The sequence below is a fragment of the Erithacus rubecula genome, assembly GCF_903797595.1.
Source record: "Erithacus rubecula genome assembly, chromosome: 8".
Lineage (NCBI taxonomy): Eukaryota > Metazoa > Chordata > Aves > Passeriformes > Muscicapidae > Erithacus > Erithacus rubecula.
This window is the reverse complement of record NC_136659.1, coordinates 11,401,036-12,388,523: the sequence shown is the minus strand read 5'-3', so window position 1 is coordinate 12,388,523 and position 987,488 is coordinate 11,401,036. Positions and strand designations below refer to the sequence as shown.

Sequence of the window (987,488 nt, the reverse complement as noted above, 5' to 3'; positions counted from 1 at the left end):
TGTAAAGATCAACTCTCTGGAAAAAAAAATTAAAGGAGGTACGGTAAAAATATATTTTTAATAACTTCGTTGTTCTTAAAATAATGTAATTTTTTTCTGTATTTATAAAGTTGATAACTTTTTGTCATTGAGTGATGGTTCTAAAAATTAGTGTGTAATTGTGAAAGTTCGTGTAACTTTTTTTTTGGTACTCATAGTCTTAGCAAACGGCCGAGATTAATGTTGGATATTTTGGTGTAATTGTATCATAACATCTGTCTCTCTCTCAAGGTATTGTAAATAAAATTGGATATACAGGTAGGAAAAAATGAATTTTATTTTAATTTTTACTTTTTTTATTTATTTCTGGAGAAAGCTATGTAGAAAAACAATGGGGGATTTAATATGAGTGAAAGGAACCTATGATAGTTATCTGAGAAATTGTGTTGTGATGAATTTAGCATTGTCTGCTCTTCAGGATGGGATGTGAAAAAACAGAACTCATAGCAAGAAATTTGGGGTCAACAGTTGAGTTTTGTTTTTAATGTTTTCAAAGCACTTTGCAGCCTTCTAAAAATCTGTTTTGGTTCTTTTTAAGTTACTGTTTTGATTTGGGGACTTTGTTCTTGGTATTTATGAATATTATTCCTAACTTATGGAGTTGAGAAATGCTATAAATTTATACCACAGTGCCTCGTAATATAAATTAATAGTATTTTTCTTGCTGGAAATTCTTTTATTAGATTGCAAAAAGTACATTAAATGCTATCAAAACAACATCAGATGCTGTGGTGTTTCTATAGGTGAAGACACTGATCACTGTATTCAGCAGATCTGTGATCATGTTTCTTGAAGTAGTATTATGCACAGCCCTAGTCAGAGATGAACTGCAAAGATGCCTTTTTATTTGTCCCAAAGGAAGAGGAAATAATTAGGAAACTAATGAGCTATACATTATGTTTTTTCCATTGTAAAAATTATTCAGGTGGTATAGACTAATTGAACTGCAGTCAGACTAAGGTCATATGGATGAAGGTACTGAATTACTTATCAACCTCTTCCTCTCCCCTGCCAAATCTGAAATATATTGGTTTAGTTCAGTTTTTGTAGACTTAAAACCAAAAAAACTTATTTTAGGTACGTCCGCATTTCAAAACATGGTTTGAGTTTGCCCAGTCTGCATGGTGAGCGTAGTTTGTGTGTTCATAGTGGGTTTTTCATTTAGATAAATAGGTTTCAATTAAAGTATAATTAAAAGTCAGCTGGTCTTTGTGTCAAACCGTTTTTGTTTAGCAGCAGGTTTTTTTAGATTATGGTGAGTCTACCTAGCTCATTGTAATGATCCAGAGTGTTGCGTTCAATGGTATTATTACATGGGAGGTGTTTTCCCATTATTTGAATTTTTTTCTTTTTTTCAGTTATGAATCTGTTAAATGCATAGTTCTGCTGATGCTAGAAAACAAGAAAAAAAAAAACCCAAATGTGTTGCTCCTATATTATATTTCAAAAGAGTTTGGATTTTGTATAGAAGTAATGCAATAATTAGGGTCCTTCGTAATTTTACCAGTCATTATTGCTTCATATGGTTCAGATGCTTCATATGCTTCAGAGCATGAAAGATTATTATTCTTTTTGTAAGCTGTTTCAGCAAAAATTACTTTTATGTCCTATACCAAAAATTCATTACAGGAATGACAGGGATTACAAATGTTCGTCAGGTAAACTGCAAACCCTTTGAAATATTGCAAATAAATTATCTCGATTTAGGAATTGAACAAATGCAGCATAAACTAGTATTTCCTTTTCTTTTACTCTAAATAGATAGATAAAGGACCAAATTCTCAGACAAAGACCCCATTTTGCAAATGCTTGCAGGCCTTACTAACACTTACTAATTCAGGAGTGCTTGAAGGATCACTCTGTAATTCCTTGCATAAAACTCTTACCAAGTCAGTAGGATTTTACTAGAGTACCAAATTCAAATTTCAGTACAAGGCGATTTCGTGTATCAACCATTGTGTTAAATACGAGAATTGCTACTTTCAACTTAATTCAGTACTCCAGTATCATTCAACTAGAATTGAAGTTCTCTTCATTGGGCTGTTAAGATGTTTTTTGTGTTTTAGGAAGAGAGGCACACCATGAACAACTAATCTGTGCTGTGGTACTCCGAGAATATCTGTACAGCACACTTAGTATCTTGGAAAAATTGTGTTTTTTAAATGGGATGCAAAGGATTCAACATTTTAGAGAAATGGCTATGAATGCACTTGAGAAGCTGAGCACAGAAACAACATTAAACCTTTTCTTTAGCTTATGTGTTTGACTTTCCAGATACTGGCTTTAATCGGATTACTTGCCTGCCTAAATTTAAACATGCATCATAGTAGCATTACACATTTTGGTGAGATCCTGAGATCTATTTGATGTGTTTTAATTGTGAAGCCAGAAGTTTAATGCCAAGCAAAAGCAGAAACATTTTGAATCTGGAAGTTCAGAATAGGAAAACTTGAAATGGGGTACTTCAAGTATCTTGCACAAAAAAAGAATTCAATCTTTTTAAGGAGGAGAAAGTAAAGAGGAAAAATTCGCCAGATCTTGGTTGTGTGGACTATTGTGTAATGATTCAACAGAGAAATTAAAATTTGTACTTCATAGATAGATAAATTTATTTAACGAAATTTTATTTACCTGAGAATACTTTGCTTTTCACTAACTTAGTAAGAGATGCAAATATTATTTTAACTGTTTTGTTGAAAATAAAATGTTACACAGTAACAACCTAAAGAAGCAGTCTGCTGCTTAATAATGTAGAATTGAATTATTTTTTTAAAAAAATATCTGCTTATCTTTATGTACAAGACTCTTAAGTTGGGACATAGATTATTTTGATGGGTAGAGCAGTGCTCTGAAACTACAGTGGGAGAGCAAATTGGATCCTGAAACTTCTTTACAAGGACAATGTGTAAACCCAAAGCACAAAAGGTCCCCTGTACAACATTCAGAATTGTGTTCTGGAACTTCCATTTCTTCAGAATGGGCCTGTCTGCCTTGATTTAAATCAGCCTCATCCCTGGGCCAACTGTTCCATCCAGTAAACTTATTGTACACTTGAGCACAGAGTGGTCAGAGAACATGAATGTTCTGTAAATCACAGGTTCTGGCTAATGAGGCATTCTGTGCTGATGTGTCTCACTTGTGTTCGTAGTGAGCAGAGGCAGTGACACAGTGAATAAGCTTTGTGGGTCTAATAAAGCCGTGAAATAGGTGCTTTAGCTTGTACACCGGTTACTGCAGGAGGCTGCATCAAGAAATGAGCCGTGACTCTCTCCCAAGGTCGTACGCACCCTGAGTACAGACCTCAAGAATTCCTTGAGCGTGACTTAGACTCTGTGTGTGTCATGAAGACTCTTGGGTTCTCCACAATAGTGTTAGAATGTCAGCATCTTGGTATTATTTCTTGAAAGACACAGACTGAGGAAACAGTTCCAATGTCTTCAAATGCTTGCAAAAGGGATTAGCAATTTATTTAATTATAAATAGCAATTTATGAAATGCAGGTGAATGTTATAAAGGGGAAAAACAACTCTAAGTGTATAGATGTTCATTCAAGATTTTCACATCTGAAGAACCACATTTGTATAGAAGATCCTGTCTTTAGGCATTTAAAGATTTAAAAGGGTGAGAAATTAAATAAAACCCAAAGTTATGATACATTCTTCTAAGCAATGTCTCAAGCAGTTGTGATGCATTACTAGTTTGTGTAATAGTGGCAAGTTCTGGGATAAAGCTAACCATTAAATCCCAGCATATTAGTATTATGAAAAAATGCTTATTCTTATTTTTCAATAGTTCTTTAACATGGAAATTTGATAGCAATGGTTGTCTTTTGTGTATCTGGGTTTCAGTTACTCTGCTGCAGCTGTATGTATTTGATAACCAGCTTTTTTTTTGGCCACTTTTCCAAATGAGAAAGTCCTTATATTAAAAACACTGTCTACAATCTAAAGGTTTTTCGCAAGGAAGAAGTTATGGCATGAATTGAGCTTCTTAATTCAGCTGCTAAACTCCTTCAAACCTGTGCTTTAGTGCACTCCTGTGTGGCAGATAGCACAGATGAAACTATAAGACAAGACAACAGAGTAACTTTGACTTTAAAACTCCAAATGCTAGCAAAGCTACACAGAGGACATGAATAGTCTCGTTTTCCTGAGTCTTAGGGGCTTCATTAATGCTTTTTTCAGCAATGGGAATTTTGCTGTGGGTTTCAGTAGGAGTATAGCTGCAGAAGTATTTAACCAATTGGGAGCAGATGTATGCTAGCTATTACATGATAATATAATTAATTGATAGTGAACTGTACTGAAAATAGTAATTAACTAAGACTTCACTAATCTGTTCTTCATTATCAATGTGTATTTTAATCTGCATTAAATAAATGGTATTGTCTTCCTAAAGCTCAGCAAAGACAAAACTGTAAGACTCTTAATTGTAGGAAGGTTGTCCAGAGTACGTTGAGCATCTGTGGAGACCTCTTTAAATAGAGGACAAATGAATGGAATAAGCTGTCCCAGCAGAATGCTCTAATACCATCCCATTTTACTGGGAAGCCCTCTGTTAATTCAAAGTATACTATTGTATTTTTACTATCTGCTTCTGTCTATTGATATTTCATTAGCTGTTAATTGTAGTGGTTAAGATGTTCCACATTTTATCACCAGTCCTCTCTGCTATTAGTCCAGTTATTAATTTACGTTTGGGTTGCAGAGGGTCTTGGTCACCACTGCAAGTTAGAAAGATGAATTCCCACTCTGGACCAAATCAACAGTCTCTTAAGTCTTCTGAGAGGAGGTTCCAACAAAGGTGTGGAATATCCTGTGGTGGATAATTGAGAAATAAAGAGCATGCAGGACAGGATTTTTCTAAATAGTTGGAGCTGAGCTAACATCAAAGCATAAGGCTTAATTAGTGTCTAGGGTCATGGGATTCCAGTGGATTTTGGAAGTTTTGTTACACATTAAGTTTTTTGCTCTTAGTATGTTTCTTTTTGACACATGGTTCTCATCTCTGATCTGTTTCAAAATAAACACAGATGTACAGACGATGACAAGAAGAAATAAAACTATTTCTTTCAAATATTAGTTAATTATATTCAAAATTCAGCATTGGCTGAGTAAGATGTCTCTGCTACTTCTTATGCCTCTAAATCTCAGTAGGCCTCTCAGGCACTGTGAATAGATATGTATATGTAGCTGGAGGAAAGCATAATTATTAACAGTGTTTAATATAGCAGGCTTTGCTGATTATGGAATCACTCATTTTGTTTGAATTACAAGTCTGAATATATGTTATTTATGTCTCTCTGTGGTATTTCTCTGTGGTGCTGAGCTATGGAGAGCTGGAGTAACCTGGGTACTTTCAGACACTTTGCTGACATCATTACATCAACTAATTTGTATTATGTAGTGTCTTTTGGATAAAACCTTACACAACAGAAAGGACCATGACTTGTATAAGCCCACACACACAGTGAAGGGTTTGGTGTTCATTTCTGAACTAAGTTTTCCTTGTGAGTCTTTGTGAACTTCAGTGTTTTGTTCGCAAAGATATTTGTGCCATTTGGCATTTCATGAATTAAAATCCATTAACATCTATTAATAAATTGAAACTTGTATGTTGTGTTTGGCGTTTTATGTTTCTGTTGTTTTTAAATAGAAATTTTAAAACTTCTCAGGTAATTCTGGGAGAATTTATGCATTTTGACATTTTGTGGGATTCTTGCACTCCTAAAAAACTTACTGCAGTTGTCAGGGAAGTCCTTAGCTTTTAGCCACTCCGATGAACTCAGCATTTACTTATTACTTTTTTTCCATGTTGGTAGTCACCATGAAGTCCTCTTCTATCCATTTGCTTCTCAGCACTTTCTCTGTTTGTCCTGTCAGTGCCTTGAAAGCGTCATCTTCCAACCCCAGCACTAAAGGTGATTTCATCTTACTGCATATTAGAAGGACAACACAACAAATTATTAGGAGACTGTCTTATTTTGGGAGAGGATGTTTTGACTTAGCCATTGTTTGGAGTATTTTATAAGAAGCAGGGTTGTAAGGACAGAGATGAAGTTATATTACCTCTCCCCTTTGGATTAAGGCTGATGCCACCCTGCTTTTCCTTCAGAGCTATGACCCTGAGATATTTTTCTGCTGGTTTCAACATTAAAATACAGCATATCAGCCAATCAAGCATGTAGCAGATTGTCTTGCAAGAATCTTAATCAGCCTCAGAAGAGACACTGATCCAAAATCTTGTACTTCTTGGGGAAATGCTGCAGACATCTTCTTTTCTGCCTTGAGCTATGCTTCAAAATGCATTAAAAAATAATTCAGTTTCAACTATTTTTATGACTAGTCTAATTTTGCTGGACATTTCAGTCTTGCTGAGGATATACCTGTTTGACTTGAATTCTGTTGGGTTTCTTTTTAGTGAAGCAGTTCACTACACTGTCCAGGGTTTTTAAGCACTCTCCCTTTGAAACTACAGGGATGCAGCCATGGGATGCTGGTGCTTTCAGTAAGGTAGCTGTTGAATAGGGTTTGGATTCTGTTTTGGGGTTTTTTTGGTTGGTTTTTGTTTAGTTTGAAATCACAGCTTTAGACTTAGATGCTTAAATCTGCATGCAGTTATATTTGTCTTTAATGTGAATGCACCTGGCCTAAACTTGCTGGAAAGTGTGACTGCATAGAATGGTTTTACCTTGAATTAACACACCCATTGCCTTCTCTATTTCCCACGAGCACCTGCTGAATACAAGACTACAGAAAGGCAAGGCTTAATCTAAGTCATGGTTGGGATTAATAGTTTGCACACAAGAGCCGTGTTTATCCAGGGCTGTGCTCAGAGAGGAGGATACCTAATGGCCAACCCCGTGCATCTCTCCCCAGACACATTCCCGTCCCTTGGCAGGCTGTACAGCCAGGAGGGCACAGGAGCAGGCCAGATGAAAGTTACTGCACCTGTGGGTAACTGGCGATGCACACACTGTAAGTTCTGCCAGTTGGCCACCAGGTGGAACCAGGGCTGCACTCGGGGAATTGAGGGAATCGCATCTCCTCCGGGGCTGCGCTCAGCTCCAAAGCAAAGCCTGACAAAGCCCCTGCCCAGCCCAGCAGAGTCGGCATAAAGGCACCACCAGCCTTGCATGTGAGTGAGCAGCATCAGCACACTGACGGCTCAGGCAGTGTTATCGCCTGGCTGCTCAGCCCTTACCATAACCACCAGGAGCAATACCCAGAGCATGTTTATCTCCCACCATCCCAGCCCTTCATCACCACTTTCATAATTCTCTAACCTTGAGGTTGCAGCTTCAGGACCAGCACGTAGTAGCACTAACTGTAAACTTTTTCTCTTAAATAAACAGAGGTAAGTTGTGGGAATAGCCCTGTTTCTGTAATTTTTGTTTCAATATTTTGCCCAGCCTATGTCACTTCCCTGCTTTTGCAGACCCCTATTATCCTTTTATCACTAGTTGGGTAAAAGTCCTCATGTGCACCAATTGTCCAGTCACCAGAGCAGACAGAAAAGATAAAGGATGGGCTGTGCTCTAAACTCAGTGGATAAGAATGCTGATTTAGATTTCTTTTTCCTATCTAGTTTCCAACAGTCAAATTTATAGAGTCTCCTTGCTATTACCAAGTTTGGCTGAAAAATTCTGTGCTTGACTAGTTAGTGGGAAAGAGAGTAGAAACAGGACAGAGAGCACCACATGTACTTCTTCCCCTCTTTGCCTCTTGATAAAGGCTGGACAGTTTCTGAACAGACAAGAATCTACTATACATCCTAATTGAAGGACATAGAGCTGTCAAAAAACCAAAAAGCATGCCAGAGCTCCCAAAGTAATGCTACAACATTTAAGGAGAAAAAAAAAATCTAAAGCTTTTAAACCTTTATAAATTCTGAAGTGATAACTGACTTGTTGCACAGCTGAAGTTACTCCTTGTGTTTGTACAACATGGGAGCAGGGGTGGGGAGGTAAAAAAAAAGGTTTTCATGAGAACCAAATGTTTTCCTGAATACAGGATTCAGCTACACTCTTTCTTCTTAAACATTTTGCAATATATCATACACATTTTTCTTTTGCTATGTGCCAATAAACTCCTGTTCCTCCTAAAGAAGTAACATTCCACAAGGACAGCAGGAAGGTTTCATACTGTACTTGGTCCTGTGAACTGCCACATTAAAAAAGGACTGCAATTTCCCTGGCTGCCCCACCAACATGCACAGCAGTGTCTGAATAAAATGAACAATTATCCTTTTCTGTACCACCATGAGAACTGACTCTGTCCCTGTTGGTAACTGCAGATGGCAGGCTGAGTAAAACCATGTCCAACATTTAAGACTTAGCTCATGTGAGGACACTGTGATATACCAGGATAACCAGGAAGAGTCTTCTTCCTGGGTGAAAGGAAAACATTTTTTCAAAAAGTTACGTGTTTGTTACTGAAAAATTTTAAGCATGGAAGAAAAAAGGAATTTTATAATACTAAGATTTCTACAGCAGCATCCTCATGCACTCAGCATTATTCCACACTTAAAAGTGTCGCTTCTCCTCATGCAAAATTAACACTTTGTTTAAAAAAATAACACATTTGGAAATGATGTCTTTATGATGTTGTTCCTATTTTCACAATTCCTGGAAGAATTACACTGAACTTTAGTAGCCAGTTGAAAAGGAAGTTACCCTTCTTCCAAATTTACACTAACCGGCATAATACAGAGGAGAGAGTCACTGTTCTGAAGTTATTCTAAAGTATAAAAAAACCCCTAACCACCCAACCAAAAAATACCACACACAACCTCTTCCCCCACTTTGCTATATAAAGATCAATGCACAGAGAAACTATTCTGAGAATTTTTTTCTGTATTTGAACTGGTATAAAGGCCTTCAGTCTTTCTACTAGTTTTTAAAGCAGTTCAGTATGAGAAAGCTGTGAAAAGCTTGCTTTTTTTCCCCCACAACATCAAAATTATTTGTATTTCCTCCAAGAGTAGTCTCAACTGAAACTACATGAAGAAACATACAAGTATCCCAAGCAGAGATAGATCTGAACACTGGCATAAACCAGGTATGAGGGACAACTTGCTTTAAAAGTACATTACAGAAATAGCATGTTCACATTCTGACTGGGGTTTAATATTAACATACCTAGACACTCTGGAATGAAATTACAATCTAGTATTTTTGCCATATAAACCTGTTCCTAGAAAATCAGGATTTACGGAGTCTGAGTTGCTTACTGAATTCTTTTTGTGGAAGAAGCATGAGCTACATTAATTACACAAGTAATGGGTGGCTTGGTATTTATAATTTATTTGTATATAATCATGATGTACCCTGACTCTGGATACAGTAAGTTGAGTGCTGCATGTTCCCTCAGGCACAACAGTCCTATAGTATGATGGGCTACTTAAAGCGACGAAAATGTGAATGAAGGAACAAAAAAAATACAAAGGCCTGTCAAAGAGATTTTGGAAAAAATGTATCAGTCACAGCAGTTAACTGCAACAAAAACCTAGAAGAAGGTGGTGGCAGTCTGATTAGTCTCTAGCAGATGGATGGCTCTTCTACTGCATGGGCACCTTCAACAACAGCTTTCACACATTTGGCCATTGTCTGGGATGCTCTACTGATGGAATCTGTAAAAAAAAAAACCCAAAAAACAAAAAACAAACATGTCAGTGCACAGACACAATACAAAATAAATTTAGTATGAGACATGATACAAAGAAGTTAAATAAAATCACTTAGTTGAAAATACAGTCTGTGTAAATTCCATGTAATTTTACTGAAAAAATTTGTTTCTTCAAAAGACTCATCCTATGTATCTTAGCAGAAAGCTTTAAATGAATTGTAAGAACCTTACTGTAAAGCTAAGTAAAATGTTCTGAACTCAGAATGGAAATAACACGCTATACATACCTGTCATATAAAAGTCTTTTATTGTAAGCTGAGGTGGAACAAGAGGATCAGCAAGAAGCTGTTGCTTCACTAACTGTGGTAAGAAAGGAAAAGAAAGTCACCTATATGATAGGAGCTTGTTACCAAAACACTGGTTTTGTAAATTCTACATTCAGCGCAGGTCAAAAAATGCTTCTTGTAAATATGGAGGTTTTTCAAAAAAACATTATGCTATATAACAGCACAAAATCATGCCAAGATGCTTCAGTTTTGCTTACCTTTGCCAATTCATTTGCCTGGGTGAAATAGTTTGCTTCTTCCACATCATCATATCGAACCAGATTGGGGGATACCTCTTCTAAACGCTTCCGTATTTGATCAAGGTTCTCGTAAGGCAAGGTCAAGCCAGCCAACTAAGAGATTCACAAAAAGAAATGCCATCAAGTCTAGGGATTTAACTCATAGTGCCTTAGATTACCAGTCCATTAACACCCCTAAAGTAAAATCAGGAAAAGTCTACACTCCTGAAAATATTGGCAGAATGCATAAACTGAAGCAAAGGACCTCTGATACCTACAAGGCCAACATTTCCCCATGTTAAAAACCAGGCTGTCCTGTTTGCTATAAAAAGGATAAAAAGAAAGGAAGTACTTTTCTCCTTCCATACTTGAATTTTCCTTGCTTACCACCAAATGAGATAAAAGTTGATGGAATTACCAATGCATCCTGTTCCCCCTGAGTAGTGGCATATATTTGACCTCATCTAATGATACCAGATTCTGGCCTCAGTGTCTATGCTATTTTCTTTCTAAAAGGTAAGAAACTGCATGCTCCCACCAGCTTCCTCTAAAGCACTTCACAAAGACCTGCAAAATTTGCAAAGCTTCACCCATTATGCATTTCTACAGCATACAGCAGCTACAATATTAGAGCTATCCTCAAAAGGGAAACAATATAATTTAACTCTCAGAATTAACATAGGTTTCAATACAGAACATTACTTCTTAAAACTATGTGTTTCCCTGAAAATCTGATTTTTTTTTTTTACATAGGAAAATATTTACAAAAAGGAACTTAGCCTCTCAGTATACTTTTATTAGAAGCAACTTATAACAACAACAGTACCTCAGAGACAGCTCTAATAATTTTCCAGTCTTCTCTTGCCATCCCAGGAGGTGTTACTGCTACTCTTGTCTGCTGGGCCCGACCTTCAGTATTCACATATGTGGCTGCCTTCTCTGTATACGCTGCTCCTGGGAGAATAATATCAGCCATGGGAGCTCCCACATCCCCATGATGCCCTAAAGACATGGGAAGAGGAAACAGTACACAACCATATGAGACAGAACTAAGTCAAAATAAAAAGAAATGCTTTACTAAGATAGAATTTCTGTGTTCCCAGAAAAAAAGGATTTTTAAAGTTTTGCTTAGCTAATAATCTGAAGCCCATGAGGCTGGCTGGTCTGAGGTCTTACTTGGCTAATGCTCTGAGGAAAATGAATGGAATGCAAGCAGGAGTAAATGGTACTTCAGTCTCTATAGTCACTTAGATTTGGGAAGTTCTTGAAACAAGGATTCTTAGATTAAGATAAGATCATGTTTTGGTATGCCAAAACAGCTGGAAACTAATGCTGTTTTGTCTGCCAGGTCTGAAGCTATGTTTCAGGAGCCCTGTACTGGTTTATATTCTCTTATTACTCATCAACAGGTTCTAATCTTTACCTAAGAAATAGTTAACCAGTATCTCAGTTGTGTGTTAGAAGTTTCCATTCCTGGCAAAAAACAAAGGCTAAAATTTCTCAAAGGGTTTTATGCCACTTTCTATGCTTTTTCTCCAACTATTAAAATAGCAAGATTAGATTAAGATTAGATTAAGATTTCTTAATTTCTATCTACTAATTACCTTGATAGATGACAAAACAGTCCTTTGCCAAGTCTTTACGTGTTATACAGCCCGAATCTGCTCCCAAGAGATACAATACTTTGGGAGGATTTTTCCTAATTGCCTCCACTCCTGGTTTGAAACCCAGGTCCAAAGCAGCAACTTGGCTTGCAACCCTGTAGGAACAAACACATCATGACTTTAAGGAATTTCAGAATTCTGCCTCTCCCATCAGAACAGACCTAACTCCTGTCTCTGACTAAATATTTTGAAGGGATGTAAAAGATTCCTAATAGTAACAAGACAAACATGAAGCTCAAAGGCAGCTGAAATTTTTGACACAGTATCAAGTTAGTTTTGCATTTTGACAACCTGACACCATTTAAAGTTTTCACAGGGAATCTCACCTATTTAAGATGGGATAGCAAAAATAAAGGCACTGAAAGTCAGGACCTAGTGGCAGGCAGCTCACTGGTGAAGCTTGATGCTCCAGATGACATTTCAGCTATGAATGAACTCATCAGGCCTTTAATTTAGGGCACTCACGTGGAAGATGAAAGACCAACTCTGGGGCCCTCAGCTACTCGAAATCATCAAAGACTTCAGATCACTATTTCATCACAATTAATTTATTCACACATAAAATTACTTTTAAAAAATGAAACTATAATTCTTATTTTCTGGCAGTCTTCCTTTTCCAAAGCAACAGTTTTGCATAATCCTCCATAATCAGGTGCCAGTCTTATTTAAAAGAAAAAAAGATTCTCTCTACACAGATCTTCCAGTGCAATTCATTTTGTTTGACACAGTCAGACATAGAGGTTTCAGTAAGTTGCTTTTTACACTTAAGGTAGAACGGATGGTGCACCATAAGTATGGAAGTCAATATGAAAGGCTGCCAAACCACACTTGTGTCATGAGTGTTCTTTAACTCATTGGTATTTTGGTACTAAATATTTCAGTTTCAGCAGCAGAATGTTATATTCAAGTTTCCTTCAGAGGACCAAGCCCTCCTCTAACTGTTTTTACACCAATTAAGCTGCTTTTGGCAGAAGAAATCTGTTGAGTCTCCAGAATTGAGAGCCATTACATTTGGTGAAATAATTTTTCCTTTACAGATATGTTCAATTTGACAGTCAGAATTTTAGAAAGGGAGTGGTGAAGGACTGTCCAAAGAGAAGCTCATCTATTAAAAGGAGTAATATCCTGACAAACTGAATAGCTAAGATCAAAAGCTCTCAAATGAAAATCTCTGAAGCCTTTCTATTGAGTTGAGATGCTGCACAGTACAAGAAATATTAAAAAAATCCAAATGAAGAAACAGTATTATTTCAACTCTTTTTTGTTTTTCTTCCTCTAGATAAAATGCAGTCATTTAACAAGTGACACTGGTCTGCTGTGCATCCTACTGAGCACTGTGGTAGATATTATTAAGCTCTCTTGTATTCTGTGTCTAAATCAAAACCTTAAATTCTATATTTGAATATCACAAATTAATAAAAACTCATGGAGAGCCAGGTCAAGGAACCCATTTTTATTAAGAAGTTTTTGCTAGCCTATATTTCTGGTTTTTATATCCCTACAGGTTTTAACCCAATAAGCTGCCTGTGTGTATGCAAAGCAATGTGTACACTGTGGTAACCTGTGTAGCCCAACGTGCAAGCTGCTCCCGAAAAGGTTTTAAAGCAAACCTGTGCAAGATGTTCATGACTTTCCAATCAGCATCAGGACCGCTCCTGGCCCTGGCGTTCTGTGCAATGGTGGAAACTGCAGCGTGGATGGCAGCTCCGTCCCCGCGCTGCAGGGCTGCGCTGCCCACCACCACCATGGGCTTTTTGGCCTGGTCGAGGACCTGTGCAAGCCAACGATCAGAAATTCACTCCACAGCTACCAAGACAATTCTCGGTACAGAAAATGTCATAAATCCCCTAATTTCTCAGTAAGTCTTCCATGCAAACTTAAATGGTCATTGTTTCATTTAGAGATAAAGAGAAACTGCTGTAAGCCTTGTCAGTACAGAACTGTACACTTGATAACCACACATTTAAGTGGAAACAGCAGTGCCTGAAACTGCCTGTTTTATGTTGAGAAATATCCCAGGAGTTTCCTGCACTGCAAAGTTTTACACACCTGAATATATTATACAGTTTATACATGCCATGTGAACATTAATTGTTACCTCATCTCTGCATTTGATTAAAAGCAAATAATCCCATCTACAACATGGACTTTTCTTCAAATCTGTCTCTGGGGAATTCAGATTATTACTCAATACCTGTGGAATTTAATAGTCACACTCTTAAGTTCTGTGTACCTTGGAGAAGGGATGTTTGCCAGAAGCAATGTCCTGCAGTATCTGTGGGGACTGTCCTAGATGTTCATATGTGTAGGTCAAATTCACAGGAGAGCCAACAAGGGCCACTTGCAAGTCATTGTGAAGCCAGCTGAAAATATAATAAACATTTTATAAACACTAAAGAAATAAAGAGTTTTATCCAACCAAAACCATTAATTATAACTTCAGCAGTAGCTTAAAATAGGATTGCAAAGGAATTTAAATGGCATTCATTGCTTTGGTAAGATGCAGTTTAGCTTTATTCTGTTAAGCAAGCCTCTAGTTTTTTAAGAAGGATTCTTTCTCTAGATATATTCCAAAAACAGTACAGCAACACACCTTACAAGTTCGTCACTCAATTCTCTCCTCCCCTCAAGCTTCTGCCAATTCAGTTTTAGATATCCACTTATTTCTTAGATAAACAGAAAAATTTAGCTGGTTAGAAATTTTTTCTTTTTTTGCAGTTTCTCATGGCACAGACTTATAAAAATTAATGAAAATATATATTCAAAAGTCTCACTGAATTTTCCTTTCAAAATTTCAATGCCATTACTTTTTAAAATTACGTATTTTCAAAAATTAAGGACAGGGCTTTTACAGATCTCGTTTGCCTCATATTGATATATCTTATTAAAATTGGATTGGCTACATTCAGAAGTTTGGGAAAGCCACATTGCTTGGCAAAGAAAATGTTAAACTGGAATGACTTCTTCTGAACTCAGCACATCTGATTTGTTACAATATAAAAAGCTGATGCTGAAAATAAATCTTTAAGGAATATGCTTTAACAGACTTCTATAAAACAGAAAATCTGAGGTGGCTGTGTAATGTAACAAAGGAATAAATGTCTGAGTAGATGAACTTAATGTAAAATGTCAAAGTGAGAATGAACTAGCTCTGCACTACAGGGTACTACCCTTTTTCCACACATAAATCACCATTCCCTTCCCTAAAAGGAGAACTAAATCCAATGATCCCATCTGAATGAATGCTCTCAAGTTACTGCCTGCAGCTCCAACCGAGCACATTATCAAATCCAGATGGATTCACATGCTCATTCACCACCAAGGAATACGAACCTCTTTCGAATTCTAGCATTAAAAAGCGGTGCCTCAAAGCGTGGATTGGTGCCAACCAGGAGGAGGACATCTGCCTCCTCCACCCCAGCAATCTTGGTATTCAGCAGGTAGTTAGAACGTAAATCTGTGCTACAACAAAAAGATGTAACAAAGAGGATGAGAACTCAGTAGAGGGAAGGAATGAAGCTATGGTAAAGATTGTAGATGCTCAAAATGCTTTTTAGTCTCAGGAAAAAGAAGAGAAAGAAGAGACTTCTCAATCCAAATTACTAATCATAACTGTACTGAAGTTTTCACACCACAAATGGAAATAGACTAACTTATCCAGCTCACAACAGAGTGCAACTGGCTTTCTATGACTGACTGTTAAACTGCAGCAGCTGTACATTCAGTACAACATGGGGTAAGTGTGCAAACCTTGCTGGAATAGAGACTACGAATCAACTCGCAGTCCATAAATACTATCTATATGTGAGTATTGTAAATTCAAATAAATCCTGCTGATACATCAGCAATTGTTATCTCTGCTATTTCACAATATTGCTATGAGATGACCTGCAGACTGGAAAGCTTATTAACATTATTACAGACAGACAGTGCCTGTCCTCTTACCCAGCTCCAGCAGTAGGAAAGATCTCTTCAGTGCAGAGCGTATCACAATTCACTCTATTCAGTAGGTCTTTCAGAGCTATTAGTGCTTCTGCATCCACCAGCCCTCCTACAATTGCTGCTATTTCCTTACCTTCCACTGCCTGGAGCTGGAGAGAAAGGAAGTATAAATATAAATAAAAGAAACCACTGAAATAAATTCTCATTTAGCCCAGGAAAGTATTTGTTATATTAGAGTGTGCCAAAGCCAGCAGTGCAACCACTGGCCTGGACCAGCATAAACAGATCAGTGGTGTCTGATTTGCCAGGCAGCAACTCCAACTTCTTCAGAACTCATGATAAGCAAAGAAGAGCTCTCTGTATTCTATTCAAGTCTCTCCCACTTGAGTTATCACTCAGATGTAGCTAATTCTCATTTGGTGTGGTGAGAGAGGAAGGCTGATGAATTCTTTTATTTTAATGAAGCCACAGTGCAGACAGAATACAAACTCCCGTAACACAAGCTCTGGTAGTAAACTTAACTCAAAGGTATTATCTGAGAAGCAATAGCTTTTGTAACAAACCCTGCCACTGTACCATGAGCAAAAACATCCTTGAGGAAAGTTCAATTACAGTTATTCAATTCTACTTCACCCACATAAAATTTTTAATCAAAATCCAGAGCAGTCATGCAGCACTTCATTTGAGCTGCAGAATCAATCACCACACAGAGAAAGCACTGAGGAAAGCACAATTCAGATATAAGTAATACAGACTTAATGTCTTTGATAGCAAAAGTGGTGATAGCAGAGTTTAAATAAATTTAAAGATGTCTTTAGATAGGTCAGAGTATTCAGGAAAACTGCTTCTGCCTAAAATTCAGAAGAAGCAGTTTACTTTCCTATTTAAATAAAAGCAACTTCTCTCACAAAGCTCCAAATGAAATCTTGGTAAGAAAAAGTTCTTTCAAAGGTGCAATCAATGAAATATTAGTCAAAATAAGGAATTTAAGCGGAAATACAATGGATTAGAAGTCAAATGTTCCCCCCTAACCTTAAAGAAAAAAGCCTTTTTAATATAATTAATTTGATATTAGTATTAGTAATACATCCAGCTTGGGAAATTAATTTTAGACTACTTAAATTGAAAATTGTTCTTACCACACCAGCAACACGAGCTAATACATCCTCCCATGAGGCATAAACAAATACTCCTTTCTCATTTTTGATCATTGGCTGAGTAAGTCTCTGACGCTTCAGACCATCATAAGCAAACCTGAGTGAGCAAGAATATCATAAATAAGCAAAGACAAAGATAACTGTGTATAATTCTGTGAGTGAGTTTTCTAATTGCAGGCTTTTAGAAAAAAACAAGAAATGTTGCCCCTGAAAGTTTAGTGTTTCCCTCTCAAAAACTCACAAAACAATCAGTGATAGAAATAAAAGTTACTGTGAAAAAAATGTTCCAAAAATCAGAACATTAGAAAACTCAGCAGCTTCAACTATATGTTAAAATATGTTAAAAAAACATATTTTACAAATATTCTAGCTAAATACCAAAGTCAGTGCTACTGTGCACATTTCTGGTTCTGCAAAGTGTGCCTTTAATTCATGCATAAACACATGTGGGTACAAGGACATCCACACACCTGGTTTTGTCAGATATCCATTCCTCATTGATATCTTCATGCAGCCTTGGCAAAATTCTCATCACTTCCCCAGTTCTTGTGCTCACTACGATGTTGCTTCCAACTGCATCAAGAACATCAATTGACTCTACCTTCCTGTTTAGAAGAACAAATAAACCACTTGCAGTCTTTCATATATAAGTAGTGTCTTATTTTTGGCCTGAATAAAGACAATTTTCTTCCTAGTAACTAGTATAGAGATGTATATTTGGATTTAGGGTGAGAATAGTGTGGTTAACACAGGGATGTTCTAGTTGTTGCTAAGCAACATTTACACCACATCAAGGACTTTCCAGCTTCTCGCCCAGTCCCACCAGCCAGGAGGCTGGGGACACAGGCAGGACAGCTGACCTCAAAGGGATGTTCTGCACCACACAGCAGCAAGCTCAGCATGTGAAGGAGAGGGAAAGCTGCCTGAGGGCTGCTGCTCAGGGAATGGCTGGGCAATTGCAGCATCCATCACTTGCTCTAAACATTCTAATTCTTTTGTTCTTATTGTAATTTTCTTCTTCTGTCCTATTAAAGTGTCTTTATTTCAGCCCACAGATCTTATCTTTTCCCCCCCCAACTTCCTCTTCTTTTCCCCACGGAGGGCTGAAATGAGCAACTGGCTATGTGGTATTTAGCTGCCTGCTGAGTTAAATCACAAAAGTCTTTTAAAGCATCCAGCATGGAGCTGAACAGTTGAGGTAACAACAGATCTGACCAGAGCATGTGGAAACAAGCTTTTTTATAAGCACTCATTGTATTAGTTTAACAGCTGCTGGACTTGGAGCTGTTGCACATAGTCTCAGAGCTGTGTTATGTAACACCTCGCTGCCTGGATGTGCTCCTTGTTTGCTGTTTATCACCTCTTGAAGGTGGGCTAAGGATGTCATTCTGCCACAGTGTGCCACTGGTTTATGACAGGACAAAATTGCTGGTGGACAGACGGATGCAGTGCTCGCACTCAGCACCGCTGCCGGCTCCGTGCTTCGGGAGCCTTCCAGCGGACACGGCTGGTAATTGCAGCCTCCACCTTCCCGGAGAGCCCATTTGCGGGGAGGCACCTCCTCTGCCTGCTCTGCTCCTCCAGAATAATTACAGCAGCTCCTGGGGATTTTGAATATCCTCGCGATGATCCAATCGGCATATTCCTATGTCCGAGGCCAGGTTGGACAAAGTCTTGAACAACCTGATGTAGTGAGAGGTGTCCCTGTCCATGGCAGGGGTCGTTGTGACTCAATCATCTTCAAGGTCCACTCCAACCCTTATTGTTCTGTGATTCTGTCTCCTGAATGTGTTTCAGGTCTTGTTTAAACAACTACTTAAGAAAATCACACAGAGATCTGCTCTGAGGCTGAACAGCTTAGTTTCACAAGATAATTTAAATAATATCCTCAACAATTAGTGAGTTAATGAATTTGTATTCTCCTTTATACACATCTTTTACTAAACAATCAGCATAACCTACGAGTCCAAAACATTTTAGGGTAAAAATAAGAGCAGAACAGTCCACAAACTATAACATTCTTCCTTTTCTTAAATAAGGTCTAAGTAACAAATTTGTGTTAGATTCAGTCTATGGAAAAGTCTACAACAAAAATGCAGAAAACAAAAATCTGAGAAAACCCTTAGTATCATAGATGGACATATTCTAAGATAAAGTGTAGGACAAACAGAGAAAGCTGTGTCTTCAGTATGAGTTAAGACACTTACCTTGTCTCCCATGGGCGTGCAGTAAAGGCATATGGCTTGGAGGTAAGAGCACCAACTGGGCAGATGTCAATAATATTTCCTGATAACTCAGACATAAACATTTTCTCAACATAAGTACCAACTTGCATATCATTTCCTCTTCCGGTTGTTCCCAAGTCATCTACCCCTGCAATCTCACTAGCAAACCTGGTAGGTGCACAAAGGAGAAACACATCTGGCATGTACAACTGCTAGACAGCATTTTTCAGCCCTCATCTCATTTTCTTAAGATAGAACATTAGTACATACACCTGAAAGAAGAGAACAATTGTTTGGATGCATTAGCCAGCACCATCACATGCAGGACCATCTGCAGAATCATTCAGAAAGGGTTACAAAAACTAGAGGGGAACTTATATCAAAAAAGAAAGCAGCTCAGTACTCACTGTATTACACAAACTGAGTCCAAGATTAGTCCTAACTAACAAGTTCTTTGTAGAACTAGTTGGGTACATTGTATTCTTTTCCATCTGGCTCAACTTGGCCAGTACAGCATCTCAGGGCTACAGAACAGCATAAATATAGCTACCAGAGGCTATAAAAAATAAACAAATCTTACAACTGTGGCTGAGGAAGTCACATATCCATTCTGGCACCAACACCATGGGACCAGTTCTGCCCTACAGAACTCTGATTTCACTTTCATGCATTGTCCATCTTTCTCTATTTCCCATCTGGTAGTTCCAGGAAATCAGCTATCAGTCACTAACAGAAATAAAATTTTTAAGAACAATGAGAAAATAATTTTTTTAAAAACTGACTACCCCTCATGGGGCTTCCTTCACTAGTAACAAACTGACACAAATATGCCTGCTGAGTACTCTCCTCAGTGAAAGTAAAGGACTTTACCTGATGCATCGAGTGCACTGTATACACCGAGTCATGATGGTTTTGACTAATGGGCCAATGTTCTTGTCCTCCACAGCACGTTTGCTCTCTCTAAATCTGCTCCTATCACTGCCAAACATCATTGACTGGTCCTACAAAAGACAACAGAACACACATATATCCAGGCTGCTGGAAAGCACAATTTCACCTAAGACGAGAGCATTAAACATAATTCTACATAATTTAATTGGATGTTGTACCTGTAGATCACATTCTCCACCCTGATCACAGATAGGGCAGTCCAATGGGTGATTTGCCAGCAGAAACTCCATTACACCCTCTCTGTTAGGTTCAGAGAATGAAGTTAATGTCAACTAAACATCATTTAGCAGACAGTACAACTGATCAGCCAAAAGAGGCTAAAAGAAAGGTACCTTGCTTTCCTGGACTTCTCAGAGTTTGTCAGTATATTCCAGCCCTTCATAACTGGCATGGCACAAGCAGCAACGGGCTGTAATCACCACAAAAAGCATGCATGAACACAATATATTTCTTCTCAGCATGGGCTGAGAACACAACCCCCACCTCCCCCCTCAATTCTAGCACAAGTTTCTGTTACAAATAAACAGAAATAAAGAGGTCTGCAAGGAAAAAAATAAGCTAACTGATAAAGTCACTAGAAGCCACATTTATTAATAATCTGCTATATAAAAAGGTTAAACTAGTTATGATTTATTTAAAGTTGAAAATTCTACAATTCCCAGTTCCCATTTAAGCAGTTACAGCATTAAGAATGCCAGGTATAATCAAAGTCAAATAAAAGAACTTAAGCAGACATCCAGAAAACCTCTAGAAATAAAATTCAGAGTATTAATCGCTTACAAGACATTTATTTGACACAGCCCGTAAAAAGTCTTGGAAAAAAATTCTTCTCAAGATTACTGCAAGATTAACAAAAACTCCTCCTCCACAAACAAATCACTCTTACTTTTTAATCATATCATTACTTCCACCTTTAGTGATAATCCAACATATCCAGAGACACAAAGTTTAAACTACGGAATTGAAGTTGGGGTGAGGTAAAAAATTTTATGTGCGAGTACAAATGTGTAATCAAAGACTGAACTCCTAAAGAATGTGCAGATTTCTTAGTACTGCTGAAGAGTGTTCACTCCTGAAATCAACTATTTCACAACAGATACCAATGCATTAAAATAAAAATTACTAGCTAACTACAGTCTTTACTTAAAATAAACCTGCAGGTACTAATCCTACAGCTAAATTCATACAGTATTTGAAGTTTATTATTTATGTAGTATCAGCTTGAAAATGTGTGGCTGAAGCTTGAACTACAAAGCATAAAATGCATCTAACAGCAAGCACACAGCTGTCAAATGCTCATGTCCAAGAGCAAGATAGTCCATAATAACCTAAGAACTGACTGAGAACTGACTCTGACTCACAGGCAATCACTGCAGTCCAGTGGGGAGATGAGAAAAAACTGCTTTGAGCAGCTGAATGACAACAATTATTTATGAGATTTAAACTAGGTCCAAGCACAGCAAAAAAATCCTATTTAATTCCATACTGCATATTCCACATTGCAATTCCTATGGAACACAAACTATACCTTTGGAGCTTTCTCTATTTCCACAAGACACATCCTACAGTTGCCAGCAACAGAGAGACGATCATGGTAACAAAAACGAGGTATCTGTACTCCAGCCTTTTCACAGGCCTATTAAAAAATAAGAAATGAAGAAAATTAAATCTTAGATTTTTCAGTTCCACCTCAGAAAACACTATGCAGCTTTTCAAAGAGTAACACTGTCAGTGTTCAAGAACAGAGTGCACTTGACCTTTCATCTTAAGAAGTGACCATAAATAAAAACTGTTATGAAGCAAAAAACAAGTCAGGATATCAATTACAAATATAGATTTTCTAATCTTTGTAAGTGATTAAGGAAATGAGAACTGACCACTCTTTCATTCTTTCTTCCAATAATAGAGAGAATTCTCTGCAACAGGGCACTAGCAATACAAATAACTTTTTTAAGAACATATGCACTCTTTATAGAAAAGTGCATCAAAATAAACATTGAAAAACATAAAAAGAGCATCACGAGCAACATGATTTCTGAAAATCCAACAACACAGATACTCTGTATAAAGGTACTCCAGCACAGCCAATCTTGAACTTCAGCAGATCCCAAGTTCAAAGACAACATGACAGAAGGAGAGACAGGAGGACAGAGCCAACAGATTCCCAGAGAACAGATAAGACAGCCTTTCCTGCATAAAACCTCCACAGCTAATGGGATCTATGTTACAGCACTATAGCTATGCCTGCCACAAGGAATGCCACTGAATTTAATGAAAAAAACTTCAACAAGATCTAGTTTTTCTGATAATTTCTATCAAAAAGAACCACGTTAGCTAAACTGAAAAGTTAATTTTTAAAAAGAGCATTTAAGAAAATTTACACTAGGTTCCTGCTGGGGACATTCTAATGCCTAAATAAAGCAGGAACTTGTATCCAAAGAACAAGGGCTATATCTTGAAATAAATTGTGCATTTTAATGTTCTAACTCATTATACCACATCTTCATTTAATGACTTCTTTAAAAAATGTTTCACGTGAAATTTTAGCCTGAAAAGTAACAATGTTCAGTACAGGCTGGGAGATCCAGGTTCCCCTTCTTCCCACACCAAGGATAATAAAAGCAGCTAAGGATGAGCACTCTGAATCCTAATAAGTAATAAATAAAAGGAGACAATCGCTCATGTACCCAAGACACACTGTAATCAGATACAAAATGTACAGCTTTGGAGAGACTACAAGGTCACTTAGTGTTAAGAGACAGAAGTTCAACCAGAATTTATCAACATCTGCTATTGCATTGCATAAAGTTGGGATTGATGCTGCATGCATCTTCTTTCAGGCATCTATGGCATGTTTTTCTTTTTCAAACACTGAATTCCTCCAAGGATTTCTGTCACATTCAATTGCATCACAGTCAGTTAAAGCACCCCTAAAGAATTGCAAGAAACAACAGAAATGCAAGTGGCTTTTTGCTGTATAAAACAGAACATGCTGCCAAGAAGTGAGATGGGAAGTCCCAGAAAACTGAGGTCATTCCTCACACCTGCAGTACTGTGGTTCCGGGGTTCACCAATACAGGATGGCCATCCACAAACACCTCTATTTGGGTGCTGGCTGCTGTTGCAGTTGTACGCCCTGAAGGACATGGAAAAAGAAAACAAAAACAACTTTCACTTACTGCTAGATGGAAACCATCAGACCTCCCACTCCTGATTTTAGTTAGAGAGTGCTGATACAGTCTTATGAACAGTGCAACACAAAATCTCTGTGCCTGCAAACCGAGTCTGTGTATGCGCCCTTTGATAAATGAACTGCACATATATTTATCATCAAAGACCAGACACAAACTACAGACACTTACCACATACTCTGGAGGATTGGGTGACCCCAGCCAAGGTCCTGGGGACAGCAAGCAGTCGAAGCATGGTGCTTTGGTAAGACAGAAAACAGCATTGTTGTTATCAGTTCAAATGTCTGCTGTCAAGTCTTAAACGGCCAGACTAAAAACTTCTACATCAGTTACAAAGGAGCACGTATGCACACCTATATGTACAATTATGGGAGCGCGAGTTACCTCCTTCAAAGGCAAGACGCGATTCTCTAACAATCTACACATCACACACAAGAATGTCACCGAGCGGCCTGTCGGCCTGCAGCGGAGCGCCGGCCCGGCCCCGCTCCCCCGCGGACCGCACATCGCACGGCGCAGCTCGGCACCGCGCCGCCCTCCCCGGGGCCGAGGGCACGGCCGCGACAGCGCTACCGGCGCGGGGGTCACCTTGGAGGCGCCGCCGCCCGCCGGGCAGCCCCCGGCCCGCCAAGGGCACCGGAGCGGCGGCGGCGCCCGGAGCAGCGGCACCCGCGCCCACCGAGCCCGCCCGCAGCGGCACCGCCGTTACCTGGCGCGGGACGGGCGGCGGCGCCGCGGGACGGCTGCGCTCCGCCTCGGCCTCTATGGCGGCGGCCTCGGGCCTTTCCGCCGCTGCCCTCAGCCTCCTTCGGCTATCTCCGGAGCCGTCCTCGGCAATCTCCGGAGAGGGCAGTCCGCGCTCGGCAATCTCCGGAGCGAACCGCTTCGGGTATTTCCGGCAAGCTATCGGAGAACGATGACACTGTCAATTTCCGCAATTTCCGCCGCTAGCCCCCAGCCTTTTCGGCCACCGTCATACGCACTGCCCTTCCCTCGGCAATTTCCGTCCGTTTCCGTCTCTTTCTTCGCTCGACTGCGGCTACTTCCGCTGTGCCAGAGGGGCGGGGTGTGGCGGCAGTACAATGTTACAAAATCCCTGTAGCGCCGCAAATCTTCTTAGGGTTTATAGTCACCCTTATTTTTATTACTTCGACGCTTTTCCACACCTCTGGTGTTCTGTCTGCTGCACGCCCTGCGCTGCAGCCGCAGACCCGTGAGGAGCTACCTCACGGCTCGCTCTGGCGGAGGAATACACTGGCGTGCAGTACGCGGAGGGATACCGGCACTATATAAGGCCGGCGCAGGCGCGCCGAGACCCTTTCCCGCGGCGGTGGCGGTCGGGGCGGGCGCAGCCGCCATGGGCTTCGGGGACCTGAAGTCCGCCGCGGGCCTCCGCGTCCTCAATGACTTCCTGGCCGACAAGAGCTACATCGAGGGGTGAGAGGCGGCGGGGGGGTGCGGGGGAGGTGAGTCGAGCCCGGCGGAGACGAGCGGTGGGGGCGCGGGAGGCCCTGAGTCACCGCGGCAGCTGCACGGGCGGCGCTGCTCCACGTGTTCCGCGCGGCCCCAGCAAGGGAGTTGATGTGCCTTGTTCTCCGCAGGTACGTCCCTTCGCAGGCTGACATAGCGGTCTTCGAAGCGATCGCTGGCCCGCCGCCTGCAGACTTGTTCCATGCTCTCCGGTGGTACAATCATATTAAGTCGTATGAAAAGCAAAAGGCAAGGTATGGTTGAACTCCGAAGGAAGCTGCAGTATTTTCCCCGAACTAGCCTACAAATTTTTGCGTGCGTTCGAGTTTGAACAAAACTGATTTCTAGTGGCACCACGTGGCATTTTGTGTTGTTGGAACACAGAACAGCTCCAGAAAGAGGGTAGATGTCTTCAGTCAGTACACAGGACAAAATTAATGATTTGCAATACTAAGGGGCATGGAAAAAAATGAGATATGAAAGGAAGTAGAATGTCTTTTTCTGTTTCCTGGTTTTCAGTGTTCATGAAAGGTGCTGTATTGTCATCCCTGGAGACTGCAGGCCTCTCTGAAAAGGTACAGTGTGGGTAGGGTCAGTATTGCCACACTGCTTTCTCTGAGCCCCAGTCCTCTTTGGGGGAAACTCTTCCAAAGATTAGGTGGCTCAGTCTCCTGTCCATTTCTGAAGATTTTGTGATGCTAAAGGGGACTGAGATTCTGAAGTGATTTCACAAAGTACCTGGAAATTGCATACGATTCCTGTAATCAAAAGCCAGTTTTATGGCTCCAGTAACAGCTGTTGACATCAGCAATACAGCTATGAGCTTATTCTAAGATAACAAGAGTATATGAGTTGCAAGAGAAGATAAGTTCAGGGAGTTCTGATCCTTTGTCCTGTTGAGAGCAAGGGTTTAGGGTGGTGTTCACTAAAATGTAGGAAGGTAGCAGTTATCTTGCAGTTACATGTTTTCAGTAACTTACTAGTTTTTAAACAAATTAAAGTACTTCTAGGGTAGCATGAACAAGAAACTGGTAATTTTTCCTAGGCAGAAGTGCAGATAGAATATTCTAATAATAAAGCTTTTCCCATCCATGTACTTAGTTGGGGAGGATCATACCAGCTTTGATGAGCTACAGCAAATGGCATATTCAGAAATTACTCAGCTGGCATGTCAGGAACATTGAGGGCTGTCTTACACAATGTTCTGATTTCAAGCAGCAGAATTGGACTTTGACTCTTTTTAGCACAAGTTTTTCATTTTAAGTGCATTTGTGGGTACATTGATAAACTGGCAGTGGTTGTATTGGCATTTTGACTAGGTTCCTAATATCTGCGTTTTTCTTTCAGCTTGCCAGGAGTAAAGAAGGCCTTGGGAAAATACGGTCCTGCTGATGTTGAGGACACAACAGGTGCGGCCGCAGATAGCAAAGATGATGATGACATTGACCTTTTTGGATCTGATGATGAGGAGGTACTTGTTACCTTTTTATTGTTTTTATTGCTTTTTAGGAATTAACACAACTTTGCAGATTTTTACCTTGAGGTAGTTGAAGTTACTTACATTTCTGACCTTGATAACAGGTCTACTTAAAATTCTCAAGTGTAGCTCTCTTTGTAGAGTAGGAAAGCTTGGAAGGTAAAAACCTAAAAGTTAGGAAATAATGTATTGGAATGGGTTGAACCATCCAACTTTGACTGGTTTACATGATGAGTAAAACAAAAAATCACCATCTTTCGGCTGACAGCTGTGATGATTTGTTTTTATCTGAGTAGATACCAGTCAGTTTGGTAGTGCTTTGGAGATGCTGAGGTTTGGAGCTTTTCTATAACTGCATATTTCTCTTTCAGGAAAGTGAAGAAGCAAAGAAACTGAGGGAAGAACGTCTGGCCCAGTATGAATCAAAGAAGTCCAAAAGTATGTGTACTGAGAACTTCCTGATCTTTTACACTTGAGTTAATTTTCATGCATTTGAACAGGATGGTTAGAAACACTAACTGTAATAATAGATCAGCTTGACTGGAATAAGGCAGGAGTAATTAGTTTCACTTTAATTGGCAGTGAGCTCAGCCTTCCCATAGCAAATAGGAATGTTTTTGTTCTGGTTCATACGCTCCTGCTTGTTCTTTCCAGAAACTGAGCTTTCTACATAAATGGAGATAACGTGAAGATTTTCTTTAACAGTTTAGAGAAACTGCTGCTGTACACAAGTTACTCCACAGCTACTGGTCTGGAACTGTTCAGAACTGTAACAGTTGCAGTATTCCATCTGTGGAAAATAAACTGTTACACAGCGTTAGGTTCCTTCTCAGATGATCTGAAAAGGACTTCCTATGTAACAAACATTGTCAGCTACTTAAATTTGTGTCTGCATGTTGAGTGTTGGGATGTACACAGCTGCTGTACTTCAGAAATGTACATTGAGCCCTGTCACAGCAATGTGAGCTGGTTCTTGTTCATGAAAATGGATAAGTTGCTCTTGTAAAATCAGTTTGCAAGTATATTCATGAGTTTTTAAAGAATTCCTATTTTTTCATGGTGATTTTCTTCCCCCAGAACCAGCTGTTGTTGCCAAGTCATCAATCTTGCTTGATGTGAAGCCTTGGGATGATGAGACAGACATGGCCAAACTAGAGGAGTGTGTTCGAAGCATTCAAGCAGATGGCTTGGTCTGGGGATCTTGTAAGTATGAGGAACTTGCAGAGCAGGGAGAGATGAGTGCAGGCTCTTGGGATTGTATGTGAGTAGTTGGACTTGTGGTCACTGTTTGCTGATCTCTGAAATGTAGAAATGCAGGTAGAGTGACCTGCTGGTTAAATTCAGATACAGATTTTAAAATCCATCAGACTTTTAAGCTTTGCTATCCTGCATCTCCCTGTACAATTCCTGATGCAACAAGCACCTTTACCCACCTGCATCACTGGTTTGGGAAATTTATTCAGTCAGTTCTAATGGATGCTGGGTTGTTAAATAGATGGTCCATAAGGTGGTCCAAAGACTGTTTTTATATATTCCTGCAAATTGCTTTGGTCAGTTTGTTCTTAGATCTGTGTTTTAAAAGATTTCACCAATAAAAAATTACTAAATGCTTTTTTTTATTTGCAGCCAAGCTAGTACCTGTTGGCTATGGTATTAAAAAGCTTCAGATCCAGTGTGTTGTTGAAGATGATAAAGTTGGAACAGATATGCTGGAAGAGAGAATAACAGCTTTTGAAGATTATGTACAATCAATGGATGTAGCTGCTTTCAATAAGATTTAAGTCTTGATATATCTAGAATAAATGTTGTTGCAAAAAATTGCAGTGTCTGTGTTTGTTTCAGAATATTTGAGTAATCAAGCTCACAAATGGAAACTTTTCTTAATGGGTAAAGTAAAAGTTGAAACTGAATTTCAAGGTTGCCCTGACACTTCACTGTAGTACTCAGGAGCTTGAGCAGAGTATCACTTCAGAGTTAACATTACCATGGCTTTTAGACACTGAAATGCTTTCCTCCATCTGCAGAGGAAATTGCTTCTTCGGAAATGTCTGGAATTCCTCTGGGAGAGAGAATGGTTTTAAGGGAAAGTAGCAGGGCTCAGTCAAAATGCAAGTAATGTTTTAGTGAGTAAACAGTGGTGTAAATTCCTTTTGTTTAGTAAGGGTGGTGACTAACCAAATACACCATGGCCTTTGTTGGCAGCTAAAACTCCAGTGAGGGAAAAGTTGAAAGACCTGCACCGTTCTAGAGATAAAGCCTGAGACTACCCTGAAACAACGTGGGGTTTTGTGCCTTAAAGAGCAAATGCTTGAAGCTGGGGCGCTGCTTCCCTGCGGGGCGCGGGCAGTGCCTCTGGGGGGCGCTGCGAGCCCAGCGGTGCCCAGGGCAGGAATCGGGAATTACCCACCGGAAGGAATCCCAAAACCCCATGGGAATGATACGAGTGTAGAAGCTGTCAGAGTTGTGAAGCTCCTAAAGAAAGCCATAATCCTAGGCCTTGCGTTGGGCTGGCAGGATTTGTTGTGACCATGAAGTGGAATCCTTTTATGTGCTGCACTGGTCACTCAGATGCAGATGCTCAGTGTCAAAGTCTGACAGCAGCAGCTTAAGTAACACTTGGATGGTTTTTTTCACAGAGCATCTGTGTGGTTACCTGGCACGGCAGCTCCTCTTTTTCCTTGTTTAAAGGTCTGCCAACTTCAGATTATGTAAGAGCTTTGTTTATAATTTGTCTTTTAAAAAAATCTGCCTGCTAGAGGCTTAAAGCACAGCTAAAAGTCTGAAAGTGAGTCTTGTTACAGGCTCACCACCTTCCATAAACCTAACTCCTGAACTCCCTTTCTGTGGCAATTCTCTAGCTGTTTCTGCTAAAATCTTATAGCTTTGTTTTATCAATTCTGTCATGGTACTGTTAAAAGCAATAAATAGGCAAATACTATATCAGAAAAACAAATTATTAAAAATTTTGTCTCAAAAATGCAGATTTTATTATCTTGGCCATCACTGTTTCTGACCTCCCATTCAATGTGCTGCTTACCTTGATACGCTTTTCTTGGCTTTCAAATTAAAGCCCTGAGTGGATAAAAGGGTTTGATTTATAGATGGTAACTTTGTTAAAATACAGCACTGAGTCATTCAAGTGACTTGCCAGACTGGATTTGTGTGTGTTAACGTTTATGCCAGGCATGCACTTACTAGCTCTTTGATTTGTGAGATTTCTTGTTTGTGTTGGATTTTGGCAGGGCTTTTTTTTTTCTGGTATCAAAAAGAAAGTTGCACAGAAACAAAAAAAAACCTAGAGAGCACAGTGTTCCCAGGAGAAAAATAGGTAGGTATGTGGGCAAGGGTATTCTACTCAATGCACATATATTTGTGCTAGGTGTTTTTGGGTAGTGTTTGGGTATGTTACTGTGTCATTGTGCTCGAAAAATCTGCACCCTGGAATAAATGAGGAAGGTATCCCAAGTGCACCCCATAACAAAGATCAGTAGAAAATTCCATAACTTCAATTTGTTCTATGCAGGAATACTGGGAAAACAGTTTTAAGCAAAACTAACCTACATAAAAACCTTCAGAAACACAAACTGTCCAGGAAGAAGATAAAAGTAACTAGAACCTGTCCATTATGAAATGTGTCAATAGCTATTTCTGTAGTATCTCTTTGCATGATGACACAGATTCCTTTCCTTTTCCTGGCCCCTTTATTCCATTGTGGTGAGTTGAAAGAGTGTTCCTCAGTCCAAGCAGCACAGAATTGTTGGTATTGTTTTGAAGACTCTTTGGACACTTAGAGCATTATCTGTTTTGTTAAGATATCTTGCATTACTCTTGAAGAAATTCTTTAGATAATTGTGTAACTGATCTCGGTGTGAACGGTAGCATTTACATAGCTATTGTTAATCTGCTTAATGCCATAGATCAAGGCTGATTTTGGCTTCATTCAATTCTATCCTCTCTTTCTCCTGGCTGCTTCAGGCCACACTTTCTGATCCTTTATGCAAGATATATGCTCCCCCATTTGAAAATCAGCCTGTGCTGCACATAGGAATGTGTGTGTACACAGCTGAAGAAAGCTGACATGAATCTTGAATCCCATAGTCGAAAGGGCCAAGGTTTGATTTCATCTTCCAAAATCTTTGGGAAGGAGCTGTTATAAGAAATGCCACACATTGCTGCTAAGAAAAGCAAATGAACATGCTCTACGGAAACAACAAAATTTTATTACCTCACTTGGACTACAGCCAGGAGAGTACATCATTCTTAGAAAGATGTCAGGGAACATTTGAAGAAAAACTGCAAAATATTTGATTTAGGCACATACAGCAGCACGGTGCCAAAATATTATGATGAGCAACTATGTACCAGGCAGCAAATGACTCAAAGGAAGAATGCTGCTTACCAGCCTCCCAGCCCAAAGGGAAATACACTGAAATTCCACTGATCCTGCCTGACTCTCTCAGACTCTGAAACCAGAGCCCAAAGAAATAGTTACAGACCACAGTCAGGTATCTATTTGTGCAGCTACCAGTATTGGGTGTGCTCATGCATACATATGTATTTTATACAAAAGCAAATCTATTTACATATAAGTCCTCAATTACAGCATAAATGCCACTAATGTGTTGGCAGGTCATATAAACTAGGTAAATTATCTGAAAGGCAGTTTTATTCTATATGCCTAGGCCAGTAGCTAGGAAAAGCCCGTTCAAATTTACCCAAAGCTCTATGCTTTCACTTGAGTTTTGTCCCACATTCAACTTTTTATTTAAGTGGTATTGAATCAGAAATTGGTTCACTCCACATAGCATGTATATATATTTGCATTGGTGCATGTGTGATTCTGCAGTAAGCAACAAGTTGGAACAAAATACAGCATAATTGGAACTACTTCATCTTTCTTATGGGAGTGGACTCCATTTCCTGGATGAACTGTCTTGCCTCGTATTTGGAAAAGAAGTCCAAATTTGGCTACAGACTTGTAACAGAATACTGGTGAATGCACTCCACCCACTTTTTTAAACTTGACAATAAGGCAAACAAAATGTTATATTATTTTTTTACCTTTGTTTGAAAGAGTAATAAAGAGCAATCAATAGTTGTAAACCTCTGTAGGACTAAAATTTTAAAGATAGAAAAAGAAGTATGGCACAGAAGCTGAAAGTAATATTTTTCATTAATTCTTTGTGCAATTTAAATTTGCCTAATATCTATATGAAACATCTGCTCAATGTTTTGCAGCCAGTTGGTGTTGAAAATACAGTAAGTGACCAGAAAACACAGGGTCTCATGCCTTAGTTTTGGGTATAAGATAAGGAGCACTGTGAGAAGACAGGTTTTATTTCCATATTTTTCTTTTTTGACAATAGACAGCAGCAATTCAGTGTTGTCCATCTTGGGATTCTTCTCCAGCTGCAGAGTGGAGCCACTGATGGCTTCATTTAGATGGGATGGAGCCAGAGGTTTCCTCCTTAGGGCAGTAGCAGGCAATCAGGAGACTCATGACCCTGTGATGTACAGCCACAGTCTCTTGGATGAGAATGCCTCAAATAAGAGTGGTATCAGCAATGGCAAGGAGGAATATTTTTATTGTGTGTTCTTTTGATATCAATGAGGTATGGAACCACAGCAAACCAACAGGATTACAACAATGTCCCTCATCAAAATCCCAGCTGGAGTGATCCCACCTATGCTGATAACTTTCAGTTCAGGCTGTATGTGCATTGCAAGGGCATCCAAATCACGTGTCCCTTACAAACCTTTCAATTAAAGCAGCAAGTGCAATTAAGCCATCCGTTTACAGAAATGTTGCATGCAAAGATGCACACGTGGGTGTCAGGTGTGAGCCCAGAGCAGCTGTGCCCTGCTGTGGGCTCCTGTGCAGAGCAGGTGGCAGGAGGTCGCTGTCACTGGGCAGTTTCGCAGTGGCGCGCGGGCGCGCTGTCTGAGCTCCAGAGCTGCTCGCTGACCGTGCCCGAGCGGCTCACCTCCCACAGCGCCAGCTTCAGCACCTCAGACACCGTGCTCTTCACCTGGGCCTGGAACTTCTTGCTGATCAGGACGTAGAGGATGGGGTTGAGGCAGCTGTTGATGAAACCGAGCCCAGTGGAGAGGGGAATGCCATCCTGTAGTAAGTCGTGCAAGTTTTCATCATGGTGAGCAGACAGCTCCACTACGCTGAATATATGGTAAGGTGTCCAGCAGACAAAAAAAGCTACAACTACAGCAGTGATGGTCCAGAAAAGCCTGCTAGAAGTCAACACAGTTCTCCTCTTCACCTTGATGATCAGCAGCGAGTAGCAAATAACCATGGTCACTAAAGGAAAGAGGTAACCAAACGCAAGCCTCACCCAAATGAGGATGTGATGTGTCAGCAAAACAAGTTCTCTGTCATGCACGTGGAAGTTGTTGTAGCAAATGGTGACATTGTTGAGAACAGTAGCTGTGTCTCTAAAGTACAAGGCAGGGCCAGCAATAATTGCAGCTGACATCCAAATGACCCCACTGAGAACGAGGGTGTTCTTCACAGTCCTGTATTTGTAGGAAAAGACTGGGTGGACGAGGCGGATGTAGCGGTCAAGGCTGATGAATGTCAGGAAGAAAACACTGGCAAACATATTAAGTAATGCAATGAATGAGTTCATTTTGCAGAGCCATTTCCCAAAAGGCCAGTGGAAGCCCAATGCCACATATGTAATATAGAGGGGCAGGAAGAGAACAAAAATAAAATCCGCAATGGCCAGATTCAGGAACCAGAGTGTGGAAACAGACTTATCCCACTTAAAGCCCATAAACCAGATGACAATGGCATTACCTGGCACTCCCAGCAGAAATGCCACGCTGTAAAAGAAAAGGGAAATAATATGGGCAATGCTGAGGGAAGACTGGGGTGACTCATCTTCCTCAGACAGATCGTAGAAATAAGAGTAGTTCTCAAAATCTTCAAATGTCATGTTGCAGAGTGGTTTTCTGGGGAAGAAAGAAAATGAAATGGTCAAAGGAGAAATATTTTACTGCACTATATATATAGTAAACTGAATTCTTTCAAGTTCTCAGTGATAAACCAAAAACATTGCCTTAATTTGGCATATCTGTCACCTTCTATGTGTCAGTTGCTAGCGCAAAACTCGTGAAGAAATTTGGTCACAGGATTTCAAGAAATGTTTAAATCAAACCAGAACTTGTAATCTTCAAGAACTGTTTTCCTTACATTAATTTCTTAACAGACAGCACTGAGCACAGTATCACTGATAAATTTCTAGGAGACCAGATGCAAAGTTTTACTGAAGTATGAGTGTGCTATTCTTTTCTGGTCAGGTTTCATACTTTCCTGCTCTGTTCCTACATGAAGCAACTTTTATGGATTACATCTGTCTAAAATCAGAGGAGTGTTAGACATATATGTAAGAAGAAAAATCACATAAAATACCAGGAAACCATCTTTTATAAAATTTCACCCACCACCCCTGCCTCAAATTATAGTTAAGAAAATGACAAACAATTTCTTCAGCAACTAAAAGTTCATGGGTTTATGAATCTCTTTCATGTGTCTTTGTACCAATAAATGATGATTTTCAGGCCCATTTAACATATTGGATTTCCTTAACATAGAAAAGAATGTAGAGAAGGAAATATATAGAACATATTACAGAGATAATACACACTGTGGTGTCCTTCCACTAGTGAGCTGTGAAACAGGAACAGATGAAAGAAAATAAAGCTTCCCATGAACAAAAGACACTCTGTAAGAGCTACAAATGAAAATATTTGTGTGTCTTTTTTTAAAAGACAGAATTACAGAACTTTCTCAGTTTTCTTCTCCTACAAAAGCTTCTGGAACTTGCAAGTTCAACATGATTTTTCACATAGAAATTCTTTCTGTGGGTGGGAAGGAAGGTGGGGGGAGGGAAAAGTGGAATATAAACCAAAACTGAGGGGGAAGAAAGAAATTAATGGGAAAACAGGCAGGAAACAGAGTTTGAACAACAGAAAGAAAAGAAGTCAGAAGTTATTTCACGGTATTATTTCGCAGTGTTTAGTTTGCAGTATAGACAAAGCTTTAGTATATTACAGGTGACCACAGTCAGACAAAAGTTCTCTGCAGTGATCAAAACAATTATTCTGCAGAACTCTGTCATCATTTAAAGCTGAATTGTTTGGCTGGACTCAGCTGCACTGATGACCTGTGCCTGAGAGCAGTCAATTAGCTGTCCTATGATTTACCTTACCTCTAAATTCCTGAGTGCTATCTCCATTCCGAACCCAAAATTCAGCCTGCGCTTTTGGAACTCAGCCCTGCATTCCTGCAATTCCATTAATTATAGCAGGATAAGGACAACAGGAGAGGGGTCTGCAGAGCACACTGCCTGCAGAACCACATCTGCAAACTCGTATTCATGGACTCACCTTTCCTCCAAAAGCAGTGCAGACAGTTTGGGATTACTCACGGCAGTGAGGCTACGCATGTGCACACGCATTAGCAGGATTAGACTTCTCATTTGTAGATGGATAGACAGGGAAGGAAAAAAAAGGTTGTGTAATTTTATATCTCTTGATTAAAAAAATATGTAGTAAGAGTCAGCACAGCCTGTTCTGTCAAGAGGCTGTGATAGCATTTGTGATTTACATCAGGCTGAAAGAATGTTATTTGGTTTGCTGTCCTGATAAATGATACTTATTGGGCTGCATTTATGTAATTACATGCCCCTTGGGGGTGGATTCTGCATCAAATACCACTACCACCCATCTGAGTAATTTTTTCAAACAGCTTAACAGCTGCTGAGAGAAAAGTATAAACATGGAGCAGTACCACTAACATCTGGAACATTATATTTGGACAGTTCTAGAGGACAGTCAGGTTAATAACTAGATTTTTAAGTGGGTTTGCCTTTACAAAAAACTTTACCTTCAAATCAAATTTAACTATGCAACTAAACAAAAAAAAATTCCATGACAATGATAAATATTTGCCTACTGCCCAACAACATTAATTTTATATTTCGCATTTTAAAAATGCAGGAGAAAAAACACATACCCAAATACATGCCAAATATTTCCCGAGCCTCCTGTAGTTTAAAAATCCAATGAAAGAGAACAACCTTAGAATGCAATTATTTTTCCAGGCTTATATTTTTCCTCATCTCTATCTCTAGTCTTCAGTGTAGGGACTCTTTAGCAGTAGGAGTGAAAAAGCAGAAGGAACATTGTTTACCGCTGCTCCCAGTGCACAAGGCTGAAATTAGACACTATGGCTAGGGCTCAGCAAAGACTGCCAATTACATTTGCAAAATCCAGAAACTTTTACTTCTGACATTAACATATATGAATCACTTCTACAGCAGGACTCGTGGTGTTATGCCCTGTCTGAAAAGGATAAGCAGTAGGTGATTGTCAGTGGAGTTATACTGCTTTCCATCAAGGAGGACACAGATTTTTTCCATTAACCATAATTCAGCAGGGATGTTTCTCTGTGGTCCTGAAAAATATTCTCTCTAAATACATAACCCTGAAATTAATAAATTTCCAGAGTCATAACTATCTTGCAGTTCGGGTCTAGGTCTTGTGAAGAAATCTAATTGCATTCCTTATTCTGTCACTAATTTCCTGTATGATCTTTGACAAATGGCTGGAAAAATTCTCATGAATGTGTTTGCAAACTGAGGCTCAGTAGAAAACAATACTTTCAGATAGCAGTTTCTGCTTGGCTTTGAGGCAGCTGCTAGAAAGAGTAAGGGAGGTTTGGTGCAGTTCACTGGCTCGGTGTCTGCCGGTCTGGGGAGCCAGTGCATGGAAAACATTTCTAAATAAACAGGAAAGTGTGGTTAAAGGCCTGCCAATAAGCCCTGGGAGCAGCCACAGGTTACAGAACAGTGTTCTATTGCATATGGATTAATATAACCAAGTTTAGATTTCACCCTGTCCTTTTTATAAAATTTTATGTTAAATAGTAAACACCCTGAGCAAAGTGTACTCTCAGCAGTTGTTTGACGAGTCCATTCCTGTTTGCTGAGCCACAAGCAGCTCTGAAAACTGAGCCTCCTTGATTCAGCTGCTTAATTATGAAAATAGTTGACCAGGAGGTTTCATTTCCTCTCTGTAAAACAAAAGTTAATTACATTTCTAAATTACTTTATAGGAATATAACAGAATGGCTCTCAGCACTTCTCAATCTTGGGACAGGAAGCAGAATTACCAAGAAATACGGATCATCAGGAAATATTTCTAAAATACAAAGACACAGAACTGCTGGGAAGAGACTTCACCACATGTTGCATGAACAGCCTTTCTCTGAATTTCAGCAGGGAATTACAGACTTGGATCTCAGTTGACACATTCACAGCTTTCTACTAAAAGTACCTAGAGTTCATGTCCTCTACCACAATTATGGCTAAGCCATAATGATAACTTGGACAAAAGATTTGATGTGCCTAAAATAGAACAGCTCTTGTTACACTAAGAATGGCCTTACAGTTATGACATGGGACCAGTACTTTGGAATCTATTCCTGGCTATGCCACATGTATCCTGTTTGACCAGGGGAAGTCGATTGACCTCTCCATACCTCAGCCCATAGGTCAGCAAAATGCCTTTGGAATTAAATTACATTGAGCTTTTAGTCAAAAATAGAAGAAAACAAACAAAAAATTGTAATTTCCGTCCACTCCACTTGAAGCAAAGCCCTCCTGGGGGTTCAAAGTTCCCTGGGCATCACACAAGTTAGGACCTAACTGAATTACACTGGCAGTCTTCACCACTCAGGCTCAGCCCACACAACTCCTCTCTCTCACATTTGGTCCTCATTACTTTTGAATTATACAGAAAGGTCAAAGGGAAGACTTTATTCATTGTCTATGTTAGTTTAAAGTTAACACAAATATTTGGGTGGTAGTCCCCAAATATATTTTTTCAGTGTGACAAACAGTGCTAGAGTCTCTGGGCAGCTAAATTGGTTTCAAAGGTCACAGTAATGGCTCCTGACTTACTAGGCAAATTATGGTTTGGAGGATTGGCTGTCTCAACAGTTCAGTTCATAGAGGGAAGATATTACTCAAACCCTCCTATCAATGTCTTTTTGAACAACTGTGAGTACATCACATTCCATGTGTATTATCTGTGGCTAAAGGAAAGCTTATTTGATTGCATCACTTGAATTTCTGTCATTTGCCAGAGCCAAAAGTTGGAGAACAACTAGTTTCACAAAAGCTCACCTAAAGCCTGCTTGTAATACTGTGTGTCAGCAAGTTTAACCAGATATTGAAGTCAGTTGAAAGCCCTCATAATTTTTTCTCGGAACTTTTGAGTTTATCTAGCTTCAAAAACATAAACATGAAATTCACCTGGCAGTTTATCTGTGAAGTTCAAAACTCAGAAGGCTGAGCAAATTCATTAGGAAGTACACATGTATTTCTGGCAAGCATTTTACAAAGACAGGATAGGTTCAAAAACATGCAAGGAATACTGATGAAATTGCAGACTGCCATAGACTTGTATTTCTCTCTCAAAAGGACAAAGTCAAGATAACCCTTGCCTCTATGCAGAAACATTCCTATAGCAGGAGGTGTCTGATACACTCATACTACAAAATTAAATCATAGTACAAAATTGAATCATACAGATTTAGCCTAAAGTTGGCCCTGCAGACAAAGCTGCTAGGTAAGGAGCATTTTAAGATGGTATACACAAAAGCAGAACCAAGACTTGTGTCTGTGTTATCTCTTTCACAAACCTGTACACAAATAATTGTCTTTTGGCTATCCTTTTAATGGTGATTAGATATATGGTACCCTAATTATTTCAAATGTCATCTTGAATTCAGTAACTAGAACAGGTCACAACAGATACAACATGTGACTGGAAATGTTTTTGAGCCACAGTATAGATGTATTTGCTCTAGCAGACAAGAAAGGAATGCAAATAACAGCCATTCTCCATTATGTCTTTCAGTGAAGCACTGTTAGAAATGCATTTGCAATGTCCTAGCTAGACATGTCCTAGAACTTAGGCCAAAACTAACTTTCTTCAAGCAAGGCCAAACATGACCCTGTTAGTCATAACACACCACCTCATCTGTGGTATTGAAATCCTTTGACCAGACAATAGCCTGACAGCATTTCACACAAAGTGAGTGTTACAGGATCAACAAATTCGTATAGCACAGTTAATATGGTAAATCTACAATTTCAGACCAGCAGTTTTGCTGACACAGAAATGCTAAACAAAAAATGGAATATCCAACTTTATATCTTAATAAGGCTGCTGTAGTAGGAAAAGTATCACAGTAGTTCTAGCCTGAATAGAAAATATGTTCCAGACAAGGGCTGCAATTGAGCAGTGTACCATTTCCACAATCAGGGACCTGATACAAGTCTGCAACCAGCAGCTGTGTATCACTGAAATGGATTTATTTTCATGCTGATCCCAAGTCTTCCATTCCCAAAGATGACAAAGAAACCCAAACATCCCCAGGACATGCACTGGCAAAGGGGAGGGCCCTTGATAACTCCATAGCTAACTCTTGTTTTTCCTCTTATTCCCTTCCCCTAATACAGCTAAAAGTAAGAATATAATTTTTAGTATTTCTTTGGAATGTAAGGAGTTGCTGTAGCCAATCACTGCTGCAAATCACGTAACCACAAAAATCATACATCAGAGTCAGGAAAATGACTGGTTATATCTGTGAAACACTTAAAAGTAGCACCATTTTAGAGAAAAGATTTCTGATATTCTTACCAAAATATACAGACATTTAGCTAAACAGTGACACTTGAGATTTAAAAATTGCATAATGTATTGTATGTGTCAGCACTGCCAAAGTATTTACATAACCAGTAATAATGCTTCAGTATTCATAACCTTTACTGAAATGAGGTTTAAGTGAGAAGTATCATCACTCTGGTCTACTGGAGAATGCTGAAAATGAGCTACAGGAAGTCTCTGATTGAACCAAGTGCTAAATCTGGAGTCCCTGCCTAGAGGTTCAACCACAGCTCTATCCTCCTTTCTTAAACTTAGCACTGTCCCTTCTCTCATGGTGAAGAAACCACAGCTTCACCTCTGGGAAACCTTTCCCTTCCTGAAGGGAGGCTCCCTTCTGTGCCATCCTGCTCATTGTGGTGGAGGCAGACAGCACTCACCTGGGCAGCCCTTGCTGCTCCTGGTCTGTTTTCTCTGCACAGAGGAGAAAGGGAACCTGGATTTCCACTATCTGCTTGCATCCCCACTGGTCTGTCCCAGCAGTCCCAGGACATCCCTCAGAGCCATCAGGCACAGCTCATAGATGACAGAGCCCATCAGCTACACCATGTATCCCACTGACTGTGAGCTAACACCCCAATCAAGTATTGTCCCATGGAGGCTCCACATTTTTCTATTCCTCCTCAAACACCAGCAGCATTTCCTCTGGCTATGAGCCACCATAATAACTACATACCTAGAGCAACAGAGATATCTGATATAAAACATTTAAGTGCCTCAGCTTCACAGCGACTGGACTGATGGGATAATGAATGCTTGTGTTTCAAATTAATTATGGCTTTTTAAGATTTTAGTGCAAAAATTACTCTGAATTTTTACTTTGCAACTGTATCACATATTTGTGATGAAAGAATATTTTGACTAGCATGATCATTACATGATCATGCAGCTCTGAGCATGTTTTTTAAATGCTGGTACTGTTTCAACAAATGCATGCTTTAACCACGACTCCCTCCTGACAAAAAATAGTAAAGTGAGAGTAGAGGATACAGAGTAAATGCAGAGATATTTTCCTGCAGTTGACTCGGCAGACTAATTTAATTAGGCCAATTAAACACATTAGACAACAGCTATTTGACAAGTATTGCAGGGTAACAGCAGGTCATTACAGAAAATATCCAAAGTAACACTCTCTCTAGCAAGATACAAAATATCTATTGAATAACAGATTAAAAAATAGGTTACAATCTGCTATATTTACAGTCCCTTTAACATTTAGTGCTAAGAAACAACCTCAGAGAAAACTAGCACCACAACTGATTCCTCTAATATGCTTATTTTACCCTAATCTGTTTCACAGATTAATTTCCTAGTCACTTATTACAGCATGCTTGGTTGTGTACTGCCCTCTAAATTGATCTCTATATTCCTAGGTCTAATCTACCCCACATTTATATAACTCAGCAGTTTCTTTTAGCATAAATGTAATATTATTATGCTTAATTACATACTCTGCATGGGTATATCAGAACATCCAATTCCAACACACTGCTGGCACATATCAGCTGGAATGTTTTGGATAACATACTTTATCATGTCCTCACAGTTAATATACTAGAATCACTGTGTACAGTAGATTATGTGCGTCTACTCCTGTATCAGTGTTATTCTAATTTTCCTACTCATACAAAGCCAACTATTTTTTTCACCTTATGACCACATCTTTAATAAGTACTGGCTTTATTCCTGCAAAATTGAAAAATTCATATTGTTAAAAACAGATTCAGGACTGGATGTTTATCTATTTCCTTAACATGGTGTTGGGAACACTCCTCAGCACTGATAGGAAGAGATGGCACCTATGATTAGGGTGTTAAACAGCAGCTTGGAAATACTGGTTTTACAGGCTTCCCACATTACCTTTACAAATCACTTCTCACTTGACTCTGCCAGATATGGTACAACACCCTCAGTTAACATTACTCAGGTTTCTTAAATGGGCAATGGTCCTTAACATTACCACAATATCTCAGTAAAATGAAGCTCATTAAAAGGGCATCACTAGTAAGAAGAGATGGGAGTATAGAAAGTGGAATTACATAGACTGTACAGGACTTACTACACATCACTTTCTCTGTCTCCTCTAGAAGGTCTCAGAAGAGAATAAAATTTGTGTGTCAGGCTCACACTTGCTGAAAGAAGCGAGTATTTTATGTTGGGAAAGTACCCAAAGGCCCTAGTCCTTGAGATCAAAGCCTAACTGCATCTAGGCATTATAAGCACATAATGAAAGACAATTCCTGCTTTGTTCATAATTAAACAGAATAAACACCTCCAAGAAGAGTAGGGAAACGAAGAGACATATCTTGCCCAAAGCCAAACAGTAAATTTGAAGGTAAAGCTGGAAGGAGAATAACTTGCCAAAAGAATAAAGAATCTTCAGTGGATAGAGGGAAAAGGTGCTGGTTCTTCGTACTTGTGCCCTTTGAGTCTTGAAATACATCCTGCAAGAAGTATCAAAAAGGGACAAGAGAGTCTTGCAAGGAGAAGAGAAGTAGGGGAATATTACAAAGTTTTTACTAGCTAAACTCCCTGGAAAGAACTGGAGACTTCTGCAGTGCTGGTCTTCACACGTAATCCTTGCAAGCAAACCTAACTTGCAGCAATGGGTTTTGTTAGCTTCCCTCTGAGCTCAGTAGTGAAAAATTATTCTATCTGCAGTAGGTCTGTTCAGCTCATCTGAATAATTGCAGCAACATGGTGGGCCAGGTATAACAGAGTTGCAACAAGCCAGCAGAAATTCCTTTTGCAAAAAAGCAACCATGGGCTAATACACAGATTTTTGTTCTTGCTTTAAGGTCCTCAGTCTCTGGAACACACTGAAGACACAAAGAGTACAGAAATAGCTGAGCTCCCCTGGATAATCCATGCTACCTTTGAGGACATATAACTTTTTCTTTTTGTCTCAGGAGCCTCAAGAAAAGATAAAAGCACTTGTGAGGGAGCTCATTTCCACATTATGGCATCTCCCCTTCTAGAAGCAATGTCTCTTGGACACTGCCTACCCCAGTCACAACAATCCCTTTCTTCATCTAACAGCCATGAGAAATTGCTCCTCACAGCCTGCTCTCATGTGCACAGCCAGCCACAACAGAGCCCAGCACTGTTGTGAAACTGCTAGCTTCAGACTGAATGAACACAAATTAAACCATTATCAGAAATAATGAGTGCAAATTAGCCAGCCAGCCAGCCACCACAGTAAGAGAGACAGCTGAACTGCTGGCACATTCCATAAGACAAAATAAATAAATAAGAAAATAACAAGATCATTCAATAGATTATAATCCCCTAGCTGCTGCTTAGTGCTTGGAATAGCAGAATTATTGATACTAAATTCATATAGAATAACAGATCACAAACTTCAAGTGTCTGTTTAAAAACACAATCAAAGATATTTTCAATCCAACAGAAGTGGACTCTAGTGTCACTTGTGGCACATAAAAAAATCCCTAGGATTGAAGTAAAGTTGATAAAACCTCTATCCTGTCTGCCTGGCATAAATTGCTGATAACACTTTAAATTTGGCCAGAAGTTGCAGTGACATTAAACAAAAGTAAATTGGGTTATCAAAATATTTGTATTTCCCAGTTCTGAGGCAGAACAATAACATCATGATAGTGAAAGTAAGCTGTCCTATCACAAGTAAATTATAAACTATATACTATGTTTTCTAAGTCCACAAAAACAGGTCTGGGATATTGTTTGAATTGCAAGATCAGATCTAGAAAGGCAACAGATGACAATGACACTATTATCACCAAGTGTGAATAGGAGGTGGAATCTACTCCTGTCTCATTGTGGGGCAGCATACAAGGCTTCAAATCTTATTGTCACTTCCAATGCACTTAATGAAAGCTAGATCCATAACCTACCTTATTCCACAGTGGTTAAGGAGAACACACACACTTTCCAGCTGAGACCACGGAAGATTTATTTAATTCTGCAGAATTGTAATTCTTCAGAAGTATTTTGTTAATCTGCTATTTAAATTGAAATTATTTCCAGTTTCTGTTTTAGAATCTGTTCAGATCAGAACGGATGTATTTTTATACTGATTATACTGGAAATTGCTATAGCTATAGAAAACAGACAATAAAAAAATTAACACACTAGGGGACACAGAGGGGAGAGAGAGATTTAAGTTCAGGTCACTTACCATTCGCAGACAGGATAAAACTCCTTGAAGTGTGTACTAACATACTCAAAAGTAATTAAAAATTATATTCTCACACATTTTCATACCTTTTCCTGGTGCTGGGGTGGTTCAAAGTAATCTTTGAAGTAAATGAGCATCACATTCTTTCTTCCAAGAAGCTCTTTTAGCCAGTATGTGCCTAGACCACCTTACAGCTTTTGCCTGCAAGTGTTGTTGCAGCTGTAGAGACTCACTGTTTAGATGGGAAGGGAGAGAAAGATCTTATATTTAAGAGTTTGACCTACCTTGCTCAGCTGTTTGAAACAAAAGGCACTGTAAATCAGGGATGTGAGCTCTGTAGCAGAAGGAAGAATGAAATGATCTGCAGAGCTCAGTCACTTCAGTGTGATTCCAGCTGCTTCACTTGGCTACTGCCTTCCTTCTAATAAAGCTGCAGAATGATATAACGCCGTGTTTGTTTTCAGCTGAGGAAGTTGTTTCCAACTTCCCTTGGTTTTCTAGACCCATTTTTGAAATATTGCCACGCTGTATAATCCCAGTATTTCACCAAAAATAAATGTTAGACATTTGAATGAATCATTTTGGTCAGTGTCCAAGCAAGCAACAGATGTGGTGGCTGATGAATGGAAAGAGACCTTACAGTTGTGGGCTGCTTTTTGTTCTGCAGAGAGGAGGGTGAACAGTATTTCTTTGTAAGCACTCTGGTTTATAGAAAATAATGTTGAATGAGCTGAAAGATGTTTAAAAAGTCGCACTGAAAGCATCATTTTTAACTGTACAGTGTGATACATTCATTTGGTATTTTGGATTAATAGATTAATCTCCTTTTGTGTGTAAGGGAGAAGTAAGCTCCTCAAAACACTAATTAGTGACTCTCTCTGTCACATAGTGTAACACTGGTCAGGAATTTGAACTGGATTTTAGGTGACTGGGCCTGACTCCCAGTCCTGTAAAGAGCCTGATGAGGTTTTGTGACCAGGCCTCATGATCTCCATGTCACTCAATTTCTCAGCCAGTTAAATGGAAATATTATTTCACTACCATGTGGTATTCCTACCATAGCTTACCTGACTCTGATGGCACCACACTAATCTTACCATTTTAAATCAGCTAAGCATCTGTCAGTCTACCCTGCCAGTGGAAACAATAATTTAACAGTGGTACTCTGTTGTCACTAATGCAAAACATGTAACATGTTCAACACCTATTGAATCTAGTAAAAGCCAAATTTTCCATTACAAATCTATTGATTCCAGTGAAAAATTAGAAAGAAAGGTCTCCAACAAACCAACCAAGTGTAAAAAAATGAACAAACAAACAAACAAACAACAACAAAAGAAAGAACCACAGAAGGGTGAAGTGCTTAGTGAGATCAGCTGAACTGGGATTTCAGCATCTGAAATTTTAACAAGGCTATCAGTTCTCAAACCACTCTCTTTAGGTTCACAGACCACAGATTGTCTTAACAAGAACCAAAATCTTTTTCCAGCAAAACTAGTCTTCCTTGTCTTCCCTCCTTGACAGTTCTTTTTGTTCTGCCAATATAACCTTAAACACCGAAAGTTATACATGTACACCAAAGTTTTATATGTACATTGTACATGAGTGGGAAAACCTCTAATACCATGAAAGGAGGATGGAGATTATGCACAGAGCCCCTGGACCATAAGGGAAGGACAGGTGTGATGTTCTCTGACCCCCAGTGCTCTATGGGCACCAAATCCAGATCTCTTAGTCTCCTACTCTAAGCTCTTGGCTCCTACTTTGTTGGGTTATCTTAAATAAGGAATGCAGCTAATAGTTTAAAAGGTTATTTATTACAGAGAACATCTTATTACAAAGCACATCAGTCTCAAAAGGCAATAGCAAAAAGCAATGGCAAAGTAGCTAGCAAAGCAATAAGTGAAAGGCTGGAAGCCCTGGCAAAAGAAAATGGCTAAAAGCAAGTGCCTAAAAGCCAGAATGGCTAAAAGCACCAACTCTCCCCAATACATACTCTTATATAGGATTTTTCCAGCAAGCTAAGATGCAAACTTGGACCACCACTCCTCAACCTATTAGAATTGTAGTTTCTTAGCACACCAGGTTACTTGTAGAACTACACATATAATCTATCTTGTTTTATGTGAAAAATGTAAGCAATATTCTTACTATAGCTCTATTATGTCTAAGTCCTGTCCACAGCTGTGGGCCTGGAGCCTCTTGCTGAAGATATCAGTATGTTTCAACCTTCACTGGATCTCATTCTGCTACTGTGGCATTTGAAACCTTTCACTTACTAAAAACAATAGAACATACCCTAAAACTTACTAACTTACTAAATTAAATGTCTGCTTTATGTGTGAATGCTTAATATACTTCAATCAATCCAAAGGCTTTAATTCAATCCCTGCACTGTGATTTCTCTCTGAAGAATTCAGAGATACCCCTGACTCACTGACTCCAACAGACAGGGAGCAGGATTTCTGTGAATATATGGGGACAAACAGAGAGGATTGCCTGAGGAAAGCATCTCACTTGTTTATTTCTTGTATTTTAAAGATTTCCTGTTTTCTCTAGGTATCTGATTGGTGAATCTTCACTAATAAAAGTTCTTTTAACAGTAGTTATCTTTTTTGTAAATACTGGGATAGGTAAATATAGGCACTGTTTAACAGCAGATCTGCTGAGGGTTTTTACTCCTGTCATGGCACCCGAGTCTGGGTCTGTCTAGGTATTTTGCCAAATCTAGTTATTGTAAGGCAGTTAATTCAAAGGTTTGCTCGGTATTATTTCAGCAGGACAAAAGAGGAAACAAAGAGGTAGATAACCACCAGACATGATCTACAAAAAAGATAAAACCCCCAGCATACAGTCACAATTTGTCAAATACTTGTCTCCTTCTTGGTGCAGGGCGCATTCTGGAGAGTGCAAAAGATTCTTGCAGTTTGGGTTGGTGAGAAATTGTCCTTAAGGGGCTGTTCCCTCCACCATAAATTAGAACAGGTTTGTGACTACTCTAACATATATTGGTGTTGATACCTCAGCTCTTCCATTCTTCAGAACCAAGGGAGGATTAAACCCCACGTAGCAATTTTCCTCATCCTTCCTTACCACTGCACTAAATATGAAACATCAAATGCTAAGGACCCAGAAGAAATTTTGCAGAGGAAATTTTACATAGGAAATGTGATTGTTTTTTGCAAGAATAGCAGATTACAGCATTTAAAATCTTTACCTCTATGCCCTACCTACATTTGCTCCTTTTCCATTGAAAAGGACTTTTGCTTTGATGAGCAATTACCCAACTTGCACCGTATAATCAGAATAGTAACATATCTGGGAGAAAAAGAAAAAAAAGGAAACAGTTTTTTACAGACAAAATTGCATTCAAGATGAAAGGGTTTAGTTCTGCTTGTTTTCTGTTTAGATCTAAATACAGCATTTTAGTCATATATAGTTTTGATTAACCACAGTGGAAATCTTAAATCCCTGAAGAATGTAAGCTTAGGCTCTAAATCTTTCATTGTTTTAGTTCTTCCTTTGCTGAGACACAATAAAACTGGAATGGTGAGTCACATATTACATAGCTTTTTAATATACACATTTGTGCAACCTGTTTACTATTGATATCATTTGAGTGTGATCTTTTCAGATAATTTTGTGGAAGTTGTATGCTTGGTAGAAAATTATTAAATAAAAAAGAAACCCTTGTTTACTTTCATGTCTTCTCCTTTCCCTGTCTGGAAGTTATATTGTATTTTGCCGTGTTATTTGTGCATTTTAACTGAATAAGTTTTCAAAGCCCTGGAATTTTTACTCTACATGAAGTGTGGCAATATGCCAGAGAGCTCAGAAGAGGGACAGGTATTCATGAGCCTACAGTGCACGTGGAGCTTGCAAAGCAGAGAAACACCACCTTATACCTGATGAGAAAAGAACAAAGGAGAGGATTTACATGCAGAAAATAGACATTGGATCGTCCATCAGTGAATAAACTGAGTCTATTGAAAATCAAGTTAATTTTAAAAACACTTCTTATTCTTTGGAGGCTTTTTAACCCTATAAAACAAAACAAAAGCACGGGATGTATGGAAAACACCATACAGGGGAAAGCTCTCAGAAGGGCTTTACTGATATTAACCAAAGCACAAATTACAAGGTAATTTAAAAAAAAAAAACCCAAAAGTAACTTTTGGTTTGTCTGGATTGCCAACAATTGCCTGATAGTTCTGACAATTATACCGGCTTTGAGGACCACTGGATCTTATCAAGCAGCCTATTAGTATGTGCAGATAACCTCAGCACTAATCAACACCCCATCAATGTTCCTTAATTCAGTTAAATTGCACAAAGCACGAATTTGCAAGTTAGATCAAACAAAAGATATTTAGTTTTTCTCACGGTTAATTTAAGCTGAACAACACAAGAAAGCAACTACTTACTGTTGTTTACAGTTCGGTCTTTTTTTTTAGAATAGTTATTCTTCACTACTCCTTTGTCCTCACTGTTTGAATACCTCATCGACTAAAATCCACTCTGGAAAGACCACATTTAAATACCTGACAATCAGGAAAAGGGTAATTTCCTCCCTTCCTGTGAAACTAATGGCTATTCATGCCTATCCTTTAGGTAAAGCTGTAATGTTTGCTTGTGGCTGAACTACCCACTACATACCAGAGTCAGCAACTATGACAAAATTCCCCAGCGACACATTTGAATAAACCACCCGATGAAGGAAGGTTTGGCTCATTTAGGCAGGTCCACACCTCTTTCTAGGCTGATATTAACGATCTGAAAGATTTTCACATATAACACGTTGAAGAAATTCAATAATTCTGCAGAAGGCAAGATTCTTTCTCATTACTTTAGTCAAGTCAGAACACATAAGCATATATTTCTATACATGTATATATGAATGTATGTACATACCAGTTCAAGCTGCAGCACTTCATATAACTCCTGCAAACACAGTCAGCAGGGTGTTACATTCTATGTAATAATGAATATTAGAGAATATTTTATTATAGTATATATTTATGTGATGTATCTCTTATATGTTAGTATATAATGTATGTAAAGTGTTGTTATATAATATATTTGACACCTGGGAAAAAATACCATTAGAAATAGCCTTTTTCCTCCATAGATTTTGCTTTTATATGTGCATTTTTTTCTCATTTTCCAGAAGTAAGTAGGAATTATTTTCTACATAACTTTCAGACCACAGGTATTAATTCTATATTCATATGACAATAATATTAGAGATTATGCCTGCCACTCAAATAACACTTGAAATCCATAGAGTTTTTAGAGCATGTCTTGACAACCAAACTTCTGATATATATCATTGAGTGACAAAAATTATATTGAATTGAATAGCTAGCCAGCCAACTCAACAACAATATTTTTCCATTTTAACCAAAGTGCTGTCTCCTCCCATAGAAAGGAATGTCAGTGTTTGGAAAAATGATTTCAGAGAGATCTACAGAGATTAGAGACAGCAAAATAAGGCTATGCAAACTACAGTTGTTTCACTACGTATTTCACAAAATATTTTCATATCTTCAGTACTGATTGCTCTTTTTCACCTCTCAGAATTTACCTGGAACTACAGAGTTACTCTGTAGACAGGTCTAAGGACTGAAGCCAGAATTTACTGCACCTTGGATAGAGGCAGATGTCTCAAAATCTGTCCAAAGCCTACCCAGTCTAGGTTCAAAGAAACCCAAAGCACAGGGATGAACTTTAACCACACCTCTTCAGGATTTAGGTTGCCTCCACCCACTCGGGATTCAAGTCACAGCATAATTGCTTACATTTATGCTTACAACAGAGATCTTATTTTCCATTTAAAGGGCAAAGACTCAGTTTCCACCTTTTATATCGTGTCTGCATTAAACCCTCAAGTGCACAGTTCAAATAGGGTCATGCTATGATGCTGCAACAGGCAAAAATCTTGGCTACTGTGATCACTGACACACAACTGGTCTTAAACACAAGCAAAATGGAGACAGGGAAACTGAAAAGGATTCACTTTCCCTGCAAAAGACACAGAACAAAACTGAGTGTTGATACAAAATTTGGGCAGTTCCCCAAAAATATATGCTAATAGTCAGGGTGACTATACAGGACTCACATGTGGTCAAGCAAGGTTGCTGCTTTGCATCATTAATGCACAGAACCTTAACTAAGAGAAACACCTGTGCACATGTGGAATTACAAAGCCTGCTGGTTACTTTTTACAGTACTTGATCAGCCACTTATGAATTATGAACATGTAAGGTTTTAAATTGGACAGTAGTTCCTTGCTCCTGAACACCAAGTGCAAAGCTGATACAAAGCAAATCTAAATCAAACTCAATCACCTAGAGATCTTCTGAGCATGTTCTAAGATGCTCCTGGTTTGGTGGTTTCAATACATATTCATTTGTATTTTTAAAGTTGTTCTTTGTAGTGAGATACATCTGTCAGACTATTTTTCTGTTTAGTGGATGCAAACATGTTTTGAGAAACACAAGACCTTGACTCCAGAAGTATTTATCTATCCATAGAAATGAATGTGAGACAGGGAGAATAAATGCAAGTTTCTGTCTACTGCTCTGCATTTGTCCTCTCTGATAATGGTTTTGCTTCTAAATCCTACCCAGCTCTCAGCCTCTAATGAGTTGGGAGTTGATAAATCCTTACAAACCTGCTACTTGTGATAGAGGCAAAGCAAATTATTAGATACCCTTAAAAATGCTTTGCTACTTACGGCTAAGTGTATAAGTCAACCTTAGATCTTTCATTCCCTTCAATAAAAGGAAAACCATCACCTCAGGGGATGAGGCATAGGACATCAGTCTAAGCAAAGAGACAACTAAACACCCCCCAATATTTATTTGTTCATTCATTTGTTCTGATTCTTAAGCTCTATCATGACATATAAGGGTTAATTTAAAATCCTCCCTACTTTGCAATCTACTTTTTAAGAAGACTATATTGCCCAAATTCAGCCTTTAGCACAAACTACAATACGGAATTCACAGGAATAGAGAGATTGGACTTTGCATGTTGTTTAAGGGATATTTAAATTTCTACTTGCCTTTTCAAAACTAAAAGGCTCCCTTCTTTTAAGAGAAGAGAAGCTTATGGAGAAGGGAACAGCCACTTCTCCATTTCAGGCTGAGAGACTAGGCAAAGGGAAATTACATTACTTGTATGTACCTTGGGTGCAAACCAGAAATTGAACTCCAATTACGTCAGTATTAGAAACATAGACAATCTAACAACATAGAATAGATCAGAAAAAGAGAGGCTAAATGATGGTCCAAAGTAATAGTATGTGAAATGCTGAAGAAACACAAATCAAATGAAGGGCTTTTTGTTTAAAAGTTCTTTTTTTCTCCCTTTAAAATTTTTTCTATGGAAACCTCTGTGTTTTCAAACTATAAGAGAAAGAGACTTTTTTCAAAGGCTAATGTTTTTGCTTACCAGCATTCCTAGCCTAAAATTAAGTTTTGTCCATGGGAAAAAAACCTCCAGAACTTCCCTTGTTTAACTTTCTGCTTGCTTCCTTCATAGGATAAAGAAATCTTTCTTTAAATTATCCCCATGGTAACACCAACTAGAGAGTCCACTTTTTCACAGATGTAAGAAAATATCTTATGTGGTTTATTGCGGAAATATTTAAAAAAAATTTACATGATTTAGAACAGCCAGAGCAGAGAAAAATAACACTTACTTAATTACCTTGGGAATACATTTTGACCCCACCTTAAACTGACTGCAGAACATCCAGTGACCCAACATAATAATATATATATTTGGAACTCCTCAGCTCATATAAATGACACTACAGACAAGGAAACTGCAGAAGCATTTTATCCAGATTATCTTAAATTAATATCCATCTATTTGAAATCAGTAAAGTTCCAGTTTTGAGAAAGTTTTGAGGAAATTATTTCTTTGTACCAGAAAGACATTATTGCCTGCTGCAGTAATGGGAATTAATAGTTACTTATTAAAAATACCTTGAGTTCCTACTATGACAAAATGTGAAGAAGGCTTTAAGAGAATATTAGTCATCTCTTATACTTATTTTAAAAAATTCATGACACTCACACTGGCATCTGAATAAAAAGTCATGTTCATTTGTTACCTTATCTGTTAATAAAAAGGATGGTTTAAAACAGGTTAAAGAAAATATCATGCTATGCAGAGAAGGTTAATTCAGTTCTGCATATAAGTGTATTTCAGTCATGTTATCTGACTGTGGTAACCTACTGGTGTTTCTGTTCTCTTAATAGCTGAAGACTCTCAGGCTGAAGAGCCCCCTTCAGCATGGAGAAAATGGAGTTATTTTATGACTTTCCATTGCATCTTCCTGTACATGCATGTCCGAAATGATCATATATTTACAAGTAATTTGGTAATCAACAATTACACTTGAAAATCTTGCAATTCTTAATATCACTATATCAATCACACAATTTTAAAACTGGCATTATATTTGAAAGCAAATATGAAACAATGGAAAAACAGAATAGAGAAATTCTAAGGAACTTCTATTTTTGAAGCTATAAAAAACTCCATGTACAACATGAAGGTCAAAGAATATCCTGTAATTCATGAGCAGTCTCCTACAGACAACCTCAATTCTAAATACTGACCTAATCCCTTCCTTTATGTCACTACCCTAAAAAAACAGGCAGAGTTATTTTGGAGAGATTAACTGACTAAACAATCATTAACTCAAAACAGAAATTACTGTAACAGTAAACTATCCAGCATTTTATGATGAAAACGTGTTTTCTGAAAGCAGATTGCTCTTTAGCATACCAGCTTCTCAACTGCTGATTTATATTCTTTGCATTTTCTTTTAGAACAAAACACCCTAAAAACAAGTCAATTTAAGCTAATGGAGAGATTCAAAACAATTGCAGCAAAGCTAGGGCATGGATTTGAAATCTAATGTAAGATGATTAGAAGCCCACCACACAGAAACTTTCTAAAAACACTAGATTTGGATACATTTTGTAGTCATACTGTTTAAAGTGATCCATTCAGAGTTGTCTCCTCAGCTGCTACCTCTGGACCAGCTGCCAGCAAATAAACAGCAACAGCAGTCCCAACTGCAGTAATAAAATCCCCTGGGATCAGTGCATCCCAGAACTTTTCTCAGCACTATTATAATAAAAATCTCTATATTCTTGACATGCATACAGAAATAAAATACAGAGAGCAATTTTAGTGGGAAAAAACACATAGGACCCATAAACTGACAATGTAAGCCTGAGAAAGCAGCAGCATGGCCTCCAAATAACAATAAAAAATAGATTAGGAGAGGATTTTCTTCTAATAAGATATTGGGAGAAGAGTCATACTGTGTACTATTTCAAGTCGTCTTATAAAAATTTAAGATCTTATTACAAGAAAGTAAAATAATATTTTTAGGAGACAATGCCCAGCCATACATACTAAGGTGGAAAATTGGAATGCCATAGAGGATCAGATAATTATTCTACAAGACTCATACCTGATATTGGCCAGTGGCCAACATCAGATTTTTCAGAGAAATACAACAATTACTTCTTAGGAATTAAAGGTTTAAATACAGTGCCAGGCACTGTGGGACAGCCACTCAACTGTAAATTTGGAAAGATACTTCGTCCCCAAGGTTACTAAGAATGTGAAGTTCTCTAAAATCTAAACTTGTAGTCACATTACCTCACTATAATTCAAGCTAAAATCAGCAACCCATCTTTGGGAACATTTGGCAAAAGTAATCTCTGCATGGCTCAAGCCCCAGACCTTCAACTGCTGTCAGTCAGTCAACACTTAGCTCAGATCCTTTGAAGAACTCCACCAAAACAATGATTTAAGGATAAATTAGGCTTATAACATCAGAATGTATAAAGTACATATGCAACAAACTAAAAATCTAGCCAAGAGTTCCCTGACAGCTAGTTTTACCAACCTTGATTTTCTTTCATCACATTCTCTCTTTTCCAAACTGAACACAGCTGTTGGAAGAAATCTGACACTCTTTAGGAAAGAGTCAGTCTTTGTTAATTCATCTTAATGATTTCATAGGTATAACTTTTGACTTACATTTGGAAAACAGAAGTGAATACCACAACAAATCAAAGTAAAAGTAGAAAGCAAAGCAGTGAAAGGTAAGGGGCAATTTTTAAAATCTGGATACATGAGGAAAGATATCAGCAAAGAGAAAAAAAGTTTGATGCTAAGATCTGAAGAGATCACAATTTTTAAGGGGAAGTCTGTCAGCTTACTTAATGTTCATGCACATATGTGAGGAGTAGTTTCCTAGAGGGGAAGAGGAGACTGAAGGAAAGTAATCTCTCACAATAGCTCACCTGAATTTGAATCAAGGTGAAACCTCAAGCTTATAAATACAGAAAGAGTTGAAAGCTAAGAAATACTTGGCAACACAAGTCTAAGCTCTGCTACCTTTGACTGACAGTCCAAGAGATAGAATACTACACTCTATCTTGCAAAAATATTCAGGAATATTCTGAGGACAAGTTGTATGGCATTATAAAACAGATTGCATAGATTTCTCATGGCTAAAAAGGGCTTCTGTTTCACATGAGCCATACTGGAAAAAAACCTTCAGTGCCTCAGCTATGTAACCAAATTTCCTTTGTTTCAACAAGCTGTGGAATTAGCTGAGCCACAGTAACTCGCTAATCCTGCCATAAACCATCAGGAAAGTAAACTATTTTAGCCTAAGATAAGATGTCTATGTATGTGTTCACCACATGTTTAAACAATGAAGCTCTGCTGACACGCAATAATTTGGGCACGTGCCTGAGCCTTCCATGCGTGCAAATGCTCCCAGCTGCAAGTTCCAGGTTCCCCAAGTTGTGTATTGTAATAGGCAACAAAATATCATCAGGCAACTTTTGTTTTGTAGTAAGTATTTATTTTTCAGCAAGAAAGATATATTCATAAGTATGCATGTATCTAAAAGAATCTAACAGCAACTAAACTCAGCCCTTCTAAAGAGAGGCATTCTCCTACTCTTCTGTCATTAGAAATTTGTATTGAATTACTTGATCAGCGTGGGTGGACATTTCTAAGCTATGGTTTCATAATCACATAGCCACACAGCAGTGCCTTTTTACAGCAGCCTCTTTAAATTCTCCGTATTACAGCACATTCAAGATTGTTTCCCCTCGGTTGCACAATCCAAGTCTGTATCTGCACCTGTCTTCACACATAAGGGTGTTGTGTTGACTTTGTGTCTGCATGGATTGCTTGAAACACCCTGCTGCTTCAGCATAATGAGAGAAATATGCGATGGCTGGGTTCCCACAGCAGACGAGATAAACGTTCAGAACCCTGTAACTCAAAAGAGAATGCAAGGTAAGGTCACATTCTTAAGACCACTCGTAAGAGAAGCAGCTCTAGCATTAACTCTGATAAAGCCAGACTTTAACATTCTGATAAAACGTGCTTCAACAAGCCACATCACATAAAGCAAAACACTTTTAACGGCCGAGAATTAAAAAAAGGTAAACCTTTAACCTGCTCTCAAGCACATGAAATGTATTTTGAATGAGAAAATGACTAGCAGGGTTGCTGAAATGAAGCTTAGCTAAGAGGTTACTTTTCCGCAAGCAAAAGCACCCGGCCAGGGCTGACAGAGAGACGCCACCCCGAGGTGTTGTGGAGCAGTTTTCGGGCGCCCGCAGCCCGGCCCTATAGGGACTGAGGGACGGGATCCCGAGCCTCTGGGGCTCCGGGGAGCAGCGCCGGGCCAGCTGCCGGCAGCCCGGCCCTATAGGGACTGAGGGACGGGATCCCGTCGGGCGGAGCGCAGCGCTGACGGAAGGACGAGCCCGGAGCGGCGGCCCTCAACCGCAGCTCCCGCCATTCCCTTCGCGGGGCGCGGCCCGCCGACCCGGAGCAGGAAGCAGAGGATGGCGTCCCTTGACCCCAGCGCGGCACTGAAGAGCGAGCGGGGAGTGATGGAGGTGAGACGGCGCCGGGAGCGGGGAATGGGGAGCGGGCGGGCGAGCGCGCGGCCGCCTCAGCGTCCCCTCCTTGGTGGGCGGCGGTGCCGGCTCCCGGCGGGGCGGGCGGAGCTCCCGGGGCACGGCCGGCCCGGGTCCCGCGGCTGCCGGCCGGCCCTGCGGCTCCTGCGGCTCCGCCCCGGGCGGCGGGGCCCGGCGGGAGACGGGGCGAGGCGGGCACGGCGGGCACGGTGCAGCGGGACGGGATTCGCGCCTGACGGGGAGGCCGCGGGCAGAGGCCGCTCCTGAGAGGAGCCGCCGCCTCCGCGCTTGCGGCAGCGCTGTGGGACGGCAGGTCCCTCTGTTGGGGCTGAGTTCCCCCTCGTGTTCTCCCTCTGCCTGCCCAGCACAGTTGCTCTCAGGTGAAGGGGTAGCAGAGTTGCTTGAGGTGTATTTCGTGGAGTAGTTTTTATTGCCTTCTCACCCTTTTTTGTTTTGAGTGTTGCGGTGCAAGAATGACACTTTCTGGGGAGTTTATCTGATGCCTTTGGCACCCAGATACTATCAGAATGCACCACTGATTTTTAAAAAAAATTATTTAATTTTTTAAAATGTGTACGTTTCATACCTTTTGGTTGCGTTATTAAATATGATTGAAGTTTTTAATTCTCCACCCGCTGTACACAGAGTAATTCAATGAAGCCGAAACGAAGCATTGGTTTTAGAGACAGCTGCTAAAATAGCTTGGTTAAAATTTTACAAAAATAAAGAAAATAGGTTTTCCTCTAAGAAATTCCCCTAAGACAATAGGTCTTCATCCTCTGACATACTGCAGTTACCACTGCAGGTGCTTTAATCTCCTTTTGGGGATGGGGATGAATGGCTGTGGTGTCCCCTGCTGGCTGTGGAACCGCTGTCTGACTGCCTCCCCTGTGGTTGCTGCACTCCTGCCACACTTCGAGCCTTATCATAAGGTTGTATGTGTACAGTAAGACTTAAGATAGCAGGAAGTTGACTTCAAGCAGGTAGAAAAAGTTCTTTTACATAAAGCATCACTCATGAGGGGTAGTTTTCTGTGTTTTTCCTTCACTTTCTTTCAGGTCCTGGCAGTGTATAGGAAATAGAACAGGATGACTGAGATCAGTTGATCTATCAAAAAAGCTTTTCTCAGCTGCCAGATGAAAAGGTTTATAGGAACAGCTGTGTTTTTTTATTTTGGTTTTTAATGTTGTTACATAAATTGCAACACTGTGGGAAGTAGGAGGAGTTTGGTGTTTTGGTGGATTGTTTTGTTTTGTTTTGGGGGTGGGGGTGGAGTGTTTAAAGTTGAGCTGTTTTAAGATATGTCTTCTCACCATACCTGCTATAACAGCCCAGGTATTTTATCATTAGCAGAGTATAGTCTGGGAAATGACAACAATGTTTAGTACACAGGGCCCATGAGGAAGAAAGAAGAGAAAAAGTTATTCCAAAAGGAATGATTAACATTTATATAGAAAAGACTATCAAAATTACTTTCATATTAAAAAAGATGTGCCACGTCAAAAAGATTTATGCATTTGTTCAACTGTTTGCAAAATGGTACAGAAAAAATTTACTTGCCTTAGGGCATGGAAAACATGCATTATTAATGCTATTTTAAAAGGCTCTTTAACTTCCGTGTTGCCAGATGGGATGAGAGAAGTGTCCTGCACTGCAAATGGCCTCCTGTTCAACATTTATTGCTTGCTAGTCTGGAGTCAGCTCTGGTGGATGAGGAAGGTTGGTGACTCTAAGGTAGGTACTAGAAAGCTGATTTAATGCTTGTGTTCCATAGCAAAAGGCCTGTGTGACACCTGGAAGTCCTTTGTGTTTAGACACCCTAAGGCACATAACTGCTTGTTGCTGCAGTCATATTTTTATTAAAAATTGTGAGATTCAAAACTGATTTGCAGATCTTTTGAGTAATAGGGATTACTTTTCCAGCCTAGATAATTACTTTGTGTCATGTAGGTCTCATATGAGTTTTCTTACATATATCTTGTCTTAATTGTTAAGGCAATTTAGGAAATTAATTAAATTGATTTGACAAGATTATTGCTTAGTAACCTAACAGGGTGTGGGCTGTGCTCTTAAGTATAGTATCTGATTTCATTAATTAAAAGTTAGCCCCTTCTATGAGAGTTAAAACGTATTGTATCATGTAGTGTTAGGGTAACTTAGTAAAGCAGCAGTTTCTTTTTAGAATACAGCTTCATTTAAATCAAGTATTGGTCTAAGCTGAAACAGTTCAGAGCTTTTAAAGAGCTTGTAGCTTGGACTGAAGGAGGAGCTTCAGGATACAGTGAGTATGAAGATGGACTGACCTTAAAAATTTTTTACTTGCAGATGTTTGAAAGAATCAAACGATCTGATGAAGCTTCTGCTTCTTCAGCACAAGGTAAGAAGTTGAAAAAGTTCAAAGTAGTTTTTGTTGCAGTTACATTTAAAAATGTAATAATTATCAATAGAAGCATTAGTTCACTTACATACTTGGTTTTCTTGAATTTCATTATGGAACTTAGATGGAAGGAGTGACTTCTAAATCATCCACAAAGTTTCCATATAGGTGTTAATTTCTTATCTGGTTGTAAGCTGTTTGAGACACTTTACATTTTATCTCAGTGGTCATGGATGTTGCAGTACCAATGTAGATTGCCTATTCTTGCACCCCAACAAATCAGTTGAATAACCCACTCACCTCAGCTATGAAAGAGTAAAGCTGATTTCATGATGTTGTTGGATGAACTTTACAGACAAAAGGATCTCTTCATGCAACTTACTAAACCTTTTATCTTCCTTTAAAATGGTAGTTTTGACAAATGCAATATAAGAGAAGTAGCTAACTGCAGGTAAAACTCTCCATCTCCTTGATACTGTGTTGGTTTTTGTGTTTTGTACATGTATGTTTGGTTGGTTCATTTCTGGTTTTTGTTTTTCTGTAGGAATCCAAAGACATGGTGTTGAGGGCTCTCCACGTCAGGACAGCAGTAGCAGGTAAGTTAGGTGATGATCTGACTGACATCCAACTTATTGCTTACAAAAGTAAAATGGGAAGAATCTGCTTTTCAACCTTGTCTGTTACCTTGTGTAATGGTATTTTTGTGATACAAAATGGATTAAGTGTATTATTGGAGGTCCTTTGTATCTTACACCCACGTACCGTTAAAAACTGGGGAAGGCACTTTGTAGTGCCCCAAACTACTGTGTGGTTTTGGTTTGTTTTTTTCTTTTATTTCAAAATACTAACAAACAGACAAATGAAAAGATGCCTCTGCCTTTCTCTTTAGAGGCAATTATTTTCAGATTTCAGCTAGCTGTGCCTTCAAGCTTTTATCCTTTGTTCTGCATTTAAGGAAGAAGTTTTTTAGTGAAATTTGTTTGAGAATACTTTAAAATGCATAGTCCCACTTACCATTACAAATTCAAAATAGAAACGTTTATCTTGCAAGTTTTTCTCATCTCTGTAGTAAGATAGATACTTAGAATTCCATGCTAAGGACATGGATTAATCAACTGAACATGTCATGATAATATTACCTGCTTCTTCCAGTTTACAGAGAAGAGGACAGGAACATGCTCAGCCTGGAGAATCCACTGTGCAAAATAGACAAGGATACTGCAACTGTTGCCACGTACACTACAGTAATCTGGAACAGGTGAGACAGCTTCTGCATAATTTGGCATCAGATAGCAAGGAGTACCTAAAGGCTTTATCAGCTTATAAGTGTCAGTTTCTACACTGAGCAGCCAATACTGAGTGGAAAATAAACCGTTTGTGAATTGCACAGTAGTGCCCTGAGGAAGATGCCTTGCTTATTTGTTACCTGTTGTAAAAGGTGCCACTGGAGTGGAACAGCTGCTTCTGCAGTCTGCTTTTTCCGAAGTGCCACACGCTCTGCGTTGCATCCATTATGTTTTTTTCCTGTGTCTTTAATCTTAAGTTCTCTATATATTTTAAAGTATTAGAATTATAGTAATATGTAAGATTTCAAGGCTGGAGACGTTTGAACAACCATTTTCAGTTCTTTTGTCAATCTCCTGTCTTTCAGACTTTTTTAATTAGAGTGAATTATAGGATGTTTGCTCATATGAAGTTCAAGAATATTATAAGTAATTTATACATTTAGAGTACATTTAGAGTATTTGTTCTGGTTAAGAGACAGATGTGAGATTTGTGAGAGTATTTGTACTAGTTAGAAGAGATTTGTCAGCAGCTACCAGAACCACTAATTTAAGTTCTGACTCATAAAGATATTTCAATACATTTTAGTATTATTTGAGACTGCCTAAACATACTTAAAAATCTCAATTAAGATTTTAAAATAGTAAAAGAAGATTTTTCTTTTTCTTTTAAGATTTTCATAGCAATGATGTAATGTTTAACCTGGGAAGGAATTTTTAGCAATAGGCCTGTGTGTTAGCAGTAGTATTAGACTAATCATCTGCTGTATCTTTCACCAGCATATTTTCAGCTCCCAGCACAGACATTTTACAACATACTGTAGGAATCGTATGGGTACCAGTAGCTTGATGGAACGTTTCCTGCAAGATGTTTTACAGCATCATCCCCACAGATACCATGACAGCAGGTATAATACAGAAGGCTTTTTTTTTTGTATGTGTTAGTGGAATGCATGTGTTATGAAGTTTTGGTTTTGTTCTACTGCTGAGCAGTAAATTTGGCTCAATTGAGGTGAAACTTGCTCAATGAAGACAAATAAACTTTGCTACTTATGGATTTGAAACTGATAGCATTTAAATATGAAGATCTGAAAAGAGACGGAATATATAGGTCAGCACTTACAGTGGCAGACTGTACAATCCCACGTGTATTTACAAATTCTTAAAATTTGAGCTTTATATATTTAATTCTAAACATTATAATTCTGGGCTTTATATATATTTTTATCAGTATATTTTATGGTATGCAATAAAAGAGTTTGTAATTTTGGTTTGTTGTTTGTTATTATGTCAGGGAGGTATTTACATGTTTAGTTTTTCATTATCCTTGCAGTTCACATGTTCAATTAATATTTGAATTACATTAATTGGCTAATTTATTAATGCTCAGATTTTGAAAAGTGTTCTCTTTATTTATCATATGCATGTTTCAAGAGTGATAATCGGATTGGTGTGTAAAATTTTTCTCTATAGACAAAGGAAAATCAGTTAAACCTTATTTGTTATGTTTTGAAAGGCAGACAAAAATCCCAGTTTGATCTCAGTATAGTACAGTGTTTCTCAATATACAGCTGCTATATGTCTGACAACCAAACAGAAGGATATTTTGTCTGAAAGCACTCATTGATAGTGTCAGGGATGTGCTGGAATTAACTATTATGCTCATCTATGCCAAACTAGCCCAGGACATGATGTACACATCACTACAAGTAAATAAATTGTCCTCCTGTCTTAGCACAATTAAATCTAATTATTTATCTGGAGAACATCCACCGTTTTTTGCCATGGGAAATACAGGATTCACTTTAAGAAAGCCTTCTCTTGAGGTGTCACAAATGCCAAGTTGTTCCTTTGGTGAATGAAATCTATTAACAAGGAAAAACAAATCTACTCATATTTCTCTAAGTTGTTTGAAGAGGGAATAGAATGAGAAAAATAATGCACAAAATCTAGATTAAAGTTGGAGAAAGAAGGGGGAAGAGTAACCCCAAACCCAGTGTTTGGCGGTAAAAAAGCAAAGATGGAAAAAAAGCTTAAATAGGTTTGTGTTGTGGTCCTGCTCTGAAGAGAAAGTTGTGGTCTTAGCTGACACCTGAGGTAAGATTTTTATTCTCTTCCTTCTCATGTTAAAACACTTGGATTTATATGCTGTTTCACTCGGTACGTTAAATACCTGGTTTTAGTATTTAGCTGGATTCAAACAAGAGATTTTCATGTGTCATTTTAAAAGATTATGGAAATATTTGTAAGACTCGATTTGTTTTACAGAACCAGTATATCTAGTAGTAATGTGGAAAAAGGAAAAAATCAGAGCTTTGCCTTATACTGAATTTCAAAGGATATTGTTGTTCTCCCCCAGTAAAAAACCAAAACAAAACCAGACACCCACAAACCACCAAATCATTCCTTCCTCCGAACTCTTGGTATGCAAGTTTTTTTACCTAAAGAAATAGTATTGAGCATTTTAGAAAGTAAATCTTCATTTTCCTTAAGGGGGTAATTTGTAGCAAAACGGTCAGAAGTCCCTAACTATATAAAACTGTAGTTCTGTTCTCTGCCACCCAAGGAGATTTGCTTAATAGTAATTTTTGAGAAGTGCTTGCAGGCTGTTAACTGGGATAGAAACCTAGGAGTTTCTATAGTTTCTCCATATGAAAATCTATTTAGTTTTTTATTCAGTCTTTCAGCAATGTCCAGATGCCAGGATGCAAAATTGTTTCACACGAAGATGGAAGAACTCTGAAGTTAGGAAGTTAAAAGATTATTTCTGTTGTATCTGACATTCCCTCATTCCCTTTAGGTTCTATTTCAGGGCTTAGGTGACCAAGAATTCATGCAAGGGCAAAGCTGCAGTTCAGCTGACCGGCTTTGTTTGATCATCTGATGTATTTGATTACTTTGCATTCGTACAGTAATATAAATAATCCTGTTTTTTTAAAATACTTCATTGTATGAGGTTTCTCTTTCTTAATGAGTCCTATATCCCTTAGCTGGATATATGTATCTTAGTTATATAACCAAGTATATACTTGTATATATACAAGTATGTACTCTTAGGTATATAACCAAGGAAAGTACTGTACTGTAAATTTTTTTCACAGTACTTCTGTCGGCTGATGTCTGCCATGTATTAAAGTAAGCATCCATTTGGGTCTCACAAGGTCTGGTTATAATTTTTGAGTGAAACACGGTATTCTCCAGTTATATTTCCATATTTTAAAAGAAGTTTTTGTTGGATTTGCCTTGCTGCTACACATGGAAGCCTTTTCGGTTCCTGAGTTGCGTAGGAAACATAGTCCATATATGTCAGCTGTGTTAATTCTGCAAGGCACAAACCCTTGTGTTTGAGATAGTCCTAAAGACGGAACTGCCAGTTACAGAATATATAAAATCTGTTGTCACAGCAAGGCTGAACAATCCTAACTTGGCTTCTTACAGGAGTGAGTCAGAAGTTGTGCTATGTCTGTGAGAAACAGTAAACATGGAATTCCTTGGCCACATGTGAGAGTTCCTATGAGGCAACCATGTTTAGTAGGGAAAAGGGCATTTGTACTCAACAGTGGTTTTTTTATACTGTCTCGTATTATAATGTTCCATTTCTCTACAAAAGCTTGATTTTAAGTAATGATAGTATGACTAAAAGGTTTACCATTTCAAATAAAGGAAGTGTCTTTACTTTTCCTGCTTTGCTGTATTTATAAAATTATTGTAATCTGTGTTTGGCTGTTCTTAATTGTTCTTGATTGCATGGAGAGGATGATAGACAAATGTCCAAATTGTTATCTTTAGCTTTGCGGAGCTTTTCCCCCTCCATAATTATAGGAAATTGAATATTGCTAGAGTAGTAGAAACAGTAATTTCAGTTTGTTCATTAGAAGAGATGCAGTCTAGGTAATGATGCTTTAAAAAACCCCACAGTGCTGTCATTTGAAAAATGTTAAGTGTATTTACAGTATTTATATAAGCTGTTTTTTCTCCCCTCCCGTTTAGACCAACCTATGATGACATGCCACTCCCTGTCACTATGGAGGCTCCTAGGATTTCTTGCCTGTCCTCAGAAGAGATGCAGAAAAAGAGGAATAGTGAGAAACAGGAGTTTTCCAGAGAAGATCAGGAGTCCATTCGTGAAATAGGCTCTTCTGTTCCATGCCTGCCTCATGAGGGCACAAAGAAAACTTCTGTTACACAAGAAGGTTTTCAAAAACTTCAAAGAGGCCAGGAACGTGTTCCAGGAATATCCCAGCCGTCTATTGGCATTTGTAGTGATAAGAGACGGGTAACTCTGAAAAATGCTCGAATTGCAAATCATAGCCATGAAGGTCAGTTTACAGCTTTGAGCCCTGTACCTCAGCAGTTTTCTCTCAGTCCTACAAGCCACGGTTCCTCTGTTAATCCTAAAACAGGAAAAAGTGTTAGGGATTTGGCAGCATCAAATCTTCTGCATAGCAGATGTGATGAAAGAGCAATGGAGGTGTGCAATAGTGATGTGTTACTGAATCCACGGCTGAATCCTGCTCCAGCACTGGTTCACCCAAAACGCCCTTCAGTTCCTCATCAGAATCCTGCTCCAGCACCAAAACGCCCTTCAGTTCCTCCTCAGAATCCTGCTCCAGCACCTGTTCACCCAAAACGCCCTTCAGTTCCTCATCAGAATCCTACATGCAGCCACAGCAATTCTTCCTATATTACCTCAGGTCAATCTCTCTCAAAGCGAGATAGTTTACGAACTCAGGATGAAACTTTGGTGTCTGATCTCCATCTCAGGGATACTGTGGGTATCAGCAGCTCCCTAGATCTTGGGATATCCCCACAGCTAGCAAGATGCAAAAACATAAAGACAAACAGAGGTGATGAAAGTTCAGTGGATGAAACTATTGAAGATGTAATTTTGAAATACTGCCACAAAACTACACCTGAAGAAATTTGTTTTAAAGAAGAGAATAATCCCAGTGTACCTTTCTCATCACTTCTCGACCCTACTAATTTAGAGGGCTCTGAAATGAGTTTTGACTGTGATGCACCAATACAGGTAGGAACAGATTTACCTAAGGCAGCTATAAAAGATATAGAATTCCTGAAAGAAGTCCAAGTATGTTTGCAAGATAAAAACTATGGAACACAGCTCTCTTCTGTTTTAAAAACTGAATCATTAGAGAAAATAGAAGCAGTGAAAAAAGATGCCGTAGTTCATACCGAAGAACCAGTTCTTCCAGCCCTGCCTCATGTGCCTCCTTCTTTTGTGGGAAAAACTTGGTCTCAAATAATGTATGAAGATGATATAAAAATTGAGGAACTTGTGCGTGATTTCAGGGAAGGTCGTTTTCGCTGCTACTTTAACAGTGAATCCTCAGCCAACTGTACAGGGAAGAGAATGAAGAAAAAAAAGAAGGATGAAAAAAGGATCAATATTATTGAGGGTAATAGAACGGAAAGTGCACCAGTTAAAGCATTGCCAGAATGTAACGATGCTTTAAGTGGTGGTTCTGATTTTGATAACCCATCTTTAGCCTCAGATACACTATGCAAGCCACAAATTGTAAAAATGCCTAGGAAAAGGACATGGCGCCTGGCTTCAAGGTGTCAGGTGGTTAAAGTCAGCCATGGCACCCAAACAAGTCTGCTGAACTACCCTGTAGCAAAAAGGAGAATGTCTAGAAGAGAGTCTGATCCAGCTGATCAGAAGGCAAGCATTGCGTGGCTGGAAAATGAAAAAACTCCAAACATGAAAACTAGGCTATGTGCTGTTAAGCTTCCAGAGTCCTACAGCAAGATCATGAGTCCTGTACAGCCCAAGACAGTGGTGTATGTACTCTCATGCCCAGAGGTAAAACAGTGCAAAGGTAAACCTGTAGATACTCCCAAAATGAGGAAAAATCATCACTCCCCAGGTAGCAAGGACTCTGTAAGGTATAAATACAAACAGTGTTCTCTCAAATATTATGACCCACTGACAAATCGAATTCTGAAAACTCCTCCCAAGAGTACAGTTGGAGAAAAGGCCAAAAAGCCCGCTCATGTTCGACAGCTTTTCAGAAGTCTGAACTTTGATGCAAACATGAAGAAACTAGCTGATACACAGAGAGAAAGCATGCCATCTAAGTCACTCAATTGGTCAGACTTCTGTAGTTCTTCTCCAACATCTTTCCTTCCAGATCGAGATAAAGGGAGTGATGCAGCTTCAAATCAAAAGACAGACGGAGCTTCTGTTTCCACAGAAAGAACAGATTGTCCTGTATCTGAGAACTCCTTTAAACACCTAATCATTTCACCTTTGAACTCTGTGATAGAAGGAGACTATAGATTAATTCCATTTAATAGAATTACCAAAACTCCCCTGACCTCCATCAGGAGTGAGTGGTTAGAGAGGGAGACTCCAAAAGCAATATGGACAAGAAAAGAAGGCACTAATAAAGAACCAGTTTTTTCCAGAAAGGCTGCAGGATCTAAGTCGGTCAGATGCACTATTGGGAGGAGAGAAAACAGAGTAACCACAGGCAAACAAACATCCAGAACTAAAAAACAGCAGAAAGAGGGGATGAGAAGACAACTTCAGCCTTGTGCCCAGAAATCTGATTTCTCCATCCATAGGTACCAGACAAGGAAAACTACAGTGGGAAAGCACCCTAAGAAAGAAAAGCCTGATGCTAAAAAATTAAAGGTGAGGAGGAAACCAAAAAGGGCCTTTCTTAACTCAACAGTTGTAACAGGGATTCCTGAAAAAAGACAGAAAGTCACATCAGAATCTTTTCCCAAGAAACTGGAGCAAGTTTCCTCCAAAGTCAAGAACTGGGAAGTAAGTGGAGATCGGGGTCATCCTGGCACCACGAGCCGGCCCTCTAGAACTTCTGCTGTACCAGTGCTTCGAAACTGTCTTGTTCTACCAGGTGAGAGCTAGCTACCAAAAGAACATTTTTTTTTCCTTTTTTTTTTTCATAGCCAACACCTGGAAGGAGGAAGAGGAAAAAAAGGAGGTCATAGACAACTCAGCTGAAGTGCTAGAGCTCCAGAAAGTGCAAAGCCAGTCTCATGTGAAACACATACAACTGTAAACTCAGCTCTTGTTCCTGGAGTATGGGGACACAATATGTTGCACTGTTCAACTGTGTAAAGCTGCAGAAGTTGTGAATTTTATTTAAAAGCACTTAGAATCATATTTTCTAGTCTTCACCTGTTCATCAGCAAAATGACCTTGAATGGTATCATATTGTTATTATGGTATTATCAGTGCGTAACAGTGCACTATAATAAGGTAATTTAGAAGCTGTGTTAATTGTGCCTATTTTAATTTTTTCACACAATTCTGAAGTGCAGAAGATGACTCAGTTGCTATGCTAGAAATTTAACAAAGATACATCAATTGGGGCTGAACTCTGTGTATATATTTTGTGTTTGTGTGTATGTGCACCTTCTTCAACACATAATATATACTTGCCTGTGGAATGGCATTAAAATTAATACAGTATGATACAATTCAGATCAATTCAGCGCTTTCTTGAAATGAAATACAATTTTACACATTTTGTATTGACTTCTTTGCTCCTGAAACCATGTCTAAAGCATTTTTGTTTTTACTAAAAGTCACTGTGGGCTCTCATCAAGCAATAACGGACCTTGTTGGTAAGGAAATATGTCTCCTTAGGGAACTATTCAAATGGTGGTGGCTGAAGTGAAATCTTGAATTCTAGAAGAAATAAACAATTAGGTTTGGGGTTTTTTTATTTGTTTTCAATAGCTTATTGATTAAGCTTATAGGGGAGTCTCACATTCCTTAGTGATGGGGATGGAAAAATTATAATACGAACAAGTAGCAGAAAATTGTTTTAGAATGTCAGCCTTGAGTTTGGGGTTCTGTGCTTTTCTGGCTTTATTTAGTGTAGTGTACATTAAATTTTTATGGAATAGAGTTCAGACTTTCTTTCTAAACTTTCAGTAAAATATCTAAATAAACCTAACAGCAGCCATCTAAATGTATTAGAGTTTAAATATGTGGTTAGAAAACCTGGTTGAATTAAAATTATACTCCATAGAGATTCATGTTTGGCCACTGATGTTCCATCTACTATGGTTTTATGGCAAAAAAAACCCAAACCCATGAGGTTTTTAGCTTGGCTTTCTTTTTTCTTTTTAATAGTTGTTATGATGACAGTTTATTTAATGTGGTTAGGAGACATAAAGCCAGTCTTACAGATGTTTCTGTGCTTTAAAACCCAAGATTAGTGGTTCATTTACAGTAAATTAGGCACATAGTTACACATCATCATAATCCAGCCTTTGGTTTTCAAATCTTCAATTTGATCTACATTAGAATCTGTTTTACCTTGAAAGTCTTCATAAATTTTCTAGTGCAGTATGTTTTTCAGAAAACACAAGAAAATCATGGAAAAGACCAGACCCTATTGTCTCTGGTATTTAATATATCTGTGCATTTTCCCCTCGAGAAACAAAAGCATTCTTGATTCTTCATTCACTTCTTTCTGAAGTGTCAAGGGTCACAGATTTGGACTGAGAAAAAGTTCGACATGGAAATGTTTTATTTTAATATACAGTATCTGAAGGAAATATAAAAGGTGTCATCATAAACTACATGTTCAGAGAATATTTTGGGAATCTTTTTTATGTATATGCATATTTCCCAAGATAAATACAAGATATTAATATGTCAGCTGCAGAGTTCCTTTACAAGTCAAATATGGTCTGACAGATTTTTATTTGTTTTGTTTTAATTTATTTTATTTTTTTATATAAAAGTTTATTTCTTATTTTCTTCTGGTTGTCAGTAGACACAGAATCTTATGACTGTATTGCAAGTCACTGGAAAATGAAGGGCTATAATATAAATTCTTACAGCCCTCAACTAATTGTGCCTGTATAATTTAATATTTTGTCTAATATAAAACTGATGTTTTTAAAGCAAAGTTTTAAAGGAATGGTTTTTATAGAAAGGCTAATTTTTAGATAAAGCAAAAGAAGATTTTTAAATAAAATTTGTTTTAAAGCAAAGCTTTAACTATAGATAAGTCCCATTCTAACATATTTTTATGGTACAGGAATGTTTTCCTATCTAACTTCATCCATCTTATTTTTCACAGTATTTCACATGTGAAGAGCATGAATTATTTTGTGTGTAAGTTTTAGTGCACATTGTACTTTAAGAACACTAGTGTGTATTTTTTTATAGTCAGAATACTGTTCTCCATATTCTCTCATTGTACATTTGTCTTATTCCAGTGCACAACTTTTCATTGAAACCATGAGTAATAAAAATGTGTTGAGGACTATAAAATGACTAATATTTGTAGACTTTAATGTGGGTTTTTTTTGTTTTGTTTTGATAATAGATTCTCTTATCAGGGTGGATTTTTAGAAGGAAAATGTTATATTTAAATAAAAGTGTAAATAGCTATATATTTTCCTTTAAAAAAAAGAAAAAGAAAAAAGTATTAAATGTAAGAATTTATTAGAGGAATATGACTTGAGGTACAAGTCTGGAAACATTTCTGTGGTTGACATTGTCAAAGTGAATATTTCTGTAGGCTTGGATGTTAATCTGTGCCTCGCTTCTGTGTGTTCAGAAACCTCTTCTGTGCATGCTCAAAGACCACTAGGAAAAAGAGGAAAGACTGTGATGTGAGAAGTAAATGCAGGAAGTGCTTTGGAAGGAGAATTATGCAAAACAAAATACTGCAAAGATATTGAATATCATGTAAAAGAAGAAGAAAATTCTTGAGAAATAGGCAAGCACATTCTTCTTAGATAAGTAATACAGTTTCTGCCCTTTGTTTCATTAGCAGCGTGGCCGATACTTCAAAACATGATTGAGAAGTCTGCACAAATGGCAAACTTGAGAGCTGAAATACTTTCTCTCCGAAATTGGTGGGTTGGTTGTTTTTGGGTGATACTACTTGTTTTTATTTTTGTTTGTGTTTCTTTTTTCCTTCTGTGTTTTTTTGTGGGAGAGGACTGGTTCTTTTAATGATAGTGGACAAAGATGTTTTCTCAGTATGTTTGCATAATATAGAGAGGCAAGAAAAGAGCTAGAGTAGGGAGGAATAAAGTCATGCTTTCTGAATTCAATTGGCAGCAGTTAGAACCAGTGCCTCCTTAAATAGTTGAGAAAAATGTTACCATGTCTTCTTCAATACATATGCAATTTTGATCTGTAAGTTCGCCATTTTTATTATACATTTCATAATTTTTAAGTCTCACCACATAAAGTACTCATTCAACCTTTCAAAACAATCTTATTCTAAGCAGATAGCTTTTTATTATTCAGTAGCATTGTGAACTATGAGTGTGACCCAGTCATACTGTGCCAGGAGTTAACCAAACATAAAATAGCATTCCCCCAAAACTTTAGATATCTGACACTTGCACCTTGCAGCTCTTCAGTTAATTTTCTGGTGGGATTTTTTGCTCTCTTGCACTTTCTGACAGGGTTGTATCCAGTGTTTTTGTAATTGTTTAATGGAAATGTCCCTCTCTGGGGCTCAGATAAATGAGGTATTTCTGTTCATAATGAGCCTACGGCTTCATCTGAAGTTGTATTTAAGTTTCATGCTAAATTTGTTCCCAAATGAGAATGTGTTTTATGATTTTTGTGTTCTCATTATTGATAACATATTTTGCAATAATTTTGCTTGATGTTGTAAGTTTATCTACTTCTCTCTCTTGTCTGTCTGTGGTCATTTGACACAATGTGGTTTTGTAAGGATACAGCAATATTACAGACTCATCCAGTGCTGTTGCTGGATGTTCTTCCTCTGTACCTTCTGCTCATTTTATTTCAGATTTATTGTTTCTATTATTTTTCTCAGTCATGTATTTGGATTTCTTTTTTTATGTTGTAAAGAGCTAAATTTCAGGGCAGTATGTTCTGTTTGGAAGTAAATGAGTGATGGGTGACAGAGGATGCTGTCCCAGTCTGAAGTGCAGAGGGCAGGCTGGCACAGGTGCTCCTCTTCTTGGGTGTCTGCTTTACTTCACAGAATAGTGTGAAACAGGAGTGGGATGATGATTCTTGATTCCTTTGCTGGTCTTCCTTTTTCTTTTCTTTCCCTTAGGGTCACTCTGCCTGAGAACAAAGTAATCTGAACTCATACTGGAAATAAAGATTTTTCAGCTTTTGGTGTTTTGGGGACAGATAGGAAAAATAAAATGTATCTTTGTCACTAATGTAACTAATCACTGAATTTTTTGCCTTTGATGTTTTATCTGCTGCTACAGCATTCCTGATAATATGTTTCAGAAAAAAATTTGTAATAGCATAGTTCTGAGCATGCCCAGAAGCAAAGGTTTTGTTCCTTGTTTGTTTTGCAGTTATAAATTCATTCATTCCTTCAGCAGAACAAATCTTGTTTTAATAAAATAAAGACTGAATATGTACTTTTGGAGTTCCTTTATTCTTGAAGTGGAATTTACCTTGAAGCTATTTACAATAATTTGTTATGGAAAGAACATCACAGAATGCTACGGAATAAGCTGCTGCTATGAAGGCAGACAGTCGTAATTTAAACAACTGTTCACAATGGTGTGATATCTTGACTCAGGGAAGCCAAGATTCATCCTATTCTGTGCCAGCTGAATGAAAAGATGACAGATACATTTAAAATGTCTAACTTCATTTTGGCAGCAAGAAACCAAGAAGCCCCAACCACATGGCAATCCCTGTAGGTCTTACTCATTAAGAGGTTTTTGAAAATGTGCACTTACTTTATGAGGGCAGGGGCTGGAAGTATTATAGTCTTAAGCAGCTTTCTACTTTATGCAAAACAGTTTGGCATGTGTAATCATAGACCAAATTAATGCAGGCAGAACTCTCTTCAAAACTTGTGTGCAACAATACTTCTAAGAGTGTGGTAAGCAGATTACTGTAATGCCTTGAACAATATAATACCTTGTTCTATAAATCTGGTAGTCATTAGCTGTTTGTAGCAGTGCCTGTTTAAACCAGTGTGATCTTTTGCAGGAGCCACACACATGGACGTGTTAGATCAGTAAATGGCTGAGAGGGCCAAGAATGTGGTTTCTAGAGGCTTTAGTAAGTCATTAAATTTTAGGACATGCTTTGCATTTTTCAATCCATACTTGAAAATAGCCATTATTATGTAGTTGGCTGAATGAAGTTAATACTGTGCTATCAAATAACGATTAATGAAAAAAATAATTATTCAACCATCTAAACTTGGAGTTACAAACATGATACTATTACCGAAGTTTGAGTCAGGTGATTGCTCTTTAGGGAAATAAAGAATTAACAATATGCTTACAGAGTGTATAAGGGAGATCCAGTCCAAATTGGTGCGTTTGAGAGTTATGATGGAATTAATAGCATAGTTTTAGTTGGCTTGGGATTCACTGGAGTAATTAGTGTTATAATTATTGTGTTTTGATGGTTCTGGAAGTCATAATTATTTTCTTGGAGAGCAGAAGCATTTCTTATGAAACATAGAACACATCATCATTGCAGTTTGTGATTTAACGGTTTTAGCATTTCTAAACTTAGGTTCTCTTTTGTCAGTGTTCTACCCTTAAGAAAAACTGAAAAGCAGCTTTTTCTAAATACGGGGATTCATAAGCAGGTTTTTCAGTATCACACGCCCTCAAAAATAATTGTACTTTAATATTTTAAAGCTGGTCAGCTTCTCATATTTGCTGTATCATGCTGCATTAATGTTGGCACTGGTACATCTGACAATGTCGGTTATAGCTTACTAAGTTATGATTAATATTATGCAAAAAAGTTGCAGAATCAAAATACACCCTTGCTAGCTCATGCAGAGCACTTAAATACTGTGTTGGCCTGGAGATTGTGCTGTAAGAGTGAACAGAGAAGCTGGAACTGGATGCAAGGCATGTGTATTACTTGGTTTTTATTACAGTGGAATTTTAAGAGGGAGGTAGAAGTGATGCATAAGACTTAAATATGTATTTTAGACTGGAACTAGGTCAATGAATATTCTGCTTTGGGGGGTTTGGGGTATTTTTAGTGTTTATCTGAACCTTGGCAAATAGTTATCAAAATCCATCTACTCTTGTAGTGGTGCTGCTCAGAGTGTATCACTCACTCTTCTGCTGTGTTACTTTATTTACTTAATGTAGGGATAGTGCTTCTCTTTACTGCTGCTTGTATCATACTTTCAGCTACTGGTAAGAGGGGAGAAAAGTTTATAAAAAAGATAGTGCATGTGCATCCTTTTCAAGGCTAAAGAGAAAAGTTGTAAGGCAGTACATGGCTACCAGCAGATTTCTCCACATACCAAAAGAAGCTCTGTTAAAATTCGGGTGTAATGCTGAGCAATAAATTAGTTGCCCAAATGATGATAGAATACTTTTCATTTTATTAGCATTATATGCAATCTGCATATAGTTAAAAATAAACATACTGACTTTTTGGTGACAGTTATTTTATGAATTTCTAAATGTGTCTAGTGCTTTAATTTTTCTGTCTGTTCTAGCAAATTGTCATTTCCTGAGTTATTGCCAGCACACTCTAGTTCTGGTTGACTCTGGAGTCAGGGTAATAATGGAGTCAAAGTCAGCATATTTTTACCTACCACAATTAGTTACTGTTCATACAGCACTTTCTGTGGATGTAAAGAACTCTTAAGTGTTTAATAATATCAAAAATTATCTTTTGTATTATTTTTTAAACATTAATGTTAAATGTATTTTTAAATATGCCTGGATGCATTTATATTTTTATGAATATAAATGTGTGTTTATCATTCATAAGCACAATATTTTTTATTTTTAGAGCTCAAAGGAGAGCACTAAAGAAATAGTATTTTACATATTTTTACTTCCAGTTATACAGAGACTATTCACTTTTTCTGTGCTTAGCAAATTTCTATTTTTCCTTCCTCACTCTTCACCCTTTAAAAATAAGAATTAATCTGCAATGCAGAGTTCTCCATCTTTATTTTCTCAGAGTAGGGTGTGATGAGTGTCATTCACCTGTATCACGAAGATGGTTTTATGTAATTATGTAGTTATTGCATTTGCCTTCAAAACTACCTCTGCCTTTTCATGGAAGCTGTAAGGAGAAGCCAAGCATCTCTGTCTGGCCCTGGTCCTTTTGTCTTGTTTTATTGCCCACCCCATCTTTTTCAAACTGCCTATGCAGCCAGTGGGTCAGCTCTCCTCTTTTCCTTTATTTCATTGAGCTCTACAGTATGTAGTATGAATTTTCAATTCATACTAAAAAATTATTTGAAATAATTTTCAACCAGTTTTTTTCCTGTAAGAGACTCTTGTTCTAGTGCATGTGTGGGGAAACAACAAAAACCTGACTTACATTTTTGCAAGCCTTGTGTTCCCACCATGTCCCCTAAACTCAGAGAAGTGCAGTAAGGGCTGAGGTTGGCAGGCACCTCTGGTGTCCATCTGCTCCAATTCCCTGCTCACAACAGGCTCAGCTGGAGCAGGCTGCTCAGGGCCAGCCACATCCTGTGGATTCTGAGCAGCTCCAAGCAGGAATATTCCACATCCCATTGCCTTTCTGGGCAAAGAAAGTTGGATGTGAATCTTATTTTGCAGTTTGAATATATGAATTTAATAAATACAAAAGCAACTTTAGTGTTGCTGTATCTGTTCCAGTTGAGGGAGGGCAATAGGTCATCAACCAGTAAGTTACAGCCCAGATCATCTAAGAGCTAACTTCTGTTATCAGCAAGCTTCTGTCAATTCAAGGGGACCTACTTCTGAGCTGTATCTGAAATCTGTAACATTTTGTGTTGATTCAGAGCAGGTATTGCAGAATATTCATCTGTATGGTTGGGCTGAAACCACCTGGTGTCAACACAAAGACCTTCAGTGCCAGGGAGGAGTCTGGGTCAGGTCCCAAGCATTCCCTGAGGTATGCAGTCCACTAATTCTACTCCAAGATATTTGTTCATTTTACTTAAATATAGGAATTATTTTGGAACACAGTTATCAGTAGAGGAAAAGCTTTAGAACTATAGCACACAGTAATTTTGCCATGAGTCTACTTGCCTAACCCAAGAAGTTGAGCTGCCTTACAGTTTCTTACCTGCTGCTTCTAGTTGGAGATCTATTTGGCTTGCTTTTCTTCAGAGGCTTACGTGTTGGATGCTGTAGATTCAAAGAGCACTTCCTATCTCTCTGCCTGGAGCCAAAATGCTAATTCTTCCTGTGTTCTTAACTGGTGCTTTGATAGTGTGTATCACAACACAGGCGACTGCACAGCCGGGCTGCCAGCCTATGTTCTCCTCCCAGCTGTGCAGCTGCTCCAGGCAAGCTAACTTTAGCTTTGTTTTTGTGAGTGGCATGTCAAAGCCATCTATTTATAAACCAAATTAGAAGATGCCTTGGAACTGTAATTTTTCCTTCAGGGTTCGTTTCCAGCTATCCAGAAGCTCAGTATTCCATATACATAGATATGGCTGTAAAATTTGAACTTTTATGAAAAATAAAAGATAATATATTTTAAAAGGCAAAGCAGAAAAAAACCCAACCTGTTAAATTTGTAAAATTTTGGAAAATAAATAGTCAAAAAACATTAAAAGGTGTTTTTATACTTTACCTGTAAGATGAATCATGAAGGATGTGCAGAGGTACTAATAAAATTATTCATATTTGTTTTTTCAATTTTCCATTATTTCCAATTAGTTGTTTATCTTGATAGTATTTCTTAGTAAGAAACTGGTATTATGCTTGTTTTAAAGGCTAGAAAAATTAGGTAAGGTAAAATGCTTAAGAGAAGCATGTTAAATGTTCTCACAAGTTATGACCTCCTACAGTTTCAAATCAAAATGCATGCTGACTAATGCTAGAAGTTTGTAATGGTCTGGATGCTGGTCCAAGTGTTTGCTTGTTTTTTATGAGGATCAGGCCCTAGGTAACCTGAAATGAATATCAATAAAAATGGCATTCAACATAAATGGAGATCCTTGATCATGTGGGGTTAAGCAACCTTCCCAAATCCACAAAAGAAACATAAACCTTCCAATTATTTCTGATTTGTAGATCAGTGTATCAGTATTGGAAGGACTCAACTTTTCTTACTGCTTTGTAGGGGCCTGGGTAAAGCTGTGGAATTTAGATCTGGATTACACAACGGATTGTTCTGGAGCTGAACTGCAGTAAAGCCTGTGGATAATATTTTAGTCTGTAAGCAGCCAGCCTTTTTCTCTGCAGAGCCATTCTCTGAATGTGATAGTAGGACAGCATGAGGAGGCAGCAGACTGTACTTACCCATAGGTGTACATTAGGAGTCCATGGAAATGGTTCTGGGGGGTCTTATGCATTTAATAATAGACTTCTCTCACAGATTAATCTCCTATAACTAAGCATTTTCTTTTAAATATAAACAGCTCTGTGCCACTTTTAGAACACTTGGATTACTTTGTTAAATTATTAACCAGTTTTTATCATCGGTAGGGGAGTTTTTGTAGAAATTAGAGCAAGATCTTACTCACTGGTTATTTTTAAAATGTGCCAGTGTGAAGGCTTGTACTTGTGACAAGGCTCATGAAGCCTAACAGATCTGTTGTACAGATTTTAAAGGAATTACAAAAATTAGAGATATAAAACATTCTTTTTAGTCATAAAACTCCATCCAGGTTTGGTGCTTGCAGTGTATTTGATCTTCTGCTTCTGAAACCAGTGGATATTGAGGTTGTTTAGCAGCTTTTGGTAAGTTTTTTATTATATTTCAGGATACAGGTAGTAGGCTGTGAATATTGAAGCAAGGGCAAAACTGGTATTTAAATCTTAATTTACTGGTAAGTATTTTCTGCCTTGACACAGACATGGGTTGACAGTAGGGTTGTATGTCACCTTCTTTCTCTTCTGATTTTTCTATCACTTGCAATAGGGACTGCAGGTAGAGAAGCACTGAGATCTTGTTTGCTTGAAGGCCTGACAGGAGAAAACTCCAGCTGTAGGGACATAGCTAAGTGGATTACTGTCAACGAAATATTTGGAAATCCTTACTCCCAAGTTCTCCATTATTTATCTGGAGGATATGTTATCCATAAATTCCAAATCCTGAGCTAGTGGAGTGTGGTCAGGCATGAAGAAGTCTCTGTCATGAAGTCTGACAGATCCTGAGCAGCTCAGCTTCCAGACAGAAAAGACAAAGGCTCTTCCAGAGCTGTAGCTCCATCCTCTTTGGTAGGAAACTGAAAACAAAACAAGTCTGTTCTGGTCCAAGCTGTAATGAAACATAATGCAAAAATACATCCAAACCCACCAGAAAAATGGAATTACTTTACTGCAGAGTGCAACTTGTCTGTTGTAACTGAAAATATTTTGGTGAAGGATGGTGTAACAATTTAGAGTTGAGAGAACGTGGGTGTCTCTTCCTCCAAGGCCCTACAGCATTAGTTTTTCCAAATAAATTTAGAAGTCTCTGTTTTACATTTTACATGCCTGTTCCAATTTTACTTTTTAGCAGGTTAATCATGAAATATGCTGAACAAATATGGATGTCATGAAGGTGGTTCAAGAAATCTCTGAGAACTTGCATTACATGGCCATTTTTGACTAGTGTCAAATTTAATTTTAAGATGCAATAACATCACTTTCAGTGTTTTATTGTATTTCCTGTGATGTATTTCCACTTTTCCTCTTTGCAGTGTGCAAAGCCAGATTTTATTTTCAATGGAAAATTACTAAATTTCAGAACTGGATATGGATATATGCTTTGTGCTGTTTATATAGCAAAATGCTCTTCTGACATTGGCAAGGCATATTCAGCAGATGGCTGGGGAGAGTCTAATCCTCTCCCTCCTGGCATAAGGAATGCTAATTACTGTGTGCCTTGAGCAAAGAGCCTTCTAGATATTCAGCTGCCTTTCCTATTGGAGCAGAAATGTCTCCTGGAGAACGTAATGGAAAGATCTCCATGTAAATTCCTTGAGGACATCTTTACTGTAAAAATTAAAAAAAAAAAAAAAAAAAAAGTAAGAAGTCTACTATCTCCAAATGTCAGATGGAAAAGTAGCAGGCCTTGCTGGCATCCTAATGCAGATCATACCAAGGATTCATGCTGGGTGGAGCTTGGGCTTGGCAGGATAAGAGGGAAGAGGTTACAACAGCTTTCATCAAAGCAGAATGAGTTTTCAGGAGTGGCAGCAAAGGATATCTCTGTCTCCTCCTGACATATCCATCTGAAACCTGTGAAAGATGTGGTAGGAGGGTTACCAGATGAGTATTTGGCACTTCTTGTCTCATTATTTGCAGTTTCATTGGATTGACGGTGAAGCATTGCAGCCAGAAAGAGATCAGAAAAAACTGCTTGTTGGACAGGGGAAAATCATTCAGTGAAACCTGAGACATTCCACCATGAAGGTAACCCAGAGAGCTCAGGTCTTTCCAAAGCTGTACAAACAGGGAAGGCACCTCTAGTGCTGATCCAAGGTCCTTGTTTGCAGCTGCCTCATTTCCAACAGCAGCATGACAGGAAGCTAAGGGAGGAGAAAGACAAAAGGAGACAGTGCTTGCCCTGGCACCTGCTGAGACCTGGCTGTCCTTGCCCAGCTCCTGCTTTACTGAGCCCTTGCCTGCCCCTGCCCCACCACTCAGCATGGCAGTGAGTGTGAAAGGTGACCTGGCTGTAGCAGTGATTCTGCTATGATCCAGCCAGGAGCAGGGAAATTCAGAGAGGTGCTGACTGGCATCTTCACTGGAGGTGAGAACTCCTCCAAAGAAGAGCCTGAAGGTGGCCATGGGCCAGAGAGGCAGCCCAGTGCCTGACCCATGTACCTACCTGTGAATGTGTGATGGGGAGCATTCCAGGCTGGTGGTCCAGTGCCAGAACTGCACTGGGAGCAGCTGAGAGGCAAATGGGGCAGTCCAGGCTGTGGTAACAAGCTGGCAAATATGCTATCTGCACACCCCTGCTATGTGAGCACGTCATTTCCTCACTGACCTAGTTTTATGAATAAAAGTCTTCCTTCTTCATAACTACTGTAACAGAGAGTTTTATTAATGTTTGCCACTATAAAAGAAAGGTTACTGTGTTTTAATTTTACTAGGTTGCTTTAAAACTGATAAGATTTTATGGAAGTTGGGAGATGGCTTGTGATCAGCTGTCAGTTCTATGTGCACGCTTCTTCAAGCAATGAGTCTGTAGGGATGACTCAGGCTTGGCAACAAAAGATGTTCCCTCTGTAAAACAGTTACCTCTGAAAATGTAAAGCTGTTTCTTCATTGCTCTCTTGGAGAAGGGAGGGGATGATAAGATTGCTAGGATGATGATGAATATTTTAAATTTGAGCTCTCAGTTCAGCTGCATGACAGCTCATATCAGCCAAATAACATTTTCTGCCCTGACTGGATAAGCATATTAGTGCTTCCAGTACAGATTCTAGTTTTGGCTCTACAACTGGTTGCCTTAACACATTTGTCTGTGACCAAAAGGGCTCCAGAAACCTGCATTTAAATGTCTCTGGAAGACTATTTGTATCTTATCTAAGCCCAGACTGAGGGCTGTTACCATATGCCCATATCTGTAAGGGCTGTTCTCAAAATAGAAATAACTAAATTCACTTGAAAACTATAGAGAGGGAGGTTTCAAGTGTGGTATCTCCTAGGAGGTAAGCAGTGCTCTTTTACATTGGTCTGGGTGCTGGGCTGCAGCAGATTGGAAAAGTCAGGTTTAAAACAATTAGGCTCGAGAAAATAAGGTCATTCATTAGCTAGCATAAAACAGGCTGACATTTTGAATTGAACTATGGAGAGACCAGACTTCCTGAAGCAGAAATAGAATTGCATAGGTTTCTTGTGATTGTCACTTAGCAAAATAATGCAAAAAAATACTATAATTCTGATCACATTGATTTTATTACAGTGATGCTCCTTGTCCACATCCATTCAGCTACTGTTATTTCCCTCCTAGAGTTTGTAGGTGGTATAATGTTGTGATAAACTGTTGTATTATTTAAACAGAGCCTGAATCAATGGATAGTATAGGCTGTTTAAAAGCAGTTTTCTCTTCTACAAGAAAAGTCAATTTATCTGTAAGCAGAATGAGCAAAAAGAGATATTTTGTGCTCAGCAGGATCTCTTTGGTAAATTGAGGTTTCATGGATTATGCAACTATGTTGGAGAGCACCAATTGGGATGGGGCTAAAATAATGTTTTTTAAAAAAAACCCCAAAAACAGTCAGGAAAACACTGTCCAGTGAGAAGGGCCTTGAAATGCCTTTGGCCAGCAGAGGTCAGACCGTCCTTTAGACTGTCTAGTTAATCTGCTTTGTACCTTTGGGCATGTTCCCCTGCTGTTTAATGCTCCAATCCACCAAACTCTGCCAGCTGAAGCATATTTGTTTATTTATTTAAGAAATTCTTTTGCAATCCAAGTTCCACATGCAGTATCAGCACGTGACAACTGTAATAAAAATTCAGGATATTTCAAATTTCTCTGAGTAAATACTTTATTTTGCAGCCCTATGATCCAAGCTTTGTGTACATATGTGATATGGGAATATTATTTGGTCCGAAATCCATTTTTGTTAGCAGTGAGATTCTTTTAAAATTCTGGTTCTTGTTTAGGTACTTGATGCTTACAATGCTTTGATTATCAGCAAACTGGTGCTTTTCAGCTACAAGTAGGAACAGCTAATTCTCTGGAGTTGCTTAAAGTAAGCAAACATTTTCTGCTACTAGTTAATGTATTCCTATGATTTTCTTAATATTTATTGGAAATTCTTTAACTGTGATACTGTAAAGGGTGAATCCAAACCTGAATTATAGGTATGGACTGTTTGTGGTGATGTCTGTCTTTAAGCAGTAGGCACCTGTGTGCAGAGACAATTGTGCCATGACCCTTGTGCTCATCTGCACCAAGAAATTGTTCTGACATCATTAAAGCCTTTAGTTTCTCAAGGCAACAACCTTGAGAAAAGAAGCAACCTTCTTCTTTATTTATGGGGCTTCTGGTGTCCACATGTAAAAAGTGGGATGAAGAGATGAGAAACTGAAAGATGGTTAATGTTAGAGCATTTCTTAGTCATAAGATATGGAAGGAATTTAAGAGATAAAAGCAAATTAATTAATTCCTCATAATAAGCAGTTTTATAAGTAATAAAAGAAAAAGTTATTTTTGAACTATGGATTTTGAATAAAAAACCTGTATTGGTAGTGGGGGGGGGGGGGTATAGGAAAAGTAGCACTTTCTCAATCATGCCTGCTACAAAGATACTACATGCAGGAAAAAATAATTTATCTTACTGCTTTAATTTCCAAGGATGTCTTTAAAAACATGCTACATTTCCATAGTAACAACAAATAATAATGTGTGTTTAAACTTGTGGTTAACTAGTGGGACAAGCAATTCCAGAAAACCATGGGGAACATATGCTTATAAAGAAATAATAAGATCTTTGAAGGGTGACTAAGTGTGAGTTCATGTGGGTGAAAGGAAAAATGAAAGGAGCGGGGTAAAGGACATAATTTCACATCCCCCAGGTGTGGGTTCTTGACATGACAATCCACATGGGAGGGCTGTGTGTGGCTCCTGTGGGAGTGAGAGAGGAGTACCCTCTTTCATGGTTGTGAGGGCTTCAGGGTTTTTTTTGTGCTCTAAAGATGTGTGGCTGAGATTTTTGTCTAGAAAATTAACATGAAGCCTGAGGGGTGTGCACTGCATTTGGGAAAGACTTTTTGGATTTTATTTGCATTTGTATAAAGATGACAAAGCAGAAGTAAACCCCTGAATTATGTGCTGCATTATGGCACTGCCAGCTCAAGTCTGGGAAAGCAGTAAAATACTGTTGGGTCATAATCCTTTCTGTGCTTTGGAAGATTGCAAATTTACATGAGCTTCCTTGGGAAGCAAGACATTAATAGCAGAAATTATGCAAAACATTCCCTGGGATCTGTACATAATTTGATGCAATGCTGCAAAACAACTATGTGGATGCTCTCTTTGACAGATGGGTTATAAGAATGACCAAATCTGTGACTAACTTCTAAGATTTGGGAATCTATAGGTCCAGAATGACAGGCAGGGAGAAGCTGAAAGAGGCCTTTCTTTGGTTGTATATAAAACTTATAAGGAAATTAGTTAAGAAGATCTTGGGTGTGGGAATCATAGCACACCAATCTGTGATCCATGTCGAATATTGCAAGTTATTTCTGTGATTTAAAAATAAGTTTTGGTAACTCATATATGTTGGGGACACCCTAGGGCTTTAGGGCAACAATTTGATAATACTTTGCACTGGTTTTTCTTAAAAATTCAGACAATCTCTCTAGAGAAATAATGGTTAAATGTTTTAGTCTCTTTAGGGGAATCAGTGCCAAAGCCTAGATACAGCATCAAATAGGAATCTTTTAGGGTAGTGTGTTTCATGTCTGATTCATCTCTATGCCTAATTAGGGAAAGAGCAGGGAAACTGGTCCAAATTTGTCAATGATGAAAAGGCATGATGCCTAATTGGATATAACAGTTTCTGGGGGTTTTTCCGCCTGTTTCGTAGAGCTGCATTTTTTGGAAACACCAGGATTTTCCTCATGCAATGAACATTGCTACTTCTCAGCATTTTTACCTACCTTTTATAGCATAGTGTGACAGCAGTGATGACAGCAGCAGCAGCAGCAGCAGCACAAGTGTCTCTTGAATGCAAGACTGTACCTGAGCAGCACCTCAGCATCTGCCAATTATTGAAGGAAGAATATTTCTGTTTTGGGGTGAACATTAGAAAAGCAACTGTAACACCTCTAAATTCTCTGTGTCCACACCCAGTGAGCCATCTTCCAAGCAGTTGCAGCTATAGATAGCAAGTTCCTTTTCCCAGTGAGGTTTAGTAGCTCAAGCATGTATTGTACTGACATGGCCATATCCCTTCTGCTTCTCAGGCTAATGCAGCCTTTACTCTTTGGGGCCTCTCTCTGCTAAAAGATATTTTCATCTTCAGTCTCATGAAATTTTCACCTATCACTTGGGCTTAGATGCTGTAAGCTTTGAGAGCCTGGTCCTTTCTGCCAGTAGAGGGAATGAGCTATTAGTGCTAGTGTTGCCTCAGGAACAAAAGGGGGGCACAAGAACAAATGGGTTTCTCTTGGGCATGAATAAATTGAGTCTAGGAAGGAGGAGGATTGCTTAGTGATTCTAACCATGAGTTTCTGGAACAGCCTCACAGTGGTAGTGGTAGACAAACTCCCCAGTTACTCTTGAAGGCAATGTATGGAATGAACTGTGCAGTGGAATAGCCTGGGGCTGGACATGATGATTCCAGAAATCCCTTGCTGTCCCCTTCTCCCCTGTGCCAGTGTGTAAGGGAATGAGTGATGACATCATCCCTCCCCTTTCCAAAGCTGCACTGGAATAGCTGCAATCTAGCTTTTTTAGAACCTACCACTTGGGAGTGTTTGATCAACTCTGGCAAGTGCTCAGGATGTAAACTCCATGTATTTATTTTGAAGGATATATAAATCAAAGTACATATCTAAGTAAGATTTCCCCTGCCACCCCATCTTACTTTTTTGACACTATTTTTACATTTTACCTCACAAGAGTGAAACAAGCTAGCATGAAGCAGGCTGCTGACACAGCCAGAGTTAGAAGTGCTTGCTTATTGGAAGGGAAGCCTTTTTTTTTCCCTGCTGGTGGCATATGTTTTACTTGCTAAGTATATCTGTATCAGAACAGTTGACAAATATGTTCTAGGTAGCCTCATTGACCAGCATGTTTCTGCTGCTGCTCTCTCTCTCATTAAAAATTTGGACAATATGGTAAATAATTAGAGTTTTTAGTACGAGAATATTTCCATTGATGGCATAAACTCTCACTGTGGTGTCTTGTGTACAATTTCTTACATGCTGTTGCTTAAATGCTGTTGAGGAATCCTACTAAATAGCTTGTAAAATCCTTTGGCTATAAAACTGTAGTTAATTATACAGGAGGACACGGTGTTAATTCTGAAATTAGCCTGGCACATTTATTCAAAATAATTTTTTCTGCATCCAGAATTAAATGATTGATTTTTAAATTTCACCTGGATGTAATTTGAACTGCAGTTAATAAACCCTCTGACCCATTTGCTACTAGCAGCATATCTATGTTCCCTTTCCTTTTCTGCTGAACACTGTTAAGATATATTCTTTTATCATTTTACTTTGTTCACTTGACCTTATCATTAACGTTTCACAGTGTTAAGGGGAGAGGGCTGGCAAGTATATCCTAATTACTGTGTATATTCTCTCCTGGAGTGCTGGAACATACAGTACTGCAAAAGAGTTCATTTGCCCAGTACCACTGGTGAGTAGAGTTATTAATGAAGATGTGCACACAGATCTCAGTAAATGAGTGACAGTTCTGAGGGAAAAGGGACATTTTTTACTATATCTTGTTCTATAGTATTACTGTGTTTAAAATAGTATTATTGTATTTTTGTATTATTGTACATTGTTTTACTATTGTACATAGATGGGAAAACTGTTTTTAGGACTCTGTTGAACTGTGAAGTAGCAGGAGAAAGCTCTTCCTCTAAAGTGTATGAGGTTGAAATAAACATGGAAAAGTGAAGGGTAATGGAAACCCAGTTCTGTTAGATCTACAGTTTGGAAATTGATCTGCTTCTGAACAATCTAGAGTCAGTGCTCTGTTTCCTGAATCTGTCCTATGTGTTTCTCACATTACTGTATCACTTAATGCTTTCCTGCCCCTTCAGTTACTGAAAAGTATTTCAAGAGGCTAAAATAAACAGTATAAATGAAAAGTACTGATTTTTCTGACTAAATGCTGTGTTGCTGCTGCATTGTTAGGTGGTGGGAGGTGTAGCAAGAGATGTAGCAATACAAAAATTTCTAACAGCAATATTCTCTTTCACTCTTACTGAGGACGTCTTTAAGAATAGCTGAACATGGAGAATTGGTGAGTATTCAAACAGGAATGATTAAAACCAGTTATGCTAATGCAATGCGTTGTTCATTGCAATTACCAGCTTTCTTCTCAGTATAAATTATCCGTACTTACACTGCATATGATACAAAGTAAGGAAATATGGGTGGCATGAAGTTTCAGTATAGTTTTGTCTTCACTGTTAACCCCCTGTTGAGAAATAGAGAATGGCTACCACCCTCTTTTGCATGTAGATTATAGGTTGTGTGCATTAGTTAGTGCCAGCTAATGAGGTTCTATTGTTAAAAGTCCCCTGGGTAATTACCACTTTTTAGACTTGCTTGGTGCCTGTCCTAGAGGTGTTAGATTTCTTTTGTTATTTACAGCATTGGCTGGGCTATTTGCTATTGCAAATAAAAAGTAACTTTCTCTTAAGAGGGGTGTATCATTTTGTCCTGTGCATACAGCACAGAGCACAGCAGGACCCTTGCTGAGCCTGCTGGTGCTGCAGTAATGTGAGTAAATCAGAATCAGGCTTGACTGCTGCCCTTCTCTGGGAGCAGAGTTCATCAACAGCTCCTTCTGCCGTGCTGTTTGTGCTGCCTGCACCCCGTGGTGTTTGTACCTTCCATTGCCCAGGGTCAGTCTGGAGCTGCCCAGCTGGGATCACCTGTTACTACCGAAGTATCAAACTATGCTAATGCTTTGCTTCTCTGTAATAATCATAATGCTGTAAATTTGAGTTGTTCTTATGGCATCCTTGCAAAGACTGTGTGATAAATCAGTCATTGATGTTTGCATCTCCTGAACTTGTCTCCTCCATATTCCATCTGCAACAAAAATACTCCTCTTTCTGTTAAAATGAAAACCAGATTTTCTCTGTGGGGAACATCCAGGAATATCCCACTTGCTTATTTGTTACTTGGATTTGTTACATGGACTTGTTACGCAGATTCTTGAAATAAATATGAGATAAGAGACTACTAGAAATTATTTTCTAGTAAGATATTGTCTTATTGTTCTCACTCAGAAAGAAACATATTATTTCTATTTTGTAAGGAAAAAGTTCTTTAAACCTATATTTTACATAGAGATTTTCCAGGACAAGTGATATGATTTTTTTCAAGTAACATCAGAAAAGGCATTTGTCTGTGCTGGAAATTTGTTGGAAATCTTTATGGCTGAGATAACAGTCTGGACCATCCACCTGAGTATCAATATGAACAGCCAAGATTATAATCAGCAGTTTTGCATCTGAAGCCTTTTTAATTTGAATTGTGACACTACGACATTTCATCCCATGTGCTCACTGCCCCACTGATAAAGGAGGAAGGAATTGGAAAGTTCTGGGCAATTATCTGAAGTTGTGATGTAAAGTCTATTTAACACCCTGATCAAAAGTATGTGTATACCTTGCATGGTACACATTTGCTCCCCAGCCAGTCTTGAAGCTCCAGCTGTCAGCTGTTTCCTGTGTGCTTCTGACTTAGACATTTCCATTTCTTTCACTGGATACAGATGCTACCATAACCCATCCTTGTGGTATTTTTGTTTTCAGACATCTGCAGTGCAATCTATTTGGGAATATTTCACAATGTCTTTCAAAGTTGAAAGAAAGTTCAGAAAAAGAAAAAGCAGCTGTCATTTGTAATAGGACACAGGCTTGTGAGACAGTTTGAGCTGGGGGTTTGGAGACTAAGCATGTCTGCTTTAGATAGATCTTCAGGTGATTATTTCTGCTGGAGGCTTGTACATGAGTTAAAAGAACTTCAGAAAATCTCTGCCCTAAACCACCTTTGTACAAAAAGGCAATCATTATTTTTTACCCTCAAAATCTGGCCGGCAAATTCAGGACTTAATAGTTTCAGACAGCAAGTGTTTCCAGGATTCATTGTTACTAGACTTGTTTGTGTGGTGAAAGTTTATGGATTTTTTTTTTTAATTGCATGGTCATTCTACTCTTTTTCTCTTTGCTTGTGAAATATTTTGTAAAAGTTGTATTTATTTTAGATCTGAACGCACTAACATAGCTGATCCTTTGTTCTGTTTATATGTTGATGGGAAGAAACATGAAGCTGCTGTTTAAAATATTCTAGTGATATCAGTGATGAGGAGCAGCTGGGCTGGGTGCGCTGCATGGAAAATGCCTGGACATTTGAGATTTAAGGAAAATCATTTTATGTAGAAAACTGGTATAGCTTTCCCAATAAACATAGACAACATTGAAATCCTAGGATACATAGTATATATTTTTTTTACCCTCGGCAATACCATGGACCTGTCTTTTCAAAGTGTTTGTCTGCTGCTACACACCAAGATTTTGAGTTTCCACGAGCAGCATCTCCAGCATGAGAATTCAGATTTAATTTTTTAAAAAACTAATGACACTACTGTTATAAAGTAGTCTGCATGGTGATCTGTAAAACTGCTTATACTTTCTAAATTGCAATGATAATGAAGTCAGGCTGGAATGTAGAGAAAATTATGTGAAACAGAACACTACCTATCTTTCTGGAAATCCATGCGGTATTCAGACTCAGACTAGAAGGAGTAAACAGACAAATAAAAAGCAATATCCAATTAAAAAAAAAAAAAAAAAAAAAAGAGAGAGAGAGAGAAAACATCTTTATTTTCTCAGCAGCAAGACTTACACCAAAATAAAGCATATCTGTTCTTGGGTATTATAAGTCTGCTGGGCAAAGTGTTTGCTAAGAACTCCATATCTCAACTTGTCTCTTCACTCAGGTTTTCTGACTCCTGAAGTCACGGAATGAATACAAAGCAGCAGATTCTTCTTCTCTTATCTCTTTGAAGTTATTTTTATCTTCGCAACTATTCCCCGTGTTGGTGGTTCACCCCAGGCGTGCTGGACTGGAAGTATGAGAGATACTATTCACTGCACAGAAATGCACCAGCCCTTGTGTCTGCTGCGGGTCACGGCGCAGCAGAGTGAATTTACACAGGTCAATCTGACCACGCACCTCCCTGCGGTCCTCCTCTTGGTTTATTGTACACACATTCATTTTCTTTGTAATATATGTACACTTTTTTTTTTTGTTACCGTTTGGTTCCCACCTCCACCCCCCTCCATTGCAGGGCGTAGCTGCAGTCAGCAAGGATGAGCGGGTCCCAGGGACCAAAGAGAACGCCGGGGGATGCAAGGAAGAGATCTGTCGGGGGAGGGAGGAGAGGAGGAAGCCTGAAATTCCGCACAACGCTTGGAGCAGGGGCTGCCCATGCCTCCCTCTGCAGTAGCTGGGGAATGCCAGCTCTGGAACGCTCAGCTGCAGAGCTGACCTGCGCTCAGGAGAGCGGGCTGCTCCCGCTGCTGTTCCGTGTCTCCGGAGACTCCCGAACTTTGCTCAGGGCTGACGGATTTCAAACTAATTTCACTCTGCGTGAAAGTTCTTTACAATAATTTCTAACCCCAGCTGTTTGCGGCTGTGCCCCGTCACGGGAGAGGTCTGCGCGCTACGCCGCGGGCAGCCGCGCACCGGCTCCCGGCCGCCGCGTCAGCCCGTTCGGCCGCGCCCCGCCGCACCGCGGGACCCCGGCGGTCACCCCGCGGCCGGAGCACCTCTCCCGGTTGTGCGGCGGGCAGGGGGTGCCGGGGGAGCCGCGTCCCGCCGGTGCCGCGGGCAGCACGTCGGACAGCGGCCGCTGCCCCGCCCGGCCCGGCCCGAGCGCGCGTGCGCGGGGCGCGCGGCCGGGGGCGGGCGCGGAAGGTGCGCGCGCGCCGCCGCCCGCCCCCGCGCTGAGGTGTCGAGGCGGTGCCGGTGTGTCCCTCACGGCGGCGGCGGCGGTGGCAGCGGCAGGAGCCGCACGGGCGGTGCCGCTGCGGGGACCTGCCCGCCCCCGCGCTGAGGTGCCGCTGTGTCCCTCACGGCGGCGGCGGCGGCAGGAGCCGCACGGGCGGTGCCGCTGCCGGGAGCCGCCCGCGCCGCTCCGCCCGCGCCCCCCGGGCACAGCCCGCCGGCCGTGAGGGCTGTGCCGCGCTGCCCCCCCCGCCCCGGGGCGCTATGAGCCATGAAGCCGCCCGGCAGCAGCTCCCTGCGGCAGCCTGGCTGCGGCGGCCGCCGCCGCCCCGCACTCCTGCCGCTCCTCGGCCGCCTCGTCTCGCTGCTCCTGCTCCTCCATGGCTCCTCCTGCCCCCGGGCCCGCGCGGGCGCAGCGGCCGCCGGTGGGTATGGGGGGTGCGGGTGCCTGACCATTTCCCCTCGACCATTCCTTCCTCCCTTCCCGCTCCCAGCTTTGTGTACGTGTCTGTGTCGGCGTGTCTAAACCCGGGGCTCAGTTAGCATTTCCTTGCCTTGCTTGCTTGCACAAAAGCGAGGTACGTGCGGTGCCGGTGCTGCAGTGTGCTGGGTAGGGATGCTGTGCGCCGAGAGACGCCGGTGAGGGATGCGACACGAAAAGCTTCGGTGGGCTTTGTGTGTGTCTCGGTGCAGGTGGACGCCGGTCCGCTGATTTGTCTGCTTGGTGTCGGATTTTCGTGTATGCTTTGTTGTTTATTTGCTCTTGGTTGCATATAGGTGACATGTGGAATGCTGTGATTGCAGCCTGTCTGTGCATCTTGTTATTATTGTTGGTACATTGCCGTTACATTGTAGTATTGTTATGTTGCTACATGGCGTTGATTGACTGGCTTGAAATTTTAATGAGGAAAGAGAGAGGATTTCATTTCAAAAGCTGTTACTGAAGAAAAGGGCTCTCGTCAAAGTTAAAAGAAGTAGAAATTAATTCCCTTATATAATAGGAAGTTTTGCATTCAGTGCACATGGGCTCAACGCAGGGAGTATTCTTAGCTTTTTGCAGATTTCGTGGTTTTTTTGTGAAAGAATTTAGCTATCCGAGAGGGGGTGGGGGGAAACTAAACATCCATTAAGTTGGGGGTTTTTTTCTTCCTGAAGGTTGAGAGGTATTAAAATATTTATAATCTATGACTGCATATGAAAATGTATATGCAATTAAATAAATAATCATCTTTCTGAAATCATTTTATGTGTGAAAAATGAATCAAATCTAGCTCAGTGAGTAAGCTATCTTTTTTGTTTGCTTGAGTGATTAGTAAAATGTTAGAAAACTGCAAGCAAATATGTAGCTTTTTCATGGAAATAAACACATTCTGCCATGGAATTTATGGCTGGCATATCTTTCTTCCCCAGGCCTGCACTGGAATGAAACAGCAAGCGGTATAGAGGAAGTACTGGCAGATGAAGAGAATACATTTCAACAGAGTAACAGCAGTAACAGTAAAAATAACAGCTACAGCAATGCAATCCAGAAAGAAATCACACTGCCTTCAAGACTAATCTATTACATCAACAGAGACTCTGAGACTCCTTACCATATCCTGGATACCAGGGCAAGGCACCAGCAGAAACATGACAAGGTAGGGTAACAAGAGGCTCATCTGCAGAATTTTCAAAACACTGGTATGTGATGTGAAGCTGTGTTGGTTTTGATCTGTAGATATTCAAGACTTAATGGTGGTCCCTACCACAATTTTTAGGAATTAAGGGATTACATGTAATTAAACAAGAATGTGATTTCCCTTGTGTTAACTTAAAAATATTTATTTTGAATATCAGAATGATTCAGAAACTGAACTGTAGATAAAACAAATGAGAATTAGGTGAAGTTGACTTGACTAATCAGCACAGACCCTGATGTCTTCTCTTTTGGTACACCACCATCAACAAAATGTTCTGAAATAGCTCTAGACTGCAGAAGTACCTGCATAGGGAGCTTCTTTGGAATCCTAAACTTACAGCATGAGTTACTTGCCTAGTAAATGCAGCATTCATTTCCTGCCACTGTATGGCCAGTGAAGACCACTGTAAAGTGTTATCATTTTTTGTCAAACAGTACCTGCATTCCTCATTTTTAATGGCAAGATCTAATATTCTGTATTGTATGGATGTCGCTAATAAGTTGATTGTTTTGGTTTTGTTTTGTTTTTTCCTGAAATTGTATGGAACTGAACAAACTTTGGTTTTGTGGAATAACTTTGTAAAGAAATAAACCTGTCTTAACTATATCAATTTAAATTTATTTCATCCTCTTTTTATAAGTCTTTATTTAAAAAATTAATTTTTTCCTTCAGGATGAAAGGTAAAGTGAAGATAAAGATGTTTAACTATAAAGAGATTGCCATGGTAGGGAAGAGGCAACAAAGCAAATAATTGTGTATGATATTACTGAAGGACTTAGCTATAATGGAGTTCCTACCTATTGAATGGCATTTCTCTTGAAATTTTAGACAGTGAATTTAATACATGTTAATGTGTTTATGTTGATATTGATTATGTGCCATTTCAGATGTGGAATTAATAAAAAGGCACTGAATAATCTTTGAAAAAAAAGAAGGTGAGATAGCTGTACAGTTTTTATGTTTTAATAGGAAGAAAGGTTGCTTCCTAGTTTATTGAACATGGATACTAGTGTGTGCCTTTGGATGCATCTCAATACACCCATATGTTATGGTTGGCACAGAAAAGGTTTTTGTTTGTTGGAAACTGGAGCTGCTTCAGAGAACACTTGAACTAATAGTCTTTCAAGTGAGACAATTCTTTTAAATACACTTAAAACACTAAGGTGTTGCTGTTTCTCTCTTGGGAAGAAAGGGATTTACAAATGCTTGCAGGCTTGCCTTTGGGAATATTGCTTCTTCCATGTTGGTGTATGTGGGTTTTTTTGAAATCCACAGGGGACAATGTTCACCAGTCTTTACACTTACTCAGCACTGCCCATGAGAATGTTCTCATTCTTTCCTATGCCCTACCTTGTATCCACATGTTGGAGTAAAGCTCTGCAGAAATCGGTGCTGACAGAATTGGTATTGATTTCCTTGGGAATGCTTGCTGCTGACTATAAAGTGGATATTCTTTCTACTCACTATGTCCCTTTTAAGCACAGGGAATGCTAATGTAGCAGTTTTTCCTACAGAAGGCTTCCTTAATCCTGGACCTTCATGGAGAGTGGCATTATGTTGACTTCATTCTTCTGGCATGAAATTTCTATGATTTTATATTTATTGTTTATATTTAATTGAAGGAAAAGGTTGATTTTGTTCTTTGTCTGGATGGATTTTTGTATCTTTCTTCCAGATCATTGTACCTGACGTCTTTTCCCCAACTTGCGCCTTTCCTTGCAGGAAGTAATTTCTTTGCCCTTTCATCTACTTTACAACAACTAAAATACTGGTTATTGTATTATTCTTTTCTGTCTAACATTTGCTATAATCTTCTCTGTAGAGCAATAACTGGGGCCTAAAGGAAATCTGGGAGGTGTAAAAGGGAAACAACCCAAACAAACCCATAAACAAAACAATGCAATTGATTGTGAAAGATACCCAGGGGTTGATTTTGATTTAGGGAGAGAATTCTTTTCAATACTGGTTTTTATCATTCCCCAGAATTAAAATAAATGCTATATTGTAATAAATTCTGCTTGTGAGATTTTGATGACTCTTACAATGGTAATAAAGAGAAGTAGCCAAAATACCTTCATAGTTAGGTAGAGAAAGACATCTGTATTAAGGGGTTTTTTTTTTAATACCATGTGAAAAAAGTTAAGACAGCCTTACATATGTATACGTGGAAGATGGTTAGGAAAAAATGTGGAAAATATAGAGGAAAATTGTTTTTGTTGCTCTTTTGCTATTCTTGGGACTATACATTTTAACCTGTATTTTCTTATCAACCTTAATATGCCATTTATAGGCATATGATGTGGAAACAGTCCTTAACTATTGATAATATTCAGTGGACTCCTTTCTGTGGAACTTTCTTTGTAGTCAGAATAATGTAATATGGCCTGTTTGTGGGATTAGATCTGAATGCCTCAGAAATGCTGAGTCACTATAAGGAGAGGGTGATACTAGAGGAATGGTGTGCATGTGGGAAGAAAGAGGTAAAATTGGAGAAATATGATTGTGTAAAATGGTTTAAAATATTTTATAAAAGTCATGTCCCAAAAGTAAGGGTCTGCAACTTTCTTCATGAAATGTTGGTAGAAATTAAACACTGGAGAGAAAACAGTGTATCATAGAATAAAAGAACCATGAATAATAAGTTACTTTCTTAACACTGGTTCTCTCTTTCCCCTTTTGGTGAAACATCATCGTGTTGAGAAGGTGCTTGTGATCAAGACCCTCTCTCATTCCTTCTTCTTGAAAAAAGCTTTTTATCACTGTTAAAAAAAAAGAAATGTTCACCATAGTTTTACTAAGTGATCGATCTCCAAGAGGGACAGAGTTCTAGTATATACTTTATTTTAGTTTTGTGCACTTAAAAAGCAGATTTTAAATATTTGATGCTTGAAAACTCTAAATTCTGTGTACCTGTTTCCTCATAGTTGAATTAAGGCTAGCTGGTTTTGAGTTCTTCTGAAGTTATTTTTAGTACAAAATGCTCAAAAATGAGCATCTATTTATAAAAATACTGAAGAAGCTCGCAGAAATCCTTAAACTTGATGAAGAGGTCTGAGTCACTTGTGTTCTGTCTTTTTAAACTTTTGCAGGTGGAGGTGGTGTTTTGAAGGAACTGATAATCTCTTTATTGAACCAGATGATTGCTTTGGTTCATTTTTGCAGGCTACATACACAAGATTTTTAGGAGCTAGCAGGACAACTGCGTGGGGCACAACTTGTCACAAAAGGCTAGGAGCACGTCTTTACAGCGGCCAGCAGAAGGAAAAATCCTACCATGCAAGGTGTTTGAACAGTTTGAACATAATGGGATTACTGGAGAAACACAGCCCAGGGCTACCTTAGCAAATTTTGTGTGGAAAATAGCTTGAACTGGATGTGTATGAAGGCAGACTGTATCTGCTGGACAGTTTCTGCATCATAAGTTTTCAGGAGCTCTAAAGAAGCCATCTCTTCATGCATAATTATAAGTTGTTAATGTAATTTTGGGGAGGAGAGAGGTGTTAGAAAACTGTTTTGCAGATCCTAAAGAGGCAGAAATAAGAAAGAGTACTTTTGACTGTGAAGATGTTTCACCTTCGCCCAAAAAGTTTTATATATTTTGAACTTCTTTTTATGTATTTTGAACTATTTGATGGGGTGGAACTCCAGGTGTTTCTGATTAGCTGTTTGTCATTTACATGAAGAAAGTACTCCTGCCAGGTGAATGCAATAATTTTTGCTATGTTGCCTTACTTTAAAGGTTGAGATGCAGTGCTGTCTTAGTCCTCTGTGTAGTTTTAGTATATGACACGTGAAAGTTGAGCAGGAAAGATAGTTAAGATGAAGGAAAACAATTCTTTTCCATTTAAAAGGAAGCAGTATTGAAGAAAAAGCAGGTATTTTTTTGCAGAAGACTAAAGGTCACAATTGGTAAACTCTTAAAAGGTGAATTCTTACTAAAATCCAGATAAAAATTCTATGCACTAGTTTGTTTTCCCTTTACTTGCCTATTTTAGGCTGTGTTTTTGCTTTTAATCCCCATGTGATGGAAACTGGTCAAATTAATGAATGAAGTCATTAATACTTATATGTATTAGATTGTTGAAGAATCTTTGTAGTATTTCAGCTGGCTTTGCCTTTTTTTCTTTTTTCCCGATCTTTCTGTTCTGCAGCTTCAGTTTGCACTATTCGAAAATGGAAGGTTGTGTGTACTTTCTTGTTGTGTGGTTGATTTTTTTTTTTTCTTCTATTGAATTTGTATTAATGCAAAAGTCTTATCTTGACACTGTGCCTTCTGTAGTTACTAACAGGAGGATTGAAATTGGTCTTCCTGTCTTTGGTTTCTGGGAGTAGGAGATTTTCCTTATGCCAACTTCAACTAGATCTAGATCTTTGTTTCTTAGCTGAAATGTGGGTCATGTTATTTCTACAACTTTTAAATTTTTTTAAAATGTATTTCTGGGTCCTCTCATGATCTTCACACAATAAACTATAAAAGGTTTCATTTCTCAAGTGTTAGGTAGCACAGTGCTTGTACTTGTTATGCCTTGTTCCAGAATAGAAATAAATTAAGTTTATAGGTTTTCTAGCATTTGTGGGAAGCTGGGTGCTGCAGGAAAGTGGCCCAAGACAGGGCTGTGCTACTTTGTAGAATCTTACAAAAAAATTTTCAGGAGGGCTATGGCTTTGGAGGCCAGTGTTACTATAGAAGGGGTATCTAAGTATTTCCATGCTGGGAGAGAATGGTGAGTTCTGACCCCTGGGGTTTAGGTGCACAACAGTAGGATTGCTTCCAGAGGCAGACCTGGGTCTTTTTCACATGCCCATAATCTTTCCTCCAAAGAACAGTCTTCAAGGCTTGTGGTTCAAGTGCATCAAAGTGACTCCTCTGTTGTTGAAGTCCAGAGAGAAATAATTAATAGGAGGTTTTCTGAAGAGCTGTATGTTTTAAACATCAGTTTTCACATGCTGCTGGGACATTTATGTGTTTTGTTTCAATATGCTTTATTCCCAGGGAGTAGTGGAAGGTTGTTTTGTTGGATGTGCCACGCAGTAGAACATAACCAAATGCTGGAAGAGGGAATAGTTTCTGTATGGGGTCTGAGGATAGGCAACAAGCTAAAAGCAGGATCATGAACTAATATGTAGTAAGTCATATTGACTTGTGACAAAACTTAGACTATTATTAGAATGAAGGTCTAGAGCAAAAAACTGTTTTGATGTTGTACAATCCATCTAAATCTGACTAAACATTTCTATTTCCATAAGAGTGATGAAACCCCTTGCTCAGCTTCTAAACTGAGAGAGGTAGCTTTTGGCCATTTTTTTTTTAGTCAGCAGAACTGTATGCAGAAATAGATTTCTAAAAGCAATGAGCTTGTCCTTTGGAGATTGTATCTGTATGAATATAGCAAAATACTCATGGCTACCATCACTCAGTTAAGTAATGCTATTACTTTTCTTTAAAGACTTGTGACAGAACTTGGTATTTTTGAAGGGATAACACGTTATTACATTGGGCATAATTTTACTGTGAAGAAAGTGAAATGTAGTAGTTTATTTTTGGTGATGATATTTGTAAATCTCCTGAAAGTCTGAGAAAAGTGGATTATTGACAAATGATGCCCAAATGTGATAATGAAAACAATGAAAGGATTCAAGTTGTGACATAGATCAGTAGAACTGAGATTCCTGTTACAGTCAATTTTTATATTGAAACATACTGTAACCTAATGATTGATTTGAAAGAAACCTGAATTCATTATGTGTATGGGTTTTTAGCTTGGAAAAAAACCTGAGAGCTACTACTTTGCATAAGCAGCTACAGCACTCTTAGAATGTCCCTAGCATGAAGAATCTCTGATTACAAAGACTACACCAGTAATCTGAGCTTCCAGAACAGGGGAAAAAAAGTTTTTGGCTTTTTTCCCTAAAATTTGGGTATGAGGATAGGAAGAATTGGAATGACTCAGACTTTCTTCAACCCAGGTCTCTATACATCATCAATAAGTCTTTGCTGAAGAAAAACTTTATAAAAAAAACTTTATAAAAAAACTTGGAGCTTTGCCATTGGATTAGGCTATAGCTGTCAAAGCAGAAACTTCTACAGAGGTTTCTAGATGATAAGCAAACACAAACAAAGGAACTTGGTCTCCTCTTTATGTAAATAAAGAATACTTATGCAGGTGTGAGCATTTGCATGTGTAAAAGCTGTACAAGATGTTTAATATTTTTCCTACAAAAATATATATATATTCTTCAAAATGCATGTTTATCTACATTATATTCTTATTTGAATTTATGAGAATGAGAAGAACACTGTATTTCAGATTATGCTTCATGCATTTGTATTACACAGTAGCTGATGAGAGAATACAGTGAAATTATAAGGTGGATAACAGAATTGCAGATACTTTTCTGAAATATTTTCTCCCATCTTTGTGGTACATGATGGTTGGTAATGCTTTAAACACCTGGTGGTATTTCACTGGTAGCTTTCTATGCTAACTTACTGCAGGAAAAGAATCAGTTTCAGCTTTAGATATTTAGCCTCGTTACCTTCAGCTGGTTTCTGGTTTACTGCTTTTGGGGGTGGTTGTTTATTGTTAAACTGGCTTAAGAGAATCTGTGTTTGGTGTAGCAGCAGTGTATTGCATTCACCTGAATTCAAGACAGTGCTTTTGCTAAACTGCAGGGATTTAAAATCTTTTTGTAGCCAATGGTTTCAGCTGAGTTTGGTAGAGATCATGCCCTGCTGCAGGTCATCAAATTTGGTGTCAGCTGCTTTGCAGCAATTGCTTTGTGTACAGGGTGCATCTGTTAGTGAGTCACCCTAATAGACAGCAAGTAGTGTTTTTGTAAACAGAAGTGGTTGTTTTCAGAAATAGCAAGGTTGCTGTATGTAATTCTACAAAAGGAAGGGGTTTTATGATATTGCAGACCAAGAATACAAATTATTTTTATTAATTTGAAACTGCAGAAGGATAAAGAATGCATAGTTCATGGCTTAGAAACTTGAAGGATGATACATGGGTATCACTGAATGGGCTTGATTGGACAAGAGAAGCTATAGCAGATCAGACTAGTCATCCATCTAGCTGTCACTAAAATCAGTAGCTGATGCCTAGGGAGAGATTTTTTGTATTTCAGAATGATCTTAATGGAATAGTTCATACTTTTGTGAATATTACAGACAGTTAACCCTTAAATCTTGTTTGCAGCATATATATGAAGACACATCCTTTTAGGTAAATGTTAGACATGGAACAGTTTCAAAGCATTAGCTTGTGTAACTCTTAAGGCAAATCTTTATGGTATAAAACTAATTGCAGCCCTTTTCCTCTAATAAATTTTTATGCTTTTAAAAAATTGAATTAATACATATGTGTTTTGAAAACATAAGGTTTTTGTCATGAACAGAGGCTTGGAAAGCTCCTTGTGATGCTTGTTCCTTGATTCCACTTTCAAAAAAAAAATGGATTTGGGGCTGAAAAGCCTCTCCTACTAGGCATGCATTTAACCTGACATTCCTCCTTTTTTAATTTTTTTTTAAATTTTTTTAATGTATATGCTAGCAGAGTCTCTCTGAAAATGCCACCTGGTTGTTTATACTTAAACTGTTTTGCTCTGCTGATTCACAGCACAGTAAACTCAGTTCTGCTGAGTCAGTGTTAGCAAATTGGTGTACTGGTGAGACAACAATATGCATTTACTGAAAAATAGAACAGAGAGAAAGCTTAGTACTGGCTTGATTCTATATTATTGTGGATAATAGCTAGGAATATTATTTTTTAAATTCTCATTTAGAGTCATTGTATTTTTTTAATGAACAAAACCAGGCTTTAGCTAAGATTGTTTAATGGCATTAAAGCATATAAAATATTTTATAAGTACATGACTTTTATTTTTAAAAAAAGAAGCTTGACAACAAAGCTCTGTGACCCTGTTGAAAGTGAAATGATAATTCTGGCAGCAAAGACTGATAAAGCAATGTCACAGCTGATTTTAGTTACAATAGCAACTTAAAAAAAATATATTGAAGAATTTTCTGAAAGATGATGATTAACTTTGCTGAGAAAGAAGATGGAAATCAGTATGGCTTTGTGTAGTGCAAGAATGGAAGAGACATAAAGAGCTTATCCTTTGTGGAGAAATTTCCAAAGGAGAACAGAACTGTGAGCCATAAAAGATAACCTTTATACTATTTAAGTTATACTGTAAACTAGTTAGAACTTGATATGTTTTCTGTGGCATACCTGAAGATTAGTTGTGCTGTTTAATTAAAAAAAATGGGTTTTTTTGTCTTTTGACTAATGGGCCTAATCATAATATTCCAACTTTGTGTAATTATTAATACTGTATCAAATTAGTGTATAAGTAAGCATGATTTGATTAAAGCATTATCAGGAAAGATACTATGAAATTCAGATCTAATCTCTTCAACCCTGTTGGAACAGCGTCTTCACAAAAATAAATTCTTGGATCATCTCTTATCTCCCCATTTTTCTAGAAAACAGACAAGCATGCTTTAAATGTCTTTGGCTACAGTTATTACAGTATAGATAAAAATAAAGAGTATAATTAGATAAAAATAAAAAATATAATTTATCTGACAAGAACTAAATATCCTGAAGTTAAACTTAACTCCCTATGCAAGACAAGCTATTGTTGATTTGTTGTATGTTCACCAGCATCAATATTCTTTATACTGGTTCAGCTAAAATGCCAAGTACAAAGCCATTAATTGTGAAGGGATTACTTTGAAGGAGTTCTTCATAATGTGTAATATGAGCCTTGCCATGATTTTCATATTTGAAAGTGTGTATTACCAATGCTTTAATGATTTCAGCCTTTTAAAGGGAACGATTGCAGAAATTTAATCAAAATAACAGTATACTACATTACTTATGCTTTTGTTACATAGCCATCTGGCTATGGCAAAATACAGACATTTGTATGAAACTTTTTTCTGTTGTTTTTTTTTTTTTTTTTTTTTTTTTTTTTTTTTGTGAGGGATGAGTGTGTATTTGAGAGCATGTTTTCAGTACCATGTGCTTCCTTTTAAAAAGGAAAATCCTTTTGAATCAGGGTTTGGTACAAGGGCAGAAGTTTTCATATGACCATGGGACTGATGAAAATAAGCATGTTTTCCATAAATTCGTTTTTCACAGTCACATTTGTTGTATATAAAACTTAGTGAATATTTTGACAACTGTGTATTTCTGTTTACAGGCTGTACATCTGGCCCAGGCAAGTTTCCAGATTGAGGCCTTTGGTTCTAAATTCATCCTTGACCTCACACTGAATAAGTAAGTGCATGATTAGAGGTTTCTTTTGCTCCTGCTCTTATAAACTTACAGTACAAGGTCAGGGCATATAATATTTCAAGATGTATTAAAAAAAGATGCTGTTATCCGAGTTTATTAATACAAAACAACACTTTACATGTTTTATGTAAGGTACCAGTAACTGTTGCTGACACCCATAAAGTAGATATCCTTAAAATTTAATTGTTCATGGTAAAATAAATTGTGATTGATGGGGAAATCCCAGTACTCGTAGTGTTTGCAACTGTGGATTTTCTTGTGCTTTTTTTTTTTTTTTAGCTAATTGATGAATTATCATGAGATGTTTTAGTTGCTCAAGTCAATGTGTAAGAATACTGTAAATACTTGTATGAATGGCTCATCTTTAATGATCTGGAAATCATGCTATTGCCACTACAGTCATGAAGTTCCTAATGAGATGGGAATCCTAATGGCATGACTGTCCTGAGAGGTGCAGCTAGAATCTTTTTATCTGTAAGACACACAGTTATATAAAATTGTTTGGTCTAGAAGAACTGACTTGTAATACAGGGCAGTGGTGGTTTAGTTGTTTATATCCCACATGCTTTTATATTACTTCTGAAGGTATGGAACTATGATTTCTCTAAGAATTGTTATGACCTTTTTTTTTTTTTTTGCCACTGAAAGTTTAAGAATAAGGTAGAAGTATAAAATTCTTACTAAATACTGGACAGTAAAATGCAGTGCTCAAAAGCACATTTTCCCCTTCTATGGCCCTTGAGACTGAGCATGCTTAAAAAAGTAGAAACAAATTTACAGAAACAATTGCATACTGATTTTAAAAAGCATTTCTGTGGTCTTGAGGTTCATATGAGGTCTTTATTTGATCTTAAACATATAAGGGAAATTTTCTTGGGGATAAATATGAAAATTTATTAAATCTAATGGCTTTTGAAAGCAGCAAGTTATGGCTTTATAAAATCTGCAAAATTTGTATTTGCTTTTTTTGCTTCTTGGCTGCTAATTATCAGGTATTTTGCTGTAAAGGTGATCTGGAAACATTTTTCTTCATCCATGCATAATTTTGAATTTAGGTTACTCTTGCATTTTCATCTTTCAAAATGTTATGTGAAGTCTCAAGTGTCTGGTAAATGATGAATTAGTGCAAGGGCTGGGAATGTTGCACAGAATTAATGGACAAAGAGAGCTTGAAGATAACTGGGTGTTCTCTAGGCTCTGGAAAAATTATAGTGTAGTGCAAGACTGTGTTGTTTTATGAGGGTTGGATCTGTGCATAGTAATTCCAGTGGAAGGTCATGACATATTTGTGAAGGGAACTGATATTTAGTGCCCTCTAAGCTGCAGGGAATTCCTCCTCTTGGTCTGCTTTCCACTGCTCCTGTCTGCATATCCAGTGAGTAGTGGGATGGAGCATACAATCCCAAGATGGCACTGTATGTAGGGTATGGCTGGTCACACAGACACTGACAAAGAAAAAGCATTGCCTTTACTGGCACCATGTAAACATGCAGACAGCATTTAGGGGAATAAGAAGAAAACAGGCTCATAAAATTCTTCCACAGCCGATAAGAATTTGAAGTTTGCTGGTGAAAGGTACACCAGCCCTTTCCTGATTCATGGGCAGGCCAGCATTCACTGACACAAATGTTAACATAGGCTTTAAGTTCTTTCAGTATTGATGTCTAGTCTTGAAGTCTCCTATGTGGTTAGTCTTTTAGGCCTGAGTCTTTCCAGATACAGGTCTCCCTATAGTTGTTGATTGACTCTCAGGTTTCCTTACAGATCTCACCCATGCAGAATAGAGAGCAAGGTCATAAAGGGAGTATTACAAATAGGATTTAACGCAAGACAGACAGCAGTGATCAAGTGCAGAGCTGTGCCAAGCAAGTCAACTATTTTGCAGCTTACACTAGTGACTCCTTTTTAGGCCACTTTGTCTCCATTTTTCGACACGCTGTGTCCTGATTCACCTTCTCTACCCTTGGCACGCTCCCTGAATGTTCCATAAAAATGATTGCACATATCCACAAGTCTGAGCAGACATCCTGAGATAAGTTTGTTCCTTCCCAGGAGACAAATTATGTTGTTTACCACTTCTTATCTGTTCTAAAGTTCTGGCTGAACCTCTTCAAGACCATGCCTGAGTGGCTCCTTCCATGGCCCGTCGGTCAGTGGCCTAACAGAGATAATAATGAAGACCAGAACTCTTATCTCCTGTTCATTAGGATTTGGGTTTTGTTGCATTTCCTGTTCAAGTCTCATGCTGAATGGCTATTATCCAAGTAAAATCACAAACCCATTGACATTCCCCATATCCTGGCAATATTACCCATTGTCCAGTTCTGCTGTTTGTCCTTGCTTATTTTTAACAACAAACAGTTCATAAGTAAATGTACAGATTTTTTCGAATTGTGGCTGTTTTCTCAGCAATCAAGAAATGCAGTGCCTATTACTCAAAAAAGAGAGAAGGAGCTTACTTGTTGTGCACCTTAGTTGAAGTTCTGCTCTTGTGATATCAGGAGTGTTCTTACTGCCTGTGTATAAGGTACAGTGTGTTCAGATGCCTTACTGGTATCCCTGTTGCTTGCCTCTTTATACATTAGGTTTTCTCCTAGCTTCTTTAGTGGTTGTTAAGTCATAAATGTTTGACTCTTTATCTAGTTCTGCTCCAGAAAATGAACATCAAAAATCTGTCCTAGTTTTTGACTGGACATAATACTCTAAAACTGTAAGTCATAAAACTTGTAACATAAATTATAAATACCTGTAGACAATGATTTGAAAAATACCCATTTGTGTGTTTCAGTTATTTTTATGTGTTCTGCAAAAAGCAGCATTTTGCTACTATGCTGGATTTTAGTTGGTATACTGGAACTGCTAATGTCTAGTCAGAAGCAAAGGCAGAACAGTTGGTAATACCCTTGTATATGATACATACATTTTTGTATCAGTTGTTCTAAGGTGAGTTAATGCCACTGGCACTGTATAAGTGGATGCAGAATATTCTATGCATTTTTGTTTTGTTCCTATGTTGTTTTTGAATGGTCTACAAGTAATTAAAGCTGAGGATGGTTGTTACATAGAAACAGATTCTGGGTTCTAGTTTTCTTTACTTCTGCCAGAAACTGTGTGATTGCCTACCTTCTATGTTGCAGATGCTCTTTTTTCACACCTGACAATTAAATGAAGAAAATTGGATATTCAATTTCATTAATAACTGTTGAGAGTTTGTAAGAAGAGGTGGCAGTCTGAAATTTTATGGAGCATTTAACTAGAACATTTTACTTTGTTTTTCCATCTTGCCATGATGCAATGGCACAAACATCTTGAAAGGAATGTAAGCCTCAAGCCCTTGAATCCAGCGTGCAGAGACTATTGATATGTAAGATTTGTCTGGAGCTTGAATGTGTAACAACTGTGCAGTTGCACACAGTCTAAACCAGGTGAAATATAATTTGTTATCCTAAGGTGATTTTTGGTAGCTTTTTCTGATAAGTAGACTTGGGTAAAAAGAACACAGTTTTGAACTCCTTAGCAAGGTGGGTTACTCTGAAGATTTAGACATCTTGCCCCTTGCTACACTCAACTGTTTGACTAGCTGCAGGCTCTGAGTGTGGTACCAGTTATGATGATGTATAATAATTGTAGGTATGTTGATTGTGGAAATAACTTGATGTAAAAAGTAATAACTTTTATAATCTGTAGTGGATTAAATAGTGTTTCTGGTTAATATCCCTAGTACATAAATGGAAGATTGTAGTGCAGTACATACAGTTCAGCTGTGATTGTCTGCCCAAACTCAATAAATTTCCTATGCAATGAGTAACACGTAGCATTGTCATAAAACACAATTTATATAAAAAGCCTTTTAAAGTTTCACGTATTTCAGTAAGTTCACTTTTGTTCTCAAATGTTGTAACATTGTATTTGAGTAATCAGTGATGCTAGTATATCTGACCAGTTTCTTATTTTATATTGATGCATTATTTACACAAACATATGTTTGCAAGGTGCTAGCAAATTAGTTTTTAATGATCTAATTTCCAGCAACATGTAAAAGCTTTTTAACTTGCTCCTCTTCTACTGAAAGAGAAGAGTTTTTGCAGGTTACTCTTAATGTCCTATTTAATGGTAGCAGGCTTTATCTTCTGGTGTACTAAAACACCTTAAAGAGCAGAACTACCAAAAGCATTTAATTAAAAATGTCTACTTGCAGCTTTTTTAGCAAGGAGGGAAGTTGGCTGTATTTTCTGGCTGTTGGCTGTAGTTTGCAGCTATGGTCTAGTACCAGCCTCTAAATAAAGAGGTCTCCACCAGCACAGGGGGCTGAGGCTATACTGGAACCTTCACCCACTGGGACTGTGGTGACTGAGACACATCCAAGAATAGGGAGCTAGTTAACTAATATGGACAGAAACAGAAGATATAACCCAAAGACAAAAATTTCTCTCCCTTCCTACTGATAATTTGCCTCAAAATTTATGATTCTTGGGGTAGGAGAGGAAAAAAAATCACCAAAATAAGCCTGTATTTTTTTGGTTGTTCTTTCCTCTGTAGAAGTCCATCTTTCCAGGAAACTCTGTTTCCAGGAAAATTGACTTCTTTTCAATGAAGATATCATAGAAAAAATATTTGCCATCTTTGACATGAGTTGAAAAAACCCAACCCAACTTCATTTAACCATAACGTGACTTAACAATCTAAGACATTAAAATATGATGGCTGTGGTGGAAAGTCAGTTTCTTTTGAGAAGTGCAGCCAACATAACAGCAGATTTTATCTAATAGTTTAAACCTTATAATTGGTGTTTATTCTTTGTGGTGTATGTTTCTGTAGGACTGAATTAACTTGAGAATGGTCCCAGAGGAGGTTACAATGTTAGCCTAATTTAACAAACAGTAGGATAGTAACTGAATTATTTGAGAAACTACTTACTTCCTGGGGTTTTTTCATATTTCTTTTTTAATGAAAATGGGAAAGCTATTCACAGTTTTTCAGAAAGAAACTTTAAGTATTTATGGCATTTTCTTAAATAAACACACATTTAGAATATTAAATGGTTCGTATAAGATACATAAACTAAATTAAATCTGCTAATAATACTCTGAGAAGTTAAACTCTAGTTGACTTTAAAAAACTTGTTGGAGATGAAGTGCAGGGAACTCAGTGTAAGGATTTTACAGCAATGTGTAAGTGGCAGTCTTTAATTTCTCTGCTGTAAAAAACAGGGCTTTACTCCCAGAGCTGGAGACAACATATTAAAAATTATCATTTGTCTCAGTGGGCACTTCATGTGCCAAGTCTTAGAGGCAGATGTGAAAATCTCTCACCACCCTCACAGTGAAGAGGTTCTTCCTTATATCTAAATCTGTACTTTTTCAGTTTGAAGTAATTCCTCTTTGTCCTATCACCACATGTCCTTGTACAAAGTACCACTTGTCAAAACGCTTGGGGAGTGAAAGCTTCATTCTGTGCACTGCTGATCCCAGATTTAATTAAGTGTGGATGTCTCATCCAGCTGAAGAGTTTTTGAATATCTGTCAGCTGAGATGCATCCACATCCATTAGTTTGGTGGATTGTTAGGGTCAACAAGGGGAAACAAATACACATCTGTAGCAATATGACAACACTGTAAAATTCCATGTGGCAGAATGAGGATGTTGCCTTCTCCCTCCCATATAACAATTTCTGGTGTCAAATGCACGAGGAAGTTTGAAAGAAGTCGCTTCTCACAAAAATAATTAAAAAGTAAATTTTGTTACAGGATGCAGTACATATTAAACTGTTTACAGGAACTAAATAATTGGAAGATCTTACAGAAAAGAAATCTACTGGGAGCCATTGTAAACAATTATACTAGCAGTGATTTATGGCATCCTGGTGTCAACAGATTACTGGGTGCTGAGAAACTTCCTAAAGATTGCTGCATGGGTAGCATGTTTGCTGTCAGACAACATACTTACCAGCTGTCTGCCTTGATGTATCCTATTTCTTATTCCCACATGTAACCCTGTACCATGGTAATGGTGAAGAATGTTGTCTTTCCACTTCAGTAGGTGTTTCAGTTGTTTTCTGTTATGGTCCAGGTTTGCCAATAGTGAGATCTTTATGTTGAAGTGAATTCCTAGCATCTCAGATTGTTTTGTTGGCAGGCTGAGATCTTTGCATTTGGAGCTAATATAAAGCCTGTGTATGCATGGTGTATGATTGAGTTCATCAAACAAGCCCCAAGGAGCCTCTGTAACTGAATTTACCTTGATTCAATGACAGAGCTAAGGTTGCACAGTATGGTTCAACATGGAAGCATGGATTAAGGGAACCAAAATAAACTTTAAGTTTGCTGGAATGTACCTCTCATTTTGCTATAGTTGTTAACCTGATTTGGAGGTGCTCCAGTCAGCTCTCTGTAAGTATAACTAAGTTTATTCTACTCTCTTTTGGTATTAGAAATAAAATAATAATGGAAAAAAACCCACGTCTGGCTGGATTTTTTCTTCATGGGAAGAGTTGTTTTGAACATGAGTGTTACCATAAAGAATCAGAATATCTGTGACATTCAGTGAAGTGCTTAAGAGCAGAAGAAAGAAGTTTCTCTTGTATCTAAAAACCTTCCTTTAAATGAAAGAAGCTTTAGAAAATATGGTTATCATCCGATGAGACCATTCTGGCAAAGATGGGTGGCAGCCCTCAATCTTACACTACAGGTTAATAAAGTTCTTAATGATAGGTTCTCCAAGCTGATGAAGAAAGAAAATGGATCAATTGAAAAGCAATATTGAGTAAATTTGAACAGTTGTTTAAATGAAATTTTTGTTTTGTCAATTGTTCTTCTAGGAAACTTCTGACATAACAATTTGCACTGAAGTGTTTTCCATGGCATAGAACTCATGTTCTGTAATATTGTCTAGCTGTTTGTGTCTTCATATCCTTGTGCACAGCACTTTTAAAAGTGTGTAATCTTCAGCATGATGATAAACAAAAATATGGTGGAAACTGACCAACATACTGTTAATATTCTGAAGAACTCTTCAAACTGCTGCCTTCAAAATACAGCATATTCCATTCTCAGAGGGAGGGCTTCAGGACACAGCTAGAGAAAAGATCATTAATTTGTTTCCTCAGCTCCCTTGAACTGACTCAGGGTTTCTTGCACTGAGAGGGACAGACTGATCCAGAAAATAAATATGCAGCATTTTCTGCACCATTCTAAATCATTCTATTACATGCTTTCCCTGTCAGTCTTTTTGAAGACCTATTCCCCATTTGAGGATCACCTAGGTAATTTCAGTTTGTAAATTTGTGGTTAGATCATCCTTTTTTTCTACCTCAAAGACTAATGAAGGAAAACAAAGTGACAATAACAAGACCATGCAAGGAGTGATTTTTTTTTAGATGAGTGTGCTGTTTGCTGTTACAGAATCAATTATGCCATTAATAGCAGGAGAGAGGACTTCCTTTGATTCCATAGTTATGAAAAAGTTAACCTGTACATTTGCATCATCAGTTGTTTCTGCAAATTACTTGTAAACAAAATTGCTTGATCCACAGTATCATGTTCTGATTAAGCTCTTTCAAGATGATATAAATTAGTAAAGCCTTGCTCTGTTCTAAAAAAATAATGAATATTGGCCGTATATTTATTCCTTGGAGACACTCCCATCAGAGCAGCTTCAAAGACAACAACCAAGTAAAGACTAATGTAAATGCATGCTAGAAATTTAATAAATTCCCATAAGAACTGTGAGTTCAACAAAACTTGTGAATATAATTGAAACTGTTAATATAAACAAGGCTCTAGATGGGCATTGCATTAGATGACAAAGCTTTGATTGTCTTTAAAAAATACTGCAGGAAGGTCTCTTTGTTTTCCCCATCTTTATGTGCTACTAAACTATATCTGTCAAATGGACAAAAACATCTGATGGGTGTTCTGTCAAATAATTCAACTAAACTAGATTGCTCAGACACTGGTACTGAGCTTGAAACAGTTCAGAATAGTTAATAAATGATTGCCTGGTAATAGGTTAGTATAATTTAAGAAGTATGCAAGAAAGGCAGTGCTTGCTGAACTGTGATTTTCTGCAAGCTCTCTACTAGGTTGCTGGAAGCTAATTTGCTTACTTGTATATGAGATATTTTTTTAGTCATTTCATAGCCTTTTCCTACCCAAATCAATTCTCTTCATCAGGATAGTTAGATGCCAGCTGAGGTAAGCCACTTTTTACCCTGCAGCTCTTGTGCTAATAAAAACATCAGCAATGAAGTATGTGCCAGGGAAGTGGATGTGAGTTCTTCAGAAAGCATCTGCTGCTCGCTTTAACAGCTGGCCTATGCCTTCAAAAGTAGGAGCTACAGGGAATGGCATATCTCTTTGCTGCTTATTTTAGATTTTCAATGTAACACAGAAGAGCCAGGGAGCAAGACAGCTTAATAAGAACAACTATCAAAGATAAACAAGGCAGGGAGGAAGGAACTGTAGAAAAGGACAGCAGACAAATTATTTTGTCATTCAACATGTTGCAACTTGATGTGTTCATTGTAAACGATCACGCTAATGTGTCACAACCTAAATAGACTTTTGTCTGGTGTGATCATGACTGACAATTACTTCAGTTAAAGCTTGTGCTGTTTCTGGTGCTCACCGTATTGAAAAACAAATTTGCTGCACTGGATGCATTTCTGCTCTAAGCAAAATGCGAATGGCTCAAAATGGATCAAGGTGTCAAAACACAGTCCAGTGTAGATGAGATGCAAATGTATTTCATGACACTTTGCCTTTCAGAGGTAAATTTAGGCGTTTTGTAGATGTTTATGAAGGAAGAAGAGTTATTTTGTGCTGTGGAGACTCCTACTTTATGCATGAGTTCTGTGCCTCACTCCTCAGGCAATTGCACTTCTACATGAGCTCTTAATCAGTGTATTCTAGGACTTTCTTTTTGATGCCACTTACATAAAGAAGCCCATCACACCTCCTGGTGAAGTTGCAGTGCTTGTCTGTGTGTGTCTTTTGTGTAGGAAAAAACGTTTGAAAGTTATTTTGGTTAAGCTTTTTTTTTTTCTTTTCCCTTTAATACTTTCTTATGTCTTTTGTCAGATTTGTCAGCATTAATAACATGAAAAGTTTTGCAGGGGAAATTTGCAGTAGCAGTTTTCTGTATATTTTTACATCTGTTGTTATTCCTGGAGTTTTAGCAAAATGTAGACCAAACTTCCTTACCTTTCCTGTCTTTCTCAATGATTGCAAGCAAGGTGTTCTTTTGAATGTTTTGCTAGTGTAGGTGGATACTTGAAATAAGAAAAAGTGATACAAGGTACCTGAAAAAAATCAGGTGCTTGTCAAAATAGAAGCATACAGTTCAAGGAACAGCTGACTGGGTTTTTTTTTCAATGGAATGTTCAAAATGCTTGCTGTCTTGAGGGAAATACTAAGAGAAAAATGCCTTTGCATGACCTTGGTGATTATATGTGGCAAACTTAAAAACATAATAATGACCAGATACTAGTGATAAACACTCTGGTCCAGCCTTGCATGAGAAACAATTTTGTGAAATCCAAAAGTCTTTTAAAAGATTTTTCTACTCCACCTTCTAGTTGGTGGATACTGTGTTACATTTGCTAAAAGGGTGCTTCACAAATTAAAGTTGCATTTTGGTTATAGTATGGTGTTTGGGAAGGATATCACAAACAGCAGGCCTTAATTTTCTTTGGAGGAAATTCGTTCAGCATGGATAATTTCATTGATGTGCCTTGTGTCCTGCAGATCCCAAAGGTCCATCTTGGAGCTGGCTGGCACCAACTCTGTTGGACATGAGGGAAGCTCCAAGCAGCTTCTCAGAGAGCCACTCCTATAGCCCACCCAGTACCAAAACTGTGCCACACAGACCCAACACTTGTTGAAAAATCAGCAATAAGAAAAGTGTAGAGGCTACTGGAAAACTCTGTCTGCATACTTGTAATATCTCTGTATATACATATAGGTGTTTTCCATCATAAGTATTCTATGTTAGATATACTAACATGTGTGATACTGTATTTGGACACTACCCAACTGGGAATTCCTTGGCAGATTGGAAGTAATGAGAAGCTAAAGAATACTAAACTCTGGCAAGATTCTGCAAAGGGCAGACTAATGAAATTTTGGGCAGCTCTTATGTCACGCAAAATAGGATAAATTGGAGAGAAATGTTGTAATTAAACTATAGTTAGTTGTGAGTCAGTACACACAGTGATAAATCACTTACTGCAAGTCTTATGAGATGCAAAAAGCACTAGATAGTATAGAAAGACGTTCTGAGATCAGTTATGTAAGACTAGAAGAGGGCAAAAAAAAAGGTATGAAAGTGTGAGCTTAATTTGGCAACAGGTAAATAAGTGCCAATCCAGGAATTCGGAGGAAATTTGAGGCAACCAAATGGTCTTTGTGAATTGGAGCAGAAGTGTCTGTAAAAGTTGGAATCTGGTCAGGGCCCTATCATTTGAGCACAGTTCCTGTGTTTAATCATCCTGAGTAATTTTTTTAATACTTGTAATTACAGTTTTCAGTTTTCTTACTTATGTCAGTTACTGTAGCCTTGTCTGTAACATCCCCTGCTGAGAACAGTAGTTTTTATGCTTCATAAAAAGTGTGAAAAATGCAAAGAATAAAAGGATGTTATCAACACTAAACTTTATTTTGTGTATGTATGCCTTATTAGAATCTTCAGTCTTGCCACACTGAAGAAATGAATATTTGTACTGTAGTCAAGCACTATTTATACAGCATTTTTATTTTCTTCAGAAAGTTTATAGCTTACTATGACACAAATAGGGAAAGTTAAAATGATTTCATGCAACTGAGTTTTTAAAATCTGCACTTTAAAAAAAAAAAATAATAATGCCTTCAACAATGATGTTTAATGCAAATGATTAAACTTCAGTAATTCTTCAGGGCTAGTAGCATTGGTTTTGCAGGCCCAGAGTGACCAGTGTGCTGTGTGTTTCATGAGAAAGGACTTCCAAGAGAACCTAGCTGACTTCTGCAGGATTCTCTGTAACAAGTGCAGTGCCTGATAAATATGGCATGAAGAACTGATTTGATGGGCCAGGAGTCCCAGAGTTAAAATGTAATCAGGATTGCTAATAGCCTAATCTGAGATACCCATTATCATAGCTTGGTTTTAGTCAGGAATTCCCACCAGAGCTATTTTGCCACAACAGACTTGTATAATCCATAATGATGTTTATTTATTTGTGGTAATTATACTTTTGTTTTGGTATATGTACCAGTATCAGACCCTTTAATGATTTTAATTTTTTATTTTTGGTTGTAAGTGTACATTAGAGGCTTCAAAAATGCAAAAAATTCTGGATCACATTAAGTAAAATGCTTATCTTGCATATTTAGTGGGGCCAGTTAACATCTTTAATTGCTTTGCTCTTCCTGGGCATTATGCTGCAACCCTGATTGTGACAGGGTAAAATGTTAATGGGGCACTGAGGTTGTTGCAGGATGTGTACAGACTGGCTAAGGTTAGTTGAGGGAAAAAAAAAAAAGACAAAAAACCTAACCTGTAAATTGCACATTTTTATGCTTCAGAAATTTTTCTTGACAGAATTAGGAAGAAAATAAGAGTGAGAAAAGTATCTGAAAATAAAAAGTGAAAATAAGAAAAAGGGTAATATTGGAGTGTGTTTTGAGTTCTATATTGTGTGTTTTCTTTTGAGGCACATTAATGCTTTTGGAAAAAAAAACCGGAGTATTTGCAGTTTGTGAAAGTGATTATACACTCTTGTCTTCCTAACAATGGTGTATTTCTTTTTTTCAGTCTTACATACTCTATTTACACTTTTAGGCAAAATGTAAAACCTATTTGAAAATGGTGATGAATGATGAATTAAAATATATTCGCTGTCAGCAAGGAAGGTTCTAAAGGCAAGGGATTTTTTTTTTTTTTTTTTTTTTTTTGCATATTTAGAAGTCTGGTAATCTAATTGTAAAGCTAAAATACAAGGAATTAGATTGCAGAATGAAATTCCCCTTTCTGTACTGCACTCTCACTTCCAGTGTACCATCAAACCATCTACTGAACACAAGTTGCTTGATTTTTTTAAAACTAATGTACAAGGAAAATAAAAATACTTTGAAAAAATGCTAACGAAAATCCCCATACCTACCCCTAGCAATAGAAGGAGTATTCAGATTTTTCTCATCTTTATCCTTTTTTTGACAGTGACTTACTATCTTCCAATTATGTGGAGATTCACTATGAAGATGGAAAACCAAAATTTTCTAAGGTATTGTATTCTTAAATTGTCTTTCTGAGGGAACAATGCCAATAAAATGTTTTTTAAAAAAGAGAAAAAATGTTTTGCAAGACTTGAAAACTTCAGAAGTGTTTTTCCACAGATAGAAGGTAACTGTGATCTCATCGTTTATGGATATCTCAGTAATACAAGAGGAATGTACAAAAAAGAAATGCTGTGTTTTGGGGTAGGGAGTAGGTATTTGCAGGTGGCAGTAGTGAAGATGATCCATTACTGCCAGGACAATTACATCATGTAAAATATTGGAGGTGGAGGGGTTGAAGTCACCATCAGATTACTCTTCATTAATTATTTATGTGTCCTTAGCACAAAGTGCAAGGAGAAAGAATAATGATAATGTAAGACATTTAAACAAACCCAAAAGTCTTGCAGTGATTTTTGTTTGTAAGAATTATACAGTCATGAAACAGAAAATGAAAGAGAATGGAAACCTTAACCTCTGGAGTTATTACAAAATCAGCATATTGCTAGACATTCAATTAATTTTGTTTGACTAGCTCCCAAATTGAATTCAGTGCCATAGGCTATTGATCCAAAGCCAGATTAAAGTTCTGCAAGGTAGTTCAGCCCTAAGGGAACCAGATCAGTCTTTTTGTTTGTTTGTAGCAAGAAGATGAGGACTGGAAGATTCCTAGGAAAGTTATAATCTACATTTGCAGGAAATTACTTTTTTGTATTTGGTAGAAATGCCAAAATATTTCTTGCAAACTTATTATGTGTGAATTATATCTGTATTTAGAGTGGAGTGAAGCAAGCATTCTGGTTGTACTCATGTCTTGAGAAAGTCCAGACTGTTGTTTGTGCAAGTATTAGATGTCTGGTTTATTATTTTGCCCTTGCTGTAGAGAATCTCAAATAAAACAATGCATAGCAGATTAGGGCAGAATTAAACAATTCCATTGCAACATAATTCCCGAAATATGTGTTTTGTTTTCTTCCACTGAAGAAGAAAAATAGTTTTATGTTACATACAAAGGAAGTTGTTCCATTAAGACTCAGTATTCTGCAGAATAGACAAAAATGCTAAATGATGCAAGAAAACAATTCCCTTTGGTATTTAGACAAGCTCATGCAATTGTCAGCTGCAGCACTAGCATTGAGCACTGCGGTTGCTGAATCATGAGTGTGACTGGAAAATTATATTGGAACTTCAGACTCAGCAAATGGGCTACCTTTGCATGCTGCAGTAACTTGATCCAAACTTCCTAGGGGATGTTTTCTGAATTGCTTTATTAGAAGCAATAATAGAGCTCCTGAGGTCATGTTAATTGTGAAAGGCTTCATTATAGATAGTAAAAAGACACCAAAACCCCACACAATTTGTGTACAAGGTCAAATAAGGACTGTATCCTGGTCTTTTGCAATGTCTTGTAATACTTTTTATACCTAAGTAAAAGGTTGTTTTGTTTCCTGATGTGGATCTGAAGAAGTGAGATCTCAATGAAAAGTACTGTATTTTCTAGAAAGAGATAGTTAATTACAAAAATGACTGAAGAACAAACAGCAATTTCTTTACTCAGATGATCATCTTTAAAGAAAAAAAAAACTTGAAATGCTTTCTGTGAGAAACATAATCAAATTTAGCTGTTAAAAAGCATGTTTTATGCATTCTCACTGATGGAAGGATAAACACAGAATGATTACTTTCTGTGAAGTACTTTGATTTAATTATACACAGTAGTCTGTAAGGAATTTAAATCAGAATCTGAGTAACTCATTAAATAAGGGGCAAAATGGAAATACTGCTGTCATAGACAAAGCATTTACATTTTTGGTACCTTCTCGAGTTTATAGTAATTGCACAAAGAAGGGTTTAATATGCATATTGGAGTTCAGATGACATGACACAAGAATTAAAAATATTTTTATGATAAATAGTAGGTTTTCAAACAACGGCTCAGAGACAATCACACTTCAGGGTTTTTAATAAATTTTTTTGAGAATAGTTTTTATTTTTATTTTAATTGAGCTTATTGCAGATAGACAGTAAAGACAAGTGCATAAATGAGGTAAACGTGTGTTGTTACTCTTAGGTGGTTTTGGGCATTAATTTTAAGCAACAGTCAATAAATCAGGATAATTTTGTGTGTGTGATTGTTTGTTTTTAAAAATTATTAGGGGGGAGAGCATTGTTACTACCATGGAAATATCAGAGGTGTGAAGGACTCCAAAGTTGCTCTTTCAACTTGTAATGGACTTCAGTAAGTGCATGTTCTCATTTTTTAAATAAGGCTGTAACTAATAATTATTCTTGAATATCATCTCTTAATATGGGAGGAACTGAAACACTACTGAACTGAATCACAGACTTGAACATTTTTTGATGTTTCGAAATTTTTCTTAATATCATTGGAATTAGTGTTTTGATGCTGTCTCATGAAACATTTGAATACAGTAAGTGCAGGTAAATATTTCCCCAGATGACTTAGTATGGTAAAGGATAAACAAGAATTATATTTCAGCAGTTTGCATGCTCAGTATTCATGTATGATTCTGTCATAGGAAAATGGATCTTTTTGTTAGATTATATAAGGAAAAAATGCAAGAAACCAGCATTAGTTACTGCTAAGTGCAACTCAGCTTTTGATTGTATTTTGCATGCTCAGGGTGTGTCATAGGACTTCCTTTTTCCAAGGTCAAATCTTTACTCCTTTTGATATTTTATCATTGCATTGTCATTACATTTAGTGCTAGTACATTCAAATGTGCCAGATATCTTAAAAATTCCCTAATCTTAGCTTTAGCTACATGTGGTAGTAATGAATATATATTTAATATTGGTCAGTTTTTCAACCCTAAGTTTGGTTTTGTCTTATCAAAATTCATATCCTGGAGTCAAACCTATTGCCTTGTAATCCTAAATATCACTTCTTTTTCTCCATGTTCTAGTGGCATGTTTGAAGATAGTACTTACTTGTACTTGATAGAACCAATGGATCTGACCCACACTGCAGTAAGTTTATTTTTATCTAATTTATTTGGTTTGGGAGAGTGCTCAAGGAATAGCAAATAAAGGTATTAGAATAATTTGTTAAGTGTTATGTCTCATGCATTCCTATGAAAATGAATAGTATTTTAAAACAGTTGATTTGAATTTGTTTAAGGTGGCAAATGCATAATTATGATTTACTTACAATTTTTCTCTGCTTTTCTTTAATCTTTCATTTGCTATTTGCTATTCATTGTTTCAACACTGGGAACAGACAAATAAAACTGTTTTCCATAGCACATGGTTATAGACTGTCAAAAAGTGTTTATCAATTTGCTCTAGCACTTGAAACTTTGCAGGGATGCTGAGGCTTCTTGCTGGCCCCAGACTAGGTCAGTTTCTAAGAAGCAGCCAGGCCCCTGCAAGGACAGAGTAAAAGATTAAAAAGAGGCTCTTTGCCCCTCCTGGGGATTCGAGGTTTATTTCATGATGGCGTACAGGAGCGAAAGAGAGTGAGGTTAGGGAATACTGATCTTTTTCTAGGGTCAGGGAAGGGGGCAGGGGGAGAATTGGCATCCTGTCAATAGGGTAATAGCAAAGCAGAAGGGTCAGACCATGGGACATTTACAGGGATGTTGGGATAAACCATTTCCCATACATCTAGGATAGTGGATTACAACAGAAAGTGTTTATAAATTTATTGCAAGAATCTCTAGAAGTAATTTATACATTCCTCTCTAAATAGTTGCATCAGATTGCTCTTAGCCATGATGCCACAAAAAGTATAATTAAGTAGATAATTACATCTGGGTATCTTAAACTTTGTATGTCTTAAGTTAGTGATCATTGTATAGCTTAAATGATTGTGATCCAGCATATTCAAGTACAAGATTATGCTGGATCAGCATATAGGACTGCACTTGTGCAAGTGTTTTGATATTATTTTTGTATTGCATGTGTCTAACAATTCCTAAAACTTTAGTTGTTAACACAGCTGACAATTTCACACACAGTAGTAAAACTAGGTATATTTCTAACTTCTGAGTGATTAAAAAATTTGAATGATTTTCAGTGAAATGATTTTGCAACATTAAGACAGAGAATTTTTAAAGTTTGTGTCCTGCTTGGTCTGTAGGATATATTGCAGATGCTGTGCCACAGTTCTCAAGTTTGTCTTGCTCTAATATATATATGACAGGATATATATAGTATGTGACGAATAACTAATGCTGGAGACCCAACAAACAAAGCTGAAATTAATCTGAATTAAAATCTCTAAAATCATTGGCTGATACTGTCAAAGAAACTGGATCAGCATTCAGAGGACTCGGTATCATTTGGACAGTCAATTATTGAGCTACAAATGAAACTTCAGAGACATGGGGAAATATTACATCTAACAGTCAATCTTCCCAAAACAACAATGCATGCTGTGTGTCTGTGATGTAGCACGTTCATAGAGGTTGCAGTTCTAAAATATGACAACACAGGCACTGTAAATTCATGGAGATTATGTTTATACACAGAAAAAGAAAATTTGGCTAAACTGTTTTTTTGCTTGGGTGAACAAAGGAAACCAGGATATCTCTCTGAGTGATATTTCAGTAAAAATTGTAAGTAGAGCAAAAGTGCTGGTTATAGAAGTCAGATACTATTTGCCAATTCAAGGTTTCAAGTTGAACTCTAAATAAGAAAACAGATGAGATGCATACTTTTCTCAGAACTACTGGAAGTAATAGAGCTACAGAGAGCTTTCAGAGGCTCATTTTTTAATTGCAGTACACAAATAAATATCTTGAACACAGCCTTCAGCATGTCCTTTATTCAGCTTGATTAATCTTAACTATAGCAGATACTATATAAAACCCCCTCTCCTTCCACCCCAAAGTCTAGCAAATAAATTCAGTATTGTCCTTCAGTGTGCTGTGTATTTCATATGGAAGTTACAGAACAGTAACAACCTACCCTTTGAAAAAAATTGCTTGTTTTGACAGGTTCTGCAGAGGAGGTGTTACGAAAGAAAGTTGTTTTCCAGAGTAGAGACTCAAATGTGATAATTTGGGGTATGTCAGACTTCTAAAGAAAATAGGCATTAAAAATCTTGTCCTTTTTAAGTGTGGAATACACCAATAAAAGAGGATGAAAGGATCCTCTTAAGGGTAGTATATTGATTGGTTTCTTGCAATTTGCTGCAATTAGATACAATTAGATAGGATGTTTTCATAAATAGTAGTAGTCGCTTTTCATCTGTGGAAGGAAGATTTCAACCAGATGCAGACATTCAAGTTTGATTTATTGGAATAAGGGATCTGTGTTCTTTAATATTAAGGCTTTTAAAGAATTTTTTAAAGGTAATCTGAGAGACATCTGTGATACTTATTTTGTAGACTAGTCAATTTGCTGAAGCAGAGAGGCTCTATGGTTGCTCAGGATTGAAAATAGATTGCTTCAAATTAGTACTATCCCAAAATGGTACTATAGTTGCTTGCATTTTATAGAAAAAATAATAAAAATTATAAATACTGGGAAAAATGCCAGATTTTTCACTTGATGTTATTAATTAGAAGAAAATTTCACAATTTCACAATTTTTCTATTTAGGAAAGTAAAAGTAGGCCACACATCATCCAAAGAACTTATGGAACACAAGCCTCCAAGCAGTCGCAGGACTTTGGTATGTTTTTGCTTATGAGTTTTTAAATATTGGCAATAATCATATTATTGGAAAACTTGGAAAATTTGAATATTAGGCTAGCAGCATTTATAAAATTGCCAATTATTTAGAAGATATTGTGTTTACTTGTTTAGCTGCCTTTTTTTACAATCATTGCAATGGAATATAGGCTTTTCAGAAGGCAGCTGTAAGATTTTCATCCACAGAATGTATTTAGCTTTCCTCTGAAAATCATTGAATTTAATCAGTGGTGTTAATGTTACTGAGGCAATGAGATGGAAGAAAGTGTATATTCTAAGTCCAGGTTATAATTTCTTCACCTCTCCTTGCATGCTTTAATATTTCTGAATTACATGAGTTTTGAGACACCTTATGTATTTTTAAAAATGAACTTTTGATTAGCAAGGGTGATTATAATTTTGGTGATCTTAATCTACTTTTGGTTTGGACAGTGTACATAAGCAGTTTAAAATAATGCCATGAGATTCTTAAATTGTAATTTTTGCAGAGACTGACTCTAGTTCTGAATGGCCCTTTCTGTCTGAACTGCAGTGGCTGAGGAGAAGGAGAAGAAAGAGAGCAGTAAGTAGAATGTGACTCTGAGTTAAGACCATTTATAAACCCAAACTCACTCCTTTCTGTTTTCTTTAAGGTCAAGAGAACATAGGCTTCAGGAAACAAGCATTTTTAGAAGCTTAATATTGTAACATGATACAATTATCAATTGAGAAAATAAGACTTTTCTTCAAAATTTAGTAGTGGAAATTACTTAAATTTTTTTTATTTTTTTTGTCCACTTGAGAATGAAGAATAATTTTGAGTGAACTCTTGCTACTTTGTAGATATCTGACTTTTTGTCACTCGGCTCATTAAGTTGTGTGATTAAATCAAAAATTCAAATGAGGACACCCAGAACTGGGTTACTGGGAGAACATAAGTGGGCAGTCCTCATGATTTTCTCATGCATATGTATCAGGGGAATAACTGAGTTAAAGGGGATTATTCTGTATTTCTTCACTGAATTGCACAATCCACACCATATTTTTAAGGGTGCTTATGTTTCTAGTCACTTCCTTCCTCATTAAATCTGTGGTGAGTAGTACATAATGAAAGGAGGAGGGAAGCAGTGGTGGTGTCTGCACTGAAGCAAAAAGAGTAGACCCTGAACTTTCTTAGTGATGTGTCTGAGATTCTCAGCCAGTGTCTGTTACTTGAGTCTTTACCCTACTTGCATTTCTCACCCAGTTGTGTGCTGGTTTACATATCCTAAACAATACATATTTAATATGTATGTATAATAAAAATCAGCTGCAGTTATTTTTGAAAATCACTAGATCTTTGTGATTTCTCAAAGAATTTCTTTAATTCATCAGTTATCTCGTGGTGTCTTTGAAGAAATGAAATATCTGGAGCTCATGATAGTAAATGACCATAAAATGGTAAGTATATCAATTCAGTGGTAACCTTCCTTTTGGTTATTGACATACCTTTCATTTGTAGGCTAATGTACAGCACTATTCTGCATCAGCTACTTTTGAGTCCAGAATTTTATTTATTGGCAGCTATTAACATTTGTACACACTGTAGGCCATAATACCTAATGAAGCTTAATGTTACCTAAGATTTTCTGAGGCAGTATTTAAAATTAATCTGGAACACTTTGGTATCATATGGATAAATTAATATGCCAATAACCAGCAAAGTAAAGGAGCAAAACATTTCTGTTCAGTACAAACACATTACATCCCATCTTTGAAGTTATATAGAAAGAGGTCAGAATTTGTTACTTTGAGTTTAGTTTTACTAATTTAAATTTTAATGCAGCAAAACCTGTAGACAAAATTCTAATTGTTCTTCATGGCTATTTCATACTTATAAATAGGAGTGATAATGGAGTGCAAGGTAAGTTGTTTGTTTGATTCAGAAAGTGTTTGTCGTTAAAAAAGCCCAAAATGCATGAGGGAAGCAAGTCCAATTTTTCCCCTTTTTGTCTTGAGGGATGACTGGAAAAAATCAGACTAAGTGACATTTGTTGTAAGCAAGACTCTCTTTTTTAAAATCAAATTCTGCTGATACAATAGTTTTCACTGATTTTATTTGCAAGTAAAGAGCTTTTTATGTCTCTTACCCTGCTGCAAGTTTCCCAGTGCTTTATGGAGTTGTGGGCTCTGTTATCAACACTGAAGGATGATATTTAGGAGCAAGAAATAGAAGATATCAGAACAGGATGCAGTAATTCATATCTGTTCCAGTGCTGAATAGACAGATAATGTACCCTCCCCTGTCTAATAAATCATAGAAGTAGTCTGGGCAAACATAACCTGTATTTTATATGTCTTAATTTAGCACTATGGAGGGAATTTGAATGGATGGAAAAAGTAGGACAGGAATTTCTTGAGCTGTTTCCATTTGTAAAGCCACCTGGTAGGAAGTTACTCTAAGAGTGTTCAGGTGTTGGTTGCTTAGCAGTGGGGCACAGTAACTGAAGTTATGGGCATTTTGTTGCCTTGTCTGATGTCTATGCTTGGTGTTCCTTGTGCAGAGAAAATATTCCTGTGTCTATTGCTTTCCCCTGGCCTCTTGTATTGTAGACCATCTTGAAGGTGCTCACTACACTTATTACAGACTCTGTTGTCTCTTATCATGCTTGATTTGTTAGAACTTTAGAGCACAAGGTTTTTTGCTTCATAGTTTTCAGTGACTAAGAAGCAGATAATAATTATTTTCAAAGAATGAAATGGATAACCTTAGGGAAGTGTTCACAGTTAGGAGTCACAGCCTGCCAGTCTGGGAGCTCACTACATGTGCTTTCAAGGTTTTCTGCTTACCAGGAGAGGGCAGGTTTCCCCTGCAGCAAAGGTCTTAGTTGGAACAGTATCTTAAACCTCCTTGATCATTGTGTTAACTGGTTATTACTGTGTATTTTCACAACATTTCCTTTCCTCTAGCAATAAAAAGATCTCAACACATTTAATTAGGTTGCTGCATTTTTTTACTGGTTTAGGTTGATTTATTTTAGGATCTGTGTTTAACCACATTATGTGGTATATTGCTATTGATATTGCATTTTAATTCTTTCATGAAAACCAAGAATATTTTCCAAAGCATATTATTTTACCTTTCCACTTCTGAAAAGGTTTGGGATTGGCTCAAAACAAAAAGCCAGAGCCACCCTTTCCCTCTTCCCCATTGTCTTTGTGCTCTGGGGAGCAGTCGATGGTATAAAGCTCCTCCCAGTGTACATCCTAGGCACCTACTACACCATACCTAATAGCAGCTACTCCACTGCTCAGAGAAGAGTCCCTTCTTCCAAGGCCTCTCTGTAAATACTGTGTTTCATAGAGAGAATAACTGGCACTTTCATGGGACACTGTGAGGCAATGACACTTGATGCTTTTAACCAGTAGTTGAAATCAGTAAGTTTTTTATAAAGGCTTTTTTTCTCCTGTTCAAAGTAATTTCATGCTCATTTTCTGTGAAATTTTGAAGACCTATTTTTCCTATCTGCAAATCATACTGTGTAACGTAATCTTGGTTTATAATTTTACAGTTTCTTGAAAGTAATATGGGTTCATGTTCAGATACCATAGCTGCATCTTTAAAAAATTTGACTTGGAACAGAAGGGACTTGTGAGACAGGATGCAGAAAGACATTGAATCATTGTAATAACATGCACAGATAATATGAATCAGAACTTGTAATACAGTTCCTCTAGGTCTAAAAAAAAAAAAATTGAACTTAGAATTCAAGATACTCAGCTGACTTTTTTCATGTTCAAACACATATTTAAAACATATTTACTTTTTGTTTACATAAACATATTTACTTTTACCATGCACTCCCTCTTTCATTTTGTCTTTTCCTATACTGCTACATGTCACAAAAGTATTGTGCTATTGTAGAAAAGGAGGCCTTTGCAAAGAGCTGTGCATAGAATAAGTGGTAAATGCTTCATCTCCATGTCTTATAATTAAAGTGATGGAATGTGGCTACTACAGTCTGATATGTAACTCATCAGGTTAAGCAGTTCTAGTGGGTAAAGCATCCTCTCAATTTTGAGCTCATGTTTACCTGTAATTTTGTCTGAAACATTTGAACTCTGATTATAAGTACAGTATTTCTTGTGGTTAAATGCTCCTTTTACAGTTGGGAAAAGCTGCACAACATACACAGCTTCCTTTTTTTTCAGGAATTCTTGAATATGAGATATAGGCTGTGATTTGAAATGCTTTTTGAGTTTTCCCCTTACTCTTTCTTAAAATAACACTGTAAACTAAAGAATTAGTAATAAATATTTAGGTTCTCATTGTGTTCTACTTTTTCTTCTTTTAGTTCAAAAGGCACCGTTCTTCAACTGCATACACAAACAATTTTGCAAAGTCTGTGGTAAACCTTGTAGATGCTGTAAGTATCAATGTTTCTTCTGAAAACTGATTCACTGACTTCTACTTTAGCACCAAATCTGTTACACTTTAAAGTGCACTTGTAGTTCCTCTGCAGAAGAATAGCCTGGGGTGAACGTTTAAGAAAGTACTAGATTATCTGTGGCATTTTTCTTAAAGCTTGCAGCGTCAGGGTTTGCCCTTGGCAGGGATGATTTCAGGACCTATAACCAATTAAGAATGAGCTTTAATTTGATTGAAACTGCAAGTGTGGCTCACAAGCTATACATATATCTATTGGGAGAAAAGGTGATTGTGAGTAAAAAAAATCTGCTTTATAAATCTCTATTTATAGCTTAAAAAAAAATAAAATGCCACTATAGTACACTATAAATGGATGGAACTGACACAGATACCATACTAGTATCTGTGCTAAATTTAAAACAATTTTGCATACAGTATATAAACTAAAAGCAGTATTTGTGGTAAAATTAATTTGGGGTTTCCCCCCCCCCTCTTTTTGATATACATGTAATGATCACACGTTTCAGAGCTCTGTCTGCAGTGAAAACAGATTTTCTAGCAGGGATGAACAAAGGCTACCAAATGCTGATTCTGAGTTCCTTTTCCATTTGACCTTATTGATACCAGTGGAACTGTGTCATATGATTCAGTGCAAAACATTGCCAACAGATTGTTTGGCTCAGAGAAAATAATGCAATATTTGTTCTTATATAAAAAGTGTACTGGATGTATATTGAAAATGCAGGTGAATGTATTTCTAACACATTAAATACCCGGAGTGTTTTGGAATATTTTTCTGTAATGACCTGAAAATGCCAGTAGCCAAAAGAAAAGTTATTACAGCAGATAAAAATGTAAATAATTGTAATATTTCTGCAACTTATATTGGACGTACCCAAAGAAAAGGTGGCATCTTTATTTTTTCTTCATCTGATAATTATTCCTTTCTCTTTCTTCTGCATTTTAACAGAAGTTATTTCATCTATCTTTTCTTTCTCTATTATGTCTGGTTTTTTTCCATTTTTATCTGTGTGTATGCAGAAGCTTCATTCTAGAATTCAGTCCCTTCATAGACATCCTACAAAATGTCATTTTAATGGCTCTTTCTTTAAATAAAGCATGAAAACCAACAGGATTTTCTGCCTTGTTATTCCCTTGTGTCCATAGGATGTGGGCTATATTTCTTACTGATTTATTGGGAAAAGGATATTGGCTTTCAGAGGCCTTCAGGTTCTCTGCCCCCTCTTCCATTCTTTTGTTGCTGTTTGCTTCAGGAAATACAGTTTTCCTCTCAGTAAACAGAAGTAAAGTCTTTATTGATCCACCTCTATGTCATTTCAGGCAGTTTAATTTCAGTGGGTTTTTTTACGTTGTAAACCATTTTCTATGTATATTCTCAGCCTGTCTCCCTGAGATTGAAGCATGCTAATACTCTTTTTCTTCAAAGGTCTTGGACAAAACTGAGCTTAGCTGGTTCCTGTCTCTTGTCTTTAAGCTTTTTGGTTGCATTTTTTTTTCCCCTAAGCCAAATATTATACATTGACTTTTTAATAAAGATGATGCTGCCCTGATACAAAACTGGGTTTCTGGTCAGGGTGAATAAGGAATGAATCTTTTGTAGATCTGTGAATTCTGCATAACCTTAGTTAATAAAATTTGACATTTTCTGAACTGAACCTAAAGACAGCAGCAGTTTAATGTCAGAATAAAGTATCGTGCACAATGTTAAAATACATATTTTAAAACTGTTTTGTTATTAATGCCTGATTATTGTTTCCATGTCTATTGCTACAGTAACAATAAAATTTATAGCAAAATCAGTATTTTTCCTTAATTCTACTCAAGCAACATGAGAATTAAGTGATTATAATATATAAATGTAAATCAAGCATTAACTAAAATTTGGATTTAATAGAAAACAGAGAAATTATTTAATCTCAACTTTAAAATTGTCTTTGGCTGCTCTTTGAAATCATTATTTTCTTTTTGAGATCACCCTATGTACCTTTACATATCTTCTTCTTTGCTGATTTTTGCACAGATTTTCTGCAAAACTCACTGGCAAAGTTATTTGCCATGAGATTTTGAAGAAAATGGAGTGTTTAAAAAAAAAGAACAACAAGGGTTGCTTTTTTTTTTTCCTTCTAAATTAAAATTTAATAAAATTTAAAAATTTAATTTGATCAGAATATCAGCTTTTAGGAAATTCAAGGCATTGCCAGCTAATTGTTTGCCCATGTTTTCCTCCTGCTTTATCCCTCTTGTCCTTCCGCTTTACTCTTACTGGCTAACTGTGCATGTTTGACCCAGTGTTCTACTCCTGTGCCTGTCCTGTCTCTGCCCTCAGATATACAAGGAGCAGCTGAACACCAGGGTGGTGCTGGTTGCTGTGGAGACTTGGACAGACAGAGACCGCATTAATATTCACCCTGACCCTCTGCAGATGCTCCACGACTTCTCCAAGTACCGGCAGCACTACATCAAGCAGCACGCTGATGCTGTGCACCTGCTCTCGTATGTACCCTTGGCAATGGCTTGGAGTTTATCTCCTGTCTGCTGCTTTTCTCTCCTTGGCTCTTCTTTCTTACTTTTTTTGCTTGGTATTCTCTGCATCAATCAACATCTGCCTTCCTTAGGAAGCTTAATCAATATTTAACCTGTTTTTAGTAGGTGTAGTATATACCATGGTCATGTTGATACATATCCATAATGATATTTGAATGTCTTTGTGACCTGGAGACAGTGTCACATGTGAAGTGTCTTTTGAGGAGCCTTTAAGGACACTTAGCTTTGTTAATCAGGTGTGTAATATGTTGCTTTTCCAGTTATGATCAGGAGAGGGCAGAGCTGACAGGATTATGTGTTGCGAGGAGAGTGTTCCAGTTAGTTAATTTATTCACACATGTAGCTGCACTGATGATTTGTTAATGGAAGGTCTTTTCCTTTAGAGCTGGAGTGAATTGTTCTGAGGCATAATGCACTTTGAGGGGAAATCCCACTTGCATCACTAGGCATGATTTCAGCCTTGAGCAAGGATTATTTTACTTCATGGCATTGTAAGCAAAGAGGAGGAAATGTGTTCCCCTGTGCAGCATAAAGATCTTAAGCTGTCTCCCAGCAGCATGACATACTTTGAGGGTGGAGTAGCTAATGTGTTCCATCGGATTCTCCTGTGGTTCATCTTCTGCAGTAAAAGATAAAAATAGGGGATGAAGAATCTCCTCCAGATTTCCTTAATTCAGGACAATGCTGATTTTTTTCTTCATAATACAGGCATAGTGGTGCTGACATGCACTCTTAATGACTTCTGTGCATGTTTTGTGTCATCTGCTGAAGAGTTAGCCAGCAACAGACTCTCCTCATGGTGAAAGGTACCAGATCCAATTTAAACATAGGGCAAAAAACCCCTTTCACTGTGAAGGTGGTCAGATGCTGGAACAGGCTGCACAGAGAGACTGGAGTGCCCATGCCTGAAGATTTTCCAAACATAGCATGCTTCAGCTGAGCCTCCTTGGGGGGAGATAAACTAGAACATTTCCAGAAGTACCTGTCAGGCTCAACCCTTACTACAGTCCTGTCTGTTGTAAAGCCCCTGGCTGTAAGTATTTGGGTAAGCTGCAGTCTGAAAGTTCTGATGGCTGTTAGAATGTTCTGAAAAATAGATATATATCTGTATGGGATAACCTGTCATTAAAAAAAACCCACAAAAACCAAACATTAATTATCAAACATTAGATCATTTGTACATCATGCAGGGTCACTGTAGGTTTTTTGTAGGCTGTGTAGATTTATTATTATGACTATGAAGTTAAAATAGGTGTAATTAATAGTGATTTAGAGGCATTTTATTGAATAATTTAGATCTTCCAGATTACATTACTTAATTAAATTATTTGAGGCTTAACAATAAATAAAAGGAGGCAAGGTTAAAGAGCAGTATTTAATTATTTTCCCTTTAGGTATACTTCTCAGTCTTTTCATTTGGATTTGAAACTGAAACTTAAATTGGTTTGGGTTAAGAAAATAATTTAAAAAGTTCTCAATATTGGTACATTCCAGAACAGAATTCCTTCCTAACAGATCATAAATTGAAACATATTGTTAACTTTTTAAAGAAATGTTATCACTTTATTGTCTTTGGAGTCTGGCACTCAAGCTTTCTGTTCTTGGTTTGTTTGTGAATTAAGACTGATTCTGACTCTACACGAGAAAAATAGTATTTTTGTCAAAGCTTATATAAAATCACCTCTTTCAGTGTTGGTGTTCTGTTTGTAAGCTTGCAATTGCTTTTTATGCTAGAAATAGATGAATATACATGCAATCTATCACAGTGTGTGTGAGAGTATGGTCTTTCAGTAAGCTCTTGATGCCCAATGTCAATGTGTTATAGTTTCTTCATTTTTATTTGTTTGTAAGGAATGTGACATTTCATTACAAAAGGAGCAGCTTAAGTTACTTTGGAGGTGTTTGCTCTGTGGCCAGAGGAGTAGGAGTGAATGAGGTAATTTTTTTGTTTTATCATGGTTAAAGCAAAATAAAGTCGAATCTCTACATTATAATCTCAAGAGTTTATATGTTTCAGTTATTCAGGGCTTTAAACATAATCTACATATTAAAAAGTTAGGATTCTCACAGCCAGCCTGTTGATAATCATCAAACTATTGTTCAGAGCACTTTTATTTTTAGAAAGTATTTCTCCTGTCTGCATTATTCTCTTAAAAAGAACTTAAATTGGATTTCATTATATTTGACAGAAATTTAGACCCAAAAATCTCAGACAGGAGTATTTGAAACACAGCAGTGAATGTCTTTGTCTTACCAGTGTAAGACACTTGATCTTTTGAGGTATCAATGGCATGTACTTCTTCCTTAATTTTTTAACATTGAAATTAGAAAACAAAATGTCCCTGCGTATTGAATTTTTACTATCGTTATTTTTTTTCCTCAGTGCAGTATTAAATTATTAATGAAATTATTCTATTTTTACATGAGTTAAATTCTACTATTACAGACCTGTATTGCATATATATCAAATAGACTTGGTTTTTTAGATTAAGCAATGGAGAGAGATTGCCTAAGAGTAGGAGAGGAATATTTTATCTATAATGTACTTTATTGAGTTTATTTTCCTTATATGCACACAAAATTGTGATTGACTGCACTGTATTATTGAAGTAGTAGGTATGTGGTTAGCCTTAATGAGCCAGTGTAGTGTTATTGCAATAACTAATGGGTTTTTGGTTTTTTGTAATTGTGCTCCTCTTGGAATGCAGTATGGCCTCCCTTTGCCCATGGCACAGGAACTAGCACAGAGTCTTGCTCAGAATCTTGGAATACAATGGGAGCCAGCTGCCCGGAAACCGAGTATGTACATGGAGTCTTTTGTCTTCCTTAGCTAAATAAATGAAAACTTCCTTTATTGTGTTTGAAAGAAATGCCAAAAATGCTGTGACTGTAGAACAAGAATTGAGGCTTTTGGAAATATATGTAGTGAAATTTCAACTTAACCAAAATAAGAGCTGCCAGTTTAGTAATGTTTTACATGACCTCAGTGATGTCCTGTGTCAAGAGGTTTGATTCATAACCAAAATTTAAGGGTATATTGATAAAAACACCATTAATTTAATTAAGAACTTCTTTTCTATCATAATGAAACCTGTAAATCCAATAGTACAATTGCTGACTTCCTAAAATTCAAAAAATACCTGATTTACAATTGAAGAAGTGGTAAGGAGTTGTAACCTAGTCCAGTGTGGCATTTGCTCAACTTTTTACCTTACTGCTTCACAGCCAGCCCAGATTTGTGTGGCCTTAACACATGTAGAGTGTTGGTACAAAAACTGCTGCAAAGCCCTTTCAAGGGCTAAAGAAAATAGTTTGGTTTTTTCACTTGCTTTTTGTAAGCAGTTTGGCTACTTTTTCTCTTTGTTTCCTCTTTAAAAATGTGAATGATAATGTTGACTTTATTGTGGAATCACTTCAGAAATCTGTGAATTAGGAGATCATGCTTAGGAATATTGTTTTGTAAAGCATTGCTTTTGAATTGTGTAAACTAGCAAATTGCTAAAATATTTTCTATATTGTTTTTTGTTTACAAGTAAAACAGAATTCATACAATTTGGAAATCAGAGTATTTTTTTAACTGAAAGATAGAAGTTTTTGATATGATAGCTTAGTGTCCTTATTTGGATGCCCTTTATAGAGAAAGATTATTGAAAGACCTGGGGAGAGTAGAAATAATCATATAAATAATCTCTGAATGTTTTCCATGAATAAACTTTGGATTTCCAGTGGTAACTGCAATACATCTATCTTTGGTAGATCATTTTTATGGGTAGTTTGCAGCTTCTGTTTTATCAACCATAAGGTGCTGATATTTGTTTTTATGTTGTGAATTTGGTCACTGTTGACTTACATGCTGTAGCTGTAAGTAAACTGTAAATCCATTTTCATTCAACTGCTTTTTTGAATGAATGTCTGATTGGCTGATTCACATATTACTGTTAATAATTTTATGCCAAAGGGAAAAATCCTGGCCTGTCCAGTAACAAGCCTCTTTTGGGGTATTCTGCATTTTTAGGGAGGATAAAAAATGAACATTTAAATTCATCAATATTATGTGTACTGCACACAAGCTTGTGCTGCCTGTTTTGAGAGCATGTAGGGAAGAACCTTGCCAACTATTTTTAGCTTTGTGTACTGCCTGAAATTTTGTGTTGAGTCTTAAGAACCTGCAGACATGGTAATTTGAAAGTACCATATTTATTTAATGTATTAGAATGTCTTCAAGAGGGCTGGTTTCCTTTTTGGGGCTAGAGTTTGTACAGCCAAGCAACCATCAAATCTTTGTATGATTAGTTAAGCTCCATTTTTATAGTGAGTACTTTATACTTATTGTAAGCAAATTTGTAACTTGTCTCCCTTTCTGTTGTATTTTGGTCTTGTCTGAGAAGAGTGTGACTGCACTGAATCCTGGGGTGGTTGCATCATGGAGGAAACAGGGTATGTCATAAATATCAGTAATTGAGGGCTCTGGAATGAGTCCATAGTTTACATTATGACAGAAATATTTACACATTGTTTTATCCATGTGTTTTAGTGCTAATAAACACAAAACTAGAAACATTTGGAACTCAATCCTTAGATAAACAAATGGTCAGTGAAGTTTGAAGGGGAAGCAGATGGGAGGAATTTCATTGCCCTCCACCCTCACACACTGCCAAAGGTTTTCTCTGTACTTGTAAGCAAATTATTAGAAAAGGATAACTTCTGAAATATAGGGGTTTGAATCTTGTAAGTCACTTCCTGTTAGTATCTTGCTCACTGTGGAAGCTTAATTGCAAAAATAATGGAAAAAAATAGTTATAAATAAGAGAGAAGGAGCTTAGTTTGTTCATATGGTATTTGGAAATAGATTCTTCAGTAGAGTTACTTTGTGGCTTCCCTGTAGACTTGTAATTGTCAGCCACTCTATGAATGCAGCAGAAAATCATTCATAAATTTGCTTCTGGAATCTGAGGTAAGGCATTGATCAGATAGATACTGGCTTCCTTCATATGATGAACTCATCTAAATATTGGTCTGTGATGGAAGTATCAGAAGAAGAGGCTGTGGGAAAAGCCTCTTCTGTAGGAAAGGTTAACAGCAAACAAAAGCCAGGAGCAGAGAATGGTCATGTAGAAGCTGAAAAAGGACTGACTAATGGAATGAGTGAATAACTAGCTGCACTTTAAAGCCTTTTCACTTAACTCCATCAGTCTCAGTAGACTTCTCTTTCTATATGGAGTAATTCAGTGGGGAAATAGCTCAGTAACAGTGAACTGTTAGGAAAGGAATGGAGAACCTCCTTATTGCATGGTTACCCAAATCTTTGACACTGTGAATAGATCTCATTCCCAGATTTCAAAACACGACTAATAAACATATCAGACAATTTCTGAGTGAGAAACTACTAATAAAGTACATTTTCAGTAGTCTGGGAAAAGATTGAGTTGAGGAAACATGAGAGAAGTCTGTAACATCATGAACAAATGATTACTCTTTCTTCCAGTATAAGAACTAGGGAGACATGAAATGAGATTAGCAAATGTGACAGAAGAAAATGGGATGAAATTGTTTTTCTACCAGTCTGTATTAAGCTGTGAAACTTCTTGCTGTAGCTTCTTGCAGCTGCTAAAAACAAACCTGAGAGGATACTGGATTATGCATGCAATAGAAAGGTGAATAGCAGCTACTGTGGTAATGTGGGTTTACCTTATTAATAAGTTTAAAAGCTACAGTTTTATATACATTCATAAAGTAGAAATACAAAAAAAGAAAAATGTTTTAAACTTTTCTTTTGTTCTTATTGTTTGAGAATAAGACTGAGTTGTCATGTTGTTGCACACAGTGGTTGTAAGAAACTGGGATTTACAGTATTTAAATAATGTTGTGACCCCTTTGCTCCTTTCCAGTAGCTGGTGGTGTTTCAAGGCATTTACTCAACTAATTCTTTGCCATTTTAGGGTATACCATTCCAGGAAATTCTCCAAATGCAGCATTGCAGAATACAAAGAATTTTTACTTCGTGGGGGAGGTGCCTGTCTTTTTAACAGGCCAACAAAGGTAATAAATAAATTGGTAGTCAGGATACCTGCTACACATTGTAATGAAAATGTAATAATTTCACTGGCATCATCTGTTCTCAAATGTTTTCAGATATCTGTGTGCGTATTTTCTTGAGGTTGTAATTAGCTATTTCAGCCCCATAGCATTTAAAAATAATTTTGAGAGGAATGCAACTTGTTTTCCATAATTCTTCATACTCAGATAATGGTAAATATCACATTCAGCATAAATGCAGTACTTACTAAGCTGGAAGTGCAAAATAAATTCAGAAGTGGGGTCACAGTGAATGCTCCACCTACACTCAATTCTTGGACTTTGTGTCTCAGGTTGTTGAAAATAATGCCAGTTACCACATTAGGAAATGGAAATCCATAGCTCATTTCATATAGACAGTAGTAACTTTTGGTTGTTCTCTACATTAGCTTCATTTAATTTTAAATATATATCTAGCAAACTATCATTCATAGCTGTTTCCTTTTACCATTGCTTTTTTTGCCTAAAAACTTGCCAAGGTCATAATTTTTTCTAAGACAATGTTACCCTGACATCCCTCTAAAGCTGAGCAGTATAAAAATATTCCATGTGGCTGTTTTTGCCAAGTAAGAGCAATCCAAAGCATTAATATTCTATTTAATCATAGTGTCAAACTGCTGTCCTTGTAGAATTTAATACCACATGAGGCTATTAGGCTGTTCTGTTTACTGTGCTATACCCTTTGGTGGACCATCACCTTGCACAATTAATTAAAAAAAATTTGCTTGTTCGAGTGGTTTTGAAGTCTTTTCCCAGGGTAGCAATCTTTGCTTATAGAATAAGAATGCAAGAATTCTTACACAAAGGAATAAGTAGGTAAATAGAAAAACACAGCTTCAGTTTTTAGTGATAGTTGTAGGCTATATGATAGGCTAAGTAATGTGAAGAATTTGTCAATTTGACTCAATTTGACATAATAAAAATCTGATTTATTTGGGAGAAAAGGCTCCTGGGGAAATGGTTGAATTACCTTTATATATTATCTGTGCCAGTGCTTCACAGCTTTAAAGTACTTTGTGGGGGAAAATAATTATACAATGTTTAGAATGCTGTTATTTGGAGGTCAGGAGGTAAGGTAGAAAATCGTGTGTTTCATCCTTAGGTAAGTAAAACAGAGTTGCTAAGCAGTCACCATGATGCCATTTTTAAAAATAAATCCCAAGTTATGCTCTGACATGTATAATTAAATGGTTCCTGATTGCCATAGGAAATTTGTGTTTGCCTGCTTGCGTTCTGTAATTTTCTTGTTTGATAGAGAAATTAATTTCAGTTTCAGAGTAAGAGATCTTGCTGTTTGCACCAAAGTGTAGTAGAAACAGGAGCTTACATGGGGTGGGAGGAGAAAAATTAAGTGGTTTTTTTAATCCTGTCAACATTACGGGTGAAGAAGAACACATGGATATTTCTTATTTTGCTTCTGGCACCCAAAATTGTAGGTGCTATTGATTACCCATGTGGTTTATATAACAAAAGTGAAATGTTGTATTTCTTTCTTATTAGGTATTATGATTACCCCTGCCTGAACCAAAACTATCAAAGAGTTCCATACAACTTTATATAAAATTTGTATTGTATTAGATGTTGTATTTCATATCTTGATGATTCTCCACAGCTTTATTTCCACTAGGCCCATGCAGAAGGGTTTACTCACATCTTTCACTCTTAGATTTACGTGTTCACATTTTAACTTATTAACTTCTAACTCCTCATTTCAACTGTGTTCTAGTGAATATTCTGCTGCTAATATTCCAGTTAAATTGGAGATTCTTGATACTCTTATATGATTTTAAAGCAGAATTATATTGAAAACAGAGAAGCTTCTTGCATAATCAATATTATTGTATGTGAAACCGCTATAGAATCTGGATTATCCTGAACTGCAGAATTTATCTGCATTGTATGTATCTGGTCCTAGGATTAGCTGTTTAGTACTATCTGTATGTGGTTGTGTATAACTTACTAATAAGGCACACAGCACTTCTTTTTGGCAGCATTTCTATTTATTTTTTTCATGCGCAAATGTTGCACAGGAACAGCCAGTAGCTCATTGCATAAGCAAGTGTGGGTACTTGAGCAAATCCCAAGAATTATATTGTGGAGCAGTATCCACATATATTCATTGAAGGAATTAAGTTCAAATGTCATCTCTTAAATATTATTGTAGTGTCCCTCTATTTGTAATGGTTTTATGAGATCAGTATCCTCCTAAAGAGGACCATCATTCCTGTGATTTAGCTGTATGCCTTTCACATCTGAAAAATTCTGATGAGCTGCTCTTGAAAACCCCACTGCCTTTCCATCGCCGAGTCATGGCACCTGCAGTGTCTGGGACAGCACATTTGTGTAGCATTATAGAAATGGGCTGTGTGACACACAAGGCACTTGACACTGGTTTTATTCTTACTTTGGGGTGGGGGCTTTTTTCTTTCAGCTCTTTGAAGCCACCGAGTGTGGAAATGGATATGTAGAAGCAGGAGAAGAATGTGATTGCGGTTTCCGAATGGTAAGTAGTTATATATTATTCCACAAGTTTTTCTTACAAAATTTATTAAGACAAATTAAGTGATTGGTAAGAGAAGGAGGAAAGGTTATGGAAATGAATTTGTTTTGCCTGTTGTTTGGGAACAATTTTGTTAAAGGGCTGTATTAAAATATTTTTTCAAATGACAATGAATGCAAAAGACAGTGTCCTCTGAACAGTTCCTGTTGCACCAGTGACAAGATACAGTTGTTTCCCAGCAGTTTTTGAGCTGCACTGGAGAAGTACTTACCCTTTTGCTTTTCCTGGATAGTATATCTGGGGTGGGAGACGCCTTACTGATACTTGGGAGACTGGTGCCTGTGTTCAGACAGAACACATGAACTGCTGTTTTCTTCTCTTGCAGAAATACTCTAATAATGTTTTTGGAAAAATTCTGCCCTCTATATTTGAGTCCTTGTTCTAGTATTTAAATATAATTGCACCTGAAGTTAGGTTGGGTTTTTTTTCTGCATTGAATAATACTAAACTAAGCAGCATAAATTTGGCACAAGCTAAAGAAGATGTGAATCCCTGTGTTGCCCTAGCATTGAATGTCACTGTTTTCCCTTTAGTATTTGAGTATTGCAAAGGCATCTTCCAGCTGATAATTTCAAATCATCAGTGCTAAACTGAGCCTTTTGTCTGCTGGTATGTAATAGTTGGTTGTTGGAAAGATTGTGAAGGAAAAAAAACTTGTTTAAAATGGAAAACTAAATTTTTTGCTTGACTTTTTCTTCAGGAATGCTATGCAGATTGTTGTAAGAAGTGCTCTCTTTCTAATGGAGCTCATTGCAGTGATGGACCCTGCTGTAATACATCGTGTCTTGTGAGTGTTGCTGCCATATATCAATTGTTTTTTTCAGTTGTCCATGGTAATCATGTGCAGCCTATTAAAGTTCAAAGTGTGTTTTAGGTAGAAGGAAAAGGAACAGTTTATGTAGATGTGTTCTTAGTGCTGAACTATGTTTTTCATTTTCTAGTTTTTCCCACGAGGTTATGACTGTCGATATGCAGTGAATGAGTGTGACATTGCAGAGTTCTGCACTGGGGATTCTGGACAGGTATGTGTGCAGAAATGTTCTCTGCTTGCACTGCTGACATTTGTTTGCACTCTTTTGTTTTGTATTCATTTAACAGGAAAATTGTATTAACAACTTCACAGTCATATGCCCAAAATGATGATGTAATAATGAAGTATACACTATTGTAAAACTCATAGAAACAATAATTTAAGTGGACTCAAAAGATTAATTCTCTAGGTGTATTTGGTTTTTATAACTCTTGTAGTATTAGCTAACACAGTCCAGTGCAGCAGACTCTTTCCAGCTTTTCACAAGTCCCTTTTAGATGAGGAATCACCTTAAGAATGGTTTAAGGGAAGTCCTTTACTGGACCTAGTGCCTTGTTTGTACCAAAGAATTTCCAGAGCCAAGGGAACATTACAATTAACATCATTAAACCCCTTGAAGCTCTGTAAGCTGTAGACTGGTGAGCTGTGACCAGGTGTTCCCTTACTGTTGTAGTGGAACTGAAATGCATCTGGTGGCAGTGTTGCAAACATGGCCCCACTATTAGCTACCAAATATCACCTTGCTGAACACATTGGCTTTCATTTTGCCTCACCTCCTTAATTTCTTCTTGGAATATGCAGGAAGTTAGACTTGAACATTATATTTCATGGATCCAGACATTAATTTTTATAATTTCTATTTGTAGCTATAAATATTTTAGCTATAAAAATTTTATTTTCAACCCTCTTTATATGTTGTGTAATTTTCTTAAAAGCAGAAAAATTCTATGTGCGATCCTCTGATGCATTATTACAGTACACGTGACAAAAAATACTCTTAATTTTTTCCAGTGTCCACCAAATCTTCATAAACAAGATGGGTATGCCTGTGATTCTAATCAGGTATGCAATGTTTTAAAATCCCTGCACATCAGCAAATAGAAATCAACCAAATATACATTCTTGTTTTGTTTTGGCATTGTTTTTTAAAAATCCTGTATTCCATATTTCTTCATAAATTTTATCCTTTAAACATTAATGTTGCTTGTGCTTTATGCACTTTATGAATAGTAATAATTTCTACTTTGAGTGAAATCCCCTTGGGAGTTCTACATTTTATACGTAGACATTTTATTACACTCCATGTTAATAAGTTCTTTACAACTGGGTAAGGGTATAAAGTAACTGTTAAATGTCAGTGTGTATTGGACACAAACTGGCTTTGGGTATCTGGGCCAAAATAGGTACTTCATCCACCAAAACTCATGGTATCTACATGCATGTGAAGAATGAAAATGAGAAATTTGTTGTGGAAGGGGAAGGAGATGAAGTTGGTTTTGGTTCTAATTCCTAACATGTTGTGCTTTGTTTAGGGTCGTTGCTATAATGGTGAATGCAAGACAAGAGATAATCAGTGCAAATATATCTGGGGATCTAGTAGGTTGACTTTAACTACCTTAAATGTATTTTATTTCTAGTTCATTCCTGCCTTTGCTTTGGTTTTTTTGTATTTTTGTTTTTTGTTCTTGTCACTCCAAGTTAAAGTTTTCTGATCAGTAGAGTTAGTAGACTGCAGTGGGAGAATGGCTTAACTGCCAAGTGGAATTCTGCATCTGGGAGTGGTGTCAGGGAGAGAGCTCTGGCATGATGTGGCTGCAGATCTGGGTCAGGCAGCAAATGCTACAGGGGGGAAGGGATTGAGAATCTTTTGGGTATAGCTCAAAAACAGATGTTTTGGGGTTTTTTTAATGACAGTCACCAGTTCCTTTATCCCATCAGGGTTCATGCCAAAGCTGCTCCACCTTGCCTCTCCTTCCTATACTATCCTCCAAGTCAGGAAAATAAGTACATTGGTGTGAATTTAAATATGCATGGTATGGATTTATGTCCAGAGGTGTTGAGTTAAATAGAATTGCAATTGCAATGGGCTTTGCTTGCATCAGAGAGAGGCTGAATGTTCTTTGTAATGTTTCTGAGATAATTCAGCAGGGTAGAATTACCAGGATGTCCTGTGCTCCAGCATTTAGTGTGTTCTTGTGCATTTTGTGTAATTCATAACTGCCACTGAGGCTACTCTGTCTTATTATTTTATCTTTCTCTATATAATTGTTGTGCTTTTTATTTTCTTTTTTTTTAGATTCATTTTTAGAAAAAAACAAATGAGCTCTTAGCAAATAATTATGGGTTTAAAACCTATTAGTTCAGAATTTTACTCCTAAAAATAAGTAAAAATTACACTTTGTTCAGGTTTGGTTTCCTGTGAACATCTAAAAATAGAATAAAATCAACACTGAGTTGATGTCACAACACATGCTTATCATAAATGTCCTATATAAAACCTTCTGAAATGCAGATCAGAAAAACTGCAGTGAAAAACAACTATGTGCAACTGTTATGAAGTGAACAAAATTTGACCACAGATAAATTTCATATGCAGAATACAATACAGACAGTGTGGAGGCTACTTGTAAAAGTTCAGAGCAAATTTTGAACTTATCAGTAGTTATTTCAGTTTCACCTGTTCTGCCTTTTAGTCACTGGGAAATACCGTCTCTGCACATACACATATTTAAACGGATGTTTTGTATTAAAAAAATTGCAGAGAACAGCTGCAATAAATGCTGGTTTCAAAGCTGTCATGTTGCTAGTGGAAAGCATGATTTCTATTTCTTCATCAACAGAGTCTTCAGGATCTGACAAATTTTGTTATGAAAAGCTTAATACAGAAGGCACAACAAAAGGAAACTGTGGAAAGGATGGAGACCGATGGATTCAGTGCAGCAAACAGTAAGTTCAATTTGGCAGAGATTATTTGTAATTCAAATAGATTGGTAATGGTTTAATATTGTCTACTTTTTCTACTTTTTCATGCATGTTTCAGCAGTTTGTTTTTCATTATTTTGAATCTTCTTTCCCTCGTGAGGTTTGCATCTTGAAAAAGCACTCTGATAAATCTATGAGTGACTCAGCAATACACTTGTAAAGAATTCTAGACTTTCAGAAGAATATACTGTGACTTCAGTTATTTCAGAGGAGCTCAGAGACAAGACAACAAAAAGTCACAAACTTCATAACATAAAAACACCACAGCCTTGACAGAGTACACACTCTGTTCACTTGCTCTGGGACTAATACCAGATTATGATGTTTCAAGTTTGTTCTAACCTTTATTTCAACCAGAGAAGACCATTATACATTTGAATGCTATAGAGAAAAAGCCTGATTCATTTTCATGTGATCATTGCTAGATGAATATTTGATTAAATTTACTTTTCAAGTTAATGATTATTAGTAGATAGATTTAAATTTCTCCTGATTTACTTCTGTTTTGTAATTTTTAATTATTTTAATTTACATACAAATTTCAGTTTGGGAATAGCGTTTTTCTTTTTTGAGTATTTGATGCTTATATAGTGGCTTTTAAAATTATTAGTTCTCTGATAGGATCATAAGGAAAGGAATTTATTTAATGGATTTTTTTAATATTTAGATGAGGATAGGGTGTTCTAATGTGTATGTTAAATCCCTCATTTCTGTAAAAGCTTTTCTTTGTTGGTAGAGAGATGCATGATCTGGCCAAAGGGCTATTTACGGTTTTTTCAGTTTTAACAAGGTCAATTTCCAGCATTTATCCAGCTTCTGTGACTTAGGACAATCAGTATAAGCTGATATCCTTCCATTGAAGATATAAAATATATGTTGCATATATTATATAATATATATTTAAATATATGCAGATATCAAACAACATTTGAAAAAGCTGATTCTATACCAAAACTTGGGCACACTCAACTGCACACTGAAAATTATTGTTATGGTTCTTTTGTTCTGCAAGGGAAATAACATGCAATGAAAATGTCAAACTTGATGTGCATGTATGGTGTGTAAGCTGCCAGAGAGAGGGAAAAGCAATTTAGGCTAACATGACAAAACTTTGTACAGTTTGTCTCCTCTTAGTTGTTCTGGATTGTTCTTAGAGCACAGACACATTCTGTGGCCATGTGAGCATTGGAATGAACGATGACTTGTTTCTGCCTCTTGTCATTGAAATAAAATAGTATTTTATTTCCACACTTGCACTGTGAAAGTCTATCCTGTGGCTTATGGTAATATATTTCTGTGATCAGCAGCACCATTGCCTTTCTTTTTTGTAAGTTTACCTCATATTATTCCAGTAATATTTTGATTTATGTTTTCATTTTCTAGTGATGTTTTTTGTGGCTTTTTGCTCTGCACTAATCTTACTAGAGTTCCACGAGTTGGTCAAGTTCAAGGAGAAATTATCCCAAATTCTTTTTATCATCAAGGACGCATAGTGGACTGCAGGTAAAAGATAATGCAATATTCTAACATGATTTATCTCTGTCAAACCAAATTGAACTAAGATAGACATAAATGTGAGATTCTGTGAATTTTAGGTAATTGCAGCAAAATCCTTAATATGAGTGTATTTATTTTGATTTAAAAAAAAAATCCCAAAGCCATAAAAAGCCTAATATTCCACATTTAAAGAGGGTAAAATGTAGATTATACTTCTGAATCTTCTGCTTGATCCCTCCAACAGCAGAACTTCACAGTCAGAGCCTAATGCTCAGCATTGTTTTTCTGGGGGTGGAGAAAGTCTGTGACTGACAAAGACAGTGTTTTGAATATAATGGTTTTGAGTATTAAATACTCAAGGAGACAGCTGTAGTGAAGTGAAGGCTGAGAGGGAGGAACCTGCAGAGTTGTGGCAGGTTAAGATATTCAGCTACTGTTCAATTAAAGAACAGGTAGATGAGTTTGCTACAATACTGGGTTTGTATTTTGAAGATGTTGGCAACATTGCTGTCACCCTAGGGAACCCTGTCTTACATAGCTGGGTCCTGAGTGAACAGTGATTCTTAATTCTTCCATTATTACACTAGTGTTTTTATTTAAATCACATGGGAAGTTAGTTTTTTAGTATTTTTTTCTAGCAATAGTATTTCACATCATTTGGGGGAAAAGGAAAAAAATAAAAAAGCATGGTCTGTCTTAAAAAGAGACTTAAAAACCCCAAAAACTAAGGCAACCTTCTTGAGTATTTAAGTCCTAATCTAGACTTATTTTTATTTTGACAACTGGAACACATTGTCATTGCTGTGGATGGACAGAAGAGCTCTACAGTTTTGTTCAGTCTGTCTGAAAGCTTAAATGAAAGAAGGGTGTGGGGCTTTGAGTGTCTACACCCACATGCTTTTAATATTTTCAAAAGATTCCAGTCATAATACTAATGTTATCTTAAAACTTATTTCTCCTAGTGGTGCTCACGTTCTTTTAGATGATGATACAGATTTAGGTTATGTAGAGGATGGAGCTCCATGTGGACCTCAGATGATGTGTCTGGACAAAAAGTGCCTGCCCATTCAGTCCTTGAACATAAGCAGCTGTCCCATTGGTTCCAATGGAAAAGTCTGTTCTGGTCATGGGGTGAGTCTGTACTGGGAGTGAGCAGCTCAGCTTCCCCAGCTCTCTCTGCTCTGCCTGATCCTAACTCCTGAAAGTCTTACTAAGGCCTTTTCATCTGAATCCACAAATGCTGGATTCAGGGAAAGACTGCCGTTTTGTGATGCATAAAAAATTTTTAGAAAGGAAAGGTCTCAAATTGGTTCTGCAATTATATCCAAAGAGTTGGGTTTCTTAGTAGCAAGAAAGACCTTTGATATTAGTTATTGTAAGGACTTCTGTAATGTACTATCCATATTTCAAGCCACTTGCATCTTCAATTAAATGTTTTCCTGCATGCTAACAGCTTTATAAAGTTGATCTTGTGTTCATAGATTTATAGCCCATGGCTCAAATAATTGAAGTTCCAAACTGTGGGTCCTCAGCAGAGAGGGAGTTCTTGGATAGTTCCAAACCGTCCTTGAACAGATCTAAAGTGTATCATTTTACATTCAGGCACATTATGTTCTGTTATTCTATCCATAAGTTCATTTGTCTAAGATATTTTGATGAACAGATCACTGTTTTAAATACCAATAAAACCTTTCCACTGTGGGATTCAGTGAGACAAATACTTGCCTGAAGGGCTAGACTTTGTACTAGAAGAGGCTTATTTCTTCTTCTGTCAATACCTGAATATGAAATTGAGTGTTTCAAAGTGGAGGGTTAGGTTCAAAATCAAAAAGAAAACTTTTGAAATTGTAAAGTATCTAGGAGATTAGATATCATCTTGGTACTTTTTATCTTACGAGTGACATGAAGGGTGAGTGAACTATTTTACCTATTCTGTTTTGGATTATCACAATTCCCAATTTTAAAAGGGTATTTCATTTGATCAAACCTGCCATAAAATGTGTTTATCTTCAGCTTCTTTGGTTATATTCTTCAGTGAGTGCTTCTTAAAAGCAGAGCATAATAACAGTTGAATTTAAAAAATCACATGTGCTACTTAGAATGATTTGTGGGTAGGTTGTTTTCTGGGGTTTTTTTTCACATTATATTCCAGTGTCCAAAAGACATAATTACCTGTTTGTCTAATGATTGACTTAATTTCTAGTTCTATAATCAAAGCTTCATTCTTTGTCTGTTTCTTGTGTCATGCTTTTTTTCCACAGTAACCTCTTCTAGCAACACCATTCCATGTTCTTTTTCATATGTAAAGTTTGTAGCTATTAGCTCTTGCTATTGATTTGATGGTTTACGTTTTGTCCACTGGATAGGTTTTTCTGTATCTAATACAAACACTGCCAATTTTAGAGTGCTGAGTCCTTTTTTAGAGGTCATTCAGGTAAATGTAAACTTAGGAAGAACTGTTCCCTCTCTTCTAGAAGCTAGACAAGCATTCCTCATTGCTGCTTAGGAAAAATGCTGACAAACCAATGCAAATGTATCGACTTTGTTCCACATGGGAGCAAGCTGTAAATGAGAGGGTGGAAAGTGTAACCATGCCTTGAACCTTTTCAAAGGCAAATGTTTGTATCCCTTCTGGGCATCCAGGCTCAAAATCCAGATAGTTGACTAGTGAAGATCAAACTAGTCTAGCTAAATTGCTGTTATTTTTCACAGCCTGTGCAGGTGTGTAGTGCCAGTGATGATAGAACCACTTCTGCTTCTCCTAGCATGTGAGAATATTAGGAGGGTTAAGGCAAACTTCCAGGTGTGTGATGTCATTCCAAACACTCAGTGCTATTGTTGTAATATATAAATAGGTAAGTTTTATGCAATGAATTAAATGTCTAATTACATGTTAATAAAATGCAGTTAAAAACTAACTGCTGTCACTTATTTTTTTTTCCAGGTTTGTAGTAATGAAGCCACTTGCATTTGTAATTTCTCCTGGGCTGGGACAGACTGCAGCATTGATGATCCTGTTAGGGATACTGGTGGCAAAAAGGATGAAGGACCCAAGGGTTTGTGTTTTGTTTCAGTCTTTATGTTCTTTTAAGTATTTATGATGGTTTTTTTGTTGATACATGGTAGCAGAATTAGCATATAAAAGCAAATACTTTTGTACAGTTGAGTTTAGACCCAGACAGTAAAATTCTGCTTCATGTAGAGGAAGTAGCTTTTTCTACTTCGAGAATTGATAAAAATTTTACTTTTCTAACCTAAATTTGATGAAGATTTTGACAGGTTTTTTTTTTCTTTTGTCCCTTATTCTCTATTTTTAATGATAGTTTTTGTTGTGATTGGAATCTGACTTAGTGTCGCTCTTATTTTTTATATGATAATTGAATATTTATATTTTACTAGAGATTTTCAGTTTTTCTTAGTCAATTAATTCAGAGAGATGTGGCATAAAAAAGGGAAAAGTGGAATGTCCCTGGTAAAATCAGATTCCTTGAAATCATATTGCAATGAAAAAAAATTAAGATTTTTGAGAACTTAAATTATTCTTACAGTCATTGTTGCTTGTTCTTATGTACTTGGTACGTGTTTAAACTACATATGAAGTACAGATATAAAGAGGAGGTGCTGAGGAAATAATCCAAAAGTTTTTTAAAAGAGGAAGGAAAGTATTTGAGTTTATCTCTGACTCCTCTGCCAAAGAATATCTTTGGACTTATGCTGTCCAGTTTTTTTCTGTCTTTCCTGTCATCAGGGCACTGTTCAACATCAGACTATGTTTATCCAGTCTTACCCATTTACAGATCTAGTTCCCAATTCCAGGTTCTTCTGCTCCATTTGCAAGGCAGATGGAGAAAAGAGAAGAGTTGTTCAAAAATGTAGTCCTGAGGATTTAGACTCTAATTGATTAGTCTAAAAGTACCAAGGTTTCAAGGAAGGACAGGATTTTGGTATGTCCCTCTGGAATGGTTCTACATCTGTCTAGTGTGCCTTTTTCTGTTACCCCTTAGCAGAATGGTTTCAGTAGATCTTTGTCAAGAACTGTTTGAAGAGATCATGACTAACTTGAAACAAGTTAGTGTTGTGAAGGAGTCTCTCTAGACCAGTCCATATTTGTATAGGGAATCTGCACAGGTGCCTCCTGGGCTCCCAATCCCAGCACTGTTCAGTGTAGAGCTGCCTGGTTTGTGCTCTGCCTTTCAAGCCACTTATCATTCCATTTCCTCTAAAAACCTTCCTGACAGTGGAATGCTGCTTAGGGAGTCCTAAAAAAACCCCAGAAATTATGGAGACCAACACTAGAGAGCTGTTCAATTCTTTGTGTGGATGAGGAAAACAGGATTTACAGCTGTGACACTGAGAGCACATGAATTTTACTTTGTTCATTTCCAAATCTGGAAGATAAGAAATGATTCCCTCCTCTGTGAAAGGATCTATAGGAAGAGTAACACAAAAGGTACATTTATCTTTGATAAATTACTGTTAAACAGATTAACTCATCTAGTTCACAATGGAAATACCTTTGTGAAAATTAATATATCAACGTTGAAATATTCTGGGAAAAAGACTTAAATGAACAGTATGGATTTCTGCTAGCAGGTAATGGCAAAATTTAGACTGCATTTTTCAGTGGAGTCCTTTGCAAAATGGCAGACTGTGCTTTTGTTTGAGGTGGCTCAATGATCTCAAAAGATGAATTATTTTTCTTATGGTGTTACAGTAATTTACTGATGTTGAATCACCTAGAGATGAATTTAGGAGACTGAACACTGAAGTCTTGCTGTGTACTTATAGAGAAATTCCTTTGTGAGAAGATTTCAGAAAAGTACAGTAGTTTTCTTTGTTGTAACAACCCAACATACTCAAGAGTAGCTTCCATTAAGTTTTTATCTCTTATTGCTCCCTGTGTCATATGCCAGTTTACAAGTCTAAGACAGAAACCAAAATACTTGTTTTTCCTTAGCCATAAGGTTAAATGAAGTGAAACAACTCATGATGTGAAAACTCATCTAATGGGTTTAAGATTTTTTTTTGCACCAAAACTCCAAGCATTTTTCTTCTTACAATTAGAATATGTATACTTAGGGAGTGTTGCTATTTATATCTGTATTGTTGTGATAATTGACTATTGACTGCTATTCTGCTGCACTTTTCAGACTTTTCCATCATCCATCAACTGCTTTTTGGCTCCATTATCTATTTCAGGATAAAAAAAAATTGTGGTCCTTAATATGTTGCTATTAATACATGACTCTTGAATTACTTAAACTCAGCAACCTACTGTATCCTGTGCTAGCAGATGTACACAACATTTAGCAGTTTGGGAAGACAAAGAGTTCTTGCTGTTAGTTTTTGGTTACTGCAGAAACTTTGAATTACTTTAGAGTGTGGGTTAGAAGTTTTGAAATCAGTGGGACTCCATATGCACATGTGATTCTTCTTTGCAATTTAATTTGCAGAATTAGGCCTTTATTTGACTAGTGGAGTGGTGTTTGTTTATTTTAATATAGAACTTATGTCTCAAGTGTGTGTGTGTTTGTGTGTGTGTGTATATTTATGAAACAGGAAAAAAATTCCCAAAATATTTTAAAACATGATTCACTCAGCATGGAGTCTATAAAAATCTTTGTCCCTAAATTCCCATTTGACAGGGAATTCAGCTGCTTGCTTGTGGTCTATTGTGACTCAATGAATCTATCAAACTTTTAATCTCTAACATAGGAGATGTACAGAATTTTTTTCCTCAAAGGAGTTCCCTTAAGGAATAAAAATAAGGCCTAGATGTCTTGAGAAACTATCTGAACATATCAAAATTCCTAGGGTGTTACCTGAAGCATGTTTCTAGGGTAGGTTTTGCTTTTAAAAGGGTTTACCTGTTTTTAGGTTGTATAGATAAGCAGAGAATCCTATTGATAAATGCAGTAACAAAGAGAAATATTACTAATTAGTATAGGAATTAATTTAAAAGTTGGGGTTTTTTTTGTTTTTTCCTGAGGTGGAATTGTTTTCAAACAGTTTTCATTTTCTTAATTATACTATGGATACAGTAAGTTTCTGGTGATCAAAAATAAAGTTTTCTTATTGGCAATTTATTAACATTTTGGCTGTTTTAAATAAACAGTAGGTTGAGGATGTTCCCTTTTAGAGTAAATAATAAAATCACAAGCGAAAGAAATTTACACTTCTCATTGAAATATCTGCAAGCATTCAAATAAAACCAAATAGGGCATATTTCAGAATTTTTAAAGCTGTTATCTGGTAAACAAAGATTTGTGAGGAGATTTGAATTGTTTAACCAACAGTAGATTATATCATAAAGTATTCCTTTGAGGAATTATTTCATGTTTTCATTTCAGACATATATGTGATGATTTCCTGAAAAATTCTTCCCTTTTCCCTCCACACAGTGAGCATGGCCGCTAACAGGCTAATAGGTGCAGTGGCAGGGACCATTCTGGCCTTGGGGGTGATTTTTGGAGGCACAGGGTGGGGAATAGAGTAAGCACTTTTCTTAGTTTGAGTTCTCTGTCTGGTGCCTTAGTGTGTGAGGTAACTGTATGCACCTGAGCCCTCTGTGTTGCCCCTTAGCTTTGTCCTGTGGTGACTGTATTTGTCTGTGATTTGACTGTGTCTGTGTCATGTGGTTTGCTCATGCAGTGTTGAACCTTCTCCTGTCTGGGATAATGTGGGGCATAAAACAATAAGTTTGTGAACTTTTACGTTGTCACCATAAAATTAAATGTCTAAGTGTTTCCATTACACCAAATTACCAAAACAAAAAAATCTTGATCATTTTGCAAAATAGACTGAGTAATGTGAACTGTTTCATTACTTGCAGGGCTTTCAGTCTAAGAATCATGCTAGGCAGATGAAAGCTGGTGATAGTCATACAGACAGGTAGTTTTCCTGTAAAACTTCTGAAGGTTCTGTTGCTAGGATCTTGTTACCTCAAGAGAGCACAGTGCTGGAGTGTAGTATTCATGTATAAAGAATATGTATAAGCAATTTTCATTGTCTTTTCATAGTTCTAGGAAACAGTAATTCTCAGTGTTATCCCAGTACCCCAATTTTAACAATGGCTATGATTTATATAAATGTGTTCCTGTATATATACACACACAAAAAGGCCCACATAAGAGCTGTCTTCATTCTGCATTCACTGTGCAAACCAGAGAGGATATGACTGCTATTTTGCTGGTCTCAGATTTCCAACTTCTCTGTGTTTCTAGTGCTATGTATGACATTGGGCACATGACAGTGGCCCCTCTCTGCTCGTTAGCAGGACAGTCTGTGGTTTCCAATCAGGCTGAGTGCAAAGGCTTTCTCACACAGTTCTAGGCCAGTGAGGCAGCACTTCATGTGTCTGATCTGCAGCCCTAGGAACTTGTCCATATGTGGAACTGATCCAAGACTCTCAGAAGAGTAGAGACCTTTGTGTTCACAGGGGACAATTAGAAAAAAAATAGAAGGAAGAAGGTCATAGGTCATTTCCTTGAGAAAGATCAGATCTGTGTTTTTACAACTGTTTGTTATAAACTGGAGACTGTGAAAGTTGTAGAAGTTTGGGGGACAGACTATGGCGCAGAAAACCTACAAGTTACAACAACCTACAAGTTTATCTACAATTTGAGGATCACTTGCCTTGTTCCCTCTGTTTCTCTTCCCTCACCACTGTCTCAAGCCACTCAGCTCTGACCAGTGTCCCTGACCATTTGTTCTTGCTCCTGTATCCTTCTATACCAATGCCAACTTTTCTTCATCTCTCCTCTGCTTTTATCGCTTGCGACAGCTCATTCTTTTTGTTTCTATTCATCCCATTTTTTCCTGCATCTTGTCAATATTCCTCTGTTCTCTGGTTTCTTCAGATATAAATGTGCATTCAAGGCAAGCCACTGCTACTTTTTGTTGGTTTATAGAAAGCACGCAGGGAATGCAAATTCCCTCTCTGTTCCTTCAGGCCCTACTGGCCGGTGGCTGCAGGGGACAGTGTGATCATCACAACCTGACACCAGGACCTGCCCTTCTTTCTCCTCCTTTGCCACTTCACTTGCAAATTGTAAATGCTTGTTCAAAGTGCTGAAATAACTTTAATTACTTAATGCTTTATGAACTTACTTCAGGAATTGTGGGGGACAAAATGGTGCAGTAGTTTTTTTTTCCCAGATTTCATACAAAAATGGATATTTTGCTTTGATAACTTAAACCAGAGGATTTGGCTGGCAAAGAAACAGGCAAGAAAAGACCACCAGAGTTGTTACTTGCAGGATAGTGTGCAGTAAAATTTGCCTTTTCTGATTCTAGCAGAGTTTCAAATGTGTCTGTTAGTTCTTGTAAAATCTGATGATGATGAAGATTTAGGTGTTCTGCTTTAACACCTTCAGTAAGATTTGTATCTGGTCCTAAAAGATGGCCAGGGATGGTATGATAGCCATGCCAGAGCAGTGCCCTTGCAGGAAAAGGAGGTGTGCCAGGCAGTTATCTGCAGGAGTTTCCTCCTGATAAATCTGGGTGCAGGTTATAGCAGGAGTGTGGTGGAAAGAATAAATGTACCAAAGTGTTGCCTCTTGTGGTAGTCTGGATGGAAAATGATCCCAAAGTATGGTGGTTTTTAAAACCTTCCTCTTACTTCTGGTTTGTCAAGCATCTGAGTTCAGTGACTAGAGAGGTTTATTGAGCTGAAAATACGGATTTTGTATTTTTCTTCATAAATGTCCCTTTACTGGTAGCAAAATTCTGGCTTATTAATAATACAATTTATTTGGTAATGCTTAATAAGACATAAGGCATAGATCCTTAGTGTAAGGTTTAGCACATAAAATTAATTAATTTAAGTTCTTTTATGTGCACAGACTGTCTTAAAATGACTTATCAGTGATCCTCTTAGATCTCTGTATTTTGAAACTGGGATTCAACAGTTGGAGTACTCCAGTTTCATTAATAAGTGGTTGCTGTTTAGTCATAGTACCTATTCTACAAGCTTGATTTTTTTTTTTATATTTATACTTTTCTATTACTTGGACCTAATTGTTTTGTGTGTTACCTTATTCTGTTTAAATTTATTGAATTATTTAATATTTACAGTAAATAAAACCAGTACTGATTTTCTTAATTGAAAGAATAAACTGCTGTTTGGTGATTAGATGTGCACTGTGAAATGGACACACATCCCTGGGCATTTAACAACCAGGGAACATAGTGAGAAGAGGGATGTAAAAAGTGGTGATTTGGCACATTTTTATCTAATTTATTACTTTGTTACTACCAATCAATTAATCATTGTACGTCTTTTGTGAGAAGATGCTGCATTTTATGGCTAGAAAGAAATTGCCTTTAGAATTTTTCAAGGCTTATGTAATTTATTACAGATAAATCACTTGCTGTGTTTTCAGCCTTTTGTTCTGTGAGGTCATTTGATGAAATCCAGAGTAAACCATAGATCTCAGATATGGTAGCTCATTAGGCTGCTGTTGCAAGCAAGCCTTAATTGGAACCACGATGCCTGGAGGATGGCATTTACCTCCACCATGCTCAAGCCTGTTAATTTGAGCCAGGTGTGACTTAGTCACAAATAAGATACATTCTTCCAAATTGTTCAAATTTACCTTTTGATTTTTGTTGTCAAATTTGTGCACTGTTCATCTGTAAAGCTCACTATATTTTTCTTCAGTCCAAGTATTTTATTCATATTCCTGAATATTTTCTGTGTAGGTACTGCAGGAAGCAATTTTTAAAACTTGGTTTTCTTTTAGCTAATGAGAATCTCCAGAAGCACTGATGTGAGAAACATGCAGTGGAGGCAATAAAGTTAGGTGGATGCAGTAAATTTTAAAACTTAGGGCAAGGGCTCATTGCAGTGTGTGGGGCTGGGCAGGAAGTTTTGTGGTACTGTCCTAACAGCTTAAAACTTTCAGTTGTTGCAGCTGCCCTTGCTCTTTCTTTGCTGCTCTCTGGCTGCTCCTCTCTCTTCTTTATGTTAGCTGTGTGACAGTTTTCCAAACTCAGTTTCAGTATAATTAATTAGGAAATTGCATTTGCTGTATAGAAGTGTTGGTTTGGAGATAGTGGGATAGGAGGTAAGAACCGTTTTGAAGGCTATTTCTGAATATGTAAATGGTTAAACAAAAAGTGTGTGATAGGCTGCAGAACAACAGTTGAGTTGCTTTCATTTTGCCTTGAGTTCAGATGCAATGTTTTACATCAAAGACTGTAATAGGAAGTTTTTGTACAGAGCAAATGTTACTCAAGCCTATTGTCAGTTTTCCTCTGTCCTGTGTAAACAGAGCACTTAAGATTCAATTATTAATATCTTATTTAAGTGTTCTCTTGCCCTCTTCAGAAAATTGCACGAACATACTCTGGGCTGCTTCTTTCCATTGCTTTTTTTCTGCTCTACCCTTCCCCACTTTGTTGTTCAGTAGCTTCTTGAGGATGATTTGATGCTTTGATGTTTGGAAAGCTTAGTGGAAATAAACTTTTATTTCAACTTTTGTTCCCTATTATATAATCCTTTGCTTTTGTCAAACAATAGTAAATTTAGCATTGATGTCATTGTAGGGAGGCTGGACGCTGATGAGTAAGTGGTGCTAGATGCTGTCAGTTTAAATTAAAATATCTACATCTTTAGGAGCTCCATGAAGAGAGGACTTCTTGTTTGGTTTTTTTTTTTTTTTTAAATTTCTTTCTCATTTTCTGTGGTCTTAAAACATATAACATTCATAATTTTCCTTCTAAGTTAAGGACTTATTCACAACTTTCTTAGTGTCCTCAGTTGACTGTTCATGCAGCAGATAATGGAGTAAGTTACAATTGAATTCACTGTCTAATACTAGGTTTTTATGTATGGTAGAAGTTAGCACAATGCAGAGACCAACAGCTTTGTTTTTTTTTTCTATTGTTAAAGAAAAGTAAGTTAAGTTGAGCTTGTTGAGACTGTCTAGAGGCATCACCTTGTGTGTTGTCTCTATTCCCAGAATTGCTTGACTACCCTTCAGATGCTTCACAAAATGTGAATGAAGTCATTGGTTCTTATGTCTGTCTTACCCTAATCCTTTATCACAGGTCCTAGTGCCACCAATCTTATAATAGGCTCCATCGCTGGTGCCATCCTGGTAGCAGCTATTGTCCTTGGGGGGACAGGATGGGGCTTTAAGTAAGCAATGCCGCATGTCTTCTCTTCGGTGGCTCTGGCATTTCTATTTCTTGCTTACATCACTAAATTTTGAGCTCCTGCTACTAGAGTTCCAAGTTAACCCCCTAAACACTAACAAATTGCTTTAAACAAGAAAAGAAATTGCATATGCAGTAACAAGTGGAGGAAATGGATTTGAAAAGAGCAAATGTTATCAGGGTGCAAAGTTGAACAACAATAAAAGAATTAAGTGAATTAATGAAAATTAAATTAACACTTAAGGAACAGGGTCTTTTTTAGCCCAGTCAGTAGCATCGTTCTCAGAAGCTGATCACTTTGATTAAAAAGCCCCCAAAGGATACATCTTATTTTGAATGGACTACTGCTTTCAAACTGTTTAACTTTTTGACAAGGAGAGATGTTGTGTAAATGGTCAGTGGTGGAAGGAAGGAGCAGAGTAGTCTGCTGGAACAACTGTGTTAACATAGTTGACTCAGGAATAGCAGACCTAACTTGTTTGTGGTTACTGTATTTTTTTTCTTTAATTATTATTGATACACAATTTAAAAAACCAACAATTCTAGTTTGATGTGTTCTGTAACTCTGAGATCTAACAGTTCAGTCATTCCACTTGGGAATGTTACAGCAAACAGTCTTTTACAAAGCTACTTAATTCCTACCCTTTTTATAGTGTCCATTCTGCCATGCACGGTCTGTATTAGGTAAAACAGATCTCCCTTTAGAATCAGTTTATAACCTAACAGATCATGGAAGTAATTAAATACAAGTGATTTCTCAGGGCATTTCTTTTCAATGACCTGAATCAAGGTAAAGCCATGATACAACAATAAGCCATAATTCTTCAAGGAGAATAAGTAGTAGTAAGTATGATAATAATTAAAAGAAAATTTTCTATGGCCTCTATTCATATTTCATGTCAGAGTTGAGAAGAAAAAAAATTTTTCCCTAATTGATTAAGGGAGTTATCAAAGTAAAATCTAGTGATAAGGTCATATTTATCTTGAAATTCACTTTTAAAGGGCACGAGAAAATGTTTTACTTCTGGTTTTTACTCTTATATTTTTGAAGTTTCAGCTGGCCTTAATTAAATATGCATGTGGAAGCAAAATATTTCAAAATCTCTTTCAGGCCTGCTGAAAGCAGCAAATCAGACTTTGCCCTTTCTCCTGGACAAGGCAGTTATTCCCTATTGCACTGCCTGTCACTGTTGGTGTTCTCAGAAAGATTCAGTAGCTGCCATATTAATTTTTATCTCGGTGCTTGTTCAGAGGGTACCCATGGGAATTAACCAAGCTAGATTCTGTTGAGAAAAAAAAAAGTCAGCTTATCCTTTTGGATTCATTTTCTACCATAAGACACATTTGTCCATTACTTAGACTTAGCAGAAACAGGGTGTGCATGCCTAGATGATAGGTTTGTGTTGTACAAGGTAGTTTGCTGAAAACAAAATACAAGTAATGAAAATATAAAATAATTAGTCAGTTCTTCATCTTGAGTCTTTTCAAGCTGTCTTGAAACAGGTGCCCTGGCCACCTTTGCCATCGGCACTGCAGCCCCTGACTCCAACAGACAGAGAGTTTGAGAATTTGCATGAAAGAGAGGAGTAGGGCAATCCCTACCTGTCTGAAACAATACAGGATGTAATTGATTATTTCTTCTTTGTGTTTGACACCTCTCAAACTGCTCTCACAAGTGGTCAGCTTTGCACCCTGGTGTCATTTGTTTGCCCAAAGCGAGATGCTCGTTATCCCTATAGAATAATGGAAATGCCTCCTGAAGCTCTTACTCTCATACAACAGTTTATTCTGTAGCAGAACCTCAAATACACTGGCCTGGCCTAGCTCACAGCTTGAAGTGCATGTTTCTTCTGGGGGCCAGGGGGGAACAGAAGAGGCTTTTCGGCTTGTACACCAAGAGGGTGAGCAGTTGTAAACCCCCAATACTTGGCTTCAGATAGATCTGGAGGGACAGATGAGGATAATAAAGGGATTTTAACTTTTCCTTTTTTTAAGCAAGTGATATATTTAGTCTCTGCAACTATGAGAGAAGGTAGCTAATGCTTTACAAACTGGGAGATGTGATTTCTGTTTCACAGGTTATCAGATGTTCATATGAACATACGGTACTGTGGTGTCAAGTCCATATCAAACGTAAGCTGCAACTAAGCAAACTTTGTTCATGAACTGAGGTGTGGGGGGTGGGGGTTGGAGGGGAAGTGTAAAAGAAGGCTTGGTGCAAGTTCAGAGAAACAAAGTAAAAACAGCTCAACTACCAACTTCCCATTTCAAAAATTAATCCAAGGTTAATGTTCAATCAAGTTAATGTGTGGACAGAATAGGAAAGAAAATGTTAACTGACAATTTTACAGAATATAGAATCTCATTAGCCATTTCAGGTGGCTTAAAGGCTGTGGGTAGGAACCTTGCCACAAAGCAGATTTTACTCAGTTGAGTCTTGCATAGTACTTTTAAATCTGTTGGTGTTTAGACATCAGTAAAAACTTGATTTTGGTGCAGTAAGTCTTTGCAAGGTTTCAGAATACAGTGGTTAAATACAGGAAGGACATTTTTACCATTAGAGAAGTTTAGAGGTCTACACTTTTTTTCTATCATATATTCACTCACTTCTGCTAAACTACTGCAATAATAGAAGTTAATTAATGCTTTTGTTACTGACTTTAACAGAAATTTTGGTAATAAAACACTGCAAAGAGGTAATACTAGTAAGAGTGATGTGAAAATGCACATGAGAAGCTGCTGCTTGTTATATCAGAATACAAAAGTGGCACATAGAGAATTGATTGTAGGAACAATTCTATTTCTAGCAATTGTTCTTAGCGAAGAGCTGCAACGTTTTCTGTTTTGTTAATAGAAGATTAATGGAGGAACCGAAGACATACCCAGCTCTAAAAGATGCTGAGGTTGAACTGGTTTGTGTGGTTGCATTTAGACCCTAAAGGTTTCCACAAGTTAAAACAGTGGAATGATGGTGGCAGTTTCATGAGGAAGGAGGTTTTGGTCCCTTACCAGCATTTCCATCAAGCATGAATTGTAGACCAAAATCCAGTCATCACTGCACAAACAGCAGCTAGAATCAAACATGAGGTATTTTCTCTTTTTTCTACCCAAACTACTGGAATAAATGGGAGGACAGTGTCTTATTTTAAGTTGCTTTTTTTAGTCCCTCATTTTGTTAATTTTAATCAGTTTTGTAGCAAAAGTTAATTAAAGCTCTTCTTCAGCATTTGAACCATGCTTTAGGAATGCCTATGAAAACATTAGCTAGTTGAGTGGTCAAAATACTGGGTTTGCATAAAATCTGTAAATTCTTCAATAAAGCTCTTTGTACTTACATGATCACACACAGGGGCACACATTTGCAGGTAATATACTCCATAACCACATTCCTAATTAGTTGCACAAAAGAATGCAGCAGATTGCAGAAAAGCATTTCTTGAATACATCCAGCCCTTTTTGAAGTCAGTTTTTCTTTTCTGAATTTTTTTTTTTTTTTTTTTGTAAACATGACCATGTTAGCCAGTGATGTGCTGTACCATGGAGTGCTTTTTTGATTAAAAATAGCCAATGCTTTTCCTTTTGTTAGAGACCCTTTTTCTGGTTAGATTACAGACAGAAAGGCTGACCCTCATTATTTAAAGAGGCATTTAGTAACTTTAAATACAAAGAAGAAGTTGATGTTCCAAGTTCCTCCACATAAACCAACAAAGGACTAGGAAGCAGCATTATTCTCCTGTGTGTCCTTCCATAGAGGACACTTCTGCCCCTTTGCCATTTAACTGATGCATAACAGAAGGAACTTTGTACTGCTATAAGTGGTGGAAATATCCAGAACCTGCTACTCACCTACTCTCCTTTATTTTAATTTTCTTGGGGAAGAGGAAGACTTGTTCTATTTGCCAATTTAAGTTAGACTACTAATTGTCTTCATTTTAGTATTATAATGATTAGCAATTCAGGATGAAGGTAATCAGAATAGAATTTCTATTCCTGCAGGGTAACACCTCCCTGCCCACCTCTGAAGTGCTACAATGGCAGCTCTTGTTAAAGCTTTGCATGTGTGTACTGTTTCCTTTTTGACACTGTACCTCATGTTCTGTATTTCAGGCTCTTATTTTAGTTCTTCACATGTTTTTTTTTCTCTCATACAACATTGTTAGCAGAATATCCTAAATGAAGAAAGGCAGTGATTTGGTCACTATCTTGTTCCTCAAAGGCTGTATTTCTGCTGAATAAAACTAGGAAATAAATATATGGTTTGGATAGAATGCATGATGAGGTTTGTACTGGAACACTACACCAGTAAAAATCAGGTTAGAAAACAGCAGATAAGATAAAAGTCAAAAGAGTTTTGCTAGATTGTACTGTGAAGCTAGCATAGCATCTGTCTTCTGTACCATGTTCTAAGACTTTATAAAGTCCATTTCTTTAATTAAAGTAAGCTCAGATAACACTGTAATTCCCTAAGGACTTGTCCTCTTCAAGCAAACAGGAATATGGTACTTCCCATATAGTAGAAAGACAAGTTATGTCACCTAGATTTTTTCATCTGCATTGTTGATTTAAAAGGACTGATTAGTTGTTTATCAGTAGTACTTGAATTCAAGGATGCTCAACAGTATTTAAAAGAAGGTGGGGGGCAAGAGAAACGGACATGTCCTTTTCCCATTGAAACTGGCAGGACAATCAGATGCACAGCAGCCTTTAACTCACATTTAACCAAGTTTTGTAATATTCACAATTCCTATCTGGCAGTTTTGCAAGTTAGCCTGAAACTTAATTTCCTCATCTCAAATTTACCTCTCATTTAGAGGACTAGGAATTGAAATAGTGAGGTAATGTCAGCCTCATTCCAAAGGAGCATTAGTACAGTAATGCTAGAGGGGAAAAGACTGAAAGATGAATATAGTAATCTTCTTTAAGAAACTAGCAATTCTTAAGCATTCATCTTGCACAAATCCAATCACAGGCATCCATGGGAAAAAAAACAAAATCAAGGATGCCCAAGAATTACCAGCCTCTGGAAGTTCTCTGACAAAGAAGTAGCCTTTGCATTAGACTCAAACCATCAGTTAAACCTTATGTACAGAATAAATATTGTAGCAGTGGTAGTGGTTAGCAGGGCTGCAGAAGATTGAAAATCCAGGGGTCGATCTGTAGCTTTAGGGAATATATTAATTCCTATTCTGTATTTTTTGCATGTTGGTTTGGTGGTGGTAGTGGTGTGTATGCCCAATGGTAAAACTAAATGCATGAGCCCCTTGCTTGATGCCCCACATAAAGCCAGATACTGGGGAGGTTGCACCCAACTTTTGTTGTTGCTTCCTAATGTCTTGCTGTGTGACATAGGACATCAACATCGCAGGAGATTGGATGTCACCAGCTTGCTGCCCACTGTTAACATTCAGTTCTAATCACACAACTGACAAAGCTGTCCAGTCTCCTTCGAATGCAGTGTCTCAGCTGTCTTTTGTACCTTAACCAAGATTCACAACACTTTGGTCAATAGTGTGGTAAGAGCTCACAAAGGCACACACACTTCTGTCACACTGAATTACATAAACTAAATCCTGGTGTAGCCAGAGCTAGGCACTTGCTCTGAGAACTCAAGGCTCTGGGGGCTGAAGTGTTGCCATTCCTGGCATTTGTGACTCATTCTCTTTAGGTAAACATGTGCATTCCTGGCCTAGTGCACACATGTGGTACTGGGAGTTGAAAAGTTCTATAAATTTAGAGTACCACTTGAAGTACTACAGAAATAATTGATTTCTCTATGCCAGCATGATCTTTAAACTGCATAAGGAAAACCAGTACTTGATATCATGCTATAGAAAGCATGCAACCAAATTCCTTAAATAGTTACCCCTTGAAAAAGTTACTGGTTAAACTGTGTGTCAGTGTGAGCCTTTTACTTTACTATGACCTTAGCCATGGCTTTGTTCCTGTTATATCTAAGTAATGTCTTGCATTTTTCTTTTTCCATCTCCTTTTGATGCAACCTGGAAGAAATGTCAAAAAACGAAGGTTCGATCCAACTCAACAAGGCCCTATCTGAAGAAATGCCATTCAAAAAGCTGCATCTTGCACTACTGGATTTTGGGTATGATGTCTTTGCTGTAGCTACACAGGAACTAAATCAGTACAGAAGAACATGGGAACAGAAACTATAAACACAATGTTGGGATTTGAGTTGGTAGAACACCGTCCTTTTTGGAGATAAGTTGGAAATACTTCCTCTGTTCACCTTCCTATTGTTAACATTAACTGACAAGTGGTACAAGCAAACTGCTTCAAAAATCAGGTGTTTTTTTCCCCTTTCTCAAATTAAGAAGGACACACACAGACCAAGTGCAATAAGAGAACTGTTCCAAAATAATGGAATTGCAAAAGATTCTTTCCCAGCCTGCTGGCACTCTAACTTCACTTGAGTTCGCATGACTTCTTTTTTCTTATCAAACTCCAGTGGCATGAGGAGCTAATTTTGAAAGGGTAACCTGCATGGCTCACATACAAACAACCAAGTTAGCAAGCTGACCCCAAGCAGAATCTGCAGCCCAATAAATACAAACCACTGGGAAGCCAGTGCCAGGCATCAATAGCTTTTCCAGCCACGCAGTGCATTCTGCTGCTGGACTTGAGGGTTCCCTGCTCCATGAGCTCCCTTGTCCACCTTGGACAGGAGCCTCTTGGGTATGGAAGGATGGATGGAATTCTTCCAAGGAGGAAAAAGTGTAAATATGGAAATAAGATTTTGATGTATCATTTTCACAGATTATATATAAATATATATATGAGAGAAAGAATTTCCATATGAAAAGGTTCTATTCTTTATGTAAATCTATTTTTGATGTTGGGTTTGGTTTTGGGTTTTTTGCCTCCCCTTTTTTTTTTCTGTAGCATGTTGTATAGCAGATGTTCTGGGCTTGCTCAAAAAAGGGCAGATAACAGCATGCAGATGCAGGGAGTTCTGACACCAAACAGATGTGATCTAAAGTTTGTATGCTTGAAACCAAAAACAATTAAAATGTATAAATGCATATCTATGTACTGACTATAAGTCTGAATTAATTTTTTTTGGCTGTTATACAGACTTTTCCATTATATAAGTAACACACTCTCAAACTAATCACAGAAGTGCCAAGCTCTTTTTTTTTTTTTTTTTTTAATTTTTAAGAAAAACTACTTTTGTTCCCTGCCTAGATCCTGTAAAATAAACACTTAAATGAGCCTTAAAATACTCAAAAGATGTTAATTCTTGGAATGAGTTATTCTTGTCTTGCCTTCTGCCCATCCACTTGAAACAACTTGCAAAGGTGACTGACCTTTTTAACTCACTCCCTGTATCTCTTGGATGCATGTCACTTTTCAAAGTTTAATGCAAGATTAGTACTTTGACCCATGGCTACTGATAGCCAGTTACCACCATCACAATATGTGCAAAATCCCAGGCAATTTCACATGTGTTGTCATTACTTTTAGAGACACTTTCTGTACAAACACATATTTTGACAGGGTAGTCCTGGCCAGCAGTCCTGTGTCCCTAGGAACCAGGCTCACCTGGCTACAGCTGCCTTGAGAAGGGTTTGTGAAGAGGTCTAGTTCAGAGCTCCCTTAAAGTACAGAGCTGGACAGTCTGGCTCATCCTTTTAATCTTGATTTACATAATTTGGTAGGTGAAGTAATTGAAAGTTTAAATTGCTGTGTCTGATAATCAGAATTAAAAGACTTTCGTAACTTTGGATCTAATTTAAAAGTTGGTAGTTTAGTAACAAGAGAAGCCCAGTTACTACTACTTCCTGCATCTTTGTTCAGAGGAAATACATTTCTCAAGTTAGCTTTAAGAGCCAAAACATATTAAAAAAATGCTGCAGACATTTTCCTGTGAGTTAGAAAAATCTCATTTCAGTTATTTTTCTTATTGTGATAATGTTCAATTCAATAGTCTCAAACTATTGGTTTTGATTCACAGTTGTTATTAAATATTTTCAATCAGCTTTAACAATCACATTTACACTTACTACATTATAAGTTAAAGGTGCTGCACACAGGTAGTTGACATTAATAGAAATTATAAACCTTATTCTGAAAAAATTCTGCTTGGCTTTAAGCAGAATTAAATTAGTGGCATTTCTCTGATGACAAACCAAAAATACTTGCAACTATATTATGGTTCTCTAAAAATGCTTTGATTGGGAACACAATGTCTAGCCTTTTTCAGGTTTTGCTTCCAAAGCAAGCATAACCCACAACAGAAACACCAGTGGTATCAAAAATTACAATAAGTACAGTCAACTGGATACACATAAACTACCTGTGTAATAAACCTTGGAGAAGCATTTCACAAACAACATTGTTAGTGTGTGATGTGATGTTTTAAATCAGACCACAGTGGTCCCCAACTATTATGTATATATGTTCAGTGCTGGAGTAATTTTTTATTTACACCAGCAGTTTCATAGCAATTAGGATTTCTTGACTGAATTTATGCTCCAGTCCTCAGCCATTGTGTGTATAGGAAGAACACACTTTGCCCTGTGTGTACACAAGTGAGAACACAGCTCAGAGTAGGTACAGGCTGAAGTGCTTCCTGTGCTGGTAGACAGCTAAAAAACTGGATTTGATAGTGTTGATTCTGTACAATCCCCTCGCTGTGCTTTGGGAAGTGCATCTCCATTTAGCAGTAACTTGTTCATCGCAAAGCCTCACCAAAAGAAGACCAGGTTGACTCTGCCTCCATTTCATCCACTCTGCATTTGCTCCATTATTTACCTATTCAGCTGGACAAGAAGCTGTGATGACTGTATAGCTCATTTCAGTCTGCTACATGTTCTCACTGATTTGATCTGATACTTCTGAAAGAGAAATCTGCCAGGCAAATTAACAGCTGTATAGGTGCATGTTCAAGAAACAGATTACTTAAGGCTGGAGTCTAACCAATTTTTCTTTACTATGCAAAGATGGGTATTGCACAAACAGATGAGACAAATGCCATAGAATACTTGAAGTTATGTTTTAAGCCTGATCAGTCATGTTTTATATTCATTACTGCTTTCACTGTTACTCTTCCTTTTAAAAATTATTTGTAATTTTTTTTAAGTGCACAACTTGATGTTGTTATAAATCAAGTTTTTGTTTGAAGTTAATACTCATTCATATCCTGTTGGCTGCTAATGAATGGAAATTCAATAGTCCTTGTTCTGCATCTTAGCAAGATGAGTATTAAAAATGTCATGAACATGGAATGGAGTAGTTTTTAATTTTCAACCTTTTTTTCCTTATTATTTATTCTCTCAGTTTAATTTAATTTCTGTGTTCAAGGAATCATCACCTTTGTAGTGGTGGAAATTGAACAGAGTTTTCTTTTATGAAGGATCTCAAACTGTGTCAAATCTGTCAGTGAGGCTCTGTGCGTGGGAGGACGTTGCACGCAGCCGTTCCGCCGTGCATGGAGCCAGCGCCTCGGCACCCGGGATGGGCCCAGCCTGCTTCAGTCCCAGCTGCTGGCTACACTGAGTTCACTGAGACCTGGAGGCTTTCCTTATAGTTGAAAGAAGCCTCTTCCAGCTTAACAATCTGAATTATATAATTACAAGAAGTCCAAAATAAGGCCCTTGAAGTATTCTTTAAATAATTACATCATAACAACCAGATACTCTGGCCATCATTTTAACAGAATACTGAATAAAATTCCATTTCCCTTTCTTTTTTTTGCCAGATTAACTCTAGTGAAGCCATCCTGGGAAAATTAAATGGATGCATGTCCCAGTTACCAGATAACTACTGATACTGTTTTGCTTTCTCCAGCTCCAGACAGGAAAACAAAATACACTTTAGTGTTAGTATCTCCTAAGGTTCTTTATAAAAGCATGTTTCTCATTTAAAACAATAGAGTGAGGGAACACTCTCATCAATGGATCCATTATTATCCACTTCTATTTCCTGTAATTTGAATATAGGATTTATCTATAAACTCAATATAAGAATGCAACACTTTGGCTAAAATAAGAATAGACAGTCATTCCTTAAAACAAGTGTTATCTTACACAGCATATGAATAAAAAAGAGACAGGTGCACACTTGCTTTTGATTTTACAAGAAAAAATTCTTAGAATTCTTTTTCAAAACTTAATTCCAGCACAAAACACTGAAGAGTGATCTTGCTGGGGCACTTACTGTAGTGAATAAAACCAACACAAAACCAAGCCACTTTGTACAAACCCAAAACCACTTCTTTTGTTCTAAATGCACTTCCTATAGATTCCTACCTACAAGAGCAGAAAAGTTAATTTAACAAGAATCATCCATCAGTCATATCACAGAGACTGATAAAGTGCCCACCAAAAGCTTAAATTAGAAAAAGTAACTAATAATTTTAGTTGAAGAGATGCTCAAACCAGTATGATTGAAATCAAAAGTTCACAAAAAGATCATCTTAAAGCTACACATACTGTACTTCAGTTCAGTGATTTATTGTTCACAACTCAGCAATGACATTGTTGTAGGTTTGTGGAATAAGTTATTTAGTGGGAACAGGTAACCCATGAGGGAACACAACCCCTACCTAAGTACAAGGACTCCACATCAGACCAGCATCACCAGCCACAATGTGTTATTTCTGAAGAACCACAAACTGCTGTGGCAGTGTAATTCTGAATGCTCTAATTTGTAGAAAACCCATAATCAAGTGTCAGTTGGTTTTTTCCTAATTAAAATTTTCCTCTAAAAAATATTGGTTTTGTAATAAGTCATAGGATAGCCCTCATCTTTATCACTAACACTGTAACAGGCCATGCTTTAGTGTGGCACTTTCTGAACCAGTATGAGAATTTCCCCCTTCAAAGCTGGTAACTCAAAGCATGAAGGAACTTCAATGCATTTTGCACGGTCCAAGGCCAGCTGTCAGACTTCATAAGCACAACACTCTGCTACTGTATATCATACATTCACAGATTTCCTCAGCCATCAGCCCAGCTACTGAAGGCTTTGAATTTGTATTGGAGACTGAAGCAATGTTTGCATCTGCACTACACAGAGAAGTTGAGAGAAAGGCTGGTTATTGCAGCTGTATTTTAACTGGTGACAAAGGCACGAGCATGACACACTCCTTACATGACACACTGGTAACATGCTCTGGGTTGTAACATCAGTTTTGCCTCTTGTGTAGAAGCAAAATGTCGCCACACATGACATCTGCTGCTTCACTGCAGCCTAACCTGGATACTGTCCAGCCAAAAACAAGCACAGGCAAACTACTTTTGACTGGTTTCCTATCTCCAGCTGAGACGATGATGATCAGTTTATTCCCATGAATGAAAAATGTCTAAATATCTCAAACCTAATGCTATTTGCATAAACCTTATGAGAAATTTTTAAATGGTAGCTTCATGACAGCTGTACTAAACTTATTTCCATAAAAATTGCAGGAAACACAGGCTAACAACTCCTCCCAGTTTCCCCACTTGACTGCTTTGAAAGTGTTTTATGCATAATGGAAACAAGAATCAATATCCTTATCCATGTTGCCCTCACACTTTACATCCAAGATAAAAATATATTGCCTTGAAATAGAAAAATCTTATTATGACCTTATTATTTCACTGGAGTTTTTGATAGACTGGATCTTTGGACTATTGAGGTTTTAATTATTTACTATCTACCCACTCTTTAGAGGGGATCCCTCAACATACATGTCACTCAGCATGATGTGGATTCACAGCACAGTACATAAAAGCTTTATTGTTCCAAGAAAGGAGTTTTTAGTATTGCAGAAAATGGAACAGATCTGTCCCTAATGTCTAATCCAGGTAATGGGGCACCTGGGTGCCTTTAGGAACTTCAGCACAACCAAACAATTGACAGTACTTGTAAGAGCAGAGTTACTTGCTTAGAGAAACAATCCCTCCTTCCCCTCCCAGCTGGTTACTGCCCTGCAGGCCAGTGGAGATGGAAGTTTCTGTACCTGAGGATTACTGAAGAAAATGGCAGCAGCAGCACCAACTGATGCTCCTTGTGAACCTGCAGCTTTGACAGTGTCCTAAGGACCCTTGGTGGGAGTTGTGCTGACAGGCAGCTTGTGCTGTCAAGCTGAAGGAAGTGCCCAGACCCTACCAGCACAACACACCCCTCTTTTCCCGTGGTCAGTGGTCTGAGCTGTGTGACAGCAGCACTGGGGATACCTAGAGCTCCACCTATCTATAGCAAAGCCTGACTTTCAGCTTTAATGCAGTCACACAAAGATGCTTCCACTCATCTCTTCAGCTTATGTAAACAGTGATGTTTATCTCCCTAACAAGGGCCTTTTGCCAAAACATTTATAGCATCTATAACATTTATCGTCTGGTTTGTTCCAAAACACACCAATACCTGTATAATAAGAGAACAAATGTATAGAACTTGCAGTAACAGTGTTCATGGTTTTATTAAGCAATCTCAATCTGTTCTTTCAAAGAGAAGGCTCAAGTTACTTTTGAATGTAAGTACAAGAACAATTGCCTATACCTCCATACTCCATTCATGTATTTACATTGGGATTTGACATATTCTGACCATCCATTTCCTCCCCAGACTTTTTGCCTTGTCAACACACCCCACTCTGGGGGTGGCACAACAATCAGCTCAGATGGAGGCAAAGTGCACAAGCAAGCCTTCTTCCTTTGGAGTCAGTCACTTCTCCTCTGTTTCCTTTCAGGCACTGAACTCTATATTGCTATTTCAAGATATGCTCCATTATGAAGTTACTCTTACAGATAATGTTAACAGTAACAGTTTACAGGCAATGAATGCTTGACCAGGATTTCTGTGCAATGAGAAAGCAGTTCCAATAAACTGAACTATTTTAGTGCCCTCCAGCTTTCACTGAAAAGCTTTAGAAAATTAAAGATTTTTGTTTCTACTTTTGTAATGAGGAGGTCCTGAACACAAGACTGAAAATTGCCTCATTTGCAGAAAGAGAGAAACAATTCCCTTACATTACAAAATCTTGTCTATGTGCTGTTGGATCAGAGGGCTGGGCAGGTAGGTAAAAAAATCAGGTCCCATTACATCTTTGCTTCAGTTTTCCTTTCTCTGATTTGGTTGGGCATTTTTCACTTCAAACACAAGATCTCTAGGACAGGAACTATTGTACTTAAAGGTGACCTTTGGCACTTAGGCCAGGGAGCACTAGATTTAGGTAGACCTGGTTTGCTGATAAGTTTGAGACAACCCCCTCTCCCCAGGTATTAAAAAAACCCCATAATCTTCATGAAATATGCAGCTTTTTAGCTGTGCCTAATCAGTAATGGGATAGAAAAGAAAAGACATTGTTAAATCAAACTACAGTAATTTCAGAAATTCAAAATTAAATTCACTACATAGAAACCCACTTTGTATCACCTTTGTAGCCTTTGAGAATAGGTTTCAAAGGGTGCATTTGTGAAATAAAAATGGGAGTTTCAAAGGCTGAGTGGCCAGACCTATTAAAAATAAGTAAAATATATACTCAATATACAGTATTTTTTAAAGAACAAAAAACCTTCAATGGCTTATTTGCCTCTATCACATGGTTCCTTACTGATAATGTACAGGTTTTGCTCATCTAAATATTCTAAATGACAGAGATTGTACTATTTCATTCAGGAAAATCATTCAAGAAGGCAGATTTCTTTGTCAATAAATCATTTATGACAGATCTTGCACATTAAAAAAACCCCAACTTTCTCCTCTGACAACAACAGTAGTGTACGTACAAGGCTTCACATCTGTGGTTTGAAGAGTTGCAAGTACTTCATAAGTGCCAAAGCCCCCCAGCAGGAACTAGTAGCAGAACACAGAGCAAAGCAGATAGTCCAGCAAACAGTCTGAGAATGAGCAGGCAACCAAGGAGAGACAAGGATCCCAAAATTCCCTTTCACACAAAGCAGAATATCCATCCATCTCATTACAGAATCTCCTGTGACCTATTTCTTGGCCCTAAATAGTTTGCTTCCCCCACCCCTCCAATTTCTTCTGGAGGACTATTTTCCCCCAAACAGCTTTGAGTGGGAATGTGCAGGCTCCTGGCACGGGGTCGTGGCTGCCAGGGGAGTGTCTGTGCTGGGGGATGATGTGACAGTGGCAGGGCTGGCACCCTTCCTTGCTGGCCTACTGGCATGACCCAGGAGCTGCCCTGAGGCAAGCATGCTCAAACATCCTTTTCTGCCAAGAGCTGTGAGAAAGAAACACCCTCAGAAAAAAAAAAAAAAAAAGGTAGGAGACTCCACCCTGCAGTCCTGCTCAGCTTCAGGAAAGAGCACACTGTGAAAGTGCTTGTCTTTCCCAGAAAATCTGGCTGTAACTCCCTGGGAGAAACTGATCCCATAACAGCCTTGCTTTTTTACATGTTAGTGGCAGTTTTATGAAAACATGTTTCACTGAACTGCTCTTCTGTGACATACCCAGGGTGACTCTCCTGTCTGCCTGGAGTGCTGAAGGTGAGAAGGGTTTCTCCACTGTCTGTGGGAACAGGAGGAAACAGGAGAGCTGAGTCAGGAAGAACCAGTGACGATTCTGGAACATGTTGGAATCAGTCCAGCACTCAAATGGCAATGAATCCCTTAATTAAGAAGCTAATAGTTGTCTGAATATAAATATCCAGAACGCATTAAAATGAATCAAAAGCTCTCTAACTGAATGGTTAATGTGAGACAACTTGCCCAAAAGACATGAACAGTTAACTTTTAATGAACTATACTATCAGCATAAACCCAAAAAAGAACAAACAAAACAAACAAAAAAAATCCCAACAAAACAACACAAAAACACAACTTGACATCAAAAGCTTCAAAAGTTTAAAAAAACAGGTTTAGACACTCAAAGCTTTCTCCATATCATTTTGAGAATTAATAAAATATAGCTGCAGACTTTAAATCAAGTCTTTAATTTCATTCCCAGGAAGCTCTTAGGTATGTTTGTCAGGGAGCCAATTTTAAGGACAGCATTCTTCTGCTCAAAAGAGAATTGGAAAAGCTAAAAATGGTAATAAGATTGCACACTCTGCCTTTATGGAATTTGAGGAAAAATCAAGCTTCTTCCAGGTATTTAAAGCTAACAGACCTTTGGGTTTCCCCCACTCACCAGTTTTGCTTTTGATTTCACTTAGCCAAGTTTGACACAAGGCTGGGATAATTTGGTACCCAATTCCACAAAATGCAAACTTTCAGCTAAGAATATGTCTGTAAATATTTTTTTTTTTTTATAGTAAGCCTAAAACATGTGTCTTTCATTGTGAGGGACATTTTTAAAAGCTTAATACTGCATTCAGATGTTGCTGCTTATGGAAGTAACAGCAAGCTGTGCATCCCCATCACACACTGCTGTCTCTCAGTCTCAGTGCTGAAACTCTTCTAATGTGTAAATGCTTACTTAGCCCAAGCAACCATAAGCCACTGCCTATTAACTTAAATGTTAACTTTAAACCACATCAAAAGGTTTGCTGAAAGCAAATGCAGGAAGGAAGCAACTCTGTATATAATTATTTACACCTTTGCTCTATTCAAAATGCAAATACCAGTGATCTGGCCTCCTGCTTTTCTTACTTATCTCTTATTCCTTTATCCTGATCGTTTAACCTTTTGCTTTATTTTTATATTTTTCTGGTAGAAATCGCAACCTCTATCTCATGTATGAGCAAATAATCAACTTTTCCTGATAAAAATATCCTTCTGCAAATGACTCTGGATATGACCTACAGCTCATGTGAATTAAATTCATAAGATATGGAGACCCATAAAAGACATGAAGACATGAGCACTGGCTGCCAGGGGAATATATTATGTGCTGCAAGGAAAGAAAGATTATTGATAGCTTAAGAAGGGCACAGAAAGCTTTACTGAGTGTGTGTGTGAAACAGAATGAGATGGCCAATCCTGCTCTGTTTCTTCTCCACTAGGAGGCTGAGGTGATCAATCTTATTATCAAAAACCTCTTTCCCAGAAAGAAACATAAGTGCTCAGGTTCAGAGTGAGCAGAATGTAGTAGGCTCAGGAAGTGTTTGTGAAGCCAATATTTTATCAGTAGCAGTATTTCCCTTGAGCAGCAACTCTCATTTCTGTGAGAGCCCCTGGTTCAATTCCCTGGGGTATGTCAGGATTCTGAGTGCAATGAAACCAATGTTGTTCTCGATCCAAAGCCAGATAAAGTGCACCCCAGAAGAGGACTCAAACTCTCTTTTTAACAACGAATCCACAAAGGTTTCAGGTTGACAGAAATTTATCAAGTCACAAGAAACATTTTATCATTTCCTTTCCATTTCACTCTGCCCTTCACAACATGGGGCACAATCCTTAGAGCAACACCCCACAGATACAAAAACAGCAGCAAAACCCACTTCTGTGGTGGTTTGGTCTTGTCCTGCACTGGCCCCTGCAGCCAGGCCAGCCATGAACAAAAGCAGCCCCAGAGCCTTCATTCAGGAACTGCCTTCAGGTTCCATCACAGCACTCTGGTCTTACCTGAACACTTTCCTTCTCTCCTTTGCGTGGTTCAGCCCCCAAATACAGAGGCAAAGAGAAGCACACTGGCTACTCACTTGCCATATTGCACATGGGTCCAGAATCAGGTACAGAGCAGACTTTAAAAATGAATAAATAAAACCCAAAGCTGATTCTTAAGGATCATTTCAGCCCTAGAACCCCAGAGAAGGAAGTTTACTGGAATAGCCTGTATTCAATAGCACAGAGAAGAAATATGTCAGGTCCTGCATATGAGGGGTTTCTCCCATCACATCACAAGGGCCCCTTGCAAGGTATTACACACCAGGTCATCCCGAAGTCTGTTTCAGCTGCTGGTGATCACTGGAACATCTGCAAGCTGGCCCAAGTCCTACAGTATAGCTATTTATAAGGGTTCTAGCCAGTATCCTCTCATCCCCTATAAGTTTCTTGCAGTTTTATTAAACAGTAGCATTCCCTACAGAAGATACACTTTCACAGGGATTGCCTATTGAAGAGATAAAGCATCAGAAGAAAAACAGTATTTATTTCATAGGCATGTCACAAGATCAAGGGTTTGGAAAGGAAGTAGCTTCTCCATTTACATGGACTGGATGCAAGGAAAGAATGCAAACTATAAAGGTATTGATGAACATCAGAGGAACCTGTCTCAAGCCAACTCTCCAGCTGATGTGAACCAGGGTGGCCCCATTGACTTCAGCTAAGATAAGCCTTATGCTACTGAAGCACAGTTGCTTTCTGGAGAAGGGAGTGATTCCATGTGCAGGGATAAAAGGGAGGTGCCAGCAAAAGCCTTGGAAAAACAAATAGTTTGCTGCCCAGCTGGAATGGACTGGTGCAGCCACACTGGCTTTGGCAAGGTGCTACATGATTTGGCCTATAAACTACAGAGTGAGGAAAAAAGAATGGTCTCACCTGCCTATTGCTTCAAATAGCCAGTGTTAAGCAGGTTGTGCCCAACAGTGGTTATCAGCATGGTCACAGAGCCCCAGCTCTTTGGGCAGTATGTTTTCTGTGCACAAGGGGATCACAGCAGGCACAGTGCAGAGTTGTGCTCAGGCTTTTCTCCCCATGCTGCAGCTAACAGGAGACAGCCTTTTCATCAATGCTTTCCTTTCACTTCCCTACTAGCTTAACTCATTTCTCCAATACATAGAGGTTTTTCAGCTGTTACAGAGAATCACAATCCAGCTGAGAACCTCACAGAGAGAAAATGCAACTATAGTAGATCACATTACTGTTCTTGGGAGGGAAAATGTAACCAGACTACCACCCTCCTCTGGAGAATGTACAACCCTCCAAGTTAGCTCTTCTTTAGGTGAACTTCTTTAAATTGAGCTGCACTGAGCAGCTTAGCCTAGCTACTTCAACTAATGCCTTTGAGTGGAGCCCTTCTGTGGCTCTTCTCTGGGTCTCTGCTTCAACTTCCAGGAGAGCTGGACCGGCAGCATGTGGGCTGAGTGCTAGCCAGCAAACAGCTCTAGTCGAGCCACACAGACTCCTGCTTTGGGGTGGGGGGATCTGCAAACAGCCAAGCACAAAGCAAGATGCCTGAGCTCTGAGCCAGCACCGGTCATGAGCTCCAAGGCTGGACTTGCTTTCTACTCTTCCGCTTCTGCCCCCCAGGTGCAGCGCTGGTGAGAGGGGGCAAGCGGAGCTTCCAGGTCTGCTCCACTTCTACCCCGCTGCGCACCCCTGCGCCTCGGCCAGAGGCTGCCCCGGGAGGGCTGGGGTCCGCAAGCAGAGGAGGACAGGCGGGACACAGAAGCGGAGCAAGGACAGCTCCACACAGAGAAAGAGGGAGCTCCGGGTGCCCGGGGGCAGCAGCCGGACCCAGGGGGTGGGGGCTGCTCCCGAGCCCTGACGTAAAAACTAAGCGGGGCTGCCCGCTCCGGCTTCTTAAGGAGCGCGGCGGCGGCAGCGGCTCGGAGAGTCGTGCCCTGGCCGGAGGGAGAGGTAAGCGCTGAGAGCTGCGGGCGGCGCCGGGGCGGAGCGGGCGGGAGCGGAGCGGGACCGGCCGGGACCGGGAGCGGCGGCGGAGCCGGGCGGGACACCCCGGGAATGCTGTACTCGGCAGCCGCACGGCCGAGGGACTATCCCTAAGCGAGAGCTCCAAGTTAAGTGATAACAGCAAATTAACTCATTAACTTATCAATTATTATTGCAAGGCATTATCCATGACGGGAGTGGAGCACGACATTAAACTGCAAGGAGAAGCAGGGGTAGGGGGAGGGTGGGAAAAGTCACAACCATGAAGTGTAAATAGCACACACACACAAACTTTAATGTATGCACAGAAAGAGCTAAAGATTGGATGATATAGGGGAGGAATTGTATGGATGCATTCACCACATGCACAAGTAAGAGATTAATGAAATCTGGCTTTTCCTGGGCATACACTCCAGCTCTCAGCTGTCTAAAAAAATACAATCTTGAACCTTGTGCAAGGCTAACAGCACAATGCTGCCAGAGTTTGACCAGACCATAAGGACTACTGTCCTTAGTTACTGGCCCTTACTAATGCCATGTACATCATACTTTCAGGGGCACCGATTCTCATATTAATGCCCTACTGACTCCCTGCCCAGGGCTGTTCCTTCGTTGTGACAAATCCAGAACACTTGTCTTAGTCTGTTTTGTAATTTATAAAGTTTAGAATTAGTGCTGGGAAGTAGAAAATGCAAAGCAATCAGTTCCGTTTTTAATCCGTACAAATGAAATGGGCTCTGCCAAAGTCACAGAACCATCGTTTAAAAGATTTTAGTATTATTATTAGCCTCTTTTAGTAGTATTTCTTTGTTTGAACAATCTGTTGTTGTTGGGGCTCCCTGCCCACTGTCCCATGTCTGTCTACTCACCCTCATGGTCACATCTGAGACTGCTAAATTGCTTTGAAAAACAGAAACTTGATAAAATTAACTATGTCACTTGAAAAAGTCTCAGTAAACAGACATATGTGCACACTGCATGATATGTGTACATAGGTGTCTGTGCCCAGTGGAAGGGCTCTGATGCACAGACAAGAATGAAGTAGTGACTCACAGGATGTTTTTGGCTTGCTTCTGAGAAAGCAATCAAAGCCTGCCTCATGGAGTAGGGTACAGAAGAATGATGTTTCTTGGGCATCTTGGGAGCAGCAGGACAGCCCTATTACTACCACCATTGTAAGTGACGTCCACGAGGCAGAGCAGTGTGGGAAGAGCAAGATGTCCCTCTTTTGTTCCCTAAATGCAGTGTTCAGGTCCAGGGCTGCCAAGGCAGCTCTTCTCACAACACCTGAACTTGGATTAAAAAGTGACTGTAAGCAGCTGGGGAGTAAGTCTGAATACCTCAAAAATGTTCCCAGAACATGGTCAGATAGCCAGACAGGGGGCTAGGGAAGAATACCATTGCTAGGACTGAAATCTCTGAAGAGTCCTTTAGCTCTAAAATGAATACATTCCATAAAGCAGACTACTCCTCCCTGGCTTCGCACACAGGCTGTGGCTTGGCTTCTTCTCACATACAATCCCTCTGCACATCAATATCCCACCTTTGACATTTTTCTTCATATAGGAAAAGAACACTTCTTCAGGATCACCCATGGAAGAGACTTTCTACACGAAAAGCCAGTTGCTTATCTAGCTCATTAAGAGAAGCAGCTTCCCACCCACAACAACCAAACTGAAAAAGTACAAGCACGAATACTCAGCAGATTTGCACATATTAAATTGAATTTGTCCTAAATGCTGATCTCAGATGTAGCTGATTTCCACAAAAATGAAGTTCCCCATATGCCATCAGCTACACTAAAAACCACCCTGAATGCTGATATTGAACAATTTGTTCAATATCAGAAATGCTAGAAGCATGTTAGAAAATACAACAGAGAAGTATGTACTAGAAATGAAATCTGATGGAGACAACTGGGCTTTTCTATCCACAAAAGGTTATCATTCTCAGAATTTCTACCCATGCATCATAGATACTACTTAGCAAATGTCACAGTTTTGCTAGTCAATTGTTAGTGATCTGCTAAGTACATGTCTGTACTTTTTTATACACATAAATACATCTCGGCATAAGAAAGACATGGACCTGTTAGAGCAAGTCCAGAGAAGGGCCATGAAAATGATGAGGAGGTGAAGCAGGTCTCCTGAAAACACAGGCTGAGAAAGTTGGGGCATTCCAGTACTAGTTCTGGAGTAGAGCAGGCTCCAGGGTGACCTTGTTGGAGCCTTCCAGTACTTAAAGAGGGTTTATAAGAAAGATGGGGACAAGCATTTTTAGGCCTGTTGCAAGAGGACAAAGGGTGATGGCTTCAAACTGAAGGAGGATCAATTTAGATTAGGTATAAAGAAAAAAGTTTTTACAATGAGGGTGGTGAGACAGTGGAACAGGCTGTTCAAAGAGGTGGAAGATGCCCTATCCCTGAAAACAGCTAAGGTCATGTTGGACAGGACTATGAGCAATCTATGTGGTTGAAGATGTTCCTGCCAATGGCAGAAGGGTTGGACTGAAGACCTTTAAAGGTCCCTTGCAATTTGAACTGTTCCATGATTCTATATGCATGGGTACATGTTGTACAATACAGCTATGTGATGGCTTTGCTATATCCTCTTTTCAGAGCTGTTCTGTCTTTTAGCACATAAACCACTCCTGGTCAATGGATGAATCTGAAACCTGCAGTAATTAGAACTATTAAAACACATTCTCAATAAGATTTTTTTACCTGCTGTCCACTGATCCTTGTGATTCTGAAGACTATTTTAAAGGACTCATAAATTTTTGAGAAAAGCAGGACTGCCTAAAAGCTTAAATTATGTGAAAAGGAATGGATTTTTACTGAAAAATATTAGGGGTCTGTAAATCAAAAAATGCCAAAACTTTCAATATTAAGAACTTCCAGATAAGACACTTCATCATTCAGATCTGAGGATGATTAAAAAATTTTACACATGCTTCTGCTGCACTGAGCATTACAGCTCCTCTAGTATTTATATACATGCAAAAAGCATAAACAAATCTTTAAGGATCAGAGAAATAATATCTGAGTACCTTGTATATCATGTAAAGTAACAGGACTTTATTCCTGCCTCTAGGAGTGAGACTTTTTCAGCTTCTCTTGGTTTTCTTGTATTTCAGTGACACAACTAGATCTTGGAAGCAGAGGAAGAATCCACCACACCATGAGACTCACCTGCTGTCTCTTACTCGTGGCAGTGCTCTGTGTGACACCTTTCCTCTGCCATAGTCAGATTGATCCACTGGCTCTTGGGCGGGCAGACCCCCAGTGCTGGGAATCCTCCTCAGCTGTTTTACTGGAGATGAGGAAGCCTCGCATTTCTGACTCTGTCAGTGGCTTTTGGGACTTCATGATCTTTCTGAAATCCTCAGAGAACTTGAAACACGGGGCTTTGTTCTGGGACCTGGCTCAGCTCTTCTGGGATATCTATGTGGACTGTGTGCTCTCCAGAACCCATGGCCTGGGGAGAAGGCAGCTGGCAGAAGCTCAGCAGTTCACAGGGAGAAACCAAGGTCACTACTCCTTTAACATGCAGCTAATGGGCAATAACTAGAGTCCAGTGGGAAATAAAAGATATCAAGGCCTATTATGCTATGTGGCAATAATACAGAAACAGAGGGCAGTGCTGTGCTCATCCCAGTGAAGTGTAGAGCTCTATTTATGTTCAGTGTGATCTCAGTAAAAATTTGACCTCCAAACAATCTGAATTCTAACAACAGCTTTTAAGTTTCAGTTTGATAGGGCGGAAAAAACAGTAGAAAGTGTAATACAGAAGGATTCAAACAAAGACGGCAGCTCAGCAACTGGATATAGTAATATATTTTTCCACACCAGCATTTTTACCACAGCTGTGCTATGAACAGGCTAGTTCTGAACCCCCCATTCTGAGAGGAATGCATTGCACTGTGCTGTTGGGGAGAGTGGCAGCCTTTTGGCAGAAGGGTGGGGATATGTCTATTTGCCATCTAGCAGTCAGCCACTAGCTATTTTCCATTTCTACATGGATAACTTTACCTGACACACAATGGAAACATAGCTAGAACTTAGATGCATACTTTCAGACACAACTACAGCTCCAGGAAGAACACCACTACCTGTGACACTAAATGCTGCAGTTCCTGGTTTCCAAGTTCCCAGCCCCTTTTCCATATGCATATCAATTGCCATCCTCATTCCCAAAAGGGAGATACAGTATAGCTTTTCCAAAATCTCAGTCCTTTCCAAGGCTTCAGTTCTGATCCTGCTACCACCATGTATATCCTTGCCTGGAGAATATCCACTTTAACACAGAGGTAGGTGCTATAATTTGATGGAGAGGTTGAAGTGCTGTTGCCATCACCCACAGTGTAGTTCGTGGGTCCACAGTGAGAAGGTAGAAGTGCCTTTACACTTCAATGGATTGAGATCCTTATCTCAACTTCCTAGAGCAGTGTCTTTGCTATTGAGAAGTTTGGGGGAAATGTTCACAGAATAACAAAGAGCATCTCTGAGCAAGTACCCATTAGAGTGTCTCTAAAAAATGGACTGAACTCAGGGTTCTCTCACCCCAGGGACAACATACCACTGGACTGCCCCACTCTTGCCATAAACCTAAAACACTTTTGAGTATTGAAAGCTAGAACCTGAGACAGTAAAGACTGAGAGGTCCTTACCCTCTTACCCACAGGCAGGATCCTGAATTTTGGTATAGGAGTTGAGTCTGAATCTATCCCCACAGACTGAAAAAAACTCACACACACAGAGTCAATTTCTAAATTATGAGTCAATCAACCACTAACTGCATTTTAAAAGCAAGGACTGGATCCTATCCTGCTCTGCAAAGAATCTGAGCTCTGACTGGATCTTTACTGTGCTGGCATGCAGCACAGAACCCACTTCTGGTTTCCAAGTGGTCATAGACATCACACAGACAACAAGTTGCTCAATCCTTACCAGATTGACACATTTTTGAGTGCAAACAATGTAGCTTTAGACATATGAAACAGTAGTATTGCCAAAAAGGAAGATAACCTACCATGTTAAAGCACCAGATTAATTTTTGTTTGGGATTGCAGCTTTGAATATCACTGTCTAAACTCCCACTTAGCCTTTTGTTTACATCTGGCTCTACATATCTATATCACACTGTGATTATCCTAAACAAAGAGCTTTTGTTCCAGTCAAGATTACAGAGTAACAGTCTGATGTATTCTAAAGAATCAAATTAAAGGTTTTATAATAAATTCTGACTACTCTTTGATACAAAGAGATTTTAAGTACCAAGTATTCACACCATCTTTGTTTTGTGAACTGTAATCAGTTAATCTGGTTTCTTGGTACAACTGATTAACATCAGTCTGTAGCAGGCAGTTTATAGCAGTGACAGCCTAATTTTTTTTTTTTTTTTAGAGGAGCTATCTAACTTCTCATCCAAGTCTCATAGTTTCTTAACAAAGCCAGCTGTTTTAATCTTTGTAAGCTATGATCCTACTGCTTATTTCACCAGTGAAAGTAGAACTCAATTAGTAATAATTGCAGATAGAAATTGCATAGTAGGTGATGAGGAATAGAATTTCCACTTCTTATGCATAGAGGTACAAGCCTGTTTTCTCAGCCCCATGAGCAGCACTAACAGCACTTAAACTACCTTATGTACTTCACATCTGCATGGGTGGGTATAAATAGCTTTCAGTAGGCTTGTTCCAGAAATCAAAAAATAAAGGTAACTTTTTGGTTTATGCTGTTACTTTTGCAACAGTTGATAACTTTATTGCTTCATACCCAAGTTTTTACTCTTATTCCTCCTAAATAGAGTTTCAATTTCTTTTTAGTTTGGGGTTTGTTCTGGATTTTTTTTTAATTGTAAACTGGATCATAAATCAGGAATGAAGAGCAATCTGTAATCTGCCTTCACTGTAGTTCCTTAAACACATTGGTGAATTGGAAAAAGCAAGACAGAAATCTGAACTTAGCACAAAAATACTGATGTTAAGGTGGTAATACCAGCATTATATTTCAGAACGAATGGATAAATCCTACTTCTGAAGATTGGGAACCAGGAACTTTTCTAAGGAGAAAAAAAAGCCCTCCAAGCAAAAAAAAAAAACCAACAAACCAAAAACCAGAAACAAAACTACTTTGTCTCATCTTAGAGGCACTTCCACAGTTACCCACACTTGGTGATGCTTGGAAACAATTCTCTTGAAGTGTGCAGCAAGAAGGAGGAGAAGTATGCCAGTTCCAGACTTACAGATTCAAATACTGTTTTCTGAACCAGTCTAGTCTCTCTAGGCTTGTGACTCTATTCACAGTCTGAAATACTCTTAAACTTTACACAATCCATGAAAAAGACTACAAAATTAGAACAATTAAACATGAGTAATCTGATAAACTGTGTCAATCCACCTAAAATCATGCTTAATCCAGCAGCATTTCAACTTCTCTAGATATTCTGCAGAAAAGTGTTAGTTAGCTTTAGACAGAGACAAGCAGGGAAAGTTTTTCAGTTACATGACAAAGCTACCTTTAGTAGCTCATCCCTTTCCCCTAACAAAATCCAAACACTATGAAAAAGCCAGTTTTATAAATACATTTCCAATCTATTATAACACTGGAACTACATTACAGTTATAACAACTCTTAACCAAAATAAGACTTTAGAACCACAAGGAAAACATAGCTTTTGTACTCACAGCAATCTTCCTGAAGAGCAGCTGAGTATGAAGATCCTCCTCAAGAAGCCACATAGCACACCCTCCCTAGAAACATCTGAAGACTACAGATACAAACCCTCTGCCTCTTTTCTCCTTGCCCAGCAGTCCTCTTACCACTCAGTGGCCTCAGCTGTGCACACCTCCCTCTCAGGCACAGGTGTTTAGGCTCAGACCAGCCCTTACACCTGGCCCAAGACAGACATAATTTGCTGTCCCAACTCTGCAGGGTGCCAAGGGAGGTAGCAGGGCAAAGGTTATTGTACAACTGAGAGCTGATAAATAAGCAGGTATTGTGTTAATTACAGTTACTTTTTCAGAAGACAGATATGTCTGAAAGGAAGAAAACCAACCTGATGCCTTTTAGAGATCATTGCAAAGAAAAGCCCCCATAGTTCCTCAAGGAAATAGCAAATGTGCTACTGGACAGCATGAGACATCTCACCCACTGTGCAGAGAGGTTGATAACAGGTCGGTGAGTTAGGAGGATTCTGAGCAGACTTAAGCACTTTGATTCTGCTCATTTTATAGGAAGACTAAAGGAAAAGGTCCATACTGGGAAAAGATCAAAGTGACTTGACACTGAAAGGCAACATGCAAATGGAGGGATATGGCTATTACCAGAGCAAGAGGCTTGGGGGCAGTACTGGTAAAATGAGGACTAGCACCAGCTAAAGGCAGAGGAAACATGAATGTGGGAAACTAGAGTATTCAGCTGCTCTTTGCTGTTTGGAAATAATTTACTTATATGCATTTTTATGTCACTTTTCAGGGGCATTTTCTCATATTCAGAGGTCACCAGTTCTGAAGAAGGACTCATTTGAAGATGTAATAAGCATCCATATAGATAAGAGTAGATCTATATTACTTGGAAGAATCATTGGAGATCTAGGAAAAAAGAGGAAATTACACATTTAGTCTAAGATTCTGATTTGTAGATAATTTTAAACATTTTTTAATTTTTAAAAATATTTTTATTTCTTTTAATCCCCATTGATGTCAATTTATATGGTGGAAGAAGGCATGTAACCTTGAGCACTACATCCCTGATTAACTTGGACTCATAAGTTTTCTTAATTACTTATGAATTTCATCTCCTTACTAAACTGCATGATTTATAAGCAAATGCCTACTTTAAACTCTGTGTATATCAGGCTTTTTGTAATACATGTGGTCTGTTTAAACTATTGTCTTTTGGGTGCCAAAACAGGAAATAACTGATCCTTCAATAAAAAATAGACAAGCAGAGAAGGAAGTTGTCAAAAAACCTCCATTGGCTCCAAGACAGGATTAGAGAAGAGATGGTGATGTTAGTTTGTATGTAGAGCTGTACATTTGTACAGAGCAACCCCTGCTCAGACATGATCCTGCTAAAGAGAAACAGTGCAAATTTCTACACGAAAAATACCTTCCAAGAATGTTTTCAGTTTTCCAGTAAAAGGGTTAACAGATTTTACCAGCTCCTCTGCTTTCACACTTAAATTGTCTAATGACAAAAATTCTCATACATAACTAGCAATTGCTTCTTTTTTAGTTTACAAGCTCTTTGTTGAAAAATCAATTTCCTCTGATTCTTTCTGGTAACCTTAATAGGCAATTTGACATTAAACTAATGCAAAACAACCTCTGGCAGGTAACATTTGATTGCTTTTATGATATAAATTATTTCCATTGCCAGACTGGCTGGAAGAAATCATCAATTTCATCTTTCCAGGGCTCTTACATTTAGTTGTTCACTGAAAGTTTCTTTCCTTGAGCCTGTAGCAATATTTGGTGGGGCTTTTTTTCTTTTTCCCAAATGCCCACAGAAAAAGGGGCTTCCTGTTTGTTCATCAACTTGCAGAAATAGGTTTAATTAACAAAATCTGTAAAGAAATCTTGAAATGGTTACTGGCCTGAACAAAATAAGGCTTAATCACAGGCCCATTGAGGGAAATCCTGACTTAAGGGAGTAAACAAAAAACTGTAAGAGAGCTATAGCAGCTTCAATGGCACTGAATTTGTGCTTAAAGTTAAGCATGCAGCAAACCATTTAAATATTCAAGAGAGGAGAGAACACTAAAGCAGGATAAACACAGGAACACACTGTTTATTGCACTCAGCAATAGACCCCAAGTTGCAGCCACAGTATGAGAGTGCTTTGCTACCATGTGGGAGGGCAGCAAGAGATCTGCTCTCTTCTCTACATATTCTGTTAACTAATTACATTACTGTAAAATATTTAAAAGCCTCATTGTTGCATCTTTGTATCAATATAAGAGTCTTCACTCACAGTCCCCACAGCTACCAAGAGCAGCACCTGGCAGAGTGTTAAGGGCTGGAAGCCTCAGCCCAGGAGGATTGGTATTGCAGTAGAGCAGATGTTACCTGTTCCATGTGCTCCCAAGCTCTAGCAAATGTGAAATCAGATTATCTGTTTAACTGAGATGCTTTTCCACAGGGCCTTTTGGGCAGATGTCAGTGCTTCCACTTTGATAGGTCCCACCTGCAACAACGGGATCCCTTAAGAAATGGCTCATGGCAGCTCTCCCTTCAGACAGAAATTCCACTACTATGGGCCAAGATGATATTTAGCTTAAATGAATTTACTTCTCTGCTTCAGTAAGCTTCTTAATTAATAGACTGTAGCAAGATTCAGCCTTTGAGGCAATGGACAGGAAAGGATGTGGAGGTAAGACTGAAAAAACAGATTAATTTCTAGTATAGATCACACTTTTGGAAGAACATTTTGGAAATTGTTGATGCAAAGAGACAATCTGTGTTATTAATTGTGCTGAAATAAAAAAGGAGGTGCAACTAACTACATGTAAAACTGCAAGTGATAGAGTGCAAGTACAAAATAAAAGATAAAAAGAATGTAATAAAAAACAAAACAAGGGCTCTCTGTATGAGATGAAAGCAGATCTGCTATACAGGAACATTTTAAAATGTCACTGTGTTTAAAGACTGGATATTGCCTCTTACCACTTTCCCTTATAAACTTCATGGCAGATTGAGTGAGTGAAGATTGTTTTTGCAGATGATGTCCCTAGCTTACTGTTTCTCAGTCAAAGCATGTCAAAAAAGATGGGATGAATATGTCTGACTGAAATTCCTTCGCTGTCAGCTGAACTGAATAACAAAAAAATTAAGACCTTGTGATTTTGTCCCTTTCATCTTACAGGGGTCTGTGAGCTAAACAACTGCTTCTTAGTATGGAAAACAATTAAGTCTTTACATATTGACATGAAAGAATTATTCATGGTAGTTCAGGAATATCTATTTGTAAGAATTTGTGCTCCAAATCTGTTCAGTGCTGCTTCAGACCAAACCAACATTTGCCAGCTGCTACTGTTTTCAACCAAGTTCAATTCAGATGTATGCACTAGAAGGAGATTTAAAGCCTCATCAGATGCTGATGGGTATCTTCCCATAATCAACAACTAGGTTCCTTGGACTGTATGTGTCTCTTGCCACTGGCATATTGCAAAAGCTACTAAAATTCTATCTCACAGTATATTTATTTATGTTATGATATGAGTATGTCCATTTTCCAATTACTTCATCACTATTTGTTCTCTGGGGTCCTCCCTCCTCCCTCAGTAAGTTTCTTTTCTTTAATTTTAACACTCTTTAAACTTCCTTTGCTGGAGACAAATCACTTGTTAGCTTCCAATAGCATGCCATTATTTCTTGCTGTAAATTCTCGAGTGTTTGCAGTACATGTAATTCAGGCCTCCTTTGACCAAAACTAGCAGAAAGAATATAGAATTTTCATTAATCTCATTATCACAATGTAAGCTTTTTTAAGAAGATGGCTGAGGTGCTACCAACAGAAAATAAGATTTCTAGCCTTTTAATTAGTCAGGCAGACCCTTTATCTTGACAATTATAACTCATTCTGAAAAATACAATATGAGAAAAATCTATGTGGAAAATCTTTGTGGAGTTCTGCTAAGCAGCTTTTCTTAAGCCCTATGCTTTCCATTAGCCTTTTCAATCACATCATCCTAAACACTGTTTGATTATATATGAAAAGAAGCTTCGGAATATAAAATTTACCTAACTTTTCTCTCTGAGCTTCCAAAAATATTTTGTTTTCACCTGAGTGAAATTTATTTTTTTTGCAATCACAGAAAAAATCCTGTGCAAACTAGGACTATTTTTTTTCTTGAAAAGCTGGTATCATTTCAGTGACATAACTAAAATCCTTACAAGTATGCAGATTTTCTTGAACCATAACTAGTTTTGAGCATATACAAACATACTTATTTACTATACTTATTTACTTTTTTTTTGCACCTCCTGCCAAAGAGTTATGGCAAATAACTGGTAGTATATTTTTTTTCTCTCTGAAGCAGTAGTGAATAATTTCCATTTTCCAGGTCTTTAAAATCCTTCTGTACATTACAGGAAAAAAAAAGTTTTCCATGTTGCTGGCATCAACAAGAAATACAGCACTATTCCAAGGAAGTAACTCTACCATGGGATATCAACAGCTAAAGAGAGAAATGGGAAATCATTTGCACTGCTGAAGAAGTCACGGCATGGGAGCTGGAAACCACCAACAGAAAAGGAACATAGCTCTCCAAAATGCTCCTGGTGAAGTCAGTGAATGTAGAAATCTGTCATGTGTTATTATAGGCAACATCTGAGACACTTTAAATAATCTCTTATAAGAGGCATGGCATCAATTACCTTAAGTAGTTTAACAAAGTAAGGTGAATGGTAGTTTCCATCATTTGCAAGCTGGTGAAATTATTTGGTTGATGAGGTCAGAAAAGGACCTGCAAACCTGCTCAGCTGTAGAGAAGAACTCCTGGTGCAATGCAGTTTGTTGGGCTGAAAAATAGAACAGATTTTAAGTCCTTTCAAGATTTTGGATGCTGCCAGAGCACTAGAAGACTCTTTACAAATCTCTAAGATGACTTTGTAGAAACACCAGCTTTTTCCGTCATATTCCTTATTACATCCTCATTATCAAAAGTGAGGCATCCTGAGTGTTGAACAAAGCTCTGCTATGTAACACCATTGATTACAGAGGGATTTTGTCCTGCTGGAAGTCTCCTTAGACTAGAGTTATAGTTACAGTGTCACAGAAGTGGCAAACACAAAAACCTCCTGTGCCCTCACCAGTTTGTTTGCTCCTTAATTGGCTGCCAAGACTGATTATATCTTAAAAGATTTGACTCATCCAGTTTCAAATAAGTTCAACATTAGGGTCTATATTTGGAATATGCTTTACCTTACAATAATAGAGTAATATTGCAAAGGCTATAGAAAGATTCTGTTTCCTCTGAGAGTTACATGATTATGAACAATATTATGGAGTAAAGGGGATGAAGGTAAGAAGACAGTGCCAAGATAACTGGAGAATATATACCTGGTTGGGTTTGGAGAGATAGTGTATCCTTCAGTTTCATCATGAGCAGTTCCAATTCCTCTCTGACTTCCTTCTCATCAGGCGGTATCTGCATTGCAATGGGAATAAGAACTGTATTCCCCATTCCACTGAGATAGTTTTCTGTCAGTTTAGGTGGACATGTTTCTTTCTCTTTTGCTTTTTTATGCTGTCCCAAAAAGTGTTTGTCACTCTGCAGAGACCTTGACTCCAGTGGGTTATCTAAGTACATAAAGTCCGCCTTAGTGGAAGCCTCAGTTGTCTGTAAAAGCTGCTTTCCATTTACAGAGCTTGGGGGATTCAAAGGTTTCCATTCTGCACATGTTCTGGAAGTAGGCCTTATTTGGGCAGGATTTAATTCATTCTGCATTCTCCTTTCCATCAGAACATGTGGATTTCTTGGCATTGTATTATGATACTGTGCAAAAGGATGCTCTGATGACTGCAACATGGTCTACAAAACACAGAAAATACATTGTAAAAGAATTGATATTTAAGTTCGCCAGTAGTACTAAAATAGCATTGCAGAAAATGCTACAAAAATGGTGTAGGGAGAAAATATGTAAGCATTTCCTGTGAAATAAGGGCCTTTTAAGAATCTCAGAAATAACTGCAATGATAAGAAACACTACAACTGAAAACAAAATATTTTCTATAAGATGTCTGTATTACATCCCTGTAAAAGACAGCAGTTAGGAATTACATTTCATTTATTCAATGCCAGGACTTTGACTCTTCTCTAAAGAATCTATTGCAATGAAGTATCTAACACTTCTGTTGGAAACTCTTACTGGAATATTCATTATTTTCATTGCAGTACTATTTATTGTGCTAACATAGATATCTGTGCTAGATGCACAGAATGACAAAAAACTCCCTACTGTGAAGACCTTATCTGCTTTCTTTGAAGAGAAGAACTGAAGATGACTGAAAATACAAGTGGAAGGTGCATGAAATGGTATTAAGAGTTCTGGTCTACAGGAAAAGCAGTTGTTAGTGTTCAATAATGGCACATAGCAGTGACAATTCTTGATCTATATATCACTATACCTTGACTTCTTCCTTCATGTGCTGCAGCGTCATTTGCAGGTTTTCATGGCTGACTCTCAATCTTTGGAGTTTTGCCTCTATTTTGCAGCTTTTTTCTTCCTGGCAGTTATAAAGAAATCGCATTTTGTCTCTCAGTTTGTTGAACTGTTTCTTCAAGTACCTACCAGAGATACAGGAGAGTGGGATTTTTGCTAGACCAGACATACACAAATACATGCGGTCGTGGAAACAAGCAAACACTGTAGCACAAACTTTATCCTCTTTATTAGTTCAGGAAATTTTTGTCAGCTTTGGGATTAGAGGCCAATAATTCAGGGGCTGGATTGTATCCATGGAATTAGCATGAACATGAGTATTCCAGATGAGGAAATATGAGAGCTGAGTAGGACTGTGGCCAGGACTGAATCTTGTGGTTTTACCTTTCCCACAAAGGTGGCTGCAACAGGAGAACAGTAGCAATCATTCTGTATAGAAGCAAACTACTTATAGCAACTCCCTGACCTGCAAAAGATTCCCATTACTTGCCTGGGCAACAATGAAGTAAAAGCAGCTTCTACCCCTTTGATAGAGTTTCTTCTTGCTGATAGTATTCTCTGCAGTTTCTTTAATGATAGCTTCTGCACAGGCTTATTCAATAGCTTCTTCACTTGGCCTTAAAAAGACACTCTGATTTTGGCAATCAGAAGTGCCACCCTCCCATGCACATCAGAGATTTAGAAATTACCTACTCAGAGCACAGTATGACAGAAATACTACCTATAATTCTGTTCTAGTTGTGATTTCTCTAAGAAGTCAGGGTAGAAATTGTTATGCTTTCTTCATAGCTGAGGTGCAGACAGTAAAGTTTGTTAACAATACAGTAATAAACTGCTTCATATCATATCTGAAATAGTTTTCTGCCTTGCTTTGTTACATGCAGAATTTCACCTGATTCACTTTCTTTTGGTTATGCTTTGGCCTAGAGACAACAGCCCCATCAGTTTCACTTGAATTATGCAAGATTTGTCTGAATGGGACAGCAAGTCCAAGTCAGACCATTTAAAATTACAATTAATACAACAGTGATCCCTTATAACAATATTTGAGGGCTCTTCACTGTAAAATGCTGTCCTCCCTCAACTAACTCAGAGCCCAGTTCTGTGAACAGACAGGTGAATGCTGGAAGTTGGTTCCACAAACAAGAATAAAGAGCTTCCCATGAGTAATGTGATTAATTCACCCAGTTCTGTGATAAGCTCTGGGTCAGAGCAGCATTACAGGAACAGGCATCCCAAATATCCTCTCAACGATTGCTAATCTAAAAGAAAGCTGAAGATCTTTGCCATATCTCTTTACTTTCCCAAGTGAGAACAGACTTAAAATGAAACTGCAATTGTTTAGCTCTAATCTTGGAGTGCCCTTGTGTGAACTTGGAGCAGCAATTGTACTTGGAATGAAACAGAACATGAACAGAGGGAACTGAACACACTGAAGGAAATGAAGAGGGTAGATTCAGGATTGAATTATACACCTTGCTGTAATTCCATCACTTTCAGTGGTCATAGGCATGGTTATAGAGACAGCACATTTATACACAACTACAAAAATGAAGGAGGGGAAGGCAAAATGCAAGTAAAAGGTCAGCATCGTTTCTCACACACCAACTTCCCCCCTGCCATGTCACCCAAACAAACAAGCCTCCCAAGAGATTTTTAATTTAGAAACTAATATTTTACAGTGTTGAAGGTTTGACTGTCAGAAGGAACTTATGTGATAAACTGTAATACCAATAGTTATTGTATTCAGCCTATTAACCTCTATTTATTGTTCAGCATATTTTTTAGAAAGAAATTCTGCTTTGATTTAAAAGCTTCATGCAAAGCATGAAATATGTTTTGATTAAGCCCTATTCAGAGAAAAATTTGAAAAAGTGTACTATTCTGACATTTAATATGGATGAACATCTTTTTGCCTAAAAATTACTTTTAGAAATATTAACAAGCAATTGCAGAAATGCTGATGAAAGCAAACCAAAATGTTTTGCTTTGCCATTGTTTTTCCAGTGATCTTCATCTAAAATTTTTGTTGCTGAGTTTTCATAACTCATCCTCATTTGATAGGATTTTTCTAAATCTCAAAATCTCCAGTGTATGGAAAAATCATGTCTTCTAGCCCTCCAGCTGGAGCAGCACTGCCCACCAGTCTTCAGCCAGCGTACTCCTGCATTTACCTACCTGCTGTCACTGTGAATGCTTTCAATGGATTCGTGCATTTTTAACACATCTGCTTCAAAAGAGACTATTGCCTAAAACAAAAAGGAGTATCTGTTCATAACCTTATCAGCAATAGCATTTCATTTTTATGTGCAAGTTTTATTATAGGAGGGCACGGCAAATTTTGGATTTGGTTTGTTTTAACAGATTTACTAGTTAACATTTTATTTTTAATGTATTACAATCAACTGATGCATTAAAGCATTTCTAATTGCTGGGAAATTTTTTCTATAGAAAGAATACTTTTTTCTGTAACAAATTTAAGTGTATGAGAATTTGTTTGAAATTAGAACAAGATCGATATTCTCAAGAATTTCTGCAAAATGAAATATTCTGATTTGGGAACAATCTTTCTGAAGTCTTACAACTGTTTTGAGATAAGGAGATGGAGACAGAGGCTGTATGCAGAAGAGAGAAGAGAAACTCCTGGTCTTTAGATGGAAGTAGCATGTTCTGGATTATGCCCAGAAGTCAGGGAGACAAACACTTTCCAGCTAAGATATTTTGAGGCATGATATAAGTTGGGCAGGAATCAGAGCTGCCAGGAAATTGAGACTAAGAATCCTGGGCAAATCCTGGATCGCCCTGAATTTTCATATTCAGGGATTCTATTGAAAGCAATCATTGGACTCAGCATCCACATCTTTTCTATCAAAGTGGAAATAATCTGCACTATAAAGTCTTAGAAATCAGTATAAAACTGCTCAAAATGAATTCTCAGCCCAGAGAGAAAATAAACAAGAGAGCAATGCACCTGACAGAATCCCAGCACAGGGATGCAAGTTCCACCCTGCTGGTGTCTAAAAGACAAATGCCAACCATCAAAATTCTGTTTAAGCAATGTCTGCCCACAACTCCTGCAGATATCTGCTGGCTGACACTATACCCTCAGCTGGGCAGCAGAGTTCTAAAAGACAGGTCGTCCAAAGGGCAGCACAGGAGTAGCAGCCAAAGGAGTGACCTGACACACAGAGGCTAGTTCTGTGTTACTGCACCCCCTTGGCTCCTGGGAAGAAAACATGAGTGGATGACACAAACTGGTTTGAACACAACCCAGTACTCCCTGTATTCTAAGTAAGTGCAGAGCTACCAGCCTCTCAAAAAATATAGAAACAAAAAACTGCCATGTCCTTATTTTTAGCTACGCTGTCCTTCCCACTCTTCTAGCATTGTTTCTTTGGAGGGAAGCTGGGAATGGATTAATGGAGACCTTTTGTGCATTAGCTATTTTAGTTGGAGTGGACACTGCTCTGAGTTTATCCTAAGAGGGCCCATTCTGTCCTTTTGCTATTTCCATGGGAACAAAAATGGCCTGAGTCTAATAAGAATTCAGGCATTCTTCTTTGACATTTGCTTGCAGTAGGAAGACATGATGGCCTTTTTTACTGTCAGAATTGCGAGAGGACTCCAGACTCATCTAGACTTTAGCGTGCTACTCTATGACAACTCAAAAAACCCCAAAGCAAATATTCTTACAGGTGCTTCTGAAGGTCATGGAAGTCGAGGAGCTAGTCACTAATTTTGGGAAGATAGCAAAATCAAACCTCACTAAGTTTTCAGATTCCACATTTTTCACCATAGGTCAGGAATTAATAGAAAGGTGAAACTGCCCATTACATTTTCATTGGAATTAGAAGGCAATTAGATAATTAACTTGCTAGCTTACCACACAACTTTATTACTATTAGTGTTTCATGCTTTGCTCACCTGAGCTATTGTCTTGCCTTGCTCTGGTGTCTTCTTATTATTCTCACTCTTCTCCGTTACAGTCCTGTTTTCAGGTATGAACCTGGGTGACTCTGGGACACAATTGTCCACTGGGAAATACATATTTTCAGGACCAGGTAGTGATGAAGCACTTAATTCCACAGGAGGACTGCATACCAATAGTGAAGCAAAGAGTAGGGAAAGGATCAGGACTCACATGGTTCTGCTACCCAGGAAGATCCAAATGCAGAAAACTAGTGCAGTGTAAATACACAGACAGATGAGCTATTGACTAAGCAAGAAATAAAGTCTAGCTATACCTGCTGGCATATTATGGTTGAAAGAATGAAATTCCTGAGAACAAATTTCACTCTCCCAACAGAATCTCAGCAACAAGTTCTTCGTTCCACTCATTTATTTTCAGTGCAATTTGCAGCTTCTCTATTTTGCTTCCCTCAGCCAAGAGTTAAATATACTAGGAAATTCAACTACAAAAAATAGTAAAGTATCCTGCTGTTCAGCCCATCATATGTTAGGAAAAGCCTAGATATTTATCAGCCTCACAGTGGCACCTGTAATAGCAACCCCAAATGCTTCTTTGTCTCATTGCTACCCAAGCAGTAGTTAAGCAAATCCCCACCGAATTAAAGAGAAACCTCAATTGCTTCCAGAAATATTAAATTACATTCAAAATTATTAAATATTGTTTGGTTGCCAAATACAAGGGAGGAAATATTAGCAACAAAAGACGTTTTGCATTTCACCACATTCTAAAACAAACACTGAAATAATATTCTCCATGGGGATCACTGTAACTATCATCAATTGGTCTTATAGTACATAAAAAATTCTTTTCTAATGGAAAATCTACCAGAGTAGCACAATCCAATTTTATAAATAGATTTTTGTCCTCCTTCACATAAAGATGAAATTAATTCTTTCAGAGAGGATTGACCATTTTTCCCCTATTTCAGCCTCACTGAAGCCTCATCTGGAGAACATGTGTGAGATGCAAGACAGTTGCTAGACCTTTATACAAGTAGGAAAGAATCTCACCCTTTGTATGTTTCTTGTGCTTATCTCCTATAATCATTCCCTTCTACACCTAAGTATCAACCAAAATCTCAGAGTAAGGAAGGAGAAACTATTGGGAAAAATCTCTACATAACTTCCAATGCTCATCATTAACCACTATGATCAGTGAAAATACAGTAATGACTTTAAATATTAACCAAAGCACATGAAACATCTGGTCTGAAAGAAGAGGAATGGTGAGATCATCTACTTGCTATTGTGAGTAATTCCACAGGCCTGCAATTTAGTGGGACTTGAGTAGAATACCAGTGAATGCACTGGGGGTCACATGTGGGAAGTATTCACAGCTGATTTCCAATGGATTTGTCATAGAGAAGGTGCTTGAAAACCCATGCAGTTGTAAAGGTAGTAAATATTTGCAATGCTTGACCCTAGACTAAGTAAAAGAAATGGAACGAGTGAAAGAGACAACATAAGGAAGGGGGGAAGCAAGACGCAAGCCAGTTATATTTTATTAGGCAACTGATCATTAGGCTGTCAGCATGGTAACCACAGTTAAGCTAAGAACAATGTGCAGCAACTTCTCAGTTATTCTTTCCCTTTTTAATAGAAAAATCATGACATGTATCTGTCATAACAAAATCCCTTACTCAAAGGACATAATCAAGCAATATTCCACAGCCTGGCATTCAGAGATTATAAATTCATGTGAAACTGAAACTCACAAAGTCTTTTTGTGACCAAGGAAGTGCCTCTCCTCCACTGACTCCAGAGCTGTCCTTCTCTGAGCCTCTTTTCTTCTGCAGCGCTCCTGAAACAGGTTGTTCCTGAAGGTGCGGAGAAAGTGCATTGCATTCGCCTTTGCTGACATCTATTGGAATGAGGAATAATAAAGAAGAAAGTGACTTTTCAAACAGGTACTGCCCAGAAACACATATTCCAAAGCAAAGGTCCACCTGTTCACCATCTGACGAGGCTCATGGCTGCTATGTGAGTCCTAGAAGGGGAGAAGAGGTAGGTAATGCTGCAGGACCACAGGCAAAAGCAGCTCCAATACTTTTAGACAAAATACTGCCTGGATCAAAGTCAGCCAGCCTGGAAATGCCTAACACAGGATTTTGGTAGTTACAATGATTAAGCTCACAGTCACAACAATAATTCTGCTGACCAATATCTGAGGCAAAAATACTTTTATACTTGTATAAATCATTTATAGATACAGTATTCCACAGCTCACATCCTCCTCTCCCAGAATACAGTAAAATACACATCCATTTATCACAGGAGTGCCAGGCTCATGTACAACAACTAAGCTCAGTAGCTGTATTATTGGAGGACACAAACCATTTCCACCCCAGGTGAGTGCTGCAGAATGTGGGGTGAGCCCTGACAGACAGAACAGAAAAACAAAGAAAACACACCACATGCCTCCTCGTGCTTCACAACGTGGTAGTAACATTACCACAAGGTGTCAGCATGGTAAGGAAAAACACTGCTGATATTTCAGATCCTACTCAGCAGCTCAACCCCTGATAAAGACAGTGTGAAAACTTACCCAGGCAAGGACAGCATCTGCTAAGAGTGGAAGGTGTGGGGATAGCAACTTACTGCTGATTATTTTATGTCCCACATATCAGCTAAAAAAAGGTATCTGTCATAGTGAGCAGCTTACCTTCTAAATTTTGGTAGAGATTTTGGCCTATATTGTAATATCTGCCCCATAAAGTAATATTTACAGGGTTTGTATTAGAGTAGGGCTTCATAAAGGAAACCTAAGTTCAGTGATTCAATTGCAATTCTACAGCAACAGTGCTACTGCAATCCAGGCTGCAACACCTCCTGCCTTTCTTTATCTTTCTTGCACTTCCTTCTGGTGTGTTTCCACAACACACATTCCCATTCACTCTCCATTCACACTAATTTTAATGTCTCTCCTTAGAAATATCTTCATGAGAAGATCAGTCAACACTTGATTTTCCTACTTTCTCACAGCTGGAGTATGAGCAAGAATATTTGGGGGACTGAACTGTTATTTTTAATGCAGATATTGAGCATCAGATGTAATTTCTCACAATGTTAGCTACAGGGTTTTGTTTTCAGGAAGAGAGCAGTGAAGTGGCAGGAGTTTAATGCTACCCCAGTCAAAGAGTACAAGAGCAGTCTAACAGTCTTTAGTTCTAGTGCAGAAACTGGCTGCCCAGGTATCTTTCACATTAACTGCAGAGGATCAGGAAGGAGACAAGGAAGTACAGCTTTCTAGAGAAGCCTTCTTAAGTGCTTCTCAGCTCATTTACTGGAACAGATTGATACTGTTATACAGATCCACAAAAAACCCATCTGCTGCTGTGTGCAAGATCTGGAATCTCCTGCTCAAAGGAGAAGCTTGTCTTCCAAACACAAATTCCCGGTGTTATACTTTGCCACTACTGATGATAGCACAAGTCACTCCAGTAACAAAGTGCAGCTATGTGATCTTACTTGGGCACTTGCTGCCTCTTTGTGCTGTACCCCTAACTGACTGTGACAAATGAGTCAGAAAGGTTTACAATAAAGTGGATAAACTGAAGACATTCAGAAAAGAGACAAAAAGAAAGACATTTCACACAGGAGTTTGTATGGCCTCAGAATTAATTAATTTCTGGATGAGTCTGCATTGGGATTGGGATGAAGGAACATTGGGACACTGAGGGGACTTTTCATAGGTTTGAGGATTATCTGCTAACAGGAAACTTGCCATAAAACTCCTTAGGAAAAATTGCACTGGGATATTTCATAACTGTATTCAGTTACTTCAGAACAAAACTCTCCTTCTAAAGTCATAAGCCTGCTTTTGTCCTTTTCCTGTCTCCCTGTTCCCAGACTAATAATGCTAATATGTCATGGCTGTTATAGCTAATACAGACATAACTTTATCATGTGTGTAGTTGAAGAATCTACTGCCTACTTGCCTACATGAAGAACCTCAACAGGGAAATGAATCAGTACAATAGGACTCTACCTGCACACAGTGCTCCACAACAGGATGTGATTTCTTATGTGGTTTGCAGAGACGGCCAGTGAAAAAGCAGGTTTGGCAAAGGTCAAAATTGAGGCACTTTAAACAGCGATACCTGTGAGGGAAAACAAAAGGGTTTATTTACCTCCCCACAAGTAAAAATTTGGTGTAAGTAGGCTTGATTACTGGAAACCCAGATTGCTGGGCTCTGAAATGCAAAGAAAATCCTTTTTCAAAATAATGACTTTCCTCAGCATTTTCTGAATTCAAATTATTTTGTCCAAATGATTGTGGACTTCTCTCCAAACCCACCAGTGATTTTGGTCTTATTTACTTGCTGCACTGAAATGCAGTCCATGGAAGAAACCATTGTTCTAGCACCATTTCCCATTTCTCAGAATGCAGCTACAACTCCATATGCTTCTTATGCACCAGCTTACCTCTATTTGCTGCTCCCATGGAACTGTAATACTGACATAGGATTTGTAAACAAAAAACTAAAAATGCGAGAAACTAAACCTGCAAGCTTACAGTTAGAGAGAATAGAGTAACAGTAAAATTATTTTCTGAGCATTCTGGTCAGAAGGTAATGGATAGTGTTCTTTTTTATACCCCTATGCCATTTTATACCATTACTTAGATGACCAAGATGCTAAGAGGATAATTTAATGAGCCAGTTGATAAAATTGGTTACAGGAAAATTAACTAAGAAATGAGATACACAGGTGTTATTTGCTTTGCCTTTGTACTGCCAGTTTACCTTGGGCAAGTTTTCATAGTCATGTCTGTGCTAGTGAACTAAAAAGAAATAGGATGAAGGCTTGAGCATTAGACTGCAGCTGTTCTCTCTATCCTTCTGTTTTCCTGGTTAAATTAGATGACGTCCAAAGTTTGTTACTTAGTACATCAGTTACAGCCTGCTATGCAAAGGTGTGCAAACAATGGTAAGAGCTAATTATGTGTATGTTAAAGACCAGTGACATACCTGATGCCTGTAATGGGGAAAACTTTGCAGACTCTGCATCTAGCTTGGTGAGAAACCATTTCTGTGGCTGATAATCTGTAACATGTAGGGAGCCACAGGAGAACAGCAGGCTCTGATCTCAGCCAAGATAGGAATTTTTCTTCAACAATAGCTGCATTCAGAACCTAGAAAAAACATGTCTCAAGTTCATAAATTCAATTGAAAAAAACTCGTGGTTCATTTACAACCTCAAATAAAAGCTCTGATACTGGATTTTGCTAGCATAAAATTTCCATTCATGTAAAATGTTACTGGATTCCAAAGGTCTTCGGATAAAGGCAGGAGTCCTCAATAGTATCTTATTGAGCATCTTTTCTTTAGATACAAATCCTCCTATACTGTGACACTGATGATCAGCCCTGCTTCTTAAAAGTATATACTTGGGGATGTTATGTGGTGATACATTTGAAGTTTTAATCAATCAGCAACATTCAGAATAATTTCCCAGGACATCAGAATTTCACTCACCCCATGGAAACAGTCATGAATTGCAATTTCCACACAAGACAGAGTGCAGCCTTCTCCCACAATGGCTGGGATCTACATCAAGAAGAAAGGCTCAGAAACACCTCAATAAAAAACAGATGTTCCCATCATGCTCTGCTGTGATGGTGACAGCACACAGATGGTGAAGTATCTATGGCAATGCCATTTTACACACTGTTCTGAAGAAAACCCTTTCATATTCATACCATCAGTATGCAGTTTCACAGTTTAGGGCGTGTCAGAATGATTTGTTTCCAAGTCACTTACTGTAATTGATCGACATACTATATTTCCACACTATAGTACTGAAGGGCACTGAGTTTAAATCTCAGAGGTCATTTTCAGATCCCATTTTCAGCACCAGTTCAGCTGGAAATACCTGCATGCTAAGGCAACTTGCAGCAGCTGCAAGCTATTCTAGCAAGTACTGAAGTTTGTAGTTGTTTTAGCAATAGTTATATCCAATTGTTTCCAGGACCTGTAAGCTCAGACAACATGAATGCACAAAGGCATTCACTAATACAAGTGGCTAATTTGAGAAAAGGGTCAGAATTTGATTCTTTTACCTACTTTGCATGATAGCTCCCTATGTCCACAGTGTCCTATTAACTCCAGTTCATTAAGGTAATCAAACATAACAGGTATCAATCATGAGGAAAAAACCTCCAAGGTTAGTACACTCCTACAAAATCTCTTGTGTAACAGCACTGCAGTGACATTACCTGATTTAAGTCTGTTAGCAGGCTTCTTAGGGCACTACGGGTAATCAAGGTCTCCTTCCCATCAGGGACAGCATAAAACTTGAAGAAAGCTGAAAACGAGGAAAAAAACCTGAAATCCTGGCAGAGCCTGATCTGTCTTCAAGCTATCTTCAAACTGCTATGGTAATTGCAGTCTAACAAATAAACCCTCAAGAAAGTTTCATTCTATTATGTACCTAACAGGCTCTCAGTAACTGCTGTGACCATACTTCCCCCTACAGTGAGGGAAAGAGAAGGAAACAAGGAAGAAAGCAATTAACTCATAACATTAGGAAAACTATTTAAATATGTTTATACAAGAAGTTCTCTATTTAAATTGTGAATTACTAATTTAAAACCATGGGGTTTCTGTTCTTTTCTGTTAGACCAACAGAAGCTCATCTTAAACTTTACTATGACTTCTTCTGAGATTTTTTTATTGCAAAGATGGCTACAGATGTTGACTGAAAAGCATTATACTGCATTAGCCTTTATCTACAATAAGCAGTCAACATAATTTACTTTTTTCATGGCAGAGCTGAATTTTCTTTGAAATTAAAAAAGGTACAATGGAAAAATTCCTCAACGTTCAGTATTTCAGGCAGTGTATAAAATCATACATTTCCCACCTCTGTATTTAGCCAGCAGAGTGTCTCCTGAAAGGGAAATTAAGGCAGCTGCAGCAGATCTAGTTTTGACATACCCTGTTCCAGATCTAGGAAAATGAAATAAGTTACACTACATTCACAAAGAATATAAAGACAAATTTCTAAAAAATAGAATACCACTACGTAGGAAGAAAACTTCAAAACAAATATCCTTTTATAGGTATAAATGTGACTCTATGGTACTTCACAATGGATCTTCATTTCCTCTTCTTCTCACCTGTCATACATGGCAACCAGCAGGCTCAATGTGAATTCAGCAGCTCTTGGATCTACCTGGCCTGGTTTTTCTAATCTTGCCCTTTGGAACAGTTTCATCAGCATTCTAAAGATTTGCTGTATGTTCAGAGAAATTTGCTCCTCCCTCTGGCTTTGTTCACTTGATAGGATGTGCTGAATCAGAGAAACATCAAGCAAATCCACTGTGGGAAAATTAAGGAAGAAATTAATGAGGATCCTTGCCTTTTCATGAATGGAAGTATGACTTTTTTTTTTTTTTTTAATCAGAAATTCCTAGCTAAGACAAATCTGTAAAATGAAGCCTAAAACAGTACACCACATAAAAAGAAAAACAGCACCTGTGTGAATTGGTACTCCACATTGACACAGATCATGAGGCAAATAAACCATATCAGAGCATATATCATATATCATGTATGATATAGCATATATTATAGAAGTGCATCCCCAAATGAAAGAAATATGTCCAAGGCCAACAAACTAGTCAGCTTCTCTGTGCTACCCTGAAGACCTCACTCACAATACTGTGCATTTTCAGCAACAGTTTCAAATGGAAAATTCAAGATTTCCATGAAATTTAGCTCAATATGGAATTTGCATCCAGTAATTTCAAAGTGAGCTAGGTGACCACGACTTTGCACAATTCTCTGCTTGCATTAATTTCTCCCTCACTTCAAAGACAGGGAGAATGAATACTAACCAGGAGTTTTCTGGTCTATCATATTTAATTTTGCTCTCATTAATTCTTATAGTCCAGTCAATGCATTTCCAATAAGCCATGATTATTTCCAATAAATCAGCTCCTAAGAAACATATTAGAATTTGACTTTTCATGAGCACAATAATAAAGACTAATAATTGTCAGTGATGTCTACATAGCAGTGCTGCAGATTGTAAAAATAATTTGATTCTCTCATAATTTTAGAAATTCACTAATGTGTTTATATTGATATTCAAAAGAAACAAAATCAATTAGTATATGAAGCACTACCTAGATTTTAAGTGTTCATAATCCATTCTGAAACTCTAAGGTGGAAAATGAGGGAGCAAAGTAGCACATTAACTCATGGAGACAGGAATACAAATTTTATACAGATTCTCCTCCCTGTAAAAGCACAGGAGTCTCTTTAGATACTAACACTGGCACAGACTTTGTACTGAGCGTAGTTTTAGGGCTGTTCTGTATACGGAGCTCTGAACATCATTGAAAGCCTCTGTGAAAGAAAACAAACATATATTACAATAGAGTGGTTCAATCAAAACTAACTAAAAATCAAACCAGCCAAATTTGGAGTTTCAAGTTAAATGACACTCTGAAGGAAAATTTGGGGGCGAAAAAACAAAAACAAAAAGAAAACATTTTCTTTTTATTCAAATAACTTTTTGGGGTGAACAGTCTTCTTGAAAACAGTGACACGATCTCTTTAGCATAGAAAGCACATCTGCTTCTTTGGGAATCAAGTTTGTTCATAGCCCAGAACAAGAGCTATGAAGGTTATGCACTGTACATACCTTTAGCAAGATCATAATGAAATAATATTTCTTCAGGCAAATAGGTTTTTTGATCAGAGATGCTCTTCTACAAGGAACAGTTTGTCAGTTTGCACAGCAAACTGTTTTGGATGCATATTGTTTCAAGCACTAAACAAATCTTCTGTCAAGATCAACATGTGGGACTCTTGCAGAAGAAGACAAGCCATTTACCACAGCAAATTACTTTTGACATCCCTGCTTAGCAAACCCACTCAATCTGCTTGACTAAATCCCATACAATAAATCACATCACTAAAGGATGATTTTCTGAGTGGAAAGTAAGAGATGCTGACCATGACCTATACTTGATACTTTACACACATACCTAGGACTTCAAGACCAAAACACAAGGCAGAAACTAGAAAGAGATTTATCAGTTCTTCTTCTGTCCTCAGAGACTCTTTTCTCCCTGTACTTCATGGAGGAAGAGTTACACAAAGTGATAAAGGTTAAATATAAGCAATAAATATGTATAAATGAATAGAAATACTTCACACAATATACTTCACCTGTTCAGTCTGGAAAGGAGCCAATCTGTGTGCAATGATTTCCAAGAAGTACACAAGATTAATATTAATAGTCAGCAAATTATGGGCTCTGCTGGTTCCCAGATGCTGTCTAAGCTATAGAAATATGCCAATAACTGCTTTACCATCTGTTTAGTCCTGCTCTTGTCATACTATATTTTGTGATATTATTTGGAGATGTAGTGTAGCATGTCATACAACGTGAAAAATGAATTTTGACTTCCACGCATCACCAGTTCTCTTTCCTCAATAAACTGATCCAAAGCCCTTTTGAAAGCAACAGAACAACTCCCACAGTTTTTCAGTAGGCTATGGATTAAGTTCCAAATGCTTATTTTCAAATACAAATGCTAGAAATATACACACGATTCAACTCAAACACCTTCCATGAACAAGATGATTTTCAAAGTGTGTTTTAGTAGCCATCTGCTACTTAATTCAAGTCCACCCTTACAGACAAAATGTGGCCTCAAAGTAGGGCATTCTGTGCCTGTCAAGCACAGTTCCAGAATTAACTTGTGATGATACATATGAAAAATAGCAAAGCATTTTAGAATTATTGATGAGAAGCTATTTAGCTATTAAAATCTTTCATTTCTCATAGGAAGAGAACTTCCCCTCTGGACAGAAAACCAGCATGTAATCATTCTGTTGTGAGTCAAATTTCACCTCACTTTGTTGAGAAGCTGATGAAGGAGCTCCTACACACATAGAAGTGTGCTGATTCCTGACATCTTCAGTTGGTTACCTGCTATTCTGCATTTTGAGGTATTTGCTCTGTGGGAGACGAGGGGCCCGCTGAGATTTTGAACTCAAAAAGGGAGCATATGGCCATCCTTCCTGTCTATTCCAAAGTATGGAAAAAAACTTAGCATTTATTATAAAGTAGGGAGCATGGTCCTGTGTGTCTGACCACTCCATAAGACCATGTGATAATGGAAGGAAAGTGCCAGGACAGATCTAAAAATAAAGGCAGGACATCACAGCTGTGTAATTTGTCATTTACGTGCTACAACACAGAGATTCTCAAGGTGACATGGTTTCATTAAAATTCAGTAGTTTCTGTTCAAAAAGACATAGAAATGCCTTTTGAGAAAAGTTGGGAAAAAATCAGAAAAAATCCCTACCGTGCAAGTCTGGATCCATTTGAAATTTAGCAGATGGCATTAGGCATTCTATAACAAAACAAACCAAAGTGTAAAACCACATATTCTAGACAGAGACATATCGAACCATTCAAATTAAGCCTTTTAATCTGAACAATTCACTGAATGCATTTCAGGAATTAAATTAAACAGAATTACATTAAACAAAATAGTTTTGGTGCCACGTGCAGAGAAATGCCAACAAATCACAAGTTCTCTGCTCAGCATAAAATAGAAGTAATTACAGTAACTGCAAAATTGTAGCAGGGCAAAACCAGTCCTTAGAACAGTTTTAAGTACAGGAAATGAGCCCAGTGTTTACATGCAGAAATATTACACAGTCCATAGTATACAATTTCAGGCCACAGAGGGCACATCTACACCAGATTCTTCCCAAGATTCATTGATTGCAATTACTCAAAATAATTTTCTAAAACTGTCAAGCAGTACTAAAGTTTTAGGCTGAAGTGACATTATTTCTTACTGAGCTGATATGGAAGGGTAAAAGGAAGCTTAACTATGAATCTACTTTTTTAAACAACAGTGAAAACAAAAATAGTTATGTCCCTGTAATAATGGAAGCCAAATATCTCCCCTCAAGATTTATTTCACTAATGCTCTAAACTATATTATATTTTCAATCACAGAAATATAAATCTGAATTAACTGTAGTAACTATCTTTCAGCTAACATTGCAGTGGCAAAACACTAGGTAATAATGGACCTAAATCACACAAGATTCCAAAGACCATCTATATGGCTTATTGTGCAGAACAAAGGGAAACTTTGCTAAAATAAATAAAAATTAGATAGTTGGAAGTTATCTAAAACTTAATAAATTTGGTGTTAAATCAGAACTTAATCAAATGTTCTTACATCTTTTTCAGTGAGAATCATTGATCATTTGTCATAAACATGATAGAATACTGTCCAGTTACAAACCATAAATATTAAATAATTGAAAATTATTGAGCCTTAATATGATTGAGTATTAATATCCTTCTCACCATTTTAATTGGTGAGAGCTGCAACTTGGTGTTTCAGTCCCTAAATTTCAGCCATAACCTAAATTTAAATACTTTAAAAAGTGAGATACAGATTTGCTTTAATAGTCTTTTTCATTCAAGACTATAATGCCAGTTTTTACTGTAGTCTTTATTTGAAGGAAATACTACTATGTTTCTTTTCCACTATTCTATTTTCTTTCTTATTTAGGGTTCTACAAAACTACATCTCTGCCCAGCATTTACACAGGCTCATAGATATATATTCATATGCAATATAAATGTAAATATGATACAACTACTCCTAAAATAGCTGTAGTAGCAGGAGCCTCTGCATAGCTTGACAAAAAAGTTCATGTATGGAAATCAAGGAAATCAGAAAACACAGAGCAACGAATTAAACATAAATGTTTGATGAAAGCTACATGCAGCAATCTAGTAGGTAGGCTTACAAACACACAGTTTGCCTCTTTTATTTTCTCATACCAGAGGTACATAAAACAAAGTGAATGGGATGAATAAAAAAATATCCAGGTTAAACTCACTTAAATTAGAACTCATTAGAATCTGCACACTCAAGTAAGAACAGATCCACTGACTTACTGAGTTATACAGCATGCATAATCTATGAGTGCTTGATACTTACTGTAAGATGACCAGATCTCTATCCAGTATAGCACAATGTCTAACATTTAAATTACCCATATGGAAAAACACTCTACAGTCTTGTACTAGGGTATTCATGGTCTCAAAGTTAACCATGTATTTACGTGTTTTACCAAATTGACCATCACTGTACAGCATTATATCTATGAACCCTCCTTCCAAAAAATTACAAAAAACATTATTAATGTATGTACAATCCACATTTTCATATACAAAACTCTGTGCAGTCTAGATCTTGACTGCAGTAGGAGTGCCTGGGTGAAATGAAGAGAATCTGCTTTAATTTTAGCAAATGAACACAGTGTGAAAGCAGAAGCAGTATCGGCTGCCCATGAAACCTGAAGTAACTTTGCCCATTGATACACTGTATCACCCCATGTGTTATATTTCAGTCACTTGTGTGCTTTAATAGTGAAAAACACTTAAGAAAACAACAAAAAAAAATTATGTACAAATATTCAGGAAATAAATTGCTATAGTCAACAATCCTGGTCCCATTAACATGAATACTCTTACATGCAGAACAAGGATAACCTTTTTCTTGACTCTTAGTGAAATGTGAAATACTGTAATACTGGATTACTTATATGTACTTTGCTTTACAGGTTCTCAGAACATGCACTTTAGAAAATAAAATGCATTTTGAAGCAGGCTACATAATTAAAGCACAGAGAAAGACAAGCCACACGAAGTAAGAGAGAAACCTCCCAGTAGATCAATTGACTTGATCACAGACACTTTTCTTCTTTTGAAATCAGACAACATATGATCAACATCTTAAATATGCATAAAATAACCTACAATTACTTTTGTTTCCTGTGAAGGGTGAAAACATTTCTATGTTTTGCTCAAAGGCCAAAATAATTGCCTCCTCTTAAATACAGTAGCTGTGCTTACCTTCCTCTCATTACTTACTAAAGGTCCAGAAGTCAGGTGCCAGAGAAGTCCAGTAGTTTTACAGCACTTAAAAGTTGACTTCAAGACACAGCTCTAAAGGTTTTGCTTTTAAGTTAAAGCTGCTCACAACAAATGCCTAGCAAAGGCCCAGATCAAAGTATCAGGTAATTGTCTAAGCAGTCAAAACAGAGAACACTAATTAATTAGTAATAAATATCCTGAATTATTAAAGATAAAACTTCTTTGATCTTTTTTTCAAAGCTTCTTCTTTATTTTTTTTTTTTTTAATGGTTGGAGTGCAATATTTCTAAATTGAGAGGCCTTTACTAGGCATCTCCCAGCTGCTGAGAAACTGTTGCTATAGAGACTGAAAATGAGGTAGAAGCTGGCACAGTAATGCAGAAAGCACAGTGTGCTGTAACAAAGAGTTGGGGCAGCTATACAAAGAAGAAAAATAGTAAGCCCTAGTGGTAATGTCCTAGAACAAGAATTGTTCAGACCAACCACAAAGCTCTTCAGTACACCCAAATGCTAGGGTTTATGAGGAATCTATACATTTTTAAGACACATACAATTTAAAGCCCTTTTCCATTAATTTTTCAACAGTTACCATAACATCCAGGCAGTAGGAATCATCAATACTGTGAATATATTGTATACATAACATGACTTAGAGACTCGTGAAAAAATGTGTCCCAGAAATTGCTTATTACTAAAAAACCCAAACTCACTGATGACTAAGTCAATTGCTGTTTTACAGCTGTAACCAACTTTGAATATGTTACCATATTTTAGCTTTCCTATTATTTTTTCCTTTCTTTTTCTCCTAAACAAAAACTAGGAAAAAAAGCTTTTCCATTCACTTATGCTTCCATGAGGAAAGACCTGAATTTTCCTGCAGACCACTAGATGAATCAAGTTAGGATAACTGAGGATACATGAGGCATCCCAAACAGCTTTTTCTTTCTGCTCCCAGCCTCTGAGGTTTTCAGAAGTCAGATATTAACAGCTGTGTCGTGCTGGTGCTTGAACTGCAGTTTGTTTGAACTATCTCCACAGGCAGAATAAAATAATTCAAAGAGTAAGATTGCTAAAGCCTATTCATATAGTAAAAGCCTAAATGTAAATACACATTAGAGAAGCTAACTTTTCTATCTTGAAGAAGGAATCACAGAAAAAACAGGTAGTTTGTAGAGACTACTAGTAGCATCCCCCCCTGCTATTTTCTCCTGAGACCTCTGTCTCCAGATGCCCCTCAAAAACTCAGCCAATCTTGTGTACATACACTATTGGAAACTGATTTCCTGGAGATCACTTCCTCATGAAATGAATGGTTCCTAATCCCTCTCTCCAAGACTTTTTACACTTATCTCTACAATTTCCATGTGAACCCTTTCATGAAGATACTTAACATAACATCCCAGTTCCTCCAAATGCTGCTTCTCCCCTATACACTTTACATAGAACCCCACATTCTTCCAGACTCCTTGAGATTTCTGAGCTCCTCTTTCTAAGACGACATCCCTCCTAGTCCTGTCCTAATCAGCCAGTAACTTCTCTTGGTTTCCTCATATAAGAAGTCAACTGCTATTCAGAGCTTGAACTTCCATTTGAACAGAAATAATGAATTTATTGCAACTATATGTAACTGATTCAAAGAACAGGAAGCTTTCTATTTTGTTTTAAACATATCTAAGAGTTAGCAAGTACCGTAACTTTCCATTAACACAATCTCCATCATTTGAGACACCAAAGATGCAAGTAAAATTAGTTCCTCAACAATTCTGTTTAAACAAGAAATTAATTATTTTTGACTTACATGAGTATTCACTTGCAACTCTTGAAATAAGTAAGAAAAACATGGAAACAAAGATGAACTTATCACTAAGGAGATGTAGGAGATGTTGTGTTAAAAATCAATTTTGCCTAAGAAGATATTTTATTAGAAAAGTACTGTGTTTCAGTACCCCTGAAAAAAAAAAAAATTGGAATTATAAAACTTCTACTCTGTATGTGACAGTCCTGCTCCAAATTTTCATATTAACATTATAGGCATTAAACCATGTTTTTGCAACAGTTTGTTGGTCTGAAGAAATAAGTGGATGGATGCAAATGAAATCCTTGTCTCATTAAAATCAGTAGGAATTTTACTTTGGTCTAGAGGTCAAAAATGTTACATTTACACTGATTTTGAATTATTTTTCCACCTAGAGATTTCCCAGAGTTTTTTTAACGAGGAAAATACTGAAAAAGTTACAGCAATGCTTAGATTTTCTTTCTAGTTTGCTCTTTTGAGCAATGGAAACCTTATTTTAACATGGGAATTTCCAGCATTTTTTCTTCCAGACAACTCTGGCTAAAGTGACTGAGCAGGCAAGGTTTCCATTTCTGAAAAAAAAAAGCATAAACACGAGATATTTTTATTAACCTCCTAAAATACTCCCACATGCAAGGAGATGAAGCAGGGCATTTTGGGAAGAGTTGAACACCTGGTACTGATGTCACAAGAGAAGGCCACAACTAAGCACATCACTGCTAGCAGTGGGAAGGCCTCTGCTTAGCATTTAATGCTGACACAAGAGGAACAGGACAGCTCTATAGAACAGCAGTGCTGTACAAGTAGAGAGTAGACAGGGAAGGACACTCTTACCTAACTGGGAATTCCCTCTCTGGGTTAAACAAGGTCATGATGAGACAAGTAATTAAATTCTGCATTCATCAAGAATATCTTATTGCGTCTGTAGTCTTTTCCCAAAAAACAGGCATGGAAAACCAAAAGGCTTTGTGCTCAGTAGAGGCTCTGGACATCTAACCCCAAATAGTTTCCCCATTCTCCAGCCTATCCCTAATGCAGAAGAACAGCTTATGGTAGATAAAGGGTTGATATTAAAGTACTGGGAAGAATCTGAAGGAAGGGAGAAAGAAAAACTAGAGAAAAGGTCTGTAGGAATGAAAATTTGAAAGAGATGGTGAGAACATTAGAAAAGTGCAGGAATTTCACAACCTGAGAATAGAGAAAAAATGAAAAAAACAAAACTAAAATATGCTTTAGTATTCATCTGTTCTTATTTTGACAAATGAGGACAGACAACTTGAAAAGCAAATTCAATAGAAAAGGCAGCAGAGAAACACTTGGGAGAAGATGTGGAGTTTTATTCCGCTTCATATGGATGCATTTCATTTATTTCCTTTAGTCCAACAAGCTTCTCCTAAATGGAAGAAAAAGCACTTTTAATACCACTCATTCTTTTAATCTGCTTTAATATCTAGCACAAACTCAAAATATGTTAAAACAGAGTAATTCTTACACATTACTAGTATGACTGAAGATCACAAAATCTGATCAAAACTGGAATGTAGAGTTTGGGACCTGTCTTTTTAAATATTTCAATAGTACAAATAAACTATTTTTGTCTCACTAAGTGACAAGTTCATGATGAAAATAGTGCCCAGTGATTTAGTATTTTCTGAAAAATCCCTAATTCTAGTAAGGTCTGGTCCTCATTCATGCAGGTTCACAGACATAAAAATGCCAAAAGATATGTCTTCTAACATAGAAATACTCTGAATACCACACAAGCAAAATCAACATAGAATATAGAAACATTAAATGAAAGGCAATATTTCTGTTTTGCAAAAACCCTGCAGGACTTTGGAATGCAAATTCTACATGTGACCTTATTTTATCATCTCCTTTTTGGGCAGAAGAACAGTTGTCTGCTCATTTCAATACACAAATACTACCTTACACTTATAAATACCTAGTCTTTACCATTCCTAGGTGCACGTGTGTACATCTAACACTTACAGGTCTCAGTTTCCAAAGCTGTATCGCAATGTGCCCATAGGTGGCAGAATGGGCATACACGAGACTCAAGAAACCCTCACCTGAACCAGCTCGTGCGACAACCGTTCCAGAACTTTTTCAGTCGTTTCACTAATTTCTAATTCTGTCACGACTTCCCAGTTACCATTCTGAAACCTCACTGGCATAGAGCAGATAATTCCTTCAGGAATGCAAAACTGACCTGAAGAAGAGGGGAAAAAAATGAAAAAACTTTATTTCTCACCAGTATCAACATTAAGTCCTATAGATGTGCAAAAGTCTCCAACTGTAAGATCTCATTATAAATGGAGACTGCCTTTTTCAATCTACAGTTCAAAAAAGAATGTCCCTTTAACTTCATACTTCAGTGAGATGTGCATGAATCATAGCATCAGATGGGTTTGGGCTGCAAGGGACCCTTAAAGGTCTCTAGTTCAAGCCTCCTGGCATGGGCAGGGACATCTTCAAATGTGACTGAATGTACCTTGAATGTTTCCAGGGTAGAGGCATCTCCCACCTCTCTGAGCAGCCTGTTACAGTGTCTTACCACATTTACTGTAAAAAAGCTTAATTATATCTAATCTACATTGACCCTCCTTCACTTTAAATCCATTACCCCTTGTCCTCTTGCAACAGGTCCTGCTAAAACATTTGTCCTCATCTTTCTTATAAGACCTTTCAAGCACTAGAAGGAGCTATAAGTTCTCTCCAGAGCCTCTTCTTCCCCAGGTTAAACAACCTCAGCTCTTTCCATTGAGGTTTCATTACTCCATAACATATTCATATTCATATTTCATAACATATGTTTTCATAAGAGAGGCATTCATCCCTGTGATCATTTTGTGTGGCCCTCCTCTGGACCATCTCCAACAGGTTTCTTTCCTGTGCTGTAATAACACAATTGCTGTATCAGTTGTACATCTTAAACGGGGAAAATAATTTATTTCATAAGGGTTAAATGGCTGCTGTGAAACATTTTGTTTATTATTACATAACTACACAAGAGGAATACACTTTCATAGCCCAGGCTCTAAGAATTATAAAGAGTTCTTGCACACAACACATACATCAGAAAAGCATTTAAACTAAAAAAATAAGAGATCATCTGCAAAAAAAACCATTATTAACCTAAGAGATGCCTGTAAAAAGCGAGCATTATCACAAGCTCTGTTAGATTTGGAAGTTCTTATGATGAAACAAACTCTTAGCCCCACATGATTTGTTTTACAAGCTTTTATTCAATGAAAAAGCTATTATATGCAGGGCAAAGCTACAAGAGAACATGTGAAACAAAACTAGCTTTACCTTCACTAAGTATTCCCAGAGAAATGATCTCCTCAGGAGAGCCATGGTACCAGTACCGCAGTACCGTGGCTACCGCATGAGCCGGTAACATTGCTGCACAACGCGACACCCGGGAACTCAGGGTACTCTGTGCAGACAGGAGTTCTGAATGGATCCACTCACTAACAACAAAAATAGGGACAAAAAAGGAATGCAAAACTAAGATGACTGCAGGAAGAGTAGTTTCCTAGAGAAAAAAAATAACTAAGCCTGAGAAAGGAAATAGTCAAAACTTACTCAAACTTCACTGCTGAAAGCAAGACATTTTTACAGACATAAAAAAAAAGGTCTAACAAAATGTAGCTTAGAAAGTAACAAGTCCTACTTGGCTATGGAAGTTAGGTAATTTCCTCAAGTCATAACCTATATTGTTTTTGTAATTTATATTTGATACGCAATTTATATATTACTGTCTTACGTAAGAACCCAGCCATAAACCAATTGGCCTGTGTGAGGCTGAGTACAAGTCTAGAACACAGAAATGTCTGCTCTCAGTAAATGCTAACTCTAGACCAGAGTGGGAGCTCCAGAAACCCAGGCCTGGGTGTAGTCACATCTGCTGCCCTCTCATTGCACTCACTCTTTCTCTGCTACTGTTCTTTCCACAGGAAGCTATCTAGCTGCCAGGTATCCTTTTCACATATATTAACAAATCATCTGTTTTGGGAAACTGACATTAGTGTGCTCAGGGCTATTCCATGTAATTCAGGTACCGATATCTATTTAATACTAATTCAAAGTTCCTTCATGCAAACTAGGCATCTAAGTCACCATCTTGAATCCCACACTTCTTATAAACTGCTCATGATATAAGAGAAACCCACTCAAAATGTAGGAAAGATACAGTCTTAAAAAGAGTTGGCAGGAGAGTCAGAACTATTCACAGCACTAGGAACTACCCAACTTCTTTTGCAGATGGAATATCTCAACTTGTGTTTTCCTTTATGTACAGTGCCAATTAGTAAAGACAAATCTTGAAAACAAAAACCTTTCTTGATGTTTTATTACATGACTCAGATAAACATGGATTAAAAGCAGTTGTTTAATTTTACTTGAAAGAAATAAATCTGTACTGTACCTATCATAAATCATATTCAACAAAGGACGTTGAAAATTAGGAGGGCCCCGAATAGCACAGTCATATCCATAAAGTTTTGCATGTGACAAATCGATGTAGTTAGACCCAGTAATATTGCCCCAAACAATCACATCCTTTACTCCTGTAAAAAAGGAGAGACAAATAATTTCAGAAAAATGGGCTTCAGAAATCCTTTCCAAAATGAATTATTCAAATCTGTGCCTTGTCTTGCTAGCAGAAATTTTTGATCTGAAAAATGCAACCAAATTATCCGTAACATACAAAACCTAATCACAAGCTGAAAAAGGAGCTATAATTTATATCATGTCATTGTAAACAATAGACAAAATCTAGTAAATATGTAACTCTTAAAACAGTAACAAATAATATTGCAAACATAAATCCTGTAAAAACATATATATAAACAATAAAAAAAATCATTAAAATAATAAAAACTACCTGCTTTGGTGCAAAAGGATTTTCTCAAATAACCTGCTGATAGGCTATTCAGCCTATTAACTTGCTTATTTCTATTTTTTTAGGCTCCAAAATATCTAGAGCTGTCATCAATGACCAATTCTATCCAGGAAACACAGAATCCTGATGCCAAGCAGCATGTCAGAACACACCTTAGCTATGTAGTGCAGAAATGTGCAAATATAACGAAGCTATAACAATTGACCTGAAAACGAAAGTTAATTAACCTCAAAATAATACTACAACACAGTTCTAGTTTACTCTCATTATCTGCACAGCAGTATGTTGTCATGTTTATTCACAGCTCCAAAGTAACAATGCACTACATAGTGCAAATGCAGTCTTGAAGTCCTAGTTCCCAATCTCCAAAACAAGTGCCTTCCTTAGCATATTTCCAGCATGAAATACACATCAGAGTGGTAGGGCTGCATCTCAGAGCAAGCAAAAGACACTCTGGCATTCTGAACAGCCAAGAAATCCAGTGGGCGCACCGCTGTGCATTTCTGCATGCACATCACTGTGTTCTGGAATGTAATATGTACTCCTAAAGGTGAGCTGAATTCGCCAAATGCTACACAAACATTCACCTGCTGTATTTGTATTCAGCTTCCTGGCCAGCATGGCTTTAGCTGCACTTTCCCAGGATGTGGCAACGGCAATGATATTTTCAGGCCTAATGGATGGGCCATATGTCCTTAACATCGTTGCCTTAAGGTTTGCAAAGGTTTTTCCCGATGAAACAACTTTGACCTCACTCTTGGCATTCCTCTCAATCAAGGGAGCATACACTTGGCAGATCTCACTCACTTCTCTGATGTAGTTCTCAAGGGATTGGACTTCAAGGTTTAAGAGGACATCATCAAGAACAATGATAACATCAGCATCAATAAAAGCCTGATCTAATTCAGTGTGCTCTGAAATGCTGCGGAGAAGAGGGAACGCCATGTCTTCAGCTTCCATTACAACACCGCAAAGAATTTCCTTAAACTGGTCAGTGTCAAGCAAATGGATACTGATTTCTGTGGTCATCCCAAACACTTCTCCATTTGCCAACAGAGGGATCAGATGATAACAGATTGGAACTGATGCACTGGCAAGAGAGGATGCAGAAAAGTTACAGTTAACAATGAACTACTGTTTGTTTGGAAATATTACATAAATACAAAGGTGTTTATTTAGTACTTGATTACATTTAAAGGTACCATTAGCTTGGATCCTTTACTGCTCTTTTTGTCATTTTAACAAGTTAAGAATTAAAACAGTTGGGTCATCCTCTCATTTGAACGCTTCTCCATCCTGTGCATTTCAGTCATTATCATCACTCAAAAATTTATGTCTTCATAGAACCACAGTTTTTCAGGGTGCTCTCTTAGGACAACTAGAAATACAGGGATTTCTAAAAGCAATGCTGCCAGAGACTTTATGTACTCTATTATTTCCAACAACATTTAATGCAAGATAATTGCGCTATAAAATTTCTAGCTTATTTTGTAAATATTTGCTTTTCCCAAAACTGGTCTGAGGTCTAAATTATGCCTGTTCATACCCCTCATTTGAACTGGTGCAAAACATAACAAAACCACAAATTATTTCTAAGTTATATACTAATTGCTCATAGTGAGTGGTGCAGAATACAAGGCAAATCATCAAATTACAGGGATTTGTGCTTAACTTCAAATGGTTACACCTGTTATATGTGATAGGAAACAGTGCATTCTTCTGAACAGAGTAAAAGTTCACAGACACTCTTCACACTCACCCAGTGATCCAGATCTGCATAGGCTTGATAAGACTTTTAATCTCTTCATCCTCTTTTACAATTTCAAGATGTGCCTGCAGGTTCTCCTCAGCAATGTTTAACATTTCCTCACTCAGCATCATTGAAGTGATGCCGTAATATTGCTAAGAACAAAAAGGATGATCTCTAATCAAATGGTAGTCCAAACCCACCAAGTTAACATTAACAGTAGTTTTATTTTACATTTTAAGGAGGAAAAAGTAACAACAATGTTGCAAAACATGGGCTTACAGTATTAAAGGCAGCTTATTACCTGAGCATATTCCAGAAAATCATTAAGTCCTCCCAGAAGCTGACCCTTCCCTCCACGATCCAACAGTTCTCTCCAGATGATAGGACTGTGTCTGTGCTCCCATCCATTTTTTTCACAAATGTCATGGAGCCACTGCTGATGTAAACATCCCCACCAGATGTTTTAATAAGTCACATTTGATAACATTTAAATATTACAGCTACATGGATTCTTACTATTTCATCTCAAGATATAATAAAAAGGTGCTTCAGAATTTGTGTACCAGTAAGTACAACATGAGGGAATAACACAAAGCAAGATATGGTGATACAGTGGCATAGCTCAGCTCAAGGTCCTGATTTCACTTAGTTGTCTCAGTGGTACAGAAAACAGCAATGTTGTGAAGCAGCGAGTAATTTCAGGATTCTTACTCAGCCACAGAAGGCAAGTAAGGTTAATTGCTTTTCACCTAACTGTTCAAGTTATTTGGTGGAGGTGTCAAGCAAAATATACAAGAGAATGAATACCACAGTACTGCCTACCTCGTGGAGTAAGATTGCATTTTTTTTTTCAGAGCTTTATAGGCAGCATGTCTACAGCATAAGTACTCAGATAGGCGCATCCACACACTAAACAAATATGTGATATTTAACTTCATACTTCTGCTATAATTCAAAGCCCTTGAATGCCACAAAGGCTCTTGACAAGTAACAGCTCTGAAGGTATATGTAATCACAGTGAGCAAAAGATTTATAGGCTGAGCAGCCATTTATACTTAAAAAAAGAAAAACAAACAAAAACAAACAAAAAAAAAACCAAACCAGAAAATAAAGCAAGCAAAACCACCTTGAACTTTCTCTTGACATAGTACAGCTTTAGGCTGGTCCACACTTTGTGTCCATCTTCTGTGGTATAACTCAGATGTCAGTTGCTCAAAACATAGTAACATTTCCTCTGACTGGCTCTCATAGCCAAAGCTGCTTCTGCAGCACCTCTATCCATATAGCAAACCATTAATAGAAGACACGAAGAGCCGTACTACAGGTTAGCACATTTATTGGTTTGTAGAGCACTGGGGCACCTACCAGCGACTTAAGTCCCTTACCTCCCACTTGTCAGGGTGCTGAGTAATCTTGTGAACCCTGAAGTCGGGTAAGTTGGTTTGGAGATAGTCAGCCAGGAGTTCAGCCTTGGCATAGTAAGGGCAGTTTGCCTTACCTGTGAACATAACAACAGCAGCACAATAATGATTTTTTCATTCACTGATAAGGGTTTAAAGGACCAAATGCTGTTAACGTGAGCCGGCTAAGGAAGCCGGCAGCTGAACCAGACTCCATAGCCAGCGTCCAAGGGGACGAGGAGGCCTCTCCTGGGGGGACAGCAGCAGAGAGGCTGACGCCTCCCCCCGGGATGAGGGGGAACGCTGACCCGGGACCGGCCGGGCTGCGCGCCGTGCAGAGAGGGGCGACTGCTGCCAAGCTCGGCTCCCGGTACAAAGTGCCAGCGCCGGGGCTGCCCGCCCTGGTCCCGGTACAAGGTGCCGGCGCTGAGGCTGTCCCTGCCGGGTCCCGGTACAAGGTGCCGCTGCCGCCGGCGCTGCCCCGCCCGGTCCCGGGTCCCCCCTCACCCGCCACCACGAACTTGGCCATGCGCGCGCCGCCCTCCAACGGCCGCTTTGGCGTTGCTCAGCAACGCGCCGCGCGCCGGGGTGGTTTGTCCCTCGGCAGGCGCCGTCCTTGTCGCGCGGGCCGCCGGGAACTCGCGGCGCTGCGGGCCCGGTGTGGCTGCGGCTCCGCGTGCGAGGTAACAGCGGCCGCCGGGACCCCCGGCCCGGCCCTGCCCTGCCCGGCTCTGACCGGCCGGCGCCATCCCCGCCATCCCCTCCGTTCCTCCCGCGTGCTCCGAGCCGCTGCGGAGCCGCCGAAAGACCTCTGTCCCCGTGTACTGTCCCGCCCTGCTGGGCAGCGCTCCCAGGGCCACCGGGAAGTGATCCCGGAACCCAGCGGCTTCTCCCCGGGAGAGCGAGCCCCCGCGGGTGTGCTGTGAAGGCGCTTTCCCTGGGATGGCGGGCAGGCTGGGACAGGCTGGCGGGCGGGATCCCGTTACCCGCTGCTGAAGGTCTGCGGGGACTCTCCAGAGCCTTGTCGGGAGACGCGTGTGCCTGGGGAAACGTCCTTTAGGAAACGACTCTGCTTCCTGGCAGAGCTCTCAGAGCAGCGAGGAGCAAGCAAGCGTTGATGTCCGGGCTGTCCTTCTACTGAGATACTTGACTGAAATATAGGAGACCAAATAAGAGTCTCTCTGCAAATAATATTCCCGGGATTTTTTACCAAATACTCTCCCTTCCTGTAAAACTGCGCAGATTTGACAGTTGAAACTGGGGGAATTTAAAGTCTGGTAACTAATCCATAATTTTCAATTGTTTTTACAGATGAGTGATCTTGTGCAATTTTCCAGAACTGTTTCCACTGAATGTAGGATGTCATCGGATCCCTTACTTTGAGTTGGCGTTTCAAATCTATTCATGAGATATTAGCAGAAATGAATAATAAAATAACTTACTTGTTAAATACTGTTAGATGCATACATAGGTACAGTTCTGTGCTCACTCCTAAATCTTCAGCCACAACAAGAAAACACATTTTATGGACTGGCAGATACAGGGATCCCTTAGCAAATGTGAACTTCGGGAAATTACTTTTAAATATTTTGCCTTCTCTGCATGGATCATCTCTTCGATCTCTATCTCAAAAGACAGGTGTTTATAGCACAGGTGCAGAGGCTTTGCTGAGCGAGAAGGCTTCCCAGAGCTCCTTGGAAGTTGAAAAGTTGGATGATGCGGGGAGCTTTGAGCAGAAGCTGGAAGGGGATCATAGTGACCCGTTCTTCACCAGTCTGCGGAAGTGCACCTGTCCTTGTGATGCGCTGGACTTGGCTTCGGAGGCGGCCGTTTCCATTAAGCACTACACAAACTCTTTAACCATGGCCTGGAGGCTCTTTAAAAACCTGTCGGAAGAGCAGCAGCGCTACGAGAAGCAGCTGATCTTCGATCACCCGGTGTTTGTGAGGCTGTGCCAGCAGCTGCTGCGCGACGCGCGCAGGATGACGCGCGGGGACCTGGTGTTCAGCCTGCACGCCCTGGTCAACCTCGGCGTGCCGCAGAACACGCTGCTCGTCCAGACCTTGGTGAGAGTGTGCCAGGTAAGTATGAAAATCCTTCTCAGTTTGGGCTGAATTACCGGTGGGTGATGCTGGGGAGCTGTGCAGCATCAGGGAGAGTTGGATTACATCCCTGGTTTGGTCTGGTCATGGAGACAGTTCCCATAGTTCATCTGTGTGTGAGAATTTCCCTAACTTTTGAAACCACTGCCTGATTCAGATTCAACAGAGAGGATGAGTCTCAAATATCATTACCCCTTTCAAATCAACTAAGTTTAACTGGTGTGAGACCTTGTTAGCTCTGCAGAATTAAAGCTTGTAAATTGACTTTTGATGGGCAAAAGAAAATGGCAGGTGAAGATTAAGAGTGGTCAGTTTTTCTTTTCTGAAACTTTTACTGGTTTGAAGTAATCTGACATTGTCAAAACTTTTAACAGGAGAAGCTCAATCACCTTGATAACCGATGTATCTCGGTTTTGGCAACTACTTTAGCAGGGATGGAAAAAGACAAGAATGTGAGCGCTCTTCAAGCTGGATTACAGTGAGAAAAATATATCTTTCGTGTGCTTTTCATATTTGAATGTTGTTTGAATTCATGTCTGTTAGAAATCATCAAGGTTATGTCTGCACATAAAATGCATTCTTTGGTTTTAGGATTCAAATGATCACATGAGATAAGAGCTGTGTTAGTAAATTTTGGCACTGTCTTTGCAGTTTCAAGAAGGAGGGCTTCCAGTGGTAAAGGGTGCTAGACTGGTCTGCAGGAGACAGTGCTCTGACTGCAGCTCCACCAGTGTTGCTTTTTATGATATTGATCAAGTCCCTTCACATATCTATCCCTTTTTCTTCTGTATGCAGACAGGAGGTAATGAGACTAAATTACTTAGGGACTTGTCTGATTTTTCATGAGGAAAAACATTGATTAACAGCCTGGAAATATTTTCTTAAAGTTCAGTAAGTGGAAATTCAGATGAAGACTAGTTGTGTCCAGCAAATCCCTGTGTAGTGATTTATCAGAATAACTTATTTGGCTTTTTTTCTGGGCCCATGTGATTTATGTGTGTAAGCAATCTCTCACTCCCACAAGATTGATTTTACTGAAGCTGTCACAGAACTTGCCATGGATTAGTACTTTTGACCCTGTACCACATTTTGCTTTGAGAAAGTGGATGTGATACCCAAAAAGCAGGTTCTCCTGGAAGCACACGTACACAGTTCTTGAAAGTTGATGGAAAGCAGGAGTCCTGTATACAGTTTTCTGTCCTGGTGTCAGGAGCTCTGGCCCGTTTGTAGGGATGAATTTCAGACCAGTGCACTGCCTTAGAAAGTGACACTTAATATTTTTGTAGGTATGTTTACCTATTTAAGGGTGGTTCAGACATAACAATTACAATGCCACCCACTGAGTCAGAAAAGGATGTGCTAGGAGTGCACCTGCATCTTGTGCGCATGATCTCTGTGTTATCTCCTTCTGTTCAGCCCACAGCACTCTTTGTTTGCTTTTATTCCTCACTCACATCCAGTTGTTGTCTGTGTCTGTTCATGAGTTTCCTGTCTGTTTCAGAACTTGTCTGCACATCAGTGATTTAAAGATAGAAATGAACAATTTTCTTTTTCTGCTGAAGGATGTTAATTCCTTGAGGCTTAAGAGCATTCATATTTGCACTGTCACATGTGCAGTCTGGTCAGGTGCCCCTGCTATTAAGTACCAGTATCAGTGACAACATTCATCTATCAGGATTAAGGAAGCATTTATATTTGTTTCCATGTGTAAAATATGGGTGTTGCAGCTATGTAATGCAGAGTTATATCAGCATTTCAAAAAAGGAAGATGGGAGAGGAGCAGGGAATTACAGCTTTAAGTTGGGAGGTACATCAGTGAAGAAGAATGAGGGTACTTACCCATTTCTGCTGAAATGAAGAGAGCTCTTGTGTGTGTTTCTCCATCAGGTTACTAGTGGAGCAGCGCATTTCAAGTATCAGAGACATCTTTATTCTGCAAAACCTGATGAGATGCCTGGGAAAAGATGCACCAGTTTTTCTGAAAAAGAAATTAGAGGTAAAGTTAGCTGAAAGCTCTCATTTTTACTCCCACAAAGCCTGTCCTCTTGCATAATTTATAAATTGTGTATGGTTCTTTGCAGACACTGAAAGAGAAAATGTAATAAAAAAGAACTGTATTTGCTATATGCATCATAGTCCTGCTATATCTGTAGGAAGAACTTATGTTTAGAGGCTGGTAACAAAAGGAATTGAGGCAGTAAAACAGCAATACCTCACCTCTTTGGGTCGGCCACATGGTGTTTCAAAGAAGTGCTTGCAGGCTGTTTCCTGATTCCCTTGCCCAGCCTGTGCCTGAAGATGAGGTGACAGAAAACTGTGGTGGGGCTGTGTCCAGTAATTGTACAGGGCAGGAGGACTGGTGGGAGTGAGAGCCAGAGCTCCCCAAGCTCATGGTCTTGTTTTCCTGTGTATGTGATAGGTCCCCTGGCAAGTACAATGGCTGGGAGCAGGCTGCAGGTTTTATGGCAGGGTGTTCTGGGTTTTGTCCCCTGATTTAAAAACCCTTTTGGAAAACTTCTTTCAAACAGGACCTGCTAGTGTTTTCATCACATAACTGAAGGGCTCTGATGTTAGAGGTTTTAATAGCATTTGTGAAACATCATAAAACTGAGAGGAAAATAACATTTGCACTTGTTAACTAAAGGGAGCACTTAATTTTCTGAGCCCACAGGCTGCTATTTTTTTCCAGGGCAATTTCTGATCATAGATGCATTTTGTATTTAACCTCTTATATGTATACTGTATTTTAACAGCCAGTATAGTTTGTAGTTTCATTTTTTCTGTCATTTATATCAGTCTAATGATGACTTTGATAAATGAAATCTCCTTTCTGGCTTCAGAGCTGATCTTCTCTGCCTCAGTCCACGTTTGTAGCTGGGTGTTTGTATAAAATATAGGTCACTCACATACTGTTGAATCAATTTGGAGGCTTACAGCTTTCATGCATGTCAAAACCATAATTGGACTACTATGAACATTTAAGTTAACTATATTTCATTTCTGCTACTTTCTTAAGAGTTGGTAGAAGATGTGTATTCATAGTATTTGGAAGTGACCTTTACTGAGACTTTTTTCTTTTAAAATAACCATATAAAGGCAAATTGCTGGAATCTTGTATAGTGACACTTTTCTGGAGCACTTGACCTGCTATAACTGTGTATTAAGAAATTGACAGTAGTTATTATATGCTTTTACTGTTTTTTGCTTTTTCTTTCATATAAATCTGAACTAAGGACTTTGGGAAAGTTTTGGTGATAATGTCTTCACCAGAAAGCAATGATAATGTACCTGAAGAATGAAGGATTTAATAAACTCTGGTTCACTTTAGATGGCAGTTGTGAGAGAAATAGATGGTTTGACTTTTCCGAACGCTCTGCGTATGTTTTTGGCTCTTGCTGCAATGAATTATTGTTCCCTTCCAATCCTGAATCCCTGCAGTAAAAAGATCCAGGGTAAGAAAAAAATATGTTAATTAAATTTCCCTTCCTTATACCAAATTCTTCCTAATTATTGTCTCATCTCCCTTTTCTGACTTCCTTTAAAATTCAGGAAACATCTTTGTTTTATAGGATATTATAGTTATGTGGAGCCATTTGACAAGAAGCAGGACAGAAAATTACTGATCAATAATAAAAGCAAATAGCTCTTGTCATCTCTGCCCTTCTTAACTTTTATCTGAATTACATATTTTTCTTTACATTTTTCTGTACACAGGATTTAAGAAAAATAATTTAATTTTAGCAAGGAAAAGAGATTTCAAATAAAATTTTATAACAAATCTGAATTGGAAATTGACAACTTACAGGATGGATTGGTGACTTAGTGTGATTAGTTGGTAAACTAAAGGGAAAATCGCATTTCCCTGATTACTGGATTTAATTATGGAGTACTGCTTAATAAATAATTAACCTCATGCTGTAGCCCATAAAAATATTAAATGGAAGCTAAACTTTCACCTCTCTCTATACCTTTCCAATACATTGCTTAAGTCTGTGTTGTCAGTATGTGTTGATTCATGCTTAAAATACATAAGAATTTGTGTCTCAAAAAGCATTAAGGTAGCAAAATAGCATTCTTGATAGAAATGACCCAGAAGCATTAAGGCTGCTTGTACAGTCTCTATTTGTCCTGTTTGTTCAGTTATATTAGGACACAATGTCTAATTGCACATCCTGGCTTCTCCTATAGGACTTTCACCACACCCACCACACACGCCTGGTGCCATATCCAGAGGGAGCAGTGACTTTCTTCAGCATTTCTTTAGTGTATGCTGAAAATCAAAAATCCCGGAACAGAAGATATCCTGGGAACACAATCTGCTTACTTATTTTGTTAATTTGTTCCCTTTTGCTGATTATTGTAGCTTGATTCTGGCTCAGTTTGGTTTCTTCTAGTTTCTTAATGTGTTTCAGCTCAGTTGAGCTTTGCCTAGCTAGTCACAGTCTTCCACAGTTTCTTACCATATTTTTCCCTCCTCCATCCCTTACCCAAACTGTTACTACAATGTCTAACAGCTCCCATTGCTTTTTATCATTTTCCCCTCTATGATCTTTTGTTACAGAGAATGTCCATGATGTTCCATTTCGGCAGTTAATTCATATTCTGGAAGCTTGTCACACTCTCCAGTACCGTAATGTAAAACTGTTCTCAGCATTAGCAGACTATGTTAATTCTACTGCCTACCTTTGGGACAAAAGACAGGTACATTTTTGAGGCCAAATAATTTATAGTGGTATTAAGAGAGTATTTGATGCTTTCATATTACCTTTCTTCATGTCTGTGCTTGATCTTTAGTGAACAAATGTTTATGAATACCAGTCTGGTGAAACAGATAGTTACATTTTTAAAATGCTGTTCTATTTATTGATAAGTAAAGAAAAAAAAGTTTTGAAAAAATTTGCTTTCATTAAAATGCATTCTATGAAATCAACAGGTAGGATCAACTTCACCGGTTTTCTTGACTTATAAAACTATCTTTTCTTCTAGATTGCCCTTTTTCTGTCTGCCTGTGAGGTACTTGCTTTTCAGCCTACTGAGTTGCTGGATATTTTTGCTGAGAAGGTGATAGAAGACCCTGATTTCCTTACCTTGAAAAACCTTTTGATTGTTCTTCGAGTGTATTCACGACTCAACCATGTTCCTCGAGTCCAAAAGCATCTGTAGGTTTTCATTTTGAGTGCCTGATAATGTTACATAGTCATTACAGAGTAATGTATGGCAATAGTATTTAATTTTATTTGTGAAAGAGCTCATAATCCTATTTCATTCATGTCTAAGGTAAATTGCTGTGTCTTTTCATATTTTTTTTCTAAATACAATTTTTTTTCTCTAACTGAAAGACTTACTAGGTTCTAGACTGACTAAGCTACTACTGTTGATAGGTAGCTGTATCCTCAATGTAAGAATCAAACACTAATGTTAGATAACACAAAATACAATTATACAAGATAATAAAGATTCTGAGTTATATTTTTGTTTGAAATATTTATTTTATATAGTGTACTTATTTGTGTACTTGGATACTTTTCTTCTCTTTTTGGAAAAGGTTTTTTGAGACTCTTCATAGCTGCTTGAATAAGTGCCTACCTCAGATTTCCAGCATAGAACTGCTGAAGGCAGTGTATTCACTTGGCATCTTAGGATATCTTCCCCACCATGCACTTGATGAGCTGCTGCAAAAGGACAGCAAGGATGAACTTATACTGTCAGGTCAGACCTTACTTTGTCATGTACTTGTTTTAAACAGGATGTCTGCCTGTGTATGTAATTTGTTGTAATTATGTTAAAAGAACACAAGCATGATTAATATTAAATTTGAAGTCCTCAGGACAAAGCTAATATAGTGATAGTGATCTGAATGATCTGGGTCTGCACTAGAGAATCAGTCTTATTGTCTTGGACCCCATGGTAGCAACAGTTTAACAATAGGTGTGCACTTAAATATAGGAAGTCTTAACCTTTGCAAACTAACTTTAGTACCTGGAGTCATGAGTAAAAGTGTGATTTGGAATGTTCTGAGTTAAAATGGACTGGTTTGTAGAAGAATGTGGTTCCCATGGTACCATTTTGTACAGCTAGTAGAGTAGTCAAGTGGAATTTGCTATGCTAGAACAGACTATAACAATAAAATGAAAAATTCTGTGGGATAATATATTGTATGTAATACTTTTTGTATCCTTTTTCAGATGATCTTAAAGAACAAAACACAGCGATGCTTCACTCTGTGAAAACATGTATGGAACTTGACAGCCCTTCTTTCACAAAGCCTGCATTTGTGCTCACTGAGAATTTGTCCTCATTAGTACCTCTTAATCTCAGAAAGGCTCAGAAGGCACTGATAGAACTTCTGGGAGATGAGAACATGTTTCGGCAAAATGTTCGGCTGCCCTACAGATACCACATTGGTATGAAGCACTATTGCTGTCATAGTATTTTAGTATGCATTTATAATCCCCAAAATAATAAGATGGTAATACATTTGCATAGGGTGCAAGTGATTAAAAGTTTAACACGTTGAAGATACAGTCTTTTAACAAATTATGTCATTGATTGGTGAATCTGCTTTTAATGATGCTTCTGTTAAAGTTTTTAAGTCCATTTATAAAAACTTTTATGATTTCTCTTGTTTACAAAACTGCTTTGGACTTTTTTTCAGGTATCAGCAAGGAGATGTTAATTGTACATAAATCCTATGTGGCCACCTTTGAGAGAGTTGACATATTAGTACCAAATCATGTTAAAAACAAAGCCAAACAGCAGCTGCCTTTTTTTTCTCTTTCCTTCTCTTTTGTTCTCTTGTTTCTTCCCTGAAGTTCTGGCTAAGATTTAGGCTCTACTTTCCTTTATGAAATGGGATATTATTTCTTTTGGCTTCTCTTACATTTTGATATTGCCTTTTTTTTTTTTTTTTTTTGCCAGCCATCCAGCTTACCAGTTTTTCAGTAGTAGTAGTAATTTTATTGCTAAATATTTTAATATTTTTATATTTCTAATGAGGAATTGGATTGTGGGAAAATCTGAGTAGGCATGACAGAAGTAGTTTCTTTAAATGATGATTTCACTCCATAAATTTAAATCTGCAGTTTTCAGAAACAAATTTATTTTTTTCTTGAGATGGGCAAGCTATAACTTTATATTCATTGAAGGGAGGGAAAAGCTATCAGTAATAATTCAATTATTAGAGAACAGCAATTAGAAACAGACCAGTGAAGGTGTCATTTAACTTTGGAACAATTAATGGGTTCAAGTGACAATATTAATTTTAACCTCTTTTGTTTTGTTGTTTTGTTTTCAGATTTTGAAATCAGAATGGATTCAGACAAGAAGAAAGTGCTCCCCATAGCTGCAACAGATGATCATCCTGATTCACATGTTCAGAGGTGTCTTTTTTTGACTGTTTATTTTTTCTAGCATGCAAGTTTTTATTTGTATTTATGTAGTATTTATTATGTATCCCATTCAGTTACTTCTTTGATTCACTGATTTGAAAAAGCAAAGTAGATAACTCAGTTGTTATTTGTGCTCACTGGAATATCCAAAAGTTGCCATGACAGTGCAAAGCAACAATTCATCCAGCTTGATACCTTTTTCTAACAAACGCTAACACTTAACATTCCAGAGAAGAAGGCAGCAAACATCACAGTGATCTGATACTCTTGTAATGAAGGCAGATAGCAATTTTTATAAAAGTATTTGTCCAATTAAACATTCAGTTATTCTTTCAAGTCTCAGAAATTTGCATCTCAGTGATATGTTATGGCAGTTAATTCTGCTACTGAAATATAATGTGAATGAAAAGGATCATCATACCCATATTTTAGGTGATTAATCTTGTGTAGAAGACTGACCTCTCAGTTACTGAAGCAGGACATATATCATTTAAGTAATGCTTAAGCAGAATTGGGTAATACTTAACATTGATGTGCTGGATCACTGCACAGCAATGTATTTTGTACAGTTTGCGTTTTGATAAAAGGAGAGCTAGTGAATTGTGTAACAGAAATCAGTGTTCCAAGACATTCAGCTTTCCTCACCCTTCCAAATAGGTTATTATGGGAGGAAGTGACTGATGCTGAATATCATTAGCAAAGGATCAAAGTAAGTGCAGAATCTGTCAAATTAATGGAGAACGTTGAATGATCTATTTCCTTGTCATTGTGGGAAGAGTGGAGATCTAAGTACCTAATTCTGCTGTAGGTATTTGGGTAGATGCTGGTACTTGTGTGAGGCTCATGGAAGAAAAGAGTTGAAATTACTTAAACCTGAAGAAGGAAGAATGACATGTATATTCTGCAGTACTAAAGAACATAATCAAATCATTGTTTTATAGATTATTATTCTGCATTTTTACAGTGAAGTCTTCCCTACTTTCCTTGGTTGCAGGTTGGCTTTTCTGTTTGCTCCTGTGTCTGCCTTCTGTCTGGGTACCACACACCCCCAGGGGAAGCTGGCAATGAAGAAGCGGCATCTGAATAAACTGGGCTATCATGTGATTCTGGTGAGAAGAGCCCTGTTGCTGTCTGCTTCAGTCCTGTTAGCAGCACTGTGATGAGTGTGTTTGGTAGATCAGGCCTTGTTTTACAAAGCATGAAGGTTTACCAGGAATGGTGGGCTTTGTCCAAAGTAATTGTGTTAAGTAGTTGTCCAAGGTAATTGTGTATCATTTCTAGTTAGAGGGTAGTGGTGCTGTCACTAGGGAGAAAAGAGAGAGGAACTCTAAAAGACAATCTACTACTTACCGTTATTGGTAAATAAATTGTTGAGGGATAAAAAATCAAATCACAAATTGCTTTGTACCTGAGAAACCTATGTGTCTTTGGCTTATTTCCTTGGTTTTTATAGACTTAGTGATTCAAGTGAACTTGTTTTCAGTGGCCTTCTCATTGCTGAGTGCTTGGTTTGTAGGACAAGGTAGTTTGGACAATAGAAATAATGTACCCTGTCCTTTTACTTTCTTGCAGATCCAGAACAAGAAGTTTCAGGAAATGAAAAATGAAGATGCAGTTGAGTTTTTGAAAAGAAAAATTTATTCAGAAGATGTTTTCTCTTTTCCTGAAACAACTGTGTAGGATAATAATTAAAATAAACTAAGAGTTTTGCGTCTCCTGGTTTCTCTTTTTCTTGTGTAATTACTGTAAGGATTTTAACAGAAGAGATAAATAGTTTTATATACAACTGCCTGCTCCACCATATTACTGAGTAAGAAAAGTTTGAGAAATGAACACTGTCTGCTGATAGTGGGGCATTTCTTTTGTGAAGTGGGAGCAGATTTTCTTTAGTGGAAGGAAATAATTGATCCAAAAAGCACTGGGACATCTATTGCTGTTACAATGTCTTAATTTAATCTGTACTTTGCTTCCCCTCCTTCATGCCCTTAGTCAAATTTCTCTCTTCTCTTGAGCTGAGCCAGGGAAAAAGATGTAACTGTTTCAAGTGCTGTTGGAACCTGGCCTACAACTAGGCACTAGAAGGATTTCCTCTCAACTATAGTTCTTTATGCAGAACTATATATGGTAAATCAGTAAATAACTAAGTCTAAGTGGTATATTAAAAGATCCAGCCATGTGGAAACTTCCTAAAAAAATCAATCTCACTCAGTTTTCAGAAGTTTAGGCCAGTAATGGTTCTGTTTGCTGTGTGCTTTTTCTTTTGAACCCTTTGCTTCACTGCTACTCTAATAGATTTTGATGCTTCTCACTGCAAGAACACATAGCTGCTGTGTCTGTATAGCTCCATAGCTTATAAAAACTATTAGTAGCTCCAAAGCTATTCAAAGAGGTGTTGCAATACTCAGATTTGTTCATTGCATCCTGTGATGCATCTCCACTGACCTGTTAGGAGTGGTGCAATTGATTATGTTGGCAGAGCTCTAGAACTGCAAAGTAGCTTTGGACCTTTGATAGGAAGAAGCAGAGAGAACTGATATGTTTTTTCTGGTTTTGATAATATGTAACTGACCAAACACATTTTGTTGTTCTGGAGTTGCTGAGGTTGCTAACAGCTTCTTGTTTCTGAGGTGTAATCAGATCTTCACTCATAATTTTGCTATAGCCCAGTCACAGGCCCATGGGCATGAGGGGAAGCAGGGAAACAGCAATACTTTCTACAGTGACTGTGTGCTACCTAACCGTGGTGCCCTTGCTTCACTTGCTAAGCTACAGGCACTCTGTTCTTTGTCTTTCTGAAGTAGCATGGACACATGGTTAAGGTACTACATTGATGATATAAAAAAGGTATTGCAGTAATGAGACAATGTGGAAAGAAACAATATGCTTAGGAAAATTCACTGCCCAAATTTTTGTGGAACATGTAAATAGAATATAGTGCATATTTATGAAGGAACAGTGCAACCAAAGCACTGTGATCACCTCTGGCATAAAAAGCAGAAAGCTATTCAGCATTTCAGTTTCTGAAGTGCAGCACATGCAGAAAAACAGATTTGAGGCAATTGCAAACCTTAACAGCCAGTTAATGCTTTCTTATGCTCTCTGTTTGGATCTTATACTTGAAGGAGGCACTGTTTGTGAGGCAGGCTGGCCACTGCTATTCTGCTGTTCTGGGCTGGACTCATGGTCCCAGCCTGTGCTGGAGGATATCTGAAATATCCTGTGCTGGAGGGCCAGATAGCACACAAAGCTGTGTTTGAGAAAGTACTTGGTGCTGTTCAAGCTGGAAACCTGCAAACCAGCACTGCCCTGCCAGCTGTGGCTCTTGCTTGGGCTGGGGAGCTCCTTCCTCCAGCTGCTCTGAGCTCTTCAGTCAGGTCCTCAGTTGCAGGTATGGAAATTCAGGGATAACACAGGCAGGGGTGCCAGCAGCCTGGATAGAACTAACCACCAGTGGGCACAAAATGGCACAGCATTTAAATTAGCTTATCATTATGTATTCCTTCTTAAACACCCTGTCAGTAGGTAGAAACTTATACAAGCAGTGTGGAAGTGTAGTAGTCTACCATAAGGATCACCTTGATTACTAAAGTTTCTTGCTCTATACTCTCTCAATAATTAAGGTCATCTACAGTGATTCAGAGTTTCAAGCAGTATGTAGCTGCTGCCAGAAACTTCAGAGCTGTGGACTTTTTGGATCTTTACATATGCTCAAAAACTAGTCTGCTGAAAATAAATCCAGATTTTTCAGGTGTCCAATTAATGTAGTAAGGAAGATCTACTCCCCTGTCCTGTGCATTACAATCTATATTTAGAATACCATTCTCCTTTCCTGAATCAGTATTAACATTAGTGGGAGACTCACAATGAAGATCAACAATAATTATTTTGTGTCTGTAATTATGGGGTTTGTCACTGCATGGAATGCTTGGTGTGAAAGGTGCAAAAGCCAAATAGGTACAAAATGGATGATTTTAACTGACCTGTCAGTGAGGCTAACTGGAAATGTGAGCTGTATCTTTTCCTATCATTTTCACAGTCTTCCTGCAGATTCAGGAACATATGTTTCTAACCTTTATTCACACTTGAACACATTGTAAATGCAGTGGATGGAAATTGTATCTCAATGAGGAATGTGAAACAAGAAAGCTGTATATGACTTTATTTCATACAGCCCATGGATACATTCATGGATGTATCTTATGATTGGATGGAACCCAAACATTTGCTGTGATGTTTGTCTGACTGAAGGTATTTCAAGGGTGTATTGAATATGTAGCAAGCCAAGGTTCTCAACTCCATGGGAAATGAAAATAGGTAATTCATTAAGTAAGCTAAATTGCTGAAACAGGGAGGATTTTTAATGAACTGAAGGCTTATTAAAGAAAGTATAGGGCTTAGAGTAATTATATATCTATGACTTAAAGACAGGGGACTCAGCTGCACTAAGCAACCATCATAGAAAGGCACCATATATTATTCCTGGGCCACAAAGAAGTCAGAAAAGCAGAAGCATATCTTCCTTTCATTCTAAGCTATGAAATACTGGACTTCAGTATTTGTCCAGCCAATCTCAAAGAAACAGGTACTGCCTTTTATGATTCCTGGTTTTTACATGCTGCTTGCTGTTAGTCATTAATTCATTCATAAATCTTATCACAAAACAGTAAAATGCCATGGTAAAGCTGCATTATCTCATTATTTTTTCCTTGAGAAAAAAGCAAATACTGTTCATCCTGAGCAATCTCCACATCATCAGAAAGCTATACATACAAAAGGGTGTCAAGGTTAGATCATTATTATATATCACACAATCAAAAAGAAAACATTGAGGGAAGCATTTACAAATATAAGTTATATAGCAAATTTCATAGGCCTGAGGAACCATGTTAAGCATTGCAGGATGTGTGAACAGATCTAAAATGAAAGCAAGAAACAGTCAGAAGATGTGGGCTGCAAAGGTCAGGAAGGTTCTTGCATCAACAAACAATAAACTGAGTGAAATGAAACAAATTTTGTAAAGTAATGCAAAATGAGAACAGTGAGTATTTGGATAAACAAATTTTCCCTATAAACAGCTGGATTTGAAGATGCTGATGATCTGTTCTCTCCAGTTTGTATTTCTTCATGTTTAAAACCACTTTTAAGCCCTAACTCCAGCCTTCTCAGGCTATGAAATATTCTGGCCAATTAGTTCACAATAAATATCAGGAACTTTCTTTAAAAGTTCCACTTTGGTTTCAGTATGATAAAGATATTCATAAGTGACTGGGAAAGAGGGTCTAAAAGCTCATTGCAAGAGTGTAATTTTTGTTAGGAAATCATAATGTAAATAAACTGGATCTTAATTTAAAGACTATTTCTCAGGTATTGAAATAGCTTCTGCATGGACAAGAGGTTGAGTAATGCTTTGTATGCAGTGACCTAGATATGTGGTTCTGGTTAATGGGTAAAGTGAAGAAAATACTAAGACTTCCCTCTAACTGGCTTCCTCGCCCCGCCCCTCTGGTCATTGCAGTAGTTATTGTTGTATATTGCCATTTGTTATTATTGAGCTATTCTCTTTCCACACAAATATCAGTGTACGTAAACTTGCATGAACAAGGTTCCAGTTTCAGTATCTCTTTGCTGACACTAGAATACAGGAATTAAAATAGAACTGCAGGTGTTTTGCAGAGCTCAAAAGAGGTGAAACATTGACTCCCAGGTAATGTGCTGAAATTAGTTATTTCAGAACAAAATCAGGCAGAGTTTTCTGATGGTTTTGACATGCATAATTTTAAAGGGACTATGGTACTTAAGCATAGATTTTACTAAACATCTTACTGAACTGTAAATATTGTGATATTGGGGTTTTTTGCTATAGTAACACAGTGGTTTATGTAGTTCTTCACCTCTTTTAACTGATGCAAATACAATGGAATTCTGAACTACGTTTAAAATCAGTCCTTCTAGTTGTAGCAGGTTTTCCCCTTTTTCCAGTATTTCTGGGCAACAACAGTATAAAGTGAAAATATATGAATGTGGTGGCAATTGTAAATAGCCACCCAGAAATAACAAGGAGAATTGGTATTTGTATGCAGCAAAAGTCCTTGTGTCCACAGATAACCAGTGAGCTTTTGGTTTCATCCTGTTTCCTCTCTCCAAAATGCTCCTATGAGAACTCCAGTAATATCGTTGCCATGGCACCTATTAAAACCTGGGTAAACTCTTGCTTTATGAAGCAAGATGAAGTTTCTTTTATAAACAGGAGAATTTATTTTCACTTTTCACTGCTATAGGCAAGAGACTCTATTCATGCCTACACACAGGGGCATTTTTTACTGAACATTCTTGTTTCTTGAGTAGGTGCCATAGTTTATTTAGATGAGTTCAATCCACAAAGGGCACTTCTGAAATCTTCTGTACTTCCCCATTTGACTTTCATGGTACAGATTCTGCTGCACATAAGATGTCATTTGTACTCAATCACTGTTTAGAAAAGTGGGGAAGTATTTGGGAACTGTGGGGAAAGGGGGATTAAAGTCAGGGCACTGCAGCAAATATACACCAGCTGAAGTTTTATAAACTTCAAAGCAAAAAACTTCAAGTGTTAAGTGAGCACAGTTTTCTCATTCCTCAGTAGGGAGCAGCTGGTGAATTGGCCTCTGACTGCACAGAGGCTGGTGGAAACAGCAACAATTATCACTGAAATCTTGATTTGTGCTGACACAAATGAGATATGATTCAGGAAATATACAATGACCAGTTGTGGAGGAGCCTACGTTTGAAATGTCATTCACATAATAAAAGAATATTTAATCTTTAAAAATATATATATTGAAGACCAATACTGGGTAACATTTACCCTTCGTGATTGCTCAGCAGTTAGATACCAGCTTTATCAGAACAGCAGTTCCTTGACACACAGAACTCTCCAGAAAAGACAAAAGAAACCTACACACTGCATTGCATGGGGCAGAAAGAGGGCAAATATGATGCATTTGCATTTCTTGGTTTAGAATATTCTTAATTTTTCCAATTAATGATTTGTCCCAGGGACATGCTAACTTCTAAATGCATCTTTAGTCTGGGTCACTTCTGTATAAGTGTAAGGAACATGATAGAGATCTGAAAAGTAAAGCAGACAAAAAAAAAGAAAAAAGTGTATTTGGAGATCTGCTGTATTTCACTCTGTGCTCAAGGAGCAGTACAAAATGGTGAATGTCTCACTGATGACAGCAAGAAGATTTTCTTCTCCAAAGGCAGTAAGACCCCCAAAATGTAGTATTGAGGAGGATGAAGCTGAGTTTGATTTCTGCTGACACAGAATAAAAAAAGAACTTTCCAAAATTTCTGCTGTAGATTTGATATTCATTTGCTGAACCTAATAACTCAGTATTTGAAGAGGGGGAAAGAGAACAATGAAGGTATCAAAGCCACTCTTTCTGAAAAGAGATAAAATGATCTGGCACTAAGGTGGTAGTCAGAGACAAGGGGAATCTGACTTCAGTTCCCTGCTTGCCGCTGCTGATCTGCCTTCACACAGGAAAGGCACTGAGAAGGTCCTTGGGGCACACCCAGATAGATTGCTGCTGTTCTGCACCTATCTCGTTACTGCATGACTCCAAGGAATGTCTTGTTTGGCAGCAGAGGCACAGTTCCAGCCCAGCCAATGGCTGCATTGCATATTCTGTATATTGCTTCTGTATACTGGGGATGCCCCTACGTTGAGTTGCTCTCCCAGGCAGAGTGGGCTGATGTTTCAGATCCACTCCTTTTACAAAGAGTAGGAGTAGTTCAGACATGAGAGTGGAGAAAGCCTTGGCTGCCTTTGCTGAAGAACCCCAAAGCTTGTGAGCAGTGCAAACCATGTCAACAGCCCTATTGCAAACCTGCCCAGCCATGTCACACAACAAGCACTGCAAATCTACACTACCCAGTCCCTTAGATACTATTATCAGCAATTATTTTTAACAAAATCACACACAAAAATACAAGCTGTTTCTACTGAATGTCACACCCATACATACACACACACTTCAAACCTGGCTTACAAATTCTTTAAGGCTCATTTGCAAAAATACACTGAAATTCTACTGATTTTAAGTTATGCAGAATGGACTTGCTTGCCTCAGGCAAGATACACTTTGAGATCTTCTGTCAGGTACTATCCACCTCATTAATGATCTCTGAGATTCTTCAAGGACATCATGAGCATTTTTACAGTTCCTCATGGTGGTTGAGGGGACTGGAGCATTACTTCTTTGCATGACCACACATACATAACTGCATGCACACAAACAATACATTTACACTCAGTGATGCTGTCATTGTACAGAAAGCTGTGTGTCTGTCATTGTTGATAGAATGAAGGACAAAGGTTAATATGAACATGTTTTATAGCTGCAAAAGCTAATTACTTACTATACAGTGTGTATTGTTTGTGTTTAAGAAATCATATGCAAGCATATTCACATCTAATCATAAAGTATTATAATGCTTGTAAGAGAACTCATTAAAAATAATCTTGGCTATTCTAGGATACAGTGCAGTAAGCTTGTTTTTTAACCATTAAGCAATAATGGAGACTTATGTGCTGTCCTTTACAGTTCTGCTAGTAGGAATAATATAATACAAATTTATTTAGCTACAAAAGTAATTGTTTTATTTAAAAATACAACCCAGATTTTTAATGTTAGATGACATCTTCTGTAAAAACACCTAATTAAAACAAACAGTGCATTTCTTTGACAGCTAAAGCTTTACAAGAAGTTTTGTTTCTTCATGAAATTGAGAATTTTTGCCTAACTCTTGCCCAGTCAGAACAACAACACAGGATCAAACACTTCTGCAAATTCTTTCCACCTAGAGCAATACCTTTGAAATCATGAGTCCTAATCAAGTAATCAGAAGGTATTGTTGTAAAGGAAAGGTTTTAGGACTTGAGAAGGTGAGTTAAAAAAAAAACAACAAACTTCTTTTCCTCACAGTTGATTCAGGTGCATTAAAATCTTTGAGCAGATTGAATCTTTGATCAAACTAGAAGAATAGTATTCTGCAGCCAGCCTTGTATATGTAGACTTGGGGTTCAGCAATTTACCATTTCACCTGAAAAACACTACTGATACTTTTAAAAGTTTAATTGCACAATCCTTATGCAGAATAATTTTCCATAGGACTTGTGTTTACATAAGGATTGAAGGATTTTGTGCACAACTTCTTGTAAACATGATCACCCTTAACCCCTAGAACAGAACCAAAGGAGTTTGTTACCTTTGAGTAACACGTGGTAAATATCATATTGAATTCAGCCTGTACTTTAAAGCCCAATATCCTTAAGCAGTGATATTTTGCTGTCTAAAGGATGAAGTAAAAATAACCATTCAGGCCACCTGTTGTTAAGGAAGGACAATTCAGTACTAACATTTTCCTATCTTGGTTAAAAAAATGGTGTCTGGAGAAGATGGTCTGCCAGGCTAATTAGGCCAATACAGGTTTTGTCAGCTTGGTTTCATCCACTTCCATAAGGAGCTGCTTGCTGAATGGGTACTTGAAACTCCTCTGATAGGAAAGCTGCATCATAGGATTTGTGGAGAAAAAGCAGGTGTTAATTCCCACACTGACACAACACACTGATTTTTACAGTTGTGCTCAAATATGTGAGTATGCATATAAATGCTGTAAAATCTATTGAGACATCCTTGAAAGTGTCTGTAAATGTGTATTTCTTGAAATTGTTAGATCATGTGCCAGTAGTCAAATTAGTTCCACTAAGATAAAGCTTATGTATCCTGCGTCACTTGATGATCTGCAGGACGTTTAAGGTTGGCTTAATGGAACTAATTTTAAGGTTTACTAGTAATGTCATTCTAATCTAGTGTACATTGGCTGGAATTCTTCCTGGTTTGTGATTGTTTTAAAGCCCCAAATGTAAGGTTAATGGGGTGTTTTCTCTGTAATATCAGAGACAGAGGGAGAACAAGGAAACATCAGCAAGATGATTCTAGAACAAAATTGTTGTCACTCAGCGTAGTTTCCAGTATATTCCCATTTATCCTAAGATTGTTGATGGAACTAATGAGGTTTGAGAACACTTAGCACTGTCAAATCTCAATGGAGTCCAGAGATTTTCAGTAAAACCTTTCTGTAACAGAGTTGTGGAAGCTGAAGGCTTGGAATACTGAGGGGAACAACGATTCACCCTGCAGACCATACAACATATTGCTGAATACACAAATGCTACAGAATTATGGAGATATATATATATATTTATATTTAATCTTGTATAATGAATTGGAATGTTTTGAACATTGTTCACATAAAAACAGAAATCTTTTGGCACTCATAGAAAAAGACAATACCTATAGAACATTCTATCTCCTCTGATAAGACAATGGGAAACAGAACTGTCAATTCATTGTGTGCTTCTCCCAAGTAAAATTACAGTGATAACCAGAGCATATTTTAGTAAAATAGCTGAATTATCTAACCCCCTCTTCAGTGGAGCACAAGCCTAGGATTTAAGACACATTAGTCTGCTACAGTTTTGACCCCACTGAGTGATGATTCTATTTCAGACACATTCAGTGAGTTTTCTGCAGTAATGAGAGAGAGAAGAAAATGTAATGGAGGATGATTTTTTTTCTGAATCCAAATAATGATTTCAAAAATGTTGATTGTGTTGAATTCCATCTAGTTTAGTCAGGTTTTTAATTTCAGTGTGGGATTTAGCTGTGAAGTGGGAAACCTTAACGTGATGAACTGATGTTTGTGGAGACACATTAGTGTGTACATTTTGTTGCCATTTTACAAGCTCTTTGTCCTTGAAAGTAAGATGCAGCTCAGAAGGGAATCTGGGTGCAGGCAGCTACCAGGATCAACCTCACTGCTATATGATAGTTGTTTAAAACATGTGGTATGCTTCAGTATGCAATCTTTAAACAAAACACTTCTAGCTTGTGGCTGTTGCTACACAGACTGTATGCAGATAAGTCACAAATAGCTGAGCATATGTGTGGTGCAAGGTTAAAACAATAACAAGCAGGTTGAATCATTCAAACACTGGAAATCACTTTGACTCCAGGCCAAAAGCTTAGCTGGAGATGATATCAGTATGGGATAAAAAGAGGATAAACTAACAGGCTTAGCAGCCAGCTTGTTGGAGTCAGCATATAGTATCTATACTTCCAGCAGTAGAGCAGATGGTCATATATTTAAGGAAGCATCAGACAGGGAGTCAGGAGATCTGAATTCTATTCCTGGCTCTGCAGCAATGTTCCTATTTCACCTTGGGGAGTCACTTTTTTCCCCTTTTTTTCTTAATCTCTTAAGTAGAGGAAATAATATTTGCTTGTCTAACAGGGCAGTTGAGAGGCTAAACTGATGCTGAAAAAAAATGCTCCAAAGCTCTGAGAAGAATGCATGGAAGATGTGCAAAGTAAACTTGTTTGGAAAAAAGGATACCACATAGTTTCATGTGGCATGTTTGTGTCACATATTTACAACCTTTCCTCTCCCTAGGAAGTCCCATGCCTTTCTGCCCACTGTTTTCAAGGAGGGAATAAATGGATTAAGCAGCCCTCCACATTTGCTAGAAAGATAAGCAGCTGTCAGTAAGAACCTGACCAAAGAACAGACTTTATTACTGAGAGACACATTATTTATGCCCAAGAGGGCAATAGGCTTGTTGAAGTTAACTGCTCATCCCAAGATATTTTTTTGCATTGATGGCAGAATACTGTCTCTAACCGATTTTATTCTGAATTCAGAAGTCCATCTTGCAAGTTGAACACAAATAGAAAATGAAGTATTATCTTCCATGAACAAATTTTCTGATGAAATCCAAAATAAGTCCTTCTTAAGATGGATAAATGTCCATAATTATTTGCACAGGACTTTTATCTAAAGCCCATTAAAATCAACTAGACTTGAAAAGAATTGGAATCAAAGACCCAGCGAGCAGCTGTCATTACTTCTGAATTCTATACTCATTAAGCAAAATTATCTACCTATCTATCTATTTTCATAACTATTTGGCATCATAGGAATGATGCTTTCACCACAGAATAAACAGCTTCTGCTTTCAACATGAAGGTGGAAGCTTTGGGCTGGAGTTGAATTTTAGCACTTATAATCTGCTATATTTATCCTTATTCCTCCTTTTTTTTTCTTTTTTTTCTTTTTTTTTTTGTTTTGTTTGTTTGTTTGTTTTTGCTTTTGGTTTTTTTGTTTGTTTGGTTTTTTGTGGGTTTTTTGTTTGTTTGTTTGTTTGTTTTGTTTTTTGTTTTGGGTTTTTTTTTTTTGTTCTGAGTCCCTGTCAAGGGTCTGAACCCCAGTTCAAAGTCAGGTCTGTTAAAAGGGCATAGACAACATTGCAGAAGTCTTAAAAACATTAATCTGCCTCATAGCAGTGGTGGAGACCAAGGAAACAAAAGCAAAGGTTATCTGAGCAGATGTCCTAAGTGTCAATATGAACTTCCAAAATGAATTTCTTTTGCTTATTCCTCACAAATGAGCCTGCATCTAATCCTATAAACTTGACTTCTTTCAGCTCTTCTGGAAGCCATTATGTGTTGGATATCTACATGGAGAGAAATATTCAGCATTTTCAGGCCAAGGCTGTTGAGAAGGTTGCAGTAAAACAGAAAGGGTCTGGTGTGATTTATGGAGAAGAACTTCTTCTCTTGCCTGCAGTCTGATTTTGCAAGAGCACATTTTTGAGCTAAGCTGTTCCACTTTTATTCTGGGACAGTTATGCTGCCTGTTTCCCTGATAACAGCCTTTGTAAAAATGTAAAAGGACTTCATACTTTGATGAGAAGAATCTATAAATACCTCACAGCTACAGCATGGTATCATGTCCATTACATATGTACACAAACTGGAGTCTCTGCATCCCAAATCCATGCAGTTTTCTTCTTCAAAGCACCACAAGATAGCTCTAATCCAAGAGAGAGGATGAGGGAAACAATTCCTTTCTGAAGAACTGTGTCTAGCTGCAGTCTGCAAATGTTTACTCTTGCTATATAAACTAAACAAGAAAATAAATATTTCAGATAGTAACCAGCCCACTTTTTTAATATATAACAAAAACACTCTTTATGATAGTGTAGAGTTGTAAGTCTGTGGCCAAGGACTGATTTGGGCCGACAGAGTGGTTTAGATGAGACAGAGATGTCCCAATATTTCCCTTTTACAGGAGCATTGGTTGTTCTTTCATGCCCTTTTTTACCTTAGGTAAGAGATAGAACTGCACTTAAGAGATCACAGAAAAGTTCCATAAAGGCACAAAAACAAAAAGAAAGATAGTAAGGATGGAGCTTGTTTTACTACAGTTTTTTTTCTCTATGATTTTTATAAGATAACCATCATGATTTGCCATAAATCTTGCAAGTAACATTTTCTCTAAATACTATCAATTTTGTCACAAAATATTTTTAAAGATAGAAAGGTGACATGACGAAAAATATTCTTAGTTCTTAGAAAAAAGTGTTTCAGTAAGAATGTTGCTAATTGTGTTTGTGTTTTGGGGTGTGGAAGAGACCCTTAAGAATTAAGAAAAAAGAACTATTTACAAATGAAGTTAATGATTCATCTAAAACTATGTTTTACAAGTGAAGTTAATGATTTGTTAAGGGCAGGTTGCCTTCCAGGATAAGTTGTATATCATAATTGTATAAATCATGCATTCAGTCCAGATCTATCATCCTCCTCTTTAGTTCTGCACTGTCAGTGCTGGGTTCTGTGCACAAAGATGTGGCTTTCTCTTGGGATCATCTTTTCTCTGGGAATACTAATTCCTGGAAAATTGAGCTTCAAAGTGCGATATGACAGGTGAGTGTGAACAGGATTTCATGAAGAATTGTGCATGCAGTGAAAGCCCCAGAAACTCTGTAAGAATAATAATAACAATTACGAGCTGAAAAACTGGACACGGGGTTACTAAGCTGAAAGCTTTGTAAGATTGGGAAAAAAAGCATGAAATGCAGAATGAGAGAATCAAGTCCAAGCCAAAATAGACATTGCTACAGCTGTAGGAGCCACAGAATGGCCCTCAAATGCATCTCAGGATACTCTGTTTCCATTAGCTGAAATTCATTTGGCTTAGCCTCTTTCATAATGAACTTTGAAACCAGATGCTGCAAGACTAAAATGCCTTTTCTGAGTATAAAGCAAGGGGTATGACTGAGCAAAATTGTATCTATTAATAAAAGACAGATTAGGTTACGTGAAAATATATTGAAGACCTGTTGGAACATTGTAAGAATTACAAAAAAATAACAAAACTAAAGTAATTATTCCAGAAAATCTTCACTCCAAGGTATTCAGAGAATGAGATTATCACATTTTTTTATTACTGATTAATGTTTTGAAAAGTATGAAGTCTCTAGTTATGCTTTATTTTCCATTCTCAGTTCCATTTCAGAAAATGAGCGATGTGAAATTATTCTCTTTGCCTATCTAAACTATTTTTGTTTCATTCATCCTCAACTTTCAAGGAATGATAGGCAACTGCTACTGTGGCAGGTGGGATTTGCAGGGTGGGAATGAGCATAGTGTAGAGGCCACCTTTCCACATATAAGTTTATGCATGGAATTTTCTAAAGTGAGCGGAGAAAGTAGTCTGGTGCTGAATGACTCTAGACTAATTATATCCCTAGAATATAGTCATGGAAAGGACAGAAAACCAAGCAGTACCTACAGCAAGCTCCCTCATAGTGTCTCCATTCAGCAGCTCTCCTGGAAAATCTCCCAGCAGAGCATACAGTCATTATTTCAAATGTGTTATTTCTTGGAAAATAATTAGTCCTTAGATTTGTATCAGAGATGCAGTTAGAGCCTAATTTCAGTGAACAGAATTCAGCAGATCCTTGCTAATGTTTTTTTAATTTTTGTTTATAATTACTGTTTGGAATTGAACCTGTTGAGTTGCATGGAATTCAAAAACAGGTATTGAATGTTCAGTGTGACTTTGGGTGGGCAGCACCTGCACAAAGACCAAATTATTAGTAAAGCTAATCGTCATTGTCCTCTGCTCTGTTTAACAATGAAATGAAATATCCAATCTATGAGCATCCAAGGACACACAGCTTGTGCTGATAGCAGTCCTTTAATTTGTTAAGAGAGCTTAACTGTAGAATTGGAAAAACTGTAGTTCTCATGGGGTCACATGGGCTGACTTTGCACTTCTCCACTGAGAAACTTAGTCCGTAAACAAATGTATGCTTTCTAATCTTAGTTTACTATTAAAAATGGTTTGTCTCCACCCTGGCTATTGTGAAAGGTTTATCAGTAAAGAAGAGCTGGCCATCTGGCAGCAATCTGACTGTCTGGAATTTCTCTGATTTGGTGTAATTAAGACATAATGTCAATGAGGATAGAAAGATATTACAGGATATTGTTTCCCTTCCTGATAGACAAAGAACAAAGCAAGCCTAGGCATTTAGAGAGAATAAACTCTGAACTGCAGCTGAGATGTTTACTCTGCCAGCAAAGATGTTTATCCTGCATCTACAAGGTTTATTACAAAGACATCATGACTGTTGTACCAATCTGTACAACATGACTGTTGTACCATTGCTGTGAGCAATACAAATGTAGTCATTTTGCCCCACAGATATGGGGCTATCAGCATCTCATAAACCAGTAGTAAACTGTCTGTTTCAACTATCAAGTTCTCACTCAAGCAAAGGTGATATTTTCAAGAGAGATGTGAAAAACCTCCAAATTCCCCAATTTCTCTGGGGATAAAGTGAATGAATAGTGAATTCTATTTGTATGTATATTAAGCTGATAATTGTACATTCCTGCATGGAAGCACAAAGGATGGCAGTTGCAGTTCAGATGATGAGAGCATATTATGTCAATGACATAATGACCATGGCTAGCTTTTGCAACAAGAATTTCTGTTGCAAAAGCTTTAAAATGTAAAATGTTCTTTTTTTAACTTGTCTGGTAAAGAGTCCATTGAAGGCACTAAGAGGGACTGTAAAGCAGTTTTTGGTTGCTAGCAAATGGAAAAGTTTCTAGCATTCCCATTGTATTCTGTTCTCATCAGCAGTGGATAACTGGTCTCCCATCTTCGAGTAATGCAATGTAGTCATTAGCATCCACTACTCATCCACTCCTCACTCTGAAACCCTTTCACTAGAAACATTACACTTGTTGCCAGTCCTGGAAAGCTGATCTGAATGAACCTGAAAAAAATACAGAAGAAACTGACAAGGACCTTTTAAACAAAGCATACTGTTTTGCTTTTTCTGCATTTCAATCCATTTTAATTTATTCTTTGCAAACTTTAAATATTTTCATCAGATTAAGTAGTAGATGAAAGTTTCATGGGATCTCATGAAAACATACTAAGACACTAGTGTGAGTCTTTTCTAGAAATATATAATGGTAGATTCTGTACTCTAAATTTTTGCTTCCTGAGAATTGAGTAAGAATAAGTAAGCAGTTCTGGAGACCATAATATTCACTATTTTGGAATAAATTGGCTTTTCTCATGGCAAGCACTTTGTGGATATCTCAAATTCTTAGCAATGTTCATTTATCATGGTAATCAAAAGTTTCTGCATGATGAAATAGACCAGCTAAGCACAAAGCTAATCTGGAATAATTGAATAAATCTCAAATGTGAGGGGCGAAAAAGTGACATCTTATCAAATAAACAGTTTATCATATATTCCCAATGCCCTCATTTTGGTTCTGCTCCTGTAAAGGCAGAAACACACATCAGGGCACACGGAAGCAGTGGCTTCTGTGAAGCTGGTATGGTGAATAAAGCACTGCCACTGGCAAGGAAGCAGAGTGGCTAATGCTCTAGCAACAGAAAATCACATCATTTAGTCCTAATTGCAGCCAAAACATTCCACAAATTCATAATTCTGAGGTGTTTTTGTTGGAACAGCACCACTACATGCTCTGTCTTCCTTCTACATAACAAAATACGTCCTTTTGAATTATGAAATCATGGATACTTCAATAGATGTTAAAACTGATCTTGCTTCTCTACTGAATTTCCAGGGATCAGGTTTTGCATATTGTGCCAGAAACACTTCCGCAAGTCCAGCATCTTCAGCTTCTTTACAGTACTTTAAAGGTAAGTAAAAATAACCACATGTGCCCAAAGAGCATGGTGGGGTCTTGGGCTGTAAAACAGATATGCATGTAGCTTATGATAGGACTGAAGGATGTAAACTAGAAAGAGTTTTGTTTAACTTTTTTTTTTTTTTTTAGTGTAGTGTGGAATTGCTCTTCTACTACCTGAAGGAATTTATATGACTGTGTTAGTTTCTTTGCATGGCTCTGTGAAAGTACTGTTCTTTATCAGTGGTGCCTGAGTCAATAAAAGCACTAAGCCTGTGCTTATTTGAAGGCAAACTTCTTTCATTTTTTTATATGCAACTACTATATCTTTAATATACTTCTCTTTCTGAAAACAGAGATTCATTTGGGCATTTTTTTATTCTCTGAACAGCTGGACTTGTGGAAGCCCCTGCTGCCTGAAGACATCAGGGCTGGGAAAGACTTGCACATAAGGGTCCCAGCCCCTGTGGTGCAGGACGTGAAAGACAGCTTAGATCAGCATATGATCTCTTACAGGTACAATCTCTAATACCTTCATGGGGAAATCTGGCTCTAATAACCTTCCTTGCTATCAGAAAAGCACCAAGCCCTATCTGATAAACAGTCAATTAGTACTGGCAATAGGACTCAACCTTTGTTCTAAGTGTCTCCAACTTACCTTGGCCAGCCAAACCCAGAGATGCTGTATGAACCTTTAAAAGCCCATTCCCCTGTGCCCTATATATTTACGTTCCACATATCCTGGACCTGTGATTTTGGTGATAGAACCTGAATCAGCCCAATCTGTCTTGTTTTCTGCTGTGGCCTTCTCAGTGGTCACTGGGAGGATGGCACTTGGATATAGGACTCAGTTTTTTTAGTCTAAACTCAAGAGGATGAACTTGGTGTAACCACTACTTACAGGAGCATGCTTTGCTCCTGTAAAGCATGGATATCTGAATGGAGGATCCTTCCACTTCTGGAGAACCCAAAGATTTAACTGGTGTCACTGCAAAGAAGCAGTCTCTAGCTCCCCTTTTTCCTTCCCCATCTCTTGTTATTCCTCTGGTTTGGAGAAGAGATCTTTCAAAGTGAATATTCAGTCACTGTCTTCAAAAGCTTCATTTTTCTATCCCTATCCCCTTCACCCGGCTGGCAAAAATATCCTGGCACCATCCAGCCAAAGAGAGACATCCCAGCTTGGGACAAAGATCCCAGTGGCAGGTGGGCACTGTGCACACAACTGGAGCCACAACCTGCAAATGTCCCACAATTTTTTATCACACCTATGAGGCCACATCTTCCCTAATTTACAACCAGAAGATCTAATCCAGTTACAAAGACAGTTTATAAAGGCAAGTGGGATTAAATAAGATCTATTCCTCACACAGTCCTGCTCCCATTTGGAATTGACTTTTTCAGGTAACCAGTAGCTCATTTAGTTAAGTTGTATTTAATATAAATAACCCTGTAGTCATTCAGGGCTGATGACAAATGGCCTGTGGACATACTCTGACATTTACCAATGAGAAGTTTAAGGAGGATTGGTGTCACTTCAAAGCTGTTTTGAGTTAAAACTGATCTTGACACCTTGCATCTTGCCTGACAAGTTCCTTTAGTAAGTGTGATGCCCTGACAACCAGAGATGAAGGATATGAGGTTGGAACCAGTACAAATTATCTAGCATGAGGTTAAGATATTCAGAACTTGGACAACATTCCACCTCCTTTTTATGACAAGATTCTTCATTTTCTAATAGTTTCAACTGATTCTAGTGAAAATTTAAATACAAAACTGAAATTAACGGCTCAACTTTGTTTTCCCTTGGCCAGAACTGTATCTACCTAATATAGGGCTCTAAAGAAAGAGAGGAATAATTATTAGTCAGAATGAAAATCTGGGGTTTGTAATGCAAAGAGGCTGAGATGAGTACAGCAATAATAGAGTCAAACTTCCTATAACAGATTCAAAGCAGGAGCCACCAGTTAGAAGGCAGTTGACATGCAGGGAAGGTAACATAACAGTTAGGTATAAAATGACAGAGACATAAATGACAAATTTTAATAAGGACATCAATATTCCAACTGTGTCAGACTCTGTGGTTTCAATTCTCCAGAGTGTTGATAAGGTATTTTGTGTGTGTGGTTACATTTCATGGGAATTTTCACTGCCTGAATCTTAGTTTGAAGTTTAGATGTGAATAAACATCAAAGCTCAGAGTGAAAGTCAGCTGTAACTACTGTTAAAAGTTTCTTATGTGCATTCCAGAAATGCTGATAAGTGCCATGTCAGCAGAAAAGCCTGTTAGCACTTCCAGCACTTGAGATCAACAGCGCTGGAGCTACCTTTGCAATTGTCTTATCACATAAGTTTGCAATGAGCAAAGATTTACAGTAGTTACAAGGGGCTGACTGCATAGAAAGAACAGCCTCTAATCCAAAGTCCACTGAAGCCAAAGAAAAGTCCCTGGATCATGGAATCATGCCTATGTTACACAAAATTTATAGTAGGAATTTTGAGCTATTTTTGTAGCTAAAAAACAAAAAGAGCTATTTAAAGGAAATAAGGAGTTTTTCTGACTTTTGTACATTGCAATGAACATTTCTGTGAAATTTGAAAATTGAAAATGTCTCAATAAAATGCAATGAAACCCTAATATTAAATGTTTCTCTTTTGCTTCCTTTTCCCAAAGTTAGTATTTTTAGAGTTTTGCTCAAAAATAGAAGTGGTGAAGAAAAGAAAAGAAAATCTTGAACTTTTTTTCTAGGTAAAAAATTAACAACTTAAAAAATCTGGTAAAAATTATTATTGTTAAAACCCTGTGAAAATCTCAATACATTGAACTTTGTTTTACATAGAAGTAACCATAATACTGATGGTGATGATTTTGTCAGGCAAATCACAACAGAAAAGGTTAAATCCTTTTATTTGCTGGTGTAAGCAGTGTACCCACCATGGCAGTTCTGCAGTGACTGTTTGGGATTGTTTTCTCTTTTATCTTCCCTTTCCCCATCCTTCAGAGTCCTAATACCTGATGTGCAGAAACTTGTGGATCAGAGCATGCCAAGGGAGAGGAGCAGCCATAGACAGGTCTCAGGAGGTTATGACTACACTGAATACCATCCAATGGAAGAGGTAAAGAGGAATATAAGTCTGCTTGTCTACTTCGTTGTTTCCAGATCTGTAAATGCCACAGCAGGCAACTCTGTTTGCAGAAGGCTCAGCTGAAGTCAGTGGACCTCTTTCTGACTTTCCTCTTTAAAGAATCAGTCCTTACTCTTTGACTAGAATCCTAGCCTGACTGAATTGAATATAGATTTGCCATTGATTTTGATCAAATTCTCAGTTCTTCGCTGAACAAAATATAAATGCTCTGTGCAAAGCAGCTGCACTGTTTTGCAGATTATATTCTCTGTTTCATTTGGTTGGTTTGCTACCTTCCTATTCTGTCATTCTTTATCTCGGGTATTTATTAATTTAAGTCTCAGCTTGTTTGGTGCTGAGCCAAATGTGAAGTGCAATGCCTGTTGTGATGTTTGGAATCCCAGTGGGGAAGAAGAGGTGAATAGTGGGAGATCTGTAGAAACCTTGCTTTCATTTAAGGGCAAGGTTTTGGCACTTTAGGAGAAAACACTGTCATAGGGGTGGGCAGTGAAGGCCTCTTGGTGCCATGTTTCATGCACCAGTTGGCAAATCTGGACAAATGCAGTGTATGGTGGTAATTTTTTCTCCTAGCTGCATAATAAAAATGAGAGAACAAAGTTAACTCTCACATAGGTTTTGCTTTAGCTACCCATTGAGGATGACTGCTGCTGACACGGATGTGGAAAATCAGTGCTATAGGGAAGAGACTGTAATACTGTTTTGAAGAGTTGATGGTGTGGCTTCGTGTCTGGTGAACACAACAGGAAGATGCCAAATAGGATGGGCATGTTGAATGAGATCCAGAATGGAGCACCTGTGTTGCATTGCAGAGATGTTCTCTTTTCACACCCAGTGAGATATGACCATGCCTCTGTCCAGAGGCATGTGAAACACCTTCTATGTCTGTGCCATCGCAGACTGAAATAAACTCTGAGGAAAATGTTGCTTGTCTAAACAAAAGAAAATGCTTTAATCTGGAAATGGAAGTGGGAAAGAGAAGGAAATTCCCACTTTTGGACCAAGAATTCTTTGCAACTATTTCAGATTTATCAATGGATGACTCAGATCCAGGAGAACAACAGTGAGCTGGTGACTCAGCACATCCTGGGGAAGACATTTGAGAATAGACCAATGTATTACTTACAGGTAAGGGAGGAAATTTCCCTTAATAACAAAATATATCTTAACAAAAAAAAAGTACTTAGGAGAAGACAGGATTCAGATGTTTCCTAAGATAGCATTCATCCCAATTCACTGAAATAACAGGAGATGGTTTTACTCCTCTACATTATAGTAAGATTTGCCAACTTCCACAGACACTATTATTATGAGCTTGCTATTGCTATTATGTACTGAAAACAACAAATTTAACTGAAGCCTTGTTTAGAAATACAAATCAAGCTGAAACTAGCTTGGCAACAGCTGTGTGTGAGGATAAAGACTTTTGGTTTGTCATTTTTATTACTTTTTACAGCAGATAGCCTTTCTGCTAGCACTATCCCATGACTTTTTAATTTGGACACTCTAGCAAAGACCATAGTCTTAATATTTGGGTTAGTTATTGCCTAATCTGTTCCTGTCACTGAGTAGTATTAGATACCCTGCCTTTTTGTTACTCCCCTTATTAAAAAAAAAAAAAATTAAATATCTTCAACTGAGAACAGCCACTCCTGTGAATGATGAATACAAACTGAAATGGAAAAAAAACCCTGTTCTATTGACACTTCTGCTCAACAGACACTTAAAAACTCATTCTTTGGAATACTATAATGATGGGGTTATTAGGAAAAAGAGCTTGTCATAAAGACATCTGTAATAATAATAACAATAATAATAATAATAATAATAATAATAATCTCAGATGGCTCAACAGCATATCAAGGTACATCTTTTGCTTTCTTATATTACATTAAGCTATTTTATTGTATTGTAACAGTTGTTAAATTATCACATTTACATTCTCTCAGATTAGCCAGCCATCAAATAAAACAAAAAAGATCATTTGGATGGACTGTGGGATTCATGCCAGAGAATGGATCTCTCCAGCCTTCTGTCAGTGGTTTGTGAAAGAAGTGAGTCCTTACTCTTCCATTTAGATAATAAGCAAACCATATCACTTTGGACACTTCAGTTACCTTTTCTATTGTGGTACCAAATATTGTGCTTTTCTGTTAAAATATGATTTGCAAAATTAGTGTATAGTACAGATATCTGTGGATATCTGTATTTGGACCACAAAGTCCAAATTGTGGTCTGAGATACGGGACAATATTCATTAGTGTGCCAATTCCTACATCTGAATGTTTCCAGAGCCTTCCAAAAAGTGGTATCAACCTCTCCTTTTCTCACAGTGGCTGTTGGATCAAGCCTCTCTGTATCAAAAAGTCGCAGTCCTCCTGAAATAAAGAAACCCTAATCTATGATATAACACTTGTATATCACTTGTATAGAAAAAGTATCTGACACACAGGGGATCAAGTAGATATTGGATACCATGGTGATATCCAGGAGTGAGTGATCCCCTGATGATAGTTCTAAACACACTCTTTGCAGTGATTACCACCAAATTCTCTGCTCAGTGCTCTGTAATTTTTATTTTCAGATTCTTCAAAATTTCAAAACTGACTCAAAGATAAGCAGATTTCTGCAGAACTTGGACCTCTATGTCTTGCCAGTCCTCAATATTGATGGCTACATCTATTCCTGGGAAAAAGTAAGTAGTGAAAATCCAGGAACTAGACTGAAAGTTAGGTGTGCCCAGTATGTTTTGTTACTTTTAGATAGGGTCACAGCAATTATAATTAAACAGAAAACAGTGATACTCACATAAATCTTCCCATGGCAGAGGGATTTTGTTTCTTCTGGCAGTATCAGTGATCAATTGAGATTGCAGAGCTAAATATTCCTAGCAAATGTCATGAGACTTGGGAAGACAAAACCACAAGATCAATTGGTTCGGGGTTTTTGAGGATGGGCTTATTTCTTTGATAACAGCTCATGGCCTGGTTGATGGACTTCAGTATGTCTGGAAGAGTCATTCATTCTTCACAAAAGATGTCAAGTAACAGATGAGTCCTAGCACCTTTGCACAGGACAGGAGGAGAATTGATCAAATATCAGGATATTTGGTTATGAAATAGGTGTGCCTTCCAAATAATCTTCCTTTTCTGATATAGAGAATAATGTAAATTTTGATCTTCAGCCACTCTCACCATGCTTCCAGGCCCCTGTGCCCAGCTGAAACATCATTTAATGCAGGACCTTTGGATGGTCCATGACTACCACCATGTGGATCAAGCTGTCTCCCAGCTTGCTCCCTGGCAGGTGTGAGGGATACCAAACACTGCACTTGGATGCACAGGTAATTCAGTTGGGAAGCTCATACAGGCAGTGCAGTGAAGTCTGCACAGAACCAAGTGTAGCCGTGAGTATAGCAGGGAACCAAGGAGCAGTAGCAAGATTAGCTGACAAAAAAAGAATTACACTTCCTGAATCTGAAACATACTATCATCTCTCATCCCTCACAATATGAAGTCTTGCTTAGGAGTCCCACACTGTACAGAAGCAGTTGAGTACCACAGAAAAACCATACTTAAAAAAAAATATATAAAAAAAAAGGAGGCTTATGCAGGTTTGTGGCAGATGACAACCTGGCTGTGGTAGATGAATTGCTCTGTCACTGAGCTTTATCACCCTTGCATGCAGAGTTGTACTCTTACAATACCAGGGTTAGTTAGAATGCAGAGGTCAAAAATAAAGCAGTATTTACACCATATGATCACTGGGCCATATGGATCATTGAATTTTTATTATGTAACAGAAGTTATTTTTCTTCAGGATCGTTTGTGGAGGAAAAACCGTTCTCCGTATGAGAATGGCACCTGCTATGGCACAGATCTGAATCGAAACTTCAATTCATCCTGGGGCAGTAAGTCTGACGTACTTCAGATTATGAACGCAAATGTAAAGCAAGAGTAATTAGTTTCTGAAACAAAATGTAGTCCTATAAGAAAGGAATACTCATCTTGTTGTCATCAAGGCATATATAAAAGTAAAATCTTGGTTTATCAAAATATTAACTCATTGACTTTCAACCAGCATTTATTTCTGTAAGCAGAAAATTGTTCTTATGTCACCATACCTCTACCTCACTGCAGGAGCAAGCATCATCTCTAGGCAGGAATGTTAGGAGTTAGTCACTTAACAGCCAGTATTTACATTTGCCGTGAATTTCAAGGAGCCTCCGAAGCTTCCCTGGCGTGTGGTTCACTGTGGTGGTGTCAGAGTGTTTTTGTTGCAGCCATCCTGTAAATGTGCAATAAATATTTCAGTCTTGTAGCAAATTTCAGTTGCTATCTACTGAGTGTAATGCTAAAGTCCCACTGAGCTGTCTAGCCCCTACCCACGTAAGCACATGCCTTAACACTCCAAGGTAAATTTCCCGGTTCCCTTGGAACTGTTGTTCTGTATTTCTCCATTGATTCAGTGTTTGTATTCCTCCCCAGGTGTTGGTGTATCTTTTGACTGCAGCAGTGATGTCTACTGTGGACCTGCACCAGAATCAGAGCCTGAGACAAAAGCTGTGGCTGAGTTCATTAAAAGCAAGAAGAGTGACATTTTGTGCTATTTAACAATCCACTCCTATGGACAGCTCATCCTCACCCCATATGGTTCCACCACTAAACCTCCAAGTAACAATGAAGAACTGGTATGGCAAAACTTTCATCTTCTACCTTTGTAGAGACTGAGTACAGGCAGTAGCATGTGGTGCAACTTTAGTTGCACTCTTGCCTTTTCTTCAGAGGAGCTGGGCTTGTTCAGAGATATGGCTCCCAGAGTTACTGCTTCTCTGTTCAGCATCAGTAAGGTTTATTTGCCTCAGAAATTCCTAATTCTTTATCTTAAATCAGGAAAACTACTACTACAGATAGGGTTAATGCAAAGCAAGGTAAGTGGAGAAGAGCACCAACCTTTGCTGCATACAAGAATGAATTTGCACTTTGGATGCCAGCACATTATACACATATGGCTGTCATGATTATGTCCAGAAAGAGTATTCCAAACATGCCCTCAGAAAAATGGGAGTGAAGTAAGTACCTATCTCTTGGTTACTTCTTCCCTCAGTTTCTACATGTTCTGATTTAAGTTCAGCTATTTGTGTATTTATGACGATTTCAGTAGTTGAAGCACTGGTCAAGAGCATGAGGGATTTAGGTTTGGACTTCACATGAGTCATTTGAGACATCATTTATTTTGTCTATGGATCAGTTTCTAAGTACGGTGGGATACAGTGTATATGGCAATAAAATGAGTAAGAGGTCAATCACTGCTGTAGTCAGTACCAGCGTGTTATACAGCATAGACTCTTAAATTTTCCAAAATTTAAGGCTCTAGCTTTACAGTAAAGAAAATAGCATCTCTACCTAGTAGCAGAGTAATCTTTAAAATTTAAACACAATTTGCATTACAAAGAATCAAGAACAATTTGTCCAAATGTTTCTAATGGGTTCCTCTAGAAACTTGAAGTAATATAAAAAATTGAAGCTGATCATATGTCACATAAAGCTGAAAGAGACATAAATTTTGGTCCAGTCAAAATTATTGCCAAAGGTACATACTGCTACTGATGCCAGTGCTGTTCCTATTTTGAATTTCCAGATGCAAGTTGCAAAAGAAGCAGCTGCTGCATTGACAGGAAAGTATGGGACCAGCTACAGAGTAGGATCAACTGCTACAATTTTATGTGAGTTTTTTTATGTTTCCCTTTGATTGCTCTGTGTTTCAAAGAATTGCTGTGTCACATGCATCAGCAAGTACTGTTTTGCTGAGTTTCTACTTTGAATAATATTTAAAGGGCTGGTTTGGTGCAACACGTAAGCAGGAGTCATTTGAACACATTATAACTCTGTAAGTTATAAAGCTGACCACAGGAATGAATGAAGCATTGATCAGAAGCTAGTTCCTACATGGATTCCTCACAGATCCATCACAGGGGTCAGAAGGAGATTGGTGATAGATCATCCTGACCCTGCTGAAGTCAGCAGCAAAATTCCAATTTGTCTTCACTGGAATCAAGCAAAAATTACAATCCCAATCAGGTCTACAGTTAGTCCATCAGACATTATCACATGGCAGCTGCTTGCAATTCTGTGAAATATATCAGTTTCAGCCCTGTTCCTAACAGACTGGATAGCCACATCACGAACACATCACAGCTAATTTGAGTTGACAGCCTTTACAAAGAGGATTGAGGGCCCTAGAGACTGCCTAGTAAACCCAATATTTTCCCAGTAAGCAATAAGTCACGCTAGACAGTGAGAACAGTAAGTAGCTGGCTCCAGAACCCATGTGGTTTGCATATTCCAGTGGCTGTCTCTGCCAGTCCCTGAGTCCCAGTCCCTGAGACACAGACTGCTTGAGCAGTGTAAGTGTAATGCAACTTGCTTGCTTCTAGGGCTTGTACTTATATTGAATAGGTAAGTAAAACAATCCACAAGGAAGATGAACAGAGATACAGGGAGAAGCCAGAAGTTTTTTAGATTTGACCAAAACTATGCTTTGAAAAGGAAAAAAAAAAAAAAATCTAGCCAGTATCCATGTAGGAAATTAAGCATAAGAACAGATAAATGTCCAATCCATCTTGTACCACACACTAGTCACAATAAAATGGTAAAACCGCAGAATCCCGGAAACTCATCTCCTGTTATTGTACAATACAATGTTATGAAGAACTGCCACTTAGAAAACCCCAGGAAGACTTTTAGTATAGCTAAGAATTATAGCACCTAGGAACTGCTCTCTGTCTCAGTGATACATGATTACTGCTTAGTTCAGGGATTCTGGTATAAACTTGTGTTAACTATAACAAGAAGCACTTTCAAAGAACCATGCTTAATACAAATATCTGCTCTCTATTTTTAAATTCACAGACAGTAACTCAGGCTCCTCACGGGACTGGGCTCACACGATTGGCATTCCACTCACCTACACATTTGAACTGCGAGACACGGGTACTCACGGATTTGAACTCCCTCCTAACCAAATCCAGCCTACGTGTGAGGAGACTATGTTGGCTGTGACAACTATCATAGACTATGTTGATAAGAAGTATTTCCCAAATGGAGCTGTGCTGCTGACCTCCAGCAGCTTGGGCCTGAGCCTTTGCATGAGTATTGTGCTTATATGGACTGTTTCTTAAAAACTGCTTAGAGAACCCAGCAAGCGACCCACATGTCAAATATAATGTCCTCTCAAAAATAAAAAGTTATATCAGCAAATGAACTTAAAGTCAAGTATTTCAATAAAGGCTCATCCCGTAAAATAAAAGGACTTGTGGCTTGATAGCTATTATTTTTGGGAAGAAGGAAAAGATAAAGAGCTGTAGCCATTTCCCAAGCTTCACTTGCTGGCTCTGCTTATTTTTTAAGTGACCTTAAAACATTAATTCATGACAAGTACCCATGGGGACAGAGCACTATTACTCCCTGGTTCTTTGGAGCATGTTTCCAGGGGCTCACCTGGGTCTGTGGAGCCCTTCTGTCAGCCACAGTTCTGATCTGTCACAATCCTTCTTACTGCCTGAACACGCTGACTTCTTTGTGTTTCTGGCCTTAGCAGGATGACTGTGAGACTTAAAAGTCCTCAAATCCCACTACAGAAAATTGGATGTTTTCCTTGTCCTCCACTTTCCTTCCCTAAACTGCCACATTGGGATCTGCTAGAAAATGCAGGGCCCTCAAAGGCTGATGAAGGGTCATGATCAGGAAACCATCTACAGCAGCCTACAACAAGCTGAAGAGTTCAATTGGTGCAAGCATGTAGGGACAGAGAAAAGGTGTGGCCCTGTCACTTAGATGCAGTCAGATTACTGAAGATATAAGGTGCCCAAATCTTCCAAAAATTTGAAAGGGAAAGGGAAAAGAAAGAGAAGGATGGGACGTTATTCTCACAGAGAATTATTGTTTTGCATTTTCCACTTCCAAAATTGACTGGTAGTGACAATTATCCTCCTTAATTTAAACTCCTAAGGGATTTCATTAAAGATTGTGCCTAAAGAAAGTCTATTTACAAAGAGGTTTCTTTCTTACCAACCACTTTAATCTTTTGGGGCTGACTGTGCAGAAGGGAGTCCTGTTGTCTGCTCTCCATCATTTGGGAGAGCTTTCAACCTTCAGGGATTTTCCTGGGATCCTCATGCAAAACTGGCAGTTCAGTGGAAAGAAAATATTTCAGCCTATTGAGCAGGGATTCTCCAATTGAGCCACTCAAATAGGAATGCCAAGATAAGAGCTTCTGTGTTGTTACAGCCAACACCAGAGGGTGCAGGGCATTCAGCGAAATAGGGAAGGCCTATTTTAACCTGTATTCTGCTTTTGAATCCAGGAGTCCAACATCCCAGAAATTTGTCCACCAGGCTTGGCTACTACAGATAACAGATGGGGGGTTTTTTTGTGAGAGAAAATGAAGAATTCAGGGAATAGGAAAAATGAATGAAATGTCTGATTTTCTTAGGAAATATCAAGATTGTGCTTGGAAATTGAAAGTGTGCTAACCAGAGATTTTTCAACAAAATATTTCCAGCTTTGGGGAAGAGAATGCTGTCCAATTCTCCTCCAATGTTTCCAAGAGAAGGATGTGTACCACTTCACCAAGGTACCATTACAAAAAAAAAAAAAAGATACAATCTTGCAGTCATTTTTCCAAAGCACATACCATTGTTATTTTGTCTGTATTTAGTTGATCTTAGCTCTTGTGTTCATTGTCCACAGATTATTACCAATTGGTGTAACTAAATCTGCCTAACTCCTGCAGGTTCCCCAGAGCATTGTCTTTCCAGACCAACCACTCATTTTCAGTAAGACCCGTCTGTTGCGGGGCACTGGAGCAGGTGTCACTAATTAGCACCTCTCCCCACAGAAGCTGCATTCCCTAAAGTTCTGTTTAGTTTAGGATGTGACTTGTGAGTGTTTATGTTTGTAGTTGTAGATTCTGTCGCTGGAGCTGTAAGAAAGCAGACAATCCATCTGGCCCATGACTGTGAGCTTTAAGCAAGTGAGGTTTGACCACAAGTGTTCTGTAGCCATGTGCTGGCGAGCTGCAGTGAAGCTGCCCGGTGCCACCAGCAGCAGATGGCAGTGTCCTCTGGGAAACGATGCCCAAATGCTGACCTTGCCAAAGACAACCCAAGCCTGGGTTGCCACCAAACACTTTCCAAGCATAACCCATGACTACACTGGCAGAAGAGTTCTGCCAGTCAGGGCTTCTTTTCTGGATTCAGAGACAATGCACAGCTTCTATGCCTAGAGCCAGAGAGGAAATGAGCTGCTGTTGCTGATTGCAGGTATCTTTTGATAGAAATGTTTATCACTAAAAGATACAAGTAGGTGTGTCCTAAAGGTAATTAGCAGGCTTCTATGGAATGGCTCAGTCCCTCACTAGCTCTTCCTGTTGTAGTAACATCCATCAGGCATGGGAAGATACCCCTGAACATGGCACTGAGGCAAGAGGATCTGGGGGGATTTTACCTCCAGCATTGCCAGCATTGAAGAATCATAGAAGTGGAGAGTAAACCTTAGCCAGAATAAAATGAAAAAAAAAAAAAAAAAGGCAATAATCACTACCTAAAAGAATGTCTGCTGATTATGCCTGGGTGTACATCTCCTTGGATCTGTTAGCAATGGCTCACCCTCTTTGCACAAATAAGAGTAGCATGGAAGCAGCACCATGCCCCCATTGCCACTGCAGAACAGATGTCCCACAAGGAGTGCTTCCAGCCCCTTTTAGGAACAATCATTGTACAAGCAAGGCACAATCAATAAAAGACCAGGGTTGCAGCAAATTAATGTTTAAAATTCTATATGAGCTCTATATTTCACAAACCTCCCAGTTTGCTGCTTCTCTGTGAATCTGTTGAGCTTGTACAAAAGTGACGTATGGCTGACAAAAATAACTGCAAGGATGGTGCATTTTACCAACTGTGTTTTTGCAAAGGAAAAATTTTAAATAAAAATGTGGTGTGGACGCCTCTGCTGAAACTCCCCTTACTTCATGAATCCTGGCTTTCTCTTTCCCGCATTCTTTTGTTGCCTTTTCTGGCCCTTGACAGCTTTGCTTTATGATGAAGTATGGTAAAAGATGCATTCTGGTCTCTTGTATATTAGCAGAAGCACTATTAGCATTACCCTACTGAGACTATAGTGGAACTTTATATTCACTTATGTAAACACATGCAAAGCAAAAAGTTGTCATGAGAAATTAGAAAATTTGTCTATTCATTGTCATTTCTCCCCAGTGATTTTACCAAGATCCATGTTCCTTTCCTTTCTTTCTCAGTTAAACACCTGTATTGTGCCTGCTTTATTATAGAATCAGTACTGTGAAAGTTTAATTACTTTTGGTCATCCAGGTTACTGAAAAAAACAAGGCATCCCAGTTATGTTATAGTTATCCCAGTGTTCTATATTATTCTTGTTAACATTTTGTCTGTAGTACAAAAATAAAGATTGACAAAAGGACCATCAGTGATCTCATTCCATTTCACATAAGGAGCTCCTCTGCTAATTTTTCCTCCATGCTATGTTAATTTGATACTGTCCTCAGGCTCTAACAAGTTAGCAACACTGCCCTCATTAAGGAAAGTGAACATATCACAAGGGAACTATATTATTAAATGAATGTGTGTAGCCTCATTTCTTAGAGCATCACATGATTGAAGAGCAAAAACCTACAGTTTTGAGAGGATGGTAGAAAGCACCTCTGGCAGACCACCTTCTGGGGAAGCCTTAGCAATTGAAGTTGTTACTTCCTGATAAGCTGTTTATGTTCCAAATATCATTATTTCATGCAGATTCTATTCCAAGTGATAAACTCTCAGACTTAAATACCTTACACTGCGTATGAAAATTGGGAGGAGTCTTAACCAGAACAAACCTGCTCAGAAACACAGAATGCTCTCAGTGTGTTCCAGGCAATTCCAAACATAGTCTGAGGCCCTGCTTCAGACAGAAAGGTCAGGCTCTGATTGAAAATCAAAGTATCTGGAGCTGGTTTTGGGCTCCATTTAGCCAACAAGCTGTAGGTACACATGGTCTGATAAAATTAATCTCATTTCCTATGTCTTCTTTTGGCTCCATCTAGAGCTGGGTTTCCTTGACTGGGAATGTCTGAGATGTCCAGTTGTATCATACACAAAAATAACAGCAGAACCCATTGCTTTATTGAGACATTCTGTTCTAACAATTTCCTTCCTCGTAAATAGCTGGCCAAGACTGTTTTGTTTTCATTACTACTAAGTTGAGAGGGGACAATTAATAAGACAAAATTATCAGGGGTTATGATTTGGCATAAGGATTAGTAAACTTGGGTGATCTTAATGAAGATCTTGTCTAGAATGCATTTTATACTCCTTGTATCTGTCTTCCAACAAATCTGTATGATCCTTGTTGGTATAAAATATAAAGGAATAATTTGATAACAACCTGTCATCACTTGCTCCTGCCTGCCAAATCAAACGGGGTCTGTTCATGTGCATGGTAGGCATTCATAAAACCCATTTCTTTACTGCAAGCTGGAAAACAACATGAATGCACTATTCAGAAGTGGCAAGTGGAAAGAGTAAGTGCAATGTCATCATCACACCTTTACATTCACCTCAGTACTCTGACCTAAGGCATATTCTGTCACAGCTGAACTCTGTTGTGTGGGAATACCTCAAATGAAGGCAATGTAATTTAGGGAGAGGTGGTTAAGATTGCATAGTATCAACTGAAATGGAAAATCCCTAGAGGAGGGATAGCATTTGTGAAAATGTTGGATATTTATTGTGCTGACAAAGATGTAAGTACCCTGTATTTAGTAGTGGGAACGAGGAAATGGATAGGTCACATATGGACTAACCTTGCCATTTTCCTAGCTTTAGCTTCATCTGCATGAGTATCTAGAAAAGACAGCCCTTATTTTTAAAATGCAAACTCCTTCTGTTCTCAAACACCCATACAGCTTTACCTGGGAGAGTTCTGGGGAGGAAAAGGATTACTGGCGAATCTTACTTATCTCTGATTAGTGAGGCACAGGGCGGAAGAAGGATAAAATTAATGAGGGAGATAGTGAGCATAAGTAATAACCAAACAGCAAGGAACACACATGTAGGCAACACACTCTGTGATAATTAGGTGTAAAAGTCTATTTGCCAGAGACACATAACAGAAGTTCCCATCCCGAGACTGCAGTGCAGGCCTTTATGTCATTTACTGCCTGTGCCAGAGCAGGTCATTCAACTGACTGCTGCAAGTATTCCCCATCCACTGCCATCGCCTCACACACAAAAAATGCACATTTGTGTTTTATGTCTGTGTTCTTAGTTTCTAAACACGAAAGAGAAATGCATGGATCTATGAAAAGTCCACTTTACTCCAAGTTTTGTCTTCTGACTTCAATCACTCTTTCTGCAAAGTCTTTAGATTTGCCTCTTGGGACTTTTTTTTTTTCCCAGACCATCCTGTTAAAAGCAAATTAAAGCTTTTTTTTACTCAAGTTTTGTGGGGGCTTATGCTTTAGCATCCACTTAAAAAATGAGACTTCACTTGGATTGATAATGCCCCTTGTGGTTGGCCACTTGTGATACTCAAATTACTTCTGTTTGGGACACGATTGCACAAGTCTGCACAGCAAAATGCATTACTTGGCATTGCTCTCATCTCAGACAGGTATTAAGCTACTTGTGGATGGACCAATCTATCCTGATGTATTTAGCCTGCTATCCAGAAAATCCTACTCATTTCAGAAACTTGCTAGTGTCTTAAATTCCCAAAATATTATCCAAGGATATTCTTATCATCCAGGCAACTGGGAATTAATACCAGTCTTGAAGAACAAAATGAAGAATAAAGTTTAATAGCAGTTATTCATTGAAAGCAATCTAAACCATTTTTTCATCTAATTTGGAGTGACAAACTCAAAGGATTCTTGAACACTAAGGCCATCTGCATCATGATGATCCTGTGTCTGATTAAGTAGTACCAGAGTATTACTCACTTTTTGTGACCCTGAGTTTTCAAGGACATGCTGAGCAAACAGCCAAGGTAATATAAGCTCCATAACAATAATCCATACTTAAAGTTAACATGATGGCTAGTGCAGGATGTCTATGTCAGTTGAAGGAAGGCTAGACCTTCCAGCTCTGGTAACTGCTTGACTTAGTATTTTTTTTTTAGTACATAAGAAATGTTATAAAGTAAAGCATATATCTTGCAAGTGGGAAAGAAGTCATGCAAGGTAATCAGCAAAGAAATTGGAAGAAATAACAGAATGATGAGGTGGAGAGGCGGTGAATCCAAAAGCAGTTTGGACACATTTTTTAGGGAAAAAAGTCAGTAAAATCTTTATGGCTTCATCTGCACATAGGACTGTTATTATGTGTGCCAGCAGAACAGATCAAGAGATTGATAGGAGTCCTGTTCTATTTAATGGACATGGAAATGTGTGGAATCAAAGAAGTTAGAAATGAAAAATGGACGGCTACATATCTCCTAGGACTGCTCTCCAGGGTGCATTCCTGAGCCTGGTTTTCTACTTGAGTCAATAAAGTCTCAAGCTTTCTTCTTCTGTGCTCTCCTTCCAAGTGTGGAGTTGTACATTTGCCCTTCAGTTTTCAATGTGATTGATTCCATTCAGCCGAAACAGCTTTCATATATATACTTGTTTCATTCAGCAAGGCTTACATGTCTTAGCTACTTCTGTGGATCTCATGGACTTCCAAAGATCCAGTACAGCCACTGGCTTCACCTATTGATTATCTTGTCCCATGGATTAAAAAAGTGAGTTCCAGAAACTGTCACTTCAATTAGACTGTAAGGATAAGATGGATCATTAAGGTTTTTTCCAGTATTAATATATAGGTTTTGTCCCAGCTACTAGAAATCTGATATTCATCTACTGTATGCTTTCTATATAATATCAGCAGAATATCTTCAACTTCCTGTCAAGGAAAATCAGGAACTCCACCTGAGTCCTCTAACTAAGCTAGCTGTTGTTCTAACCCCACTACTGGTGCAGGATCACTCAGTTTGGGCAGTTTAGTCAGTTCCACTGATGTTACTCTTCAGTTCAGGTGAAGGTCTTCTTAGAGGATCTATGTTGATGCAAAAAATGACCAGAAAAGAACAAGTTATTTATTTTCTTGATCAGCTAACACTTTCCCATGCTGTAAACTTTCAGGGATAGACACCATTTATTTTAATTCCCTGTAGGTCAAATACAATAACACCTACTGCAGAACTATTTTTGGGTTCTATTTGAACAACAAAAATATTTTTATGGGACTTCAGTACCATAGTTCAGTAAGGCCAACACACAGTGAAGCCCACATGGCTCCTGAAAGTGTTAGTAGAGAGTGAGACTACTCCACACAGCATGTGTGAAATGAAAGGAAAGAGATCCCACTTACACAAGGTATCAGGCAAGATGGACCACAGAGCACAGAACAGGCCCTACTCACAGTTTGTATTCAAACTAAGACACAGAGCTTTAAAATGAAAAAGGGTTTCAAAGGAAAAGAAATTGTTTCCAGGCTCAGGTCTACTCTGAAAACACATAGCATCCTAGAGATAATCAATATTTTCTGCCCACCACTTTTCTTCCATGAAGTGCAAATATCTCATTCTGCTTTTCTAAAGAAAAAACATTAAAAGCAATTGATAGAATAGTATTCCAGTGAAATACACCCTACTCAAAGGGTCAGTTTTTTTTGAGAGAGACCTCAGATTTCTACATGCAGTTCAGCATGTTGACATAGTTCCATAGTATTCTTTGAAATTACTGACTCCACCACTTTCTCAGCTTAAAACATAAAAATACTTGAGAGAAGCCCACCAGGAGAGTTACTATGAAGCTGTGACAGGAGAAGACTGCAGTGAGCTGGTGAGCTCTGACCCCACAGAAAACTGGAGTATCTCAGAGGACTCTTCACTAAAGAACAACAGCATTTTCTATCCCAAGAGTGGAAACAGAAGCTGTTTAAGGAGAAATCATCCTCTTTGTTGAGTAGTCATTTTTTCTAGATCAAAAGGAAGAGAATTTGTAAAACCACAATGTATCTCCAAGATGTAAATATTGTAAATAAGTATTGTTTAATATGTTCAAGAAGATGGCTGACCATAATTTAAAAGGCAATGTTAAACTTGCTGTACCAACTATTCCAAATTTAAGCTTGAAATTAGTCCAGCACACCAACAGTGTCTAAGAAATTTCTAAGGTTTCTGTCACCATGGTAGCCAAGTGGCAATGGGCTTAATCCTGAACTCATTGAGTCCATAGTCAGACTTCTCCTGGCCTTAGCAATGCTGGATCTGGCCCTGTAAATCCTAACATACTTGAGTCCACAGCTTGATTTCTAAAACCCTTTTTACCCACTTTCCCACGGCAAATTGGGTAGGGAATTCTGTGAAAACCATTCACTTGAAAGATGTCTGGGGGAAATTTCTTTCATTCAGCAACAAATCCCTGACTGATTAAAAGAACTATGTTGACAGCCCTACAGGAAGCCATGCCATCCACTCCTTGGGCAGCAGGCACTTTTGGCAACATGTGCCAATTTAGAGGACAGAAAACAGTAAGGGAGGGGAATCACGAGTCAGACAAGGTCCCTGGAAACTTCCTAGCTGTTTTAAAATGAAGGGAATTATTTCCTTGGTTAATGCAATTCCCAGTCTCTTACAGCCAGCTAGACAAATCAACCATTATACTAAAACATTTAGATTGTCCTTAGTAGCTGATGATAAAATGTAATGATTAGATAATATGCAGGAGAACACATAATAACTCTTCAACAAAATCACCAGGTCTAAAAGCCCAAGGCCATAGACATAAACACTTAGGCTCTAATCACCTTCTGTTTTTATCCTCTTTTCCTCAAGAAATAAGGCCTGAGAGATCATACTGTCTATCTCAGCCTCTCCTTAATAACTTGTGAACCAGCTGGCTGCCTTCATCCAAACTGGCAATGTGAAAGAGGTCACAAAAGCAAGTTCTTGCAAGCTCCATAAGAAAAGGTGGCTGCATAGAACGCAAACCCCATGTTTGTCCTTTTAAGAGGTAAAGGGGTGCATGTTGAGGTCAGTAATTAGAACTTGTTTGAAAAGAGCTGGTGGGGGGCTCTTGATGAAAAGAGCAGAGGAAATTGCGAGTGCCTTTTGGCACACTTATGATGGAAATTGAAGAGAAGTGGGTTACAGACTGTGTGTGGGCAGGGACACAATTTCTGAGAAAACTAGACTTCATTAATTCTGCTGCTTGGTTGTATTATTGTTTTCTGTAAAAATGATGAGGATTATTAGACATAGCTGGTAATTGCATTACCGACATGAAAAGGCCTTAACAAAACCACAAGGGGATGATGAGAAAAGAAGCTCCAAGACTGAGAAACTGTGCAAAATGTCACACAGGAGAAGAGCCAAGATCAACATATAACTTATGCTGCATGTTGACTAAAGTAATGTATATGCTGAAAGCCCTCAAAAATAGGAAAGACTCTGCAGGGCATTTAGAGTAGGGGTGGCACCTTCATAAATTGGTGTAGGTTTTTGGACATACCTGAATTCAGCCAAAGGTTGTCCTGAGAGTTCTTTGATCCCTTGAGAAGTTGGACAAACTAAAAAGACCTTATGCATTGCACTGTGGCTTCCTGTGGAAGTGTTAACTCAGAGCTGACCATTGCATGCTCTAGAAACACACTTTTAACAAGTTTCAGTTTTGTAGGATATGCTCAGAGCATCAGGATAGACGCTTAGAGACAAAGCAAGCATCAGCCCTAAGAAACCACATCCTTCACGGATCTGAGATGAGGCCTGTGAGAAATGAGGAAGCTAAAGCTGTGCAGGAGCTGCCCTTATGGAAGTGACTGAAGAGTCAGATTCTGCTCCCATTTGTGGCTTGAAAACAAAGAGCAAGACTGTAGAAATGATGGGCTTCTTTTCCAATTTCAAGGCAATCTGGGTTTTAAATTTGGTTTCTCCAAATTATGCTCCTACTGAAGAGACTGTCTCACTCTTCAACTGTTAAACTACTGCTTTTTAAAAAGCAAACAGAAGGCAAGGCAAGGAGGGAGTTTTGCTCTATAAAAAGGAAGATCTCTTAAACATATACCCCATATATTCATCAGAGGACAGGATGATAATTTGAACAACTTTTTCTGTTGTATAAGTGTCACAAGGCTCAAGGGGACTACTAATTCCCTTTCCTACAATGACTCAAGCAGGGATTTCCCTTAGTTTTATTATTAGTCTAGTTGCTATTTTTCCTCCTATCCATTTTGTTGCTTAGGATACTGCTAGTCATGAAAAAACTCCACAAAGAAAACAAAATTAAAAAACAAAACAAAACACCAACCAAACAAAAAACTCCAAAAGAACCAACAAAACCACAAAACAGCAGACCCAGTCCTGCCACTGCTATCCCAAATTATAGAATGCTGAATGCTCTTGACTCCTGGGATCTGCTTGCCCAGAAAGAACATGCTGTATTAGTATAAATAGTTGCCAAGGAAGTAATTTTTCAGGCACAGAAACAGTTTGCTCTCTAGGTAGTATAGATTTATTTTTTGTGTCTTTGGAGAAGTAACAGAAATTTCTTCAGCTGAATCATGCAACTAGGCAATGACTTCTGTGGCAGAGGGTTGGTTGGAAGACAGAGTCGTAAAACAGATCAGCAATTTCCTTGTCAATGCATTAGGACTATGCAGTTCTATAATAATTACACTCACCTCCCTATGTAAATATAAGAAGAAATTCTTTTCCTGGGGAGGTTGTTAGTACACATTCTAATTCAGTAGCCCCACAATAACTTTTCTGCCATGTTTTCATGAGGAGAACTCAACCTGCTTTTTAAGATTGGTCCTCATAATTTCCTCCCTTCCCACCTCTCACTTTATAGAAGATGAAACTGCAGTCAAGAGCTCTGGTCAACAACAAGAGATGCTGAAAATTCCTGGATTCTGGTTCAGTCTTCTAATGACTAGAGTAATGACTGTCACTCTAAAGAGAAACCAGTGTAAAATGCTGTACAACACTTCAGGCAGGGTAGAAAATGAATCCTGCTTTACAAGCCCTGTCTTTTGTTATTTTCTCATTTTTTAAAAGGACCACATACGTAATATCTTGATAATGGGTTGCAGCTCTTTAGATTTCAAATCTCTTGAAAATTTCAGTTCTAATTTTAGGTTCAAGAAATTATCATCAGGCTCCTGTTCATGAAATGCTGGAAGTGTAGGTTTCTGGCACATGCATTTTAAAAAGGATGTGTTATAAATTGGCTTACTAGGGCCTGAGGACTTTGGGAAAAGACTTATTAAAAGTTATGCAGCATTAAGAAGCAGAACACGTTGAAAAACTTCTGCTGTACAAGATGACTCATAAGGTTATACCACTGATTTTGCTAGTAACACCAGAGAAAAATTATGTCCTAGATCAAAAACACTCAGATGTTGTGAACTTGTTCCTGGGGAAGGCATATGACACATTTTACCATGATTATTTCCTCAGCTGAATGAAGTGACTGAGAAAGCAGATAGTATCAGCATATCCAATGCAAGCAGCAGGCAATGAGGGGATGAGTTCTTATGTCTTGATCTCACTCTTACTTGTAGATGCTGACACATCTCCCTTGGACTTCAGGAAAGTAGGACTGACACCAATATAGCTGCTCTTAATTTCCTTCTTTCTTTTCCAATGCATTGTTCCTATCTGTAGCTCCCTGTGACTAGTCTTTTCAGATTCCCTCTCCAGGAAGCTTGTTCATGTCTTCCTATCCATTTGCCTAAGCCAGCTATTATCCTTTATATAACATTTGCATAGGATCCAGTGGTATCTTTGGAAGAGCTGGCACTTTCAATGATCAATATGAAGCATGGACAAAATTATAAGACTGTAAACACCCTTTCAAAATTATTGTCCTCCCATTGGCAAGGGCAAGGACATAGATGAGTTGTATGTGAACCAAAATATATGATCAAGAAAGAACAAAAAGACAAAAACACTTTCTCAAAAGAAGAAAGCAGATTAAATTACATTCAAAATATGTGTTCCATCGTGGAGTGATAATCTCCAGTGGAAGACACAAGGTCATGACCAGCCCACCCTCCCTTTATTGTTAAGTTGGGAGAATTTATGTATTGATTTCTATTTCTGTAGCTCTTAAGACCAATACCAAGAGGTCAGGGCCATGCTATAAAAGGCATAGTGGCATTTAAAACTAAGGCAGTTCCTCTTACCCATGGATAGCACACACCTTGCAACCTAGACCATATGCAGGACAATGAGAGTGACACATTGCAAACAGGAGACATACAGGGGGCAAAGCAAGAGCCAAGCCAGGGACACTAGAGCAGGCTTGTTGCTCAGCCACAGGCAGAGGCAAACATCCTGATTGATGTCTGCTGCAAGCTAACTGGGTCATGCTGGCTGAGGGTGTGAAGCAGATTTCATTTTCATTGCCATCCTGCTTTGCTACAGGCAGTGAGAATAGCACAATGTGACTTCAGGAACCCACAGACACCCGCCTGGAACTGACAGTACAATTCCCTTGTCCCCATCACAAGGAGAAAATTTTCCCCAAGTATGGTTGCTTTAATTCCCCCTTATTTTAATGTAAGCAAGAACAGCTGAGTCTGATTTGAAAGTCAGGTCTTCTGGCTCCAGCTCCTGGACTGTGAGCTCTCATCTGTCTGTTATCTCCCTCAGCTGGGAACTGCTCAGCTCAGCTGGGAACACTTCACATCCATTTTCTTTGCTGATTTCTTCTGTAAACCTGTTGTGCCTCACTTCTTTAGATAATAAGTTCTTCAGTATCCTCATTGTAGTCTGTAGGTACAGTGCCAAGCATAACATGGACCAGATCCCTTCTTGGACTGTCCATAATTTACTGAAATCCAAACACAGCTATAGGAAGGGCAGAGGAGAGAAAAACAACTCCAAGAGGTTATGGGGAGCATAAAAAGGGAAAAAAAATTATCAGTGTTCCATTACTTTCTGCCATGAGGAAAGAGGCAACAGCTGTGGCAGCAGCTACCAGGAATGTCCTTACTGAGGGTGGAGGAGATGGTAGTTGTGGTTGGTGGTAAACAACAGACACCTGTGTATCTCACAACACCATTCCTTTCTAAATTCATTTCAACATATCTTTTGATAGCTTCTACCTTTTCCCCTCTTATTTTAATCAAATAGAAGCAGTTGGAAGTGGGGCAACTTTTGAGTGCCCAATGCTTTGTTTTGGGAAGCTGGGGGAAATACAGTGTCAATTCTACCTTGTCTGAAAGGAATAAAAACCACCTCAGACCTCACACAGTCCACTGCTTCCTTGTGGGTTGTTATTGTAGGGTTAAGCCCTATTTTAAAAATGGCAGAAAACCTGTATGAAAAGTGTCTGGAGGCTTTTGAACTGTTTTATAAAAATAGCAGCCTGAAGAAAAAAAAAAAAAAAAGAAAAAGAGAAAAAGAAACGTGAAAAACAAACTCAACACCAAATATTTTCTAGTATCCAGCTATTGCAACCAGTGTGATATTAATAGAACACACACCAGCAGGGAGTGGGAAAATAAACATATTTTCACTCACATAAAGGGACTGCCTAAATGACTCACATATGCAAAAATAAATAAATGGCTCCCCATGATAATCTGAAACTATATTTTATCCACATAAACAACTCAGCTTCTTAACTGTAACCTAACATGTTAAATTCACTTGGGTTTTTTTGAGAGCATGAACAGATTGAGTGATCAATCTCTATTACACTGAGCTTCTTTTTTTTTTTTTATCCCTTCCTTACAGTACCATTTTTCTTCCCACTAGACATTTTAGTTCATTTCCCTGAGCCTTCTTCAGCCTAATAGCTGCATTTCAGACAGACAGGAAAAAAAGGTTACCAAACTTCCAGAGGGGAATGAGTGTAAGCGAATGTTGTGCACAAGAGGGTGAAATACAGCAAATTAAAAAAGGAGTAAAAGGGCAATTGTTAGCATTGCATGTGCTGCTACAACAAAGGATAACAGTTATATATTCCAGTTTCATAATGGAGATTTTCAGGGTCAACCAGGTGCTGGCTTCAAATGCTGTAAACTCAAGAAGCCGAGGGGTTTTTGTCTGGTAGAACTGGCAAATAGGTATTCCCTCGAGAAATGGAATGAGGACACAGCAATTAACTCTCCCGTTCCTGCAATCGGAGTGCTAATCACATCCTTAGCAACTGCATGGTCACTATGGTACCGCCAACATCTTTTGCTCAAATCCTCTCTGACTCATTCTCCCGGTAACTCTGGCGATGGTCAGAGCAGAGGTGACGTGAACTTGCTGACACTGTGCTGAATGGTTCCATCAATCTCCATTCTGCAATACTGGATGCTATTGCCAATGAGGATGAGCTCCAAGGATAGAAAGAAAGCCAGTCAGTGTCCGGAGAATCTGTGCTGTTTGCTTTTCAGAAACATTGTGCAAATGACAAACAATGCTTCACTACAGCCCCTCTCTGCTCTATTAGTCTTAAATGTGAGGCTAATGAACTTTAGCTTTCAACACCATTGAACCTCATTATACTGTAAATACCCTTTGTGTAGCATCTTTTTGTGACTCAGATACCAAAAACAATAATGAAGCTATCAGAAAAGAAGGAAAGGAAAAGGCAACAATCTTAAAAAAAGAAAAGCCAGTCAGATTCATCTTTCCACAGCAAGTATCTGTCCTGGGAGAAGCAGTGAAAAATTATAAAGGTTGTAATGGAAAAATGCTGCACGTTGAGACATACATGGATGCTAACAGAATCAGAAAACAGCATATGGGAAATAGACTAACAATCTGTCCTTGATGGAGTTGCTTAGAGTGGTTACTGAATCTCTCCTGCAAGAGGTTCTAAACGCCATGTACTGCAGACACAAAGAACTGGAACCAGCTTTCATTCACTGAACAGGAGGGATTCATAGCCCTAATCTATAACTGCTTTGACTGCTCCAGTGACACAAAAGAACTGGAAGCCCAGCTCTCACTGTCTGAAGGGTACTGCTGTTGCCTCCCTAGTAGTATAAAGTTGTGAAGGAGAATTTACTCAGAACTCCAGCCTTTTTATTTTTGACTCTCAACATTTTGGTACACAGGAAGACAAATCTTATTATCAGTCAAGCAGAGAGAAGGAAGCAAGTGTTCTCAGGAAGAAGATGGATGTGATGCAATCAAAGTATACAAAGTCTGTATCAGGACACCGTGCAATTAAAAGGAATAGGAGGAAACATTCCATGGCATAATATTTTCAATATGTCCCCAGATGCAGGACTGTGTCCTGTGATAAAGCTGTTACTGATCATTTTTGGAGGCAGAATCAGCAGATGTTTTGTGGACCTAAGGTGACAAATGTGGGAGATAACATTAAAATGGAAGGTATGGATACTAGGAGGTAGTTAACTGGACTAGGAGTAGAGCTGACTGAGAATAAGATGAATGCATAACTTAAGAATGATCCACAGATTGGGCATCTTTTATGCCAGCATTTATTATATTCCTAATTGGAGGACTTCAGTTCTCCTTTTTCCTAATAGATACCTGCAAAAAACAGATGTCCTGGATGATGTATATACCACTCACTGATTGCTGGGCAAACATTACTGGAGAGTCAATATTTGCTTTTTTTCCTAGAGCTATTGTATAAGAGGGTACAAGTAATTTTGGATAATGCTCTACTAGAGATGTGTTAACTAACTCACAGATAAAAAGCATCTTGAGCTATTTTCTTTGAGCTATATACTCTGAGCTATTTTCTTTGCATTTTACTTAGCAGTGAAAACATCTGCTAGTCATGTGATAAATCCAGAAACTGAGCAATAATTAGTGATAGTGGAGCTGGAGATAAGCCTATAATTGCAAGTTTGGTCAGCTTACCCAAAGCCTTCACCACAAACTTTTTGAAAAACACTGCTCGCTATTTGCATGAAGTTGCAATACCCAGAGTATGGTAATTTGACAGGGTGACCAAGCTGTAGAGCTGTGCAATAATACTTCAGTTCATCCCACTGGTCCTTCATTAGACAGATAACTGTATTTCATATAACAGTCCCCCAAGGTAGATGGAAATTCACTATGATTTTTGGTAATAAAATGTCTGGGGAGTCTCCTGCTGTGCTTGGAAAGAAGACAGAAGAAAAGTGGATTACAAAATCAAAATAGTATGATCTTGGCTCCCTGACATGGGTAAGGATATGTTGTTTGGAAGTTGAACACATATCTCAGATCTAGAAATTCACGGCACAGCACCAGAAGTTTTGAAAGGACACCTTTGTTACCCATGGTTGTTTTGCTCACTTCAATATTCTTCCCCTATCCTGCTCTATAATCAGGATAGTTTGACCTGATATACAAAAAAATATGTGTCTTTCAGTAGAAATTTAAATTAATGATTATTCTTATGAAAGTCAGTTGGGAAGGTGTTTAAACCCACAATATGTCTTTTTACACATGAGGAATTTGTTTTCATGAATTGAAACTTCAAGTACCTGAAGCAGACAAAATTCTGTGGTAAAGAACTGACAAGAAACTTTTGTGTGTTCTGTGTTGGAGCTTACGTTTGTATGAAACATTACCAAGATCCTGCTAAACAGGAATTTGTCATTAAACTGTTTGGTAACTGCTGTCACTGTAAGTCATGTTTTTCTCTGTGCACAGTCTGAAGAAAGCAAGAGCCTCTCACAGCTCCAGTTACACAGGATAGTTCAAATATTAAAGCCTGTGTGTTCAGCTCTCTGTACATTCTTGGGACATTTCCCAAAGGATCAGATATTTCAGTAACACCACAGAGTTCCTTGCTTCCTCGTTTTTCACTTTAGATGAAACTTCCTCTATCAAGGACCAGAGCTAATGATCCAGATTTAATCAACAAAAGTATTTACATTTCAAAACAATGAGACCCACTCAGCTGGTAACTTGTTAATTAGTTCCCAAGCATTCTCCTTTTATCCTCTTGTGCTGCAGCTGACAATCTTTCCAATATTAAGGGAAGTTATTTGAGAAGTGTTATCTCAGAGTCCTATCTTGCTCCAGGGTCAATTTACACCAATGTGTTGATTACAGGAGAACTACTGATTTACCTAGAGGTAAATGTCTTTGTGTATCAGACTGTCTTACCATCTGTCCATAAATATTTTTTCTAGCACCCTGACATTTGCAAGTGTGCATAGACATAAAGAACAAGGATCTGCTCCAAATTTCTGTCCCAATACTAGTATAGTCTGAAACACAAATGCTGGGTTTCAGTCTTCTCCAGGAGCAATCTTAGCAACTGGAAAACTCCAGCAATTAGTCCTCTGTGCAGGATATGCTTCAGCTGACCTGCTGGTAGTCAGTTGTTCCAGAGCCTAGATCACTTTTGCTCTGTGATTATCAGTTCTCTCATCAGATAGAACAGAGGATCTCAAAAACAAGAAGACATTTCAAGAAATAAGATCAGGATGTTTTGCCACTATAAGTTACTTAGAAAAAACTTCCTTGCTCAGCCTAAGGCTCCAAATATCTTTATTTGCAGTTCTATAGCCTGTTTACTACCTTTTCCATTTGATTTCGTACTTTTTGCTAGAAGATTCTTCCTTAATGAATTTGAATATTTGCAAGCTACTCTTTGGCATTCTGCTTACACAGAGGAAGTTGCTCAGTAATGCTGTGGTCCCTTTAATTTACTCCTAACGTCAGTTGTTTCTTGTCAGCCATTAATAGATAAATATTTTACTATGTGGTTTTCTTCATCTACTAAAATCTTACCTACATAGAAGGGTCTGGCAGCTGCAGACTCCTCTTCCTACCCTTCATTCCACGACCTAAGGTATCCTTACTCCAGAGATTATAGCAAGCGTTACAACATTGCCTTGTATTTTAACACTCCCTCATTCTTCAGAAACTCCTATTACATGAAGTTCACCTTCCATGGTCATACACTCTGCCTTCACCTGTTATTTTTAAGCTTGTGGTATGCAGATATTGATATTACTTATTTTTGGCGATCTGCCTATTTTTAAACAACTCCTCTGCTTAGCTCCCTGCTTCAGAATATACCACAGTAATTTCAGTTTAGTTATTCTCAATGTTATCCATCATCCCTATTCCCACCTTTTAGAACTGGATACAGAGTTCAGATGATAATGGGGGGAAGATACGTGGAAATGGAGGCACTCTTTTACCCAAAGACAAGGCTACCCACAGTGCAGACAATTCACTGCCTGATCCTGCATGCTGCAGTGAGATCAGAGTTGTGTGGTCACAAACCTCTTTCCATAATTTGATAGGGGCTGCATTTTCCCTTGGAAATGTCCCTCTTTATCATCAAGATATTTCAAAGCTCAAAAGCTCACCTTTTCTTTTTTTCTTTTTTTTTTTTTTTTTAACAATGCAACAGCTGATTTTTCCTAGCAATTTTTTCCCTGTCAGGAAAATTATAATGAAAAACAATTTCTACTTTGAATTTTTTTCAGCTATTCCATTACTGAACCTTGCATTGGCTCACTGGAAATTGTGAGAGAAGGTTTGATTCTTGTCTGTGGAAAGAACATGGAAAAAACCTTACAAGGCTTTTTGTAGCAAAAGAACAATTTTTCTCTTATCCACGATTTTACTTCAATTTTGTCTAACATTTCTTTGAAAATACATGTCCCAGTTTCCTTTTAAACTTCTTTATTCTGTTCTGCTACTGAACAGGCTGCAGACGGAAGGAGAGAACCTGGAACTCCCCATGTCAATCAGTTCTATTCATTCAACGGTTGTATTTATTAGTTTCATTAAAAACATATTGAGCAGGCCTGGCTCCTCAGTTCTGCATGCCTACACAATCCTGACTGCCTTGCCATTCCCCTGTCAGTAAGGGCTCCATCCTGAGGCCTCTCAGCTTGAGATTCCACATGAAACATGAATCCAAGAGGATATCACATGCTTTTAGGTCTTATTGGAAAGACTTCACACAGCTTAAGAGGTGTGGAGGGGGCCGGGGGCAGTTAGATGAGGAAAAAATAAGTACTCGAGATGAACTGATAATTATTATTTTTTTTTTTAATAAATGGAAAGAAAAAGTTTGTTTAAAGTTTGAAAAATGTCTCCATTGCTACTGGCATCCCTGAAGTGAATGTACATGTAACATCTCACCAGCACATTGCTCATAAACTATGGTTTTGTAGGAAATAAAACACTTTGGGCTGCTATCAGACAAGGGAGCAGTTCTTGGAGAAGGCTGTTAATTTGCTACATTTGTAATGCTGAGGCATGGACTTGTCTCCTTCAGAAAATGTTATGTTCTCTATATATCTCCTCCTGTTATTAAAATCAAAACCATGTGGAAGAGCAGAACCACAGCAGGAACCTGCTACTTATAGGGTAAAAAGAATGGCTGCCAACAGAAGTATTAAAACTATATTGGCTGTCTTTTAGCACTTTTGTTGGTGTCTTTTTTTAAAAAAAAAAATTTTTTTTTTTTTTTTTTTATGGCAAAATACAAAAAGCTTTGTATTAATCAAAAGATATCCATACTCAGGACTGAGAACTAAGGTTGCAGTTTAAGTGCTACTTAAGTTGAAAACCTTCCTAGTAGCTTTAGTGGTCTTTAGCTCAGATACCAGGCCAAAGATGACTTTTCAGAAAAAGAAATTTCTTTCTGTATTCAGCCCCGAGGAGTGATTTATAAAAATCTATTTGCTCAGCTACACTGGAACTTAACATCTTCCTCTCTTTGGAAATGATCCCTCTTTCCATAAACATCAGATTGGATAACTGCTACCTAAATACCCTAATGTAATTTTCCTTACATACATATGGACCGCAAACTTTAACACCTGCACATTTGAAATTATTCAACGAGGGAAGAGGCTGGAGTTTGCACTGATGCCCTGAAGCACTTCCAAAGATATATCACATAAAAACTCCTCCATACATGCCTTTTTTTTTTTTTTTTTCCTTAAGTGGATCATAGTGTATTAACCCACAGTGTGTTACATAAACATGGTACTTTTTTGTCTTTTATGGCAATAGAAATTCAAGGATACAGCAAAAAGATCAGCTTTCTACCAAACAAAACGATTATTAGTATTACTTGCCCTGTCCTCAAAATATTTGATCTGCACAGCCACCTTTGACAGAGAATTCTCAGCACTGCTTCCTTTCCAGATGATTGAGCAGAGGTGCACCAGCATCACAAAATATGTGTAACTATCACACCAGCATGGCCTCAGCCAAGACTGAATACACATGCACCCTGATATTTATGTGTCTTTGTGTGACAAGAAGTAAGCCCTACTGAGGCACAGAGCTCATCCAGTTCACAAGCACACGCTCAGTCCTTTCCAGATTACACACAGCCCCTGAGTGATGCATCACACAATTCCAACAAAGAACACAGCAGTGAGGATAAGGCAGGGAGGGGGAAGAACCATGGCAAGCCATGCTTTCATCTACAGTATCGATAGTTCACCTACCTGGTGCTGCCACTGAAGCCATCACTTCTGCACTTCGGCAGCCAGCTAAGGAGAAGTTAGTGTTTAATAGGATGTAACTTGATTGAAGGCAATACAAACAAGGAATGACATGGTGTTGTAAACAGATTAGCAGACAAGTGAGACCAGGGAAATCAGTCTGTAGTCTCTGTGTCTTTGGAATCTGATAATTTCTTTAATGCAGGTACCCTTGTCTGGTAGAAGAATGCTATCATCCCTGGTTTAGGAAGTTAATGGGGGGCTAAAGACTCCAAATACCAATAAAGGTATTTAGGTATTCAATTCTACAGTGAATTTGGACCAAAGTGACAGGTTTACAGAGGCACAGGAGTATCTGGCTTGACACACAAGGTGTTTTAACACCACACTTGTATTACAATCAGAAGAGCTTTGTTCCTCTCCTCTCTTACACTGCTTAGCTATAGGAGTGTGGTAGGAGAATGCTCTTAAGGATTGTAGTACAGCCAGAAAGGTAAGTAGGGAACATGAAAACTTCCATATTCCTAAGTACCTATGTGTATACACACATATAAATACATATGCACGTATGTGGGCTCATACAGAAAGCAGTGATGGTGCTGATGGGGACTAGCTGTTCTCTCTGACAGGTGCCAGCACACAAAACACAGGTCAGTCTGGTTCCTAATTAGGTGTGTATCTCCTAGCATAGCTGGAGATGTTTGGCACAGCTAAGAGCGGCTACAATCAATAAGCCTTAAATTTAAGAGGTGCAGAAAGTGTTTAGTCCTCCACTTCAAATAGTTCTTCTGGGTCAGCTGTGAGGCATAAGGCATGTGAAGGAAGAATTATAAACATCCTTGACCTATCAAGTGTTTTCACCAGCCATAATTTTTCACCTAACAATGCAAAACAAAAAACTTCATAAGTATAAAATTATTTTGGCATCACACTCTCCTTCTCTTTGTTTTCAGTCCCAGCACACTGTAAGACAATTGGCACCATAATCAGAATAATACAAATTATGGCGCAGTCTTAGGGTCACATCCTTTTACTGGAACCATAGATTCTTCTGAAATTATTTACAAATTCTTTTCAGAAAAATCAATACAAGGAAAAAATAATTATTCTGTGTTTTACTGCAGAATTGCTGTACTTATAACAAAGGGTATCGTACCAATGGCTAGAGATATATGGAATTGGTTTTGGTCAAGGAGAGATGCTGTTCCCAAATTGGTGTCCAAGTTAACTCAAGACTTCTTTAGACTACGCTGTAAATTCCTAGAAAATGGGTTTTAGTATAGAATTCAGCAATAAAAAAGTGTCAATTTAAACCATCCTCTGAGCTTGGGTACTGTCGGTAGAAACCCTTTCCCTACTGCTTATTGTTAATGTTTGAACTTCTGTTAAGTGTACCATCTCTATTCTCCCATGGAAAGAGGAAACCAGCATTTGGCTTTCACAGCAGAATCACCCAGGCAAAATGTCAACACAGATATCAACACCTTTTTGTGTGTCTGGTAGAGCTCTGGAGCAAGTGAATTCCATGGGCATTCTGTACTTATACTATTTATATTTACCTAAAATGTCTAGATCCTCGTACAGTTCCCGAACATACAGCTCCTTGTAACATCTTGCTCTACCCAAAATCAAATTTGAGTTGAGGCTGAATGTTTTATCTTCATTGTCCTCTTCCTCCCTTGCTCTTCTGAAAAAAACCCAAAACCAAAAAGAATAAGGCATTTAAATCTGAGTGTACATTTCTCTGTTAAATTGACACAAACATGCAAGCAACTTTCTCAGAGTTGTTGACTACTTTTCATCTGCTTAAGCAGCTTCCAAGCAAGTCTTTCCCTATGTGGAAATAGGGCACTTCTGAAAAGTGAAGGATAATTGGCCAAAACCCTCTTGACACAGTAACTCACTGACAGTGATTTCTGATTAATTAGGAGCACATTCTCCTCTTGATCTGTAAACTCCACTAATGTCAAAGAGAAAGCTGCCCTCCTTAAGACCTACCCAGGGGCTGGTCTTTAGCTCAGGGGATGAACAGAATTGCTCATCCCCTGGAGGTTTTATTCACCTGCTCACTGCTGTGGGTCAGCCTCCTTCTGGAGCTTGTGCCTGGCTCTTGCTGCCAGTAAAACCCAGTGTGGGCGGGAAGGGGAAGGGGAAGGGGAAGGGGAAGGGGAAGGGGAAGGGGAAGGGGAAAGGGGAAGGGGAAGGGGAAGGGGAAGGGGAAGGGGAAAGGGGAAGGGGAAGGGGAAGGGGAAGGGGAAGGGGAAGGGGAAGGGGAAGGGGAAGGGGAAAGGGGAAGGGGAAGGGGAAGGGGAAGGGGAAGGGGAAGGGGAAAGGGAAGGGGAAGGGGAAAGGGGAGGTCTGCCCAGCCTGGCAGTCATCCCGGATGCTGCTGGCACAGCTGACATCTGGGAGCACCACACTGGACATCTGAGGCGCCAAGCTGAGGGGACCCAGCTGTCAGGGGATGCAGTCAGAAAGCAGGGCAGCTCCTTCTCACACTGCAGATCAGTTAATTATGGTCAATACCTGGTCAAAGTGGTGCAGATCCTGTGATCTCCTGGCGCTCCCCTCACAGACAGCTCTGGTCATCAGGAGAGCCCGAGAGCAGCTGCTGGAGGGAAGGCGCCCTGTGGCAGAGCTGGCAGTGCTCATGAGGACATGGAAATGCACCTGGAGCCTCCTGCTCAGCACAGCTCACACCTCACACACTGAAATCTCTTATCTTTCCCCACACAATCTCCCAAACCAGTGCCCATATCTCTGCCTTTGAGCACCCACTGGCCCTAGATGCCACCCAGGCAAGGATGGGGGGGGGGTGTCTGACAGGGCCATACCAACAGTTTAACAGTAGGGACAACCAGACTATGGCTCTGTGTTGAGTTTACTAATGAAAACATGACTTGTGGATGTCTAGGTGGCTGGGTTCAATCCATACCATGGCTCAGCAGAGCAGAGACCCAGAATCTAGAATGCTGATAGAAAAGCAGGCAAGGAGGTAATAGCGATGCCCACCACTAACAATGTGTCAGTGTTTTATAATTGTTCGGTTACTTTTCATAGTTCTTTGGTGAAAATAAACCCCCTTCTGGCTCTACAGAAAGCCTGGATGGCTTTGCAATGGGGAGCCCCAAAAGAGTGAGGTAGAGGGTAGCAGAAGGGGGATGGCAGAAGAGGGGTGAAGGAATCACTGCACAGGGAGAGGGCGGCATGGCTTCCATGCGCCGGGAAAGGACCCACCTGACGGGAGGACATGGCATCCTGGGCTCCACTTCAACCTCAGTGCTCCTGCTGCTGATGGCACTGCTTCACTTGCTGAGGCCCTGAGCAGGGCTGACTCCCCAGTTGATGCCAAAAGGCGCCTGAGGGACAGGGCGGCTGTGCCCGGGCACCTGAGGGGAGACAGGCGCCATTGTGAGGGCCCTGGGCTCCCTCAGGGCCTCGGCCGCGACCCGCTGTGGGCCCTGCTCACAGAAACTCTATCTGCCAGCATAAAAATAAGGAAAAGGAGAGAAATGAGGAGTGGGCTGAGATGATTTGGGGAAATGCTTGCAAGATAAGCATCAGAAAATAAAAGCAGAATGGAAACAGTGAATTACCCAAATAATTTCCATTTCTTGGGATCACAGGGTGTTTGAGGTGATGCCTTGCTGCTCCTTCTGTGACTTTACACGGAGACAAAGATCTGCAGATGAGTCCTTCCGTTCTGTGCCACAGCTCATGAGCTGTATTTAGGTTACACACTGGCAGCTCTCACTGCTTCCCAGAGCATCATGAGGGCTGTGCCCTCCTTCCTATTCCAAATCATCTTCTTCATAGCAGCTCCTTCTACACCATAAGCCAGCCACACTATTTCAGGGTTACAGGAAAGAGGTGGAAAGTAGCATTTATTTTTGGGATCAAAATATTCACCTGAGAAGGCCAAGGTTCTCATAGCTGAATTTTAGGTATCTGTTTTGCAAGCGTAAGAAGCTTTTGTTGAAGGGCAGAAAAGTTCCCATTTCTCAAAGATCCTTCCTGAAGATTCCAAAATGCTTTAAAAGTTGTACCATCACTCAACTACGCTTCTCTTTACTTGTGGGTTTAGTACCAATCCTAGGTTTCATGACAGCAGCTAGACTGAATCCTGAGAGGACAAGGGTCTTCCGATTAGCTCAGTAAATTAGAAATACTAGGTAAAATCTTCACACCAGGAGGAAACTTCTTCTTGGAGTGGGACCCTGCTTTTCAGATCCCACACTCTATGTTACTTGGGGATCTCAAGTTGAATTCATGTTCTACCTGTTTGAGTTACTTTTGTTTAGTCTGCACTTCCAAAAAATCCCAGCAGAAATTCAGCAGATAAAGGTAAATTTGACTGTATTTGGAAGTCTATTCAAAGCCCTGAAGAATCTTAACTTCAAGACTAATTAGCTGCACCATCTTTGTCTTGTTCAGTTTTATTGCCTTTTGTCAGTGAACATTGAACTGATAGAACAGAAGCAGACAGTGAATCTGAAACCATGCACAGGGGTACATGAGGAAGGCTCTGTGACAATAGGATGTGGCTGCTATGATTTCAGACAAGAGAAACTATTAACCAAAAACTGTTTATTTCATAGCAAAATAGACATCTTAATAAAACAATTAAACCCAGAAGTATTCCAAATATTTGTAAAAATCAGTAAAATAACATGATTCTGGTGGCAAATCTTTGCTTTCATTCACATTTAATGTTGCTTTCCTTGTTTACTCTCATTAAAAGAAAGTGAGCAAAGCAAAAAATAAAAATCATAATTTAAAATTATTTTTAAGAAGTGGGGGAGAAAAAAACCTGAGAGAGCTAGGGTTGTTCAGCATGCAAAAGAGAAGGTTTTGGGGGACACCTCACTGCAGCCTTTTAATACCTTAACAGGTGTCATAAAAAGCATGGTGGGACTTTTCATACAGGCAGATAGTGACAGGACTATAAGCGGTAATGGCTTTAAACTAAGATTGGGCAGGCTTAGATTAGGTATTAAGGAGAAATTCTTTACTCAGAGGGTGGTAAAGCACTGGGACAGGTTGCCTTGGGAGGTCTGGATGCCCCATCCCTGGCAGTGTTCAAGACCAGTCTGGATGGGGCTCTGAGTAACCTGACCCAGTGGGTGACATGCCCTCCCATGGCAGGGGGATTGCAACCAGATGATCTTTAAGGTCCCCTTCAACCCAACCTATTCTATGACTCTGTGTCTGAAAAGTTGTGCTAAGCTTGCACATGGTGAGTTTGCATCAGATGAGCTCAACAGAAGGCTCATATACAATTTAACCCTAGAAGTAAATGAATACAGAAAACTCTGTACACAAGAGCAGGAGTTGCCCAAGGTCTGTGACTGTGTGTTACTGAAAAAAATTCTAAGTGGAGGAGTTCATTCACTTTATGTCCTTTCCCTGGCCTCCAGCCTAGGGAAGAGGCTGACAGCTATTTCTGCAGACTAACAACCTACTTGCTTCTAAGTATTTGATAGCAAAGCATTGTATTTTCTGAACTTTCTGGAAAACAACCAGGTTATATGCTTACCTGTAATTGATAATCATCCCTCCAGCTGGGTTTCAGGCTGTGCTGCCCTTCAAAAAGTTCTTCCATAAGTCCCTCTCACAGGTGGAGATTGAAGGACTAAATTACACCAGAAGTATCTTTGTCTAGATGCAGACATATAGTATGCAATTGTCAGATAGACCAAGGTAGGTGAGATGCTAAAAGCTTCCTTTCCAAGGAAGAGAGAAAGTAAAGGAACCTAGACCTTGTCTTTACAAGGAAAAAAGCTATAATGTGAAAATTCTATTTCCAGAAATAATTCTGTTGAACATAATTCCATTCATACTTAGATCATACAAATCCACAACAAAGAGACCATTTTTTTCAGCTATGACAATTATCTCAATCACTCAAATTCTGTGACACTGTTACATTGAAGCAGACAGAACATAATCCAGTTTTGACCATTTGGAACACAAGCCCAAAATTTGGACCTGTGCTGAGCCCTTTTTCAGTGCTTAAGAGCTGTTTGTTAACATACACCCAAACACCACAAATTATGCTTATCATTAAATACTGATACAACCTGAGTGACCAAAGCAGCCATGGGCATCACTTTCTCATTGTCTTCCAAACTGACCATATGGTTTTTCAGAAATGCTTAACAACACTCCAGTTCCTTTTGTCTTCAGCTCATCCCCTGGAGTGAGTTACCTCTGGCTATGTCTATCTTCATTAGCTACAAAGAGAGTATAAATGGGCAGGCTAGAGTGATCATCTGACTTCTAGATGCAGATGTCAGGAGGGGACTCCTACCCTCTGTCTGTCCAACATAAACAATCCTAGCAGGTTCCCCAACAGGGCAAGTGAGGCATGTTGTCCCAGAAATGAAATGCAGCCAGCTGGCATCAGATGGGCCCTAGAGAAATGCTGCTGTGCAACGCCCGCTGAGGTTGCTGCAGCGTGTGAGAGCACAAGGCAGCAAAAACCTAAAGGGATATTGGCCTGTCTTGAAAAAGTAATTTCATTTTATGTCATGACACTGCAAAGCAATTGTGCTCAAAATAACTGTTTTTACTGCCTGAAAATGTTTTTAGTACTTGAGCATCCAGGTGGATTCAATTGTGCTTGCAATTTAGCAGACATTAACGAGGGAGACTAAATGACTGAGGCGGGGAACGAGCACAGCGCTGCCCTCCTGTGAGACAGCCTGACACACGGGCTAGAGCACAGCACAAGCTCTAAGGAGCCTCAAAGTCTAGTCCTGTTGTGACCACTGACTGACAAATGTTGTAAAGCTAAGCATGGAAAATGAAACACAACTGTTCTCTGTGTCTTTTACAAAAATAATACTGGCTGAAATCTTCAACAAGTGTAAACTATCAAATAACAGAAATCGCTGACTCCAAAAGAAGCAGGATTACAAGCCAAATTCAGTCAGCTTTTAAGAATAAGAACTTCCTTCCTGAGTATCTTTTCCAAAAACAACATGTGACACAGTATGAAATAAGCAACATATATTGAAGTTGTTACAAAATACATTAAAAACAAATTACTTAAATCCAGAAATATGATTCTGATGGGCTAAAGCACACTTAGAAGTTGCATTTTTATGTCAGTAACTGCTTACAGAACCATAGCCTTAACTGATACTCCAAAAGCCATTTTCACTCTTCACTGAAGTTTTCATGAAGAAATAATGCACAAGGCACACTAAACACTGTCGGGCCAAACACATTCTACTGTTTATTACACATATTACATTCTTAAATAAAAATGCGTCACATAACATTTTTGCATAGATATCTTACAATATACCAATTTAAAAAAGAATTATGAAACAGACCAGTAACAAAAATAAATTTTTTCTTCATTAATAATTTTGTAACATTAACATACCACCATCATATAATACAAATAATATTTTTAAATCTTAAGACTTTTTGTACAGCAAAAAAACTGACAAAGTAATATATTTATATATATATATATATATAAAAAGCTTAAAAAAAATAAAATGTCAAAAAAAGGCAGAACTGAGGGCTACAAGATTGGGTACTTCTGTGATATATTAGAAATACCAGAGTAGGCCTGAGAGAACGTGACCGAGGGCATCTCCGAAATGCACTTGTCAGACACATCTGGTAAAAGAAAAATTATAGTGCAAAATGAAAGTCCTTCAAGCAATGTTGTTTGTTTGTTTTTGTTTTTTGTTGGTTTTTTTTGTTTTGTTTTTTTGTTGTTTTGTTTTTTAATAGGGAGCATTCATACATTTTGTTGTTGTTAAGAAAAATTCCCCCCCCAAAAAAAATCTAATGTGCGGTAGAGAGCAAGAAAAGTTAAAAAAAAAAAAAAGAAAAGAGGGAACGCAGGCCACTTTGAAAGAAAAAAAAATAAATCTCAATCTGCATTATTATTTTTTCAATTACATGAGCAGACATGCCAAAATAAGGCCTTGTTTCTAAGAGAAAAGCTGTTATAGTTTATATGCAGTGATTTCAAAACCAGGTACTTAAATTGGTGCAAAAACCTTCCTGTAGAGGTATCTTAATTAGTTTAAGCATTTCTTATACTTCAGCTTAACTGCATAGGATGCCAATGCAAACTTGATCCAGGCAATCACATAACAGGTGCAGCTGCAAAGTGATTTAACTAGACTGATTTTAATGTAGGGCAGCTTCCCTGGTAGAGACATGGCCTTGATAACAAAGTAGTGTTTAAACCAGTGTTTTGATCTACTTCCAGAATCTGACAGGTCTGGGGATTTAAATACAGAGTGATGGGTAAAACATACGTTGCAAAACATAAAGATCAGCCCTTCAGCCATCAGGCCTTCCAGGGACTGCATGTTAACTTTTCATTTCCCCGAGAGCCCAACAATAAAGGCTAAAATTGCCATGTTTCTGTCCATTCTAGTTCCCCTTAGTGTGTACATGCGAAGCCCTCATCCCCCTCCCTTCCCACCTCCCCTCCCAATCCCCAAAATTTGCATCCTACTCATTCACAGTACACAGCAACATGTATTTCTCAGCACTGTTGAAAACTTTCCTACAGAAGCTGACATGATTCCTAAAACGCAGTGGCAACAGCAAGTGCCCTCCCTAAATGAAAGCAATAGGCACGGTTGGCTACTACAAACTGTAAGTCAGTAGCTCAGTTTGCTCTTCTGTGTAGGTATATACAGTATACTGTTGTACATCCACACCCACACAGAGACAGGGTGGAGAACCTGTTTTCTGGCAGTATATAGAAGTTAGGACCAAAGCACTTTACAAAAAAAAAAATCATCAAAGCTTTCATTTTGAAAATCGTAGAGTTCCAACTTCAATTATTACACCAAAAATGCCATTAACAAGCATTAAGGAAAACTATAAAACCCTGTTTCTAAAATGATGCCTGCATTTGAAAGTTTTCAGGTAGGGAAATTCATTCTTGAGGTGATAAAGGCAGTCTACTCCCCATCTCAACATTTTTATGTATATAATTTATATATACAACTATATCATTATATATATAACTTATATAGCACAAGTATTCTCAAGAATTCTTCCTCTAAGAGAGGAAGAAATTCTCAGCTTTACAACACAGGTCTTAGTACCTGGTAGGCCAGATCCTGCAATGGCCAGATCTAGTCCTTACAATCCTAAATCCTGCCACGGAAGCCTGTGCAGTGCTGTGGAGGAGAAAAACTGCAGTAGTCATTTCTAAACTATTAATAAAAAGAGACACAAGTGTGACAAAAGGAAGAAAAACATACAAGTTCGATCTGGAAAAGACAACTCATGAAAGTGTAGTTTAAATGCTAATGAAAGACAGGCAAGACTTCTCAACGAGTAGTTGTAATATCTTGGGAGAAAAATATTTCCATATTTTCAAGAAAGAGTTAGTTATTGTCAAGCATTGTTTGTGTTGCTTTTTTTTTTTTTTTTTCTTGGTATGTAGATATCTTTACAAGTGCAATTCTATCTGAAATCAGCAAAAAGTACTTTAGAAGTTCTGCATTAGAGCATCCCCCAGGATATGAAAGCTCAAAAACAGTCTTACTGGATGGAATGACAGAATGTGCCAAGTCCTGAATGAAATCAAGAGTAAAAGCCCTTGATCCACTGAGTGCTGGCCTTGTAACATTAAATTATTTACAAACTTTTCCTCTTTTTAATTGTTTTAAATTTAAAGATTTTGACATACATTAAGAGAAGAGGAAGGGAAACACTTAAGGAAGTTGGACTTCATCAGCTTTGTCAAAAGTACCAATTATCACCTCTTTTGTATACAGACAAATAAAGTGTGTTAAATAGGAGGAGCAACCTTTATATTAGATCCAAACACCAAATTGTCGAGGGTCAGATAAAAATGAGGGAGAAAACCTGATTCTTAAGATATCAGAAAGGTCACAGCTAAGATATACTCAATCACTGCAACAACCATATTGATCAACTCCATTTTACCTATACACCCTAGTGATTAGTTAATTTTTTTATGCCTGAATTTAAAACAATTCCAAAAGCAAGGATTGAGGGATCCTCTTGCATTCACATTCTTATTCCTCATCTGTGTTTGGACAGTGCTTCCCATGCATTAAGTGAAAATGTGCTACCCCAAGAAAAATAGCAATTCCAAAAAGTCTGAGGGAAATAAGAATTAATTTTAAAAAGGTTCACCTTTGTAGAAATATGTTGGCTTAGATTTCAGGTCCTGGAAACCACTTATGAGACATCACATGGGTCTTCCAGGCTAGCAAACTTGTTTCCATAATATCTGGCTGGTCCCTACAGGTGTGACACATATCAAGGTATGATATTGCTTCATACTGGTATGCTAAGGGTTTGGGTTTTTTAAAGATTTATTCCTCTCTAGGCCTCCCTCATGAAGAAAAACTTATTAAGTTTAACAAAGATGAAACTCTCAGAATTTGAGAAAAACCTACAGATCTGCCCTACAGTCTGTTTCACCAGCACAAGACTATGAAGAAATAGAACCAGTACACATTTCATCAGTGAGAGCTGTGAAATGAATCACAGAAAATTTATATTGGAAGGTACTTCTGGAGGTCACCAAATTCAACATTCAACCCTTTGTTTAAAGAAAGATTAGTGAGATCAGACTGCTCAGGGCCTTGTCCAAGACATTGAAAGAATCCAGAATTTCACTTCAGTTGCCAGTTTAGCCAGGTAATGCAGCTGTCTAGACTGAGTACCAGCTACTGAAAAAGAAAACTCAGAGATGATGAATAATACTCTAGATTCTGCCATCCACTTTTAGACCAATCTCTATAAAATATATCTTATATTTTACACTGTTCTTTATCTCCTAAGGGGAAAACCAAACAGAACAAAGATGCACTCAAGTGTTGTTTTAGTATAAGAAGTGACTAAAATGCAGCATCATGTGTCTTTATATCTGATACAGTACAAATGAAACAATAAATTTTTTAGTTCAAAGTGAACCTCAACAATCATGTTGAGAAAAACAGAATTTTGCTAGCCAGTCCTCAAGTTGGTGGTAGAGAAGTATATTTCTATAAGTATAATTTTATGCACAGACTCAGAAAATTTGATTAGAAAACTATTTATAACAGAGCTTCCTAAATTATTTTTATTAGTCAGTTTTCAAAATAGAATCTTAACTGCCTTATCTGTCTCAGATAATGGAAAAATCCAGAATAAATAAATTTTATCAACACTGTCATATACGAAGCACATCTTTACCTGGAATATTCTGTCTTGGTCTCCCCATTACAAGAAAATCATTGACATATGGGATAAAGTCTAGCAGAGAGTCACCACAAAAGTAGTGGAACACATGATGGATGAAGAGAGGCTGAGAGACAAGATTCAGCCTTAGGAAGAGAAGGGTAAGTGTAGATTTTATTGCTATCTCCAAATACCTAACCAAGACTGTAGAGAAGAAGCCAGACTCTTCTTGGAGGTGCACAGTGGAAGAGGAACTGAAAACAGGTTTGAACATGGAAAATTTCTACTTGACACACAGATTTTTGATTTTTTTTTTTTTAACCATGAAAGTGGTTAAATATTGGAACAGCTTGCACAGAGAGGTTGCAGAATTTCCATTCTCGAGGATATTTAAAACCCAGCTGGATATGGCCATGAGCAACCAGCTCTAGTTGGAGGTTGGCTAAGATGGCCTGGAGGATCCTTTCCACATACATGATTCTATGATTGACAGCTCTGATCCCTAATATTATTTAGCTAATCACAAAAACTCACATTTCTTTTAGTTGCTTCCTTGGTCTACACTATTTTGTGAGACTTCTAGTTCAATTTGTTTTCATTCTGTACTTCCATGGCCTTGGAAACCAAGATCTGACTCTTATAATGGCTTCTCTTTTACAAACAGACATAAATCTTGCATTGAAGGAAACAAGGTAAAGCTTCTCCTTTCTATAGCTGGTTAACTCAGTCCTCAACTGTCACCAAATTTACGGGTTTGCTTTCAAGAAGTCTTACACAGAGCCTTTTCTCTTTAGCCTGATTCTACTCACAATTTACAGAGAGAGGACAACTGTACAACTTTAGCAAGGAGACACAGGCCCAAAAATGAATTAATTTTAACTGACTACACAAGTTAGAAGAGTACAGTTTAAAATATCATCAAAGAAACAAAACTTGTCATTGTAAAAAAACCAATCCTGGCATGTGTCACTAATTATGCCTTTCAAAGTGGGGACTCCTTCTATAAAATATCAAAGTTATGATTCAAAATTTTAGTAATGACTAAGACACTTGTATATGAGTACCCAAAAACTGAAATCAAGAGATTGACTGGGTACACCATATATACAGCTGAAAAATACCTCCCTTTTCGAACACAAGAAGTGGTTCCAAAGCTCAAATTTTGGCTTCAGAGTTCAAGAACTGCGACAAAGCCTGAGAAACTTGAAATCTACCTTTTACCCCCCTTTTTTCTATGTTTTTTTAGACTATTTGGATCCAGGATTTAGATGTAAGCCTGCGTTTTGAACAAAGTAAAAAGATATTTCAGCTTTTTTTTCCCCTGGGGCCCTTGTTCTGGCATATTTAAATAAGATGCCAACAAGACCATAAATGACAATTGGAATTAAAAAAACAGTCTTGCATGACTTTTTCCAATTTAAATAGAGACTGGTGTTTAAACCATCACTTAATAATTAAGGTTTGTATACTACTGATAACATGTCTAAAGGCAAGTGTGTTCAGATAGCAAAGGAGGATATTTATGCAGCCAATGAATATCGTAGTGGAGAATTTGAAAGCATAAATTTTAGGACACTACAGTAAGGAAATTCTAGGATTCTCTTAAACTTTTTTTAATCTAATCCACTCACTGGATGCTCTACAGTTTCACACAGCTGAGGTTTCAGTTCCCATTAGACATCTTCCTGAGGGGCAGCACCAATCTTTGTTCTCTGTTGACCAGTGACAGGATCTAAGGGAATGGGATGGAGCTGTGTCAGGGGAGGTTCAAGCTGGACATTGGGAAGAAGTTCTTCACCCAGAAGGTGGTTGGGCACTGGAAAAGCCTCCCCAATGAAGTGGTCACAGCCCCAAGCCTGCCAGAGCTCAAGGAGCATTTAGACAACACTCTCAGGCACATGGTGGGATTCTTGGGCTGGCCTGCACAGGGCCAGAAGTTGGACTTGTGGGTCCCTTACGACTCAGGATACTCTGTGATTCTGTGATCTGGCAGGATGCTCTATATATTCCAACACAAATTGGATTCTAGGGCCCTCAGTCCCAGTGAAACAGCTGGGTGGAATGGCCATAAAAAGTATGCAAATACAGAAGTAGAGAAATACGAGATTGTCAGCAAGCAGTGCTCTGCAATTTTTAAATGTATACATATATATATATAAGCATATATATATACACATATAGAGTATAGTTAGTTTTAAATCTTTGGAATAAATTCAATTTTTCTTCTCTCTCTCTTTCTTTCTGACTTTCTTTCACTCTTTCTCATGCTCTTATCACGAGTATTACATCATTGCCCTAAAAGATGGTTAGATTTTGGTCCATATTTCATGCCATATGGGCCAGACATCGTATTTCCCCCCTGTCCCCAAAGTGTTCAGTTGACAGTCACAGTGTTTTGTGAAAACTGTGAGGAAAACCAGCATCTTTTGAATAAATTCAATCTCTCACTGGAACCAAAGGTTGCAAAATGCTGAGAATTCAAGTGCCAAGGATCCCGGTGACAGCTCTTAAAAACATCTATTGAGTTTCTTGTTTGCTCTTTTTTCCCCCTTAGAGTACAATTTTACCTCCCAAAACATAAATTAAGGGAAATATTTAACAGTCAATGAGTCAAAACAGTCAAAGAAGGGCAATTGGCTAATACATTATAAAAGAGCAGCAACCATTTGTGGACCACACGCTATTTTGTTTCATTTCTAGACACATCTTGTAGGGATGGTCCGCAATATACAAAATGTACAATCTAATGACCACCTGCCTGCTTGCACAGGCCATTTTTATGGTCCTAAATGCAGTCTTTGGAGTCAGGGCCAGTGCCAAATAGGTTCAAATACAAGTTATGGCAATATATTATTTAGTTGGTTTTTTTTTCCTTTTGTAATGAAGACTTTAATCCACTTTGAGCCAAAGAAATCAAATTATCAATATGACGGAAGGGTGAGCATGAGACCTCCACTTCTCCTTGATGATTCACACCATAGGCCAAAATGGACCACTAGGTTAGTAATACTTTACAGCAATCATTTGGAAATGCCTCACTGCTGCATGTAAAATCCCTTCCTTCACGACTCACATGGTTACATTTTTTCATATAGGAGTGGGCTACAGCATCAACTTGATGAACAGAAAAGCAGGACTTTGATAATTTCTTTAACAGGCTAATGCTGAATGAAGCCATTGTACTTGGAAGAGGTTCTTGATTTCCTACTCAGAGACTGGAGTAGGATTTTTGGCTTGGGGGGGTTTTGTGTGTAAGATGCTCAATAAACAGGTTTAAATTAAAACGTCTGCAGGTGCTCTTTACAGAAACAAAAGGGTAATGTTTTAAATTGGTTAATAGAAGAACTGCAAGAAAAAGCAACATAATTCACCACTAAATCACCGTGGGTTGTGGCTAATATGCTCACATGATGTGGAAGGAATCCTGTAGTCATGCCTGTGTGGCCAATCCCAGACTGATATCCAGGTGAAGACAAGGAGTTCTGAAGATCACTTGTTTGTGGAGAAAAGAGAAAAAAGGTTTAAGCTTCCAAACAAGCTTTGAAAGTTTTTTGTTCAAAAAATAAAGAAGTAGTCCTAGTATGGCAATAAGGTGAGGCTTACAGAGATATTAGGTGCTGTAACTCAGGGGTTTATCCCTTGGCTACTTAGCCAGCGTGGCAGCAGCTTCCAGAGTCCCTAGTGCATATGTTGTGCAATAGCCAAAAAAAAGAAAAAAAAAAAAAGTTAAAATAAAAACAACCAACAAAAATATAATCCTTCATGAAGTCTACATAAACTCAGGCCAAAAAGAGGATGTTTGTGTCACAAGTGTCACTCCACAGTCTACTGCCATTAAGGCCACTGGTATTGACTTAAAAGGATCTCAATAGCTCAGTTCTAGGAAGAAGAACCAAAACCAAGACAGGTCAAAGTGTCTGTGAGAAGTCTGATGCACTGAACATTAGGAATTCTCAGAGAAAGAACAAAAAAACCAAGAGGTTAATTTTGGCTACCAAACTGGGATTTGGTTTTCTAGGTCATTGTTTTTCCCCCGTCTATTTAAAAAGAAAGTTAGTGCTACAAATATGCAACTTCAAGACCACATATTGTTCTACTGAGTTGCACTGAGAAGCAAGTTAGATAAGCCCCTCCTACTGCCGTCCACTGCAGGGAAGCCTTCTCTGTTTTCTTTGATTTCCATTGGCAAAAACAAATCCAAGAGGGATGAAGTGCTGCAAGTAATTGTTCTTTTTCACTGACTTCACCTCTGTAGCATCTCCTCGCCTGCATCTTCTCCCATCCAGCTGGGGCAAGGCATAAAAGAACTGATGTAGGTATTGAAGTGTGGCTGGGTGCATGACACTGTGAGCATGTGGTCCCTGTACAGAGGATTATATGGGATCAAGTTCTCTTCTCCTGTAAGGTAGCACGTTGTAACTTGAGTTCCACTTTCATCTCACAACACTTAGCCCAGATGACATCCATGCCAAGCTGACCGATACTTAGATGTGTCTCTTCATGTGGAGGGCGAGGTGATCCGACCTGGAAAAACACCTGCAATACAAAGCAAGCAAGAAATGAACTAAGTATAGGATTTTGGAAAACAGGGTTTCTGCTCCTTCCTTGTTATGTACAGGAGAAAATACATATCCCAGTTTAGAGACATTCCTTGGATTGCCACTGAAGCCTGTGTGATTGATCTCTCTGATCACAGATAGACAACTATCCTTGCTCTTCAGCAGCTAAAGAGACAATTTTTATCCTTTCCCTGTTCCTCTCCTTCTCGCTTCTTTCACTGAGTCAGACATCAGGGAAGAGTGTTCATTTATGCATCTGTACTATAAAACCAAATATTTAGTAATCGTGTGTTTGCATATTAAAAAAATAAAGAAATAAGTTTTATTCAAGTACTCAGCAAAAACATTTTTTTAAAATACCAGCCTTCTCAAGTGCCCACTCCTTGCAAAAGAATGATGTTAGTTTTGAAAGCTGAATTCTCATTTTCAAACTCCAAACTGGAAGGAAAACTGGTTCAGAGTTTGGAGGCTGACAATCCATCAGGCTTCATATTTCTCCCCCCCTCTCAGCTGGGAATCTGGGTGGTAGGTAATATATGGATTCTGATGAATATTATCTCCCTGAAGGATGTTGACAGAAGATATTATGCCTATTTTGTAAGACTGAGAATTGAAAGACAGAGAAGGAAAGGAAGTTGTAAATCACACAGGTGTGGTAAAACCAGAAGGAAAAAAGAAAGCCAGGACTTGAGCTTTCAACTTCTGTTCTTTATCCACAAAGACTCCTCGGTCCCATAAGAAAACATAACATTTTGCCATTCTGAACATGCAGCTGGATCCTGATAAAATAGACTCCATATCCATTAGCTATGGGATTCAAAGTACTAATCCATAACACCCACCATCACAGTGTCCTTTAAGATATGTATGGCACCAGAAAGCAAACCACAGGAGAAGCAGGCAGTGGTTCTGGCTGCCTACCCCACAGCCCTAAGATGCAGCTTGTCACAGTGGCAGGACTCAGACACACTCAGAAATTAAACTTCTACCAGAAACTTCAGTTGAGCATCTAAAAACAGGAGGTTTTCAAGTTCTCTGTAAATTCTGGCTTACCTTCTTTCCACCTTAAGCCACAAGATACTGGCTAATTTATTTTAAAAACATTTACTACAATTATCACACCAACCCCCAGATACCTGTGGCTTTTGAGTAAACTGGGTCTGTAGGCTCCAAGAACACCAGGAAAAGCTACTTACAGAACTGATTTGCCTGGCATGTCTTTTCAGTGCTCTACAGAACTAGAGTATAAAGCAGCCACCAATAATGGTCTGAAGAATATTCAAATGGCTTATTGTGAGAACCAAGATAGCTCATATATGTGCATCAAGTGAATTTAAAAAAAAACAGTAGTTGAGTATTTTGTAGTTTTCAGAAAGAAGAAGAAGAACAAACTGAACAACCCCCCAAGAAAGCCAATACTGATAGATAAAAAAAGAACAGTCAATCTAAATACCCAAAGGATAAACACCCTAAGCAGAGAAATGCTGATAAAGAGAAGAACTATAAAAATGAAGTTATTTTAAATAGTTAGGGGACCTTTTCTATCTTGTCTGCTGCAGTATTCCACTGCACATGTAACTGATCTGCATCTACACACAAGGATGAGTGATCAAGAGGTATATTTTTAAGACAAAGAAACCTTGAAACAAGACAACTTCCACAAGAAAAGTAATTTATTCATCTTCTGTGAATGAACAAGGAGCATAACTCTGCTCAAGTTATCTCCCCTCTACTGGCAGGGCTTTACAGGGGAGTTAATACTTTCAGAATGGCAAAAACTGAAGACTTCAAAGTAGGATGGAAAAGGCATTCCTCCAAGGTGCTACATGAGGCACAGCAAGACACACACGAATCTGACAATGGACACTGGACCTTCAACACAGCAGTCTCTGCACAGCTAGAATTTTCTAGCCCTAGAGTGACAAAATACACCCTTGGACCATCATCTCTCTCATCAATCTTAAACTGAGAAAGCAGCATGCTCTGGCTACAAGGGCTGCCAAAACAAAACAACAGCTTGAGTGGCTGCCAAAAAGACAAGCACCAGCTGGCACTTCAGTCTAGGACAAGTCATAAGACCCCCACCCAAGCACAGCTTTTTCACTCCAATTGTCTCCTATAGATGTAACCCAGGAAAGTGTGTGCTGAGTCACACCATAGCCAGATCTATTAAAATTATAGATTCAGTACATTGTTTCACATCAATAACTACCATATTAGCATCTGTAATATTTTTATAGGTTATAAAATGGTGCCATATTTACTGGTTTATAGCTAATAAAATGATACAATACTAATTCTTCACATTCTCCTGCTGACTAATTCAGTCAGTATCTCTTGGTAAGGCTGGTGGATGTGGCTATCTATTTTCAACTGTAAAACAGTCCATACAAAATTTTTGCAGCTAAATCACATTGTCAATATTGATTACTACACACGCTTTTTTTTTTTTCCCTGGGACTAGAGGCAGCAGTGGAAGAGGCTCCACAGGATAAGCTGTCAAAGGAAACTACTCTTTTTAAAAATCAAGGAACAAGAGCTTGCTAGTCTCTAGTCCTGCCCATGACATGAGACTTGGCTCTGCACCTCTGGCTCTATACCTCTTTCAGTTCCAGACCAGCTCTGTACATCACCCATGGGCCCATCACAGCCTTCTCCATCATCCCTCCCCCAGTCTAGCTCTTCCTAGAAAGAACAGTTTATGCTAGAATAAGCCACTCTAATTATAAGTCATACAGGGATGTGTGATACAAGAATTCCCTGCTCTTAAACATGATTCCTTCCTTTCTCTTTTTGATGTATCTCCTTAGCAACACAATACTGCTTGGCCCTGAAGCCACTGAAGGAGAAAAAGGGAAGGTAAGTACAATGGGAGAATATATTGCTCAGCCATCTTTCCTACTAGCTGTGTATTTTGCACTGTGGGATGTGTTCATTCGAGCTAAGTGCTCTCTCAGTTTGGTATCAACAAGGAAACCATGTGCACATGTGCACATACTCAGAGTGGAATATGCATCCCAACAGTCTGGCACTAAGCTGCTGTCTCCTAAACACCTATTTATGTAGAATCAGCAAGTGTCACTACCTTGTCAAACTCTTCCCCCTGAAGTGCTGAGGGCTTGCACTGTGTGAGGAACAACCCCAGTCCGTGTTTCTGAAGAGCAAAATTCCTGGGGAATGCCATTAACTATCATAACCCTGGCATCTGGAAGGCAATAAGGACTTTCCTGGGGTGCCTTCCACACCACTTTAGCCGATTCTCCTTTCTCTCCTGCTGCCACAAAGCCACACACCATTTGCAGTACATATGATGTTACTCAAAGCACTGGTAGTTTGCCAGATATGACTGACAATGTGATCTGTGGGCTGCGTGGTTTTGGTACAGGGCTGGGACAGCAGGAGAAGAGAATTTCATCTTCTTATCTCTTTTGTTATAAAATTGACTTATACACAGAGGACATGAACACTCCTTTGACATTGGTCGGAAGGTGAGAGACACAAGCACATCTCAAAAGAGTCTTGGAAGGGAACTGCAGCCAGACTGTGTGAACCACATTCCCCTCTGCTATCTGAATCAACTCTTCCATGCTCTGTTTGCAAAGATACAGCCTTCAGCTCTGAACAACAGGCATAGGATTTGTGCTACATTAGCGTTGTTAAAACAGTTCCAATCAGCTCCTTAAAACTGAACAAGCCAGCATGTCTGAGAGAGTGGTCACAGCTTCTGTCAATAATGGAGAGTGCAATAAAGGGTAGCAGTTCAAATACAGAGAAACTGTTCTCCAGCTGGAACCCTGGCTCAGGAAGGCACATCTTTAAAAGTCTGCCTAAATGGCTAAAAGGCAGTTTCAGGCTCATGTTTCAGTGCTTGCTTGAGGTGACCTCTGCAATAGGTGGTAGCAAAGAGCAAACAAAAGAATGAAAACAGTAGTATAGCAGAGTGGGGCAAAAGAACAGGCACTGTCACTCTAAAAGCTTGCAACACTTTAACTGGGGAAATAAGGACAAATCTGCCTCCTATCACCACACACAAATAGCATGGGCATAGAATTTAACAGTGCACAATCCTCAGCACTCTGAATTTTATTAATAATGTTTTTCCTTCATCTACAGATTCAGCAGAAGAGCAGAAAATGCATTAGATGATTACAGGGATATATGTCTTGACTGCAGTGACTGAGGTTGCTGCCAAAGAGAAAAGCTAGGTTGAAAGGGATAATATGGAGAGGGAGAATAACGATCACCTAACAAAGGGCCTAACAAGAAGTTGAAAATACTAGCAGTATTTCTTTAGATCTCTGCTAAAAATACTGTTTGTCCTGACACAGAAACCCTGGGGCTGTGTGTATATGTGTGTATGTGTGTGTGTCTTTGTGGGGCCACTCAGAGGAAAGAAAAGAAAAATGCAATGCCTTATATTTAAAACAGAGAACATAATTGTTCTCATTCACAGAAGTGCTTAAACAAAAGCAGAACTGCAGAGGTCCCTACTTGGCTTATCCTGTCCCTCATTCTGAGCAAACAAAAGATGATCCAGGGATAAAACAAAAGATAATCCAAGAGGAAGCCCTCCGTGGGGGAAGGGGGACGGGAAGAGGGGAGACAAGGGCAGAAGAGCACTTAAGGAGATGAAGCTCTTGGAAAAGCAGGATGTGAAAATGATCAAATTTCCTTCCCATAAAAGGATGGGGTCCCTTGTTTATATCCCACACATCCTCTCTCCACTCATATTCTCTGTTGGTCTGGTGTACCCAGAGGCTTCCTAGAGGCTTTATTGTATTACAAAATGTTTCCTTATCACAGTCGAGAACCTTAGTGCTGCATTAAAAAGATGGGTAATTTTCTTAAGCCTCTTTTAAAAATATATATAAATAGGATTAGCTGGATAACATGTTCAGATGCAAGCACATTATTTGATTACTCAATAGTGGATCCAGGTTTCACCCAGGGCACTGCCAATCTTCAGCTGGGGGGGTGAGTGGGGGAGAAGTGCTCATTGTTCGATCCTGTCAGTGCTGTCAAGAGTCATTACAGGGGTAATTGCTTTTGCTCCACCCTGATTTCTTATCAATTGGGATTGGGGATGTGCAGAAGGGTGTTCCTTTGGTTTTGTTTGTAAATGGAAAGAGCCTAGCACCAAGGTGGATCAAAACCACTCAGCACCAATGAAGAACGACCAGATTTTTCATAGAAGGTCAGTATTGATTGAAGCAGGTAAAGGATCGAGGTAAGGGCGGCTCTCCGGGGAGCTGCTCAGCTCACACCCCATTTCTGAGTGCCCAGAGCCCTGCAGTGGGACAGGCTCCTCAGGAACCTCGGCCCTGAGTAGCTGTCAGGCTTTCAAATCTGGGCCCTCACGGACTGAAGGTGCAGAGTATGTCCCACTTCAAACAGAGGTCAAGAGTGAGATTTCAAACTGTAGGAAAAGATTCACTAATTAGCAGGAATGTGCAGAGATCACTGATCTTACATAAAACAACCCCATGAACTTGAATGGTAAAATGTGTCTAAATGTGTCTAAATCACTCTCGGGCTTTTGAAAATGTTGCACTTTGTTGTCTTTTCTTTATGAGCCCTGGACTCAGGTAAGAGAAAACAATGATCATACAGAAATTAAATGCTTTTTCGTTAGAGGTTTCCTATAGATTTGGGCCCCCTGTGGCACAACACCCACACACTCCCCATTTCTCCTGCCATACACCAATATTTTTGTGATGCCCATCCTGCCAAAATGCAGGCAGGCATCAGTGGTGCGTGGGATAGTCCATGAAGCAGAGCAAATAGAGGGAGCTCTGTCTTTGTGAGTACAGCAGGCTTACAGGATAAGAGACAGAAAGATGGGGAGATGCTTTGTGGAAAGGTCCATCACTGAAACGGTCTAAGGCCCTCTGGATGCCTTCTCTGCTGTAAGAGTATTAACAAGAGCTGCCCTATGAACTGAATCCTGTGCCCACAACAGACAGCAGCAGGGTTCAGTCAGACCTACACCTGGTCCCACATTTTGTTCCATGCCATGGGATGGAAACAGCTTAGACTGCTTAGGAATAACTTCCTATCTGCCAGCTTGCCTGGCCACTAAGGCAGAGAGGAGGGGGCCAAACAGAGGGTCCCTGCATGGTACAGAGATCAGGCAGTGGGACAGAAAGGGACTCTCTGCTGGGAACCAAGTCTCTTGCCTCTGTGACTGGTCACACCAGTCACAAAAGTCCACAGGTTTCTTGAACACCACGTCAGGAGCTGCATTACCTGTCACAATGGTTGCATTTAAAGGGCTTTGCACCCGTGTGCTTTCTGTAATGCCTCGTGAGCTCGTCGCTCCGTGCAAAACGCCACTCGCACCCTTCCCACGAGCACTTGTAAGGCTTCTCACCTGCAGAGGGGAGGAGAGAACAGTCAGCGTGGCAGCAGCAGTACTGAGCACTCAGCTTGAAAGCCCCGTGTCCTCCCACCCTGCCTCTAACCCATTCGAGTAGGTTAGCCCATCACACAATTTGTGGTCAGCCTGGGATGTAAATAACTTGTACTGAGGACAGTTCCAGTCCAGATTTTACCACAGCTAAAAATCTTGCACAACCTTATATCTTGTTTCTAACAAAACCAGCCAACTGGCCTTTGAAGAAGCCCTAAGACTATCTTCAAACACCTAAGCAGCTGTGTGGCTAAAGCTTGATTTTCAAACAGCTCTTCAGCTCACTCTAAGCTTGTCAGATATATTACTGTGGTACCTGGGTGATTGTACAGGTCACACCTAAACACTGTACAGGTGTGCACCACTCCTGAGTGACCACCACTACTGCATCATACACTTTTCCTCAAATCTGTTTACCCTTTGCATGGCCAGCCTCACATACCCCTCAAGCATTCATGCCTGCTGCCTCCAAGGACTGCACCTTTTTTACCTGCTTCTGACAAGAAATCTACCCCTAGAACCAAGAAATTATGTGTCAGGTCGTGGAGTGTGAGAGGATACATTTTTACTTCTTTGAACCAGCTGGTCCTTCAGACTTCTCGCACTACACCTTCATCAGCTATTATTCTGCCCCAAAATATTAACAGTACCACTGAAGGTAGTGAAATGGTGTAGCAGTAAGACAGGAGAGATTCTAGTCTGCTGGTAGCAGCTGGATTCAATGATTCTTGTGGGTCACTTCCAAATCAGGATATTCTACAATTCTGTGTTTATATCTAACTATTTTCTAATGCACATCAGTCTCTGCAGATCAAAGTCTGCCATGGTGTAACATCTATGGAGTCATTAACACCTTCTGATGAAGAATCCCAAGTCATGACTCCCTTTTTCTTATTCAGTGCACATGCACCAGTGTGCATTCAAATACAGCATATGCCCTCACAATAAATGCTCCAGTGCATCTCCTACATAAACTCCATGTCACTCTTCCCCATGCAGTCAGGTGAGATAAAATTCAGACAAGAAATCACTATCACTACCAAGCTTCTAAGTGGATTATTACTTATTTGTTCTTAAAATTGCTAAGAAGGTAATCTTAAAAAAACCCACCATGGGCTACACTGAGGCTGCAATCTGTAAAACCCCTCTAGGCCAGTCACACAAAACAATCACTTGACCACAGCAGACAATGCACAGACATGGGCTGCTATATTTGTTGTGTCTATTCAGCAAGTAGAAGAGTGAGATCTGGTTATGGGAGACCTAAGGATATCATGATGATGAACTGGAGAGGCAAAAATAGCAAGAAAAGTGAAAACAGAAAGAAAACTGCAGTAAAATACTTGAAATAAAAGCTGCTCTCTGTTCTGTGAGTTTCTGCAGACTTCTTGTTGCACAGGCAGCTCTGCTGCACAGTGGTCATCTGCCCCAGACAGAACAGCAGAATGGGCTGAGACCTTAACTGAAGCTGAGCCATTTTACTGGCCTCTGAGAAGTTTCTTCATCTCAGTAGTCAAATTAAAGGATTTCTTGGGATGAAGTTGTGAAAAGGAGACAGCAGCTGGCAAACCTACACCAAAATATCCATTTATCCCACAGTCCCTGAAAGGCCAGCCTGGATGTTCATGTTGTGAGTCACAGTCCCCCATGGGAAAATGCCCAACAGGACAATGGACTGAGCCAACAATAACACCACTCCACTTAGAATGTGCCTGCTTGGTCACCTCTGCAGACTCACCTCCCGTTCCTTTATTGTGTGAACAGGATTTCTTCAGGAAAATAAGAAGTTAGAATCATCTTCTTAGCGAGCAAGGTGCTGGTGTCTTGTTCCTGGGCTGGTTACTCAATTGTATCTCAAATACTGTCACCAGTGCTGGCCCCACTGGAGACTGCAATGGAGCTGCAGCTGCAGCAGTCTCCCCCAGCCCTTTGCACCCCACCTGGCAAACAGCATCTGCTCTCCTCAGAAAAAAGGGATGTCCTAGGCCTGGTCCTGTGCCTGTGATGGAGCACCAGTTTTGTCTGAACAGTTCATGCAGTATTTTAAAAAGTTATCAGTAAACAAGCCTCAGTGATAATGCAGTTCCTTGGTTCTCTGACGCTCTCTAGTGCCTACCTTAGAGTGGAGACAGCCAGGCAGAGGAACTGCCTTGCAGCACATTTGCCACACATGCTGCAAAGCAAATGCAGAAGACGACTGCTCAGCCAAATGTGACAGGTACAGCCAGCCTGAAGGATACAGTCATCTACAGAGCAAAAGGGTGAAGGAAAAGCATCCTGGGCTTTCTGTGAAATTATATAGGCTACTAGGACTGAAGGGGAGTTTGGCTTGTTAAAATTTGTCAAGAGCTTTGAAAATATACAGTGCTATATATAGGTTACAAGAGACAGAAAAGCCAAGTACGATTACTGGTAAACCCACAGAATGACACATATCTCTGTTACTTGCTGCAGGGGCTCCTCTCCCAAGTGTTCCAGCTCTGGCCTTGCACAGCCCTGAGCTGAGTCTTGTTTTTCCTTTGTAACCCAAGCCCTGTTCAGCAAAATGTCAGACAGTACCTCTCAGTGCTCCAGACTGCATGCTGCCATACCGTGCTCCCAGTGCACAAGGTAAATGCAAAGGAGCACAGTGACCTTTAAAACCATGTCAGATGGCTCTTTGACCCAGAGACCTCAGAGGTTCGATTTCCTGCCCTCCTGCAGCTGCTCAAGAACACAGGAGGGAAGGAGGAGAGAGACCTGCCTGTCTCTGCATGTGAAGACTAAGAACAAACTGCTCCTTTAATGGCTGCTTTCACCTTACACGGAGATGAAATGGAAGTGTATCTTGCCAAGGTGCACATATGTAGAAAGCATGGGAATGAAAAGGGGGAGAGGGTTCTCCTACCTCACTACTGGCAATAGCAGGGAGAAAAAATGGAAAGGATCCCTTCCATGTGTTAGGCTCTCTTGTTCAGAGGATTACTGAGACTAAAAAGATAGATCATGAAATCTTCCTCTGCTGAAGGCAACGGCAAAACTCCTACTCACTTCTACAGGGCCAGGATCTCCCTCTTTTTAAGAAATTAATTATGAGCTGCAAAATCTAATTAAAAATAGGAACATCACGGAGTTGTGCCACACTGACTTTTTTCTACTTTCTCAAACTAAAAACTACATTTAAAACTTGTGCCTGAAAGCCACCCCCAGGAAGGATGCTCTATGCCTTAAGTCACCTTTACTCAACACAAGGATCTCTGCCGTCCTTAAACAAATCCGTAAACCCACATTTATACAAATGCACTCAATGCAGGGGCCAGTCCTCATGCAAAAAGAAGACAATACCTAGAAACATGTTAAATACTCAGTTCTTTCAGTTCAGACTTACTCCACACCATGGGGCTGGTTCAGATTCCACACATCCATAAATGCACCTGGAAAGCAGTGCAGATATATTCAAGCAGTGAATTATGCAATTTTCCTAGATGAGCACTTGTGTTTAAAAAAATGAATCATTTGCTTATGGAAAATCTGTAAGCAACATAGAATACTGGCTTTCAGCTGTTTCTACTTTTTCTCCTGGGAGTCAGAGATACTACCTAGTTACTGATTTGTAGTTTCTGTGGGCAGCACATGCATCAGAGAGCAGTGCAGCATAGTGAAGGAGTGCTGCAGTGAGACAGTGGGTGCACAGGACCCAACATCCACACTGTGTGCACTGGAAGGGTGTTATTTATTTCTGCCTGGCCACAGCCTTGTCCTGTGGCCTGAGCCTGGGCTGTAGGTGAAGTGTGCCAACTGTGCACTCACACAGCAGCTCCTGCAACAGGGAAAAAGCCACATCTACACTCTGGCCAGGCTGAACCAAAGCACATGAAGGGGGACAACCAAAGCCTCATCTCAAAAGAGGTCACTTGATCACCAGGAAACACTAGGGTCAGACACATCCTGAGCTGCCTGGTGAGGATCCTGGAAAAGCAGCTTGCACATGCCTGCTTGTGCACAGAACTGTGTGCCAAAACCTACTGCTCTGGAATGACTGCATCACCAAAATAGTCCTACAGAAATGCTATTAGCCCTTCAGATATACTTTAGGGTTTCAGTCCATCATGACTGCACACTTCTGTGAAGCAGTCTCTCTTCCCTGTGGCTGTGTCCATACCTCATTTTAACCTTTTCATGTTCCTGGAGCATATTTTATACCTTTGAGACTGGGATGCTTGGGGAGTAGGTTCCCTGTTTCACTTCTGTTTATGGCACCTCACTCAATTGAGCTCTTCTTCTAAAGAAGAAGGACCCACAAAGCACATTTCAGCCCTCTGTCCTCTATTTAATCCAGCCTGGTGCAATCTGTTAACTGGAGGACAAAGACCTTTGAAAATTTATGGGAAACATGCAATAGTGAAACTAAAATTGCAAGTGACAACAAAAAATCCATCAGACTTTAGCAGTCCTGAAAACTATTCCTTTTGTGACTAAGAAGAATGCAAGACTAAATATAAGGCATCTAGTTACAAAAATGAACAAATGATTGGTACAGCTTTCTCTTGAAAGCAAAAAACTTATTATTTGAAAGTATGAAAAAGCCAAGCACACAATCCCATTTACACTGTGGCAAGCACACACTAGGCTTCCAGCAAAACATGATGGATAGAGTTGGGCTGGTTCTGTAATGACCACCACACTGGTGTTTGGAACTCCTCCCTCCATTTTCCAGCCTCAGGCATTCTTGGTGAGTTTTGTCTCATACAGCTTTAGATAATGAAAGCCATCATCTGACACTGCCACCTATGGCATTATTTTTCAAGCAATGGGGAGGCAAAGGCATGGGTGGATCATCATACCCAGGCAGACTGGAATTTGAGGTGAATTTCTCTACTTTGATTGGGCAGGGGCCCAGTCAAGCAGCTCAGCTGCATGCACCTGTATCTTTTCTCTCCAGGCACAACAAACCACAGAACATTAGGCTTTCACTCCAACATATATTTAAATTGTAAACCCTATACAAACCTTCATAACAAGTATTTCCTCACAAAACACAGCAATGGAGATGTTGTCTCTTCTCAAGATCCAGAGACCCCCTGTCCTTGCCAGCTATATACCACAGGCACCCTCTAGGTTCCAGATATATTTCTCTTATCCAAGAAGTAAGGCAGAATTTGCTAAGACATCTCAGAGAGGCAGTTTCAGCAGAGTGATTAGAAACATAAGGTTACAGGACACAGAGCTACCTACTCAAGATCAACTGAGGACAAGATCACAAAATTACAGCACATAATGGGTACATTATACTTCCTATACCTGCATTGTTTACTGCCAATCTCAAGGGTTAAAAAGTTGAGATGCAGTCTTCTACAGAAATAATGAGATTTTAAAGAAGAAAACAATAATATTCAAACATCATTTGCCTTCTACTTTGTAGATAACCTAGGGCCATGGTTTTAAACCTCTCTTTGCAGCCCTGTAGGCTAAGAACATTTATCTTGAAATACAGAGGAAGAAATTTGCTCTCTATTCCCTGAATTTCAACAGCAGGAACTTTAAGAAGAAAACCCTCCGGATTTTGAGGTGTGCACAATAAGATCACAGAGTTCCAGGGTGATGGGGTGAAATATTGGAAAAATGTTCATAAGGCTCAAGTTTCACCCTGTATCTTTATGGAATTGAAAGCAAAGGTATTATGATCATCCATCCATCCATCCATCCATCCATCCATCCATCCATCCATCCATCCATCCATCCATCCATCCATCCATATCTAGTTCCTTACCCCTCCCCAGCACTCTCCTGCAGGGCACTTATAAAACAATCAAGTAGTTCAAGCTCCCAGTCCTGCAGTGAGCTTCAGAGGAGAATAACAGTGAAAATCCTTGCTGATACTTCTCTGTGCTAAAATGTGGTAGTGTGACAGGAGTCCTTTAGTCCCTTGACACTCTTTTTTGATTTAGCCAAAAATGTTTGAAGAAACTAAGGGGAAACTCACAGTTTCTGCCTATATGCATATTTGGAAGGCCATTCAAAACAGACATTTGTTGCACTATGTTTGAAGAGCTCCTTAATATTACACAGCTACACAAAACTAGCATGTGAAAGTGTGTTTAAGAAAAAAACCAGCATGTATTCTAATCCACTGAAAATTTTTTATATATAGTTTCAAACTCCAAGAAAGTTGTCTGAAAGAAACACGAATATTTCCTTCCTTTTTATAATCTGTAATTTAAAAACCATATAAAATTAAACTAGTTCTAAAGTCTTAAGGTCTAAAAATATGTATTGAAAGACAGTTTCAGCTACACTTGTTCCAAAACTGATGTTTCCAGAGAACTAGACAAACTGTAAAATTACAACTGAAAAAAGGAATTAAATGCAAGATTTCTTGCTTGTATTTTTCCTATAAGGAAGCTCTGGGGGTCTGAGCTGTGTGAAGAAATATGTGAAGAATCAAGTAGTGCTTTTTAAGTGTTTTAATAATTTTTCTTGCTACCCTTCCTGAGAAATCCTTTTGGGACCTACTTCCTGGGCTGTGAGTGGGACTATGCCTTTGCAGGAGCAGGATGAACCCAAGCATCCTTCAGAGGCCAGTGCCTGTGGGGATGCTGCTGCTGCAGACAGGAGCCACTCAGAAGTGCCAGAAGCTGCTGTGGTTTTGGGGCACAAGCAGCCCCCCAGAGCACCTTGCAGAGAAATGCCAGGCAGGCATTCCCAGCTGCTCTGCAGTTTATGATGAAAGTCTGCCTCAGCACAATGAGACGCCTAATGTGGAACTTCACATTACCAATATTTTATATTTATGTAGCACTCTTCATCTCCAAGGGTCCCTGAGAGCTTTACAAGCTACATACATGGAATACCAATGAAGCCAAGCCATAATTCTTTTAATTAGCTGAACATCAGCACACAGCACATGGCACAACAGAAAATATAACTGGTCATTCCTCTCTTCCTATGTAAACTGCTACATGAGATTTAATGGAAACATGTCTCAGAAGGACATTTGGGTTTAAGGACCTCTGAAAAATGAAATCTTACCACTCCTTAACACCAGTGCTTGTCTTCCCTCATTACATATACAGACTTTGCCAAATATGAGACACAGCAGAGGAGCTGCCCCAGATCCACTCCCCACTTTCACACCAGATTCAGCGTGTTACCATCACATGGCTCAGGCAGCTGCTCTGCTGGTGAGGTTACAAAAAGATGGTGAGCAGCTGCAGTCCAGAGCACAACAACATCAGCCTCTTCTTAAGATTAATAAGTTCATTTCTTAAGCAAAAAGGAAGAGCAGGCTGTTTAATACACATGTCCTCTGGAGATCAATGCTAATATCTAAGTGTATGTGCAACCCATCAACCAGTAAAACTAATTACAAAAATCAATTTCAGATACTTTTCTGAGCCTTTCATTCCTCAATAAACTCCTAATTGATTTTTGTTGGAGACTAGAAAGCCTAATTAATATTTTTATTATTTAAAAGAAATGCAAAGGAGGGTGCAATGGTAAGTGCTTAACTGGCCCACCAATGTTTTCTACACACAAAAAAAAAAAGAGAGAGAGAAAAAAATTAAATTGGCATTTTATTCAGTTTTGCCACCTGCTGGAAAAAATGGAAAAGCCTTTGAAAGGGTGACAAAGCACAAGAGAAAAGCTGGCAGAAGACAGTAAGGGGCAGAAGAGGAATGTGACAGGATTGTGAAATACACAATGTGAGAAGGTTGTACCTATTTTTAGAAGGGCAGGGATGATCAAGTGTAAAAGCAGTACATTTCCATGAATGATGTACAGCTCCTTTCATCCAAAAAGGTCAGCAGTGCCCTTACAGAGAGGTGACACTGATCATATCTATATTAGAGATAGGGGAAAAGAGGTTAAGAAGCAGACCCAATGTCCAATCAGTCTTTCTACAAAACTTCAAAGCTCAGGATTAGCTCCTAAGGGCCTTGCCAAGGCTTGTCTACCAAGCCAGCAGCAGTCTTCAGCATGTAGCCATTCAGGACACAAAAAGAAACCAATTTTTGCAGCATTATGTCTTACACACACACAAGCACCTAACACACATCCACAAAGCCCACTTGCCTAGCTGAAAAGCAGAGAAAAGCAAAGCATGTAGGAACATTCAAAGAAATGGAAATGTTCCATTTTCTGCTCAAGAGGCTGCATTTAACAAGCGCACATTGCCCGGGTCTGTGCAAGATTCCCATTGAGAGTGATAAAGCCTTTGCAATGTGCTCCTGTTCAAACCCCTCTCCCAGCTCCTCTTGGAAGGAAGCTCCTGGATGGTGGGGGGGAGCAGGGCTGGGGGACAGATGCTGGTGCCAGCCTGAGCACACAAGCCCAGCTTCTGCCCCGCTAATTGTCAGCACATCCTCCCCTGGGCCGGGCCCTGGGGACAGCAGCAGAGCAGTGGGGACAGGCGAGAACCTGGCAGCAACACCGGCAGCAAATCTACCCAATTAAACCTCCAGAATAAGGGAGTGGAGGGGGAGGGAAGTGAAAAAAAAAGGAGGAGAGGAGAGAGAGGAGAGGAGAGGAGAGGAGAGGAGAGGAGAGGAGAGGAGAGGAGAGGAGAGGAGAGGAAGAGGAGAGGAGAGGAGAGGGAGGATAGAGAGGAGAGGAAGAGAGGGAGGAGAGGAGAGGAGAGGAGAGGAGAGGAGATGAGAGGAGAGGAGAGGAGAGGAGAGGAGAGGAGAGGAGAGGAGAGGAGAGGAGAGGAAGGAGAGGAGAGGAGAGAGAGGAGAGGAGAGGAGAGGAGAGGAGAGGAGAGGAGAGGAGAGAGAGGAGAAGGAGAGGAGAGGAGAGGAGAGGGAAGAGGAGAGGAGGAGAGGAGGAGTAGAGGAGAGGAGAGGAGAGGAGAGAGTAGAGGAGAGGAGAAGGAGAGGAGGAGGAGAGGAGGAAAGAGAAGAAAAAAGAAAAGAAAGAAAGAAAGAAAAGAAAAAGAAAAGAAAAGAAAAAGAAAAGAATAAAAGAAGGAAAGAGAAAGGGCAAAAAGAAAGAAAAAAGAAAAGAGCAAGAGAAAAGAAAGGGCTGTAGTTTGCTTGGCAACGGGCGGCAGAGCAAGCTGTGCAGCAGGTCGGGCTGGTACCCAGCGGCGGGGCCGGCCCATTAGCGCTCCGCATCTCATGCATTTCGTGCCGGGTCTCCTAGTAACAGCCTGTGCACGCCGGGCTGTTGCGCTTCCCCTCCTCTCCTCTGTTTCTCTCGATCAACGAGGCATCGCTTGTTTGCCCTAATTACACATTCTCTGCTTGCCTTCAAGCTGCCATTACTTCGGTCCCCAGAGGAGCAGCAAGAAATTTTTAAAAATGTCCTCTAATAAGGGCTTCTAGTTTCAGATTCTGTGGAGCTCTGCAAGCTCAAAGATGCAAAGCAAGGTAGCAGCAGCAGAAGGACAGATGAAAAAGGAAAAAAATTCAGCAGCTCACTGGCTCAGATTTTTCCAGCATTCTGAAACATGATCTCTTCCCTTTGTTTTTTGTAAGGTATCTTGCAGGGTGGACAATGAGATAGCCTTTAAAGGACATGGTGCATATTTGCATAATCTAGAGCAGTGTATCAAAGATCTGTTCGTTGGAAACCTATGGTTTGGGTCAAGAGTTTCTGAGAAATTCCAGACTACACATAAAGGCAAATAGGCCAGGAAAAATATGAAATACATGTATCACAGACTGTGTTCAGAAATGACAAAAAAAAGAAAAAAAAATTAAGAGTAACAGACTCCCCTTTTCCACATGCTAACATTTTAAATAGTTTTGCTGTATATTTTTGCTAATGAATGTAAAGTTTGCTTATTCCAGCTATTGCAGTGCTGATGTTTTTCAGCATTTACCATCTTCTCCCTTTAGTCACTAGAAAATCAGAGAAAAGATGACCAAAAAAATGATGCAGACAGGCAGAGACAGCACAGGAATAAAACAAGAGGGGAAAAGAACATACATTCCTTCTGATTTCCCATTTTTGCCAACAACAAAAATGGAAACAGATCCAAGATCTCAATCATTCAGATACTGAATGTGATTTGGCGATAGATGCAAAAGGAAAATTGTGTGCTTGGGCTTAAAGTTCTGTCAAGTTCTATCACTAAAGGCTGCCCTGGTGCCAAGGCAGAGCTACCCACATGCTGGCAGGCACGTTTAAGGAGATCCATCCCACCCTCCCTGGTGCTTTCTCTGTCCCTGGGCACAGCTGGCAGGCTGCACCCAGCAGCACATGAGCTCCTTGCTGCTCCACACTGAGCAGGGCTCAGTGAAAAGGCCTTGGCATGCTGCTGGGCAAGCCCTGGTGAACCAAGCAGACTAAGAACCAAGCTCTCCAGAGCACAAGGCAGTGAGTAAAGATAATTAACTTTACCAGCCAGGAAGCTTCCCCATCTGGATCTCGGAAAAGGCACAAAGGATTACCTGTCCTTAGCTCTAAGGGGGTTACATGCAACCAGCTGGAAACCAGCCAGATCATTCACGCTGCCAGGTGAGTGTAAGTAACCAAAGGAGAACACAAATATATTGCAACATTCCACTGCTGGGTGACACTGTGTCATCAGGGAGAAAAATCAAATAAAAAAGAGGTTTTCTGTATGAATCATGTTTACTAACACACATTCAAAGCCTAACAAAGCCCAAGAAAAAAATCACCTTTGGGATTCTATGGGTCTCACAAAGAATTAATGATAAAATATCATATGGAAGTCAGTTTACAATGGATCATAGCTTAATCCATTCAAGTTAATTCTTATCCAGACATTCATAGATAGAATGAGCCAAGTTTTTAGCTAAACTTGTTACACTGTGCACAGTTCTTTTCTCCCTGCCTCTCCTCAACACACATGATCCAATTTCTAAAATAACAAACAACAACCATAATGGAAAAAAACCCAACTGTGGAAAATTTCACTCTGAAGAAGGAAAGGCTTTGCAAACTTTACAGGTGACCAACAAGATGTAGAAATGGAAGTTTATATTAAGTAAGCTATTAAGACCTCTCTGTGTGTGGTGAGAGTCCAGATGTACAGGAGGAAGGAATAAATCCCTGCTAAGCCTCTGAATGTGCATGACCATAAAGTTGAGTACACCTTTTGTTCAGAACTCAGCTGGGCATCAGCTTTTATCTTGAAACTCATGTTTCTCATCATTAGCCTAGCTAGCATGCCTGCAAATGTTTTTTCAGCATTCAGTTTTTGCAGCCACAATTTTCAGTTCTGAGTTTTGAAAGCCAGATGTCTTCAGGAACAAATCTACCTAACACAACATTTGTGTGCTTATCTGTAAATGGAGACTTTTGGGATTGCAAAGTGGCCAGCAGTGTTTTAAAGACTTTGATTCTTATTATGCCTTCTTATCATGTCTGAAGCTGACCAGTGGAAAGATTTTGGTTCTGCAGTCATTGTCCTGAAACAGATGGCTTCACCCACTGTGAAAGAAGTTGATCCACACACAGAGTTGAGGAATTTATTTACAGTTCTGTGAAGTTCTGGGTGGCAAATCCACAAAGGTGAGTGTAGATGTGTCACCTATTGCTTTAGTGAGAATCTGAATCACCACACGTTGTTATGAAGGGAGTAAGTTCTTTGAAATTTTATATGGTAGATTGTGTCCAATTGACATTGTGGTGGTAAAAGGTGATTAAACACATAGGAAAGGTAATAGTATGTTGAGAACGATCTGCTATTCCTCTTACAGGTCAGTTTGTCCAAGACCCTGCTCGAGAGAGGTTAAGATTTTTTGTCAAAATGCATGAATTTTTTGCTTTCCCTTTAACATGGGTTGCCTTTGTGCTGTCAAGAGGATTTTGTGTGGAAATATCATGGCTGCCCAGCTGGGGCACAGCACTGAACGCAGCTTGGATGGAGTCTGGGCACAGCTCACAGTGCAAGTCCTGTGGAACACAGTGCCACTCCACTGCTGGGCTCAGTGCCTGCCAGCAGGCATAGCAGTGGGACAAGATTAAAAATCCACCTACCCAGGTCCTTCCCAGCTCCATTTTGGCCTTCATTGCCTGCCAGCCAGGCAGAAGACAAGCTGTGAGGTCACAGAGCCCTGTGCAACAGCAGCCATGATGTCACATTGCAGCACATGGAGACTGGGCAGCCCGGAATGTCACAGCCTGACTGACCAACATGGCAGGCAGAGGCAGCTCACGTGCCAAGATGTCACCCCTGCAAAAGACCAGGATGAGGCTCATCCTGGTGGTCTTCCTGACCATGGTGCTCCACAGGCTGTCTCTGGTATTTGTTGCCACCACGTGTACGGCTGAAGAATGGACCAGCAGCCCCTACCCCTGCAATCCCCAGGACTGGGTACGGTTCAGGATGGATATCATTCCCGAGAGTCCAAAGAAACCTGCTGTCACCAAGAGCATGACTGCTGAAAGGACCAGGACCACTGGCCTTTGCAATTACCAGCACTGGGCCAGGGAGGGGCTGGACATTGCTCCTGAGTGACTGAAGCAATCACCCACTGTCCCAGAGAGTGCAGCCTCTAGCCTGCCCTATCCTTTGGGCCAGCTTTGGAACCACCTTGCCCCTTGACATGACCTGGTTGCTCTGTACAATCTGTGGGGCTGCTCAGCATCACTTGTATTGCCTTTTGCATCTGGAGAAATGTGAAGAAATCTCAGGGCGGGGAAGGTGACGGATGTCCTCATCTAGAGTAGGGACAGACTGCTGGGAAAAGAGCATCTTGAGTTGGTCCAAATTGTTCTACAGGATGGAGGCCAAAACCAGCCTGCCATGCAGAGCCATGAGGCTTTTCTATCACCTCCACATGACAGAGCTCTTCTAAACAAAGGAATCAAAGACAATTGAGAAAACAATCAAGACAGGACCAGATTTCAAGGAAAAAACAATGCCAACTCATCAAACTAGGGAAAGGGTAATTTTGGCTGAGGGAGATTATGACTGTCAACTCACAGTGCACTGATTCAGGAACTCAAAAGAAGAAGACTGAGCAAAAGGAACAAATAATTTAACCAAAAGAAGATTGAATAATAATAATTAATTAATTAATAATATGAACTGTGACTTGTAGCCAAGTAATATTAGTGCCTTTGTTCCTGTCAAATGTTCTGTGGAACTCACTAGACCAATAGGCAGTGCAGAGGTAAACCCATGTAGGCTGCTGAATTGTGGCAAGACATTGCCACAGGCAGAGAAGCTGGCTATAAAAGTATACCATGTAGATGCCCACATACCCAAGAGTTGGGCAACTGAAGAGCATTACAACAACAAACAGGTGGATGGGGCTGCCAAGATGAAAGTGTCTCAGACAGATCAGGACTGGCAACACAAAGGTGAACAAACAAATAACACCTGTTCACATTTTCAGCAGTGGACTCACCACAAATCTATGGGTCTCTCTACACCAAAACATCTTGGGCTTTGCCTTTAATTTCTCCTATGCCACTAATACTGTTCTCCCAAATGCTTTTCCCTAAGTCATTATTCAGTCTTGTATCCTGCAGAATTGGTGCTATGCTTGGCTATTTGCTTTTTCCTTCTCTTCATTTGCTTTCTGTTCACAGACACTACTACATTAAACAATACAGCAATGCAGCTTCCCATTCATGTGTTATCACTGACACACAGTCTTTATTTTCTCTGTTATTCCTTTACTTTGTATCAATCTTCTTTACCTATCATCCAGCCTACTCTCCTCAACTTTATCCCTTCCACTAATTTCCAGATATTTTCTCTTTCATCTCCAACACCTGGGGAAAGTTCTTCTCCATTATTTTATATGCCATCTCAAAAACCTACTGTTGATTAATGCTCTTTCTAATCTCTCACGTCTTATCTTTTTCTTGCAAATGTAGTACTTTGTTTTCCTGCAGGGTGGATTTGTTTGTTTTAGTTGCTCTCACCCAGCATTTTGGATCAAAGAACTATATAATTTAAAATAAGATGTCCTGACAATGTGAAACAAACCCCACGTGAAGAAGTGCTATCTTAAGACCACATGGAGACTAGTAACATCTATTTACATGGGTATTTCTCACTTGTTTAGCCCTTAGAAATCTAAATATAGATGTGAGGTGCCCAACTGTTGTTCCTCAAACTTGAGCAAACTCCATAAGGATAATTTTTTTAATCACCATTTCAATATTAAGGATTTCCTGGCCAGTTTTTATGTGATGCATCATTCCTGGTCAGAAAGCATCCACACCATCTTATACCTTCCCCTGCACATTACTGCAAGGAAGGCTGATAGGAATGGTTTTGTCAGGAGATAGAAATCTCCAGCAGTCTTTGATTTGGGAGACACAGTCACATCCTATGACTAATCTTTCCATAGGTCACAGGCCAGCTCACCCTTAGACTTATTTGCATTCAGACACTCTCCAGCAATATCCTGTTTTCTAATTTAGGAAGTACTGATGATTATACATGGGGTTTGGCTCATTGGAATTCCTCCCCTCTCCAATCTCCATAGATTGACAAATCATCTCCATGCATGTGTGAAGGCAGGATGAAAATTTTCCTCTCTCAAAAGAGAGAAAATGCCATTGTTTGCACTGGTATCTGCTCCATGAATAACTGTGAGAGAATGTGCTAGGGTTGAATTACCATGTCAGTCCTGGTTGCTCCTTCTTTAGATGTTTTTACCTCACTCTGGCAGTGTGTTTTTTCCAAACCTACAGCTTGCCTCTTCCTCCTGTTTACAGGCCCAGCTGTTATTTCTTCCCTGAGAGGCTTCTTTGCTGCACTCTGACAGTCAGTCCCACCACTGCTCTTAGCTCCTTTACACACCCCTAACTTTAGAAGCCCCAGCTTGCTTTGAGTTCAGTCAAATATTTTCATTTCCCTTTCCATACAGACAGTGTTTTTCCCTTTCCCTTCCAGATTAAATTCTCTCCCACACAGATGATTGTTTTTCCCTCTCCAAAGGTCATCCAGAAGGTGGTTTCATAACCAGTTCGACCACTGATGGGCCTTATAGTGCTATCCTGATTCTCCTGCAGATGAGATGTGGGACAGTAATGTGGAAGATGCACCAAGTGTAATGTATTGTCTGATGGTCCCTGGGCTTTCTGGCAAAGCAGAACCCCAAGAGAGGATTGTTCCCAAGCTAGCAAGCTGCTATCAGCCTGCACTGCCTGCAGCCCAGCCTGGCTCAGCACGCAGCAGCGAGGAACAGCAGCCAGCGTCTGTCTGGTCAGCCTTACATACGAACGAAAGGAATGCAGCCTCCTTCCGCTGCTCCCGCCCCCCACCCGCTCCCCAGCCCGTGCTTTCTTGTTTTCATACACTGCAGCAAATCCCTTTGATCCAGCAAGTGGACTTTGCACGTGCAAGCTGAGTGACCAGCCCACACCTGCCTCTCTGCCTGTGAACCCCACACTGGGAGCTCTTTGTCTGTCAGGGCACTCACGCCCGTTTACAATGCCCATGCTGGCAGACTGCTCTCGCATGACACACGAACAAACCACCAGCCAAAGGAAAATATCTTGCAATAATTTCAGACCCTCTGGCTCAGTCACTGACTTAGCCAAGTGGCTACTAGCCATTGGCACTGCTGGGTGCATTCGCAACCCACAGCACACTCAGTTCAGGCATGAAAAAAACAAAGCACTCATGGAGAAAAGGGCTTCTTGTCCCATGCCCTGAAGGCTGCATGGGAAAGGAAACAGCCCTGACATTTATAATTCAGTCCCAAATATCCATAGCTACTCCTCTCTGTCCCACTTTTTACCAGAGGCAGGAGCTCCCTGTGGGGAACCCCACTGAAGAGGTCAGTGTGAACACATTAAATGCCTTGATTGTACCAGCTCTCATTTAAGGCATCAAATGGTCAGTGAGTTTTTAGGGAACAGAGCATGTAAGCAGTATGAAGGGGTCTGAATGACTTTGTGCTCCAGACTCAAATAAGCTGTTAAGGTAAGCCTATCACACTCCTTCCCTCAATTTACTCAGGTTGCTCCCAGGATGTAAATGTTCACAGGTATTTAGACAACCTGCTTTCCATAGACAAAAATGAGAGACAGGTTTCCTGCTCCAGGTTCTGCATCAAAGATGTGTTTTAATAACAAGGCTGCATTCAGACCTGATCACAAAGGGAAACCATGCTTTCTACAAAAGCATAGGGCAAGAGCTACAAGAGCTAGGACACGGGCAGGACAGTTTTACAGCTATTAGGACAGGACAGATCATCATTCCAGGTTTGTATTCCCTCTTGTTTTTTGCCTTTCTGCTTTCCTAACAACTTATGCTATCTGCCAGGAACGTGGTGAATGGAAACAGAAACACTCCCATAATTTTGGGCTGTTTAAACCACTGATGGTTTGACTGGCAAGATCAGAGGAGTAGCTGATCCCACCAGGTGAGGTGCTGGGATTGGGAGATCTGAGCTCTGCACTCAGGCAGCTGCAGTCCCCTCATCTAATAAAGGTTTTCCCTATCAGCCAGCAAAGGAGGATGTGCCTTTCTCACCATGTCAAGCACTGTTGTGGACAGGCAGGCTCAGCACATCATGGCACCACACACCATCCAAGGCTATTTAATAGAAAGATCACAGGGCCAGTGAGAAACCTTTCTCATCATGGATTAATTGTAAAATGTACTATTTCACATGGTAATGTTAGAGGGGAAAGGTTTTGGCCTCAGAAAATTCAACCAGGCCTAAGGTTGGGTTTAAAAGCATGCAAAGTCTTACAAGATTTTGAGATCAAAGGGTAAAGGTGCTGAGAGATTAGCAGTTTTTGCAAGTGCTCCTCATGACTCCTTGTCCATATTCCCATTTCCATGACAACACCAGGAAAACTTCACAAGTTCACCCTTTCCAGGTACTGTGTCATATCCCTGACTAACTTCAGGGAAAGCTGTGTAAGACCCATCACTTCCAGCCTGAGGATGAACATGAGAGTCTTATCTGAACAGACAAGATCACTGGGTCAAGAGCTCTCACACTCTTTATTTGTGCTTTCATGGAAGCTCCATCATCTGCTAGAAGGCCTCAGCTGGGATGTCCCATTGGCCACCCCCAGCAGGGACAGCAGCCCTCACAGCAGCACTAGTGCTACAAGGAACCAACATTCTGACCATGCTGATGCTAATTTTAAAATTATTGTACTACTTCACTGGCTTTCAAATCACTGAATCACAGGTGAGGTCACTCCTGGCAAGGTGGCTATCCCCAGTAAAAGCACTAGAAAGCCCATATAAAAAGATCAATGCCTTTTATGCCTTACTATGATTTATACTTCAGACCATGTAACTTTTACAGTGCTGCCTAGTATGTGATGGATGCAGCTCTCTTAACAACCCACATATTTATCTGATTTACTATGTTGGTCCAATGTGTTATTTTCTGCCTTGTAAGAACAACCTTGCTTCTAGGAATCTGCCTGCATGATAAGATCATGAACTAAATGTGCAGTTATTGTAAGAGACCACACATTTTACAGTAAAATTGAGAAAACTGATTATAGCAATCCCTCTGGAAACAAGAATAATCACATGATAAGACAGTGCTAATGGGAATTTATCATCTCTCATCACGTGTGAAGCTTAGAACAAAGCAGCAACGTGTGTGAACTGCATAGCTATTAATGCCAATGAACACCAGCTGAAAAGCTGCTGGGGACTATGAAGAAATGAGAGGAGGGAACCTGAACAGCCAGCCTAAGCCAATTCAGTATGCTTCAACCAGCTTACACACGGATATATAACATTTGTAAATGTTACCCAAAATAACAGCCTCACATCTATCCATACATCCTATTCCCTCTCTACCTACACTATTTCATTCAAACTCCATGTCATTCTTTTATTGGTTCTCACTATAATTTAGCACTGGAAAAGTCCAAGATCACGAGTATCTTAGGGGTATCTGTCTCTGCATGCCTACACGTCTGCATCTACACATGCTGCCTCATGCACAGATTATTCCTAAACCACATATCTAAGATCTGAAACACATTTCTCTTTCTCCCATACAAAAGGCACCAAAAACCTACCCACGCTGTTTTCTATTTGAAGAAAATAACACTTGACTAAACTTTACATTTTTAAAGTTGTCTTGTGGAAGTGAGTGCCAAAAACTCAAAGTGATATGCACATAGTTTTAACATGATGATACATCTACATCCCTTAGGTATCCTAAAATTACTCTGCATGAAGCCCCATAAGACATATGAAACCCCACCAGGTTAATGGTAGATGGTGAACTCCTCTATCTTATTGAATAATGAGTACATTTGCTGGCCTACCATATTTTCCACTGCCCTGTTTCATAAGACAGAAGCTTGGACTTTCAGAAGAGTTTGTTTTTTTTTCCTTTTCTAAATGAGAATAAAAGGAGATGGTTACAGGTAGGTGGCAGGAGGACAAGATGAGAGAAGCATTCTACATAAGTACCTGTATGAGTCCTCTGGTGAGCCTTTAAGTGGGAGCTCTTTGTGTAAACTTTCCGGCACCCATTAAACTGACAGCGATGAACCCTCTTCTTGTTTTCTGGGGATGCTTCTGTCCCTGTACCTCCTTGCTCACTGTCACTTTGCCCGCCTTTTATTGTCCCCGCGGTCGCTGTTGCTACACCCACTTTCACAGAGCTGAGTGAAGTTTTCTTGGCCACCAGTTTCAACGTCACTGTGCCATCCACTGCTGAGAGAGTCTGTGGGGTTTTTACGAGGTGGCGGCTGAGCTCCGGAGAGGAGGGCGGCGTTAATGAGGTTACTGCATTGAGCTGGGCCTGGTTGACAGCCGTGTAGCCTTCTGTGGAAGAGCTGGTGGGCTGCGAGCTGAGGCACGTCTCAGACAGCAGTTTGTCACGGGAGAGGATAATGTCCATGCTGGAGCTTTTGTCACATGTACTCGTCTCCACTGGTAAAAGGATGGGGTCCAGCCGCCGTATGCTGTCCTCTGCATCTGGGGATGAGGAGGCATGAAGGAAGCAGTCCAAATCCTCACCAAAGGTCTCAGAGATCTTCCGTGGCTCAGTCTGAAGGTATCGCTCCAACTCCAGGCATGTCTGCAGGAGGAAAGGGAGAGGGGAGGGAGAGAAACCACTGTCAGAGAGGGATTACACACAGCTGCCACCGAGGGCAGGAGACATGGTCCAGAGGCATCCCAGGACAGCACTCATCAACAGCAACATCTGCTTGTGAGATGCTCACACACTGGGACACATGAAGATTTGGCACTTGTTTGAGGCTGCTCAGTGACAGTCTGGAAATACCCACATATGGTAGTAGGTATTATACTAGAAGTGAAGATACAACAACTTGAAAGCACCCACTACATTTTCATTAAAGTCTGTACATTGTTCCATGGGTACCAGGGCCTTCCTAACTTTAGGTATAATTTGTCCAACAGCCACTTCCTATGAAGCTATCCCAATAGACTCATCATTTGGCCACGTACAAACAAAAAGTCACCTCTCCAAATAACTGCTTCCTCTTCCTTCACAAACATTAACTTTCTCTCCAAATTTAACTCAGTGTAGTTGGCTGGGGCCCAGTCTTCCTTAAACAGCACAATTCTGAAGCGTGGCATTTTAAGATAGGAGGTAGAAAAGCCTCCAATGAGACCACAGCTTGTTTAAAGGGCCTGAGAAAAGGAAAGGTGACAGATAAAAAAAGGACCTACTGTCGGTTTTAGAGGGAATTTTGGCACATCTGGTCAAATGGTGCTTCCTGTGTACCAGACTTGCACAAAAACACACAGCCCCCCCTTTATTAGAAGGTAGGTGAAGTTGCAGTCAAAGGGGCTGCCACATAACAATGTGCTCCTGCACCTCCACAGTGCAGTGACCATCAGCACAAGAATGGGATGAACCTCCTACATGAATGCGCCTTATTATGAAGTGCCCTGAGCTTGCCCCAGTAAAGCCTTCAGCCACCAAAGCACTGCCCCAGTCCTCCACAGCCAACATTATAAACTTTTATTGTTTATAGAGAACCGTTTGCTACAGTTTCAGGAGCTTTTAATGGAGTTTATTAGCACTGTTTTTCATTTCTTGCAGCTTGAAAGGATAGCTGGTTTAATACCACCATTGTGATTTCACGAGGCTTGGAGAAAGAGACATTCTCACTAATACATGTTAGAAACCTCTAAAAACTACTCCTCAGAGAACACTTCTACCAATATTAAGAAAGGGGTTATAGTCAAAAATTTTTAATCTATGGGAGCTGGTGACCCAACTACATCTCAATCTGGAGAGTTCAGCATCTGATCAAGAAATAAAAGCTTCCTATGACCAGAGGAGAGACAGAGACTTGCTGCCTTCTAAGTACAAAGGTCCCATCAACAGGAATGTAAGGAGACCCCACTCACAGCTCTCTAGGAACTGCCAGGTAATTTGAGATTATTACTTTCAAAGCTCCCAGGAAGCAGCACTGTTGGTTGCAGATACAATGTGGTGGGATGATTTTCAAGTTCACAACAAAATCTGCCACACTGTTGGTTTTTTTTTAAATAACAGCTGATTATAGATCTGAGCTGTAGAGATGGACAGAAAAGCAACAGAATAGAATATATGCAGGTAAGACATGCTATACTTCAGCATGTATGTTATATTCAGAGATATGAGATTATCTGCACACAGGCCTGGGGGTGGGACACTTAGCAATTTTATTTGCCTTAAGCAACCTTTCCATTTTCTTTATAAAGTGCATTTCTGGGACTATGAGAAACAGCTTTATCTGGAAATCTGGTCTCTCCCCAGATAGATCCTAATGGGTTTTGGAAGAAGCTTTCCAACATGCCACATAGTCTTTCAGTAATAACCCCCACCACCAGGAGAGCCAATGCTTTTGAGTTCTCCACGTCACGTAATTTGGGCTTTCTGGTCTTCATCCAATGGGGCACTTAGCCTTCATCCAGTGGGGCAGAAACAGGTTTAGGGGCCCAATAAATAAAAGGCTTCCAAAGGAAAGAGCAAGCATAATGACAAATTAGGGGTGGAAATGGGGAGGGCAGCAGCAAGGAAGAAAGATGAGGACTCAAGGCCATTAAATCTGATGACAGTGACATGAAATTTCAATTGCTGTGGGATCAGAAAGCTGCATGCCAGCTCTGGGCTGCCCGTGGAGGGGAGGCGAGCAGGAGGTGCTGCTCCTTTAAGGCATCACTACCCCATGACAACAATAGTGGGCCTGACAATTTTTCCAGCTTCACCATTAATTTTCCATAAAGAGCAGTTTCTCCATGAGCCCTTTTCAGGCAAAGCCTGATGCTTCACAAACCTGTAATTATTCCTGGCTCCCCCCTCCCGCAGCCACTGCACCTGTGCCATTTCAAGACACCAGCTGGTCATGTCTTGCCTTCTGCCTCTGAAATCCAAAACCAGTGGATCAAGCCCATCTCCCCATAGAAGGGGGGAGAAAAACAACTCAAAGAAACAATGTAATGCAGTCCCTCCCACCCACCCCCCTCAGCCTCTCCACCAAGTCAATAGCAGAGAAGAGCCTAGCAACGCTGAGCCAGAAAAGCCCTGTACCTAATCTGCATGGCAGACAAAGCCTGGCGAGGGGCTATGGCCACAGCCCTTCCTTCACCTCCTGCCAGGGCCCTACCTGCTGCTGCACTTTTTTTTGGTGGCAGAAACAAAGCATCTTCCCCCATATGCACTTCCCAGCTTGTGCCAAGTACCTTATGCGACCTTCTCTCCTTGTGGTCCAAATCTCCCAGGGAGTGGTGAGCAAGGGTTTAGAAACCAGCCTGCTTTCTTCACTCCTTGCCCTGGCATGGCAATTTTTTAGCCAGTTAAGCCCACCACCTTGTCTTGAGCTCTGACCAGAAGAAACCAGCCCCGAGGAGACCACCAAGGTCCCCACTCCAGGCTGGTGGACCACTAGGAGTAGCAGGAAAGTTCTTTGGTCTCCATTCCCACAAAGCTATTTGCAACTGAGCACATAAAAAACTACTGGGGTTTTTTTGTTGTTGTTGTTTTGTTTTTTGTGGGAGGAGCAGGATATTGATCACTATCTACAGAGATACAAATCCAAACTGCTGAATTCAGATGATGGCGAATCCCTATAAATCTCCTACTTGCACTACCAACCTGGTAGGAAAATAGTTCACGAATATCTCAGACAGGAGTCATCTGCTCTTGTCCTGCTCAAAGGAAGCTTTGTGAAATGCATGGAGTACAACACACCTGACATGAAGTCCCACTGCCCTTTAGTTGCTACATTGCAGGCAACATGGTGGGTATTAAACTTTCTTATCCAGTGCCTGTGTGATACACAGCAATAAAGACTTTAAAAACTGCAAAGGGAAGAAGATGGCTCCCTTTAGGAACAAAAGAAGATCCATAAGACTGCTGTTGGCTGTCAAGCCTGCTCCACTGGCTAGGGATAAAAAAGTGTGACCCACTAATTCAACCCATCTGCCCTGATTAACGAGGGTCATTCTCCTTGCACCTTGCTCCTCAGTTTAACCAGTTAAAAGAAATGATGATTCACGGCTGACAAATAATGGGAGGTGATTTTGTGAGAACCCACATACTTGAAGTAAGCCAGATAGTTGTCCTGTGCCTGGTAAGGACCTACTTCTTTTTAGTCTTTTCAGAGTTTGCAGTAGTGCTGGTCCAGGAAAATTCAGTGTTCAGCACGTTTGTCAATTGAGAAAGGCATGACCTCTAATCTAGTTGGATTCTTATCTCTAAAGATCATCTACTGAAAGTAAAGATTATTTATGAAACACATTGAGTATGCTCACCACTATGAAACACAAGAGAAATCTAGCAAGTGCCTCTCACAGCAGAGATGTGACATGTCTGTACTATTTTCAGCAGAGCTTAGTATTCACCTAACTTTACAGCCAGCAGAAATCAAGATAGTTTAGCCACTAACTGCAACAATACAAACCTCAGACTCTGCAATCTCTCCCAGACTTGTATATACTTGATTTGGTTCTATATTTTAAAGTGTCTATCAGCTATCCAGGTTAAAGTTGACCCAGAACATTCAAAATCCAGACATGAAGGAGCTGGAGTCAACACTCATGATGCTGATAGTTGATAGACTTCATCTCTGTCCCCAAGAGAGGAACCAGGAGGAAGGTTCTACCTGGGACCACCACCACCATCAATGTACCAAGCCTCAAGGCAGTGTATCTGCCCTTTAGAGAAAGACATGCCCAAAGGCCAGGAGCCTTTGCAGGGACACAAGTTTGGCATCTAGGTTTGGGTCCAGACAACTCTAGAAAACCTAATTCCACTTGATGAACCAAAACAGAATCCTGGTTCTCAGGGTATAAATCTAAACTTACTCCAATAAAATACAAAAAACTAGTCTTGGTTGACAGCCATGTATGTATTGGAATTTCACCCATACATACAGACTTTTGAAAAATAACAGGTTTCTTGAGAAGCACCTGCCCATGTTGTAGTCTTTAGAGCACTCAAACTTCTGGGCACTTTGCACAGGTAAAGACAAGATAATATGGCAACAGTAAAGTTCTGTCAAGGGTGAAAAAAAGCCCAAACACTTATAATAATTTGAGGACAGAACATCAGGGAAGGCACTTTATCAGCATGTTCATTGGCTTCCTCTGTTTTATTGATGCTGAAGTATTTTATAATATCTTGATTCTGAATTTTTCTAGCAGATCATCAGAAGTTCTTATCTGGAAGTGCTAGTTACTTCTAAGTGCCATTTTACTGCAGATATAATTGGACATCAAGCACTGAACTTGGAAGTTATCCAAAACCTAATTAGGAAGTTGGATACTTAGATCAGGCTGTGACAGAAAATGAAAATGTCGAATGTGGCTGACAAGCAGGTCTGATCTACCAGGTCTGTTTACAATATTTGAAAGGATTCTCTTTGCAATTTACACAAGCAAAGCAGAATTGCACATGCAATAGTGAAGGTCAAATTTCAACTTCCATCACGACCCCATTGCTTTCCACTGGCATGTAAAAAAAGGGCCTCATCTCTAAAAAATGGTGAAAATCTCAACACTGCATTGGAGGAGAAACTGTCTTAAACAGAAGACAACCCAAAACAGTAACAGTAAGGTCAGTGCCATCACTGTTCACTCACACTCAGAGTAAACAGTGGCACCAGATCCAGTGCCCAGTATCAGTGTTCCATTGTGAAGCAAAACATCAAAAGCTTTGAGCAAAGCTGGCACTTGCATTGCTGATACCACAGGCAGAAATTGAACTGGATGTTGTGGGGCAGCCCTGAAGTTAAGAAGAATAAAAGATTCAAAACTTACCTGCCACCCCTGAAATGCCATGCTATTTTTTATCCTTAACCCTAAAACAAGATTTGAATGATGGATCTTCTTCCCACTGCCAAAAGCCTTCGTTACTTCCTGAACAACAACAACAAAGCCCAATACTCCAGCCCATCTATTCCAAGATTGTCATCCGCTCCCACCCAGCTGCCAAAACCTCCAGCTTTTCCTCTTGGCAACTTTTACTGGGCAGTCGCTAGTCATGAAAAAGCTGAAGCACATCAGAAGCTTGACATTTGGGACAGAATAAAATAAACAGAGTTTTAGTATTAAAATAAGTAGCTTTGCAAAATACACTTGGGAAAAATGGAAAACTGCAGCCTGAAATGAACGTATATACAAAAAAGTTTCAGGCAACAGCAAATAATCTCTGTTGCAAAGGTTTTAAGAGAAAACTAGTCACGAGCTAGCACATCTTGTGTTATGTGATTCATTGGGAAAAAAGAGAGCTAAAACCACTTTTCAGGTACAACAATAAGATACTTATTGACAGCTAACTTGTGGTAAATATTTGTATGCATGTTCCTAATCCCTTGTATATACGAAGGAAATCACATTAACTGGGTGCTCAACAAATAGGCTTTTGCCAAGTGCAAAAAACAGGCACAGGCACAGCCAGCAAAGCAAGACCATATGATATGGAAAGACTTGTTTTCCTTCGCCTTATGCCTGAGGCACCAGACCAATCCTCCCTAACACCGTCCGAATGGGTCACACCAGCCACTAGTCTGAAATGGACAAGTCTATTAAGTCTTGACTCCCCTTTGCAGGAATAAAGTCTCTGTTTGCTAATTTCTGCAGTACAACAATGGCCTGTGCCCATTTTCCCTCTTGGGCTCAGCCCAAAGAATGAACCATTAGGAAGTGTATTTAGCCAAACCAGCCCATTCACTGTTATTCATGCACAACAGCACTCTCAATAAACTCTCCTACCATGACCCAGATGGCTGGATCTTCTCCTCTTATACTTCTTCCAAGTGTTAGAAATCCTGAAATCAGAAGCCTTAACTGCATTCAGCAAAGGTAATTTTAAAGTAAAAATGTGGATATAAAGGACAGAATCACTATTTTCATGCAAATATGATTCATTTTCCTGTTGCTCTGGGGCATGATGTAACCAAGGTTATCAAAGATTTAATCAGACTCTAAAGACTGAAAGATCAAAATCAACTTTACCATAAATTACCAATTTTCACCAGCAGAAATGGGTGGTAATAAATGTCTCAAGTAGAAAAAAAGTCTGAACTCATAACCCTAACCAAGGAGTCAAAATCAGGCTTTGTTCCCTTACTTGGTGATAATGAAATACATCTTTATCTAACAAATATTCTTTTGAATGGACAAGCCAAATTTCCTCACTAAAAATCTGTGGTATTTGGGCCTTAAGAATAGAGAATATCAGTGCACTGGTTATGAGACACTGAACAAAGGACTGCAGCTAAGCGTGGCTGAATTTGATAGGCATTTAGATAAGAAAAAAAAAAAAAAAAAGGCTGAAAGAAATCTGCGAACACTGAACCAGGGCTTTGCAGGGCTTTTGTTGGTTTTTTTTTTGACCATTTAATAAAGACAGAAAAAATATCTGCGACCAGTCACAACAACAAAAAATAGCATCAATGTCAGCAAAGGATTAAGGATAGCCAAATCAGGAATTCAAAAGTGCAAGCAGTCTATTGTGCTAGTATCAAAATATGATCAAACCCATGTGTGTCTGTACACTACCACATACCCTGCATGCTGCCATACAGTCAAGACAGCAAGTAGCCATACAATGACCATTTGAAAAATTATATATAAAGTAAGAGCATTTCAAAATGTTTCTGAAGAGAGCATTTATTTATATAACAACCTTGGATGGCTTTGAGTGAGCTGGCTAGTGGCCCTCACTGAAAACTTTTCTCCAAACTTCATCAAGCCTGTATTTAACCTATTGTTGACCAGTTTGGAAACAGCTTTGGTTTAGCATTATAAACAGCAAAAAAGCAGAATTAGCTCCTTGAATTGTCAGTCCTAGCTCCCACTGAAATCAAAGGATCAGGTTCAAAGCATGCCCCAGAGTGTGGTAAACTTCTCACAGGAAATGGATACGCAAGAGCAAATGCTGACGACTGTGGAATGCACAAAGCAGAGCAATATTTTAGGTCTCGTTCCTCAATTAAGATTCATCCTTAGAAAGTATTGCAGGGGGGTTACACAGCAGAATTGGATTCCTTGTAATTACTCCGGTTAGGTTCATGAATGAAAAAACGTATTCTTTAGAGACATTTTATTAACATCCTGAGATATCTTAACATTTCTTACTCACCAGCTGACACAAACACACAGCAGTTGCGTTCGCACGCTCTCAGGCAACAGCATATTCATAAGCACAGTGTCACAATTAGCTTATCAAACCAAACCTAGAGAAGAGATGTGATCAATACACTCAATATACAGAACGTTTCTAAGAGTCCTGGGCTGTGAGTCATCTTGTCTGCTCTGACCTAAAAATATATTGAATGAGAGGATGCATAATGCTGAATTCCTAACCCAAAACATGCAATTCCTCATACTGACTTTGCACGATCAACATTTTTGTGCTGGGACTACTGTGTCTACCCTGTACATGACGCCCATTCATTATCACATCTCAGGGCTCAAAAAATCTTTTGTATGTTCCCTTTTGTATTATTTTTGGCTGTGGGGAGGAAGAGGTGGGGACCTGTCTGGGAAACAGGAAGCAGGAGGGGAATGCGTTGTAGAATAAGGGCAGAACAAAAAAGAATAAAAGAGCATTTATACCATTTCTAAATGATAATAAACATATAGGGCCAAAGCCTGCCTCCAGACATGTGTGGAGCAGTGGGCTGTTTGGCTGAAGTTTAGACTTTATTGGGAGCACAGCAACTGTCCAAGTGTATTTACAAAAAGCCATTTGCTGCTTTTTTCTTTGATTTCTTTTTAATCACGTGGGCAATTTTTTATCTTACAAGAGCAAGAAGATGCATGTGTTACTGTGATAAATATGCCAATCTGGGCAAGGAAAAGAAGACAACAGACTTGAGTTTTACTGTTGCACCAAGAAAAAAAAAAAAATCAGACTAGAAACAAAGTGATGGGAAGCACAACCGGATTCTCAGTTGGGGTAAATCAGCACAGAGCAGCCCTGATTTCATGGTTCCTGTTTACATCAGCTGGGGACTTTGCCAATATTCAAAATCCATGAAATGCTGCTCTTGATTAGCACCACTTAACTCTGTGGCTTACATTAAACAGAATTCGACATGTTTTTTGATGGCTGGAGATGGTTATTTTCTATTACAAATCTTGTCTACTTTATTAGAGACAGTGTGACCTAAATGGAAAAATAAGAATAATTTCAAAACAACAACTCTCAGATATCCTGATACTTTCTTTGTTTCTTTTCTCTATCTCTCTTTTTATAAAGTTTAGCTCATCTATATGAGGTATTCACAAACTGGTTTCTGCCACTTGTAGGCCAGTTTTTATCATCGGTGCGCAGAAACAGCTGCCTCCATGCCTGAATGTCCCACTGCAGGTAAATGTGCATCTCTCTTTAAAGCCAGGTGCCTTCCAAAGGATGCTACATTACAGTCAAAGGTGTTTTCCCTTTGCTTTCTGTTTCTATACTGTTCTGCCAAGGCTCTAGTTCCAAAAGCCATAGCCACCAGGGATGTTGCTCAGCCTCAAAATCTCACAGGCAGTAGACTCAGGCTGTTACACACCCTGATAAAAGCAGCATGGTCCTCTTAACAGCAATCTGTGAGAGCACACTGGTTAAGAACCTGCCAGTGTTGGCTCAAATGCTCAGCAGCAAGCCAGGCAGCCACTCACAGGCATCTGAGACCTGTATCCCCAAAATGCATTAGATCAAAAAGAGGGGATCTGGCACAGCAATTGTGGATGTCATTAGCAGCACAAGGTGCTCTGTCAGAACTGGATGAGGCACTGCTCACTCCCTGTGGAAGGATCACAGATCAGCCTCATGGCAGCTCCAGCAGGCCATGGTATGGCTGGGGTATGGCACATAGCACAGGAAGCTAGGAGATCCTGTAAAGAGCCCTGCCATTTCTTGACTTGAGAAAGCTCAGCAGGTCAGACCCTCGGAGTCAGCACACCTCTGTGAGCCAATTGACACAACCACAGCTCGCACACTGGCTCACTTTCTTCAGTCTGTTGACTGTGGACACCCACCCAGTTGTTATGACTTTAATATGCTGCAATATGAAAGTGCTATTTCAGGACAAAGTTATTAATAGCAAAGCAGCCAGAAAATAGTCTAGAAGGAATGCAATGTTTTGGCATTCCTGGAAGATAGGATGACTTCCCAGCATCCAAGAAAGCACCAGGGTTAATTCAAGATGTTTCTACACACAAGCCTGTCTTTTGTCACTATATGATAAGCCATCGTAACACATTTTCATAGGACCTGCACACCACAGCAGTCCACAGACACTACAATGCAGAAAGGCCCAAAAGGTGGTATTTTGTTACTCTAAGTAGGCTGTTGAAAAACAGAGGCTGGGTGCTGTGACAAAGCATCAGTAGGAACAGGTTAAGAGAAGCTCTACTCTTCCTGAAGGAAAAGAATGGGACAGAACCTGTTTAAGCCTTTCTCAGAAACCTGTCTGCCTCCAGGACCTCAGAGAGGCTCTAATTTTCAACCTCTCTTCCCCCAACAGCACTTTCTCCTTCTCTTGTTTATTCATACTTCATTTTCTCAGCAACTCTCTTTACTTGGGCAGGGGCTTCATAATCAAGGCAAGTCACTGTCCCTTCTCAGGTTCTCTTTTAAACCTTCTATTCCTCTTAGCAAAATATCCTTGGAAATGTATTGGAGAATACTGTGGAAAACACCAGACTCTGACTTGTTTGTGTTGGTACCTTTCTCCCTACCATTAACTGGGAGGGCTCCCATATTAATTCCAGGTGGATCACTGAGCACAACACTCAGCACCATCTTGCAGAGATGCCCACCACGGGAAGGCACCTCTCCACTGGCATGGCTCTTGGCATCCCTTCTGCCTGCACTCACACTGCTGACAGGCTCTCTGGGAGGCTTCCAGCTTTCCAGCCCCATCCTTAAGTATCCTTCTTGAACAAACCAAATGAAACCCCACATTGCATCTTTCCCTAAGAGGAAAGGGCCCAAATGATGATGCCAGGAACTGGAAGACGTCATGTTCACAGCACTATAGTATTGCCCACTAAACCACCATAGAGAGCTCCAGCTCACTACTGAAAATGCATTGCAGGGAACTGCAGTCCCCCACCATGCTCCAAAAAGGAAACAAACAAAACCCACTTACCAACAAGGAAAAGAGGAAACATATTGTAGTCATTATAAGCCCAGCAGTGGACATGATATCTGGAATATTTCCAACTCAGACATTTAAAAAGTGTAGTTAGTTTACCTTAAGTATCCTATTTTCCCCAGTTTCCCTTTTCCAGTCTACTTAAGTCCATACAGCATCTCCCAAGATAAGCCTGCCTTTGTGGGTTGGCTTTATACTACTCCTTCCCTCTATTGTCTTTCTGAGATGTGATGGAAGTCTCCAATGTCAGCTTGGAAGACTACAGCCAGGTTTCTTGGCATGGTTTGCAGGAAGGGGATGGGAGGAACTGAGGAAGGACAGCTTCTCCAGCTGCAGGAGAGGGGTCCTGTCATGGTACAGCCAATCCTTCCTGGCATTTTGTTTATCACTAAAGCTGTTTAACTAAAGCTGTTTTTTAGTAGCCCTCAAAGGTGGTGTCTGCAGTCAGCTCCTGTCATCCCAAACACTGCAGACTTCTGTCACCATGCTTTGGTACAATCTCTGCAATTGCAAACATAAATATTATGGTCCTCCAAGTACAAATTACAGCTTTCAGGAACTGCAATTTTATTTTGGTTATAAACATACAAAGGTAGCCTTTATGGTGGGAGAGGAGCTACATATGAGACCACAGGCTGAGCCTTTGCTTTGCAGGAACATTCCTGGGAGTACTTTGCTGCTTCACCTCCAGCCAGCTCTCCTTCCCAAGGGATTAGCTTCCCAAGCATTTACATTTCCCAAGCAGCTCTATGGTATCAGAGCTCAAGGAAAAGCCCAGATGCCTTGTGGTGGCCTAGGCTGCTGGAGGGATCTGCTATAGATCCTGCAGTCCAGCAACTGGGACTCAGAGACAGAAAAACATTCACACTGTTCTTCTTTAGCTGTAGCCAGCCCTCCTGGCAGTCTGTATATTCAGGATAATTTTCCAGGCACGACTTGTGACCTGGTTGTCACTCTGAGCCCCCGCAGGATACATCACAGCAATTCTGAACACGTGGGCTCTGCTCAGAGCACCTCAAGGTGCTCTGACCATCACCACAGCAAGCTTCAAGGGATTTCCCCTGTTTCAAGTGTCTCTAACCCTTCCCTGCTCTGCACGTCCCATCACTACCCAGCACCAAGCTCCTGACACCTGTCAAAGAAGTGTGATATCAAATCGCTCCTCCAAGCCCCTGAGCACCCCTAGGCATTTCAGTCCTCCTGTCAAGCTTGCTAATGTGTCCCTTCTCTGCCACGAGTAATGATGCATTCCTGGAAGCAAAAACTGCATTAAAAGTCCTCTTTACATGTGAGCTAAGAGCTTTCTTTGCCTCATACCATTTTTACTCATAAATATAATATCAAGGTGATCGTGTTCTTCTCAGACTACTTAGAGCGTTCTGTAAGTAAAACCTGCAATTGGCAATTTATCAGATGGAAAAATAAAAGCCACATTCAGTTTCTCCCTACACTTAAAAATGACCACGTGCAGTCTCTGAAGCAGTCTGATCTTTTTAACAAGGTCATGAATATCAGCTGAGGGCAGAGGAGGAGAAATAAAACCATCCTGTACATGTTTTCCTTTCTGTGCTGCTTTCTTACTGAGGTTTTGCTCACTTTCTAAGCAAAGAGGAAGCCTCTCCTGTTCCCGTAACCCCATATTTATCCACATTCCAGCAACCAGTGACTGCTCTCAGGCACTCTCCAAGGGCAAACAACTGGATCTTGCCACAATGCAATTTTGAACTTGAGCCACATCCAGCTGTGAGTGGGAGTGAGGTGGGAGCCCTGTGAGAAGCAGTGATAGAGGCAGCGGATGATGGGACACCGTGAAATCTTTTGAAAATGTTGCTTCTGCAGACTTAGACAAAAAGCCCAGCACACCCTTTGCCTTGTGAAAGGCCTGGAAAATGCACTTTAGAAGGCATAGCCTTAGGAGTCAGAATAAATCCTCCCAGATGTCCCTGGTGACAAAGCAGCCCAATTTGATCAATACAGCAGCATTATTAACACTGCGCTGCCTTACATGAGGATAGTCATATGTTCTTGCCTCTGCTGAGAGTGGGGGAAGGGGTGCAAACTCCTACAACAATTCACAGGGGAAACGTCTCTCTCAAAATCATTAAGCCTGCACAAAGAATCTCTTACCCATTTTCATGGAAGCTGCTTTTTTGGGAACTGCTTTTTTTGCTTTTCTGCTTCACTAATACTGATCAAGCTCGGATGGAATCCTAGAAATAGCAGGTGCTTTACAGTTTTCTCAAAAAGAAGTTTTGTTTTTAACAACTTAGAATCTCTATCTTCAGGCTTTTGTTTCTGTAGCCATGAATACCCTGCATAGTGGGGGCTGGGTATAGACACCTAAATGTAGGTGGTTAACAACAGAAGGTAGGACTTAATGATTAGCAAATTTCTTTAAATTGTTATAAGAATTAGTAATTAAGTGCATTTAGATTCAAACAGAAATATTAGTAGCAAAAAGGCATATCTCTATATACATAGATACACAAACATATCTTGCTGCTGCTCCTGAGCCCCAGCCAGAGTCATGGCCTTTCTGTGTTTGGCTCTTGACAAACACATTTACAGACAGTTCAGGTAATTCGAGAATGGCAACAGAATGGGAAGATAAAGAAAAACAGTCCTAGCCTATCACCTGCTTAACCACAGCCAACAAATCTGAGAATTTTGTAAAAACTAGATCCTGTGTGTGCCTGGTGACAAGTCTGCAGAAAGCTAGAGAGGTACCACCCCTATATGCCAGGTGACTTAGACTGGGAGAAAAGGTATCAGAGAAGCTGAAGGCTAAGTGGTAATGGCATGGTAGGAAGAATAATAATAAACAAAATAATAATAACAATAATAATAACTAAAAATAAACAAAAAGGCCAGCAAATAGTCTTGAAAACTATGAAAAAGCCCTTACCCATGAAGAGAGGTGTCACCCAGTGTTGGAGAAAAAGCTACCACAGAAATGGTAGGTGCATCTGTACCAGCCGCCTTTCTCCAGCACTCATCTGGGACAACACTTGTCAAAACCAGAAAACTACAGACTTGTTCCCTCTTCCCTGGGAAGAAATCTTGCCGTTCTTTCCCTCTGACACCTCTCCATCAAAATGCACTGAGACCATCAAATCCAAACCCTATACCAAGAACGTTAAAATGCTGAGTTTGAGCACACCAAGCCACCTCCACATTGTGTCTGGTAAGTGTTTCTCACCAGAGAAGTGTGGTGCTCCTGCAGAGCTGCTGGCACAAAGTTCTTCCAGAAAGGGGTGCTGCAGAAGTGTCTAGACAGACTAAAATTAAAAAGAACAAATTATATGACACTGCCCACTGTCTGCATAGAAGGGACAGATTTTCAGAGGGAGGAGTAAATAGCTGGTGCCATAATCGTAGCTAGTGGAGTCATCTTAATTTACACTGAGCAAGGATCTGGCCCAGAAAAATATTCCTGTAAACTTTGCAGCCAAAAATTCTTCTACTAGATCACATTCCACCAGTCAAACTGCCAGGGAAGACAATTGCAGAAATAATTTAATTAAAATGGAGATCAGGGAGCTGGTATCCTTTTCAAGCTCTGCTCTTGACTTCCTCTCTTCAACAACTGAGAGCTTGGGTGTCCCAGTTTCTCAGCCTGTAAAATCGGCATGATACAGCTTCTCTGCTTTCTGAGGACAATGGCTGGGAAGCATCCTATCTGTTCAAAGCCCAACCATCAAATCAAACAGATATCTGAATGCTCTAAACCTCCAGGTCTTGGATGAAAGGGCAAGTATTTTTCTCTGCTGAAACAGCTCTGTCGTTGCTCTTAGAAAATTTGATCTTCAAAAAGGCAACTTGCAAGTTTTGCTTCCAAGACTGTAGGTGTCAGGTTCTCTGACTTATTGGGGTACTGCTAAGGATTTCTGCTGCTACAGACTGCTCAAACTTGCTAGCACAGTTCTGGTGCTGAAGTAAGAGTCAGGCAGAGAGTACTGCTTTCCCACAATTTTGTCACAATATTTTATTTCTGAACTTCAACTTTTGTTCTGATTAGCATCTGAGAGGACAGTGAATTTTCTGCATATTCAACTCTTTCAGGAAGTCATTGGATGAAAAAATACACCCAGGATGCAGACCAGTGCAATCACATGATCAAGTCATAAGGATGGGGCCACGTGATGTCTCATTGTAGCAGGTCCTTTGTTTTTACTCCTCAATTTCTGTTAAAACATTCTTCTTTTTACATGCTGGTCTTCAGAATCATTAGCAATGGCACATGGTTTAGGACCTGTTTTTTTGCAGTCCTCATGTTTCACACAAAAATCCCTCAAAGATACCCACAACTTAAGAGCTTTTTGAATAAAGGGGAAATAGTTCATAGTTTCAGAGAGAAGTTTTCACAGAGGCAGAACCAAGCTAGAACCTGCAGCCAGTTGTGTGCCTCACTGCTATTTGATGAGGTTCCACTGTTTTGTTATAACCCCAGCAGACCCTGCATGGAGTCAGCAGCTTCCCTCTGGTCAGGAAGGAAAGGGAATCACCCATCTTCTGAAACACCAGGAAAGTATTTCTTTGTCATGTGGGCAGCCCAAGCTGACTCAAAGGAGCAGAGATGGTTAAGCAGCATAGTGGACAAACACAGCAGGAAGGCCCAGAGTCCATGGTGCCCTGACAAGCAAATGGAGAGCACCTCACAGCCCAGAGCAGCTGAGGTTCGTGTGTCCCCCTTCTATCCCTCTCCTGGCTCAGGCAGGCTCCTCTGCCTCATGTGAGGGGCTTTGGCAAATCCTGTTTTAAGCTGCATGGCCAGGGTGCAGGGAGCCACACTGCTCAAGGCAACTACAGTGGATAGAAGTAGATTGGGGGAACCTCCAGAGGGAAGTCAGTGGGACTCCACTACTGACCACACAGCATTTCAGGCAGGCTGCTCCCTGCCCACATTGAAGCAACTCCTTTTCTGAAGAGCTGTGCAGCCCTTGGAAGGACCTCTGTAGGCTGGAGGGGTAGGCAGTGAAGAACAATCACTATTTCAACAAAGGCAAATGCAGGGTCCTGCACCTGGGGAGAAACAACCCTGTGCACCAGCACAGACTGGAACTAACCTGCTGGAGCAGCTTTATGGAAAAGGACTTGGGGGTCCTGGTGGACAATAAGTTGTCCATGAGCCATCAGTGTGCCCCTGTGGCCAAGAAGGCCAATGGGATCCTGGGGTGCATTAGGAAGAGCATTGCCAGCAGGTCTGGGAGCTGATCCTGCCCCTCTGCTCAGCCCTGTGAGGCACATCTGGAGTGCTGTGTCCAGTTCTGGGCTCCTCAGCACAAGAGAGACATGGAGCTCCTGGAGCAAGTCCAGAGCCAACAGAGATGAGTAAGGAACTGGAGTGTCTCTGTTATGAGGAAAGGCTGAGGGAGCTCAAGGTTGCAGAGTGTCCCTCACTGGAGATATGCAAGAAGCACCTGGACACAATTCTGTGCAGTGTGCTCCAAGATGACCCTGGATTAAACCAGATGACAAACTGTGGTCCCTTCCAATCTTACTCACTGTGTGATTCTGTGAAGAGAAGGGTGGAGGTGTGCTGGGTGGGGGGGCCTTTACTTTAACTATGGTCCTGGTTAAACACTGTTTCACATCCATCAACCACAAAGCCAGTGGTGTTTAACTAACTAACCAACATACAGATACTTTTTCCCAAAGGTTGACAATGCACAGCAGCCCTAACAGCTTTTCCCAACACTAATACCACCCCACTGCTATATCTGTGCTTGAAATGTTGAGATCTTCCATGACTCACTGTCAAAAGCCAGGACTTAGATCCAGCTACCATCAAGTCATCAACACCAATTTGACTTCATCCCATTTAAAGTCTGTTTCAGTAAACAAACAAACACAAATTTGGCATCAATTTTTTGTTTCCCTTTACTCTGATGGATCACAGCCCTTGTTATAAAAACATGCTTAATAAAAACAAATTGGAAAACTAAGGAAACTCATAAAAAGCTCTGATTGTGAAGAAAAGCAGGGAAAAGGGCTTAAAGAGGAAATGCTACATTTTTCTGTGATGCCAACAGAAAGAGGCAGTTTATAAATAAAACCACATAGTGGCAGGAAATAAATCCTTGAGACTGAATTTGGAAAAACACAAATTAATGCATTTATAGAAGAAACAGCAACACAACATGCACACCTAACACAAAGCAGAGATCCAGTAAGGCTGACAAGAGTCCTAGAACAGATAAGACACAGAGAAGACAAATATAGCTTTGAGGACACATTCTAAGCATCTGATACATGGAAAACTGGAGAGAATAGAGAGATGGAAAGTATGACAAAACTCAAAGGGACCTGCACCTTTATTATTATTTATCACGTCTGTTCTGCAGTCAGAGTTGTAATCTCAGTCAATGAGCAGGGGTCTCATTTCATATTTAGATAAAAAAAATCCATTAAATAGGTCATATGGATGAAGATGGGGAAAAGCATCACAACTTTGTGCAACAATGAACATGATGAATCTAAACAAAGCAACGGACTTGCTCATGGAGGAGACAATATGGAAAGGAGAAAGGAGAAGACTTGGGCACCAAAAGACAGCAGCTTGTTAGATATTCCTCCACTAAATTAGGTTTCAGCATAGGCTTCCAAGGAATACAAGGCTTCACACCAGGCGGATTTCAAAGGACGCTGGAAAGCACAACTGAGGCATACATTAAGAAATGGCACCTGGGTAGAATTTCATGATCTAACCATGCCAATTTCCAGAATTTGCTTGTTTGTTTCTGCTTATATGTAGTTTATTGTTGCTGAATTAAGACAGAGATCAAAAATGCTTTTCATCATGTGCACCCTGCTCTTGAATCTCATTTGCCTTCAAAATTAGCCAGTAAAACCCACTTGCTGAACACAAGCTCCTCTGACCCTTCTCTAACCCTAGAGACCAAGCTGCAATGCAAAGGTGTGCATTTCTCCATGACATAACATAACATGGCACAAGATGACACAGGCTCACACTGGATTCCAGCCAGAGGGGGAAGACCCCACTTCCATGAACCTGGTCTCTCTGAGATGCATTTCCAACCTGACACACAGTACACATGTGACAGATTCTCTAAATGAAATGTGTCAGGCCATCCACATGTGCACACAGAGAGACCCCTCCTGACTCACATTTATACTACAGTGTTTCAACATCATTAAACCAGAGCAAAAAGGCCTCAAAGAGGACTTGTGTATAGAAGTGGATTTTAATGCCCAAAAAGGCCACTCTGATAATTTAGTCTCAACTCTGGATGGCATAGTTCACCAAAGTGCACAAAGAGCTCCCTTGAACACTCATTTATAGCTGCTTTCAGATTGGTTTCCACAGTTAGATATGAAAATCTGAGGATCAGTCAGAATGGGAACCTTCCTTCTATTCATGCATTGAGATTTTCAAGAGACCTCTCTCATCTGTCATCATTACACAGATGGGTTTGACTGTCCTGGGGGAAGCTGTGCCTACACCAGACATTATCCTACCTCACACTGTTGGGGAGGCCACATTTAGCTCTTAGAAACATCTTCTAGTTGCTTCCCACACCCACATTTTCTTCATTTATAAAACCAGAGAAAACAAATCATGCTTCACCCTCAGTTTTATAGAGGGCAGCTCAGGACCTCTCATTCCTTCATGGAAAGAAAATTTCTTTCTGTACAGTTTCCATTATTTATTAGCTGAAGGTCGGGGAAGAAATGGTATTTATAGGATGCCTAAGGCCATGCTCACTATAAAACAGAGTAAGTCAATATAGCTACAGCACAACTTAGTGGCCTGTTGTGCAACATTTTAAAAAATGTACTCTCTCATTACAGCACTTGAGAATATCTCCTCCCCAACACCAGTGAAAATACATTTATGATAGCTATAGAGCAGCAAGATTGTTTTAATCAAATCATTAACATGGGTGTGCTGTTTTCTGCCCACATTCTGATATTTAGTCCACATCCTGACAAGATCTGGGATTTGTAGACTGCTCTCCTGAAAGGTGTCAAGTGACTTCGTGGACACTGGGCCAGTGTAAATTCACTGCAACTTTGGCAGATCTGCACTCACTGACTGATCTGAAATCCCCAATGTGATGTGGATACTATTCGTTCCATTTACAAAGAGAAAAACCATTCAGAATTGAATGCCAAAGGTCTCCTTGACCTTTTCTACTTAAAGAAATGGAAATTAGACAGAAATTCCCATCTTACACCATATTGGAACATCATCTGACCAGAGATGCAGCTTGTTCAAACAAAACTGACTGTATGGCATATGGCATAGCTCTCACTGCATGAAATAATTCACACGAGACAGTCCCAGTGAGGAGAAACCTCCAACCTAGAGCATCCACTCAGGGTGCAGCTAGGGCACTCAGAATCACATATACAAGAGGCATTTGGGAATAAGAAACCACCCATGCCTTGCTTCCCTTGCTCTCCCTCAAATGTATTCTTATAAGAAATGCGCTTCTCATGTGAGAAAAAGAAACTCCAGTGCAGCCTTTGTAGAGCTCTGTGCACCTACTGGCATTCTTCTCAGCACTCAGAAACAATGGTGGGAAGTCACCCAGACAGTCACCTGTCTACCAAGTCTCTCACACCAGAAAGTAACTCCACACTGGAATTCTTCTGTTCTCCCTCTAACTACTGGGTTTATTCAGAAACCCAGAAAGCCCAAGACAAGTTCTGCACACTCAGTAAAGAGTATTTCAACTGGGCACCCTAAAACTTCTTTGCCAGAAAGAAAGATTACTAAAGGAATCACTCCCAGAAAACTGTTTTGAGTGAACAGAAAATGAAGGCTGCCTGAACAGAAAGCATGAGCTTTGCAGCCAACTCAGAAGTACCAAGTGGTGCCAAGACCCTCATACTACCTTTTAGAGACCCAAATCATCCCAGATTCTGAGGGGGTTTTATTCAAGGACACAGCTTCATCCAAGAGGCACTGGAGACAGGTATTTTAGCCTGTGTCTGGAAGGTTTCAACCTGTAATCAATGTAACAAACACCAAAGCTCCCACTGACCTTAACTGACTAGTTCCCTCTAAAAAAGCTCCTCAAGTGAAGCCAGGTTCTTCCGTTTTCAAATACTGTCTACAAGAATATTTCTTAGCACTTTAAAAACACAGGAGAGATAAGAGAAGTACTAGTAAGAAAACTCTACACTGTTTACCTGCACTAGAAAGTAGGAAACTACTCCAGGTAGCATCCACTTACCCTGAAATTCTCAACCCTGAAAGAAAAGCACCTTACAAGCTCTTTCACTAGGTCACATCACTTAAAGCAGTCTGCCTTGTCCTCCAAGATACTGGAGACCTTCAAAACTCTTAAATGTTTTCTTCCTCTGGTCTGACCAGAGAGAAACATGCCTTAATCTCTCTACTTGATTTAAACCCTCTTACTCTTGGATAGGTTTCTTAAACCCCAATTCTCAGAGACTTCTGCTTACATCAGAACCACCTTTCTCAGCACCAAAACCAAGTTCCCAGTTTCCTCAATTGTGCAGGAAAGCCTATGGACATAATTCAACACTACCCTGAGAGATCAGAACCCAAAAACAAATAGAAGAAACACGTACCTTGGCAAGAATCTGATGTACAGCAACCTTCAGATGATCACAACTGCTCTGAGATACCATAATAACTTATGAACAATTGGGCGAGGACTGACACCACCAGAATGAACTGGGACAGCAGCATCAGGTGGAGCCAGAAAAAAGCTATTTTACCCAAACTGACTATTCTCAAATCAGTCCAGTGCTATTTGCTTCTACCTTATCACCTTAAAATGCAGACAAATTTAAAAATAAAAACAAGAGCCACTGAAGTTCATCCCCATTTGATCTAGACACGAATGAGGGAGGCTTTTTCCACTGGCACCGATTTTCCATTGTGCAGCAAATGCAGCCTCTCCACTGTCCACGTGTCAGAAACAAAGCCACTTCTGGCCTGATGCCTTCCATATGAAACACTAGATCCCATCTTTCTTCTTCCCTGTGCCTTCCTCCTTTCCATATTTAATTGCTCACACTGCAGCTGTAGTAGGTTGCAGATGAGTGGAATGTTTTCTTCAGAGCAGCACAAATTTTCCAGCTGACAGGGAAGACCAAAAGAAAGAAAAGAAAAAACAAAACGCCAACAAGAACTATTTAATACTTTTTACCAGCATGAAGCAGGCAGCAAGCTCTGCAGGGCTAGCACACTTCAAACCACTGCACAGCCACAGGCAAAGAACAATGCCCCTGAGCCACTCAGCCCACCCAGGGCTGTGGGGCAGTTCAGACCCAGAATCCAGCAGTAAGCCAGAGGTGCTAATGCAGGGTGAGTGCACTGACTCCAAACCAGCACAACAGCTGAGCAAAGGAGAGAACAGCAGCTGCAAGGAGACAGGGAACACGTGTGACTGCACTACTTTTGTGCCTCTTGTGTATCAACAGGCCCTTCCCTGAGGAAGGGAGAGCAGGCACCTAAGGAAGAGACCAGAAGTATCCAGACACTGCTCGCACCATCATGCAGTGTTGTGGATGCAGTTCTCCAAAGATGCAGCAGTCACAGGATGCAGAGAGTCTGAATACCTTTAACTAGCTAAATTGCTAATAACTGGGAAAAATTAATCAACTTTTAGGGGTGCAAGACCTGAAACTAAAAGCTAAATTTGACAACAAAGTGGAAGATGTCAGCCAAATGAAGACTCTCACACTGAAAAGTGCCAGGCCTTCAGGAAATTCTAGGAAGTACAACTTGTTGAAAGATTTCTACCAAATGTTCTCAGAAAATAAATACACTTTTGCCCAGTCTTTTATTGGAATATACATTCACTTTGGTGTCAACATGTTATCCACTGAAATGTCACACATCCAAGATGTAGTCTGTAAGGGCGGACTTGAATCAAGCAATGCAGTGACTCAAATCTGGTTCACACCTAGGTGCTGTGATGTCCATTTTGGGTGTAAAAAGCAAGAAGACAGGAGCACCTCTCACCCCCCTTCTACTCTGCCACCCAATGAACAATTTTCACCATGGCCCTTGATCACTGGAACCTTTGTTTTCCATCCAGCCCCGGTGGAAAACAAAGGCAGGCGATTAAAGGCAGTCCCGTACTTCACCCCCACCAGCACACAGCAATTCAGCACAATGCTGATTCCCCTCCTGGGCTGGAGCAAAGGCAAGTCAGCAGAAATTGCGAATGTTCAAAACCCAAAAACTTCCCTTATGTTTGGAAGTGGACTTTGCCCACTTGAGAGTCAGGATTAAAACCAAATGCCTAACACCATAGTAGCCTATTAGTAGTGAAAGCATTTTTAAAATCAAATTTACTTGTCCTGACACATGCCTTTTTCCTCACTGCACAATCTAAATAAACGCTTATTTTCACTGTGATTCCCAGCCACTTCACTTGCATCAGAAGAATGCTGCAGTGACAGAGCAGCAAAGGCAGAAGGTGGGCCAGATGATCCTGTCCAAAAAACACAAACCCTGTTCGCAGAGGTTTTTGGATTATCTAGGCAGAGATACTTCCATTGATTGCAGTTTCTGTCAGAATATGCTACCTTACAAAGGTCCTTTATGGTCAGACATCAACCCTGTATCAGCATCCCTCTAAAACTGACCTTCTGAGGCTATTGGTTTAAGGGCAGGATTTGTAAATCAAGACTTTAATTGGAATGTCTAGAAGAGCCTCTCACAAGCCAGCGTCCTTTTCCTTTGCATCCTTTCCCATAAATCACACTGTCTCCCAAGCTTGCCTGTGTCACTCTCTACTTCTCTACCCCTTGCACAGTAGGAGCTGTTGACCTCATGTATGATTTAAACTCTAGCTTTGCACTCAGGTCTACAATGCTGGGAAATAACAAGAGGATTAGGACATGTGACACATTGCCAGTAAGCATGTTCAAAACCAGTATGACACTTAAGTAAGTACAGTTGGTGGGCCTTGAGCAAGCATAAATGACATAAATGCCTCTGTGCAAAGGAGGCCTCAGGCTCTTTGGTGTGTGTTGTACAGTACACTACACACCTCTAAACAGTTCTCCAAAAAGTAACACATGTAATGAATACACAGTTCCACTGGGTGGAAATGCTTTGGATTGGAAAGGATTCTTCACATGCAAGAACAGGAAGTGGATGGGTACCTGCTTCAAAAGGATTAACAATGTCAGAGCAGCTTAATATATCAGAGCTGATATATTAAACCTTTAAAAGAAAAAAATTAAATGCCTTCTGCCCAACCTTCCTACGCTCAACTCCAACCCCCGTTAAAAACTTGAGAAGGGTCAAATCAGTGCCATGCACAGGTTGTCACAAAGACAAGCCAGACCTCTGTGAAGGGGCATTTAAGCTTACCTTTCAGAATCTTCTTTTGATTTTTCCACAGAGGCAACATCACACCGTGCTGGGAGCTGTCCTGGCGGCTGGTGTGGCAGATTCTGAGCCCACAGCTCCAGAGGGGCTGGCTGTCCATGTCCCCATGGCCCTGCACAACCCTCCCCTGTCCCAGCCACTGTGGTGCCAAAGCACCACAAACCCAGAACAGGAATCCCCACAGCAGCAGAGCAGAACACAAGAGCTGCCAACACATCTTGTAACTGAACAACTGAGAAGCAAAGGTTTGGTGTCCTGATTAAATCCAAGATGTCTAACTATCTTTGAGCATGAATATCAACTCACAGGCAGCTTACCCTCACAGGCAGCTTAACAACCTGAGCAGCCAAGCTCCTGAGCTTCCTCACCAGCTGCTGCCAGAGCAGGAATGGTAAACACAGCCTGGTGACCAAAGCAATACATGAGCTTTTTTCTGATGTACACACCTATAAATGCCACTTTCATTTCCTTAATGCTGCTGGAATCAAGTAAGAGTAAGAAATTCTAGGTTGTTTGGGATTTTTTGATAATAAAAGACAACAAAACAAATATTAGTGGTTCAAATGCAAAGAAAGTATAAAGAATATCAAATTTAAAAAATGAAAGGTCTGTGACTTTAAAGACAATCTCTGTCTTGGGAACCAGGCACAATTTTTTAACTCACAGTGGCAATGTTGGAAGGAGACATTTCCTGGCAGGTTTGTTTTGCTTGCTTGCTACAGAATCCACTGAACTCTGTAGTTTGAGTGAATCCACGCTAATTTTGACCAAGGCAGAGGCACTCATAGTACAAAAAGGACATGGGGAGAAGAAATTCAGTAATTGAGGTGAGCGATTACTGCAACCACAGTCTAAAATACACCACAAAAATGGCATTCCCAGCTCCTGAGCACTGCCAGGAGTTTGGAAGTGATAGGGACATTGTAAGTGTAGGGAATGGACAATGGACAATGGTGTAGGGAATGGTACTTGAGAGTCCAGGGAAGCAGAAAGAGGAACTCAGCACTACTCTTGAAAACACCTTTATTAATTCTCAAAAAATTCAGGTTTAGCATCAAAAAAGAAAACTACCATCAATTAAAATGTCTGGGCATAACTTTTGGTGAGGTTTTGAGCATAATGATCAAAAGTCTACAACTTTTCTTCCCCTCTGAAGGATGTGACAAACTTGATGAGAGATGAGGTGTACTACTAACCCATTGCTTAATGTATTAAACAGCAACATTGCTCAGACAGTGAGCAAAATCCCTTTGTTTCATTAGAACATCTGCAATCAAGGTCATTCACATGCAGCTACAAAGAGAAGCAGCTTCCTTCTTGCTTCCCTATAATGTTTCCTAACTCAGAGTGGAGAAACAACACACTGTATGTTTCTCAGTGGAGAATCATTTGACAAAGCCTCAAAAAATCCCCCAACAGTAGTATCCAGAGATACAACTTGCCTCAACCCTGGAGAGCTTAAGTATGAAATTACTATCTGGAACTGAAAACCTTCTGCTATTTCTTTATGGAAGTATCAGACTGCAGACTATCTATGTATCATGATTTTCATGTATACACTGCCTGTTCAGTAGGACATACAGAAATGTACGAGCTTGGGGAAGGGTAGATTTAAGCAAATTATTTTTGGGATTTTATCACAAACAAGTAAGAGAAAATATTTTCTAGCTGAGTACCCACATTATGATTGTGCATTTTTAAAAGGTATTTACCCCATTTCAAAATCACTCGATACAAGTCATTCACATAATCTGCTATTTTTAAGACATGTAACGTGGATTGAAGGACTCTATGCTTTCAGAATGCCAAGAACTAATCACTTTTAACAATACATTCTATAATTAAGAAATCATGCAACAATAGAGACAGCAGCTTCAAGTTTGTCTTTGCTCTCTTTGTCCATCTTTTTCTGTAAGGTGACAGGAGCATGCATTCAGCACATGGAGAAAGCAGAGGGACTGCAGGTATAAATGGAGCAGCGTTCAGAGTGTGAAATACACTGCATTACACATGTGGCTGTTCTTGGAAGTCAACCATTTCTGAAAGTTATTCTCAAGAGGCATGATGTACTATAAGCACTTAAGAAATGTGTTACACTGTGACTGGAACCAAGATGAAATAGCAATATTAAAAGAGATGGTTTAGTTTATGTAGTGGCCAACTATGCCATTAAACTAGAACAATGGAGACGATGGGGAGGCAGGAATGTTCTTCAGTGTGATTTATTCCTTTCCAGTAGGAGTGGAAATTTTTCCTATAGGCCTGAAAATGACCCCGTCTGCCAAGCAAGAGCCAGCATTAAGATATAAGAATTCTGCCAGATTAATCACCTTGGGATACTCTGCTCTCACACAGCACAGGGATCTCACAGCCCTCTGCCAGGATTAGTCAAAACTCAGCCTTCTGAGCTCCACAAAAATCATTAGGCCTTAGCAGTCACTTCAGAAAGAGGGAAACTGAGGCTTGAGGAATTGATCAAAAACAGGCAAAGAAGGCTATATGAAAGGATAAACAGAAAAACAAAGGCTTCCTCAATCCTATGCTTTACAGGAAATGTGCATCTTTCTTGAAAGGATCATTGTTTGCTGCAGCTGAGAGCAGCTGGGTCAGCCAAGGCAAAAGGAAATGTTATCAGGCAATGGTTATCAGCAAACAATATAAATGCCATTTCCACTTCTGCCAGCCAACTAGACCTGTGCAGCCTGCTGACAGATGTGGGAAAGGCTATCTCCTCCAGAATAAACCAGGGTTTGGCACCTAAGCCCTCCTGTTCTTATACAGCTGCATCAGCTATACATGACTCTGTGCATCTCCGTCTTTGTGCTCCCATATTCTGACATTATGGGAACTGCCATGCTAGAGACTGCCCTGTGCTCCCCATGAATATGAAGACAGCCCCAAAATGTCTCCTGATCAGACCCCTGTTTCACAACAGGATGGACAGTTCTGAGTCCACCCAGGGGCCTAAGGAGAAGGACAATAGGGATGCTTGAAATGTCACCCCTAGGAAGAGGCATATCTGTTTACAAAAGACACCTCCTGCACCCTGGTCTTTCAGTGATGCCCTAAATGACATTCCGAAGGCCCAGCAGGAAGAACAGAGTGAAGCCCCATGTCCACCCCTGACAAATTCTCAGCCCTGCTCTCCCCCTCTCTGCAGCCTGGCACACAAAGTGGGACCATGTGCAGCTGCACAGGCTATGCTCCTCAGACTTATCTCCCTCAAAAACAGCCTCCTACCCACTTCCTTCCTCTGCAGAGTAATGAGCGCTCCTCAGCCTCGTGCTGCCTCTCCCAGCAATCTGCTTCCAATCTCGGGGATGCCACATGAGACAGCCACCCCAGAGCAGTGGCATGTGTGGCCAGAGGTCCTCCTGCAGGAGCACAGCAGCCAGCAGGTGCTGAAATCTCTCCCTGCCCTGGTCCCGAACTGCAGAGTCAGCTCACAGGGACAGAGAGAACTAGGACGGTTCTATCAGTCAGGATGAAGCACCAGGCAGAAACACGAGGTACCAGCCAGCTGACTTGGAGCAAACGACTCATTTCCCACCTCTTCCTCTAATCCCTCCTCAGTACCATGGAGGCTCAACACTGCTAGAAAAGCTAAACAAAGTTCTCCCTCCTGATGAAATTGTGCTATTGATTACTCATTAAATTCTGATGTCCCCACTCCAGGAAAAACCCTCCTGACCTCAGAAGTGTTTTACCTGAAGGAGTACACCCAAAGTTCAGAGAGGAGCTCAGCTTTTGTTGCCTAAAAATCAAGCTCTCCCTTCCCAACATGCTTTAAAAAAAACATCAAAACACATCACAGGTTCATTTCCAGCTTTCACTTCAGGTATTTCTACTTCCACAATGCAAACTATGCCCAGGGTGGAATAAGGGTTTCTTTGTTGGTATTTTTGCCTCCTAAAACAGAAACCTACACAAAAGGAGACTATTTGTTCCTACACAAAATCTGTTTGTTTTGTACATATTGCTGGGTTGCACTCATTCAACTCCAACACTAATTGTCAAAAGCACAGACACCAAACTTGCTCACGTTCCTCTTGCAGTGGGAAGGAAAACTGGGAGATCAGCTGACTGTGTGCAACCATTTAGCAACCTGCCTATGCTGTCAGTGCCCTCTGTGAGTAATGGGTGTTTCACAATCTGAAATACGAGCAAACGGCCCAGCTGTATATTCCTCAGCCAGCAGCTACCAGACTCTTTTTCCAGGCTCAGGAGAAAAGGAAGATGGGACTGTGACAATGCTTTCATCCCAAGGCATGCTCTGATTTTCAGTGGGCAGGTACATCTTTCACAGCATCACAGTAAGCATAATTTCTCAGAGCAGGACCTGGCACTGACTAACCTCTGCACATCACGCGCTAGTAGCTGCTAATCACAAAACTGGAGCTCACAACATGATAAAGGAGCTTGCTCTTAACCCACACATTTATTTTCCCCCTCAATCCCTGCCTTTTTAAGAGACTGAAGAAATCTCCGAGGGCACTGCTTTGCTGCTGGGAGAAGCACTACCCTGGAAGCTCTGTGGCATCATTGGAGCAGAGGCAAGACTCGTTCAAGTGTTTTTACTCAAAATTAAAGCTGCTGTTTCCCACTTTTGACATATCCCATAAGGATCAGTCATTACTCTGTCAGCTCTCTTCCCCGGGTCTCAACTATAGCCTTTAGTTTTAAAGGATACTCTAGAAACACACACATTCTTTGTCTCAAAGTTGCTTCAGTTTGCCTAAAATAATCCCCAAGACCTGATTACACTGCAAGTGATTTAGAAGAATTAAATTGGGGTATCTGTGTCAGTGGGTCTGCCAAGACTGTGAACAGCGTGGTCTCTGCACAGCCAGCTTCAGCTGCTCCCACCACTGACACATCAGTTTTGCTGCCTGTTGTTTGCAAGGAGAGCCCAAGCAGCAACAGGGGAACAAACGTAAATACAGGATGCATTATGAAACATTGGGCACTGGTTGCAGGATTTGAGAGGAAATAAGGGAAAACGTAGCAAATTATTTTCAGCTTTTCTTTTTAAGCATAGGTGGAGAATCAGTGGGGTTTAACCAGGAGTATGACTTCAAATTCTGCAATGGTAACAGTGAGATTGGGTAGGTACATGTTACTGTATAAAACAAAGTGCTGCTCTTCCACACATAAAAGAAGGCAGAAGGAGACAAAGTATCACTCAGAGCACTGCCTGAAGCATGCTGGCTATGTCAACACACTATGTTGCTTTGGACTGTTTGGACTGCTGGTAATATGCAACCGATCCAACAACGATGCCATGAAATATTTTTTTTAAATTAAATAATATTAACCTCTTCAGTTTAATTAGCATGTTAAAAAATAAAAGGAAAGCAGATGTGACCATCATGTATGTGTGCACTGAATATTAATAACAAAAAGCATCCCCTCCCCCTTGGAGGATAAAGCAAAGTTGCTTGGGTCATTTTGCAAAATAAACCCTGAATGTGCTCATCCTGTAGCTGACAATAAACCTCTGCTTTGTGTGCACACACATACAAAGCTGAAGCCAAAATGATTTTACTATGGTGAACCTTTGAGGATCCAGCCCCAGTTCAGCTGGCTGACAATGCTACAAGCCCGAGTACTCCCCAGCAGCTCTGCCATCCACATTTCTACCCATACACACTTCTAAGGAAAAATTTTATGCACATCCCAAAAGTGTCAGTTACTGGAGACCTAACACCCTTGCACTAGCCACGGCTCAGGTGAAGGCTGGCAAGATGAAATCCAGTGGCTCGTTATTCTCATGCTGATAGTGCCACGGGTCCATGCGCTGCAATAGCACCACATGTCATCCTAGCCACACTCCACTATTTCTACCCACCAGCAGATGTTTTTTTTTTCTTTTAAAGAGACACCAGTTTCCAGAATTTCACCTGGTGTATCACCTCCGCCAGAAAATCACATCAAGAAACAAGACTCTCTCACGTTTGGTCGTAAACAGAAATGCTTTCTTTTTCCCAGCTGATAACTATTTATAGTTAAGAACTGGGTTCATAGTGTATTTTATACAGCTCTTCTTTGTAACTGACTCTTCTCCTTGGTCTTGTATTCATGCTACCAGCCATCATTTTAATGCATTTACAATAAAGATAAAGATTTCCATCTTTATCCTTATTCTGTCTGCATATTAACCCTACAGTGCCTCAGAACACACGGGTTTACTGGAACCAGCCTAAGGCGTCATTGTTTCAAGGCAGCAAGAAGTGTGCGTTCCTACTCATCTTCCAAGAAAAAAAGGAGAGAAAAAAAAAAAAAAAAGAAAAATAAGTCACATTCCTAGTTACTGAACTTAGCCTTAAAGCTTTTGCTAGTACTTCCACACACCTGCCCACCCTCCACTTAAGCTACGATTTTTATTGACATATACTAATTACCTGAAAATAAGAATGATCTATTCCATTTCCACCAGCTGCCAGTTGTCAGCACTGGCTAGAAGTCAGCAGGCTTGTTTAAAAGAATAAAACAAAACAAAAAAAAAAATCTAAGCTCAAAAATAAAATAAATAGTAGTCATCATAAAATCAAAACCCTAAAGAATGCCACCGTATCTCAGGTACTGTCAGGCGTGCTCAGAAAGACTGAAGGCAGACAGATTTGAATGGACTGCTCAGTTTGTTACGGTAAAAAATAAAGAGATTTAAAGGTCTACCCACACGGAAAAAAAGAAAAAAAAAAAAAGAACCACCAAAAAACCCAACCCTGAATTAAAGAACAAAAATAAAATAAAGTCAGAAATGCAGCCTCAATGCATCAACTGTCTGCGCTTAAGAGATTTACAGGAGTAATTTAAATGATTCACCTGCTGCCAGTTTTCCTCCAAGGATGGCAAAGCTGAGAAGTAGCCGGTGTCGTGGACAAGCTGGAGTTCCTGGAATATACTATAACTAGCCAAGACATCCATGCTGCTGCTGAGCAAGACCCTTTCTTTCTGCTTTTGTGTGTGTTTGTTTGCTCGGGTGGGGGGTTGTTTTTGGTCATAAAAAAAAAAAAAAAAAGGAGGAGGAAAATCAACCAATGATAGATCCAGCGTCCCTTTGGCTTTGTTTTGTTTCAGTCACACTTTAAAAAAAGAGAGAGAAAGAAAGAGGATCAGCGCGTAGGGACGGCGAGGTTCGGGGGCCGGGCCGAGGAGGACGAGCGGCGCCGGCGCGCACCGAGCACCCCGCGGCCGCCGCACCGGGGCACGTCCCCGCCGCGCTCCGCGCAGCCCCGCGCCGCGGCCATGCGCGCTCGCGACCGCCTTCCCCGCCGCCCCCTCCCCTCTTTATTTTCGGGACACCACATCCCACATCCCGCCCCCCCTCACGCCGCTTCCCTCCCCGCTTCCCTCTCACCCTCCCTCAGCCAGCCCAGCCCGGCCCGGCCCCCCCCCGCGCGCGCAGTCGCGCGGCCCCGCTCGCGCAGCGCGTGCCCATGTAGGGTAAACGGCGGGGCGGGAGGGGCGGGCCCGCCGCGCGCCTGAACACGCTGCGGCCCAATGGCGACACCGCTCGGGGCGCGGGGGGCGGGGCCGGGGCTCCACGGCCCGCGGCGATTGGCCGGCAGCGCTGCTCCCGCCCCTTCCCCGAGGCTCGCGAGGCGGCGCGCGGCGAGCTATTTTTAGGGCGCTATATAAGGGGGAGGCGAGGCGCGCGGCGGTGGCAGAGTGCGTCGCGCTGAGGGGTGGCGCGTTGTGGTCTGAGCCGGGCTCGGGCTGCGGGTGCCGGACGAGCCGCGGCCCCGCATGAGGGTGCTCCCCAGGCGGTGCCTGCCGGACCCTCCTGTTTTTCCCACACTGTCTACGTCCCTCGGCTACCCCCAGCTCCTAGCGCTCGAGTCCCTGGGGCTCAGGACGGCCAGACCAGTCGCAGATGGTTCGCGAGAGATGTGCTGCTTATGAGGGTGTTGGGAGTAGGAGTGGGAATACACCCCGAGCAGGAGCCGCGTGTGCACGGTGTCTGTGTGGTCAGACCACGGGAGCTCGGCTTCACGGCGCTGATCCAGGCAGGCCGTCCCCAGAAATGCACGTGTGCTTACTGAGGCAGCTATCATGGCATTTAATGAGGCTGAGATGAGAGCTGAGCCCTCTCTGAGTGCTAGTTTGGGTTGCCTAATGAGCTGTTTGACCTTAAATGGTTAGTGTGGTGCAGAGCTTCCCCAAAAACCTCGCTGGCACCGGACACAGTTGCATTTCTGCTTTTGGAAGGATTGCAGAACTGAGTCTGCTCATTTGAAGATGGTGGGGGTGGGGAGGGGCTTCCAGTAATAGAATAAATATGTTCTCTTTGTTGCTCTCCAATTCAGAGGGCCCTGTGTCCCATTGGTGGCGTTGCCAGGGCTGTATTTGGCCACCAGGCTGCAGGATGAATGTCCCTCTGGAGCCCCTTTATGGTTGTCACTGTGAGTTGGACTGGGTACCAGGGCAAGCAGATGCTGCCAGGGATTGCTAAACTATCTCCTTGTAGAGCAGTTGCATCACACTTTTCCTTGCCATGACTGAGATCTCTTCTTTCTGTTCTCTTCCTTTTGCACCTGGATGAGCGTGCCAGGGCCAGGCCTCAGCTGGTACTAACTAATGCAATGCCACTAGCACAGACATTTCTCCCCAGATGTCCCAGTCCAGACTGATGTGAAAGTATGAGGCCGCAGAATTCATCAGTGTTGATTAGTTCATGGTGTGTTTTCTTTCTTGGCAATGAAGACAAATTGCCTTTTCCAAAGCTAGGTCCGTGTTAATAATTTTGAAAACCATGTATGAAGAAGGCTTGTTGGAATAAGCCTCTACAGAAAGCCCAGATAATGGCTGCATCAATCCCAAATTCTTGTAGGTGCTATGAAGCAGAATGAGGTAGAATAAGCACCTCTCTAGTCTGAGAAGTTAAAATGTAGAGGAAAAGGAGAAAATGAAGCTGTTGGTGAAGAACTACAGTAATCAGGAAAGAACTGGACATAGGCAATTTTCTCAAATAAACAGTCTCACTCCTACAAAAACACTCTGGTGAAACAGCACGATGACTTGCAGGAGCTGTTGCTGGGGTGCTGACCTGAAGCTGCAGGTCTGGATGGTCCAGGGGCAGCTCCCCTGAAGTTGGATGTCTCCTGTGACTGCTTCTGAAAACGATGCCATCCCCAGCCTTCACCTGGGGAGCCATAGGTTGTCTCAAACAGGACCATTCCTGGCATCTTTTGCTTAGCAGAGAAGCTGTGTGTGAGGCTGGACATGAATAATAAACTACTCTTTCTCATAAATATACCCATAAATGTGTAAATGTATGTGTTAGTGGGAAGATGAGATGGAAGGTTAGTGCAGCAAGCACTGCTGGAGATGTCTTGCTGACCATCGTTATCCATTCCAAGCATGCCTCAATCTGGCAAAGCAGCACCTTTCCTGGGCACCTTGGGAAGGGAAAACTTTTAAAGAGTGTAGAGGAGAGAACTTGACAAAGGTGGTTGGCTGTGGAAAGAAGCAGCACTTGGGTATCATAACACACTCCTGTACTGAGAGGGTTACACAAGAAATACCTGTTTCAGAAAAAGCTGTCTATAAGCATTTATCCTTAACAGCTTGTCAGAACAAGGCCAAATGCATATGCAGAGGCTTTTCTGACCTAGGCAGAGAAATAAAGGACGAAAACATTGAAGGTTTATGGTCTCAGCGACTTAAATATCTAAATGTCTTAATCTTTCTTGTCTTTAAATTCTGTAATTCCCATAGACAAAAAACATTTTGGTGCTTTATTTCTGACCTTGTTTAGCATAACTACCATTTTAATATGTAGAAATGTTAGTGGTCTGATGTCCAAGCTCCCCTCTAGCCTGGCCTGTGCAAGTTATGGGTTGCTCATTCTTTTATTTACTGCAAAGCTTGATGTACAGGCAGCCCAGGAGTCCTCTCTGCTTGGTAGTCAACCTCTGCTTGCTATCGAGTAGCTCTCATTTGAATAAATTAAAATCTTTCTAGTTGTCTATCTTATCTTTGAACTTTCTTCTGGAAGCATGTCCTGTAGGAACTGCCAGCTTTCCATACTCATGGAGGAGGTTGTTCCCAGTTGTGGAGCTCAGCTGCTGTACACCAGCAAAGAGCCCAGACTGTGCCCAGGCTGCACTGTAACTGGTGGCCAGATCTGATGAGCAGATGCTGCTCTGCTTCTCTGGCTGGCTTCAGGAGGAATAGTGTCTGAGGGCAGGATTTTGGCTGTGAGCCTTGAGGTGAAGAGCTGGGCTTCAAATCTGGCTGCTTGCCTGGGTGGTTTCCAGGCAGACATTGCATTTTTATTGTCTCAGATACTCTGCTTTGGAGGTCAGTCGAGAAAGCAGAATGGGGCTGTCACTTGGCAGATGTAGAAAAGCCTAGACAAAAAAAAAGAATGTGGTGGTACACTGGGTATAAAACTGTTAGTCCAGCACCAGAGGTGGCATCTACCTGTGCTAACCCAGAGGTAACAGAGGGCCATTTCTGCCAAACTCTTGTTTCCCAGGCTGTACTGACCTTTCTCCTGGCAGATGGCCACTTTCCCTGCTCTGGCCCAACCACGCCACCCATCACGGAGAGCAACGCAATCAGATGTGGAGGAGGAGCAATATCTCCCCACTGCTACACAGCTGGGCTCAAGGGCATAGAGGACTATGCAAAAATTCAGGCAAAGGGAGCAGGCTGGACCTGCAGGGAGTGAGGATGGGCATTTCAGCCAGAGTACAGATTTGTCTCATAACAGGTAAAGAAAATAGCTTGCATGAGGAGACTTCATCATTCCTGTGACTTGCTGAAATGTCAGGAAGACGCAGGGAAGTGGTGTAGCTGGTTGTGCTATAGTACCAGTGCTCTTTGGCATCTGGAAAGGGGAAATGGTTATATTTTCGACATTAAGGGGCAATGAGAGCAGTCCTAGTGGAAAGAAAGAAAGAAAGAAAGGATAATTTCCCTGCTCCTTCCACTCTGCTAGAGAAAGAGGAAAGGTATCTTCACTGTTTTCTCTTAAAAGCTTGAATTTATCACAGTCTGCGATAGGTCCTCTGGCAACAACCTTTTCTACCCTCTCCAAGTAAGGAGTGCAGAATCACTCCCAGCACTTTGCTGGGTCCCTGGAAGGCAGTGATGTGCACAAAGCACAGTTTTGGTTGCTTTGATTGCTTTCTCTTGTGATGTTTGCATCTCCACTGTCCTAGAAGAAATGGCAAGGGATGTTTAGTGGGGACCCACCAGAGAAAGCTGATTTGCAGGGGACTTTTGGATGTTGATTTTGTGTTTCTTTGCTTTGGCTTGGGCAGAGACAAGATGCCATAGAGCAATCAGGGAGTATATCAATATAGTATATCATACTATAAACATTTCACTGAAAACACCTCCTTTGGTACCAATGATGTTTCAAGAGCTACACTGAATTATGCTGTACACAGCTCATGATGCAGTTGTAAACTCTATGGCCTTCTGCATAGTCAACAAAAGTGCTAAAACACCTTCTCCTGCAGGGACAGATTGGTCCAGGTGTCCAGGCTACCAGTTTCTTCTACCATCACATTTGCATCTAAGCTGCCAGCTGCATCTCTTCCTCTCCTCCATCTCAGACTGAGCTAGTACAGTTTGCTGTGTTTAGAGCCTGTGACAGGGTCATTCAGAGGTGTTGATTCTTCAGGCTGTGTCCCTCCTGGAGGGGAAGAGGTTGTGCCTGCAGGTTGGTAGGGTTGAGGTTGCCGTTGGTTGTAAAGCCTTGCAAAGATCAAAGAAGGGGTGGGGGGGGAGTGCTCATAAATGCACTGGAGCATGCTTGGATTTGCAGTTCAGCCTCTCCAGAAGTGGATGCAGAAAGCTGCTATGGGGGAAGTGGAGGATTTGTGGTGGTGGTTTATGGCCAGGTGGCTGTCAGAGGCACAGTGGAAGAGCTCAAAGGTGGCCCTGCTGTTCAGCCACTTCCCGATACTCTTGATGTGTCTGTGCATCTGTATCCATGTCCATATCTGATGAGAAACAAAATCCTAACAGGCATGAAGCAGCAAAAGGGGAGACAACTTCCTTTCCTGCAGTGAGGCACTGCCTGCACAGCAACATTTCAGTGATGTGGAGGGCTTTCAGTATTTCATCTTCCTTCTGGCAGGTGCAGCTCAAGACACAGGGAACAGAGGTTGTTTTCCTTCCCATCTCCATGCTGGGGAGCAGCATGACTGCAGCTTGCAGCCAACAGTGGCACTTGATTCTGCCTGGACAGGACACACTGAAGCTGGGTGGTGGCATCTCTGTGCTGCTGGGCGTGAGTGGATGGAGGTGCCTCCTGGCCTCCAGTGAGTCACAAGCTGTTCCCCAGATCTGCAGCAACAAAAGGGGACACGAGAGTATGGCACAGCAGGTTCCTGTGCCTCCCCTCCTCCCAGAAAACATACACCTTCTCTTTCAAGTCAGTGCCCTGTGGACATCACAGTGGGATTAATTGCAGGGCAGCTAATGAGCACTCTCCAGGATTAGAGATGTAATGGGTCTAACCCAAAATCATAGCTTAGGGCACCCAGAAGTCTCAGTGGACTTTGCAAGTTGATCACTGGCCAGACACAGAAGATGCTTGATAGGAAAACACGACATGCCATCCTGAAGCAGAAGCATTATCCAGCTGAGCTCTTTGAGCTGAGGAAAAAAAAGAAAAGAAAACAACAAAAAAAGCCTGACGCTTCAAGGAAAATTTAGAAATCATAGTTGAATGGGTCTGATCCAGATCTGTCATGGATTTTTTTGACCCCCTGTCATGAAAAGGCAGCAAGCATGCTCAGCATGTAACAGGACTGAGTTTCCACTGTGGGGAAGAAGTCTTCATCTGCTGTGGTTTGTTCACATGCTCTAGGGTTTTTGTATTTCTTGTAATAGTTTTTACCTTATGGCTGTGGCCGTTTGAATTAGGATCAGTGTCTGTTTCCCAGTTTTCAAAGCCAAGACACATGCTGAAGAAGGGCACTGTGGTTGTGTATGTATGATGGTGGGGCAAATCTTCCACAGGCAGACAGGTGCAACCCCAGGAGAACCAGTGGGAAATGCAATTTCCTTTGGGTCCCACAAAGAACTCAGAACCCATCTGGATCTAACAACTCTGTCTGCTGTCTTTCAAGTCCTTCATTCTGCCCAAAGTGATCTTTATGTTTCTAAACCTCTTGGCAAGGACAGTTATCATTGCTATTCTGTTGGTGTTCAGCATCTGACATAAACAGTCTCTGATCATATTAGTAAGCTCTCAGGTGCTTCTACAGTACAAATAATAAATAATAATGAGCTGCAAGGAAGCCTTCTGAGTCTCAAGTTCAGGCTGGACTCCTTCCACACGAGATGCCCACACTGTTGACCCTCTGGGCTGCTGTTGCAGTGCAGTGGTGCTGCTGGAGGGTGGCCTGAGCTGAGGGTCCCAGCAGCCTTGGGAGATGCTGTGCAGCTGTCAGCAGACACACTTGTGTGCTGCATCTCTGGGTTGGTGCCCTTTTAATGAATGGGTTGCATCACACTTTAGTAGCTTATAGGAAGTCTTACATTAAAATATGAGAACATTGGCATAGTTCAGTAGATGGTAACTGAGGACTGGCTTGTGTTATTACACACGTTACTCTGGACAAACGTTGGTTTGACTTGGCTTTAGCCAGCAAGAGCCCTGTCAAGAAGGGCTGAAATCCCAGCAGAGGTAGCATACACATCTAGAGGGGGCCTGCTGTGCACAGCTCTTCTGTGGCACTGCAGAAAACACCCACAGCCCATGAGGCCTGTGGGAAGAAGGTTCTCTGGAAACAAGCTTAGAGCAGCAGCACTGGGGTTTTCTGCCTAGACTTTTTGCAGAGGAGGGAGATGCAATGCATTAAGAGCAAAGCCTGTCTTTGGCTGGAAGCTGCAAGACTCATGGTTCTGTTATCACATCCTCTTGGGGTTTCCCTTCAGTCTTGTTCCTTAGAGAAGCTGCTGAAGGTGTGGCTCTCACAGTCAAGTGCGGATTTGTGAATTAATAAGGAAATGCTGGCATGCAGGGAACCAAGCCCGTGCTGCTCACCTGCTGGCCAGCTTGTCATGTTCCCAAACAGAGGTGCATGAAGAGTAAAGTACCAGTCTTGCCACAGCAGTGGCCAGGATTCATACAAAAGATACTGTAGCCAAACTCTGCTCTGGTTTATGAGCTGGGCTTTGCTGGCTCTGCTGGCATGACACAGGAGCATCACCTGGGTACCACAGTATTTCCCCCTCTAAAGAGCATCTCAGTTGGGACTCCTGTTATGAAAAAGATGGAAACATCTTTTCCTTTGGGCAGCCTCTTCCCATCCCAACAGCAGCTGCATCTTCAGGCTTCTCCCTCTTTGCACTCCCATCCTGTCCCTTGAAGAGGGACCTTTGAACAAGGCCTTGCAACACATAACCTGTAAACAAAATTCCTCACAAATGAACTCTCCTGGGGGCTCAGTCCTTGTCTGCTGTGAACTGTGAAAGGAAAACATATTGTTCAAAAGGGAGAGTCAGTCTTTGGGCTTCTTTCTCACTACAATCTTTGTTTCCTGGCTTTGATTTCCCTTGAGAATCTACATGTCTCTGTCTATATAGCATGAGCAGCACTTGGCAGATCATCTCATACATTCAGCCTGTGGAATGCTGAACTGCTGGGTGAGACAGATACCTGTCTGCTGGAAAAAAGGCACTAACTTCAAGAGCACTCCATTATTCCTGGGGTGTTGGTTGCAGAACACAAAAATTTGTGACTTAAACGTGAGAGAGACAAAGTGTAGTCCAAAGTGATAAATCATCAGAACCCAGAAAGAAACCCGTATCCTCTCAAAATGCAGATTAATGCACAGTGGCTATCATACCTGATACCCTCTGAGCTCTGGCTGGCTGGAGAAGATTCTTGTCTGCCCAGCTTGATTTGGTAGCTGACGAAGTTCTGTTGGCCTGTCTTTTCTTCTGGGACAGTACTCAGCAGGGGGCTAGCAGTTTGTCATCCCTGCTCTTTGTACCCATAGCAATTCCTGCTGACAGTGTGTAACTGTTTTTACTGGTAAAGCCACAGGAAATGTTATGAGATTATTTTATAAGGAATGGGGGAAATAATTTTACAAAGTGGAAGTTGCCTGCAGAAGCTGAGTTGAGAAGTTGTTCTGAGGAAAGAAATTTAGAGGTTATACAGATGATAAAGTGGTAGCCAAGAAGACCTGAGTCTTGTTCTCAACACTCTGCCTTGAGTGCTGGTTTGTGGGTGGCCAAGCACAGAGATGCTGGGTCTCATCATTCCTGCCAGAGCTTTGCCAAGCAGAAGACAGGTGCCTTTCATGCCAGATGGATCCCTGCTGATTTCCAAAACCAGGAGTTGAGAGGCAGAGATACAGAGATTTGGAGGAGCAAAGGATGAGGGAGATGTCTCTCCAGAAACTCTTACAGATTCTTGGAAGCAGGTGAGCCAGCTCAGTGGCTGTTTCAGTCTCTGACATCACTTTTTCATGTGATAACACACAAAGACATCACTGAGTTTTTGGCAGGGGTGTCTCAAGGGCACTGGTGGCCTGGATGGGTGAAATGCCATGCTGCCATGCCCTTGCTGTCAGTACCACTCTGTTGGCAAATGACCCCTCTCCTGTTCCCATAAGAAGGAAAAGCACAAGCTTTCCACCCTTTGGCTCCTCCACCCTCCAGTTCACCAGGGGCCACCCAAGGAGAGCAACTGTGGGGGCTGAACCTCTGCCCTCTTGCATTTTTCAAGCATGTAGTTTTGCTGCAGAGAGTGTCCTGAGAAGCCATGACAAATCCCTTTCTGAGCAGAGTCACTACAGCATGTGTATATACATTTTTTTAATAATTTTTATTAACCTGTTTGCTGAATTCTGCACAAATTCAGGACTGGTTTTCATTACGTTGCCATGATGAAGGTTAGCAGAGTGTTCCTGGAAGAACTTTCACCCAGCACTTGTGGTGTTAAGTGTGATTTTTATAAGCCAGCAGGATTGCTCATGCCTTGCCAAAACTGGGGATGCTCAGCCCTTCTCCTTAAGAAGGGCAGCTGCTGTAGGAGCTTCCTCTGGGTCCATTTGAAGTCAATGGCAAATTTCCCATTGGCTTAAGTAGGAACATGTGTTTCAAGAAATGAATAATGTGAAACTTGAAAAGCAAGGGGTGGTGTGATCAGGACATGACCTGGTTTGACCTGGAGACTCAACTTGTGTTTTACTGCTACATCTGCCTCCATCTCTCAGCTGTATATTAAGCAGTACAAGTTTGATTTGTGTCAAAAAGAGCTACCTACTATTATTAGTAACCTATATTATTAGCATTAATGGGATTAGGACTGATAAACTATGGAGTTTTTTCCATAGTTTATATAGTTTTCCATAGTTTCCCCCAGTTTTTTTTTGTTTTCCACCAGTAATTTCCACTTTAAACTGGACTTGGACAGAGCGTGTGTCAGGGCTTATGACCTCTGTATTTGCTGTGCCTGTTTTGTTCCTGCTTTTGACAGGCTGGTAGGAAAGTCTAGGAGTACAAGTGGAAGAGGCCTTTGGAAAGAAATCCCTTCATGGTGGCTTGTTGAAGCAGCTGCTATTTTCTTCTTCAGAGAAGAGTAAAATAGTTAATAAAATTACATTGCAGTTGCTGTGATGAGTTGATCCTTAGGGCTGTGCGTGTCCCCAGATGCAGCTGCTGCTGGCTGCAGGAAAGTGGGTGAAGATTCCCCAGGCCCCCAGAGAAGCTGGCACTGTGGAAGGGTTTTAATGCAACTGTGATCTCCAGCCAACCCACATGGTCACCTCTGTGTCTCTGCAGGACCTGGGCAGACCTTGGCTGCTGCAGCACCAAGAGGAAGTGCTGGGAGCTCTAGCTAGTCCTGAATTGTTTTAGTAAAAGCCACTGGCCATAGCGTCAGGGATTTATAGAACAGCACAGTCTGTAGCGTGGGGCTGTGGCTGTGCAGAGGGTGGGGCAGCTCAGCAGTGCTTTGCAGAGCGTGCTGCTGGAGGGCTGTGCATGCAGGACAGCAGAAGGGACGTGCCCATGGCCAGCAGCTGCAGATGAAGGACTCTGGCCACCACGAGTCCAGCTGCATGGGGAGCCCTGCAAGGCAAGACCCTGCCTGGGCAACAGGCACCAGCACAGTCCCTGCTGGCCAGAGCATCCTGAGGAGGCCTGGGGCTCCTGTCCCCTCAGGACCTGCTGCCCAGGAGCCGTGTCCTCCCCACTAGACCAGCAGGGAGGCTGGACAGGCATTGCCATGTGTCTTGCCATTCATTGCAGGACAAATGCTTATTGAAATAATTGCCTCTAACAGCTTGGGAGAGGCCATTAGGGTCTGCCCGGGCAGTGATCTACAGATAATGACTCCCTCCGAGATTTTCTCACTCCTGCAATCCTCATACCAGGTGCATTAAAGCTGACCTACAAAGAAAAATGGTTTTTTCTTTGTCTCTCGCCTTTGTCTTTTGTTATTATTTTTTTAAATTCTGTGTAGAGCTTTATGAAATACTGCTATTATTGGCACATTGCTCATTGCTTCTCAGGGTTGCACCGAAGGGTGAGCTTTGTATTTTACAGAGTGAGAGACAAACTTGCTGTTATTTTACCTTAGAAACAAAGGGAATGTTGAGGTGAGCTTCCACTGAGCAGAGGGATTGTATGGGTCTCAAGCAGGGGATGCACACCCTTAATTGGAGGGACAGAGGTGCCAAGTGTGATGAGAGATACCTGTTCTCCCAAGCCCTTCACCAGCAGTGGCTGCAAAGGTCCTCAGCAGAAGGGAATTTTCATCTGAAAACATGCAGGGGATTTTTTTAATTGAAGCCTTTTGTGAGACTGTGCCAATATGGACATAATTTTCCACAGGAAAGTCAAAGTGAATTATTTGGGTTTCTCTCTTGTTTTGATAATGGTGGAATGTCTTGTTTTGATTTCCATGATGAAAAAAATTCTTACTCCCACCTTCTCATTTTTCAACGTTTTCTGCTAATTATAAATACATTGTTCAAAACAGTTAGTAATTTATCATTATCCTTTTCTATATATTATTTAATATCATAAATATTTTTTAATATGTGCTGTCGTGTTTTGACATCTAAGCCAGGTGTCTTTTTATTTTAGTCAAATGAAACAAAATTAAATACCAAGGTGAAAGAATTCAATGTTTGTTGAAATTAAATACTTTCTTAGTTTTTTGCAGGGTTGGGGTTTTGTTCTTGTTGTTGTTGTTGTTGTTGTTGAGGTTTTTGGAGGGGGTTGTTTGGTTGGTGTCTTGGTTCTGTTTTCTTGTTCATTTGGGGTTTTTTTTGTTGTTTTTAGCTTGGGATTTTTTCGTTTTCCACTTTCTGATGGGAAACTATATTGTAGGTGTGAGGCTGTGGAAATCACCTGTGGTCAGTCAGTGTGCTCTTGGGCACTCACATCAGAGCTAGCAATTAAAAGCAAGCAGGTTAAAAAGAGTATGAGAAAAAATCATTTCCTTTTTCAGTTAATGAGGCTTCACGTAGAAGAAGAAAGAGAGGATGAAAGACTTTGGTGTGACCTGTTGTGTAGCAGTAGCAGTGCTGAGGAAATGACTGTGGTGTGTCCATGCTTGCAGTCACCTTCTGATCAGCTCCAGGCTGGTGTTTCTGAAGTTGTGCCCAGAAGCAATGGAGAAGGTGGGCAGTGCCTGTGCCTGGCACAGACATCTGGCTTTGGGTGCTGGGGTTTCTGTTATCAGTGTTGCTAAACTTGTGTGATGCTTTCATACTGGGCTGTGGTAATGGCATGTATACATCACACTTTGGAGATGCTTTTTATTGACTTAATGTGAATATTATTGTCATCGTTTATTACGGGGAAGTATCTCGTAGTAATTGAAATACAATGTGGTGCTATTAATCACTCTGAGTATGAAATGCTAACTTTAAACTGTTGATAGTATATTAAATGCTCCTCTAACCATGAAACAATTTGACTTGCAGTCAGATAGTTTACAAATGGCCAATGTGTAGGATTCACAGTGACTGACATTTATGTGGCAGTGTTCATGTGCTCGAGTTCCTGAACAAAGTACTTTCTTTGGGATTTCTGGGAAGGTGTTGGGACTTGCTGCTTTCCAGTTCCTGATGCAGAGCTGTAAAGGGATGCAAACTGCAGGCATGACCATTGTGTTTACAGCATGTCTGCTGCAGACCTGAGAGATGTGTGACAGTCTGGATTGCCCCATGGGCAGAGGGCTGTAAACATCACTGGCCTTCTTTCCTTGACACTCCTGGTGAAGGAAAGCAGTAAAGAAGGGACAGAAACTCAAATAGTGAGGTTTTAGGTGGGGAGTGCTGAAATGAAAAATGTGTGCAGAGCACCCATGGGGAGGGTCAGGGTCTGTGCTGTGCAGGTGTGTGCACCAACAGGCACAGCCCAGCCAGGAGCAGGGCAGGCTGGACAAAATACAGTATTTTAGAGAGCTCAGACATTTGCTGCTGCTGTGGCTGGGAGAAGCACTGCTATTAAACCACTTACAGAAGCCTCACTTTTTACTGCCTGATTTAAAAGAGGTACTTCAATGGCATTCACAGGAGGAGAGAAGATGTGTAAGGTCATTTCACAGGGCACATGTTTAAAGATTTTCCAAGAAAAGCAGAGCAAGGTGTTTCTTCTGGGGAGGGAGGGGCTTTTTTTTTTTAGCCAGAGCTTTTATTGTCAATATGTATTTTTAATAGAAGGGAAGTGATAGAAGCAGGTGACAAAGCCCACTGCTGTTCAGCTGCTGACATTTATAAAACAATGCCAACATCTCTTCAAAACAAATGCTTGCTTTCCACTACTGTATTGATGTACACATTTATTTTATAGCCAACAGCAGCAAGATGAAAATGATAATGCATGAAGAAATCCCAGAGGCACAGCCCAGTGGTTTTGCAAGGCAACCTCTTTGCCTTTGGCATCATCTGGATGCTAAGGGTCCTGGATGAGTCAGTAGAAAGCAGCACGGGCTGCTCCCACACACACTGAGTGCTTGCTCCTTTTTCCTGTTTCTGGTGACACCACCTGTGTGTATCTTAATCATCCTGGCACATTTGTTTGTCAATTATGTACAAACAAACCTGGGCAGTTTGATGGCAGGTGTTGGCTGGAGAGTGCTGATCAGCTTTGAGGTTGTGTAACATGGTAGGCACCAGAGAGGTGAGAAATAAGTGTACTGCAGGCTGTAAAAGAGGAGAGAGAACATAGGAGCATACTGGAGCAGAATAAATTTAGTCTGTGGCATCAGTATAGACTGGGGGACAGAGTAATGGTGGTGCCAGCCCCTGTGTGACCAGCTCAGGCCCCAGGAGTCTGCTGGGGGAGTGCTGAGGTGCCGTGGGACTCACACTGGAGAGCCCCTCTGAGGTCCAAGGGCTTCCTGTATCTGGCAGTGAGGCGCCTCCTGTGCTGAGGAGGAGGAGGAGGAAGACTGGCCACACTAGGTTAGAGCCCAGCCTTGTTATCAGCTCTTGATCCAGCATTTTTGGTCATGTAAGTATAGTCCTTATGGCAGCAGCTGACCTTCAATCCAGGAGGAAAGCTTATCACGTCTCGTAGGATGATCCTTACCGCAAAGAAATCAATACAGCAATAAGCTTTTATTTCTGGATGAAAAATTAGAATAAAGAATACGCCATATCTATTGATTCTTTGAATTTACATATTTGGATATATTTATGTTTGATGTCTGCCTTCTGTGTGCAGCTGTTTGCCAAATGTGACAGGATTTGTTTTTTAAACCTGGGGGTGAGTTCTGCCTTGTGCATTTAAAATAAGATTTCTCTAAATTATTGAATATGTCAATAAATAAAGCAGAGGAAGCAGGCAAGGAAAAACCCAGAGGTCCTTGGTGAAAGGAAGTTGTAGACGCTGGTAATAGGCTCTTATAGCAGTAAAAGAGAAGTAAAAAGGGCAACTAAAAAAAAATGGAAGGGACAAAGAGTGGAACCTGCTCTGATTTTCTCTGGATTTGATGGTATTTATTGACTTGACCGTGGATTGCATTCTTTGCTTTTCTGTGAATTTAATTCTGTCTTGTAGTGGAAGGTGAAGAATAAGAGAAACATTTAACTAAATGCTTCAGCGAAGGAAGGAGAGAAGCCAGAGATGTGTGGGTGTCGCAGATGTCCACAGGATGGGGGAGCCAGGCACCAGGAGGAGGGAGCCCCGGAGGAGCTGCCAGTGCCCAGGCACAAGGAAGGGCAGTGCTGGGGAAACCCAAGGGACTGGCAAGGAGGAAGGGGGCACCAGCGTGGCCAGAGGCAGGAGTGGGGGCTGCTGTGAGTGCCTCAGCCCTGACCCCACTGCCCCACCAGCTCTTGGGGGAGCTATGAATAAAACATCACATTTTGCAGAACATGTGTCATCCCAGCCCCAACATTAAAAAGTCCCTTACTCTCCTCTCAAGAGATATTGCAAGAGCAACCATTTAAATGAGCATTACATTATTTACAAGTTTCACTATTATTAAATTAATGTTACATTCATCAGGGCTTTTGTTTTGTTTTGTTTTCAAGGCGGAGCTGTAATTTGAGCAACATATTCATCAAGTCTGAAATGGTGGCTCCAATTATTTTAACATTCATTTGCCCATTCAGCTTCCTCTGCATCTGCTGGTTTCCTCCCCGTGGCAGTATGTCGAAGCTGGGACACATTTGTGCTGCTCAGCTGCGAGGCTGCCATGAGGGATGAGATGGAACACGCTCCATCCCAGCACGGCCAAGCCCAGCGAGGATCCTCTGCAGGGGCAGCAAGATGCTGGTTGCAAAGGCAGCACGTGCCCAGGTGTGGATCTCCTTTCTCCTCTGGCAAACCCTTCCTGGTGTCAGACACGTAAAGATGGAGCTATCCACTTCCTAAGGGTAGCAAAAAAAGGCTCCATTGATTTGCTGGCACAGGAGCCTCAGTACAGCAGTCGTGTGCCTGTGTTGTAGCACTGCTTGTCAAAGTGAGTGTGGGCTAATTGGTCCAAATCTGAAAGGATGCTCTTGAGTGCTGGGTAAGCAACCATAAGAAAGCATCAGCCATTCAGCAAGTGCTGAAAATAAGCCAGAATAGCTAAAAAAAAAAAAATGTTTCATTATTTATTTTAATGCTGGAAGTGTAAGCTTTCCTGTCATGATCGTAAAATCTGATCATTTATTAATGCTCCTTGCTTTGAGGCTACATCATGTACCATCCCCAGCCTTCTGCCATTTCTGGCGTCCTCAGCCTGGTCCCACAGCTGTGCCCTGCCATCTACCCACACTGCTGCCCATCCCACAGCAAGTGCCAGGATCCCCCTCTTCCCAGCCACAGGCTCTCGTACAGCAATGGTGGGGAAAGAGTGGACTTTTAGAAACAAAAAATCAATAACCACGATCTGTTTTCCCTTTGTCTGCTTTCTCAGCCTGGGAGATTCACTTGAGCTTTTCTCTGCAACCACAAGAGCTAATGACATGCTTTAGGTTTTGTATTTTATTTTTTTTTTTTTCTTTCCCAGATGAGACAGGAGGATGTCATCTGATTATTTACCCTCAAAAGCTAGGGTCTCTGGGGTGGGCACAACCCAAACATCACAGGGCACCCCATAACACTGTGCAAGGAGATGGCCCTGCTGTACAAGCACCCTTGTAGAGCTGATGTCCGTGGGATGAGCCCTGGCAGCTGTCCCAGACCCCGATTTTGTGCCTCCCTGGCACACCCCTGGGATCTCTCAGTGCTGTGGTGGTGCAGGAGTTGTGGGGCCACATCTCTCAGGGACCAGCTGGAGCACCAGTAGGATGAATGGCTGGGGGGATGGTGTGGGAGACAGGATAGCAGCATTCAGAAAAATAATGAAATGTGGCCCCAGAAAGACCCTCAGCGACAGCTCCTCGGATGTGCCCGCGCTCTGTTCATTAATCTGTGATAATTAGACTTATTTGCAGAGGTTAACAGCAGTGGCACATGGTAATTAACCACTCATTCCCTGCCGAACAACTCATAAAGCTTCTCAGATGCCACAGGTCCAGCTCCAGGTAGTTTTGGTGCTGATGAGACCCAGAGTGGGAGGTCAGGGACACCCTCCCAGGGGACATGTCCCTAAGACCTCTCCTTTGTCCCAGACTTGCTTCAGGGACAAGCTGCAGGAGGGGTAGGAGGAAAACAAATTGGTACCCCTCTGTTCTTTGCCCCTCTCTCCTTCTGCTCAGCCTTGATGGCCAGCTGGGGGTTGTAATTTCCAGAGAGCAGAGGCAATATTGCCCCTGCACAGCTTCTGCAAGCAAGGTGAGTGGAAAGGGACCAAAGTACCCCCCATTTTTGCAGGGCACTGGAAAAATGGCATTAGAGCTACTGAGCACTGCAGTGGGTCCTGATGGACAGAATTAGCAGAGCTGTGCTCAGCTTGACCAGTGTAGGGATTAGGGAGGATGGAGCAGAAGGGTGGATTTTGGACAAGACTTCCCCTCCCCTTTTATCCCTTTTCCCCCTCTCTACCCCCACACCCCCCCCAGCGAAACCCAGCTAATTAGTCAAATAGATGAGGATAGGCCAGGCAGGGAGAAGCCCCGTTGCGTGTCCTATATTAGTAACTCACGTGGGAGTAGCCAGATTGGAAGGAGATTGAAAGGGAAAATTGTAGGTGTACATGGGAAGATAAGTGGGCTAAGCCTTTCCCCCGGCCCCGTGTGCTGGCTCCCAACCCAAAATGATGTCATTCCTGTCGGGGATGGCCAGCACACCGGGCAGCCACCCCGCCGTGACAGCCACGGGAGCTGCTCAGCCCCAGCCTCTCCATAAATGATGAGCCACGGCTCTGACAGCACTGAAGCCATTAGCCTGCAGCCAGGAGGGAGCCACACTGGTTTTAGTCCCCAAAAGTTGCACAGGCAGCTGCAGAGATGGGGGCAGCTGGTACCAGGGGTTTCTGTAGGTGCTGACTGCACCTGTCTTTCTTACAAGCATTGTGTCTGCACTGAGTTGCTTAGGGGATCACGAGGCCTGAATCTTCTCTGCCTTGTGTGGGGTTTATCACAGGTAAATTCTGTTCTCAGGAAGTTGTTGTGTGCTAACACCATCCCATCTGTCTCGTGAAAAATCCTCTCTGCTGCCCTGACCTGCACAGCCCAGTTCCAAACCAGAGCCCAGCATACTGGGGTCCCCAAATGTTCAGAGTGGGCATCATGGAGACACATGTGGTGACTGCAGCACATCCATTAGAAAGTGTGTTGAACAAAGGAGCACACCTAAAGCACTGGGCAGCAGCATGGTGGGTGATTTTCTGACCCACTAATGGGGTAAATGTCAGTATTGGGGGCCCATGCAGTGATTTCTGCTCTCTGTTAGTGACGAGCCTTCCCTTGAGGGCTGACACACAGCCTGCAGAGTGCTGTCCTGCCACCCTGAGGGAAGCAGTAGGTGTTTGCAATTAGCACCTTCTCCCTGGGCTCGGGAGTGTGCTGCAGTGATGAGTCAGGCAGGTGCAGCACAGATGCTCAGCCCTTGCTGGGGGCAGGTCAGCACTGGGTGCATGCAGTCCATGCTTTGGGAAACAGGGGCTCCCCCTCTGCCCAACATCCCAGATCCTGCCTGTTCTGTTCCCTGGCTGGCACTGGCAGCTCTCAGTTCCCACGCCAATGGCAACTGAGGTGACAAGTCCAGTCCTTGGCTCTGTCAAACCTACTTTCCTGACCTACTTTTCTTCACTCTGCGGTGGTGGAGCAGTGCCCAGTGTGTGCCTTGTGCTGGTGGCACTGTTGTGTGCAGGATGGCTCTGCTCCTGCCGACTGAGAGAGCAGAGCAGCTAAAGTTTCCAGGGAAAAAAACAACAAACGTGGAAATGCAAAAAGCAAGGGGAACAAAGAGCATCTCCTGCTGATACCCTGCATCCAGCAGTGCCCACCTCACCCTGTGAGATCCCCCAGCCCCGCTGTTAAGGGCAAAACACAGCCAGCTGCTGGCCATGCTGCAGGCACTGAAGGATGGCAGCCCAGGAAGGGCAGTCCTGTTGTTCCTGTCACTGCATTCAATGCTGCTGCTTTCACCTGCAGTGTAAAAGCCAGGCAAAGATGCTGTCACTGTCACCAAGGGTTTTTTTCCTTCCAGGGTTTTTTGTCCTTCCAGGGTATTTTTCCTTCTGGGCCAAAACCACCTTTAGCTGGGTGGTTTAGTGAACCGTGGCTTCACTGAAGTCAGTAATTTTATGTATGCCTGCCTTTCCTTGGTGATGGTGGGGAACAGAAGAGGCAGTGCCTGGCAAGCTCTGGGCCTTGGAAAGGGAAAACAATGTGAGAGGAAGCACTTCTGCTGCCAACCTCTACCTTCACAAAAAAATATTTCTCTGTGCCTGGGAAAAATCACATGGGGAAAAATGCCCTGGGCTCACAACTCCAGGGCTGGTTTTACTGGTGTGTGGTCCTGCACCTCTCCCTCTCTTCTCTCTTCAGACTCCTTTGCCAGCTTGCTCTCACACTTCCTCACAGCCATTCCTCACAGCTTTCCTGTCTGCCTGCTTTTCTTGCCCCAGGATATCTTCATAGTCACAGCCAAACACCTTTGTTGCACCAGCTCCCTCTGAATCTCTCAGGCAGCCTAGGTTTTGCTTGTGTGCCTGTGCTGTGCATATTTTGCTTATTGTTTCAGCTGCTTGGGGTATCAGATGAGTTCACCAACCTCTTTATCCTGAGCAAGGATAAAGGAACATCCACACAGGAACCTCCACAGATCTAATACACAGTTTTGCTGGTACCCAAGATTTACAGTTCACAGGATGTGCCACTGTATCCAGAAATTAAAAGCAAAAATTCTTTCTGAATTAGACAGAAGCTTAAAAACTAGCTAGACTTCCCCCAGCTGGAAGAATGTCGTAAGTGAGTTTGGGAAGCTCTCAAATCTTGGTTTTGGGCAAACACAGCAGGAGTGCAAGCATGTCCTTGTGAATTTTTTTTTTCTCTTGGTTCAGTGACAGTTCATTGAGGAAGAGATGGAACATTTCAGGCTGGCATTTGTCAGTGCATTTCTAACTAGCTGCAAAAATAAGTGCTTGCATCTGAAGTAAAAAGATAGGCACATGTGTAGTAGTGGGAATAAGCATTTGGTCAGGAGGACAGTTCTCTCCCAGCCTGCTGGCAATGCTCATGGTTTCTGTGCTCCAGAATCTCCTCTTACCACCTGTCTTAGCAAAAAAAAAAAAAAACCTATGCAGATCCAGGCACACGCAGCCCAAATGCAAGACCAAAATGCTGTGCTAGTGCTGGCTGGCCACAAAGGGTCACATGCTGATATTTTATGTGCAGCCCCCCAGCTCTGGGTCTGCACTGGAGTGCTGGCCCACCATGGCAGGGCTGTGGGCTCTCAGGGGCTGTGCTGGTGCTGCAGCTCTGCTGCTGCTGCAAGGCTCTGCCACTGCTGTATTTTAATGGTCATTTGCATGGCACTGTGAGACAACCTAACACCTTATAGCAGCCAGCAGCTTTGCAGAAGGACTCTGGAAATTATGCCAAATGATAAAAACACAGTTTGAGGGTTAACTGGAGACCCTCCTTTAAGCCACACTTCACCCCCTCCCTGGAGCCTATCTGTGCATCTATCTGGGTGTGCTCAGCAGGCACAGAGGGCAGTCTTTTTTCTGGAAATGCTACCAGTGGCCTCTGTTTTCTGAAGTCTGAACACATAACAGAACATTGGCATTTTTGTTCTTCCATCTCTTGTTCCCTTTCTGTTTTTTTTCAGAGCTGAGTGGACCATGAGAGCAATAATAACTACACCAGTACAGCAAAGGAAATGTCTAGTGGTGTGAGTACTGACAACACAAACCCATCTTCTGAGCCACAGTTCTAAAGAGCGATTTTCTGTGAAAAGATAAAAATAATGCTAAAAAACTGCTGCTCCTTGATGAGACCCACAGAAGGAAAATTAGCCTGGTGATGCAATTTTTATTTCATTAAAAAGGATCTCCCATTTTCTAACCAGCTATTGCAAAAGGATTTGCCATTAGTAACAGAAGAAGCTTCACATCTGGTCAGGGTTTCACCATCAGACAAAGGGAAGGACTTTAGTGAGGCATTAAATGTAGATAATGGATTATCAACAGGGGGAACAGACCTTGGGAGGGTGGGTGTGGGGAGGGATGAGGGGACGATGAGGCATCAAGGGGCACAAAGGCAGCAGGTCAGACATCTGGGAGGGCTGCAAATAGCTCTAGGGGGGCGGCTGCTCCCTCCTCAGGCGACTGTGCTGATCCCCTGATGCCACCCAGACACGGCTGTCAAGAGGGGAAATCAAATATTAACTGGTTCCTGCTCCCAACCTGCATGAGCAAAACGAGGAGTGAAGCAGGAGGGAGACTGGTGGAGCCAGAAGAACAGTAGGAAGCCATGCAGAAGCCAAACACTAAATTATTAGTGAGCATGAGTAGCAAAGCTTTCAAAGGCAGCTTTGACAGAGACACTAACAAAATCCCCAGGGTAAACAAGAGCCTTTGTTAAAATTAGTGTAAGACCTATGTAGCAGCTTTGGTGGATTCAAAGAGCAGCCCTGGGATGGAAGAAGGTGAGCAGGAAGAAGCCAGGAGAAAATGAAGTGCCTGGAAACAGCAACAAGGAGACCTAGTGAAGCTGAGCAAATCCAGGGAGAAGGAAGATTTGCAGTTAATGATGCTCCATCCTGCCCAGCAGCCCCAGCCTGGAGCAGGACCCCAGGCATGTGGCAGGCCCAGATATCCAACAGGAAGGGAAGACCCTCTGGAACAGCCTGAACTGCTAGTTATTTGGTATTGCCTTAGATCTTTGAGACCATGGCACTTTGCAGTTTGTCTCTCCAGTGTCTCTCAGTGTGAATGCCAAGCAGAGCTGGTCCTGTCTCAGTTCCTCAGCTGTCAGCAGTTTGGTGGCAGTAACCTTGTCCCCTCAGGAAACCTTGCTGGAAAGGAAGACATGGAGGGTTGATGGGTGATGCTTGAGGAGCTGGGCAGAGGAAGCCACATCTGCCTAGGAAGCAGCTGGGGCTCTCAGGGCAGGGATTGTGCCAGGTCTGCTGCCCACACCAGAAACACCAGGGCAAGGTGGTGGGAAGGGTCAGCCAGCTAAAGTGAGAGGATTTGGTGAAGGTGCATCCCTGGAGGATCCTGCCATGGCCACTGTGTGTTCCTGTACTCCACTCTGTCCTCTCTGCTGTCAGCAGAAACAGCACAATTTAAAAGCAGCTTTGGCTTCACCTCCTCTGAAAGACGGGCCTGGGTCCAAAACCCACTGACGTCAGGAGCAGCCTGGCCCGGCAGAGCCTGCTCGAGATGGTTTTGGTCTGATGAGAGCTCATCAGTCACAGCAGAGCTCCAGAAACACCAAACAAAGGGTGGCTCAGCCCGAAGTGTTTGTATGGCCATGTTGCTATAGTGCCCAGGAACCTCGGGTTTTAAACACAGCCATCACAGCAGCCTTGGGAGGAAGGGATGCTTGTCTGGGACCAGGCAAGGAAATGAAGGCACAGAGCCATAAGTCACTTGCCTGTGGCTGAAGGAAAGGAGAGCTCATGGGTTGTGAGCCCTCTGGGGAGCAGGGCAGTCCCTCCCAGCCTCCCCTGTGCTTGCAAGGGTTGACTGCAGGCCAAGCTCCCAGTCTTGGTGTTGCTGGAGGTCTCTTTGGTGTCTGTCTGGTCCTTGCACAGATGTAGAGAAGCCCATGGTTGGGCAGTACCATGGGATGGAGCAGAAAGGTAGGACCCATCCCTGTGCTGGGGGACAGGAGCATGGGAGGAAGAACAGCAGTCTGCAAATCAGCTGTGCCAGCAGCTGACCAAGTCTGTGTGCTTTCTCTGGAGGAGACCCAAGCATGTTGCTCTGAGCACCAGGCACACAGCACACACCAAAGGGAGGCTGCCTGACCCGGCCAGGATGGATGGCTGGAGGACAGGGCAGGGAGCCACAGGCTGTAACAGGAGCTACTGCAACCATCAGGCTGTCTTGTTTTGCAGATATTGGGCTTGCAATGCTAATACTCTTGGTACCTTTCCAGCAGGGATATGCAGGAGCATCCGGTGGGTGTGACTCAGCACAGGCAGAGCTGCAGCAGCATCCCCAGCCGTGTCCCCAGCCCTGCACCACTGCCCTCCTCCTGCCTGACAGCCTGCCTGGCGTGCTCTGCCCAGGGCAGGCACTCGGGGCTGGCAGCAGCCTGGACTGGAAAAGGAGGGGCCATGGCAAGGAAAACCTCAATGCATCAAAGAGTGGTGTCACCCCCATGGGAACTGGCTTTGTGTGAGTGATTGCATTCCCTAAGTGCTTCTGCTGTAAACTGTATAGGCACACACCCAGGGTCAGGAGTGACTCCAGCTCTTAACAGTGGCTCGGGAAATAAGAGAAAGGTGAGAGGAGAGGAGAGCAGTGGGGGTGTCCATGCAGGAATGACAGGGATACAGCTCCCAAGGACACACACAGTTCAAGACACAAGCCTGTGTGAAGTTGTACATATGAGCCGTCTCTGATGGCAGAACAGCCATAAATTCTCCCTCAAAATGAGGTGCAGGGGGTGACTGTGCTGTGCTCATGGAAGGACAGCACTCTGCTTTGCCTGCAGCTCATGGAAGAGCAAAGAGGCCTGCACAGCCAGGGCAGCCCTGGGGGCCCTAGGGCCTGAGACTGAGTTTTTCTTATTTGGGTTTCTGTCTTGTAGGTATCTTCTCTGTATGACAAAAGTCCTGGAGGGGAAAAGCTATTAAAGATATTTCCCATTTGCTGGTTCAGCTGATGGAGCTGACAGTTGACAAGTTTTGCTGAAGCAAATGGAGGATGAGCCCATGGAAAATGTACCATAGGAGAAGGCAGGATGCTGAAGCTTCAACAAAGGCTTTTTATCCAAAATGTCAGCTGGTCATTGAAATTAAGTGATGTTAATAACAAAACAAACAGAAACACTGGACAGCAAACAGCCTGCTCCAGTCACGTCACAGCAGCGCAGCTCACATCATTATAATTTCTGTAAGCACACCATAGGCGAGCCTTTTTGCCTCCCCAGGGTATTGAGGTAAAGCAAAGATCCACATTTCTGATGCCAAAAAGTAGCTTTATAAAAATACCTACTTCCAGGTCTTTTTTTTCAGCACAGGGAAGCAAACACTGGGCATGGACCCAAATTGCACTTTCCTTTGGGGGTCGCCTTTAAGAACTGAACAAATGGAGGATCTCAACATTAAAATAGAATATGACTGGAAACTTCATCAGGGATTGAAGTCCCCCTGGCATGTCTCTGACCCTCCCTGCCGGCTGTGCTCCCTGGGAGCTGGAGCTCCCCAAAGCAGCTGTCCAGGAATGCAGAGTGGCCGCTGGGAGCGGGGTCCAGGCTCACCGTGCCGGATGCTCTGCGCTGCTGAGATATGCCCTGACCTTTACAGAGATGGGCTTGGAGGCTGAGGAAATCCTGGCCTGGCCCAGGGAAAATCCTTGTGCACAACTGAGCCCTGCAGAGCCTCCACTTTGTTCCAAGGCTCCTGCACCCACACCAATGCCCCTGTGGTGAGCACTGTCATCGGGGGAAAGCGAGGTTAGGAGAGGGCTGTGGGGAAGTGGCTGTGGCCAGAGAGCAGCCTTCCCACACCATCTATCCCTCTTCCTATCACTGCTGGGGAAAAGTGTGCTGGTGACCTCTGGGGCTGCCATGTACCTGCTGGGCACTGTGCCTTCCAGTGGCTCAGAGAGCAGGGAGCAGGCAGCTCCCTCCTGTGCTGCCCTCTCCCTGATAACAGGAACTCTGCTGAAACAGGTCATGATGGTGTGTTTTCGGGTCTTTTGGGGGGTGAGCTCAGGCTGAGCAGCTCTTTGGAAACCCAAACCACGCTTGTGGGGCTACCTGGGCATCTTCTGGACAAACCACACACATCCTGCCCTCGCTTGCAGCTGCAGCTCTGGCATGCGTACATCCAGAGAGCACGGTAAATAAATCCTGGACATATCCAGATTTATAACTTAATGGTCTGGCTGTAAAAAGTTATTTCTCTTTTCAGCCTCTTTGCAATAGGCTTGCCCCTCCTCTCCCCGTTTATTTGTTACTATGAATATTTGATGGCTGGCTGTAACAAGAAATTTAAATACCTACGTTTGTTCTCTGGTACAGGCACACTGGCTGCCCTGCTCTTGCCAGGGAGTTGTGTGGCAGCCTGGGGCTTGGCAAGCCTGGAGAGGCTGTGCAGGCTGTTGGGGGTTCAAGGAGAGCTCACATTCCAGCGTGGGCTGTGGGGTGAGACCTTGCAAAGGCTCGGGCAGAGTCTGGGCTTTAGAAAGGCTTGGTGAGGACAGGAGGTGGCACTGCTCCCACGGTCATCCCTATTGCTGCCTTCACCCCTTGGTGACTCTCCTTCCTCAGCTCCCCTGTCCTCCCTGTGTCCCACTCCCTGTGGGGAGCACGCTTCTCACCTATCACCCTGTGGGGGCACAAGGGCTTTGATCCCTGTACAGCAGGTCAGCCACAGAAAGAAAACACATCCTTGCTATGTTTGCACAGAGGATATTAGTCTGTGGGAGGAAGGGAAGAGCTGCCTTATTTCTCACACAGGCTGGCTGCCAGCTCTGCAGAGAGATGGTCAGGGCTATGGCCTTGGGTTGGGGCTGGCTGGCTCCAAAACCCACCGTGAGCCACAAGAACAAAAGACCCGCAGTCCCTGTTCCTCGCTGGCTTGCCCAGGTTTGCACAGACGTTTTCTCCTGGCAAGTCCAGCCTGCTCAGGCATAGCCCGTGTAACACCTCTGTCAGCAGCTCCACCATGTTTTCTCCCCTTCCTGGCCAGGCACATGGCAAGCCCAGACAGCCCCTGCTCAGCAACACGAGCCCATCCTGAGTTCAGCCACGCGCTGCGCGTGGAGGCAGGTTTCAATGAGACCTGAGAGCACCCTGCTGAGTCCACCCAGATTCACTGTCAGCACCTGGGGAAAAAATACCACATTCAATTGGTGGGAATTCAGCTTGGATTTTTTCTCCTGCACCTAGCAAGGGTGTGGAGCAAAGCCACCCAGCCTGTCCTGCCCAAACAAACCTGCCCTCGCTCTTGTGCCCCAAGACCTAGCGCAGGCATGAGGAGTGTGGTGGTGCTGACATCCATCCCTCCCACCACTATGGGAAAACAGAGCTCATGGCCAAAACAACAGGAGGAAAACGCCCTCTGGAATGGCACCTCCTGCCCACCTCACGCCACCCTGTGCTGCTGTAATTTGTCAGAGGTCAGGAGGACCTGCAGTAGCCCAGCCTGTCTCACTGCACAAGGACTTGCAGCTCATGTCGCTGCTGCCTGCCCCGAGCATGGCATGGAGGCTTCCAGGGCATAAATGATTCAAGAGCAGTGAAGAGGATTTCTTCCCCCCTTCCTCCCTTCCCTGGCTTATAACAAATGTTAATTTAATCAATCGGCAGTAAATCTGGCTGGTTGCTGACTCACGACAGATGGTGCCCCTGCGGGCTGTAGCAGCAGCTTCCCTCCCTCCTTTGGAGATGAACAATGCGGGAGCCGTTCCCTTGCTTTTCACCTTTTCCCTCTTTGCCTTCAGTTGGTACCAAACGGACACGATTGCAAAATATGTCCTAGGCTGAGGCAGAGGTGCTGAGTTGGCTCCAGGAAGCAGCCCTGGCTGCTGGAGACTGGACATAACTGGGCTAATGAGGCCACAAGGTGCACAGGGTTCAGAGGTGCAGCGCTGGCACCACCGCCGGTATTTGCCAGCATCAAGGGGCTGCTGCAATATTCAGAAGCCCAGAAGATGTTATCCAGGTGCAGAGTGGTTCACCATGCTCGTCACCTTGTGCTTCTGACACGGGCCACCCCACTCTTCATCTCCCCCAACCCCAAATGGAGAAGTGAGAGTGGGGAAAGGCTTCCGAGGGCACCAAGTCTTTTGGGGGTATGGGACAGGCAAGGGGATTTGTTTTAACAGAGAAATTAATTACTTTCTGGTCATCACGTGTGCTGGTGGTGTTGGTGTCTGCTCACCTGAATACAGGTCATACTCCATTGTTTGGTTGAGGAGGTTGTTCAGAAATGGGAGAGAAACAAATCTCCCCATCATGGGTCTGGCATCAACACACAGCTACCTGAGGGTGTTATTCTCTTGGGCTGACAGAAATAGAGAAAAGCAGCTAGACAAAACTGTCTGGAAACAAATATAAAAGTACCAATTACTGTTAAAACAAGCTCACATTTTTTCACTTTTATCAGTCTCTGATAATGTTTTGACCTGTGTAACAGCAGGACAAGGAAGATGTGACGAGACCAAATTGGAAATTCTATGTTGAAATGTTCCTCTAAATGAAAATTGGCTTACAATGAAATGGAATTTTTTTCTGCTTCAACATGTCCATTTTTGCTTACAAAAAATCAATGACAGCTTAAAAAAATTAAAACATTTCTTCGAAAGTTTAATGGGGAAGAAAAAAAAGGAAAGCCTTTCCATGATGAATGTAGCGTTTTCATCAGATAAAACCTATTAAGATGAGCTAGAAAGCTTTTACTTAGTGGGTTAAAGAAAAAATTACTCCAGTGGCCTTTTTTTTGCTGAGATCAAGAGCAGTATGTTTAATATCTGTTACAGCCTCTGTCAGGAGACTACCTGCTGCCTTGGCAGGGGATGCAGGCAATTATCTAATAGGTCCTTCCCGCGGCGGAGCGTCAGGTTGCCTCTGTGCTGCCAGAGCTGGGGGGATGAAAACAAGAGTTCTGGTGTGATGAAAAGGGGGGGCTGTGTCGGGGGTCCTGCAGGGTGCTGCTCCCCCCAGCACAGTTGTTTCCCTCAGTGAGGACCAGGACCCAGTTTTGAAATCTGCACCAGGAGCCAGCTGCAGGCAGGAGCACCTGACATTGGGGTTTCCTGAAAAACAAGTGGTGAATGCCCAGCTCCCAGCGAGGTGTTTGGCTTTCACTGGTTTTAGAGTCCTCATACAGCTTCTGGTGAGAGGAAAAGACCTTTATTCTTCATCTGTTGTTCTGTGTTTCCTCTCCTTGTCCTGCCAGACACCTGCTCACCATTTTTTGCAGACTTGTTCCTAACATGCATTTGCTGCTTCAGCCTAGGTCGGGTGTCTCCACAGATGCACAGCAGAAACCTCCACTCCTGGCCTTGATTCTCCCTCTGCATTGGTTCTCATCTCCCTGGGAAAGGGAGAATGCCATCCAGACCAGGACCAGCAGATAATTAATAATGGAAAACAGCACCAGGACTGTTCCTTGGATGTCACTCACCCTGAAATGGGAAGCAGACGAGGGCTGTGAATCAGCAGCACTTGCTGTGGAGAGCGCTCTTTCAATACATTGATTTCGTGTTGCACAGCTCCCTGAAGGGTGTGCAGGGTTTGCTCACAAAGCTTTGATTTGGCTAATCAGCAGGATTATCTGCTGCTGCGTGTCTCGGGGCTCTTGGAAATGAAAGGAATTATAAAAGTATATTAATATATTACAACATCTACTTGCCAGCGGCTCCTGCCCAGCACGGGCCCTGGCACCCGCCACAGGGGAAGCTGGCAGAGCTCCCGGCATCTCCAGCATCTCCCTCCTTCCCTGAAGAGTCCCTGTCCACACTCTGCCCTGGGGTGAGATTGCTGCTGCAGTCCCATTTATTATCACTCTTTGTGCTACCTGGAGTGCTTCTCTTCCCAGCTAGAGGAGGAATGAATGTCCCTTCCTTGAAGAGCCCTGTGTCAATGCCAGCAAACAATAGATAATCCAGGTAATGAGGAGGAATATCCAGACCTCTGGTTCTGGTTTGTTTTTAATTTTTAATGTGACGAACTTCTGCATCACTCCCATTCTGGGTACATCAGAATACCACCATCCTAGTTTGCATGGCATGGACACCAATGGGTTTTCCCTGTCCCTGTCCAGCTGATAATCACTAACAGCCAGCGGTTTTTTTTTTTTTAAAAGAAGCTCCAGTCTGAACTCCAGCACATGGCTTACTGCATTTTAGATTGTCTGGTACTTGCAGCTGGTGTTTCTGTCCTCCAGCAAGAAGGTTTCCAGGGCACGTCACCCACTGAAGCAATGTGTCTTTTCTACCTCAATGTGAGGCCCTGGTGTTGTGGAGCAACTAATTCCTTCCCCCAGGAGTCAAATGGCTCTTGAGGCAAAACACACATGACATGGTTTCTGTACGATTTTTTAAACCTGCTTGTGGAAACCTTGAATTTCTACTAGACCACGATGCTCTGGAGGGGATCTGCACAGCAATTAAAATGCTACCATTGTTCTATTTCAATTAGAGGTCCTCTTAATTGCCAATCTTCAAGGTTTTTGAACTAGCCTCTGGTGAAAGACTGCAGCAGCGTGCGGAGATAGATTGTGTTCACATGTCATCTCACACCAGCAGCCATCGCAACAGCTACTGCAACCACATCGGGCTATCACGGCTTGCTTCTTTATTTCTTTTGTCACTGTTGTTCATTACCAAAGAGCTCGGCTGCTGTTCAACAAAGCACTTAAGGCCTTGCTTCATTTGCAGCGAAGTCAATTCCCTTTTGCGGTGCTGCAGCACGTCTACATTAGGGGTTTGTGTGGAAAGAACACCGATTGCCGCTCTGTCCCTCCTCCAGGCTCGGCAAGCTGGGAGTGATGCTTTAGCTCCCAAAGCACTGCAGGCAGTGGGACTGCTTAAAAAAAGCATGTTCCACACATATTCTCAGAAATACAGCTATTTATTTGAATTTGTTCCTATTCAGAATTAGGATAAGGGTTTTCATACAGGTTCTCATGCTCATTTGGCTGGGTAAGGAACAGTACTGGAGTCTCTTCCCAAAACTTTATTTAACCATTGTCCTTCCTTTTTCAGGTATTCCTGCTGCCCTCAGTGTACCATTTCTAAAGGGCATGCATCTTTGGGGGATGCACTGTGGGATGAAAAGGAGCGTGACTGCTCTGGCTGATTAGAGGAAAATTATTTCCACGTGCACAGAGGGTACTGCTTGCCTGGGAAGGCGATATGGAAAAGAATCAGCGCAGAGATCCTTAAAGCTTATGGCATGCAGAGAGAAACAGTGTGGGAGGAAGAGGAAGGAAGTTTGCAGAGATGAATTTGGGAAGGCTGATTTAAATAAATCCCACAGAAGGGTTTTCTCGCAGGAAATATATTTATTGGATCAAGAAGGCAATAAACCAAGCAGATGATCCTTACTGAGGATCTGTGCTCAGGGGGAGCGGGGCCAAAGGCAGCCATGATGATAACGTGGATGACCTCGGCGACAATTTGCTGTGAGTGACACGCTGAAGTTCTACACGCTTCTCAGAAGCCCTGTCATTCAGCCACTCTCCTTGCTATAAAAAAGGTTAATTGATGCAAACCACATTTTTTCCACCAGCATGTGCCAAAGCAGCCAGTGTATTGTACACACACAAAACAACAACCAGGCTTTCACATGGCTTGAATTAGATGGATGACAAGAGCTACCAGGGGGAGTCAATTAAGCTGCAACCTTGGAGTCAAACTTGCAGATTTTATAACAGTGCCTAGTAAATAATGGGTACTTGCACATCTCCTTTCACTAAGAGGCACTAGCATATGTCTTTGAATATGTTCTCCTGGTAATTGCACAGGGAGCATACACATTTGGTCCTGTTGTCTACCATGAATAATGCATAGCGAAGAGGGGGGAGCCGAAAGTGCCGAGCTGCTCGGTTTTAGATGGACTTTTTTATCATTGTTATTTAGATGTCACAGCCGTTCTCCTAAAGAATTGTTCACCTCCTTTGTCGCTGCAAAAGTGGGCTTATTTTGGGGGGAAACAAAAAAATGAACCATGGACTAAAGCTAATCTAAGATTATCCATGCAAATTGGCAGCTGAGATTCAGATGTGAAAATCTACGCCTGATAAAAATTACTAAGAGGATTTCTGCTGAATTTCGTTTTTCTCCTGACTTACTAATCCATGCTGGGGGAAAATCCTCCTGTCCGGTCTTGTTTAGGTTAAATAACATTAATAATGTTGAGCTGAGGACGGCAGGCATCGGGATCCATTTTAAGTGTGTGCTGCACTGCTCACAAAGCACAGGCTTTGCTTCTCCCCTCAGTATTCCCCACATTTGCCTTAAATCAAAAAGGTTAGTCAGCACAGCCGGCTCCTTTGCTTTCAACCTGCTGGGTTTTTTTTTCTTGAAACTCCCACTCAAAAGGCAGAGTCAATTCAAAACCAAGAAAGCCTAAAGGCTAAGCAAGCTGCCCGGGGAAAATAGAAAGAGCATGTGTTTGCAGGCTGAGGTTTGAATATCTTGCAGGAGCCAGAGCTCCAGCTGTGTCTGGATTGTACCTTTGCAGCGTTAGCACGCCACGGGAGCATCTTTTGGAGACGTCGCCATGCTGGCTGTGCCTGGCGCCAGCAGCCAGGCAGCAGGGAAGCAGCAATGCTTCCAGCCACGCAGGCAGCTGGGGTTGCCATTTCCAAGGAAAATTTGTTTAAAATCCAGCTTGCCAGTTAGGTGTTCACTGTACAGCAGTTTTCATTGTTCACAATGCAGCACAAGAGTTGCCTCCTGCAGTGGTGGCTAAACCTGTGCAAATGCATTTTTTACAGCAGCTGAGGTGGAGGCTGCACGTGCCGATGCTGCTGCGTGCAGTGTGTGATTGCTGGTCCCTTGTAACCACCTTTAACTGCTTTGTTACAGCACATGCCATACAAATTGCTTGCTGTAGTTCAGTTAAGCTAAAGTAGACTGTTACTTATTAATATCAAGAGCTGTATTTTTTTTTTTCCTGTGACAAATATGTTTGAAGCCCTCTGGGGATCCTGAGCAGCGTGTGCTGAGGTGCAGCTCCCAGTGGGGTTTCACTCAGGGTTTAGGATAAATACACACCAGCAGCTGTAACTCCTGAAATGCTGCTTTAGCCAGCTCAGCACACAGGGGTGCTGGACCTTCCCTTGGAACATGATTGAGGATGCCATGCAGTTCTTGATGTGGGCAGGACTGCCACATACATAGTCCTTATCACAGGACCTGGTGACAGACCGTGGAGGGAGGGAAAGATGCTCTCACCAAACACCACATGATCACCCAAGCAGGTTGGCCATACAGTGCTATGGCTCCAGGACAGCTGCCCTGGTGTGGGGCTGGGAGCAAAGGCCAGGGCAACCTCCCTAGATCACCACCAAACCTCCTTGGATATCCATCCCAGCCTTATGGTACGGGGGCTGGAGAGGAAAGAAACAGAAATTTGTGTATGGTTTGTTGTATTTTTCAAGGGATTTTGGGTTCGCTTGCTTTTAATTTCATTAAAATCCCAGATATTTGGACGCGTTCCATGGCTGACTGAAAAATGAGGGGGCTGGAAAGGATTATGTGAAAAAGTTGTCAACATATTCCCTCTTCCCACACTCTACGCTTCCCCAAAGTGCCCCAAAAACTCCGAGAATGTCAATCAATAATAATTAGCCCATCAGACACCAGTGAGAAAATTCAGGCCCATGAGCCGGCACGTCCCCATGCCTGCGAGCGCCGGGTGCCGTGCCAGCTCCGTGCCAGCCTCGCCGGGGGCGTGGGAGGGTTTGGATGCTGCAGCAGCCTCCGTGCCAGCCCTGGGACCAGCAGCTCTGACAGAATTTATCAGGGATTTATCAGGGATGTGGGGGCTGCAGGGCACACGGACCCGCTCCCAGGGCCACACGCAGGAGTGGCCTCGTGGCCAGCTGGAGGAGGAGGGTGACAGCTCCCCACCCTACAGCTCCTTCCCTGTGTGCTGGGGGAGCCAGGGGATGTGGCCTGGCAGCCAAGGTCAGCATCCAGGCAAAGCTACAGGCAGGAACTGGCTTGCCTGGATAACCTGGAATGCCAGTGCTGTGTCTCACCTGCTCCTGTAAGAACAGCTGTTGATGCAGCAGCATTTTTTAATCCCATGAGTGAGCTGGATTTCAGGAAAAGCTTAGAAAGAGCTACTTGAGGCTTGTGAGGCTTGTCTTCCCCAAAGACATTGGGGAAGGGCTTTCTATCCCCCCACGTCCCCCGCTCAGCTGACAAGCACAGACCCCACCACTTGCTATTAATCACATGTTGGTAGCACCTGGCTCCAGTACAGGGCTTTTTCCTCTAAAGAAATTCCTCTGAACTAATGAGTGCCATTTAGCTGGAGCGTGTCAGAGGCCTGAATGCTCCCAGAAAAGTGTTCCTGGGCAGAGGGGCTTTCTTTCAGGGATAAAAGTCTGCTTGATGTGTTTTAACCCTTACATGCCCAGAAAAGGTCTGTGTTTTCTGTAGGAAAACTACCATTTTACTGTCATCACTAGATTGATGAACACATAAAAAAGGACTCATGTTACAAGTACAGCTCTTGGAATGGTCACTTTTTACCTGGCAGTAAAATGCTTTTAGTGTCTGTCATGTTGGGATTTCACTTTTTACTCTCCCAGTGACTCTGTTCAGGTCCAGTGGGGGCTTCACTCAGCTGCAAGGGACCCAGAGTTTCCAATTTCTGGTAGATGTAAGCAGCTAAACCCGCCCTGTTTCCCAAACAAAAGCTGGCATGCACACACATGAGGGCAACCCCACACTCAGCCATGCTGCAAATGATGCAACCCCTGCTGGAAATGCATCAGGGTCCCAGAGGGAGCTGCTAGTCACTGGTGCTCCTGGAGGCTGCCAGCTCCTGCAATCCACAGCAGCAAGAAACTGTGGTCACATCACCACACGTGGGAGATGCCACAAAATCAGGACAAGCAGTGTAGGTAGTGGAAACATTGATATATTTCACTTTGAGGACCCAGAGAAGGTTTTTATGAGATTTTAATTACCCCGTGTTTTAATTATTGATTGATCGGTCCCCCAGTGAAGTGTGATTGCCAAAAAGGAGGATTCAGGACAGAGTAAAGCCCATCTGTGTCTCTCTGGGTGTTAGTTGCTCGAGGCACATTCAGTAGGGCTGAATGTTCCCTGTGCACTAAAATGCAGGCAGTATGGCAAGGAGCCTGGTTCTTTACTAAGTACTCTGCAGGCATCAGTCCCTCAGGAGCAATGCCTGTAGCCTTCAGCCAATTTTCCATCTTTTAGGACCACTGGTCATGACAGAGGCTGCTGCCTCCGACCCAAGGCTGGCAGTGCCCTCCCCTTTGGAGAGCTCACACTGCTGGGACACAGACATCCCCAGTCTGACCCTTCCTCCTGCTGCCTCCCACTGCTCTCCTCGCTCTTGTCCCTGCCTCCCATGGCCCCTTTGCTGGCCCCTTCTGCCACCACAGAGCCCCATGCCCAGCAGTGCCCAGGGCTTGTGCTCTGACAAGCACTACACCATTTTGGCCATCATGTGGAAAGGTGGGAGGCTCTGGTTTATTTATTCCCAATCCCCTCAAACAGCCCCAGCCTCCCCTCCTCTGGGGCAGCGCTGCCCAGCAGAGTCTGCACTGCCAGGTTGCACCTGTGCCCTGAGGGTGCTGGGCACCCCCTGCCCTGCAGCCCTTCCCTGCAGACAGGGAGGCAAGTGCTTCATTTTAGCAGCACGAGGAGTCCCACAGGGGCTAATTATAACTCCTAGGATTTTATCAACAATTAGCTCAGCACGGATGGTCACATATCTGCACAGCGCCAGCTGTTATTATCGGCTGGGCTGGTGATAATGCTGGCTCCTAATTTTCCCAAGCATTCCCCATCCTGAAGCCTTGCTTTTGGTTACTCACAAGGTTACTCACAGACATTCTCCATCCCAGGGATCTGCCTACAAAGGGGTTTAATTTATGGTGAGAAAGATTTCATTCAGGCTAAGACAAAGAAATGACTTTGCTCATGGAAAGCACTCTCTAGTTTTAGGCAGCTCTGGGCTTTCCCTACTTTGGCAACTGGATACTTTGCAAATGTGACTTTAGAGTTCATAGTCCATGTAACTCACTGCTGAGCAATCTCAGGAGTCACAGGAACTTTGTGACAGGGCAGGAGGCAGTCACAGAATCGTGGCTTCAGGCTTGCTGCTTCTCTCTGAAGCCACCAGCACTGGAGATTTGCTGCATTAATCTCTAATGTCTGGCTGCTTTTTTTCAGCCCAGTCTGTACTAAGAGAAACCCAGCCCAGCAGTTCAGTGTTCGTCTCTCGAGGCTCTAATGCTGGCAGGGAAGCAATGAGGCACATGGGCACCACAGGAGATATGCTGCAAAGCCCAGCACTTTTGGGGCAGAGTGGCTCCAGCTGAGGAGTCTGCCATGGTCCGTGGGTGATGGGACTGGACAGACCATGAGGATGAGGGAAGCTTGGGCAGGGATGGCAAATTGAGTATCCCTAGGGAAACTGCCTCCCCTGAAAGGTGTCAGGAGTATTTGGACTGAGCGGAGATGAAGGGCAGTGCATTTCTTGGCACCACATCGCTGCAAGCACCTCCAGGGAGCAAAGGGGTGAAGATGCAGAGAAAATTGGGAAAGAAAGGGGAAGAACTGATGGAGAGAGCTAGCAAGGAATGAAAGGACAGGGTGGAGACATAGGGCTGGCAGGATGATTAGCACCAGATGGCAGGTATCAATTATTTACCATTTATGTACAATAAAAAAATACAATTTAAAGATGGGAAGAGCACGAAACAAGCTCAATAGCAATTCAAAAGCATATGGAAATAAAATGCAGCAAATTAAGGGGTTGTAATAAATGTGCATCGCTGGTTGTAATGCCCCTGAAAGAATTATAAATGTGAAGCCTTTGTGAATTACACTTAAAAATAAATGTAACATAAAAAAGAAATTAGGTACACAAATAACTTTACATTCAGGCATTTATAAAATAAAATCTGTTTGCAGCAGCTAATTAGGAAAAGAGCTCTAATGAGCCTCACTCTTCTTTACCTTAGAGACAAGGCTGAAATGTTAAAAGTGTATATAGGTATGGTGGGTGCCATTAAAAACTCAACTTCCCTAACTTTCCAGTCATTTCAGAGATGAGCTATCTCTTTTCCAAAGATGAGAGCTGAAATTGCAGTGCCACTGAACCTCTGCTGAGTCTGGAGAGGCCATCTGTACCTCCCAGTGCTGGCACTGCCTTCCTTCAGCATTGCCACTATCACTCAATTGCTGGATCAATAAATTAACGTTCACTGGTGGGAAAAAACATGACCATGCTGAGCTTGAACTGTGCAACTCCCAGTGAAGGTCCTGTGTTGCTGTAAGTGGTATTTTTTGGTTTACCACAGCTGGAGCTGGCAGAATAATCTCAGTGCTGTGAGCAGGGTTTGACACCTGAGCCACTTTGTGTAAAACAGTATCTCAGAAACAAAACAAGGTCCAAGCAGATTACTTCTTTCTAGTGGATTAGGAAATTTCCATCAAAATATCATTACACTGATCACTTCCCACAGAGCATTTGCTTTTCACTGGCCAGTGCTTTCCAACAGCTGTACAATGAAGGCAAACCAGCAGTGCTCTTTGCTTTGCTCCCCTGCCCCCCCAAAATTATTTGAAAACACTTTGAAGTTCTCCACAAATGATGTTTCACTGGGCAGAAGCCTGGGGGAGCTTTGTTCAGCACTTAAATTGCATTTCCATCTTTCTTCTCTAAAGAGCTCTGGTAGCAAAGGAAGCAACTGCCAAAAGGGGCCAGCCTCACATCCTGAAGTTTTTGGTGTGGAAAATCATCTGGAGAAGGGGTTGTCCCACAGAGTGATGCTGATGGGCAGGATGATGGGCAGAGTGGCTGCTCCCAGCCTGGAGAAGCTTTGGCAGGTGAGTGGCTGGGCTGCAGGACAGTGGCATGGGCCACAGCCCCTCCATGGGGATGGAACAGAGACACCCCTTGCCCTAAAGTTCTTGCATCCGCCTCACACACCGGCATCACTTCCATATTTTTAAATATTTAATCTGTGCAGCCTGGTTACCATGGGAACCCTCATGTAGAAATCTGGACTTTGGGTTGATCAGAAGAATCCTCCCCATGGCTGGGCAGGAGCTGGGCTCCCTCCGGTGCAGTGCCAGCACCATTCCCTGGGAAGGGGTTTGCTCTGCCCTGCTAGAGGGCATTCCAGTATCAGCCTCCAACACACTGCCACCCAAGCTTTGGGAAATCCTCTCCCCAACACTCAATTCCTACTGGAAGTCCTGGACTGCCCCAGAGTACTCATTGTGGAGAGGCTTTTTCTCCAAGCAGTCTAGGAAGTGTCTGTGCCACCTGGTCAGACACCACACGATGCCTCTGGTTCCACAGTGCCAAGCAAGAGAACAGAGACCACGAGCTGGGAGAAAAGGGCTCTGAATTCTCATGATGGGGTGAAGACAATCATTCCCTTGCTCATTTCAACACCTCTGTAAGCAGCAGGGCTTGGGCTGAGAACACAGAATAAAGCACACAGGTTATCAGCAGAACTCAGCCTCTCCAATTTGGCCAATACACACCAGTGTGTGTGAAAGGACAAGCCCACTTAGGAATTCCACAATCCTTTCACAGATCACCTTTTTGTCTCTTTCTTTATTTCCTGGTTTGTGGTGCAAGGTGCCCAGCATGCTGCACAGCACGAGCAGCTGCACCTCCTGCACAATGGCAGTGAGATGCTTCCCTCTGCTTGGGGCCCCTCCAGCAGACTCCCACTCCCACACGGCTCCCACAATTCATCCTCCAGCTGAGTTACTGGGAGCCACAGCCTGACCAAAGGACAGACTTCTCATCCCATACATTTGTCCCAGTCACTCCCCAAAAGGACTGTCTGCCACAGAAGTGTCCAAGAGTGGGAGATGCTGGTGGAAACCCAGCACTGACCATGGCCACAGTGCCTGGGCACAAGGTTTTACAGAACAGAAACCAGAGATGCACTGTGCTTTACTGCTCATAATGGCTGGGATGTGTTAACCATCCTATGGCCACATCCAAAGCTTTTCATCTGGCATGGAGGATTTTACATTACTGACCTCTAAGTGGGAGCAAATTGGTGGCTCTTGGTCTGCTTTCCTGGCCACTTTTCCCTTGTGTGACCCAAGGAAGACAAGGTGTGGCCAGTCAATCCCTGTGCCCAACCCCTGACAGTGGTGAGGAGGAGGAGAGGGGTCCCTCTGCACAGTCAGCACTGCTCTTCCTTCCCTTCTATTTTTAGATGTCTCCTCCCCCTCTTGTTTAAATGTATTACCTAGATCCCTAATATTTGCCAGCTGGGGGTAGTAACACTGGCTCCCAAGGCGCCTGCGGCATTCACATGAAATTAGGCAATGGAAGAAAACCATCTCAGCAATTACGTGAGAGATGATGGTGAGCCAAAAAGAAAAACGTATGCAAAAGGTGTGCTCTCCTGCCAACAAATTAGGGTTAAATTACAGAGTCCAAGAGCCTTCAAATAACTTGAATGTTGTATTACAAATTTAGTTTCATTTAACAGATTAAATAGGAAAACAAGCTTATTGCCTAGCAGCTACCATGGGAGGTAAACAGCAATGACCTCCTCTCCTGTCACCAAATGACTCAGTTAATAAAAAACCCAAATTAAGACCATTTCCTCAGTGCTTGCACTCTGCAGCCCTCCTCTGCTCTGCATGGGCCCAGGTGCTGGTCTGGCCAGCGGTGTGTGGATGCCACACCAGCCTCTCACAGCCCCCCTGCAGCCCTGCCTGAGCCTTGGCACAAGCTAATGGTTATTCTGGAACCTCTGTGCCTCCCGACAGGCCAAGACCCAGCCGTGCTCAGCTCTGCTGTGGCCACTTGCAGGCACTGTGGCTGCAGGGAGCAGGACCAGGGCCCAGAGCATCCCCCCAGCGTGGGTGCTGTGACCAGTGGGAGCAGGTCTGCCCCGCCACATCCCCTACGAGTGTTTCAGCAAACAACTCGCTGCTGACTGCCCTTTTTTATTACTTTACAGCACAGTTTTTCCTCAAATTTTATGGCATTTCATTAGAGCTGCCAGAAGGTGATACTGCCCCCTTTCCAGAAGTGAAATAAATTCAAGTTTTATCGCTTCTGGAAATGCTGGAACAGCTGTCAGGACATTTGATGGATTTTCTCAATTACAGGACTTGTGGAGCATTTTATACTTACATCCGCACCCAAGTCTAATATACTGTACTAGATGTTTGTTCCCCCCGTTATCTCTTTGCATCTCCCTCCCTAATAATAGTCAACCTGTTATTTTCCCCTTAATTCCTTTCTTTACTGAAACCCTTTTTCTCCACAGTAATCATCTAGTGCTTTCCTTCTTCACTTCCCAATAACATTTAACCCCTCTGTGCAGGCAGGCAGTGACCCCACAGCTGGTGAGAGCCCCCATGGCAGCTTAATCAAAAGAGCACTTCCCCCCAGTCCTGGCAGCTTTTGGGATGGATGTCATGGGGACAGACTGGGCAAGACAGACTGACTCCTCTGGGCACAATTTCCCTGGAAATAAAGCTCCTCTCTACCTCCTCAGTGGTTTTGGAGCTCCCCAGTGCAGGTGACACCACAGATAAGGGACCCATCACCTTCTGCAGGAACCCCTGTCTGGGCCAGGGAGCACAGCAGGAGCTCACAGCCATCTCCACCTCCTGGAGACATCCCTGACAGATGAATGCTCATTTCCCAGTGCTCCCAAGGGAGCCCTTCTCATCTGGGCTGCTCCAGGGACTGTTTTCCAAGTGATCTATAAGAAATAATTTCTCAGGCTGTTCTCCACCCTGTCATGTAGCTGACAGGCTGTATCAGCTCACGCGCCGCCATGAACAGATCCCAAACTGACGGAGGCATTATCTCCTCCTTGCATCTTTCAGTGAGGATGCCCCAACAAGGTCTGGGGATTGATGGAGGTATGTATTTTTGTCAGGGTAAAATTATCTCAGCTCACCAACGAAATGCACAAGGATGCCAAATTACACCTTTCCCTTCTTTCTGTCTGTCATCAAAAGTGGAGTGACAGCTCAAGGTCTGCAGCTTCTCAAGGCAATGAGCAGCACAAGGGGTCGGACAGGAACGTCCCCTATGAGCATCCTCCCTCCAGAATGAGGAGAGTGCTGAGGGCAACAGAGCTAAGCACTGTTGAAAAAGGCTGCTACTGCTTTGTGTCACTTAAAATAAGCAATTTAAATCCATGCCTTCCTCTGAGGCACAGGGAGAGGAAATCCTGCAGAAACGAGTGCCCCAGCACTGCATATACTTCTAGAAGAAGCTGCAACAGTAAAGAAAAGCAGGTTTTGAGGTTTGCCTAACTTAACCCAAAACTTCATCTCTTTGAGGAGATGGGGGCAGCCAGGGAGCAGGACAAGGTCTCCACTCACTGTAAGAGCAGGAATGAAATAGAGTTGAGGGGAAGATGTGGCCCAACCTAGAGGAGTATTTGTACCCTCTCATTGCCAAGATCAGGCACCACCTGAGTTTTCCACCTTCCCCCCATCCCCTGCCATCGCACCCAAGAGAACTGACAGAGAAACATGAAGGAGTGGCTCCAAGCAGAACACCGCAGATCTGCAGGAAATTTCCACAAGCCAAGGTGTGATCCCAGATTTATTCAAATTAGAACAATTAAGGCAATTAAAGGCAAAGAAGTGCTTGGGGAAGGGGGGAATCTACTACCAAACAGACTTGCTATTACAGTCTATCAAATTGACACAAAAAGATTAAAAAGCTGATTTACATTAAAAAAAAAAAAAAAGGAATAACAAAAAGACTAGCATTCCCTAAAACAGATAACACATCCTGCTGAGAAAATCACTCCACACATAAAAGAGAAGCAAAGGTGATTACATATAACAAAACTAATCTTCTCTATTGCTTTAATCACCTCAGACCATTTCACCTGCTTATTTGGAAACTGTTAACCCAAGGAAAAAATTATTGTGAGGACATCCTCATTTCCAGTGCTGTGCTAGAATAGGCTTGTTTTCCTAGACATCCATCCCTGGTGTCTTTAACAACAGCCATTGCTGCGCAAGATAAATGTTTGCTTAAGACTATTCTGTAGTTAATACATATATTCATGACTCAAGCATAATGCAGCAAGGAAAGAGGGTACCAGGAAGCTGTGAATGACCCACCAGGGTCACGGCAGGAGTCTGTCTGTCCTACTGCATAGCCAGCAGTAAATTTTGCCCAGATTTCATGGGTGTGTAGTGTGGGGGCCTGGTGGGTGGCCTGGGCACAATGGTAGCCTTGAATGTTTTCTTCCTAAAATCCTGGCTGGCAAGGTCAGGATGGAGCTTACCTGGGGCTGTTCACAGAGCTAGTGACATGAGTGTCTGTAGGATGAGCATGATGAGGGATGATCATCTCTTCATGGAGTGCCTTTCACTCCAGCAGCACCAGGAGCTCCTTGCATACCAAAACCACCAATGCTGGGACTCCCAGCTGGACAGCAGCTCATACCCACACCCTGTCACAGCACAGGAGAAGGAGGGCACTGCACGTGCTGAGCAGGAGCAGAGGTTTTAGACTGGCAGTGCGGATTTACCGTGCCCGTGCTGCCAGCTGGGGTCAGCCCCTGTGGGCACGAGCAGGTGTGTGTGGCACACAGCAGTGCCCAGGGGAGTGGAGAGCCCTGTGTGCCCATGGTTGGCCCCTGTGTGCCCATGCACACCCTGCCCTGCACACCACACCAACACACAGCTGCAAGCAGCTGTGGCACAGCTGGTGCTGACCTGGCAGCTGGGAGCCAGGGGCTCGCTGCTGCTCTCCAGGGAGTGGGAAATTGCAGTGGCTGGCACAGGCACAGGGGAAGAGGTGATGTTAAAGTGAATTTCACACATTGATGCTCTGGCCTCTAGTCGGGGTGAGCTGCAAAGAGCCCCAGCTTTCAGGTGCACGTGGTGTATTGAAGCTGTTGCCTCTGCACTGGCAGCAAGAACAGGAGTGCCTCAGCTGGCTGCAGGGACCTTAACACAGTGTGTCCACAAAGGTGAATGTGTTGGCCCTCTCCTATATGTGCATGGTTATCTCGAATTTAATTGTATTTGATACTGGGATGGAACACCTCTTGCTAAATCAGCCATGGTCCTCTCTTCAGCCAAGTAGCAGCTTGTGAGATTGTACAGAGGCTTATTGTTATATGTCACAGCTTTGATCCCACTGAAGCCCACTGAAACTCACAGACAGGGCAGGTTTTGTGACAGAGCTAAGTGAGTAAATAAACATGCAGAGGAGGTTTCCAAGCAGCAGCAGCAGCCTGGAGTGGCACTGGGTGCTGCTGCAGTCACTGGCAGCTCCATGTTGTGGCAGTAAATTCTTGCAGGTCTCCATAACTCACCCCAAACACCTCGCTCATTTTTCTTACAGATGCAGTTTCGCCATAATCTCCAAATTCAGGGCTGGCATGACTGATACGTGTTATCCTGGGATGTCAGCAAGGACAGGTAAAAAAATTCCCTCTCCCAGTTACTGCTTTAAAAATCAGTTCAGGCAGCAAATACATGCACTGCCCTTTCAGAGACTCATTACCTCCAAAAGCCAGGATATTCAGAAGAGGAGAAGACATCAAGCCTGGGTGCATGGAGGGAATGGGGGAACAGCAAGCATCCTCCTCCCAGCCATAAATCACAGAAATCGAATTAAATCATGTCAAATTGAGGGACAAAAAGCCAGCTATAGATCCACTTTGCAATGCCAGCCGACATGGCTTCCATTTGTGACTCGTTGAGTGACATTACTTATCCTGAGTGCTCTTCTGACAATATAAGCTCTTAATGTGAAGACGTGTAAAATTACAGTAAAATGAATGAAACCCAGGAAATTATGTAAAGTTTACAGGGTTGCTATTTTTTTTGCCCTCCATTTTTGAGGCCTCCTCTCAATTTCTGCCTTCTAAATGAAGATCTGGGCAATGCATCAGCTGACAGTGCCTGCCTGGAGCAACGGGCTCTTCTGCTTTTGATGCATCTGAGCAACTTGAAACTAATACCAGCTTGCACTGTACAGTGAATAGGCCTTCATGTTGATGAGGCAAATCCTGCAGCACTTAAAAGCAATCTATGCTGAAGTGTCCCATGTATCTTCGTCTTCAAAGTGCAACACACTTATGAAAATTGCAGATGCTGTGGTGCTATTTGTCTGGAAGGAGACATTACAGGTGACATATGAACCTGATTTCTCAAACAGATGAGGTCTGTGAGAGGATTAAGGAAACATCAATAAATTAAGATGTAGAATAAAGTTCCTGCTGTTTTCCTTGGCCTCTCTCTTGTTGGCTTGAGAGTCAAATGCTCATGACTGCAAACTTGGCAGAGCACCAGGCATCCCTCCTCTGCCTACTGCTATAACACAAACAGATCTTATGCTGTGATTCCTCCTTGGTAGAGAAGGCAAAGCCCCAGTCCCCAGTAGCCCTGGCAGTGCCCCCTCCCAAGCCATCAGCCCTGTAGGGATGCAAGGCATCCAGCAAGCAAATGCAGATTTGTCTTGAATTTTTTTCTTTTCTAGCTGTTCCCTGCAAACCCATGTGGTGCCCATCGAGGTGCTCATCTCCTGAAGTCCGTGGGACATAGCATGGATAGTCAGTCTGTCTGGGAGCACAGGTGTGCAGGCAGCTCATGGCTCTGGGGTTACAGCCTGTATCCCAAATCAAATGTAGGATCCCTACAGCAGGCAGTCACCTTAGTTCAAGACCCACATGGAGATTTCTGAGATTCCTCAGTGTCCTTTGTGCATGAAATAGGGTTTAATGCGAGGGAAGAGAAGTTTCTTTCTCTGCAGTGACCCCAGGAACAATGTCATTAAAGCCATGTCACAGCCCCATTTGCAGCAGCTCTGCGCTGCACTTCCCAAGGAGACAAAATACAGGAAGAGAAATCAAATTCCTGCTGCCATCTTCAGCTCTGCCCTGATAATGCACTGCAGCAGGGCTGTGCAGGGACAGCATGCTGGGTAATCACAGCCCCAAAACCCCCACAGGCAGACCCCTGTCCTGGCTGTTCATGGGAAGAGCACCTGGTGCTGTCAGGAGTGGGTGCTGGCTTAGCCAGGGAGCTGCACTGGATGGACACCACCCCAAAAACAACACTCAGGAGATAAATCGTTTGAAATCCCAAGAGGTTTGTCTCTCATAAAGCATTCACAGTGACAGAGCAAAGCATCAAAATACTTTGCTTTTTCTTCAAACAGAATTTTTTGCTGTTGCATTGTATAAAAATGGAATTTCTTAGAAAGGGTGAAGTAACTCCATGAGGGTCTGTACCAGCTAAACAATCTATACTGATCTGAACTATGTATTTTTCCTGACTTGGTTAGAAATTGTGCAACTCCACAGATTGAATGGAAAAAACACACAGTAAGAAATTACTGTTTTCTTTGTGAGCACAAATCCAGCTGGAGAAGGTCAAAGATAGGAAGGCAGATAAAGGGAACAGATAGGACCTGGTCTGACCAAGGTTACAGCAGATGCTATCACCAGCACCCACATTCTGTTGAAGCAGTTGGCGTGTTATCCCCTTGGAACAGGACTGTCCACACAAGGAATTAGGAAGGAGCAAGGGGTGAAGGAGCTTGGCTCTGTCTTTCCTGACTGCCATGGGAGCAGGGCAGCAGAATCCAGGCCCCAGAGAGCAGTCTGGGAACATGCAGGCTGCATTAGCAGCATGACTCCCACACTGAAGCCAGCTGCCAGCCATTCTCCTTTTTGTCAGCACAGTCTGCTTCACGGGAACAAGGGAAATCTCCAAACCTGGAACATAAAAAAGGCATCAAGCAAAGGCACAGAAGTATTTCCATTTGTTTTATTGCAGATAATGGGTGGCAGCTACCACTCTGAGATCAAGTCTTCCACTGCTGAAGACCTCCAGCTGAAACATCACCAGTCATTTACAACCTGCCATTAAACATATATGGTCATTATAGCTCCTTTCTCTGCTATTTGCAGCCTCAGGACTTTTTGCTTAGGCTGCACATAAGTTCTTGTTCAGAAGATTTAAAAGGAGAAAAAAAAATAACAATCTTGATCTCACAGAAGCTGTCTCAGGCTGGGGAGAGAAATCATGCTGGTGTCCCAGCAGGGTAGCACATTCAAAGAGAATTATCAGAGTAACTTAAGATACACATATAGCTTCCCATGGTAGTGTTCCAAACCCCAGATACCTGTGTCATCCTACATACTTCTGGGCATGGCACTCCAATATTTTTTGCATTAAGCCAGTCCTAAACGGGACTCCAAGAGTTTGATTTTACTTTCAGGTAGTCACAGGAAAATCTAATGATTAACCAAACCTTTTTCTTCCTTGCAGCAGTAACACCTGTGTCTCTGTAGCTAATAAATATGTAATCTCAGAGGCACTAGTAGCCTTTGCTCAGCTTTGGCCAGAGGCATGTCAGTCTTGGAGCTGGCTGCCATTGTCTCCATCAGACACAAGGGAAGCTTCTGGCAGCTTCTCAGAGAGGTCACTCTTGTAGTCCCCCACTACCAGACTTTGCCATGCAAACCCAGTCTTCCATCCCAAAAGCAAGACCAGATCTGCAGGGAAAGGTGATATCCTCTGTTAGACCCTCTGCTGTGGCAAAAGCTGATGGAGGAGTTTTGGAACCCTGGTATCCCACAGAGCACTGGGCAGCCACCCCTGTCCCACACTGAGCATAGAGCATGAGCACACAGCATAGAGCAGGACTTCACCAAAGTCTGCCTGGCTTTTCCATCTGTATTCTTTGTCCAGATCAAGAAAACCACCTCTCCCTACAAACCTTTCATCACTGGAGATACCACCTCACAGAGATGACATGAGAGAAATGATGGGGAAAGGAATGATCAAAGAGCAATGTTATCAGGATTTTTGGCAGCTGTGCTATTATTCCAAATGTAGGCACAGCAGACATTGCTCTGGAGCACTGATGGCTCATGGCAGCATAGCAGCCCATGCTAAGTGAGATGTCCTTAACAAACAGGGATCCTTGCACAAAGAAATCAGTGCTGGGAAAAACCAGGCTTCCTCCCCAAAGGTGTCTGACCTGGGGTAGTTCATGTGAGCTTGCCTAATAGAGCAGACATCATCACCCAAATTTTAAGTTGGTTAAGTCACTGGCACCCAGCCCACTGCCCTCTGCAGAAGAAGCCAACCCCAGGTTATCTGGCCTGTGCAGCTGCTTAACCTGAGGTTACTCCTCGTGGAATGTGGTTGGCACACTCTAATAGAGCTTTGGCATTGTGCTCAGAGAAACAGCTTGTTTCTGTTCACTAGGAGTTAATGCTGTAGTATGGTGCTTTCTCTTGCATTTTCAGGTTCCTGTGGCTCCTACGCTTCTGCCTTGCTGAGATGCTTGTGTCAGCCAACTCATGGAAATTTGGCACTGAAATGGTACTGTGGTGCATTGTTTTCTCACCCTACAGTTCATGATCCCTCCTGTTTCTCTCAAATCACAGTTACAGTCAGGGCTGCCAAGCCTTGAAGAAAAAAACAGCTTTGGGATATTTATCCCACCTTCTCCTTGGACATGCAGCTGATGTAGCCATGATCAAAGTGACAGTGATGGCAAGCTCAGAGAATGGGTGGAGGATAAAATTCAGAGCTTAGAAACACAAAAACTGCTGTGACTCAGGCAGGTGTCATGTCCACCATGGGAATCAGTGGTGGGAGACATCAGGAGCAAGGTCAGACCTGACAATGACTTTGCAAACTACGAAGTTCATACTGCATTTGCATTTTGTAGAAATCAATATTCATCCATATAAGGTTCAGCAGAAACTCCAAACTGAGAAAAGAAACCTGGATAGGTTTGTTCCTTCTCTGCTAAAAGCATCTATGAATGAAACCAAACTGGATCTTTAAATTTGTTTCACTTGTGTACTTATGCTCCCAAAAGAGCTAAATGAATTTGGCAGATTGAGACAGCTAGAGATCACCCATGCCCCAGAGCTAAATAAAAGTGAGGAAATATTCTCTGCTAAGGACCATCAGCTCTCCATGTGCTGCATCCAGATACAGCAGCATCCTTCCCTCTGTTCTTACTCTCTTCCTACTGATAGAAAAGTGCAGGAGAGTTCCTCTCCTAGAATAACTTACTCTCCATTCAGAGAAGGGTCTTTCCAAGGTGAAGCTATTCAAATTAAACCACAAATCTTCTCATCTAGGGATAACACTCTGCTGCCTTCCCAAACCTGTTCTCATTTTCTTTTGCCATTTTGACACCATTAGCCTTCCACAAGCAGTAGCACACACAGAGATAATTCTGTTAATTTTATCGTGCTTGGAAAGGCACAGAACAGCCTAAACTCAGCCAAATGCTTGGCTCTGCCTTTTCCCTATCGTATAATAACCTTTTGTATATAGCTCTGCACGGCAACTAATTTATATCAAACCTTACCAGTGAAGGGAGGGGGAAAGGGGGGCAATCAATAGTCATCCTGCCAAGGGGATCTGCAGTCAGTACCTCCACTTTGCCGGCACGCAGAGCCAGCTCCCACTCGCTGCTCCCCCGGATCTCCCGGCGGCCGCTGGCGCTGCCGGGGAGCAGCAGACGGGGCAGGTGCAGCATCAGGAGCCCCGGGTACTGCTGAGAACGCTGCTGGGCGTGTTCCCGGCAGCGGCATGTGGGGGTCACTTCAGTGGGACTGAGGTCATCATCCCTAAGAGGGGACACCAGGTCAGGCAGGGTCCCTGGGGACGGCTAGAGGCCACTTCCCATCACAGCCTTCACCGATACCCCAGGGAGATCAGCCCCAGAGGGAGAGACAGAGGCAGAAAGCAAACATTTGTACCCCAATTAACTGACTAAGATTTTCTAAATTAGTAGATTCCTCTCTACACACAGTTTTTGCTTCAAGCACAGTGTAGAAAAAAATCGATTTGCTTCTCTCAGTCCAATTCCCTTTTGTCTAATAGGGCTGTTGTAAATGCCAATTTTACTGTCATTTACACTGTGCCCATCTGAGCTATTTTATCAATAGTTAAATAAGAATACTTTAAAGTAATGTGATTTTTTATTTGAATTCCAATTTATGTTCAGATGCTTTGACACAAATCTAGTAAGGAAGGCTCACTATTTTCATAGAACAAATTAAATTGTATGTTATATAGCCACCCAAGTAAATATGTTATATCATTGGATAAATAAATACTTGTGATTAGATACAGTATCTCATTCTTACCCACACATAATAGCAAGGCTAATGGAAGTATTGTACAAATCACTGTGCTTTAATAGTTAGCAGTCCATAAAAATCAACCTGAAAGACAATAGGCATGAACGAGCACACACGAACAAAAAGGCTAAACCCAGTTATCGGGACCAAGACTTCCTGGTTGCCTGTTTCTGATTCAAAGCAGCTTAGACTCATTTTCACTTAAGCCAGTGCCTCTGGGCAGAAAGGTCGAAATGTAATTAGTTCTGCAGAAGATGTGGGAGGTGGATAAAAGGTGATGATGGACCCTGCTGGTGGGATGGATGATGGGGATGGACAATGGAGATGGGCTGCCAGAAACAGGGCAGGGTTAAAGCTGCAGAGCCAGAATCAGTGTCTGGAGAATCCAATAGCCAAAACTGACCATTTGCAGGGAGTTTGGGGAGAGCATTGATCTTGGCTCCTGTTGTCAGACAACGCTTTCCTTCTGACTGTGGAAGAGAAAATCAGTTCTTTTTAAGCTGATAAACACATCCCAGCTGGGACCCAATTTGTTGTTTGGATATTACAGGCTGAGAGACAGACTGGAGTCCTGGCGTGTTTTAAAGAAATTGTGGTTCTCTCATCAGCTAAATTAGTAATAGATAGCACATGCCTGTTATGGAAACCAAAGAGGGCTAATGGTAATCATTACTTTCTTCCACCCACCCTCTTTTTTGCCTGCATTTTGTTTCAGATCAACCTGCACTACTTTTTAAATGTTTTCATTATATTTTTCTTTTCTAAGCCCCTCCCTCCTTTACCTAACTCCTGCAACCTGAGTTTATACTAAGTGGACATGCTAAGAAATGGAGCTGCTGAATGTACATGGACTTTTGTTTAACCAAGACTGTAAGACAGTGATATTGAAACCAAACACCACACACAGGCTCTTCTCTTTCTTCCAGAACCACAATTATTCACCAAATTAGTGTTTGCTAGCTTCTTGAGGGGTAAGATTTATTTTTTTTCAAATTGTGCAGCCAGTCTAAATAATATTTTCTATATGATAGGAACTGGCTCAAAACCAGCAGGCTGTGGAGATAGAAATGGGGTATTTAACATCAGAGTGATACAGAATATACCACCCTCAACATCCATCTCTGAGTTAAAATGTAAGCTGCCAGGGCCAAAACTGAGGATATTTCCAGGAATTATTCCTTAATTTCTCCTTCTCTTCACTTTTCACCCTAACAGAATTTACTGTATTTGGTTTGGTTTCTCATTTTGGCTTTCACTTCCACTGTGTCTCATCCACCAGCTTTTCCCTCCACGTGCAGCAGATGAAATCCCATTCCTCTCTGAAAGGAAAAGCTCTCCAACTGTGTGTTACTGAGAAGCCTCAACTCCTTCTCCCTCGTGTAAAGGGCCAATGTGGCCTCATGACAGCAATTGCTTCATGGCATGCAGGGTCCCAGGTACACCCAGTGCCAGGTCAGTATCCCATTCATATTATACTTGTCATGCCTGGTACTTTATTGAATGCAATTACATCAATCATAGATTTTTCTGGTTCTTGAAGCAACAGTTTCTGAGCATCCCCAGGGCCAGAAGCCATGAAGTATGTGATAAAAGGGCTTCATAGACAAGAAAACAGTCACCATTGTTTGGAGAGGTACCAGGTATTTACAGCATGTCTAAGCCCCTCCCTGGTCACCAATTCATTTTAATTCTCCCTTCTGTGTGACAATCTGTCACATGAAAACACAAGATGCTCTTTAAAGCTTATGTGACCTTTAGAGGTTCAGCCCAAAGCAGTTTTGCTGACATCTGGCACATGAGGGACTTGCCATAAGATGGGATAACAACAACAACCGTGTTTCTGCAGGGCCAGCATCTGTCGGTCCTAAGGCAGGGAAAGCAGCATAGAGAGAGGGGCTGACAGGCTGTACCTGAGCTGGCCCTGCAGTGCTGAGCCCAAGTTAGAGGGGACAGAGATAGGGGCAAGGGAGGCAGCCTGGTGAGAAGGGGCTTTAGTGAGAACACAACTCATCATTTATCACTTATCAAGGAGCATCGATCCTCAGAAGCCTGGGATATATAAGCTGGGATGTCTCTGCAATGAGAAGACACTGTGTGAAGAAGAATCTGGTCTAAATCCTCAGAACAAAGTAACCAAAATGAGAAATCGTTAAATAGGCCTCAAGCAAATTGAGAAGAAATTCAGCTTAATGAGGAAGACAGAGAAAAGTGAAGCTATAATGGGAAGAGAATATTCAGGAGGTGTTTTTCATGGATTGAAGAGAAGACATTTTCCTAGTCTGCGTGGAGTTCAGACAGTGGGCTGGGCTGAGCTTTCTGCAGTGTGCTCAAAAAGCCAGAAGATTTATTTTTCTGGCTACCCTTAGAAAACACAGCACACTGTCAAAGTGTCAAAAAGCTGCTTGTGCTTATCTGTTCCCACACTCCTGCCCTTGAAACATCCCCTCTGCTTCTAGGAGAGGTGATATTGGATAATTCAGAAATGGGCTGTTATTTAGCACAGAATGTAACCAAAGCACTCAGAGCTCCCTGAGTAATGGCTATGCTGGCCAGAGCAGGCAAACCCTGCTGCAGAGCCTGTGAGCTGGGAAGGTGCTCTGCTCCACACATGGAGATGTGTGGTGGGGAACACTCAGGCAGAGGATTTCCCCTCCTGGCTGCTCCATCAGACGTGATGCTGCTCCGGCAGGATGGTGCAGCAGTGGGACTCCATATTTCTAACAGCAGGGGTTAAGCACAGTGACCAATTTCCTTGGGCTAATTGAGCATGCAATCTGCCTGCTTGTAAAGCCTGTATTTGGCCAGGAAGATTTATTACTATTAACAATGATGAATGTCCAAGAGCAGTAAGGGCAGACCTGAGGTGCAGATCATTAACTTTAAGTGGGATGATGTTGAAAAACCATTTCTATTACCGGTTACTTTGTCCTGAGTTAACTGTGAATTTAGACCTAGTTCTGTAATAAAGTGCTCAGGGAGTCCAGTGAATCTTGTTCTCTGTGGCAGATACTAAACCTGTAGGGTTTTGTCCGTATCCTGATGAGTAAGCAGTTCTAGTTCATCCTGAGAGGCTATGAAATGATAGAAGACTGTATGAGAGTTTAAAGTTAAGCCTCCATCCATCTCAGAAGCAGAGGCTGAAATGGAGAACTGGCATGCCTTTGTCATTGGATTTCATAATAACACCTCTTTATTATCTTCATCGTCCTCAGAAAGTCAGCACCAGTCCAGAGCTTTGTCTGTGCTACTGAATGGCCATGGTCATCACAGGGGTATGGATGCACCCCTGCCTTCTCTTACATCTGCTTCAAAATCAGTTGCTCATTTGGATAGGCTGGAAATAAATGTGATACTCTGTACAGTGAAAAGTGCTGGATGCTTCACTGTCTAATGTAATATCTGTCACCCTCCACATCCATTTTTTGCAAATTCTCTCAATTTCCTTGGGAGAATATCCATTAGTGTATGCAGCTGCAAAGCCACAGAGCACACCACACTTTCTCTGCTCTTTTTTCCTCCCCAGCAATACTTGTGCTTAATGTCAGATTTGTACAACACACACTCTCTCTGCTTCTGCAGTGGCAGAGCATAGTGATCCTCTAGAAACTGTCAGCGAGTGTTTGTTGCTGAAAGATTATTTTGTTATAAATCACTCCCAAAGATCGCTGTGGCCTGCAAAAAATACTTTTGTGTTGCTGTCTTTACAGCTGTGTGTAGACTAAAAACGCATGTGCTTCTGTGTTTCCACAATAAATATTGTCTTTCATGCTTCCAGTGCAGCAGCATTGACTGCTCCAGCGACATGGTGTGCACTGTGACTCTGCCACACCACACAAGCACAAACCTTTCTTGATCCACACTCACTCGCCAGCCTCTGTGCCATGGGCAATCAATTGAAATGCTGTGTGCAAGGAGCCCACTGCCCAGGGTAACCGACCTGGAATCTGAAAACTAAGGAATTTGCCTCTGAGGCTTGATTGTAAGAAAAGTAATTAATCTTGCTGGGTTTCACTCATCGTCAAGCAAACTTTTGCTGATGAAGAAGAAAACCGCTGAGCATTCCAATTCACTCTCCAAGTCAGCCTCTCCCTGCTGGACTTCGTGGGTAATTGGCACATCTTTGCTATCCTATTTTCTACAGATTCCCCAAGAGTCATCCATAGAAGAAGGTGTGATGTCAGTGAGAGAAGAGGGTTTGGCAACTCAGACTTCTGTTCCCTCTCCCAGAGAAGTTCCAGCTTGCTTAGTGCCCCATTTTTGCTCAGAAGGGAAGGAGGACCGTGCAAAACAGCTGTCAGAAGGTTCCACAGCAGCTGTGTATGAGAAGTCCTCATGTGTATGAGAATCCCTGCCACTGAGCAAGTACGAGGCAAGCACGACTCCAGCTCACATCCATCCGTGGTTTAAGCCTCTGTGATGGTGCAAGAGATGGAGATGCACACCACTGGGTGTAATCTCAATGCCTTTCAGGTATCTGGCCTATCGCAGGCATTTGTTTTAGTTAGAGATCACTGGCTCTCTTCAGCTGCCTGTTATATATATGGGGAGCCTACACGGGCTGGCAGAGAAGTAGCCAGTGCTCGAGATGCCCTGTGCAAACTCATGGGTGAGCTGGCAGACTCTCAGAGAAGTGCTGAGGAGCTGCCAGGGAGCTGCCAAGGGCTGGCAGAGTCAGCAGGGTGCCAGGTCATCAGCCCCAAAGGGCAGCAGGACCAGAGCCACACAAGGAGTGTGAGCTGCACAAAGGCAGCCCTGCCTAGTCTGGAGCAACACCAGTGGCACCCTCATCGCTCAGGCTGGGACTGCTGCCCAGGTTTCTGATGGGAGCCATGCACTGAGATCTGATTATTGCACTTTATTCGCCTTTCAAGGACCAGAAATTGTTCCCTTAAATTCTGATTGCTGTGATTCTTTAGGCTTGCTGCACAGGGCAAGCAATTCAGCTCTGGGGAGCATGTATGAGTGGTAAAAATGTGTGATTTTTGTCACTCATGTGAGCAAAAAAAGCTGGTGAAACACAAACATTAACATGAAGGGCAAAGAGAAGGATGAGAAAACAATTAAATCCATGAGTCCATGAGTCAAACAAGAGACACTTGAATGGCTACATTTGTTCTGCTCATCATAAATATTTTCTCACACAAAAGAAGAACTTATTACTTACTTACTACTAAAAGGAGCACAAAGGCTGAACCCTTATACTTTGATCTTGGAATCACTTCTGGAAATGCAGAAATTCTAGCAAAATGTAAAAATGTTCGTGTTTTAGATGAATTAGAACATATTTTTAATTACCTAATTTGATTTCCATCTGTATATGGTAACAAAATGCAGAAAATATACTTTATTAAACACACATTAAAATATTAAAATTGAGCAATGGAGCTATAGTCAAAACACTATCAAAAAGTATCCTCAGTATCCTGTGAAATTAGAAGGATGTGGTAGGACAAGCCTTTTGCACCTCTATTGGTGAATTGGAGTGAGAAGCATTTCCTTTCACTGCCAATGAATGGACCAAATCAAGAACATTGAGTTTAGATTTCTTGCTTGTCTCAAAAGGTTTGAGTGGAAGAAACAATCTGCTCCTAAAAGGAGTTGTAGAAGATCTATTTAGTGCATGGGGATATTCATATCCTAGCAGACTCTAAAAAGGAAAAATAATTTCCAAAAGTTATGTCAGCCATACTCTGCAGAGGGGGACAGTATGAGCCAAAGGCACAGCAGAAGTCCACAACAGCTAGGGAAAAATGAGTGGCACCACTGTCCTGCAACCTAGGAGCTCCTGTCTGCAGGGAGGGCAGAGGGAAAAAGGGCATCAGAAACAGAAAATGAGCTGTGGCCCAAGCCATAGGACACGTTGGCAACGGAACAACGTTTTAACCTGAGCTACCTTTTTTCTTTTTAAATATCAAAGGTTTATTTTAGAATAAATATAATCAACAAAATCTAAGGCCAAGTACAGCTGTAATTGCTCCTTGCACCATCTTTTGCAATTTTGGGGGGAATTAGGTGAAACTCAGCATAAGTAAAATCAGTTCAACCTTTTTGAGAAAACAAGGCTGGAGATGAACTGAACTAAATGGCACAGCAGTGCCATGTCATGCGGTGCACCTGGCAGGGTGTCGTGCCAGGCCAGCTGCAAAATGAACCAGCTTTGGAGCTTCAAATCTTGATATGTAGTGCCATCTTGAGGTCTTGGGAAATGAAAAGCAGCCTGAGTACAGACAGTTTTTATCAGGTGGTAGTTGGAGCAGTCTGCTCTTCAGGGTGTGTGATCGAGTGCACTCAGCTGGGTTTGTGAACAGATGGGGATGCACTCACCTGGCTGGAGCACCACTGGCTCTTTCCCTGCTCCCTGGTGGCACCAGCTCTTTGAAACACCTTTCCCAGAAACAATTAATCTATCCAGCATCACACTGGCACTGCAGATGAGACTGAGGACCACAGCACACGGCTGCTCCTCTTTGATAAGGCCCATACACATGGCTCATCCTCTGCCCTGTGGTGCCAGCTTCTGTCTCTCCTGAGAGGGGGCAAAGCAGGGAGCTGGTGCCATGTGTGCAAACCCCCACCTCGCCCCCAACTACTCTAAACATGGTGGTTTAATAGCTTAGGTGCCTGGTGGCCACAACTCTGTCACTCCAGCACCAGTGGGGTGAGTGGCTCAGGGCGGAGGTTTTCCATGTGGATATTATGTCATGATGGAGCAGCAGTCACTCTGTGCCTGGTTTTGGGCTGCAAGGGCTGGTCATGGGGTGATTGAGGCATTGAGGGGCAGCATGGCCTGGCCATGGCACCTCACCTGCCATACTGTGCCTGCAAAGAGAAGAGTTAATTGTGTCTTGGGGTGACTGGGGGCTGAGGAATGGGGTCTGGGCAGCAGCCCCAGGTGTGAGGCACACAGGGAGGGATACAGCCCCGTGGAGCTGGGGGTAGCAGGTCCCCCATGGCAGCAGTGTGTTTGCAGGGACATGCCTGGTCCTTTGATGCCATGTCCCATGGCATACTCCTGAAGAGCTGGCAGCTCGTGGTGTGGACGGGTGCACTTTTCACTGGGCTAAGAGTTGGCTGGATGGTGGGCCCAGAGACTGGTGATGAACAGTGCTGCATCCAGTTGGGATCCAGTCACTAGTGGTGTCCCACAAGGACACCCAGGGCCCAGTTTGATTCAATATCCTTACTGAACATCTGGGTGAGGAGTTGAGTCTACCATTAGCAAATTAGCAGACACCACCAAGCTGGGTGGGAGCGCTGATCTGCTGGAGGGCAGGAAGGCTGTGCAGAGTAACCTGGGCAGGCTGGATCAATGGTGAGACAAGCGGCATGAGGTTCAACAAGACCAACTAAGGCCATGTGCTGCACTTGGGACACAGCCCCATGCAGCTCTACACGCTGTGGCAGAGCGGCTGGAGAGCAGCTCAGCAGGAAAGCAGCCGGGTGCTGGTCGACAGCTGCTGAACATGAGCCAGAGTGTGCCCAGCTGGCCAGGGAGGCAATGGCATCCTGACCCAGATCTGGAATAGCGCGGCCAGCAGGATCATAGCAGGGATTGTCCCCCTGCACCTGGCACTGGAAAGGCCCCTCCTCGAATGCTGTGTCCGGTTCTGGGCCCTTCTGTTCGGAAAAGGCTTTGAGGCGCTGGAGTGTGTCCGGAGAAGGGCAATGGAGCTGGCGAAGAGGCTGGAGCACAATTCCTGTGAGGAGTGGCAGAGGGAGCTGAGGTCTAGCCCGGATAAAAGGAGGCTTGGGAGGGACCGTCTCCCTCTCAACAACAGCCTGAAAGCTGGGAGTAGCCACATGAGGGCTTCTTTCCACGCAACCAGCAACAGCACACAGTGTTAAGGTGAGCCTGGGGAGGTTTATGTTGGACATGAGGAAGCTGTTCTTCACAGAGAGTGAGCAGATATTGTAATGGATTGCCCAGGGAGGTGGTGGAGTCACCGTCCCTGGAGGTGCTATGATCTAGTTGACGTGGTGGTGTTCAGTCACAGGTGAGACCCGATGATGCCACAGCTCTTTCCCAATCTAATCGATTCCGTGACTCTGTGGTGGAGCAGGCGCCGCCAGCTCCTCTCGGCCGCTTCCGTGAGCGCTCGCGAGTTTCCGGCCGCCTCGGCCGCGCGCACGGCGGGGGCGGGGGGGGTGAGCGCGCGCCCCCCCACACACTCCGCAGCCCCGCTCGGTGCTTCCCGCGCGGGCCGCCCCGGGGCGGAAGCGCCGCTCGCGCCTTCCCGCCGCCCGCTCGGCTCTTTCCGCCTCCCCCTCCGGGGCGCTTCGTTCGTTTCCGCGACCGCTCGGCTCTTTCCGCGGGGGCCGGCGGCGCGCTCGGCCGTTCCCGCCGCCTGGCGGGCGCTCGGCGCTTTCCGTGAGCGCTCGGCGGTTTCCGTGCGGGGCCGGGCGCGCTCGGCGCTTGCTCCCTGGCTGGCGCTCCTCAGTCGGCCGCTGCCTGCCTGTCGCCGGGCTGGGAGCGCCTGTGTGTGTGAGTGACGCGGCGGAGGTGTAGTTTGACGCGGTGTGTTACGTGGGGGAGAGAATAAAACTGCGGCGAGATCCCAGGCGCGAACGAAAGCAGTGACGGAGCAGCCTGGTAACCGGTAAGAGGAGGACGGCGCCCAGCAAACAGGGGCGGGGGGGAGGGAAGGAAATGGAGCCCGGCGGGGACCAGGGGAGCCGCCGGGCGGCAGGACGCGGGGGCCCGGCCGCGCACCGCCCGCGGGAGGGGCGCCCGCCTTAAAGATGGAGCCGAGCCCTGCAACATCCCCGCCGCCGCCGCGCCGCGAACAAAGGATAATGGCGGATGGGAGCCGGCCCGGCGGCGGCCGCCACGGCCGGGCGGCGGCGGCTCTGCCGGCAGCCAGCGGCGGCGCTCAGCGCGGCGGGGAAGGGGCGCCGCGCCCCCCGGCCCCCGGAGGAGGCGGCGGAGGACGACGACGAGGGGGAGCGGCGGCGGCGGGGGGCGGCCGCGCTCCCGCCTGCGCCCCCTCCCCGCCCCGCCGGGTGCGCTCCGGCTCTCGCTCCCCCGCTGCCGCCCCCCGGCCCCGCCGGGCTCCGGGCACCCTCCCGCGGGGCCGCCGCGGCCCCCCGCGCCCGCCGGAGTTCCGCTTCCCCGGCGCCCCGAGCGCGCTGTCCGGATAAACAAACAGACTCCCGCCGTGATGGACACGAGTGCGTGGGGCGCTCCCCGGCTCTGTAACGAGAAGCTTTTAATAAAATCAGTGCTCGGAAGCCGGGGCAGCGCCCGGCGCGGTGGCTCGCTGTGACTCCGTCTCCGGGAGGCCGCGCCGGGCAGCGGTGCCGGTCACCCAACACCGCGCTCCGGGCGGGACCGCGGGCGCAGCCCGAGCCCGGCGCGCAGGTCACGTAACAGGGATACGGTTCCCCTCGCCGCGCTGCTTCTCCCCGGGTAGTATTTTTAACCCAAAGTGAACTTGAGCCAGGCTGCGGCTGGTAAATCTCGGTGTGGGATTTGCTTTTGCCAGTTTTCCACAGACCTGGGTGTTGCACAGCGAACAGGATTTGACCTCTATCCCAGCTTTATAAGCAAATGTCAGCTCAAGTGCCTTTTTCCACCTTACCCCAGCCTTGCCTTGCTGCAGCTGGGGGTTTTTTTTTCCTCTTTTCTTGATTAGAGTAGAAGACTGTTTTGACTTCGTTCTGCTTTCAAATGCTGGATATCTGCAGTTTTATGTTACGGTAGTAAGCAAAAACAACGTGGCAGTCTTAACTTTTTAGCAAAGATTGCTACGCCTCTTAAATGTATACAAGGATAAAAATTTTTAAATGGTCATATGATTTTTCTTCATGAAACACTTTAAATTTTTGTTTCTTCCTCCTAAATATCGGAATGCCTGCTCACAATCTGCTTCTGGAATAACACCTGTCTTTTTTTTTCCTTTTTTTTTTTTTTTTTTGCCCCAGGGGTCAGAAACATGTTTCCTATTTCCTAAATAAAAGACCAGAGACTTCTTAGGAATATCATGTATCTGTGTTTAGTCCCATTCTGACCACCACGAAACACTATTTTAGAATATAGAAAATGTGAGACTTTGCTTGCATTCTCTCTTCCTTGTATCAACAAATGTGGATTTATACAGTAAAATACAAAGTCACTGAAATAGATTTTGTTCAAAATGGATATTTGTGATTCACATGTATACTTCCTTGTACGTGAATTTCTGTTTTCTGTCACTTCCACCACTTCTTTTGAAACGAAGGTCAAAGATGCTCTACACCACTTCACTGTGTAATAACAACATGAGAAGAGGTTTCTAAACTTCTAATTGATTACTAGACATCCGAGGACTTCAGTAAGCAATGTAGCTGTTGATAGTGATTAAAGAGAGTGTAATTGTTGGTGTATTTCATTCATTCTTGGTTTGATGGAATACGCACTGCATTTTAAATACAAAAATGGGACAGAAAATCCTTGCTTGTTGTTTTTTGTAGTTTTAGAAAAGCATTTTATTCTATTTCATAATAGCGTGGAAGACTATCAGATGCATAATTTCAAACACATCTCTGCATTTCCTCACCAGCTTTGTCCCCTCACAGTTCAGAAAGAAAAGTGAACAGAGAGGTGGTTGTGTATTTGCTAAGCATCTCTTACAAGTGACCTAAAATGAAATTGTTGCATGTAGTAAAGAAGAGTGTAATAATTTTAGTGCTTTAATTGATTGTGAGAACACCAGTATTCAGATTGGTACTGTCAGTATGGTGTTTGGATCTGCACTGAACGGTCTGCATCGAATTTATTTTTTTTTCTCATAGGTTTGGTGATAGGTGTGTCTACTACTCTGAGTAAAAAAAGTAAAGAACCAATCAAACAAAAAAAATCTGACACATAAAACACACGAAAGGTCTAAAAGGGGGGGAGGGGTTTGCTGATACAGAAAATTTAGAAGCATCTCATTTAGGAGCCAAGTCATCAATCTGGCTGTTTCTTGGAAACCTGCACCAGCACAGCTATTGCTCTGCAAAATCTTCTGTAGATCTTAGACTGCAGAGTAGCTGTTCTGCTGCAGTAAGGAGCAGCCTCTTCTTGCCTAAGTGCAGCTACAGCTCTGTAGGTGCATATTTTGATAGGAGACAAGGCCCCAACTTGGAATTTCTGTTGGCACCACTTTGAAACAAATGGGATATTCACACTTCACCTCTATTTTTGGATCTCTGAAAGCAAGTGGAGATCAGTTACTCATGCCACACTTCTCTAGGCTTTTGTACAGTGAGAAGGCTGTGTTAGCTTTCTGCCACTAATCTAACTACAGTTAGTTTCATGGGACATGACAGCAATCCTCATCTATGGAAGCAGCTCTACTCAGTTTGGTTTGAGCTCCCTGGTACCCTACCTGCATACAGCTGAAGTTCATGACAAGACAGTGATTTTTATTTTTTTAATTTTTTTTCTTTAACTTAATCAAAATTGTGTTCCCTCATCTGCAGTCTGTGAGGTCATATTTCATAGTGATTATGAAAACCTGAGTAGCCTGCCATTAATTAATGATCTATCTGCATCTCCCAGCATGAAGGCATTGATACTTATTTTGTTCTTCAAAGCATTTAGATCACTTGATTGTACTGCAGTTAAAAAAGGTGAGTGAGAATGAATACAACACCTTCCAGCTTTCCATATTTCTTAAACAGCCTTGTCAGCTGCACAGGGGGTGGAAATGTGCCAGGCTGTAGTTGGCCTTTCAGGTAAAAAAAGCACTTTAAACCAGCCAAGATTTCTCTGCTGCTGTTTTTGTCTGGCATTGCTGGATTTATAGTATTATGTGTCAAGTGAAAAGAATAGAAAACTCAGTGTTGGAAGAGCCACTTTAAGGTGAGAGGATAAAGAATTTGGAGGAAGCGTGTTCCTGTTTGGATGCATGTATGTGGTTTACTAACTTATGTTCATACACTCAAGTTTAAAGCAGCACTGATGCTTGCTAGTTACTAGCAGTGATTTTTGACTAGAGTGCAGAGGTACAGGATATTATCCTAAGATAATAAACATTCCTATTTTTGTCCTGAGAATACAGTGAGAGTTGGTATTTATTAAAAAGCTGACATTTTATTAGAAAAAAATACCATTAGGTGAAAGATGGAAAAATAGTCCTGAAGATAGGAGAGTGCTGCCAATTGCTGTTCTGGATTTTGTTACTTTTCAGTTGTTTTCTGACAGGAGACAACACTGCCTGCTTGAGACACAGTTTCAGAAAGCCTTACAGTGAACTATTTCGAAGTTAACTTAGTGCAGTAAAATGAAATAAAAATCTCTATCCTTGATGCTTTCACACTTTTTGGAGGGGAGAGTTAAAAGGATTTGTAAAAATCTCTGATCTTCTGTGTGTTCAGTGATAGCCTGTTTTGTCAATGAGGTTATCAGGAAAATTGCTTTTCTCTGCACATGGCAGAACTAAAGCTGTTTGTATTTTCTTCTTTAGGCAGAAACTTTTTCAGATAGCTTTCTAAACTTATAAAAGAACAGGTAGCCTAAGAAATCCAGAAATTCTTGACACTTATCTACTGGCTGATAAACTGAAATCATAGTTCCTCATAGCATTTTCTTGGTAGTATTACTAGCCAAAGCATCTTCCATGTCTTTTCCATTGCACTCACACAAATGCCTGGGCTACTACATGGGGAAATGATCCAGCTGTTTGGGAGGTGTGGAGCCTGGTTCATTTTCACCTGGATCATTCCCTCCCCTGATTGCTGCATGGCTGCACAGAATCTGTACCAGTATAATCAGGGGAAGGGATGAGGTTGGAATGAGCTGGGAGATAAGGGCAGCTCAAGCAGCTATGCTACCAAACAGGAAAATGCAGCCTATGTAAAAAAAATTTTAAATTATTGCTGTGTTTATTAGCTAAGCTGGATGACATAGATGCTGCTGGGGTTCTTGCCACAGAGCTGGATCATTCAGCTAAGTCTAAGTTCCTCCATGTGCTCACCATGAACAAATGAATGTAAAAAGCAGCTGTTCCCAAACTTCAGTATTGTGTATTAAACTGATCTGTTGTGCTGCTTATTTACTTGTATTAAACACCTTTTGTGTGTGTGTTTTTTTAGCGAAGTCTCTGTGCACTTCCTTTTTTTTTCTTTTTTTTTTTTTTTTTGTATTTTTTACATTTTAAGTTTGCCTGTTGCTGTTCACTGCAGCTCTTTGCTGCAGTATTTTAATCATCTCTTCAGAAACTCTGCAACCTCTTGTAACATTTTGGGTCCAATATTACATGCACTTTTCTTATTGGTGCTACCCTAAATCTCTCACTCTCTATGCTGTCCAGTATCAGTTGGATTTTAATTTGCCTTGCACCTTTCCTGGGGTTTGAATGTCAGATTCTCACCTCTAAAATCTCTCTAATCATCCTTTATACCCCATTAAATGATGGAAAGCATTTTCTTGCCTTTTTTTCTGATGACACATCATCTGGCTGTGTGTAGCTGGCCTGGCCTCAAAATCCACTAGTGCTTGTCCATTGCTCCAAGTAGCATACAATATGAGAAGCATTTGTAAATCTACACCTTTCTGGTGTAAAGCTTGCTTTCTCTTGGAAAAAAGAAGCTTAAGGCATCACTTAGGTAGGTGCACTTAGGTACGTGCAGGACCCCTGCCCTCTTTGTGAAACTCATCCAAATTTTCCTTTTGGGCTAAGGAAAATTCTGGGATATAAAGATAGAGGTGAGGTGTGAAAAAGGGTACTGTATACTAATGCCACAATATAACCAACAAAAATAATCTGTTGCTGTGGTTTTGTCTGAGTGTGTGGCTCTCAGGAGACAGTCTTGTTCTCTCCCTTCTCTTCCTGGTTGTGTGGTGTTGGACTGTCCCTTTACATTGTCTGTACTGTTGATTGTATGTAAAACATCATAATCCAGTTCAAATCACTAACCCAGGAGAGAACTGTGCTTTTTCAGTAGGTAATTTTCGCCTGTGTGAGTGAGCTGAATTGGGTGGTGATTGAGATCCTGTTAAAAACAAACACTAGTGCAGGATTTGCAGTGACAGTAGGGGAAGGAACAAGGGGGGGACAGCTTTCTTCCTTCAGCAGCAGAGAGCTGTGTCAGCAGACCCATCTTGGGGAATGGCAGCATATCCATGACTTGGAGCAAAAGAACGAAGAGTTGGACTCTGTCCATAGTGATCAGAGCCACATGAGTTTGTCTTTGCAGCTGGGAAAGCTCAGAATGCTGTAAGTCAAAAAAGAATCAACAACCAAAAAATAAAAAAGAGGAAAGTTTTCTTAGTGTGATTGATACCTGTGTGATTGAACTAACTGCTGCTCATCAGAGGCAGATTTCAGTCTTCTCAAGAGGTTAGATATCTGTGCCTCTTAGGTACTTTTTTTATGAGGAGCCCAGTCAGCGGGGGAGAATTATGTATGATGTATCTTTAAGGAAGCCCAGGCTGAAGTAGGAATCTCCTGAAGGGCTGCAGGTCCAGCATGTGGGTGCACATCCTGTCTGTTGGCCCAAGGCACCTGGGCAGTGAGCTTGCTGTAGCTACAAACTGATAAATGCCTTGGCCTGTCTTCTGGATTGTAAAATAATGGTGGCTGAAACTATTGGCTTGGCAGTTGTAGTGCAAAGTTAACGTGGCACGTGTAGCCAGTGCATGTCACCCTGGGCTGGGGAGAGGTGTGTTACCTGCTGCAAATAGCTGCTTTGTCAGCAACGTGGCTGTTTGAAAAATACATCTCTGCCCAATCCTCAGAAAGCTAATGCTGATTATATAGAAAATACTCATCCTGTTTCCAGCCTCCCTTAACCATAGTCATCACAACAGTAGTCAAATTACAGAATAGAGGTGGTTTTTTCAGCATCTTTGTTGGCTTTCCACAGTCTTGTGACACCTATACCCATGATTTGATCTACTTTGCTTTCATTGCCAGGCCTGGCTGTAGTAGGGTAGACTCTGTTCCACCTTCCCTGTCCCTGCTCTTGTTCCTGTGCAAGTAGCACCAGTGTGACTGCCTGTGAACTGGATCAGAGAACTGGTCCAGACTAGAAATCAGTTGTGTTTCCTTGTCTGTAGTGCAAATTGGTTTCCCAGTCCCATTTACTAGACAGCCTCACGGACAAGTGTAAAGGTGTAAATAAGAAAGAATGTAGAGGAAACCAGAGCCTGAGCTGGCAGTGCTGCCAGCAGAAATGCTTGCAAGACTGTAGCTGTGGTTGGAGAAAGCAAAATGGAGATTCTCTTTTGTGTGCAACACATTGATGTAAAAAATGGATTCTGTCTCTTGGCCTTCCTGGTGTGGCTCCTGTTGCTTACTCCAGGTTATTGCAGAGCTTCAGCATGACCAGCAAATCACACCCCTGTTCCATGGGCTTCCATGGAGTCATGTTGCTCACAGGTAATAGAGGTCTTAAACTCCAGTTAAGTATTTGAGTGTTTTGATTATTCTTTCTTTGGAGATGATGCTTTTGCAGAGTAGATCTGCCTGGCAGGCATATGAGTGATCTTTCTCCTTTAAAAGGCTCTCCTGCACTGCCCAGGTAAATTTTAAAAATACATGAAAAATAAACTAGAATCCACTTGCTTGCTAATGTTTGTCAGAGTTATTTTACTGCAAAGTTTGATCACTGTTACATTTCAGTTGGTTTTTAGAGAGAAGCTTGGTCATGGATTTAATTTTGGTGCATTAAGCAATAATCTGGTGGTGCTTCAAGACTAGTGCTAATTGACCAATGAATGATGTTTTCAATAAAACTACTAAAGCCAGAGCAATTTTAGGATTTAAAAGTATTTCCAAGTCTAAACTGTGGTTTAAGACCTAAATCTTTTGGTTTTAATGTTGTGATTATGTGAATAGGATGCATTCAGAAATTTGACAAGGGCAAGGTTTGTAAGGAAGTGCTGTTTTTCTTGTGCATACTTGGGCATACTGTACTCTAGCACTCCAGCCTCAGAAAGAATTCAAAGGTTTTCACTTCCTGGAGGACATTGAAGCAAAACAATACTCTGTACTGCCTGTTAAAAATGAAACAAAGCTGTTAAATAATTTTAAAAACCCAATACTATGTTGCTTTTAAAGATACAGGTTTGTTTTTTTTATTCCAGAGATTTGTCTTGATATTTGGTAATTGTCAGCTCTGTATGAATAACTCAGTCTTACTTTCAGGTGACCATTTCTAAAGATACTTATTAATAAAACAGTGAAAGCATTGGTCTGAAGCATCTATTTTGTTGTGTTTTCTTTCTGAACTCATTAGAAGTGTTCTGTTTTTTTTGAACAAGTCTTCCAATATTTACCAAGTTATATAACTTCATGCTTTTATACTACGGTTTGAGCTCTAGAAATACCACATGTGTTCCAAGCATCAATCAGAATGATTACTGTTTGTTTAAATAGTTCATGTCTGTCAAGCTTGCAGCATAAATATCTCAAGTGACATTTTTTATTTATTGATGCTTTAGCCACTGATTTTCAGAAGTGGGTTAGAAGCATTAGCCATGGAGCTGTCCCTTCTCACCAAGAAACAAAATCTCAGCAGACACAAATTCTACCTAAAATTCTCATATCAGGTTCAACTGTGCAGCTTATAAATACCTGAAACTCCACACTTGCCCTGAGTTCCCCAACTGACTTGATTTTTCTTTGCAACAGAAGAATGATGTGAGAGCAAGTGTGATATGTCACTTTGGGATTCCAGTATCTGACCCTTTTCAGTGCACAGTATTTTGCTGAGGTGACCTACATTTTTAAACCTCAGGCTTATTGTTGTTATTATTATTATTACAAATGGATTATAAAATTCAGGTCTCTAATTTAACATTTGAGACTGTACAAAGAACTTTAAATACTGACAGTTGCTCTCCTTCATTACTGGGTGGAAAAGGAAACATTTACTATTCATGGGAAAGTCCACTGAATATCTGGGACTTCCCAGAAGACGAGTTTCAGAATATAAATTTGCATTCATATTACTTTAGGATGTCTTACTTAATCAGTGTAATCTCTAAGAGTCTTTGGTCCAGTCTTACAGTACTCTATTCTGATAAATTACATGTGTCTATTAATATTTTCACATTTGTAGCATGAACAGAAACTCTGAAAACATTTATTTGAAATAGAAAGATTGCAGGTGATAATAAACATATTTATGTGGTTCTCTGGCTTTATCATATTATTCCATTAAATCGTACCAGGCATATAATTTTAATTAATACAAAGAAGCAACAATGTGGATGCAATTCATTTTTTTGTTAAAGGTCTGAGATTACTACTTATTCTATTTTTGGCCCTTGGGCTTGGAGCACTCAGGTTAACCATGGCTGTAGGCCTGTGTAATGCTCTGGGTTTTATTTGTATTTTTTTATAAGTTGTTCCTGATCTGCTCCAAGCACCAAAAGAGAGCTGGTGATCTGTATAATTTCGAAGTAGCTTCATCTTTCCTCATATAAGCATTTGTCACAGACCCAGTGACTGAGCCTGTGGATTTCCCTAGCACATCTATTGAGTGCAGCCTTTGCAGGAGGCAATCATATATTAAATATCCTTGTCCTAACAACATCTTAGTTCTTCTTCACTTTAGGAGAGTCACTGTGCTGAGCAGTCTATCATCGCTCCTGTAGTTATTTGCTGATAACAAGTTTCAGTAGTTTCTCACCTTAGAGATAACCCTTTTTTTAATAAAAATGCATAGAGGCTCTCCCTACAGAGTTGCAGGCTGCCCCAGGCTTGGAATTGCAACAGTTCTTTCCGCTGATGCCTCTGACCTGGAATGTTTAAAGGTTGCTTGGCAAGTGGACAAAGATCCTTACAACATGTCAAAAGGTTGTCAAAATATGTCATGCAGCATTTGGGTGGTTCTTATTCTGCCAGAGTAAATGGTGAGGCAGTAAAAGACCATAAAACATAGAAATTCATATGGAGGAGAACAAATATAATATTCATCTGAATGACTCTGGCAGGTCAGGTGGAAATCTCAAATTCTGACAGCTCTACCCAGTGGAAAAAAGGAACACATGCACCTTCTTTTAGATGGATCTTAGTCTTGCTAACTTGGCATCATTTTCTGCTCTGAAAACTCCTTTAATGATTGGGGTGACAGTCCTTTTCTCACTGTCAGTGGGAAAGGAGGTGGTCTCTGACCGTTTGCTGCATTAGCTCCCCTTTCTGTCACTGGGCTGCCTTTGCTCTTCTGCTGGAACACCTTCACATGCCAGTGTTTGCTGTGAAAGGAAGTGGCCCAAAATGTTCTGCTGCAGGGTAAATTATTTATTTGGCATACCTAGATGCCTGGATGATAGGAGAGAATGTTTCTGAATTGCTCACCGTGCCAGCCAGGTACAGCCTGTCTCTTCAGGAGGGGTCACAGCTGCTTCAGTGTGGCACTGAGCCCACACTGCCAGCCCGTGCTGGGAGCAGGGTGTACCAGCTCGGGCACAGGGCCTCCTGAGCTGAAAAGGTGTTAGTTTATTGTACCCATCTCTCTACTCCTGTTGTCTGGGGTCAGGCTGCATTAATAGGCTCTTGGATGGGTGCTGTTTCCATCCAGCAAACTCACCCTGGGCTGAGCAGGACTCCCTCACTTGTCATAGTACAGATAATCATGTCATCCTTTTAAAATAAAAACTGCCATCAGACTGGTGTGCAGTCACAGTTCAGCACTGGAGTGAGAAGGGCAAACATGAGAAATGGCTTCAGGTAGCTGCCCTCATTTGGGCTGAGGTCAGCTTCAAATCCCATGGAATCACCCTCACTTCTCCACTCAAGCTGTTTCAGTCAAAGGTAAAATGAGAATTTGATTAGGGTCTGAAATTAAAGCTCATCACAAGTGGCTGTGCTGATTATTGACTTGCTGGGCTTGTACTAATTGCAAAGAGCCTGTTGCTGGAGTTGTGTATTCAGCAGGAGCATTAGCTCCCCAACAGCATGATAAAAAATCATTTGGTGCCTATATTTTATATTGTATTCAAGATGTCAGCCTACAGGTTATACCATTCAGATAGTGTTGTGATAGATTTTATTAAGTAACCAGCAGTTACATGTGATGAGGTGACCCACAGTACTTTCAGCAGTCACAGGGAGAAAACAGGCATGTATTTTGGCAATTTTGTGTGGTATCATTTTTGAGAAAGGAAAGCTTTTGCTTTTGGTAGGAATTGCAAAAAATCTGCATAGATTGAAAATTAGGTGAGTTTTATGTCCTAAAAATAATGTCAGAGAACAGATGGTAAGCTGTAGTAAAGTGCAGTCAGTTTATAAGTAACTGAAATGCATAAATATGATATTGGCAATAATGTGTTAAGAACAACAAAATGGGCAGAGTTCTTAGAAGTCTCTGTGAATAGATGGAATATATTGGGCAGGACATTCTTAAAAATGTCTTGCTTATCTAAAATTCAGCTTGCATATATCTTCTGATGGGTTTTGGACATTTTTACTGCATTAATAAAGGTGTTCAGAAATAGTGACCACAATTCTGTTCTGCATGTTGAGGATCACAGACTTAAAGCATGTGTTAGTTTTTTAATACCCTAAGTGCCTTCAATAGGAGCACAGAGCATTTATAAATAGAACATATTCATGGATTATGTTTTCAATAATAGTAATAGTTACCTAATGACTTTGTAACCTTCCTGGGATTTGTTTTGATATTTTGTTTTAAGTGAAATCTAGCAATATTTTGGGGGCATTTCTGAACGGGGAGAGGTTAAGACAGTGGAGAGTCATTTGTTTGCTTTTCTCTGTTAATGCCTTAGGAAATGCTTGCTTGGTGTCTCCCCTTGGGTGCTTCTACTGGGCTCTGCTCATGTAGTCACATAAGACCTATCTCAACTATTAGATCAGGTTAGTAAAAAGGGGTGGGAGGTTTTTTATTTATTTATAATTTATATTGGAAAAAAAAGGCAGTATCGGCTAAACTTGAATTAAATTATGTGTATATACCAAATACTTGCTGGATGCTTTTGTATTTATTAGTATAATTTGTGATACAAGAAACTAATTGCAATTAGTGACTGTCAGAGCTTTTTTTCCTTTTAAAAAGCTTGAGGGCAGAACCACTAGGTACTAGTACAATGTCAGGAGTATGGAGCCAAATCAGGAGGCTACAGCAGTGAAAAGTTTAAGCAGCTTTCACTCATACACCTTACCTGTGCCTACTAATTCACCATCTGCCTAGTAAATGTCAGCCTGCTTGAGTTATGCTGACAAAGTACAAAATCAAGAGATTTGGGTGCTCACCCAGTGTAGCTGTGACATTACATTTTTGATTTTCTGCCGTTGTTTTAAAATCAGCCACTGCATTTTCTTTAGTAAAACGGAGGTTGAGCATGCAATGCAAATAATTTCCAATGCTTTTATCACTCATATATCGAAATCTGGTAAGTGTGAGAAATTTTCACTGACTTTAGAAGTGTAACAAAACTTTTGTTGAAAAAGCCATGAGCCAGAAAAGTTTGTTAATTTAATTAAGAGTCCTGGTTGCCTTTCTTCTTCTTTATGAAAATACTGCCTTGTTCACATCTCTTGCAGTGGCTGTTACATGCTGTATTCAGTCAGCAGAGAGTTTTTAGACACTGCTCTGAGTGTCACATTGATGGAGACAGTGGGTGGGACTACAGATATTACATTCTGTTGATGGAATGATTCTGCTTTGTGTGAGATATTTTTACAGTGAGATTAAATTTTTCTTATATGTTAAAGATGAAATACTGTAACTTCAGTGACAAGAAGAATTTTTGCAGTTCTTTATTTTTCAGTTTGCCTAGCAGATTGCTTTATTGCAGAACACAATCAGAAGACTTCTTCATTTTAGGCATTTTAGTAGCATTGGTTGTTGTGGCCATCTTTTAATTTCCCTTCCACTTGGTTTGCCTGGCCTTTGGGCTTCACTGACCCAGAAGCTGCTGTGATCATTGAATGGCTTTGTGGAGAACCCATTCTGTGGAGTGGTAAAAGGTAGATTTCAGATGGAGCTGCAAATACAGGTTGTGTTCATGGTATGACATGCAGACTGGTCACCCAAGAGAGAGGACACATGGAGCAAATACCCAGGAGCAGTGGCAGTGCCAGCTTGGGATGACAAAGAATCTGTGGTATAAATTGCAATTCTTGTGCCAGCCCACTATAGTCATTAGTGACAAAAGAAATAATCTCGGGTCTGTCTTGTCCTGTTAAGCATTTATTACTGGTTATTTGAAGTCCCATGTGTTAGCTGTAAATAAAACTGTTTTTCTCTGAACATTCTCAGTCTGGCAGCCACTGAATGGAGTTCCTAAAGTGGCTGTTGAGCTATGGCTGGAAGGGCTGCCACTCTGCAAGGTGACAGTGGAAGTGTTTACAGATTGCAGGTCAATGTTCTCAGTGCTTATGCTGAAAATGTGAAAACAATTGTGTACCAGAGTGGTGTTTGATGGTCTTCTCAATGCTTTCATGTTGGATCTGTGGCTTTATAAAGCCACGTGCATTAAATACAGAATGAGTCAAATTCCTGAACTTTGGATACTAGAGCTGTGCTTGCTTCCTAAACAATTGTCCTGGCACACCCGCTGTGAATACAGGATTGGGACAGCATTGCCTCAGTTTCTCTTCCCTCAGCTGCTCTGGCATGAGCACTGCCATGAGCAGGAGACCACACACATACCAAGGGGAGGATACTAAAGAGTGAAGATAAGATGGGAGGTGTTGCCAGACAATTAGATTTTATCTTGACTCTGGACACGTGGGAGGGGAGGTAACTAACAAACAGCTTATGCTGTGAATACACAGCAATGATACTCACTTCAATTAATGGGAATTACAGGAGTTAGCATTAGCTGTAGCACCTTGTTCAGCATCCTGTCTTCAAGATAGTGAAGATCAGTAGGTACCTCAAAACACTACTGGAACCTGGAAAAATTACATGGGATATAATCTTCCTCCCTCATAAAAGCATTTATTTGAATTTTTGAAGATTATAAAACAGTTTAAATCCTGACTCATTTGGTTTTTATCTTCTTTTTGGTTTAGCACTTTTTTTTTCATGAAAAAACTATTAATTCAATATATTCTTGGATACTAGTCCCTGCATTACCCATGTTTAAGTCCTAATAAATTTCTTGTCATCAGTAGCATCATTGCACCGTTTATGCAGTACATTAAATATCCATTTCCATAATTTTAATAGATTTTTTGGGTTTTCATTTTATACTGTAAAATTTGACATCTTTAAGCTGGTTTTGTAATCTGACTGTGCGTGATTCTAGTTTACTTACCCTGTTAATAATTTAAATGTATTTTCTAAGTTTTGAAGCATTTTTCTCCCTTCTGGGATAAATAATAAAAATCTGTCTAGTCTCTTCATAACAGGTTTTCATTGCCCAAAATAACTTGCTCTCCCTGAATACCCAAATTCCACAGAACTCATTTTTAATACCGGCTCCCATCCTCTGCACTGTAATGCATCTGATGTATAGGGTCCAGCTACACAAATATAGTAGTTAAAGATTACCCTGTTTCTTATTATTGTTGCAGTCTAACTGGCTTTTCTTATCATAAATCTGTGTCAAGGAGAAATCTGAAGTGATCTTTTGGCAGTAGTCCTTAGCTAAGTGCCCTTTCCAGGTTTATGCAACTAAGGAGACAGGTTTATTTTGATTTTCTGGAGTGTGTGTAGTTCACTTGCATTCTGCAACTGTTTTTAGTAGCATCTGTCTTTTGTGGTCATGGTGTAAATTCAGCTGGGACAATTATCCTCTGCTGAACTCCTTTTTCCCAGTCTTGATGTAGCTGAAATAAATGCCCATCTGTCAGCTGAATGTTTCAGTTTGGCCCTTCGCTTCCAGAGTTTGAGATCATTAGTAAGTAAGTTATTAATAAAAAGCCTCAGTAAATACAATACTGCTGCCACTTCTGAACTAGTGAAGAAAGCTGTGTACTACAAAAGTCACGAGTTAAACCATCTCTAACCAGGTAGTCTCATTGGCTTTCTGGTGTTCAGAGTTCATACCAAGGATGTTTTAGGCAAACAGTCTTTGGTTTTCAACTCTGGTTGTTAATAGCTGTTGTTTTAGTTTCATTTAGAATACTTGGGTCGATACTGCAGTTACTAATCTTTTCTCAAAGTACACGTGTGTGGGTGTCCTCTCCTGGCAAGTTGGAAAGTAGCCTGGAAGCAAGGAAAAATGAGAAGTGTGCTCCTTTGACTCCCATATGCTGTCTGTGCCCTGGAGACTTGTTCTTCACTAGGACACTTTTCAGATCCCTGTATTCAGTTGAGAAGTCCTGGTGTGGTGCCTGTCAGGGAAATCAGTGCCAGGGAGCAGGGTAGGCCACTGTGAACAGGGCAGGAGGAATAAAGGAGGGGGTGGCACCCACAAAAGCAGAAAGATGGTGAGGTACACGTCAGCAAAGCTTGTCTAGACTAGGGGTACGAAGGCTTAGGGAATGAGATGGTCAGATTTGAATTCTTTTATATGTATTGGGAGGTTAAGGTTTCAAACCAAACATATTTTCATCTGTTACACTGTAAATCGCAGTAATGGGAATTGAAAAGGTTAGTTTCTGCCCAAACATTAAACAGTGTAGTAAGCAGTGTCTCTGGAACATGATGCCTTGATGCTCAAAAATCTGATTCCTCTTTTTAATCACAAATTACTGTAAAAGGTAGTAGCAAAGCTGTTAGAATTCAAATACTGTGATGTATAAGTGCAAGCTGAATCGAACCAGAATCCTTAGAACCTGTAACTAACATGAGCTTTGAGAGCTTGTAAAAAACCTACAGGTCGTTGGAAACTCACTTAAACTGCATGTGTCAAAATGTAAATCTTGTGGGCAGCTTCCTGCATTGCTTGGTTCTTGCATTATGAAATGAGGAAGTTCCTTTTAGGTGTTTGCAGTTCATGTTGAGAAATTGATTTTTGGAATGTTGGTGTTGTAGAAGAGGGAGTATCTCAAACAGTTAATCCTTTTGCTGATTACATATGCAAAAGATGATGCAAGTGTGAAAGCCGAGCTTGTAAAGACAGAGGACCTTTGCTGAATAGTGTATGAGAGAATTGGAAATTCTTCCTAGGAAAACATTGCATTTGTCAGCAACACATTTACCTTTGTGAACATTGCTAAATACCTGATACTTGCACATTTCATCCATTTCTAATCCCAATTGACTCCATGCTGGAGTCACAATTTCTGTCAGCAAACAAAAGCGTTATTAGTTTCGCAATATACTTGGATTTGCAGCTGGAAATTTGTGTTTTAAAGTTCTTTGGAGAGACTTGGCTGGGAAATGTTGATGTAAAAGATCTGCTTCTGAAATGGTTCCTATGAGGTCGTCTTCTGGCTGGAGTCATCATGATACATACATAGAATTGGGAAAAACTTGTTGATTTGCTTACCTTGGACAAATAGTAAAATGGTAATGGAAATGGTAAAAATCAAAGGGAAACCTGTGGTAGTCTGGTTTGTAGTTTTCAAAATGCAGAATACTCAAAAGAAAAACGGGTATATAGAATGGAGGATTAAGTGTTAAAATATTACTTGTTTGTTAAAGTTGTGATAGGAAACCTACTGTTGTAATTAAGTCTTTAAAATCTCTTTTGTAGTGCATATTGCAAATACTAATAGTGCATGGATTTTCTTGTGTGATTTTTGGAATATGAAACACAACATGGGAAAGACTTGGTTTATAGCACAGAAATCTTGGCTAGAGAGAGGTGTAACAAAATTCCACTGCTTAGAATAATTGAATTTGCTTTTAAAAAAAATTGTATGTTTTCTTTTATTGTTAATTTTCAAGGAAAATCAGGTTTAATTATTTTCCTTCTTTACCGATGTTAGAACTGAATATTTGATACTTTACATTTCAGTGTTGAGATGCACACAAGTTCATTTGAATGGTCACTTTCAGTAGTAAATATGCAGATTTTAATTTATGTACACTGACTTGCTTTCTTTTATGTAGGATGCAGTTACTACTGTGAAAAGCTGTTTTATCTTTCTTGATTATCAGTGGCTTGCTCTAAGACATTTTGTATTCAGGGTTGAAGTGTGACTCTGCTGTTTTAGGCAGTAAAAAATGTATTCTCTTTCCTGTAACACTGAGGTATAGTTTGCATTGAAAGTGAAGTTTCCCTGACTTTGTGTTTAAAATGAAATGTCTGGAGTGTGGACATGGTACCACTACCTGTATTGATGCTTCTTAGTCTTTTCCTCGGGGGGCTGGGAAGGAGAGGGGCATTTCTGCTTCTTTCCACCTTTGTTCTGCTCTGAGCATCCTCTGCCTGCAGGCCCCTTCCCAAAGCAGAAGTGCTGTAGTGGTTGTTTTGGACCAGCTCTGAAGAGAGGTGTGCTGCCCTAGGGTAGCAGAGGCCTGAATACTTTGGGCAGCACAGGGTGGTACATGGAATAAGTGTTGTGGCTATGAAGGTAGTACCCATTCTTAATATTTGTTATTTGGAGTCCTGTATAATACACCAGCATTACTGTATAATTTCCTTGTATTCTGAAGTTCTTTTTTATATAAAAAATATTTTCATAACACTACTTAAAGAAGAACTGAAAAGTGATTTTCTCAGATCAGTGCAGAATTTAACAGGCATTGCACTCTGCCTACGTGCATGAGTTTTGAAGTTATGCAACCTTTTTTTATAGAGTTGTGTGTTCTGGTGATCTAGGTTTGCTCAGTTAGTATTTAGAAACATCAGTGTATTAGGAGCTGTATATGATAAAAAACTTAGGTGATGGCAAATTAATATGTACCTCTGAATATAAAAACATTTGTGGTAAGGTTCAAGTAGAAGTGGCTTCCATCATTTTGTGTACTGGCTTTAAAATTACTGGGTGGAAGAGGCTGTGACGTAGAGCCATACACAGTGTGGTGATGCAAAGAACTTGCATGGAGATTTTGCATTTTTAGTACTGTCAAAGACGACTGAGAACTGAGTGCCCAGCACAGAAACAATTGCTATTGGATATCTGCAGACTGCAGCTGGGGGGAGAGGGAGGGCTGTAACAGGGCATGTTGTCACCTTGGCACTGAGGGAGTGCCCTTCCTGACATACTGACAAGTCATTATTCCAAATTGCAGAGGTGCTAGGTCATCAGAGTGCAATTGCTCAGTTGTTTTTTTTTTTTAGGATGAGCAAAACGCATTTTTTCCTGTTCTCATTGTTGAAGGAGACTGGACTTGTTTTTCAGAAACATTACACGCAGCAAAATCTACCTGAGGCAAACACCTGACATGAAAAGAATTTGCCTGAACACTAATAATTTGGCAACATTTAATAAGCAAATTAAACCAGTATGTAGTGATGGGAATTCAGCTGCAGTGATTACTGCCAGATCCACCAAGAGCAATGGACTTGCATACCAACCCAGACTTACGACAAATATTGTGATTGTAGGTAACTAAATGACCATGGAATCTGGAGCAGAGAACCAGCAGAGTGGAGATGCAGCCGGTACAGAGGCAGAAACCCAACAGATGACAGTACAGGCACAACCACAGATTGCAACGTTAGCACAGGTATAAAAATCATATGGTGTAATAGTTTTACTTATGATTAATATTTTTAAGAGGGATAATGTCTGCTCATGGGCCTGAGAGAAGATTCTGTTGATACCATTCTGCAACACGTGTGATGTATAGTTCTTTTAATATTTTTCTTCGTATTTTTAAAGCTGTAGAGATTTTTTGACTTCCCATCACATTAGGCTGTTAGTTCTGAAGAACTGTATATGTGTAAATTGTGTAGTGTTAACACAGTAAAGAATAAAAATATTTCTAGCATTCTTTACCACAACCATACCACTGGAAGGTATTAATTTCAATATGTGTAATCTACTGTCTTTGTTATATTGACTGCATTGTCTTGCTATTCTGTTTTCTGTTAAAAACTTATCTGTAGTAGTCAGTTTGATTCTGAAGAAAACAAACTGAATATGTAGATAAATAATGCAGCAAATACAACATTTTGGGATTAATATTATGAGCATTATAATCAAGTTGAACAATCTGGCACTTGACAGTTCACGTTACCCTGTTGTCTCTGGAGTTTCACAGAATTGTTGGCAAGTTAGAGAGACAGAAGTAGATAATTTGTTGTCCCCAAATTATTTTGGAGAGATAAGAAACACAAATCGCAGATACATCTCTGACTTTGGAACTGGGTTTCAGTTTTGAATACACTGATGGTTGGAAAAAGCAACCCCCTTGTATAAATGACTACAGAATCTGTTTGGCTCTCTTCTGCAGCCATTTAATTTGAAAACTAATCGTAGTCTGCAAAGAATAAGCAGATGTTTTGGATCTACTAGTTTATGGAATTGGGTGACTTTTAAGTGGCACAAGTGTTAAATCACTTAACATTTTATAAATTGTTAGTGTCTTTTTAAAGTCATTGCACCTTTTGGTAGTCCAGAGACTTCCAAACAAGTCCTGCCCTCCATAGTCCATACATTTCCATTGAAACGGTAGTGTAGGGATTGGAGCTGTTTAAATGCACAGAGTGAATTTGTTGGGTGAAGCTGTAGTGTGAATTTACAAGCCACCAGCTGCCCTGCACCAGCTTGCCTCTTTGGGCAGTTTTCTCACTGTCTAACTTAGGCACAGGATGTAGGTGGTGTGAATAATACTTCAATATGAACTGAGTGGAAGTAGTTTATTTCTCTTGCAAAACCAGTTAGCTGCTGCTCACTTGATGTGCTTTATGGTTTAGTCCAGAGAATCAAAAATGTTTTACATTTATGTGCTAACATGCCAAGCTGCAGGGAGCTGAACTTAAAAGTATGTAGTGGGTAGAATGCACTTTACTTGGAAATAATTACCCCAGTACTTGAATGAGACTTTTTTCCATGTAAGAAAACACTATACAGACGTGGTTAAAATCCACGTGAAGCATCATGTTGCCATTCACTGTATTATTTGCACCTTGGTTTTTCCCCAGCCTTTACAGAGTTTGTGGAGGTGATAAAAGAGTCTAAACATAATTCCTTGTGTTGTTCACATCAGTGTTATGTTACTGTGATATTTTTAATAAGTGAAGTGGCGGTGTTTGGCATTAGGGAGTGTCCTCAGAGGCCCAGCCAAATCTAAATAGCTAATTATATCAATTTAATTCTTCCATTATCGCTTGTATTATCTCTTGTAAAGTAACTTATTGCAAGCTTTGTTTAATTGCTACATTTTTAGTGAGTTCAGGGTAGTTTTAAGAGTCAAAAGGAAACTCGTCCCAGTTCCACAAGGTATGAGTCAGAGACATGTGCGGAAGTTACACTCTGCTGTGGGCTTAATCCAGCCACAGTGGCCTCCAGTTGATCAGCTTTGCTGTCATTGCCAAGTACTGTTTAGTCAGACACGCATTATTAAGAAAGGTCTCTTGGTAAAGGAATATAATTTGCCAGAGGAAAGTGCTCTCATGTTAATCTCAGCCCCAGTTTCTCTCAGATGCAAGCTAAGTAGCACCATGTAATACTGCAGCTGCTTTCCTGAAAAAGGAAGGTAAAAGCAAATGCAAATTGCTGGATTAGGGAGAGACAGCTGTGGAGGAGAGAGGTCCACATGTAATTCCCTTTAATTTTGTTGTTAAACAAGATTTCATTGTAAGTGGTGGATGTTTATGGAAATTCAGAGATGAGCTATTGCAGATTTTTGAGAGCCATGTGTTCACGGGGACAGCAGAGGATTTCCTTCTGCATCCAGTACGTAGCAGCTCTTTGAGATTAGGTAGGAGAGCACTGCAGCCCTTTCTTGCACTGCAGCTATGTGGATCAAAAATTTTTAAATGCTGTTGAACCCTGGAGGATTGTTAGGTTTTTCAGACTTGAGTGACTAGAAGAAAGCTGGCAAGTCAGTGATCCATGACTTGGCTGAGGTCTGCCAGAGCAGCTCACGCTTGCCTGCAGTCCTTCCCTGGGGACACGACGCGTGGGAGGGACACACACGGAGGGCATGGTGGCCCTGGCACCCTGCAGCCTTTCAGGAGCCCCCAGCCCCAAACACAGGCATCGTGTCAGCAGACAGCTGGGGGTTCTGGATGTGCACTGGGCATTGGCCCAGCCATGGAGCAGCCTTGGTACATGGCACTTCAGCTGCCCAGAGTAGTTCTGTGGCCTGCCAGGGTGAGCCTGCCCTGTGAACAGTTTTGTGTGGCTACCACTGTCCCCAAAGCCCGAGCCCTAATGTGCCATGCTGAGCTCATCAGTGTATCCCTGTTGGCACAGCTGCCGTGCCTGCAGGTCTGTGCTGGAGAAACACTGTTGTGTTTAAAATGTGGGCAGTTTTTCCTCATAGAAATAACTCTTCAAACTGGAGTTTGTGTTGACCTGTTACACAGTAATCACAATGACTGCCTACAAAATACTTATTTCCACTGCAAACTCATGGGGTTTTTCTGTCTGAACACATGGTCAGTTTTCTTCATTTACATGCACTTTGCCCGCTACTCATATGGCTTAATCGGTAGAAAATTAAAGGTATGGTTCCCTAATAATGGTAAGTTCTTACATCTGGCAAACTCTTTACATTTTCCTGATTGAGAGAAAAAATAGCTCCACTCCCATATGTTTCTGCCTCTGACTCAGCAGTGTCTGTAGGAGTACACCCAAGTCTGAGCAGTATCCAAGTGAAGTAAGTGAAAGTTAATGATGTGTTTGTATCAGGTTACCTCAAAATAGAGACAGTTGTGTTTTTCTTACGCTTGTCAGTGATTTTACGAATTATGTTTGAGCCTGCAGAAATTCTGCATTAGATTATTTTGTGAAGTAGGTCAGGTGTTTGGCTCAGGCAGTTCAGGGGGTTTTATATTACACTGAAACATTTGAGTCATTTGACTGGGGTCTAGAAGAGATGTAGTTCTTTCACCAAAACAATTACTGAACTAAGGGGATTTTGCAAGAACCTAATTTATGCTCACTGTCTCTTCTTTGCAGGTATCTATGCCAGCAGCTCACGCAACATCATCTGCACCCACGGTGACCTTAGTTCAGCTGCCCAATGGGCAGACGGTTCAAGTGCATGGAGTAATTCAGGCTGCCCAGCCATCAGTTATTCAGTCTCCACAGGTCCAGACAGTTCAGGTACTGACTGAAGAAATTCCTAAATGTGAATTGGACCTTTGAAATAGGCCTGTCATTGCACTCGTTTTAATCTGTTTGTGTCCTGGATTCTGTTTTTGCAAATCTGTACAGTATCTGCTGCTCTGACTTTTTTTTCCTGTTCTGGCTTAACCACTTTTCATTTTCAAACATTGCTGAGTTTCATTTCCTTCTAGAATTTGGTGAGTTTAACAGCTTTAACAGCTTTATGGTTTTACTTACAGTATTACTCTACTTTTTCTCTCTACTGTATTTCTGTACATTTTTATTGAGTAGGAGTTCATACTATTTTGAAGCAAACAAAAGGATGAACTTTTTTAAACAGTGTAATTTTTTAATAATTAATGAGGCCAGTATTCTAGAATGAGAGTCTTTGCTGCATGAGAAATATTTTCATTGGTTTACAAGAAATGTTTCTGTATGGTACTGGTTCTTAAAATAAACCTGTCAGTGCTCACATAGAAATGGTTTTAAAAGGTACTGGTTGAGTGTTGTGTGCTTTGTATAAAGCCTTGGCATTTTTTCTTCAGTAAAACAAGACAGGTAATGCAATATGGTGAGGTAGCCTGAAGATAGAGGAGACAAGTAATCTGTAGTCTTAAAAACCTCTAACTTGCTTTTTATCCACTTGAAGTTCAGTGTTACTGAGTGAGGAAATTGTTTGGTGTACTGCAGCTGCACAGAGCAAGGACTGTACATTATTCACTTGCTGTTAGAAAAAATGAGCTGAAAAAATGTTTAATTTCAAAAAGTAGGTATTGTGAACTTTTTGATATAGATATTCAAATGGATATTATTTTTAAAAATAAGGTATGCATAATTTAAAACTGGGCCATTCTGATAGTAATCTTTTTATTTCCTTCTTGGCTTCAGTGCTGAGTTTGTGGTAGACTCTACCATCCTCAGCCATTGCAGTCAAAAGTTCAGAGTTTTAATCTATCAGAGGTGAGCAGTTTTGAGATAAGTGCCCCTTGAGGTAGAAGATAAGAAGCTGACAATGAAGCCATGCTTGGAATTCACCTGGTTCAATGCAGATCTGTTTTGATATTCAGAGCTCAGTAATTCACAGTCAGGTTTGGACATATTCAGGCCCTCTATCTGATGATTGTGAGATGTGGGTGCCAGCATGATTTTTGAGCCTTAAGGAATCTTCTCTACAGTGCATAAATTGTCAGAATGTGAGCTCTGTTTCTCACATGAGCATCATTAGCTCTTATGTATTTTGTCATGCACATTTAGAATTTTAAATCATCTTATTTATTTTAATCTGATTTTTATTTTAGCTTTCCTGCATAAACATTTTGCTTTTTTTAGCACAGATATTCAGAATTGCAGTGCTACATTATTTTTTAATATCTTTGTGTATGATATTTTCCTGGCAATTTCCCCCATAAAAGGCAGCTCTCTTTAACATATCTACCTCATTATTTATAAATTGATGTTTTTTTCAGTATTTTATTCTTTGTTTCCAAGCATTTCTACTACCTTAATTTTGTTTACTTATCCTCTCCCTAAATTTTACTAAAAAAATCTTTGTTTCCTTTCAATGGATGCAAACAGAACATAATGGAAGGCAAAAACCATGTGGTACAAATGTTTATGTTTTCTTATTGGAGTATTTAGATGATAAAGAACATTCTGAAGGGTAGATCACTGACTGTGGTCATTCTTTCCTGGATCTATTACTAAGCAGTAACTTTCTGTTCATTGTCTAGATAGAATACTTGCATTGGGATGTTTTTCACAGGATGTCAACATTTCCTTAAAAATGGCATTGGAAGTGTCTTGTTAAATTTGATTGCTGTTCTTATTTACAGATCTCCACTATAGCAGAAAGTGAAGATTCACAGGAATCAGTAGACAGTGTCACAGACTCACAGAAACGAAGAGAAATTCTGTCCAGACGACCCTCCTACAGGTATGGAGGTTAAAGCAGAAACATCTTGTTTGATGGATGGGTGCATTCACACGGAGATACAAACAGTGGGATTGTATTTTTATTATTTTTAGATGTACCACTTAGCTGAAATCTCCCTTCTGTAATGTCTTGGAATTGGAATATGGAATATGTCAGTGGAATACAATGTAAAGTGATAAGCAAATAGTAGTAGGAGGAAGAAACCTCAGCAGTTGCACTCATTTAAGACAGAAGTGAGCTGGGAATATGCTAATTGCCACATTTCAGAAAACTGAGATATCCTTGTGATAGATGCCTTAGAAATAGCTTTAATGAATATTTTATACACAAAATGCACTGAAGCTTTGCAAAAAGTGACTTCTGTGTAATCTGTAGTCTGCAAAAAATCAACTCTGCTGGTTTTCATTATTGTTGAAATGCTAGCAGCAATCAAATTTAATTCCTGTCTCCCATGAGACTTAAGGAAGTTGTTCCATAGCTCAGAGAGAATTTCTGCTTGAGCAAAATAGCTTGTGTTTAAAGTTAAGTCAGTGTGTGAGTTGAATATAGTGAAAGGCATCTAGTGTCTCTATTTCTTATGGCAGATACCTTGGCAAAACCAGCTGAGGTTCTCCTTCACATGGTGTCATGTTACTTTATTAACTAAGCCTTTGTACAGCTTGTTGTGTCTGTACTAAATCCCACTTTCATTCTTAAAATATGCTAAATAGCATTAAGGAACAACTCTGAGGTTCAGTAGGTTTTAAATGACCTGTGAGTTCTCACTGCTTTAGAAAATTCAGATGTTCCTTTTTTCTTTATGATCATAGCCTTGGAAATAGAAGCTGAGCTGTAGGTCTGAGCATATCTCAACCATGATACTTTTTTAGCACTTGGGAGATTATTGTCTGCCTTCTCCAGCAGCCTTCAAGGCTGTTCTGCTGAAGGTAGTGAAAGCCATTGCTGAAGATCCCTAGCCATAATAGATCCAGGAATTATTTTTATTTGTGAGCAGCAGTGTTAACTTCAAGGCTGCCAGAGATTTCCTTCAGTCTGCTTCTGCAGCAAGACACTTCATTTTACTATATATGGAAGAGTGGCTATATATGGTGAGAAAGCAGAGCTAAGTAAACAAGCAGCAAAACTGAGAAGAGGGTGCTTGTGTATGCTGACTTCTCATTGAGATGGACTCCTTTGCATTCACTGGTGCCACAACACAGTCTCTGTCTTCAAACCAAATCGTGGTGGCACAGCAACACTTGGTAGCTGTAAAATTTGTATATGCAGCTCAGACTCTGGGCTGGTGTTGGTTAGATTGGAAAGGCTGAGCCAGACCACTGTTGTCTTTAGTGACTTCTCAGCTGGCATTATTTAACTTGCTGTAACTGGCCCCAGAAACAAGATAGGTGCAGATATGCTCACAGAATTGAAAGCTATACATCTTCCACAAAAACTCCTCTGTGATTCTGCTACTAAAGTACATCGTGTATTCCATATCAGTTCATAGCTCCTGTATTGCCACCTTACCTTTTACCTTAAATCCATCTTTATGATGGCAAAGGTAGGTTTTAACCATGATGTCATAATGACATTAGGTTAAAAAATGATTTTTTTATCTCCTTGGATTTTGTTCTTCATCATCCCTGCTCTCTCCATATTTTTTCATCTGTTTCATTCACTAGTTTCTGGTCTAACACTGAGATTGCAAACTCTTTGGAAGGGATTTTTTTATTTGTCCAAGTGGTTCTTCACGCAGTTCTGTGCAATGCTGGGGTTTCTTGCATGCACACAAAGTCCAAACAGCAACAGCAAAGCTCTGTTGCTCAAGCTGCCAAGCAGAATGACTGCTCTCCCCAGATAGCTTCATACAGGTGTTCTGGCTCCCACAGCCTTAGGAGGCTTGTATAAGAAAGTAGTGTTGTCTTGGAACCTGAGGTCTATGGCTGTGTTTTCTTCATCCCACTGAGTTCCAGTGCCAATCCACGGGAAAACATATGAGAATTACAAAAAACATTGCTCTTTACCTAAGAGCATTACATTTATCGAAGGGTATTTATTACATTTTACAGTGACATAATAGAATATGCCAGCAGTGAAAAGGGCTTGATGGTCCTCTGAGGAAGAGCAGTGTTTGGTCTCAGTGATACAAATTGCAATGACTGCTGTCAGTCTACAGTCATGTTCAGTGGGACTTGCAGCAGTGATTTTTGAACTTCTGACTTTGTATAATTAGCACATTGAGATAATGAAACAATGTGTTCTTTCCTTTACCCATGAGCTTTCTCAGGCAAGGCACCTGCGAACATAGCTGTGAGACTGTTCTCAAACACTGAGTATTGTCTCCCAGGCAAGTGTTAAATTATGAGCTACTGGCTCTCTGCAAGCATTCCTGCTAACTCCCTTGGCTGAGGTGTTTGTAGTCTTTGAAATGGAGCATTCCTCCAATTTAAGTGAGGAGACAGGATCTACCTTTTTTTTAAGTGTTTACATAGTTAAAAGCAGGAAAAAATAAAAATGAATGAGAGAAACATGCTCTGAAGAAAAAGAGAAGGTTGTAATAGCTGTATCATGGGTTTTGACAAGCACAGCTGTTCTGTGCTGGCTTCCTTACCCATCAGTGCTTGAAATTTTGAGCAATCCTCTCCAATAAGAGTTTGAAAATAGTGTGTGGTTTTTGTTCTCCACTCATATTTTCCTTGCTGGCTTGCTGCACTTCACAGTTTTCCCCAGCATTGTGTATCAGAGACTATTTTTCTCCCCCAGTTTTTATTAAAATCTCTACAACACACTGTCTTTGCCAGAAAAATTTTGAATGACTTGTCCTCAGACGCCCCAGGAGTGCCAAGGATCGAAGAAGAAAAGTCTGAAGAGGAAACAGCAGCACCTGCCATCGCCACTGTTACGGTGCCAACTCCCATTTACCAAACCAGCAGTGGGCAGTACAGTATGTAGTCTGAATTTCTCAGTGGTGATAGTAAGTGGGGATGAGAAGATGAAGAACTGTTTTTCTATAGCTGTTGTTTGGACTAGGATAAAGCAGGAGGTGAAAAAAATATTACTTTAACTGTTAACCAGGCCTCTTAAACATTTGTATTGTAAGTGTTTGAAAGGCTTGATTAACATTCTGGGATTGCTTGCCACTTGGTGCAGCTAATGCATCCTGAGGCAAAATAGGAACTACCCATAATGCTATTATAAACTTTTTCATTCAGGAACCAGGTAGGGGAATTCAGAAGTTTCTCTTCTTTCTTGGCAGATCATTAACACTTGTTCACAAAACTGTAAGCTCATCATTAGAAAAAAACATAGCAATCTACAATTACATTTTTAGAAAGTCCTGAAAAAGTAAGAACGTCAGCAACCTTAAAATATGTCATAAGTATATGTTTCTGTGTTTTCTTTATTTGTTAGATTTTATAGATACAGTGTTTTGGCTTGAAGAATGATTGAGGATATGGCAGTGGAGATAAGACACATGCTGTCTCACACTAACACATACAGTAGTAGACATATACAACATATACAAAAGGGAGAAAGAACTACTTGTTTACATCTGTCTCTTAAAATATCTTAAAATTTTTGTATCTCTGTTTACTCCTTAACCCCTTTGCCTTGTACTCTGCTTAATTTTATTGAAACGGATGTGGTTAATTCTGATTCCTGTTATAACTTCCTATTAACTGTGTGTGCAGACACTTGAGATTTTGGTGTGTCTGTACATAGGAACACAGTGAAATTCTGTGAGTCACAAAAGGGGCAATGTCCCAGTATACCTGCATGACAGGATGGAGGGAAAGAAAGGAAAAAAGCCAGCAAAGTTAAGACTGCCTTGAACCAAACTCTACCTTTATGAATGAATAAACAGCTAGGAAGCATCTGAGGAAGTTGTGGAAAAGGGGGGAAACAATCAGAAGGGGGGAAAAAAGCCAAATGAAGAAGAAAGTGAAACACAAGATGGATAGCACTAGCAGCAGAGGAGACTGAAGGCCACAAAGCACAGAAGATGAGAGGAATTTCAGATGAGAGGAAAAGTAATGACTGAGAAAAATACCTAAACCAACCAAGAAGAAAATCTTAACAAATTAAAAAGTAGTCCCCAGGGGTGGATTGTAACTCTTCTATGTGATTCTGTTTTATTAGAGAAACTAATTTGTATTTTAGGCTGTAGGTTTTGGCCTTTACAAACATTCAAAAACTTACCTTTTGAAGGATGATTTCTTTGGTGTACACTGAAGCCATGTGTTTGATTTGGGGGTGTGTAAGGGTTCAAAGGATTTAGCTGAGATCAGTATTCTTCCATACCTAGGTTTAGTAGTGTAAGTTAATGAGTGAATTACTGTCTTAAATGCTGGGTTGATTTTTTTCTTTTTTTTTTTTTTTGGTCTGCAGTTGCCATCACCCAAGGAGGAGCAATACAGTTGTCTAACAATGGCACAGATGGAGTACAAGGTCTGCAGACATTGACAATGACCAATGCAGCTGCAACCCAACCTGGCACCACCATTTTACAATATGCACAGACCACAGATGGACAGCAGATACTTGTACCCAGCAACCAAGTTGTTGTACAAGGTGAGAAACTTCACAGCCAGTCGTTCTGTGTATCATTTTCTCTATGCAGATAGAAGTTGCCAGCCTGACTCCTTCAAATGTGTCAGGAAACAGAATTAACAGCTTTGGCACAGGTAAGTCCATAAAATTATTGAAATTCTGGACAAAACTTTGTCATATTTTCTTGAAGCCTTTCCCTTTTGATTGGTAAAATTGTGGATATTTTGTGTTTAATATATTTGGTATTGCTTTACAAAATGCTGTATTTTCTGCATTTTGTCCACACAAATTTTTTATATATTCTGCAAAAACTAATGCCACTTTGGAGTTCTGAGTTCTCCCATATGTGCAACAATAGGAAATTTAAAGCAAGCATTAAACATAGGAGAGAAGGATGTTTGATTCTTTCTAAAAGGATACTTTAATTTTTTAGTAATTTTTCCCTCTTTTTCAATTTCAAGTCATAATTTCTTCCTACTGTAGCTTTTGTAACTAGTCACTGAGTGACTCACTCAATCAGTGAGTCTTGGAATCATAGAATAATTTGGGAGAGTGCCTTATGTGATCATTTCGTCTAGCCCTCAACTTGGCAGAGCTACTTTCACTTTGAATAAGTTGTGGGGAGCTATTGTATCAAAATACATATTTTGGTTTGTTAAAAATTGAGGAGTATTACAAAATTTTTATTAAAAAGAATGGAAGTCTGCCCCTGCTTCTATGACTGTAAAGTAGTTGCTTTGAAAGGTATCCAGTGAAGAGTTTACCAGGCATCAGTAAAAATGCATAGTAAAGTACTATTGTTGCATTGATCTTTGGGTTTTTGTGTTCTTAAGGACATATGATTTCTTTAGGTGGTATTGTGATTTCTTATGAGCTCAGGCAAGATTAACACAGTACTAAGATTACAAGATTATAAGAGAAAGCCTAGACGTTGCTTATACTAAAGAAGCAATAGAGTGCACTGTCCATCTCTTGTGGGAGTAAATGCTACAATTTTACATTGTTTTTTTCTATGCTAGATACATACACGTGCAGTTCCTCCTTTTCCAGAAAGACATTTGGAGCTTAGCTAGAAATAGTGACCCCATCCTTCTGTAGAAATGCTAGAACTGCCCAAAAACCAGAAAAGTACAAAGAAATATAACAAGGGAGAAAGAAGTGGAGCTATAGAGCAAGACCAATACAGTTACCAAGCACAAGTGAGGACTTTTTCAGCAGGAATGCCCAAAAGCTTGTGTAGATTAGTAGCCGTGATGGCCCAGATGAGGCTGTCCCTCCTGAGCTGCGGCCCAGGGTGCACGGTTAGAGAGGTGGCTGTGTCAGAGATGAGTAGGTGCTCTCCACAGCACGTGTGACAGCGCTGTCACCAGACTGATGCCATGTGCCATGTCCCTGCAGCTGCCTCAGGAGACGTGCAGACCTACCAGATCCGCACCGCCCCGACCAGCACCATTGCGCCGGGAGTGGTCATGGCCTCCTCGCCAGCACTGCCCACCCAGCCGGCTGAGGAGGCTGCGCGGAAGAGAGAAGTGCGCCTCATGAAGAACAGGCACGTACACTCCCCTCACTCTGCCCTCCAGGCAGCTCTGCTTGGGCTCCAGTGCCAAGACTAGGAGTCCTGATCTTTCCTAGTCATGAAATGCCTAATGAAGAATGTGCCTTTAGTTAAAGATGTAAAGCAGAAATGCGTATCTAATGCTGTGTGTTGTGACTGTGAAGCCTTGAGTGAAGTGTCAGACTTGTTCTGTGAGCTGTGTGAATTTGGTTGTTGAAGTAAGGAGAAAAGTAACTGGTGACACTTGCATGACTGCAGATATGTTCTTACAAACACCAAGATGAGTTGCTTTTTTTGAGTTAGTACATTCATGTGGTTTTACTTTCCCAGATTCTTTCTCTTAGCCTTCTGTATGCATTCTCCTTGCTGCTGGCCCACATGGCTCTTTGTGAGTACTTTCTTGATTGCCTCACTTGTTCTTTTAGCCACTTTGGGTTTTCTCCTCCAGGGGCAGAAAGGCTCAAGCAAAGGCTAAATGAGCATCTGTTTCTTTTGATTGAAGTCCTGTGGAGCCAGTAGTGGCAGCAGAGGGGCTAAAGGAAAGGTAAAGACTTGATCCTGTAGGATTCAGGAGGAACAGCTGAGCTTAGAGGTGGGAGTTGGGTGGAGGTAGCAAAGGAAGGGAGCGGTAGGGAGAAGTTGAGCAGAATGCTCCTGAAGTCTGTTGCTGTGGGGATGGGAAGGGGCAGGCCTGAACAGGCCCATCACACCACCAAGCTGGAACTCTTACCCACAGGCCACAGATTGGAGCCTGTGTGTTACACTGTGACACTGAGAACCCAGTGCTTGCTGCCCTTCTGAGCAGGGAAAGCCCCCTGAAAACCTCATTAACTTCATCTGTCAGTCTGAAAATATTGATGTTGTACAGGTTCATTTATCTTCTGTAGGTTGCTGTTCTGTGAACACAATAGAAGCTTACTTGAGCAGACCCAGTGCTTATACAAGGGGCTTTAATGAAGTAAATAATACTGAACAGCAGAGTTCACTTTTTTAAAAGGTTTTTGTACAGGATGTCATCCATCTCCCTTTTTATGTAGTTTTCTCATACCAGTGAATAATGGATATCACCCTTTCAGGCTCTGCATTTGAAAAAAAATATAATTAGGATCACAGAATGCCCTCATTTAGACATCAGTCTAAATTCAGTAAAAGAAAGCTTTTGTGTTTATGAAAGCCAAGAAAAACAATGGGGAATTACCCCACTTGAGTTAAATGGACAGCTTTTGCAACAGTATCATGTTGCATGTGGTGCTTTTAGCCTGTCTGCTTAATAGATATTTGCAAATCTATGCTCCATAGCAAAGGGCGAAAAAAAGATGGAGAGGCAGATGGTAAGATGGTACTTACTGGAGGATTATAGTGTAAATATTCATACATATTATTGTGCAAATTTTCTGTATACATTTTTAAAGCTCTGTAATTCAGTAAAACTCTGGCTGTTCATAATGAACAACTAGCACGCACAGACATGAGGTGGCTTTAATATATGCAGCCTAAGGGGGGAAAAAAATCACAGAAAGAAAATGTTGTCACCCAAGGAGACAGGTTAGTAGTTTGCATTGGGAGGCACTTCCTGATCAACTAGTACTTATCTTTTGGTAACAACTGAAAATGACTTAAATTCTAAATCTTACACATGGTTTACTGAAGCACTGCAGGCATGTGAAATTGTATTTGTGGAAGTGACAAATGGATACCTGAGTCCTTTCAGGACTTGCAGGCTATGTTTTCTTCATCCTGTCTCATTTGGGAGTTGAATTTCAAAAATTACTGTAGAGGTCCTGGAATGCATTCTGTTTTTACAGCTACTATTTATCTAATAAGGGGAGGAACTGAGTTCTGATTTGTCCTCTCATTTCCCAGAACACTCACTGTCTCACCAGTCTGTGTAGTGTTTGCAGTGAAGGGTCACACAGACTCTTATTTTTGAAGCTGTTCTGCTTTGCACCTAAAGGTTCAGGGCAAGTAAGTGTTTATTTCCATGTGTCTGCAGAGTGCTGCTGGGACAAGCTGCACTGCAGGAGGAGAGCCCTCTCCCTGGGCTCCCATCTGCCCGTGGCATTTAGCCTTGTGCTTACTTTGCACGTTGGTGCCATTATATTGCTGTGCAGGGTAGTTCCTGCCTTGGTATTCCTGCCTTCAGGATGCTCAGCAGCACATTAATACCTTCTGGTATTTTTCACTGGTGTTCTTGGTATGTTACCAAGTTACCTACAGGCAGCTCACTCTTAACAAGCAAGACTTAGATGTTTGACTATCTTGAGGTCTGTTCTTTGTATAGCTGACTGGGGCTAAAGAATTGCATGGTTCCTACTGTTTATTTTGTGGTTTTTAAATTTTTATTTCTGTCAGTAATATAATCATTGCAGTGATGCAGACTTTATTAAAATGAAAGTGTTGCTTAAGAGCAAATATATGAATGCTCTAAATACAGCACTTTTTTACATCAGTTGATCATCTTGTTGGACTGCAGTAAAGGGAAAAGTTAAAGACTGTAAAAAGAATAATAGATATTAATAAATTTAAATTATCGCAGCAGCATATGACTCAGCCTAAAGGCTCCAATGTAAATCCTGCAAGCCAAATCTTATTACTGAGTAAGACCTTTTGCTCACAGAAATAATAATAAAAATAAATAATTTTATTGGTGCTGTCTTACTGGGATCTGTATGTTGAAATGATATGTGGATCTTGTGTGTGTTTTGTGAGGAGCAGTTGTTAAGGACAGGTTTGTTCCTCACTTGCATTTCTTCACAATACCTCCATGTTCTGAAAATGGCAGTACTAGTAAAGGTTTGCCTGAAAGCAGTTGGGTAGCCCATGTCTACAAATGATTGTTCTGGATTTGAATGGCCTTTTTTTGCTTTGCAGAGAGGCAGCACGTGAATGTCGCAGGAAGAAAAAGGAATATGTGAAGTGTCTAGAAAATCGAGTGGCTGTACTTGAAAACCAAAACAAGACACTGATTGAGGAGTTGAAAGCACTTAAGGACCTTTACTGCCACAAATCAGATTAATTTTGGATTCTCATTTTCACTTGTCCAGGTGGGATAGAGACTGGTTCTGGCTATACCCAGAAAGACAAAGTAAACTTTTTATTTTCTAAACATTTCTTTTTTTCTATGCGCAAAACTGCCTGAAGCAACTACAGAATATACTTCATCTGTGCTTTGCATCAAACTGTGAATGTTCAAGTACTTGCCTCCACTTCTCCCCTTACAAGATGAATTTCATCATCAATCTCAGCGTGAAGAAGAACAGGCTTCTTTCTCGTCTCCCGATCCTCTTCAAGGAGTAACAGTGGTCGCTTGGGAAGTTACTGTGGGGAGGGTCCTCTTGTAAAGATGTCAAGAATTTGTGCTGAGCTCTTTCCATTGCCTTAGAGACAGAACCACCCCAGCCTCTTGGTCCAGAGAACTGTGGGCTGCATAGGTGGAGCGTGCATGGTACAGGGAAGAAGCAGTGGTTGCCAAATTGGTTTCACACATTCATGCTGAACTGTACAAATACACGGCTGAGCAGCATGCCAGACGAAGGGCACTTCACTGTCACGTTCTTGGTGTGGAGATAAGAGACCTTTGTCAAACTAGCCCAGGAGGGGGTCTGATTTGCAGCCTGTATTAAGCCCTCCTGGACTAATAAGACCTTCTCCATACCTCAGAAACAAATGCATTGAAATGAGCTTCACTGGTCAGTTGTTGCTTCTCATAGCTTATGTGTGCAAGTGCGTTCAGCATTCTGAGTGCACAGAAAACAGACACCAGCTTCATAGGAAATAGGTTGGGAAATGGTATTTGGATGGGAAAGAAAGTTTTAAAAAAAGATGCAGTCATGATGTTCACATAGTAAACAGGGGTAACACATTAAACCACTGCCTGTTTGTCTGCAGAACAACTAAGCAGTTGAAGCATGGCCAACTCCACTTAGGTACTCCCTGATGACAGTATGGTCTATGTCCCAAGTCCTCTCAAGCAATGAGGTTGTTTTTATTTCCCTACCACTGTCTTATGCAATGGAAATTATTGTACTCTATAGAAATGTCAGCCTGGTTTGCTAAATTATTTTTTGAACTTTGAGGCTGCCTTCTATACATAAATTAAGTTGCAGTATGACAGCTGCTAGGACAACCTCAAATATTAAAGAGGACTTTAGACACAGATATTCTAACTCCTGCTTTGCAAGGGATAGTACTGATTATTTGAACCTGGCCAGGTTAGCTAAACTCTTAATTTATTTGGGGTACTTTTTATGGAAAGGGTCAGATTTACTCAGTAATCTATTCCTGCAACTAAAATTACTCACGTGCCTCAGATGTTTGCAGGATGATTTTTTTTTTTCTCTGCACTGAGGAACTGTGATCTTTCCCAGATTTATGGTGTTAAAAAAGGTAGTTCATATTAAAAAAAAAAAAAAACAAAAACCCTCTGTACTAAGCATTAGGACTTTAAAAGAATCATGCTCAAAAGGAACCAAAAAAGAACATCAAGAAGTTGTTAAAAAGAATGTGTCCAAAAGAATCATGTACAGTCTGTGTACTGGCCCTCTGAAGCCAGTCTTTCACTGTTGTTAACTTGGGTCATTTTATGGAGTAAGTTTACTTTGGGCTTCTGGTCAAACTTCTATGTATCCCAACACATGGATAAATCTCTAAGGCTCTGGTCTACACTAATGCCTTGCCTAGCAGAGTATTAGCTAATATTTTTTCCCATTCACTCTATCTCTTTTTAAGATAAATTTCACACACAGGCTTCTAAAAGGTCATACAATTAGTGTGACATTGTAAGAAAAGTACTTGGAAGACTCTGGGCAGTTGAGTCTCAAACAGCTAAGCAGTATTAAAAGTCCTAGATTTCTCATTTGAGAGGGCATTCCGTTTCCAAGACTTTATTTAAAAGGAGCATGGTTAAATTTACAGCATTATTGTTAAATCTAGAGTTATCAGGAATTGCAAATTACACTTGTATTTCAAGAAGAGAACAGAAGTATGAGAAATATGAAAAAAATCACTTTCACAAGTTTTGTGGGTGTTTATAAATGGTCTATTTTTATCTGCCATAGAGAGTTGATTTTTGTGGTTTTATTTAATGGGAGATGAATTTATTAGTTTAGCAATGCAAATTTAAAGAAGACCCTAAGTTCTCAGCAGTGCTTTTATAAAAATTACCTGATTCGTAAAATCAGCGAATACAAATAAATAAAACGGTTACATTTTCCAGAATGAGTGCTGAAGTAGAAATGTTGATAATACAGGAGTCATTCTTGTAAAACATGAAGCTCATGGTGGCCTCATTTGCAATTACATGGAATGGTTCCTCCAGCTTTGAGAAACACAGAGAAGGCTGTATATGCTCACATTAATGCTATTTCTTTTGTAGAGCATCTGTTTGCAAAAATGTGAGGTTTTGCTGTGAACCTGAGCAAGGCGAGCTGGGCTCTGAGAGCTGTGTCTAGTGGGTAATGAACACTGTCCAGAGTTTGCTGATAATCACTGGGCACAAAGCCTGGGGGCTGAATGGGCATGGGAGCCTAAAACAGTGCCCAGGTGGGGTTCTCCTAAAACACAGTTGGTGCAAATTTGTGTGGCAGTGAGAGAACTGTGTTACCCGTTTGTCTGTGTGTGGTCTGCAAGTGGCCTGTTGTGGTTTTAGCCTAGACTTCATTAGCAAATAAACTTTCACTAAGAAAAGGAATGTAATTCAAAGTACATAGGGGTCTGCAAGAATCTTTATTTTTATTTATGCTGCACTGAGGATTTAGGGACACAAATTTATTTAATGAAAATTATAGATTACAATAATAAAAATGTATTAGACCAAGTACAGGGCTGGCTAGGCTACCCATACATGCTTTACTATTCATATTGACCCAAAAAGGGAAGGAATATGACACAGGAATCCATTCCTATGTTATTTACCAAGTAGTGAGGTTGGGGTAATAAGCTTCTATAAACTAAGGCCATTTGGAAGTAGGATGGAAATTATGCTGGCAAGGGAGAGGGAGGATTAGTTTTATATCTCACGGTTGTGAGTTTTCAAGAACTGATAGATTCTTTTACCTGAAGAGAGGGTTAGAAAGGGCTAGATCCGTTATGTTCATAATAAACAAGAATTGGTTTGAAATATAATTTTTGTAATGTCATTATTTTGCAAAACAACAGCACCAATCAGGCAGTTAAGATATTGTCAAAGGTGCTCTTTTAATTTAGATATTCTTGGAAAATACATATGTATAATATATGTACATATATATATATACACACAGTATATAATCTACAGCTCTGAGAGCTTTTAAGTCAGGAATGCTGAGTATTATAGTATATGGAGGTCAGAAAAAGAATTTTTACTTTTCTGTGCGTCTGGGTGTGTGTGGATGTGTGTGTGTGTGTGTGTGTGTGTGTGTGAAAGCTTCCCCTCACCCCAGTAGCTCTGGGCTGCGTTATTCTAGAGCTTATTACTGATTTGTTTTGTGCTGTCTCTCAGTTATCCATTTTCAAGAATTTTATTTCATCTTTTGTGGCTTTTGTGAAGTTTGTTTTTTATTGATGAAGATTTTTGGAATTATGTAAACAGTTGTTTTACAACCACCACCACCCAGAGTAATTCACTTTTGTGCTTTTTTCTCTTTGGCAGCTATATATCAAAGGCAAAACATTTGGAAGGGTTGTTAAGGTGTTATTTTCTAAAGGAACCACTGGTAAGACTTCTGTTTTCCTCCTGGGGTAGTGGCAATGCACTCTTCCTTAGGCAGCAATTCCACCAGCACTGGCACCGTTGCTTGTATCCGAAAGCACAATCTTAGCCTGTCGTGCTGTCAGGACTGCTCAGACACCTGCAGTTCTGGCTAGCCTGGAGTTGGCATTTGCATTGGAGATCACTGTCTTCTCTGGTACTTGTACATAGGTCAGAAAATTGGTAGGGTGTTTGGAATCATTAAGAGGCTCAGGAAAAAAAAAAAATTAATAAGGAAAAACAGCCCTGATAGTTTCTGACCTAAATTTGTACCACAGGTTGCTTTTTTAAAATCTGGGCTTCCAGTAAACTGCAGCAGCAAGTAGTATTCATCTGTTGGTGAAAAATAGCACCTGCTTTTTTTTTTTTTTTTTTTTTTATTTATGGCAGACAGTGTGTTTTGTGGTTTAAAGATAAGTCTACCAATCAAAGCAAGTTTGATATCAGTGGTTACAAATCTATGACAGTTCATAGAAGATTTAATTGATTTTCTAAGACCTTGTTTTTACTGTAATTTTTTCACCCTGAAGCCTGGTTAGTGATGTAACATTTGCCAATGATCCAACCGAAAGGTCATATATTTATTTTTGTTACACTATGTTCTTGATAAATGCTTAATTAAAATGTGCACTTTAGGAAAAAAAAAAAAGAAAAACCCAAACAAAACACAGAGAACAAAAAAATATAAATTTAAATAAATTTGGTTTGCTTGAGAAGATTTCTGGCATAATTGTTGTGATCCTGCTGCTTGCACACAATTCACTCCTCCACAGCAGTTGACTCCCTGGCTAATTGAACTGGTGGATCAGCACCTGGTGCCCAGCAGGCATTGCTTCAGAAGGGCAGGAGAGCCATAGGGGCAGGAGTCAAGCTTGTGGTATCTCAGAGCAGTACATACAGGATGGATGTGAAATTATTTTTAGAGTAGAACTAGTTCAGTGATCCCATGTGGGAAGGGTAGGTTAATTTGGAAGGAAAGCTAAACTATTTTTCAGCCACTTTATTCCCCCTTTTCCTAATTTGAGATTTGTCTGCAGATTTTACAAGCTGCATTCCAAGAAAATAAATTGAAAGGCTTTCCAGTAATTTGAGACCAGGAAGTAAAGGTACATTGACATTGTGTCACCCTGCTTGAAAAGAAAAGCACAACCACCTTTCTTTTGCAGGAATGATGAGAATTTACCTATAACCCTGAAGTCTGTCACTGTGAGGAGGTTTTAAAAAGCATCCAGTACATTGATGGTTCTCTGTCGTCTGCCTGGGAACTCGTTTTTCTGAGCTGTGTAATTTACTAGCTGTAAAAGACACTGATTTTACAAAAGCCTGAATGTATCCTGAAGCTCAGTTGGTTTGGCAGGAGCCAGACTGGTGAAGAGAGGGTGCTGAAATCCATCTACTGTGTGCTCGTGACAGGTTCAGGTCTGTGGATAGATAGACTTAAGTGTGTGAATCTTTGGAGAAAAGGGACCAGATCCACATGGTATAAAGAGGGTTTGCATTTCAAGTGTTTTGCCTTGGAATGTGTTTTTAAAATGTATTCAAGCTGTGGCCTGCAAAGAGATGTGCTTGGGCTGGTTGGCACAGCACAAACTGAAGAGAGTGACCTGTTTGCTTTCTGGCACTGCCAGTGCAGGTTTGTGACTTGCTCTGTGGTGAGTTCAGGGCTTTCAGCAGGAGAGGCAGGAGCAGTCAGCTGTGTGCTGGCAGGGAAAGGGCCAGGGCCAGGCTGGAATGACCCATGGCTGGCACACTCCATAAGCTGAGCATTCCCTGGGCTCAGGACTCGAGCAGTTCACTTAGCCTCAGCTGCATATTTCTCTAAATTAGGGGATAGCTGAGAGAGCATGGGGATGGCTGGTCTTGAGCCAGTCATTTACCTGGAAATGGCCACTCTTAAGAGCTGAGGATGTTTGGGTGCTTTCCACAAGTTGTGTTTTATCCAGGTGCCACTCCACTTTTTGTGTTTAATTACATTTATTTATATTAAAACATTAATTTTAAAAAGGTCTATGACTTCAAGTTTATATGAGATATGAAACTGTGCTGCTTATAATGGACTTCTTTGGATGGGAACAGGGCAAGAAGAGGTGCTAGTTAGCAGCCAAACCCTCCATAAACTTTTGTCCACAGATTGGTTGTTCACTTCAGAAATTAGTTGTTTGTACTCTGGATTTATAATTTGAAATTGTTTTGAAACAATGTTTTTCAGGGAAGCTTCCAGAATGAGGGTTATTATTCTCCCTTTGTAGTGTAAGCTGGAAAGAGTATGTTCACCTCATCTGCATTTCTGATTCTTTACCCAAACCATGTCAGCACAAAACAGGGTATTTGAGCTTGACTCCCACATACTTGTGGAAGTTAAAAGACTAAATGAAAATCACTGGGGGAAAATAGATGCTTTTTTACATCTCCCCAAAAATCTAAAAACATCCCTGTTGTGTTCCTTTTTTTTTTCTTTCTTTTTTTTTTTTTTTTTTTGTGCTTTATCTGTGTTTAAAACAATTGTACTGGGTTATAATGCATTTTATTAACACTATGTACATATTAGCTGCTTTGTGTTTCAGAATGGTAGTAATTGCTTTGTATATTAAAGTGATTCTTGTGAATTTGTGAATTATTGTCATAAAGAAGTGCTTTTTCTTACTGTAACCTTTGTGGTATAAACTGTCATAACTCCCTTTTTACACAAACATTTATGTGCAGTCACATAAACATGCTTTAAAAAACTCTACAAAGTCTCTTTTTTAAGCAGGGTGTTCCATTTACACTAATTTAATTTAGTGGCAAATGGTAGCTAGAGGAATATGGGAAAAAGCATATTTTGAGCAGACTATGGTGTCCTTTCAATGTGTGTCCTGCCTAAGTATTCATAAAGTATTCTCCCCAAAGAGAAGGCTTTTTAAATCTTAATTGATTTAGATGAGTCAGAGGTTAAGTCCTGAAAAACAAAATTTCTCTCCTCTTGATATTTTTAAACCTGCTTTCCAGTATCCATTCTGGTGGTAGTTCTGTTGTTTAATAACATTAGAAAGGTTTATGCCTTTCACAGTTTAAATATGCTGCATGTCTCACTTTTAAGCATTCCTGTAAACCACGTACTGCTGGTCTTTATAACAGAACAGAAACAGAAGGCAACAAAAACGGCAAGGATCACAACCCTATTATGTAATCTGCCAGGCTGGATCCAAACACTGGGATGGAAGCCAGGAGAACAAATTCAGCACTGAGGTAAACACACCTCCAGTGAAATCAAGGAGAAGCAGTAAGGTCAGCTCATTATGGATTTTAGGGATTTTCTAGTTTTTATAATGCCGTTCACGTTCTTGCTCAGAAAAATCTACAGTCATCAGAGAGAATCCCAAACAGGGTTAGTACCTGAGATAAAAATGCAGTTTGGCTTGAATTTTGCCCTGAAAAGAACTGGGTAACACAGATTTCTGTGTAGTCAGCTATGAATCTTAATATCAATCAAACACTAGCTTGGTTGCAATGACGTTTCACAAGAGTTTGTTCTCTTGCACGTTTCGGGGATGGTTTCCCAGTATCACAGCATGGTTGTGTCCTACCTGGTCACTTTCCTGTGGCTTGGACCCATTCCCTAAAGCGAGTGAATTTCTTAAGAGACTACTCGGGGACACGTGCCAAACACATCCTTCTACACAAATGAGCTCAGATCACCTGTTACAAAACAGGATCAGTGCAATGGAACCACCCAAAGGAGAGTGGGATTCTCTAGTGCTGGGATGAACAGGGTGACAGAAAGTGCTTGGGCAGGGTGTTGGTATAATTACCAAACAGCTGCTGGCAACAGCTGTTGTCATGCTTCATCTGCCTCTAGGGCAGGAGCTCCTGTGGCTGTGTGGGCTGGGACAGGTGTCACTGCAGAGGGCTGCTCCCCGTGCTCACCCACCAGCACTTACACCCCTGCTCCTTCTCCTGCAGCCTGGCCTGAGTCACTCCTGACCTCTCCCCAAGGTAAGTGTGACAGCAATACAAAAAACCTGGGAAGCCCAGCCTGCCTGCCCCTCAACACTGTAGCCTTAAAGGCAATCACAACTGACATGCATATGGTTGTGGCCTAACTGCAGTATTCTTGGATCTGGTCTAAATCTAACAGGACCTGCACCCCAGTAGCAGTCAGAGAAGGTGTCCCCTTGGGGTGGTGCCACCAAGAGCTCTTCAGCTCAGGGGCAAGGCGCTCACCTGAGCTGCCAGTGCCATCTTGTGCTTTTCTCCACAATTACTTATGGGCAGTAGCATCACTTCAGCCTTCAAACACACTCCCTTGGGTGTGCATACAGCTGCTGTGTACCAGCAGCATGACAAAAGAAGCCAAGCCTAGTCTCTACTGGCACATGCCTGCATTGGCAGGATGGCTGTGGGCTGTAACAGCAGCAGTGGGAAATCTGACACTGAAAACTTAACCATTAGAAAGAGATGGAATCAAATTGATTTATTTTAAAAGTAAAAAACTCCTTCTATCATTGAAGCAAGGCCTGGGGCAAAGCCCCCTTTTTAGCAGTGTGCAGGTTGCTGCACCACCCTTTATTCTGTGCAATTTAAGCAGGCTTTTTATCACATTCCTGCTATGGCAACAGTGCAAGCTGCTATGGCTGTCAGTGCTGCAAGCTCCAGCCTCTTGCGAGGGCCAAGAGCTGCCAGGCTTTTCCCACAGAAAAGTTCTCTTGGACACTCATGAGTCAAGGCACCAGCACACTGCTTTCTGCCAGCTCCAGCCCAAGGGGAGCCTGAGCTACACATGAGCCTCATGTCTAATCCCAGATGAGCTTGGAGACAGGGAAAGACCAGTGGGGAGGAAAAGGAAGAGAAGAGGTGAGAATTTACAGCCACACTTCGAAAACTAGAGCCAGAGAGAGGGGAGAGAGCTTGCAATTCTTTTCAACCTGCTCACCCAGCTGATAGGACAGAAGAAGCTACGCCTGACACGTGAGAGCTCATCTCATGATCTGTTTTCAATTAAAGGTGCTGTCTTCCTTCTCCCAAACTGACTCCAGCTCCAGACTATGAATTCCCAGCCAGCTGCCTAAGTATTGTTTTAGTGACACCGTGTGGCTTCTGAGGATACTGTTACAGCAATTCCCAGACAGAAACCAAGCAAGTAACTTTGCTGAAAGCAGGCAAGAGATGTGCCAAGGATGAAGCACAAACCTTAATTATGTCATTTCCACATTACAGTCAGCCCAGCACTTCTGGACCACCGACCAGGAAGTATGATGGGAGCAAAAGTGAAAAAATGTTCCAAAATGTCCATGGCCCGAAGCAGCTGTTGCTTCATCCTGCAAAGCTGTTTGCTGTTGCCAGTGCCAAATACATGCACATGCTCAAAGTCTGAGCCTGACCTGAGGCATTTTGAGTTTAAGTTTAAAACAAAAAATTTCCATATCCACAGAAAGAAAAAGAGGTAGTAGAGCAATTCCTGCATTTAGAGGTGTAGCTGTCTTCTGTTAGCCCATTGTTTTCATCAGTTTCATTATTCCACCACTAGAAAGAGAAGGAAATCTGCTGCTGGTGTGAGCTGGGCTTCCGCATCTTGTGGGATAAACACAGATGTGTTTCACAAGATCAGAGTATGAAATCTGTTACTTAGAACAGTATCTTAACTACCACTGTGCACTGAAAGCACACTGAACCCTAGAGACTGCCCCAAGGTCTCAAGTAAGGCAAGAGTAAGTACTTCCCCTGCTACAAAGACTTTACAGAGCGCCCTCCTTTCCTAAGTAACAGCTCTCAGAGACAGAAGGAACACAAACAAAGGCACAAAGTGGAACATTATCCAGCAGTACTTTGAGAGTCAAGGGCTGATTTGATATTTTAAGAACAGTTTGAGTCTCCTTGTTGCACTTTCCCGGCGGCACGTGTGCATGTGCATCTCCTCCAAGGAGCCTTGATCTGTGTGAGGCAGACTTGTTAGGGACAACTCAGAAACCACAACTGCTTTGGTACTGCAGGCATAGCCCACTCGCTTGCAAGGCAGGAAAAATGCCACTGATTTCTAAGCTGGCTTACTTGGCAATCCCTGTTCCCAGTGCCCCTGCAGATCTTGTTCTTTGTTTCACTGTGCCTCTTCAACGCAGCAGTGACAGCAATAGAACAACTTTATAGCATCTGCCTTTGGGGTTTTTTTGTCTTTTAAATGTTTCCTTTAAAAGACTTCTAAGATGCAGAAGTCCCGAAGAGTTAAGGCATTTAGAGCTGGAGCATTAGCTTTTATTTCATCCACTCGTGCTTTTCTAGAGTTAAGGAAGCAGTAAAGGGGAAAAAACCCCACTGTAATCTCTTTGTTTGCCCTGGAAGTTAAATGTGGTTTGACTTCAGACAACAGACCTTTTGAGATAACAATTCTGATGCTGCAGATTTCTGCAACTCGAATCGGTTCTATTTGCAGAATGTAAGTACAAACCTTGCTTTATCAGACCCAGTGACCAGACAAGACCAGCAGAACAAGAAGCCAGGGAAATAACACAACTGCAACTTCATGCTTAGGAATGAGTGTATTGAGTAGAAACAAAGAGGAGAACTGAACAGCCATGTGTGGCTCATTAACAAAGCAGAGAGTCAAAAGTCATCCTTGCGACTACCCCTCTGTGCTTTGTAGATATGGACATCCTTACTGGAATCATAATGGAGCTCGGAGACAGAGAAACGCTCTCGCAGCATCTTCAGGAACTGGAGATCCCGCTCATAGCGGATCCGACACGAAAGGAGAATCACCGTTCGCTCTGAGCACAGGTGCTCCAGCGTCTGAAGCAGTTCTGCAAATGTTTCTTCCAGATAAACTATGTCTGCACCCAGGACAAAGTCAAATGCTCCTGGAGGGAAGTTATCCAGGTCTTTTCCCCACGTCAGCTCCTTCACCACCGCTCTGGGACGCAGTTCAGGGGGTAAGTTCGCCTGCACATTTGACTCCAGGAACTCCAGCGCTGCCGCCCTGTCGGTGATGGTAACACGGGCACCTGAGGGCACAGGAGGACATGGCTCACACTCACAGTCCATGTCCCTCAGTACAGCCTGGGGGACACAGTGCTCGAACTCCAGCAGGCTCCTTAGCTCCTGTTAAACATTAACAGCTCCACAGAGCTGCCTGATTAAAACAAACAAACAAAAGAACAAAACAAGCAAAACTCCCCTGTGTATAGACATCCTACCCTTCATCAGTAACTTAAGAATATAAAGTGTACTCTGTGTGAAGATTAAGTTGGGTAGGGAAAAAACACATTTTCTGATGCTTTTTCTTAATGCATGAAAGTCAAGGAGTTACTTTTGGCCTTTCCATATGTGCCAAAAGAATAATTTACAGGTGTTACAATTAACCTGCTCCAATGCCATATTTTTCTGTAGGAGAGAGGAGCTAGAGAGCCTCTTTCACAGGTCAGACAAAAGTTATGCCTGTGTGATTTTTCATGACTGTACTTTGTCAAACTGTTTTGTTTCTATGATTTCAATAGACACTTTTCACAGCCATTAGAGCTTTTTGAATTACAAAGTTAACCTGGGAAAGGCAGCACAGATTTAACATAGTACCCAGTTCCTGCTCTTCAGCCACAGACAGATCAGCAGCAAATCACTTCATTTCTCCATACCCTGTCTGCAAGACAGGCTAATGAAAGGTTTATGCAAGCTCTGAGAGTGGTTTCTGTCTGTAGCTTTATCTGCATTGGAGGACAAGTGGAAGATGGGAAGCACAGCTCTTGTTCCCTGGGGGGGAATAGCTGCAGAGCTGAATGCTGCTGAGCTGCCTGCCATGGCAACAGGCTCAGCCTCAACAGGGTCCCGCCATAAAGTAAACTGCAGTGGCACCATCACTACAACAAATATCCCAGCGGGCTCTCATGTCTAACAAGGAAGGAAGATGACTCAGAGAAGAACCATCACAGTTCATGTATGCAGCTTTGGTGCTCACTTCTACACCAGGCACGTACCTGTAACTAGTTTTACTAGCTGTGATTTGCTTTAAAGGAGACAACAAAAAAAGCCTTACCTAGTAACGTGACCACTATTCCCAGCAATCCAGTTCCAGCTCCCAGCTCGATCACAGACCGATCCCTGAGATCAATGGCTCCCATCTCCAGATAAGCACACAGGACAACAGCCTAAGCCAAGGCACAAGGGCGATTAAGCACAGGGTTTCAGTCATATTGAACACAGGGTTTGTGATTTAACCTGAGAAAGAAGGTTGTGGGAAGGGTCAGGTTCTTCAGGTCTGCAGCAAGACTGTCCAGCACTTCACCTCCTGTGTGCACAAGTAGTCTTTCAATGCTTTATAGAAGTTTTGTATAGAGTTTTATGAAAGACTCCTACAGGCAAAAGGAAAAAACCACCACAGAGGTTACAACCTGGATGCGGTAACTGCTCCATGAATCCCCAAACATAACAGGAGGTAGAAAGAATTGTATTTGGAAAGCAATAACTGAGGAGTTGAGAAGTTTGCTAAAAATGCTACACTTCTCTTAAACTAGAAGTGCAATTTGTGTATGGGCCGAGATGCAACCTGATGGGAAGCCCTTGGATTCCTACAGTGATGCTGTGAGCGACTGCCCTGCGGCCTTAGACCCACCACAACCCTGTGTTTTGGAGAGTTCCTATCGCCAAGATAAAGCCTATCAGCAGTCCTGCCTGAGGCTGCATGCAGTGGGATCCACGCTGTGCTCTGAAGGGCGCCAAGCTAACATCACCAGCCACTGTAAAGAAAGAGGTGAGTTATCCGGAGCGTTTCATTCCAATGGGCACAGGGTGTGCAGGGTTTAGGTGGTGCATCTCCCTTGAATTCCTGCACGAGCTCTTATGGGGGAAGAGGGAAAAGTAAAGAACAGTTTAACGTTTTCTTTCCTAACATTTAAAAAAAAAAAAAACACAATAAAATGAAAGCCTTCCCTTTACAATTCTACGGTAAGTAATTTTCTACAGTGAATGTGAAAGCTCGGCAGGAGCCACAGGAAAGCAGCGAGCGCAGAGAAGCCGCGCCTGCCGTGAGCACCTACCGCGTCCCAGACCACGGCCGCCACGCCCAGCCGCCGCCAGTCCTGCTGGAGGCGGATGGTGCGGCTGGCGAAGTGGAAGGTGGCCCAAGGGCTGTGCAGCTGCCGCGCGGCCCAGCCGCCTCCCTCCTCGTAGGGCACCAGGGCCATCCCGCCGGCAGCGCGGCCCCAGGCCCGGCTAGGCCGTACGGCGGGCAGGGACAGACCCGGCCCCTCGCCCGGCCCGGCCCGCCCGCTCCGCCCGCGCCGCACCAGGGGCGGGAGCGGCCGCTCCGGCGCTCGAGCGGCACCGGCGGCGCTCGGCGGCCGAGCCGGGGCGGTCCCGTCCGGCTGGGCCGGGCTGGAAGGGCCCCGCAGCGCTCTGCCCCGCGGCTGTGGCGCGGGGAGGGCCCGGGGCGGCCCGAGGGAGGGAGAAGCGCCGCCTGCCTCCTGCGGGAGGCCGGGGCCCGGAGCGGCTCCTCGCCTGCTCACAGCCTGCGGGAAGGTACGGGGGAACGGTCCCTCCCGTGTGGGACATTGTCACAGGAGTGCTCCCTGTGGTGCCGGCCGCTGCCTTTTCCTTCGGGGGTTTAAAGGCAGTGCCCGGAAAGGCATTTGTGCAGGCCGGCAAGCCTCGTCCTCCCGCGCTGGCAGCGCTCCCTCAGCGCGGGTAGCGCGCAGAAACAGCCGTGCTGGGGCACAGACACTCCCGCTGCCGTCTGTGCATGGGCTTCTCTTCACCTTTGGCTCCCTTTAATCTCTGGTTTGGCAAACCAGCACAGCTCCTCTCCTGTGCTACTTGAACTCGTTCCAAAGCCTGCTAAAGGCCATGGGAGAGCCGGGGGAGCCTGGTCCTGCTGCAGGTCCCCACAGAATGGCGCAGTGCCTGCAGCCACGCTCCTCACATCTCTGCCCCATCTCTAGTGACTGCCCTGACAGCTCCCGGTGACACCACCGATGGGCCAAGCCCGGCCCCTCAAAGCTGGGGACCAGCTCCAGAAAACATCCCCTCCTTTTCCCACAGGGACCAGCAAATCTCTCTGGCAGACAAAGGCAAATGTGGTTTCATCTAAAAGCTGTCAATTCCAGCAGAGTGGCTCAAGATTCATGAAAACCTCAGTGGAGGATAGTTACAAGTTGCACAAGGGTAGCAAAAAGTAAAGCTTGTTTTTAGGGTTCTGCTACTGTAGGAGAATTGGACCCAAAATTTCACTTGCCCCAAACTAGTCCTTACTTGTCTTATGGCAACTCAGACTTCTTCCTATAAACGTGCCAAAACAGGTGTGATGATTCAGTTTTCTGTGGTTTTATGTCCTAAAGTGCTGGTCCCTTGCCACTATTCCTGCTTTGGAGAGTTTGAAATTGCTTGTGTTATTATCTCGATTATTTTTTTAATTATTTATATAGGCAGTGTGGGAAAAGCAATGAGAGTCATTACATTTGGAATGAGAACCCTGTTTGAATGACTTTTTGAGTCACCTACACTCTGCCTAAACTACACCAGCAGACAAATAGAGGGAAACTCCCAAATGGCACAAAGCTTTCACCTCTACCTCCTGTACCACATGCCAGCCCTGGGATCTCCAACCAGAATATGGAACAGTGTGGCAGGGCTCCAGTGCTCCCAACTGCCTCCTTTCTGTCCCCACATGAGTTTTTTTCCCCTGCAGTGTTTCATAAGACCACGTGTCTGTCTGAACAGCAGCTAGAGTAAGAAAAGGCTGCATGTGAAAATGTATTGTTCCCAAAGATGATAATGCTTGAGTGAGTGCTTTTATCCCAATAATGTGATTTTGTTAGTCAGATATCCCTGAATATCTCTGGAGCACAGCAGGTTCTTTACCAATCTTGCCCTTCTTCCCAGAAATATTTCTCCTCCTTCCCTGATAAAGTTGCTCTGGCACTGACTTCCATGAGACAGAAGATCAGAAATTACTTTCCAGATCATAACTGGATAGTGAAGCTATGAGAGAAGCAAGTCCACTAGAAGTTTACTAAGGGCCCTGATTCCCCTTATTCATTCTGAGCCTATATTTATGTTCTCTTTACCTTTCCACATCCATTTTCTAAGAAAATGGAATACCTGGGTATTATAGTGGCAGAGAGACACACTTGGTTTCTTCTACCTTTCCTGACAGTAAAAGGATAAGGAAAAAACAACACAGAATTATGGCTAAAACAGATGCTCAGAGCTGAAATGCTTTTATCCCAGCAGGGAGAGCTCAGGACAGCAGTGAAGTGGTGAGAACATAGCCTGGTTTGGCTTTTGAGCACTGCAGAGGGCTGTAAGGACACCTAAGCTGCAGGTAATCTTGTGAAGTGGGACACGACTGATTTTAAGGTAAGTAAAAATAATTTAAAATATGAAGAAACACCGATTCAAGTCCATTCTTACCTCATTGAACTACTTGATAAAGCAGGCATAATGTAGCCAATTGTGAGTAAATCCCACCACCCTGGATTTGGGTAAGCTGCTCGGGGTAATTAAGAAAAAGTGTTTAAGCACAATGGTCCTTGAAATACTTAAAAGATCAAAGAACAAAGTAGATAAGATAGAAACGAGTACAAATTATTTTGAATCTATACTAATATAACCCTCTTTCTGCAATCTTCTCTTGCTGCTTAGTATGTGAAATCCCCTCTTAGAAATGAATGTGGCAGTTCTTGTGATGGCTCTGCAGACACTGGATGCACTGCATGTCTGCGCATGGATTTTGGAGACATCCGTGATGGGAAAGTACTGCATCCCTCACACAGTCTCTGGTTACCAAGGCAAAGGCAGGTATAAATAGAAACAATCTGATTTTTTTTTAAACTCCATCTAGAAACCTGTGTTGTTGATAACCCTCTGACAGCAACGCCTTATTCCAAATGGTTCTGTTTTACATTTGTGTGGAAACTTCTGGTTTAATCCTTTCCTCCCGAAATAAACAGCAGCTACTTCTGGTTGTCATTCCACTGAAATATGAAAATTGTCTTGGAAATAAAGTTGGGACAAATACCTGTTTTGCTAAGAGCTTTCATCAACCAAATGAACAAGAGCTAACACAAAGCTTGGAGGAAAACCCAGAAAAGAAAGCAGTCTTTCTCCCTATGTGTCACTTTAAGTAGCCATTCAAATGACTGGCACTGAAATGATTTAACAAGTTTTACATTTTCATCTTCACCAGCAGAAGAATCTTCCAGATTCTCCGCACCAATAAAATAGATGGGGTGGTGAATCACTTGCTGTTAAATACAAAGGGAATAAAGCAAAAATTAATTTGGTTGATGACAGCTTGCAGTTGCAGAATCAAGACAGCCTCAGCTTGAAGTGATTTGGATCATCTTTGAAACTGATGGGGTGAATTAAAAATAAAAAGTTTATGCAGAAACTTTTTGGTGGGTTATCAGTAGACCTTAGAACTTGCTGCTTCTGCAAGATCCTTGCAAAAAATGAGAAATATTGAAGTAAGTGTATAATCCGATCTAGGGTTTCATTTCCTTTAAACACAGAGTTACATTGAACAGTGGAAGTAATAATCAAAAATATGAAGATGTATAATTTTATAAGTGCTTGAGCTGAAACACAGGAAGTTTCTGGAACATCTGAAGAGGGAATTGTTCCCATCAATAATACTATATTCATGCCTTCAACCTTGCATCTTGATAAACTGCCACTTATAATCACCACGTTTATTAAAGTGTCTTGTTACAGAAAGATCACTTAGCTTTTAGTAGAATTATGTGAGTAAGCACTCAAAGGCCTTGCAGGTCTGAAAGCTGACATTGTTCTGAAGTTTTAGTTAAGGAATAAAAAGCAAATTGAGTAGGCTCTTCACAACAAACTACTGGATTTCTAGCTGTGCTTCATTTGCTGTAAACCTCCCCCCAATTTCAGATGTTCCCAGACCTACAGCCTTACCCACATCTCCAGCTGCTGAACTTCCAGGCCACGAGATGCCAGTGCCAGGTCTTGGGAGGGGAGAGAGAGTCCATAACCCATGGAGCAAGCTTGACACGTGAGCAGACATGGATGCACCCTGGGAAAGGCTGCTCCAGCAGCACTCCCGGGAGCACAGGGGTGTGGTGGGAAAGTGCAACAGACATGGGGCAGGGAAAATGCTACAAAAAACCTTCTTTTTGTGGAGTCTGAGTATTGATCTAGAAGCTTAACATTAGGTGGAGAAATTTATTATATGCTTTATAGGTGCAGTGTTATGCAACTGGAGTGGAAATTACAGTGCAAGTAATGCACTGTATTAATTTACAACTAGTTAACAATAACTAATTTTAAACAATTTAAAAACAACTATACGGATAGGGAGACGACAGCTATAGCATTCACATAGATGCAAAGTCATTTCCCTTATTGTAGATGTTGTTACCCTTTTAAAAGAAGGAAGAATCAAAGCATATGAAGAATGTGGAGCATTTAGTGTTATTTCTCATGCTGTTGTCAGTGTTCCTCTTCTTGAGTCCTTAGAAAGAAAATCCATCAGACGATAGAGAAGATGGCAGAGTTGAGTCTAAGCAATTTCAGGTACCTTAAAACTAACAGGGAGGGCCCCTTAGCACCACTGTCCAGGCTTTAGAGGCCCAGAGTTGGAATTAGAACTACAGAAGGTTACCCTAAATAAACTTGCTGTAGGACTTATACATGCACAGTTAGACTTGTCAGCATAAACTCACCATTCATGTTAATGTTTTTGTTAAAATTCTGAAAAGCATTTTCCTTCTCCACATAAGAAATCTGTATCCCTGGCTTGCAGTAACAGCTGTTTCTAATACTTGTTAATGGTAGTTCTGCCAGCCCAAAGTACAGCTTTGCAGGCCTGTCTTAGCTCCAGCACATCTCAAATTTTCTTCTCAGGTACTAAGCCTCCATTAACTCTAAGTTAGCCTTTGGTAACTGTCAAGCTGGTTTTGCTTTACCTGAAGACAAAAGGAAGGTAGGAGCAGAAGAGAGAAGCTAAGATAAAGAAAGGCTTTCTCCCACCTGCCTGTGCTGTGGTATCCCTGCAGCGATCCAGATGCTCGCATGCCAGCCAAGCAGCTTCTGCATTGCCTGTAATGACATCTTAGACTGCAGCAAAGGCAAAAGGAGGGATTTAATCAATGACAGCAGCACTGCAGTCTGTCCTTATGCTATCAAACACAGGCTCCCCAGCCCTGGTTTGCTTGTATTAACTGCTAGCCAAGGTAATATAGGAGATTTAATAGTGTGTGAAACTTTAGGGCTACTAAAAATCCACCTTGGTTGTTCTGAATAACCTCCCTGGTTACTTTTCTTCCCCAAACATTGGAATATTCTATTTTCCTAACTACTGTTTTGCTCGGGGATTTTTCCCTTAAATGGCTGTAGTCTTAGGTTACTTGTCAGTTTCAGAAGACATCACACGTGCAACATTTTTGTCCTGTCAGCTGGTAGTGGTTTTCAAAACAGGATGCCTATTTTTCCCCTGATTATTTCCAAGTGAGACACAGAAGTCTGAGCTTTTGTTTTCAGTTGGTTATACAGGTTCAACCTGGTGATTCATTCTTCCTGCAGATACATTTCCAGGAAAAGACAAAGCCCTGGCTCTTCTCCAAGTTATCCAAGTAAGATCAGAAAGCACTCCTCCCCCAGCTGTGACACTTTCTAAGAAGGGAGAAATTGGACAAAACACATCCCAGAGTTGGTGTCATCACCCTGCAGACAGGTAAGGAGGTGCATGACCTTGGAGAGGCATGTGCAGCAGCAAGTCTGGGAGATAACAGCAGAGTTTACTGGATTTAAGATTCTTGGCCCTGTGAAGCACAACCAAGTATGTGCAATGAGCCATTCTCCATTTCTGGGACTGATGGTGACTGTGAAGCTGGATGGCTTATGAAAAATCCTGCAATTTAATTTCAAGCCTTTTAGAAGACTCTCATCCTCTTGTTGCAGTTGGTATGGACAAGAAAATATTCTTGGAGTTGGGAATTTTTCAAGAGTTATTACTCATAAAGAAGTTGGTAACTTTGGTTTCAGATATCTCTTAGGGATATTGCTGCTTGCAGATGAAGGGAAGCCTGGTTTTGCCTCATGAGGCAAAGGACAACAAGGCTGTGTGGTTGTGAATTCAAGTGCTGAGATTTCAGAAATGGAGTTAAATAAAAACCTGCACAACTCTGCCTACAAGGAACCATCACAAGAAACGTAAAGACTTGTCTGAGAAGTGGGGTTCCTTTGAACACAAGCAGACAGCCCCTCATATATACTCAGCAAATGGGCCAAGTAAGAGACAGAATTACCTCCCCCTGTAAGCCCACAAGCCAAAACACAGCTGGCAGCACTAATATTAGTCCTGTCAAGCCTGGTAGTCTTCATTTATTATGCATCCTGCAAATAATTATACATATAGTTAAGTTTATAGCTCAGAAGCTGCATTTAGTGGTTGGCAGGGTGTGCTCCTCACTTGGAGCAGTTGGCAGAGTATTGCTTCTCTGACCTCATTAGACTAACATGAGGAGCAAGTCTGGTCCTTTATATATTCAGAACAAACCACAGCTCTTTCTAATCTCTGCATATTAGGAGCAGAGGTCACTACTCCTTTGGCTATCATCACAATCTGATTTAGGGTTTGTTTCAAGATGCTGTCTGGCCTTCCTTAAAGGCTGTGTGGACTTCTCCTGAAGTTTGCATCAACTTCCTGAGAGGGCTTAAATAGGATTAGTTTCTAACATTTTTGAAAGTTACTTTGCTTTCACTTCTGTGAAAATTAAAGTACAGGAGGGTTGCTGCCCACTGGGTGCCCTGTTTAGAGACAAGGGATGGTAATTGAGAGTCCCATGGCACACACCTCTTTTTCTGGAGCAGGAGGAAAAGAGATTGGATCCAAACAGTCCATAGTAAGCTATTTTCAGCTCAGGCATTCATTATTGCCATGATCCACCATCCAAAATGCCTGCTTATGCAAAGTGTGGAACTAGGTATGTGCTGCCCATTGTACATCAAAGTAATTGATTTTTTAAATAATGGAAACTGTCTGATGAATCACTGGGGTAAATCAAGCAGAACAGTAGAAAGATGAGACAGAAAATAGGAAGAGAACCAGGACCAGTAATAAATCATAATAGAGGGTATTGAGTGTATTGCTATAGCAGTAAGTCAATAGAATGTTAAGCTCCATAAATAAAAGATAATGTGTTTCATTTCTGCAGGGTGTTGCTCAGACTACACCTATTAACAGGATCTCCTGGTTCTGCAGAAAATACACACAGCAACAGGTTTTGTCATATTATCCTGATAAATCAGATGTGAATTAAGATTTTAAGAGTTACTTTGCCAAAATGGAGCAGGAAATGAATATTCCTCATCACTGCAGCTAAAGGAAAACATGCAGAGATATGGAAAATTACCCTTTACTGGTGTACTGAGGTATGTGGAAACGGAAGCTTAACTTCTTCTGGAATGACAAGGAGGTGGGACAGTTTGCTGTTTTTGTGACTTCCAGGGATTAAAGTCAGCTTCCTCTTGCTTAAGACCTACATGAATAAGTCATCACAGGGAAACAGACTACTGATTTCTTTCCTCCCTCTGCATGTGTGTATAAATCCTGATACTCTACAACAGCACTAGGCAGGGTAAGAGCAGCCTTCCTCACTCCCCCTTTGCAGAATTACACACTGAGAACAAATATGAAACCCACGGGAAACTTCAGCCTCTGGGAGGCAGAGGAACCAACACCTTCCCACCCAAACAGCAGTGAGGCATGTCACATACTGCAGCCACTCCAAGTTCCCAGCATTTTTCACTATTGGCACATGTATATGGGGTTTTGGCTGTTGGGTCCTGATGCTCAGTTTCCTGGTGAGCCACCCTTGCTCACTTCCTCACCCTTGAACAAGGATTTTTCACTGCCCAAAACCACAGCTTTGGCAAAGGATTCCCTTGAAGCTGGTCCAAAGCTGGGAGTCCAAAGCAGAGGTCCCAGCTTGCTGCTGGGATCCCCCAAGGCACTTGCTGCAGCTGCACATCCCTTTGCTGAAGCCAGGAAGCCCCACAGCACACACCGACAGGCTGCAAAGAACAGACTTGGCTTTAGCCAGGACACTGGGCATGGCTGCTGTCTGGCTGAGGAGTGCAGATTTGCCTGTGGCTCCTACCACTGCTCTGGGTGGAGCAGCTCACCTCCATCAGCGTGCAGCCTCTGGAAGGGGCCCAGCAGTGCAGCAGGAGTGCAGCTTGCTCAGCTGCTCCACTTCTGAAAATAGTCAGCCAGGTGCAAAGAGTGAGGGAAAGTATTGCTCTTCTCGTGCAAGAGTAAATTGTGCCAGTTTTCATATTAGATAGTGCAGATGCAAGCCAACTCTTACTCTTGCTTGAGAATTAATTACTTCAGTAAGCCACGCCAACCCTTGAGCTTCTGCTCTTCCCCCACCATCCTCACCAAAAAAAAAAAAAAATCAGTGGATGCAGTGCCAGAGGGAAGAAAACACCAATCTCTGAATGGCTATTTTGCATTAAGCCCCTTTTTCCCTCCCTGGCTCAGATCAGTCTCCCATTCCATCCAATGGTTAACCCTTGGCCCTCCTAGAACTGGGAGCAAGACTGGCTGGCCTACAGCTTTCCAAGCTGGCTGCAGAGGGACTTCAGTTGGCCTGAAGTGGTTTAAGAAGTGCTGAAACCTCCCCCAAGGCCCTTGTGTAATCCATAGCAAGGTCAGATTCCTCGGGAGTAACAAGGCTTTGCAAACTGTCAGTAGCGTGTAGACAGGCTTAGCAAATACAATTTAAAGAAATTGCTGGTAAGTGAAAAGGTACCATTCATCAGTCTGAGGGAATAATCCTCATGTAAGACCATAAATCATTTGGTTTGTCCCATAATTGTGCCTGGGATTAAGGTGTTCAAATTCTGGAGACACAGCATCTATTACTTCCTCTCTTCAAAGAAACTACACATGGTCTGGCCAAAAAACTCCATGTTTATCATCACATGGGAGAGCCAACTTTTGGATTTTTCCTACAAAATGGAGTAAAACCCTGAGCCTGCTTATCTTTGGAATAACTGCCAGCATGGTAGCAGAGTTTTGTAACACTTTGTGTGTTCCCAAGTCAGAGCAGAGCCATTCTTCTTATCAGGGGCCAGAGTTAAATTTTTGTAGTGATAGTGGGTTGTTTCATTGCAGAACAGCGCATGTTTGTGTTTATCAGGACATCTGACTGCTGTGGGTATCTCGCCCTCTAATCCATCTTCCCGGGAGTGTATGTGAACATTCCAGTCCTCTGAGGAGTTCTCAGGTAGCTGAAACACAGCAAATACGCGGCAGCTGGGGCTCTCAGTGGTGCCTGGGGATGCGGGCGGCCCCTGAGCGTCCCTTTCCCGGTGTGCTGGCAGGCACCGCTCCCAGCAGCGATCGCAGCGGCAGCGAGAGCGGGACGCGCCCGCCGGGGTTCCGCCAGCCCGGGGCGGGAGCGCTCAGCGCTGCAAGGGAGGGGAGGAGAGGCGGCCAAGGGCTGCTCCAAAAGGGGGAGCGCCGGCAGCGCTGCGCTGTGCCTCGCGTTCCCGCGCGGAGCAGTGGCCGCCGCTGTGCCCTGGCTGTTCCCTTGCTGTCCCCGACTGTCCCGCGCGGCCGCTCCCGCCGCTCTCGCAGCACGTGCGCGCCCGGGCAGCCCGAGCGGCCGGGGGCGGGGCCGGGCGCGCGGTCCCGAGCGGGCGTGGCCGTGGGGTGGCGTCTGAGCCTCGCGGCCGGCGGGGCATGCGCGCGTGCGCGTGGGGGAGGCGCGGGGAAGCCGCGGGCAGGGGGAGGGCGCGGCGGCTGCCGCGTGACGAGCCCCGCGCCGATTGGCGGAGCGGCCGTCACGCGGCGCCGCGGCGGGAGGCGATTGGGCGCTGACGGGGCGGGGCCCGCGCTCCCCCCGGCGGCCGCTCGCGCCAGGCCTGCGCTCGCCGCGCGCAGGAGGCGGCGGGGCGGTCGCGCGGCCGCGGGGGCGGGCGGGGCCGCGCGCGGCCGGGGCGGGGGCGGCGGCGCTGAGCCCGCCCCGCGCTCCGACCCGCCCTGCGCCCGCCTCCCCTCCCCCGGCCCAGCCCGGAGCCGCGCAGCCGGGGCCCGGCGGGGGAGCTCCGAGCTCCATGGGCAACACCGTCACCTGCTGCGTATCCCCGGACGCCAGCCCCAAGCTCAGCCGGGCCCGCGGCGGCGGCGGCGGGGCAGCGCCGGGGCCCGATCGCTGGGCGGACGCGTACCAGCCGGCGGCGGCGACAGCGGGCGGCGGCGGCGGAGGCTCGGGGTCGGCGGAGGCCGAGTCGGGGGACTCGGATCCCGGCGGCGGCGGCGGCCCCCACCTCCAGCACATCAGCGACCGGGAGTTCCCGGATGGTGAGCGGCGGGCGGGCGGGGAGCGCCGGGCACCGCATCCCCGTTCCCTCGGTGCTCCCGCTCGGCCGGGCGGGCAGCCGGGGGGCACTGGCGGCCCGAGGCGCGGCCCCTTTGTCCGGCGGCGGGGGCAGCGCGGTGCCGCCGGCCCCGCGGGGCTCGGCCCGCGCCGCGCCCCAGGCAAAGTTCCCCGCTGCTGTGCTGTCACGGCGCGGCCCCGGCGCTCCGGGCTCGGGCCGGGACCTCCGCCCGCGGGACGAGCTGCGGCCGCTCCGCCAGTCCCCGCCCGGCCGGCAGCGCCTCCCCTGACCGGCAGCGCCCGGCCCGGCCCGGGTCCGGAGAGGGGATGGGGAGCAAGAGGAGAACGTGGCAGAGCCCCCGGCTGCTCCTGGCTGGGGTGGAGAAAAGTCTGGCTGCTCGTTTCTCCTCAGCTATGGAGTCGCGACTCGCTCGCAGTGTTCGGGCAGCTCGCGAAATCTGCTGCATTTCCAGTCTCTGTTGAACAGGAGGAAGGAAGAGGGTGTGTGGGGAGTAAGGGAATTAAGAATTACAAAGATTGTGTGCATATGACATCACCGTGGCTGGACGTGGGTGATTTATACTCTGGCTGTGCAGGGTTGTAACCGGGACTCATGGCACCGGCGTTCCCTGTCGCGCCGCTCTCGGTGTTCCCGATTTGCTTTCCTTGGGCTCATGGGAAAGTACGTGTGTGCTGCTCGGCTTCCTTGCAGCTGCCCCCGGAGCGCGCTCCCTCCGCCTGGCTGTGCAAGGCATCTCCCGTGGGCCGGGAGAGCTGCGGGGCTGTGCCGGGAGCTCCGGGACGTGTAACAGGTTCGGGGTGCTCCTGCCTGGCCGGGCGCTGCCGCCGCCGCTGCAGCCGCACGGCGCAGCCTGGCACCTCGTGGTATTCAAAACTTGCTTTAATTAACAAACATCTTGCTGTTCCTCTTCGCAATTATAACCACACCTATGCGAAATGAATTCACTTGGAAAAGATAGCCTGCCTGACATCTTTAATGTACGGTGCATATAATAGCAATAATCACTGCGGTCCATACTCCCCTTGAACTTTAAGAGTATTCTTTTTCTTTTGCTATCAGACTCGCTGCAGAAAAGTGTGAGGAGACCTTCAGAAATGGAATTACTAAACTTGCAGGGTTCTGCACCGCACCATATGGTGCAGCTGTTCCAGAAATGAGATGGAACAGTCAGCCCCTTGGATCTCCTCTGAGACAGCTGTGCAGTAGTAGAAATTATGTTTGCTGGCTAGGAGAAATAAACCTTTATTTTTACAGGAAGATTATTACAGCACTCTCTCTGCTCATTAAGGGAGGAGGAGCTAAACTCTCTAAAGATTCTAATAAGCCAAGCAAAAATGTCTAAGCTGAACAAATCTCCTCAAGAATAAGGGTTGTATTTGTTTGAATCTTTAATATGTGATCATGTCAGCTGTGCTAAGTAACAGATTTAATTGTGAATTCATCCACGTTTCAGGACTAGCCTTGAAGTAGAGAAGTATTTAATTTTTTTGAATTTGCAAGCCTGAATAAGAGTGTATAGTCCAAGAGTAAGATAGTAGCTGTCTGTCATAAATTTTACTTTTGTGGTTATGGAAACTTTAGTCTTGAGGCAGGAGATAATCCTAAAATTAGAACTGCGTAAGTAGTATGTGTTTAAGATGATTTTAAAGATCACTTTCACAATGGTATGTGGTTCACTATTACCCTCCGAAGTTGATATGCTGCAAGTGATAGATGATATTTGAAGTTTTCTGATTGATACAACTCTTTAGGAGTGCAGAAAGTATCAAAGTTTTACACCTTTATTAAAATAAAATTCTGGATAGTCAGTCTTAAAAGCAAAACTTGTGTTGATTTTTGGATGTTACAAAGCACTCACTGGATAGAATTGAAGCAGTTAACTTCAGCATGTAAAGCACTGTTTGTAAAGTCTGAAATCAAGTGTTATGATACAGGCTTTATGAAGAAGTTAGAAGTGAGACTCCCAAACCATGCAAACAGCCTGCATGTTTCTGTGCTGTTGATTACTAAAAATTATTGGTTTCATTTGGAGGCTAAAGCATATTTCTGGAACTGATTATTGTATAATACCATAGTCTAGCTAAGATGCAAACTTAGTCTATATTGGGAGGCTGAGAACCTACTGACTGCCCTTTTCTTGGATTCTTTGGCAGGGAGAAAGGAGAAAGCTGCAAGGAAAAAAGTCAAGATCATTTTGGCTATTTTTGTTCCATGCTGCTCAGTTCTAGGAGTTTCTAAGAAAACAGCTAAATATATCAGAAAGCTAGCATCCAAATGGGATGGAGATGCTTCATTCCTTGAATTTCTACCTCTGTGCTGTTTGTTGTTCTGAAGTCTGTCTTAAGTACTTTTGCACTTGTTTTGCTGAAATTGAATGTTTTGGTTGTATCGGGAAGTTACCAGCTAAGCTTTGGACTTTTTGTTTTGTGTTGTTTCATAGCTTTGTGTTTCTCATTCATAGTAAGTGGAATGTGTTCCTCACAGGTCTGTGCTCTTAGGTGAGGATTATTCTGTAGCTTCTCCAGCACTCTCTTTAACAGGCACAACTTTCCAGTCAGGACTGGAAAGCTTGGATTGTCTCTGTCAGATCAGGATGAAACAAAATTCTCACTTTCTTAAAATGGGCAGATTATGATGTGATATTTATGTATGACAAAAAAGCGGTGGTAGATGGAATGGAGGTAAAACACACAGCAAAACTGAAAGTCTGGTGTTTCAACAAAGGTTAATTCAAACAGGAAAGGTTTGTCAGGTCCTTTACTGAGAGAATTTAAAGCATGACCTTGTATTTTATGGCTCTCAAGATCCTGAGCCATAACCTGTTTGGTGCACGCTTTCCCCAGATGAGAAATAAGCCTGTATTTGTGGTTTGATAGGCTAAGACAAACTGGATTAAGTAAATAGGAATAAACATAACTTTGAAACTGAAGTTTCTTCCTAATAGGTTCATGCCTACAGCTAATATTAAATATCAAAGTCTGCCATGAATCTAAAGCAGATAGTTGACTTTTCAGCTGAGCATTAAATGTTCCTTAAACCAACAGTTCAACAAGTTTGAATTGACCGAAACAGGCTTCCCTATCTAGTTTCAGTAATGATAGCTCTTTGATCTTAGTGTGCCTTTTGGGCTGTAGTGATTGGTTTGGTGTTTGGTTGGTTCTTTGGGTTTGTTTGGTTGTTTGGGCTTTTCCCCCCAAATGAGTGTTTCCTAGTCCTTATTTTGGGCTTTCTTCTTTTTTTCCTGAGATTTTTTTTTTTTTTCTGGTTATTTGGGGGAAGAACTTTTATGGCTGACACTTTCTTACTAGATACCTATGTTTAAACATAGATCTCCTTCTTCAAAAATTCTTTGATCCTTGGATAAAACTAGAACAAGACCTTGCTTGGCAGATGTTTCCCACTTGTACTTGAAAGCATCTCCCTGCACTGCTGCTGTTTGCTGAGTTTGAGCAGAGTTTGCCTGATTCCCTTGAACCAGGAGGGAGAGTGTTGCCCTACTGAAGTGGTGGGACAAAGTGACCTGGTACCTTACCTGAATAACTGGGGGATGGAGAATGACAAGGGAAAAAACCATCAGGAATAAGAGGGAACAGCAAATGGGATCAGGAGAGGAGCTGGGTGGGATGTGAGCATCACACACAGGTTAGATAGCAAAGCAAATGGAAGGGGACTTTGAAGAGGAGAGTTAATAGGGATGTAGTAAGTGAGGTTTACCTGGCTAGTGCCTAGAGTAACTCTTGAAAGCTTCAGGTTGCCTGCATGCTGCAGTTATTAAACAGTGTTGAACAGATATTTGGATGTATTGATAGTCTGTGATCTGGTTGTCTCTAACAGCTTGTCTGTAAACCTTGTTGCAGAAGGTCTAAATACTGTTCATTTGTTCCTCTTATATAATTTCAGCTTATTTCAGGCATGTGGGTGGAGGTTTTTTCCTGGTTTCTTTTTTAGTTCAGGGTTTTTTTGTTCAGGTTTTTTTTAATCCTAGTTAAAATGTTAGTTAAGTTAAAGCACTTTGGTGCAAAGAATCAGCTTTTTGATGCCAGCAGTTTTCATCACAGGAGAGGTTTAACCATCTTGTGTTGGTTTTTGTGCCTTTCTTTTGGAGATCTGTAGTTGCATAGGTTGACAAATACAATTGTCTTTTTTGACAAACATGAAGCCAGAGCTAAAAACCAAGTGATGCTCTGGTGCTTTTTTTTAGTGTTCCCTCTCCTTTTTCCTTGTAGTCACTGAGTTTTTCACCTGGCTTAGACTTAGTCTTAGTTCCCCATAAATGTCAATATCCCTTTCCAAAAACTGACTAGATATTAATCACAAAGGTATTTGTAGCAGTTCCAGATAGTTTGTGATCTTGACAAATATAAAATATTGAATTTTCTGTAAGCCTGAAACACCTTCCATGTTGTTGTGTTAAGAAGGTTGATGCCATGGCCTCTAGAAACAATCTGTGAAGTACCTGTAGTGGAAATGAGTGAATCACAAAGTCATCCAGAAGTAGCAATGAAATTGGTCTACAGATTTAGGAACTGGAAAGAAATAATTCATCACTGCAGTATTTGTATTTCTGTTCTTATGCTTGGATGCTGCTGGCAACTAAAAAAGCCTTTCTCCTTTTTTCTCTTCAGTAAGTCTTGGAGACTTTGGCAGCAAACAAGTAAACCTTAGGTTTTTAAGATTAGTTGTTATGGAACATATGTGCATTAAGCTCATGTGGAGGGAGACTGATTGGTGTTTCTGGTGTGTTTCTCCAGGCTTTCAGCATAACAGATATTGAAAGGAAATACGTAATCAGAGGGATTTGATGAAACTTACAGAACTAAGGAAACTGAATTAATTTTAATTTTTTTTTTTTTTTTTTTTTTTTTTAAACTGGATCTGTGTGACTTACCTGTAGCATCCTTATCCTCTGCTGGCTTTCTTTAGGAGATTTGCTGTTTTCCCTCCTACCTTTCAGGGTAGATGTTGTAGAACAACAGAAGTTCTGTGTCTACAGTTATGTGTTCTCTCAAGTGTGATCATTTTGGTGAGGTCATACCAAAAAGCTGACTAACAGGGGAATGAACTTTTGCACTGCCAACAAAACACAAAACCCTACTCCTCCCAGATTCATATTGCACATTAAATTAACATTTCTAACCATGTTTCTTCCACATACAGGGAGAAGGAAGAAGTTACTGTGGGAGGCAGGAGAAAAATTCTACTAAACATTAAGAATCCAGACCTTAAATCTGTAGATCATTGCCAGCAAGCTTATTTTGAGATTTTAAGGCTATTTTTTCCTTTGTTACATGTACAGTTTGAATGTGCACTTTTCTTTCACTCACTAGAAAAACAATGTTTTCAGAAGAAAACTCTGAATGTTTTTATTTCAGGAGATAAGTGAGGATGATACTGACTTTAAAAAAACCTTGGTGCTATTTATTTAAATGTGTAGTAAAGCCAAATGAATAATATTGAAGATCCTCCTTGCAGGTGATGTGAATATCAGGATTGCCTTAACAGTTTACACAAAAATCCCCATCAGCCAGGTAGCATTCTGCAGTGTTTGATAGCACAGCTTTGCTTCTGTGTGGAGTTCTGAAAGGGTCTCGAATCATTGCAGTAATCAAACATTGTTGGTGTTGTTCCAGTGTGAAAACTGACACTGGCTTGTTATGAAATGTGCCAGTCAGGCCCAGATAATAAGCTGCTGAATGCCAGTATCTTTCAAAGACTTAAAAAAGTTTTTCTGTAAAGTCCTTGGACATGTTTTATTACATGGATGGTTATTTTTCTTTTACGGAACAAACTGCAGGTAAGGTTTAGGCTTCATTTGAAGTTTGCAAATGTGAGCAATTGGAAAAGGTGAAAAATGTTCCCTGTGCCAGTCCATCAGGTGGCATGTGACACCAGCAGACACTGCAGTGTGTCTTGCTTTGGTCACCTGCAGACAAATTCCTGGCACTCACCTGTTAAGCTTTCTGAACCATGGCTTGGAAGTAAGGCAGAGAACTTGTGAGGAGCTGTTATGGAAGGCTTTCCTTATGCTTGCTGTGTCAGCATTGACCTAAAATTCTAAAATTTGGTTGCTCTTATAATGGGTACCAGAATTTTCTTTTTGTTTGTTTGGTTTGGTGGTATGTTTTGGTTTGTTTTGTTTTGGCTTATCAGGTAGAAAATTAGAGGTGTGGACTTCAGCTTTAGGCTCTGGTGATAGTGAATTGTGTCATATGTGAAGGATGATGTGGGGAATAAAAAGTGACAGCATAGAACTAGTGCTTTCTCCTTGTCCTTTAAATGGTCCTGAATTAAATGCAATCCAGGTACACATCCCTAACAAAATGTTAGTTACTTCCACAGTCTGGCTTGAGAGCTACTGTTTGCCTTCAAAGAAAATCTTAGAGGTATCTTGTTTACCAGTGTTTTAACTTGGCCTGCTTTTGCTGTGGAATTTAGGGCATTCTTGATACCCTGCCTTGGCTTAAATCTGTGGAAGTGCTCATAACCCTGGCAGGTACATCAGGAAGTGTGTGGAAGCCTCCTGGGCTCTGTTTGGTCCCAGAAGGGGTGGGTGTTGTGTTGTGTGGAACAGATCTCTTGGCCATGTTTCCCCAGCAGGAGCTGTGAATGGGATGCAATAGGGTCATGCTGGGATGTCCTGTGCAGGCTGTAGAGAGTGGTGTGGATCCTCCTGCACTTTGGGAAATGAAAGAACACGTGTTAATACGGTATTGATTTTTTTTTTTAAGCCACAGAAATTAATAAATTACTTAAACCCTAGGTAGTCTCTAGTATTTAATATATATTCTGCACTTCTGCTTTTTAAATTCTTCTGATTTTAGTAGTAAATTTATAATGTTTACTGTAGCAGTTTCTGCAGCCCAGTCCTGGAGTGTGGTGTAAAAGAGCAAATAATTCCTTTCTAATTAAGACAGCTTGTGTATTGAAGTAGTTTCTGCATCCTTCTGAAACATCAGTGTGTACTTAGTGCTGGGTATGGGTAATGATATAACTGTTTCTGTAGTAATGCCATAAAGGTTAACTGACAGCTTTTAAATACCTTTAAAACATCATTCTGTGTCTATTGTGTAAATTCACAGTATTTAGAAATAATTTTTTAACAATCTTTCAACAATGAGAGTTGCAAATGGAAAGCAACCTCTATATGCTGGGCTGTGTGGTGCATTTGGAGTGGCTGGGATGAATAAACAAAGCAGGTTAAATTTGGAAACCAGAGTTGTAAGTTTCCTAAAAAGTTTTGGGAAAATAATTAGAATAACATAATTTGAAGGAGAAATAATTTTATATTAAATTATTGCTAGGAATGACAGACTCTCTGAAATGGATTGGCAGATTTGCTCATCTAATTTGTTATAATTTTTACATCTTTACTGGGAGTGTTAAGTGGCTTGCATCTTTACAGCATAAGGTAATGAAATATAAGGGTAACTCAAGCATTAGTCACAGCTAGTAAATCATTGAGCAAATGACAAAATGCAATTTACAGCAAAGAGATGAATGTATCATGTGATGTTTTAAATATGTGCTGTATTGAAATGTTACTGCTGTCTAATAAAGCAAAGGATGGGGCTAAAACTGTTGAAGGAAATGCATGAATTTATTGTTCTGAAGTGAAATTATCAAAGAGCTGCTACTTAGTGGCATCTTTGACTGTCAGCTTTATTCACAGGATAATACATGTAGCACGATGCAATGTGTGAAATGTGTTTGTAATAATTGGAAGTCACCCGTGGAGGTGTGTAAACCATAGATAAGTAGCTAGCATTATAAATTCCTAAAACCTACACACATTCTTACATGGCATGCATAAAAGTAAAGTCTTCATGTGGATTTTGTGTTATAAGGATGTAAGATCTTGAGCTAGGGCAGAAGATTGCTTTTAAAATTGTTGTGATCTGCCCTGTGGGGGAGTGTGTGCACACAGCAGCAGCAGAGGTGGCTGAGATTGTCTGAAGTGCAAGTGAGGGTTTCCTCAAAGGGGGAACACATGAGTAAATAGCTCTGAGAGAAATAAGGGGGAAGGTTGTTCTTAACACACTGTTCTCAGACAGGTGAAGGGGCCTTCTAGCATCATTATTGTCCTGTTCTCTTAGACCTGGTTTCTGGTGGGAATCTTCCCTCTCACCTATTTTTCACAAGTGTGAGAGTTTTGATTTCTCTTGAGTTGATAGCCTCTAGAACAAAAATGTTCTGGAGCTGTTTTCTTGCTTTTTATATCATCCTGTTGCTCCTCTCATTTCTCTCATTCTTGTTTCTGCATGTTTCAATTACTATTATTCCTATTTATCCATGTTAGCTTTCTGTGAAGCATGGGTTTTCTCTCATACAACTTCTGATGCAGCTCCTACTCAAGACTTACCCTTATTTTCAGGTCTAGTATCTTGGCTTTGGACTCATGAGTGCTCCCAGGATGAAGTGTTAGGAGTTGTGCTTGGATGTGAGCTGAATTGTTTGCAGACAGATTTATATCTTTCTCTGCCTTTTCTTTTGCTGTTTCCCTTTACATTATACCTCTGCTTTTGCCCTTATCTGTATCTTGCCTTGTGTTTCCTCATCAGCTGTATTGCTGTTGCTTTTTGGTGTTTCATGAGCAACACTGGCAGTTTAGGTCAAGAAAATCATGTGAGTACTTTTTCCATTTGCTTAGAAAAAAGCATTGTCCAAGGAAGATGGCACAGGCAGGATGGTTATAAGGGAGGCAGCTTGTAAGGGGAGAGCTGCAGAGAGGTTGTCTGTTAGATGCATCTTTCTTTGCAGTCTCTTGTCAATTTTGTGTCACTCAGTGCATGCTGCAGTGCTGTGGATCTTCTTGCCTGGAATGAATAGAAGACATTCCTGGCACTTCTTGTCTGGGATGAAAGTTGGTTATATTCACTCTTGTGCTTGTAGTCCTAACCTGTAAGAGGAATGGATATAGGGACTGGCAGAGCACAAGAGGAGGCAGAAACAATGTAAGAAGTGAGCATTAACAAGTCACATGGTTTCAAAGTAAATCAAAACCATCGAGATGTCAAGACAGTAGTGTATTTTTTTAATGAGGTGAGGGAGGATGGGTGTTATCCTGTACTGTCTTTTGCCTGGGAAAAAAAGCATCTGTCTTGTTTAACGATTTTCAGTGACCTGAAGGAGGTAGTGGAGGATGCCCAAATTGCAGATGACAGCCAACAGTCAATGTGCTGGAGGCTGCTTATTCAGAGGGACCTGGTCAGCACTGGGCTGACACCAACCCTATGAAATTCAGCAGGGAGAAACACGGAGTCCTGTGTTAGCAGCTACTGACTTCAGTAGCCCTTTTCCTTCAGTTTTCCTGTGCTTTTTCCTCCCCTTGCTCTTTTCCCTAAATATGGCCCAAGACTTGTACAATCCTACAAGCTCTTCCCTTACCATTCCACAGTTAGTCTCATAGCCCTGTAGACATTAGTCCCCCTAATGGGAAAGGTGATTTAGGCTCTGTGGACCCTCACTGGAAGTTTTCAAGGCTCAGCTCCTAAATAAAGCAGCCTCATGTTCTACTGAAAGCTGATTCTGTTTTCAGAAAGAGGTTGAACTGGAGACCTGAGATCCGTTCTAACCTGATTTACCCAGTTATTCTAAAAGTTGCTGCTGAACTGTAAATAAGTTCTAAGTTGTTTGCTCTGTTTGCATCATAACTTGCTGATAATAATCTGTATTTTAAGTCTGCATATTTCAGTCTTGTTCAGCCTGTTGCTGATACTTCAGTTACTTGTGGGCTGGCAAAATACTTCCACTTCTGAATCACTGTTTGTGTTGTGTTTGTTTGTTAATGCAGTGCTAGCATTAAAAGCTGTATACTGTCTCTTAAATGTTCTTTTGTTAAATTAATGTTAAAAACTTGTCAGACTTGTCCACAAGTTTTATACAAGTTATACTATTTTGTTAAGATATTATAAATGGTACTTAAAATATGGCAGTATGGCATGCTATTTCATGCTGGATTTTTTATTTTTTCAGAGAATCAGCTGTGTATCAGAAATACTGGAGGTATGAGCTGTGAGGCAAATTCCACTCTAGGGCATCTAAGCCAGGACTTCTTACATTTTAACTGCTTGAATAAACTCAGGTACCTGTTCACTGTGTGCTGTGAATGAGCACAGTAAGGTGACAATAGCAATACTGGTTTTGTAAATTAGCTTTTTAAATCTCCCCAAGATGGTCTGCTTTCATGGCTGACTCTGGTCTTTTTGAGAGGAGGGGGGAATTTCCTTTGAACAGCCTTGGTGTTCCTAAATGGATGTTGGCTACATCACTTGAACAGTAGAAGTTCAGGATTACAGTGGTCCACATCCAGCCAGTGCCAGAGCCACATGGTTGGACTGAGATCAGCAGAGTGGTCCAGCCCAGTGCTTGGAAAGCATGGAGGTCTGGAGAGCAGTGTTGTGCACCAGTGGGAATCTGTACTGAGAGGTTTTGGGGACTCGTGTACTTCTGCAGTTATGTTCCCTTGCTGATGCATGGGGAACAGCATGTGGCTGTGTCACGGGGAGGTGCAGTAGCACAAACATTCACACAATTTCAGCACCCAGGCAGTTTGTGGTTTGGCAGAGTTCTATTAGTTGGGTGCATATGGGTTTTTTAATTAAAAGTTGATGGTGATTCTTAGCTGGCTTTGCTTTTTAGGGGTGTGGCAGCTGTGGGTGTCCCACCTTGAACACTTAAAAGTGCAAGTGCTCATGCACGAGTATGTGTGCTTGTGTGGCAGGCATGCCATAAGAACAACTGTAAATGGATGCAAAATTGCTCTTTCCAGGACTCAGAGGATCACAGTCCTAGATTATTCTGTTCTTGTGTTCACATCAAGTCACTGTGTCTGTAATATGACTTCCTCAGAACAGCTGTTTCTTTTGTCAAAGCTCAGGCATCTCAGAATTTCATCATGATGGTCACAGCTTCAACAAACTTTTGTGATTACTTCCATCTTAATCTAAGGGAGTAATATATCCTCTTCTAATGCCATCACTGCTCTGTTGTGGCAAGGATTAAAGCAGTCATTTTGTTCTTCAATAATTATTTTAGCTTTTCATGGTTTTATTTGAAATTCCAAAAAAACTGAATAGTGTAAGCTCCATGTTTTGATATTTATCAGCACTGTAAATGTTACTTATTAGGTACTTTTATAAGACCACAGGGATTGTTTCCTACTGTATTTGGTACATAAAGCATAGAGAAAAAGATCAGCAGTGATAATTTTTGTTGTTTTGGTATGTTTTTTTTAAATTATTCTCTTGATAAAGTTCTAGCTTTCTGCTCTCTACTGAGCACACGCCCCACACCCAGCTACCCTAACATGCAGGGACACTGATTGACTTCTGAAGATAAATGGGTTTTTTTTAGATCTCTCTGCCCAGTTTTTTTTCTCACAGGGAAAAATGTAGAATTTTTATTCATCTTGGCAGAAGTATGGTTTTGTTTCACAGAGACAGCCCATTCTATGTGGGTTTCATCTTGTTTCCATCACTGTGCTTGAGCAATTTGAGGCTGGGTGGGAATTGTTGCAGTTGTCTTCTGTTATAAGTATCTCCTTTTGTCCTTCCTATTTCAGATTTAGCCTTGGAATCTAATCCATCTGATCATCCCAGAGCAAGCACAATTTTCCTGAGCAAGTCACAAACAGATGGTAAGCTAAGGTTTTTTCCAATTTAACAAAAAACCAGGAAAAAATTGGAAAAATAACCAAAAGTAACAGCTCAAGAACAGTATTTCAATTCTTTCAAAGCACAGGGATTAGTAATTTATGTATTTACACAGAAATGTGTTTGCAGACTATTTTACTTAACACTTAAAATCACTTGATGTTTAAAATGCTGAAGTATCAGACTTCAGAGTGCAGATCCTAGTAGTCTGAAGGATCAAGGCTGTCTTCATTAGTGTAATTCAAGTTTCAAGGAATGGTGGGTTTTTTAATGACCAAGGACTGTTTCAAAAATTGTTTTAAAGTAAAAAAAAAAAACAACTGTAGTTTAAAAATATTACATTTTCTGTAATAAATAATAAGACTAAGCCATTAGTCTGTATTAGTTGCTTTTGAATATGTTGTTTTAAACTGTTTGAAGAGTTTCAGAGGAAAATATTCTCCAATCCTGATTTTAATTATATAGATGTATTGGGATTTTCAGTTTCTTTGCAGATCCTGTATTTAGGTAATAACTCAATTTTCAATTTCTTTGCAGATCCTGTGTTCACATAGTAACTCAATTTTGAAACAATTGCTATAGCTTGTGCATTCCAAAAAGCTGTTAAAAATGGAGGCATTTCTATATTGCACAAATAAAAGCAAATTCTGACAACAGGACATTTTGAAGTTGCAACTAAAAAAAAAGTTTAAGATAATATTTTTAAAATGCTTTTGATTCTTTTATAGCTGGTTCTTGTTTGAAGCACTGTTTTGCTAAGAAAGTGGTACTCTTGAGGTTGGATGTGTTGATGGAAAGCTGCAGTGTGTCTTTTAACTTGGCAAAGTTTTGCACAGAAAATAATTATTTTGGCAGGTCTGTCAGTTGGTGTCCTGCTATTCAGTCTTGTGGCAAGTGGTAGAATTGTCAGTTGTATCAACTTTGCAGTGCTCAGATAATCTCTGAGCAGAGGGAACAAGCACTAGCCTGGTTCTCCAGAAGAGATGATTCCAAGGAAATGTAAAGGTTTCTTTTTTTGGGGCATCTAAGGTCAGTCTTCAAACAGCCAGAGGGTGTGACCTGCTCATTTCAGACTCCTCTGAGATGAGCAGTGCTGAAGGTGCAGCTCACACACTGAGTCCATGAACACTCTCACTGTGCAGCCTTCCAGCCTTGCTGCAGAAAATGTTCAAACTGCATCAACAGGCTTGTTGGGGGTAGCATTGCTTTTAAATGTCATTTGGTTTCCTTCAAATGAAATGCATTGAATGGTGTAGAGTTGTGTTTGTGTAGAAAAAGGCTTCTCTGAAGTTTGTATTAAATTAATTAATTTTTATGGAGAAGTTGCAGAATAATTTATTTTCTAATTTCCCTTGTTCTTCTTTAGTTCCAGAGAATTAGTGGAATTAATATCCATAAGTTCTCTCTCAGTAAAACGTTATCAGGATTAAGAGTTTTGATTTATGCAAAAAGATACTTAAAATGTGGATAATCTTTTCCACTTATCAGTTTTTCTAATTATGTAAGAGAATGTCCTGCTGAAGAGTGGCAATGATCTGAGGTTAGAACTTAGGAGAGGTGCCTGTCCATGCTGTCACATTTGTGTACCTTGTGCATGTATGCAGCTCTCAGCTCTCCCTAGCACACTGCTGTATTGCTGCTGTCACAGCTGGAAGTTTAACCTTGCAGTCTCTTTTGAAAGACTAACACAGTTCAAAATGATCAAATGACATGGTTGCAGTTATATGATAAATGGATGCACAGCTTGTGCTAGCATCTTTTGTATAGTGAAATACCCTTTTACCTTCTACTGTCTAATAGGAAGAGAGAGAACACATTAATAATGCTGGGCACCTCACTTCCACCTTGTGTGCCTTTGGCAGGCTCAAGGTGTGCTGGTTTTGCTCCTGCTTGCTCTTGGATGTTGGACATTTGTCTGTTTGAACTATCTGAAATCATCCTGTTTTTCATAATACACAGCATCTTTTCAAAGCTGAGACATTTTTCCCTTTAGTATGATGGGAAGTAGTTGTTCCTAAATGTACATATGGGTAGACAGGAATATGTAGCTTACTAGCTTGATAAAACTTGATATTTTTCCTCAAACTACTTTTCCAGACACCTGAAGTAAAATTTGAAACTTTTCATACTCTCATACTTATGAAAATTAGGTTAATAGAATGACTTTATTGAATGTAAATTGGGAAACCTTTCAGCTCACATTCTTTTTCCTTCTTTCTAGTGCGAGAGAAGAGGAAGAGTAACCATATAAATCATGTAAGTAAACTGGATTCTATGTAAATAACATTAGGATATGGGCCAAAGATTCAAAGAAACAGCTGTAGTAGTTGTAGGTATATAGTCTTACATGTGTTCCAAATCCTCCTTAGAAAGGTGAAACTTACCAAAAAAACAGCCGAAACAAAAAAGATGCAATGTCATTAATAAGTGGATAAAAAGTCATTGACTAGTAAAGGTAAGAATGGAAGTTAGTAACATAAAGTTTAAAAATATCAAAAGTGTCTGCTCATAAAGTACTGGTTAGTTAATAGTATTTCAAGTCTCTTATTTTGCATGATTATGCAAGGAGTGTAGGTGATGATTTTCCCTTTTTTCTCTTTTTTTTTTTTTTGTTAAAATTCTAGCTTTGGTCTGCCAGTACCAAGGTGAAGTGTGATTGCAGTGTTTTTGCTGGCAAACTTCAGCTGGAATGGGAGATATTCCCAGGCAGCTATTGAGTTTTGAAGAGTGTCAGTATTTTCATATGGAAGACTTTCAAGTTTTAGACAAGGCATTTTGAAAAATTCTGGTCAAAATTAATGAATCTTGAGTTGTTTGATTAAAATTTCTCCCTCAATTATGTTCTTACGTCTTGTGCAAGGCATTCTCTGAAAATGCTCAGGGAAGCCTGGGTAGGGTTATATTGGAATATTTCTTACAGTACAGGATGGACAGGATTAGGATGGATGATGGAGCATATTGTTAGCTCTAAATAATAATAGGAAAAGAAAGGGTAATAGCAGTACTCTGTTTCCAGATGCTAAAAAGAACATGTGTGAAAGGAGCCATGTCAGGAAATGATGATTATGGAGTCACAGGGAAATCTAGTGGAATACATCACAGAGAAGGAGGACTGGGACAGAAACTGACAAGAATGGAATGGGAAAGAAGTGAGAAAATCAGGACTTGCTGCTTTAGCTTTAGGACTTGCTGCTTTAGCTCAGTTATTTCTGCTGTAAATTATCTAAAATCATGTTATGTATTATGAGGGATGGTTTATAAATGTGTCTTACACAAAGGAACTAGATGGAAGGAGCTACTACAAAGGTAGTACTACCAAAGGAACTACTACAGGGTAGCTGACATTGCAGCAGCAACCATCCACAGGGACCTCCTGTGCAGCAACCAGAGGTGTAAAGCCAGTATTCAGTGTGCTAAACAAAAACTTACAGAATTGCACTTCTTGAATGTATTTCAGTCTTTTCTTCTTTTTTCCTTTTTTTTTTTTTTTTTCCCAAGGTTTCTCCTGGGCAGCTTACAAAAAAATACAGCTCATGCTCAACAATATTTATAGATGACAGCACTGTCAGTCAGCCTAACCTTAGAAGCACAATAAAGTGGTAAGGACCCTTGTGTGGCATTGTAAGGGTTGTTTGGGATTTTCTGGGGGTCTTGTCTGTTCCAAAGCCAAGTGCACCCTTGAATGAGAGAGGCACAGCAGTGCTTGTGCAGGTTGGTCATGGGAGGGGTGTGCAGGTCTGGGTAATGGGCTGCTGGAGGGAGCTCTTGTTTCTGTCACAGAGCTCATGCACTGTCCTATTTCCAAGTCATTCTCATCATGCACTTGAGGCAGTGCAGAAGTGTGTCAGCATTGTGGGTTTGAAAGTATGTGTTAAGGGGGGGACTTTAGTTCACACTGAAAGCCAAATCAAGAAATTCTTGACCTGGGAAAAAATGAAATGGATTTGGTGTGGAGTTGCAGAAGTTGCAGGACTGTGTTTGGTACTTTCCAGTGATATTAGTCTGCCCTCTAGTTGTGGAAAACCATGCATGTTGCTGACTTGGGGTTTAGTTCTGGCCTTTCTGCCTTCTCTTCACATACTTGTTATTTTAGGTAGGTGATTATTATGTTCTCCAATGTAAATAGCTGCTGTTCTTCTGGGTAGCAGAAAGTCAGTTATTTGCACTTAGACAATACCAACTGAGAATTGAGAAGAGAGTGTTATCATGCTTGAGGGGAAAGGAAGGCAGAGTAGATTGAGGTCCAAAAGGCTTTACTGATTTAATAGTGTAATAGAGTTTGGAAATGTCTAAGTTGCTTTGTTACTTTAAAATTTGGTTTCAGGCAAAGGTATGCAGCATGTCACTTCTTTTCTAGGGAAAAACAAAACAAAAACCTAAAAGATTATGCCTGTGCCATTTTGAAGTGCTGTACAGCTAATAGCAGATCAGAACTTTTCATAATAGGTTCCTGTGATGGCAGTGTTCCTGTTAACACCGTGAGTAAAGAATCTGAAATTTGGCCACAGTAAATCAGTATAACTATATGAAACCTATTGCCTCACATAGCAGAGACTGAAGTCTCTTCTTGTCCACTTCTTGGATTATGCTGGTACAACATCACCTTTATTATTCTGTTTTTTAGACAGTTCCTAAGTTATACAATCAGACAGGGTTAAAACATCTCCAGAATCTCTGCAATGGTATATGCAACACCAAGGAGAACTTACATTTTAGTTGGGAATAGTTGACACTTTCACTAAATATCACTTAGTCAGGAAATGAAGGTATATGTTGAAAATGTCACTTAACACTTATTTTGTTGCACAAATACCTGTACAATCTATGTAAAAGTAGTTTGGCAGGCAGATTTGATTTGGCCAATTTCTGTCCAGACAGTTAAACATCAGAAATGAGATGTGTAGTGCTTGGGGATGTGAGAGAACATTACTGCAAAATGGATTTGTAATATTCTGCTGAATGACAGCTTTTTTTTTTTTTTCTCTTTTTTTTTTTTTTCAGTGGAATAGTGTGCATGGAATGTGCTTTATTGAATTTTTTTTCTTTTTTTTTTTTTAGTGTAACATTAGCAATATTCTACCATATAAAGAACAGGTGAGTGAACTCTTTCTTTGCTGAAATTTCTTTTTAAACTAGGGATATCCAATCATAGAATCACTAAGATGGAAAAAACTTTAGAGGTCATAGAGCCAAATATAGTCTTGGTCACTTAAATGACAGCTGGTGAAACTTACAGGAGGTGAAAACTCTGGCACTTTATGCTGTATCTGTTTTCTCTTTGTACCCCCTCTTGAGCATCTGTGGAAGGGTCAGTAATGCACCCATCCCATTGCACATAAAACTCCAAAACAGAGAGGGAGGAAGACACACTTAACTCACCACAAATCAGCCTTTGGACTTTGTTTAGCTTTTCCTGAATACAGAGATATGGATTAGTTTTGATGGGTGAAGGAACACTCTGTCCATGTACAGATCACTCTTGCCATTACAGTTAGTTCCAGCATATGCTTCTGGATTACAGCTGACTTTTTGAAGTAAATGCTATTAAGGAGTTTCACCTGGTTTCACATTTTAAGGGAGAACTTCAGTAAGCATAATACAAGAACATGAAAAGCTATTCATTGTTTAGCATCTTAAGTATTTAATTGTAAGGGCTCATCATTAAATGCATTGCAAAAATAGGAGGTAGCTCCATACCATATTCTAGGAAGGGCTGAACTATAAAATATGTCCCTTGATCCTCTTTAATGAACAATGATTTTTAGTAGAGCACAGCGTTAACAATTAACTTATTGCTAAACCAGAGACTTTTGTTTTGTAGAGATTCTGACAGATCATTGGATATTTTTGATGAAAAATCTCATCCTCTGACAGTAAGTGTAATTTTTTGTCCTCTGAATGTGTATCAGTAACATCTTGCTTTATATGGTATAAGCCATAAAAATGTATTAGCACCAAGCCACAATCAAACTGATCTTAAATTATGTCTTATATATAAATACAAAGTGCAAACAGTTACTTTTGAGATCACCTAGCTCATGAACAAAGCCCAGTCTAAATGTTACAAACAATGTTTTATTTTTATGCTTTGACTATAAATAAAAACAAGCATGTGTCCAATTCTTTTGTATTCCATGTCTGAAGTTTCTTGTCCATCTCTTTTCTTCCTCTCTTTAATACTGCTTTATTAGAAGTGTTTTCTGTTAGGAAGACAGGGTTAGTAGGTATGTGCCTAACCTTTTAAATGACTGCAGACAGGAGTACATGAAGTACATAAATGAAGCATCACACAAAGTAGGCAACAATGAGTTTGGCCTTTAAAAAACTGGAAAGGCAACATTTTAAAGCAAACATGCTTAAGATTGCTTGCAGTAACAGCAAGGAGCATTCAGGATGTGATTTTAATGTACACATTAAAGATGCAAAACCTCACAGTACAAGTAAGTTCAAGTGTGGAGCATGTGCTTTTCACATCCAGTTTGGGCACTCCTATCCAAATGCCTGTTCTACAGAACCACTTACTTTGTTTTTCATGTGAAATTAATTTAGCAAAAAACTGAATTTGCTCTGGGACTTACCTGAGTGATGCAGTGTGAGGTTCTCGGACTTCCAGTGCTCATGGCACCAAACTCTGGAGCTCTTAGGCTCCTATTTAGTTGGGTAATCTTCTAAATAAGCAAAGCAGCAAGAGTTGAAAAGGTTATTTATTACAAAGCACATCTTAGTAATAAGTACATCAGTCTCAACAGGCAGTAGCAAAAAGCAATGGCAAAGCAATGAATGGCTAAAAGCACCAACTCTCCCCAATACATACTCTTATATAGGATTTTTCCAGCAAGCTAAGATGCAAACTTGGACCACCACTCCTCAACCTATTAGAATTGTAATTTCTTAGCACACCAGGTTACTTATAGAACTACACATATAATCTATCTTGTTTTATGTGAAAATGTAAGCAATATTCTTACTATAGCTCTATTATGTCTAAGTCCTGTCCACAGCTGTGGGCCTGGAGCCTCTTGCTGAAGATATCACTATGTTTCAACCTTCACTGGAACTCATTCTGCTACTGTGGCATTTGAAACCTTTCACTTAATGCTTACTAAAAGCAATAGAACTCACCCTAAAACTACTAACTTACTTCTCCTTAAATGTGTACTTAATGTGTGAGTGGCTGAATATACTTCAGTCCATCCAAAGGCTTTAATTCAACCCCTGCACTCTGACTTCTCTCTGAAGAATTCAGAGAGACCCCTGACTCACTGACTCCAGAAATGCAGCAATGCAGTATAACCTATTTCATGGATCTCATTTGCTAATAAACAGATTTTAATAAACAAGTTAATATTTTAAGTTTGTTACAGTTTCATCCCTAAATACAACCCATTGTGCTAGGAATTGCACACTACAGTACAATATAAATAAATACAACTCTTTATTCAATTAAAAAAAAAATTAACTTCAGGACAAGAGCTCTATTCAAGATTTCTTGTATGGACTGTAGCACTTCAGAACAAAAAGTGTGCACCAAAACTATTTTAAATACCCGAAGCTGTTGTTTTGCATTCAAAATTATTTATGTAAGATGGACCCCATCAGACAATTTCTTTATGTCACAACCTGACATCCTTTGATCCTTTCATGTAGCCCACCTCCTGTTTAATGAGAAGAAAATCATTGTGTCCTCTGGAGGACACTTAAAGGTCTCTTCTTAGTGCAGCACACAGACAGAAACAGAGTTATGGCTTATTGTCACGCTTCTGAGGGAAAGGCACACACAGCTTGTTAGTTTCTATAGCAATGGTGTTTTGCCTGGGTACCTGCTGTTCCTTCACAAAGGTTAATTAGCAGGAAGAAATCTCTGAACACCTTGTCTTCTAAAGATGCAGTCACAAGGAGTCCACACCAGGCTCTGTTGACCCTAATGGGACCCAGTTAATGGGAATGGGTGTCATGGATTTAGTCACAAATACCAGTCTTGGTGCTTCATTTCTCAGTACCAGTGTCTTGGTTTAAGACAATTTAAAAGGAGAACACTCTGGAATAAGTTGTCTCGCTGTATAAGTTCAACCAATCCCTTTCCACCAATAAGGAGTGAATACAAGTAGATGTAAGTGAAAAAAATAACAGTTTACCAACAAACAAAACAGCAACAGGCAAAAATTAACAGTAAATGTTAAATCTGACACACTGTGGAAACAAGGAGAGACTGAAAATGCCAGAAGTACCCTTCCCAAGATGAGAAAGCCACTAACTACAGTCTCTCTGAGACAAGGGAAAAACAAAAAGAGAACCCCAAAATGGCAAAGCCTGTGCTTAAGGCAAGACCAAGCAGTTGGCAAAGCCAAGATTACATAGCAGCAGCGCCCTGCTGCCTTCCAGAGCAGAGTTTAAAAGCACCTGGGATAGCACCCACCATCCCCAGATTCCCATAGCAGGGTCCTAAAGACACTGTGACAGTTTTTGGGCACAGATAGATGGGAATACAGTACCATTTTGGGTTACCTCAGCACATCCAGTCAGCAAAAAAGTACTTCCAGATTGTACCACGTGTAGCATGGGGATGAGCAGTGTTCCTGCTCATGCTATTCCTAATGTTGCATGTCTCCCTTGCAGAGATAGCCTCTGTTGATTAGTGGTGTTTTAGAAGGCTGTGTAGGCAATACAAAGTTAACTTAGCTCTGCATTTTATTAGACAGTGCTCCCTGGCTATTTTGAACTACAAAACCACAGGAAAATGCTGCTTTGCTTACCTTCCAGCTGCTAACTTAGTGTCAGCAGGTACACTGTCCTCAGCTGCTATCCTGACCATACTGCAAGTCAAACTTGGACTGTAGACAGAGATCTATTCAGTATCAGTCTTGCAGAACAAGTGTGCAGAGCTGGAGCTCTTGAAGTTTCATCCCTCCAGAGAAAGTACTGAATATCAGAATGTATCTCAAATACTTACTTTTAAGATTGCTTTTACAGACTGTTTCTGAGCTTTTCTTTTGCCATCTGTCTAAAAACAATTTAGCACTGTTTCAGATTTAAATCTAGTTGTTCATTAGCTTTGAGTCTTTCTGGAGACTCTGAAGAATGAGTCCTATGAAGACAATTTAAATTACCTTCTAATTCTACCTGTGACAGAATTATTGCCACATATTCTTCAGCACTTCCTCAGCTGCAAGAGAAATCTTATGAAATCTGTTAATTTGCCTTTTGAAGGCCCATTGCTTCCCTGGTGTGCCTATAGCTGTGATTTTCTTGCAGGGAGAAGCTTTCTTGGTTTTTTTTACATCTCTTTCAGTCTGAAAAATGTTCCATGGACAATAGTTAGCACCTGCAGTGCAGCTTTTCAGTAATTCCAGAACTTTCTTTCAGCGGGAAGAGGTCCCAGATGACTACTACAAGCACGACCCTGACCACAAGCACATCTACCGCTTTGTTCGGACGCTCTTCAGCGCAGCACAGCTGACAGCAGAATGTGCAATAGTGACTCTGGTAAGGGCACCCTGTGCTGCACCTCGAGCTTCTGGAGCACTTTCCCCTCTCCTCATTAAGAGAACTGGCCTGAACTGACATTTAAATAGTTTAGAGTAGCTCATGAAATTCTATTTATGAAGGCACAGAACAAGTGAGTTCATTAGAGATTTCTAAGTAGTCACAGAAGCGATTAAATAAAAGGGCAATTCCCTTTTCTGTATATAAATATGTAATGCTTAATTATTTGTCCAGTAAAACCCTGTTTGTTTCATAATACATAACCCACTGTAGAAACTGGAGAAGAGCAGAACAGTGGGATGCTGTAAACAGTGGGGTGTGATGAGATCATACATGAAGACATTTCAGCTGTGTGGAGGGGAAAGTGTGAGTTCTGAACAAGTAAGACTGCCCCGAGGGATCAAGACTCAATCCTATAGGAACTCTGGGAGAGCATCTTTCTCATTATTATATCCTTCAATCATTGCCACCTTTCTACCAAACTTTTTTTTTTTTTTAATTAAGCCTAAGAAGCTATAACTTTTTTCCCCAGGTGGCATGGAGGTATTTAGAATTTAAGAACAATATTGAGATAATAATCTCATTACAGTTCATTGTGTGATTTCAGAAAGCATGATGGATTTAAAAAATTAGTAATGACAATAACATATATATATATGATATGTATATGAAAGGAAATTTTAAAACCACAACATGTGTAATTGCTACTTTAGACTGTCTCTCAAACTGCACTTTATTGCACTCTAAATTTCAGTCTTCATTGTGGCTTCTTTCTGAAAAACAGTGTGAAAGGAGAACAGAACTGTCACCAAAAGACAATATAGCAATTAAGCAAACTTACCTTGAAGGACTCACTTTATAAAGGAAATGAGTAATTTAAAAGGCTGAATATTTGAGCTATTGAAACTCTGAAAGTAGTTGGAGGTTTTTGTTTTTTTAAAGACAGGCAAGCAATTTTGACAGAACAAGATGACAGCTAACCCTGGGAAAACTACGTGAAGTGTTTACAAAAAATGGAGTTCATTTTTAAAGTGAATTTTACCACTAGATGGCCCTGTTATTATAGGAACACCTTTAGGCTATTTGAAGGCTACAAGCCAAGGATGAGAAGAAAGCATGGGGAGACCTCAGTGACAAAGATTAATCCTTCCCTTAGACCTTAATAGGTGGAGTTTCCCACTAATTTCCCACTAATTTATCTGAAGCTACATTAGAAATTTGGATTTAGATGCAGGGATTGAAAATTAAAAACAATTTATGTTCAAATTTGAAAGTGCATATTACTTAGTACATGGATCATTATAAGAGTGTGAATAGTAGAGAACTTTCAAGGAAGGGAGTGATTCTACGTCCTTGAGCTGATTTGAGATCTCATGGGAGGAGGAAAAGACCAAGGCACATTTTAGGATTTGGGTATGTCTCACTGCCTAAGCAGTTGGTGATGCAGATGAAGGGATTGAAGTCTATTCCATACAGGGTAAAGCAGAAATAGCACTGAAGGCTATTTGTGGATAAACAGCAATTAACACATCTTTGTCCCATCACTAGAGATCGAAGTGCAGGTTTTAGCATTCCTGTTAAGCTTCAAGTGCTGAACCTTAACCATGATGAAAGGCTAATGTGATGTTGAGTGATTTGCTGTCCAGGTAGGCCTGATGAGAACCTGCCAGTGATGTGTGACAGAGCTGTAGCAGTGTGTCCCTGAAGGAGCAGTGCTCACTGCTCAGAACTCACACCTCACTAGCTATTGTGTACCCTGGAGCTCCAGCTCTTGTGGGAAAATAAAAAATTGAACCTGTAACTCCTGAAAATTTGGATTGTTTTGTGTGAGTAGTAATCACTGATACTTATATTGAAACACTTAACAGAAAAAAAAAGAAAAAGTCACATTGGACTGGCATGTTTGGTGCTCAACTCTGCTCCAGATCTCGATTACACACATACAATTGTGGGGTTTTGTTGTTTGGTTTTTTCCCTTCTTCTTTCTATAGGTTTATTTGGAAAGGCTTTTAACCTATGCAGAGATTGACATATGCCCTAGTAACTGGAAGAGGATAGTTCTAGGAGCTATTCTGCTGGCTTCTAAAGTCTGGGATGATCAAGCTGTGTGGAATGTGGATTATTGCCAAATACTGAAGGATATTACTGTTGAGGACATGTAAGTTGCAAGGTTTGGATAATCTATAGTGGTGGGGTTTTTGAGGGGGTTTTTGTGTGATTTTTTTGTTTGTTTGTGGTTTTCTAAAAAGCAATTTTTGTGATCATGCTGGAAAAATCTCTCTGTTCCTATGAGATATATATATATAAGGTGTATATTTAGTGTCTGGCCTCATTCTCTCTTTTAACCTCAAGAAACTTGGGATAGTTACCCTACTTTGAGAAAAGTCCATATTAATAATTTTAATTATTTGCGTGAGCAGCTTCAAAGTTAGTTTTCTTTACCTTCTTTATGTCAGTGATGAGCCATGGAACTGAACTGCCCAATTTATAATCTTACCAAAAGGGTTTTTTAGAAAGAAAAAAAAAAGTGAACTAAATTTGTCCCCTTTTCTGTTTAGTACTTGAAGAATTACAAGGTAAACCATAAGTTGTGACTTTGATGTGTGCTTGTGTATCCAGTTAAGGGCTAAACATCTCAAGGTCTGAACTCCTAGTGCTGCTGCTGGCAGGCAGGTGGTGTTTGTGTGGGTAGCTGTGGTTGCCTGTGTTATACACAGCTATTGCTGAGCTTATCCTCTCTGGGTAGGTTCTTAGATATGTCTACAGTACTGAAACAAAGTGCTCAGTCTTATTGCTGCTTGCTTCTCAAATGTATTTTTGTCTTGAGTGTCAGTTTCAGATTTTCGGAAATTTTGAATCTGCTGTCTTTTCCTGCTGCACTCAGCTTCAAGCCAGACTCTACAGTATGGGAAGATACTCCTTCTTGTGGCTCCAGGCCCATATTATGGGCTGGAGGTGTGTTTATGTGGACTGTAGTTGGCCCATTAGGTTTTCTGTTAAATTCCTTCTCACAAAGTTCTAACTCAGCTTTGCAACATCAACATTTTTGTTTTAATTCTATTTGCTAGCTTGTTCTCATATTTCTCTTATAATCACAGGTAGAGATGATACAAGTCCAGCTTAAAACACCAGGCTGTCTGGCCTTGCTTTCATGCTTTGTGTTAGAGTTTCATCACAGTGCTGTGCCCTGAGCATGTGTCCAGACCTGTGCAGTGACAGCCAGTTCTAGCACAGGAGCAGACTGAGCTCTGCACACAGCACAGGGAGGCTGCCTGTGTCATGGGGCAGTGTCCTTGCCCCAAGCTCTCTTCTCTGGATTCATCCCAAACTAATGTTTAAAATACAGTAAGTACTTATTCATTTGGGACTCTTTAGGAGGAGGAATATATAGTTTTCTTCCTTTTAGATGGAAGGCTGTATTTCTAAAAATGATGGAGTTTTCTGGACCAAAACAATTTTATTATTCAAATTATTTCACATCTCAAACAGCAACCATTATTTTATACATACCCTTTGCCTGGGAGTTCTTTGTCTCAAAATGCAGGACTGTGCCAGCCCTGCTTTCAGGAAGGCATAATTAGTGATTTTATACAATGTACATCTTCACTTAGCCTGGCCCCGAGTGCTCATCTATCCAAGGAACATACTTGAAGCGTAGCTGCAAATAACTCTGAGATGGCTGAAGTGGGGTCAGCAAATCCAGGAGTGCTGGAGGGTACATCTTGCTCTTTTTGATGTCTCCTCTTCTAGCCCTAGTTGGGACAAATCAAATTGGCAGCATTGAAAATATCTGTAACAAGCATGATATTTATTCTCTATTGCTGGGTCTCCTGAAATTGTCAGTACTTGCATTTTCAAAGCAGTGATGGTGGTAAGGAAAATAGATGGAATTTGGGCATATTTTTTTTCCTCCAATTTGAAGATTGCATTTTTGTAATCCCATCTCATTTGAGATGACTTAGACCTTTGAATTTAGGTATGGTCAGACACTGTACTACCCCTTTCCTGACAGTGGCACAGGGTGTTCATCCTAGGCTCTGCCACTGGGCAGACTTCACCACTCTTTGGCTGGATAACATCACCATTATAGGGACCTTGGAAAACTGCTTCAAATACTTGGGAAAATTGTTTTAAGTTTACAAGTCTACTTTCAATTCATGGTTGGTACTATAGTTATTGTCAGCTTTAGTAGTTGCAATACTTTTTAAACCAGTCATTTGATAGTGAGTATTCCAAATACAAGAGTTAGTGAGGGAAAATAATTGTCAAAGGATTTCAGTCACAGTTGCATTCTAATGGCTGGTGATGCTGCCAAAGAATGCACCCAAAATCCCAGCAGCTGCCCAGCTAAAGGCTGCTTAGCAGGACTCTCCCAGGTATGGCTCCCTGGCCATTCCTGTGCAGGAACAGCCTGTCTACAAGAGCTGGGGCAAGTTTTGCCTGTGAACTCCTGTGAATTCTCCTCTTGGCTCTCTGTATCTAGAATGATCTTACTAACCTGACAATGCTCTTGTAGAACCACTGCAAGCTAAACACAGGGGCTGCACCACTCTGGAAGTGGCAAAAGGTTTTATATCTGATTTTGTTCACCTTGTTTGCAAATGTGTGTGTGGATGTGTGCTGACAAGCCAGGCACTCCATGTGAAGGCAGCACAGGTGCATCCCCCCACTGCTCAGAGTTGTGCTGGCATCACTCCCAACAGCTTTGTTAGGGCAGGAGCTGGGGGCTCTCAGGTTCTGAAGGGATACAAGATCCAGGCCTGGCTACTGCCACATGTGGTCATTTGCCTTTGCCTCACCCTACTCAACAGAGCTGAAATGTTCATCTTAATTTTTCTATCATAAGCCCTTTTCTATCTGACCAAGGCAAAGGTGTGTTTTTTTAATGAAAGACATTTTTCTTTTGGGTTTTGGGAGATAGGTTTTTTGTTTACCTATTTCTAATGGGAAAAAAAATCAAAGGAAATTCAGTTGACATTTGGAAGTCATCCTTTGTCAGAACTTATTAGCTTTGATGAGATGAATCCATAATTGCTGAAAAATTAACAGTACAGCTGCTAATCTTGCCATGATTGTTTGTAAGGGGACACATGCTGTTCATTCTTTAGGCTACATGTATTTGTAAATAAGGCACAGAAAAAACATGGGCATTATCCTTTCCCAGGTTTTAAACCACTGTTAATAGACTTGTTAATCCAATGAAGAATTGTCTTTTTACAGAATTAAAATGTATTAGCCTAGTGAGTACAAAAGGGGCAGTGAAGAGCATTTACTCACAGGGTAAATCAAGCTCTGATCAGCTGATCATCAAAACATTATCTGATTTACATTTCTATAGGCTTATGACCATATGAACAGGAAATTAATTTTGGCACTAGGTTCAATGATACTCAAGTCTGCTATGCTAGAAAGAAGCACAAAGCTGCTATTCATGTTGAGACCCAATACAGGACAACACGGATGATTCCTTGATTTATTTGTGCCCACACTGATAGGTAAAGCATCCATTTTAAAAGCTCCCAAAAAAAGCATTAACAACCTTGGCACTGACTTGGTGGAACTCATCTGGTCTATTCACATTTGGCCTACACAGCTGCTAAATTCTGTTGGAACAGATCTGCTACCTGTAGTGTTGTTGAGTTGTTGTTGAACTAAATTGCTCAGTTTGGGTACCATCACTTTCTTTTAGGTTAATTTGTAAAACATTGTTTTTCCTCTGTAGAGTATCTCTGCTTTAGCTGACCACATTACAGTAGCTGAAGCAGTTTTTTTCCTGTCATGGCACTCTCCACACTTTCCCCCAAGTATTTTGCCCAGTGAAAACAGACAAGAGAGTAAAAACTGGACAGTGCCCTTTGACATAGTACTTTGTTATCCTTCCTAATGCTATTGAGGAGAAAATTCCTTCTCCCACCTAATGCTGCTTATTTATTTATTTATTGGAGATGAATCCATGTTGCTTCAAGAGGCTTTTTTCTGTGAGATAATAGCAGCAGCTCTTCATAGATCCATTTGTTGCCGTGGTGATCTGCCTACTCCTTTTGTTAGTCCGCCTCTACTTCAATAAACCCCCTTCCTGTTATCAGCCTGGTGAAAATGTCTGCGAGTTCTTCAGAGCTAATAAACAGCATACATCATTCCTTTCATCTGCTCACTATAGTGTGGGGCCGTATGAGAGTGAGAATGGCGCATGAATTGTCCAGCTGCACTAATGGAACTCCGGAGAATGAACCTCCCCGCTCCGCCGGGAGTGCACGACAGGGCACTGCCTTCCGAGCCGAGCCGGAGGTGCCAGGACTCAAAAGCTGCACCTTGTTTGGAGCACCAGGGAATGACCTGTCTCTCAAAACTAATAATGCAGAGCTCTCAGTGACCTGGTTCAAAGTTGCTGGGTTTAAAACAAGCTTGAGGTCTCTTCAGTGTTTTCAGCCAGCTAAAACAATCTTTATTTTCCTTTGTCTCCTGTCCCTTACGCCTCCTAGGAACGAGATGGAAAGACACTTCTTGGAGCTACTGCAGTTTAATATCAATGTTCCTGCCAGTGTTTACGCCAAATACTACTTTGATCTTCGCTCCCTAGCAGATGACAATAACCTGAGCTTTCTGCTGGAGCCTCTCAGTAAAGAGAGAGCACAGAAGCTGGAGGTAAATGGTCTGAGAGTGGCTGAGCAGGGGACTCCTCTGTCTTGTATAAGTAGTAAAAGCATCTGTTGCTAATCATGTTAAGTGGCAGTTAGAAAAACTAAAAAGCTTTTAGATTAGTGTATTACAGGGTAATTTAACCCCTTTATAAATACAGGTAGCACTTCTAAACCCATGCCTAGGCTAAGCTAGAATTCTGAGGAAAAGAAGGGTTTGGGAAGAGCTTACAAAAGTCTAGCAGATAGCAAAATAAAGTGGATGTTATTTTGGGAACCGTAGTTCAGCTTGGCTATTAAAGATTGAAAGGATGTAATGGATTGTCTGTCCTTAGCTGGTCACAGTCTGTATTCCAAGCACCTAGAGACAGTCACACTCAGACCCTTCTAAATACTACCAGCTGAAGGTTTCCCACTGCATCCCACTGCACAGCTGCTTTTAAATTTAGAGGGAGCACTCTTAACTGCTCTCATGGTTTAATAAACAATTTGTCTGGGGGCAGCTGCAGAAATAAGTTGTGGCTTCCCACCTTTCCAGAGAAACGTCGTTTTAAGATAAACTTTTGGAACAGCTCCTTCTTGGGAATCCTTCAGAATGCCCAGAGGAGTGTAAATGCAGATTTCTGTCCCTTTCTGCTCCATGGGAAAGGCTGCCCTTGTGGAGAGGCCCCGCAGCCTTCTTGGCATGAAGGCTTATTTTAAAAAGCTTTAACTTTTGCAGTCAGTCTTCCTAGTTGCTGGAGATATGTAAGACATTTTGAAAATACACAAATTACCTGGGTTCCCAGAGAAATTTCTTGTTGGATCAATGCAACCTTTCATGTGTCCAGGTTTAATTGATGACTCTGCATGTTGTTTTGTTGACCTTTCAACAAAAGCATTACCACAGCCCCTGTGTACACTGATACCATGGTCCCTTTCAGAGAGGGGTGTGCTGCAGATTCTTTGCTTATATTGTCCCCTTGTCCACCCCCAATAATTCTGCCAAGGGCTAGGGATTTTATTTTATGCCATAAGTGCCTGAACTTCAGGAGTAAGTGTGATCCCTGCTGGTTCTTTGGAATGATAAGTATGATATGCCTATGAATTCCTCTATTTAAAGTTAAGCAATGCAGCTCTTCTGCTTTGTCTCACCCTTGTTACTTGCACTTTAAGCTAACACTGTCACTAATTGTAAATGTGGTTGTAGGGCAGTTCATAGTCCACAGGAAATTGTTTACTGAACTGCTCAGTGCCAGGGCATAAGTGGATGATTTACAGATTGTGAGCCTGTTTTGTTTCTTCTTTCTTAGTATTTGGGGACTTGGTATTTAAAACCAGAGTAATTTTCAGTACAGCATGTAATTTGCTATCATGCATGTAATTTGCTATCGTGCACTTACTAATGCATGTATATTGGACATTTTGGGGTTTAATTCTAAAATGTGATAAATATTTAGGCTATTTGCTGAAATTTTTAGTTCTACCTTTCAGTTAGAAGCTCATAAGCAGCTGATAGGAGCCTGTATAAAGGAGTGAATTAGTGAATTCCAGAAACTGAAAACTGACTTACACCATATGGGCAACTGGGGCTAAATATGTCAACACAGGTTGCTGTGTGATTGATGTGCTAGCATTAAAGCAGGATGGAGAGTCTGTCTGGTCTTGCACCAGGAGCTCATGCCGCCAGTGTCTCAAAGAATGCCACTCTTGAGCCAAATGCATGCCTCCAGAAGGTCGGCAGAAATAAATGTAAATAATTATTTTAAAATACACTTAGGACTTTATTCATGCTCAGAGTGCTTTTCACCTTTTGAACTTGCAGAACACTGGGCTGTGCTGAATGGGTGCTGCCTTAAAGGGAAGGTGTAGGCTTGTAGCTGATCACAGGATTCTGAAAGTTCATCTGGTGATAGGTGGTAAATTATTAATGGAAGTAAATGTTCAGGGCTGAAATTTAGGTCAATTTTTTTATTACAGGTATCCTTATTAATTTGCATTGATAATGCCTGAAGGCTCCAAACAGAAACAGGCCTTGCAGGGGAGGAGACACAGTATTTTTCTGGCAATTGTGTTATTAGGATTTAAAGAATTAGGCTTGTTACTAGAATAGCTAGATAAGCAGGGCAGAGGCAAGCCAATAAATGGATGAAAAAAGCAATTCAACACTTGATTGTCTACACGTGCTAATATTTAATTGCTCTAATAAAGTACCATGGCTGCCCTCCCTTCTCAGATCATGGGGTGATCCAGAATGTGTTGGGAGAGAGGGGGTAGAGAATGTAAAGGCAAAACAGACACCCTAGTAGAAATTAATTTCCTTGGCTTGCTTGCCGTGAATGGCTAAGGGTGAGATGCCAAGGGAGCACAGAAACCTTTTCAGTTTGAACCTTTTCTCTCAGAGAAACGCCTGTGTGCATTTCTGCACTGTTAAAATAAAATTTTTGTGTTGCTGCACACCAGACCCAGTTACTCCCAGTGATTTTCAACATAACTTGCTCAACCTTAAGTCTGAAATGGATCCAAGTTTTTCATTAGATAGTGAGACTAGTAAAATAAAGAGGATACTTGCATATGGAAACCACTCACCTTCTTTAGGTTTACCTTTCTGATGCCTGGGGTTCAAGCTGACGCGGGGACAGACCCCATTACTGTTTTCCCTCCAGAGTAGTCCTTATTTATTGTCACCTGTTGGTGTTGCCCTTGTAAAACCTCCCCTGGAACATTCAAACTGGGCTAATGCAGATTTTCATTTTGTGTGTGTGTGCGGTGCCCAGGCAATCTCGCGGCTGTGTGAAGACAAATACAAGGACTTGTCCAAAGCTGCTATGAGGCGGTCGTTCAGCGCCGATAACTTGGTTGGCATGCGCCGTTCTACTGCCATCCTGTCCTGAGGAGAGGCCAGGGCAGCTGTCAGCGGGGATGCGCTCCGTGCGCACAGCCACCGGCTCCAGCAGCGCAACGGGGCCGGAGCCTGAGGAACGTGCTTGGTGCAAGACGACACCTTTGTCAAATCAACGCTCTCCTTCTAATGTATCCAGAGGTGCAAAAACAAACTTATCTCCTTCTCTCCCCCACAGATGTTTGCTTACTATGTAGGCCTATAGCTGTGAACTCTTGAGGTTTTTAATAATAAGTAGTTTTAAATTTTAGAATTTAAACACTAACCACATGACTATAGTTACAATGTTCTTCCCTCCTCTCCCCTGTCATCCAGAGTCTCACTGCATTTGTATTTCAGGTCAATGCAGTGTTAACAAAAACAAGGGACTCTTAAAGTATAAAGCCACTCTGGAGCTGAAAACAGTAGCATAGACTCGTGTTGATGGCTTTTCCCTGGTTTGGCTACTAAAAGCTGCTATTATTGGTGATGTGTTCATACCAAGAAGCTGCCCAGCAGGAAGGAATTCCATCTCTGCACCCACAACTTCACTCCAGTAAAGATTGTCAAAAGACTTTGAATGTTTTGACTGGGGGCAGAGATAAGGTTTTATGTATTGTTAAAATGTATAGGGTCCATGCTGCATTTCTTGTGAATTATGGTGCTTCTCTCATTTTATAATACTTATATTGCTCTGGAAGAGATGTAATCTGTGTATTTTTCTGAGGCATTGAATGAAAAAGTTGGTCTGGAAACATCATCACCATCCCAAACAGTGTAGCAATCCAGTGGTGAATGGCGTGTGTGCAGCACTGCTTCTCTGAGTTCTACTGCAGATCTCTTGTGCTAAATACAGTGAGTTCCTAAAGCTGATATTGTGCATCCATCTGGCTCTCCTTGGGTTTCAGTTTCCTGGGAGGAAGTTACATTTAGAATGAGACAATAATGAGTTTGAGAATCCTGGACTACCTATCGAGGTAGATGGAAAAAAAATGTGTTCAACTGAGAATTATCAAAAAGCTTTCTATAAACCTTTTTTTTTTTTTTTTTTTTTTTTTTCCCAAAGTGAATTTTACCTTTGTGCAACTGCTCTAGAGGCTTGGGGTTTGCTCTTCCTGAGACTTTGGAACAGAGCTTACTTTCAAGCTCTGAAACTGAACTCTAAACAGGATAAGTATTACTATAGACTCTTCCTGTTACAAGTCTTTGTAGTATCTTCCCTTCTTGGATCCAAATAGGTTCTAGGCAGTGTCCTAGGAGCAGATCTCCCTCCAAATGACACGGGTTTTGTGCACTTCCTCTTACAGCCAAGGCCCAGAAACTTCACTGAACAAGTCCATCTGCCTTTGGGAGTGGGGCTGTGTGAGTGCCATCATCAGTGTGGCTGCACTCAGCTGTTCAAATGATGCATACAGCCTTTTGCAGTGTGCAAATGTGCCAGCCCCTGGCTCCCAAACCCATGGAACTTGGCACTTCAGGTATTGATCTCAATTCAATATTGAAAATAACACTACATCTTCAGGTGGTTTTCCTTTCTCATGTTTGTATTAAAAGAAAAGCTAATAAACTCTATTTTAATTAAAGTTAAAGGTGAAGGGTGTGTTCTGTACAGCTGTTGGATTCTACTGCCCCTCAAAAAAGGAAGAAAACAAACACCTCAAAAAGTGATGTGTGTTAAGGCCTCTCCAGTGCCCATGCCAGCCTACCTCCTTCCTTTGGTCCCATGGGCTGGCAGTGCCTGGGAGCAGTGCAGCCCTGCATGGCAGCCCAGACCTTCCCACATGCTCTGTGGATTTAGAACTTGACTCAGGCTGCTCAAATAAACCACTCACTGACAGTTTATTTGCACTGCAATGGTCTTTAAGTAGGGCCAGTTTTTCTGGAGGTGATTTGATGGTTTTTAAGTCCTGCTTTGAGGAGCACTAAATTGGAAACTACAAGTGACCAGCTCCTGGATTGACTTGTGACCTAATTGCTAAGGAGCTTTGCTGCCCTCAGCACCACCAGGTGCCTTCAGTGGTGTGGGATGGGTCTGGTGTACTCTGCTGTGGGGCTGCCACAAAAGAGCCACTCTGAGCTGCTCAGCAGACTGCAGGCACTCATTTCCCTTTCTTGCCAGATGAGATGGAGACTCTTCCTGCTCATCTGGATGGCAGGTGAATGACATCTCAAGCTGATGGCTGCTTCTGCAATACATCCTACAGGAGACACCTGCCATGAACCTGATTTTGCTTTGAACATTACCTGGCTTTAGTTTTACTGTAGCCCAGAGCACATTACCAGTTTTGATTTTGACCTGTTCAGCAGATACTAAGCAGGCCTGAACTCCAACTCAGCTTCTTAAGAGGAAAAAATAGCAATTCCATTCACCATTCTGGTAGCCCTAAAGGAGTTCGATTCTGGGAAACACAGCTAGTGTATTTCTTAGCTAAACAGGAAAATGTAGAACATACAGCTCTCTTTTGAAATGCTGGGCAGTAATAGTTTTTCAGAAGGAATTGCTTTTAGGTGGTTCTGTTGGACAATGAACTGTGAAGGGGAAATACCCCCCAATTTGCACTACTCTATATACTGTCAACACTTTCGTCAAAGAGGTCAAAAAAAAAAAAAATTAGTCATGGTCAGAATACTGGAATTACAGATTGTTACCTACCTCTGCTCCCAGGAAAGAGCAATTTGCTGTAGGATCAGTGTACCTTGTTTTTCTCAATCCAACAGCGGAGTAATATTTAATCTATGTTGAGGTGACCTCTGCCTGCTTTCAGTTCAGGGTAGTACTCCCCATCTGGCAGTAAATGCTGTTTGCAGAGACAATAGCTGTGTTATGGCCCTGCAAGAGTGATGTGAGCACCAGCCAGACTAGCAGGAGCAGTGTGTGTTAGCCATCAGCAGGGGCAGGAGGCCATGGAGGTGTTCTTGGGCTACAAGATGCCCTTGGCTCCAGCAGCCCCTTCCCTTTGTGTACAAGGACTGTGTATTTTGTTTCCAAGGGAATCTCATGAGAACTACTTCAGTTTGGGTTTGGCAGTTAAGAGGACAGGCACTTGAGGGATGGAATAAATGTCAAGACCACTGCTCCTGGATAAGAGTATAGGTGTCAAGCATACCCTGAGCAAGCAGAATTGGAGAGAAGAGCCATTGAGGCAAGAGCTTGCACAGGAGGCTGGCAGGAGTGCTCAAGGCAGGGTGAGCTGCTCCGTTCAGAGCTCAGCACTGGGCAGGCTGCAGCCCCCATCCTGTCCTGGGATTTCCCACAGCACTGCAGTGCAGGACAATGATACAGAACGGGCATTCCATATTGTTACCTGGGAAAACTGTCCTTAAACCAAATAACATGGAGTGAATTACAGGGTGCTGCCAAAGTGAATGTAGTGCCCTTATTAACACCCACCCCTCAATGGGCTGGTAAAAGAGCACTTAAATGGCAGAGCACAGGCCTGTTCATTTTAGGATTAGAAAAGCCTCAGGCTGCCTTCACAGACAAGGCATTTTCTAGATGAAATAACACCTTTGGCTTCTGATCTATGCTACTAAAACCTATTTGAAGAGCCACACAGTCCCCATGCCATGGACACTGCCATGCCCCACGTCCCCCAGCCTGAACTTGTGCTGCATTCGCACTGCTCAGCCTCAGGGAAGCCAGGACTGCCTGGAGGGTGGCTTAAGCTGACCAAGTGTAACCTGGAGAGCACAGGAGCACAAGCCCAGGGCCAGCTGTGCAGGATCACAGGTGTGTGTGCTCACAGGAACAGAGTCCTGCAGCTGATTCACACGCTGCCTGCAGAAAAGGCCCTTCCCTTGCTGGGAAACTGGCTTGAGGTAGGCGGTGGATGGCAGTGCTGCCAAACTGCTGTTTACTGAGGAGCTGAGGACACAACAGCTTCCTGGCAGGCAAGAATGACAGCAAGGCTGCCAACCTGGTGCTGGAGTTAGTTCCGGGAGCAGGCAGTGAGTGTCCACAGCTCCTTGAGAAGAACCTGATGCTGAAATGGTTCATGCCCCCTCCACACCCCGTAACTGCTGCCCTTCAAACGATAGGATCAGCCCCATGGTGTGTTTTGTCTGTACTTGAGCATGGGGGGCAGATCCCTGCAGAATCAGGTGAGTCAGGCTGTGGGACTGTCAGGTTTATCACTGGGTGCTGGAATGCTGCTTCCAGGTAAGAGATCCTATCTGGTGGGATCTTGTGTGTGCCTACACACCTAACTAGATAGCAGAGTCCTGCACCATTAGTCACCACGGAGCCTTAACCCCTTGCTGTCCCTCCCCAAGCGCTCCCCACAACAGGAGAGGTCTCTCAGCAGACGGCAACCCGGGCCCCCGCACGGGCCGGCGCGCAGCATCCCGCCTGCAGCATCCCACCTGCATCATCCCACCTGCAGCATCCCGCCTGCATCATCCCGCCTGCAGCATCCCGCCTGCAGCATCCCGCCTGCATCATCCCGCCTGCATCATCCCGCCTGCATCATCCCGCCTGCAGCATCCCGCCTGCATCATCCCGCCTGCATCATCCCGCCTGCAGCATCCCGCCTGCAGCATCCCGCCTGCAGCATCCCGCCTGCAGCATCCCGCCTGCCTCGGAGCTGTCATCTGCCGGGCCTCAGGAGTATCAAAGGGCACCTCCTCGGGCCTGATCCCAGCACGGGGCAAGGGACACGCACTGTGCAAACTGCAGAACGCCAATAAAAGTTGATAGTTAACCCTCTTTTAGCAGCGAGGCGTGACCTTGGCCCGCCGGGGAGCGCGCGGTCACGGGCGCAGCCAGCACAGAGCCGGCGTGGGCAGAGCCAGCCCTGCCCACGGATGTGCCGTGCTCCTGCCAAGGGCAGCCTGCCTGGCTGCGGGCACACGGAACATGCTATTCCTGCGCCACGCAAGTGCAGTTGCCTCACCAGTTCCCCACGATCCCCTGTGATAAGAGCCCTGCAGCACATGCCTCCCCCTCCCCCTGGCAGGTAAGCTTTTAAGGTAATAAATACTCTAAGAAGCAGAATAAAGAAAACAACACACGCTAATTTTTTTATCATCATAAATAACTAATCTTGATACTTCTCTTTGAATAAAATTTCTCCAGCTTTTCACATAATATAGTACAGTTATTTAAGCAACATTGAACAGCATGGGTAACGGAAGATGCAAAACCCAACATGTAAATTGGCTACAGCAGACAGGGCACACGGCAACGGCTCCATCCCCCCTCCTGCCACTTGTTGCTGAGAAGCCAGGCTCAAACTCGAGTTGATTCTATTACCCTACCGTTAGATCAAAGCTGAAAACGCTCTTGCGTTTTTCAATAGGCAACGGTTTGTAGCTAATCTTGGATTTCTTTACACAGTCAGTTGCACTTTGGAAAAAACAAAAACAGCAAAATACCACCTTTGACATGGTTTTGTTCATTGTATTGCATGATGTGTGTTTAGCTGTATCTACAAAAGGCACTAGAGAGAGAGAGGAGTCCAGCAAGGTGCGGAATGGAGGAGGTTGGAATCATTTAATGCCCTGGATTACAGCAGAGACTACCACAGTGTCTCTGCGCCTGACCTGCCTCGCTGCTGAGAACACACCTGTCCCTAACCTGTATCAAAGGTCACTACGGCTTCTGTATGTACAAATTAGGCTATAATACAACTATTTACAGCTTGTAACACAATACGGTGCAATTCTGTCCACAATAAAGTACTCCAGCATGCTGGAGGGGGTGAGCCCTATTGCAAGAGTGCAGATGGGTGCAGCTGAACAGTCCCTGGTGAGCTCTCCATCTTTCACCTTGTCTCTTCTATCCAGGACACCCCAGAGACACTCATGCAGTACCTTTATCTGGAAATGTGCCACTTGAGTGTTCTCTCACTTCCCAAGTTTTGGTTTTAAAATGAGGTGGAAACCTTTTTGACTGAAGTGGTCTAAAGGTGTTAAGAACAACCTCAGATCCTTGCAGTCCTGCAGGAGCAAAGCCAGCAGCTGTTCTCCAGTGCTTGAGCAGCTGGGTCACAGTGCCACGCTTGAAGGAGGGCAAAAAGAACTCCAGTAATGGCTGAGTAGTTACATACATCACCACTGCTTAGGGCAGGGGGGAAAAAAAGAATTAAAACGCAGGTGCTTTCACAAGTGGCCTGAAGCCAGAGGCTGCCAGCCTCATCCCATGCCACAGCTGGAGCCCCTTGCCCTGGCTGCATTTACTGGCTTTGACAACAGGGCCCCATCACCATTATTCTACTCACTGAAACCCAGCTGTCACCACTGCTTAATGCCAGGCAATGGTTCTGTCAGTGCTCAACTGCTGTCTGATCCACAGAAGTGAAAAAGGCTTGGGAAGTTGGAGGAAAAGAGGTACGAGCACTGTGCTAAGTTTTCCCAAATTAACTGCTCCTTCTCAAACCTGGTACTCTCTCTGGCAGAGGCACAGCTTTGAAAAAAGCAGCAGCAAGTATTGAAAACGACTGACTGGAAAACCCAGCTGCTGCTCCAGAGAGACGGCCTGCCACCTGGCTGGGACAGCCCCTGCAGCCACCGCTCCCTGCAGGCTGCGACCACCCTTTAGGGGCTGGCTGTGCCACCTCAGCTGCTGTGCCACACGCCACGGCTGGCAGGCAGGACGCAGGACCTGCCTCCCTCGCCCCGGGTAACCCACACAGGACAAGGAGCAGCACCAACCCTTCCCAGGGCACAGGGCAGCTCAGGAGAGCACTGCTCCCGGAGCCAGGGCCCCTTGAGCAGCCCCTCGGCTCCCCGGGCAGGGCAGGGGTCGGGGCCACCCAGCCGAGCCCAGCGGAGCCGCTCCCGCCCGGCCCTGAGCCCTGACTGGAGGGAGCCGGGTGTGCCTGCCCAGCGCAGAAGGGAGCACAGGGCATCGCCCGGTCCCTGCCTGCGCTGCAGACAGCCGGGACCCTGTCCCTGGGGCAGATCCTCTCCACGGCCCCTTCCTCCTGCACTGCCACCACCCATGAATCCCCCGGCCCCTGCAGCTCAGAGTGCTGCTGCCTGAGCAGGGCCAGGGGCTGCCTCACACCAGGGCCCCAGCCTCCTCCTCCTCAGTATGCAGCTGAGCCTGGGGGCTCCAGCGGCACTGAGGGCAGTCTCCTGCTCTGCCCAGGGCACCCAGGGAGGCAGCACCCCCTGCCAGCTCTCCCTGACCCACTCTCTGGGCTTCAGTGAGGGGTTCAGTGGCAGGGCCAGCCTCCACCTGGGGTTGGGGGCCACCATCTGCCCTGCCTGCCACAGCTCTGCCTTTCACCCCAGCACTAGCAAGACCTGCCCAGAGGCTTCTTGTGGGACATGAATCAGTGCTTGAGGCCTCCTGATTAGCCCACGGGCAACAGCATCCCAGGACCCCAACCAGGATGCGGGACCCCAAATGGGGCACACACGGCAGTGCCAGGCTCCAGGTCTCCTGTCCGTCTGCCCCCACACAGCCGGCAGCACCTCCCCCTGCCCTGCCTGGGGCTGCAGCTGCTCCGTGCCCATGGTCCCAGGCAGCACCACCACGGTGAGGCTGAAGATGCCAGGGGTGGCCCAGCTGTCACCCCCTCCTCTGTGGCCCAGGGTCTTCGCAACACTCTCCTCCCTGCGGCTGGGGTCAGCAAGGCTCCCTCCGGTCACACATGAGACAGCGGGACCTGCTTGTGGTAGGAGGCCATACTGGGCAGCACCGTCCTGCCCACCAGCGCTGGGCTGGCCTCACCGTACACTGAGGCGCCCGCAGGCTTCCTGGCCCGGCAGCAGCGGGTGCCGAAGCGCCTCCAGGACTCCAGGGTCTTGCCAGACCAGATCCATACGCCGGAGGTGATCCCCACCACGAGGCACATGAAGTACTTGAGCATGAAGACAGCATAGTCAGGCTTGGGGCGCTGAGGGTCCCCCGGGCAGGAGCAGTTGTGCGCCTGCTCCCAGGCCTCCCGGTTGTGCTGCTCGTAGATGTAGCAGGCAATGACGATGGTGGCAGGCACGGTGTAGAGCACGGTGAAGATGCCGATGCGGATCATCAGCTTCTCCAGCTTGTCAGTCTTGGTGCCGCCCTGCTTGATCACGCTGCGGATGCGAAAGAGCGAGACGAAGCCGGCCAGCAGGAAGAGGCTGCCGGTGAAGAGATAAACCACCAGTGGTGCCAGCACAAAGCCCCGCAGATTCTCCAGGCTCTGGTTGCCCACGTAGCAAACCCCAGCCACCGGGTCACCGTCCACAGAGCTCAGTGCTAGTACAGCAATGGATTTGGCACTGGGGATGAGCCAGGCAGCCAGGTGGAAGTACTGCGAGTAGCTAGCAATGGCCTCGTTGCCCCACTTCATGCCAGCAGCCAGGAACCAGGTGAGGGACAGGATGACCCACCAGATGGAGCTGGCCATGCCAAAGAAGTAGAGGAGAAGGAAAACCACGGTGCAGAGAGCAGGGCCCGTGGTCTCGTAATGGATGTGGTGGTGTTCCGGGTTGCAAGCCACATTGGCGTGCCCTGCCACCAGGCGCACAATGTAGCCCATGGAGACGAAGAGGTAGCAGGCAGAGAGGAAGATGATGGGGCGCTCAGGGTACTTGAAGCGCTCCATGTCAATGAGGAAGGTGGCCACGGTGGTTGAGGTGGAGAGGAAGCAGAGGATGGACCAGAGGCCGATCCAGAAGGTAGCGAAGGTCTTCTCATCCTGGGTGAAGTAGGGCTGGTAGCAGGGGATGGCGCAGTTGAGCACCTTCCCAGTCCTGATGCGGTTGTACAGCGGATGGGACTCCTTGGAGATGGGGACCAGGGGCGCTTTGCACTTGCAAGTCTGACCACAGTCCAGCCCTGAGAGGCGCTGCCCATCGAGCGGCGTCAGGTTTTTGGCCATGTCCTTGGCAGGGCGCGTGGGCTTCCCAAAGAAAGGCGGCAGGGTGGTGGCTTCCGTGTGGTTGTATCCCATGCAAAGCACCTCGGAGTCCCCCAGCACCGGCAGGCGGTCGCAGCTCATCCTCTCGGGCCAGGCAAAGCCGTACTGCTGCATGATGGGCGAGCAGCCGGCCTTGGCCCGCTCGCAGACGGAGCGGCAGGGGGGCAGCGGCTTCGTGTAGTCGGACAGGCAGATGGGGGTGTACATGCTGCAGAGGAAGAAGCGCAGGTCCGGGGAGCACTGGATCTCCACCAGCGGCCAGAACTGGTGCACCTCCAGCCCGGCCTCGTCCTGCGTGTCGTGGTTGAACTGGTTGGGCATGTAGGTGAGGTTGTAGCCGATGCCCTTGCACATCGGCACCGTGATCTCCTGGCACACCAGCGCCTTGGAGGCGGCGCGCCCCGCCGCCGGCAGCCCCAGCAGCAGCGGCAGCCCCAGCAGCAGCGGCACGGGCAGCGCCCGGCCGCCCATCGCCGCCGCGCGTCCTACCGCCGCCGCATGTCCCGGGCACCTGCCGCCTCCGCGCCGGGAGCGGGGCCCGCCGGCAGCGAGAGCGCGATCCGGACCGCCGCCGCCGCCGCCGCCACCTGCGCTCTGGGGCGGGCGGGCGGCCCCGCTCCGCGCCGCGCCCGCGCCCCGCCCCGGGCCCGCCCCGCACCGCCCCGGGCCCGCCCCCGCCGCTCGCCCCGCCCGCCGGGGCTCCCCGCGGCGCCCCCACGCCGGCACCGAGTGCCGCGGCGGCGGAACGCGGCGCTGCCCCGGGCCCGCTGCAGCCACGCTCCCTCGGCGCCGGGACGGCCCGGCCCCGCTCCCGCAGAGCTGCAGCCGCAGGAGGGCTGGCCGTGCCCGCGGCGCTGCCGCCGCTGCGCCCCTTCCTCCGCGGGCCCTTCCGCCCCTCTCCGCGGGAAGGGGCCGGCGCCTCGCCTGCCGTGACGGGATTGAGACGAACGCGGGAAACCCCGGGTAGGGGTCCTGGCCGGATTTGCCTTGGCCCGGCCATGGCACATCAGCCCGGGCACAAGGGGCACTGTAACATCCACCGCCGCTGCCTCCCGGCGCTGCCCGAGCCCGAGCTGTCCGGCCGGGCAGCGCTGCCGACTCCGGAGCGCTGAGGCTCGGCGGGAAGGGAAAGCGCTCCTGCCCGGGTGCGGGCGGCTGCGTTACCACATCCCTGCCCGGACTCCGGCCGCCATCCGCTCCGCCGGGCGGGTGGCAGGCGCTGGAGCGCGGCGCGAACCGAGGAGACCGTGCCAGGGCAGAGGGCTCTGCCCAGCGCCCTGCGACCGCGGGCTCCTGCCGGGGCCACCGAGGGGGTCACGTTCAGCTGCCAGGAATTCCAATCCTCCAGTCCATGCATTCGTAAACACCGAAATTGCCAGCCTGATTTTCGAGCGCTTCCCTGAAAGCCCTGAAGCCCACGGCGTGTTCGGGGCACACAGGGTCTTCCTTCAGAAGCCACACTCGGAGGTCGCAGACTGCAGCTGCTATGGCACAGCCTTATTCTGCCCAAGGCAGAAGGCTGCTCCCAAGCCCCTGCACAGCAGCTGCTCACTCCACCTCAGTGGATGGAAGGGCAATTTGGATCAGAGTACTTGCATCCAGCCCTGGATCTACTAGTCAAGACGTATCCACAGCACATCACAGATACAGACAGCTTGCATTCAAGGCCTAGTGCTGGGGAACACCAGCACCCAAAACACCCTAACTGCACCCAGAGCCCACAAAGCAAGGACTCAAAGCATGACTTAGCTCCTGTCTTGCTTCCAGAAGTAAAACCTGGCTTGCTTATTGCTCTGAGGCCAGTGCCTGAGCCCACAGGCAGAGCACTGACTGCTGATGTGTGACTTTAAGGTGAGAGACCTCACGATCACCCCTGAAATTCACATCCACCCGGCCTAGGAATGCATGTTACTTGGCACTGTCAACTTAGATGCATAGCAACATTTAAAAAAAAAAAAGGGAGGGGGGGATCTCACATCCCTATCTATACCTCTTTGCTTTGTTCTGTAAGTTTTCCCTGTAATAGAGCTATACAGAAGAAAATTACAAGTCACATATTTCTTTGGAAGACAGTGGCATATCCTTGTAGCAGGAGTCATAACTTTTAATTCTCCCCAACAATGAGTTTCTGTGAACTAGCAGCCCAGCAGAAAGCAATCACAGACAGTTTCATTATGGCTGTCAGTTGATTATCCAAATTATAGCTGAGAGCAGAGGGCAGCCTTTTTATTATCATCATTGCTGTACAATTAGAAAATGCTGATGAAGCTTCATAAGAGCAGAAATTCTCTTTTTTGTTGGCATCTTTCATTTTTATAAGCATTCTCTTGGGCAATATCTTAGTTTGATTTGACACACAATGGGGAACGGGTACATAAGTGGAAAGGGAGAAGAAGGGAGAAATGGAGCAGCTCCTCATTTCAGTTAAATCTATCAACTCTTGTAGCCTGGTTCAGGTTTTGCCACTCCTCCAGATGTATCTAATTCTTAGAGCCTGGCTGTAAATAATGCTGTATTTGCTACACTGGGGACACATAAAATCCAATTAAGACCCAGGTAGACATCTGTTGGCTTGCTCTGTGCTTCTGTTTCCTTTTTGTTTTTTATGAATATGTAGCAGAACAACCAGAGCAGGATTAAATATGGTGTAAGTGCAAGTGCAGTTGATAGGTTTGTTACTCATCTCTTCAGTACAGTATGAGAGTACAGTGCTTTATATGCATCCATCACTATTAGCAACAGAAGATGTGTCTGCACAAAATTTACTGTGTCAAACCCTGCAGACCAAAAAGGAAGTGTTTCCTAGCCCTAAGAATATGCTTTTGTAGTTAAAAAAGTCTTAAATTATTAAAAATTGCCTTACCTTTTATCCATGTGCAGAAGAGTCCACGAGGCTCCAGCATGCTATACAGGTCTGCTCAGGAGTTCATCTAATCCCTGCTCCTGGCTCCAGCCCAGAGGATACAGGCACAGACTGACAATGCATGTCCTCACAGACAGACCTTCCACCCACTGAGGCGTCTGCAGCTGGGATGCAGCATTTCCTGGTAGAAGCAGACAGAAAAGGTGGTAAGTAGTTCTGTATTTGGTCCTTTCACTGCTAATTGTCAGTGTACACTGTTTACCTGGACAAATTGCTTTTGTGAAGGATACCACGACTTTTAAAATACTTTAGAAAAGGACTGAGTTTCCTTTGTAAAGACTGGCTATTGCTCTTGCCCTTGTTAGAGGACTCAGCAGACTTTTGCAAAGAGCTTTTCAGCCCAGGCTTTGGGCAGGGACAAAGCCAGAGAGCACTGATCTCGCCCTTGGCTTTGCCAGTACCAAAGCAGGGCAGGAACCTCCTGCCCCTCTTGTCATAGGATCAGCACACCACCCCTTGGCCCTCAACCCTTCTTGCTTGAAGCAGCAAATCCTGGTTTTGTGTGCACTGCTGACAAGTCTCCAGCTCCCAGGAAGGGAGCAGGGGGGGCCCAGCACAGGTGACTCCAGTCTCCCAGTGCTGGTGGGCAGTCTGCCAGTCACCCCAGCTGGAGGCTGTGCTGGCTCAGGCATTGCTCAAATTAGCAGTGACCCCTGACAACTAACTGCTTGAGTGAGGGGGTGCTGGAGACCATAAGGTGGTTTGCAGCAGCACCAGACTGTGCCTTACAGCCTGTCACGAGTGCAGGAACAGACATCACTTCTGGTGCAGCAGACCCTGTGTGCTGGTACAAAAGGATATCAGTGTTTGCCCCATGCTGGGCCATGGCTGCATGCTGCACCAAGGCAGGTGTGCTTCTGCTTCCACCTGTGCCAAGTGTTTGCCTCCCCACCTGAGAGCTGCAGCCCCAGGCTGCCTGTGCTGCAAACCCCAGCACCAAGACTGACCCTGTGGAACAGCACCTGGAACAGGGGGCTCCTAAACAGACCAAGGTTCTTGCTGCACCACAGGCAGGAGGGACTCTTGGCCCTTTGCAAGCAGGCAGAGCAGAGTGACAATCACTGCCAGCATTTGCAGAGGGACCCTGGCACCCAAATCCTACTGAAATGTACCAGCAGCAGTGGAGAACGTTTCTCCTGTGCCCAGATGAATTCCTGGGGACAGGAATTCAGATTTAAATCACTCGAATGCTTTTCACCATGCCTTGCTGAAATTCCCTTAAAAATCCTAGCTTACATCAATACAATTTGTTTTTATATACACCTGTGCAATTAGATACATTAACATATTGCAGGAAAACAAAACCATGCCAAACTGTAGCCATACCCAAAAAAGTTACATGGAACTTGAAAACTTCTGAGTGAATTAATCCCACACTTGATTTCTAAACAGTGGCACAGACTTTATCAACACACCTACCACAAGTGCTGCAGTCTGTAAAATGCCACCAGAATTTCAGGTAAGTAAGACCAAAGTAAAATCAGGAAGAGTGGCTGCACATAAACTAATCTAGCCGAACTCATCACTTTTTAACTAATTATACTTGTACATATAGATGCACATAAAATGTATGTAGTAAGTTTTCTTTGGTCTCCCCAGGCACCCATGAGCCACATTTGGAATACTGAAGGGATGCTCCTGTCCTGAGGTGCCACTATCACAGCATGCAGAGGGTCAGGACCCTGGCCCAGAGGAACAGGATGGTTGGTGGTGATGAGGATGGGCCTGTGCCACACCACAGCCATGGCTGGTCTTCAAATCTCCTTGCTGTGACTCACACAATGCTGAGATAAAGAAGTAGCAGTTAACTTCCTTGCATCAAATTTTCTTGGGGGGTATAGTGCAGCCTGAAACATCTGAAACTTTTCAGATATGTAGATTTTGAAACACATCATATTATTATGCTTCTTTTCTTTTTTTCTCATGGGCCCTTGAAAAGAAAACACTCCCCATAGTGAAGTTGACATGATAAATTAGCATGGCCCTGGCAAAGCCCTCACTCTTCATTTGGCAAATACTTATTTATGGAGTTTCAATTTGTGGCTTATGTAACAACAGGGTGAGTGACTTTCAAAAAAGCTCTGCCATGTATTGACCTGATACAGCCTAATGGGTCCTTCAGAGCAATTAGGATTTATTGTGTTAGAGTCTATTGTGTATAGAGACCATTTTAAAAACGTGTTATTTACCCAGAAAGCAGTAATGACTGTTTAAATACAGTGAGATTGTTTCTTAAACTCTTGCTGCTCTATACATTGCAAAGAAGTTACTCCAAATATTTTTCAGAGTTGAATGCTTTGCTCCAGTGGGATTTCCAAGCTGGATTGTTGTATAGCACATATATTTGTATGTCTATAGAATACAATAGTATGTTCACATAGTAAGTGAACTGAGCTCTCAGGAAAGCTGCAAATGAGCAGCCTTGAAGCATGGAATTTGAGATTTTTTTTTTCTCAGCCAAGGGGCCAGTGCTTGCCACTCCAGTGGTCTGAGCAGCTCAGGACTTTTCCTAACTTAGAGAGCAGGACATTTCCCAAGAACCACACAAGTTTTGCCCTGTCTGATCTGAAAGTCCAGCAAAAGTGGCCTTAAGAGCCACACAGCTGTGGTTTGCATCACAACACATCTAACCCTCTACCTGCACGTGAGGTGGGGCCATCACCAGTTCCCTGTAACCTCCTGGGGGCCAGCATGCAAGAGCACAAGTGTTGGCTTGTGAAGACCAGTGCAGGTGTGAGAAGCCAAACCCCTGGGCAGGCTCCTCAGCAGGCCTGAAGGAGCACAGCTTTGCAGCCCAGGACAGATCAGTGCTGGCTAACACCAGCTCTGGCTGACCACAGAATAAAACAAACCCCCAGCTCGTTCATGGAAGCCATTTAGTGCCCTATGAAACAATAACAATATAGACTAATTACTGCTTGACTTATCTTTAGACCAATGATGTTTTGATCAGCACTATCTCAAAAATAGTTCTTTCCTTTTCTGCCTTTTTCCTGCCCTCTCCTTTGCTGTTGAGACCTTCAGGGTGAAACTGCTCAAAGCAGCTCTTCTTTTGCAAAATGCTTTCCCTGCCCTGCTTCAGATCACAGCCTTTGGAGACTTGTTTCTATCTGCTTGTTTTACAAGCATGTTATCTGTTACAGCTGCAGAGACAGAAGTACTAAGCAGTTTTTTTATTCCAGCAGAAAGAGGGACAGGTTAGAGAACCCTCTGCCTGAAAAATTTGCAGCAAATATTTCAGAGTTAAGATTCAAGTTTGTAATGGCAAATCCTCTGGAGAACAGTCAGGCAGCCTAGACTGAAGCTGGCTGTAACTTACAATTTCTGTTTTGTGGAAAATTCTGACATTAAAAAACAATGTAAAACACACCAGTTTGTTCCAAACAGGGCAAGTTGCCCATACTTCTGAGCAATCATGCAGCATCAGGAAAATCTAAAATGTTTCCTCTAAAAACTTGGAGAATTCCTAGAAGCCCCCTGCCCAGGAAAGCCCTCGGAGCAGAGGATGGGGGAGGACCTGGAGTGGGGGACACGGATATCCTGAAATGATGGATCTTGCTGGCAAACTGGGCAGACTTCAGGCAGGAATCTGCCTGGTGAGCATTTGTGTTTTAGGTCCTGCCTGATGAGAAAGCCAGTCAGTCAAAACAGAAATGTTTCCAAGAAATTTTCTGTCTCTGCTGAACTGACAGTTTACAAAGAAACTGCTCTCAGTGTGAACATCTGCAGTTATGGGTGGTCTCTCCTGGCCTTAAAATTCTACGAATTGGTGCAAAACATATGACAACAACTGTTGCTGTTAAAAGCAACTTCAGCCTGTGTTCATAACAGTTCGAGTTCAGTCTGTCTTTTCCTGAAAATACAGAGTTTATTTAAAATAGGTTTCAAACATCTAAGCCAGTTTGACTGCATTTCTTCACTAACCTCTCAAGATGCTCTGATCAAGAACTTCCAGATGCAGTGATTCTGGACTCTCTTGAGGCAACCTGAAGGGATCCTTATTTCCAGAAACTGGACTCCTTTACAACATGCCATACTGCTCACTTAAGATCAGAAGCAATAAAAATTATGCATTTGAAAGCTTTATCCTGTATGTGTACTTATGTACATTACCCTAGAAGGAGAATATTCACATACAATACACACATGCTGTGTTTTCGTGTTTCTATGAACCAGAAAGTATCAAAGCCAGAGACCTCCTGAAACAATGTCCTCTACCTGACCTTTTAGGCATTCTTGCTAAGATCAGGCACTTCAGATTTTCCCTATCTGCTTTTGACATCCTTGAAGTGCTTGACACAGAGCTGGAGGAATATTTGGAACTAAGATTTAGTGAGTCGTGTCATTCACATCACATGAATGAAACTATGTTGAAATACAGATTTAAATCCCTGCATAATCAACATTTATTGGACACAATAAAAAGAGCTAGAAACAGATGAAAAGGCAATTAGCACTAACTAGAACTATACACATTTTGATTACTTCCTTCTGCAAGTCATTCACATCATAATATAATACACAGGTCAAAGTGATTTTGGAAAGGATGTTGCTAGCAACCCTCCCATTCAGGTATTATCCAGATGTGAAGGATTAACAAGTGCAAGTGACCCTTACGTGCTGTACTGGAAAGGAAACAGGGAGCAGAGTCTGCAGCAGGAGCCAGAATGTTCTTTTTCCAGCTCAGGGCTGAGTGGCTGATTTCCCAGTTCTCTGTGGCCATAAGGGCAGGGACTAATGTTAGCAGATTTGGAGCAAAGGAGGAAATTTGCTGGGCAAAAGAAGGAATTAATTCTCTAAATCCTGTACTTCACAGCTATGTACAGCAACACTGAGCATGCAATTATGTTATACTGCTTGGGATATGACCTGGTAATGCAAGAAACTGCTCCAAAATATTCCACAAGTGCTAGCATAGAGTTGCCACAAATATTGATGACAAGGTTGTGTAGTCCTCTTCCAGGCTTTTTTCTACCAAACAGATACAATCAAACTAATTTTGTGTAAGCAATAAATTGACACAAAAGGTAGCACAATTGCTGCAAAGATGGGGCTCACATAGATCAGCATCTTCCTTATGGCTTGGAAACGCTGAAGTAGCTGGGTTCAGCTTTTTGCTCAGAAAAGTCTGTCCAACTGCAGGGGAATTCATGCTGAATATGTATTTCCCTTATGCTGGTGAATTAACTGTCCCACTATGTAGGACAAAGGAGAACCTGAGCCCTTCTCCATGTCTCCCACAGACTGGCACTGCCAGACCCCAACCATCACACCATCAAAAGGCAGACAGGATTCTACTGGGCACACTCACAGAAATTCCTGTGCAAGCTTCCACCTGTGCCAGGTGCTGAATGTACCTGCAATTCAAACTTCTCTTGGGCTCAGCAGACACAAAGAACAGGGAAAGGAAAGGTAACTCTCCTTGTTCTTGCAGACACAAAAGGCCTGTGGTTTGTCGCTATGGCCAGAGTGAGCTGTGAAATCAACCCCACAGTCCTAAGCTAGAAAAATATTCTTGCTCCTGCTGCAGATGCTGTTCCCTGTCTCTGTGCCACTAGAGCACACGAGACTGAAGCCTCTGGCTCTCTGCTGCAGCGGGGCAAGGCTGCACCTTCTTCAGTCAGGGCCAGACTTGCTGTCCCTGAAGACAAAATCCATCTTCTGGTAGACAAGCAGTCTGGAGGAAACAAGGCAGATTCCTTCCCTGGGCCAGGCTGCATCCTGACAGAACTAAACATCCCTCTTTGGGGGAGGAAGGGATAGAGCAAGGTGAGAAGACAGTGTAATCCTTTCAGCTGAGACTTTGCCAAGGATGTTGCTAATTAGCTGAGAGAGGATGTACTGGGGGTGGTGAGAGACAGACACGTTCTGTGTTGCGAGACAGTACCTTCAACCAGCTCTATCTGTGAGACACTGTGAGCTCCCTGATTGTGTTTGTATTGTAGGAGCCATCCCAGCAATACCAGCTGAGCCCTTGATGCCTGCTGTGCTGCCCACAGCCTCACATGAAACCCTTGATGGGATTCCAGACAAACAAAAAGTCTTGGTTGTAAATCTTATTTTCACTGTTCTAATACTACCAAACCTATTTTCACATACAGAGTGGCTGTGGCTTCCACAGAAGTCTTCCCAAGACTGATATTGGAGCAGCATTTCCTAGTCTTGCTCAGATATCTAGGAGATAGGAAAATGTTGTACTAATAGCTATCAGAGGAAACAGGCAGGCATTTTCAATCTCTACCAAACATGAGATGGTGGTCCAGAATTGTGTGTGTGTGTATTTCACATGCTGCAGTTTGGAAACATTTCCAGCTGAGACTACTAAATTTGGTTGTCTGGTCTAACCACAGAGAGCTTAATCTGCAAGACCCCAGTTTAGATTTGTGCGACTGTGTGTGGTTGTGCTTGAGATGAGCACCTGTTCCATCAGCCCTATATTCAAGGATAGATGAAACATACATCCATTAGCTAAGAAGAGCCAACAAACTAACCATCAGACCCCACAGCTTTCTTTCATGGATCTTATTTAGATTCCCTGACAACACAAAAGGAATTATTCTTAATTTTGTGTCTCTGTCTACTTTCCATCGGGGCTAGGAAGCCCTGCATTTCTCCTCAATATTTAACCACATTTATGTAAGGTCAAATCTACCTTGTGCCTCTTTTAATGTGGCATATTACCAAGACACAGCTAACTCTGTTGGACACATAGGCTCCTGACTAAACCTAGTACAAGAATTTCAGGAGATGAGCTGAGACTGATAACAGCAGCAACCGGATCTCCATAGAAGTAGGGATTATGCAGGGATAATGCAGCTGCCTAAGACAATCTGAAGATATGCTGAGCCAAAATGTTCTTTAAGAACTTCTGTATGTACTGATGAAGGCCTTAGTGTGACTGAGAGCTGGCACAGATATGAGAGATACTAGGGGACAGAGGTAGAGGCAAGTGCTGTTTGCATTGTGCAGACCTCTGGAAGGATGGGCAAGGTTTGGTCTTCAGCCTGAGCATTTCGCTCACCTTTACTAAGCTGACTGAGGTGCTATCAAGCCTTTCCCTAAAGAGATCATAAAAACCCGTGCAGGTGATTATTTTATGAATAAGGGGGAAAACAACAGAAGCAGAACAACAGCAGTGCCTCCAAGTCTCTGCTGGGGAAAGAGGGACAGGCCACAAACAGCCTGGCCTCAAGTGCCAGGGCTGCTTAAAGATCCTCGACACCGGCACCGTGCTGACTCCAAAACCATCCCCCTGTCCTGGCTGCAAAGCACCTCCTGTAACTACGAGCTCCGGAGAAGGAAATCCAATTTACCTGCACAAAGCAGAGCTGGGTGAGGCCTCCCAGAGGCGGTGGGTACAGCAGCGCTGCCAGTTCCCACCCGAGCCGCTCCCCTCCGGCAGAGCGCAGGGAAGGGGGAAGGGGCAGCGATGGCACAAAGTGCAGAACAATTCACTGGAGAGCCACGGTGCGCTTTGCAGTTTGCCCACTAATTACTATTAAGCCCCGGTTCCTTTTTGTGTTCCAAGGGGCGTCTTCAATGTGGCACTGCTTCTTGGGCCTTTCATGCGGCTGGGCTAACCCCTGAATAGCGGGCTCCCCCCCCTCCTCGCTACCTCTCCCTTTTTCTTTCCCCCTTTTGCTTTTCTGATAGTATTTTCTGTCCATGTTGTGTAAGGCCCTAAATGAATCTTGACTGCCCCTACAGCCGACTGGAGACGCACAAAAGCGGCCCATTCCAGCGGCCACAGCGCCATTGTGTGCCCTAACAATGCACTAATTGGCGGTGACAATTGTGCGGCCGGGAAGGAGCGGGGGCGCGGGGGGGCGGCGGCGGAGCACGGGACAGGGTCCCTCCATCGCCGGGCTCAGCCCAAAGGCAGCGAGCGGCGAGGAGCGCGGAGCCGGCGGCTCGCTCCGAGGGGCCCCGTATTCCTGCACGGAAGTGCAAGCGAAAAACTTTAACTGGCTGTGCAGAGCGAGAGATGTGCAATCTCAAAGGGTCATCTCAGTCTACCAAGCTGTCTCACCGTGCCAGAGGCTGAACTCGTGTGATGAGGACACACTGAGATATCCATGGGAAAAGGTCACACACACAGCCAAGGAGATGCTGCTGCTGGAGCACTGCTATGGGTACACAAGGGAGACTGCTCAACTCTTCCTTCACTGAGCTTATCTGTGTTTTGCACCAGGACAGGGGTCCTACAGCACTCTGCTGGGGTAGGTGCTGCGGTGCAGCAGCCTGTGGTGCTGTTGGGAGTAGAGGAATCTGAGCCACATCTCCTGCATCAGTGACGCTGAGGGCTGGAGGGATGAAAGGAACAACAGGTGCCATGGGACTGAAGCTGTTTATTGCCACTGTGACACCACCCAGGACTCAGGAGGGACTAACTCGCTCTCACACTGAAATATGACAGGAATGAGCCCACAGACTTTGAAAGCTGTCCCAGATGAAGCTAGCCCTGGATTTGAAAGCTGATGTAGCTGACAAATGAGGGACAGATTTCACCTCTATTCATTAGCTTTTAAGATAAAATATGGGGCAGGAAATTGCATGGACAATGGTGTTCAGAAAGAAGTACGGAAGGCTCATCCAGTTGTTTTGATTAAAAATTAATTCGTACAATTGACAGACATGGGGTCAGATGCTGAAGTGCTCAACACCTACCCATCTGTTTTCCAAACAGCTCCTATCAGCTCCCGCAGAGAACAGCAAAGACCAGCAGGTGTGGAACATTCTGGCTCCTGACAGAGAAAGCAAGGCAGGCCAGACTAGCAGCAATACTCAAGTTTATGAAGGGCTCTGAAATGTCTTTGGGACAAAGATATTTCGCTTACTTGAAGCTGACTGACCTGTGAGAAGCATTGTCCAGAGCAGGGTCGGGAAGCAGGTAATTCTCCTACCCCTCTCAGCATAGCTGTGGGACTGCTGTGGTGGGGCAGACTTCTACTAGACGTTTTGATAAAGAAGAATTACCTTCTGCATCTGGAAAGAAACAAGAAAACACCTTCCCATGCAGTGGCATCTAAACAGGGAACAACTGCATATGAAACATCTCTAGTGGAAGAGCAATATTTTTCTAGTAAGCCCCATGTATCAGCATGGCCTAGAGAAGCAATCTTGCCATAACCTCATGAAGGGCAGACAAGCAGGGAGGACAAGCTGGAGCTGCAACCTCATGGACAGGCAGGCACCTGGATCTAAACTCCCTGGTGCTCTGACTGATTGGGACTGGCGTTTCAGTTTGGTCCACTACATATAAACACTAAACTCAACTGAGAAGTCTGGTCCTGCAGCCAAAATGCTGAGGAGAAGCCTACTGTGAGCCCAGTGTGAGCAGCAGAGTTACAATAGCCTAGAGCTGGAAGTGTGCAGAGTCCAGGGTACACTGTGTAGAAACCCTAGGACACTGGACTCTTGCCCTTATCACCCCACGGCCACCTGGAGCACAGTAGTTCTCTTATTGTAATCTCTCAGATTTTATGGGTCCTTGTCAGCCTTTCTATGAAACACCAAAGGACATCCCTGCTGCTAGGAGGAACCCTAGTCTCTCCACTTGTTGCAAGGTGGATTTTCCAGCTGTGTTAGCTCCTAGAATTTGGTAGTGGCAATATCCTCCCCGAGACAAAATCGTTAGCTACCTGCTCTAAACACAGTAAATGTGCTTCTGCTTGCCCCCCCCCACCCCCAGCAGGCCTCCACACAACTCCTGCTGACAACTATGGAAACATTCCCATGGACTACCACAGATGCAGGAGGAGGGCCTTATATAGTGAGACCTCTCTGCCTCCCTTTGCCCTAAGCCCTTCACAGAAGTACTTTATTGTTTTATGACAGTGCAGTTAACACTTGACATAAATCTCTAAGCACAGCTAACAATGTCGATACTGTGTAAATACCTACAGTAGAGACCTGTGTTTTATTATGCTTTTGCCCTCTTTTACCTTTTATCACCCAGGGTTAACTCTGTGCTAGATGCACTTGTATTTCACAAGGAATCTGGCAATTTTATGTGCTGCTACAGCTCCTTAAATACTGAAAGCCCAGCTCTGGTTCCTTGACAAACAGCAGCTTTCACTGGAGCCAGCAGATCTTGGATCTGCTTATAGGATCGAACATGCTGTCTGCTAAATCTGAAATAAGTGTCCTTCAGAAGTGCAGAGTCCAAACCAGAATGGCACATTTTGCAATATGTACACAACAAAGTATCCACCAGTGTCACAAGCCATTGCATGACAATGTTTGATGACAAGATGGTGCTGGCATTTGTTTTCCACCTTAGCCTTAGTTTTGTGGGCATTTGTACCCATGCTCTCAGAAATCACTGCAGGGGAAGGTACAAAGTGGGGAAGAGACACAGAATCATGGAATTAGCTGAGTTATTATTAACTTTAATAATAATTCCTTCTTACTTACCTCTAAATTCATCACATTGTACATACATGATAAACACCTGACAATTTTCAAGTCAATGAAAGTACATTCCCTGAACACAAGCGCTTATATGATTTGTCTTGCTTTCCACATGAGCTTTACAACTTCATTTTTAATATCTAAATGAATGCTAATGCCTTGAATTAAATTAGAGAAAATTGGAAGTCACTTACTATAAGCAATGGACTGACTTTTTTTAAAGCATGGTTACAGCTTCAATGCCAAGTTTTATATTTGCCTATGCTTAAAATGGATGGAATTTACTCCTGCTTGTCTTGGAGACTTTGTCTGGTTTTAATTGTAACACTTGATTATCTGAGATGCTTTTCACCACCTTCTCATAGTGGTAATACTCAGACCTCTAGATGGGATGACTATTTTGGAGAGTATTTAGTTAAACAAGAACTATTTTAACAACACAGTCCAGAGCTATGTACACAAACTCCCAGAATATTTTCATTTGCCCCCAGCATGCTTTCACTGAGAAAGTATGGTAAGCCTCATACCTGGCAGGTGCCCCTCAGTCCCTAAGGAAAGAAGGAGGTTGCTAGCTCTATTCTTTCAGAAAACCAGTTGACTTGACATACTATTCCAAATATTATTAATTTTGGTCTGAGAGCTGGAAGGGTAGCTTTGTATAAATTAATTATCCTGACTTTAAAAGAAGAGCTAGAGCTTGGATTGGCATGCTCTTCCAGACCCCATTGCCTCTGCTCTGTGTGGATGCTTTTTCACACCATCTCTTACAGGATAAAGTGAGGAGGGGAGGTGGCAGTGAAAGGAGAGGGAGATGTCATAACAGAATTTGCTCACCTTGTAAAGCAAATAAGGAGGAAGAGAAGGCCTTGCACATGGCTTCCTTGTGCAGCTTGTGTGGTCCCAGTCAAACATTAACTCATTGCTTGTAGCTGATTTCATCACAGGGATGAAGTCCAAAGGTTCCTGCAGGAGAGAGGAGTGACATTCCTGATGGACTTGTGCTCTTTCTGAGGAGGGGCAGGAAGATAGTGAAGGGGGGACATATCCTTCTCTTTGAAAGCTGCCAGAGCATAGGGCTGGGTGTGGAATGCTCTGGGAGTCCTGGGCAGGAATTTTAGGCCCAGGAGCTCCACCACAGCTCTGTGCTGCAATCTTTAGCCATCAAATCCAGATTCAAGGAGCTGCAGAAGCTCCTTAGCTGGTGCACTGGAAGAAACAACCAAGGAGAACAAGAATCTTGCCTGCTCCTCCATCCATAGGTGTGAGAACCCTTATAACATGGGCAAAATCCTGCCCTTCCAGGCCCTCAGTGGTCCCCTCAGTCCACCTGGGAGACACCTCCCTTACTTAGAATTCAAAGCCCTGACCTTGGACCCTTCTGGCAGAGGTGCACGTGGCAACCACACAGTAAGCAGCTGCCTCCTCAAGCCTCCCAGCAGCTCGGTATCCAAGGGTGCCTCAAAGCCACAGTAAGCTCCTCTGGGAACTTGCAGCAGGGGTCAGCACCACTAAAAATCTAGGAGTTTGTGGCTTTCCAAAAACACAAGATTTAACAGGGATTCCAAACCCCCAGAGCCTGATGCAGACATCAACAGTACTTCCAGAAGCCCTCCTGGATGAGATCTGGGAACAGTAAATATCATATTTTCTTAGTTTCAGAAGACTTTAAGCAGCAGAGAAGCATTTTTAAGAAAATTATCACTCTTTCAAAGCTTGCCCTACCCATGGTACAGTACCCACCAGAAGGCAAATTAAAAAGGACGAGTAACATTTTTTTAGTGTTTATTGAGAGTTGCCTTTATACAGGAGGGACTGGTGCTCTGATGCAGTCACAAGTGAACCCAAATAAACCCTGCTCAAGTGTCAACAAGCAATTAAACTCAACAGATTTAAATTATAACACCATTACACATCAATAATAAATTAAGACTATTGTCCAGTAGTTGCAGATAATAAAAAAAAAAATCCTTGTCAAAAGTAAAAAAAACAAACCAACAACGCAAACACAAGAACACTGAAACGCACATAACAATGTTGCAAATAAGTTAACGGAGTAGCACACACACAAAATGGTATTCCAAACACTTGGGGTGCACTGCCAGCAATGCTAGAATTCACTGTAAGTGGTGCAGCTGAGCTGGTGCTCTGGCAGGAAGGAAAGTCCAGGCTGCCAGGGATCACATCAGCCACTGTGCTCTGCTGCTCACACCTGGCTTTCCCTGGCTTTTAACTGCCTTGACTGAACTAAGGTTGATTTGGAAGCTGCCTTTATCACTTAATACCTATGAAACACACTCTGCTCATGAATTTACTTTTGCTTACCTCAAGTATAGCAGGGGCTCATATAAGGTAACTTGGTATCACAGGTATGAATTAAAAATCAGTCTGAGAGCAGAGTTTAGTTTAAGCAAAATCAACTCAGTAGACAAGTGCATAAGCAAAACTGAAACAAATCTTTTTCCACCAAAACAGTGCTGCATATTCAAGGATTTATATTGGTTTAACATGTGGATTAGACAGGAATAAATAAATAATTGAGCCACTGACACTTGTGCAAAGTCTCATACACTTTGGTCCTAGACAGCTGATAGCTCTCCAGACCTAGACATCTCTGATGCTGACCACAAGTGGCATCTCTGCAATTTGGATTAATGGCCACCCTAAGGAATTTGGGTGAAACTAGCATTTCAAGACATGACTCAAGCCATCATGGCCATACCAGGGTTTTCAAGTAAAGTAGGACTTTGCACATTATTATCCAGGTTGTCTCCTCACTGTACTGCTAAAATGCAGCAACAGCAGTGCTACTGTCACATGTTGATTCCTGCTACTGGTGTCAAATGTGGACTTGTGAAATCACAGTTAGCATGGACATGTGCCCCAGGCTGACACATGCCACATACTCTAGCAAATAATGCTAAAATTTCAATGGGTTAACCCTCTATCTAAGGTAAGGCTGACTAAACCCCACTGGGTCAGCCTTCAGGCAGCCAGGCTGCATTAAAACTGAGCTTTGAGGAAACACCTGTAGTCCCACAGCAATGGGCCCAGCTGTGCAAGTAAGCAGGGAGCTCTGTGGGGGACTGGCCAGGGGTTCCAGGAGGAGCAAAACTGCATGTGACCTGACCCTGTCTGAATTCTCTGCATTTGACATTATTACATATGCATGGCTCCTGAAGGTCTTGCACAACTGCATCTCAGGCTAAGCAGCCCAGCTAGTCTCAAAAATCACATAATAAGAACCAATACCATCTCCACTCTACCCCTCTCATAATGCCCTCACAAAGTATGGACAGTAAACAAATTTTATGGTTACCATTCCTAGCAAGATGGAAACTGTCATGAGCAAGGGTTTCATGCTCCAATGCCAAACACATTGCATCGTGGCAGAGCATTTTAAAAAAAATTATTCACTTCTCAAAATTTAAGGCACCAAAATGAGCAAAAGTGAGGAGTTCCCACACAGTTTGGTGTCTTCAGAGCTGGTATATGAAGCCTGCAGAGCTCACTTCATGAGGGCAGAACAAGCAAACTGATTTACTCAGCTGCTCCTGCAAAAAAGCAGGCACAGCCACAGGAGAGTTTCAGTTTAAGTCTACAAAGTTAATAAAACAGCAGATGCAATCAGGAAATCCAAAACAGGAAGAGAGATGCTAATATACAGTAATGTAAGGCACTCCTACTGGGAAGGGAAAATTGGAAGGCAAATTACGAAAGAGAGAATGATTGGAATCAACTGGTTCAAAAGCAACACAATGAGCTATGAAGCTCCAAGTCTGGCTATAGGCTCAGTACTGTGAGTAAGGACATGGACAGAGACAGTGGAGAGAGAGGGGAGACTGGCTGGCAACTGAGCAGCAGCAAAAAAAATTAGAAGATGATTATTCAATTAATTTCTTTTATACAGATCAACAGTCAGCTGCAATCCAGGCAATGACCTTGGGAAGCCTAGGAAACTCAGTGGCTACTGTTGCTACAGGGAAAGAGCAAAATTCAACTAGGCAGATTCCCCATTTCATTGTAAACAGACATCCTCTGTTCTTTCAAAAAATCTTTCAAGACATTATAATCAATCCATTATAATACACATACTATCCAAATAATAAGAGAAGCCTTGACAAGAAGAGCTTTAGAGATACCCTGATACTTCACTCCTAACAGGGCCATCAGAGACTGTGGAGTACTGTGAAAAACTTAAATTCCTCACAAAAAACTATCTTCCCTCACACCTGCCAATTCCTGTTGATCCCAGCAGTGAGCTCATATTGGTATGTGCCAGCCAGGATATTTTGTCACATCATGAACCCATCATTTTCCACCATGCAAGACAGACAAAAAACAAGAAAAGCAACAGGAGGATTCCTACACAAGAAATACAAATTTCTCCTTCTATAGGTTGACAATACAAAAAGCGTTGCAGTTTGCATCCCCTAGGTAGGCCCATCTTCCCATTAAAGGAAAGGTAGATGGTTAGGGTAAAGAGGAAAAGAGAAATAAGGATCTCAATAGTGTCCTAGATTAAAATAATATCAGAGTAACAACTATAAATGCCTGGAGAGAGTGAAGCTATGGTCCACTGCAGTTAAGCATCCTATTTTTACACTGATAACAAGTTCTGCACAAAGCAAAAGCAGTAACTGGATTACAGATCAATTCCTTCTCCATCAGCTATGAAAGCATCTTCTCTTTGAAGACAACAAATAGCAGATTTTATTCTTGATTCACAATGAAATGGCATCATTCAAATTCATTTCATACATGGGTAGGAAGGACTGAAGTGCTAATACATAACTTCACCTGGGCTGGGGGGAGGGGGCAGGCAGAGTCGTGCAATCTGCACAGCTCCCGGGAACTTTACCAGCTGATGCTCATCCAGAAGTCTGCAGAGCAGAGCATGTGCAGGCTGTGGGCTGCAGAATGGGCAGAGAGTAGCAGAGGGAACCAGCACAGAGCACTGTTAGTACAGCAGAGACAACCATGCAAGGGTACAGCGCTGCCTGAAACCAAACCAGCTGCAGAACCCCAGGCTGAGGCTCCTGCTTGCAGATGGCTCCTGCAAGAAAATCGACTGAGGGCAAGACTATGCTTTTCATTATGCTTACAAAAACTGGTGACAGAATATCTTACCCATTCATAAGGAATAACTACTTTTGGATAGGAGCTAAGCATCCCTGAGAGGACATCATCTTCCACATTACAGCCTGCTCCTAGAGCTTTTGTGAAGCTATATCCCTTTTCCAAAGTAGAAATTAATGTCTATTCATTTTAGGAACTAGCTGTTTTACAACAACACTGGATTTTAAAGCAGATAACATGATCAGTATTGTACAGTATCCTTTTATATAAAGCTCTGGGCACTGACAGAATATCACAACATGCTCTTGCTCTATGTCATTGGTAATGGCAGTGGTTCAGACCCATGACTAATTTCAGCAGTTTTGCCAACATCATACTCTTTTTATCTTTCAAATCTCTGTTAGCAAAGAAACTGTACTGTAATACCTGTACAAACCCAGAGCAACTCCAATGCTGTCTATATTGTTATTCCAATATCTAACCACCCACATGACTGGTACTTTGGAGATAGGACATCTGTCAAAGCAACTAATATTTTGCAATGTCTGAACCTTGATTCCTTGACTCCATATGGTTTTTGGCAGTGCACTCAAGCAGCCTTCTCTAAATTGAGCTGGACATGAACCAGCACTGTGAGGTATCATAAATACCAGAGAATGATTATATAAAAACACCACAATTTTTTCTTTAATGACCTAACATTGTGTCTACAGATAATTCAAAATAGTACCTGCCAGATGCTGACAGTTTCAGAGCTACTGGCTTTGCCACAGGAGTAACTGTAGTGACACAAGCTGAGAAACATGGGAGCGTTCTGTTTATTCAGCCAGTACCAGTGCAGTTCCTGTTTGCCTGACTAATTCCACAATACTTCCCCAGTGTTTGCATTTCTGAACACACAGGGAATTCTTTGCATGAGAATGGATTTGCAAGGAACATTATACCTTTAAGGGTGATAGCCAAAAGCAACTCGTTTCACACGAGGAACAGTGAGCTGAGACAGAGACACCATTGTGTATGAGAAGTATTCATTTTAGTGACAAAGGTGCATGATTCACCAGGTTTATTAAGTATGGGAATCCCTACAGCACTTTGCCAAGAATATGGAAAAACCCTCACTTCCTTCTAAAGAATCCCAATGAAAGAAGAATTTCTGGAAAAAAAAGGCACTGGTTGTCTAATGTATACAGATATAAACATGCTTCTATATATATAGTAGTTGCACTCAAATTTGAGAAAGCTACTTTTTCTTTGACTGGAGGCTGGAAAAGGTAACCACTTATATTCCAGTACAAGGCAACTCATTGTAGCATTTTACCTTTTAATGTAAGCATGATATACCCTGTTCTTTTATTTAAAATACTTCAGCAATTAGTGAGATGCTTCAACAATCAAAACTGCTTTCTGCCTTAAATACAACAGTTTGTAGATTATATAGGAAGCAAAAATCAGTATTCCATATTTTGACAAACCTATGTGAAAGAAGAGGAAAAATACACATGCAACTGGCATTATTTTCCTGAAACCATATTTGCTTTCTGTATATAGATGTGTGTATATATATGAATGCTTTCACTGGTATGTAATTAACATATCATTGCAGGGTGTGGAAAAGAGTCTGGAATGTGAATTGGGGGAAGACAATCTAGCTGCTCATTGGAAGTGAACTCACCATGAATTAAACATACTGCCAGTAATGACACATGCCTCCCCAGTTAAATCCATCTTGTAGTTCCCTTTACAAAATAATTCACTGTGTTTAGTACTTCCCTGTGTTCCAGGTGTGTGAAGCAGAATCATACCTCGAGGAACTTCACTGTCCACCATGGAAGTCATTACAGAACTACAAATGCCTTGGAGCTCAAAGAGAATGCAGGACACAAGTTGCATATGAAAACAGCAAACTAGTGTTTCACAATTTTGGAGGTATTTGCTAACTAAAATGGGCAAGACCACTTTCCTGACTATCAGTTTAACAGGTTCAGATTAGAAAAACATTTGAAGTAAACTTCATGAAATAAAAAGAAAACCAATGTGAACACTTAAACTGCCCTAAAGTTTCAGAGTGGAAAGAGGAGAACCAACATCATGTTGCTACAGACAAGGACATAGCCTCCCATAAATTGAGAGTAACCAGCACAAATCTCAAAGGACTTCGGTGACAGAGCTTAACTGATATTCCCAGCCTGAACAAAAAGGAGTAGCAAGTTCCGTGCTTATCTGAATATGGAGTAGCTCACTGGGGTGGTTGTAAATATAGAAACATAACTGAAGGAATTATTCTGTGTCTTAAGTTTGTAAGCACCCCAAATAAGGTTTAATGAGAGAACCTCTTCTTTCCTTGGCAAGGAGATCCTTTAAAAATGTAAATGCACTGATGCTTTAAGATAGTTCTCTGAAAACATGAGGAAATGAAACCACATGTCGCTATCAGGAGGAGATAGTGGATTTAAAATAATTCCTGCTCTATTGGGCTCTGTGAAACACCTCACCAGAACTCCTGCCAAGGCTACTAATTAATAAATAATACATATAAATAAGTAGATAATTCATCAATTCTAAATGAACAACAACAACAAAAAAAATGCAGTCATGGCAGCAAATATTTTCTGCCTTGAGATAAAGTCTTCTCCAGAGGTGGAAAAGAAAGTTGGGTACTTAATTAGCTAGACCTAAACCACATTTTGTGTGAGAGCTAACAGCTGGACTTCAATGCAGTTTAGCCACTGTTATTTCAAAGCCAACAAGGCTTTATGGCCACTTTGACAGATCTTATTCACAGATAAAGAAGATCAGGTAATATTTTTCAAAACAATTTCTGCCTGTCTAAGCTGAGAATTTGCTTCAGCTGACAGCTAGGAGAGGGATTCTCTTCAGGCTGGCCACTGCCTTAAGGAACTCATGTGTTCTGATATGACAATTCAAACATGTTGCAAGACTCCTCGAAGTTCTCGTCCATATTCAGTTGCCTCCAGAAGGATTTCTGCTTCTTCTGCAATTCCTTACGCACACACCTGGGGCATGGTACAGCCTTCACTTTGCACTCAGAGTGGAAAACAGCACCACAGCTTTCACACCTGCAAACACAAAGCAGTGTCAAAATTGAATCACAAAATAGGACCAGAGCATGCAAAGGGCTGCACGTGGGCTGTGGCAGTAGATACTTCTTGACACCACTCTGGGAGCTCAAAGAGCATTATGCTTTGTTAGAGTGGTGGTGTAAAAGACACTGGTATGGCCACACCTCTGCTGGTGTCAAGCTACTCAGGAGCACTAAAATAAATTGACTTGCATTCATTTTACAGTTGCTGAAACTCTGTGCCAGCACTTCTGCTTCAGACAAGTTCTTAGAAGGATTAATCTTCTTAGAAAGTGGTATTCAGGTATATCACTGAAAAGACATCACTTGGTTTTATGAAAGACAAGTCTTGCTTTGTTTGTAAATGAGGAGTGACTATCTTATTGAAATAAGATAATATTTCACCATTTGCAGAAATAGATTCTGTGATTTGCAACAGCCATGCTACAACATATTTCTCATTGAAGCTCCAGTGGTCAGCTGTTCTGGAAAGAGTAAAGAACAGTCAACTTCAACAGCTGGAGAAGTTGTCATTTCAAAAATAAAAAATGAAACAGAGGTAAGTGATATTTTCTGCCTCGTGTCCTGTGGAAGACTTGATGAAGACAACTGATCTATGTTGATCAACTGATCAGTACATTGAGCTATGCTTCTGGCATTCAAAGCTGTATTATTCTGTTCTCAAATGTGACATTAAGACTTGAAACTGTTCAAACAATATGACTGGTTTACTTTTGGGGCATTGTGAGGCAGTGAACTTAATGTCACAGCAGATCATGCCCCAGCTGCAGATGGATGTCAAGCAATAAAACATCTGGTGAGCAAGAGTGGCCTACAACTGAACAGCTGGACATTCTCAGCCTTTCAATACAAGTAACTATCTGATGAGTTCTCACTACAGCTTTGTAACCAAAGAAAAAGGAGGACTGTCAGAGGTAGTCTTAGATTCCAGTTGGATAATCAAATAATAAAAGCAACAAAACCTGAAACTTTAGAGCAATCCTGAAATACAAACAATGGGTGTTGGTTGCCCTTGGTGATTCTCTAGGACATCCTGAAATGCCTCACTTTTTTTTTTTTTCCTTTCTTGTAGCTATTGTAGTCAAATGACTGTATAGGAATCCAAGTGCCCATCGTTATAACTTTAGTAGGATTTTTTGTTGGTTTACTTTGAACCTATTTTTCATAGAAATAAGGTTCTTGTCTTGAAGACTAGAAAGAAAAATTGAAAACGTGAAGAAAGAAGCTCCCAAAAAAGTGAGAAGCCTGTGGTCTGACAATACTGAGAGAAGTCCACAAACTAACACAATCTCTTAGCTCTACTGGCTGCATCTCACCTGTAACTTTCAAAAAAACTGTTCCTGGTCTAGCTGCACTTGAAGTTTTATGCATGGGTCCAAACATGGCCAAAATTTTAATAAGTGCAGAGCTTTGAGAAGGCTGTGCAGAGATTTAAAGAGGCACATTTCTAACTAGCATAAACTGATAAAACTCAAATATGAGTAAGAAAAGGCAGGTGAACAGGCTAAGTATAAAGCAGTGTATCTACTGGCTTCCATGCTCTCTTGCAGTAAAACTTGACTGTTGGATTTCTCAGTCTAGCTACAGTGTAAATCTGGTTTTGAATCAAGAGACCAGCTCATGCAGAGACATTTACAATATCTCTGCTCAGAGAGTGTTATTGCCCTTATCCACTGAAGCACATGCACACATGCTTAGGACTCATATCCCACTGATTTCTTTGGGATTACTGATCTGCCTTCCATTAAAGGTGTTTACGTGCTTTGCTGGGTTAGGATCTCCACAAACAGACACACTAATGGGCAAAGAAGAGACAGAAGACAGCAGTGTCTTTAAAACTTGACACCACTCTGAACTGACACTAATGGTGATTTTATCAAGCTAATTCTTCCTTGTTAGTCAGCAGTTTACAGTGCCCTGGAAGTTGCTAGAGGGTAATGATTGATGAGGAGTGTAACTTAGTGCTCTCACATTGCCACTCCCTAGGCTAGCCCAATATTTCTCTACAGCATGCATGGAAATGACAAAACCTATCAGAAATTGCTGCTGAAATGGATTGAGCAGGATGAGAGAGGAGCCAGCACACCTGCTCTCTCAAGTCAAAGGCCACCAGCACAGCAAACAAAGACTGATGATGTTCAAATTAATACGATTCATTTTTCAGAAATAAGGTCAGTGGAAAAGATTAACAAACTTTTTCCCCATCGTTTAGAATCAAAACAGAGAGAAAAACTGTCTGAACTGTTATTCATTAGAGCTGGTGCAGTAGCTGAAGCTCTGCCCAGGACCCCACACTAAGCAGAGGCAGGGCAAACAGCCAGCCCTGATCTCACAGGCACTGCACTGGCACCCAGTGCAGCCACTGTTGGTCCATTCTGGTGCCCCCACCCCTGACTGCTGCTCTGAAGATCTATTTTCTGCCTGCTCTGGTGAAGGCTGAGCTCAACCAGGCAGTGCAGATGACAACAAAGCGGCAGCCTGAAGGAAGGGTGCTCTGAGCTGGAGAACAAAGCTGCCCCTAGCTCTGCACAGGAACACCCACCAGAGAGGACACCCATACCAGCCTTCACTGCATGCTTGTGTCCCCCTCACAGACAAAGAAAGTCACCAGGGCAGGGGGGCAATGCTGATCTTGCTCTGCCTTCGTGCAACTGGCAAGTTATTCCTTTTAAAGTGATGGAGCTCTACCCCAAGCTACCTACACAGCTTTGCTTTTCCTCATATCAAATACAGTCAGTCTTAAATGGCTCTGGAATGCCAACTGGGTGACCATTTCTAACCTCACTGAGAGAGATTCTCCAGTGATAACAAAAACTCCACCAACATTATATTCCTTTTTAGAATATTACAAACAAATTGCTTCCTAGTTAATCCTGAGATCTAGTTTTATTGCCACATGTGAATTTCATAGGGTTTTTTGTTGTTTTCAAGCCTCAGTATATCAAAATTATTTTATTTCTCTAGAGAAATAAAATGTATTTTTTAGCCTATAAAAGGCTCACTTAATAGTTCACCACACTTACTTATCTTTCCCTTAACCCTTGTTGTTGTCATAGGTAATACACAGCTCAGGTGCTATTTCTGAATCATGACTTATTCTTTGTCTAGAGGCCAAAAAGTCCCTACATCCTTTGTGAGAATGCTATTCACCACTGATAATAAGCTGATGAGCCCATAGCCATTCAGGCCTTTCATGTTTCCTTCTTTAATGAATGATATTGTGACACTGCACATTAATAGCATCTTGCTATTTTTCAAACAGTATTTGAAGACTTAGTGAACATTACGTGTTGTTTTCACACAGTCTTCTAAGAAGGCAGCTGAAATAGCTTCCTCTCTATTTTGGTGTTTTCTCTCTTCTTTTTTTTCCCCCCTCTTTCCTGACCTAACTCAATTTCTGTGGAGACTTTAGGGGGTGTTTTATGTTTTAAGGATGTTTTACTTGTATGGAGTAAAAAAAATGCAGCGAATTATTCAATCCTCTAAATAATTTCTATTGCACTGGAAATTGTAAGAAAAAGGGCAAAGCTCTCCACAGCCAGACAGACATTATAATGCTCTTATTATTACCATTACTAGTTACAAAAGAAAAGCCTTTCTACATTAAAAGCATATAATCATTCCTTGTATGCTGAGAAAATGCCAATGTTAGTATCTCCCATTAGGTCTGGGCATTTGAAGCATATCAGTATTTAGTAAATTGTAAATTCTGACATGCTCTTTTTATACTTCCCATCTATTTTTTCCAGGATTATAGCTCAAGTAATTCTAGATGCTGCACAACTAACTCATTATGCTCATATTTCTCCTCTGTACTGCACCACCATTAAGTGCCCCTGAGCAGAATCAGGTGCCTGAAGTGGGGGATACAACACAAAGAGGCCTCAATACCTTTCACCTTAAAATGAAGCAGGGGTGATCAACAGGTGGCCCAGGTGGAAACTTGAAAGACAGGGTTTTGTGTCTCACAGGAACCTTACTGGCTGACAGACTTACCAATGTGCCTGGTATAAAGGTGGGATAAAGCTGCTGGAACCAGCAACGTTTATTAGGATGCTTTCAGTCCCATGCACATGGGCTGGCTGTACCAAATATACAACCATTCACAGCAGGATCCCACCATTCCCACCTCACAACAGGAAGCAGGAGGTGAACTGCCTTGCTCAAGGTCAGTCAGAGGCTCCAGGAGCTGAGAAGGGCAAAGAGCTCCCCTGTCTCACTGCAATGCCATACTCACGCACCACCCCTTCTTTTGTAATTTTATACATTAGCTTTCATTTTTTCATTTAAAAAACTCACTTCCTTTGTGCCAGACCTTGCATACATTTGGTCAAGTGAGTAATCCCTTGAAACAGATTTCAGCAAGGATTTGCTTCTGGGCTGAACCTTTCACTGACTAAACTCTTCAGTTTCTTCTTTCCTGCCATGCAGAGTAAAAGTAGGATTAAATGGGGTTATTTACTATGTTTTCCTTAAATGATGCTAAACATTCACCAAGCACCCAAAACACTAAACCACCTGTAACTTGGCTATTAAAAAAACCCAAAGAGCAAACCACACTGGCTGAAGTAAGCCCTGCCTGGGGATTCCAGCAGGATCACCATCGCACACCATGCACATGTGCCTGTCTGCAAGCATTTCTGAATTGCTCAGCTGTGAATATCACAGACAGGCCCTACAAACTCTGAGCCTTTAGCAGAACACAAAGAAAAGGAAAAAGAACTAGCCTGTGTTCACTTAGAACACAAAAAAAGCCCCAAAGGCAATCAATGCCTGACACACACGTGCAGCAATATTATTTCAGTTGCCTAGGAACCAATGGAAGTAGCCTGCCTAGTGAGGGATGCCCACATAGTAAAAAAAGGGAAGAAAGTTGGCACTAAAATGACATTTATTGAACATTCTAGTTAAAAACCACTTTGACACGAGGCAAGTTAAACCAGCCTCCAAAGCTAATTCAGTTGCAAAAGACAGCACCTGATGAAAAAGCTGGTATACTTTATTGTTTTCTGTTTACATATTCCAGACAGTATTACTGTGCTACCCAGCACAAACAAAAATAAGGTAATCTGGGCCAGAAGATTTTGATCAGTTTTGATAGATTCAGGTGAAATTAAATTACCAAGAGAACTTAACATCCACTTAGGCGCCTACACTTCCTCAAAGAAGTGCTGAGTGATCACAGAGTGCTTTGAACTGGCTATCAGCATCTGATAAGCTAAGCTCTTTCAAAAATTAGGTACTAAACTCCTGGCACAACTCAGGTGAGCTGGGCCTGAGGAAAGGCTTTCTAGCATAAGACAAACCAACCAATCAAAGCAAGAGGGAAAATTATGTACTTTGAGTGATGCCTTTGACCTGTGCCAAGGTATTTCCTGCAAATGCTGTATACTACATACTTCAGTCTCTCCACCTAACATCTATCTTTAGCATTCCCCCAAATGCTCAAAGCTGCATTTGTCCAGTGACACAGCATCCATAACACAGTAAGCTTTAACTTTGCAAATCTTCAGCATGAAAACCCCGGAGCCTTTAGTCTAAAGACTTGTCACTATGTGCAAAGTACATTCACAGGTCTTATCAGGATGGTGGCCAGAGATTATGGAGGCATCCAAGCTGGTTGATATAGTCAAGCCTGCTCTGTGGCACGTCTATTTTAAACTTGGGCCTTCTGGTTTGTATCTTAAAAGGTCTACATGTCTTAACTGATCAGCAGAACAAATTAACTTAGCAAAGTGAAAACAGTTTAGCCTTGATAAATGAATATGAACACAAAAGAGCAACTCTCCATGGTTCACATACATCTACAGTCAGCACATAAAAGGAAAGGAATGGACTAAATTGTTCTTTACAAGCAAGTAACTCTACCAGCAAAACACAACAAATTTAACTGCCCGTGAAAATTATCGCTAGGATGATGACAGACAAAACCAAAACTTTATTAACTGGGTAACATAATCTAAATCATAACCATGATTGCTTAATTATCTGATGAGACAGAAAATATGTCCTAATGAATTCTATTCTCATTCCAAAGGTAATTTTCTCAGTACTCCTTAAGATTTTAAAATTGTTTAAAATTGTTCTAAGTTATAAAACAAATATAGCCACTACAATAGACAACTGTGTCACTACAAAGACTTCTGTCGTTTGGTTGTTGGGTCTTTTTTTAATTTTAGGAGAAAGAAACAAAATCTTTTCCGCACATTAGTGAAGAACGAGCAAAATCAGAACAACTTGAGGGGAAGTGCCTGCTTGCTAATAGGCAAGGTTAGCTCTAAGAAGCCAATTTACACCCAAGGAAAGTCATTGCACAACACCTGTAAATATAAAATAAGTGATATATTATGATAATTTTATATGTTTACTCACTAACTTTAAGCCCGGGCAAATTTAGTCCAAGAAATGAAATGGGAAGTAGATGTACAGTTCACTTAAGTTGCCAGAACTCCAGCAAAAGCAGGGCTCTGAGAGTTTACATTAGCTGAAAATTTTGTCCATGAAATGTGCAATTAATTCAAGAGGCTTGAAATAGTTCTCATGATTTAAAGGCCTTCAAAAGCAAGGTAAAATTGTGAAATTTTGAAAGAACCCTAACTAAGTATTATATAAATATGGGTAAGACAGAAAAGGGGGAAATAAGGGACAGAAGAATCAAACTGACTTGAAGAGGCATCAAAAGGATGGGACCATTTTTAAGAAATTGTTTAACTACTGAATCACAGCTTTCATTAAGATCTGTGCAGAATGGCCACCTCCCAAGAAAAGCCAGAGAAAGGATGTATCATTAGAAAGCTTATGACTTTGTGAGCCCACCCTTACATTGAAGGCAGCAAACTGTTGTGCTGTATTGTTGAGCAGGATGTAAAGAGCCTGCCAAGCACAGCCCACAGACTCGCTAATTAAGTGAACTGATTGTGTTTGTTTTGGAAACGTTTGCCAACAAAGGAATGTGTCACACTGATTAGTGAGAGAAGGGTATGTAATATATGTGTATTCAAACCCTGAGGAGTGCATAACCCAGGTATTCACTTTGTTTGCCCAAGGACTGACAAAAATGACTCTCAAGCAAATAACCAGACCAAAGAGAAACTCCAGCCCTCAAGAGGGGCCCTCTTTTTCTCTCAGCTGTGTCTATCTAAAGAATACTCATCCTTCATAAATTCCTGCTGAACACTGTGCCAGAAACTGCTGAGAATATTTTGGAGAGAAACAATGCCTTCACCTTAAAGCTGACCTAAGAGACCATGAGGATGGAAAGCTAACAGCCAACTGAGAACCACCTTGGAATTGTAATGGCCACTGTGAGACAGGTGAGGGAGGTAGCCAAAAAACCAAATGCCAGCTCAATACAGACATACATACATATATACACACACAAGAGCAGGCTTCACTTTTCAAACATGCAGCAAAGAGCTGAGGTCTGCAAAATATGTCATGCACTTCTGAATATTTCTAACCTAACAGCCCAGTTTGCTGGTACAGTTAATAGTTCAAAAGTAAACAAACATTCAAATGCAAAAAGAAAACCACGGTCTTCAGAGTTCAGCAGCTCTTTCCTCCTCAACTCACCAGCTTCAAATGGGGTACCTGGCAGTCCAGTATTGTGCACAAAATATGAATACTATGCTGTAGATAGCAATTCCAGAAAACCAGGATGGAGAAAAGGGTGTTGTAGTACATTATCTCTGTACACTGTGGACTCAGAATAGTACACCTAAATCACACATCTGAGCTGTTCACTCGGAGCTCTGTATGACAACTGACAAGGAAAACTGAACACATCATCAGAATTTTCAGGTACAATTACAAGTGTTGACATGGACCTTTCAGGACTTGCATTTGTCACGGGTTACTCTGTACATCTTCCTATTTCTAACCAGCCTCCTCACCTTACTCTAGTCTTTGTAGTGGTCAGTACACCTACTTCAGAAATCTCTCTGATCTCCAAGAGATGCAAACAAACACAAAATCCCTCCACTTGGCCTTCTCCCTCACTGCTTGGGAGCTGATGGAGCTGCACAGTAAAGTGTACAAGCTCCTCTGTTGGCACAACTTGTCCTCAGAGCAAAAACATGGAACTGAAATAATCTGGTTAGTTCCACATAGGTGCATGTGTAGTAACGAGATGAGAAAACTAACTAGGAAGGGAAATAGAAGATGCTAGGGATAAAAAGTAGTTATAAGGAACACAAAAGGAGTAAGCAGAATGATGATATAAGAAAAGGAGATATCAGAGAACCTTTCATGCTGATTGTGTTTTAATTAAAACCATTAACAAAGAGCACTGTCTTTGGCATGGCATCAACCATAACTTCACATTTGTGAAACACGAACACAAGTCCTTTCTGGCTTCTAACTCACATAAACACAGGAGCTAGAGCAGCTTCTGCTGGCTTGAACTGCTGACAAATTCTATTTGATTCCAGAGAGTTTTGAACTATTGCAATTCTATAATGCAAGGTATGTCTGATCTCAGCTGAAGGGCATGGAAACAATGTACACTCAATAATGTCCAATAATATTACCAAAAATCCCCAGACAAATCACATTTTAACTTAAACTTGTATTCCCAAACGTTCCTTCACATTCTCATTAATCTTTTGGGAATATTCTTAATTGCCTTTTATGCAGACTCAACAGACATATTATATTTTATGCCATCTTTGCCTTTCTTTTTATTTTTAACTTAGTCTATCTCACCATGCACCCTAGATGCATTCTTTCTCAAAGACTGTTTATAGAACTCAGCCATACACCTTGTTCAGCTTTTATCCACTGCTTTGTCAATACATTTTTTAGAATAAGACTGTGGAAAAACAATGTGCAAACAGCCTTTGAAACTCAGATCAGACTGAAAATCCCTTAAGACCAGTCCTTGGTTACTTTAACATCTTTGTGCATGCAAGGGAACCAGATTCTTAACAAACCCTTTTAATAGGCTGGTCCTGATTGTTCCCAAAGGTGGGTCCTTTTAAATGAACACTCTGGAGAACAAATTACAACAACTATATTTGAAACAGCCAAAAAAAGTACTTATCTGTGGAGGAATGCTGTGCTGTGCTATCAGATATACTGTCTTTCTGTTAAGGGTGGAAAAAAATATATATCTCCTTTATTCAAAATCCAGGACACTACTGAAAAAGAGTAGTAACACTGCTGTGTTGCCAAATCTGCTTTGGTTTCCTGCATTTTGCTTCTAGAATTTCCATGTGACTCCTGTCCCTGACCTGGCATCCAGTACTCTACATGATCTGAAATAAAGTTTTTTTTGTTTAGTTTAGGACTCGCATACACTTACACTTACTTTGTTGCCACCTGAGAATAGCAATAGAATTTTTAAAAAATAAAAATCTTGCATACACAGGCACAGAGGAATGAATAAGCAGACAAAGAACAGAGAACCAGCCATAACACTTCATGGGGAACACACTTCAGAATGGGTGGTTATTGTTTTACAGTGAATGATTTACATTATGGGCCCAGTGATACCAGAGAACAGAAAGATGTCTGTGATCACTCCAGAAAAGTCATTTGGCTTTTCAGGACACTTTGCAAACCCAGAAGAGCTTTGGATAAATCACACTGTGTGATAATACTGGGGGCTCTTTCTTTTTGAACAGCTATTTTGAGACTTACAGGTATGTGGGAAGAAACATTTCTCACGTTTCCACATTTGCTCATGGTGGGCTCCCTAGAGCAGTGATCTACTGTAGCTGCCCAGAAATGTGCACTAGTGCAATCTAGTCCCTAATTATTTAAATAAAAGGTCATGAGGCTGAGAATCCTCAAGATTTGAACACTTAAATCAAATGTATGAATGACATTACCACATTGGAGTACCTGCTTGTAGAAATGTCCTCAAAGGGGTAAAGGATTTCTCCATTGTTGCAAATCTCACAGATGAAACCCTTTTGGCTACAAAGGCTGCAGCTGTACACATGAGAGGAGGCAAACTTGATCACCTTCCCCAAGAAAGGAGCCAGCTTTCCTTCAATAACCTGGAATGAGAAGACAATACTAAATGAACCCCTAAGAAATAACTAGAATGTCCTGAAGGACTGAGACAATATTTATTACTACAGAAATGTAGTTACATGCTGTTGTTGATTAAAACAATAAAGTTACTTCCCAACAATTATAGCTCCATGAAAACACAAATGATAATAGTAGTCAGTGAAGCAGCAATAATATGAACATAAAAACAAACTTACTACCTCTTTTTAAGTCTCTACATGGCAATAACAAAATATTAGTAGTCATTTTAAGTACAACAATGCATTCATACAATAAGGCACAAAGAAGTAAATAGGAAACAAGTTTAAGGCTTCCACATTATCTCTTACAGCTATGAATACTGCCTTACAATTTTCACTACTTCTTACTTTTTATGCACATATCACAGTTTTGGTTTTGTTTCTTTTCCTTCAAAGTACAAGATTTTGCATGTAGTCTGTGAACAGTCCTGGCTTTAGCCCTTTAGTAGAACTGTCTTTCCCACTGAAAAACATTCAAATATAATGTTCTGCTCCTTGACAAAATGAATAGCTTCTCAGGTAAGATCTTGAAAAGGAACTTGTTTGTTTTTTTTTTTTTTTTTCCCTTTAGTGTCCAGCTCTCAAATCAAGAAGCCCCAGAGAATCCTGCTAACCATTAGAAGTGATTAGCACTCCTTAAGTTGATGTGGAAAAAATGACCAAGCCATATACCTTAAACTGCTAAAACTGCTAACCACAACACCCATCTAAATTTGTGACTTGGAGACAATGCCTCAATAAGGGGTGCTATTCAGGCAAAATACTTTCCATTCAGATCAAAATTCTAGAGACTTTAAGGAATTCTGCTGCTGTGGGGAATAATGAAGATAGAATAAGGCCCTAAGTGTATATTCTTCTCTCCTGGGCTTCCTGTGGTCTGAATGGCAGCTTGCCAGATTAGTGATAGAAATGTGTCATGGGATTTGACAGCAACCTCCCATAAAAAGGGAAAAGAATGCAGTAATTGCTGACTTGAAGACTTGCAGGGGCTGTACCCTGAAACCCAAAAGTAGGGAGTTCTACACTTAAATGTGTGTCACAGTCAGCTCAGGCACCTCTTCCCTAAACATGGTAACACACCACTTGTAATTTGGGTTCAGTGTAAACAAATCTAGAGAAAGCTGAGATATCAAGGCAGAGAAGAATGACAGAGTTTGGAAGCAAATGCCAGGTGGTAAGGAAATAAATTTGTGTTCCAGGGCAACTTCCTGCCCACTAGCCAAGAAAGCCTCAACTAACAAGTACAACTGGAAAATGAAGGTGCAAGGTGAGTGCTGGTGTTGGTGGCAGGGAATGGCACGGGCTGAAAGGTGCCCCTTCCTTGCCTTCAGCTCCAGCCTGCTAACACCTGCAACAACAGGAAGCAGCAATGTTATTGCTACTACTGCAGATAGGACATCTGCTCATGTCAGAGGAAAAATGACATTCCTATTGCATCCTGGTATAGGAAGATCCCCTTCAACCACAACATAAACAATGCAGAGAAGCTGCTGCATGAAATATGAAAATGAAGCCATAGTTCAAGGCAGAGATACTGCTAACCTTCTAACAGATGGTCAGAAGCTAATTTAGCTCCCCTAGGCTGGGGTTTGTTTTTCATTCTGAAGGAAGATATATTTTGCTTGCACACTCTACAATTACAGAGGGGATCTGAAAGCCAAACAAGCTGAGAGTAGGGGAAAGAAACAGAAATTGATGATATTCAATAAACAAAAAGAAAGAAACAGTGAAGCCACCCAGCTAGTGACAAGGCTACAGTCACCCTCCAAAAACTCACTTACAAAGATAATAAATAAACCACAATGCATACAAATTTTCCAGAGAATTTTCATGCTATAGCATTCACCACAGGCCACAAATGCTCAGTTTAAAATGCCAGGCTAAAGCCCCTGAAACAAACTCTCTGAATCTGAACTAATGTCACTGTCAGCAATGATTTAAAAGTTAAATCTTTGTATTGAAGTAACATTTTACATAACATAATAAGCACAATTATCATAATCTATTACCTTCCTAAGCACTGGGGGTGAATTTAAAACTGCAAGGAACAAAAGCTTTCCTGTGCTCAAGAGTTCACAACCTAAGCAAGACACATTGAGTGGGCAGCTGCCCTGAGGACATGGTGTTATTTGTCCCTCTTTATTTATTTATTTGTGTGGCTTGTTGTAGCACTCTAGTGGGTGGGCTTGTTACTCTGGCCACTGCAGACATATAAGGAAGATGGTATCTTCAAAGAGCCATGCATGCCAATTTTGCAATGTGAATTACAGCCCATTTTACTGTATTATAGAAGGAAGACAAAATGCAGCATCAAATCGATGTTATCACTGGTTTTAGCATCTGTAAATTTTGTGTTATTTTGTTTCATCAGAGACCTCAAGGCTGCACACAAGATGATTTTTCCTTGCAGCCTTCTCTCATTCTTGTTTGTAGCTAATAAAATCCTCATCTCCACTTATGCTAGGCAAGCAGAAAGGAAGATTTCTACTTGCTGTCCCAAGTCTACTTGCTGTCTACTCACTGTTTTGTGGTAACAGTTTCACAGTCTTTTATGGCTTGGGAAAAGGAGCACAGAACATGTAATCCTGTGACTGCCAGAGGTCCAGTCAGTCAGTTTAGATGCCCTAGAACCATGATGGAAGAATCTCAGGATCTTCTCACAGTTGTTGTTAGAATCTCATTTTGGTTTCAAGGAAACACAAGTGATTAAAGCATAGAAGTGTGATAGTCAAATGTAATGCATTATCCAGATACCATAGAAACTATGGGAGGTAAAGAAAGACCTCAAGAGGCAGTCTTGGCAGAGCCACTAATATTTTTATCACTCTTTACCTGTTTCTAAAGCCTTTCAGTGACGAAGACTTCACAGCCCCCATGCAGCCTAATCCAGCACACGTCCATTCTCACTGCTGGAGTCACTCCTAAGCTTTGACCTGAACCTTTCCTAAGAACATTTCAGTTTACAAAATAACTTTACAAAACAGAGAAACTGTGAAATCACACACTACAAGCTGTAGAAAAGTACGTCACATTTCAGAAGTGTGGCAGTTTAGCACAAAACTAAGTTAAGAGTATGCCAAAGAAACAGAAACCAAAATTTTCAGCCTTGGCTTATCTCTTCAAATAGGGGATGTCTCAGCATACACCTGGCAAAGGCTTAAAATATATGCCTGTCTCTTAAAAAGTAAAAAGCATCAAGCTAAAATTAAAATTTTGCTGAGTTCAGATTCTCTCCTACTTACAGCACACATAAAGCACAAGGACTGTTTCTAATCCAAACTCTTTGTAGAGCAAACAATTGTATAATTGGTCAAAACTATGGGTGAGAGGTGATTAATGGCATCCCAGTCCACAATTGACAGAGGGTACAATGCAGCTTTTTCTTCCTTAACTGGTCAAAGAATCCATCCCGACATCATTTTGGACACAGGGCCATGCTTATCTCTGCTCTACCCGGGTGTGCTACTTGGTGACAACAGAAGGAAAACAGTTGTGTCCAGAGGTCCAAAGCAAGTTGTGTCTCTGAATAGCCCCAGTGTTCAGATCAGAATCATTGTTCAACCCTCTGGATCAGGGAAAACATTTCTCTAAGCTTCCACAAGACAGAAAGCCTTGGCTTTGCACACAGTAGCTCCTGTGTGTGTCACATTAAGAACTGTATAAAAAAACCACACCCACATGTACATACACAAAAGCCAGGCCCTGCCCTCAAAGCACTTACAATTCAAACCAGCAAAGCAAACACTGCTTTTTACAGTAACTGCCACCTGAAATATCTCCCACCTGAAATGGGACAAGCTGTGTTTTGGAGGAGCCTCCCATATAGGTTCCCTGCCCACATTGCAAAGCACCCCTCTGGCCAGAGTTTGGCTGCAGGTGCCAGGGCTGCCAGGAAGAGAGAGAAATCAGGAAATCCAGCAGGAGCAGCTACCTGCCCCATTTCCCAGCCTCCTGCACCCAGCTTGGGAAAGCTCAAGCTGTACTGAAGAGCAAGAGGAGAAGGCAGAGACTTGTCTGCAGCAATGGGAGAAACAAACAGGGTACAAGTATCTAAACACGTGCTGAAAGGATGGTGGCACAATTATTTTCCATGATTTCTGAAACAGAGGCTTCCTATACAAGTCAATGTTATGAATAAAGGTAAATCAAACTTTCTTCTTGATATATGTTTGTCTTCAGTTGGGGAGCAGTACAATTCTGAAGAAACAATTGCTCACAATAAGTGAGGTGAGGGGAAAATAAAGGGATGGCCAAACACCAGCAGACAAGCCAATACTGGCAAAGGCTGCAGGACTCTTGTGCAGTGGGAAGGCAGGACACCTGCACTGGGTTATGTGTTTCCTGATTCACCAGGAAGACAGGAGATAAAAGGCAGCAGTGGCTATGGTACAAGCTGGAGTCCCTTTGGATACATCACATTAATATGATTATAAGGGCAACGTGTGATCAATCAAAGTTTAACTATTTGTCAGGAGGGCTGCTTGCCCCCAGAGCTTCACTGATCCTTCTATTCAAAGACTGGCAGTTACTCATAGTTCCCTTGCTCTATCAAGATGATGCTTTCACAAACAAATGGGCAGCCAGCTGTCCCCAGAGAACAAGAACTGCAAAGGCCATAGACCAGAGGATCCACCAAGCCAGAGAAACCCTCCTCAGTGGCCCACTATGTGCACAACAGGGCTCTTGCTCACAGCCAACTTTCAGAAGCAGCAGGTGCTGCCTGGGGCCTGTGCCCAGTGTCCCTGGGTCTGACCTTCACAATGCATTTCTGAGCCCACAGCACTGCCCTGCACTGGAGGAGAGGAGGTCCCCCCATCTCTGACACGTGAGTTCCACTCTATCCTGACTCCATCCCTCATCCCAGCTCCCTGGGATGTGCCAAGCACAGTGCTGGCAGAAGTCCATCTCTGAAGGCTCCACTGCCCAGACCCAGCTGTGCCTCCACGCTGCACAGACCCCCAGCCCCCAGCACTCACAGCACAGAAATTAAGTCACTTCATCTTTCTGGTTCAGTCAACAAAATCTCCTTTATGAGAACCTACTTACCAGCACGAAGGAGGGTTGCACAAACCAGACCCATGGGAGAGAAATGTAGTGAACATGGTGTTGCAATATATGTTTCATATTAAAAACCAAACTAGAAAAGTGGCCAAGGGAACAGTGGCAGAACTTCTCAAGTCTGTTAAGAGTTTTAACCCAGAGAGATGGTAACCTAAAATTCATGACTTGTAATAACTCTCTGTTTGGGAAACAGAGCAAGACTGAAGGCAAGGCATGAAAAAACCCTATCATAGAATTAGAGTTTGTTCCAGTTCCTGAGAGTTGTTCAAATTACAAAAGACATTAATAGAAGCCTCTGGCTGGGACTAACTGAAAAATCATCAAATATTGATTAGACAAGGCAAGCATGGGAAGTCCCCTCCTAACTCAGACTGTGTCATTTCGTAGATGCAATATCCCAACAACTTTAGTGGGAACTAGAGGAGAGATGTGTTTTAGAAACAAGTGAGTTAGCTGCAACCCACTAGTGTTTCAAGTAACACCTGCAATAGCCTTTCACCCACCTAATAGACCAGGGCCACAGAAATACCCAAACTTTGCATCATGGCCACATAAATCAGTATCAAAGTCGATCAGGTATGAACTTTATGGACAGGAAAGGAGAAACAGCACAGTTTTCAGACATTTCTGAGGGCAGTAAGAATTTGTTTTGAGGGCAGGGCTCCTGTCAGCAATGCTAGATAAGAAACAAAAGGTACTGAGTAAGACCTCTATCCCTGCAGGAGTCTATGCTGTGAATTTGATTGAGAGTCATGAAAACTCCTACCCTGTCTGTGCATTTTTACCAACTTCTAAAAATGCAGTAGATGTTTACATAGAATGGAGATCATAAATACCTTTGATCACCTACATTAGGACTGTCACAATAGACAGTAAAGGGAATACAGCTTGCTGAGCTTTCAGATGCACTGCTCTGCTCAATGTGAGAAACTGCAAAGGTTAAGAAGTCTAGATTCTCAACAGTGTGATGATATATTACAATCACATAAAGTGTTTCTGGACTAAAATAATTTTTAAATTATATTTGCTAATCTGAGTAATTTCTACCACATGATAATCAAAGTAAAATCTGACACAATCTAAACAAAAAAATCCTTTATTAAGATCCAAGATAATGGAGAATCAACAGATAAAGTATATTTTTAACAGCAGCTATTCAGAATCTAAGAGTAGGAAGATAAATCTACACATATCTTTGGACAGATATTCTGCCAGCTCTGGCACAAGGGGCAATCAACCAGAGGCATCCTGTAACATTGTGTCTGTAAACACTGGCACTTCACTGTGGCTAAGTGATCAGGGAATAAACACTGAGATGGGAACTTGTGAAATGTCCCCAGCACTCTTAAATCCTCAGACAGAGATCTGCAATTTCCTCAGCTATCAGAAGCACTGGAGGAAGCTCTAGCTATTATCCCCATAAAGGAGAACCTGCTGCTACTGCTCTGCCTAAGAGCTTGGCCACCATGGTTAAGTATTCCAGGTAAAGTGGTAAAAATACTGTAAAACTCAGGTTCTGTATTCCTGCCACTGTAAGACAAGCTAAATTTGCCAAATGGCTTTGTGACCCCACCCTTGTAAATCAGCTTGTTAATCATTATCGTCATACAGGCGATAGAGTTGTTTTATGAGCCAACACTGAAGCAGTAACATTAACCACTTATGCAGGGGCTGCTGTATTTCTCTGCAGATAACATTTATTAGAAGGCACTCTCTTTAAAGACATAGGTTTGCTTCATAACCTTCATTTGGAGCTCTGAGCAATCTGTTCCTCTTATTCCTCCAGTCTGATCTACATGTCAGACACAAGTGATGCCTGGAGGGTATGGGTTAAGTGATATGAAATCCCTAAAACACCTTGAACTACAGGTTCAAATGTAAACTGGATTGTCCTGGCCTCTCCTCCTGACAGAACAAAATTTATGATTATTTCTCAAGGCCAGACACACACTTGGTTCTATCTGAGAGGCAGACATAGACAGAATTTGCCAGGAGGCATTGACGCAATGCAGAAGAGACATGAAAGGCCAAGAGGCACTGAGAAAAGAGAAGGGGTGGTGGACATGGAACTCATTCATGATCCCCAATTATGTAAATTGAAGAGATAGGAAGTACTTCAATGCACAGGAATAATGTCACAGGCGTGTCTGGCAGAAGGAAGCTACCTGAAGGAGCAGTCAACAATTGTGCACCATCAACTTTCCACCATCCTCTACAGAAAAGGTTTCTGCCCCCATTGGTTGTTTTCTTTCTACCTCTCCAGAAACATGGAATCATGCCTTCTCCTAACAAATACAAAGGAAAGCTCCAGCTTTGCCTAGACTTTAAAGCACCATAGAGAATATGATTCCTGGACTGAATGAAAAGGCAGAAAAAATATCCTGAACTGGCTGTCTTCAATTCACCACTTGGATGCTTACTACCCTCCCAACTCCACCACTGGCAGCTTTGTGGAAGAGGACTAAACATCCAGTATTCTTGCTTCACCTCCAGGAGAGATGAAAAATATAAAGGAACTGCCAATGATATAAGAAAACAGATCTAGAAAACACACTTTTAGAAACACACAGTTTGTTCCTCACCCTCCAGCACAACCAAAATGACTGTTTGACTTACTTAAAAACTTCTTACCAGAACAGTCCAGTGCTCAGAACAACTGGAAAGTTGTTCCTAATGCCTGCCTCAGATCTCTTTTGCTGCAGTCAGCTATATTAATACTTTACCTCCTAGCCTTACACATCTATTTCAGAAACCATTTTCTGACAAATTCTCTTGTCTGTCACAGGTAATCTTTGTCACAAGTCAGGACAAGCAAAAGTGACTGGCAATGCAGGAACAATACAATGTTTGCCTTTACCTATTTGTTCTATTTGTTTACTAGATAGGTAAGCAGGTATTTTCATTAAACATTCATTAAACATAGAAGTTGGGCATTAAAGCTGAAATGGCAAATGCAATATCTGCCCCACAAAGATTTCAGTGGGGTCAGGACTTACGTGATGAAAACACAGACTTGGAAACAAGCATGCCACAATATGCTTAGCTAAGGATAATGCAAGTTGCAGAGAAAATAAAGGGAAAACATTCCCTGGCTGGGAAGTTCCCAGTCATTTATATCTAGGGAACAGACAATGCTTGTGGACTGCTAATTTCCTTGAGGATTTTTTCTCTTCCGTTGGCCAGATTCTTAGCACCGCACGTTTTTGTTATGATTTCAATGCACAATTAATCTTTAGTTCAGAGGAAAAGGAAAAGGAAGGAGGAAGGATGATCATGAGGTAAAAGTCACAGAGAGGCAGATATCAGATCTTAGGCTCCATCTTTTGTGCAATATACTAGTCAGCTGGCTTTCCTTACTCCATTTTGACTGCAAATCACATCTTTCAGACTGCCTGTCTTGTTTATTTAAATTACAGGTGATTTAAGGGAAGAATAATCTCTTACTATTTGTGTGCATGCACATTCGAATCAGTCACTGTGCACTGCTATAAAACAGATTAAAAAAGAATACAGCAGTAACTTTAGAAGAGCTCCATCTTCGGTTGCACCAGGCACGCTATGGGCCACAATCCCAGCTCCCAATAGCAAGAGTGATATCACCCCACCCTCTCTCTCCTCTTCCCTTTACACCCTCCACAGGTCCCAAAAGCCTGTCCAGCCTGTGGTACAGGTGCCAGCAGGGTGGGCAGGAGCAGGCGAGGCCAGGCACTCTGTTGACCCACTGCTGACACCAGGGCACATTGTGCCGCGCTAACTCACCACCCACTCAGGGCAGAGAGCAACCCAAAAGGAAACCTTGCCATAAACACTGCAAAGAACAAAAAGAGCCCCACAGACCAACTGCTAAATAAATCAAACTAAAGCAGAGCCAACTAAATGAGTGAGATTTGAATAAACAGAAATCAGAAGCCCCCTTTGACTTGTTTGCATTAGGCAGTCTGCACTGATGGCAGAGCCATTTGCTGCTCACGGTCCTTCCGGAATAAACCCTGAATATGTTTCACTTTAATTTGGTATTAAACAGATACTCCACAAATTAGCCCCTAACTAAAACAGGCACTGGGAAGAGGAAGAAACACAAGGTCAAGAGCAAACACTGCTAATCTCTGATAAGCACACACAGGCAGGGGGCAAGGTGAAGATGGAGTTTTACACTGGCTGGGAGAGAGGAAAAACAAACTGGTGACAGTTCAAGTCAATTTATAGCAGGAGACAGAGAGGATGACAAGGTTCCACCAAGCCCTCCCCCACTCTTCTCACTCAAAGGAAGAAATGCCAGAAATTTCAGCAGGTCTCTGGATGCAAGCTGATACAAGTGAAGAGGAGATGGAATTGTCTCAGTATAAACATGCCTGGAAATCACCTGTGCCAGCTCCCCCACCAGCTCTGCAACAAGACTCACGCTCACTGTTTCAATCGTCTTTCCTCCTTTCTCCTTCCCTCAACGTTTCCAGGCAGCTACATGTCAATTTTGTCACACCCCAAGTTCTCCTGATCTTGTTGCAGGGATGAATTACAGGTTATTTTAAGAAAAAGGTATTCAAGCAAAGGTTAAAGGCTGTTTTAATCAAATAAGATTGAAAGAGTACCAGGAATTTGGCAGGTAAAAAACAGAAAGCCCTTTACTTAGCTTAAAAACATATGTGATTCTAAATACAGAAGCAAATATGCATTCAGGCAGAGACTATATATACCTGCTTTTTTAAGATTAAGCAGGCAATTGCATGCAGAGATATTAACTGACTCTACATGCCCACTGAGCAAGATATTATTTCATGAGTGACAGCACAAAATTAGAAACTTTCCTGCCTTGCACAGAACTGGACCTAGGCATTTTTAGGAGGAGTCCTCTGAAGGATTTTGGAACAAGAAAGCAACATAGCAAGAAAATGGCTAGGGCTACTCTGAAAAAAACCTCAACTCCATGAGTACAAAGTATATCTAAAGAAAAAATCTAAAAAAATGTTCCTCTCTCATCCAAGCAGGTAGCCCTGAGACAGTATTTTATTTAGTGGGAAATCTGGTTTCTTGGGATGTTAGTCCTGAAGGAACACCCAAATCATCATTTTATGTGAAGTTGAGCAGTGAGTTCAGAGCCCAGTCTTTCACACTGCTAACCTGCATCTCCAGTGCTGGGCTTTTCATTCTGCACAGCAGAAAATAACAGAAGAAACCTGTTTAACACAAGGCAGCAGAAAGGGGGTAACTTATATTACTGCTGCTGCTTCTGTGGGCTGAAAAAAATTAAATCTCTCTGGAGATCTCAACTCAAAAGCTCCTGTGAATCACTGGCACCACTACTGTGTCATTTTAAACAGAGTTTCATTCTAAATAGCCACACTTACCCCAAGTGTCCCAGATTACATATTCACAAGGTAAAGAACTACAAGTATTTAATATACCTTGTTAAAAATTCTGGTTTCATACAGTGCTGGAACTAGTCCTACTATTATAAATATCTACTAACAACCTTGCTAGATCTCTAGACTTTGCCTGCAATACCTAATTCAGATGAACTTGTTTTCCTGACAGTCACCTGCCAAAATTCCCCTAACCAGCTCTTTATCCCTGAGCCTGGCTGGCTCTGCCATGCTCTCTGCCTGACCATGAGCCTAACTCTGAATGACAGCAGCTCCCCTCCTCAGCAGAGCTGAGGTAAAAAGAAATCACCAGTAAGATCATTGTCATTACCACTAATTGTAACCAGAGCTGTCAGCACTTTGGGGAATTACACACACACCAGGAATATCAGCTAACCTGAAGCTTCCTGTTCTGCTGAAAGGCAGCTCAGTGCTGGCCAACTCCAGGGAGTGACAGAAATAAATGATGTGCCAGGTGCTTTAGGATGACCCTGCTTGAGCAGGGAGGTTGGACCAGATGACACACTGTGATGCTTCCAACCTCACCCATTCTGTGATGCAGTGATAAGGGAGCCACAGCCACAGGAAAGTAGACAAGCTGTTTAACTGCTGCTTTGCTATCAGATCTTTTAATATTTATGAAGATGTGTATTGTGTGTTTATCCCATCCTAGGACTATTTTCATATTCCACTACTAATACACTTACTTTAGAACTATAGCTACTTTAGAACACTGTCAATAAGGCAGAGGTCATAAAGGATGTCATACAGACACAGCTATTAACATGATGCCATTGTGGTCCAAGATGCATCTTTACATAATTCATGTAGAGAACTATCTGGTATTTATTACACTGGTAGTAACACCCTGCAGGACTTGCATCTCTGTCACACATGCTGTGTCAACTCTTGCTTGGGAGGCTGGGGATGTGAATCGATGTTTTCCCAACAGTGCTGAACTCTGAACTGTGGCAGCTATGGCACAGATGATGTGCCTGGCATTTTTCTGTCCTTGTTGAGCACAGTCAACTCCCACAGAGAACTGTGACAGACAAATCTTCAGTCATCTCAGCATAGCCAGCCCTGCCCAAAACCTAATTCTCCTTCTCATTTTTCACCTCCTGCCCCTCAAGCAGAAAAAGGGCTTGTCTAAAATGAAAAGAATCTACTGGCACAGGTGACTGGGTAAACCTCTTTGGTAAATAGAAGTTTAAGATGATACAGCTTATATTGAATCACTGAATGACACAACAATCTCATTGATGTAACTGAGTTTGCACTCATGAGTTCACAGGCTCAGCTACACACACTAAGAGCAGGAGGGGGTTTGTCACATACCTTATTCACTAATACTTCTAAAACTTGAGCAAGCCCAAAGTATGTTAGCCAAACCCCATTTCTTTGAGTCAATGCAGCCACATGCACAGGCTCTCTGTGGGTTAGATGCTCCATTCCATCCTTTTACTGCATGAATAAAAAGGAACTGCTGGGCAGGGACACCACCACTGACGGGTTTGGAATTCATCTGTATGTCACCAATCTATACTAAGCATCTATCAGCAATTGTATGAGGACTGAGTTATCAGAAAAAAAGTTTTATTTCTGAAAAAAACAGCAAGTAAAAGGCAAAAGAAGTCCACATCTTGCATTCTTTGCTATTGTTGGGACTGATGAAACAGCTTGACTACATTAACCTAAAGCTTTGCATATACAAAAATAGTAGAAAGAGCATCTCTGATCTCTTTCTTCACTCCTGTCTAGTAGGAGCCATGAAAATACAGGGTGAGTAAAAAGCCTGGAGGAGTGAAGGAAACCTAATGATTTATTTGCTCTTCTAAGACTTTCTAATCCTAATCTTATATTAGGCTCAAATGAGGTAGCACTTTTGTTTCACTGAAGTTAATTTTTATTCCCCTATTTTTTAGGGAGCCTTATGCAGAAAAACTTGACCAGAAACATTTAAGATTTCCCAGTGAGGAATGCTGCTGTGAGACCAACAGTCCAGCAAAACAGAAAATGTTCCCAGGAGCTGTAATCAGTGCAGTATGTGATCAGTGTTACAAACGTCAGAGGCAGATGAAATCATTGATCTGTCTGTCAGTAGGGGAGACATCTTCCTAATCCCTTCAGTATAGTATGTATAGTCTGAAATCTTATAATCCCTTTATTTTATGCACTGTAACTGTGGATATTCTCATTATGGATACTTAATCCTCTCAAAGATGATACATTTCTGGCCTCAGTGACACTATTGTGGCATTAAACTCCTCATACTTACTCTGTTCTGCAAAGAAGCATTTCCATTAAGGATTTTTATGTCCCACTCATACTCACTGTATGATCTGTGCCATATTATTGTGAGAACAGGGCTCTCCTGTTCATCCTTTCTCTGCATTGCTCTTCACATTATTTGTAAGTTCATCTACAGGTAGTCAGGAAAGTTGATCTGAAGTCAATAATGTTTTAACTAAATTTCAACAGATTAGTTTATCTACAATGTTAAAATGGATACATTATACTACATTAAATCCCTGTATGGACATACACATTCAGAAATAAAATGGCCTTAATACAACTTATGTCACCTTGCTTCCAAAGTAAACGGAGATAAACCAAATGAAAGCCACTTATATTTTGAATAACAGTATTTACACAGTGATTCAAAGTAATTCAACTCATCTTTTAAAATTCCCATATTTTGTCACTTCATAATTTTCCCTGACTGTTCCTGTATAAACAAGTCTTCAAATTATCATCTCTTTAAATTTCCAATCTTGCTCACAATTTCCACCCCTGACATCCAGTAATTTTTACCCTTATGTGGATCCTTTTCATTTTACTGTATCTTTCACAGCTGGTATAGGCAAGATGAAACAATTGCCATGATAAAGAAAGTTTCTACAGTAAAGATCATCACAGAATCACAGAATGGGTAAGGCAAAAAGGGCCCAGAGAGGATCATCTGGCCCAACCTCCCTGCTCAAACAGGGTTATACCAGAGCATGTGGCACAGAATTGTGTCCAGGCAGTTCTTGAATATCTCCAGAGAGGGAAACTCCACAACCTCTGAGAAACTGGTTCTCATTCATGGTCACTGCACAGTGAAGTTCTTCCTCATGTTCAGGTGGAACTTCCTGTGCATCAGTGCAATAATCTTTGTATACTTTGTATCTTGCTATTTAACACAAAAAACTGGTAGGACATTAGTTTACTCTCTATGGATGAACAGTCCAAATTTGGAAATCACCACAATAGCCCCTTCTAGTCTTTTATTTCAAAAGCTCCCAATAACGTCATGTAGTGTAAGTAGTAAGAATTACTTTTCATAAGAAATACAAGACTCTTGTCTGAATCAACTTTGATCCAAACCAACATTTAACAGTATAAAAATTGTCAGTTTCAATAAAAGCAGCCCCATAATCACATCTGTAAAATTGGAATGGATAGTTTTAAATTCCTGTTGCATGAACTCTGTCCATACATGCACAAAGGTACTGATATGTCCACCAGTAATGTCAGCAGAGAACAGAGTTCACATCTCCAGCAGGTTTAGGATGAAACTAACCTAGACTGCAACAGCACATCATGGTCTGTAAGACTAATCCATTCTTCTGGTGTATTATGTCTGCTAAAACCAGCAAACTCAGGAGTGAATACTTGCTTCATGTCTCTCTTGAAAGCTTTAATTGACTGGAATAACACTGAATAAACTGCCTAACAGAGATGCAGAGGGTTATGGGTAATGCAGGGCAGATGACAGGAGGTTGCAAAGACAAGCAAGTGTAGCCAATGAGGCAGAAGAGGCAAGCTGTGGTGTTTGTGCCTGTTAAATCACTCTTGGTGTTCCTGCCTACTCAATCTGAACACACCTAACCACTTATCTCCTCTGCTGACACCTCCAATGACACCAGGAGTCTAAGAACATACATCTCATAGGAATGCCCACAGATAGACTTCTGTAAACCCTGGGGCCTTGGTCTGCAGCAAAACCTTCTGGAGTCCATGTATGCATTTATGTGCACATACAAATAAAGATTATCACTTGCTGCCTCTTTGGTTACTCACATCTGCACTACAAGCATTTTTTAACAACCCAAGTACTAGCAAAAACACACTGCCTCACCAGGATTTGGGAAATTTCCAAAAATGAAGGCCATTTTGTTCACATATTTTACTCTGCTTCTAACCTCACAGTAAAGTCTTCCCCACTAGAGCTCTATCCAAATAGATTCAAGCAACAACCATCCTCAGACCATCAGATAGCCCAAGTATATACTCTGCAAGATTCATAATATCTAGGCCTTGTTAAGCTTGCAAAGATATTTATATTGGATTTTATTTTAGAATAGCATTATAAACTGCTTCATCTACTGGTAAACAGGCATTTTAACATTTTTGCAACTAAGAACAGACCCTCAAACCCCATTTTTGAAACTCAGCTGCTTGGTAGGAAACAACCATATTTTCTAGGATCTTTAAAGGAACTTGGCCAGGAAACAAATCAGAATTGAGCTAGGACTAACCAGAGTAAAGGTTGCTTATATCTGCAGATTACCCCTCTCTGCTTTCCTAATTCACTCACCATGCCTTATCTTTCCATTAATCTTTAATAAACCTTTTAGTTAATTCCCCAAACACATGCAATCTACATGACAGCAGGATACAGTGCAAAAGCAGTCCATGGATACAAGGAAATAGGCAGCAGACGAATCAAAAGGAGGAAAAACTTTCAGGATTAAAACTACCCAAACTGCAGGTCAGTGGAAAATGATGAGCCACTGGGAGAAAGCAGCAGTAAGGGGCAAAGCAGACAGGAGGGAGGGGCTGCTAAGGGTATTAGTATTTATTTGACCATTGGGTTCATTCTCTTCAGTGGGGCCCTCCTCTCTTTTCCACTTTGGATCCTCTTCGATAAAACCAGGCAATCCGATTTCAAACTTGGAGCCTCTGAAATGTGGAAAAACCCTCTCCACGCTGAAAACAAGGATATGGCTAGATTAAAAGGCAAATGTAATTTAACCCACCCCAGCAGAAATGGTAATCAAATTATACTGCCTCTAAATATGATAAGTTTGGGACTGGGGGCCCTCAGGGGAAGAGAAGGTGTCTTGCAAACACAAACACAAAGAAGTATGTTAAAGGAAAGTGCTAAATCAATGCATGAATTATGACTTTTACCCTCCTTCTCTGCCCCAGGGTGCTTGATAAGCTCCTGATTGCTTCTAAAATATCTACTACCAATGTTAGGAACTGATTAAGCAGCTTACAAAGCACTGGAGGCTAATAGACAGGCCCACCAGGGAGACTACAGCTCTGGAGTTAAGTAGCTCGCTTTTTCATGGCTTGATTACTAAAGATGAGATAGCAGAACATGCTGAAAAGATGTGGAAACAGTTTCAGACCTCAGGCAACTGGTTTTTTTATTTTATATATGGAATTATTTCTACCCTGTGATTTCATCAGCCAACAAAACCCATGATTCCTGTTGTTCTGTAGTTTGCAGCTGTGAGGGGAATCTGAACTACCTCAACTTAATGTGTCAAGTGAACATCCAGAACTGACTATGCTACCCTTATCCTGCAAAAAAGGCACCACTAGAGAAGGAAAACATAGGTGAAAGAGGCTTAAAATACTGTTTTACACGCTACTGGCAACAGCATTAGTGTGAACACAGAGGTGGCCATGTCAGCCAGCACACCTCAGCTCATTGCTTCCTCCACTGTGCATCAGCATTGCAGCACATTCACTTTCCTTATCTTCCCCTTTCAGCTCTTTTTTTCCAAATTCTTCTTGTTTAATCTGTTACATAATAAAATTCTGCTGTTCAGGTAAATACACTTCAAGGTTCTTGCTTTGTTGAATCAATATCAATGCAAAGACATTCTGCTGGCACACTCCCTCTTCCATTGTCACATCTGTCATGGTAACACTGCATGGCTCAGTTTTGTGAGCCCCCCCCACCCCTTCCTCATGGCAATGCTCAACAGACTTTGTAAATAATGCACCAGGGACTTTACAAACTTCAAAATTCCTGAACAACGCTTTCAAGCAAAGAAATAAATACTACTTGTCACCTGTAGGCTGAGACTTTAATGAGAATTTATTGAGCAGATGAAAAATAGCAAAGTTCTCTTTGCAGACTACAGTTTTCTTTCACAGTCTCTTTCCATCCTTATTTGAACACTGATGCTCTAGGCTTTCATCCCTAACCAATGCCACTGTTAACTCGTTTTTACAGGTATTTCTGCTATGAATAGCTAGAAGGGAAATGCACAATTAGCTCTGAAGGCAAGAACAGGCTCTGTGTGTAACAGGTAGAATTAACCCAAGACACTCACCTGCTGAAGGTCTGCCAGAGAATAAAGATGGATTTGCTGTAGAAGATACTCTCTGGGAAAGATTCTGAAAAGACAAAAATGGATATGTGTCACACCCTTTTAACTGGGAAACTTGGAAGTTTCCTCTCCCCACCAAATAACAGCAGGACAGTGATGTTAGAGGGAAAGAAACCAGAATTACATCATCCTCTAAGCACCAGCTATTTTTGCTGTCTTATGCAAGGACACAACAGTCCCACAATAAAAATAATTTCTGGGCCAGGGCCATTCTCTAATTGTCAGGTCATATATTGAGACATTAACAGCCACCGAATGCTTTTTCTGCTCACAGATGATGTTTCTTTAAACAATTAATGCAGCAATAAAAACAAGTAACACAAACTACCCATTAGAAGTATTTCTTATGGTCTGAGACAAGATTCCTGGTCTGCCACAAAGCTGTAACACTTAGTTTCAGATGTGATTTATGGTTTTGTAACTGAAATAACTATATTGGGAAAAGGCCGTGCAGATACTGTTCTTCCAACATAAAGCTGACTGATATAAATTCCTCTTTCCATACAGAAATACATGTATTGGTATAGATTCTATAATGACTTACTTAAAAAAGCAGTATTTACCTTACATAAGCCAAGGTTTCAGGCAAGACCATTGCTTATGTACTGACAGACCTGATAAGTAAAGCTAAATTACAGGAAACTGAACAGAGAAGAGATGCCCTAATTGGACTGATCGGCAGCAAAACAAAAAACTGGGTAAATATAACATCAAAGAAAGAGAAAAAAAGGACATTGGAATGTTAAGTAGATATTAACAAAAAAAGTTTATGAAAATCTATGTATCTGCTACAATGATGTCAAGAACAGAAAAAGTACATCTATCTTTGTGTGCACATGCAGAGAAACAACAATCTGACCAGCTCTACTTTCCATCCACACAGAACAAATACACCACCACTCTTGGATCTCCTGATGAGGGAAGATTACTCTCCCACATTACCTCTGCAAAAAAAGCAACCAAGTGTCTTAAGAAGTGAAACTATTCCCCACTACACGTTCTCTTTCAGAGCAGAAATTGTAAATCCGGTTCCTAAATCTCAATCACATTGTTTTTGAGGCAATACAGAAACAAAACTCTTTATATTATTTATATTACTAAATGTGTGAACAAAGCTCTGGCAAAGACTGGTTTGTAATGGTAGAGCTGAATGGCAGACAGACTCCTGCACATGTTCAAAACCACCCCAAAGATAGTGAAAAGCTGATATAAACTTAGATGGTATCTTGATATGAGACAATGCAGAAAGCACACAGTAGCTCAAAGAAGAGATTTCAGAAACTGCAACAACATAACCAGCTAAACCACAGATCAAGAGAACAAGACTACCAAATGCAATCTTTCCATAGAACACATATTTTAAGAAATAATGAAAATATCCTGTTTCTGGTCTTCCATTAGTTGTCTCAAACAACAGCCTTATACTGATAGTTTTCAAAGCTGTATGTATTGAAGGGACTAGGACTTCTCTGCTGATAAGTAAGGTGGTCAGTACAAATAATTTGTAACTACTTTTGTACTTTGGAAAAAAAAATAAGATTTATTGGGGTAGGAGGAGAAGAGTTTTGCAAGCAAGGCACTAGACAACTGCACACCACTCATGGCATTCTTCTGGAGCTGGACTGTGCTGTTGCTCCTTCTCACTCACCAAGCAGATCCACCCTACCCACCCAATTCTCAGCTGCAGTCTCACTAGGGCATTGCCAGGCTATGCTATTGCTTCTTTTTCAGGGGACTGCGTTGCAGTGGCACTGCTGCATAACACCTTCATAATACATTTGGCACAATGACAAAGATCACTGGAAAAGTGGTCAAAATCCAGACATGAGACAACATATGACACTGGATTTGCTCATTTGCACATAGCAGACTTATTAAAAGGTAAGAAGCCAACTCTGAACAGCATTTTGCAGCATTAGTATTTTTTCAGCTCAGATAGAAGTTCTTTCATTAAAATCCACCCATCATTCTCCCCTGATGACACAGGCAGGCAATAAACAGCATTGCCAGAAATTGTATTATTTGCTGATGCCCTTACAGCACTGCTAAGGAAAACAATTGGCTAATGAAATATTCCCTTTTTCAGGAAATAGCCTGAATAGCCCATAATGCAAAAACTATAAATGACTAGTATTGATGACTAACATCACATTCCACTGCCTTCAAGGATGGCATTTTATTTCCTTACTTCCTGCAAGTTCTAACTCCTAGTAAAAAGTGTGCAGGTAAAAAGCAAACTCATAATCAACTCAAATAATGAATTCCTCTGTCAGGCAAGTCTCAGCCAGCACAGGTCCTGGTGACAAATCTTATCTCTGTACCTGTCCCCTTCTCTAAAACATGCTGATTTGCAGCAATAGCTCTGCAGAGCTGGTATCCAATGCATCTCCCCTTCAAATCTATTTCCAGAAAAAAAGTAGGCTCTGCACTCCCAGTTTTATGCAAAACACATGTATATATATCTATATATATATATACCCAGCACTTAAGTGAGGGGAATTATTATTTCAATTGCTACAGAAACTAAGGCATCAAAAAACTCCACAGTAAGTAAGGCTGGTCCAGGTTCTGATTTGCATCCTTCTACTGACCTGAAAAATTAAAACTGGTTCTGTGTGGTAGGTCACAGAGAAACAGCCAGGCAGCCAAAGATCACAAATGCAATGGCATTTACAGAGGCCATGAAACAACAAGGCCAGTCCCTGCATGATTCCCAATAAATGCAGAGGTGCAAAACACTCCTTTGCTCACACCACAAAGGTGGAAACCATACAGGCCCATGGCTGTGAAACCCTGAAATTGCCCCAAAGGAGACAGTTCAGCCCCCACTCATATAAATGCTTTCACCACACCTGGGGCGAGCTGAGCAACTGCTTCAAAAACAGGTCCTGCTGTGCTGCATGTATTCAATTAAGTTCTCCTCCAGAGAATTTCTATTATTGCCATTTGGAAAGAAAAACCCAAAGCTCAACAGCCACCTGAATGTAACTGGTGAAGCCACCTCCCAAGAATGCATCTGCCCATTGCCAGTTTTTGTCAGCCTCTAGTGGGTGGGGAACAAGAGTATAACAGGCCCCAAAATACCAAACCCAAATGCATTTTCCAAAAAAATCATCATAAAATGCAAGCAAATCAGTTGGGGCAGGAAATCCACACAGACCAAGTATTCCAGTGAGTAAGAAAATGACTGATGGCCAGTTTCCAACAGCTTGCTTGCCTGCACAGGTTCTCTGAGCCTAATGAGGTCATGGCTTATATAAAGTCATTTTCAGTAGGAGGCACGCAGGACTAATTCAGAGCCTCTTGCTTCCTTCTCATGTAACTAGTAGGACAGCAGTATCTATGCTATCTCTGTCATCTACAACTGAAATTGTTCAAAGGAAACCAAAGTCAGTAGAGAATAAGCAGGCGTGATGGGGCTCACACAAACACCACACCACAGTATCAGCATCCAGACAAAGTACTACAAGGCATCCAGATCCACCTAAAATCACACTCATGCCCAAAAATCTCACAGAGACCCAGAGCAGGTTAAGATAATGATACTTAGGAACACTAGAAAATATGTATTTAGTTTCTTCACGACATTGCATTAGGAGTTTCGAGCATGCCTGGATTAATACAAGACCTTGATACAAAAAGACCAAAATGTGCTTGAATTTTACTTTTCCCTTAATATAAAGGCTCTTTATAAACACCAAATGGGAAATCTCTGATTAGTCATTTGTAAGCAAAATAAAAGATGTCAGTTTTGTAAATCTTTTGATTGATGTGCTACAACTAACTAGACTTTTTTTTTTTTTTAAATTGGTCAATTAAAGCATTCAATAAACAGTGGTCTTTCAGTCAAGTCTTAACACAGAAAAGAAACTGGAGTAAACTAGACAGAGGTCAAACGCAAGATGTTAAGACTCATCACAATAAAAACTCAAACCTCTGCAGCTTCAGAATGTGACCTGTGACCCTTGAGAGGCAAATGGTATCAAGTGCACGTCCCACTAAAAGCACCTCCTAAGCTTTCAGAGTCTGGAAACTCCCGGACCAGTTTCACCACTGATGAGTCACAGGACTCCTGTGCTGAAAACGCTGGCTACCAGGCAGGGTTTAACCTGCAATGAACAAACCAAGTTCAATGCTAGCCAGCCTCCAGCCCTGCCAGTTATTGTGAACAATGACATCCAAAGTCCTATTGGTTAAAGGTCTCTAAATTGCTTTATTGTTATGTCCTAGATACAAACACAATCAATGCAAGCAGAAAAAAACCATATCATCCAAGACTTTTGATCCAAGTAAAAGAAAAAAGTGAGCATTCTCAGTTTATGATTATTCTTCTTTTTTTGCTTGATACTATGTATTCTGAAGTATAACCTACAGGCAAGACAGAAATTTCATCTGTTCCTTCTCGGATGATCTTATCAGGTAAGTATTTGCACAAACAAAGGTTATCTTTTAGTGTCCTCCTGCAAACAGAACCACTGATAAGAGTTTGCTTTTTGCATTTGGATAAAGTGTGTAGTCATGGCGCTTTGTTAGCACTAAGTAATTGCTCGGCATTTAAAGTCTGTTTATCACCTGCATAGGTAATTTTTCTTCAATGGGTTAAATACCCTGACAGCTCTGCTAAAGCTACAACCAATTAATCTGCCTATGCCTGACACTACAACCAAAGTACAAACGTGATAAGCAGGGGGAACTCTTCTCTTTACAGCGCAATCAAAAGAAATCAAGTTAGCTGGCAGGTGGGCACAACCAAGTCTCTTTTATACCAAAAAGGCTCTTAAAACCTAGGATGGAGGGGGGAAGGGAGGGGAAGCTGGCAGCAGGGTTTCATGTGCCAGCCAGGAGTGTCTCGTTTGACCGGGCCGAGAAGCCTATGACTGAGCTGTGACTCACGGGGGACGCAGATGACCCGGTGCAGCACAGCGCTGCATTCAGCCTCCTCCCCTCCCCTCTGCAGGAAGCTGCTACACCCGCAGCTGGCACAGCACCAGGGTACCAAGTCCGCTTCCTCATCCAGCACACCCCATAGCCTGGCACTGCAACTTTCACCTTTGGAGCGACGGCAGCTGAAGGCCACACATGCTGATTATCACTGTTTGGTTCTAAAACTACAGAGGGGTATCAGTGAATTGCTAGTTACCCCAAATGTACCTGCCAAGGTAAATAACATTTCTTGATAGGTTTTCTCTTGCAATTCATTTGATATGGACATTGTCAATTTAAGGTAGAGAACAGCATCAGAGGGGAGGGGAAAAGGCAGGATTTTTTTCAATGTTGCTAATTCTTTTAGTTTTCTTTTTATTTTGTATTTCCTTGGAAATCTTAGCTCCTGAAAGTTTGCTGGGAGAGAAGAACTCAAACTTTCCAGCCAACAAAGCTACTCAGAAAAGTAGGGCTTTGGGAAACAGTGATTTGAAAATCAAAAGGCAAAAATAAATGAAGTAATTTAAACCAAACCAAAACACTACTTATTCATTTAGTTCTTGTGGCATTATACCAGATTCTTTTTTTTTTTTTTCCTTTTTTCCCCCCTAATTATATGAGTTTATGCAAAAAAGTGTTTGTGAATCATTTCACATTAATGAGGTATGAACACTTCTGGTCATGTTCTGGGAACAGTCACTCCCACATATCTTCAGCCCACACTAAGTGCTAGATTTATTAACAAGCCTGTCCTGGTAAGGTATTATTTCATGTTGTTATGAAATTCCCCATGAGCACTCCTATGTTTTAAAACAGTTACTCTTATCATCCATCAGCAATCCTGAACCAGTTTATAAACTTCCTACTAAAATGCAGTACACCAACTCTCTCCTTTGTGATTCCTTGAGCAAGGTTACAGTAACATTGTGAAAGACAAGAATTACTACAGCTCCAACTCATGAATCAAGTACCATTGTTACTAAAAGCAGAACAGACAATTAGAGACAGCTTCATTTTAAAATCAAAATAGTTTAGAGCCCCCAGTTAACTTGAAATAAAGAATAAGAAAACAGTCTTTGCTTTTGTTAGGCACTCTTGAACCTTCATACCTTGCTGCTGGAGGTTCTGATATAAAAATAGAGGGATAAAAATGGCCCAAGTAGTATTTAACATGGTGTCCACATCTAACAGGAACTTATTTTTAAATCATTGGTTTTTTTTGAAAGCAACCTGGTCTCAAAAGGTGAATGGAAATTATCATTGTGAAAGAGATGTAATATTACTCATCTCTTTGACAAGGAGATACAGGTGTACCCCCTAGACCATAAAATGCTAATGTGAGCTGAAAGACCCACCTGTCTTCCAGAGGACTTACCATGGAAAGCTCTGGCAGATTCCTCAGCTGGATGCTTACCATGGTAGAGCATTAGCTTGTGCTTCTGACCTTCCCTTGACATGAATAGACAGCAGCACTGCCTCCACTCTGGCTGCTCTGGCACACATCTCAATGCTTCAGCTGTTTGTTGAAATGAAAGCTCAAATTCCACCTGAACACCATCCTCTCCTTTTAAGATACTAATTTGCAAAGATCCTGCACACATAATTACTTTTTTCCAAAAGAGAGAAGAGTTGAATTGAAGAGGTGATGGCACTCTGTATGAGCTCCATCAACAGGCAATTTTATTTCAGCTACTGCAATGACTGCAGGCATGCAGGATCTAAATAAAACAACAAATGGCTTGTGCATACTTCTCTGCATTTATTTTCTCACCTTTCCTCACTTTGAGCTCTTTGGTCTTAACACTGGATCCTCTCAGGACATGTATATATCCTCTTTGAATGGGTTTCTCTCTCACCCTCTTTCCAACCACCCATGCAACAAATTTTCTTCTTCTGTTGGTCTTGCCATTATCTCAGAGCCCTGAAACCACATCCTTCTGTTTCTTCCCTGCTCAAACTTTCTTTTTGCAGTTAACTGCTTTCAGAACCTGCATCTTTGTTCTCCTGCTTTGGAATGCTCCACTCCCAAATGGTCTAAACATTGCAAAGAAAATGAAGTCTCCTTTTACAGTCTGGAGATGACTTAATGACCTTCTGTTGTCCTTGGTCTGAAAGATGACATAGCCCCAGCTTCACATACATGAGGTATTTGGAGGTATAGTGATTGCATTAGATCAATCAGGATTCCTAGGATATGTTTAGACAGGTTCTCCAGTTGTCACATAAATATTTTGAAAGTAATCTACTCCTGTGTCAGAAGTGATATGTGTAAGGCCTCACTGTAGGAAGTGACAGGACTCTATTGTTCAGCATAACTGACTGTGGGCTTGTTTCACCTCGTGCTGACAGAGCAGCAGGCTCAGCCAGGACTACAGTCTGCAGCACTGGAGGTGCATCTTTAACCTCCAGCTGCTACACAGGGAGTCCAAACTAGAGTCTGCTAAGTGATGTACCTGGCACTGGAGTTTTGCTGGGGTAAAGCTGATGTATTGCTGTTCTGGAGCTGACAGACAAATGGTATCAGACAGGGATGAGGAACAAGAGGGAAGTTTTTCCATACAGTTTCTCACCACCCTTCAGATTTACCTACAGAACAAGAGCACTACAATAACATTAATGCATAGGGGAATGTGCTGCAGAACATTTATCTTGTATCACTGCCATGTCTAAAGTATCTGTGCTAGCAGCACCTGATCTGCAAGTTTAGATGTACAGCTGAGAGAGCAGAGAGCCAAGAGGGCCCCCCAGATGGAGCACCGAGGTTGGCCTAGGTTACCCCACTCTACAGTAGATATGCAGGCACCTGAACACTACCCCAAAAATCATTCTGACAGATCCTTGACCGGAAGCATCTTCAATCATGACAAGAACAAAGCAAACCCAGAACAGAACTTGCATCATTCAGCACAGTTTCACAGAATACCCTCATTATTTAATGGACTCAGAGATTCTGTTTCCTTCCTAGACATCAATTTTATCGACTCCACCTTGGTTTATCTGGGCCATTCATTCACAATCTGCAGGTGGTGGTGGGATCTGTACAGCTCCACTTGCACTAATTCTGTGCTGGCTGTAGGTTTCAGTCCTGTATGCCTCTGCCTGAACAGCATCCACACGAACAAGGCAACAAAAACAAGTGAGAACTTGTTCAGTAAAGACATTTGAGGCCAATGATGTGTTGCAATACTGAGGTGACAGTTACAGCTAACTAGGCATAACAACATCCCTTGTAAAACAGGGAGCTCAGCAGCAGCCTGGGAATCTCATCTGGCTAGTATCAGAGGAACACTGCTGATAGGTGCTGGTGGAAGGCCTTATTTCACCTCCCAGACAAGCCCATGCTCCTTATTTTCACCCCTGAAAATATAAAAGTAGAATCCATTGGAGCAATAGGTGAGAATAAATCACTGTAACTGACAAAGACCATTTTTACTGTGAGTCTTCTAACTACTTTAAGGATTTCTTCTGTCTTTTCCTTCCTTTTTTTTCTTCCTTTCTTTCTACTTTGTCATTTGCATCTTCAAGGCTCACAAAGCAGTTTCAATCCTGAGCTCCCTGCTAGATGCCAAGTTCCAAAGTACCTATCTAGGCACACCAAACATTAAAAATAACATTTCCACATTTAAGCTAACTGGGTCCTGAGCTAACCTGGTTTATAGCCATCTGGAATTCTTCAGGAAAAGTGACTGTAAGCATTGTAAACAGTTTTGTCTTCACAGAGGACACCAAGAGTTTCCAACTTCATTGCCATCTTCATTTTGTGATCTGGGTTGAAGAGCAAGGTATAGATTTAAAGTAGATGATAATGCAAATAGTATTAATAAAAGAAACCTCAGAGTGATCTGCTTTTCCCTAATAAGGCAGGCTCTATCAGTGTCCCAGAGGCAGCAAGGTGCCAATACAATTAATCAGTCTGTTTTTAGTTCTCTGTAGACAGCAATATTAACAGTTTGTTTCAGTCTGTTTATATGGGTCTGACAGGTCTTCAAGATGCTGTGTTCACTCTCCTGTGATTAATAGTTATTCACATACTAAGGTGAAGATCAAGCAGAAGAAGAATGTTTTTAGAGCAGGGCAGATAACTGGATTCTCTCTCTCCATCTTTCACTTTTAATTAGGGAACAGTACTAAATTTAGGAATGCTGTCTCACCATACTGTTTAAACTCCTCCTTTTCTTGCAACTTGCCCCTGTGATGAGCCAAAGGAAAATTTAAATCACATATTTTCTTTGTTTACTTTTCAGCTGTGCTCTATAAAGTCATCACGTTGGTAGTGAAGATCTGTACACTGGGATACTAGATGAAGGCAGCAAAACCATTGGAAGCATTCTGAGAGAGGAATAAATCCTTATGGGAAAAGAGCTTCCTTCTTCTGACCTCTGCAAACCTCTTAGGGGACATCTGAGAAAACAACTGAGCACCAAAGTCACCTCAACAGAGACTTCACAAACCAAGAAGGAGCTGGACTTTAAGGTGTGCACTGTACATTCCTTCAGTGGCTTTGACACTTGTAGCAAGTCCTGTCGAACTGGAGATGCTTCCCCAGTTTTGCTTCCCCAAAACCAAACCCTTCTTGGGGCTGGGGTCCTTCTCTCCACCACTGGAGATGGCGTGAAGAAACTCTTAGATAATAAAAAGGAGCATTGTTCCCCACTTTCTCCTTCTACCCTTCTCAGTGTTTCATTTTGACACAGGGATGTTTTCTTTCTCCTGTCTGCTCCAAGAAAAGAACATGCTCACATTTCTGTGTTAAAATTTGTCCATTCTCTCTTCTGTTTCCTTAGCAATTGTCATCTCTCCATTTTGGAGAGAGATTTTGGGTTGTTCCTCTTTTGTCCTGATTTCTTCATTAACTCAATTTCCTGAGATTTCTTCCTCATTTGAAACTCCTTCTCCTGGCTTTACTTCATTCCTTGTTTTACGTCTAGTCAATTGATTGCTATGCTAGGCCGCCTCTGAACTCTCTTCTTTTACTGTCTTACCCAAGTCCATTGAGTTCCTTGCCTCCTTCAGTCTATTTTAATAAGAGAATTACCCTTTTTCAATACTAATCAGAAAGCATAATTTACTTTCTGCTACATTTTCTGAACAACCTTCAAAAATCTTATTTTCCTTTTAGTTTTATCGAAGAGGATGGCATAGAATACCAGCTCTGCAAGAAAATACCATCATCCGGAATAAAACAAAACCATCCTAATTTTTAAAATGCTGTGAGCTACTTTAGCAAAAAATAGGAATTGAGTAGAAACATACAAGCACATATTAACCCACAGTGCATCTGATACAGAAACTCAGCAATGCTCTCCATAAACCTGTTGCTGTATCCTTCTCCTACTTGTTCTAGGTAGTTCATCAAAGCAATGGTATAGGTTATGTACCAAACAGCAGACCAGCTCTCCTCACCTGGAATAGAGACACCAGTGCAGCCTCCTCTCCCTCCCAAAGAAAGGTCCCTAGAACACAGTCATTGATGTCACCTGCTTCCTTGCCTTTTGGCAGCTCACAATTTCAAAGCAATGGCTTTCCCACTTGTAGTCTTGTCTTAAAAACTAGGGCATACAAATGCTTACAGATGCATCAGGTCAGCTGCATGTGCCCAGAGCCACTCACTTCACAGGACAGCATGGACAGGGACATCTCCCCATCTCTTTTGGAGATCCAACCAAAAACTAGTTGGCCTTTTTAAGATCACAACTGTGACTTGACAGTTTTAAGAAAATTGTTCATTTTTAGCTTATTAGAAAAATGCAACAGCAGCTAAATGGACTAAGATACAGCACTCCTAAAATGAAGTTCACTTTTTATAAAACTCCTTTTTCACCACAGCAAACTCTTTTTGCTGTGCTGAGGCCAGGTATTTGCCAATAAACAAAACATTCAGCACAGTCATGTCATGGATACTGATTGAGGAAGAGACCAGCATAAATCATGTGCTGGGTCATGTGCCAGGGGACTGCATCATACCACAGAAGAGAGGAAAGGTGGTTGACTCTGGCCCCCCTCATGCTTTGCCACACTGTGAGGTGTCTCAAAGGTCCCAGCAGTGATGTCATGGCAGGGGGCATGAGGCAGCAGATCTCACAACATGAAAATACTCACATACAGCCAGAAAGCCTGAGGAGAAGCAAAAGATGCTCACCACAATGTGTGATGCCCTGGGGCTAATAGCGGTCAACAACTTCAGATATTCAGACCCCATAAAATCATTTTATTCAGCAGAGGATAACTCAACTTCCCAGAGAAGTCAGATACACACACAACATCTTTCTAAATGGGTAATGCCTTCAGAACCAGTGTGGGAAACAAAACCAAAGAGGCAGCAGGAGAGGTAACATGCCAAGGAAGCTCCATCCTAGTGCTGTAGGTTGGCTGTGGCTCTTACCTTCTACGCAGATCTTCAGCCACTGCTGCTCTGCAGCTGAACAAGTAGGCTCGCAGAGATTTTAGCTGCTGCCTCAGGCGGACAACAGTTGCCAGAGGTTCAACATGACTGTACAACATGGGATTTTCCTGCTGGATATCAATTAATGGCTCCTCATACACATATTCCAGGAACTCTTTGGCTTGTTTTGACACCTAAAAAGTAAAGCAGTTTAGTTAGGCTTTTTTCCCAACTCTTTTTAAGCAGATCTCCCCCTCTGCGATCTGTCAGCTATTCCATGCATCTGAAAACTTACTCTGTTACCAGTTACAAATGGAGGCAATTGAGAGAGATCCAACTCTCTCTGCTTATAGCCAAGTCAAACTTCATCAAGCCCCTCAAAACTGAATGTCTGAGATATCTACTTTTACGCCAAAAGTTTATTCCCTGTCAATATTTTTCTGTCTGTTCACTGCTTTCTTTTTGGCTAAAAGCAAGTTGTGCTTTTTAAATTACAGATAAATAAAATTGAATCTTACTGGTATTACTCCCAAAATTCAATCTGCAAGAAGTTTTTCATGCATTTTTCATGATAGTGCCCTGTTTTATCTCCACCTGCAAAAAGCTGCTGTAAACTCAATAAATGAATGGGACTCTTGTTCCATTAGAAAATATACTCATGTTCCTTAAGTGAAAAGGTCAAATTCTCTCTCATTCCTGATTTCTGCATTTTATCACAGATGGAAAAGAGAAGATGGGATTACATGAGATGAGCTGCAAATCACCTGAAACTCTGCTACAGAAATGTTACTGGCTCCAGATTCAATTAGTCCTCCTGGACCCCAAGGCCAATGTTTACACTGAGACAAGGGAGGGATGAGTTAGGCTGACAAAAGTAGAAAGGGAACACACACCACAGTCTCTTGAGATTTAGGAAGTTATTTCCCTTCTGGTGCTGTAGGTAAGAACAACAGACATCCTTGTAAATAGCACCACTTCCAAAACCAGTACAAGTAACTAGCTACTGACAGGGGAAGCTAGCCCCAGATGTAACCTCTTCACAACATTAAATACAAATCTAAGAAATATGTCAATATGTCCCACCAATAACTACACAGATAATAAGATGTGCAATTTTAAATACAGCAAACCCTAACTCCCCAGGTTTCCCAGGCCCTGAAGCCATACTGAATATCCCACCTATTTACATTATACACCCCACTAATTTAATTTTTCTTCTTTAAATATCCTGCATGTACAAGGAACTGTGCCATCTGAGTGGAATCAGAGCTAACATGGCAAAACAAGCACCTCAGATTCTGTAGAACAAAATTCTATAAGCTTCAAATTTATCAAGTATTTCAACACTAGCAATGTTGATATTTTATTTTAATGTACTGCTTATTGCAGTGCATTAAAAACCTGCAGTTAAACAACCTGCTTTTACAATCATTAACCATCTGACCACGATATCTCAGCAATCCCCTGGAAACTTCAGTATCCATAGTAATTATTAGTCCTCTTCCATCAATTAGCAAATTAAAACAAGCATTCCATGACTCCCTAGGAGGTGTGTGAATGCTTGGCACAATGACTAGCTCCCCCCACCATCAGGGTCAGGTGCTCAGTGCTGTCTTTGTCTACCTCCTTGCTTTAAGCCTCTGTTGAAGTGATGGGCTCCTCATCCACCTGCCCTGCTGTCTTTGCAACTGGAGGGTGGTTCCTGTCTGAGTACTACACTCACATCTGTGCACACCTGTACCCCATGTTGGGCATCTCCCCTGGAGCACTGAGAGCATAGGAACAAAGAGATGCCACAGCTGAGGTCCCCTAAGTGACTCTGCCATATGCATGCAGTATGGTGACCAAGTATTACTGTGCAGCACTGGTGCTGCAAGGTCTGAATTCAGCCTTTGAGGAAAGAGGAGCAAAGCAAACCTTTTCCTCTCCTTACCAATACAATGCATCCATGGAGTGCTGATTGCAGGAAAAGTAGCTTTGCCCAGATAGGTGTCAGTCCACTCTGCATGACTGACACAGGCACACACGTCTGGTAAAACATTAACTCACATTGCCAAACACAGCAATGTTACAAGAGGCTGAAACAGTCTTAAAATGGGAAAGATGGGGCAGTCACAGTAATTCAGTATTTTAGTAGACATCCTAGCAGACCCCCAACTTTACTGGGCAGTAAAACAATCCTATTAAATCAGCCAGAAGGAGTGAGAAGATGTGAAGTACAACAAGATTGCAGCTTGAGATGTAATACAAGGATGGATGCTAACATTTCCAGACTTTTCCTTTCTAGAGCCCACAAACCTACAGTTCAAAATTCAATTTACCATAATTCAGCTTTTCTTGAAACCTTCTGGCACTGGGAGTCCATTTCCCACTGTGTTTGGCATTATATGCAGGCTGAAAGCCACCTGAAACAAACTTCAGTATTTAGTGGGCTTTGCATGCAAATGGGGAAAACACTTAGCCTAAGCAAAAGGAAGAAACAGTGTTCACAAAACTGCCTCTTCTACCTTCTCACAAACACATGAAAAATACAAATATGAAAACAGTAGGAGACATAAGGGGAAAAAAGCAAACCTGGGGACTGAGCTGCAGCTTTGGTTCTGACAGAAGAAACATGTCTAACTGCCAAGTCCTTTCAAACAGCTTCTACTGCAGCCAAGAGAATTTCTCTTTTCCTAACCATGTTCTACCAGATATTAAGTGCATTGTTGTTTTTCAGGATCCTGGTTATGGGAAGAGACAGCTCTAAAGAGGTTTCTATTTTTTTTTTGGTTTTTCTGATTTTCATGACCTGTCTTGCCAAAAGTAGACAAGAACCTCTCAATTTCAAATTTAATTGATGCCACAGCTTATTTTACAGCTGCTGCTCAGATGTTGATCTCATGAAACATAAAAAGAGAAACATGCCCAGTTACACTGTAAAAGCTCATGTTCTACAGTACCTTTTGGTGCTTGCTTTACCAGAAACAGGACAGACCCCAGAAACCCCTGAGGAGATGAGGAATAGGTGGCAGTGGGAAAGAGGGCAGGTTTGCAAACTCTTCATTCAACTTTGCTTCCAACTTGGTGGACTGACAGACACATTTCAGACTGGGTAAAACAAAGAAGCTTTTGAATCCTGGAGTCCTCTTTCAGTCCTGACCATGAAATGTGGTATGTGCCTGTTTCCTGCAGAACCATTTTGGGGTGTGCAGCCAGAAGTACAGCCAGGAGCACGAGCCCCTCTGCAGAGGCTCCACTTTCAGGCAGTGCTGTGCTACCTCCAAGGGGCAGGGCAGTGTGCTTATCTTCACCTTCCCTCCCTTCTTAGATCCTGCTGTAACAGTTTGGGATGATAGTTTTTCCCTACCTGAAGGGTTGTGTTCCTTTCTTCAACTCATTTCTCTGAGCACTTTCACACAGAGACAGGTAAAGCAGTGGCACAGAATTTGCTTGTGTTTCCAAAGTACCTCATACCTGTTCTGTCTACCAAAAGTGCAAAATGAAATTTCTCACTACTACAGTGAGATGACAATAGATTAAGTTTTCAATTAATGCTTAAGCCTTCAAGTCCTGTTTCTTTCTCTGCCTCAGCTGCCTATACCACAGGAAACAGACTAGAGCATAGTTTTTACACTGCAGGTTTAGAAAAGATCCAGTTAATTTTCTTGGCGGTTTCACTGACAGCTTGATACGATGTCTTTACCTTACCATCCACTAGTAGACCATATCAGGTCTACTTATACTACCATGTGCTAGCAAGTTTAGTCCTTGGTAAAAGCATCCAAAAAAAGAACTTTTAAATATTCCTAACTTCTAGGCATGGAAGGGCTTTTTGTCTCCACGTCTTAGAGCTTTGCAACTTTGAAGAATCTTGCATTTCACAGAGCAAGACTATCATTTTCCTGATGGCAGGCTCTGGCCACCTCTTAATAATCTCCCCATCTGACAAATTTTCTTCAAGAGACCTGCTTTTCCTCTAATAGGGCATTTACTGGTTATTTTTTTCCTTTTCAAATAGCACATAATAATAATATTCGCAGACACAAAACATCAAACAGCCTCTCCTAACAGTGGCTGCTAGGTCTAAAGCTCTAGCATGGTCTGGATTCCTTATGAGTTTGTTATTCTTTCAGCACATACTGCCTGAGATGGCAAAACAACACTGTTACTGTGTTTGCTGGTATAATGCTTTGAGGCATGTAATCAGTGCCCCTATCTAGCAACCAGCCACCAAGGCAGCAGCAAATAGCAGATTATAAAAGTTTTAGAAAAAACTCTTGTGTGGCAAGTGAACAACTATAGTATTTTCTTGTTACGTTACTTTCATCTGTCTGGTTCAATCAAGTGCTACAGCAATGTCCTTCTAGTGTCCTCAAAATGCTCATGCCAAGAGACAGGACGTACTGGGCCTCACAAACACTGCATTTGGTAAGCCAGTTTCCTATGGGCATTTCCCCAATTTAGCATCCATCACTAAGCAGTGTCAATCCTTAGTCCCTGGTGAAACAGGTACTCCTTAAGGGCCCAATAACTGCAAGGATGAGAGCTAAAAGAGAGAGTTTGTTGTGCTACCTCTCCCTGTCCCTTGAACAGTCAGGTAAGCAGTGATGAAAAAGATGCCACCAAGAAGGAGTATGGCTGCTCCTATGGAGGAACACCTTAGGTCTGGCCAAGGAAACTGTGATGAAAACCTGTCTTGTTGAGAGAGTATGGCTCATTTTGTCAAGAAGGACAAAGAAGACAGTATTAGTAGTCAATGCCTACAACCCTTGGGCTGTTGTGTTTCTATCAGCAATTCAGTTCACTCCAACCTGCAGGGAGATTACCTTGTATTTGGAAGTGTCCCAGTTATGAACCAGCCGTGCAGGGATAAGGAAGTTGTCATCCACATGGCAGGTGCTGCAGTAATACCATCCACTGTAGCTGCACACCTTGGCTTTCCCATTGGATAAACCTATGGAGCGCTGACAGCCTAGAGAAAAGAGAAGGGCAGAAGTCTGGGTTACACCAAGCCAGAGATATGCATTCAGGACTGAGTCAGAAAAGTACTCCTCCATTTGAGATCCTTTCAATATTTTATTTATTTTACCCAAGAGACATTTCTTGATCCATAAAAAAAATGAGAAATAAATACCAGTATTCTTGGACTAGGGCTGAAAAAGCACAGGTAACTTGAGCATCTGTGACCAAGAGTTCAGACAGCAGTCAAAAGATACTCAGTACTTCTCAAGAAACAAAGGCAGAAGACTTGCTTGTGAGACACTGGGCATTTAAAAGCCATAGCCATCTGAAAACCATGGCCTGAAGCTTAGACAGGCCACATTCTGCTGTACGTTTGCTCCAGAGAGTTCCCACTTTCCCCACAACAGAATGGGAGAGCATTATCTGCCTGCAGCAGTGCAAGCCAGATCCCACTGACAGCCAGAAGGGATGCTGCTGACTTGGCAGGTAAGACTCAGCCACAGAATTAGCACAAGGCAAGCACATTAGCCAAGGCAAACCACAGTCAGATCATGAATAATAACTGAGCAGCAGTCACACTGAGAATGAGTAGTTCTTGACTAGCAGTAGTGACACAGCTCAATTTCCAGCAGGGTTTCCCACCCCCCCTTATGATTGCATTACTCTGTATCTTACAAGGTCTGAGGTGTGCCTGACACTTTTTTCACAGCTAGATCCCTTACCTCTTCCCATGCCCTCCTGTATGGAGTCTCTGGGGTAAAACAATGTATTCAAAAGCTGCTGCTTTAGTTGGAAAGAACTAATGCAGAGATCTCCTTCACCTGACCACCTGTTTTCATAAAACACATAAAAATTCAACATACTTGACACTTCTGTCTTTTAATAGTGACTAAAATGAGGCAAAAGTTTAATATAATGTTAGAGTGGATGGCTGAAGACAGACAGCACAGACACATTAAACAACCTCCTCAGGAAGTGAGGCTAAAAATGTTTGGTTAAGATACCTCAAGATGTCTGTGGTTGTTAACACCACCTCTAGACACAGCATACATGACAGTATTTTTGCTTATCTTTCAAATGCCAGTGTCCCCATAAGACAGTTATAGCTTCAGTCAGAGCACCAGAGCTCCATTCTGGCATGTGCTGTATGCTCAGATGGTCTCTGCTGGAGCTGTTTAGAAATACTGAGTAGCAGAATCCTTGTGCCTCACTTTTACTGCAAAAGCATTAGTTAAACAAGAGTTTTTCAGGTAGAAGTCAATTAACCAGTTGCTTTTGTCAATATACTAATTTCATTTAGTTAAATTTTGTGACTTCTCCAGCTGAAATCATCTTTTCTCCCCAGCAGAAGTTACACTGATTTGAGAAATGATTGCAGGTCAGCTACTCTAGGCATAAATTGAGCTCCTCCTTCCCTACATCATATGATGTCACCACATCCCCCTTTCAGCTATAACAAAAATCATTAGAATAACCTCACCAACACAATTGGCTCACTTCCTCCACTTTCACAGTCCAGACCCATTTGGCCACTGATTCTCTGCAATACACACTACTAAATGAATCAGTATGGGACATGTCCTGTTTCCATCTCCCTCTTCCCATGCCTTTTTTTTTTTTTTTTTTTGAAGAACAGACATGCAGTTTCTTGGAAAAAGTAAATATATAAACAATAATTATATTCATGTCTTCTCCTTTACCCTTCATAAGATCAGAGCATAAGTATTAATGAAGTTCTAGTGGTAAAGCTGTGTCTGAATCCAAACAGACTCCTAACTCAATGTCATTGAAACCTTACAAAAACTCCCCACCAGCCAACACTTATTTCTCTGGGGATAAGGAAGGGACAGGACATACTGATTTCACCTAACTAGCACCATGCATCCCCTGCCATTCCACTGGCTGCTACCTTTTCTTAATGCCCTAACTCCTGTCCGTTAGACTGAAACCAAGTATAAGCTAAAGTCCAATTTGAACTGACAAAATTCTAAATTAAAACATTTGCAGTTGAGAATTCACCACTTTAAGGCCATTTCTGGCAGTCTCCTAGAGCCAGAAACTCATTCCAGTCCATGGAGAGAGTTTTCTCAGAAGAGGAGTAGCCAAGGACAGAAATGGTGGGGGCTTCTCTTCCCTACATCCAGCCTGTAAGAACTGAAGTTCTCTGGGGTGAGGAGAGTCTCAGCAAACAATATGGGATGCCATTCATTTTTAGGAAGGATGGTTTTATGAAGAGGAGGAAGTGGAAGAAATCCACATCCAAGCAGCATGCATTGCTTTCTCCTTTGTTACAATCCTTTCCTGAGCCCACATTTGTTTCCCTGATTCCCTTTACACCTACCATGCTTCATTCCTCTCCATATCCTCAGGAAAACACGTTCTGCAAAGCTACATAAGAGTTGTGCAGTTGGGGTTTGTTAGATGATAATGTGGCACTGGCATCCACTTTACATTTTTCTCTACTTTACAAGCTTTGCTGTTTGAAAATCACCATCTTTTCCATTCCTCTCTGTTGTGATTCATAATGATGGCTATTTCTACAACCCTTTCAAATCAAGTTATCAAAGCACTGATTTTCTTTGATGTTATGCAGTTCAAAGTGGTGTAGTGTCACAAACATATTTCTGTGGCATAGACCACTTTGCTACTTTGTTTTTTTAAGATGGAAAAAAACAGATCAAGGATGTGAGAGACAGAAGAGGAAGAAGGAATAGCCATTGGCTTAATAACCACGGAAATCCTGCACCTGGACATTCAGGTACAACAACTTGCCATGATGTTTACCAGAAGCAAAGCTAGTGCTGATTCCTGGCTTGAACCTCTGGAGCACCTCTCCCAGCAGGACAATCAGATGTAACTGACCACCTCTGAGATGGATAACACAATTCAACAAATAGTTTAGGGTTTGGGAAGGGACCATGTTTGCAGAGAAAACACTTAATTGCTTACATAACCAGAGAAAGCACCTTGCGCAGGATGGGAGAAAAAAGCAGCACAACTTCCACCTCTCTCACCTACATTCCTAATGCTCACACAGAGTATTATCTATATAACATCTGCAGAAAGGTCTGGCAAACTCAGAGCCTAATGCAAAGAGAACACCACAGTATTTGCTAGCACCTAAAATCATCCCTCCCTAAAGAATGTTAGAGAACAAGCTACAGAAGGAAGAAGTGTAGCTGTAAGGTATACTGCTAGCAAAGAGAGGGAAGGAATCACCCCAAACCTTTCATCATGGAAAATACAACAAAACAGCCTTGGAATCAAGGAAAGAAAATAGGGGTTAGAAAAAATAGCAGCAAGAAAGTGCTGTTGGGCACAGATGAATCTCTCTCAACAACATGTCTGTGAGCAGAGCAGGAGTATCAACATCAAGAGGCTCATGTCCAAGTGCAAAGACTTCAGGAAGAAAGTAGTACAGAAGGTGAGGTTAAAAAGTTGTAACAAAACTCTCTCCTTAAATTAAGGTGGTGGTCTAGTATGGAGGAGGGATCCAAGACATCTGAACACAATTCCTCCTCTCCAAAGCACAGAAAACACTACTTTCAGGCTGCTGCATACTCTTGTGGTCAAGGAACACACACAACTATCCTTTTTATCCAGACACCTTTCTCTTTAATCTTTTAGCAAGAAAATATTGGAGTAGCTCCACGGTGAAACAGAGAAAGCAAAAGACCAAATTAGAATCAAGTACACAACTGTTTTCCTTATTTAATAAAGTTCCTTGCTCAGTAACAGGAAAAAGCAAGTCCCTTGTGATTGTGTGCCATAATTAAATCTGTGACAGATTAGCTTAGAAGCTAATTCATTTAGAAACAACATACAATACAAAGAAAAGAAAATGATCCACAGACTTCAAAAGGCTTTCAGCTTGATAAAGGCATAAAGCAGACTAAGCAGAAGGAGCACAGCAACAAATTTTCAGTGTTAGATCAGACATGCAACATTGTTCTATCAGCTCAGCACAAACAGAAATAAGGCCAGAGTTACTTCAGTCGCTTACCTTTATTCCTGTGCATCTATTTCAATTTACTTCACCATGGGAAAACTCAAATTCACAAGGAAGATACACTAACAGTCCAACTCAGTTCCCTCTTATGCCTACCCAGGTTTGCATTATACTTTTTTCTTTTCCCACCATTACTTTCCAGAGCAATTTTATTTCAAAGACAATAATTACAAACTTTTAAACCTCCAAGCAAAGTCCGATACATTCTAGGAGGGCGCTAAATTCTGCCTTCCCAGTAAAAATAATAGTAGGTAAGCCTGAAAACACAGACTTAAAAGTCAGTGGAAGCTTGCTTTTCACATACATAAGTCAAGAGTCACATTTCATCACTAAACAAGAACTAAAAATCCTATACATTTGGAACCTAGTTTTTTATGGGCTTGGATTTCCCTACTTGAGTTCCATCAGATGATGGATTCTTCTATCTTTGGTGTCAAAGTCTAAGAGATGGAAAAGTTATATTCTTCCCAGAGAATATGCTCTGAGGAAACGACAAATAGCTTTGTCGACAAACAAGGTGTTGTTTGTGACCCTTTTAACACATGGCCAGTTTGCATTCTTCTATTGTACATTTTCAAATCATTTCCCTGTGTTCACAGGACAATAGTGCTGAGGAATAACACCACACACCTCAAACTAATCTGGTATTCTTTTCTCCTGGCCTTTATAGGATTATTCTCTGCAGTATCTGTTGCTTTGCTGAGACTCTGAAGTGCTCCCTGACAGAAGGAAATGGGATCTACCATGGAATGACTTGGTGGCAGGATTCAGAAATTCACCAGCTCTTTGGTCAGGAATGGGAACAGAACACACTCTCTAGGCCAGCTCTTGAAGCCTGTCTGCCAGAAGTAAGGAGATAATGTAAGCTTAATTAATAATGGCATTCCTATTCTTACAGTCAATTACATTCATGCTTGGTTCTACATACTGAGAAGGTAGAACAGAGAACAGAGCAAAGGGCAGGCCAGCCATTTGTGTGATCAGAACAGACACTGATGCCACACCCTCAGACAGGTTATTTAGCAAAATGAGTCTCTACTTAACCCAGTTTTCATTTCTGCTCTGCAGTTAGTTTGAAGACCACTTACCCCTGCACTGCTCACTCCTTGACTTATGCTGAAGGCTACCTGGTTTGACAAGTTTCATTTATTTGATACAGCATTAACATACTCAGAAATAACCAGCTCTATCTCTGTTTGAATACACAATTGGGTTTGGATCTCCTTTTAACAGAAGGAACAACTGTGCAGTAAGCATGGTTACATATGTTTGCCAATGCTATTTGGCTAAATTTCTTCTTGGTTGCACATCACTGCCACAGCCCTGCCCTGGGCCTATGAACTATCCAGATTTAAACAGCACAGGTACATGACAGAGACTAGAGATTTTGCAGAAGGCCAGACTGAGAAGCTAAACCCTTCCTACAAACTGGCTTTTGGTTTGTTCTGTAATTTATTTTACATTGCCCCTGATTTGATCCACATGTAATAGTTTTGCAATAATGCAGTGCTTTGGCATGCAACAGAAGAGGGAGAGCCTTGCCAATGCACACACAAACGCCCTAATTTTGCTGCAGTGCACCCTAAAGCAGCCATTTTCCTTCAGTGTTTGTCTCAAGGCTGCACATCTGCAAGGACACTGGGATGCCAACAAATGCACAGTACACTTCACAGGATTTTTTTCCAGAGCAGCATTAGGAGGGCCTCCCTGTGATGCTGGCTTCTGTGACACCACTGAGTTTCACACGTCTTTGCTACCTCTTCTCCTCTGTCAAATTTTGTCTGGGAAGGCAATGCCTTTAGTAGCAAAAACTGGCTTGACTGATTTAAAAGATGCTAGCCAAACAAAAAAAGCTCTCTCTTGTACACAATTTATGAAGAACCTCTGGGTTCTCCAGAGAAGAAATGTGGGGGTGTGGGGGTGGTATATAATTGTTAGAGTTTTCAGGTCTGAAAAATACTTCCTTTTATCCAGATGCAGCTTTTTTCCATCTCAACAAAGGTGAGACTTGGACATTTAGACTCCCTGGTTTGGGCATTCTTTTCTTTGAACTCTAGGCCAAAACATCCCTCAAGACTAGTTTCACACAAAAAAAGGACCAAAAAAGTCCCCAGACAACCAAGACTTCTTTGGAGTCTCACACCTAGCAGCCACAAGCCAGGAAGAAACAAGCCACAGCCAAGAACAAATAGCCTATGCTTACAGTAGAGACATATTCACACCCAGCAGAACCAAGCTGACAATAGTACAATAAATTAGCACAAGAAGTACTGAAAACCTGCAGAGTTGTTGACGGGCAGATTAGAGCAATGGGGACACCTATCCCCACACAGGCACAAAAGGCTCCCTTCAAGGCTGCCAAGAAGAAAATGTAGATTCATCAACCAAGACAGTTGTGTCAGCAGTTCCTCTTGCAGGGCTGAGACAAAGTTGTCACTTAAACGCTGGTCGATTGCAAAGTGCACATCAGGGCACAGAACAGGCACTGAACTGACCAAGTACTTCTCTAAACTGCACTTCCAGGCAGCAGCAGGCCAGCCCCAAACCAAATCTCATGAAAGCAAAGTTCTCACTCTGTGAAGGTGCCAGTCAAATCCCAGGAGGGTGAAGGATCCAGCTTCTACCAGAGCTGATAGTTTTCACTGGGACTTCCTCTAGTCATGCCATCCTGCACTGAAAAACTCATCAATGAAGAGTAAATGGCCTCTGTGATCATAACTGATTAAACAAGTTTAATCCACTCAAGCATGTGGTATCTTCTGATCTTTTTCTAAAATAAGCAGTCATATGGCAAAGCACTGTGGCCCAGCAACCTCATGTCTTGAAATATATAGGTCCACTGCAAATAAAGTGTTCCCTGCTACACAAATTCCAGTCACCCTTGTTTGGAAACACTCCCCCCACTCCTCCCAACAAGTCAGTGACCTTGTTTAAACATGGTGTATTTTCCAAATACTAACTTAGACCATGTTTTTCTCTGCTCAGCTGGTTTAGAAATTCCACTGCTAGCAGTGGAAGCTTTACTTTTAAATGAATAGAAATAGGGCCTGAAAGTCACATGCAAGACTAGAAGACCAAAGCCTAAAGCGAAGATACCTAAACAATAAAACCTTTACAGTGTAAAACATTCCTAGGGGATTTTACAGAGTCTCAAATACAGGGCAGGTAAAAAGCTGCTGGAGCCTTGGAAGAAAGAGATCAATTGAAATGAAACCAAGCACAAAACAAATACAGCACTTAGAAAAAGCACAATCCTAAAAGCCCTGGACAGGTGAGAACAATGGTTATTCAGAACTAAAAAGTGACAAGAGTGCTGAAAACCTTCCAAAGGATCTTATGGCATTTTATTATTGTGCTGCATTTTCTAGGGTTTATCCTCTAGCATTTTTATTTCAGTGACATGCTACAAATAAGCATTGGAAGTAATGACAGTTCACTAAGTATTTGCTAAATTCAAGGATGCTTCTCAACTATCTGTATTTGAGAAGTTTCAACTGTAAGGCTTTTTGAGAAGTTGAACAAAGTTGACATCACATATGACTATTTTGCTTTGTTTCTAAATTACACTTGGTGGCTTGCAAGCTATTAGGAAATACTTTTTTTTTCATCAAAGGGGGGAAAAAAGGGAATTTTATTTTCACTGCAGGAGGGACTGATTCCAGACCAGGAGGCTGAGACAGAGCAGAGGTTGCATGATCTGTGCATGTTGCACTGGGCTGTCCCCCAGCTACACACATGATGACAGCACTAGGTGGAAAATGATTCCTTGAAAGACAACAGCTCTCCACCTGCTGCTTCATTTGACAGGGCTGCAAGCTCAGGAAACAGCACATTTACTAGCCTTGGCTTCTCTGCACCAAGTGCTCAGCTCAGCCAGCCAAGTCATTCAAGCCCTAATAGCAGTATTTACCGTTTTGGCAAGTGAGGAGACATGGAGAAAGCAGGGAGGAAAAGACAGAAGGCACCCCAGAATTGAAGCAAGGAAAGCCACACAAATGGAGTGCAGAGCACATTTTCCAGAAGGCAGAAATTCCCACGTCCATTAGGACTTGCTGTTTAAGCAACAGACACAACTGACTTCTCTGGAAAAAAATGTCTGTTTTAACAGAAGACAGGGGGAAAGAAAACAAAAGCTGAAACAGAAGAGAGCCATCAAAAGAACAGGAGCTATGCAAAAACAGGAGGCAAGGGCAAAGGCCATTTGTTTTCCCCATCTATGGAAAAGTGATGCCACGTGACAAAGAAATAATGATAGTAAAGGGCACCTAGGGATATAAGCTCCTTTCTGCCCTCCACTTCTAATCAGTGGCCTGTTCATTAATTTTTTTTCAAATTACAACAAATAACGCCCTGCCCTCTGCAGTAAAACAGTTAGAAATGTGGAGAAAAGCTTTTGTATATGCTGATCAAGCAAAAGACAACTTTTTTCAAACTGACTTCATACCCTTCTGACTCCAGGGTATCAACAGTTTGTCCTCCCTGTCCCATGACTCCATCTGACACCACGGCCCTGGCTTATATCACAAGTTGAAAAGTGCTAGTCAGACTCCAAGATAAACCTGTCAATAGTGAGGCACAGACATTCACATTCTTCACTACCTGCTTGTGAATATCAGCTGTTTGTCTGGGACCAATTCCTTGAAAAGCTCTTACTGAGGGAGAAAAAGAAAGGGGGATGCAGAGAGCATTTCAAACAGGAAAAAAAAAAAAAAAAAAAAAAAAAGAAAAACAGGGAGGGGAACCCCACAAAGACTGCAAAGAGAAAATAAATTTTAAAAAGCCTGTCCCCATCAGGTCCTCCCAGCAACCTTCTTTATCAGAGGTTCATTGTCAATCAATTAGCCGAGGCAGCAGGGGTCTGTAGGAAGGGGGGTAGCTCGAGAGACAATGGTCTGCCCTGCTGTATTACTATTTAATCGCTTTTCCTAAATAAATAAAGCAGCCCTGAGGTGCTGTCATGTCAAGGGAATTTATAACAAAAAAACCCTTCATTTTTCATTGGTCATTACTTTTCCTTCCCTCCCACCCCTGCAGGACTAGAGAGGGTTATTACTGTAGCCGTAAGTTCCATCTTTGTGTTGCTTGCCTTTGATTCCCACTCGGACCTTGCCACTTTCTGGCACTAATTTGTCAGGCTGAACAAAGGAGGGATTTGTACCTCCTGTAAGGTCTCAATTAGGAAAGGCTTCTGCTGTATTATGTGCCATTGGGACAGGACACAAAGACGGTAATTACAGGAATTTGCACTAAATGGCTGAAGAATTCACAGCAAAACTTTTCTTCCTCCCCCCTCCTCATCTTTCTCCAAGCTTACCCCTCCCAGCAGCCCTGGGGAAAACGTTCTCAATGCCTGCAAGCTGTAATTACCAACAGCAGGCCCCTGAGGTTAAACAGCAGCCCATGCCCGGAACGGCACAACTGCCCAGGGAGCAAGGAACAAGGAGAGAGGCTCAGCTTGCCCGTGTGCCTCCTCAGCACAAACTTTTCTGAGCCAAACAAGTTTCCCCAGTTATAACTAAAATTATTCATTTCTTTGCACCGTGATAACGTCTCTAAGGGTCACAGGAACGGCAAAGGACCTTCTCCTAGAGAAAGTGCTGTGAATCCCCATCCCCAGGCACTGAAAATCCCAGTGACCAGCTTCCCACAGACCCTCCACAACTCTAGAAGAGTTTCGCTGCACAAGAACCTTTGTTCAGTTTGGCAGACTGAAAGGAGACCACAGGAGTATTGGGAATGCCTCAGGTGTATCTGGAAAAGACATCATGCAAACCCTGGTCAGAGCATCTCATTTTTGTGGGGAATATATGAGTGAATGGATATTAATCATCTCATGTTTGGGAGAGGGAATCCACATAGTCTGCTCCCATACTACATAAAGCAAGACTAAAACCTGTTTCACATTGGAGATATGTATTTTGTTGCCATCCCAGGGCCTGACCCCATTGTAAAGGTCATTGAAAATATTCACTTGAAACTCTCCTGAGCCTCAGTCAGAGGACGAAGCAAAATATAAAACAAATTACATGAAATCATACAAATGTGGCCAAGAACAGAGCTCAGAATTCAGGAAGAAGCCCAAATACTGTGACCAAATCATTAACTGCAATGATGTCAACCTTCATATGATGCTCCAGCTGCCCAGGTGAGTGCCATGCACTGTGAAGAGATGAAGACAGATGAGCAGGAACAGGACCTACAGGTGACTACCAGAGAAGGACAAACCCTACTGCACCCATAGCCAATTTTGAGGTCAGTCCAGTACTTCTAGGACCAGGTCTCCCCTGGAAGGGATTTAGGCCAGCCAGAAGGTCCTGGGCCCACACAGATACTCCCCAGAGTCATGTGTGGTTCCAGAGTAACATGAGAACCACACCCCAAGGCAGCAGGGCGAGGAGGCAGGACCATCACAGCTCCCATAACACAAAAGTCTCCAAAAGAGCTGTTTCTGCTTGGGCTGACAATTTCTAAGTGAGTGCAACTAAAGCAAGTCAGAGATTACAGTTTAGGCATAAAGTGCCTAAATTTGCCCCACACAGGTGCCCTTGGCTAAAGTAAAATGACAATGAACTGCATTCACACAGGTCCTCTCTATTTTCACCATTCATTCCCAAACTGGATAAAAATATGATCTTGCCTACAGGACTAGAATCAGACAACAAATGGATTTAAGCCCCTTTGATTCTGGACCGCCTTTACAGTGTGCTGAATCAAGAAAACAACTCAGGGCAGCACTGGCCCATGTGCAGGGTCTAATGTTTCAGCACTGCTCATCAAAAGCAGATGAACCTCTGAATACCCATAGGTTTTTCTCCACATTTGACAGAGAGAAAGGCTAACTGCAGCCACAGTGAGAGGCAGGCAACAGCTGTGCTGCTAAAACACAGCTTTCCCTGCAGAGGGGGTGTAGGTGCAGATGCTGTAACCTGGCTGCTCACCTGCACACTTGAAGCTCTGAACCGTGAGCCCTCTCTCTAGAGACAGAGTGGTCAGGATGCTCAGGAAGCTGGTGGTCACAGACTGGCGCTTGCTCTTTCTAAGCTCACTTCCAAAGGGCCGATCTCCAGGTTTGCTCCTAAGCGTGACCTGTGGGTTTTGAGTTAAACTTCGAGTAGCGTTGGCTGCTGCTTTCAGCGCCTCCATCCACTCCTGGGCCCTCTGACGCGTCTCTGCGCGCAGGCGCAGCACATCCTGGGGGAAGATGACCTGAAAGCAAGAGTCACAGCCATCCTGAGTATCTGTCTGGACTGACAGGCACACATCCACGTTGTAGCTCAGCAGGGGATCTTCGTCAAGCCTACCCGGCTGGAATGCCATGAGATAAGACCTGTTCAAGACAAAGGTAAATGCCTTCCAGTTATTCTGGACAGTTAACCTGTAGAGAGTCCCTGATTTCAGAATATTTTGGTACTCTTTAGTGTTTTCAGTTAAATTCATGGATAGGAAGAGCTCCATAGGCTTCTCTAACAATCCATTAGTTTGAGAAAGGTCACTGTTATTTTCAGGCTTTGGCACATTCTCCAGTTTCTCCTGTTGTCTTGTAAATGCAGGCACAGAAGCACGCACTGCCTCCCAAAGTTTCTGTCCCCAGTCCAAAGTCTCCCACGAGGACTCTGCCTTCAGCTGTAGCTGTGAGCTGTCTGACAGGACAGTGTCCACCACCTTGGTTTCAACACCACCAGTAACAGTGACCCTTTGAAAACGCATGAGTGGATACATGGTGGGAAGAGTCTGGTTGCCACTGCTGTCCAAGCAATACAGGTACAGCTTGTACTGGGAGAGCTCAGCGTAACAGGTTTGCCAGTAGCTGTCATTGTCTCTTCTAACTTCCAAGTATCCCTTCTTCAGAAGATTTGGAAACACTGTCTTGTGTTCTGGAGGAAAAAAATAGAATATTATTATATATATTTTTTTAATTGTCTCAAATTACTACATCATTCTGGCTTCTATATCTCTCCTAACCCATACATGGCACATCTGAGAATAGGATCACAGAGAGAATCTTCATCTAATAGGTTATAATTATCAAACACAAGCACTAACTCTACATTTGAGTCACTGAGAATATAGCAGCTTTTTACCCAGATGTACCCAAAACACCTTACAAAAAAAGAACAAAGAAACAGAGGGACAGAGAAACAAAGCAATTTTCCTGAGATATCCAGGATGACAATGGCAGAGCAACAAAACACTGCAGGTCTCCCGGAACCTAGTCCAGAAGTGGACAATACTATCAAGTAATCTATTGCCAGCTAGAATAGATTTTGACAGTGAGAAACATTTGTATGTAATTTGTATGTTTCTCACATACAAATTAAAACACTTTACCCTCTCCTTCCTGCTCCTTCCCAGGCTCAAGTTCATGTTTTCACACACACCACCTCTGCCTCCCCCATCTTAAGCAGCTCAGAAGGAAAGAGAATAGTGATATCTGCTCAGCTCCCCTCTGCTGCTCCTTCCTTCTCACACCTTTCCCCTGCTCCAGCATGGTCCCCTCCAGGGGCTGTAGTCCTTCAGGTTAAAGGTACCCCTGCATGAGCTCTCTGTGGCCACAGTTCCTCCAGGCAATCTCCACATTTCCAGCACAGGGTCCCACATGGGCAGGGAGGTTCTGCTGCACCATGCTATCCCCAAGGGCTGGAGCACATTCCCATCCTCTGACCCTCAGCTGCCAGTGCTGTGCCCTTGCTGAGACATGCTCTGCCCAAGAGGCCCCACCTGTGGCTGATGGGCACAGCTATGTCCTGTGGAGGGGCTGCTGGAACCAGCTGGAACAGCCCTGCTGCCAGCACTGGGTACAGCACCTGGCAAGCAGACTGACCCACTGAATGCAGAACTGTGCCCAACACAGCAGTTTCTTACCACTTTGCAGCAAGACCTGGGACCAGAACATTTTGTGCAGCTCTGTTTACTCCAGAGTTTTGCTGATTTATGAGAATCAGGCTCAGGAGTAGCAGACACAACCAAAAATGAAAAGGAAGAGGCTGCCCAGAGGGATTCAAACATATTCACCTGAGCATCTCAGCACTTCAGCTGTTTTGGAGCAGACAGTTTCACAAACCCCAGCCCAAGGCAAAGACCAGGGGAATTTTCTTCATCCACAGAAAATCAGCCATACACAAGTCACTCCAAGCACTAAAGTGATGCAATTTAAAAGGAATTATCTAAAGCATTTCTGAGTTTTAAAAAGAGGTTTCCATACAAAATTTATTTCAATCTGATTTGCAGACTTCAGCCACCACAGGCAAGATTCATATTTTCACCTTAGGCTAGGCACGCGGCTCTAGGCAATTTTTTTTGGTCCCTGTATAAATTCAGAGGCATTCACTATTATACTGCAATATCACCTGTAACAGCTGGCATCCCAAAACAACCCAGGCCTGAGGAACAAATTCTTACTCTCATTTGAGTTCTACTCCACCCTTCCAGTAAGGGTACCTGTGCTGGGTCTTGACTTACAAACAGTAACAATCAGCAGACACAAGTAAAGGTTTCTGCCTCCAGCTGTCTATCTCCCTTGGAGTCTGCTATTCCTGGCACAAGAGCAAGGTAGCCACATGGAAACAGCTCCTCATCCACTGCCCAGCATAACTAGGTCACAACAAAATCAGCACCTATTGACCTTAACACACAGCATTACAGACCACAAGAGCTGGCCTACTCGAGATTTCCACCCTGGGGCTGTCAGTCTTTGAAACAGGGATAGCTGGAGGCATGAAACATTTTCAGTATCTCAGCTTAACCAGTTACACTGGTGTTAACAGGCCACACTCTAACAAGCTTTGGACATCATCTCTGAGTGTACTGAGGATGTCTGCAACACAGAGCTAAGAGAAACATTCCATGAAGCTTGGAAACAAAACCAGGCCTGTAGAGAAACATCTCCATCTGCACTGGGCTTCCCAGCTAATACGGCCAAGATTGCAGGTCACACTGCTCTCACCACTGCTGGCTAAGGGGTCAGTCTGTCTGTCCTCCCAGAGCACAAGGGGAGCCAGGGACTCTTGAGTATTTGAGAAACTTAGTTACTGTCCACGGGCTTCTGATACCAAGTGGGGCAACCTTGGGCTGTATGCTTCATTCTAAGAAGGTGCTCTCACCTTTGGCTGGAAGTATTCCTGTACCTAAGCCCTAGTTTTTTCCACAGGCAGGAGAAAAAAACCAGAATAGCAACAGTAAAAGCCTTTGCCAGCTCTTCAGCAAAGTCCAGCTTTTAAGGATTTATAAGGATTAAGTAGACAAGCTCCAGTTAAACTTAATGAACATACATGAAAATGAATTGTTTGATATACTCAGTGCTGGTATGGAAATCTTATGGGGGTTAAAAATGGGGGAAGAATGCTACCTTGCAGTCACCCTAACAAAAAGGAGGCACTTAGGTTTTGCCTTGACAGCTCAGCCTCAGCTTCCCCATTCACCCACATACTCAGAATGGAGCCTGCTCTCAACACCATGCTCAAAGCACTCCATCTATAGAGATTTCCTGCAGATATGGCTAAAACCATAACAATAATTTTAAAAATTGCTATTTTGGCACTAGGTCTAAAAGTGTCAGTATAACTACACCTTGCATATCAATAAACTACTCATGAGTATTTCAGCTAAATATGAAAACTGAAAGCCTAATCTATAACCCAAAATGGTAGAGAAAAAGCATGCTTTAATAGCCCAAATAGACAGATGTGCACATACATGGACACACTAAAAGAGAACCAATTTTGTTCACTGTACATCTCTGGCCCTGACATTCATTAGTATTTCTGCACTAACTCAAAAGCCATTAATTTCTCTGAAACCCACACTAATCCCTTTGTAGTGCAGATAATGGACAGCCATTCTAGAGTCATCTTCCCTTTCTATTAATCCAATCAGGGAGGCAGCACTGCAGCAGCTCCAACTGCAATCTCTCTCACTTCCATCAAGTACAGATGACCGTTCAAGCTTCTCCATAATAAGACAACTCATAACCTTCCCCCAGCCACCCCTCCTTCATCTGCACACAGGTTTGCTTGCCTTTTGTTGAGTTAGAGAAAGGCTATCTCTCCCTGTCTTTCACAGAGCAGCCCCCTCTCCCTCCTTCACCCCACTCCTACCCTTCAAGCTCTGTGAAATTGGCTCCAATGGCTCTCACTCAAACTGGGACAGAACCAGCAGCCACCTTGATTAACATTCAAATGCCTGGTATTGTTTAGGTCAGGGCAATAGATGCTGGCAGAGACAGGTTGAATCCATAAGCTGCACATACATACACATCTTACAGCTCTGCTCCTTTCTCTCCTCCACATGCACTAATAATGCCAGATAATATCACAGAGAGCAAATGGTACCAGCTCTCTATCTACCTTCCAAACAGAAAATGCATTTCTTTTCCTGCTTGTGAGACAGGCAGAGTAAACCGAAGTAAAAAAAAAAAAAAAAAAAAAAAAAAAAGGAAACAATCACAGTAAATGGCCCACATCTGATCCATTTGGAGTTACAGTTTCAAGGAAAGAGGTGGAAGACAGCAGAGGAAAACAGAGACTCAGCAGCTGGGGACCGAGTAATACCTTTCTCAGCATCTCTCCTCCCCCTGGGAAGTGCCCACTGGTCCCAGCTAGGAACCCTGCACACAGCACTGAAACCAGGACAGCCTAGCACCCACCTACCACTCACCACACTTGGGGCAGCTGTGCAACAGCATCCCTGGAGAGAGAGACCAAATGTTGTATCAGCATGTCCAGGAGATGCACACTCCAGAACAACTGACTGTACTTGCATCTCAGTTGGCATGGCAGAAAAGCCTACTCTGTTTTCCACCACTGAAGCATTTCTGACAAGTCATTCCAAGTAACTTGGGAAAGAGCAGAAGCAGAGATGCCTAGTTTGTGACAAGTTTGCATCTTGAGGGGGCACTCCTCTCTGAACTCTCTAATGCTTAGTAAGTGATGAGTGTAAGTTACAGAGTTTCTGTCAGTAGTTTCCCTCTTGGATTTTTACAGAACTGAGCATTTTTACAAAACATGACCTAAAATGCTCTCAGATTGGGTTGGGCTAGTCACCTTCTTGGTGGGATTTGCTAGATCAGGGACAAACTGTGCCTCGGATCCACAATGTCCACTATCTTCCTGCTTAAAAATACAGTCTTTTCTTCCCACCTGGGTCTGCAGATATGCATCCTTCAGTTTGTCAGTGTGCAGGTGCTCAACACAGCGACAGCTCTAGAGCTCCCCAAGCTCACAGGCACAGCAGGAAAACAAAACAGCAGCCTGGAAAAACTACTATAGCACCCACACTGTCAGGGGTGGCAGTGTTTGAATAATAACATCCACATGACCATCAAGCCATGCTGTTTTTAAAACACTGTGTTTTAAAAATCCAAGCTAAGCTTCACTGTACATTACAGAAGCAATTTTCTCTCTTTGTTTTCCAGGCCATGTGCCCATAAATACAAGAGCCTGCCTTGAATTTGTTTGCAATTTCTGTCTTTGCTAGCTCTGCTTCCCACTTGTGCCCCATAGTACAAACAGGGTTTATTTCTAGCACATGAGCTTTTCCACCAGCAGCACTAAGATGCAGCCCCAAAAGGCACAGCTTCTTTTCAGGTCCTTTTCTTTCTCAGCACATGGAAAGGATTCAGTGTCATTTTATTTGTATTACAGTTTAGTGGTAGAATCAGCAGTGCTGGGTTAACAGCTCAAGCACATAATCTTAAGGTTTTTTTCCAACCTAAATGATTCTGTGATTCTATAAAAGAGCAAGCATCAAGAACAGATAAGCCCACAGTAATGCATATACTATGATGATAATAAAAAGAGTGAATAGTTCATCTGTGCAGTAACTGGGGCAGCTTTGGAGGACTGGGAGACCTCTGCAGGCTCCAGAGGGAAGTCCTTTACAGCAGTGAGGACTGACAGGAGCTGCTGAAGGTCCTCAGTATCTCACAGCATTCATTTAATTTGGATTAAAACCCTGAAAAGGGAAGTCTTCTAAGGATGCAACCACTACGACCCCTTCAACAACCACAGCAGGTTTTATCCAACCTCCAAATACATCCTTCAGTCTTTTCTGGAGAATAATTAGTAGCCACAGATACACATCTGCAAAACCTACTTTCTTGCTTTTGAGCTTCTCTTTTCAGCTCAGCTAACAGTAGCAGCAAACTCCTTGTGAGGCTGTCTTGTAAACAGAGAGGGAAGAAATAGCATGGCTACCTTGTAAAACCTGCACAGTAGCTGAACAGAACAGGTAAACAGGTTTAAAAAGTGTGTTTTCAGAGCACAGAAGCTCTCCTTCTTCAAAGAAGCACCCTTGCCTTCCAGCATCCCATACAGAAAGGCTCTTGGAGGGCACACAGCAAGCACTGACAACCTTGAGAAGTGGGTCCATGGGAATTTCATATCACAGAATCACAGATTAAGCTTAAAACACTATCAGGGACATGTACAGATCTTCAATGGCTACATTTTAATGAAGTTTCTGTGGGCATATAAAGTTGCTACACATCAAACCTAGGAGATGCCCAGAATACAGCTGATAAAAACAAAGAGCTCTGTCTCCAAACTTGTGGCTACATTTCTATTCTGCATTCTTTCCACAGAAAGGATATAGAACAGAGACCCCCAACTCTACAAGGAGCAGTATATCCCCCTAGACAAAAATAACAGCAGGTATACGTGCCTCTGTCAACCAAGAACACCCTTCTTTGGGATACAACAACTGTGTCACAATATAACACAACAACCTACATGTTTGTACCTATTGCATGTTATACCATTACATGTTTGTACCTATACTTACATGTTATATATACTTATACACACACACATCTCCCCAGCAACAAACACTTAGGCACCTGCTTTCCATGTTCCAATATAGCTGCCTTACCTGGAAAACCCACACAAAAAGTTTGTTTTAACCCCAAAAGACCACCTACTCATAACTGGAATCAAGTCACCATATGGTACATGCACCCTTTCACAATCCCTTGATTTTTAGCTAAACTCTGCCTTTACTTAGGTTATAAAAATCTTTGTGGCAATAGCTGCTGTTCTTCTTCCTAAGTTCCTGGACAATTTCTGGCATCTACAAAATAAATCATGGAGATGGAGACACTGGGTCAGTGTTTCCAAAGCCCTGAACAGAACCTGGGAAAGGAAAAGGAAGAAGTATCACTGGCTGAACCATAGCTTTATACGGCTCACTGGAGACACCTGCCTCAATCTGATAACAACGCTTCCTGTGCCCCACACAAAGCTGGCAGGGATGCTTTAATATTGACAAATTGAGTACTTTACTTTCTGTTAATTGTTTATGGACTGAAGAGTCAGCATTATTTAAAGAAAGAGAGCAGAAATCTCAGGCCTTACAGTAAAGCTCTGTACGCTCTCTTTTAATGGCCATTCTTTCACTTTATGAAAACTGCTTTTGTCTGGATTTGCCATTCTCCCAATAGCTTACCAATCAAAGCTTTTTTTAAGTTTGGGAAAATCATTCAAGGAAATGATCAGAAATACAGAGCAAATAAGTTTGGGTTTTTTTGAGTCATACTGAACAAGATAGAAGTAGAAAGTTAAACAAGCTTAGTTTTTTAAACCATAAAAAGAACAGAAATCAAGGTTTAAGTTTAAAAAACCATCCTTAAGCAGGCAAACACAGAGCCACATCAAAGACAAAAGAGCCATACTGATTTCTCTTCTTTTAAAAGTTACCTCACAATTGGGTTTTGAGTGAGTTTTTTGTGGGTTTTAACATCCAGTTTCTCTTTCAAGACCAATATTAAAACCAAATAGGAAACTCCTCGTACAAACATAAACAAAGCACCAGCACAAACCTGTGTTCCCTTGGATGTCCTCTCCCTTGGTTAATGCCAGGTAGGAGAGCAGAGCACAGTTATTGTCCTGCCCAGGTGCAGGAGGCTGCTGCAGGGAGGTGCCTGTGAAGACCACTCTCCAGTTGACATGGCTGATGTCAGAGCGTGACCTGTTGTGGCCTGGTTTGAACATGGAGGCCTCCTCACTCTGCACCAGGATGTCATTCACTGAGCGAGGCCGGTCTCTGCGCCGCTGGCAGATCCTGAAGATATTAAAAGCTGTGGTCTCCCCTTCCCCTGCCCAAGCCAGGCTGTCAGCAGCTGTTCCCCTCTGCACCACGTGTTGGTCTTTGGCAGGGAATGCTGTCTGAGCTTTGGTTTCCAAGAGGCCATTTTTGCAGTGGTCCCAGATGAGGCTGCCTTTGGCTAAGGAGGCGACATTCCTCAGGTTCCTGCTCTCCCTTATCTGATCAAACACCTCACGCCCAACCAGCTCAGGGACCTCCTGTACACCATACACCTCAGAGGGCTGCACAATCTTTTCAAGCTTACTATCAAAACTATTGAAAAAGTCCTCAGTCACTTCCAAGGCAGGGCTAATGTCGTCCACTTCAAGAGCCTCCATATCCTGTGCTGCTGTGGGCTCAGGGCGTTGCGATGCGTTAAGAAGATACCACATCAATATGGAGCTGAAGACCTGCTTCACATCTGTCCTTGGCACACCATCACCTTAGACCTGGTGGGCAAACACAGTCACCAACCCCAACCCATAGTGATAGGAAGTTACCAACTCAATTTGGCTTCACAGGGAAGATCTAACATCCACTGACCAAGGGGGCTATGGTCCCTGAGTGAAACAAGCTCATAGTGATGAAGAGTACCTGCAAAGAAAAGCAAAACATCACATCAGCAAGAGTTTATTCCCAGGTAAATATTTTTAATCACATTACTCCTATCACAGTCATAATCCTCTTCATTTAACTTTATCCTTCAATTGGCACCAATATTATTGTGAATGAAGGAACCCTTTGAGGTTTCTGTTGTTCACTCTGCATAACTCTCTGTATCATCACTTTTTGAACTGGAAACTGCAGAGAGCAGGATGGGGCACCTTATGATGGGAAACCAAAGTGATAGCATTTGTTAACCAAGGTTTAGAAAACTGCATTGAGAGGTAGCCACCAAAGGAATGCTTCACAGTTTCCCTTAGGGCTCTAAGAAAAAGTTGATAAACTACAGGGTATAAAATATGCCAACCAGCCTCAAATAGTTTGTCTTTTTGTTCAAGATTGTTTGAACTCACAGTTTTATGAAGACCAACATGAGTTTTACAGCAGCCACCCTGCCTACTCATCTGCATTAATAGAACTGTGACATTTGCCAAATAAATCGATCCTAAGAGGCTGCTGCAGAGCACTGCACACAGTTTCTCTCTAAAATATCACTGTGAACTCAAGTGAAACCATGTAGCAACCTAAATCCCAGGGACAATGCAACCTACCAGCAAAACTAAATATACATATCCTGCACTGTTGCAAATCTGCAGATCTTTACTTCCAAACTGTTGACTAACTGGGAAAAACATAAGACCAGTAAGGAGCTTTAAGGCTACAACTACTGAGAGCTGTATTGAGCACCTGAGCTTACAGCTGTGAGCAGGAAGGAAGGAAGAAAGGGGGTTTCTATTCCCTATGGTGCAGTAAGGGAGTGTCCCATTGCTGACTGCTGCCACACCAAGTCTGCTGCTGTCCAACTTCTCACTCTTGAAGCTCCAGCCACAATGCTGCTGTGCTGAAGGGAAATGCAGCAGGTATGCTTAAATTGGGGTAGCCTGTCAAACATCTATGAGTTCTTGAGACCTGGAGACTGGCCATTTATACTGGAAGGAGAACAGCCCCGAGGTCTCCTAAGACAAATCACAGTACCCAGAGCCTGTACATACAGAGCAGCTTAAAGTCAGAGTTTTGAACAGATCAGCTCAAGTCCTAGAACCAGCAAAGCTGCATTAGCTCAGAGCTCTGCCTAGATTAATACACTTTTAACAAAACTAATTAGCTGGGCTGGGCCGATAATTAGCAGCTCATTAGCTTGTAAATGCTTCTGAAGTGCTACCAGGACCCATGAAAATTTACACTTAGCAGGGAAAAACGTCTATTAAGCAGCATCAAAAACAGAAAATGCTTCTATATAAGGTGGGGTTTTCTTAAACCAGAACAGTCTACCAGCCTAACTTCTATTATGAAAACTGCTTAAATAGGCACCCTTTATTATAGCAAGCCAGAGGGAGAGAGGAAGATGGCAAGCAAGCCTCACAAGAAGGGGGCACAGAATTCTGTAGCACAAACCAATCTCCTCCTCAATCCCCCAGTGGCTTCCTTCCACCCCTGCCTTCAGCTGTAGCCAGCCATGACACAGCTGTGCTCAAAAGCAGCAGCTCACCCTCTCTCCTAGTAGATCTGCAGTTCAGACTATGATGTCCACAAAGAGACTCCAACTAAGTAACTTTTGAAAGCAATAACTAATCATATACACAACTCTGGAACATCAAGCCTTTACACTGAGATCTTTCTCCCCTTAACTCCATTCAAGGATTCACTTTGCTAGTCTCGTAGTGAACCAGGGTAGGATCAGCTTCAATTATGTGAACATAGAGTAAGACACTGAAAATAGAGACAAAACCACAACCAGAGGGCTGAATAAAACAGACCTGGAGTTATTTCAAATCAGAACACGATGGGAGCAGACGCTTTGCAAAGCTGTGCAATGTGCCAGCTGACAGCAGTGGGAAATTAAGTCATCCTGGGCACATCTGCATTGTCAGCTTAATGCAGTTTAATGGAGTTTACTCCTGAAGCTCACTCCCGCCAGCAGCCTCAGAACAGTGTTGTGCCTCCTGGTACCATGGAGCTTGGGAGCTCAAGGAACACCCAAAGGGACATAATGTGGTGCAACCCATCCACTTATTCTACATCCTTCTGTAGCATATTTTTACAGCAAGAATGGTATTTTGAAGTTGCAAAGTGCAAGAGGCATTCACTTGACCAAAACCAGCACCAACATAAACATAGGCTACAGCCTGGTCCATTCAAAGATGCTGCCTCATGGGAATTGGCAGAGAATGCAGCCTTGCACTCCCTCACACAAGTGGAGCAGCAATCACTCCAGAAGGGCTTGTGACACACCACTGCAGCATTCTAGAGACAGCTGATACAATGTTGGTCTGGTTTTTATATCAGTAGAAAAGGTGGAAAGCAAAGGACAAAAATTGACACTTACATTTAACAAGTTCATTTTTAAATTCTGGAGACTTCAAGCAGCTGAATGCTTCTCTGGATCCTGTGAGACTGGAGCTATCCAGTACCACCCAGACAAATGTGGTGATGCCAAACTACAAACTGACCTCATATCCAGTGGGATGCTGAATCACATGGTCATGAGAAGATGACAGGCCCCTGTATCACATGGCTCACCAACTTCAGCATTCATACCTTCCCAGCTAGTCTGTTTGCCCTGCTCAATAAAGATGTGAAAGGTGACATTGGTGGTGGCAGGCTCATCCTTTCCTACACCAAAAAAGAGCTGTGCCAGTAATTCCCACTAGCACTGGGCTCCTGCAATTACATATCATCCATAAAAGCAATTAAGCAATTTCTGACAGTGGCACTCAACAAAAATTTAATTCAGATGTCTGCATGGATTTGGTGCCAAAATGAAAGCAACCTCTAACATGACAGTAAACAGTTTCATCAGAATCTCCTCCAAGATGGAAAGCAGTAAAAATCACTTCCTTCATGGGAAGAGTAAAAAAAGGCAAATAATGGGATAAGTTAAGTTAAACTCCTTTTAAGTTACTATAAAATGTATTGCTTTATGTCTTGTTTCTTGAAACACCTTAAATTTTCCGAAGACATTCAGTCTAAGGCAGTAGCATCAGCCCAAACTATTATAGAGTGATGAAGCTAAGGGCAACTATAAGCTTGGATTTGTGCTCATTCAGGTCCCTGGGAACTAGTCTTAGTGAAAAAAGGGTGAAGCAGCATGCTGAATTCTACTCGGCAAAAACTGCTGGACACAGGCAGAGATTGCAGAGGCTGAAAAACAGTTTTCTGTATATCTGCCCAGCATGAACATGCAGCAGTCAGATAATTAATGTGCACTTACAACATGAGCAGTCTTTACTACCACAAGTTTATAATGGCCCCATCACTCACATGGCTGTGATAAACAGCAAGGATTACTGGTCATAGCACATGAGACACTGAAGTGCAGCTCAGTAAAGATTACCTCCCTTGGAGAAGACACATGGAATTAACCTGGGTGACAGCACAGTCTGACAGGAAAGAAAAATCATGAATGACAAACACCAAGGAAGAGATCATTTAACTTCCTGATATGTTTTCAAGATCCTTGTGGATCATGGAAAATATCCAAGCATTGCATGGCAAAATTTAAAAAGCACAGAAAAGGCTGTGAAGCAGAGGGGAAAAGTAGAAAGGAAGAAGATCTCACACAACTTGATAAGCAATCTCATTGGACTTCCTACCTCCAGATAACAGAGATGCTTAACAGAATAAGTGATATACAACAGATAAATAGAGACTTCCTCTGGTATTTGGACAGAGAATTAGAAAGGAACTATCAATGATTTTCATGAGGAAATGCATAAATTACAGGAGCTCTCAGTCAGCAAAAGGTAGCAAAAGACAGATATTATTAGAAGTTCCTCAAGTTTCATTGATTCTTAATGACCCTTGGGCTCAAATTCCTGCCAGAGATTAGGGTTTCTGAGAATTTTATCTCAAGAGCACAAGAGGAGTTTTACAAGCTACCTGTAGGCAAATAGAGAGCAAGGGTGCCTCAGGCACTGGGAAGCTTGCCCTATTCCCTTCTCAACACACTGGAACCTTCTGTGGGAACCAGCTCTGCTTATCTCACACTGCATTACAACTGTGGGCTGGAACTACAAGGCCAAGAAGGAAAACAGATTCTTTCAGCTTGTAACAATTGGGTAGCAGAGCAAATTTCAAGCAGCCTAGGGACTTTTATTTCTGTTGTGCTGTAGGTCTGGACCACTACAGTCCAGTTTATGGCCATGTGTTGTTCAGACAAACCTGGTCTGAACAACAGGTCATCTGAAGAAGAGGTGAATGCACTGCCTCTCTGAATACAACCCACTGGGGCTGGCACAGCTAAGTGCCTACTGAGCTTTTCTACCTGTCAGTCTGAGCAACCTCAGACTGTGATCTGGATGTCTTCCAGTGGTACCTCAAACAACAATCTACAGGCTCATCCTTTTGTTTTGCTACTACAAGGATTTCTAACCTGCTCTCTAGGTCACATCAGACAAGTATTGCCCTGAATCTAACAGGACACACTTAGGTCAATGACAGTCCTTGAAAACCAGGCTGTGCTGTGCAGGATCCCTGGAAAGAGCTATGAAACTGCTGACTTAGGTGCTACCTAATAGTTAAGAAGTTGAGCTGTATTTGTCAGGTGGGCACACCTGAGTGGACAGAAGACAGAACAAGGATGCAGAGATGGCTGTCACACACACAGCCTTTACCACTGCCTATGCAGTTCTGCACATCACTGGCACAAAGTGCTTGCACAAGGGGCTGGAGTCCTGCAAGAAACCTGGCTCATGACACTTCTCCTCTGAGTGGTTATGAACCCAAGGCACTGCAGTGGCCAGTTCTCTGAGCAGCACTTGAAGGCTGCACTCCTGCTTGCCTTTCACACTCCTCTTGGAGAGACAACTGATAAGGAGGAATTTCACAAAGGACAACTGAAGACAGCAAGAATCAGTTGGGACACTGTCCCTGTGCAAACTATCACATTCTATTGGATCCTGGCCGTGCTTTGCTACTGTGGCACAAGGCAAACCTTTTCCCAAGTGATTCCAAAACCCCAGATGACCTACTGCTGTGTACATCAAGTGAGACAGAGCACACAAACTTGTTAGATTCACCATTTCAATGGGTGCAGGAGATTTACAAAGAAACAAGAGAAAACTACAAGAAACTTTTCACATACAGGGAACCACAGTTTCAAAATATTGCCATATGGCAGTCAAGGGTTGGTTCAACATCACCTGAGCAATTGTCTTTAGATCACATTTTTAAAGCCCCCCTCCAAAGACCTCTTTCCCCAACAGACAAACTGAGAAATTCATTGCTTAAATTTTTTCAGACTATGCCAACTTTAAAATGTCTCACCAAAAAATCTTCTGACTGATATTCCTGCACAAACCCACTGTCAATACTCAGGAAAAACTCACAAAAACTGGAGAAAGAGGCTCCCTGGTCAGGAATGCTTGCCTATAGGGTCCATAGAGGGCAGCTGAATATAAGCATAGCCATTTCCATGCTGAAACCTACCTGTTTGCTGGTCTCATTGCCCTTAAGGATGAAATTAACTGCCAACATTGATCAATGAAGAAGAGCTCCCACATCCTGTCTGCTGGATTCAGGGAGAGACAAACAGCAGGAACAGCTGCAATTAACCTGGGGCCTAATTATGGTCAAGCTAAAAGGCAGTGGTGATCTACTCTACAGAAAACAAAACAAAAATAAACACCTGTGAAAAGATGAACTGAAGAAAGAAGTGAAACCAGGTAGGAAGAAGAAAGCCATGACCTGTGAGGGAAGCAGACTTTTAGCAAGGACACATGAGTCTGGCTCTGCAAAGCACAGATTCTCCCCAGCTGCTGATCTCACCCAGTGCCTCTAACAAGGAAGCTCCCCAGGCATCCTCCCCCTGTGGAGAACTAACACATCACAGCTCCAGAACAGCTCATCCAGTGATGAGCACACAGCAGTGCACAATAAACAGTGCTTACAGTACACATTATCTTTAATTTGAACTGTCATTTGGAAACAGTGATTAAAACACAAGAAACACTAAGCTGCAAAGAGCACAACAGCCTGTACTAGAACAAAGCAGGGCCAGAGGTGAGGAGCATCTAGGAGTGGAGGAAGACAGGAAGAATTTCTTTTCCAGAAACTGACTGCTGGACAGCTCTCCTGAGATCTTTATTGCTGACTGGACTGCAGCCATCTGACACACATCCCTCCTGGCTGAGGAGCACCACCAACTAATGAAGGGCTGTGTCACTTCCTGGGGATGAATAACCATTCAAAATCTCAGCAGCTGGACTGGGATGAAGGATGAAGGACTTAAACAAGGTAAGGAACAAGAAGCCAAGCAGACTGACCACAGGGGAGCAGCTGCTGTGACACACAGCCCAGGCTGCAGCCAGGCAAACTCATCAGCACGTGGGCACTTTCTCAGGTCACATCAGACTGAAACCCAGACCATCCCCTCTGCATGCTGCCTGGTGGCTGCCTGACCTCACAAAATCCACAGGGGCAAAAACCACAAAGCAGTGCAGTGATTTCGCCCAGGACATGGATCTGTGTCTTAAACACACCTGTAGCCTCAAATAACAACCCAGGGGAGTGAATGATTTCTGTGCTTATATTCCAGTTTTGTCTGAAGTGGTATAACTTGGATTTTACATGCTGTCCTTGTCTACAAGAACACTGTTCTGCCAGGCACACAGACACCACAAAACAGCCTGTCCCCTCCTGAATTCAGCACAGAATACAGAAATTGACAGGGAACAGGGTATCCAAGAGGGGTGATACAAACTCCTCCAGCCCAAGAGGAAACATGATTGAACTAGACAAGCAGGAAACAACAAACAACATGACTCAGCCTAATAGTTCTAATTGTATCTGCCTCTATGGAGAAGCTTGGCTCCTGCTAGGACGTGGAGCAACTTTGTATATGTCAGGTAAAATAAAACTTGTCTTAAAAAAAGAAATAAACACTTCTACTTAATGCATACTGAAATTTCATAAGTATCTACTCACTCCACATTTTCTAGAACTAGGTTGAAGAGGAAATACACTCAGTCCTTAAATGCCTGACTTTTTTTTTTTAAAGTTCAGAAATTAAGACATTTTCCATCTGCCCTTGTTAAGCTGTGAACAAAAGTAAAAAGCACAGCTGGGAATAACAGCTTGCATTGCCCCAGAGGGTCAAAAGAACACAAGAAACACACCATCTCCCACAAGAACACAGGAGACCATTTCTTCCCTGAGATCCTGGCACAGCTGTAAGAAAACACACTTGACATCCAAATCTGTACTGTACAATTTTCTGAGTAGCCCTGATCTGCAGCTGGAGCCAGCTCCTCTCTCCAGCTGTGGTACCCAAAGAATCAGCTGGGACAGTACAAGCCATTCCACAGTGAGGCCTGGATTTCCCATAACTGTCTGTGGTTGCATGCTGACATTGAGGGAAATACAGCACTTAATCACAACCTCATTGTAGACCCCAAACTAAGCTCTTCTCTTGTTTTTCAAGCAGCTAGGACCACAGTGCTTTGTCATATAAATTGTCAGGAAAAGAAGCAATCAGCCAAATAATGCTTAAGTTCAGCAACTTACCACAGCAACCCTAATGCTCAGGTCCTGGCAGTCCTGCCACAACAGCTGGCCCTGTGGGATGGTTGTAACCACAGGCACCACTACAGAGTTTTGTGACTACCCAACACAAGTGCTTGCTCTTTGCCAAATCAAACTACATCTTCATCACAGAAAATTGTAGCAGAAGATGGCAGAAACCATGTAGAAACCTCAAGGCATCTGATGATATTGAAATGCTAACAATAACCTGACTACAGTCTGATAAGGTCCTGCAAGAACAATGTATCTAGCTGCTACAGACTGGTAAGAACTTTCATTTCACTGTACAGTGCTCTGTTTCACATTTTGGATTTCTGATTTAAGTCCCAAATTAAATTCAATAATTTGGAATAAATATGACATAAAAGTGGCAAGATGAAAATTACTGTTGATTAAAGTGTATGAGCATTAAACCAACCAAGATTCAGATGCTTTCTTATTCTTACTGTGACTTTTTGCAGTCAGTAGCATATGCAGTGCTCAAAGTGAGATTTGTCTGTAAAGCTTTGCAGGATGAGGGCCATTTGTGCCTATGTGCAGAACCGATCAGGAGCAATCACGATGCCCTACACAAACGTCAACTCGAGTTCCTTCCCTCAGCTCACCTCGCCCCGCCAGTGACCCCAGCGCTTCTGCTGACACTCCAGCTAGCACACATGCATTCCCACCCAACACAGACTCCCTTGTCAGGCCTATTTAGTTCCAGAAGGCGTAACGCCACTGGCTGTGTCTGGGTGCCTGCTCCTTAAAAGAAGCAAGGTAACAAGACCACGGCATTATGTCACACTCCGGACTACTAAAATAGAGAGGGATGTCAGCACCCTGTGGCTACACACACTGGAGTCTGACTCGAGGAGCACTCAAATTCCTGCTGAGACCGTAAGCCGGGTGGGGAAAACGAAAGCACGGGGCCTCTTTCTGCGGACGGGAGCATGTCCTTGCAGACGAGCACATGACTGCAGGCGTGTTGGTGCTATCAATGCAAACGCGGCGGGCCGGGCCCTCGCACACAGCCCCTGCCGGGCGGCAGGCAGCGCGGCGCAGGCTGCGGGGAGCCTGGCCCGGCCGCCCGGCAGCCCCCTGCGGCCCCGCCCCGCCCCGCACCGAAGGGAGGATTTATTTACCTGCGGCCGGGCCGCCCGCCGTGCCCGTGCTCCGGGAGGGGCCCTGCCCGCCGCCGGCCCTGCCCGGCGCCCCTCCCGCCGCCGCGTCCTGCCGCAAAGCCGTCCCGGCCGCCGCGGGAAACGGCTCCGCCGCAACAAGGTTCCTGCTCCTGCCCGCCCGGCCCGCAACCCGCACTCTCGCTTCCCTTAAAAATACAGCAATAGGAAAACCGCAGCTTTTCCTGTATAAACATCGGGGGGAAAGCTGCGCGTTCCCAAGTTTAAAGCAGCCGAGATTCTCAGGGAGCCGGCACTTGACTTCGGGAGAGATGGGAAACGCAAAATCGTGAGGGGATTTTAGCAGTCCCAGGTGCGAGCTCGCTTACCTAGGCGCGAAGGCTGCAGGGAGAGCGTGGGGCACGGATCCGTATCGCCACAGGGCAGCGAAAGCATCGCTAGCAGAACCTGTTACCCAAGGAAAACAAAGAGTTACAAGACAATTACAAATTGCTTGTTTCAGGTAGCACGGCAACCCACCCGGCAATACTGGTCCTGTAAGAACAACCTCGCGGCAAGAAATAGCCACGTGTGGATTAGGGATGCACCCGAATTTCAACGTCCCGCGTACACAGATCGCCTCTCACCAGCTCCATGCACAGCTCTAAGCTCCCGGGCACGGCGCTGTCTCACCGGCTGTGCCACAGGGCAGTCCATGGTGCTGTGCTGACAGCAGAGATCAGGGTAGTGCTCAAGTGGAACCACAAGATGTGGTGCTGAATTGCATCCATAAAGTGGATTCACAAAGCCACAGCAAAAGGCAGGTGTTAGATCAGTTTTCACTAGCAGTTTTTCATCTTCTTACACATCCTGCACATCATTTAGTGTATACTGCAAAATGCAACTGGCACAATTAACAAAGTAGTATTTGTATGGGCTATCTCACTTCAGTGACAGCAAGGATAAATGAGAGTCTTTGGAACAAAATACCAATTAATCTGGCTGAAAATTAATTAATCTTAACCTTCAAACATAACAGGTGGGCTATTACTAGCCACCACACATTCCAAGTCCCACTTCCAAAGATGAATTGCTTCTTCACTGGGTTACAGTCAAGGATTGATCTTTTTTATTCCAATTCAGTTGTATCCACCTAGATCCCACAAAGGACAAGGCAATAGCATTATCTGCCATGCTGTTTATCACCATCCAGCCTTTTCTCAAATGGTACTTAGACATTTATGTCTTGGGCTCCTGTGTCTGACAATGTTTCAGAACTTTTCCTCTGTTCCACTTACAAACTAAAAGTTTCCTTTTAGGCCCAACCAAATCATGCACAGGTGAGGTGGTCCATTACCTGGGGGAACACAGCTGTCAGGGGAGAAAAACAGGCAGTGTGCACTGCAAAAAAATCTATTTCTTCCTTGCTTCTGATTCCTCTAGCTGTCTGTGTGCCAATGGAGAGAGAGAAGAAAAATCCAATTATCAACATTATCTTTAAAAGCTGCAGAAAAACACTCTCTGTTCTGAAGAAATAGGAACCTTTGAAATTTTTTTTGCTGTTATTGCTATATATATCTTTCAGAATGCAAGCTTCAGACTTTGCAATTTTCATTGTTTAAGCATATCACTGTCACCCAACATGAAATCACAAGCTGTTTCCAGTAAGATATACTGGTTAAAGACACAGTGGTTGCTATTTATCAGAACTTTCCACACAGCTTGGCTTCCAGCTTTGTCCTCATTGCTCATCATCAGCACATGGCCCAACACTGAACTGAGCATGGAGCCATATGGTGGTTACCTGTATGAGGAAAAAAATTCTACATTACTTGTCTATATGACAGAGACATGAAGGAACTCATCTTCCTGCTACTTGGAATCTGTCAAATGTAATTTTTTCCTCACTGTGTTGAAAGAGAGAAAAAAGGTCTCTCTTTAGTAATACTAGAAACTTAGCTGCTTTTCTTGTGGGACAGTTTGCAGGACCAAGTGCTCCTTCAATCTGAACACCTCCTGTGAGTACTCCAGAATCATCTTTCAAAGACCAGATCACTGCACTATGTATTCCTAAGTTTGGCTCCTGTTGACAAGAATCCAAACCTCCTTCTCAAACTGGGAAACTCTCAACAATCCTCTGGGCACATCTTTTGCTGGCATAATGTGGAAGGAGCAATGCCCGTTTATTGTGGCCATTGACCAACTCCACAGCTCATACCAGCTGAGCATTAGACCCACCATTCTTCCACTGCCTCTGAAAAAGTGGCCTTTTTTCACACGTTTTAATTACTGACTCCCTACATAGAAGCTATTTCCTCACAGGAAGGCCATTAACTGGAGCGTTCAGCACAAGATGAAGCCTTTCTGATAATTGTTGCTTGAGTTCAGGTTTGTGAAAATAAATATCATCAGATGATTAAATTAAACACCACAGCCAGCCCAGCTATACACTATTTTCACTTATCATGCAGAAGGGGAGATCAAAGAAAAAGGCTCAGGTAGAATTATCCCAACTCTTCCAAGTTTGGCTGATATCTACTCATTGAACACACTAATTAGCTCGCTGCTTGGGGTGTGCAGCACAAAATTAACCCTCCCAAAGTTGAGTGGTATATCTATTTTCATGCTCTATAACCAACTGCATGCAGAAGGATGAGTGTCTCATCTCCCGTGTACAGTAGAGCAGCAGCTCTGGCTGATGCTGACTTTGGGGGCTATTGAGCTGCTGTCCCCTCAGGAATTTTGCTTGGGCAGGAGGAAAGCTGGGCCTGGAGAACACAAGGGGAGGCTGGAGGCACCCCAGGCCTGCGGGGTTTCTGCCCCCAGCTCTTCCCTTCCCTCTGGGAGCAGCCATGCCCGTCCCTGCGCTCCTGCAGGGAGCAGCAGCGCGGCTTTCACCATCGCCCCGGCACGGGGCTGCTTCCATCGGGACATGGCTGCCGAGATGGAGTTTGGCCCAGCGCTTGCCTGCTTTGCTTCCTTGGGGCCTGGAGGGCAGGAGAGGAGAGCTCAGCAGTGGGCAGCGTAGTCTGCTCCCACTGCGATCCGCTGTCCTCCCGTGAGCACACACACCCACACAACCAGAAAGCTCTGCTATTCTTCTGCTAATGGGATTGGCACCGCTTAAAGCAGTCTGCGAGGGTATTGTCTGCAACCACAGCAAGAGAAACATTATTCAAAGGCTATTCAGGCCCCAAAAGAAGCGGCAGAGCAGAGTAATTATCGAAGACTCTCCATTAACGAGGGCATCTTTGCTCTTTGTCTGTGTTGGTTTAATAAGGGCCACTAATGGGGCCGGGGGAGGGGCGCACTAATGCTTCTAAACAAACCTCCTTCCCTTCCTCCCCCCGCACTGTGAGGAGAGCTGCCTTTATGGGCACTGACAGCCGGGCTGGGAGTTACCATATTGCAGAGTGACCTTCGCGAAAACTTAGAGTGAACCCAGCCGCATTCAGCCCCATCCCCACCGAGCCGCCTGGAGCATCGTTTGGGTAGCTGTTCCCTTTTTAGCCTTTCCATATTTCCCGATGCTTGCCAGACCCTTTTGTACACCCCCTGCCCGACCTCTCTCATGTCATCTTGTGACCCTTCCTGGCTGGACACGACGGCACTGAGTGGCAGTAATGAGGGACGACAGTGCAGATTAAGTTCTCGCAGCAAAACCTGGGGCTGCTGTCCATTATCCAGCAGCTGTGACTGGGAGATGCTGCTGGGAAGGCACGACTGGAGCAGCCTCCCCTTCCCACACTGCAGGAGAAGGCAGGCTGCGATTTAGCACGGGCCAATGTGTCCTACCTTCCGGCTGCGAGCAGTCTCTGGTGATGAAGAGATGGACTGAGGCAAAAGCAAGTGTGAACCTCTATCCCGACATTCTTCAGAGCCACTTTCAGGAGCATGCAGCTAAAATTCTTCTGAGGGCTCCAAAACTTCCCCCATCTTCAACCACCACCTGTAAGGGGCCAGCCAACTTTTGGGGAAATTTGCAATATTACAGGGTCAAACACATTGTGGTCACTAAAACAGTGAAATGGAGCCAAGAGGATTCAGGAGGTCTCTGCAAAAGACAGCATTGAAAGAGAGAACTGTAATGGTACGCACAGATACAAATATAGAACAACACAGCCTCTTCCAAGGTGTGGATACAAGGATACAACCTTGGATACAAGGCTGAAAACTTCTAGACTCATTTTTAGCCAAGAAAGAAAATTAAAAGGGAATGATTCCCTCGGTACTTGGGAAGGTCTTTTACTGAAGCCAAGCTATGGACCCTGTGCTACTCTATCTCACCCTCAAGTAGGTGGTTGTACTGTACAACCAGTCCACGGACTACAGAGACAAAGCAGTGCCTTTATGCCTGTAGGTGTGCAGGGCAGCAGGCTTGGGAACCTCACTGCTCAGCCTCTTTTGTTATGATAAATTATTTAATTCAGCTTATTGCATTTTTGAATGACAAAATTCTCTGCACAGGCACCCATCCAGTCCTCTCCACTTAGGCAAATATCCTGGTGCTAAAGGTTTATCACTAACAGGAAGAAAGATATATGGAGACAGACTCCTCACTTAAACCACATTACTCTGGTTTGAAGAAACAGTCTCCACAAAGGAGTTTACCCTTGTTTCCTCAGGGCTTGGCAGTTTTGAAAATTGTCATGATTTTGGCCTTTTCAACATTTCACCAGTAACTGCAACTCTTTTAACAAAAGAATCCTCTCTGAGGTGCTCCTCTGAATACCATCTCTGTGGGATCAAAACATCTCAGAACTATCTTGCAAGTCAAAGAAAGAACAATCACCCTTTGCACACAGAGAGCTAAGCCTCAGTGAAATTAAATAATACCTGAGGTCATTCTTGCCATGGTGGAGCTAGGAAGACAATACAGCTCTTTCTCCAGAGTCTTACTGCAGTGTATCAAGATAACTGGTATTCCTTCACTCTCTTTTGAATTGCACTTCAGGATCATATTCCTGATACAGAAAATTCATCCCATTTTCAGCATTTCATCCTTCATGTTAATCAGTTTCTGTTTATATTCCTTTTTATTCTTCTTAAAAGAATAGCCATTAAACATGCATAAAGCAATGATTACTAGTAGCACAGGACCTGGCCTCTGGCATGGGTTTTGTTTTATAAGTGTCTTTAAAACTTCCTTCTTTGCTACTACAAGATAATACTGCCACTTTGATGCAAATGAAGACATTATTTTAACAAAAACAAAGCAGTGACTTGGAAGGAAGAATTGAAATATTATTGATATCCAAAGTAAGGGGAAATTAACAGAAAGGTGAAAAAAGTTAGCTTATGGCTTAGAAGATATGGATACCACAAAACAAGCAATTGTAGCATGTAAAGGAGGGATGGTCAAGGCAGAGATTTGCCATGAGAAGGGGGAGTCTTGAGACCCTGCACGAAGGAAAGCTCAGTGAGTAGCTTGTGCATGGCAGGCTGAAATTAGATGGTCCTTTAGAAAGGAGCTCACAGTATCCTACCTCCCAGTGACAGATACAGGAATAGCAATGACCAACTGGTGGATCTATTTCTTGGAACTTCTGCCAGACTAGGACAGCTGAAGGTTAGGCATCAGGTACAAAAGAGATGGAAACTCAGCAAGTAAAGTCTTGGAACCAAAGCTTCAGTCTAAGAGCCACCATCTTGTCTGCAAATCTTTGTCCAATTTATGCTCCTCCAGATCTAGTTCCTGCAGTGAGCAGGGAATGACTACATCAAATTTCATCAAGGCAGTTCTGTTTAGATTTGCTCATTAGCACCTATTGTTTAGTACAGAGATATTCTCTCACCACCCTCCCCCTTTATTTATTTATTTTTCTCATTACTATTAATTCTGCAAGCATTTGAAGCTAACAGACAATGAGTTTAAGTGGATTCCTCCAGGTTCTTCTACTTCACTCTACTGCTGTTACTCTGTTACAATTTAAATAAACTAACTGGGATCTAATCTGAATCCTACTAAAACAATGAAAATGCCTTCATTGCTGTGCAGTTTTGGATTGTGCCTCAAATTGTGTTTGATCTCATTTAAATTAGGCTTGAGCCATTTATTCAATTGCACCTGTGTGTTGAAACCCAGTGGATGGGAATAAAGTATGCATTTCCAGAAAATCCTTTGTGTATGTTTGCAAGGAGAAGACATTATATGGGACGGGAAGCAGCTATTAATCTCTACAAGTGCCATCCTGGTTTAATTCAATGCAACTTCCCTGCTTTGTCTTTGTATCCTTAGAACTCTTCTTTCTCTACTAAACAGGTCTTGTTCTGCCAGCTGAGCAAAAACCTGTCCCTCTAATGCCCTCAATTGGTGTTTCTTGCACCTCCTTTCCTGCAGGCCATTCTCTAGGACAACAGGAGAGGCACAGAGAAGCACTCACTTACTCAGCAGTCTGGAAGATCAACGGTCTACTAGAATAGGGGGGACAGTAGCAACCATGTGACATTTTTGCCTGTCCAAGCAGCCCCATTTGGAAAGGTTTACATGCAGGAATGCCAGATTAGGTGGCGACTTTCTTCTTTTACTCCTCTGGTATGCCATAGGCTTTCTGTGTGAGCTTAAGCAAGCTGCTTATACTCCACATTTCCATTTCCCTGTCCAGAAAAGGGAACACTGCTGCAAGGGTACATTTGAGAACACTTAAACTCTCATAGGGACTGAGAAACCAGGTTTTCATGAACTCCTGTCCTGACCAGGAGTGGCTTCTGTATCCCTGCACCCTGTGTTTAGCCTCCCCATCTTATGGGGGTATAGGCAGCCTTAAGGGATGCAGCAGCTGAATGTTCAGTACTCTCATTTCCTGACATGTCATCTGCTCTGCTTTACCTGCCTATGAACTCTCCCTGCCTACCTTTGTTCCAAGCCCATCTCTCTCCTTGTCCTGGCCTCACCCAGTGTCTTGGCATTTTGCAGCCTGTTTTGGTGCAGTCCATGGTTTCTCTAGCTTCCCAGTCATAGGCACTGATCTTATTCTGGTGTCAGGACATTGCTCACTTTCCCTGTGAGGTCTTCAATACAGCAGAAGAGAGGAATATCTATACCACAGGAGGCAGCCCAGTGCAGAGAGTCCCCTATGCAGCACCAATCCTGCCAGCTTTGGGACTGGAGGAACACTGACACCTCAGTGCTGTGCACCACTTCACTCACCTCTCTGTGGGGCCCAGTGAGCAGCCATCCTGCACCCAGAACCAGGGACAGTCTCTCTGCATGGCAGCACAACAATGTGGAGCCTCCAGGCAATTCAGGGATGTCTCATAAGACACAGCTTGCATTCAGTGTGGATACAGCCTATGAGTGCTCCTTGCTGGGATGCAAACGCTGTCAGAAGGAAATACTGAAGCTGGAGTGAGATGAGTGAACAGATGTTTTACAGCAATAATTTCCACCCCAATTCCCCTGGAAAGGTTTGGATAGGGAGCCCTGACCTAGATCCCATGTAAAAGAAATATGAGATGCCAAAGCTTTCACAAACATAATCTGTTGACTCTACCTTAAAAAAAAAAAAAGTCTACAACAACCGACCACTTATAATTGTTGCTGCTAGCAAACTGCTTTTGTTTTCTCCTACGAAGTTACAAGCCAGACCCTCTGTACTTCTCTCCATCAGTGTCTCTTCATCTTAATGCTAATTTAACTAGCAAGTAGCAGAGCAGGGAACTCTGGTTGATGTTTTAGCCTCTCAGGTGCAGCTGCAGCTTCCATAGAAGTTAGAGCAGCCTCAGGGCTCTTTTTCTCTCAAGTATAAGGACCAGAGCCCTCGAGACCATAAATGTGGCCCACAGATATAGACTCCCCATGGCTACAACTGCTATACAAATACTATCCTGAGACATAAAATCCTCTTTACTCCAACTATCCATCATGGTACTTATGTACAAAGTACATCCAAGAATATGGTCAGCCTCAATAGTATGAGTTATAATAGTCTCAGCCTTTTCTATTTTAACTTTTAAAGCTAGGGCACAAATAAAAAGAAGGGGGGAAAGTAAATCCAATAAATGAAAATTATGTGTTCATGTTCATGCAGATGAACCTTTTATGTGACAAAGGAATGTAAGTTTGCCTTGGGCAGAGGAGTCTCTACAGTGTCACCTATGACAGAGAGGAACAGTTTATAGTACTCAGTGCATCCTGTAAGAGTGAAGCCCAAGCAATCAAGCTTTAGATAACTGTGTCACAAGATACCAGGGAGAAAAGCTTAGGCACTCTGTATCTGAGTATACCCTGAAGAAGGCTGAAATATCTTCCAGTCCACAAATTTGAAGACTGAGCTGCAAATCAAAACTAGTTTTGCAAATCAAAACCTATGCATAGCTATCTATGAAGTCAATGCCACTGCAATGCTTTCCCATCTTCAGCCTTTTGCAAGAGCCCCCTTGTCTGGCTTCCTTAATAGGATCTGTATCCAGCAGGACAGCGTGTTTCTGGCAGTAATATGCCACTGGAACACTGCAACTTGCATTTGAGTGATTATTTTGTGTCTTTTCTCCTATCCACCTGTCTGTATGGACCTTCCTATCCTATACACTACATTTTCCCACCTTGTTGGCTGGAGCACATGGCCAGGCATCACTGCCCTCTCCTGGGCAGAGCTGCCCCGACACGAATGCCAAGCATGGCTTGCCAAAGCCCTGCACAGCGAGCAAGCTTGCTTTGCCTCAGGCACTGGAGCAGTATGATTGTCCATTTGCTGTTGCCCTGACACTGGAAATAACCTCACCAAGCATTACAGTGACAGCTGAGCTTCTTCTGAAGGAGTTGAAATATCACTAAACAGATTAGAGGTGGTGCTCATTAGGATTAGAGGTCCACATGTCAAAAACTCTGAATGACGAAATGGCTGTAATGTAAATTAAAATTTGTTCTGATAATGGAAAATTATCTTAGTTAATATGTTTAAGCTCAGCCAGTTCAAGTGTGGCCGCATTTCAGCCTCCAAAGACCCTGAATTCTGGTTGCTAATGTGCTGTCAACTGCATTGTTACAGTGACAGATCCCTAGTGACAAGGATGAGATGGCCAAAGTGTCAGTCAATATGTTTCAGGATGTTACCTTGTCTTTTAAAATCTCCTCCTGGGGGTTTTGGAGAATTTTGCTTGGACTACTACTTTGTATATATACATACACACGAGTGCTCCTGGTGTTACAGTTCCTGCGTATTATAGGGATACCAGAGACAATTTATTTCTTCAGAAGAAGCTGGGAAGATAAATCCAGTCACAAGAGGGAGGTGCTCAGACACAGAAGAAATTGCAGCTACAGCATTTCATTATCTGAGTGTCTCTGAAAGCCATGTGTAATTTCCTAAGCAGATACGTTCAGCCCTTCTAATTTTGCCAGTGATGGAAAAAGGAGCATTGTAGTCATCAATAGCACTTTACTTTCCATCTGTGTTTCCTCAAGAATTGTACAAGGTATCATGATTCATTCTGACTGCTCAAGTCATGAGCTCCCTCTAGCATCAAAAAGGATTAATGCAGTTGTTACCTTTGTCATCCTAAAGGAATAGAGAGAAAGATTAAGGAAGTCTGACCCTTTTATTCTTTTTTGACCAAAAAACCAAACCAAACCAAAACCAACAACAAACCCCCACACAAAATCCCAACAACAACAAATAAAAAAACAATAAAACAAAAACCCAACAACACAAACAAAACAACAAAAAAACCCCACAAACAAAAATCCTGTGAGTTAGTTATGCGCACCTAGCTAAACACTGTTACCCTAAGAATGATGAGGCAAACTCACTCACAGGACAGGAAAAGGAAATATCTTAGTTTACATCCTAATCCATGAAATACAGGTATGAATTGTACAAGTCCACTCTGAAATTACACAGGAGAGCAGAATAAATTGTCAAGATTATTATTCTGGCTTTGAAGATGTGCTCACTGCTTAAATGATCATTTTTGTTACCAGAAAGGAAATAAAAAGAGAAAAGAGAATGAACTCGAATAATAAGCAGGTGAAATAATTCTTTAGAGCACCTCAGACCACAATATTCAGGTTGGGCATTTAGAGATTCTCTAGTCTTTCCTTCAATTTTATAACATCTGGGAGCAAAACAGGATTGTTTCAGTGGTGTTAGAGCTCCCCTTCCCCAGGAGTACCTAAATGGTGTTGAGTAAATTGAATGAGTGAGAAAGGTGTCTGTCTGTTACTGTCTAAGTTTTCAAGAGTGTGTTGGCCAGTTTCCTTTCCCAGAGCCAGGTAAAGAAGAAGAGATGTAGCCAAGATCTTTTTTGATAGCATTTGGGAGTGGTTTTAGAGGTGACAAACAAACATTAAAGCCTGTATGTCTCTGCTCCACTGACTACAGTGTTGTGCCCAGGAAGCCTTTCTCTATGGCACAGCAATTCTTCCTAAACACAAAGGAAAGAATGTCAAAGAGAGGCAGGCAAAACTCCTGACAAAAAAGTCGAATGGATTTGCTGCTACACACAGTTGCCAATCAAACCTGCAAGCCAAACCTAGTTCATAGAAGCTACACCAACCTTTACACCAGTGCTCAGTAGTTAAGAAACCTCCTTCTCCCCTGATCAGAAGAAAGCCACAATTCTGTAGTTCAGGCAGGCACTGCAGATTTCTTAGGAAAAGAACAGCACTGTGCTGAGCAGGGACACTGCACCCTCTACCACACCTCCCTACTGCCAGGGCAGGGGGAAAAGACACAAAGGGTGAAGTGCAGGGAATCAGCTGATGTGAAAAACCAGGTCAGGCCAGGCTGAGATAACCACATATCTATCAGTGCTGATGCTTCAGAAGTAGTGCTTAATAATGTTGGTAATTGCTTAGTGCTCATCATAATGTTTAGAACTTTGGCACTGCCTCTCCCATCATTCAGTGTTACTTTTTCTGATGTCTTACATACAACACTTCATACACCTCCTGTCCATGGCTGCATGGGCCACCCCATTGCAGAACAAAGCAATGCCTGGATACTGGCTGACAGGAGCTGAAAATGGATTCTCGATGTTAGCTGAAGAAAGCAGTCACTAATGATTCACAAACCATCCAGAACCTTCCCAAGAGTTCGACTTTACAATCCACAGAAGATTATCATTGATTATAGCTGCTAGTGATTTTATATAATTTCTTAAATTTCAATTTCTAATTAGAATAAACCCTCTAACTCTTCTATAATGCCAGCTTGAAAGCAGCTTAGAGACTGTATTCTCTAATCAAAGGTAAGAAAAAAAAATCATATTTGTGAGTATGTAATTGTAACATAGACTTCAGTGACTGCTTAGCACAGAAGCAGCAACACATGGTAACAGCCATGCTAAATGTTTACAATTCTTTTAATGCGTAAGCAAACCACCTAACACTACAGAAAGTAAGAATTTTTAAATCACTTTGTCAAACTGCTGTACGTTCTATAAACAGTTTCTAAGGTTCTTACCTTATTGAGCTGTCACATGGAAACAAGCTCTTGCATTTCACAGGATGACTGAAAGCGATGTTCTCTTGAGTTGTGCGTAGCAGTTACTATTAACAAATTATTACATAGTTGTATGGGCACTGCATGAGGCTGCACGTACACACACAAATCTCAGGGGTTTTACTACCTCCAGAAGTAGAGCTGCTTCCTAAATTTGCCATCTCTTGATGTGACAGAGCAACCTGCTGCAGAAAGAACTGGCAACATTTACAGGAACTGCTACTGATGTTTGTTGTCTGAGCAGGGTGCACTTAGCCAACACCCATGTCTTCTCTCCCGTTAGCCTAACTGGCATTGTCCCTCTCAAGGTCAAGAACTAGGGCATGGCTAGCCTGAGATAGAACACACTCCTTTCCAAACATCTGAAGGAGGACTGGGAAAGTATCCTCTCACTTCCAATGTTACAGAAGTAGCTGGATGACTTAGTGGAGTTCAAACAGTTGTCATCACCAAGCTCCACCTCTGCTTTCTCTCGCAATGCTGATCATTAATTCCCCTAGAAATCTTTTGATCTAACGTGGTAACACCAGAAGTAAAACAGGGCTCACATCCATCTTCTATTTCATTCCTTGTTCTCTCATCTGCTGGATATAGAGATGGCGACTGTGTCACCTGTCCACACTCAATAACTCTGCAGCCATTGTTCTCCAAACAGCAGAACCCGCAGCCTATCTCTTCTGCTTGATCCTGCAGATGACAAAAAATTCACAGCAGGGAACAGATCTTCCAAGGAAGGAGTAGGCTCTAAATTATTATTGTCAGTTATCTACTGCCATTCAAAACAAACAAAAATTTGATAAAAGCCAGCAGAAGTCATTTTGGATGCCCCATTCTGTGCTAATTCTCTACTGTCTGACACTGCTTGTCCCTGAGTAAGCGATGTTATAAGATATGTGGATTAGAATATCAAGATGTGCATTAGCAATGAGAACCAACCACCACAAAATCAAAAAATTGCCTGCTTTCCTCCTATCATATATTAAAACACCAGCTCACACAAATATAGATGGAAAAATTAAAAATTAAACTTAGTAAAAATTCCAGAAGAACAGTACTTTTTTCCCAGTGCTTCAAGGCATTATGAACATTCCTTTCTGGCACAAATTTATCAGACTTATCTATTACACTATGTAGCAATAGTCAGGTAAATATTATTTCCCCTCTGTCTCCCTTCCAATGGAAAACAGGAAATACAGATTGGAACACAGATCCATTTTTTCAGCTTCTATTTTTAAAAAATGGAGCTTCAATTTTTGACTGCATCATTTTAGACTGTTTTCTCAAGCAACCCATTTAAACTGGGATGTGGTATTATCTTTAACTAGGGATGTGGCCTATGTAGAGACTTCTTTCTTGGGGTGAACAGGAGCAAATTTGTGTGTGTGCTGCAGAGAAAATTTTGGAGGTTTGTGACAGCTTGTGCTCAGGTCCACAATGCCAGCTTGGCTCATGCTCCAGGATTCCAGAACATGTTCTATGGGCTTCTTGAAAGCAAAGGTTACTTTTAGAGCACATGTTCTTTGTGGCACAGATTTTACCAGATCTTTCTTCAGTATTTTCCACTGCCTGTCTTTCAGAAATTTCTGACATAGCTCATTGTCACCTAGAAGAGAGCTAAAATACTTGGTTGTGAAACTGCACTTCTCAGGTGGCCAATAGTTAACCATTCATTCTAAAACAGCAAGAAGGAATTGGAGTAAGTGCTGGTCAAGTAGTCAATAACCTAGTTCAGCTCTTACTCTGTGAGCAAGGATGGCTGAACTCTGCAGAAGAATTTCTGCTTCAGGTTTTAGCCTTGGTGAATGCTATGGTAACATCAAAAAATCATTCCCAGTTCCTCAAAATCTCAGTACTCACCATATTATGCCAGTTTTGCCATCTCAGCAGCCTCAAATATTTCCATCTCCAGAAAACTACGTTTTACCTAGACAGCCAACTCTACTAACCTTCCCATAAACCACCTCAGTAATGGGAAAGAAAATTTTTTCTAAGTTAGTAAACAATACTACTTCAACATAGTGGAGAAAGTGTGCCACTGGAATGTACTGACAAAAATTCCCTGGAGAAATTAAGTGACAGCAACAAATCTGAAAAAAGCACTATTACCAATCTGTAATATTATTAGCACTACCTGATCCTGGATCCTAGGAAATTCTACAAATAAACTTAACATATTATATTTTGTTACCAGACAGTGCTCGAGAGAGGAAAAACAAACAAACAAACAAAAAAAAAAAACAACCAACTAACCAACCAAAAAAAAAAAAAAAAAAAAAGCAAAACCCCCAAAACAAACAAACAAAAAAAACCACAACAATTTTTCACCTCTCAAATATCTCAAGACACTCACCTGTATAAAAATTTTAAATATGCCAGCTGTTGCCTCTGTTTCTGGGTTTAAATGAAACATTTATCATGGACTCTCCTCTTTTTATCATCTCACTGGTATGTCAGCAGCAAGATACTGAATAATGAACATGAAGTATTCCACCTCAGAGCAGGCAGCATCACTGCCTCACACCATGCTATCCTTGGCTAGAATGCCAGTCAAACTTCTCTGGAAACCTAGCTGATCTTTATAACATCATGTCCAAAAAGTAGTATTTCTCTGAGTGCAGAGGTAGTTCCAGCTTCTCTTCTTTTAGAAAATTCTGGCCATTCAAAATTAAATGCAAACCTGGTTTCCTTACTTGAAACCATTTTAACAGCAGGCAGGAACCTACAGTTCATTCCAAAATAGTAATTTCATTGCTAAAATCTCCTGATGTCTCTCAAATAAATGGGAATTGATCAGTTCTAAAACACAGACAAAAAGAGTGACTACAACATGTGAAGTCTCTCTCAAATGTCTTCTGATAATAATCAGGAATATTCAACTTTTACTGTTTGTTAGAAAATATATGAAATATCATATCTTGCCATTAAGTACTTGTGTCTTATGCTCTAAGTATTTACTATTATCTTAAATTACTCTACAGAAGAGATCAGATAAAACAGACCCTACAATGGATACACAAAGGAATAACCACCAAGTAAAAGCTTGACAAAGCCAAGAAAAACCAAAACCAAGACAAGACTGGTATTTTACAAAGTGCTTTATTTCCCAGCGTTTTCTGCAATGGCTCATAAACATTACTTTTGTTTGCAAGATCAGAATAAACACCAGTGTACCACCAAAAGTATTAGCCTGTAGTTAATCTCTGAAAAATCTTACCTTACTAATGTCAATTATGGTGGCTGGCTGACTTTATGGTACATTTTGTTAGCACCTGTCCCCAGTGAAACTTTTCCACTTTTGCAGTTATTAGCTAATCTCACTAGCATCTCTCATTTTGCAAAGGAGTTCAGAAGTCTGAAATAAGAGGAATGGAGACACTTTTGTTCATAGATTAAACTAGATGAATAAAAACATTTCACTATGAAAACATCAATCTTTTTACAATTGCAACTGATGAACCCTAGGTCACAGCTCCTGAAGATGCTAAATTTGGCTCCAGTGTAGTCTGCCTTTTATTTATTTATTTTTAAAGATGTCAAATTCACTTTGCCTGATCCAAGGAAAAATCACAAGTTTATGGAATACTTCAGCACAAAAGATTTTTTGGTAGCTATGGAACACAGATAATCATGGACTTTTCCAGAGCAGCTGATGGCTAAATGCCAAATAAAGAATTCCTTCCCTTTTATAAAACGTCCAAGAGAAAAGAAAATTGCCATATGTATTATTTTTATGGCCCTGATATGGCCAGAAGAGCTTAACAAATAAATTAGACAGCAAATAAACAGTAAGACAATAATTAATAGTGAGTGATATCACTGGAAGAAAATACTTGAAGTTACAATGACAGTGCAATTCTTTCTGAAGCTCATCTAATTCATTATCAAAGAAGTCCTTTTCATCCAACTGCTCATAAACAGTTTTATGGACAACTAACAATCCACCATGTTCCCTTTAATAGAGACTCTTCTCTTTAGAATGAAATGTGAAGAGAAAGGATGGAAAAAAACCCTTAGCTAATGGAAGCTATCCATCAATTTTATATTCCAGTGCACCCATTATAAACCAGTAAGTGTGTCATGTCACCTAGTAATCTGTCTAGGTACCTATGGTGTCCAGTGTCAGGTATTTTCCAAAGGTGGTGTAAGGACATATATATAAAACTTACCCTCTAAAGGAAGTTCCCTTCTTATTCAGGAAAATCTCTGAAAAGCACAAGAATATAAATCTCATTCCCAAACTGCTTATTTATTTTCCCAAAGTTAATAGAACTTTCACCAAAGATGAAAACTTTGCTCAATTCTGAAGCACTGCTAGATATAACACCGGGAAGATGCCACACCCTCAATACCTGTAAGAACAGCTTTACCAAAGTAGATAAAGTAGAATCTGCTGCTGCAGCATGCTCTCCTCAGAATGACTCCTCCATGCTCAAACGTGTAAAAATATGGCTGGTATTCTTTTCCAGCTGAAATATAATGGATTAGACATGTTCCTGAGTTAATTCTCTACCTGAGATCTACCCTGGTGAAGAGGTGAGTATGCTGAACTTGAAAGGCCTAACCAGAACACATCCAGAAATGCAATTCCTGATTCAGACAAGATAACACTACTTCCTTCATACAGAATGAATGAATAAAAATTAAAATTTGATTACTTAAAAAATTAAAGGCAATAGTGACTTGCAGTGATCAAACAGAAATCAGGTTTTTTCACCATGACTTGCATCCAAATGTAAACTTCAATATTTTAATCAATATGAGGAAAGCTAATTTAATTTATTGCCAATTAAAACAGATTAAATCACTGAGAAACAAAAGCAAATTAAAACAGCACATTCCTTTCCTGTTGCCCTCTTTGCTCAGACTCAACTTCACACTTTGAGCTCCCAATTTCTCTGTCTCCCCTTGTCCAAGGCAGCACAGGGCAAAGCGAAATAGGGGCATTGCAGTCAGTCTGTAACAGTTCTTTCTGTTGCTGCATCATGGGTCCTCTCCACAGGCTGCAGTCCTTCAGCAGAAGACTATTCTGGCATGACTCCTCTCCATGGACTCCAGCTCCTTCAGAAAAATCTGCACCTGCTCACAGCTCTGTGGTCTGCAGGGAAAACACTGGCCCCAGTACCTGAAGCAATTCCTCCCTCTCCTTCTTCTCTGACCTTGGTGCTCAGAGGACTGTTTCACTTTCCTCCTCTGTCTGGCAGCATTTTGCCCTTTCTTAGACACCTCCACAGATGTGCTGTGCTTCACCAATGTGCTCAGCTGCATCCTGTGGTGGGTTCCTTGCAGAGCTGCCTGGAATCAGCTGTGTCCTGCACAGGGCCACCCACACCAGGGCACCTGAACCAATACAGAAGCACAAACTACAACTTGAACATTAAGAACTTCCTGGCTGTCTCCTGTACTCTCTTTCAAGCTGTGACCAAAGTCATTTGTGGAGACACAGTGGGGCAGACCCACAGACTGATCTGGATTCACAGCAATAACTTTGTACTGATAACATGCTGGTAAACAAAGTGCAAGACATTGCTGTCATCAGCACAGATCTCTGTTTGTGCTGGCCTGTGTGGAGGTGCAGGAGCAGTACCTGTGCCAGGTGCTACCTCTGAGGACTTCTGCAGTGAAGCTTACTCCAGTATTTGCCACGCCTTAAGCAAAATGCAATGATATCTTACATTTCAGTCATGTAAGAAATCAAACTCCAGCATAATAAAGCAAAGAGGAAACTCCAAAACATGGGAAATTGAATATAGAGAAAATTTTTAAAATGAGAAATTTGTTTCTGTGCTACTCTGGGTATGAAAAAGAGGCAACAGGAGAAAGGCAGAAAAGTGGAAAATGAGAACATGTTAAAACAATTTCCCCACTCTCAAAAAGCATTGAGTACAGTGGGTAGGAGACAACAGACTAATGAGAGGCAATTTTATGGCTTGTATTATGTACAAAGTTAGACATGCACTAGCACCTGTCATGAAAAACCTGTACACCCACCAAATTATTGTGAGGATATTGATTTTAACTGGTAAAGCCCTCTTTCCACATATCATCTGATCTCAGTAGAAGTAAGGTCAAGAATTCTGGTTCCCACTTCCTCCATCTGCTTCCATGTACAGAACACCTCAGATGTGATAACAGCTTTGTCAGCACCCAGAAACATGGACTTATCAGACCAGTTTGCATTCAGAAGATAACTAGAGCACTGAAGATAAAAGAAAAATACACAGTTACCATTCTAGCTTTGATTAGATACAATCTCAGAGCATAAATAATAACAAAATCAAAAATTAAAAAGTAGTCTATTAAAAAAAATTACCATCCAAAGTGAGCCATTTCAGCCATGAGAAATTGAAGTCTTCAGCTGTAACTTTGAGAGTTTTCTATCTCCTGCAGGCAGCATTTTGCAAATTTCTCTTCCTCTTCTGTTCTCTGCTCTGGTCTCTCAACAGTTAGCTGGAGTATTCTCAGAGGTAAATGATCCTGAGAAAACAACCAACACATAGTGAACTAAGAGATAAAAGTGGAAGACAAGGGGGAAACACCTGCACACTTCAGAGAACTGAAGTGTCCTCTGTAAGAACCAAAATTTCCAATTCTATCTCACATTTAATTTCAGCTTTAAAAGAAATGGCTATGTGAAAAATATAAATCTATCTAACTTAACAGTGACCTGACAAAGCAAAACTGAACTTAGACTAGGAAAGAATTTTAGGCCCAACTTGTGATTAATTTGCAGCTTTGTTAAACTGAAAGCTGGCAGTGGGGAGAAATTGAGATTTGTTTTCTTCTCACTGCTGACCAGTGTTTGTCAAGAACATACTTAAGAAAAAGAATTGTGTAAGGGCAGTGCTATATAAAGAGCAAGGATGCCTACTTTTATCATTATATTCTTCAGTTTCTTAGCCCTTCTACCAGCTCCTATTCCTAAATTAAGTACACTTGAGGGTGACTGTTCTAGATGCTCCCAACTCTCTGTACATTTTCCATCAAGTTTTCATACACACAGACTTTATCTTCCCTTAAGCTGGAAAGCAGAATTCCATGAGCCATCCTTCAAGAGATAACTATGAGTAGCTTTGTATCAGGCAGAAACACAAATGCAGCTGTTCTCAGGAGCTGGAAGGTTCTTGTTCTGCACAACAAGCACTGCAGAACATGGGCATAGCCTCAGAGCTTGTCCCTAGCTCAGATTAAGATCAAATTCACAACAGAAGGCTCTCAGTTCACAAGACTTGACAATTTTGGAACCATATTGGTTTCACTAAACCAAAGCAAATTCCATGCAAAAAGAAAATTCGCCAATCTAGAAGTGACGTGACAGATGTTAATTAACAAACTGTGGTTTGCAGATATTGTTACTGACATGTTGTCAAGTGACCAGGTAGATTATGCAAATGAAAAAGTGCCCTTATGTGATGGGATAGGTCTTAACTATGGATTCTGGTGTTAGGTGCAAGACACTGAACACAACACAGATGGAAGATTACCTACAGAGGAAGAAAAATGCCAAACCTTTCAGGCTCTGAGCATGGTGGTTTTGAGGGGTAGCTTGGAATGCTTCATGTTCTGGAAAAAAAGAAGGAAAAAAAAAAGTGAAAAGGCTTTGGTTATTTTAGGTTATTAAAGCATTAGAAATATACAACATTATTAAGTTCAAGCTTACTCTGTGAAAAGTACATATATGAAAGGACTCTGGATAAAAGCTCTCTGTTGCTCCATAAAACAAGCTTTAATTTACTTTAAAAAAATGCACAGAGACAACAGAAAAATCAGGAGATGTCACTGGCCTACAGTTTCAGTATGACATGCAAAGATGATAATGTATGAATGAGTATACATCAACATTTTGGGACACAATCAAAAACATTGAGACCTGTCCAAACACTAGGCATCTTGTTGAGCTGACCAGAGAGTCAGCAGTAATACCAATATTCTGAAAAGGGAGATATACTTCTACTCTCTATTGGAAAATCTCTTTCTCCCACCAAAGAAAGTACATTACATAGAAGTCATGTCATCAGACTTTAATCTCCTCTGTTTCATCCTTGCAAGCCCTCTCATAAGGTCTTACACATCTTCATGCTCTCCATGTCCCTTGAAGGCTTGTAGAACTTCTTGAGTGGGCAAGCAGAAAGAACAGCTATGTCAGCACACAAAGACAATCCCTGCTTCTCAAGGGTGCTATCAGGACTAGCACAGACAATGTTAGCCTGGCACAAGGACACTGGGACTGAACTTCTCCCTCTCTCACTGATCTGCCAACACATACCTCTCTGTTTCTGCCTCTCCTACTGCCACTTGATTGCCACACTAATTATGTTTTAAATCGTATCTACTGACAGAAACTGTTCTCCAAAGAGCACAAATATTCCTATGATCTTTCCTGGAGTCACTGAACTGTCAACATTTGAGTTGAGATTTTTACAGTATTTCAGTGGCATGCTGCATTGACACTGTCCTGCTATAGAAATCCAAGTATATTAGACAAAATGTCCAAACAGCAGATCCAATAGTATGCCAGCTTTTGTTGTCTAGTTCATTCCTAGTGAGGACCCAGAAATCAACTTTTATATTACAAACAGATTTTCATGATGAGCCTTATCAATCCCTATTAGAAAAACGATCAGGAAGAGTGAGAAATTTAATTTGCTTAGAACAGCATGCCCTTGTTTAAACAGGCAGAATGTCATTAACAGAAGCCAGTACATGCCAAATGACCAACTGAAGAGAGCAAAGGATGGTTGTAGTAAAAACATGAATTCCAATTATCCACATTAAAAGATCTGATTACATGTGCCCTAAAATATCTGCATTACTTAATGCAGATAAGTGTAGTTAAAATGGTATTAAGGAACTCTGTGCAAACAACTATAGTCATGTTACCATTCTGAGGTACATACATCTATATACATAAGCATATGCATTTTAAAACCATTAACTATCCAAAGGTAACTTGTGTAAGGGGCCATCATATGGATACTTTTTGCAACGTTTATTCTATCTATCAGAGGCTACCAGACTCCTGATGAGAATTACTCCCACAGCTCCTATTTTCCTGTCCAGGGAAGACTCTTTAGGACAAAGACACTCAGTACTTGTCCTCGTAAAGCTTTCCATGCTTTTAAAACCCCTTCTGTACAACAACAAAATGGGGTCCTAGTTGACAAACATGTACTTGTAGTTTGTATGATACAGCAGTACTGTTTATGATCACTCCTTTGAACTCTCCAGAAAATACTTCAAATCCCTTCAGAAAATAAACATGTCATTTGTCATGTGCATCAGAAATGGAATGGGATACTAAGATGTAAGAGCTTATACTGGAAAAAAAAATGCATGCACATACACTCCTGCTATTTGTTCTCCCCTCCTTCCTCCCCCCCCCAAATCATACCTTAGCTGCTGCTGTTGGATAGACCAGCTGGATAGCTTCTGACCTAAAAAATTAACACCACCTGTTTTACATAAGGCTGGTTTCATTCATTAATGAGGTGCATAGTTGCTGGGAGAAGGTAATTGTTACTGATGGAATAGGCTCTGAAGTCCATTCCTAGGAAAGCAAGGCAGATCAAAGCCAATTTTCTCATCAGAGACCCATGAAGAGCAGTAACTTTTCCCAGCACCACCCTCAGCTGTATCACACTTTCTATCCCTAATGGAAGAGATTCTTCCTACCTAAACATCTGAGAATGTATCTGCTTGAATAGGCTTAAGGGAGAAAATTGCAATTTTGCCAACAGACAGACAACCTAACAGGCAGCTGCTATCCACAGCCAGAATCAAGAATTCAAGTGATCTGAAAGAGGCCACCCCTAAGAGCTGGAAGAAGCCATCCTTTCCTCCTTGTTCTATCAAATCTTTTCAGTTGCTGTGAATGAAAATGCTCTGTGAAATGGAGTTCCTTCATATAATTTTGATAATGATGACAGACCTCAAAGCAAGCAAGTATAAAACCTCAATTTAAAGGAATGCATGTACTTAAGATCATGGGGAAGGAGGGAGAAAAACAAAGCTCATCAGTGTTTACCTGTGCAGTGAACTCAGCAGCTCCTTCAACAGTTCAACAGTGAAACACTGAAAATTGGAGGACCTGAGAGCATGGAATTTCTGTGGAAGCCTTAGTAAGTGTGAAGAAAGAGATATTTGGGCAGAAACTGAGCTGCAGTAAGTGGGATGAGGAAAGCAGTAGGTTAATTCAGCTGGGAAGAAAAGTTTGTTTTCCTTGGTAAAAGGTAAAGAAAGAGTCTACAGCCCTGGACTGAAGTTCCAAGAGGACTTTCTTCTTCCTTTTAGAAGCTAAGAATGGGCACCTCAGACTATGAGGAGTAGTCATGTATCAGCTTCTGGTGCTCACCAAAACACAACTTTTCTGTTTTTAAGGGCAGGGCAGCCTTCCCTTTTCTTCCATACCTTTAAATTCCTACCATGAACTCACACTACCCACTGCTGGCATAGAGAGGACTAAGGACAGACTCAGGAACTGCACTGAGCCTTTGGGCTCCCAAAGCCCCCAGCACAGCCCTCCCAGCAGGATTCCCTGCCTTTCAGAAACTTCTTCCAACTGGTCTCCCTGGAGCTGTCCTACCTGTTCTCCATCATCCCTAAAATCCACTGCCCTGAAAGAGCTCTTGCATTTCTCTGCCTTGAGCCCCCACAGCCACAAAATAGACCAATACTTTAGAAGAGCAAGTAGTTTACATTTGAATAGGAATATGATACATTAAGTTACTAAAGAAAAAAAAATACATACATGTACAGATATTTGTGCCTCTAAATTTTGTAGAGACTGCAATAATTTTGTGCCACAAAAAGCACTCATTAGCAGTATTGGTTTCCATCCAAGAGGCCTCCAGCCCTGAAGGAGTGCTATGGATGCATACCTTTTTACACCTTCTCTACATTTTACCAAAAGGTTATTTTTGCATGCACATGAGAAGCACATCTCTTCTTGTAAAGCAACCAATCACTATTACAGACAGCCAACAACAAGAGTAACTGGAGAATCAGTTGTTCATTTACAGTACTGTTCAAGGTCAGGAATTCTAGGTTTGCAAAACAAGTGTTTGCACACAACAACCACAAGAAACCAAAGTAAACATCAGAAAAACATCTATAATTCTAGTAATAAGCAACTACTTTGCATCAAGCTACATAGATTATTCTGAAAAATCAGCCTTGCATATTCTACTTAAATAACTTTAACCACTGAAAGTGGTAGCATTCACTCCTGGTTTTTTTCCAATACTTATCAGTCTTCTCTGTAAAATTTAGGTGGATATTAGTGAACAAAGGCTTTCCATGGAATCTAGAGACTGGACATAGGGGATGAGTTCATGTTCCTCCTTCAGCAACAGGCACAAAACAAATGTAAAACACACACTTTGAAAAAAAAGATTATATTAAATTTAAAAAAACAACATAGGAATAAACAGAAATATGCATTTGGAAGACAAAGAACTGAAATTCTGTGCAAATGAAGAAAACTGAAGACAAAAATACGAGTACTGGCTGAAGAATAATTTAAAATAACTTTCCAATAAACAGAATTTCAAGTCTAATCCACAGTTTTTAAGAACAACTAATTCTTTATTGCTTCCTTAAAATTCATCCAGCTTTTTCTTCTATTGTTTTCATAGTACCATGCAAATCAGGATTGAATAGAAAATTTATTTCAGAGCCTGCAATTCAAGATGGGCTAAGAGAGTGTTTTCTCCAGCTGTGAGCACTAGGCCAAACCCAGAAATACTGTCAGAAATACTGTGCAGCACAGGATGAGACTATAGCTCATGGTGTAAAGAACCATGTTAAAACCAGAACTCTTCATGAGGGATCTAAGCAAGAACTGATAGAAATGTAACTTTCCTTAAGCTTTTACCCCAATAACAAATGTACTGTCTACTTTGAAGAGAACTAAAACTGAAATAACCTCTTGCTGGTAATCTTTAGCTGTAATTTATTCTTTTGAAAAGAAGCATTCTCAACAATGAGGGAAAATTCTCAAAAAAAGAGCAATATAGGAAAAGAGAATATAGGTTGGAACGCATGAGTTTAAACTTCAAGAAAAACTCATGGTGATAGATTATTGCATACAGGAGCATGGAAGGAGGTACCCATTCTAGTATGCAGTTTATGAGCTGGAAAATAGAAGGGGACTGCTGGCTGAGTGCTCCAGAACTAACACTGCAGCAAAGAACATCCATCTGGGAGATATTTTGACAATTAGCAAAACAATCTACCAAAAAACCAACCAACAAACAAATAAAACAAAATAAAAAAACCACAACCAAATAAATAACCCCCACAGGTGAATCTTGTGGGGCTTTTCCTAGCCAGAAACGAGTAAAGCATACCATAAAACAGGCCAGTGTAGATACTAAAAATTAGAGGGTCCAAAAAAAAGGGAGAATTTTTTATGCACTTGCATGATAAAATACTGGCTTTAAATTAAATAAGTTCAATAAGAGCATGATCCTCTTGGAAAATTCTAATAGGAGCTAACCCATAAATATCAGCTTTAAACAAATAGTATTTACAATGTTAGTTAACCTCAGAGAGGTTAATGTACATTATGTCTAAGATATAGTACTTAATGAACAGATGTTGCAAATAAAGGCATTTGGAACACAAGTTCAATATAAGACTTCTGAAAGTTTTAGCTTTGAATACTCAAAAGAAGATGAAAAATAATTTTAAATGGCCACTGTTTACAAGATGCTTGTGAATGCTTGTTAATGCAAGTTAAATGTAACAATATAAAATGTTAATATTTTGGTCCATATAATATTTACAACACTTTCTTTTCTACATAAATGAACTAAAAATTTTTCTGGGGTTTGTTTGTTTGTTTTCAAGTCTGAAAAAGAGTAAAGTCCTCACACAGAATTCTTATATAGCATGCAGAACTCTAATTTTATCATCAAACTCTCAACCACTTAATAGGAACTAAAACCAGAAAGGCTCCTATTGCTGTATAAAAACTTCTCTGAATGTTGCTCTAGGAACTCAACATCTGAAGCAAACAATGCAATTGCCTAACTTGATATCTATGTTGGCATCAGTTTAATTTAATTTACAGCTTTAAATTTATTCCAAGTTTTTTGCAGGTGCAATTTTTTTTTTCTTCAGGAAACTTCTGTCACACATTACACAGCTCAGTGCTTGTCACTTACTATGGCTTTAACTCAAATATTAGTAAACCTTAATTTTTATCACATTCAATTTTCTAAAGATTCCTGGTAATTATTTTAATTGTATGGACCACATAAGTCTTAGAATATGCCACTTTTAAAAAAGAAGAGTTTGTTTTCTGAATGTTGTGGTGACAGCATATTTGGACATATTGCTTTGATTACTTCCTTTGTTTTCTTGGGCTTCTCTTTGTAAGGAATGTATCCACAAGCCCTACATACCAAACAACAGCACATCTGTCTGAGCTGAGGTAGACAAGCTGAAATGGCAGCATCAATCACTTTCCATGAGAAAGGCTCCTGCAAATACAGTATCACTGCAAAGGAAGGCTGCATGCATTAATGACCCTCATAATAAAGCCAGAACTTAAGTTCAAAGCTGACAAGTCAAAAACATTCACCCTTACAATTCACATACTTTCCTTTATCAAACATCCTTACATTCACCTGGCAACCTCACCTTTCTCCTCTCCTTGATCTTCACATCATTAACATTATGATCAGGTCAAAGTTGCATTTTCTTAAGCATCCATGTCCTTTATCACTTTGAAGTTTAGCATCCTGGACCTTCCTTTTGTCACAAAACCATTGCCATACTGATCCACTTTGCTGCTGGATTCTGTGATCTTGGAGCTGACAGATTCTATGGTCTCTGTAGTGCAATAAGAGTCAAGGGTCTCAAGGAGAAAATGTGAACCCAGCATTGTGATCCACATTCTAAAGCTAAGGAATTAAATTGTGGAAGACCTTCAGAAACAATGAACAAAATGTGCCATTTGGATAGAATCCAAATTACTCAAAACTTGAAACAGAAGAGAGAGATGGTGTTCCACAGAGCAACTGCACGACCTGGAGTTGGCAGTGAGCCACATCAGTCAAACCAAAACAGCTTTCTGTCAGAAGTACTCTAAAATATGCTCAGTCTGAATGTCATAATACAATTTGAAAAGAATGGCAGGACTTTGGGAGCACCTGCCCTTCCTTCCAAGACATTTAGAGTTCTCCAATCTGAAAAATCCTTCCAGGCTTCACAGTTGAAGGTGAAGAACTATGGTGAGGAACTGTGGCAGTCTCTGATTTTATCTGTCTCCATAGACAATGCTTTTTCTCTTGGTTCTTGTTTAACACAGGTAACAGTACCCTCGGTATTTTCTTCAGCTTAAAAACAAAACAAAAACCAAACATTGACATTCAAACTCCATTGACAATGCTTCAACCCCAATAACTGTGCACTTAAAAGAAAAATATTTCAGGCACTCAAGCTAATAATTAAGGCATATATGAAGTTTACTGCTTTTTAGGTTGACAGCCAGATATGTCACCTACTTCTCCCTAAAACATTGCAAGTTGACATGAACTTACTGCAGTAAGGCTCCACTTGAGTAAAAATATTTAAACCAATTAAAAAATTAAAATGTCTGGAGATACCAAATCATTTTCACACAAAACATCTTTCCTCTTTCCCATGCAAAAATTAAAAAAATAATTAGAATTGGCTGAAAGAAGTCTGTCTTGGATTTCCCCACTAACAACATATTTTGTTCTGTGTGTCCTTTCTTCAAGACACACAAAACGAAATCCACTGTATTTTCTATATTGTATTTTCTATTATTGAGAAAACTGCAACTTACTAAGTGCTGGCTGGCTGTCCACAATCTGTACTGGAATAGTCTGTACATCTCCCAAGAGAATCTGGTGCACTCCTCCTTCCAAGCTTCTGGAGTCATCCACCCCTTCAGCTGGTACCAGCTGGCCCATGGCAACCAGACTCTGATCAGAGCCAGGCAGAGTCCCAAAAGCAGGCGCAGCAGCACTGTCCTGTGTGAGGCCAGCCCCTGCTTGCAGACCATGCCCCTGACTCAGTGCTAGAGAATGGCTGCTTATTGCACTGCCCAGGGAATCCAGGAGACTTGCAGGGCTGGGAGGGGAATGGTTATTTACAGCTAGAAGGGCTGTTGATCCGTTTGTTGAGGTAAATGTTGACTGCAGCTGCAATCCCTGTGAAAGAAAAGGCAGATGTACCAACAGAGCAGCATTTACAGCAGAAGGAGTTTGCATTTAACAGCATGTATTGTCTAGATAGCTCCTGACTTCCTACTCATTAACTCTTCTGAACACTCAATCCCAGCAACTCTAGGCTCGAAATGTAGTTGAAAATAATTAGGACAATGGAATCAAGCAGTATTTAGAAGACTGTTTATGACAATAAAGCTCTAATTTTGGATTGATATTCAGTTTCAGATCATTCCCCAGTATTGCCCATTCCCACAAGAGGTGTATACTACAAGCTAAGCACACTGTTTTAAATAAAATGATGTGAGGTGGAGCCAGGTGTCCTCAGAAAGCAGGGAAACAGCAAGTAGAGCAAAATCTTACTACAGATTGTATTTCTAGGGAAAAGGTAATGCATTTAGTTGGGGTTCAGGAAATATGAGGGCAGATTTTCAAAGTAGTTAAAGGATAAGAGAGCAAGCTTTGAAGGGAGGTGAGCTTTAGAAGAAACTCTTTTAGCATGACATTCTTACCCCCCCCTTCAGCTTCAGCCTTTCAACCTGCAAGTTTACAGCTCTGAGCTAGGAGCAGTTTCAGGATTTTAAGGTATTTTCTTAAGAGGTTAGAGAAAGATTTAAAAGGAATAAACAAGACTGCCTTATGTCCCTGCAGTTTTGCAGCATTTTCACTATGAAGTGACTGGACCACGTGGAAAATGAAGAGGTACTTGGTTTGAGGTAGAAATCTATTGCCTTCATCCTCTTGGTTTTGCTTCACAAGAGACCCTAACTTCAATGTGTCAAAAGACAGTAGTGGGATCCCCTGAAGCATAGCCATATGCTAAATGTGGCATGCAGGAATAACCTGAGTAAGAGCTGACAGCTACTTCAAAGTCCACGTTATCCAGCTATGTTTGGGATCAGCTGAGAGGGAACTTGCTGTTCTCAGCTTGCCTTCAGCAATTACAACACAGCATGTTTGATGATCTGTAAATGACTTGATTGTACCTGAAGTTGTGCAAATATCTTGGGCTGAAGTGAAGAGAGTGAAGACAACAGCTGAGTTGTTTCTGGTACCAAGGACTCTCCACTCTGGCTGGATTCTGCTTTGGTGATGACTGACTCCACTCCTGAGCTCCCTACAGTGCCAAAACGAGGAAGCAGACAGTTATGACAAATCTCTTCTTCCTGTTTAATAAAAGCCTCCCCTGTGAAGCAAAAAAACTCCCTTCAATCTCAATACAAAAGACATACATACACTACATATATGCTGTTCTCTTTGCAGAACTTGGATGCTAAAGAAAGAAGACTGGGTATGACAAAAAGACAATACTGCAGGAAGTTTATATGTATCTGTACAGAGCAAAAGCTAGAGGCACCAATAAATCTTTTCCTGAGAGTCAAAATCTGAAATGTTTCTAACAAAGCAACAAATAATTTGACAGTATCTATACCTCAGTAAGAGCTTAAAAACACACAGGTATCAAAAGAAAAGGCTGTCTTTCAAAATTAAACTCTAGGAAATTTTCTATGTCTCATCACTCTCTTCCCATCTTCATGAAATTAGCACAGCTTCTATGCAATATTATCCAAAGTCCATTTATCTGGAGGTCTTTCAGCCTACAGATTATATTATAGCCTCAAAATTCATATTTAATGCAAGAAGGATGACTTAATTTCCTGAAGTTTTGCAAAAACTGAGATTTTCTAATAACAATTTCTGCAAGAAAACTTCTCCTGAGATCATTCTATTTCCTGTTTGAGCCACCCAGAACATTTTGGTTAAGCTTTACACGGACACAAGCAGACATTGCTCAGTTTCTTATTTCTCAGTTCCACTGCTACAGAGGCAAAAGAACTTGCCCTGTGAATGCAGATTTGTCTGGTGAATGCAAAAAAAATGAGAATGGTCAATTGCAAAACATTTTGTATCAGAAAATTGTAAGAAAAGTTTCCAGCAATCTGAGTGGAGGTAGATTTTTCAATATATATAATGACCTGCAGACTCTTAACTACCATAACTGACAGAAAGATACAAACAAATCTCTAAATCTTCTTGAACACAAGTATTTCAAATATTTAGACTCTTTTGAATATTATACAGAGATCCCATACACATATGTGAATGTTCACATGCAGGAAGAGTAGTTTTCTCCTTGGGTTGTATTCTACAGCAAAACTCCTGGGAAAAAAGGTAATAGTTCAACTCCTCCTCTGCTCACTACAAAGAAAGTTGTATCACATGGAGATAGGAGCTCTGCACAAACAACTTCTGTTACTGCCTGATTTTTTAAACAAGCTGGAATTTAAAAAAAATACATATACAAAGAGTAGTCTGAGAAGTCAATGCTATTTTTCCTTGCCACCATTTCACAAGCATCAATGAAAGCTCATTTTTAGAAAGTTAGGCTTCTTTTTTGGAATACAGTTATAAATATGTTGAAATGTGCACAAACACATACCCACACATATAAGTGGAGATGAGATATGCTGCAATTAAGAGTTTCTGCTTATATTCACTGAGCTGGTACACACGTGCAGAAAACTAAACAAATCCCATACTTTTGCTTCTTCCAAAATACAGTTTACACATTACACATTGATAGGCTATTTTGTCTTAGAAAATTCTATGTGAAACAAAGAAAGCAAAAATTGTTCTCTTTCTGAGTGTTCTCCAGCATCCCTACTGAGCTCTACAGCTCAACAGCTGTTGAAGGCACAACTATCCTGTGTCTCTCCATAAAAACACAGTAATGGCAATATTAACATAGGCATGCAAGTTTAAGCACAGTAAGTCTGTTCACATTACAAATATCTTTTTTTCCTAAAAAACAAGACTTCCTTAAAAAAGGATGCTGTTCAAGCTGAGTCTAAAAATTAACCTATTCTCTCACAGTTGTAAACACTGGAATTCTTCCCTAAAAGCACCAAGCACTTGCTTTTCAGCATTATGTTCAAATTAATCCATGGCAACAATAGCCAAAATAAGTTAAAAAATCTCAAATGAAACACAGCCTAACCTTTGCCTTTTCTTAACAGTAAATGCACTGGTGTACATGAAACTGGCTCACATAAATCAGGTTCACAAAGTCGTTGAGGAAAACTAATGCAGTGAACCAAAGCTCTGGGGGTTTATATTTCCTGCTACAACAAATAAGAAATTGGCCCATGTCAATCCCTGACCTAAGGGGAAAGGGACACAAACACATCAGAACTTCTTCAGACAAGAACCACAGGATAACTGTTGACACCAGTAAATCCTGAACCTGGCAACTGTGGCACTGCCCCTCTGATCCCTGTAGACTTCTCTATCAGCTATCTAGAACAAAATGTACCCACCACCATATTTCTGTTAAATGGGGAAAACAGCTGGCTCTGCTACTGAGATTAAAAACATCTGTGCAGTCTGCAGCATGATATGAACAATTGTGTACAAAAAACAATTAGGCTCTTCCATCTCACTTCAATCAATCCCTGCTAAAAGCCAGGGATAGCTCTGATGAGTTCCCATCAAACCTATTAAACAGAATATAGGGAAAGAATCTACAAACATGAGGAAAAGTTCATTTGGTGTCACACTAGACAAAATATTCTTGAAACAAGGGTGGGAGGGGAAGAATAATCTAATTTTAAATTTTTTACCAGCCACCACAATCCAACAGAACATCTTAGCTACTATATGTAATTCTAATTGTGTGGGTAGCAAGTAGATCTAGTTATAAACATCTGTATTTTGTCTTAGTACATGTTTTGAAGTTGAAGTAATAGTAGTAGGAACCCACTTTCAACAAAGGAAAAACAGTACAACATCTTCAAAAAAACCAGTCCTTCAACCAAGACTGCATAAAAGTAAGTTTGTATAGAAATCTACCTTATCTACACTCTAGTTTTGAAACAGACTAGGAAGAAATTCAACTCTTTGTGGCTCAACAATCACTGGGAAGAGATGATACTTGGGTGCCACATTAATAAAGTAGTTACACGACAAAAAACTTAAGAAACATCTCTCAGGCCTACTGCCAGTTAACACCTGTGCTTCTATTTCTGTTCTCAGCATCTCAGAAAAATGGAAAAGGCTTCTCTCAATTCCAACAACAGAAATACAATGCTTGTTGTTCAGTGCCTGATCCTAACACTGGAACTCATCAGGCCAATGACTCCTGAGAAGTAGAAGCCTCAATGTGCATTGAAATCCCTTTCTGCAATACACTTAAACATATGAGAAGCACAAACCACCTGGAAACTCAAGAACCCTGCTGGATCCTGAGGACTGTGTTCCCTGACAGACATATCTGTTCAGTGGTAACGTAATTCTCTCTTAACAGGTATTATTAGGACCTTCATCCAAGGTAAAAGGTTCTTTCCAGACAACCATCCCATTAAAATTTTTGTTTGTCTGAAGATGTTAAATAAAAGCCAAGTTTATAATTTTAATACTTCCGCCAACAACATTATGACTACACATATTTTTTCCACACATGCATTCAAATAGAAAAAAAAAAAGTAAACAGAAATAGTTAAAGCAAAATAATCCTTTTTAACTGAGTGACAGGACATGACAACAACCTCCCTGGAGGGAAAGTGAACATCTGTGACACAGTTAACAAAACACATTTGGAGACAGACAGGTTATACATGCAGTCTTACCATCTGAAGGTGGTGAGGCAAATGCAACAGTCACTGTTTCTGTGAGGACATTCCCACTGTCTGTGGTCCACTGCAGCTGAAATGAAAAAGAACTCAGTTCTCAGAAAGACTGCACACTTGTCTACAGGCTCAATACAGCTCTGATAAGAAAACAGTGTCTAGAACTATGTTTTCTTACTTTTTAGTAATTATGTGTTTTAGGACCTCTTGATTCACAAAAAAAAAAAAAAAAAGCATTGTAAAAGATTTTGAAACATGCACTGTTTATCAGGAAGGTTATCTGCCTTATCTGCTCATGACAGTTTAATGACTTTAAAATAGAAAATAGTCAAACCATTCAGCTAACTAGCCAGCACACTCCCTCACCTGGGCTACACCAGTGTAGGGAGAGGGAAAAGAGTGATGACACAGGATGACTTAACAGTATTGCTTGTCACAGCTGATTCTAAATCAGCCATTTCTTAGCAGTTAGTCTCATAACTGGGAAACTAGAATCACTGTGTAAACCCTTTATTACTCAATTCATGGAAGAAAATTAAGGAACAAGATTTAAGAGATACTGAGCATTTGGAAGATTCAACTCCAAGCTCACTGCACTTACTATAAAGTGCATTTATCACTATTCATGCGTTCAAAATGTTTATTAAGTCCTCATTAAGATTGCACCCGAGACACATTTCATCCCCATTTTTTCAGCTACTGAAAAGCAGAAGTAACTTCTTCAAAACATAGACAGTGACAAAACCATAAATAAAATTGTATGCCACAAGCCAATTTTTCAACACCAATGACTTCCAGTTCATGTAGCCATCAAGAAGTGCTAATACTGTGTACTATGTCAACCAACAGCAATCTAATGCTCATGAGATAAATACCAAATAAGGTCATAGAGTTTTATTCACATTTAATCCAATCATGCTCAGCCTGAGATTCCACTGAAAATATCACTGCTGGAAATATAAAGTCACAGAGAATTTTGGATGAAATCCAGCTAAGTGGTAAAAATGAAGATTTCCAGTATTTAAGTCCAAAAATCAGAAAGAAACACAAAGGCCAACATACCGTTGCTGGGATACTTTCTGAACTATACACTATCTCTCCATTCCTTAGGGACTTCTGCACTTCATGAATGTGGTTCTTGATGTCATTCACAGTGGGGAAGAAGGACAGGTTATGTCTTTCTGGCACTTCATCAGGCGTGAACAATTCTCTTTCCACATACTTTCTGTCATGTGTTAAAGGACATTTATTAGGATACATAAATATACTCTGTTATTTCCCGCTTCGAGACACTGCTACCTTCTCCCTTCCCTTGTTGCAATGACAAGACAAAATCAAGCTAGATGATCTTCTGAGCCATTTCCGTGTGCATCTGCTACAGAGTCTGGAATTTAAAACCCCCATTTATTCAAGTAACTTCCACAATGATATGAAAAGATATCAAAAGCTGGGAAAAACACACTTAGACATCTGGGAATTAGATTCAGTAATACACCAGCACTGCCCTTTAGCTGCAAACCAAATTAATCAAATACAAAAGTAGATACAGCACTATAGAGTGAGAGCACTGCAGAGTTCTGTACCTCAGTTGCTTCCTCACTGCATAGACCTGCTCTATTCCCTGAGACACCAGCTCTCGGATCTTGTCTGCCACTTGAGGGTGGAGTCGAGAAGGCGGCGTGCTGTTCTCATCTCGAATGACTTCCTCCTCCTCCTCAGGAGGAGACACAGAAAGATGGGACGGGGAAGGAGGGAGGCAGGAAGTTTCCATTTCATGATATTGGTGGGCTTGCTGAGTAGGTAACTGTACATACCACCTAACAAGAAGAAGAGAGTTTGTAGACACAATTCTCAAACAAATGTAAAAAATTAGGGGAACAGTCTGAGAACTACCAACAACCTAGTCAGTGGGACAAGTCTTTACAGCCCCTGAGCAAGAAGATATCTTTCAGAACTCGGGGCCCTCTCAAACATTTCAATACAAAACAAACTAGATCAAACCCAAAACTATACAACTATTTATATTGATACTCTGCATGGAAACACCTGCTTAAGTTCTGTAACTTAGTGCTAACACATTTACCAAATTAATACTTTAGTGCCACAGAAGTCTTACTGGCATTGTGGATTTTTTTTACTATTAATAAGTGACTAAGAAAAAAAAAAAAAAAAAAAGATCAAGTAAAATAATGCTGTCTTCTGCTTCATTTGTGAAAATAAAGAAAAAAGTGGAAGTTTCACCTGAGGACACCACCAGCATCTATCAAGTTCTTCTTCAGCATGTTGAATGCTTTCTCCTGCTCCATTCTTATGATTTTCTTGTCAATTTTAGGGTCAGTAGGAACCCTGTATTCTGGAAACTTTTGAACCTTTTTAATATAGATCCTTCCAAGGAGGAATAAAAAAAATTCTCCATCAGTATACTTTGTCCTTGGGAAGGGAAAGGCAAAAATCCCACTTACTTCATATTAGCTAATAATATAGAAAAAGTTCAAGCAGAGTGATGTAGGGTGTGAGGAGTCTCCAATAGAACTGTAAAGTTCTTAAGGATACATTAATAGATATGGATGCAGACAGACACACTTCTGTTTTGAGCTGGAAGCCACTCAGCCAGAGTGATTTTACTCCTCAGCAAAAGCTCTTGTTCCTTTTACTCCTCAGATAAAAGCACAACACCAATTGTGAACAGGCTGCAGTTCACCCAGGTATGCAGAATTGAGCACACATGGACCTAGCTGCAACTACTCAAACACTCTTAGCTCAGTAAAAACTGAACAAGCACCCAGGAGAATGCTTAAGGGTGAGGAAAAAAACATTAGTGTTGGAGAAGGAGAAAACTCCCAGTGAACAGGAAGAACTGCAACTCCTTCAGCACACAGGGCATGTGCTAAACTAGAATGATTGACTGATATCACTGCAATTAAAAGCCTCAAGAAGAAACAACAAATAAGATGACTAAGTATTAGAAGCAGAAATAGTTACTAAAGGACACACTCATGAATGCTCAGGTAGATAATTAATCCCACTTGTATTTCATAGAGTGATGTACTGCTACTTTGCATTCAGGGAGCCTATCAAATTTCAGCCTTATTCAGACAAACAGTACAGTATTTCCTCTTTACCTCTAAATGAGTATCAACCTAAACTTATCAAGGAGATAAAGCTAAGAGCTACAGTGAGTATCAGCTACCACCCCAAACCAGTGCTCTGTCATGGCTCACAGAAAGAATGCTTTCTTTGGATGCTCAGTCACTCTTTCAGCTTTATAGATAATTCTTACCTTGCTGGACAAGTGGCTTTGTACAGCTGGCCAGAGGTGCTTTCCTGCTCACCAGCTTTTTTGGGCTGAAATCCTTTCCTCCTTGGCCCATACTGGCATTCCATTACAATGGCTCTGCTTCCTGGAAGCAGAAAGTAATGCACTCTGTTCAATCATCGAATTCATTAGAGAAAAATACTGACTACAGAAAAGATGAGAGTTCTGAAATAGTTAATTTCATTTGCCATCAGACTCTTCAGAAGGCAAAACCCTCAGGTATAGCAAGCAAATACAATGCAAATGCTTCTCTCCCAGCATGTAAGAGCACAGAGCACTTTAAACCATTTCTCAAACTTTATACACCTCACAGCACTCCTAAACTTATGTGAAGGCAAAATTTTGGACTTTGCCCTGGCAAGTACTAACAGTTTACAAGATGAGAAGTTTTGCAAGCTACCAAAGGAACACAATACTGGTAATAATAACAATAATAGTAAAAAAAAGCAGAATCCCCAAAACAACGGAGAAGATCTCCAGCAGAAATCAAAAGGTTTGATGGTTTTGGCTGGGATACAGTTAACTTTCTTCAGAGTAGCCAATGTAAGCTGTGTTTTGGATTTGTCTGGAAACAGTGCTGATAACAGAGCGATGTTTAGTTACTGCAGAGCAGAGCTTACACAGAGTCAAGGTCTTTTCTGCCTCTCACCCCAACTCACTAAAGAGGAGGCTGAGGGACACAAGGGAGGGGACACAGCTGGGACAGCAGACCCAAAATGACCAAAGTAATGTTCCATACCATATGGCACCATGTGCAGCATACAGAGCTGTGGAATGCAGGAGGAAGTGGGGGGGGGGGGCATTCACAGTTAAGAGTATTTGTCTTTCCAGGTAACCATTACAAATGATGGTGTCCTGCTGTCCTGGGGATGGGAAGTTGTGAATGAATTCCTTCCTTTGCTTTGCCTGTGTGTGTGGATTTTCCTTTATCTTTTAAACAGTTTCTATCTCAGCTCATGAGTTTTCTCACTTTTACCTTTCTGATTCTCTCCCCCATCCCACCAGGGGAATGAGTGGGCAGCTCTGTGGTGATTTCCAGCTGGGGCCAAACCACGACACAAGGTCAGCAGCCATTTCCAGCCTCCTGGCTTAAATCAACACTTCAGACCATGCTGTCCCATAACAGCTCAAGAAATCTTAACTGCTAAATAACACAGTTTCATCACAGCACATCCACACAAAACAGGCTCAAACAAATACTGCTTTGCTCTGAACTCGAATTAAGTGACTTCTTCCAGTCAGACCTCTAACAAAAGAGATTGACAAAGCATTAAAGTGGTCAAGAAAGAAATGTCTTCCATGTCACATTTATTTATCTCTTATTTATGGTTCATGTACTCTAGTATGCAGGCCAGGAGCTGCCTATGCCACAAGTGATACACCCAGAAACTTCTCAAGTATTATAACAGCAACATAATCTGCTTCCACAAGATACCGAAATGGTCTAGATGAAACTATAGATGTCTCATACACATGTTGGAGAAAAAAATGGGTAAGTTGTTGTCATTTTATTCTTAGTTTTCTTTTATCTCATGGTTTATGGCTGAAGCTTTAAAACTGCTGCTAACATTTCCCTTTTTCAGTAACTTCTAGGGAAAAAAAGAAGAAAACCCCCCCAAACATAATGTACATTCCTGTCACTCATTTTTATGTGTGGCCCATCCATTTTATATCCAAATTAAACTCTTGGTAATTTCACATATGTACTGCATGAGCTAAATATGCAATTACCGAGACATGAAGTCTGTATACACATTTCAAAAAGAACCCTGAACGACAAAAGTCTCTGTGCTGATGTCTGTTGATGTTTATCTTGCTTGTTTTTTTTGAATTTTGAATTTATTTATTACTTTAATGTTTGCAGTTTAAGTAGTTTATTGCCTCTTGTGGAACAAACTCTTCTAAAGATCTTCAAGTTAGGCAAGAATAATTGAACAAGTTCTTACCCTTATGAGAACTTTCATGCCCTAACAGAGCAGATGGGACCTCCACCTAAAGACCTCATCACAAGAACCCCCATCAAATGGTACTTAGCTAATCTCTAAAGGACAAAAGGAAACAATCACAGCAAAACATAAAAAAGGAAACAAGCTCCTTCAGATTCTCACAGCGGTGTGCAAGCTGCTCCTTTTTTAATGTTTGTGTCTAGACCTTATCAAAACTAAGGAACAACATAAAGATTCTTCTTCACGGCCAGCTGGGAGGTGACGTTGAAATTTTGGAAGCAGTTATTAAAATAATAGTTACCTGCATTGACAAAGGGGATCCCATCATATGGGACATACTGAGATTTCCACATCAGCCGTGTGGCGGGTTTGGCTGGGCTCGGGGACTGGCGCGTGCCCCAGACACTCTGTGTTTGCTGCTTGTGGAGTGTGAGAACGCTCTCCAACTCTGCCTCGCTCGCGCAATAGCCGCGGTACGAGTCCCCAATTCTCTGCGTGGAAAGGACGGGAAACAACAGCGTTAGTCACCCGTCCCACTGCTGGACATCACACAAGAAAACAAAAGCAGGCAGGGGCTACAGCAGGTGAGAACATAGGCCCAGATTTTTGGCATTCCATGGTTTTTGTCCCCACAGTAGTATCCTCATAAGGAGATTTATCATAGATCTAATGGAAGAGCAGTCCCCACTGAGGTCAGGAGTTTGTCAGCCATTCAAGACCCTAAGAATACCAAGAACCCCTGAAAAGGTTACAGTCCCTGCCAACTCCTGATTTCCAGAGGACAACTTCACTCCTGTGGTTTACCCCAACACACTACAGTAGCAGCCACTGATTAGACAAATTAGTATTAGATGAAGTTTTTCACTTGACTGCCACAGAGAATCTCTGAATCACTAATAATTGTCTCTGCAAACATGCAGCACTGAGCTGGAGCAGAATGCACCTGCCCATACCACCAGTAATTGTCTCACCTACTTAGTGCACCAACTTTGAACTCAAAGTCTCATACAGCATCCTTCCCAATCTTCAAGGCATTCTTGACTCTCAGCCTTAAACAGAAACATACTATACCAGATTTGCCATGTGCAATCTGATGATGGTTTCAATGAACTCTGCTAATATCTGGGCAACTCCACAAAAACTGCACATAACTTGACTCCAAATATTTATCCAGCCACTCATTGCCATCACAGTGGGTTCAGTGCTGGCCTGCAAAGCCCAGATAGCAAGCAACAAGATTACTGGGACAGAGAAGAACTTCTCATCCAAATGGTGGAATGCAGCTCAGGATCAGGCTGGCCAACCAGCAGTAGCAGCCACAGTAGTCTGCCAGCTTAGTCTTAAAGTACATCTATGGGACAAACACATGGTGTATGAGTACTAAGGTCTGATAGATTAGTTTTGCCACCTTCAGAGACAGAACAGCCAGATGTTTAAATAATACTGACAGCAAGACAGCAACAGTGTCCTTCCAAGGTATCACACAGATACCTTAGCAACAAGGGCTTAAAACCTGCCTCACACTCATCTAAGAGACATTATAGAAATTATAAATAAGACTTCTGAAATAAACTTGATCTGAAAAATCAGGAGAAGCAAAGTAGCCTGAGAAGTACCAGAACTTCCTTCTTTCCAGAAATCTGAGAAGCTGCCTTGCAGAAGAGAGATTACAGCACCACTGCACATAACAAATACTGCAAAACCAGCTGGGGTTTTTTTCCCCATATCTTATCCTCATCTCTAAAAACAGGTCAATGACCTTATTCTAGAGAGATGAGAAGACTGATAAAACTGTTGTGTCAGTAAAGTAGCAAAAATAGTTAAGGCACTTTGTCCTATTCTGCCTTTACTTTTGCACAAGTTAAATAATTTTCCCTAAATTGGTGGAAGGGGAGGAGAATGAGAAGAAAACCACATAGCACATAAGACCCCTGCTTTCTACAGGCTTCCCAAGTAGGGAAAAAAATGGGCAAACAAGACCTACCTTCTCTAGAGTAATAAACTAACTTAACTCTGTATATTTAATTAATGCAGCTTTCAACTACATTTTATTTCAGTAGGCTGATACATGCAGGAAATGCATTCTGATCAGACTGAAAACTAAATATAAATTATTGAAAGCAATTGTTTTCAAATTAACATTGTAACAATGTAATTACCTTGAAGTAATCACACTCTCTCCAAGGTCCAAGCCAAAAACTTAAGTGATTCCTTCTTTCTCCCCAGCCCTTGCCTCAGCAAAGTACATAAAAGTTACCCTAAAATACACACACCAAGGCTGTGGTTTCCTTGAGAAAACTCACAGCAGCAGGGTACCAGAGGCACTTTGCAGTCCAGACTCAGCAAGTGTAAGCTCAACATTTCAAGGCAGTCAGCTTTTACTGCTCTGTGTTTGCCCACAGTACCAACTGCCAAAGGAGTCACTGTCCTTTGGAATGCAGTGGCTTCACCTGCTGTCATCTTGTGTGAGTCACAGAGACCACAACACTGTTTTAAGCTTGTTTCAATCCTGGCAGACAACTGAAAGAGTGGAGTTGTGAGCTTACACATCTAACAGCATCTTTCCAAACTGGATCTCCGAATTCCAGTAGGATCCTTCAATTGTGTTACTAGTAACAAAACATTTTGACACCTGAAAGACAAATGACACCTCAAAACCCCAGTTTCTCTAGTCTGTGCCCAAAAAAAGGCACAATACTACCCAGCACTCTCCTGTGGATCAGGGTGGATTAATGCATACAGACAACAGTTCTGCTGAACAGCAGAGGGAGATGTTTGTGTCCTCAGAACACATTCAAATAGACACTATTTATATTTCCTTTTCTTTAAAAATAAGAACTTCTCTATAAATGCTGCTGTGAATTTTAGACAGAGCAGGTGAAATTTCTTGTCATAGAGAGACAAAGCAGATAAGTCCTCTGATAATATGATACCAATAACATATGATTCAGATAAGCCATTCAGATGTTAAGACAGGAAAGAATGTACCATAAAGTGCTAAAAACACAGTGAACCTTATGAACTAACTGATTCTACAAAAATTGTATCTCCACCATGGAGGAATTTGTGCCATTAATTTTCTGACTTCTTAACATTTATATGGACATAAGAGTGGATGTAAGAGTGGTACCATTTGTGCTAAATAAATGGCATAACACAAAAGGAATAGACGGATATACTTAATTTAAGAATTCTTTCTAAGCAGATACAGAAAGAAATTAAATTTCTAGATCCCTCAAACTGCAGCTTCTAGTTATCAGTGGCCAAGTCAGTAGGAAAAAAAAAAAAAGTGGTAGAGATATCTAAAGAGATTAGGCATCTATAGAATATGAGCTTTCCTTTCAAAAAACATTAAGAGAAAGTAAAATAAACATCTATCAGGAAGAGTCTAGAAGCAGGGGGAAGGGGTAGCTGATATCTCAAGAACTTCCCATCTCCCCTCCCTTCCTGTAAAGAGATTTATGATGCATTCTAGCTGCTGATAGCATCCTAGTCACCAGGACAGTTCTGCAAATATCTAACAATATGCAAAAAAGGAAGAGTTCTGTTTAGTTCAAAAGACATCACAGAACATAAAAACAGATGATTTTTTAACAAAAGAGTAACCTAACTTGCTGGGACAAAAAAAAAGTCGTCAGCGACATTCCTAAAATAGGAATCCTTAGTAAAATATTGATATTTGGGTGCATTAAGCTCAGACTTGACACTGGCCAATCACATGGATTTTGATTGCTATGTGGTAACACAAACCACATGAACAGTTGCAGAAGTCAGCAAATTTTGCACTGTTGGTCAACAGCAAATGCCTCTTCCCAGCACTACAAGGTATCAGGTTTTCAGCAGCACTTCTTTTACTTTAGGAGCTGTTGATGGCCAATTATTCTAAAATTCTCAAAATAGAAAGGAATTTCACAGCACTTTATGTGTTTAACTGTGCTAACAGTACCAGTGCTATATACCAGGAAGCTTGAACATTTCTACAGCTATGAATTACTCCTTTCAAGGAATAGGGACACTATCTCAGAGCTGGATGATAAAACATTAGGTCAGAATTCTCTGTGGCCCACCTCACAGTTCCTGAGACGGCGCGCCCATGCAGGTGTATTCAGTGGCAATGGCTGAAGAGGGATGGGAAAAGAATCTTCCACTACCCTGAAAAAAAATCATAGAAGTCTATATAGACATTCAGAAAAGCAACAGCTTAGTCTAAACTACAGGCAAGATCAAATCAATGTATTATGTATAACCCTACAGCATATGATCAAACTATGGATATTTTACCAATATGCCTTAAAAACCTGTGGTTCATTTTCTTCATAGTCTTTTTCATTGTTAAAATAATTTACAGTGAATAAAAGTATTAAAAAACCCCACTGGTTTCTACATGCAAGTCCTTCAAGCATTCAGTACACTGAGTGGGTTCATAACCTCTGTTCCAATTTTGTGACAGCCATTGCAAAAACAAACTGTAAGAATAAAAGGTAGTGCCAACAATGGGTCAAAGTCATTTTTCATCCCTTTAACCCCTGACCTACCTCGTGCTTGGTTTTTTAGATATGGTGAGAGATGCCTGTGGATGTAGAATGTAACTGCTTGCACTGTCTGATATAGAAGCCACCACCACAGTCTGCAGGTTCCCATCACCACACTTCTCTTCTGAAATATCTTTACAAAAAAACCCAGCAGCCTCTTGGTTAATAACTGAATGTAGAATGGGGAAAAACAAGCTATGATTAAACTCTGTGTGTTGTTAAAGCAAGTCTTTTGACATAGGAAAGAAGATTTATAAAAGAAGTTAGAAAAGAAGGTAGCCTAATAGTTGTGAATCAGTCCTCAAACTCCCAGCACACATATTAAGATACACTTGATACAAGCTGCTTATATTTCATGACTTTGGTAATTGTGCTACTGCTTATGAATCCTTCCACAACAAGGCAAATAATCAGAACAACTTGCAAATTACTCTGCTTCCAGGAACCCATATAGGATTACACAAGTATTTTGTTCAGCTGCAAGTCACATACTAGTTGCTTTTAAAACAAGGAAAAAATGAGGCAATGATACTGCTTTGTACTTAGAAAAGAACACTTAAACAAGAAAAACAGGCCTCTTGTAATTGAATCTGACATGCTGTTAGAACAAATGTTTTAGCCTTTCTTGGTAATGGGGAGAAATCTACAAGCCAAAAATTGCTCTTAGATTGAAGTCTGTGTGTACAGTTAAACAAAAACATAATGGAAAACTGTGAAAGCAGACATTCAATATTTTGGTCTCAACATAAACACACGAAGTCTCTTTAGATGAGGGATTTTTGCCCTTCAGTTATGAAAGCTTCTTTTCCTCATCCAGGGAGAGTGGTAAGCTATTGACACACTAGAGAAATGGATCCACACAAAGCTCCATAAGAAGATTCCTAAGTGTGCACTTGGATTAACACCACTCTGGCTCAAAGCACTGGTTCCTCCTACAGAGATGTGCCCTTAAGACACTACAGACACTACAGGCAGTAGAGCAGGCTACTCTCAAGTCTGCACCATTCCATGCATAACCACCTATGTGCAGACAAGTGAAACTCAGGAACTGATAGGCCATTCTCCTCCACAGTAAACTGCTGACAAATCTCCCCAACTGTCTATTAATGACCAAATCAGTACAATTCTTTTACACAGAGTCTCTAGAAAAAAACAAAACAAAACAAAAAACCCCCACAAATGACACCTGTAGCACTGCTGTAGAACATGTATTCAAATACTATGACATCAAGCCCCATGTTGAATGAATAATGGAAATGCAAAATTACTATTTAGTATTATAACTTAGTGCTTACAAAGAGTAGCAGTAACTATTTTGTAACTAAAGGCTCCCAGTCAGCTTTGAAGTAATGGAAGATTCTGCTGTAACCAAACCTGGTCTTACCTCTGCTAAAGCTGGAGAGGAAGGTTGAGCATTAGGGTAGGAACAAGTCTTTAAATGCAAGGTCAGAAAACCATATTGAACCCTAAGTGAAAAGGGCTAAATCACGGTTTGAATTCCAAATCTTTCTTCTATCCACCCAGCACCAGGACTCTATTCTTACTCTGAGCTATCATTCCACAGGAATACTTAACCAGTGCTCAAATCTTGATAATTTTATAGAGAGAATGAAAAAACAGTTTAAAAAACATTTGAGAGTTTAACAAAATGTGACCACCTCATTCTCAGCCTCACTCTGTGAATGCAAACTAGATTGCAGATAAATAATCAATGCTTTCAGATTTCAGTATGTCCATTTTCTAGAGAGAATGGATAATGTCCATTTTCTAGAGAAAAACTTAAAATTTGCACTTCTAGTTGTGTATCTCAGCACCTGCTTAAAATCTGACAACTAACACATTCCAATGAATGGAAAGTTACATCCCATTTTCCTTGACTGGAAATTGAATTTCTATGTGATTCATTCCTGGCTTCACAGAAAATGCATCATCACCAGTGATCTCTGGAACAGAAGATTTAATGTTCTTCCCAGCCTGTCTGCACTACAGGAATTAACTACTTCATTCACAATGAAGTAAACAAATACTGAAAATTTGAAGCTGATAGTACAGCTGAGAGCACAAATATCCTTATAAGGGAAATAAAGCAAGAAAGAACTCTGCTTGGTATGTCAATCTACCCATCACATACCCTTCAGAAAGGAGGCATAATAGCTCTCATAAGCTTTCATAAGGCTTTTGCCCAGCAGAAAATCTGGTGTGTGAGGCACCAGACAGACAATCAGAAAGCAGATTCAGTACGTAATTTGTCTTATAACTGACTAAGCAAAGGAAATAAGGTGCTTAAAAATGGAGGATGAGCTTAGTCACAGGAGCACAAACTCTCAAGTCCCACAGGTTAAACTCACCCTGCGAGCTGGTCACATCCAGAAGCTGACCTGGAGGGATAATCACTTGGGTCACTCCTGGCTGGGCAGAAGGAATGACATGCAGCACCTGTCCATTTTCTGACTGGCTGGCAACAATCATCTGTAAGGCAGACACACACAAGCATGAATGGCTCTAGTTTGTATGGTGATCATGCAGCATGACTGGGTTTGATTATTACCAGAATAAGGAAATATTTTGCTTAGAGTTAGGACCTGTCTATTTACTTGACTTTACATAATAAGAAAATTGTCTTTTTTTCGTCACTTTCTAAAAATTACTTTCCCCTTTTAAAATAGGCCTTTAATTAAGGAAATAAAAAAATCCCACTACTTTACCTGATTCTACAATGAATGACACATTTATTTGAAACAGACAACTCTGTTATTAAAACTATCAAACACCTGAAAGCCATTCATAGTTGGATTCACTGTAACTCCATTAATGGACTAGCAGAACTAATAATAACATTAAAATTGTGACCTTTACTTCTAAGAAATTGACCTCCATGGGCAGCATTTCATGCAAAAGCAAAGAGAAGAAAAGCTCCAGGGCTTAAAAAAAACCAATACAAATTAAATTACCATGATTCTGAAAAACTTGAACAACTATATTTACTCATAATTACAAAGGACTCTGGGTGAGAGAGTTATCTTTTTTACAAAATAGATGTTAGAAATTACAAAGCAGCATTTTAAGAAAATTAATTGAGGACTGGGTGAAAGGTGAGACACAATGACTTAGCTTACAGCTAATGTTCTGATTCCACCAAAAAAACACAGAGAGATTCATCCAGGGAATACACAGAAAGCAGCAGCAGTAGAAATACAAGACCCTGTCACACTACAGCATCCCGGCTGGATACTAACAAAACACATTTGTTGTTTAATAGAATTAGTAAGGGCTGCAGACAGGATTTGCCTACCTGAAGAAGGGCAACTGGAGCATGAACTGTACCACTGAAAAGCTCCACCTTGTTGCTAGAGATAAAGTCGGAATCAGCTGCTGCTACACCAAACCACCACCTAAGAGAGCTCTTCAAAGAGCTCCCTGACCTGCGAGCACAGCCCCAGCCGTGTGCAGACACACTTACCATGGGCGCACCAGCCCCTCCCAGGGGCTGCAGCTCGCACAGGGGCTGCCTGGGCTGCTCTGCCAGGTGGAACTCCTCTGCTGAGTGCGACCGCGGCCGCGCCGGCACGGCCGATGCTGGAGGACTGCCCGAGAGGGAACCTGTGATGGGCAGGGCTGGGGGAGAGTGGCTCTGGCCAAACAATGGATCCCTGGAATCCATGCACGTTAGTTGCTTTCACAGAGGAAAAACAGTAAAATGTACTTTGAGTAGCAACTTCTAGGAAGAAAAAAACAAAACAAAACAAGAGAAAAGAACATTTAAAACCAGTGTGCTATACTGCATACTCAGAGGAGCTCTTGTCCTTCTGGATCAAGAGACTAACACTAGCAGTTCCACTTTTGTTTTCTATTTCCATGCTGAAAAAGTATTCATACTCCTGCTTCCTAGAACAAAGTCTCTCTACTAAGGCAAAAGAAAATCTCTTTTGCTTAAAATCTGCTTCCCAAAACCACTTTAAAACATCTTAAGTCTGCCCAGAAACCGAGAAGACTAACACTAAAATCAAAAATGTAAAATATTCACCAACTTGATTTGACTTCAGAAGAAATCCTAGATACTATTCCACTTGGCATTTCTATAAATGTACTTAGCTATGAAGAAAAAAAATCTCTACACACTTTTAAAATTGTTTATCCCAGAAGAAACACAAGCAACACAGCCTCTAATTCAAGGCCATGAATCAGATTCTCAAAATATTTTAAAAATAGTGTATCTTCATCAAGTCTGCAGAACTGAAGTCTTAAGAGTACATCCCATTTTCATTATATTTAAGTGTGTAGGTACAAATACTTGAAACTCTGACAAGACAAACATTAAGCATGCAAAAATAATGGAAAAATAGGCAGTCCTTAAGTACAATAGCATGTCAAGCTGTCATTTGGCCAATGAAAGAAGGGCGGCAATTTGTTGTACCTCTTGCAGCAACTGCACAAACAACTCTGCTGTTTTTGTGACAAAAATTAATCCACTACAAATCAAAGAATGAGGAAAAATATTTCTAAATTTTATATAAAAACCAGAACTTATCTAAACAAACTCATCAAAAATACTGCAGGTATAAATCTTCTTTGCTGAAACTGCCTACTGTGAACTACAACAAAAAAGCAGCAACAAACACATGGCACGTGTTGTTTTAAAGACATTGTGCAGAGACCACAAGCACAAGTAAATCACTATTTGAATGACATTTTATGTTAGAAGAACATTCTGCAAAAGAGCATTCATGCACAGAAACCCCCTCAAATAAGATCTGGCAATATCTGATAAAAAATACATGCAAGACTCCTTTCCCTCAATAAATACACAGGTGTCCTGTGTCCCTGGACTCTTCTATTTGTCACATTTAGTCACTAAGCAATGCCACCACATTTTCACCTGTTCTGAACCTCTCCTACTCCAATGCATGTCATAAAGTATTCTTTTTTTAAAGGGCTAACAAAATAAAACTTTAGCAGGACATCATTATTAAAGGTTGTCATTACATGTAACATCTGGATATTCATCAGTTCAAAATTGAATGGCACAGGACTCCAAAGGGAAGGATTTACATTCCTAAAAGACAAGATGTATTACTCTAAAGGCAAGAAAAAAACCTGCTTTGATGAAACAGCATATTTTGAACTCATCAGAGTGGATGTAAAGGAAGCATCTACAAGGACAAAGCATCCATACCTCACCTGAAAAACCACCTGACCATTTGTTTCGGACTCTCCTGTACCATTACAGCTGCCTATGAACAAATGGTTAGATCCTTCCATAGCAGTATCATGGTCAGCTCCACTTTGTTCCATTACAAGGTGACCTGAAAAGGTTATAAAAGTTCATTTTAGCCTCTTGACTGAGATTTGAGCAAGCGTTGTCTTTAGGTCTTACAAATTGCCTACTTACCACTATCACTCACTGCAGAAAAATTTCAGTGTGTTGCTCCAGTACAGCTAAGCCTTTTATATGAGACAATTTGCTTGATTTGTCATTGCATACACAGATACAAAACACGCATACACCCTCCCACCATTTTCATCTGAATATGTCCAAAAGCACTGAACCAACAACCACACACAACTAGAGAACACTTGATATTTAAGCACATGCCAGCAGTGCTTTATAAATACATTAGTCACCTTCTTCCATTATCACCAGACAGAATTTGCATTATGCAACTCTGTCATGCAGGCATCTTGAAGTAAATAGATTGGTTTTAATGGCTTATAAGACAGCATCTAAGTGAAATAAAATTACTATTTTTAGTCTACAGTGGTACGCTTTCAGCAGGAAAAAAGCACCAGATACGTAAAACAAAATTTGGCATTAATCACGTGGTAGAAGACAAAAAACCAGAGCTCCCAGCATTTCATAGATCCATCTCCTATCCCAAAGAAAGCTTCAAGATACTCAGTTGCCCATTACAAACCTTCAAACAGACAGGTAATATTGAACAGTGAATTGTCACATGTACAGGATAAAGCTCTCATGCACACCCTTTAAAGCAGCAACTACTCCCAAACACTCACAAGCAACAGGACAAAATGAAAATTAACTTGGCCCCTACCTAGCAAGAGTACATATATAAGACTACAGGCAAAACATACCCAACTGAATAGAAGAAAACTCCTGTAGTTTGGGTTAAGGAGGGAGAAGGGGAGTCACGATTTTTCCCTTCAGTATTTATTTTAAAGGCAAGCTGCATTATATTAGCACATGACTCCTACCAGCTGTATCTTCTTCACCACACCACGCAAGTAAATTCCTCAAGATGGACCCTCTTAGCTGTGGTATTTCAACTGTTTACAGCTTTTGTAAGGAGACTGCAACAGGCCAGAGAGTAACTTCAAAAGAACTGTACAACTCTTAAAGCACAGACTTATTCTGCTTTGCAAAGGTATAAAGGACACAGACAAAGTAAATCCACATCTCCTTGGCTTTTGAAGCTGAACAAAGCATCCTGCTGATACAAACAACATTGAGAAGTTAAGCTGCTCATATACTCAATATATTAATACTTTAATCTAAAGCAGATTTATTTTTCCATTCAATTTTCAAGTGATGACACTCCAGACCAAGTTCCAAAGGAAGTTACCTCATGTTTTCCAAATATTTTTGAGCTTTGGACCTGAGAACAATTATAAGATGTTTCAGTTACAATGTCTGAAGCATCTTAGCAGCAATTAAAAAAAAAAGCAAACCCAGAAAACTAGATTTCATCACCACTCAACAATTTCCTCTCAGTTCAAAGATGTAAAGAAGAGATGGCAGTTTTGCAAAAGCAGCACATTCAGTTCTTTGAGATAAACTGAGTTTGTTCCAGAGATACTGATGAAATGTATTCTGAACATGGTGGAAGGACACAAGGACAGCTCATGGGGACCAATGACCCAGACAGCCCAATATCCTCTATCTAACAAAGCTCAGGGGAAAAAAATGCAGCAGTAGGCTAAACAGTAATACTTATGCAGCAGCCCAGAAATACTTACCTAAGTTATATATTTGTGTTTAAAATAAGCCCCGTGGTACAGTTTTGCCCCATGATTTTATCCAATCACTGTTGTAACCCAGGCAAAGCACTGGCACAAACATCACTTGGAAAATCAACTTCATGGTTTAACCATCCAGGTTTCATTAACCTAAGTGCTTGTGTGCAACCACAAACAAAGATTATTATTTTTTTGTCTTAAAGAAATATGCTTCTGCAGAGGTGTACAAGTATATACACAGTTAATAGATCTTATGGTTGTATAAATATTGCTGACCAATTCCCCACACAGGAGAGTTAAATCCTGTATGTTTATGCAAATGTAGAGATATTTTGTCATGAATGTGTAAGTAACACTTAAGTATCTCTTCATAAACATTAAGTGAGCACCACAGAAATTCCCACTGTAACACCACTGTATCACACATTTAACAGTCAGCTGAAGGAGAAATGGGGAAGTTTGGTGTTAGTGTACAATGGGAACAAGAGCTGCATCCCCAAAGACACAGGCAGCTCCCTATGCCTCAGCTTTAGCCTTAACACAACTCCACCCCACCACCTCATAGGCTGCCTCCCGAGTCCAGCACTCCAGGGCCATCTCCAACACACGGGTTAGTGTGTTCCAACGCCACCGGTCTATTTCCTCCACCCTGCTTCCATCTGGGAAACGCTTTTCTCAAATAAATGGAATCGAGGGCCATTGTTGTCCTTGTTTCACTTCTACAAAGACAGCAAGCAGCCAGAGAAACCGCTAGCACAGGCAAACACGACAACCATCATGAGCACTGCATGCAGGGTGTTGGTTATACTTAACACAAAATACAGACAGTTGAATGGCTCACCATCAATCGCTTCTGGGGTTTCTGCAAAATGTTGCAGAGGTTTTATAGGAAAATTTCAGATAACTGCATAGCTTACAGCAATCCAAATAGGCTGTCTGAAAAAGCTCCCTCTAAGGGCACTTCCCAACAACTATTCAGAGAGGCACAAATTCACAAACTGAATTACAGTAAAACATAGCAGGGAGAAAATTAGGACATACTGATACTCCCCAGTAAAGAAGTTACAATTAACTTTGTCAACTTGTACCAGGGTTGAGATTTAGCATTATCTCTGTCACGGAAGATGAGGCAGATTATATTAAGAATACACAGAAGATCTGGGGACTCACACTTAAAAGGTTCCTCAAGTCAGTTTTTTTGTAGACAACACCAGTAACTGGAAAATGCACCTGTGTCAATTTCGCTGACAAACAACGCTAAGTCTTTGAGGTATGCTTAAGAAACAGATGCGATTTCAGAGTCTCACGAAACAGCAAACACTCCACACCCGCCCGCTCCAACAAGCGGAGCCTCCGAAACCCGAGCCCGCTCCAGGAAACCCCAGCCGGTCCCCAGAGGCACGAAGGACTGTCAAAAAGGTGCGGGGGAAAAAAAAATTTACGCACAACGCCAAGCACACAGCACGTCCTCACACAAGCAGCGTTCTCCCAAAGCATCAAACTCACTTACAGCCTCTTTTAAAGTCCACCGCGCGTTGGTTTATTACTCCTAGTAGGCAGTTTATTGTGGGTGTGTCGCTCGACACGCAGAGAAACACAACCCGAGTGACTCCAAGCGGAGACCACCACTCCAGAGACCCCGGGCGCCACACGGGGCGCTGCCCGGCCCGGCACGGGAGCCGCTCCGCACCTGCCGGGGACCCGCACCGCGGCCCCGCGCCGCAGCCCTCAGCAGCGCGGACGGCGCCTCAGCCCGCGCCCGCCGCGCCCCGCGGCACCGCAGCCCCGCGGCGGAAGGCGCCGGCCGGGCCCCGTCGCGGCGGCCCGGGGGAGATGCCCGGAGGAGGCGCGTTACTCCACCTGGGCTCGGCTCCCGCAGCCCCGCCGCCATGCGCGCCTCCGCTCCGCGCACGCGCGCCCGCCCTCAGCGCGGAGCGGGGCGGGGGCGCGCGGGGGGCGCCGGGAAGGCGGCGGCGCGCGGCCTCTCGGGAGCGCGGCGGGCGCGCGGCACGCGGGCGGTGCGCGGTCCCGCGGGGGCTCGGCCCGGGCGCGCCGCGACACGTGCTCGGTGCCGGCAGCGGCGGCAGCAGCGATGGCGCAGCTCACGGCGCGGTTCCGCACCGAGAACCGCAGGTGAGCGGCCTCCCCTCCCGGGCCGGGGGTGGGTCCGGGAGAGGGTGACGCGGAGGCGGTAACGGAGCGCTGTGCCCGCAGGTTCGCCGTGGAGGATGTGCCCTTCTCGGTGCCCGCGACCTCCGAGACCCCCGACCTCAGCCAGCTCATCAACAAGCTGCTGGCGGCAGCGCACGGTAGGTGCGGCGGGGCGGCCCCGGAGCCCTCGTGTGGCCGGCCGGCCCTGCCCCCGCTGGGTCTGAAACGCTGCTGGGCAGCCCCGGGGAAAGGGACCGAAGGCCACAGGCCGGGCTGCCACACATGGCAGTGGGAGTGTTGCCCAAAACCAGGCTCGAGAACTAATGAAACCAGAGGTGTGGTGTTTATAACAGCCTTTGAAAAAACCTCAGCTATTCTGTCAGTGCTGAAATGGGCCGACTGACTTGAAAGCTTAACTTGTCTATGTTGTTGGAAAATCCCATTTTCTATGAGAAACTGGGCCAGTGGTATTATACCTTGCTTCTTGAAATTCTACAAATTGCTTTTGACCCATGACATTGCAAACAAATCTTGAACAGAAAGCTAGTGCTGTGCCTCTGCCAAAATGCAGAGCCTTTGTCATTTATGCCATTACAAAGGGAGAAATACGAACCAAAAATCCTTAGGATTTTCCTGCTGCTGCCAGAAATGCAGGGCTCTAGCTGGTGGTAACAAGTGGCAAGATCCATACAGAACAGTCAGGAAGCACCGCTGGGATTTGATCACACATAGTTACAGAGAAATCAAAATAAGAGGCAAACAACTCTTTGAACCCCAACAGCAAATTTTCCTTCCTCTTGACTTAAATCCTGTGGAAGTAATGGGCTGCCCACTTAAAACTGGAAAAAGAAACTAATTGGTTGGGTTTTTTATTCTTGTTGTCATTTGTGTTGGGGTTTTGGGGGGTTGTTTATCATGTTTGGGTCTTTTTTAAACTCTTCCTGGCTCCATTTTTCTGGACCAGTCACAAAGTGATGCCATTCTTGATGGTATCAAATGAATAGTGACACCTGAACATTGGTTTTTTCCACTTTGTTTCAGAGGATCACAAGTATGTGGAATTTGACTTCCTTATCAATGGCCAGTTCTTGCGATTGCCGCTGGTCACACACATGGAAATGGAAAATATTTCCACAGTAAGTCATACTCAGTGTCTTCCCTTCTTGGACAGTAGAACAGACTTAGCCAATTTACTTCAATCTGATTTAGATACTACACTGTCAGCTGGGTTGATTTCCTTGCTCAGTTTCATTTATTTTCTGACTTTGCCAGGAGAATTCCCTATATTTTTAAATCCATTTTGAATGGCAGTGCTTAGAGACTCCAGAAAGAGCAGTGCAAGGAATGTTACCTACTGTGTTGTCCATGTATAGCTCAGAGGGGAAATTCTTCTCTTACTCAGTTCATCCTTAATACATTTTTGTCTCTTATGGTGGGGGATAATGGGGATGTTTTAATATTACCTCTTGAATATGTTGTGAAGTGTTTAAGACACCGGCTTTGTATTAGTAAATATAGAAGAAAAGGAATGTAGGAAGAGTGAAATCACTTGCTTTCGCTTCCAGCTGTTAGTAGTAATTTGATAAAAAATATGAAAAGCAATGTAATTCACACTTTTTTTCTAAATACTTCGGTTCTACTGGTGTGGTGAAGGACTTGGATACCAAGACCTTTGCTCAATAAAATTGTATATTTGTGCCACACTTCACTAAATAAGTATTTTGTCTGTGAGCTCAGGAAGAAGTGGTGGAAATAGAGTATGTGGAGAAATACATGGCCCCTCAGCCAGAAGAATGCATCTTCCATGATGACTGGATCAGTTCTGTTCAAGCCACTGAAGAATGGTACTACACCAAGCCAATTCTAAGTTTTGTCTTGCTTATTCATGTTCCTCCATGGTATCAAACAGAGCAGCAGTATTCTCTTTTTTGTAATCCCTTGGGTAGTTTTTTTCCCTCTTTAGTTTGTTGGTTTTTTTTTTTTTTAACCTGGCAAGTCAGTCAACTACTTGCTTTTTTAACCAGTTCACTGGTTTCACTGACATGTTACTACACGATAGTGACTTTAACACAGGTAGAAAACAGCTAGAGACTGAAATTGAGATACAAAGGAATGAAACAAATGCTGTTTAGTATCCTTTTTCTCAAAGGAAAGCAAGTTTTCCTCATCTCTTTTTTGCTTAGGCCCTTGACTTCCAATGTGACACCTGTTAGCAACAAGAGAATAGCATACCTTTCTGCAGAGATTTTACCAAAAAAAGCTAAAGAGGCATAATTGCCTTTTTCTACTGTATTTTCACTTTCATTTTCCAATCAACTAGGTAATGTTCATATTTTAAACAGGGATTTGAAAATGCTTTGGGAACCTCTGGCAACATACTAAAAATTAAGATTTGAATTATATAAATTGTATAAGGGATCTTAAGTGCCATCAGCCAGGACATGCAGTACTCTCACTGCTTGTCTTTCTAGCCTGTACTCTTGGCCTCCCAATTGCAAGGCTTTAATGAAGCTTAGCTCTGTAGCAAAAATATATTTTTTCCTCTTTCAAACTATTTCTTTCAGACCATTTACTGTGCTAATAGTTTTCCAAGTTTAGGGTTGAGGCTTAATTTCATTAAAACATCTGTTGGTCTTAAATACAATGTTTCCAATGCTGTACCTTACAGGATATTAACTGGCTGCTACGATCAGACTGCTCGGATCTGGTCTGTGGAAGGAAAATCCATCATGACAGTAGCTGGGCACACAGAGGTAGTGAAGGATGTGGCGTGGGTGAAGCAAGGTCAGTACATATAGCAGGGGAAGAGTAGTAGTTTGATGTACTGGGGGAGAAACATTAGCATTCCTTAACTATGAATATTTAATTATCTCAATGTAATTATTTCAATCTCTGTCTGTGGTGTAAGAAATAAAGTCATGGTGTGCATAAAATAGTCATTTGACAATAATAAATATAGTTACTTTAAGATGATTGTTGTATATCCACCTTGCAGTCTTCATTAGCAAATACTGGTGTATATGTAGTTACATTGATTGTATATTAATTGTACTTGCAAGGTAACATGATGTAAACTGAACCACATATGAGTTTCTGTCTATCTGCTGTTTCTCCCAGGATTAGAATAGTTATTACAAAGACTTTGAAAAGCTGAGTTGGGTGTGAGTGTAACTTTTTTGTTCCTCAGATAGTTTATCATGCCTGTTACTCAGTGCTTCCATGGACCAGACTGTCCTGCTCTGGGAATGGAATGTGGAGAAGAACAAAGTGAAAGCCCTTCACTGCTGCAGGGGACACGCTGGCAGTGTCGAGTCTGTGGCTGTTGATTGTACGAGAACCAAAGTGAGTGACTTCTGGAAAGAATCCTTTCTGTTTTGGGATTTAGCAGCCTGCACCTCAAAAATCCTGATTTCTCCTTCCATGGGTATTCACCATCATGATTTTATGGCACACGATTTTCCAATTTTGTTATAAGTGGTGGTTATTGAGAATTAGGAATGTTACATCAGTACTAAGCCATAGAATCACTAAATCATTAGTTTAGAAAACAAGTTAATTTTTAAAGTGTACTTTAAATGCATGAGAATTTTGTGCTGTTTTCAAATTTGAACTAAATTTTCATGGTGGTTTTGGTGGGAAAAACATTTCCAGAGTTCTTGGAATAAGCAGGTGGAAAAGAGGTTCTTTCCCTTCACCCAGGAATTCAACAGTTACGAGCAGTCTCCCACCAAAGGTGGAGTCGTTGCTTCCAGCTTCACTCAATATCAGATAGGTTAAAGTCAAATTTCTTGGTGCTGAAGGGAATAGGTATTTTGTAGATATTTTTCCTACAAAGAAAGTAAAAAGAATAATTTGATGTATGCCAAACATTTTTGGGGGGAATTTTAGGGGCCCAGCACTGTTATTTGTGTGTTATAACCCATTGGTTATTTTCCAAGGTCTATGCGGATCAACATTTAACAAAATGTTTCTGTTCATACAGTTCTGCAGTGGATCCTGGGATAAGATGTTAAAGATCTGGTCTGCAGGTAAGATGCAAATTTGTAATGCTGTACATCACTATGCTGAGTTACTGGTTAGGTTAATGATACAATTTCAGATCCTGTTATCACCTGCATGGTGATTGTAGGCACCGTAAATATGGGAATTTGCTTAATTATTTACATGGAGATGGGAACTAAAAAAACCCTGTAGCTCAAGTCTGCCTCTCTTTTGTCCCAGTACCTACAGATGAAGAGGATGAAATGGAAGAAGCAGCAAACAGACCACGGAAAAAGCAGAAAACTGAACAGCTGGGATTAACAAGGGTAACATGAGCTCTGGGTTTGATCAGGATTTTTCTTTAGAAGTGTAGCCCCAAAAAATAATTTCTCTTTGCTAAAGGTGACTTTAAAGCTTCTGCTGGTATGTCTCAGACTTTTAATAATAATCAGACTTTTTTATTTGTTGAAATAATAGATTTTTTTAATAACTTATTCAATCTGTCACTATTAAATTTTAGACTCCCCTGGCAACCCTCTCTGGCCACACAGAAGCCATCTCCTCTGTGCTGTGGTCAGATGCTGAAGAAATTTGCAGTGCATCATGGGACCACACTATTAAACTCTGGGATGCTGAGACTGGAGATCTCAAATCAACTTTGGTGAGATCATTATACTCTAGCTGTAGGTTCAGCTGAAGTCCAACTCAAAGAAAAAACTGTATAAAATATTAGCTGTATTAAAATTATTACTTTCTTTACTGACAGACAGGAAACAAAGTGTTTAATTCTGTGTCCTACTCACCCCTGTGTCGACGTCTTGCATCAGGGAGCACTGACAGACACATCAGGCTGTGGGATCCTCGCAGCAAAGGTGAGCTTAAACCTGCACAGTCTCAAGGATGTTCTTCAAAATCAGAACTTTGTCCTGTCAAGAAACATTTCACAAACTTTTCTGGTCCCTCTATTTGAAACCAGTTCATTTGGGGACTTTTATTAAAGTTCCAACCCTCCTGTCCTGGGCAGGGACTCCTTCCACCAGAGCAGATTGCTCAGAGCCCCACCCAACCTGGTCTTGAACACATATTTCTTGTAGGCTCTGTTCAGGTACTGGAAGGCCACAAGTAGTAAATAAAATTTACTTGTTTAACTTCTGTAAATCTAATTCAACGTCTACTAGGATGTTATATGTTGTTAATGAAAGCTTTTTTTTTTTGTTTGCTTTAAAGAAAAAAAATCTTTGAAAAGGAAGTTTAGTAACAGGAAAATACATTTTAAGGGGTTTTAGGTTAGTTTCTCTTTTGTTCAGTTAGGTTTGTTTCTTTGGGTTTTTTCCTTCCCCAGAACTTGTGTGGCTTACATTTTTGTTCACTTTAAATAAAGTTCAATTAACACTTAACTTACATTCACACTGCTTTTCTACACATCTTCAAAGTGCTGGTTTCAGCATCTGCTGACATCTGTTTTTTCCTCTTTCTATTCAGATGGCTCCTTGGTTCTCCTGTCTCTGACTTCTCACACAGGCTGGGTGACATCTGTGAAGTGGTCACCTACCCACGAGCATCAGCTGATCTCTGGTTCTCTGGACAACATTGTGAAGCTTTGGGACACAAGGAGGTAAAATAAGCCTATATTTGTTGCTGTTCAAAGGCATGTAAGCTTACAGGGTGAGCTACCCATCATGAATAGCAGAAGCTGTCAGAGACATTCAGTGGAAACACCTGTGGCATTTGTCAAAACCTTCTAGGTTTTGGAAGTCAACCATAGAATAAAAGGGAGAAAAATACTTGTAGTCTACCACAGGGCTGAAAAACATGCTGTTGAGCAGCATCTACACATGGAAGAAGGAAGCTATCATAAATTCTTCCTAACAACTGATTGAATTTCAGTCTTGAAGATGTTTACAAGCAGATGAAAAATGTTGCTGCTTTTCTCTCTGGGAATGGAGGAGAGGCTAATATTAATGTGATTGGCTCTGGGGAAAGCAGAGGAAGTATCACAGATGGTCAATGTCTGAACTTTCTCTCAGTGTTTTAACTGCCTGGTCACATCTGTTTGATTGGGATAGCATTTCTCCCTGGGACCAGTTGTTTGTGATTGCTCACGTAACTTCAAACCTGTTTTTCACTAGTTGCAAAGCTCCTCTGTATGACTTGGCAGCTCATGAAGACAAGGTTTTGTGTGTGGACTGGACAGAAGCAGGGGTAAGAATCTGAAGAGCAAGTTACTTGATTTATACACATGGTGTTTAGGAAAAAAGCTAAAAGCAGTCATGGGCTGTTACTTCCTTATGCTTAAAGCCAGAAGAGAACAGGCAGTTGTAGTTGTGTTTGATGTTTGGGTGGTGGTGTCACAGGCACTGCAGCATATCCCCACACTCTGCAAAAGGGAATGGTGGGAGCAGAAGCTCTGTGGCTTTAACTGAGCATTATAGTGATATTGCAAACAAGGAGGGGTGAGAACAGCACTGCACCTTTCTCAGCAAACACATGTTCCAAGGTAGTCTTCTGCTATTGGGACTAAAGCAGCAGCATGAAGTAAAGCCGGGGCGTGGCAGATGGGGGAAACTGTATAATCCTTTAAAGCAAGCTGTTCTGCTACTGTAGGAGTGCACACATACTTGAAATTACCAAAAACCCTCATTCTGTGAATGTTCCAAGATGCTCAGTGTGGCTCCTGTTCACTGTAAAAGTCAGGAAAAGCTTTGGCGACTTTCCTGCAGAACTTCTACAATTTTAAGAGGATCGTAAGAGACAAAGTTGCTTCTGCACTTTGATTCCAGGTTTTAGTCATGCATTAACAGTTCATTATTCATTACTACCTTTTATAAAGGAAAGAAAAATTGAGTCCTTAACTCTTGTGCACTTATTTTGCTTAGTTCTGATATTAATCAGTTTTCTTCTCTCATCAGTTGTTACTGAGTGGAGGAGCAGACAACAAACTGTATTGCTACAGATACCCAGCTACAGCCTCTGATGTTGGGGCATGAAGGTCAACAGCCAGAAGACTTTTTAAAAACAAATATTTTTGCATAAGTTGCTCTGTGTTAGCATCTCTACACAATCAACTTCCAAAGAAAGGAGGAATTTGTTGCCCATAGAGCTGTTCCTGGGTTTGTATTGGTAACCCATATCCGTACTTGTCACAGAAAAATAGCAAAGCCCAAATGGGATTCATATGAAACCAATCCAAGGTCATTTCCCCCCTTTTTGATGACTTTGAATTAACATCTTTTTAAATTACTATTTGTATAGCCCTTTTAATAAGAAGTAAACTCTTTGCTGATGCTTACAGAAAAACTACTCACTGACTAAATTATTTTTTTGAGTTTACCTGCTTTCCATTGGAAAAAAAAAAATAAAGCTTTTATCAACAGTTCATTGGTTTAGTGTGTCATTTCAGATAAAAATGAGATTTCAGTGTGGCTGTTGGCAGTTCTTATGATTTGGTCCTTAATTAAGAACCCAGGCTTCTTTCTAGGATGAAGACTTGGTATGTGTGCAGTGTAAACTGCATGATATAGAGGGACTTGACAGCTGTACTGGCAGATGAAATTCCATATTTTAGTAGCTCATAAATTAGGGCTGTAGATAATAAGAATGCCAGTCATGTACCACAGTACTTGTGGTACTTGTTGCAGTACTACTAATGTGCTGTCTTGGTCCTCAAAGCAGATATGTAAAAAAAAAATGGTAGATCACACAGAGAAGGCAGAAGTAGAAGTAATTTGTTCTTAGAAAGAATAGAAAAAGATGCAATAGCTTTTAGATTGATAGAGCTCTGGTGAAAATGGCAAAGGACAGGAATTATCTCTGATCTCTTTGCTCTGCAAGTAAAGTACTGCAACTAACAACTTCCATGCCTGTGTCTAAAGACTCATGAATGCAAGGTAAATAACATTAACATGGTTCTCTTGCCTTCCCAGGAAGATCTACAAAACACTTTTTAAAAAGATCATGTCACTTAAAGTGTCAGTTTATCTTAGACTAATACTTAGACTTAAGAAAACCCAGCTGGCATTAGTTGTTTTAGTTTCAAACAGTGAATCCATCAGATCTACTATCACTTGTAATAAATACACAGAATGTATCTAGGAGGGTAGGTTTTGATTGACCACAGTGAAAAGCAGGAGCATTTTTATACCCTACTCTTGTCTGGAAAAGTACTGTGGCAAAAGAACAGACAAAGAAGGAACTAAGTAAACCATAATAACATGCAGTGATGGCTGTGTAAGTACAACATATTTTTGGAACATATCTGTATTACCACCATCCATAAATTATCCTGAAACCAATACTTTTTGCATTTGGCTGACAGTTCTTTGGATAATGTGTAATCTTAAATAAAATGTTTTAATAAAACTTTCGAACATGGAGTCCTTCCATTTAAAATAATCATGTGAAATTACCATGGTCAACATGAGTTGATTTTAAAACTGCAGAAAAACTGAGTCAAAAGACATGGTAATCCAGAATTAAGGTGCTGATGGTGACTTTACTCACAAAAATACTTTTTTCCTCCACTAAAGACCATTTCTCCATGTTCCTAGTGCCCTAGTAGCATAACACAAAAATAATTTTTATGCACTAATTGCCAATTTTGCTTAAAGTGATACTACAAGTGAGGGGAATAAAAACAATAATCAGCTACTGCAAGACTGACCTACATTTGTTTTTTTTTTAATTATGGGAGCTAGGGATTGGTTTGTTTTTGAGAGGCCCTGTAGTTCTATTTCTGTCTTTTCATTCTGCACTGACACCTGGCATAAACTGCCCCCCCAGCATGTGTGCTGCCTCTAAACACAGTTCAAACACCTCCATGCACTAAAACACATTAAAAGCATTAATTCAAGGCAAGGGTTCACCTGCTTGGTTCCTGGTTTAGGGTCACACTTGGATTTTCTGTTCATGTGTTTCCTTTCACCCAGCTGGTTCTTTCAGCTTTCTTCTTGCTTTGAGAATTTTGTCTTTGCTTCTGGATGGATGCCATCCCTTCCCTAGAGCCAGCCCTGGCAGAGCCCTGTTTTTCTCTCTTGTTGGCATTTGGTTAATTTTCTGAATCTCAGTCTTCTCTCAACTGGGAGATTGAATTAAAAGCAAGGGAAGGGGGAAGGAAACTATTCCAGTGGCACACAACCTGAATGGGTGTGTGTGGATAATGTGAATATGTGAGTTTGGGCCAGCAATGGACATCTCCAGCCAGTGCTGCTCTGCCTGTCCCTTTCAACCTACATTCCAACACCCGGGGTGAGGTTTGGCCTCAGTGAAGATAAACTTCCTGAAGTTTTAATTGGTTTTGTATAGGCTGATAAATTACCAGGAAAAACTCAATATACTCCTCTAGATTTTTGCATGCATACCTTAGGAAACAGATCTAACCACATATGCTTAAAGTGATTTCCACAATTTAAACAAAAGTGTTTCAGCAAGATTGGAAAGAAACACAAAGAAATACACATCTAATGAAAACTCCTGAGGTATGAAGTTTTCTCCTGAATATTCTGACATTTCTGCAACAGAAAGCACTAGATAGGCACATGCACAGATTCCCCAAAGGAAAAATACACTGTTCTTACACTCTTAAATTGGTTTAAATCATGTTAATTATCAACTTGTTGTTAAATGTGGCTACAACTTGAAGAATTCCAGAATTTTTAAGGTTTTTCTCATTACTGAGGGTACAAATTATCTCCAAAATTATGTGATGATAAACATGATTCTTAAAAAAGCAAACAACCCCTCTAAACAACAACAAACAAACAAAAGTTCCCAAACAAGTAGTGGATACAATTTAGGCTGATCTGTTCCATGACCTCTCAGTCAGAGAGATATTTCAATATGTGCTCTTTTCCCTTGCTGCAGGGAAGGCAAGAGGTTTTATCAGAATAAAACTTCATGAGAACTAGGTCAACACACTTCAGATTTCTATTCTGTCAGAATGGGGCCCAGCTGGCCCTGACACACCCCAGTCCAGGGGTAAATGCAGTTTATGCATTAACACCCTGCCTGAATTTGAGTAGCACAAGGCTACAGTGACCTGCACAGACACTTCACTGGCTAACAACAAATTGTAGTAGCTTACATTGCAACTTAGAATGCCAAAAAAAAGTCCAATCAAGTTTGAATCACCAATTTTGTTTGATGTCAGCTTGTTGACAGAGATCTCAAATTACAGGCAAAACTTAGGTTGAAATTAATTGTCATGAAAACCAATTTAAATTGTCCTGTAAATTGCATGAAATGCAAAGTGGCTTTTCAGCTGCCAGTGAGAAGCTGGTTAAGTCTGCTCTAGGAAAGACAGCTGCTCAGTCTGGATGAGTCTGTCAAGCCATCCAAATCAAGACATGTACAGCAGTGAATGCTGAAAACCTAACTCAAACCACAAAAATGTAAATTGATGTGGCAATTTCAAAAATATTCATACTTGAAACTTCAAAATGCTGATTTTCCATGTCTTTGCAACCTATTCCACTGGACAACTAACAGCCTGTGACCAACAGGGGATCTTGGTAGAAAACACTGCAGAATAAATAAACATTGAAATAAATACTTTGTGGTTAGTACTTACCCTTTCAGCCTATAATGCATAATTTAAGCAAAGAAAATTATTTGTGTGTTGGAAATGACCTCTGGATGCAGACCAGAACTCACAGAACACTGTATGTAGAAACATGATAAGCCAGTTACAGCAAAACAACCCAATAATCCATATTGCTTATCCAAAAGAGTCCCCCCATCACACCTCCTACTGTCTATGGTTTATAAATTTAGAAAAGGGAAGTACTGATTTCAGTCAGACCACAGCTGTTCTAAACTGCATGTGAAAGACAGCTAAAATCCCTTGGAAGGGCCTTCAGGAAATGCTCAGTGAATTCATTCCTCTCCTTTAACTCTCTCTCTATCCCAGTTCTTGAAAACTATTCAAGTTCGTTAGACACACATGCACAAACCAAAAGTGTCTCTCAGATTTCTGCTCCCAAGACAGGTCAAAAAAAAAAAAACAGCTGACAAAGCACAGAAAAAATACTGGAAGTTGCAACATTCACCAAAGAATGAAGATGACTATGTGGTAACATCTGATGCAGAGCTGGATGCCAGATTAGTGATAAACCTGTGAACCATGAGGAGAGTCAGTATGAATTGATAGTTAGAATATAAACACATGAAAGTGGCTCATTTTCCCTGCCAATAACAAGTACTAGTTGCTTTCAACAGGGCTCCCTCAGCTGCCTGTATCCTTTGCAAAGCCCAAAAAATAGTATCAGGTCTTAGAATGACATTATTGTTTTCTGAAGCTGTTCAGCACCAGAGAGGAAGGGAATCTTAAGCTATTTTCCCCTCTCAGTGGTGTCACCACCTCTCTGTGTACACACAATTGGTGGAACAGCTTAGCAGGTTGGAGCTTGCTGCAGTAACCAAAGTGTTCCCACAGAGTCTGGCAGCCAGGCTGAGAATTCTTTGTCATGCTGACTTGTTTGGGGATCAGGAGCATGACAACAAAAGAGCTACACTCTCCTTTTTTAAAATCCTTGCAGCATTGAAGGCCACCAGGTGACACAAATTCCCTATTTATGTGATTCCAAGCCTTAGGCACCCTGCTGATTGAACGGTGGATGTGGACACCCAGAGCCATCTGCTCAGAACACAGACTGAACCAAAGCCTGAAAGGTGTGACGTGGGTGTGCATCAGTGGGAAGTGTTGTTCATACTATGAAGCCTGGGATTCACAACAAACATGTTTTCTAATGTCCTCTGATAAAGCCTTAATTCACTTTCTAATATAAAGAGCACAAATTTCCCTCTCTCTCCCACTCTTTTCCTTTCAGATTTTGCATAAACTTAAGCCCAAGTGTACAAAGGTTTGTGCAAATTTGCAAAAACTTTTTGATCTTAAAAAAAAAAAAAAAAAGAAAAGAAAAAAAGTCAGAATTTCCCTGAGTTCCACTGGAGAGATCTTATCTCTCAGGTCTCAGACTGATAGTTTATTTTGGTAGATTCTGAGCACAGGATGAGGTGTTAGAATTTGCCAGCAGTAGGTTTTTAATGCTTGGAGTAGAAATCAAAAATACTTTTGATGTTACACAAAAGAGCTTGTTTCCATCTTACATCAACATGCAAATAGTCCTCTTGATATAAGTATAGGATATAAAAGAATAATAGATTTAACAATCATAATGTTTTGCCTTTAGGTTTAAGGGTATACAGAGACCTTCAATGGACATCCTCTGTTGCTTCTCAGAAAACAGTACTTATCTGCTGCAGCCACAATACTAAATAAAGTGTTTCCTAGATCTAAACAGCACAAATCTAACCAGATCCTGGTTTCAGTCAACCTGCTCTAATTCCAGAGCATGTCAGTTAATACAGTGAAGCCTACCCAAATCAATGACATTAATACAGATTTACAGAGGAGCTTACATGCAGCCTACCTGCATGCAATTTACCATAATTACATTTTATAACTTAACGTAGCTAAAAACTGAATCAGAACCAAATCTCCAAAAATTCAAATGCTCCATGTCAGTGAAGCCTTTTCTGACAGGAAATAAATAAGATTTGTCTTCATAGTAAGTAAGTAAGCTTTGGACAGAACAGTGAGGGGGAGGAGATGATGCTTTTCCCCCCTTCTAATCCAATCTATTTAAACAGAGGAATCAAAACAACAGATGTTTAGCATGGTACTGGCGCCACAGAATCCGGCATGAACTCACCGAAGACGAGGAGATGAGGAGACTACAGTTCCCCTATTTCAGCTTTCCAGGCTCTAGGCTGCTCTGATTGCAATGTGCAAGTCCAAATGGTCCTGTTAAAAGCAGCCATGACTTGTCAGGAAAGCAGTTTCCAAGCTGTGCACCCTCCCACCATCCACCACTCTGAACCTTTGCAGTATCTATAGGTATTGCTTGCTACATGCAAACTGAGGATTATGAGACAAATCTGACCAGATCATTGTTGAGAATAATAATTCTACATACCAGAGAAGTCTGTCTTAATGAAAGAAATCTCTGTTTCTAATATTTTCTTAGCCTGCTGCAGTATAGTGCAGCAACTGAAAAATATTTTCACTTTTGGAATGCCTGAATTGTAATCTCTTACATCTTGGCTGACATGTGTAAAGGTAATAATTTTGCTTAGCTAGCTCAGGTATAGCCTTTGCCATTTCCTTCCATCTTTCTGTATTTATTTTTTACAATTTGTGATACAACAGTTTGTAGGGCTGCTATTTAAAAAAATGTTGGAGAGAAACTTTTTTCATTTCCCTCTGCAGCAGCATATTTTACCATTTACTCTCCTTATTTTGCTACCCAGTCCCTATTTTATAAGCAAAGTATCTAGTTTCTTATTCCTCACAGGAGGAATAGAAGGTAAATTCTTCTTTTTAAACAGACCTGTGGGCTAACACTCCAATATAGCAGACATTCTGGGTTCCCACTGCCATGTCACCACATGTCAACACATTGTGTTGCTGGGAAGCTTGATTGCTATGAGATAAAAGAATACTCCTATATTTGAAATTTTTTAGTTTTACATTCATACTGCTCATTTACATGCTTATATAATAAATAGTAGAACTGATTATGTCCACAAAATAATAAATTGACAATTTCCTTCTAAAAAGCATTATCTTTTTAATGTTCTTCCCTTCAAATGGCCTGCACAGATACTTGCTACTGAGAACTAGAATACTGATGGGACTCTATGGTACATTATACAGCAAAAAGCTTCTCCTAGTTTCAGGCTGTCCTTTCTTTACTCCTTTTTAGCATTCTTATTTAAATAAGTACTGAATATGTAACATTAGGGATATACAATATCCCTCTCTATATATATATTTATATAGTATATAATATCAGGGTACACTAAAACATTTATGGTCTCCTGAGGAAGCCACTACTTGGGATTGACCACAGAGATTAGGTTTGAGATTTCATTAAAAATATACATTAAGGCTGCATTTTCACAACTAAAAGAATAAAAAGTCCTCTGTTACATATTCAATCTAATTATTGTTTGTAGAGTCTATTACAAAAGCTGTAATTGTAATGAAGAAAGAATTTTATAATGCTTGAAAACTTCAATAGCATATTATACTGAAAAACAGTAATTATGGATTAAAAGATTTTGTGTCTTTCCAATTAAAAAAATTAAATGCCAGCATAATAATATGCAATTGCTCATATGCTGTTCTTTATAAATCAGTGTAAAATGACAACTAATGTGGAAAGATTGTAGAAAATAAATACCCCCTTCATTGCACCTTTACATCTTAATTCTTAAAAAAAAAAAAAAAAAAAATCACCACCAAAACCACCCTGGGATAGTAAAATCAATATTTTACAGATATATTAAAAATATTTACAGGAAATGGGTTGGAAACTAATATTTAAAATGCCATTACAACTGCATAGACTTTTAAACTGCTGTTCACAATGAGCTAATCAAAAGTGTTAATCAAACTTATCTTAAAATGCTTTACATCATATACATAAAATCATATACACAAGTGTTTTCTGACTTTTAACTTTTTGCATTTTGTGTTATTTTAGGAATTATTGAGATATATATTATAATTTACATATAAATTTATTAAGATATTATACTTTTTTCTGAGCTTCCCCGAGTCTCAAGAAAAAGAACAGAAAATTTACTTTATAAAATTCCTGGAAACGTTACTGGGAACATCTTAAATCCCAGAGTTCACTTAAAGATATTTTAGTAGAAACCCAGCAAACCCCACCATGTTTAATAATATGGTAAAATATTTACATTTATCTTCCTTTGTAGCATGCCTATATATCCCTTAAGCATTTTTTCTTCCTAATGCCTATCATGCCACCATTGTTCCATGTGAAGTCTGACATGCACAGTAGTGACTTTTTTTTTTTAATTCACTCTTCCCCCACCCCCAGCTACCCCACATCTAACTGCAAATGTTATCAAAATCTGGTTGTCTCATGCACCTTAGCAGTTTGGAACAAGGGGCTGGTTCTGCCACCCTCAGAGTTCTCATAATAAAAATTGTCAGGAAATTGGAATTGCCACACATTTTACTTTTCAATTACTTTTTTTTATAGCCGTATCTGAGGAAGAAAATAAGCTATCCATCAATGTTTCAGGCAGATCACAATGCAAGTGAATCTGGAAAAAAAGGATAGGAGTCAAGAGCAAGGCTTTCAATTTAATTTTTTTAGTAGTCCCCATTCATTCAAGTTGAATGCCCTGCTGTTAATTCATATGGAGGGACACGTGTCAAAAGCAGAAGCCACTTCATACTGAAGAGAAAAATCACTTTGCTAAGCTCTGATGTCTGCCAAGTACAAGCATGCAGGGGCTGAAGATCAGGTGATAAACAGGCATCCTGCCCTTCTCTTCCCCAGCTGAATTAGTGCCTGCTCTGTGTCCTTCCCACACATCCTTCTCCTGCTCAGACTGGGCTAAACAAGCACCTCAGAACTATTGCTAATGTAAACTCACCAAATGCCAAACTCCAGCCCCATAGGCTGACACTTGGCAAAGCCCTGTGCAGTTCTGTGGGAGGGATCTCACTGCTCCAGGGCCCAGGCAACAGTTGCAACAGCTGCTGTTACACACTCCAGCTGTTCTTGGACATCCTCAACAACAGATTGAAGGGAAGGCAAGTTCACTGCAACTGCTGGGCAGACAGACACACACACCTTGCTATCAAAACCAGATCCTTCCCCCACTGGTATACTGTGAGTTGGCAAGAGCAGAAGAGTCATTATTACTGGATGACATTTTAGTTCTATTTATATTCAGAATGCTGGGAATTCCAGTTTAAAGCCTAAGTTGGTTTTTGCAGTGTTCTGATGCAAAGCTGTCCACAAGCAGGCAAACAGGTTCCTGTTACTGCTATAAATTCTGAGCTGCATTTATGGAACATGCATCTCTGGTACTTTTACACTTTTTAGAATAGCAGGAGATCAACTTTATGTACCACCTTCTAGTTTAGCATTTATTATTGCTCTTGCCATGTGGTAAAAAAGGCAGTGAGGGGCAGCCTGTGTGTGCAAGCTGAAAAACATGCACACTAAATTTTTACTATTTTGTAATTACAGTAAATCTACTTCTCCCACATCTCCCCAGCACATTCTGCTCACTTGCACTCTTGCATATTTTAATATTTTTACTTCTTTTACATTTACATTGACCTTTGTTTCACCTTTGGCAGGAACTACCAACATTCTGCTATAAAACTACAGTATTTGATGCCCTCTGGCACAAAGTAGAAAGAAGCAATGATGTGGATGAAAGATAAATCCCACAAGTTGTGTTCCTGACAAGAGCAAGCAAAATGGGGAATTCTAAAAACTAAACATTCACTGATCCATACAAGTACTGTCTACACTGCAGGAAGTACTGATTGCCAACAAGTTCACTGTGATTTAGGTGAATGCAAAGACATGTCACCAGTAGCTAAAGTACATATTAAAGTATTAATTGAATCTCAAGAGTGAGCTCAGCAAACAAAATAGTACTAAACAAATCCTCTCCACAGCTGGAGAACAAACCCCTGTTGTTCTCTATGTTTGTTATTAGAACTGAAGAATGTGCTTATCACCATGAACAAGTCACCATAAGAGAAACCTGCAACAACTTTCTCACTCATGTAGACACTTGCCTTCCAAAAGCTGCTTCTCCATCTTCTGTCCCTCCAACAGTTACTCTAAGTGCTTTTCCTGAGCAAACAAAAGGGGGAAGGAAAACTTCTTTCTCTTTTCTGCCTGAAACACTCTCCTCCAGGATGACAATGTAATTATATGCAAAGTGCACAGATTCTGCAAAATAAAATGGATCTAAGCCAAAATTGCACATCTACTGCTAGGTTACTGTAAAAGATTAGCTTTACTCTTCAGCTTCCACTTTTAGGCAATGAAGAAGTTACAATTACTATCTAGTACTTCTACATTTTTCTCCAATAGATGGTCAATGTCTATGGAATAGATATGATTACATCATAAGCACAGAAAACCTCATAACAATAGAAATCTGTAGGACTGGGACTTACTCCAAGTTGGTTTAAATTCACAGATTCTCTAATCAAACTGTTGCAGGTAGTAAGTACACTGTGCAGTAAGAGTCAAGGACTGACCTTTTGTCTTTGCATGTTCCAGCTTCCACAGGCTTGCATGCAGACGGAAGGAAGGAATGGTTCCCAAATCTGAGGTGGAAAAGCTGAAGAGGCACAGGTCAGAAGGTGAACCTGCCTGAAGGCAGCTACTGTACCTGTTGTAACAGTCTCTGTCAGTCTATGAGTATCTGCTCTGCCCAGAGCCCTCCTGCTCACCTGCCTTTGCCAATTCCCCATGATCTGAGTGTGCACCTTCCCATGGTAGGTATGGGGCTGATGCCTTTATCTGCCTGTCTCTGGCAATGACCTCTCCTGAACTGCAGTCTTGCACAGTTTATTAGTCTTTCTCAATGTAACAGAACAAATGTAACTTTAGTATTTAAAAAAATTATTTTCAACTTAAAAAATAAAATATTAAGAATTCTGCAGAGCCTTCTGGGAAGCAACACAGGGAAAGGCTAAGCCCTAATTCCTTGTCTTCCTCCAAGCAAATAGTGCTCATTCACCTGAATATTCCAGTTATCCTTCTACCCAAAAACTACCTGCACAAGTACCTGGACATGAGCACTGCTGGCTCGATAGTGAGTTTTTCCATTTTAGAATATGTGAAGCTTTATGAAGAAGTGGCTATAAGACTGGATTGTATTTTCAAGCTTCGGATGAAGCTTTTTCTTTTAAAGTTAATCAAATAGGAAGCCAACTGTTTTGAGATCTACATACTGTAGAAGTAGACAGTTAAACAGAATGCAAATAGCAGCCAGCTTTAAGCTAGATCAGTGAATTCTTTGCCTGTGGTTCTGTAAACTAAATGCTCATGTCCAAAGCCCTTGAACAGGCTGTGGATTCCCATCTGTATCATTCTGTTGTGAGGAGGCAAATTTCCCATATACTAAGAGAGTGGCTTTCTTACAGATGCAAAGTTTCAGAAAAGTTGATTTGATGAATTCAATACACTCAAGGTCATTCCCCATGGTCTTTTGCCAATGTATACAGAAATGCAGAATATCTCTTCTCCTTCCTTCTCACTTTTTCCTCTTCTAAATCTCTCTGGTCATATTGTTTTTTAAAATTCCATCTACAAAAGTATTTTTATGGAATTAAGAAATCCAATAAAATTAGTACATGGCTGTACAGCATTGTAACTCACAAAATGGAATCTTCTTAAGTGTGACCAAAATTCTGGCATACCATCATCTTCCTGAGGAAATATAAACAGTCCCAGTGTTATGAAATATAACCAGAATTTCCGTAAATGTTTCTAAACACATTATTGAAACTATTTTTACAAGCAGAAACTTGAGAGAACATCATCACACATCTTGCACTGGAAGAATCAATAAATTGGAGTGGTGGAACAAGAGGTCACTGTGTTCTTTCTTTCTCAAAGACTTTTTCCTAGGCATTACAGAAGTCTCCCTTAAGCAACCCCAGTGAAGGATGTGGAGAGGAGAAAGATGACATTTCCAGAAATATCAGTAAGCAACAAGCACAAAAAATAAACTGCACTCTAGAAGAATCATAAACATTCTGTACATGTTTCATTAGAAAGGAAATAGCTGCTTCCCAGAATTCTTGAAAAAAACCCCTCAACTAAAAAAAGACTAATTTCTAATCTTCTTCAACTTGCAGTCTTTCGTTTTATTTCTTTTTCCCATTCTAAACATATATTTTACAGTGTGCCTAATCTTTTACTCAACTGAATTACCAGGGACAGGAAAGCTAACATCTAGATTATGAAATACCTAATATAGTTTTCCTGTAGACTGAATGTTAGAGTTTAAAGGTCCAGGACCATGATGATGGGGTCACCCATGATTGCTCCTTATCTTAGGCCACCTCACTCACAGTGCCCTGTACACAGGTCCCTTGTACACAGGACTCACATCTCCAGCCCTTGCAACTGATTGTTTGTCCTCTCTAAGTGCAACCCCAACCCTCTGTCTCTGAAGCATACCAGAGGTGACCACCCCTGCACTGGTGGTGCAGCACTGGGGTAGAGTTGGCACACACAAGAAATTGGCTCCATTTTCACCTGATCCCCATTTGGGAGGAAGGCAAAGCAAACAGTTTTGTTTTTATTCAGATTTCAATAGCAGCTGTCGGAAAGCTGCTCAGCAGTTTGGAATGTCAGAAGTAGTCCCTTTGGAGCTGGATTAGAGGGAGATGGAGACAGCCAAGAGCACTGAGCAGATAGCTGTGTAACCATGGAGTAAAACTTACTGCATATTCACAGACAGAACACATTCTCTCTCACAGCTCACTCTCAAATCTTGCAAGCAAGGCCTAAACTAAACCTATTCTTTAATCTTGTCTAGTCTACTTTCACTAAATAACTGTGTAAGATGTATTGGGACAAGAACTCTAAAAATAAATCTGCCAGTCTTATTGGAGGGGAAGTTACGAGGTCTTCAAAGCCAACAAAAATAACAATTTTTCATTCTACTCACAGTTCAGGAAAAATATTCATGTTTGCCAAATAAAAAAAAAAAGGAAAACTGATGGGAACGGAAAATATTTTCATGCTGAAAGAGGATATTACAAACAATGGAGACTCAAAGTCAAATGTCTCTTTATCCTTTTTAAAGGAACTTTCTGAAATACAACACCCAATTTTTGCAAGAATGATGTAACCTTTAAACAATACTATTCCAAATACTTTGTCATCTAACTTTTATATAATTATTTAACAAATTATGATGGAGCTGACCCACCCATGCCTACACATTTGAGAATTTCTTCTGGCCTCCTGGCTTTAATTTTCAGCTCTTTTGGCAGTATTGAAAAAAACTGAAAAAGAGCTGAAAATCTCAGGCCTACTTTTATTTCAGGAGTTATTCCAGAAGTTCAGAATACAGAAGTTCTATGAAGAAACAGTGTGCAGATAAGCAAGCCTGATGATTCTCAGATTAAAGCCCAGAGAATGGTTAAAAAAAAAGTATGAAAAACTGCCTGTAACGCTTGTACTCAAAACTACTTTTTGACATTTCTTACTATTATTCTTCAGAAGAGAGAGTAGGTAGAACAGCTCTTCCATGAGATCAGTCTAATTATATACCCTAAGGCTGACTTAAGACAGCACCTAGAAGGATCACTGTTTTGGGGTCACTTGGTCTGTTCAGCTGGAGGAGACTGAGGAGGAACCCTCACTGCAGTCACAACTTCCTTGTGAGGGGAAGAGGAGGAGCAGGCACTGATCTCTCCTCTGTGGTGACCAGAGACAGGACCAGAGGGAATGGCCTGAAGCTGGGTCAGGGGAGGTTTAGGTTGGATGTTAGGGAAAGGTTCTTCACCAGAGGGTGTTTGGAAAAGGTTCCCTAGGGAAGTGGTCACATCACTAGGCCTGACAGAGTTCAGGAAGTGTTTGGACAATACTCTCAGAGACATGATGTGACTCTTGGGGATGGTGCTGTGCAGGGCCAGGAGTGGGACTCAGTGATCCTTGTGGTTCCTTCTAACTCAGTGTATTCTGTGATTCTGTATCAACCATCATTCCTTTCCTCCAGCTGAGATGGTTTGAAAAACCCAACCATTCTGGATGAAATGTGAAAACAACATTAATATTTTCCACACAAAGTATTGCAAGAGGAAAAGGAAGAGGGATAGTTTCAGCCTGCAAGACCAGGAGCCACCCAGCCTAAGCACACAATTTCAAATGCTTTCCAGTCAGAGGCATGGGCATGATAATCTCCTGCAAAAGAGAAGAACAGCTGGCTAATTAATACATTAGCCACACAATGTTAGGATGAATCAATCCAGCTACAGCTTCAGAAGTCCCAACACATCCACAGAGAGGAAAAGCTTTGCTCTGCCCTCTTATAGTGGCCAACAAGCTTCTGTGCCACCTGCAGAATCAGTTACTCCAAAGCACAAAGAAATTCCTGCAGACCCTGGACTTTCAAATGAGAACATGCACTCATTTAAGAAATGCCAAATGAAATCTAGCAGCAACAAAATGAAAACTTCACTACTTACAGAAATTAACTTTTCATCTTGAAAGTAGGTTATGATACAGTTATCTGAATAAGTTTACACATAAAGACATTACATCCCACTGTCCTGCTTTACACATTGCTAAGTCCTGCAGGAGAGAAGACAATTAGAAAACTGAAGAAAGTAAAATTCTGTTGTGTTTTGCCAACTAGAAAATTGAAAGAATACAATTAGTCAATTGTCAATATATCAGGATAATATTCTGGGAATTTAGATCCCTTACTAAGTCCTGATTCTTTCAGCATGGGAGAGATCAGCCAGCAAAGAGAAAATACATTAAGTATTAGGTTCAGAATTTTACAGCTTGAACGCACACTCTTCAAATATACATTAAAAAAAATAAAAGTCAGAGTTGCTTTTACTAGACAAAGAACATAGGAATCAGAAATAGGCTTGGACTGAGTAGATTAAACTGAATTCTTGTAGATTTTCCAGTAAATCCACTAAAAAAATCCATTTTAAAATTCAGGTGCAATTGTCTTGTATGAAATAAATAACAGTTCTAGTGTTCCTCAAATCTCTATCAGTACTTCAAGCCAAAACCTTAAGCTACTCAAAGGAAAGACAAAATTCAAACAACTGGAATAAGTACTAATTTATAATAACTGAGTCACTACAGGGTAGCCTGTGCCTTGTACTGAATCTAACAGCTCATATTTTACAGCATCTTAATCTTGTAGTTGACATCCAATTCACTACTTCCCAAAAGGCCATTAGCAAAAGTGATAGCATCTGAATTGGCAATGGAAAAATGAATCAACATGTGAACTTTTGTCCTATGAATCTTTCAGGCTCCCACAAATTCATTTTTCTCTCTTGCAGAAGTCAACCACATTTGGCACTCTGCAGTGCAAGCACTATACTGCAGTGTTAGCCAGTAGTACCACACTCTTGGCTCAGAGAGAGAATTTGTTCTTTACTTTGCATGTCTCAAGTCCCACCACTGCCAGAAAACATACCAGTAAGAGAAGGGGAAAAAAGTGACACAAACACTCCTATCAAACAGCATCTGACACTGGCTGTACCCAGCCATGTAATGGAACTCAGGCTGAAGAATGGAGAAAATGTTCAGATTGTGTTCTACTGGATTATGAAATACTTTTTGCACAAAACACCAAGTTTGTTCTTCATTAAGATCCCAGATGAACTGGAACATTCTTTGGGTGGCATTTAGCATGTGAAGCAGCTCAATCTACCACTTTGTCACACAGACCAATCAATTCAAGTGAGGCCAGCACTTTCAGTTTGTTGAGACAAGAACATATACTTCAGTTCTTTTTTTGCTTGTCTACAGATATATCCCGAGGTCAATCTAAATATTTCATTATTTAGAAATGTCTTATTGTATTTAACAACAAACATTATCCTATGTTTTTTTTTTCTAGCTGTCTAGAATACTGTCAAAACTGCATCAACATTGCTCAATACTTCTGCAGACCTGGATCTCCTTTCAAATCCAGATGCCACTGGATATTCAGCAGATGAACTCCTGAATGTTTAGATAGATATCCTATGGGCAGATATGGACAGGTTTTATTGCAGTGGTCTTTAAAACAGATTAATTTCATTTTACTATTATAAAAGGCTTTAACATCCTGCTACAGACACACACCATCACCTGGTGCGATGGTGAACATTTAAGTTCCAAGAACAGCATTAAAGGATCCTACTGTGAGTTTTAAGAGAAAAATCAACCTCTAACACCTTGGCTTTGGGGCATTTTGGAGCTATTTGAAATCCTATTAAGCTGGTATGGTTCAATGCAGATAAGATTTGATTTGTGATGCATCACAGAGGATAAAAAGAGGGGGAACTAGATCTAGCTAATTATTTTTTATCCCATGGCCGCCTAAAAATAAAATCCCTGGGGTTACCAGGCAAATAGTAGTTCCAGAAAAATGCTCCAGGGCATACAAAGGATTCTTTTTAATTGTTCTATCTTCAAGGAAATCACATGCTTACAATTCACACCTGAGACAGCAAAACTGTATTTGGGACATAAAAGTGGATGTGATGATGGCATCATTTCCCAATCCTGAGCATACCATGAATTTTGGGTTTTCATAGAATCACACAACAGCTTTGCTTGGAAGGGACCTTAAAGATCATCTTGTTCCAACCCCCCCTGCAGTGGGCAGGGACACCTTTCACTAGATAAGGCTGCTCAAAACCCCATCCAATCTGACTTCCACAGCTTCTCTGGGCACTTTGAAAACTTTACAATTGTTCTGCTGTCTGCAATTTCACAAGACCTTCTTTGACAACAAAGGTGAGACTGAGCACAGGTTCTGTGTTGTTTCTTCTGCAGTTAGAATACAGGTGTGGTGTGCCAAAAACAAGGCATGGTTGGAATCTTGATATTGCCAAAGAAACACATGAAAAACCCATCCAGACCAGGCCAGGATGTAACCCTTTTATCCATTTGTCCACAAGATACCTCTGTCTTAACTTGCAATTAAGCACCAAAACCAGCATCTACCCTCTGTGGCTTCCAGCAAACCCAAGACCATGGAGAATTACACTGCAGGACAAGAGTTGGAAGATTTTTTTTTTTTTTAAGTTTATGTAGACTCTAGCTGCTCTTGCATTTCTGATCCTGTGGGTTTTAACAGCTGTTTTGACTGGGAATGTAGCTCTAAAAAGAGATTTATGGAACCACTGAAAGTGCTATAGAAGAAAAGAACATACATGTAGGCAACACAGATTCAAACAAGCAATGCAACTGAACAAACATTTGTGAAACTATGCTTTTTAAGTGGCTGCATTTGATGCTGTCCAGAGATGTCAGCTTAAGATCAGAATCAACCTCTGACTCCTGAGCTCAGGGACCTGTGCTTCCCATGAGTTTGCTTTACTGTGTGGCTGGATATGGATGATTTGGGATGGCAGCTGTCACACATCTGCAGGAGAATGCTGCCATTCATCCTACTCTTAGAGTAAGGACAGTTCCCTGGAGTTCTATTGTAAGAAATTTTTGGAACCTAGCAAACATCTCCCTGAAACCTGAAGATAACTTTATGGGCTAAAGATATTGCTTACAGCTTTAATCAAAAATCATCACAAAAAGACCCTTTTCTGTGTGAGGAAAGGTAATGGTACCATTGAAACTGCAGGAACATGGTATAAAAAAAACCTATTAATGAGGGATTAAATATCTACAACTCACAAAAGGTTGAGAATGTAAAAAAAAAACAAACCCAGAACAACCCTAGACCAAACTGCTCTATTTAAACAGGAAATAGAAACAAAAGCTTCATCTCAAGAGAGAAGTAACTCAAATATCTGACTGCTCAGCCTAGTTTGTGGTGTCCCAGCTGATGTTAACTGTATTCACTACAGCAAATATAAGTAATTTTGCAAAGCTGCAAATCATAAACCAAATTCTACTGTAGCCCTTCATCTATACTACACAGTGCTTGACTACATCTTGCAGCAATCAGCGCTTTTATGAATCCTATATATAGAAAAATATTTTTCAGACATTATTAAAATCTTGCAAAAGCCACATAAAGATTTGGGCTAGGCCAGGATGTACCTTCTTTGTTAATTTGTCCAGTACAAGACAGTGTAGATCCTGTTCTGTTCTAACTTGTAATTAACTTCAGAGATTTGGAAAGATGAAGGGCAAAGAGAACACATTCTTACCTGCTGCCTGCCTGACACACAAGCCAGATTAATTCTGGCAGGGCTCACTGTTCAGCTACATGCAGTGGACAGGAAACAAATCTCCCTAACAGCCATTTCCATCAACAGTGGAATTAGTGTTTACAGTGGTCAGCTACACATCTGTAGTTGGAAAAGGCATCCACAACAAACTCTGCAAACAGTTTCTTAATCAACAGCTTAATCACAGCAGTTACATTCCCCATGTTCATAAGTGTAGGAATTAATGAACAGTGTTCTACTTTGCTTGCAGTAATGAGGTTTTAATCTACTACTGAATCTTTTCTTTACTACAAGCAATGTCACCACAGTGTGAAATTGCTATTGATCACAGACATGCCCCTACGTCAATACAAGCATCACTTACAGGGCCATGGCCCAGGTTATGTCAAACAAGATTTTTTTGAAACAAGGTTTCTGTAAACAGACAGTGCAGGAGGAGATGAATCAGGCTTGTTGGCAGGAATAAGACTTGAAAAAAGGGATATGCAGTGATGATTAATCCAGCCTGGTTCTAGTGTGGGAGAACTTCAGCTAAATTATCTCCTCCATCCTATTGTAACTTATATCTGCACTACACAGCACTTAACCAGGACATATCTGGCAGTGAACAGTGCTTCTGCAAATGCTGCATACAGATGAAATAGTGTTAGACAGCAGCACTTCAAAAGTTTTGAAGTCTGGGTGGGATGACTATCTTATACAATTTCCAAATGCTGAGTGAAGAGCCAGGAAACAGACAACAAGCAAGTATGATACAACACAAGCAGCATTGGCTTACAACTTCTATACTAATTTGCTATGCAGTCAGATCTAACACCAAGAAAAAATTTAGATACCTGAGAAATCCTCCTAGCAGTCTCCTGTCTGATTATTTCCTACAATCTGAAGGAAAAAAAACACAAGCTGTTTAACTGAGGAACGTAACTGCTTAAAATGAAAGTGGTGAATCAAGAATAGTCATTGCTCACCACAGAGATGCTCTTTCCATTCTCTTTGTTTTCACAGATGATCTTCATCAGCATCTTAATGCCTCTGGCAGTTTTCCTATATGTAATGCAAGGTGTGAAGGTATTTTGAACACCAGACATATTTACAGTAAATCCTTACATGCATGAAAATGTAAATTCCAGATTTGTAATAGTGGAGAAATAGCTTACTGGAGGATGAGGTCACAGCCTATTTGATAAAGAATCAGATCCTGTTCATCTGGACACAGGTAAACATCCACAGACAACTGAACAGATAAAAAGGACTAAAATGTGAGAAAGCATCAAATACTCCAGACTTCATTGGCTGTGAATTCCTTTTACATTTCAACCCAGCAGTTTCCTATTTGGATGCAAATTGACCCATGGTCTCTGGCTGTGAAATGCACAGTATTGGGAACTGGATGCTGATGTTATATTTATTGGCCCAAACTTTTCCACCACTGGAAAATCACAAGCTAGCCCTGCCTTGAGGGACACATACTAGTAATCCTTTAATTTTTCAAGATTCCAAGAAATCTACCTCTCCATTTCGAAATGAAATACAGCTGACAATGATTTTCCAGAAGGGGTACTGGCCCAAGCCTTTTAGACAAATTAGACCAAAATTAATATAAGAGCTAACAAAAAAACCCCAAACCAAATAATTTATCTAGTTTACCACTTCTAGTTTAAAGATGTTTTAGGTCCAAATTCTGCCCATGAAGAAAAATGCTTCTTTTGAGTAAACAGACAGATGTAGAACATGAGACTATTTCAACATCAGCCTAAGTGCTTCCTCAGTTGGGCTTCAGCAGTTGCCTTCTACTGAATAGCAGAATAAACCCACCAGTAGGAATCCAGGGCTTTTCCTCAGTCCTGTTCTTATATCTTCACTCCCAGGAGAACACATGCTGAATCCTTCTGTTTCCAAAATCCAGGACTTTATGCACCTTCCCCTAATGGTGGAATTGTAGTGTCCTCAGGAACTGACCAAACTTACTGAAGATGAAGAGAGGAAAGGGCAGAATTTTCAGGAGTGTTCTCCAGGACGCACTGGAGGAATGAGGGTATGAATTAAACAAAGATTTCCATCCTGATGAATTTTTTCCAAAAGGGTTTAAAAAGCGCTTATTTTATTTGTAGCAAATGCCCATTACCCTCAGGGTAAATGCTCAGGCAAATCTCCAGACTGTGAGAACACAAAACCCCCTGCTACTAAAAATAAATCCAAGATTAGCCCATAGCTTGAAGTGACAACTTTTTATTTTAGGCAAAAACAAAACAAAAAAAAGGCCAAAAACATTCCGCTATTGCAGTTTGTAAAATTTTCACTGTTTTCAGTAGAAACAGTTCACAAATCAGAACGCAATATTCAAATAACATTGTGCAAAATTGTACTGGCATAACTACACATAGCAAAAAGACTAGTGTAAATCAAGAATTCCATTGAAATTAGTTGAGCTGCTCCAGTTTTACAACAGTGTACATCACCTCAGAATAGGCCCTTTTTTGCAGAACATCCCTGGAATTCCTCTTGCTTACAAAAATTGCTTTACATGCAACAAGCAACCGATCAGTACAACATAAGCAAGAACATCTCCACAAGTTATCACAGTGTAACAGAGGAAAACATGTCAGCCAATTTCATACAAAGGCAAATCTAATGGCAGTTTTGAACATCCCTTGACTGCTACCCTCAAAAATTGCACATTTCAATACATGAAATAATTTAGAATGAAGCCAAGCTATGTTCTTAACTATCAGTACATTGACAATTAGGATGGATGATGTGTTCAGAAGGGGTTTGTTTTGTTTTGTTTTTTTTTAGCTTACTAGATTTTCCAAACAGTTGTTTCAAAAGTTTGTGCAATCAATTTGCAGTGTTATCAAGCCAAGGCCTCTTCTGCTTTTCAGACAGACCTGTCAACACTACAGAAGTCTCTGTAGTCAAATACAAATCCCAATGAAGAACTATTAAACAAAGACCATACCTCAGGTACTTACTGATGACATGCAATGAAACAAGCAAGCACTAACAGGACTCCATTTACGTTTGGAGCATTCAGAAAGAGATCACTGTGGTTCAGCTGGGGTACAGGACTGGAATTTCACAGAACACTTCTGAATAGTTAACATTCTCTCCCCACTTGATGTGCAAAGTAACAGTTTCCAAACAATACATCGAAGTAATTCTTTGTATAAACACAATGCTAAAAGTGGAATTGATTTTCAGAGTTGCTGAATGCTGACAAACTCACATCAAGAAAATACACAGGTACATATTGCAGTGATTGGTCACTTTGTTTTCCTGTATACCCATACTCAGAAAAACAATTCTAGAAGAACTCTCTGATCACAGTAAAATCAATTGTTCCCCAGTGCTTTCCACCTCCCTAGGTCATGAGGGGTTTATCTTCTATTGCCTTTCCTAGGAGCAAACATTTTTGGTTTAACATATATCAACCTGGCTTGGGTCTAAGTCATCTAATGAAGGGCACACTGAACTGTGGAATTACATGGAGAAAGCAGAGTCCTGATGTTCCCAAGTGTTTGGATGCTTTTATTTCCTTTATGCAGGTTATATTAATCTCATGAGGACAAGTAAGAACACCACACAAGCTTTGCTTTGGAGATGCATGTAAGTGTGCATCAGTTCTGGAAGAGAACGGCTTTGCAAGTCTGTACATACAAAAAAAAAAAAAAAAAAAAATCTTCTCAAAAACATCAGCTCTGCCTCCTACCACACAGATAAAGGCAGCAGACCTATCCAGACTATGTGTGCATGCACACAAGTCAAATGGAAATTAAGATACCCAAGAAGTCACCCTGCAGGAAGGATCCCTGTAGCTGCAAGTATCTGGTGACTTCCTACACATCCTCCTTTGCCCTCTCAGCTTCATGGAGAAACTGTACTCAGCAAGGAAATATGGACATGACTGGCACTGAGCTTCTGTGAAGCAGCAATCAGCATTTTAGAGATGGCAGGGAGAGAGAACAGATAATACTTAAGCAAGGAATTACTGTGGTACCGCTGAATTCTCTTAATAAGCAACAAGAAGTTTGGCCTGAGGCAGAGGAAAGGTTAATGCATATGACTTTGTTTCCTTCTTCCCAAAAAGCTCAGACTCAGTGTTTTTCAACAGTCTCAGACTCTGAATTCCAGGAAATTGTATTTTAGAACAAATCAAAAAATAGCCCTGAGACTAAACATACTTTATAAGAGCTGCTATTGCTTTACGTAAATCAAACGCAGCAATCATTTACTTCCACAGTAAGCAATATTTAATTTTCACTCCCTTTTTTCTTCACTTGGGACACACGAAATCAAGAATTTCTTTTCAAGATAGATATATTTGAGCACTCTGTTACTTTTCCAAGTACTTAAATGCTACAGGATTATGGCACCAAGCAAGGAAAGAATAGCTGATGCAGGTCAAACTTTACCAAAGAAGCCCTCTTCTTCTGTGCCTTGAGGTTTGTGAAAAAACAATTCCAATAATCACAACAGTCACTGTCAACTTCATTACAATGAACCCCTTCCTTGTGATTTAAGTTGAATTTACAACTGGAGTAACATCATTTAGTATATTATCTCAAAATCAACTGCCAGTGTTACTAACAAAACCACCAGCCTGTAAGTGTGGCTAGAACTGTTGAACACCAAGGAAACAAGAATATCAAATGTGTCAAGTTGTGCATAAAAATAGACCTTTACTTTTTATTAAGCTACAAAGTAGGCAATCAAGGAACTGACTAGGTCTATGCATAGTTAGGATTTTAAGTAAGCCAAAAGAATTTGAACTCGTTCAGTAAAACTGTAATGCACAGGTCAGCTCCCCCAAAAACTGAACATCTCACTCTATACATAAAAGAATTTTTAAAAAGCTCCATGCACTCTCAAAGCTATTTGCAAATTGATTTAAATACTTCAGCTAACAGCTATGCTATGGCACAAGACAGCACATAAAAAAATTTAAGGCTAATTTTTGTCTGCACACATCAAAGCTGGTATCAGAACAAGAGCTGTCATATTTTCTTAACTCTGAGTCCTTAGTGTGGATTCACAACAAAATTGAGCTGCCATAGCAATAGTAGAGTTGTCCTGCATGTAAAAAAGACCAAATGTTGTCCTGAATGCAGTCTTTTATAAAAAGCTGAAACTTCACACATTTACATTTGGTTTTTATCAGAGCAGCTCACTAACTTGTACAGTACATTGTCCAATAACATACAAGGTAAACTACCAAAGAGATACTCAAAGTACTACAACACAGGTGCAAAAGAAAGTCCTACCATAAGAAAGCTCACTGCTGTTTGGGAGAGTCACACTGTGATGAAAACAAACATCAGAATGCATTTTGGTGAATCAGTTAAGTGTCAAGGCTGTAATAAAGGCTATTTGTTAAGTTGAGCCCTTCTCAATGGTTCTTAACCATCCAGTTAAGATCTCCTAATAAAGCACGAGGCAGTTTGGCAACAATGAAGTTCTTTACATGCTACTGTTACAGAAATAGAAAACAGACTTAAAAGCACTTCCTTCACCTGAATATGATCTGGATTCAGTGACACCATGTTCAAACAAACCTATCTAAAGCAGTGCATTTTAGACTTCAAATTGCACTGTAGTGTTTCAGAAGAAACAAATGACTATCCACAAGGTCTAGAAAAGAGCTATCAACTGGCGAAATTACACAAGTTTGATGCACAAAGCTGCTTATTTTTAGAATTCTGTTCCTCAACAACTCCAGGTGACTGACAAAGTCAGCACAAATCAAAACTGTTACTTCAAAACAGTCCTGTCCATTTTGATGGGAAGATAGACAGTAAACCAAATTATGCTTGCTTGCTAATTAAACAGGTGAAATATTTCCATACTTCCTGGTACAATTTTAATTTACTGATTTTTTTTCATAACGTTTTAAAAGCACATTCTAGTATGATTTACACTTACTTGCTGAATAACAGACGCTGCAATAATTACTAATACAAGATTTAAAGGAACAGCAAATATGCATCAAAATTATTATTATCTGCACACATATGCAGGGGTTTTTTTCCTCTCAAACAAAATGTTTGCAAGCAAATTAATTATATTAAGCACTGAACACGACTGTTATACTTGCAGTATCAATTTTCAATAGTTGCCATTATGAGGAGACCTGAGAATACAACTGATCCATGGAAGCTATGCAGATGGAAGTTGTGTCTATGCAAGCCCGTGAGACCTGCTTGAGAGACCCAGAGACTGCTCACAATGATAGTTTGAAATTACTGAATCTAACTCTGTCAAAGAGATACAAGATCATCTTGTTTTGTGACTGTGACACTGCTATTCAGGTCATTGCAGTTTTCTGCATATCTATAAATGTATTAACTCAAATCCAAGTAATGCACTCCAGCAACACATGAGAAACCTCAGTGAAGTTCCTGAACAGTTTCTGTTTGCAGCTGCCTTCCCCTGCCTTTTTTGCCTTTTACTGTAATTTCAAAGCAACCAATAACTGCCACATTTTCAGGACAAACCAAGTATCAAAAAATCTTCTGTTTTACATGCCAGCCTAAGCTGCTAGTCAAAAAGAGAGCTGCTGCTGTAAACTTCTGCATAACAGATATCATGCCTGACAAACCACCACCTTCAACGGACACACAAACACCACTACGACAAAAGGGAGGAAACCATGCACAGGTATTTCAGTGTTATGTGGCCAGGGTCTATAATACAGTGATGAGTCATGTCAGAGCAAATTTGTATCAAGAGTGATTAATGATTCAGGCTGACTCAAAGATCTAAGCAAGCCTGTAAGAGCCAAGTATTTCCTGGAAAAAAGAATACCAAGTAAGAGGATAATATATCTTTTCCCTACATCTGCACAAAAATTCTATGGACAAACAGAACAATACCAGGGCAAGTGCTTTAAAATGCAATTTTCCAGCCAATAAACCAACACTAGTAGGAATTCTGTGAAGGAAGGAGTTTTAAGAATGTGACTTACCAGAAGCACAAATGTTTGATATAAAAAAAATGTACACTATATACTAACACTGTCTTTGCATACTCTTCTGTTTTAAAAGTTTTGAACATATTAACTGGTCTTGCTTTAAGTCTGAGGCTGTTCAGCAAGGTCACATAATTTGAGACTGCTATAATAGTTCAGCAATCCTTTGGTCCCGTCAGCTGTAAGCCAGCCAAGTAAAAAAGAACCTTCCCTACCAAAGGAAAAAAAAAAAAAAGGGTAGGGGGATCATCACCAGGAAACACCATCTGCTACAAACCAGAAAAGGCAAAATTTTGTTACAAAATACACATTTTCATACAAAAGACATCTTGCAAAACCATCTGATTGCCCCTCCCTCTGCAGATTACAATGGTACATGGGATCAGCTGGCTGGTCTTGAGACTTGTTTCAACGGGAAAAAACGTCAGAGGACACATACCATCACAACAACTGGTCCTTTAAATGGCAAAGGATTATAACAGTCTTTGTTTTCACCAGTGTTTAAAAAAAGCAGGAGAGAAATAGAACCAGAGTCTTCAAAAGCAGAAAGTACAATAGGGTATCAGCTGCTGCATCCTCCTGAACTTCTCAATGTGCTACCAAAATGTCAATTATACAAATAGTTTGATTATGGCAGTGCCACAAATTGTTAAACAATGTATGTGTGTGTGATCAGAAAGGTCCGGTCAACTGGTTCCATTTTTTTCCCAGTAGTTGCCCAAAAAATATCAAGACAATCAGAATTATTCTTCAGCTTCCTCAATACATCCTGACTGCTGGAGCAGAGAGGACTGTGGTATTACTGTACTTGTTCCACGAGAGATCCTGTCTTGATCTGTGTTTGTAGTCAAGGAGGCCATAGAAATGGGCTGTAACAAACCAGGCGTCATGCTGGAGGAGACAGTCAGGCTGTGTGTAGTGCCCTTAAGTGTGAGATCCTGTGTGGGAAGAAGTGGCTTGAGGATGCTGACAAGACAGAAAGCAGAGCCACTTTTCGGAATGAAATTCACTTTGTTCTTGTCAGGGCAATAGAAGGCTGGAATTTCATGCAATGGCTTTGGCCTAGAAATAAAATACACACAATAGTTTTATGGAACAATCAAAATCTGCCTATGGCAGGGATGTGCTACTGAACACATCATCAAAAACAAGTCAAGGTTTCAACTGGAAGTATTTCAGCTACTCAATAATGCCTTAATGACACTCACAGCACACAGCAAATTGCAAGATGGTTTGAACAGCTTGTGTACATGTGCTGCAAGACAACAGCATGTTCTTAGGGCAGGCTGTTTCCAAACCTAAGGAGCCCTAACAACTTCATGCTTGATCACAAACCCTATCCATGAATTAGCACATTCCTTATATCAGAAAGTATTTTCAATCATTCTCCAGAAACTTGCACAACCCAACCCATTCTGCCCCACATAGAGACTACTTATACAGAAAGCTCTGTGAAAAAAAGCTGACATAGCAATGATCCTAATACTGCATCTCTCAAAGGGGTTCATGATCATCAGGGTATGATCACTTTTGTCTTCTTTGCATGTTCAGAAAAGTGTGCCCTGACTCTCTGCAGAAGATGACCCCAATCTTACTTAAAAACTCAACACAGAGAATAAAATGTACTTTTCATGATCAAGTACCTATATCCTGGAAAGGAAGTGTGGAACACATATTTAGGATCCTGACTTGCAGTTTTGCCATCTCAGCATAGAACTCAGCCCAAGACATGCTTTAGGAAAAACAGAACCGGAATGGAAATAATGGAGACCTTAGGAATGCCTTCTGTACTCACTTCTGTGAACACTTCTGTGTTCTAACACTGCAATGCAAATCTACTTACAGTAGCCAAAGTCTGCTTCAAGATAGAACTACAGAAATCTGCTTTAGTCTCTCTTTAGTGCTTGAAAAAGCCATCAGAAATTTTAATCACTTCTTGTTGTTGCCAGCATTGTCCTTTTGCCTACAACCTCTCCCTCCCTTCATTGTGTCTGCAGAAGACCCATGTTCACTTGTCTTTGTTTTGCTAAGCCAAGCAAGCCAATCTTCCAGTATGTTCTTGTAGAGATACTTTATTCTGAAAAGTAATTCTGTTCATGAAATGGGGTACATTTCCATGCTAGCTGATTCTCCCAAATGTCCAGAAAATTCAACCCCACTTGTAAGTTTTCTTCCCAAATGAAAATCTGTATAGTATTTTCAAATAGAAATAATGTTAAACAAAGGTTGAGCATTAAATAATTACACTAATGTATTCCACATATACATGGAATTCAAGTAACAGACATAAAAAGATATTTCTTCGTGAGACTGCAGTGTCTGAAGACTGCCATAGCTAGGTAGAAACTTCTGTAGAAGCCTGTTGCACTCTACAGCTGAACAGAGAGGACTTATTAAAACAAATAAAAATCCAAGTCAAACTGCAACAGAGTATGTTCCTGTAGCAAGTAAATACCATCTATCTGTTGGCAACATAGTTTACACACACTAAAATAGAGACTTCACACTAAAATAGGTAACTTCAGTTACTGTAACCCTTCCCACATTGCTATGAGACAGGCTGTAGAGACCTCTCAAAATTCATTTGCACAGGTCAGCCAAGCTCATTTTTTTAAACAAAGATTTAGATGGCATTCTTGACCAATCTACACTCCTTGGGTAACAAGACTGAATTTTTAACTGTAGGTTAAGATTTTTGCATACAAGTGACATAAGGGTACAAAAACTTCTCTGGAATAATAATAAAACATAACCTCTCAGAATATTCCCAAATTATCAAAGTTGTTTTTTTCAGAATAATCAAAGCATCAAATACCCAGGTTCAAGTCGCTAGAAGTTTCACAACTACATTGATTTAGCTGAAAAGAATATGGTCTTCAGAGTCTAGATTACTGGACGTGCCTGTCAAGCTGTGACATGCATTAGCTGCACTACAGCCTGTTCTCACCTCTCTCCCTATCTGGTTATTCGAGCTCTTTTCCCACTGTCTATCAGGTAAGAGATTCCTCTCAAGCAATGCTGATTTTTAAAAATTATCACTCAAGATATTAACACTAAACTCCAACAGCAAAATACATACAGACATGCTAGTATATAGTTACACCAATAAACAGAAGTAGGCTGTTGGCATGGCTTTAGCAAGTGGACCAATAATTCTATCTGACACAAAAATCAATAAAGCAATAATTAATCTGATTGTTAGATGTTATTTCTTATGTAGCAAAAATCAACTTACAAGTTTTCCTCAAAGACTTTCACCTTTTCACAGCCCTCAGGAGGTTCACGCTTGAACATGTAGCTGTTGTTGGGTTTTGGCGAGGTAGCATATTTTGGCAAAGGAGAATTATTCCCATTTTCTGCAGGAACAGAGTTTTTCATTACTTAAATGTGACACACTATAAAAAAACCACAAGAGCTATCTTTAAATGCCCTCTAAATTTAAAGCCACTTCATTCCAATGTTATAAAATTCAAAAACATTTTCATTTGCCTTCAAAGCCTTCATTTGCAAATAAGCTTCCTTACCTCAATTCCCTTCCTTCTTTCTATTCTCCTTATAACATTTTCAGGCTCCAATGCCATCTCTGATCATTCCTGGACATTTTCAATTTGCAACTGCAAAACCTAAATCTACGGTTCTGTGCTGTCACCATCTACCCAAAAGAAATCAGCAGAAGCCATACTCTTTAACAAAAAAAGAACAGATTTATGTTGAATTATAAAATTCTTCGTAAGATCTCTCAAAAGATTTCAGATAAAAAATAATAATTAAATAAACCCTAAACACTTAAGCTTTTATGGGTGTGTGTACAAAATAGTATAAGGCTGCAGATCTCGGCCAAGATCATAAAAAAAATACTCAACACAAGCAACAGGACTACTGTGCTGTTTCACCTGATACTATACATTCTAGATTCTTCAACCTGCTTAAAATACTTGAAGAATCTATTATTTAAAAGAAAAGCTTTTTGGGAAGCACATGCTGCAGTCATATCTATCCAGCTTTAATTAATATGTACACACACAGTATTTGGAGCAACTTGGAAAAAAACTGATCAAGTACAGAAAACAGCACATGCTACCATTTCCTCACGGATGCAGGGAACTCTTTCACCTATGTAGTTACGCACATCACCTAAGTTCAGCATTGTTGAACTTGTAAAGTGACAAGGTACCTTTATCTCTGGAATCACCAAGCAGGTCATCTGCAGAACAGGGCCCTTCCTCAGTGCCTTCATTACAGATGGTGAGAAATGAGCTTGGGGACACCGACTGGGAGCGGCTGCTGTTGTTACTGCCCTTGTCTGCTCCACCGGGGGTCTGGGTGTCAATGCTGCGAGTGCTGCTGCTGCGCTGCACCAACGGAGGTGGGGCACGGTGCCCGTCCGGAATATCTTGAGGCTGTCAAAAATTAAAGGTATCAGACAGCTGCTCTTGTCTGGGTAACAATTTCTTTAAATCCACTAATGGTGAGGGTCTTTTTGGGTTTCATGAAAACATTTGAGGTAGAAAATTTTATTCATTACATGCAACTCCGAAAGAATCTAAAATGTCAGGTTCAGAAACTAAAGAAAACAGTTTTTAAGATTTCGCATTATCACAGAATAGCTGAGGTTGGAAGGAACCACTTGAGATTATCAAGTTTAACATCTCTGCTCAAGCAGACTCAGGCAGAGCAGTGCGTCCAGGACTCTGTTCAGTCAAGTTTTTAACCTCTTCACACACAATGATTTCACAAGTGCTCTGGGTTTTGCACACCCTCACACATTAAAAAAACTCAACCAAAAATGTAATATTTTTAAATTTTTGCCCACTGCCCCTTTTACCATCACTGGGCACTACTGAGAAGAGACCAGCTCCCTCCATTTCTGCACATGAGATATTTATGCACATTGACAGGATCCCCAGAGCTGTCTCTCCTCAAGGCTGAACACTCCCATCTCTCTCAGCTTCTCTTCATATCAAAGACATTCTGGCTCCTTAATCATCTTTACAGTCTGTGTTTCTGAAACCTTATTACTAAATTCACCTCTAAAAATGAATATTAAAAATGGGCAAATTATGGTTCAACCTAGGATGGGGACAGTTCAGCATGGGCAAAAAAGAGTTACTACAAAAACTCTCAACACAGACATTTTACTTTTCCCCATTTTACTGAGATTTCTTATTTAAAGGAAGAGGTTCAGGTTCAAGCTTTAACTTTTTCCTTCCTTTTGCATTCTAGGAGACTTTGCAACTAACCTTATTAAAGAAAATAATAAATACAAATATAAACAAAACTAATTCCAGACAAATTTAATTCAAAAATATTGCAAAATAAAGTTTATTACTTCATCTCAAAGCAAAACCAAAATAATTATATAGAGCAATCATGGTGGCAGATACATACAACAAGTTGTTCCTCTTTGTCTCCTGTCTCCTTAATTATTATCTCAATCTCTTGATTCAACCCTTCTACACTGTTTCGGAATCGTGACCCCGTTGATTTGGTAATAGGTATCACAGGAACAAGAGCACTCTTTGGGATGGGAGCCTAAAGAACCAGAGACAATAAGAAAACAATATAGATTTACTTACAAAATCAAGTTACTATTTCTACCCAAAAGTGGCCCTTGAATCAGAACACATCTAGACTTCAAAATCAAGGATTTACATGAAACCACAGTGATGGTATTCAAGTACATACTTGAATTGAAGATAGACATCCTGAATTTTGTTTCAAATCCAATTTGTAGCAGAAAAAGCTATATAACCCAGTCCCAAAATCTACCTTGATATGGTCTGCCTCTAGCTTGACATAGCTTTACAAGGGAAAATGAAACAGTAAACATTTAAATACAAGTAATTTTGAAGCCTTGAAAATACATTTACATTTCCCCTAAAGTGAGCTATACCACAGTATTACACCACTTGTTGGATTGTTACCGCATTATAATTGTATTTTAAAGGAAATCTGTGGCCACCTTCAATAACGTGACACATGCAGAAGTAAAATTACTCCACAAACGCAAGATTGCACTATGTTAAAAATTAAGACCAATATATTAAATGTATTAGGACAGAATAAAAGGTTGACAAAATAACTCAGGGAGACTTCCACAGAAAGAATAAAAGCCCAAGCCCAAATGTTACTAGTTAGTTGCTGCAGAATGAAGATTAACAGTTTAAAAACCCCTTGTTTTAAAATGCACACAAAAACTTCATTCTCAGAAAACACATCACTGAAATTTCCCAAAGCTCCCTTTGGCATACTACAACTTGAGATTTCCCAGTCTCTCCATTAGCATCTGCCCTCCTGTTAAAAAAAATCTCCCTACCAGAATATTAGAAGATTCTGCCCTCATTAAGCAGGGGTGTACTGTAGGTAATGCAATACTTCCTGCAAACATTTAATTCAACTCAAAGAACAGCACGACACACTTAAGTCACAGTAGAATTGCCATGTGAAATTCCTGGCCTCTACAGCCTAGTGTGCCATGACTGAGAGCAACTCCTCTACTGACTGAAGGACCAGCATTATCTGGTCTTCAAAGTGTATTTTTGTGAGGGGGTTTTATTTCAATTTTTCCTTTAAGTAACAAGACTACATAGACAGACACCAAAGCATTTTAATTTCCTGTGTACATTCTCAAAAACCACATAAAGCTTGTCTGGCAGAAAATCTACCTCAGAAAAATTAATGTAAATAAGGTATTTTAAGCACAGATCATAATGGAGACTTCTTGTCACAATCACAAATCTCCACAGCAGCAAAACTCATTAATTATATTGGTTCTGCTTTCCTGAAACATCAGGTTAGCCATAAAAAGCCCCAAAGAACAAACAACACAGTAAGACTTGCACAAGAACTACAAAAGCTTCTATTCAGGAAATGCTTGTCACTGTTTCTGTCAACAAAAACTAAACATTCTCACAGTGGCCAAACTTGTAAAGAGTTTCTAAAATCTTGCCTGAAGATTAAAAATAAACAAAACAAAACAAAAACCCAGTGGAGAAGTGCACAAAAAATGTCTCAGAAAGCAATCTTGCTAATTCTGTTCCAAGCAAGGCCTTGGATAAACAATTCAGTAAAATAATACAGGTTGATATTCAGTCACTATATAGATATATTACCACAAGTTCAGGCACCAAAAGCTGTTTATGCACCCAATTATTCAATATACACATTCTTAAGACATACTGAGCTTGTTAAAAAGTAGAACAAAAGTATGCTTTAAGATTTCAACAGCCATTAGCAAAATGTGGGAATTCTTCACCTATAAATGTGATTGCCAACCACAAAAATTCTTAGGTTCATGGTACTATTGGATGAGCTCAAAGTAGATTTAGCAGAGTTCAATATAGTTCAGTACAGCATGTTTCACTTCCAAGAAAAATAATATTCTGTACATGACTAAGGATGATTTCTTAGCCCAGGGTGCCAGAGTGGAAAGAAAAAGAGGAATCATGACATGGGTAGAACAATCGGTGTCAAAACAAGAAAATTTTTATTAGAAATAAATAAACCTTCAGAGGTCTGCATGGACATGCAGGAATAGGCTACCAACCTTTGACTACTCATCTGAATATCTGGGAATGCTCACCATGAGGCAAGGTGCCAACCACAGAATAGTGTGCTCACACAGTAACACAGTGGCACAGAGTCTTCAGTTCTGAGACTTACAGAATCCCAGGACTTGTGATGCTCTTACATCAAGCCACCATGGTAATTCTACTCTAAAATGAAATGTTCTACCTAGTGAGGTGGTAAGAGCGACATCAATAAAACCCCAAACCCCCAGCACTGAACTGCATGCAGCTGATCTCAGTATCAATCAATTGGTCAGACATTAGGGACACATGGTTCCCAGGAAAAGGAAAGGAGCAGGGGCCTTAATGGTTCAGAGTGTCAAGTAAAAATGTAATATCAGCCAAGTGCACTGAGGAAAAAGCATTGTGTTGAAAAAAAGTAATCCAGTTATTCCTCCATCTGGTTTCAGTTCTGTCCTCAGTTCTAGTTTCTCCATTATACCAACACTGAGAATATATTAAAATCCAATTGTTTTGACTCCTGTTTACAGATTTAGTACTATGCAATTAATTCAAAATGTTCTCAGAAGCTTCCCGAGATCACCTGAGTTGGCTTTGACCTTTCTGCAAACTCCTCCCCCAGGTAGGAAAGACAGAAAGGAATTCTGGCATAATTTTAAAAACGCACAAACAAAAAAAAATTCATTTGCTCTGAAAAAAAACTGTAGTCAACAGCAAGGACTTGATCAAGGTCCTCTCCAGCTATTTCCTAATTGTGAGCAGAGGGTCAGGAAAAGCTAACAAGCTTATTCTATAGAGATTGTGTTGACTTCTTTCTTCACACAAAAATTATATTTAAAAGAAACACAAATAAACAACCAATCAGAAGCTTAATTGGCAAGAACCACTAAAGATTCTGCTATAATTCAAGAACTGTGGTAAAGTTTAAGTAGGGAAGAAAAAAGGAAATGAACCACTAAAATTTCTTCTTTTAACTAGAAGAGTATGCCATTTTCCAAATGTTAAACAGAGTTTACCTAGTCTCTGTGAAGGAACTACTGACAATTTCCTAACTTTTTCTCACCTTGTCAGGAATCCAATTCCTTGAGCTCAGAAATCTTTACATGACCCTTTAGAGTCAACAAACACAAAAGTTTCCTTCAAGCTAGGAATGTGGAAAAAAAAAAATCTAAATATTCTAATTACTAAATTCTGGTTTCTACACAGTCTTTCCCACAAATCCTGAAGGAACAGAGCTGCTGCCAGAAATTCTAGTTTGGCAGTTCTCAAAAAAAGAATGAGAAAATCCAGGAACTTTGCCCTTGAAGACTACAGTTACAGATTTTCACTCCAAGTTAAAAAACAGCTGCTAAATGCCATTAATCTAAACTCTTCACTTACTCTTTGAATCTTTAACTTCCTCCCTTTGCAAGTAGCTTGACACAGCTGGCACAAAATTCACCAAGAAAAAAAATGTTTTGTTTTGTAACACAGTTTTGGAAAAGCTGCTTTGCTTCATTTTATATTTTATAGTTTGTTTCACAAGCCCAAAAACTAATTATCCATTGCACAATATTCTATTCACATAGTATAAAATTTGGCAGAATGTAAAGACACCCATACCAGAAGCAAAATAATAAAATATTTATGATTTTTCAAGTTATATACATAATTTGGGGAAGTATTTTTCAGAATAGCAGCATCGTGGTTCATTTTCAAAATTAAAACCCACTATGATCATCTGTGCTAAACTGGCAATACCTGAGCATTCAGATACCCACAGGTTTGTAGAATGCCAAGCAAGCCTGTTAAAATGCATGTAATACTCCAGTCTACTAAAGGGCCTAAATCAAAACTTCCTCTGCATGTTTTTTGGTTGAAAATGTCCTCAAATTCTACAAATTTGGATAAAACACCTTAATCAAATATGTTATTTGTCTTTTGCTTTGTTTTGGTTTTTTTTTTAACTAACAGTTTGACACATTCTACATGTTGATTTTCATGAACTTTCTCAAAACCTCCTAGAAAGGGATTGGGTCATTTATTTTTCTTCACTCACAATTTTGGACTTTTCTGACTTGAGAGCAGTCAGTAAAATCAGCAGCACAGTACACTGCACCCACACTTCAGTAATCCCTAAATTGCTATGTCAACAAATGTAATTCTAAAAAAAATTCCTAAACATTTCCAATAGCAGAGAATTCAAACTACTGACAAACTGAATTCAAGAGGCACACAAATCCTGACTTTTCCTAATTAAATGTCCTACAGCAGGGATAAGAAGTTAGGGTCTGAGACAAAAGGTGCTAATGACTTTTATATAAAGAAGGAGTTAAGAAGAACAGAGCAGAAGAAATTCAAAACACTCTATTTTCTTCTTTTCATTCTTGAAGTAGAACACAGCCACTCAGACACCTGACTTTGAAAGAAAGAATGAAAGAATCTGACCTAAATTATTTTCCAGAAGGATGGAATGACAGAAATTAAATTTTTTATTAAACTGTTGTCAGATTATGGTATTTATTGGAGCAATTAATGGCATTACTGGAGTAATTTGGAATACAATTAGATTTTCAGAGAAGTTTCACAGCTGAAGTACTTTCTCAAATCACAACACTAACAGTTTCCTAGTTTCTTTCAACTACATTGCCTTGTGAAGGCAGTTGTGAGGGATTTGTTCTTTTTGTAACTGTGAAAAAAATTGTGTGTATCAAATATACAGTCATGAGATATCAGTTGGGAGAGAAAAAAGTTTCCTTTTGAAAAAATGACCAAACTTTTCTACTGGCTTTCTTAAAGTTATTCAATAAAAACACACTTGAAAAGGGATCTGTGTTTCTAAAAGACTAATTTTTTTTACACCTGTTATCAATCGAGCTAAAAATATTACACCTCTGTCAACCTGACCTCATTAGAAGGCTTGAAATAAAACTGAAACTCCACCCAGAACATCTGGTGGCCTAACCATCACAATTTCTGTAGTAGGGATCATTACTTTAAGTCTCAAGGCATGAAAAATGACAGGGGAAAAAATGGATAAAATCTTAAAACAGCTGAATGAAGTTACAAAGTGTGTAAAGACTTACATAAATAACCCTATGAAGCAAGCCTCTTGTCAGGTGAGCTCCTTAAATCTCATCACAGTATTAGATGAGTATTTGGCAAGACAACAAAAAGTGCTCAGAAAAAGCTACCTTTTGAGTATACAGTTTTATCAGCAGTTTGCTCCATGCCATATTCTATATAAAAAGGAAATTGTTACAGCAAATGTAATGAAGATGCTGAAGATAGTCTATAGTTTTAGATTAACCTTGTGGAACCTGCAGAATGCACCTTATAAACCATGCTTTAAGGACAAATTAAACTACCTGAAATTATTTGAAAGTGGGAGTTCAAAGCCAGCTCACCCAAGTAACAAAAGGATCTAGGCCCCCCATTTACTCAAACAGCCAAAAGAAAGAGATCTATTTCACAGAACTCACCTACAGCTACACCATATTTAGCAGTCTGTGGTATTTCTAAGCTCCCTCCAACACAATTCACAACCTTAAAAGAACCTAAAAGTAGTATTAGCTACCCAGCATGGCCAAAGAGCCTTACCTGACTGTGGTTAATGGCTGCATGGTTTCCATGAAAAGGAGACTGTCTTTCCTTGTCCCGATGATGCCTGCTGCTGTGTTTGCTTCTCTGCAGCTGTTGGCGCAACTTTGCAATCTAAGGAAGGAAAAATTCACATCAGATTTCCACACGTGTATTCAGCTACACAGGTAATTTCATCCATTTCTTCCATCACTTAGTTAAAATTATTTACTACCATAACATTCATAATTACTGCCAGCACTGGATTATACTCAAGTTCTTGCAAACTTAGTATGTTAGCTATCAGTTCAGCTGATGTTCAGAAGACACTTCTGGAGGTTTAGTGAAAGAACTTGAGATATATAATGTATGAAAGTAGTGAGGTCACAGCTATTATTTCCTCCTTTGATGAAAAAATGTCACCTGCATTTAACATTTTCTTTCCCACAAATTCAGATTGAAAGTATTAATTGACCTGCATTGTTATATTAAATCAATATCAAATGGAGAGCTATTTCATATTTTTTACCAAGCCCATCACCTGTATAATAAAACAATGTAGTAGAATACTCCTGCCTTCCTGAAGGATCATGGTATCACTGCATACCAAAAAACCATTTAATCCAAAGTTCTCAAGTACTGGCATTTCTGACCTCCTTAAGCTGTTCATTGCTGCCCCATGATGATGAACGTTTGTGTGAGCTTCTCTTCTTTTCTAAATATTCTTCAGCCCAGGCACTTTCTGTCTGTAGGAAGAAGATTACAGGATTAATTAAAACAGGTAATTGCTACTTTCTGGCAGAGTATTTTGAGACAAATTAGAAAAGAGAACATTTAAGATATGCTACATTCAGAACTGAAAGTGAACAGTTACCAACCAGAAGCCTTTCTCAAAGATAAAGTACAAAAAAGCAGAGTGAAACTACATAAATAAAAAAAACCCCAAACCCACAACTTTCAGACCTAGTGTAATATAGGGATGTGCTAGTTTCCCTTCCAAATGACTGAGCAGAAGGCAGGACTCACAGCCAGATGTACCACAGGCTGCCAGAGCTCTGAAGAACCAGAGTGAGGGTGCTGAGCTGGGGGGAGATGGTATATTTCATTTCCTGCACAGATGCTGACCTTGTTATTGCTGAACCATTAGCAAGGGTGGCTTGATGTGAGTGCTGTGAAAGCCTGCACCAGCACAGCTTCAAAAGCACATTCTTGCTCTCAACAATGAGAAAAAGAAAAGCAAGGCATATAAGCACCACTAGAGCTATTGCAAAGCAGGGAATTAATTTATTAATGCCTGAAAAGATTCCAGGTTAACCGTTGTCCCAGGCCAAGCAGAAAGCAACAGATAATACTAAGCTGGTTTCACTAAACCAACAGAGTATTTATTGAATTATTAGTATTGAATAAAAAAAATCTCACTAACATATTGTGGTGAAAGAGTTTTGAGAAATGCAAAGTATCATTAAGACACACTGTATTTCAGGTAAGAAAAGGCATAGGCAAGCCTGTGAAAATACTGCATGCTTTATGGACAGTTCATATTTCCACCTAGCCACCTCCAGGAAAATCTTCAAATGCAGTGAACTGTAAAAGCTTTAAGAAGACACACAGTAGCTACCAGAAATCTCTGCGCAGTCACAGGAAATACACCTAATGAAGCAAGGGGAAGAATTTTTGGAAACACTTTACACACTGAAAGAGACAGCAAATTCCTTGAAATTCACTCTTGCCACCAGGCAGTTCTTAGCACACAGTAGTGATGTAGCTAACCTCATTTTTTGGATATCTCACTTTCTCCCATAGAGAAGAACTTTGATTGCCTCGAAGTCTTCACATCTACAGTGTGCCATGGTTGTTCCTACTTGTGAGACTAAACAGCTTGCAGAAGCCACACGCTGTCCTTTCTTACCCCAGCTGCACCTGTATCACAGAAACTCAAGTCTTTTGTGGTATTAATCCCTATTTTGCAGGGAATATGGAGCCTTAACTTCAAATATACACGTTGCAACCCCACCAGTTTCAGTTACAGACACAAGCTGCATACAATTGAAACCTTCACTATCAGCACTTTTAAATTTTCATCATCCAAATCAAAAACTAACTGGGAAAAATCTGAATGATAAGTTAATAGGGTTACTTTGAAATTCCTATTTCATAGCAAAATCAGAATCCATTACAATCTGTTTTTCTAGAAAAGCACTCACTGATCTTTATCATAAAATAGAATAATTGATAACCCCCATTCCCAAGTACCAGTCTTGTCTTGTCTAGTCAATTCTCAAATCTATCCTCTAGCTCCTGGAACACTAAGTTTTAACTACTAATTCTAGTTTCTCAACTCAGCACAACCATTACACTTGCCTACAGGAGAATAATTAACACACTAATTAGTCTTTGCCTTTAATTTATTTTCAAGACTTTGACTCGAGATTCAAGAATTATTTAATAAATTAGTATCTGATTCATTTTAAAGCATTAAAGTTGCTTTGATGCTCATCCTCAAAACAAATAGTTCAAAATCTTTTCAGATTCAACTATAGGAAACTTGTACATCAAAAGAGAAACGCAAGTCTCCTCCTATTTATTCCCCAAATTTTGTTTATACTTACTATCAAGAAATAGATCAAATAACCAATAGGAAAAATGGAATTTATATTTCTCTAGTTTCTTAAGGTACTACTACTTACTTATTAGTTGTTACCATGCACAACATCCTCCCCCCTTTCTAGAATTACACAGAAGTTAGGCTAAGGCTAAATGTATTACAGACAGTAAAATGCTTCAGAAAAAGTCTTAAGAGGCAAAAGCTTTCCAGTCAAAATGAATTATTTAAGCATTAAAAAAATACAAAGTAATTGTCTCATTTTAACTTGTAAGACAAACATCTTTCATTCAAAGCAAAAAAGACAAGATTAGTAACACCTGTTTTACAAGCACTTAAAACAACATGTGCAGGTATGAACTCTAGCCAGACCTTAGGATGCTCATTAATATACCAATTCATCATCCAACAAATATTCTTCATGTACACAATTCAGTCTAGTTTTATAGACAGGTTTCATCAAAATACTGTTGCAAGAGGGGTCTGACAGAGAGACAGTCTCTGCATGACCTGGGGTCTCTTACATCTTTCAGCTATGACCCACAGGCATCTCTAGAAAGGCCTGCAAGCTGAAGTGTGCCACTAATTGCTGTCTCTTCCCAGTCTGCTTCCAGAATGACTCTACTCCCTGTGCCATAACTCCACATAATCAAAATACCCTGCTTACTTAACTTGAAAACCTTTTATAACTTTGCAAATTCAATTCCTGTTTCCTAAAAGCTTGGAACCAGAACATATTCATTTCATGTCAGACTTTGTGAAATCTGAAATTACACACTGGAACCAAAGTGACTCACAAGTGAAGCTTCATCCAAATATGACATTTTCAGAAAAGCTTAACAATAAAAATGGGCAGCTTGTATTATCATGGCAAACTAACCATTGTAAGTCACATTTTAAATTTGTCCCTAGTTCCACTGCTCTCAGGCCCACCAGAAGATTAAAAATAATATCTCAGTGTCATATCAACATCAGCTTTGGACATACAGATGTATGTATGTAAGTTTTCTACTGATTTGATAAATTTTAAATGAAGAAATGCAAACAGATTCTTCTAGTTCTCTCAGAAATACACTATCATAAATCACCACTAAATGTATTCATTCTCCAGAAATCTCTGATGCCCTTTTTACAGTCTTCCCATTAACCTTTCAAACACACTCCCTCTACAAAATCCCCACTATCTCATCAGTTAGATGTGTGTCCTGGGTTAACTGATGAGATAGTTGATGATTATTTCCTGCACAGAAAACTGGTTCCTTAGCTGCCCTTTCTTCTTCAGCAGCTCCTAATTCCACCTTATCCACATGAGCATATTTCCCTACTGTACACCTTCCTTCTTAACTGATCTGCTCTTTGAATTGTGGTCTTTCCCACAAAAGGCTGTGAGTCTCAAAAAGGCCCCACACTAACACTGCAGACCTCATCTGCTCAACACCCTACATTGTCTTTAGATACTGAAAGCTATGTGAACATATTTTTTCTACTACTACCAAACCTAACAGAGGTTCAAACACAAGGACATCCCACATGCTATGAAATCCTCTTCCACCTGCATTCTGCTTATGTTCCCCAGAATTAGTAGAGACTTTTTCTTAAAACCACATTCCAGGAATAGGGATTTAAAATCAGATACATTTGCCTCTTTCTTTCACTCCACATATTAAAGAAGGCCACTGCCAGACTGCATCCACAGAAGGAGAAATGAAACACTAGCAGATTTTAAGAAACAATCCATATTGAACCACTTCAGCATACAGAAGGGACACCATGTACCAACACTTCCTTTAAAGAGGAATGCCACAACAACTGTCAGGTAATGCCAGCTTCATCCAATTGTTTGTTGGTTCTGTTTTGACAGGTGGCACAGGACTGAACCTTTAAAGCTTGTGAAATTTTCTGAAGCAGTTGATGTTTATTAGCAAATCATGTATTTTTTTAATACTTTCCAGTTGAGCTAGATTTCAACACTATGCTCAGTTCAACGAGGCAGTTCTTCAACAAGTATAATTCTAAACTTGCTGAATAAACCCCAAGTGAACATTATGGGGCTTTTACAAACAGATGAGGAGCTGGAGACAGACACACATATAAGGATCCATCACTAAGTTCTCTCTGTAAATCTAAAGTAAACAGTGCTTAATTCCAGTGCTATCTAGTGTACTGCACCCTGTAAGAACAACAGGAATACAGATGTACAAAGCACTAGTGTTTTCCTGAGGCAAGAAGGAAGTGGAACACCTAAAAGATACTACAGTTCTCAGACTTTACTTAAAGAATGCAAATAATTCACACATGCAATTGCAAAGGTAGGATTCCTGCAATTTGAAAGTGAATAGGAATTTGTGAGCAAGAAAGCTAAAGTGAATGTTTTCAAGGGAAAAGCTTCTTAGATTTAAATCCTGTCTTCACACCTAAACAAGGCAAAGACAAAAAGCACTGTCCTACCTGCGTGGCTTTGTCTCTCATACAGGGAGCAGCCTGTCCGTGGTTATCCCGAGGCCACTGTCCAGCAAGGTACGGAGCAGCCAGCGTGTCCAGTGAGGATGTCCTGCGAACGATACTGGAAGGGCTTGAGGAAGGTGGTCTTGATTTGTCTGTTAGAGCAAGGACATTTGATTACAAAGAATTCAAGAGAGAACTTATCCATTTTAATAGTCTACAAGAAATCATATAAAATTGGAACCATGTTATTAAATATACAAGATGCTTCTAATATAGAAATTAAGTTTGCTTTTACAGGTTCTATTCTGTTTGAATAAGCTTGAAATCTGTTTTGATTGTTTCCTTAAAAACATCCTTATGTCACAAATGTTGTATTAGTGCTTATGCACCACTATTTACTCCTTTAAAAAGCCTAACAGTCATTTGACTCTTAAATGATGAAGGTATAGAAGAAATTAAAATAGCTACATTTACACATAAACAAAGGTTAATGAAGAAAAAATGGGTTGAACTTTTTCAGTTTAATGCTGATTTTACAGCTAATCCCACTAGTCACTTACTTTACTCCAAGGGACACTATAAACCTGCATGTTTTAATCACCCAGCACATGATATATGGCATAACCCTTATATTCAGAAGTCAGCTTTGATTAGGTAACGATTTACATTTTACAAGCTAATTGAGACATCTCCTCCCTTCACGTGCTATTTGGTGACTACATTCATATTTGCCTGGTGCTGTATCTTCTGCAACACCCCATTTGTAGTGTATATATATGCATCCTATTTATGAAAAATTTAGATACTAAGAGGAATCCTTACTAAAAAAAGGTACTAACATGAGAAGGAAGAATATTGTTAAAAATAAAAATTTGTATCTATCTCATCTGTCAATTATGTCTTAAGTAAAGTGGCAGTAAAAGACTATACCACAAGCTATAAAAAATAAACACTGAAGAAAGTTTCCTGAAAACAGTAACTGGGGTTGGTAAATTTAAGAGATTGATAAGCAGCAAAGACCCAGGGTTTAGATATATATATGTGCTCACACATTTTGAGATAAAAAATGTAAATCCTGAGATCACAATAATCTAAGCTTACTATCACCTCATCTACTCCCCACAAAAATAATTTCAATTACACTTGAAAGAATTGTGCATTAATCTTACCTAAAATGAATAGAAAGTCCTAAAATACATGGTGACAACATAGCAAGCATGATTCAGAAATCAGATGGAAGTTTTATAAAAGGGCACAGTAAAGACTCAGCTATGTGTCCTCTCTCACTGTACCTTAGGATGAATTCTGCACTAGAAGTATCAATAACAGCAATTTGTACTATACACAAACTCATTCTCAGGCAAAGGAAATTGTGCCTGATTAGCATCTGACTGCTAGTCAGAAAATAAAACCATTGACACCAAAAGTCCAAAACTCAATTTCTAAGCTGCTGCAATCTACTATAAAAACAGATGAGAAATCCTAATAAAACCTCTTAGGTATAGATTTCAGTGGAGTGGACAGAACCTAAGTCTAGTAACATTCTACACTAAATAGCTTCATGCAAATTTATTAGAAATATACACACTAATAATGTGGGAAATATTTCAATTCAACTATAAGGAAACATCTATCAGCACTATAATCAGCCACACACAAGCAAAGCAGTCATAAAACCTCATCTCCATCATTATTTCTGCAAGTACCAACAATGATACAACCTTACTACTGAGCTCATAGCAGATTTGCTCTCAGGGTGTAGCAGCAAATACGTTCTGGAGTCTGCACTTAAGACTCATGTATCAAAGAAATTCTCTGACTACTACTACCATCACACAGCACACTGAAGGGTCTGTTTGTATCAGATGATATCAAAACAATTCACTTAGTGTGCACTAAAGACAATGTGGCACACTAACACAACGTGTCATCCCTTAAAAATTATGCTGGCTTCCAAAGTTAAATCAAACATGTTATTTGTCTTTGAATTAGCTGCCATATCCTCCCTGTTTGTTTTTCTCCTCAGTTATTATTCTTCCTCTTCAAGAAGCTTCTCTCTTCTTACCAAGGGGAAACAGAAAGGATGTGAAAAAAAATTTTAAGTAAGGAAGTGTACGTAGTCAGCCACATCATCTGCAAAGCCACTGCAGCAGACAGCTTCAAAACTGGAGAAGCAGAATCTATTACTCTCTCCTCTCTGCCACAAACAAAACAAAACAAAAAACAACTGGAAAGACTATTTTGCTGAACAGAGAATGAGAACTGAAGAGCCTCATTATTATTTAAGTTCAAGGGAAGCTGCTCATTTCAAGCTTCTAAATACTCTCTTTTCCTCTGATTTAAAAACTCATTTAAGAAATTCTGTTTTCAAATTGCTTGTATTTAGATGGGGGAATGATGTTTGGATATGTTTTTATATTTCCACTTTCACGACCTGTCTATACAAATAGGCAAAGTCTACTACACAATTCTTACTGCTTCAAAACATTTCAATGGGAACATATACAATGTTTTCATTGCACTTTCCCCTACAATACTTGAAGCAAGTGTTCAGCTGCTATTTTTCCTTGATGTGACCTACATAACAAGAGATCTGCCTCCATAGAGATAACAGTTACAACAGATGTGGCTGATGAAAAACAATGGAGCTGTTTCATCAAATAGACGCTTCTTAAATATTAGATCTCTTTTAATTGGCCTGATTATCTCTCTAAAACACTGTTTGTGATAAATATCAACCTTCCTATCCGTCCACCACTAGTATAAATTTATTTAGAAATTAAAGTCTTTCTGCAATCCGGTCTCAAACAAAGCAAAGTAATAGAACAAAAACAAAGAAAACACACATAACACAAATCAATGAAATCCATAATGTGGGGAAATATAAGCAAGGGGCCATGTCTTCACCAATTGCTGCTGTACAGGTGACCAACAGAAGTTGCTACAGGCAACCTGGTATCACACACATCTCGGGCAGAGTAAAGGCACCCCAAAGGCAGTGTAAGTTCAGGCACTGTAAGAGTGGGACTGCAGAGAAAAATTGAACAAATACAGATGTTTACCAACAACTGAAAGGTATGAAAGGAACCAAAGAAACATTGTCTAACACATACTGTGAGAAAACAAGCAGCAGAAAATCCTAGGATGCCACTGAACTCACAGAACTCCCTGACAGTTCCACTTGAGGCTTTTTTTTGTACAGGTGGGCTATCCAATGTAGTGAGGAGGGGTGAGACAAAACTAGCTCCTCTGGCATCAGGCATACAGCTGACCTTTTTGTTTTGTTTTGGCCAGGCTTTTCCCCAGAAAGGACATTCATGGGATCTCTCCCATACACAGCTGGCACAGCCATCTTTCCCAGAACTACAACTGATCTCCAGGGCTTCACCTACTTTTCATGTTTCATTAAAAGAACTGAACAGACTCAGTGCACTAAGAACAGACACACCACCCAACTGTGTATAGTCCCTTTGGAAGATAATCCTGTCTATCATCCTTACATAAATTTAAAGAACTATTCACTAGTGATTCAAAATTGTTCCACTGTAGAACAATGACTGAATTAGTGGCGCTTCACAAAATGAAACCTCAGAAAGCGCAAGAAGTTAAAGCAACTTAACTCTAGTAAATGAAAATATTTTAAATCTCAATAACTGAAGTGCTGGACACAAGAAATGTACAGTATGGTGCTGCAAAAATGAATTCACTTTCTTTACACCTACCATTTGTTAAACAGTTTAGGTAAGCAGAGCAGGAATGCAATGGTACACAAAGCTTTCTCTCTTATCCTGCAGTAATATCTTTTAAAAATACTGCAAAACTGCGGTCATTAAAGTTGACAGGTCTGCAGCTATTATTATGTCATTCACCAGACTATTAAAATAAATAAATTCTATGGTGAAATTTAAAAATGTAATGGAGGTCCATTTTTTCCTCTCTACCTTCAAGGAAAGTTTCACATCTGACTTCTTTTAGACTTCATATAATATTTTCATAATTTCCATTCACACAAGTAGACTTTAATACTACCCTTCTGTAGACAAAACAATTAAGTTTTCTTCCAAATAAAACTAACCAATTTTTCTCCTTAATTTTCAGAATGAGTTTAGATGTCCAATACAGTCAACTGGAATATACCAGAAAGCCCAGCATGCAGCAGAGAACTCTCACTACCTCAAGGAACCTGAAAGTAAACAACTGCTTTGGGCTCTGGTCTTGACCTTGTTTACTCAGCCTGGTGCACTGTAACATTCTTGCAGCTGAGCAGTTCAACACCTCTAAGACCTGTTTTATGTAAGAATACAAATAACAAGATCTTATTATATCTTTACAGAGTGAATAAACCAAGGCAAAACCAACGAAGATAGAGTACTAATAGGCCAAAACAATGGCCTCTAATGGGTGGTTTGCAGACAGGTGAAGAGACATGGGGGACAACTGAACCAAAACTGGAGATTGCAGGACAGACATTGCAGAGCAGAAATGAGGCCTCACCAGTAACCAGAAGGGCAGAACACATTAACAGGCAATTGGTAGCTGAATTCTGGGAAATAAGTGCTAGAGACAGCAGAAATGGAAAGTAAAAGATGAAAGAGAGATAGTAGCAAGATCTAGGTTCCTGGTCATATTTAGGAGGGAGACAGACAAGTGGCAAGAAAAACATGGAAAATTAGAATTTGTATGACAGAATCTTCCACTTCTAATGATCACATGGTCAACAGAAAATTCAGTTGAGTATTTCCAACATCTAATTGCAATTCAGAAAACAAGGGCTAAAAATCCCCTCCAAAAACCACACCCAAACCCCACATTTGTGAATTCACAAGTTAGGGTTCTCAAGTGTAAAGCAGGTTCATGAAAACTAAGTTCAAAACAGTTCAACTGTTTCCCAGGAAAGAAAATCTGAAAAATATGAAACTGAGTCTGAAGTATACAACTTATATTTAGATACAACTTAAACTTGGATACAACCACTATCTAAGCTCAGAAAAGGCTATCATTTGCCTAACCTCAAGCTTCATTTTTATCTAAAAAAATACATCTGCAGCTGTAGGAATGAACAAAAGCCATCATTAACTGAAAGCGAGAAACAGAAAATCCCAGCAGACTCTGATAGTCTCAAGTGTCCTGAGTATCTGCACAACCGTTGCCTCACCAGTAAAAAAAGTTCCACCTCCATGTTCTCAGCTAACACTGTTTACTCATCTAGAAAAAGAAAAAACCTGGAGTTAACTCAGCCTCTATCAAGCACTGGACTACACAATACAAATGTTAAGCAATATTAAAGAGGTTTAGCTTGTGTTTGGGGCCAGCACAAGAACTGCTCAGGAACTGGAACATGTGGAAGCAATTAAATGGACACCACTCTACTATTTTCACACATCTTGTAAAAAGCTAGTGGAGCTATCTTAACACAGTAGAGCAATCAAATGACTTGCTTCCTTCTATATGTTAATTCTTCAAAGAAGTAAAGAGGCCAGCATGGTTTCAGCAGGCTTCTCCACAGTGACTAAAAGTGCAATTTTTCCACCCTAAGTGGTCTGACGCATGCCTTTACAAACAGTTTTTGAACCTGGACCTCAAGGCTAACCACGCTCTTCCTCATTCTCCAGACCAGCAGACTGCACCTTAGGCAAGCGTTCCATCAAGTTCACAGGAAGAAAAGAGGATTTTGTGATGTGTATAAAGTCTTTCAGATTACTGATTAACAAGAAACTCAAATGAAGAATAGACACATTCCTCGATCCAAAGCCTTTAATATTATACAGTCTTAATAAAATCCTCATTACTCTTATCTGGAAAGTGGAAAATCTAACTCAGAACGTTATCAGTCCTCTCTTACACTAGCAGACTAGGAGGCACACAGTCATCTTGTACCAACTGGTTATGACTGTCTCATTTGGCAGTACCATTCCTCAATAGCCAGGACAGGAAAAAAGAAAAAACCCAACGTGGCAGTCTGGTTACAATCATTATTTTAGAAAGGGGGAGGAGTATTAGGAGAAGCAGAAGCGTTAAAGGGAGGGCTAGTCATAGATTTCCACATGCACACTATTGCATATTAGTCAACTTCACTCTTTAGATTACCACAGGCAATTTCATTGAGATGAGTAGCTGCAAGCTTTGATATCATAAAAGTAAGATTTTTTTCCTAGATTTGAGGACATGAACACAAAGCCTCACTGATGCATTTCTGAGTAAACTTTTGACCCAAGAAAAAGGACTTAACATATGTCAGCCTCTATTATCCTCAACCTGAAGCCATATATTACATTACAGCATTCCCAGTGAGATTTAATTATTCAAAAAGTTAAAAAGCAGCTTGTTACAAAATGCATGCTATCGCCATGCTATCTTCACTGTAGCAGAAGCTTGTCATCACTCTCAAGAACACACATCCTTCTGCAGGGCTCATGTTGAAAGCAGATACTAAAGAGACACTGAACACTTTTGGTCTACAGCAACGTGCCATGACTACAGCACTAGTTAGGTTCTTTAATTACAAGCTTAGGGACACTGTTTGGATCACAACCACGTACACCATCTGGCACGAGGTGTGCAGTAAGGGTTCACAAAAGCCCTCAAACAACAAATTCACCTTAAGTTTGTGCCCAAGCACCTTAAGCACATCTACCCTCCTGAATCCCTTTCATCTGCCAACCCGAGGCAGTACTCGCGGTACTACAGAAGCGGTCACAACCCCCACATGGCACGCTTGGCTCTCTATTCCTCTTCTGAAAGCCAGGGCGCAACAGAGCAGCAACAAAAGCAATGAGCCCTTCCACGCACACACAGCCGGCAAGCCGAGCCGCCGGCCAGAGCAGAGGCCGGGCGAGCACCAGCCCGGGCACAGCCCCGTCCCCACCTCTGCCCCGGGGCACGGCGCGCTCCAGGCACCGCCAGCCCCAGCCCTGCGCCCGGCCCGACCCCCGGGACGTGCCCTCTGCCGCCGGCCCGGAACCCCCGGCGCTCACCTTTGCAGACGGGGGAGCTGGGACTCTTCCTCTCCGGGGAGCTCCTGCCGGGCTCCGGCGACTGCCGCCGGTGGTGGTGCCGGACCCTGCCCTCCGCCAGCGGCGGCACCGGCGAGGAGCAGGGCGAGGGCCCGCAGCCCGGCGGCGGCGTTGGGGGCGGCGGCGGCAGGTGGTGGTGGTGCCGCGGGGGGCTGCCCCGAGCCCCGCCGTGGCCACGCGTGGGGCTGCCCCGCGAGGAGGCGCCGCCGCCGCCGCCGCTCCCCGCTGCCCCCGGCGGGGCCGTGGCGGGGCCGCCGCGCCCGCCGCTGCCGGGGGGCGCCGCGCGTGGGAGCCCCGCTCCGGGGCCGCCACCGCTCCTCGTGGGGCTGCCATGTTGTTGCTGCTGCTGCTGCTTGAGCTGGAAGGGCACCGTGGCCCGCATGGGCTGGAGGCGGCTGCTCGCTCCCGCTGCTCCGCCGCCCGCCGCCGCCGCGCCGCCTCCCCCCGTCAGGGAGGTGGCGGGGGTCGGGGAGCCGCCGCGCCTCACGCGCTGGTGGGACATTGTCCGTCGGGAGCCGGGGCTCGCGGAAGGCGGCCTGAGTCGGGGAAGGGAGGGAAGGCTGCGAGGCGCGGGCCGCACCTCGCGGGGTCCGACGCCTCAGGTGGCGGCGGCTGCCGCCGCTGCAGCCCCGTCCCGGTTCCCGTTCTCGTCCCGGTCCCGTCCCCTCCGCGCCGCTGCGCCCGCAGCCTCCGTGCGCCTCATCAACAATAGTGCCCCGGCCGCGCGCCCCGCCCACCGCGCCCTCCCATTGGGCGCGGCGCCGCTCGGCTCGCGCAGCTACGGCGCGCCCATTGGCTGCGGGGCGCGCGCCTGAGTGGCCGGGCCCGCGCGGGGGGCGCGGGGGGGCGCGGGGCGGGGGCAGCGCTTAAAGAGCCGCACGCGGGCGGCGGCGGGGCCGCGCGCTGCCCCCGGCACGTGCGGCCGGCGGCCCCGGCGGGAGCGAGCGCGCGCCCGGCTCCCCTCACGGCTCCCCTCACACCGGGCCCGCCGCCACGGGCAGCGTGCTTACCGCCCCTCGGTCCCGCTGTAAGCGACCAGTATCCCTGCCCCACCATTCCTAGCCCCAGGTGCTCTGCAGGAGGGGACGGGGCTCCACTGCGGTTTATCCAATCGCTTTGCCACCAGCTCGGTGATACCGATGATGGCACCAGAGACGTGGGCAATATCCAGGCAGACTTGACCCCTTTTCCCATAACTGCCGTGTTTACTCTCTTCTGTTAGGTCAGATTAGTTGCATCTTCATTGTAATCTTTTAATAATATTTGTTAACTGTTGGTATCCTCTTAACCAAATGTATGCATCAAAGCAGGGAGTACGTGCATGGAGCAGGCCTTCGTTCATGTGTTTGGTTATTTAGATGCAAGGTAAAGACATGTTAGTACCCTCAACAAGAGAAAGAATCAATAAACCTTTTTTCTGCCTTTATTGCAAATGCCTTCCGAGCTACCAGGACTTACACAAATTCTTTTCAATATTGCTCTACAAGCTGCATGTTTCAATTGAAAAGCATTGCTGTATAACAAATGGTGTGACAACAATTTACATACTGCTCTCTGTTCGTCTTGGTTGTGCTTGGCTTTTTCCCCTCTCCTTTGCTGTTTTAATTGAAGCCCACTTCACTTAAAAATCCCTAATTCCCCTTTGGAGAGCTCCATCCAATTTGTGGCTGACAAGTCAAACAAACCTGAAAAGCAAGACTGTGCATAGAGCCTTCTTCAGGATGCCTGGATACTGGTCTGCCTAAAACCCTGAAGGGTAAAGCTCTTGTCAGAGTTGAGAGCTTTTTGTGAGGATCAGACTGGCAGGAGAGAGCAGGACAGATGGAGTGATGAGGTTGTTGTGAAGTACGCTCTTGCATTCTGGATTAATTACATTTATTTTGAAAGGCGTTATGTTCTCTCACAGGTACTGTAAATGCTAATATGGCCTGAAGGAGAGCTGCGTGGGTCAATAAGAACCTACTGCAAGAGGCTGTGCCCAGTCTCAAGAATTACTCTCTCTCCTACACCTGAAAGTGGAAGTGCTACCTCTGCCAAGGGAAGACACCAGATCCTGGTAGGTCACCTTAAACCCTACTGTATCCCTTTCTTCAACTGTGCAATTCACTTGTTACCTTATAAATTACACACTGGGACACTTCTCAGACATTTTCCCGTAGCCATCACAAGCACTGGTGGTACCACGTGGCAAGGCATCAAATCCCAGATAACCTATAATTAATGAAATATCTGGGAGACAGTCCTCTCCTCACTGGGAATGGGTGAGAGGCAGAGAACAGTATAAGCTATGTACTGCTGTCATTGGGGATGAAAGGATCTCATGATTCCCTACAGTGACTCCAGGTATATATTCAAAAGGAGAACCTCAGCCTTAAAGCTCTCCACAGGTAAACACCCAGGAGGTAGAAAACCAGCACCCAGCATGTCAGGAAAAATAAATGTAGCCTGTCTGCTTCTTTGTCCTTCAGCATTTTCTATGACTCATCTGTGGGGCAACACAGCGAAAGAAATTTTTGAGAAGGGGAAGAAAATAGTCTGAATGCTTCTGAAAGCCAGTTCTGCCATAACACAAAGTAAGGTCAAGGGACAAGGAGAACAAGCTTTTAGGAACTAAATGGCAAGATGACATCATCATGTGCCAGGGGGTGTAATCAACAAATACCAGCTATGTTTTCACTAACTAGTAAAGCACCACAGCTAGAGAGCAGCCCTACCTGGAGCTGCTGGCATAAAGCTCCAGGGGCAACGTGGACTTTTCAGCTTCTCACCCAGTCCAACCAGCAAAGAATCTGGGGGGGACAGAGGCAGGACAGCTGACCCCAAAGGGATATTCTGCACCACACACAGCATGCTCAGCCCGTGAAGGAGAGGGAAGGCTGCCTGGGGGCTGCTGCTCAGGGAATGGCTGGGCTTTGGTGGCAAGTTTGGTGAGTGATTGCAGTGTACACCACTTGCTTTCTGTATTCTTCTATTATTTTTCTACATATATAAAATATATATATAACATATATATAATATATACCATATTACATTAATATTTATTATCATCATCATATTCAACTGCCTGTATCTCAGCCCACAAATTCTACTTTTTTTTTGCCCCAGTTCACTTCCCCCACCCACTGGGAAAGAGCAAGTGAGAGAGCAGCTGTGTGGGGTTAACCTGTCAGCTGCCTGACAGGTTAAACCACAACAGCAGCCCAGAACAGTGCAGTTATCCTAAAGAAGGTTAATTTATGTAGCATTTGTTCACTTCTTTGCTGCAATTTTCAGCCAAGAGCAGAAGACACAGTTCTTCCTGCTGTGACAGCACCCACTCCCAGTGCCTGTACAGTTGTACAGCAGACTTTCATCCCAGTTTATGCTCACCAGAAATATTGGGAAATAGTATTTCCCAGTACTTGTAAGCAGTGTCCCATAAAGATACTTCTAAGGCAGAAAATATCCTGAATGCATTCGTGTTCCTGTTTTGAAGAGGCCAAAATGACAGATACTGATTCATATTTATTTTCATGCTGCATGCTGTGGAGCCAAGTCACGACTTTGATTGCAGAAGATACCTGTGACAATTATAGTACTTCCCACGTTATTGTCACCCTGCAGAGATGACACTGATCCACAGAGTAGCTGTGAGAATATAAAGCAAAGCATTGAAGTGCACTGCTCATCATCAGTTGTGTTGCTCTGCACGCAGCAGACGTGAGAGCTCGACATGTAAAGTCATGTACTCAGACCTACTCAAACACCGTGTACTTCTTACGTTCATTTGTTTAAACTGTAACAAATGTGTTACAACAGGATCTTACTCCTACACCTTATGGAAATAATGGAAAGAGCTAAAGCAGGATTATGAACTTGAAAATAGTTTTGAAATTCTTTTTCAATTACAAAATAACCCAAACCCTCAAAACAAAACCCCACCCCCAAATAATTTGGATTCAGATCCCCCAGACTCCCTTTTGCAATTCACAACTCTCAGACTCTGGGTTTTTTTCAGCTGTCACCTTCCTTTTTGCCTGCACACTTTGCCAAATGCTGTCCAGGCCACCTCTGAGCAACACATTTCATATGGTTTTATGTGGAACTGCTAGGCTGGGGTTTCTTCAAATCTGTGACACTCTTACCCTGGCCATAATACCTAATGTAATGGTGCCAAAAGTGATCAAAAAAATAGGAATTAAACTCCTCCTCACCACAGAGTCTGTGAGCCTTCTGCCTTTTAGTGTCAGAGTCACTTTAATGATTCCAAATGCCCTGGAGTCACACTTGATCCCATGTACACAGGACTCATCTCTGTGTCTCCAGCTCCTCTCTGCCTGGAGTTTTTATCAACCCATTGGCCCTGGGAGCTCAGCAGACACTGCTGTGCTCACACACCAGGCTGAAGTGCCACCCCAGGAGGTGGTAAGCACTCCCACACCCCACTGGCTTGGAGGCCCTCGGCACCCATCCAGAGTCCTGCCAAAACGTGCTGCTCTGCTCTCAGTGATGGGAGATGGAGCCTAGGTATGGCAGCCAGCCCCTTATGTGCAAGCTGTTGGCTCTTTCTTAAAATATGGTGTGTGGTAAATGCTGCAGAGACAAATCAATCCAAAGGCTGAAGCATATTGAATGCCCTCAAGGGCAGACTGATCAAACACACAGAGCTGCATGAACAAATCTGGAACCTGCTGAAAGCAGGGATATAAACAAGTCAGGGAACTGGTCTACAGCTAACACCAAATAAAAAGCAGAGAAATAAGGGTCAGAGAGGTTTAACAAAACTGAGAGGCCCAAATCCCACTGCACAGCTAATAAAACAGATAATACTTAGGGAGTTTTCTGGTACTACAGACTGAAAATGTGTGAGTAGTGCTGCTTACTGCTCATAAGAATATATTAAAAAAATGTTCTTTTAAAATAATAGTAACCTTACAGAAAAGTACTGTACTTCAAGCAGCTTCATATATGCTATTGTCTTATTCCAAAATTAAATAAATGCAAAGCAGCACATGTAGAGGAGCAATCTACTGCCTGAAATTGGTTTTTTTTTGAACCTACAGTTAATTTAAGCAATATTGAAGGTTGAAAGACTAAAGATTCTGGGAGTCTAATCTAAACATTAGATTATGCCTCGGGATATTTCATTGCATTTCTCATCTCTCCCCTGCAGAGTGAGTTTGTTTTGCTTGTTTATGTGGGTGTTGAACATAACTGGAGAAAAAGACATTTAAAAAATAGGACAAATATGATAGAATTTGCTTCACACAAAACCTGTAAGAGCCTAGTTAATATTCCAGAATATCTGTGGGGATTTGAGAAGGCAAACAGATTGAAATAAGGTATTAAGATTAAAACAATGAAAAACAACAGATGGAAACCTTGGACATAAATCAAACTCCATGCAATAAGAAAAATGCAAAATGCACTTCTGTCACATTTTACAAGGTACAATATTTGAAAAAAGTTGTCATAGAAATAACATTCAGAGTGCCTCACTGGCATCAATATAACAAATTGACAAAGAAGCAATAACCCTGTGGTGAGTGTCCACACTCACCTGCTGAAGGCCCCAACTTCTTCAGTGATGGGACATTAAACTGTTCTTGGATTGGGACAAGGGAAGAGAATGAGCAGCAGGAAAAGTATGTTGTCCACCACATTCCAGAGTCTTTTTTTCAATAACACTGAGAGAAGTGGCTCACTTAACAAGAGACAGTATAATCTCCCCCTGGTACCTTACAAGATGCCGGATGATAATCTGCATGATTTCTCCCATTCAATAATAAAACTTTCCTACCTTTAGGAATCAAGGAATTTATCTTTCAAAAATGTAGCTCTTATTTACAGAGTTTGCAAATGTAATAGATTTGTCTATATTTGTGTTGTATTTAGACATGCAATGTATTTCTGAATTTCTAGTCTCATGTTAGAAGAACGTGTGCAAATTACAGAAGGAAATTCTTCAGTTACAAACGTTAAACACTGATTGCTTCAGCAAGGCACCAGCACAATGTGAGTGCAATGTGAGTACAATGGACTTACATACTATAAAATATTTGTTTCAAATGTTGACATTATAAATTAATTTGGTGAGTGACAGTATTTTAATAATGTAGGTTTTATGACCATGTTGTAGGATGATAAACATCCTGTGTAAGTGATGAATAGGCACATAACTACAGACGCTTAAGAGAGCAGACAAGAGACTTCACTTTTTCTGGTTCAGGACTAAAATCTTCTTTTGCTTCTACTTGTTCATATAGCATTTAGAAAAGGTAAAGAGTTGGTGGAAAGCATATTGGCATGGCTTATTCATATGCTGAGAGGCAGTGACAAAATTATTTTTCTTCTCTCTCTACAGACATATACTAGCTCTGTAGTTAAACTAATTAACTTGAGCAGACTGTGTGATGAAGCATGAGCATGTGATTCTCCAATTTGGGAAAACACTGGGAAAGAATGGATCAAGCCGAGTTCTGAATCCTCCCTTACACTCAGCCATGGGTGGCAGGGAAGCTTTTAACTTGTTTGGTCACATCAGAACCGGCCATCATTTGTCTCTGAGGTACCATCCCGTCCTCACGCACTGCCCCTCCCATTCAGCCTGGCTGCCTCCAGGAGAGCCAGAGAGCCGTCACTGAGAGAGAAGAGCTTGGAGAGGAAGAGAGCACAGAAACCAAGCCCTGCTGCTGTTCACAGCCGAGGGCTCAGACAAGGTGTCAGGCTGACTCTGCTCAGGAGGAGCAGGCAGACATCTCCAGCAGTTGTGGCTGGCATGGCTTAGCTGGTGCTTCATCATGGTGAGCCTGGAGAGTCTCTCCTCCCTGAGATCCACCCCGAGCTGCCTGCTGGGCTGTCCCACCTCCCCCAGGAGGGGCACCTGCCCCATGGCTGCACACTGAGCAAGAGCTAAGCCTGCAAGAGCTGCTCTCAGCTCTGCCATACGCCAGCACGGAGCCACAGCCCTTCCAGCTGGCATCCCACCAGGGGCTCATCCTGAAACAACCCTGCCCTTCCTCCTGCTTCCCTCCCCCGCTTCCCCAGCACAGTCCAGCTCCTCCGCCTGCCTCCTGCACCCCAACCCATGACGGGAAGGATTCTCCAGGCTGTTGGATTTGCCACGGGAGAAGCTGTGAGCCCTTCCTGGCTGGCTGCTGAGCTGGGGTTAACACAATGCCCAGATCAAGTCTTCTTGATGCTGTTTGCTTCTGCCTGGCTGCAAATACTCCTTGTGAGACTTTCAGTCTCAGTTCACAGCTTACGTAAATAGATGGGAACTTCTGCTTGTCTGTGCCTTAAAAGCACATTTCTATCCCTCATGATCACAGGGTGAAGCTCAAACACATAATTTAGTTGCACTCTGGTTTTCCAGAAGCAAACAATAAGTAAAGTTAGCCTGCTTAATAGTGATTTTAAGCCGGCCATTTCTGAAGCCTGATTCAGAATAGTTAGTGGTCCTGCAAGAAAATTCTTGGAATTGCAACAGAAATACAGGTTCCCAATAAAGTATTTTCACCCCAGCAGAGATCATTCCTGCAGGAAATTCTCTGGTCACCCATACACACGTTGGCTGCACCAGTACAGCTGATGTGTGCATCAGCAATGTCTACCTCCTGGGCTAGTCACACCTATACCCTGCTGCAGTGACCTGAGCCAGATCTGATTTTTTAACTAATCCAGAGACCTGGAGGTGCCAGAAGCTAATCTTTACAACACATCTGCAGGGATCAATTATTACCTTTCCAATAAGAGGAGAAGGGGGGAGGGACGTGGGCAAAGGGAAAGAAAGGGAAGGGGATGGAGAAAACAGGTGCAATTCCAATATTACAGCAGACTGGCAAAATACCAGTCACTGCAAAGCACACAGACTGTCAGGAACAGAGCCCAAGCCAATCTCACTCCCCATGCACACAGTCCCATGTGCACAAAAGTGCCTTATGAAAACTGTATTTCTAGTCATTCTGATTAGGAAATCTGATAGCTTGTGGCATGAACTTCTCCCAAACAAAGGCTGCACTAGGTGACAGGGGAAAGCAAACAGGCCTGTACCTTTCCTAGATGCTGCTTGCAGGCCTGTTACAAGCAGAGGCACGGGTAAAACGAGCTGCACAACCTCTGTACCCTCTTTATCACAACGCCCTACACTATCCTTTCCTGTTAGCACTTGGCAGCAACAACAAAGAAACCGGGCTAAAGACAAATGCTGAGTTCCACAGTGTTGCTGATGCCTGAAACAAGTCTCCTTAGCCTCCCTTCATGCTTTCCTCTTCCTCACATCCACCTCATGTACTAGAGGTGCTGCCCACTGGCTTTTGTCCATTATCTGCCCAAACCACCTGCCTGTTCTCTACTGACTGTATGTCCTTGTTCTCAAAAGGACTTGATGGACCGTGATAGAGGGTGCTGGAAAGCTCCTGTGCTGTGAATTGAAATCCACCTGGACCAGTTGTTTCCAACATTTCTCAGTATTTGCACCCTTAACATTTTTCCAGTTCTCATGTGAGCCCTGTCTAGAAATGCCATTTGCTCAGACACCACATAGTAAATACAGACTTGCTTTCCTTAATCACCTCCCACAGACCAGCTGTCCTCAGACAGCCTTATTTGTTGTCTTTGTAAAAGAGTCATCAATGATCCCCAAAGCATGACTTCAACTCAGATCACCATTTGTGGATTTCTCAGACTTTCTGCATGGTACTGAGAGCTGTAAGAAGATGCCCTGACATAAAAGCAGAATACCCAAGTGTGCCATTTAAATTCCAGGAATCAAAACATTTCAAATCTTCACTGGATGGAGAATGACAATGTTTCAGGTTAACATGAAAGCTGAATTTATACAAATATTTTTGTATAGTTGAGTTTTCCTGCCTGTGGAAAATTAACCTTCTTATCCAATAGAATGTGTTTTGGGTCACGGCAGCGAGCAGATGTGTATAATCTCCTGCATGTGGAGAATTTCCATAACATCAGAATTAGCAAGAAGTAAATAGGGAAAAAAACCCTGAATGGAAACAAATGCAAGACTGACATGGCTGTGTTCCACAAAGTACTTTCTGCAGCTGCATCACTGCTGTGGAACAAAGGGGAATATAATTACTGTTGTTTTACTTTCATTTCGCATTAGCAAAGTAAAAGCAAATAAAAGTAGTTGTTCTTTCTGCAGGTGAGAGCTGGCAGAGGTGAGTGTATGAGCTCACACAAGGAAATTATGAGGAGACTTTCTTAAGCCTGAGTAGCTTATGCACCCAAAGAAAAATCTATCAGTAAAATTCACCATTCACACTCAGTTCCTGCAGGGCTGAGTCAGGCCTCTCAGATGCCCTGAGGATAAGGCTCAGCCACACCTGCTGGGGTAGGGCAGGACTTGGCTGCTCTCACTGTCAGCCAAGCCAAGCGTGAGAACTGCTTTTGGGGACACAGCTACCTTTGTTATGCTGGCCCCAACTCCCAGTGTGCTTCCTGCTTGCAGGGACAGCTAGGCCTGCCATGGTCCCTTTCTTAGCCAAAAGTTTCTAGGTTCACTTGTGGGGCTGAGATGATTTGCCATACAGGCAGATACTCAACATTACTTGCCTCATTTTGTTGCTTCCTTCTTATTTATGATGGCAAGAAATGAAGCTCCTCATTCTGTCTGCCTTCTTTCTTTGAATTTTGGAGTTCTTTGGCCAGAGACTTGCACCACTTACTTGCTTGCAAAAACCATCACTGTGGATAGAGAAAAATATATTAACAGTGATTGAGTAGGAGTGACAAAAACAACAAAGCAACTGAGCTGCAGGACGGATGCCACCAATCTGTGTGTAGTGGAAAAGTGTCAGTCAGTGGAGATCTGCAGCATCCTTCTACTATAACTCAATCCATCTTTTTCAGTCCTGCTGGATAGGACAGTAGCTCCAGGCTGGGGAAGCTTCTGCTTATAAGAATGCCAGGATATTGTCTCTTCATGGGGAGGGGGAGGTGCCATATTTTGTGTGGGAAGGGTAAGGGGTTGCTGTTTTTATTCTTTTAATTCTTTAAATCCTCCACGTGCCAGGTTGCCATCAATCCTGTGCTCTCCCCAAGTACCAACCAAAACTGAAGGAGTAAAGTATTTAGTTTAACACCTCTTTCTCTTGTTTTCTTTCCCTATTTTTCTCCATTTACACTTAGCAGACAAAGTGTGACAAGAGGTCATGCAAGGCCTGCTGCTCTGGAATGTTTGCAAAGCCATATTCAGCTCCAACACAAGCACCTGACCTGGCTGCCCAGTGAGAAAGGGGCAGAGGGGACCAGGGCACTCCACCTCTCCAGCAAGGGCAAGCCCCAGTGATTGCTAATGCACAGAACCACCTGGGACCTGTCCATGGTAAAGGTGTCTGGAAGTCTTATTCATCCCTTAGTAATCAGAGAATTCCGTATCCTCCAACCAACCAACACAGCTGCCATGGGGGTTTCCTCTTCCTCTCATTCCTGGAGCATGTTAGTACTTGTGGTCAGTAATGACATGAGCCACCAACAAAAGACCATGCTTTTTGTCATTAATATGATCTTTAATAAATGGAATAATGCACCATTTTTACAGCAAGCCTTTTCTCTCAGGCCTAAAGAACAGCCTTTTAAATGTTCTTATCCAATGCCTCTGTATCAATACAATCTCTTTATTTAGGTTTATATATAACAAAGCAATTCTTACAAGTATTCATAGAAAACTCTGTAGTGGCTTTAACAATGTCAGCTTTCGTAGTGGCATCCACAGATGATTAAAACCAAAAATTAGCTTTTTATTTCATACTCACACTGTTCCATGAAACACAACTTATACAGCATAGCAAGGGTATTGGGCAGCTTATACAAAAGAAATAACTGAAAGCAATTATTTATAAATTCATACATGATATTTCCTCAGTCGTTTGAGAGGAAAACCAAAAATACCCGTTAACAAAAGGGTTCTGATGAGACTCCATAATCTAGGATTTCTCCCCCTCTTCCCCCAGAAAAGCTCGCTCAGAAAGTAATGCTCTCTTTACAGTCTTTCATAAGGAAAATGGCAGTTTCACATCTTATTTCAGCCTTTACAGAAGACCAAACCCTAGAAATTCATTCTTGCCATGTTTATTTTCCTCTTATACTGCATTTGGGGGGGGGAAATAATCAACAGCGATTGTAAAACATGATTCCAGCTTATATAAATGTGAATAGAGCTTTCCTCTACAGACAAAAAGCAGACAAGAAACATATACATACAAACCGTTTTAAATACGTTTCAACAGTGTGAAAGAGAGAGGAGAGTCACCAATCAGGAAATTCGAAAGTGACGAATGAGTCAGCTATAACTTGGACTTGCCTGTTTGTTCCTGTGACTTCTTACAAACTACAAAGACCAGAAACATTAACTATTCTCTGAATAAACAAGACTGAAGTGTGAAACTTCATGATACAGTTGTGAAGCACAAAAAAGAAAGTGAATCAAGTGCTCTAGAAATAAACCTCACACATTTGCTGTCCTAAAAATAAGTGAACGGGCTACAAAAAGTGGAGGTTTCCTTGGAACTAGGAAGTTATAAATGCTAATTATTTCTGCTTCAGAATAGTTACCAGGTGAGATGCTGTGCCCCATGGACACACTCCAGTGATACATCTGCAGAAGCCTGCAAGGAGTGGGAAGAAATCCTTCCTTCCTGTGCTGTGGAAGCATGGTGTATGCATTGAAGTTAGCCAACTGAACAACTTGCAAATTCCAACAACTGCTGATGGAAACAGCAACAGGCTTTGCAAAAAGCTGATGATTACACTATGAATTAGCATAACTCCAACTAGCTCCTGCTTATTATGCACATGTGTATATTAAACCAGAGTGAAATGAACAGAAATGGCCAGAAAAAGTAATTTGTGTTAATAATGCACTGCTAACACAGACCTGCATGGAGCCCAGATCAGCAACAAAGGGCCTTGGTGTGAATGAGGATTTATCTTGAACCATTCCACTCCCACTCCCCAAATGCAGTTCCACTTCTTGACAAAGCCACAGCTGCCCTGTGCTGACCCAGCTCCACAGCCTGAATCCCCAACCAGCAACACCCAGCAAGGCTCAGGAGCCAGGGCTGCCCCTGCAGCCCCACATTCCACATCAGCTTTCCTAGGGCTAATCCTCCCCAGAAGAGTTTATTTACCACCACAGCCAGCAGAACCCACCCCTCCTCTGCCCACAGACAAAGGCAGATTCCTGTTGGCTCCCAAGAGCTCAGCCACGAGCTGATGAGGTGCCCACTCCCTCAGAAACACAGGTGCTGAACATAACATCCACTTGGATTTGCAGGAGCACCCACATCTGGTACTGCAGAAATGGAAGTTCTGCCTCCAGTTTTACTCAGTACAAAAGAAACCCCAAATTAGAAATCTGATTTGTTATTTTTTCATGTCAAAACTGAATCTACTTAGGGGATGCTGAGATCAAAAAAGGGATGTATTTCTATAGCTACAGTTTCATATGACAATATAGAAGCCTAAAATGTAATTGGATTTAATGGACTAAAATACTATGTTTAAATGGCAACCACATATATAACTATAGCTACTACATAAAAAAGCCTTGTAAAAATTATCACGTGTTAAGTGTTTTGGGTTATTTTTTGATCTTTGAGAGAGGTATCTTAAATGACTCAGCTTCAGATAAAGCTTGTCATGTGCATTCCCAGGTTTCCCTCTCTCTCTCTCATAAATCCATTCTGCCCAAACAATCTGTGACAAGTCTGTCACAGGAGATCTTGAGCTGCTGGACTATGTGTCACAGTCTGATCCCAGCTTTACTGTGATGCACTACAGACAATTTTAAAATGGCATATGAAACCCCCCCCAACATTATACTTTCTACCAGTGCTACCATCTGATGCTGTAACTCACAGAATTTAATCCTGGAACTTACACACAACATACATATGCATCTACATACATACAGAGTTACATAAAAATATATAGATCTGGCTTCACTGCAATATGTATAGTTTTTTCACTGAAGAAAGGCTTGAGGCTGAACAAAAAATAGTAAGCATGTTTTAAAAAGGTAACTATATTTACCTGTTGAATTGGGTAACCAGGGAGACCAGACAGAAAAGTTCAAATAATCCAAATTCATGCAAAACACTAAGTTGTTCAGTCTATGATCCAACTTTCAAAGACTCCTCAATCCAATTTCAATTTACTTAGATGAGCAGCTACAAATCTTCAAATTAGACATCAGGTCATTTATATGCTACTGTATTTGGCAATTTTTATTTTTATGGCTTAAACCCAGCCTATTTCAGCAATGGGACCAGCCATCATTTTTATACAAGTAAAAATTACAGCATAATTATTTTCTAATGTATAGACTAAATATGTAAATTTTAAAATTCTCCCTAATTAGGCAAGAAATGTCCACAATAACATTTTAGTGGCAGAAAGGCTATGAACTTTTGTATTTTTCATTAAAGAAAATTATAATCTGAACACAGACACAGTAATGTTATATTAGTGGATATTTTTTAACATTGGTAAAAGGAACATCATTAGAGCAAAATGCACTGAACACCTTAAGTAGGGCATATGCAATGTATACATATATATTTTTAAGTAAAAAATCATCACTATTAAGTTTGGGCCAATGATTTATTCCACACAGTTAAATAACTTCCTTATTCTCCTCTCTGAGGCAGGTAGGATTCCAGATTTCTTTTAGAGAAAGCTGACAGGTGGGGGAATAAGAACTTTCTGAACATATTTATGAGGTGGGTGTTTTTTGTTGCTTGTTTCCTGAAAATTGCCAGCATCTATCTTGCATTGTTTTGTGCCCAGTGCACCGAAAAAAAAATCAAAATGTGTTGCCTTTGAAAATTTGGTAAATTTTCTATATGAAAACAAGAGACAAACAGATGGCACTAAGAAAGCTAAACAAGAGTGGAAATATGGTTTCTGAAAATACTCTATGATATTATCAGATGGCTTTCTTTTAAATTAGAAATACCTTTACTTTAGCTGTGCAGTGTAAGTGCATCTTGGAGTTTCAAGAAAGGCCTTGGTAATATTAACTGGCTAGTAAAGCCAGTAAGCTGTAAAGCATTAAAAACAAATTCAGGGAAGTGTTGCAGATAATATGACCTGTAACTACCAATTTTAGAAGACATGTGATCAAAGGGTTAGAATTCACATTCTAAAAACCATGTTATGTTGGTATGTACATTACAGGAAACAGAACAAGAGACAATGCATTAACCTAAGCAACTCTCCTGGCTTCTACCAGTGAGCCATTTTCTATACCTAGCAAGATTTTGGATTTTGTCTTATAGAGACAAACATAAAAAATGTTTGCTCTATCATTTTACTTGAATTCTCCATTATAAATTACCGTAACAAATATTCTACTATTGCCTACTTGACAGTGGCACAATTAATAGGTATTTACACTACCATTCTATTTTAATTTTGCTATATTTATCTTGTCAGCAATAAACATGAGAAATTGATAGAAAATTATCAACTTTCATTATTTTAAGAACCAAACAAAACAAGCAAAATCATAACTCACAAGGAAATGAATCACATTTGTCTTCCTTGTTTGCTGTACAGTATCAACTGTCCCTGTGTTTGATTTGTAGGAGTCTCTCTCTTACATGTATTTTGTTTGGTTAAGGATGATTCCCTGTGGCACAAGATAAAATTCAGTATCATTAACCTTACTGAGAAAGTATTCTATGGACACTGGATTATGTGCTGTGAGGAAAAAAAATAGCATTACTACATTAAACATTAAAACCAAACTGCTAATCTGATTTTATCTAGCTGTGCAGAATTACAGTATTTTGACACCTATTCAAGAGTTTTCTTTGACCTTTAAAAAAGAATAGATTTTTATCTATTTAATCTATAGGGTATTTTATGATAAAGTACATTTTTCTGTCATGTTACAAATTATATTTATCCATGAAAGATTGCACAGACAACCTGGCTACTAATTATAACTTATTCCAAAGGCTCTCCAGCAAGTAACAGAAATAGACAAAGGAAAGAAAAAAAGTATTGTTTAAGAATGCTGAAGGAAAACTGCAGAACATTTTCATCTGGTCTTAAAGTTATTCTGATTGAATTGATCACAAGAAAGTTGGATTTCTTACAAAGGCATGGTCTGCAAAGAAAGGCTACAAGACTGGTGCAATTCTGTCTCAGCAGAAAGAAGCAGCAGTCAGAGAAGTAATTTTTCTCTCCCCAGAGTTAGTAAGAGTCCTAAATACTGTTTTCAGCCCACATTCTGAAATGCTGATGGATGACACATGCAAGGCAAAGCAAAAGTCATGGGGAAAGGAGTGGAGAACCCTCAACACCACAATAGGGTGCTCACCAAAAACACCACAGTGCACTCCAAATGGAGACTCACAGGAGGCCACAAGAGAAGAGAGCCACAGTGAGCAATATGAACAGAATGCCAGAAATCCTGATTCAGGTCTTGAAACCCAGCTGAGCAACTGGCAGGTTTTCAACATCTGGGACATGAGACTGCAGCAGATGGGAAGCCAGAGAGTGAATTAAAAGTCAAACCAGAAGAAGGCTGTGTTTTTAAAAAGGGGAGATAGAACTGTATTATACAGGGGGAAAACATAATTATGCCTCAGAGACAAGAGGTACTATTTGAACTAGTGCTTAAAGAACACAGGGAGATCAAAATGTGCCTTGTGGCTTGTCTTTCTATATCTACACTTAATCAAAGTCTGAATTTATAGTGCTATCTCTTGAGGATATCTAAGAGAATCTAAGAAATGTTAAGAAGCATTACAAGAGAAAAATCATAGCAATCAAGCACAAGCAAGGGATTTTGGGGAGCAGCAAGAATCAGATGCAAGCAAGGCATGTATTAGGTTAGCTGTATCAACCGATAGAGAAGAACAAGGTTGGCAAAGTTTACCTCAGGGAGAAAAAATGGTGAAACAGCAAGGAAACAAATGAGCTTAAGAGCAGAGCATCTGCTTCAGTCAGCTGAAAGGAGACAGGCTGGAGGAGGCAATTGTATGCTGCCAGTATCCTGCCACAGGAGTCTGGCAGCCTGACTGAATTGATTTTCTTTCTTTGAACATCACCAGTTTTCAGATGAAGTGATAAATCTTTGCTTGTTACCAAAGACTGATGTGTTACATCTTTTTATACCCAGATAGATTTTACTGAAGTGTTTTTAATTGGAAAGAATGTTTCTCAGGTGGAAGGCTATTTCTTAGGTGAAAGGAGGTTCTAACAAATAAGAAAATAATTTTCTTTCAGTAGACAGTAAAACCAATCATTCCAAAAAAAGGAAAGGTTAACTTGAGACAGTGAAAAAAATTTATCTCAATACCTATTACACTCACATTCACTGACAGCTAAAATCAATGTGCATACAAACTGAAAGAAGGGACTAAGCAAAGGAGAAAAGAAATCCCCAACCCTCCCCCACAAGCACCCATGAATTTTAAAAGCATGCAATAAATTTTAACAAGATGAATGAGGGCCTCTAAGAACTCTGAAGGGAGGATGAGTTTCAACTCAACTTGGCAACAACAATCAATTAGGATGCACCCACCTGCATAAGTAATCAGGCTGATTTTTACCCCATACTGTCTGTAAGGAGGTAAATCAGGAAAGACTTGTGACTCATCACAAAACTGTCTTGTGCCAAGTAAGATGCATTTTTTTTTCTCTGTGTAAACAAAATACGTTCACAACCTATCTTCACTCAAGCTTTTGACAACTATTAATATTTCCGAATAAAATGTATTTTTCAATGTACATCATTAGTGATCTAAATAAGGTTTTACATAAATACAGGGGGTGAAACTGCACACAAAATAAAATGGAAAAAATGGCTGACACTGTTTCCTTACGTTTGTTCAACATTTTGTTACTCCACAGGCTGGCATCTACTACTATAAAGGAAACACATTTTGATTTGGGAGGATCCAAAGAAAAGTACGGAGCTCTGATTTTTTTTTTTTTTTGTTCCTTTTTTAAAGCCCTTTCAAGTTGGGGGAAATTCATGCATTGTCACCTCTGAGCACAATGTGATATTGGCAGCTGCTTCAAGCTGGCTACGATGTGCAAAGTTCACTGTCATGACCGGCTGACTGCTCAACTGTCAAGGAAAAATTAACAAATACAAAAATGGGAACATGTGGCAGTTTTAGAAACACACTTTTCAATAAAGCCTACTGTGAACTATAGACTATTGCACATTTCAACATGACACAAAGAAAATAAAGGGTTCAAAAGAGAATACACTTTGTAACATAGAAATATACAGACTAGCTTGTGCACAGAAATCAAAACATGGTTACAAGACACCACTGCAGTCAAACCTGTCTTATAGTCTGCTTATGATCTTAGTGACCTTAAGAAACTGGTCCAAACTGATTATCAGCAATACTTTTTTTTGTTACCTTTTTTTTAAAAAAATATTTTGAGACCACATCTTTGATACACATATATATATTCCGTGGTCAAAACAGACAGACTTAACTTTAGCGATACTAAATAAAAGTGCAAAAACGTTCAAAAAATAAAACAAAATAAAAAAATATGGAAGCATAAGCTAAAAATTTTCTGCATAGCTGAAATCTATTTAAAGCGAGTCCTTGGTAGGGGTTGCTGACAGGAGGAGAAAGCAGTTTTTTAAAACATCTTCTGCACGTTTGTTTCAAAGAACTCAACAACAAGGTCATTTGCGGGCCGTGTAAGTGTTTCACAGGCAGTTCACCCCTGCGTCCTTAGAGACCATGGTGGTGGCAGTGCCCCCCTCTGCAAGGTAGACAGCAGTGCTGGATTTGGGGGGCCCTGCCTGCTCGCTGCCGTTGTTGTTGACCTCGCAGTGCAGCGGCTCCGTGGAGATCACCCACGTGGACGGGCGCCAGCGCTTGAGGGAGTACGGCGTCTTCACGCGCTTCTTGATCTTCTCTCCTGAGCCCGACTTGCCATCCTGTGAGCAGTCACCTACTGAGGGGGAAAAACAAAACAAGGAAACAGAACAGAAAATAGGATTGTGAGGAAGGTAAGATTAGATTGGAGCTCAGGGTTGTTACTTGTGAAACGGAACGAAAGAACAAAATCTTTAAACACAGAAACAAAGGCTTAGATTCTACTCTCTGTCAGAAATTATTTCAGTGCAGTAATTTGTGTTACTTGGAATGCACATTGGCATCAAACAGGACAATCAGCATTTGATATATGAGGGGCTTTTGCAATCATAGCATCTTACTTTACCTGCAATGGGAGGTACAAAACCACGTTGCTACTACAGGACAGCGAAGCTTAGAATTTAAATAGTGCAATTAAATGGTAGGTCCCAAATCCTCCTGGCAAAACATTTCACCTGAAGACAAAATGGTCCATTCTCTGTTAAGATATTAAGTCAGGATTTGGAATGCTGGCTTGGAAAACTGGCAAAACTTCAGCAGTTGAAATCTGATTGTTAAAAAACTTTACACAATTTAACTTAACTCTCAATTAAAGAAAGTCACTGCAACAAACTTCTTTCTTCATCTCGGTAAGATTTCAACTCAAATCAACATGTTGAGACAAAAAATTAATGTTTCCTACTTAAAAGGAAGGCTTACACATTCCATTGCTGAATATTCAACTACATTTGTTGAAAGATATGTTCTGGTTTGGTTTTAAACCTGTTATTTCCAAAGATGCCTGGCATCTCAGTTTACTCCATTAGTATCAAAGCATCTTCCTAAACACAGTAACAAGATTTGCAAGAACCTTTCAAGATTACAGTGACTTCTGGAAATATATTTGCTTTAAAATGCACACCAGGAGGTCTTTCTAATAGCTCAAATAGGCTCAAATCTAGAGGATGTACTTAAATTAACTATAACTACAGAATTGCATTCTTACTGTAAGAAGGGAGAGCCCCGCTATTACCTCAGACCTCTGGCCAAAAAACTCTCAAGGAAGTTATACTGAAATAAACTATTAAGATCAATTCCTTCTCTAATTACTTGTAATAATTTTTATGCACATGGCAAATTGATGAATAACTGCTCCAATTGTTGGAGCTAGGACAGCAAAATAGAAAATGCCTGACCCTCCGTTTAGGCTGGGCTAATACAGTAAAACCAGTTGCTTTAAAATCATGAAGCATATAAGTAGTTAATACAATAAATTATTTTAATTAATGTATTTTAGAGATAGTTATTTTTAAGAGAATGAGGAAAAGTAAGGAAAAAAAGGGGTAAGATCCCCCTGTGGGAAAAAACAGGACACTTTTTGCAGCTACCAAAGGTAGGAGCCTTGCAAGGAATAATGAAAGCTAACCTAGAGACAAAATGGATGGGTTAGAAAGAGACAGATTTATTCTGTGTATGTGGAAGGATGATAGTGATCTAATATACTGGAAATGATGGAGACAGGACTTAATGAAAAAGACTGAAATCGTGCTGAGAGAAATTACATTTATATGAGATTTAATAAGTATGCTTTAAGGAGAGACAGGAGAGACAGAAATAATTTCTGTTCAAGCAGATCTATGCAGTTATTAGGTAGAAAGGTGTCAGGGAAGCTGTTCAGTCCTGCAGGCACTTACACTGGATACTACTGCTATCCAAACTACTGGTGGCCGACAGATCCAGCGAGTTGGGCCTCTGTGCTCTCCGGGGCTGGCTGTGCCCGGGGTTCCTGGCCATGGCCTGGCTGCCGGCGGCCGCGTCTGCGCAGGGGTTGCTGTTGTTGTTGTTGGCGTTGGTGCGGCCGGCGTCCAGCGGCCGCTCCCTCCTGTCCCCCAGGCGCTCCAGCACGCCCTCGTCGTGGCCCACCTGCTGCTCCCGCCGCAGCAGCGGCTCGTGCTCGTCGGGGCTGGAGTTGATGTTCAGCCGGCTGTCCTCCCCGCTGAACTGGTTCTGCAGCATCTCCTGGGCCCTGCCGCTGCCCTGGCCCGAGGGCACGGCGCCGTTGGCGTAGGGGGCCGCGCCGGCGTGCGAGCCGCGCCCGGCCACCCCGTTCATGGTGACCGTCACCACGTGGGGCTCGGCGGCGTTGATGGTGTTCATCTTGGCAACGCCCGTCTCCACTTGCTTCAGGTTGGATTTGTGCTTGCCGCCGAACTTTAGCCGCGGCTCCTTGGTGGAGTTTTTGGTGTTTAGAGGGAGGCTGGTAGGCCTCTTCGGAAGGTTCTGCTGCTTGGGTAGAGGATAGACCTGAGCAGACGGGACATCAGGAATCAAACACGCCTGACCGTTGGCAGCTTGCGTGAAGTCCTGCTGTCCTGTCACCTCTACTGCAAGTTTTATCAGTGGATAAAGCAAGCTGGAACTAGTGCTGCTCAGTGGATCCGGCCCGCTAAACTGCTTAAGCGAATGTTCCATCAGATTCTCATCAGAGCTTTCTTTCAGGTTCTTATCCACTTCTTTTGGATCCAATTTATTTGTCTCCAAGTCCTCCTCCGTTAGCTGCAGGCACACAGGGGTGGGCCCACCCGGCTGCATGACATTTGTAGTGTGCAAGTTTGTCTCATCCGAGTAAGGCATTTCGGATATGGTGGTCATGCCAGTGCTGGGAGTGAGGCCAGTTGTGTTGGTGGTGGACAAGCTGGTGACGCTCGTCTCGGGACTAGGGATGCGAGCTTGTGCCTGCTGCCGCTCGTAGTTAATGGAATTTCTGTTCTTTTCCCCTGAAGTCAAGGGTGTAGTGGACATTGAATGTTCAGAAGAAATGTTCTTCACTATGCTGTCAGCATGGTGGATTGAATCTTCAATGTAGGAAGAGGAAGAATAATCTGGGTATGGCCTTATTTTTGATACACGTCTGTGATGTGACAGATTCCTTTAAGAAAAAAAAGTGGTATTAAGATCATATATGTAAAAATCAAGTCATAATGCTCCTCGTTTAAGAGAGCTGAATGCCTTTCTGTTTCTTTTTGTGCATAAACTAAGGATAGATACAGTACAAACTGCGGTATTTCAGCAACTTCTTGAAAGGTGCTGGGGATAAGAAAATTGGTTTTACTGGGGCAAATTTTCATCATGGATGTTATTTCCTAAGAGAACAGCAATCTTCTACTTGTCCAATGTGCCGTTTGTCCCACTGGCAAAGTACTGCTAAGGTTCTGTTCTAGATTCAGAGAAGTGATGCTGAACAGGGTCAACAAAAACCCAACAGACAAGATCAAGAAAGTGGTTCTGGGAAAATGTCACAAGATCCTAAACTAGGAAAACTACTATTTTGACAATTTAGGTATTCTATGATTTGAACATAGTATTTTTTCATGACAATAAACAGTCAAATACAGCAACATTGTTCTTCTCTCAAATCTGGACTTCTAAAGTATACTATTAAGCACTAAAGTCAGCTCTGCAAATTCTTATTCCCTCTGGATCATATATAAGCAGAGAGCAGCACCTCTCCTGCTGGGGTCAAAATAACAGTGACTTAAACAATGGCTCTGCAGTGTGTTAACTGAAAAACTACAGGTTTGAGACTTGGTAATTTCCTGAATTCATACTCATTGCAAATTCACAGTTTAGCAGAACACTTTAAACAGAAGTTTGATGCACCATTTAGCAAGTGTACTTAAAGACAATTCACTTTGTCACTTCATACCATGGCAAGCCTGCTGAGACAGTTTGCCTAAGCTCAGGTCAAATGCCCCCCCTGTGAGAAATACAGTTCTGTACATAAAAGGTGCTTGAATTCTGGGGACACACAGGAGATCCTCAGAACACAAGTAATTGGGATTCTGTCATGCAGTACCCATATGCAGACTAGGTCATGTAACACACACCACTCAATGGGTGCAGCAAGCTGTAGCTTGTCCTGGAGTGAGCTGAGCACTGCACTGGGCATTTCCTGCTGACTACCCCAAATGTCTTCTCTTCTTACCTCTCATTTTGCATGGCAGTTGACATAGGGTTCACTGTTGGACTAACTGATTTATTTCTCTCCCAAATCATCATGAGTTCTGCCATCCTCTCCTCAGCACACTGTGCTGTTAGTCGAGCTTCTGCATCTTGATCCCAACAATCTTCAATTGTTTCTTTAAGTGACCTCACAGCCTGCCAGGAGACAAAACCCCTTTAAATTATCTTATCTTTATATTGTGCTTCTGATTTACTGTTTTATGGCAGCATTCTATATGCCTGAAAACAGCCACAAGCTGGTGAAAGAGAGAAACAGGAGATACACAATTTCATTCAGAGCTAATTTAACCTAATAATTGCTATATGCAAGTCCAATATCACACCTCACATACACACACCAATGGGGAAGACACTTAGGAAAAGCTGCATTCACCAATGCTCATACAACCTCCAGCCAGCCCCCTGATGGATGCATGCTCTGCTCTCTCTCCTTGCCTTATGGGAGCTGTGTAGTAAGGATGCTGATATTCTGGAAGTGCTGCCACAGTCACTCCCACAGTTCTGCTAATGGGCGCTGCCTTGCTCCCCTGCACTGAATGCAAGTAACAGCCATGCTCACTTCATCATCCTTGTCCCTCCTCTGTTTACCACAGTGACATCCAAATGTCTCATGAGTATCAATGGATTTGTCTGCACCATGGGAGGAGATTTTTGTGGCACTTGTTTTACAGGTGGAGAAACAGAAACACACACGCGTTCCTGGCAGCACACTGTGGGATGAACTGTACAGTCAGGACTAGAGCTCAAGACCTCCAAAATGCACTGCCATATGTTCAGGGAACTAGAGAGGAAACAACTGAAATTACAAGCACTGAACACTTCTGTTTCCACTCCATCTGGAGTACAAAAGCCAGGCAGACATTTATGGGCCCCTGCTGCCAGTCTGTGGCCCATGGAGGGGATCTGGTTTGCCAGCACAGCCCACATCCACAGCCCAGCTTTAACCTCTCCAGCAGTGAGGACTGTGCACAATCCCAGCTGGGCACTAAGGCATTCAGTGGGTCCTGCTGACTGTCTCAGTGCCAGAACTGCCCTGTGCCCTGCTGGCACTGGAAGCAGGACTAGCTCTAGCATGAGCCAGGAGCTCCTCACCATGGAGTGGGCTCCTGGCATTGCCTGCACCTGGCAATCACTGCTGCCTGTGATGCAGCTCTGGCTGCACAGGTGGGGACGAGCAAGCAAACCTCTCATCTCCCTTCCCACAGCACATCACAGAGGGGATAAGCCAATATCCTCCCCTTAGCTGAGGGACATGAGTCTGAAAACACCCTCAGGGACAGGGACAAGATAGGGTACTGGATCCATTCCCCCCCCCCCCATAATAAAATGCCTTCATTCAGCTTTTAGGACTTGATTTCATCACCATTTAGACTAAGTCAGTGGACACCCTGATCTCCTGCCTTGCTTCTTTGCAGAACTCTCTCCTACAGCAAACCAGCAGCAAACAACCACTGTTTAATTTGATACTATCTGTCCTCTAGCAGATTCTTTCCTTTTGATGTGTTAAGGATCATTAAAGGAACACAGTAGAGATTGTATAGACAGTTATCAAAACTGAAGTTCTTCAGAGTCACATTCACCACAATTATGTGTTTTCTATTAATTTCTGGTTGAAAGACAACTATGCTAAAACTAAGCCATTTACAAGTACTAGCACTCATCAAAAAGATAGAAGGGACCAGAAATCTGCATTGTTCTATTATTCTGTTAATATCCTTCAGAGCTGACCTCTGAAGTCAAACATGGACCCCATATAGCAAGTGAGACAAGAATACTGTAACATCTCAACCCAGTTTAAAACCTTTTAATCATTTTATGTACATCCTGTGCTCAGGTTGTTGCTTTATGCTGCAAAAACCAAAACTGATAATCAAGGTCTGTAACATAACAGAGATGGTTGCAGAAGCAGACTAAGACTTCATGAGTTTCATAGAAGAACTTGCATGAAGGTGATATAACCCAGCATACCAGCAGAACTTTAAATAATGGAAAAAAGTCTTTTATCCTATGTATTAGATACAGGAGGTTAGGACATGGTCTAGAGTGAGGTTATCTGGAGCTTAATTTTCTACACTATCTGCCCTAGAGTGCTCATTCAGATATTATCCTAGACTGGCATAGGGTGGAGGAAGTTTTTGACACCTGTGATTTTCCTTCTTTTCTCTTAAACCAATGATGTAGATCAATTCTTAGAACTGGAGTTATTCACCATTTTGATTATTCAGAGAAAAAATTAGTACCAACACAAGGAGGCATTTTAAATATGGGGCTCATCTAATAATGCTGGAGTCTATCAGCTTGCTAGAAGATAATTAACATTTAAAATGGTAGTCTGCAAAACAAAACAAACCTTGAACTGTTTCAGTTTTAAATGTCCTCAGAAAGAGATGTCAAGCTTGGCTCTTCCAATGCTGCACTTGCCAACGTGGCTACAGTTAAAACAGCTGTTGTTTGATTTCCTATATACTTTGGGCACTGATTTCTCTTTTTTCCTCTTCCCCACTTTGCCCCTGTGACTGGGTGGCCAGAAGTGTGCAATAAAAGCACCTCTTTGGAAGCTCTGGGCTCAGTTACAACATGTTTTACTGCATTGTACCACTGCAGGCTACGCTCCTCTCCCAAAGCAGGTCCCTACATATTTACAAGTACCAGCACAGGTGAGGCCTTGGGCTCCTCCTTGATTGCATAGTAGCTACAAACTTATCAACCACCAGAGTCTCTGAAGATTGAAGGGCATCCTTTCAATAAGGGAAGAACAAGAAGTATCTTTTAAAATAACAGTCAAAGATGCCATTTTCACACTTGCAATTAAGCTGTATTACCTTGTATCAGGTGGAACCCAGGAACTGTTTGCATACCACTTTGCTGGTAATAAAAGACAAACAGCCACCTCTAAACCCAGGGGATTCACATTACCTGACCCTTGCTGCAGATGAAAGCAAGCACAGACTCTCACCAGAGTTCAGCTGACTTGCTCCAACTTGTTGGCCTGAAGGAGCAAGGCTATAAGCCATAGCTACACTCATTCAAAACAACAAACAATATTATGATGTTTATAGTCTTGAAAACAAAAATTGCAGATCAAATGAAGCCATAAAGATTTTTTTATGTAGTTATAATGAAATGATTGCTAGAAGCTTTAGCCTCTGCAAATCCAAGTTCAAAAAAGTTTATTACAACGTTTACCCATTTCAGTTTTGGAACAGTGTATTGACATTTTTGCCAGCTATTTTAGTTCAGTTTTATTAGTTTATAAGATGTCAAAAGGCAAAAAATGGCTTTGTGTTTCTTATTCAGAATATGGAGAACACATGGGCACTTCATTTACCACACTACAGATAGTGTCTAAAATTAATGTGACAGGTTATCTTCTGTATATCACATGCAACAACAACATTTTTCCTTAAAAGAAATTTAGTTCTCATGTCAATAACTTCAAAAAACTAAATTCAATATTTAAAAAATCCTGAAAGAAACAGCTCCAAATCCTTAACTACTGACAAAGGAGAAAAATCCCCCAAACCTAAAAGATTGCTTTTAAGATATGAGTACACCCTAAAGCTGGTCAAATCATTGTTTCTTTGAAAATATTCTCTCTCACCAGGCTATTCTCCTTCCATGCTTCTGGGAATTTTGGTCTTTGCTTCTCTCTAGACACCAAGACTTGCATATCTTCAAAAGTGGGATGGTTTCCGACTTCAGTCTGGAAAGCCATCTGGTACTCTGGCACAGATTCCCCTGTTAGCAAAAGAAAGAAAGAAAAAAAAATCAGTCACAGATTATAAGGCAGAGCAAAGGCTTTCGGTTGATGAAAGGCATTATCAAAGTTTCTGTCTATCGAGATGCTCTCCACTTTCCCCCAAGTCTAACTTCCAAAAAAAGCTGAATTAACTGCAAATAAACTAAGTGCTGTTCAGCAAACTTTCAAAGGATAGCATCCTCAGACTCTGCTGGTTCAGTGGCACATTTGAAATGTCTTGGAGCCTGAAGATGACACCTTCTTTCTGTGAAACCCCAATGACTGCTCATATTCATGCACTTCATTTGGGAGGAAGCCCAGCAAGATTAGAAGCCTCTGCACACAAAACACAGCTGTTGGACTGCAGAGACTATGCTGCATTTCAGATTCAGTCTGTATGCTGTGGTTTGGGAAGAAATGGTGGATGGGGCACTATTTCACATGTAAATTTTAAGTCTACTTCCTTTTCATTCATGTTACAGACAGGGAGGATTTCCCTGAATTTTCAATGTCCTATCATAAATAAAAGTACAACTATCTAAAGGCTTCATTAAGTCATAGCATTTTTTCATGATGAAAAGTCTGAAAGACACTTCAGGCAGTTCTATCAGTTCTCAGAACTGGAAACGCTGGACAATAATATCAACAATAATAATGCTAAAATGATACATAGCACGAGGTCTGCAAACACCTGAGAAGGTAGCACCAAGGCATTACTGAGCAGGTAGCACCAAGGTTCCAGCAGGAACCACGCCTTGCCCTGAGATGAACTGTCCTGACAAACACCACCTCGAACACTAGATGGCACCGACTTAATGGCAGAAGCAATTGAGAGAACTCCTTCTCCACTTGCACAAGCTGGGCTCAGGAGTAGCTTGGTTGCTGGTGCCACTTCTAGTATTCTGGTTTTGTCCAGTTATTCTCCTTACCTGGGAAGAGGTCTGTACATCTCATGAATATCTCCCAGTAGATGAGGCCCAGTGCATACATATCTACTTGTTTCAAAGCAGATTCACAGTCTCTCAAGTTCACTGCTCCTTCCAGCACTTCTGGGGCCATATAGCGGATCGTACCGACCTGGGAAAACATCAAAACAATGTTCCACATCAGGAAGTAATCTCCAAATTCAATTAAGTAGTTTAATACCCTGTTCTGCTTGGTATTTTCTATAGTTAAGGAAAACACAGCTCGTTCCTAATCAACGTCCTCATCTTCTGGATTCTTACGAGTCTAGTCATAAGAAATCCCTTCCCCTACTCTGTCACTTTTTTGTGACAAAACAGAATTATTTTGTTCCTTACTTAATGTACTCATATGAAATATGATACTGTAGAAATGTTTATTTTTCCTGAAATTACTCTGTTAAACACCAAGGTATTTATTATAATGGAAGAGGATCCTGCTGACTAGGAATTGTTCCCTATTTCTGGACTGTCAGCAAGGTTCAACCCCATCTTCTATAGCCAAAGGCTATTAACACTCTTGGTAGATACCTGTTCATTTTCACTAGGACATCTTTTAGATCAGAGCACTTACTCATCAGTACTTGTAGGACAGTATTTTGTCAAAGGGCTATTCCACATCCCTGCACTTTAACCAGCAGTTTCCCTGTTTCTTTGTTCAGTATGGAAAGATCTAGATGGAACTCTTCTGCACTAGGTAATTTCAATTTAGCACTTGCTTTCTAAGGGAGAGTGAATAGCACTGTGTAGCACGTTCTTTGAATGACATGAAGTTTTTCTGAAAAAGCACATTTCAGAGATTGTACCACCTGCACATTTGTGCTTACCTCACTGATGGCTGCATTGTCCTCCTCCCCCGGCCGCACCAGCCTGTTCCCGGTTAATTTCATGGAGAGCCCGAAGTCGCTGATGACACAGGTGCCGTCGTTCTTCACCAGCACGTTGCGGCTGTTCAAGTCCCGATGGGAGATGGCGGGTTTGTAATGCTCTGCAGGGCACACCCAACTGCTCGTTACTGTGGGAGAATTTACTCTTTGGCAGAATGAGAGAACCTCACCGTGTCTGCTCAGCTATGATCAACAGAGAACAGACTTATTTTTCAGAAAGCCACCCTTTCTGCTTCTTTGCAAAGAGCTCCAGAGGAAGCTATCTAGAGAAAACTGACTGGCACCCAGAGTGTCACTGTATCTGTATGATATATTATACAGTTCTAATGTTCACCAGCAGTCTTCTTCCCAAGGGATATTTCAGCATTATTTTGGCAGTGGAGACATTGTATACTTAAACACAGACCTGCTGCCACAGCCCTAGCAGCCATTCCAAATACTCTGTTATTTCCACACTCCAGCACCAATAATTCACATTATAATTGGAATTAGCATTGGAACTTATTTAGAAGATATGCAGAAGATATTCCAGAGAGTCTGAACATGTTCATCTTGCAAGGGATCTGATTTTTTTCCAAAGAATAATCTAATTTGTTCCTAGTTTTTATTTATTTTGTTAGTAAAGCAGCCAGCAGTACGGAACTCGTTTTAGGGTGGAATTTATTTTTCTCCACTCCTTCCCAGCATTCACAGACTTTGTCTCTCACTCCTTTATGATGGAAAGCTTACACATTTTCTGGTTGCTAATGGACACACCTGTCTGCACATCTCAAAATGATGACATTAAGATGATAGCTGCAGTTTCAATGGCACATAGGAATACTGATTTGGGTATTTTCAGCACTTTTAATAGCATCTTTAGTTGTCATTCTTTGCTAGTGCTCATGCTTAACATTTGAGATATACAGTTTGAAATTTTAATCCAAACATTAGCACCTTAATGTGGATATAATGAAACCAGCCTTTTCTTTACTGCCAAAAACTTAATGTTTCAGTGCCAGGCCATATTCTGCAGCCTGACACATCACAGATCTCAGAATATTTACTTCATAATTATGATACTTCAGCTGCTGAAATACTGGCTGAAGCATGCACGCAGAGATAGAAAGACCCAAATCAATACATTGTCACAGCCAGTATTCTAATTAAGTACCAGAAGCCCAGCAGTATTGTTTGTACACAGCAGATAGCCCAAACCCTCAGACAAAAATCCAGAGACGTGATAAATAAAACTACGGTGGGGTTAGAAGATTTAATTTTATAGTACACAGCTCACATACAAAGAAAAAATTGCTTTGGTGATTTTTTTTTCCCTGAACTGCAAAAACAGACATAATAACACATCTGTTTGCCCTCTGCCAGAGAGGCAGCCAGTGCTTCAGGTCCTCAACAGTCTGTTGCCATGACACAGCAGCACTGCACAGCTCTGCCTCCTCCTGCCTCAGACTCTGCTTTCACACAGGGGTCACAGAGCCCACAGCTCGGGCTTGTTCTGAAGGAGGGAACACACCAGAAGTTCTGAGCAATCTCTATTGGCATTCATCATTTCCTACCCACAGTAGACAAAAGGAAGGTTGGAATCCACTGCCTGGTAGAAATAAGAATATACTGGAGATGTTTGCATCCCCTCCTGGCCTTACCTCCTCGAGGCAGCTCCGTGTGCAGGTACGCCAAGCCCCGCGTTATGGAGTGAGCCAAACGACAGGAGCTCACCCAGTCACTTGTGTGGAGACTCAAATATTTGCACAAAGAACCCTAAAAAGAACCCCCCAAAAACGACAAAACAACAAAAAAAACATGGATTAAAATCATTGTCCAGTAGAATAATTCAAAATCTTTTGGAGACTCAGTTTTATCCACTGCTTCCAAAAGGTACAAATCTGCAACTGCTTGTGTGTTTACCCACATGCTTTAAACACAAGGTTTGACTGAAGCTTCATTAAATTCCAGAGCTGCCATTTCATTTCTCTGAAGTGGAAAAAATTTTATCACAGAGTAACATGGATTGTCTCTAGAAAAAATGGTATTAATTAAAAAAGTCTTGTTGCAGAACAGAATAAAGCTAACTGCAGATGCAACAGCCTGGGTTTCCAAAAAGTGGGCTTTAGACCATTAGCACTTACAGAATACTCAACATCTCTCACAGGTCTTGCTATAAACCATTTATGTTTCAAAACAAAACAGCCCAAAGGCAATTTCAAATAGGAGAGAGTCCACATCCACTGAAGAAATAGCTTTTCTTGAAAGCAAAGTTAGATGTGTAAAATGGGGGATCTCCTAGTGATTTGTACAAGTTTACACAAGCAGTTTGTGATTGTTTAAAATGCTGTTATATGAACTTCAAATAGGTTCTGTAATACATAAAAAATCTGGGAATCCACCTAGAAATAAAGGAATTTCACATTTTTCCTTGTTTACAGCTTTGTAAGAAATATAAGCCCTCTTATTAGCCTCCAAATGTCATCAGCTTGGCTTTTTCTCTTGGTTTAGTGGGTTGAGATTCCAGCTCATTCTAAAGGAGGCCACAGGATTGTTGTCATGATGTGACTGGGAAATATTCACTCTATTAAACCAAGCTTCAAGATCTTTCTGCTGCAGAGCCTGCCCACCACCTGATGTTTTTAAAGCTAGCTGAAGGATGTGATTTTATGTTTTTAGTGAAGTTAATAGGATAACCAGGAAAGGCTGTAGTCAAGATTTAGAGAGTGATATACTTGTAATTAAGACTATCATGTCAGAGTCATGAGTTACATGTTAAATTTGTGATATTTTTTCTGACTATAACTTTTGATAAAACTGCTATTTTTAAAAATTGGAGATTCTATTTGTGTTTTAGAACTATTTTCCTGTTGTTCTAAATGAACAAGAGTGTCTGACTACTGGGGTGGTAATTCTGTGTCTATTACATATTGCCTACTATGACATTCCTCACAACTGACTCTTTTACTGACATGCTACACCCCAGAGTCCCATCAGAACAGCATGCTGATTGATAAATACACATATCATTCCTTTTACTTGCCTATTTCCTTTGGTCTAAAGGCATATTTGGATAAAAACACAACCTGGGTCAAACCTATCTGTTTTGCTTTCACCAAGGTAACACCAAGAACAATTTTCTCTGTAAAAGTGCCCTGGTTTATGTGTTTTTACTTTCAGGAAGGGAAGGATTTTGAGGGAGAATGATGTTTTGGATGGGGAATATTTCACCTGCACATCTTGTATTGGTTAGCCCTTACTGAAATCAGATTTATGGCTCCAGTTTGAAGACTGCAATTCCCTTCTAGCAGGGCTGCCACAGCAGGTTTCCTTTTCTGCTGTTAACTCCACATAAAACAGAACATCTGCTCACTGAATTACAGATCACACTGTGCATTAATTACACCTGCTGTGCACTTTTTCCAATGACTTCCAAACAACCAGTGGATTGATTTTAGACTAATCTTGCTGTTCTTAATACCACATTGGGAAGGAATCTGATAATATGATGTCATAAGCTTCATCTGTATATTTAATCAGGTCATTAACAGAGCCTGTTTACATAAGCAACAAGACAATCTTCTATCAAATTACATTTCAATTGAAAATCCTTTCATTCAAGAAAACAGCAAAACCAAATCACTTGTGAAGACAGTTATGCTGTGCCCTCCCAGGAGTAGAATACTCACTTGATTTTACTTAACTTTCATTTTATTAGATGAAAACATGCCAGTTTTGTCAGAATTGCATGCTTTGCCACTGTCTATGTGGTATGGGCACAACTGACCTTTTCCATGGTCACTCCTAGTTTCTGCATCTCTTCCTAGATGCCTGTTTTACAAGCTGACATCATCAAGTGTGTTCTCACTTAAAAGTTTCAGTTAGTATATAGTGTATATGTGTGTAAATACATTTGTGTATTTACTTTTTTATATTTAAGGTATTTACTTCCACAGGTGCACTTAACTTTCAATATAAGCATTTACACAGAGCCTAAAAACCCCTAAGACAGGCCATCATTACTGCAACTTAGCACTGTTCTGCTCCTTTTGGCTATTTAAATAAGCTGCTTTTGTCCTACTGCCTCCATAAAAGATCAGGCTTCAGCCACCCCCTTCACACACTGCAGGAAATACGAGTTTACTTATGTGAGACCGAAAAGCTTGTTAAAAAACATTTAACTGAATAACTAAACTTCTTTCCCATACACAGGGAAAAAAAAAACCCAAAAAACCCAACACATTTTTTTGCATTTTCATATATATAACCCCCACCTACACCTTGTGATTTCTCAGGAAAGCTATTCACATTCATATTGAATATATTTTGAGTGTGTGTACAGAACATTAAGTACCCTAATCCATGAATTTGGGAAATACAAGAATTCAGTTAGTTGAGGAGATTTTAAGATACGGCTCTGGAAAATAAGGCTGCCTTCTTAAGATATGTCCTACATCATCAGTATATGCCACAGAAAGCTCTAAAGAAGATAACAGGATAAAAAGACACCCTGATTTATAGTACCACAAACTAGATTGACAACAACCTTGCACCTATTACATTCCACTGTAAAAAAACCCCACTATTTACAGCTATTGAACAAGGTCATAAGACAGAGAAAATGTCTTAATATTAGGAAGTTTTAAATTTATTATTTTTAAATAAAAATGACTTGTCACTAAATAAGGATAAAATTGACTAAAAACACCTTGCACCAAAACCAAGAGCAAATACTCCAGAGCAAGGAATTTGTAAGGCTACATTTGCTAGCACTAACCAGGAAATCTGAAAGGGTATTACAGTAACCCACAATAAGGTCCATTAAAATTGTCATTTATATGGATTGCTTTTACATTACTGTGCAGGAAGCACCTCCAAAACCTTAAAGTACATCCTTTTCACGTGGCTATTCTTAGGATTCTTAACCAGCCCAATTGATTTCTCTGCAGCACTTACATTGGGGTAATATTCCATCACCAGCAAATATTCCATCCGGCCGTCTGCAGTGAATCTCTCATCCCCCACGATGAAGCGAGCGATGTTTTCGTGTTCCATCAGTGGAATCCTGTAAATGTTCCTCTCATTGACAAAGTTCTGACGGTTGGCAAAAGAAAAGACTTTGACAGCAACTGGACGTTCATCCAGGGAACCTTTATACACTGCTCCGTATCGCCCCCGGCCAATCAGCTGCAACAAGTAGAAAGAATTAGTTCACAAAATGACAGATGAAGACACAACCCAACTTTTCACTCTATGAGAATTGTATGCCAACTTTTGTCCTGATTTATATTATAAGAATAGTGAAGGTAGTGAGTATTTTGTAATAAAAAACAGAATTAGAGGGTATTTTGAGGCTGGAAACTTCAGCACAAGTCAACGTAAGTCTTACTAAATTGATTTATAATCTGAATACCTAGTAAATACATCATAAATAATCTATTCAGTACTTTTATATACAGAATCAATAAAACACATGTGTTTTGTGCTGCTAATTCTCTTATTAACTTTTGCCTCCTAGAGATTTATAGCTTTTATGTGATCAATTTCATTTCACTCCAGAAATCACAGACATTAAGCAAAACATTTTAGGTTTAAGACAGTTTATAAGCAGTACCTTTCAGGTTAGTAATAACAAAATATGCATTTGTAATGCAAAATACATGCCAAAAGAGGTAAACAGATTTTAACAGAGGGAAGTAATTGCTGACTACCTGTGAATCTTTATTCTAGCCCTCACTATGTTACAGTTTTCACATCTCCATAGTAACTGCAGAAGAAAAATGTCATGTCTACTATAAACCAAAATGCAGGACCACCTTCAGGAAGAGCCTTAATTTCTCAAGCTCAAATAATTCCAACTACTTAAGAATTTATACAATTATTTAAAATAATTTTCAGGATAATAAGGATTTCATGAGCCTTTTTTACTTTTTAAATACTTACAAATGGAGGAGGAAGAGCAAACAGAAGGGGTAACAAAAAGTAATGTTTCTAAAGATGATAAAATTGTTTTGCAGGAAAGTTTTCCAAAAATAAAGTATCATTTAATGGAGAGACTTTTTATTTCTGAGTCATTTAACATCACTGGGCTGCAAAGCAGCAGCAAGTCAGCTCAAGGTACAAGCCTGGAATGTAATCTACCCACAGAGATGTCAAAAGGCCAGCACATTTGTCCTGCAACACCTGTGACTGGGGTAAGGGGTCAGCTCCTTAGGATACAAGAAGCAGGACAGAAGACACCATAGCAGATCTCTCTACCAACTTTCAGACTTGCAGAATGTCACTGCTTTCTCCAAGACTGCATTGGCAGAATGAGTGCTTTCATCTGGGGCTTTGTGCCCTTCCACAATAGACCTTGTTAGACTCTCCTAAGCTCTGCCTCAAGTACTTTTTTGGTGGCAGAAGACACCCAAGGGTCTTTGCTGATCAGTCTGCTGTCACCATTAGAGCACATCACACTGCATGGCTGCAGTCTGCATCTCTGGGTGGGCTTTCTACTGGGAAAAGAAGGAAAGAACCACTCTGCATCTCACTCACTCCACTGATTTCTTTCCTGGCTAAAAGGTTTTTTAAATTCCATATGTTTCCATGGAGCATACCAAGTGGAAGCATAACATTTTGCAGTTTTGTGATGATGCATCTAACCCCAAGCTGAGCAGAAAGCTCTGGTAGGTCTCTAGTTACCATGGAGATAGTGCCCCACACTGAAGAATGACATGTAAATCTACCACTACTGAAATATACTGCCCTATCTGCAGTATATTATATTTTTCAAGAGTGTTAGTAAGGAATCTCAAATTCCTACAGTAGGACATTGTACTAAAATCAAGCAGTGTCAAGCAAAAAAGATGGCTCTTTTGATGCAATGCTAAAATATAGCACATTCTAATTTCTCCCACTACTTCCCAATGTTTTTCCTCAAGGTAAAACATGTTCTAGCTAATACCAACAAAATTACTAACAACATTAGACAAAATGCAACTGCAGTAACCCCCTTTTATTTTAATTTCTTCTTAAAACTGTGATTTAGAAGAAAACACTACAGGAGCACTGATACATTCATTTCTGTTACTATGCCTGGGATATGACCACAAGCATTATATTGAATAAAAATGAAGATTAATAACTGAGATGAGTATTTACCTCTAACAGCTTTAGATTATCCAGATCCAATGAGGGCTCTGATGCTGCTGCCTCCATCATGTTCATACTGTGCAAACCTTGTTTACGGTCTCCTGGGAAAGAGGGTGAGGAAGAAATCAGCCAGTTTCCTTCCTGGACATGCTCCAAGTGAAAAAAATACAACTTACCTGGGACCTGGCAGAATTACATATAGTAGGCAAGGATGCAGCAAGTAAAAAGGAGTCCTGTAAAATCTTCTCAAAGTCAGCAAAAAGAGCAGTGAAGGTGCTGATAAGCTACACACTACAGATATCTGCTACACAACTATTTTGATAATTCAAAGTCACTGGCAATAACTATAAAGCATGTTCACCACCTCACTGAAGCTGTGCTGAGCAGAGGATTTGTGGAAGAAAAATGTGTTCCAAATTGCCAGCTTAGAGAAGTCATATCTCTCCAAACTGTTATGAAAGGGATATCACCATAAAATGTCAGGGAGGAGAAAGGGGAGCAGCATTATGTACAAGCATATAATAGAGACTGGGGAGAACAGAAGGCCTAAGTATCACTGAGCAATAGCCAAATAATTGAAAGAAACAAAACCAAAAAGATTGTCAATGCCTACCTGCAAGCATCCTGTATCCAAAGAACAGAGCAGCTATCAGAACAGCCAGCACAGACACAGATGCCAGGGCAATAACAATGGTCTCATCTCGATGAAAAGAATGAGAAGAATCTGAAACAAAACAAGATGAGGACTCTTAAATTGTAAATTTGAAAGAATCAACACTATAAAATGTGATTGTTATTACAATGAGAAGAAAAATGCAGTCTGGATTGCCAAACATCCCACTAAGCTCTTTTCCCTCTCAAGATCTAGGGATGGCAAAAGGGCCAACCAGCTCAAAACCAGCTGGGCTCACATTCATCAGCTTCTCCCAGTCTTCCCTTGCCCTGCAGCGAGGGCATGACAGCAGAAAGTGATTCTTCTTTCTATCTGGCAAAGTTCAGCACAGCCATACAAGGCCAAGTTGATGCAGCCCTCATCTGTTATCTGTGCCTTAATCCAGTTTCCTGGTATGAATCAGGTTTGTCACCTTTACAAGGTTCTTTTATTGTTTTTCCCAGGATAAAAATCTCATGATTTTGCAAACTGGACTGCAAATACAACGAAAATTGAATGTTTCACACTGAAATACCTAAAACATACATAAGTCCACTTAAGCAAATACTTCAAAATACTTTGAGGATTTGTTTTGTGTCAGTGCTCAGTATAATTTTTTGCCATAATTCTTACTTCTTAATACACAAAAAGACAGAAGTATCTTTACAGACTGAAGCAGGAAACCTGAAACAAACATACAACACTGAAGTAAATAAAATAAAATTAGTTTTATTGAGTCTGTTGCAAAATAGCTTTTGACTTTTTGTCAAAATGAGTACCTCACTTTTTCAGGTTTTCTTGGTTGGGTTTTTTACTTTCCCAGAGAGGAAAAAAGATTTAATGAAAACATTTGTTAATGCCTTGAAATACTTCTCCATGTCAGACTCCAGTCTTGCTTCTTGCAGGCATATAAAAATCCAGCCACTTTAACACAAAAAATTATTAGTGCAGATACTCTACTGATGTCAGAATCACTGGAATGTGGCACTACAAGACCTCATTTACTTTGGCTTCAAAACCGAGTTTGGGAACTATGTTTAAACATGTCTTATATACTGCAAAAAGTACTTCTTAAAAGACTGTAATGAGGCCTAACTACACTAAAACCACAAAATATAAAATGCACACAAGACTTAAACATTGGATAGACTTCTAGCTGAGACTGAAATACAATTTATCCTAGTCTATACTAGCTGAATAAACTGACAAATTCACTTTTCTTGGATTTAATTTAAAAGAAATTCAACATGACTCACTACTTCAAATTCCCAGTATGGACAGACACAAGAGAACCAGATAAGAAGGGAAAGCAAATTTAAAAGACAACAACTGTCAGTTTTACATAACCATAACAGTAAAGAGAAATAATGAAAAGCTGGTAAAACAGAATGCCAGAGAGAATTTCAGCTGTGACAGAAGTATGTGAAAAATCATCTACCAAAATCAACAACAGCTCATATCTGATACTCCCTTCAAATAAAAGAAAGCTTGTGATAATCACAATTCCATCAAATTTAATTTTTTCCTGTCAAAAGATATACCATCAACACTGGTTTTGGTGAAATAACTTTCACTATGAAAATAAATCATTGCCATAGAACACGAGTGTGGAATATGAGCTGTGACTTCCACAGCAAGGAGATGAAAAGCTACACATTACAATTGTCATCTAAATTATGAATTCATAACATAGACATATATATATATTGAAACCCACAACACCATAAAGGAAACTGCTACATCACACAAAGCTATATGGAACATGACAAGTGTAAGCAGATGAGTAACTGCTGGCAGGGAAATGGTAGTTTTGACTTTCATATTTTTATGAATGGAATTTACATTTCATTGGGTTATAATATGTGGGTTTTGCATCAGTTCAAGACAGTGCCCAGCATGTCCTGAGGAGTAGCAGGTTTTGAGAGACTGACCCTGTGGTTATAATCCCAGCTGAATTTTCCTTGACTGTACAACTAGAGCACAGCCCTTTGCTACTTTGCATCACCATATAACCAACAACCATTTATTCCCACCACGGTTGGCCAAATGAGATCTGATGTCAGAGCTGGATTGCTCTTCTTTAGTTTTCCTCTATAATCCAAGGCTTCACAGCATGGCTCCTTCAGGAGGGCCCTCCTCTACCCTGGAATGGGATTTAGCTGCTCAAGGGCATCCTGAGCAGCACATTCCTCCACAGCTCTGGCTGCCTTGGCACACTCCCCTTAGGAGCCTGGGAATGGTGACATTCTGCAGGCTGAAGAGATACCAGAAAATCTCAAGGTAACATTTTGCTCCCATCAGCAGCTGAAAAATACAGAGAAAAAGGATGTTTCTCTCCCCTCCTTGATGGACTATCTCCTCTGGGGGCTTTTTCTATTTAGTGGTAGCTCACAGACCTCCTTGGCCTTCAAGAGGAAAGAATGTTTTACTTTTTTTTAAAGCAGAGTTGTTTCATAAGAATTTTAGATTGGCTTTTCTTGAAGTAATTTTCAATTCTTAGAAGTATTTAAAAATAATGCTGTCAACATTTTAACAGCCAAGTAAGTCCTACAGTGAAAGTTACTACTGTCAGGCTGATGAGCAATATTTATAAATTTAAAAATAAATACAAATTTCTTAGGAAGGGTAATTAAGCATCTCAATGGAGAGATAATATGCAGCTCAAAACAGCATGAGTGAGTAAAATGCTATGTATGACAGCACATCCAGTCATTTCCCTGCAAGGACAACTTTACTATCTTTTGATTGTAAATCTACACTAAAAGGAAAGCACAAAAATCCCTCAATGACAAAAGGCTTAGACAGCTCCAATGCCTCCCTCCCCCCAAAAAGTGTATTTCTATCAACCCTCTATCTGCTTTGCAAAACAGTAACTTTGGCTGTTGTCAAATTATTAATCTTTCTAAAAGAGAACAAAAAGAATATGTCACTTATGAATCCAATTTTTAAACCTTCCAAAACTTAACAAAACTCTTATTAACTCACTAATTTTATTAATCCCTCTCTGGATATATTTCATCTTTAGTCCTTTACACCATACTCACCTTTAAATGCCTAGCTAAGAACCATATAGGACCTATCAAGGCATATGCAGAGGTTCACATTTGCTCTTTTATCTACTTCTAAGCAATTAATACAAGTTTTTTATATACATATGCACAGGAGTTATATTTCTCTTGGTATTATTTGGAGACACATTTTAACTAACTCACTAAGAGACACATCAGTGTAGGTCAATAAAATAAATCACTAATCTTTAAGTAGGCACTTCTAAAATAAGGATGTAAAATGCACATGTATAGAAGTTTCTTTTCATGCTTTCTTCCCTGAACTTATAGTCTGGGCCAAAAAAACCATGACTCATCATGATTAGGACATTCATTATGAAAGTTATTATTTGATATTACATTTTTCTGAACTAAGACTTGGTTGGTCTTCAGCTGTTGCAAACCCCTCCCTCAAATCTGCAGACTCTGCTTTTCAAGTTTGTGAGTACCAGACATGTGCCCTTCAGCTTCAGTATTTTTCTTGTCATGCCATTGTACAAATTGAATTTAAACATTCCTAACAACACTTAAAAACCTCATTTGAATTTTTGGAATCATTACCAATATTTGGGTACTTAGTGACAAATACCAACTGATACAAAAACACTGTTTTCAAGTCTCAGACTGGGAGTGCTTGTATCTCAGTATTATTCCCAAACCAATGTATTGCAATAAAAAGGCAATACCATAAAGAGCAGAATTAGCTGCAGACTCTACAAAATCCAATGATTAAGGAGTTGGCTGGTGAGCTAAATTCTACCTACAGTTGTACACAGAAGATGTTGTCAGAGCTTCCTCCTGTAGCTGAAAGGAAGGATAGTGAAGGTGCTTGTTTCACTGCTATTTTTAAGTGAAGCTTTTAATTCCAACTTTAACTTAGGCTCCTTGATCTACAGCAAAATATGCCACAACAAAAAATTAAAACCAACAGAAATTACTGTAAGGCCCAAACAACCTTAAAAGACAATTTCTTATCCCACTTGATTGGGAAGGGGAGCACTGCTCACAGGTTTACTGAACACAAGTACAAGTGCAAAGATGCCATGGGAAAGACACCAGCATCTACACACTTATCTTGAAACATTTTGCCAGTAATTCTGACAGTAGTCAGCAGTTAACTCAAGTCTACCAATCCCATCACAAAGAAATATCATAGCAAATAGTTAATTTTTTTTTTTCTTAAGTAAGAAAAAACCCCAAAGCAAAGTTTTTTCTTGTTAAAAAACAGAAAGGACAATTTCCTTCTGTCTGGGGAGCAGTTGGTAAGCAACAAGCCACCCTTCCCAGAAATGTCCTGACTTCATCATCAATAAAGGGCTTGTTTTCAGGTTCCAAAACCCGAGTACAACAGCCCCTGTGTAAGGAGAAGGTACACACAAATATCAGGAATGTGTTTCACAGGAGCCGTGAAGAGGGATGCTTCTAGTGCTCAGTCAGAGGTGAGTCATCTGGCTGAATCCAGCCCTGCACTTGGGACACTCCCTGCAGGCACTTCCACCACATTAAGCATTTCTCTCCTTTTTCTCAGGCATTACTGCCATAAGAGTTTCCAAGCACTTATACAATATCTTGATGAATTAAGGTTTTTGGATTAAGCTTCCATAGTGCTGCACATGGAAATTGTCAAACTGCTGCCTTCCTAACCTTCCCCAGGAATGACACAGAATGAAGAACACGCCAGTGCTAATGGCATCAGGAAGAACAATGTTTTTTCTTCAAAGTAACCTTTCCATTATAAAGCTTGTAATATTAATTAAGACAAAAGTATTCCAATCTGCACCTATGCTTGAAAAAACTTTTTATTTCTCTCTAATTGAACTTTCAAATATTAAAGCCTCTTTTGTAGGTTTCCCATTTCCATACTTCAAAATCAGCATTTATCCTATGACCAAAGAATGCTGTGAGAAATCAGAGAAAACTGAGACAAAGGCAGTGGCAAATGATTTTTTTAACATACAGAACTTCCTGGGAGCCAGAAAGGGATGCACTATTCTTCTATCTTCCTTCCCCTTCAGCAAATACTGTGAGACCTGCAGACAGGAGGCTGCTCTGGATAAAGCACCAAATAACCCACCATGCCATGTCAAGCACCCACATCTGTGCTCTTGAAGTTAAATATTCCAGCCTGGATGATGAACAGTGAGGAACCCAGGTGGAGTTCTTGTATGTCCTACTTCACCATTCAACACATTGTTTCCCCCAAAACTATTACTGAAATGAGAGAGTATGAAGCAAATGGAATAAGAAAAGAGAAGGAAGGATAGTTTCTTCCCCATGGCAGCTGAAAGCTGTCCAGAACTTCTCTCTGTCCCTACAAAAAGGTGCTACACCAGGTGCAGTAGCCAGAGAGCTCCCTGGGACACCAGAGAGGTCACTGTTATGATGAGACATCTTGAGACAGCTGTGAGAAAAGGCATTAAAGTATTAACCAAGTTGAAAAACTAGGAATCCCAAGGGGAAAAATTAGATTGGGTAATTAAAGGCTGTATCCCAACAAAAACACACAAAAGGATATGGCCTTGAAACAGTGCAAGCAATGGCATTGTTTCCTTCTAATATTTGAATATGAAACCTTAGGCTTTGGAATGTTGTTTCAATGCCATATATTTACATGGTGGTGATCATATAATAAAGGACATTTGCACATAAATTTCCACCAGATCTCTATATTGCTATTAAAGCTTCTCATTTCATTTTCAGAAATCTGCCTGCTCTTTATGTAAATGACTCACAGCTGTGTATCTGCCACACAGTAGTAAATAAGTCTAGAAAATACATGCGTACATTTAAGTTTAGAGAGGCATTGTATAAAAACATTTTAGACAAACATACAATTATTCTATATAATCAAAATCAGTTTTAAAAGTAATTGCTTATGTTCCCACAGAGTTTCTAGTAGCCATTTATCAAAAGCCAAGGGATCTTAAAGCTGATCGTACCAAAATATCAACATTTATTTAATTTGCCAAATCACATATAAGTAGCAACATTAGTCTTGAACAAATAAGGAAAACACCATCCTTTAACCTTCACAGCACAACAGTAACATCTGACTCTTCAAAACAACTACAGCTGTATGGAGTCTGATCAAAGTCAGTAAAATTACACAGGGATTCAAAAGATCTGCCCATACAGATCACTTTAAAAAGAAGCAGGGTCTTCACGCCATCCTACAACTATTTCTTTGATGTGATAGATTCAATATGTTCATAGCCAATCTGGTGCAGCAGTTGCTCTTAAATGAAGGAATCTCAGTGATACCAGGGATGAGATCAGAAGGAAGAAGGAAAGCTTTTGGTTCTGTCCCCAGTGCAGTGTGAGATGGAAGCTGCAGTGTGGGGGCAATGTGGCTCTCAGCTGCAGAGAAGTGCAAATATGCTCTGCAGACCAGAAAGAGGCCTTTCAAGTGTATTTAATTCAACTTGCTTTTAAAGTCACATTTCTTTTCATAGTAGCCCAGCACAATTTTCTTGACAGTGATAAGATCTTGGTCCTTTGAAAAAACAGACAATTAGCAATCTTTTCCAAGGACCTGCAGACCTCAATAATAATCTGTTTATCTGTTTTGTCTACACAAAGCTTATATCAAACATGTCCTTGAAATTCTCCACAACTAGTAAAATATGCATCTCTTACTGCATTCTAGCAGCAACCAAACCAAAACACTTCATAGGGTCTTTTTTCCTCTCCTCCCTTCTGGACAGTAATCAAATTTCTTTCTGACAAAGTGACACAGCTTCATCCCTGCAGCAAGTGACCCATTGTCCTGCAGCAAGAGAGTACAGTCTACATCACATTAGAGCAAATGACAAGAAAGCTCCTGATATAAACACTATGCCAGAACAACTCCAAACTATTTTATGTAAATCCTAAATTCATTCAGAGCAGTGAACAAAGCATATAATGAAAAAAAAAAGTAGAAAATTCTATCAAAAAAATCTGTTAGTAGCCTTTTAGATACCAGGGACATAGATCAGATTATCATATAATGAAAACAAGAATCCCATCTACACCAATTTAATTAAAAGCATTTAAACCTATATTTTTAGTTAAGTTGGAGCTACAAGATTAGAAGACCTTTAAATTATGGTCTATAGACATTTACAATGAACTCCAGCAGGAGCTGCTCCTAATTTTCTATTAAATCTATGTATAGCTGACAATGATGAAAAGAAAAAATAGCATTTCCTAACAACTTCTGCTAGTGACCTAAGCTTTTATAGATGCATGTTTTAAAATAACTATTACCCTAACTCTGTTTTATGAGCCCATGTATTAGAGGTAAGGTTCAATCTTTCTGTAAGCATATGACAACTTATTAATAAAATTAAGATCCATGTCCAAATTTTGTAGTAGGACTACAAAATGTTATCAACATGACCATCTTCAACACTTAAACCAAAGTTAAGGTAAGGGATCACTCTTTCACATAAAATTTTTGGAGGCACTTGAAGGCACAAGTAAGTTAGCAAGACAACTTCTATGGAAGAGGACTGAGCACCGTGCACATGCAAATGGAAAACACAATGGGAACTGTGTATTTTTGTGAGATGGTGCAACATTCTTTAACAGAATAATCCTGCCAATCCATAACCCTAAGGCAGTTTTCTTTCATAACTGAAAATGGATGTTTTCCCTGGACTTAACAGCAAGGCTCTGGTTTCTAGTCCATTGGCTTAGATGAAACAGATAATTTGCACTTGCTTCCAATCATTCCAGTGTTTGAAGAAAAGATTTAAACAGTTGCCAATATGTTTCCATTTTGCACTCAGCATTGTCATACTGGACTAGTTTTAACTTTTTACATAAAATTTTATATACTTATTGTCATAAGGTCCCCTTTATGACACATCTTTTCATATTTTTCTTCACATCAGAAGAGCTAAAATTTTAATGGACTTTTCACATAATCACATCACTGTGTGGAACCTGGACTGTCAGAAAGCACCAGTCTCTCATGAGACTTGCAGCAACATCAAAACCTGGCACTCATGCATCACAGATCCCATCTGCCTCCTCAATGAATGCCTCAAAACATCATACAGCTTGGGCTGTAAAATTTATTTCCCATAATGTGCTCCAGACGAATCCTGCTATAGCTGGGGCTCAGTCAGCCATGAGGGCAGAGTTTCAGCAGGCAGATCTCTCTTTAAAAATTCCCTGCTGGAAAATGCAATTTGGATTTGAGCTTTGTCTCCAAAAGGAGGACTCCCTTGCTGTCCCTGCAGCCAGGCAGTCCCAGAGACAGAATCCCTTCAACAGAACTCCCCTCTGTGTCCTTCTCTGGTGTACTGGCTACCACCAAGCACCCAATCTGGAGCCAGGCTGGGGCATTCAGATTAGTCTTTTTTGTTCATTTTAAATGCTGAAGGCTGCAGTGATACATGAAACTAAAAAATGGAGCATGAGTGGTAGTGTCTTTGGCAGGAGAGTGGGTTAAGAAATCCCTAACTGCTCTTTCTTTGATGACTAGATACAGAGAGGTGAATTAGCAGCTTGTCACACGTGTACAGAAGAAATTAATGAGTTCACAGAAACCCAACAAAACTTCTCTTTCTGCCTTTTCTTCTGGGAGTTCAGGCATGCTCAGTGTAATTTTTAATACTACTGAATAAAACCCTATAATCATGATGTATATAAAATAAATAGCAATCCTGACACAAAACTAAATAAAGGTTATTCTTTCTGAAGTTCCCTATGTACCAATAAATATTTGATAACTAGAAAGACAAAAGAAGTATCTTGCTTCTATAGGCAAATTGTTTTTGAGTACACCTCAACCTTACCTTCAAGCTAAATGAAAAGCTAATTTGAGCACTTAACATACTGGGAACATCTTCCATATTGAAATAAAAGTCAGAGAAGGGTTTTTAATAAAAAAGCTGAAAATAGACATTTACTTTATCCCCTTATATTCATCTTGAACCAACAGGACTTCCTGCTTATCAAACCAAATGGTAACACCAGCTTTAACATCATGGCACACTTCCAGCAATGCACTGATCAAAAACTACATGTGCTGCAATGAAAATAAATGAGTGCTTCAGAAAGCCTCTTTTTAAAGATATTTGAAGTAATTTTAATTCCAACAGGCTCAATAGCTATATTTTCCATGTCTGTAATGTTCCCAGGTGCTAAAAATAGAGCCCAAAAATTACATCAAAACACAGAAACACTTGTTTTATATGGGTGAGCTAACAAGGAACCCCTCAGATCCTCCAGCAAAGGCAGCTGTGACCCTCTGTGCTGCATTTTTCATGTCTTCAAGCGTGCTGTCTCCCAGTCAGGGAGCTGCCCTTGCTCCCAGAGGAGCCCAGGCCCCCTTGGCAGCCATTCCCTGGAGGAAAGGCCAGCCCAGCCCAGCAGTGTGGGATGTCTGGCCTGTCCCAGCAGGTTCCTGCTGGGCACACCTGGAGGAGTGGCAGTGCCTCTGTTCCCAGCATGGCACAGAGAGGTGGTGCTGCTCCTGCGTGGGCAGGACACAGAGCACTCTGTCCTGCCAGGAGAGCTGCTCACCTCTCACTGACTTTCAGGAACAGGCTTTTTATCTTGTCAGCCTCAGCAACATGAAATGAAGAATGAACTGATTTAAACGACGTGGTTGTACTGGGTGTTCATGCCAAAACATTTCCCTAAGCATGCAATGAAATCTGAATTATAGCACAATTTTAGGCAGCCAACCTGTTTCAAGATCAATACAAACAGGGTAAGAATGAATTCTGACAAAACCTTTCATTACACATTTAGTTTATGTCCTAGTATTTCAGATGTAATACCCTAAATCAGCTTAATATTGTAATCCTCAAGTGTAATCCTCAAGTGTAGCAAGTATTTCAGAACTAAAACATAACTTTCCTACTCTAATTCATGAACATATTTCTATACTTCTAGTACAACTCTGTAAAGCTTTGTACATATGAAGTGCATGTACATTCTTGTACATAACAGCTTTTGTGAATGTAAATATGAAGGCCTACAGTACAGAGTTGTGAGTTAAACCTGTCTGATATTTTAGACACATTCAACTAGTAAAAGACTGTGTTTGTCTGGCTAATGCAAATTCAGACAATGCCTGAAGTATTCCAAAAGGAACACATCTGCTCTAGCTCTTGCTACCATGGTTTAGATGGTAGCATCTAAACATGAATGTACATGTTCCATTTTCCCATTAATCCTACTTACTCTCTTATTTTCCCCAATCATCTTCTCTACACGGCCATATAATTTCTAACTTCAGCAAATGCAGGAGCTGACACAGGGAGAGGCCTAGAGAGGAGAAAGGCTTCAACCTCACGAGGACCCCAGCAAAATCAATAATCTCCTGTGACACACAGCTTCTGTTTCCAAGGCACCAGCTGCAGTGACCTTCTTCAAACAGAAACCTGCATCTTGTATGAAGGCAGACAAATGCGCATTAGACATGTGTAAATGCATTTTCTTTTCCTAAAGGAAAGAAAAATTTCCAGAATTTGAAATGTAAAACAAAGAGAAACTCAGATTGTGTTTCTGGCTTTGACACAGAACAGCCTAATCTTAGGTAGGTTACTTTGCTTTATGTTAGCTAGTTATATAATGGGAAAAACAGTACCTCCCTAACTTCAAAGGTTATTCTGATTACTTTAAAATAGCATGAAGATGAAAAAGGCAATAATGATAAATAGTAATCCTTAGTTTGCACTTATGCAAACCCCTCTAGAGATGCAAGCAGTTGATTTCAGACGCTGTTTGATGTTCAGCTCTGCAGAAGCAGTGCCAGCTCAGGCATCCCTTGCTCCTGCTGCCAGGTGCTGCTGCAGCCCAGCGGCTGAGCCCGGCCGGGAGCCAGGGGGACACCGGGGCAGGGGAGGGAGGGCCATATCTGAGGCAACATCCCTGCCAAAATAAATACACATCAATCAAGTACAAAGGCTGCCATCAAAGCTATCAATTCGTGTTACAGCTGACTTCACTTGTATAACGTGTTCTGTCTGCCCTACAGTAACAAACTTGTTTCAAACCAGGAATAAATATTTCAACACAAATCTGAGTAGGTCATGAGGAGACGTTTCATAATCCTGTGGAAATTACTTGCAAACGATGGAATCTGCATGATTGCTAGTTGAATTTCACAGACTGAATAAAACTTACATACTGAATGATATGGCTTCTGCAACTCTTCTACTTTAAATATATTTTCCATGTACTAAAACTTTCTTAAATCAATCCCTGAACTGGTCAGAGCCCTGAGTATTGGTTTCAGCTGTTTTAATTATGCTGTACAATTAAACTGTAAGTCTAAAACTGGTACCTTCACAAGACACTTATTTGCACAGATACTGTAGAAATTAGAATGGGAAAAGGAGCCTTTAAAAAACCTGAATATAAAGAAGTCTTCTGTCAATCTAATTTACTCAAATCCTGACCGTAGCATAAAATCCTATTAAATGAAAGGCAAAAACCTCAAGTCCTATTAAGCAAGTAGAAATCTCTTTTTGCAAAATAAAAAAAACAAAATTAAACTTGAGACAGACTCTTTTCTGACAGGTGTTCCCACTTTAACATATCACAAAATATATGCAGTCACAGTAAGGTTTTCAAATGGTTCTTTTGTTTCCTAACTGGTCACCATCAAAGCATTTCTACACTTCACTGTAGACACACTTTAAACACATCCTTGTATGGTCACTCAAAATTTAAGACACCCTCAACCCCTAATCTAGATTTAGGAATGTGCAGCTCTATAAGCTTCATCAAAGTGAAGATAAAATACACAACCAGGACAAAAATGAGGATTTATGATTGCAAATCAATTTCCTGCTTTCAGCTTTAACAATGGTTTCATAGTTGGGGGTTTTTTTGTTGTTTTCCTTGCTTACTCCTTCTAACAACTCATAGGTAATCACACCAGTTATGTCTCTGAGCAGATATTATCCCACTATTGTTTCAGACAAGAGTTCTGGTTCCCAATCTACCCTTTAAAAAAGGAAATCCAAGTGTTCTGTGTTACACAACACACTTTCTATTTTTATTTCTAAACTGCTATTTCCTGAAAAGTCTCAACACCTGGAAAGGTCTGTCAGGAGCAGAGTTCACTGCAGAACTGTATGAAGTTGTCAAGTACTTGACCACATTTCTACCAAACAATCAAAACATTGCTCCATTGCAGGTGGAAGCTGATGGCATTTGCAAGAACATATTTGCTTCTCAGAAAAACCTGCACCTACCTGGTAACTGTTCCATTCTACAACCATCTAGAAAGAATGAAATGAGATTGGAGGGCTTTTCCAATAAGACACAACCCATTACAGTGATGACAAAGACATTAAGGCAGTGGAAGAAATTCATGTCATGCTTCTGGCAGCAGATGTGCTAGGCTACTCATCATGCTCAGCTTAAGCACTATAAATGCCTAAAAAGTGGTAATTTCAATTCTTATACAGGTAGAAAAAGGCTAGAAAAGCTCTAAATTACCTGTTTATGTCCACCTACCAACACACTCAAACTCATATATACAGGTAGAAAAAGGCTAGAAAAGCTCTAAATTACCTGTTTATGTCCACCTACCAACTCACTCAAACTCATATGTAAGTGTGCAGCACAAAATGAAGATGTCCTTGATGAACATTTAGGTGACACATCAAATACTTAGTGCTGTGTCCCCTTATACAACAGGAAATTTCTGTTCCACAGCAACCATGGCACAGTGACCACACAGCCAGAGTCTTCTTAAATGTAGGACTGTGCTCCCCTCCTCTCCCTGCTCTGAGTAGTCTACTACAGATTATAATATTACACACCAGCTCAGTGTAGGATTGAGCTCAGCAGAGTTGGGGGAACCTGTTCAGACTGGTATCTTCAGTATCTTATTTCACTTTGCCTGTTCTGGAATATCTAATGAAATCAATGATTCATTTATTTTTTTATTATTAGCTTCCCCCCATTATCAATATTTAATTATTGTTTTCATCACAGGTATGTAACACAAAAATCTTCACCTGCTTGATGCTTTCAGTTTTAAATGAAACAATAAAAACAAAACCACAGCGAACAAAAAAAAAAAAAAAAAAAAAAAGCCCCCCCCTCCCAAATCCAAACCAACCAACTAACCTTTCTGAAAATAACATTTAACTGTAGAAAAAAAGGAAGACTCATGTTAGTGCACCCGAGCTATAGACTGAAAACTCAAATTAGTTTCAAACCTTTCCTTGATGCACTCCCTCCCACTCTCTTACTCTCTAACTATTCTCTTAGTGCCAGACAGAAGTGTCCTGTTTAACCCTTCCTGTGCCAGTCTGAGCAGTGCCAGCAGGGCCTGGGCACAGCATCCCAGAGGGGCTGGCACATGCTCAGGGATTACAATGCTCCTGGGCTGCAGCCTGTACTTCACCCACACACAGCTGTGCTTTGCTCCAGAGAGGCTGAGAATGGCTCTGCAGTGGGAGTGTCTCACTCAGGGTGAGCTGTCTCACCCAAACCCAGCCTCACCTGCACGGAACAAGGACAGGATCCATCTGCTGACAGTGCTGAAAAAGGCAAAAACTCAACTTATTCTTCAGACTCATTAATAAAGCTCAAAAAAACCAATTAAAATATTTTCTGCATGTTCATCTGTCACTGATTTCCCTGGATTTCCATGCCTTAATTCACAGTACATTTTCACCAAGTTCTCTCTGCTTTCCCATAGCACTGTAGAACAGCAGTGCCTGGACCTGCATCCAAAGGAAGAACAGTGCTCAGTGCAATTCACTGTGGCTCAGCATCATCCATTTTGCCTTAGTCACTGCAATTATATCCTCAGAGAACAGAAATGGAGAAAGACAGAACCACAGTTTGAATATAACCAATTTGTATTTGCTGCAGTTTGAATGTCTACCCTGTCAGGAGTTCATGTTGGTGTGAATGTGGGTATTTTCTCCATGCTTGGGGGTTATTTGTCTGTTTTTTCTATTGGAGACCAGGGGGTGGATTTGGGTTTTGCTTCTTTTTGAAGTTTTTATGTGTGTATTATTTTGGTTTTAGTTTTTTAAAAGACTAAAACCCCTCAGGTCAAAGGAATACATACATAAAAACTGTGCTTCTGCTTTATAACACTAGTACTAATATTTTGGGTTTAAAGTCCTATTTCTACATGCATCACTACTTTTAGAGCAGGTTAATGCTTTAATAAGAGAAACAAAACTACAACCAAGCAAAAATTATTGCAGTGGCTCCATAGAGTTGGTTCAGCTGTCTAGAGCACACATCAGGGGTGTATTCCTTCAGACAGACACATCCAGTTTGTGAACAAATCATTAGACAGGGCACTGAACAACAACTCAAAGATAAAAAGAAATAAGAGAAAAAGAAGGATTTTCATTTGACATAGGGGGGAAAAACAACCCCTTTCACTGCTACAGCTCCAACACTTGTATTTCCTGTTCTAGCATTATGGAAGTGAGACATGTTTTCACACAGGATACCTTACACCCTTGCTCAAACTATATATAGTTTTAAGTCAATATAAATGTCTGAAACAAGGGATTTTTTGCTAGTCTCAGAAAATACTTACTGCAAGCAGATTCTAAATGAGCCTCATGCCACCAGTCTGAGGGAAGGCAAAAATCCAGGCCAAAGTCAAAAGCTGTGAAATATCATTCACAGGTACTCCAGAAACTTTTAGGAAATAATAATGCCAAGAAACATATATGCAGTATTTTGTAGGCTCAGCCTTTCAAATAAATGCTTTTAAATAAAACTTTCAATTAAACTGTAGTGATTCAACATTTGAGTCCACCTCACTGGAATCTTCAAAGGAATTTAAAAAAACTGGATCACAAACTCCTATCTCACTGCAACTTGCTATTAGTGTCTTAGAAAAGGAACTCCTTCCTCAGATCTCTCAGAAAATTACAAATCTATCTTTCTGTTTCAAAATAAGACAAAAAAGCTGAAGCACAATTAAAAAAAAATTAAAAAGCTAAGCTAACAGAAAATCTTCACACATCCCTCTTTCAGTACATTCCTTGCCCTTAAAGACTGAATTTGTAACTTCTCCCCCCTAAACATATCTATACAGCAAATGGTTTTCCATTAATTGCTTCTGCATGGAAGTATACTACAAAAATAAACTGAAATAGGGTGAAAATCAGAAAGGCTTTATATTTTAAGGCTAATTAATATATTGATTTCTTTCAAATTAAGGAATGTGTTACAGAATAAAACACCTTAGTATCCCAGAAACAAAACACTGATAAGAAAACCAGGACATCTGAGAAAGAAATGTATGGACTGTCTAAATAAATTTGATGTTCAGTTTTTCAAAAGATCAATTCCTATTCTGAAATTGACAAAAAAAAAAATCAACAACAAAAATCTGCAGACCTCTAACAGCTAATGTGAAAAATCTGATCTACCACAAAATTCAGTCCTAATGAGAATTGCAACCAGGGAAAAAAGGTCTCTGTCACACACAAAAATAGACACAATACTTGGTGTGCCAACTCTAATGCTTATGTATTAGTGTCCATAGCAACACCTCACCATTCATTTTATTTATTAAACACAAACCAGCAAAAATAATAATAGTGAATGGTATACATCAACAATAGCTAATTCAATATAGAAGGAAGGAATATTCTCAAAGCTATCACAGAAAGAAAACAAAACTGCAGCATGACTAAGAAGAGTAATACCACAAAATACCAAGATAAAATAAAAAGACACAAAGAAATAGTCACTATGGGTATGCAAAAGTAGTTATGGATTGAGGAACTCTATAACTTCCTTTAGGTCTTCTCTTTATGACTTTTACAGGAACTCACCACACCCTGGTCTGACCCATTAGCCACAGCAAGCTTTCTTCATTATACAACCAACACAAATGTAAACAGCCTTTTGGTATCAGCTTGAATCCCTGTTTAAATACAATTACATTCACAGGAATCTTCACCAAGATTTTAGTGAATATACTGCCATCATCTTCTATTTGGACAGCAACAATAGGAGTTATTCCAATTTGAAAATTACAGCTTTGAAAAAACTGCAATTAGTGTATGATCAGGGGTAACATGACCAGGAGCACTCTGATATGATGCTTCCTGGGTTCTACTGGCTCCCCAGATGCTCTATGAACTCTGTTTTTCAAGCATGTGTGTTCTGCTAGCCAGAAAGCCAAAAGATCACCTCAGGCAACTTGAAAACAACCCTGACATTTCAGTTCTTCAGAAATAATGGAGATATCTATAGCCAGGATGACATATGTGATGCCCAGTTACAAAACTTCACATTCAGAATTCCAGAGTTAGTCACAAGTTCACAATCCAGATACTTGAGGCACTTAGCTGAATTTGCCATTCACTCTTTTGATAAGAAGGACATGAGGCTTTCCTTGCAAGAAAAACTTACTGAAAACACTGATCCCCAATATACATCCACATGCAAAGATTTTGTCTGATATGATGAAAGGATGAAATGAGACAATCCATAGCTTCTATCAAGTATAGCTCCTAACCCTTTTTATACTCCTGACAGAGGATGGTTCACCAGCACAAGTGTGAAAGAAATTAAATCCCACCCAGCTGAGTCACTCAGTGCATATATGCAAAGATAAGCACAGACAGTCTCAAGCTCAGCCTTTGGCTGCAGCACCTGCAAGGCAGATCCAACCCGGCTCAGTGCTGCCTGCAGCCCCCTGGCAGCTACCCCACATAATTCCAGCTCTTTTGTCTAAACGTAATTCAAGTGTCCTTAGAAACAACTGTTAAAAACCAAATGCTTTATTTACCTAGAGCTCCTAGGATTGGGCCAGATTGAAAGGTCATTAGCATTTTTCCTCCAGATTGCCTCTCTGAAGATACAATGAATGCTGTATCATCAATAAAGGAGCCAGAAATCAATGGTAATGTATTGGATTTTCTGGACCACATTATTTTTCAGATAAAGAAAAAAAATTACCAAAAACGGCTCAATAAGGAAACATAATTAATGGCCAACTTTGAAGGGCCAAGTGTCTGTCTGGACTTTCAGTCTCCTTTGAGGTATTGTGCTGAGCTACAGCTGCAGCTCAGGTAAGATTGCAAAGCAGCTGGGCTAACAGGCTATTCCAAGAGTAAGACAAATGCCAAGAACCTAAAGTTCTCTTTATAAATTGTATCCATCTAAAAACCAGAGAACAGAGAATCCGATTTTTATCAGCAAACTAACATATAGGACAGAAATGCTCAGAATACTCAAAATGTCTAATTAAGGACCAAGAAAAAGACATGAAAGGCTTTCCCATGATCTAAACACTGTTCTACACAGATGTGCCTAACAGCACTCAACAGCAAATAACCCAATATTTGTAAGTGATCTGTTTTGCAGTTAACAGCTCCAGTCCCAAGTCTGCCTCTTGCTGTGCCAACAGTCTGAGGACAAAGACTATTACTGTGCTGGGCACAGAGTAGGAATTTATTAGTAGTAGCTGGCAACACCTAGCAGTGCTTTATAACCAAACTTCACAGAGCTCTCACGCCTTTTAATCTTAACTCCATTCATTGCAAAATTCTTCCAGAAAACTAGAGCAGAGCCATGCTAAAAATCCTGTTATAAGAAACAGTGTTCTCAGCAAGCCCAGCAGCTCCAGGCTGCCCGGGGAGACACAACTGGAGTGTTTTGAAGCTAATACCCTGTGTCAGGAGCTGGAGCCGCCGAGCAGCCTGTGCACAGCCATTTCTGCCATTCCAGCTCACTGCAAGGAGCCTTTAGCATGACAAGACAGGGAAAGCAGTAGATCAACACAGCCAACGTGAAAATAAACATTTGAAAAAGCACAGGGACATAGACAAGCAGAACATCCACAAAACATAAACAGTGGTTCCATTTTGCTTGGCAATGACTTCAATGTACACTATCTTGGCTAATTCAGTCAGTATACTTTGTTGAGCAGAGTTACCTAAACAAAGTTCACAAGTCTTTAAAGGAGAAATGCTTCCACAGAGGTATAGATTTAACTCCCACTGAAATGTCAAAATTTACAGCACCTAGCCTTAAAATATTTGTGGAATAGTTACTGAAGCCTATCACCATCCAAAAGCCTGTCTGTCTATAATATCACCCAAAAGTGCTCTGATACATGAACTTGCCTTCCAGAGAGCTCCTATTTCTCAAATTATTTGTAGTAAGTAGCAGTGTAGGGTTTGTTTAGAATAATGATGATATTGCATACATGTATTATGTGAATGAAGATATAAAATGTATAGCACCCCTGTCTATTCTCCACTTTGCTTTGAGATGAGGCAAAACAATTCCTTATCTGCCACCTTTATTACTTACAACCCACTAATGCATTCTGAAAGACTATCATTCTTGGGAGCCTTATCTACTTTTACCTTGTGTCTATAAGGATTCACAATAAAGCCCCAACACACACTGTCACAAAAGATATCAGCTAACGATGCCATTGAATGTATTATATAACATGTAATAACAACATAAAAGTACTCAATATTCCCAGTAAATGGAAACAGTATCTTTACTGTATTTGTATTACCCAAAGATATTTGCAGATCTTTAAACTCTTAGAAGTGCATAAAACATGTGCAAGTAATTTCCAGCTGAGATGCAAATTAGTGCCTCAGGAACTGCACATGACACAAGACTGTGAATCACTTATTTACAGATATTGGTTAACTTAAAATGCACGTTTTCACTATTACTGAGGGTAGTAAAACCAGTGATCACCTGGCCAAAAAAATTGTGTTTTCTTTCTTAATTTTAGATCTCAAATGTGAATAAAATAGTCACTATGGAGTACTAGAAAAAAGCAGGCTAATTCAAGGATGACAAAGATGCAGAGCAGACAATTGTATCCAACAAATAAGCTAAAAGTTATGCTCACAGGTACTTGAGAAATTGAAACCTCTAAGGACTCAAGAAAAATGTTCAGCCCTCTGAAACAAAGCACAAATAGCTCTAGCACTTCACAAACACACTATATTGCAGCTGCAAGATACAGAAAAAAACCCACCTTGCATCCAAAAAAAGCCCTTTTTAGATTCCAGCATATTTCTAAGAGAATTTTGTGAAGACCCTTGCTCTAGGCCCTCCAGGTCACACAGCATTACTAATTTCTGCAGTTACCTTTCCTAGCAAGTGTGCTCCAACAGGAGTCTGACAAAGCAATAAGGAATTACTCGTAAAAGGAAAAAAAGAAAAAATGGTTTGGGGTTTGGGTTATTGGTGTTTTTGCAAAAATAATATTTGAAATGTTTCTGCTTTTTCAAACAAACGTGTTTGCTCTTTTAACATGGTTTTCAGCATTTTGTGGGTTTAGTGCATAGCAGAAATTTAAAAACACTTCCAAAACATTTCAATGTCAGTTCAAGTAAAACACTTCAATTTCATCTTCCTGATTAAATGTTTCTGTGAGAGAAAAAAAAATTACACATACAGTTTTCTGCCTAAGGAGGTTTTGCCTTCACAGCTAACATTTCATATGCAAGACTCCAATTTCACATCAAAGCTTTACTTTTAAATTCAGTAAAGATGCCAATTTAATCTCAGGAGACTATGATGTCTTAGAAGTTGAAACAGTAAGTGCTGGTACCAACAATCTTTAAGAGATTCTACTTTTGATAGATGAAGTTTTAATGGGAAACTGAAGTTACTCAACAAGCATTACCAGTTATCTTGAGAGACTTGCAAAACATTCCACTGGTTCTACAGAAATTAAGGCATTCACTTTAATTTCTAAATAACCTTCTATTGCAATTGCTTTAATACTGTGCTTCCTGCAGTAACTTTTAATTCTACTCCTTCTCCCCTACACTAATCCATCACTTTTCCCTCAGTTGCAATTACACAAGACATAGCCTTAATTAGCACACATTTCCAAAATTTTATCAGTAAGCATTTGGAGCAGTGTGTACCCAGTGTCACAGCCCTCTCCACAGTTAATTAATTTCCTGTAACCAAATAAACAGCAAAAAACACCCCACTAAGCACTAAATTTCAGACAGAAAGGCAACTGAAGGTTCAGGAAAATACACATTTGTCAACAGCTGGCTAAAAATCCAAATATTTCATAACTAAGCCAGTATACTAAAGAATTGTAAAAAAAAATTGAATTGCTTCCCCTCTATCAGGTGCTTCACATACAATCTCTTTTAAGAAGACTCATACTAAGAAATCTCCATGCACATTCACCTGTATCTCCTTCAGCAGCTCAGCAACTTCATTTTCTACAGTGGCCTAAAGCAACTTCCTCAGCGGCACAGTATCATCCTCTTGCATCAAATGCTTAGCTGTCACAAAGGAAACTTCTTTTTTTAGGAGAAATTAAGGCCCTTAATTACTGCCTTAATATTTCCTCCCATCTTATGACATGGTGATAGAGTGCCTCATCTCTTCACTGAAGGAACAGGTCTCAATCATTTCAAGTGTACAAGTTTTAATCCTCGTGTAGATCACTCCCACCTTCATCTTTTAAAACCTGAGACCTGCCACCTTGCTAAGGTTTGTAATTTCCTCTTTACATCTAAATCATCTGAAAACAGAGAGAACAATGCACATGAAGGAAAAAGCTTATTCACAGAGTGGGTTCTTTAGATTAGGCAGATCAGAAATTAAAGACCAGCTTAAACATCAGCTACAAACTTAGTTCATCAGATGCTGCAACCCAGCTGAAGTAAGTGCATTCCAATTATAAATTAATATCAAATGCTGTTCTCCAGAAAAAGACAACTGAGAGTAAGCAGGGTTACCACTTTCCAAAATTAGCCTGACATGATCCAATTCAGCTTCAGTGGGAGTTAGATTGGGCCACATGCCCACAGCTACATGAGTCTAACTGCTGCCTCTCAAAAACAATAGCTAAATGAAAACTGTCTCATTATTACCATCATTAACCTGTCCCAGTCACATATATATGTAATTACTCCTTTTTTTTTTATAATGGTAGCTTTTGTCAAAGTTTGCACACAATTCCATGAGCACTTCAAGGCCCACTTTTACATTCTTACTTTATATACATAGCAAGAAGGCTGGCAAAGAGGCAGGAATGTTACATTAGAAAGATAAGCCTGTTATCAGTGTTTCAGAGTGAAGAACAACTTCCTTGACTGTGTGAGGTGGTCTCTTTCTGTCCACAACTCAGTGCTCTTATTCAACAGAGGTTTTCTAAATACTCTAAAAATTGCAGCCACCATTTGCTGTTATGAGATGAAAATCCTATACAATTTTCAACCACATGGAGTACCAGTGACTGCTCAACTGTTGCTGCCAGGGATTTTTTCCATATATCACACAAATACATCATCTGTCATAGAAAAACACATTCTTAACACTCACTTGCTGCTACATTAATTTATTTGCAGTACCAGGAAGCAGCCTTGAGGGAAAAAATAATTAAAAATTGCTCTTTCATCTTGATGTTGTTTTAACGTGAATGTTTCATTACAGCAATATGTCTATGACCAACAAGGGAGATCATTTAAGTCTTTAGCTACTTAATTTCTATTTAACAGGCTATTATGAATGATTGAGGAACTAATGATTTTGTCTTCAAAACAGTCTCAGAATTTAGGAAGCATCCTGCAGTCATTACAGGCAGATATTTAGCAAGTCAAACTAAATATCTGACAAAGGCAATGAAGTAAACATATCTCAAAACACTGACCCAGGATGCCAAAGCTGGCCCTTTTTAGATAGGGTTGTGGGGTATATGAGTATGCTGGCTGAAGTTAAGATAGAACATTTTTGGTCAATTTTTTGTGAAAATGTAAGATGGAAGAACAGTGAATCTATCCATGAGCGTTTTAGTACAGAAGAATAAAGTGTATCTTTCACCAGAAGTGCAAATTAAAGATAGAGGATGATTGGTTGTTTCTGAGCTTCTGCATTTGAGTAGCTCCAAACTCCACAGGCAAATCTTGAGATGAGAAATAAACACCATTCTCCAGCCACTACCTCTCCTGGCATCAGGAAACAGCAATCTTAACCTCTGCCTTTTTAATACCTCCAGACTGTGGGTTCTAGGCTATCACCCATTCTACAGCATTTGCAAAATTCTAGCTGGAGGGATTAGCAACCAACAGCTACTCAAATCTGCCTGGATTATCTTTAAGATAGAAGAGATGAATATTATGAATACTCAGATGTATGATTGTTTTAAATTACCAGCTGCACATTAAGAAGCAGTAAGGATTAAATTTCAGGCATCAAGAACTTGTTTGTCCTCAATCTTATTTTTCATTTTAATGAAAATTTTGTTACAAAACAGGTTAGATTACATGTACTTATACCCTAATCAAACATGAATTAAAGGAAAAAAAAGGAAGCTGTTCTGTTCTACACAGACACAGTTGTAAGAAAAATGTTTTGACATCCTAAAAAGAACATTGACATTATCTTAAATACTACACTTAATTTTTTAATTGCTATATTTTATGACAATTATAATTTTATATATCTAACACATATTAAGATCTTAATTTTGTCTTCTTGAATAATTTACAGTTTAGCTGTATCTTTCCACACACCACTGTTAAGTATCATAGAAAAATTGCAACCAAAAGATTAAAGTATATATATATATATATATAGTATAAAGTATGCATAAAGTAATTTTTTTATTCCTCCATTATTTTTCTGGATGGATTTAGCTCAAGGGCCTAACAGTATTCTACTGTTTTCACAGATCCTTTACATAGCTGCAAGGAAACATCTTTAAAAGAACAATTACAATTTTCCTTTAAAATTAAGCTTTAAATTGATTAGGGTCATCAGCAAGGTTTTCAGGCTCCATTAGTTTTTAAACTACTAAGCTGAATTTCTACTTGTCATTCCAGGAGTGTATTCTGTATTATTTTACTGGAAATGAGAAGAAGAACATTTACAAATGCTTAGTTAACTGTTGGCTGAATTCATCAGCCTTCACATAATTGTACAGCAAAGTCACCTCCACCTCGAAATTTCCAGGATCATAAGTACAGTCCTAGGAGGCCTCATACCTCCCTTTGGGCCATTCAAGAACTTTTTATCAAAAATACAGATGAAAAACAGTGCTCTTACTGTTCAGAGGCTATAGTGAAATAACCTCCTGCAGAGATTTCCCATGTGACTGTGACCTGTTCAATTTAATAATCTAAATGGTATGGTAACACAGGTTGCCACAGCCTGTGCAGCTAACCTTGCTAATGTCCTTACAACATTCTCTCAGCTATAACTGAAAGGCTGGAAGAGTGCCCAAGAAAGGTATCCAGTAGTAATACAAAGCTTCCCATCAATTCTATAAAAACTCAACCTGGCCAAAGTAAGAATTCTGTACTTAAGGTGCAAAATATAATCTCACAGAACCAAAATGAGTTCTGGGAGGAGCTGAGAGACCATGAACACTCCAGCACATGGAATGGGGGTCAGTAATATTGAGGGGTCTGTGTGCTGAATCCTCCCTGCTTTTTCACCCCTCCAGCTTTCTCGAGTATCCTGTACCTCCACAGTGCTACCAGAATGCTGGATATGAACAGCCAGGAGCAGCCCTATCTCTGTCAGAGGCAGCAATGGTAGAGCTTTACAAATAAAACACCACAATGGCAAATGAGGCCATCCTTGCTGCTGGAATGGCCCATCCCCATCTCTTAACCCAGCCAAAGCAGACAGACAACTGTGCTCCCAAGCAACCTACTTTGCTTATGCCTAAAGCCAAATTTGCCTATTATGAAAATGGAAGGTGACACAATAACACAAAACAGTCTGAGGCAGTACAAATGTACTCTGCAGCACTCAATTACAGCTGGGTGAATTAAGGACTGTGTTACAGATTTAATTCTCCTCCCTCCCCCCACTTTGCAAGTCAAGATAGATCATTCAGTATCAAAAATTCCATTTAAAATTATTTGAAGATCTTATCGCTCAACAACTGAATTAATTCCGCTGCTAATTTTCATCCTATGAGAAGAACAAGCACAAGTCATTTTGTAAGAACCTGGTCTTCCTGTTTTGGGGGGAAAAGGACAAGGAATTACCTTTACATCTGGTTTTCCTCCTGTCTAATTTCCCTGCACAACACCAACTCCAGTCCCACTTGGGGAGCCAAATCTGATGACTCTTACCAAAGTCAAGCAGAATCTGTTCTGCACTGCACAGTGACACTGATTCCAAATAGTGATTGTTTACTGGTTCTACAAACAGTACTGTCAGCCAAAAGACAGCATATTTTACCAACTTTCTTTACCCATTCATCTTGTACACACTAAGTTAAAGACTTCTGTTTTTTAGCAGACCTAACCCTCATTTTGATACAACTTCCTTATAAATACTAGAGCCTACAGCCATTTTTGAAAGCACCAGTGATAAGTATCAGTATCTTCACATTGAAGTTAATTCAAATACTATCATTCCTAAATGATAAACAAAAACTATTTTTTTTAAACAAATAGTTTTACAAAACACACAAACTACTATTTTAGCATTCTACAGCTGTAAATGCTATCCAATTATACACCTTCATTTCACAAAATACTTTCCACTGATAAAGAACTCTTGACATGCAGAACAGTTGTGCCTCCATTTATATACCTAACTTTACTCAACTTCCCTTTCACAATTCTTATTTAGAAAAGGCTAACCAAATGTTTATATTAGGCCACTAACCCAGTTTCTTTACAGGTTCTTAACTTTTGGAACACAGCATAACAGTGTGCCTGCTAGTTATGATCTTGCTTCTGTCATACCAGGTTAAGGAGTCTCATCCCTTGATTTGGATCTCTTTGCTAGGCTGATTTTATAACAAATAACTGAACAGAAAATTACATTGCTCAAACTAGTATTCTTTGAACACTGTGTCAAAGTTGGCCCTTACCAGAGATATACAAAACAAAGAAGTCAGATTTCATAGACTGTTGGAGAGAACTTCAGCAGTCTGATACAAGACCAGTTCTACCACCCAAAACTACCTGTGATACATGACTGAACAGACAGGCCAAACTTTCCAAAGGTACTGTACTGTTAATGAAACCACTGGCCTGTTCTCAACAGAAATCATGAATCTTCTGAACAACTCCACAGGCTTATGAGGTTGGGCATCCAAGTATCAAAACACACAAGACTAGAAACCATTTTGAAAAATATAATCTGCATTCAGCAGTTGGAGCAATGAGGAATGTGAGTGTGACAAACTTCCTAAGGGAAAGCTCTGTTCTGTTTGCCATCCCTGTGACACAGAGAGGTCACAGGTTTCACATGTAACAGTACCACAAAAGGAGGCTCTTTCCCTGAAATCCTTCTACCATGCAATGACAGTCACAAACATCTGACTTACTGTAAGGTGTTGTATCAGTGGGGTCAGGAGGTGGGAAGTTTTCAGTGAAGTTGACATTGCACAAGTCTGTGCTGCAGCAGCAGAAGCGGTATGTTCCATTCTGAATCAAGGAAGGGGTGGTTGTAACTATACACTCTTCAAAGTGACACTCCTGTGGGTCTCCTATATGAGACCAGCAACCTGTAAAAAGAACCAAATGACAGATTTATTTTTTTTAAGTAAGCATAGAATTATTTCTACTGACTGGATAAACACATCTACAGAAATTCATACATTACCTAATTAAACATTTCAGAGTAGGATGGAAACAGTTATCATAATATGCTTGTCTGACTTTACTACCACCTTTTAAATCAAAACCTGAAGAATTTCTTTTAGAACTCCCCATAGCCAAGGAGAAGGAGATGTGGGCAGGGATGAAGGCCTATGTCAGAGGTGTCCAGCTGTTGCCTTAATATGATAAAACCTGAATTTCTGAGCCTGCTAAGCAGAAGTATACCATTCCCCATCTCTCTGATACCACAAAGCATATCACCACCCTCTGGTCCACAGTTTAAATCAATTGTGACCTAGTTCCTTCTTTAGGCCACAAGACTGCATCCACAGCTTGGTGCTTCTTGCAGAATTTTCAAAATTCTTTTCTACAGGATCACAATTTATTGCCTGATTAATACCAGGTCCTTTGTCCCTGCAGCAACTGTTTGTTCCCAAGTATGGTCAACAGCAGTTAAATGTCATTTATCCACAAATACCTGGAAGGGAAAGAGGCAGCAGTGGGGCAGAGGTGAGCAGTCAGGCTGCTCCCTTCAGCAGATTGCCAGATCAAACAGGAATCATGGACTACAACTCCACAGGCTATCTCTAAATACCAGCTGCATTTTCATTCAGCCTTATACCACATTAACTTGCATCCAAATAACAAAGAGCAGAGTCCCTGAGAACGGTAATCAAAACATGTCTCCAGAAACTGCAAAGCCCTTCACCCCTCCTACCTTCATTCTCCCCACAGAACAGCATTGAATTACAGAACTGATATGTGAACCACAGCTGCAATTTCCTTTGCAAACAAACAATATGAACATACATTTTTTACTTAATAAGACACTTACTGTTAAATTTATCATTACATCAATACATACACTGAAATTCAAATAAGCCATGTTCCTCTGGACCTCATAAGTAACAAGAAATTTGAATGCTTTTTTTTCAGCTGTGCACTGATGCCTTGGGTCTCTTTTGGAAGTCATTAATTTCAAACAAACTTTCTGTTCACATTTAAAATTGTTAAATGGAAAGTTTAAAATCATGCATTTTGACAATGTGCAAGAAGTCTGGTTTTGCAGCTGTGCAGCTTTGTATCAGCTGGCTAGACCACAAAGAAGTGAAATAAGTAACAAAACTACCGCACTCAAACAGAACTGCTAGATACCTTGTTTTACAAGATGTATGTCTCCTTCTCGTGTTTTTTCCCAAAGTCCATAGCAGGTACTGCCTTTCATGCACAAAATGGTGCCATTCTCCTGGGAGATTCGGCTCTCACTGATTCCATGGTCCTGCTGATACGGGTCTTTAAACGCACACAGCCGCTCCTCACTCTGTGTAGCTTTAGCCACAGAAAGAAAAACAATTTTAGTTAGTGATTCTATGCATAAAATATGAACTTCAATAAAAAAGATTATGGTCTTCTGAAAAGATACATTCAAAATAAGCTAGATGTGTAACTACAAGGCACTTAGATACCATTCAGAAGTACAGCTCAGTAAACAACCCATCACAGTAAGAACTTGCACTACATATTTCAACAACCAGACTCCATCCAGTTCTTTAACTCCCATCAAAGCATTGGCAGTGAAAGTATGCAAGATGAAGTAGATTGGTCTTTTGGGAAAAACAGATTTTGAACTTAAATAATAATATAGCAATTGTAAATTATTAAAGATACTGTATAAAATATTTTCTCACAGATGGTTTATTTCTTTGATCATTCTTCAACACTGGCCCCAAAGAAGCCATATTTCATCAAGGCAGACTTAGTGCAAACACTGCTTCACTTTGTCACCAGCCCAATGATTGGGTAAAAAAAATGAAAAACCAAGAGACTTTGATACATGTGTGTCACTTTTAAGGCTGTTACTATTCATTAGGAGTCAAAATTTGTAATTCTTTTATTTTGAGACAACCATAAATTGCTGCACCATTCAGGCCAGCATTCTGTTAGTGTTTTCCCAGTTGTGTGGCAGCAGTAACTAAAATAGCATAACTTAGCAGATTTTTCAACTGGCCTGGTAGGGCATGTGTGATCAGTAGAGCTGCGTGTCAGCTCAGTGGGGGCAAAACTCTCAGCTGAGGAGGCAGGAACTTCTTAAGGCAGTGTAATTCAATCACTTGCAGCTCCCCACACTCCAAGAACCTGGCTGGCAGTCCATGCTGCTCACCCACCTCTCTGAACTCTGGTCAGTGCACTATTAACACTTTACACCTGGTACTACAGCTCTGCAGTGATAAATACATCCACTATGAAGCAGTGACTTACTTGATATTCAGAAAGTCAGTCACCTAAATTTCATATGCATTTTTCAAAAATCTCTCTGAGCAGAGTTAGTCAAGTTACTGAGTACAAAAAGGTCACACATTAGCAGCCAGCACATGCTGCCTCCAGCAGAACTTGCCAGTTGCAGGCTGTAGTTTTATTCTCAGAACAGCTGAGTATGCCAGGCGTGAAGCATCTGTCCTGCATTCCCTGCTCCATGACATGGGACTGGCCAAGAAACAGCCTGAAAGGACAGGACCCCACTGCTGCAAGGGAACTGGATCTCACTGATTTTTTGGAAATTCAAAAAAGAAAAAACTATCACAGAATTACAATTTGCAAGCCACAATGGGACAAAATTATACAGTCTTGTGAAATAGGACATATCTGCTCTGAGGGGCAGTAGGAAGATTTTAAAACCTGTTGCATGTGATAGCTGAGTGGGGCTAAGGCCATCCAAGATCTGGTTGTTTGCAAAATGCTCAAATTGCTGCAAGATAAGCCCTTTCATAACTTGCCTTTGTGAAAAATTAATTTTAAAGAACAGAATTTATGAAACAGCCACACAAATCTGGTTTCCTTATTTAAAAAGAAAAGTAATCCCAGGGAAGTCCACTTTAATAATACCTCAATATGTTAAAAAAAAAAAAAAATCTTTGAACCTATTAACTAAAAGAAGAAGAAAAAAGACCAGAACAAACCAAAACCTTTTGAGTTTGCCTTGGACTCATTAAAAAAAATAATGATATGTATCATGCCTGTTCTCTACCAACTGAGACAGCTTTAATTGCTTACTTTTCAGGTCTCTTAATCTTCCTATAAAACTCCTAGGATCAAGGTTGAGAGGTAAGAATATGAGAAGATATTAAAAAAAAGAGAAGTTAAGAGTCATGATAGATGCTGTCCAATCATGCATGTACTACAGCAAATAAAACTACCAAAGGCTTTTCTGATGTAAAAAGACTGCATTGCCCTATAAGAATACCTGCAGAGGGGAGAACAGGACAAGCATGAGAAAGTACAACACAGAGCTAGCAACCTGAGTGTCCATCAATCTTCTTGCAAAGTAATAAAAATAAGAGTTAACTTGACACAGTTTAATGTCAGATGATCTCAGTGGGAAACTTTTCCAAGAAAAAATAAAGGTTACTCATCCAACAAGTAGAGTTTTCATGCTGATCACTGCACATTCCTGCTTCGATTATAACTTGGAGAAGCACAGCCCCTGTGGGAGCTGTACCCACTGCAATACTCTGCTGACCCCTGCCCCTTCCCTGATGGCACAGAACATCTGGAGAACAGGGGACATGGAACAAAAGCTACTTTATTTTTCTCTATGGTCTCTGTAGGTTCATTGTTGAAGTTATAACGCCGAAGAAAATCGGGTAGGGCACTCAGATGCACTGAAACTACCCTGCAGAACAACAGAAAAGATGAGCTGCTTCAGTTACTGCTCATGACTCCATTACATTCCTGCTCTGAGATTTCTTTCTTCCAGGCAGTGGAAACTAGTCAGATTTAAAAACTTTTAGTACTGGAATACTTCTAGATCAGGTCTTGAAAGCAGCCTCTAGCCTAGGTGAGGATGCTTGCATGCCTTAAACCTTGCCCAGAAGAAGTACTACAAAAACCACACAGAAGTGCTGGTGTGCCTCTTTAAAAGCTGACATATTTCAACAGAAATCTTACTCTTAAAGGTAGAATACCATTGTTGGATTTCCACAGGGATGACATTTTTTGTCAGTTTTCAGTCATCATGGGAGCTACAGGTATGCAGGGTGCATTCTGAGCTGAAACAATCTATCTCCCTGTCCCTTGGGAGCTGTGTACTGCAGTGTTTGAGGGCAGCCACCAACACTCTGCAGCAGATTAGCTGGAAACAATTCCAAAGCTGCTTCTCCACGCTTGGAGATATTCAAAAACCATCTAGGTATGGTCCCAGGCAGCTGGTTCCAGGTGACCCTGCCTCAGCAAGGAGTTGGACAAGATGCCTTCAGAGGTCCCTCTCAACCTCAACCATTCTGCAATTCTTGCATGTCTCCAAGCACTCCATGTGCAAATAAGACACAAAAATTATTTCTCAGCTGGGATACTTCTCTTTTTTGTCTCCAAGGCAGGCAAGATGGTAGGGTAAGACTAGAACTACTGGATTCTCTTGTTTGTCTTCTGTTCAAATAGATCCAAACAGACCCAAGGAAATGCCTTAATGTAAAGATCTTCATTAAAAAACAAGGGCAATTAAAATAAATAACTTCTATGAAGACTGAGGCTCCTGAACTGCTCTATTTGATACATCCAGTTCATCTGCTACCTGTCAGAAACACGAAGGGCAAAGTCCCTGCAGACATATGTGCTCACCAGATATTAGTGAGCCACGAGCAGTTCGCTGTACAGTGCTACAGATTTCACAAACCCAAGATGCACCAGCAGTGTATCCTCAAACCAACAAAATGCAGAAGCCATTTACTATCAGATCAAACTCTGTAGTGTATATGCCCAGACATGAAATGTCCCAGCATACAAACACAACCCAGACCTACCACCAAAGGAAGTGGCAGCATAGGTTTCACAGGCCATCTGCTGCATGGCTGAAGTCATCCTTGAAAACCCTGAACTTATCTTTATTAGGCAAATTTCATAGTAAACTCTGTTCATAACATAGAGCTCATTAGCATTCAATCTTTCTAAGTAACCCTTTAATGAAATTACATTAGAGATTTTGAAATAAATAAATGGCAAATGAATGCCTACACATCACACGCCACTGAAAAATTTGCTACTGGAGAAACTGTAGAAGCAACAGACAGGCTGACACTGAAGAGGACCAAAAGTAAAACTTAAACAACAAATTATGAAGGATTTATAATGAAATGTCAATTCTCCATTCCCCTTGTATTTGCATACTGAAAAATCTATTTCAAAATAATTCAGCAGAAATAATAAAATGAACTTAAGCTCCTGTTCCCTCGGTTTTACCTACAGTTTCAGAAACAAACATGAGTGGCATTTGAATTGAATATGGGTGCTCCAAGCAGTCATCTAAGAACCAGTGAATGTTCTCAGCTTTGCTCTCTGGGCTGCCGCTACCAGTGAGTCTGATCACTGCACACACATTTGCAACAGACTTCACTTGAATCACACTGTGAGAACTTGTTGTCATATTCCAAGAGAAGAACAGGTAAACAGACTACAATAAATTACTTTGCTGGAATCACAAAGGGACTGGGAATTGCCCATCGTTTTCCAAGTAGCTCATGCTTATTCTTGCAGTGGTCTGGGGGCAGCCCAGGGCTTCAGGAATTTCCTTTTGGCATACAGCTCAGGTTTTTATGTGGTTTACCATCTTAGAATTAGTCAGTTCTACTGTCAACAAAAAAAAATCTGAACATTCTCACAGAAAAAATGCTATATAGATTTTTTCAGTATTTTCTCTCTGTAATCAAGTTATTTCCAGCTGCTCAGAAACAGAGAACTGATTCACACTGATAAGTGAATTCTGTCTGTTCACTACAAAAACCACCTGAAATGTTTACTATTTGAATAATTGCTTTTTTCCCCCACTAAAGGTATTTCAGAACAGCAAAGACCAGAAGAAAATGCAAGTGCATGTCAGAAAAGCTGTATGCAACCAACACACAATTCGTCCATACTAGGATGAGTTTAAACAAATGAATATGTAGCTATTGTTTTCAATATAGAATTTCTTTCATGATCACTGCGTGTTCCAAGAAAACAACTACTAAAAACAATGAAAGAGAAGTACCTAAAGTTACAGGAATCCAACTGCAAATCCTTAGAACATGAGTCATGTTTTCACTAATAGCATGGGAAGTCACTTCCATTAGTACTTAACTGATGCTTCCTGACCTTGCATCTATTCAATGCAGAACACAGAATTCACATCAAGTGCAAAGCGAGGGGAAAGGAACAAAAAAGAAAACTCAAATGTTACTCCAATGCTACTCCATGGTCTAATCACTGGGATTAAAAATAAATAAATAAAAACACTTGCCACTTTATGATTAATGCCAGGCAAAACATTTTGTGACTCAACAGTCACAAATGAAAGAATGTGGGAACAGTCTGAAGACAAATCTGCACGCAATCTACAAGAACAGACCTGCTGGCATCCCAGACCACACACAGGGTGCCATGTTGGTAATTACACAACTGCCTCAAGTCCACAGAGGTGACGACTTCAAAAAAAAAAAGGCAAAAAAGGAAAAAGGTTTCTGAGCATTTGTTTTCCTGTGATGGGATTTCTTTAAGTACAGGCCACCACACATTCAGCTGGGAATCTCAGTCAACTGCAACAGATTTGTTTTCAGAGATTCACGTTTCTTCTGTAACTTGTCCTTTCAATTAGTGAGATTTTCATCAGAACAGCCATAGATGCAAAACCTGTTTTATTTTGGCCCTGTCAGCTTTCTGTGGAGCTCTTTTATTTACACAATAGGAGGAAACATCATTGCCCTCGAGACAGGGTTATGAGATACCATGTGTCTTCATAATACAAAGTAATTTTCAAAGGAAGGTATACATCAGGAAGCTCCTCTGAGTAAATATTTTCAAATACTGATAGCTGAATTCTGGTGTGATATACAGAGAAACAGAATACTGAAGAAATCATCACTTAGCAAAAACTCTAATGTTGCTTTTTTTATCTTTTTCTCCTCAGAGGCTTTAATTACAAATATTTCTAAATGTGTATCCACTTATATTAAAATATATCATAAGCAGATGTCTTTTGAAGGAAGTCATGCTTCTCCAGACAGACCACCCTCACTACCAGCTTAGAGTGGGAGGAAAAGAAGGTAAACTATTGGTAATCTTCCTGTATTTATACTTCCAGTATTCTGTTTGTAGCATGACTGACCATCTGAACAGTAGGGCTCTGCACTGACTGGTCAGAAAAATGAGTAAATTGTCTGCCTAAGGGTTAGGCATGAGGACATGAAGGTCTAAACCAGGCTGAAATGGCTTGGAGACTTTCTGAGCAGGAGCTCAGGAGCAGCAGAGTGAACACAAAGCCAGGGAATGCTTGGGCAGGCAGGTTGCACAGCCTTCTGCTTTACAGCAAACTTCCACATCAGCAGTCCTCCAGATGGGCTCCAAAACACAACCACTGGACTAATATTTAAAAGACATGAACATGAAATAATGGAAATTTTCACAGGAGAATACAGCAGAACTTCTAGGAAGGAGGCAGGAAAGTAAAGAAAAACGTTTCAGAAATTTACATCTGTGGTAAACTTACATATTTTCCTCTCCTCCTAAGAAAAAGGGGGGGGAAAAAACCCCATAATAATAATTTACTATTTTATAGGACATAATATGTACCTCAGGATACAGTGCAAAATATATTTTGACAATAAATCCTTTACAGTTTATACTCAGTGTTAAAATCTGGAATAATCTGTTCACAGTACTGCATGTCCTTAGCCTTCGTTGATGAAAATTATTTTGGTTTTGTCTGCTTTTGCTGACTAACACCACAGTTTCAAATGCTGGCAATTGCACAGAGCCAGGATTTGATTGAGAACTAGTGCCAAAAGTAAAATGAACGCTAGTACTGATACCCATTTTGAAGTGATTGACTGCACATGCAGATGACAAAATAACTTATGTTCACTACAAGGTCCTTTGCCCTCAAAACAGACTAGAAAATTCAAGTGTTTTTTTCTGTACATGGATATACATGGTCTTTCCTTCTCCTCAATCTAGTCTTCAAGCAATCAAGTAAATTTGAAATGTATGTTCTTTTCTTGCTCACTTGCTACCACAGAATTGTGGGCTGATCAAGGCTACCAGCAGCAATGGAGACACCAGTGGAGTCTTTTCCTGTTGAGTTTTCATTACCAGTCCTTGGCTATCTTGGTGTTTCAGCTTCACTCTGAAGCACCAGTTGCCTGCTAGCACTAAATAAGTGCAACAGAGCCAGATCATGTGACAGCTGTATTGAGTCATGCTGTGCAGAAGGTTCACATTTTGCTTTCCACTCAGGCACTGCTGTCTCAGACTGCTTTGGGACATAGTCCATGGCTTCCTCTGGGACCAGCTGACCCTTCTGGCACATCACTGGCTCCTGGCTACCAACATGTGCCCCCCTTGCAGCCTCACATTAGTGTTATATACCTCTGACCAGACCCACCCCCCAAAAAGGAATTTCAGTAACTGCAATTAAAGTAAATGCGATGTACAGAGATGCCAAAAAGTAAATCATCAATTCAAATTCTGTACTAAAGTCTTGTTCTCCTTTTACCCAAATTTATTCTCAAAGGAAGTGTTGTCTTAGAAGAACCCAGCTTATGCAAGAGAAGCCACACAGCAAAGAACCAGGATGGCAGAGATTTATTGCTAGCAGCTGACAAATTATGTAGCTCCCAAACGCTGCCAGATTTTATGAAAAAATACCTGAGTTTACTGCCAATAAACCATGTCACTGCCTTATTTCTACAACTTTCTAAATGTTTCTGAGGACCACCAGACAACCCTGCTGTGCAAACTTCATGCAAACCAGACATTACCACAGATGCAACACTTTATCCATTTAGTAAGGGCACAAGACATGGTGGCAAGAAATGTAGCCACACCTTCATTGGGGTCAAAACTCAAGAATGTCAAGTGAATTTGAATAATTAATACTGCTTTGCATCAAGAGGCTGAGAATTGTTCAGCTGATATGGGAAGAGATTCAAGCTGAATCTATAATCAGGATATTGACTCAGCCAGGGTCAGAGAAGGACAAACTGCAGAATTAAACCAAGTGTCCTCAAGTCTCAACTACAGCCATAAGTTGACCTTTTACTACTTGGGCCACTTACCAGAACTTCCCCCCACCTCACATATCTTCTTCATAATGCATACAATTAAACAAGAAAAAGAACCTACCTCTCACAGTGATTCAGCATTTTCCTTAACATTGTTGTATAGCTGTGCTAAGCAGGTACACATTTAGGACATTTGTTTTTATTATATAAGTCTGTCTAGTTCAGCAGGTTTCTTCCTTCCATCTCTTTACCCTTCTGCTAAATTCCCATTGATTTTTAACAAGAATTAAAACAAGAGGCACATAACAAAAAGGTAGTGGAAAAAGTTTATCAATCTGACAAATATGAAATTCCTCAATATATCACCTGCTAGCTGTGAAAAAAACCCTCTTGATATGTTAAAAAAGCTGTCACAGTATCTTAGCTCAGTGATTATGCAGGAATGACCACATTTTATCACACAACTTGGCACTTAAGAAACACTTAAAGGTTTTATAGCAAGTGATTGCAGCAGGTTTCTTGGTGTTATAAAAACAGTAAAATGTCATGGCATTTTAACACACACTTCATTAAGCTTTAAAATACTCATCTTTGTCACCAGCCTTCAACTTAGAGCCATTTCCAAAATCTTTTCATTTCATATTAAAGCAAAATTCAGTCAGTGTGTCCTATATGGAAACACAAGGGTCCAAGGACATTCAAAATATCTTCTGAAAAAGCTGTTAAGCTCAAATACTCAAAAGTAGAAGCAAATTAGCATAAAACATAATTATACCATTAAATACCATAAAAGTGCCAAATCATAGAATATGTTTAACGCTCACTTATGGGAGAATCTAATCTAATAATATAAAGATATTAGTGGAGGACAAGCATAAAAAAATTACCCTCAACTCCAAATGCTTGTCTTATTTTTAAAAATCTTAGAGCTTCCATGAAATTAATAATGTTGATGATTTTCTGCCAGGATTCACATGACAAAAAGCATCCTTGTGGCTTCAAATCACATTGACTGGTTTGCACTGTCTTCTTGTCTCAAGATGAAACGATTTTTGCTTATTTTACTCCACGAGCAAAGAGTCTTTACACATATTAGAATCATATTACACACAGCTGAATCACCTCAGACAGAATCTACTCACAGACTCACAATGTAGAGAAAAAAAAAAATTTCAACAAGTATTTTGCAAACCAGCTTTTAGTACACCTTCCACTTTATTCAAGAATTAGTGCAACATGCAATAAAGGTCATTTAAACTCAGATTTCTGGAAAAGCACAGGGAAGGGAGAAGCTGGCCTTCACTGACTCAGCAGGATTTTAGACATTCAACTTGTCAAGGTCTCCTGGAAAAATCCCAGTCTACATTTAATCTGAAAGAGTGACTAAATTACAGGATATAAACAAGTCTAGCATTTTTCCAATTATTTTTTAATATATTTTTCACTTCCTAAATAATTCTGTCTCCATTCAAAGAAAAAAATAAGTAAGTTCATGTTACTGTTTAGCAATTATGTCAGAATAGAAATCTCCATAGTCTTAGTCACACATAATCTTTTCCAGTGGCCAGTGTCTATTCATGGAATTGAAAAAGCCTGAATTCTTTATCTTTGCCCTAGACTGGAGTTCAGGGATTTTTTTTTCTGGGTATGAGTGTCTGGCTTTTGTTTATCTGGGCTGTCAAAGTGAAGTATCTGCACGGAATAACACAGGAAACTCTGCAGCAAAAGCAACAGAAAAGCAAACTAATGATGTGGTATTTATCCCCCAAAACTCAGATATAACAGACTTCCCACAGCAAAACTGCCTATTTCAGAGTCTGCTTCACATTCCTTCTGAAAAAGATCTGCTACCTGGTAATCCCCTAACATGAGTAATGTACTCACTTTTCTACCTAGCAGGGATGCCATTTCTACTGCAGATATTACTGAAACACTTTCTGGAGAACTTTTCAGTACCTTAAATCTGGGAAAAGATAGAACCCCTACAGCCTGTCTCTTACAGCATATTACAAAATATTTTCCTATAAACATTTTCAGGCTGCTTACACTACTGTGAATATGCTGAAACATTGGAAAACTGGCAAACATTCTTCGACCTGAAGCTACAAGGAAATTAAGCTCCAGAATCATAATCATATTTTGCCCTCAGACAGAAGCATAATCTATTTGGCTTTGAAATCTTAAACCCTGAAGAAAATTACAAGAGCAGCAAAAGGCAGAAACTACCCTGACATGCTTCACGAGGGGTTTGAAGCTTCTCACCTTTCCAGAATTCCTCAGAGAATATATGTTTAAGTTCAAAAACATCTCAAGACTTTTTCTTCAAGACATTTATTAGTATGCCACAGAATACCCCACCAACCACTGTTGTCCTGAGTCAAGAGCACAGCAAACATGAGAGCTCTGCAGGCACATTAATTCAGCCAGCACAAGGTGAAAGCCAGCTCGTGCCTGGGACTGACTATCAGGGACCTGGAAGAGATTGTGGGCTGCTGCAGGAACTTGGGACTCACTTCAAACACTCCTACTCTGTTCCTTAATGAGAGCAGGAATGGAAGAATTGTCAGCTAAAGGTATTTATGGTGTTTGTTGAACTGGTCAAAACCAGAAAATATTGACTTTTGCTTCTGTTAGACTTCAAGGTTATCAGCCCATTGAAAAAAGGTCACTGTTCATATTTGCTTAAATTGTAAGAAATGTATGGGCGCAGCACTGAACTATTTAAAACCAACTCATACATTTTCTTTATGCTTTTTTTCTTTTTCATTTACATCTTTGTACCAAAACCAACTTCACTGGCTAAGAAGGCGATATAGGCAAACTTTTCAGACTTTGAATAGTCAGGAAAAAAAAAAAAAAAAAAAAAAATCAGTGTCTAGTCAAGACAAGCTCTTCATTAATTTCTGATTTCTAAACTTGTGCAGTTAAAAAGGGCATGGTTGGTACATGCACACAGGTTACTGAACACACTTACTTCAAGGACTGGCTTTCACGTACTGAAGCACAGTACATCACACCAAGGAAACAAACTTCTGGGGATAAGGAAACAAAAAAAAAATTTAAACAGAAGAAGATTGTTTTTAATTATCTTCGTTGATGCTAATGACAGGAAACATGAAAAAGGGCACTCCCAAAATAGACACTCAGGGAAAACACTGTGATCAACTTGCTTAACATTTTGCATTGCACACCTGAGGACGATGGCTGGAGCTATGCTCAAAAGACCATCTGAACTCCTCACCCTGTGCATACACCTCAGGTAGCACAGGTTAAAACACCTCACAAGACACAGCAGAAGTGTGAGCAGAAAGCACCAGGCTCTTCAGGTCCCAAGCCAGCCTAATCCACCACCCAGCTGCTGTAGGGTGAGCACAGAGCCAGACTGAGCAGAGGCTGCCCCACTCACTGCAGCTCTCTACCACAGACACAGACAAGATCAGCATTTCAGTACAGGAGAGTCAACTTTTTCTGATTCAGACCTGCTTAAAAGGCAGGAAATAAGCACGAACAGCATCTTGGCATCTAGGTCTAGCAAGGAAGGAACAACGCCAAATCTCATTATGACAACCAAAAACCCGCAAGAGCGTAGAGGCTTTACAATGGCAGAATTTACCAGTGAAGAGGTGGTTTCCTCTGCTTTCACTAAGTCTTTCAACACCACAAAGTGTTACACACATTCATTGCAGGTACATTGAGCAAGTATTACTTAGTTGATTGGTGTCTCTTGAAACAAAACTGAGATCAAACACTTTGTTAGGTTCTGCTGAGAACATTTTCACTTATGACTGGGGACACAGTTTAGTGGTGAACACGGAGGTGCTGGGTTAATGGCTAAACTCATTAACCTTAGAGGCCTTTTCCAATCCTAACAATCCTATGATTCTATGAACTGATACATTTTCCACTTTAATTTCAACTAGAAACAATAGAAAGCAATGTACATTTAAATAGCAGGTTTAAATAAATTCAGATCAGGTTTATTAACTCATGTACTTATTTTCTAGCAAACTGGTTCTAATGAAAATTAAAGTGCAACATAAAAAAATATTCATGTTTGCACACACATTACTTAAGTTATGTTTTTTTATAAAAAATACATGGTTGTACAGATTAGTGCATATTTTAAGTAATCCATATGTACCTCCAAAATAGGTTTTCTATTCTTTTTAGCAGATTTGTATAAAGAAAGCCTTATTTGCAATCTCTGTCTGTAAATAAGAGATCCTGATCCAAGCCTGAATTACTTGACAGGATGATAAGCAAGATAAGGACAATTTCTGGTGATTAAAATACAAATCCTTCCAGTGTTAAATGAATTTCAGTTCAACATTTTGCTAAGCTGTTTTAGGACACACATGTCTTTTTTCCTCCCCTTTAAACATAAACATAAGTATCAGAAAAGGGAAAAACCCAGAAAATACACAACTCATAACCTGAATATGTGTTTTGGAGTCTTAAGGCAAGATGTAATTTATTCTACAATGTTCACTAAACACATTTACAGGATCAGACAGGTTTTCAGAATCTCTGAGACAAACTAATACTGCAATCAAAGGATTAGCAAACCAGCTGCCTATGTGCCATTACAGCTGATTATCATAGACTGTAGACAGCTAGCTTACTTGGAAAGTGCTTTCAGGAATACTCCACTGTTGCCAGAGAGAAGGGTATAGAAGGATAATGTGATAATAACTCCTTATTTTGTTTATTATTCATAAGAAGGGAACTTATGCAATAGGAACTGCATGAGGGTTTAGAAAATCTTGTTATAAACTACATTTACAGTAAAACCTGACAAAATGAGAACTGGAGGTTTATTAAACAACTGCCATTCAGAGCTAAGGATGCCATCTCCCCGAATCTCACTAAAAACTAAACCAATGCCAAAATTCATCTTATCATGAGAACTTACTACCTTATACATGCTATAATAATCATGGAAAGAGAAAAAGCAGAACAATTTGGAAGTTACAGGCTTATTTTCAAAACTTTTTAAAGTATTTTTTCACTTCATGCGTAGAAAAAATTGTGAAATAGAAGCTCCCAAGAGCCCTCAATAAAAAACCATCCTTGTTATTAAATGGTCCTCTAACAGTTTTTTATGTCCAAATACTTTTCCCTCCCTAAGGCTATGAGAAAGAATTATTGTTCTTAGCAGAGACTGAGCTACTACCAAACAGGAAAGCAGCAGAATTCAGCATATTTAAAAAGATACTGATGTGTTTACAGCATTGTTTACAAAAAAAAAGGAAGTGTCTTTAGTTTTTTGCTGACACTACCAACCAACTTACTTCATCCCTCAGGTAGTTGGTAAAAAAAATGTTAGCAGAGTAGAGCTGTGTATCTCTACCACAAGTGGCATTCTTTTTGCTGCATATGGTTTACTTTGACTGACACTGGCTTTATTCTATATAATTTGAAATTATATATTCAATCCTAAGATTCCTGTACAGGGAGAAAAACAGGATCATCTTGATCACAGTATCTAACTATTGATATGGTTTCTATATCTTAGAAGAGGAAGCCAAAGTCAGAATTTCACAGCCAGTCAAAAGAGGACAGACTGCCTAGGGGGAACTACAGAAGTATAAATATGCACAGTTATTCAAAGCACAGCTTTCCAGAAAGCTTTTAGATTAAACAGATTATTCCTTCCTACTTGCTGCTTCTCTAGTTTGTCTTTTCTCCCTCACCTTCTGGGGATTTAAAGGTCTTTGAACATCCTCTGTCAAATGGAGATGAGATGAAACAACAGCCATTCAGAGTTTTTAAATGCTCTGTCTGAAAGAGGCAGAGTAGTTAAAGAAAAGCAGCTTACCATAGTTTTATCCTCAGCTTCTTTGTTTACAACATGGGTTATATCCAGATCTTGCTTGCTGTCTCTATCCCATAATACTGAAAGGTAAACCTCTCAGGTTTGCAAGCTTTTTTTCACTCTTACATAAAATCTCTTGAAATCCACCTCCCTATTCATTCATCCAAGTAAAGATGTCTAAGAAGGTCTAAACACAAGTTCATCCCCACTGCCTTTGTCTTCTTTATTTTTAAAAGCTGTATTTTCCATTGCACCTTTTTTTCTAAATCACAGTTGCACGTCATTGAGGACAATAAGGATGAGAAAACAGGAAATACTTTGATTGATGTGGGGTTTAATGTTATCCAGTCACTGTATTATTCAGGGACCTGAAAACACTGACAGAAATTAAAGTGAAGAAGATCCCAACAACAGAATCAGTTGGATCTCACAGAGGAAATATAAAAGGATGCTCAGCTTGATTAATCCTTTCCCCCTGGCCCCTGCCTCTAATTAGTAGGTTGTAAGTGCTCTCTGAGAACACTGGACCATAAGGATGTACACACAGGTATCAACACTAAACTGAAAGTAAAATAATGAAAATGTTGGCAGATAAATAAGTCTCTTCTCTGTGAAGAGGAGAACAGAACAAAAAACACTGACACAAAAATCCAGGCCAGGTCATCTTCGTAGAGTAATAGCAAAGGAAAATTAAGAAAGCCCAACAAAGGAAATGTGCAACTGTTACCATCTGACAATAAACCAGTGACCCCAGTTACAGAGGAAAAGGAGCATTCTATGGATCAAAAAAGAAGAATTAATTTAGTCATGTCTGAGCTTTCTCTACCTAATAAGCAAAAAGACACTATTCCCTTTAGCTGAAGTTTTCTTGGTTCAATACACAGCCAAAAGAGGAAACAAAGGACAAATGTAAATAAAGTTCTAAACAAAAATAATTGTTTTTTTCTGTACATGAAAATAAAGTTTCAGAATATTTTCAACACTACAGAAAAATGTTAACAGGACATGACAATTCTCAAGCTTTGCAAAAATACTGCCTTACACATGAGAACACAGACAAGAGAAGTACAATGAAATTGAGCAATCTCCGAACACACTGAGTAGCTTATTCATAAAAAAACATCATTATAATAGCAGTATTTGGACTATAAATGCTACTGAAACAGTGAGTGCAGAATTTGCCCCATGACATTAGAAGTTCCAGGTAGGTTTTACACCACCACACAAGTCATTATTCTGTACCTTTCCACCTCCCTGCTGCACTCCTGAATCAGTAAGGTTCTCTCTCTTGCTATTCCTCCCCTTGATGCTTAACCTCATTGTACTTTACCTTTCAAAGACCTACCACATTCAGTCCCCCACTGATTTTTTTTTCAATCTGCTTATCATTTCCATGCCTGCCCCTCCCCTGATGCATTTGATAGCAGCTGCCAGTTTCTCTCTTAAGCACCAGTGCACCTTTTCTAGGTCACTCTGTACATACTGCACAGTTCCTGTGAGCAGCTGCCAAGTCACCGTCACTCTCACCTAGTTTTATCCAAGCTTGTGCAGATAATAATTTCTACCACAATGTAAGTCCACAATGAAGAAATTAGTTCCTCTTTTTTAAACCACTAAAGAAGTATCAGCAAAACCCCCATACTAACAGATGCATTAAGCTGACATGACACATGGCTGCATTGTGATTCTCTGGCATTCTTCAGCCTGTGACCTGGCCTCCACATTTCAGTGTTTTTTGCCCCGAGTCATTTCACTGTGTCTTTATTCTGATTATTAATAAACTGAGACAGGATCCAACTCAGGCTTTCATCTAAATACATATAAAAAACATTAAAATAAGAAAGATAAAATCCATCCTGGTTACTATCACGTTGTCTTTTACCACGAAGTTCTTATCAAAGTCCCTATTCAGGGGAAGCAACTTGTTCTCTCATTTTATGGGCACCATATATAACTCCAGCATTTGAGGGAGGGAAGTTGAGGACATTCCAGAGACCTCTGTGGGGCCTGGTAAATTGACTGGCACAAGCACCTACTGTGGAAGATTCTCTTGGTGACCCCAGGTGAGCCTGCCAGCCAAAGGCACAAACTGACCTGCAGGAGCTCACGCTGATGTGCATTCACCAGCAGATGGGCACAGCACTGCAGTAAGAACAGCAAGGGAGATTTCCCCCACTGCTTTGTTTCTACCCACACAAAAAGCAGTCCCTTTCTAAACCCTATGTCTGCTCCATAACCTAGAGACACCAGATGCTAAGACAAGAGAAATTCTTTTTTACAGACTCTGTCCTGCTCTCCTGATCATCACGAAATATTGCTCACTTGCAATTGCCAGTCAAATTTGACAGAAAAGTAAAGACCTTGTGGATGCTCGTTTCTCCAGAGTTCAAAGAAAGCATGCTGGGTAGAGGCAAGTGGCACCAGAGCCACCCCAATGGAAAGAAAAGATGCTTATTAGGCACAAGGGATTTTACAGCAGAAGGAAAGATTACTTAGAAGTGCCTCCTACTTAATCCCAGCACAGCAGCTCTCAGAGGACCTCTGGCAAACACAATTTGGCCAGAACTTTTCCCATCATCAGATCTAACCCACATTTCTCACTTCCATAACTTTTTTAGCATGCACATGTAACCATTTACACCTTACTTAAATTGCACTGAAGGTAAGCTCCGGTCAAGTGCCAAATGGCAGAGTTAGAGGCAAATATGATGTCAGGGTGGAAGCTGAGAAACACTGCAGAGGTCTCTTTGCTCCTTCTCAGCAGAGCAAACAGCTTCCCAAGCAGGATCAGTGTCAATGGAACAGGGAGGAAATGGAAGAAGAGCCACATGCAGTGTCTTGCTTAGCTTTAATCTAAGCTCAGCCATACGCCCCTCACAGCAGTGTCTGTTTTTAAAGCACTAGAGACAACTGGATCCTACAGGATCTGTATCCTCATCACCTTCTGCTGAGGCACACACTAACATTAATCCTACACTGGCACAAGCAGCATCTTAATCAAGAATTTTGTTCTATTAAAACCTAAAACTTATATTTGGCAATAGGATGAACAGAGCAGACATTCTTTTCATTTCATACAGTTTTCTTGACATGCATAAAATGATTTAAAAGATTCCACTCCAGACACCATTTAAAGCTAAAAGAATATGAGGCTGACAATTTTTATTTTCTTAAGCTTTATTTTTTATATGTGTTCAAAGAAAATAAGTATTGAAAATCATCACTGCAAGCATCACTATAGCAACTGCAGCTCTTGAAACTTCCTTGATGCAACACACTCAGATTCCAGATGGAACAAAATGCCATGTCTATCTTGCTTTTCTAAGGAGCCTCTCTTTCCTACAAAGCCTTCAAAGACTAGCAGGGACATCTGCTGCAGAAGTTGCTCTTGCAAAGACCACACAGACTTGGATAAATTCACCTATTTTCACAGTTCTGAAAAGAAATAAAGCAATCAATATCTGTACCCAAATGCCTGCAGGAAATGTCACTAGAACAAGAAAAGAGTTATGCAAGGTATTTATTTGAGTCCCTTTACAACCCAAGGGTTGACCTCATTAAAGTCAGAGGCAGTTTTACTACATATTTCAGCAGAGCCAGAATTCCACATTTACAGATTTCTCTGGTAGCCCAGCTCTTTGTGTCACCACACTGCATCCAGGGTATTTTGTAACATTTCTTTACATCTGCTGCAAATCAATTCTGCCTAACTACCTGGATGCAATTTGCAGAAAAGGCTGTGTATCCTTGAATCAAATTCTTAGGAAAGAGTAACGGCAATAATATTTAAAAAAAAAAAAAATATTAGGGAGACTGTAAACAGATCCAGGGCTGTTTTACCTCTAGGAAAAGACAGAAGACTGGAATAAAGGCACCACTGGCTTATCTTTTTCATGCAGCCATCCAGGGGTGAATAACAGAAAACTGTGTATTTTGTTCATTGGTTCCACTGTTCCACATGAAATTCAATGTTATGGAAGCAAGAAAAACCAAAGGATCCTTTCAGGTGCCAGTACAAACTGTTACTGCCACTATAATATACAAGCAAAAATGAGAACACCATCAGAATGCATTAGTTTTCCATTGTATTCCTGTTGCCAAAGCCATGTGGAATTAATAAAAAAAATCAAGATAGATTCTCTGGTTTGGCCCCTATTCTGAAAAATAATTATCAAGACTTTTGCCAGGCTCTGGCCTAATCCATGTTTTGAGTTTGCAGAAGTCACCCCCGAGTTGCAAGGTGAACCTGTGATATTTATTGCACCTTCTGTGCCAAATGAAGGCACTGGGCAGGCCTGTGCTGCTGGCAAAGATGGGTAACTCACCACAGCAGGCACAGATGCCAGCATTTACAGGGTGCCTGCAAGCCACCATTTTCACATGGCAATATGGCCATGTACTGGTGACATCCTCATGCTCTGGAGATTCAGCCCCTTGTCCTCGGGGTCACATACATGAAAACAAGTACTAATACATCAAAGAATACTGTTTGTGGTTCTTATCACAAGTTTCTGCTATAGCTGACAGATGGCTCGGTTCTTACCAGAGGAACAAAAATTATTTCCTAGCAGACACCAAATATTTGTGTTTTCTTGTGCACCTCTCAAAGAATTCAAGAGCAAGAAAATGGGGATGGGAGGAATTTTCCTTCTGAAAGAAAAATAAATAATGGAGGGAAATGTACAGGTCATGAAATAATTAATATTGTGTAGGCCATATTTGAAAAATACTAGACAGGGCACATATGTATGCTTCCCTTCTAGAACCCTGAGCATAACACTCAAAACAACCTCAGCTGCCAATTAACTGGAGTCCCTAAAAAAGTCCATCTATTGCAGTGAGGAATCTGACAGCCACTAGTGGGGGAAGTGAAAGAAAAAGGTTCAAGTTACCACTGTCATTTGACAAATGTGTAAGTAGTAACTTAAATTCTTCTTCAATAATAACTTTTCATTTTTAAAATGGTAATTGAGGGAGCATCTACAATTTCTGATGGATGTTCTCTATGGATTTCAGTCTGAGAAAAACATCAAGTAGTGTCTGTATTTAACCTGCAAGCAATGATGAGAAACTACCATCAACAGCAATAACAACTGAAAACATTTCTTAAATGGTTCTCTAAATTCATAAACCAAATATCTAACCAGAAAATATTTTCTAAATTACATACATGGTGCTTTAGGTACTAAATGCAAACCCAGACATGCAAATTTGATTATACATTTCTGGCATGCTATCAAGGCATAGAAAAACACCACATATACTTGTCTGCTTAATTTTAACTAGAGATAGTTCTGCTCACAATTAGTCAGAATCTTTAAAACTTTTTTTTTTTGTGAGCAAAACAATCTTAAGGAGATCACTTCTCACTTGTGCATATCTTGTGGTGAAAAAAGGTAAAACTTCAATGAAATTACTTCCTTCTAACTATCTCAGCTACTTTTAAGCACAAAGATGGCATGCAGGATCTATGGCTGCAGAGTTCCCATGTCTCAAAATATTGCTCTAAGAACATGCAGCACTATTTACACTGTGTCAAAGAAAGCTACAACCTTCTAAACTTGCAAATAGAAACATCTTTCACATCTGTCTCAAAATATGTCACTGTCAAGTTTAGGGGCAAAAAAAGTCAACAACAAATGTTTCTATGAGGATTTCTAAGTTTGTTCTTTACCCACTCTAGCATTACTAAGCAAATAATCTGCAGTGGTCAGTCACACTTTTCCTACACACTATTACAAATAGCTGTGTACTATTAACATAGTCAATGTTCAAATCTACTTATTTTTCCACCTGGGGAGGGGAAATCTCAGCTTTCTGCTTGGTCAGCGTATTTCCAATATTTTTAGCTTTCAACAGTGTTGTTTTATACACCTGAAGGAGTGCCATTTCTTGGGGAAAAAAAATGTACATAAAGTAATAGCCATTGGTAAGTCCTCCTCTCCCAGATGCTGCACCCCCTAAAAATTAAACCAATATTTTAGGAGAAATTGTAAATCAATTCCCTCCAGGCTCAAATACCAGCTCTATGTCAATACTTGTGTATCAGCTCAGTGCTCACTCCTCTTCACACATGTAAGATTCACTAACAAAAGACAACCACTACACTGACTTAACATCAGCTTGTGCAAGCCTTATGGTCATGCTAAACCCCTGTGAAAAAGCAAACAAAAAAAAAGTACATTTTCTTTCAGAGCACTTATCTGCATTGTACAGCAAACTCTGGTTCAAAGCTAACTGTAACCACTGAGCAGCACTGCCCCTTGCACTGCCCTGCCCCCAGAAAATGATTAACACCACCGTATGGGACAGGCTGCTCCCCTCCTTCATCATCAACCCTGCTAAGTTTGCAGACAATACAGGACTATTCAGATCCCCATCCTGGCCTGCTTCCTTATGTCTCTATTAACTGATCTGCAGCTGTACAAACAGCAGTGTTTCACCAGCATATAGTCTCCTTTACCACAATTTGTCTCGTTCAATAGCACTTCCTTAAGCTTAAGTAAGTTCAATGTCTGAAAAACTGTAACAAATACCTTCAAGACATACTCCCTAGTCCACACAAAAGGATACACACAGGTCCCAAACAGTAAATTGCATGACAGTCTGTCTGCTGCATCTCCACAAAGGGGTTTTGCTGAAATCACAAGTCCCAGGGAGTCTGAGGGGCCATGTGTTAGTTTTATGAATATTCTGACTCATTATCAGGTTCCGTTCTCAAAACAGAAAACAGCACTGTACAAGCTTTGCCAGTACAACCATCCACAAAAGCCACCATTTATTTCTTCAGGTAGAGAAGGTTTCCCCAGCTGTGCTAAGAATGCCATCATCTTCCTAAATAAGCTATTAAACTGATGAGGGGAAAGTAATTTCTAAAGTCTGGAAAGAGTTGTTTTTTCAAATTTGCAACACAAGCCAGCTAATGCGAGCAAACAGTCGCTCTCACAGCTGACAGCCCTGGCTGGCAGCAGCTTCCAACTCATTTTCATGCTTCCCCCTGCTCCCCCTGCAATCTTTTTGGGCACTTCTGGGTAAAAGAGAAAGACAGAAGAGAGATCCAGACACATCCATGTAACACACATCCAATCCACTGTTAAAAGCAATCCACACTACAATGACTGAGCTACACTAAATTATTCTGGATTGTCTTTGCACAGACATCTCAGGGTACAGTTTTTCATCTTAGTTGTTCAAAACATTCAGCAGGGGAGAGCTTAAATGAAAAGCTTTTTATATTGGTGCTGCTCAGAGCCACTGTGTTTTTTCAGAAAGACTTAAATCTTATCCAGATCAAAATCACAGGTTCAATACAGAAGGAAAAACTTGGCATTAGAGTTGAAAATCCTTCTGTCAGGCAGAAGTTCTCAAAACGTGCTCTTTCTTGATCTCTTACAACAGTTCCTTTAGTTACTGAGTATTTCAGAAAAGTTACAAATTACCTGAAGTTCTCACCATAACTGATAGAGAGAATATACTTCTAATATTAGCCAAAAAATAGTTTTATGCCTTATAGAAATTATTTTAATAATTTACAGTTAAAAAAATGAATTTAAATAATTTTTAAAAAATGTGAAATGGGACGTGAAAACAAGACTATTTTTCTAAGGTGGCAGTGTTTACATGTTTAACACGTTATTTCTCCTTTGATTTCGAGTGTAGAACAAGAGCAGTACCAAGAAGAGGGGAAACCCTCTGAATGTCCTGTTACAGCTATTGTGTCTCACTAACGCCAAGGAAAATGCGAGGGGCAGGAGGGGCCGCATTCAATTTTACACGAGCCAGCAGAAGTTAGGCTGGAGGGGATTTCCAAGAACTCGGCTAACCCCTCCAGCACAATCCAAGGCAGCAGCTGATGGTGAAGCGGCCTTTTCTCCCCCTCCCTCCTTAGCAGGGGGCCAATAGGGCAAATAACTACAATAGAAACCAAATTCTACAAAGCAGGAGGAGATTCATTCTTTAAAGTATCAACTAAAGAAACACCTCAATAACACATCACTGACACCACTTACTCAATTTGCTCAAGAATGTAATGCTCACTCATATATCCACATTTTTTAAATTAGAGTAATTTTTATGCTTTGTATCTGTATTTTAGGTTATGTCCTTTTCTGACTGACCAGAAGCTGGGTGTAAAACAAAAAAAGATTACAATACAACCTAACTATACAATAGAGAGCAATTTCTCTGCTTCCAAGTGGATCTTATATTAAGTTTCAAGTTAAAAAAAAATACTAGCCAGAATACAATGAATTGTGCACGGAAAGTGTTATCTCTTACCCATTTATGGAGTAGGATTTTCTTGTTTGGTTTAGGGGTTTATTTACTTAGAAAGAAATGCCACTTTTCTTGACAATAATTTGCAAACTTTATTAAAACTGTAATTTGAGTTTGACTATCATATTACAGGGTATAACCCAAATCCTTGCTAACAATGCCCAAAACACATCCTTTCAAAAAGATCACTTGTGCACAGGAGGGACACCCTGCGAGAAACCACACGTTCAGATCCTGCTGGGAGCCAAGTTCCATCTGAAAAGGGTAACTTTTGTAAATTACCAGCAGTGAACCAACAAAGAATCCCATCTCCTCAGGCTCAGTGCCAGCACTGCCCAAGCACAAAACAAACACGTAGGAAGTTTACTCCCATTGCCATCTTGTGCTGAAAGCAAAAACAGTTGTCAGCCCTAGCCTTTTGTTCTAAACGTAAAAATTACATACACACTATAAATATACAGTATTTCTAGTGAACACACCAAGTAAATCCTAGGTTAGGATCTGCATAAGCTTTCTCCACCCATGCCAGCCTCACTGGAATGGAAGAAGATTATCCCAAAGGTAAGGGAGAAGGTTGTTGTGTATCACTGAACAAGGATTTTGGAATAGCAAGGGATTGTACCCAATAAAATATGTGGATGAGCTTTAATGAGCACAAAGTGAAGTGGTAATAAACACAGATAAAACCTAGTGCCTCTCCATTGCTGAGAGGAAGAAGGGGTGCAAGTCTCTCCAGGTGACACTTGGCAATACAACATTGCTTCCTAGGAAAGGAGTTTCCTAGCATGTTGCTCAGTAAAGGACTGCATTTGGATAATTTTGCTAAGGCAAACCATTTAATTAAATACAGTAGTAGCAGCACACACTGGATATGGGAAATACAAATAACAAACAAAATGTACAGATAAAGAAGATTAAGGGTACATGAGAGAAGATGCTGGAAAGCAGCAGGTAAGTCCATCTGCCCAAGAGGGACAAAGCACTGGCTGGGTTACCATTGCATGACAATCCATTCCAACATTAATCACAAATTATATATTCACTGGTCATAACACTGCCATCAGCTGAAATGTAAAACCATTTTTATACCTAAATAATGATCTAGTGTATTAGAAACCACTTTATTTTTAAATTAATTAGCAATCCACCATATGGTATTGAAGGAAAAGGTTGCAACTACCATCATCCTCTCACTTTGTTAATTTCAGATTATGAAATACATACAAATGAATGCCTGTGAAATGCAAAAATAAGAATTTATAGGTAAGAATATTTGAGAAGAGACACTGGTTCTCCATAATTAACAGGATGGAAAAGATGGAAATGTTTGCTCTTCTTAACAATATTCAGCAACCTATAATTTAGCAAGATGCTATCACGAAAAACCTGTTATTCCATTTATCATTTTCTCACCAAACTGGACTAAAATTTCAGTCTGGATTCCATTTAAATCTTTGTAACAGTGCAGCTGAACACAGCTCCATAATCACACCATGGAGTATCTGCTAAGTAGGCTATATTTTGAGAGAGAAGGAGGTGAAAGACCTTTTCCTTTAGATGCACTCCAGCAGCCTTTGAATCAGACCGAGGGACAGAGTGAAAAGGCACCAACAATGGCCACATCAGGGTAATGAAGCAGAAAAGCAGCAGGATCAGCAGCAGCAGAGCGAAGGAGCTGCGGGGACACGGGACCTCCCCCTCTGCAGCAGGATGGCACCAGTGCCTACGTGACACCACGGTGACAAAGCACACACAGCACAGAAAGGGTGAGGCTTCAGACCGAGGCCATCCACCTTCCAGGTGCTTTGGAAAACCACACTTCTTATTTATTTGTACGGGTGTGCAGCACAAATCCCCTGCGTGATGCCTGACGAGGAGGAGACAGGAAAATGCACAAGTCTGGCCTTCTGTCATTCTTAACGAATGGGCAAAATGATCAGAACACCTTTATTTTCAGTATGACAGAAAAAGGCTTTTCCCCATGACCCAATGCACATCATTTACAAGCATTATCCTGCTGGTTAAAAAGCATTTCAGCAAGCTCAGGGTGTGAAAAGGTTTTAGGGTGTTACATTAGTTTCCCTCCAGCTATTCACTTGGTGCCAGTAACAAAGTACAGTATTTCTGAAATCCAACACTTACATTGCATATGTTTTTTGGATTATTTCCAATTCTGACCAACATACAATATTTTCCAGCACACTTTTTTGGTTTCTAAGCAGCAGCAGCTTAGGACTAAGTCAGCGATTATAGCATTTTGTGTAAAAAACCAACCAAACAAAACCTCTATAAATTTCTCTTCCACAGATATTTCTCCTCTTCATCATCCTGTTCTCTCCTGCACATGTGCCAACAGTCTTTGGAAATAAATCAACTGTATCAAATCACAACTTCCATAGAAAAGCAACAATGGGCTTTACCCAACTAAAATGCAAATATGGATCTTAAGCAATTTGAAATTTTAAAAGCAGTTCAATACCCTTTAATGTCATTAAGCAATATTCTTTTCAGGAAGGTAATGGCATGAAACAGCTTGTATTAAAAACAGTGACAAAACATTTTGCTAGCAATGACCTTCTTCAATCTTGGAGAGATTGACATCTTTCTCTAGAGTTGGAATAGACAATTATAGCCTTAGAACACATAAGCTGACATTTAAAATGTCCATAATTGACTAACAAAACCATTTGTTTACCAGGTCACATAAAAAAAATGAATTCGCCAATTGTGTAAAAGTCCATTATAAAGTATTAGTTTATAAAAAAACCAATTAACACCAAGAAAAATCTGACTTTATGCAAACCCAAGCTGTTTATTACGAACACAAGATAAATGTCATTGTTTGGCTTATAATTTGAGACCAGTGCTCAGCAGAATACAAATGCATCCTTAACTTTGTGCTTATCCAAAGATTTGTTCATTTGCTGTTGTATGTGCACCAAGAAATTGATTTTTGAACCTGTCATTTAACAAGTTTGCAATACATCATAAACACAGCGATAAAATCAATAGTCTTCATGTCCTTTTCTTGCTCACGTTAGTATCTCTGAAAATCATAAAGCTGTCTAACACTAAGTATCAGTCCCATATTTTCTTCAAAAATGAACATTTTCTTAATGTTATTTCTTAAATTCTGAATGTTGTTTCTTAATTTCTTTCTTAAAATCTCAAGCAATTGCACATTCTTCTGCATGTTATGGTTACAGCTTATCCAAAAGTGATGCAGAACCCCACAGTAACAGCCTGTGTTATAATGCAGCTATCACTTTACCAAATAATCCAAACTGGAGCAACAGATGAAATGGGAGAAGAAAAAAAAAAAAAAAAACCAACAAACTAGTCATAATAAACTCTTCAGTATGAAATATTTGAATTAAAAATAGGTTAAGTATAATCTTATGCAAAATTGAACTGATGATTTATTTAAACAAGTAGGTTTTCGGAACAGCAGCAATTATTTTATTTATTTAATATTATAATAATTTAAGAATTATTTTATATTGTTTAATATTATTTTAAAAGACATGAAATATGATACAGCAGCAGAGCTAGAAACAGCTCCTCAGAGTTCTGTAAGTTTTCTGTTTCAGTGTCTCTCATCTCTTCCTATCTCTCCCATTACAGAAGTCTCTAAAAAGCCAGTTGTATCTACAGCATACTTTTTAGACAATAATATCCACATTATTTACATATCTTTATTATTTACATTTTCTTATTATCTTAAGTAACCAAGGGCTAACAAACCCAAAAAGTTCATAAAGCCTTTACCCTCCTTCTGCCAGGGATTAGCATATTTAAGCATTCTAGGGAGGCCCTCATGAAACAAAAGATAAGGGCTGGGAAGTAACACAAAGAAATGCTTCTCAAGTAGAAATGGGTGTTTTAAAATAAAACAAAAGAAAAAAAAAAGAAGGAAAAAACCCCAACACTTAAGCATTCACACCACTTACTATTTACCCAGTGACAGAAACAGAGGTTGAAAAAAATCACTGCAGAAATTCAAAAGATGGTAACAGAAGTCGTGTATCACACACAACCAGCTCACAGTTATTCAGTTGTTTTTCCTTGCAGCAAAGGTCTGCTCCAAAGATCACTAAAAAGCACAATATACTCAAGCCCCAAAACAAGCCTCCTACTCCTATAAATCAAGTAAACTATCAAAGGGAATAGCAGAGGAAAAAGAAGAAATCTCTCTCTCCTCAGGCAAGAAGTTCCCAAAACATCAACACTTGAGCCAAGATTTTCACTGAGACAATGCAGTTTTAAACTGTTTTATGTGTTTTTTTACACATCAGTAGTGAACTACTGGTCTCTTGTGCTCCATGGACCAATTGTGGTGAAACAGAATTTTCTCCTAATCGGCTGCTCAATAACTCTGGACAACCCTGTTACTCAGTAATCCAGGAATAATTCTCTCTTTCTCTCCCAGGACCATTACACTGCCTCTCAACCCAAACTGAAGCAGGATTAGCACCATTCTGCCCCTCCCCTCCCCTACTCGCTGTTTCTCCTGAGACAGAGCTGACACAGAGAGCCGGTTCGCAGAGATGCTCTGGGGAAAGAACAAATTGGGAGCAGAGATGACTCTTGGAAGGGTCTCACTGAAGCCCTGGGGCTGGCAGGGAAGAGAAGGCAAGGCCAGCTGGCTGCCAGTGCATACTGCAGGTGGGTGGAAGCCCACAAAGGGAGGGACAAGGCTCAGACCAACTTCAATGGTCACAACTGCATCCCAGGCACCACCATTTCCTCCAAAAGCAAAACAAACATCTCACCATTCTACAAATGCAAAGAAAGCAGTACTTTAGAGCCAATGGTCATATCACTGAAACAGAAATTTGTACTTATCAAATGCTGGCTGGAGGGACATTAGAAAACTGCCATTGTTGTCTGATTGTTTCAGTATTCCACTGTGTGATTCCAGCCACACATCCACGAATTAAAACCAAGAACTTTTTCATGGGGAAATTATTTCTAAAATCATTGACTTGCCACAGTGCCTTTATGGGAATTTTACAGAAGTTTAAACTGCAATCTCATCCTGCACTGAGTAATTAACAGCACAGAATTGTACAAAGAACAGTAAAATACTAAACCTTTGAGCACTAAGTGTCATTGCACTCTATTTTTTGGCCTCTGTGGAGCTAAAATGTAACACCATCTATTTCACAGCAACCTATTACTAGGTACATCTACCAGCCAATGAAGAAATTTCAAATTTCTTGGTAAAGAAATGAGAAATACAAAGAATCTGCTGTGTTACTGATAACACTTCAGGATCACTTGGTTCAATTTTTTTGAAGTGCTTTAATGCATTTTTGATAGCTCAGTGAATGGACTACTGGGTAATCAATTTGCATATATTTTGAAAGAATATGCAAAGAGGTTCTCTGAACATCCCTTTAAATAAACTATAGAGATAAGATCCTTTATTTCAGTGGCTACAAACGATCAATTTCTCTGTACCAGAGAAAACAGACACCCATACATTCTCTGCATTAAAATTTAATTGGATTTTTTACTAACAACATGATTTCCTTCCTGAAAACCATTTTATACTCATCTCTGACAAACCTCCACAAGCCAATCAAAAAGTTGAAAATTTTACCATAATTATATATTTTAAAACAGTTGTTTTTTTTTTTTATAAAAAGAAACAAAATCCATACAAACAAATCCACACTGAAATACTCAAAATCAAAACCAGATTGTTGGGCAACCATCACTCAAGCTTGAAGAGCAAAATCAGCAATGAGCCTGCTAGTCACAGGTGCCTGGATACTCCCCAGATTTTATAGCTGGCTAATTTTGGCCTTTTCAGACTTCCTATTCCCATACAGCTTCCTGCGAGTAATTAACTCCACGCAGACATTTCCAAACCATCTCTGAGCAGTAAATCTGTTACTTCCTTCTTTGTGCTGACCCTGACTAACTCCACTCCTGGACAAATACCAGTGGACTTCGGAATTTCAAGTGCTGCAAATAATCAAGACTTGCCTTTCCTTCCATACAAGTATTCATGAAATTTAAGACTACTTGTCCAACACAAATATCTCAGGTCTTCCTCTAGGATAAGGAAAAGGCATTGGGAAGAGGGAGTGTTTCATAGAGAGATGATGTATAAGGACAGATTAACCATGCAAGACAGCTGCACTGCATCACAACAAAAATGACCTTAAATTAGTTTTATGAGAATGAACTTTGATAATAATGGAGATAAGAAGGTGTTTGATTACTCAGAACATCTCTTCAATCTCCTTAACGTAAATGGTTATTAAAATAAAGAAAGATAAGCAGGCAAATAGCTTCCAAGCTTTCAGCTTGGAAGGAAGGTGAATATATTTGTAGGCGAAAAAATTTCAAAGATTTGCTGTTAGAAGAAAAATACACAATAACAGAGTCTTAAAAATTTGTATCTAAAGAATTTTGCTAGTTAATCACCCAGATCTTTCATAATGAAGCATTTCTTTTAACTGCTTAGACCCTGTAAACCATTTTGTACAGCACAGTGTATTATTCTACAGAATTCTACAGCAAATTTCAGATTTCAAGTGTTGTTGTGAAGTCGTTGTTATATTTCATGTTGTTACAATCATTCATCTCCTACCAGAAGAGTCCTGCTTCACCAACAGACATGAATTATATTATCAGTCTGATATATTTTTAAAGGGTAAGTTTGGATAGCTAGCTATGAAACCTTGCTCCAGTATCACAAAAGAAGAAATACAGACCATTCTGCACCAGAGGGAAATGTCACAGGCTCTTCAAATTTACATTCACAATAGGATATAGATGTGTGTTATTAAGAAACCCAGCCACTCACACAATCTAAGTACATAACAGATTGTGTTTCACCATCTAACAGCCCTAAATTCCTGAATAAATCGTGAACAGGCAGAGCTAAATTTCCTTCTCGGAATAATTGCCAGAAACATTGAAAATTTCAAAGCAGGGTACAAAAGCACTGCACACTCCCACCATCTAACAAGTGTTGGAGCTGACCCACAGCAGGAGCCCCACGAGCTGCTGTAACTCACCAGTCTGGCAGAAAACTAGGTCAGCAGCCCCACAAAAACACTGCTTAAAATTCTGCCAGTTAGAGACCTAAAGCTGCTTAATGAGGGGTTCCAGATGAGTACAAGAGAGAGGAAGGACTACATTGCTAGGGTCAGGAGAGAAGCTGAGAGAGGTTTCCTAATGGATTGCTGCTGTAGAAGGATGACTAAATCATCAGTTCCAGAGGCCTCAGTCTCCTGCCTAGTTCCTGAAGGCTCTTGCCAGAATGAGACATATGGGACACAAGTAAGCAAAGAAATCTAAGTACCCCTTTGCCTCTCCCTACCTCAAAGGGCACTCACTCACCAAACCTCAACTACTGTTAATTGCAGATACTTCTTCAAAAGCAATACCATGCAACCCCCAAATTCAGCATTCATAGCTACAAATTTATACATCATCTTTAAAAACACATTAAGCATCATCCCCACAGAGAAATTACTTCTGTTGGCCCTGAAATGAAAAAGCAGAAAAGAAAGGTGGCAGGGGAAGAGAGAACTGTATTTCTTGATAAAACTACCTACATAAAAGTGCAGCTAGAATTTTGAATTAAACATTTTAGAACAGAATAACTTATTATCTCATGGGTAACTTATTTTCAAGGTAACAAACTGCTCATTAAATCAAAAATTGTATGAATGGTGGTGCTGTAGCACCATTTGCAAATCCCAATGCACTGACACTGGCAAGCACCATTCTGTATCAAATTAATGACACCTTTGCTTCCACCTGCCTAGTTTACAAACCAGTCCTCAAGTTTTCACTTTGTCCTACCTGCTCCAAGACCATCAGTGACACAGATTACATTTCCAAACCATTGAAATGCAAAGTCCATCCTACCATATGACTACCTGCAGCTGAAAGGATTTGAAGTATCTTCTACCTGTGGTACATTGTGTAGTACATGCTGGATGTTCACAACAGGAATTTATCATCTGCTAACAAGTCTGTTCTCAGTCAGGTTTTCACCTGAGATGTGGAAGGTGGGAGTAAGTTTGGAGGTAGAGAGAAAGTAATGTAGTTTTGTTGCTGCTGTTTTAAATACACTATTTCTGCCATGCCAAGAATGGTCAGCATGCTCTTCTCAACAAGCTGAACTGAAGTGACCTTGTCTCCCCAGCCTTGTTAATAATACCTGAGAAGAGGATCTCTGAATCCCTTACTTGATAAGGAAAGCCACAGTAGCTTATTAGAAGTTGCTATGACAAACGCACATTTTAGTCACCTTATGAACAAAACCAGAAAGCTCTACAAACTTCCAGGGCTGCAGTATCAGATCACAGAGACAAAACCAGCCAGTACTTCAGAAAGCCCAATCTGACCTTCTGACTGACTGCCACAAAAATCTTTACTTCATTTAAATTCTGCTCCAATTCTACTCTCTATTGTTTCATTGCTTTAGGGAGCTTTCACTTCACAATGAGGGCACCTCTGCCAATGCGGCTCTGCCTCTGTAAATAATTTACTGGTTACATGATTTCATCATAAGCAGTGACTGGAACTGCAGCATTGGGGAATTTAAAGCACAAGTGTCAAAACACGCACTTATCAGAATCCCACAACAGCCAGTGCCCTATCAACTGCAATGCTTGGCACCCTGGAGCAGTCCCTCCTTGCTGCAGGAACCACCCAATATGTTTCATCAAGATGGGAATGAAAAATTCCCCCCAAGGAGGGTAACTACTTCAACACAGCTGCTGTAAGCTTCACCTGGTGTACACAAAAGGAGGAGGTACTCTACACTGATTTCTGCCCTTTACCTTTCAGCAAGTCTCTCATATTCATTTTAATATTCAGCATATCTCATGGCCACAGAAAAGTCTTGAGTCAATTAAGGAACATCAAACCTATTGCTGGCCCCATTAGAACACCATACTGCCTCATGCAGACTCTCAAAAATACGGAGGGTGTGATAAGGTACCCCATCCACACCAGCCAGCTGCACACCTTCACATGACAGCCATTACAACACTGTCTTCACACGAGGGACCACGACATTTACTTCTCCTGTAAAGGCCTTTAAAACAATCTTTCATACATAAAACTAGTTGTCAGACACACAGTTTATGCCACTGGGACTGTCCAAGAGACAGAACACAAAAATTTCTCTCCAGTGAGATACAAGGTTTTGTTATTCGAAAGCCTGAATGTAAAAACGGGAGCATGTACAGCTCTGAGTGTTTTATGCTCTTGTGAATAGGTCCATTAAAAACACTCACCTGAATACACATTCTTCTGCTTATGGAGCAGAAAACAAGCTTGAGCAGTCACTAGAATACTGCCCTCCACACATGGTACCTTGTTTGAGAAGCACCAGGAGTGGGGACAAGCTGCAGAATAGCAGTGATGTCAATTCTCCATCACTAGATTATGGAATACTTGCCTGTCTTCTTCAAAGAATTCTGCTATTAGTTACAGATTTCTCCATGCAGACTCCATGAAACTACTGAGTACTGAACTGGTATTTTAAAAAACTTGTTAATATTACAAGACAAATTCAAGCAGAAAGAAAGTTTCCATCAAAACTACAAAACAGTGGAAGACAATAGTAATTCAGGTCAAATAGGTTATTGCAAGTATTTACATTAACACATTAGGTCTATTTTGTCATTGGTTTTTTATCATGATTCGGTTTTGCTTAACTGACCACCACAACAAGTACTCCTGCTCTCATTTATCCTCACATTATTTTACCCCAGTATGTTCATATACATAACCTGAAATTCAAGTTTTAGGGACCTCTTCTAAAAACTAATTGCACTGTTAGCCACCTTTTCAATGTTAGCCAATTGAGGACAGCATTGAGGGACAGTTGGGTTGACATTATTTATATTTACTTACTTTTAATTTAAATTGAGAGGGGAGGGAGTAATTACATTTATTATAACCCAGCCTGGAATTCTGCCTGTAATTAAGGATCTGACACATCTTAGAAGAACTCCATTTTCAGTTGCTTAAGACATTTGCCAAACTATCAGTGAGGTCACAGATTTCATACAGCAAGCACTTTTCTACTTTTTTACTTAGAAGTTAAAAACAGACTCTTTTAAAATGATGCTGTCATTCCTGCAGTAAGACTAGAAAAAATAGGTTGTGAAGTCCATATTAAAATACTTTTTTTAAGTACTCTGTTGACGAATTCTAAAAGTGGAAGAAGCTGAATTTAAGATGTGGCAGACGGGCTGCCTCATACCAAGGGTGTGGCTCCTGGTTGGTTTGTGGCGAGCTTTTTTTTTTTTCTTGTGGGGAAGTGGAAGGGGAACAGAGAGAGGATTGCTCATTTTCTTGACAAAGTACCAAAATTATAGGCCTATGAAAAACTTCAGAAGAGGTTGTTAGTTTGGAAACTCAATTTTTCACAGACCAGCAGCGCTGGACATGCTCTACAGTCTCTCTAGGACATGGGATTGTTGCACATACTGTTTCCACAGGCAGGGAAAAATCTGGTGTTTTATGAATAAACTGAGGTGAACTTCAGCTCCTCATCCAGCAGTCAAGAACCTACTCTGGAAAAGATGGAACTAAAAGCATGACTCTGTCTTCTAATCTTGCTTTTCCCAGGGAAACACACAAAATAAAAGCAAAACCCCAAAATATGAAGAAATCTGGTGTGTGAAGAAGAGTGAAAAGGCAGAACACAGATCAGTGGAAAAAGCAGCAGTGGTGCCACTGCTCAGAAAAGCAGACAAAAGCAAAGGAAGTCAAAACCAAATGAAAAGACCAAAAGCCAGGGAGAAGATGCAGCTGAAACAGAGAAAACAGACTGGAAATGCTTATGGTCACCAATAAAGAGTACTCTGCTTTGCAGAAGCAGCTTTTTATTCTTCCCTTGCCCTGCTCACCCTCTAGGTCCCTGGTACTGAATTCTATGACTCTGGTCACAATGTTGTGCTCAGGAGAAAAATATTATTGTAGCAAGCAGTAGGAAATAAACTGCTCACTTCAAAGCATATAAAAAGAGATCTTTCTAATAACATGAACTTTTCACTATATGAAGTTTTGACTTTGTGGCTGGGTTTTTTTTCTCTTTTTAAATTAATTTCTTCCATAACCTTAGAGCAGAAAGCTCTCACTGGGGTATCTGGAGGCAAGACTGCATATTTGTATTCTATAGGATTTAGGGAATTACATCAACAAATAAAAATTGTAAGATTCCATGTATTTTTAATTGGTTTGCTGCAGATTCCTATTTAGTACAAACAAGACTACATACTACAGACCTGAGAGAGGAACATGTTCATACCATGGCAGAGATAGATAATCATGTACAAACTGTGTGCATATGTCATTATCAAAAACCTACTCCTTAGCTTATTTACTAAGGAATCTACAAAGACTTTAAGCAAAGAACAATTCCTCTCTGTCCAGTCTCTTCTGGTGACTAACTCAAATATAGGGTTTTTTACCACAAGCTTAAACAGATCTTTATTCCATGGCCCCTGTGCTTCCAACTAGTAAATCATTGAAATAAAATTTTCTGTTAGAGATGTCTTATCTTTCCATCTATTAACCAATACTCTACCACACTTTCATCTGTATACCACAACAGATTGTCATACTTTCAATTACACTGTACTTTTTCATTAATATAGTTTGAGATCTGCACCTAATTAAACTATTTCTCCCACAGTAAAGAAACTATAACTCAGTGTCCATGTCCATTTTCATAATGGTGTAAATATGGCCATAATGTAAGGTTTGGCAATTAGAGCATTTTAATTCAAGAATCTAATAACACTATATTATCCATTTTGGAATTTGGATGCTCAAAGTTCCAGTTGTCCAAAGATGACTTAAAATGTTGTCTCCCAATTCCAAAGCCAGTAATTTTAATTAAGACCACAATCACCCTGAGCTTGCTCTCTCACACACACAAAAAGCCTTAAGAAAAATTACAAAGTTCAATATTAGCAAAAATAATAGCTTTTACAAATAGGAGGGGATTGGAAGTCAAATGATTACAAGAAAAAAATAGCCACAACTACATTAAAGTTTCACCATAGTATGTGTTTCTTCAAATTCACCAAACTGCACTGAGAAATTGGCAGTATCTGAGTAAATCCATATAATCTACTTTTCTTGATTCTCAGACAGTAGCCCACTGGACTCCCTCACGCTACTTGAGATGTGAAAAATTAATAGCTTCAGAAAAGGTTAAATGAAAACACTCCTAGGGTTTCATATGTTCCTTTAAATGTCCTTTGGGTCCAGGAGTTTCTTGGTATCTACAGAGAAAGCAGGACTCAGAATAATTCTACATGTACTAGTATTAGACACCAAAGCATCCCAGCAACTTAACTGGATAATGCTAAGGCTCAAATTACCTCCTCTCTTCTACACAGGCAGAACTTGAAGAACACTGAGCAGAAGAGAGAAACAAAAGTGAAAAAAAAAACCAAAGGAAATACACAAATATGAAAAAAAGGAAATAAAAGTACTGAAATTCTGGCAATGTGTTCACATCTCTACAATTTGGTTTTTTTCTCACAATATAAAACCCCTGCTAGCTGCACTGTCAGAAGACAAGGAAAAAAATGAGTTACACAGGGAACATTCTAGTTTCCTGCTGCTTCTAAGAAAAGCAGTGAAAGCATGTCAGAGTACAGACACTTGGAACTGCTAATTTAGATGCAGCTTAAGATTAGAAATTCACTTTCATCTAAAATAAGGAACATCCACCATGCGTCTACCAAATAAACACTTTTTGCTGAGTCATTAAAATATATTTAAGTAGTTGGGCAATTGTACATATTACCTCTTTAGTCATCTGTTTCTTTGCTGTTTTATTAAACATCTCAGAAGCACCTCAATCAAAAAGACCAATAGCATGAGTGGTTGATACAAAACTACAGATATTTGGAATCAGTAGCCTGCTTAGCATATGAAGAAATGTAGTAGTCAGGAATGATCATTAAAAAAGCAGTTTAACTAATCAGAATTCAAACAGCAGTAGGGTAAGACACAGAGTAAAACACTCCAAAATATATCTGACAGCATTTTCTCTTTTGAAGTTTTTGTATAGAACTGAAACATAGAAGTTACCATTTGTGAGAAAGTAATAAATTATTTTTCTAAACCTTCCAAAACCAAAATTCCTTTTTAAAATTGATGTTGCTAATAGTCATATGTTTTGCAAAAAAGCTGCCACTTTCTATAACTTCTCTCTGAGGGCAGCTTTACTGAGTACAAAGCTATCACAACCAGCTTTCTACCATGATAAATCTCAACAAACCTATCAGTTTGGGACTGCAATGAATGGATGGTGAAGTGGGTGACAATGCACTCAGTGGCAGCAAACCAAGTATCTGTTCTTCTTTGCTGGGGGCACACTAAGCAACAGCAAGGTACTTCATCTCACTGTGGTCCTGCTCCCATCCACTGTCCATATATTTTTAAAGTACTGTCATGCTATTGCTTATTACAATCACAGTTGTGCCTCAATGTTTGTTTTTTCATTTTAAACATCTGTACTGCAATAATCAATGTGCACAGAGCAAGTTCTCAAAACACAACTGGTGTTTCAGAACAGAACACCCAGGGAACGAGGCTTGTCTCCAAGTCCCAGGAAAAAACAAGATTTATGGCAACTTAGACAATTGTTTAGAGGGGAAAAGCAGCTATTTTTAACTATCCTTCTTAGTGGCTGCACTTAAGGGAGGCTCCCATTTCCTTTCTTCATCTTACACAGCAGCCCTAACTACTATTTCCTTTTCTCTCAGCTGCTTTTACAAAATATCAGGGCTTGCAGCTTGCAACTATGCACTGTCTTCGATACTGTCCCAGGTTCAAAGCAAAAGCCAAATACTGCTTCCAAACCAACTTCTGCCTTGAAGGGCAGCAGGCAAGTTTACCTCTGAGTGCATCTATTTCTGTTCCACACAGAAATAGCAAGTCTGAATTAGGTAGGGCCCTGAGGCCAACCAGGGGATCCAGATTTAAGCTGCTGGTGTACAAGTAAGTGTAAAAGGGGATGCAGACCTCACACAAACAGATTCTGATTGTGCTGCTCAAGCACTGCCTACCTGGAGTGATCATTTGCACTTGGGACAATTAAACCCAAGTACAGGAATCTGTACAGACAGACAGTACTGCATGAATTGTCAGCTCCTGATGGCCAAAAGCAAACATTTGGTGGACCACTGAAGATGAATTTAAGGGCTTCTCTCTTGGAGTACCTTTGCCAAAATCCTAGCTAACTCTGACTCTCACTGAATTCTGTTTATTTTAAAGCTGTGAGAGGTTTATTTCCATATGCTAGAACAAGTCCTCTGCTGGAACAAGTCTTCTGCAGTCTTTAACAGAACTAGATAAAAGCTACCATATGTCAAGTATGGGACATGAGAAAGGAACTCTGTCTTTGTCCTCAGATGGAGACATTTGAGATGAAGAAGGTATTTGTGTTCACATTTGTATACATTTGGTGAATAAAAACCGGAAGGATAGGAAGGGCAGAGCAAGGAAAGGCTACAGCAGTTTTAAGCTAACTTCCAAAGACTGATCTCATCAGTCTTGCACAATACAATTCCAACACAAAGATGAGAATTCAAAATAAATCTAGCAGAACTACAAGGTATCCGCTATCACACTAATGACTAGATACAGATCTCCAGAGAGCATGATCATTTTCTTTTTCAACTGTCACACCCACCTTCCCCTGCCACACAGGAGTTGACAATGCTGAGAATAATTTTGGGTTTTGTCTGCTCACTGACAAATTGTATTACCAGCTTGCCTCTCAAAAGTCCTGCAACCTTTTAATAAAATGCACCATAGGAGAAATAGTTTGGAAATCTGTGGCATGCAACCTGTATACTCCTCATGGACTGGAATAGCCCTTCACACAATTTTACCTTACCTGCCCCCTCTCCCCAGATCTTAACCAAAACTTCTTATGATTCTTCTGAAAGCATTATTTAAATATATATCTGAAATCACTTCCTTAATTACTCACTCAAGCTCATGCATGTTTAAAAGAAGTTCAGTAGATGAGCCACCTCTTGTGGGCTATACTGAGCCAAGTTTAGGTAGGCAATGACTGTCCTACACTGCCTCTAATCTCACTCCACAGCATCTCTCCTGAACAAATTATACATCCACAGTGGATCTGTCAATTAAGAGTCTCGGAGTTTGTGTTCTGCAAGACAATAAAAGTAGAAAATGAAAGCAGCCTTTTTGAAAGCATACCAGAAGAGTCAGAAAAGCTAAGCATTCCTCTAGGGAAGAATAAACTTCAGTCTCTTGCACTTCCTTTATGCACCCCAGTTGATCTGAGCACTTATCAAAGATCTCCTTTTAGTAACATGATACAACTAGTTTCTTTTCATTAAAGAGAAGAAATGCATAAAACAGCAGTGTTCAAGAAGAAATAAAAATTACTTTCTACAATAACTGAAATAAGGGCAGTAAGTGAAATTTAGGAAGAGATAATATCAAGAAAGAAGCACACATAGAATCACCTCTGAACTGGGGGATGTAACATCCATGGGGAAGAGAAAAGCAGGAGAGTGTGCAACTGTGAAAGTCTATTCTCTGCAAGGCCTTGAAATTACTCCTTTTTCACCAAATGAGGCAAATACCCTGCAGAGAAAAATACCTCATAAAAGCCATCATAGTTATGCACAAAGCATCTGAATTAAGGTCAGATAGCTGCTATAATGATAGTTTAAGAGTTTATGACTAATTTCATGTTTATTTATAATGCTCTGTTTTTAGGTCATTTTGATTTTTGTGAGTAGAAACAAAACTGTTCATTCTCTGCTGAGAACATTTGCATCTTCCCTTCTTTAAATGCTCCACTTAGATCTTAATCTGCAGGATTATGATCTCCTGCTCAAGAAGAACAATTGACAAGGGAGAAGGAAGGATGTCCACAAAGCCAGATAGCATAAAATATTAAATTACAGTGTTAATTTACTTAATTTATCCTACAGCAAGTCAGCATCTGCATACTCACAACCTCTTTCCAAGAGCTATCTCAACACTTACCACAGGTTAGGAACATGCAGAGTCAACCAAAGCACAGCAGTTGGCAAACTAGTTTCCATCTGAACTCATCCTCTTCCTTTACATCTCTTTGTTTAGAGCTCGTAACAATTATGCTCAAGCTGTGATGGTGCATCTCACTCTTTGTGCCTCATGTGCTATTAGGTGCATCTGCTATTAACTGTTTGTTCTCACATAACCAAGTAAACTTTAAAATACCTTTCCACACTTTCCTCAGTCCTCTCCAACTAATTCTGGTAGTGTCTATGTGGAGATAAGGCTACCAAATCCAGCAGAAATATTTAAACAGGGCTCACTTTGTGCTGTATCACACTTAACTCTTAATTTTGCCATGCCTTAGAAATAGACACTATGAAATAGATACTTTCATAAATAAAATACAATAAAAAACCCCTTTTCCTGTAAATGCTGTTTAAAAAAGTCAAAGCTCACTCTGTTACTCTTCAATTAAAGAGAGCTGAGTTTCTACTAGAGCTTCCTGATACTTACAGCTATAAAAGTGCACTTCAAACTTCCTCCCACCTCAACTAGGCAATAAGCTTTTTCCTTCAAACATAATTAACTGTACAGCAATTCATTAAACCATTTCTTTCAAAAACCACCACCCCTATAAAAAGAGGAGGAACCAGCATTCTGCAATTCCCATGGCAGCCTTTCAGGTGAGACCCTTAGCTCCAGGACCTGTGCTGCTGGAGATGGCACTGAGCTCTGGACTTGCCCTTCTGTGTGCCCTCCACGGCACATTCTTCATCTGCAAGGTCACTTTTAAGAAGGTGATTAGCCTGCCTTGTTTGCTACAGGATGAATGATGCTCTTGTGCCTGTCTAGACTGAGACTGGATGGAATGCAGTTACCTCTGCACCTCGTATTCCCACACCTCAGGGAAGTGAAGCAAGCTTCAGTGTTATCAATTCAGCACTGAAACGAACTGCTTTATGTAATTGGCACACAGGAATTTACTATCGGATTCCATCGCATACGTCACCCTCCCGTGCTATTAAATATTTCAGCTAAATGTAATAACTGTTTGTTTGTGGTATTCCTAGATTTTAAACTGGCTGGTTGCAGTTACATGTTGAAAGCACACGTCGGTAACACAAAAGTAAATTCATGACATGCTTTTTCTAACCATCCTAAAAAGAATAACAAAAGCAAGGGTGGAGAAGGATGGACAAATCTAGGAAAGAATCAAGACACAAATACCTTCTTCTGTAATAACACTGGTAAACATCCAGCCAGGATGTCTAGTTTTATCTGGGGAAGCCAGGATATTGCAATAGGCTTACTTCTCAGTGTTTCCTGGCAGTCTCACTAAAATGCCTGATCTCCAAAACCTCTGTCAAGTTCAAAGAAGTAACTATAATAAATGTGTACAAATGAATAAAGTATTCAGAACACAGGAATACTAAAAAGGCTTGTGGGATTACACTAGCATCTTGTATAATAAGCATCTGGAAATAGAACATAACTGTACTGGACTTCATTGTCCCAAAGTGATTCTGGGTTTAAGCTTATAGCATGGACACAAAAACATAAAAAAGCAACAGTGAGAGGTTCAGAACTGGCATCACATCAGCACAGAAAGGGAAAAGTGACTTGTTTAAATTTCCATTTAAATACAGAACATTGACATAAATTTTCATTTTCCCCTCAGCAATCAGATACAGAAGACAAGTTAGTTGATACAGTAAAAAAGTCCAGTATGTAGAATTATCTTGATTAATGTTAAATTAGAAGCCTGTCTAAAGGCTGTTGATGTCTTTGGGTTTTTCTTTTGCATGATATGCATGAACATATTGCAGAAAAACTGGAAGTGATATACAGTGTCGTTAAATGTATGTTGAATTCTGACATCTGAGAACCGTGGATTTAACTACATTTTAAGATTTCAACTTGGCAGAAGAGATACCATATGCACAACAAATAATAGAAACCAGCACCAAAGAGAAGACATATCTCATCTTGCTGTAGTAAAGCAACATAAAGCATAGGTACTGTATGTAAAACTCCACAGCCATTCAATCATTTCAATTAAACACTGGTTATCACAAAGATATAACAACAAATTTATGGATGATCAATCATTAAAAAAAGACAAAGTAATAAAGTTGAGATTTGTAGTAAATTCTTATTTCAGTTAGTACAACTGTGGATTATTCAAGCTTTCAGTAAAAAGGCTCTGTAAATTTTGCATTATATGCCACATAAAAACTTTTTTTAAATGTTGTTTAAAAGTTAAAATTTTGGTTTTTATCTGTTTCTTTACAGTTCAAAACAAAAACCTGTAGCTGCTATTACCATAACCATTGGCTACACACAGTGCAGTTCAGACAGAATTCGAGGGCACATTCAGGATTTACTGGCAATTTCAGATGCTTTCTCCCTCAGCCAGTGCAAGCTTTGTTCTGGAACAGGGCATCTAGGAGTAAAAGGACAATGCACATTGCCCTGGTGCTACACACAATTCACTCTTCTTCACAATGGGCCTCTGGGTGTTTAATGAGAACCTTAATTAACTGCAGAGAGCTTTTTCCCCCCACCTATCTTCTTCCCCCCTTACTGGATCACCAAGTCTGTTTCTAGTTTTGTTTATACCACATTAAAAGGCCATTCTCTATTTTTCTGCATGCCTTATTATGTTCTCAGCTCAGCTCTTTTGTTACTAACCCTTCTCCCACTTTTCCAAAACAAGTCAAGAAAATCAAGTTGCTGGCCATGATATCACTTTGACAATATTTGCTTCCTTTTGCAGACCTTCACTTCTTCAAGATGAAAGACTTTGTTTTGATGACTACTTCAAAGTACATAACATCTGAATAGGTGTTTCCACATTTAACTCTTCCATTCCTCAACAGAACTCAATTCAACATCCCTTCCCACACATTCCCCCTTAAATGCCTCTAGATTTTCTCAGTGAAGAGATACCTGCTCACAATATTCTTACCAGCCTCACATATTATGGCACCACTGATTATTCAAGTGTCCTGGGACCTCACTGATTTTTTTCCCTCGCACTTTCCAAAATGAGAAGAAAATATTCTTACATTCTCAAAGTGAAACCACAAAGTTGTTTGAGTCATTGTGTTATTACTGTATCACTAGTCTTCCTTACTTTAAGCAAATCCCCCTTCTCTCAATTTTAAAAATTAATTTACTATATGATGTCATATTTGGACAGTGTATTCCTGTGCCCAAAGGCCACATCTTCAGTTTTAAGTAGCTATACAGTCTACATAAAGATTAGTGAAATAATAATTAGGGGGTTATCTGTTTCGCACACAAACATTCTATTCCACAATTTCTTAAAATAAGGGAAGCTAAATTTGCTGACAGTTTCCTTAATGGTACTACTTCTCTGACAGGAAGCAATAAAAGCAAAGAAAGTCTCTCTATTTGCCACTTTAGATATTTCTAAGTCTGTATGAAAAAAATCAGGAAAAATATTCACTAGATTTAAAATTTTTGACTAAAACAATGAGAATTAACTGTCACCAAATAATTGTGTTCTGCTGCAACAAACAGTATTAACTACTAGAGATTACATTTAACTAAAATTTAATTAGGTCAGATTCACCCTAGCATAACTAAAAGAGAAATTATTTAACAGGTCCTGATAGAATCTGGATGTAATTAATAAGTGTAAAGTTTACCCATCATGCAAAATAAGCCATTTATGAGGACTTTTGGAAAATTAAGAACACCATACAAACAGCAAATTTGCTAATATTAAAATATTAGGTTTTAGCAGCAGAGCATACTGGTAGGCTGGAATTTTGATAACATACTGAGTATATAAGGATATATACAGATACACACACAAATACATGTAGGTTTTACAATTAATCTTCACTGCACATCAGAACTGAGAATGTGCATATTTCCTATATAAAAAAGGTTTACAGAGATCCGAATCCTGCCGCAGTGGGCATGAGGAACGATTTTTCCTACCGCTTCCCCACCTTTTTTGACTCATTTAAATTCACTGAGTCATTCATGCCTGCCTGCAGAGCCGAGCAGGAATAGCAGAGAGGGTGGAAGGAGTTGTTCCACTGCTGCGAGCGGCGGTGCAGGAGCAAGGGCAGGAGCGTGTGCCCCGGCTCGGGTTACCCTGCCCGCCTATTTCGGCCCTGCCAGCTGCAGCCCGCGCCTCGGCAGCCTGAAATAAGGGAAAGGAACTCCAAACATGCAAACATAAGAAACCGACACCGTGGTGGCATCCAGACGAACTTCATTACAGGGTTCCTTTTATCCTTCTCTGATTGCAACTGAAATTATTTTAATACAGAACGCTGCTTCTTGGGCTGAGTGCCTGCTTTGCATATATATGGCAGTGCCACTGCCTAACTAAAAAGACACTGCTCCAATTTTCCTGCTACAACCTTAGTTTTCTTCACCTTACTATATTTTACATATATAGATAAATATAATAAAAATTTATTTTTAAGAACTGGTAATAATTTTAAAATATCTTAGACTTTTCAGCTAAGTCCCTTCTCTACAAGAAAGTATAGAAAAACAATTTCTAGTGTTTAGGTTTTAAGCAAATAAAAAGACTGACAAAAATCCACAGCATACAGCATATTATTTTCTGCACAAAGTATGTCCACACCAAGATTTTAGCAGCTTAGAAGGTATAGCAAGACTAAGCCCCCCAGAAGAAATCAGCTTTACTGACTTCCCTCTGAAGGAAGGACTAATTTTCAAGTACATTCAGCAACAAACTACCTACAACAGAACCACTCCATCGCTAACAAGAGCAAGCATTTTTTACAGTGGATAACTAAGCATACCACTGTGAGATCATTTATTTAATACAATCTTTAGCAGAGAAAATAGCTTTAATAGTATCACAACCCACTATTTTTCCTGATACAAGTTTGTGAAGCCTAACAAAGGATTGTGGATTAACTTTAATTCTTGGAAAAATCTAATTAAGATTAACATCTAATTAACTTAACACTGATGGTCTAGGAGTTTTGTACCAACTATCTGCTGCTTTAATTGTAGAAATAAAATGTTTTAACAGAAACCAAATCATACTGAGGAAATCTCACAAGGCAAAAGCAAGAGAAGTAGAGCATGTTTCGTCAGTTGTTCTTGTCCCTGAACTACATTAAAGCTTCTCACACGAGGTAAACCTGACCTTTGTGACTTATGCAGAGGGAAGTGCACTTCATGCCAAGAATGACGCTTGAGATGACACTGCCAACGCCCAACACTTTGATATTAATTAAGGGCTGCATTCTCTAATGTATAAACTAAGGAGCTCAATTAACATTCGTGACCTACGATCATACTTACAGATTTCACCACCACCAAAAAAAACCCCAAAAAAGCCTCTCACCCATCTTTTCTTATATCTATCCTGCTGCAACTCAAAACAGTTGAAGGATATGTAATAGAACAGGCAGCATTAATGTCAGCTTTTGGCTGGACAAAATAATAAGAGCTTCTGCACTGACTTGTTAGTGTCAAGTGGGCAAGGCAATGCAAGGTTCCCTGTACCACTACCTGTGTCATTGTCTGCCACTTACTCCAGGTGAACAGTACATAACCTCCCATGACTCTTGCTTAAACAAATAATAAAACTGTTTTTCATTAACTTCACAGATTGAAGCAAGTATAATACATTACAAAAACATTCAAAGACACCACAGGAAAAGCCTGAGTTACAGCACTTTTGAAAAGAAGTTCATAAGGAAGCTTGATGTGTGGGATATCTGAACTACAGTGTACACACAGGACAATCAGCTAAATGCAGTTTGCAAAGTGTGAAAAACAATGCGTATCATTTAAGTTCATAAATGGACAATAGCCATGAAGTAAAGTGATTTGGGCACTGTTTTGTAAGTTCAGTCAAAAAAATTGGCTTCTACAATGCCAAACTAGTTGCCTAGAAATGTGACTCTTCTCCCACACTTAGCCAACTACCACATCTCCTACAGACAGGGTCCCTTATTCTCCCCCACATCTCCTACAGCATGCCAGGTGAACAGGAAACAAAATATTCTGTGTACAGTCCAGAACTGAGTATGCACCAACACCTACATCCTTGCACTGACTGGGCAGCCAGTTTTAAGCAAAGAGAATTACCTGGGCTGAGTTATGCTCCTCTTTTCCCTTGAAAAACCTCTACCTTGGAACAGTTTCCTCTATTCATTCCTAATTTCTCATGAAAATGGCAGCAAATTAATCTCAAGACTTTTCTCATCTTTCTCATATGGTTGAAACTGGCTGCCAGATTACAGAGCTAGAGGTGGAGATAGAAGGGTTCACAGACGTCAGACAGTCTTCTGTGTCCATACTGCCTATTTTTCCTTCATTCTCTCACAGAAATAAGACCAAAGAGAAAATACAGAGTACTGAGAGATGCAAAGAGTAGACACATTTACAGTTCAAAACAAAACACATGATTTGATGGAAACCCAAGAAGGCAACTGACAAAACTGACACATCCCAGTGACTTGAAACAAAATGCCATCACCACTCAAAAGCTTGTGGTTTCCAAACTTCCAAGACTGAGGGAGAAAAGGAAGGGAAGGCATCATCTAAAAATGACTGTGTGTCTCATTCATTTTCACAAGAAAGAACAGAAATCTTCAAAACTGCTACCTACGACTATGCTTTCTCTCTCTTCCCAGTGCAAAAGGTTCATTCCACTCATTCTCCAAGCAAGTCTGACAAATGTTCAGACACTATCTCTGTCTGGCTGTCTAATACATCTTGGTTCTCATCCCACAGTGAACCAGACTGAATCCTTCATCCTTTCAAATTGCTCCTGTCCTAGCCCTTCTTCCTCCTCACCACACCCCCTCTGACCTCTCCTATCAGATTCTGGGCTGCTCAGCCCAGCTCCCAGCTCTGCAATTAAAAGATTAACAGACATCTCAAGTCAGGAAGGCACCATCAGGAATTGAAATTCTGGGAGGAGCACAGTTTTCAAAGGTCTTTAAAACTGCAAAATTGCATTTTAAAACACTGATGGTCAGCTCAAGGTTTTCATCACAAATTACTGTAGCCTAAGCTTCAACACAGGATCTTACCTAAACTGATATTCCCTGGCAATTGCCTGTGTGTGTACTCTACACTACATTTTCAGGTGGATTGCCACATATTAATTAAGGCATATCTTAAACAATCTTGCATTATAAAAGAGGCAAAAAAAAAATCTACTCCTGTTGCATTATGAAAAACATGGTAATTAAGCACTGTAACAGGCCAGACTACATAGACAAGCTGTGAAATCCCTCTTCACTGGAGATTTTAGAGATGTTAGACAGACATTATTATCTGCACTTACACAACTAGACCATGGAGGAAACAGAAATCACTTCCAGCCTAATGCTCTGAGAACTTCTGCTTCAGAAAAAAGAGGAAAAAAAAACCAAAAAACACCACATCACCAAAAGCCACAAACAAGTAAAAAACTACCAACCAAAAAAAAAAACCCCACAAAAACCCCCAAAACAAAATACTGTAAGACTCACTGCAGAAAATCAGTTTGCATACTGAAACATTAGTCTTTTAGAGAGCAGTTTGTGTATTTCACTTATTCTTAAATTCAAAATCAAGCAGTGAGTAGCTCCACTAAGTCTACAATCCCAATAAAATTAATAGTTACTGCCTGTAAGCTATGCACAGATTCCAGTCCTACCCAACCTAAATCATACCCAGCCTGTTTTATTCAGGGCATAAACATTTTGTTCCAAATGAAACTTTACACTCAGCTCACAGCCCTGGCTATAAAGTTATATTCTGCCCAGAAAATGACAGCACATATTCATAGCACAGCCAGACTGAATCCAAACACAATGCAGCTCCAGTACCAGGCACTCTGTTGTTAGGAATAAAACATTTCTGAAGAACCCAAAATAATTTTCTTGTCTCTCCAGTGAGATACACAGAGGAAGATGGCATCTGCTAAGGAAACAATGCCACTGACTATACAAACTACTGATAAATACTCAACAAAATATAAAAAGAAAGGAGAATAAAAACGTAGAAGTCAACAAATTATTTTTTTTACAGAAATTTATAGTAAGTTCAACAAAAGTTTTTTAACAGAAATTTTTAGTAAGTGATAAGGAGATACCATAAAAAAAACCACATTTCAACAAACTTCACTGTAAGAATAAGAAATTTTAAGAAATACAGTTCTGCTTCCTTCTTTGTTCAAGGTGAAGTGAGGTTGGCCTGCCTTCATCAGAGGATAGAAAGACAATCAAGCCAACTTTTTATACATGAGTTCTTTGAGGGTAAAACCATTCACACTGGAGCAAGGCATCTGTGTAATGTCTCAGGGCTTGAAATTTGGGTTCCTTGGCCACCAGATGATCACAGCTTCCACTTCCTCACAGGCTGTGCCCACACTGCACAGTGCAGTATCCCAGTAGTGAAGTTTGCTTGGAAACTGGAAGCACCTGAGCTGAAATGTCACAGAGGCTCATACAGGCTGATTTAGCTAATGGAAAAAAGGCTCTTCCCAGTACCCTGGGCTTTCACAGCTACACCATGTCTTTCCATAGGCAGAGAGCCCATGAAGCCCCAGCCTGGTGTCCAGGCTGTGCTTGTGCTCTGGTTATCCATCAGGCACACCCGTGTGCTCCTCAAGCCAATGGCCTGGTGTCTGTTGCCCAAGCTAAGATGTCTGAGACGGCTCCCAACACAAACATAAAAATAAACTGCATTTTTATGTTATGTTTGAAAAAACCATAAACTAGGTCTGGTAGGTCTAGTAGTGTAGCTCTAGTAAATAAGTAGAAATTGGGGTGCAGGTAAGTCTAAGAAAACCCCACTGTTTAATATGCAAGATACACAGAGTCACTAATTCAAAACTCTGAATTAGAAGAACTGAGTTGAATATCCAAAGGAGATTTTTCCCTGTGTCACCCAATTCACATTTCAAACAAATTATGTTGAGACACTAAAGTAACTTTAACCAGCAAGACAGAATTAGATAAAGATTCTTTGGTTCACTCATTTTAATTAATAATTAAAATTGTAATTTAAAAAATAATAATTCAATCTCTATCCAATTCCTTTCACGCTTTACTTTTTGTAACCCTGTTGAACCACATAAATACAGAAATATGAAAATACTCCCAAAGATAAAAGGATATTCTATTTGCCTTAATTTTCACCTTATACTTTCTTCAAATAATTTACATGTTAGACAATGGAATGCTGTCTACCCTGGACATATATGCAGAAGGAAAAGTGGTTCAGTATTGCATATCACAGAACGTAAGCAAGTGAAATGAGGAAAGATTCTATCGTTAATATCTGGTCCCTACCAACACCCAAACAAAATTCTTTCACAATACTGGGGAACAGCTCAAAGGTTCATCAACCACCTCTTCAGGCACAAAACCCTCCTGATAAACACACCAGAATCCTCTACAATATAAAGACATATTTATAGATATATCTCATAGTTCTAAATAGAAGATTTAGAAATACGTATTTCAAATAACTTGAGAAATAAAAAATGAAGTGTTGCAAACTATTTTTGTCCAACACTGCTTTTTAAACCTCTACCCAAGACTGCTGTCAGTAAAATGTCCTCACAGAAGCATTTCTCTTTACAAGGACTAATACATTATTTAAATGCAGACTTACCACATACTGTCAAGATCTGCATTTTATGGAGGAAGCCAGTAATATTTTCCTCCTAATAATCAGCAAATATTTCTGAATCTAGAGCTTGTTCTTTAATATATCTCCAGTTACAAAAGGGAAGGAAACACCACATTCTTTCTTCGTTCATATTCCAGGTTATGAGTGAAATTGTCATCTACAGCCCCACAGTTAATTTCTTTTTCTCATCTTCCTTATTCATCGTTTTATCTTCCCTTTCCTGTCCATACTAAGCCCAGGTCTTTGTGGAGCTCTCCCCAGAGAGGTCCAGATATTCTCCTCCAGACAGAAACTTAAAAACCTGTTATCAAAATACTTTCCCTGTGATGTCATGATTTTGCATTTATAAGCACTCAATTCTGTACACTGCTGAGATATAGTATCAGTTCACTAATCAGAAGAAAGAATTAATAGGGGTTTCAAAGCTACAAAGGCAGCATATTCACTCTGATGGGAGCATACAGTTCATACTTTGGGGGAGGGGAAGAGAAGAAAGAGTGTTGGCTCTTTCATGAACATAAAAGGGCAGAATTACACATTAGTGTAGCTTCCCCATGTATAGACATTTTTTTCTGAAATGCAGCGTAAACTTAAAATCAACCATTAGCTTCTTTAACTAAAGCTCAAATCATCCATGTAATTACTTTTACAGAGGATTAAGACCAAGTTTTTTAAAAATGTGAATTGTTAAAATTTCACAATTAAGAAACAAATCACAATGGGAAAATAGGTTCCTATTCACAAAACAACCAACCAAGCTGGCATTGCTAATACCCTTTTAACAAGGCAGAACTGAAATAGTGGGAATGCTGTTGCCAGGTCAGAATTGAAGGGAATTGGGTAAACCGTGCAAATGGGCTCTTACAGCACCTGCCCAGCCCTTGGCCTGGTACAAATCTGTACTTGCTCCTTCAGTAATGCCTCTTCATCAGGACACAGAAATTACCAACTCACTGAAGTTTTCACAACGACAAAAAAAACCCTACAAAAAAAAAGCCTACACTTATTAAAAAAATACATTTGAAAGAAAAGTTGAGTGCTGAGCATTCTTGATTAATAAGTGCTTTAATACCAAGATTTTTGACCTTCAGAAGTCCCTCCTCTCAGGAAGAAAAAGAAGAGGGGAAAAAAACCAAAAACACTCCTCAGAAACGACCACAGAGAGACGCTGCAGACATCCATCTAAAATAATGGCAGTCAAAGGTCAGGATGATATAGGGAACATCAAGCTTTTCATTTACCAATCTTCCTGAGACCTCTTAGTAAGCAGTAGCAAGAAAATCAGGGACTATCCAGTCAGAGCGATGTAGAGACTGCCTAAACATGTGTTTAGGCAGGATCTTCCTAATAATGACACTAAGTATCTTCAACTTTTAAGACCTCACTGAAATATAACATGGAAATTACCAACAGCTTGTTGTGTCATCTCAGCAAGATTCAGCAATTTTCCCATGAAGATTCACTTACGAACTATACCCAGCAGATTCCAAAATAACACGAAGAAAAGCAAGCACTGCAGATTGGATCCCGATCAGTAAAACGACAGAAAAGTCGTAGGAGTCTTCCAAAAGTGCTGGAAAATGCATACTGCAAGAACAATTGGTATTCCTGCCTAACAAAGCTGGGTTACACTCGAAGGCTCCAACATGTTAATCTGTCACCGTGACAGAAAAGCAAAGGATGCCAGACCAACACACATCTCTCTTGCAACACCCTGCATATCTAACACTGAGCTTCTGAACACAATTTAAAATAGGACTAGAGTGTCCAAATCTATGAGTAAGGATGTTCTTAGCATTTCTGCTTCCAACTTCTTGATATAGAAAAAGAGTACCCTTCAAGACCTTTCAGCATTTCTTAATAGAGGGGTTTTTTGTGTTCTATAATCACAAATGACAAAAGAAACAGCTCCATATTTGCTTCAGATCTCTCCAAGGGAAAAAAAAACCCACATTACAGTAATTCTGTTGCAAAACTACAGCACATGTGTAAGGCCCCGAGAAGCACCGATGCTGATAAAATTAAAAATGGCTGTGCCCGAAGATCCCACAGCAAAACAGGCACAGCTCCGCTGACGATTAAAATATATATTAAAAATTCCTGCATTACCTTACAAAGGGCGAGGTATGCAAAACAAAAAGATTATATATATTTCCAAAACTGAAGTAAGTTATTAGACAAGAGATGCAGATCTAAGCAAAGCATTCTTACTGAGTGCAGGTCGAGCTCATTTACACAATAAAGCAGATTTTATTCCCCGAGACACTGAACGTATCAGGATTTCCAAACTTTTATCAGGCTTCGCGGCCGAAATAGATGCACACCACTCCGTAAGGAGGCACAGATGTGCCCGAATGCCAGCGGACCCCACCCCCTTGCCGCTGCCAAAATGGCCAGTTCGTTCCGCCCAGTGGCTACTCACCAGCCGCAGTGCCGAGCAGCAGGGTGGCACTGGAGAGCAGGAGCACCAGCACAAGGTGCTGCAGTGAGGCAGGCATACCTGGGCAAGCCACGGTTCGAGCCGGCAGGAGAAAAATAAAAGGGGTAAAAGGGAAAAAAAAAAAAAAAAAAAAAAAAGGCCAAATCCCGAAGAGAGGAAATTCTTCCTGCTCTCGCACAGCCTTCCTTAACTCTCTCGGTTTACAATCCCGTCTGGAAGGGCAAATGGCAGATGAGAGGGGCCGTCTTCGCTCTTACTCCATTACAGCCGCCCGCCTTCATGCCCGGGGAGCCGGCAGCGCTCAGCGGACACGGGGGAAGCGCCTGGCTGTGCCTGCCAGCCCCGAGGCATCTCCCCCGCCGGGGAGGACGGCGGCACGCTCCCGACCCCGCTGGGAACCGGGCTATTTCCCACGCAGCTTCACGACATCGAAGAAAGCGCCCGCTCGGGAAGGGAACATATCCAGACGCGCCCACAGCGGTGTCAGTCAGCGCGGGCCCTGCGGTCTGCCCGGGGCACGGAGAGCGAGCTAGGGGCTCACGGCGGCGGCGCGTCCCATCCCGGCAAAGGTCTCTGTCCTCCGGCCGCCGCTCCTCGCTGCCTCACGCTCCGGGGAAGGCGGCGAGGCCCCCGGCTCTCACGGCGAGGGCTGCGGCTGCATCCCGGCCCATCTGCCGCCCGCGCCGGGCGGGCTCCTCCGCGCTGCCCCGGCCCCCGCCGCAGCACCGACGCCACCCCCGGCCACCCCGACAAAGGTGGGGCCCGGGGCGGCGAGGCCCCTCCTCGGCGGCTCCAGCTGCGAGCACCCGGCCGCTCTCCGCGGGCGAAGGCCCTTCCCCTCCTCCGCCTCCCGCCCCGAGTTTCCACAGCGCCGGGCAGCCCGGCCCGGCCTCCTCACGCCGGTCTCCGCTCAGCCGCTCCGCGCTGCCAGCGCCTTCCTCCCCCCGCGCCGGGCTCGCCGGCCAGGGGCCGCTCCGCCTCCTTCCCTGCCCGCCGCCGGCTGCGGGCGGGAGCCGAGCGAGGGCCGGAGCTCCACCGCCCGCGCCCCCTCTCGCCCGCCCGCCCCAACAGCACGGGCGGCTCCAGACACAAAGGGGAGTCGCTGCAGCCGCCGGCCCGGGCGCCCGTCCCGCCGCGCCGCCCCCGCCGCCCGGCCCCGCCCCGCACCATAGAGGTGGCTCCAGGTAGGCAGAGCGGGGCTCCGGGCGGAGCTCCGCCGGCTGAAGGAGGGGGCGCGGGCCGAGGGCACCGCCCGGGCACGGGAGCTGCGGGCGAGGGGCGGCTCCGAGAGGAGGGGAAGGGCCCGCTAGACCTGCCCGGGAAGGCCGCGGGAAGGCGGCGAGCCGCCCCGCCATGCAGCCTGGCTCTGCGAGAGGCTGTCAGCGGGGAGGCGCGAGCTCAGGATTCACGAAAAACGCCTGTAACAACAAGAAAAAAATGTTGATCAGTCTCTGAGATTGCGTCATGTTTGAACTCGGTGACCTGCCTGTCAGACACCCGGAGCTTCGGCCTTGTCCCCGGGTTCAAGCCCCCGCTATCTGTGTCCCTGGGAGCTCCCCTAGGAGCGCTGGCCGGGCCACCTTCTGCTGTCCCTCGGTGAGCCCGGGCACGCCACAGAAACACGGATCAGTTAGGCTGGAAAAGACCTCTGAGATAATCGAATCCAGCCTGTGACCGATCGCCACCCTGGCAGCCAGACCATGGTGTTACAATTAAAATCAGTGGCGTTCGTTCCTGTCCTACCATTCTCAGGGCGTCGAGTTATTGGGCTGTCCCTGCGGCCTGCCACAGCCCGTGGCGCCGATGTCACTGCGCTGACTTCGCCCCAAGGTGCCACCACGTCCCTCTGGAACAACACACACCACATTCTGGACCCCTTTAAACCTTGAGCACACAGTGATTAACTTACTGAAACGCTTTAGCCAACTCCTAAAAACACTCTCCCCCCTGGAGCTACAACATTATAACAGTTAACTTAGAAAACTAACAAACCCCAACTCGCAACAGACATCAACCAAGTTTTGTTTGTAACAATTGCGCTCAGTGCCGCGTCCAGTCTATCCTCACACACCCTCGGGGACGGTGACTCCGCCACCTCCCTGCACAGCCCATTCCAAGCGCTCATCACCCTTCCTCTGAAGATTTTCTTCCTCGTGTCCAATCTGAAATCCACTCAGCTCGTATGGCTTCAGCCACCTGAGTCTTTCAAGCGAAACCATTATCTACCTCTTAAATGAAATAGATTTTATGATTTCAAAACAAAGATAAAGTGAGCCCACTCAGCTGTCTGTATGTTTTAACCTTTGCTATAGTGCACAGGACCAAAGAGATAAATTGAGGGCAGCAGCTGATGGGAGAACTGTGACTGGAACATAGTGTCTGATGTTCTGGCCTAGCAAGGCTCTTTCAAACAAGTTTTACTGGCTGTAGCATAGAAAAAAAAGATTCCTAAGCACACCCTGCACACCGAAGGCACCTTCCTATCTGGCCATCACCAAAGGTTTGATTATGGGAAATGCTTCCCTGTGCCAGAATTCCTGTAACAATTTCAAGGGTGGAATACAAGTTCAGACGTCCAATTTCACACCTTAAAATATGAAATGCTACTACATTAAGCAGTGTAGTTGCAAGTCAGAATTACAATTTTAGTGTTAATAAAAGTTTTCTGCATAGTTCCATTTCTCTTCTCAAGCCATAACAGATGAAATAGATGTAATCTATTTCTTGATACTGTGATCATGAAGAGAATTATTAAATAAATTGTACTAGGATTTTCATCATTGTGATGCTTTGGCCAGGGTCATAGTTTGACATTCCTAGGGTCAAGGTGAATTTGTACTGATAGTTATAAAATGTTTTTAAAGTTTCCTAAAATATTTTTACTTCCAATCTATGCAGATCTAACATGGATATTGGTGAGACAATAAAATATAGAATCACAGATTGTAATTTGTATTGCTGCTTTCCAGAATTGCAACCACATGTTAACCACAGTATCCTTCCTGTTATTTGTGGAATGTGAATGTCAAGAAATAACCTTTAGAAGCAACACCAACACCAACTCTCACCCCCCCAACAGCTAGAACAGTTTTACATCCAAGAGAGGAAAAAAATCCCAACACTGAATATTTTTTACTGCAGCACCAGAATCCAGTGTTCTTCTCTGGTTCCACAGACACCAAACTATGCCACACACCTTCTGCCCAGCAGTACCTACCAATAAAAGAAATGAGATATACTTTGTTCAGAGAAAACAAGAACCTTGCCATGTGGGTTGTACAGCACTTTCACTGTTTAGATGGTAAAAGAAAATTACTGTAATTGTTTATGACGTGTATGAAAACCTGCTCAGCCTGAAGTAAATGACAGAGGTCTCACTTGGTTCTAGTTTGTGCTCATTAATTAATACTAGGAGTTCTTCTCCACAAGAATTGTACAAAAACATATTCTGCATTAAAATACTTTTTTATTATTTCCACAAAATGGATTGGATTTTTGTTCACAGAAACTGCTTCCTTTTCCCACGGTGGCGGGAGGAAACCAGAGATCCAAACTGTCACAGGCTCGCTCATTGTTATGTGTGCTTGGACAAGAACATATTTATAATTCTTCCTGTGATATTGTTTTATCTGTAAGCTAGGATTTTGCTCTTCTAATATTCAGCAACATCAAGTAAGACCTACAGAAAAGTAATCAGGATATAATGAAAACTTGCAGATCTGCAGGACAGTAAAACTGGGGTGCAGGTTCAGGTAAAGATAGGAGGGAGACAAGAGAAAACTCACCAAATTTACCAGGATTTAGAAGACAATATTTTGACTGAAGCACTATATTTCCACCAGGAAGAACTCTGACCAATGAAATAACACTATTGAACTCAGTGCAGATAAGACTGTTAAAAATAAGAGGAGGAAAGACCTTAGGAAGCAGATGGTCTTTGCAGCTGTGTTCACTGCTCTCACAGCCAGCAGGGCAAGGCTGCCCAGCAGCACGGTGACAGGGCGAGGACAGGACAGTGGCAGGAGCCCGGGTCTGGTGGCTGGAGGCTCCCCCAGCTGCGGGTCAGATACAGCAGGGACGTGTATCTTGCCCTTGGCTGAGGGAGCTCTGAACAGCACAGGCACAAACAGCACGTGGGGGTTGCCCTTTGCTTCAGTGAGACACAGAGAGCAGAAATGCAGCTGATAGGAGGTTCAGGAGTGTCCCGCTCTGGCTCAGACTGATGCAGACAGAAACATGTTGATATCACTGGCAAATTCAACACTGCACGTAAGAGAAATTTAACATGGCCTTGTTAGCAGCATCTCCTTTAAAAAACACACATCTTTGTTTTTAATTAACTGCAATAAGGGAAACTATTTTCATGCTACCAAGAGAGTGTTCGAGTCAATGGATAAGATGAACAAAGAATGAAGAAAACTGAAAGGGGCAATGAAACAATAGCTTGAGTTTCATTTCTTTTCAGAAAATCCAATGTTCAGGCACTTTAAAAAGATTTCTCAGGGTAAGTTCACTGTTATCCAAGAGTTTTTCAGCGCTGATGCAATATAACTGTTATCATCGTTAGGACTCAGGGGACTGTTCTTTTTGACAGGGCCTTTCAAGAAGTCAACAAAACAGTTTAAAGCAAGCCATAAATTATATTTGGCTGCCTGTCAGCTTGGCTGGGGTATTCTCCCAGTGCTGCCGTAAGTGTTGGGGAAAGAATATAACAGCACATCCAGATATTTAACTTTTAGGGGATATTTTGTTCCTAATTTAAAAAGAAAGCATCCCCCTGGCATTGACTCTGATACATAAACATATGTTAGAACAGCCATCAAGATTTTAACAGATTTCCCTACAAATAAACACACCCATTCTGGATCCTAAGTGATAGCTTAATAAATACTGGACTTGGTACAGATCTCCCCAACAAATGTCTGCCACTCACTGCTAAATTAGGGAACTGTCAGCAAGATCATCTCCCCAGTCTTGCTCCTGTAACTGTATGTGGAGAGAGAGGTGGCTCCTGATAGATGGGATCCAAGCCTCCTATAGCTCTCTAGATATTATTAACATCCTGAATTGCAGCCAGAACTCACTGAAAAGACAATAGTGTCTACTTACAGTCTGCTGAGTTAGCAGCTACAGCTTCAGCCAGTGCAGCCAAACAAGTAATCACATGCAGACATCATTACCTTTGGAAGTATTCAGTTACTTGTTTTATATAGATTTTCCCATCAGTCTCCAATCCTGGGTGCTGCAGAGTGGCATTAACACACCCCCATAAGTCCCCTTGGAGCCAGGGTAGGAAAGGTGGCTGTGGAGAGACCACAGTTACAGGGAAGCAGGCACATATGCATAAGGAAAAAAACTATGAAACCTCTGGAGAATTCAGAAGCAATCTTAACACAAAAGTACCTTCTTCAGTAATGGATGTTTCCTTGGGAATAGGGAAAGGCACCCTCTTCTTCAGAGCCTTTTTTACAAACTACCAGCAGCACTTTCATCTTGTCTAATTACTGTTATGTTTTGCTCCTTTTCCAGGGCTTGGTATTATCTTGGAAAAACAGATTCTAAAAATGAGGGACAGAGGGACACCAAGCCATGACCAAAATCCCAGAGAAGTTCTTTGTGGGGTAAAATCTGTTTCTTTCTATTCTTTCTGACAGTCAGGAAAAGCTCTATCCATAATGGCCAACCTGTCCTGCCAAGATGTGAGAGTGGCAAAACCTCCTGTGGCATCACATACCAGACCAGGCTCTCATGCTCCCAATTCTACCAAAAGCCATAAGGAAATAGTAAATCAAATTCCCTGCCTCAGAGGGAATTAATTCCCCCTTTAGTCCAGTTAAATAATCTGTGCCAGACATTACTTTTGGCCTTTAGACTCATAAAAATCTGTCTCAGGGCTGTTATGACTTCATTTTTCTTTGTCTCTGAGGCACAAAAAAGAGCACCTACTGTTGAGCTTTTGAAAAAAATATTTATGAGTATGAACTAGTAAGTGTTTTCAGACCTGAGTTTTTCTAACTCTACCAGGCTGTGTTGTAATCTACTACAAGGTGAACTGCACTGTGCAATGAAGTCATGACAGTTATTGACATCAACATCCTATATCAGAAAAGAAATTTTGTGGCAACCTTGTTTACCTTTTGATGGCAGACTTTTAATAACTTTAATGCAAAATTTAATTGCACCATTTTTGTGGCAGTCCCCAGGAAGATCTGTTTTGATGTTTCACTTTTTTTCATGCTGGTCTCACATTCCCTGATTTTGGCATAGCAAGTGGTTTCCTATGGGGAGCCCATAATTGCGTGATCAAAGGTGTGAGGATCAAGCCTGAAACATAAGCAGATGGGTGTGGGACAGGTCAGCCTTGGGCATGCAGGGAGAAGGAGGAAGATGCACACTGTGGGATAAACAAAGGGAGTATTTTGTCTCGAAAAGGATTAGCAGTGAAACAGTTAATCATCATTTTTGTTTCATAATACATTATATTTCCCTGTGATAACAAACTACCAACAGTGTTGGTAGCAGTTGCTGCCTTGTTTTAGAGATAACACTGCTTAGTCTGTGGAAATCTTATCTCCACTTTGGGGGTGGAGGTGAGAGAAACTTTCAAGTTAACTTTAAGAAGCACCTCCCACTTTGAATTAAGTCTGAAATCATATGTTAAAGGCCTTTTACAGCTTGTCTGAATCTCTTGGCTTATTCATCACAACATAAAATGGGAAATTTGCTGCAGGGTATTTATCAGTTGAAAACATCACTTATTCATTAAATCCAACAATGGACATAGTCAGAAATAGAACCGTAATGAGCTGTGTCAGAATCATCTTCTGGTCCGTAGCAGATGGCTATGTCATCACCACAGACCTGCAGGGTTTCATTCCTGAGAGCTACCTGAGCCTTCTCACACTGACAACAGGGGCTGGGAACAGAGCTCATGGAATCTCCAACACTCTCTCCTGCTACTCTTACCTTCCTTTTGCCTTCTGCTTCTGGGTTGTTTGGTTGGGTTTTTTTCTGTTGTTGGTTGTGTTTTCTTAATCGCTACACAAGATAGTTAGCAGTGCAAGTCAGGTTGGTTTTCAAAAGCCACCTTTTCCTTTTTGGTCTTTAATTTCTTGCAGACAGTTAGGATTGCACCCAAAAGTATTTCTCCAGTCAGCTCAATACTTCTATCAGGAAGCTAATAAAAATGCATTTTGAGAAAAAAATGAAACCCTGTGATAGAGCCCTGACAGAGCTGCACTCAGTTTTCCATGGTAGAGCTTCAGAGGAAGCCTCTGTGCTCATTGCTGGTCATCCTTGAACTCCACATCATCCTGACAAGTGTCTGGCACTCATCTGAAGGACAGAAGTGGTGTCTACAACATGACAACTCTACAGAGCTGAGCCCTTTTAACTCAGATTTTGTTGCCGCTGCAATGACAATGTCAGAGGGCTGACCACTCTGAGAGCCATAGTTTCCAGAGAAAGGTGCTGCTGAGTGTGCCTGCCCAGCATTCTTCTCCTGCATGCAGCCAGCTCTGGGAACATCACCTGAGGATAGATAAAAGTGAAATTATTACCTTCTACTAAACCAAACAGGAGATTTCTATGCCTTCTGCCTGTAACATGATATCTGTTGCCTGACAATTTTGAGACATTTTTATCTGAGAAGAGTGTTCCTTCATATCAAGAAATGAGTCAGTACCTCTGCACACCCTGCTTGCTTCTCACAGATGGACTTGGAAACATGAACCCAACTAACTGCTTCCCCAAAGCATCCATCAGGAACCCTCTCCTTGAAGTGATACAGGCCAGGACACCAACTCCAGCCACCAGCATCAGTCCTACTTGCTGGAGCCTCCAGGAAACATTGAGGGCACAGTCGTTCCCTACACTATCTACAATCATTTGAAATTGTGAGACCTTAAAAGCCTTAATTCACCAACAAGAGCCAGGCCACAACAAAAATGGGCTGTGCAAGCCTTGGGTGCATGGTTTGGGGGGCACAGGCAGCACTCAGACTCTGTGAAACCTCTGCCTCTGCTTGCAATTTCAGATTAAAAGGCAAACACATAAATGAGGATGCAAGGATAAGTGGGAAGAGACTTCTACAGAAAAAATTGTCCTTTATCTCTATTGTAGAGAGTCTGTAGTTTTCTACAGATGAAAGCTCACCAAAAGTGGAGAGGACCATCCCACAGCACTACATGAGGTGCTTTTATAATTCATAAGTTTGAAGGCATTTTCCTCCTTTTCTTTCCCCCCACATTTGCCACAAAATAGTTGTGATGTTTTGCATATTTCTTTTTCTCCTCCCTTTTCTTCGTGCCCCTCTGAAGTGAGTAAAATCAATGCCTTAGCAGGGTTTCCCCTCTCTAGTATTTTTTCTAGTTTCACTTTTGTGTTTATTTACTTTCAACCATCCCCTCAATTTTGGAGAAGTTGCATTTAGTAAAAGGAAAAACTATCACCCCTATAGCTCTGCTGTTGTAATTGCTGAAGCTCTCACATTCCTAGCAACAGAAGGGTGGAAGGGGTGTGAAATGAGGGCAAAGAGAAGCACGGACTCTGAACTAAATGTTGAACAGAAAGAGGGAGGAAGTTGTAGGCAGGAGAGAGAGGATCTGAGGAGTGAAAGGAGGAGAGAAAAAGTTACAGGAGAGGGTTTATGTTTGAATATGGATTTAAATGAAAACGCATTTTGATTTAACAAAAAGGAGGGTGCTAAACTCAGATCTCTGATACGAGCCATGCTGACAAGGACACTGGCTTGGAAGTTTCACAATGCTCATCTGCAGGAGTAAGTCCCTGGGACAGGCTGGCAGATAATCCTTGACTCAGAATGAAACAGCAAGTCTCAAGTTTCTCTTGGCTTAACCAAAAGTTGTAAAGCATATTCTTCCTGCCTTCCACTTGCATTCAGAGCTCCCCTGTGTACTTTGTTGATGAAATCTCTCACCCCAATTCAGAAGATAGCAGGATTTACTAAACATGCTCTGCCTTGCTACCAGAAGAGCTTCTGACCTTGTCCTGTCTTCTCCTTAGCATTTGGCAAATACTTATCTGTACTCACTGTGACCTCCAGCCAGCTGGGTAAAAAGCTTTGGAGCCAAACATGTGCACAAATAATTCCAGGGGCAGCTGTTACTACTGGATTATCTCTTCCTGTGGTTTCTACAGATAGAAATAGTTAATACATGTTGCAGTTTACAGTCCCTTTCCCTTTAGCAGACCAAGGACCATCTTCCTTCAACTCAAGGCCATTAAACCCATCTCAGCAATGAGGGCCTTCAATCTGGTACTCCCCTGTGTTGCCAGATGTATCCTATGGGATGAAACAGAGCCCACAACCGCCAAAATCACAAATCACAGCCCTGCCATCTTTAGCCAAGAAGGTCACCATTTGATCACTCTTCTCAAGTTATGTGTAACAGAGGCCATTCTGTGTGTGTCCAAACACAGCACCCCCTCTCTCCAGCCCCTCCAGCCTCCCACAGCCCAGACATGAGGTGTTTTTTCACCCTGACACATTGAGGTCCACGCCTGATCAGAGTTCATTCAACCCGAAGAGCAGCAATGACTCACTTCCAAAAAATGAGACTATTATGGCTGGAGACCATTATGAAAGCCTGTGTGAAGCTGAGACCAGATGTGTGTTCAGCTCACTCAAAATATTGCTTAGAGCAAAGCCCTGGCTTGTTTTTTAAACAAAAAAAATTTTTAAACAAAATAGGATTGACAGAATCTCCTCTGTAACAAGAAAGATTTTCTGATGTTTTTCTGCACTGCTATTGCAGATGTGTGTCTGAGCTGGGAGTTCACATCCACCGACAGTGACCACAGCAGCTCTCAGAAGTGGATGAAGATATGGAAGGAGCCCTTATGTGATAGGAATAGGTGGGGATGCCAGCCCATTAAGTTCAGCTCCAAGAATCAGCTCGTGGTCATTGGGACCCTGTTATTCTTTCAGTAGGATGTTCTGTATGAAGCCCTGGAAGTGAGAGCGATAACGTGGCTCTGATCACTTTTTGCCTTTACAGCAAACCTTTCATCAGAGGAACCTCAAAGCAACTTGCCAGCAAGAACAGGCACAACCTCACACTGTGCCTGTGAGATAAGCGAAGGATGGAATAGATTAACTGCTTAAAAGCACACAGCAGCTCTGTGGGATGAAGGAAAAATAAGAAAAAAACCCTTATATATATATACATACCCATTTGAAACCATACAGGGTTTTATGGAGAGGCAGCCTGGAAGGCTGCCAGGATACTGAAATTGCCACCCCTACACAACCATGAATACCATGGAAACCAGTGGGGCACTGGCAGGCAGGAAAGGAAATCAGCTGAAAAATGGCTTTCCATGAAACGCAGCCAGACTGGGACACTGCTCCCCTCCTGACTGAGGGAGGCCTACGTGCCTAAGCACCAGTGCTGCTGCTGGTGGGAGCTGGGCTCCAGGAGGGACTCATTCCTGCTAATTTCCCAGCCTGGGGTAATGCTTTCCTGGCGGCGGCCAGTGGATGACAGCAAAAAGAGGGATGGCTGAAAACTGCTACATCATGTCAGCTGTGGTATGGAGGTAATGGAAACCCTGAGTGCCTAGTAAAGCTTCAGCACATGCTGGGAGGTATAGGAAGATCAAAGCCAGCTGACATCTGAGTGAGGACAGGGAAGGAACATGTATGTGCAAGCTCCTGCCTGCCCTGTCTGGTGAGGCACAATTAAAAGGCTCGAAACACTCATCAGTTTTCCCTCAAAATACTAAGAAAGCCCAAAAAAGGATTCCTTTAACCTGAACAAAAGTAAGTAAAGGAGAGAGGCCTGGAAAACAAAGCCAAAAATAACAAATGAAACTGAATATAACAGGAATAACAGAAATAAACAAACCCAGACAAGCAGTGGAGGAGGAATGAACAAACTGTTAATCTGTCAAGTACACCGTGCCCATATCAAACTAGAGTAAGCCCAGAGAAATACCCAGCCTCCCAGCTGAGCAAGGGCACCTGCTTGTTACCAAACAGCAGACAACCCTTAAAAAGTCATACTCCTGGTAAGCCAAGGAGGAGGAATTCAAGCATAGAACAGCTGGACTCATTCAAAATACTGCTAAGAGGAACAGCGGCATCTTATGAGTAAGCTGGATATGGCGCAACCAGCACCAGGCTTGAACAAAAATAGCCCAGTGGAGATGAGAGGCAAATAGAGACACCAGTACACAGCTCTCCTTCTGGCTCTCAGCAGCTGAAGGATGCAGAAGTAATCTCCTCCAGAGAATAGATTGAATAGAGGCAGGGGGACATTTCTATAGAAAAGCAGAGGACTCAAAAACCAGAGAAGCAGCAGAGCAGCATTCCTGCTGCGCTAAACACACGGAGCTAACGGGCCTTCCAGCAAGCACAGGGGAGGGCTGGAAGGGGATGGAGCATTGCCACGGCTGGCCCTGATAAGGCTCTATCTAGGAACAGGCGAGGGCTGCGCTCATGGCCCGGCCGAGAAACGGGTCTGGAGGAGTGCGAGAACAACAGGATAACATCAGGCACTTCTCACACAGCTGAAGGACCGCCACTGGCCATCAGGAGACAAGTGCAGAGGGGAGACTTTAAAGTGGTGCCAGAAAAAACAAGCTACAGCCAGGGTCGAGGAACATGGGATCCAACTCCTAGTTGTCAGCAATTGTGGTGTATACATTGCTGAAAAACAGATGCAGTGCCAGGAAAATCCAACTCCCAGCATGAAAAGAATAACTTAGGAATGATAATGAGAGAAGCCAAAGAAACTGTGACTGTGAATTAGTGATTACATAAAAGTTTTTATCTTAAAGTTATGTTAGGCCAAATTCGGAAGTAATTTTTTCAGCCAAGAATGTTCCCTTGAGACCCTGTGATTTGGCCACAAATTGCTACATCTTACAAAAAAAAAATTAAAAAGCACAACAAAACAACGATTTTCTATTTATGCTGAAATATATATCAGGCAATAGCTTTGACACTTCTCCAGCAGGTAGCTGAAGTTCTCTGCTTTATGCCACCATCCAGCATCACCGTGAGGGACAGGCCAGTTTTCAGGCTTTGCTCCCTTATGTGGCTGCTACCCAGGGAAGTGGGAACTGTGGCTGTTTGGTATGCAGACAAGAACATGTTATTCAAGATCCCTGAAACAAGTGAGGTACAATCCACATCACAATTCCTCCCACTTGGACCTATCATAGCTACTCCTGAAAAACTGAACATACAGTAGCCTGGGTACTGCCATAAGGAAACGTAGCAATCATTGCTGCCCACCATGTGCTGCACAGGAATAAAAATGTCTTTTCAAAATAGCTGATCTGGGTAAAAAAACTACCTGTGTCTCAGTGGCAGGCTCACAAGAACAGCAAAAGGATTCTCTCTATCCCATTCCCTGGGCAATACTGAGCTCAGCAGCAGCTCTGGGATTCACACCTGGAGGTCTCTGTGTAGCTTCAAGTGTGGCATCTTGCAAATCCTAGAGCCCAGTAAGTCCCAAAATGATTTAGCCGCAATGAGACACTTCTCACCTCCAGAACCTCTCCCCATTCTAGCTGGAGACTCATCACACACACAAAACTTCCCTGCTCATTCTTTGGACTTGGCTTGCCAGGAGTAATATGCTGCCAATCTGTATTTGCTAAGGAGGTATCAAAAATAACATGAGAAAGTGGATACTTGGAGCAGGAGACACACCCTTCCCATGATGACTGACCTGCTGTAAAAGTCCTTACAAAAGCAAGGGAATGTGCTCAAATACCTGTCGTAAAATCCAAAGCTTGAATGCTGTGCAGCCAAAAATCCTGGAAATAGTTCTTTCAAATCATGGAAACACTTTGGAGACTCTGAGAGAAGAAATAGCTGGAAATAGTTTTAGATAAAAGAACCTTTCATGCCAGCTGGCAAAAGGCAAACAGATGGATCAGATAGATGGATAGACGGGGCTTAAAGCCACTTTTGTCTCAGCAGTGGGCTGGGTTTGTGTATGCAATGTCTGAAGGCAGCATATCTCATTATCTGACCCTTAAATGTTAGCTTTATGAAATCATATCAGATGAAGCTGCAGCCTTCAAAAGCATCTCTCAGCCTGGCAGGACTCTCACCTTCCTCCCAGCAGCACCTTCAGCAGCCTTGGTGCTCACGCAGACCCCTCAGGTTCTCCCTGTCAGATCATCAGCCCAGGCTCTGTCAAAACTCAAGAAGCTTTGTTATGGTGCAGGGAGTTTCACAAACACTTGGTCAAAACTCTTACATTCCCATAGTGCAAGAGCAGAAGGATGACCCAGAGGGCAAGAAATGAAGGATGCTGTGAAGGCTGAAGGGAAATCCCCCAAACTGTGTTTGATATGTTTAACAGAAACTCACTGAAAGCAGGATGTGATCCACACAAAACAAACCAGGGCAAGCATTCTGTATTTTTTGTAGCCTGTGCAACCTGAGTAAAAGTGGTATTTGGTCTTAGTTGTGCTTTTGATGCATGAATCTAAAGAGGCCAAACTGAGCCACCTCAGAAGGGGAATTACACCTTTGAAGGGGATGGGCCTGAGGTTTGCACAAGCCCTTGCAGTTTGCTTAGAGCCAGACACCTGCTCCTCTCCCCTTACGTGCTTTTCTCATAGGGTGACTATGATGGGGAGTAGGGCTGTCCCCAGTAATGGCAGCTTATTGCCTGTGATCTTTGTCACAAATTGCAAGGAACACAGACTCCACAGGCTCCCTCCAGCATCTCATCCCCTGGGACTTCAGTGGGTCACCTGCCAATGTCACATCCCAGTTCTGCTGGATCACCAGCCAAGCAAACCAGGGTCCAGCAGCACCTCAACTGGTATGAAGAGGTTACAGAAATCTGGAAAGACTAAAATAACTGCATGGACTACAAACAGTTTAGCTTTCTTTTAGAAATGTGGGTTTTGCTCTATTTGAACTTTGAGGCCCTGAAGATTTCATGTCAAAATGGAATTGTGTAATGAATATTAAATGTTTATCAAGAAATTCAGTTGAAAGTGGTCTGCAATGACAGATCAAAAAAGAAAATCCCCTCTGTGCCATTTCTGTTCTCATTTTTTATGACACCAAAAGGAATTTAATCCTCACCTTTATAGATATATTTGCATTTCGCATCAGACATTAAACTTCGCCATCTTGTTCAAGAAGACTCTGAGTTACCAAAGACATGGCAGCATTACACCATCAAAGTTGCAACATCGAAGCCCTGGCATGACTAATCCCCATGTAAATGGAAAAAGACCAAAGATGGGCAGTCTGTGCAGTGGGTAGGTGCAGAGCCAGACAGTCTCCTCCAGCCCACAGGTGCATGGGAAGCATGTCCCATCCACACAGGAACAGCCTTGAGTCTCTGCCACCCTTGTCCTTGGGTGCTTTCATAGGGACATGTGTGCACAGCAGGGCTTCCCTCACATCAGGACTTAGTGGCTTAGGGTGAGGGGGTTGCTCCCAGGAAGAATGCTGGATTCTTTGTTTGCTTTCATAAGCATGTTCATGGGAAAAATCCACCTTTGCATAAAGCATAAAACCACTTATTTAAACTCTGGTCTTTGAAAGACAAGCAAATCTGTCTTCCTTGAATAAATGGCACCTGAGAGAGCGCACAGGCTTTGTGGTCCATCTTGGAGAAGTAGCTGCCAGAAGAAGACATCACCAAGCTGGCTTCTCTTTCCTGTCAGCATCATCTTGTGATGATTCACGGAGCCCAGCTGAACGGCAGAGATGATGTGTCTGCATGATGCAATGGCAGAGCTGTGTCACATCCAACACCACAGCACTACTTTTCAGAGTAAGAACATACATTTTTTTTGCTTAGCAGGACCAGTCCAGCCAAAATGTTGTATGAAGTTGGCCCAAAGCCTTCCCCAGCAGAGAGCAGGGGTGGCTGGTACAGGCTCCCATGAGGGTCATGTGGGCCCCTGTCTCTCTCCATCTGAATTCATTAATTAAGGGGAAGATGAGGGCAGGACTTGCTGTTTCAAGGGACTTGCCCTCACAGGGCAGCATTTCCTGTGGTTTCTGCCATTGAGCTGACAGCACAGGGACCAGAAACAAGAGATGTGAATTAAAAATAGAAGAAAGACCTGCATCTTTTGCAGGAATAAAGCTTGACTATGGATAGGCAAAACAGTTCATTGCAGAAATTTCTGAAGGTCAAGGCATCATTAGGGGGTGGCAATCAACAGCTGACAGCCAAAGGAAACCCAGATGTTTAAGTTCCGTGTTGAGCAAATTTGATTGATAAATCAGAGAAAGCACAGATTCTGTTATTCTACATCCAGATTTTTTTTTTAGGTTAAAAATGCACTCAAAGGTCTTTCTTGCAGCTTTGACCTGAGCAAACAGCAGTTGTTCAATTGTCAGAGTTGTGAGCTCCAGTGATTTATTCAAGTCTCATGCTAGCTGATATTTCTGACAGCTTGGAGACGCATGTGAATAAATCAGCATTTCAGCTATATTATCAGCCTAAATTTCTATGCATCCTGCTAAAACAAAGGAAAATAAACTGGTCCTACAAATATGTATACCAGGAGTCAGCCAAACCCCTGAGGCTGCTACCTGAAAAAATACAGTCTTGTTTTTTGCTAGTTGATGATACGGTGTGGGACATAACAAATCTCGTTTCTTAACGCCTGGAGTTACTTTTAGATTGTACCCTCAGATTGCATAGGTACATTGGGACTGTGCTGTTCCATTGTCACAGGCTGCAGTGCCCGCAGTACCTGCAGGTGTGACTCACCAGAGCACCACGGGGCGTTGGAGGATCATCCACCAGCACTGGCAGCCAATCAAGCCTTGTGCAAAACCTTCACCAGCATCAGCAGGAGATGTGCCTGTCCCACTGCCTGTTGCTGGAAATCATCAGGAGTCTACAGGAAATGCCAGTCAGAAGGGGCTGGAGACAGCAACAAAGGAAAAATAAATCCCAGCCTAGCATATCAGAAGATATTTAGTATAAAGGAATATTTATAAGTCCTGCTTTTTGCTTTAGGCACAGCATTTGATAAAAGTAATCTTCTCAGCCCTTTCCATTGGCAAAATGATGCACATCAGATGGACTTTGGAAACAAAAGGTGAACAGTCTGATAAAACAGATGCCTGGTTCCTGAACAAAGCTCTGACCCTCACTCCAGAACAAGTATCTTGCCCAGTTGCCTGTAAGACTGAGGCTGTTTGCCAGTGCCTTTCAAAGCAAACAGAAAGGTCACCATTGGCCACAATAAGAGTTGGATCCAGATAAAATGCTGCACTCAGCAACTCAATTTGCTACTAATTTTTCAAAAGATAATAAGCTTCTACAAACATTTGGAGAATGAAGACTTTCACTTGAAGCTCCACTGACTTCACCATCCTGCCCCAACAATATAAACAATGCAAATTACCTGAGACTTGCAGAACACTGTGGCCAGGACAGCACAGTCTTCCTGTTTGTACATAAGAGGAAGTATTTCCTGGTTTGCAAGGTGTGGTCAGGCAAAAGGAACAGCTCCTTTTCTTTAATTAATTTGTATCTGCACTTTCTTTCATAGTTTTAGGTGCACTAGTTATCAGGAATATCTGCTTCAAGACATAAGCAGTGACAGTTCTCAACCTGCCTTCTCTCCCAAAATAAATGTGAGGCCCTTTCCCACAGATGCTCCAGAGCAGATTTATTTTGATCGCCAAAATATTTAAACCCACAAACTCAGGGGAGGCAAAAAAAGAAATAAAAAAATAAAAGGCCTTTCAAATCAAGTGAATAAGCCAAGGGGGAAAAAATAGACTCAGTAATTTCTCCTACCCATTTAATTAACAGCATTCCACTTGAGAAGCGGCACGCACAGGGCAAACCTCTCTGTGCCTGTTTACAGCCCAGCTCCTGCAGCTGCCCTGTGCTGCCCTGCCCTGCCAGGGCCAGAGCTGCCTGTGGGGCCCTGCTCCCACCCGGGCCTGGCTCCAGCCAAGTGCTTGAGCAGGCACATACCCTAGTGAAAGGAGCAGCACTGCTTGTGCTTCAAGATAAGATTGTCTGCCAGGGCTTTGTTGGAGGCAGCCTTGCAGATGCAGGAAGGAAAACAAGCTGTAAGGATGGCAAAAGGAGAAGGAAAAAAATGCCCTAAGGGAAGCAGCACTGGCAGGAGACAAAGAGCTCCTAGTCAGTGAAGGGCACAGTGAGACAAACTTGCACAGCACAAGTCATGTCCTGCATTTAGAACCCCCCTTGCCCCACTCACTTTTGTGTTCTGCACCTCCCAGGACAGCCAGTGTTGGGGCAGGGTGCCAGGGACCTTGGCAGGAGGTGGGACATCCACCTACACCCCACTGCAAACTGTCCTGAAAAAGCAGCTGGACACTGCTGGGAGGCCACCTGCAGCAGGGGCTGCTTTGCTCACAGTGATAAAACCTACCTAGGAAACTAGCTGGGGGGCTACTGACCTAACAAGTATTTCAGTGGCAGCAGGAGAATCATTTGTTGGCACAATTTGGAGGAGGATGATCAAATGCTGCTCCCACAAGAGAAGTGACAGGTGAAGGACAGCAAGAACAGCAGAGCCAGCCCAGCAGCCCCTGCTGCTCACAAACCAAGCACAGCACTCAGGCACTCATGTCATGTTTGCTTGTTTGGGTTGCTTGGGTTTTTTTTGCCAAATATAGTCTCCTATTGCATCCATGGGTAAGGCCCTGTATTCAGTCTGTCCTGTGGATGTACAAAGAGAACAAGGACCTTCACAGAGGGTCCATGGAGAATCACCACTTCCTTAGAGATGAAGGTTCTACTATTGTGCATCTTTCTTCAAGGAAGACAAGGATTCAAGGGGAAATCCTAGTTCCAGTTTAGCTCAAACAAATCCTGTGCAGTCCATCCTTTTGCATCCACCTGTCCCACAGGTATTTTATTTGGCATAGTTTCCTGGTTTGTACATCTCCACTTTCCTCCATTGCTCCAATCCACAGCAACAGGAGGATGGAGTCTCCAGCTGGACAGTGAGGACACCTGCAGCCCCACAGGAGCCCTGCTGAGAGCACACAGACCAGCTGTGGGGTTGGGACCAGCTCAGTCCTGTTGGAACTCAACTGACTGGTGATAAACTCAGTGAGACAGACAAGACCTGAGACAAGATAATCCACACAGCTTCCTGCTGCACTTTTGTCCTGATGCATCTCCAAGTTAAACATTGTCCTCACAAGTGGCTGGGCCATGGCTCCTGGCACACACTGGACCTTGAGCACAGGAGCAACAGGACTGGGCCTGAGGGTCCAGAGCTGTGCCAGAGCACCATGGGCAGTTGCACAGCCCCAGGGACCTGGGAATGGCAGGGTACTTCCACACTTCCTGCTTTGTGCCCTGAGGCTCAAGGTCTTTCCTTTTTACAGAACAAGGAAAAGAGACTTGTGCTAAGTACCTCCCTCCGTTTGTTTAATCCACCATACAGAAACAAAAGCCTGAGAGGTTCAAAGCTCCAGTGTTTATTCTATCAGGCTTATTTCTGGGCTAAATAAACGATCAAAATCTAAGTCTCAGCTGAAAATATCTAAACATGCTAGCTGAAGCTAATGAATAGTTAGTGTTTGGCAAAGACAAAGCATGAATCCATAATTATTGTGAGTCACCTGGAGAAACCAGAGCAGTAGCCAACAAAAAAACCCCTTTGAATAACTCAGTAAGAATGAAGATACCTAGAAACATGGACATCATCACCACCACATCCTCAGTGCTGGTGAGGCCAGAGGGGGGCAGTTCTGTAGAGGATGTTTCAGATCCCCATTGGTCACTGACCAAGGACCCCATACCAGTCTCACCAGAAGCCCATCCCTGCATACAAGGGCAGTCTGACATCCACATTCCCTCCATGACTCATAGCATTGGACAAGTCAGGCTTTTGCAGACAACAAAAAAGATAAAAATCATATTGCTTGGGGGAATGCCAAGCTATTATTTCACCCAATTAGAGTCTTGAACTGTTGAAAGTTAAAAGGATTTCCTCTGGAAAGAGAACATTCCCCAGCCAGAAAGTCTCCAGAAAGGTACAGGCGCAATAACTCCTGGCATTTGGTGTTAGGAAACAAGCGTCTAGACAAAGCTGCCTTCTTTTGATTTGTTTTTGATGCCATTTTTAAAAGATGCTACAGCACAGATCCTAGGACTTGAATTTCTATTTTTACACTCTGGATACCTGGGACAGCTTCACACATCCAGAACATGCTGGAAATTATTTCCACATCTTTGGTTGTTTCATTTAACCACTACAGTCTAGAAGAACTAAACCCCTGTGGTTCTAATGGATGGATATCACTATTTGCACAGATACACTGTCAGACAGGAACAAGAGCTGCCAGCACCAATCCTGCAGCTGAAACTGCCTCCTGGGGAGACCATGAGAGGGTTTGGTCCCATGTCAGTCCAGCTTGAGAAACCCCAGTTGATGTGAGGAGCACAAAGGGAAAGTGCCTGACACTCTGGTGCAAAAGTTCAAACATCCCCTCACGCACTGCATGTGGTACACCTGGGTCTGGACACAGGAGCTCTCTCTTGGCATTCCTCACCCAACCTGGCACCTCCTTGCCCATACCTCCTTTTTGTGAACTGAGCAAAGCCATGAAAAATTGTACTAAGGGGATGGTGTTTACCTTGTCCTGCTGTTTCCAGATGGGCACAGGCAGGTTGGCCATGGGAAGGAAGCAGCTTCCCCTGCCACAGCACTGCCCATGATTGCTTCAGCATGTTGCAATACACTGATTGAGCAACTGGCAATTATATTGCATGTATCTCTATCTGCCGTGTTTTGGTGTTACATTCACAACTGTCTAAACAGGAGCCCGCCTCCCATCCATGGTAGCTTCCATTTTGTGTGACCTTGCTGATCCTGCAACAGAGAGCAGCAGTAAAAACTCAGCTCACATTTTGGTGCTGTCCCCCACCCAACCAGTGCCACACCAGTTATTAAAAAGTAATTTTTAAATGTGCTTCTACATTGCTACAAAAGCAAGCTTATTGCCACCCTGCAAAAGGAAATGTTTTGTGTTTTGGCACAGAGAACTTTAGCTCCTTTTCAAGAAGAGGGAATTCAGTGTGGCTGCCCTGAGACTGGCTGCAGCTTTATCAAGAGAGATTTCATCATGGACTTAGACAACCTCGCTCGCAGCCATTGTGCTGTCAAACAGGTTTCCTTCCTCTTCTTCCCAACACTTCTACATCACATCCTATTTAGAGCTCTTATAGTGCTTCATAAATAATGTGATAATGAGAGCCCTGTACACTTGTGGGATTTGGGACGCATTATCTCAGTTTTTAAGAGGTGGAATATGAAGATCAGAGATTAAAGGTGGCAAGTCCAGTGGGCTGTGTTCCAAACAAGAGTTCTTCTAATTCAGTGCCCTTACATTTGGAGCCCTTCCCTGGCTTTTACACTCAGCCCAGCTTTCCCACTTCATCCTAGCACTTCAGCCCTGCCCCATCCTTTCTGTCCAGTGTGCCTCACAAATTTTGCACAAGAACATCACTGTCTGCCACTTGCTTGAGGTCTGTGAAGACAAAATTGCTGTTTCCATTGGACGGTAACTGGGATGAGAAATTAAACATCAGAAAATCTGTTGCAGATTAATACTGCTGAAAACTTGGGGAATCATTGAACATAGGGATGCTCACTGCTATAAGAGGAATAACCTTTTGCTTAAGAAATACAACAGTGTACAAAGGACGTGGAAAGAAAACAAAAGCTTGAGCTAGGGCTCACCCTTGGAGGATGAGCACTCACTGCAGAAGCTCCTGTATTTCCAGCAGGGGCTAATTAAGCATAAGGAAGTGCAAGCATGGATGGAGCATTTGGCAGCACTCCATGTAAACCAGAAGAGGCAGTCTCCATCTCAGGGCATCACCAGCTCTGTGGGGGGCAAGGCTGGCTGATGCCGAGGGCTGCACATCACACCCTGCGGCTGGAGAGGCACAGGGGCTGAACCTGACAACTCAGACAACAAGATTTCTATTCAAAATTTAAAGCTGCTCTTCAAGAAAACATGCTGCTGTGCTTCTCCCTGAGAACAGGAAGCCACTGCTGAGCTGTCTATAGTTTATAATAAAATTATTATTTTTTCCAGTGAAAGTGAAGCCTTGCTGAAGGACCACACAGGCACCAGGATACAGCACAGACGGCAGGAAGCCGACTTGCGGGATTTTCCATGTGAAGAAATAGCTTGAGAGGGATGGGTGAGCTGAAGGCTTTACTTGAAAAACACCAGTGGTTGTGTCCCTCCACAGCAGGCAGGCTTCATGACCCATGTCACGACCTCTGTCTCCACACCAGTCTCAGCAGGCACCTCTCACTGCAGGGACACACAAAACCCCAGGGTAGCTCTGGAGAACTTCACTCCAGAGCAGGACTAGTGTCTGGAGTGGTACACAGTGCCTGCTCATCTCCTGTGACAGGGAAAAAACAGGGCACTCTACTTGGCTTCTGATGCCAACAAGACATGGCATGGACACAGGGCAGGCACGCAGAGGATGTGTCTGTGGGTGGTAGGAACAATTTCAGGATGGCTGAGGCAAGCAGGATGCCTGCAGGCAGCAGGAGACGCCTGAAAGGAAGTGCACATCCATAGCCTGCAGGCACTGGGGTGAGGGGCTCCTGCAGGGCAGGGCTGCAGCAGTGCCCCCCAATATTCCCATGAGAACAGCTCCTCAGGCACAGGGAATGCTACCAGGCAAATTCCCAAGCAACAAACAAGCAAAATCCCCAAACGCCTGTTTTCCAAAAGACTATAGTCTTAACCTGAAGAAAACACTCATTTTTTCTGACAAGGGCTTTAAAGGTGCTAAGTAGCAACTCAAAAAGCTGGATGATGTCTCTGGTGAGAGGGTGCCCCAGCACAAGGAGACAGTGAGCAGCCCTGAACTGGTGCCCATTCTGCAGAGCAGGGATGACAGCATAACACACAGCTATTCAGTTCCAAAGAAGGAAAAAAAAAAAAAAAACCAACAAAAAAAAACCCAAGCAGAAAACTCCATTCATAAAACCTAGCCCATATTTAAAAAATCCAACCATACCAAAAAAAACCCACTAAAATTCAAACCACTAATTTTGCCATGAACTTTGCAGCTGACAGCCAGCATGACTTTCCTTTTGGGTCAGTGTGAATAATGAGAAATAGGTAGGACCTCAGGCTAGAAGCTGCCAGGCCCACATACTTCACAGAACTGGTCTCCTAAGAGGGAACGAGATGTTGTCACCAGTACACACAGAAAGGCTGCACTGTCACTAGATGAGCACCTGGCAGCTCCCACAAGGCTGGGCTGGTGGTTGTGTCCCTGGCAGTGAAGTGGAGGTAGCTTGGAACCCGTTCCCTGGTAGGGTCTGTAACTGCTCAGTCCAGGGGACGGTCAGCTAAGAATTAAAACTTACCATGGGCTGTGAAGGAAGGCTGCCTGCCCCTCCAGCTCTCTGTCAACATGAGAAAAATTTTCAGAAGTCATGTTACATAATTTTCAAACTGCCAGCCACCCCTTTGAAACACCCTCATTCACCTTGTTCTAGGCTTAGCTCTAGCTCATCAACCACTTTCCACTGCTAGCTTTGGCCTAGAGTAACCCCTGTTGGTAAAATGCTCCAAGGATTATATTATAATTTTAGATCCTTCTGTTCCACAGGTCTCACTTTTGCTTTAAATGTCATAATCAGTCTGGCTAACTCTTCTTTCTGCATTCAAAATACTCAAAGCCTCTATCCTTACTCTTAACTTTAGTTCTGGCATTGTGGTTTTGTTTTATCAGCAGACAAAGTAAAAGATCAATTTTTGGATAAATCACCTCCCTTACAAAAACTAGTGACCTCTAGTTCAGGCTCTACATACATGTCTTTGACACACAATTACTCCTTACAGGAGAGGCTGTACAAGCCTCAAATCTACAGTAAGAAGATAAACATTTGGGTCTCAATTAAAGGCCTGTCACACCTTTTAGGTAAGAATCACCACTCCTCTGTGCAAAGAGGCTGTAGTATTTCCCAGCTATAACTCTAGGCTTTATTATTATTTTAAGGTGCAAGACTGTACACAAATGCCTAAACCATCATTTGTGGAAAACCATGCATGAGCAAACAAATCTTATCTGCTTGAACTGATATGCAATTTGAAATGCAGTGACCTGGCTTACAGTGACTGCAGTCTATCACCACTGTTTATTTTCACTGATCATATTTAGCACTTGAGCTGAATACACTTACCAGTGTTTCAGCAGTAGCCCTTGAGGATATGCAGCTCATTGTTTTAAAAATGAGAAGTTTAACAGTTCAAACTAGAACCCAGAGTATTTATTTACCTGCTTGAAAGAGGTGATGGCAGATGAGTGTAAGGTCTATCCAGCACTAAAAACCTTCAAATTTGCTTCCTCTTCTCCACCCAGTATTTCTGGGTCACAGACATTTTGAAAGAGAATAAAGTAGAAGCTCTAGTTAATTGGTATTAAAATCAACATTCCCAGCACGGGAGCAGGAGAGGAAAAGACATGCTGCTTCATGACTGAGCTCCAAAGGGCTGATTTATAAGATGGAAGCTGGCCTGCATTGGACATTGGCTTGCAATGATGAACCACTAAAACGTGCCACATAAGGAAAGAGGCAAATTTCATTCCCTTGTTATCAAAGGTGTAAATAAAAGGAAAAAAAAAGTGGCCATGCAAAAATAACTTCTCTCCATTTCAATCCCACTGATTAGACCCATTAGCAACTGATGTTCATATCAATTTTCTGATTAGGGTAAATCATAGAGGACAGTTTCTGAACAGCACATACATAATTTATCCAATATGTTTGAAGAAGAAACTGTATTAACAGTTCAGAGGAAATGAACTTTATGTCTGGGTAAGGGCTCCTGTTTGAAAATGCATTTACAATAAAACAAAAAACTAAAGGCACTAATAGTCAACTCTTCTATTTCATTATGAATGCTTTTTAATACCTTTGCTGCTCATTTAAACATTTCAGCTTAGATTAATCTTACTTGTCTAGCAAAAAGCAGATGAACTGGAATGGTCTCAGTACACCCAGGCAATCTCAATTAGAGCAGTTAAACTCACTGCAACCTTCCTAAGGGGAAAAAAAAAAGGCAGTTCATATTCTTGATATTGCTAGAACAGTGCATTAGTAACTTGTTACCAATCTCATCAGGGATCTACTTGTACTAACAGGCCATGAGCCATGGCTCAGTACCAAGGAGCTGCCCAGTAAGCTGCACTCCAGAGGAAATCATCAGCTACACTGGCAGCAGTTATTAAATGTTACTCGGCTGAAGAAACTCTTTTTTGTCTACATAATACTCTACCACTACAAATGAAGGAAAAAAAAAACCCTTCATGATAATTAATAAACTGAATGCTAAGCATAGTTAAAAAAAGAAGTTTCCTTTTCCACCATAAGAGCTTCAAAATCTTGATCACATGATACTACTTCAGTGCATTTGTATTCCCACAAGAATGGCAGAATTAGCAAATGGCTGATTTCTGCTACTAATAAAACACTTGTCTTTTCTGCTTCATGAGCAGATAGCTGAAGAAGTAATTTTGCCTTGGGTTTAGGTTTTTTTCCTTGGATTTTTTTGTTTGTTTTGCATTTGGTTTTTTTTTTGCTGAGCTTTGTTTTTAAATCAAGTGAGGGAACTTGCTACAATCACCATTAAGCAATTTCAAAGCTACCTCACATTTGTTCATAACATGCATCTGAATTTTGCTAGGCAGTGTAGCAAAACCAAAACATTTGGAAGATGCTTAAAAAAGGCTTTATCAAGAGAACTACAGTGCAGACTCAGTAACACACCTCAGCTGTTCAAAGCATCTTTGATATCATGCACAGATATTTGTATCCATTTTATGGAAAATTTAAGGATATTACAACCTTTTTGAAATGTTTTGAGAATAAACTGCAACACAACGTTTACACTTTAGAACTAATCAGTCATTTAAAACAATACATCTTACAAATACTCCTAAGAATGGCTAGAAAAACCAGCAAACAAGTTAAAAGACAGAGGCATAAAATCTCCATAAAAATGTTTTTATTCCTTATCCGTGGAGACTGGTTGTAAAAAGAGGATCTATTGTAAGCTTTTAAACAAAAGAAACCAGTAACCCTCCTAATTATCAGAGACACCAGGGTATCCTGTTCCAGGGAGAAGAGGGCTATCAAGCCCATCTCCTTGCCCTCTTGCAGCACAGGGAAGTTAGTTTTCAGCAAGAGGCTAAACAAATTATATTAAGAAATGCTACTCCAAAGCAGCTGTCCAAGGGCCAGTGTTTTCCCCTGTTCCACATCAGTCTTCACCCTCATCTTTCATCTTCTTTTTTTTCTTCTTCTTTTTCTCTGTATTCTGCAAACAAACAAATGTTGCCATGAAGAAAGCATAAGGAAGAGCAAAGCAACACGTGTATCTAGGCAACAGGGCTGGCAGCCCAAGCATCGCCCCAGCTGCCGTGCTCAGCAGAGCACACCCAAGCCATGTCCTCGCTCAGCTGCTGAGTGCACTGGCTGCTCACAGGGCAGGGAGGCTGTGCCACGCTGCCATAGCTCAGCACTGGCCTCAGGCCCTGCAGCTCACATGCACAGAGGGCAGGACATTCAACCCTGTCTAAAGGACAGGTCAACTGAGAAAAAAGTTGGGGCTGGTCCCATCGGCTCTCCTGTTGCTTAGAAGAGATCAAATCAGCAAGTACAACCTCTGCCCCGTGAAAGTCCCAAAATGGAGACAAATGCCTGTGGACTGGCACCAAAGGACACTCTTCCCACTAGAAAAGATGCTAAGAGGGGAACACTAGAGCTGGGGGTGGGCAGAGGACAAGAGGGGAATGGAGGCATTGCAGTCACAAACTTCCCAAATCTTCCTTTGTAAAGCAAATTTTGGACATTAAATCAATGGATATCACAAAGTAAAGTTATTTGTGCAAAACTATTTGCATGCTATGGATTATACATATAAGAACTTTCTCCCCACCCCTCACTATGCTTTGGAGAGAACACATTCCCAAAAAGAATGAGGCAGCTGTGCAATTCTGCCTCACCTCAATTATGGGGCTGGTCTGGAGTTCCTCACTCAGTACCTCCTCTTCTTCAGCTTGCTTTTCCTTATCCTTTTTCTTTTTCTTCTTTTTAACAGGTTCACCATCTTCTACAGCTGTCCCTTCTGTACCAGAGAAAGGACAAAAATGAAAGGCAGGTTGTCAGTTATTAAGAGTGCAAAAGGAAAAGCTGTGAGACTTCAGATGATGCAGTGACTCCTATTTACCCTCTGCATTGCCCTCACTTGCAGAACTATTCCCTGCTATAATCAAAATATACAACTACTTAAGACATGAGTGACAGTGTTCAGACAGCACTATTCACCTCTCCTGGCAAATTCACATCACACTATTCCTATATGCTGCACCCAGGGTTTAAAACAATACTGCATGTTTTCATTTGTTTGCCAAATTACCTTCAAGTACTCCACCAGAGAAGAGACTGTCCACAGTTTGGGAAATATTTTTACCAGCCACACATTAGCAGCTAAAGGACTCTAAATTCCCCCTTAGAAATACATTTAGCCAGCAGTAGCTTGTTCACAACTGATTTCTCCATCTTGATGTCGGAAATTTTTTAAGAAGCAGACTAGTTTACTGTTTAGATTGGCAAACACAAAGATCTCAATGCAACTTCAAGCATTTAATGCAGAAACACTTTCCTATCCTGGATGACAGGAATTATTTATAATATTATTTATATAGGCTGAGAGGAACGTCAGCCCAGGGAAAGATCTACTAATGACCTTACACTTACTTTTTAGAACTATTCATCAACATCTGCCCTATCTAATCACAGTGGTAATGGAACTATGATTTACCACTCACTTCCTAGAATACATCCCACAGTCTTAGGAATCTTGAGGTAAAGAAACCAAGAAATCATTACCAAGCTGACAGCCTATGCAGCAGCCAGGCTGTTACTGGAGCATACCCAAGTCAAATTTATTTGCACAGCTGAGTCAGTGCTGAATACCAAGTTTCACACAGTACTCATGACTAAGTTCATGATGTAGTACAACCACTGTCCTTCAGCAGCTAAAAAATTGATGCTGAAACCAGTGGTGTTTGTGGCATGTATAGCTGCTACTGGAGGTATGACTCAAGATATTTTCTCACCATATGTCCCCCAGGAAAGAATCAATTTCATTTTCAAGAACACTCACTCACCACTTACAAAAAAGAACAAGTTCAATTACAAAAAAAAAAAAAAAGACCCAAACCACATAACATCCTAACATCTTGATTATACTTTTCCATAAGTTTAGTTCCTCAAGCCAGAAGAAGGATTATGAGTCAAAAATACATTTCAAACTCTGCCTCTAACATTAGCTTCAGATAAAAAATGTTGGCTTCAGGGTAAAAAATTTCTAGACATGTCTACTGAAGAATACAGCCAACTAACACATGCAGTTTTCTGACATTAAAAACATATCAGAAGCAAAAGAGCAAAAGATTCTAGATAAAATACCTGGCAAATATAACTTTGAGTGGATTCTGCAGTACATAAGAGCATAAGGCATTCAAAACAGGTATAAAAATAAGTGTCCTCACCTCCCTATGTATGACACGGGGAAATAAAAAGTAGCAGAAAAATAAGCATAAGCTATAATAAAGCCACACTGTATAACAGGAGCATACACATTGTATTTTGCTATGCTAGATGTTTTTACTTGGCTGGATTGGTAAAATATGCATTTCCAAGCAAAATGTTGGGTGGTAATCTTGAAAAACTAATTTCTTATTATTACCCTACATGCCATCAAGTTTGACAGACCAGGCAGTGGAACCTGTCAGAATTTACAGTGCAGATGATGCACCAGACACTCACAGGCATTGCCACTTCTCACAGCAAGCAGCAGAGCCTACCCTGAAGATTTCAGCTGCTGCCTTCTAGCAAAGCCCATCATAAGACTTTGCATGTCTGTATAGCTCCATAAAGGCTCCAGGGGTGCTGGCCTTCTCCCTCTAGGTGCAATACTTCTAGGGCAATCAAGGCCAGTGGGGGTTTCTTTGTGGTACACAGCAGCTGACAAGGAAAGCAATAGCTGTGACTCAGGCACAGAGGCACAGAAAGCAGCACCCTGAAGAGCAGTTTGACTGATGGCCCTGTGAGTGCTGGACATCACCAGCTGTGCTCCACTCACCCATTTTCCACCATTTTTGTCAAAGCTTTCACACACAAGCCTGGTGTCCTGTACCCTCCCTATTCCAGACAATGCTCCAATGAAGTCACACTGCCTGTCAGTGAAGACACCCTGTCAAGCTGATGCTATTGTACCTTGCAGGGTTCACTCCATTAATACCATTAATTTAAGATATTTCTCTTTTCAGGAGATACCTTCCTGAGTCACTAACTGCTACCAGATTCTGATGCTAAATGCAAGCTGAAGGCTTCCCTGGGGGCACTGGCTGGCCCTGCTGGTGGTATGCATTCTGTTTGGCCACATCTAACTTCAAAGACCAGAGCCACAGAAACACCTGCCCTATTTCCCTTAATCTACATGAAAACAGGCTTTAGCAGACAGCTCCTGAAGTGGATTACAACTTGTTTCAGGCACTAATCCTTTCACCTGGTTTCTTGACAGGAATAAAAGGTGAATGTGGCTTGAGGACACACCTCAACCTCCAAGCCCCTGCCAGCTCCCACTCGAAGCACTGCCATTCATGCACCCCAAACAGGGAGAGAGGAAACACCACACATCTCATCTTGCAGTAACATTTACAATTCAGGCTGGCAAAATGCAAAACATTGTCTCCCTTTACAACAGACATTTAAAACAATGGTTTGACCAAAACTTTTCAGTGACAGCTTCCCAGCTCCTTCCTGTCCTTTACCTTCCTCTTGAAATACAAACAAAATAAAAATTTCTGGCTGAAGAAAGCCTTTTTTTTTCCTGGGACTACTTTTCCACCACCCCCATTTTTTATGCAGCTGCACAAACAGCATGGGGAAGGAGGGGGCAGAGACTTCTTTCACAACACACTGTCTGGATGTGTTATCTCTGACCAGGCAAAAGCTGAACAGAGCACTGCAGCAAAAAACAACAGAGCCAAGAACAGCAGACATTAAAGGCTCACATGCATATTCAAGTGGACACGCAACATAAATCTTAATGCTAGGACGTCCTCTGCACTCTTCTGTGTATTATGCAACTTGCTGAACTCCTCAACCTTCTAGGACCACCAAGTCACCACGAGCACACTATGCAATCATAGAAATCATGCTGGAAAACAGCAAGGCTATAGTCTGTCTAGCAGGTGTCAGGGAAATCCATGTACCCGTGCTAGATGCTCAAATATAATTTGCAAACACAAAGCAATGCTATTTTCAAGGGTACAAGAGGACAAGTTGAAGGGATAAATTCTGCATAGAGGTGACATAAGATAAATAAACTCTCTGGACACATTTATTCTATAATCTGAAGCAACTGGCATAGTTAGCATTAATGCCCAGGTAGTTAAATAAAATGGTCTAGTTGATACAAAGAAGTAGGAAAAAGTAGGAGCTATTTATTAACCATACATTTGAAGAATGACCCATCTTTTAATGATGAAAAGCAACACACCTGAAGCCTGTACTTCAGGTTTGGAGAAATTGGAAAAACAATTAGCCAAATAGCAGAGATTTCAGTAGTCCACAAGTATTCTGAACACTACCCCCAACTTAAGGACAGCTGCTAAGCTCCATCCAATCCCCATATCTGGAAATAAAGTAAATGAAGCAAACACAAGCAGGTTTGTGTTTAAAAGCTCAAACCATTGAACAATGTAACTATGCACAGAAATACCCTCCTCAAACTACAAAAGAGCAGGTTGGAAGTCCATGTAAGATTTCACCTGCAACAAGCTCCTATTGGTGAGATGTCAACACTTGCTTTGCTAATGCAGGGGAAGCCCAAGGGAACAATTCTGGCTTTAGCAAGGGAAGTTATTTCAAAAGCAGTAGCTCTGAGAGCACTCACATTCTCCAAAAGCAAATGGGCAAAGTTCAAGCCTCCAAAGTATTCATGTCCTTTTCTCATTATGTTAAGTATAAGGAAACAAGCTGGGGCACAGATCTCAGCTTTACAGCACACAAAGGATTCTCCTTCCCACCAGTGTAACTTTACTTCTCAGCTATGTCTAGATTCCTCCAAGTTGCTCCCTCCATGTACACAGACATCAAAAACCAAGCAGTGTCTGGAATGATCACATCTCCCATCACCTGAGCATGAAGAGGTGTTGAACCAGCATATCTGCGCTCTGATCCCCCAGAACAGAAGAGCAGAGAAGGCAGAAAGAGAAGGCTCTTACAGCTCTCACCTGCTGCAGGCACAGGTAGTTGGTAAAACATGGTGAATAGTTCATGCCTAGATCTAGCTCTGGATCTTAGGGAAGTGACTTTAATCTTCTTTTTCCCCATTTTTCCCCCTCCTAAGTTAAATACTGGTGAGAACAGAATGTTTCTTAAAATGAACTATAATGTTAAATTAGATTATTTTGCAGTCACAGTTCAAAATATTTCTTCACAGTGTAACTTATCAGAGAAGGAAAGAACAACTGTGTCCATAGTTCAATTTTAGCTCCCCAGAGAATAACAACTGTTCATGCATTACATAAATTCAGATGGAAATTTGCAAGTGTCATTTTCACATCAAATTCTGACCTTTTTTGTATGTTGAAACATGCCAGAAAACACTTTCAGACAGAATAAAATAGTATTCTTGAAAGAAAATAGGGCAAGTTCTGGTTTTACAGAGAGCTTTTCTGTCTTCAATATACTAAATACAAACCTGCTGAGCAAGAAATTCTGCAAGAATATGAGCAGAGTTTTGTTTTTAAATGTTCTGATACATTTACAATTGCTTGTAGTAGTCTTGACTGGAGTTTGGTGTTCTCTAAGGGACCATTACCTTTTTTAAACACACTGTCATTCCCAAGGAGAATACCCAGCTACTGTGGCTGGCTGTAAATGCTAAGCCCAACTGCACGACATGCAGTGACATGGCAGCAGCACAGGTACAGCAACCAACCTTTCATCTCTGCTTTGAACTTCTTTGCTTTCACTGCAACCTCTGCCTCTTGTTCATCCACCTCCTGAATTTTGCGCTTCTTGGAAACAACAGGAAGTGTAGAGTCACCAGAGGGGTCATAAACTTTTACTTCACTGTAATGAAGAAAAAAGTCAGTTTATGTATTAAGAATAGCAAACCTTCAGGTAAGACCCTGCAGTTGAACATAAACTTTCCAACACAACCTACCAAGAATATTTGAAAATCAATCTTGCTCAGCTAACAAAACATCTACAGGTAGTGAGGTCCTCCCTCCAACACAGTGCCTTTATCAGTAATCCTGACTAAGGAAGAGATACCCCACAAAGTACAGCTGCCTGATCTGAAAATAAAATATCAGTTAACTAAGAGTTTAATCCTGGTTTATACCCGTTCAAGGCTCTACAGAGCACTTGCATCACCCATTACATTGATTGCTCTGATGTTGAAAGCCTATCCAGCACAGCCATATGGTCACAAGCACACAGCTCCCCATCATTTGGTGTATTATTGTATTGTATTTGGTATATTACCCTGAAATTGTACCCTAAGGGTAATAACACACACACACAGAGCATTAGAAGTAGCTTTACTGCTGCTTTTTCTACACTGCCTCTCCATTACACTGAGAGGGCAAACTCACAAGGAAGGGAATGTTACAGCTCATTGCTGTACCACCTATATCACTGAATTTATGGGACATTCAAATATCTAATCTGTGTCTGAAACTGCCTCTTCTCAGTTATTCCATGCTCATTTGTTCAGACCCAAACTCCTCTACAGGCTCTAGAGAACCAGCCACTCTGAAATCCAGTGCTTTTTAACTGGAACTTGTAAGGGGCAACAGAATCATCAAATAGCAATGAAGCATTCTTTTCTTACTCAAAGCAGAGTTCCTACTGAAGAATAAAGGAGTTTGAAGACACAAAGTCTAAAATATTTCCTCCCCAGCCACATAACAAACCTCTGAACTTTTCTAAAATAGAAATCTGAAGTAGCGACCTTGCACAGGTTATAAAAGCAACTGAGGCTGAGTGACTGGCTGGGAAGCATGTGGCAGTGCCAGCAGACAGTACCATCAACTCATCCTCTAAATGTGGGAGATTATTCTTATGGGTATTAACACTGCATATTCATTTAAAGAAATTGATTATGCAGCCTTTTGCAAAAGGTGGACTCTGCTTCAGTTAAACCCCAGTGAGACCTCACTGGCTTCCTTGTCACTGTCATAATACAGATAATTAAATCCAAAACAAAACACCAAAACCACAAAACCATAAATAAGACAAATATAGCATCTCTTGCATCTTTGTAGGAAAGCATATAGAAACATTTCACTTGCACCTCATCTCTAAAAACTAACTTCCATTTAACTTCTAATACATTACTTTGATTTAGCTATTTCATACAAAATCCATAGTTCCATACAAGACCAAGATAATTGCCCATCTCCTTAGAACACTATTTTAGCCCTTCTAAAGTTTCCATGCAGTACTGCTGTTTTTGTACTACAAGGACAATTTGACAAGTACTGAGTTATTTTCCTTTTAGGCAGCCAGACTATGCCAGACAGCCAGGAACTATCTTCAGATTCTCCCTAAGCCTAGACATGTTTGCAAAGCATGTCTAACAGCAGAAACATGTCCTGGCAGGAGTTCATGATTCCTCATTTCAAGAGGTCAAACCCCAACATCCATGCTGTCTCTTTAACAACCTCCTCCCTCAGCTCCTGCCTCCTGACATGCCCTGATGCTTCATTTACTGACTGACACTGTCTGCAAAAGCTGCTCCAGAAATCACAGCCATCATTACACTTGGAAAAGCCTGGCATATGGAAATAGAAGTTACAGCTAGACTCCAGAAAGATGTTTGGGGGCTGCAGATGGGTGCAACAGTGCTAATTTTTCCTCACAGGATGAGCACTGAGCCCTGGTTTTGCTGAGCTCTCACCCTCTCTACAGCAAAGGCTCAGCAAAATAAGCAGGCCAAGCTAAGCAAGAAGCCTGCAACCAAATTAAGCAATAAACCCAGATGTCACAGCACAGACTAATAATACCTTGTTTAAATCCTCAGATGTTCAGCTGCCCCAGATGCAATTTACAGTGTCACTTTGGGCACCAGAAACTGCTTTAACAGTATCCACAGTACCTAAAGACCTTATCTATTGCTTAAGATGTGTTACTTATTACATAGAAGATTTAAACAAGGAATTAAAGCTTTGCTCAGAACAAGGGGTGCCTCTTTTTTTCCTTTTTTAAAGAATAAGATGGCTAAGTAGGTCTCTAAGACAGCTTCCATGTAAAAGCAATTAATTCAAGCTCTGATTTTATCCAATTTATTTAATTTGGAATTGTAATAAATAAAGCTGCTATATATTAACAACCTGCTTTTTGGGGTGTTGCTGGTAGCACCTAAAGTACTTGCTATCTGATGATGCCAATAATTTACTATTAGAAAATCTGGAGAAAAGGAAATTCTTATTAGCAACAGAACTTATTATCAATGTTTAAAAAGCATAGGAAATGTTTTCTGGAACTTAGGTCAACACAGTCCACGACCAAAAAGCTTTTCAGAAATAAAAACATGGAGAGTTATTTTTACTTAGCCAAGCTGAAAGGAAAAACTATTCACCTCTTGTTTTGATACTTGTCTGTCTTGGCCAAGGCTTTTCCAGTGCCACTTATTCTTCTTATCTACAAGAAAAATTTAGATAGGAAAAACAAATTACTCATAGGAAAAAGAATTCACAACACAAGTTATTCAGCTCTTGAATTAAAAAATTGAAAGACAGATCTATATCATGGGTCAAGCTCTCATGTACCTGCACCAGTGTTACACCTGAGTGTAGAGCAGTGACAAGGAATGTAACAGAGATGAGGAAGGCTGATGTGAGAATGGCCTTCCTAATGCTGCTCTTCAAGAGCCTGACTCAAGTAAGGGGCATCTACTACTGTACCAAATATATGACAGTCACATGACATAACATCCAAATTCACAAAAGCAGCTCAGATTTGTGTACTTTTTTCCTCTGGCAAGAATAATTACATGTCAGGGCAGGTATCACCCTATAGCTGGCATAAAGCCAACTTTAAATCCACAACACAGGCCCCAAACTAAATTAAAATGTGTACTTGTCAGGTGACTGGTTTGTCTTTTGGTGTTAACCTGTCTCCCTGTCTTTGTTCTGATGGGAATTTCATTTCCCAGGAAGAGAGTGGGCAGGTTTCTCCAGATTTTTCTTTTTTGTTCTAGTGGTGCCAGTACTGGAGCACTGCCATCAGATCTACCTTGGAAGGCTGAACCTAGTTGTCATTCACAAGATCACATGCAGCAGGCATGCCACCTAAAAGAGGAAAGGGTCCCTATGTTCTCCCAGCACGCTGTGCTGATGGCAACATGCAACAGCAGGTTGTGGAGAGCCAGGATATGCATCAGGTGGTAGGAGGGCAATGCAGCAATTTGCAAAATATGATCTTGCTTTAGCCACAGAGAAAGCTCCCTAAGACTACGCACCACCAGATTCTAGGGTGGGAAAAAATATTGGCATAAATACTCCTTCTAAGGTAAAGAGAAAGAAGCTATCCTTGCAATTCATAAAGATGTAGGGAATGGAAAAGTATGATCTTATTGATCTTGGTCACTACCAAGATTTTTCAATATAATGCAAATAAAGATAACCTTGTAAACAAGAAGAGCTGACACACAAATGCCTGCAGCCAACTTACACAACTGGCCACTCCAGCCAAAGCTGGGAGAAACTGCAGGGTAAGAGTGATGTGCTACTGAGTGAGAGGAGTCAAAAAGCAGTGTCTGAAAATCATACCCTGAACAAGAATGACAACTTCATGCAGTTCTCTGCAAGACTTACCCCTCTCTCTTCCAAAAGCCTCAGTCTTGTCTCTACTTTTAGTCTGTTCTCAGCTCCCATTTCAGCACTGGTGTTCTCACCAAGGGCATCATAACGAATAGTCAAGGCAGTCTTTGCTGCCAGCATTCGAGAAATCTGGAAAAGCCAAAAATAATATTAAATGCTAAGACTTAACATAAGGCAGTGATTCACTCTGATCTGGAAACCATACCCACATATAAAAGAACAAAGTAACCATTTACTAGCAGTGTTTAGTCCAAAATATAATTAGCGTCTTATTCTTTCAACACTGAAATACTGTTAATGTAACACCTTATTTCCTTCATAAATAGAGAGAAACCTCTGAGACAGCAAGTCAGTTGTACATTTCCTACTCTACCCCAACCTTTAGATCAAGTTAGTCTGAGGTGTAATTTCAAGTCTAAAGCATTTAACACCTTAGTTTACTATCACATAGAAAAAAGTAGTACCACACCCTTTGAGAAAGCCAGTGTTACATCCTAACTCAGCAGGAATATACTTGTTATTGCTCAGATAGGTCAAATGGACAATACTATTCCCTTTTTTTGAACAGGAGTGAATGATATTCAAAGATTTGTATGACAGTGGTATTTTCCATGTCATCACAAAGCAGTACAGTAAAGCAAGCCATGAAAAGAGCATTCATTCTGAGTTCACTGTGTTGAACTCACAAGTTCAAGCCATCTTGAAGCTCTATAACCACAGCCTAGACAAAGCCAAGCTAGAAAACAACTATGCAATTCACCTTTCCTTTATTTTTGGTATTGCTTTGTCCCACCAGGGAGGCATGATAGATAAGGCCAAACTTAGGTGTGTCCCTTTTAGTCTTCAGTGCTCTGAAGAGTGCCTTCTCAGCACCCAGTAACTGAACTGTTGAAGCTGGATGTTTCGCCAGATTCAGGAGGGAACCTAGAAAGAGGTGAGACAGCACGAGTGATTTGTCAGAGCAGCAGCTAGGCTAGATTCCTGCTTTTGGACAGTATAAGAAGCTCAGAGCCATCTTATTTTCATGAGGGACGTTTCCCATTTGGCCTACTCCTGACAGACAGATAGCAAGAACACTTCATCACAGAACTGCAGCACAGACAACTGAAATAATGCTGCTTCCTTGAACCAGTTTGATTACAAATACCCAGTTTCACTTTTTTGAGGAGGTTCAAATGTCAGTCACAGGTGTTGGCAACACTACAGCCTCTGAGGAGCAAGAGCAGGCAAGGAGAAACACCCCTCTTAGGTTAGGGTGAGAAGCGTCTCCCTCCCATAGGTTTTTGCAGGCACATGCTAATGTCTTGAATTCTACTGGTTTTAGAGATGCCCCACCCCATTCACCTTGTATGTACCCTTTCTGGAATGTTCTTCTTTTCCTTGATCCCCATTGGCTATGTTTTGCTGCATTACCCCACCCCTGTTATCCTATTGGTTCCCCTGGTTGGCTGCCCCTCCTCTGCACCACTTTTCCCCATCCCTATTGGACTTGACCCTCAGACCCACCTCTTTCATCCCACATTTAATCCTATGCCCTCAACTCAGGTTTGTCTTTGTCCCTGGACTGCTCTTTGACAGTCAGTAAGGTTTGCCTCAGATTTCCACACAAAGACCTGTCCTTCAACCAGTTTTCTTTTCAGCAAGCATGCTCTGGGCTCCGAAAGCGCAGGTCTCTCGAAGGAACCCACTCAAGCACACTGCTTCTGTTTTTTACTGTGGAAGTGACTGAACTATCAGCAGGAGGCTCAGTAAGTGTCTCAGAAGAGGTAGTGACTTAAGTTGCCCTCATATTCCAAAAAGAATTCAGGCCAACTAAGAACTTTATCATCACAGACTACTACCAAGCTCATGCTGGTATTCTCGAGATTCCTGAAGTGCTGCCTTCGCCCCACTTACCATGATACGTTCACCAGGCTTTACTTTTAATGCTTTTAGCTGACCAGCTTCTGAGAAAACCTCTGATGAGGTCAACTAAGATTTATTGACATTGAAAACTGTAACCCACCTGCATGAGCAATGAGCCTTGCTCCCACCAGTTCTCCCACCATGATAGTGAGATTGGGAGCGATGGCCATCATTCTGTTCTTCAGGTAGTCATAGAGCTGTGTCCGATACTCAGAGATTTCAATCACCTGGAACAGATATCAGCCAATCAAAAAATAGTAAGAGGTAAATACACTGACACAAGGAAGTGCTGAGTGTAGGAGACTAACAAACTGCAAAATGCAAACAGCCAAGAGCCAGTTACAAGAAGCTTTATATAAGGCATATTCCCAGAGCAGAGCTACATTCACAAAGTATATTGCATCTGTTCCGCTTATTCCCTTATGGAACTTATTTTCTCAGCAAAATTCCTGATAAAGGAGCTGACAGGATGCCAAAGACAGTGAAGCAGAACAAAAATACTTAGCAAGGACATTTTCTTTAGGACAAAACCCTGGAATATTCAGCTTTTATATAAATCTTTGCCACCATTCTCTTGAAATGGGATGCATGGTCTTTTCTCGTTCCATACAAATATACACAATCAGAAGGCACAAAAAGCAGCCTGGTCTAGACCAAGAACAGGAACTCCTAACCCTGCCACTCCCTGGTAAAGTCACAAAGGGATCCAACTGGCACAATTGAAGTCAGAGGGTGTTTGTTTATACACAGCCCAGATGAGAGCAGGGTAGAACTCCTAATTCTTTTGGGGCTTCAGTGGTCCATTTTTAACCTAGGATTTATCACCTAGCTTCCACAGTGGCAGATTAAAAAGAGGCTATACAATGCTATTACCTCAAATACTTAGAAGTACAATGATATCAAAATTCCTGTCAAAAGTAGGACTGCCACTTTCAGAAAGCCTTGTGCAGAAATCAACAGCCTGAGATGGCTCAGATGAGGTAGTGACTGTGCACCCTCATGTCTGAACATCAGGAGAGCAACAATACAGGAATCATCACTGCCATCACAAGTATTAGCATTACCCTGGGAAAAGCTTTCCTTGGCAGAAGTGGCTCTGAAACAGCTGAAATAGAGTCCTACTCCTATCCATCCAAGTGTACATACCTGATCACAGAGATGGATTATGTTGTTTATGTCTTCTTCTGATACTTCTGTCCCCATGGAAATCTCAGCGGCAGCCTTCACATCCTCCTCAATCTCCTCTGGTAGGATGTCAGAAACATCAGAGGAAGCAAAATTGCTTCTGTCTCCTGTGGGAGACAGATGAAAGCATGTTTGTGCTGGGGGGCAGATCAACTAGTAAAAAAAGCACAGAAACAGATGAAGATAAAAGGCCAAAATAAAAACAGTGAACCAAGTCTGCCATCACAGTATACCAAATCCCTAAAATATAGGTCAGTATTCTGACTTTGATTATACCAGCTAGGAATGGTTGGAAATATTAAATTTGCAACTAGAAAAAAGAAACAGAAAGCCCATACTGCATACTTCACCTTTTCAGTAGCTGGCTGCTGCAAAATTTTCAATGACAATGTTACCAGAAAAGAATTCCAGGAAGCAGTCACTTACCACTTAACAAATCTATTTAATTGTTTCTGCAACTGGGGGAAAAAAGCTCCCTTAAAACCACAAGTCTCTCTCTGGACTGCAAACTTCATTATTATAAAAATACCAACCAAGAAAAAAGAAAAGAAAAAAGAAAAAAAAAAATCAATACAAAGCACATGAGCCCAAGAGGTGAGGCAAATGTCCAAAATATAGTAGTCATTATTTCTGCTCTTATGAGTAGTTCTAGTAGTTGTAATCTTCAAGAACATCCAGACAGGCAACACTTCTCTTTACATCAGACTTCTGGGAGCTAATTTCCAAACTAGTCTGCTGACTAATTGTGATTCTAAGATGTGCTGGTGGTCCACAAAGGACTGGTTGGTGATGTGGCATTAGCTTTCACTTAAGTTTCCAAATGGCAAATTGCACCAATATCCAGATGCAAACACGCCCTCCTTTCCTGGCCCATGTGGCCTGCTGCTGAAGGCAGCATGCTCGGGGTGATGAGCAGTGAGTGGGTCTCACACCAGCACCACTCAGCCATGCTCACTGCCACGGCCCAGGCTCGGCTGCCTCAGTACTCACCCACTTTCCGCACACATTTGCAGTACATGAGGTTATCTGTGATGATTTTGCCCAGCTCAGGGAAGTGCCAGCCGTACCATTCCCGACAGCGCATGATGTAGTTATTCAGCTCTTTGTCCAGGTCATCAAGAAGTGCTAAATGAAAAAAGGATGGAGTTCTTTTTATAAAATGGTAACCTAAAAATGTGGTACTCTCAAATAAACCAATTTAAACAGTGTAAAGGGACATTACCTGGAGTATTTAACTTTATAAATACTGGAATAAATCAAACTGCAGTACACTAAAAGTGTTTACTTTTCAGAGAACTGCATAATACTGTGATAATGAAATGTTACAATTCCCATGAGTGTGGCCTCAAAGTTTCATCACTGAGACCATCCTGGACAAACTCCCTAACAGCTGCAAAGCACAATCCCCTAGAAGGAGCACAGCAGTTATCCTTCCTCTTAGTCAGTCAAAATGCTACACACAAAGTTGATGTAAATATCCACCCAAGTAACTTTGAGGAAAAAATGTTTCAATGGTAACAAACTTATCTTGCATTCGATTACTTGATTTAAAAAGCAAGCCTTTTAGTTGCTGTTAAATTATATATATATCAAATACAAAGCCAGCGGCTCACCATTTACTAGATGTGACAAATAACCAGATTTATAGTTTATTAGAGTACAGCACCTACAGCATATACTGCTGGAGAGCCCTGGGGTTAAAATATTTCCTGCTAATGCAATACCAACATTCCCATCTGTTGCCTCAGTGGTAGTGACGAAGGAACTGAATTACATCATTAATTTCAGTTAAAGTATGCTTCATCATTGGCAACAGTCTGGGAATTAATATTCCAAACAGGATTCCTCACCACTGCTTCACAGCAAGTGTCCAGATTATGATGTGTGCATCTTCACAGAGAAATGAGGAATGGGCTTTCCTAGCTCCCTTAACTATTTCAGTCTTTTCCATTTAGAATGCAAGGAGACAAAATGCAGCATTACACACTGCAGTGTGTTTTACATGCCTAACACAGGCATTTATTTCTACATTGCCCTCTGTGCAAGACACCATCTAAATGATAGGTCAGAAAATGCTATCCTGTGGGGCCCATTCTCCCAGCACCACTCAGAAGAGAGGCACATTAGGAAGGAAAGACCTCAGAGGACTGAACTAACACTGCCTGTAGTTCAGCTAACTTCTATGCTAACAAAAAGTGCACACCAGTTTATTTGTATAACCCTGAAAATGTTCCTACTTGTGGAAAACCCTATTGAGAAAATGTACTTCCTGCCTAGCTGAACATCAGTGCCCAATTTACTAAGATATCCTAGGAGAAAATTTTCTATTAGTCAATGTAAAGGAGTCAGCTATCCTAAGCCAAATCCATTAATAATTTAAACTTTAAATATACTTACAAATTGCCTGGATAATCATGGTATCTACTTTGTCTGGGCTGAATTTCAGCTTGTATCGGGAAAGGCTGAGGAGACACAAATACAGTTTCATCAGTATCCTGACATCCTGCTGCAAAGTATGTCCCATCTGTTCCTTTTTAACAAGAATACAATTGTCCACAGGTTCATTGAAACCAAGCTCTGTTTTGTGCCACTGACTGCTCTCAGCTGTGGCCAGAAGCCACAGTGACACAAGCTTCACAACAGCCCTGACGTGTCCCTCTCATTCCCTTTCACCCTGGTCACAGGGTAAGTTAAAGTTATTTGTACCACCTGCAGCAGACTGAACAGGAGTGCTGTGGCAGGAAATTGACTGGCTGCATGGCTCCCCACAAAATGTATTTGTCAACAGCACTTCCAGTTGGGCAGCAGCTGGAGGCAATCCACAAAACTGCACCTCCCTAACACCAAATACCAGCAATGGTGATGTGAAGCAACAGAAGTAACTTCTTGGAACAGATTCTCACAGTCTGAGAAAGCCTATTACCATCTGGCTTTAATGTTATCCTAACAATTTCTCTGTATGCTACAGTAAAAGATACTTGGTATCAATGAGGATTTGCACCTTAAAAGTCCTTTTTCAGCATTAATGCCCATTTTCTAAGCAAACACTTTTAAGGAATTAGCTACAGCAAAGCATTTCTCTAACTTGCCAATGGCTTCTGACAGGACAAGCTCATATCAGAATGAGTGTAAAAGTTATGGATGCTTGATCCCATGTTGATCCAACAACTTCGTATTTAACTACTACTCCACTAAATCTAAAAAACCAGCAAGAACAAGGTGGAAGAACAACCCTGTCTTTAATACTTGTATTAGCTATAATATGGGTATTTGTTTTGGCACAAATCATCTAATCATAGTCTCCACATTGTCTCTTAGTGGCAATGGAGCTTTAAATTACTCCCTTGACTGCTCCAGACACATTCCAGACAAAATCCTGAAGTGTATCACATGAAAAGGAAAGCTACCAGCTTCCACTTGGGTGAAGATAAAGTCTTTTCCTAAAGGGTGGGTGCAAACTGGAAAGCCCTTTCTTTGTAAATCAAGATTTCAGACACAAAAGTATCTTAACTTACAGAGTATGAGACTATGTCACAAATTCAGAGATACTTCAAGCAGCACAACACAGGGCCACAGAAGGGAGGCAGACAGGATGAAACAGAGCTGTTGCAGGAACTCACCTGTGTGCCAGACCCAAGCACATAGCTGCCATCTCTCGAGAAGGGAGGCCTGTTATGAGCCCTTCAATCTGTGAGCGAATTCCTCTCATCAGCTCTGTAACCATTGGGCTGTGTATACAACTCAAATTCAGCTTCTCCTGTAGTATGGAAATCAATGGTCCAAAGTCAGCCACAATACAACATTTCTCTGAAGCCCTTATTCCAGCAGCCTTACATCATTATAACTGGTTTTCCAACTGCAACCCTGTGATCACACAAGCTTCATCCATTTTTGATGCTCAAGGTTGTAACACCCCCAGTTCCCCATACAGTTAATATTCCACTTTGAACAGCAGATTTATAATTAATGCTCTATCTGCTATGTAGAACATTCAACTTAAGATTCAAGAGTTTGAAGTTTACTAGAAACAGTTTAGCTACAAAAAGAAAATTTGGAGGTAGAGGGTTGGGGGCTTTGTCTTTTTTAGAGAACAAGACTGAATAATTAGTTGCTATTACTCACTTTAACATTAAACCCCTATTTTGCAGTCTACACAGTCTCCTAAGCCTGAGGAGGTTGCCAGAACAAAGTTCAGGGGAACAGGGGACATGAGATGGGAAACTGGTATTTGACACCTAGGAGACACTGGAAAAGGCAGCCCACCTCCAGTGAACCTCCTCCTTCCTCTGGCAGGGAAGCACCAAGGGGTGTGCAAGCTGCCTGCACACCGAGGAAGGCACAACAATGCCCCCTCCCAACAAGACAACGAATTGCCACCCTACTATTGCTGCATCTGTTAGTGAAGAATGTGTGTCTGCCTGGCTTGGATTTTTTGGTTGGTTCGTCCCTCCACTCTTTTTCTGGATTGGATCATTAGGAAAATTAATTTTTTTTACTTGTTGGGTTTCTAACCAATATTTAAGAGAGAAATCAAGCAAACCTGAAGAGCTCAGTGCATTCTTACCATATCACTCATCTGTGACCTCAAGACAACTTCCCTGTACACACACTAGGATTAACTATCCTCTACACTGCAAACACAGCACTGGCAGCATAATCCATTGCCAGTAGCTGCAAAATGTCTGGAATCTGACCATAGCATGTCAGCAGCATGAGACAAAAGGAAAAACAGCAATATCAGTTATCACCTTTATGACACCTCCAAGTTTGGCATCTGCCACAGCCAACTGCTCATGGGCATCTTTTGCCACTATCTTCTTGAGAATCTTCTTCAAGTTCTTGCTGAGCTTGCCTTCTACAAGAGCTGTGGATGCTGTGTAAAACAAAAAGACCAAAGATGCTGTTTCTTTCCCCTCCTAAAACCTGTAAAAATATTACTCTTCACTTCATGTATTTATTTTAAATGTCCACAGTAGCTCTAAGTCTGAGCTGCAATACTGTTTCACCATGCAATAACTAAAAATCAAAATAGAAGAAAATTTTATACTTTCTCCTCTGAGGGCCTAAATCAAAAACACTTCTCCCAGTTGCCTCTTCTTTCTCCATATGTTTTCAGTTCTATTTTTACCAATTTTGTTTAAAGATCTCTACAAACAGCATGCCATATGCTTTAGATACGTGTTTAACATTTCCAACGGCAAGGTTATATGGGAATGTTTTGTGTATCATTTAATTAACCAACCATTTGCCATGTCCCCTAGGCAGCAACCATGATATCCTAAATTGAGTAATGGCTTATTTGCATTCTCTGGTGATGGTAATGTAGTATCTGAAGCCCCAGGAATGGTGCCAAACTGGACATCAGACAGACTCTTTTAATACAGCATGCAGACAGGAGAATCTTTAAAGGATGCTCTTCATTCTCAAATATTAATAGATCTGTAAAAAAAAGCTTTACAATCCCACACAATGTATTTTAAGCAGGCACTTATACAACTCTCTTTGAGGGTCAGCTCTGTGCTCTACTGAACTTTTTTGATTGATGCATCTTCATCACAGCAGCAACCAGTGATTTTTGGTTGCCAGAATCTAATGACAAACAAGAGTAAAATCAAAGTGCTGTGCTGAGTTTCCTCTCAACCCTTCTGCAATGGAGGTAATTTTCCACCCTGCAAGATGGCCAATAGCATCTAGCCTTCTTTAAACAGTCACATACAGAGTCTTCCTTTCAAAATAAATGAGCCATAAGTAGTCTGAACCTCTCCATTTCAGAGATAAGTCAACTTGGAACAAAGTAGTAGAAGTTTTTGGATGCTTTTGTTGTTTTTTTGGGTTTTTTTAATCAGCCTAATTATACATGAACTGAATCAAAACCTATGCAAAAGCAACATAATCCAAACAACATGCCATGGAGAGAAAAGTACAACAGCTTCAATCTCAGTTCTTTCACTTGCATCTCATGTTTGATGCAAGTCTCCATTCTTGCTTGCTTCCTTTATAAGCTATCCCTACTGTATGAGAATATGAAGAGCTGCTCTTTAATTACAAATGTGACCCAGAATGCTCACCTGCTGAAGTCATACAGCACATTCAGCAGTAATTGTCACACCATTTCTGAATTATTGCCTAGAATTTTTACCATATCTGCTCAAACCAGACCACACATCAAGCATTTAAGTGCAGAATTAGTAAAAATTTACTGAATATAAGGCTTTCCATTTTTCTTAAAATCCTTTAAGATTTAAGGAGAACACTGCCTTTTTCAGGCTGAAAACCACAGGCATAACATGTGTCCATAAAACCCAGGTAGCTGTAATACTGAATGTTCTCTAATACCTGTCTGTTGTCTCAGTGGTAGTGACGAATTGTTGACTCAAATCAGTGATACTCAGCTTCAACAGGAATCCATCATTGACAACAGACAGGCTACACATATCACTCACAACTTACATGGTGCTCATTTGTAAGCTGCTTAAAAACATGCACTGAAGGAAAAACCTAGACTTTATTGCATCTTTACTGCATATATGACCTCACAACCATCAAAACCAGCTCACTTTAAAAAACCTGTGATTTCAAAGCTAAGAAAAGAGCATGGACACAGGGAAGCAATGAGTGAACTAGTGCATGACAGAGATTTGATTTTTTTTGCAATAATAGGGTTAATTCACTTACCAGCAAGTGCTTCTGTTGTGTCTTGAAATTTTTCAAAGTGTTTCAACTTTACTCTACAAAAATAAAATAGAAGTGTGTAAACAATTGTACATAAACCACATGTTAGAACCACTTTCTCTTTTTTCTGCCTCTGCTACTACAGTTCCTCTCTTTTCCCACAGGCTTCAAGAGAGCAGAGATCAATATGCAGACCCTCAAAAAGGACTGAGAGCACTAAACTGGCTAATTGAGTATGCTATGACTTTTCAGTTGGGTCCCACAAGGAAAAAAAAAAAGTATTTTGATTTGGTATTTCTTGGAACAACATCATCAGAAAATTTAACCCCCCCTTTTTGCTTTGTAGTTCATATTTAAAGACAGACATCATGCATTTAAATTTCAACACTGCACCCTGATTGACTGATGATAGCATCTTCCTACTCATCTTCAAAAGGAAATGTTGTGCCTCTGTGGAATGCAGAGCCTGCACAGCTCAGATTTAACATGCTTTTCAACCAAATGCATCTTCAAAGACTTTAAATTTGAACTGATTCATTGCCCATGAATCCTCAAGTCCTCCCCTGTAATTAGATGTTAGAATACAAGTTCTGAGCTGAGCTTAAGACAAACAACAAAAATTTCTTTCAGCCCTAAATGCTGACCAGAGCCAAGAATCATCTGAACAGTATTTAACCACACTGTGTCAGATCCTCAGGCACAGCTTCCCTCTACCTTTCACACAGGCTGTGGTGTTGATAATATAGTTACAGTTAAGAATTTATCTCAATCCAGTAAATTCCTTGTCAGGGACAGGCATTTAACTAATCCAGCCCTGATTAACCAGTACTCTTTGCGAGTCTGTATCTGCAAAGGAAGCAAGGTCACAGATAAAGCTGAATACTTGAGTTAAGCATTTGCAGATCCCAACAAAAGCTTCAGGCTTACACTGATGCCTTTTCAGAAAGGCAAAAGAGGAATTATTTTTATCAGAGTAGAGATCCCATTAAGAGCCACATCCTGTACAACAAGTAGCCAAGATGATGTCTCCAGGACAAGATTAACCACACTACAACCCAGCAGATGTGGCCTCTGCTCTTAGTACTGTTATAGAGCAAGATACAAATGAAAGGCATAGCTCATTCAGATGCATCCATTATAATCAAAGCTGGCTAGAAATCTTCCAATAAAAACACCAGACAGACTTGGAAGGAATCCACCATTGTCCCCAGCTTTAGGCAACTTACTAGAAAGGCCAAGTTTGATCAGTGGATGCTGCAATCCCCGTGCAACTCTGCAGTGCTGCAAATTCTCACTGGTGGCATGGGCAACAACACTTTCAGCTCTCAATTCACAGTGATTTACACAGTTCCATCTGGATTAAGCTTTAGTTTTCCCAAAAGAATTTCCTGTGAGCACAAAACCCTGTCATTTCACTGACACTTCCTGCACTACAAACCTGGATGTTCTTGTCAAAGCACCCACATCACCTTAAAATAAAGTGCAATTTTTTGCTTTGGTGACACTTGGTAATGACTTTTGCTGCTTAATTACACTGTAAGGTATGTCTTTCACTTTGATATTCCATTGTGAGTGTCTCAGAGTATCTAAATTCATATTATCATTGCTCACAGCTTTTACCCAAAAATCAATAATTCATTCTGAACCTCAGCTGTATGTAACTACAGGCAGCTTTCCTGCAGTCTTTCCACAAGCCACACTGCTATCCCCACATAAAGCTGCTTACATTTTGTTTGCTTTTTCGGGAGTTTCAAATTCTTTCCACAGACTGTCAACTTCTTGAAGCTTTTTCTCATTCAGAACCTGTAGGGAAAAAACCACAACACACAACATATTTAGTTTACTTTTGAACAATCTTCAACCCAGGAGACCTGAAAAATTTACAGTGCATCCAAACACTTCACAGTACTTTTAACACTGATTGAGTGAAACTCACTTCAGTGATCTCAGTTTTCACTATTCTCACTCAGAACCTTTACCCTACTAAGAGACAATAGTGTAACGTTTTTATTTTCACCTGAATTACAGATGTTTCAATAATGGCTGTGTCCTCCTGGACCTGGCACATTAAAGCAAAACCCTCTTCTTCATCAAAATTGGGCTTGCTCCATCTCCTCTACAAGACTCACTCATAACCACAGTGACACAAACTCACATTTGCCACTGCTTTGGAAAAATAAAACACCTGGGAAACCTAACAGAAAGCAGCGATCCCCCAAGTTATTTTCATTAATCAGAGCTAACACAAACAAGAAAGAAAACATCCCTGTGAAGAGGAGTTGTGACCACAGCTTGGTCATCACCTGAGCCAAGAATTGCCTAAGAGGCAGCAATGGCTTAATCCCATCTCTGTACACAGGGAACCCCCTCAGCTTTTAAACAGCACAAGATTAACACTTACACTCTTAGAACCTATACACATTTCACAAAATGCAGAGTGCACAGCAAATTCCCAGAAAATTGCTCAGGGTAATAGTCAAGATCTTTACATCTCTCTCAATAATCTAGTGGTTTTGTCCCCACAATGCAAATGTCATGCAATTGCAATTTAACTTAGTGCACAAACCATTCCTGGTAATAGGATTTTTGCTCCCTGGCAGATTTTTAAACCCCAATTGAAGGAGACTGTCTTTTTTTAAACTCAATTAGTACCTGAGCAAATAAACATACTAATTAACTTCCCACATGACCGTGAGGCACAGAAAAACCTTGGGGTAACTCTTCCTTTCTTCAGCCAGACAATTCTTTCCCCCAGTTCGTCTTCCCTACACCAAGGTCTACAGAATTGTCAGCCTCTATAAATAGATATGGACACTGAGAAAACTAAAGACATATAAACTGCTAAAATCAAGACTGTTAGCTCATAAAAATTACAGGCCTATGGATAATTTGTCCTTCAAGACAGTAAGATTCATCAGAAAGTCCTCCAAGATCTAGAACATGGCTGTACCCCATCTGCCCTTACTGTCTGGGGGAACAACACCTGCAAGGGAATATGTGAGAGCTACACAGCTTCCTGAAGACACTTCTTCTTCTAGACCAAGGCCTAAAGACAGAACACAGTTATGCTAGCAACAAACATTTCTGGTCACTGCTGGAAAGGGAACAGGGTGACCATACCTGTCCCCAAGATTCAGAAATACAAAATCTGTCCAACCCTCAAGTAACTAAAAAACAAAGAACACCAACCCCCCAGCAGTGTCAGACTTCAGGAGCTGCATTAGAAAGGAAATAAAAAGTAGCTAAACTCTGCAGAGAACATTTCAATACAAAATGAAAACACGAGTGTAAGGGTGACACAAGGCTGCAGGTAAACAGCTGCTCTGTCCAGGGAAGGAGTGCTGGCTGATTGAGAGCTTTTCCCTGTAGGTGGGCACTGTGGCTGAGGCTTTGGCATTTCCAGCCTTGGCAGCTGCCACCAAAATCAGCAAGGAAAACCACAGCTTGTCTCAAAATACATACTTTAATAAAATACTACTGTGGGAAATAGAAAAGGCATAATAGGCATAATACTCTCAGAAAGCTACGTAAAAGCAAATCTCAGGATGAAGAAATGCAAGAATGCTGGAGATACAAGAGCAAGAAACAATAGGATTATGAGCTGTGTAGAGATAGGTCTCAGGAAAACATGTTAAGCAAGATTGTAGAAATATGTAAGCTCAATAATGAAGCTTTACGTATTGTTTTAAGCTATTACAAGCAAGCATTGCTCAAAGCAAGATGTATGTGCAGCTTTATTAATTGGCCTAAGCAAACACTTGTCAGCTCTTAATATTATGCTGGTGGCTAGAAAGTTGCTAAAAGACTTTGTAACAAAGAGAACTTCCTCTGCCGTTGTTAGGGGCTTAAGCTGTTTACATTTCCCATGTTTAACTCTGTAAAATAAGACTGATGATTGTGATGGAATAAAGACCTCAAGACAGCTGCTCCAGCAGTCCTGTCCTTTGTTTGTGTACATACATATATATGTAAATATAAGAGAAAAAATATCCCAAGAACCAACATACTACTTCTGTTTATTTCCAGCAGTGACCTTTCACTTCTCCAGCAGTCACACTGCATACCTGACTGCCAGCCCCAGCTGCTGAGACCTGCAGCAAGCACTGCAGCACCTCTGCAGAAACCTCCTGCAGTCCTATCTGTATAACCCTCCTCCTACCTTTGCTTTACGCCTATTCTACTTTCAGAAACTTAAACATTAACATTTATATTAAAATACTGCCGGAACTGCACGGCTTCACCCCAATGAGGGGGAAAAGTTTCCGGGCAGAGGAAGGAAATATAGTGCTCCACAGAGCAGCAGGATTCAGTTCTGCTGCAGGCAAAGGAAACCAGAGCCTTCCTCTCTTTGCACCTGCACTCACGTTTGCACAAGCTAAACCCTAAGACTAAGCTGGAAAGGGAAAAGAACAGGGACATTATGACCAAACTACGACCAATCTGGTAAAACCGTACAGAAATCAACACTGGAGCAAGATAAAAGCCAGAGAGGAGCACGACACTGGAGCAGCTCTAGTTTAGGCTTGTTCAAAGCCTGAGGAAGCTGCAGTCCTGAACCACGCGGTCAGGCGGCTGGCAAAGCCCTGGGAAGGTGTAAAGTATCTGCTCCACCGGGAGAGCGAGGTCGGGACACGGGAATCCTGCCGGGACCCTCACGCTCCCCGCGGATCCCGCCTGAGGGCGGCCCCGGGTGCCCCGCAGGCCGGGAAGGCGCTGCCCGTCTCCCCGGCGCCCCCTCCCGCACCCGCGGGGCGCTGCCGAGCGCCGCCACGAGGGCACAGCGGCGGACAGAGGCTCGACACTCCCAAACACGGGTGCCCCCACCCGCCGTGAGAGCAAACCTCCTATAAACCCGGCAGAGGGGAGGCACCGACAGCCGCAGCTGATGCTTGGCCGGCACCGAGGAGCTCCCTTTGCGCGCCGAGCACCTTCAGCCTCCTCCGGCAGCCCCTTCCCCGAGGCATGGCTCACAATGGCCCGGATGAGGGGGCCCTCACTCCCCCGCACTCTCACCCCCGCCAGTGTTTCCCCCTAATTCCACCGCAGGCCCGACGCGCTCCCCTTCGCCCTCCCTTCTGCCTCGCCGCGACCCGCCGGCCGAGAGGCGGCGCGTCCCCGGGCCCCAGCGGCGCGGCTCACCTTGAAGATGGCGTAGCCGGCGGCGGTCTCGAACAGCACCAGCATGGCTGCGGCGGGCGGGGGGCGCCGCGTGCGCCGCCACACCGGAGCGGACCGGAGCTCGCTGGAGCACGCGCGCGCCGCGCAGCGGAACCGGAAAAAGAAGCGGCGGCGGAAGTGAGAGCGCCCGGGGAGCGGAAGCGGTGGGGCCGCCTTCCGCCCGCCAGCCACGTGGCGGGGCCGCGCCCGCGCCGCTCCCCGCCCGCCGCGGGTTCGAGTCTCCTGCGTGCCCCTGTGGCGCCTCACCCGAGCCGCCCTCCCTTCCCCGGCAGGGTCAGCCACCGTAGGCAGGAAGCGGGTGTGTTCCCCGGGATGCGGAGGGCCGTGCTGCAGACTTTGTTTCCCGAGCGATCCCGAAGCTGTGTGGGTGGCCCCCTGGGATTCAGCCGGGGCTCCCGACCCTCCGCACTCGGCGGGGCGCGCTCTCCGCCCGCTCCGCTCCCCTCCCGCGGGCTGACCTGCAGTTCATCGCACAGAAAACAGCTCCTTTACGTGGAGAACTATTGTCAGAGTGCGATTGTGTGTGTTTAAAAGCCTGGCTTTAGCCACAGACAAGCACCAAGTTCTGCTGACTTAAAGAGGCATTTTGAAGGCGGCTGCGCTCTCCCCGCGGCACGGGCGGTTCTGTCCGGGGTGCTGGGGCGGTCACTGTGCCCCCTCCTGCTCTGTCCTTGGCACAGCCGGTGCCTGCCTGACCTACTTCAGCAGCCGAGCAGCTCCGTGCCGGTGGGAGGCAGCCGGGAAGCGCCGGTCCTTGCCCTTAGAAACCTCCGCTTATTTCGCAGGCAGGGCGGCCGGTACTGAAAACAGGCAGAGATTTTCCTGCCCGCAGGAAGAGAGGCTCCGAGAAACGGAGTTTTGATTTATATCAGGCATTCATTGCTGCATTTTATGCAACCGTCTGTATGAGTCAGCACGCCTTTGTTTCCTCCGTGTAAGGAGTATTCTGGAAAGCCAATAGGCAGAGAAATGTGTAAACCTAGGTAATTCTGAAGATTTTTTTTTCCCAAAGACTTTGGTGCTTTTTAAAAACCCTACAACCAGTAATATCGCCAAAGAAATTAGGTTCAAGGAGGTAGAGAATTTCTAGGTTCCACCTAGTTTTAAAGCAGTGGTTCTGGCCCTGCTGTCAGAGACAGTACTATTATTATGTAAGAGCTACTGGTACTTAGCTGGCTGCCCCAGAGCACTGCATTCATCCTGTTTGCTAGCACTAACCCCTCTCAAGCAAGCAAATTGGCATTATAAGATTACAGATTGTTCTTAGGTTAAAGTCTACTTTTTTAAGAAATCTCTTTCTGATGGACTGAAGAAGCTTTGCACAGAGTGTATGTGTGGGCCAACAGCTTTGGAAAAACCTCTTGCAGCTATTGACTCCTAAATTATACAGCAGCTTTGGAGAAATTAGTCAACAGAGGTGAACTTTATTATCTTCAGGTGACTGAGATAAAGTGCAGATAGGGAAATAAGAGACACTATAAAACACCTGAGAACTCACTGAGGTTATTCGGGCAAGTACCATTGACAGTTCATACAAATAGAAGGTTGACTTTGGGGTTTGTAGGAAGCAGCTTGTAGAAGTATATTTAGTATTTTTAAAACAGTTGTTTTCTTTTTATGTGCATTCTATGTTGAATTTGAGCCATCACAAAAGAAAAGTGTGAGCTTTACGCTGTACATTCACAGTTTTCAGCAAAGATTAACTTTGAGGATCTCTACAAATCTGGCTTGAAGAGCAAATGCGAGTCAAGAAAGGTGGAGCTACTGCTAGTGTGATGCTGATGAGCACATTCTAACCTTGTATCTTTATGGCTGTGTACATGGATAGGTAACTGTTTTCTGACTCACCTGAGTGTTAGCTTTTCTTATGTGATTACATAAAAAATTGGGTTTATGCCAGAGTCTGAGACTTTGGCCTTAGTACTGTAAGGCTCTGTTTTTAAAAAACCCTGTAAAATTTATGAAAAGCAGTAATGTTCAGGATAGAATATTTGTCATTTTCCATTCTGTTAGTATTGTGTGTTGCTGTGGAGCCCTTGCATGGCTTATTTTGGTGCTTTGTGTGTGTTATTAAGCTCATAATGAGCTCGTACTGTGAGCTTGGCATAGCATGAATGTATTTGGCTTTTCTGACTGCTTGGCCTTGCCTAGGAAAGATCATCTTCATTCTGTAGCTCTGTATAGCATTTGTTTTGGTTCTCTTTATTTATTTTCTCTCTCCCTTGTTAATTCTGAATTGTTTTAACAATTATGATTAAAAATAATTCCCATGAGTCTAGATACTGATTGTTCCACTAGCTGGCTAAAGTGCACCTCTCGGTGTAGCTGTGTTTGTAACTCTGTGTTCAGTGACATGCAGAAATGCAGGCACTGAGTGCAACTGCCTTGGTGTTTGCTGGTATTACAGGGGAACATGGCACACAGAGATCTGAGCTGTTTGTGTTAATGATGCCCCCTGCCCAGAGCTGTTGAATGTACTCTGTCCTTTCCCAAAGGGAGCTGCTAAAGTTAACACTCTGTTTATAGTAGCATGAAGATAAATAATCTCCTATTTTAACTGAGCTATTTTCTGTTGATTCATTGATTTTACTTTCACGTTATTTTATGGTTCTTCTGTGTGTTTTTTTTTTTTTTTTTTTCTACTTGCTGGCCACTTAGAGCTAAGCATATGCCTATGCCAGCAGCAATGCCATGCAGGAATTGCCTGAGCAGTTATAGAGGGGATGTTAGGACTCCATGCTGTAGTCCAAATAGCTGGTAGCCTAAATGTCATCTTTTAGGGGGGTGTTTCTTCTTGTGCATACCTCTAAATAGCCATGCTGTGCCCAGGTAAAGCAGGACACCTGTTGTTTTAATGATGTATCTTTGCAAATTTGTTCAAATGCAACTGCCTGGCTGCCGATTTGCTAAATACATGCAGATATCATTGCTTGCATGGTTGCAATGGCTTAAAAAATGCAAGCCGTGCCTAAATAGAAAAGTGAGTTTTGTTGTGACGTATTATCTTAGTAAAAACCTTAACAAAATATTAGAGTTAGGCATAATGGAAGTGACTTTAGCTTTGAGATCTGCTGTTGTGGGAAGGGTTATGCGACTTCATGGAATTGTCGGGGGTGGAGGGATCTCTGGAGACCATCGAGTCCAGCCTTGCCACGGCAGGGTCACCTGCAGCAGGTGACACAGGAACATGTCCAGGCGGGGCTGGAATGTCTCCAGGGAGGGAGATCCATGACTTCCCTGGGCAGCCTGTTCAAGTGCTCTGCCACCCTCAGCGTCAAGCAGTTCTTTCTCAAGCTGAGGTGGAACTTATTGTGTTTTAGTTTATGGCCATTACTCCTCGTCCTGCCACTGAGAAGTGTCTGGCACCATCCTCTTGGCACCCGCCTTTGAGGTATTTACATGTATTCATGAGATTCCCTCACAATCTCCTCCAGACTGAACAGGCCCAGCTCCCGCAGTCTCTCCTCACGAAGAGATGCTCCAGGCCCTGCACCATCGTTGTGGCCCGGCTGCACTCTCCCCAGCCAGGTCGCCAGGCTGCCCGTAACGCTCGGCGCTTTTCCAACGGCGGCGCCGCCCGTGCGGGCCCCGCGGGAGCCGGTGCGGGCCGGGCGGGGCCCGCGCGGGAAGTGAGCTCAGGCGCACCGGAAAGCCCGCCCGTGCCGCGGCCCTGTGTTTGCGCTGCGGGCAGAGAAAGGAGCGGAGCGCCTGCCGCGGCCCAGCCGAGCCTGCCGCACGACACGGGGCCGAGCCATGTCTGACCAGGTACGGGCAGCGGTCCCGGCCAAGGGGGGACGGGCGGCGGCAGCGGCGGCGGCGCCGGGGGTGCGGGAGGAGCTGCCTGCTCCCCCCGCCCGCGCTCTCCGCCGCGGCGGGGCAGCCCCGGCCCGGGGAGAGCGGAGTCGCGGCCGCCCGAGGGGCGCTGGGGGAACGTTCCCCTAGGCGGTGTTTGTGTGAGTGTGGATGCCGATCTCCGACCTCGGCCAGATTCAGGCCGCTCTCCCCCTGCATTTTAATCCGTTTTTCCTCTTTGCTCGGGGTGTTCCGCGAGGAGCGCGGGCGGGCTCCGGGCAGGGATACCGGGGGCCGGGGCGGGTCCGGACGGAGCGGGCTCGCCGCGGGGGCAGCTCCGGCCCTGGGGACGCGGGAGTGCAGCCAGGGGTGAGCCGGGCTGCACAGCAGTTGTTTCTTTTGCTTTCCATTTCCCGGGTGCGTGGTAGGATGCTTTTCCCCCGGAGCGGGCTTTGTGCGGGTTAGGCTAAGCTTGCCAAGTCCTCTGTTCGCCCTAGGAATGCGAAAACCTGGTTTTCTTCCCCTCCTTTCTCGGCTGAGCGTTAATTGCCGTCGTTAAACACCCCGTGCTTTATCAAGGCTCTGTCCTGCCTTCGCTCAAGTAATACTCTCGTTATGCTCTCGTCATTTCTGTCTTCTGAGCCGGGGACTTAAATAGTTGCTTGTACCGCAAGTTCCTGGGTTGCTCGGCCTGGCATGTATACAGTGCTTTGCTTACAACTATTGCTTTAGGCTATGTGACCTGCTGGTGGAAAGTTAAAGCAGCGTTCCGGTTTTAATTTGTATTCTGTTTTGCTTTTTTTTTTTTTTTTTTTTTTTTTTTTTTATAAATATTGTCGTCATAGGGCACTGTTTCCTAACTTTGATTTTTTTCCCGAAGTGCAACCATCACGATAATGTCAGTGCCTACAAATGTTTGTTGTGGTGCCGTGAAGTCAAGACTAGCGCTGGTGCCAGCCAGGAAATGAAAAGTCCCCAGGGACACGACAAGGCTGAGCTTAGTGCGAGCCGTGCCTGCTCTGGGGAGCAGCCTTGGTGCAGTGTGAGCGGTGAAAAGAAGGCAGTGCTGTGTGCGCTGGTGGTCTTGCTCCCCGCCCCCGGCTCCCAGCACAATGCAGTGACAATGGTGCTGCTGCCTCTCTCCTGTGCCTGGGAGAGGGGCAGCTGCGAGCATTTGCTGCCTCCTGGGAGGAAACGTTGCCCCTCTGGTAAAACACGTGAAAGTGGCTGCTTTAAAAAAAAAAAAAAAAAAAGGCAACAGAACCAACAACAACAAAAAAAACAAACCCACCAGCAATTTCTGAACTAGATTTTATAGGCAGATGTTCACGTGACCTGCTCTGTAGTTATCTGTGTACGTGAACCAAGACGTGTTTTAACAAATAGCAGCTCTTGTTGGAGAGTTAGGTAAATCCTTCTCCAGGCAAATTCTGCTAAAACACATGCCTGTTTTGTCTTTGGGACTGCTTGAAGCATGTCAAATTACATGTATGTGATAAGTTGTTGTGGCTATATATCTTTAAAAAGTCTGTGAATAAGGAGCCTGCTGTTTATTTTTAATAGATAAGCAAAACACTGTTAGACATGTCATTCATTTCTGGGGGACTGTGCAACAAGAGCTAAGCAGGTGCTTAAGTAGAAAGATAATGTATGATTATGCAGCACTGTAAATCTTATTCCTGTTTATCCATCCTACAAGAATAACTGGATCACCTGAAATTACGAATTATTTAGATTATCTTCTTTTTGGCCTTGAAATTAAGTTGAGGAAGGTCATTTATCACCAGTAAAAGAAGGGGTTACTTTATTTTCAATGGGAAATTTACTTCTATGATAAATAAAAATGCTTGAAAGAAGGGCAGACTTCAAGAAAAAAAAACACGTGGTTGTTTAGTGGGATCTAAGCAAAAATGAAACAAAACACAAATTGTTTCCCCCTCCCTTCAAGTGTCTTAGGCTATTTTTCTCTTTATTTGAATCTAAGCATTATCTGTTCGTGTACTGCTAATAAAGAATGCTATAGTTTGTATGTGTGTTTTCCACTGCTGTAAAAATGTAAGAGTTTATTTGCTTTGTTAGGAAGCATGTTGTACTACTATTCTTCTAGTAATTTAGATTTTGTTGATATTTCTTTAAAATGCTGAGTTTAGGGTTTGTTTTTTTAAGGTTAGAAATTGAAGTTTGAGCTCTTCTGAAAATGGGAGAAGAGAAGATTCTTGCAATATGTTGCCTCATGATGTTTGTTTTGTGTGTGTTTTGTTTTTGTTAGTTGCAATAGCAATACCAGTGTGTTTAATCCAAGAAACTTTGTGTGCTTTTTAGGGTCATTACACATGTGAGACAGTGCTAGGAGCCTTCTTTTGTGCTCTTTAGGAAAACTGCAGTGAAGCCTTTAAAACCTTAGGCTTCTAATGAAAAGTTAGAAATTGGAGTGTTGTGGTATTTCGGTTCTCTTTGTATGGTGGTCTTTTTCATGTCCTGTTTCATGAGGTACCCTAAAGCACCTGTTCTTTTCACAGGGCAAGACGTCTGGAGGCTGGCTTGCTAATTGCTGATCCAGGGCTTTGTTAATGAATGCTAGTAGTTTTAACAACTTTGCAATCTCCTTCCTTTCTTTATTCTTAAGTGTTTTTTGTGTTGCCTTAACCATTTGGGATTGAATGGTAGTATAGTTCACTGACAAACTACAGAGAGCATTTTCAGACTTGCTGGGTCTTGTATCCTGATGTAAAATATTTTGCTCCTATTTTAAGCTTTGATTATTGGCACTTCTATTATTTTATTTGATACCATTTCTCTTTTCCTGAAGCTTTCTTTCCTCTTATTTTGTGGGTGAGAGGTTGTGGGGCTTTAAATGAGCATCTTTATGGTTTGAAAACTCCAATTCCCTCTGCTTATTCTACTGTTTGCTGCTTTCCCCATTTGTTATTATATAGAGCCCTCTTTCCTTGAGGGTAGTAATCAAATATGAATCATAATTTTATCACTCATATTGGCCAGAGGCACTGTCATATTAGCAATGATCATTAGTAATACCTTGTACAAGATGATTTGGTTTGGAAGCCTGACTAGGTAGATCTGTTAAAATGTACAGAACCATAGAACTACTGCAGGTACCTCTACTGCTGGGATAATATGCTGTCATGGAATTTGTAAAGTAAATTTAGGCAGTGACTGACCTGAAATGTCATGTAAAGGGACAGGATATTCTTACAAATTGTTTTAATAATAGTGGAACAGGAGCTAGTTTGGAGTTACAGACTTCAGATCAGTAGAGATCTGAATATTGCTCTGATTCCTAGAGGTTAGTAACTCTGCATAAAGACATTAAAACTGCTGTTTGTGCAGGTTATTAGAACAAGTTGCAGGCTCTTGTTTTTCTTTCTTTCTGGTCAGGAGTGAATACCAATGTGTTTCTATTCCTGCAAGTAGTCCCAGAGGGTTGGAGTCCAAATATGTTAGAGAGAACTTTGGTAGGGAGCACAGGGGATCTGACTGTGTTACCTGTGGAGAACTCCTTTCATACTCCTCAAGTGACTTGCTTGAAGTCCTGTGTGTGTCAGGCTGCTTGAAAGCCTGGGTTGGGTTTTTGGATTTGAGCTTGAAGGGTGATGAATCAGTCCCTGAAGTTTAGCTTGTGCCTGGATAGGTATTAAAAAAAAAAATAAAATGTATTCAAACCAGGTGGAGTCTCTGGCTCATACTTCTTGCCATTGTAGAAACTGAATTGATCTGGGTTGAGGCAGTGAATCAAACTGATAGAAAGAACACTTCCTCTCTTTCAGTACTCCAGATTGAGACTGGTACAGATGGGAAGGGTGCTTGCTGACTTGTCCTATGCTCTTCCCTTATCTTTTAATGTTCAAAGAAATTGTGTTTGATTGCTTTAAGGAGAAGGGGGAAAAGCTTAAAAAGGTTTTAATCCGGTGATAGAGACCCATCTGGATGAACTTAGTAGAGAAAGTTAGTATTTTGTGTGGTTTTGGCACTTGATCCTAAATTTCAAATCAAATCATACAGAGGGTATTTCTGTACATTTAGCAAAAAGTCTCTTTTGGGATGGGAGCCTGTGGTAGGCACCTGTATATAATTTGTTTATTTTGTCTATATTGTTAAGCAGTAGAATATAAAAGGAAGATTTCAAACTTGATCAGCAGGGTACCTGTGGTTATGATTACTTGGGAATAAGTCTTCATTGAGCACCATCTAGACCTGATGTCTGTGTAAAATCCCTTTGTCCTGCAGTGGAACATGGCTAAAGGCCTGATGCAGGATGTGTAGTGTCAGGCAAGGAATGGGGTTCACCTGATTTCTCACTTGTTTCATCTATCAACCAGTAACATGAAAACTCTGATGTCCTTAATTAATGTTTTAGAGTGTATAACACTTAAACCCTTTTGATGAGCTTTAGTGCTCAAGTTGTTGAATCAAACTTGTCTGTACAGTTAATTCTTATCCTGGAAAGGTATCAAAACACTATAGTGCTTGGAACTGCACCTTTTAAAACTTTGAAGTATTGTGGTCTTAAAACAAATGTGCTAGAAGGAAGCTCTTTTGTTGTCATAGAATGAAGGTAGCTGACCAGCCTTTTGAAAATAAGGACTACCTTTGATGCCATGGATTGGAAACTGTTTGCATGGTTCACCCTCTTTAAGTTGATAAGGTGTCACAAGTGCTTTCTGTTTACTCTCCTCACAATGTTCCTTTTTCTGTAAAGTATCTGAGTCTCTTAGTATGCTTCATGTGAGTTTTTTGTGGTTTGTTTGTTGTCTAGGAGTTAGAGGTATAAAATCATACTTCTTATTTTTCTATGTCATCCATTTCCAAACGAGTCTTCTCTCATCTCTTATGTTCTTTATGGTGTTTCTTTTCTCTAGTTAATTAAACTTCTCATGGGTAGACAGACAACCTTTCATAATACATGTTGCTGTTATTTTTGTGCACACACACACACAGAAAGAAAGAAGGCATCTGGAGTAGTCTGATTTCATGCAATAAAGAGGATGGCAGCTGCCATACTGTCCAGTGGAAATAATGAAGTGTTGAACTGATCAAGTTTTTTTTTTATGTTTATCTTGCAGGAAGCAAAACCTTCGGCTGAGGACTTAGGAGATAAGAAAGAAGGGGAGTACATTAAACTCAAAGTCATTGGGCAGGTGAGTTTTTTACATAACTGCTTGTTGACATTTGATGGAGGTGTGACTTCTTGTGTGGTAGAAATGACCAAATGCAAGTTGATACTTTCAGTTTTACAGTTAATGTGAATCCTCCCCTGACATAAACTCCTTCCAGTTGCCAGAACTGTGTATTAGTGTACTCTGGTGTGATTTTTTTGATACATTGAGATTTTCATTAGTCCAAGGGTATGAATGAAATAGATTAATAAAAATTGATAAATTAAGGTCCTCAAAGTTTGTGTAGTACTCTAGGCATGAGGTCAGCTTTCCTTTACAGGCATAGGAAGAGGATTGTTGGCTGTCCTGTTGGTAGATATAGCAACCAGATGAGTGGTGGATTAGAACTCTGTATGCTGGCTGTGTTGGAATGTGAGTGTTGAAAATGTTGGAATCTTCTGTGCAAAGAACCCCTAGCTCAGATGACGTAACTAGGATTGTTTGTTGGAGTTGCATTGTTTGCTGCAGTTGGGTGGGGACAGATGACTGACAAAAACTACCTTACCTCTTGCTGGCCTGATGAACAATTTTGAGAACACATTGAAGAGCTGAAAGTGGCTCCTTTTGCACAGAACCTCTTGCAATCTGTTTTATCTGTAGCCATTTTGACAATTGCAGCTACTTGCATCTTATGGCTGCTGGGAAGGACTACAGAATAATAAGACCCGAAATTCCTCCTTAGGTTAGTCTTGTTGCCAAGTCTGCCTGTATCCTGACTTCTAGATAATTACTCTAATTGAATAAGGTTTCGTGTATATTTTGAAGTACAAGCTTTAACTTGTCTCTTTAGGAATCTTAGAGCAGAAATCCCCTGCATATGTATGTTTGTATTTCATAAGTATATCATCTGGGTAAAGATGGCAGCACAGACTGAACCATGTATGGGTTTTAGTAATTTTAAATCCAAAACTTCCATGTTGAGCCTAAGGCTATACTATGCCATCTGTTTTTTTAAAAAAAGAGCTTCCTGTGGAAGTACATAGCTAATTTAGTGACTGAGAAATCATCTTAGGGGTTTACATTATGATGCACCAAGGTATACATGGTGATAGTTGAATCACATTCCATGTTTTATATAAGCTTTGTTTTAATGAAATGTTTAAAAATAAAATAGGTAAAGGTAGCAGTTACTACAGGGAGAGTAAATTTTTTTCTTTTCTGTCCTTAGGACAGCAGTGAAATTCACTTCAAGGTGAAAATGACAACACACCTCAAGAAACTCAAAGAATCATACTGTCAAAGACAGGTTTGTGAAACAATGACATTCTTTAAAAAGAAAATAAAAACTCAAATCACTTTTCTCACTGTGCTTTCAAATAAAGACTTTTGAGGTATCTGATGGTACAAATAGAATGGAACTCCTTGTTTCTTTTGACAAGTAAATATATTCCTATGTAAGAGAATTATGAAGTTATACCCTAAGTTAAAGAAATCTGCACTATTAATTGTATATTCAGGTAAATATTAACAATTGTTACAGAACAAAAGTATATTTTCACTTCCAGATTCTGTGGTAAATGCTGTGGAGTCAGAGCAGCTATTTCCAGAAGCCCTGGCCTAGTTTGCCCTCAGCTTTGGGGATAGATGCCTTGTGTGGCCTTTACTTGGATAAGTGTGTTGAAGTTCACTTCAGGAGATATAATCATAAGCAATAATACTTTGGGGGCTTTTTCCTAATACTTTGAGACAAGTTGAACTTGTCATTGAAGTGTTCTTTCATGAAACATGTTCTTTTTCACTGTCTTTCTGGAGTAGGAGGAAAGAAAAGATCAAACACCAGACACACTTGTAGCCAAATTCAAATGGTTAAAATTATGATTAATTTTAAAAACCTGACATTTAAAAAAAAATTGGAAATAATTCATGCAGAAGTCTTGCTGACTAATGAACATGCATATGTGGAATTCTTTCTTAAAGAGAGAAATAATTGTTTGGATGAACACACCTGTATCTCCTGAGCTGAATTCTGGAAAGCTGTGATTTCCTTTGCAGCAGTCAATGCAGTAGCCTTTCTCTGGTAAACATTTAAGAGCATTTCTTCGGTATTGGCCAGTTGTTGAAACAGTGTGACGATCTGTCCTTACCTGAAAAAATTTCTTCCTGGTTATTTGCAAGCTGTATTTGAGGGCTAAGTGATAAATTTGTCATATTTCACATGAGTTTGTTTTGCTCATAACTTGAAAGAGAAGGAAGAGATGAGGTGTTTGCCTTATCTATTGATGTGAAGTGTGGCATTCTGCCAGAACATGGACACACTGTGCAACAGACATACTTTAACTCTGTTTACCTTTGCCATGTTTGTTTCTCCTTGTTTAAATGCTGTTCGTTTTTCTCCCTCTCAGCTCTGCTCTTTCTTGTTCCCAGTGCTGAGCATTTGCAGAATTAATAATGGTAAAGGTTACAATTCTTTCCTGTAGCAATAGAAGATTGGGAAGGCAAGAGTAGGAATTGATGAAGTAAACACCATCTTCCTCCTGTTGTCTTAGGATCCTTAAATAAGGCTGATAGGCAGTTCAGAAAAATACATATGTAATGATATATTGGGAGAGAGGGTGCAGTCAATACTTGCTTCATAAATAAAGACAAGTTGAAAAAGCTAAGGAAACTTCCAAGTTGTTGAGCTGGAACTCCAGTGAGACTCTGGAATAAACATGTGTTCTGGCACTATTTCGTACTTTTGGAATCACTTCTTTGTAGTCTACATGAGTGCAACAGAGCTCCCTAACCAACACTCTTTCATGACTTTCATGTGTTGTTTTTATTTAAAATGTCTTTGCTTGTAAACTCATAGAAGATTCAGTAAGTTGGGGTTTTTTCTTACACGTTTCTTTTTTTTTTAGGGTGTTCCAATGAATTCACTCAGGTTTCTCTTCGAAGGTCAGAGAATTACTGATAATCATACCCCCAAGGAGGTGAGTTTCTTTCTAGAAGTATAGTTTGACTGTATTTCTTTAACTAAGATGTTTTATTAAGGCAGATAGGCAGTTTGGGAAGAGCCTGGTTGGATTTCCATGTGCAATTCCTCAGAAAGGAGGGTGTAGTCACTGCTTACTAGAGGGGAGAAAACACAAAGGGAATCTTCTCATTATTCAGCTTGAACTTCAGTATGACTTTGGAATAAATACGTATTTAGTTCACATTTAGTAGATCAAAGTGTAAATAAACAGAAAACAGTTACTTCTGTCCAGTGACTTCCACCAATTGTTACAAAAAAGCAGGAAGAAACTCATAATAATGACCTTCTGAAAATATCAAAGTTGTTGACTGTGAAATTGAACAAGTTGCTCTCTATGAGAGAACATTGTAAACAGGCTTTGAGTTGCAGGGTGTAGGTGTTAAGTGTATTGTGAGCTAGTAGTGCACTACTTTATATATAGTACATATAATTCACATGGCTCTACAGCTCGTGCATTCACTATGATGTTGGTGGTGTCCTTGTTCCCCCTAAAAAAGGGGTTTAGAGAAAGGTAAAGCCAGCAACTTCCAGGCTGATGTGTAGTGCTCCACAAGAGGGTCTTTACTTCAAGGCTTTTGCTCTGACTCAAGTACATAAGTCTGAAGAAAAAGGATTAAAAATTGTCAATAGTGAGAAGTGGTGACTAGTGGTGACTGAAACTGTTTTCACTCCTTTGATGAATTAGAATGGGACAGAGGAACAAAGCATTGTATCATTTGTCTAGGACCTGCTCTGATTTCATCACACCAGATTTATAACAATTATTTGCTGTTTTCTTTCTGTTCTCACAGCTGGGGATGGAGGAGGAAGATGTGATTGAAGTTTATCAGGAACAGACGGGGGGTCACTCAACAGTTTAGATCCTTCTGATTTTCTTCCCCCTTAATCCTTTTTTATTTTTAAATAATAGTTCTTTTGTAATGTGGTGTTCAACACTGAAACTGGCACCCCATCTCTGGGAGTTTACTTTCAAGCGTCTGGTATTTTGAATTCTCGTGCTCATTATACACTATTGTTTCTGTTTTCATTGTGCTGAACTTCTGTGATCCAGCTGCAACCTTGCTCCCCTCTTCCCTTCTGCCCTCCCCTTTAGGAATACATGTACTCACATGCATTTGTATGTTCACTGGGTTCGTGCATTTCAGGCACGAAGGCTGTAAGATCTGCCAGGTGGGCGAGTGTTCTTAATGACTTCCATATCTGCCCTGAAGTTTTGATGTGTGACTGTCTCACTCCTGGACTATAACTTTCAGTGCGAGATGAAGTTTTTCAGAGAACTAAACTGTGGAGAAGTTGTGTATCCATAACTCAGCTATTTTGCTTAAGTTGTGCTGATGGCCCAATGAAGAAGATTGCCGAGTTGGAAATGGAAAAGCTAGAACTGTTGTCATCTGTTCCTTGCTCCAGAGATGGCTTTGCTGAAGACGTGAAATTGAAAACCCTAATGATTTTTAAATATTACCAGAAGAGCCCAGAAGCATTTTAACCTCATATAGGAATTAGTACGTGCAGGTATCCATGCAAGAATGTTCACAGCAGCCAACTGGTGTTACTTTGACACTCTTGTTTGTACCTTTTGGCCTGGGACGTGGGTTTTGAATGGACATTGTCTGTACCAGCTTCATTTAAAATAAACAAGAAAACCAATTTTATAAACAACTTGCATTTTCTTTTCAAATATTTGGAAGTAAGCAAAACCATTAGAAGTTATAGTTAGGTATGCTTTTCCAGTGAGTATAAGTTGAAGCCAGAAAAAAAATTGTACTCTGTAAATATACCTCATAAAAATTCTTTTTTTCCACTTGCCCTAGTAAAATACTTGATCTGCTTGTTTTGCAGGTGACTCTTAGAGACTACTAGCTGTTTCTTTTCTTGGAAGAGAGTATTCACATACAGTTACATAAGTCTTCACTCATGCACAGAATCTAAGCTGAAAATGCAACTTGGAAGTAAACAAAAATGCTTTTAATGTCTACATTTCATATGATATGGTACCATTAAATAATCTATGATGCATGACATGGAAGTGTCATTACAGTTCCTTGGGCATCATTATCAGGGTCTACATGTTCCTGCAGTTATAAATGGTCAGTTTGAGAACTTGGACATGAAAGCTGAGGTGGGAGATTATGGGCAGAGTAGTGTGAAGAAAAGATTTCAGTACTCTCCCTGCTTCACCTCTTCTGCAGATAAGTAGGACTTGTTTGGTAAATCAAGTTCCATATAATTGCCAGCTTGAGTTACAAGACACATGCTGGCATACTTGGAAAAAGTAGCAGGTTTTAAGTCTTTTTTTAATGGCATTTGCTGTAAAGCTAGACGTGCATTTTCTTTCATGCTTGTGCTTGTTCTGTTCCTGATTTAGTAATACTTTTGTATTCATAGTTGCACTTAGCAATTTTTTAAAGATTAAAATTTTTGTTTACAAAATGTCAGAATGTGGGGTTTTCTTAAAGTATTTTATGTGATTCAGTTCTTAAGGAGAGGATTGCTACGATGATGTAGAGCAACACGGCTTCTCTGCACTTACCTGCAATTGCTTTTTCAAAATACTAAATACATTTGCTTCAGAATACCAAAAATAAAACAACCCTGTGACTTACCCAATCATCTATTAAATTAAAATTTGTATAATGCTCTTTTTTGTAGGCAACTTCTTATTCTCTCTCTTCTGCAAACTAGAAACAGAGGTGCAACTCACTGGAGTCACTGTGGAAGCTGAAAGCAGAGCTGAGAACTGAATCCACATCCCTGGGGTTTGATGCTAGCTCTGGTGGCTGCCCTGACTATCTTTGCTTCTAGCTGTTCACTTTCCTCTTCCAAATCAGTTTTTATGTGTTCATTTATAACAGCTTTCTAGCTGAAGTGCTGCATTTGGTTCTCTTGAGACTGTGGAGGAGGGTTTTCTGCAAAATGCAGCTTCAGTTGGATGAAGCTCAAGGCAAAGATTGCTTTCTGTTCTGTAACCTTGTCCTAAAATACATCTCTTTATAGAGTGGATGTGGAACCAGTGACAGACTGATTTGACCTCTTTCTCAGACTTCTTGTGAAGCCTCAAAGATCCTCAACAGAGCTTCTGGTCCAAAGTCATGTCTGTGCTGATAGAATTTGATAGAGCAGTAATGATGGAATGTCCTCTGCCTTGAAGATCAGTATTGAGAGCTCTGTGCAAAATGAGGAGACACATGTGCTACAAATGCACTAGTACCTTTTCTAAAGAAGTTAATTCCTGGGGATTGTAGGCTGAAATAAAACCTGAGTTTTGAAGTCAGAGCTAGACTTGATTTTCTTTCTCTTTTCTTCTTTTTGGAAGAGCTAGTCCTTTTCAAAAAATTTCTTTCTAAAAAGGTGGTCTAGAGTGGAAGTTATAGCACTTACAGTTTTGAAGGCTATAACTGGAAATAAGGTTGAATTTCATATGTTGAGGAAAAACAATCTTTCACAATTTTTCTGTCTTTGCTTACTTGTATATTAGAAAAAGGTTCTTTTTAAGTGCTTTAAAAAGTGTTGGGAGAATAAAAGCATCTTCACTGAGTCAGTTATGGAGTAGAAGGAGGAAGGTAATACTTTATTTTGAGGTGTGACAATATATTTAATATTCACTATGGTGATGTATAAAAGCTTTATTGAAAGGCACTTTACATAACTATCAGTTTTAACAGCTTTTCTCAAAGCTGCTCTTCCTAAAGGATTTGTGTATTCTCTTAAGTGTAAACATGTCTGCATGATCACCAGTTTGATAAGATTAGGATTTTTTGAAGTTAAATGCATAAATTGGTAGGATTTGGACTTCAGTTATTATGTTAGATAATGCTAATACATGAATTCTACCATGAATTTTGACTAGCCATATATTGTTTTAGAAATGCTAGTTGTTTGCTAGTTTGTTTTTTTTTTTTTTCCTAATTTAAATGGAAATTATTTAAGAATACAGTATTAAAATATTTGTGTTGACCTATACTGTGCATCTTCTGTGTGCACACTTGAATTATTGCTGTTCAGGTAAATTTTCTTAAATTTTGAGCAAATCAACCTCTGAAGCACTCTAGAGAGACCAGTAGGAATTGTGCTAGATGTTTAAATTGGTTTTGTTTTGCTCTTAGAACCAGTACTTAATGCATACTTAATGAAGTCCAGCTCCAATTTTAGAGACTGGAAGAATTACTCATCTCCACAGGAAACTCTACAGGAACTACAATATGAATTGAATCTACAAGTGTTATGCTTTGCTAGAAAATACTAGACAAGCAAAAAATAGATAATAACTTGATTAATAAGATATGTACTTACCTTGCTATGGTTTCTCTGTAGTCCTGTTATTGCTGAATCTGAAATCTAGCTGCTTCTTACAGTAGCATTTTTCTTGCAATTTATTGTTTTGGAGGATTCCTCCAGAAGTCAGCACTGAGGTCTTCATACTTTTTTGTAACCTGTTGATTTCATTGTTTTATCTCTTAACACAAAATGGACCAAAGAATCTATTTTAGCACCTCAGGAGGTCTGTCTGGATTCATTTCTACTGGCTGATCAAACATTAATGCTTTTACTTGCTATTCAACACAGACAAGTGCTGCAGCCTAGGAAAATAAATATGTGGATGAGTAGCACCTGTGCCCAGAGGTTTCTCTTGAGCTGGATTGGATGCTTGGATTTGAGTGCAGCTGAAAGAACTAACTGCAATCACCCATTCCTAGCACCAGGCATTTATTTACTCTTCTCTACTCATTTCAAACATGTGAATGTGAGAAAACACTGGTGGCTGAAGGACATGGTGAGTGTGTTCCAGTCTGGTAGCTGCCATTAGTCATGCTGCTTGGACTGCTGAGGTGGTTCCACACTTGTTCTTTGCCTGCAAACAGGCAAATATAGTGAAGGAGATTCAGGACAGAATTCCTTCTGGGGTTGGTGCATTGACATTGTGTCTTGGGGCTGGAATTGATGGCAGTTTAACTCCTGAAGTGCCAGTGGTGCTCTCCAGTGTTAACTACACTGATGGAACTCTTCCTACAGAAGTATTTTTGTAGGGGCTGGCACTAGGTGTAAAGATGTGTTGATATAACTGAGGACAAAAAAATAACTTCACTCTTTGATTAATAGCTACATACCTGATTAAATTTAAAAGGTGCTTGAGTTATGGCTTCCTCTAGAGGTAGTCTAGCATCTTCCTCTTTCTTCATTTGCTCCTCAGCCTTATGTGTTGCCTTTTCTCAGATTTTTCCTTTGAATTCCAGGTGTTTTACTGCCATGTCAACCAGCTGCTGGCATTCTTCCTCTAACCACATCACCCCTTCTTTTTGTCTGCATTTTTGTGCCTCGGAAACATTGCCAACACTATTGGCTGTTTACTTACTTTCTATTTTGAAAATAACTTTATCAGTTAAGATAAAAAGAAAATACTGTTATAATGCTGACATTACAAGTATTTATTACTCTCTCACATGAGTTTTTCTTAAATTATAATTGGATTCAAGCCTTTCTCTGCAACTATTTGTTAGAATCTCTTTTTTTTAACTATTGATGCTGGGAGTTGGGCGTTCAGAGAAGACATGTAATGACAACAGATTATCAGATCTAGCATGAATGGTGTTATTGCCAGGAATCTTGCACATTGCATTGTAGCTAGGCTGTGGAATTTCTTTTTTTTTAGGCTGCAGAGAAGACTATTGTTACTATATCTTGTTTAACAGAGAAGCAGCTTAGGTACTGCAAGTTTGGGACGTAGTGTCACAGGGATTTCAAGGCAGACAGACACACAGGCTATGTCTTTATCAGAAATTATCCATTCTGATGAGCTATTTGCTGCTAAAGTAAGCATTAGTCTTTCTATAGACCATCTGCTGCTCCATGTTCCTCTAGCTGTTGCTTCTTCTGGAACTGCAGAAGCTTCCTGTGGTAATCCTGCTGCTGCTGCCAAATATGTTCTTGTGCTGTTTTCTCTAATTGTGACTTCTTTGCTGCCACCTCCTCCTCATGGCACCTCCACTCCTCTAGTTTCTGTTTCTGTAAACTAAAACATAAATTATTATTAATTGCTATAGCAACCTTGGGTTTGCTGAGCATTCTTGCCAGAAGAGCAGATCCTAGCCCAAGGAGCTCAGCAGATTGCCAAAGGGAAGGGAAGAGAACTGAGAATAAAGGGAGAATGGGTGCTGATTAGTGTTATGTAGCATATGTCTGGTTGGTTCAGAAATATTAAAAAATGCTGTCTACTTTCCTTCACGCTATTTGGAAGGGGGGAAAGAACCCCTGTGTTACATTTTTCACTTGTCCTTTGGAAAGGATAATGAGGGATATGGGTATGTGGCTTACATGGAACAAAGATTTGGAGAAAAGGGATGGAAGAGTACAAAGGAACAGTTAGGAAAGTTCACTAAGAAAGAGCTGGAAGAAAAAATTGGAATGTATCTTCGTGTAACAAGGACACAAACCCAGAAGAACCTGGGCTATGCAACAAATGAGGCAATGGAAAGCCTTGGCTGACATTTCAATGTAAACAGAATGACTGTGAAATGGGCTATTTTTGCAGGAGGATTCATACTGGGAATAGGGAGGATCAAAGAAAGTCAAGGAGGTTGAAGCAAAGGAATTTTCTCCTTATTTTCGTAATGGGAAGTTAAGGGAAATATAACTAAAGATCTTCTGCCTCACTGAGTGATTCAAGGTATTTTCCAGTCAGTCATCTTGGTGTTCTCAGTCCAGCACTTTGACTTGACTCCCTATTTGCTTTTCCTGAAATAAAGTGAAGCAGGGCACGGAACTGTTTTTTGGTTTTTTTTGGTTTTTTTCTAAGTTTTTTAAGTCTTTTCAGCCGTGCTGTTTAAACACGCCGTTCTGCTGCCGGCACTCTGCCCGTTTTGCCGGCAGTGCGGTGCAGCTCCCCGGAGCGCCCGAGGAGGGCGCTGCTGGCCCGGGAATTGCCGCTCCAGTGGCGAACTGCGGCCGTGGGATGGTGGCCAGCGCACAGTGCTCCAAAGGGGAGCAGAAACGTGCTCATTATACTGCACCAGAGCTTTTCAGAGTTACTTGCTTTTATTCCAAACGTCTGTTGTGTTTCCTGATGGCTGGGAGATCTCAGCTGCTGTTCCAGATTCAAGCTCTGCATCCTGTGTTTGAAAAACTGAAAGGTCAGAGAGAATAACAATAAAATGAATGATCAAAATTTAGACTTGATTCCACTTAAGGGAAAGCTTAGGAATGTGCAGAAAAATCCAGTATTTAGTAATGGTGAACGTTTTAATAATTATGGTTTTATTTCTGTAATAGTTGCCATCCAAAGGTCTTGAAATATTTTAGAAACTCATAGTCTGACTTTTAGTTTAGGGGAGATGTGAAACCATAGCTTTCAGTCACTTTAGCAGCAGCAAGTGCTCAGTTTCTCTGAAGATCAAGCTACAGATATTGATATTTCACACTTTAATTAATAAGTTCTGTGAAGTCCTGTTTGGTTTTCCCAAATACAGGTTTAAGATGTATTTTTAAATCAATAGCATCATTAAAGGAAAAAGGAAAGGCTCTATTTTTCTTCCTCAGAGGTGACTCTGGGGAGACCTTTAAGCACCCTTCCAGTACCTCAAGGGGCCTAGAAAATAGTTGGAAAGAGATTTTTTACAGGGCATGTAGAGATAGGATAGGGGGAACAGCTTTAAACTGAACGAGGGTAGGTTTAGATTTGATATGGGGAAGAAATTCTCTGCTGTGAGGGCGGTGAGACACTGAACAGGTTGCCCAGAGGAGCTGTGGATGCCCCATCCATGGAACTGTTCAAGGCCAGGTTGGATGGTGCTCTAAGTGATCTGATCTCATAGAAAGTGTCCCAGTCCATGGCAGGGGATTGAAATTATGTGATCTGTTTGTCAAAGCAGGCTTCCACTTGTGCAATACAGCATTCAGGTTTTCTGGCCATTTGTTTGTCTGAATCTGTAAAAGTGAAGATCAACTCTTGATCAGGTTAGGCCAGACTCAGATTTGTGTAGAATGGTTTTTCTTTGCTTATAATCTGTGCTGCAGCTGTGGTTCAGTGCCATTGGCCTCAGTAAATAAGTAGCTAAACCATAGGATGAGAGAACAAGTCTAATTTGTTGCTGGGGGAAAAAAAAAAAAAGTGATTTTGTTTAATTTTCTCACCCCAAAAGAAATTTGGAACTTGATGTTGCAGTCTCTTTTGGTTTCAGTTATGGATTTTTGATAGTCCCATCAAATTTAATTTTCCTCAATGTATAGGATGATTAAAAGATTTAGTTAATATATCTTAATAATGATTAAATAAGGTGTAAGATTAAAGACTTACTAGAGGCAAAAGTGACAAATAGTATGGCCACAGGAATGATAGAATTTCCCTCCTTTTTGGTGCTTTTGGGTAACACTTTGGAATTGAAGATTTGAGGTTTAGATGTACTTCTAAATCTTTGAACTAGTACTGAGCCTTTAAATTATGTAATGAATAAGTCTCTTGAAGTCTTATGAGAGACAGCAGTAGAAATAAGCAATTCTTTAGCAGCAGAAGATTATTTTCTCGGTATGTATCTTAAGGGCACTACTTGAGAAACCCATATTAAAAGAATGAGCTTCACTCCCTGAGAGGAGGCAGCAGGATTTTCCCTGAAAATAAGTAAGCCATTTTGCTAGGGGGTGTTGGATGCTTTTCCCCAGAGCTGGCCCGTGGCACAGGGTGTTAAGGCACCAGCAGAGAGAGCCATTGTTTCAGGGATGTGTGGAGACACATGGTACAGCCTGCTGGCAGGGCTCAGCGCTGCTGTGACTGCAGAAACTCACAGATTGAAAAGGAGACACGTTCTTGTAGAGAAGCATCTTCACTTTCTACAGACCTGATTCCACTTCCCACGGTATCTGGACAAATTTGCACAAGGATCACCTAAAATTAAAGGCCCAGCTCCATGCCTCAGCAGTTCTTGTACTTCTGTAATGTGTAGGATTTAATGGCTTATCTAAGGTATGTGCAGAGCTTGTCTCAAAAGAACTTATAGTGTGAGGGTGATCTCATGTGCCATGGAATGTTGGTCGGGAAAGGGCAGAGAAAAAAAAGAAAGGTGTGAATTCCAAATTTTTAGTTGTAAGTCAAATGTAGTGGGGTTCAAATTCAACAGAACAGCATGAACTGTCCTTCCCTAAGCTGTCAGCAGCTGTTGAGACTCAACGTTGCATCCTTAGGTGGGGCTGTCATCCTGCTCTGAGCCTCCTTCCCAGAGTGTGCACCAGTCCTTTTGGCATAAGGCTATTGCCAAGAGGGAGCACAGCATTCCCAGCTGTTCTGTTACTCACGACTATTTGCAAAGCTGGAATGGGTCTGTTTGTTTTGTTGGGTATGTGCAGTTGCTCGACAGCTTCTTGGTCCATAAGAAAACCTTGTAAGAATTCAAAGCCTGAACAAACCTCAACAGAAAGCTTGACTGAAGCTGAAACTTCTCACCTTGCTGCCTGCTGGAAGCTTCCTGAATTCTTGATGTTATGTGTTCTTAATTGGCAGAATTTCTCTTACTTTGCCAAACCTTTCTACTATGGGGGTAATGAAATCTGAAACCAGGCAAGTTGAGCGTGGTTCTGAATTTCATCACAAATCACATCTCACACTTCTTATTTCTTGCCTGAGGGAGAAAAACTCCAGTATCTGTCTTCAGAAAGGAGGCAACGCCTGCATAGTTCCCCCATGCTAGCTGATTTTATTGACTCAGTGATAATTGAGGAAGGAGTCAGGTATCAGCTTGTGTGTGATACTGGCACGTAGAGCCCTGAACAACCTACGGCCAGCCCTGATGAGACAGCAAGAAAGAAACAGTGATGGCAGCATGAAAAACAGCATTTTGCTGACATGTCTGACAATTGTCACTAAAGGTTAAAGTGTTCTGGATGTTTAGGTCTCATTGTTCTTAGGGCTGTGTACTTCTGTTGCCTTGCTGCCCCCTCATATAAAAAATGCAGTTCAAGTCTTTTTTTGGTAGTTACTGTCAGTTCCACCAGCCATGCTGCTGCTTCTGTGGTCTCATGCTGTCACCACTGTGCCCTGACATGGTGCAGAGTGATTGTGATAATGCTAGGTAAGATTCCAGCACTAGCCCAAATCTACTTTGAGGCAGTGGGGGGTATGAACTATAGATTTAACTAACATCTTCCTTTTTCTTCTCCCTGGAAGCTGCACTACCTTCAAGAGTACTAGCACTGAGAAAATTACTAGTGCTCTTCTGGCAAATGTGGAGCTGGGAGGGGAAAAAAAAAGTTGTGGTTGTCTTGCACTGTATTTGCAACAGTGAATAATGGGAAACACTCTTGGAATTACAATAATGGGTGAGTTCTCTAAAGTTATCTCAGATCAGTGGGTTTCTAAAGCATCCCACAAAAACAGTATGGCCTATAATAAAAACTGTTATTTACATTACTGGGATCCTGCAGTATTTTTGGTGTGTTGGGATGCACCTTATCTCTCTCACCTCTATTTCTGTCTTTTAAATGCTTTTCACCTTTATATGACCTTCATGATTTGAGGTTTCAAATCTTCAGCACCTTCAGGTCCTTACCACAGTATTTGCACTGCAGGAAGTAGTATTTTGCCTTGAAAGATCTGGGGACTTCTTGGAAGGTTGTTGTAAGGAGAAGAAAAGGAAAAGAAACTAACACAAAAATGAGTTCTGTGGAAACAGCCCTGGAGGGAATTTTCAGAGCTGGGATGTTCGGTTGTTACAGGCTTACTAACAAGAAATTCCATATGTGTGGAGTTCAGAAAAGAGAAATCAACTATGAGATGAAACCCATGCTGTGTGAAAAGGTGTGCTTTAGGAACTTCCCTGGTGTGAGCAATGGGTAGCCAGGAGAGTTAAGAGCTTTAGCTAACAAATGCTGGAGAATAACAGATAAGAGAGTGGAGCTCTCTCACTAATGCACTGGACTGTTTTCTTTAGTGTTCAAAACAGCAGGAGAGAACTCGCCTTGCTCAGTGTTAGCAGCTCTGGCCTGATGCACACATGAAAGTTTTGTACATGTAAAGTACAAAAGGGAACATGTTTCCTTTGATGAACTTCTCTCTAATCTGTTCCTTCCCCCTTCTCCTGGACTTCCACGTGCCTGAAGCTGCCCCTAAGCTACTGAATGCTGCCTTGGTGCTAGCTTGGCTTTCTGTGCCTGGTCTGGGGTGATGGTGGGAGCAGACTGAGTCTTGCAGTGACCAGGCATCAGCAACTGGACCACGAGGATATTCCATTTTACCCCATCTTCACTGAGCTGTATGACAAGGCTGAGGGGCCCTCAGTGTCACAAGATCACTGTTGCATAGCTTTGAGCATTTGAGCTGCATTTCCTTGGCATCTGGGTGATGCCAAGGTAAGCCAAGCTTCTACTAAGTCATCTCCTTGGAATAGTTATCACAGCAGTAAAAGCTGCTTGAGAGAAAATGGATGTGGCAGCAAAAGCTCTGAACAACAGGTGACCTATCCTCTGAAGAAAGTAACAACAAAGGCAGGTGAATGCAGTTCAGATTCTAGTCAGAGCACCAAAATTAAGTGGTGCATAGGAGAGTACTTAAGGAGTAAATAAAGCTTTTCTTGGTCTTATAAAGAAGTGACTTTCTGGTTTCATTGTTAACATTGCATGACAAACCCTTCTTACTCAGTTATAGGTGGTATCTGTTCCTTTCTCCTATTTAAGGAATGGACAATTTAATTTATGTATGACACTTAAACTCAGCAACTAAGCTATTTTAATACTACTCCATGAAAATGTTCATGGGATGATAATATAGTATCTGTCTTTATAGACTTTTATGAGAACAAGAGGACAACATTTATTTTATGGTGACTGTTCTTCTGTTCAGAAAAGTCAAGGTACATCTAGCTCTTTTAGGAAATATGAATTTCAGATTTTGAGCTGCATCTCTAAAAGAAAAAGATGTGTTTTTTCTCAGAAATTGCTGTTCACATAAAGTCAAGGAGAAAAGGGAGGGGTACACTTCCTTTGATTCAAGTCTTGAGGAATTAAATTGAGCATTAAAATAGATTTGTACCATCAGTCTCCTTAGACGTGAAGACTGCTAGGCTTAATGAGAAAGTACTGAAGCAGAATGACAGTTTCTTATTAACTCAACAAGGCTGGTCTAGCTATTTCCACACTGCTTTTGCTTGCTCATTAATGACCTTCTGCTCTATAAAAAGAACAGCCCAAACACTCTAAGCCCCTGGGAAGACCTTTTTATATGGTCTATCAGATGTTAAATGGCCTGCTAGCAGTGAAGAAACAACCCCGTGAAATGCTGATCAGCGTTTTTGTCTTGTTCTGGTGCCTAGACAAAAAACTATAATTGATTAAATTGTCCACTGCAAGATAATGAATGCAGGTGACATGCTAAGCCTGAGTCACTGATGTCTGCACTTCATTCCAACCAAATCCAAGTTGACTTCAAAGTAATGGAGTCACAGCTGTAAGTAGCTGAGAAAAGATAAAGCTGTCAAACTTACCATGAACACCACTACAAATGAGTGAACTGCCTAGAAGGAAAATGTTTGTCATTGACCCATCATTCTGAAAAAGCAGAAAGCATGGCAGGAAGTTAAAATACCATGGATGTGATTGTTTCCTTTGTGTGCTGGCTGGGCAGCTCTAGGAGTTCTTGTGTCAGAATCTGAGCAGTTTCTTGCAGCTAGAGCTACCACTCCATTGCTGGGCAGGTCTGCTTTGTTAGCCTAAGCCTCACCTCTGCACTCACTCCCTGCAGCTGTGCAGAACTGCAGAAAATTCCAGTAGTGTCTGGAGTCAGGTTTGCTGAAGCAGGAGTGCTCACTGGGATTGGCAGATGGATAAATCAGGTTGTGAACTTTCTGCAGTGAGTTAACTTCTTGTCTAGCAGGGTTTCACTGAGTTCAGTGTGGGAGATTGCTGTGGCTGGGGGGAGCAGGTCACACAACTGAGCCTCCAGGTACTTTGAACTCAGTGCAGTGGAGCCTTCAAACACACACCATTTTCTGTTCTGAGTGTGCACTGTGTTCTTATAGTTTGGGAAAGTAGAACTGAAATCTGTCTTAACGATTTTAAACCATAGTCCTTGACTTTCTCCAAAACAAATTTGAGTCTGGAACAGTTTTTAAAAGGGGATTAGCTTCAAAATTTTTTTGTTTATTTTGCTTTGTTTTTGTTCTCTGTTTATCTGAGTTGGAAATTGGTGGATATGCAGGGAATTGCCTCAGTAGGCATCAGCACAAGTCTGTTGAATCAAGAAGTATCAAGGTACCTATATAAAATCAAAATAAATGCCTGCACAATTCCCTTTGGACAGAGATTAATGATTTGACTTGATATGAAATCCCTATCCTCTAACCTGGAAAGCTTGCAGCTGTAAAAGGAATAGTATTTAATAATAGACCAAGACTTGATTTCAATGGAAGCATTGTCTGAGCAGGGACATCAGAGCTTGGTTCCAGAGTACTAGTAAAAAAAATAAAATGAAATAGCCTTTTTATTTATTGGGCACTCAGACTTGAAGACTCCCAGGTGCCTATTAGTCTAAGGGCTTGTCTGTACAGGAAAGTCAGTGTGCAATATGTTGGAATATGAATTTACAGTGCACCAACTCCTCTGTGCTCCCCGTGTTTGGATATTTTTAGCACACAGTAATGGTGCCTTTCTCCATGGCAGTTCATTCAGCTTTGAAAATAAAATAAATCACATTCTGCTTAATGCCTGTGTGGTGAGTGGATGCCAAATAGCCAATGCCCTCTAAACTTGTACCCAAGCTTCCTCCTCTCAGCTGGTCCTAAGGATGATGTTCAGTGGGGTTCTGGCTTTGTCCAGGAAGATCAGTGTGGTTCTGCTTACTTTTCCAGAAGGGAGAAAAATAGTATGTTTTCAAAAGTCCCTGTATTTCAGTTCTCAGTAAAGCTTTGAGTATGTAGCAGTTTAGATCAGGAGGTTCCAGTATAATTCTTCGAGAGATATTTTCGTTTATATTTTGCAGCTGACACTAAAATACTGCATCCTTTGCCCAGCAGAAAGGTATATATGGGTTTTTAGTGAATTACATTGAGGCTTGCTTTCCGTTTTTACTTTGTTAGTTTTAAGCTCAAATTCATTCAAATAAATGCTTTTGCTGGCATATATTGATGAGGCAATATCAGAGAGAGCATGGAAGAGGAAAAAGGAGGGAGGATGGACATATAGGCACTAATCTGTGGGGTTTTGTTTGGTTCTTTTGTGGTAGTGGTGAAGTTTGCTGTGTTTTGTGTTTTGAAACCATTAGTGGAAGGTGTAAGGCACCTGGAGAACAAACCTCAGTTTGTTCACAGTTCTTGTAATGAAAAATTGGCAAAGAAACCTGACTGTTGGTGAAGCTTTGAAAAATGGGATGTAGTTTGTTTTTTCCCTTAACCTGGGAAGAAAAGTGCAGCAATGACTCTCAAGATAATATCTGTTTTTGGGAGAAAGGGGGAATAGAAGACAAATATCTTGCTAATTTAGTCTAATCTATACTTGATCTATTCACCTTACAAAGTAAATTGCTTCACCCTTATTAGTTTAAAAATGTACCAGCTTGCATATAACCATTAGGAACTGATGGAGAATCCTGCACCTTTCACAGAATTGATGCCACCTTGCTGTTTTGCCTCAGGTATCCATGGTATGTCAGAGGAATGCAGCAGAGAACCAAAGTCCAACTTAATCTCTTTATCCTGCATTAATCTGAAACTCCTAGAGAGAAACAATCCTGACTTTGAGGTTCTCTGAATTCAGCATCAGTGCTCCTGTTTCCTAGGAGAAAAATGAGGAAGAAATAAGTTGTAGGTCTGTGCACCAAACAAATGGTGCCACATGACTTCAGCTAAATTTCACACAACTGTTTTTTTAACTGTCATGTTTCCTGAGAAGGATCTACTTTGTCAGGTTCTGCTCTTCTGTATGGTAAAAAGAAACACAAACCCATTAATGCTAAAGTGAATTATTGTCTTTTTGCCAACTCTGTTCTTAAACAAGTGAAAATCATTCCATCCAGTTGGAGAACTAATGCAGTCTGAAAGGAGCATTGCTGCTTTGTTTGTCAGATGTGTGCAGAGAAGGTAGAGCAATCTGATGGGAGGGTTGGGATTCTCACTGGGGAGCTGGAGTCCATACATACAACATGACTGCAGAGCCCCTTTCTGTGGGAGTTCCTTCTTCCTCCCAACACCATAAGACTGAAGAAGTGTGACTTGGATGTCAACCTCAGTAAATTGTCTTCATGGGATGACTGTGGTGACCAGTCAACATTAGTGACTGCTGGGGACTGGTCTGTGTGATGTTTGCAAGCACACAAGTTTGAGCAGATCAGAAACAAGCATGTCCTTTATTTCAGTCTTGCTGGGAGAAGGCTCTTATCCAAGCCAAATTGTGCCTTGACCAGCTGATGTAGTGCACACAGCTTTTCCCTGCCTGTGGTGATTTTAAACCATGCTATGCATTGATGTGATCACAGAATATTTGAGCTCATGATCTCCTGTGTTGTAACTATGTTGAGGATAAGCCTAAAAGAAGTTTAGGTTTAAACCTGCTTTTCATGCAAGGACAGCATAGCTACAGGTAGGAGCATCAGTGTTAGTGTAGTTAACCCTTTCTTTCATTCAAAGGAATTGACCCCACACTGAACTTGTGTCTGTGTTAAGGAAAATATCCTTGACCTTAAATGACTTGCATAAAGACCAAGAGGGAGACTGCCAGGCTGGGTCTTGCAATCAGCCTGGCTCCTGATCCTCTGCTGAAGTTGCTGCACCAAATGTCTCTGTCCATTCATGCTGAATGAATTCTCAGTCTGTGCTACATTTCCTCCCTTGAATAATAATTGTTAATGAAAAGGAAAATGAGAGAACAAGGTAATGACAGATAGCACAGAGAAAACATTGAAAAGTGAAGAAAGAAATGTCTGGGAGTAATAGCCATGCTGTTATTCCCATGTTAGTGATTCAAGAACTTTCTGACTGCCATAGAACCAAAAATGGCATTACTTGCTGGTCTATAGAGATTTGGGCAATGCAGGGAAAATTTCAAAATTGGTCAGTAATGGCTGCTATGTTTGTTCTCAAAAGATTTCTCCCCTCCTGCATGGATGTGAGGTGGTCTCTGAGGTGCAGAATGCCCCTTTGCAGGTTTAAACCTGTAGTTAATTAATCTAAAATTGATTAATTACTGCTTAAGAGAACTTGATAAATTACTGAGACACCAATCTCAAAGCAAATAGACAGAACTCCCAATTATATCATCAGCTTTATCTCTGCCAGGATTGCATGAATGTGCCCTTAGTATCTCCTTTAGCTCCACATCTGCTGTTCTTTTCACCCAAGCACAAATACCAGGGATTCTAGTAGCTCTTAAATCACCCTTTCCTTCAGACTGTGTATTTTGTTGTAACTACGTTCACCTCCCCTGCTCCCTCCCCTCTTTTGAGGTCAGCTGCCTGTGACAGATACTATGTTCTGTTTGGTATGTGCAGCTAACCACTTCTGATTTTAGAGAACATGGTTTTAATTAGTTCTCTTCCTCTCTGGTTGCTGAACAGAGTTGGCCTCAGGTGGAATTTTTTAATTGTGCTATTGCTGTCTGTTACACAAGCTGGAGTTCTGTTTTATAGAGTAAATTCAAAACAAAAATGAGACTTTATGTAGCAGAATTCACAGGACTGGTCAAACTTCAAGAAGTCATGTGAGCAGCTTTTTCACATGTGTACAGCAATGTAGAGAGAAGCTCAGGGAGATACTGACTTTCTGTTTATCTGGTTTCACTATTTTTAAAGAATATTTACTGAATTATCTGTTGTCACATTTGCACTATGTTGTGCAGTTGTGGTGCTGGAGTTGCCCACTGGTGCTGCCTCTTTAGTATCTGGTGTCCTGAGCTCCAGGATTTCTCTTCTCCCTTTTCTCACTGGCATCAGTTCTTCTGTTTGACTGACCTCTGAGTGATTCAGTTTGCTACTTCCTTGGAAGATTTTTATTATTACTACTACTTGTATTATTATTTTGTGCCTTTCCTTTTGTTTGTTTTGCTTGCAGCTGCTGTGAAGCAGCAGTTACTGGGAGACCTGACTGCTGATTTCACACTTGGGAAAACAGCAGCCCCTCAGCCAGTACAGGTGAGAGCAGTTCTCTGCAACTTCATGGGCATTTGCCAGAATATATCACATGGTTGGAAGATTTTGGGGTTTTTTGTTTGTTTTTACTTAAGACCTTTCTCTAAGCTATTTAAATACACTCTGGAAAAAGCTATCTGCAGTTTGAATACAGCAGCCCCTTATCTACACAGCCTCCAGAATCTCCTATCTCCAAGGCCATGGTTTCCAAGCTTTGGTAGGGCTCCTGTGAAGATAAATCACATCAGAGGCATGACCTTTATCCTTGGTGCTATTTAAATAGCTTAAATATCTATTGACTTCATGCCTTGTGATTTCAGTTGCTGGAAAGTGAACACTAAAGAAAGGAAGAGTTGACCTACAGTGTATCAGATGAGTTATATCTTAATTTCTAGATCTTTACAAATACAGGTGTCATTTTTAAAAAAAATTGTCCCCCCAGCACTACTGTGTTGTGGCTGGTTGCTTTTGAGAAGGAATCTGTGCTTGCACATGGGACCTGGCAAAAGAAGATACTAATTTCTGTTGTAGATGCTAAAGTTGTTGAGGGAAATATGAAAATAAAAGCAAAACAACTGGGAACCTTCTTTGTCTGCAAATAAATATTCCCTAGTGGTTCTTAAGAAAAATCTTTCAATCACTTGCCTAGGTAGCTCTGAATCTTTGGGGATTTTCTGTTGGAAGATAGGATGAAGATAAAGAAATGTATCTGCATCCATAAAGGGCATTAGACCAAATATATTACAGAAATCTACACTAAAGTGTCTCTGTGTGTTTCCTTCACTACAGATGGAGGGCTCCATGTCTTCTATATTTACAGGATGGTCCCACTTTCATGAAACTCTGCTCTGGAATAATCTATTAGTTGAAAACCCCTCTTTTTATATTGAAAGACCTGTAGAAAAACTATTTGATGTAAGCCAGTGTCATGCAATGCCTGCCTGAGTTTGTAGACAGTGCAAAACTATAACCAAAGAGTGATTAACTCAGTCACTCAGCAGCAGTGAGGAGTTAACTCTGGCTGTTTACTGGACTGTTCAAAGATCAGAAACACCAAGAACAGTGCTCAGCTGAGGCCTGGGGGTCAGTGTCAGGAATTTTAAAGATGTGTTCTTTTCTTTGTTCCCCATAGGAATATTAACCAAGCATTTAGACTGCATAAAGTGGATTCTGCATTGTTCTTTACAGTCTGAGAGTGCTGAATATTATTGTTCTGGTGACAGATAAAACTCTATGGCTGCATGACAGTGTTGTGTGATTGTGGGAAGATGTGCTGTGGAGGAAGAGGACTTGAGTGTTTCTCATTTCTCTCACTCACATGAAGGGTGCATACTCTTTTCTTTTGGTCAGCTCTCTCCAAAGACTAGAATTTTCTGTGAAGATGACCAAAAGAGTTTCAGAACTATAACATACTATGAATTTTATTTAATGTCTGAATTATTAGAAATGGTTCTCATAACTGCAAATAATAGAAGTTAGCTCCTGAATGTGGCCTCAGAGCTGTCCTTTTCTGGGCTTTGGATGGTGGTGTAATGACACTGTGAACCATTAGCTACAATTTTTCATGGCAAATGCAGCTGCATTTCACTGGTATGGTGATCCCATGTACAATATATTTATAGCCCAGGGTTGGTTTTTGTCCATGTTTTTAAAGTGCTTTGAATTAAATGACATAGAAATTTCTATTATTCTAACATCTGTTCCTCCCTGAGAGCTTGTGTAACCTGAAGGAGCTGTACTATTTTTAACCAACTCCAGAGCCTGCATCCCTATGAAAGGATGAAGAAATGTGTTGATTATGTTTCTGTGGTTCCACACTGCTGTTTGCATCATGCCTTCACTTTTCCATCAGCAGGGAAGGTCTCAACAAATTCTATCAGTCTCTGGAAACAGTAGGTTTTGGACAGTGTTGAAAAGTCTGGGGGGTGGCTGTGGTGGTACAGTTGCAGATGAAAGAAAATATTCAGCTGGCACCCTGAGTCTCTCTTATGCTGACAAAGACATGAAAAGGTTTCAGGCTTTCTGCCATTTCTTACCCTAAGTATAGCCTATCCTTTTGATATTTATCCATTGTACTGCTTCTTGATCTGCTTTACCTTCTGAAACTTTTCCAAGTTGTCTTTTTTCACCCCAGTTTCTTCTATAAATTCCCTTTCCAAAGCTGTTACCTTGAGATATGGTAAACTCTCCCAGCTTGAAAAGCAAATGTCTTTCTTTTGTGCTTTTAAAAGTATTTGTGTATATTTGTGGTACTGCAGAATGACTAGTGTGAATAATAGAGGAGTTTGTTGGGATATAGACTTTGAGTCTTACATTCAGACTGTGTTGGGGTGGGAGGCAGATTTTGGGGAAGTATCTATGTGCTAGCTGCTGATCCATAGAGCAACCCTCAGTGCTTATGGTGATGCTCTGAAGAAAGCTTGATTGTAAATCCTGTACATGGAGGTGTAGCTTGTTCAGGTTGACTGGCAGCCTGTGTTTCAGGGCTGGAACAGCAAAACTGTTCAGAGCAGGACCAGGCTGGGCTGGCACTGAGGTGTGGGAAGCTCATTTAATGCAAGTTGTAGCTGGTGGTATCAGTGCTTCCCTTTCATGAATGCAGAGTTTAACTTTGCTGCCAGCCTGGCAACTTCCCACTGGGATAATGTAATGCAGCTGCAAGATTATTTTGGCTCTGTGTTAACTCCTTCCCATGCCTTTTTTTAATAGTCTGTCTCCTGCCTTTTCCCATTCAGTCATAAAACCTTTCCTAACATTTGTTCTACTTTTAAGAGCTAGTAAGGGCATGGCAGTTGATAACAGAGCCAACACCCTTCCATAAAAATGCACTTTTCAGCAGTGGTATCTGCTGCCTTTTGGGGAATTTCAAGAATTGATGCTGGGGAAATGTTTTGGTTTGTTCTCTTTCTCTGCTAGCTATCCCTCATATCACAAGGTTGGCTAAGATGCAGTTTTTGTATTTCTGTAACTATTTAAAAACTGGGCAGAGACTTTGAAATGCAATAACAATCTAGCTTGCCTGAGTCTTGATCCACTTAAAGTGATATGAAAAGGCCTCAGATCCACTCTTAGGAAAAAAGGCTTTTTCAGATTATTGGTCCTTTTATAAGAATCAGGGCCAAGTTTGGTTCTCTAGATACTTCACATGTAGTCTTTGGTGTTGGTTTAACCCCATTGTCACAATTATTTTGTAACAAAAGCAATTATTGATATTTTAAGTCACATGTCAGTTATAGGTAGAATGAGATTTGTTGTTTTAATCATAACTAAAAGAGGCTCAATTTCTATCACCCAGCTTTCCAGTTCTTACCCACCAATGCAAAGAATTTGAGATTATAGTTAAGCTTCTTACTTCTTTCATAGTGTTAAACCCAGCTTTTAAAATAGGGATAAGGCCCTCTTTCAAGGCAATGAGGAAACGATCAGAATCAGGGTAAGGCAAAGGTAGCTGACTACACTCTGCCTTTGATTGCATTCTTGTTCAGAACCTGCCACAAAAACTCTCCCAACCCATCCTTTCTCATGTGATCATTTTCTTCTGGAATTCGACCTTTAATAATTTAAATAACTTGGATTTCTTGTGTGGAAACCACAAATACAGAGCAATGTAAACTGTGTCTTCAGGGGCTGAAACAATTGACCAGGGTGGTGAAAACTCTCCTCCTGCTTAGTTAATTCCTTACTTTTTAATGGCACGTGAAGGGGCCCGGGTAAAGCTTTCAAAGAACCCAAACTGACCTCTGAGGGAGAGGAGATTGCTTTTGTGTATCTGCCCTTTTTTCTTAGCAAGTAGGTGATGACTGCATTAGTAAAAACCATTTCTGATTTCAGCCAATGTTCCAGTTTCTCTCCCAAAGTTCTTTCTCTGTCCTTGTCCTGACAGACCATTCTTGTAAATGGAGATCTCTTTCTGCCACTTTTTGTCGGTGCCATTGTGTTACAGATTGTTTGGAGTGCCTTTTCAAGACCGCCGATTAAGATCTGCAAAAGATCCGGGAGAATTTCTTTGTCCTGGATTTTGCTAAATCATCCGAGAGACTGCCAGGCAGCCCCTGTTTGCCTTGTGCCTTCCTGCTCTGGCCAGGGAGGTCAGGAGGAGGCAGGGGTCACACATGGAGACCCAGGCTGAGAGTTCAAATAAACCCTCGGGAGAAAGAAATTTAGACCTATAATAATTGTTCGGGTTTTCAGAAAATACTGAACAGCCTGCTGCTAGAACTAAACTCCATGTCTCAGTGTCCTTATTGGGAAATCCAGTTTTTTGTGGTTTTTTTTAGAAAAGGTTTGCCCCTGCTGCTTTGACAGCATGGAGTAGGAAAGCAGCAAGAGGTTATGGAAAGATGTGTATTGAAAATCACCGGCCAGCGTCTGGAGGGTGCCAGCATGGGAAGGCAGACATCTGGAGGATGCTTTGGGTTCCAGGGATATTTTTATGAATGAAAGGTGCTTATGGCTGGAATGCAGGCTGAAATAGGCAGTGCTAATGGAGTCTCTACGATCTCCTTATCTTCACTAGTAAATCCGCCCCCGAAGATAAATGTTTAATAGCGTTCCAATTTGGTTGTACTTGCTAAAAGTGATTGAACTAATGACCCATAATCCAATAGATCCATTTGGAGTGAATAACACTAAGGGTTCCATCCTGTGCTGCTGATTTAGCAGGATGTCTGCATAATTAACACTGGTCACCGTTGCAGCTCTTGCTCACTGATCCAACCAAATTATTTACCTGGCACTGAATGTAGTTCACCTTTCAGTTCCAAAAGGGCAACAGTTTCTTCGAAGGTATAAAAGTTAACAAAAATCCCACATGCTCTTGGAAATCAGTAAATATGTATGTGAGAGGCAGAAATTTGAGTAGTTGCTTTGTTATGTTTTGGTCAGATGACAAATGTATATGATAGTACTGCATGCAAATACTTGTGAAAATGGGTCTGAAATTTGCTTTGGCCAGTAATACCTGTGCACTCAACTTTTTCCTGCAAACATTAGAGAAAGGTGGAACTATGGTTAAAGCAAATTCCTATCACACTTCAAACAAATACCTGTAGAATTCTTTCTATTTGGCAAATGAAGTGCTCCTAATCACTTCAGTGGGAATCTGTCTGGTTTGAGGAATGCAGCATCCTGACCTAAGACCCCTGCTAGCACTCACGTAATGAGATCCACTGAACCATGTGGGACTACTTATGCACTTGATTAATTTTATGGACAACTTTATGCAATATGCAGGCCTGGGACAGCACTTATAACTGCAGCCATGATTTCTGATTGCAAAGTAACAGACTTAAATATTAGCTAGGGTGACAGGGATCCCAGTTATATTTTCCTGCTGCTGCACTGTGGATGGTCTCCTCTTCCTTCTGATCTAACTCTTGTAGAGAACTGTTGCTTCTATAAATCCTGAAAAATCTTCTAGTAACAATTTACTCACAAGTTCTTTGTTAAATTGAAATGATTAGTCTTCGTTACAGGAACTTCCTGTAAAAAAAAAGAAAAAAAAAAGAAAAAAAAAGCTGCATAAATAAAATAAGTCCTCCACCCCTTCTGCTGTCATTCAAGTATTTGCTTTGTTGCAAAGTTCTGCAGTTCAGAGTAATGATGATTGAAATGGGTGAAACAGTGTGGGGAGAGAAATAACTATTTTTATGAGATAATTTTCTTAGGCCTTTTTTCTTTTCAAGCATTGCTCGTAAATTTGATGTGTTTTATTGCCAACTCTTTATATAAGAACTGTGTTGAGGCAACTGATCTTGATACCTCAGTTTATATTCTTGGGTTTTGCAGCATTGCCAGTAACACCTTACTGAAGACCTGGACTTCTCTCAATGTGACAGGGTAGAGCACAATCTAGATGATCTGCACAAACTACCAAAGGATATACACTGGGGGAATGGCCAGCATGGTACTAGAAAAAATAACTCCAAGTTTCTGCAGGGGAAAATCTGTAGGGAAAAGCAGGTTGGCCTGTTATTCTGACTGATATAAATGGGAGGAAAGAGAATAGATAAGCTTTTATAAGGAGATGTGGTTTGTACCTTATTATTCATTTCTTCTGTCAAAGAGATTTCATGTGGATATCTGTGAAGATTGGATCAAGTTTTAAAAGGTAGTTCAAAGCCTTCTACCGTGAAATTGAGAGCATCTTGATTAGGGCCTATACGGTTTTCTTTATACTGCTTATAAAGTGAGTTTTAGTAGCATTATTGTTCAAAAATCAAATTCACAAATGCAGTAAGCAAGCAAGCTGGAGTGGCTAGGTTGACAACCCCAGAATTAGAAATTAATTTGTTTTCTCCCCCTAGCTGGGAACCAGCATGAGCAGTGCCAGGTCCCAGGTACACAAAAGATACAAATGATACCTGAAGACAGGGTAAGATCCACATGGATCTTGGACTGCTTGAAGCAGTGGCAGAGCCAGTTGTGGGGTGATAGGCTGGAGAATGAGACTGGCCAGGGTCCAGGTGGGTTCACTCTGGTGAAATAAAGATTATGGCTTGGAGCTCTGTGGAGGGTCTGCCCCCTCCCCTGTGTGCAGGCAGTGCCAGGGGGAGGTTGCATTTTCTGTGTTTCTTTTGGAGGAGGCTGAGCTGAAAGGTTTGGTTATCAGCTGAGGGAAAGCAGCTGTCTCCAGCTGTCTGAGTGTGCTTACACAGGTGGGCTCTAAGCTGAAGCACTGGCTGCACCAGGGTGGGGTCACAGTCACAAACTCCCATAGGAATGGCTCAGATCTCTATTTTAATGTGACAGTCCATGAAGGAGAGCTTGCCTTTGCTCCTTTTACCTGAACCCTCTTTACTTCTTGAATTCTTGCATAAACTCACTTGCATCTTGTGTGATAATCTTCCAGTGCTGCTGTGAAAGTCAGGAATAAATTGAGAACTCTGTGTGTGCTTTCTTGCTTTCCTTTGCTTACTAGTGAGTAGCTTGCCAAAGCTGCCCAGACTTTTAAGGAGGCAGTTGTGTAGCGTTTTGGTTCTAAACAGAATGATGTATCTTTTTTCTTTATAATACCGAATTAAAATAACATCAGTTATAATTTTGTGCCTTTTCAAGGACCTCTACCTTTTCTGCAATCTGCTAACACGAATAAGAAATGCAAAATGATCATATAAGAAGTCTGTTCTAATTATAAACATATTTTTATTCATATAAAAGACTGTTCTAGTCACCTTGAAATTTCCCTCTAGAGAATGGCTGCTAAAAATTTCATGTGTTTTTGCTCTAAAATACTGAATTGCCCTGTAGCTGATTATCCTGTAACAGTAAATAGAAAGACTTTGCCTTATACGTGGTACAATGAGGAAATTCTTTATATTCTTGTAGACCTGTAGCATTACCATTTTTGCAGTGGGAGGGCATCTTGGTATCTGTGACCTGTTGACTCTTACTTGTTTTTTAAAAAAGCCTTCAAAAATCCCTTGTGAATCTCTTGGTTAGAATCAAAAAAAAAAAAACCAAAAAAAACCCCCCAAATCTCCACTGTTCTTTAGTAGAGACTGTTTCTGAATACTTAAAAGCTGTAAATAAAATTGGAACAGCTTTCTTATTCCTGCTTGGAAGAAAATCTATGCTCAGACCATGATTAACCTGCAATCCAGTTGTTTCAAAATGTTGACTCTAGCTTACTCTGTTATTCTACAACAAATCTGTTAGGATTTTTTCCCCTCAAATGACATTTTGATGCAGTTTGACATAAAATTCAGATAGTTTTTTTACGTATATGGGATTACTAAACCATAGGCATGTCATTGCAAATATAAAATTATTATCTCAGGAATGGACATCCCTCTGTAGCATGGACAGCAGCAGTATTTTAAGGCAAAAAGCACTATCTGTGCAGTCTCCTTTACTTCTAAGGTCCATTCAAATCCTTCAGGGCTGGGGCCTTGCAGGAAGGTTTTAATTTTTAAGGAGCTTTTCACTAATGGAGATGTTCTTGTTTTTTCAGATGCCTTTGAATCCTGCAGAAACTGAGTGGCTTCTTGCTGCAGAACAGAATATGGAAAGGTCTGAAGGCTGCTGTGCTGTGAATATGGCTCAGATCCCTGTGCAGACATAAAGTAAGGTAAACTGTAAATAGCAATGTCTCACCTCAGGGGACTGGTAAAAATATGATGGTACCTGAACTGTGAGAGAACCTGCATCAGATGGGCTTTCCTCTGTATCACAGATTGGAAGAGAAGAGACCATATAAGAGTTTTTTGCAGGCAAAGTCTGCTTTAATGACCAAAGAGCTCTGAATGTGTGCCACAGATCTGCAGTGTCATCCTGTGGTGTTTGGGTGCTAGACTCTAATATGGCCACAGTCTGAAGGGAATAATGCAAATGGTTGTTAATCAATGCATAGTTAAGAGGACTAATTGGATAGAAACAGCTAAACTATTTCAGTTCCCAAAAGGAGATGAGTGGACTTAAGATGTTGCTGAAGATAAGTACATTTCAAGGGGGAGGTGATGCAAAAGCTCCCAAGGACTCTCTGAGAGAACTCCTCACCTTCCTGCACTAGTGGCAGTTTTACCACTGGATTCACACAGCAAAGATTTTGCCCTGGGAGTTAAGTCAGAGAAATCTGTGTCCTGGTGATGAACCTCAAAGCAGAGCTTGGAGCTTTTTCCATGGTCTTTAGCTGCAGTACCTGTGGTAACTTGAAATGGAAGGCATGTGTTCAGTTAGTGATAACTGCTGCAAGGAAAACCATCTCCAGCCTTTCCTGGCTGCCCCAAAACAATCATCCTCACTTAGATTTAAAGAATGAATTTTCTGATGAGAAGTGTTTCCCTTCTGCATGGAATAAGAACAATTAAGCACAGTTGATCCTTCATAGTGATGTCACAGTTGATCCTTCATAGTCATGTATACCCAGATGACACAGAAGGATGTACAGAAATCACATACAAGTAGTGAAGATGTTGATTGTCACTGGCTGTAGAACTTTTTTTGAATCATAGCAAATGAGTAAATGGTCTTGCAAGAAACTTAGTAGAATAGGTTTTCTGGCTGCCAGCCTTGCACATTGCCCAAGGATGTAACAAAGAACAGCTTGTTACACTGCACCATTGCCCCTACCCCACTGAGTTTTTCCATTTGTGGGTGGAACATGGACTGTGTGTGTAACTGCAGGCACAATTTGACCTTTGAGACCTTCACCACTGTAAATAATACAAGAAAAGTGAAAGTCAGTGTTGATATTCAGTACCAAACCAAGTGCCTGATGAAGTTTGAAAAACACAGTTAGAGAAAACATAAACATCTGGCACATGGCTTTGCTGTATGAGTTGCCCTGGCTTGTCCTGTTAAAACTCAGACCAAACCCTTTTACCAATATGAAGAGGCAACACACAGTAATGTGTCAGTGCAGTGGCAGGATAATGCAAAATACCAGGAGAAGAAAGAAGGAGGGGAAATCTTGTTTTCCTCAGTGAGTTATTCCTTTTCTTGCCAAGATTTGCCAAGCCCTGCACATTGAGCATTAGATGTGCAATCAGCTCTGTGCCTTGTGCACTGGAAAGAAGGGAAAAGCCAAACCCATGTCTGGATGCACTACAACTGTGCTATTGGGAATATTGGAATAGAAAAAGATGTGTATATATGGGGTATATGAAGAAGTTCTAATCCTCTTGGGTTTCCTGTTTTTCATTAGCATCTGGCCCATGTGAACTTACAGAAATAAATCCCCACCCTGTTTCCCCTCTGCATACAAATGAAAAAATCCAGTTCCTAAAGTTGCCAGGACTCCTACTCAAAGTATCACAGCAGTCTCCATAGCTTTAAGAAAAGGAGTAATTGTAATTGTCCTTTAGAGCTTTGGCTTTACCTTTTGCTCTTCCAGGAGGGCACTGTGTGCAATCCCTGTGGGAACAGCTTTGGGAAGGTGTCTGGAAGGACATCACTGCTCCTGGCATCTTTCACACTGGGCCTGCTCTCCTGGCATAACAGATCTTTCATTAAGCTATAGATGGCAGGAGACCTAATGCTGGAATGGTTATTTTTGGGTACATAGCTCATCATCTTCAGCAGAAAGGGCATAGCAGAGAAAATAATAAAATGCATAAACAGAAAATACAAATAACTAATAATCCAATGAAGGTCTTTAGAAATTGATAAATATGTAAGGTAACTTGGGATTTCCACACAGCTGATCCCTACCCATTGCTACCTCATCAATCTGCTTTTGCAGGTGGTGCTTTTTCTTTAACAATTAACGATCTGAAAGGTGAGCAATTATAGTAACTTAATAGAGATTCAAAGAAGGTTTTGTTAAACAAAAGTAGTTGTGGTATTACTGTAAAATTTACATGGATCTGCTACTGAATTTATAGGGGCATGTAGAAAGGTATTTTTATAGTATCCTTTAGAGAATGATAATAGACACCATATTTTTCTTTTGCTCCTAGAAATAATAACTGTTTTGTCTTACATTCCACTGGGTAACGTGGGCACTGTTGAATACTGAATTTTTAATGTTGATCACTAACTTACAAAAACAATCTCTGCCTTACTGACCTTAATACTTGTGAAGTATTAGGTGCACAACCACACTCTCTGTTCTTATATGGATATTCTCTGCCAGGGCTTCATTTCCAGAAACAACTTATTTGCTATTATAAAAGTTTTAATGAGGCAGCATTAATTGATAGGGTTTTTCCCTTAATTTTTACAGAAAATCTATGTGGATTTCAGTCACCTAAATAGGTGCACAAACACACTGGAAATAGCCTTAAATGAGTTAAGTGGAAAGGTGTAAATAGTTTTGCTTGTGGTTTATCTTTCCTAAAAGCTATGAAATGCATGTAATTGAGCTGCTGGGGGGTGCTGTGCTATTCAATGAGGCACATACAGAGCACTAGGAAAGGGAGCACTTGCCCTTCTGGCTTAGCTCCTGGTCAGTTTGTGCATTCTCTCCACTGAAACTTCCCCTGAAGTCTTTGGTACAATGCAGCATTAAAGGCATGTGCAATGCCTTTCACATCTTGCAGAAAAATAGACAATTCAACAAACAATTGAAAGCATTATGTGTTCATAAAGTCTTATTTTTTAGATGTGTTTAGTGTATTGAGTCTTCTAAAGTGTTGTTATCAAGTAATGCAGCAGAGATGGTAATTAAATTTTGCTGCCATCTGAACACCAATTGATAGTTTGGACTGTCTGATCACCTGCAATCAGGTGCCATTTGCTGAGGGATTATATTTGGTTGTGAGCAGCTACAAATTTGTTAGATTTATAACTGAAAATAAATCAGTGTGACTAACATTAGGCAAAGGCAATCTTTTTGGTGTAGGCTGATTGGCCTTTCTTGCCATGGTCCTTGCATTCATCCCTTCTCCTGCCCTGCTCTCCTCCAGAGCCTGGATTGCCTCTTGGGGACCAGGTGGGGCTACCTTGGTGTGTGCCTGGACAGCCTCCAGGGGCCATCTGCTGCTGCCCAGCTGGACCTTCTGGCCCAGAAATGAGATCAACACCTCTCATGCTGCTGGTCTTGGGCTTATATGTGTAACAAAGAGCTCCTGGAGCAAAAGAAATGAGAATAAGTCAGTGGTTTTGTGTATCACTCCCTTAACCAGTTTCATGAAAAAATGGTTCTCAAATGTCTGTGTTCATAGTATCCTCTTGTGTTGTTTTGAGAAACTGTACTCAGCAAAGTCAAAAGGTACAATAGCTCTGAGTGGTGTCTCTAAATCTTTGCTGATATTAAGAACCTGACAAATACAATTTTCACCCTTGTACAATGCTGAACTGGCAATTGCCAATTAGAATCACTCACCAGGCTGGAGTCAAATTAGAAGCACTTGCTAATGTTTGTTTTAGCATTTCTAGTCTTAGAAATTGGGGTAGAAATTGTGTATCTTGCCTATAGGACATAGATGTAACCATCCCTCTTTCATTTCATTATGGGCTTCTCCACACAGATTTTCCTCTTCTCACTCAACTATCTTTGATGAATAAATAATAATAGACATTTTATTCAAATAAGAAATGTCTGTTAAAGGAACTGCAGTTTCTTTCAGACCAGTCAATGAATGCCACTCATAAGGTTGATCAGGAACTGCATGTGTGTGGAATCCAGCCCTAAAGTAAGAAGGACAAAGCCTCTAATTTTTGTTTCTAAGTATATGTGTGATACTTGCAATTATATGAGAACCTATTTAATGATGTTCTTCTGCTGGATTTCTTAAGTGACACTATAAACTCATTGATTATCTTCATGATTATAACATATGTCATACAGTATTTTTATGTTTTCTGGACTTTTCTTCTAATATGTCAAAATAGTTAAGAAAGCAGCTGTGAATTTCCTTCTTTTTGATCTAGTGCACTTTTTCTGGGAGTAGATGTCATTAGGCTGAAGAAAATTATTCCTCTCAAATGAGAATTGTGCTTGAGCATAGAGGCAGATGAGGACAGTAGTCATTACCCAAGGAAGGAAAAGCACAAGCCAAGAATTAAATACTCTGACCTATATGACAGCTGCAGGCTGAGCAACTGGCTCCTGATGGTCCCCTGTAGTCCCAAAACTCTGTGAAAGGACAGGCAGGAGGGGTGGGGAAACTGAGGAGGCCAGGAGATGAATTAAAGGGAAAACTAGGACTGTAGAATACATGGAAAAACTCTCTTGCTCTGTTTCCAGTTGGCAAGCTCCTGAGGGCTTTTGTTTGTTTGTTTGTTTTTGTTTAAATGGTATCTGTGGTTCAATTGTTACATCAAAGGCAGGTATACTGGGAAAATTCATTGCCTTTTCAAGTAAGTAACAAGAGGAATAGTACAGTTGCCAAATTTTGCATTTTAAAGGGGAAACATTTAAGCATTAAATAGTGATTACTGAGGAAAAACTTCAAACTAAGTTTTTCCTAGGTATTTCTCTTTTCTTATTCACAAAATAAGTGAAAAGCCCCATGCATCTGAAGTAATATATCCCAAAAACTGTCAAGCTATCTATATAAAACCTATTTAAATCTAAAGGGACTTATTAAAAAAAAAAAAAACAAACCAAAGCAAAAAACCTCTGGCAAACTCCAGATGTTGAGCTCAAGTGATGGGCTTATTTACCTGGAGAAGGAGTTGAGATGCAGATATAGAATCACAGAATTGTTCAGGTTAGAAAACTTAGGTTGGACCTTTGAGATCATTGAGTGCAACCATTAACCCAGCAGTGACCACTGGACCATGTCCCTAAAGTGCTATATGTGCCTTTTAAATACCTCTGGGGATGGTGACTCCAGTATTTCCCTGGGCAACCTCCTTCATTGTTTAACAACTCTTTCTGTGAAGAAAATTTTGTAATATCCAATCTAAACTTCCCCTGCTGCAACTTGGGACCATTTCATTTTGTCCTATTGTTTGTGATCCAGAGGGCTGGCAGACAGACTTATCTCCAATATTCTGGACTGGTGATATTAAACTCTTATGTTGTGAAAGGAGATGATTAGATTGGCAATTAAAACTCTTTTTTTTTTTTTTTTTTTTATCGTGTGCTATGTAGCTGCTGAAGGACCTGCTTATCTCAGGTGTTTCCTTTCTCAGTTTTGCCTAAGCTGAGAAACACAACTTCATTTTTTGTCTTTGTAGCCTTGGCAGCCCAGATTCCAAATGTGATCTCTTTTTCTGGCAGTGTGTGATGTTGGATGCTCACCGTGGGAGGGCCACATGCAATGCTGTTTTGTGATGTGCCCTGTGGCTGTCTGTCTATTTTAAAAGGAGATATGGCCTGCAGAGACTACAGGTCCCAGCAAGCAGTGCTCCATTCTGATCTGATAAGCAGCTGCTCAGACCTGGTGTGTGCTGCATGTCAGGGCGTGCTGCCTGCATGAGCCACACCTCAGCATGTGAGATAAGGGTGGCTGTGACTGCTCTTGCCAGCACAAACTAGGTGCAGCTTTGGCCAGAAAGATGATTTTTTTTATTTTTTCTTTTCCTCTGCCCTTCAGTTTTAGGAACTTCTTTTGTCTTATACAGCAGTGCTACAGGATTCTGGTATATAGCAGAATTGCCCATCATGCTGAATGTGCTTTTGGTTTCTAAGTTCTCCCAGGTTCTTCCTTTTCCTCCTCTGTATGGCTGCTCTCATATGATGTTCAGGAGTGGGTAAAACACTTGGAGTGGCTGATTGCTTCAAGTTAGGGTGTTGCAAGAGATTCAAGCCCGTTTTTGCTTGCTAAAGAGACCTGGCTCATTCACAAAAGCTTTGGATAAACAGTCTGAAATTTGGGGTGGTTTATCTGATACAATTTTTTAAAAGTTTGTCCAATATGGGAAGAGACTACCTCACTTTGACCTGGACAGCTGAGGAAGGAGCTTTGACACACCTTTGGTGCAATTTAGACACCTGTTCTGAAATGCCTTCAGATTAAGAGTTCAAAAGCTGACTCTGCTTGGATGCAGTTCAGGATTGAAGCAATCCCTGTCTCCCAGTCTTACATTAGATGCTTCCCAAGATGTTTAGATGTTGCTTACTTCTCTGTAGCAATTCCTTTCTGAGTTCTGCTCTTCAGCTGGATCTGCATCTAAACAAGTGAAGGCATGATGAGAAGTTCTTTTGGAGTTTCATTTAATCTCAGATGTTTCTTGGGAAATGTGAAAAACCCTGTGTGACTTGTCTGAGATTCCTAGGTGACTTCAGTTTCTGCTATCTGTTGTAAAATACAAAGCCAAGATATCAAGTGTCCTGCACAATTTGTCATCTTTATTTCTTGCTCTGTAGTCTTGTTCAAAGAAAGTTCGACTGAGTGAAGAACTTTTCATATTTTTAAAAAATCTATATAAATATTACTTACCACTACAATACCAGGTTGATCAATAGGCCTGTTTGTCCTAAAACTCCATCTCAGTCCATGGTCAATAATGGACTCAGGGAAAGAGAAAATTTACATTCTATGTGAGAAAAAGTTAACATTTGCTTCTGGATCAAGGTAACCCAGATGTTCCTGCCAACATATTCTGTCATCCCACATCCTGTATTTGCACTTTTGCACATTAAACATAAAAACAATAGCTTTACTACCTGGATTTAGTTCTTCGTGTAGATGGCAGTATGGGTAGCTGAAATGCTGCAAAAGACAAATCAGATGCTGTAAGCTGCTTCCTGCTTGATGGTTTGTTCTGGAACTTGGGGATAATCCTCAATGCTGCAGTTTGTTCATGTATTAGCTCTATTTATAATTTTTATTGAATGCTGAGATCTGACTTTTATCTCAACTTGATAAATAATGCAATCTTTGGCTAGAAGAGTGAGGGTAAAGACATACATAAAGAAGAGCAGTTAATGAATAGATAGCTGGTCAACAGAGATGACAGTGGATAAAGATATCTGCCAGATTCTTAGTATCATTAAAATAAAGCACGTTTGGTCTGATCCAGCATCTGAAGAATTTAATTTCCATTCATTTCAAAGTAGTGCCTTCTTAGCCTGTGAGTTCCTATCTCTGTATCCTTTTTTTTTTTTACCCCCTTTTTATTCCCCATTTTTTTCTTTATAATCACAGTTATTTGATCTGACTCCTTTCTGCAGCAAGTTTTTTTGTAGAAACAGCTTCCTGGAGAACAGTAGTACCATGGTATACCAGGAATAGCCTATTGGATAAGATGATAAAGATTGATCCAGTGCTTTTAAGGGAATAGCCAGCTATAGACATCTGTGTTTTTGCAGAGGAATACTGTAGTAAGGGAAGTCAAAAAGTCTCTGATACTGACTTGGAGAAGCCTTGCTGGTTCTCTGCTGTTATTGTAGGTCATACATATATATATGTGCCTATATATATAGGATATATATATGCCTTCTTTTCCTTCCTCAAAAAGGCATACTACTTGATTGATTTTTAACCACAGCAAGTTTTAATTTATTTATACCTGTAAGTAAATGTATCAAACTGCTGCACTGACAAATCTGTAATGGGATTTGTATCCAAGCCCCATTTTATTCTGACTTTCTGGCAGACACCAGTCTGTTCCCCTAAGGCACTTCAACTGTGCAGTATTTTCTACTCCTGGATATCCTCTTGCTCTGTCTGACTCCACCTCAAATATGTCTGTATCACAGGACCTGGTTTTCCTGCAGTTGTCCCCTGGTGCAATTACAGCAAGATTAAAATATGCAGTGTGGCTGGGACCTTGATCATGTTCTAACAAGAATATGGCCTTAGACATAGAGCCCAGTTACAGCATGGTAATGATGTCACAGAGCAGCCCTGCTCACCTTGCACCATGGGGTGGGGCTTAATGTGCTTTTCCTTGGCATATTTCTGGTCACACCACTTGCTATCATTGCATTTTAAATGTCATTATCCCAGGTGCCTAGATCAGCCCGGGAATGAACTTACAAATGCCCCCACACAGCTTTTCCAGCACTTTGCTGCTGTCTGCATTCCTAAGGAAGTAATAGTGCACTTTGAAGTTTCCTCTTATTTTCAAATTATTAAGTACTTACAGAGTTTAAAACTTGATTCCTAAAATAAGTGCACGTAGGTATTTGTTATCTAGGGCCCTGAGCTTGAGGCCAGTCTCTGACTAGTGGTTTTCAAAAATAACTTTTTCCTTAGAAACAGGCAGTCCACTAGCTGAACGCTTATAACTTTGTAATTTGTCCACTTTTGCCCCTTCCTGGGAAGTGTCCAATACTATCCACTGTCAGAGCCAGGCTCCTGGACCAGATGGATCACTGGTTTGTCTCAGTTGTACACCTTTTATGTGTCATGCTGAAGTTATGACCCCTGAGACCATTTCACAAGCTATTCTGACTACAGAAGCATTAAACCCCCACCCCCCACAAAATCCTCTGACCTTTCTATGTTCTTCCATTACCACATCTTGTTCTGAGTCTGTGGCAGATGGGATGGGAGGAATAAAAGCTATTTGCATTAAGTTCTTTGACTTTAACATGTTGGCTCTTCGCATATCCTTGCCCAGCTCTGAAAGAATGGGAGATGGCCCAAAGATGAATGGCAGATAAAAACAGGTCAGTGCCTCCTACTGGGAGACTTATCATGGAAAAAAGTCCTTGCACTCCAGATGCCCCTGTGGGGGAGGCATGTTTCCTCATAACTCTTTTAAATGGGTTGCATTGCAACTGTGCTTCCTTCCTACAGAGCTCTGCCACACACAGCCACAAACTGGAGTGGTGTATGTTTGAGAGATTCTCTGTGCCCTGTAGTCACAGCTAGCATGACAGCAGTGACAGTCTAATCAATGCTTCCTTGAATTCTCCATGTTTGTGAGACTTGTCATTCTTCAGGAATCTATGAAATTCAGAACAATGCCTGCTATGTGGCATGCAAAATAATATACATATTTGTTATAATTGTAGGGCTTCTTTCTTTCAGGGAAAGAGCTTTCATAGAAAGTGGAATGGGATTTCTCACTCTGAAGATATGTTGACAGCAATGTTCTTAACATCAGCTCTTAGCAAACAGTGGGTTTGTTTAGAATTTCAAGTGCTTTGGGTTTTCTATAAAGTTGTACTCCTTCCTGTGCCTGTGCTCTGCCATAGCAGCCTTTGTGACCTGGAGACCTTCCAGCTGCATGCTCTAAGAAGCAAGAGAAGGAATCTTTCTTGGAAGCACTGATCAGAGCAGTGTGCTATTCCACCCCTTCTGGGGCTGATTTTCATGTTTTCTTTGAATTTCTGTTATTTGACTTGAGGACAGTCTTCATTTTTGACAAACCTGAGCTGTTTTGCAGAAAGCAGGCACTCTCAAGAAGTTGTGCTTAGTCCAAAATTCAGTTGCTTTCAAAGTGATCTCTTACAGAAGGAATTTTTTAATTTTTTTTTTTTAAGTCTCTGAGTTTTATTCACATGTTTGTTTCTTGGCTGGGATATTTTTTAGCTGGTTTAGTGAGCTGAATCAGCTCTTCCACAAGTGAAATGAATACCACAGCCAACACAAAGGAGGAAGACTGTATGGGAGTGTATGGCTGGAGCAGGAAAGAGTGGGAATAAGTTATAAGTTTTTCTATTCTTTGTTTCTAGTTGCAGTGCTTAAATAGATAACCTTTTATTTTCCTTTTTTTTTTTCCCTGACAGTTTTTCTTTCCATTTTATATACAATTTAGCAAAGGATTTATGCTCAATCTCAAGAGGGCTTTGACAGGACTTTCACTGACTTCAGTGTAACAGATGGGGTGTCTGAGGGGACTCAGAGCTTTTGGTCAGGAGCTGGCTGAGAGGCAGCAAAGCAGCCAACACTGAGTGTCTGTGGGACAGCTAAGCAGGAGAAATTTGGGTTCAGGTAGTGCCCTTGGCAGCCTCCAGTTTCCATCCTCTTGATAATGCCCATACAGGCACCTGGGCTCCATTCCTGCCAGATGTTTCTTGGCTTCCACAGTTTTTATAAGCTTTTCTCTGTCCTCAGGCTCCCTTAGAAACAAATAACTCTGTCCTACAAGAAATGAGTTTTGGAGGTCTGAGGCAGAAGTGCAGCATCTCTAGAAGATCAGAACAAGTCTGGTTTCTCAGGCTGAAATGTTATGGATTTACTTGCCTGTCCAACAGTGAGAACTATGAATCCCTATCCCTCCTGATGCTTCCAGTGACAACTGAATGATGTTGGTTTATGAAATCAGGAAGAAATTTCTATGGCTGGACTTCAGCAGCCTACACCCAAGGACAGCTGCTGAGATTTGATTCTTGTGCAGTGCATGGCAAGCTCCTTGTTCACCTCTTAATGTGCATGGGCACATGTTAAATTATAAATTCATTAAGAATTCATACTGTGCTCCAGGAAGTGACAATCTGCTTCAGCAATTCTGTTTTTCTTTAAGGTGCTGACCAGTACCCTGGAATTTAAAACTATGTATCCTGAAGAAGGCATAGAAACATAATTTGAATGCAAACTGTATTAAGTGCTCACATCCTGTATCCTAGCAGGAATTTCACCAAACAGGGGAAGTATTCATTGAACTAGGAGCAAAGCAATGTCAAGTTGAGAAGGAAATTACTATGGAAATGAGTTTTAAAAGCCTGAGGCAGATGTAGGGAGAGGCACATTGTGCAGGAATTTTCCTCATGCTCTCTAGCTTATACAGCCTTTCCATTACTTCAGCTGCAGCGTGTAAGAAATCTTTGGCTTGAAGGACAGTCACTGAATTTCAGCATTTTTGGGCTGTTGCTATGGGCTGGCTTCCCTGTTATGAGCCCTTAACTAAATATGATAAATAATAATAATAAATAATAAATATGAGCCTCAGCCAGGACTGGGGCATCTCCCTCTTTGGGAACAGCTTTGCTTGGGTTCACCAGGGTCCTTTCAGAGAAAAAGAGAAATATATTGACTGCTTTCCCCCTATACTATTTCAGTGCTTGGCAAGGAGCAGATGACTGGGTTGTTAGGTTTACTAGTGCTTAATTTTATTTTTTATTCCCCACAGATTTTTTTTCTTTTTTTTTTTTTTCTTGTGCATTTCCAGGATCTATATCTAGTTCCACAGCTAACCTGCATAGTGTTTAGAAGTCTTTCCCATCTGTCTACTGGTTAAGTATAAAGCCCAACCATTTCCATGTTTTAGAGAAATGCCAAATAAACTGCCTATTAATTTCCTTCGTGCTCTTTATATGATTTGATCTTAAATGATAAATTATGACTTAGGTAATTTTTTTACTTTACAATTTTTGAGCAATATGCAGGTGGATTTGTTGGCCTAGTGCATTGCAGAAATATGGCAGTACAAGAAAAAAATGGTGTTTTTCAGAAAGAGCAGACAGGTCCTCTAGTGTCTTCTCACAAATTCTGAATATTCCTGAGGCAGAAGTGGATTCCTCTGGAATGGATTCATTGCAAGTAAAGAGATATATGGCTTAGGGCAGGAAAGTGTAAAATGTTAATCACATTGGCAATAATTGATGAGAAGTGATTATGTGGGAGAAAAAAACAGGTTGTTAATGTATAAGTGTATGTGTTTACAGATTGTTTGGAAATTAAAGGAACTTTAAAGGGTTCAGTTAATTCCAGTGCCTCAGACATTGAAAGGAAATAAACTGATCCCCTTACTTTAATTTTGTTGTCATTAAAAAAAAAATCAAGAGACTGAAAATTAGGATTTAGGATTAAACAGCATAAGAAAGTGAAAATATTTCAAAGAGCTTTTCTTTAATAGACTTGTTTTAACTTAAAACTTTTTGTTAAAACTATTCTGGTTACTCCCAGTAATGGCAGGAATGTGAGAATCTATTGCAGAATTGTTCATGCTCAGCTGTGTCATTGGGTAGAAATTAGATTAATCTGTACAGGTTGACAAGTTTAGCTGGTTTAGATGCTGAGCTGGGGAAGATAGCCCCCAGTTAGAACCTCACATATCACTATTTCCAAATAAAATCCTGTTTGAAAAGTCTGCAAGTTTGTCACTTTGTTTTTTACCTTTGTGACTATTGCTTTCAGAGACAAAATTTATATGTTAAATATTGGGAACACACATTTATTCAGAATACAGACTGTTCTGTCTTAGTATGGAAGTGAGAGCCATGAATTGCAAAGTCACAAATTTATTTCCCTTTCCTGAGTCACATAAAATTATTAATTTACCAAGCTCAATTATGCAGTACTATTATTTTGTATATAAGTATTAAGAATAATCTGAGGTCTGATTACACTCCTGTCTGATATCTATTAATTGATTTAATTGGGAGTTGGTTTGGACTCCAAAACCAGTGAATCCTGCTATCTGAGAAGAATGTTTACTCAATTTTCCTTTTACTCAAGCAGGAAGGAATGCATCCATGAATATTCATCTTCCTCTTCTCATTCCCTCTATATAATGCAACAGTTTCTTTCAACACCCACTCTCTCCCCCCACCAATACTTGAGAAACATCTGCACGATTCTGAAGCACAGAAATATTCATTTAGGGAAGGTTCAGTAATTGCTTTTTAATTTAACTTTAAATGCCACTGACCTGTACAGCAGAGCCTGCCTGCCCAGTATGTCAGGATCCCATGCTCCAGGGAATCTGCAGATACCTGTTGCAGAAATAGCCTGGGCAAATCATGTTGGTCTGGCTGTCAGGTTTGTGAAATGGAAGTGAGTGTTCCTTGGCAAGGCTTCTGCAGCAATAATTCACCCTCTGCTGCTGCTGAGTTGACAGGCTCTAATCAATAGCTCAGAAGGTGCTTGTGAAGATGCCTCCAGGTAAGCAGCCCAGGAAGTAAGAATTTGAGAATGATGAGGCCAGTTACCTTTTTAGTTTATTCTGATTTTAGCCAGCTCTTTGGTTTTGGCCTTCATCCCAGGCTCTGCCTCTGTGCAGTGTATAGTCAATGATCTGAGCAACTCACAGTGCTGTGCAATGTGAGAACTGATAATGAGTTAATGAGGTATTGGTGTTTATCTCGAGTATTCTGTATATTTGTTCCCTGAATAGGGTAAATCTGTGTCCTATCACTCCTGTGGCTCTTGAAGAACTAACCTGAAAAAACCTGTTAATCTTCCTGATCTGAAAAGATCTGGTTTCCCTACATCCCAGTGAACAGGTGTATAAAGAACAGAAAGGACATAGGTGGAAAATCTAATGCTCTCCTAGAAGATAAATAAATGAACTGTAGGAATAAGAGCTCTGAACAGTATTTATTTCCATAAACTGAAAATGCTATAAAACTGTAATGCTGTCTGCAGTTAGTCATCTAGTTTGTGTGGATGTGTGGAATGTAGTTATTGGCAGTTCTCAAAACAAGCCACCCTATACTTGCCCAAGTGTTTCACAATATAGGAGGCATGTTGAAACCTGTCTGTGTTCCTTTGCACTACAGCCAATTACTGCATTTAATTATTCTTTGCCTACATCTCTGTATATATCTCTCCTCACAATTTGATCATTTTTTCTAGTGAGTGCTTTTGTAAACAGCAGGTTGATACCATGCAGTGGAAAACTTGCACTGCCATCAGTACATTCATTGCTTTTGAGTCTGCCCAGCCCTGAGAGCCCTCTTAAAACATGCAGGACTTAACTTCAAGGTACTGGGTGCTCTCAGCTCTAGCTGGATTCAGGCAGTGCACGTGAGGATATTGGGAAGCTTTAAATGTGCATTAAAAAAGACAAAACTTCTCAAGAAGGAATAAAGCTCTTTCCTTGCTCCTGCCTTGAACAGGTTTGCAGCCAGCTGAGGCATTGCAGAGGAGTCCACAGTGCAGCAGACTGTAAAGAGGCAGTGGGGAAGATGGCTGGGTGGGGTAAGGCAAGTGCCAGGCACTCAGTAGGCAGTGGGTCTGTGCTAGCCTGCAAGGTCAGCCCTTTTGAGCTATTGTTGTGTTGAAAATCTGATCTTACATCCTTTTCAAATGTCAGGTAAGAAATTTCAATTTCAGTACTCAGATTGTCTCAAGGAGCCTTACAGCAGTTTTGAGAATAAAGGGCTACATTTAACTGAACCATTTTAAAACAAAAAGTAGAAAAAAGGAGGAGCTTTTAGACAAATTGTGTTTGTCTGTGGGTATAGTATTCCAAGTAGTCTGGCCTTGTGGTTTTTTGGGTTGGGTGGTTGTTTGTTTGTTTTTGTTTGTGTTTTTGTTAACCTGATGTTATTCAAACCTGGGAATTTAATTCTTTAGTTTGTACAATTTTTTTAGTGCTTGTATGCTCAGAAGGGCTTTCTGTTCTTTTTTACCTACCTACCTAGGCGAATGTCACCTCCAATCTATCTTCCTGTAGTAAACAGATTTGGCCATAAGGACAAGATGAGTCCTAGCAGATGGAGCCTATTAGTGCTCCACAAAGATGTGTTGGGATTGTCACTAGACACTGGAGGACAAGAGCAGCTGCCTTCCTTGGAGACCCCAAGCCTGCAGCCTTTGAGATATTCCTCCTGCTGCCAAATTAGAACTCTAAATACATCTCCTTTCTTGCTCAAAAGACAGAATGCCCTCCAATTTCTTCCTCTCTGTAACTATGTTTCTGTATATAAAAAACTAGGCTTCACATCCTGATTAGAAGGAGAGATTTTAGTAAAATGAGTCTTTTTTCATGGCAAGAGATGTTGCAGCTCGTTCCCCAAGCAGCCCGTTGTTATGGCTGGGGACAGCAGGATGGGTTAATCGCGGCCCCATTTCCTGAGCTCTCCTGCAGTCATGGTTTGTGAATGCCTGAGAATGCCCCTGCTGAATTCTAATTGTTTGTGGCAGTCGGCACATGATTCCAAGTGTTTGGTCACAGCAGTGTTCGTTTTCTGCTCTTTTAATCTTTGATGGATGTTGCTGCCTGGCTTCACTGATGTGCTTCACCACACAGTAGGCAGTGATTTCCTATAAGATGTTTTGTCTCAACTACAGAGGTGTGGAGTCCCTATATGATGGCCAATATTTATTAATGACATCCCAAGGTTTCCAAAGAGAAAGCTCCACCGTAGACCATTAGAACCTAATCTATTCCAAAATGTCAGATGCAGTTAAGCTGGAGTTAACTCGATTGCACTGAGACTTTCCTCGTTAGTTCAAACTCTGATTAGAAGACTGATTAAAGGCATTCTCTTTGTAAAGGTTCACTCTTTATCTCTGCAGATATCATTACTACATAAGACAGGATAAAGTTAGCTAAAGGTTCACACAAATGCTGGAGCTGAAGAATATTTGTGTGTATGTGCAGTTATTCAGAACCATATAAATACACATGCATGTTTTTTAAAATGTTCTTAATTAGTAACATGAAAAATGTTAATTTATAAATATGGATAATGTTGAATTTTGTTTCACATTTCAGCCTATTCATCTGGTGTTGTTAGAATAAAAGGTCAAGTTTTCATATCATATATAAAGCAGTAGGATTGGGATTTTAACAGCAATTTGGGAGTTGCTGGGATACAAAGTATTTTGTTCAGAATTCTTGGAATCTGAGATCATTATGACCAGCCAAACTGCTTCCTGTGATTTAATCATTGCTCTTGCTGTTCAGTCTAAACTGCATGATGGCAGTACTGCTGAAATGTCCTAGGCTCTTCCTAATGTTTTACCTACAAATAGTATTAAGCTTTGGCAATGCCTTTAAATTTCTCACCGTGTTCATGTTTGTATATAAGCTCTTAGAAGAAAGGATTGTTGATTCATTATGTGTTTGTGTGGTGCTTACCACAGTATGGGTGATGTATATTTCTGTAACCTAGATGATAAGCTGGTATTATCAAGAAATAAAAACATCCAGAAGGCAAATGCCAAAGCTCCAAAATTATTTCCAAGATGAAGTTCCTAAAAAAATGGGACTTTCAACTCTTATCCTTCAGAATTTTGTAGTTTGCTGCCTTGTGCATGGATCATTCTACAAACACCTTGTAGGATAATGAGAAATAGACCAAAAAATAAAGGGCTTTAAGAAATTTTATGGAAATCGGTGTTCTCTTATAAGGGATTTGATTATTGTTTCCATTCTGGTCAAATTAATAATAACTCAGCCATGCTGCTGTTGGTTGATGACTTGAGTGTGCATGTTAGTATGTGAAAGTGAGCACAATAGTAAGTGGTCATATTGGTTCAGTCACCACTGAAGAGATAGTTTGTTTAATTTTTGACAATCTTTAGAAGGCAGGCCATGCTCTGGAACATTGCTATCTTGCTTCTGAAGTTAGCTTGGGGGAATGTTGATCCTTTATGTGCCTAAGTCAATCTTAATATTGTCCAGCAATAATAATAGTAATTAAAAAAAAAATTAGCTGTTCCACTGCAAATTCTGTGTAGGGTACCTTGTTTTGTAGCTGATGGGCTAGAAGTCTTGATTTGCTTTTTCGTGAACAACCCTTGCATAAGTAACTGAAGTTGCTCTTTAGGCTCATGAATTTGATGAATTCTGGAAAACTTTTTGGGTTGATACTTTTTGATGTAGGATTACAAGGACTGACTGAGATGGTCAGTCTAGTGAGGTATTACAGTGGCAGCATATCATAGGATTAAGACAAAGCCAGATCTTTCTTTTGCAGAGTTGCCTGCTGACTAATTTCTAATTATCTTTGCCAGAATAATCACAGGTTTGCTGCTTGTTCCCAGATTGCTTGCACAAATTATTCAGTTTGCCAAAGACTCTCTTTTCTGTGTATTTCAGTGATAGTGGCAATTTAGTTGAACCCAAGTTTTCTGAATCCCAGCTCAGTATTTTTTAATCCCTGCTCTCTATGACTTTCAACAAATCAAGTAACTTTAGCAAATGTATAAAAGAGTGAAAAAATTGCTCAGTTCTCTGTCTGTACAGTCCTATACACATATACCACATACACATATGGAGGCAGGCACACAGTTTGCAAATGCTATGTGCCATTTTCCTCTTCCAGAATTTTGAGATTGTGGTTACTCTTCTTGAATGAAGCAGAATAAATAATGCTATGGATAGATAGCTGACCAAGGAAGGAAAGCCTTAAGGGCTGTGACCATGGGCTTGAGAGGAAATAGTTGAGCTGTAATTTCTTTCCCAATTGAAAGCTGAAGTCCTTCTTGCAGTGCTGTTTTACAAGTACATCTACTCTGGGCAGCCTGAGTTTTTCCAGAACATCTACAGCTGTTGATGACTGTGGGTTAAGAGTGTTTCTGAACATCAGGTCTGGCAGTCCCAGCCTGGTGGTAGATGTGCAAGCTGGATCCTGCAGTATCTTTGCTTTTTCCTCCTCCATGCCCTTCCAGACCCTCAGGGTGCACTTCCAAAATGTCAACCTATGCCTCACTTAAATCTAAGACCAACCTGCTGCAATATTATCTCCAAAAAGTAACTGCAGAGAGGCTTTAGCAAACAAGAAAACGTTGGCCTTTTCAAATCACTGTGAAACATCCTTAGCTCTACTCTGCTGCTTTACCTTAATGCAGGAATAACAAATCACAGGTCTAGTTAAATTCAACCCTTTAGCTGATCCCCAAGGTTGGTTGATTTCTAAGGGATAATGGATAATACCTTCACAGTTTGCAAATACCTGAGTGAAGTGCTATAATGTCAAGATAGATCTCCCTAGTCTCTTCCCCAAAGAATAAAGGATTTAATAAGGACATTAAGGCATTGCCAAAATCCTCAGCTGCCCCAGCTCACTAGAGCTAGACTGCTACCAGCAGCAAAGTAAATTATGCTGAGAATGGTTAAACCACTTAACTCCAGGATTAAGGAGCTACAAAGGTAGCATTAAATCATATTTGTGCATGATCCTTCCTGTGACATGAGAAACTGGACACAGCTCACCATCAGGCCTGCTGTAGTACTTGTATATATATGTATATATATAATCTCTTAACCCATGTCATGCTCTCATGCTGCTGGACACCCAGTTCATGAAGTAGAGTGCAGATGAAGAGAAAATATTTTGTCTTTGTTATCTCCTGTAGAAGCCTGTTGGCACAGACTGATGTAAAATCTTTGGCTTTTAATGTGGAGACAGAGTCATAGGAAGACAAAATTAACAAGTACTAGGAAATGACTGGAAGGAAAGCAAGCCTATGGTTGGCTTTTAAACTGTTTGGTCAGCTCTGACTTGTCTCTCATTATAAAACAACTACTATTTAAGCATTTGTAGGAGTATGAAAATATATGATGCTGAATGTGGATCCTTGTTGCTAGATGTGCATCTTAATTTATGAATATCCTGTGTCATCAGGAACGTCACAGCAGTGACTTGCTTAGTTTCAGAATTTGCTGTCATAGATATCTGTGAATGTGTCAAGTGGGATACATTCAGATCAAGATGTAGAATGTTGTAAAAAAAAAATCTTGCCTCAAGTTTGGGATGAGCCCATTATATCACTAATGGTGGAGCCAAGAATGAGTTAAGCAAAGTCTTCCCAGACAAATGTCAGTAGCAGTTCTGCAATATCTTATACCATCAGAGATTCATGGATAATTCTCCTGCTCTTAAAAAGCCTCATTGTGCTTTTTGCCTTTTTTTTTTTAAGCAGAGTTGCTGCATTGCAGAAAAAAAAATCATGTCATTGGCAAGGGTGTAGCTTATTAGTTTTAATAGCAATGAGTTATGCAGAATATAAAATGCTATTATGTAATCACTTTGGTTATTATACCTTGACTTGAGAAATATGGGAGCCAGTGCAATGATGAATATCATGTAGGATGGCTGACACTTTCCAGTCCAAGGGAAAAAGCACCCAAACCCCTTGCTAGTTAGCATGAAAACTTCCACTTGAATAGAAGTAGAGAAGCTTTTTTCCTTGTCAGGGTTTGTAAACATGAAGTCCACACATGAACTGGCTCTGTTGATGGTGATGGCAAAATTCCAGTACACTTTGTAAGAACCAAAATCTGGCTCCATGTGGACTTCAAAGAGAGCAACTCTCCATAAGTCAAGGTGTTTGAGAAATAAGTCAGCCTTTGTGAAGGCACAGAAACCAGCTTGGCACCATTTAAAGCCTCAGCACAGATACAGGTTAAATCATGGCAAATTGACTATAGCTGGTGTCCTTCAAAGGAAAGAGGGGAAGAAGATACTGAAGAATATGTTTGAATATCAGGTTAATTTTATTAAGAGCTTGCTAACAGGCACCATCAGTGAACAGCAGTAGTCATTTTGAGGTTTCATGGAGTCACTGGGTAGTTAACATCTAGAGGAACAGGAGCCAGCAGCTTTGTGTTATCTATGGCTCTGATCTGCTCTCCTCTCTGTGCCAAGGTGGTTCTTGGCAAGTCTTGGAGGGTGTGTAGCTCCAGCTGTAGTTTTCTCCTATGCCAATAGCCCTGCAGGCCCATTTGCTACCTCCCTTTTACCATGAGGGGCTCAGAACACAGAATAAGTGTTCCCATTTTCCTACTGTCCTTTTCTGGAAGGGACAGACCCAAGCAGTCCTTCATGATGTGCTTTGCATTTGAAGTCTTGCTAAAATAGGAGTAGCTTTCATGAGATTTCCAGTTAAAATAATCCTGAGCCTGAGAGAGGAAAAAGTAACATAGACCTTGGAGAGGAAAAAGTTAATCAATTTGTGGCTTATTAGCTGCATGGGAAATTATTATTTTCTCCATTGTGACTTTACCTGCTGTCACCTGCAAATCTATCCAATGGAACTCTTGTCTGTGCCTAGGAATTGCTGTGCAGCACAACTAGGACCTGAGATGAGCTGTTCTACAACAGGCCAGCTGCAGCAGGAAGTACTGAGCAGTGAGAGTTGAGGCTGTGAATTAGTCATCAAGACCTTGCCCACTTCTAATCTGGCATCAGGGTACATTACCTCACTGGGGACTTTCATCGACTTCTCAGCTGCAAGAGGGTTTTATTGCTTAGGTCCAGACAAGCCTTGCCCTAGGCAAAGATGTGATCAGCATTTGCCCTGGGCAGCAGAAGCATTGGGCAGTGGTTGTGAGCAATGACTGTAAGCATGCAGCACACTTAGCCTAAAACCAGACCTAGGCAAAGCCAGGCTGCTGCTGCTGCTAGGATGGAGTCTCATTTGGCAGAGGCAGCTGTGGCTCTTTTCCTCCTTTTATCCTAATGCTAACAGGAGCAGCAAGACTACATCTGCAGAGCTTTCTCTTCCTTCTCTTCCCAATGCATCTCCTCTTCCTGCAGCCTCAGCAGCCCTTCAACACTGGGAGCAATCTGGTTTGCCTGCTGTGCTGAGGAGCAGTGGAACAATTCTGTGCCCACTCTTCTGGATTTACAGGTCTACAAAGGATGTCTAATTTGAAGTGTTACAGGGCTACTTCATATTTTTTACCAGTGTGTTTGATTGTCTATGGAGTACACAAATTGGGAAAACAAAAGTGCTTTTAAGATACAGCTGGCTGGATCTGAAAAGTGCTCTAACTGTGAGAAGAACTGCAGGAGAGGTACATAACACACTTGGAAGTGTTCTACATCCAGCAGTATGTGTAGTATATTGCTAATAAATGTGGCAAAGATGTCTGCTAATAAGCATGCATGCTAGAGCTATCTTCACACGTGTATTCAATATGGTTCATATCACACTGGCTCCTCAGCACTCCTCAGAGTCTGGGGTACTGGTGTTGGTTTGTTGCATCTCATCCATGGCCACTAGTACTGTGAAACATGTTCTTTTCTCAGGACTGACAACTTAATGAATTTGATATGAAATAGCATAGGAATTAAATATCTTAGGAATAAAAAAAATTGTAGCTTGCTATTTCTCTCTGTTTAAAATGTTTTCCCCTTTGCCTTTTCTCTTGGTATAATTGCTCTCTTTGTATTATTGCTCTCTTTAGAGAAGGGAGTGTACCATGAACAGAAAGATGACTCCAATCTCAGGTGGGACAGGTAGTTGCTACACTAGAGAGGAAAGTAGGAAAGGCAGCAGCAGACAACATCTGTGACAGGTTGTGCTGTCCTAGCTGGGAGAATCCATCCCAGCCTGAGATGCATCCCAATGCACCCACAGGTTGGAGGGATGGCTGCCCTAGGGAAGGTATAGATAAAATAGAGGTTTGAGCCTGCTGTGCACTGGTGTTGCCTTGAATGATCAGTTGTCCCAGCCCACAGAGAAAACCCTGATAACAAGCACATGTTTCTCTAGGGAAACTCTCTGGTACCTTGAATGCAACGAAGGCAGGAGATTCCAAATTATTCTTGTAATTGGAGTGCTCACATACTTTCTTTGATTTAGTGTCATATTGTGGCTCCCAGTGACCAGAAGTTACATTTTAGAAGAGCTGTTCTGATAGCAATTCTAAGCAGGGTGAACTGTCATGATTATTGTGAGAGGTAGAGCAGAGATTCACAATCTGCCTCAAGGCAGGATGAAAAATACACAAAGCTGGTGCTTTCTTCCTTGTCCCTCTGGCTCTAGTAGAACTGCAGTGCTGAGGCTGGGAGGGAAGTTTGGGATAAATTTTGATCTGCATTCTACAGGCTTTTTCAGTTTTTCTGTGTGTACCTGGATCAAAATATGATTATTTCAGAAATAATTCTGAAGACATAGTGAGTCAGGTTAGGGTTGCTGCAGTGTGCTTTCAGTGTGAACTCACAGGAAAAAGCTATTCTGTGGCTTTAATGTATTCAATGTTTATGGCAACACTGAATGGCATCATGTAAGTCTCTTTTTTAGCCACTGTGAAACTGATGGAATGCCCTATTCAAAGAAAGTATTATTTGGAATCACTATAGCAGATGTAGATTCAAAAAAATAAACAAATCCTAGAACTGACAGATTTACTCATTCATCTGACATAAAACAACACAGAGACAATTATTTTCCCTTTAAAATCTATTTTTTGTGTGTGCTTTGTATTCCCAAATGACGATTTTGTTAAGATGTTCCAATTTTAGCTACAGGAGACATAAATCTCTCTCCTTATATTATGCCACTGGTTACCACATTTTGATTTCCATTACAGATAAGACACTGTGAAATAATTTGTCATTCTATTATCTCAGCACAAGTTAACATTCAGAAATTTAAAATATTTAATCTCTGAGAGCTACTATGGAGAATTTTCTGACATGAACTCACCTCTGGTTCCTAAGGCACTTCCAGTTTCTCCTGGTCTTTTTTTCAACACCTCCCCAGTACCACATCTTAGCAGGGAGAGATTAGGCATTGAGCCTGAGTGCTCAGACAGATTCTTTGCTCACAAATGCACTAATTTGTAATTCTGTGTCTTGCTAGCACATAACTCCAAATAGCAGAAAAGCCAGACTAGTAACCTGGGTTTTTGAGAAAAGTGATGCTGTATTACTTTCCCCACTCCTGTCCATCCTGTGTGCCTTTTGTTCTCTCTGTTCTGGTTGTTTTAACATCTTAGGATCTCTGAGCAACCACCATCGTCCTCCTCATTGTGGTCAGGGGTTGTTTCTCCATTGCTATGATGTTAAACAGAAATTGGGATTCTCATAGCTAGGGGGAATACAAGCAAGCACAGAAATACTCCAAAGACTGGAGTCAGGGAATGCCCTGCAGAAAATCCCCAAATGTGACCAAAACCATCATCCTTCCCAAGCTGCTTTATTGTATTTTCTTTGTGATATCCTCCAAATATCACTATTAGCTGAAAATTGAGAAAACAGCTGGAAGAGACCAGCTTTTGGAATTGTTTTGTAAAAGACTTATCCTCTTTGGGTTTGTGTAGGACTTCAATGACTGAATGACTTTTTCTTTGGTTGTTAACTGTTTTCTTGCAGGAACTTAGCTTAGGAGCATTTAATAATTCATAGGTAATTGCAAAGGTGAGAGTCCCAGTATCCCTGTTATGTTCCTGGCCCTGGCAATGGACTTTCAGTTCTTTATCCCCACAGCAGCACTGGGATGGCAGAACCTCTTCAGACATTTACTTCTTCAGTGCTCAGGTGTGCAACTCTTTGCCCTTTTCATACTTTGTTCAAGGAATCGTATTTCTCTTTTTAATTTTCCCACTCTACTTGCTTTGGGAGTTTGTTGTAGGAACAAGAGGGGTGGGTGCTGCTGCTCCTTGCAATCACTCTCTGCTTTCAGAGGGGATGTGAGCACAGTGAGCAGCACTCCTGCCTGGCCCTGAAACCGGGGGAGTCTGTCAGCCGTGCCTCAGCATCGTCTGTGGAAGTGCCCCCTGCTGCCACGCACAAAGCCTTACAGCAGATTACAGCACGGCGACTTCTAACTGCCTCCCGTGCAGCGCCTTTCATTCTACACGTGCTCAAAGTGCTTTACAACACGCAAACAGACATGCAAAATGTACAAAACAAGTGTGTCTTCAAACGGAGGAGCTGCTTTCTTCAGATGGCAAAAATGACACTTTTCCACAGCAGAATAGCAATAGAAATGAGCCTGTACTGGCAGAGGCATTCTGAATCCTCCCCAGCTTGAGATAACTTAGTTCCAAGCATGATTGTTCTTCATGACTTTGTAATGAGTTGAAACAAACATAAATTAAGAAAATAGATATTTAGGGACCATCAATCTAAATCTACTCCCAAAGCCTGTTGTTGATTCTCTGCTTTGCATTCCTTTAGCAATTTTTCTTCTTCACCCTATCATGTAGTTTAAAAGCAATGCTTAATTACATTTTGTTCATATGGGAAGGGGCTGTATTGGTAATTTTTTTATGATTGTTGGTTGTATTTGTGAGTACTGTTAGTTTATGTCATATAAGAAGGTATATTTTATAACTAAAACTTCAGCACTTTGGAATGATATATCTGATGTGTTTTGAATGCCATTAAAAGAAATGTCTGTAAATTCAGAGCAATGTATTGTTGAAATAAGCTGTCCAGTCTTGTAGCTATGAAAAACATGCATTTTCAATGACTATCAGAGTATGTCACATTGAGACAGTGATTGTAATGAGAGGTTTGTTTGGGGAAAAAAATAATGAGTTTACTTGAAGTAGGACCTAATGTTCATCTGAGTAAAGGTGGGCTTAAGAGCAAAGGAGGAAAATTTTGAACAAAGAAGAGAGGTGGAGTCTGAGGAAGGAAATAGAAAATATTGCCAGTGCCAAGGAGAGCATGAGGGCATTGTGAGCTCTGGGATGTTGGGCATAGAGAAGGACTGAGGGATGAGTGGGCAGTAGGGGGGAGTGAGGGTGGACTTGTTGCAGAGGCTGATCACAGGGCTGGTGGCTCTGGACTGGCTACAGTCTGAGTATTGAACACAGGGATTCTGTGCCATGTTTGGGGTCCTGAGTAGAGTTCAGAGCAGCATTCGGCTCCCAACAGTACATGAAATTCTCATTTCTTCCCATTGTGTTGGGAAACAAACTGTACAAATTCCACTTCTGGCAAAAAAGGATGTATTGGAGTCCTAGAGACCAGTGTCACTTCTGTCCTGGAGCAGGTGTAATCTTCACACTGAGGTTTGGGTCCTCAGTGTGGGGAGAACATGCAGTTATGTTGGCTGAGACATAATGTCTTGATGCACAAGGGAAGGAGGAAAATACACTTTGAAAATGCTGTAATTACATCTTGTACTTCCTACCTTGAAGTCTCCAGGTTGTAAGTCTTCAAAGTCTTCAGTTAAATTCCTCTAACATGGCAGCACGAGTGTGTGCATGTGAGTGTGTGAAGAATGCACATGTTTTGGGGTGATTATCTTTGGTGAGCAGAGGGACAGCAATTGGCAGTGTTCAATATCACTCTTCAGTGGGGTAACTTCAGTGCATCTGCAGCTCTTTGTGCTGCAGAGATTGGATTATTGCCTCTGTAGCAGCACCATCCTGCACTGCAGCTCTGTTTGCTCTTCCTTTCCATCGAGCAGTGTTCAGCTGTGTACGTAAGTTCAGGCTCAAAATACAAATTGCAGATGCTGGCTGGTTTTGATCACTAGAAATTTTGCATGGAACTAGTTAGAAAATTGGGCTCTTAGCCCTCATATATTGCCAAAGTTGTTTAGGTAACTCTGCTCTGCTTAGAAATCTCTTCCAGTTCTTCACTTTTTCGGTGCTAACCTAAGCTGAGCTGCAGTGTTGTTTTCCCCTGTTTTATGTGTTATGCAAGAACTTCTGTAAAGAAGCAGTTGTGTCCTGCTTGAGACAGGCTCTGCAGTGGGAGCAGCTGCAGCGAGTCTGGCATGTGTTGTATCTGCAGATTAAAGCCAGAAGTTAATTTGTAAGCAGCCAAACAGCCCCTCTTCACAGCAACGTAGGAATGAGGAGACTCAGGGCCAGGCCCACAGCAGGATGGACCCTCGAGTAAATCACTGCAGAATCCAGGAAGGCAAAAGTGCTCTGTATGAACATGGGGTGTATTTTTCAGCCTTGTATTTTGATGTCTGGGTGTGTGTTCTCCCAGCCCTTCAGCATACAGCCATGCAATAGCTGCCAGCTGGGATTCCCAGAGTGAATGGTGTTGACAGTGTGATGCTCTGGTTGCTTAGATGGCCAATGGGCACATGGGAGCCCAGCCTTCCAGCATCACTAAGCTGGGCTGGAATTGGCATGGGAGCTTGTGAAGATGTTAAATCAGCTTTGCACTTCACCCACTCTTGCCAATTCCCTAGAATAAATTTGAGGGGCCCAAGGTTTATTGTCCCTTATGTTCAGATTGTTAGGACTCACACTGGGGCTTTATGGCCACTTAAGCATAATAATGGTATTGCTGTGTCCTTTCCCCCCAGGCCTTCTGCACTGTGGGAGAGGTGTAAAAAGGCAGTGGTACACTGGACCCCAGCTCAGAGCTCACTAGATGGCTGGTATTACCACAGGATATAGATAGGCTGGAATGGACACTGAGGGGGAGTTCAGTACAGTACTGCCAGCAGCATGTTACCTGCTCAACACGGTCACCAGCTCTGGATCAAAGCAGTTGCACAGCCAGTGCAGGCTGCACAGGAATGGAGGGGCTTTCACTCAGGCTGTGGAGTGGGGAATGGCTTTTCATACCCAGGAACCTGTGCTGGATTCAAACTGGAAGCCTGAAGATGGAAATGTTTGGGGCCAGGCCTTGTCCTGCAAGAACTACCCAGGCTTCCACATGTTCTGCTTAAAAGAGAGCAGGCAGGCTCTTGTGTTCAAAAAAAGTTTTGGTTACAGCCCCTTGTTAGTTTAATTTTAGTTCTTATGAATTGACATATGGCAGGCATGATTTTTAATTAGAGCTTTAGCTGCGTTTTACTGGTAGGGTTGCAGAGCACTGTGGAATTTACACTAGGAAAAAAATGCTCTGTCGGTAGAGTACAAGGCTGTTTAGTAATCAGAGTGGAAAGTTAACTTTGAAACAAATTGGCAGCTGATCAGATAAAATTCAAATCGGTAACATTTGTGTTGGAAACCAGCTCAGATCTGGGAAAAATGGAATCTAAGCTATTCTTTTCCTCTTGCAGAGGAACTGACCAGTGAACACACTGTGTGCGCACCAAACTTCATTGTAACACCCCCTACAAAAACAAAATTAATACTTTTATAGGGTTATCTGAGCACTTATCTGATTCCTTTCCACATTAGTGTAAAACCAAGTGTTGCTTTGAAGAGAAGTTTCCTTACATACTTTACAAAACAAACAAACGTCCTTTGCCAGTCAAAAACTAAGGGTCAAAAGTTACTCTTTTTTTTTTTTTTTTTTTTTTTTTTCTTCTGAATCAACAGGGTGTTAGAGAGAAATGTCAGGGGATGTTTTGCTCCTTTGCATTTGTAACAGATTCCCATCTTCCCAGTTCATTGTGTGAACTATTTCAGGTACTGAAAGAGTTAATGGTGTGTGTTCAGGCCTCAACCAGCAAATGCATTTAAAGCTCAGTCCAGCACTCACATGGTTTGTATTCTTGCTCTGCTGGAGTGGTGTGTTCATGGCATCTGGTTCCCTGGCAACAGCTTTCATTGGCTCAATCAAAGCCTTTTCTTCTTAAGAAAGCTCCCACTGTGACACCCTACCACCACCACTAATCACCATCTTAACTGAGTGTTTAAGATGCAGCTGGTATGAAAAATAATGCTTGTGCATGTGAGAAGATTAAGAGGCTACCTTGCATGGCACACCTGCCCTGGAGAGTGCTCTTACTCCTTGCTGTTGGGTGTACTTGAGGCATCTGCTTTCCCACTGGTAGAGATGAGGCCCCAGTACACAAGAGTCTGCTTAGAAATAATCTTTTGTTAGGCAGAAATCCATAAACCTTTGTGTCATGTGAATAGTCATTTCCTCTTTGCAGCTGAGATGGTGTTTGGGCCTCTGTGCTATTGACAAGGGGAAGAAGTGGGATGTAGGGGGTGTACAATAAAATCCATATTGTTGAAGCTGTCTTCCTTGACAAGAAGAAAGCAGGAAGAAGTCTCCCAACACGTGAACTGGAGGACAGTGTCAGCAAAGGATTCATGTTAAGCTTCCTCCAGGGTTACATACATGGGGGTTTCTGAGAATTCAGAGTTTGCATAAAAGTAGAGAAAATCTCTAGCACTCTCTGTCTGTGTCTCCAAGAATTTGGGGTACAGGGTGATCAGTACATTCTTGTGCTCAGAAATCAAGCTTCCACTGTTAGAAATGGTGCCCTCGTGATGAAATGCCTGTTAGAAATGAAGTCCTGATTGACTTGGCAGCTGATAGAAATTCTTTCCTTATTTTCCTAGCCTTGGAGACTATGTTGAAGGGTGCTGTGTAACCATCAGAGGCCATTGCACTCCACAGGAATGATGCAGCTGGAGCAGAGGTGTAGGTGAGGGTAAGCACAAGGAGAGACAGTGTGTGCATTGTAATCCCTGTGCTACGGAGGTTACTTGTTTACCAGACAAAGCACACAGGCCAGACACCCCCTCCTTTCTTATCTCCGTGCAGTTGGGCAGGAGACCGAGCAGGGAGGTGAGAATGTGGGCTGGAGAGCAAACATCTTCAGCAGTGTGGCTTTAGTCATGAAATACCATGCCAGAGAATATCACACTGATTTTGTCTCTGTTTTGGTTGGGTTTCAAGAGTCTCCTGATAGAGCTCTTCACTGGTTTCAAACATCCCTTGTTTGAAAACACTAAGTGAACACTAGAAGCTTGGAAGAGGGGAGAAGGAAGCTTTCCCTTGTGAGACACTGTGCTATATTTGGCAGAGAGACTGAGGCAATATGTGCCTGAGAAAGGAGATAGGGAGGACAGACTTGTGGTTAAGCTGCTATATCGAGACTTGAAATTTGGGTGTAGCCTCCACCGCTGTGTGGCCTTGGGGAAGTCTGTCATAGGCAAAACAGGCATTTACCAAGGGCAGGCAAGCCAGAAGTGAAGCTGTGGTGGTGCTCTGGCTGTGGCAGAGCCCAGGGGAGCTGCAGCAGGGCAATGCCAGGCTGGCACAGCCCGTCCATCCTTGCAAAGGCAGCTGCAGCAGCAAGCACAGCTGAGCAAGGCTCAGTCCCCAGCTCAGTCCCCAGCTCTGCCCTAGCCTTTCCCTGCAACTGAAATGCTCAGGAGGTGCAGCTGTGAGAGCAGAACCACCGTGATTTAAGCCAGAGTGGGGGGACAGGTAAGTCTCCAGTCAATCTCCAACTCTAATTAATCACAGGTGCCATAGAAGAGTAATAACAGCAAGGCTGGGATGAGTGCTCTCCAAAACTCACTCTGCAACTCTGTATTAATAGATGTTCTGAGATTGTGTCCAGGTATTTTGAAGCCCAGCACTAGGCTGGCACTAGCCACTACACTGGGACAGCAAAACATACAGAGGAGAAACCCAGAGCTTGTTCTGTCTTGACTTCCACGTATCCAGTTCATCCTCAGCCCAACTCCAAAGTCTTTGCTTGGGGTACCTTTCCTTCCTGCATCAACACTGCTGCAGCCCCAAGCATCCCCCAGACAGCACATTAATACAGGCAGGGGACTGGAATCACACAGGCCCAGCTGTGGGACCAACAGGGTACAATAGCTGCACAATTTGCAAAGTGGGAATAATTCTTGCTTCATTCAGCATGATCTTAAAAAGATAAATCCTAATATGTGAGAGGTACTTAGTAGTTACATGGCTAAAAGCTTCCCTGAAAAGCTTATGTATGGTTTTAAACATCAAGTATATATTAAAGGAAGAAATTCAAAAGCTGAAATTAGAAATCACATTCTGAATAACATTCAAAACATGGCAAGAATAGCATTCTGAACATGGCAAGCCTGTTTTCTTCAGTTATTTGTAGCTAATAATTAAATTTATTTGAGCTTATTAACAGCAGTTCAGTAAAAAAAGAGACCATGGCAGGTATTAGAACTGTAAAACAGCCTGTTTTGAACATTAAATGTCATTAGTGATTTGGTAAATTTGCTTTGGAGTCCGAGTGTGGGGGTGTTGTTGCTTCCTCCTTCTCAGAGTGTTTCCAAAGACCAGGGAAGTGCATGGATGTGTGTGAGGAGCTGCTTTTTCTGCTGCACTGACAATCTTGACCTTTTGACTGATTTATGGGCCTCAAGGCAGGCAATGTAAATGTGACTTCAGAGGAGTAATTGGTAGATTTCACTGCTCTGGTGAAACTCAAATTTGCTTTGGTTTAGATATGATTTCAGAAAACATTATTTATTTGTACTGGTTTACCGTGAACTCTGGAACAAAGGAGTTTTGGGAATCACCTTCAGATATTAAGGGACAGGGAACTTCCATTGCTTAGGGGGTTTTACAAGTTTCCACTGGCCACACAGATGGATAGCTGAAAATATGTAAACTTGGCAAAGTGCAGAAGGAACAAGACCAGTGTGTTGTCTCAGTCTTTCCTGTCATATAAACTGAGCACTGAGCAGGTACTTCTGTGAAGAAATCTGAGGCTTTTCCTTTCACACAGCAAGATATGCATTTGAATAAGATAAAAGGTTCTTAATTTGCACATAGAAGGTATTTGAGTGTACAGAACAGACTCTTGCTAGAAAGATGATGATTGAAAGGAGATTGTTTTGTTCCCTAATTCACTGGGTAAAATTATTTTAATGTATAGTTTATTTTATTTCCTACTTTTTAGATTATCAGAGTGCTCCCAAGAAACCTTCCTTTCTAATCACAATCTGTACAGATGTGCTTAATTAAGTTATTGCAGTGTCTAGTGGATAAACAGCACAACTTTTTGTTTTTTCATTCTTTTTCTACAAAACAATCAGAGGGGTAAGCATGGGGTGCACATACAACTGCAAACCTCTGAGAAATGCTGTCTTTCTGCACAGGAGTGAATTTCACCCTAAGTAAACCTAGAACAGGGTCATATAATATATTGGTCTGGAGTCACAGTGGTAGATTTATGTTATAGCAGTGAATAGGGCTGTGTCTCTGGCACTGCTGCCTAACCTCCAGCAGAAGTTGTGTGGTGTGAATAAAGGCCAGAGGCCTGCTGTAAAAATGATGATTTAGGTGGTCGATTGGGACTCCAGAGATCTGGTTGCTTTTTCTGCCTCTTTTTTACTCTCCTTTAGGAGGTAACTTAATCTTACTCTTTGAGCTAGGGATAATATTTCCTCACCTCACAGGGACATTTTGGGAATAAATGTGTTAACTGGTACAAAGCATTCAGGGCTCTGGGCCTGAACAGCACAGGATGGAAAAGTATCATTGCTCATGCAGTCTTGCCATAGTTTGTAGGAGATGAAGCCAGAGCCCCATGCTGAAGAGCTGAGATGAAAAAGAATATTGAAGAGCTGCTTTGTATGCAGAGCATTGTCAGGCCTGTGCCTGGAGTGAAGCAGGGCTCTTGCCAAAAAAATGAATGTGGGGGCAGTACCTGGTCAGAGACTGAAGCAGTATATTATACCACACAACCCCCAGGCAGGAGAAGGTTGCATTAGGCAACCTTTGCTTTGCTGTTTCATGATACTTGAGAGCTTTGCTTTTCAGCCTTTGATTGTTTGGTTTTAAACAACATCGTTTTTAGCATGGAACTGATGATATAGATCTTACAGTGCACCTGGAGCTTTACAGGAAAGTGTGCAGATAAGGTCTCAACCCCTTAAATCTTATAGACTGGAGCCTTTTTCTTCTCTCACAGACCTCATTAGATTAAGTAATCTAAGGAATTCTGGTTTTACAGCAGTGACCCATAATTCAGCACTGGTTTAAACATAAATCTGCAAAATGCTTCCATGGAGTTTCAAACTGCAGAAATGCCCTTTTTTTTTTTTTTTTTTTGGTTGTTGTTGCTTTGCATGCCTCCATCCTGTACCACCCAGTTTCACCCAGCAGGGATTCTGTGGCCTTTTTACTGACTGGCACCCACCAAATTAGCAATGAGTAGAAACAGGATTACCAGCCCTATGTGTCTTTGTAAAGCCCACAACATCACTATGCTGTATCCTAGTAGTGAAACTAAGTAAATTTCCTCCTCAGCCCTTGGGCAAAGACTGGTGAATTAACTTTAGGCACAGAAAAAAAGCCACCTTTATAATTTTTTTAAGAAGATTTTATGTTATCTAAACCTCTTTATTCTTAGACACTCTCTGGGTGTCTGAATTGTTTTTATTTTTAAAACATTTCCTTTCCAGAACATCCAGCCTGCTGTAAAGAAAACATGTTTCAGTCCCAGCAACATTATTTATGAGCACATCATCAGCTTCACACAGGAATACTTAATAAACCCACAAGCACTTCAGAATGGCTAAGCCCTGCTCACTGCTCAGCAGTGTACAGGCAGCCAGGAGAAGCAATAGGGCTGCAGCAGACTAGATCACAAATGGGAACTGCTCTGGGAATGGACCTGGTGGCCTCTAGAACTGGACATCATGCTGGAACTTTTCCATCCAGAGCTTTAGAAAACAGCAGGAATCAATGCTTTCACACTAGGAATCAATTAAAGAAACCCAAATTATTACCATTTGAATAAACAATTATTCCTTTTTCACCCTCACAGAAGCCTGTTACGATGAACTAAAAGCCAGAACTAATTAAATGATCTGATCACACAAATCATATCAGAAGTGTTTCATCTGGTTTAATTAATTCTTGCCAGAAATCCCTGCTACTTTTAACACATGCTGAATTTATTTTTTTTTTATTAATTTTTTAACTGTTTCCATTTATATCTGCTTCCAGTACTGCTGGGATTCTCCCTTTCTGCAGACTAAGTGGGAGTGTTTACAGAAGCCTTACTGCCAGGGAGTTTTTTAACCCAAGGGACAGACAGTATGGCAAATACCTTGTAGGTCAGGAAAAGGGACATTTACACCTGCATCTAAGAGGTGTTATTTTAGCTACAAAAGGAGACAAATAAGAGTCCACCTTCCTGGTTAACTCTTAAATTGCTGGTGACAAATGCTCTGATGAGAATGCAGTTGTTATCACTAGGAAAAGAACAAGGCAGCTCTACCAACACTGTGCAATCTTCAGTCACCTTTTTCTCCCAGCACATGAAATGTGGACAGGTTATGTTGCTCACTGCTAGCCACAGCTCAACCACAGAGCATTTCTTTGTCAAGCAGAACAGGCCTTAGCCTGATTTCCTGAACCAGGCAGCAAATACTTGCACCTGGGGCTTGGTCTCAAGGCATTCAGGTTTAAGCATAGGGTCTGCAGCCCTACAAATACATCCCTGAGTCAGAAGAGTGGTTCTGAGGAACATGAGCATGCTCTTGTCTGCTGCAGGACAGCTTAAGTGTTTTGGCTTTTGGTAGATGTTAATGGAAAAGGCTCTTCCTTATGAGGTATTTTGGAAAAAAGCTGCAGGAATGTTCCTGTATTCAGAGTCTGGTGTCTGGGTGTCTGAGGTTAGAGGTTTGGATTCAAGACAGTTCTGTGATGCACCTCTTGATCTCACACTACTAGTAGTACATTCCCTTATTGCTCAGACAAAACTTTGAATCAAGGGGTTGCAAGTGATTGCAGAACAAGTCCTCACATGCTGCAGATGTGTAGTAATTGTAGTTCTAGGATTTGCCCCTCAGTTGTAGTTGTAGGACAGCACTGCAAACTGGCTACAGAAATTCTTACCAATAGGAGGACAGAGGCTTGCTCTAGGGACTGCTGCTTTGGATGTTAAGACCAGAAAAAATATGAGAATAGTATTATTTTCCATCTGACTTTCATGAGGACAAGTGACAGGCTTTAAAGTTTAAAATAGCACTATTAAAGCAGCACAAAAATGTACATATTCAAGATATGTCAGTAAGATGGGACATTGTCACAAAATAATGGGTGCTAGCAGCTCGGCATTCAAAGTAGGACAAAAAGAGGAAGACACTAATGTAATTCTCAGTTTGCTAGGGAGCAGAGAATGAGAAATAAATAAAGAGGGACAGTGCAACCCTTCTGAGTACAGCCCTGCCATGGTAGGAAGTGTTTGAGCAGGGTTCTCTGTGGCCCATCCTTTCAGTGCAGTGTTTGTGCTGTAGCACAGCTGACACTCTCTGCCATCCTGTCCCAAAACACTTCACTGACGCAGAAGCAAAGCTGTCTGCTAGGCTCTGATGCCTTTCCATCTCAGCAAATGTGCTCAGCCATTGGGCTTTTGAAAAGCAGGGCCTGAGAAACCTTCCCCATGTCCTCACTGGGTGTTTGTGCTGTCGGGGATGGTGCAGGTCAGCTGTGACAGCTGCCTGGCTCCAGCTGGCAGAGCTGCAGCCCTTGGCTGCTTTGTGGCTGTGGCACAAGGAAACTGCTCAGCTTTGACACGAGAAAGGCCTTGTCTCTTTACCTACCTCCTCTGTTCATGTATGTGGCTCACTACTCTGTCCCCTATTGGTGTTGACTTTGTAAATTGTGGTAATACCAGTCCTAGAACTCTTCCTTTCCCAGAGAATTACCAGAAGTGCACAGAGGTGCTGTAGGATGGTCTGTGGGCTGGGGGGTGGAGGAGCATTCCCATGGCAGTCTGTGAGGACAGGGGTTGTGAATTGGGTAAATGCAAGTCCTGAGGAGGAGACTGTCACCTGGGAAATGTTGCTGTTGGCATTCCCACTGTCCTTAGTCCCTGTGGATTCCACACAGACCAGACTTGCCTTGCACAAAAGAAGGCTTCAGACTCTGTCCTGTGGTCATGTGCCCTATTCCCCAAATGTTTGCACTCTGCCTTTGAGATAGCACAGGCTCTGTATGCTATGGCCATATTGGGGCATCACTCCAACAGCACAGTTAAGGTTGTGTTTGCTCATTCCTTAACTCTTTATTTACTGGTTTCCAAGGGAGTAGCTAGGACTGACATTCTAGGAAGGCACCACATGCTCCTGGCAACCTTCATGAATTTCTTTGTCAGCAAACTTCCTACTTCTGAAAATTTGTGGGAGAAATATAATTTGCTGAGCGCTGGCATTGATGACAACATTTACAAGTCAGAAATTCCGAGGCCCTGAAGATGCTACTGGAGTGAAGGATGACTAAGTGCTCCTTCACAGCCTGGGCACTTGCCACACTTAGTGGGAGACAGAGGCTGTTCTCTGCTATGAATATTCTGTTAAAAAGGCAGTGTGAGCAATTTCAGAACAACACCTGCCTGGAGTGGGGCAGGCAGTCACACCTTCACCTTGCATGGACTCTGGGCTGGGTGTCTATGAGCCAGCCCAGTCCACAAGCCTGGCCCTTGTATTAGCCAGCAGGCAGGGCCAGTTAGCATGAGCAGGGGCCTGACAGGCACAGAAGCATGGCTTCACACCAACTTTCTTTCTGATCAGCCTAAAACACAAGAAAAGCAAATGTACATAGAGCTGTAGCTGTGACCACAAGCTTCTTGCATTTCAATCTCAACAGTTTTTATTGCTCTTTCTCTGCTCTCCACAAGCACTTTTCCCTACATGCCTTTCTTAATCTCATTAAGAAAAATGTTCCATTTTCTGCCTTGTGTCCCATATTATCAGGTTTACATGGCCCAAGTGAAGTGGGTCAGACTTTCCAGTGGCATGGCACAAACTGTAGTTAAAATTGACTCCTGTGTCTCTTTTAAACTCCCCGTGGGTTCCAAAGCCAAGCTGTCTGCTTTCACCTGTCATCTTAGCCTTAGTCCATCTCTTAGTCTCCCTCTTAATTCCAGCTGAACCTTATAAGGTTGCATAATGTTTTCCAATCTTTATGGGTGCATTTCAAGTTTAAATTTGGGGTTGCTTCATGTAAAAAGCATTTCACCAAAGCATTGAGATTTTTTCACCTTTGTTTTCTTTTTCAATTGAAACAATTCAGAGTTAACTGAAAAATTGTTTTGCTTTATTCAAATCTATATTTTTCGGGTGGATAGGGAAGTAGTGCACTTCCTCCTTGCTCTGCTGCCGAATTATTTAATCACTTCATTAGTGATATTTGTGTGAAATACCCAGGTAGTTATTTTGGTTTAGGTTTGTTTTTTTTTTTTTTTAATTTCATTGCAGATAAATATTTTCCTTTTATGAACAAGATAGTTTCTTCAGTGTCTGGTTTTCATTTTTAGGAAATAGTCAGCCAGCTAACAATCTTACCGGCCAGCACTGATCCTGCTCAGCTGGAGATGTTTTGCAGTATGTGCTATCACACAGACCCCACATGGCAACACTTTGTACAACAACCAAAAAAAGACGGGGAGAAGAGGGCATGTGACAGTAAATCCCATCATCTGAAGAGTCCCCAGAGACTCTTCAGAGAACAGAACATTCCTTATGCATGTTGCACAAAAGCCCAAAAGGTGATGAGTGACACTTCCCACTTTCATTTCTTTGGGAAGATTTGGTGTCATCACTTATGTCTCTACTTTGCCACTAGTGCTTGACTATTTCCCTGTAGAAAGTAAAGTGCCAACTCACTCTTTGCTATTCTCTGTCTCTTAATGATCAATTATTTTTAATTGGAACCTCTTATATTCTGCCCAATCTTAAGAAGTCCCCATCAAGATCAGGGCTCCAACAAGATGGGAACAGTACCAACACATATGTGGGGACAATAGAGACTTTTTTTTTGTCCCAAAGGGCATGATCCTATTTAGAGAAGGGCAGAAAAAGAAATGGAGGTAAGGATGATTGGAAGAATTTGCAGACCATGAGCAAATTTGGGAAAAGTATGACTGTCTCCTGACTTCTAGTCTGGTGCCCTGTCTGCTGGCACACACTGCTTCTCATTTACTAATAAAAGTGTCATTGTATGTGCAGAATTACATTTAAGGATAAATAAAATAGGCTGGTATTGCTACAAAGAACTTTATCAGCTAAATAAGATGCAGCCAATGATGATGTTGAGAGGTGGACATTGTAAAAATAACAGCTCTCATGACAGTTTTCTATCTGCTTATTTTTATGTATATAATTGTTACTCCATCTTTAATGTCTGTTTTCAAGCCACTTCTGAGTGCTATGCTGACCAAAAGACACTTTGTTAACAAAGTTTTAACAAAACTTGATAGCAAAATGGAAGAGTCGGTTAAGTGAAATCTCTGAGTTTCTTGAAATTGTTTTCTGAGAATCATTTGTTTTCAGTTCTTATGTTAAGAGGTTTTGATACAGATTCAATTCAGAATTCAGTGAAAGAAGATCTTTGCTTAAGGAAAATGAAAGACATGGAATTAAAGCATTAACTTTGTTTATGTTGAAGTGGCAAAAGTTTTAAGAGCTCTCAAAACTAGATCCCTGTCTGTGGGCAAGGATACAAAATTCTGTGCCTTCTCAGCTGCGAAACCATCCACAGATTAATTCGTCTTTGCAGAGGAAAGAGAAAAGAGAGTCGGTGCTCGCTCTGCTGCTCTGCAGAGATCTTTGCCTCCATCTACCCCGTGCCGGAATTCTGAGAGTGGTTTCTGCAAATCCAACAGCTGATTTATTATCTTCAGAGAGCAGAATGTGTAAAGGAAAGCAGTATGAGTAAATGCTGCCTCTCCAGAAGGGCTTTCTATGCACTCGCACAAGGCTGGTATGCATGGCTGAGGAAGGGTGTCAAATGACATCCCCTGCACTGGCTGCTGCCCCTAATGGAATGCTTCTCTGCACATCTCGTAAAGGAAGGGCAGGAAACGCCGCCCGAGACTTCTACATTTTGCCATTAATTAAAAAATAAAATTCAGAGTTTGAGAGGCAAGAGCATGACAAATAAGAAATGCTCTTTTCATCGTGGATTAGATAAAAAAGATTCCATCTTTGCATTTTAGTTTTTTACCCTTTCTAAAGACTGACTTGCTTTAATAATCAAAGCTGGCTTTGAACTAACACACAGAAAAAAATCTTTTTTTTCTCTTTAAAAATAGCCCTATAGATATATATACATATCACAGCCTTTCATTCCTTTTATAGACAGTTTCATTTTCTGCGAGAATGTGAAAGTTCTGAGTAATCCAGAGCTCACACAGGCACCAGAACAAACACACAGAATGAGGACCAGCCACACTACTGCAATTAACACCAGTGTTTAATTAGCAGACAGCTGCATTGGGCAAGGGCCTTTTGATTTTCTCTCTTCACTGGGCTTTTGATGAGAGATTTACCTACAGTTGTTAACTTCTAGTTGTTACACTTGTATGCACTATGCACACACACACACACCCCACATGGAAAATCTGTGGAAGCCATGTCAGGCAAGTGATCTGATTTGTGCTTTAGGTAGATGTTTTTGGAAGTAGTTCCCTTTGACTGTCTTCCATGAAAAAATCTGTAAGTTACATTTTTTGTTTGTTGGGGAGGGTTAAGCTATAAACTAGTGTACATTTTGGTGCTATTAGGAATCCTTTTTTGATTTGTTGGTTTACTTTATTTAGCAGCAAAAACCTGATGTGTGATGAAGGTGAATGGGTACAGAAGTCTGCCCTGGGAAAGGCTGGCATCAGGGCAAGACACAAACACTTACCCCAGTCAGCTTAGACACTTCTGTGTTTCATTGGTGAAAGAAGTGTAATAGCCTCATGCTGTTCCCTGTTGTTAAGGCAGGAAAATGTCCAAACATCCAACTAATCCTTCTCCTTGGCCATCATTAGTAACGAGAAAGATGTTGTTTGAGGTCATAGTAGCAGAAAGAAATTGTTGAGGAACTAAGGGATGAAGTGAAAACATGGCAGGGAAGGTGAATTCTCACTGCCATGGGCTTGGATGAAACCTTGGTCGACTCTGCTTTAGCCTACTACTAAGATTTCGATTCCACTTGCAGCAAGCTGAAGTGAGCAGTATTTATTAAAGCAGTTGTCATTGAGCCTGTTGATGATGATGGTGTTTATAACATATAGCAAATGAGACCTTGGGGATTACTGGAAGAGCTAAGAACCCTGTACCACCAGCACAAGCCCAAACCCTCTGCTATGCCACAGCACCACTGTGACACGAGTCCCTTTTGTTTGACTTGCATGCCCAATTCAGTGTAATTTTTTATTTACCTAGTTTGCTGCTTTATACCTCTCAGACTTTATATTTGAGTCTGGCTAGATGATATTCCTGTGAAAGCAGGTGTTCAGCCTGACCAGTTTTGGATAACACATTGGAAAATATGCAAAAAAAAATTATTCTAACTGGTGGTCTTTATTTGGCAGTCTCAAAAAAAGAGTCTACTTTAAAAATATCAGATTGTGGGACAAAGGCCTGACAGAGGTATTTATTATGAACTCTATTATAATTGTACTCAGTTTCTCCTGATTTTGAAAGTATTCATTCTCACAACATCCCTAAATATACAATAGTGTCACCACTCCCATTTTATAGACAAGGAATTGGAGACAGAGACAAGATTTTTCTAGATGTGCACCTGGGAATTTAAATGTTTATGAAAAGTGATTTCCATGTAACCTGCCTCCATTTTTACCTGCCCAAATACTTCTGGAAGACCGGCCCTATGTGATCTGACCACCATCTGTGATTGTGTAGGTAATCAAGCACTTGTCTTTGAAATCTTAGATTAGTGCCTACTTGCTAGAACACCTTTTTGTGTCCATCTGGGCCAGATAACATGTTTTTGTGCTACTGCAGCTCCTGGCAGAATTCCCTATTCACCACAAGCTTTTTCAAGTCCCTCAGAATGCTAGCCTGAGGAAAAGGACAGCATAGTGGGAATAATATATCTCCTTGCCTGCCCTAAGAATTACTTTGCCTTCTTGCAGATTGCTTTGAGAACAATGCTAGAATTGCAGTAGCTTCAGTAAAGCTCAAAGTAGGGGGAACTGGGCCTCTTGTTTTTCTTCCTTCTAGATGTCACCCTGGCCTTTGGGATTGTAGTGTTAATGGTAAGGTTATGACTACCCTGGTAGCCATATGACCAATTTCCAAGATCTGTGCAGCCAAGTCTGCTCACATAGGCTACTCCTCTAAGCAGCAGACTCAGATTTTCTATGTGTATTTGTAAGGGTAAAATGCTGAAGTGAAAGGTTGACTATTACCAAGCCAAGTTGTGGTACAGCTGGGGCAGCCAAAACGAACTGAAGTTGTTGCAATCAGGATTTCTTGACTAATATGGATTAGTGATCTCCTCCAATTTACAGTTGTTATTTGAAAATGTGTTCTAGGCCTGCTTATTCCTGCTTTTTATCCATATTCTCATTTATCCCAGTCTCATAATTTCCTGGTGTGGGTAGGCTGGCCGTACACAGAGGAGTAGTTGATGCTGAAGAGTATGTGTTTGTGACCCTGTTTGGGGCTGTCCTGGCATCATTCAGTCAAATCCCATCTGGCTGCAGCTGTGGCAACTCTGTGCTTGAGCCTGGTGTTTACCTGAATTAGGAGAAAGTGCTGTCTGTGCCTTACTTCCACTGACCTGGTTTTGAGACAAGCAGTGCCCAGCCACCTGAACCAGGCTACCTTGGACCTTGGGTTTAAACAGCATCAAAACCCTCCTTTGTACCTCCCTCCTCTGATTGCAGCACAAACTGGTTGTCTCAGCACTGCTAAACTCTGATGTACATATTTTAGTTTTATAGTTTGGGCATCATTGCAGTCAAAATGTGTTGATTCTAAGTGGGGCATTTGGGAATTTTCCATCACTGTATTTATTCCCAACACTATATTATTTATGCAGTGTTGTATCTGCCAAAACCACACACATGTTGGCATGAAACAATTATCCTGGTTTATATAGGCAGGCTTGGCAATAGTCTTCCTCAATGAACATTTAGAATCCTGAAGATTCAGCATCCTCTTTTCCTCTTCAAGCAACAGGCTAAATTTCTTTCAGCTGGATTCATGGCTTTAAAATTAAAAGGAGTAGAAGGCATGTATGAAGTGCAGGGTGTATATGAAGTACCTGGAAAATCTGAAAGGAAATGAGAGTGAGATGAAGGGAAAAAAGAGGCTATTTGAAATGCAAGCTAGTAATTTGGCTTCTAAACCCATGTGAAATTATAAGTAATGTTTACTGTTGCCAGTTGGTGAATACAGAGATGTGTGGTTTTTACTTGCATGCAAAGCTATTGGTTGTGGGTGAAGTACTTAGACAAAAACATTCAATCCTCAGTGTGGGTATTCCACCAAAAATAAACCCAAACAAACACTGACGTATTATAAAAGCATTTTTTGTTTCCTGTAGAGACAAACATTTAGCTGTTGTTGCTATTCATGAGCTGCAGAACTGTTGAAGCCTCCTCTTTAACTTGCCTGAAACAATAATCCTTCATTTTAGAAAGTTGCACAAATGTCTTTGAAATTGAAGAACCAGTGTTTCGATCGTCTTCATGAAAATAGAGCACATGGTGTGCACATACAGGGACATGGATCAGTGATAACTATTACTTGCTAAGTTCTTGTGAACCAAAAACTGCTGCATGGGCAAGAGCCAAAGGTAAAGGTGAGGCAACTTTTCTTAAACTTAAGAAAATTAAAGTGAGCTTAAATATTAGTCAGAGAAAAATGTTTTGAAGTGATTATCAAAGGTTAGCAAAGGCTTATTTTCCCTTTTCCAGAGAGCTTCACAAAGAGATTTTTTGAATTGTATTCCATTATGAAAGTAACCGCTACTTTGTTATCAAAACGGCGATAGACATTTTTATTCCAGAAGGCCAGACACTATCACTACTTGAAATTCTCCAAATTGTTTCCACTGTGAGCAAATTCAGCCTTGATGTGAGTCACATCTGCTTAAAAGCGAATACTAGTTGCTTCTACTTTCCATCAGCAAATTTCACCTACAATTCCAAATTTTAAAAATTATCTTAAATTTGCAGGATTTGGATGGTTTTTCATAAGTGACTTTAAACGCAGAAGCACTGAAATAAAAGCATTCAGCTGCACAGCACAGGGTGTCTGTCACTGCACTGCTCCAGCCCCTCACTGCTCCAGCCATTCCAGCACTCTGCCCAGCACTGATGGATTAACGGGAGGAAATGTTTATAGAAAGGTTCAGGTTTCCTGAGTGAGTGGAATGAAACCCCCCCTCAGCAATGATCAGCCTGTCGTGGAGCAGTTTGAAACAGCCTGACTGGCAGGAACGCAAAGCTCTTCTCAAAAAGGAAACTTGACAAGTGAGCAGCTCTGGGGAGCAGCGAGAGGTGTTTTCAAATAAAAGATGTGGCTCTTCCAGAGAGGCAGCATGGATGGGGCAGGCTCTTAAAAGAGCTTTTAAATCAGTAGTTCATACACTGTAAAAGTAAAAGGTTAAGTTTGAGAGTAAACAATATATATGCAACCGCAGCTGCTATGATAGTGTCTAGCTAAGGCAGCTTAGATTTATCTCTGTCCTGTAACTTAAATTTTAGTATTGGCATAATTGGAGGTAAAGGAAGTGTGATGAATGCAGACAGTAGGCTGAAATCCCTGTGAAAGAAATGCTGTAAAGCATCATCATTTCACAGGTGTACAACTCTGTTTGTTGGGGCACTTTCCGTGACTGCAACAACACAGTTTGAGATCTAAACATTCATTTCAGTTCAAAAAAGTAAATAAAATAGACCACTCCATAGAAAATTACAGATGACTGTGGTAAGAAACAATGTAGGCTTCAGGCTAGCTCTTAAAGTCAAATTCACTTGAACAAAACTGTAGAGAGCAAAGGTGCTAAGGGGAAAAAAGCACCAGTTCATGATACTGCCCATTGAAAGCCATTGAAAAGGACCTAGTCCTTAATGTTTCCCTATTGCACTCCACCCAAAGTGAGGACTTAATTTACAGCACTCGTGGCACCCTCCGGTTCTCAATCCTAAAGTCTCTTTGGGATGGGAAGAGAGCATTATCCTTATTGTCTAGATAAGGGAACTGGTTTATCAGCTTGCCCTCAGCGAGAAGCAGAGACTGGAAGAAAACTTGGCTAGGATGCAAGTACCTCAAGTGAGGGCAGACATTTGAAACCGGCTGTCTCAAAATGTGCTCTCCTGTTGTGAGGGGCTGGTAATCAGAACGAACAGCTTCAAGCCACAGCTGAGTTTCCAGTTTGCATTCACCAAAAAGTCTCTTGCATTATCCAAAACAAAGTGGGGGAGAAGACACCATTTTTCAGAGCTTCCACCCATTCTAAAACCTGCCAGGTATTCAAAGATGGAAAGAACATCATTAGAGCCCTTGTATTAAAAATTATTTATTTAGTGATCTGTACATGGGGTGAAGCAGGGCCTCATACAGACCTCCAAAAAAAAAAAAAATCAAGTAAAAACATAAATACATATTTTCTTACAAAAATGAGATTTACAAAATATACATACTGCACTTGTCTGACACGCTTGTTTTTTTTTTCTTCCACGTGCACATTATAAAAGACAAACCAAGCCCTGCAAGTCTGACATCAGATCTACTGAAGGATTTGGTTGATGGGCCCATTCCTCATGCTCAGACTACTGGTATGCCCTCAGACAGCAGCAGTCTGCCCCCTCACCCTGAACAGGCTTTTTCTTTTCAAAATTTCATTCTAGACACTTTCCCCCCAAAAACATGAAGAGCAGCTATAGGGTGGAGACTTGCAAAAAATCCAGAATGTCCTATTTTGTCCTTAGGCAAGAATATACACACACACATATACTTATAAAAACAACCCTTCAGTGAATATAAAGTAGTATGCAAAAAATAAAATAGGAACGAGTCAACATAAAAATTTTCAGAATAGAAAAATGTCACATTTCAAAAAGAAAACAATGCATTTGATGACAAATTTTTGAACGCTTTTCCTTCCAAGACGTGATCACTGGAAACTTAACCAGCTGTATTTTAGCCGAAATGAGAAGGCTCCTCACTTGCAGTAACTGTTTGATTTTCAACCCCAACCCCAGCCCCCCCACCTGCAGCACGAATCATTGCCATGCAGCTCAGGGAACCTGAGGAGCAGGCAGAGAGTCCATCGTGAGCCAAACGATGGCTCTGTCCCCAGAATCCGGCTGTGAATCGACTTTTTCTGCAGTGAGCTCACTGCAAAGCAGGAGAGAAAACAGGTTTATGGAAAGGAAAGAAAAAAAATCCTATCTTTACATTACATATTTTAATGGCTCTTGTTTTGGCAGGTGCTCTCGGGTAAGCTCTTCTTGCCCTCTAAATCTTGCATTTCCTTCAGCTTAGAAAAGTGACCCATATTGAACGGTAGGAAAACATCCTGCCTCCTCCTTTTTTCATAAAAGGAATGTTTATTTCTGCGAGCTCCTCACATCCAAGGGTGAACCTCAACGACTTCTTTTTGTTAGTTTGCCCATAAAAACCGATCCCATGCTTATGCCTTTCTACACAGAAAACACTTTTGTTTCCCCCTTTGTCTCCTAGAACAAAGGCAAGGGGGAAAAGCCTTCTGCTGAAAAGCAACAAGTCATTTCTTTTCAGGGTGTGGAACAGCAACCCCCTCCTTCCCCACAGCAGCAAGAACAACAGATTGAGGGCCAAATTTTTACTTTAGAACGTTACAAGAGGTATGACTGAGGTAAAAAGGAAGTTGTGAGCTGACAGAGCAGAAGCATCTCCGCAGCACACGGTCGGGCTGCAGCCGGCTGTGCAGTACTCACGTGTTGGAGCTGGAAGGAGGCAGCGAGCTCGGGCTCGCACTCGCCCTGCCCACGCTGCAGCTCGGCCCGGCAGCTCGGAGAGCATCTGGCCACTTCACGGCAGGGGTGGCTCAACAGACCTGGCTTCCCCTCCCTCTTGTCCGAAGCGAGGCAGGATGGTTTTAGTCGGGTTGGAGTTTCTGTTCCTCAACAGGAGTAGCAGGAGAGAATTAAGGAGACTTCTGGGTGAAGGACCCTCCTGTCCCAGCAGCGGCCTCTCATCCAGTCCTCTCCCACTTAGCTGGTCATAAGCACCACTGGACGTAGTTTGACTGATCCTTTATGCAATGATTTTGGGTTTTTTTCAAACCTTCTGTGAGGAAGAAAAAGTTTGGAAAAGCTTCCCTTCCTCCCTCTTCAAGGAACCACTGCCCTACTCCTTCGCTGAGTATCCGTCTCCTGCCCCCTCTGCGTGTGTGCATGTGTGTGTGTGTGTGCCAGAGGGGACGGGGGCTCATACTGCTGTCTCGCCTTTGCTGCCGGTACTGAGTCTGTGGTAGAAGCGGCGCCAGGACTGAAGCGTTTTGCCGGACCAAATCCAGAAGCCAGTCGTGATCCCAACAATCATGGTCATGAGGTACTTGATCATGAAGACAGTGAAGTCTGGGCTCATAGGGGCAAAGTGGCTGGGGCAGGGCACAGCATAGGTTTTGCAGGTCTGGAGGAGCCACGTCTTCTCCCAGGTGCCGCGGAAGGCCTGCTCGTAGAAGTAGCAGGCCAGGACAATGGTGGCAGGCACCGTGTAGAGGACGCTGAAGACCCCAATTCGCACCATGAGCTTCTCCAGCTTCTCTGTCTTTGTGCCGTCGTGCTTCATGATGGTGCGGATGCGAAACAAGGACACGAAGCCAGCCAGCAAGAAGGAAGTGCCAATGAAGAGGTACACAAACAAGGGCGCCAGCACAAAGCCCCTCAGCGAGTCCACGCTGTAGATACCTACATAACACACCCCACTGAGTACGTCCCCATCCACCTGCCCCATGGCCAAGATGGTGATGGTTTTGACAGCAGGCACAGCCCAGGCAGCCAGATGAAAATACTGGGAGTTGGCCTCAATGGCCTCATGGCCCCACTTCATGCCAGCAGCCAGGAACCAGGTGAGGGACAGGATGACCCACCAGATGGAGCTGGCCATGCCGAAGAAGTAAAGGATCATGAAGAGGATGGTGCAGCCTTCTTTCTTGGTGCCTTGGGCCACGGTGCGGTAACCATCCTCAGAGAAGCGCTCTAGACACACCACCCGCTCCTCCAGCAAGAAGCCTGCTGCGTAGGCCACTGCCACCATGAAGTAGCAGCCTGAGAGGAAGATGATGGGCCTCTCCGGGTAGCTGAAACGGCGCATATCTACCAGGTAGGTGAGCACGGTGAAGAGGGTGGAGGCACAGCAAAGCACGGACCACACGCCCACCCATAGTCGGGCAAATCGCACCTCTGCCTCCTTGAAGTACATGAGCCCGTTGGGCCGGGCTGGCTCACAGGGGGCTCCGCAGTCCCGCTCCCCCAGGAACCGGTAGCCCAGGTAAGAGGGCACTTTGAGCTGCCGGGGGCAGGAGAAGGAGAAGCCAGAGGGTGGCTGTGGAGGGGTAAGAAAGTCAGGGAGGTAGCCAGCTGTGGGGTGGGCAGTGACCCCCCGGCCCGCCGCACCACCGGGTCCTGGTGGGGCATCCGACGTGTTCTGCCCCACGCATATCTCACCCGCACCGTGAACAGGGAAGTTCTCGCAGCGGAGCCGCTCTGGCCACTGGAAACCGAACTTGTTCATGAGCGCCTCGCAGCCCTGGCGGGCCCGCTCGCAGAGGGAACGGCAGGGTGGGATGGCCTGCTCCAGCACGGTGCACACCGGCGCGTACATGGAGCACAGGAAGAACTTCAGCTCGGGCGAGCACTGCACCTTGACCAGCGGGTAGAACTGGTGCACCTCTAGCCCTGCGTCCTCCTGGTTGGTGTGGCCCAGCAGGTTGGGCAGGATGGTCTGGTTGTAGGCGATATCCGTGCAGAGCGGGATGGAGATGGGCTGGCAGAAGCCGTGGTCCGGCACGGAGATGCCCTTCTCGCCGTGGTACTGCTGTGCCGTGGCACCCGCGGGGGTCCCCAGCAGGGCCAGCAGCGCGGCCAGCCCCAGCACGGGGCAGCCGGCGGCCGCTCCGCCGCGTTCTCCTGCAGCCCGCATCGCCGGGGCCGGGGAGCCTCGGGGAGTCTTTAGAGCCGGCCGGCGCGGCGCCCCAGGGGCATCAGCGACCGGAGGGCGGCGGCGGGGCCCCTCCGCTGGGGCAGGAGCGCGGCCGCGGCAGGAACGCGGCTCCGAGCCGGACCGCCACCACTTTCTGCCGCGGCTCCGACGCGGCGACGCTCACAGAGCGGTGGCGGCGCTCCTCTCGGCCAAAGTTTCCGGAGCTGCTCTCCCCGGAGAAGGCGGCGGCAGTGGGGCTGGAGACCCGCTCGTAGCCCGGCGACGGCTCCGGTAGCTCCGCTCAGGGTCCGGCGGCGAGGCGGAGGCGCTGCTCCCTGCACCACTGCACGGCCCCGGGGATTCGGGTTACGGCTAAACGGATTATTACCGCGCCCGGCTGAGCCGTGTATTTTACTTCGGGGCTTAAATAACTTTCAAAATCCAATTACTGCGCGATCCTCCCCGCGGCTCGGCTGGGCTCCGCTCCCGGCGGACAGCGCTGCGGGCTGTGTGTCCAGGATGGCTGTGCGTCCAGGACAGCCGTGCCTCTCTCGGTTCGTTCGGCTGCGCTCCGCCCGCGCTCCGCCGACACCGCCCGCTCCGCGGCTCCGCGCCGCACGCAGAAAAGGCGCAGCTCGGCGCGGCCCCGCCCCCGCCGCCGGCCCCATTCACAAACCGCGCCGGGGGCGGGGCCTGGCCGCGCCCGCCCGCCAATCCGCGCTCCGGGGGCGGGGCCTGGCCGCGCCCGCCCGCCAATCCGCGCTCCGAGGGCGGGGCCGCGCGGCGGGAGGGGAGGGGGAGGAGCTGGCGCCGGGGGAAGAAAAGTTGGGAAAAAAAGTTGGGAAGAACTTTTCCCATTCCCATCCCCGGCGGGCCGGGAGGAGCCGCCCGCGGCCCCCACCCCCCGCGCTGCCCCGCACAGCCGGGAAGGCGGCGGGGGGGGGCCGACAGCTCGCTCAGGGTGGCCCGAGCGAACTAAAATTAACTGGCTGCTTTCTGAGCAGGCTTTGAAAATGCGAACAGCTGCCTGTGCCCGGAGTTATTAAAAAGGAAGAAAAAAAAATAGAGTAAGGAAAAAAAAAATACCCAAAGCAAACGCCCGGGTACATTTGCAGAGTGATCCTGTTGCGTAGTTGGGATGTTCGTGTCTGTGCGCGGTCACCTCCCCAGCGTGGGGGGTTTGATTTGTTATCGCAGCACGACCGTTGCTTTTTGCTGGCAGAATAAACGCTTTATTCATGCAGATCTAAGCCCTAGCTGGGGGAAGGCAGCTTTTTTTGAAACGTCCAGTGTTACCTAAGCAAAGAGGAGCAATTTTAAATCCCCATTTGCACTGCTGCGATTCCTTCGAAGACTCGAACAGTGAAAAACCTTGAGTTCTTCTGTGATAGCACCCTGCCTGCATAGGTGGGGAGAGCCCTGTTACTGGCGTGACAGACCAAGCAGATCTATAACTAGGCACCAGCATACATTTGCTAAGGACACGAGCGTGGGGTTGGCAGCATAGCTGTGTTTTGGGGTGCACTGCCCAAGCACAGGGAGTGGGACCATCCAGTCTCTGCAGGCAGAGCATGTCTCAGCAGCACAGGAGGGGTGTGCTTGACAAAAGCTCTGCAGCAAGGGCTGCTTCTGCTTCACTGGCCCACGAGAGTTTGGGGTCTCAGACAGCTCAAACCAAGTATTATTCAACTCATCCCATCCTTCCCTTTGAGGACAGAGGTCCCCCTGAATTGCAGTACTCAAATTCTTACTTTTACTCCTTTGCTCGGGGCTGGGCTTCTCTTAGCAGCTAAGCAAAGTCACCAATGGTAGCATCCTCCAGGGCAGCTAAAGAGAGCAGGGTTTGGCTCAGGGAGTCCAACAGCAATTGTCGGACAAATGTTTTCCATATCCTCCTCTGCTCATGAACAATGTGTCCTCATGCCAGTAAGACCATGGTGCTGCAGCTTTTGTTACATTGCTTAAGAGAAGTTGACAGTTATAAACAGGCTTGCTAAAATAAATTCACTCCTCTTAATGGAGATGTTTTTAAAAATAATACTGTGTATATAAAAAATACTTACGGGAAGGATCAGCTAGTCATGGCTGCTACAGTCCCTTCTGGAAAAGAAATGTCTTTTCTACTTTCTCAGTTAGAACTACTTGAGAGCTTTTTTTTATTATTATTTTTATTTTTTATTATTTGTTGTTGTTGTTCTATGTGTGTTTATTTGGGATTGTTTGGTTTGATATGATTGGTTTGGGGGTGGTGGTTTCCCCCTTCCCCCTTCCAGCCCCCTCCCCCCCCCCCCCCCCCCCCCCCCCAATCTGTAATAATCACCTTAAAGCCTCTCTTTTTCACTTTGGCTTATATGACTATCTTCATGTGCAAAGCACTTTGTGATATTCACAATGAAATACACTGGATGATATGAGATGTTTCTCTGGCAGACAAGGACAATGCACAGAACGTAAAGCAACCTCAAACTTTCTGCCCCACTTTCTGCTCATTCTGATTTCTGTATGTAAAGAAATAAGTTCAGAGCTAGTAAAATTGTATTGCAAGAAACTGCCTCTCAGCAATGGGGAGACAGTGACAGGGACTATTCAGAGTAAGGTTGATCAAATCAAGTAGCAAGGCTTTAACTGGACATTTATTTACCAGACAGGGCAAATGGCACCAGTGGCTCCCCCAGTTTTCTGCAGGTCCCATTTGTTAGAGTCATTCACCCAAACCATGGAATCAACAAAAAGGTAACTGGGATCTCTGATACATGTAAAAGCATCCTTTACACTTATGAATATAATGTAGAACCAAAGTGAAGCAAAAGGGGAAAAGAAAAGTGAAATGGTGGGCAGAAAGGAAGAAGGATTATGTCCTAGATTTTTTTTTAGGGAGAGAAGAGAGTAAACTTATCACATGGAATGACACTGCTAGGTCATCCCAGATGGCAGGAATGTGCAACAGGATTTACTAAGATGGATGAAGAAAGTCTCAGTTACCAAATTCCAAGATTTTTTTTCTATTTAGACCCATGGGAAGATGGGAAACAATCACTGAGGGAGGCAATGGCAGCTGCCTCAAAATGGCACACTGTGGTGTAAGAAAATCCCAGACTCCTAAGTCAGCCTAAGACATCCTGACAGCTTTAAGGGGACAATAAAGAGAAAGAAAAGAAAAAGAAAAAACTAAAAAAGCAGCAGCAAAATTCATGATTCTGGAACACAGAATCCAGTCCAAAGAATCCAGAACCTCTGTAAGTACCATCAGCAACAGTTCAAACAGCAGCCTGCAAAATTACTTAAATTTCCTTCCAACAGGAGGGATCCTCATCAGCACAGTAAGCACAGCAGCCAGGTTATCAGTCACCCAGAACAAACACGCTGCACAAGACTTTACAGCATCTGACAAGTTGTCTATTGCAACCACGGAGCAGTTCAAAAGGTTTTCTCTTTAAAATCTCCTAACTGCTAATGTTCTAAGTACACTGCATGGTCTGCCAGCAGTAAACCTTCACAAGCAAAATCCTGGCAAGTCCTAGATTCCAGAATAAATTCCTAGTCTCCAGTGTAGATACCAGCTCTGGAGCTGTCTGACTAGACTACTGTGCATAGGGAGGAATTGTTAGGAACAAACAATTATCTGTCTTTTTACTCAGTTAAAAAATAAATCCAGTTCAACTCCCAAACTAAGTCAAAGTGAGGAGTGGCATCTCTTTATGATGTCTTTTCCTGCTGTTTTAAAGCCTCTTTAGGTGGTGCCAATATAATTTTCCTTGTTTCCTATCCCATCTGATAGAAAACTCTTCCCATCGGGGGAGGGAAATCAAAACAAAACACCCCCTCCCTGCCCCACCACTTATTTTGAGTGCCTGAGGGAGAACATTTTCAGATTACCTGTTGCAAGGCTTTCAGTCCTCCTTGCACTCAGAAGAACAAAGGCCATTGCTTCCCCCTTGTCCTTCCCATCCACAGAAACTCCCTGGACTGTGCCTCACTTGGCTCCTGCTAACCAGCACTGCCCATTGCCCAGTGCCACCGCCTGAGCTGGAGAATTTTCCAGTTACTTTTAGTAAGTAACTTTTATGACACTTTTAACCTCGACATTCTGGAGCATGCTTACATACAGCTTTACATGATCAGACAGGCTATTGAGCTAAGAACATCAAAATTTGCACTCCCTAAAGCTTAGTGGAGAAATGCCTGGAGCCTGGGGGAAAATTATGCATTTGCCTATTTTACATAATTATTTGCATAATTAGAAATAAAATAAGTTCACAGTATTGTATCTGCTTGCATTTCTATCAGTCTGATAGATTACTCTAAATTACATCTTGTCTGAGCTCATCAAAGAAATCTAGTCTTTGTGTAATGAGGCAGGAGAGCCTCGTATTTCATGGGCAGGGAGTGGGAAAAGCAAATCCCTGCCCCCCCACCATGAAATCCTTAATTGGAAAATAGATGGAAGACATAAGAAACTGATTGAAAAGAGCATATGGGTAGGGCACAGGTGACAAAAGGAAAGGGATGCTGCGGGAGGAGATGTGGCTTCCCACATAGAGAAAGGTAAAAGCCCTTTGCATCACAGATTTATAAAACAATTATTAGTTTATGATGTAGTGTCCCAAAGGATCCAGGGAAATAGCACTGTCTTCCACATTTATGGTAAAACTGGGGGAAAACTTTAGAAAGCATTCACAAGGATGAGCTATCAGGCTGCTGATTGCCTTTATCTCTAAGATCCATGAATAAGAAAACAAAACCTGATCTGCTCATCCCCCACTCAGCAGTTCATTGAGGACATCAGTTACACTTTAACCCTTTCGTGATACTTTGAAATCCCCTGTTTCTTTAAAAGGAATTTAATCTGAGTTTTCTGGCTGCAGAAGGCCTTTGGTGTAGAACCCAGGAAATCCCTCCCTCTCTCAGCTTCTTAGGCTGGGTGCCTTTTTAACAAGACAAATTCTCTATTAGCAGCAGTATTACCAGCCAGGCCCTGTCACCATTATGTCTGGGTGCAGTATACTGAAATATGAAGACAGGAAGATTCCAGAAACAGTTGGAAAAGATTACATTTGTGTCTGCTGTCCTCTTTCTATCAGTGAGGAAGACCTTCTTTACAAAATCTGGATGTAGCATAGGCACATGCAAACTTACTTTCTGATCCTTTGAATCTCAAAAGATGCTTTTATGACCTAGTATGTTGGTAAGACACTTTCTAGACTGATGTAGCTGATTTTGGCCAATTCTGTATACACTGGGATATGTGATGTATCAGCCTGGGCAGCACCAGGAGAAGAACTGCTTGGGATGGACCTGCCCAGGCTCTCTGGGCTGGCCAGCTTCTCTTGGTTTCTGCACCAGTCCCAGTCTCATGGATGCTCCAGCTTATCCTGAGCTTCTCTCAGTGTCTGTGGAAATAACTCACAGGCATGCAAACGTAGCATACCTGGCTCTAGCAGAGAGATGGGAGCAAAAATAAATACAACCTTAGCTACTTACTCTCATAACCATACAATGTTTTTTTAGGAAGCTGACTAATGTCTTTGTGGTTGAAGGTTCCCTTCCCAGAACTGTATTCCCTCTGACCACTTGTCCATACTATGGATTCTTGGGCTGGTCTGGACTACCTATCAGACATCCTTTTTCCTCCAAAACACAGTGATTGTGCTCCTTCTATGTGATTCCCCTTTGGATAAACCCAGTCTGAGCTTCTGAGGCCAAAGACAAGTGCTAATGCCTGTTCTCTATGTCCTTCCTGAATGAGCTGCACAATTACAAAACTCTGCAGAAAAGTCTGCAGAAAAACTAAAAAATACTGGTTCTCCTTCCTTGGGGCAGCCCATTCCACAGAGCTGCCTCATTTGCCAGCTGCATGAAGGCAACCAGTCTCTTACCAGGGAGAATTTTGTGTGCAGCTCTAGCAGTGTAAGGCTGTTACAACAGGGATACGTAAAACTTTAATGAAAACCAGAAAAGTTTCTCAAGTTTGTGCATAAATTTTCCAGCTCGCTGCAGATGGTGCCACAATATTTTTGGACACTGAATTATGTTTTGCTTCTAGCCCCAGTGCTGGTGTGGACACAGTGACTGATTGCTCTGATCACTCTCTTGTTGATACCTTTTGGTTTTGAGGGGTGCTGCAATGGACAGGTGCATTGTGGAATGTCTTTTGTCATTCATGCCCAACCTAGGTTAAATTTTGTCTTTCTGTAGACTCATCTATTTGAGGTTATATTTTAAATCTTCTTTAATGCACGAACTGAAGGCTTGCACTTGTCCTGTTTGAGTTTTCACTTGTTTTAATGGAAAGAGCAGGATACTCGTCAAAATCCCAGTCTCTGTTTATGTAGGAAGAAGATCTGGATTTAGCCCAAAATAAGAATTCTATCTTTTAGGTCCTGCTATTAGATATGATAGTGGTGTAATTAGTCTAATTTTAAATTCCTGGAATAATGAGGCTCTTGTCATCTCTTTTGGGATGTGGTTCTAGTATCCAACAATCATACAGACAGGAATCCACTGCCTGATGTTCAAACAAATGGTTTATCTTTGCCTGGTTGAGACTCACTAAAGATGAGTGCAGCCTCCAGAAACAAGTGGTTTCCAAAGCTTAGAAAACAAGGGAAGAAGAGCTATTATTCAATACAGAATCTGCCAGATGTCTAAAGAGGCTAAGGAATTCCTAAGCCTCTGTTTACAAAATCCTGTCTCCTCCCATGAATGCTTAAATTACCAGTCACTGCTACCATCATATGTTTAGGGTGAAATTTCCTTAACAACTCCACTTTCAAAATTGGATTGGAAAGATAAATAAACATTTTAATCACTTTTCCCTCTTCTTAATGGGCTTGCACAAACAAACCCCTGTTCTCCACAATTACATTAAAGCTGTTACAAAGAATTATTTCTTCCTTTGGTCACAGTCAGGCTTGGAGACCCACTTGCTGTGGTGATTCTCTGCTTCCAGGACACTTGAAGGTTTGCTGGCTAGGCTGCTGCCTGCTGCATCCCTGGAGATGGATGATCCTGTGTATGGAGATCTTCCCTTTCCACAGGGGCCCTCAGGCTGCAGTGACCAAACTATTTCAGTGTAACAATGCTGTTTAAGGGCAAGGGGCAGAGGGCTTACACCAATGCTTGCAGACAGCTCTCCTGAGAAACTGGGTCCCTGAGGTTTGTGGACCAGCATCAAATGCTCTCCTTTACCTTTTTTTTTAATCACTTGCTTTCAAACTATTTCTGCCTTGGTGTCAGCCTGCATTGACTGCAGCCTCTTGGAGCTGGGACCACTGGTACTGTGACTGGCACTAGAGATATTCAGCTGATTTCCTTCCATGAAGAAGGGGAACCAGAAAGCAGCACTTCAAATAAGTTCCCTCCTCATGGAGTCTCTGCAGGGAATGAGGGCCCATTTTCTTAATTACATGTTCATTAGTATGTTTAGTGCTCTCCTCCTTCTCTTCCCCCAGCCCTGCCACCTGGGAGTTCCTACTATGTTACTGGAAAGCCACAGAGGTTTATTTAAATACCACATAGTCAGATTGGAATGAAAAGCTATGAAGCTTCCCCTCTTTAATACTTTTTGAAATTATTTATGGGCTATGCTTCTTGCCTATGTAGAAGGTGCCTTCTGAGATTCCTGCAAGTCAATGCAGAAATAGCTGTTTGAATTGAGCAATAATTAGAAGCAGATGGAGCAAAGCAAAGCATCACAGAAATCCCATTCTGCTAAAGAAACACTGCTGTCTGAAATAGATTTCCGCTGCATGTAACATTTTCTCATACGGGCTAAAAAGAAATAACATTATATGTCTGGTTTGCACCTACCAAAGCTGGGAAATTCAAAGTAACATCTGCAATCCTGCTCTGAATTCAGTCTCAATCTGCATGCCATTTGCAACCCCTACATTTGCCTGTACCACAGTTACAATTTCTTTTCTTTGCTAGACCTTGGAACAATGGGCATTCAGTTACTTTTTGTGAATGTGTGTATATTTGTATTGAGTCTTTTTCTTAATGTTTGGTATCCACCAAAGATTTGGTGGTTGTTTTGTTTTTTGGGAGTCTTTGTTTAGCTGTTTGTTTGTTTAAAATTATTTAAAATTCTAGGAAAATGTTAGTGACATAAAACACTACAATATTTAGTAATTCACAGACTCGGTCTGGGGAAGGTACTCAAAGCTCTCAAATCCTATTTTGCTGCCAAATTCTTTTGTGCTTGATGTAGTGGATTGTTTCACTCCTGACTTCTAAAAATAACACATCCTCTCCTATTGCTCCCACAGATCATCCCCTTAAGTTTAGAGAAAACTGGAAACTCACAGCATCTCAAAGACAGCTGTACAGCCCTCAAGCTCAAATTTTAACTCTGTTTCTCATTTGCTTTCCTTACGTGAGTGCAGCTGGATGCAGTTTGCAGAGTCTGTTGAGCCATGTTGTTGGGGTGAGCTGCTTTCCTTTCAATGATTATAATTTACTGATCTGATAGGAAGTCATAAAGCCATATTTTGGTCAGCTAATACATGTGTCCAGTACATCTGTGATTTTAATAGCGGACTTGTCCATAATTATGTTTAAATTTTCAATAGGCAGGGATCCATGCTACAAGCTGAGGGAGTCTTCATGAGCTATTTTAGAAAGCAACAGTTTTAAAATTGCAAAACGATGTGTTCACTATCTCTGAAAACATTCATATGGTAGCACTCCAAAGTGTTCTGAGCTTGTGCTGCTCGAGAGTGTTTACAAACAGGCTTGAGGGTTTTGCCTGGAGCAGAAGTTATTCCTAGGGAAAAAAAAAAAGAAAAAAAAAAATTTAAGAAATCATAAAGGTTGGCACGTTGCTGTTTGCTTTCTGATGTGAGTGAGCAGTGGGGCTGTGGTGAGTTCCCATCCCTCAGGGCTGCTCCCAGGACCACACTTGGGGCTGGTCCTGCCCGTGTGGGAAGTGGTGCTGGGAGCAGCAATAGGTGGCATCCCTCTGTTTGACCCTGCCTCCCAGCTCCATGTTGCTGTAGGTGCAGAATTTTGCCTGGGGTGTGAAAATGAAATTCCAGCTGCTGATAGCTATTAAAGTGCAACTGCTGAAGCAGAAATGTAAATGTTGGTGTCTTTGCCAAACTCCTACTGGTTTACTTTCATAAAGAGTGTTGCTTGGGGGGGAGGGGATAATGTAGGGAAACGAGGTCTAATATTAAAATAATTACTTTCTGGGCAAAGCAAACAAATCCTCCTGTAGCATCCTAGAAGCTGCCCCACACAGTGTGTTGGGTGATGGTGAAGGAGTGCTAATCCTGGAAACTCGGTGTAGACATTGATAGTATTTTTTTAACGTTGCTGATCTGTGGGAATTTGTGAGGTGCTACAAATTGTTTTTACCTGAATTTGAACGAAGCAGCATCACACCAGTGGCTTCTGCTTCTGGAGACAGTAGGCTTTTAAAATGCACCATTGTTATCATTGCTATTATCCAAGTGCAGTGTAATCCTTGGTGTAATCCTAGGCACAATAGTAAAGGCATTTTCTGCCTTTACCAGTGAGATTTATTCATGCAAGTCATAGTAGAGAAGAATGATGACTCATGAAACAGCCTGTGGAAGGATGAAATGGTGACTGTCCCCAGACATCCCCTGCCCTGTGCCAGGGATGGCTTCCTCCAGGGCGAGGACATCTGCACCCAGCTCAGAGCCACTGTAGGACTGCTGCCCTGTGCCTCACTGTGTTGGGGCAGTTCAGACTTGGCACCAGGCTACTCCTCTTCTTTGAGCAGCAAATGAGGTGATCCCTGGAACCACATCACTCTTGGCCCAGAGATCTCTGCACAAGGAGCTGCTCCTTGCAGGAGAGCAGCAGGGCAGAGCAAGGCAGTGGGAGCTGCTGCAGCCATCTGATTTTCATCTGTTTTGTGACTCAGTGCTCTCCCTGACCACAAGGGTCAGCTCTCTGTGAGTAAAGTCTATAGGCATTGGCCCCTAGATATTATGCAGATATGGTGAGTTTGGGCTCTGCTCAGCAACCTGAGCAGCTGAATAATACCTACTCACAGACCCCAAATTTGCTAAACAGTATTCCAGAGAAGTGCTCTGTTTTCCAAGAATGTCTAGGGTAGTTGTGCTTAAAACATAAAAGATTTAAAAGTAGATTTGCTTCCAAACATGTCTTACAACTGGTCAGTTTTTGTTGTTTGGTTTTTTTTAGCTAGACCAACTCTACCTTTAAGATGCTCTCAGATTCCAGGGCTGTGAGTGGCAAGGAAACCCAGGCCACTTCCAAGCTTCTTCAGAGGTGCTTACCTGCTCCAGGGAAGCTGCAGCTGAAGCCAGACAGCTTTGAGAGCTAGCACAAATCTTATTTTGCTAAATAATTCCCTAGGATTTGAGGGCTTGTTTCTAACAGGGCCAGCTAAAAAAAAAAAAAAAATCCAAGAACTGGCATGGGGGTTGTATAAAAATTCATTATTGCTTTTGTCCATCTTTAAAAGTATTGATTTAAAAATATATGGTTTTTTTATACAAGTTTTTATCAAAGTCACTTTTGCAAAGAATTGCTTGTTGGAAGCCTTTTCAAGAAAATTCAGTTTACTGGTAGTATTTGAAGTAATCTGTTTTTCAAACATGATAAAAAAATTACAATTGGGATAGGAGCTCTTGTGGAACCATCATGGGAGAAAACCCAAAATGTTTCTGAAAAATAGTTGAAAATAGTCTGTGTGTTACAGTCTTCCTATTCACTGGCATACAGCTAAAAGAAAAATCTGGTCCATTTTTAATGTAAAAATGCCCAAGTGTTTGCCTCTATAAACAGAAACAAAACCAAAGGCCGGGTAAACCCAAATTGTATAGCTAAGGAACCCAAGCACCCCCTTGCCTGGAGGAGGAATTAGTGGCTTGCATAATCAAGCCTGGGGAGCTCATTTTGTCATGCTCAAAGGGCTGCAGTGGTGCAACAGTAGGGGTGGAGGGATCAGCAAGCACCAACAATGAATTCCCTTCATTTTTTCATTTTAAGGCCTGAGTGGAGGAAATGCAAAGCTCTTCTTTTTTGCTCTTTCCACCCACCTTCTTTTTTTTAAGGGTAGATGAAAAGAATGAAGCAGTAAAGAAGCCAGGTTGACACCTGTATCTATGACAGCTCAGGCAAGGAAAATTGTGGGAAAGGATCTGCTGGCAGCAATTTGAAACTCTCTCCTTCCTGACTCGGAGGCTTTGACTGATGGTGCAGCTTTGTGCAGCCATATGGTTGAACATCTTGAAGGGCTGGCAAAGAGATGCTTGTGCCAGCGCTGGGAAGGGGAACCAAGTCATTATTGGAAACCAGACCTCGGAGAGAGGAGCCACTAATACAAAATTTTCTCCATGCTTGGCTCTTTTCTCTGTGCACAGGACCCAGTGTGGCCTTTCCTGACTGCCTGGCACAGCTGTGCTGAGCCGTGGGTAGAAGGAAAAGCTTCTTCCTCAGTGCTTAGTGCACAGTGTGAGCCCTTCACAGTGCAGCGTTTCCCTCTTTGCACACTCCTCCCTCCTTTTATTCACCCAATTTTGGCTTTGTTATGAGCTGCACATTGGTTCTCCCTATACTGCAGTACCAGGAGGATAAGGTTTGTTCTTCCCAGGCTGCAACAGAGATCCAGGGAGAGCAGAGCTCCCTGACCAGGGCTCCTGGCAGCACTGGTGCCCAGTACTGCAAAGCAATACCAGGGCCAGTAAGATATCAGTTGTAATGACCACCATGGGCTCCTGCTTTCCCTTTTATTACTTGGTACATTACATTTGTTTCCAGCAGAGAAGAGTTTATGTGTGTGTGGCTGCATCAGTTGTGTTGGACTGAGCTCCCTGCATGGTTCTGTGGATGGACTCCAGGGACAGAGCTGCACTTCCCCTTAATAAGCTCCTCGCACCACATTAAAGATAAAAGGGGAAGGGAAATATTTATATTCTGACAAAGCAGCTCTTCCCTTCAGGCTCTTGTTTTATTTATTATCTTGCTCTGTCCCTCTCTTGCAGTTTTTTTCTCTCTGTTTCAGTGCCTGTGCTGTCTTTTTCTCCTTTATTCACTAATTTCGTCCCTGGGAGACAGTGACAGCGAAACTTAAGAATCGCTGCCCAAGACATCAGATTCAAATTGTGTAATTCCCAGTTGATAACTACAGCTCTCCCCCCATCTTTGTTTTTTAACACAAAGTAATGATTTATGGTGCTTAAACAATTGAATACATTACATCTAGTTTGCTCCAATTGCTTTAGATGAAACTGTAGAATAGGGTGAGTTGAGTTTCTGATGGCTGTTTGTTATTTGTTTGTTTTTTATACATTGCAACACAGTTGCTGAATAGCCTTCCTTGTTTGTGTAGGCAGTGGAAACCACTATCATTCTTGTCTGGAGAAACCCTTACTGAGGCATGACACAGCTACATGGAGACCTTTTTAACCTCATTCATCAAATGCTTCCTTTCCTCTGAGGCCTTATCCTGGGGGACCATTCATTTCCTTCAACTAATATACCATATGAAAGGAATCTTGGGTAGATTCCTGCATCTCAGTCTAGCTCTGAATTTGTACAAAAGTTCAAGAAGACAAGCAAAATGTGATATTCTTGTTTTCTACTTCTTTTGCTCCTTCTCATACATTACAGAAAATCATGATCTAACTTACAATGCCAGGGGACACCAAAGTTCACATTCTAATTATTTTTAAAGCTTTAATTTTTTGTGATACAATCAAGTAGCCCTCTGCTAAGAGAGAGGCAGCACAATTAGAGACTTGGTGCCCATAAGCTTCATGTCTCTGACATTGTTATGTTTTTGCCTGTTGTTATAGAACTGCAAAGTATCTGTAAAACACAACATTTACACCATCAGATTAAGTGGTGTAAACTGCAAACTGCCGGATGAATGAACTGTAGCTGGTTGGGGGAGCGAACTGGTTTTTTACCCTTCACAATGCTGCCCTCCCAAAAACACACCACAGCTCGGTTTCCACACTGATCAGGAAGGTAAAAGAATTTGTTAATTGATTTTTCTCCCTCCCATATCAATTAACGGAGCCAATCTAGTGAGATGTGTGCTCTTCTTTTTTAGTTAATTAATCCTTTTCCTTTATCTTCACAAATAATGGCAATAAAGCAATTAGCAGAGGATTTACAGGGTGTGGAGTAGTGAGAGATTCCTCTGGCCCCTCTGCAGCTCAAGCTGTTCAGCAGTGCTGCAATTCAGGCTCCCTCTGAAGGGATTTGTGTCTCCCACCCTCTGCGGTGTGGCTGTGAAAGCCCAGCCTTCTCAAGATGTGAAATCCCAACTCGCCTTCCCCTGGGGGGGAATTAACAGCTTCGGTGCCAGCCACTGGGACAAGGGCACCTACAGAAGGCGCCAGGCACCAGCTGTTGGTGGCTCTGCTGTCCCCACTGCCCTGAGCCTGTGGCACTGCTCTCCCCGCTGCTCTGAGCCTGTGTCTCCCAGGGAAGGTGCAGCAGGGCAGGGAGTGCTGAACAGCCCCATTCCCTCCTTCCTGCTAGAAGAGCAGGCTGTGCCTCCCTCCCCTGTCCTGCCATACCCTGCCCCTGCCTCCCTGAATCCCTCAGGGAGTAGCTCAGCTCTACCAGTAGGAGAGGAGCCTGCAAACCCTGCAGGAGAGGAACTTACAGGAGGAGGGAGCTGCCTCTCCTCTCTGGGAGAGAAGAGTTGAATGAGTTTAGCCATCCTCCCCAGATGTTGGAGCTCACCTGCACAGCTGTCTCCAAGCTCCCTGGCACAGATGCCTGGATAGTTTGTTCCTTTTGTGGAGGGACAGCAGCTGCACAGTGAGGTTGCACTGGTTGCAGAGAGAGCAGCATCTCCCTATGGGCTGTTCACACCCTGACCAGGCATCTGTGCTTGAGCTCATCTGCTCAAGACAGCCTTTGTCAGCAGCCCTTCCAGGTGGTTTCCCTCCCTTGGAGTGTGCAGCTGACTTTGTCCAAGGCAGCAACAAAGACCATACAGATTCCAGTCTCAGAGTAGCATAAGGGCATCACTGACAATTTGTGTTTTGAAATGTTAATGTATTGAGTGGTTGAGCTAAGGCAAAGTTCCAGGATTTCAAGTACTTTTTTAGGCGTGATTGGGAACCCTGTGTTTTGTCATTTCTCCATGTGTTAAGGGTCTTGTGACCTGCTTCTGCCCACTTACCCTCACACCCCTGTACAGGACTTGCATGGAGGGTGTGAGAGTTGCTCCCTCAGCTGGTAAGACAGCACCCTTTATTGTTTTTTTATAATTTAATTTAGTGGTTCTGAATTGTCATTCCTTATTATTTGTCTATAAATAGAATCACAGAATCCTTTAGGTTGGAAAAGACTTGAGATCCTTGAATTCAGCCATTTCTCTAGCACTACTGAGTCCACTGCTAAACTAGGTCTTGAATTGCTACATCTACATGTCTTTTAAATATCTCCAGGGGTAGTGACTCCACCACTTCCCTGGGCAGCCTGTTCCAATGCTTGATAACTCTGTCAGCGAAGAATTTTTTCCTGATATCCAACCTAAACCCTTATTAATGTAATTAATCAAAGATTAAGTTTGCTGATAATATCTCATTTTAGAGAAGCTTTACAGGTTATTATCTTTTACTCCTGCTTAAGGATATTACCAACACGTACGAATAAGCAACAAGTCCTGAAATGCTGCAGCAAGAACCATCCACATGTTCAACCTCCTCCTTTCTGCCCACAGTTCCCCCTGTGCCTTCTCATCAGCAGCAGTGATGTGCTGCTGGAAGACCCATCTCCACCCTCCTTCTGCAGGCACAAAGAGCTGGGGATGAAAACCTGTCTCTTCTGTGCTCCTAGCTGTGTAAAGTGGGAGTCCTTTTTGTTCCCTAAAAAGGCATGGTGGCCTCAGAAGGGCAAGCAGATCCCAACTGTGTGTAGTGGTCAGTGAAGCAGTCCCTCCTGCACCAGAGCCCTGAGGGAGCAAGCACTTGGCTCTGAGCACCACCACCCCTTGCTGGTCCTCAGGCTTTCAAGAGAAAAAGAGAAGAAAGGTCCCATTCTAATGTATGAATTATCTGCAGCCAAACTGTCGGCTGGCAGCCTTCATAGGTCTTAGACTAAATGTTGAAAAATGAAGCAACTGACTGCAAGAACAGAAAGAAATTGCCTGTGGGTGGGGGAATGTGTTCAGGCAGGAGTGTCCAGCTGTCCTTCAGCCAAGGTGTTTTTCCTCAGTGAAAGGTGTGCCAAGGGTGGCAACATGCTTGGTTGCCCCTCAGCCTCCTGTAACCATCTCAGCCAGCCTGGTTACTCTGTGCTGTTGCTGTGTGTCCTTGTGAACTGCCCAAAATCTGTAAAAATATTGCTGAGCTCTATAAAGTGTTTTCTGTTCTGATCTACTTCATTAGACTAATTTCCAAAGTCCCAACATAGACTCCACAAGAATTATATTTTAATGTACTATACATGATTTTAACTACACAGCCACTAAATATTTCTGGCTTGGGTCAATCCTTCTGTTACTGTGGAGAAGTGCCTTGGTTTTTTTCCTGTAATGTTGCTTGCTTGCTTGCTCACTGCTGCTGTGCCTATCTCTATTTTCAAATGTAAACTTGCTGTGCCACTATCAAGTGCCAGTGAAAGGATGTGGATGTTCTGTGTGACAGTGTGTATTTAGTAGATGCATATTTGTCCTTAAGGCAAGATGCAATGTTTCATCCTGAGGGAAAGAAGAATGACCTTTACTCTGTCTGGGTATTTTACAATGTGTCCTTCCTTTTCTGTTTCCTGTGAGGTTAAAGACCTGCTGGTGATGATTAAAAGTACTGCAGTTTCTTCTCTCTCTAAGTAGTTTTTTGAGTTATTTCAGAAGCAAGAAAGAGGCTAGAAAGGTTTAGTTGCATCTTCCTTTTCACCCTGATGTCCACCAAAAATCAGATTCTGTGTCATTTTACTTTCTAATAAAAGTAAAACTTAAAACCTTTTCTTTCTGTTCATATCCAGCAGCTGAACATCCCCTGCCCCTCCCAAACAGATTCCCAGAAGGATATTTTTTGCAGCCTTCATACCAAGTTAGCTTTCATGATGCCAGCATGGGATCTCTGGCCTGAATCTTCTGGCACTTTTTGTGTCCATATATACTAGCATTATAGCTGTTAGGACCCAAGCTTAGAAATGTGGCCAGGGTTCATATCAGATCTTTTTCCTTGGATTCTTTTTCTAGTCCAAAACTGCTATATGTCTTTCTGCAGAGTTCTGGCAAAGATACTGTCAAGAATAAACATTACAAGGTAGTGCCAGAAGATCATCTGTGCGTTGGACAGATGGTCTGCACGTGCACCACAAACCCACTGCTTTGGGAAACACTGAATTTACTCTGCCCTGGCTTCACAGCTGATTCCAACTTGCACCACAAGCCCCTCTGACACTTCCAGGAAGTGTTGGACTTGCTTGCAGGGTCTCCACAGCTGATCTGTGCAGATTATGTGGAAAAGTCTGGGTTTTTGGACACTGAGTAACATGGGGTTGCTACCACATGGTAGTTTCAACTGGTTATTTGACCTGCAGAAATCCCACATAAATGTAAAGAAGGTCCTCAGAGTCTCCCTTCCTTCCAGACAAAATCTGTGGGCAGAAGAGGGCATGTCCAACTAAACCCAGACGTGTTGGCCTTGCTCTGATCTGTTTGCTGGATGTCTGCAAGATGCAGAGAGATCAGGCAGAAGATGAATGGTGTGGCAGTCTAAAACCACACTTTGCTGTGAGTAATGTTAGCATATTGATGCAGCCTTTCATTCTCAGTTTTTGTCAAAATTAATTAGTGTAAAGGTCTCCACAGGAACAACATCTGAAATACTTTTTCCACTCCATGTTCTCTTTTTTCCCAGTTTGTAGTTACCTCTTAAGTCACCGTGTTTGCTTAGTGGCAAATTTATATGTAACTTTTATTTATTTGCATTCATTCTGGCTTCACAATATCTGTGACTCTGAATTCAGGTAAGTGGTGATTTATCACCCACCCAAATTTAAAAAACCTGCCCAGAAATACTCCAAAGAAGAATTTCCTGGTTTAAATGCCTCTGGAAGTCGCTACTCTTCTACATTTGACATTCAGATTGCAGCTGGGGCTTTCAAAAAATACAACTTGAATGAACAGCTCTGGGTCATTCAGAAGGGGAGGGCCTGGCTGCTGCCTGGAGCTGGGGTGCCCTAGCTCACCCTTGCCAGGGTGCTGCCAAAGACATCTCTGACCCAGACCCCCCCAATGGCTCTGAGGAATGCACCACCTTAGGTCTTTCTGAGACAGAGAAAAATCATATTGCAGATCTTAGATTAATTAGTGATCGGGCTGGAAGGGGATTCTGCCTCCAGTGTGTTTCCTCTCTCTGTGCAGCTCTGTTCAGATGTAAACATCACTTTCTGGTGGAGTTCTGGCTGCTTCTTTCTGTACTGATTCATTCACTCACCCACCCTTTCATCCCTACAGAAGGCTGCTCTCAGATCATGAACGTGCTGCTTTAAGACAATGGAAATAGGGCCTTTTGTTTCTCAGCTTTTCCTCTGTAAGAAGGGCAGAGGTATCTGTGGGCAGGAAAAGATGGAGAGCATCAGCTCACTGGAGATCAACTTCCAATGAGAAAATCAAAGTGCTTAGCTAGAGCCCAGCCTCTTACAGAAGCATGTGGAATTAGGACAAAACAAAATCTGAATTCCTCTCCCACCTTTGTGTAAAATTGATATCAAGAATTTACCTGCCTTTACAGCACTTTGCAGGGACAGCTATGTAAAAATTGCATTATGTTTTCCAGAGCTTATTTTTGCATTTTCACACTGCTGGTCACTGGCTGAGCCCATGACATGCAAAGCCCTTGTTATGTTGGTTAAAATCAGCTGGACATACAGATTTTCTGCACCAGAGAGAGGGAGGCTCTTTAGTATCAAGACATACAGTCTCATGTAAGTGAAATAGCTGCATGTAGCTTAATAGGATCATGTCCCTAGCTCCCTGGGACTGAAAGAAAAAGGAGTATTATTTTTTTATTCTTCAGATAGCATGTTTATAACAGGTCTCTTACCTGGCTGCCATTCTATTGCCTTCTGTCACTGAAATTAAGCTGCTGAAATCTATAATAGAAATGTGTACATGCCTCTGCTATAATATGCAATGTCCCAGCTTTCTAAGAGCAATGTATCAAGGATGATACAGTATAATAATGCAGTAAATATAGGTCATCTTCAGTAGATTGTAGCTTTCAGCAACTGGAACAATCCTATATGCAAAAAAGGAAAGAATATTCCCAGTGTGGGCATCAGATCTGTTCACGTGGTGTGAACACATATGCCTGAACTGTATAAACACACAAAATAGTGAGGGTATGATGAAGAGCTACATAATAGCTGAAAAAACATTTTCAGCATTTTGAATTAAATTAATAGCTGAAGCTAACTGAATTTTCTGGGATGTCTTTATTATCCCATTTATGTAATAATAGTTGGAAGAAAATTCTCTTCCTTCTAGAAGAACAGTTCTGTTTCTGGTGCAGTATGTTTTGCTTTTTACGTGTAAAGCCTGACATTGACAAGTGAGATTTTTCTAAGTTATGAGAGGGAGGAAAAATAACCATTTTGAGTGTGGACTTGAATGAGCTGATCAGTTGTTTGAATTACCTCACGTGCCATAGCAGCAGAACCCATCAGACTTCTCCAACCTGATTTTGAAAACAGCTTTTAAAATCACTTTGAATTTCATAATTTCCTTCTTATTTCATGGCAAAATGACAGTGTTCCATTATCAACCAAACAGAAAATACACTAAAAAAACTCTAGTTTTAATAAATTTATTCAGGATTGGCTAAACATGAAAAGCCAATAAAAATGCATTAACTGTTTTCATATTATGACCAGAACCTTCTAGGTTTAAGTTCTTGATTCAGTCTATAGTCTGGAAATTAATCTCTAATGAGTGTCCAATCTATTGCACTTTTCCTCATTTTGTATAAACTTTGTATAAACACTGATTTATTTATTATACTTTGGCTGTAATAATTTGCTCTGAGCTGGAATCACAGTTCTGGAACTGTTCATTAGGGAATAGTAAACACTTGGCATCTTTTGAGTCAGTCAGGCTGTGTCTAAAGTTGTTTACTGCAACAAGGGTAGATCAGTACACTGAAGCTACTTGGTGCCAAAACCCCTACATCTGACCTGTGGGCAGTTTGGGAGCTTTTCTCTGGACAAGGTGGTCTGGTTGGTTGAAACAAATATTCCCACCAAGGATGTGTTTTGAAGCTCTCCAGAGAACCATGCATTGACTCAGACTCCTAGGTTTCCATTATGGACTGGAGTTTATCTGGCTGTGCATCCAAGCCAGCTCTGGCTTAGCATTCCCCACGAGCAACTGGGCTGGTGCACACCAGAACTGCTCTGCAAAAAAATGTTCCTGCTAACTGGGGATGCACAGGGGATTTGCCTTTGCTGCTCTGGACTACCATACTGACATAGACACTGGAGTATGAATAAAATACTGAAAAAGATTTTTCCATTTTTCAGTTATCTAAAAGCTGTTTTGGTTGGTTGGTTGGCTGCTGTTTTCTGACATACCATTGCAAGTATTTTTTTTCTGAGAATAGTTCCTTAGTGACAGGATTTTCCAGTCAGTGCTAAAAATGAAAATTTGTACACTGGCCAGATTCACAGAAAAAAACCCCTTGAGGGCTAGTTTTTAAGGAGTCAACATTTCTAGCTAGATCCAGATATTCAGCCATTCAGATTTTACTTAGGCATGTACCCAAGACATCCCCTTTGGTCCACTGCACTGAGGTCTTCCACCTCTCTTCAACTTACACTAGATACTTCAGCATAGCTTGATAAGGATCTTGTCTGGCCACAAGTCACATGTAAATATATATGTATTTTTTCTGTCTGTGTTTATGTCATTAATAAGAATTCAGTCGATTTTGATGATAGTCAGTAAGAGATTTTTCACCACAATAGGATTTGGATCAGATCTCATGTCTTGGTTCATGTGCCCGCCTGATTTACCAGCTTGTTTAGGCCAGGCTTGTTTGGGTTAACCTAATCTCCCTCTCCTGGCTGCAGGCTGGACCACCATCTGTCAGGATGGGCTCAGTATCCTGCTCAAGTTGTGTTGTCTATGATTACATGTGGAGTCCTGAACAATGGTCTGTTATCTCTTTGTCTTTTCTCTTGAGTTTCTGCAATTCTTGGTTGGTGACAATTATTGCAGAACACCACAGCTTTTTTTCACCTGGAAGGAGTCTTCCATGGCAGCACCCTCTTTTCCAGGAAGACTTGTGTGCTTGGAGGCAGCCTGAGCACAACAGACAACAGCATTCCTGGGAATTTGTTTCGAGTTTCCAAGGTTTCCTTTCTGAACAAGCATAAGAATTGAACGTTTCTCCTGAGACTTCTCTCACCCACGGTCACCAAAATCATCATCCTTTCTCATCAGAGGCAGTTTTCCTTTGTGCCCAAGAAGCAAGTGGTGGGAAATAAAAGCTGCAGCTCTTGTTCACACAGTTCTGGCAGAATTCACCCTCCCCAAGCCCTGTGTCTCTCTCACTTGTAGCAGCTCTCAGTTTTTGCTTCTTCAAACTCAGTTCACGTATTTGATTTTATCAGATGTTCTCCTAATTGTGTCATTTTCAGCTATACTGGTATAAGTTGAGAATAATTTGTATCAGGCTGAAGTTTTCAGGGAAAGATCTTTACTTGCCAGAAAAAGGGGGAAAATTCTTTACTGTTTTTGCTTAATAATGAGCCAGATACTTGATAAGTTAAAAAAAAAGTTTGTGGCAGATACCAATACACAGACACTACTGAGCAGTTTCTTTTGTTTGTGCAAGCAGCTGGCCCAGTATTGCACCTGAAGAGGTAATTAGAAAGATAAGTTGGGACACTAATTTGCAACATTCAGGCCTTCCCTGGGAAGGTATTGCCATGACAAAAGGAAATAAAGGAACTCACAGTCAAGAACAGGGGCACTATCCACCATTTTTCACTCTCACTGGCAGCTCTAGGTAACCTTTAACCTCTTCCCACCAGCCTCCTCAAAGAAGCTACAAGATGCAGGAGAGTAAAGGAAAAGGGTCTGGTCTCCCCACACAAAATGCCTTGTGCATTTATACTTAGAACAAATGTCTTTTATTCTGATTTCCTTGTGCTCTGTTACGCTCAGGTACTCCAACAGTTAAAAATGAAAAGAAAAAAATATAAAATTGCCATCTTGCCAAAAGTAGGTTTCTTTATAAGGACATTAATGAACACATTTGAAATCAGTTTTATAGGTGACTGGCCAGGAGTATTTTGTTTGGTTAGTTTATTGTCATAGATAGTACAGTGCTTGGCTCTAAATCTTACACAGATTAATTAATTTAGTTTTTCAGTGCTGCACAGTGAACTCTGCAACTCTGCTTATGAATGCAATCAGGGCTTGCAGGGAGAGCTACAGCTTAGTGTCACCCACACAAAAACAGCCATGGCCAGTTGTGTGCTCAGCTCCAGAGGCTGATCTGAGATCTCCTGTTGGGCAGTGGGACTCTTCTGCCAAGCATCCCATTTCTGTGATCAAACCAGCTTGGCTTTGCTCCAAGACCCCGTACTCAAGCCAGTCACTCCATCGAGAAGAGATGGACCTTGGAAAAGGGAGATCTATCAGTAACCTGGAATCAACCAGTATAAAATTTCTCCTTATCTGAAACTCGATTCTTGGGAGAAATATTATCACTAGCTCCATGTTAATTGGCAGGAAATTGCTTGCCCTGGGCTCCTCTGACATTGGCCTCCCCCTTCCCTCTCCCCTGCCTGGGCTCCACTCTCCCAAACTGCACCACACTCCACGTTGGGCACTGGAGGGAGAGATGAATTCCGTGAACAGCAAAAACCAACTTTCCGCTCCATCGCAAGGAGCCAGATGACGGATACCATTTTCAAAGGCTTCTTTGTCCATAAGATGGCGTTTGAATTAGGAACTTGTTTAGCCAGATTCTCTTGTTACAATTTACTGATTCATTGGGTGGAGAATGGGAGGGCAGGATGACAGAGCCAGACAGCCTCAATTAATGATCTTTTTAGTAGATCTCGCTCAAACACAAACGCATCTTAAAATATATCCAGAATTAGACAGCAGAAAGAATTATCAATTTTAACCTGCTTGTGCATTTAAATTATCTGCTGAAGGGAATAAGCTGTTTTAGCATCACTACTTTTTGAGAGAAGAATAGTGACGTTCCAACAGATTAAATCTATGGTGTTTTTCTTAAAAACCAGAGGTGGTGTAGAAGGGTTTTTTTGAGGAAAAGAGTCTCCAAGTCTTTCCTGATGTCTCAATGAGACCATAACAACAGTAAAGTCTCTTTTTTGGTTAGCAACATGAAAATTAATTTTTGTTTCAGCACAGAAGCAAAGACATGGATCAAATTCAGGTCTTCCACCTGTTCTGACAGATGTCATTCCTATGACAGTTTTCTCTAGATCACATCAGAATGGATAAATCTGGAATTTGATCCAAGGAGATACTCAGGATACCTTTGTCCCACCTGCACTGGAGGAGCTCTTGGGCTCTGACAACACCAGCACTGTGCCTCTTCTTCCTTCAGCCAGATCTGAGCCATTCACACCCTGCCCATGTGAAATCCTGGGGTTCTTCTCTCAGTTGCTGAGCACTGGCCATTTCCACAGCTCCTGCTTCAATTTGTAAAGTTTATTGGAAATTGCCTGGGGCTCTAATCTTACTGTTGGGGGAAGGGGAAAGGTCTGGACTGGTCTTGCATGACTGCAGCCATTTAATTTGTCTGTCATTACTTCATGGGTATAGGTTACCAAGAAAGCAATTCTCAATTTTCTTACAAAAATAGGGCAATGGTCTAAGCTTTTCTTTAGTTACTTGGTTGACAAAAGGAAAATTTCTTTCTGTGGCAGAATCATTCTCTCCAGGAGTCTCTCTGCACACAAACACACACATTTGTGTGCACGTGTCATTAGAAATATCATGCACACACCAACTCAGCTTTTTGCAGAACTTAAGTAGCTAGAGATATTGAAGCCAGAAGACTAGGCTAGTGCTATAAATAATAAATACTTTTTATGAAGTCCATTTTCACATCACAGATTTCTTCAGATAAATTTTTCAACTTTAAAGTTCCTTCTTCTTTTCCCCCCATTTGCTCCTCTCAAGGTAGCATTCAGAATAAGTACTTGTGTGTGGGGAATGGAGACTTTTGAATGAACTTTAGCCAATTTAATAAAACTAGAACAAATCAATAAACCACCCAGGCATCTAATGCTGTCAGTATTCCCACTGACTGTTCCACAACATCAAACAGTATGGAAAACATTTTCAAGGTAAGTCCTCTGTATTCTGAAACAGGTCCCTAAAGGCAGAGAGATGGAGGTTTTCTTGGCCTACCTGTTTAAAATGGGTCATGCTCTGCATTCACAATCACCTTGAAGTCAGGCACAGTTCTTCAAAGCAAGAGCTCCAGCGAGGCGTGCACTGCCTGGGCTGTGAGCATGCTGCAGCCAAGGTCAGGGAGACCCTCCTTTCCCCAGCCCTGCTCAGAAAGTTCCTTTCTTCTCACCCTTGACTGGCATGGTGATAACAACTCCTCTCAGCTGTTATCAAATTCCCATCTCCATGCAATGCCTTCTCATGCGTCATGCCATCCTTAAAACAAATCCTAACCTCACTTCTCTGGCTTCAGCGAGAAACTCTGGGACTCATTATCTCCTTTATCTGTGTTACTGAAGTTTTGCTACCCAAGCAATGGAAATGAAGCTTCTGACAGTAGATGTCCTTTTCCAGTGTGAAATGTTTCAGTTCCCAGGAAAGAGATGCTGTACAGGCAAAACTACTTCTGTTGGTACAGCTATCTTGTGGTTTTATCTTCACAAAAGTGCAAAGCTGACATGTTTGCACTGGCAAAATTTTCTAGCTGTATGCTGGAAAATAGATGGATATTGCACTGGGACAGGTCCTCTGGGACAAGGACAATTGTTGTGGTGAAACTGGTCATTTCTCTCTGCTCTTCTCTTCTTCATTGCCCCATCCCTCCCCCAGGTGAAATTGGCTGTACTGATCCACTTAACTGCACTTAATCTAAGGACATCTGTCAAAACAGCAGCCTTGATCTGGGATCACAGTTCATCTAAACCCAGTCTGACCCCAGGCCCTGCCAGCAGCTGGTGGCAGAGCTAACCTGGCTCTCAGAGTGTGGCCCTTGCTGCTCTCTGTGAGAGATGGGCCCCTACACAACCACATGCCATCCCATTTGACCCACTACTGCTCTCTTGTTCTGTGCAGGTGACAAGGTTACAGTCAGGGTGGTGATGCTGTCTTGTTATCCAGATGTGATTTTAGTTGTGCACTGCTGTAGTCTGTTCATGAGCAGCTCAGTACCAGCATTTTCAAGTGTATGAGCTCACAGGGCTCATTCTCACCTGCCAGGTCCCAGGAGTTCCCAAGTGCACTGCTCTGGTGCTCAGTCTGGTGCTGGTTGCATCAGCTGAAGTGTGGCTGTGCCAGGACAGTTTATTTTACTTAGTACAAGAGAAAATGTCAAATGGTGATGCTCAGCTGCTTTGCTACTACCTTGCTGTTATAGGGTCATGAGCACAGATAGGGATTTCTTGTCAGAGGTCTGTCAGCTCCTGCACAAATCCACTTTTGATGTTAGAACTGGAGGTGTACCACAATCTTCTATCTCTAAGGAGTTATTAAATAATAGCTGACTTTGCCATATGAGCTGGTATATTTTCTCTGTGATTGCACAGAAATTAAGAAATCCTTGCTTATCCTCACAGAAGAGGCTTTGAATCCTTCATTGTACTTTTCAGAAATCATTCTTGGTTCTGGGATCCCTGAACCCACATGCTGATGGAGTTGACAGCAGAAGAACTGAGAATGTCAAGGCGAGGACCATGCTCTGTGCTTTGGCACGTGAAAAACAGCATTTTGAGCTAAATGCTCAAAATTCAGAGTCACCACAAATCAGCACCTGTGTATGGAAAACTTTGCTTCATTTGTGCTTTTTTCATACGCCAGTTTTAGATGGGGTGTGAGAATAATGGATTTCAGCTGGATTTTCCCAGAAATTTTCTGGTATAAGTGCAAGGGTACCAGTCCTGCTCTTCCTTGTGCCTCAGTGAATTGAATGAACATCTCTCACTGGAGAAGGACTTGCAATGACTTTAGAAAACAACCAAACAAGGAAATACATTCAGTTGGGTTACTGGTGGAGGGGATTTATAGCATGTTGTGAACTATCCACTTAGTCCCAGAATTTAAGTGGGGGGCAGGAGTGGGGGTTGAGAGAGCAGGAAAACACAGTTCCCTTGTTAAAATGAAAGAATGAGTTTAATATATACAGGCAGAAAGAGGAGGCAAGTCCTTTCCCTGTTAAATATTTACCATCTAAGCTCTGCTCAGACTCCTGATTTTCTGTATCTCTAAAGGTGGTGTACTTGTGACAGTAGGATATGTTCCTTAATGTATTCCTCCCTCTCAACCCACCTTGCATGGGAAACGGCTGCGGTAACAAAAAGCAGACTGTTCCCTTCTCATGAATATTAATCAGTAAACTCCCCCTGCTATTTTAAATCGAAGGCTGGTGCTAAAACCCTTTTTTCCCCCACTCAAGCATCCCCCAAGGAAAACCCTGAAAGTCCTGGGAAAGCCATGCACAGAGGCTGCCGTGACTAGAGGCCTTCTAGGCAGTGACATATAAAACTCTGAGGTCAGGGGGCACAGCAAGAAGAGGAATGAGCTTTGTTTCCGCTATGTGTTGCTGAAAGCTAAACCTTTATGGAACTTTTCTAGCTGCATTTTTGGCTATTTAGCTTTGAAAACAAAAGATTTATTTATTTTTTCCTATTCATCGCCGTTTTTGTCCTGAGTTGACAGCAGTGACATAAGAAGGACCCTCCCCATTCTGAGTTAGGGCTGTGTACGCTCCTTTGGTCATTACTGCTTAATACAAATATTATATGACCTTTAAGCAAAGGGAAGAAAACAAACAAACAAAAAGATTGCACGTTGCCAATGTAGACACCCATCGCCACAATTCATCCTTCTAAATAAGAAAATTAAAACTCTCTTGGCAAGTGAAATACATTGACTGGAACATGTATAGTACAAGAGGATGGCCAGAAACCCAGCTGTGTGTCTTCACAATCCACTCAGCTTCAAATCAAACCAGAGGGATATTCCCAAGGACACAGGGTGATACAGCCGGAGGTTGCCTTGCCTCCAGATAACCCTGAGCAGTGCTGAACAATTCTTTGAACTCAAAGCAATTTGAGATTGTGTTCAGAAATAACACATGGACTTGCCAGAATCCAAGAGTGTATCAGCAACCAACGTGTATTTTTCCAGTGCCTTTAGTGATAAGCGTGTGCAGAGTTTGTTGTTTTCTCTTTGGGGCAGTGTTAGCACTTGTGGTGTGTTAGAGGATTTCCCATGCCAAGGATGCAATTCATGTCTTGAAGACCGTGCAGTCAAGAATAATGTTTTAAAACCTTTGTCCTTTATCAAAGGACTTGGACAGACTTCAAAGAATACTGTTATCCATATTTAACAGCTGGGAAAACTCAGGCGAGGAGGGGTGGCATGGCTGTGCCAAGGTGATCTTATGAACTGGTGTCAGAACAGGAGTAAAGTACTGGAGTTCCTGCCTGCTGTGGATGCTGCATCTCATCTTGTTGTGGAGGTCTGTGCTGGGTGCTGTACTCTCCAGATCTGATGTACTGGTTGAGAGAGAGATGCTGCACAACATTAATGACTGGAGAATTGGGGCAGTGGATGGAACACATTCAAGCTGATCAGCCCAAACAGACCTGTGTTTGATGGATGCTGGTGGCAGTAGCTAATGGCATAAAACCTGTGGTGGAATGGCAGCAAAGGTCACAGGACAGGCTCTGGGTGAGCATGGAAAATAACCACCTCGGTCTTTGGAAACAGTATCTTAGGACATTGCTTGGGCAGAAGGTGGGAAGATGGTGGATTTTGCTACTGGTGGTTTGGTCACTCCATAGGTTAGAGTTCAAATAAGCCATGCCACCCAGCTGAACTGATGATATATGTTCACCTGATTTATTCTGGAAATGTGATGTCTTATTCATGTAAAGAAAGAGAGTCATGAATCAAAAGTACCTGATCCAGCACAAAGCTTGCTCAGACAAAGATAAAACTCCACAAGTTTTTGAACAATCTTGACTTGTAGTATAAATTCAGGTTAGATCAGCATCTTAAGTTAGGTGGCTGCAGTGGTTTTGGTCCACAGTTCTAAAACAACATGTACTTCCATATTCTGTTAATAACTCTGAGATAGGTGAGTGACTGTTCAGAGGAAGAGATCTGCAGGCAGAGCTTGAACTTTGTGCTTGCAGGATCTGGATGGAGTGAATGGTTGATGTTAGTACACAGAGATGGGTATTTCCTGCAGCAAGATCTCACCCAAAACTCCCAGGAGAAAACAGGTGGTTTAGAGGGTTTGTCAAGCAGCATTTCTCCTGCTCAGGACTGCTCCAAGGTGATGGCAGCAGTACAGTTCTTCTAGGACACAAGAATGAGAAGCAGCTGTTGCTCCAGGTATAAACATGTATCACTAATTAGAGGTAGTTAATAGTTTCCTGGCTCTATTAAGTGCTCAAAACTGATATTTACTCTTAGTTTTCACTCTTCTTTGGAGGAGCAGAGCTACAGCTGACTAATCCCAGTTGGTGGTGAGCAAGATGGCAATAGTGTCAGTTAGTTTTCATGGAGTGCCATAGATGAGTGTGAGAATGCAGGTATTTGTAAAAATCAGGTTGCTAAAAATCAGGTTGTTTATTTCAATAGAAGCATTTGGCTATCAGTGTTTTGAAGACTGTGCTGCATAATGACAAAATAATCCACAAACCAAAAAGAAAAAAAGAGATCAGAATTACTAAAAGTTTGAAAAAAAATTTCTGTGTATTTGAAAATAATGCCACAACTGTCTATTCAGGTAATTACTTTGACAACATTGTTTTATAAAGGTATAAAATCAAGCAGTTAAATATTAAATGGGAGATTCAAGTGTAAACTGAGAAATTGACTTGACCCTGGCAGAAGCTGTGGGAGATCAGAAGCACATCTCCAGAAGTGGTTATTTCAATTCTGCTGAACACTTCTCAGGAATCCTTCTACTTTCAGGCCAAGAGGCCTTATTTATTATACTAAGAGAAGCAGATAATCACTGTGGTATACTGAGGTTAATGGAGAATTTCCAACAGGCAGGTATGGCACCCTGGAGAACATGCAAAGTTGATTCTTGACCTCAAACTCTCAGTTTTTCTATTGCCTGGGCCATCAGAGCCAGCTGTGCTTATGCTGAGCCCCTCTGCCTCTCAGTCCTTCAAAAGAGGATAGGAGAGATGAGACAGATCAGCAGTCAATACTGAAGATGCAGTGCCCTTTTCCCTGACATCTGTGACTGTAGATGCTGGAGCCAAGGTTGGCCATGTTTTGGGGAGCACTGTCTTTGTGCTACTGCACCCAGAGGCTGTACTAGCACTTGAACTCCTTGAGCAGTTCCCAGCAGTGCATGTAGGAGCAGAATCCTTATTTCTACTTTTCCTATGTTAGTCTCCCCATCTGTCCTGTGGGCTTCTGCATTTCAGGAACTTAACAGGGGACACGTCTTTCTCTGTGGCATTCTCTCTGTACTTATCTAGGGCTTTGAATACCTCCCAGTAGTGACTTCTGGCAGAACAATGTACACCATTGATAGTACAGACTACAGCCAGCTTGCCTTTCAGTTTCTTGTTTGACCTTTTAAACTTTGTTATTTCACAAATATTCAGAGTTGAAATTTTACACACTTAAGGCACCTAAAAGCAAATTCTCCACTGGTAAAGTTGTCCAAACAAACTAGCCAAACCTTGAAAGGATATAATTTCCCTTGAAAATACATCCTCACAGATAATTGACAGCATAGCCATCTTTCAGACCAGATGGTTTCCTTTTGGATGCTTACACAGAATAAAGTATGTGGAGCAAAGTAGCCTTATACCCTCAGAACAGATCCTGCCATCACTTCTTAGACTAAAATCCATATTCCAGAAGGGTATAAGCTAGTGAAAAGAACTCCTGCATTTCACCTGATATTAATTAACTTCATTGCAATAGGAAGGTCATTTTTATATATTAGTTGGCTCTATCTCTAATATTTATGGTTGTGTGATTTTCAATATGCATTATGCATTCATACCTATTAAGCAATTAATATAGTGCTGCATAAGACATAAATATAAAGGTATATTTCAATTTATACATACATTTATGCCATGCTTTTGTTCACAGAGATTTGCAAAGGTAAAATCTACAATGTCTTCCATGAAATGAAGCCACCTCTGGAGTTTATGCTGGTGTCATATTCATGTCTGATAGCTGAGGCTGGGCTAGCCCAGCCTTCTCTTTTAGGACCCAGGTTGTAACAGGAAAAGAGAACTTGCTTTTTTGTATTGGGCATAGGAAGAAACATGTCCTCAGCCACTTCTTCCTCCCTTGTGAGAGAGCTGCAAGCTCTCCACAGGCACAGGGAAGGCTTGTCCTTTACTGCTGTGGTGTTTCTCTGCTCTGCCCAGGCAGCACATCCCCTTCTCCTCTGGAAAGGTAGCACAACAGATGGAGCTACCTTGGAAGACAGATGATCTGGGGTGGATTGGGCTGGTTAGAGTAAAGGTGGTGAAAGAAAGCATCAGTTTAAGAGATATGGGGGGGTTTCAGGGAGGCAGAGAGGAATCTCACTTATTGGCATGACAATTGTAACAGGGCATTTTTAGTTCTTTAAATAAAGCCACAAACAAACAAAAAAAAACCACTTCCTGAGCTTATCTGTGTCTTGTGGAAGAAACACCACAAAATGAATCAGTAGTAGCCCAGCTGGGAGTTATCTCATAAACTGCTTGTTTCTGCTTTTGGTGTGTTCAACCACAGGACTGTTCTCTGCTGAACTGCTGAGAATACAGGATCATGAGAGAAAGGAGAGGATATTTGGGCAGATTATGAAGGAAAACACATGTCTTCTAAGGAAAAAACACTTGGGCATCCATCACTGGGAATCATGATGGTTGCAAAATTCTCCTACTTTTTGTCTACCTTCCATGTGAGAGATGTCAAGACTGCAGGGAGAATTCTGTGGATGTGATGTGAATGATAAAGTTTGAGAAATCAAAACAGTGTAAGAGGGATTGGTCTACTGTTCTAGCAAGATTGGCATTAATACTAAATTCAGGGAGCTCTATACTGAAGGACCATACTGAATTCCCCAAATTTTTCATGACAGTCAGTTTAATTATTTTTAAAATATTATTGCTCTTAATGCTGCTAATAATTGGCTCATCAGAACAAAAAATTCGGACTAGTGACTCATGTAATGCTCCATCAGTATGGGCAGCCTGAGTTATGTGTTTCCTGGAACAATTATTCTTCCCACTTCCACTTTTTGTTCTATCCTTGTCCAATGTTCTGTCCAGTCTGGAAGCAGGGAAGGGTAGGGACATTGCCAGGTGATGTGTTTGCAGCCATCTGCTTCCCCTAGGTACCAACTGCACTGGCAGAGCACAGGCTGGGAGAGCACAGGATGTACTTTTGGAAAGATTCAGTTGCCCCTTCTTGTGCCCTTTTGGGCCTCGGGCTAGCCAGGCTGCAGGAAGGGCAGAGAGGAGAAGGTCAGAAGATGAAAGGGTCTTTAGAGTAAAACCCTTTGCTGAGATGCAAGGCAGAATGACTTTGTCACTCAATTACTCTGGGCTTTCAAAGCACAGAATGAAGTGTTGGATGTGCAATGCAGCCCTTGTCAGCACAGTGTGTGGGAGGCAGCCTGCAGAGGGAAGTGAGGAGGGTTTGTTCAGCAGCTGGCACAGCAGCTGGGCCCTGCCAGCTCCCATCTGACTTGCTTCATCCCCATCAGTGACCAGCCTCTTCTCTGCCTGGCACTCTGCTGAGCCTGCTCTTCTCAGCTCTCCTTCCCTGGCACAAGGTTCACCCTGGCACACCCTGAGGAAGCAAAGAGCCCAGGACCAGCACAAAGCTTTGTAGGAAAAGGATTTTAAGGCCTGTTTATGTTAAGAGATTGAGAAACAAGAGTTACTGGCATATAAACTAGGAGTAGTAGTGGTAAAACTGCTTTGAAAAGCAAACTAGCTTTTAATTGTGTTATTAAATCCCTGAGGCTGCTCTGACCTTACTGAATGCCTTGGCTTGAAGGCTGATCCATTTCTTGCATCCTTCTGACCAAACCAATGAGCAGTGCTGGGTAAACAACCACTGTGAACTGTGAGACCCAGCCTTCTGAGGGGAAATAGCTCCTTCATAAAATTCAAAGGCCTTGTTACCTGTGCAGAATGGATGCAAACAGGTGTGAGGGTCTTCCTCAGGGGCCTTTCTAACCCAATCTGCCCAGTCTGCCTGGCTAAAGCATCAAATATAATTAGTATCTGTAACTAAGTTGTCTGCATAATTTGTGCTTTTCAGTGCTGTAGGAGCTGCAGCAGTGGCTGAGATTTTCCAAAGTCATAGGAATTAAGGCATCTGTAATAAAGCAGGTGACCAAATTCCTGAGTCTTTGTGAAAAGGCAGTCACAAAAGTTGTTATGAGGATCGAAGGGAGAATGCCCTGGGGAAGAATCTCAACATTTGTCCTAATTGGAAACAGAGATTTCACAGGCAGAGCTTCTGTTTGTAACATTTTGCTAAATCCTACTGTCATTTAACAGTCTCAGGATGACTCTATAAACCACTCCTTATCACAGCCAGGTCCTAAAACCTGCTCTGCAAAGTCCAGAGTGGTTGGATTTTACAGAGGTGATTCAGGTGATTTCTTCTACCACAGATATCCTTTTTCCTCAGCCCCACAGCACATCTTGCCTACATCAAACACTGTATTAGAGCCACTGCTTCTCCTAAGAATTTCTTAAAGAAATCTTAAAGATTCCTCCTCTAGGAGTGGAGATGTGGCTATATCTCCAACTCTGCACTGCAGGGGAACTGGAATGTGACTAAACATCTGTTCCTGTGCTTCTGAAGTTCAAGCAAAAAATGTTGCTTTTACCTTTCTGTGTCCTGGGCAACTTGGTGCACCCACACTACTCTGCTCCAGCCCTCAGCCTCAGTCACACTGGATACACATCAGTTTGAACCTAGATTCTGCTAGCTGGCATTTCTCTTGGCAGGGAAACAAAGCAGAGTGTAGGGTTTGGAAGCTCTGCACCATCCAGGCAGCCTGCTTTACTTAGCAAGAACCAGGACTGCTCCATGGCGTGTAACAGAGACAGGATAGCCTAAGTGTCCTGGAAAGGATGCTCAAAACCAACTGGTTTTGGTTGGTTACTTTGCTGATACCACCCCTCTCATCTTCACTACTGGTGATGTTGCTGTACGTGTGACAGGGGGAACTGCACCCACTGAATCTAAGCTGCTGGAAACCCTGAGTCTCAACAGCTCACTTGGGAGTAATCAGTGTGGAAAGCCAGGTTTTCCTGTTTTTGTCTCCTGTTAGCTTTTCCAACAGACCAGTTACCATCAGGACACTGTTATCAGCCCATCATCCATCAGAAAATGAGGACCTGTGTTATTAGAATGGAAAAACAGCATCGGCTGCTTTCAGGAAAGCAAAACTGGTGCCAATTTATGGTTTGCTTTCAAAGAGCCTGACAAGCATCTTATTGAAACTGATGGAGCAGCTGGCATTGATTATATTGAGTTCAGCTCCAACATGAAACTCTGAGAGCATTTTGCAGCATCTAATGATGGCTTCCTACATAACTGCCTTGGAAACCTGATCTGCTTTCCTTCCAGCCTCATTCCAGTCCAGGTTGGTTTCTTTGTTCACTAAAGCTCTTGTTGGCTAAATTTTTTGGGACAAACATGTAACTGGTGCTTAAATCCCCAGATAAAAGAAAGCACAGATGCCTTTTCTGCTTTGAAATACCCAAGGTCTTTCTCTGCATAGCAAGAATCCATGTCCTGAATGGACTCAGGGGGGGCAGAAAGGGACTTGCTGCCTGTGAGGCTTGGTTAATATGCCTCTGACTGGCTGGCTTTGTGCCTTCTCTTTACCTCCTTGTGAATGAGAATTGCCTGCTGGCAGGTAGCCTAAGGGCTATGGCTAGTTGTGAAAGGGTGAGCTGGGCAGCAGGAGCAGCAGTGAAAGAAGAGAGCAGCAGATGAGAAGAGAGGGGAAACCATTCCAGCTGATGAGCCCTTTACTACTGAGACTGCATCTTGTAGCCTTCTCTCATCCTGTCTGCAGATCTCCACAGCACCCACCATCCAGCTAATTGACCCTTACCTTCTTGAGAGTAGCTCAGAGGAAGGTTTGGGAGCCAGCCTTGCCTTGCTGATTATTTTCTTGGTTCCTTCAGCACCCCAGGGCTGGCCCTCAGGTACTGTATCTGAAGGCAGAGGGTTTAAGATGCCGTGTGACAGTGGCATTGGCAGGACAGCCCATGTTGCTGATGTATTTTTCTGGTTTGCAAAGTTCTCAATTGCTTCATTTACATGACATACACTGTAGGAAGGCTTTTCTGCTCTTTCTGCCCAGCTGTTTACTGCTAGGCTTGGGGTTCTCAGGAACTACACATTTTAGGAGCTGAAATTTGTTGCAGTGTTAAAGACAAATGTTAAAAATCACATATAGAGACCTCAAAGGTGCACTTCAGCACAGCAAGCCTGTTTCCAGCTTCTGAAATTTGCTACATTTGCTAATTCTTTTTATTTCTTTGCATATTTTTGAGTGTGAAGGAGGTCAATAGACTTACAGACACTCAAACTGGTTTGTAAAATCGCTACTAATTTTTTCCAGGTGGCTTCTAAACCTGTATTTAGAAACTTCTGTCTCACTCTGAAGCCATTAAACACGTGGAATATGTTCAGCAGCTGACAAATGTAATGAGATTTGGAAATAGTAAGGGTGGAAGAACTCATCCCCCAAAATACAGTAGGTAATGAGAAGGAAGCAGAAAAAAAAAACAGCCAGTGGCCATTCAGTGTTAAGCAAGAAGCCTATTTCAGCTTCAGGATGATTTAAATAAAAGAAAAAATAAAAGCCAAAATAAAGAAAAACAAAAGATGACTCACTGAATAGACAGACTAAATAGAACCTAGATACCATCCAGCACCCCATAGGCACTGTGAGGGAAAACAAAATGAGCTGTGCCTGTGCTGGGCTGTCAGAACCAGGGGCAGAGGGAAGCAGTGGGCTAAGCCTCTTGGTGATGTTGATTTATCAGATTTATGGAAAATCAGTGCAGCCCTTGTAGCATGTGTGGGAGCTGTTGAGGTGTACATTTGCCTCAGCAAAACCAAAGCAGCCTTGGTCTGCTGGGCTTGCAGGAGGCTTTTTCTCCTCTGCTTGGGGCACAGAGCACTGCAAGAGGATTCCATGGCAGGGACTCAGTGCTCTTCTTCCCTCTCCCATGCCTGTAAGAAAAGGGCTGTGTGGGGAGGTTAGGAAAGAGTCACTGGAAAGCCTTTGGTCCTTGTTGTCTACTTCTGTCATGCTTTTTAGACTGTGGCAAGGTCCCAGCATTTAATTTACAAGAAGCATTTCAGGGAGAGTTTTCTGTGCTAATTGCCACACTGTTTACTGCCAGAGAGATGCAGGGTTTATTACTTCATGCACTTTAAAACTGGCAGAGGGTGACAGAGTTTATGATTTAATCTCCAGCAAGTGTCTCTTTCTTTGGAGGTAGGTGAAATGTTACTATCATCTATTCAAAGGTGGAGTGACAGGTTTTTTACTAGAACCCAACTAACTGCATCTCAGAAAAGTGCTGATACAATCACACACAAGAACTGGATAAGATGAGACACTTCCCTGCCCGTTCCTGTGGCACACAGGGGAAGCTGCTGGTATTTGATGAACAATAACAAGATGCCCTGCTGTGACACCCCACCAATGCCAATTGTTTATGCCAAGTCTACTGAGCCACCAGCACGCTGAAGAGGCAGAGTCATGTTTAGCACAATAAGATCCAGGGACCTGAATATGTTATGGTGTTAATTGTTGATATTGTTGTTGCTGATGAGGATTTATCTACAGTTTCAGAGAGCAGAAAAACTCACTCCTAAAAAGAGAATTGGAAAGCAGTTGTTTCTGCATGAGCTGATCCCATCAGTCTCCACATGCCCCTGGTGTGCAAAACCAGGATGCTAGATTAGCCTTGCATTCAAATCCCAGTTATCCTCAATAGCTTTGGGACACTGCCTTCAAGAGGTATTGCCTTAATTCATGGTTTGCCCTGCCTCCCTCAGCCTCTCTCTCCTGTGTGCTCTGAAATCCTTCCTGTTCCCTGGGGCCCTCCAGCCTTGCCCAGTCACTGTGCTGTCCCTGTACCAGCAGCTCCGTGCCTGGCCCGAGTCACAGTGGGCCCTGGAGGGTCACTTCTGGGGTCAGGGGCTTTGTTGTGGCACAGCTGCCATACTTGGGCACTTCTTGCTTCCTGCACAGATCAGTTGTACCTGCACAGGGTCACAGCAAAGGGATTGCAGATGCCTGCAGGTGACCCACAAGAATATGATGTTTCTGCTGTTATATGGGAACTCTTTACAAAGCTGCTAGTGTTTTTCCATTTGATAATTTAAAAGCTCAGGTTTCTTGCACTATGCTGAAAAGCCCCTCTGGCATTTGTGAGGAGGTGAACCTAATGGTCCCAAGCTAAAGCCAGGTTACTGAGACCTCAGTGGTGTGTATTCTTCAGAGAAGAGAATCAGATCTCTTTCTAAGTGGGCACAGCTTTCCTGGCTACATTTAGAGTGTTTGTATAGGTCTGCAACAAAATTGAAGAGGTGTACTTGGGAAGGAAAGCATCACTTGCCCTGATGCCTGTGACACCTCTCTAAGGCAGCACATCATCTTTGTCATCTGCATCACACACCTGCCAGAAAGGGCTCATCTGAGTCCAGACACAGGTGTTTGTGTCCTGGTGTCTGCCTGGCTTGTCTTTGGATCACTCTGGAGTAAAATGGGTTGATATGTGCTTCAGAATTCTTGCTGAGGTTTTGAGCACTTCCCAGCTCTTTGCACTATGTTTTCCCATTTCCCTGTATTTCCCTCTTATCAGTGTTACTCATCCCCTTCCACTTCCCTGTGCTAGTGTTCCATATGCTGCTCTCTTGCTTCACAAGAAAAGGCTCAGCAGAGTGTCCATGCATTCCCCTCCAACGCTCTGTCTTTGGGCAGTAGACAGTGACAGACAGACCTAGCTGAAGCTAAGGACCCAGAAAGCCAGGTGAGACACCCTGTCGTCCCTGTGATGGACAGAAAAACATCTGTACAGCTGTGTGTTCCTCCAGCAGATCAGAGCCCTTCACTGCTCACCTCAGGAGAACAGACTGGCAAATATCTGAGCTGGAAAAGGGCTGCCCCGAGAGAAGGCTGGTTACAGTGTTAGAGAAGAGGGATATTCCGAATCATTAAATAGGAAAGCACCAACTCATCACATGCCCTTGACATTTTAAGCAAACACAGCAGGGAAATAGAGTAACTGTGGCTTCCCTTCCCCCATACAAATAACTGGAGTCTTTATTTCAGCAAGTGCCACACAGCACACAGCTATGTGACTCATTTTCATTTTACAAGGCTTCTTGGCTTTTACTGTGACAAAATTCAGTGCCTGTAAAATGCTTGAAATTTTATTATCACTTCCAGAAAACAGCATTCCTCTTAATTTTCCTGTCAGTGGCCTCAGACTTTTCTGCTAAAGAGCTGAATTTCCTAGGACATGAAGGATTTAGGGGATGGTCAAAACAGATTGCCCACTCTGGACAGTCCATGAACTTTACCAGTGCAGATACAGTGAATACATTTTACTGTATTTTTTGTGTCCTGAACACTGCTAGGCAAAGAGAGATTGTTCTAATGCTGTTGTGCATGTTTCTAGAAACCAGCCCAGTTCTCAACAGATTGTCCTGCCTTTAGTTTTCTTAAGGGGAAGTGGAGCCCTCTTCCTCGGCTTGTGTTTGGTTCATATCTGACCAGCAGTTCTCTGTCCTTCAGCTCTGATGTGGCTTCACCTTTCCCTGAACTGCAGGAGACCTTGTTTTGGTGTTTATACAGAGCCACCTCCCTCCCCCTTCATACTCTGGGGAATTGGGTTTTATTCATCTCACCTCAAATCCATGCTCTTTCTCACACATAGCCTGAGACTGTTAAGGGAACTGCAGCCCTGTCTGCTCATACAGTCCATGACTCCCTTCTGGGAGGAGGAAACTGGCCCTGGTCATGGCACTGGGGCAGTTAGTGAAACATTCATCTGTGTGAGACCACGCCTGGTTGTAGGAACTCTCAGGTACAAAATTTCAGGACACCTGTCTGGCACTGGAGTCAGACAAATCATTCTCTTAAGTTTGCACCATGACAACCATCACCACTGGGGTCCCAAGGAGCTGAAGCTTTACAATTTTTCATAACTTGAAGGGAATACTGTTCAATTTGTAGCAGGTTTGGGTGGAACCAGGTGTTGGAGTCAGCCACTGAGAATCTAACTCTGGAGTCCTTACACAAAGAAGGCTCTCACTGACTGTGTGGCTGGCATTTTCTGATGGCCTACCTATTCCCTCCTACTCTCTAGACACAAGAACTGTTTAAAATAAACATATGGAATTTTTTATAGTTTGGTACTGTGGCAAGCTAAGAGTTGAGTATGGAAACTGTATTATCCCAAAGGAGAAAGACACTTTCATCTTCTAGTACACACTTCATTGTGAAAAAGTAACTAAAGGGGATTTTAAAGAGGTTTTCTTCTTGCCTAGATCATTCTGTGATCAATTTGCATCATGGCCTATGACCTGTTTTATTCTGTCACAACTGTGGAGGTAGGGAGCTTGCAACATAGCCAGGGAAGAAACAGCAAGAGGTAGAGGACCAGAAACTTCTTGATCTACCTGATTTGTAAACCAGTATATCACATGGATTAAGAACTTCAATTCTCTATTTTGATGACCTCTTTGCATGTGTCTGATCACTCTGTGACAGCAGAAAGAAACAGAAAATGAGTTTAGGTGCTTTTAAACAAGAAAGAGTCAAGTCTCCATTAAACAAGAGGACATTACTAAAATGCAGATTTCAATCATTAGTTCCCAGAAACATGAAGATCATTACTTTTGGGGATTTCAGCACTGTGTTACTGCAGAAGATTTATTCTGTTGAACACCAGAAAAACATGCAGCTGAGGATCAGTGAGCTAAAGAAAATCCAGGTGTGGGACAGAGGTGCTGCCCTAACAGAAGTGTTGACACTGGCCTTGCCTTAGTTGTAATAAAGGGGATTTTTCCCTTCCTAATGGAAAAGTTTAAAAAGTTAAAACCTCAGCAAAATCCAAAGAGCTGAGGGTCATTTTGAGTGCTCTTGTCTGTTTGAGTGCATCAGAATAACTAGCTCTTGTTTCTGCTGGGCATTTTAGAGTAAAGCTCTCTAGAAGTTGGTGAGCTCAGACTATATATACACACATGTATATATACAAGGGAGCAGAGAAGCCCCTAGCAGGAAACAAGCCTTTTACCCCAGCAGAACTTGCTGCACTATGATGTGACACAGGAGCCCTGGAGAAGCTGCCCAGCATCAGCACTGTCACTGCTATTGCTCTCCAGCAGGGTCCCCCACCTTGGGCACAGTCCCTGGGTCTCCCTCCACGTGGCAGATTCAGTGCCAGAGAGAAGATGGCTGTGGTGAAGTGTGTATGCATTAGGGTGGGTGTAATTTTCCTTTTTCTCCTCTGAAATAAAATTTGCAGGATTAACTTCAGTATGAGCAGTTTTCCCAACATCAGAAACATCTACTAGCTTTTCTGCCCTCTCTCTCGCTCCCCTGCCTTCTTTATTCACTATTTTTCCTTCACAGTCTGTGTCTCCCATTAACAAAGAAATAAAAATTCGTCATCACAGCAATCTCACTGCTGCTCTGCTGCTGCATGCTTAATATTCAGGCTGGAAAGCTGATCTTAACTTAGTGGGAGAAGAATGACTTACACTGCAGATTTGGTAAAGCTCCTCTCTGCCTGTGCTCTTCTGTTTCCACTATATGTGTGAAAGCTGTCTCAGATTTCACAGTGGTGATTTCTGCTCCTAATATCAACTCCTAAAGGGCTTGGCTTCAGCTCAGGAGATTTGGGAGATTTGGCTGAGACTTGGTCCAATAGTAAAAGGGAAGAGGGGAGAGCAATTATAGAAGTAAATAAGACCCTGAGTGTGAGAATTGGGATAATTTTTGTTTTCTTCCCAACAAATCACACTTGCCTTGTCTCTGGTACCATCTTATTTCACTGATATTGTTGTTATCCAAATGACATTAAAACTGGGAATATGGGGCAGAAAATTTGCATCAAATCCTCACCATCACACCTTGGTTCAACCACATAAATACCATTGCACTGAGGTGGTGTTTTCTCTGCAGCAGGGACGTGGATCAGGCTGTACCAGTGGGAGACAGATGGTGTTGCAGCTGTGTCCACCATGTGATCAGGATGGACATTGAATGTAAGTTCCTGATGTCATTTTTTTGGCTGCTAATGTAATGATTTTGGTTAGATGCTCTGAAGAGGAGAAGCATTTAAGATGCATCCCTTGCTACGTGTGCAAGGAGTCCTTATATTGAGCAGAGGAGCCCATGCCACAATGCTGTGCTGCTGTTGCTGTGTTTGTTCTGCAGGGCAAAAGGAACATGTCACACACAGCACAGGACACAGGTATCCCACTCTGGTGTCACTTGGTCTGGAGCAAATGAAGCCAGAGCAGTGGGGGCTGTGTCTTTTAAAACAATGCAGAAATCCGGGGGGAGAATGTTCAGTGAAGACCCACATTAGTCTCCTCCACTGGTGCCCCGCAGCTTTTAATTAATCAGGCCCAATTATTCAGCCTATATCCATTTGAATAGTGGATAACACTGGAAGGAATTCGCTTTCAATGGGATTTATGGCCCCCTTTCCTTAAATCATTTCAGATAAGAGGTTGTAAGTGTTATGAAGCCTGCAGAGATCGGTATGATCCAAGCAGTTAATGCTGTGATGTATTTATTCAGGGAACAAATTGGAAATCAGGAGGAGAGGAAACAGTCTTTTAATTTACAGGAAAACAATAATTTATAATTATTTTGCCTTTAAGTCAGAGAACAAACACAGCTGTTGTTTGAGGCTCTTAATCTGATTACTAAAGTGCTGGCCTCAGTGCAGAGTGAGCCAAGGGGACAAGCACTGCCCTCAGGCAACAGAGCAATTCTCTGCTGCTGAGGAGACTGGGTGAGGAAAGGACTGGACTTGCTTTCAGAACGTGATTAAACCCGTGTGTTCCAGCTTGTTTCAGACGTGTTACTTTCTATTTAACGTGTTCCCCACTTGTCTCACGCTCCCAAGATGAACTGGGAACCGATCAGCTGCGGGTTTGTTCTGCTGCAGGACTATTGCTGTCACCTGGGAAAGTTCCCAAAGTCTTTTCTCACCTGGTTTCCACCTCCTGCCTCCTACGTCAGCTGCCAAAACATCGCACTTGCTGTGATGTGAAGGAATTGGGGTAGTATCCCATCTCAGCCCTGCTGATAGCAGTGTCTGGGAGCTCCAGGAAAATTCAGGACACTGTCTGAACCCTTGCACTGTTCAGAGACTCTTGAGGGAGGGAGCAAACATTGCTGTCCCACCTTGCCCCAAATCTTGTCTTCCATCCTCTCCTCCTTGCAAGAAGTGAAGGAGCACCCACACAAGAAGAAAAGCACTGGGGCATCACTTTCTTCCTCTTAGAAATACAAGAGTTACAAAAGAATAATTTAAAAACTAACTGTCTTTCTGAAATGGGGTAGTAATATATTCCTTTTTATTCTCCTAATGGAAATATTAGCGACTGATCAGTTCAAATTAATTTCGGTGTATAATCTGCTAATGTAGTTACATCCCATGGCAGCCATCAATTTGGAGAGGATGGAAATACCCTGGCTTTCATTCATCTGTCTAGGGAAGTTCACTGGGATTCACATATTTTTACTATCTCTCATCCTCTGTAGTAGACAAAGTGGAACAAATGTCCTTGAGTGCTGGTGATACTTGCAAGGAACAGAGGTGATGAGCAGGAAACAGCATGATGAAAAGAGACTATAGGGGACGAATAGCAGCTTATGTCCTATTTTGCTGCAGGGGCCTTCTGTTTATAACAAACTCTAGGGTTTGGATGTAGCATTGTTCTGCCTATGCAACCGGTTTTTTTTGTTTTTTGGTTTTTTTTTTTCTCTGTGCTTAGTCTTCACCAGCAGAGATCTCTCAGGTTTCAGAGTCTCTCTGTAATTAGAAAGAACAGCTTAAATCCTGACTTCAAACGAGAAGCCACCAATCTGCTGTGTAAACAGAGAGCTTGAGTGAGCTCCCAGGAGGGTTTTTAAAATATGTTCCGCTAATCCCCTGGGGGCAGGAGCCAGATCGTGAAGGGGATGAAGCCCTTCATTGCTACCAGGCAGTCACACATGTTGGGGACATTAGGGGGCTTGGGGAGGAGCCGCCCAGCGCAGCTGCACAGCAGGCAGGTGCTCGGTTTAAGGGCAGGGCTGTACCTTCGGCAGTGCCTCCCGAGGCTGCACGGCTCTCCTCTGCACCAGGGAGGCACAGTGATTTCTGCCTAGGTAGTTAAAGGAGGGAAGGAGGGGGAGGTTTGGGAAACAGTGTACCTGATCCAGCATCAAGTCTACGTGGACAAAATTCCCTTTTTTTAAAAAAGTACATTCGAGCTTTCAAGTGACATCCCAGGTGTTTCTGGAATACAGTGCTTCACACTGAACTGGCACTGGGATCTCTCCAGCTGGGCCTGCTTTCCTGTAGAGCCATAGTGCCATAGTCCAAGTGGGAGTCTGGATCCTGCCAACTCCATGGCACAGGCTGCACTTCCTTCCCCCAGCTGCTGTAAAGAGCAGAAACATTGTGCCCTGCCTTTGTATGGATATTGAGAACACACTGAAGAGGCAGACTGAGGTGTGAAAGTCTGGCAAACCTTCTGCAGAAGATAAAGGAAATCTATGGAGGAAATCTATTGTCCTACACTACCTGTCTTATCTGTGCTAATTGTTGTTAAGGTGATTTGAATGATAAACAGGAATATAAATAGGAATATCTGGAATTCCTTGGTAAACCCATACAGCTGACTGGCTCTGGAAGTTACCAGCAAGTACAGCTAAGGTGCTGCTTAGTTAATGAGAGCTCACACAGGGACTTTGGCAGTCCAAGAATGAACGTGATCAATTCCTGCTGGTCCAAGAAAGCTCCTGACACCTTAAGAACTGATCGAGACATGTCTGAATGTGTAAAGGCATCTTTTTCCCCACTAGTGCTGCCTTATTTTGGATTAAACTGCTCACAGAGTCAGGCTTAGCCTTTCAAACCCATGTGTATCAATTTCTTTACTTGCTTTTGAACATAGCCACTCTGAAAATACAAAGAAATACAGAGAAATAAATTTTTCCTGCCTTAGGTCTTCCATTGCAAAGCCAGGTGACATTCTCCCCAGGAGCCACACAAGCCACGACCATGGGTATATTCAACCTTCATTTTCAGGAGGAGGAGGCTGCAGCCACCCTGTCAGGTTTCTCAGCCCTGCCCTGCCAGCACCACAGGCAGCTGATTCTTCTAACTCCTCTGCCTGTCCCAGAACCAATATACTTTATTACATCTGCAGCAGCTGTTTTGCAATATGAACACAGAATTTTGGAACTTGTGTGAATAGGATGGGGTGTTTCTTTGATATAGAGGGGATGACATATTTTTGGTTACTGTATGGGCTGGGAAGGATTCTCTTTGTTTCTCAGGGTAAAAAGGTGATTAGATACTTGTCCACTCTGTCATCCCCCATTATTCTTTCACACTGCAGCCAGCTTTCCATCCCATTATTGTGTTGTGTGGCTAAGAGGATCTACCAAACTCTTCACTTCACCTGTGAATGCCAGTCCTCCAAAGAGCAAGTAAAAAACCCTTTTAGCATCCTATCCTTTCACAGAATATTCTGGAAGGGATCCAAAGATCCAAGGGATCCAAAGATCATCAAGTCCAGCTCTTAAGTGAATCGCCATGTGGGGACCAAACACTGACCATGATGTTATTGGCACTATGCTCTAATCGACTGAGCTAATCTCAGGGTTTCATGGCAACAAAGAGCCAGTCAACAACACATTGAGGCAAGTCTACCACTTCCCTGAAGCCTCCCACTGCTGGTAAGGAGATGTAGGCTGAGATCATCCTGTTATCTGGGTCTAAATCCTGGCAACTCTTGTGTAATATTTTGGGCATCTGGCAAAAAGGCATGTGCCCTGCAGAGCTGGTTATGGAAGGGCTTTGTAGGACTAGACCTGTTATATAGAAGTGGATGAAGCCTGGAACCTGTAAAGCTTGTGACATGAGCTGTGAAGCAGCTCTTTCAAACCTTGCTGTGACACTTACAGCATCTGTCTGCACGTTGGCATGGCCACGCTGAAACCAGAAATGGAGGAGTGGAAAGTCAGGTACAGCTTTGTTTGAACTACACATTTCCAGTCATTCTGGAAAGCAATTCTCATACCTGGACTGTGGGGTGGCAGAACACCTTGTACAGACAGTGTATAAACAGATGGAAATGAAATGCAATATTGTAGGGGGAAAAGTTTCTAGAGGTGCTTGGTACTCAGTCATCTTGTGGGCTCTGTGGGTGGAAACGCACAAATGATATCAGAGTACGGAGTTGCAACTGTTTCCTTGAGAAAAGTGACCCAGCAACTGCAAAGATTAGCAAATGGAGCAAGAAGTGGAGTGAGATTTCACCTGGAATGAAGAAGGTTGGTTAGCCTCCAAAAGACATGCCAAACAAAAAGCCAAATTTTTAACTGGTACAATTCATTTAGGTCAGCTGGCCCAGAGTGATTTAGTGGAAGACAGGCTTGAAAAGCTGTTTTGCTAAAAGAGATGTGAGGGTGATAGTAGACAGCAAATTGAATCATGTGAGTCTACAGTGTGTTATGGTAGGGAAAAAAAAGTAGCTAACGAGATTTTTATCTACATATGGAAAGGCATCAAACCACAGCTGAGGGAGGCACTGTTTCCTCTCAATGCCTGATGACATCCCAAACAAAATAATCTGCTTTCAGTCCTGGGCTATATCATAGTAGAAAGGTATAGATAAATCCATGAGGGTACAGGGAGGGGCACTGAGATGTATTAGGATTGAAGAGGCTGATTGGTGAGGGAAATGACAAAAAAAAGGCAACATAGATAACAAGAAGCCTGAAAAAATGAGATTATATATGTCCATGTGCTTGCCAGGTGTGAGTTCCACAAGGTAGAGGAATAGTTTAGGTGGTTATAACAGCCTATAACCAGAAACAGTGTCACAAAATTATCAAACATAACTGACAGTAATATAAGGTCACTTCTCTCCAGGTTACCCCTCACACAAGTCTCTGGGAAAAAGGTGAGGAAGTGCTTTTGCATGGCATATACAGCTGGGGAAAACATCCTTGGCCCTGATCTCTTCCATTTTAATGGGTCTGAGTGGCTGCTGCAGTAAGGGTTTGGGTTTTCCTGCTGTTGTTTACCTCTCTGTTATGATAAATACTGATAGCCTTGCCCAGAGCACCTCCCTTCTCCTTGCTCCAAGTGAATCCTTAATGTGCAGGTTTGGGCTGTGCTGGGAAGGGTCTTGCTTCAGCTGATCTCTCCCTCTGTTGAGAATCTGTGGTGCTGGGAAAGGGTAGCATTGGAGGAGAATGTGGGTAGGTGACTGCCATTAGCAGTCTGTAGGGAGAGAGTTGCCAGCAGTAGGGAAATAATGGTGTGTTGTGCATGTGATCCTTTGCCCTTTTGGCTGATGAAGGAGCCTCAATCAGTCCTACCCCTCTGGGTAGGGGATGGGAGTGCACACTGGGCCCTCTGTTAATAGCTGGGAAGAAATTCAAGCAGTCAGCACCACCTCCAACACAGGCAGCCCCTCAGTCAGTGGAATAAGGCGTGAGTTTCTCAACATAATGAGCTTGTTTTTCCATGAGATTGCTGTAATAAGCTGTAATGAACAAAGAGCTGCAGGACACAGAGTGAGTGGGTGATAGCATGGCAGATGAAATTCCATGTTGATGTATGTAGAAGCAACGTGGGGAAAAACAATGATAAGTGGATGAGTATGAATTAGCTGTTACCACCCAGAAGGGAGATTTGGAGCCATCCTGGGGAGGAAAACTGTGCAGCATCAGTCAGACTGGAGGTGGGAGGAGGGAACAGCCGGGAAAGGAACTGGCAGCAAAACAGAAAACATCATTATGCTGCTGTATAAATCCATGGTACATATGTGTCTTGAATGCTGCCTGCAGTTGCTCCCTGAGAGAGGATGTAGTGAAATGAGAAAAAGTGTGGCAATGCTGGCAGGAATCCTGCAAGGTGACAGAGGGCTTTGGCTGGGTGTGAGAAGCAGGGAGCAGCCACAGGATGAAATTTTGAAAAGTTGTTGGACAGGAGGGACAAACATTGAGGCAACAGGTCTGAAATGACTCCTTTATGAAGGGACAGTAACCAAGCCCTTCAGCTTGAAAAAGTGACAGCTAAGTTGTGGTGTGCATGGAGATGGGAATAAGGAATGATCATTTACTATTTATCACAGCATGGGAGCTAGGGGACAAGGAACAAAGTTATCATGAAAAAGTTTAAAGGAAAGAGCAAAGAACAGCTTTTTTATCAATGCATGGCCAAACCTGGAACTGGTTACCACAGGACACAAGTCAGTGACATGTTAATAGATGAGTTCGAAGGGCTTGGAAAAGTTGTGAAATAAGTTGTGAAATAGTTAAATAAGGATGCTAAACTGAGATGCAGATGCAACCTCCAGCTCAAGGAGTTTCTTTGCTTGATATTGCAAGAAATTTGGGGAATTTCTATCCTGTTCCTCTCCCGTGTTTTGCCCTAAAATGCCACATTGGCTACTGCTGGACAGGATGCAGAAGAAGGTGGACTTAAAAGTCCAAGGTAGATATGGCAGAGGCTGTGTTAGGGGTCTAGCTGTGGCTCCACGTCCTCCAGGAAGCAAAGCCACCCTTAGCAATTAATGTACTAGTTCTTGTGACTGACATTCTTTCAATACAGTCCTACTCCAGGGAAGAGTTAGCTGTTCAGGAGCATGTGAGATTAATTCCAAACAAAGAGTTGTCCAAGCATTTCCTTTAGGGAAGCAGGCACAAGAAGATAGACCTTTGTTCTGCATCACTGACTGCTTTAGGTCATCCCTAGAGATGGATTTAAAGCAAAACCTCTTGAACCCTCTTGAACTTTTAAGGAAACTCATTCCTGGATCTTCCATCTGGCTCAAAAGCTCTGCAAGGGGCTGAGATTCAAACACCTCTGAACTGAGGGGAAGTCTGGAGCCAGATCCACAGCTGTAGCTCGAGGCCATCCTGAGCTTTTCATGTCAGCTTTCTTTGAGAGCACGGGCTCTGTTCCGCACAGTGCAGATGGGCCACAGGCCATGTGGAAGATAGAGGAGAGGAATTCCTCTCACACACCACTCACAGAATATTTACCTTCAGGTAAACTACTTTAAGAAGGCTTCATTATATTGAACAGCTGTTTACTCTGCTGAAAAGTGTGAAGAGTCCTTCTTTTCTGCTTTTCCAAGACTTTCATCTCCCCTCACTTTCAGGAAGAGTAAATGTAATAAGATTTAAAGCTCTGCCATGTAATTGTCATAAAGTTTATATCCCATGATTCCTGTTTGTGAGCAGAAATAAATTAAGCACCTGGATAAGCCCTCTTTCTCTCCCCTCTCCTGAGCACCCAATGTGATGAGAAAACTGCTGAGAAACAACCACAATTAACGATGGGGTCACATTTAGTTCAGCACCATCGGCTGGTTAATTGGCAGATTCCATTACAGCTCCCCTTATCTGTGTGCCAACACAGCTTCTAACAAGCTGCTTGCTGGGTAATTAATCCTGTCCAGGGTTTAGATCCTGAAGCTGGGTCTGCTTTAAGGGACTGTGCCATTACTAACCCTATGCTAGCAGGGCTTCTTCACTCAGAGCTCCTGCCTGCAGAGCTGACTGTAGGTCCAAGTGGCAGAAGGGACATTGCATACTCTGGAGAAAGACCAGCTCTTGGTTTTGTGAAAGGAATCCAGACCCTGTATTCAGTTTCCTGCTTTTGCTTGATGTTGCTTGGCAGATCTGTAGTGAGGCAGTGCCTTGAGAAGTGCAGGTAATTTTATTGAAGAAATACATAACACCATGTAAGCTCTGCTAAAAAAATTGAAATAGTAAGTTCATGAAGCAACTAAACAGTGTCCTGATTGACAGAAAGAAATTAAGAGCAAGAGGAAAATGGAAATAGAGACTGGAAAATGGAGCTGGACATTGAATTGGTGGGAAGGGCCAGGCTTGAGGGTCCATGCACAGGGAAGAGCAGACAGACACCAGCAGAGTCAGCAAACAAGCAGCTACCGGGGAGGTCTGTCACCTCTGTCACTGTTGTGCCTTCTGCCACAGACACCCAAGTGGGCTTTTGGGTGTGAGGCATATCCCTGTTTGCTCTGGTGAATGGACTAGACAGAAGTGCTGATCTTACATGCTCTGATACAGAAAAGTCCTTTCAGCCTCTCAGGTGAGCTGTAAGTGAGGGAAGACGTGTAGTGCCAAGACATGTGCCAGACAGCCAAAAGGGAGGATTAAGGCAAGAAAATTCAAATATGCTGAGGGGTGAATGATTGGACATATTCATTCATGTAGACTCTATTCTCTTGATTTCTCATGAAAATACTTTTGAAAATGAGTGCATGAACAGTAGGTCAGTTTAGAAGAACATTTTTTGAAGCAGGGATATTGGAGATGTACATGGAGAAGGCATGATGCCAGGATTAGCAGGAATGCATGCAATTGGATCCTTTGAGCTGTGGGTAAAAGGAGAGAGGTGCTTGTGTTTTTGCCACCTATTCTCAGTCAGCTTTCACTTAGGAGAGATTGATTACCTCCAGCTTTTCTCAAAGGAAGCTTTCCTGTATCCTGTTCCCTCAGCCCTTACTTTAACTTGCATCAGTCCAGTGTCAAAGTAGTCCAGCAGTTGTTAATAGTCAGCCAAGTGGTTGTTTTAACTTCTGGAAGCTGGAAAAGAAAGGAGATGGTCTCAGAGAGAGGACTTAATGAGATGAATCTTGAGGTGTTCCTCAGAGCCCATTTGCAGATTGCTCAGTGCAGGAGCACCATGAGCTCAGGGGTCTTTGGGTGAGTTCTCACAGCTAAACTGGGTTTTGCTTCAGCCAACAGCCTGGTGGGCTTGGAGTGTGCAAACACCCAGTCTGAAGGCAGCTTCAGAGCAGAAAGAAAAGACATCTACCTCCTAGCCAAACAGGTTAAAAAAGGCTCTGTCAGCTGGGCTGTCTGGACCACCAGGAGACGATGGGGACCTGAGACAACTTCAGTTGTGAAGGTCTGTTGTAATGGACAGCCATGCACATTATAAAAATTAAAATCCTCATAATTAAAATTAAAATCTTCATTATTAATATTTTCATAAGTCAGATCTGAACACTGGTCTGCACCTATCAGTTCAGGCAGGTGAAACAAACACTCAAGAGGCATGTGATAAAGAGAGATCCTGCTGATGAGAAGGGATTGCTTTAAAGAGTGGTGCCCCTGTAGGAACTGGGGAAGGCTTTGTAGCACCGTGCTGAGGAGGAGAGATCAGCATGATAAAGACAGAATTGCTGAAAGGACACAAAGGGAGCCAGGGAGCAGGAAGGGGAAGGCACTGAACAGGGCATGGGGTCACCAGTTGAAGTCTTGAAGAAGGACAGATGGAGTGGAGAGAGGGAAGATGGGACTTGTAAAGAGGCAAAGAAGGTAAACTGTGGTTTGGGTGAACTAGAAAGTGGGGAGAGAGTAGATTACATGGCTGTAGTGAAAGAAAGATGTGGATATGCGTGTTCAATTTGTTTTGCTCAGAATCAGTAGCTGAGAAATCAATACTCATTAACAGCATCAGCAGCCCGCAATTAAAAGAACAGAATCATGAAGGAAAGAGGATTCCTTCAGACACTTGCAACAAGAGAAGTAGTGCCTACTGCTCTGTGTCCTTTTTTTCCTGTGGGGCTGCAGGGGGTCAGACAGTTGATCAGAGTCAGATGGTTTTTTCTCCATGATCACTGGTGTCAGAAAGGGAAGTTTTTACGAATTTGATAGTGCATGGCCTGGCCGTGTAGGATCTCATTTTGTTTCAAGTTCCTGACTAACAAGTGGGAATACTGGAATGGGACAGATGTTTGACAAGTCTGTTTCTGACTTAGGGAACTGCTCCTCCATTTTCCTGTCCCATTGCAGTTTAGCTAGCCAGCTCTGAGCATGCCTGCTGCTCTTGGGAGCAGGGAGCTTTGGACACCCCTGCTCTGTGATGCTGCCCAGCTTCTGAGCATGGGGATTCCAACCCTGCAGCAAGAAGGAGCTGTTCCAGAAGAACTTTGCCAGGTTGCCAGTGCCTTCATTTTTCCTGACAAACAGTGCCTCCACATATATTTTCACCACCATAAGTGCATTTGGGGGATTTCTGCATTTCTGACTGTACTACTATGCCACTTTCACAGCCTCAGTTATGTGGATATCCAGCACTGTGGATATTTCCATTTCCAGCACTTTGGAGCTCAGAATCTGTCAGGGTGGCTGAACACTGTTGAAGAAAATTATCTGAGGAAGGCAAGAGGCACTCCAATATGTCAAAGAACAGACTGGGACTATTGATGTATTTGGTGCCATGTTTTCAAACTGCTGCCTGTTGGGAGCCACATCCATCTGTCTTTAGTTTTTTCTTCCACCAGGAGTATGTACTAAGTGCCATCTGATTTACTCAAAAAAGTATGAAACAACTACTGCTGAAGGGAAAATCTAATGCTATTTAGGTCATCCTAACTTCAATGGATAAGGCACCTGAAGCTTTGGTATTATTACTGAGAATATCAGAGCTGGTGAAGCTTGAAGTACAGCATTTAGAGAGTTGGGAAGTTGTTCAGCTGCAGTGGGAACAGGGTTGATGCAGGAAAATTTTGAGACAATCAAGACATAAGTTAAAAGTTTGATGATAATGATGATGATTCTTACTGTTATTATTACCAGTTTGCCTTTATGATACCAGTGAGAAATTGTATTGGTTTTCCTGTACAACTGCATTACTCAAAAGTATCTTGAATATCAAATGCAATTTGTTGAAATCCATAGTCCTGATGTTCTGCTAGAAGGGAATATATTATATCCTATGTTTTTTTTCTTTTTCTTCAGGGGCCCAGTGGTAGCCAATGCAACTTTCCTGTGAGGAAAGAATTTCAAAGGGTCAGGTCCACATATTTCTGATACCATCTATGGAAATTAGCATTTCTGACAGACCAGCGTGCAAATCTATTTTTTGTGTCTGTGAATGCATTGTGGCTTCTGTTTGGTTGTTAGGGGAATTCTTGTTTGTTTTCTAGTTTCTGTTGATCTGCTTATGCTGTGGAAGCTCTGAGTTCTGCGGGGTTGCCTCTACATTATAAATACTGTGCACACATTTTATCCAGATACTCCACAGGCTCATGAGAGCCTGAGAAGTCCCTGACTAACTCAGATGGGATCATTTGCACTTTGTGGAGAGCAGGACATAAGCCTTGTCATCAGGAAGATGCATTAGACCTATTCTGCCTGCCTTTTTCCACAGACTTGCTCTGTGCATCCCTTCTGAGACAGACTAAGCATGCTGGTTTTGGATGTGATTTTTTGCTACCAAAACAGTAATGCTATCTGTAGTCCTACTTAGATGTGCTGGCACTAATGAGTCTTGTATTAGTAAAAAGATATTTCCCTCTAATAAGGAAGGTTTTGTCAAATAAGGATGCTTTTTAACGGTTTTCATGCATGGAAGAGAAAGGGATGGAAGAGAGGAGAGATGTGTTGCTTTAGCTACACTGGTCTAGTTAAAGTAGCACCATATTTGTGTGTAGACAAGAGCTTAGGAAATGTGCAGGTCTTAGTCTGGGGGCAGGACTTTAAAGCACCCATTGAAGTCTAGTGTCAGTTTTCAAGGCTGAAGAATATTATTTTATTTAGGCTTCCAGACCAGCCTTGCTCCAGGAATGCACTTAGGTTGTTTTTAAAGCAAACATGAAATCAATAGCCTGGTGTTCTGCTCTGCTATTTCTTGCCAGAGCCTAAGGACCACACATGGGTTTTCCCTCCTCTTCGTCACAGTGCCAGGCATGCTCCTGGATAACGGCAGGCAGCTCTGGGGATGAATGCAGAGAGCTTCCAAATGGCCAGACATGCACTGGACATCTGGGCAGCTTTTGCTGCAAAGTATTTTCCATCAGGCTTCCCTCCAGATATTGCCATGAAAGGACCAACTCACACCACCCTGTCACAGATTTTATCCAGACTCTGATTTTAGTGGGAGTTTTATCTGAGCAAGGATCAAATAGGAGCCTGTTGGCTTACCTATGCCCTCCTGCACCCCACTCCAGTGGTGGGCCTCCACTCACATTTCCCTGGCCTCTTGTTTGGTGCAGGAAAATAATTTCCCTCCATCCTGGGCAGGGAACAGGGGCTTCACCTAGAGACACAGGTTCTGAATGCCTACCCATGAGGACTGACCTGCAGTTGGTACTCAATCCCCACTCCAAGCAGCCACCATCCTCATCCTCAATAGCAGCCTCTGGCCAGCTACTGACACCTCTTGAGACATGAATGCTCCTTGGGTTCTTAGCAGCTCCCTCGGGCCAGGCTAGCTCCTTCCTGCAGGGTTTGAAGCTGAACCCTGTGGTACCAAGACAGGTCCCCAGACAGAAATGAAAACACACATTAGCAAAGAGGAAAGAAACAGGCTAAAATTGGAAGTGACCATTTTGTGTTTGATGTTATTCAGAGGAGCCTGTTCTTCATTTAGGACATTAATAGTTGTAACAGAAGCTGTAATATTTCAACAACAGTGGTGATTAGGAGCAAAGAGGCAGCTAATCTCCATCTAAAAAGAGCTAACTAGCCCGTCCTTTAGCCCCCACCGCACTGTCACATTTAAATACCATGAATATTCACTGCTTGGCACCCAGCTGGCATCTGAGCTGTTTTGACACAAAAACCTTCAAACTCAAAGAGTTTTTAATCAGTCTGCAAGAGAGAGAAGAAGAAAGTGAGAGAAAGAAATAGGAACAGAGAAAATGAATCAATGAGTTCAACAGAGAGGGGGGTATCCGAATCCGGTTAACCCCTTCCTTTCCCCGCAGACCTAAGTGGTGTCTCTGCAGCTCTGCAGCCCTCTCCCAGGCTGCAGGGGGATGGAGAAGGGGCACCCCATCCCCTCTGGGCAGCCCCACACTTCCTGAGTGCTTAGTCCTACCCTGGAGCCCCATATTCCTGGGTTTCCCATCCTAGGTGAGTGTCCATTCTGCCTGGCTGCCCCATTTCCTCCAGCTACCCTATCCCACTCCAACATCCCTTGCTTTTGACACCTCCTCCCACCCACCTTCCCTTACTTTAAACTCATCCCTTTCTGCTGCTTGTGCTCGTTTCCTGGCACAGGGCTTGTTTACTCTCACCTTTGTGTTTGTGACTGGTTCCCATATTCTCGTTGCAGCACAGTTTCACTCACAGTATGTGATGTGCTTCAGAGCAGCCAGTCTGCCTGCAAAGAGTTTTCATCTCAGAAAGAGCATTCTCAGCATTAACAGCTCCAGGATCCTTACTGGAGTCTCAGAGTTGTCTACAGCCCACGCAAACCTCTCTGCATCAGCTTTTGCAGCAGGATTAACTATGCAGCTGCAAACACTGAAAATGATGTCTTGTCCTGCAAGAAATAACCTCACAATGCTCTGAAGGGTAAAGTTTTACCAGTGCTGTGGTCTGGGCTCTGACAGATCACCCAGCAGTCCCCAGTTAACCTGGGTCAGTCCCATACACACAAGTGCATTTCTGTGAAACTAGTCTAAGCACACAGCACACAATTTATGCAACTTCATGCTGTTATGTCAGCTTTGGGCTACTTGTGGTGGACAGTTTATAGCTGATTTGGCAGGACAGTAGTGTGGTGTAGGAACTGGTTTACTCCAACACTGCCATGAAAAAAACTGACTTGTCTAAACTTTCTAAATGTGTTTAATTTGATGAAGTGCTAGATCCATGTTTCATGTCATACGGCTGTGGCATTTTTGATCAATACTGGGAACCACAGAATCAGATTTTATAATCAAACCACAGCCTAGGTCTCGAAACTTTGTGGCCCAGACTGCAGACCTCAACCACATGTACCTGCACCTCGACTGGCAGCATGTTCAGAGCACAGTGGGGACTTTTCCAACCTAATGTGTCTTCAAGGAGTCTGTTGTGGGCTAAAACTACACATAGGTTGTTGCCTCATTTGCCTTCAGGGTCTTTTAAACTGAGATGCACCTCAAAAGCCAGTGTTCTTTTAAGGAAAACCTCTAGCAGAGTGAAGTACAGAAGCTTGGGTCTAATTTAGGCAAATTGTTAGGGTCACTTAAAGGATACTGGCATCCAGGAAGGGTGTAACTGCGGTGGTGCTGTGCAGACCTTCCAAGGCAGGCCTGTGCTGAGGGAAGGAGTTGCAGCTGGAAACCAGAACACAGTGGCTAAAAGCCCAAGGCCAGTGAGGAAAATAAGGAACTAGCACTGGAGGAGCAAAGTGCATAGCTGCATCCCACTGGCAGTGGAACAGGAGATCTCTTGGGAGGACAGAAGAGAGCAGGGTTGGTGAGGAGCTGAAGGCCCTGCTGGGTGGTGTGAAAAGGGTGGAGGGACTGGGAGCCAGGCTGTGGCAATGCTGTGTGAGTCAGGTCTGCTCTGCACTGCTCTGCCCGGGCTGGAGGTGCAGTGTTATGGATGTCAGGGAAGGACAGCAAGGAGAAATTAATGCAAGCGAGATGGGAGATGAGAGTTTGGGAGCAGGTTTTTCCTGTGTGGGTTCTCCAAACCTAAAGCTAGTGTAAGATTTATAAGGAGTTACTGAAGCTGTGGTGACTTTTACTGAACACAGTCTGGGACTCCTTTGGGAGGAGGAAGTAGAAAGATTTGGGTTCCACATTTTCCTTAGTGCTCTCAAGATCCTCTGATGTTCTCCAGATACAGAGATCTCACCCAGGACTTCAAAATTTACAAGCATGCACACAATAGCCAAATGTGCTTTGTAATCTTTTCCCAGGCAGTGGACAAAGTGGGTTTTGCATAGATTGGTACTTAGTCTATTCAAGTTGATAATTATTTTGAATGGAATACTCCCCATGAAGCATGCCTGGAACAGCATCAAACCCTATGGGCTGTGGGAGGCACATCCATCAGCTGCACTCTGGGGTGTATTCTGGAAAAGCTCACAGCTGGATGGGAGGATCCATTTTCCTATATACTTAAATGAGAAAGTAGCATGAGCTTTTCTTCAGTCTCTTCTTGCCAACATCTGGCCACGACTTAAAATGAATTTGCACAGTTGCTACGAGCTGTATCTGGGCACGCTTCCTTCGGCCATGGAAAAAAGTGGGAATCTAATAATGCAGTACAAAAAGAAGGTGTTCCAGCTAATATGTGCCTCAAAGACCCTAAGGACATGGATTTGGAATGTTTTCAAGGAGGTGGATCAAAACTATTTTATTTTATATTCACCTACAGTTTTCTGTTGCCCAACTCTGTCGTATTTCCATACAGCCAACAGGTTCTGTATTAGGAAAGGAAAATCCAGGGTGAACTGCAGGCAGCAGAGATGTTGAACTGGCACCTCTCACCCACCTGAGTCCACTCTCTCCCCAGCCTGCCCAAGAGGAGCATGGTGCTGCTGTGGTGGTGCTTTGAGGCTGGGGAGCTCAGATAGGACATGAAACAGAAGCTGTGGCCATCTGTGGCCATTAAAATTCCATGACACCTTTTGGTACTGAAGCAGTTGGTGCTAAAAGTAGCCCACTTGCAATACAAGGCAGACAAGTCTCATGCAGCCTGGGGAGAGGGTGCCTCATGAGATTTGACCTGTGTTTTTCCTCCTGCAGCAGAGAATGGGGCAGAGCCTTACACTCACTGCCCAAAAGTCACTAATCTCAGAGCTGGGAGCAGAGTTGCTGCATGCCTGTGACCAGAAACCAAGCTGAAGAAGAAAGAGCTATGTATGGATTGTACAGCATGCTAATAAGAGAGCTCTATTGTTCCTGTGACTGGATTTACACACAGTGCTGCTGGATGGTGGCACATAAACAGACAAATCTATTTGCAGGAGGTAGAACCACAGAACAGTTTGGGTTGTAAGGGACCTTTAAAGCCCATATAGCCCAAATCCTCCCCAAAATTTTTAAAGTTTTTAGGATCCTGGGGATGCTTGCAGCAAGCCACACAGTGAGATGTAGCCTGACACTCCAAGGTTATTATGTGAGATAAGAAGGCTCTCAAGATCTAGGTTGTAGGTTGAATCACATCTCTGCAACTTAGAAAACTAAACTTGGGGTGAAAGAAAGGCCCTATATAAAATGAAGTTTAATCCACCACAGAGAGGGGTGGAAAGCAGGGGTGATGGTGGGGACCTTTACTGGCTGACAGTTTACAGATCCATCCTCAGCACTTGCTCTCATCCCAGAGTCTCCCTGCTGTGCAGTGACCCAGGGCAGGAACCAATCCAGCTGAAAAATAAACATTTTTTTTCCCCCAGAGTTGTTTTTTATCTGGATGAGCTCTCTGGTCTCATTCACCATGTGCTACACAGACAGCATGCTGGCATAGCTGGTGGTTCAGGGTATGGGCAAGGAATTCATGGGGAGTGGAAGGGGAGCAGGATTGCTTAAAATGATGTAAGCAGCCTGATTCCAAAAACACAACCACAGCCCGCCCAGACTGCTCTCCTGTGTGCCAGGGCTGACCTACAGTTTGCACAGGAGCAAGGGGAATAAATGCCTCTCTCTAAAACCCTTCAGGAATTCTCAAGTAATCAGGGCAAATCATCCTGGGATGCTGCTACTGGGTTTTTGCAGTTGATGCAGAAATCTTTCTTCTCTGTCCTCTGTGAGGACAGAAATCTGTTATTTTCCTTAGCTCCTTCCCTGGCACGCCCTGTGTGTCTGGGAGCTTGCTCAACATTCCTGGTATGGAAGGTGCTGTGTCTCCACCCCAGGGGAAAGCTGCTTGGTCTGGAATCAGCAGGAGTCCCCAGGGCACCACGGCAGCTCAGCGCTGCCCGGGGAGGGAGCTCGGGGCTGGGAGCCCCTTTTGGCCGCCGTGTTTCATCTCCCAGGCAGCATGTGATCCTCTGAGGTATGCTCTGGCTTCTACAGGGAATGGGTTAAAGCTGTAAAATAGTCTTTTTATGGAACCTCTTGGCAACGCAGAAAACTTTCCCATTGCCAGGGTGTTCTTTTTATTCAACAATTTGTTCCCAGAAAGCAGCCCATTTAAACAGGTTTTCTCTATTAAGGGGCTTCAACTGCATTTGGGGTTTTTTTGAGCTTATTCAGTGTGCTGTAAACTGCAAAATAGTGTCCTACAATAGATTTGTCTGAGGGAACTGAAGTGTGTGCTGCTGTGATTCTGCCTACTGTGGGAGCTCCCTGAAAGCCAGATGTCACATCCAAAGAGTAATCAGTGTTTACAAACATATGGCCACACATACTCAACATTTTGAGCAGCCACCAAACTGAAATTCAAATAGTGCAATTTTGCTTCTTTACCCACCTGCCCTTCACACAGCCTAAGCAGGAAAAAACTTCCCAGAACTTAGAAGGGAACACCTCTTTTATTTAGATGAGGAAAACACACATTGCTGTCTGCAGAGGGCTGAATTGAACTTCCCAGCTGGGGCCTCTCATCTGTAAGTTCTTGCAGACAGAAAAACACCAACTGCTAGCAAGATAATCCAATTTCCCTTCTTTCCCACTCAGAGGAAGACTGCCTACTCCCCCACGCCATGTGGGTTTCAGTCTGGCAGAACTTCTCCCAACCACTCTACCCCGGGCAAGATCCATATCAAAGCTTCAGCCCCCCAGGGATCATTAGAAGGCATTTATTTCTGCATATTCCAGTCAGGGATGCAGGAGTAGGGGTGGAGAAGGCAGATAACTTCATTCACAATGCAAATAGGCTGCCCTTGCTTTCAACCTTTTCTTCAAACCTGGAGATATTAAAAAAACATGAGCTCTTCTAAAATAATAAATACACTAATTCTGCTGGATGTTATATTGCTGGTGCCTCCATAAAAGTGCTCTGGCACTATTTGATGAGAAAAAACAGTGAAATCTGTTAACTCTGCTCTTCCCTCATTCCCCAAATTGCTTTTAAAAGTTCAGTCGAGTGGGCTGAGCCCATATTAGAGCACTTGGCTAGTTTAAGAAAGGTTGTTAGTAGGAAGTTTTGCACAACAGGACTAAGAGGACTGAGGGGAAAGTCAACCCAATTCTCTCTGCAAATTTGAAGCACTAGTCTGTGATTTACTAATAGGGTGCAGTGAGTTATTAAGCTCATCACAACACAGCATACTGCTCCTCTAGTCCAGAGGGAGCCAGCTATTTAATAAATCAGAACCCAGTGCTAAGCTACAGGGATAAAAGGATCTACATTAATATGAAAATATTAATATCTGGAAGAGCAGATTATAATCTAAATGGGTTAGAATGAGATAGCACCATTGTTTAGAAGACACAGCTTGCTGCTAATCTCATTAGAGCTGTAATCATACTAGCAATGGAAGATATCTTCAGACCCTTGGAAGCGCTTTGGGGGCCTGGTAAATGTGGTGATCATGCTGGGGGGGGGTTCAAAAAGTTGCCCAAGGCTGCCTTTCAGTGTCAGCTGGACAATCTGTCTGAAGGAAGCAGAATGTTCAACCAAAAAGGATGATATGGCTTTTCCTTCTGAAAGATGTGCAGCTTTGCAGAAGTTCTGCACCTCTTGCAAAGGTGAGCATTGCCCAGAAACTCACAACTGGGGAGGTTTCTCTGCTCCACTTCCCTTCAAAACTTATCTGGAGCCACAGGGCAGACCATGTTCTTTCAACATCATTAAATCTTCCAGGTCTGTGTCCAGCTGAATTGCTCTGAGAGAGTTTTTGTATAAAACAGACTAATCAAGTGAGAAGCCTTCAGCATTTACCCATTGAAGCATGGTGTGGTTTACCTTGGGGCTTTTCACCAACTGCAGCATGCAGGTCCTGCAGCTCAGCCCCCAGCTCACCACATCAGCACGGTGATCTGTGCAATAGCATCGTGTTTAGCTCACAAGGACTGGTCCCAGACTTCATCATGGGGACAGTTGACTTTGGCAGTACTGTCACATGGTGATAAACCCAAGAGCTCTGTTCAGAGATGTCATTTTTTTTCAGCTTTTTTGTTTTAAATCCAATGAAAAAAATGTGAAAATGTCCAATGTAAAAAATGTGAAGTGGTCCAGATTTAATTAGCAGAAAACATTCTGCAAAGAAAATGCAACAACCATCACTGATGAGAAGGATGAAGCCAAAGTGAGACTGCACTGCTAAGAGCTGTTGTTTTCCTCTGGCACCTGTGGCACCTCCAGCCATTGTCACCAAAGCAAATTTTCCAGCACATCCTTCAGGGAAGTGCCCAGTCAGGCCAGCAGCCTGGCTCGTGCTTGCTTCACTGCAGACCCCTGTCATGAGACAGTCACACAAACTGTGGCCCAGCTGCCCAGCCAGGGCTGGCAGGTAGAGTTTAATCCACTCAAGATATGAAGGACCTTCCATAACACATGGTTTTCTTTATCACAAATATTGAGACTATTCTTTGCATTAATGATAAAGTGGATTAAACATGCCCTGTTTTCATAGATAATGCCCCTCTGGAGTTTCACTGGGACCAAAGTGGATCTGGCATTTAAACTAAAGAAATCCCTGTTTAGCATGAGGGAGTCTCTGGAGAGGCCTCAGATCTGCATTGCAGCTGTGAAATACAGCATCTCCTCTGCTGCTTATCAGAGATCTATGCTTCTCCTGGGAAAATTTTGCCCAAAGGATTCAGCCCTTGCCAAATTTTCTACTGGAATTTGTTTGTTTATTTTAAATTTCTTTTTAAACATCTGAAACCAACAAACTTAAAAAATGGTCTAAATCTATCAACTTGAGTTAATCTCTTAAAATAAAATAATAAAAAAATTAATTCCTCCAGGCTGGCAACTTTTATTTCTAAGACTTAGTCTAAAATAGATTTAAATCACTGAAATTCTAAACCTAGGAAATATGAAGTTTAATTGGAAAGA

General features: G+C 41.1%; 23 protein-coding genes and 1 long non-coding RNA gene across 55 annotated transcripts; 11 read left to right on the top strand and 13 right to left on the bottom strand.

Moving 5' to 3' along the window:
* Positions 1-9,319: 9,319 nt before the first annotated feature.
* Positions 9,320-24,206, bottom strand: NDUFS1 (NADH:ubiquinone oxidoreductase core subunit S1). Of its 2 annotated transcripts, none has more exons than XM_079311483.1 (19): positions 24,070-24,206; positions 23,532-23,599; positions 23,214-23,305; positions 21,698-21,805; positions 20,502-20,578; positions 20,328-20,409; positions 20,089-20,219; positions 19,201-19,386; positions 17,464-17,598; positions 16,976-17,090; positions 15,840-15,985; positions 15,228-15,356; positions 14,128-14,257; positions 13,505-13,665; positions 11,835-11,989; positions 11,057-11,232; positions 10,210-10,344; positions 9,953-10,025; positions 9,320-9,669 (listed from the first exon to the last, which is right to left on the bottom strand). In XM_079311483.1, exons 2-19 carry the CDS (start codon positions 23,593-23,595, stop codon positions 9,578-9,580), a joined length of 2,187 nt encoding a protein of 728 aa, XP_079167609.1. In that variant the 5' UTR covers positions 23,596-23,599; positions 24,070-24,206; the 3' UTR covers positions 9,320-9,577. The 2 variants fall into 2 exon arrangements, with proteins under 2 accessions (XP_079167609.1, XP_079167610.1); XM_079311484.1 differs by lacking the exon at positions 24,070-24,206 and adding an exon at positions 23,745-23,926.
* Positions 24,207-24,663: 457 nt separating this feature from the next.
* EEF1B2 (eukaryotic translation elongation factor 1 beta 2) lies at positions 24,664-28,126 on the top strand. The gene is made up of 6 exons (XM_079311537.1): positions 24,664-24,797; positions 24,962-25,084; positions 26,178-26,301; positions 26,679-26,745; positions 27,385-27,510; positions 27,934-28,126. Exons 1-6 carry the CDS (start codon positions 24,718-24,720, stop codon positions 28,086-28,088), a joined length of 675 nt encoding a protein of 224 aa, XP_079167663.1. The 5' UTR covers positions 24,664-24,717; the 3' UTR covers positions 28,089-28,126.
* A 2,381-nt stretch (positions 28,127-30,507) lies between these two features.
* Positions 30,508-43,640, bottom strand: CMKLR2 (chemerin chemokine-like receptor 2). Of its 3 annotated transcripts, none has more exons than XM_079311530.1 (2): positions 43,498-43,640; positions 30,508-33,273 (listed from the first exon to the last, which is right to left on the bottom strand). In XM_079311530.1, the coding sequence occupies exon 2, from the start codon at positions 33,255-33,257 to the stop codon at positions 32,211-32,213; it is 1,047 nt and encodes a 348-aa protein (XP_079167656.1). In that variant the 5' UTR covers positions 33,258-33,273; positions 43,498-43,640; the 3' UTR covers positions 30,508-32,210. The 3 variants fall into 3 exon arrangements, with proteins under 3 accessions (XP_079167656.1, XP_079167655.1, XP_079167657.1); XM_079311529.1 differs by lacking the exon at positions 43,498-43,640 and adding an exon at positions 34,533-34,824; XM_079311531.1 differs by lacking the exon at positions 43,498-43,640 and adding an exon at positions 43,300-43,395 and having other exon boundaries at positions 32,201-33,273.
* Positions 43,641-54,985: 11,345 nt separating this feature from the next.
* ZDBF2 (zinc finger DBF-type containing 2) lies at positions 54,986-70,256 on the top strand. The gene is made up of 8 exons (XM_079310585.1): positions 54,986-55,176; positions 56,825-56,931; positions 57,523-57,574; positions 58,119-58,170; positions 58,727-58,832; positions 59,638-59,765; positions 62,848-65,741; positions 68,646-70,256. Exons 2-8 carry the CDS (start codon positions 56,830-56,832, stop codon positions 68,828-68,830), a joined length of 3,519 nt encoding a protein of 1,172 aa, XP_079166711.1. The 5' UTR covers positions 54,986-55,176; positions 56,825-56,829; the 3' UTR covers positions 68,831-70,256.
* Positions 70,257-87,453: 17,197 nt separating this feature from the next.
* ADAM23 (ADAM metallopeptidase domain 23) lies at positions 87,454-157,591 on the top strand. Of its 6 annotated transcripts, XM_079311476.1 has the most exons (27): positions 87,454-87,845; positions 88,831-89,057; positions 98,310-98,386; positions 110,597-110,660; positions 112,809-112,891; positions 113,580-113,643; positions 116,220-116,292; positions 116,801-116,874; positions 117,666-117,731; positions 120,626-120,697; positions 123,047-123,213; positions 125,116-125,200; positions 125,973-126,063; positions 127,653-127,701; positions 129,204-129,303; positions 131,771-131,842; positions 132,600-132,686; positions 132,841-132,921; positions 133,722-133,772; positions 134,243-134,306; positions 135,551-135,656; positions 137,076-137,195; positions 138,152-138,320; positions 140,134-140,245; positions 148,242-148,332; positions 150,428-150,482; positions 154,356-157,591. In XM_079311476.1, the coding sequence occupies exons 1-27, from the start codon at positions 87,692-87,694 to the stop codon at positions 154,467-154,469; spliced, it is 2,568 nt and encodes an 855-aa protein (XP_079167602.1). In that variant the 5' UTR covers positions 87,454-87,691; the 3' UTR covers positions 154,470-157,591. The 6 variants fall into 6 exon arrangements, 5 of the variants coding, with proteins under 5 accessions (XP_079167602.1, XP_079167606.1, XP_079167604.1 ...); XM_079311480.1 differs by lacking the exon at positions 148,242-148,332; XM_079311478.1 differs by lacking the exon at positions 150,428-150,482.
* DYTN (dystrotelin) lies at positions 151,559-194,569 on the bottom strand. Its single transcript, XM_079311491.1, has 16 exons — positions 194,274-194,569; positions 192,226-192,300; positions 191,067-191,268; positions 190,811-190,896; positions 190,164-190,252; positions 189,424-189,495; positions 188,917-189,080; positions 187,935-188,046; positions 185,662-185,807; positions 183,902-184,070; positions 182,156-182,226; positions 179,943-180,102; positions 178,875-179,346; positions 178,190-178,333; positions 177,053-177,242; positions 151,559-152,518 (listed from the first exon to the last, which is right to left on the bottom strand). The coding sequence occupies exons 1-14, from the start codon at positions 194,353-194,355 to the stop codon at positions 178,230-178,232; spliced, it is 2,004 nt and encodes a 667-aa protein (XP_079167617.1). The 5' UTR covers positions 194,356-194,569; the 3' UTR covers positions 151,559-152,518; positions 177,053-177,242; positions 178,190-178,229.
* FAM237A (family with sequence similarity 237 member A) lies at positions 169,956-174,430 on the top strand (the record flags this gene model as incomplete). Its single annotated transcript, XM_079311538.1, has 2 exons — positions 169,956-170,335; positions 174,285-174,430. Exons 1-2 carry the CDS (start codon positions 169,987-169,989, stop codon positions 174,428-174,430), a joined length of 495 nt encoding a protein of 164 aa, XP_079167664.1. The 5' UTR covers positions 169,956-169,986.
* A 4,295-nt stretch (positions 194,570-198,864) lies between the features above and the next one.
* Positions 198,865-207,345, bottom strand: MDH1B (malate dehydrogenase 1B). 4 transcript variants are annotated; one of them, XM_079311515.1, is made up of 9 exons: positions 207,241-207,345; positions 206,719-206,831; positions 205,635-205,769; positions 205,343-205,485; positions 204,171-204,673; positions 203,107-203,248; positions 201,990-202,150; positions 200,747-200,886; positions 198,865-200,067 (listed from the first exon to the last, which is right to left on the bottom strand). In XM_079311515.1, the coding sequence occupies exons 1-9, from the start codon at positions 207,260-207,262 to the stop codon at positions 200,011-200,013; spliced, it is 1,416 nt and encodes a 471-aa protein (XP_079167641.1). In that variant the 5' UTR covers positions 207,263-207,345; the 3' UTR covers positions 198,865-200,010. The 4 variants fall into 4 exon arrangements, with proteins under 4 accessions (XP_079167641.1, XP_079167642.1, XP_079167643.1 ...); XM_079311516.1 differs by having other exon boundaries at positions 205,635-205,766; XM_079311517.1 differs by lacking the exon at positions 207,241-207,345 and adding an exon at positions 206,832-207,082 and having other exon boundaries at positions 206,719-206,755.
* FASTKD2 (FAST kinase domains 2) lies at positions 207,339-478,998 on the top strand. Of its 3 annotated transcripts, XM_079311494.1 has the most exons (13): positions 207,339-207,416; positions 208,045-208,814; positions 209,210-209,313; positions 210,723-210,831; positions 212,164-212,287; positions 213,397-213,536; positions 213,822-213,994; positions 214,381-214,544; positions 215,021-215,239; positions 216,130-216,214; positions 217,218-217,332; positions 217,796-217,934; positions 478,986-478,998. In XM_079311494.1, exons 2-12 carry the CDS (start codon positions 208,155-208,157, stop codon positions 217,901-217,903), a joined length of 2,001 nt encoding a protein of 666 aa, XP_079167620.1. In that variant the 5' UTR covers positions 207,339-207,416; positions 208,045-208,154; the 3' UTR covers positions 217,904-217,934; positions 478,986-478,998. The 3 variants fall into 3 exon arrangements, with proteins under 3 accessions (XP_079167620.1, XP_079167618.1, XP_079167619.1); XM_079311492.1 differs by lacking the exon at positions 207,339-207,416 and having other exon boundaries at positions 207,452-208,814; XM_079311493.1 differs by lacking the exons at positions 207,339-207,416; positions 478,986-478,998 and having other exon boundaries at positions 207,452-208,814; positions 217,796-217,937.
* Positions 229,955-243,610, top strand: CPO (carboxypeptidase O; the record flags this gene model as incomplete). Its single annotated transcript, XM_079310584.1, has 11 exons — positions 229,955-230,034; positions 233,227-233,302; positions 233,681-233,805; positions 236,289-236,403; positions 237,457-237,558; positions 238,380-238,484; positions 239,015-239,125; positions 240,250-240,340; positions 240,918-241,120; positions 242,071-242,155; positions 243,342-243,610. The coding sequence occupies 11 exons, from the start codon at positions 229,955-229,957 to the stop codon at positions 243,608-243,610; spliced, it is 1,362 nt and encodes a 453-aa protein (XP_079166710.1).
* Positions 271,100-335,146, bottom strand: KLF7 (KLF transcription factor 7). 4 transcript variants are annotated; one of them, XR_013774858.1, is made up of 5 exons: positions 334,677-335,146; positions 304,359-304,971; positions 285,877-286,000; positions 278,675-279,607; positions 271,100-278,563 (listed from the first exon to the last, which is right to left on the bottom strand). XR_013774858.1 is itself a non-coding variant. In XM_079310753.1 (4 exons), the coding sequence occupies exons 1-4, from the start codon at positions 334,776-334,778 to the stop codon at positions 279,556-279,558; spliced, it is 891 nt and encodes a 296-aa protein (XP_079166879.1). In that variant the 5' UTR covers positions 334,779-335,146; the 3' UTR covers positions 271,100-279,555. The 4 variants fall into 4 exon arrangements, 3 of the variants coding, with proteins under 3 accessions (XP_079166879.1, XP_079166880.1, XP_079166881.1); XM_079310753.1 differs by having other exon boundaries at positions 271,100-279,607; XM_079310754.1 differs by lacking the exon at positions 334,677-335,146 and adding an exon at positions 315,500-315,707 and having other exon boundaries at positions 271,100-279,607.
* Positions 389,826-427,140, top strand: CREB1 (cAMP responsive element binding protein 1). Of its 5 annotated transcripts, none has more exons than XM_079311534.1 (8): positions 389,826-390,277; positions 408,004-408,125; positions 411,530-411,676; positions 413,512-413,612; positions 416,393-416,535; positions 417,981-418,163; positions 419,541-419,691; positions 422,569-427,140. In XM_079311534.1, exons 2-8 carry the CDS (start codon positions 408,012-408,014, stop codon positions 422,711-422,713), a joined length of 984 nt encoding a protein of 327 aa, XP_079167660.1. In that variant the 5' UTR covers positions 389,826-390,277; positions 408,004-408,011; the 3' UTR covers positions 422,714-427,140. The 5 variants fall into 5 exon arrangements, with proteins under 5 accessions (XP_079167660.1, XP_079167662.1, XP_079167658.1 ...); XM_079311532.1 differs by having other exon boundaries at positions 389,828-390,277; positions 419,541-419,695; positions 422,573-427,140; XM_079311535.1 differs by lacking the exon at positions 389,826-390,277 and adding an exon at positions 401,378-401,467.
* On the bottom strand, positions 432,918-435,718 carry METTL21A (methyltransferase 21A, HSPA lysine). Its single transcript, XM_079311379.1, has 3 exons — positions 435,424-435,718; positions 434,424-434,535; positions 432,918-433,398 (listed from the first exon to the last, which is right to left on the bottom strand). The coding sequence occupies exons 1-3, from the start codon at positions 435,568-435,570 to the stop codon at positions 433,001-433,003; spliced, it is 657 nt and encodes a 218-aa protein (XP_079167505.1). The 5' UTR covers positions 435,571-435,718; the 3' UTR covers positions 432,918-433,000.
* Positions 435,780-444,552, top strand: LOC306804586. Of its 4 annotated transcripts, none has more exons than XR_013774934.1 (5): positions 435,780-435,904; positions 437,612-437,705; positions 438,026-438,181; positions 440,930-441,080; positions 442,564-444,552. It is a non-coding gene; the product is annotated as an uncharacterized lncRNA (long non-coding RNA). The 4 variants fall into 4 exon arrangements; XR_013774935.1 differs by having other exon boundaries at positions 437,612-437,740; XR_013774936.1 differs by having other exon boundaries at positions 435,782-435,904; positions 437,615-437,705.
* On the top strand, positions 445,294-477,974 carry CCNYL1 (cyclin Y like 1). The gene is made up of 10 exons (XM_079311527.1): positions 445,294-445,721; positions 457,320-457,394; positions 459,632-459,666; positions 460,909-461,009; positions 462,469-462,504; positions 463,232-463,283; positions 466,774-466,893; positions 468,885-469,051; positions 473,376-473,538; positions 476,288-477,974. The coding sequence occupies exons 1-10, from the start codon at positions 445,475-445,477 to the stop codon at positions 476,402-476,404; spliced, it is 1,113 nt and encodes a 370-aa protein (XP_079167653.1). The 5' UTR covers positions 445,294-445,474; the 3' UTR covers positions 476,405-477,974.
* A 2,410-nt stretch (positions 478,999-481,408) lies between the features above and the next one.
* FZD5 (frizzled class receptor 5) lies at positions 481,409-485,860 on the bottom strand. The gene has a single exon (XM_079310987.1). It carries the CDS (start codon positions 485,712-485,714, stop codon positions 483,984-483,986), a length of 1,731 nt encoding a protein of 576 aa, XP_079167113.1. The 5' UTR covers positions 485,715-485,860; the 3' UTR covers positions 481,409-483,983.
* Positions 485,861-486,130: 270 nt separating this feature from the next.
* On the bottom strand, positions 486,131-578,378 carry PLEKHM3 (pleckstrin homology domain containing M3). Of its 2 annotated transcripts, XM_079311481.1 has the most exons (9): positions 578,250-578,378; positions 568,676-569,535; positions 560,805-561,740; positions 549,722-549,867; positions 544,914-545,107; positions 533,552-533,615; positions 516,586-516,756; positions 499,414-499,542; positions 486,131-488,287 (listed from the first exon to the last, which is right to left on the bottom strand). In XM_079311481.1, exons 2-9 carry the CDS (start codon positions 569,331-569,333, stop codon positions 488,234-488,236), a joined length of 2,352 nt encoding a protein of 783 aa, XP_079167607.1. In that variant the 5' UTR covers positions 569,334-569,535; positions 578,250-578,378; the 3' UTR covers positions 486,131-488,233. The 2 variants fall into 2 exon arrangements, with proteins under 2 accessions (XP_079167607.1, XP_079167608.1); XM_079311482.1 differs by lacking the exons at positions 486,131-488,287; positions 499,414-499,542 and adding an exon at positions 500,345-506,732 and having other exon boundaries at positions 516,599-516,756.
* Positions 578,379-592,746: 14,368 nt separating this feature from the next.
* On the bottom strand, positions 592,747-624,585 carry CARF (calcium responsive transcription factor). 6 transcript variants are annotated; one of them, XM_079311487.1, is made up of 18 exons: positions 624,461-624,585; positions 622,743-623,000; positions 621,631-621,751; positions 619,286-619,415; positions 618,818-618,902; positions 615,052-615,241; positions 612,769-612,889; positions 611,730-611,873; positions 611,072-611,305; positions 610,551-610,713; positions 609,489-609,564; positions 605,850-605,980; positions 604,482-604,848; positions 603,311-604,008; positions 599,058-599,100; positions 597,176-597,229; positions 595,980-596,143; positions 592,747-595,865 (listed from the first exon to the last, which is right to left on the bottom strand). In XM_079311487.1, exons 2-14 carry the CDS (start codon positions 622,941-622,943, stop codon positions 603,899-603,901), a joined length of 2,073 nt encoding a protein of 690 aa, XP_079167613.1. In that variant the 5' UTR covers positions 622,944-623,000; positions 624,461-624,585; the 3' UTR covers positions 592,747-595,865; positions 595,980-596,143; positions 597,176-597,229; positions 599,058-599,100; positions 603,311-603,898. The 6 variants fall into 6 exon arrangements, with proteins under 6 accessions (XP_079167613.1, XP_079167612.1, XP_079167611.1 ...); XM_079311486.1 differs by lacking the exon at positions 599,058-599,100 and having other exon boundaries at positions 592,747-593,021; positions 593,836-595,865; XM_079311485.1 differs by lacking the exon at positions 599,058-599,100.
* Positions 624,586-628,201: 3,616 nt separating this feature from the next.
* WDR12 (WD repeat domain 12) lies at positions 628,202-635,762 on the top strand. The gene is made up of 13 exons (XM_079311522.1): positions 628,202-628,387; positions 628,469-628,563; positions 629,447-629,541; positions 630,143-630,249; positions 631,074-631,189; positions 631,593-631,747; positions 632,388-632,433; positions 632,627-632,712; positions 632,907-633,047; positions 633,153-633,258; positions 633,869-634,001; positions 634,516-634,588; positions 635,296-635,762. The coding sequence occupies exons 1-13, from the start codon at positions 628,347-628,349 to the stop codon at positions 635,371-635,373; spliced, it is 1,272 nt and encodes a 423-aa protein (XP_079167648.1). The 5' UTR covers positions 628,202-628,346; the 3' UTR covers positions 635,374-635,762.
* Positions 635,763-655,342: 19,580 nt separating this feature from the next.
* On the bottom strand, positions 655,343-683,881 carry FAM117B (family with sequence similarity 117 member B). Its single transcript, XM_079311378.1, has 8 exons — positions 683,202-683,881; positions 676,231-676,379; positions 671,834-671,926; positions 671,202-671,315; positions 665,482-665,625; positions 664,268-664,493; positions 663,329-663,449; positions 655,343-661,155 (listed from the first exon to the last, which is right to left on the bottom strand). The coding sequence occupies exons 1-8, from the start codon at positions 683,740-683,742 to the stop codon at positions 660,837-660,839; spliced, it is 1,707 nt and encodes a 568-aa protein (XP_079167504.1). The 5' UTR covers positions 683,743-683,881; the 3' UTR covers positions 655,343-660,836.
* Positions 683,882-693,730: 9,849 nt separating this feature from the next.
* Positions 693,731-796,008, bottom strand: BMPR2 (bone morphogenetic protein receptor type 2). 3 transcript variants are annotated; one of them, XM_079311463.1, is made up of 14 exons: positions 795,268-795,636; positions 745,194-745,367; positions 743,765-743,944; positions 718,424-718,534; positions 717,820-717,911; positions 715,633-715,863; positions 712,338-712,452; positions 710,638-710,798; positions 709,778-709,925; positions 708,711-708,847; positions 705,072-705,244; positions 702,781-704,015; positions 701,373-701,453; positions 701,064-701,186 (listed from the first exon to the last, which is right to left on the bottom strand). In XM_079311463.1, exons 1-13 carry the CDS (start codon positions 795,341-795,343, stop codon positions 701,404-701,406), a joined length of 2,883 nt encoding a protein of 960 aa, XP_079167589.1. In that variant the 5' UTR covers positions 795,344-795,636; the 3' UTR covers positions 701,064-701,186; positions 701,373-701,403. The 3 variants fall into 3 exon arrangements, with proteins under 3 accessions (XP_079167587.1, XP_079167588.1, XP_079167589.1); XM_079311461.1 differs by lacking the exon at positions 701,373-701,453 and having other exon boundaries at positions 693,731-701,186; positions 795,268-796,008; XM_079311462.1 differs by lacking the exons at positions 701,373-701,453; positions 795,268-795,636 and adding an exon at positions 758,883-759,084 and having other exon boundaries at positions 693,731-701,186.
* Positions 796,009-820,282: 24,274 nt separating this feature from the next.
* Positions 820,283-845,357, bottom strand: NOP58 (NOP58 ribonucleoprotein). The gene is made up of 15 exons (XM_079310626.1): positions 845,103-845,357; positions 841,690-841,766; positions 839,967-840,019; positions 838,040-838,164; positions 836,912-837,048; positions 835,689-835,753; positions 834,282-834,416; positions 833,253-833,398; positions 832,207-832,333; positions 830,962-831,125; positions 830,196-830,330; positions 828,959-829,020; positions 826,310-826,443; positions 821,298-821,419; positions 820,283-820,609 (listed from the first exon to the last, which is right to left on the bottom strand). Exons 1-15 carry the CDS (start codon positions 845,145-845,147, stop codon positions 820,553-820,555), a joined length of 1,584 nt encoding a protein of 527 aa, XP_079166752.1. The 5' UTR covers positions 845,148-845,357; the 3' UTR covers positions 820,283-820,552.
* Positions 845,358-848,752: 3,395 nt separating this feature from the next.
* On the top strand, positions 848,753-858,722 carry SUMO1 (small ubiquitin like modifier 1). The gene is made up of 5 exons (XM_079310625.1): positions 848,753-848,906; positions 854,015-854,089; positions 855,276-855,353; positions 856,948-857,019; positions 857,855-858,722. Exons 1-5 carry the CDS (start codon positions 848,895-848,897, stop codon positions 857,921-857,923), a joined length of 306 nt encoding a protein of 101 aa, XP_079166751.1. The 5' UTR covers positions 848,753-848,894; the 3' UTR covers positions 857,924-858,722.
* Positions 858,723-924,714: 65,992 nt separating this feature from the next.
* Positions 924,715-928,958, bottom strand: FZD7 (frizzled class receptor 7). The gene has a single exon (XM_079310986.1). It carries the CDS (start codon positions 928,339-928,341, stop codon positions 926,626-926,628), a length of 1,716 nt encoding a protein of 571 aa, XP_079167112.1. The 5' UTR covers positions 928,342-928,958; the 3' UTR covers positions 924,715-926,625.
* Between the last annotated feature and the right edge of the window lie 58,530 nt (positions 928,959-987,488).

Excerpts from the sequence above, each read along its gene's own strand:
- CCNYL1 (XM_079311527.1), top strand. The coding sequence starts at position 445,475 with ATGGGCAACACCGTCACCTGCTGCGTATCCCCGGACGCCAGCCCCAAG. Across the intron at positions 462,505-463,231 it reads TTCTACCATATAAAGAACAG|AGATTCTGACAGATCATTGG; the intron begins GTGAGTGAACTC and ends TTTGTTTTGTAG. Across the intron at positions 473,539-476,287 it reads AGAGAGCACAGAAGCTGGAG|GCAATCTCGCGGCTGTGTGA; the intron begins GTAAATGGTCTG and ends TGCGGTGCCCAG.
- KLF7 (XM_079310753.1), bottom strand. The coding sequence starts at position 334,778 with ATGGATGTCTTGGCTAGTTATAGTATATTCCAGGAACTCCAGCTTGTC. Across the intron at positions 304,972-334,676 it reads TGGAGGAAAACTGGCAGCAG|ACATGCCTGGAGTTGGAGCG; the intron begins GTGAATCATTTA and ends TTCCTCCTGCAG. Across the intron at positions 279,608-285,876 it reads AAATGCAACCATTGTGACAG|GTGTTTTTCCAGGTCGGATC; the intron begins GTAATGCAGCTC and ends TTTGTATTGCAG.
- PLEKHM3 (XM_079311481.1), bottom strand. The coding sequence starts at position 569,333 with ATGTGGTATCTTCTTAACGCATCGCAACGCCCTGAGCCCACAGCAGCA. Across the intron at positions 516,757-533,551 it reads CTCTGGCAGACCTTCAGCAG|GTTATTGAAGGAAAGCTGGC; the intron begins GTGAGTGTCTTG and ends TTCTCATTCCAG. Across the intron at positions 499,543-516,585 it reads CAAGCAGGTACTCCAATGTG|GAACCTTTGGACTTCATCCC; the intron begins GTAATGTCATTC and ends TCTCTCCTGCAG.
- EEF1B2 (XM_079311537.1), top strand. The coding sequence starts at position 24,718 with ATGGGCTTCGGGGACCTGAAGTCCGCCGCGGGCCTCCGCGTCCTCAAT. Across the intron at positions 25,085-26,177 it reads TATGAAAAGCAAAAGGCAAG|CTTGCCAGGAGTAAAGAAGG; the intron begins GTATGGTTGAAC and ends TTTTTCTTTCAG. Across the intron at positions 27,511-27,933 it reads TGGCTTGGTCTGGGGATCTT|CCAAGCTAGTACCTGTTGGC; the intron begins GTAAGTATGAGG and ends TTTTATTTGCAG.
- BMPR2 (XM_079311461.1), bottom strand. The coding sequence starts at position 795,343 with ATGCCTGCCTCACTGCAGCACCTTGTGCTGGTGCTCCTGCTCTCCAGT. Across the intron at positions 708,848-709,777 it reads ATGTACAGACCTCTTCCCAG|GGGAATCTGTGCCAGAGTAC; the intron begins GTAAGGAGAATA and ends TTTTGCTAACAG. Across the intron at positions 701,187-702,780 it reads GGATAGCAGTAGTATCCAGT|TAGGTGACTGCTCACAGGAT; the intron begins GTAAGTGCCTGC and ends TTTCCCCCTCAG.
- WDR12 (XM_079311522.1), top strand. The coding sequence starts at position 628,347 with ATGGCGCAGCTCACGGCGCGGTTCCGCACCGAGAACCGCAG. Across the intron at positions 628,564-629,446 it reads GCTGCTGGCGGCAGCGCACG|AGGATCACAAGTATGTGGAA; the intron begins GTAGGTGCGGCG and ends ACTTTGTTTCAG. Across the intron at positions 632,713-632,906 it reads AACAGCTGGGATTAACAAGG|ACTCCCCTGGCAACCCTCTC; the intron begins GTAACATGAGCT and ends ATTAAATTTTAG.
- CARF (XM_079311487.1), bottom strand. The coding sequence starts at position 622,943 with ATGGATTCCAGGGATCCATTGTTTGGCCAGAGCCACTCTCCCCCAGCC. Across the intron at positions 611,306-611,729 it reads GATGCTGGTGGTGTCCTCAG|GTGGTATGTACAGTTACCTA; the intron begins GTGAAACTTCCA and ends TCTTCTTGTTAG. Across the intron at positions 610,714-611,071 it reads GCAGTGAGGAAGCAACTGAG|AAAGTATGTGGAAAGAGAAT; the intron begins GTACAGAACTCT and ends AACACATGACAG.
- DYTN (XM_079311491.1), bottom strand. The coding sequence starts at position 194,355 with ATGTGGTTTTACACTTTGGTTTGTTTTGTTATAGAATGCCTAATGCCA. Across the intron at positions 184,071-185,661 it reads CTTGGTCACAAAAAGACTTT|TCCTCCTGTGGAATTAAGTG; the intron begins GTGAGTTTCAGT and ends ATTGGTATGCAG. Across the intron at positions 180,103-182,155 it reads AGCATTCACAGTGACAGCAG|GTACTTGAAGAAACAGTTCA; the intron begins GTAGGTAAATGC and ends TATCTCTGGTAG.
- FZD5 (XM_079310987.1), bottom strand. The coding sequence starts at position 485,714 with ATGGGCGGCCGGGCGCTGCCCGTGCCGCTGCTGCTGGGGCTGCCGCTG.
- FAM117B (XM_079311378.1), bottom strand. The coding sequence starts at position 683,742 with ATGTCCCACCAGCGCGTGAGGCGCGGCGGCTCCCCGACCCCCGCCACC. Across the intron at positions 665,626-671,201 it reads CAGCCATTAACCACAGTCAG|GCTCCCATCCCAAAGAGTGC; the intron begins GTAAGGCTCTTT and ends CTGGTTCTTTAG. Across the intron at positions 661,156-663,328 it reads AAAGTCTTTGAGGAAAACTT|GCCAAAGCCATTGCATGAAA; the intron begins GTAAGTTGATTT and ends TTTTATTTCTAG.
- ADAM23 (XM_079311476.1), top strand. The coding sequence starts at position 87,692 with ATGAAGCCGCCCGGCAGCAGCTCCCTGCGGCAGCCTGGCTGCGGCGGC. Across the intron at positions 120,698-123,046 it reads TGGTAAACCTTGTAGATGCT|ATATACAAGGAGCAGCTGAA; the intron begins GTAAGTATCAAT and ends CTCTGCCCTCAG. Across the intron at positions 131,843-132,599 it reads GTGATTGCGGTTTCCGAATG|GAATGCTATGCAGATTGTTG; the intron begins GTAAGTAGTTAT and ends CTTTTTCTTCAG.
- FASTKD2 (XM_079311494.1), top strand. The coding sequence starts at position 208,155 with ATGAATAATAAAATAACTTACTTGTTAAATACTGTTAGATGCATACAT. Across the intron at positions 208,815-209,209 it reads CCTTGGTGAGAGTGTGCCAG|GAGAAGCTCAATCACCTTGA; the intron begins GTAAGTATGAAA and ends AACTTTTAACAG. Across the intron at positions 213,995-214,380 it reads CCTCGAGTCCAAAAGCATCT|GTTTTTTGAGACTCTTCATA; the intron begins GTAGGTTTTCAT and ends TTTTTGGAAAAG.
- FZD7 (XM_079310986.1), bottom strand. The coding sequence starts at position 928,341 with ATGCGGGCTGCAGGAGAACGCGGCGGAGCGGCCGCCGGCTGCCCCGTG.
- METTL21A (XM_079311379.1), bottom strand. The coding sequence starts at position 435,570 with ATGGCCCTGGTGCCCTACGAGGAGGGAGGCGGCTGGGCCGCGCGGCAG. Across the intron at positions 434,536-435,423 it reads CGGCCGTGGTCTGGGACGCG|GCTGTTGTCCTGTGTGCTTA; the intron begins GTAGGTGCTCAC and ends GCCTTGGCTTAG. Across the intron at positions 433,399-434,423 it reads AATAGTGGTCACGTTACTAG|GTGCCCGTGTTACCATCACC; the intron begins GTAAGGCTTTTT and ends CTGTGCCCTCAG.
- NOP58 (XM_079310626.1), bottom strand. The coding sequence starts at position 845,147 with ATGCTGGTGCTGTTCGAGACCGCCGCCGGCTACGCCATCTTCAAG. Across the intron at positions 826,444-828,958 it reads GACAAGTATCAAAACAAGAG|TGAAGTAAAAGTTTATGACC; the intron begins GTGAATAGTTTT and ends TCTTCATTACAG. Across the intron at positions 821,420-826,309 it reads GTTCAAAGCAGAGATGAAAG|AAGGGACAGCTGTAGAAGAT; the intron begins GTTGGTTGCTGT and ends TCTCTGGTACAG.
- NDUFS1 (XM_079311483.1), bottom strand. The coding sequence starts at position 23,595 with ATGCTTCGACTGCTTGCTGTCCCCAGGACCTTGGCTGGGGTCACCCAA. Across the intron at positions 19,387-20,088 it reads CAGTGCACTCGATGCATCAG|GTTTGCTAGTGAGATTGCAG; the intron begins GTAAAGTCCTTT and ends TGCACCTACCAG. Across the intron at positions 17,599-19,200 it reads GCACGCCCATGGGAGACAAG|GAAGGTAGAGTCAATTGATG; the intron begins GTAAGTGTCTTA and ends TCTTCTAAACAG.
- CMKLR2 (XM_079311530.1), bottom strand. The coding sequence starts at position 33,257 with ATGACATTTGAAGATTTTGAGAACTACTCTTATTTCTACGATCTGTCT.
- CREB1 (XM_079311534.1), top strand. The coding sequence starts at position 408,012 with ATGACCATGGAATCTGGAGCAGAGAACCAGCAGAGTGGAGATGCAGCC. Across the intron at positions 413,613-416,392 it reads TCCAGACGACCCTCCTACAG|AAAAATTTTGAATGACTTGT; the intron begins GTATGGAGGTTA and ends TGTCTTTGCCAG. Across the intron at positions 416,536-417,980 it reads AACCAGCAGTGGGCAGTACA|TTGCCATCACCCAAGGAGGA; the intron begins GTATGTAGTCTG and ends TTTGGTCTGCAG.
- ZDBF2 (XM_079310585.1), top strand. The coding sequence starts at position 56,830 with ATGAGAGAAGTGTCCTGCACTGCAAATGGCCTCCTGTTCAACATTTAT. Across the intron at positions 57,575-58,118 it reads TTCTGCTTCTTCAGCACAAG|GAATCCAAAGACATGGTGTT; the intron begins GTAAGAAGTTGA and ends GTTTTTCTGTAG. Across the intron at positions 59,766-62,847 it reads CACAGATACCATGACAGCAG|ACCAACCTATGATGACATGC; the intron begins GTATAATACAGA and ends CCTCCCGTTTAG.
- SUMO1 (XM_079310625.1), top strand. Across the intron at positions 855,354-856,947 it reads AATCATACTGTCAAAGACAG|GGTGTTCCAATGAATTCACT; the intron begins GTTTGTGAAACA and ends TTTTTTTTTTAG. Across the intron at positions 857,020-857,854 it reads ATAATCATACCCCCAAGGAG|CTGGGGATGGAGGAGGAAGA; the intron begins GTGAGTTTCTTT and ends CTGTTCTCACAG.
- MDH1B (XM_079311515.1), bottom strand. The coding sequence starts at position 207,262 with ATGGCCAAGTTCGTGGTGGCGG. Across the intron at positions 205,770-206,718 it reads AGCACCCTGACAAGTGGGAG|CAGTGGCTCCATGACATTTG; the intron begins GTAAGGGACTTA and ends TGTTTACATCAG. Across the intron at positions 202,151-203,106 it reads TTGAATATGATTTATGATAG|TGAGTGGATCCATTCAGAAC; the intron begins GTACAGTACAGA and ends TTTTGTTGTTAG.